The sequence below is a fragment of the Colius striatus genome, chromosome 8 (assembly GCF_028858725.1).
Source record: "Colius striatus isolate bColStr4 chromosome 8, bColStr4.1.hap1, whole genome shotgun sequence".
Lineage (NCBI taxonomy): Eukaryota > Metazoa > Chordata > Aves > Coliiformes > Coliidae > Colius > Colius striatus.
In genome coordinates, this window is record NC_084766.1 from 8,818,129 (window position 1) to 9,971,561 (window position 1,153,433).

At 38.1% G+C, this 1,153,433-nt stretch overlaps 1 protein-coding gene across 1 annotated transcript; it reads left to right on the forward strand.

Moving 5' to 3' along the window:
- The first annotated feature begins 68,281 nt into the window (after positions 1 to 68,281).
- Positions 68,282 to 589,928, forward strand: GRID1 (glutamate ionotropic receptor delta type subunit 1). Its single transcript, XM_062001480.1, has 16 exons — positions 68,282 to 68,360; positions 70,503 to 70,658; positions 283,600 to 283,884; positions 358,893 to 359,098; positions 463,343 to 463,396; positions 476,007 to 476,180; positions 486,499 to 486,660; positions 487,929 to 488,048; positions 529,874 to 529,975; positions 531,285 to 531,482; positions 533,494 to 533,818; positions 535,177 to 535,315; positions 556,973 to 557,168; positions 570,193 to 570,359; positions 571,692 to 571,932; positions 589,500 to 589,928. Exons 1-16 carry the CDS (start codon positions 68,282 to 68,284, stop codon positions 589,926 to 589,928), a joined length of 3,033 nt encoding a protein of 1,010 aa, XP_061857464.1.
- Positions 589,929 to 1,153,433: the final 563,505 nt, after the last annotated feature.

Below are 1,153,433 nucleotides of genomic sequence, written 5' to 3' on the forward strand. Positions count from 1 at the left end.
AAAAAAAAATCTTGATTGCATGTGTGTGGATACAAATATGACTTGGACCAGCCAGATACTTTCTCAGTTTGAGTAAAGATGGTAGGGACAAGTTAATGCAGCTGGCAAGCTGCTTCCAATTATAAGAAACAGGTGCTGCAGGTTAATCAATTGAGCCCTGGGTGATCACGTGGGCAGAAGCAGCATATAAGGAAGTAGCTAGGAAAGGACAAGTGGCTTTGAGTTGACCTTGCTGGTTGTCCTGTTTTGGCTGTGTGTGTCTTTGTATGCACATTTCCTAGCTTTTTTACATCTTTGAATGAGTGTTACTTGTGTTTATCACAACACCTGTGTGCAAATGAAATGATGGAGTAATCAAAAAGCCCCAGTTAGTAAGCAGCTTTGACTAGTGATCAATGTACTTCTACCATTAAAGATCTTTGCATAAACCAGAAAATGACCTAATTTAACACTGCAGGAACTAAGCAGGTGATGGCCAGAACTTCAGCAATTAATAAATAAAAAGGAGAAGACAGAAAATACTACCTGGGAAGGAAACGTGCTGTGTAACGTAGAAGTGCCACACTGAAGTTGTGGATGTTTTGGACCTGGGCAGCCTTTTGTCAAAACACCACTGCATTGCAGATTTAAGACTCCAGTGGAATATAGATTAAAAGAAAGGAGTCACTTTCAGAGCTGTACTTCTTACTCAAATTTGGAAGCTTGGGAGGCTTTTGGCTTCTTAAAGAGTTTCACTGACAAAAGTACTTTCTAATTTCTCTGTTAGATAACAACTTAGTGGAATGCATACCTTGGTTTGTGATTTTCCCAATCCTGTCCATTAGATGGGGAATGAAAAGGGCTATAAGTGGTTCCTTGCTAAAATCCAGGCATGCAGTCTCTATTTTAAAACTCAAGTGTTTGGTTTTGTGCTACAATACTGCTGACTTTGCTCTAGCTATACATAGTTCCTTGCCCTCTGTCCAAGCCGGTTTTAATTCCACTATTCTGGTATAAAGAAAACTGAATTGGAGAAGAAACATGCTTCCAGTCCAGTCTTTCCTTTTAACCTCAGTGGAGATGGAAATTGAAGTTGTTCTTGAGGGAAGAGCAGTAGATGGATCAGAACTACTTAATATCAGAGTCATAATTCATGTTTATCACAGAAGTACAAATTGTACTGTTCTTGAGATTTCAGTGATGGTTCCCCCCCCCATTTAGGACAGGGATTTAGTCTCTTCATTTTGGAAAAGGAACTTGGTGTCTTCATTGGCTTCAAAGTACAAATTCTTCAAGCAAAACCTGACTTCTCTAAGGATTATGAGGTAAATGTTAGCTTGATAGCAATAATTAAAAGCAGAGGGTTTGTTTCTGCTGAGTCTTTTCTTATCCTGTATGTTTCTAGGTAATAAACCACTTCATTACTAACTTTATATGTAGACTTACAAATATAGGAAGGCTTGTGAGTAGGCTGCATTTGAGAAATTCATTTCCAGGTGAGCCAGGTTCCTGATGATTATATTTGTTATGATTGTGGGCCCACACCAGTTGCTGTGAACTTTAGATAGACCCTGCCCAGTGGTAAATTCTCAATAGCCCAGTGAATTCAGTAGAGGTTTCTCTTACAGAAAGAATTATAAAGGTAAAAGAAGAGGTCATCCTCTACTTGTGGGTATGAGTGCTAGTGCTGCTTCCACCTGTCCATCATTTCTCCTTGGCTATACTTTCTCGTCTTTAGAGCTTGTTAGCCATTGACAGCCAACTGAGCAGTCTCCAGCTCTATTTCAGAAAACAGTGATGGATTGACTGTGACCTCAACAAGGCCAACAGCTGATTTTGTCATCTCTGCCCATCATAGCTAAGCTGCTGGTGCTATGCTTGTCTCCCTGCTTTTAACTGACATAATTATGCATCAAAATGTTGTTTTGCAAACCAAGATCCACTGTGTTTGCAATGTTAGTGCAATGTTAGTGGCTGGTCTAACACTTCCTTTTAATTACAGTTTGCATATTGGAATTTTTTAAGCTGAGGAGAATTAGTAAGGTAAGCAGAGTTTGTCCTGACCTTGGAGCTAAAGACACAGCTTCACCTTCCACCCAGCTCCAGGACTGTCTCAGAGGCTTTTTTCACGGCAGATGAGCATATGGGAGCCTTGATAGGATGTCAGCCTGGATGGAGGTGTATGTGACTAGGAGTGGTGATGGAGACTGTGGTTGGCAGAAGGATTGACAGTATGTGGGCCTCTGTGATAGAGACTGTACATTTTCTTAGCTGCTTTCTTCCTAGGCTACAAAGATCTCCTAGAAAACTGAACAAGCCTCTAGAACAGATCATATTAATGACTATTCTGAGATGTGTACTTCAGCACTTCCTGAAAATTTGATGCAGTACAATATATGAGGCAAATACTTTATTGAGCTTATAGCCAATAAGTGGTAGGGAAGGGAAGAGGTAAATACTTGCCCTGGCAAGCCTTACAGTTTCTTTTGTGACATGGAGTGCACAGCAGAAAGAGGAACCAGACTTTTTTTCTGTGATAACCATAGATTCTGAACTGAGAAACACCAGACAGGAAAATTCAGTCAATAAAACAGGAAAATCTAGCTACTGTAGTGAGCTTTTAAGCCTTTCAGTGGTATGTCTTCATAACCAAAGTATTACCATGCATAGGTGTTGTATAGGAGAGGTATAACTCAAAAGATTTTTTCATTTTAATGACCCAGACGGATGTTCTGCAACAGAGAATGATGGAGTTGGGAGCACTGACTTTGATTCCTTTCTGCATACCTCAAAATTCTGCAAAAGCTTTAAGTTGCTAAATTGCAGGCATCTGTTAGTATTAGTTTCCATAGCAAACTTGTTTCTCCTTTCCTAAGCCTCTCTGAATTTCCATGGCATAAGTTTTATAAATCTTTGATCTAGATCTTTCTAAAAACCTAGTTGGGGAACACGGTGCATGACCATAAAGTGCACCTCTTAAAGCAGATATTCTGTTGAAAACAAATGTCTCAGTCCTTCCACTCTGCCCCACTCAACCCAAAAAGGCAATATCCAAGTTGCTCAGAAGTCTCTGCAAATGTACATTTCCTTTATCATAAATACAGGGTAACCTACGGAGCAGTGGGAGCTGCTGGTGCATATGTCCTCAAGGGGTGGGAAGCTCCTCACTAGCTCACTTGGCTTCTCACCTTCCCTGTACAGACCTGCTCCTGAGGAACTCAGGCAGATGTTCCCTAGTGAGATCTATTGGAATATGAATACAGGTGGTGCAGGTGTATTTTTGTGTGTCTCCTCTCTAGCCTTTCTCTTCTTGTCTCTGAATTGCCAGCTCCAGAGCATAAAAACAAGTGAGTGTTTTTATAGGGAAAACAAGATACAGAAACGATGCTAAATGAACAAGCTCATTAGTAACCTGTTTGGAGCAGACATTGCAAGGCTAATTGGCAAAGAAGCAGGAAGCAGAACTGGCTGGCAGGGAGCCCCGTAGTGCCCTGTACCATGGCCCCTTCTGCCTTGCCTGGAAGAAAACATGGTAACTCACATCCACAGCCTTGACATAAATCCTATTAGATACTCTTTTGAAAAAAAAACAACCCAAGAAGCATACAGCTTTGCACTTTGTTTAATCCAATGCAAATCTATTGTAAAGACAACGCTTCCCCTCGTGCCTTACATTTCCACATGCTCTTGAATAGAAATGAGCTTAAGACTGTTGGGACCTTCAACTGTATCAGAAGTCTAAGAGGACAGAAAAGGCTGTAACAACTTGGTCTAATTTGCTTATCTAATTAACAGGCCATTTAAGGAATAGAAGAGTTATGGGAGATAAAAACCAAGCTGTCACTATCCCCAGTGTCCCCTGCTGGGTGTCAGGTGTTCAAAAGAACAAACCATCCACTTCTAGTGTGAGGGAAAGATCTTTTCCCACACCAGCTACTTGCTGTCCAGGCCTGTCCTCCTTTTCCTCAGCCCCGTCCTAAGGGAGGTGGTTATTCATGGGATTCTCTTCTCAGGTACAGATACGTTATTATCATCCTTCAGCATGGACACCAGTCTTGCAGTGGTTTACTTTTAATCTCTGCATCAAAACAGAAAAGCAAAGGCTGAAGTAAAAAATGTTTGTTCTGCTCAGTGGGCTGGGAAAGGTTGAAGATTTTCTTAGTGAACTTTCTAGTATTAATGGGTTTAGCTTAAGGAAATGAAGTATGTGCTGTTGCACTGTCTGTCTGCTTGATTCTTCTCTAATACTATATGAACATATTCATCATATTGAGCTGAATTATTTCAAAGGCAAAGTTTCTGTAAATGCCATGGAAGCTAGTGACTGAATAAAGGGGAGAAATACCCTATGTTTTTTCTCCCGTGGAAGGCAATACTGATAGATTACAGGTTATCTGTGTTCTCTTTGGCATCAGCTAACTGTGCAGGCAGCACAGGCTTAGTCCTGAACTGGCTGTCCCTTCCTGTGGAGTTATCACCAAAAAAATGGAGCTGCTGCTGCTACTAAGAGTGAGGTAGTGGTGGTGGCCTCCAGCTGTAGTGGTGTTGGTTCCACTAGTCTTTTTGTTTTGAAGGAAGCAATAACCTATTTTGAGATACTTTATTTAAGAACTCAAATACCTTTAAATCAGCCATGCTTAATAAGTGGTATGTTTTAACTGTCTTAACTCTCCAGCACTCAGAGCCCTTGGAAATTTTAGTTAGAGGTTTTTTTCCCCCCAATTATTTTGTTTTGTCTATTTCACATGGCTGTTGCATGAATAAGTCTTCAGTATTTTCAGTTTAAACAAACAAACAGGAATGATTCTAAGATTCTATGAAACAAAGCACCTTGGAAACACACTTCTAAATTAAAGAAACAGGAGAAAATACTAAAGAGTAAAAGGAAAATAGTAAGTTTAGAAGGGGCAATGATGCTTCAGCATCACTGCACTGAATATTAGTAGTGAGACTTGCAGGACCTACATGTCATGGAAAACCAGCATGTTTTTAAAGGCAGAATTGTAGCAGCCTCATAGACAAACTCCACATTTGCGTAAAGTAGGAAGAAATTCGTTCAGGAGAAGGATCACAGACCCTGTCATATCTGGGAGATTTTCTGGCAGCAGAAAAATGGAGATTCTGTTACTTTATGTATCCAGCAGAAGTGATAAGAAGTTGCTGTATCTGCCAGATTTCAGTTTGTCCTCATTATCACTGCTCACATTACAATCCCAGAAACACAGGGCTTGGGAGGAGGCAGTGTTTGTGTTTCCTGTTGCCCTCTCCAGAGTCTCAGAAGTAAAACACCAGCTTAAAAACATGGAAATATGTTGTATCGAACGTTAAGTAACAGCAATTTCCATACGATAAAGAAGAAAGCTGAAAAGAGGTTAATAAGCATTATTTACTTCTGAACAATACACTGCTGTCTTTCTATGGCTGAGCTGGAAAGTTGCATATATAAGTAACTTATTGATTAGAACAGCTTTTAAATAACCACAAAACTCCACAGAGACCCTTACTGCTTTCTGAGGCTGGAGCAGGCTCAGATTGGTAACATTCACTTATCCTCCCTGTCCCTAAAACAAAGTTCTTGTTTTCATTGCCATTTGAATCTGCACAGGTTTGGGGCAATCAGCATATCCTTGTCTGTCAAACAGTGCCTTTTAGTGTGAATTTACCTTCACTTCTGAAGAGCCAACAGCATTTCAATGCATTTCAATTTCCATTGTAATTCGTGCTTAGAAGCTCAGTCAGGCTGGAAATCTGCAGAAGAGCTTGAGTTACATGGAAGCAAACGTTACAGCCATGAGCCTTAAAATCAGTGGGAGACTTCCTATTAATTTCCATAGATATTGAGTCTGACCTTTATTTGCTTTCTCTTTGCACAAAAGGTTTCGGGCAACTACTTGCATGTTCACATTTGAGTGAGGTTCAATATGTCTCTGCTGGGCATTTATAAAGACAGGGTTTGACTCAGCTCTGCCTCGGCATGCTTACAGGCTGGATCCATTTCCCCATATAGGTTGGGCTGGGATTATTTGGGATTGCCTATAACAATTTCTGTTACAAGGTTATCTGTTCAGTGGTCTATAGCTGAAAAAAACATTTGGTCTGAAATTCACACTGGTGATATTTTTTCCTGGAATAAAAACATATCTAAATGTTGCTGGGTTTGTTTCTTTGTTTGTTTTTTGGTAGTAATCTATTCTTTTGGAACAGAGACTTATACAGTAGGAATGATGCTTCATATCAGGGAAAAGTCTTGTGCTTGGTACCGAAATTTGAATGAATTTTGAATTATCAAAACACTGGACTTGATATATGTTTCAGCAAAGACTCACTAGAGCTTAAAACCAAGAGTTTCTATCTTGTAATTGTTGTCTGTGATAGTTTGTAAAGTAGCTAGTGAGCAATAAATTCACTCATTCTTCATTTTGAACTAGTGTCCTATGTAATCGAACAAATTCTGCCATAAATCAGATTTTTTAAAGACTCCAAAAACCCAACAACCCAAATGAGAAGCTCTAAGCAGTGTGGTGGAATGAGTTATGTCTGTTGACACAGGACATTTTATTGCTAAACTATTGCTACATCAGAAGGCCATTGAAAATCAACATTGAAATCAGATCTGATCCCTACTTACGTGTGTTCTTTTATTTTGGGATTTGAATGATATCTGGCCGTTTTCAAAATGAAAACGGCTTGGTTATTTTCTTAAGGCAGAGTTTTCCTTTCTCAGTTGGGTAATTACAATTGTATGTGCTTGTTTTTAAATCTCTGAGCAACTTTGTAATACTTTTTGTGTTTTAGCAAAAGCTACTTTTGGCATATGGGAAAAAAGAAATCAGACCCGTCAAAATAACTGTATCATCTATCATGTTGCATCATTAAGAGAAAAGGCTGATAAAATGTGTCAGACATACCAGGAAGTTAGGCAGATAAATTGCTGTGGATCTTCTATCACTTTCAGTGATCCACTCTTCTTTTAGGAAAATGGGTAGGTGCAATTTCCCTTTCAAGAAAGGTCAATTGTCACGTAAATGATGAGCAGGGAAAATGTGAATGGGTCTCCTGCTGTTTATTCCCTGGCCAATTTCAATCCTTAGGCCACTCTATGTTGGCTTTGTTATTTCTGTTACTATCTAGTGTTCATCATAGGGTTTATTTTTTCCACTGCAGTCTTCCTGAAACTGCAATAATAAGTTTATTTTATTACTTTAATGTCTTAGATGCAAGCTTAGAACTTGCAAGTGTGTAAATCAGGGTGATTTCAGAAGAGCAATGAAATTAGCCATTGTGTTTTGAAAGACAGGATCGTGTGTCTTTTTCTTGTACTGTTATAAGTAAATCTGTGACACAGATTTTCATTTCTGTGTCATAACTGTATTGAGAGTGACATTGGAGATACCATTTAAATCAAAGTGATCTCTAATGCTGAAGTTGAAATCTTGAATGTCAGCTGTGGTATCAGGCTCCTAGCATAACTTTGAGTATGCAGGGATAAATTAACCTGCAGGCTGAATTCCTGAATCTACCCCAATTTTATCTTTTTCTTGACTTTTAACGATGAAACTGTCTAGAGCTGCCAAACCATTATTTCTATGGAATAAGTGACTCTGCAAGTTCTGTTAGATTTTGTTCCTTTTATTGACACAGTGGTTATTGAAGCTAGCACACTTGACTCCTGCCCTCATCTGTAATCAGCAGGATAATGTGGTACCTTTAAATCCTTTTCCTTCTTTACCCCTCTTACAAGATGAAAGTGGATCAATAGAGAATTCTGTCGCAAGCTGAGTTGATTTTGTAATCATAATGGCTACCATTTGGACCAGGTAAAATTCATTCACTCCAATTGCTTATCTATTGTGTTTCTTTTTAAGAATTTTGCTTCACAAAACATCTCTTCTCATGAATACATTTTAAAGGTAGCATCACAAAGCATTTTGTGGCATAATATGGGTTTCTTTGGCATGTGGGTGACAGCTGAACACCCTAATGAAACATTCAATAATTACACACAACTGGGGAAACCCAGGTGGTCCCACTGGGATCAATTACAAAGTCCAGGTCATTTGCAGATGAGTGGCTGAGTAAGTAGTTAATCGGGCATGTACACTGCTAATTGGAGATCTCTGTCTCTTACAGAAGAATGAGGGCTTACAGGGGGCTTTGTCCCCCTTGAATAGTTCTTCCATTACCAATGGAAGTGTTACCAATTAGACTGCTCTGAGCTTGTTTTCTCTTACATCAATACCCATTGTGTTTCCTGTGTCTTGTAATGACCTTACAATTGATCTAGTCTCTCTTTGATCATGGTTAGCTGACTGTGGGCGGGGTGCGGGTGTGGAGGGGGGTGTGTCTGTGTCCGTGTTCCATTGCACTCACCTACTTGTTGGTTTAGCTGGCTGATAATTTCCTTAGATTCGTTAATACTAATTTCCATGGATTTATTTTGAGTTAGGAGACCAGAAACAGAGTGGAATGTCATATCTTTACCAGTAAAAAAAAAAATCAAGCTGAGTTCATTGAACTGTAAAAGTCAAAACACAAACTGTGACCCTAAAGCTAGAAGTGATTTTTTTTTTTTTTTAAAAAAAGCTTACCAAAAGAAGTTGCCATTTTCAGGCTTTGTATTATTTTTCATGCTGCCAGATGATTTTGTTTCCCAGACTACTCAGAGATGCTGAATTAGTTCTGTTTAGCCCACAGAAAATTTAGACTTTAAGAGAAAGTTACTAATCTGATCATGCAGTGAAGCACTCCAGAAGGCAGTGTAATGATGTAGCTATTCAGTGTGTATTCATGGTGATTCACTCTGTAATTATAGCCTCTTTGGCTGAGGGACTGCAATATTTTTTTACCTGCAATCTTTTGTCATCTTCGCTTCTTTCACTTACCCTGCATAGAATTTTAGCTGACATAGGACATGATAATTTTTGAATTAAAAAAAACCCTCTTAAAATCTTTCCGTAGAAAACTAACTTACTTTGAATTTACATATTGTTCTATTGCATAAAATATTATGGGAGAGGGTGAATGGGAATTGTCTGCAATAGCTGAATAGCTTGCTGAGCCATGACTTTCTAGGCTCAAATGACTGTTCCTTCAGCAGACACATTATGTTAAAAAAATTATTATAACCCTATTGAGTTAAATTAGTATTTTAGACAGTTCATTCAATACTTTTCTAAGAAGTGACTTTCAAACATTCACAAATGTACACACAGTCCTAGAGGATGTTGCTTTGTTGGAGAAAAACTCCGTTTCTATCACGAGTGTGTGTGTGTGTTAATCTTTGTAGATGTAGTCATGAGCCTGGATATGCCAGGCTAACTGAATTCAGTGAATCTAGGCTGAACCCTGGCAATCTATTTAATTTTTAAACTTGAGACACAAAGGAATGAAAGGCTTCTTCATGTTCCACACTGGGCATGCTGTGTACATGATCCCACTGGAGATCTTTCAGGTTTTCAACCCCACTACATCTGGTCGTCATTTAGCCCTGTGCACTGATGCCACAGCCCTACTTGGTGAACATTGTAATGTAGAAAAGCTGAAAGGTAAGTACAATGATTTGGCCTTTTCCCATCTTTTATGATTCAGCTTACCTGCTTCCTCTGTATTACTATTCTGAAATGCTCAGTAGAGCTGAGGAATTCAGTGTGTTCAGTAGGGTAAATTTGATCTGAAATGCTGCCCCACCGTGTGTCAACGGAATAAATTGAATGTGGCTAACACTCTATTCTAAGCAGTTCAGAGTTCCTTCTGATTATTCAGTGAAGACTTAAAACTATCAAATGAAACCTTTCTCCCACTTACTCGTGGCTTCTGCTGATCCTTCACAGTCAGTTTCCTGAATTCTAATGTACTCAGGTGTGAGCTGGGGCAGCATAAGATGCATAAACATTCTGTTGTGAGTGCTTATGATTACTTTATGGAAGACAATGAATTTTATGTGTATTCTCCAGGGTTCCTTAAAATGTGCTGATCAGCAAATATGCATGCCTGTAAGGCAGTTCAGTGAAATAAAATCCCAATAGGACACAAAGCAGATTTACTGTAGGACTGGGTTTTAGACTTTTCAAAAAATCTAAAGAATTTTGGAAAACAAGTTCCATTGAGAGTCAAAGGGATTTGTGTGGTTAAATCCTTCAGCCATTTTGGAAAGTTTTCTCCTAAATGAATAAAGAAAAGGCAGTCATACAACAAATCAGTGTATTCACTCCCAAAGGAAGAAAACAAGTTGAGGAATTATATACACTTCACATGACAATAGGAAAAGCAACCTGGGAAAGTACAGATGATGGGGAAAAAAGACTCCCAAGTTCTTATCTATTTGTAAAAATACATATTTATGTGGTTTGCTCTTTTTTTAAGAATACCTATCCTAACTGATTGCTGAAGGCTGGACTGAACTGAAAGGTAACTGCAGGGATTTCAGATTTCACTCCTGATGGTTTAGGGAAATATATTTGAGGCTGGCTGAGTTATACAGACATCCATTATGTTGCACTGGATGTGTGCTGCTGCCTTTCATTTAAACACTGTGTTATATGTTCTACGCTATATGCTATATATATAATATATGTGTTATATGCAGCACGACCATATAAATTGCTTCCTTGGGAAGATGGTGTTTGCATAGGCTGGTATTTGCCTGCAATCTGTCAAGGAGAGTCTAGCTCAGATCATGTGTAGTCCGATACATACATACCTTAAATCCAAGAGTATAGGATGAAACCCTAAAGCCCAGTAGAAGCCCAGTCAAATGACAGCTCACTCTATGCACTAGGACTATTTCTCAAAAGTACATTCGGATGAGATGATTCTGATAGTGTGCTCACTGTTAAGAAATGGTATCCTCATCAATCTGAGTTCAAATGCTGATGGCAGAGTAGGTGCAGACAGCCATCCTTGATATATTGTTACCACAGTGCTTGTAATTCCTTTCCAGTTCAGATGAGTAAACCAAAGGAAGTATACTGAACATGTTTTCAGATTGTTTTTAATATAAAACAGCTGGTTTTATTGTTTGTATTCCAAGAAAGTTCTGAAGAAAGCCTGAGATTTAAATACATATCTGAGTTTCTCCTTCCCTGCTTTCTGAATCTATACAATGTGACTGCTTGATGTGCCCAAATTTTGTCTCAAATGCAAGAGGTTTCATTTCTTTTAAAATAAAAGACATGATATCTAATGGATAAGGATATAAGAGAAAAAAATGGTTCAAAAGATGAGAAATAGGATAAACCTCTCATTCTTTCTGCAGAAGCTGGTGAAAGGAAATGTTTGGACTTATTTTTTGCCTTCTGCATGAACATCGGTCTTGTAGCTGTTGTGGTAGATAACCACATGATGGTTAGTTTTGTTGGAAGCAAAATTATAGTCAAAATTATACTAAGAGTGTATAGATCCCTAGGGTATGATATTTTTTTTTGCATGAGGTGTGATGTGGCATAATAATGTGGGGATTAAAAATCTGATTATCATGACAGCTAACTATAGGAAAGTTTGAGGAATATTTAGAGCTCTCCCTTCTTTCTCACTGGTGTTTGAATTATTTCTGACATTTTTTCCAAGTAAGAGGGATTTTTTTTCTAGTATTCTGATACATTCACAATTATTTAGATCGCTTAATAGAAAAAGAAATGAGCACACACACCAATTAAATCACCACACACACACTCCTCCTGCAGTCCCTGAATCCTAAATGTCTATAGAGTCAGCTGAAGAATGTTATGGAACAGCAGACAAGATATTCTACCTTTCCAGTCAGTAAGCTAGTAGAAGATATGATATATAGAGCAGACCACTCATTTTGACAACAACAGCAAACAACCAAAAAACCAAAACCCCAAATGTTTTATAAATTAAAAATATCCTATTCCTGCCTCCTGAATAAATAAATTCAAAGGAACTGGTTCCAGCATCAGCAGATCTAGCAGTGTACTGAGTAGGGAGCTCTGACACTGCACAGCCCTCCCATACTGAAGAAAAGATGGTGAGAGAGATAGAACAGGTACCTTCCCAGGCATTCACTGCTGAGAAAGCTGTCCAACTCCTCTTTTGAATTTTAAGACAAGATACCTGGCTGTAAAACATGAAATAAAATAGAACAACTGCTGTCAAAGCCCAGTAATAATGGAAGGCACTTTTGACTCTTGGAACAGGGAAACTGTAACAAGGCAAAAAAGTTCTTTAAGGCAAGTTGTAGTTACATCAGTCTGAAGCTGGGATGTTCTGAGACCTGGAGCTTGTAAAAGGTCAGTAAGAATTGCAACTAACAAGAAAAATGTAGGAAACCAAGCAGAGATATAAATGCATCATGCCACCTGCCTGAGGGAGAAGGCAGAGAAAAGATGACTGTTTTGAGAATATTTTTGAACGGGCTGAGGGAACTGGGGTTGTTTAGTCTGGAAAAAAAGGAGGCTGAGGGAAGAGTTTCTGGCTCTCTACAACTACCTTAAAAGAGGTCGTAGTGAGATGGGGGTCAGTCTTTTCTCCCAAGTAACAAGTGATAGGACAAGAGGAAACAGCCTCAAGTTGTGCCAGGGGAAGTTTAGAGCACACATTAGAAAGAACTTTTTGACTGAGAGGGTTGTTAGCCTCTGGCACAGGCTGCCCAGGGAGGTGTAGGAGTCACTATCCCTGGAGATATTTAAAAGCCATGTAGATGAAGTGCTGAGGGATATGGGTTTAGTGATTGGCAGTATGAGGTTAATGGTTGGACTTGATGACCTTAAAGGCCTTTTCCAACTCTAAAGATTCTATGATTCTATTCTAAAGATCTTTCTATTTCTTTAGCTCAAAGGGCTAATTCACTCTGAATGAATGAGGAACCAGAGGGAGGACAAGGTGTTCTGGTTTCAGAGGTAGACTGTGAACTTTTAGAAAGTAAAGAGGCAACAGGCACAGCAATAGTCAGTGGGGAAAAGACAGCTTCTGTTTTGAGGTCCATAAGCTTCTTTTGTGACTGGGAGAAATATTGTAGTTTGTGTGCTAACTCAGAAGAGATGGCATTTGTAGTTTGAGAAAAATGAACACTGTCTAGTGATACAGGACTGGGTCACTTGACTGTCAAAGAAGTACCTCTGTATGTGCTCCACAATTTTTATTCTATCTGGATTTTCAGTAAGCAAGAAAAAACTTTCATTAGGACCTGCAGAAGTCTGTAAAGTCTCCCTTTCCTACACTGGGATATTTATCAAGAGTAAGGAGACCAAAAGAAATGAATGATTTTGGCATTACTGGAGACAGATATGGGTGAGGAGCAAAATTCTGCATGTGCATGTGGCTGCTTAACTCCAGTGTAGTACAAATCTATAATCTATAAAAGCTTTTTACTGAGAAGATGGACAACTCTGAATTTGTGAAAGGCTTAAATATGTGTTCTGGACAATTAATTGGTGACACTGTATCATGAAGTGAGCTCTTTATCCATATGACAGACAGCAGAGGCATTAGCAGTACAAACTACGCTGCCTGCATCTACTGGTATGCCCTTATGTTATTGCAGAAAGTAAGAACCTCTCTGTAGGCACAAGAGCAATGAGCCTTCAGCTCACTGTGCCATTGGTAGCTTGCCTGAGACTGCCAGAAAGATGTTAACTAGCTCTTAGTCCTGAGATGCAATTCAGGCACCCAACAGCCAACATAAGAAGACTGCTTTATTTTCACAGTAGTAGTTCTCAATATATTTTTATTCATGCAGAGAGGATAAAAAACCATTAGCTGCATCAAGAAAAAAAAAAAGGTGCAAGGGGTTATTTATCTAAAATTCAAAGGGAAGATTGTCTGAATTACTGTCTGATAATGGCAGCCCACAGAATTAAAGACAAAGGTAGAAGCCTGTGTATGTCTGACCTTTGACTTTCTAATCCTACCCAATTGCTGCAGTCAGGATCATAGAGATTATTTTTGTGAGCTATTGCTCAGCAAAAGCAAAACAGATCAACCATAGTTTGTGGAATTAGATCAACCCTGTTTTGAGGCATCGAGCACAGAACACAAAGCTTCTGGCAAAAATAGAGAGAAATATAACCAGCTTGTCTTCCTTAAATCTAAGTGAGGAAAGTGCATCTAGTGTAGCCAGAAAATAAGAAATGACTTGTTTTAAAAGGTAAAAACCACCATCAATTTTTCATTTGGGAGCTACGTTATGTGCAGTACAGTGTCTCTGTAGGGAACACAGCAGCTAAGGGTAGGGAAAGACTATTAATTGAGTCCTTTCCCCTGCATTCATGGACATAATCCCCTGATGCAAATATAGGGTTTATTAAGGTTGCATGGGAATCAGACCTCTTATAACATCATCCCTGGAGCTCTGGAGGTGTAAGGCTTCCTCTCTTCAGAGGTGTGCTGTGGGCGTTGTGAATCACACAATCACAGAATCAATGGTTGTTCACCAGTACTTTACAGTTGTAGAAAGAGTAGACCATGGAAGGGAACACAGAGCAGTAAGAAAAGCTGTTTGAAAGAAAACATGAATACTCAGGTTATCTGCAGGCATTGGAAGTGCTTTTCAGCTAGGTCAGCATTTGACGAGAAAATGGAGATATGTTGGCTTGAGAGACACTTAAGTTCTCCCAGCCAGTCTTGAACTTCAGATCCCATCCTAGTACACTACAGCCTGCAGGGGAAAGCTGTGAAGGGGAATGCTGCAAAATGACTGAAGGACAAGTGTGAGAAAAGGATAAAAAGTTCTGGTACTATTGGAATCTCCATCAGAGAGCTAAATAAAAGACCGAAAGAATAGTTCTAGCAGCCCAGACTGAATGCAGGGAAGAGCCAGGAACATTTGTTTTTATTATGAAACACAGTTCTGTGAAGATTCTTGCTAAGTTCTCTCTCCTCCTCTATTCCTGTGGGATATGGCTTTTGGTCTAGAGCTTAGCTGCTAACAGCAGAGTTGGAAACACAGTCATGTTGTATAGATGTTTGTGGTTGTATCAGGCCCAGAATATCCTTCCTCTCCTCCCTGCTCCAAGCTTTTGCAGCTGCTTTGACTGCCTTATCTATATTAGTAGACACACTGGTACGAGCACTAAGATAGGTGAAGTGATGGGTTTAAGCCACTATGTTTATTGCAGTGCATGTTGAGGATATAATCTCCAAAATCTGGAGATAATCTAACCTGTATCACAAGAGTGATCTTATGATACATGCCTCATTTTAAACTGAACTGAAGGTTTTTTATCACAAGAGATTCAGCTCATCACAATAAAGTTAATTCATCCTTCACTTGCCTGCCAGATCCACAGGGCTGTTCACTGGGGTTTTTTTTTCAGTTGTAGGAGAAGATACTTCGCAAAGCCACACAAAATGCAGCTGAGAACAGTATTTTTGGTTACTACCTGGTGCTTTACAAGGTTGATGTAACATAGGACAATACAGAGGAGAAGCCCTGAAGTTGGGGTCATTGGTTTTCCTAGGATTTTGATTGAGGTTTCTGGAAGTTGTAACTCACCCTGGCTTTCGGTTTGAATTGCTGCTAGAGTCCATATTCCAGGGGAAAAAAGCCCTAACACTCAGAAAACAACTACTGGTGATGAAGTTAAGTTGGTCATTTAAAAACCAAGACACTTAATTGCTAATGATTGTTTTAAAAGATCAGTGTTTTGTTTAAAGCCTGCTGCTAATTGCTAACCCATGAACGTACACACAGTGCTAGAAATTTTGGATCTGAAATAGTGTTACTTTAAAGCTTTGATGTTCACCTTTTAGAAAGTTGGTTACAGTGATTTTTCCCCCTTCCTAAAAACAAATGTGAGAGGAAACATCAAATTAATCATAGATACAAAGGCTGCCTGTAGTGAGGTAACTCATAAAGCTTTCCTTTTCCAAGCTCTGTGTTTCTTTCAGAATTTTAATCTCGGTAGTTTTTTGTTTGGTTTTGGGTTTTTTTGTTTGTTTGTTTCTTTGCTTTTTCTGTTTGGGGTTTTTTTTGTTTGGTTTTTTGGGCTGTCTGCAACAATGAATGCAGTGAAACAATGCTTTACTGGGTGCATTTATCATCCTTTGCCTTGAGGAATGTCTACACAAATGTCTTTGTGCTTGTGCTACACTCTAAATTTTTATAACCCAAGTGTCTGCAGGCTTCTGGAGCTTCTGCAGTGGAAGATGCACATTAGGGAAAATGTATCCTTGCTTCTGGAAGTTACAGTTACATTCCCTTACACAAAGGAAACTATTTTTTATTGCTATTCTCTTAACACCAGCTACAAGTTGTTTTCAAATTGCAGATGCAGGCTGTCCTGGTTTAAGCCTATCTGGCAAGAAAGCACCACACAGCCACTTGCTCACCCCATCTCTACACCCACACCTTCAGTAGGATGATGGAGGCCTCAGCAAGATGGGAGGAGAAAAGATCACCAAAGGCCTTGAGGATTGAGCCAAGGGCAGGAAAGACACACTGTCAATTACGGTTCTGGGCAAAACAGACTCAACTACTTGACTTAGGGAAGAAACCAAGAATCTACTACCAACTAGAAATAGAATGGACAGAAAGCAAAAACAGAGAAGGATGCTGAGAAAAATACAACCAGCACTTTAAGATCTCATGCCCTGCTCCTTCCCAGGCTCAGGTCCCTGCTTCCAGTATCTCTACCTCCTCCTCACTCAGCGGCACAGGGGGTCAGGAAATGGGAGCTGTGGTCAATCCTTCACAGATGGTCTTTGTCACTTCTTTCTTCTCAGAGGATAAGGACTCCTCATATTCTTCCCCTGCTCTGATGTGGAGTTTCTCCCATGGGATACAGTCCTTAACAAACCTCTCTGGCATGAGTCCTTCCCAAGGGCTGCAGCTCCTCACAAACTCCTTCAGTGTGTGGCGACACCGTGGCAGCAGCATCGCAGGCACATTCTGCTTCAATGCTGCCTGTCCACAGAGTCACAGCTCCTCTGGGTACAGTCACTCCTGGCTTGGGGTCCTCCATGAGCTGCTGCCAGATCTCAGCTCCACAGATTGCAGAGGAACAACTGTCATCTTGCCATGGGATGCAGAGGGAGTCTCTGCTCCAGCACACCTCCCTCCTCTCTTCCCTCCTTAATCTTGGGGTCTGCATGGTCTCTTCTCTCTCATCGAACTCCTTCCATCAGCTCCCAGAAAGAACAACCCTCCTCTTCTGGCTGCTTCTTCTTAAAAAAGTGATTGCAGAGATGCCCAACTGGCTCAGCCCCAGAAGTGGGTCTGACTCAGAGCTGGGGAAAGTTTTGAGCAACTTCTTACAGGAGCTACCAGTACAGTCCTTCCTCCATCACCAGAAATGGCTCCACAAAAAACCCATGACACTGGCTGATGATCTTTGTATGTTTGTGTACCATGTTGTGTTTTCCATGATATAACTGCAGTTGCCCACTCTTCCTCATGAGGGCACCAGTGACTTCAGATGTAACAATTTGATGTTGGTTCAGGGATTTTGTCTGTCTCAGGAACCACTGAACTTCATGCAGTTCTGAAGGGCAAGACAAGTCCCTGCATTCCATTTATCCCTCAGGTCTGGATTTTAACTAATGAGGGAGAAGGAGGAGCTATGGAAGAGTCTTTATTTGCACTAGGGATGGTTCATATGGTAAAATATGGTAAACTAGTGTAAAAGGCAGTGGTGGAACGTCACATCCAAAGATAGTCACTGTGGGCAACCAAAAGCAACCTCATTGTTTCCTCACCAGCTGGAGCCTCATGCTAAACCATTGGGGTTTTTTACTTCCACCTTAAACTCTTGGCAATTTGTTACTTTGTTACTTAGGCTTTATGAGGTTCAAATCAGTTGCATACTGACAGCTTCAATTATCAGTAAATTATTGCAAAGACTGTAAAGGCATTGGTGGAGTTATTCTTCCCTGTCTTTCTCAGAGCACAATATTCGTCATGTACTTCCATGGCACTACGTGCAGTTCAGGAAATGTTTATCCATGCCTCTGCTGTCAGTTAATTCTTTTCCTCTATGTAGCTGACAAACTTTTACTCTGGTGAAAATTGTGGTGATACTCTTTATTCTTTCATTTCTGTTAGAAAAATGGATGTTAGATGTACTGACAAAAATAAAAGGCACTTACCAATATCGACGCACTCTGCAGCTGTTGGAACAGCTCACACAATCCTATTGCAACTACTGTAACAAAACAAAATGAAGCCTGGATTCATCCAGCTTCTTCTTGCTATTGTTAAGCAAAAGAGGGAGGACATTACCCTGTTCCATTTGAGGAAAACATCATTTAAAGTGAAAATCTTTCAGTCTGCCCTGTAGCTAAACCTACACTTACTGATTTAATCCTCTCTGAATGTTAATGATGGCTTTTTGGATATACATTCAACTAAAACTTCTTCCACAGTATCCATAATGCAATCCCATTCAAATTCTCACTGGTTTGACTTGAGTACAAGGCTATGAGACAAAGAAATATTCCCAGAAAAGCATGGACAAAATAATAATAATAATAAAGTTATTCCTAGCAAGAGAACACATTAATTTCCCAAGTGTACTACTATTAGCAGTGGGTAGCTTATCAAAACCATTTTTTCCTGCCTGGAGGTAGTCCTGCTTTATCACACAGACACGAGCTTCCTGACAGAGTTACTGATGTTAGAGTTTGAAATGCATATTGTTGAGCTCCAATTCTCCAGCACTTTTATTTTATTTCTCCTTCCTTCACATTACTTTTTTTATTGCCAAATACTTTTGCATGAGAATGTGATTCAGTATTTGAGAATTCATAGGCTCCTGCTGCTTCTTCACCCGGTGGAGTTATAATCAATTTGTGAGATCAAGAGATAGCTGTTGTAGAGGTGGTTGTGTAGTAAGAATGTGGTTTCAGGTGGGGAGAATAAGCAGGAGGAGCAGAAAAAAAGTCAAGTAATTATAAAGATTCCATATTGCCTATGATATTAATACAACCCAAACCTACACCTCTGAGTCTCAGCAAAGAGTTAAAATTGTTTCTAAACTGAGAATAGCTCATAAGTTTTGTTTATCATGTCAGGTGTTCTTTGGACTCTGTTAATTTGACAAGGACACTACCAACTGGCAGACCAAAAAGATTGATTTGTTTTAGTAGTGTGTATTGTGGATTTTACCGAGCTTTTTATTATACATTACTTGTTAGAGAGAAGTAGAATTTTGTGCAACATAGTAACAGATGATAAGTCCAGTCCAGTAACTGAAACAAAATCTTTTCCCTGCTTTAGATGTCTGTGAGAGCATCTCTAATGATTACTTAATTCTTTCTTTTAGCAGGCTACCTTGGTGTCATGCAGAAAAGACGGAAGACCAAATGATAGCAGAATACCAGGTGTGGAAGCTTTAATTACAAGGAAATCAAATGAGGGCTTTAATTTTGGGGTTTAAGATGCTGGCAAAGCTTTCTGCAGAACCTCTGCTGAGTCAGTCATGTCAGGAGGAAGACTTGTGCTGTCCTTGCATACATGACAGTTTGCTTGAATAGAACCTATTTTTCTGCCAAGACACCCTCCTTTCCTCCTTCTTCTCCTTATTTCAAGAAAAGCAATGGAAATAGTACTCTGAGGCCAGCATCTCTGTGCAATTAGCAAATATCCTGTATGACTGATTTAAAGAATTAATGTGACTGTATCCCTCTAACTAGTTACAACTTGTTGACTCCATCTTGAAGAGCATTAATTTCCAGTTATCAAGCATAATATATGGAAATTTTATCAAGAAAGTTTTGCTTGTACTCTTCTCCAACTGTTCTTTAAATGAAGGCTCAGTGTTGCAGGTTCTGTCCCTCCTGATCCCATCTTACTGATGATATTGTTCTACTCACATTTCTTAAACTGAATTACTGCTTGTGCACCTTGCATGGACATTGTGTTCCCAGCAGAGTTCTTGAGTTGGTTCCTTAGCCTATGTTTGGATACATAGACCTGATCATAGTACCTAGGAGCCTTTGTTTGCAGACTGAGGAAGTCCAATTAACCTGGATGATAACTCAGTCACCAAGCACCTCTGTCCCTTTGGGGGACTGATGTACTCTGCTCCATTTCTCCATTTTCTGTCTGTAAAATGAAGGTAAAATAAATCCACCTGTAAGGTGGGGAGTGCAAAAGTAAGAAATACTTCAACAGATAGGAACAGCATCCACTGAAGCCTCCTTCTTTCATTTCCCTCATTCCCTGGGAAAGCTGAGCTTGCAGGAAAGGTGGACTTCTGAATCTTGTCAGTCACTGACCTCACGTCTGTGTCACTTCACGGTCCCTCGTGCTGTTTACTATGAATCTTCTGATAAATCCATCCTTCCAGTTGACTTTTTGTCTACCCCTCTACAGAAACTACATAGTAATTGTAATCACTCCTAATACTACCTTCTTTTAGTATTAACCTTGCAGAGGTTTAGCCCATTGACAACTCAGAGCAATAATCATCACCTGGTACAATGGTCAGGCTCAGATCACTGATCCTGATTTCACAGCTTGCCCTTATTTTAGTGCAACAACATGTAATTCTGGTGATAGGTGTTTCACAGAATGCTTTATTCACATACTATTGATTTAGTGATCCCACCTGCAATACAGGGTCTTCAGTTCTGTTGCTTCTATTCCTACCATTTCTTGTAATAGTAATCTCATAAGCTTCTTGCAGCTAAGCTAGGCTATTATTCTGATAAAACAGTGTTCTGGTTTAGCAAGGAGCAGCTTTTGGCTTAGTAACAGGGGGAGCGGGTTGCAGTGAAGACCCGGTAAAGAGTTTGCGGACCCTCCCCCGGCTCCTGGGTTCACACCCACCTCCGGCCCGGCTGGGCCAATCTGGCGCCTCTGCGATCACTATTTAGGGGACGGGAATTCAGAATGCGGGTCAGGAGGTGTAAGAGGGATACAAGATGGAGGCGACTACGCGGACCCTTCAGCCAGAGGAGGAAGGAAAGAGGAGCAGTAGACCGGAGACCCTTCTGCAAGCCGTGGCGAGAATACAAGCTGTGCCCCTGCAACCTGTGGAGATCCATGGCAGGACTGAGAGCCACCAGCAGCTCCATGTGAGTGAGCCCGGACGGGCGAGGGACTGTGTGGGGAGACGGCCATGGCCCAGGCCGTGTTGGAGAGCCTGTGTGCCGCAGAGCAGCCCCACACGAGAGGCAGAGAGGAGCTGCAGCCTTCGGAATGGGTGCACGTCGGAGCAGCCCGTGCAGGGCTGCCATGCGTGTGAGTTACCCCACGGACTCGCAGGGAGGACTGGCGTGGAGTTCACCCGTCCTGAGGGGGGACAGACGGCAGAAGCTATTGGGAGCAGACTGACTGAGACCTCCACTGCCTGCCCCCCCGAACCGTTCGGGGGGGGCAAGGTAAAAACCCCGGGATCAGGGCTCTGAGCCCGGGAAGAGGGGAGGGGTGGCAAGAAGGTGTTCTTAAAAAGGCTGGTTGGACTCTTCATTGACGTATTCCTCTGTGTTGTTTCGTTTTGGTTATGTTTTGGGTTTTTGTGGGTATGTTTTAGTTGATGTTGCATTAAATTATTTTCTGTTTTTTCTTCCCCAAACCGAGTGGCCTGGTCTGTTTTGTCCTGGACCTTAAGCAGCAATTAAGCCCTCCCTGCCCTCGAGCAATTCTCAGCCTCTTCGGTACTTGAGGCTAATCGTGGTCTTTGTTCCCTGATGGGCCTAAACCACGACAAACAGATAAAATGTTCTGGGTACTGGGGGCAAGAAAGGTTATGCCATAACTTTATTTTCTTCATTAAAAAGTAGAAGGTGCAATAGGATGATCTCAGATGGGCTGAGTCCTTTTCAAGCTGATTAGGCTACTGCATTTGAAAGGGAGAAGTGATTTTATTTTTGCTTATTCTTGCTCTCCAATTTAATCCAAGCATTTGAAAAACTAGGGAGAATTTTTTATAAGTATTCACTGTTTGCCCTTTGGATTTCAAGAAATAGTTCCTGCTGTATATTTCTGGTTTAAGGAAATCATCTGTAAAAAAGGTGAATAAATTATCCATTGGAGAGTCACTCTCCTGTATGTATCTGTGCCTGTTTCTTCTCTGGAGTTAGGATCTTTTTCATTTATTTTTATTACCTTTTTTCCTCTGTACCTGCAGTTGCTTTAATTTCTCAATGTTGCTCGACAGCCATGTTCTTCTCTATCCGAGTGCGTTTACCCCTCTAACAATGAGATCATCCACTGTTGCATTAAAAGGGGATAGAGTGGACTGGCAGAAAACAAACCGCCCCTGTATTCTAACTCTCCTCACTGAGGTGGAAGGTTAGGTGTGGCTCAATTTAAATTCTGAGAGATGCCCAATTTGCCACCACCAGTCCAGGCGCGTTAACCTCCTGTGAACTATCATGACTCTGGATTCATTGTTAGTGGATTGCACCTACAGTCCAGTTGTGCTCATGAGCTAGCACAGCCATACTCCAGGGTTTGGTTGTATTCAGAGAGAAACTGTGATGATTGGCTACTTAAACAGTGCAGTTTTATTCATGCAACAGATATACAGGTTCTTATGGACTGCTAGTAATAGCGACTGTCTGCAGAAGAAAGCACATGGAAAAAATAGATATATAAGCAGTACAGTACATGAAGTTACAAAATACAGCCTGGCTATAAAAAGGTAAAGAGTAATTACTCAGTTTGAGTCTCACCCAATGTGTCCCAAGGAGGGGAGGAAGAGAGGCTCAGTCTGTTGGCTGATCTCCTGAGTTTGCAAGGGAGCTTCCCTGACTTGTTTGTGATGGTGTCTTTCCCCAACAGTCTGCTTTTCTTTAACCATTTTATACCTTTTTCCACCTTCAAGGTGGAGTTTGAATGACTTTAGTCATAAATACTTTCATTCTGATTGGTGTAAAATTCTCTCGCCTCGCATTTAAAGGTAGAGCTTACGAAAACTTCAGGGTGCAGACTCAAGGAGTGGAGGCACCTTGGAGGCGGGTAGCCTTTGGGTGGAGGTGTATTTTGGTATTAAAATGCCATTAAAATGAGCAAAGTTCACACTAGGACAGCATTTTGTCAAGATTTAACAGACCATTGGCTCAGGGTACCAAAAGTGCTACTTATCAGCTCTCGAGGACCATTTCATTCCTTTGTATCGTCACAGAATCTGACCACAGAGCCTCCACTCTGCTCCACACTGTGATATTTGCAGGCAATTGCTGTTTTGTGGATTCCTCACCTACCAGCAGCATCTGTATCCACCTTGTAAGCCTTCTTGATTTGATACTTTTCCTTAATTGGTGAACAATGCTGATTTTTAATGTAAGTTTTAATGTAAGTCTTAATTTCCATGCCACTGAGGTAACTATGCCAAACCCACTAAGCTGACTCCATCCAAAAAAGCCAAATAAAGTATAGATAAAAAAATCCTGCTTTCAAATATACTTAAACAAAACCCAAACACACACAGCTTCAGAGAGCTTCTGAAGAGCCCTGGACTGTTTGTTTTCCTGCAGAGAGCAATGAGGCTTGAAAAATATATTTCATTATTCCTACTCTGCAGACCATGTGTGGGATACATGCAAAATCTGAGAACAGCTGAACATATTCATAGCTATCTGTGCACACAAAATCTGCAATCAAATTTGCTATCATCATGCCATCAGGTTCTCTTCTATAGTCATGGCTGACTCCAATGGATAGCAACTGCTGGCTTTACAACTGACTTCTCAATCACAAAAATACATCTGTCCTTCCATCTAACTGTTCTCACATAATGCAGGCTCCCTCCTCCCAGAACTCAATTTCCCTGCCACTGAACCAGTGATGAAACCTCAGCACTGACAGCAAGAACAATTGGCATTCTTAAAGGTAAACATGAAGCCTTATCACTTGGCTGCTGCTGCTGCAGATTGTGATAGGGAGATGAGTGCTGGGTAGCTGCAATGGAAGATGAGAGATTGCAACAAGGAGGGAAACAGAAGTCTCTGTACTGATAATGAAACCACTTAATAGTTCTGACTTAGGCATAACTTTGAGCAAGTTACCTCCCAGTCAAATTGTCACGATGAAATACATTTCCAAACCACCTAAGCAACTAACAGAACTAACTATGTTTTCATTTTCGTCTTATATTGTCTTGGATATTTTTACACAATGGGTGTAAATGTTGTGAATTTGACAAGAACGGGGTGGGCAAGAATTCTAAATGATACCATCTGGAAGGGTTGTGTTGAACTATTCCAACCGTTTCCTTTGCTTTGCAGGTCAGGGGTGCTAAAACTTGAGCATTGGTGTGTGAGTTACCTTGCTTTCTAATGAGGTTGGCCTATACCTTGTTCTTTGATTTTTGTTCATAGTTTCTCCAGCTCTGGAGAATACATAACATTGATGATCAGATCTGAAGCATATTGGCAGTGTTAGCTATGTTAGGTATTTTTTTCCGTTTAACTGGTATACCATGGTTTAGCCTGTACAGGTATTTGTGATTGTGCTCTCCATAGAGCTAATTATCTCAACTTCACTTCTGTGCAATTCTGTTCTACATTTAGCCAATAGGACCCCTCATCACCTGTAGGTACAAATATGACTTGGACCAGCCAGTATGAATAAAGATGGTAGGGACAAGTTAATGCAGCTGGCAAGCTACTTGCAATTATCAGAAACAGGTGCAGTGAGTTAATCAGTTGGGCCCTGGGTGATCACATGGGCGGAAGCAGCATATAAGGAAGTAGCTAGGAGATGAAGGGTGGCTTTGAGTCAACTCTATTGGTTGTACTATGTTCTCTGTGTACAGCTCTGTACGTGCATTACCTAGCTGCTCTACACCTTTGAATGAATATTGCTTGCACCGTTACAACAACCACCCTCCACCTCAAAATCTATGCTCAGCAGTTGCTTAATCCTGTTCATAATTCAGAGCCATTTACAGCTCTGAGCTGCGGCACATATGAACTGCATTTGAATTTAATACTGAGGATTCTCTGCTTCACTTAGTTGGCCACCTGATCTGACAGGCATGCCTGAGCTCTTCTAGGGCCTTCCAGCCAACCCACTTGAAATGCTTGTGTCTGGAGTGTGTCAATGCGAAGACAAGGAGCAGTCAGAGCAAAGATGAGGAACAGTGAAATTTCTGCAGCAGTGTGGGATTAGGATGACTGAGTCATTCCTAATCTCTGACCTAGTGAAAATTTGAGCACTTTTATGCAGAGGACTAGCTTCCATATAAGGAATAAAGAGCATATATCAGCCCATGACAATGTAGAGTTTTAGGATATAGCAGGTCTCAGCTCAACGTAAGCAAAGGAAACATCTTCAGGTTCTGGAACTGAATGAATGGTCGTGAGGCATCTAATTTATTTATTTATTTCAGTATTTCTTAGAGGTCAACACCCTAAAACTTCCAAAATGTTTCTTTTGTTACTCACCTACTGTGTGGTCACTGTAGAGTCATTTGGGAACTTGTGAATTCCAGTCAACCCTAGGTTATTTGAAAGTTAATTTTTGTGTTTTATTGAATCTATGCTTAGTCTTTAACTTGTGATGGAGAAGAAAAAAAGAGAAGAGCAGATGTGACTGCAAACCAACTGCAAAGTAGTAAATAACCTTTCCCTATTACATTGGGACTTATTATCTAATTAGCTAGCCAGGTCCCTTCAAATTCTTACATGGTACAGGATTAAATGTCCCACCTACTGACAGAGAAAGGAGATGAGAGCTGTCTTCTAATAGGGCTGCTGCTCCCTATGAGACCTGAGGTGCGTAATTCCATCAAAGTGGGTAATTCAGACCAGTATTGTGTCTTCTACATTTTATATTACAAACCTCTTTATCATGAAGACCATCCATTTATTTCTTGGCCAAGCAAGTGTCAGGTGGTAAATGATTAGGCATATGCTGCATATCCAGAGCTTAAAAATATCTCAGTGAAATTGGAAAAAACAGAGATATTCCCTTTGAGGAAAGGTAGAGAGAGTGTTGATTGCATTTACATTCATCACTTTAGGAGCATGAGTTGTTGATAAGGTGTTGATAGCTAAGATAACAAGCTGCATCCTGATGTAACATCCTATTTCTACTTTTGCCTTGCATCCTAACGCATCCCTGAAGCAGAGTCTTTTTCTTGACCTGCTGTTTGTTTATATAAAAAAGCTGAGGGCAAGTACAGCATTAAAGCTGTTTCCCCTACTTTAATAAATTATCAAGCTTCTGTCAAGGGGCAATAGCATCATTAGCACAGGCTGTATCCTAGATTTACTTTGCCTTGGCTTGGGATGTCTGATGCCAGGATGTGCTCCATGTGGAGTCCCTGAGAGCAGAGTTGTATTTGAGCGCCTTGAGAAATAATATCTAAAGGCTTTGGTCTTTGTTTGAAATATCTCAATGTTGTCTTTAAGGGGAGTGACTTCTACTGCTGTTAATTAGTATGGGTTAAACCTCATCTTTTGCTAAGTGGAGACAGCAGTGTGAAGTCTTACTACAAGAGTTACTAGGTAATGCACTTTTTTTTATTAGAGAGGAAAAGGACATTTGATCTGTTCCCCTAAGACAAGAAATAGTGTGCTAAGCCTGAAATCGTGGAGGCTTATTTAATGTTCACCTTTAACCTATGTCAATCTCTGGTATAGAGGGCCTTGCTTCTTAATTTGAGGAATGTTTTACCTTGTAAAGAAAGTCCAGCATTGGCTAAAGCTTGAGGTGGTTTTCAGTAAAAATAGTTTGTTAACTGTACTTGGCCTGGGATGATGGACAGCTGGGGGTGCCATACAGGGTTGAAAATCTAAGGGAGAATCTGTAATGGTTCCCTATCTTGGAGAGGGACCCTGTATATTTAGTCTGGAGAAGAGGAGGTTGAGGGATGATCTTATTAACATTTATAAATATCTAAAGGGTGAGTGTCAGGAGGTTGGGACATCCCTCTTTTCTATAGTAGCTAGCAACAGGACAAGGGATAATGGGATGAAGCTGGAACACAAAAAGTTCCACTTAAACATAAGAAAAAACTATTTCACTGTGAGAGTGATGGAGCGGTGGAACAAGCTGCCCAAAGGGGTTGTGGAGTCTCCTTCCTTGGAGGTCTTGAAGACCTGCCTGGACATGTTCCTATGTGACCTGATCTAGGTGAACCTGCTTCTGCAGGGGGGTTGGACTAGATGATCTCTAAAGGTCCCTTCCAACCCCTACCATTCTGTAATTCTATGAACTCTTATGTTGCTTTAGTTAAATTCTGAAAAGCCTTGTTTAGATTGATAAAGATATTTTTTAGGTAATAGCTGTCTAAATTTTATCTGGAGTATTAAGATGTTTATTTTCTCCCTCATTCTGTTTTTTCTTTCTCCTATGTTAAAAAACAATTACTTTTATACCACTGTGAAGTGAAGTTTTCACTGCATGGATTACAAGGTGCTGAAGAGTGAAGGCGTTGTCTGATTCTGCCCTTTTGAACGTTCTTTATGGTAGTCTGCAGATTCATAATTGTGTTATATTAAATAGCATTTTTGTTTGTTTGAAAGAGTTATACTTTCATGTACAGAGCGTGGCTGCAGAACAAACAATGAAAAAGAATAGACTCTTTTTCATGTTCAGCTCTCTCTTTCATGGTGTGTTTGTGTGCCTATCTTTACAAGCTTAATAATGCTTTAACCTATTTTTTTCCATTCAGTATGAAAAAAAGGTTTATAGAGGCTCATGACAGCCACCTCTATTTTGAATGAGAGGGGGAGAGGAAAAGTACCTTGAAAGTACCACTTTAGACGGTCAAATGGGGATTCTCTGCATTTGCACAGACAAGTCCTGTCCAGTTCTTCCCAGTGTGCATAACTACTTCAGAAAATACAAGCATATAAAATGATCAGTGACTATTGAGACACCTAGTTAGGTTAAAATAACTTCCAAGATGCATTATTATATTGTGAGCACAGCAGAATTGTTACCTGAGAATGGTAGGGAGAAAAGATGTGAAATCAATTCAGAATTGTTTGGTGATGAGTATTTCTTTACCTCAGGAACAAGAAATCTAGTTTTGAACTTTAGACTTAGAGCATATGAGGACCCTGAGGAAGGTGAAAATGTAGCACCTTCCTAGCTGGAAGATCTGCTTTTGTAAGAGATGATAAAAAGAGATGTGACAGTTCTACAGTACAGACAACAAGAAAAAATAACTTTCAGAGAGTAAGAAAGATTCTCCTTGGTGCTCTGCACAAACCAGAGATCTATTACCAAAGGCCCCATGGCCAAAAGTTTGACTGGAGAATGCTATGCACTGCAATGAACTGCATGGTACCATATCTGCCTATAACCAATTATAATGAATGCATATATCTTAATTTTTGAGACCTCAAAGAAAAAACCCTTTTCTTTGCTTATAAGGCAGACAAATCTGATCAGTAAAACAGTGCGACAGAATAAATGTGTAATCTCAAAATGTTTTACTGAGTCACTTTTCAGAGCAGAACACTGCTTCAGGTTCACCTTTGACATTTATCTCTGGACCCCAAAAAATTAAGAGAACAAAAAAAAAGGCAGAAAAAAGTTTCCCAGAGTTCTCAGATAATGTAATTTTCCATAAGGTTGCAGTGACAAGAACAGAAATTGACCTCTGGGTGTTCACAAACAGTAGGTAAAGTTGTTTTACTTAAGCACTAGAGATTATTAAAGTTAATTCTTACACAGTTTTGTCACAGATCAATTTTGTCAGAGTGGGAATGTGATACTTAGGCTATTGAAAAACTGCTGCTATAGGAATACAGGTCTTTGTGAGCCTCATTGTCTTATCACAGGATGGTTGAATTTGTATCCTAGGTGAATAATAACATACTCAAACCTCTGAGATAATAAAATATGTCCAAAGAGTATAATTCTTCTCCTTCAGTCTCCATGCAGATTATTGGAATATACTCAGCAGCTGCTCTTCAAGTGAACAGCTATGACTATAAAATATTTTTTTCCTCTACTCCTGAATGCAGATGATGATTAAAACCCCTTCTGAATGGCCCATATGTATGGAAAAAGTGTTGCTAAGTTAAGTCTTCAAATGAGTCCCAAATATGCCAGGAATGTCTAAACCATTCTGTTGATATTGTGGGGTTTTTTTCTTGTCAAAATCTCACTGAAAAGTGCATCTCTGGAACAAGAAATTTGAGGCAGCTTAGAAAAACATTTATTATAGTTAGTGGTCTCCTTCTTCCTTCCTGTCATCATTAAAAGTGGTGCCACTTAGAAAAAGCAATTTTGTACTGAATATCAATGAATGTAAAATAGTGCCTGGCAAATAGGTCGCTCAAGTTACGATGCACAAGAGGCAGACAGAAGGATCCTGTGCTGAATGCTGGTACAGAACTAGTCTCTCAGGAGGTTAATTTAATAAATGCCTTAAAACTTAATTTTTTTAGTAAGGTTAAGATAATTGCTAATCAGGTTTTAAAATGTGCAATAATGAAGAAGTAAGCTAGATTTTTCGTTCCTTCTTCTTCCTTGCAGAAGGAAAGAAATCTTCCTTATTTCGGGAGCTGCTAAAACCACCAATTTAGGATTTGTACCTGCAGACTCTGGGAAGTACATGAGAACTGTTATATTTTCATCTTCCTAAAGGTTGATTGACAGTCGTTTTCTCAGCTCCTGAGCACAGGCTGAAACAGAAAACAGATTGGGCAGATGTTATGCAGTACTTTGTGTAGATATTGTCAATTCTGAGACGCAAAGCACTGATGAAAATGTCGTGATGAGATGCACTCTCCTGAAGCGAGTGTTATATGCGGGCCAAATGCCACACCAATTAAGATGGCTTAGTCACAGAATTACCTGGATTTGAGGCTTTCCTTGAACTGAGAATATGAATCACTCTTATTTGAATCTTATTTGAACTGAGAGTATGAACCACTGATTATCTGAGTGTTCTGCTGTTTGAATTGAGAGGGATTGAGGTGTGGGATAAGATTTGAAGAAAGACCGGCATTTTTGCATGTAAGGTGAAGATTAATTATTTCACCTCACAGCACTGAAGAGCAGTCTGAAATCACTAGTAGCAGCTCAAAGCTCATCACTGTTATGAACATTCACATGAGAGGACCCATTGGCATCTAGACTGTTGTATGTGAAATTCACAGTTATCATTTCCCACCCTTCAGCTTGAGCAAACACACAATCCTTTTTTCTGGATCCCCCTTTTGGCTGAGATACAAGGGGTTTTTAAAATGAAAATCAAAAGTTGTATTTATTGTTATAAATTGCACTTGCAACATTTTTTTTGATTGTTTAAATAAAATTGGGTCTGCTGTATGATTTCTTTCCAAGTTCAGAAGACTTTGCTCCCATTTATTCTTTTCGTTTTTTCATTCTTTCTCCTTCCTCCACAATCTTTAAAGTTTCCTGCTCCTCATTTCAGTTTATCTCCTTGCACAGATTATGAGCAACGTTTGTTGTAAAACTGACTGGCAAGCATGTGAATGGCTTGTGGGTTTGGAATCACAGAGTTGCTTCCAAAGTCCTGCACAGTCCCTGGCTCAGGTTGATTATTATCAAGGTCTCATTGCTTTCTAAGGAAGTGACCCACAGATGACTAAACAGCTGACTACTAGTAGTGGGTTCTATCGAATTGAGACTAATTATCACTGTGTAGATGGGTACCAGATTTTGAAGTCTTATCTCCTAGCACAGTAATTCCTATTTCTTTCACCTAGGATGTCTCCTCTGGAATGTTTCAGTAGAAGAAACAAAAGACAGCTGGGAGAACTGAAGCATTTGTGTGGATCCTAAGTGAGATGATTTTTGAAAGGCTTATTGCTGGGAAGTATCCCCACATAGACAAGCCAGGTTCTAGGTGGCAAAGAACAATTCTACCTCCAGCTGCTTCTACACCATGCCCTTCACTGTTGTCCTCAACTTTTGCATTTGCAGAGCGATGAGAGTGAATAGGGTTTTTTCTTGTTTTGTATTTGTTGTAGTTTTTTGTTTGGTTTTGGTTTTCTCCCCTCACTGTGCTCCTAAGCTCTTGCTACATCCATACCTTGAATAACAGTGAAAAGTAAGTCAAGACAACGACTTGACTTGATATTCTGCTATTGTGAACGGAGTGTTTGAAAAAAAATATTTAGTATTCATGGGACTTGTGCTTCACTTTTGCCTAAAACCAGGATAAAATTAGAGTTTGAAATGAAACTTTTCTGTTTTGCTAAATGGCAATTCAGCTTTTGCACTCACTGTCTAGTTAGTTAAGACCTTAGGACGTTGTGTCTTTGTCGCTAATGCATTGTTTGTTTTGAGTTATTCTGAAAGGCACTCCAGCATTATTGGACTGAAATGTGGCTGTACATATTGTGTAAAATACTTGACATTTTAAATTTTGCTTGGAAAGGTAAATGGATTAAAATGTTAATTTGTTACAATGGGTTTCCATGATGAAAAATTCAAAAGGTCTCCTGCTCACATTTTCAGGTCAGGAGAGAGTTTGACTTTTACAAGTCAAAATAAAAGGGTTTTCTACATAATGCATGAATGTATAACTTCAAAGGGAACTTTCCTGCAGCAAAGTTTCAGTCTGTCCTTTACTTCTCTTTACTGCAGGGGGCAGGAGATAAGGGAATAGGCACATTGGATTGCTTGAAAGATTATTAAATAGTAGACAGTCTTTAACTTCTGTAGAAAATCATCAGTTTGGATCCATCAGAACTTAAGCTACTGATGTCTTTTGGTGATTACTATCCTTCTTTATCAAGAAGGTGATGACACTGCAGTGAACATCAACTTGAGCTTGAGACAGAATAAAAAAGCTGAAGTCAGTTTACAAAACTTCTTGATCTGAAGACCTAGTAAGTTTGTGATATAATCTGTACAGGGAAGTATCTTTTTGGACCATGGGAACATGTTGAATTTCAGCAGCTGTGTAATATAGTCCTTGCAATAAACAGAGATGCCGTTTCAGAATCAATTAGGCCAGATCTTTTCTCCCCTCTGAACCTGTTGGAAGGCTGCATGAGGTTTTTGTAATGGCCTTCTCCTGGGATGACTTTCCTGCTCTAGTGCCATCATGAGGCACATACAGGACAACCACGGTTTCAGGCCCAATCAATGAAAGGCAGGTCCTGCTTGACTAACTTGATCTCCTTCTATGACAAGGTGACCTGCTTAGTGGATGAGGGAAAGACTGTGGATGTGGTCTTCCTGGACTTTAGTAAGGCCTCAGACAAAGTCTCCCACAGCATCCTCCTGGAGAAACTGTCTGCCCATGGCTTGGATGGACCTACTCTGAGATGAGTGGAAAACTGTCTGGATGACCAGGCCCAGATAGTGGTGGGGAAGGGAGTTAAATCCAGTTGGTGGCCAGTCACCAGTGGTGTTCCCCAGGGCTCAGTGCTGCGGTCTCTTCTGTTTAATATTTTTATCAACGATCTGGATGAGGGGATTGAGTGCACCCACAGCAAGTTTGGAGATAACACCAAGCTGTTGAGTGGTTATATAGACCTGCTTCAGGACAAGAAGGCTCTTCAGAGGGACCTGGACATGCTGGATAGATGGGCCAAAGCCATTTGCAGGAGGTTCAACAAGCCCAAGTTCTGGGTTGTGCAGCTGGGCCCCAACAACCCCAGGCAATGCTATAGGCTTGGGGCAGAGGAGCTGGAGAGCTGTCTTGCAGAAAATGGTCTGGGGGTCTTGACTGACAGCTGCCTGAACAAGAGCCAGTACTGTGCCCAGGTGGCCAAGAAGGCCAATGGCATCCTGGTTTGTACCAGAAATAGTGTGACCAGCAGGACCAAGGAGGTGACTGTTGAAGCCACACCTTGAATAGAAGAACCTTCTAGTTCTGGGCCCTTCACTACAAGAAGACATTGAGGTGCTGAACCACATCCAGAGATGGGCAACAAAGCTGGTGAAGGGTCTGGAGCACAAGTTTTATGAGGAGTGGCTGAGGCAACTGGGGTTGCTTAGGCTGCAGATGAGGAGGGTGAGAAAGACATGATCACTTTTTACAGCTAACTGAAAGGAAGTTGTAGTGAGGTAGGGGTCAGTCTCTTCTCCAAGTGACAAATGATAGGACAGAGGAAATAGCCTCAAGTTGTGCTGAGAAGGTTTAGATTGGAGATTAGGAAAACCTTCTGCAATGAGAGGGATGTTAAACACTGACACAGGCTGCCCAGGGAGATGGTGGAGTCCTCATCCCTGGAGATAATGAAAAGATATGTAGATGATATGCTGATGGACATGGTTTAGTGATGGGCTTGGTAGTGTCAGGTTAGTGGTTGGACTTGATGATTTTGAAGGGGTTTTTTTCCAACCAAAACAACTCTATGATTCTATCTAGGAGCATCTTTGTCCTGCAGAGCAGACCTGGGATACATGCACAAGTTGTGTTTGAATAGAGAAGTCCAGTGTTAGTAGCAAATGCTGTGATATTGAACAGACTATTGACTGTGTGCATAAAAATAACTTATGGGTAGTTTTGACACCTGGAGTTCTCTTTCACTTCAGGAAAGGAAAGTGGAGGAAAAAAATGCATGCTTTTTTGTTTGTTTTGTTTCTAAAATGTAATAGGTATAACCAAGTAATTAGTTTTCAATTGTTCAACCTCTACATACCTTCAAAATCAGAATCTGGATAGGTCTTGAAGAACAAAATGAGCAAACAAAGAAAACCTTTAAAAACACAAGAATCATTTAAGAAATGGTTTGATGGATCTTGAATTTTATTTTTCTGCTTTGACAGGTATTGTGTCAGTGATCATTCCAACTCTGTTTAAAAGAAATTTGGTTCTAAAGAATAGTTGTAAACAGCTTTGTGTTTCTCAGGGACTGGGAACCATGCATGTAATTTTTCAAATTAATGACAAGACTTGGATGGAGTGTGTACTCTTAGAAAAAAACCTGTCTTGTTAAAAAAGCACTGTGTTTAGACAGCTGGCAGCAACAGGAGATTAAATTGTTGGATTGGCCTTTTATAAGGCTTGATTGATGAGAAAACTGTGCTGCAGTATTCATTGTTTATCAGATGCCACTCGGCCAGTGGCACTAACAAAACCACATATTTATTGGATGGAAGATTAAAAAATGATATTAAAGAAATGTGTAAGTAGTTTCAGCAAATATTCCTCTATATCTGTAAGGGCAAAAAGTTAAAATGGGCTGAAGCAGTAATGAGAGGCACTGTGCATTGTAACCAGGGAGACATAAGGCACTACCTCCCTCATAGAAAAGAGGTTCTTGTTTGTGGCCTCTTACTGAAGGGCATTGCAGGAATAACCTACATGTGTTTATAAAAACAACTGCATTCTCCAATTGCTTTCTCTTCTCCACACACTCCTCTCAAAAAATAAACCTTCCCAGTCCTTGATGGATATCCTTTTGTTGTCACTCCTCAGATGTAGCTTTCTCTGTGCATTACAATTTATATCCACCTAGCTGCAGCGCTTCTATCTACAAGTGGGAATTAGAGCTTGTCTGTACTATTATCTGATTTAGGGATCATGAGTGTGCTTTGATTGGGGTGGTGCTGTGGGCTATGTGCTCACAGAGTGTGAGAACAGGAAAGGTGAATTATCACATTGTTAACCATTTAGCAAAAAAATAGCTGTCATATGGTAACAAGAACATTGTGGACATATTTGATATACTGTCTGTTCTCCCTGTCTGTAGAAGTGGCTTTAGCAAACATCAGCTTTTTATGATCATTGTGTGTATGCAGTAAGAACAGACTTGGGATCCCATTCCCTCTGTAACTGCACACACAAAAATTAAACAGGTATTACCCATTCCATTGTGGGAGATCCTGTGCAGTTTTGTTCTACGGGTTTGGGGTTTTTTTTTAAACATGCTTATCTAAATATGGTGTTTGTAAAAATGAGCCTCATATTAGCTGTGAGTTAATGTAATGTGAAAGACATGCTGGGCACACATTCTCTGGTCTGTCTATCTGGAAGAAGCTATGAGCTGTGAAATGTTATCTTGGCTATTTTACATCATTCACCAGTTAGTTCAAACTCTTCTTTCGTTGGATTATTATTTTTTGGAAGGTAATTCTCAATGCATTTGTATTCATGAAGCAATGGACAGTAGGTAATTTAACACCTGTTATCTACAGTCTGTTAGCAAATGGCCTTCTCCTAGTGGGTTTTACAGTTACTTCATGTTTCAAATGTGGAGGATTCAAATCCTGTTTAGTTTGCTGTGCTGTGAGCAGAGTTATGGTAAGTGCCTTCTTTTACACCACCCTTTAGTCAGATTTTAAACTATCACTGTTTCTTTTATTCCAAAACATCGAAAAGCTAAAATTTGGAGAGAGTTAGCAATTGTTTTAGTCCTGTCAAAGTCTTTTTGGTCTCTAAAATAGGAAAAGGTGGGAAAAGGTGGGATACTGGGAAAGAAAACTAAGGAAAAATTAACCCTGGTCCAGCCTAGTTTACTGTGAATATTTTGTAGGTTTATTGTTGTAGTCTCTGTGTTGTGTTCTTCTATTGATTGAGGAGAAAGAATCTGAATAGATGTGAAGCACAACTGAGATCTAAAGCTGTAATCCCAGAGTTAAGCACTATGTATTTGCATCTCCATAGTGCCTTTTGGGAGGTTTGACTTCAGTTCCTTTGTATACCCCTTCAGCTCTGTTACACTTTCCAGTTTTGTTTCCTTTCCAAAAGTGTAGAGAAAGTGTAAAATAGGGGAGGAGAATGAGATTTTGAGAGGTACTGGTATACAGAGAATAACAGAGTAACAGAGAATGCAGTATTTGAGAACTCTTTCTTTTTTGGGAAGTACCTAGTCTTTAGAAAGGAAGTATATGCTACATCCACCCTACTGCAAAAGCCCTGTGCTTGGAAGATCAGCAGTGGTTGCTCTAATGTTAGTCAATAGGAATAAGCTAAACTCCTTCACACTATTTCAAAATGTAAAAATTGCCTTTTAAGAAAATAATCAGCATTGCCTGATAGGTAATAGATAGTTATTGCCTTCTCATAGCAAAAGTGCAGAGATGTGTTCACTCCAGCTATCTGAGAGACTATTAAACTAGATGGAGTATTCTCTGGTATTTTGGCCCACATGATCAGCAACCTATTGTTGATTTCATCTGTTGCTTAACAAGTTAAGAGTAGACGAATTTTGTCTCTTCAGAGAAGGGAAAAATATTTGTGAAGGAGGAATATCTCTCTCACACTTCCCTGGGAGACTATGATTATATACAGTGCTTATGAGGTTTTCAAAGCTGCATAGATGGAGTATGTTATAAAGCAAACTGTCTCTTCTGACTGTAAGTCCTATTTCCTTTTTTTCCATCTATTGGAAAGAGGAAACTCTCTCTGTGCTCTTTTTAGTATTAGAGTAAAAGCAGCCTTTGAAATCTTACCCTAGATTTCCATATGCCTCCATAGCCTGTGACTGGGCTGAAGAATGGAAAGCCCATGTTCTGGACAGCATGTCCCCCATTCAACGGGGACACATTTTAGATGTAAAGAGGGAGTGTATACAAAATAGAGACTTAAAAGAGCTGTACCAAAACCACTTTGGAAATACAGAGAAGGATATATTTTCAGATAAAGCTTTCTGCTTGAAAAGTAGGAGAGTGGGAATTTGTCAAAGAGCATGCTCAGTGTAAGAAAGTGTTTCTAGCTGCCTAAGGAGATGCAGCTGTGCACAGTGGCTGGATTGAATACTGAAAGATTGCTGGTATGGGGATATTTCACACAAAATCTGTAGATAACCTTGTAAACTGGGGAGAATAGCTGCTTCTGCACCAGGAAGTCTGTTGCCTCACAGAAGAGAGGAGGTAGAACAGCCGAGGTAATTGCACTGTGCTGTGGAGTCAGGTTGTGTGTTATTGGCAGGTTTAGTGGAAGAGAAGAATTAAAAGGCCTCACAGGGAGCTGCATCCCAGAGAGATCATGCAGCTAGCCCATGAGTACACTAGAAAAGCTCAGTTTGGATGCTGAAGTACCCCATCCCTTTTAGCTGTGTTGATTTGGTGAGGCAGGCCATGTCAGGGAGCTAGTGTTACTTCTGCCCACATGAAGGCTGTCTCATAGACAGAAAGGACCTTGGTTTGGAGGCATGTCAGTCAAGCACCTCTGCAGTGCACTAAAGCACACCTCCAAAAGGTAAAACCAGCAATAAGCAAACCTCAGCCAAACAGGTTCTTGGATAATGTAGAAAATAGAGCTCCAGCTCTGCTTTACCTTTACAAAAACAAATACAGTTTATGGTTAAGTAGAGACTTTCTGTTACCATCTGTTGAATCTTGCATTTTCTCTTCCCTCCTGCTCTAGCACCTGTGAGTCTCAGTAGCAGAGTAGTTGCTTGGAAACTCAATTGTCTTTTTGTGTTTACTGGTAGAAAGGAGTGCTCAGTTTCAGCAACTTGATTATCACAACTTCTGCATAGATCTGAAACTCCTTAGCAAATGTGGTTTCTTAAGTGACAGGATAAACGGTGCAGATATGCAAGAATTGTTTTCAGCAGGGGGGAGTATTTCTGAAGTAAACACTTGTTGGTATACTTGAGGCATAATTTACATAGAAATGCACATAATCTATATGTACCAGCATCAGTGTACTATTTCTACTTCTTTTTATTTTCCATGGAGTATAAACCTACCTATGAGCATTCAGGTTGTCATCATCTGCCTTTGGGTTGGTTGCTTTGTCTTACATAATGTTTTTATTTGTTAAACTTTAGTTCTGCAGTGTACCCAGACAATTTGCTTTCTGTCTTCTCTAGAAATCAGACTTCTAATGCCCGTCAATCTGCGGTAAAGATGCAGTCACAACATGTTTCTCTGGTGTTTGAACACAACAGTGTGTTGAATCTTTTTTGTACAGAGAGACTATCAGAAGTTAAGTTTGTCTGAAAGAAAAGAGTGTGTTTTGTGACTCATTGTACCTATTCTCTTGAGTCAAACTGCTTTAGGAAACAAACACTCCCTCCTTTTCCCTGAGATTCTTATTCTTAAATGAAAAAACTGATATCAGGAAGCTCACTCTACAATAAATTCACAACTAGTATGTTTGATGCTGACAACTGCTTTTTTCCCCACACATGATAATTTAAATAGATGTGTGCCTTGCTGTTTATCTTAAAGGACTCCTGTGGCACAGGAAACTTTGAGTAGAGGAGAGTTTAGGAAGCAGTTATAATATCAGGAAACCTGACACATTCCCTTTTTGAAGGTCAGAGTGACCAACTGGAACACTTCTCTGCCTGCTCCCCCAAAATGTAGGAGATAAAGAGTTTCTGAATTACTTCATAACACTCTTGGTCAAATTAGTTTTCTGTTTTCTGTTTCAATTCATTCATTCTCTAAGGTCCTTACCTGTACCCCTCTGCCCTTCGGGACCTTTCTTTGAGAAGTATATTATGGACAGATATTCACAGCTTGGCAGGAAGATGGTGGGGGTGAATTTTTGGTTTGACAGAACACTTCTTGAGTTTGATTTCTCTGGGACTATTAATTTCAAGAGTTTTGTTTGAAGAGGGGGAGAAGGAAACAGTGACCATTGCCTTGGTTAATTTTGCTTTTTCCCCTTTGTTGCCTGAAGTAACACGAATTTCACAAACCTTGCAGAATCAATGCTTAAACTGCATACTAAGGTGTTTTGGAGAACTACAGAGAAGATAAGAAGATGGAGAACATTGAGTGACTGTCTTTGTTCATAATGTGGCTCAAGAGAAAGATACCAGAGCTGCAGTTGCCATCTGCAGTTATACTCGGGAATACCAGCATCTGAAGGTGGGCTCTACCAATTCAAAGCAGGCTTGAGAGGGCTTTTGGTTTTATTACCATGTGAGTTTAAATATTGGATCCTATATTGTGCACTCTAAAGTCATAGCAAAGAGTTATTTTTTCTCCAACTTCCTGGAGATATGGCAAGGACTGAAAACTGTGCTAAATGCCACAGTAGGCTGTGTGAAGTGGTAGATCAGTACTTGAAACTGGCACATGTAATGACAGCTTTGAAACTGATGTACATGTGAGCATGATTGATAACTGCATTGAGAGCCTCTTAATAGAAGCTTGGGGATTTGTTTTGTTTAAAATGGAAGAAAAACACGGTATCTATACAACACTATGTACTACACTTTATGGTTAAGTGTTACAAATGAAGGTTTCAAAGGGTATTTAAGAGCTTTATGCTATTCATTATCCTCAAGAGTAGTATTAAAATCAGCATTCTAGGTTACAGAGGTAATTGTAGAATGTGCTTTCCCTTAGGATGGAGAGGGATGGTATCCTTTGCCGTTTGGCTAATGCTTGGATTCTTTTTTTATCCCCCCATCTGTGGGGGGAATTGTCATTAGCAATCATATGTACCTGGACTTAAGAAACATCTATTTAACATACCATGAACATAGAAATTAATACATTCATGGTGTGTACTACTTTTAAGGACTGGGTTATGCACTTGATCAATATTTCTGTATCACACCTCTTGTAAAGTTTAGTACTTTTGACTTTATTCTTGTCTTGTCTTGTGGACAAGATCGGGGACAGAAAGTATAGGATGATATCAAAGTACTTAATCAGACCTGTTATTCCAATGTAGTCAGAAACCTAGGCTGCTCATGCTTCTGAGAAAGTTATTTGGCACAAACTGGGATTGTAAAGAGTAAAAAGAGAACAATGTGCTTCTTCAGTACTTTGCCATAAAGGGCTATTTTTGTTTTATTGCAGAATATAACCACTGAAAAAAACTTACAGCTTCTCAGTTAGGGAAAGCCCCTAGTTGAGGGCTGGGTTATTGTGTTCCATTCGAAGCTTGGTTACTCTCCTCTTGGCTGAAAGCATCCTTCTTTTTTATTTTCAGGATTTGGGGATCTTCAGTATTGGACCCTTAGGCTCCTTTACTGACATCTGAAGTTATTTATTGTGAGATAGGAATTAGGACAACAGTTGTTTCTGCAGAAGGCTCCGGACAGACTTTGTTCTTAAAATTGACCTGCTAGGAAAGATTTTGTAAAGCATATGTGCTCCCAAGCACTTTTCTCTATGGAAAGTGTTGTTCTAAATTCCCACTGATCAGCTGGAAATGAATTCTTATGGTCTAGTATTCTGTTTGTTGTCTATAGATCTTTTGTTCCTTTAAAAATCCCTGAAGTAGTGGGCTGAAAGTTTACTTTGACATAACATAAAAATTAAGATGACCTACCATTTTCTGAAGCAGTTATTGCTGGAGTCATTAATTTAGGTGTAGTTTGAGCTACACCTGTTTTTTTTGGACCACCTTAGAAGTCTGACTTCTTAATGTCTGACTGAGCATGTAACTATGTTGAAATTACCTTAAATGAGGTTAACTGGAAAGAAGAGAGCTGCAGTTGGCATGAAAGAGAGGCTGTGGAGGTGAGTGAGCAGAGGTTTAAAGCAAAACCATGACTTGCTGAGAAGTGCAAACAGCAAACTGTGAAGTACATTAATTAAATGCTAGTAGTGAGCAGATGAGGGAGACTACATATAACATGACAGAGAGTAGTGGAGGGTTTAAAAAAACCTAAACAAGACCTTAGGAAATAAATTAGTAGCTTTTAAAATCTTTGCTCCCTTGTCTGGTTGTAATCAATTTTAAAACAAGCAAACAAAATGTTTAGGATAACCTTTTCCTTCAATCCAAAGGGCTTTTAGGCTCATCTGGAGTTTCCTAAATCTGAAGCAGCCCCAGACTCCTGTTCTTGGCAATGTATGGGGAATGAGAATGCCACTGGCCAAGGCAGAAAGGTCATGTTTGGAAGCCTGGCTGAGACAGCATAAGCAGAGATGTAACTCTGTACCAGTTTCTTTAATGATACAAAAAGGATATTCCTGCAAGCATGATGTGCTTCAGAATCTGTAAATATTTCCTTTTGGGGCTAACAGATACCCGAGTCGAAATGTTGTGACGTTATGGGTTAATGAAAGCTTTAGAAGCAGGGTGGGGAGGGTTGCATATTTTTTTCTGCCTTTTTACACTGCACATACATGTCTAGAGAACGTGCAGTTAAATCCTTGATCTTTCATATGAAGCCTTGGAAGATCCTGTAGCACTTGGAGTGCATGGGAGTAATGTGACTGCTGAGAGGGAGCTGCAGTTTGCTAATTGAATCTGAATTGGCTTCTTCTGCCATGCACTTTTAAAAGTTCTTTTGCAGATTTCCTGAATGCAGAGAACAGACTTTCTTTTTTTAAATGCTACTAGTAGATTCTGGACTAAGAACTCTTACTCTGCACCAGAAAATAGAAAACCTGTGGCTGCTAGCATGATACAAGTATTTTAAAGATGGAACGTTTTGAGACACATGTTATACTCATAGGATATTTTATTCTTCTTTCTTGCTGGCTTTATCTTGACATTTTTCAAAGGCAAAATTCTCTGCCAGCAAGATTGCTTTAGCTTTGAAGCAAATAATACTCTTTGAGAACTAGCTTAAAGTAGACCTTGTTCTACCAGTGCAAAAATAACTAGTCTACACAGAATCAACTGAGTGTGGAAACAAATTGCTCATATAAACTCCATTTGAATGTTTCTTTAGGAAATACTTTACTTTTGAAACAGCAACAATGACTAAATAATAGGGATCAGCTGGAGAAAGTCCTGCATTTTACCTTCTTCTGCTGAAATATTTCTACAGTTGGCTAAGGTGGTGGAATTCTTTAGGATTTTTTTTCCCAGTGACATCATGTACATTAAATTAACCACAGAAGATAGCAAAGAAGAGTTTCCGTGATCCTGGATCCAAGTGTTAATTTTATCCCACTCAAATTGTCTGAGGTTCTGTTTCTAGGGAATAGAAAGAAAAATGGTTGTTTCAGAAAGAGTTGCTGTTTCTTTGGTCCAGGATATAGCTTGGGCTTCATCTTCTTCCTCAGTTTCATCCTGTAGCTTGGGCAGCCTCAGTCCATTTTCAGTATGTTAGAGGCAAAATCTGTGTATTTTCTTAGTATAAGCTAAACAAGACTTCTTGTAAATTCAGTTTGGGAGTAGGGGTGCTCAGAAGCATGATGCGTAGAAGACTCTCTCAGGAGATTTGGTAGAAATATTAAGACTAGTTCTGCCTAATCCTGCTCCAAGATTGGATGTGAAACAGAAACGATATTTAACAAGACAGTATTTCTTCAAAGAATGGATGTAATTTCTCTAGAAAAATGAGGATTTTTAACAGCACCACCTGGTGATTCCCATAGCAACGCTTCTTCAATAAATTGTAACTGATAACCTGCCTCTTTGGGATAGGCGACACAGCTAATTCTCAGTCATATCAATTTGTCTGTAGGTTTCTTGCTTGTGGATGATTGGCCATTGATTTCATTTATTTGAGTGGATTGATCTTAAATTCTTGATAGTTTGAGACTTTCCACAAATCCACTTGCTACTGTGAGCTTTTGCAGCAATCATAACTTGTTGTCAGCTAAAAATAGTTAAGATAATAGCAAAATATTTGAGGAGGAAAGGATCACATCAGCCTTCACAAAAAGCAGAAATGACCAACTGGTCTAAGTGAAGGTAACTACTCCATGCTGTCACTAGAGACTAGATTTTGTTTTGTCCCACTCTACCTGCTTCTTTTGTGGAGTAGCTCTAGCTGCTTGTTTTGATTACAACAACCTGTTCACAACAGAGTGTCAGCTGAGTTGCTTAGTGCAAACTCAGATATTAGTAACTATAAGATGCTGCTTCTAATACAGGTAGGCAGACCTAATAAAGTATTTTAGGCTTATGAAAATAAGAAATAATATTTCAGGCAGTGTGTCTGTCATTTTTGTCACATCCCCCACAGACACACTTTATGAGCTTTGAGCAAATACCAGCTGCAGATTGAAACTGAAGCATTAAAAGCAAGTTGAACCTGGCATGCTGACTGGTGATCTAGAAGACGATTTTACTACAAGGGCTCATAACCACAAAGAAGAAAACTGAACCTTCTTGGAAATATTCTAGAGACAGCAATGAATGAAGAGTAAAGTTTCTTTTTCTTCCTTTCCTGCTATGCTATTCTTCTGTTGTCCTGAAGAAACATGAAAAGGACAGCATGACCTGATTTGACAGGGATGACCAGGCCCCAGTCAAGTCCCATCACTGGGTCCCACAAGGAGAGACAATGTGGGTGTAGATAAGGCAATGGAAAAGCAAGGTCATTGGCATGTCACTTACTCCTAATGAAGCAAGGGGATTACAGGGCAGATGCAAAACACCTGCAAACTCTGCAGATAAGTTGCAGCAGCAGTTTCTCAAGAGACTAATAGAAAGAGGTAGTACTTTGGATTCCAGTGTTTTAAAAGGCTGTAGTTTCCTGCAGTTTTTCAGTGAAAGTGACCATAATAAGGGTGATAGGAAAACCATAACAAAACAGTCTTGCAGCTCCTTAAAAGATCGTTTTGAACTCTGTTAATTGAAACAGGGTAATCAAGGCAAACAACTTCTGAGATTTAAGATTTAACATTCCCTTAAAGTAATTGTATGGTAGTCTGTACTAGAGGATAGCATGTAAGAGATAAGGCTTCCCTCTCTTTAGAAGGTAGTCCTAGTCTTGATTTATAGGACTGATTTAGTATTATAGTGAATGAAGATTGAGGGGGTTATGCAAATGGCTCTGCGTTACTTGCTCTTAACTGAGACATGTTTAGGAAATCATCACAAATAATGTAATATGCTAGTTGTATCATATGGGTATTTTGGGGTTTTATTGTTTGCTTTTGTTTTTTGGGTGTGGGTTTTTTGATCTCCTTGCGAACATGGATATCAGCACCTGATTTATGGGGCTTCTTATGCAATTTTTTTTAACTGTTCAGAGGAGGAGACACTTGTAGCTGACATTTAAAGTTGTTCCCGACCCAGTTTGAATTTTTACTGCCAAGTGCAGGGAATAGGTAATTGTGCATGACTGTGTTCATGGTCAGGTTATTGCCTAATTTCAGTTTCTTTTTCTTGTCCTATTACCATGGAAAATATGTAAGCTAGCCTCTAAAATAGGCAAAAAAAGACGGAGTCAGAGCAAATGTGTCCTGCTTGTGCCCCTAACCCATGGAAGTCCCTCAGGAAGTCCTGTAAGTGAAAAATACTAAATTCTGGAGAGAAATACCTTTGGGCAAGTCTCTGACTGTTTACTCCTAAATTTCTTGGAACTCCTAGTTTGTGTTGCAATATTCCATTTCAAATCAGTTTTTGAACTACACATATTGAACTATGAACTGCTATAGCTGGTATAGTGCTTGGACAGATAGTTAATAATAAATAATCCAGGATTTCAGAAACAGGAGTGGACATCCAAAATAGTGGTATAGATGGATGGATTTTCTTCAGAGATGGCTGGAAGTGTGAGGGAATTTAATCTTTTCTGCTTACTACCAAAAAGATAAAATTGCTTTCCCTCCCCCAGACTTTCTGCTGGATGTGATCCCAAAAATTCAGTTTAAATGTAAAATTTGTGGAGTACTTTTGAATTTATTTTGACACAAAGTTGGTGGCATTAGCTAGGCATAAACTTCTTCACAGAATCACAGTTCTTTTAGAACTTATCTTGAACGACGAGATTCCCCAGCAACATTACTACACTGCAGTGCACATGGCACTCATATTGCTGCTCTCTGGGAACCTTCCATCTAGATACAGCAGGCACTAGTGGAGCGTTTTAGTGCTTGGCTTTTCTGAGAGACAGTGACTTTTGCAGACAGAGGATGGCACTGTTGCACCGTAGCTCCTCAGCCTTCCATTCAAAACGTCTCTATAAAAAGGGTTTGGTATTTACCATGAAGGGAGCAGAAGAACCAGATGCATTACTGCAAGGTTTTCTTGAAATAGTTTTGCATAAAATATCAAATTTGGGATACCAGGATTTTTATATTTTGATAAAACCCCCAAAAGAATGTGTTAGTGTTCATCTAAATTGGATGTCAGCAGTAAACATAGTTTAAGGCACTCTTATTTATTTTAGATATAAAATGAAACACCTGTGTGAGGCTCTGAGAAATTATTAATAATACAATAAGCTCTCAGCACCATGGAAGTAATCATTTCAATAAGAATTCAAACAGCAAGCACTTAAAAACACCTCTTTTCTGTATTTCTTTTATTCTGGAAAATGCAAACTTCTTTCTCCAAATGCTGCAAATCAAATTGTTGTCTTTGCCATTTAACCAGTTCCCTAGGGCAAGAGGCCAGTTCTGAAGGATGAGCAGGCACATGTGTGGAAGCAGCATTCAGCTTGCTTGTCTTGGCTCACCACGGTTGTAGGAACATGGCAGATTGACCAAAATGATTTCCTTTAAAGGATGGGCTTCTGCCATGTAAGGCAGTGTAAGTCTCCATCAGCGCCTTCAACTTTGGTTGCTGGTTGAGTGCAGTTTGGGCTGTTGTTTGAGCACTGATAACAGCACATAGCAGGGAGGTATCTAACTCTGCTTTCAGTCATTCCATGATTGTCAGATGGAGTCCCATCTGGGATGTGCTGCTAACAACTTCAGTCTGGAGGTGATAAATGTATAGTTAACAATGAGAAAACCTGCATTCAAAATACAGATGGTAAGAAAATCTGACCATGCTTTTGCTGAAATGTGATGACTGAAATTCAGTGATTCAGCCCCTTTTCTTGGAGGAGTACAGCTACCTCTGACTGCCTTCAATTAGCTTATTGTGATTTCCTTATTTTACCTGAAAGGTGACTGTCTCATTTTCACTTACACCTTTGTTTCAGCAAGGCATGGACACTAGTCGTGAGTTAAACTGTGCAAGTCAGATGAGGTAAAGCTGACGTAAGTTGGTAAACAAAAACCATTGGCATTGTGCTTCTTGTCTAGGTCACTTGTCACTGACCAGCCACTTCAAACTGGTGGTGTGAAACCTCTAGTGGAAAAAAAGTCATGACATGTCCATTAGTATAAGCAGAACTGTCTGAAATGACAAGAATGAAACCTCTCAAGAGAGAAGTTAAACTGCACCAAAGTCTTTCCCGACTCCTGAAAGTGCATGACTGAGCCAATGAAAAAATCTGTGTGATATGACTTGGTCAGACCATTTCATTTGACACTACACTTAAAAAGCCAATCAACCAACCTCAAGCAAACAAAAAAACCCCTCACATCAAAACTCAAACCAGACCAAAAACCATAAAACCAAGAAAAACTCAAAAAAATCCCTCATGAAAAAACCTCACCTAAATTAAAAAACTGTTTCAACATGACATTTGCTTTCAAAGGTAAGTATAAAATGTTCACTATCTTTAGTTTTGGAACAATAAAAATTAATTATTCAACTTGAACTCACCTCTAGCCATCCTCATCTTCCTGACAGCTGTGGGAAGAGAGGAAAGTGAGTAGCTTTACTGAAGCTTGATTTCTCATTTGAAGAGCAGGCCCTGTTTCTGCCTGCTGAGGTGTGTAGGTGACTCAACTTTGAGGCCTTCCTACTTGAAGGAAGTCAATTTATTTTATGGACAACATAAATGAGATTAGAGATAATCTGTATGCTTCTGTGACAATATCAAAGGCAGCCAATCGAGCTAATAATAGCAACATTATTACAAGGAGCCTGATTCTCATTCATCATTAGAAAGAGATAGTTAACTAGAAGTCATTTGGCTTATTCTAAGTCCATACCTAGATTATACGGATCAAGGGCAAGGAAGGCCTATATTTGCTAAGAGCATATATAGAGAGATGAAATGTTAATTGGAGATGAAATGTTAATTAGTTATTTTATAATACTCTGGTGATGATTTCTGAAATGCTACATTCAACTTGTTTTTCCTGAGCTGCTGCTGCGAGTTGCTGGGCAAGAGTTTGATAGTTGGGCTTAGAACTACTTTAGGAAGAGATTACATAGGTCTAGCAGAAAAGGTGCTAAACTGTATGTATTATTATTGTTTTCGAGCCCTGCTTGCATTTTAGTGAGCCAGTAACTAGCTGGAACAGGCTAAGGGCCAGCAGAGTGGTCAAGGAGCTATCTTGGAAGTTTCCTCTTCTACCTGCTGGCCTTGCAGTGCCACCAATCGTGCTGATATGGTAGTCTAGAAATAACATGAATAAAAAATGTCCCAGTTTTGTTTCCTTTGGGGGCTTGCATAGTATAAGCAGTATTCTTTCAGATGCTATTTTAGACACAATCTCTTTTATTCTCCTTATTATTTTGATTTGGGTTTTGAACTTAGAAGAATGTTACAGGGATGCCTTGTTAGAGCAAAGGGACTGTTTCACCTGGGCATTCTTAAAGGTTTTACCTTTAAGTTCCATCTGATCATGCTGTATGTGTTTGCCTATATAATTATGTCATGACTTTCTCCTGGGAAACAGGAATGAAGAAAATAAACCTTTAAAGATAGAAGCACTATTGAAAATTATTTCACTTGAGGTAAATGACTAGTCACCAATGATGATGATTTAACTTGAAGTAGGTGAAGCTAGACTGGAAAAATCATTAAACATGTTATTGTAAAATTAACACTGTCGTAACCTAGGAATCAAGCGGAAGATCTTACAGGACAGAATAGTTATCTGTATTTGTAATGCCAAGCACTTTTTCATGGGTATCAACATGATTAAAAATAGATGTATTGTTGTTCCCATTTCAGAAAGAGGAAAGAAATACACAGATGTTGATTGACTTGTCCGAGTTTATTCCCTGCATCCCTCTCAAGGCCAGGCCTTCTAATAATGTTAGAACATACCATTACCTCAAGGAGTTAAAGAAGAGCTAAACTTTCTCACTTTTAAAAAATTATCTTAACCTATACATTTAAATTGACCATCTATATTAGAAAGTGTTCTATGGAATGTCATGCAAAACTCCCTGTCTGCATTAAAAGCAAGCCAAGGTACTTGATCATGGTGTTCCTCCAGTGCCCCTTTTGTGGGGTTTTGGTTTCTTGTTTTTTTGATAACACAGAAATGTTCCTCGAACATCCCATCTGAGCCTCAGACGTCTTCAGCAGAGTTCTGCCTATCGTTCATGATATGGAACGTCCATGCGAAACTAATCTAGAATATGTGGCAGTTAGGCATTTAGTGCTGCTGAAATTGGATGTGAGTCAGCACCTTGATGACCTACCATGCACTGAAATGAGAATGATGATGCATAAAGTGGTAAAATGTTTATTTCAATACTTAGCTGATAACGCACTGTTTATTTTAAAGTTATTGTTTTAGGGTTTTGAAAAGTAGTTATGAAATATCCTGGTTGTAGATCTGCCATGGTTAAAGATGAGTTGAACTCTGGAAGCAAACACTGATAGATTCCAGTTGTTCAATGTCTAAACTTGGTTCTGAATTGTTGTAGCTTAGACATACACATCATTACATGGAGACAAGTATCTAATTACATAGAATATTCCATTACAAAGCATTCTGGTTTGGACTTCAAGATGTAAACTCTTGCAACACTGTGTTTGGAGAGGTATTTTGAACATAGACATGGATTTAGAAATTCTCACTTTTTCATAGTGGGCTTTAGTGTGGCCAAACACTGGTGGACCATAAGTGAACTTATGCATCTAGATCCAAGACTCACATAAAATGTTCTCTGTTTCCTAGGATCTGTTTAGTGCTGTTATGCAAATTGCACTCCATAACCTGTTAGAGAATTTGTGTTGGTGCCTAAAGTCCCAGCATAAGGTATTTTACTTGTTAAACCTTGTATCATAAATGAGAGATCTAGTTCAAGGAACTGGTTGAGTGATCTTATTTCCTTCTCCCATTCAGTAACTTGGTATGCCACGTTGTCTGAAGGTGTTGACAGAAACAAACATAGTCTTCCTATGCAACTGTGATTTTGACCTAAGGAAATAAAGTGTGCGTGATGGACATGGTAGTACTGATTTTCAGGAAGACTTTTTTACAAATAAGAACTTTCTTCAATCCACCTGACTATGATCACTCTTGTTTGGAAAATAAGACATGCATTTTTCACTGTTTAGGGTTGGAAGTAAGTGCTTTCCTTATCTTTTTAGTCACTCAAGAGTCTTTGATCTACAGCTGATACTGGTTGCACTCAAAAAAAAAGAGAAGGACTTGACTTGTGTATTAAAGGTCATTGAGTTATAGAGGCCCATAATGAAACTGTCTTTGGGAATGGTTAAAGATGCCAAGACATAGTGGCAGTCAGCGCTGCTTGGGCTGCTAGATCCCTGCATCTATTCTGTTTAGAGCAACTGATGAAAGGGGAGATTTACAATAAAGTCACGTTTTGGAAGATGAGAGGTCTAAGAGATGGCAGGTTCCAAAGTGTAACGTTCAGGGGCTGAGAAAACGATGTGTGGGAAGGAAGTGTGTTAACCAGATGGCTCTGCTTTTCTGTTTTTGGGAGCCCTTGAAGGGGGTGAGGGAGAGATCAAGGTGGCAGATTTCTGCCTGAGCAGAATTTCAGCCAAAGGGATCTCTGTGTATGCTCTTCACCAAACTGGTTCAACTCAATAAAGCTCAAGATATATCTTGTAAAGAAACTCCCTTGGACTGTACTTTTTGTCTTTCCAAGCATCCTACTGTTGCTCTGCATGGTACAAGCCCTTATTTGTCTTTCTATTCAAATCCAATAAAAAAGAATAGTTTTTAAATAGCTATTTAATTATAGGGCTCCTGTTCATTAGAGGTCCAGGAAATGGGAATCACTCAGTATTTGGCTTGCTGATATCTGAGTGCCCCTTGGTTACCTTTAGAGCAATTTAATGAAAATGATCCAAAATCCCTGTATCTCCAGGTTAAGCATGGATAGTATTGTCCTCAAGGTCTCCATTTAGAGAACTCTCTGAATTTTAAAAGGTAAAGCATATGAGGATTTTAGGTACTGCAAAAGCACAAAGCAAAATATAGAAATGAAAAAATGTTGCATAACCTGTAACATTGCTCTAACAAACATACCACTACTTACTGCTCAAATAACCTGTAGTAAATGATATAAGAGCAGCCTTTAACCTAGCAAATGAGAGGAAGGGAAAAAGAGAAAGGGATATTATTAGCAAGTTTAAGCTGAATCATGCCTATATATTCTCCAAAGAGGTGAAAGCAACATCTATTGGTATTTCCACTTAAGACAGATTTAAACATGAGGGTACATGGATGATTTATTTGCTGCATCTAGAGGTAACCACCATTCATTTAAATGAGTTTGAACAAACTTAAGTAGCAGCATTTAAGTAAATTACAGGAAATGTTTTTCAATTTTCATTTTAGAATTATTTGTGCTATCTGAAAGCATTTTAGGTCCTCTTCTCTTCTTGATATTATTCACTATTCCTTGGCTTGTTACTGTGTCATGTTTCATAAACTAATTGAGGTTGCCGTGATTCATGCCAACGTGGTTTACTGAATTGCCCTGATCTCCTGCTACACTTGTTCCCTTTAGCTAAGACTCTCAGAGTTTTCTAAGAACATCTCACAGGCAGTGGATTGTCTAGAAAACCAATGCAGTTTCCTTCATAAGGCATCTGTGGGACACAAGTAGAAATTTCTCCGTATTCACTCAAAAAGCCACAGTTCATTTGCACTTAGTCTTGGTCTTCTGGCCAAATTCTAGTGTTTCCTGTAAACTGCCTCTGAGACAAAGGAGAACCCTGGTCTGCTCTTTGGGTGAGTCACTGGAAAAAATCAATATTAGAAGTTGTTCGGGTGCCCTTTCATGAAACAGCTTTTGTTTGTTTGTTTGTTTGGGATTTTTTTTCTGTTCTTGATGGCTGTTCCTAAATCAAGTCCAGACTATAAGCAGTATGTGCCTCTCTCTGTGTATCAAAAATACAAATGAAAAGTTAGTGTTAAAGCTTTTCAGTTTCCCTCAAATACTTCCGTCAATCTGTCTTAACAGAGAGCTGTGTTAAGCTTAGCACAGTGACCTTGTTTTTGTTGGAAATGCAATGATTTCTACCATTTATCTAACCTCTGAGAGGGAAGCAAATCCTGTATTTTGGTATGGAAGACATTGTAATCCTGTTGGTTCAGACATCAGGTTGCTTTGTCCCGGTGCTGTAGAGCAATAGCAAAGATGACAGCTCCTGTCCCGGACAGCTGACGCTTCCAGTTATCTGACAGGCTATGATAGAGGAACACAATGAAGAACTGCGGCAAGGCAGGGGTGGAAGATTGAGGCAAGAGCAGAGGCTGCAGACAAGGTGAAAGCAATTGAAAGTGGAAACAGAAATCATATGTTGATATCCCTAAGAGACTGCCAAAGCATAAATTGTCCCTGACAGTGCCTACCTATTTCTTCCTGTGTTTGCTTGCCCTATGAGCAACTTAATGGTTACAGCTCCTGTAGAAATCAGTAGTCCTAATTAGGACCTTAAGCCAGTGCTATAATGCCCTCCAACTTCATGATGATATGAATATTCAGTGACCTAGTAAAAAAACCTCTCAGTCACAATTTCCTTAATTGCATTAAAACCAGTAGTTTATGCTCAAAGGGAAACTAAGGTTTGGATATTGGGCCATTTGATGACTTAATTAGGTGTAGAAGTCAACAACAGTCAAACTTATTACACCTAATACACTCTAATAGTAAACCTTTATTATGAGTGCTTTGTTTTCATGGCCAACAGGTAGGAAAAAATGCATTCTTTAGCTACAGAGAAATTTAATGGAGATATATCCAATTCTAACTCTTTGTGCTTTAAGAAATATATTTTTTCTTTTAATGCCTGTGGGTTTATTTCATTTTTAGAGAAAAAAAAAAGTAGTTGCCACTTTGCCTGTAGTAGTTTTAGATCTCTGTGAGCTTCTTTCATGAGACACCTTCTTTTATAGAGATCAAGGAACAAAATCACTTCTACCACATTTGTGGATCACTGCAATATATCATTTTAGGTGTGTTATGCTACTTGAACGACTGATCAAAATCAATTACATTAAAGTGTAATTTGCTTTTAAAATAGATTAGAATATGAAGACAGGAGATACACTTCAGCAACCTGCTTCATGACGTTTAATGGCTTAAGTTCTCATAAGCAAAGGCTTTAGTATTCTATGTTGTAGCACTATCAACACTGCTGAATGGCAGCTCCTGAAGTCAGAAATCCTATACATTAAAAAGGAACCAACAGATGGTGTTTTATAAACCCCACATTTCACTGTCCTATAAATAGAGATTATCAGATGCATAACGAGCACCCAGCAAGAACAATATTCCGTCTCTGTTGACTATTTTATTAATCATAAGTAAGCAATTAATACCTTTTTTTGCCTCTTGCTGGTAATTATGTTTGTAATACACATGATGTTATTATCATAAGGCTATATTAACACCAAGAACACAAGTGGCACCTAGGTTTTTTTGTCTTCTGCTAATCATATTCCTATAATGTGCATATAGCAGTATTGTGATTGTATAGTAGTTTTCAATAAGGATGGATTTCAAACAGCTGGAAAAGAGATTTTCTTCTTCTAGAAGGGAGAGTGGTAACTGACAATTAGGTTTAAAGTAAGTCTTAGTTGAAAGGAGGTGAAAGAAATTGCTTTTAAAATAATAATAATTCCAGGTAGACATAGATTGCTTATGGATGGTGTAACCAGCTGTGCAGGAGAAATGTCAGAAGATGGTTATGGCAGTACTTGGAATGTAGGAAAATAAATCTAAAAGAGTGTTACATAAAAAACTGTACATTTTATTATGATGTTTCCTTAAGACTATGATCCTGTATCCTGTCATTAGGAGATTCTTTCTCTTGTAAACTTACTCCAGCTTTTCTCATATAACTCCGTTAGTTTTATTTATTGTCTTTTGGAGAAGGAAAGCAATGTGATGCTTTTAGTCATGTAAAAAGTAATAAACTGAACCATCTTCTTAAAATAAAATAGATCAGCAAATCTAAACTGTGCTTTAGAACAGGGAAGGTATTAGAGAAAAGAACCCTTATTATTGGGTACATCGCCTTTCTTTATGCATCCAATGTTCTGTCATTTTATTTAAGGCCTTGTTGATGCTACATCCATGTAAAGGTTTTGCTTTTGCATCAGCAGTTCCTAGTAATTCCTTGACGAGGATTCATCTCTCCCCAGATAACAGGTAATCTGAGACTTTGTCAGTTCTCAAGAGGGAAGATTATTTTGATTTCTGGCATTTTGGGCTTGTTTAGCATTTTTATTCCAGAAAATACTTATTTTTCATACGGAAAATTTCTTATAAACATACACAGGGAAGCTTTGTTCTTTTGTGAATTGTTTTGCACTGTTTATCAGCAGATAATGCCATGAAAGGAATAAAATTGCCTCTTTGTCCTAACAAGGAGTGAGACCAGTGGCTGGATAACAGTTTCATTAATAGCTGTTTATCTATTAGTCAAAATGCATAAAGAATCATTATACAAGTAGGATTTGGACTTGTGGCCGTGAATAGCTACTTATTGGTGGAACTTGAGCTTCCACTACAGTTTTTGTGGTGCAACCACTCTGCTGCAACAGACTGGCCTTGAGAGCTGTGTTAGCTTCTCTGGATCTCTCCTTAGAGACAGAGGTTGTTCTGTGACTATGGAGAAGGACCAGGGTGGTGCTGGGAGGAAAAGCCATCCAAAGCCCTGGGCTTAAAGCTCTCCCTGGGATGAGCCCACAGACTCAGGATTTTAGTGGTCAACTATTTTTCTGCCCTTGTCTATGAGTGTGACCATTAAATCATAAACAGGGGATTGGTTTTTGTGTTGTCTTTTTTGGTGCAATGAGATTTAGAATACTGGATTCTGTTCTAACTTACCTATCATTATCAAAGTAACAGAGGCAGCCCCATTGTAGCAAGAGTATTCTTGATATGCTTTTTACTGGTGGGAAAATTAAAGATGGAGAGGTGAGAATCTGAGCTATTGCTAAGAGGTCAACCTGGAAAAAATTCATGCACTTCAAACTGCCCAAAGTTTTCTGGCTACTATGTGAACTAGACATCAATAAATAAGGCACTAGAAAGGTGAGCTCTTAATTTGTATCTCTCATTTCTAAAGGAAGACTGCTATACTTTTCTGTCTGGCTCTGTGAGAAGTAGGAGAGACTTGGGTGATTGTAGTGTATGTGTGTGATTCAACCCCTTTCCCACTTTTTCTTCAAAATATAAAACAACTCAACCAAAAACTAAGTTCCATGACAATAGACGTGCAGGTAGAGAAAAGAGGACAAAATGGTCAATCCTGCTGAGAGAAGGCTACACGTAAGTTTATAGAACAGTCTTACGCGGTTCTGTTGTGTCAGTGGATGTGTGGACAGATCACCTCAAAAAATTTCAGAAGAGGAAATGTAAGCACTTCAGTGAATTAGTAGATTTTTGAGGACTAAGCAGTAAAGCTGACAAGCTACTGTTAAAGGTCATCTTTTGGTTACTCTAAAAGAAGAATTAACACTGCAGTAGTATATGATAACAATGAGCAATAAGTGGGACATGACATTGCTGTGAAGTCCAGCCTCAGTGGCCAAGAGCTGGGGGATACCACCTCAATGCTAGAAAACTTCTCTTGGCTTGAGTTTGAGGTCAGACCTACTACTTGCTTTTTGGCTTTGTTTCCTCAGCCATATATTATTGCCTCTTCAAATCCAAAACAGTATACTGAGCAGTTGCCTGTGCTCCTCATCAGTGTGGTTTATGAACTACATACAAGCTAGTGCTGGCTATGGCATTGTGTTGAGAGGGAAGTGGCTCTTCCTTTAAATCCTCTCTGTGTATCACTAATCCAAAGCAATTCATTCTTTTTCCTGTGAACTAGAAAGCTTATTCTTCCTGTGAGCTGATTTGGTTGTCTGTTTCTGTATTTATTTAGTGATCTGATCCTTTGAACCTATTGATTTAATTGTAACTGTTCACTCAATTTTGTTCATGGCATTATTCCATCTTTAATTAGTTTAGTAAAACTGTATCGTGAAACAGCTTAGTACAACTATGGTTATTTAAGTCTAGGGTTTTTTCTTGATCACACTTGAAGTGAAATCCATACATGCATAGAACAGATTTATTCCACTACATTGCAACAAGATGAGCTGAAGGTTACAGAAACCAACAGATGAGAAATTTGCTTGCCTCTTGTTTTTGCTTCCTCACCAGTGTTCAAGAGTTCCTTTTAGGCTCAGACAGTATCCTGAAACTGTTTCTCCTCTATAAGCAATATAAAGTTTGATTGTGTGTTAATGGAAAATCGTTTGAGCCGTTGTGTTGCCACCTTCATCAACAGAAGGGTAATTTTGTGATCTGCACATAAAATCACGTTTCACTCCTAACTGCAGTAGGCAGAACTTTCACTCCAAAATGTAGAAGTCTAAAGAGAAGAAATCATTCATAGTGGTTTTTTAAATGCATCTTTTCAGGCCATATTGGCCAGGGCACAATAAAATATGGTGGCAACCACTAATGAATTAGACAGACAGGCTGCTGCTGCAGAAGGAGAGAGAAGCCTGTGTGCCAGCTTAGCAAGTGCCATGCCGGAACCACTCCCACAGCTTAACCTCAGCAGGCAGCAAGGCGGCTTGCACTTTCCAGCTCTTTAACACCGTTAGGCAAATTTCTAGGGTTGTTCTCCATCTAGTGGCAGTTGTTCCTGTGGTCGGACTGCATAGCTAAGGTAAGTCTGCATAATGGAAACTTCCGAGCTTGTGATTTATACTAGTAGTGACCTAGGTAAGTATGAATGCAGGTTTGGATGAGAATCTGTGACCCTGAAGGACCTCATAGATTTTACTTCTGCTCACGTGGTTTTGTAGTCAGGCAGTGATGTGAGTGGGAGGGCAAAAAGAAAAGAAACGATGTCACTAACAGAGGGCTTCAGCTTCTGAGGCCAAAAATGCAGCTGCTGAATACAAGATTATAATGCAGAGTTACTCATTAAAATCCATGTATCCATATCTACTTTCACTCTGACCAGGGAAGAGAAAAATTCTTCATTACTAACCTATATCAGGCATTGCCAAAAATTGGCAATACTTTGGCACACTGGGGTGAAAAGAAAAACTCTTGTGGGGAAAAAAGATCTATCTGTTAAATCAAATACTGCACCTAACAATTACCTATGCCTGTCAGATTTTAAGAAAATAAAGTTATGAGATTTTCTTTCTCACATGGATAAGAGGATATGACTATGAATTGATAAAGTGTACCAACAACCATGGTTTTGCAGGGGTATGTTTTATCATAATTTTCCTTCAATATTTCTCTTCAATGTGGCATTAGAGGGAGGTAGAAGTTCACTAAAAGGTGTCTGTAATGTATTTATTGAGAGGCTTCTTTTCTGTGTGTAGTAGAATGTTGATCAGTACCTAGTTTGCAGTAATAGTAACTTCTGAGCTTTCAAAAAACTCCAAATGGGTGGCAGCAGAGCAGCGGGACATCAAGTGGTGGCTGGAGCAAAACTGACCAGCAGCTCCACATGGTGTAATAGTGCTCAGAGCAATTGTGCTCCTCTGACTGGCCTAAGGCTCCAAATAAGCATGGCAGTGGAGGGACCTGTGGAGAGGTGACAATTTCACTGTGGTGAACCTAGGCCTATCTGGGGTTTTTTTGTCTTATTGCATGGGAATGTTGTTTTTTCCCCATGCTGAGGAGGGGGCAAGTCACTCTGTGTGGACTGTTTCTAAACCAAATACAGAAGGTTTTCAGGGTTTAGGACGACTATGGCAATTGCTGCTGGTCCTCCTGTCCCCTTTCTTTGTAAGCCCTGTTGCTTGACATAGATGAAGATGGTGAAGCATCTATGGCTTTTATTCATTTCTTAGGGCTAATTTGCCCTTAATGAAGGGAAAAAAACAAGAATGCAGTTTGGAAAGAGAGGCTTGGAGTTAAAAATAGGTCTTAGAAGTGGCAAATGCTGCTATGTCTCCTCTCTCTCTGAAGTGCATTTTACTTTGTAAATGATAAGAACTATGTGGAGTGACTAAATAATGGATGTATATTCAGTTAGTATTTGTACTGGATTTCTTTGGACCCTGACTAAATTTGTCACTTAAGGGGGAAATTGTCTTTCCTAATAAGCCCAAGTTGGAGTCAAAGCTCTCAGAACAAACCAGTGAGGAAAGTAAAATGTAGTTTATCTATAATGGTAGGTCCGCCAAAAGCAGAATAACAATTTAGAGGTAATGCTTCAAACATGGCTCAGAAACAGAATCCTGCTTTAATGTAATGCATAACATAAAGGTCACTGTGTACTTCAGGTTTTATATTACTGGTGCTTTTAAGTCCCAAGTGAAACACGAATTTTGTAGTAACAATGGTAAAGACAGACTATTCCTGAGTTTTCTTCATCTACTCTGTGTGGAAAAGGGTGTTTAGCTACTTGAGTAAGAGGTTTTGTGGATAAAGTAACATAGGTGAAGACATTGGTGCACTCACTCAACCGCCTTCCTGGCAGGAAGAACCCAGGAGTGCTCCTTGTGTATTATTGCAAGAAACTCACTTTGCAAATTGGGGTTAAGCTGGCAAAGCAGTAAAATAACTTAGAGGTTTTTACCAACTTGAGAGCCATTGAGGATATGAGAACAAAAGCACAATCTGCACAGAAATCTTGGAGAGGTACTTAAAAGTTATTTTTAGAATGGAGTAAGAAGCACCCCGGGGAAACTGGTCAAGTAATAATATGGTGGCGATAAGTCTGGAGAACTGCTCAGGAGCATGAAAACTCTGCAATGATTTTATACTCTCAAGCACATCATTTAAAATGTAGGTGCAAGGATATGCTTTGCATTCAAGGCTGATCCCTCCTTCCGTCTCTTCACCCCACCCCCACTGTGTACAATTTATTTCATGTAAAATATTCTTCCAAAAGTGTTTTACTTACTTGTTTATAGACTCTTGCATGACTCAGAACAGTGTGTGAAGAATATGCTTGTCTTTCCAGGGAGGAGAAATCTCTACCTAAGTATGCACTAAAAGATCAAATACAATTTCATAAATTTATCTCTTGGGGAAATAAGCATCCTTCTCAGCTAGTGGGGGGAAAAAAAAGGCTTTTCATTTAAAAAAAACCCTAAAGCATATAATAGTTGTGCAAGTGTGAAGTGCTAAAAGCTCCTATTACTGAAACCACACTGGTGTAAATCCTCAATACATGTTGAAGTCGGTAGCATTACTCGTAATTCTATTATATAGTCTCTGTAAAGAAAGGAGAGCTGCTGGGAAATGCAATTCAAATTTGGTCTTAAAGTACTTATCTAAGGGCTGTATCCTGCCAGCATTTTTAAAATGAGAGTTGTAATCAATGACATTGCTTAAAAATCAATGTTGCCTGATGTAGTCATGTGTGATAATACAGCACTGCAGCAAACAAAGCTATTTCAACTGCAGGCTTGCATTCAGACGGATAGTATATAGCTGTGGTATAAATACATTGCTGTATAATGCAGCACAGTTTAGGTTGGAAGCGTGGTAGAGTATGTTTAATGATGATGTGGAGAACTTGAGAGCTTTAGAAACTGTTGGTCAATGAAATTTCACAAGGATTCTGTGACAGGGACTGTGACTCATGGAGTGCTGTATGTTTACAATGGTGCCTGTTTTTTAACCTCCTTGCTCTTTGCATAAACCCTTTACCACAATACCTCTGAGACATCAGAAGACCAGAAAAAATGTTTAGACCTCTTTACATTCTTTCTCTCAGAACTGGTGAGTCAGACTCATAGAGGACTAGTTTTAAGTTCATTTCTAATGGGAATCAATGCAAAAAAAGTCATTGTTTCCAGTGCTTTCAAGTATTGTGTACCAGGAATTGAAGGGTTTTGAAGCTCTTAAACTAATTTGTATTTTTTTTCCTGTCTTAAATGTATATACTATGGCAATGACACTCGAATGGTGCTGTGTGGAATGCTACAAAGCCATATGGTCCTTAATTGCCTATTTCCACTGGCCACACTATAAAATTACCACAAATGTATTTATGCTATACACTTATGTTCTCAGCTGAGGCTGTAAGAATGGAATGGATAGGTAATAATGGGATGAGGCATCACTAAGGTGTGGCTTAAGTGACTGAAATCATTGGAAAGGCTGTGAATACTTGTGTGTGTTCATAGGCTGAAGTGAAAATGGCTACTTTTCAGTATAAAATGCCCAATGAAAATCAACTTAACATTAACAAACTTCTGTTTGCTCACAGGGAAACCCAAGTTAGAAACTTACTACTGCGTTCATATGCACAAACACCCTCTACAGCCTAGAAGTAGGAAGGAAGTGGTGCGCTTTTTCTTTCTCTCTTCTCTCCCCCTTTCTCACCAGGCCATATGGAAATATTTTAAGGTGGGTGTGTTTTTCGTTTTTTTTTTTTTTTTTAATTTTCTCTCTTTCTCAAAAGAGAGAAACTCCTTCCCCAACACCTCGTCATCAGGACACCCCTTTCTCAGGAGGGAGATCTAGTTCAGGTGCCTACTTCAGTAGAATTGAAGAAGTGACTTGAGTGTAACTAAGTGGTGAGTAAAACCAGCTTGTAATTCTGGGTAGGCTTTTTCTACCCAGTCTAGAGCTTGTCCTACCTGTCTTGATAAAGGTGTCACCCCCACCCCCTCCTAATCTTCCCCTCCCAGTGTTCTGGTTTAGCAAGGAGCAGCTTTTGGCTTAGTAACAGGGGGAGCGGGTTACAGTGAAGACCCGGTAAAGAGTTTGCGGACCCTCCCCCGGCTCCTGGGTTCACACCCACCTCCGGCCCGGCTGGGCCAATCTGGCGCCTCTGCCATCACTATTTAGGGGACGGGAATTTGAAGTGCTGGCAGGAGGTTTATGAGTGATACAAGATGGAGGCGACCACGCAGACCCTTCAGCCAGAGAAGGAGGAAGGAAGGAGAAGCGATAGACCAGAGACCCCTCTGCAAGCCGTGGCGAGAATGCAAGCTGTGCCCCTGCAACCTGTGGAGATCCATGGCAGGACCGAGAGTTACCAGCAGCTCCATGTGAGTGAGCCCGGACGGGCGAGGGACTGTGTGGGGAGACGGCCATGGCCCAGGCCGTGCTGGAGAGCCTGTGTGCCGCAGAGCAGCCCCACACGAGAGGCAGAGAGGAGCTGCTGCCTTTGGAATAAGTGCGCGTCGGAGCAGCCCGTGCAGGGCTGCCATGCGTGTGAGTTACCCCACGGACTTGCAGGGAGGACTGGTGTGGAGTTCACCCGTCCTGAGGAGGGACAAACGGCAGAAGCTATCGGGAACAGACTAACTGACACCCCCACTGCCTGCCCCCCCGAACCGTTCAGGGGGGGACAGGGTAAAAACCCCGGGATCAGGGCTCTGAGCCCAGGAAGAGGGGAGGGGTGGCAAGAAGGTGTTCTTAAAAAGGCTGGTTGGACTCTTCATTGATGTATTACTCTGTGTTGTTTCATTTTGGTTATGTTTTGGGTTTGGGGGTATGTTTTAGTTGATGTTGCATTAAATTATTTTCTGTTTTCTTCCCCAAACCGAGTGGCCTGGTCTGTTTTGTCCTGGACCTTAAGCGGCAATTAAGCTCTCCCTGCCCTTGGGCAATTCTCAGCCTCTTCGGTACTCGAGGCTAATCGTGGTCTTTGTTCCCTGATGGGCCTAAACCACGGCACCCAGTTAAAAAAAAAATGAAAGGAAAAAGTCATTAGACAGATGAAGTTCTGTCACTCGTGTTAGCAATGGAACTCGGATACTGAACCTTTCAATCCAGAGTCGGCTACATGGAAAGGGCTGGTCCCAAGGAACACACAAAGCATTTTCTGTTTGAAATTATTTTAAATATCAGAAGAAACATTCTAGTCTCTGTATGGTTTACAGACTTAAAATTACTTAATTACCTGTTTGACCAGCCAAAAATAAACCTACCATGTTTCCCCTGCACCTCCTAGAGAAGTAGGACAGCTGACTGAGTGCAGTAACTGAGGAAAGGAACTTGATGTTCTTGTTCACCCTTAAATTGGGAACTGAATACAATGTTCATGCAACAGTCCACTCAATTAGTCATGAAATGAATCGGTGACTGTGGTGGGAATGGAGCCCAGGAATCATGGCCCCTCTGCTCCAATGACTGGATTGCACTGGCTTTTAAAAAGGATCCTTTTTTTTTTTTTTGAGCAGGAAATGTAAGAAATACCATCACAGTTTACTATAGTTGTTGGCTTGATGAGATTTTTTTCTTTTTATTTTTTTTTCCCATTCTTTCCTCTAAGGGACAAAAATACAATAAGCAAAGGCTTTGCTAGGATGAATTTTGAAGTTGGGCATACCATGAGAGTCAATCTAATATTTCTGTTATAAAATCTTCATTTCATCTCTTCTTGGAAACATGAGTATGAATTATGAACTCCATGACTGGCAACCTTTTTCTGAAGAGAACACATATCCCTGGGAGAATATATTCTCTCCTGCTCTGTGTGTGTGAATGCCATTAATGCTAATGGAGTCACTGAAAAGGCAAATATGCCCTTGTTTGTACAAATGGCTGCAAAGTAGATGTTGCAAAAACACACTGGAAAGAAAAAAAAATACTCCATGACACAGCACTGCAAGTCAAAAGAGAGACCTTACCAGCTTGGAGAAGTGGCCTGTTGTGAGACAGTCATTAAATATAATATGGTTTAGAATGGACTGTTGAGAAAGACGAGGTTTTCTTAACGGTAAAATTACTTTCCACTTAGAGTACTTTCCATTGTGAGTCTTTTAAAGGGCTCTGCACACACAAACTGCATCAGTATTTAGTGATGGGAAAGGACAGAGTTATTGCAACGGAAAAGGTCCTTATTCTTTGCCTGAGATGCAGCAAAGGACAGCGTTCAAGTTCCTGGCTTGTGGCAAAATCCTTCTGCTTACATCACTTCTTAGTAGAGTTTGCAGTGAAGTAGGAGCAAACACAAGATCAGTTACTGTGTCTTGGCTCGAGGGTAGAACTTTTCAAATGTACGTGTTCAGACTTTTCTGGCTATCTGCTTCACCATGCAACAGCGTCTGCTTCACTGCTTTTGCTACTGTCTACATGGGCAAAGGAAGAAGTAGCAAGAATATGACTTTTCCAAAGTCTTCCACCAACCGAAAAAAGGCAAACTTCTAGTAACTTCATTTTCCCTCTGTCTGATGTACCCACTCTGCAATTTCAATCAGTTCTAACAAAGGGAGGATATATTCTTATTGTCGAGTTTTGTAACAGTGGGAGTACTGGGAAATGTATTCACAATGAAGTATTTATACAATGTAGGTGTCATTCTGTCTTTGTCTTATCTGAAAAAGTATGAGATTGGTCAGTATGTATTTATGGTGGCTACACAAGTAACGATATCTGAGGCTTTTCTTGCCTTGTTTTTTTCTTTTTGTATCTTTCTCTTTGAATTTCTGTAATGGCAGAGGACAGTTGTCCTGGCAATGTCTCATCCTCTGTAACAGGCAGCTCATGGAACAGCTCAGGAGACCAGCATGTACAACCAGGGTGGATCAATAAGAGGCATGTGAGATATTTCTGAATAACTTGTAACCACAGTATAATTTCTACTCTTTTATCTGCCATAATATCTGAGAGCAGGAGCTCCCCTGGAGAGGATTTTATCTGTTTAGTGGAGAATCTTGTAAATGAAGTTAGTTCAGAGATTATCTTGATACAGCTGCTATTAAATTATGAATAATTAACAAATATTTTTACCTGGGGAGCTCACACACTCATGTATCAGTACTGTGACAAAAATGGCAACCATAACTACTTTGCTCCTTTTTTAAAAAACAAAAGGGAAAAAAAGAAAGGATCTCTCCTCAGGAAAAGAAGCTTACAGACTTTAGCCTTTTCCAGTTTGTGTCTGGTGGATACAATGATAAGGAGATAGCTTAGCAATGAAGGAGAAAGGGTTTTTTCCTGTAACTGAGTCACACTTGCATCCCAAACAGTAATGACAAAGGATTCTTTGGCCACTTATATGTTAGAGCTCTTCATAAAATACATTTGGTGGATTAATAATTGTGGATTAATTCTGTCCAATTTTGAGCTCCTATCTACAAGAAGGGCATTGAGGTGCTGGAGAAGATACAGAGGTGGGGTACCAAGCTGGTAAAGAATTTGGAATATGTCTCATGAGAAATGTCTGAGGGATCTAGGACTGTTTAGCCTGAAGAAAAGAAGGCTCAGGGGAGACCTTCTCACCCTCTACAGCTACCTGAAAAGAAGTTGTAATGAGGTGGGGGTCGGTCTGTTCTCCCTAGTAACAAGCAATAGAACAAGAGGAGGAATTTCTTTCCTGAAAGGGTTGTCAGGCATTGGAACAGGCTGCCCAGGGAGGTGCTGGAGTCACTGTCCTTGGAGGTGTTTAAGAGATGGTTGGATGTTGCACTTAGGGAAATGGTCTAGTGGTTGATAGGGCTGGGACAAAGGCTGGACTCCATCTTAAGTCTCTTCCAGCCAAAACGATTCTATGATTCTAAGAATACATTGTGAATGAAGAGTTTCCTTTTGGGATTCTTATGAATCAAAGTGTTTATCAAATACAAGTGCCAAGATAAAGTTTACCAACACTGGTACAGCTTGCCTTGGACTACTTGAGTGCATTTATGCAACCACAAAAGTGTAGGAGGCTGGAAAAGCCTATATAGGCCCTTGCCTATTGTAAAGAAGATGCCCGTTAAAGGAAAATAGGATGTGAAAAGGCACAGTTGGAAGAGAGGAGTAGAGAAGTAAATATGAATCATCTAGATGCAGCAGATATTGGACTGATGGAATTATGCAAACATAAGTTTGTGTAATAAGTATGAATTAAATCAGATCTAGGTTGAGTGTAGTCTGCCAAATTAAAGCAGGTAAAATCTGGAAATAATGGTGCTTTGCTTCTTTATGGCATCTTAAAAGGCATGTCAATCCAAATATTGTGTTCTGTAGCAAAGTTTCAGATTTTTAGCAGACACACAACAAATTAATCAAGAATATCAACTGTCCCACAAAGAACTCTGTAATTCAGCAGCCTCTTCTTGCGGAGAGACTCTAATCCATTTACTCATGGAAGAATAGCGTACTATGCTATCAACTATGAAAAGAGAAAAGGTTTCAATAAGCTAAAGAAAGTTTCAATAAAGCAACTGAAATCTTGGGCTGTCATCACAGGAGTATATCTTTTTTAAACTTAGAAATTATTTTTAATGAAAGAAATGATTTTTAAAACATAAACACCCACAAAGTTAGGCAGGTGTACTAGGCTCGAGGTTTTGCCTTACTATGTCCAAAGAAACGGAGCTGTTACATTTCTTTTTCTATCATTCCATGAAATTTGACTTTTTGTGTGGACGTGTGTTAAGTGCAGATGTCTTGCTTATTGGGAAAGATGGGCAGTGTTACTGTGTTGTGCATTAGAATCTTTTTTATTATTTCTTGTTTACATTCTTCCAGCTCCATAGTATGAGGTGATAGCAGCTGGAGATGCTTGCTGCATCTCTATATCTGTACAGCTGATCCAGAGGAGGAGTTCCATTCCCTTCTAGAGAAGAATAATCACTGCTGCATGTACACACAAATACATGCACACATATTTCAGGGGCTAGCTCTTACCTTAGATACATGTAAATGCATGGGCCATTATGGACTTGTGCTGTCAGGACAACTAGAGAATCTCCACACTACCACCTCTCTCTCTCCCTGCTAAAACCTCTTGTGAAAATGTTTAGGAGTAACTTTGGAGAAGATTGTTTCTAAACTACCTAGATTATGAGTCTTTTTTTTCCCTTTCTCTTCCCAAACAAGAACCATAATTTCCCTGCAATGCTTCTCTCAGTGTTTTAAGCACTTTGTCCTGTTTTGGTTTTTTTTTTATCGGGGAAGCTCAGCTTAGCTGGGTGGAAGTAAGGACAAGACCGGAGAACTAATGATTCTTAAAGCACTCAATTTACTCTCAGCATAGGCCCTGATATGATAACAGTCTCAGTGTTCTGATCTTGCAGAGCTCCTGCTTGCAAAGCAGCTTTGTAAAGACTCGGTAAACATGAGGGACTTTCTAGATCCAAGTACATCTTGCAGCCACAGTTCTGAGTGGGGCACTGCACAAGCCTTATGAAGCACCTTCCTAGGATATTCTGTGTTTCTAATTGCAGTGTAGTTTTCAGAGCCTTACTCAAGCCATTGTCTTACAGTAACAACTCATTCAGAACAAGTTTCCTACCACATTTGTTCTGACAACAGAAATAAGCACAGCGATAGCTCATGAGAGGTTAGCTTAAAATCACCAGAGTGGGTTGCAGAGGTAATAAAGCTGTGAGAGATGTGCATAAGATTGCATCTGTTGCCACGGAGCTGAACTTTGAATAGTGACTGTCACTTGCGTTGGGTATTCACCTTGCATGTTTCCAGTGAGATGTCATTCTGCCACGGGAACTGTAAATCCATTGGTACCTCATGTAATGTATAAGGAGTTATCCTCTACATAATGATGATGGAATATCATAGCAACTTATAATCTCTTTAATATGCAAACCATTGGCAAATGGCTTAGCTTTTTAGTGCTGACTGCTGCATCTAAACAATGTACACCCATCGCAAAACGTCAGCGCTCTTCTGATGGCGAATGATGAACAGCAGAATTGAAACGAGCTCTCTCATTAGAAATGCAACATCCATACCTTTTTTTGGAAACAGGGAAGTAACAGGAGAAGTATTAAGTGTTACAAAAAGAAACATAATCCAAAACAAAGTCTAAAAAAATAAACTGACCCAAAAGGCATGGAGGGGCAAGAGAAGGAAAAAGATAATGCAGGTAATGGGAAAGGTGTTGCAGCCCAACTTAAATTAAAACCCGACACAACAAAGTTTTGATGCTGCAGCTCTTCATCTTGCAGAGGTGCTACTGAAGTTGCAATTCTCTTTGGTGTGGGGGTGTTCATTTAGGTCTCATCGTACTTTCAATGTAACAAATCAGGTTTTACGACATTTGACATTTCTTCTAGGCGTTTTGCTTGGTTGTTGTGGTCCTCTGGCTGTGACAGTCTTCTGCCCTTTTTGGGGCCTGTTTCAGTTGGTCTTTTATAGTGTTCTGGACTCCTGTCCTCTTTTTTCTCCCCTCTTGGCTGGGATCGGTTTCTTTTCTGCAGACAGAGTACTTGCTCACAGATTTCACAGGAAATTTTGTAACTTGTTCAATTTACTGGGTTTATATATTTTACTATTATTAAAATAGCAACCAGAGGCATCCCAGTTGGGGTCAAGACCTCTCTGTACAAACTGAAGTAGGAAGCAAGCCTGCTCCCAAGTGCTCGGAATGTAACTGGCTGGTGTTTGGACGCCCGCATAAATCATATGTTTAATAGCTGCATATTTCTACAGGTTTCAGGCTAGGATACCAAGAAACTTCTCACACACAAATAAATTTAACCTCCTTTCCTCTATGGCAGCCAGAGATTGGTTCTATGCTAACACTTCCCCCCTCTTTAATTCCCACACATGTACTTGTTACTGACATATATATGACTGTGGTCAATATAGGTGCTTAACTTTTTAAAGAGCCTGTGTAAGTCACTAAGTGCATATTGATTTGAAGCAAATGTAAATTAGAATTAATTTTGACTTGCTAACGTAGTCAAATAAAGAACATTTCTATTGATCTTTGTCCCAGAAGCCAATTATCTGGATTAAGTGTTTTTATTACATAAAATACAGCATATAGTATATACCCTTCTGCACTGATCAGTGTGAAATTGCATATTTAAGACAAGGACTGTAAGTAAGAGCAGCTAATGAGTGATATATTTTTAAAAAGTATATTTTGTTTTATTTTCCCCTTGCTTTTCTCTGCTTGTCACTACCACTGGGTGGAGGTTACTGACGCATGTGGATCAACGGGGATTCTTGTTCCCATCCTTCCCATTTTGGCTTCCTTCCCTTTCACTCTGCTCCAACTATACTATATTCCCTCCCCTTTCTGCCTCCCCAGCCGCTGTAAAGCTCATCTATATTTCCTTCTCCTTAGCGTTAAGCAGGTTTTGCCATACTGTGCTCTGCATGAAAAAAGGTTCTCTGTATTAACTACATATATTGCAGCAATCTCTCATGCAAGCGAGCAGTGTTAAGTAGCTGGAGCATTTACCAGTGCGTGTGCAGGTGACGGTGATAGAAAGTGTGTGGAATGGACACGATGATGCTGGTATAACGTGATGGGGGAAACCGGAGTGTTTGCCCCTTCACGGGCAGAGCCCCGGGGGCAAGCGGCGGCAGCCCAGTTCTCCCCCGCCGAGCCTCCGCGCTCCGGCATTGCCTCCCGGGAGCAGGATGCGGCCCCAGAACTCTGTTACCAGCCTTGCACTTGCAAGACGGCGACCTCCAGCACCCGCTCTGCCTCCCGTTACCCAAACGCTGACATGATCTGTGCTTATCTCTATAGCGGCCCGCGCCTCAGCCCCACAGCAACTTCATAATCTTGGTAACATCCTACTCTCAACTCATTTCCTTGGCAGTAGTTTTAATTACGTTTCGGGCTCCTGAATGAATTTGTTTTCTGTGGATTCTTGGCATATTGAGACGCTTGTCACGTCTGGGTGCCTGCAATCACTGATGCGTTTGTTTTAGGGGATGAATTAGTCTTCTGAGCCTGAGCATGTCCAATTTATGAATTAGATTTCATTGAAAGCTGGAACAAAACAAAACAAGAAGCGGTTTTGCTGTACCACTTTTCTCCCCCACCCCTCATCACCCCCAAAGCAGGGGTAAAAAGATCTCGCTTTTCCATTTCGTCCGTCAAAAGCCTTCATGTCCGAGCCGCGCGTGTGGAAAGAGGAAGAGGTACCTCCCGCCACCTCGGCGCGGTGCCCCCGCGCCGCCCCTCGGTCGCCAAAGTTGGGCGAGCGGCGGCGAGCACAGCTCCGCGCCCTTACCTCCGGAGGCGTCCCGCCGCGCCGCGTAGTGCCGCGCCCGCCTCGCCTCGCCCCGGGCCGGGAGGGGGCTGCGGGGGGCCGCGCAATGCGGGGCGCCGGGGGGCTGCGGCTCCACGGAAGAGCCTGCGCCCGGCAACCCAGGAGCTGCCGTGCCGCCTCTCTTCCCCTCGCTCGCCCCCTCTTCTGCGCCCTGCGCGGACAGCGCTAGCCCCCGGCCCCTTTCCCCAAGGAGAGATACATTTATCTATATAATATATAGAATCGTGGCTATATCTAAATCTGTGAAATTTTTAATTTCCCGGTTCTTGCGTAGTGCCCCCGCTCCCCTCGGCGAGGCCCGGCCGGACGCCCCGCTGCCTGCGCCCCGCCGCCGCCGCGCCGTGCCCCGGCGGCACCGAGCGCCGAGGCTCCGCAGTCACGTGGCGCGGGGGGCGGGCGGCGGCGGCGGGGGGGCGCTCCGCAGTTCGCGGTCTGCCGGCGCCCCGGCACACACCGAGCGCTGGAGGCTCCGCCGCGCCGCCTGCCAACCCGGGATTTACCTCCGGGCTTTTTTAGCCCCGGCTTGCTTTTTTTTTTTTTTTTTTTTTCTTTTTCTCCCCCCCTTTTCTCTCTCCCCATCGCCCGTTTTCCTCAATCCTGGAAAATTTTTGGGTGCTGGGGGAAATTGGGATTTTTTCTCTGGGGGGGGTGTCTGGACATCTCCTCCCCCCGCGCCTGCTGCCTTGCTCCATCTGCCCTTGCGCCTCTTTTTCTTCTTTTCCCCGCCTGTCTCTCCACCAAACCCGGGCTGATGTGCTGTGCGAGAGGCTGGAAATGGAAGTGTTGATGCTCTGGCTTTTCCCCTGGATATTTCAGTGCGTTTCGGTGCGGGCGGACTCCATCATCCACATTGGTAAGAGAGGAAGCGGGGAGGCTGGAGAGGGACGCGGTAGATAAATAAATGAAGGGAGCATCTCGTGTAGCCGCGGTAATGTCACAGGTAGCGGTTGAACCCAACTCCGTGGAGAGACCAGAATGAGGGAAGGGAGAAAGGCAGCCAATTCCCCCCCGCCCCGATTGTAAAGTTAGGGGCGAAATGCCGGCCGTACGCCGGCCCGGACTGCGGGGCGGGGGACCCGCCGGGGCCGCCGCTGCGGTCTCCCATGTGGCTGGGGAGCCTGTGTTGGACCTGTTTGCGCGGAACGGCTTTCTCCCCCCGCCTCCTCTCCACCGAAACCAAACAACAACCCCAACACGCGAGATGGAGAGAGGCATAATCTGAATGTACTCGTAGGGAAAACTTTAGGGGAGCTAATCCCCAGGTTGCCATCCCCTGCCGTAGCAGGTGTCAGCCGAGCCGGAATGCGGCGGGGGGGTACTTGGCTGGGAAAGGGTTATACAGGCGAGATTTGCAGCGGCTCTTGTATGCGTGTGTGTCGATGCGCGCAACTGTTGTGGTTTGAATAAGAGCTCATTAAAACCCCTGGGCGGTAAGAAGACTGGATCAGCAGCGGGAGGAAGAGAGGAATGAATAGGAAAGGCTGATGTGAACTTTTATGGCTTCTGGGAGCAAGGCATGGTGATGTCCGCGGGAAGCCTGGCAGGCAAAAGCGAGGCTCTGCAGTCACCTTTTGGCTAGTGTTGAAAGGTACCAGCAGGAACGAAAATGAGGATGTTTAGGGGCGGAGAGAGGGGAGAGAATCACTTGTGGCGGATGCCAGAGGAAGAGACGGGAGTAGGGCTGGGAAATGAAAAGCCGTAATTCCCACCAGGCTTTTGTGGAGGATGGGAGATCACACACACAAATTAAAAAAAAAAAAGAGAAAGGAAGGGGCCGCGGCGGGAGGGAGCGATCCCGGCGAGAGGAGGCTCCGCGGAGGCTGGAGCGAAGTCCCGCGCCGACCTGGGGCGGGGAAAAGGAGGGGGACTAGCCCCGTAACAAGTTTCCCGGCAGGGGCGGCTCTGGGGCCGGCGGAGGAGGCTCCGGTCGGAACCGCTCGCCTCTGGAGCCTGGGGGCGCAGCCAAGGCAGACAGCATTGCGGAGCCATTAAGGAGACGGGGTCAGCCTTGACCGCAGCGGGGGACTCCGGCCCAGGAGCGCTCCCCAGGGCAGGGCAGGCCCCGACGGCCCTGCGGGGAGACAGAGACCCGGAGGGGCTGCCTTCGGGAACTGCCCTGGCCGGGGGCAGGTGGATGGGAGAAGCAGGCTCCGCGCTCTCTCTCTCGGCACCCCTCTCCTGCGGGTAGACAGTGTCATCCCGGCTTCTCCCCCCACGAACTTCAGCCTGAGTGGTGTTTGCTAAGTAACTCCGCGCAGAAATAGCGGTCCGGTGGGCAGGAGAGGAGAGCTGCAAGGTGCAGAGCAGTGATTTCTCACGGGCAGTGCACAGAGGCTCCAGCCTCAGGCACGCACAGTGTGAATCAGCAGGACTTTACCAAGCTGTCCTGGACGTTTTCCTCCTTGTTTTGTGTCCAGCAGTAAGGAGCTCCCACGGCCGTGCAGGGCAGGGCAATGAACCTACTGTGGGCATACACGCTCCGTAGCGAGGGGATCTTATGTAACACACATCGCCAGATGTTTTCATGTTAACTGCATAAGCAGGACAGTGAAATTAAAGCTTCCAGGTTACTGGACACAAATGCTGGCTTCACGTTCGTGCGTGCCTGTGAGCCTTAGTAAAACTGCTGTCCGAAAGGCAGCTGCGAAGCAGTGAGCAAAAAGTTGGTCAAATTCCCAGGCCTGCTCCCTTTCCCGTCACCGGTGAAGCGAGTCCCCACTCCGGCGTGGCTCAGGGCTCCGTCAGTGCCAGTGGAACAGAAGTGGCTGGGAGGAGGGTTGAGCTCCCCGTGCCCAGGACGAGGCCGCGCAGCTGGTGGCAGCTTCCCATGCGCGGGTCCCGGCCCCGCGGGCGCCCGGTGCCTCCGGAGCTGCCCCGCACCTGGCACCGTGCGAGCCGGTTGGAGCTTTGCACGGCCCAGGGAGGTGCGGTGGCCCTGGGGCGGCGAGGAGTGGGGCCGAGCCCTCCTCACCCTCTGCCGCCTTCCTCCCCTCAGGTGCCATTTTCGAAGGCAATGCTGCCAAGGACGACGAGGTGTTCAAGCAGGCGGTGTCGGATCTGAACCTCAATGACGACATCCTCCAGAGCGAGAAAATTACTTACTCCATCAAGCTCATAGAGGCCAACAACCCCTTCCATGCGGTGCAGGAAGGTGAGCGCCCCGGGACGGCACTAACGGCGCGGGCGGGCTGGGAGACAGGTCGGGGCTGAGGGACAGCCGGCCACGGCCTGGCCAGCGGGCAAGGAGAACGTTTCTGCACCGGTGGGAGCCCGGACGGGTCCTGACGCTCGGCTGGAAACTTTTCTTCTGTCGGGGGTTGGCGCTGTTTTACAAGGAAAGGGGAGGGCCGGCGCGATGCAGCGGCTGCGGCGCCGTGCCCAGTCCAGCCGCGCCGCGCAGGGCGGCCCAGGCGGGGGGCGGCAGCCGCGGGAGAGCCGGCGGGACACGGGGGCTCCGAGGCGCTCCTGGACCCGCAGGCGCCCCCTCTCGCCGCCACTGCGGAGGGAAGGCCGCACCCCGCGCCCCACTGGGCAGCTGACCCCGTCCCTCCGGCAGAGCCCACGCGCGGGCAGCGCAGCACGGGGGTCCCGCCCGGAGCGGCGCGGGGGGGCGCGTCATGCGGCACCGAAAGGCCGGGCAGGAGCACTCGACGCTTGCGGGAATGGCGGCGGGAGATGTCGAGGCACAAACCGGCTCCTTTCCTTGCACCTCTGCCCCTCGTGCCGCGCGAGGTGAAGCAGAGCAGGGGCGGCGGCGGCGCGGCCCGCTGTGAGAGCGGAGCTCCCTCTCAGGTGGCGGGGGAGAGGGGGAGGTGGCTGAGTCGAAGGCTGAAAACCTTCCCAGAGTTTACAAGGACTAACAAGTAGCTACATAGGTAAATAATTTCCATTGGATTTTTAGCAAAGGGAAACGTAGAAATTTATCTCCTTGCCTTTACAAACAAGGCTTTAAAAGATATTATTTGTGATTTAATGAAGCCAAGGTTAATTATGGCCTAGCTTATTACAGAAGCTGTGTTTTTCAGTAGTAATTATTCTAGAAACAGAGAGCTATTTATATACCCAGACTAGAATATTTAAAAAAAAAAATGATTCATCACCAGCCTTACCCTTAGTTTTACAGAGCACAGAGTGAATCTTTCCCAGTATGAAAATTTGCATTAATCCATATGTATTTATGTCTAACTTGTGTACATGCAAATGACAGCTACAAAATTACACCAAATGTTAATTTCCATGAACTCTGAACAATTTCTTCTGCTCTCTTTCTTTTTTTTCCCCCAGAGTAGGTGCTAGTTAATATCATGAACATTCAGGAGATGCAGCAGTATATACCTTTGCAAGGACCCAGTCACATAAACAATAGGATTCCTCCTGCTGCTCTGAAAGCTTAGCAAGGCATAAGAAAAAAAAATGTTTATGAAAATGAGAAGAAGGATACTTTAGAACAAAACTCCACCTACGTAGTCAGACACCAGAGGAAAATAAAAACCTCTAAATAATGGCAGGTTGATTTATTGGCAAAGATTAACTCTGAACAATTGAATCTTCTTACATTTGCAAAAGCTCAGTGTCCTATATTGGAGCTTATTCATATTCATGGAAGTGACAGTAGCTGGCTGGCTGAACAATTGCTTTCAACAATGTCACTTCTCAGAAGTAAAACTTTAGGAAACTATTTTGAATGCCCTGGGATCTGAGCTGACAGGCTTGTGGACAGGGTCCAGTTGCTCAGTTTTGTTGAAAGCAGCATGACCAGCTGGAGGATTCTTCTTCATCTAGGAGGATTTTATTAATTTATTTATTTATTTTTAAATGGGTTTATTTGTTAATCTTGAAGGTTATTATTGCATTTATTAAGACTACTATGAAAATAAAAGTTCCCTGTTGCAAATCTATGCTGAATCCACAGAAAAAAATTCTGATTAGATATTAAATGTTTTTGATACAGAATCTTTGTGCTACTTGAACATACGTAAATAAAAATGTTTCCTCCTATCCCTTCCAAGACACCCTCTCAGGGCTCATGTGCCCATTGCAATTAGGATTCCTCTTTGATGAACTGATTGCATGTTGAAGAGCTAAGGAAGTGGTTGATGAATATTCACTATTCCAAAGGAAACTTGTTCTCTGTCACTACTTCATAGAGGCATATTAACCTGCCTTCTTTTGGGAGGACTATGAAATGATCCTATCTGTGAGAAAACCTTGTCACAGGGGAAGAGCTAAGAGAAAAGTATGGAACTTTGCTCAATTTCCTGACTTACTTTGTTGGTTCAGGTCCAATCTTTTTTTTAATTTAAGATTTCATTTCCTACTTTTGAAACAGTTATACAACATGCTGATAGAATGATCCACGGGACATACAAGTTGCTGGGCTATTCTTCCTAAGCAATGTCTCGCTATCCAGTGTTACTTGGTGTCATTCTGACTGTTCAAAATCTTGTGGTATCTCACTGTACAGATGTCCTGCCCAGTTTGGTAGAGTATTGCATGTAACAGCCAAAATAACCTGGAGCAAATCCACCACCCAGACTGCTCAGAGAGTCTTGCTGCTGCTGCTGCTATATCAGATGCCCTGACATCCACATTATTCTTCTGTAGTGTCTTTCTAAGCAGTGCCATGGAAATCAATGTTGCAAGCATTAGTTTCATAGTGATGGAACTTTTTATAGTAAAACCTAATTTGGAATAAAAATAGACCATTGTGATACTACTGCCAGAACAGTTCACACAATCAAACCAATCACAAATATTGTTGTTTGAAGAGTTTTTTTGCACAGTCTTGTGAGATGACTTTGTAAATTATTCCTCAAATCCTTTTAAGAACGTGCTGCAAGCAACGACCTTAATTGCAATGGTAACTGTGCTGGTAATGGTATGGAACGCTATCCTTTCATGTAACAAGACTTCGGGAATTAACAGAGAAAGTTTTTTTGTATGTGTTTGAATTGGCATTTATTGTGCAGTTAGAGAACCTTTGCTCGTGTTGGAACAGTACTAACTGAAGGGTTTTCTCAGTAGGAGCATTTGCAGAACTAAAGGCCAAACAGAAGATACCTTGCCTTTCATAAATGAAGCAGTTTTCAGTGCTGGAAGGTGCTGAAAAGTATCATAGTATTTGGAAAAAAACCCTGTAGGGGCTTTGCTTTAGAGAGAGAAAGGCACTATTGTGGTAGTTTTTGGTGACAGAAGTAGGTAAATAAAGTTTGGAGATACTTTTCTTCAAAGACTTAACTCGTGTTAATAGTTGCATTGAGTGCCAGAGAATAGTAATTAACAAAAAAGTGAAAATTGTGTTCCACCTTTGTCTTAGGTTTTAACACACATTGCAGAAATAAGATCCTGTTGTGCTAAGAAGTAAGGAGCTTGTTTTGGCATTACCAAACTCATATTCTATAACAATGTGGCAAGTGGGTGGAAGGAACTCCACTGGCAAGGGATGTAACTGTAAAGTACAAATAGACCCTGGTGTACACATAAAATAGGACTTTGCTGTCTGTTTGTGCTTACAAGCAGTCATTGCATTTTGTAGATTATTGCTTTTATGGCTGTTGCAATTACTTGAGGGAAAAATTGTTTTTTCACCGACTGTCACTGGAGAATATATACATGGGGAATCATTCTTTTCATATGTTTTTAAGGAAATGAGCTTAAATTGCAAACACGATGTTAAATAATATCCTTGCTTCCAAAAGAACCATGTGCTCAGTTCCCGTTAAATGATTGAGATGTGAGATAATAAGTACTTGTGTGTGGTGTGTATTTAAGATAGCACTGCACTCACCTTTTTGTGTTCCAAGGATTCAAATAATCTAAAAGGTGTGAGAAACACTTTAAAGCTTTTTGGTTCAAACTGAGATTTTTGAGCCTGCCATTGGTGTTGAAAAGGGACTGTGTGTATGACATATGGGCGGCAAACAAGTTACCAGCTGGACTTGAAAACATGATGATACATTTAAATTGAAAACCAAACCAAACTAACGTGTAAGTTTTTTAAACACTGCTTTTGGAGGGAGAATAGTTGGCTGTAGGTCAAAACTGAGGCATAGGAAGTTTAACTTCTGTAGTGCTCTTTGGAGAAGGGATACAAAGGAGAAAGTTACTTAGAAACAGTGAAAATTTAAACCCCTGTTTCTCAACAGATGATGCCTGCACATCTATGGAGCTTTCCTGGAGCTGAAACTTGCTGTTCTCTCTGCATAGCAATTTCAAATGAATTGTTTCTAATTTGAGCAGCTTTGTATGTGTGCTTGTTGATGTTAAAATGCTGTCAGCTCTGGAAACGAGAACAAATTTGGAAAATCAAAATGTGGTTCGAGAGCAAGAATGGTGTTCCATAAATGGGTTTATTGTCAGTCCCCTGTATGCTGCTGCAGTTACTGAGCAACTCAGAGCTGCTGATTTTTTGGATGTCTGTGTTTTGTACCATTGAGTGAATCTGGTCTCTTATCATAGTCTGTAGCACTTGGTAACTGTACATACATGACACAGAATAGACAAAATAGACTCCTTCTGTAAGAAGGGACTTTCTGTAAGAAGGGTCTTATCACTAGATGCCAGGGAGAAGAGATTAGCACATAGATCTTGAACTGTCTTGGCTCTTGGTGAATTCCTACCACAGTTTCTCTGTAACAGTTCTATTTGTTGACAAGGTATAAGTTGATCAATGTGTAGGTAACTAAGATGAAACACAGACTTGGAGAACGGGACTCACCAGCTCCATTGCTATGCTTATATTTATTTATCTGGCTTGGATCCCAAACAGACCTATGCTTGTCTCCTGTGCATTGCCCAGTGGTAGGGAACTACAGTGTAACTGAATGGCTGTATGCTTGTGTGTGTGTCTTATTTCCATGTAACTCTTTTTGCAAACCTGGGACTCCGCAAATGTCCTTAACTAGAAACAGACAGGCGGGCCAGAAGCTACATCCTACTTTGGGCGAAATACATACAGACTTCGTCTTTCAGTTAAGGACTGTTCTGTGTTGGGAGAATTTAAGCATAGGTGGCTATTAAATATAGAAGGTGAAGACCTAATAACAATTGTGAAAAGCTACCCCTGGATCATGGTGATAACCTTCCCCTTGCCATTGGGTAAGCCCTGATCCATCACTGTACAAGGCTGTGCCAAAACAGATGTTTGTGTAAATATGGAGTAAGACATTTTGTTTTGCTGCGCTGTAGTTTCCCATGCCTCAGAAGGAAAGGGTGTTGTTTCTAGAGTTAGGGTGTTTTAATATCAGAATGGTAGAGAGAAAGGAAAGGGAAGTGTAATAAATGCCAACAAAAACTAAGATAAAACTTAAAAAATATTGTCTCTACAAATTATGATGATTTTTTGAAGCAAAGCTTTATTGATTAAAGCTATTGATTCAGGGTATGGGATCTTGTTTGGAAGTTTTTGACAGAGGAACTCTGAGCTCTTCAGAAAGAACATATTGTTACATACGTTTATTTCCTAGGTTTGATTTGAGATGTCAGTACTTTTAAAAAAACAACCAGAAAGAGTGTAGGTGGGGGTTCTCTCCCATGGTCAGAGAGGCTTTGCTGTGCAACTACACTTCTACTAGTTTGCTGCAGTTAAAAGCTGTTGCTCAGTGGGGTGAATGGACTTAACAGTTTTACCTTCTTGTGCCTTCTGAGACCAGACCAAGACTTGTTAAGGACTGCCACAGTGAAGACATCTGTGCCACTGTCACCTCATTGTGCGTGTGTTTTTGTGCTCTATAGTTGCATGGCTCGGTGCATTATAAACCAGAGTGTTTGGCAGAGCTAAAGAAAACAGTAAATGAAAAAGTCTGTCACTTTTTTGTATTTTGAGTATGCTGAAAGCAGGGACCTGCAGATATCTTCAACAGGAAAGAGTCAGTAGCCCATGAAGGAATCCATTTGGTGCTGAGGATGAAGGCAGACTACAGTCTGTGGGCAAATATCCAAGCACGCCTTTCTTTAGTTGTTTCATTCCACTTTGTAGCCACAACGATTCTGTTCTGATCACAGTGTAACTGCAAGTCCAAAATATTTGGTATTTCTGGGAAGCAGTCCCACTCGAACACATCTCTACTACAGCCTTGTGTTTTTTTTACAGGATGTCCTAGGGCTAGTTCCACCCCAGCCATATGCTCTGCTTTTGCCGAGGCTTCTGTCATTTCAGGCTGGGGCTGAGCTGGCTGGGGAGCAAGCTCCAGACAGTGCCATGCGTTGGGATGCAGCAGGCAGTGAGGTGCCCAGGGAAGGAAGAAGGTGCTGCTGTGGGCTTGCAGCTTAGCATCCCAAGGTAGTAAGGTTTTTTTCCTGTGGAAAAATCGATGTGAATTTGTCCTATTTGGAGCAGAGTCCTGCCCCAGCTCTGCAGAGGCTAGTGATGGGGAGGAGGTGTGCTCTGCCTGCCATAGCAGTGCCTCAGCTGCTGCTTATTGTGGGATGACAGAGGATCCCTTGTTCTTATCCTGCTTTGCAGTTAACAGGTTTTTTATTTGGTCTGAAAGATTCTTTTCATTCTGTCCATCTGCATAACAGGTTAAGCTCATTTCTTCTCTCCTTTCTAATATGCAAGCTTGCTAATACCTTTATTTCCATGTTGGGAAATCACTCACCTGTTTTAAGTGTTTCATACATAAGAGCAGCTGCAGGTTAGGCAACAATTCTTTTTCTTTACCTAATGGTCTTTCACACTGATTCTGTTGCCAATCCTGCTTATTTATCCAGGAGTTGCAATTGGGTTTCTTATTCTAAGATTTTATTATATAAAATATGCTGCATCATTAACTGGCACGGTAGAAATTATCCCAAAAGATCAGAAATAAGGAGTGTTCATTAAAATATCAGTCAATGTCTTGCAGGGTTCAAGATTTTCTTTCTGTTTCTATTTTTTTTTTTTTTTAAGGAAATAATTTTCTGAGTGCTTTGTTTGTGGCAGCTTTTCTCAGTCATTACTGTGGAGGAGGATCTGTAAATGTGAAATGAGTATACAAACCCACCTCAGCCTGATCTAGTTAAAATAATGGCTAAAGAAAATGATCCTAAACTGTGAAATACAATGTGTGTATATACATGTATATATTCATGCATGCCTATATACTCCATACAAATAATTTAATTGCTAGACTTTATGTAATGTGTCCAGCAGAGAATATGCCTTGAGCCTTTCTGTGTTCAGAATCTTCCAGCTGCAGATGATGAGAGGATTGGCTATCTAAGTATTACGTTTAAAATTACATTTTCATACTTCCAGAATGAGATTAATGTCATATTTTGATGCAATCGATCATGCTATAGTTGAGCCAAAAAGTGAATAGAGTTAAAACTACACATTCTCTGTACAGAGGGGATATCACCATGTTTATTAAAACTATTAATGGCTTACCATACTTGTCTACTGACAGGAAAACAAAATAAAGACTCAAAGCCCAGTTATACAACTACAGTAGTGGCTGACTGTAAGCCTACTGCATATTAAGACAGTGACTGAAAGAGTCACTTCAAATTTTAACTTTCTGCTGTTTCAGAGCAACCATATTAAAACTCTTCCTAATTTTTTAGGAAAAGATCAAAATATTTTTCATATTTTTATCCATAATACATTCCCTCTGAGGAGAATCCCTGCTGAGTCCTTATTTGTCTCTGTCATCTCATGCTTAGAGGTATTTTTTCCAATTTACTTCTCTGAAAAAAATACTTAAAATGCATTGTTGGAATCATACTGCTATGTGAGTCTTACAGTGATATGAAAAGAAATGTTGGGGTTTTTTCAGATGATATCTTTGTTTATCTGAAAGTTCCTTGCTAGAATGAAAATAGCCCACACAGCTATTGCTTTAGCAAGAGATTTTTCCATAATTTTCAGATATTTGAGTAGCTGATTGTGAACAATGGCTTACATGTTCAATTTTGCATCTTGACACGTTTTCTTTGGCTCATTGTTTTACGTACTGGAGCTTGCAGTGATTTTTCCTTACATACAGAAATGGTTCTTTGCATTTGGAAACCTGATGAAAGAGGCCAAGGAATGAAGCATTTTATACACAGGGCACATAGAAGTTACTCAGACTACCTTACGCAAAAGGGTGTCAGTTATGAAGTTGAAGTCCAGGTGCCATGCTGAGAATCCTTTCCATTTTGCTCTTCACTGAGGAAATGGAGGAGATAATGCTGATTCTTAGTGTAGCTCTTTTGCTACTAGGATTCCTGTCCATGAGAAAATTGAAATGAGACCATGAAATAGTGTGCAACATTTTGAGAACCTCATTTTATATCATATGTAGATCTGTAATCATTTCAAAGGCAGATCATAATGATATGCTAATATGCCAAGATTTCTTTGATTTACATAACTTTAAGGCAATAAATATCTGAAATGAGAAATATGTTGAAAGTATTTCCTAATAGCTTGCATTTAATTATAATTTGGAGACCTGATTGTTGTGCTTGAAACTACTTTCAGATTTGTGGGTTTGGAATGCTTTTTATAGCCTGAAATATTTGCCTTATCAGGAGTACTAGCCCTGCATTTGTGAAGTTCTGTTCCTTTGACCCTGTTCTGGCATCTTGGTGCCTATCTCACTTTCTTTTCCCCTGTTGCCTATTATTTTATATTCAGATATGCAGTAAGAAGTAATATTAGAAAGCACTAACAGAGTGTGCTTAAAGGTAAAAAGCACCAAGAGACATTAATTTCAAATGCTGTTTGGCTGCATTAAAACACACAGCAGGGGTTCTACTGCTTGACCTTACTGAGAACCATTCCCTTAGAAACCTTTCATTGAGAGAGTAAAAGGACAGTAAGAAAATATTTTCCCCCCTATATTCAACAGAATAATATCTAAGAAATTACTTTCTCTCTTTAAAAATGCAACAAGCCCAAACCAAAAAACTCCTAGTGGGTTCAAGCTCTTGTTATGTATCCTGCTTCTCAGTCCAGCCATTCAATCGTTTGCTTTTTAACTTACTTATTTGAGTCTTTGAGATTTTAACTGGTACTATTGTTAATGGAATAGTTTCCATATCCTCAAAATCTCATTTGTTCTTATCTAGAAAGTAAATGAAAGACTTTTCCATACAAGTGAATGTTTGTGAAGTTAATGAGAATAGTCTTTGTCAGTGGGTAAATGACTATATACCATTACTTGATATTTAGGAAATACCAATTATTTGCTACTTATTGGTACTTTCAATGGAGAAGCTGTGTGATGATCTAGAGTAGCATTTCCATAGTATTCTGTTCTCTTAACCTCTCTGCTCCTGGATAAAGGCAAAACTTGGGATGGTGGAAGGAGAAGTTGGTTTAGGGCAGACAGAGCCTCTCATCAGCGTTTCTGTGTGTTTGTAAAACTTTGACTTAAATTTACTTTTATTTTAAGAATAATGTCGAACTCCAAGGAAAATCCTGGTATAAACTGAGCATTGTCTTGTGTAGAAGATTAGCTGCATTTTTATCTAAAAGACCGATGTTTTGTCCATTTTCTATCCTACTTGAGGATATTTTTGGAATGAGAGCAGTTATTTGAGAGACTCAGAGAAAAAGAAATTAGGATGTGATGTCTGCAAGGGTCAAAACACAGGGGGCTAGGATGTTGAAGTGGACAAAAAAGAAAAAGGACAACCCAATTATCTCCTTAAAGTTTATTTTTATTAAAACTTTCTTTTTTTCCAGCTTGCTTTTGTTCTGAAGTACTTCACTGTGGAAGTAACAGTTTTGATATAGGTAGGACTTCATGATCCAAATAGAAACAGAAAAAGCTTGCTCTTCCTGTGGCCTGAGTGAGATGCCATGCACAGTGTAGGTCTGAATTTCTAAAGAGGCTGGAGAAGGGCAGGGGTTTCACAGCATTAGCAAGTAATCAGTCTGCAAATAATCAGCCTGTGGCAGGCATTTTCCTCTCCCAGAGGGAAAGCAAAGTGTGCCCATAGGACAAGATAGGGAAAGGCATGCTCTAGCAGAAGTTGAGGTTGATTGAATCTCTGCTTGTAGAAAGTCACTTTTCCAGGGCAACTTGAAATGACAGTACGTATATCTTCATCACAGTGTTGTATAGTCCACATGAATTTAATGTTTCTACACTACCTAGCTTTTTTTTTCTTTATAAAGAGCCCACCAAGTTCTAAGGGAGCTGATGGATTGTATATGGTAACTCTTAGGGAATGCTTAGGAGGAGGAAGGTCTTGCAGCAGGGCTTTATGCCTTGTCATGTGTTGAGGGCAGTTTACATTTTTGTAAATGGAAAGAGGACATGGTGTGTCTTCTTTGCTTTTACACTATTGCTTTAGAACATAGTGTCAGCTAAAACTCAGAGCCATCTGGGTAATGCAATGACTTGTGAAGCCTGATTTTTTTAAAATCAAACCTGCGATCCTAGTTCTCAAAAGTCATTTTACTGTCTTTCATTAGATTTGTATGCGGTAACCTAATATTTATCTCAGGAAAAGCTTGGTTCTGTTATCCATTTGGTTCATTCTTCATGTCTTATGTCCAAGTTGGGGATTGTACAGTTACAGGTGGTATCTTTATGCCTGGACTTCTTCACCAAAACTCCAGTTTCTCAAGAGCGTCTAGCTGGTGAGACATCATTTTCTGTCTTTGGTTGTCCTTTTCAGAGCCACTGCCTCACTTCCAGCCATGCTCCATCATCTAGTCCAACCCCCCTGCAGAAGCAGAGTCACCTGGATCAGGTTGCATAGGAACATGTCAAGACCTCCAAGAAAGGAGACTCCACAACCCCTCTGGGCAGCCTGTGCCAGGGCTCCCTCACCTGAACAGTGAATTAGTTTTTTCTTATGTTTAAGTGGAACTTTTTGTGTTCCAGCTTCATCCCATTAACCCTTGTACTGTTGCTAGCTACTATAGAAAAAAGGGATGTCCCAACCTCCTGGTACCTACCATTTAGATATTTGTAAATGTTAATAAGATCTCCCCTCAGTCTCCTCTTTCCTAGACTAAACAGCCACGGTTCCTGCAGCCTTTCCTCGCTCTCCTTATTTGTCAGTATCAGGTCCAGCAGCACACCCCTCCTCATTGGTTCCTCGATCGTCTGCGACAGGAAGTTGTCGTCAACAATCTGTAGGAACCTCCTGGACTGTGTGTGCTTGGCTGTGTGGATATCCCAGCAAATATCAGAGTGGTTGAAGTCACCCATGAGGACGAGGGATTGTGATTGTGAAGCAGCTCTGAGCTGTTTGTAGAAGGCCTCATCCGCTTCCTCCTCCTGATCAGGTGGCCTGTAGCAAACTCCTACATCAATATCACCTGCCTTGCCCTGCCCATTAATTTTTACCTATAAGCACTCTACCTGCTCCTCATCCCCACCCAGGCACAGTTTGGTACACATTAATTGTTCCCTCCCATAGAGAGCAACTCCACCTCCACGCCCTGTCAGTCTGTCTTTGCAGAGCAATCCATAGCCCTCCATGGCTGTGCTCCAGTCATGGCAGCTGTCCCACCACGTCTCTGTGACCGCAATGAGGTCGTAGCCCCACATCCGCACCCACATGTCCAGTTCCTCCTGCTTATTCCCCAGGCTGCATGCATTGGTGTAGAGGCAGTGCAGGGGCTTACTCAAACACACAGGTTTCCCTGGACGATTGCAGGAGGATCCTCCCTGGTTTGGCTCTCCCTCAGGGTGGTCAGAATTTAGCGTGAAGCATATGAACATGCTTTCTGTGGTTTACTGGATGATTCTATTTCCGCTGTGTTTTAATTATCATGATGACATCTGTTGGCTGCAACACACAGACTTTTTTTCAGAGCATATTCTGAGGGTTATAAATGACTACTATATCTTCATGAGAAAATTAAGGTTTTGTCTTGCCCAGGGAGGTGCTGGAGTCACTGTCCCTGGAGATGTTTAAGAGGTGATTGGATGTTGCACTTAGGAAAATAGTCTAGTGGTTGATAGGACTGGGACAAAGGCTGGACACGATGATCTTAAAGGTCTCTTCCAGCTGAAACGGTTCTATGATTCTATGACTCTTAAGTGGAACTGTGTTATGGAAATGGAATGTTTGTCTCCAGGAGACTTACCATCTTTCAGTTACCACCAGGGGAAACCTTTCAGTTTCATGCAGCTTCCTCAGTGTTGCCTGCTTCTGTAAGCCCGGGGTTTGTATTGCAGAATTAAGTCTCTCATCCTGCTTTCGCTGATATGACAGGCAACCTTCCTCTTTTTTATTTTAGTTTGGATGTTAACCTTTAAAGCTGTGTATCTCCGATGGTGTAAGGAAATGGAGAACACACGTGGACAAGAAGCCAGAGGTGCTTGTTGAGAACATTACAGTAGCTCCAAAGAGTGGCAAAATATCAGGAATGTAAAAAAGAAATTAGAACAGTGGTCAGTTATATTTGTAACTGTTGTGGAGAATGGATATAAAAACTTAGGGTACTGTTGATAAAGTGCAGAGAAGCAGAAGAAGCTGGTCTAAAGCTCAAACATGAGTGAGGGAAAATGAAACAGCTTTCAAAAAAGGTCTTTATATATGTGAACTTTGCCATTCTTCTCTTTTTAAAATATTTCTGGTGATGTAAAATAACATCATTAATTTTAACAATAAAACAAACACTTTCAAAAAAATAATTACATCAAATTATTTTAGCTTTTGGTCAGAAAGTTTTCTAACAGATGGAAAAGAATTATCTTCATGAAACCATAGAGACAGACAAATACAAAAGTACTTTGATCTTGTTCTCATAAATGTAATTTTGAAAAGTCCTTTGAGTTTCTTGAGGAGAGGTTCATATAAAGGGTGTCTGTGTGCTTTCCAAGAGATTAGCCAGATAACCTTTTTTTTTTCCAGGGTATCCATATTTGCAAATAATGGCTGACGTGAGAAAAGTGTGGTCATCAATGTAATAGAGTGTTCACAATACTTCAAAAAAGTGTGCCTGCAATGCATTCACCTGGAATAATATTGAGATTTAAGCTGAAGATGGGAAATATTTGCTGACAGGTCTGGCCTCAAGGCATTCTTTTCCTTTCCTAAATGCTGATAAAATTGCTTAAAGTGTTCTAAAGTATATTGAAAGTTGTCTCAAGATGGATACATTGTCTAAAAAAAGCATTATTCCATTCTCTCCATAATTTTATTCTCGTTTTGATGAGGTTTTATGGGAAACATATCTTTTTTTCTATAGAAAAATATTAATATAGGTAGTAAACTTACTGAGAGTATTAGTTATCTTGATACAGAGAAAGGTCAAGCAATTTTCTGGTTGCTGGTCCTGGATTAAGTTTTAAATTGCAGAAGTTTGACTCTAACTCTTGTTTCTCGTGAATGAGAATTACTAGATGAAGAGAAATGAGAGTCTTAATGCAGTTTCTCGTGTGTTTGCTGAGCTCTGATCTGTATAGCATAGTAAGGAAGACATAACTTTGTGTTGATGGCCTTTCTATGTGTCCTTGGGAATGGAATTCCTCTTCCCACCATTCATGCAGTGTTATCACATACTTCATACCTCCTTCTGACTTGTCTGTAGGGCCTCTGGAAACATAGCTTAAGGTACATATCAACTTTTTGCTTCTTTCCTTATTTCCTTCTCTCTCTTTTCTTTACTATCATCCTTTGATCACCCAAAGTACCAGACTGGCCAAAGGAAGCAGTGGGACGTTTGATATATTAGCTTGGTATATGTATCTGTTATTGCAAAGCTGCATTTGCTTAAACCAGAAAAGGGTTAATGTAGCTGTGGACTTGTTGAGGAATTTTTCTCCCTGGTGACATAAGTAGGAACCTGCTACTTTTTTCTTTTTACTCTCTATGCTCTGTGGGTTGTGATCCACTTCTCGGGATTTTCTGAACTATTTGACATAAAACATTTCTTGATAGTGTTGGGGCCAGAGTGATGACCTGACTTTCCTTTGCTTCTCTCTTGAGTTGTATTGCAGTTCTGGTCTTTTCCCTCTCACTGTAGCCTTTGGGATGGCTGTAGGCCAGTTGTTTTCAAGCTTTTAAAAATTTCTATACCTCTGGAAAAGTTCCCAAGAGGGGTGGTAATTTAAATCCACTGGCAAAGAGACTTAATATCTTTTTCAATTGCCTGGATTGATCTGTAAGCCACAGGTTGAAACCAGTGGTAGAAGATTTAAGAAAGAATCCTTGATGTTCACAAAACCAAGGTGTTCATGACCTCTTGATTGTATTTTCCTGTGATTGCAGAGAATTGGAGTCAGTGACACAGATGATCCTTCCAGCTTTGTCCCCTCAACACGGAACATAAGTACAGAATCACGGAATCATTTAGGTTGGAAAAGATCCTTAAGGTTATTGAGGCCAACCATAAAGTGACAGTTTGTTCACTGTGATTAACCTCACGTTTGGCAATATTTTCCTTAAAATGATTATGACATCTTTATTTGAAGTACTGAGAGTTTGTCTTATCGTTAGCTAACTACAAAGACCAGAAAAATTGAGTGACTTCCTTGAACAACAAGCTATTATGCAAATGCTGGCAACCCCCTTGAATTTACAAGTCTCACTTATTCTCTGTAGAGAAATACAATGTGAAGGAGGAGAACCCTAGGTCTTTGGAGTTATAAGCCCCAGAGATATAAAATGAGCTTGGGAATTTGAGATGTATGACAGCCATAAGCTCAGTTATTGGCCTGTTTTCCAAGCATGACTATGGTGCTGTCATAATGCATACTTAGAAACCTTTAACAGTTATACTTCAGTTCTTGTAAACTAGGGAGTGATTATTTCATCTTCTGTTTATACCATTCATCAGAGCAGTCTGGGCTGATAAGGCTCAGAAAACTCTCAAGAGTTTTACTGCTGTTAATGCAGCAAGTTACAACAATGTTTCTGAGTACTTCTAGTATCATAATCTATATTGGCACTAACTCAATCATACAAGTTGCATCTTCCTACCCATCTGTCTTGTTTGAACTGAGTGCATCAAATTCCTTGGAAGTTCTTCTGTATATTGCATGTTAACTTTTGAAGTTGATTATGTTTGTTGCTGTTAATAGCTTACAGTAGCTATTAGATGATTTTGTAAAAACCTCAGACTGTTTACTTAAAATGAAAAATAGAAAGGATTATTTCTGTGAGAATTAATTTCATTCAGAAATACCCACAAGTCTCTCCAAGTACTCGCAACCTGCTTTCCTTCTGTTCATAGAGATCTGAAAGTGTAACCGTATAACCGTATAAGCATGTGAACTTGTGCCCAATTTGATCCTCAGATGCATTACAGCTGAGGTTCTAGACTGCATGTAACCCCATGGAAACTCTTTGATTTGAAATTATGTAAATCACCGTAGTTTTCTACAAGCAGGCTGAGAATTTGTGCATAGAAAAGCTTTCCAAGCCCACATGCATTTAGACTTGACACTCGACTAGACAGTGTGAGTACTGTGAACACGAATGGGATCCAGTCCTAGGGATACCTATAGGTAAATGATGGAAGCTTTTTCTCTTCTACCCTGTTTCATGTAGTAGAGCTTGGCATAAAAATGAGAATCTGCTTTGGGATACATTCCTTTTCATCTTTCCTTCCAAGTTAGCTTGGCTTTTCAGTCTCAGTGAGTGGGCACCTTACACAACGAAGTAATGAATTTGGTATATTGCTTATGCATATTGCCATCATTTGAAATCTTTTGCAGGTATTTCTGAAATATGATACTTGATTCTTCCACGGGCAGATATTGCACATGGGAGCAACTTCCCTGCTTAAAGGCAAGATGACTCAAGACACAGACAAAACAGGCAGCTCTGGGGCAAGTGACTGTAAGTGTAGCATCAGCTTTAGTGATGAATTTGGCTGCTCTGTGAGGCTAGCCAGCATTGCTACTGCTCCATGAGAAGGACTGGGATTTGGAAAAGGCAGCTGTTGCTTTGTACAGGGAAGGAACATCACTCCTCATATTTTCCTTTGTCTCCCAACTGACATCAGGAAAAACAGGATTTGCTCACCTGAGTGCACCACTGGGACTTCACCTGTGGTTTGTCCCTTCATATTGATTTCCTATGGCAAACATAGCCCAGAAACAACCTCTTGTCCAGAAACAACCTCTTATCCTTGTGGCATCAAAATTCAGTTTTGCCTAAACTGCCGAGATGATGTGATCTGCCTCTGCTTAACAGTTCCTGTGATACATTTGTCTGCTTTACCTGTGTGGGAACTGAGTCTGTATTTCTGAAAGGTACAGCTGACAGTAAAATAATTACCAAGAGAGAGCTACACCATGAACAAAGCTGAAAGGAATACTGAGTGTTCTCAATGTTACACCCCTTTAGCTCAGATGCAGGCGATCACCTCACAGGTGATGGCAAGCTCAATGGCCTAGAGAAAGACAACCAGGACTGTGTCACTGGAGTGACTGCTTCCAGCTAAGTCATGAGTTGCAGCAGACTTGACTGATCTGTGAAGACTTGAAATGGTTCATATCTAAGAGAAGGATCTGCAGTCTCATACATACTGTTCAATATAGGCACAAAAATAAAGACTATACTGGAGGAAGTTATTTGTTGAAAATTATTCAGTCGCCTCTGGAAGAAATAGGCAATAAATCTGCCTGACTGCTTTCATTAAACTCAAAAGCATCTGTTGCAACACTTGTTATGGTAACTGAAGTAGGTATTACGTCTGAATGTAAAAGTTATAAAAAACATAGCTTTAAAGATTCATCGCCTGTTTTACTAGTGATTGGCAAATAATTCCTAAAAAGAGATATTAAAGGTTCTGATCTGTGGAGTTCAGAGTGCTCCAAGTCTTGATTTGTGTTTGAGAGTATCTAGCTCTTTCAACGAGAGTCTGTTTGCAGATTTACAATCAGTAGCAGATGTTTTTCTAAGCTCATGGCTGACTATTACACAAAAGTGAGCAAGAGCTAGCCAAGTAGGGACAATGGGAGAATGAAACCAGAAAACTCCCTATAAGAGACTTCCAGGCCCTAGTTCCAGCCATGCTGACATAGCTTGGTAGGTCTTCTTAGGAATATCCTTAAACTGTAATAAGAGAAAGGGTCTACTTTAGAATTAGAGTAAGTGCATTGATTAATTAACTTCAGAAAGCTGATCTAGGAACAGGTATGGCAAGAGATATGGCAGAACTGCAACTACTGTTACAAAATGTACAGAAGATAAAAAGTTCTAAGACTGTAATTTTTTAATACACAAAAAGAGCTTCATGTAGCACAGGATATATTCTGGAGTGGATTAGAAATCCATTATCAATCTTTAAGCAGTTTCAGTAGCAAACTGTGGAACGGTTCTTTGAAAAAACATGTAGGCATTGATAGTCCTTTAACAACCTTCTGAGAAAATGCAAAGCAGAAGATGCAAACAAAATTAAACTCTTAAGTGGTTTTCAAAAATTCATTCCGTGAGATTTGAAAGGGCAGTTGGAAAAATCCTTTATTGCGTCTTTGTTCTTTTTGAAAGCTGAATAGAATGTAATTTTTCTGTTGCAGACTTCTTTCTTAGAAAAATATTCCTGCCTCAGAATGTGTAATTTTTGGTGACAGTGATGTTTTCTGTTACCTCTACTCACTGTCCCAAATAAATTCCAAGAAAACGCTTGCTGTCAGCACAGATTCTTCTTGTGGTGGGGAATGTTTTTCATCTGAAAACTAAGTAGTGAATCCGACTCAGGCAGTGGCAGCCCATACACAGAGCCACTGCCTTTCTTTTTTTACTCTCTACAATTCCCTTTGTTGCATATCCTGAAGGTATTTGGGAGAAACCTCTAATTAAAATAATCTCTAGGAAAGTATTGGTTCAGTGGAACCGATTATATGACAACAAAGCCTCACTGTATTTTAGAAGACTTCCAAACAAGTGGGAATATGTGTCACATATTTACCTTTTTAGGTAAAAGTTTTAGTGTGCTTTGCCTTCCCTATAGGCAATGATTGGTGAGTCCAGGGCTCAGTGAGGCACAGCTGCTGCTTTCCCACTGCTGCAGAGCTACCTTACAGCTGGCTGGTGTCCTTGCTTCTGTGCAGGCACTCCTCGTGGCAAGGAGGCAGAAGAGTGGGGTGGCTGGGTCTGCTACCTGGGCAGCCAGCCAGGGGCTGCTGGGGCTTGTGGATGGGCAGTCTTCAGAATTCTCTGGTCTGATAGTGTGGGCCAGTCATAAGAGGTACCTAACATGCTGTCCTTGGGACTTTTTCATCTAATGAGGGGGCAGAATATTTTGGGTTGCTTGTGACTGATCATCTGATTGCTTTCTTGAGAATTGTTACTGAAATTTGTGTTATATGGGCAAAATTTCCTTCTAACTTGAGCAAGGAAGGTATAAACTGAGACAAGGAAAGTCCCAAAAGCTGGAGCTTGAACCAATTGACCTGAGTTTCTCTCACTTCTGTGAAATTTGTATATATGTATGTGTGTGTATATAAATATACAAATGAAATAGCTGCTCACCATTAGACAGATTAAGTACATATTAGGAAACACTTCCTTTTCTTTCTGGGACCCTTTTTCTGCATTCTCAGATGCAGTAAGCAATACACAGAGAAGGATGTTAATCTGTTCAGACAGAGTAATTGTTCGTAGCACTAGTTTTCATTTTCTACTGTCTCTTATGAAATTTAAACTGGTGTTTTTAATGTAATTTTCTTGGTTTTTTTCAGTAAGTTCTCTAAAAGATAAGTCTGGTTTTATGCCAAAACCATCCTTTATAGGAATTTCTTCATGAAATCCTTTTTCGTTAGGACAGGTTGATTGCAGCCCCTGCAGGTCATTGAATAGTAGTTTCCTGATTGCTCTGGTACGTTCCCTGCAGGCCCAGCCTCTGACAGGCTGGCCTTGTGCTCCTGATGACCCAGCCAGCTCCCAAGGCATACGATCCGTCAGCACTGGCTGACACACAACCTTGTGTTTGTGTTTGCACTGGAACTCTTCACTCAGGTACTTAACTTACCATCTTGATGTCCTTATTTCTCACAGAATATTGAACCTTCCATGAATATCTCCTTCATAAGGAAGGACACTACACAAGCTTTAACACTACTTGAGTGCAATTAAGGATTACTTTGATGCCTAACAGTGTACGTATTGTAACTTGCTATAAAGACATTTCCTGATGATTTGTTGCAACAGAAGGAGAGCATATTTTCATTGAAATTACTTTTCTTCTTGCCATTTGTTCAGCCAAATGCTTTAGAAATAGCTAGGGTACTTGGGCTTACCTTTGCGAGCCTGATTTTTTTTTTATACCGTTCAGAATCGTCTAATTAGCTAGAGACTCAGCACAAAATAAGGAAATGTCAAATATGGTAAGAATATCTAGGGAGATTGCTGTGTACCTGCAGTATACTTTTGATTAGGGAACACTTTAAAAGCACGGAAAACAGAGAGGCTGTCATTCTTACCTCTAATGTGAGACCTCAGAGATGGAGCTATAAACCGTTCCAGAGATGACACTGTGGATTTCCCTTTTGCAATAGTCTTGAGAGATAATGCTCCTTCCCCAGATCCCTAGTGACATGAAGGGCTCAGCAGTGTGTGTCTGACTTACAGCCCCTCAAAGCTGCCTTATTCAGGGGAAATCTTCCCAGGAGTCTGTGTAAAGATACTTGAAAAGAACAGGAGATCGCTGCTTGCACAGGGCCGTAAGATCTCATGAAAAAGAAAAGCTTGGCAAAGTAGAGGATTGTCTTTTTCTTCATATACCCCCTAATGACTGAAATTGTTAAAAACCCCCAAAGTACAGCCCATTACACAGCAAAGGAGGAGGACTTGGGTTTGACAAAGTTTTTAGCTTGATATAAACCTTCTTTGTGTTTTATATAATAGCTATGTGTCGCTGTGAAGGACTCTAAAAGGGCTTTTATCAAGAGGGATTTAGCCGAATGCTGAAAAGCAAGGTGATACTAGTACTGACTTGTTTCACATGTAGTTTTTGTCATTTTAGCAATGTCAAAGTTTCTTACAACCTGGATGTTTCAAAGAGTCAGACAGGTACATGTAAAGCATTGATTGTTCAGGGTGGTTATAAGTTTCAGCCTTGTCAAACAGAGGTTAAAAGGCTCAGTCTTTATTCGAAGTAGGAAAATAAGGCAATCACTTTCCAGTAAACCTGTATTTTCTTAAACAGAAATATTTTAGCTGTTCTAGACCATTTTACTATGTATCATTGTATAGATACTGATATAGTTGCTCTGTAATAATATAATCTTTCTGCTCTGCCTACCTGTGAGGAGCATTGTGAGAATTAATTAACAAACCCTGATAAGTATATTCAGCAGACTCTTAAGTATTTTATTCAGTGATATCTTACCTTCCCTCGAATGACTTGAAGTGCTTGTCTTTTCTGCATTTGCTTTAGAGTAGAAGATTAGGAGACAGCACTGCAGCGTTTGATGGGAGGGAAATGTTTTCATTCCACAGGGTGTCCGGCAGCCCAATTTGCCTGAGAGTCTCTGAAATTGCTGTTTTGATTGAGTTTGTACCGAAAGTTTTCTGAACTTAGTGGTCCTTTCCTGACTTGTGTCAGATTTGAAAGAGAAGTTGATAACATGTCTTGTGAGTGACTGCATTAAATAGAAAACTGACAAGGTCTTGTTGAAGCTCCAACTGGTTTGTTGCACAGTGATGCCTATTTTGAGGGTATTTTCAACTTTGTCTGAGGTTTTATGCAGAGCAATCAGTAATACTTAATTATTTGATTAATCATAGAAAATAGCAGGACTTTAGTGCATGCAGATCACTTTCACTTAAAATAGCTCTCAGCTTTCCTGTCCTTGACCTTACCATTTTTCTCCTGGCTAGTCTTCAGTTCCCTGTGGTCAGCCACAATGTTTAGAAGGTATTTCTTCATTGCAAGACTTAAGAAAGTGCCAGAGGAAGCAGGCTCTTGCATGGAAGGAATTTATATGATATTGATAAATGTCTGTTATATTGTAAATCTTGAGAGTGACAGTATCCTGTCATTTGATAAAAACTCTCTGGCCAAGTCCATCAAGCCTTTCAGTTCTTTTCTATCACCCTTCCCAGTTCTTGTCGTTTTGCTTTATATGTGTCCCTAGAGAGCTATGTCAAGGCATGGTTTGTCCCTTGGTGTCTGCTTGTAATTTTCTAAAAGAAAAGAAATGAAGACAGCACCATTTCTGTTTACCTTTTAGACTGATTTCGTTTGCTACCTATCTTTGATAGCTGCCAGAATGCATTTCCAGCTTCCTTGAAGGCTGAGTTTATCTCCCTTCAGATCTCATTATATTCTGGAACTTTACTGCCTTGGGAAGCAAAATATATATATATATTTCTTCATTATTTTATTACTTTTTCCTTGACAAACATGATTATTCTCTTCTCCCCCTTTTCTAAACGTGTGGATAACAGCAGTATTCCAGAGCACTTGGTTTGTGTTCTGTAAATCACTGCACCACAAATGAGTTCTCTTCTCGGATGTACAGATGTCTCTTTGGCCCCTTAATCTTGTTATCACACATTCCTTCATCATTAAGTGCTTTCTTCAGGTCCATCTATTTCCTTCCCTACAATTTCATATTTTACTGATTTTTATCACTTATCCCTTTCCTTTTCCCTCTCTGCCTCCTTCAGGCCTCCTTTCTCTTTTGGGCCTCCTTTCTCTTCTATCTCTTCTATAAGTGCAGCCACAGTCATCAAATATTTGTGCTGTAGGATGTCTGTTGCCTTACTTTCAGCAAGCTTATGTGAAAGGATATAGGAAGCAAATTCATGGAGTAAGGGAGATCAAAATGTAGTGGGTCCTTGTGCCATAAGAAAATCCTCCCGTTCCTCAGTCAGGAGAAGACTGAGGACTTCAGCAGAGTGGAAGTATTTCCTCCACACCTTTTGATTTTGCCCATGCTTCTCTCAGACTGGACGTGCATAAATATGGTTATGCAGCAAGTCAAAGCAGGAGACGTTTAAACTGGCTCGGACCATCCAGATCTCAAAAGCATCACGTGTGCATCTTTCCTACAGCAGTCATGCTTTCAGACTTTTTAGCTCTTGAAATATTTTCTCCCGTTCTATCTAGGCTGCATTTCCTCTTTACAGTGGAAGAAGTGATACATCTCATCGTTTAAGATTTTTTTTTTCCCCCTCTGTTCATCAGCACAGCTGGAACTCTAAAGGATACACTTCAAATGAGCACTGAATTCTTACATTGTTTGCAGCAACAAACACTACTGTCACAAAAAGACTTCCATTGTAGTCTCAAGCTTGGCTCTTGCCTCCCACCAAGTGCCATGGATTTCCCTTTCATTTCTACTATTCATCTTTAAACAGCATATGTTATCTGCAGACACAATGGGGAGACGAGCTCTTCAGAAATGTGTGTAATAATAATCCTTTCTGTGTGCTATTCAGTGTGAGGTGGCAAGTACTTTGGAATCTGTCCTTCTGTAGGAAAATTGTCATGTTTCAAATGAACTTTATTTCGTAGAGGTAAGGTAGAGCAGTGCCTTACCTAAAAAGAATAAGGGAAGTATTTAATGTTAACCTGGCTTTGTGGATTTTTATAAGTAAACATGAAATGCTCAGCTATTCTGTTGGATCAAGATGACTTGAATGTAGTGTGTTGAATCAGAAAGAACAATGAGTGTTTGTTTTTATCTGAGATGTACAGCGTTGAATATCAAACCAGAACAGTGCTGTAGGTTCAAAATCTGCCAGTCTCTAGTTTGCTCATGATCACGGGTCTTAAGCATCATAGGGAGATATGAGATTTTAGTCTTCCTGAGATGAGTTCCCCTCTCTTAGCAAGCACAGGGATTTCATACAGTGTAGAAAGTACATTTTGCACATGATCAGTGAGTGAAAGGAAACTTCTCTGTATGTTGGTATGGAAAGGAGGAAAACTCTAGTTTTATTTTTTATTCCCTCCATTTGCCTGTGCACATTTTGTCAAGTAGAGTGAGTTTCCTTGGATGAGACACCAAAGTAGACACAAAAGCTCTCTTACCTGTGTACTTGACAGTTACTTGTTGAAGAACTAGTGATGAAATTTGAATGTTCACAGTAAGCTGAGGTCTACTTTACCAAAGGCTTGGGTTCCTTGTGTGTGTGAGAAAAGTTTCCAGCTTTAGGTATTCTGGTAGCTTCCAGATAGCTAATCTGGAGTCTTTGTTAGTCAAAATGTTCAAAGGAATTGTGCATCTGCAGACTAATGTTCTTAGTTTGGTTGAGGCTCTGAAATCAATATTCTTTGCCATTAAATGAGGGTTGTTTGCAAGATCTGAAAAATAAAAAGTCCAGACCTATGCAGTCACTGTCATGTAGCCACGTTATGATATGTGACATTTATACTGCGTTTTCCAGTTTTCTGATGAATTGTATTGTTTCTGCAGGGAACAGTTTGTGGTGTCCTGTAGATACAAAAGACTTGTGAGAAATTAATCATTGTGAGAGATGTTGTTACCCTCTTCTCTGCTTTGATTCTCCCTCGTTTTCTGTCTGAAAGAGGAAAATGTGTCCCATATTGCCATTACTTTGAAATAATTCCTGTTACTAAACTGCAAGTTTTGTGTCACACAGTAAGTATGAGGAGGATTATGATCTATAACGTACTCTCTCTGGATGTACTTCTTTGTGTATCTATCTTGTTTGCTTTTATAAATTGTAATTGTCTTCTGTTTCTAGACTTTCTAGATATAATGAAAGTCGTTTTTCAAATACTTTTAATAGGCAGTGTAATCTATTTTTTTACAATATAATGGATATTTAAGATTTCTGAAAGAACATTAAAAAAATCTTCATGATACTAGTAGTGAGAAGGATAATCAAGTAAGCATTTCTTCAACCCATGCCATTTTATTGGGTACCTCCTTTGGGTTTCCAGCACAGGTTTGAGATTTGGTACTCAGGGGCAAAATACAGTGACAGCTTCTGCACTGATGCCTTTTGGAAATATGGGCATTAAATCACTGTGCATTTGTTGTTTGCTTTTTATTGGTGTGTTGTTTTGTTTTTTGTTTTTTTTTTTTTTTGTAGAGTGCACAGAAGATCCAAAGTGCTGAATTTGCCTTTTCTATTTAATTTTCTTCTCTTGCTATAATTAGAAATACAGAAATGCATTAAAATTCTGTGTAACGTCAGAGTACGTGGCTACTGAAAAGCAGCTTGTGCTATTCATGTGAACCTTTAATTATATCCTGGTAGATTTTGTACTTGCCAAAACCTGCAGTTTTTTTTGAGAGGAAGGAGAAACTAAACAGATGTGGGGTGAAATGCAAGATTTTTTTTCACAGAAAGAAATGAAATTAGAAAGGTATTTACAACATTCCTTGCAGTGTGTCTTCTCATAAAATGTTTTGACATTTTGTTTTTGGAAATCATGTGGTTCAGAAGTGAACCCTAAAAGCTATTTACATAAAGCTGTGATTGGGAAGTTTCTATACCTTTTGCCAACTTTCTTACATCTCCACACATTATGAACCAATCTGTCCCAATATTTACCTCTAAAAATTCTCTAAATTGAAAGGAAATATTTTTGAAAAAATAAAAATGCCAAATATGCCTTGCAGTAAACATTAGGTCTTTAAGAAAAAAAGCTTCTACTTCAAAGCAGCATTCTTTTTCTCTCAGTGTTTTTGAGTGTGGGGTTTTTTTTTGTGGGTTTCTTTATGTGATTTGTTTTGTGTTTTTAATAAATCTAACTCCGTCTATAACTTTAAAAGCTGTAACTGGTAAATAATCACGGGTAAATGAAATATCGAAGCGTATTTCTGTACACCCAGACAAGCCTGGCATTCTAATATTCCCTTCAGGGAGGTAATACATTGTGAGAAATCAAGTCTGCAAATTATCTGTCGTAAAAATGTATTATTTCTGGCAAAGCTACAAATGGGGTGCCTGTGTTGATGCATGCCTGCATTGTCATTAACCATGTTCCTTCATAACTATTAATTAGTTTCACTGGAGCTTTAGTAGTCCAGATTAATTGCAGTGGGAGGGCCAAAGGGAACTAAAACACTCCTTTATTTCACTGCTGCTAAGAGTTGACTGCATTTATTGATAAGAGACTGCCATTTGGTCACTCTATAAGTGTTTGAATAATATTAGTTTCCTTGGATCTTTTTACTTGTCATGACAGAAATAACAAATTATGATCAGAAAGAAGAGCACCCTCTGTGTTTCCTTGGCATGCCAATATACTGCTTCTTGTCTTCTGTATTTTCCAAATATATTTTTTTAATTGTAGTTGAACTTTGGATAAAATACAGTTTAGGTTCTTTACCTCCACTTCCTATGAGCCTCCTACATCCTTTCTCTGAACCAGCATTTCCATGAGCTTTAGCTCTTTATCTAACACTTCATTTTTGATGCACTGATATATTGTGGACAGACTTCTTATTAGTTAGTAATTATCTTCTAAATCCTAGTTCTGATTTTTTCTGATACAGCAACATTAATTTGTCAAGAACACAATAGTCATAGTTTGTTTCTTGAGAAAAACAATTTTGTTTGCAACATTAAAGTGTGTGTGCTAGTTCTAATTCTAACTTTCATATCACCATCGATGTATTGGAAATACACTGTAAAGTTTTATGGTTGCTGCTGCTTACGGGTTTTGGTGTTTTTCAATACAGTGATGTTATTTTGGAAGGGATAGAGCAGAGCTGGTGGATAGGGTCATCCTGTAATTTATCTGATGGTGATGGAACTGAGTTACAAGTACGAGTCTAAAACTGTCAGGTATATTGTTTTAAGTAAAGAAACAATTTACCATTTAGTCTACTACTGCAGGTAAGAAGGAAACACTGTCTCATGCACGTTATTTTCTACTTGGGAAGCAGGTTGGTTTGACTTTGAGCAAATTGCAGGCTACCAGCTGTAGTAAAACACTCCAAAGCTTTTAACCCAGTGATTTCTAATCCTTTTTTTTTTTTTTTTTTACCACTTAGAATCGATATGCTTGAAGAATTTGTGAGTTGTTATCAAGGAGACTAAATAAAGGAAACTTGGAGACAACCAGAGGGAATAGGAACTCCAGAATTACAACAGTCTGGTTTTTAATGGCATTTGTTGATTGCCTTTAGAAATTCTTGATGTTTTCCATGGTGTTTTGTTCTCTGCAGATTTTGTATACTGACTGATCTTTTCAGAGGTAACCTGCTGGGAAGCAGAAAACTGCCATTTTTTTAAAAATGCATTGATTGTGATCTTTTATAGGTGGTTCAGAGTGGAAGCGGAGGAGGGAAAAGGATGTGGAATGTGTTAATAAAATCAACTGCATTTATATTCCTTCAGAATACGTCTCCCCTATGCAGGAAGAATTAAAGGATACCAGCTGTCCATGACAGAGTGATATGTTACTTCATAAAAGCAATGGGCTTATTAATTTTGTTTTGAGATATGGATACTACTGCTACAGGAAGTAAATGTGAAGCCTTCCATATATGTAGCTAGAAAATTATCAACTTTGTTGTTGTAAGAATCACAGAATCTTAAGGGTTGGAAGAGACCTTGAAAGATCATCCAGTTCAAGCCCCTGCCAGAGCATGACCTCCTAGAGTAGGTCACACAGGAACTCATCTAGATGGGTTTTGAATGTCTCCAGAGAAAGAGACTCCACAAGCCATCTGGGCAGCCCCTTCCAGTGCTCCCTCACCCTCACAGTGAAATTTTTCCTTATGGAACCTCTTATGTTCCAGCTTGTACCCATTGCCCCTTGTCCTGTCATTAGACATCATTAAGAATAGCCTGACTCTATCCTCCTGACACCCAAAAGTTCACTGTCCTTGGTGCAGCACAGTACTACTTGTTTCTATATTTAATTTGAGGGATGCTGAACTTGTTTCCTGTTGTCTGTGCTGGGATAAAAAATAATAGAAGAATGTTTATCTCTTCATGTTGTATTTCTTCTAGTTATATTTTAAAAATGTGCACCTTTTGTTCCAAAGCAAACCACTGATAATACCTAATATTCCTTGTCATGAAATAAAGCAGGTAATACTGTATTCTTATAAACTGGATAAAAAGTTTTATTCTTTTCAAATGGATTACTTGTGAGCAATAGAGCTCACTTTGTACTGTGAGGCTTAGGTTGAAACCTTCATCTATATGTGACTTGCTCATTCTAGACTATATTTCACAATAGATTGATGAAATTTGAGCCCAATATGCAACAGAGCTGGCTGTGACCAGTTTGGTTTTGTTAGAATAATGTTGGTTCTGATCTTTCTGACTTTGAGAGTTTGTTTGTTTTTTCCCAGGTATCTGAAAAAGTGATGTAGTCATTCTTTCAGCATCAAGCTAGACATGTATCAAATGCAGGGCTGGTCTACTCTTGCAGGTGGATTTCTTAAGCCAAAAAAAAGTGAATGGTCTTCATGGGGACTCCTGTCTGTCTGTCTGTCTGTTTGGATGTGGAACCAGTTAAAAATTGATCTTATAGCTGAACAGTCTTTCTTTGTGAGTTATAAAATCTGAGCTGAAAGAATTATTTTGTGATGAAGATATCAAGTTATCTGTTCAATTCATATATTCTCATTGCTTGATAGTGCAGACTAAATAAACCAGAAGTAAAACTCAAGCCTCAATTTTCTGTTATTTACAATGAAGGAGTAGTGCAGTGGTTTAATAGTGAATTTTCTCTACATGTAGATTCAGAAACATACTACTGCACCTTTTAAAAGCTCAGATAGGGTAAGATCTATTTTGTTCTTATTAAATTTATAATCTCAGAATTACTTTCAGCACAGATTGCTTAATGGAACAAAATTATGCCTACATTAGGTAATACAGTAGACTTTTATAAAAATGAAGACATGAATATGACCGAACTTGAATATATATCACTTGGAGCCTTTTGATTTATCAATTAACTCTTGGCTTCAGTAATATAAAACAGATATAAAAATCTACTTTAGTGATTAATCCTTGAGCTTTTCTCTGTTCTTATACAAGATTATTTTAGTAAAGTAACAGTCCTAATTATTTGTACAAAATATTGTAAATCCATTGCTCAGAGTAGGCAAGATATTGAAATTCCAGACAGCTCAATGTCTTCAGCCCTGTGATAGACTTTTAAATATTTTTGGTCATAAAGTGTGCGTATTATATGGGGATGATATTTACTGTCTTATTGTATGAGGTATTCATTATGATACTGCATTTTTTTAAAATACTGATAGACACTTGGAAACTGGTGTGATGTGTTATCCTACTTACAAGGATGTTTTAGAGGACAGTTTTCTACATGGAGATTTGTGGTTCCCGGTTTCTGTCTGTATCACTATGTTTTACTGCTGTAGGTCAGCATTAAAAAGGAGAAAGAGGCAAAGGTGAAAATTCTCTTCTACCATGGAAATATAATTGTGTGTTGGCCTTGTTTTGTTCTAGGCAGCAACTATGAAGGGAGATACATTATTGTACACTAAAGTAGAAGAGACCTAGTTTTTGCTCCAATGGCACATAACGTCTCTAAGAATTCATTTAATCCCAACTGTTCCCAGTCCCAATTCCCTTGTCCTAAGCCATGCTTGGTGTAGAAAAAGCTACTTGGTATATGATGGTCTTACTGGACAGCAGAAATACCTAAGCTATTGAAAGAACAGCTTGCAGGTGTATTGCTGTAAGAAAACAGAATTGCTTCGTAGCAGAAAGAAAGCAGAAATAATATCTGCTTGTTTGGGTTATGCTTCAGTGTGGTGCATGAAACTGTGTTACATTGTCACTTGGAGGCTGAGAGTGAGAGAACAGATGAAATTCAGTATAGGCTGGCGTTTAACAAAATTTTCAAATATGATAGTTAGAATTTTAGCATTTTATTATACTTAATGTTGCAGAAAAACTTAATCTTTGTGGTCTCTAGTTCACTGATATATATTGTGTAGCTGATATTAATTTTGAGGCCTATCAGTAAAGTGTACAGAGATCCAAATGAACTTTTAACCTATGTGACCTAATGCTTAAAACTGGTGTTGAAGTCGTGTGTTGGGATTTATTTTCTGATTAGTTTGATAAAGATTTTCTTCTTTTAGGAAATGAGTTTATCTTATCTAGGATATTACTGGGAAATGCGATATGAACTTGGTGATGAGATTCATTACTAACTTGCTGTCTGCTCTTAGGTTTAGTGTTGTTTATGTTATAAGATCAGTGAAACAGTATCCTTATGTTTAGTGTTGTTGTGAGTATGTGCGAGTCCAAAGGCGTCATTTGCAATTTCCTGCACACTGGGACCATTTGTGCTGTCTTCAGACTTTACATGTTCTTGGTGAAGATAGGTGGTATTTCAAGAAGAGTTTGTCTTTTCTCCAAAATTTTATGGGTGTAATGATTTTTTAATGGGATCTTTCTCATTTTGCAGTCTTTGTGTGAAATATTTGGCATCCTCCTTGAATTATTTGCATTGGTGAAAAGCCTTTGGTGTCACAAATGAAAGGGTGCAGCCAATGAGGAGTGAGAGTGGTTGACACTGTTTTGATTCTTGGAGGTCTGTGGTATTACTCTTTCTAGACTTGTCATAGGCCAAACTGTTTTGTCTGGCACTGTTTAGATATATCCAAATCTCTTTTCAGAGTGTAATATCTGGAGAATGTTTAACCTTTGTTCTTTTATACCATTCACAGGAGAAAGCCTGCTGGAAGATCTAACATGAATGTAATGTAGAAGCTTTATGACTGCAGCTATACTGTGATTACCTTTATAAAAGAGGAATTATAAGGCTCTAAATTCTACCGAATTCCCTTGTTAACAGTCCATGTATAGTACAAAGCTTATTACACCTAAGGGAAAATTAATATAAATGGTATTGTAGTATGCCTTTAACGGGAGGGTGACAATTTTACTTGAACTATTAGTTTCAGGTTAAAATCCCATGGAACAAAATATTTCATGTGCACTTGGCCACAATTAACCCCTTAAATCTTTCCCCCAAGTCATGTCATTTATCAAAGCTTCATTTCCAGTGGTTCAGTAACACAGCATGTGCTCCTACACATGCAAAGACCACTTCAGTGATTCCCTTCTGCTAGAGGCTGGTTATACAGTAGGACAACTTGCAGGATTAATTAGTCACCCTCTGACTTCCTTATTGCTGTTGTGAATTTTAGACACCAAGACAGAAGGCAATTCTGCATTCTCAGAATTCTGCTTTGAATTCTGGTTTTGTGTAAATACTTATAAATAAATAAATAAATACTTATTGCTGGTTTCTTGGTTTTTCAATATAACATGGACACATATAGAAGAGTAAATACTGCTTTTCAGGAGCAAAAGTACTGGTAAAATTGGATGAAACTGAATATTAGTCATGTTGTAATTGGTATAGAGTTTGCGCACAGTTTATATTCTATGCCCATAGCACCTAGTTGTAGCACCAAACTGTGTCACAGGTCTAATGCTGGGTATGTCCCATTGCCATTCAGTTAAGACTTCACCCCTTACCTTGTACTGGTGATGGGCTACAGAAAGGTAACCCTGCACAGAATGGTCCTGCCGTGATATCAGTCTTTTAAAGAGGCATGTGGCTGGATAGTTTGCCGAGTTTCCACTAGCTTGGGGTTTTTTTTTGACACTGTAAAAAAAGATCCTGTCTGGATCTAACATATTACTCACTTGTTACCATTAGCCAGGAGAGGCTGAAAATATAGAATGGTAACTATTTTTACTGGATTTATGGCAAAGGGAGAATAAAAGTTTATGACTCAGCAACTTGCAGCTTATGTTGTTGGAAGTGAAATTGCCTGACTAATCTTTGAACTGCAGATCAATTGCTTGGCTCAAATGATTACTATGTGTATGCAACTGTTATTAACTCATATTAACAAATATGTGTTGAAAACCTCACTGCATTGTGAAATATACCAGATGCTTTATAAGCCTAAGTCAGTGTTAAGAAAGCTAAGATCATTGAAGAGGGGAGCAAAGAAAAATTAGTGCATTGGATAATCAAGAAACAAGTTTTACTGTTCTTTCCAATTTGCTTCATAGCGGCATAAAATACATGATGTATTACTGTGGTAAAATACTTCCCTTAATTCTCTGTTTGCTGAGCTCTGTTTTTCTTGCAAGTACATTAGATATATAAGTAAATTTGTTTCCTTTAGATCAGCATTTGCTATAAACTTATGCACTCATATTTACTGATTTGGATCTGTAGAAGACATGGGTTAACAGAAGAGACTGAAAGAGCAATAGAAAATTCTCAATGAAGTTTTGAGAAATTTGTTTCTTTATTGTTTTTCAGAGTTGGAAACTTACACAGGTCACATGCATTTGAACTGGAAAGTCAAAATATTACTGCATAGTTGGATTAAAAGAAGTAAAGAAGAATAGAAATATTTGAAGTTATTTCTATTTAAGTTTAAAAAAAATTAAGAAACCATATCCACTCTGAACACTCATTGCATCTACATATCTGGAGTTTTTTCCTATTGATTTTAATATTAGTTTGGAGAGAACTCTATTTCATTTTGTAATTAAGGGAAACAGAGGAAAGAAATAAATATTCACAAATTAGAGGTGTCATTGAGGGAGCTGGTAAAGTATATTTTAAAGGAGTGCTGTGTCCAGTTCTGGGCTCCTCTGCTCAAGAGGGACAGAGACTTTCTGGAGAGAGTCGAGCACAGGGCCACCAAGCTGATCAGGGGACTGGAACACCTTTCATATGAGGAAAGGCTGTGGGAACTGGGGCTGTTTAGTCTGGAGAAGAGGAGACTGAGGGGTGATCTTATTAACATTTACAAATATCTAAAGGGTGGGTGTCAGGGGGTTGGGACATCCCTTTTTTCTATAGTAACTAGCAACAGGACAAGGGGTAATGGGATGAAGCTGGAACACAAAAAGTTCCACTTAAACATAAGAAAAAACTATTTCACTGGGAGGATGATGGAGCCCTGGCACAGGCTGCTCAGAGGGGTTGTGGAGGCTCCTTCCTTGGAGGTCTTCAAGACCCGCCTGGACATGTTCCTGTGTGACCTGATCTAGGTGAACCTGCTTCTGCAGGGGGTTTGGACCAGATGATCTCTAAAGGTCCCTTCCAACCCCTACCATTCTGTGATTCTATGATTCTATATTTACTTGTCAGCTGTTCTGATTCTCCTGGTCAGCAGGCTCTAGACAGAATCTAAAACTATTTTGTGGCTGATCTATCTAGATCAGATGAGACACTAACCCTCCCTTCTGCAGCAGCAGTAGTACCATAAATATGTGTGGGATATTCCAGGACTTGTCATCTTTTTTCAGTCTAAAAGATTAAATCTTGCGTGGGGAGTGGTGTATTTTATTTAAAGAGCAATTACTACTGCCATCTACTTTAGTCACAAGGAATAATTGATTCCTTTTCTCCTGATGTGAATCTATCTACTCAGTGTGATATTTTTTGAATTTTCATAATACAAATTCTGAATTGCTTTGTCATTAAGATTAAAAGATGATAACTGCACCTTGGCTGTCTAGGAAAGGTCACAGAGACTTGGATCACAAATTTCTTTGTACCTCTTTTCACCAGTCATTTTGCAAAACCAAATCCTGCCCAACAGAGTGCTAAATAAGGCGGCTGCAGCAGATGTCCTTGCTGCAATGAGAGACACAGACATGTTTCAAAATTCAGGTTTTTGGTCCTTTCCACCTCGAAGGGTGATTACATCTCATAAACAGTGAACACTTGTAAACACTGTGTACCAATGGCTTATTCAGGTCTTGTATGTGAAAAGTCTAATCGCTTCTTGCTTGTGCAGTATTTATGCAGGCAAATAGATTTGCCTCTTGTAAAAAAATTGGCTGATGCTGGATACCTCTGAATTTGAGTGAACATTTAAAAGTGTTAAAAGTGTTAAAAGGAGACTGGGGCAGAACAAACTTGAGAAATGGACACTCTTTTTCTATGTTATGAATTGCTGCATGGTTGTGAACGTTATAAGAAGGTGGTAATGTGAGGTGGAAGTTCACAGAATCTTAAGGGTTGGAAGGAACCTTGAAAGATCATCTAGTGCTGGTGATGTATTCTTGTGCGTTGCGTAACTATATTTTCATGGTGTTTGTGTCCCTGTAATGCGACAGTTGCTTTCCACAAGTTCTGTAAAAAGAAAATAAGTAAATGCTCTTTGAATAAGTTTTACATTTTGATAGTAGGAAATTAAAATTAGAATTAATATCTTGCAAGTTTTTACTGGAAAGGAGCGATTAAAATATAATTCTGTCTCTCTGGGTGGTCACTTTAGATACAGAGTTGCAGGGGAATTTGTAACAAAGTCAGATCCCTGTTAAGTTCAGAGAAACATTTCTGCATGGTCTCAATGCTACAAAGACTTTTTTTGGTCATTATTTAATACAAAATATTTACATTTATATTTTTGCTTTGTTTTAATAAAGTTATAGTCAACCTATGATTGAATAAACAGACTTTCCCATTCTGCTGCCACTTCTGTTTGTGTATCTTTGTAATTGTTCAGCAGACAGTTCTAATATACTGTCTGTATTTTACTTCTAAAGAGCAGCAGTTCTTAGTTTTCTTTTTGTAGTTCTTTTAGTGCTAGCATCACGGTCTGTAAAACTTAACTCCAAGTACCTATAATCACCTGCCATGAAAGAGAAGAGATCTCTAAAACTGAAAAATCAAATTTGGCTCATCAAGTGTTTATGTGAGTCACAATCCTAGTGATGTTTCTCATACCCTCTGAATTTCTCAGAGGGAAGCAAGAATCATTTCTACTGCTGCCACTTAGGTTGTCTTCAGTCTCTGTCTCTGCTTCTGTTGCCACATTGGGAGGAAATGTTTCGGGTAAAGCCTTGGCCAACCAAACCAGTGTTAGAAAGTGAGTGTTCCCTTCTCAGTGTTTCTCTTTTAGTTTTGGTTGTTTATTGCTAAGTTCTAGGAAATCAGTTTACTTTCAGAAAGGTCCAATGTGTATATTGCCACATCAGTAAAACCCCACAAATTCTGACTTTGGTGGTGCGTTGAAGAATTTGAAGAAAACAAACATTTCTTGCAAGGAAATGTGATTTACTTAGATGATGAAAGCATGAAACTGAAAGATTAGTTTGGTTAACATCCAAGAAATATAGTCTGTTGGAAGAATCCAAGTGATGTGGTATGTTCATGAATCATGTAAAAGGGTTTTTGTACTCTGCTGGTTAACAAGCATGACAGGTGCAGTATGTTCTAATTGCTCAGTACGACACTATTTGAGTTTCTCTTTCGAGCTTTATTACTATCAGACGTCAAGCCTCCAAATGTGTTCATGCATCTAGTGATAATAAAACATGAAAATGACTGTTTGTTTTTTACATGTATGTGCATCATATTGGCTTTGATTGCAGCATGTCTCCAAGCCAGCCAAGTACTGTCTGTTCATTTTTGTGAATCGGATGCACTATGCAATGTAACAGTTCTGCAAAAAGACATTACATATGTGCAAAACATGTTTATTTTTTCCTGACATGATATTTATTGTGAAAGTTTAAAACATTTGTTCTCCCCCCCCCCTCAACTTTATTTTTTTTAAAGATAATCTAAAAATGATGTATTTCAGGGATTATTTTAGCTTTTAAAGATATCAAATCATTACTAGATACATTTAAGTGACTGATAGTTTTAATTTCTGCTAAGCTTCTAAAGTTTTTTTTATCAGCATTGTTCATTTTATTCTGAATAGAGGGGTACCTAGATTACAGAATAGTTATCAAGCACTTATAAAAAAGGGGGAAAGGCTGCCTTTGACAACATTAGCTGCTGTAGTGAAAAGTAGACAGGATTTCATTGGCATCTGGTTGTTCAGTTACAATAATAGTTTTCAGGTCTGCTGCAGTACAATGCCAAGTCTTCTAGAAGATATACATTGAAAGTCAGTTCTTTGATAGACTAAATAAACTCTATGAATCCATACTCCACAAGCCTAGATTCCATGAAATGGAATATTCAGTCTATTCAAGACTAACTGATCTGGAGAGTCTGAAAACAAGAAAAAAAAAACCTGGTAGGATTTCTGATGTTCACTGACATAGAGGTGGAGGGAATCCCTCTAAATGAACTGAAGGTTCTTTGGAACAGCACATTACTAATGATCAAACTATGTAAGATTAAGACTGCAAAAGATTGGTTTTATGCAATAAAAAGATGTCAAGCTACTTAGCTGGAGCTAAGAGAATTAAATTAATTAAAGGCAGCAAAATCAGGTCTCCAGTGAGTAAAAATATCCTCTGATTACTATAGCATGTTAGAAAGTACTGGGGAAAGATCTGTTCAGAATGCTAATGGCATGCAGCCTACTAGAAACAACAAATGCCAGCTGGGCAGCTGGTTCATGCTTCCTCATGTACCGGGTGCAACTCATGGCCATGGAGCCAAGGGGCTGAACCTCCTTTAACTGCTCCTGAGCTGTGTGGAGGGAATAGCATAATGATGATGGTAAGATGTGGGTGGCTAGTCCTGAGTTCACATTTGTGATAAGGCTCTTTTCCAAGTGGGGAAATGCCTTTGTCTAAATGAGACTTGGAGAATTTTGCCTGTATGGCCTCGGTCAGTTGTAGTCAGCTGCTGCTGTCAGCCCAAGGAACCAAGGCTTATGCCAAGTCTTCTATAGTTTTACATTTATTTTATAAAAGCTTTCAGGAATAATTTACTAAAAGAACTTTCTTGGCTGCTTAGTCTAAGACTGTGGTAGGGAAGGAGGTAAGTGTGGCAGTTGAATTACGCAGCTGGAGATTTTCAGCTGTTTTCATACAGTGCAGTAGAATCTGATTATTAAACTGATTATTCAAAGTGCTGCTACTTGCACTGACAATTGTGAAAGAAATACCTCAATTTATGAAATGATTTAGAACCCTTGAAAGGGATATGGAGCAAACTAAGAGAATGATCTTATAGTATGTTCTTGCCTGGAAAACATCTGTCCTAGCCTTGAGCCTTGCACCAAGCCTGTCAGCCATGTTACAAAAGTCTAATTTAGAGAGAACAATGTTAAAAGTGAAAGTTAGAGACAACAATTATGTAGTTTTTTTTATTGTCTAGTGAACAGGCTTAGAGGCTTCAGGATCATCAGAATGCTTTATATGCCAATTAGCTTCCAAATTAGTTTTTAAGTAAATTAGCAGTTAAGATGACAGTGGAAGTGACAATACACCTGTAAGTTCCAGCAGAGATAAGCAACAGGAGGATTTAATGTTTGACATTTTTATATTGGAGTAACTGTCAGCTTATTTGTCATTTTTCCCCAAAGTAAATGGCAGGGGGAAGAAGATTTCTTTTTGCGTTGGTGATATCTGCTCTGGTTCTTAAAGAGCCTGAGATTCATATCAGAGTGTACCAGTTCAAATATGAATTAAGAATTATCATTACTGTCCTTTTTTATTGTTTTTGTAGAAACAGGTGAGTACAACAGTCTCCCTTACTTTTAGATGACAATAGTCTCTCTTACTTTTAGACCAGTGAACTGTATAGAATGGTACTTGCTCAAATTCAGGGACTCTTCAGAAGTGTATGGATACTTGCTCCCTAAATATTTAAACATTTCTTGTTTTGTACTTACATGTGAAGTAATTTTTAAAGAATTTGCCAGTGTCTTTCAGGTTGCCATAAGAAAAATAATAGTGAAGAATTACTAGAACTATTATTTAAATACAGGTCTGGGAGGCAGAAACTTGTGACATTTAATCCCAGTACTAAAACTAATCCTTCTGTGGCATTTACTTCTCCTAGGATCCTCCTAATCTTATTACTACAAAATTATTTTTATTACTAAGTGTCAGGCACCTATCTTCAGGCTTTAGCACTTAATCCCCATGCCTCATTGGACCCATTGTACAGCTGGAAATGCCATTTCTGCTCCTTCCACCATGAACATACTGTGATCATTACTGCGTGGATTTGGGGAAAACCCTCGAGTCTTTGGTCTATTGTGTTTATGACTTGAGCTATACACATGCACACATTAACTCTCTGCACGTGTTATGTCCTGGGAGGAGAATGAAAGGGGCTAAATCCAACTTTAAAGCCAACCAGATGTTAGTTCTAGTATATACTAAATTCTAGTATATATTTAGTACATACTAAATTCTAGTGTATATCCACAAAGTAATCAACAAAGAGTTATCCCACATTTATTCTTTAAAAACTATCTATGAGGTTAAATGACCAATTCATTCAAGAGACTGTAGCTATTATCAGACTATTCCTTAGGAATGAGTGGCTGAGATAAATGCTGTTAATTAAATATAAATCCTTTTCTCAATTGTGCAGAAACAGCCTTGCTACTGGTCCCTCTCCTAATCTCGTTATAACAATCCCCTGATAGGTCTCATTAGATTGCCTTGTTAGCTGATACAGAGTCAATTTTGCAGCAGAAGAGACAGAAAAGTTAATCTCAGTCAGTTGTAATGTGTCTCAGCTGCTAAAGGGTTTTTTTCCTCTTCCTTTATTCACTTTTTTTGCTCTTATCATCTTGTTCCTTTTTTTTTTGCTGCCCAAAACAATAACAGTGTATGAAACCAGTAATTTATTTACTGTGATTAGTTTGTATTTAATCTGTCATGGTTTATTGAGTTTAATGACTTTTAAATCATTAACTTAAACCCAACAATGTAAAGGGGACAGAAAGGCCCAGAGTGGCTTGTACAGTGTGAATGGGACATACCATATGCTAGTTCCTGACTTACCATACTAAAGGAATGTCTTTGGAAAAAGAGCTTTTATCAAGGATACATTCTATTTTGTCAAGAGAATTAATGGACATATTGTTGCCTATAATTGGAGATGTGGGTCTTTTGAGTTTCCCTCTCTGTGACTTTCTCAGAAATTCATCTATAGAGATGACTCATTTGCTTGAGGGATACAGAAGACCAAAGCCTCTTGAAAAATCATACTTTGTAAGAATGAACATTTCTATAAAGTAATTTCAGTATCTGGAGTTGTCTGTGACTGTGAAAATTGAGTTCACTGGCTGGCCTGTGGACAGTGAATTTAAGTAGCACATTTTGTATGGTACTGTTGTTAGTAGGAGACTTATGAATTCCTAACCATCAAGAACTCCAGATTAATTACTCAGGTACTCTTTAGACTCCTTGCCGAACCTTTTACTTGTACAGTGTTAACTCCTGTATGATATTTCTTGAAAGGAGTACCTCTAGCCACTGAGACTTTAAATCAGCAGATCTGGTGAGGTACAAAATCAGAGAAGAATCTAGTAAAACTACTGGAAGAGCCACGATCTTGACTGAATGCAGTCACCTGGCATTGCTTGGTTCATTTTTCCTGATCTTTCTTCCAACAATAAACCAGGTGAACGATCTTTGTATGGGCAAGATTTTCCTGTATTTTATGCCATTATTTAAATAGATGTTTTTTTTTAGAAAGTAAAAAAATCTGCTTTGTTGTTCATTTTTCAAATAGTTTGTGTTTCTTTATCCTGTTTTTTTTTGAGGATAACTTGAAGGGAAGTTGTTTCCAGAATAGTCTTATTAGAGTTTAGTAATATACTGAAGCTGATTTGATTAACTTTTCTATTTTAGATCCTTGATTGTTGAAATGGAGGCTTGATTGCATATGTTCACCTTCACTTTTTGTGAAGGATATCTGGTGTATTGTCTGCTTACTGTCCCTCTGGAGACCAATAGTTTGAGTTTTGACTTTGCAGAACGATTCCATTACCTTTCAGATAATAAGGACGTCACGTTCTCCTGTTGTGGTGGTGGGTATCTTCTCTACCAGAGAAGAGCTCTCTTTTCTCTGGTACTATCTCTCTGTTTTTTCTCTTCCCATGTATCCCTTTGCTTTTGAATTTTTAACTTGTTTAAAAATTCTGAGGAGTTAGAGTCTAGGGATTTTCCTCTTCCTTCTGAGAAATGTTTTGATGAAGTGAATGCAACTTAGGAAGCTGTTGACAAGCTAAATTGATCTTCATTACAGATACCAATATGGAGTACAGCATCCAGCACACAACCCATCTGTCCTGGCTTCAAAATCCTCTTCTTTTTTCAAATATAACTTTTTTCTCCTGTCTTTTACGCTCCATATTACGTACATAACAAATCTCCAGCTTGAATTGTCTCCGTGAGCATGAATATAGGCAGAAGAAACAATGACACTCTTTAGGCAACACTGGATATTCATATTTATTATTCATTCTTGCATGGACACAGATTTATTTCATTTGGAGCCTCTCCTGTAAGCTTCCTACTACAGCATTTGTAAATATGTACGTGATACTGGCTCACTGTTCAAAGAGGGAAGGATAAGAGTGTCCTTGGAGAACTGTGTATCTTTGCCAAGTAGCTGTATGTTTTGAGGAGCAAAGGATGATTGCTTGGCAGATGAAAAGTGGGTGGGCTGATTCAAGTGTGGGTGCTGGCATGAAAGAAAAAATAAAACTGAGAATAAGTACAGGAAACAAGCATGCAGGTAGGAGGACCAAGAGAACTGTTTACTCAGCAACCTAATAGCCTTTTCAACTTCAGCATAACCGAATCACAATGATCTCAGTGATTTTTGCTTAACTGGTTAACAGCCACGAGTTTACTCTCCAAGCCTTTTTAAAATTCAAAGTGTGTATGGATTTGATTAAACTTGTGGCATATTAAGTGCCAAATCAGGCTGCACTGGATCAAGTTGTGGCTTTTAGTATGATTGTCATATATGGTTTACTTTGAACTGAGAATGTACATGCAAAGTTTTTTTTGTGGGTATGGCTAAGTAGTCAATTATTCTTATTTCTGTTAAATCTGAGTTTAGAACAGGCCTAAACAACATCTGGCTTCTAGAATATGTAGTTAGGTTTTGATCTGCTAACACTTTTGATTTTTTTCCTAGATGAAGGTTTTTTTGTTTCTTTGTTCAGGCTTTGTGTATTGGGCAAAAAGAATGGTAACTTCTTCCTTGATGCTTTTTTTAACCTATTCAGCAATATATTGCACAAAAGAGCACCTAAAGATAAGTGCTTGAACAATAAAGAGAGCTGGTAAACCTGCTTTTTTTTTTTTTATGTAGTATAACCAGAACAAAAGACATGACTGATTACTAGGTTTTTTTGCCCTGAAAGATGATGAGTCTGTGGGTCTTCAAAGACATCAGGATACACTTGAACAACTGCCATCCCAGGTTTGCCTTATATAATGAAGATAGTAAGGGCTTGTCGAAATAAAATGGCTCCCATTTCCTTGGTGAGCAGAGACCTGTACATATTCTGGCTGTGAGCATATAATGAGTTATTCTATAGGAAATAAAAAATGTTTTCCTTAAGCCCATATTGGATTTTTAATATGCATCTACTACCCTACCAGCAGCCTCCCACATGCTGCCACAAAATCATAACTCGTACAGTTTGATCTTGGAAGCAAATCTTTCCTATAGGCTTTGACTTCTATCTCAGAGTCCCTAAAGATAGTTATAAAATGTTTGCTGCTTTTTTTTTTTTTTATGGGATCCAGCTTTTGTTTATCTAACTGATAGTGAACACAATAATATCCAGATGTCTTAAACTCCTAGAAATGGTAGAAATGGAAAATTTAGAAATATTATAGTTTGAATCCTTCAGAAAAGCTTCTCACTTGCAGGAATACATTGAGCAGCCCCTGCTGCTACTGAAACTACTTGCATGAAGACTGGGCATCTGACCACCTGTGGTTCCTCAGAACTCAAGAGTTTTTGGCATCTCTTGTAGACGCAGTTTGGAAAAAATCTTTCATCTCGCCTTACAAAAGTTCAGTCATTAAATCAAATGGTGCTTTCACAATTTGCTAGGCACCTGTAAAACATGAGTAGTTAAGCTTTTGGAAACCAGTTCTTTTGTTTTTTAAGACCTGTAAGTTATGAACAGAATACAGCCAATAGGTTTAGGAATTGATACATACCCCATATTTTAAACAATATGTGACAAATCTATACTCCCTTTGCTACCCCAATTAGGAACTGAGTTCTGCACTTCATCCTATCACTATAACTGACAATGTCAGCAATGGAAGAAGAGACAAAAACTGTTTACACTTTCCGGTCATTGTCAAAAAGATTTTAAAGAGCAACCCCAAATTTATTTTTGAAGCTTATGGTCCCAGCATTGAAATACTAAATGATGCAATGCAGAGCCAATGCCTTCCAGTGACCTGTAGACCAGATTCTCATGTCTGAGAATCTGACCTAACTGTGTTTGAATAAAAGCGGAGTGACTCCTAATATCTTCTAATTTAACGAGAGTTACTTCAGAAATACTATCGCCAGTAGCAGAGGGAGTAGCTTTAAGTTCTCAGTGTCTGTTGTGTGAAGCCAGACAACTACGTTGGCTTCCAGAGTTACCAAGAACCTAAATGATTATAGCAAAGATAGGAGTCTGGCTGTATAAGCTGCAATGCAGTAAAAGAAGTTCAATTATAATGGCAAAATGAAATGTGTTGGTTCTTAAGCTATCAGTAATGAATTAGTCCACGGACTTTTACTGCTTGGTTAAGAAAAATGCTTGAATTTGGGGAAGGAGAGAGATTCATATTCTAAATGCTTTTAATCTAGGGCCTGATAAGTGTTCTGATCTGGTCTCTTGCAATCATTTAAAAAGTATAATAAAAACATATGTTAAATGACATGAAATTTCTAAGAGGGATGGTAAGAGATATTTACAATAGTGCACAGTTTTTTGCTTTGGTGATCAAATATTTTCTTTTTTCTTTTTGATTGAGTTTGTAACTCAATGAATTTGTTTAAATTTTTCTCATGTAATTTTATTTTTTCTTAGTTGTTTTTCTGTAAATTTTAATTTCTAGTGTTGTATTTACATAATGGATGTAATTACATCTAATTATATGTCATCTCCCCACTGAAACTTGTAATTAAAAAATTACGATGTATAGCGACATCCGTGTTGATTTGGTGGGGTGAAAATATAAAAGACCACAGCAAATTAATTAAAAATTAAATTAATTAAACCAATCTAAAAAATAAACTAATTGAAAAACAAAAATGACATTATATGGAAATTAACAAACCCTACAAACAGAAACAATTGAATTCAACCGGTTGAATCTTTACTACTGGGATTACTGCTTATTTCAGTAGTACTCACTCTTTTTTTTTTTTACTCAGAAAATCGTGATCAGTTTCTTTTTCAGATAGTATTTTACTTTCTCAGATTCACAGCCTAAATTTTAGGATGTTTCCCTGGCCAATAGTTATGCAATGTTTTGTCTAAGCATTTCACTTACGACGTGCAATTAGGTTAAACCAGAGAATTAAAAAGCTGCAAACTGTGTGAGTACAGAAATAGATACAGATTAAAGAAGATCTTTTGTATCTTAAAATCTTCTACATTTTAAGGAGAACTAGGGCTTTAGTAGTAGTAAATATTTAATCAACAAACCCAAACTTCTCCTAAAAACCAGAAATTACTGCATTCATTACCCAATTGGAAGAAAGCTGTAATCAAAGGCACAGACAGTAATTTTAGAAGTTGATTTTAGTGTTGCGAATGCATCATTAATTTTAGAAAGGCTAAAAATTTTCTAGTCCTGCTGTAGATAGGATAGGAGCCATAAACATAGACATGTAGCAGATGTGGACCTTGGCGGAGATGTTTGAATATACTTCTTTGTTTCTAGGCGCTGTGTGATTTTCTTCTCAGGAACAGAACTGACTCACCAGTTACTTTGCTCTGCAGACTGAATGTCTAGCTGAAATGAACATCTCTTAGTGGGTTTGTAGACTCTCAGGCATCATGTATGGTACTGAAGTATTTCTGTAGCATCAGAGGCCTTTGGGAGGGCCACCATACAAAACTTTTCAGGCATCTGTCTATGGAGAATCTAGAACATATGTTGCTTCTGGTCACATTGCAAAACTTCAAATAAACTTAGTAAGGAAACTCTGGAAGTTCTGCTTAGCAGTCCATGAAGAGGAATGAGGTAGCCTTTTCCGGTTCATCTTGGGCACACTCTGAAACTTAATGGATGATCCCTTAATTATTCTGACAGCCCATATTTATATTGTTTTAATTGATTTATGCTTGGTAAAAGGGAGAAGGAGTACAGGCCTTTTTATAGTAGGAAATATTTAGAGGTGGGTTTCCTGAGGTCTTGAAAACAAAGTGTAGTAGGTGAGAGATGAGAAAATCCAGACTTTTGGCACATCAGGATGAAAATCCCAAAAGGTTCTAACTGTCCTGTCTTGGTAGCTAGTCCTTTCAGAAAGCAACGACAGTTACTTGCAGTCTTCTAAAGGAAGCTGATCTGGCCCAATTCCACCTTCAAACAACTCCTCTTCTATTGCCTCCTGAGAGCCTCTTTTGCCTCTTCAGTGCAAGGTCAACGTTTGACCTTGCAGTGAGTTATCTTGTGACGGATAATTCTGTTCACAGTGCATTCTTTCTGCAGTACAGCCCTGTCAATAGCCTCCTCTCTGAAAAAATGCTTCCCAGGATTCCTTTTGCAATCACCACCCTGTATAAATGGGCTTTTTTAGGCAGTTGATGGCTGAGCTGAATTCCACCACAGTCAGATTACATCACTTGTAACATGAAAGAGACTTTCCTCGATAGGCTGGATTTTTGGACTTGTTTGTTAAAACACAGGAATTAAATACTGTACTCCACTTCCTCTCACAATTTCTTTATGCCTTTCCCCTCTTTTCCATTTCAGTCATTCACAGGAGCAGACTCCTTTATATAACTGCCAGCAGCACACATTTTCCAACTGTACAAATGAAATGAAACTGAATATAGCTGAACCAGAGGCAAAATTAAATATATTATAAGCTACCAAGAATAGGAGGAATATGCCATGAAGACATCATCTGTCATAATGTATATGGGGAGAATGAATCTGTCAATTTATTCTATGTTAATGCCATGATAAATTAGTACTTGCTTACATGTGTGTGTGTGTGTATAGCTGTTTGGTCTCAATGTCTTTGTAAATTGATGGGAGAACAGCTAAATGCCTGTGAAGATCTCTCAAGCTATCGCTCTGAAGTTAGCAAATTCTTGGCTCAAAGTAGCTTTCTTGCAAATGAAGTCTGAAAGCTGTTTATGTTTGACTGAAATACCGTAATGGAGAACAAATGAATGACACGTTTAATTACATCTGTGGAATTAAATAAAACAAACTGCTAGAACATATGCACAAGGGTTGCAGCAGAGAGTTTTATTTTCTGAGAAATTAATTGGTTTATTTATTATTCATAAACTAAAATCACACAAAATAGTGTTTGATGTATCTGAGCTTTTTTTCTTTAGTATATTTTCATTTTCTCTGAAACGAGATTTGTTGGAAAAGCTTTTGTCTGTCGATGTATTCAAGAGATACTTTCTGAGCAGCCCTTAGATCTATTTGAATGTGTGTGTGTGTGTATGCTATTTACCAAAAGGTTATTTCATAAAGTAGGAGAAAACATGCAAGAAATGAAAAAAATGATCATAGTCTACTGTAACTGGTACATGATCTAATTGAGTGGTGCACAGGATAGGTAGGGATTTGCCTATATGTACATCAGAGTACATGTGTGCACAGTTAAAACGTCTGTTTTGGAGTATACCTGTACTTGATCGTTATAAGCATGGGATCTGGAATTGGTTTCCTTATCTCCATCTCAAACAACTGAGCAGAAGCATGATAGGAAAACCCAAGTAGCAAAGACAGCAGTTTACTGTTTGCAATGTTTTATCTGTGTGGAGATCCATGCAGCAACCTTGAGCCTAAGAAGTCAGAGTAGTTGGGTCTGTCCAGGTTGTCTCAAAAGCAAGTGAATGAGGGGTAGAAAATAACATCCCTCTCCTAAGAGACATTTGGGATTTCCTCTTGCTAGCTGTTAGTTACTATACTCCATGTGGTTTCCCAGACTGAGTATCTGTACTGTTTCATTGCAGATGACTTTTATTTAGTCATCCAGATGTTAGGCAACACTATAAACTGACTTTATATTCAATAATGAGTAAGTGGGCACCAAGCTATACTGTTGATATATGTTACTTGAATCTAGATGGGCTGTTAATTGGGAAACAGTAAGTGAAACATGAAGTTCTACTTAGAAAAGAGCTAGAGGTAATTCTGGGATATAAGTACCAAGAAAGGCAAACATCCCTCCCTGTTTCTGTGCATACTGGCAAGGGAAGAAGGAAGGTTCCTTTGGAAACAAAGAGGATGAAGTTGCAGCCAGTTGTGTTACTTTTCAAAGTCAGTGGCATGAAGAGCTCCAGCTGTGGCTGAGAGCTACTGGGAAGTGAGCAGACATGAAAAGAATTGAGATATGTAGCAGAGTAGAGGAAAAGCCTTAAGGCAACTGTTAAATACTACTCTGTTATTCTCACTGATCCCTGGGCTCCCTGAGATGATGATGCAATGTGGACTTTCTGCTTCCCTGTTGCAGTAGGAACAAGAACTGTAGTCTTGAAAAGTCACAAGAAAGAATCAATGTTGACTGCAGGAATACAAATACTGACTTCTTTTCTTTTAGTTCCAGTGCTGCATATCTGAGGAATGAGGAAGCAAAGAAGGAAAATACCAAGGCTGATCCCTTTCTCCTGTCCTCTTTTTTTGCCCTTTCTTCCTGTAATCTACTCTGTCCTAGCAACCAGATGGCAGGTGAAACAAGCAGAGTCACGGGTTCAGAAGGAGAAGTAAGTTATGATCATTTAAATACCAGGGATATGTTCTGGCTAGTGAGGCTTAGGTAGGTGGTAGAGACAATGTCTGTAGGTAAGCTATTGATGACTTGATGTTAGCTGTCACTGGCAATGGCTGAATTTGTCCATATTGCCTGGTTTAGGAAAATCCTTATGGGCCACTATCTACAAATGGAAAAGCCAAGAAATAGTTTTGAAGTTGTGTTACTAGCTCCATTATGAACTCCCAAATAATGTTGATAAAGCTCATTCTTTTACACTTGTTATTAAAGTTGCATTTCCCATATAATATTTTTTCATTTATAACAAAACAAGGCTTTTCTGTAAATGCTCATCATAATGAAATTTTTCTCAGATAGCTACCAAAAATATTTGACACATCAAGCTCAACATGGTGCTGATACAATCTAGGACAAAATCCAAAGTACATTGAAGTTCAGGATGGAGTTTCCAATATGCTCACTGACTAGGACCCTGACAGATATATTTTCTTTGGCTGATTTTCAGAAATAATTAATGTCATTAATGCAATTTGATGTTACCTATGTTGCCCTTGAATGAAATTTGACAGGAAAAAAAATGTCATGATTTAGTTATATAAAGACCAGGAACCAGTAAAAATCCAATGTCCAATACATAGTTAACGTGGTTCATCAAAAGGTAATTACAAAATCCATGGGCAGACTTGAAACTGAAAATGCAAGTTGAAATAGGAGGAGTGGACAGAAAATCACTGAGACCAGATGGAAATTTTTCACGCATCTCTGTGAATTTAAATTAGGTAAGAATGCCTTTGGAATAAACTCTCACAATTTTCTCCACCTTTTGAACAAAAATTTGTGTTAGATATAGAGCAAGAGAATATTTTCTTCATACCTATCTGCCATATGACCACAGTCAGCTGTTCCATTTTTAATGACAAGTTTCTGCAGAAAGGGTAGCTTATTATCTTTGGATATTTCATCAGAGAATAATTATTTGTGTGTAAACAAACTAGGAAATGTTTTCAGTTCTTTATGTAGGAGTCACTAAGGATGTATAATCCATTTTAAAAATAATTTTATCTTTCATTCCAGGCTTCTTGTACCCTAGACAATTGCTTTTTTTGTCATGATGGCTCAGGGTGACTTAAGGCTAACAAATCTTTCAAAATGACAAGGGGCACTTGGTTCTCTGAGGACATAAAATGGATTCTGTCTGTCAGGGTCTTTAGAGAATTATATATATGGTGGAAGTCATGTCAGAATTTATCTCAGTCAAAGCTAATATTAAAATCACTGTCAGTTTCCAGGTATCTCTGCTGTGTTAGAAACTGTTGCAATTGGTTAACATAGTCATGTTTAGTGATGTCAGCTTTTGATGGATGGTGTGAGTAAACTGAGGAAGAAAAATACTTAATATCTATTGTACCAGACATCCACATTTCAGTGAACAATGAAGAAGTACCTATGGGTTAAAGTGTGTTATCTCTTAAAGTGTTGCTAGTCACAGCACTGTATATGAAATATAAATGTTCTTTTGCACCGTAATACTTACAGTGAATTTCCCTGGAGGAGAAAAGAAGTGTATAGCCATAAACCAGAAAATAGTTTCCTTGTTTGAGAAATGTATCAAGTTTCATCCAGTAACGAAGACAAGAGTAGATGTGAATAGTAAACTTTCCTGATCGATGCATGTTCCAGCATAAATTTTATGTAGCTGCAGTTGTCAGAGAAGACACCTCACTTAACCTATGTGGAATGAGGTCCCCTTAATTCAGTTCCAGTACTGACTTGTGCACTGGTGAGGGTAAGAATCAAAGATGGTAGGAAAAGGTGTGCTTGAAGGAAGTTCACAAGAAGCAGAATGGATTAGAGCAGAATGAGCTCATTGGTTGAAAGGGATCCGTGCAGTCTAGAGAATGAAAATATGGAAGCTGATTCTCAGCTTATTAAAGAGAATGAATGAGTTTTACTTTTTCCAGTAGGTATTGAAAAAGCAACATCAACATGAGAATTTCATACACATACACAAATATTACTCTGGTGGTTTATGCATCAAAGCGATTATTGGTATGATACCTGCATTTACGTTGCTTTCTTTATGCAATTCTTACTTATGTCATCTAGCTAAATCTATTTATTTCTCATTTTCTTATTTCTTATTTCTATTATCATGTATATAGTATGTTGTTTTGGTGAGTCACCTTTTTTTTTTTAATAAAATACAATGAATTAAAGTCATATAGAAGTTAGAATCCATACTGATGACAATTACATTCTCAATGTCAATTACCTCCATCAGTGCTGAAGTAGGTTGAATTACAGGTAAAATATATTTAGAGCAATACTTGAAGCCCATTTTAGAAAAATGCATGCAGGAAAAGGATGTTGCATTTGGCAGCTCTGTTGATATCCACGTAGGAGATAACTACAGGGACTTTAATGCAGTAAGAATGCGTGTGTAAAGGTTTCACTGAATTAATCTATATTGACTTCATAGGAGAGCCCATACAGCACTGGTGGAAGGAATGTTTCAGACTGTTGTGACTGTTGGATGTTAAACTGTTTGATTTTCAACAATCAGGAGTCTTTGAAACTCAGTACTTATCAGAGCTATGAATGGCACAGTGAATCTCTTGCATCCATTTTGAAAACAGGGAGCAGCCTTCACTGTGGTGAAGAGCAGCAAGGGATTTGTACCAGTGAGATACTCCAAAATACATACTTCTAGTCACCACATAAGAGCACAGGCCACATCCTGTTTTCGAAATGGATGCAAGAGATTCACTGTGCCATTCATTGCTCTGATATAGTCATACAGATTTGAGATCTTACTATCTACGTTTTTATTAAGGGATTTTTTTCACACATAGAGAGTAGAATAAGATCTTAAAATATATTAATCCTAAAATAATTTAAAGATACCTATTTGCTTTTACAGGACATTTCAATATCCCTTTTTGCACTGCATAGTCATCTGTCTTTAAGCTGTCTTTACGTTTTAACATTTCTGCTATAAAAGCCATCGTAATCCAATTTGTATAATGAAATGATTGCTAATTGCTAGTAATCATTAGTGAAAAAAAAAAGGTCCGGCAATTACTCTGTAGTAAGAACTCTTTACAAAGAGAGGAGTCCCCATTCTTGTTTAGCTCAGCCATTCACTTGTTTATTTTAGAAAGCATGGCCTCTCTTTTATGAGAGAAGTCACCCCTTTTTGGGAGGGTATGTCAGTGTGACCTGTCATGAAAAGACACGTTCCAGAAGGGTGTGGGTCTCCAGAGGGAGTTCTGTGGTTTTACTGTTACAGAAATGTTTTCAAATGTTGAAACATGTATTGCCTTAAGTTAGTGTGAAATTGATCTGGTCTTAGAATGGGTCAAGAAGAAAAATAAATGAGCACAGGAATCTATCATGGGTGAACTCAGCAGTCTTAATTGGTAAACAATGGAAGTGTAACTATTTTATTTTGATTATATTCACTAACAGAGTAATTATCATTTTAATTGATATGTATGAACAGGTGCTTGTACTGAAAGCAGTTTCAAACTGGGATGCGTTATGCTTGAAAAGTAGCCTGGGTGATTGTTCTCATTAGCCAAACAGATGGCTGGACGTTTGCTTGCCATTTTATGGAGAGAGAATTATAATCTGACAATATTTTACATAGTGGGAAGTATTTATAAATCAATAAAAGATTAAATTTATGCTCAATATTAGTGTAAATGCAACTCACATGCTGGGGAATGGTATCTCCATGACAAATATCCAGCTACTGTTCTAATTAACTCTTTTGGAGGGTTTACTTTCAAATGCAATGAGGCTAGGACATTGATATGCTCAGGAGTATGTGTAAGCAGACCGTATGTTAAACAATGTATGTCAGTGCCCTTCTCTGGACACCATGCACCTATCTATTCCATTCCTATCTATTACCTGTTTTTTAAAAACTTTAGGGCTTCTTAGGAGGAGCCTTGCTATGCATATTTGGATGTCAATTGGGCACACTCAAAATGTTGGCTTGTATATTTTAGTCTTGTTGAAAAGGAGGATGTGTGGGGCCTTCTAAATTTTTTTACCTAAATTTACTTTTAGATTAGAGAATCCACTTCCATTATTCTCTGTATAGTGTAGGATAGTTCTTTGTAATCTGTGGTGTATTTGTGCTCGGTAGATTGTACTCCTTTCTCTGAATAGTACTGTGGTTTTGATAGCATTTGCTCCAGGATAATTTCAACTTCCTCTCCATTTGTAGTCAGCCTTGCAAAAATGTCTAATGTTGAAAATGTCTTTTTTTTTTTTTAATGTCAAAATGAGTGTTTGTGTGGGGCTCTGAAAATTGAGACGATATAATCTGTCAACAATAAATTAAGACACTTGCCTCTCATTTTGAAGTGACAGAACAGAGACATTGGCATTGTTCTTCCATATTCCCATGAGTAATACAGACACTGAGTCAATAATTGTTCTTTGGTGGACACCTTTTCTAATCTTGGTTGTGGATCTAAAATAATTTTCCAATGAGTTTCACTGAACCTTGTAAAGTCTCCTGAGAAGTCTGGCTTCCAACCAAAAGCAATCAACACCTAAAATAATAAACCTCAGAAAGCTGCATCAGACACTTCTTAACAGACTTTGCTCGGGACTTTTTATCTTTTACAGTTAAAGGTGTTTTAGGTACAGCTGGTTTGGTGGCCAAGCACCTATTGAATCTTTCAGGTATCATCTCCTGCTATCATCTTTCTGCACCAGAATGAATCTTCTTTACTTGGCACTGTAATACGTTCCAGAATGTTGACTGCAATATCTGAAAGAGAAACAGATGACCAACTTGAGGGATCAGCAATAGCTCTTCACAAACTTAAGAGTTCTTGATGATTGTGTTGCTTTAATATAATGTTCCTGTTAATAAATGTCAAAGAAAAAAAGAATTATGATACTGCAGCATAAATAGACAACTTAGAACAAATATTTTATATTACACAAAATATTCTAAGTATTCGTTACATATTTTTTTAAACATTCACATTCCATAAAAGCTCACATATTGAGTTTCCAATTATGGCTTCAAACCTGGAAACAGATTTGGGGGAGGTAGGAGGGCTTATGCTCAGCACTGGAACTGAAACAAAGGTGAAGCTATCTGTCCTCCTTCCCCTTCTCTTCATGCCTCCATAGCCACAGGATGAGCCTTTTTGTTTCAGGCATTTCAGCCGTGGGATCCAGATGACCCTGCAGCCACACTAACAACCATGCTGGCACAAAGACTCATGGACTAGGTGGAATGTATGGGTTTAGAGGAGAGCAGGACTTCTCTTGTTAACAGCAATAGCTTTTGCTGCCTTAAAACACTTAAACTCCTACTGTACGTGTAGTCCTTTGAGTACCAGGCTTGGTACTGCCCTGGCTTGGAAGCCCTTCCTTGCAACACACATTACCTACTCAGAGGAACTGCAGTGTGCTGGTCTGTTTCACCAGGTGTTACTGTTAAATAAGCAACTGTGAATGTCAGATAGTATAGATTTGAATAAAAATGACTTTTAACACTTGTTTTCCCTCCATGATGGGGTGATGTCCCAAGCATACAGCTTTCAATTATTATCCATAGCTGCACTTGTACAGTCTGTATCTTGACTGAGCATTTGAAGCTAAGACACAACATCTTTCACTCCAGACAAACTGTAATGCAGGGTGCATCCAAAATAAGTTGTTTCCTCCTTGGTCTTATGGGGCTAAGTGATAAGGCATTTCATGCTAACCGCTGAAGACATTTTTGGTGCTCAACAGCATTCCTCTTTGTTTGTTAGTGCCAGGGGCTTCAGAACAGTAAATAACATCAACAGATTTTTCTCATGTTTCTCATATTGTTCTGCAATCCAAAGACAAGGCAAAAGACAAAGCTAAAAAAGAGTTGTTTCAGTCAAAATATGATGAACAGCACACTTTTCTGAAACTCAGTTACAAATCATTCTGTCAACTAACTGAAATCACTTGGCCTTCCAAAGGGGGTGGTCGCCATGGTAACAAAATGTACCAGATACTTCATTTTCCCCAAACCTTTATTCATGTCATAAATGGAGTGGGAGCCCATCCTTCTTTTACCAAGGGAACAGGAGAAATATTTTCATCGGTGCTTGTTATCTGCTGAAAGATCCTCACAAAGTTGCGCATTACTGGAAATGTTTGTTAGGGCAGGTGTTTCTGCAGAGCGTCTGTATGTGTAGAGAGACTCATTTGAGTATGAGTAGAGACCCAATCTGGGAAAGCATTGAAATGGTCCATGATGGCTGATGAATTGCCAGGGAAGGTAAGAGGAGGAGGGAGGAGAAAGGTGTATTTGGTACTACTTGTATAGGAGTGCTGGGAGATAAAAGCAAACTTTCTTCAAAGCTAGTTATCTTTATTTCCCATGGTGAATTTATCACATTTCAAGGGCCCAGAGCTCATAAACACACACCTGGCTCTTGAGTTGCAATTTGTGTATTGAAGCCTCTTTTTGTGAGGCTGCTATACTGGAGTAGGCAAAGTTGTTCTACTATTATTGTAGATGCAGCCAGTTATTTCTTAATTTAATGTTGTAAGCATCTCCATGTATTTTGTCTGCAGCTCTGGTAGGCCATCTGGAGCAGTCTTGTTTTAACTTTATCAGTTCCACACTGAATAATAGCCCTTCACTTCACAGTTCAATTGTCCTAGAGAGTATAAGGAACCAGAATGAGTCAGTTCAATGGAAAATGGATCTTGAGCAAAGTTTCACATCCAGGACCATAATTGAGGAAGAACAGATTTGAAAACTGTTATTGCTTAAAATACTACAGCACAGTCTTTCACTGGAGTAGGGCACAAAGCTGGAATAAGAATTGGTGAAAAAATTGGTTGCTTCTTTTTTCCTTCCATTTTTCCCCCATTATTTTTCTCTGTTTTCTCTGTTACTACTTTATGGAGAGACTTCTTTTCTCAAAGCTATTTTGTAAGGCTGTTCTTTGCTTAGCCCCAAGCAAAAGCTGTAAACAGTCTCTGAAGGAGTTTTTCATCATGCTATATATATGTATTTTTTTAGAACTGTTATAGTGCTAGAAGACTTTGATTAAGAGAACAAGTTTTCCAAATGCATCCGGGTGACTTTGCCTCTGACTTCACCTTTCACAAGCTGTTGCCTTTAAGGAGAGAATCTATTGTTTAGGCTCAGAAATTTGTATGAACTATTTCCAGATTCAGAGCTGGTTTTCAAAAGCAGCATTGTTTCAAAGTTAGTTTTGGAGGTTTTTTTTTTTTTTCTAAATCCATCCTACATTCAGTATTTTGACTGAAAGCAATAGCTTTACTACAAAAATAAACCTTCAGTTCTCATCTGTAATATAATATTCATTAGAGATCATGTCTTCATTTTTCATAGTGAGAGGTAATGGGTTTTTCTTCCTTTCTGTTCTTTTTGTTCTTTTTTAATATGATTCTATGATGAAACATTGATCTTGAGGTTTCTTGTTTGCAGTCCTCAATTACAATTTAGACTTTAAATTGAAAATATGGTATTTCAGGTTAAAATAGAAAATTGGGATGTAGATACATTATCACCTGTAAATTGGCTTCTGTTTTAAGAAGAGAAGCTAGGTGCTTACCATGGGAAATTTTCATTGATCCAAAGGAAAATCTTGGCATAGTAAACTTCATCAATTAAAAAGGAAGGTCAGATAATTCCATTCCAATATTCATCTGAACCACAAAACTCAAAAGTTCTGAATGTATTAGAAGAGGAGATGTCCTAACTCTTACTACTTCTATGCTTTACCCTCCTTGCTGATAGACTGTGACCATCACATAGGACGTTGCTCATTTGAGATGCTGCTAAGGGCGTTTGGGATGCTTTCAACTCAATGCTTGATTCATGTAGTCTGTTTTGCATAATCAACAAGTAGGCCTGCTGACAATATTAAAAACTATAAACCAGACACGTTGTTGCCCATGTAGGCCAGTGAGAATGAGAACAGCTTTCATATCCTTAATCTTTAAACTTTTCAGAGTGCACTGGAATAATTCCTGCATGTATTTAAATATCCACATCTAGCAAAGGCATAGTTTAGGACCATCTACTGAATTAATTTCACTTTAATTTCTATTTCTATATAGTAACAATTCATATGCAGTATCCTCAAACTGATTCATTATTTGAGTAATCAAGGAAACTTCCTGATGAATGTTGTTGTTTTCTTTTTGTATTCTGAAATCGTGCTGTCAGTGATTATTTTGAATTGAAAATGTTCTTTCTGCTAATGAGAAAATAATTCTAGTCAAATTGCTACTCAAATTTATTAAGATCCCCACTATTTGCTTTCATCTGTATGTGTTGTAGTTAAAAGTAGGCTGTATGAATTCTTTGTGGAAAACATAATTTAAACTTTAAACTCTCTGTGGGGCAACTGTTACCTGTAAGTCATAATTCCCACCCTGCCCTCGACATGGGAGATAGGCATTGAGGGTTTTGCTCAAGCTGAGAAGAGGAGAGGTCAAATGTCATCTCAGTCGATAACACGTAGTTATGTACCATACATTTTGAATTATTTAACTCCCAAAGGTTAGAACTAATTGATGGAAACATTAATTGCATCAAAGAAACGTCTAATAGCTGTAAAATTACTGGCCAGTTAGACTGGTTAAGTCTATGGATATGAAAGAATGTGATAGTAAGCATTTGAAAAAAGACATTTCAGTTTAATATACCTTTTTTGGGGGGGGAGAGGGGGAAGGCAGGGGATACTTAGTGCATGATTATAATTTTATATATCATCAGGCTTTTTAAGCAGAGGTAGAGTCAGACATTGGGCAAGAGCGGTGTGGGATCTGTTTCACTTAGGGAAACAGCTTTAAACAAGGATAAAAGGAGAATCTGAACAAAATACTGTCAACCTGGACAAATGCATGAAGATTAAAAGCCATAACCCCACAGTCCAAGGAGAAAAGCTTTTCATTTTGATAATTTACAAAAGATGATGAAATCAGGAATATAATGAGAGGGTTTGTAATGAATGACTTTATAATGACACAGAATAAAAGACTGTGAGGTTTAAATAGAGATGCAGTATGGGGGCTAAAAGATTGCTGGATACTCAGTAAAGTCTTGGAGTTCATCATGTTGCTTAACTGACAAGTATGTGTTTATTTATTGTTGATCGGGACAATTCAAAAATGAAAATTAAATTATATTTAGAAAAATGCAATGCTGAAGAAGTCAGGTTGGGTGAGAACTGCTAGAAAGACAGACTAAAAATGTTTTAAGAAGGCAGACATATACCACTTTAAGACATCTTGGGAAACAGATTAAGGAAAATGGAAAGTAAAGTGACCTGCTTTCAAACAGATGGCATTAACAGCATAATGCAAAATTATCCATGTGTGGAAGAAGGATAGCAGAGGCAGATTATTAAAGACTAACTTGGCTAAATCATGAACTCCCCACTGGTTCTATGCAGAAAAGAATATTAGTTAGTTTTCAAAGAGCAGCTATGAAAGAGTAACACTGATTTATAGAGAGGTGCTTAGAAAACCAAGGCTTAAAATTGTATGTGTTAAGCAAGAAAGATCGAGGATGACAAGAAATACTTCTGTAATTGCTTTAGCAGAAAAAGGAAAAATTTGGTCCTCTTCATCAACAAAAGGGAGATTTCTCAGGAGACGATGTTAAGAAGGCCACTATCCTTCACGTCTTTTGTAAGAGATCAAATATAAACAACAGATTAACAAAATTAATGCTAACAATGAATGGAAGAGCTTGGGGAAGAACTTTGCATTTAGCACTGACAGTTTAAAAGTTTTCATGTCAGCTTAGTATAACTTCAAGATGTTTAAAAGCTCCTTGAATGAACCTCAGAACCAGCAGTAGCTTTCTGTTGGGAGCCTGTAGAATAGCTCTCACTAATTTAACCTTCCTGTCATGTGTTAAGAGTATAAAAATATACTTTCAACACTTCACAGGAAGTTTTTTTGTGATTGGAAAGGTGTTATATTCTTCCCCGTGTTTTGCCATCTCTTCTCCTCCTCCATCACTTTGTCAGGAGTTTTGTTTAGCAGCTCTTGCCTGGTTTCTAGTTGTGGCTTACAGTAGCAAACATAACTGTGTTTCTTTCCTCTATGGTTTCATGTCTTACTGGGACTTGTGCACCATTCATTGTGGCACCCAGCCCTCAAAAAATCTTTAATTGGCCAAGAAACATTATTTTTGCATCACTCTTTAATAGACACTTGGTCCTTTTTCTTCTGTCAAGATTCTGTCTTTGTCTTTTGATCTGTTGGTTGAAATAGTTAACAGCAACTAAGAAATAAACAAATCTATTTACAAAGAGATCCTGGAAAACCTTTATGGTGTTTATGTCACTGTGTTTGCCATATCGTAGGACTAGGAAATACATTTGTTAACAGCTTTGAGAAGATAATGAAAGAGGTGATAAATATTAACCCATAGGGGTAGTTTTTTTTTTTTGGCAGATTTTTGTTTTTTGTTTGTTTGTTTTAAACACTTTAACACAGACTCCTTAAAACAGAGGTTTTATTATCTTTTAACAGTCAGAAAAAACTATTGATTTGATAGAATCAAGAGGACCGCTGACTCTGAAGTAAAGGTCACTATTTTACTTTAAGAAGTTACCAAGGGGTAATGCAGCAAGAAATAGAGGTCTCAAAATAGGCCTTGGAAAACTTGATGACAAATGAGAGCTTGATAGGCTGAAATACTTGTGGCTGATTGATTTAGAATGTTTTTGCTTTCTACCTTCTATGAAAATATAGAGAAATGATCTTGAAGCACTTAAAAATTGTTTTTTCTGTGAAGAGAGTGCAAAGCTATGTTATGCCTATGTTTTATGTGTGGAGGAGAAAGGACTAACAAGTATTTCATGATCAAACAGAGTATAAGAACTGCAGTTGACAGCAAATGTTTGCTGACTGATAGCACAGCTAGAGTAGATGAAACACCCTTCACATACTCCATATACAATGCTATTTTGAAAAAACAACCCAAAATGTAGCTATGAACTCCACCAAATTCTCCGTCAGTCCCAATCCCTCTGCTTCAGTAGCCTTGGAGATTCACAGAGAAAGAGCTTGTAAGGGAGATAAATATCCTTTCGTCTTTCTATTTAATTTTATTCCGATTGCATTATAAGCTTAGGTCATAGTCAGACTTGCATTGCTTAGAAAATACCAGGCATGAATGTTCTCAACAGGATGCTTGAACTATGAGGCAGTGGAAAGATCCATGTAGCCTGTACCTCTTTCCTCAGGATTTTCATAATTACTCAGGGAAGAGAGAAGAATTCTTTAAAAAGTTCCTTCTCTGCTCCATTTCCTAAAGTCTCATGGTATCTTGTGACATATCTTGCCTGTCATAAGGTAGGCAAATTTAGTATCACGTGTTGAGCACTAGGTAAAGATAAACGGGGCGCCCAGGCAATCCTCTGTGAATGAGGATAAAGTCTGGGAAAGACATTACTGTATAAAATATGAGGCATTTTAGTCTCAATTATGCTCAAATGCAGCTGAGGCTGCTAGTGGCTAGTACATCCTCTAGAGCCTGGCCTCTAGAAACTTCTGCTAGCTGATGCTGCATTTCAGGCCATGTAAGCCCAGATCATAGAATCATAGAATGATAGGGGTTAGAAGGGACCTTTAGAGATCATCTGGTCCAAACCATCTGCAGAAGCAGGGTCACCTAGATCAGGTCACATAGGAACGTGTCCAGGCGGGTCTTGAAGACCTCCAAGGAAGGAACCTCCACAACCCCTCTGGGCAGCCTGTGCCAGGGCTCCATCACCTGAACAGTGAAATAGATTTTTCTTATGTTTAAGTGTACCTTTTTGTGTTCCAGCTTCATCCCATTACCCCTTGTCCTGTCTACTCTAGAGAAGAGGGATGTCCCAACCTCCTGACACCCACCCTTTAGATATTTATAAATGTTAATAAGATCTCCCCTCAGTCTCCTCTTCTCCAGACTAAACAGCCCCAGTTCCTGCAGCCTTTCCTCATATGAAGGATGTTCCAGTCCCCTGATCATCTCGGTGGCTCTATGCTGGACTCTCTCCAGCAGTTCCCTGTCCCTGTTGAGCTGAGGAGCCCAGAACTGGACACAGGACTCCAGATGAGGCCTTACCAGGGCAGAGTAGAGAGGGAGAAGAACCTCCCTTGACCTGCTGGCCACACTCTTCTTGATGCATCCCAGGATGCCATTGGCCTTCTTGGCCATGAGGGCACATTGCTGGCTCATGTTTAGCTTATTATCAATTAGGACTCCCAAGATCACAGATCCTTTTTGGGTAGATGAGAAAACAGCTGTACATAACAAAACCTGCTGTCTTTTTGTTTGTTATTTTTAATTGTAATTTGTGTAAAGTTCAGCAGTTGGAACTAAAATATGGCCAGATTTATGATTTAGTGATGTTCATTTATTTAGGTGGTTGTGCCAGGTAAATTCTTTAAACTTTTAAATTGCACGATTGAAACCTAATTTTTCTACAGGATGCATACTGCCTTCTATACACAGTGGGATACATGAAAGGTTGGTTGACAGTGGCATGTGAACTTCGCTACTTCTATTTTAAGAAACATAGAAATAAAGTACAAGTATTTTAAACATTATGTTAACTGCTCGTCAGCGTTAACTTTTTGTTAATGACAATACATAAACTAGACACCACTAAATTAAACTGCATAAGTGTGTAGAACTAGGTATTTAATTTGAATTTAATAGTACAGAAATCACCTGCCAAATAAATCAGTTAAGAACATATATACTATAGATATATATTAACTATTGCATGAGAAGTAAATATCTAATAAGTCTTTAATGTGTTTAAGATTTATGTGTCATTAACATACTGTGATTAGCAAACTATTAAATCCTAAAGGATAACAAATTGAGTTAGTTAAGATACACTCCCTTTCTTCCCCTTCATTGCTCTAACCCTGCGCTGTAACTACTTAGCATTCATTATTTATCCAATAAATGTTGCTGGCTTGTTATCTTGTATGGTATCTCTGCACCATACCACATGGCGTGGCCTGGTTCTTTACTTGATAAACATGCCAAGGCTGCAAAAAGTGGTTTTGCAATTGCCTGTTAAGTGTGCATGTGCAAAGTTTTACCTGCTGATTCCTATATGCATGCGTTGCACATTTAGAGTTTTATATTGGACTTGCCAGTCAATCAGAGTTACTGACTTCACAGCTTGGAGCAGGATTGCTAATTGGGATATATCCCCTTAGAGAGTGAGTAGTTGAAAGTACAGTAGGGGATAAAAAGGAGAAAGAGAGGTAGAGATTAACCAATAAGGCTGTATTTGTTAGATCAATAGGATCTAAGAGTCTTTTTACTCTACAAGAGGCAAGGGCCTGCTGGCAGAAGCTAATTCGCTTTATCTTATTCCAGTAAGAGGTAACATACCCTGTCCATACTGACTTAGGAGCTCAGGGAAGGCTGGGAGCCCAAAGTGGCTTTCTTGACCGGCTTTGTCAGGCTGAGGCACAGCTTTATGAGCACCATGACCCAGCTGAAAGGACAGGCAGAGCAGGGGACATGCTGATCACGTCTTGTCTGCCACCTCCGGATCAGCATGAAGCCTCTGCTCTGTTCTGCTTCTTGCTTGTGTTTCCCACTAATACCCTGGAAGTGGCAGTGGCAGATGAGCAGGGCACCTTTGAGAGCAGTGGTGACAGTCCCAGTGGCCCCAAGGAACAGGCCGTATGCTTTGCTGGTGGGCTGCAGTCCTGGCTGCCCGCAGGGCACTGCGTGACTTACGGGGCTGTGAAAGCGGCTGGCTTGGATTGTTGTGACGTTCCTGAAAATACAGAGCACCAGTAGTGTGGTGAGAGCCTTGCCCCATGCTGTGTGGCCACTTCACAGGGGCTTATTTGTAGTTAGACCCCAGGTTAGAAAAAGAAATAATTAGGAGGATGGGAAGACAGTGATGACTGATGCCTGAAGAAATTGCCTACTCCAGATGGCAATCTGAGAGCCTTCAGTTACTGTAAAGAAAAGTAGAGAGTGACGAGATTAGTGAGACCTTAATCATAGGCAGAGCAGGAGTTGTGGCTGGTTGTTCTCGGGTACCCAAGGCTGTTCTGTCGCTGTGTTTTGGGTATGGCTGCTCTGATGGGGTGTTGCATGTCACCCTACTTAGGGCCTATGTTGCAATGTATAATATACCTGAATGGCACACAGCCTTCTCCCTTCTGCTATAGACATTATTTTGTTGTTGTTGTCCTTAAGATGGTGTTTCTAACCTGTTTAGTCTAATTGAAGAAATGGTGAAATCATACTAATTAATATTTAAAAATTGATAAAACAAAGTATGACACAAACAGGGTGGAACACAAACTTTGAGCTGTGGCTAAAGGAAAATCAAGCACCTAATTTTCAGTTTAATTTTATCACCAGCAAAGTTTTTATGCTCTTTTAAATCAGGGCACTTTGGCATGAAAAATAAACTGCACAAACAGGCTTTTGTTAACTCAGCATAGGGCTGGATTTGCTCTTGCCTTTTGGATTTCTGAAATTGTTGTCTGTCAGTTTGTCGTATCCTAGGACATTTTTCTAGTTTATGGGAGTGAATCTTTTCCTTGTCTGTTTTAATCAGAAACTCGTATTTGCTGGACTATTAGTGGTGACAGAATGAGTCTGGTTAAGATGTGGAACTTGCTTTTTGTTCTTTAAGAGAGAAAGATAGAGCTTCAGCATGTTTTATAGCATATTGCAGGTTCTATAGTAAAACAATAACAGAAGAACTGCAACCAGAAATGGCACACAGCATAATGAATAAAGTTGACTCAAAACCGTCTTACCTTCTTGCCAGAATCTTAGGTCATTCCTTTTAGTAGGTGAGAGCAATATTTACAGAGATGGAGGAATGACATCTGTTTTGTAGATGCTGGAATAAATACGCCACAGAGGATTAAGTCAGTCTTTGCCCACAGCCATGAAATAATTTAGTCAAACAAGTTGTGAGAAAATATGATATCTTCTACTCATATGTTGAAATTTGACAAATCATTCCCTATTTTTTTACATTCATTATTATTAGGCCTTTCTCCTGTCACTTCAAATCCTTTCTCTTTCCTTACTTTTCTTTTTTCCCTTTAGGCTGTTTGTCTTATGACAGTTTCATGTCCACTTTATTCCATATGCATTTATTACTGTGGTATCTGAACATCAAATATACAGCTAAATGCTGTTGGTCTGGAAAAAACACAAAGAGAAAAACAATTCCCATCTTTGTGAAGCTCTGTGAGTTTAATATAGTTAATTAAGATAAATTTTGAAAAGTAAAGAAATTATTAATATTGTGTAAGAAAACAAAAACATACTCTCCAGAATTCCTTACTGTCACTTTAAAAAGTATACTAAATTGTAAGTAGGAATGTTAACCTTACCAATTAGAAATTAGAAATTGCTTCTCCCACAAAACCTTAAGATTTGAAGACCTCAACAATCCCAGATGAAAAAAATGATGAAGAATTTGCAGAAGGGAACCTATTGTTCTCACCTCTTCCATCAGGCTGTGTTGCTGTGCTCTTTTATAGCAATAGTAAGGGATGGAAAAAGAAACTTGTCCTTCAGGAGCAATAGTACCAAGGGATGGAAAAAGAAACTTGTCCTTCAGGAGGTCAAAGTCTGTTGAATGCTGGAATAGGCTGCCCAGATGGGTTGCTTGGTCTTCTTCTCTGGAGACATTCAAAACCCACCTGGATGAGTTCCTGTGTGACCTGCTCTAGGTGGTTCTGCTCTGACAGGAGGGTTGGACTGGATGATCTTTCGAGGTCCCGTCCAAACCTTAAGCTTCTGTGATTCTGTGCTATGTAACCAGTAGTAACAGATTCCTGTAAAGTGAGTTGCTCTTCCTACTGTGTCACTGTCCTTTTTGTTTCACTGACTTGAATAAATTGTGATCTATGACAGTGTGAGAGAAAAAATTAATCTCATTTTGTACCCCAGCATCTGTTTTATTTTATTCTGGCATCTAAAACCACTTTATAACAAAATGTTTTCTTGTATCAGTTTTTCCTTTGTTCTGCTGGCTGCACCACCATAAAAAAAACCATCCTTTTTTTGCATTGTGGCTTGTCTCTACCTGAATTTGTTACTGTTGACTGGGTATTTTTGGGAAATCTGTTGAAGTCTTTGTCTTTGGGTTGTGATAGTTTTCTGGGACAAGATCACTGTTTACATATGATGTACAATTTTTGCTCAGCAGCATCTTTTGATGGCATGACCATGCAGTACTGTGTTGGTTCTTGTGCTTTGCAACGGTCATATGTTGTTTTATTTTCAACTTAGATTTGCAATGCAGAAAATTAGCATCTTTGCTAATACACTGTCTGATGTGTCTTTGTGGTTTTGTTGTTTTGGGTTTGTTTTTGTTATTTTTTTGGTTTTAAATTGTATCCAGAAGTTTGGTGAGCAGCTGTTCTTTTTCTGCAATGAAATACTAAACATTACTTTTTCTAATTTTGATACTGTTTTTGAGCTATTTCATCCACGTGGAAAAAATCTTTCAGACTTTAGCAATTTTCATTTGTTTAATGATTAATCTAGGAACTAAAATGAAACAGTTTTTAGTTCTTTAACTCTCTCAGGAATGACCTCAAAATCTAAGTTAACTTGTTCTGCATACCTGTACTACATTTTGTTTTGTCTCCAGTGCCTGTAACACCTTTAGCATGGACAAAGTTTTACTAGGATTTTTTGGTTTTAACTTCTTTATATTTTCAGAGGCAAATGCTCTTAGGAAAGTATATCAGTTGAGCTATTTGTCTTCACTTTCTGTATGTTTTTCTGTAAGTTGGTATGTAGTACCTAATTCCAAATCAATGTAACAAGGTGATTTAAAGGAACCAGCTAAGACTCTTCTAGGGCAAGCACTCCAGGATGAGTTACAGAGGGTATGGTGTATGTTCCTAAGGAAATCAAAGTGCTGCTGATACATTGAGAAGTGTTCTGCTTACCAATGTTTTCTTGTTGTGGAATTACAAGCTAAGAAGAAATTGATATGAAGGAATAGATGTTGCTGAAAAGTGGTGATTAGTAGTCAATTCCTTAAGAAACTGCTACATGATGGCAGTATGTGTCAATTATTCCCCGTGCTGCACATGCAAAACTCCCAGTTCCATTACTGAGAATTACATGTAAATGTCCAGGGGAGAACAAACACTGTCTATAAGCTATGGGAATGAGCCTCCTTACTTATACACAGGAGTAGAGAGGGTAAGGCTCTGCTTTACTGGGAATAGTTTTGCTAAACTGAAAAAACACCATTGACAATACATAAGTCAATTTCATAGCAAAACGTTCCAAGCTCTTACACAGCTTTATGCCTCTCCTTGCCATCAAATTTCTAGCCAAGTGTAAGGGAACAAATTCTCTCCTGGGTCTTGGAAAGAGGAAGGTACTTTTCTTTCCAAAGTGTTCTCCTTCACATCCCCTCAATCAGGGTAGTGATAGCTTTTTGCAGTGATATTACCTTCTATCTCACCTTGTGTGGGCAGTAAGTTGTACGCCACTTTTATGGTGAAGTGCCAACACATTCATCATCTCTGTTGTATCGTTAGAACCGTTGTGCGACAGTGACAAAATCCTATAGTTTGTGGTCTAAACCTATATAATCAAAGGAGAAGCTATGAGATTTGACACAAGCCCAAATATTTTAAGCCTTTTCCAGTGAAATGTATTATCTACTTTACATACTGTAGGGAGAGTTCGAGTGAGCTCACAGTGACAAAACACCTGTGAGCTTGAAAGTGAAAGTGGGAATTTAGCAAGACCAACCAGGTTATAGTGTTGCTCAATGTACTGGTTTCTTATGACACTAAGTGTCTTCTCATAGCTTGATAACTGCAATGCAATGAGAGGAGCCTGCATTTTGGCAAAGGGTGCCTCTCTTTCATGGTAGTTTTTTAAAAAGTATATGAGAAGGGGAAATGTAAAGGAGGGAAAAGTATTAAAGTTGTATTTGCTGATAGATCCAAATGATCAGCAACCTAATGATGTTGATGTCTTAGTTGGCATCTCCTGTGTGTAGCAGTAGTGTGTGGGAGGTGAGATTATAGCAACAGAAATCAGCAACAGTGTCAGTTTGATGCTTTATTGATTAGAAGAGCTCAGTTGTACTGCTGCATTACAACTGGGTAAGTTGCATTATGATGTGCTTCCTTCGCTGAAGTTGAGGAACATATGCTCTGAAGAGTAATTTAATGCTTTGAGAGGTGCAGGGGCTGGATACTTCATGGTCTTCTTTTAATCTATTTTCAGAGGGGATCACTGCTTCTACCTTCTGTTAAGTTTCCTTGTAGTTGGAAGCTCTCAAAGAGATGTTGTGTATTTGGGACTCAAACTTCATCAGAAGTCATAGTAGAATCTTAAGTAAATGTGTCTACAGCTACTAATCTGAGAAGATTTTGTACTGAAGCAACAATTTCATCATTTTATTCCCTTCTGCACTTGAAATCTTGCTTGATAGTAATTGTCTGGAAAGAGAATAGCCATATTTTACTGTAAAATACCTGAAGAGCTAACCTATACAAAGGATAGTGCATCTCTTTTCACTTTCTCAGCTGCTTGCCTTTGCCTTAAATTATGGATTAATTTAATACTGTACTTAAAATTGTAGTTGCAGAGAAAGTGAGAGTCCTCTAAACAAAATTACTCTGAAATGCATTTCTTTCAGTTTTCTTTCTCCATAGCTCATCTGCTATGTTGAGTAGATTTAAGTTTTGAACCCTGATGGTGGGAAAATGTTGTAACAAAGATATTTTATCCCATAAGATACTGTCTATCTTTGCATTTAACATGAAAGCTCTCCACGGCATGGCATGGAAGTGTTAATGTTGACTGATTGATTTCTGATGTATTGTGCATTAAAGTAACTTAGAAAATAACAGTGTGAGGATGGTAGTTGTAAAGACTGGCAGCATTGCTTCTTGATCATTTGCTCATGAAGGATGTGGTGCTAGAAGTTGATTTTGGTATAATTATATTGTATAATATCTGCTACAACTGCCGAATCACTAAGTTCTTCTAAAAATTGAAGTGCTAAGTTTTCAATATATCAATAATTACTCAGGCAGATGTAACAGGTGACATGCTTTTGGCAAAACATTTGTTGTTAGGGTGTAGTTTCTAGGCTTCTTACTCTCTATCTTGGTTATTAAGCACAGCGATGCTATGCTGGGCCAGGTCTGTTCTGGGATAAGGGACCTTTAGGGACATACTTTAGTGCTGGAGGAAGTGTGATGATTATGTATCATTACTTGGACTTGTATTGTTCCAGTTCTTAAACTTAAGAGCAGTGCTCTTTTCTGGATAGTAAAAAAAACCCCAAACCACCGCTACTTCATGGTATTAAAAATCTCATAGCACATAGTGAGAGCTCTGGTGGTTACCACTCACTTATAGTGCAGTTTCTTCATTTGCAAGGCTATTTCATAATCTTTCAGTGTTTTCACATTATAAGGAATGAGTTAGAATACAATTATCTGAGCTTTGTTTTAATGATTATGATAGGCCTCCTCATTTCCTGTCCTAAAATTGCTGTAATTAAATAGCTTATCTGCATCTCAGAACTGGCTGAAATTCAGAGGCTGGGGATGTGACTACTTTTACATGTCCGTGGTGTGACAGCATTTTGAGGTGCTGGTGCCCTTGTATTGTCCACAGCTATGTATAAACGCTGGCTAATTCTTGTGCTGTAGAGAAAAATCTTACACTTGGCTAAGAAAACTGAACTTGTTAAATGCTCCACTGTTATAATTTCCCAGATGGCCTGAGAGACAAGAGTTTTGAAGGTTATTTTGCAACATGGGTTTATATGCAGCTGATTGTATTTCAGTGTCACTTTTCACTAAAAACCCACGGAGAAAGGAGAAGAATGGAATACAGTAATTGTTCTGTCAAGGCTAATAATCTTCATTAAAATCTAATCTCTTCAGTGACTATTTTTCAGTTTTTTAAAAGGCTATTAGAAATCAGATTATCAATAGTGTGTTTTACAAGTTTTTTATTAATGCTGTCAGTTCGTCTTTTTATAGAAGACTACATAGCAGTCTGACTATTTCTCCATGTTTTTACTGACTAGTGCTATGTTTCAATGGAACGTTTACAGAAATTGCAGTTCCATGCACTGACTTGAAATTACTGTTGATCAGCCATATTTCTTTTTTTGATCTGATTAATATATAGTTTTAGAGTGAGAATTTTGAAATGCTTTGTTGTATACATTTTGTTTTATTTATTCTGAAAGAAGAAACCATGCACTCAGCCTCGAGGCAGTATGAGATGAAATATATGTTATGTTCATCCCAACCAAACTAATCTTTGGAAGCATCCATGTCCTTTTGTCACACTTGACCCTCTTTGATGTGATTGATACATGGAAAGTCCCAGAGAGAAAATCTTAATAAAACAATACAAGCAGATGAGTTTGCAATGTAAAAGGAACTATCAGAATGTCAATTCTGGACAAATTCCATTTTTTTTCAGGAATACTGAAGAACACACCTCACAGTATTTGAAGAGTCCCAGAGCTGTACACAATAAACAGTCAACATATGGATGGCAGATTAACCTAGTCCTGTTTTGATATTTTTCTGTTGTATAGCAAACATTATTGAAAAGAAAACAGAGCCAGATTCTATTTTCCATTTCTGTTCGCACTTGAAAATGTTCAAAGACACAAGTACTTAGGACTGGCTTGTCAGGATCTGCCCATCAATATTCTACCACTTTGTGTTTAAATGTAGTTTTTGACGGTTGCTTTCAAGCTCAAGAGACCTTTGTGTCCTCATGGAGCAAAAATGTGTACAACAGAAGTAGCCTGAACTCAGTAGAACTTGTGATTCTTACTGAGTTTTTCTATGAGTAATTTAGATCACTTCAGCAGGTTAGCTTCCTAATCTGCTTGGGAAATCCATACAACAGTGGATGATGTTTACCCAGGCAGGAGCTGAGGAGTGTCACGTTATTTATGTGATATTGGCTCACTTTGCCTTTGGAAACATTCATTTTATATCTGGAATGAAAGAACAAGTGGTTATGGGAGAGTATGGTAAAAAACCAGTTTCTTTAATTAAAAATTTAGCACATCTAATTTATGCAACCAAATGGTACATGTTTAAATCAGTAGTGGTGGTGTTTTTATCTAGTCAGTCAAATGGCAGTCAAATGTTTAGGTCACCTCCTCCTCTTCTGAAAATCCTCACTGTTCCTGCAAATAATGAACAGTTTAAATTTGATATAGCAGCAGATGCGTAATATCCAGCCTGGACCAGTCACAAAAACTCTATTATAAGAATAGGATTTGATAACACACCTGATTTTAAATAAAGAAGTACATATACTTTAACTACATCAAGAGTTAATAAACAAAATACTAACACAAAATACTAACACAAAAGTAGTTACACTTAAATCTCTTTGTTGTATAGATATAGCTATTGAGGAATACTCACTAGTTCTTCAGGTGGCTCTAACTTCTTTTTCACTTCCCACTTGTAAATAAAGTGTGCAGTTTCTGCAGCTTCGTGTAGGCCATCTGTTGCAATAGAGACATTAAACAGTTGTTGGAAGTTACTGAAAGATTCAGCCACACAGGCACAGCACTCCTCTAATCTATATTCATGCTTAAGGATTAATTATCCTGCCTATAGTTTTTATTTCTGTTTTCTGGAAATAGACAGATTGTCAGGATATCGGGAAGCTCCTCATTAGGTACACACATATTCTGATTCTAGATATTTTTGTTGTCACTGTTTTTATAAAACAAAAAACCAAACAAAAATGAAAAGAAGAGACAGGACTTCTCACAGGGGCTTTCAGGGTTAGTTCCTCTTCCAGTTTGTTTTTTTCCAGTTGAAGATTTTGATAAAAGTTGAAGAAAGAGGTTTCCTTTGAAGAATGGTAGAAATATAACTGAGTAGATGTTTTTGTTTGAACATGAATTCCCTCATTTAAATTAAAATAAAAATGAGATTTCAGTCTTTAAAAGAGCTTTGAATCAGCCAATAATTTTTAACTTGTTATTCTGTTTTGTAAATAGGTGTGTATGCTCTGCAGAGATGCTCTGATGGAATGACAGCGCGGCTGTACAGATCCTTGATTAACATTTAACATCCTTTCTGCTAAGTGCTTTTTTCAGTAATTGAGGGTTTTATCACCGTGTTTGCAACTCTCTGTGTTTATCAAACTCTCCTTAGATTCCTCCTTAGTTCCAAAGCCTCCCTCTCCATTCTCTTTCAGCTCTAGGCTCTTTCCTGACACACTCTCACCCTTTTCACATTATACTACTATTCAAAACACATAGCTATTCCTGTTTCCAGTAGTGTGCTGCTCCCTTTGTCCAGGACAATGCCATCTTCTGTGTCTGTAAAGTGCCATTTGTGTAATTGCACCTAATAAATAGTGTCTTCCCTCCAATGGTATTTTCTACATCTGAAAAATATAAGTGAATATTTGACCTTATCTCCTCGCACAGGAATCAGAAATGTTAATTCATTGGGTTTGTGGCAACCCACAAAAAAATTCTGTTCATTTAGATATAATTAATGTACTTTTGACCTATTAGGGCATCAAGAGTCACCGAGCTAATTAATTAAGAAATTATTTTTGTATGCATACAGGTGCACTCATTTAAATGTCACTGACTTAATTTAATGGCACACCGAGTTTGGACACGCTGCCAATTTAATAGAGTTGTTTGTTTCTTCTTTAATTTATGCTTAGTAAGATTCTTTGCTTTTTATGGAATCTCTGAAGAATTCAGATGATAAATAATTTTCTTCCTTTATGAAAAGAAAGTGGTTTTAAGTTGCTGATTAGATATCTTAAAATAGCAACCAGTGTTTAGAAAAAAATCAATTTCAATGTTTGGAAAAAATGCATTTCTCTTGGAACCAGTGCTTTATAGAGAAAATGTTTGCTTTTTAGAATATCTTAACAAGGATTGAATAGATGTTGGATGTTGGTAGGTGCATTAACATTTCTTGGAAACATCTGTGTAATTACTCATACAAATATTTTCAAGGATTTCTTTCCCCTATTCTTGGGGGGAAACCATTCATTGTACTGATGGGAAAATAGTATTGCAGGATATTACATAGCTAGACAAGTCACCTAGAACCTGATCTTGAGGCAAAGTATTCCTTGCCATCCATTCCCAGTTCCAGGACAGTTCCCCAGGCCAGGCTTAGAACCTGGCAAACTGTAAAATAGTGATCACTGGGTGAATTCCATCAGATGTGTTGCAGGGCTCAAGGACTGGGAGGTTCTGTTTTATTCCTGAAGAAATCAAACATTACTCATTGGAAGGAAAGTAAAATGACTTCTTCTTCTGTGTGCAAAAGACTCATACTACAAAATCTAAAGTAGTTCTGAGATAAAATTTTAAGACTTATAAAATACAGTCAGTGTTCTTTGTGTATATATTTTGTTGATTTGTCAATATTGTTGGTAGCTTTCTTAAAAGACAGTTCTGGAGGGTTTAGGGCTTTTAAATTGTTCAGAGGATTAATGCAATGCTTAACGTCTGTACTAAACACAGTTCAGTTAAGCCATTAATTTGTACAGAAAGATAAAGTGCTTCTCTTTCCAATCAAATTGCACTGAGCTGAATTTTTAGCTGTCTTTCTTAGCAAAGGATTTTATTGCCTAACCTCTTCACAGACAGCACGATCTCTATTACACTGCGATCTTCACCGTCTTAAGTTTTAAAGATTACACACTGTAAGAAGTATCAGCCAGTGCAACGACACTTTATTCATGAGAGTGAAGAATCCCTGACAGTATCAGAGAAGAAAATCTGGGGTTTGGAGAGAAGAAAATCTTGCCAAAGATCTTTCTCATGTTAACAGAAAATGGAGCTTTTTCAAAAAATATTTGAAGAATACTGTACAAGAATCAAAGCACCTTTTTCTCCCCCCATCTTAAAAGGTATTTAAAGTGCAAGTCAGGATAAAATATGTTCAGTTTTGTAGTTCAAATATACTATCTTTACAATGTCTTCCTGAAATAAAGTCTCCCAATTTCTTCAGTATCTCCTTGGTCAAATCTGTATCTGAAATAGCTACTACTGAAAATAGGTAGGAGCTGTTCAATTAAGGCATGAATCCTGTCTCTTATGCAGAGCCTGGGTGTCTGAGAGGTGTGAATGCAACTTCAATGGGCCTGGCAGGAGAATGGCTGAAACTGAAGAATTCTTGCCTTGCTCTGCACTACAAAATGTCATTCCTGCTCTTTCATCAATATTAACTTAGAATTCAAAGCTTAAATATCTGCAACAGCACCAATGTTCTTCCTTCTAACTATCAGAGAAGAGGTACTTAATGAAGTCACTAACCCACAACTATTCCCACATGGACAGCTTAATCCAAATTCCGTTGACATTTTCTATTGTCATAGTGCTTGTCAAGCTCAGAACCACTTTGTTACTTCCCAGTGATCATCTTAGCACAACCATTTTTTTCAAGTTCCTCCTTTCCAGTGTTATTCAAATTGGGAATTATTTGTTTCTCTGATACATTGATTGGTCTCTTTTCCCAGCTGCCCTTTTTTGACTTATTTCATGTGTTTCTGGTTTTTTTTTCTGTCATTTGTTTGTTTTAAATATTTCCCTACATTTCTTGCTCCTGTTTATTGCACATTCCTATTTACCAACATCCTTAACCTTTTTTCATCCTGTCTAACATTAGATGTTAAGTGACAAGATCTAAACCAAGTTCTTTTATTATCCCACATGCTTTTCTTCTATCAACTGCTCATTGATTTTACATATTTTAAAAAGTTTTTCACCATTGCTTTTTGTTAATCTTGAACACAACAAAAGTCCCACTCTCTAAGAAGATATTTATGTAAATGAGTAACCAAGCTCAAAGTCAAAATGCTTCATGAACAAGGTCTTTTAATAAAAAGCAAAACTCTGGGAGAGAATTTATCAAATTATTGCTGTCAAATTCCATGTATGTTTTGTGTTCTTCTTATCTTTGCATCCATCAGGTATTGTGTGATGTATGTCTTTATGACCACATGCTATTCACCAGTCTCAGGTTCACTATACTCTCAGCTGCAACTTTTCATTGGTTTTTGTTCTGTTATTTTAAGTATAACGACAATACACATTACTTTTATTTCATAATCTGCATATTTACTCAACACTTTTTTCTCCTTTTTCTATTTATCTAATATTTTTTCATCTCTTAGAATAGTAACAGGAGTCACAAAAACATTACATTTATTTTCTATATCCTGTAAAATAGCATATATATCCATTCAATTTAAACCCATTAATATTTTGCAGGATATATCAGCTCCTCATCAATGACTATTTCTAGACTTTTTCATACAGCTAAATTGCCATTTTTTTGTTTGTATCAGGTAATGGGAGGATATAAAATTATATGTATAGATATTTGATACGAAGTTTCACACAATTTAGTATGATTAAGCTCTGATGAACTTAAGGAGTGAAAAATGAGTTTGCAGAATATTTGATTAAATGACTTTATAGCTGATGATTACTGTAATTCAATATTCATAGTAAAAGAAAATAGTATCAGTGAAACTTCTGTTTCGTCCTTGCATTTTAGATTTACACCTAACACTGTGATCTTTTCTTTTTTCTTTACTTCCAACTGTGATTTTGTGCTGTTGAAATAAGCAGGAGTTTCATCTGTGAAAACAGGGAAAGTTTTAATGGGCCCATCTGCTGTTAACTTCATGTTTTGATACAGTTTGTTTCAGTCAACTTCATCTTGCTGCCTGGGTACAGTGTCCAGAGCCTCTTCCTCAGTTTTGGTAGTTTTTTCTACGTTGTCCATCAGGATATGAGGTTGGGCTGTGAATTTTGTACTGAGTGAGGCGTGCTGCTCTTTCCGTTTTTCATTATCCTGTTCTCATAGTAAATGAGAATTTCTTAAAGTGTGTAGAAAAGCCTCAAATCACCTCTAATGACTTCTGAAAGTTTAGAGGGGAAAAAAGCATTGTGAAAAAGTTTACTGTGTATAGTCTGAGACCTTGTTTCATACTAGCATTTGAAAACATAAATGCCATTTGAAGACATAATTGAGCAAAGCGAAATTAAAAAAGAAGAGCATGAGAGTTTTGCACAGACAAATAGGCTGCCAGTGGTGGTAACAGCCCCATTGTTTCTGTTGTTTTAAAATCAGAGAGGACACAACTGTCAAGATTGTTACTAGAATTGGCTTACTTTGGCTTTGAAATACATTGCCCAATCTGAAACATGTTTTCAGTCTGCTGCAGTTTTCAATGTGGATTTGTATAAGGATGTGACTCACAATGATAAATGTAAACTAATAAATAAATGTAAACTAATAAATAAATCTAAAGTAATACATAAGTCTGTGGTGGCTGGTAGTCAGACATGATGCTTTACAGTTCTATCATGTCCAACCAACAGAGGGCAAAGCAGTAACAAAAATTTGGGCACTCAAATAAGTGATGTGTACTTATTAAAAATTGATCTCCTCTAAATTACTTTTTAATTCAGCATGTGCTCACTTTTGGAATATCTTGACTGACATAATAAATAAAAGTCTCTGTTGCTGAGTTCTGGAGAAGATGGGTTACATATTGGCCTGTACCTCTCATGTGTTAATGGAGGACAGTACATCAGTCCTTTTTAATCAAAAGATTCTTCCAGGAAATCAAAGTGAATGTTACCTTCATATAAGTAACAAGCAAAAGCTCAAAAACCATCTCTTGATATATTTAAACATATATTGCCCTATAAAAAATGTTTTCCATCACTGCTGATTTTTTGATAACTCTAAGGCAACTCTTATCTGATACCTGGAGTCCTCAGATTTCCTTTACCCTTTTCAGACTGGCTTAGGCTTCCCTCTGTATGTTAGATGCTATTTAAGTTCTCATGTTGTTTTTGATTTCTTATGGTTAATGGACTAATGCTAGGTTTCTACATTGAATATCTAAACCTGTTATCAGTCTGAAATATTATTGACTGTTCCAGGAGTATTTGGATATTTTTTAGGACCTCATGTGGATATTTAGGCTCATACTCAAGAAAGTCCATTAATATGGGGGTTTTTTTACATTAATGAAAGAAGAATTCCTGAGTATGGCATTTGGCAGATTTATTATGCACAGAGAGCTCTGTGGCCTCAAGTGACATAGGACTATGCCATCACTCTTCTTGCTCAGATCCATTTGTGTTTGAAATCTCTAGGGGCAACCAGGGAATATTTTGGATTGCATTGCCTTAAGAAAGTAGGTAATGTGCTCCTCCTCACGCTCTCAGTGTCTTGAGACTTGAAACAGACTGTTTGTCATCCAGTGTGCACTACATCTTTCACCTGATCATCCAGTGTTTTACAGAGAGGAAAAAGATTGGTGATATACACTTCAAAACTTTCAAAAGTTTAAAACTAAAGTTCCTGCAGTGATAGTTCTAAGGCAATGGACTATCACTTGTATCTTATGTAAGAAGTCAACTGCAAAACAGCTTTATAAAGTGATCAACATGATCAACACACTATCTCTAAACATTATGTTACTGAAGTATTTGAAAGTAAAGGTCTGTCCCCCAGTAACTGTGCTTTGCTTATGGTCATCCGTAGCCAGATGTAGAAGAACACTATTTTTTCCCTTTATATCAGAAATTCAGTACTAAAGTAATTGAGTTGTTTTAAAAGAAGTAAATGTCAAAGTTTACTTTCTTTAATGCAACAGTGTCCAAATTTCCCATGGTTCAAATTAGGCCACTTGAGCCGTTGGTGGTGACAATTACTGAAAGAGAACACACACAGTATATTTTTGTGGTGTTGGAAGTATAAACACTTGTTCTGTGATTTCTGAAAAGTTCCAGGGTTTTGGTTAAATTTCTTCCCCAATGTGCTTTTTGTAAGAGGCCTTCAAAACAATACATCCCTAAAGGAAAGGTTATGACCCTGTAACCACTGGATAATCTGATAATTGGTTACTCTTCTTCAAAAATCCACCAGTGAATGTGTTGCTTAGGTACCAGCAGCATTGGCTAGAGTCAGTTGCTGCATGGGCAAGTTTCCAATGATACTCTGTGCAAGCTTCCCCTCAAAATTTTGCACCAATGTCTCAGGCTTGCCTGCAATGCTGGCAGCTATTCTAAAGGAGACCAAGTCTTCAGCAGAAACTATGAATGGTGTCACTTCATGATATTGCAAAATGTTGTCCCTTCATTTAATCATTTCAAAGTGTGGATGTGTTCCCCAAGGAGTAGAAAGTCCTCAGTATCTCACTGCACCAACTGAGATGCTAAATGAGTTGGTGTAGTTGTATGATGAACTCTACTAGACTCTTTTAGGAGAGACATGTAGTTTATCGAAAGCCTCACCTGTAGCTAGATGAACATTCTCTCTTTTGGAGCATTCAAAACAAATTAGAAACAGCTTTAAAAGTGTAAATGCTAATAACGAGTCACTTTAATTGAATAATCTCTGCTGACAGAAAATTACAAAAGTGGTTTAATTCTTTGCATAGGTAGGGTACTTTCATTGCTAGTCTTGAGCTTGTCTCCAAGGGCAAGCTCTGAGAATATTTATAGAAAGATTTCATAGGCATTTCATGCCTACTGCAACTCATTTTAATTATCTTGTTTTAAAGAAATAGTTGAGCTTGCAATAAATGCTGTGCCATGTGTGACTAGTAATGGTTTAGAATTTAGTACTTAAAATGTAGTACGGAATAGAGATAAGATGCAGTACACTGAGGGCTTGAGAAGCCCAGTTTCTCTTCTAAAATAGCTTCATATTCTTTTGTGTTTTCTACTTCTCCTTGTATCCTTCCTCTGCCTCAAAAAAACCCAAGCAAAAGAAACCACCACCTTTATGTGGAAGAAAAGATCTGACTTAACTTGCCACAGAATGGAAAGAGATTCCTTTCAAAGTCCTAGGGAGATGCTGGTCTATGTTATTATTACCTTTGTGTTGCATTATGAATAATTCCACTGTGAAATTGCTAAAAGCCATGTACCAATATGCAGATATGCTGTTAGCATGCACTAAAGTCAGTTGAGCTGACCAGATTCTCTGATGTATCTTCTTTATTGAAGAGACATTTCATTATATGGTGCATTTTAATATTATTTATTTAAAAGAAATCCTAACTACTAATTATTGTAAGCCATTTAATATATACCATGTTTTTAACACAGGCTGTGACTTCCCCCTTGCTTTTGTGAGCTGTGTGCTAATGCAATGCTATTTCTGACTCTGGTTGACATGCAGTTCTATAAATGGAGATAATTTGTTTTGCCTATTAAGACACTAAGTTCCCTGAGCTAGGACTGTCTCCTACTATAAACGGTACTTAAAATGAGGTGACTGTAACCTCAGCTAGAGTTTCTGTGTACTGTTGCATACTAATGCACGTAATATACATCATCTGCCAAAAATTAAGGGTTTTCTTTTGTTTTAAGGTCCCTTTCTATCTCATTTTCTCTCCTCTCTCTTCGTATATTCCCAAGCCATTTGTGCTTTCACCTCCTTTCTCCACATGATTTTGAAAGTTCAGACCTAATATATTCAGTAGTAAAAAGCCCAAGGCACCAGTGTTGCATAGGCAATCAAATATTCATGTTCCTTTCAAATATTTATTTGTATAGTGTTAATAAATTAGAAGACAAGAATGTGACCTTTTTCCTCCCTCAGATTGAAGGCAGCTATTTGACATAGCAACACCTGTAATAGATCTTAAAAGTGTAATTACAAAGCTCTAGCAGTTGTTTTACTAATTTCTTTCTCCATGGTCACGATAGTAGAAGGCACTGAAATTTTCAAATAAGACTTCCACATATCAAGGTTTCTCTTGTATGTGAGGATTTTGATTTCAGTTTTAGATGAGCTCCTAACTTTTGACTACAAGTTCTGAGATACAGGAATTACATTTTTATATTTCCATGTGTATTTCCATCTTGTCAAAAGGCACTTCTTCATGGTTAAATCTGTACTGTTAAGATGCTGTTGTTGCATATTTGATTTGTGAAAGCAGAGATTGATTTCATAAATTAGGATTGCTTGTAGGACTGTTAGAAGAAATCCAGCAACACAGGGCATCGACAGCTGTGTAGTAAAGTTTGGATGTGTAATATTTATCCTGGCTCACAGAGCAACAGGAGAATTTTCATTTTGAACGTGTAAATATTGCAAGATGGAGCAATTTAGACAATACAGACCTCTGGGCCTTAAGTTGGAGATTCATGAGGGAAAAGAGGATGTTGTGGTTGAAATCTATCATGGTCAGAGGTATTTAGTAAGTCCATGCTTTGTGCTGAATATAAAACACAACAAGGTTAGTTCTGGTACTCCATTTGTATGGTGGCATAGTTCAAATATTACTTGCAAACAGATTATTTCAGAAGTAATTGAAGCTGATGGAAAGATATGGCATTTCAAACTGTTTTGCCAAAGAACTTCAGTAAATTAAAGATAGTTATGAATGAAATCATGAGCAGGTTAGTGTAATATAAAAAAGCAACTCTCCTCCCCTCCCCCTTGAGTCTTCCTAGTTACTCAAAGAGTTTGTTACATAAGCAATTTCTGGTAAGTTTAATGAAATGTAGCTGAAGAAACAAACTCAATTCCTGGATTCAGATGGTTTGCTAATTTCTTAAGCTTATTATGCTCGCTTTCCAAATGAGCAAAGTGGGAATTTTAGTTTGATTCCCTAGGAGCTGTGGCTGTGCACACGAATGTGTTCCTTGGAACTCGGTATAACCTTCAGGACCTTCCTTTGTTTTCAAATTATTAATTTCTGTTTCATCAAGGCTTCAGTTTAATGGGGCCTTATCGGATATTCTGGAAATGACAGAATGTAATAATATATTCATTATTTAGGTGCAAAGTCTAAAAATACAATATTCATCCAAAAAGTTCAAATGTTTTGAATTTTGTGAGCTGTTGATTGATTGGGGGAAGAGTACTGAGGGATATGGTTTAGTGATGGGCTTGGCAGTGTGAGGTGACTGGTTGGACTCGATGATCTTAAAGGTCTTTTCCAACCATAGCAATTCTAAGATTCTATGATTTATATGTATCAGCACTCCGGAGTGCCAAGTGAGATATATGGAGACTGATGAGCATTCTTGTACTGCAAGTTTTAGTGGCATTGCTATTTCATTGTAAAAGATTTAGATTCAGCTAATTTAATTTGTTCTTAGTAAAAACTTTTCAGTTTTGGTCAGTTTCCTCTCCTCATCTCTGTTTACCTGGTTTGTTTCCTGAGCACCATTGTATTAAGCAAGCATGTTTCCAGAGCAGCTTTTCACAATGAAGTTATGCTTTCATTTTTCCTTTGAATACTCCTTAGCACAGCTGAAACTTCAGGGTTGTGTCAAGGCTTGTTCAGAAGCATAGCAGTGTTGGTGAACAAACCTTGGGGCAATCCTGCCAACTATGATTTGCGTTGCTACAGTCTCTATGTGTTTACAGAGTATTATTGTTTTGACAGTGTCTTAGAGGATATGTTTTTGTTGTAGTGATTTTGACCAGGTAGTCCCAATTTACCTCCAGATGGTCATATGTCTGCCCTACATATTAACTTTGTATTGACAACTGCATTTTCCTATGTGCCTTCTGGCAAAGGATAAATGTCTGCATGACAGAAGTGCCATCTAACTTTTTAAAGGAACTATTTGTAGCACAATATGCAACTCAGATTAAGGTAATAAAAATACTCTTTAAAATTATTTGAGATATATCCAGCACTTAGACATCATCCAATGTGTCTAACAAAGAATTTGCCTTTCATTTGCTTTTGAGTGTTGATACTATATTGATGGTGTTAAATATAAGAAAAAACTATTTCACTGTGAGGTGAGGGAGCCCTGGCACAGGCTGCCCAGAGGGGTTGTGGAGTCTCCGTCCTTGGAGGTCTTCAAGACCCGCCTGGACATGTTCCTATGTGACCTGATCTAAGTGAACCTGCGTCTGCAGGGGGGTTGAACTAGATGATATCTAAAGTTCCTTTCCAACCCCTACCATTCTATGATTCTATGATTTAGATATCATTTTTCCAGGCATTCTCAGAAAGAGCTTAGTGTAGCTTGATAGGAAAAGATTTTTGAGCATGTGAGAATTTTACTTGTTTGTTTACTTTCTGGTTTTTTTAGACAATATACAATAAATTATTTTTTCATAACAATTTATTTTTCCCCCCCTTTCCTCAAGTGTGTTGTTGGTCTCTTATGAATTGAAGCATTGTACATACACTAGGAAAATGCAAATTTGTGCAAAGTCATAATGCTTTCAAAATCCAAACTCACAATAGCTTTTCCTGAGTAGAGAGAATTCCCTGTTCCTTCAGGGTTTCTCAGGCATAATGTTTTCTCTTGTTCATGGCAAAAATTCAGACTTGCTAGCTGAAAGGTGAAATCTTACCTATAAACAAATTTTCTACATAGCAGTGAAGAGCTGCTTTCTGTGTGTCAGGCACCAGCAGTTTCACAGGTCATTACTCTTGATGTCCCTCATCCCATTTTGTGAGCATTGATTTTGGTGTTTTTTTTTTTTTTGTTGTTGTTTTTTAATTTTTTGTGAAAAAAAAAAGACGTAAATGTTACATTTTCAATAAAAGATGGATTGTAATTTGGTTCTCTCCTGATTGGAAGAGGCATCTGCTCTGTGTATATGTTGTTATCTTGAAAAAGAAGTAAGCTTTCAGTACAGCTCTGATGGTAGTGCTGATTTTCTGCTCAGACTCAGAACACCAGTCTCTTCCCTAGAGGCAAAGTGACCAGCAGCATGCCTCCAGAGAGTCCTACTTTCAGGCAGAGAGAGCCTGCTCTCTGAACACAGCAGTGGATCTGTTGTCATTTTACATACTTTCATACCTAAAGTAGTAGCTGACCTACTTTTTGGCTTTGATTTAAATCTATTCCTTTTCCCAACAACTCCTTTTATCAGTAGTTACTCTAAGTTTGTCTGGCAAATCACTGCAGATGTCACCCCAACTCCTTCTCTTTCTTTGGCTTGCACCTGTGTTGCACTGAAATCTGAGATTTATTTTCAGATACTTGTTCAGATATTTTCAGATATTGAGCTTCCTATGACCCAGCAAAGGGCTATAATCAGTATGTTTTTTTGGAGGAAAGGAATTTCTATTTCTAGATGTCTTTTAAACCTTCCAAACCACCAAATTATATTTCAAGCTGCAGGTATTGTTTCCCAATTTCACTTTACCCCCCACAAAGTTATTCTAAAAAAAAATCTAAACCAGTAAATAGCTCTTCCAACCTCCTAAATGTAATGTCATTCGCACTCCTGTATATATGTACATACAGAAAAGTTTCAGAAAAGAAATAGTCTAGTGAACAGCTTATAGCCATTAAATTGCAAAAGTGTTATTTCCTAGTATTTCTGATCTTGAATAGGGAAGGCTTTGACATTGTTATATTCGTTAATAAATTTGATGAGCAAGATTTACAAACTTAACAAGGTAGAAATGGTGTTCTGTCATAGGAAGAAAACACGGTCTGTCTTTGTATATTTGATACAAATATCAAATTTATTTGTGCTTGAGAATCTAGTATTTATTAATGCTAACAAAGTATATTTCACTATGTATTTCAATGCACAGTAATGAAAACAATTCAGTATCTTGTCACCACTGAGCGAGTTTCCCTCAGGAATTTCATTGTCATTTAATTTTCCTTTAAGATAAAGTACCTAAAAAATAGTTAATGATAGTTATAGTAGTAGCAGAAGCTCATTGAAAAATGGATTGTATGAGGATGATAATACACAAAGAAATTGATACAAGATTGACAAATTAGCCTGGGTTGTGTTAGCCAGAATATGTGTACAGGAGAAGGAGTGATGTGCTTTCTTTTATGAATGTCTCCTTTAGACTAAGCACGTTCCCATACTTTCATATCAGCTGCATTGCAGCGATCTTGTATAGCAGAACAAACTGTGTGGAAGGCTTAAATACCGTATCCTTAGAGGTGGAAAAGACTACTGAAATGTTGCAAATCGCAGACACGGTGAAGAGACTTAGATTTATAGTCTTGTACTTTCAGCAGAGAGACATGAATGCTTCATTTGACTGAGTTTTGTTTCAGATTATGCTAATTTGGAGGGAGATAGGTGGTTTAAGAGACTTTAAGGTCGATGTTTTTAATCTCTAGGTCTGCATTTCAGATTCTGCATGAGTCAGAATAGTTGTGAAACCTTGTTACCAGATTACTGTTTGGCCAGCAGTCTAAGTTTCCTGAGTGTTTTTTATCCATGTTACTGGCTTGTCTCTTATAATTAATATGCAGATTAGCAATTTGAGCAATGGGAAAAGGCAGTGTAAATATGAAGTCTACTTTTTCAAACATTAAGATACCTTTCTAAGTTGATGGTGGTGCAAAATTACCACTGCAGGAAGCTTGTCCTTTTGCTGTCTTCTGAGCACAAGAGTTTAGTACCCAGACGTTTTAGGCTGGAATCCTCTACTAGACTCTTGTGATAATTAATTAACGAAATGTGGATTATGTGAAATTGGACATATTTATGTTAAAGTCTATTAGTGTCTATTTTCTTCAATAATCTAAATCCATTTATCTGAACCCTTTGAATTTCTCGAGGGGATACATGCCCCTATCCTAATTCTCCTAAGATTATATGAGAATAGATTAATTGACTTACAGCGAAGCCTACACACAAAAAACCCATCCCTTTAGTGGTGAGAATGGACCAACTCTGAATGCTCTAGCTCCCTCTGAAGTGACCATGTTTGGTTTTGTGTGCAGAAAAGATTAAAAGAAAGATGTTTCAGACTGTGAGGTGCTTTCTTGCTAAAGATGTCTCTTTAGAAGTTTCCATCATGGTAATGTGTGGTTTGGAGAGGCAGCAAGTCCAGGCTGTACCAGATGGAACAGTTTGCTAATTGGTTAATTCTGCTTTAGTGCCTGGCTACCACTTGGCACCATGGCACAGAGAATATTACATAGATCCAGCAGGGAAGCTTCTGCTTTTTATTATCCTGAAATAAAGAAATGGCCTTGATGGAATGAACCTTTATAGTGAGATTGTCTAAAATTTTAGCATGTTCCAAGATCCCTCTATTTAACCCTGCATGTGTTATCACCTTTTTTAACTAGAAATTAAAACTGGGTCTTTGTTTTTTTTTTCCAGTAGAATGTAGTAGTCTTGTGGCTAGTGACTCTGAAGTGAAAAACTGCATTTCAGTAAAGGTGCTAATAGATTTTGCTTATGGCTTGTTGTAACTACTGACTAATGGACCTGTGGACAGGATGAGTACACTCAATTCTACTAATTCAATAAAGCAAATACCATTTTGGATAGTGGGACAAATTTATTCTTGGGATTACTTCATATACTTGCACGAACATACAGCTGAATTTGCCTTCTAAGGTCCTATTTGGAGAATAATATTCATCATTTGTTCAGTAGTACAGAGACATCTCTTTATTTTTATTGTATATATTGTGGCACTGAGAAGTTAATACCAACATGGCAAATCCAAGCTCTGTAGATCCTACAATGGAAACTAAATCATGGGAAAGAAAGGATTATCCACTTTCTGTGGACATAAACTTGCAGGACACAAATTATGTCAGAGGTGAGAGTTACTTACATAGTTCTTTCCTTAGCTTGGCCATTCCTTCTGAGCTTTGGGGAAGTGTGTTTTCGTTATTGAAAATGAACACATAGGCTTCCTAAAGACTTTATTAGGAATGGCTTAGGAGTGGGAATAAAGAGTACTTTATTTCTCAGCTACTCAGTATACTTATGATAGGTATGTAAACCTATCTGTTACATTTCAATAAGTATTGCTAGAAAAGATTATTCTTATATTACAGGATTTAAAATGTAAATATATAGGAACATGGGCCAAGTTAGCTTTCATTAAATCATAGAATGGTAGGGGTTGGAAGGGACCTCTAGTCCAAACCCTCTGCTCAAGCAGATCCAACTAGATCAGGTCAATCAGGAATGTGTCCAGGTGGGTTTTGAAAACCTCCAGAGAAGGAGACTCCACACCCTCCCTGGGCAGCCTATGTCAGGACTCCCTCACCTGAACAGTAAAGTAGTTTTTCCTTAAGTGGAACTTTTTGCATTCCAGCTTTTGTCCATTATGCCTTGTCCTATCACTGGACATTACAGAAAAAAATGTCTCATCCTCTTGACATGCACCCTTTAAGTATTCGTAAGTATTAATGAGACCCTCCCTCATTCTACTCCTCTCTAGGCTAAACAGCCCCAGTTCCCACAGCCTTTCCTCATAAGGAAGATGCTGCAGTCCCCTGATCGTCTTGGTCACCCTGTGCTGGACTCTCTCTAGAAGTTCCCTGTCCCTCTTGAGCTGGGGAGCACAGATCTGGAACTAGCTTTGTCCATAACATGGAACTTGGGATTTGATTTGGATGAATCTTTCTTATTTCAGTGCCATTTACAACACTGCATCCAATCACCACAGAATTGTAAAATAGTTTGGGTTGGAAGGTGCTCCAGGCCTCTCACGATCTTCATGGTCCACCTCTGGGCTCACTCTGACAGATCCATGCCCTTCTTGTGTTGTGAACCCCAGAGCTGGACACAGAACAGAGGGGGAGAATCATCTCTCTCAACCTTCTGGCCACACTTCTTTTGATGCAGCCCAGGATACAATTGGCTTCTGTGCTGCAAGTGCACATGAATGGCTCATGTACAGCTTTTCATCCATCAGTACCCTCAACTTCTTTGTCTTCCATACTTTAGCAGTGACCAAGGAGATACCACAGATCAATCTCTCCATCAAGATTCACTATCAGGAGAACTAGAGAAGGCTTGCTTTAAAATAACCTCAGATAATCTTCAGCATGCCCAAGTATGTAGTAGGTTGGGGATAATTTAAAAAGGAATAGCATCAAACATCAAATATTCATGCACTTTTTGTAGACAAATATTTATTACATTTGACATTAGGTGCTTTCTTTTTCCTCTCAGGCATGTCAATTGGCATACTAGTAGATGATTCCACCTACAGTGTATTTATATGGCATTCCCATTCTTTGTTTCTTGCAAATATTTTTCTGTTTTGATGATGGTGGGAGGAAGCAAAGAACCTCTAGTCCTGTGGTGAAGTCAGTTTAAACTTTAAATAGAAAATTCAAATCAGAAATGAGACACTTAAAGCAACCTTTCAACAAGGATTACTTTCTGCAGGAATATATCTTTGTGTTTGTGTAGGCATGTATATATCCACATTTAAACCTCATTTATATTTGGAAACATACCTCCCCCCAACATTAACTATTAAAAGATGTTTTTTGGCTTGCATGTCCTGGAATTTCAAAGTGCTCTATATCATCACGTTAGCCTAGCCCAAAACTAACTCTGCATATTGTTGCCTGATTACTAGCTTAGAGCTTTATTCATTCTCAGGCATTTGGGAATCCTTTTTGAGAATCTTCTTGCCAAAGTGGGCAGTCACGATAGTAAATTTCTGGGGACCCCAAAAAGCTCATTTGGAATAGATCATCAAGCATGTATTATGATAATATACCTATTGCTTTGCTTAGTGCAATCTGGGTTCTAATCAACTGTCTAGAAAGTAAATTAAAAATGATTTTCCCTTCCCAATCTGCCAATGTATTTATTTTTCTAATGGACAGTTTTGTTTAAATTATCTAGAAACACTTAATTTTTTAATTGGTTTAGTTTTGTCAGGTGGTGGTATAGAATAGCATCTTGTCTTCTCTTCATGGCATTTATGAATCAATTTAAATGAATTTAGATGTCTCTTCTGTCTAGAAAAGAGACAGCTGCAAGTCTGTAAAGTCTTGACTGACATGGGGAGGGATCAACTGCTCACGGTTTCTTCTAATGAAAGCACTAGGGTGAAACTACTAAGTGGCAAGTTTGAAACACATGAAAGAATGTGCATGTTCCTGCTACAGATTGATGTGTAGGTGAAATTTTAGATCGGTGTAGAGAAGTCAGGGAAGGTTAATGAGAGAGTAATGAGAACAATTAAACACATGGAAACTATATCCAAGTCCCTAGTCTGAAAACTGTTGGCTTCCTGATACATTAATATTTTGTTGAAATAAGTTTACTCTGTTTTTATTCTCTTCTGTAGAAATCTTTTCATGAGCCATGGTGTGGAGGAAGTGCAGATAGTTAAAGACAGTAAGGGTATGGGAAGCAGAAATGGTATCATTTGTAATCGGGAGAGTGATCAACTTGTTCATGGCCAATGTGGCAATGAAAAGAACAGTTTTATTGACCATATGATTCAGAAGCTATTTCTAAACATTAGCTAGTTCATATTTTAAAATATTTCTGATATAACAGTGAAGTCAGAAGAAAAAAAAAGAAGTAATTTGTCTGTAACTTGTAATTTCTTATTCAGTTCTACAGGTCTTGGGTATAATAATATACCCATGTTTTCAGTCATTATTTTTTCAGGACAAATAGAAGGTAGAAAGCATGTGTTTGCCAATCAGGAGTCAAATGCTTTGCTATGTATACCTTATATGTCTGTTTCTGTAGGCAAAAGCTGTGTCAGTTTAAATTAGCTGAAGAATGCAAATAATGTTCTAACTGTTTAGGTCAAAGTATTGACAGACTGGAAGAATCACAGAATCTCAAGAAGATTTTGGTTTAGTGGTCTTGGTGATATGATGAACATTTGAGTCTTTCAGAAAAGAGCTTTGGACTACGTTGAGTGTTGGAATGTGAATTAGGATGCACATTTGGCTATTCCTTTGGAACTATAAACATTTATTTCAACAACTGAAATACATAAAAATGCTCAGGAACAATGTGGTAGGGAACATGGTTCTGTCTATTTTTTGATTTATATCTTGGTTTTAAACATTGTTCCAGGGTGAAGGAAAGCATGAATACAGACAATTTGCACTCATGTTTCTTACCATCCCAGTAAACAGAGCTGAAAGTCCAGTGTAGTGCTTGAAAGCCTCCCTGAATGATGTCCTGACAGAGCCTGCCACATGTACAACTGTTTCTCCTTACATTGTTGCCTAATTTGCAGAAATATGTTGTCCTGTTCACATATTTTGTAAAATTTGTCCCTCCCTTTGCAAGGTAAAGAATCTTAAGAGACATCTAGAGGTGTTTTCCATGCTCAAGAAAGAAAGAGGAAGGACTCTGCAAGAAATGAAATTGCTGGTGCAGAAAGTAGTCGAACACCACAAGGTGCTGCACAGAGCCTGAAGAAGTACTGAACAAACATGCCCTGAATAGGACCCTGTCAAAGTGCTTGTCTACTGTAAAGTTGTGAAAGAATTCAAATACCAGAGGGAAGAAAGCTTTGAAGAGTAGCTGTTTATCACACATGCTTCTCCTTGCTCCTATTTAGAGATGCTTGCAGCTACTTTCTGTTCAAGCCATACAAGATGCATAAAGAGAAGCAGATTGCTTACAGGCTGGTAACATCACGCTTTTTTTAGCACAAAGAGCACTGTATTAGCTCCCTTTTAGTTCTGTGCATGTCAGTACCTTGCTCAGCTAATACTGCCAAGATGTTTTCCCTAGAAAGCTTTAAACAATATGAAAAAGCACTTTGGGAAAGCTTGTAAAATTCAGTCAATTTGTCACAATGTTTTATAGTTTTATCACCTTAGCCAGTGGAGCCTTGAGTGCTTCATATCAAAACAAAAAGTAACAAGCAGGAACCATTGCTGTTTTTACATGTTGTTAATAGTTCCTGACATGCAAACACCATATTAAAAGGCTGCCTAAAGTTGACTGTGGTAGTAAGTTCATCAGAGACTACAGGGTAGATTAGGCCACCTGAAGTGGCCTAGCAAAGTAAGTATCTGGAGGTGATTGCTTTTATTTTTCCTTTTATTTTTTTAATAACTGAGACGATTATTGCTTTGGTGAGTCTAATTTTGTTTAAAGGTAAGCAAAACAAGTTGGGTAAAATAAAAACTGCAAAGGATTCCTTTAAATGCATGAGCAAACAAATCAGGTGAGATAATGCAGCACTAAGCAAATTGTTTGCAATAACTCTTAGAAGTAAAATAGGTAACGTGAAAATTTTGTAGCACTGATGTCTTTTGTTGTAACACTAACCGCTTGGCAGACAGGCTCCTGTAGCTAAGAAGGATATGGAACATAGAATTGCTGATTATAAGGGCATTTCATATTTTTTTGTAAGTGTGGTTTGTATGTATTTATATGAAAGTAGTGTCACTTTGATAGCCTTACATAAAGCTACAGACATGAACCAAGTGCCACAGTAATTCTCATCTACAAGAAACAATGAAGAGGGAAGACTGTCTGACTGGTTTTATTTTTTCCTATTCTGAATTAACATGTTCAAGGAGTATTTGGTTTTCTTTGAGTCTCAAATGGGCTGGCCCTCCTTGTGCTCCAGTGTCCCGTAAGACCCTAGTGGGAAGTGGCTCTTACTGAAAGTCAAGAAGATGAAAAAGAAGGTGGTATTTTGTGACTTGATTTAGATGAAACAGCCAAATGCAGCAATGCCCAAGGGAAAGTGTGTAGGAGAGTGATCCAAGGACAGACTTAAAAATTCAGTGTTTTTTGAAACCATCATGCTTCTTATCCTTTGTCTTAGCTACTCAGAAAACACCCCAAACTTATTTTCCTCCAATACTAATTTTAAAGTAATGTATTGCATCAGATGGTCTCCATATGTTATACTGATTTTTTGATGCTGTTGTACAGCAGCTAGTCTCCTACAACTACCTTCTTGTATTCTGACATCCCCTTGCTGTACTTCCCCCAGCAGATCTGAATTTTCGTTTCTTTATTTGTTTTTACACAGACTACTATTCCAAGGTATTCTGCAAAAGAGAAATGTGCAGACCTTCCTTGGCCTTGACACAGTGACATGTCAGTCTTGGTGTTCAGGCAGTGCCTGGGCTGCACATGCTCTGCAACTGCTATTTCACTTGCTGTTACAGCACTTGGCTCTCTCCCCTGACTGTTTTTTCAGTGAGAACAAAACACCTCTGTATTTTCACCATTCTCTAATCCTTAAAATTCTATTTCAAGGCATGAAATGTCTGCATATATGTTAAACCAGTGTATACAGGGGTTCATGGCCACAAAGCAGTCTGTTCCCCTATGTGGTTATGCCCCATAAGCTACATGAAGCATGTTTTTCAATTAGTAACTGATTTACTGATTACTGTTTTTACAAAAGACAGTACATTTGCTTTTGTTAATAACCTTAGCTAGAAGTCAAAATGGCATTCAGCACAGAAACGAGAAATCCTGAGGGTGGGGAAGGATGAAGCAACTACACCAGTTTAAAATGTATTGCAGAGGCGGCAGGTCTGCTTCACTTTAAATGTTGCTTCTACTTTATTCTGAATTTATTGTCTGTGTTGCAGTTGTCATGGAGAGAAGAAAACAGAATGGAGTGATAATAGTTACCAGGGTTTTTAAAATTTTCTTTTCCATCTGATTATTGATGATGTTTACAACATAAAAATTAAGAGCTCTAAAATGAACTAATTGATAGGCACTGTCGGTATAATGATATTATTGTTGGAAGCTTGGTGTGGAATAAGCACATCTTGAAATTAATCTGGAATTGGAGATGAATATATCAATGGGAAGAAAAAACATTGTAACTAAATGTGATTTGCTAAGTTAAATATTTGTTAGCATTCTATTCTACATGTAGAATAAAAATGCAAGGATACCAACTCTGAATACTTGCAATATTTCAGCATATTTAAAGTATCATGATTACTGTAGTTATTAGCATAATGACTAAAATAGTTTCACAAAGTACTTTATTTATAGCAACGTTTGTAATTAGGTGCTTGAACATTTGTTATTTCAGATAGGAATGTCCTGTAGAGCTAACTCATGTGAAATGAATTCTCCAATTAGTGAATTCGCATATCATGCTTGTCTTTACGAAAAGTAAAAAGAATTGATGATTTTGTTGCTATTACATTTGTTTTTTAAGGAAACAGTGTAACATAACTTTCCTTTGTCATATTTAATTCTTAAACTCAGTGATTGTATCCCCAGTGAGGGATTATTGTCCAGTTGGAACTCTCCAAATATTATTATCTCATGGTGATTACTTGATATGATCATGACAATGCTTTCTCTTCTTGTAGCTTTTCTGCTCTTTTTTTGTCTTCCCCCTCCTCCAAAAGAAGAACCTGGATATGAAATATTCCTCAAAATGAACCAGGTTAATTCTTTGCAAATTAAATATTATCAAGCCCCTTTCAGCAATGTTAAATTCATGTCAATTAGCAAATTACAGATGATTTTGCTGACGCAAAAGGCACGGTACGATGAAGACTGTTCAAATGCAATAGTCTAGTGGCTGGTAAAACTGTTCACACAACAGAAATGTTTTACCTAAACCCTTGATTTAAGGTTGAAGAAAAATCCTATGCCATCATTTTTAGTGAATTGAAGTGAATTAAGTATTTAGATAACATAAAGATTCTCATGACCTCTACTGAAATAGTTTCTAACTCCATGGAAGGACTGAAGTTTGTTTATGCAAGGATCCTCTTGATCCAAATTTCTGCCACTGTTCATACATATGACTGTCTTGGAGGATGAGAAATTTGTGGTCAAATGCCAGTGTTTCTGCTTGTTTTGGATCAGACTACTAAACTCAGGTTTCCTACTTCCCAAAGGCTGTTGTGATCACACATCCACTGAGTTAAGAAGGCTTATTCCTGGCGACTTTTCTTCTTTTCTGTGTGACCTAGATGAGGTACTCTGTAGATGTAGTTCATATCTGTACTCTCTGCAAACCCTGTAACTTTTGGGGTTTATATTTGTGAATACTCAGGCTCCTCTTCCACAGTCTGAGGAGCCCAGGTGCTGATCACAGAGTGCTTCCTCTTGTGAAGTGACAAGCTTGACACTGATGGCTGTGTCTATGGATGAAGATGTCTTCATTTTAATAGGAAGGTTTGGTTCACTCTTGGTACAACAGAATATCTGATTTGAAAACTCTATACTGGGGGATGATAAATGTCTTGCTCTTATAAATGTAGTTTACTACTTTGTATTTGTCCAGATGAGGGTGACTGCCAAGGAAGAGCACCATTATTTATTTTTTATTTTTCAATCTCCAAAACACATCAAGAGGAACAGAGAAGTTGTGAAACTTAGTGCAGTCAGTACCACCTAAGATCCTGTTTGCAAATAATTTTGCCTAAAGTGGAAGGGTGAAGAATTTGTCATGTGGGAGGTAAGAAGTAACTGTGATTCTGGGATCTGAATCTGTTGAACTGGCTGCCAAGTCAGTGAAACATGGGTAGTCTTCTACTTTTTAATAGATTAGGTTTAGTAGATACAGAGGCATGTTTTAACTGTTTTCTTAACTGTCAGATACTGTAAATTACTAATATAGGCTTCTGTTTCTAAAGATGCTTTATTCCTTTATAAGAAATTCTTGTTGCTTTTCTTCAGAAGAAGCAAAGAGGTGGTTCCGTACAGCAGTTCACACATTGCTGGAAAGTGGGAAAACAGAAGCTGTTAAAGTCCTGTGTGTCTTGTGTTCAAGCAGCTGAAGTGTTTCTATAGTCCCTTAAAAACATTAGTAAAAGAGTTACTTTTTGTGAGAAAATTCCAATTTGTTGAAATGGTACCAATTAGGAGCAGATACCCAGGCCCATAACAGAGACTGATTCTGCTTTTAGACAAATGGAGTGCCTTCTACTGTGTCTGACCATTGAAGGAACCCAGGGCTAGTTTGCTTGTTGTTTTAATGACCATGGGATTAGAAGTCAGGTTATTTCTGGTTGAATATTTAACTATTTGTCATTGAGGAGTTACAGGAAGGCTCAGCATCCCTTGAGCAGGATACTTTCTGGGACAGGAGACCCTGGTGTTCTAAATGGATTAAAATTATGCTCATATGTAGATAGGATTTGAATGCTGTGGTCGCCAGGCTATTGGCTGATCTCTGCATGCCTCTGTCTTGTAGCTGATGAATATTTTCCCCCTAAAGAACAAAATTCCAAAAGTACTTGGAACGTAAAGCAAAAGTTTCTTACCCTGTCTTATTAACGTGTGAAAGGCTTATGGATTTTTTTTAAAGACAATCTCATATTTAGACCTTTCAGTGACACACTAAAGATAATAACATAGTAAAAAATATGGTAAAGACTTTTGCCTGGCCTATATGAGCCTCTTTTTATTAAGTCCAAGACCTGATTGTCAATTGAGAAGAATTTAAAACCCTCTCTTTTTCTTTTTAAAGCTATATCTTAACAGCATATTTTAAAGGCTGCATTTTGAGGAAGCATCACTGTATCCATAATGTAATGCTTTAGTAGGCATTTAAAATGTAAATTTTGAACTCTGTGAAATATTATTTTAGCTTACAGAACGAATAAAAGAAAGTAGTATTTCAAATCCATTGCCTTTTATTTTCTCTGCTTTTCCTGTCAGCTTTCTAATGTATCTGAATGTTAATCCAGAACATACACTTTGATTTCTAAGAAAACACATTTTATTAAAAATTATTTCACATTTCTGAGCAGTGTCATTTTCTTTTAGAGTAAAGCTTATCACAGCATGATCACTTTTGAAACATTATAACACAACACAAATGTGGTGCCAGGTAACATGACTAATTCAACACAATCTGATGTGTAATTAATGTAATACTTCGCAATATGAATGCTTTTTGCTAAGAAATAAAAATGCAGGTGCAATTCTGTAAGATAATTAGCAGGTAAAATAACCTGAAAAGGCTGTCATTTAACTGTTCCTCTGGAGCTAACAATGGCTCTTCAAGACTTGGTGATGTATATCTCACGTACTTACAGACAATGCAGTTGGTGCTGTGAGTAAAGGCTGTGAAGGAAATAATGACAAAACTGAAAAAAAGAATGATAGATTTTAGTTTGGAGAAGAGAGTTGGGCAATGTTTGAAGACAACAAAAGAAAAGATTTGCTGGAAGTTGTTATTTGTACCCAGCATCTCCAGTACATTGCGATATATTTAGTATGTCAAGTAAAGAGAGAACCATTTATGCTTGTACCTAGTCTTTGGGATTTGGCATATGATTTTGAAAACTAAATTATAAAAAATAAACAAAAATACTTGAAATCAGAGTTTTATACAGGGGAAAAAAAGGAGCCCTTCTTCAGAATACGGTGCCTTGTTAGCTATACATTGATAATTATGCTCAGTCTCCTGATAAAAGGGATTATGTCAATTATCAAGAACAGCAAGTTTGGCAGTTCACTAAAACATATCTTAAACATAAAAAAATTCCTCTGAATCTCATCTTCCTCAAAGATGAAGTCAAAGAAGCCCAGGATAAAAGCTGTGAGTGATGACAAGAGTTTGGGAAAGGCGCAATGTATAGTTCCCGGCAATGACAAGGAGCCCTGGTCACACTGGATATTCTTTACTTCTACCTTGTATTCGTTATACCATGTGAAAAAATGGATGAGTCTTGGAAGGGCCTCAGGAAGGGAAAATGCCCAGAGTCTTTCTCAAACTCTGCAGGATAAAACTGTCCAGCTTCTTGCAGCACTAGTGATCCAGTGAACTCTGTGTCTGTGGGACTACTATGGGAAGAAAAGAATCAGGACTGAGCATCATACTAATACCATACTAATATTGTACATTTCAGGCTTGAGAGCTGTTTTTATCCTAAACCTTGATATACAAATGTTCTTCTCAGTAATTGCCTAGTACCATAAAGCAGCCACTTTCAGATCAGACTTTTGTTCTCATGAATTACTTCTATGTCTGAAGAGTGCACTTCTTCAAATATCAGTAAACATGAGTATCACATGCAGATTTGAATAGCTGGTATGTCACATTACAGATTAAACGGTGTATTTGGAAGCAGAATAGCTACAAAGTAAGGTACATCTGTTCTTTTATCAGCCTAAAAGGGCACTTAAGTAAGATTTACTTTCTAATAATGCCAGGAGATTGCTTTTAAGTGCTCAAGGGAGTGCAGACAGAAGGTTGTCCTCTATTTTAAACTCAAGCTGTTTCAAAAAAGCATCCCAAGCATGTGAGGACATTGGGTAATCCCTAGAACTGCAGAAATAGTAGCAAATTTAGAAATGAATTGCACCTGCAAAGTAGTCATGATAACATTGCAAAAGCAGGCAATGGTGGGAAGTGTTCTGGCTATGGTTGTCTCAAAGACTGTGCCCAGGTAATTTTTCAGACACATAAAAAATGCTGGGCTCTGGAACCAATGCAGGATTATACTGGCTCTGCAAGTTCGTCAAGAGACACGTAAACTGTTCAAGAAAAAAATCTGAATGTTTCTGCACGTGTGTCTGTGTGTCCCTCAATGTGTATTGGCAAGCAGGGATTCTTCTCCCTTTCCCAAGGATTCTTGTCTTCATTCTGTTTGTCAGTCAAGCACATGCAGTCATTTGCAAACAAAAATCTCCTCTGCTACAGGCCTTAGGTCAACAAAGTGCAGAGTCCAGCTGAAATTAGTAAGGCTTAGAGATACGATTAAATGAAGCATTCCCCTGGGTGTTTTGCTAACTATGGTGTGTTTTAATCCTTTGCAGTGTTTATATGCCACATTCCTGTGTTTTACACTACACGCTGGTGTTGTCTTATTTTATTTGTTTTTCTTACTGTACTGGTGTCCTTTCAAGGGTCCTGCTGTGCTGCCCTTACTCATATTGCCCAGCTGCATGGGAGAATGAGGCTTGAAATATGATGGGATCTCTTACAGGTACCAAAGCAGGTTATTTTACTCTGTAGCTGGCTGAATGCACAAGCGTTTTGGGAAGCCAGGAGTACATAACCCTCTAATAGGACTTGGCTGGACAGCAACTACATAAATAGTAACAAAGGAAGGATTCATAGACTGAGCCTATTAGAGACTGTGTGGTTCTGTATTTCACCAAGGGTTCTCCTTACCATCCAGCCCAGGGTGCTTTCCAGATGATGAAATCCATATGATGATTGTCTGCCTTTGCTCTGTGAATAAATTAACAATCACAATTACTTATATGTTTATTTTGGCATCTTCAGTATATGAACATGCAGGGTGAGATTTTGTGTCTGCATATGCAGTTAGAAGAAAAATAGCTCTAAAGTGACATTATTTTGGTGAAACATCTGTCTTTCTATATGAGCTTTGGTACTGAATAATATATCTTAGAAAGGATTTAACTACATTTAACTCTGTATTTTCATACTTAGCAAAGGATGCAACATCTGATTTTTGCTTTATACCATTCACCCCTCCTGTATCTTGTGTAGAATTTAAATGCACCTCATTACTGTTCTCAGTTATTTTCTAGAATGTCTTAATTTAATTCCCTTCCATTTTCCCCTGTGGCTTCCAAAGAAGAGAAAATAGATGGGGCAGAGAAATTGGAAAGTAAGAAAATGCTCTGTGTCAGCTTTTCTGATTGTGTCAGGTGCACTGCAGAAAAAAATAATCTACTTCATTATCTCCACATTCAAGTGGAATACTAATCAATATCAAGGACTGAAAGAACAGCATTTGACAAATACAGGGTGCTACTGACAGTTCACTTTTTAAAGTGATCATTGTTTTTTAACAGCAACTTGTGGTTTCAAAAATGTTCTTTCAATGGTCAAATCTTTCAGAGCATTATATTTCTGCTTATATGCTCTTGAAATGGAGACATCACTGAACTGTCCTTTTGCTACTCCTCAGAAAAAGTTAAAACATCTTTTCTGGATCAGATAGAGTGAAAAAAAGTCTTTCTCATGTCATGTGAGAGTAGTTATAAGAAGTTCTGTTATTCTAACAGCTCTTCTTCCTTATGTTGTATTGTCCTTTCTGGACCAAAGTTTTCATGTGTTTGTATTCGTTATTACATAATATGTAGAGAATGAAGTAGTACTAAGCTGGGCTACATAGGATGAATTAGACAACCTCAAAAATAAAAGACAGTACAGATATCAGGAATATTTTCTGCTTAAGATAGTTTTTTACACTATGAAGAACATTTACTCTGACTCTGTCCTAAAATCAGTACAAATCTCAGTCTCCAGAAAAAGTAACATATACCTCACCTCTTTTTGACATGTTCTGAGCTAAATATGAACTCAAGAGCTCTATCTTCTGTTTTTCTTCAGTAAAGCTATAATAGGAGTAGCCTTGGTTGCATCAGGAGATTTAGGCAGGTGATCATACACCATTTTAGATGTATTTGAGTTATAAATTTAGTCTCATGTTTCCAGTACACAGGGATGCACATGTTTGCCAACTCACTCTCCCCTTTAGAGCACGTTACTGAGAAATAATGTTTTCAGAGAGCTTAGTACCCAGCATCTGATGCTATGACAACTGAGGTCAGATAATTAGTGTTGAAATACTCCTATGGGCTTTAATTTGGGTTTGGGTTTTTTTTGAAAAACTGCCTCCTTTATCTAGTGTGAGGAAAGAAGACTTGAACTCAGTTTTGAAAATGCCAATCACGCTGTTTCTGAAACCTGGTATCGTGTGGTGGTGAAATGGACAACTGTAAATTTTCCATGGGGTGATGGTATATAATTGAATTTCCCAGGGTGGTATTTTTGTGTGATAGATGCTGACTTTCTACCTGAGTTTCTCTAGGCAGCAAACAGAACAAAAGCAATTGTAGATACTTAACATTAGACGTCATCTTGGTGCTCGGAATTAAAGTGTGTGTCTTTTTGTGTGGAGGTTTTCATTCCCTCCCTGCTGGCACACCTATGATAGCCATCAGAGGTGGCTGTGGTGCTTGTTCTTGCTGTTTCTATATGGATCATTTGTTCAGCTATAGAAGATCTATGTGTACCAGGGCAACCTTAGAAAGAGAAAAACTGATTTGAGTGGTGCTCTTGGTGGGTTTGTGTGTCTGTCTGTGTCTGCTTTTCTACTTAACGGAGTAGGCAGGCAGGTGTTGACACCTCAGCCTAGGATCCTGTGCTAGGGACCCTCTGGGGACATGCAGCCTTGACTCCAGAGCCCATGTGCCTTCAATAGTGCCACAGGGACTGAGCTGGAACTGCCACTTCTTGTTTGTGAACGCGGGTTAAGAGAGCCCCATGTTTCATCAGTGGAGGCACAATATCGTTCAAGAAAAGTGGTTTTAGTCTTTAATATGCCTTTTTTGGAGAGAGGGAGGAGCTTAGGAGAAAGAGAAGAGACTGAAGCTCTCCTCCTCTTTTATCTCTTCAGTTACATTTCACGATGCTTTGTGTTCTTCACCAAAAAAGGAGTGATTAAAAAGCAGTCAGTGAAGTGTCAGAGTGGTCCATTTACCCTATATATGGCTAGAGAAGGAGTATAAAATCTGTATTTAAATCCAGTATTTATTGCTCTACATAGGATGATGATGATGATTATCATGGAACTTACTATATTACACAATTCCCCTGTTTATGGACTGAGATTCCCTTCTGCTCATTCTTTAAAAATTGCCCAAAATATATATCCTTCTGCATTTTGTCTAGTTGAATTTGCAGTCATGATGGTAAAATTCTTGAGGTCTCTTCCTGAACTCTTGAAGAGCTTTCTCTAGAAGATCATTCTTGTAAATACAAACATGTATTTCTTAGGAAATATTCCTCTCTGTATCTGCCCTTGAAGAAAAAATTTGTACGGTACCTTCTCTTTCTCAGAGTATACTTTGATACAGTAAAATGTGCTTACTTTCTCTACTTTAGTATCAGCTTCACATGGCTTAATCCTTACTAATGACTGCAGATTGGCTCTGTGCCGTGAATCTACCTATGTCTGTAGGCTTCAAAAAAAACGAACTGGGAGGACTATTGGAAGTTTAGCCAGAAAACCCCTCTTTAACTTCTTTGGCAGAGTGCCTGGAAATGAAGAGACAATACAGAATCAAAATAAATCACAAGATTCAGAAGCACATTAAATTAGCCCTAAGAAATTGCTTTCTCCTTGTATTAGTGACTAGTGATAATTTGATACACTTCAGCCTTGGTCACTTTGTTATTTTAAAAGAAATGGAAATAGAAATGTAAGAACAGAAAGCTTGAGTAATAGGGCTAATTGGTACATTTTAAAGTGGTTACTTAAATAGAAATGTTTTGGTTAAGAGGAGACACCCTAGCAAAGAGTTAATTGTAAAATGAGTAAGAGGAATCATAGGATAATTTAGTTTTCAAGGAATTTCTGGAGATCCTCTTGACAATCCTGTTTCTCAGAGCAGGGCCAGTGGAGATAAGGTTGCTCAAGACCTTGTCAAGTTGTTCTGAGCTTTTCCAAGGCTGTGGATATCACAGCCCATGTGAGTTTTAGATTGTGATGTGCAGATTTCTCAGCACAGATCAGAGAGAGGAGTTTTGAGCTGCAGGTTGCTTGCTCTTGTTGTAGATGCCTTCCCCACAAGTTTTTATGACAGGAGTGCATTTTCTTTTGGTTTTTAACCCCCCATTTAATAAGTAGTACAGATATGTCTCTGTGAAGACAGGGAAGTTCAACTTGCAGATGTTCACTGTTTAAATCAATACTGTCTGGCTGTTGTTGAAATGATCCTGCTATGCTGTTTGTCTTCTCTGAGGATTAGGAATCCCCCCAAAGATGTTTTATAGGTTCAATATAAAGCAAGCACTAATAGTATATGTGAACTTCCTCAGACATGCAAATCCGATCAAATCATTTAGCTGCGGTGCTCATTAACTTAAAAAATGATTACACCTAGGAGTTTGAAGCTTGCCTACTACAAGCATGCAGAGCTGTTATAAAGCTCTTCTGACTGTGGAGTTCTTTCCAATAGATTAGGCTGAAACTTCACTTCTTTTTTTTTTCAAAATGTTGACCATATCTATGAAGTAGGAAAAATATTTCAGAAAAGACAATAATTACTGTAGTTTTCTTTATGGCTCAGTGGGAAAAAAGACAGTATTAACAATAAAAAATCATTTATGGAGAATGCAGCACAAAGATCTCCTCATTTCCTGTAGCTGCAGTTAATCCTTTATTTATTGTGCAAATGTATAATCCCAAAGGTAAGGATTTACTGCAGAAAGTGAAATATTCACCTCAAAGCAATAAATGAAAGGATTGTCACTCCCCACAGGTTTTATACAATCATTAATCTTGGATTCATTTATAACTACCAGAACCAACTTCTTTCTGTTTGTGCTTTGCTTGTCAGTAAATGCTTAAATGGGTATTTCTAAGGGTGTACCATAAAGGCTTTATAAATGTAATATTAAAGCTTTTATAGCATTGGAACCTAGCGAAGTCCAAGGGGAACAGATTTGAAAAGGACATTCTTTGATTCTTGTCTGTCCTCTTGAGTATCCAAATTATTATTTATTGATTGACTTTTTTAATGTATCCTCTACACACTTCACTCACTGTGACTATCAGAGGTGTCCTTCAGGATTTGCTTTCCAATATCTGTCTCTTTGTCTTCCTTGGTGGCTCTATTGTAAGGGAAAGAAGATATAGTCTGTTTTCCAGGAGTTGTCTGCATCAGCATCCTGTTGTCTTAGAAGCTATAGATGTACTGAGTAATGAATGCAGTGACACAGGTGGAGGAGACAGATGAGTGGAGGTGTTTTTTTTTAGCAGAAAGGAATAGTGTAGACATGGCTGTTAGTACTAGGGGAGAGAAATGAATCTCTAGGGAGTAATTTGAAGGAAGTCTTTGGAAGAGAAAGGTGGCACATTCCCCATAGTTCACAGGAAGCAAGAGAAGCATAATCAATACTCTGTCACATCAGAGAGGACAAGTAAATGATGAAATCTTACTTCAGGAATCTCACAGGCTGAGGGATCTCTGGTTGTTTGTTAAGGCTATCACTTTGGTGTAACTATGAATTACAATTATTACCGTTCTTATTGGACAGTTGCTCTACCCTATAGTGGTTTTTTCTGTAATCCATGCTGTGATTTATTTTCTTTTCCTTGTTTGGGATGTGTTTTGCATAGGAAATTGCTGGCAATTTCTGCAGCTTGCTAGCCTTTGTAGCTAAGTAGTATTGGCATATGCCAATGTAACCTCCACTGAAACACAAAGCAGACTGTGGCTTTCCTAAGCTGCTGGAAGAAAGCATGGGTGTTCTGGTTTAGCAAGGAGCAGCTTTTGGCTTAGTAACAGGTGGAGCGGGTTGCAGTGAAGACCCAGTAAAGAGTTTGCGGACTCTCCCCCGGCTCCTGGGTTCAGACCCACCTCCGGCCTGGCTGGGCCAATCTGGTGCCTCTGCCATCACTATTTAGAGGACGGGAATTTGAAGTGCTGGCAGGAGGTGTGAGAGTGATACAAGATGGAGGCGACCACGCGGACCCTTCAGCCAGAGAAGGAGAAAGGAAGGAGAAGCAGTAGACCGGAGACCCTTCTGCAAGCCGTGGTGAGAATACAAGCTGTGCCCCTGAAACCTATGGAGATCCATGGCAGGACTGAGAGCCACCAGCAGCTCCATGTGAATGAGCCCGGACGGGCGAGGGACTGTGTGGGGAGACGGCCATGGCCCAGGCCGTGCTGGAGAGCCTGTGTGCCGCAGAGCAGCCCCACACGAGAGGCAGAGAGGAGCTGCAGCCTTTGGAATAAGTGCGCGTCGGAGCAGCCCGTGCAGGGCTGCCATGCGTGTGAGTTACCCCACGGACTTGCAGGGAGGACTGGTGTGGAGTTCACCCGTCCTGAGGAGGGACAAACGGCAGAAGCTATCGGGAACAGACTAACTGACACCCCCACTGCCTGCCCCCCCGAACCGTTCAAGGGGGGACAGGGTAAAAACCCCGGGATCAGGGCTCTGAGCCCGGGAAGAGGGGAGGTGTGGCAAGAAGGTGTTCTTAAAAAGGCTGGTCGGACTCTTCATTGATGTATCACTCTGTGTTGTTTCATTTTGGTTATGTTTTGGGTTTGGGGGTATGTTTTAGTTGATGTTGCATTAAATTATTTTCTGTTTTCTTCCCCAAACCGAGTGGCCTGGTCTGTTTTGTCCTGAACCTTAAGCACCAATTAAGCCCTCCCTGCCCTTGAGCAATTCTCAGCCTCTTCGGTACTTGAGCCTAATCAGTGGTCTTTGTTCCCTTGATGGGCCTAAACCACGACAATGGGAGAAAGCATGTTTTTGTGGTTTAAGTCTTCTTAATTTAGTGAGTTAAGCCCAGGGACTTGATAGTTTAACCAGAATCTCCCAGTTCTACCACAAATACGTGATATGTAATGTTGGCTAGGATACTTATTCACTGTGCCCTGCAGTTCTTCTGTAAACTGGAGGCAATGCTTCCTTGCCTCTGGACAGTGCCACAAGAATAAATGTGTGTCTGTTAAATGCCAGGAACCAGGGGGAAGACAGTCATAAAAACACACATCTAAGTACCATAGGCCATTGAGGCTACAGCCCAAACTGCTTTATTGCTGTTAAATAGAAAATTAATATTATAGCATGTCGACATCCAGTCAATGTCTAGAAATGAAGTTCTGGGGAATGGTAGGAAAGGATGAAAGTTTGTTATTTCTCATGTTTATTCTTTTCAAAAAGAAGCAGAAATTTGTTATTATTGCTTTAAAAGTAATGTCAGTTACTGACTTTTAGAGGAAGATTGCAGCCATGTCTGTGACTGTCACTAACATGATTTTGCAGGGTCAAGAATAGTGTTGCCAAATAAATCTATTGATGAGTTTCCTACCTTTCTTTAAATATTTATCATTATATTTTGTTGCCGAAACCTCTTCTGCTTACATAAAAAGAACCACAAAAGTTTTGAGTGAGAATAGTGTCAACTTGATATAATCACCTGAATGTGGCTTGGGCAGAAGGCTGAGTGTACGCACAGACACACATACACACAAGTAGACAGATACACAAATGTCTGAGAAGCTGATTTTTAACTGAGGAGTACTCTGCAGACAGGAGATTACATGACATTCAGTGCCTCTTTGTCTTGGAATAACTTAAAATTGAAACAATCTTGGAACCCTTTTTCCCTACCTCAGTTAGCTAAAGGCTCCAGGAAACAGGATTTGCAGACCACCTTGTTTTAGAACAGAGTAAACAATCATTTTAAAGGATTATAGAACAGACAGATTTTCTTAAATGTTGCTATGGATAATCTTTCTGGAGTCCAAAACCCCTATAGAAGTGATTGAAAAAAATGATCTGTGACTGGACGGCTGAAGTGATTGATGAGAATATAGGTTATTTCACGTTTCTGTCATTTTTTAATCCAGGTAAAAGGGTTACACTCTGACAGTTGCTGAGCAGTCTGTGCAAAATAAAGCAGTGTGTGTCTTACAACATCTAAAATCTTTGTGAAAAGGCTACATTAGGTTTTAAACCTCCTTAGTAATATAAATATTTACTGTAACACCAATGAGTGAAGCAAATTTTTAAGGCCAGACTTTTAGAATGAAAAAATATTAGTCTGAAATTGGAAAGGAACCACGAGTGTATACCTTATGAAAAAACACACAATTTCTAACAGCAAGGACTTAAGAAAATAAAAAACGTGAAGAAGAGTTAAAAATAAGACAAACCTTCTGATGTTGTATGAGGAAATATTTTCTGTCTCCCAAGAGATTGAGTTAGTTCATTCAGGAGGCTTTTTCATGCTTCATCAACATATCCATGACACTCGTTTTATTGTCAGGTTTTTGTTTTTCCAAGCTCCACTGAGAAGGAGAATGTTACATTTGAGAGCTCATCATCTTCCATTACAATCTTTGTGGAAAGTAAGACATTCATTAACACATAATGCAAGATGCAAATTAATCTAATAAACTAGCCCATCAAGGAGCGCAAAAATAACAGGTATCTCTAAAGTCTGCCAACATAGGCACAGGTTGCCCAGATGGGTTGTGGAGTCTCTTTCTCTGGGGACATTCAAAACCCAACTGGATGAGTTCCTATGTAACCTACTCTAGGTGGTCCTGCTATGGCAATGGGGTTGGACTGAATGATCTTTCAAGGTCCCTTCCAGCCCTTAAGATTTGGTGACTTCTGTGACTTCTGTGACTTCTGTGACTTCTGTGATGAGTATTGTCATCAGTCTCCAAGCAGTTGTATAATTAAGCAGAGTCAGCAGTAAAATTTTGATCAGAGTATGTCTGCTTTATTATTTTTCCTTAATTACTAAAGTCAGAGTCAATATGTGAGTAAACGTGATATGTTTTGCCCAGGATGTATTCTTTGAAACTGTCCACTGTTTGCCTTTTCCATACATTTCCTTCCTGACCAAGCGTATTACAGAAGTGTAGTTTAGGATATTTCCTCAGAAATTCACCTTGCAGTGATTTGGGGTTTTCTTTCACTTTAACTAGTATTGGGAAACTAGAAATCTTGGACTCTTACTGGCTGATGAAAGCAGATTTTGTATTTCTAGATCTCTTGTCTTAATGTCAATGTTTGAAACTCTATTAGCTTAATAGATTTGAGAATGAAAAATGCCCCAAAACAGATATGTGAACTGGAGTTGAAAGCCTTCTAATTACCCGAGCAAGAGTAGAAATTATGCTTCATGAATCATTCAGAACAAGCATGCTTATAATCTGCATCTTGATTATACTTTTCAGTTGATATGCTGGAAACACCCTCCTTCCTCAGTTCATTTTGCTGGCAATGAGTTTCTGTCTGCCAGAACCAGAACTGACTGCTCCTTCCTTCCTGTCTCCGAAAGGTTCATCTTTATTGAGTTGATTCTTTAATCATGGCAAATCTGCAGTTTTTAAACGGAAAGGAAATATGTCATCTTAGATGTTAAAGTGATACAGGATTATATCACTATTGATTTTCAGTGAGAAAACCCTTTAATTTAGGATATTTATATTTGTATGAAATGAATTTCAACTTTTGCTGTAGTTAATTTGGTGGTCGCCTAATTGCACGGTTCAATATGATCTAATAATCCAGGCTGAAGTAGAGAGCAGTCGAAGATTTTTCTGTATGATTTAGCTGTCAGCAAACACTTCTCTTTGTGGTTGTTATCAGAAAAAGACATCTGAATCTATAGCAGTATTTGTCTTTTCCTGGCATTCAATTCCTGCTTTCTCTATGTGTCAGAGTATTGTTTATTGTTTCCGGTTGTTCTGGGCTTCTAACATTCATCTTCATTTCTGTGGTATTTTTCCTTCCCTCTGTGACTCATGACAATAACTTATTTTCCTCTTAGGTTGGTGAACAACATACTGATGTGTATTCTGAATCTGATGCAGGACATTTCTGTTAGATCAGAAGCAGTGACTCAGCTTTCTTCAGCCAGCGAGTGGCCAGTTGCTGAGTCACAGGCTAATGTCCGTTTTATGGTGAACGGTGATGAATCTGCCATTATTTAGAGGACTTCTGAATAAAAGTACTGCTCATTTTGAATGCTTTAAAGGCAGATACAGGTACAACTGGAGGGAGAAAAGTATGTTTAAAGAGTGACCTTGATAATTTTAAAAGAGTACATTCTGTGATATAAAAGAAATTTGGCTGCTATTCCATTGTGAGAACATACCTAATAAACTGAATTCATTCTTGGCTTAACTACTGAATAGGTAAATCAGTAATAAAATTACCTTGCTTTGCTTTATTCCTGTACTTCATATATCTATATAAAAAAGTTACAGAGAAATTCCTCACTTGTTTTGCATATGAGCATATTTTCTTGATTTGTGGTACAGAATGCTATTTCACACTGCATAAAAACATCCTTTACTAATAAACCTGGACTGCTAATTACTGCAATAAGGTCTTCCCCTATTCCTCCTTCTTTCTATGTCTAATAACTAAAATCTGATGAATCCAAGTCATCGGTCATCACTTCTTATGGTATCATTTTATGTTTCTAATCTGCTGTTTCTGCTGATACGCTCAAAATGAAGGCCTTAATAACTACAAAAATTAAAAGAAGAGGAACCACAGTGACTTGTAAAGACAGGTGGTGTTAATTGATTTCATTTTTCCCCATCATTTGCTTTCTTAAACAGGAAGATAATCTTTTTTCCTTACCAGAGCAGAATTTCACTTGTCACTGATATTTGGAGAGGTTAGTCTTAAAACCCTGTACGTTTTAAGATTGTGACTAGGATAAAGCTGTAAGTGTACAACCTTAATACATGAAGATTGGCAGGACTAATCAGATAAGTAGGAATGTGCTTTTTGTGCATTTACAATTTCCACTTGCTTTTCTGCCTTTTTTATTCAATTAATGCAGGGCCCTATGCTATTATCAACTTAAAGTGATTTAGTTACAATTAGTCAGATTTTCTGGTAAATATAACTTGCTATGGATCACAAACAAATTTAAATAGAGGAAGGACTATTTTTTCTATAAAAATGAAGGTTATAGTAAAGAAGAATTGGATGTTATGCATGGGTTCATGATACATGAGTCAATGCAAATGAGCTAAGACAAAGTTGTTCCATGATTCTGACTTTTTCCTAATTCTTTTTCTTTATTAAACAAAGTGAATATTTCCTAAAATGAAAATGTAAAGTTATATTTGGATATGGTTTTAAATCTGTGGCTAGATTATTTGGTCTTCTATATCAAGTATTTGGTCTGTCTTTTTCTTGCAAATGTATCTAATGTATATAAATATGGGATGTGCAGTCAACAGTCTTTACTGACATCTGTTCCTTTGGGAAAAGCTTTTTGTTTAAATGGAGGAAGGTCATCTGATCTCATCCTTTAAAGAATGTGTTGAAAAGCACCTTAGGAAGACTTTGGTATATCACATAATTTCTGAAGCCTTGTACCATTTCTGGATCACTGTTCGTTTCTGAAAGATTTGCAGAACACTACACAGGGTTTTACTATTCACACTTCACACATCTTTACCCCACTGACTAACTCATTAATAGCTTTCCTTCTTTTTATACCTCTACAATAACACCCCTACTAGACAAAATTGTAAAGAAAGGAAAAAGTGGAAACAAGTATAAAAAGGTGAAATTGAAGAAGCCCATCTGTTTAAGTAAGTGTAGTAAGGATCACCTAATGAACTGCAAAATAGCTCCAGAGTAGTGAAAGTGTCAAAGAGCAGGTCCTTTTCTAAAGTTTGTGCCTATAGAGTCCCAACAACAGAAAGTTATCATACAGGGTATAAGAGGTATTCTGTTGCAATGAGATACATGAGGAGAATCTAGTAGTGGTCTGGTGAATCACAGAAATCCCCAGTCATTAGATTTAGATTTTCAGAACCACCTGTAACTTTTCTGGGTACACACGTTATTTATTCTTAATCTCATAAAAGTAAATGGATATATAAAATAAAACCAGCATCACTTGACTGAGAGCTAGTGAATACATATATTTTGGGACAATTAAAAACTCGATTTTGTTTAAATTCGGTATGTGAATAGTCTGTCATTTACTTAGTGGTTTCTTTCCACTTCTGTCTGTCTCAGTTGTTTCATCTTGACTTCCTTGAATTTTACTGGCTGTTAAACTTTATGAATTGTCTTTGCCAGGAATTGCCATTTATTTTATATCTGTACAGGGCCTAGCACAAAGAGGACCCAACCTTCACAAATCTCTGGTTGCAAACAGTAATATTAATAACTAAAATGGCATGTCAAAATTGGGCTGAGCCTGGAGTTTGTATGAAACGTAACATTGAATGTAATAAGGGCTAGTCTTATATAAATGGGTTTGAGAAGATACAGAGTAATCAAATCAACTGCATTTTTTTAGTACTTTTCATGTCATGCTTCCCAAGGTGCTTTACGGCACAATAATCATGATTAACTCTGGATTTAATCAGTGAACTAGTGCAGTAATCCACAAAGTGGGACAATGAGTTAGAAGAGCTTGATGTTGGTGAGGACCCTAGCGACCATGGCATAATTCATGATGTGATGTCAGGGAAACCCATAAAGTTCGAGTGTGCCTGAGTATGTGAGTAATCAATTTGGTATTGCAGAGAAACAGTTGGAACAAAAGTCCACAAACATTTCTTTGCTAACATAATAATCTGAGGATGGGAGGTTTGGGGTGTGTGGTTTGTTCTAGGATGATAACAACAAATCATAATTTTCTGATTTGCTTCAGTTTTGCTTTCATAAATGTTTGTAAGTGCAAATATCTCTCAAACGTGAACTCTCTGAATAGCAAGTATTGGTTTCTTGGCAACCACATAGGGACTTTGCTATTTGCAGCTAGAAAGGAGGGTGCATTTTCAAACAGACTGTGAATTTAGAGGTTTTACTGCCATTAATGGTAATGGAGGTTTATGGCTTATGTTTTAATTGTTTTAAGCTTGCATTCACCAAGATGATCATGGGACTGGAGCATCTTCCTTATGAGGAAAGGCTGCGGGAACTGGGGCTGTTTAGGCTGGAGAAGAGAAGACTGAGGAGGGATCTCAAGTCTCCTTCCTTGGAGGTCTTCAAGACCTGCCTGGACACGTTCCTATGTGACCTGATCTAGGTGAACCTGCTTTTGCAGGAGGGTTGGACTAGATGATCTCTATAGGTCCCTTCCAACCCCTACCATTCTATGATTCTATGGTTCTCAGTCCTCAGACCCCTAAGTGCAACACACCATCGATGTGGTGAGTACCAAAGTAACCTTAGACCGCCAAGGAAGGAGACTCCACAACCCTCTGGGCAGCCTGTGCCAGGGCTCCCTCACCTGAACAGTAAAATAGTTTTTTCTTATGTTTAAAGGGAACTTTTTGTGTTCCAGCTTCATCCCATTACCCCTTGTCCTGTTGCTAGATACAATAAAAAAAAGGGATGTCCCAACCTCCTGACATCCACCATTTACATACTTGTAAATATTAATAAGATCCCTCCTCAGTCTCCTCTTCTCCAGACTAAACAGCCCCAGTTCCTGCAGCCTTTCCTCATAAGAAAGACGCTCCAGTCCCCTGATCATCTTGATGGCCCTGCACTGGACTCTCTCTAGAAGTTCTCTGTCCCTCTTGAGCTGAGGAGCCCAGAACTGGACATAGTACTCCAGATAAGGCATCACCAGGGCAGAGTAGAGGGGGAGAAGAACCTCCCTTGACCTGCTGACCACAATCTTCTTGATGCATCCCAGGATGCCATTGGCCTTCTTGGCCACAAGGGCACTTTGCTGGCTCATGTTTAGCTTATTATCAATCAGGACTCCCAGGTCTCTCTCTGCAGAGCTGCTGGCTCATGTTTAGCTTATTATCAATCAGGACTCCCAGGTCTCTCTCTGCAGAGCTGCTCTTCAGTAGTTCGACTCCAGACTTTACTGGTGCATGAGGTTGTTCCTTTCCACATGCAGGACTCTGCACTTGTCCTTGTTGAACCTCATGAGGTTCCTCTCTGCCCAACTCTCAAGCTGCTCGAGTTCCTGCTGAATGGCAGCACAGCCTCTGAGGAATCAGCCAGTCCTCCCAGTTTGGTGTCATCAGTGAACTTGCTGAGGGCACACTCTGTCCCCTCATCCAGGTCATTGATGAAGGTGTTGAACAAGACTGGCCCCAATCTTTGGTAGGTAAAACTTGGGCATTGTTTCCTAGTTATTGGAACACAGTTTTTGAAGTATAAACCTTTCTTTTAAGGATGTTTCATCACCAAGTGTATTAAGTAAACTACTTGTATAGTGTGTTTCAGATGGGTAATGATGGGGACTCTATGATTCTATGACTCACTCTCCATGCTACTGAGAGATTAGGATGATAGGAGCTGAGGAGACAGTGTTCCTGCATATGCATCTTGGGAAGAGCCTAAGAGGGTAAAGGGTGTCTGATGCCATGGTATGATCCAACAAAATTCAAGAATATTTTTATTGTTTTTTCTGCCTCCCACTACCTCAAATCTAGGGAAAGTATTCACCATCTTGGATCTATGTAGAGCACCTGATGGATGTCAGAGTAAGCAATAATCCAGTTGCTATGGTCCAGATGACTCATATACAAATAGTACAATTTTAAGTCCAAAATATCATTTTGTCTGTTTTGCTACCTGGTTTACATAAATTGGTATTAAAAAGTAGTAGTGTGGATGAAGAATTTCTTTTAAGTCTTTTATTATGGTGAAAAATTAGAATAATTTATGTTAAGATTCTATTGCTTTATGAGCAAATCAAATCTGTGGTTATGAGAATTGGTTCTGATTTTGTAAGGTATTGATTCTACTGCAGTTCAGGTGAAGAGAAGAGAGAGGTCAGTGAAAGTGGAAAATGAGATATTTTCATTCTCTTTTTGTGGATGTTGGTATAGGCTCTAGAATGCATGTTCTCAATGTGTGTTGGATCAGGGTTTTAGACTGTGATCTGTTAATGTTCGAGAGAGTTTCAAAATTATACCATGAGGCATTTATACCATACTTGGGATAAATATTGTCTAGTGCTAATGAAACAGCATAATTATCATGACCACATCAAAGTTTATTATAAAGCTTCTTATTTTACAGCACTGCAATCTAAATACCCTGGCACATTTAAAATGTAAATGAGTTGACTGCCCCCTACCTTCAGAGAGTAAATGATTTTCCTATCCATAAGGAGCTCACAATAAAAGTTTCTAAAGGAGTTGCCAGGCTTATTGTGGAATCCCAGCTGGGAACCAGATTTTGTCCTTCCTGACCCTGACTAACCTTTCCTCCTTCTAACAACATTTGCTCTTCTTTAGCCCTTTCTTTGGAGTTAGGCCACTTTGAAGCATGTCCCTTATTTTGATGGCAGTGGTTAATACTTTTGGCTTTTTTTTTCCTTTTAAAAAAATCTTAACATACTATTTTCTTTTGTGAAACAGAGAAAGCAGCACTTGTGTAACCTTCAGGGGGATAAGTAGTTTTACCTGGTTCAGAGATGCAAAACGTCTTGAACCAGGTAACTGAAACTTTTGTATCTACACAGGGAAGAAGAAGTGAATACCCCCTTCATACCTGGAACTTCAAATGTCTCCCTGGACTACTGATAGACGTAGCTGATGAATCATGTCTTTCTCAAGCTCACCCTGCATCAAGTCAACATCTACTCACATATTTATTATTTATTAAATGAAATATTTATTATTTTACTTCCTATTATTTTCAGAATCTCTTGAATCAATTACTGAATTATGTATGCTTACTGCTATGTTACTTTCTGCAGAGATGAAGACAGTACAGTACAGATTTCAATTTTCAGAGTTAAATAAAATCTAGCAATATATGAAGAACAGCATATCCAGATGAAGTATCAATTATGCTAAAGCAAATGGTGTTATTTTTTACTACTTCTGCCTGGAAAAGGGCTAAATTTTTGAGATGAAATCCAGCATCTCAAATGAATTTTTTATGTTACTTACATGTAGCAGGATTCATTTCCTCCATCATCTTAATGGATTGTGTTTATTGAATCTGACGAACTTGAGAAACTGAGCTTTCAGATGTGGAGGGCAAACAACCACCTGCATTTGTTTGGTATCATCGATTTATTAAAGCTTTCATCTTTTTCAGGTGATTGTAGGTTGAGTTTCCATCCCTTTGTGAAAAGTTCCACTATCTTCTGAAAACTTTAAAAAACAGTATTTGGAGAGGGGAAAGTCTAGGAAAACTACCATAAATATTTTATAGAAATTTTTTAGAGATGATATAAATAAGTGGTATTGCATTTCTGTGCATTCTTTTGATTCAATATTGAACGAAAACAGGACTTATTGAAGCAAAAAAGAGTCCTGATCCTGCTTTTAGCAAGGTGGGTAGCAAAAATTATGCCCTTCTGCCTTTCTCAAAGTTATACTACCGGGCTGTTTGGGCTAAAGAAAAACATTTTCTTCTGTTGAGAAGATTTTGCATCTGCAGCAGTTTTTCTGATTGAACTGCCTGGTAGTGAAAAGATTGATTGTCCCCCATCACTGTGGGACAGAAACAAACCTGTATGTTTTCTCTTGACAGTCTTCTTTCTGAACACTGTGGAATATTGCAGCTTCCTGGTAGGAAAACTGACCTTGTTCTATAGAAATCGAAAGAGAAAGCTATCATTGACTTCAACAGTAGCAGGATCAAGCCCAGCATTACACAGTCCTTTTCATATATACCTTGAATTCACCATTGTTTTGTTACATGGTTTCTTTCCTATTTCCACATGCCATGGATACACACAACAGTTACGAAGTGCATTTACGGTCCAATAGACAGCTGTAGGTGGGGAGCAAAGAGGTGAGGAATTGTGACCTGATGAGCAGCAAGGGGAGGCAGCTATGAAGAAGCCTTTGAAAAGGAATTTGCAAGGCATGAGTAGAGGTGGCCTTGCTGGGAGCAAGAAAGTGTGTGTTTCAGAGAGGTCTATGTTTCAGCAACAGCTTTTACGTATTTCTGTGTTTTAGAAGTTGATGGTATTGCTCATCTATGCAGATAACAAGGTTTACTTATTTGCTTTATTTTGGGTCAATTTTGCTTGTTATGGGTGTGCCTGTTTGTATATATTTGGAAACCTGTTTTGTATTTGTGAACTAGATAAATCCTTTGCAGAACTATGCTAGACTGAGAAGATTGATTTGTAGAAAATATTTGGGGTGCAAGAAGCCAAGCATAAGTTAGAAGACTGATAAAAATCCATGTATATTTCAGACCTAATAAACCCTTTGGGGGTAGAGTGTTATTGAATTGCTACTTATCTGGCATTTAGATTGTTAGGCGTCTGGGAGTCACAGACAGCCAGCTCTTGTGCCTGCAAAAGTCAGTGGTGTTGTATGTTCAGTGACTATATATAATATTTTAGAGATTTCTTTTACTAGATTTGCATACCTTGGGTATTTACATTGGCTCTTCATTGTTAGTTTTTGTGTGTTAGGTTATTGAACTTAAATGGATGGTACAGATTGGGAAGGATGTATGCCAAGAATTACTTTGGATTTTGTTATCTATTCTTATGCTGGTTGGCATATATCGTACCCCGTGTCTCATGGATTGATTCTGTCCTGCTTGTTTTAAGAAATCTTTTTTTTGGTCTGTGAAAAATGGATGTAAAAGGCAAGCAGCAATGTCTTAATAGTGCTGTGGATGTAAGAAACAGTATAAATTGCAAGACAATACATTGACATGCACAGTTCTCTTTCATAACAACATCCCCTTCAGAAATCTAGACGATATATAGTTAGGAGAGTGATTGGAGGAACTTGAATATGCAGTTGTTAAGCTCTAGTATTAGAAACCTAACACCAAATGTTTTCAAGCACCATTTGAATCCTCTTGCAGTTTATAATTAGGTATGTCTCTCCTGCGTTTTAACAGACACTTCATTTTTATTCTTCCTCTCCCAAATACCTTATTCATACAAATTACAAGGAGTTTGAAATGAAACAAGGTGTACACTCTGGGGCCTTAATTGCTGTTAAGTAAACAGAAGTTTTTTTCATGAACTTATTGCAGAGGCTGTTATGTAACTGTTCTATGGGAAGGATTGCTCTTGTTTAGGAAGACTATTTCACCTTTTGTGAATGCTTATGGCAGACTTTGAATTACAAGGATTTATTTCAGAGGCTGCAAAAACTGGGAGACATCTATCAGCTGAAAGGGAGCTCAGAGTTGTTAAACTACCAGTGTGCAAATGAACTCTTAGGCTGTATTCTTTGAGCTCTGCGAAGTGCTGTATCGTGCACGTTTCCAGCTGTGAAGGATTACTGTTGATCCCGTGAACTCATTGTGAGAGTGGTTTGTATTTTAGCTCACATTTTGAATGATTGATTCATGTCTCGATAGTGTACATACATAAACATAATCCATTGATTTTCCTACTATTCATAGACATGGCTTGTACATTGTTTTATCAGCCATAAACTTTCATCACTGAAAGCTCTTATCTGAAGTGGCACTGATAATCAGAAAGCTTATAACATTCCTAACTGTCTCTGTTGTGGTAGAATGGGTTGCTTTACCCCTCAAAAAATACATCCTTCCTGAAGGGTGGAAGGAGTGATGTGTGCAATTGTCAGGGCTGGCTACTCTAGTTACCTACTACAAAGTATTATTTTTCCATTAGACAAGTTTATTGGTGTTGAAATACAGACCTGAGTAGCTCTGGGAGGGATAAAAAGAGGAAACAGCGAAACGAAATGGTGAATAATCTGCAGGCTGCCTTTGGAAACTCCAGACAAGCCTTCAGCTCCTGATAGGCGGAACCCATTCCTCCTTCAGACTCAGAGCAGAGATGAAGGTAGTTCCTCTAGCCAAAAGCAAGGAGAAACAAACTCAGTTGAAAATCAGTCTGAACCAGGGTTTTTATCTTGCTGCTTCTAGTAAGAATCTGGAGAATATGTATTTATTCAAATATTATAAGGTATGTTAGTGATTCCTGTTTGCTTTCGTCTCTCGATTTCTCTGAGTTATATCTTCACTGGCAGGCATATGCAAAATTTCAAGGTTAAGCATCAGATGTCACTGAGGCATATCAAAGTCCATCCAGGGCAGTATATTAACAATGGATTATTAGATATAGTCTAGCACAAGAGATTAGAGCTGCCAAAAGCTGTGTCCTGTACAGAAGCTGGGGCATGTCATGCTTTTATGCTTGTACAAGCAAGTATTTTGTTTTTCCTGTGTACTATGTTAAATAATTTTGAAGTTAATGATTTGTTTAAAGAAAGAGTAAACTTTAAATTTTAATTTTGGGGTAATTTAATCAGATTTTTTCTTCTGACACGTGACAATTTCATCAAAAGTTCAATTCGGTCATGAGCTGTATTTCGAACTGGCAGATATCTAAAAATATGATTTCAGCCATGGAGCTATGCTTTCTCAAGGTTTTCTTGTAACTGCATTATGCATGAGGAAAAATAATGAAGAGCTGCCTTTACTTAAAAACCAAAACCAATAGTCAACTTGCAATATTAAAAAAAAAGTAGAAATACTTTATGAAATTTCAGTATTTTAACTGGGAAAATATTTGTTATATAAAGAAGCTCTTGGGGTTTTTTTAAAAGATGTATCTACAAGAGCTTTAGTACATTTAAATCTCAGTATACTTAGTTTTTCAGTATTAGTACACTTACACCTTGGAGCTTTTTTTAGCCTTTTAGCTAAAAAAAAAAAAAATAGGTGGTTTGATTTTTTTTTTTTAAAGCCAGTTCAAATTGGTCCACATTTTGTAAACAACTTAGAAATGGAGACCTACATGTGGAAGTTGATGTTTGAGGCAAAGATTGGTAGCAATTTACTTCCTAAGAAGTTTAAGCTCTTGTCATAGTGTCTTTTGGCAAGTTAATCTTGAAGTGATTTTATGCTTTTAGTGTGTGTAGAGGGGCTGCTTTTACAGCCCTGTTTTACCTGATCAGCTGAGACAGCGATCTTCCTTTGTACTTTTCAGCACAAGTGAGAGCTGTAAGAGTATTTTTTCATGGAATAGTTTTGGTTGGAAAAGTCTTTAGTGGTTGGACTTGATGATCTCAACCTCACTCTGCCAAGTTTAGTGCACCACTAAACCATATCCCTCGGCACATCATCTACGTGGCTCTTAGATATCTCCAGGGATGGTAAATCCACCACCTCCCTGGGCAGCCTGTGTCAGTGTCTAACAATCCTCTCGGTGAGGAAGTTCTTCCTAAAATCCAATCTAAACCTGATCCTGCACCTTCTTGAAGAATGTCTAGCCTTGGACTTCCTTGCCCTCCAGGACTGTCTCCCAGAGGACACTGGCAAACTCCCTAAACACGTCACAGTGTGGAAATCTAAGGTAGCAGTTCTGTTGACCCCCCTCCTTGCTTCTCAGAGGATCAAGAACTCAATCACTTCATGATCGCTAGGCCCAAGAGAGTCTCCAACCATCATATCTCCCACAAGTCCCCTGTTAATAAACACCAGCAAGGTAAACTTCCCTCATTGGCTCTCTCACCAGCTGTGTGAGGAATTTTTTTCCACATGCTTCAGGAACTTCCTATCCTGTTTCCTTTCTGCTGTGTTGTATTTCCAACAGACAACCAGTAAGTTGAAGTCCTCTGTGAGGACAAGGACCAGTGATCTTGAGACTTTTTCCAGCTACCTGCAGAAGGTTTCATCTACCTCCCTTCTCTGGTTTGGTGGTCTGTAGCAGATTCCTACCATTATGTTAACTTTGTTGTCCTTCCCTCTGATTTTTACTCATAAATGCTTGACCCTTTCATCACCACTATTGACCTCTAAACAGTCAGGACACTCATAGAGGCCTATCCTCTGCCTCTCCTCCCTTTTCTATCTCTTCTGAAGAGTCTGGAACCATCCAGTGCAGTGTTTTAGTCATTTCACTCATCCCACCATGTTTTTGGAATAGACACTGTGTCATACTTTCCTTAGCGCACAGTGGCTTCCAGCTTTTGTTGGCCACGCTGCATGCATTGATGTAGATGTGTGATGGGTTTGTGTGTAGCCACTTTTTGCTTGGTAACAGGCAAATGGACTGCAGTGGTGGCCCTTATAAGCAATTCACGAACCTTCTCCCTGGATTCTTCTTCCTTTTTGAGACAGATGTATTTTGTGCCTTTCACTCCAGTGCCATGTAAACTACCTCGTGATCAAGAAAGCCAGAATTCTAACAGTAACACCAGGCTTGGATCCAGGTACTGGTTTGTTGGCTCCTCCTGTTGCTTATCTCCTCTTTCCCTGGAACTAAAGGGATAGAAGAGAATGTTACTGTGCTCCTGATCCCTTAACCAGTGATCCCAAGGCCCTGAAGTCTCCCTTAATTACCCTTGGACATCTGTTTGCAATTTTGTTGCTGCCCACTTGAAAAAAATCAATAATGGTTAGTAATCTGAGTGCTGTACTGAGGTAGGGAGGTTTTGTTTCACTTCTAAGTGATCTGTAAGGTATAAATGGAGTTACCATGCATATTTTCTTGGGTGAACTTCACAATAAAAAAAGAAATCACAACTGGGACTGTAGTCTGTGTGAGTGTGTATACATGAGCTTGAGTAACTAGAGTGATTTTGAAACCAATCACTGTCCCAGTTCGTGGTTTATATCATGCCACAATTTCCAACTGCAAAAACTAAGCCTTTGCAGGTGGAGTTAAACTGGAAGATGCTCTCTGGGAGTGCACTTAAAGCTGTTGAGGCACTTAGCCCATAGCACTGGATCAGTGTTAGTCTTAGTAAAAAGCCTGTAATCCTACTCTGTGAGCATTTGGTGATCAGCACCAGTTGTCTCGCTGCTTACAGTGTAAGATCTCACAGTATGGTGTTACTTGCTAATATAGATAAAGCATGGGAATAAATTTACTTTTATGGTTTTTTTGTGCAATTGAAAGGGTCATTTGGGACTTAAACTGAGGGCTGGAGAAGTGTGAAGTATCTACTGAGGTGAACTGAAAGCATCAGAAGTGCTTCTCATTTGAATAAAACTATTAATATTTTGATTTTAATGAAGATAAATGAAAAATATCACCTTTCTCACTGTTCACAAAGGACAAAGGATGATTGTGACAGCACCTCTCCATGAGACAGCAGTCAGTGAAACACATAGAGTGCTTTCCTGAGATATGGGACAAATATCTTTTAATCTCTCCTTTGGGATTTAGACATCTCTCAACTCTTCCAGTGCTGAGGTAAAAGCCAGCTTTGTAAGTGATTACCGGAAGGTTTATTTTGCTTTCGGTATTTCCCGTGGAGGAGTTCCACTTCAGGCAAAGTATGCTTGCTAGACTGAGAAAGTGAGAGAGAATGACTCGAGAACCTTGGTAATCAGCCTGCAGGACCCAGTCCCTGCTCCAAACTTGTACAAAATGGAGCAGCTCTAGCAATTTGCGTCACATGCGTCATGCTCTTGATAATGGAGATCAGTTTGTGCGACAGTTTCATGACTGTATTTATAAAAATATTTGAAGAAAATGATAACTTGAATTCCACAAGATTAAGGAAATGCCAATGAAGGAATGAGGGGAGGGTGAGACCAGGCCCAAACTTGTCAATTAAGGTTCTGTGACTATCGCTTCCATCTTCCCTTCTGTTCCAATTTTACTCTTCATCATATTTTATAGATTGTTTTTAATCTGCCTCCTGGGCAATATACATTTTTTTGCTGTGAACTTGTGCCATTGTAACTGGGGAGGGATAGTGTGCTGTTTTTCCTTTCCTACTGCTACTTATCCATGTAGATGGATTATGATTTTTTTGGTACATTGGTTTGAGAGCAGTGCCAAATATTTTTATGGCTTGACATGCCTGGTGTCCTTTCACTGTGGGACTGGACTATGCATTTGGCAATGCCAAAAAGCTGTTTTCCCTAGGGGAAGCATGAATCCAACATTCTGGAAAAATTACATAGGTCCATGCTATTAACATTTTTTGTAGAACTTTTGTAAGAGCTTTCATATCTTAAAGTAGAATGAAAACTGTGAAAGCACCACTAAATGAAAGTACTGTCAGTCAAAATATAGAGCTATGCATCCTCACCAGAAATTACAATATTGTATTTTCATGAATGATTCATTTTTTAATGCAGAACCGATTATTTTTTTTGTCTCAACGTATAGCATTACTGATTATGAAGGAAGTAAAATATGGAGAAGTAATTCCTGGGTGAAGTAATTAAATTTCTATTCCTCTTGCTAAAATGTTTCCTTTTGTATTTTTTTTCTGATTACCATTTTTTCTTGCATGAAATGACCTGTTAAGTCAGTCTTTTCAGGCTTATGTTTTTTTTAGAAGTGAAATAATTCTGAATAGACAAAAGGGATGGTTTGTATATGTGCTTAGAATCAGGCATTTATGTTTAAGTGTATATATACATGCATTTATATAAATGTAAAATTTAAGACAATTCTGATGAGAACTTGCAGCATACACAACATATGTGTTTCTGCTTTATAATTACACTATGCTTTATGCTAATTACTAGCTAAGAGAAACCTTTCATATTACATGTTTTTAACTTGTTTTCCAAAGGCAATTCCTTTGTGCTTGCATATGTATGTCCTCTCCCCTTGTAGTTTCTAGTCTTGTTTAATTTTAGCTGAACTTGTCAGCAAGGCAAAATCCAAGAAGTGCCTGGTTTGCATTCCCTGCTGTGAAGGAGTCCCTAAACCTGGAGGAGGCCTTGTTTTTTTTAACATAACAGAAACTTTGGACAGGTGGACAGTCTTGTAAACTTCTTGATGATGGAAGCCATTGCATTTAATGAAATGTTTGTGCTTTAGGTTCTGAAATCAGCTACTGTCAGGACAGAAATCCATGGGAAATGACACTTGACTGTAGTCTTCAAGCAGATGAAGCTGTTATATGCACCTGCCCCCCCGCTGTCTCTCCCTGTGAAACCACCATAGAAGAGGTGGGACTCCCACTTTCTTTCAGAAAAGTGCATTTTAGAAAGTATGTTCTGTCAAAGCAGTAAGTGGACTGCAACATCTGATTTGTACAGACAGCATATCTTTAGTTAATTAAGCTTTTTTTTGGTTGATTATCTTGCTAAATTATTTCATTTCAGAACAACTGTGGCTTCAAGTCATGTGTTCAAAAGCAAATGTGATTAAATATTTCTCTACTTCAAAAGTTTTCCTAGGGTACTTCAAAGTCATATGTTGTTGATATCAACTTTTCAAAGCTGTCTTGTCTTTGAACTGCATGACAGTGTCATAGAACTAGATGGAGATTGTAGGAGGCTTTTGTAATATTTGATGTTGAATGATGTTAGGCTATAAACAAAACAAGCTCCTTCTTTGGAAAGGAAATGTAGCTAGAGAAATAGCCTTCATTTATAATAAAAAAAATTACTAGTATTCTGTAGTAGATTGGGTTGAAGATAATTCCGTCTTTAACTTTTTGGAAAGTACTCAAACAACAAGCATTTCTTTAGTATTAATGTATTACTTGAGCCAAGGAAAACCTAACCTTCTCATAAAGCAGTAGGAAAGACATAGAGTTTGTTATTTCATGGAATAATGTATGAGGTAGATTACAAGCGTTTCAGAGTGCCCTAGAGTCTTGGATGCTGAACTGATAAAGTACTCACGAGTCCAACAGAGCCTTGAATATAATATGTTCAACTGTTACATGCTGTGAACTGGCGTGTTCTGCACACATGCAAGGTGTATTTAGAGTTAGTGCTTATGCACAACACATTGTCTTGGATACAATATTGGAAGATGAATTGTGATGTTCTGCATAACTCCTGTGTTCTTGGGGACTGAACACTGAGAAATATAGTCACAGTTTTTCAACTATGATAGATCTCTGATAGTAATTGTGAGATGAAGACAATCAAATGCTAATATTTGCTGTATGATCTAGTCTGAAAGAGCTGAAGGGGGTTTTTTTGGGTACTACCAGAGTTGTGCAATGACCTTGAAAGATCCTGATTTTGTAGAGTTTAAGCACTTAGACTGCAGTTCTGAGAAGTGTTTATTGCATTTCAGAGAGAGCACACTGATACCTGAAGGAGTGTGCCATTACATACAGTTTTATTACTGTCTTTTGAAAAAGCAATGAATAACCTGTAATGTGACTGTCATCTTTGTTCAATAAATATAAGTAATGCAAATTTAATGCATTTGAGTAATGAATGTACAGGCTTATGTGCTTAAAACTTATTTCTGATCTTTAAACTGGATGAGAGATGATTTGGTAGATTGGAAGACCTCTCATGCCCAGTGTGCTCCAGGACAGTCCATGTGGTATTTGTCCAGTTACTGAACAGATGTGCAAGTCATGACCTTGTGTGAAGTCAACAGGAACCTCTTATCTCTGAGTTTTGTTTATCTAGCAATCCTTCTGAAGATTTCCTGAAGAAAGGAGCCACAAGTGAATGGATGTATAAAATAGGGTGGAGAAATAAGTGAATACTACTGGGGTTTTACATCCCAAAATGTAACTTTGAAGTTTACTCCAAACTTGACTTAAATGTTAGCCCTATCCTCCTCTTCCTTTTCGCTGTTGATTCTGCTGTTCATGTGAACAGAAGAGGGAAAAATACATCCCTTTTTTTGGAGCTAAAAGCTATAGAGATTGGCTTGAGGTAGCTTTGCTATGTTAACGGGTTACCTAGGTTGACCTATGGGTTTATGAAACTGGGGCAAAAACTTGTTTTAGATACTCCAAGTCTTGAATATCTAAATGTTAATTGTCACTGTTATCTGTTCTATATCTGCTCTTCACTGCACAGTTTCCATGTGAGTGGAGAGCAATGCTTGATTACCTTGCAAATACTGGCCTTTGCTGACTGTTCTTTTCAAGATACTTGTTGCTTACCTGAATATAACAAGATCTTTGTATGTTTTTGTTTTGGTGTGAATTGTTTTCTTAAACAATGGTTGTCTTAATATTTTTATTAGAGATTTGACTTATATTTTTTCTTAATAGTCTCAATTTAGAGAATTTTTTTTTCAATAGCTGATGTTTATAATAAGTGACTGCTCTTCTAACAATGTATTTGCTTATTTGAAAGCTGTTCCAGTTTCCAGCTCTCGGAACTGTGACAAAACTCCATTTGTGGGAATGTTATTGGCCTATCTTTAGTATAAAGAATGCCATTGCATTTACATATGGTGTAGTTTTTATCAAATACTGAATCTATTTGCTTTTGATGAAAACCTATTCTTTAAAACTACTGTGCTTGATTAGGAGTATATGATGTTAGTTAAGCTATTAAATTTAATTTGAAAATATAGCTTCTGAAAATTGTCTGAAACTTGCTGAGAAATGGATATGAAATTATTCAAAAGATAAATATAAAAGTGAGTTATTACAGGGATTTTTTTAAGGTAATAATTACACTAAGTGCTATTTCCTCTGTTTAAAAAGAAGACACTTTTAGTATCTTTATACTTGTCAAACTGCTCTTTTAAAATACAGAGGTGAGAGCTATTAAAGAGGTGAATGCTACCTTAGTAAAATAAAGTAGCTGGGATTTTAAAACCAATGAAGTTAATAAGATAAAACCACAATTTTCAACTAGAAAAAAATAATTCTTGAGATAAAGTATCTTAGATCTGGAGACTATATCTTATTAATAGTGAAATATTTATTAAAAGTTGTAAAACCCTCTGAGGAAAATGTGTGATTAAGTTAAAGATCCTAATCTGTCAGTGCAGCTTAAAGCTGGCTTGATCAAAGTTGAATCTCGGTGTGTTACTTTATTCTTATTAAGCTGCATATTTATTTGAAGCATTATAGATATTCATTGGTATTGTCCTTTCTCCCTTGTAAATAGCCTTAGCAACTTAGTCTCCTCATGCTTTGGTACTTACAATACTTGAATTAGCTGAGAAGCCATTCTGATTATTAAAGTAGTTTTGAGTTTGTGTGTGTGTGTGGTGTTTTTAAGTACAGTTTCTTCCACGTGGCAGGAGTAATTTGCAGTACTTTATGGCATTAAAAAGCTTAAAACTTACCTCTAATGTTAGGGGTTCTGCTTTTTTGTTAAACTTTCTAGTTCTCCAGAAATCTTTACTTACCAATTAAAACCTATTTGTTAAACAAAATGTTTGTTCTCAAGTTGTTTGTAATTTGAACTGTATACTCAGAATGAATTTTAACCTTGATGTCATCTAGTATAACATAGGCTTTACGTGGACTCAGAAGTGTTCAAAGGTATCTTGAATGATTAAACCCTGTGTCATACCAAACTGTAATGTGTTCCCAGTAAACATCCTCTTTTATAGAATGAAGGAGTTGAAATATTCTACAGGGTGTTTTCTGTTTATTTTAATCTGGTCATTTTCTTGTTCCCTGCTACATATAAAGTCTCTCTTCCTTAATAACTGGACTCCAAGGAGGGGGAAAATGAAAACCTATAAATTTTAAAACATCTCATAAAAGCGATCTAAACCAGCCTTATGATCTATAAAAATGTTACAGCCTGTAAGTCATGCATCTGGGGATCTTCCAGAGCTAGATGCAAATGTTGCTGCTTATTGGGCAGTTCCCATTTCTAATTGCTTCACATTTTATGGTGCTAAAGCTGTAACCTGTGAGTGGAGTAAGGCTGAATGGGATCATTTTGAAGCTGTGCCCTGGTTTTGGCTGGAACAAAGTTAATTTTCCTCCCAGTAGCTGGTGCACTGCTGTGTTTTAAGATGAGAATAATGTTGATAAGATGCTGATGTTTTAGTTTTGCTATACTAAGTCAGTGCTAAGTGCTTATGGTAAGTCAGAGGCTGCCCTGCCAGCCAAAGTTGGGTGTACCCAAGAAGCTGGGAGGGAATCCAGTAAGGAGAGCAGACCTCAATGAGCCAAAGGGGTACTCCACACTGTATAACATCATGCCCAGTATATAAACTGAAGGGAATTGAGTGGGGACACAGCATTGGTCAATAGGTAGTGAGTAACTGTATTGTGTATCACTTATTTTGTGTATTCTTCTACTGTTTTCCCTTCCTTTCCTGTCCTATTAACATGCCGTAATCTCAACCTACAAGTTTTACTTTTTTTTCCTGATTCTCTCCCACATCCCACTGGGGGAGGAGAGGAGTGAACAAGTAGCTATGTGGTGCTTAATTGCCATCTCATGTTAAACCATGAGGACCTGAGAACAGTATTTATTTAATATTCTGGGGCTGGAACAATGGACAAGAGTTAAATATTGGGATAAACGTTGTAAGTATCTGAATATTTTCAAGGATTAACGATGTCAGAGATGTTAGTATGAATATTGCCTCCATTGGATAGTGTATATATGCAGAAATAAGCATTACGGATATTAACAGAAGCCTAAATGTTTCAACTCCATCATACTTAGTATTCTTGCTTTTTGCCTTCCTCTGATTTAATAGAAACTCCAACTCGCACTTGCAACAATAGAATCTGATGTTTTCTTTGCACTTATTAGCCCCACTAGCCCTATATCCTTATACTTATGAGGAGTGTTACTTATTATTTTTTTGCTTTATTGGTTGGGTTTTTTTTTTTTGCAATAACATTTGCCTCTGTAGAAGGGTTTTGATTAACAAAGGGAAAAACATAACCTGAGAAGCAGATATGGGTGTAATCTTGAAGTTTTGTCTACGAGCTGCCTCAATCCTTGGGCAATTGCTATAGGAGAGATGAGGTCGCTTTCTTGCTGGAGTCTTTAGCTTCCCTAGGGAGAGCTGGATGTAAAGGTGACAGGTACAATGAGGGTGCTCTTTTATGTGTTTTTACTCGGAGCAGTTAAATGCGAGCATCCACCCCTGCCAAACATGTCAGAGTAGCCTCTAGAGGTCGAAGTTGGTGATATTCTGCTGTCAGAGCTTGAGATCATTTAACACCTCACAAAATCAGGCATGAGATGGTAATAACCTTTGTACTGTGACTTGGACTAAATTCAAACTAGTGACCTATAACAACAAAAAGTTGGTTTGTTGTTTTTTTTTTTTAGAATTGGTACTGCCAAGGTTCTCTCTTTAAAGCTTGGAAATCTTGCTGTCGCTATTTGTTTTTGCACTGCAGGCACAGCATTGATCTTTCCCCTGTGTGTGTGATGCAGGAGGGGAACGAGGCATGCAAGAGGAATGACTGTGCTCTCCAGGACAACATCACTGTCTCTTTTTGAGCAGGAAAACTAAAGCTTGAGTAGACTAGAGATTATGTAGAAGTCAAATCAGTCAAACCTTAGTTTGAAAAGATCTTGTATTTTTCAGGAGTGTTCATCTGTGTAAGTTGGTAGGGATTCCTGATCGTTAATCAATGGATATTATATGGGGAAAAAGTTCTTGGATAAGACTGTAACTCGAGGCTGGTGGGGAAAATGAGTGGGAATGAAACAGGAGGGAGTCTGGATGTATGTGAAATCCTGTGGTTCTCAGCACTGAGTGCCTTTACAGCATCATTGTTATCCAAGATAAAAGGACTTCTATTGTGCACTCTGAAAATACTCATAGGAGGTTTTAGTTTCCTCTCAGTACAAGAGGAATAGAATTTAAGATCACTTAGACAGGCGAGTTTCAGTTCAGCTGTTAGAAGATTTTTAGTCCTTGCTTGTCAGGTGCCTGGAGGACTACATGGAATTCACAGGTCTCTCTTCAATGTCCTTTTCTGAGAGGAGAATTGTTTCTGTGCTAGCAAGTTGTTGGTCTCCGAATTTTTACTTATCCCAGCTATCTCTGCTGTCCTGCTCTTTTGGCTGAGAAAGCATTCATGCAGCTGTAGATGGGCCATACTGAAGATGACACTGATCCCAGGTAACTAGCTCAGAAGTTCTTTGCCTGTTTATTGGTCTTTCCACCTGGAACTGGCATTGCATGATGGATTGTACTCTCAGCACATCATTGTGACATGACAAGTTTATTGCTTTTATTTTTTTCTTCTTGAATAGAACAAGATTTGGCCATATACAAGCAGTTTCTATTGAAAGGAGTCTTCTGTTGACGTGGGAGAACAGAGTGCAAGACTAGTAATCTAAAGGACTACACAATAGGATGTTATCTTGAAATTATACGCAGAAAAAAAATGCAGAATTTTAGGGTTTTTATCTCTTTCTGTTATGATTTAAACAATAGTGGTCTCAACTGGTTTTCAGTGCAAACCTGTTTCTGAATGATAGTCTTCATCCTATTTCTACCCAAAACTCCCTTTTGGCTTTTGGTGATCTAATCAATTCCTGCAGGAAGTCAGACAGTTTTTACTGATTTTAGATTTAAAAAAATCAGGGGATTGGTTGAATAAAAAGCTGAGCTCCCAATTTCCAAGTGTATTGTTACCTCATACAGGAACATTGGTTCAAAAATGGCTATTGCAGCACACTTTTCATTGATATGCACCTGTACCAGTTACTGAAATGTGACACAAAAGCTTTTCCTGTAATAAAGAACTCATTTTTTTGATGGATTTTGTCTTTTGGAAATAGATCCTATTCTCACATCCGTGATGGTTCAGAACAGGAATATATGTTATTTTCATCTCATAGAGCACACTGAAGAATACTGAGCTGATGAAAGTACCAGTACCTGTATCAGTTATTTGTCTTTGACGTGACAAGGCTGCATGCCCAGTTGCAAGCATAGGGAGACAGATGAGTCAAAAAGGTTAATTACTTCTCATTTTCTTAGCCTTATGTTTATTTCAAATGCTCATCTCTTTCAGTGCCTGAAGGTAGCCAATTAATCTTATGTACTTCTTTCTACCAAAAGAACGGTTTGTAGTGTGTCTCGCTGTTCTCTATAAAGGCGTGAAAAGTTCTGTACTGAGGAAGAATACCAAAAAGAATAGAAAACCATTTTTCTTTCAGAAGCCTTTCTAAGGAGCTGTTTAAAGCTGAAACTTATAGTGAACTTGGCATAAAAGTTCTTCCATCAGGGATATTGTGGGTTATGCTTGGAGAGGAGAACCATGGTCCCTACCTTTCTTCAAAGTAGAGTAATTTCATTCCTTGCAAGCTGTATTCAGAGGTAAGACTTTCAAACAGAAACCTGACACCAGGGAGCCAAGCCCCTTCCCTTTGTATGGTGTCTGTACATCTCAGCTTCTCCATTGTAAATGATTTGCATTGCAGTGAATTTGTTGCTGCGTGCTCTGATACTTCCCTAGCTGTATGCAGCAGGTGATAGAGTCTTACCTGCAATTACACGACTTATTTTCATAGCTCCATAAAAACATAATAAATTAGTGTGAGCTTCTCCCGTGGTGCTTCTAAATCTAAAGCAAGCCATGTGTTTGTTTTATACTTCTTGTTTATCTAGTGTTTTCTGTCATCTCAAAATATTGTATTTGAGAAGCTATATGGATACAAAACATCGTCACATAGCGATACTTCCTGACTGCTGCAGTCACTGATATTTGATATCTACAAAATCAGAAACAAAAATAACATTAAAACAAATGCATGCAAATCTTTCCTCTCTTAAAAAAAATAGTTCCTCATCCTTCAAGTTTTTTAGTAAATTCCATACTGCAGAGTAGGATTTAAATTGCTCATTATTCAGTTTCACTGTCTGAAAGTTGCCTCTTGGCTAAAAAGAATGGGTAATACATCAAGAAACTTCTGTTGAAAGGATGTCAGTGTGAAGTCATCATGCAGAAAGCAGAATCAGAAGCACAGGAAGTTTGTTTATTAGAAATGGTGTCTGGCAGATAAAGGCAAAGTATTTTAGAGATGGACCTAAAGACTTGTGCACAGGGATCTCTCTTGGATCTTCATAAAGTAATAAGACTTTATAATATTTTAAAGATTTATGTTCTGGTTTTTAATAGGAGATCTCTTTATTCTTGTTGGTTCTTTTTTCCTTTGCTGCTAAGCAGTAGTATTAGGAGGTGTAAAGGCTAAAGGGCTTCACAGTAATAATACTTCAGAGTGTTATGTCAGTGATGTGGTGTTGAAAAGTGAGAGGCAAAATAGTTTTTGCATTCCCCTTAACAGTTAATCTAAGCAATCCTCTCAATGTAACTTATGCTGAACCTTGAATTCATTAAATGGACCTCCCCAACTAGCTGGTTACTCACAGAAATTTGTTTTGGTCGACTTTTAAAAAGAAATCTTGGCAAAATAGAAATTTTGTGATGCTCTGAGAGATTCTAGTTAAGTCTTACTAAATTCATATACCTATTTCTGAATCTGTTAATTGACATTATGTTGTTTACTTTTGTACTGGAAAGGAGTGATACTGGGCAAGGGAATGCTGAATTTTTAACTTGCAAGTACCTGGGAAATGTGCTTTATTCTTCTTTCAAAAAGAAAGAAAGCCTCTATCTTTAAAATTGAGAAACATATGGTATGGGTACATACATCACAAGATGGAGAATATGCTTTGTAATTTTTTGGATGTTTATCCTGGAGGATGTTGGTGATAGTGTGACTGTATTGGGCATGAGTGGTTTTCAGTAGTTCTCAGATAAGCAATGTTCTAGTAGATGGGGAACTCTGGAAAGTTGTGTGGGGTTTTTTTTTTGTGAAATATGTATGGGTAAACACATTTATTTTGGAAAATAATATAACCTAGAAAAAAAGTGGAATATTTCCAAATAGAATTTTGCTAGGCTTTGCTTCTTGCCTCACTTCTGGAAAGAATTAGTTCATCTCATGTTGTGATGCAGTATATCATGTAACTAGAGCTGGAAAAGAGGGTGTTTATTCCAATCTTTCACAATATTTAGTTTGCAGTGTATTTCTCCTTTGTTGTTGCACTCTGATAATTTAATCTGCTAAAGCCTCCCTTTAATAAATACCATCTCTTTGAGTTACAATATTACAATAGTGAGAAGTTGTGGTAGTTTAGCAAGTAGAATACCAGTCGTTGACTCAGGAGCTCTCTTCATCTTTGTATCTGCTCCTTTCATTCTCCAGAGCATATCCAGTTTGCTTCACAGTTGTCTGGTTTCTTCCTCTTCAGAGGAGGATTGTCGATGCTGTGTGAAACTGTTTCAAGATCTGTGTGTATGATCTCATACAATAAGATGTAAAAAAATATATTTTGTTTTCTTTTTTCTCTTAAAGTTTCAGTTCAACAGTGTTCACTGTTTTGTTAATGAAAGACTGGAGTTGTTACAGCTTTTTGGTTGCATTTCCTTTCTGGCCTGGTCATTTCCCCAGACCTGAATTTGATCCATGACCTAGAAGAAACTTGAATGAGCAGTGCCGAGAATTAAATGATTTCTCTGTCAAGCTGTCATGAATGCCCTTCCTTACTTACAAGGCTTGAAAAATACCCAATTTAAAAAACAATTATCTTTGCATATTTTTGTGCTCATTCTCATTCTGCAGTAGAGGAGAAGATTTGAAAAGCAAACTTTCCTGTACCCTTTCTTCCTGCGGACCTCTGGTTTTCAAAGTACAGAGCTGGTCTTTACTGGACAGGATTTAGTTTGAATGTAATGACGTTGATGGTGAGGGGTGAAAAATTTCTTTACAAAATAGCAAAAGGAGTGGAAAGTGCCATTTTTGTGATAACAAGAGAAGCTGCTGATGTAATGTAAAGGACATCACAAGCCAAATGAATGAAGAATGGGAACTGAATCAAATCTTGCAAATGGAGTTTATAGAAAAAAAGGAATGATAGTTTAATAAAGCTTCCTAAAGTTAAAAATGTTCACATTTCTATTTTAAGCTTGTTACAATTGTGCATGAGTTAGCATACAGAAATCAGTAGGCTTGTAATGTATAACTTTTCCAACTGTAGTGCTTTAAAAATTGATGCTTAACACATAATAACTGTTGTACTCAGCTTTAATTAAATGTAAAGTCATGCATATCAGAAACAAGATTTAAATGTTTTTCAGAGTGTAATGATTGCAAAGATATTTTCTGGGCATTTCAAATGTCAGTTATTAAAGTAAGATTCAATATAATTGTTTTGCTTTCTATAAGAACTCGTTCTAGTCTGTCTCTTTTCTCTCTGGCTTCCCTACCGTGCAGTAGTATTTCTAAGTCTGAAAAAAAGAAACTGCAAAGTTCTGCTACTCTGAAACACTGCCAGCCTGTACTAAGTAATCCCAGAAGAATTAAGAAAAAAGAGGATGGACTATGTCACATTCATTCACATCATCTTAGCTAGTCATCGGGTCACAGGCTAAAGGGAACAATTGCATAACTGCTAAGGCAGAGGCAGACCCTGTCATTGAGGAATTGTGCATCAAACAGGCTGCTCAAGTATGTATGTGTGCAGCCCATGGGACTAGGCTAATCATCAGAATTGCTATATGCTGCAAGTCTTTAAGCTGTGGAACCTATACACGTGAAGTCACCATGATAACACTTTTCCCTGCCCCAAATCCTACTTTATTTAAGGATTTCCCTTCTGACTTCATTATAGACATTGATGTGAAACTCTTCAGCAGTACTGTGTAGGCTGAAAATGTGCTCTGCAGTGAAGAAGCAATGCCACTCCTGTTTGAAGACACTCTTATCTTATTTCCATTACACCTTGAAGCATGACCCCAATTCTGCATGCTCTTACCTATGGTACACTTCACTTCCTGAGATCTGAACCTACCTGTTTAACTGGAAGAGCGCAGCTTGATACCTGGCTACTTTTGAAGTGGGAGAAGTTAGAAGGGAATGTTGGTCTTTGCCTTCTGACCATGCTGATGTGCAGCTGAGAAGCCACTCGATGCAATTGTGCAAACTCTGTGCTCAAGGCGGATCGGGATGGTAGGGTAGGGCTGGATTTGGAGCTCTAGGGACAAAGATGCCCGACAAACCTCAGACTGCTTGTTCTTGGGATTTGCCATGTTGCATTCATTCACAAGCTTTCAGGTGCCTAACTAAATTAGCTAGATGAAACAAAACTCTAGAGACCTTCTGGGAGAAAAGAAAGGGATTCTCATCACAGCTCTGAACTCTGATTATTTGCATCTATGCTACTGTGAACTTCCAGATGGTGTGTTGCTCTGTTTTTTTCCAGTGCAATGCACTCTTTGGGGAATTTTCCTGAGGAAGAATGAAACATATTTGAATCTACATTCCATTCTAATACCATGTGAATGTCTCATAAGCAAGACTCCCTTTGTCTGGCAAAAAGTGTCTGTGAATTAAGAGCAACTTGGGTTAGGAGTCCACATGCCAAATTAACTTAGTTTCGTTCAGCAGCCACAACAGATTTTATTTAGCAGGCAGTCTGTTTCGCATTTGGATGATCTACTGACATCACATGCTTCCTGTCTGTAAATCAGCCAGACTGAAAATTGGGGATTTGTTGTGCACATACATATATTTACTCTTTCTAGCCTATTAATGCAAGGTGGAACTTGCTTATTGTAGCCAAACCAGCTCAAGATGCACATACAGGCAAGTGCTCATCATAAGTAGTTCCTTTAAAGAGTCCAAGACAGAGAACATATACCAGCATACATATTTACGAAACTTCAGACTCCTGTTGCAAAACACTTTATATTGTGGAACAAGGCTCCTGCTATTCTAAATATTTTCAGTTGTGATTTCCTTGTTTAAACTTCCTTTCCCCTCACCTTTCTTCTTGTTTTTGCTTTTATTCCTTTAAGGTTTATAGATTATTTTTTTTTGTGCTTATTTTCCCATATAAAGATTTTATTCACAATTAGTGGTGAAGCTGTAGCTAATTGTGATCTTATAGGAGACTTTGATTTTTAGTTTTGGGCTTTTTTTATGAAGAAGGAGCAGCTAGAAAGTAAATTCTGTAGTGGTGAATCTGTCGTATATTAAAAGAAAGTAGAAAACTCTGGGAAATAGTGACAATTGTGATCTGCAGGTATATCTACATCAATTGCTTTTGGGTTTGATTTGAAACCAGCAGGCTCTGTAAGAATTTTCATCACAACAAAAATGCACATACAACATCTGCACTCTGTAGGTAAAACCTTTAGTCTCAAAGTACAGCTGGTTGCTGTTACACCACAGTGAAGTTGGTCCCCAGCCATAAAGCATGTTCCATCAGAGGCAGTTTTGTATTGGTTGTCCTGTCTCTAGCTTTCACCAATGCTCTCTCTTGTCTGCATACAGTAACTGCAGTGATACTTGATTGAAAATTGGACAGAAGAATTGATTTCATGGCAATATAGCTTTTAGTTTTGTTTACTGGAGTTGGTTTCTTGCTCAGAGATCAATATGTTTGTGTCCTGGTTTTGGCTGTGATAGAGTTAACTTTCTTATCAGCTGCTGCAGGGCTATGTTTTGGATTTATGCTGAAAATGTTGATAGCAGAGGGATGTTTTGGTTATTGCTGAGCAACTCTTGCACAGTATCAAGGCCTTTTCTGCTTCTCAGCCTGCCCTGCCAGCGAGAGGGCTAGAGGGACACAAGAAGTTGTGAGGGAGCATGGCCAGCACAACTGACTCCAGGTAGCCAAAGGGCTACTCCATAGCACAGAAGGAGCAGTATATAAGCTGGATGGAGTTGGAGAGATAGATCACTGTTTGGCATCAGTGCTGAGCAATTACCTTGGGCATCACTTGAGTTTGTTTAGTTTTTTCTTTTTAACTTCTGTTTTTTGTTATATTTTTTACAAGAATATATTTTATTGTTGTTGGATTTTATTTCAATTTAGTTAGCAAACTGTTCTTATCTCAATCACATGTTCTACTTTTCTCTCCTAATTCTCCTTCCCCTGTGCACTGGGGTGGGGGAATGAGCAAGTGGCTGTGTGGTGCGTAGTTGCTGGCTGGGATTAAACAATGACAGTTTGTTTCATAACAATATTTGAGGAAGAGATATATTTTTTGTGAGGAGAATTCCAGCCCATGTACTGCCTGGGCAGTGGAATTACGAAATTGGAATTATTGTCTGACTAGCAAACGGATAAGTCCAATTTAAAATAGAGGATTTGTGCTCATCCAGCTGTGCATCTGCTTCAGGACTACCAGTTACTCTGTCAAGTAACAGGCTTCTTAATGATTTGAGAAAGATGTTTTCATGCAAGGAATTGCACTCAAACTTTCCTATTTTTCAATATGTACAAACAGCTTACCATTTATGCTTCTTTCCACAATGCAGGTAACTTCCATTTAAACAAAACCTCTGTCACTTTTCAAGGGAAGATCTTGTCATGCACCTTTGTTGATTTGAAGTTACTTTGGATCACGCTGGAATACAAGTGCTGGAATACAAGCAATATAAGTATTCTTGCTTTCACTCCTAATCCCCTTGAGTTTTAGCAGATACACAATGCTCTCAAAAATCAGCCCAGCCTCAGTAGTTTAAGACCACCTCTTGGGTAATCCAGCTTGTTGGAGCAAAAACTAACGTTCCTATGTTGCTTGAATCATGTACACTATAATGTGGGAGCTATAGGTGAGAGGCTGAAGTTCAGTTTTGTTTTCACTTGGGACCCAATGAAAATTCCAGAGAGCTTTTTTCTCTGGAAAAATGTACTGTATGAGCAGCAAGTGAGTGTGAAACTTCCTCGTTACTGTTGAGACGAGCGTAGCCTCTCAGCAGGGATGCATAATAACATGCTTGTGTGAAGGACGCAGTTGGTACACGAAGATTCATCTTTTCTGAAAGTGTCTGCTGTGAAATATATGTACAAGTAGCAAAAAACACCAAATACTGTTCTGTCTTGTGTTGCTCTGTTTTGTGCAGGAAGACTGAACAATCATACCATTGGGAAAGGAGCAATGTTTCCACAGCTCAGCCTTTCAGTTACTGGGTCAGCCTGTGGTGTGTTTGGGATGTGGCTTTTCATATTTATCACACCCATGTTTGTCCTGTGCAAAGGACAACCCTTTGCAAAGGGTTAGCAAAGTTCTCCTAGCTCAGGAAGTTGAAACTTTGGGGTAACATGGTAACTGTTTCATCCTACACAGAAGTAGAATAGAAAAAAAAGAGATAAATACCTTCTCTGTACCTATTTCCCATCTACTGTTTTCTTCTTCTCTTCCACTTCACCCTCTTTTATTTTTTTAGCAGCAATTGAACTCTGGTCTTGTGCTAGTGGGCACTAAAGAAAAGCCCTCAAATGTATTTGCTAATATACTGATGAATGTTGGCTCATGCTTTGCTCTCTTTGTGACTTGTACTGGCACCTGTGAGGTTTGATCTGATTAGATGACAATCTATTTTTATGCAGTTTTTTCTGTTAGGTTTTTTGACCAACTACTGAATGTCGATTTAAAAGAAATCTTACAACCTGTAAAGCAAACTATGTGTAACTTTTAAAAGCTACAATTGAAATGGGAGATGAATGATTATATGTAACATCTGCTACCAAAAAAGTTTATAGTACTAGTTCCTTATGTGCTAAGCTATGGTAGAAGTGCAAGAAGCTACAAGAGTTTCTTGCTTAGATTCATTTGATCAACAGCAGTAAGATGATATTGAATGGTGCTTGATGTGGTCAGCTATTTCCTTCAGTCCTAACTAAATACAGCAGCAGTTCATACCCTCACAGGTGGAGCTGGGCAAAGTGAAAGTTTCTCCCTATTTTTTGGTGGTATAGCAGCATGCAGTAAAAATGGCTTCTTTTTTTTTTTTTTTTTTTAACTCATTTACCTGCTGTGTTTTTTTTCCATGTGTAGCTTTTGCACAAGGTTGTGTGCCACTCTCGGGATAAACATTTCTGAGACACTACAAGAATGAGTAAACCCTGTACTTTTCATTTCATATAGATCATAGAAACCAGACTTGCAGGTGCATTTCCAGACTTCAGAAACAAGCCAGCAGGTACACTACAGTGTCTGCATTCTGCAGACATGCTGCTCTCCATGAAGCACCAAGGGCACCTGTGGCATTGAATGCAGAACAAATGCGGTGTAGAAAGCACTTTGTAAATGAAATTACATGCTTCTTCCTTTGCTTGTACTGAGGAAGAATTTGGGATAACTAACTGTGAAAGAAAAATTGTTCCTTGTTTGATTTGTATGCCATCCCAAGCAGGGTTCTGCATATAAACAAGCATTACTGCATAATTACAAGATAAAATACATGAAGACTTTGAAAATATATAATGTTGTTCTTTATTGGATCAAAGTACTAGCATTTTTTTTTTTTTTACATAGACATGTTACTTTTGCTGTTGTTGTTTTATGCATAATCTGTGGAAAAGAGCTGCTTAAAAACTGCCTGCAGTTACCAATATTCATCTATTTTATTTTGACCATGGTGACCGATGCTTTTGCTTACTTGTCTATACAGTGCTTAAGGAAAGGCCAGAGTCCTTCATCAAGATTCTGAGCCTTATCTCAATATACATAATTCAGTAATTATTAAAACTATTTCCTTCCTGCCTCATCTATTTGTTACTCTATTATTGGTGTTCTGTGAATTGCACTAGTCAGTTCTCCTTCTTCTTTCAGAGACTTATAATCAAAATATAAAAATTAATACCTAGTTACAGACATAGAAGTTTGTGAAATCAAGACACAGCATAAACGAGAGTATCAGGATACCAACCATCTGACTGGATAAGCCAACTAGAATTAAAATGAAAGAATTGTGGGCTGTTGAACTAGTAAACTAAGTCCACACAAATCATGTTATTTAGTACAAAAAGAGGAAAATGTTTTCAATGCCACACTGTGTGACCCTCCATGTTCTGGTTTTATTGATCATGGAAGAGTAAGAGTGTATTGGCTCAGATCTCTTGGACACTATACAATCTTTACTTCCTCACTTTTAATTTCAAACTGAAGCATCCTCATTGGCGTGGAACCAAACTTGGTAGGGATGAAACTTTCTTCTGCTCTTTGCTCTAGGAGACAGGATGCTACTGAAATAACTGTTGAATACATGGATCTAAAAGTATAGACTATGTCATAAAAACAGACTGTGTCCCTTTTGAAACAGAGTAGCCTTCCCTGATCTGTGTACCTCACATGATGTTTTTCCATTACTGTTGCTACATGCAGCAGTACCTGCAACAAACAGCATAATTGAAACTAGCCTAATTTCGTTGCCTATGTGAATTGAAAAAATTGTCCTGTGTAAAATTAAATCAGAACTCACTCCCTGATATCTCCCCTCACCCCCTCATACTCTAAACTGCAAGCCAACACCCCTCAGGTCTGATTTGGAAGTAATTTACCTCCATCTGGCTATTGGAGGTTTTGTGCATCGGTCTCAGCATTAGAACAGATTCAGTGTTTTAATCTGGAAACTGTTACTTAAAAGTATTTAAAAAGAAAATCAAGTACAAATGCTGAACTGTAGTTGTCATCCTGTGTTGTAATTGGCATGATGAACCTTTTGAAAATTGCATATTCCACCCAACATCTGTTATTGTGGTAATTTATTTTAGAGCCTTTTATTTTAAACGCTTGACAGGTCAACAGTTAGAAATCATAGAGTCCTGCTTGTGAGTTCTTTAGCATTTTCAGTAATTGTGTGACCCTAAAGCAAGCTGCAACTCTGGGATACAAAAAGAGTTGTGTTAACTGGATGGTGTGAGGAGGCAAATCTCACTGTTTAGATTAATTAGAAATTAAAATCTAGATGTTGTAGGTGTACATAAGTTCCCCAATCCTTCTGATTATGAGGTGCAAACAACTTAAATGATTTCATGTGAAAATTTTGGTCTTTTTAATATTGAGTCTTTCTCAAGCTATGTGGGCTCAGAGTTTCTAATATTTAGCAGAAATGAGATAATCCAAACCATTTAAAAATACATAGGTTTAATTAGATCTGTTTGCAAAGATAAAAAGATGACATTTGTAAAAAAATTACATTGTAAAAAGATGACATTAGCTTATCTAAACTAAACTTCTGTTTATTTTCTAATAGCACAAAGTACTGCAGGGCAGTATTGCTAACATATGTATGTGATCAGGTGCTGCATTAAACTGTTCAGAGATTTCCATGGTGCTACTACTAGAAAAATGAGGTGATGGACTCAAGTTATGGTTTGAGTAAAATCTACAAAAACCCAAAATATTTGAAAACCTTTGGATCCAGATGAGATCAAAAAAGTTAGGGGTAGAACTGACTACTATGATCTATGTTTTCCAAATCTTCTTTCTTATGAAGAGTTGATGATATTATTAAACAATGCTTGCAGGGTTTCTTCTTCATTATGTGAGAGGGGAATGACCAGACACCAATATGATGTGCATCAGCTCCATTTTATTATCACATAATCATCACTTTTATACTTTTCCAAATGCTGTATATGTGCTACAATTCATGACAATTAGTTAATACTAAGGATCGCACGCTATGCATAAGGCCTCAAAGTTTCATTTTTGTAACAACTTAGACACCAACCTCATTGTGTTAAAACACCATCCTTATTGTACTTAAAACAGCAACCTTATTGTGCTTAAAATATCACCCCATCTGTTTGGCCTTCAGTTAGTTTTCTCTAACACTAGACTATGGTTATACTTACTTTACATTTACTTAACTTTATACATACGTTGCAGTTTGTTAGTCAGGTGCATGCAATCATACAATGCTAAAATGAATGCTCTTTTCAATCTTCTAACAATGCTTAGTTTAATGCTCTATCCTGCCTTCTTGCTTTGACCTTGTTTCTGTTAAAATCTGCAGTTTTGGTTTCCCCCTTGCTCAAACTTGCTATCATATAGTTATTCCTTTCTTTTCTGATGCCGAAGGCGATTCCAAGATGAACTGCTGACTTTCTCTACCTTTGTCTAACTCCATAACATTTATTATAGCCCCAGCCTCAACAAATGCTTACTTGAAAAGACTGAAGAAATTTTTCTCTGATTGCTTAGAATGACCTTTGGGCTTCTGAAATAAGTTTTTAGGTGCTGGGTTGGACAAGAAGTGCAAAATTTCTTAATGTGCATCTTGGAAGATACTATTTTACAAACAGTAAAGGCAAGAATATTCACCTCTGCTTTAGAAACCATCACACAGCAAAAGACTTGTTCTAACACTTGCAGTTTGAACTCTTGAAAGAATATGTCAGATGACTGTAAACCAGAATTTAAAATAGCAATAATTCCTATTCAAGAAACTAGTAATGAACCAATGAACTAGAGGTGATGGTGGGGGTGGGAAGTATGAAGACCATGGTAAGACTATACAAAGGAATAAGAATAAGAAAAGGAGGCTACAAAATAGTGAGTAATTTCTGAATCAGAGCAGTCTAGTGTCCAGTTTCCATAAGGTCGTGTCACTTTTCAAAGGGGTAGAGCTGCTGTATGGCAATGATCTGTGCCCACATTTTCAAAACAAGATTGCAAATCTGCATTTTGAGCATCTATATGTTAAGATGAACCTTTTTGGTAAAAGAAAGAAAAAAAACATTTTAGTTACCATAGAGATTCGATCTATTGTGTGCAGTTTGCTCTGTACCTTGAGATGTGTGGAGCTTACAACAGGGCTACTTTTGCAAAGGATCAGGTTTTGGTTCCCTTTGTGTTTGCTGTTGCAGAGTTAATTCTATTGTTTTGAGATGGAGCTTTTGTTTTTTCTCTTTCTTCTCTTAGTGCTCATCCATAATGCCCAGGGACTGTTGCTTCCCCTGAGAAAATTCATAGCTTTGAGTAAGGAAATAAACTGCTACTATATGCAAAATGCAGAAAGGGACTCAGTGTTGAAATGTGAGTGCAAGACAGAGACTTGTTTGGTTTTTTACAAACAAGACCCAGGAAGGGGAAAGTGATCATAATACAAGCAAAATTCATGACATCCTCTTGTGTTTTCTCTCTCTGTCATACTGTTTAACATACAGCATTATATTTGTGCCTTAACTAATGGCAACTGTAAGATCATATTTGGGAAATATATTTGCTTGTCTGAAGACAACCACGTGTGTTTGTCTGGTATAAAGAAGAATCACAGAATGTTAAGGCTTGGAAGGGACCTTGAAAGATCATCTAGTCCAATCTCCTTGTCAGAGTAGGTCACACAGAATCATTTGCTGCTTTACAGAACCACAGAATTGATTAGATTGGAAAAGATCTTTAAGAGTCTTTGAAAGTCCAATTGTTAACCCAGCACTGCCATATCCATCACTAAACCATGTCCCTAAGCAAAGCTGTAACTCATTGATAACATTGGGTGCGTTATAGGTATGGAACAGGAAACTGGTTTCCATGAAATCTGTAGTAAGTCTAGACTTTGAGTTCTCATACTCTGGAAGAATCAATCCAAAACCCTGTGAAGTAAATGCAAAGACCTTGGTGGCATCTGAAGACTTGGCATCACACTATTGAGCTGAGGAGCCTATATGCTTTTTTCTGACAGTCCTCTGTGAGGACTTGTTTCATGTTTAGTTCCTCAATCATTTTCTGTATTGTTTGAAAACACAAAAAACCCCACCTCACCAAGCAAACCCCATAAAATGTGTTCTCCAGTTATGTCTATTTTTGCACTAATCAGCAAGGTTTCATAAGGCAGGAAGAATACTTTTCCATCTAGTTCTAGTGTTGCTGATAGACACCGAAGGGTATATCAGAGAAAAACTTGAGCAAAATTTGACATGGAAAGGCAGATACCTGGAAAGCTATTAGGATTATGGATTTACACTGTATTGTGAGGTGTGTCTTGAACCTCTCTTGAACAGACCTGTTGCATGCCCATCAATATTTCTTCCAAGAAATATTCACTGAAATTACCCCAAAACTTTTATTTCTTTGTCAGTTTTCTTTAATTGCCTTTCTGAAGTTCATTCTAATTTCAGGTTAATTGTACACAACTTGATGACAGTGTGCTGTGTCTACCAAATGCAAATTCTTCAAAGTCTTCAAGCAGCATTTCATCTTAATGAAAGTGCCATTTGGAAGGGAGAAATGTTTAAAAGCAGAGGTCAGTTTTGGCAGCTAATGAATTGGTGTACATGAGCAAAAATGTCTTGCTGAAGGACTCTGTTCTATTATTCTAAAAAAATAAAGAAATAAAATTTTCTCAGCTCTTGCAGTAAATTAGGAATGTAAGATCTCCTTCTTATGGCAGTTTCTGAGTGTCATCCTACTTGCCCGATTCTGTTAGGGATGAAAAGTGCCCCTTTTCTTATAGACAAGTAGCTTATTGGCCAGAAGTGTGAATATGGGAATGGGGGGATGGAAGCAGCAGAGTAAGCAGAATGGAAGCTCATGTGAGTAATTATATATGACTTCTAATGAGCTGAAGATGTTGAGGTAGGTAATAGTATTTTTCCGAAGCAAGAAGAAAACTGATGCTCAACAGACTAAGAAATTGTAATGTGGAATTGTGGTTCGGAGCTGGCTTTAAAAAAAAAAACCCATACAGTGCCAAGATGAAAACACCAAGACTTATTCACATGTCAAGGAAAAGTAGTATCAATTGAAAGGGTGGTTATTTCCAGTTTATCCATGGGAAACTACCCTGCTGCATGCTTTTCCCGCGTAAAATATTGAATTTGCCCTTAAAAAAAAAATATTTTTTTTATTCTACATGGTCTGTCATCCTGTGCTTTTCATTTGACATTGGCTAGGAAGCAAGTAGGATTTGAACATTGACTCAGCCTAGACATAGTGACAATTGTTTTTCATTACCTAAATGGAGGAGGGAAAGTTTTTACCCTGTTAGCAATCCTCTAAGACTAAACCACCATAAAGTGTAATTGCTTAACAATGTGTGTCTGTGATATTAAGCACATTTGAAGGAATGCCAATGAATGACTTAAAATATAACCAGCTATGAAAGTCTTGGAGCACATCTAAACAGTTTGTTTTAAATTTCAGAAACAAACATCAAATAAAAGCCAATGAAAATAGAAATATAGTGTTAGTTTTTTCTCTGCTCAGATGGAAACAAATTTCTCCTTTTGAAGGAAATCTACTTACAAGCAGCATATTCAGTGAATACTTTCTCTTCAGCAAGAGATTTTGTCCTTTTTTTCTTTTTTGGTGAGGTTTTTTTTGTAGGAACATTTAGTTTAATGCCTCTTTCTAGATGAAACCTTGGGAATCTGTTAGCAGGAATGCTAGTGTTAGAATACAGATTTTTCTGAAAGAGAACCTTTGGCAAATGATTACACTGTGACAGGGAGATTTTTCAGTACTGAATGGGAAGTAGGCGCCCAGTTCTCACTGACTTTCAGCATCTAACATTTGTTCTTTTGTTAATCTCTCTTTTTGATCCCAAGTAATTGCCTTCTGCCTGTGTGTCTGCATCTCCTTCTATGAGGCATGTGTGAAGAGGAATGTGTTGTAGGGAGATTCAGGCTGCTCATCATAAAGAGCATCATCTGTGTACTGGCATTTAGTTGAATGTGACAGCATGCTGAATGTGGATTGCAGACCCTACAGAGTGGAAGAGGATGAGAGAAGGATTCACCTTCTGGTGACCTTATGCCAGAGTTGCTCAAATGTATAACCAGGTATAGACTGGATTCAATGGGTTTACTGTAAGCTATGTATTGACTGCCAAGATGTGGTTGATCTGGCTGATAACCTTAGACACTGCCCTACTCCTGTTATCTGCAAGCTTGTTAGGTGCAAGATAAGATGTCTTAATTTTGTTGCTCTTTCAAAACTTGAAACAGTTTTTTGTTGATTCAGAATGGAAGGGGGGGAAAACCCCCCATAAACAAATCGACAGTCCTCACACAAAAAAAATGAACCACAATGATCTCTTAAGAGCCTTTGAGTTTGAAAGGGGAAGTATTAGTACAGTTACTTGAAATTAGAATATTTTGTACTAGTTTCAAAAAGACAAAAGTGTGTATAAAGCCTTTTTAGTATATTTCTTACAAAACTTCAATGAAATATTGAGCAAATTGCCTAAACCAAACTTTCTATACATTGTCAATTCTACCTGAGTTACCATGATGTCCTTGTTTTAGATATACAAAACACCTGATCATTTAACAGGTGTTAGAAATATGCCTGACCTGAGTTAGACTATGCAATAATTAGTACCAAGGATCAATATCTGGACTGATTTTACTGGTTGTGAACTGAGTAATCAACATTTTGTATGTTTGTATGTGGAATCACAGAATGGGTGTAATGATTGAAATGTTTTTCTAGTATTTGCATGCTTAATAAAATTAACACCATAGACAAATCCTGGTAGGAAGCAAACACTTGTATTTGAAGGTAAAACTGTGAAAAATAAAAGGTAAACATAGACACTGTTTTTCATACTTATTTTGTGTCCTTATGGAGTGCCATTTTTTTGAATGCCATGGAGAGCATGGGAAGGCTTATTGAGAGGGAAGCAGGATCATTCAATTAATGATAGTGCAACAAAGTAAACCAAGGGTGAACCAGTTCTGGATAGGCAACCTGTGCCGTGTAACTAACTTCTTATTGAAGGGGTGTTTGTGGAGGTGTGTGCAATTCTACAGCAAAACAAACAACAGTGGGTGGTTTATAAACATTAATTAATCCATGTGGTGTTTTATTAAGTGAGTATTATTCAATAGCTAAGAATCTGTTACACATGTATTTTGAAGACCATTCAGTGACAGAAGGTGGTACATGGAGAAACTCCTTTGGTTCCTGACTCCTAGCCCTCCTCTATTTTAATCAAGGAAAGTTGCATTAGGTTTCTCTGTAATTCCTAGGTAAGGTGCTTTGAGGTTTGTTTTATATAATTGTACAATCAACTTAATAAAATATGTATGTAAAGATATTTTAACATACATTAAAGTATACAAATTATGCAATAACTTGTATATTTTTAATTTTTATATAGTTCTGTAGCACTTGAATAAACACAAAATACCTTGTTTTGAAACTACACTTTTCTTGACATCATTGATGAGAAAAAACAGGATGGGGTGCCTGTAACCCTATAGGAATACCACAGTATGTTCAATCAATCTGTGTGCTAGCTGGCTGGTTCTGTCATGTTGGGATTCTTACTTCTGTCAGGCATGATTAAGGACTGTGATGGGAGATATTTCAGTGTAAAACCTCAAAACCAAACCCCTAATGCCAACCAACCAAATCAAAACAACCAAAAAATCTTATGAAACCAACCACAAAGCCAACCACGTAGTGTTTTAGGTCAATACTTGGCCTAAAAGTTGAGAATTCCTCATGAAGTCTTTTCTTTACATAAAAGTATTGTTAGACAAAATGTATGATGTACTGTTTTTTTAACTTTTATTAGTTAACTTTAGCAATTTTGAAAACAAGGGAAGAAATTCCTTTGAGTTGACAGAACATGAAAATATTAGTGATTTGAAACGACAGAGAAAATGTTTGAGGTTGAATGAATCATTTTGGTCCAAATATAAATTTCATTATATTGATATATTAAGTACATGAACAGATGTAAAGCACTTTAAATAGAGCTTTTATTGCTTTTAAATCAGTGATATTTAGGGCTCAAAATCAATGAAAAATCAAAATGCTTTCTTAGAGAATATAAAATCTTATTATTAAATGTGAAGACAATTTTTATGAAGGCAAATCTGTTAAAGCTTTTCATCACCGTATTACCAAGTCCTGGAGTTTAATATTAGTTAGGTTTTCTGGATTGAGAAGAAAACCTGAACTAAAAGATTTTACCCAGCTTTATCTTTGCATCCTCTTGAAATAAGCAACCATCGTGAAAGAAAATGCTGTTTTGATTCTTAAAAGTTCCAGAGAATGTACTTTTATCATTGGTAAAGGAGTTTTGGGGTTGATAGGCCATTGGCAGCTACATAAGTGTGTGTGCCTTTCCCCTTTAGCTGCTTGTACTTGATTTTACTGTTTGGAAATAAAAGTTATTTTCAGGTTGTACCTTACTCTACATCATAGCTAGCCACTGTCTCACTTGGCTGCCTTAGCTTTCAAGAGATTGAGTGAGATATCGGGAGGATATGCAGGTTAGGGCTGACCTGTAGCACAGGGAAAACTCTAGTAAAGCAAGTCAGAGCCTGTCCAAGTGCTTGGCACAATGCACGCTGAAGCTTGCTCCTGTTTTGCTACTGTCACTTGACTCTTCTCCTGAAAATCAAAATACTCCTATAGATACTGATCTTCTAAGATATTGTGCTGTCTAACAAGTTATGAACTATGCCCAAGAAATAACGGGCTTGTAAAATGTATCTGTGTATTAGGAGGTACTGGAAAAACTGACTGGGGATTAAATGTCCAACATTGCCAAGAGGATAGCTAAGATACTTTTCTTAAAAGTAAAACATGTACTAGACTGACAGTACCTGACTGCACAAAAGAGACTTTGAAGCCTTTAAGTTCCTTGTGGAAGGGCTCTGTTTGTTATCTGATGTGCTGTAATGGCTGAACGTCAACTCCTACAAAAAGTGGTATAAATACTGTGAGAAAAAACCTCACTTTGGTAAAATGTAGGGCAGTGAGACTCTGCCATGCAAAAGCACTGTTGTTAATGCTGAGAAAGCTGGGAGGAATTGACTTAAATTGAGGAATTAGTGCTCTGCTCAATTGGAGCCAGGCAAAGTTGTTTGTACCTATAAATTACTTGAAAGTTCTTAAATTTCCGAAAGGGAGGGTGAATCTTGTTTGGTATGGTCTTGGTTTTGGGAACAGGATGTACTTTTCAGGGACTTTCTGGCTAGTCCTTTAGCATTAATCTCACCTACTCTGATTTTTGTTGTGTTTAGGCATTATGGAAGTTGAACTAGAAAAAAATGATAAAACTTCTTTGAGGTTCTATTTGTTGGTAGATGATCTTCAGTTTAAAAAGTTTGGTTAATCAGTATTTTGCAGGAGGCAGGAGTGGGCTAGGATGCTGGTGGATAAAGGAAGACATTAGCTTGGTATAGGAAACCTCTTAGAACTGGAAGTGAATGTCTAACAACTCAAGAACTGTTTGCAGTTCTCTGGACCACTTGTAATTCAAGGCCCTGATCCTAAAGCCAATTATGTCAGTAAGAAATATGTACTCTAATTAGTTTTGGAAAAGATATATAAAGTTTATGTATGTAAAGATTTTTCAAGTCTGGATCCATACTGTGACCTGTGCCTACTCAAAACTCCCCATTTAAAAGGGCGTGTTTTACCAGAACAAAACTTGATAAAGTAGAAATCCCAAGTGAGAACACCGTCCCTAAACTTTATGTTGATTTCCCTTTTGTTGCTTCCAAAAATGGCTGGACCATGGGACAGTATGGTGTAACATTTCTGCATTTCCCATTGTTACGGGATTCTACTGACAGACCAGGATGGTTCCTGGTTGCTCTGAGACTTTCCACAGCTCTGCTCTGGGCTTTCCGATGGCAGCTCAGTCAGCTGTGTGTGTCATCCCTGACAGGTTATTGGCTTATGGCTAAGAGTCACTCTGAGGCCAGTGTCTCAAAGTTCCTGCCCTAATCTGAGCCCTATAATATCATATTAACAGATAAGTATGACTCCTGACCTATTTATTTTCAGATCAATTTGGAAAGTGCTGTGGGTTGCGTGATGTACAAATCTAAGATTTAGAGGATTAGTGGAGAATATTAAATTGTTGTGACTGGATCCCATTAAGTCTAAGAATAAAGATTTTTGTTTGTGTGTGTGTGTGAAAGTTGATACATAGTGTAGCCTTGTTCGTAGTCATCACAAGCTTTGTTGTTTGTGTTTGCTGTGTGGTTTTTTTGAATGTTTGGGTACTTCGCAGAAGCCAATAACTACTGACGATTTCTGCCAGCTTAAAAATCAGAAAGATACAAGGGTTCAGGAAAAATCAAATTCCTGCTAAAGACAAAGACTTTTGTTCCCTCTCTGGTGGGATTAGCAGATCCTGTATCACTTGAATGAAGAGGGCTGCTTGGGAACAACCTCTTAATGTGTCACAGTTGCATCTATGCTTTCAGTAGGCTGCTGGAAATTTGGGCATGTAGCTGCTGGAGGCCTAGTTATGATGAGCCTTTGAGTAACTACTGAGCTTAATCATTTTAGCAAAGCAAACGTTTCCTTAGCATAGATGGCATCCGTGTCTTTAAAGTGAGTAGGGTTTAATGTGTAGCTGATAACAAAGCTATCCAAATAATGTCTCTTTCCAGGTCACTGTTTTCTCTTTAAAGTGCACTTCTGTTCAGGAAGGCTATCAATACAAGTGGTCAGTTTGACTCCATGTTATGTTAGTGTCATATTATCACTTATCATATATGTTACAGTGTTACCTATAATGTTATATCTGTAAAAGTTGAATCTGTAAAAGCAAAGCTACAAAAGCAGTCAGGCTTCAGATAAAATGTGCTCTTCCCTCAGGAGGTATCACTGTAATTTTAGTTATTTGAAAACAGGATAGAACAGAAGATGGAAGTGGGGGAAAAAAAGGTGAGAACTGGATGTATTAGATCAGTAAATATTCTGAATTTACTCAGTGAAAGTGGAGCGCATAGAAAGAAAAGTACATAACAGAAGGAATGACCTTTGTTAGCTCATCCTTGCAGTTGTCAGCAGAAAAGGGGATCTGGAGGAGATGTGAATCAGGAGAGTGGAGCAGATGGGTATGTTGAGGGTAAACTGTAGCTGAAGAGTGAAAATGGGGACAAGTAATGAATTATTTTTATGGAAGAAACAAGTGCTCTGTGGAGTCTGTGCTAGGTCTAAAGTCCCTGAATAGTTGATCAAGTTTAACTATTAAATCTGGATAAGAGCAAATGTACTTAAAGAGGAGCCAAGGTTAAGGCCAAAACCCAAACTTTCTGTTATGTGAAGAAAAGAGAATTACTAAAGGGACTTCCATTAGTGAAAGAATCAAGCCAAGGAAATGCAACTTTTGGGAGCTGTATTTTGTTGGGAGTGTGTTCTTGTGCCTTGGGTGCACAAAATGAGAAGGTTTTGCTAGTCAAATCTGTGTGATGAGGGCCTGGATGAGAGCTTTAACTATCAGAGCTGAAAGAAAAGGTCACTTTGTAGACACTGTGGTCTTTGTTCTTTTAGTTTTGCTCTTAGGGAAAGCTCTAAATGAGGTAGTGCAGGATGAATATGTGGCCCATGAAGGGTTTACAGTGGAGAACAAACTGTATTAAATGAAAATATGCATAAAAACTAAATTAGACTGGCTTATAAAGTGAAGTTGAAGCCAATTATGGAAATTAAGCATGATGTAATAGTTAATGAAACCAGTGTAGCAAGCACAGTTAAGCTATGCTGATTGCCAAGAACATCCTGCTTTTACAGTACTTATGTAACCATCAGGAAGGGCCTCAGAGTAGTTTTAATAACAATAAGCCTTTTTAATAACATTTTCTCTTTTTTTGGCCTTTTCCTTCCCCTGTGACATTTTGTGCTGGGTAAGGGGGCAAGAAAAAAATGTGTAGTTTTCCCAAGCAGTATTCCAGGTTATATATGTATTTTTAGTGCCACTGTGAGCTTCTGTGAACTGCATATGTAGTACTGTACTTCATTAATGAGGAAAATTTCAGCTCCTGGGGACTTTTATTACCCTTACAAGATGAATGGAAGATTTGTGTGGTTGTCTGCCTTGATTTGCTTCTGTTTTCAGCAGTCCAAATTTAATTTCATCAGAGGAAAGAAATACCCAACAAGGCACAAGATAATATAATATTGTGTTGGTTCTGTGACAGTAGCTGTTCTCCAAACTTTTGTGCTCTGAAAAAATGACATAACGTGGATCTGTGCATTACAGAACTTGGTTTGTCACTACTTAGAATTTCTCAGCTTTTTTCCCTCCATAAAAAAAGAATTACTCTTCCCAAATCCTTGTCTGACTAAAGCGGTAATAAAATAAGCCTAATAGAAAGAAGTCTCCATCTTAAAGTAGAGATTAGCTCAAGTATAGGCTGATAACAGGAGCTTACTTGCTGCAGGTTGCCTTTTCTTCAGCATTAAGCAGGCTGTAAATTTATTCTGTGATCTCCAGGCATGTATTGAAAGCATATGACTAACATGCTGGACTGGAAGCTGAGATCAGTTCTTCACGAGCTTCTTTTAAGATCTTAGGTAATTTAAATTGCACATACCTCAGTTTGCTATGTACAAGGTAAATGTTAAAACCAGAGAGGTTAGAAGGCTTAAAAATGTGTTCTGAGTTGTCAAAACCAACTCCTTGTACAAATACCAGCATTTGACAAAATTTTACCTGAAGGGAGCAACAGTAGAGTAGGACATGTACCTGCGTATGGGAAACTGAAGTGCTCGATTCTGCTTTGACTAAACCTTACTACTAGCATCAGAAGAGGACTTTGCTGTGGTTTTGAATCACAAATTGTGGTGCTTATTTTTCAAAGTATCTAAAGCATTTATGCTTTTTCACTTTTAGCATTTTTTATTCTTGTAAAAAAGGATCCTCTGTTTGCTTTAATATCTGGAGATTGTTGTTGCCATTGCCTCTTCTGCTTCCCTGATATGGGAAGCCTAAAAGAGAACATATTCCTCCATTCTTGCATCATGACATCTTCTGGCTTCCCTTCTCACAACCATCTATCTGGTTTATCCTATATTTTTCTGAGTTAGCCTAATTTTGATGGGTGTTACTAGATGGGAAAGAAACTAAACTATTGGATGGAGCGTGAAACTTCGCAGATTACAAGATTGCAAAGAGAGTATATTTAAGTAGTCCATTCAGCTGTAATACTTGTTTGCCTTAAAGAGGCACCATGTATTCAAGAGTACTATTAGTCCCATGAGAAAATCTCTATATCATCTGTGAATTAAAAAAGATGTTAGCCTTAACCTGAGAAGTTTCCATCAGTGAGTTTTCAGTGAATATCTGAGAAACACATTATTATGCTTGAATTACCCTTTGCCAAATATTATTCCTTAGTTGGGAAGTGACCCGAAATGTTGAAAAAACAACAGAAGGAAAACATAGCCCTTAGAGTTGGTTGTCTTCACATCCATTCTCCTGGGCATTTATACTTGCTTAGTACATGTATTACTTGAAGTTGTGGAGGAGAATGTCTAAAGAGGGTTGTTAAAAGCTTTGCATCATTAAACAGGCCATAATCTAAATTTGTGTTAATATCATGCAATAACGAGAACCTAAGTACTTGAAAGTTCTCTCTGATTTATGCGCGTGTTAGCAGGATATACAAAGTAAGTAGTGTTTTTGTCATACCAAGAAAAATATATTGAGATAGAATCAAATACTGGTTTTGGATTATTAGTGTTTAAGTGAAACAATGTAGATCCGAGACAATTGGGAAGCAGAAAGGTGATAGATAAGGCTATGCTTAAAGATATCCAAACTCTAAAGTGTCGCTCTTCCTAGAATTATATAACTTTCTCCCCCCCCCGCCCCGGTTCAGGGATTTGCCTAAGCAAGTTTGAGTTATTTTGCAAATAATTTCTGAGCTTGAGAGTACTGACTCTTAGACATGAAATATTGGAAACAATGCAACAGCTTATTGCATTATGTGTATTTTTGCTTTGTCATCTGTGTAACCTCATAAATCAAAAATCCCAAACAAAGGATAAAAAAAAAGAGAAAGCACAAAAGGAAAGGCGAGTAGGACAAGAACAGGAAAGAAGAAAGCAGATTTATGTTTTTCTTTTCTTTCAGAGAAATTGATTATAAATGAAAGACAAATAGGTTTCTAAAACACTGAATGTCACTTTCTTTCCTATATTGACCAAACACAATAGTATTTTGTATCTGCACAGAATCATTGCATACAAAGAAGTTGAGGTTGCTTGTTTCTATAGCTACAGAAAATGTAATTACTAAAGAGTATCTTTTCCAGATTCCATTGTAACTTAAGGTAACTAATGATTTTTCTTTTTAATGTCTGGAGTGAAATGCTCATTTGGAATTTAACACAGGTAATGCTATTTCCCATCTTAGTTAAGTATTTTGCTGTAAGACTTATCTCTGCAGAGCCTTGAGTTCTGTCTGTAAGCATATTACAAATATTATTGCTATGTACTTTCTGGAAGGAAGATGAAGTACTGTGTGTATGTCCAAAGAAGCTTCTCTTCCATTTTTACTCTTTGCTACATACCACTGCAAATTCAGCATGAAATTGCTGCAGAGATAATTCATACTGTTCTCCAAATCTTGCATTAAACCAGAGGCACCTCAGAGACCATAGCATTATCTCTGGGAATACGAACTATGTAAATATAGACTTGTGACATGGCGTTATGTTAGACTGTGTAATTTTCCTAACAACAAAAAAGGAACCAGGTAAAGAATGTTTATTTTTCTGTTGTCCATGACAATCAGATTTTCAGCTAAATTCTGAGGGAATAAGTGTTTTTCTTTTTTTTAGGGAAGGCTCCTGACAAAATGTCAAATTCAATGAAGTACAATTCAGACTGAGCAAGCTTTTAATTTCTTGAGTATGAGGCATTTATGGGATATGTATATGAGCAGAGGTTGTTCTGAACCCATGAAGGACACAGGAGCAGGAAATATGTATCTGAGTGTACATATGGATCTGAGTATCTCAAAAATGTGAAAATTAGCCTGGAAAACTGTATAATCTGAATTCTTGGATCATGACAGCTGTAATATATTTTGACCACTCTAAAATCAAGGAATTAACTTTTATCCTTTTTTCATGATTATCGTTTTTTCAAGGCAATGAGTAAATTAAGATTTCAAATTACTGGATTGATACAAACACAAGAAAATTCAAATATTTAAGGATTTATTTTTTCATTTGACCTCAACTTCTTTACTTTGTACATCTCTTACACTGTGCAACATGTTGAATTTGAAAATAATATATACAAAAAAACCATTTAAAAACACCACTAGTGCATAGAAAGTTTTGTGTGATGCCAAAAGGTCAGAGGGAGAGAGTGAAAAGTCTATGTAGGCTGCCATTTTGTGCCTCAAGGAAAAATCATCTGACTTTGGTATTCTTTCTTGCGTGCATGAAATGAACTTCCAAATGCTTGCTTCATGTATATATGTGTACATATATATAAAAATATAAACCCGCCTTTATATGTAGCTATATGTGTGTACATATATGTTTGAAGGTGTATAAACCTTTAGTACTCATACATTATATCAGAAGAAAATATCTTCTAGTACAGACTTATCCTTGTTGACTAACTTGAGTGGACTTTCTGGTCTTGATTTCTAGTGAGCTAGTTAATGAAGCTTCTTTGAAGTTGGAATGTTATTCTGCTCTCATCTTTGCCCATGTCGGTATTTATACTTGTCATATATTTGCTATTTTTTGTTCTATTTGTCTCTTGACAGATTTGGAAACATCACATGTGAAATTGAGCCTAACTGCTCAGTATAGAGGTGGTTTCATACAACTATAGTATCGTTGCAGTTGGAAAAGACCATTAATATGGTTAAGTCCAACCACTAACATAACACTAAACTTTTTAAAATGAGTGCCAGGACAAAAGCAATTAATCACATGTCCTGACCATGGCCAGCTTTCCTAGCTGTGTACTAAATCCTAATGTGACCAATAGTCACAAGACATGGATCAGACATCTTGTAAAGTTGAAAGATGGGAGCATTCCAGGAGAGTTTCCCAGGCAGAATCTGATAGTGGTTGCTCGAGACTTTCAGGATGGAGTTACTAATGATGTGGCTTAGCAGTTTCCAGACAGTTTGCTTTTTTGCCATAGCTGATAGCTGGATGAAAACAACTAAGGTCATTCTGTGATTTGTCCTAGCACAAATAGGGCTAGTGCTTGGCCATCTCTTACATTGCATGGTAAGAAAAAAGAAGGAAATTACAGGGTTGAAATACTCAGCGGGCAGGGGTAGGTTGCATTTTGCTTATGGTTCTTTGGGGCATCAAAAGGCATGGAACCAAGTTGACAGATTGTTAATTCCTTTTCTTACACATAGCACTTGCTATAAAAATAGCAAAGGAAGGAGGAGGTTTGGGTTTATTCCAGGCAGGATCCCAGTGCCTTCCATTTGGTACATGGGTGGTGTTTCCTCTTCTGGCACTTGGGGATTTGATTGTTTACACAGGTTTGCTTAGCGAGTGCACAACTTAAAAAAAAAAAAATGATTTGACAGAAAAACAGATTTGCCTGTGTGTGCACATGCACATAGGAATGTATATGTTCTATATAAATGCACGATGTGGACAGGAAAAAGAGCATGTTCCTTTTGACAGTACAACAGTTGGGTATCATGGAAACAGCGTGGCATCTTGCCCCATGCTCAGCCTTTCCCCTGCAGCCTTTTTGTGTGTGGTGTCGTCCCTGCCAGTTTGTGTTTGCCAGATTGAGCAAGCAGGTGGACGTGGCTGACATGGTGGCTGGGAAAGAGGATCCAGGAGCCAGAGGAGAAGGATGAGGTTATTCTGCAGATTTGGCCATTGTTAATTCTTGCTGTATATACTTGGTTTTTGGGGAACTCAAAGCCTCCTGGGAGTAAATAAAAGGAAGACAAAGCTGAGTGAATAACAATAGCAATAGTGATTTGTGTGTGCATAGCACTGATGTTGCATCCGATTCAGCAGCTATACTAGCTGTTTTTGTTGTTGATCACAATGTAGATAGTTTAGGAAAAAACCCTTAGAAATACAGAACAATCAGCTAAAATATTTTGATATTTATTGTATGCTTAGGAGATTCTTTCATTTAAGTTCAGGGTGCTTGATATTTCTCTTCCATGTTGACAAAGATCTATTTTTTTCAGGTTTTATTCAATACTTAATTGTACCATTTGAATGTATTGTTTTAATGACAGTTCTTTTAAATGAAATGTGGAGAGAGTGATGAGCTAAATTTCTCTTATTTACATAGTTGTCTTATGGTTGTTTAGATGGTTTTTATTTCTTGGCAACAAAACCTGACAAAAGCAAACACCTGGTTCAAATGTTCAGGTTTAATATCAAGACTTAATGCAGTAAGAGAAGTGAACACAGTGTAAGAGCTGCAATTGACAGAAGCCTTTTTAAAGCCAACATAAAGTTATTGAGTTCCACAGTCTTACATAAGGTTGTAAAATCTTTGTCTGTCACCTGTGCTGCTCTTTTGAACTTAACTGGTTGTCCTGTGTTTAGTCACCCTGGTGTGTTATGTGATTTGTAGACTGAGTGAAAGAAAAGAAAGATTTTACAATATGTCATGACAGCATCTTCAGTGATTTCAAATGTATCAGTTTGTCCTTTTTCTTCTCAATTCAGATTACTTTTTAGCAATGCTAATGAAGAAGAGTGTGAAAGGTGGAAACTTAAAAACTTATAACAATTTTTTCTCGCTTCTCAGTCCAGTGAGAGACAATATTGTGCTCATAATTTTGGATTACCTGGATGTGGTAATAGGATTACGTGGAAGTAGTGGAGGTTTTATCAGCATTGGGGAAACAGAAAATATAGTCTCAAGACTTTCTGTGCCCTCCTGTTTCCCAGGATGAACATGTCATCTTTTCCAATTTGAATTCTGTTTTAACAAAGTTGTAACAGTTGTTCACTCTTGTTCCTGCTACCCTTTTCTTCCCATTTTAACTTTGTCAACGATGTCCTGCCCACTGAGTGCTTTCCATTCTCCTCCCTTCCTGATTTCTTTCTACATCTCTGCCTTTGTCCCCTACTTACTGGTCACTAATTAGCACTCTTCTGGAAGTTATATTGATAGAGATCTCTAAAACTGATCTGTGTTGATTGTGCAGCCAACAAACAATAGCAGAGACCGGGCTGTTTCCAAGCCCTAGTGTCAGCATGACTTGCCAATGATGTAGTAGCCAAGAACTGGCTGGTTTTAGAGGAATGTTTTTCCTGTCACTTGTTCAGAACTGAAAAATGTTTCTGTGCAACCTGAAGAAGCCTGATTTGGATATTTGGAAGAAGAGTGTATGCTGTGTGTGGTGTTTATTAGTAAGGTTGAATCAGTAGAACTTCCTTAAAGACTGAACAGAGAAATGCAATGCAGTTAGATTGCAATTACAGGATCTGGTTTAACTTCCAGAAAATAACCCTTCAACCGATGAACAACCCTTGAAATAATGCAGTGTAACTCTATCAAATAAAAAGAGAAGTCTTGGCCAAAAACATCACAGCAAAGTTCTTTGAGATTTCTGAGACAGGCAAAAGAGTGTTTTAGACAAGGGTGTGTTTTTGTGTTGTAGGAATGACAAATGACAACCAGTGATTAGAGAATGCTTTTATAGAGTTATTAGAGAGGCATTTAATAAGCAAGAAAAGTAGTTTAGAAAATGCCAGTGTATGCTGAGGTTATGGTTTTAGAAAGTGTGGCAGCATTTTCTGTGACCAGTCATCACATCATAGTGTTGAGAATTCGTTTGAAATACAAAGTATAGGACAAGTCAAAGAAGCTGGCCATAGCATATCTGGAAAAAAAATGTGTTGCTTATTACAAAATGGATAAAAGAAAAATTACATCTTTATATCAAACTACCTCGTACATTTCTTTGGCTGAAACAAGTCAAAGTGGAGGCAGTCTGGTCTGACTGAGTGAAAGTCTTCCAACTCATAGCCATTTCCTGAGTTGGCTGCTCAATAATGCTTCCACCAAGCTGTGCTCTCTGTTATTGCTGGCCCTTCTCCTGAGAGCTGCACTTCCCCTACTTAATTAGATGAGAATGAGGATGAGCTGTTCCTTTCTTTCTCTCCTCAGGCTCATATCTGGAGGGTCCTGATTCCATTGCTTAGTAGCATAGCTCACTGACTTGGCTGCTAACCTGACAGCCCATCTTCAGTGAGAGAATCTGCTTTGCCTGTTTGGGTTGAGAAGAGAGGAGAAAGTAGAAAGTCTCCAATGTTTTTGTAATTTTGGTATCATTTAAAATGTTCCTCTCCTTTTCTGTTATATCAATATGTGGCAAAAGATAGCATTGTCTCTAATTAATGGTGAAATGAGTCCTAGTAAGTAGTCTTCCATGTACCAAGCAACTAGAAATTAATCAAATGTTCTAATACCAAGTAATGTCAATCTTGTCTGGAAGAGCCAGCTCTCGTAGGAGCTAAGCTGGATCAGCTGAGCTCTTGGCTTCCCTAAAATGATGTGCAAGGGGTACTACTTAGTACCATGTCAACAGCCCTACATTTGAGAATCTTCAGTAAAGCACCAGTGATGACAATTACTTGGTTGTAATACTTGCACCAATCTTGTTAGTAGGAATTAAGGTTCAGAGATAGAGGTGATAGAACATTGGTCAGCTGCACTTGGTGCCTTCCACCCCACACATCTGGGAGATAGGAAGAGAATGCAAAACTGTACACTTGATGGGGCCGCTGTTTCCCACTAATTAAGGCCTTTTCTGTACCTGCTAAAAATGTTTCCCTTGTCATTAGAATAAATTTATTGTGATTAGCAGTATTTAAATGGAAGGAACATGGAGAAAGACAAGTTTAGAGGCTATAATTTCCCTGGAGTAAACCTAGGTGTACATTTTTTCCCCACTTCTGTGAGTTACCTGCTGCACTTCTAGAGCCATAGGACATCTTCCCTGCTAGGAAGTAACGTGGGAGTGCCAGGGCTTCCCTTTTTCTACCCACTCCCATCTTCTGTCCTGTTAATCCACCTTCACTATTATCCATATGTAGTTTTGCCTTAATTTAGAATAGAACAATCTCAAAAGGATATTAACATACACATACACAAAAGCAATTAGTAACAGTAGATAATTGCTCATCTTTGTTTAGAAAAATACATGTGTAAGTATCATTTACCTTTCTAAGGAGGATGCAGCAATAGCTTGTTGCAAGCAGTGAGAACAGAACTATGCCTTTTCATGTCTTTTTACATATTTCTTCTGAATTCAGCAAAATACTGGAGGAGAGTGGGAGGGGATCAACCTCTTTTTTTGCAGTATTTGAAACCTTCAGCAATTCCCAGGTGGTTACAATCAGTGTTCTGAAAGCTGTTATTACAGGATTCAAACAAAGTTACGTCATTCCAGTGTCAGGTCAGATGCTAGAATTTGGAAAAAATCTTCACCTCGATGCCAAATGCAGATTATCTGAAAATATCCATATGCCAGTTTGTTATGGTGATGTGCACATGCTTGAGCTAGTATGTTGCTTTTGATGCCAAATGTCTCTCTCAATGAGATGCGTAAAAGCAGAGTGGTGATGCAGTGAGTATAATCCAGTCTAATATTAGAATGTGGGGCTGGATCCTGCAAGCCAGCCTGCCCTGACAACCCAGTGGTTGCAACTGCAGCTGAGAGTGCTCAGGACCTCAATGCTCCATGCAACCAGCATTCAATACTTCTATATTTTTTTTCCTAAGAAGTATGAGTAAAGGCCTACCAATTCCCTCACAAAATATAATTGCTGTGGAAAATGATGTCCACTGGAAGTGGAGAAATACTGTCATGTATTTCTGATTATCTCAGTTAATGTACTTATAGCCTGATGGACAACCCAATCCATAGTCATCCTATCTAAAAAATAAGTTTACAAGTGACAAAAGTAATACCATATTACTCCCCCTCCTCCGACCCTCAGCTTTAACTTGTGGTCTTCTCTCAATTTCAGTGCAAAGGTCACTGACTTCTGAAAGTGATATTGTACGTGGATGTAGCAGCAGCAGAGTTGTGGGCTGGATGCATAAGTAGGTGAGAAGTGTTACTTCTCAGGCTCTAGCTTGCTTATTTGTTAGGAACGGAGCTTTTCAGAAGCGTAAATGACAGGTAGGTATCTGTATCCCATCCCCATCCCTTACGAAAACCTTGCCCCAGAGCCCTGTCTTGGCTTTGAAATGGCAAACTGGGTGAGATTGCTGGGAACAGTGAACTGTTCAGAGCTGACTGCTGCCACCTTTAGGTCAGCTGGAAACCATCTCCCATGCTGTTAAAAACATCCTCCGAACTACCAGTTGCCAATATAATGCGAATTCCCCTAAACTCCAGCAATTTGTAGCACTAATCCAGTCCAAAACTCACTTTCATTGCAGGCCTGTATACTGAACTAACTTTAAAAAACAATGTTTTGTCTATAGCACAACAAATATTTGTAGTAAGACTTGCAGAATGAAAAGAACTTTGATAAAGAATGATTGCTCATTTTAATCAATATAAAAATTTACTGTCTCTTGCTTCTGTTTTATTTCAGTTGATATTAGCCTTTAACAAATAACTTCAGTGTTAATTTTAATGCAGTAATGTATTTGCTTAATACTCACATGTTAAAGCATGAGAAAAATCACAGAGAATCTTTTTCTCTGTAATCCCTTTCTACTTAGCACTTCACACCTGTGAAATCTGTCTATTTGAATGCTTTTGGTTTTTTTGGTCTACTTTAAAAGCATTAGAAGATAATAGAGATAGTTCTGTAGTTTATTACAAGAGGACAGTTGAACAGAATTGAAAAATAAAGATATGTTGCCAAAAATGTGTGGTGCTGTGTTGCTGACTATGGTCCTTATAGGAAACCCATCACCATAGTAACCAAGTCTCTGCTAAATAATTACCAACAGATTTGTTCTTTTTTCCCTCCTCTTCTAACTTGTATAATAAAACTATAGTCAAGGTTAGACTTAAATATAAGAATTGTGTATACATATCTACATGTTTGCACATTACCTTTGGAAGATGAGTCTAATAACTCACTATACATGATCCTAATTCTTGAAGAAGTGCCTTCTGGATTCTAGATGTCCATGGCTGTTGTTTTCTCACAAATGAAAGAGGAGGGCAGAACAGCCTTTCTTAATAAAGACAGTTTTACAGTAAGATGTAGCTATCACGGGACGGCAGACATCAGGAAAGAGCAGGCACTTTCCTCAAAGCCAAAGCAATTTCTTGTGAGACATTAGATTTGTGTTTAAGAAGCAGCTGCTTCAAACAGCAGAGTGGAATTCCCTGCTTTGGCTGTTCCTCCCACTCCATCAGCAGCACTTGGGCAGCGCCTTACTCTGCAGCAGATCAGTTATGTTGCATTTGATCTTTTTTTTTTTGTTGTTGTTCACTGTGTTGTGCAAAGCACATGTACAAACTTGGTTTGGAGTATTTTCTGTCCTGCAGGCTATGGGAACACTGAGCAGGGAAGCTAGCTGAGGACTTGTGGGTTTCAATATCTTTTCTCACTTTTTCAGTTGCTGATGGCTATTTCTCTGAACTTTTCTCATACAGAGACACCTCCATATTGGCTTTAGGAGCATTCCAGAGAATGCTGGAGTGTTTTTTTGAAATCTGTGGCTTCTTATGGGGGAAATGGCCTACTTCTCCATTGTTTTCTTCTCCAGAAATGCTGTTTTGTGGGCATATTCTGTTTGTAACCCCATTATTTTGCAAGGAATCTGCTAGCCTTTTGTTCTACTCTTACCAACGAGAGAACTTCTCAGGATTTCCATGACATAATAATCTTAGTTCTTAAAACATACTCACTTGATTAATCTGAAGATTTCTAGTGAAGAGAACTTGAACCTGGTCTTGCAAAGCATTTCATTTGAGGGGAATGAGGACAGAAGTCGTTGTGCTTCCAGCTGAGCTCAGTTTCATCTTGTTGGGGAGATTAAATGTGTCTGTTTGCTCCAATAGTTAATGCAACTTGGTGCTTCAAAGAGCTGGCAACTGAATGATCTTTGACTTCTAGAGTTTTCTTTCAGAGAGTTGTTGCTCATGTTAAACAGGCCATGAACCATTTAGGACCAGACTTCTGAACTCTGTACATTAATTCATTTGTGTGCTTATGCTCACAACAATTAATTGAAGTGAGGCACAGTTGTATATCACTTATTCACCTTCATTTATTATAAAAATGTTAAGACTGTGGGATTGGAGACTGTTATTGTAAAGGTTGGTAGAGGTTTTGTTGTTTAATGCTACTACATGAATTTGAGCTAGTCCAGAGCACGTCAAATATTCATCTGTACAGGCATGAGGTCTCTAGAGATGCTAGCTGCACTGTATGGTCCTAAGCAGAATGTGGGTTACCCTAGAAACAGTAATAGTAGCAGGATCAGTAGCACAGAAGGCTTTGTCATGTGGCATTTTGAAATTACAAGTAACATCAGTAACTTTGGAAATGAATGATACACATCTTTCAACGCTATAAAAACCATTTTTTTTCAGTAAAATACATGTTTAAAATTGGATTTTTTTTAAAAAAGCTTTTTATTTCTTCAGATGTGTGTATGGAATGGGTTAGGAGATGAAAAAGACAGTTCTGAGTAGTTTTTCTGTTTCTGTGAATATCATATAGAAGCCATGTTCAGACATACAGTTTAAAAAGTGAACTGAATCAATGAGATGGATCTAATTAAGTAAAGTCAAATTGTTTTCCAAGGAATCAAACTTGCAATTTTCAGCACTACCACTCCATTGAAATCTGTATAATATGTTCTGGATGAACATATATAATATGAACTGGATGTGGAGTATCTCTGCAAATGAGAAGGCAGAGCCACTGCATGTGTTATGAAATTTGTTAAACTTTGGTTCAGCAAGGCATAAAATGTACATACATAGATTTCATTAGCTCAGCCAGTGTAACTTACAGCTGTGATAAGTACTATCTCAATCAGTTATCTAACAATAATCTTCCAGAAGGCACTGTGTTCAAATTCCGAATATCTCTTAGTGCGGTAAATGAAAAGAGCTTTTCCACTTCCTAGGATGACTCATTTTGGGAAATGCCCTTGAAAAAATCTCATTGTATTGTAGTTAAGGGCATGCATGTTAAGTCTAATCTGCAGTTTTCTTCTGGAGATGAAGATTTGTAATCAAGGTTAGACTAAAGCATGGCACTATTGTCTTGGTTAGCATAACAGCGAAGTAAGTGAATTTTAAGCTACAGAAAGTACAGCTTCTTGTTCACAGTATCTATCCCACTTAATCTATATTGGAAGTCATGGATATAACATCTCAATTATTATTGCTCTTAACAGACAATTACTTTTCTACTGACTCATGTCCCCTGACATACGGTTTGGTGCTTTTCAAGCCACTTCCAGACTGTTAAATAGCCACACATATCCCATGGGAAGAAAGTGTGTGGACTTTCAATCGTAATTTCTATTTATGCATTGATCTTTTTTTTGTCAATGACTTCTGTTACTTATTTGGGTTCAAATAACCTAGTTTCTTTTACAGTGACTCCCTAAAAAATTGTAAATGGATTTCTTTTTTTTAACTTATTACTGATCCAAATTGTTTGGGGGATACAATTATTACAATGAAACAGTTTGCTATTGCACGCTGAGAAATATTGAGCCATTTTTCCAGCAATGAAACCTTGCCAAACAACTGTTCTGCATGTTAGTGGTCACCAAATAACAGTAAGTAGTTTGACAAAATAATTTTACTAGTTTCATTTTTAATAATTTGTTTTGGTAAGTTTAGTTGTTCATTTGATTCTTGGGTACTTGTGTGAAATTATTTTATATTATCCTGTCTATTGTAACTGAACTGAGAGAGATATTTATATATACTTCATTGTTTAATTTCAACATCATTATTTCCATTATGTTCCACCAACAGAGAGAAAATTTGTGGAGATTCTCTGTTTCTTTCAGTTTATTCTCTGACCTCTGTATAGTATAAAACATGAGGTCCATGAGGATTAGTTAGGTCTAGTTTGTTTGGAAAATTAAATTGTGCCATGTATGTTAAATGATAGCCAGTGTTGGGGAACCCTACTGATGGGGAAAACCTAACCTATCTGGATTTTGGCAATTGAATAAAATTGTGGCTTTTGAATAAAAATATGTAGTGTTTAAATTGCATAATACCTAACAAGGGAAGCCTCAAAATTTAGTGGGAATGAAAGCAGCAGCATGGTCTAAAATTTTCCTTTAAGAGTCCGTAGAATTAAATCAAGTGATTCTTCTTAATAAACAGAGCCTTTTTATCCTGAAGAGTGATTTTTTTGATAGCAATTGCTGAGCTCTGTGGAAAAGTTGTTCTACTCTAATGGTCCTGATCAGCTCACTGCTGCTGAACTCATGTGAGCAGGAGGAGAGGACTTGGTGATCTTGCCTTCCAGCATCATTTTGTCACTCTCTGGAATTAATTGGACATTGCCCTAAGAGCTAACTGAACAGGATTGGACTTTTCCAGTAGTCTTTTCCCTTTTGGGTTTAAAGAGGTAAATATGAACAAGGCCTTCAGTTTAGGGTGGCCATGAAATCTTATGGAGTAAAATTTGTCCTCTTCATTAACAACATTAATTGACTGGAGGTGACTGTTTCTGTGCTTGGAATTACCATTACAATTACCATTAATGTAATTACCATTACATTACCATTACCTCCTCGAGAGGAGATACCAGGGAACTCTGAAATGAATGGCACAACTTCTTTAATGCTGATTTTTATTATGCTTAGAAAATAAAACTGCACATAAAACCCAGAATTGATGTAGTCGTCAGCTGAATTGAGTAGTTTAGCTTGCATGGTTTGAGGTTTCTAGAAAATGCTTTCTATGATGATTAAATCAGTATGCACAATGTGAAGATTTCTGGTAGATTTTTTTAAGAGAAGATTGCAGCAATGTACTCCTAAAATTTGAAAAAAAAAATTAACTATGAGGATCTTTCCACTTTAAAATTTTAGATGGTTTTGGAGTGAACACTGAGTACCATAAGGGACCTTTAATTGATGTTTTCAGATTAACATCCTTTTATTGTAACAGTCTTTATAATCATAAGGAATTGATCAATATTTTAGAAAATGGAGCCTTTGTGAGCTTGTAGTGAATTTTAAAATTTCCCCATGTTGACATGGAAATCACAGGATTCATGATATCTTTCGTTGTATTACTTATTGCCTGGCCAAAATACATGTGTGTCTATCAGGGTGATCTATGTGCCTGTTCTCTACCAGCTGTTCACTGCAAAGCCACTAAAATGTATTCTGGTTTAAATTATGGGAGAGTTATATGTCATGGCAGAACACAGCACAGTACACTTGTTGCCAATTGAAGAAGATTCTAAATCCGAGTTTCTGACTTCCTTTATGTGCTTATTAAAACCTTAAATTTCAGTCATTCATTTCATCCTCTTATTCTGAGTGTTCAGTTACCCCCCTTCCTTTTCCTTGATTTGTATAAATCCTCTATATAAACCAAGAGCTTTGCTTTGCACATATTATTGTTATTTTCAAGAGCTACAGGAAAAAACATTGTGTTTTCTCTTGTTGAAACAGATAACATGAAAAAGATTCAGAAACTAGCGTCATGGGTATTTCCAAGGGCATAACAGTGCTAATGTAACAAAGAACAAATAATAAAATCCACCACAGAGGGATTTCAAGTCTATAAAACAAATAACTTGTATGAATATGATAATAGACCGATTGGGTACAGAAGTGATTTGCATTGGTACAGCTACAAGTCTTCTGAAAAATGTAGCTGAATATCGATTTGAATACTTTCATGATCTGAAAACGTCCCTGTCAACTTCGTCCTTTTCAGAAATTCTTATGTAGGAACTGCAAGAAAGGTGTGCTCAGGTTAGAAACAAAGGCAATGTAAAAGAGGCTACATAGCTCAATATAAACGTATAAAAGGTGGAAAGAAGACTACTATTTTTCATTTTGATATCTGCAAGTTTTAGCAGGGGAGTTCAAACTTGATATAAAGATATACCACTGAATGTGTCTTTCGTTAAAGACTTTTGTTGAGCTTTGTATCATTTTTACTTTAGTAAAAAGTGGATAGATGCAAAGTATGAGCCCTTTCAGTTGTTGGCTTTTACCATGTTGTTGTGTGAACCAGATGAAAAAGCAGCCTGCAGAGTGCTGGAAGATCAGAGCTTCAGAATGGCTTCACATACTGGGGTGAAATATATTGATGCTTGGCCCGTTCCTTGGCTTCACTCTCCAATCAGTGACCATGTGTGTAGGCAGGTGTCTTACATCCCTCTGGTAGGGTGGGATGGCCTCGCTACTGCAGCAAGAACTGTAGAGTATTGGAACCCTAATCTCCTGACAGCATTGCTAGGTACCCCAAGTCAGTGATGAAATGTGAGGATATAAAGCTTCAAAACCCCTGTAACAGTATGTGTGGGGTTTTGTTATGTTTATATACATATTTTAATGCATACATGTAACTCTTGTTGGCACTGTGAGATTGTTACTGATTCATGTTTATGTAAACGTGAGCAGATTATGGCCACCTTTCTGCTTATGTGCCTGTGGCTACAGCAGGTTGTGTGCCTGGAGTGTATATCCACAGAGTTGCTCACTTTTTCTTTATGTGCAGTCACTTAGTAAAGGCATGTGATCAGTGTGTATATATTATACTAAATTTCAACCTGATTAAAGTAGACACAAAACAATTAAACTTGTTTTTCAGGGATGAATTCAATCCATAGTAGAATAAATCAAACAAAAACAATGGAGAAATATTAATAAGAATAATCTTCCAAAGGGTAAAAAAACAATAAAAGCTTTGAAGTCAGCCTGAATCATGCCTGGTATAACACAAACACTTTTTAAAAAAGAAAAAAAAGAAGAAAATAATTGTTCTTCAGTTTTAATTCATTTTGCAGCTTGAAAGCAAGCCTGTATCCTACAGATATGGGTTCAAATTTTGATTACATTTCTTCTTTCTCTAGAGTCTTAAACTAGTTACTTAATCTATATTTTACAGCTTTTAATTAGTGAAGTGCTTAGACAATATGCTTTTCTCTGACTCTATGTGTCATGTCTAAAACTTATTGTGATTGTCTAACAGAACACCCACCATTGGCTTGACCTTGTTTTTCATTTTTAGGTATTGCTGCTTTGCGATCTACTAATTCAAACATATTTCAGGCTAACTGAATTATTTCTCCCCAAGAAATTAGCCCATTATGAAACTCTATTTCTCCAACAAAATATATATTCCTATAATATGGAACAATTCAGCAACAGAGTTGACAAGTCATTCGCACCTCAAAGGATTGAAATGCTGATCTATGGAATTTAAGTGCTGAATTTAAATACAGTCCTTACCATCATGTATTTTGAAACTTGCAGATAAAAGATCAGTTTAATAGAATTGTGGCTTCTCTTCTCAAAGCTAACAGAACATAGACACAGACCATAGCATCTGTTCAATATGATTACACCTGTACAAAACCACAAAGGGCAAACAGCAAAAAACTACCTTTGAGGGATTAGATAAATTGTATAGCATGTAATCATGAGAATTCAGATGCAGAAGGTAACTGAGAAGGTCAAGTACTATAGCATTTCAGGAGTATGATATCAATTTAAATTAGCTGGAATGTCACTTTATTTTATAAATGTTGTATATATCTCTGATTTGACTGTTGTGCTATTTTCTATGTGGGTTCAATGAGCTTCTGGCAAAAAAGAGAAAGATGTGAGAAGTCTAAAAACATACTAGCAAGCATTTTATTGACTTTGTATTGTAATGTCACTTTACTGACACAAGTGTGCTTTTGGCTCTGATACTAAATCTGTATTTGATGTCCAAGGTTTCACAGGTCTTCTGGGAAAAAAAAAATAGCATGGTAGAGTAAACTTAACTCTCTAAATTTAGAAAACAATGGTTTGTACACTTGGTAGTGACCCTAATCCCACATTTAGGGGTTTACACTCTTGGAGTTAGTCTGCCTAACCTGATCTAAGCACGAAACAAATCTGCTGGACATGTCATTGTATAGTTTTCTTTGAATAAGGTATTTGATACAGAATCTACCCCCTGGTCAGAACTGATGATGTGTAGCGGTCTAGAAATCTCAAATCTCTCTACCTTGTTAAGAGTCATAGTTGGCTGCAGACTAGTGATCAAATCCCTGAACAGATGACGAGTACAGGCTGCTTGCAAAGAAAGATGTTGCTGTCTGTAGTAGCTAGAGAGAGATTGGAGACACAGCTGATGAATATAAAGACAAAGTAAATCTAGTTCTCCAGGGCCCTTTTGTAGTGGGGTGTAAGATGGGAATGATAATCAGGGAAAGCAACTCTCTTTAAGAAGACTGGTTAAGGAACTAAACCATTTTTAGGCCATCGTTGGCAGCTTAGATACTTAGAGGGCTGAAGGAAATTTTATTCAGCTTCATTAAAAGTTTATAGTGGTAAGGGAAAAGATTGAAACAATTTCCTTTCCAAGCTATCACGGAAAAAAGCCCTGAAGATTTCCTATTTGAATGTAATCATCTGATCAGGCTGGTGCAAAGAGAGGAAACATCATTAAATGTTCCCCTTGATTTTGAGAATTATGTGGTTTGAGATTGGTTTTTGTGTGAACCAGATGTTTAGCTTCAGCATGATCTGCCAGACCAAAGCACACGAGACAGTGTCTACCACAGATAGATTAGTTGCTCCTTGTCCCAGATAATACATCTGAAGGGTCTCTGAAATGATGTCAGCTCCCACATGTTTGCCTCTAGGTTCATAGCAATGAAGGTGCCAGTTTGTTTGCTGGGAAGCAGTGTAAAATTAAGTACCCCATGGAATGCAGCATTAGGGACAGGGAAGGTTTAACAAGTGTATCAGGCGGGTAGCCGCAGGTGTCATTCTGGCTTCTGTGGTGTTCCCTGCCAGGCTCAGGATTTTCTTTGTCTGATCCACAGGTGTTAACCTGGTAAGCAGTACACAGAACAATGGGGGGATTGATTGTGCATTTTTTTTTAAGAAGCTCAAAGTGTCCTAAAGCTCTGTCCAAAATGAAAAGCTAAGCAGCAGCAGTGCACTGGTCATAGCAAATCCAATCAACTATTAGATGGCTTGCTATAGCTAAAGCTGTGGTTAGTGGTATCAGTTTATTGAGAGAAGCTGTGTTGGCCAGTATATAACGATTAATTCCCTCTACACATTTTGAAAAGCATCCTAGGGTCCTTAATTTCTCTTTAAAAGTCACTGAGGATAAGCAAAAGAGATCTTGTTTTAAGTACTTACCTGAAAGCCAGTACTGCTATTGGCACAGCAAAAACTGTGCAGCTTCCCCATGCTGTGTAGCTCACCAGCAGGAGTACTTTAAGTGCATTTTTTGTGAGGATTTCCACATATGATTCCCTTCTAGTTAAGCCAGTCTGCTGACAAATCTGAGCTGATGTTGTTGATGAAGTGTTTAATACATTCTATATCTGCGCTGCCAGTGGTGCTGGATTCCTAATCTTGAAGAAATGTGGGTAAAAGGAAACTGACTTTAGAAAATGCTCTTTCTCTGACAAACTTCTTTGTAGTTCATATATACGAGGGTATTTTTTTTTTTGGAATAACAGAACTTGCTGGCTTCACTTACACACAGGTCATTCTGTCAATTCAGTGCTCGGAATACGCTACTGAAAGGTTGTTCAGTCTGCACTAACAACAGCAAAACTGACAAAATCTTTATAGAAGAGAAAAAGCAATGTACTGTGGAGTTTTAAACCTTGATTTTGCACAACGAAAGCTTAAGAAAGAGACATTCCATGTGTTCAGAATACAAAGGATTGAGTACTTGTGGAATGACTAGATTGTGCTTTTGGAAATGTCATATTTAATGAGGGGATGCGTGTGCAGACGCTTGTTTGGTATTTACTTAGGGGTGTTAGGAAGGCAGTGGTTTGGGGGGAGGGAGTTGAGGCATCTAGATCAGTAAAATAGCATTGCTTTGAATGGAGGTGTGTTCTTTAATATTAAGGATACTTTGCTATGAACTTTCCATGAGTTTGATCAATGGATGGGTTACTTCAGAAAGCATAGACTGAAAACGATTGTGCAGGGTGCTTTTCAATGATATTGGTAAAGAAACTATCATGGTTGGACACTATTATTAATGTATATTATTTTAGGCCTTTTAAAGTGAAAAAATTACCACTGTTAACTCTTCCCAATATATCATTAAATCTCCTTGAAAGCTGGGTGAAGAGGCAGAATAACCAGGAAAATGGCTTGTGATTTAGTTCTTACTGATTATCAAATTTTTAGTGGGTGGGTATATAAGCATGTTACTCTGAGTAGATAATTTGTAGCTTACAGAGACCCTGAAACCTTGGGTCAGTGTTTGTACTGAAAACAATTTTTCCTGAGGCACCAGTATGAGTCAGATCCCGATTTTAGGTGTAAATACTCAAAGGAAGGTGTATCACTGGGAGGTGATTTTGTGCTCAAACACTAGAGGCTTATGTCCTGAAAACATGTGTCAGGGTTCTGAAGGCTCTGGTCTACTTTGGAGCTGAGTTTTTAATCTGGATCAACATGTTCTGAGAAATAGTTCCTAAATGCTTTTTTATTTTACCAAAAAAAAAAAAATAGTGAAAATTCTCTTAGTAACAACTATATAGCAAGTAACAGTTGTTTACATTTGCTGTTAAACTCTGTCTACAAAAGGCCTTGCAATCCAGCAGCAGTAACAACACAGCTCCTTTACTTGAATAAGAAAATGAAGCTTCCAACCTACTAATGTTCTTTGCACCTCTCAGGAGGTACTTGTTATCTCAGTGGTGAATGAAATTTATGGTAAAGGTAGCCTACTTTGCTTTTTTTGTGAGCCATACCATTTATGAACTCTACTGTGTGCTTTGCTTGCTTTCATGGAGCAGAACTCCAAGAATAAAATGGTACCCCACTATGGCACGCTTAGCAGCTTGCAGTGGGCTTGAGAGAGTCACTTAAAATACAGTCTGAACAGGAAACAGCTTTGTAAAGTGAGACATAGCTGTAATTGTCAACAGCATCTAGGGAACTATTTTGTTTCTAGAAAAACCAGTCCAAAGTCATACATTGCAGAAATCTGCTGACTATGTTTGTAAAAGAATTTAGTGAATGTGCAGATTTTTACACCTATTTTGAGCTACAAACAAACATTTTCTGCTTTTGGGAAATGTGCCGTGGGGTGGTGATGGGGAGGGTATAGATCAGTGAAGCCAACTCAGTTTTGAGTCCTGTAGCTGAGGCCAGACTACCAGCTCAGTGTAGCTGTTAGTTGCAAAGAAGAGTCATTTCCACATGTGCAAAAGCTGCTTAATATAATGTGAAGAAAATAGTTTCATTTTACTTGTTTAATGTTGTTAGGCTGGTTACTTTGTCGTTGCTCGCACATTTTTAGCAGCCAAAGACTTCAGTTTTCAGCCCAGGGAGAAGGAAATGAGGGATTTGGGAGGACATGCACTAATGTAGTTGACTCCAGTGTCTCTTAAGGTGAATTTTAGTTTCTGGTACCTCTCTGCCTTTTTTTAAAAGGTGGAGTCCATTTCCTTGCTCCATTTAGCCCTACAGTGTATTTTCAAAAGAATTACCAAAAAAAAGAAGGTGAAGTTTTACTGTCACCGAATTCTTGTGGATGTCAAAGACAGTCCTTGGTACTCAGTTTTCCACTTTGGATAGTCCTTGTAAAGGAGCAAAACATAGGACAGAAGACTGTAAAGAACTAGGTCTCGATGTACAGCAAAACTAAAAGGATGGCATCTAAAACTAAGAGGGCAATTTTAACTTTCAAGATTAATTGATATGAGCTTTCTGGAGAAAGGGGAACTGTGCTGCAGTGTTCTACACCCATTTCTGTGTCTCTGAAAGCATAGCAATGTAATGAGATAATTATAAAGGAAATTTCAGTTGTAGAGAAAAGAAGGATTTAAAGCCTAGATAAGGTTCCTAGCAGAATCAGAGAACAAGGTAGAGATGAATTTTGGCATCTTTTCCACTGCTGCTCTTTCAGTAGTAATGGTTACTTATGCTCAGCACCTCTCTTTGCTGGGAATGGCAAATGATTGCTTCTACATCTGGTGTGTCTGACAGATCTGGCCAGCTGGCAGGGAAATATCTCTTCATGGACTGAATGACCCTGTCCCCTTGGAGACTGAATGTGGATGCTGCATCTGCTGACCAAGGGAACAAGGGGCGTTCTGTGACTTTCCTCTCAAGCTTGCATTGCTCCTGGCTGGAGCAGTGTGAAGGCTCATCACACTATTGCATACCAGTGCTTTGCTAAGAGTAGACTTGTAAAATCTTTTCTTTGAAGTCTAGTGAGCTTGGAATGTTGCAGAATTGGGGAATATAGATATTAAAAGGTCATGTCTCTGGGCCTTGGTTGTTCTTATGTCAAAGGATACTTTTAAAGTTGTTGAGTCTGTCAGGCACCATGATGCAGAGTAAACCAAAATCTCTTTGATTTCTCTACTGGTAAGGTGATCTGCATGCATACCAGTATTATTTTCCTGTTCTTAGCCTTGTCTTTATACAGCTATTGATTATTTTTTTTTCTAGTTGTTACAACATTAATGCTTATTCAGGTAAAGATATTTGTTATTTTCCCAAGACAGCCTCACAATTCATTAAGAATGTGATGGGTTCCTGTGTGCTAGTAATGACTACTTTAATTCCAGTAAACAGGATGCCTTACAAACAGCAGGTTAGATATTCACAGCTAGTTCCGTGCTCCATTACAGCAATTCCTTTTCTTCTTCACTGCAGCTAGCATTAGTATTCAAAAGCTGAAAGCATGCTGGTGGAAAGCTACCTAAATATTTATGGACTATTGCTAGGGTCAGAGTAAGAAGGGCAGCAAATGAAATTAAAGATTTACATGGTGAAACAAACCAACTTATCAATCACTCTTTGCCAAGTTGGTTATGCTGTTTAAAGAAGAGATTTTTTAACAAGATTTTATTTTTTAAGTGAATTCCAGCATGAAATTTTGATCTGTAGTTTCACATGTATGTCTGTATTATTTCTTTCATGAAGATGATTGGGTGGAGAAGACATTGCACAGCTGATTAAGTTGGCTGTTGCATAGCTTGATTTCATGAGAACAGTACTCCTCGTCTTTTATCTGAGTGCACAGGAGTCTTTACCACACTTTAGGGTCATAAATGACCCATGTGACGAAAAGTATGTGTGAAGGGAGGAACTGAGATGCATAAACCTCAGAAAAGTCATATGCCAAGTCAGACTTATGAATAGGAACCAGATATTGGGCAGACTTCACTGTCAAACTTCAGGCTGGACAGGGAAGCCGTTTTTACTGAGCAGTGAGCAAGCTGAGATTGCTTTATGTGTTGGGGTTTTTTTGTTTTTGTTTTTCTGTAAGGATGTAAGAACCTGGATAACTTGGCATCTAAATGAGAAATGACACTCTTGTGTTTTGTGGAATCATGATAGAACATATATTTGAAATGGAAATTGCCATGCTTATTCAAATGAAAACCTCTGAGCACAGAAGCCCTGCTTTTATTACTTTGATTAGAAGCTAAGTATTTTGCAGTAGGAATCAGGTAGGAAAAAAGGCAAATTGAAGGGGAAGAAAACACTTCTTTCACCCCTTCAAAATAGGGTATTTTTGTTGCTCTGAGTCATGTGTGAAGTAAAATATGATTTTTTTTAATTTGTTCTGAGATAAAATTAAGTGATTATCTAGCAAGGTCTGCATAAGGTGACAGCACAATGTGAATGAATACATACATCACCTAGAGAAAATGAACTGAACTGTTAAATGGCTTTAATAAGCAGCATGCCAACTTTTTCTTAGGGATTTTAGCTAGGGGTTGCATAAACAAAACCCCAGGAACTGACCTAGCATTAATATATTTTCTAGTTTTCTCTCAAAGTTGTGTTAAGTATTGAAACAGAATAAGGTGAGGTATTTTATTTTGGTAGAAAAATGATAAATTAAAAAAAACCCAACTCAGCTCTGTGTAAGAAGTGCATGCACATGTGTGGGTATCCTTTGGTTTGGCTAGGAAAATCCTATGGTAGATCAGAACTTGTAAGAACAAGTATATAATCTCCCAGTTAAATATTGAAATAGCAATTATTTGCCCTAAGTAGTGCATGTGTGTACTAATGTCAGCACAGTCATGCTGTTTGGAATCAGCATTTGCATTTTGCAAGTGAAACCAGTCTCTTTTGATGACTCACCAGAGCAGAGTTGTGTTGATAATCACCCAAAAGGGATTTTGGATATGCTTGGAGAAGATACATGCTTGTTGCTACTAGTAGACTGCCTGAATGTTAGCATTTGCAAATATTATTTTTTGCTGGTGATTTGTGGTTCTTTTACTTTTCAGGGAAATAAGACCTTGGTGAAGGAAAAGAAAAAAGAAACCTAAGAAAGGCACAAAGTGATCTCATTGTTACTGTACAAGGCCAAATGATTCACAGAGAGGACGTGAAATCTATTGTATCTATATGAGGCTGCTGTTGTAACTGCTTATTTTCTAGTATTGCTAACTGCTCTGTGATTTAAACAGTAACATTTTGCTTAGAATTGTGGCAGTTTGTGGCTTGGATATATCAATCACAGTACAGTGATTGAGACACAAAACAAAGAAATTAATATCTTTGTAAATTCAATTTCTGCTGACTCTTAGCTTGAAAAGGATCTTGACCTGAAGAATGGTTCTATTGCCTAGTCATTAAAGAAAGCTCTGACACATAGCATTCCAGTCTCCTTGTCCTGGCTCATTAATATTGGGCTGATGTTATGCATACTGTATGGCCAGTGTGGAAATTCCAAGAACTTCATCAGCTTCAGAGCATCCCTCCTTATTTAGCATTCATAGACACGCCTGTCTAAACATAGAGTCTTTCTTCTGTATTTTACTTAAACTGTATAATCTTCTCCCCAGTGAGAAAGGCAGCGCACACAGCGACAGATGCCTGAGTGAAATACTTCTCTTGCTGCCCCATGAAAAAAATTCTGAGAAGTCCCTATCAGTTAAGAATTTTAGATGAAGGTATTTACCACTAAGGATCGTTAATAATAAATGCTCATGATTTTTTTATTAAAGATTGAACTTGAGATATGTGATTTCCCCAACTTTTGAACCTTGGGCAATATCTAATTGAAAACGTCTTTGTGTCTCTCACCCAAGGTGAAAGGCATCTAACATTGCACAGCTATTTCTTTTGATTAGAGGAATTAGCTTATTTTCCCTGTGAAATGGATACTTCCTCCAGAGCTTCTTTCCCTCACTCTCCATTTACCAGCTACAGTGCTACGTGTCTGTCTTGGCCAAAGAGATACTGACAGCATCAGTGAAACGTTTCAGTGCAAAGAGCAAGTTATACAGCAGCTTTAACTAGGTTTCAAGAATGGCTGTAGAGTCATATGCTGAATCATCTCGTGGCACTGACTGCTCTGAGAAATGTGAAGTCATGTTGCAGATGGGGTTTTCTGCGTTCAAGTCCTTTATGCAGGCCTCTAAATATGGAATCTTGGTTTAAAAAGAATGTGTTGGGGGAAAAAAAAAATCTGCATGACGACAGGGAAGTGTTAGGTATGTTGTAGCTCTACAGCACAGAACACTGTTGCTGAGTAGCAGTCGGTCTAGAAAGATACATGGGGTTGAGAAACATTTTCCCTGCCTCATTTTTCTGAATATATAGAGTAAATGCATACTACAATACTTAAAATGTATGCATGCTCTCCTTTGCCTGTCCATTTTCCATGGTGTGAGCTGTAAGATGAGCTGTTACCTTTCACACTTCTGTCAGTCATCTTGGACAAACTTTTCTCATACAAAAGACTCCTGAGGATTTTTGTTCCTATTGTACAGAGTGCCTAGGCCTTGGAAATCACTTCTGAAGTTGAAGGAGACTCTTCAAGAGTGGATCCCCAGTACTGTGCGTAGTGTGTAATATCACTTACACTCTGATATTTGAAGTACCTGTTGTCAGAAGAGACACTTTTCTAAGATCTGTATAACAAAGCTTGCCTATATGGAAGCTGTATCTATATATAATTTTTTAAAAGAGCTGTTTAAATATGGTTGATTTCTATACTGGCTTACTGAAAGAGAAGCAACTAGAGGCATCTTCTGGGATTGTGATTTGCATTTTGTGTTTGATTAAAAGCATGATAGTTTATGCCATAGGATGTTAAAATGTAAAATGCCAAATATTTAGGTTTTCTAGAGACCTGGAAACTCATTAGTAGAGAATTCTATTCATAACAAGTTTTCAATTCTGTTCATAACGGTTTTCCAGGGCCTGTTGAGTTTGGCCTTGTTTTCTTTTGAGTTTTTCCCTCACCAAGTTATTTCAGCCTCATGTATTGATAGAAATACTCTGCTCAGCGACAAAACTATTTGAGAAGCAGGGCATTAAACAAAATGTTTCTCTACCAATGATCTGCTCTAGGGGACTGTTAATGAGATTGAGAACCTCCTCTGTACCAAGTCAATTTGATCACATCAGTCAAATTTTAACCACCTGATAAGCTGTTAGGTGACCTGTAAGAAATTTGGTAGGTATTATGTACTGCTGCTCAATTTTTCCAGAACAGCTGTACAAACCTTGTGACCCTGTCAACTTGATTGGTAGCCTCAGGAGACAAGTCGGGTATCAAGTAGTCATGTGGATAACTGTGCATAAATGCTTTGTACAGTGGGTCAACAATTCATAAGAACACATAAAGATTTGTCGCCTCACTTTGTGAATTACATCACAAACAGCACTTGGAAATCAGCTATTGTCACATTAATTCAGAGTATCTTGATTAAGCATAAAAAGTAATATTATTTTCCTAATGTTTAAAATATCAGGCTGTTAGAAATTTAAATGACTTGGGTTTTTTTGTATAAAGGTTTATCAGGAAAGAGTCTGATAAAATGTACCTCCTAATTAGAAGGCAAGGTCACCAAGATGGAGATTTCTTGGGGGTAACTATGCCCATTTTCTTTACTGTGTTGCAAGAAATGGCTAACTGCACTTTAGCAGTGTATTGCTCTTTGGAGACAGGCATGGTTGGTCAGTCAGCCCTGTCCATGAGTCATATTAATGTGTAGATTCAGAGTTGTTAAAATTATTTGAAATCCCATACTTTCATCAAAAACTGAGCTGTAAACTATGGTAAGAAGTGACATTTTCAGGTGTGTGACTTGTACCTCTTAAAAAGCCCATTCTTGATATTGTCAAATAACCTGCAGAAAGTCAGCGAAGGCAACAGAATTTGCTATTGAGAGTGAGGGAGCTGGAAACAAGGATCGGAGATTGGGAAACTATTAGTGGAATGTTTGTTCTTTTGCGATTACCCATAGACGTCACTGGGTTTGCAAGGGTTTGATTTTTTTTCAGACAGTCCTGAGTTGTGTGTGTCGTTATGTTCATACTGCTCTTTACTGCCTACCTAACAAGGCTGAAGGATTTACTTTGGGACCAGAGAGTGGAAGCAAGTCCTTCCTTTGCAGTGTTTGGGTTAGACTGATTTATTCTGGAATCAGTGCAAACCTAGGCAAGACATGAAATGCTAGAAGTTAGAGCAGCCTGGACCATATTAACCTCCTGTTAGGTTTCAGATATTGAACAGTGGATTCCACTGTGAGATTCCTCTTTGATTTGAACCAAGGGAGTTGGAATTAATAATCCCTATACTGTCTTATGATCTTGCTTTACTTTCTATGTATTTACAGTTTATAATTTTCAGCCTTTAATGTTAAATTGTACCTATTTGATGAAATTTGTTTCACTGCAAAAAGAATAAGATCTCCTAAAGATACCTCACAGGGTAATTTTTTCTATAGCACTAGGAGAAGCTGCATTGGACTTGCTTACAGAGCAAAAGGGAATGTCACAGAGGGAGAGATTGCTGATGTAACTTGTTTTCTTGTTCTTTTTCCATAGCTATTAATACAGAAGAATTGTACAGTAAATGATGCATTTTGACTGAATGTTTTCAGTTCTGACTGAAAACAGATCTAAGTATTGGCCGTGGTATTTGTCTTCCTCTGGAAGAAGATAGTGGTTTTACACTTCATGAGGATTTGTAACTCTAGGCTTCAGTAACTTTCTGCTGTATGTGTATCTTCTATTTGGAGATTGTGATTTCAGAAGGCCTCAGGGAAATAACAGATACAGAAAAGGGTTAGGTTTTAGTTTGTTATCACTCCTTGTAGTTGAGGGCTTATTCCTTCCGTGTCCTTATAATTCACGGACAGTCTCCTACCAAGTCTCAGCAGAGCACGGATGAAGCCCTTGCTCTGCTCCGTCTGGCTGTGCTGCTGCCTGGCAGTTCCTATTCCGCAGCCAATGCCACTGAGGGAGTTTTCTAAACTGAAGCAGGGACTACAAAACCATGCAGTAAACACTGTTTTCTGATAACTTATTTTATACAAAAGAACCCCAACAGTGCTCAATAGCTGCTTTAACAGAAAGCTGAGATATACCATCAAAGGGAATTTTATTTTACCCCTAAATACAGATGACACATGTTAAAGTTTTTGACTGGGGTCCTGAAGTAGGAGGAGTTATGGTTTTACCTAACATGAATAGTAAATATTAATGTTTTTGAGTGAATTTCCAATTGTACCAATGTAATTAATAACATTGACACAGCTATTTCTTATTTCATTCTTACACTGGAATTCTCATGCAGTGAATCATATGCTGAACTGTGATTTCTTGTTGATGCTGAAATATTGTAATATAATGGCCTACTATGCTCATTCATTGACACCTAGAAATAAATAAATCAAAGGAAACAGTCTGTTAAAATGCAGTTTCAGCATAAGTGCTAACACTTTATAGGAATTGCTCTTTGTTCTACTTCTTGTAATCAAAAGATATGAAAGATGTGGATTTTAATCGGTTTCCGTGGGAGAGGCTTATTAAAAAGGTCTACAGGGATTAAAGAAGCAGAGCAGAAGAGATTATAGTTGTGTTAGTGGAGCATCTTTTTAAAAAATTCCTGTGATTTTCATCAAATATATAAGTGTAATCTATGGGTACATGATGACAAAACAAGTATTATCCAGAGAATATCTGTTGCACTACTATACATATATGATAAAACCTTATTTTTTTGTATTGCATGTGGTTATATTGCATATTTCCATGTTATATCACAACCTGTTATGTAACCTAAAGCCCCAATGATGAGAAAGGAGGTGGGGGACTGAGAAAAAGTGTCTGTAATACAACAGAAATATGACTGAAAGAATGCAGCAGCTTGAATATTTTTGTGTCTAACAGCAAACGGTCAGAATATGAGGCAGATTTAGCAGCCTTTGCAGCTGCAGTACTAGAAATTTTCAATGATGGAGCAGAATTGCAAATGAGATATTTAGAAAATTGTTGTATGGGCTTTTTAATAGACAATACTCATAGCATGTATTCAACCAAATTTGGATATTGAAAATAAAATTAGATTCAGATTTTAGCTAATGTTTTTCTTAAATTACATTTTATAGCCGTAGATTTTGTACTACAGATTTTTTTTTTTTTTTCAGTATCAGTGAAATTTGTGTAATATCATTTGTTCCAAACTGTCTTTTTTTAACTACTTTAGTCTTGTATTTCTGGTTCCTCATTTAAAATCTGAGTGCAATTTTTATTTATATGGTTAGCTAAGTATCTGTCAAATAATTCTCTTAAAAATAATTCTGAGATATGCTCCCATGGCTGTGAGCTGCCAACATATGTACCTTTTGTACCTACCGAATAAGAATTACTGCCAGATTGATGGAACCAGAGCTTTGACCAGGCAAGGAGAGGTGGCTATCCCAAAGACTGGTGCCTGTGGTTATAGAGTATATGCTTGCTGCCTTATTGTGCCGTTTAGGTGACAGTACTTCAGAATTAATACTAAACAGATAGCACTTTGTATTAATTGTCATATTAAAAAATGGTGTTTGTGTGTCTCCTGGATTAGCCACTACCAGGATGTTCTTGTTTACATTGCTACTTCCTTCACTGAAAACTTTTCATACTCATCTCATGAAGTTTTTTCTTCCTCTTTAAATGTTTTATCAAATCTATGTTCTGACTAGCAACCCATTCACATCTGCAAGAGAATTCTATTGATAGTATCTTAAAAGGTCAAAAATCTATACCAGCTTACTTCAGAAACCTGCTATGTGACTTGATCTTCAAAGTAATCTAATTGAAAATACCATGAGACAGAGAACCTCTGAATGTCTTTTAGGCTTCTTTCCTCAACTGGAAATCCATGTGGTTGTTTTTGTTGTCATCAGAGCTTAGAGAGTGAGTTCAGTAATTTTCTCTGTGATCGGTTACACTCTAGTCTGTGTGAAGGAAGCCAAAAGGCTTCAGTGAGTCATGAAGCAACTTGGGCAACTATGTTACCCTATAGCTTATTACTATCTCAAGGGACATTTATTGACAAAACTTTAGACTCCTCTGTGAAGAGGAACATCCCTGGAGTACATGATGAGAGTATTTGTGTGCCTGAAAGTGTTTAAGGAACTAGTAGGAAGCCATTAGCTTGCCTCCTGATCATTTGAAGTAGCCTGCTTAATTCTCATGGTCTTTGATTTAAATAGTTAATATAGTCATAAGTAAATAAAATCTCTAAAGAGAGCCTAAAATCCTGTTTTCTCATTGAGATTTCTGTCAAATGGCCTGTTTGCCACAGCTAGGAAGCAGTGTAACACTTGAATTCTGCAATGAAGTAATAAATAAAGAGTTAGATTTCAGATGAAATAGATGCCTATTGAGAAGTATTTGGTTTCAGTCGTGGAGAAAGTTGTGCCCACAAACTTCCAGCATATCTTGTTGGAATCAACAGCCAGGAAATATGCAATATGGAAGTGGAAAGTTGGGTTTTAAATTTTATCCCTATGGAATACTGGTAAACATCATGCTCTGTACTCAAAATGGGGAAGATTAAGATATGAGCACTGGAAACAAAACTCAGTGTTTGGATGTGTAGAGCTTTACTAGCTTAGGTCCATAGGTGTATCGTGATAAAGTCAAATATGGCCAATGTGAAAGACACTCATCTTAAATGTGTAGTGACTGTGATGTTACAGGTGGATTAGGGTACCCCGAAATCTGGATAGTATCTTGAAGCTTTTCATAACTGTATAGTGCCTTTCTGCCTGCAAAACAAACAGTAGCAGAAGATAAATGCAGATTTGGTAAAAATCCATTTCGGGAAGATGTGTATTTTGATGAAAAAATGTTTTCATTTTTGGTCTGATAATAGCTAGTTCTTTTGATTAATGTTACACTGTTTTGTTTATATTTATTACATGTGCTCTTTTGAAACCTATTTAGCTAATATTTCACATTTGAGATTTTGATTTGCTATTTTATGCTGCCATTGTGTAATGCTGTAGAATGAGCATGTCTGAACAGCCTTAGAGTTTTAGTCTTTTGTTCTGATTAAGAAAAGTGATCTGAAATGTCGGGATTTCCCATAGAATTAAAAATGTATTTTCATTTCAAAACTATTGTCATAGTTTTGTGTGGAACCCTTTCTGGTAATGGGGAAGAGACTGTAGTGGTGGCTTCTGTACGAAGTTGCTCGAAACTCTTCCCAACTCTGAACCAGACCTACTTCTGGGGCTGAGCTAATTGGGCCACCTCCATCATCACTTTTTAAGAAGCCACAAGAGGAGAGTTCTTGTTCCTTCTTGTTCTCCTTCTTCCTTCTTTTCTGGGAGAGGGAGAGAAGCAACCATGCAGACTCCAAGGTGAGTGAGGGAAGAGGGGAGGTGTGCTGGAGACTCTCCTGCATACTGCGGAGAGGACTGGTGAAGCTGAGATTTGCTTGCACTTTGTAAGAGACCCCACACTAGGGACAGTGACTATGCCCAGAGGAGGCCGTGTCCCATGTGAGAGACCCTGTATTGGAGCAGGGAAAGAATGTGAGGAGTTGTCTTCCTCTGAGAACAAGCAGCAGAGAACCATCTATAAGAGACTGACCACATCCCCACCCCTCTGAGCTGTGGAGAGTGGAGGAGGTAGACATATCAGGAGCAGTGAGCTGGGCCTGGGATGAAAGGAGGGATGGGGAAGGGACATCTTAAAGTGCTGGTTGTAATTTTCTCATCATTCTGCTCGCTTTTTGCTTTTTGTTCCGTTCTGTTTCTTGTAGGTAGTAGAATAAGCTTTCCTTACTTTCCTCTCTAAGCAGAGTAGCAGAGTCTGTTTTGCCTGGCACCGTAATCGGCAGCGAGCCCTCCCTGCCCTGGTCTTTGATCCACATCATCTTTAGTTATTTTTTTTCCCCTCCCATCTTGCCAGGACCTCCACTATTCTAAGGAGGGTGGAGGTGGATGGGGGGCAGTGATCAAGAGACTGTCATGGTGCTTGATTGTTGGCTGGGAAAACCACAACAACTCTCATTGTTTTCAGTTTGCTTGTAATGTGTAACAGCAAAAGATCTTTTAACATAAAGTGGTGGAGGAATTGAATTCCATTGGAAGAACTGAGTTCCTCAAAGATTTAACTTCAGTAAGAGTTGAAGTTAAGGGTGATGGCTAATTGTTTTGACCTCTGTTTCTCTGAGGAAAAACCAAATATTTCAACTTACTGCATGTGAAGGGAGAGCAGAATTATCTTTTTGAGGAGAGTAAAAAAAATGAGGATCTGGCCAACTTGAATGAGTTAGGGAACAAATATTTGAAGGTGAGAGTGGGTGAAAAAAGATGACCAAGATCTCTGGTTGCAGTAATGAAGACAGAAGAGGATGATGGGAAAGAGGAATGTAAGGTGGAATGGGAAGGGCAATGGAAGAGTTTTTGGTAGGAAAAGTGTGCAGTAGCTGCTGCTTGGTTTTTAACTACTATACTGGATATGCTGGTACCAGTCTCACATGTTTACGCCCAGCAAGGCTTAGATATAGATAAATGTCTCCATTAGCTTGTATACACAGCCCCATGGCATGGACAGGGTGCCACTGGGGCTGTGCCTGGCCTGGAAAGACCCATGAGATGGCAACTGAAGAGCTCCGCTGTGGGAAACGAGGTGTGATATTTCAGACTGAACAAGGTCTGTAGCGTTAGAGTCAGCACGAAGCTAGAATTAAGGGACAACTGATTGTGTCATTTTTGCATCTGAAACAGAATACATGCCAGCCTCTTTAAATTCTTACTGTTTATGGTCTCATTCATTTTTGTTTCAAGACTGTGTAGTATTTTATTACCTGATTTTGCCAGTACTTGTTATAAACACCTACTGAAGCTTCATATTAAAGTAGGCATTCCAGAGTAGACTTCTCAATTCAGATTTGCTATAAAATGCAGTTTGTGAGATAATTGTATTAGAGAGAACTGCACTCTGCAAAATGCTTTAAAAGCTGGAATATAATTAATTGTAAAGTGACCTCTTAAAGAGAGTAGATTTATTTTTTTTTAGCATGAATTAATTTCCTGATAGAGATTTTGGATTGACATCAAAACAGAATTGAATTTGTCAGTGTCTGTGTCACTATTACTACATCTAGCAGTATTTACCAGATTTGATGTAATGGGAACTCTTTTGTAGGAGAAAAGGCTACTTGGAGGCCAGAGCTTTCCAACCCTTAACTTCTTTGCTGAATGTCACAGTAGTGCTGATAAATATTGACGTATCTACTATAATTTACTAGAAGCTGTAATGGGATCAACAACTCCATTCACAGAAGTGGCTGCATGCCAGTGAAGAGGTGTCAGCTGGTTCAGTCCAACTTGTACCAAACTTGTCTGATTAAGAGCAAGATGATGGAGATTTGTAATTCTCTGCTACTGCGCTGCTGGGAACCATAGCATTGATCAGCATCCTGCTGCTTCTGTCTTTTTAACTATCTGTGCTGTATCTCTGCAGGAAATGTGAGTCCTTCAATGGATAAGCCTTGTTTTCCCTTTATTTTTTGGAAATACAGTTTTCGTATATCAGCTAGCTAGACAATGGTTTGTTTTGGATATGCTCTCAGTTTCTCTCTGTAAGTGCTGGTAGTTCTGACCAACTGTGTTTAGCTCATCCTCTATTGAGCACTGAACCTCTCAAAAGTGCTTGGCAATAGCTGATGTAGATCACCCTGTGTAGGTACTAATGCTGGTTTTACTGGTGGATTAGAAACTCTGATCTGAAGCTAAACAGTTTGCTTTCTGATTCATGGGCCTGTGTGACAACTGCAGCCACTGGTGACAGGGAGGGCAGGTAGAGAAGAAATATCTTACTGGAATTGAATCTTTTTGGAAATGGATGAAACAACTCAAGGAGCTTTAGAAGGCCCTTTATTTTTCACCTGAAGCAACGGGTGGCTTGTGCAGCAAAATGAGTGAAGAATAGCTTTAATGAGAGAGTAGAATTTGAAACTCTGGATATTTTTAGAAGTTTTAGATTAACGGAGGCAAAGAAAGCTCATGAGCAAAACCTATTACAAAAATCTGGCAAGTAAGGCATGAGAATTAAAGGCAAAAACTGCTATTAAAGAATTGAGTTCTGAGTTTCTGTAACACTACATCCTCAAGAAGGAACTGGATGGTGGTTCAAATGTACAACATTTTAGCATTGCACTTGGAGAAACCCTGGAGTTAATGCTTGATAAAGTGTTAAAATGGAGCTGTTCTGGTTTAGCAAGGAGCAGCTTTTGGCTTAGTAACAGGGGGAGCGGGTTGCAGTGAAGACCCTCCCCCGGCTCCTAGGTTCAGACCCACCTCCGTCCCGGCTGGGCCAATCTGGTGCCTCTGCGATCACTATTTAGGGGACGGGAATTTGGAATGCGAGTCAGGAGGTGTATGGGTGATACAAGATGGAGGCGACCACGCGGACCCTTCAGCCAGAGAAGGAGGAAGGAACGAGAAGCAGTAGACCGGAGACCCTTCTGCAAGCCGTGGCGAGAATACAAGCTGTGCTCCTGAAACCTGTGGAGATCCGTGGCAGGACCGAGAGTTACCAGCAGCTCCATGTGAGTGAGCCCGGACGGGCGAGGGACTGTGTGGGGAGACGGCCATGGCCCAGGCCGTGCTGGAGAGCCTGTGTGCCGCAGAGCAGCCCCACACGAGAGGCAGAGAGGAGCTGCTGCCTTTGGAATAAGTGCGTGTTGGAGCAGCCCGTGCAGGGCTGCCATGCGTGTGAGTTACCCCACGGACTTGCAGGGAGGACTGGTGTGGAGTTCACCCGTCCTGAGGGGGGACAGACGGCAGAAGCTCTTGGAAACCAACTAACTGACACCCCCACTGCCTGCCCCCCCGAACCGTTCAGGAGGGGACAGGGTAAAAACCCCGGGATCAGGGCTCTGAGCCCGGGAAGAGGGGAGGGGTGGCGGGAAGGTGTTCTTAAAAAGGCTGGTCGGACTCTTCATTGATGTATTACTCTGTGTTGTTTTATCTTGGTTATGTTTTGGGTTTTTGGGGTATGTTTTAGTTGATGTTGCATTAAATTGTTTCTCTGCTTTCTTCCCCAAACCGAGTGGCCTGGTCTGTTTTGTCCTGAACCTTAAGCGGCAATTAAGCTCTCCCTGCCCTTGGGCAATCCTCAGCCTCTTCGGTACTCGAGGCTAATTGTGGCCTTTGTTCCCTGATGGGCCTAAACCACGACAGGAGCCAACCAAAAGCAGCTGCCTAGTCCAGAATGAGGGATGGACAGTGTGCTGATCCCAGGGATAGAACAGAAAATTTTAAACACTTAAAGAAAGGCATTTTAAACACTTGAAGCAGAAAGACATTTAGAGTTGAAAGTCAGGTCAAGTGTCAGCCTGGCATTTGGAGAAAGAGGAAAAAATTGTAGTGTGTAACGTGAATTTGCAAGGACCAATAAATATGTCCAGATGACAAGGTGGTGATCTTAAAAGTACTCCTTTTAGAAGCAAAGAATGAAAGGATACAATAGAAAAAGTGGGACATTTATGAAGTAAATGGGACTTCTGCTGACTTTAGGATAAGTATATCAATGCAGTACCAGGAAAACCAGTATTACCTAAAGAAAAAAGCATATGGGTGAAAATGAGGTTTAACAGTGGCCATTTCATCCTTCCTGTATAAGTAAATACAATGTCTATATGAGAAATAAGAACAGCAGTGGGCTTTTTTCATTGTTGTTGTACTAGGGGAGGAATATCCTTTAATGGAAGAAGAAAGAGCATCCACTTGTTAGGTCACTATTTTATAATTGTCCTGAACTCAGTCCCCACTGTCCTGAACCTAACAGGATGACAGAAAACAAGTATGGTAGGAAATAATAAGATATATACTGAGTGCATTTGAAACTAATCACAGAGCTATGGTAATTAAACATCAGTGTCATCCTCTGCTGATGTGTTCAGTGGGACAAATGGAAACAAGACTTTCCACAATGTGGAAACTAATGACAGAGGTGCTGTAGATTACGTACATCTAAAGAGACAGACAAGAAAGGCAACTTCAACAACTTCAGTGTCAAACAAATGCTGCAGTTTAGGAAAAGGGTTTGCATTTTTTCTTAGATTGGAAACAAGGCTTGGAAAGTGTCAAATTATCACTGGCATAACTGTGTGGCCATGTGCCTCTTCAGCATTGGGCAGCAGTGTGAGGTTAGCCCACGTGGAGCATTGCTTAAAACAAAATGAAGAAAGAAACAGCTCTAATTTTAAATAGTTCCCAAATCTTACACTTGTCTGGGTCTGCCTTATGCTATAGCCTTCTCTCATTTCTTTTGTCACCTGTGGGGAATTGTTTCTTGTTATATTTTCACTGAGCTTGCAAATCAGAGCTGAGCTGAGAAAGGAAAATATCTAAGTGATGACGTTTGCAATGCAATGAAGACACATAGACCCCCATAAGAAGGGATGGGGGAATATTGGTGATGACTCAATAGCTACTGGGCCCTATTAAGCTCAGAAAATGCTGTCTATCAGATGGGATGATTTTCTTGCAGTCTTTCTTCCAAGACTTAGGTACCAATAAAATTGGGGACTGGAGTTGTGTGAAACCCTGCTTTAGAAGCTCAGTAATTTTAGTGCCATCTATGACATTTGGAATAGAATGTACTTTCTAGAATTTACTCCTTTGAAGTCTGTGTTAGTGTGGTCAGTAATAGAATTTCAACAGTCTGTAATGCGTTGAGTAATTGACTGTGAGTAACTGACTGTAAGTGAAATCTCTTTAGAATTCAAATATCTGGTATTAAAATGGTTTGTATTTGTATTGCAGTGTTAAAGACTAGGAAGCAAGTAAGTAAGGCACTTCCAGGAACAGGGACTGGGTAGATAAAGACTTTCAAGGACATCGGTAGATAATACAAGAGTATTTATGGAGCAGTGAAACAAATTATACCTGACTTGGTGGCATAGCTTTCCTTCAGCTTCTGTATGTGTAAAATGTCTAAACAAAGAGTATCTGTGTTTACTGACTAATCTCATTTTGGCAGGATGTTTTATTTCTGTGCTGATCATGTTTGCTACATTTTGCATGGCTTGACTGAACAAGAAACAAACTAAAACCTTAAATATTTTTTCAGTAGTTTATTTTCTAGTGATTTGAGGATTAAAAGAGGTATCTAAAAAAGAAGTGGTAAAAATAGAATTTTTGTTATGTCAGTAGAGAGATAAAGCCTTTAAAAATAATTGTTTTGACTTTACATTTAATAGGGATTCTCATCATGGCTTAACTGTATTCCTTAAGTCCTTTAATTGTAATATTACTAATCCTACTGAATATAGCCAGTGTATCATTCATAAATGTGGTTTGATTCTTTTTTTCATGACTGACGGTTTCTGCTCCTGGAGTTACCTCTGTTTAATCCTAGTACTGATGCCAAGCACATGAAATACATTTTGTTGTTTGTTTTCTTAATCTTTTGTAGTTCAACAACTTAAAGGTATTGTCAGTGAGTGTTTAAAAGCAGAAGAAATGGAATTATATCCTTGAGATGGATTGATGTGTTTCTACTTTGAAAAGTGTTTTTATATGTTTATTTTGGAACAATCAATTAAAACCCCTTTCAAATGCCAGGAACAGGTTGTCTTATGCTGCACCCTGGCATGTGAGCAGCACAGAGTAACATGTAATGTGTTGGCACTGTCAAAGAAAATCACTTGTAGTGATGTCAAATTTAGCCTATCACCGTGAGGACTAAGGAAGCCTGACATCATGATTTGGAGCCTGCCACCTGTGCTCAAGTCGAATAATGTCTGATTTCATGAATGCTTGCACTGAGGGGACAGTGTGCTGCCTAGGAAGCCATAGTCAGAGAGAGGAAGAGCAGCAGCACTTGCTGCACAAGAGCATTCCTGATCAGGGCTCTGTCCCAGTCATGCAGCTGAGCGTGCCCCTCGCCTTGATCGGCGTCAGTTTGATAGCAGCTTTTCAGAGAGGGCAAAAGACTACTACTTAGCAGCATGGCAGGAGAAATGGTTACTGAAGAATTCATAGCAGTAAAAGCAAAAGAAAATGCTGTAGTAGGTTATAATCTTAGTTTGGTGGTGTTGTAGTTGAGCAAGACTCATTGTTTATGGTTTAGTAGGAATCTATATTCAATTAATGACCAACAAGGGTATTAGTGTTGTTTTCTGGTTTGTTTGGGGTCTCCTTGTGTGGGATTTTTGTTTTTTTTTTTTTGTGGAATTCAAATTCCTCTGCAGTGAGCAACTGATACATCATGATGGACTTAGCATGAGCTTGTGGATCTGAAGTGCTTCTCTCTCTAAGGACATCTGAATATAGCAATCACAAGGAAAACTTCTAGAGCAGGATGGAACAGTGAACTGAGTGCTGTAGAGAAACAGAGTGAACTGTGTTCTCATAGATCATTTTGCTTTTTATTTCTTTATTGAAAAGCACAATCTAAAGAGCCAATCCTCTGTACCTTGTAAACTACCCATCCACCCCTCACACTTAAGGGAACTTGAAGCTCATTTTTATTTCCTCCTGTTGAAAGCTGGTTGCTTTCAGGAAGCAGTGAGCTTTGGGTTATATTTTTTATGCATCTACTCTTTAATCTTTTAAATTAAAAAGGTGTAACTGAGGAGTGAGGGATGTACTGAGGAAGTCCTGCATGGCAGAAGCCAGTCTTTGTCCAGGGGTTGTAGCCTTTTGCTTTCACAGTGTAAAATACACATCAAAAAAGTAAACATGTATAGTTCTGGTTTTGAACCAAAGAAGGAGCCTCCAGGTGCAAGCTGAATGAGAATGATTCCCTAGTCATCATAGCATTCATTTCAGAGCCAAGAATGAAAGAGGTCAGCAGATGAGAACAGCCATCCATAATTTGTCTTGTTTCCACTGTTTTCATAGCCTGACCTCAGAAGTAGCTGTACAACGTCTGGCTTTGGGAGGAAAAAACATAGCTGATGTGTATTTGTTCATTAAAGGACACATTTGTTGTCTAGAATTAACAGGATGCAGAGCCAAGTGGGTGTAGAAGTTGATTGCTTGCAGCTCTGTGGTTTGGATTTTGGAACTATATACAATTGTATTAATTTTATCAAAGGCAACTTAATCACCCTAGATTTATTTGTGCATATGCTGAATCATAGTGATAGGTCAATTATGTGGGAGATGAGTTCAGCCTGTGCTTTCCCAGTGAAGGTTACTTCACCTCTGGGACCTTAAAACTATTTCTTTCCAGCTTTGCATGTGCAGTGGTTCTGTATTTTGCAAGTAGAATGTGATGAATATGTTCTGGTTAGAAAATATGAAAGTTAAAAGTATGATGTGAAAGGCATATCAAACTTTATTACCTTTCTGATAGAATTACAAATCTGGTGAATGAAGGGGATGTAGTAAATGTAATATATTTGGACTTTAAAGCATTTGATGCTCAGCTTCTTGAAGTCTTACTTCAAAATTGATTCAAATTGACTGTGCTGGAGATGTTGCTATATGATCTAAGAGTTGACAGGGCAATTGTAAACAAAGAATAATGCAAAATGAATGAAGCTGGAGCTTTTGGAAAAGCCTAACTGGGGAATAATACTATATGTGTTCTAATGTTTAATATCTTTGTTAATAGCACAGCAAATGAAGAACATAAGCTAAATTCTGTGGAGGTACCAAACCACGGTAGCTCCAATACAGTGGAAATTAGTTAAATAACATAAAAGAGCATTAAGGGTTATTAGAAATATGAATGAAATAGGAAGAGAACATGGATTTGAAAAGCATGATCTGTGTTTGTAACTGAAGGGAAAAAAATAATACATAACAGAAAATTCAGAACAATCTCACAATGAAACTGAGGAAAAATAGATTTTATTTTTCCTTGTCTAAGTAACTCAAGTTAATTGAAAAAACCTTTTTTGGGGGGCTTCCCTGTGTTAAAAGACAGTATTTCTCTTAACATCCTCCTCCTCAATCCACACATATAACTCCCCCACTTCAAAAACCCCAACTTTCTCACCTGACCAGTGCTTGAATCAAAATGTACACATGGTGTCTACTGAATTGCTACATGCAGAAACTGGTAGCTACCTGGAAGCTTGAGTATACATTGACCTTGTGCCCAACCTAAAAGCCAGTTTCTTATCTAGGATGTGAATCCTTGTTAAATGTTTGGCTTTTGTTGAATTCATGGCCATTTCATTGCAAGTCACATGCTATACAAGTAGTAAAGTGCTTACCCCCTGCTTCCCCCTGCCACTCAAGAAACCCATAAAACTAAAACCTTTTAAAAAAGCTTTACAGGAACTAATTACTTACTGCCTTAATGCTACTTCTGGTGCTACTTTGTGGTATTAGTGATAAAATATCTATATTCAAATCTACAATAATTTTATTTTCTTCAAGATATATCAGAAATATCTTGACATTTCTCTTGAGAAAATTGAAAAACATGCTTTTCTGTTTCCTCTTCTGTTATTAATGAGCTCAGCAGTTGCTGATGCTGTTGTATGAGTAAAGGCTACACTTGAATGCTATGCATTTCAGTACCAAAATTGTTAGGAGTACAGCTCTTATCCAGGAAAATGGTTCCATTCTCAATTGTAATCCTGTGTGTGAGAAAAGTGGTAGTCAGCATCAATGAAATAGGAGAGGTGTAGTTATAATCTCTTGCCTAAAAGCTCTTACAAGATTTATCACTTGGACTACTGTTTGGAAGAGCCCCATCCATGGAAGTGGAACTTCAAAAGACTGAAATGCCATTTATAAAATGTGTTTTTAAAATTCTCTAAAATGGATTGTCAATAAAAAGCCTGTTGGTGAAAACAAGAAAGAATGGAAACTTATTGAAACCAAACACCACCTTTCCTCCCATCACTCCAAATAGTGGAAGGAATAGATTCATCCTTGTGATTTCATTATTATTACATGTTTTGATGTTTCCATTTAATAAACGTTCCTTTCCATACAAGGAATCTGTGGTGGTCCATTCCTAAATCATTACCTGGCCCTGGCATTGGCCAGGGGCGAAATGTTTCCTCTCCAAAAGAGTTTTGGGAAGGCCTGCTTTATGTCTAGGAAAATTGTGTCATGGAGCTGAAATGGTAGTGGATGCCACAAAGTCCCCAAGGCTCTGTGTTCGGGACTGTGGGGTGCTGCTCTCAAGGGCAGATGACTGAGTTTGCCAACCTGACCTCTGCCACCCAGGAGTAGAAGCTTCAAGGAAGTTTCAGCCAGCACAGAAATAGTAGGCTGCTGTGCAGCTAGCTATGCAGTTACTATAAATATATAGATTAATATTTTTTAAGGCCAGAGGATATCATTTTAGTCATCTAGTTTGAGCTGCTGCATCATATTGCTATGAAATGTCACCAAATGACTCTCACGTCAAATTCATTGCCTCTAGGATTCACCACATGCTTAGCTTTACTGATTCAACATTTTATCACTTTATTTCAGAAAGTCTCTTTTGTTTCAGCCTCAATCTTTTGTAGCATCGGATATTCATTTTGTAAAGGCTTTTTTTTTTTTCTACCAGAGTAAGGATCTCCTGATTGCCAGAGAAGTTGTCTCAAATTCATTACAGAAGTACTGTCAAACTCTTCTGAATCAAGTGTGCCTTTTAAAATTTTTCAGAACAAGAGAAACAGGTGTCAAATCAGCCTTGTAATTCTTCACTGAACAGAGACTTGCCTATATCCTTTCTAAAGCTCACACATTTGAGCCATATGATATTTTAAGACTGTTTACAGTAACACAGTGGTACTACTGCTGGTACTCAATATTCTACTCTCATAGCTGTTCTAAATATAAGCTCTTAGAGATTCATAAGTCACAGAAGGTAATAACCCATATTGTGTACTAAATCACAACTCCTCAGAAGTGCCCTCCTATGTTATGTAGGTTGGATACACATCCCTGTTCCTAGAAACATGAGCTCATCATTTAATATGATCGCAGAACAGAAACACCCTTTGCAACGTCAGTAATGTACAGATAAATATTAGCTGAGTTCCAAATCTTTAGTTAGCAGATCTATAGTAATGTCTCATTTAATTTACCTTAAAAAAATAACTCTCCTGCAGATGTTGAAATTTCATGTGTAACATAGAATAGAGACAGTTGATAATAAGAAATATATAGATAAGTTCACTAATTATCAGCAAATGTTAAAGTTACTAAATTTCTCTTATCAAATTCAAGTAATTCTTGATTTAGACAAGCAGAGAACATAAGGCTATAGCAAACTCTCACCTTTTTAATCAACATGTTATCATTTTACTACTTAATGATTGCTCCCCTTTACTGATATATGAGAATTATCCATGTCCAGTGAAGCTGCAGTTGGTTGTTACTCTTCCAAGATAAAAATCGTAAGTAGGGTGCAGGCATGCACATGTAGTCATCTCAATTACTGAAAACATAAGTCACTGTTGTTCCACTCTATGTCTGGATTTATTTGTATCCAGACTTCAAATACTGATTAGCTTCATCTTTCGTAGCTCAAACTGGATGACTATAATTATATCTTTCTGACCCTCAGAAATATTAACCTATGTATTTATTGTGATCATTTCTAGCTAGTGAAATGAAGATGTCATGCCTTTAAAGGGGGAACTATTATTATTATTGTTGTCTCTATTAGATTTTAGGAAGTGATAAGTGATGGTTGCATATTGACATGGTGTTATATTTAATCTGGCTTACTTTGACATATATAAATATTACTGAGTTAAAAATTCCTATTGTGGAGCCTGGAAGGAAATGCCATGATCTCCTTGTTATATCATCATCAAAGTCTTGTTAGCTGTCTCCTCTGACTACAGTCGGAGATTCATGCCTCCCACCTAAGTGTACTTTTTTTATTTGTTAGCTATTTGGTTCTTTAAAGACTGAGAACGATGGTATGTGCCTGTTCTGTGGGTCTGGTCATATTTTTTGACTGTCTAAAAGTTGCATTTTTGATTGGAAAGAGATGGCCAGAACATAAGACTGTGCCATCACTGTGGAGACTGTAGGAAGCAAGGATGTGATTGTGCTGCCTGTGCGCTGACAGACAGCCCTGTCTAGCCCTCGGTTTGCATGTGGTTGTCCAAGGTAACTGCCTCTGCCTAGAGTATTCCTCTGGAGACATTTGTAAGCTGCAGTGAGCTGGGAATTTCTCCAGAGGCTTTTAGTGCACCTGCCCTTAAGTTTGTCACTTCCAGACTTTGTGTGGAAAAGTCTCTTTTTAAAAATGTGCGGATGACCTTCTGCCTGAATATGAGCTGACTTTTAAAGTCCCTTTAATTACACTCCTAAAACGACAAGTTTCTGAAAGAAGTTGAGTTCTAGAAATATTGCTGTAAGTTTTTGGTTTTTTTAATTGCATAGGTATGTATTTATGAATTTTGCTGCTTTTTCTTTGATAACAGAGCAGAAATCACCTAGGTGTAGGCAATAAAGTGTTGCAAAAGGAAATTAGTCAGAACCAAGAAGCAGTGATTCTTATTTTACTCTTTTGGTGTAAAATGTACTGGTGTGCCCAGCAGCAGAAAGATAAAGATGTTTTTTTGAAGGGGACAAAGTAAAAAACAAACCTCACCCCCTCTGAACTTTATCATTGATATTTTAAAGCATTATTTTTAAAGAAATTATTTCTAAGTGATGTTAAATGTTGCTCATGATAAGTAATTACAAAAAGCTCATTAAAAATTATCTTACATGAATAATATTTTGAATACTATTCCAAATACTACAGAATTTTGTAAAACAAATTTTGAATATGGAAATGGTTTCCCAAGCCAAATTAGTTTAATCTGGTTTTCAAATTGTTTCCTATAATTTCATTCTAATTTATTCTTTTTGTACTTTTGTTCACTGTAGGCTGCTTAAGAGTTTATTCATCTTATAATTGTTGGTGTCACTTCCATATCATTTCCCTTAACTAGAAAAAAACCCCACTCTTGTACTGATGTGACTTGCTGAGCCTTTGGAATAGGTGGCAAAATGAGCCAGGGATGTTTGCTTTGCTGCCATTTGTAAAATTCCAAGTGTCCTGTCCCCCCACTGGAAAACTTTGTTGCAAAGATGGAAACCCACTGACTAAGATTAATGTGACCAAGAATTAAAAATCAACAATGTTATGAATAAATAAGTCTCCTAAATATTGATATGAGACGGATTAGTACAAGTGTTCAAAGACATGGATGCAGTTAGTCAAGAATGTACCTGTGTCAGTTATCTTGAATCAGGCACCAAACAGCTGTGAATGCCTTCATTTTAGTGCACATGTATGAACTCCTGTGTGCCTTGGGCATCATCTATACAATCTTCATCCTCTCTGGATGGGAGCCATCATTCAGCCTGTCTCTATGTACCCACCACTTTTCCAGGAAGTGTATTTTCATATGGCTGCATTTGAACCACCTGTTAGCAACAGGTCTCTAAAGACTTACTAACTTTTCAGCCTGTTGTTGAAGAGATGTCTGACAAATGAAGCTTCTGAAAGATAAAAGCTGTTTTCTTTGGCTTTCTACCTTTTCCTTTCTTTGAAGTACAGGGATATCACCAGTTGTTTGTGATATGAATCAAACTGGCTCCTGGTGAGTTGAACGGGTTGCTCTTGAAGTGCTATTTCAACGAGGAAAAACAAACGTACACACATTGCTCACTGAATTTGGTTTTCCTGAACTTTGAATGTGGAGAAATTCAGACTTGTAAAACAACTGAATTATTACTTCAAAAAGTAAAGTATTTTAAACTCATTAAAACAAGAGCAATACATGGTTAAGGTTAATTTGTACTGCTTGGAAAGTGCTTAAGATGTACAAAACAGATGTAAGGAAGTGTAACAGCTAATGTTATGGAAAAGACCCTGAGATTTTATGTTCTTGAATCTGAGACACTTTTTCCATTATCTGTTTACAGCACAAGACATGCTGCTTCTGATAGTATCCACTTTGAAGATTAAATTAACTTCTTGGCATTTTTTAAATTAGGGAGTATATAAAGGATGTTTAATAGGAATGCTTCAATTGATGAGCACAAATTGAAGACAAAAAGACTACATATAGACCATTCTTTAGATCCTGCTAGGATTGTGCATCTATCTGATATTAAAAACAGGCTCTGTAGTTGTTTGCTGCTGCAGTGTAATTTTTCACTTACTTGAAACAACATGGTGTCCTGGTATTCTTTTCTCTCTTTTAAATTAACTGTGTATATTGGAGGACTTATACTGCAAGTACAGCTTAAAGTAGGTTAAAGAAACATTTTCCTAAGATGATTAGGACCAAGATAAGCTTTCTTGGTTTCCTGTGCCTTATAAAATGAGTATTATTTTGCCAGTATGTAGCTCTCCTTAAGCACTCAAGTTCATTAGTTCCTGTTTGTGATTGTGTCATTCCTTTTCACCATTTGGCCCAGCATTGGCAGGTCTGTTGCTGGACCATGTGTTAAGGAGAGGAGAGCTAATGTAAAGAGAAATCACTCCCCATTTGTGAGAATAATTTGCAGTAGCAAGTCTGTAAAATTGAATAAAGTAGCAAAACAGGATGATACATGCTAGGAGATGGAATCACCAACTGGAAAACAAAAAAGTTATTGCAGCAGATGAGCAGGTCAGTACGAAGGAACTGATGATGTAGCAGTGCTCAATTGGGTGCAAATGAAAAAACTTCCAGACAATCAGAAAACACAAATAGAAAACCTGGCAAGAAAATCAGTTCTGGTGCCTCATAATATGCTGTTTGATTTCACTGAGACAGGTAAAAATGTTCATGGTTTTTGAAAAAAATAAGAATTTAAATGTAGCATGAAGTTTTGATTTTTTTCAAGGAACACAATAATCTATTTGAAGTTACTAGGGTTTGAAAGAATTTCATTGGTCTGCATTTCTACACAATATATTTTATCTTCCATTATTAATTTATTATTAATAAATGGATTCATTCCTGCTCTCTAGTGTATCAAGAGTTTGTAAATAGGACTGTTTATCCCTGTTGTCAGATGTAGTACTGTTATCTTCCTGAGTTTAGGTGGATGAATTAGACACATGTGAAGACAATAAAAGACTATTCAGCAGCCTGGATGCTGAAGCCTCCAGTCAGAGCATGGACATGCAGATGCCTACCTGCTGACATGCAGTGTGTTGGCCAAGAAATCTGTATGATAGCTTTCACATAGCTTTTTCTTATAATGCTCTAGAGCCTGAAGCTCAAAGTCTCATGTTCTATGTCCAGTGATCTTGAGGTACTCCTAATAAGACTGTGAATTAGTCTTGCAGTCCCTACACCCTATAGGCTTCATAAAAGCTGACAAAGGAACTTATTTGCCACTTTGAGCTCAAGTACTGTTTGTGTTTGAGCAGTGACAGTCTCTTAGCTACGCAAACGACCACATGTTGTGTGGTGGGAAAAGCATTTGATGGTGACCTGCCTATTAGCGGATAACATACCTATGTTTGACTTCTTCTTGAATGCTGGCCAAACATCAAATGTGTGTCCTCTTATTTTTAGACTGTCAAAAGCAGAGAGGAGTTCCCTCTATGTGCTTTTATGAATAATCATTATTTTGAGGCGAACAGACATAGGGATGGGTAGATGCATATAGTTCAGTTGTTATTTTGATCTAGTATGACAGATTGTTGTTTTTTTTTTTTTCCTGGGCATTTTGTTGTTTTAGGATTCTGATGCTGTCAAGAAACATTTCCTGCTACAATATGCTTTGTGTGTGTTTCTGCACAGAATATATATGTGTTTGTGTATGCAGTAGTAAATTCTAAAACTGTTATTACCACTCAGGAAAAAGATCTTGCATCTATTGTGAGTATTTCTTGGAAAATGATAGTTGAATACTTAGTGGCAGTAAGAAAAGACAAATAAGTCTTCGGGATCCTTAGGAAGGGAACGAAGAACAAAACAACCTCATTTTTCAAGTGTATTCTTGCATCTCAAATTCTGTGTGGAAATCTGATGATCCTGTCTCTCAAAGGTCACAGTAAAACTGATAAAACCTAGAAGGACAAGATGAATGATTAAAGGTGTGGAGCTGCCTGTGAGGGAGGAGGAACACAATAGATTAGGATTGCTGCATGAAAAGATATGATAATAGCAGTATAGAAAAGTATGGATGGTACAGAAATATGAGTAGGGAATGAGAATTGCCTGTATTTTGTAACATGACTATGAAGGAGTGTCCAACAAAAATAGAAGATTTAAAATGAACATAAGGAAATACTTTGTCATGGAAAGCACAATTAAATTGCAGAACTCTTTACAGCACAATATTAAGGAAGTCAATTTATAAAGGACTTAAAATGGATCAATTTTTATTAGGAATAGTTCTTTGATAGGCTATTAAAAAAGTAAATTGGAAGCCAGTTCTAACTTGAGTTAGTCTAAGCTGCTGAAGCTATGGTCTGTAGACAAACAAGAGGTTCTCACAATACGTGCTCTACTTCATGAAGCCTTTCTGTAAGCATCAGCTGCTGTGCATTGTTTGTTTGCAAAGGAAAAAAAAAAAGAAGTGTATTGGGCTAGGGGGCTCCTTATTTGCTTTCAGCGTAGCCATTTCTGTGTTCACTGAGCATGGCTTTTCTGTGGTACGTGGCTTTTAGTCTTTAGGCATCATAAGACCTAAGAAGCAGGTGTTATTTTAATTTTCTACCTAGTGATACCACCAAAGCAGTATACGTGAGGCATATTTATCATGAATGGCAATAGTAGGCCTGCTTTCTCGTTTCTACATTGCAGACACATATTTTAAACATAGCATCTAAGTGTTGCTGCTGTTTCAAGAAAGCATCTTAGGAGAGTGCTTTTTTTCCTGTTTTAACTAAAGTGGAATGTAATCAATTCAATTTCAATATTTGGTTTGTGTAAGTTTTAGAAAAATTTTGAAGATTGGATGGGATTCGAATTTCATTACACAGATAATTGTTATTCTGAATGTTTTCTGATTCATTACATACATTTCTAGCACTTTTCATTCACATTCTTCTATAATAAGAGGAAACTACTTTCCTCTCAAATATCTAACAGTATCTAAAGTGGTCCAGATTGTTAAACCTTAAAGAAGTGGGTGCAGTCATTAACCTTTCTATTTTTTTTTTCCCTTTTGCTGTTCTGTTTAAATCTAGGATTTATTCATTTTGACAAAGCCTGGTTTTGAACTGTGGCCAAATATTTCGGTTATGGAAAGCTGATGGAGGAAAGTAGGCAGCAAGGATGGGAAGTATGTGAAGGCTGTGAGGTTTTCTTTGTTTTCCTTTCATTAAATAATCACCTGATTATCTTTTTTTAACTGTGTAGGTGATAAAAGGTAAATTATTTGAAGTGTAATGACTCCACCCTAACTCACACACCATAATTTTCTCTCATTTCAGAGGTGTTTGAATTGCAGAAAATCAAAGTTTTGAAGTAGGGGAAGCTTCTGCCAACTGCAAGAAGCAGAGGCAGTCAGCTATAGGCCTAAATATAATTAGATACACTCATAAGAATGTTAATAGGAACTGTAGTTTACAAATTAATATAATATCTGATATATTTTCTAAACTTGACTTAAACTGTAGGTGTGTCCCAAGCAAAAACTGCAAAGCTTCTCATCCCTTTGACTACTTACTGTATGTGCATTCAAGATCTACCTTGTTTTTTCTTCCACATAAAAAAATAGTAGCAAGGTTCTTTGAAGTTAATTTTTGGTTCTTTGTAGCTGTTGACAGTGCCACTGTTTTTTCTAGATGTTTACAGCTGGACTGTGGCTGAGTGTACAGTCCACAAACAGCCAGTGAATTACTAAAGGTCCCAGGAGAGCATTATGCAAGTCAATTGACTTTAGAATGTACACATACACACACACATATGTAACTTTTATTATAAAATCCTGATTTTATTTCAGTATAATATCTCTTATTCCATCTCTGACAGCATCCTGTCTAAACCAATGTGCTAGGTCCAGATTTCTGTTTTCTCAGATGATGAAATGGAGAGGGCATTATGACAGTCCAGCAAAGACAATGCAAACAAAAGACTGTTTTCTTTAGGAGCAAGAGAATACTTTGGTGCAAGATATAATTGGTAGATCAAACAGAGCAAAATCAGCAATGCAAACTCTGAAGTGCCTCTCTTCAAAGGCAGGGACTCTTGATGCTGTGGCAAGACTCTACCTCTATTACTTGTTTTAACCAACAGTGTATATGATTTTGATTGATGCTTATTGAGACATAAATGATCTTTGGCTAAGAAAACCAGCATTGATTTCTAATTTTTAACCTCTTCAAAGTTTATTCTTGAAAGTACAGTTTAACTAGTTAGAGTTCTTCAGTAATGTGTAGAGATAAATTACAATGGTATGTGACATGCATGTATCTCCATGTGCTTTACTGAACTACAATGAATATTCTGAACAGAAATTCCAACACAGTGATGATCCAAGTGAAATATAAAACCTTCCTCTAAACCAGCAGCAGCACTGTAAAAGCTCATGATGGTACAATAAATCATTCACTAGTTTAAATGTGGTCTGTACATCCTGAAATTGTGTTTCCATTTAAAGTGTCTTATGATCATAAATGAAATGACTCATAAGGATTCTGATGCTGATAGTAAGAAGTACATGGGCATTTCTTCCATCTCAGCCATGAGAAGGAACCTTCATTTCCAGTTTTAAGTGGCAAATCCTGTATGTGATGTGCATAAACAGAGATTTGTATTGAGAGGAATAACATCTCTTTCCATCTTGTCTGAATAATGGAGTGAAAAACTTGTGGAGAAGTTCTGTAAAGAACTGGGAAATATTTCTAAGGCACGTTAGCCTATTCCATCAGCCCATGAATTTGAGTGCAAGGGCAACAGCACTACGAATAAGTCCTTTATTTGTGGTATCATTTCCCCACAAAATTGTGTACACTTCTGGGATAGATTCTGTATTTCTGTTAAATCTTGAATTACATCATATTGTGCAAGATTTGTTGATGGAGGAAACAGATGCATCGACTCTGCATCGGAAACATGTGAGAACCAGAATGTCAGACCTCCTGCCCTACTTTTCATTTGTGAGATATATGCTGCTTAGGAGTTTGCCTGTGCTGCCTAGTGCACTGTAGCACAGAAAAAGCCAAGTGACTTCAAAATGACCTGGCTTACGTACCAGAAGCTGATGCAACTGTAAGCTACATGGTATAGACAAAATGTAAAATGCTTTTACAGGTTTATATCAGTTCTGATTTTGATGTCTTTCCAAAGACAGCAAGATTGACACTGAAATATTTAAAGAAGTAGAAGTAGCTCTATAATCAGATCACTATTCTTTTGATTTTGTTATTCATCTTTTCAAGGAACTGGAATGAGGTGCTTTGCTGCAACACTGCAAATGTGATTTCATTAAAATGCCTTTCAGATCTCGTGAGAGAGCTTGTGGCTTTGTTGAAGCCACAAAACAATTTCACAAAGAAATGCCTAGTTAAACACATGGTTATAGAACAACATGAACTTTATCAGAGGAAGAAACATTGGCTCTATGGTGTGGATATTTTTCCGTAATGTTCAGACAACACTGTTCTAGGTCAATGGGTTAATGTATGGAAAAAAAATCATGCTCTGGCAAATGCTTTTGGAAGAAGCCAGCAGAGAATTTTAAGTTCAGGAGAAAGGAGAGGATGGAGGTGAGAAACCATTGTAATTAAGGAGCTGTCTCTGAAAGTATGTGAAACATGAATGATCAGCACAGCAAAAACCTAATGCTCAGGTCCCCACAAGTTTTATACTATAAATAACATTTAATATTATCGTCTCTAATGTGGAATTGGGAAGAACAATTACGTATGGGTGACAAACATTCAGACTAGAGAAGACTGTAACTTTAGTGACTTCTAATATGAAGAGGCAAATGGGTAGAATCACAGTGTGTGAAACTCACTGCTGAGACTTGCAATGTTGCGCCCCTGGAAAAATAATGAATTTTACAGCTGTATTGCAGATGGTGTAAAAAAAACCCCTAAAAAACAAAACAAAAAAAACCCCAAAAAACCCCAAACATAAGAAACCAATGTCACTGGAGAGAGTTAGATGGAATCTACTTTGCCCTGGTGAGACCTCATTTGGAGTACTGTGTCCAGCTTTGGGCTCCCCAGCTCAAGAGAGACAGGGAACTTCTAGAAAGAGTCCAGTGCAGGGCCACTGAGATTATCAGGGGACTGTGGAACATTGTCCTTATGAGGAAAGGCTGCGTGAACTGGGGCTGTTTAGTCTGGAGAAGAGGAGACTGAGGGGGAAATCTCATGAATATTTACAAGTATATAAATGGTGGATGTCAGGAGGTTGGGGTATCCCATTTTTCTATTGTAGCTGGCAACAGGACATGGGGTCATGGGATGAAGCTGGAACACAAAAAGTTCTATTTAAACATAAGAATCTTCATCCTTAAACTATCTTTCAGTGGAACTGTGACAGATCACTGCAAGAACAAATCGTATCTTATTTTGTAAGACAAGAGGATAGATTCTGGACTGCATAAGACAAAGATGGACAGCATTTACAGTAAAGAAAAAATAGTTTATAGGAATTCAGATTTCTGGTAATTTGCACTGTTTTGCCTTCAGTAGCCAAAAAATAATATTATGTGTGAATCTGCTGTTCAGGGCCTGAAGTGGCATGACAAGTATAGATTTCTCTTCATGCTATATTATCCACTCAAACAGAACATGACTACATGCTTTTATGCAAGTACTCCATGAAAAGACAAAGAGAACTACAGAAAAGAAATCAGTTATTGCTATCGTTTGTCTGTATAAATTATCCATGCAACTCCTTTCTGTCTATGACCAGAGATCAGAAATAAAGTTTCCTAGCTAAATGCAGTTGACCCTGTAGGTAACAAAAGCTTTAGTCTGTCCTGATTTGTGTAAGTGGTATGAAGAATTGTAGTTATTGTGCACTTAGTCTGCTCTAAACAAACATTGGTGTTCTTGGTGAAGTAGAAAGCGTGTCATTTTTGGATAGAGTTTCTGAGCCGTGGAGACTGAGGATTTTATTTAACTGATTCATTCACCATTTTATTTGGCACATACCCAAGGTGTAGACGGGAGACAGGCAATGTTTTATGCTGGAGGCTTTGTATAACTTGCCGTTGAGGTCCAGACTCTTCACAGCGAAGAACTGAAGCAAGAGGTTGCTAGTAGTTGCTCACACTAAACTGAATTTACAGAGGTTAATCAGCTGCCAATATTTTTTAGCTTTCAGATCCTTGAGAAAAGTGACTGTCTCATGGGCTGAAGTAGCACATGGGCTATATGAAGTGTCAGATGTGGGAATGGTTATTTAATTGTAGCTGAGAGACCCACAGGATCTCCTGGCTGCTCAGGACTGATGTCAAGTGTACGTCAGTAACCAGAGGGCTCAACCTGTGTCCTGGCTAAGTCAAAAGTAGGGTGAGAGGAGTGGGAAAGCTTGGTGATAGAAGAGGGACCACAAGTGTTATGGCCCAGTGAACTCGCATAGCAACTTGACAAGGATTGTCAGAGACTGTGATGGTCCCCAGCTGGCACATTGAGAACCTGCACCCCTGTCCAAAGCACTCCAGAGAGATAGTCTGCCTGAGTATCAGCCCACAAGGAGTATGAAGTGCTCTGGGATAAGTGCACCTGTTCTGAGTTTATGGCAGAGTTTAGTCCACTGTGTAGGCATGTTGAAAATTGTCCCTTAGGGAATTTACCTCTTACTGCATCAACAGATGCTACATGCATGTTAGAAAATATACTGTGTGTACCCTTGTGAGTTAGTGTTGTCCCAAATACACCTATGAGAAAGCTTGTAGGTGAATGTGAGAGAGATGTTGAGCAATACTGATTTGCTCTGGAAAGATAAGTGTGTTGTGGATGTATCCATATACTGCCATCACTGCCACTCAACATGACCTTTGCACAAAGTCTTTGCCTTGAGGGCTTCATGTAAATCCTGAGCCACTGAAATACCATTATTCAGTTTTGTTTGTGCTACCCAATGGTGATCCATGGGAATGGACTGCTAGGGTCTACAGGTACCAAAGAGACTTCAGTGTAGTATAACACTAACATCTGAGAGTGAAAGTTCCAGATGGTGTGATATGCTTCAGCTGAGTCTTGCTGGTTTTCAATTTAAAAATAACAAAAAAAGGCATTTGTGGGTGCTTTTTACAAGTATTTAGGTTATAAAATAAAAAAATAGAGAAAGTGCATTACCTGGATTGAAATGTCAAAGTTAGATTGAAAATAACAATTGTTTAATCTTTGTTTAAAAAAGTTTTATATGTTCTTCATATGAAACTTCTTGTGGCTGATCTTTTTATTTTACTTTGTAGAGCTTTATATTTAAATGACTTCTGTGTCAGACTCAGTGGGCAAGAAGCCTGACATTTCAAAATACTTACTTTTTTTTGATTATATTAGTTTTCCAGTGTATTAGCACATTGTGGGACACAAGGAGACCATTTACTTATCTCATATGGGGCTCTGTGTGCAACCCAGGTGCGTTTTATGAGTAGAAGTCTACATTGGCTCCTGGGGCATGCAATCCAGCTGGTTGGGTTCTGAGCATCTTGTCAACTAATGTTAAAAAGGATGTATTCATACATGTGAAAGCTGTTTTCCAATTAACTCAAACCCAAAAATGCTAGTTGAGAGTATTGGTAGAAAATAGTCCATTCATTGTTGTTAGGTGTATCTGAATGTTCTAAAATCTAAACTGAATGTTACCTTTATGAATAGCTCGGGAGTTGTGTATGTATCTTTAGTGTTACTCCAATATTACATTAATGAGTCATCTTCATTCAGATGCATCTTTTCAGGGAAAGATAGATATGATGTAAGTTGTATGTGATTTTCTGTATCATAGGTAACCTTGTCGGTTTGCAATCTTCAGACTTGTTAAACACTAGACATTTTTTTTGAGAGCATAATTCAGTTGCTACTAGCTTCCTACTCTGTTGCCAGCCTGAACAAAAGTACATGACCAACAGGTGTTGACGTATGTTTTGCCCAAAGTATGATCTCTAGTTGTCATTCTCAAGAGGAATCTGATGAAGACTTTGTATTAGGACTCTAGACATCTTTTAATCAATTTTTTACAGTATTTCTGTTTTGCAGGCAGTTTCTGACAGTTTAGCTGATATATTTGGTCATTGCTTGCAAAAAACAAAAACCTTTTCATCCAATTTTGACATTCAAAAAAACTTAACTCAGAGTTACCTGAGAAGTTGTGGACAATGCAGTTACGATACCTAATCTGGAAATAATTTTAGAACCCCTTTAGAACTCCTACTTAAGGGAGAGAACAGGGACACAGTCTCATGCATGTGCAGAAGTCCAAGGAGCTTGGGAAATTGAGTGAGAAAAGATGTTGTATTTCGTAATTGCATAGAAATATTTGTTAAACTGGAAGGGATTTGGAGAGGAAGGGGAGGAAAAATGGTTTTCCCTAGTTCCACTAGGTTCCTGGTGGCAGGATCTGGTTGTGCAGCTTATTTGTAACATCTTGCTTTGTTATAGCTGCCAGGCCAAGGAAGAGATGAAACAATCTATCCTTATAGTGGATATTGGCCTTGGTCTTCAGAATGTCCAGACTGTGTCTGTTATGTGGCAGGCACCCTGCACTTGCAGAGGACTGTGAGGAAGGAGCATCTTATATATGCCCCTGTTACACTCAGATGCGATGTATAAAGTGTACAAAAAGGAGCTAAATTTGACCTAAACTTTAAGTTCACTTCAGGCCAGGACTTCATTAACATCTCACATTGGTAGTGTGGATGAGGATAATGTATTATGTCTTGGAATGAACAGCTAAGGAATCCTGTTTTCAGTGGGAAAAAAAAAAAAATCACTCTTCTCTTGTAGGACTGAGAAATATTTGTCGGTCTAATGATATATATATAAAAATAAGACTGATCTCCATGGAATATGAAAGAGTAATAAATGTGCAAGGTCATTGTCTGGCAGACAGACTGTCTCAAGATGTAGATTTGGACTATATAAAAATATTTTTATCATGTAAAGATGAAGAGTGTGTCTGACAAAAAACCCCCTTGAGAAATCAGCTGGCATGTCTTATCCAGGAGGTAGTTTTCTTGGTTGCACAAAATAGTTTCAACCTGGTGAGGAAATAAATTCCATTTGATTTCAAAGAAGTTGCTTTTTCAGATTAATCAAGTCCAAAATGCAAACATATACATATAATAAATACTGTACAAAATACTCAAGAAATAACTTACTGTAGGGGATGTGGAAGGAGTAAGTGCATGTTTTCTGAAGTGTGTTTTAGCACAGCTATTTTCTTGCATTGCTAAATAACCTTTCTCTCAAGATGTTAGGAACTTTCTAAGCCAAGACACTAGGTAGACCTAGCTACAAATTCAGTTGCTGTGGTCCTAGCTTTAAAATGTAGTTTCAAAGAAGACAAGTGAGGTGTGACAAAGGCTGAAAGGGTCAATAGTAACAGAAGGCATTTAGATAGGCTTGCATGTTAGCAGCCTGTCTTGGTGATTCAAATCCATGTTGAGTCCAAAACTACCATTTCTGGCCTGAGAAAGAGTTTTCTGGATGCATTAACCAACATAAACCCTCAACATAGCTGATAAGAGAAAAAAATAAAGGGGGAAAAAGTGTAGGCCTTTACTGAAAATGAAGAAATTCTGTAGTGGTGAATGATTTACCGCATGGGGAAAACGTATCTGGTTTGTATGAGAAATGTTGTGTGATGACTTCACAATTGACTTATGTACAATGCATGATTTCTTTCCAAGATTTTCAACTCTGTGCAAAGATATACAGCAGCTAAAAGTCCACTTTAGAAATGATCATTATTCTTTCCTTTTATCTCAGTTTTGACAGAGTTTTTTAGTGACAATGTAAAAGTAGCAAATGAAAGATCCACAAACCACCTGTGATTGTGGAAGGTCATTGAAGCAAGGGTTGGTTACTGTCTATGAAAAAATCAGTTTATAAAGAACAAACTCAAATGTTTGTAGTGGGGGCTTCAGTCAAATGATGACCAAAGGGTTCTTCACAGAGTATCTATATTATAAAATCATCATAAAAATTACAAAACCAAGATCTCGATCACTGTTTATTATAGGGAAGGAGAGATAAAAGGTTGCACGTGCAAAGAGATTCTAGGCAAGAAACAGAAGGAAAGAAAGGGGGACAAATGAGTCTTCAGTCTGAAGTCATCACATAAATCTGGAAGAGTCATCTCTAATATGTTCAGGAGACTGGAAATGGGTTGTTAGTGTTTTTACACAACAATATTTTACATCATTTATTTTGTTGGCAACTACTCTAAAAGCTATGGTATGTATTTTGGCTGTTAGGGATCCTTGAATGAAAAATTATAGCCTAGTCTAATACTTGTAAAATGGTATCTTTGGCAAAGGGTTATTTTAAGTTAATTGGGAAGGTTGGAAAGATAATAGTAACCATTCAATCTGTAGAACCAGGCTACAACACCTGAGCTTTCAGAAACTGCACCTGCATGATGTGTAGTGAGCTAACCTCAGAAGGCAATGCCTCACTTCTAGGAAGATTTGGGAAAAGCCTACTATGTCAATTGTATAGGTTATTAGAAATCAGACAAGTGAGAATCTAGAGAGGAAAGTACTATCAGGCCCGAGTATTGATTTCCCCTGGTCCCCACTTTATGGTCAAGTTACTTTATGAAAACAATTAAATGATTATGGCAAAAGAATAAAGGATATAAAGAATGTGACAATTTCGCTGGTGACCCAATAATGAATGTCCATTTGGAGATGTAGTAAAAGTGAATAAACTATGAATAAACAAACAAAAATACTCACTTGTAGAGATACTTCTTATTAGAAATTCACTTTTCTATTAAGTCACTTATTATTTTGTAATGGGTATAAAGAGGATCAATACTTGAAAGCAGGATCCTTCTGTGACCTACACTTTCTGCTTCCATATCTGAGGTACATCTTTTTCTTCTCTTAGACCAGTCTCTCTGCATAGCTAGGTTGAAATTTACCACTAGCTCCTTTGGTTTGATGTTGATTTTGTCATTTTAAGCATCTTTGTTTCATCTGTGTTTAACTCTCCACAAAAGCAAGGGTTATAGTGCTCTGTAGAAACAGATTCGGGAATCTGCCTGTTGGAATTCCTGACCATTACTTGTCCCATCATGTGGTATCTTAGTACCTGTTTGTTCCTTAGTTCCTCTGACTACAGCACACCAGTAGTTCTCTTGGTCTTCTGTAGGGTTCATTCCAATCCCGTGGTAGCAGAACAGGGACAACATTACTTTGGATTTGGTCTGTAACTAAGTTACACGGAGGGTGTTTATGTAATGAGATTTAATAAACACAAACATAACAGTTAAGTGTTATTAAGAACATAGCACAAGTAGCTCCTAATCAGAAGGACAGTAACATGTTTATCTACAGGTAATGTCATGGGGCTCAAGTTTTCCTCTATTACCCACTTTGACAATCTTCAGTAACTGCAGAACAAATTGGATAAAGTTGAAGGTTTGGGTAACAACTGAGAGCAAAGTGAAACGGTACCTTTCAGTGGAAGGTGAAGTGTTTTGAGAGCAGATCCTTTTTTTGTGCATCTTGACTAGTCAGTTTAGGCTTGCTTACTAATGACATATTTGATTTTTAGATCTCTCTTCCATTGTGCTGTTGGTATGCTTTCTTATTTAATGATTAATTTCATATATATGATTTGGTAACTTTTTTTTGCAAAAAGTTATTCAGTAAGATGTGTAATTGCACTTAGAATTAATGAGAGGTCTTTGAAGATATCATGTTTCAAAAAAATTTAGTAGTGGTAACCATTACCTTACTAAGAAAATATTTTCATTGTTAGCACAATATTTTTTCCATAGAAATTTGATTAAAAGGTGTAAATGTAATGAAGATGAAGAAGAAAGAAATATAGAGGACAGAAAACTCAAAACATATGTTGGATGAACTAATTAGTGATGGACACTGTTGAAGGCAGAATAGGAGACTGGTGGAAGAAAATATCTATTTTGTTCAGTGAAGTACTGTATACAGCTAATTATTTTTTTCCATATGGGTTTAATATACCTGTTTCCCACTTCTGGGTCACTTTAGCAAGTAACTTTAATGCTTATACTAAAAAAAAAAGTTTCTCTGAATAGCTCACTGAAACTAGAATTACATTAACAGATTCCTTCACAGCTATGGAAAGATGCTTATACACCACTATTTAGATAGGTCTCATCTCTTCCCAAAAGTCTTAGGTATTGAAAGAAGCTTCCATGGTTGATATGGTTCAGGTCCCCCTCATACTGTAATGGGTAGCCACATGGAAGAGCAGCAAGGGCATGTCAGTGTGTGGCCTTTGTCTGCTTGTGAGAGTTATGCAATAGAAGGATAGGGAGGAAGACCATCAGAGAGTCTGTATGGCTTTTTGATAGGGACATGAAAAGAAAATGTATCCAGCAAAGACAGAGACTTGACCATTTCTGAACGTCTGTTTCTTTGCCTTTTGGTGTGAATGTTCTTTGAATTTTCAACCTTCAGAGGAGACATAGCTGAAAGGACATTCACTTTTGTCAAACCTGTCTAGCACTCTAGGATATCTTGTTAGTTTTCTAAATTGGTGTCTTGCCTAGAGTAACTTTAGTGTGTAGAGAAACCTTAGATGCAAGACATAAAGAGACCAGTATTTAAACAATTTTTAATACTATGAGATTAAAGAAATACTCAGCATCTCTTTTGGTATGAGGTAAGCCTTGTTATCCACACTGTAATATCCATTTATCCACAGAGATGGAGAAGAAAAAACAAGTGCAGTTCAAAATAGGAGCAACTTTGAAGAAGTCAAATCTCATTTAAACATCAAAAAAGGAGGCCCATTCTTCAAGCAGCCTCTGGGTAGGAGGTGCACAAATGTTGAGACTTCTTGAAAATCTATCTGAAGGTTCACAATGCAAACTGTCAGGTGGTAAACGCATTTGAAAAACTGGCTAATTTCATGTGTTCAGATGAGAACTCTTGAAAATGTGTGAGTTTTGACTTTTTTACCTGATTTGACTCATGCAGAGCTGAAGGGAAGTTCAGAGTAATACTCCAGTAATTTAGAGTAGTTTTATTATGTATTAGTCATGTGGTGTCTGAAGCTACTGTTACAGTAGCTTCTGTAGACATCTGCTAAAAAGAGAACTGGAGAATCCAGATTTGCAGTGTTTTAATGCCACCCACTTAATAGAACTGGATGGTCATGGGGATTTGAGATCTCTGTAAGTAAAGCGATTTTTGTGTTAGGAATATTGGTGCTGAGTGAGGACAGGATCTTTTTCTTCGTATTGAGCAAAAATAATTTTGGTATTACTTATGTGTTTAATGGGTAAGGAAAGAAGAAAGTGTTCCCTTTAAACTTGATTTTAGAAATTAAAATAGCAGCTTTAGTATGTTGCTAGGTTTGGGATATTTGCATACTCCTTGAATGCAATTGTAAGTATGTGGTACATTGCAGAGGTCTTTCAATAGATCAGTGCCTAAAACTTGTCAATAAATATATGCTATAAATATGTAGTGAGTCACAGCTAGATTCATAAACACTACAAGTCTTTCAGCAGTTGGCATAAATAAATGAGTGTTATTTGGGTAAGTTGGCTCCTTCACCATGGGCGTGCTTCCCTGGCTACGTGAATTGATTTCTGGTGTCTCATCTGCCTTAAATGTAATGTTGCTGTCCACTTTGCTGGTAGAAGTAACAACTATTGGAGGAGGGAAACATTTAGCTTTGCATAATACAGCAGCTCTGATAGTATTATATTTACCTCAGAGGTTCCCTTTTTAGTTTCCTACTTAAACTTTAGCTCGGAGGATTTGGAATGCTGCTTTGGAGTGATGCTTGCAGTTGTTCAAATTTGTTATTTTCAAGTGGATGCTTTACTGAGGCACAGTGGCAGATTGTTATGGAAAAGAGAGCATGCATCACTGTTTTGGCTCACTTAAAATTTCTGGGTGATCAGGAGTGAGCAGTGTGTGGTATATACTCCTAACGTGCTGGGGAAACTAGAAGAGAGAAATCTTTCGTAGTTGGTTCAGAAGCAACGCTATGATGCTTAGACTGATGCTCATCCTTCCTGCTTTCAGCATAAGGCATGATGCAATGCAGAATAACATAAGGTGGGGGTGGAGAGGCTGCCCAAAATGAAAGTTTCTATTGGCACTTTCTGTGAATATGTATAATTGCTACTAATTAGACAAGCAGAGCTAACATGTTCCTTGCTTGTCAATACTGTTCAGAATCTAAATGAGTTTCTCAGTACCAAAGAACTGGAAAGTTTTAGCAGCTTATCTATAGTTGCTACATTTGACTGCTTTTTTTAAATGGTGGGAGAGTGTTTCCCTTTTACACGTGCTGGAGCTGACCCTGAGCCACGCTGATGTTGAAATGATACTCATCATATACATGTAAAATAGTCCCAGAGGGGGCAGCAAGGTCAAGCATTGCTGTATAATGCCAGAAGGTGTGAAAAAATACTTCTACATCATTATGATTTGTGATGAAAGGCAGGTGAAAGAAGCAGAGGGTGAGAAAGTATGTTTTCTTTCCTGTGTTGAAGGGCAAAAGAAAACATAATTATTGAAGAACTTGCTAGGAATGGAAGTCAAATATGCAGTATTCAGAAAAGCATCTGTGTCCCATGGATATGACCATCTTTCCAATGAGAGAGACATAGTGTTGAATAGGAAAAAAAGAGCCAAAACTGTTTCAGTTCCACCTAGTGCCTTAAAACAGTACTGATGCCATATTGTGATTAATGTGTAGTTCTGTAAAACTCTCTATTCTAAATTACCAGAAATGCTTATTCATGTTTTTAAACATCATGCCAAGCTATGATTGCAGGAGAAAACAATTACTAATGGGATTAAATTTTGTTGAGAAAACAAAAGCGCAGTTGTTCTGGAATTTTTTATACTTTCAAGGTACTGTTTAGCTGCTTTAAGGATCTTTTTGTTATTTAGAAAAACTAGAAAATGTTCAAATTCCATGATATTTCATATCCTTAACCAATGACTTTGCTAAACTGTTGTCCAAACATTTTATAAGTGTTGTTTGTTAATACATTATAGAGTCTTTCCTGGTTCGGTCTTGCAAGTCCATGCAACTACAAAGCTGGTGACAAAACTCAGCTATAAAGCAGATAATAAGCTATAAAGTTGTTCTTGTTCTCAGAAACTCTTACCTTCTTTGGAGGAGCCAGAGAGCAGTATCAGATCTGTCTTTTGTAAAAACAAGACCATCTCTTATCTGTCATTAGCACTCTCAATTAATGCTCTTTTATCAGCGGAGCATGCCTTGTACTGATTTCATGGTGGTAGATTTTCCACACAAAATGTGGCACATACAAGGAAGATTAACCCAAAAACCTGACTTGGAAAACAACTGGTGCATTTGTTGACCACTTGATGGCATCACTCAGTTGTATGGAAGCTCAACTGCTAATTTTACTTGTGTGCTTGCTCTCAGAGGACTTTCACGTTTTATTTTGGATTGTCAAAGGCTGAAGAGAGCTATTAATATCCTCACATAAATCAAATGAAAGCCACAGCTCTGGTTTTGATAACTGTTTTATTTCTTTATGGTATATTACTTGCCATTTTGAAATGATTTCTTTGCATAAACAAGAAGGAGTGGTCTAGAATGCTTCTTTTCCTGCTCTTGGTTAACTTTTCATTGATGGTAACTAGTGGTTTAGTGAGTTGTATAGGCACAAAAATGTTGTCATGCACTGAAATGTTTTTTTCATTTGTTTTTCTGGGGAACCTCCTTTCAGGTTCCAATTGTTGCAGGCAATATGCATTCTAGGGAAAGGAACGATGCAATTTTGTGTGTTCACTGTAGGTTCTGCAAAATAAAAGTGCTTTGCAGCTTACTAGGTGAGATGTCTGTGTGTGTGTGCAAGGCAACAGTAACAATTCACTGCAAATGCTGAACCATGGGGGTAATGGAGGAAACAAGACACAGTGACTGTTATTTAGAGGTAAAAGACAGCCCTGGTAATGTCAGGGGAGCTCTGGCAGTTCATACATGCTGAGAATTTGCCCACAAGACATCAGGTAGTAAAGGATATAGTTAAAAGCAAGTTGAGGATGTAAACACTACTTCTCCTATGCAGCCTGGGTCAATGAGAAGTAGGGAGATGCCCTGTTAGCACTCAAAGCAGTAACACAAAGAAGATAGAGCCAGCTTCTGACCCCAGAAGAGGTAAAAGGTAATGTGGGCAAAGTAGCACAAGGAAGGTAATATTGCCAGTGTGTCTCACTTCTACAGGTAACAGCATGTTTCTGGAGGAAAAAAATGTAAAAAAAAATGCACATAGAACCCCATTCCTACTTTTTCTTTCACCCATTCCTCCTCCTTCTTCAACTTAAGCTGATCAGTGCTAGAAAAAGCAATGAAAAAGACAATCCAAGAATGGGAGAATGTCTTTAATAACCATTTCTCCCCCTTTTTTGGTAAATATTTTAAAATATTTCAAATATTTTGAAAAGACTTTCAAAATCTTGTACTTTTAGCTTTTAAAGTGTTTCCAGGTGCTGCTTTTTCAGGGATATTCTGATATACTGATTACAAGCACACTCAAATATGCACACTACTATATGTTTATACTCCTTTTCTGCAGTCTTTTCCTTTTAACTGACAGTCTACTGAAATAATAATTGTTGTCTTAGAAAATGTAAGCGATGATGCATGTAACCTTTTGGATTACAAAGTACTTTGAGCTGGCCTGCTGAGAATTTTACTTACATTGAGACTGAAGTGTCCAGCTGTAGGACTTTATCCATACAATTTATGGTGGATTTTCCTACAAGTAAAAACAAAGTGTTTATCAAGTGAGCTGCGAGTCTTACTTCAGTTGCTAAGATTCAGTTCCTAAGAAAAAAGTTTCCCTTATCTTGTGTTTTCTAAGAAAAAAACCAAAAGAGATAACAAGAGATGAAGAAAGAACTCAGAAACAGGCTAAATGATAATTATTCTTTTTTTTCAGTGTAACACGTCATGGTTTTTGTAGGTTTTTCTTAGAAATTATGTAACAAAAAAAGCCCCCACACAATGGCAGGCTCCCAAGGACAATTCCACTACTGGCAATTACTACGTTTCCTTCATAGTGACACTACAAGAGAAAATTTGAACCTGCCACAAGTCAAAAATGAGCTTGATTAATTTTCATGGAATTAGTGGTGGTGTGTGCCTCACTGGCAGGGTCTTGGCTGTGTGTAAATGCTAATGATCCTGCCAGAGGTTGGCTTCCACATTTTTTTATCTTTGGCAAAGTAATTCTGTGTGTTTAGGGACCGTGGCCCCAGTTTTTATTGTTGTTGCCAATGACTTAAGGACCTTGCATTATTTGTATTTACACAAGGGAAGGTATCAACATCTTGTCCAGAGATGCTCTGGGAACGTGAGGTGTGTGTGTGTCAGGCTTTCAAACTCTTTTTGAGCTTGTGAGCTGGCAGAAGGTAGCCTTGGCTTCTTTTGAACTGGAGAGCCCTGCAATGATTCTTTCTGATGTGAGGTTCATAGCTTCAGAAAAAAGACACATCATCAAGTAAGGTGTGTTTGTTTTGTGAGACTCTAGAATACTTTTTTTTTCAGGAAGAGGTAAATGTTTCCTCTGTTTCAAGATAATATTGTGTCTCTGTGATGTCCAGCAAGAACGTTATCTGATGAACTCCAGAGATGTTCTATTCTTTGGTCCTCAGACTGATTATTTATTTATTGCAAGAAAATCTGTAGTATTCATCAGTCATTACAGTTGTATTTTGAATGTTGAGCTAGTCACAGATGCTCTCCAAGGCTCTTTTCACAATGCATTGTTATACATGGGAAATACTTTCATGTTTCTCATCTCTGGTGAAGACTTAGTAGCACATGTGGGCTCTGAATGCTAGCAAACGGGGAAACACAGTTGCCATCAGGAGCTATGGTGAGGCGATGTCAGAATTTCCAATGGCTTCCAAAATAATCCTGTCAAGGACAGTGGGTTCTAAGAATATCTGTATCTTGGTCCAAAATACAGAAGCAGAGCTGTTTAAAAGGTAAAGGGGAAATATTTATTGTTCTTAAATGTTGAATTCGAAAAACATTGACATTTAAGTTGGGTAGCTAAGAGTTTTGTGGTGGGTTTGAGTTTTGCATCAAACCACAGTGGACTTTCTTGATTGAAGATAAGTTTTGTTTTAATTGAAGGTGTGTGTAATAGAGTAAGTAGTACTCCCCTTTACTCTGTATGAGACAGAGTATCTCTGTATAAAAGGGTTTTGCTGACAGTTACCTCTTCTCTCTATTAAAAGTTATTCTATGATGAGTAATTATAGCTTTAAGATTTTCACGGTAAGAATAATAAATTCTTACCATGTTATTTGAAGAAACATAGTATAAGTACAGAGCATAGAGATAAGGAAAAGCCTACAGATGTGGAACAAAGAAAAATATATTTATTTCTGAGTATCCGAAGGAAGGACAACTGCATAGCCTGTCATTAGGTGCTAGTGGTACACATTCATTATGAATTGCCTTTCCTAGTTAAGAAAAGAATTTCAAGAGAAAGTAAACACCATAAAATTTAAAGTCATAAGGAAAAAAGTAACCTCTGTGAACCCCCATGTAGTGAAGCATCAGGTTGACTAAGTTCTTAGATGACTAATTTTGATGTTGTCCCTAATTCACTAATAGTAGGAATAAATATTTCTGTAGATCAATATTTTTAATAGGAGCATTTTCAGTGATGTTAGATTTTTATATCTATATCCCCAACTATATTTTTTTTTTGCCTGAAGCAAAAAAGGTTTTGCACAAAAACATTTACATTTTCAGGATATTTTGAGGCCCAAAGATAATTAAAATATAGATAGTTAAAAGTCTTTTGTCATTTTTCTGTGTGTCTGAGTTAGTTGTATGTTTGTGCCCCAACTGCATAGGAGTTTCTCATGTACTACAGCAGAAACACGTGGGTTTGTCTATATATACATGAAAATGCTCCCTTCTCTGATTTTGTGCTATTTTGGTTTCAGCTGAAAGAATTGTATCATCATCGTCTCGATTTTGAAATATTGCTTGGTGAGCCGCAGTCTTTTTCCTTGTATTGTCATCCTTTCTATCTCATCTCAGTGCTTCAGCCAAACCTCCCAGAAGGACCTTTTCCATTTAATTTAAGGGTACTTTTATGGATATATTTCCCTTAGAACTTACATCTTGAGGAAAGATACAGCTTGTCATCTTCATGAACTGATACATTTTTATTTTCCAACTCTTTGCTTTTCCAACGTTTCACAGAAAAGTTCTGTTAAGAGTATCTTTTTATATATAAACTGATGAAACAAATTTCCTGATAAAACTTTGTACACAATAATACAATAGCTAGTTCCTCATGTGTGTGTTTGTACATTGTTCACACGTGATATTTGGCATCTGCTTTCTAGGCCAGTTGGTAGATTTGCTAACTATGCACTTTCAGCAGGATAAATTATAGGCCTTGATAATCTCATGGAATACTAGGATTTAGGTTCCCAAAATAGTTTTTTTATCCTTTTCCCCCTCCTAGAATTTGCTACATTGTCTGGAATTTGATGTTTTAATGATAAAATGATTTATCTTCTTACCAGTTTTCAAAAATAAACAAAGTGAAAAATTAGATTTCTCCCAAATTGACTGAGACTGTAGTACTAAGGCAAGCATGGAGTCCCTCATCTCAGCAGCATGGTAGCTTTGAAACCTAATTACAAACTCTGAAGTGTGAACTTTGTTAATCATTTCATTGCAGAGTACTACACCAGAAATGTCACGTATATGCAGTGTGGTTGGATTTCCATTCTCTTTCCAGATCTGAAGTTCTCTTCTTTCATTTGAAAATCTGAGCAAAAACACAGCAACCTCTTAATTTTCAAACTGAATTTTTTAAACAGCAAATTATTTCAGATTAGGATGATTCTCCATTTGCAGTGCAGTGAAGAGCTTCTAAGGATTAGTCAAATTAAAAAAGAAGGAAAAACTTCAAGTAAGGAGAGAAAACAATTTGGAGAAGATTTATCAAATATGATCAGATGGTGTCCAAAGTGACTAGGACCAGCTATTGTGATACACAGAAGTGAGACACAGAAAGACATTAAAGTCTGAAGAGGCAGTGTGAATGGTAGGTGGATATATTGTTATGTCCAAAATTACACTGGCAGCTGATGTATTGATAATTGTGGAAACAACGGAACAAGTTTCTACCCTTCTCTGAATAACAGGAAACCACTGAAAGGGATACTGAAAGATGGTCATATTGACATGTTGTCAGGAGAAAGATAATAGGTTTTTGTTGAGTATTTTGATTTCCTGTAGTTTGGAGAGAGAGATTTAATTACTGAGAAATTGGAGCTAAAGCTCTTAATGCAAATATCTCTATGAAAATAGAGATAAATCATGACTTTGCCATCTGCACCTATCTTCAGGAATAGGATGACAATACATGAGGCAATGGTAGAACAGCAAGACTTCAAACATATAGTAGCAAAGCGGTTTTCTTGCAACATCTTACATGTAAGGAGCTGCTCCACTGGTTAAAAAGGTCAAATGGATAAGGTGCAGCCTGAAGAATAATAGCTGCTTTTCCAGGCTTAAGTGTAGTCTTAAAGGGGTGTGACTCGAGTTAGAGATGTGGATCATAGAATGAGAGAAAAGTTTAGTATGTATTTCTATGATGTAAGAGACAATTTAGACAAATGGATATGCCCAAGATATATTAACTTGTGTTACTTCTGCTAACACCATGACAAAGATGAAGCAGAGAAAATAAATGGAAAGAAACCAAGGCAGTAGATGGAGAAGAGAGCAGTGTGTTGTGAAACTCTGCACTGGAAATAACAGTTCAAGATATAAAATGTCAAGCAGATGTGGAAAACAGAGTTTCTGAGAACAGACTTCAAAGGAATAGGTTAGGAGAGATACCTCACTGAAACAACTGAAACCAGGATTAAGGAATAATTTGGTAAACTTCAATGAAGTATGAACTTGAGAGATGGTTTTTGATGGAAGCCAACACTGATGATCAACTACTGTGAAATAATTTAATCTGTTCAAACAGATGAATGCAGATTTATTCTTTAGTTATGGTGATCATGTTTTCATTGTGTTACAATGCACATTTCTTACTGTGCTGTTTGTAGGGTGTTGGTATCTTAAAATGAAGCCTGGTGGCGAGAAAGGAATTCAGAACAGTAAACTAATAGCTACTGCTGTTCGTATAGCAGTGAAATCTAGAGGCAGATTGACAGTATACTGTGCCTTTTTATCTGTTGAATAAATACTTCAAAAGCATTATTTCTTGAAGCAGAAATACACCAATACACTACAGGATAGAAGCTTCTTAGTTATAACAATATGAAATTGCTGTAGCCACAAGTATAGTAATTAAAGATCATTAAAGATCTCAAGATGTTTTGATTTTCTTTTCTTTTGTGTTAGGAGGTGTGGACCAAGGCACTTTAAATATATTAAACCCATGTGGAAAAGTCACAGATTCTTCTGCTTATGAAACTTCAATTGACATACAAAATTGGTCAGTCATGTAGTTGGGATGTTTGATTATTGCTGAAAATCCTCTGCTTGTATGAAGTAAAACTGAAAGTTTCATGTAAAAGTTTTGTATGCCAGAAAGTACAAATGTGGGGCGAAACAGTAAAGAATTTGTCACCAGAGTTTTCTTCAGGGACAGTGTCATCTTTGAACATTCTCTTGCTAAGGAATTTCAAGATGTCTGAGGAGTTAATGAGCTTTCTAATGAATTGGAGTCTGTTATGTAGTGTTTCCCCTTGGAGTCTGTTATGTAGTATTTCCCCATTGTGTTACTCACGTGGAAAGTAATACTCATCTTTATGTGCTAAAAGCTTATTCTCACCCTTCAGTGTAATAACCGTGGAGATGCTAAACTTGGAATGAATTGTATTTTTATACAGTGCAAGTTCTATTAGAAATATGACACATTCTGTTTCGCATTCTGTAGTTTGACTAAAGAAAGCAATTCAGAAAATAGGAAACCTTTTTTTTTTCCTTAGTCATTCCAATTTTTTATTGCCTGCTATACTATCTCAAAACAGAGGCAAGAGGAGATAACACTTACTGTGGAGCATATGCTTTCAGGCAGAACACAATCAATTGACAAAATATCAGAATGTAGAAGTGTATTGACTAATCCTTCATTTTAGCCCATTGACACAAACTACAAAACACTGTGAAAATACCTCAGCCAAAATAGTCTTTGAGATATTTCAGCTGTGTTCAGTGGGCTGTGTGGGGAGATAAGAGGGCCCATTTGCTTTGGTCTGTTGTGTATCTGGTCTTCTTGCTGCTAATAAGTGAGCAGCTTTTGATTAGTGTCAACCGCTGAATGAAGTTATCTCTTGTTATACAACTGGTGATCAGCTCTATATTCCACAAATAAGTGACTCTCTGAATGCAGCCTCCCATCAGAAAAGGCTTTGGTTTTTTTCTCTCCTTCTGTCTGCTTTGCAAGTAAATTGTTCCTTCTACCGACCCATGTGGCTTGATTCTCTCGCCCTTGGTGACAGCAAAGCTTGCTAGTTGGTGATCTCTGCAGGGGTTTATAGCTCAGCTCTGCTGTTCTCTCCCTCTGTTCCCACTTCTCTGTTCCCTCCCCTACTGTGACTAAATAAATTACCTGTATGACATGTTCAGTTTTCTCTGGCAAGAAGCCTGGGAAATCAAATCTGTTCCCAAACCTGGGTCTCCCATTTGGCAAATGTAATGCCTCCCTGCTGTTAAATCAGGTCAGCTCTCAGGAAGAACAAAGAGCAATTTCATATAACTATAATCAACACAGAGTAAATTTAGATAATGCCTCTGACATATGTTTATTGTAAAGATCATCAAGGAAATTGTCTCAAAAGCACTTCATCTTTCTCTGTTGTGTTAGGATACATGTTGAAAGTTCTGTGCACAGAGAAGATGAAACATTTTCTTTACGTTATCCCTCATCAGATTGAAATAAATTTCTTTTCTATCTGATCTGAGAAGATATTTGATGAAATGGTTCACTGGGTGCATTAGAAAGTTTTATGTATTTAATTACTGCAGCTTTATATAATTAATATTAATTGATAATTAGCTGTTAATTACCTCTAATTATTTATAACCTGTCCAGTCTCTTTGACTCTTTGGCCTCTTGAAAATGTTTATAGGAGGAAGAATAACTCCCTTTAGTGCATTGTGTTCATTTCCCTACCTTTGCATTCTGTTCGTTTCCCCTGGAGGTCAGAGGCAGCAGGTGAGTGACGGGGCAGCAGCGTCTCTCCTGCTTTGTCAGACCCAACATGTGCCCCAGCAGTCTTGCCATGCCATGCTTGGGCAGTCTGCTCTGTTACCCCTTGAGGCAGTCACCTTGAAACAGAGGAAACATCAGTGTGGGTACCCTCCCCTTTCCAACCAGAAGCTGAATTTCCTGCTCAGCTGCTGTGCATGTCCTGGAGGGGCTCTGAATTGCACCTCAGAGATTCTTTCATTTATCCACGGTTAGCAAGCTCATGTTGACTGCAGCAGGACTGTGGAACATCTCCAGTAGCCTTCTACTTGGCTTTAGTAGGATGAGCCTCTGTCCTGTGGGAAGCAGAGTGACTGGTTTCTTTTAGGCAGACTGCGCTTGTGCAAGTGGTTACTGAGCTCTCAGAGGACAATTTTGCTGCCACTCACTTGTTACTGGACATCAACAGGTGCCTTAGTTTTGGGGTCTACAGCTCAAGAGAGACAGGAAACTTATAGAGAGAGTACAGTGGAAGACTATAAAAATTATCAGGAGACAGGAACATCTCTCTTATGAGGAAAGACTGCAGGATCTGGGGCTGTTAAGAAGACTTAGTGGGGACCTCATTAGCACTTTTAAGTACCTAAAGGGTGGATGTCAGGAGGATGGGGTGACACTTTTTTCTATAGTGTCCAGTGACAGGACTAGGGGTAGTGGATGTAATCTGGAACACAAAAAGTTCCACTTAAACACAATGAAAAACTTCTCTACTGTTCAGGTGAGGGAGCCCTGGCACAGGCTGCCCAGAGAGGGTGTGGAGTCTCCTTCTCCGGAGGTTTTCAAAACCCACCTGAGCATGTTCCTGTGTGACCTAATTGAGGGGAACCTGCTTCAGCAGGATGAACTCCAGAGGTCCCTTCCAAGCCCTACCATTCTATGATTCTTACCACCACATTTGATGAAGTAGCTGCTGAGTTACAGCTTGAAGTTGTGACTGGAAATGTTTTCCCAACCCCAACTTGAATATCAGGTTGTCTTACTTGGAGAAGTCCTGGGAAGAGTGAACTGGACGAGAGGCTGCCAGGTCACTCTGTCCAGGGCTGTCTGATCTGTGTGGCCTGCATTTCACCTAAAGCTTCATTCCCAAATCCAGATGGGTTCAAATGTATGTGCTGTGTTTTTTTTTTTTTTTAACCTGTATATGCTTTTCCAGATCTTTTTAAAGACAGCTACACTATTATTAAGAATTGTGTAGTTGGTTGAGTTGCCTTTGCTCTAATGAGTGCCTTTGAGACACACAGTGAATGTTTTTTAAAATCAATTTAAAAGTTCTTCACAACTCTTTTGTGTAAGACAAATCCTTGAATCTGAAATTGTTCTTTATTGTTCAAAGTCTTTATCCAATGTGCCTATCAAAGATTAAGAGGGGAAAGCAGGGAAGTGGGTTTTGGTAGTTCAGTTCCTGCTTCCACCAGTAATGACCTGAAGCAAGGGCTATAATCTCCATCTGCATCAGCTCCTGTCTGAAGAAATGACAGTAGTAAGGTTATCTGTCCTCAGTTTTGTCTTATCAGTAGATATTGCAGATACTGTCTCCTACTAGTAAAGGTACAGGACCTAACTCTGATAGGCTTTAGCTGATACTGTAATATAAATAATTTCAACTCTGTGTTAATGCAAAAGGTAAAGCCTGTCTCATTCCCTTCTCTTAGGGTTGGTCGAAGGACCTGTCAAGCTTGTTCTAACCCTCCTTTATTTCTGATCTTTATTTCTTATCTTCTCCAGCCTGTGACCTAATGACCCTGGGGATCTTAGCCTTAGTGACGTCCACTGGCTGTGCCTCGGCCAATGCCCTGCAGTCCCTGACGGATGCCATGCACATCCCCCACCTGTTTGTTCAGCGCAACACGGGAGGGTCCCCGCGCACAGCCTGCCACCTCAACCCCAGCCTGGAGGAGGAGGAGTACACGCTGGCTGCCCGCCCACCCGTCCGCCTCAATGATGTCATGTTGAAGCTGGTGACCGAGCTGCGGTGGCAGAAATTCATAGTGTTTTATGACAGTGACTATGGTAAGTAAAGTTTTCCTTTTAAGTGGGAGATGGAGAAGAAATTGTAAAGAGAGGGGTGGAATCTAACTTACTGGGTTCTTCATTGACAAAGGGGAAAATGTTTCACTTGGATGCAAGTCTTTGGTTTGAAGGAAAGGTTGCTGTGAGAACTAGTTCTCAGACAAGCAGTAAAGTTGCTTAGCAACACCTACCAAGACAGACGAATCATCTCTCACTTTTTTCAGTAAAATATTAATAAAGTGTTGACATTGATTGGCAGAGGTCATGTAGCTGTGCAAGGAAGTTCAACGCTGCCTCTACCCATTCCCTGAAAATGCTTTCTATCAAAGCCGAGGACTGTTCTCTTTAAAAATTAATTGTCGCCATAAGTAGTACCATTTCTTTTTTCATATGCTTCCTCACACTATTTTCCATTTGGACTAAATTTCACAGCAACACACTTCCTGGCATTAAACCAAAAGGAAGAGTTAGAATTTTCACTACATCTGATCACTACATCTCCTTCCACAAAATTTTTACTTTGGGCTGAAACCTGAGGAAAAGGAGTTTCTCCACAAGAAAATCTTGTACCTTAGGATGGCTGTAAAGAGTCAACAAAAAAATTATTCTCTCAGAATTAAAGGGAATTGTGTATATATCTTTTAAAATTTTTTCTTCCCCCTCTGTTCAACTGATATGAACACTGTTCCATATGTTTAACTCATGGTATTTTCAGCACTCTCATCTTAGGATATGGTATCTGTAATGCATTTAGGATCTGTAATGAGGAAAATAACTATTCTATGGCAAGTTTTAAAACCCTGTGCAAACACTTTTGGTTTAAAATGTGATAAGTAAGCTTTTGATGTCATGGCTTACTAGGAACAGAATACAAAGAAAGGAAATGAAAGTTAAATTATAATTGGAAGAATAATTTTGTGCATACCTGTGCATATAGTTTAGGTTTTATACATAGTCTTCCACAAATGCAAAACAGATTTTTATCTGCATTCTTCCTTTATAATGACAGATTTTCAATGGTAAATCAGAGAGAAATAACATCTTTGGTTTTGAAGTTGGGCTACTCTTGGTTTACAAAAAAAACAAGCCAAAAACATTATCTAAAGGGTTTTGAGCTCAAAGGAATTCTGAAAATCTTAGGTGTAGCTTTCTTTTCTTAGTTGCTAGAGATGTCACTTGCTGCTGCTTCAACTGGATTGAAGATGATGACAATGATTTTAAGTGAGAAATAAACTAAGGCTGCAACATCGTTTTAGTTATCTAGAATTACTTTAAGCATGAGAAGGCTGCCATGATACTTGTAAACTGTAGACTCAAAAATCTAGCAAGTCAGCAAATAAACTGCTGTGTAATTTCTGTGTTATGTAATGCTTGGCCAATGAATGCTTTGAAAGCAAAAACTGCAAGGTAAATGGCAGATGTTTTTCTGGTAGCCTTCTGGTAGTGATAAAGTTGCTGTGTAGCAGAGGACTGGGCTTAGAAAGTTAAAATTATTCAGTGGTTACTTCCAGGATTGAAAAGAAAACTCCACAACCCCCCACCAAATTCTTAAAAGGGTGTCTCAAACATCCTTTTATAATTACTATTGATTCTCTCCTGATTTGTAGCTTTAACCATCCAAAACTGCTTGAGCTGGGGATCTTTCCCCTCCTGGGAATCCTGGCCCTGGTAACACCCAGGTGCTCTATGTACAAACTGCTATCACCCATTTTCCCTAGTATCAAACCTAGTTACTGAACTATGATATCACATATTTCAGCAATACATCTGTGTTTCTTTGCCTCTTTCTGCAAAAGGTTAACATGTCAGTACCAAGTCCTGAAACCTTTAGTTTACATGCTGTGTAAATTTGGTTACGATCAAATTTATCTTTGCCATTTACCACAGGCTGAGCCTCAGTCTGTACCAGTGAGACACTAAAAGGGGATGAAAAATTGCCACAGTTGTTTTTCTGCTTTCAGTGGAAGTGTGCTGAGCACTGCTGCTGCCCATGCACTGCTTCCTCTGTGACCATCAACTTACACTGATTCCACTAGAAGGATTTTCTATTTTCCTCGGGAAGCTGGTGGGAGGAGTTTCCATAAAGAAACCAGCTGAACTTTGCAACTCTGGGCAGGAATGGGTGAATAGGGGATAAATGATTTAGTTCCCAGAATACTGCATGCTGAGGACAAGAACAGCAGCCTGGCTCCCAGGGCATGGCCGTTGCCCTCTTTAGCTTCAGCACAGACATGCTTATGTACCTCCAGCAACACATCCCCACTCCAGGTGAAGGAGCTGACTGCTGGCCATGAGGAGGAAGGTCACTTGAAGGATGCACCTTTATGATTCTGGAATTTCTAGCACAGGGCTTTGGTGGTTTACAGTAATACATGATCTTTCTCTACCTGGTTTCTGAAAGTTATATTATTCCCTTAAGTAATATTTTAATTTGTCCATCTGCTGATCTCTAAAAACCAGCCAATCCCTTGATGTCTTCCATGTAGAAACTGTCAGATTTTTCTAAAGACAAAATAACATTGCACAATTTAACAAGTCCCATGTTTATAGTAACACTGTCCTATACTGGAGCAAAAATATATTTTTACCTGGTGAATTACTTGTCCCTTATCAGACATGCATTTTGGACTAAAATTTTCTGCTCTGTCTAGATTAAAGTAACAGATTTGGTAATTAGAAATACAGAGTAGTCTTTGAACAGCCTAACAAGCCCCTTAATATTGTGCTTATGATAAAATATGCCTTGTTTTCGCTGAAGCTACAGATAGAAATCTGTATGCAAAACTTAGAGAAACAATATGGCCTTTTCTAGTAAAATGCCTTAAATTCTGAGACAAAAAATGGTGAGCTTTCACAGGAAAGGTGCAGAACTCTTAAAATAAAAACATTGCTAAATTGAAATGATCAAAGCAAAGCATTACACCTAACATGAAACCAGCCTTTAGATTTTGTCACTTGTGATGAAATGGATAGAAATAGGTAACAGCTTGGTGAAGTGACCTTTTAGAGACCTCAGACTTGATAGCTCACAGAATCACAGAATGGTAGGGGTTGGAAGGGACCTTTAGAGATCATCTAGTCCAATGAGGGGAAAGGTTATTGATACAGATCCGTACAGTTCTCCTGTATTTGTGTGAGAAAAGATAAAGGTTCATATACATACTGCATCTTCATGACTCAGTCCTAGTTTTCCCACTTTTTTTGTTTATGATTTGTGTGTAATTCTGGAAGATGCAGGGAAATCTGCTCCCCATTGATTACAATAGGATCTTTCTTCTGATGAGACTGGTACCTGATATGATTATGTGCTATACTATTCGAGTAAGTTATGGCTAAGACAAAATAAGTCACCTGTCTTGCTGGTGTGTTGTAGAGCTGTTGGAGCTCAAGGCCAGAATGACACAGTATGAGCCATCTCTCTGTCCCCGCTATTTTTTGCCATATTATGTTGAGAAAGCTTTCTAGCCCTTGTATGCATGCCTTTCCCACTTTTGAAAGTCCTTCCTCTCAGTGACTGAACCAGTGTTTGATATTTCTTTAGAAATGCTTTAAGCAACAGAATTAAGTGGCATGTTCAGGAATAAGGCAATTCAGTAAGAGCTCAAGGAACCAGGGTCATATTAATTGTATTATTTTACTTTAAATGTCTTAATGAAAATCTCACGTTAAATCATGGTATTTGACATAAATTTTCTGAGGAAAAAATATGAATTAACATTAAGTTTGTCAAAGGCTGTCTGACAGTGCTCTGTGGAACCAGTTCTACCCACCTATTAACTTGCAACAGAAACCAGAGCTGTTGTGTTATCCTAAAAAGCTTCATCTGTGTTTTGAATTGCTTTTTCCTCTACAGGAGCATCTTTGCTGTCTCTACATAACATTGTATCAGTGTGTAAAGGTCTGCTGGGAAGTTTAATGTTTTATTTTGCTGACCTTCTGTATACAGATGCATCAGTAATCCAATTTTCTGACATAAAAATTGTTAGAGTGGCAAGTTTCATAAAGAATCTTACTAAGCTCTAAAACGACGGTAGGTTAAAAACAGTGGGTGCTGCCTAGAGTAAGATGAGATTGGGTAATAAACAGTTGAAAGTGTGCTTCTAGGATGAGCATATAAATAGGTGCATGGTTAGAGGAGGGATTTAAGAAGGATTTTGAATGCTGGATGTGAAATAGGAAGTCACATTTCTGAAGCAAAACACAAGTAATAGCTATGTTTTCGTTAGGGTAAATCTCACTGTTGAGAAACACTTTCTCTGTAGTTTTATCAAGTCTCTCTGCTTTTCTATGTACATACATTGTGCACATACCCATGTGGCCAAATGTAAAAAAACCCTTTTTTTTTTTTCTAATGATTCTGTTTTGTTAATAGAAATGGTGTTAGACCTGTGAAAGGGAGCTGTAATATTTTATTCTTAATTTTTAGTGTCATTATGTGAGTGGTGTCTGGTTAATAAAAATGTTCCACCAAAGTTTTATAGAAGAAACTTTTGAAGAGTTTTGGACCCTTCAAATCTATCTATGGAGCTTTATTCTTACAGGACAAATCCCCCAATTTATAAAGCAATTTATAAATTATTTCCTTTTTTTTCCCAAAGTTACAGACAGGGCTTTTTTTATTATGAACATTGACGTCACATTAATTTTGAATGCTGCCTGATGAATGAATCTTGCTATACAGAAAGACCTTGGTTTTCAATGTGATAAGTTTCATGGGAAATTTTGTTCTTGCATCAGTTACGTGGCAGTTATATTTCTACCTGTCAAAGACCTCACTCTTGATTGGAAGTTACAGGAATTATGCTATTCATAGTTTTATAACTAGACATAACTATCTATAACTAGAATGGTCCTTGCTTTGCAAGGGTCCCTTTATACAGGCCACTACTCTTGCAATCATTTAATTTGCAGAGGAATAAGCACTGGAACGGGCTGCCTGGATGGGTTGCTGAGTCTCCTTCCATGGAGTGTTGTGGTTTTGGCCACTCGGGAACAAAGAGCCACGAGGGTGCGCGCTCACTCCTCCCCCTGCCGGTGGAGCGGGGAGGGGAACCAGAGAAAAAGGGGGAAAACCCGCGTAGGTTGAAATAAGAACGGTTTAATGGAACAACAATAAGAAGAAACAGGTTCAGGGGGAAAAAAGAACAGTTTTAACAGTAAATGAGGGGATATACAAAAGGAATGGTGCTTGACGCAGCTGCTCACCGCCCGGGACCCGGCGCGACCCCTTCCCACGGGCAGCCCCGCCTGTGCTCCCGCAGCCCCGTCCCCGGCTAGCTCCCTGCCTATATGTACTGGGCATGATGTCAGTATGGTATCTAATACCTGTTGGCCAGCCCAGGTCAGCTGCCCATGTTGTGCCCCTTCCTACTTCCTCATCAAAGTTAACTCTATCCTAGCCCAAACCACGACAGGAGACATTAAAAACCCACCTGGACGTGTTCCTGTGTGATCTACTCTAGGTGGTCCCTGTCTGGCAGGGGATTTGGAAGTAGGTGTTCTTTCAAGGCCCCTTCCAATCCTTAAGATTCTGTGATTCTGTAATAAAATTTGAAAAATGCATGCTTTTACACAATGCATGTGTAACACTGCAAATCAGTTGTGATGTGAAGCATTGGCTGTCACAACTAAAGGAAGGTAGACTATTTACATATGAGCTACTTATCTGCTTTACTTTGTCTTTAAGATTTCTTTTATTCTTCCCAGTGTAACAGCTTCTGCTTTCTGCATCATTATTTCAGCTGTCAACCACTTCTGCATCACTGGGGCTGCCATATATCTCTTCAGGCTTTTCAGTGATCATGCCTTCTTTAATGTAAATACAGGGAATCTGGAGCTTGAAAAGTTTTGAACCAGGTGCAGATGTGTTGATCTGTGCCCGTTCAGAAAATCTGACACTACTGGAAGTGTTAGTCTTTTTCTGAAAAAGCTGTGAGTTTGCATGTGTCATTAAAAACACCCGAGTTTTTAAGCTCGTTGGAGCATGACATCTGGAAGTGTTGCAGAGAAGCTTGGAATTGGGATTACTGTATTTGGATAGTAACATGTATACAATATAAACAGCTAGTTACAGAGGAGCATAGCTTTTTTATGGTCATCAATCTGCAACAGCAATTACTTAGGGAGGGAATCCTTGAGCATCTCTGTTTCTGATGCTGCTAAATAAGGTGATAAAGGGAAAAACAGACCAACCCTAAGCACCTTTTCATGCAACAAGGATCAGAATCCTCTGAGCATTTATTCTGCACCACATAATTATTCATGCATAACCAGGGATACTGGATATCTAGACTACAGGCAAATACGAAATCTTCAATTTCTACCTTGAAAAAAATGAAGACTTTCCTGTGAAAAGTGTGTCTTGTAACATAATGTGTAATCATCATTATTGCTGCAGAGAATGCTAGGAAAGAAAAAATTAAACCAAGTTATGCAAGTCCCACAGGGAGTTTGTGATACAACAGGATATAAGGAAAAAATTGACCTTTTAACTTTTACATTGACTTTGATATGGAAACTATTGAAGAAATGTCATTGTGTGCTCCGATATTTATCCTTGAATCACTTTTCTGACTGTAGCAGCACTTAAAGTAATTGGCTAACTTACATTAAGCATGGATTTTTGTCATTTTTTTAGTATTTTTTTATTTAGTAATGCATCACAGTATATAACACTAAATGTGATTAAAGAAAGTCAATTTCACTTCAAATTATTACTTATAAATTAATTTTAGTGCTTTAATTTTTAAAGTATATGAGTAAGTGTGCTTAGTAGAAGTAAGTCTTCCTCCTCTCTAACCCATCCATAATTCCTAGCAAGGTATAGGCGTAGTGGACAGAGGTTAATTCCCATTAAATCTACTAGCTAAATACTTTTAGGGGAATGCCTGAAATAATATCCAAGTGATCTTAAAGTTAGGTAAAACCTTTATTCTGAATAAGTGCTATCATAGCCTACCTGGACGTTCAGTAGTATTAGAAGCTTTTCAGAGATTTTTGGACAAAGAGTCTGGGCAGTTTCAAGCAACTTGTGTTGCTCATAAATTTGGAACAAGTGAAGGAAATAATGTTGATCTTTCAGATAGTTTGAAAAACATTTTGCAAAGAAAGGATGCATTTTCTGTTTTGAAAAATTGGAAATGCTATTGAGGGACAGTTTCAAAGCAGAAGACTTGCACTATTTATTAAAAACAATTATTTTAAAAATCTTTTTGTATTTTAAGAGAATTCATAAGATATATTTGAGAGGACAATTATGAAAAAAAATAAATGAAAGGCTTTAGTAGAAATGATTTTCCACCAGTTTTAGTCATCTGGTCAAACGTGATTATTCATCTAGCCCTGAAAGAAATCATTGTGCATTCTTTAATGTCTCATTTTAACTTACTTGTAATATTTTAATGAACAGTCTCCTGGCTCAACTTTGCAGCAACTAGTGGCTATTGATGTCTCTATTTTTTTTTTTCCTTTAAATACTGAAACAGTGAAATAATTCAAAATATAGCACACAGTGTCTAAAGATATTTAAAATTTCAGAACCCTGGAACTGGAGGGTGCAAATTAGTTCATTTTGAACAGAGAGGGCTTTGAATATTGTGTGTCATCTGCAGAAGGTCTGAAGCTCTTGGACTTTCTCTGACTGATGGCAGTCTCCTGACCTTTCAAGCCATGACATAAGGCTTGTTCAGGTGTGTGAAAATTAGAAGGAGAAACGTAAGCATGATGTACTTGAACTGGGAATCTGAGGCATCCCAGAAGAGGGTCTCTTTAGTTTACATTTGTTAGAGAGTGGATGTTTGTACATCCATTTGATCCATTTCATTCATTAAAAATTGTTCAATAAAAGCATAACTGGAAATTGAGCATCAGAAGGATAGTCTGCCCTGGGGATGTATGTGGGGCTTCAGACAATAACACCTTCATTCTGAGAAACTATATTCTAATATCTCAAGATACAGTGAACTTCAGTGAGTAACTTTCCAATCTCTGTTGTCTTTCATGCAAAGCGATAGGAGAGAGGGAGCAATTTCCTATGTCTGTATACACACATCCCCCTACACACATAAATATTTATGTGAGGATTTCTAGGAAAGCAGTAAAGGAGCATGTGCATATTTACATATGTGAATGAGTATATGCTTGTGTGTATACATGAGTTCACATAGGGAATCAAGGAAACATATTTCCTCTGCTTCCTTCCTGTATTTGTCCAGTCCCTCCTAGAAACCTTTCTGATGCCATTCTGGGCAGGACTTCTTTGACTTCCTTCCCAGATGGAAATGGTTTGTTTTTTCTTTTAGTCAACCAGGAGTCAGCATGGCTTCCTATTGCTGCTTTCTGTATTCCTCACTGAGCCTGAAATCCCATTCTTTCTCCTTCTCACACTTCTTGTGTTTAGTTTCAACAGTCTTTCTGTAGGCTGAGGCTAGCACTTTGGCCAGGACTATTCCTTTTCTCTACTGGTCAACAATAAGCAGCGAGTTAATACATTCTGAAGGATCCTTTGTATTGCTTCTCTGTTTGTAAAGCATGGTGAGTGAGTACATTAGAGAAGAGATAGCATTAGCAGTCGTTGTCTTTATAAGGGAATTAATCTTGAGGACCCCAATGGATGTAAAACTCCTGAAATATTTTTAGAGGAAAACTATGCTAGACAATGTAATTTTTATAGAGCTCTGAGGGTCAAAATGGTTTTCTACATATTGTGTGGCTATCAACAACAAATATGTGCTGTAACCACTCCCACACAATATGCCTGTGATAAATTCATATGTTTGTGAAGTGGTAGACTACTGCGTTTCTCTATATAGAGTGTAGCAAAATTATTACAACCAGCCTTTTGTTGAACAACTGTGTTCTGGAAATATCTGATCCTGCAATCCAAAATTTCATTTAAATATAAAGCCACTTTTTTAGTTTTCTTTTTTTTTTTATCCTTGTAAAGACAAGACTGTAGCTAATCTGTACTGCAACGATCTTGTTGGAATATGACATAAGTATTATTCATACTGTGAATTAAACACAAAGGTTGTTCTCCAAGGCAGCATGCAAATGCAAGATAATCTTTTATTTTGTAACAGCAAGCAGGAAAGCAGGATACTTTTCCTTAGCTGAAAAAAATAAAGAATAAGGGCAATGATTAAGAAAGGAAAAGGGTAGGCAAAGCTTGATTGATTCTTCAAGTGCAGCTGGAGTTACATAGACTGTGTAGGAGGTTATTAAATCAGGAAATGGTAGAAAGTGAAGAAATGGGAATTCCTGTCTATGAAATGCTCCTGGAATTCATACTGTACATGTTTCCATCTTGAAGCTCCTTCTCTTCAAGAAGTAGCTGATATGGAAATGCAGAGACTTCCTCAACCATGTGGATCTGAAAGCATTTAGAGTTGTATGGGCTCAGAGCAGAACCCCAAGTTGTATGCTTAGTCAATATGGGAGTCATCTATTTATACGCTACCTTTATTAATTTACTTGGAACTTTCTTTTTAGTAAGATTCTTTTATTGTACTATTTGAACAATTTACGATTCAATGCATCATCCTACAAGATAAGGTAGCTCTGCTGTTTCCATTGTATAAAACCTGCAGAAACTTTGGGACTATTGGGCAGATAAAATGTTTGTGTAAAAATAAACTAGGCACCTTTAATTTCAGTAAGGTTCTGAAACTTGTTTTAAATGTCTAGCTAGCTGTCCACAGCTGCACAAGGTTCCCACCCCAGCCACAGGTGTACAAAGATGGCAGAGCTTTGTTCTTCCTTTAATGTGCTTTGCAGGCCTTTTGTGCCTTCTGTACTTACATTCTGGTGTACTTAACATTTAGATCTTTTGCTTTGGGAGTCATTTTAAGAGTTATTTCAACCATTTTAGAAGCAAATGTATCATTAGACTATGAAGAATTAAACAAAAAACAGAGAAAAAAAGGCTTTGGAGTTTGGATTATTCAGAGTAAGAGCCCATTAGGAATGTAATCTGGATGTCTGAGTTCCACTGGAGAGTGATTTAATATTCATCATGTTATTATCGCATTTGTTTAAATGGAAATAATGCATTATTTTTTGTGTACAAATTGAGTAAATAGGATTAGTCTCATTACTGGGGAACATCAAGTCCTATGGAGTTCCTTTTTAATACTGGATATTTTGTTTTTGGATCTCTCACTTTAGTAATCAAGACCCAAATAGCCTGTTTTGAACAAAAAACATATGGGAGAATTGTGGAGGACTTCAAGAAAGAGAATGAAAATTGAATGGGGACATCTCTTGCAATAATTTCATTGATGATTCCCTGCCATGGGAGAGCTTGAAATGGAAACACAGCTACTGTAACACTATTTGGACGTGGTAGTTCAGTGCATCAATTTGGAAGGCCTTAAGGGGTCAGGAACTATTGACAGTCCCCATTTCCCAGCAGCCTGTCTAATCTGTCAGTAAGAATTGAACCTCTGGCTGGATAAATCTTCAACTGTCACGCAGCAGATGTGAAAGGGAACTCAGGATAGTAATTCAGCTCTGGTATATATTATGGCTGGCTTGAATTCCATTTCCAATATGATTGTGATGTTTTGGGTTTTTTTTCCCTTGGTCAGCTTCTGGCCTTGATCTGCTTGTGTCATCAGCGAAATATCTTACTGGCTAAGCACTCATGTAGAGTGAGGAAAACAGAGGGACTATTCCATGGAAGAATGGTTGTGATGTTTATACCAAAAGATCAAGAAATATTCAGTCCCTGAAATTCCAAGTGCTCTTCTTGTGTAACAGACCATAACTCAGAGATCTCATTTGTCTTAATGCAACTCCTCAGTGACTTTGAAAGTACTTTTGCTTTGGCCCACTGATATTAACATTTTACATTGCCATTAACAGGAATTAAGATGTATCTTGTCTTCCAAAAGTCATATTATAACATCAAGAGAACTTTGTTAAGAAAGGAATAATCCATTAACTAGAACCAACATTTCTCTGTAACGACCTTTATCCTTCAAATGACAAAATCTTTACAGGAAGGAACTGTCTTTCTTCCATTTATTCTTGTCAGTAGGAATGTGAATCCCCCCTGCCACGGAAGAATAATTAAAGGTCAAATTCTGGCATTGTATTCATAAGTCAGCGCAGTCTGAGCACCAACACCTAACTGGATGCCCCACCAAGCACTTGTGGTGTAATAGAAATCTTGTTGACTGAAGGAACAGCAGTGTGCTTTAATTTTGAGTGAAGATCTTCCCTGGTGCTCTGTTAAGGATGTTTTGTTATGATTACCTTGTGTGGCATTATATATCAGCTCATCAAATTGTATTAAAAAAAAGAAAAAGTTTGGACTGCAGACATTTGACTCCAAATGACAGTTCTGTTGCCCAAAGTGCACTCTCCCTTTAGCAAAATGTATTTGGCTATACACTCTATCTCTGCTGTACATAGTAGTATCTGTAGGAGTCTTTGTGATCGTGTGTATCTTTTATTCTCTCCCATCCTGTGCAGTCACATAAGTCTGGACAAGCTGTAATTAGGTGAAACAATGTGTTACAGTACTAAAATAGGAATAAACAAGGATAGCCTTGCAATGGGGAAGGGTGGGAAGTGAGGAAAGAGGAACATTTTAAATATTGGGTTATAGGCCAATTAGTGGAATTGGCTGTGTACTGATGACAAATGTGTTTAAATTTTCTTTCTCTCCAATCCTACTCACAGAATTATAAAGAAACAAACAAAATTGCAAAACATGGTAGCAGGAGATGGAATCCCCGAGCCAAGTGAGTTTTGCAAGTGCAGCAGCCCTCTTGGTAACCATTGACTGCGTGCAGGGAGATGTAAAATTAGTGCGATGGCTGCAGTGTCACTAGGAGATGGAAGTGGGTTTTGCTGGAATGTCAGATTGTGCTCTTCATGATGGGATTACTATATTTTGGTCAGTTCACTGTGAATCTGGTTTAGTAATTTATGCTGTGCAACTGTAACAGACAAAAAAAATTAACTGATTGCCAATAATAGAAATTTGATTTTTTTTGTGTTTTGAACAAAAAGACATTTAGGTCCCTTCAGACAATTGCATCAGAAAATAATTTCATGATTTATGACGTGATGTGGTTGAAATATACTTATTAGACTTAATTAGCAAGAGATAAGAATAACAAGTTAGAAGGGAAATTTCCATTCTTCCCTTTACGAGCTTAGCTCATATAGTGAAGGTAATAGAAGGGCTGAATTTCACTAACTCAGCAACTTCTTTGCAGTACATTTAAACTATAGTGGAAAAACTAATGAAGAGCTTCATTTTTTGAAGCTGGTTTTGAGACCAAGATCTATTTTCTTGTTTAAGTGAAAGAATCTGAATTGAGTGGTTAAATAAAAAAGAATAATGATGAAAACTTTATTACCTTCTTGTTCTCTAATTATGTGAGAACCGATGTACCAGTGCAACTTTAAATGAGTGAGTTGCCTCCTTGAAATCCAGATATAAATGAATAATCACAGGAAGGGAATTGGGGAATTTGTAGTCTATCTAAAATATCAAGAATGACTCGACTCCACTGCTGCAGAAAGGTCTGCCAGATGTGAGGAAACACCTGCATGAGGCACTTCTAAGCAATAGAGTCTGACACCATGAAAGCAGTATCAGCTTCTGTCCTGCAAAATGCATGAGTGCTCTATCTTTAGACTAAACGGAGGGACTGTAAAGGCTGAAAATAATCTTCAATTGAAATGAACTAATTTTGCAGAAATTAGTAATTTTGCAGGCCATCTACATGTATGCGAGGGCGGAATTATTCAGTTTCTGTTGAATTTTACTTAAATTCTGAGAAAATACAGCATATGTGATTATACTCTGTATATGTGAGATCATCTGTCTATCTGCTTGTGTTCTGAATAATGATGGTCATGTTGACAAATTTCAACTCAGTCTAATACAGCAGAGGCCTCTTTTCAGTACCTTTTGAAAAAAATAGGTGGTCAATACAAGAGAGAACTGCAAATTCTTGCTGTGTAGAAGGTTGCACTGTGATCTCAATTGAAAACTATTAGCAAAGAATCAAGTCAGCAACAGCAGGTGCTTGGTTAGGTTCCACATCAAGGAGTCCCAGAAGAAAAGGTTCCTATGGAAAAATTGAGGGTACTAAAAGCTTTAATCAGACATTTTTAAACACGAGGTGATCCAAACATCAGACACAAAGTCATGGGACTCACGACTACCATTGCTTAGAAAAGGGATTATTTCTATCATTCCAATGTTTAATCCCTTTTGTGTATTAATTAATCTTCTGTGTTCCATCTTCAGCTGATATCAGGAAGACTCTATTGTTGTATTGTATGATGGCTTGGGATTGAGTAAATCATCTCTAAAAGAGTTCTGAAAGCCTCATTCTACAGTAGTCACTGTACTGTCTTAATTTTTGAATTTAGCCACAGTTAATGCAAGATATACCTTTCTCTTTCTCCTTTTTTAAAAATTCCTCAAAAGGGGACCTTTTCCTTTGCTTAGGACTTTGTGAAATTAATTTTTATGTGTGCAGTGGTCATTAACCACTTCATAGTAAAACCAGACAAATTTGAGACCCTTCTGCTACAGAAGGGCTGGCAGCGCCATCCGAGAGAAAGGAAAATCATTATAAAACTAAATAACCATCTCAGATAAGGGGAGTATTTGAGAAACTCTGATCCTGTGCAGGAGAGGAATACTTTTTTGTTGGTTTTTAATATTACTGTAGGAAGAAAGATTGCCCTTGCTATGTAGCAAAACAATAACTAATTAGATTTTTGTTTCTTAAAAACGATAAAGCTGAAGTGTTAGAACATCATGAGAACCATCTGGAAATTCTGAATGATTGTTTAGTAAATAAAAAGCCTGGTTGATTTTCCTCTTATTTATGTCACTGCTGTTTTTCAAGTATTGCTCCAGTAGAATCTATAGGGACATATTTTTTGTCATGGATTTATTAGAAAATTAGGAGTTACGAGTATCTATGGCTTTTTTTTTTTTTTATGTAAAGATGGATGTCAGGAGGTTAGGACATCCCTTTTTTCTATAGTAGCTAGCAACAAGACAAGGGGTAATAGGATAAAGCTGGAACACAAAAAGTTCCACTTAAATATGAGAAAAAACTATTTAACTGTGCGGGTGACAGAGCCCTGGCACAGGCTGCCCAGAGGGGTTGTGGAGTCTCCTTCCTTGGAGGTCTTCAAGACCCGCCAGGACATGTTCCCATGGGACCTGATCTAGGTGGACTTGCTTCTGCAGGGGGGTTGGACTAGATGATCTCTAAAGGTCCCTTCCAATCCTTACCATTCTCTGATTCTATGATTTTGGAGATATTTAGATCAATGTGTTCCTGAATATTCTTATTTGTTATACACCTAACTGAAAAAGTCCCTTAGTTGAAATGGTGCTGTAAGGAATTGATGTTGATTTGAGTATTCTTTTTAGCAAAATATGTTAACAAAAATCAGCAGCCTAAATGTTTGTTGTGGTTTTTTTTCCTTAATAATGGTTTAAAGATTGGAAATTGGCAAGCCAAATGAGACCTGTGGGGATATATGCAAATAGTTTTGTTTTCCCATATGTCTTGGGTGGGAGAATGGCTGCTTTTATTTAGTTAATTCTTTATGTGTTGAAGAGATGTTTTGTTAGGGGAAAATAGCCTTTTTTTTTTTTAAATATGGAAAAAGACTCTGATAATGATCTAAAAAGAGGATTTTAAAAAATTAATGTGTTTGTTGCTCTTAATTACTCTGGTAATCACACATGGTAATGTGTGATGTTTATTTACGTGAAGCATGTAAATGTATCCACAAATAAGTTTTTCATTAGAAAATTTTGTGTAGGACATAGAAAATTGTCAGGCATCAGAATTTCCCTACAACCTGTCTTCTTGTGGGATGTTTCTTAGAGAACGCAACCTGTTATGAAATGTCATATGTTGAAAACAAAAATGAAAGCAAAATACTCCTTAAACTGATGAAATTCTTTGTCTCTGTGCTTTGAATGTTATTTCATTCCCCAGAAGCTACTGGAGATCCAAAAGCCAAGGAGATGACCAAGCTTCATTGGGTTTTAATGTTATCTATGTGCTTGGTCCAGTGACTGTTTGTCTTTTGAATGTTTTTACTGAGAACTTTAAAAAAAGTAAAAACCATTAATTTTACTGTAGTTTAAGTGAGTCTTCCATACATCTGTTTAATGGCTCAGAACACTTCAGATCCTTATGGAGAAGGATCTGTATGCACTTCTACCAGCCATGTTTGCATGTACAAGTCTTCATCAACCATGCTAATCCTGACCCCAATCTGTCAATCAGACTTTAATTCACCTTGTTTGTATCACTTGGTAGCTTCCATTTGGCCTTCATCAGTCAGGTGTACATGCATGACCCATAACCTTCCAGATATGACACGGAATGCAGCAACCCTAAACCTAATACTAAGACCCAGCAATCCTTCTTGCTGTGACTTTCTACAGCTTCTCAAATATTCAGAATGTTAATGTTTCAGGTAGCGTGTGTGTTGTTTCAGGTTTCTTTGCTTTCTAGAAGTGGTAAATATTTATCCCAAAGTAAGTTGATGGCTATGGTGCGAATTGAGCTGAAGTCCAGCCCCTAATGTTTCTTATTAAAATTCTAGTAACAGAAGCCAACCAAAAATCTAGTCATGCATAGCTTTCAAACAACCCTCTTGTGAATTCTTACTTTTAGAGAAAAGGTGGTATGGCCCTGCTATATCATCAGTTTTGAAAAGAAACTCTTGAGTATGACTTCATAATGGGGGTTTGAATCTGTTAGTATTCCTATTGGAGAAGGCTCTTCCTCCTCTCTTTGCCGCTGTGACCCAAGGTATTTAATAAGGCAAGGGATTATAGAATCAATGGTTGTTTTTTTCCAAAGCAAAAGTTTCAGAAGAGGCCTCACTGCACTCAGTCAATTTTGTTCTCTTTATTTCAAGAGTGAGGAAGTTAGAACTGTTTGTATTAAGTTTGAAGTGGCTTCTGTGTTCATTTGTGGTTCATTTGACAGCCATGCACTTCGCAGTTACTGTGTCTATTTCGGGTACAGTCTCTGTCTCTTTACTTGCTTCAGCGATGGGGAAATGGAGCCGCCCCTATTAGAAGTAATTGGTAAGAAGCCATAACTACTGTCACACTCTGTAGCAAGGCTTCTATCTCACTTTAGTTGCCAAGGGTGCATGTCAGAGCCTCCAAACTGATCTTCCTTTGTCACAATGTGATCACACGTTGCTTTAGAGGCTTCACTGGAATGTAAATCATGTGGACTATGTTACAGTTCTGTCCTCCTGCTTGTGAGCTTTCCGTCCCCACGTGAAAAGCTGCGGAGTCATTTGGATAACATTAATCAGGGGGCTAATCAGGAGCTGGTTGTCTTCATTTCCCTGCAGTCTTTGCAATTAGGTACATGACTTTTTGATAGCGGTTGCTTGTACTGTGATACAGCAGGTAACAAAGCAGAGCCAGCTTTGTGAGAAAGTGCTGTTTATTGTGCATGTAAGCTGTGCTACCAGCTAGCCACCTGTTGCTGAGACTAATTGGTAATGTTTCAGGGTAAGGGATAGGAGAAAAGGGATAAACTCATATGCATGCAACACCCATGAACATATGTGCTTTAGGCTGTTTCAAAGGGTGCATTTTTGTGTTTAAACAAATAACAAAGATAGTTTGTGCTTATATTGATGAATGACAGTTACCTGGAAGTCTGTAATTAGAAATCCAGCTTTAAATGCAGAGGTAGCATAGAAAGAATTTGCAAGAACAGGAGTTTAATTTGTTATAATTTAGGACACATTAAAAATGTCAAAGCTTCAGGGGGAAAAGGTGCAAATTTCTTTGTTTGCAAATCAATGCCTAGCTCTCCAGGTTCACAAATAAGTCTATGATAGATTAGTCCCTACTCTTCAACTTTGTGTGAAATTCAGGTTTTATAGGAACATATTTTCATTGAAACTGTGTACGGTTTCTTGTGTCAATTCCTTTGTGTGCACACAAGACAACTGTTAGCTATGGATACCCTATTTGAAAATACACAAGGAAAAAACTCACAACACAGAACCCCCTGGAGATGGGTAATGCTTATTTTTGTTAGAGCTATAAAACTTTTCAAGTTATAACTTTGTTTCCCTGTAGCCCTGGCAACGTTCTGCTTTCCAATTAAATTTATTCTGTTTGGTCTGTACCAGAGAGCGAATTATTTTGGCAAGGTCAGGCTGTGTAGGTAATGTGATGTTGATTCGCAAACATAAAGTATCTGTCAAACCCAGAGGAGTTTGTGTGTTTAAGTACTGTGAGCTGACTACCTCCTAGGATTTCCTTCTATTCTTGCCTTTTCCTCTCTGTCTCTCCGGCGTATCAAATAGAAAATCTACGATTTCCCACTGTACAACATAGTGTATGCCAAGCACTTGGTTATTAAGGACTTCCCAAGGTAAGACAGCCCTGATAATGTCATCTTCACGATACAATGGATGTATGAAGTTTCTTCTTCTTGGCTTCTCCTAGGTCAATGGAGTCTGCTATTAATGCGTGATATACAATGAGTAGTGCGAGAAAGTCTATGTTACCTTAGTTACCATTCGTGCTTAGACTTTGCTGAGAGCAGCTGAGAACTTAATCTGATAGATGTGATATTTGAAGCTAGGTCCATGCTTTTTATAATTAAAGTCAGACAAGCTGATAAATACTAGAAATGGTTGACTGTAAATCCTGATGATAGGCAAGGTAAAATATATTGTAACCTACATGATAGCGAAGTAAATCTAACTGAAGAATTTATCTCAAGGTCAAATTCAACTTCTTTTCAGAGATTAACATATGTCCTATGTTGAACTGAAAGATAGAAATTAAATGTGGTGTTAAGATGTTTGAAAGTAATGAGGTAGTAGAATATTAGTGGGCATTTAATCACACTCTGAAGGACTTCCACCTGAATGTTAAAAGAATGAGTGCTTGGGAGACTATGAGGAAGCGTTACCTTTCTATCCCTTTTCAATAGTTTTGTTTACTGTTAGGAAGTTTAAAAAAGATAAAGCCCTCCTAATGTTCTTTCTGTAATGTGTTGTGTTTCATATCACTATTAAGGCAGTTGACAAAAGGTATACAGGCCAGCAGAGACTTAATAAGTGTAATAAAGCAGAATGAAGATGGCTAAGCTAGCTCCCACTCCCCAAGACATTTTGCTAATTGAGAACTTGTTTCTGCTATCCAATGTGCATTAAAAGGGCAATAATTACAGAATCTCAGGCCTATCATGCCATATTAATTTTGAGTTCCCACTGTATTGGTCTCTGTTTCATTATACTCAGACACTTATATGGCAAACATTATGACTGGAAGGTAATTCTGCTTCAGATAATACTCTTTTTCTCTAATGTCCTTGTATACTGATGATTGAAAGTTTAATATGTTTACACCGAAAAGTTTCTCACATAGAAATGATTATGTTTTCTTTGAGAGTAGGTAGGACTTGTTTAGACAGCAAATGTTTAATTAATCTCCCTATTTTCTTTTCTTGATTGAAGATTTTTTTTTAATGGAAGGTGTCTATTAATGAAAGGGACGAGAAGGACAACAGGAGAGCAGAGTTTTTATTTTTAAGAGTTTTGTATCAAGCTATATTTTTTGTGTATCAGGATAGTAATTGTTTCATAATGCTGTGAAAGATAATTTTTGTTTATTAAAATCTTTTGAACAACATTATGGCTGGGTAGTGGGGGATGTGTCTGTGCCTTGGGAGTGAATGGGTGGTGCCACTGCTGACAGCACTCTCCTTTGTGCTGCAGTGCTAGAGAAAGGGTCTGACATCCAGAAGGGCTTTGGTTTAGTTAATTGGGCTTTGGAAATTTAATTGGTAAATAACATTGACTAAAAATCAGCTAAAAACATTGACTACAAGCAATCATTTATTTTGTCTTTTGTGTTTAAAATTTTTTATAAAACACTCTAAAATTGCTTTTGTTCAAAAATGCTCCCAGCTTTTATATCTCTTTATAGAGCCAACTCTTTTCATTTTTCAGTGTTTCAATTAGTTGTAAATCCTGTTGAGGTTAGGTAGCCACAAAGACATCCTTTAAATGTGTGTTTGAGAAATGCTTGATTATTTGTATGTGCATATGCCTGTGAATGTGTTTATAAGTAACATGATCAGACATGTATGTTAAAGTCATTCCCCTATTTTATATTTATCAAATACTATAGATCTTGTTACACTATTAAGAAAAGCTTGGATGGGACCTGTTTTATCCATAATGATTACTTTTTTTAGTCTGTGGTAGTCAGTAATTACTGTGATAAGCGCAGCTTCAGCAGTATTTTAAAGCATTGGGAGTGACTGATCCATATCATCAAGACAGAATCCAAAGTTTTGGACTGAGTCTTTCAACCCATCTGCCCATCAGTCTTTGTTGTTAACCTGTTGTCAATGAGATTGTTTAGCAATAGATTCCTGACAGTTCCCAAATTATGGTGTAAAGAGACATAATGTATTGCCAGAGTAGTGGCTTTGTCCAACCAACAATGAAGCATCACAGTCTCTTGCTCAGTCCCCCATCCATCTCCACCCTCATTAGGACAGTGGAGGCCCCAGCTAGATAGGAGGGAAAAGGTCATCAAGGATGTTGTAGATCAAGACAAGGGCAGGGAGAGCTCGCTGCCAATTATGGTTCTGTGCAAAACCAACTCCACTACTTGATTTAGAGAGAAAAGTAGGAAAGTTTATTCTACCACCTACAAGAACCAGAACAGAACAAACAGCAAAAACAGCACAGCATTATGAGAAAATTACAACTAACAGTTTAAGATCTCCCTTCTCCATCCCTACTTTCTTCCCAGGCCCAGCTCACTGCTCCCAGTATCTCTACCTTCTCCCCCCTTAATGGCACAGGGGATTTGACTATGAAAGCTGTAGCTACACCTTTAGCTGTGATGCAGACAAGCTTAGATATAACTACTATAGATCCAGCTTTTTGATGTCATTCACTATCACACAGCATTCCTGTAAAGTTGACCTGCTAAGTTTGTTCTAAGGAGTTTCCAGATCCCAGAATTGCTTTCTGTCACTTTAGGTAATCTCAGTAGTAATCTCAGTAATTGTTTGAGGAAGAAATTCCCCAAAACTGTTCTCACTAACTTTAGGAGTCCAAACACTACCCAGAAAATGCTTGAAATGTAGGAGAGATAAACTGGTCCTGTGTTTGGCTGGAATATTTATTTATTTATGAAAGCAAGGTTCAAGACATAATGTCTCTCATGCTAGAAAATATTTCCTAGAATAAAACTTAAAATCTAAAAGCTGCTGAGTAAATGTAAGGTAGTCTCTAACAGAGAAGTTTGGGAGAAGATATTTAAGTAGTGCCATGATCTTCTCCTTAATGAATGAACTTCAGCTCCCCATGATTTATAAATTAAAGAATCAAGTCTTAAAGGTTTCAGTGGGAAACATTATTCCTGAAGTTAATGTATGGGATGTTTTTCTTAATGCTCGATAGATGAGTTTTGTTCCAGTTGGCATCATTAGTTGAGTAAAGGAAGTAATTTATTTTAATTATCAGAAAACCCAGCTCACAAGCAGAATTTAAATTAGCGTTTTAGTGTGAGACTGTGGGACTCTTTTCTGTTTATGAGTTTATGTGGGCTTTAGGGGCATCTATGTCCTCCCTCAGCCCTGATCTGAGAGCCCCTTGCTGCCCTGTCAGACATTGTTGAAGTTTTAGTCAAAGCTGAAGGAGTTTTAATTCTTCAAGCCTTGGATTTAATCCCACAGTATGGGAAGGAAGCAGCTGTTTGCCGAAGTTTCTTGAAGAAATGATAGAGGAAAAGACTCTATAGAAACATGGTAATTAAAAAAAAAATGGCTTGAGCTTGACTATCCATCAGCTGAGATGAGTAATACGACTAATTTAATTCTGCTTTCATAGATGTTAGATGAAGTTAATTCTAAACAGCAACAGAATTACTAGGACAGAAAGGAACTATTTTCTCTTTTTCAGGACTCTCATTGCTCATTTTTTAACCTTTAGCTCTTCAACTTGCTAGATTGAGGAGAATGACTTATGTTGTGGAGAGCTTCAGGCATTATTGAAACAGTCGAGAACTTACAGATGTTGTGTCACTATAATCAGTAAAGAAGAAACATCATTCTCTTTTTGTGACTGCAGGGGTTGGATATGCTCCAACTTAGAAAGAGTTCAGTCTTGGAAATCATATTCTTGACTGTGTAGAGTATTCATAGTAAAAAATACTTCCAAAGACACAGTGAGGAGATTGAGAGAATCAGATGTTAAGGAAAAGGTACTTGTGATTCAAGAATGCACTACCAGTGTGGAGATGAATGCTCAAGAAAGAACATTTTTTTTGTTTTCCTTATTCTTTTAAGCTTCTTTTTGCTCTTTGATGTGGAGGAAGAGAAAAGTATTGCCTTTCCTTCTGGTGTCTCGATAAGAAACTAAGAGTAGGAACATTTGAGATGTCTCTGTGGTTTGGTTCTTTGTTTCAACTTGCTTGCCTATTCAGTTTTACCAACCAACGTTCAACCAACGTTTACTGGGTGTATCGAATGTGCAGAAACATGAATTGGTCTTTTTGAATGCAGAACAGCACAGGAACACTTCTCATCAGAAGTAAAAAAATGATTCTGGGCCATTTTTTTGCCACAGTGCTTTGAAGAATGTTGGAAAAAGTTTGTGTTGGCCTGGGGTTTGCTTGTTTGTTTAAGGTAGCATTGAGAATCCATTTTAATATAACAGATGTTAGTCTGGTGAAGACTTGTAAGCTTTGAATTCCCATAATGTTTTCTGGTTTTACTTTTCAGAAAATTGTGCCCAAAACGTGAGTTTTATCATGTCCTCTCCAGCAAATCCAAGCATTCCAAAAGCCCTCTGTCCTTCAGTTGTGAAGACCTCTCAAGCCTGACTTTCTGCATCACCTATGTTCTGTGTTTTCCTTCTGTCATGTTAAGATGATGACTGGCCACATTTGTTTTACACTTCTATCCACAGGGGCTCAGATCTGTATTTTCAACTTCAAACTTGTGACAGATTTTTACAGTTGGGATACCTTGGACAGAATACTAATCAACAGCTCTAGAAGCGCTGTGAAGGACTTGTTATACTCCACTTCAATCTCATTGTGAATAGCTTTCTTATGAAAAGATTAATTACCAGAAACTCATTTTCTGCTTTGTTATAATGACCTCCCACTTCCTGGTGAGACTACAGACCATTTCAAAGTTATTTTCTTTGTAGCACGTGTATTGAAGTATAGACACTGAATTGAACTTGCACATGAGGCATCCATGACCTGGAATGAATTGCACTATAATATCCATAAAAGTTCGTGGTATTTAAAGGAATCCTTTCAGCCAGAGATCTCACAACTGTTCATATGCATGGGTTAGGATGACTGTGACTTTCACTCCTGAAAGAATGAACCTTGTCCAAACAGAAAAGCAGCAGTTGAAATTGAGACATAACATTCCCCATTCTTTTTTCCTTCTTGCAATTCTTTCTCCTCTTTGTTTTCTGAAGACTTTTTAGATGTAGCTTGTTCTAACTGCCTGTTTTGGTTTATATGCCATGTGAATCTATATCTAAGCATCTGTTGGAACCACTATTTTATTTGTCCACTCTGTTCACACAATGGGAGCACCTTTCTATATTGAGCCAGAGCTGCTTCTTAGGTGAATGTGGCAATGTAACTTCTGTGAGGATGGAAACACCTATTGTTGACCTGCTTTACTTTTTCCTTAAATCATAGGTCAATTTCCTGAGCTTATTAGACCTGGTGAAACTATTTTTGTTCTCATCTCTCCATTCATAAATTATTTCTCTCTCTAGCTATGAAGTATTTTTCCTTAAGAAAAAGAAATTAAATGTCTTTAATATTAATCCTTTTTGACAATCCTTATTCTGTCTATACAGGACTTTTCACAGAATCACACGATCTTAAGGGTTGGAAGAGACTTTGAAAGATCATCTAGTCCAACCCTCCTGCCAGAGCAGGATCACTTTTCTACTCTTTAAAAATATAGAGTACATTGCTAGAGTGGTTCACAGTATCATTATTGATAACACTTGAAGCCATTGAAAACCTAATTAGTAAGTAATAAGAAAGTCAAACTATGAAGGGACTGGACAACATGCAAAGTAGTTTTCAGTGTGATGCATGAAGAAATAATGCAGGGTAATTTTAATACATACACTAAAAGCTAAGGACACTTCTTAATCTGACTAGGACAGACACACACCATTACCACTCCCCCAAGACTGTGTATTTCATTGCCTCCAGCAAAATTGTCTGTTAACCAGTTTAAGAAGAACAGATTCCTGTATTCTTAGTTTTATTTATATGTTTAGAAAGTGATTGGTGAGTATCACAGATAATCCTTGGAGTGTCCTTGAGAAGATTAACATTGACTTTCCACTGAACAGGTAATTATTTTAGGGCATCACATCTGAATTCATATAGAATGGGTGGGTTTTTAGGTGTATGTGACAAAGAGCTAATGTAATAGCTTCAGGCAGAATGATTTGTAATTGAATGCAAGAGAGTTCAAATGTACTGTAGACCATTAATATGTGTTGAACTTCTCTGCTACCTTTCCTGGGTAATGAGGTGGAAATTAAGAGAGATCATTCTGAAAAGTCAGTTGCTAAAGATGTTGTTTATTGCAGACTTTGTTTCAACTGTTGCTTGGTTTTGGTTTGTTTTGTTTTGGGTTTGTTTAGTTTGTTTTTGTTTGGTTTTTGTGTGTATGATGGAGATGTGTAAACTTCTAAGAAAAGCTTTTTTTTTTCCTGTCTTGCTCCCATCTGTTCTTCTTTTCTTTGCTTGTTTACATCATTTAAATTGATTGACCTTTTTTTTTTTTTCCCTATTTGTAGAGAGATTCCTTAGATATCAATGGATTTGAGGAGCTATCTCTGAAAGAAAGGCTCACAAGAGACTGTGCAGGTAGAAGATCAAATCCCAATTAGAATACTGTAAAATTAAACATGTCTTGCACAGGTAGAAACACGTACCTGACTTCTTCATGTTACTATCATACTTCTGCCCACAAGGAGACAAGCCAAGTGTTTTGATCCAAGTGCACTGAGAGAAAAGGCCAGGACCTGTGAAGATGATAAATGTATAGAGTAGCTGACTCAATTAGTATCAAATATGGGGTGGAGGGGGGGGTGTGATATTTTTCAGTGGTTTCCTTTTCATCGATGGAAATATTCACGTACTGTGACTTTCTGGGCAAAATAAGGTTTTGCTCAGTTTTGCTTGTCAGGAGAATCAGAGCAGGTATATTCAAGAGCCTTCACAGTATTCTGTTGCTTTTAATTCTAGTTGAGAATACAATGTTGGTGCTGTAATGGGGTTCTGTGTCCCTGACCTCCCACTACAGGGAATACTTTATGGGAAGGAGTGGTAGTGGTGATGGAGTTGTGAGCAAAGAAAACCTCCACCGATTTGGTGTGTAAAGAATCCCACACTAAAATGGAGGAGAGATTTTTCTGAAGAGTCATGACAGGTGCCTACATTGTGTTTTGTTTTCTCCCACAAATTATTCTTCTTCTCTTCTAAGCACAGCTCTAGCAAAGAAATCAAGTCTGTTCTCTCCTGTCGAGAGGATATACAGCTAGATAACAAACTGGTTCTACTTTACCACTGCCAGAGAGCAAAACTCCTACTGACTGAAATTAAAATAACCCAAACAACAGCAAAATAAACTCAAATGGTAAAGCAGAAAAACAACAGCAAAAAATTCCAAACCCTTATGGTGAAATTTCATAGTACTCCTTGACTCTTTTGTTTCCTAAGGCCCCATATTTCACTCCGTTTCTTCTGAAGAAAATGACTTCATCTCACTTTTTATTATCACTTTTCTTCAGAAATCAAAGGGAAACAGGCAGCTCACTTTACCTTTCAGGAGTATTTGTCACAAAGGGCTAAATAAGGTTATCCACTATCTATAGTAATATCAAGGTATTTAATTATTTTTTATAACTTTTAACTTTAGCTTGGCTAGTTAGCACTCTACTAGTTTTTATCCCATCTTCAAAACCAGTATCTTCTATTTCCTGTAAAAGCGATAAAGCAATGGTGCATATTTTTAAACCTTGTCATATTAAGATATCCTTAATCCAAATTTCAAGATTAATGTAATGCCTCCTGTTCAAGTGAGAACAGAACTGTGGTCTCAAAATTCCATAAAGCACTCTAAAAAGGAAATCTTTAGCCCTGTAAAATTTGAAAACAAGTGGAAAAAAAGCCTATCTTCCTTTTCTTTTGTTTAAATATAAAGCCCAAATTGAAGGAGTAATATTGGAAGACAAATTAAGCAGCACAGCAGAGATGTTGTGCAAGGAAAGAAAGGTCTTGTCAATAAAGGACTGTTCAGTGGATAAGTCTGCTTTTTTTTTGGTGCATAGCTCGGGAAACCTAAAAGGAGCATTATAGAGAAGTTTGCAAATATATACCAAGATCAACTTTCATGGGAATGGGATTAACCTTTTAGAATTCATTATATCCAAGTTCTTAAAAAGTTTTATTTTTATCACAAAGTAGTAATTCAATCTTTCTGGAATATAACCTATTTATTTATTCGATGTCTGTGGTATTTAACTTGAAAATAAACTTCCAATCTAGAATGCTCTTTGAGCAGTTGAAGCATTCTTCTTACTTTTAGGGACATAGATGGTGGATGTATGTTATCCCTGAGTTTAAGATGATGGAAAAGAGAAAATAGTTATATTTCTTTTTATAAGATTTATTCTGTTGTCTCAGTGTATAGAACTGCTATTATGCAAGTTTACTCATTGTGCTTTTTTCAGCAGTTTAATCAGCTATATTTTACATTTTTACAAACTTGAGTTGATGGATGAGAGTGTCTCTCTGACAGTTTCTGGGGAGAAAAATTCCCTTTTTTTAATGCCAAGTGTTATCTATTGCCCCAAAATGACGGAAAACTAACCAGAGGGCAAAATTAACAGGAAGCACCAAGTAAACAGAGCAGGAAGCGATATCTGGGGTTGGCAGTGTCTCATTGAAAAAACTCTTTGACAACCACAGCTTATGAGGCAAAAGACTAGTTTGCATTTTATATTGCAAGATATATTGCACAAATAGGAAAGTAGGCGTGAGTGTCATTGATATAACAGTGATACAGTTACAGTGATAAATTACAGATGTGCAAAATCACTGGGAAATGCCAAAGAATTTTAGTTATCTATTCTTTTATGCCTGTAATGTTTTTTTAGCTGCAACAATTGCTAAAATTAGATTACAGTATAACGTAATTTGGAGGATATTGCACATGTTTGCAAAATGTATTAACAATGAATCTAATGTTTATGGAAGTTAGGAACCAGTACTTGATTAAGTGTGTTAGTCTTAGATTTCTTTCTCTTCTATGGTACTCTTAAAGATGTTGCATGTATTAAGGACATCATGTTAACTCTTGCTATTTTCAGCTTGATCTTGCAATTCACAAAGTGTACTCAGCCTTTTGCTTGACTATCTTTGATGTCCTCAGTATCTATTCTACATATAGGATGGACAGTGAATTTTATTTTGAAGGAAGTCTTAGAAAACATATTCTTTTTTTTCTTTTTTTTTCTTTTTTTTTTTTTTGTGTGTGTGTGTGAAAGCAGCAGAACTCCTTCAAGTTCTGAGACTAAAATATTGGGTGAAGTTACCATATTATTAGTATTACTTGTTGGACCTTTAATCATTTTGTCAGTATTCATTTTTCTGCTTAGCTCCATTTACTGCAATTCCTTGTGTATGTTTACTTAACATCTTTTTCTTCTGTGTCTTTAAGTGAATGATTTTCTTTGGCAATAGGAGAAGAGTGATAGGTACTGGTAGATTTAAAGGATTATCTTAACAGTGCAAAAAGGAGGCAGAAGAATAGGGTACTTAGATGGCTGTGACTATGAACACTATGGGGAGTGAATTTAAAGCAAGATATTGGCATTGAATCAGCATGAGATTTGTTTGTAACTTTACTCCAATACTGTAAATTAAATTCACTAATTCCTTCAACTCAGTCAATACAGCAGAGAGTGGACCTAGCCTAAATAATGTATCCTAGGATTGAATCTTTTACCTGAAGAACAAAGTGAGTATTTATGGTAAAATCTGGCATGGTGATTTTTTTGATATGCTGTCATGGTTTAACTCCAACCAGCAACTAAGCACAACTCAACCAGAGGAGAGTTTTTGGGATGGGGAGGGAGGAAAACTTATGTTTTGAGATAAGAACAATGTAAAACCTAAAAGGAATTAAAAGATGACAACTAGTCCTTTGGCTAGTTGGAGTCAGATAGCCAGCCATGTTCCCTCCCAGCTTCTTGTGCATCTCCTCACAAGATTCTGGGAAACTAAAACATAGAATCATAGAATGGTAGGGGTTGGAAGAAACCTTTAGAGATCATCTAGTCCAACCCCCCTGCAGAAGCAGGTTCACCTAGATCAGGTCGCATAGGAACATGTCCAGGTGGATCTTGAAGACCTCCAAGGAAGGAGACTCCACAACCCCTCTGGGCAGCCTGTGTCAGGGCTCCCTCACCTGCACAGTGAAATAGATAAGCACTAAGCAACAACTAAAACATCAGTGTGTTATCAAGGTCATTCTAACACTAAGTCCAAACCATAACACTGTCCAGATGCTAGGAAGAAATTTAACTCTGGTTAAAAGCTCATGTATCCTGTTTTCAGCTGGGACAAACACATTTCAAACTCTGGTTTCGACTCATGCTGAAACTGCTGCAACAATCTTAATCAGAGCAATTACTTGCATAATCAATCTGTTCAATAATGAGACATTCATGTGGGAAGGAACATTATTTGTTTGTTAATTTATATGTGGAAATACAAGAAAATAGTTAGAAAATGTTGAATACTGTTTCAAACATCTCGACTTACTATTTCAATCTACTTCCACTAATTTTTTGGCAAGTCTGGCTTCCAACTTGCCAAACACTAGTTGGTATTATTTGAAACCTTCTGGACAGTCAAAGGTTTTGAGACACTTTTGAGACCTGGATGGTAGCAGAAGTCAGCTGGCTAGAGCTCACATTGTGACAATAATTCATCTTCCAAGTACTTGGTTCCTAAATTCCAATTCTAGATGATGATATAGTCTTAGAAAAAAATCAAGCTGCTTTCTCAGCAATTCTCACCTGTGTGATTGGGTGGAGATTAAAGGACTCTTGTATAGAACAGTGCTGTGAGTACAAAGGTGTGACTTCTGCAAGAGACTACTTCACTAGACTCTTGATCGTCTTTTCTTGAAATTCTTTTGCTGAATCTTTCAACAACTGAAGATACTTAAAACACTTCTTTCACACTGTGGCCATACTGTTTGATGAGGAAAAGTCTGTTTTGTGAATAAGGATACTCAAGTGTTAAAATGTTGTTTCATTGCTTAGTGACTGATTTTCAACATGCTGATGTTGGATTGAGAAGCTCCAAACACAAATGGCAATAGTAACATGTGGAGTACGAATGCCCATGTCTGTCTTAAGAGTTCTGTGTGTTGAAATGAACTCAAATGATGCAATTGTCTATTTAGATGTAAGAATATTATTGTCTACTAACTACTTGATTCCAAGGCTTTGTCTTTTGTTTGAGTAACTGGATGTTTTACAATTCTTTGAATCTCTGTTGGGCGTGCAATGTTTGTTTATTCCTGACAATATATCTTTTCTCTAACCTTGTTTTGTCTCCTCACATATTAGAGGAAACATCATGCCAGGAACTTCAGTGTCAAAAAGGGAGAAATATTAACTGTATGGTTCCTGCAACAGCTGTAATGTAACTTCACAAGAGATATATGTTCAGACATAAATTTAAACTCACAGAAACTGTGAAACATGAAATGTTCTGGGGCAACTTTCAAGATCAGTTATATCTATCTTACTGCTATTTTGTGTGCTTGATATATCTGCCACCGAGTTCTGTCTTTGTATCTTAAATTTCAATTTTTGTCATAAGAACTAATATTGTGTGCATTGGGCTATCAAGCAAAATAGCTGTGTAATTGCAAACTTGGGCTGGAAAAATCCACTGTCATAAGGATACCTACTAATTTTGAGAATACCAAAGTTCTGAATCTCTCTTCTAAGAAATTGCGTTTAATTGGACTTGTTGATGTTCTCTACAGAAGAAAGAATGATTTTGAACTGTAAGAAGTGATTAATTATGAATAGGAAATACTTAGTTTATGCTTCACTTTTTTTTTTTTTTAACCAGCCAGTTATTATTTAATAAACTATGGAATATCTTCTTTCAAAAGTGCAGGGTGTATGGAAAGCTATATCCTAAATGTAAATTTTTTAGTTTACTTTAGCATTTTAATTAAAACAACAAAGATAATAGTATATGTTCAGGGTTTGGGAAAAAAAAGAGTATTGGATAGTGTATATCTATGAAAAGGAGAATTCTCAGGAAATTCCTGGTATGGTAACACGTTGGTTTTGAAGCTTGAAACCGGAATTTGTTTGTTACCCTTTTTGAGACATATTACATCATTCTTTAAGTTTTGCCTTTTCTATTCCTTAACGTCTGCTCAGTCCCTTTCTTATCTGAGCCTTTTACAAATCCATGCATTTTAAGACCAGAGAGGATTATTTTATTTGATCTATCTTGAATATCAGTTTTGCAGAAGGCTGTTATAACATATTGCTTGGAGAGCTATTCACCTTGAACAAAAGATCTCAAACGAAGGAGAATCTGCCATTTACCCCAAGTAGATGGTTCTCATGGTGCCACTAGTCTGATTCTCGCATCCATCTTGCCTTTTCATCTTTGCACCTCATCCACTCCTGAGAAAAAGGGAGGAAAAAAGCAAAACAGAATGAGGAAAAGTCGTTCTTACCAATTTCTTCCCTTCATTTTGTCTTTTTTTTTACTTAAGCCTTTTAAACATCTTTCATCCTTACTTTGTGGTGAATGCATCTTTTAGCTTTCTTGTTCCAATGCAGAGAAGGAATTGATAGATATTTCTCCTTCTTGGACCTTTCCTTACTGATCTGCTCTTGCTCTTTGATGTGTAGGTCCATGTTGGCCTAGGTAGGGCAGCTGCATGTCTTTTAAAGTTTCCAGGAAGACATTATTGAAAATAATGTTTTCATAGAATCATTTCTGTGTTCATTTGTTTTGATCTGAATCTAAGAGCACTGCACCAGAAGAAACAGACTACTACACGTCAGGAACTTGTAGCTAAAATGAAATGAAAGCGGTATTGCCAGAAACATTGTCGTTAAGCTCATCACAATGTGATAGGCTTCAGAAAATGAGCTTGGAAACATTCTACAAGAACCACTAATGGTGGTGGTTCTACTGTATATAAAAGTAAATGAGTTATGCAAGGGTCACAAAAGAACACTTTTGCTTCTTAGGCTTATTGCTGACATTATTGCTGGAAATCCAGAGAGTTGTCTTCATTTTACTCTTTGGAATTTGTATGCCATTATGAATCATTCTGTTCAAAGGCTTTTGTCTTGTGTTATGCACTGTTCCTTTCATGGTGCATTTATGATGACATAAATTCTTTTATGAAACTAATGAAAAGTCCTTTCCCGTGTTGCACAAACTATGCTGAGATACGATCACATGCACAATGTTTTATTAGCAGGATCTGTCACACCTTTATTATAATGATGAAGATTATTTTTAGTAAACAAAATAAGAACAAAAGAAAGGTGTCAGGAAAGGATGTTGGTTAAATTAATATTTATGAATCAATCTTCCAATATAAAGGATATATAATATATTAATATTATATATGTGGATATATAATGTATATATTAATATATAAATATATATATATATAAATATATCCATAAATACTGAGCTAGTGTAGGACCTAGTGCTGCCAAATTAAATGACTTGTACTGCGTGGGAAAAATCTGGGAGCTATTTCTCCTGTCCTTATACATTCTCTAACATTTTAATTTTTCCTCCTGTCTGCTCTCTTTCTCTTACTTATTTGGGTTTTCTTTATGTCATGATTTCACTTTTCTCTTTTCTTGCATCATGTCAAACATAGCAGCTGCTAAGGAATTGCAGGAGAAGTGACAGTTGTGTACACAAGTGCTGTACTGTATGGATTGCTCCAGCTAGTCTGCAGCTGGCTTCTTATACAAAATGGTTTTTCTCTCAATACTGCTGCTTTCACTGATATTCCTCCTTTCTGATCTTCCAAAGCACTATGTGAGGAAGGCTAGTCAGCAAGTGATGTGGTGGCTGTATTGTATGTGTGTGATCTTTGAGAAAATACTGCAGTTTTGCTGCTTGAGAACAAAAGTACAATCCAGGGTACCAATTTCAAGTTCAGCAGGGATAATAAAGTTGCTTTTTTCACTAAACAGTCTTTTTCCAAGGTGTTTTGCTCTAGACAGACTTGTAAAATGTACACTGGAATGCCACAGATACAAACTCATTCTAGCTGACTGCTGTGTCAGATCTGCTGTATTAGAGTTTTCCTGTGAGAGCATTCCACTTTGTAGCAGTAATGTTCCTAGTATCTGGCAAATGGTATTTTATGTCCTGACGCCTCCTGCAAAGTATTTAGTTTCAATTTTGAAAGTCTTCTGAGCTTGCTAAGAGGAGGAGGTGTATTAGAGAAATGATACTTCTCCAGTCTGCAAGCTGGAAAATATGAGCAGAGTTGAAATTGCGTGGGCTAAATTGTGAACACCTCTGTGAAATATGATTGTCATGTAGACGCCTGATTACTGACAGCAAAGCTCTCCTAGGCTGCTGATGCACTGATTTAGCGGAGATCAAGGTAAGCATAGTACTCATAAGTTATGTTGTTGTGCACTGAACTGCACAGAATGAGGGAACTATGCTTTTGAAAGGATAAATGGCTATTACTTTTTCCTGAATATCTTATCATTTATGTCTGCACAAGGTAAAGGATAAGTCAAGAATAGTTTAGTTGGATATTAAGCATTCTCCTGCTATGTCTGTATACTGCTTTTCAGAAAGTGTGTGTTTGCTTCAGTTACTAAAAGGAGTGAATGTGGACTAGAATACAGTCTCTCACTTCTAGCTTCAAATACAGTCCATGCACTTATGCAGGTACCAGGACTTACTTTATGCTTTTGTAACTAGTTAGGTCAGAGTAATTTCAGACCTCAGGGCAGTAGAAAAGCTAAGTAAATGTTTGTATAAAACAAAATACATCAGAAGCACTAAATTTTTTTGGGGGAAGTTTTTACTTTGTCCTCTTTGAGAATCATCTGGTTTGTCAACTGATGCTTTCAGTGAATAAGAGTTTAAGAATGAGAGAAATACTGCTTTGTGTACTATAAAAGTTTCTTTACAACCTACATTAATAAATAGCATGAACAGAAAGTGTAGTTTTGTTTCAAAAGCATTTTGCTGCAGAGCCAACATAGGAGGTAACTCCCTGAATTTTTCTCAAGAACGAAAGGTTAACATTATGAGTGAAATATTTCCATTTCTTTTAATTTGCAGTTGCATGTAATCAAAATATCCAAGGAAGAAATGTAAAACTAGTTTTGGTCATGTTTTGATTCAGCACAAAGCTCTTGTTTGCAGTAGTACTGAAGGCATCACTGCCTAAGGATTACTGGAAGGAAACTGAAGCCTGAGGTCCTCTGTTAAAGAACAGAAATGGAGGTGTGTCTTGTGCTTAGCAGCATTGCCCAGACTATTACACTAGTTGGGTTAGTCCCTTTATGGGATTTGCTAGTGGCCAGAGTCACTGAAAAGAAGCCAGCTGCACTTTCCCTAGAATAGCATCACTATTTTTGGCATGGCCAGCTGAAGCCCAGGGCATAAATTTAACTGCTGATTGGCCCTGAGCCCAGAGCTTGCACAGTATGTTGCCATCACCGATCTGCTCCTGAAGTTTTCTCTGATCTTTCCTTACTTTAAAGCAAGACACGGTCTTGTCCTCCTGTCTGTTCATATTATTCAATTTCTTTTCCGTATCAAGATCAAGAGGACAGAGCATTTGGCTCTCTGAGGTCCATCCAAACTGAAAGACATTGGTTCAAAACATATGGGATGTTTTATCCCAAGAAAGATGGCATTACTTAAAGGTATACCTAACCAACAAAATACTGCTTCAAATTTTCTCCTGGTAATAGTAAATATATTATAAAGGGGTTAGGTAAAGAAAGAAGCTTAGAAAGAGTATAAGTTAACTGATTCTAAATTAGGTGGAAAGTTAAAAATTGGCCCATACTAAAACACATTATTTCAAAAGATGAAATTCTGAGGTAACAGAGGTAACTCAAATGCCTCTGAACTGAACAGCTCAGGTACTAAAACATGGAGAAAGTAAGGCAGTTCTTAAAAACAACAACAAATACACGCCCATTAATCTGCACAATGATCACCTCAACATTGGAAAGACATAAGTTAGGAATGAAATATATTACATGTTAGAGGCCAAGCATTTTAAGCTAGATGAGAAGCAGTAAATTCAAGGCGAGCTAAATCTTATAAACTAAAGGTTCTCTGGGTAAATAAAAAGAAAACAGTGAATAATATGAAACCAAAAGAACTGCTTGCAAAGCTCAGGAAATAACATTTGTGTTTGGATTTCAGTAAGACTGATGAATATTGACCACTCTGGCAAAATTAGAATGGCTAATCAAAGGAAGGCTAAGGTAATAGACAGCAGCACAAGTAAAGCTGAAATAAAGTCTGAAGAGTGTGGTACAGTTGTACAGGAAAGACCCACTAAGCTCTCAGCTGGAGCTTGTAAAGAACTGGCTCATGATAATACAGAAATACATTTCCAATGATTGTACCCACTTAGCAGTATTACTGTGCGATTGATGAGCTACCAGCACAGTGTATTTAAGAATTGTACTTTAGAAGCTCCTGTGGTGGAAGGACGAGGAGAGTGAGAAATAGCAGTCCCCAGAACAACAGGCTTTGTAAGTCTATTTTGAGTAGAGAGCAAGAATTTACAGAAAAGAGAAGGTTTTTGTCGTTTAGGACATATTTTTGTTTGCTTTATTTTGAAAATGGATAAAAGATAGGTACCTCAAAAAGCAGCTAGGGTAAAACCAGATGATATTTCTAAAGTCAAAATATGCTAAACTGATATTTTCTAGGTAGGCTCACAAACAGCTTGGGTACAATAAATACAGTGGCTCTTGTATGCCTGGCATTTAGCAAAGTTATCCACACAACACTGGATGGAAAATTGTTGATTTCAATGGAGACTGATATAAAAATGTTAACAATGGCTAATGAGGAAGGGATAACCTATTGTTTTGAAAGTATGGACAGGTCAGAGCCATAGTATGGGCTAAGGACTCATTTTGGCACCAGTCTTACTTTCATTTCTGACTGAGAGGTAGCACAGTGTGCTTTTATAAATGCAGAATTACATGGGTTAGTGGGTATCTGAACAGGCTCTAAATGTTTAGACAAACTGTTTAGCAGGGGCACCTTTACACTCTTCCTGGCATTTGCATTTTCTGCTGCTGTGATAGTTCACAATGTGGCAAAGTGTCGCACCAACAGACTGTCAGTGAATCAAGTCTCACTTGATATTCACTTCTCCTTCCTCAAAAACCAGGGTGAGGCACTGCCCATTCTCCGAAGCAAGCTTCTGAGCTTCCTCTTGCTGACAGTCACTTGTGACTTACTGTGATCTTTGCTATTCTTCTCTACAGAAGAGCTGGGGACTAGGGTAGCAAATGTGGAACCAACCTTTCTTACTGAAGTGCACAGGAGGATCCTCATGAACTTTTCTTCACCTGTTTTTGACATGTCTAGAAATATGCCTTCCATTGTTTCCTAGGTTGGGATGTACGTATTACAGAGTAAGGAAGTACTCAAATATATTTTGAAAACAGGGCTATTAATCTCTAATCTTCCTTAAAGCAATGTATAACAGCTGGTATGCTGATGACAATGGAAAGATAAAAATAAACCTGGCTTCGTCACACAAAAAAAATAATGCTGACTTTCTTTCTTTTGAGAGGTTGTATCTAACAATTAAGTTCTTCACATAAGAAGGTTGTTACAGGTACTGCTTACACAAACCCTGACAGCTATTATTAGTGTAAAAGAGTGCTTTCATGTGGCAGAGTTAATAAAGAATGTAGATTGATGACATCTTTCTCTCAGGAAGTTTATAATCAAAAGTGTAATCCCAACCCACGGGATTTTCCTTCTCTATACTGATGATAAGCTCCTGTCTGGAAGATGTTATCATGGGAGATTTAGATGACTGCTCTGTGTTTCATATGTAGAGGAATAGATAGCATGGCATTATTGCAAGAAATTTTAATACATTTTAAAAGTGGTTATTTGGGATGGAGTGTCAAGGATTGAGTAAAGTTCAGGTTGTTATCATTAAAGGAATTGTTTTGGTCTTTTCAAAGTCTCCTTTCTTGTCAGCAGTGTATTGTCATATTCTGTGAATTCATCAAGAGTATTGTGCTCTTGATTTTTTTTCTTTCCCCATCCCAGTTCCTGGAGTTGTGACAGAATGTGATGACTGTGACTCTTATTTGCTTGTTTATTTGACATCAGTATCTCCCGTGTCTGATTTTAGGGAAGGAAAAGAAAAATTAATGCTGGGAAGTATATGATATAAAGGTAAAAATAATTTTGCATATCTTTCCTAGCTATCTGCATTTTAAAAATAAGTGTTATTGCTTTTGGAGTCATTTTGGATGATTGAGACAAGCAATGCTGACTCTACAAGATTGTAAGGCTTAAAAGGATAATATCGGTAGTAGGAAACACAGAGAAAAGAAATAGTCCTGAGATCCTCCATTCTTGTGCGTAACCACACAATGATGTGACATCATAGGTGTGAGGTGATGTAACCATGCAACAGGCACTTTGCTGCATCTGTCATTAGAAGCCGTAAAGCAGAGCCTAGTGTCACAGAACCAGTGGATCTCTGATAGTTATGTAATGTTTCTGTAGGTCTTTACGTTTTTATTACGTGTGTGCTTTGGAAGAATGAGCCCCAATATTAATATTGACTGTAGCATTGCTGCTTGTCAGTAACAATCTACTTAGGTTCTGCAAAACCCAGTGGACAGCTCTGCTGTCTCTTCCTTTTGAAAAACTCTGAAACATGAGTGGTGCTGCTAGTCACATCAAAAATGTATTCATAGATATGTGGGAAAGAGGAGGAGCATATGGCAGGACTCACATAAGCTTTATTTAGACCATAGTTTAGTCTAGTGCTATTAGCTCCTGCTTGCTTGATGAAATATATTTAAAAAGAAAACATGTTTCCTTGCAGTTACTGATGTTAATTATTTGTTTATGGTTCAGGCTAGTTCAGCCTGTAGATAGTAACCTGTAGGTATTAATAGTGATGACACTTTGGCTAACCAAGTAACATTACAGTCCAGGCTCCTTTCACCAGACATCAAAATGAATTAGAGTTGAGATGCTGACTATTGGGGGCAGGGGGCAAGAAAACCCTGTGGTCTCTATATGCCTTTGCAAATTCCTCCAAGGAAGTCAGCTGCACTGGAAACTGCCACTTGTTAAGGCTGTTATGTGTTCCATTTGTAATATTCAGTGGAAATGCACATGATTAACCCATCCTTCCCTGTCGAGTTCTGTGGAGAGGTTTAGTGATGATCACTCACCGTTACATCAAAGTGATTTCCCACAGTTGCTGAGCTGTTAATGTACCACTTTTTAATTTCCTCTATCTAAAAGGCAAGATAGTCTAAGCTATCTTTTATGTTGATACTATGGAAAGATCTACATCAAAGGTGATGTAGAAAAACATTAAAAACTATACCAACATTCCCTTTGGTTGATTATGGCTCTTTTTTCCTATATGAGAGACTAATGCTATGGAAAATGCTCCTTTATTTCTCTTTGTGGAATAGTTGGAATGTGGGTTACAATGTAGCTAGAGTTGCTTTTTAGGTTCAGGAGACTCAGGTAGCAAAATCTGAGTGGAAGCGAGCATCCTATCAATATGAGCAAGCATGAACAATTTGTGGGAATGAGGCATAATCTCACCTGTGTTTTCAGTTTAGTTGCCACAGCCCATGCTAATATCCCAAAGAACGTAAACCACTGTGACATAGAAGGAGGTACTTGCCATGTGTAAGACCAGATTAGGTGGGCTTGTGGTGGAAATACAATATTCAACTATACACTGGTGCTATCTCAAGCAGGCATTTCAAGTGATAACAGGCTTGTGAATGCCCAGAGGCAGCTGAGAGCCTGCTACATATGTACTGCAGTCATTTGATTGCTTGGTTGCCTGGGCTCTGAGAGTCTGCAGACATTTCATAAAGTAATAGTAAAATTGCTGAATTCATTAAGAATGAGAAGAGAGGAGTTCTCCTCATGTATCAATGAAATTAAATTTAGAAAAGAGTGTTTTAAAAGTGATAATAGATTTAAACATTCCTATAATCTAGTAGGAGGCACAGAACATGACACTTGCACAGTCAGACCACTGGCACTTTTGTTGTATGTTCAGATCATTTCTGTACTTTCAGTTAATTGGGTTTCCTTCATGCTTCATTTGCTTTAAAGAACTATATATTTTTGGAAGTGAAAGCTAATTGTTGCCCTGAAATTTCAAGGAGCAGACACCCCTGGTGATAGTGGACTATGGACAGCCTTCTCCAGATATATCCTTTGTTATTTCTTGAATATTGTTCCTCTGACACGCTTCACAGCACTCATAGGTTTCCTTTAGAAAGACAGTGTAATACAAAGGAAGTAGGTTGATATAATTTTCATGCAAGCCTGCTTTTTTTTATTGCCTGGCTAGCCTGTTTCTGTACATTATGTATTCTTCCCCTCTGCTTAATTAAGTATCTCTTGATTGGAAAAGCATCTGCTCCAACTGAACACTCTGTACAACCTCTCCGTCGTCTCCAGGAAGGACTGACATCATTCACAATGCTCCAGTTAAGATCATAACAGGGCCAATGAGGCAGATAAATAAGGTTCCAGCCTTAATTTCCAGTGGTTTTTGGATATTTTTAAAGCCCGAGGAGAAAGCTCTTCAGAGGATGGAGTCAATATGGCATAACAGTTGCTGTATCAGAAATAATCATCTGAAAACACCTATATTTTCACCAGTTTTCCAAGTAAAAAAATACTCCTTTCCTGCTCATGCTCAGAAATGTTACTGTCTTCACAGAACTGGACATCTTGTACCCATGCCAGCTGATGCTTATTTTGACACCCCAAAACAGAGCTTTCTGAAAGGCATAGCCTTGCTGTTACTCTGCTATCCATGCCAGCCACTGCTGGGACATTAAGCACTACAGTGTTCCATATCATGCAAAGGAGCGGATCGTATCTCCGACCGTGGGCTTGACTTGTGTCCTTCCCTTGGGAAAGAAGAATGAGAGGGTTTTTGTACTTTTAGCCATTTGTCCATTTTCTCAAAATCGTGCTTTACCTCCTAATGGGTTAAAATTACTGTTTGTGCTTTGTCTCTTTGGATCGATGTATCTTGCCTGCTTTTCACTGCAATGGAACAGCTTTGGCAGAAGGGAGGACTGGGAGAGGTTGACCTAAAGCAATAAAAAATAAGCTTTTTAGAGGTTCAAGCAGACTGAGAAGACTATTAGTTCCTTGGTGCCCTGCTGAGATGTGTAGGTGCCTCAGTGACTGTATGGTGAAATAGGCAAATTTATTATTACTGTAAAGCATTGCTCACTGCCCTTTGCAGAAAGTGTGCAGAAAATAAGACTTGTTCTCAAGAATCTAATTACTTAAAGGCCTAATTTGATAACTGTTGAGGGCAATAAGAAGTTGCTACGTAAATACAGTAGATAATTCTTTACACTCATCATTGTATACCAATTCTGTGCTATTTGGCAGCCAAAGGAGGAGAGATACCATGTGGCTTCACCCGTGTTGTGAATTGATGGGATGGATTACAGAAATGGGATTGAACATGTATTAAATTTAGACATATACAAAAAATGACACAGCTTTTAAATTGCCTGACTGATTTTAATGCAGACTTCAATTTCTTCCAATGATTGTCTCTGGAAAATTATATAAGTGTGTCCAACCTCTGCCTGAGCACTGCAGAGCACTAGGAGGTTGGGAATGTCGTGGCTGAGCTGCTGCTGGACCCTCCTTTGCAACCCGTGTCCTGGATGGAAATGCAGTGTGCTGAAAGCAGTTACCTGCTCACCAAAGGCATAAGACTGTTTACCGTGTTAATAATTGATTATTTCCATAGCAACTAGCAACCAGTATCACTTTCAGAATATTTCTGCAGTATAAACTTTGTCTTTTTTATACCACCTGAGTCAGACTAAGGGAAAAAAAAAAAACTTGTCTGTTAAAGAGATATAGACTCTTATTAGACTGTGAATATATCACATTGAAATCAATGAAAGATTTTTCTTGAGTCTATGTATAGATTACTGGGTTCAATTATTTTATCTGGCAATGACCTTTATTCTTGTAAAGGTCAGCAAAAAAAAAAAAAGAGAAATCAATGCATTTTAAAGGACAAAAATCAGAGGTAAAAATCTCACTGAATTGAAAATCATGTTTTATGAAACAGGTATTGATGTTAGTGTGATTGCTGAGAAGTTTCTATCACTTTTTAAGGGCCCAGCATGACAGAAGGAAAGGAATTTCTCTAGTGTAGTGTATGGAGGGAAAATCTAGTTACACTGACTTTGAAGACAAACGCAAGGTTGTGCATTTTAAACACCGTAAGGATGCACTGCCATTACTAATAATGTTTTAGTGTACATGGTTTGTTGATAATCTGTTTACATATTTTCAGACTATATACATTTTGAATTGCTAATTGCAGAGGATCGGCTAATAATGTGGATTTGTTTTTAAATGTACTCACCTTTTCATGCTGAGATGCGGTGATAGGAATTAAACTGCATTGCTGGCGTATGAGTGCAAAATAGCTGGATGGAAAGATAGTTTTCTGATGAACAGCTGTCTGCTCAGACGTTGTCATGAAAAGTCTGAAGAAGCTGGGTTGGCTAGGATTTGCAAAATACGAGTTAATGTGAATTACTGGCATGTTGCCTTTTGTGTATAGGTAGGGCAGTGTGCCTTCTACATCCACTAACATGTCGAGTTAAAGTCTGCTGGACTATTTACATAGTGGCTAATACCTTCCAAATCCTGGTTTAGAGAAACCAGTATGTGGTATTAGAGGAAACTAGTCTTTTGTCCCAAAAATAAGCTTATCTGTAAAAATGAGGCAGCCTTCATACTGTTTCAGCTGCTATTGCCCTGCTACTTTCCCCTGCAGATCTTTTGTAAAACATTGACATACGTTACTGTCAATTGAACATCTTTCATCTCTCCCAAATTTGCTTAAATTTCATCATAAATTTTGAGTGAAAGTCACCCCAAGAGAACTAGAAACCCAGGATGGCAGAATTGTTAAGGTCAGAATTAGAGTATACTGATAATATTAGAATCATAGAACCATTTAGGTTGGAAAAGCTTTTAAGATGGAGTCCATCTGTGAGGAGGATCTCTTTTCAAATATGTTGCCCTTTAGACAGTTCTGCCACGCAGGATGGCTCCTGGTTTAGCCTGGCAGCAATTCATCTTGTATTATCCGCAGATTTTCTAAGCTGACACATGTCTTGTGGAATGAATATTGAGAATTATGTATTTCTTGTTCTGAAAGCGATTTCAAAAGACAAAGTTTAGCTGATTAGATTAGAAAAATGACCCAGCTGAAAATAGTAAAACATGAATAATGCCAAATTCTCAGTGTATTTGAATTACTCTGAAACTGTCTGCTCAGACTATCAAAAAGCTTAGGGGAGAAGTACTTCTTTTTTGTGTCTATGATCCCTTGCTCTCTGACTAGCAGGATTAAACCACCAGACTCAGGGTCATACTTTGTTATTATTTTCATATATTCACTGCCCTCATTTTGTGCAGATACACATCTTAGTTACCTTTATGTCAGAAACAAGTGCTACAGAGGTACCAGAAGGAAATTAACTGAATAAGAGTTTCTTTTCAATTCAGTTTTGAATCATTAAGAAGGCAATCATCAAAGTATGAAAATGAGAAATCACTCTGCTGAGGGGAAAAAACCCTTAATTTTTCTTTCCAAGAGGCTGTTTTCAGTAAAATTAGCAAAGGACTGCAGCTAGTGTTAGATTAAGTTCTGAATGTTCAGACTGCGGGGATTCAGAAGATGTGCATAACTAACAAGAAAATTCAGCATTTCTTTTTCTGTCTTAACTCGATTGTTGTCCAACCTAGAATGTGCTCTTTTCCTCACTTTCACTGTCAAAAATGTGTTTTTCCTTTAGAAAGAAACAGGCCTATGAAGTAGATCTATGCCATGTAGTGAGAGAATGATAAGAAAGATGGGTTCAATAGATAGAAACTGAGTGATTTGTGGTAGTTACCCTACTTAGATTTGTTTTCCAACTTTTTTTCTTCACCTTCCTGTACTTTTTCTTTCATTAAAGAGTAGCAAATCTAAGAATGACAACTTTACTGTACTTTCCCGTGTCATGGGAGAAATATTTTCTACTTTGGAATCTAATGAGACCCTGAAAATTTAAATATTTGTAAAATGTGTTTTTCCCAGTGAAGGGACAAGTGTGGAGACTCTGTAACTCAAATTTTATATATAGTTGGTTCATTTTGAGATAAAAAGTAAGTTTCTGTTTTCCCAGTAATTTATTTTCTAAGTATACTTAGAAAAAATTTTGTACTATTCTGAAAGTAGTTGGAAACCACTAACTATAACTTACTAACCATTATTAATTGACAGTATATTTTCTCCATCACCACCTTAATTCTGATTTCCTTGAACTCTTTAATTGGATAGTACTTCAACTGCATGATTAATACCACTGTTTAATCAAGCAGTGACATATAGAACGGAGTTTTGCCATTTGTGGCTCTGTGAACTGAGGTTCTGTTGAACTCAGAATTCTTAATTTGTTGACATTTGACACAAATGTACTTTGAGCTTGGAGGTATGATCTATATGTGGTAATTTGGACAGGGCTTCATTTCAGGATGTGTTGCTTGTAATTTGTTTCTCATTGATCACTGAGAGTGCTCTGTCTACCTTTGCACAAGGGGTTGTGGTTCCTAAAGGGTGACTTTGGTGTGAGAGCACATTAAACATGTCCACAATATGAACAAAAATTCACAGTTGCAAAAATAATTACTAGCCCAATTTTTTTCATTCTTCTCTTTGCCTTTTGTTAAGAAAGAAATTACTGAGGTTTTTTTATCCTGTCCCAGAAGCAGAATCTAGTATTCTATATGCCAAAATTCAATAGTTTCAGATCTGCATTGGAAAATGCTGTCTTTTATCTCATTCTGTAACTTCATGAAATACTGGGTAAGCAGTCACACTTTGCATAGTGATCCCTTTGCTAATCACATCTTAGCTGGACAAAAAAAAATGCAGTTTTCTCTCTACCTGTATCGTGTTAAAAAACATATCAATAATGTTTTAGAAATCTTTCATGTAGAAAGTCCTTCTAGAGGGCTCACAGCTAGCCTACCTTTACAGTGTTAGTACATCTACTCACCTGAATCATGGTTTTCCTTCTGGTGATTACAAAACTTATTGGTATTTTTGAATTTCCAATAATAAATTTGAGTATGAATTTCCAAAAAGATTAAAGATTTACAGTAGCTTCATTGGATTATTTATCAGTCTTCAAATGCTTGTACTAAGCAAAAAGAAAAGTTACATTGGTCTGCTTGTACCAGAAGCGTCTTCTGAGTTTGAATGGGTAGTTGAGGGAAATAGTGTGATGTGTCATGTGTGAAAAGCTTAGCTTCTGAGAAATGGATTAGTTTTTTGACAATTCTTAGTTACCATGTTCATGTTACCACGTTTGGATGACTTTTCCTGACTATACGATGTCAAGGGTATTATGAGTACTTGTCATTACTGTTTTATCACTCCATGGCTGTGGTCAAAGAAAAGTAAGCAAAGCTAGCTCTTTACTTTAGCTGCATACACGTAAATCCATATGCTTCATCAGAAAGGAATAATATATGATTTCACAAATCCTATGAAAATATGGGCATGGTAACTTTGTACCTAAAACTAGGTGGTTAGTGCTATTTGTAGGTCCTTGTGGTATCTGGAATGGGCTTTCCACATTATTTTCCATTAGGCCACTATAGAACAGGCAGAGGTCACTTGCAGGCCCTGTGCTTTATCTTGACTATTGTGATACACCTATTGCAGATGTTTGAATTGCTCCTAATGTGTCTGACCATCAAAAGCTTCAGTCTTATGTGTAACAGATAACATTTCATTAGGTTTTGTTTTATTGTGGGGTTTTTTTTTGTTTCAAGGACCACAGAAACTACCGATTGAGATGCAGAAGTTAAAAGGTCTAAGTAATAACTCTATTTGGTTCATAAATGAGATACAGATGTATTTCTTTACTCATTCAGGTACTCTGCTATTTTCCAGAACGTCTAAATTAAACATCTAAATACCTTCAGAACATGGTTTAAAATCTGAGCTCTCAGTAATTTCAGATTTTTTTTTTGTCTTTACTCCTCATAAAATTGGTGGTTGTGCTTCAAAGAAGATACAAGCCATGAATTTTTCTATGCCTCTTCTGGTGATGGCTGTGCAAGTGGTAGCTTGCTATTCTGTGGCAATTCTAAAGAAGAAAGGTGTGGGGAGAAGGGCTAATACTGACATTGTGTGTAATAGAATTGATTTAAGGAGGAAGACAAATGGTCACAGCTGTCATTTATTTTAAGTGTGCAGCTACTGGTATTTCTATTTTCACTCTCAGCCATCTCATGATAGTGTTCCTTCTAAGATCTAAGTCCTGCATCAGAAGATTTTGTGAAGGATTGTATACCATAGTATTAAATTAGTATAGTATAGTATAGTAAATTAGTATAGTAAATTAGATTACATCATAACTATTTTAAATAAATTTAAATGTCTGAATCAGTTTTTAATATGACAAGATGTTAGTTTTGCTTTGTTTAGTAAGTTAGAACCCGTGCAAGCACAGTATAAGTTGTATGATTTGAGAGGACAGACCACAGAGTATATTGTGTTCATCTTGGGCAGCATGATCTGGTACTAAGCTCTCTCCATGGAACTTTTTGTAGCCACTTACCTCTATACTTTTGCTGTGGAGAGGAGAGAGTGGAGTTTGTGTGGATCTGGCCAGTGCATTAAAGCACAGAGCAGTTTGAGGCCATAGTGAAAGAAAATTATGCCAGTTGTTAAAGTAAATTCCAGTGTGAAAATTTAATTGCCTTAATTGTGAAGAGGAGCTCCAAAATGTAAGAGAATTCTTTAAAAGAATGAGTAACAAACACCAAAGAGTTCCAACTACACAATGTTAAATAAGAAGTGACTTATTATAGCTATTCAAGTTAGAAAAGAGCAAAGATGTCAGACATCAGCTTTTTCCCCCCTTTTTTTTGTTTTTTCTTCCTTTTTCCTTTTATTTCAAAACCTGTCTTTAGGAAAATGCTAACATCCTTGCATTGATCTGTGTTTTCAAAGAATCTTAAGGGTTGGAAGAGACCTCTAAAGGTCATCCAGCCCAATCCCTCTACCAGAGCAGGACCACCTAGAGTAGGTCACATAGGAACTCATCCAGGTGGATTTTGAATGTCCTCAGAGAAGTAGATTCCACAACCCATCTGGGCAGCCTGTTCCAGTTGGCTTTTGCAACTGTTCCAACTTGATACTGCTACAAAGTCAACCATTTTATAGATCACTTGCACACTATAATTTACTTAAATCGAAATCTTATCCAGCTACTAGAAACAAAAGAACTAATCTTCACCATCAGCTGTTGTGTATTTACTGGCATGATTTTGAATGGGCATGAACAGGAATCTTGTAAAAATCTGGCAGGGAATAAAAGCTAGGCATAATGTTTATCCCCAGATGAGGTTATTTTATTGCAAGGTTTTTACAATACAGCCCAATAAACTTTTATTTTTGTTTGGAATTGTAAATAACACTGTAAGGTACTAACCAGAGAGAGAAGAGATAACATACCCAGGTACAGCTTTTCTTATAACCACAAAAGATGGAGAAAACATGGAGATTAAAAAAAAAAGCAGATTAAAAGAACTCTATTAGAAGTAAATAAATAAAACCCCAAACAAACCAAAACAAATCATATGTTAAGTAAAAATGAGACTGGTTTTATTCAGAAATGTAAGTACAGTCAATATTATTTCATTCATCCTTTCATATTGAAGGTAGACCACGTTATTGTGTTAAAATGGATGTGAATACAAATAATTGCACTGAAAAGGAGCATATACTTGCCTAGATGACACGATAAGGAATGACATTGAAGGCAAAGGCCTTTAGAGATGTTTCTTTACTGCATGTGTTAGAGGAAGACTTAGTGCTTCATTGACCACTATAAAGTGGTACATGAATATCATGTGTACTTTTTACAGTGCAACTCAGTCTTCACTCAAAGCTCTCTTCATGTTTTAAACTGAAGTTTTCTGAGCAGATTTTAGAGACTGGTTGGCTTGCTGAAGAGCTATAAGCCACATCCTACCCAGTGATTTCAGGAGCTCTGGAGCTGTCTTCAAGTGGCTTGGCAGTATCTGGAGAAAGGGTGCATTATGTTAACTGAGGTCTGTGCCTCTTCTCTGCCTTTGAGGCTGAATGGATCAAAGAAGAAAATATAAATGACTCTTACAGGTCACCAATGGATGCTTTCACAGTCAGATATCACATGAAGAAAAAGAGCACTGCTTTCTGCCATGCTCTGTTCATTAATGAAATAAGTTTTATCTTATTGAACCTGTTAAACCGGATACCCAACTTGGACACCTCTAAAGAATGGAACCGTGGACATTCCTTGGGTATTGGAGTCTGACCACGATTTGCATGTCTCCATCGCAGTTATATCGTTTGCAACTTTTGTGACTGTAAAGCTGGAATTCTGAATCATAGGATAGTGGTGTGAACAACCTCAACAAGCTACCACCCTTTCCCTTTGGAATACAGCAGGTATATGCTGACATATCTAAATAAGAAAGAAAGTCTGCTGTGGAAAGAGACTCCATTGTTAAAATTGCGTTGAGTTTTATGTGCATACTTTTATGATCAATGCTAAGATCTTCTCAGTGCCAGTCTTGTCACTGCCTAAATGCTTGCTGTTTCCTCAGTGATGTGAAGTCTGATCCAGTCAACTCTCTAGCTCTGACATCTGTCTTATTTGCCTGTAAGGCACCATGCACACCTGGGGTATGGTCTGAGTAATAAATAATGCTAATAACTGTTATTATGAAATCACAAAACCACTGAATATAGCACAAGCTTCTATTTAAGCATTTTCATAAACATGTACAGAAGTTTGTGTGTTCAAACATAGATAATCTAATTGATGTATTTGGGTAGGATGTGGAGAGGAACATATTGTTTTGAAGAAAGAAAAACAAAATTTATGACCAGTGTTGTTTGTTTAAGCTCTCCAATCATCAGTTTTGTGGAATTTGACTTGTGTGTTGTTCACACATGCTAAATATTTATATACTGCTTTCCTAAATGCTAAAACAAGGACTCATATAAAAGACGACGTTATGTAGAGATCTAATTTGATGTGGAAAGTATGCATCTGTCAGGAAAGATGATATTTCATATTTTGAGATTGTTCCAGACATAGAAGGTGATTGTGTTTATTGATTTAACTGTGGGTCCATGTTTCACAACTGGACTAAAATTGTTACCATTGGCTTGACTTTGAAACAATTAAACTAAACAATCCAGTAGCACGTAGAGATCTAGTCTATGATGCACTGCAGTGTAAGTAATGCAATAAAGTCTTATTGTATTTTTCTTGTGTCTAAGTTAAAACCCTTTTCAATTTACTTTTGACGCTGTTTAGTTTTAATATTAAAGATACCCAAGAGTGTGTGAATACATGAGGTTGCATTTTAATTTTTGGTGCTGTTGATTTCTAAGTGGTTCTTTGATTACTTTTTTCCTTTTCCTCATTTTCATTGGTTTTAGTTGTTGACATTTAACTTATTAATAGATACTGTTTCACTGTGCTATGAAAACCTTGGGTTAAGCATTTGCTCTAGCTTATTTTCATACAAATAGCATACAGGAATCTTCAGATAATTGGGCAAGTTTAGAACTGCTTGTACAGTTTTTTATAACAGTTTTACAACCGAGGTGAATTGCTGACTCTGGTGATTCTTATTCCTTTAAAAAACTGGTGTGAATTAAAAATTCTGTAGTCTTCAAACATCTAAGTATGTGATCTGTGTATTGCTTTTTAGAAATAGATAGGTGTATGAATGTTTTCAACGGTTTCAATTGCAGCACCAAACATGCTATTGTGTATTGGCAAGCTTCTTGTCTTTACATGTCAGTGATTAACACTAATATTTCAAGTACATGACACAGGCTTAATTATACATTTGGGAGTTTTCCTTTTAGTAGAAGTATTCATATTGGAAGTTAACCTGGCACTAAGTACATGTTTGACCCTTAACTGAGGTGAATAAATGAACTCTGTACTTACCTACAAAATTATCCTTGTGGGTCAAACCTGAGCCACAGATAACAGTACTGTAGCAGCTTATGTTAGAGTTGTTTCTGATGTATTTATTTGGAAAGTAAGAGGAAAACTTTAATCTTTAAATGCTGTCATCTTTTCTTTTCCTATCTGAGATTTGAGAAGCACTGATTGAAGTTATGACTTTTTAAACAGTCACTTGAAACTTGGTAGTTTCCTCTAATCTTGGACCACACAACAGCAGCACTTTGATACAGTGGGTTAACGTGAAACTCGGGATTAAGATCAAGACTAAGTGGACTGAAGGATTAAAATGGGATAAATGTTAAAGAAAATAATTTCTCTATCCCTTTTCCAAAGTTTTGTGCTGATATAATGAGGGACTGCTGTTATATATTCCTCACTTGGATTCATAGATGTCACTAAGTGGCATTATTGGTTAGAGATAAAATAATGATTGTGTCAAAATGCAGGAGTGTAACTACAGGAGAGGGAATCAGCAGCAGCAGAAGATTGCAGCTTGCCTCTTAAATCAGATAAAATTGTTGTGCAAATGTCCTTTGCAATATTAATAATTTAAGAACCAAACTGTGCTTTAATGCTTAGGGAACGCTTAAAGCCCTTAAATATCATTTTAGGTTAAATTGTTTGTTATTTATGTTTCCCTTGAACTGGCAGTAGTCTCTAATATATGTATGGTGGTTTGTATCCCAGCCTGGCAGGCGGAAAAGGTGTTTTGATAAACTCAGTGAGACTTTGGTTCTGTGAACTGGAGGAGAAAGCTGCGTAATGGAGTTGATGGGTTTTGTCTTCTGAGGGGAGAGTTTTGTCTGCTTGTCGCTGCAGCCCTTCAGACTAGACAGTGAAATGACGTTTCCTGTTAAACACCCCATCAATCACGACCTTCCTGGCTGCCGGGCTGGGGAGCTGCATCTGGTAACAGAGACTCCCATTTTGTACAGTTCAAAAAGGTTTTATCAATTTTTATTTTAGTCCAAGTGCCCACTGAAAAGCTACTGCATCATGTTGGTGACTCATGTAACCTTATAGATAAGATGCTATGAATAGAGTCGTTTAAGACGTTTTATACAAGGCAACATGCACATATGATCTTGTCAAAACACAGGAGCTTTTTCTCTGATTGCTTGAAGTGTATTCTGTAGGGGGCCGTCTGCTAACTTCAAAGGAGAATTGCTACACTTGCATAAAGAAAGATCAGGACAGAGCTTACAAAACTGTATATATAATTTGTAGCTGTCAAACGGTATGTGCTTGTTTCCTACTTCTGTTTGAAGTCAGTACTATTCTTGCATCTTTCACTGTCCAAAATCTAAATTCTGTAAAAAAATTATAAATTTGGTCAAATACATAAATATATGAAACTAAATACTGATGGACTATCAACTAAATGACAATATTAAACATGACTAGCACTGTGGAAATTTGCAGCTAGATAGGGACTTTATGTCTGGTTTTCTATCATGCTGATGATACTAACACAACCAGTTTATTTCCTTGAAAAGCAAGTTCATCTAATACAGAGATAACAGTACCTATTTTAATTATATATTTTGGCTTGTGAGTAGTGATGGGCTGTGGGACAAAAGTGAGCTGGGATGTGAGAGTGACGATGTAAGCTGGAATGGGACCAGGAGGCAGAGTGAGGGACCAGGAAGCTATGGAGGGGTGGAGGTCAAGGATGAAGCTCACTAAAGAGAGTAGAGGCTGTGCTGGTGGAGGCTGGAGGTGGTTTCAGAAACTGAAGTCCAGAAGTTAAAATAGTGTTTGACTCCACAGTTCAGTCTTTATCCATTGATTTCTATGCTGGTTCAACAGTGATGAAGAACAACTTGACCTTTCCTTTTGTAGCACACTCCCCTGCCCCAAGACAGAAAGATATGAGTACTCATATCCAGGTGCATTTTGAAGACCTCCAGAGAAGGAGCCTCCACACCCTCCCTGGGCAGCCTGTGCCAGGGCTCCCTCACCTCAACAGTAAAAGAGCTTTTTCTTATGTTTAAATGGAACTTTTTGTGTTCCAGCTTCCTTCCATTACCTCTTGTCCTGTCATCAGATACAACAGAAAAAAGTGATGTCCCAACCTCCTGACATCCACCCTTTAAATATATTTGTAAATGTTCATGAGATCCCCCCTCAGTCTCCTCTTCTCCAGACTAAACAGCCCCAGTTCCTGCAGCCTTTCCTTGTTAGGAAGATGCTCCAGTCCCCCCAGCATCTTGGTGGCTCTGTACTGGACTCTCCAGAAGTTCCCTGTCCCTCTTGAGCTGGAGAGCCCAGAACTGGACACAGTACTACTCCAGATGAGGTCTCACTAAAGCAGAGTAGAGGGGGCAGAGAACCTCCCTCAACCACACTTTTCTCGATGCATCCCAGAATGCCATTGGCCTTCTTGGCCACAAGGGCACATTGCTGGCTCATGGTTAGTTTGTTATCAACCAGCACTCCCAGGTCTCTCTGCAGAGCTGCTCTTCAGCAGTTCTACCCCCAGCCTGTACTGGTGCATGGGGTTGTTCTTCCCCAGATGCAGGACTCTGCACTTGTCCTTGTTAAACCTCACGAGGTTCCTCTCTGCCCAACTCTCCAGCCAGTCGATATCCTGCTGAATGGCAGCACAGCCTCTGGGGAGTCAGCCAGTCCTCCCCGTTTAGTGTCATCAGTGAACCTGCTGAGGGTACACTCTGTCCCTTTATTCAGGTATAAAATTTTAATTGAAATACCTGGATGAAAATTTTCAGTTTTCATCCAGGTATAAAATATGCTTTCACAGTATGTTTTGCTAGTTTGTTTCTTCTGTTAATTCTCCACGCTGCAAGTCCCATTGCATGTTATTGAGGCTAGTGCATACCCATAGGCATCATTAGTTTGTATGCAATAGACCAGAACAAATAATCGTATTAAGCAAGCTAGGAAACTGGAAAGGTTGTTATGTGTCTGGAGCCAAGCTCCTCAAATAAAGTTGATTTCCAATGGCAAACACCATATAATACTCTATTTTTAAAAAATGTTTTCAATTTACAGCTCTACCTGGAGTAAGTCCTCAACTGCAAGGCTGCATTTTGGGCTTGTGTGTCTGTTCTCTCTTTGGGAGAGAACAATCTGAAAGCAAGTGTTAGGCAGAGTTTAGAATTAGAAATCAGATTGACCTTTCCCTATGTCTGAGAACTATCCTTGCTCCACTGTACTGATAGAGCAGTAATTGAATGGATCTCACAGTGAATAATAGGAAATGAATCATGCTTGTTTAATTATTTTTTTTTTAAACTCTCCACCAGCCTAAAATGAAATTAATCTGGCAGAAGTTGCATGTATTGCCTTTTCCCCCCACCCCTCCTTTCTCCTGGGTTTCTGCCTTCCCTCATTACCATGACAGGGCATAAAAATAATAAAGATGAAAGCATAATTGTGAGCTGCCATTCTGCGTGCTGCACACCAGAAGCATGGCAGTACCACACAGGGAAGCGGAGTGCATTGAGTCAGGAGCGTGTACGTGCAGTTGTGCCTGTAGGTGTGTCAGGAGAAATGGCTATGTAACACTTTCCCTGTTCTTGAAGTGGCATTGACCATTCCAAAGACATTGCAAGGTAATTTGGTATTGTAGATAGTGCAAAACTGGTATTTTTCTATTAGCTCTGACCTGATTTTAGAGAAAGAGACAGGGAAAAAGAGAAGATTGATTTAGCCCCTGTGCATCTGCCATATGCTGAGGGAGCATTAGTCTGCACCTGCAAGGTGGCAGAAGTTGTACAATGTGGAGCCTGAGCTGGTGGAACGATCGGTGGAAAGAATGGAGACTATAAAGCAATCTCTTTAGGAAGTCCATGCATTATGCTACACTGAAGGGTTAAAACAATATTGTCAGTGTTACTACTGTTTACTGAATCCTGTAGGATATTCATATTTATCTTTATGACTATGTACTTGAGAGTGGGTGTTTCTAGAATTATTGACAAATTGTTAGATGCTTACAGGCTCTTTTGCAGCCAGCAGTAAGAGTGGATGTGCTCAGACATGTGATCTTAGCCCCAGATTTTCAAACATCTGCCTACATTTTTTAAAGTACTAGTCTCATTAAAATCAATGGGAACTGTAGAGCTAAGTGTTTGGAAGACAAGATCAAAATATTCAGGAGTTTGCTCTGTGAATACCAGACCAGCATGCTTGAAATAAGAAAAATAGGAAGAAATCATTAGAGTTTGTGCTGGATATCATGGTGACAAGGTCAGCATAAATGCTTCAGTTCAAATCATTAGCTAGTTGCAGAGTTCCTGGGCTGTGCAAGGCTTTTCCATATAAATAAAGCATTTAAGGATATATAGTTTGAAAATCTAATATAAAGGAGCCTTATTAAAAAGGCTTACATCAGTGGGGATCTCTGAATGTATTAACCCATATGTTTTTCCTTAAATAATTAAATGAATAAATGAAGCATGGAGCCAAGTGTTGTCAGTGGCAGCCTTCCTGGACGAGGATTGTTAATGTATGCATTTTTGATTCTGCAAGAAGAGATTTCGTTACTTGGTGAGATTGGAGTCATTGTGAACTGTGGCTGCCTACAGAGCAATCTGAGAAGCAGAGCAGCTCAATGTTAGTTATATCTATACTGATTATATTGCTGTTGGAGGAAAGATCTCCTTCCATTAGTTTGTAGACATAGGGCCATTTTCAGGAACAATCCACTTGAAATTACATGCTGAGCCAAAGTCAGTAAGGCAAAAAGCAGACAACAGTTAAGTCTTTCTAGTGATGCAGTTTAAGCTTTATTTTCTTTTTCTATCTAAAACTGGAAAGACAATGAAAGAATCATGGCATCTGACTTGAAGGGAGATTAAAGGTCTTAAGGTGTCTTTTTCCTTAGCAGAGAGATGTCTTTTTGATACTGTACAGCATATTTTTTCAAATTGAGGACTTTATTTTTCATATTACTGTGTGTTGTTTTCCAAAGTGGGTATGTGTAAGCTTTGAAGAGCTAGTGTGTCACAGAAAATCACGTCCTTCGTACTTTTAAGGCAGCTTTCATTAGTTAAATGAGTTTGCATGAACCTTTGCATGAACTTCATTGTCTTAGAATTGGATGCACCCTTGAGTGCATCATTACTGAGTTTACACCTTGCTGATGGTGGGTCTAAGTGCAAAACCATTGTGAGCTTTGCACTGTCAAAAGTGGCAAAAGCTAAAAGGAAGGCACTGGTTTACTTCTGGGGTCTGAGATAGTTTAGATGTCTTACCATTCAATGCTTCATGGAGGAAGTGAAACAGTAGCAATTGATAACAGCGGAAATAATTATATATTAGCTGTTATGGTAGCTTTTATTAATCTCAGATTTCTTCATAGTTCTCAGACATTGTTATCAGACTGCCTTTTCAACTTTTTTCAGTGACAGGAAAATGTGGGAGGAGAGAGCATGTGCATACATAGATAGAAATAAATGAAACACGTGAATGTATTAATTTTCTTGTTTCATGTGCATCTTATCTGCACTTAATGTGGCATTTCTCCTAGAATTTATGGAGGATGCTCGCTTTTTTTGTAAGCAAGACTCATGGCAGAAATGTTGTGGCCCAATAGGATACAGTTCTAGTTCAATTTCCTGAAAGTGTAGCAAGTTGGTGAATAAAATTGATGATTTTGGTGAAGCACGGCGAGGGTAACAGGTAAAAAAGCAGAGTGGAAAATGGTGAGGGAAGCATGAGGAAGGACACTGTTTTGAGATTGCACTGTCACTTGTGTGACTGAAAGTTTTCTCACAGAGGTGACACAGCCTCAACAATCTAGCGGGAAGATAACCAGCATTTTGTGCAAACTGTGAAATATGTGGTGTTAGGAAAGCTTGAAAGAGTCCATATTCAGTGCTAAACAGAAGAGACTCACAGTATTGACAGAATGGAAAGGAAGATACATTGAAGAAAAGAGCAACAGCTTTGTAACTGACCCAGTGTACAGATATTAAACTATATGGGAAGGAGACTGGAACTCATCTTCTGTGGTTCAGTTAGAGAGAAGAGGATAAATGTAAGGCCACGTGGGAAAGATACTAGAGGACAGCTTAGCATTCAGTTAGGTCAGAAATGTTAAGACTTGTCCGCAGTAAAATGTCTTATTGGAACATGCCAATTTGCTTAAAGTAATTTTATGAGCATGTATCACTTTGGATAACAAGTTTTCTTACATTCATATTCTAGTTAAAATGACAAACACAATTTTTCCAAAACAGCCCTTACAAGGATAATGGGAGGTCCAGGCTCAAGTTGTTCTGTTGGATTCCCTGAACTCCTATTAATATTAATGTTTATTGTGTGCAATAATTGGAGACAGACTTGAAATGGCATTTAGCCTTCTTGTTATGTTTAACTTTGTATTTTGTCTGTACTCAAATGTCTCATTTTGCATTAGAAAAGGAAAAGTTAAGATGACCTTTATGCAGACAGAAGGTTTGCAGTTTCTTTCTACCTTAAAATACAGTAATGTTTCTCAATGATATTTATACTTGAAATTTGAAGAAAGAAAATGTAGAACAACTAGGCTGGCACTATAATTATCACTGATCTATAGTTTATGAGGGAAAACAGCAAAGCCGAAATGGAAATTTTAGAACTCTGTTAAGGACTTTGGCACCTTACTCTGCCTGGTGAGTTATTCCCAAATAAATACACAACTGAATCTTTTCTTATTTTAGATGACAAGATTTGAAATAGAATAATAATATTTCACTCCTAACTGAATTTTATTGCTACTTCAGAAGGGAAGGATTAATTTTAAATCCTTTCCTGGCTATTAATTTCCTTTAAACTGGAAATTGCTATAATCAAAATGAAAACTCTTGACAGTGAATTTAAATGTTCATCTTCTGGTTCTCATCATAACTTTGTTTAATAGACATCTACAGTTTACTGGAGAAAAGCCATTTCAATTGCTCACAGGAAATGAAAGCAATTTCTGTATTAAAATTTCAACCTGAGTGTTGAGTGAAGGCGAAACTCCATGCTACTTTTGCTTTGAAATGGTGCTTCATGATTTGTTTCTCAGAATTTATTGCATGGAAGCATAAGGCTTCAGATAGATTATGTGGACTGTATGGCCAGACTGTGAGGAAGATTTATTCCAATTAATTTAGATTTATATTTTGAAAGAGCAGGTATAAAATAATCCATCGTAGTAGGGTCTTTGCATACAATATTTGATTAAAGCAACATGTCTTTGGTAGCTATCCAATAAGAAGTAAGAGGTTGATGATTTCTTACAGCAACTAGGAATGTCAGAATGCTTTCTGGTAGTAAGACACATGCTTGTTGAAATAGAAATAGTGATTAAAAATAATCTGTCTAGAATAGCTTTGCAAATAATTTATTATGATGTTACACACATGTAGTTCTAGATGGTTTTGGTCATCCATAGTGAGATTTTCTTTTGAGACAGGCTTTTCTTAGAGTACAACTGTGTTATAAACATGATGTGGCATGTTTTTAAAATGAATTCTTGCTTGTATTTATGATTAGCTGGAAGTACAGCTTTCTTACATATCGAAAAAGAGGCAGATATCTTGATTCCCGTATAAATTCCATCCTCAGAACCGTAGTTTGCCGAGGCTCCTGCAAAACAGCCCCAAATTAGAAAAATATAGTTATTTTTTCTATCTGAATAATTCTTTAACAGCTTAAACTTCTCCCAAGGTCATTTACTTCCTCTGATAGAGTGGCATGTAACATCTCTTTTGAGTGTGCTTTTAATCTCCAATTTGTACATAATCGCTCTCTCCCACATGCCTTAGGCAATGTAGCTTTGCTTCAGCTGAATCTCTGGGGTGGCTTTCTGTCTTCTTTTAATTTTGTTTACTTTAATTAGTTGTTGTGTAAGATTTTATTAGTCCTCTGCACTCACTCTCAGCTTTTTGATTACCATCTACTAACAAGTTCTATCATGTATAATCTGAAATGCATGTACTGGACATGACAGTAGTGTTCCCACCATTTGCTCTTACATGATTGATTGTAACCGCTGAATCATAGCTTTGATTTATTGTAAGCCTGGGCAGTGATTGTGGGTGATGGATCATGACGGTCATGATATTTTGGAAGTAAAGTTCAAATCATATTTTAAAAGAATTTTCTCCTCCTTTGAAGCATCACATTTGTAATCTTCCCATAGAGTTTATGGCAGCAGATGATTATAGTGATTGATTCTTCCAGGATCCTGTTAGACCAGCTTTGTTTTGCCATTATGGCTTTTTAATTAGTGGGTTTTTTTTGAAAAAATAATTACCATCAAGAATTGATTTTTGAAAAGAATCACTGATAATGTTTTCAATAGGTCACTCACTATAGATAGCAAATTCTTTCATGTTCACGGTCTTAGGGAATAGATTTTGTTACAGAGTGCAAACAATTTTAATCTATCCAGTTGCTGGATACGAAAGGTCTTGAAATTGTTTGACTTCAACTTAACTGGAATGTAGCTAGTATATGGTTTTAAAATGGAACTGATGGTGCTAATTTGATTGTCTCTTAGTACTATGGGGTTGCAAACCCATCTCTAGGTCAAATTCTGGGGCTGTTCTAAGGTGAGGAAGTGAAACGGCAACAAACACTGCCAGAAGGGAAATGCAGATGATGACTTGTGCATCTGTATGAGTCTGGCTGGGCTGGAGTTAGCTTTCTTCATAGTAGCCCATACAGTACTTTACAGTAGCTTATGACAACATTTGCTAGTGTTCTCAGTTAGATTTGAAATAAGGAGCAAAGATACTTCTCTCAATTTTAAAACATCTCTGAGTACAGCACAGCACAGCACATTGCCCTAACACAAGTACAGCATAGGTACAGCTGAAATGCTTTTAAAAATGCATCATCATACAAAAGGAGAAACATTTCCAGCTTTAAAAAGTGTGCAGATACAGTTGGGAGACAAGCCAGAGAAGACAAAACTATACATGTGTACGCATTCTCCCTTCCACAAGGGAGGACTGTAGCAACATCCTAAAACACACTCAGATTTCTGCTCTTCTGTGGCCTTTCCAAATCCCAAAGAAAGAGGGTCATTGTCTGTCCTCCTGACAGAGCTACTGTCATAGACGTAGTAGTTTCTTCAGTACCTAAAAGTAAATATCCATGTAACCTCTGTTTCACATCTTCAATAGTATAAGTTAGAGCTGACATTTCTAGGCATAATAAGTATCATTTCACTCTCAATCCAGTAATCTGGGAAACCATAACCAATATGTTTAGATGATGTCTTCTAATGACGCTTCCTCAGTCCTAAATGAAGAGGCAAACAACTTTGTGAAATCATTTTTTACTCTTGCATGCTTCCAGGAGTGCATCTCCTTGCTAAGTACTGATTTTGCTTAGGTCTTGCCCATTAAGCAGCGGTGTCCAGTGAAATTGTTGCAGTTAAAATATCCCTTCTGGCCTTGGGGAGGGGAAGAGAGCAGGAGAGATGTCAGCATGCCAAAGCTATCCATCTCTTGGATTACGTAGCACTCAGATTTGGATCTTAAAGAAGATAGATGGCAAGGTATTTATGAGCTTTTGGATGTGATTCCTAATGATCTGTTCAAAGTAAAAGAGTATTGCTTCTGTTAATGTAGAATCTAGATAATTTACTCACTTGAAAGCTTTTTGTCCTTGCAACACCCATGTGAATTCATGCTCTTAATGATTTAGTTGGGGAATGGAGGTACAGGCATCCAGAATTAGATCATTTTCTTTTAGCAAAGCATTAGAAGTATCTCGTTGCTGAACACTTTTATTGAGGAGTAGACTAAAAATTTCTGAAGTAGTCACAAGACATCTCTTTGCAACATCAGACCTTGATCATTGAATATGATCCTGTGAGACCTGCCAGAAGTGAATACCTTAAGTAATGGGACAATCTAAGATCTTCTGTGGTTTACTTTTAATGCAACAAGTAAATAATTTCTATTTTTTTTTTCTCACTTGTCCTTTCTGTTTGGATTTGTTAATTCCTCAGAGAAGGAATCCCTTCTCATGAAGTGCTGACAGCACCTATCACAGGACGTGTCAGGTAGATGATATGAAAGTTAGGCCTCTGTGTGCCTACTTCACAACAAAGTAAATGCAGGATTACATGATAATGAAGAAATATGAAGGGCATTGGCAAGATATTTATTCAGATGTGCTTTGATTATTAAGATTTTTTTTTACAAAATTCTATATGTTAGATTGTTGAAAAGATCATTTTTTCTTCCAGTAGTAATTGGGAATTACATACCTAAAATCATAGTTACAGATATATCATTACTTTGTAACATTTAGGGTTTTTTTAATGTTCAAATGGAGTCTGGATGTCTTCCTTCTTTTTTTCTGTCTCATATGTTTCAGGACCTATGGGGGTCTTTATGAATATAATAATCACATGCCCACTTGTATTGTTAATAAAGATATGGAACTTAACTTTCTAATGATATAGTTATTAAAACTGGTTGAAGTTAATCACTGCCAATGATATAAATAACAGTTTAATACAGTTTATTTTTTTTTAATTGCCAGACATGCTGTGGCTGGTGGCCAAAATATTCAGCTTTCTCTACCTGTATGTGATGAACAGACTCCGTGTTCTTACAATTTAAAACATGGATCTGTTCATTTGAATTGCTCAGTTCTTTCAAACTTTTAACCTAGAACTATCTTTCTGCGTTACTCCAGAGCTTGGTAAAGGTTAATATCAGAACTTGAATATTTGTATGCATGACAATAGAATTCCTCAGATGAGTAATAAAAATGTAAGTATTCATCCAGTGTATCAGATTTCATAAGCATTATCATGTTCAAAATCTGCTAGCACCCAGAGTCTCCTTGCCAGTGCTCTCTTAGCATTATTGCCTTTCCAAAATAGTTGGATGATGTTTGCTGGAATGACCACCTGTGGAGAAGGGCATGTCAGTTTAATGAGCCCAGACTGATGAATGTAGTTGGCCACAGATTATTCAGGATCAAGGCAGCAGGAAACCATGAAAAAAACAAATCTACTCCTGTATGGAGAGCTGGCATTTTTCTTTATATAAACTAAGCAGCTCACCTCTATCCAAATGGATAGGTTTTGTCCATTTATTTTTCTGTCTGGAAATATTAGATCAAGCTATCTTCTGATCTTAATCTTTGTCGTTGTAGTGGTTTTGTGTGGCCAGGTTTTGGTAGTGTGGGGCTACAGGGGTGGCTTCTTTAAACAAAGAGCTGCTAGAAGCGTCCCCTGTTAGCTAGCTGATAAGGGTTAATGCCAGTCATTTCTAAGATGGAGCTGCAGCTGATCAAGGCCTGACCAATGAGTGACTGAAGTAATGCCTCTGTGAATAATGTATTTGAGAAGGGGAAGAAGTTGTGGTGCAGTTGCTAAACTGCAGCAGTAACAAGGAGTGAGAATGTCAAAACATCTCTGCAGACACCAAGGTCAGTGGAGAAGGAGGGAGTGGATGTGTTTAGGCCCTGAAAGAAAGACTTGTCCCTTGTGACCTGTGGTGAAGACCATGGCAAGGCAGGCTGTCACTCTGCAGTCCATGGAGTACCATGGAGGAGCAGAGAACCACTTGCAGCCCATGAAGTACCCCATGCCAGAGCGGATGGTTGTCTGCCAGGAGGCTGTGACTCTGTGGTAAGCCCACAGTGGAGTAAGTTCCTGGCAGGACCTGGGAATCCACGGAGAGAGAGGAGTATATGCCAGACCAGGTTTGCTGTCAGGACTTGTGGCCCTATGGGGGACCCATGTTGGACTAGTATGTTTCTGAAAGACCGTTTTCCCCATTTTCCCTATGTATGATGCACATTGGGGCAGCGTGTGAAGAGCTGCACCCCATGGGAAGACCCATGCTGGAGAAGTTTGTGAAGGACTCTCCCATGGGACTGACCTCACAGTGTAGCAGTGGGAAGTGTGAGGAGGGCTCCCCCTGAGAAGAAGGACTGGCAAAGTCCATCAGTAACGAACTGACTGTAACCTCCATCTCCTTGTGCTGCTGGGGTGTATATATGAGGACAGTTGAATCCAGAGAAATGAACAAAAAGGAAGAACTAACGTTGAAAGTTGATAACTACTCCCATTACAAATGGCAAATATTAGTTATATGTACACACTGAAAGCAAAAGTACAAAGTTATCATATTCCATGCAATGCAATTCATAAAAATTGTATCAGATAAATGTAATGAATCGGCAGGATATGGTAATTTTAACATGACTTTCAGATAGATGCTTTTAGTAGGGACTGAAAAGAAGGTAGACAAGTCTGAGAAGCTTGAGCATTTTATCTGTAACAGTAATCAGATTATATGAAATCTGTTTATTAGAGAACTACTAATAGGCAGTCAAATTAGTTGAAGTGCAGGCTGCAGCAGAAATAGATGCTGGACATCTGAGATGTCAGGTATCTGAGTGTAGACTTCTGGAAAGTCTTTAAGAAGGAGAAATTAGTAGTATCTATCTGAAGACTGAAAGATGTTTAACCTTGTTTTTTAAATCCCCATAGTATAATTTGTCCTTTTACCTCTCCAATGCTACTATTTATAAAGAAAACAGCAACAAACAACTGCTTATATCTTTAAAGGCTGTACTTGCAGCTTATTTTCATCTTTCCACTAACAATGGTACACTAAAATTAACACAATTATTAATAGAAAAAAAGAAAATTAAAATCCTTGTCTTAAAAAAAAAATTCTACAAAATATGAGCTTGATTTTAGTTTTACAATTATTTTTATATATATAAAATCCTGCGAAGGTGACTGAAAAGAAGTGTAAATGAAAGCAACTCTTGCAACAGAAATAAGAGATAGGTTGAGTGAAAAAAGAAACTAAGGAAGGAAACATCAAAGACAGTGTCAGATAAACATCACAAAAATTCATTTACAGGAGTGAATTGCAGAATTAGAAGCAAGGAAAAAAATTCAAAAGTTATTTTGTAATATCTGTAAAATGCAAATTCTGATAATTATGTAAACTTTTGTGTATGATTTATGGAATTCAAATAATGTCACATAGCTTTTGTGAGGTATTGCTTGAATACTAATGTAATTGTTTTAAAGTCTTTGTTAAAAGCATTTTTTAAGAGTACTTGAGTTTGGTTTTTTTGGTACTGGTTATTTTGAAAAATATGGTGTTTTAAATATTAGAAAAAGCAGATTGCAGAGCAAGGGAAGAATTAAGACAAAGAGTCTATACAACTTAATTTTCTTTCCTTGAGTTATACTCTTTCTGGAGTCATGATATTGTCTAGTCATACAGCCTGTGATACAGACACAGCCGCCTTCTCAGATTTAGGTTATTCATACATCTCTTTTTTCACTTTTATAGTCAAGCTGTATGAACCCCTCATGCAGATGAGATGGAAATGCCATGAAACCTTTTGTGTACTTTCCCTTGCTCATGTTATCATCTTCTCCCAATAATGCAGCACTGCTGAGAAGGTACTTGCTCTTTGCTCAGGTTTATTTTCAGGTTTAAGCCGTTGCTTTGTTACTTTTGCAAATATTTATTCAAAAGTTCACAAATGTTCGTTAAATTCAGAAAGTCAAAGGTTGAAGTACAGGATATTTTGATTCATTATTATTGGTCGGACTTGATGATCTCAAAATTGTTTTCCAATCAAAACAATTCAACGATTATGAAACACAAGCCATAGAATACAATATTTTTATTTTAAAATTAAGGTTATGAGTTCTTTCATCTATTGCATATCTTTAAAAAACTCTTTAATACTGACCTGTAAACTACCACATCCAAAGATTGACTTAAATAGTAACCACTGAATGATTTCCAATTAGAAATTTTCAAACATGGCTTAGAAATAATTCTTTATCTCTAATCTAATCTAAAATTCTGATGTACTGGAAACATGCTCCATAGCAACATCTTTTCTTTATCCTGCTATTCTTTTGGAAGACTAGAGAAACGGGATAACTTAGCATAAGAAAGCAGTGGCATTGAAGAGGATGTGAGTTACACTCTGTTTAGTGTCCCCTCTTCCATAGCAAATATATTGCTCTCAGAGTAATAGAGGATAGGTACAATGAGAAGGGACTCTCCGATCTGTATCAGATGGGAGAGAGAGGAATAGGAGGAGCTGGTGCCATATGGAAACAGAGAGATGGCAGCACAGAGGGCAGAGTTTTCTGAAGATGTAATTTAACAGGTTTTATGAATAAGGTCATCTTCACATTGATGGGTGCTTGTCCAGGATGAATATGTGTTGTCTGAAGCCTTGCATGGTGTAGCTGACCCTTGATTTTTGAGAAAGCATTTAAAGCAATATGTCTCTTTGCCTCTTAGAGAAGGAATCGACCTGTTTGAATACAGAGGAGACATTATTACAGAAGGGCTAGTTCTCTCACATAATGACTGTTACTTTTTGCTTTCATTACACCATTGGCTGAAGTGGTAACACATCTCTGAGTCTACTTGATATTTTCTGCTTCTACTGAAGGAAAGAACTCTTCTTTTATCTGTCTTTACTAATGGAAAGATCTATTCTTCTCAGAATCTAAGCTTGAAAGATATACTGTGATGTTTTGGCTGTTAATTTGGAATATTCTCAATTGTTTTCTTTGTGGGAAGTTTTTTGGGGGTTTTTTGTTTTTTTTCTTCAGAATTTCATAAAAAGTGTAAATGAAGTAACAGGCTTTTGGATACACTTCAGTTTGTGTTCTTATTTTCCTTTCTGTTCTTTGTTAGTTCTTTGTTAGGTAAAAAGAATTTACCTCAATATTCCCATGGTACTCTTCACTGTCCAGTTCTTTCATTTTCACAGTCAACCTTACTATCTCTCTTCACATCTCTTTAGCCCATGGGACTACACACTTCACTAAATTCACTGCAAATTTCAGATGGTTCACTCTCTTCTCTCCTAAGTAGACTTTTTACCCACTGTCTCTTCAAATTGTCATCAGCATCCTTCATAGTTCAAAAAGTTTTGTGTGTGTGTTTTCTTTCCCCTGGAATGATTATCCTTAATTAATTAGTCTGTATTCATTCTAGTATTTGTTTTCTATTTTCTGCACTTAAAATATACCAAGTTTGCTCAAGAGAAATATTTACATTGTTATTTATTTACTGCTTGTTAATTATTGATATAACAATGGAGTCTTTTTACCCTTCCCTGCCTCTCATGCTACAGACTTTTAAACACAATCATGTTCTTGGTGGGATTTTTTTCTAGTTGTGGCTGGGAAAGAATACTTATATACACATAGGTAAGCCTCTTAACATAATAAATCAATCAGTCATTGATCACTTCAAATGGGAATGAATGACTGCTCCGTAAGAAGAGAGTAAGGACTTATTCCACTCTTTAAAAGTAAATTGTATTTGTCTATCAGCAAAATATAAAACAGAAAAAAAAAAAGAGTTTATATATGATCCCATTGTACTTAGTGAATGAAACAAAAGGGAATGTGGGAGTTATCATATTGGAGGACAAGGTCAGTGTACAAATCAGAGACACATGGGCAGAAAGAACAGGAAAATGTTGCCTTTTTTATATTTGTTGTTTTTGGGTTTAAAAAAACCCAAACTTGGAAGATTGTAACTGGACGAATAGAAAGCACAAACCAGGAGAATATTAACCAGAAACTGCAGAAATTGATGTTTTTAGTCTTAGATATTTTTCTACATAAAAATTGAGGGGGAAAAAAAAATACTAATCTATAAAGAATGTAATCAGTGTTCTCCTAAGTCTCAAGAGCCTTGCTTCTAGCTCGCTCTCTTTCTAGTGTTAAAGCACATTTTGCTGGGCATTCATTCCACTCTTTTGAGCAAAAAGAGCTGTGTTCTTACAAACACTGAATACTTGTTTCTGGGGAAAAAAAAAAAAGATTCTTTTTCATGCAAACAGTAGATAGTGTAATAGAGCCTCGGAGGTGGCTGGGATGTGAGGTTTCAAATACTGTCACTAGATACACACAGCAGTGGTTCTGGGGACATGTCAAAAGAAATGAAGTGTGAAACTATCTGCAACCTCTTGCCAGAAGGTTTTGAAATAAGGGTGTTTCCAGCAGTTTACATGGCTGTCTCATTCCCTGAAGTTAACAGCTATATTGGCTGGGTTGCTGTAGAAGTCACTGTAGTTATATGTCAAGAGATGCATCTAAATATTAAGGATGAGAAGGAAGAAAGTGTAGATGAAATCTGTTAATGTACTCATTGGCCAAGGTCAACTTCATGATAATGAGAGGAATGATTAAATGAGTGAATGAAGAGATTTTAAGAAATACCTGAATTGGAATTTACTGCCTTTTTGCTACAATGAGGAGACAGAGAAAATAACATGTCTAAGCTGAAGAAAATCACTCATACTATTTTGCCTTCCAAAGTTTTCCATCTGGTATTAAGTAAGTGGTCTGTTAGAGATTTGGGTTATATTCTCATTACAAGAAGTCTCTCACCACCCCATATCCACCCCCTCACCTCATTATTAATTTTATTAACCAAAGTGTTTGAACATATTATTTAACATCAATTCACTATGACTGTAATGACTAAACTCAAACCTTAAGACAACTAAAAGAGGCATTAGATATACTGGATGCATGAATGAGCTTGTAGAATGAGAAATATTAGTCTTTTTTTGGTCAATTTATGATTAGATGTAGTATGTAGAAGTTATCTTAAATCTATAAAGAGGCAGATCGTGATGTGTTGTGTCCAAGTATAAAAATCTGGGACTGATTGTACCTGAAGTGAGGAGTAAAATCAAAGATAAAGAAGAAAATAAAAGCTCTGTATGTTAATCTGAAAACCTGTAGTTGGTTCATCTACAGTTCAAATAGATTTTCCAAACCTTTATGCTTAAAACATTACGTGGTTAAAATTTTTCTCATGAACTCATCACACTTATTTTTTTTCTCAGGAATTGAGATATGTAGAAGTAATGTGAATTTGCTGGTTATGTTTCTAATCTGTCATATTTTCCTTTCACTGCATTGTAGTAGTGTAATCTTTTCTTAAGGAGACAGTCCTGTTTTCTGCTCTCCAGCTATCCCACAAAAATAGAAAAATGAGGAGTTAGTAAATACGTTAAAACCTTGTCTTTACCTGATTGATGTATTTTTAGATGTCTGGCAGTAACATACTACCCTATCCTTGCTGGCACGATATCTTGTCCTTTTCCAAGCCAATGCTTTATTTAAAGTAACTGAAATTAGCACAGTGTCTGCTTCCGTGAACTATGTTAAAGCGTGCAGATTTGCCAGCACTCACCAAAGATATCAATACCTACATGATGCTTCTCAGTTGGAGATATTCTTCACAGCCTTTTCTAGTGATGAGATTTCCCCCGCTGACGTTCAGAATTGCCTAATCCTTTTGCAGTAGATTAGATATTAGCTAAGGAAATAATTTAATTTGGGGATTAGATAAGACATCTTCATTCGAACATTAACCTTAGGATATATTAGACTTCCTAACTGGCTTTCACTGATGGGCTGCAATCAGTAAATAAAAGTTTGTCAGATTTTGGGGGAATTACGCTGAAGTTTTGTCTCTTGAGTCCCACAATCAAATTGCAATGTAAATTTTAGATCTCATTTCATTTACTCATAAAGGTATGTAAAGGAGATTGTATAGCAACTCACAATTTTATGAGTGTGCAAAAAAACCCCTGTAAACTGAGAACACTTGAATAATTCTTGCTTTTGAATGTTTTGTGTTTCTGGATACAGATTTCTGAATAACTCTCTGGTTAGTTGGAACTAGAGGTTTTTTGAGATTTACTCTTCTGCCAAACTGAAGATGGTTTTGGCCAGTAAACAAAGGACTCTCTTACTGTATTTGACTATTTTTATTCAAATAAGGGTATATCAATTGAATTTTTGTGGGACAAACTAATGGAGTCAGAAAAGTTTATCTAACATTATGCTCCCATTTTCCCATTATCTTTTTCTACAGTTGAATTTTTAATGAGGAAACACTATTTTCCTAAGCCTACAAATATTTATCTTTTCTCTATAGCAGTATAGCAAAGGGAAGAAAAGAATGTTATTGTTTACAGGCAAATGTTAATATTAAAATGAAATGCTTCAGTGAAACCTGGGTAAATTGCTCTTGTGTCTGGACACATATGAAACAATCATAAGCATGCTTGTCAAGAGCAAGGTTATTATGCCTCCACAAAGGCCACAGTCACGGGCTCAAGCTGTTAAAATGTCAGGGTTGTAGTTTGGAGAGGAGAGTTGAACAGGAGGATTGGTTAAAAAAGTGGGAAGCTTTTTGCTTGTTTTTTATTGCTGTTTTAAGGAAGAAATGGAAGTGTTTTCTGAATATATGAAGTGTTTATCATGATAATCGTCATCGGAGTAAAAGTGTGTAGAAGCTATGTGAAAACATTCATATGTTGAGAGGTCTTGTATGTAGGATGAAACTTGGCACTGAGTTTCACATGCAAAGCTAAAGACACACTTGAATGTTGTAAGACTAAGGCCTAAAATCTCATTTTTCCATCTATTAAAATGTATCATTTTTGTTTACAATATGATTAGCAGAGAATCTTGATACAAAATACCTCCTCAGTGTTAGCAGTTGTCTTTTCAGTAATCATTACTTGTTATATTCCAAAGCATGGAGATACCAGAGGGATGCCTTAGGAGCTTTTAGCTGATTAATGTTTTTATTCTCTACCAAGTTGGATTTTGTTCTTTCTTTTTTTCTTTTTTTTTTTCTTCTTCCCCTCTGGGATCAGAATCCTGTTGTTAGAGAATGAAGTGCTTGTGTTTACCATCATAATAAAAGTAGTTGTCATAGTGCAAATGAATAATTGACAATTGATTTTTTTTTCCTGTTTGTTTGTTATTGACATATTCCTCCAAGAGGGCCTAATTGATGGTCACTATATGTGACATAAACTTAGTTTCTGTTTTCAATTCTGTCCCGCTTCCACCAAGAGATTTGTTATCTAAGTAAGGATCCTTCTCATCTTGCTTTTAACAGAAAACAATGGAAAATAGAGAAGTCTGTGATTTTTTTTTTTTTGGTATCCTTTTTATGGAAACTGTATTGTAAAAATGTGCTTTAGGACATTTAGAGGAATTTAGAGAAGGATACATAATTTTTCCTTGTTTTCTAAATTAAATGTCTATAAGAAAATTCTCTTTGTGAGTGAAACATCTAGTGAAGAAAATGAAACTTCTGATACCACTATCCTCAACATAGCTTCATGGATATCATTTAAGTAAAATAAAGATTGGCCAGAGGGTCCTTTTTCCTGGCTTCTGAGCTGAAAACGTGCACATTGTTGTCCTTAGCTTGCTAGCAGATGACCAAATATTGGCCAAGTCATTCAGGATGGATTTCTCAGGGCATGTGAGCGCTGTGCAGGTTAGTGCCACACTCAGGTTGCATGGACTAGATGATCTTTAAAGTTGTCTTCCAACCCCTACCATTCTATGATCTATATAGTGCATGTGATGTGGTGCCCTAGAGCGTTACTAATTACTGCAGCCTTTAGCTGACTTGATCAGGCCACGGTGTACTAATGGTGATAAAGCTCAGGACAAAGTATGTGTTCAGTGCCTCTGGTCCACACTGTACTGAATGCTCTGAGAAGCAAGCAATGGAGTGAAACTGTGACATCTGCCAAAGTGACATCTAGATTTCTCAGCGTAGAACACTGGAGATAGTATGAAATTAATATGAGTGAGGACTTGGTTGTCAAGACTCTGAGACTGGATAAGAAACAGTAACTTTAAAGGGAATTTTTGTTTCCTCAGTGAAAACTCCATCCCTAGATGGTGCCAACAATATGAATGCTTCCACTCTGATGGCCTTTCTGTTACTTGCGTGCCCAGGACACCTGACTTATTTGAACCTGTGGAATTACTCCAATGAGAGAATGTTTCTTCAATAGAAAGTTGAATTATTGTTCGTTGACATGTAGTTAAGTACATGTAACAGCAACTAGCCTTTGTAATGTGTATTTATAGTGTATACTTTATTGTAATGTACAGGTGTTTATAAAGTAGATTGAGATCCTTAGCTGAAAGGTACTGTATAAATGCAAGCAATAATTATTGTTACACATATAAAAGAATGAGGTCCTCTTGCCAGTAGTCTTTCCTCAAGGGGGAATTTAATTTCTTTATCTGCAGTAATTTTATTGCAGTCTCTCTAGATCAGAATGTGCAGTATTTAAAGTTGATTTTAACAGAAGGATACTCACTCTGCAATCCATTAAAACCAAAGGAAAATGCTTCTACCTTGTCTTTGCTGGACACATAGCTGTGTACACATACAGGATGAATCTCTTCAAGATTCTCTGGTGACTTCTGGTTTTTGTTGAATGGAGAGAGATACCTTTTGTATCTCTATTTAAAGCATTCCCTTTGCACATATGATTTGTTTCAGAATGTGCATATTTCCATTTGCCTACCCCTAGTTTAGGGTTATGGGTCTTATTTAGGAATGATATATTTCACATGTCAAAGTATGATAACCAAACTTATAACACATAAAGGGAAAACAGCTTCTTAGCAGTAACAACTGCATTTGTGTTAAAGCAGACAGGCTTACAGTCCCAATGTGCTAAATGGACTGTATTAATTCAAATATTCATATAGAATAATATGCCCTCAGAAAAGTGCATCTCAACCCACCAAAAAAGGAAAGATATATTTTCCTAATGTACTGGTGGTTGGATGTTTAGAATAACTTGTATTTGTTATGGCCGAGTACTAAGCTCAGTAATGTAAAGCAATAAGTAATCTAGATGAAATAAATACTTTGTGTAGACTTTGGATATATGTCAGTAAAAGCATAGTTTCTGTTAACATATCTATTTTTTATTCTTAAGATACAGAATAGCACTGCAAAGTGTCTTCAAAAATATTTTAACATAGTAACAGCAGTAGGGAGATGAGAAGCTATTACAGCTCATTTGAGTGGTTTACCATTGGGCAAACCGTTGACAATTGTTGCACTTGGAAGAATTAAATGGATTATTTCAATGGAAGTGCTAGTTCTTCCGTGAATTCCCTTTTACATCAATTATAGCGTATATCCACATTTTTTCCAGTAGTAATGAATTTCCCAAGGTGGTTTCCCTTGTGCTTTTGAATGTGCTAAGTGTTAAAATACAGCGGGAGAGACCTGTAGTTGACCTTTCATGCTAAATGTGAAAGGACTGTTGTAGCCTTTAAAGGGCTTTTGTGTTTTTGGGCCTCCTGGGAAGCTCCAGTTACCTGCAGACTGGATAAGCTGTTTCAGGTATGAAGCATCAGTTGTGCAAAGTTTTAGTATTTTTAATCGTACTGTCTGCCTTCCATAAGTCAAATCATAAAACATCTGTTTGCACGTGTCACACATCTCACTTTATGATGCATTCTGTCTCTTTTCCATCTATTCAGGAATGGAAAATCACCTATACCTATGATTTTTCTCTCTTCAGAATCCTTTTCATATTTAAAAACCTGATAAGAAAATGGATACAGGCAGTAAAACTGCCCGATAAAAATTTTCTGCAGCCATTGTGCAGGTTTCAGCCTTTGATATCATAAGAGGGGTCTGAATAGACCTTTGCATGTGATTAATCCTGATGCTTTTATCAAAATACATGTGCTAAGATTTTCAGTTTCTACAGACAGGCAGTCAAATGTCAGCCTGTAATCTAGATTGAAATGGCAAATTAATGTTCTCTGCATTTTTCTAAGATTACATTTCTGATAGCCTGCTTTATTCTTTCCAGAATTCTCTGATTTCTTTCCTGTCTCTCATCTCTTTGAGAAGGGACTATGCAGCTTCTAGATCTGAACAGCATTATGTAGTGTCTGGTTGGCCAGGAAGTGCATGTGCTGGTGCATTGCTCTGTGTTTGATTGATGTCAGAGAAAAGTGCAAAAAAGAGAAAGGGGAGACACCTGTGGGATCCTGAAAATTCCCAGCTTAGTATGCTTGAAGGTGAACTAATCTGGATGCTCTTATTTTACATGGGCTTAAAGGGAAACTGTTATTCCATGTAACAGAGAAAACCGTTGAGGGTGACAGTGCAGAAAAACACTTTTGTAATGCATAGAAACCTCACCTGCAGGAGGAACTCCCTGTCAACTGTGAATTATTGGGGAATGTTAGAGAGAGGTATTGCTTCATGATTACCTCTGTTTTTACATTCTGTTTATCAGTGATAGGTTATGTAACTTGGCACAACTTCTCATCTGGTATAGCTGTTCTTATTTAAACTGAATAATAAAAAAATCCAATTTAATTAATGGCTTTTTTTTTAATCACGATTACACATGCTTGCCTTATTAACTGTTGCCTGATTTCCTTTTTTTATGTAAAAACAAAAGACAGGATATAGTTATAGACATTTTGCTGTGAGTTTTGGTATATCTGAAAGGTAAAGATTTTTTTAGCAGAATGTTTTTTGAAAGGAATCTTTGTTAGGAATGAGTTTATTAATCACAGACATGGTTTTTGGAATTCTGATTTCTAATGTTGGTAGAAAAATATATCTATCTGATAGCAATTATCTATCCATATCTGGAGCACTGGCAGAGACTGCCCAGGGTGGGTATGAAGGCTCCTTCCTTGGAGGTCTTCAAGACCCGTTTGGACATGTTCCTATGTAAACTGATCTAAGTTGACCTACTTCTGCAGGGAAGTTGGACTTAGAAGATCTCTAAAGGTCCCTTCCAACCCTACCATTCTGTAATTATTTGATATTCTTTCAAATTTGCACTTGAGAGAGAAACCTACAAAAAGAACAGAGTATCTTTGTATTAAAGGTAATTTTGGTCTTCTTTTGGAGCTTAAGAACAAGGAAAAAATGCCTTGATATTATATTATAATGCCTTATATTATTCCTAAAATAATAAATAATAAATTCCTAAAAATATTATTCCTAAAATAATAAATTCCTAAAATAATATAGGCATTAAAATAATATAAGGCATTATAAGCATTATAATGCCTTATATTATTCCTAAAATGTTGGAGAAGGTGAATATAGTTTTTACAAGTGTGTAAAAACTAAAACAATGAAACTATCCAATGATAGCATGAAACTATCATACTCTTCTCACTACTTGAAATGTAATTGCCAAAATAACACTCAAATAATAATAACACTGGGGAAAACAAACAAAGTGTACAAGCCTACAACAAGCAAATGAAAAAACTCAAAATCTCAGTGCTTCCTGCCTGATCTCATTGTTTTTCACACTTTTTTACTTCTCTCTCTTTCAAATGTAAAAGTGAAATGATTGGTGTAGATCGCTTGAAAATAGAACGTGGTGACAATACTTCATTTCTCCCAGAATTTACTTGGTGATGGATAAGAATAACAGAGTGTGAAATTATTTCTTGGTGCTTCTTTAGCCTTGCCTTCAGCTCCAGCTTGGTACTTCAATTTGCTTCCAGCTGTTTTCTACTCAAAGAAAGATGTTTCCTGGCCATTCTGCCTCTATTTCTGTCAAGCAGGGTTAGGGGCTGGTGTTGAAAAGACAATATAATGCTCTCTACCTTCTGGAAATTCCTTTTGATGTTGAGCCATCCTTAAAGGCCAGCTGTGCTCAACCACACAACTGTTTCACACAAAAATAACAGCTCAAAGTTGCCTGTGTCAAGGACAAGAAGCAGATCCTGTCAATTTATGAAAGAGAAATGCGATGGTAGACCCTGTAAACCTTTTTTTTTCCAATATAAACAAAATTCCATATAAGAAAAATTAATTATTTGTGTCTGACAATAAGGTTTACATGTAGGTAGCTAATACCACATTTAGTACAATCCTCTTACATTTGTGTTCCTTTCAATCAGCACAGGGACCCACTCAACTTTCAGCAGGAAATAATACATTCCGTTATTTCTTCTACTGTGATAAAGCACTTTATTTATGACAAGCATTAGTTTTGTAGTCTCAGTGACAGAATTTGTATCTTAGCAGTGCATTAAGGCTTTCACTGTCTCCTTCTAATAGTTATGTCTGAAGTTGTCTTGTTCCTCTGTTGTCAGACCTGAACATATGGTGTATCTGTCAGAGTTAGGAAGAAGGCTTTTAGCCACATTCTCACTCCAGACAGATGTAAGGGAGGAGACACAAAGTTCGGAAGAAGTTTGCTTTTCTTATGAAGCTCTAGTCAATTAGTTACAATTCCAGCCTGTTAATTTCCCGTGATTATGATTGACTCTAAAGTATTACAAACATATCCAATTATTGCATAATTTTACAGATCACTTATGAGAAATGTTCATCTGAGCACATTTTATAAAATGATGTCCTTTTCCTTCTGGAGTGCAGGCGTTGTATCATCTTCAACACAGTGATGTTCTCTAAAGAGAAATTTTCCAATATCTTCTCAGAAATACTGCATGTTGAGAGGGCACAAATCAAACGGGCAATTAGATAATTAAAACAGTACTATATGGTTTTTATGATTGCATGTAGGCTACACCTGGGCAAAAGTAACTTTTTGGAAGGCCAGAGAGTGTTTGAGTTTAGATTGCTATATTTGTCCTATGAAGGATGAAATAAATGAGCATAAGGAAATATTTTATTCAGGAAAAATAATAATTCAGTTCAGGTTAACTCTTGAGTGTTATAATCTCAACTTTTTAATGACTAGTCACTGTTACAAGAGACAGGAAGCACATGTATTTTAACAGATAAAAGCATTTATAGAAACCTTTATTTGTATTAAATTATACATGAATGTTTTAAGACTCCTTTTAGTACTGAGAAAAATGAAGGATTAACTATCCTAAATTATGAGAAGTGAAAGAAATTTATAACTGCTTTTGTGAATAGTTCTGTTTGAGCTGTCATGGAACAAAGCTCATTTTTTTCTTTTATGTTGCATGGATTTGTGATCTACTAAATGGAGGGAAAAAAATGAGGACATCAAACTCACTTGTTTAATGTGATATGTCAGATAAATAAAACTTAGTCTGATTCATAAAGATTTATAAACAGATGCTGCTGCATTCTGTTTGTGTATTTACATACTGGTACATTTTAAGAAATAATTGCCCTCTTGGTAATGACTGTAAATAATTATTTGTGAAAAAAGACTGCATTGTGTAGGCACCTAAAATTGTTAGTCACCTCTGAAAACACTGCTCTTCAGCTCTGACTTCTATCTCTGAGTTCCCACCAAGCCTTTTGCTCTTCAGTGCCATGTCGGAACAGGCATGTCAACATTCAGGAAGATAGTCATGTGGTTCTTTCTAATTGCCAGCACTGAATAAATTCACATTCACTTGTGCCTGTGAAAAACTGGCAGATGTTGGTTGTATACTTGAGGTTGTAGAGTCTGTTACATCTCAAATTTTTCTTTGTTTCATGCTGGAAAAAATCTGAATCCTTTTCATTTCTCAAAATGGGAAAAGGTCTGTTTTCCTTGGAGGAAAAAACTTGTGAGGAAATACAAAATGCTTTTTTTCAAGTCCAAATAGTCTTATCACATGCATCAAGTATTTTGAAACCATATTTGGTCTACAACATCATTTCTAACCAGTAGTTCAGCAGGTCAGCTGAAAACATAAGGCAAAAAACCCAAGAGCAACATCAGCATAGTAAATCTTTTGTAAACAGCTTTCCTTTGTGCAGTGATAGCTTTAAATGGTTGCACAAAAAGACAAGTTGTTACTGAACTATAAAAAAGAGAATTTTCTTACTGCTTGTCAAGCACTGCAGTAATTTTGAAGGACTAAACATCATTGAAAGAAAAAAAAAATCTTCATTTCATGTATCAGAGATCCATAAAGTGAGCATAAGTATAGTAAGGAATGCTAGCTTACTGAATTTAAATTAGCAAAATGCAAACTTAACTTGACAACTCTAATAAAATACTTTAACCTGTAAACAGTAGTTATTTGTCACTGTCATTATTTCATTACATCTGCAATATTTAGCAGTTACACAAGTGCTAAAGTCATCTGGCATTTTCCAGAAATGTCTGCATAACAATAAACTGCTTTCTTTCATGAGTGACTCAGGATTTTAGACAGTAAGCAGGTCTAACAGGTGTTTGACAGTGATATAGACCTGCCTTAAGTCACCAACAAGACCCTCATGAGTTTCCTTTCCTGATGGTGGGGTTGGCTGGAGTGATCGTCATGTCAACCAAAGCCAAGATAAAAAGGCAATCAAGAGTTGGCTGTTGTTGACACATTCCTAGCTTGTTTTCTACTCCTTTCTGATGTCTACCTGCAATTAATCTCTTTTCTGAATCTGAATTAACAACATTGACAAGTGTTCCCGTGTTTTGACCGAAATATAAAGCTACTCATGGTAACTTTTAGTGTTTTTTTTATTTCTGGATCTAGTGTCTGCAAGTTATCTTGTTGACCCTAATATATTGCACTGGTATATGAGTGAATTCTTCGACTGGTGTATCCTCACAAAACATTACTTGTATTAAAAAAAAAAAAAAAGGGTTTTTGGAGGGGAGGGGGAAGAAAAAAGAAATTCACCTGTACATTCTACAGCTATGTAACACCAAGATTGGTGGTGATCTAAGAGGCCATTCAGATGGGGCAGCAAGGAATGCTTCTGACTTGAATCGAACAGGTCCTCTGACTTCAGCAGCATCTGTGGTATTGATACTTAGAATTTTATCAGAAGCTGATTATTCCCAGAATTTACAAAAAACCCACTAGCTGTTACAACCTAGTTTACAGAGGTCATTAGTGTTGTAGAAAAGTGTTCTGAAGAGTGGGTTTCCTTACAGGAACAACAAATATACTCGAAACATTTGGCTTCAACTGTAAGTTGAAATTTGATAATAGAAGTATGAGAGTATGGTTTGAATGAGCACATTTAAGCAGGAACATAATATGAAATGTATGTTACTTTCCTAATAAATGTGGTTAGGAAAGTACATTTGTTCAATCAGCCTGATATTGAAGGATAGAGCTCAAAGGAACGGGTTTTGAAGGGGCTTGTTTGCACATTTTCCCCTACTGAAAGCCATTTTTTCTTTTTACACTATAATATGTCCTCATAGCTTGAGGCTTTGTGTATGATTTCATAGGTTTACAGATTAATGGTAAACATCTATTTAGATACGTTATTTGTAGGAGAGGAAGTGTATAAAAAGGGGTCAAAAGGAGAACTGTGTGTAGTCTGGGTATTGTAATTTTTTTTTCTTGGAAAAAGCAGATGTGATCTCATGTAAGAAAGGTTTTGAGAGAAGTCGAAGGGTAAGAAATTTACCTCCCTGCTTCTTCATCTATTTCTGGATTTCTTCATTTGAACTGTAATTTTGTTGGGGTGGGGACTGTCTTTTTGTTTGAGCAGTGTTAAGCCCTGTGGTCCTGAGCTTTTGGGGAGGTATGCATGGCCACTCAAATACATGTACTAGCTTTCCCTCATTCGAAGACCTCTGGGGAAAGCTAACTGCAGTTTACCCATTGGCATGGGCTATGAAAGAGAGCTGTGAAAGATGGCTGTGTGGAATTCTCTTCTTTCTACAGCACTGCAGGGAAAAAAAAAAAAACATTAAAAAGTCTTTTTCTACCTAATTAGTGACTCATGCCTAATTGGCAAAGGTTGATGCAGTGGTTTTTTTCTTTCTTTTTTCTTTTTTCCCCTCCTGTGTTACAGATATACGTGGACTGCAGGGATTTCTTGATCAGGCCTCAAGACTGGGACTTGATGTATCATTACAAAAAGTGGACAGGAACATCAGCAGAGTCTTTGCCAACCTTTTCACTACCATGAAAACAGAAGAATTGAACCGCTATCGGGACACATTGCGAAGGGCTATCTTGCTCCTAAGCCCACGGGGAGCCCAGACTTTTATTAATGAGGTCAGTGCACAGTTGTTTTTATCATCAACGTTTCAGGAACATGTATGATGACTTATGTGATACCTTGCTGTGATTTCTAAAGTGGTAGACAATGTTCATTGATAAATGCTAAATGAGACTGTCAGACTCTTGTGCCAGAGAATTGAAGTATCAGGTACTCCAAGTTATCGTGTAATACATGCTTTGTGGTTAATGCAAATAGGATTGCGTGGCCCAGAGGGACACTTTCAATATATTATACAGCTCTATGGGACAATTATTTTTTTCTGGTTCTTTTCCACACCAATACTTTTGACCTGGGTTTCAACTGCTGTTGACAAGTGACCAGACTGTAGTTTATTGGAAGTGAAACAATGTGACTGACAGAGTCTTGTTTATTGCGGGAATCCCCAAATTCATGTTAAAAGGGCATATTATTGATGTTTGAAAACTTGGACCATTAAGTTTTTTATCAAATATGAAGTAGGAATTATATTTTTGTGTTTTTTTCTTAATTTTTTTTAAAATCAGTGAGGCTAATTAGGACAATGAGGTAGCTGTTGGGGAAAGTTGTAGTTAATGTTGTGCTGTGGGTTAATTTTGGGCATTAATTAGTTTTATCCTGCTTTTAAAATATTAAATGATGAAATATTTGTATGTTGTGTATGTAAGAATTGGGAATGAGAATTGGATTCTCAAAATATTTACATGTTAGGTAAGAATTTGGTGATGAAGTAGGCTTTTTCATCTTTTTTTTTTTTAAACTAGGCAGGAATAAGACTGAAGCAAGAAATTAAAATGTGGATAAGGCCTGTCTCTAATGATCAGTTTTGCTTCATGAAAACCTGCTAAATGTAAAAAAACCAATCATTTTAAATTAGCTGGTCATTTTTTTAATTATCTTAGCATAGATAAATTCTTTACATTCATCACTGATTTTTTTTTAATTAGTAAGATGAATTGTATCATAAATAAACGAGACAAATAAGTAGCTGGGGAAAAATTAGACACAGGGACAAATTCTACTCGTGTTTGTTCATACACAAGGATTTTCAGGAGAGGAAAGAAGCAGTACTTATCTTTGAAGGGTAGTAAGTTATATGCAGTTTAGTCGATGATTTTATTTGCTTCATAGAAGGCCTCTAGCAGAATACACATTGCTTTGTTTTCCAGTCAGTCCTAAAAAAGTATACAAATCAGGTATTAAAAATAAATCAACACGTGTGTGTTGTTCAGATACACACTAGGCAGAAAGTCTGTCTCTCTTCAGTGCACAATACTCCAGAAATGTTAGTAAGAGTTATGTGTGTACACTGTTAGGACCCTGCAGGTCTCTTGAGCATAGGGGCTAAGGTATTAAACTGTTCTACTACTCACTTTACCTTAAAGCAATGTGTATTACAGGCATTAAGGCTAATGATCTTGATATATTTCCAGATTCCTGCAGGAGTTTAACTGTGGGCAGAAATGAAAAGTAATTTATTTGGCAATCTTCCTCTATTGAATTTTGATTGATTCAGAAAAGCTTTATAAAAGAAAATTTACATCTGAGAAAGAAACTCCCAAAAGGCTTGAGATGTGACTTGCACTGTGTATGGAAGAGTCCTTTGACAGTGGAGGCTCGGCTTTACATTTTGTGGAGTGTTCCAATAACTCTGATTCCTCAATATCTCAGTCAATAGGTGCGACTAATTATCTACAGCATGTCTTTGGGAAATCTAGAATAATGATTTTCAGCTTAAATTACACGTTCTTATATAATTCACAGAAATATATCATTCACATCATGCAGTAGTAAGTGTCTTTGGTGGGTTTACGCATTTCCACAGTTAGTAAATATTCCATTCTATAGGTACTATATAGCCATATACTGACTAGTATTGTTACCAATCCATCTCTGCACCTTGGGAGTTGTTTGAGGTTTTTGAAACAATTTTCTTTTTCAATTTTGGGAAAAAAAATCTAGATCTAGAAATAAATGTAAGCAGTAACTTAAGAAGAAAATTAATTTATTTTTCAATTTTGCATTTATTTAATCTTTTGTTTCCATAAATTTTTGAAAATGGAAAATCTCATGTGAAAAAGAGGTTCTCTATTAAGATTTTGGGTTTTGCTGAGTTGATATTTTGTAGCAGAGGAAAAATTTGCAAATCTTCAACTAGATCTTATTAAAGTCTATTGGCTAATAACATGCCTTCATAAAAAACAAGTATTATACACAAAGCCTCCTGAGGAATGCAGAATCAACCTAAGAGAGTTTCTTGGGTGATGTCTGGCTTAATAACCCTGATATAAATGTTTTCAACAAACTTTTAGCAAAACGTATAGATATCAGCTGTTGGAAGCTGGTACAATATCTTTTTTTTCTCTAATTCAATATTACTAATGACAAATTTTTCTTTCTAAAAATATGGATCCATATTTCAGCCTTGCTTATCTCTTGGGTGGGCCAGAGAGATCTCATCTGACTTGGAATGCAAAGAGTTAGAGCACTGACATTTCATATGTGAAAAATCCTAAAACAGCTAAATTTTGGGATTATTACTTTAATATTTGTTAAGATGTCATTTGTACTTTACTAGCTTAGCATCCTCAAAGCCTGGTTCTGTCATATGTCAAATGTGCTGCAGCAGAAATTACTGACATTTCATAAATTTTCAAGGTTTATTATTCTGCTATAAAATTGCATCAACTGTAAGAATAGAGAGAGGGAGCGAGGGGAAAAAATATCCTTTCAATGGTGTAGGTATAAACACAGAATCGGGCTTTATTCAGAGAACAGAAGGTAAATGCATTTACGAAATGTTAGCTACCTTAAGTTTTGCATTAAAAGGTCACTTGGGGATTAAAGCAAATCTAATCTAAATAAAGTGTGTCCCTCCTTAATCATTTTGAGAAAAAAGTTCCTTTCTCCACCTGCAAATTTCCCTGACAAGTTTGGCATGATGCCATTGTTCAGTTTGTATGCAAAACCAGACATTTCTATCAGGTATGTGTGTAGCAGCAAAATTTGCTTTGTATTTTGAAGAGTATGGGAGCTCCTTGCAAGGCAAAATATAGAAAGAAAAGAAAAACAACTTACAATTCAGAAATGGAAAGGAGGTTTGTTACTTTCAGCTATTCTGTTAGTCTTTTTGGCCAGGACACAGGATCTGGGACTTGAGACCCCATCTTTGACAACCAGATTTCACCTACCCCTTCCACAGTACCAATGGGTACAGTTTTTGTTTGCAATTACTGGTATATTTGTATGGATTATTTTATCCTTAGGATCTCTACATTGTGACATAAATACATGAAAAATGGTTCAAAGGTGACAAAAATGATAAAAGGGTAGGAGAGCATGACCTATGAAGACAGGTCTTTGGGCATATACAGCCTGCCTAAGGGAATATAACTTGCAAATACTTGAGAAGAAACATGAGAGGAGCAGGAGGAGGAATTAAAGGTGATCATGGGTGGTCCAACAGAAAGTACTGCCCTGAAGCTAAAGAAGGAGTGCTTTTTAACAGCGAGGTCTATTAGACCATGCAAGCTCTTGGCAAGAGAGGTCAGTGAAGCATCCATTGTTCTGCAGGGTGTTCAAGAGTTCACTACATAAAACACTATGATAACTTAGTCTAGCAGTCTTTCCTGAACTAGTTTGAAGGATGTTCTAAATGACCCAGGGAGGCTTCTGAAGATGTATCAGGAAACATTTATTGTGTAAATAAATTCAGACTTTGTACATTTTGCACACAATATATTAGAAGAGGAGAAAGAAATCATGTAGTTTAGTGTTTCTCAAGTTTGCTATTTCAGATGTGCAGTAAGTCTTTGCTGTGGTGAATTTACTTTTTTGTTTTCTCATAGAACACATAAGGTTCGTTTGGGCTGTGTATTTTAACGAGATTTGTCTTTAAAACTGTAGGTGATATTGATTGCTTTGTAGCCTTCAATCAGCCTACTTTCCAGCATTATTATATTTATTTTTAAAAGGTGATAAAATGGAGGCAGTAATACAGTGGCATGTGGTTATGGATTTGAAAAGGGAAGGTATTCTTGGCTTTATAAAACCTTGAACTCAACATTGCTTCTTTTTTTGCCAGCTTCACTGGAGCAGAAAATGTTTCTGTTTAGGTGCATCTTTGAAAATGATACCCTTAATTGTGAGTCTGTCTTGCCTGTAAGCTAGTAAGCTTACTGCAATAAGATTGCCAGTGTATATGCATATCACTGCAGCATACAGTTGAAAGCAGAACTCTTGGCATGCCTAGTAAGGTAAACAAGTTACCCCCCCACCCCCATTTAATAATAAAAGCGAACAGATTAATTGCATTAAAAATTAATGCTAAAACCCTGTATCATTGCAGCAGGGTTATCCAAATTACTGCAATCCAATTTGAACTGAATAAAGTTCTAGAATAACACTATTTTTTGATAACAATCATAGTTTAGCACTCCCTTGTTTATGTAGTCACCTCCATATCCTCACTGGAAAGCAAAGTCTGGTCTCTCTCTTACTCTTTTATCCTAATACATGTCGAATATTCTGAATGGTTCTTTAAAATCATATAGGTATTCTACTTTTGGTTTTAGCTTTTGAGATAATTTCATGTAGATTTGTGGCCTTCTTTCATTCCTGGTCATTGAGGATGCTGATTACTTTGCTCTCAGAACACTCTCAATTGGCACTCATTTGTGAACAATGCTCCAGACTCCTCCTTTTCTCTTTCTCACTCGGTGACATGCTGTTACTTAACTGGAGCTGCAGGAATTATTTATGATATCTTGAATACTCTACACCCACAAGTAATTGTATGAAATAGTTTTTCACTGGAAACAGAGACCTTTACTTTTCAGAATTTAACAGGAAAAAAGTTCAATACAAATTTTCCGGCACTTGGTACTTCATATTGGCATAAATCTTTTATTTAAGTTGCAAATTTTCAGCATATTAGTCTGTATCTCCGTTTTATATACAACATATAAACATCTTGAAATATTGCTGAATAACTTTGGGAAACAAATATTATGCCTCTTCTGTTTTTAGAAGGCAATTTCTTTGTTTAAAGAGCTCATAGTGATTTGTGAGTGCTGGTAACAGAACTGTAGAAATAATATGCTCTTTCAGTACTTCAAGTTAAATTATACCTGCCTTATTTTTAATAAATCCTCCTCTGGTTCTCTATTTCTTTCTCCAAGCTAAAATCTTGTCTGCTGCTGTTGACTTTTGCAATACTGCAAGACTCTCCGTGCTTAAAGAGAATAGTAACTGTAATTAAAACCCAAGCAAACCTCATTAAACTGCTAAAACATAAGTGAAAACAAAGCCACCTGTTTTCGGATAAAATGACTGAGAAACAGTTTTTTTTTCCATTGGGAGAAAATTACCCCCAGAACTACAAACCTTCTCACATTTTGTTTCAGTATGATTAATCCAAGCTATGGGATCACTGCAAGAACATGTTTGAAACAATCATTTACATATGTTGTTATAGATTCGTAGGCACTGTGAAGAGGAAAAAACTAAATCTGGTGAATAAATGACTTTGAAGTGATTAGTTAGCTTCATGTAAATTACATTCCTTTTACTACTTCAGGTATGTTTAAGTGACAATAATTTTAGAAATCTTTTTTTTCAACAACACTGGCAATGTTGCATCTGAATACTGAAATCATAAGAAACGTGAGGCTTGCATCCAGTTTTGTACAGCTGTAACTGCTAGCAGTTTTGTGAGGCTTTTTTGGGTCAATTGAGAAAAGAAAAAAGGAAGTTGAATACATTAACAACTTACACAATGTCCTTATGTGTCCAGAAACTGCATTCCTAGTCGTCTTACTAGGTCTCTGAATATCAGTGATAATAGGTCTGATCTGAAGTAACTATATTTTTCAGCTCATATTTTGAATCTGATGACTGGGCACATGTGCATGGGGAATCATATATTTTTAGCTGTCATTAAGTCTTGGAATTCCTTTTGATCCAAATGCTTAATCCTCAGAGAACCTCTGGGTCCCTCTTTCCTTGTGGTAATTCAATCGCTAAAACAGGACTAATTTCCTGAAAATGTTGCTGTTGCCCACAAGTGAGAGTGTCAGGTCTAAATGAAACTGTGCCAAATATCTGGCAAAAAAAAAAAGTTGAAACAACTAAAATTTAATTTTAAATATTTCATGAAGTTATTTTTAAAAAAATATTTTTCCTTCATTGATTTTCTTTATTTTCATTCCATTTGGGAATTTTCTCATGTTTTTTGTTTTTATCTTTTCCCAATCTCATTGTTAAATATGGAAGCTGATCAATGCGGCGCAAGGTAAGTCTGTTTACATGAGAGGACCCTGAAAAAGCTGAAGGCAGTGGGATGCAAAGACTGCCATTCATACCCTGGAAGCAGGAGCTGGTGTTACTGTAGCACCATGTCGGGATTCATGGGTTACTTATTCCAGGGTAGCTCCACATTAACATGGTTGTTCTCAGAAGTAGCTCTCTGCACAGTTTTAACCTCAAGATTGGGGGATTTCAGCTGTTGGAGGGAGGGTTCTATTTATGATTTGTTTTGTTGGGGAAATTTTTTGAAGGAAAAGGATCTGTTTAATGGCTGGGAAACACAGAAGTGTCTTACTGGGGCCCATGTATTCCACATTCTGTAAAACTGTCTTCAGTAGCACCCTGTACAAGCTTTTGCAAGAGCTGAGACAGGACAAATCTTTAATGAGTGCTAAAAAACAAGGCTGCCAAAAGCTAACCCCACCTCCACCTACTCCTCAGTGCCTCTTTTTTCCTAATTATTGTACTTCAGATTGTTCAACTGACTCCTGGAATACTGTGCAATTTAAAGATAAAGACTATATATATCTATGTTTTTAATGTAGTGGAAAGGTAAATGAAATACTCTGACATATCTGTGGTCATTATAATACATAAATATATGCAAACTGTTTCTCTAAAATATTGCAAATTTGCAGGTGACTTTATCACTCCCAGCAAGGATAATTTTCTGCAATTTAGGTATAATTTAACAGAAAGCAGAGATTACTAATTAATTATGGATGATTAATTTTAAAATATGCTCCTGCATTTGCATTTCATCACTATACTAATGTTTGCCTATTGTAAGACAGTAGCAGAAGCAGTACAGGTACATGAGAAAATGTGTTTCCCTTACAAAAATCAGAACAAGGAGATGGCCACACAAAAGCTATTTGCCGTCTTCCAGTTTTACTTTTTCATGTGAATTCAGTGAATTGTTCAGCTCACTGTGCTAGGGCAGCTTGTCTTTGAAGATTATAAAATACATACTGCAATTATTATCTATCCAATTTTTGAACCTTTAACACTGGTGTGTACACACTGTGGCTATTAGTTGAGTTTTTCCATGAACACATCTGCAAGCATCAATGAGCACCAGGAGTACTTTGCTCAGCCAGTTGTCTCTCCTCTAAAATGCTCTTCTAGACCTGGAGTTTTTGATTAAGAGAGTCACTGACTCATTTCATTAACTGTTTCAGAGGTTATAGAAGGAGGACATTTATCCTTAGAAGGGATGAGTAATAATTGCTAATAATAATTTGTACCCGCTTTGCATCTTTTCACATGAGGTTTTTAATCACTTTTAGTAGGTGAAATCAAATGATATTTACTCAAGACTTATTTTTAGTTTCAAACTAATATAGAAAATTATTTAAGCCTTCACTAATTGCTTGCAGCATACAGTGTAGTGCTGTCTGTGTGGAAGATAAAAGCTTGGGCAAGATTTACTTTGGTTTGAGAAGCTTAATCCCAAACAAGGTGGCCTAGGTATGATGTTTGCTTTCTCTTTAAAGTTATTACTATGTTGGGCAGGCAGTGCAACAATGTGGGTGTGAACGTTTAGTAGTGTTGCAGCCCTGTCCAGTGTGCAGGAAACACCACTTCACAGTGTAAAGCTTAAAGCTCCTAAAAACCCCCAAAAATATAGACTCATGGGAGCTCTCTGGAAATGTAGGGGAAGGAATATTTGGGAACCATATTCATCAAGGACAAACGGTTACATCTGATTGATGTAACCATATAACTTGAGACAGTGTGGTAACTGTGCAATAGGATTGTCTTTTCCTCAGGCAAAGAGTGTTCTGTGTCAAAAGAATACAGCATTAGATCATCAGCATAAAGCATGATGTGACAGTTCATTTACCTTTGTACCTTGGAGAGTGGCAAATACCTTAAAAATTAGCAAGGTTTTAGAAGTTGTTTTGAAAAGGGAGCATAGCTCTATGCTAATAATTATTTTTCTTACTGTTACTACTGTTACTTCAGTATCTTATTATGAATTGAGGTGCTGTTTTACTGAATGTGTATGAGTATGTGCCCTCAGAGTATTTACAATGTGCAAGAGGTGACAGAGCTATCCAGGGAGCAAAAGGGTTGATGCAGCATGTTGTTCAATGACAGATATAGTGTCTTCATACCAGGATCTTAGAAATCAACATCTTGAAACAAAAATCAAAGTAAGGGATTTAAACATATTTATAGTTTATTTTTTTAAAATAGGAATAGGTGAAGAAAGTTGCACCGAGGCCAAAATATTGGTGATGGATTAGAGATGACTTGAAAGATTGAAATAAAAAGCAAATGATGTTGGGAGTGAAGAGAGTTGGCATATCTTTGATGTTGACAGATAACAAGAGCCCTATTGAAGCCATGTAAAGAGATGGGTGAAATGATCAAAGCAAGGAGTTAGAGATCTTCTTTGTAGCAGAAGTCTCAGCAAGATATGAAAGGAGTTTGCAACTCTTAAGGTCAAAACGATGAACTTTGTAGTAATCAATATGTAATGTCCTTAGAGCTGGGAAAGGAGCTTTAGCATTACAGATGGGTAAAAAGAACTGTTTATTAGAAAGGTTATGTCTAACGAACTGCGAGATTTGGGCTTATCCTGGATGAGTGGCTTTGAAAGAAGTAAAAGATGACGCTTGGATTGTAGTTCAAATTGACAAGACTGATGTTCTGGCTGTCCATTTTGACTGAGGAAAAGAATTTCTTTTCCCTGAAGGGAGAAGGTTGAGAAATCTCATTATCCATGTGAAGCTTATGAGAGTATTCAGAAAGCAGGCTAACTAGACTGAACAGAATATGAGAAATGTGTCACAGAGGAGTAGATTGAGACTCATCAGCTTGTGAATGGCAGTGGATTTTTCGTTAGTTTGCTTGCTGGATGAAGTTACTTTGTGGGGCCCTCAGGAGAAGCTGTAATGAAAGTGTGGCATAAGAGGAAACTCAGGAGAGGAGTGCTGGGAAAGAGGAGATTATCAAGAAGAAACATAATCAGCTGTATTAAAACATGTAGTAAGTAAAAGAGAAGAAAGGAACAATTCTAAAATTCAGCTAAGAAAAGTGATAGGTATAAAGCCATAAAGGGTATGAGAAAGGAGGGACCTAAAACAATTTCTGTCTTCAGGGTAGAGAAGCAGGGTAAGAAGCAAATACTTTAAAGGTATATAAGGATATCTTTTAATTCTTATAGTGGCAGCAGTGTGGAAGATAGAGTGAAGAGGTACGCTGGCAGTGGCAGCACCTGGTTCTGAGCTGGCGCTTACATCATCTTTTCAGATGGGCAGTGTGTGCTCTCCAGTGACAAATAGGAATTGGCCCTGTTTGTATTTGCAGTTATTACCAGATAGAGTTTTCTTGGTGTGCTGCCCTCCAGCCATTGGGAAACTGTGTATCAGTAGCCAGTAGAGACTTTACTTCCTGTTTTTGTTGATTGGTTGGTTGTTTTAATGGAGCGAACAGCCATGTGAAGAGTTCCTTCATATTAGTTTTATTGAGAAAGGAGACACTATTCCAGGTTTTTTGATCTTTTGCTTTGCAGCATGAGTACTAAGGGAATAAAAGGAGCTCTGAGGTCCTCTGTAGGGCAGGACATAAACTCTATGTCATAAGGACAATTTCTGACAGAGTTTTAGTTTTTAGTATTGTCGTTTTACTGAAGAAGTCTTCATCCTGAAATTTTCACAGAAGGGAATACAATTGGTTTTCTCTACTTGGATTTGCTAGTTGTGCTTTGGTTCACTGCTTTAGCAGGATTTTGCTAAGATACATTTTCATAACTTGTTTTCAAGGATCATTTTTCAAGTTTGATCTCTTTCTGCTGAGATGAGTACCTAGTGATCATCCCTACAGCACATAAAATGGGGAGGTAAAGCATTATTAGTCTTCATTTTTTTTCCCAGCTGAGGCATGAGAGTACAAAGAAAATAGGCAATTTGCTGAGTTCACTTGAGAGGGGAACTGAACTTTTAAATGTCAAACCTAGAACTTGCCCAAAAGGTTATCCTTTCATTTGATATACTGCCAGGTATGTCTTTGCCATCATTGACCCCTAGTTGTTTCATTTGACAGAACTGATATTCCTGTCAGTCCAGTGATCCTTTTGTCAGACATGCAGCCTTTAACCCATACACACTGTGTCAAATATTTAAACTCTCTTTGAATAGTGTGTAGTGACTTCGGATTCAGATAAATAATGCAGCTTACATTTATTGCATGTATTTATACAGTCCTACCAAACATTTAAAGAGCTGTTTGGGTAACTTAAAAAAAAAGTATTTCTTTTATTTATTGAATAGAGCTCTTCCATTGTAATGGACTTATAGTTTGCTTTAGACCATGCTCTGTGAATGAGATCGGTTTATTTGGCACTGACCCATCCATTCAACTTGAAGCAATTGGATTTAAAAGCTTTGCACTTTATTAATGTGCATGCAAATAGCAATTGAATTCCAAGGACAGTCTTTAGGAAAGAACCTTGAGTGATTACTTATCATATAGAGTTCATATTTTGCTTCCAACTTGCCAAAGGAAAAAAACTATTTAAAAAATTATTGTTAGATAATTTTGAAAAGAGAAAAGCCCAAAGCCTTCAAAATATGGCAATGACTTTGTGTATTTTAAGGAAGCTTTATAGTCTTGACAATATTTCCAACACGTTTTTCCGTAAAATTGAGTATAGATATATTTTGAGGTGTACATCTGCACATTAAAAAACAACAAACAAAAAACCCCAAACAAAACCCATGAAACCACAGTGTTCATTTTCTGAACTGTGCTAGCGTTCAAGATATTTGAAAAATCAATGACAGTTCTGAATGCAGCTTTCATTTAAAGTCAGAACAATCTAGTAAATACAGCACTTCGGCATGAAGTTGTGAACACTTAATAGGTGTGTGCAAGTCAATTCAGACTCATCTCTGGTATCTTGCATAACCAAGAGGCACCTCAATACTGAAAACACCAGCATGTAAGTAAGATGGTTACATCAGCAAGGCCAAACATGCAGTAGAAGTGTCCAAGCGGGAAAATGCTGGTGTGCAGGAGTGCAAAACAAAAATAGCAGAGAGACAAAATGATGATTAAAAAAAGACCTTAGGATCTTGATGCCAAGCCCTCTTCAATCTTTGGGAATGTTTGGACAGGATTCTCACTTCCTACTTCTTTCCCTGAGAGCCCAAATTGTGAAACATTGCTGAGTGCAGCTCAGCTGAGCTCTAAGCATTTGTCATACATGTAGGATCCTATGTGTCAGTACACCTCCTCTGTCAGCAGCCAGAGCTTCGTTTATCTTCTTTGGGAAAATTTTTATATAATGTATTAATTTCTATTTATTTTTTTAATATTTCTCTAAAGAACTTAATAAAAGAGTTTGCACAGGATTCTTCAGAGAGTTCACACAGCCCAAACTATTGGAGAACTCAGATTCCTGGTTTGGATACTCAAAACTTCAGCTTATATTAACATCTTCAACTTTTTCTCCTTCTCATTATGCTTGAATACATTTTATTTTTAAGAATGTATGTCTGAATTTCAACAAAAGTACTATTTTCTTTGGTTAAAGATTAAAATAATATTAGCCGTATAGGGTTTTTCTGAAAGAAACATTTCTCCAAAGATCCGCTAACTTTCACCCAATTAGTTTTTATTAGTTTTTTAGTAGTGTTTTATATCTCCATAAAAATAATTAATTGTTAAGGAACAGAGCTAATTAATAACAATTATATTAAATGTCAAATCTGTTTGAGAGTAAAATAGATATGCTCATCTAAAAACCATTTAATATATTAAAATGTGTGTATTATATATCCATACAAACACACAACTTGCATATTATACCAACCACATCCAGGTCAGTCATTAAAGGAGTAATTTACATCTATAAATATATGGAAGAACAGAGACCAAGTGTTTGTGTTCTGTGCAACTGGAAAGGGAAAATAAAGATACTGGTACAGAAGTGAACAAAGGAATGCAAGTTCATCAGAATTTTTCTGTTTCACCTCATTGAGAACATTCTCATTTCTGCTGTGCTCTACTGGTATTTGCAATTAATGCAACATAATTTGGTGTGAGCTAGGTAGAGAACTATGTCTTTAAAAGGCTCTTGGAATTTGTTATTGTTTCATGTAGGAGACCTGCAACACTGACCAAATGGAACAGAAGCAGTGTAGAAAACCTACTTCATACAATCGTTGGCACTAGATTTTTGTGAATGGTGAAGTTGCAAAGGGTAAAATGAAAAAAGGTCAAAGCCTGAATAGGAGAATGAGCAGGGAAAAGCTGCCCGAGTGCTGGCATCCTTGCAAAGTGCAGAAGCCCTTTGGGGATCGTGGAATGCTTCACTGTGAGAAATAAGTCAGCCAGGTGTTGGTCCCAAAACACTCCATAGTTTAATGGTAGCTAGTGCAGAAGCTATTATTTGTGATTTCTAAATGAAACGTGTCCAATGTTGCAATCCCAGTTGAAAAGGAAAACAAACCTGAATGAAATGTCTGAGTGGAAGTGTCAAAGCATTAACAAATTTGTGAATAACCTGAGGCTGAGGAGTTTTGCACTTTAAGGCTGGTACCTTTCTTCTGCAGATGTCACAGTTGGCTACTTAAAGTTAATGACTAATAAGAATGGGGAAGGGTGTCACAAGTTCTGTAGTCTTTTAAGTAGAAAAGCTATGAGCATGTTTATATCAACCTGACTGTACTGGACAGCTTGCATTACTGATAGTGACTACTTTGTATGTCAGGAGTATATAAAAGCCACATTGATCTTCCCACAACATGGTGTACATAATCTTTATCTCTGCTCTGTTACTTTGAAAAGTGAAATTCAGCTTTTCTAGCTGGAGAATTTGTCTTTTTCTTGTTCTCTGTATTTCACTCTCCTTTCAAATGCTTCCCTTTGTGATAAACTTGTGATGAATTGTTACCTGTGAAAAACAGATTAAGAGTTTAAGAGATTCTAACAGTAAATAATAGAGGTGCTAATGTTGAAATGAGCTACATGGGCACTTGATGAGACTCGTTTACACTGTTGCAATTGCTAATCTAAAATTAGAATTAAAAGAAGATATAAATCTTTATAGGGATGTAATGACCCAATAAAACAATTGTTGTGTTAAGGTGTTTTGCTTATTTATGAAGCTGAAGACAGTTCTTTTCACCTTGATCAACATTTTTTTATAAATATATATTAGAAAAAATTTCTCTGAACTACTGAAGCTTTCATGTTGACTGCTGTCATTAAAAACGAATACTTAGGTCCCATCTTTTTAACCATGTCACTGGAGCTATGAACACGGTCAGTGGCTGTGTGTGAACAGTTAAATCTAGAGTCTAGTGGGCTGCTTTAGAGCATAAGAGCATCCCTCAATTTCCCACTCAGCTCATCGATACTGATTTGCAAATGAATCTGCCTGTTTGTTTATTGGAATCACCATTACTACAGCAAAGCCTTCCAGCCAGGATGCAGCAGCTTTCCAAGGGATTTGGATTTTATTGTTTATCATTTGTCAGTTGCTTGTGGAAGGATCAGGAATACTAGCACTGGGGATTTGTAACAATAAAAAAAAACCCAACTGACCAACCGAACAAAAAAGAAGTGTGAGTTAGAAAAGTACTTTGGTACTGAAGTTTTTAAAACAACTAAATGAAGCTTTAAGCATGAGAATGCAGCAATACTTCAACTATATTTTAATAGAAATAAAGACAATGTAGTGTGGGAAATCATAGTGTGAATGCCACTGCTTTTGCTAATGCTCATCATTTACTTGTTTATATAAGCAGTCCTAAAATAGATGCTTATCTCCTTGAACAAGATGAGGGAGATGGAGATTCTGTTTGCAGTAAATATAACTATACAGATATTTAGGGGATTACTCCTTCCTATAACAGTAAAAATGTGAGGATAAAATCCAGTAACACTCATAAGATGTCAGACAGCAAAGTAATGAGGATAACCTAAGCAGATGATTAGTTTAGATGACTGAGTTAGTCAGATGTCAGTTGGAAGACAGTTGTGTCAATGTCCTGGGTATGAACTATCCATAGCCAATTACCATTAGGGGGACAATTAATGATTCTGAAGCACTGCTCTTCTCTTGAACCTACATACTTGTTCTTGTGCACATTTTTCTTTAATCTTGTACTATTTTCCCTTGATTCTGAACCAGAATGAAGAAAAGGGAGTAGTTTATTTTAAAAAGCTGAGCAAACTAATGTAATCTGTATGTGAGATGAGCAAGAGAGAATGGAATAGCGGAGTGCTGCATTTGTCTTGCCCTCATTCAAGTAGTGACATTTCCTCTCATCAGCTGAATCTTCTAAAGAATGTCAAAACGTTATTGAAGAAAACCCCATGCAAACTCCCTCCAGATCTTTGTTGCTATTGACAAGAGTACATTAAGTCCTCTTATGTGCAAGAGAACTATATAAAAATGGCTGGTTTTGTGCATTTCCTGCTGCTATTTACTGGCAGGATGGCTTTTGGACGGGCTAAAGTAGAATCTATTCATCTAGGATTCTGGCAGCAAAGGTAGCCAGAGATTTGGTGCCAGCCCCTTCACTTGAGCATGACCTTGCTTTCCTCTTGGTACTCCCTGCATACACTGTCCCTGTAAAACTCCATTGTTCCAACATTAGAAATGTTTTTGGTGAGAATCCTGGGTTCAGCTGAGTTTACATGAGAGCTTAGCCACCTCTGCAATTCTGTGCTTAACCTTTGGAGATTATATAATGCTGGAGGAGAAAAAAAAAATTCTCCCAGATGGTAAGGTCCTGGAATGGGTGATATTCCAGGACAGAACTAAGCTTTTATTTTCAAATAGATTGAGTTTGTAGGTTAAAGAAAAATCTCTTAAACTTTCTTGACTTTACATAATGACTAGCTACTGAGAAAGAGTAAATGTTTCCACTTTGTTTTTGCTAATCAGTCTCAAAAGCCATTTATTGTGCATATACAACAGTGTAACACAAATGATCACTATTTCACATTAATCATTTCACAGGCAAAACCAGTTGCAGATTTTCTGTGAAAATGGCATAAACCCAATGAATACATTTGTTGGAATTAGGAAATTTCAGTAATGATATTTTATACTTTTGATAAAATGTAACATAATCTATTGATTTGAGACAATGATTCCCCCTCCCCTCTGCCCCTCCTACTGTAACTGTGCAAAATACAATCAAATCTTGTAATCTATTGTTACAGCAACAATCCTCCTTTTGATTGTTATTGTTTCCTACTGAATGATCAGAGATTTCAGGTTCATTTTGCATATAAAAAGTTTTTAAATGTTAATGTGGATCAGGTAAATTATCACTGAGTACAATTTTTCCACTGCGTGGTGGTGTAATATTCTTCATCTTTATTTTAAAAGCTCTTATAAGAGGTATAAACTCTTGCTTTTACTTGACTGCTTCAAATAATTTGCCTTCCACAGCTCATCACAGAATCATGAAAGACCTTTAAGATCAAAAAGTCCAACCATGAACCCAGCATTGCCATATCCACCGTGAATGCATATTCCTAAGCACCATGTTTGCACATCTTTTGAATACTTCCTAGGACAGCAACTCATCCACTTCCCTGGACAGCCTGTTCCAATGATTGATGAGCCTTTGGGGGAAGTAATTTTTCCTAATAGCCAATCTAAACCTCTCCTGGCACAACTTGATACCTTTTCCTCTTGTCCTGTTTTTTCTTACTTGGGAGAATAGATCGACCCTCCACCTCACTACAGCCTCCTTTCAGGAAGTTGTAGAGAGTGATCATGTCTTCCCTCAGTCTCCTCTTCTCCAACCTAAACAACCCTCTGTTTCCTCAGCCACTTCTCATAAGACTTGTGCTAAAGACCATCAGCTTTATTGCCTGTTTCAGCACCTCAATGTCCCTCTTGTAGTGAGGGTCCCAACACTGAACACAGTATTGAAGGTGCATCCTCACCAGCGGTGAGTACAGGACAATCATTTCCCTGGTTCTGGTGGCTACACTATTCCTGATACAGTTCAGGATGCCATTGACTTTCTTGGCCACCTAGTTATTCATCTGACCAATACCCTCAGGTCCTTTTCTGCCAAGTAGCTTTGCAGACACTCTTCCCCAGGTTTGTAGAATTGCATGGGGTTGTTTTGACCTAAATGCGGAAGCTGGTACTGACCCTTGTTGAACTTCATACAACTGGCCTTGGTCCATCAATCTAGTCTATCCAGATCATTCTGTAGAGCCTTTTTACCCTCAAGCAGATCAACTCTTCTGCCCAACTTGATGTCACCTGCACTTGATCCTCTCATCCCAGTCATTGATAAAGATAACAGAACTGTCCCCAGCACCAAGCCCTGGGGAACAGTAATAATGACCAACTACTAACTGGACCTAACTCCATTCCCTACCACTCTCTGGGCCTGGCCATCCAGACAGGTTTTTAACCCAGTAAAGAATATACTTGTCTAAGCCACAAGCAGCCGTTTCTCCAGGAGGATGCCGGGGGAAATAGTGTCAGAAGTTTTACTAAAGTCTGTGTCTACAGCCTTGAGTAGGATGTCTTGCTGACCAATATAAGCACAAGGCTCTGACACAGTGATGCAGGTGGGAATGACTTCTCGAAATAAAATTTTGGTTGAGAGGTGGGATTGTTCATTGCAACATTTTCTTAAAGATATGTTCTAGATCTTTTGTATTATATTAGTGGTACATGTGTGCATTTATATATTAAACCAAATAATATTTCAAATAATTATTATTTTATTCTCTTGAATGAAAATACTGACCTGGTGGTGGCTAGACAATGGATAACTTCTACCATCTGTTTACTGAATTGCAAGCCATTTTCTCTGGTATTATAAGTCTCTGGAGGTGTCTGTGCCCTCTGCCTATCTCTTAGATTCCTACCTTAGTGCTCAGACTACAGGTAGTGCTGTTCAATACTTTTGCCTGAATGCAAGGACCCATGGGGTACCTGTCCCCAAATCCCCTCAGGTTCATAATGCAGCATAAGCAGTTCCTGTCCCTAATCTAAAGAAGAGTTTTCAAGTTTACAGTTATTTTTTTTAAAAGTGTAATTTGATGGATGAAAATTAATATGGGCACCTGTTAAAAAACAAAACCAAACACAAAACCACTTCTTTTAAGTAAGCAATGGGAGAGGTTTCCAATCATCACTTTCCTGTAGCATTGTGTCCCTGCTCAGAGTCTCTGGCTGTACATGGACATTCAGAAAAGCAGGCTGCACCATAGCATGTTACCAGGCTCCTAGTGTTAAGTGTCCCAATTAGGCTAAACAAAACGTAGGATGCCAGTGAATTTCTCAGAGTATCTATGGAAAGTGGAAATTACCATTTTTCCAGCTGGTCTTTATTAGGCTTTTGTGTTCATCACTGAATGCAGTACTGCTATTTGATGGTAAAACAAGATCTCTGTAGACTGGGGCACAGGTGATGCCAGTCTTCATCTTTTCTTTCTCCAATTAGAAGAAAGTTAGGTTCAAGGGAAGTTTTAGACATTTGTGCAAAGATCTTTCTGGTTGTGCATTTATTGCATTTTTCTTCACAAGAAGAGCAGTTGTTTTTGGTTTTGTTTGTGTTATTTTTTTTTCTCAGAAAAGTAAAGGAGCTCGTTTTCCTCTTATTCTTCTGACACATTTCCAAACCATTTGGGAGCAAACACTTGAAGAAAATTGATTGTGCATCAAAGATAAAATCAGACCTCATGGGATGGCACCAGAAGAGAAAGTATAGAGTAAAGATGAGAACTCAGAATGTGCTGTTGTGGGTGTTTGGTGATGCTTAAAGAGTAAGTTGAAAGCAGCCTGAGGAGCATCAAGAAAAGCTGCAGGGCCACAGGATTTTCTTAGAATTAGGGGAAATGTCTTTCAGGATCAAGAAATACTGTCTGCAGATTCATAAAGCTAATATTCCTGTTATATCTCATCTCTGTTGAGGAGGCTGGCAGGATTAAATTGAAGGCTAACTGCCTAAACAAGGATAAATTTCACCCTCAAGACCTCACAGTTCAATAGAAGTCCTAAAAAGTTGAGACTGAAAGCTGAATGATACGTGGCTTGTGAGTAACACTAATGTAGACAATAGAATATCTGGTAAGCTATATTGATGTCTAAGAACAAGTGTGTCATGGAGGGAAAAGGTTCAACATATATCTTGAAATTTCCTTGCCTCTGTTTGTCCATGTAGTTGAGTACTGTTTACACTATTATTCTGCTAATTTATGTACATAATAAGTCTGTGATTTTTTTTAACGTAAAGCATTGAGATGGCACACTTAGGATTAAAAGGAAATGCTAAATTTGGAGAGAGCATGCAGGGACTTGTATTTGTTTTTTTAAAAGTCTTTTTTGTCCTGCAAGAATCCTGTTTATATTTAATTTAAATATTTATGAACAAATAATGAATTTTAAATGAAATTTAGTGAGAAAGGTTTGAGTTAGCTGCTCGTTTTGCCAGTAAAGAGTAAATTCCATTTAAGATTACCAAATGCAGTATGACATAAGCTATTAAAAATACTACCAATAGGAGTCTAGTTCATTATCTATGTTGTTAATGCTACAAGTGAGTTTCCTCAAATTCATAAGAAAGCTTTATATATGTATATGTAATACTGAACATCTATTTTCATATATTGGTTGTAAGGGGATATTTTGAGCATATAATTACAATTGGACTCATAAATTAGTTGTTGGACGTGTAATTACCCTCTTTATATCCAGATATTTTGCAATGCATTTAGGCAGTTCGTCAGTGGTGTTAGTTGTATTGAGAGCCACACAATTTTTAATGCAGGTCAGAAGAAAACCTTTAAGTTTGTGTTCTGGGTAAAATACCTACTGTCAGCACATAAACTGCATTTTCAAACGTTTTCAGTGCATCACATCTTGCATGTCAAGCTGAAAAGGCACAAGCCCACCTTAATATTTGCTAAAATCTGCGATTGCAAAGGGTAAGTTGGAGTAGGGAAGTGTTGGCTGACAGAGGCAGTGGCTTTACTTACGTGGATTATCTGGATATACATCTGTTGTTACATGTCTATGGTGATTCTAGATTTCCACAGTCTTTGCCTAGGGACCTCATTATTTGTTTTCTTGATTTAATTTTCTTTGCAATTATCTAACTTGGATACTTCCCAAGCTAGTCTCTTGCTGCTTGCACTTTTTAGTGTACTTTAATTTTACTATAATTCTGTATAGTTTTAGAGTTTTGATAAGGAAATCAAATGCAACCAGTGAAGTGTTCTACCCAATAAAATGTACAAATTTTGATAAAGGCACTATTTTTCCTCTGAAATTTGGTTTTTTGCTTTACCTTGTTTAGTCTACTCTTATATGCTCTCTAAAGTGATCCCTCATGTTCATTCTCATTCTCCTAATTGTGTCGTTCCCAATAGTCCTTTTTTCGAATAGCACATGAGCAGAGTTATGACAAAGATCTTTGTTTCATTTGTCTGATGGGATCTCAAAATTGACTGAATGATCCTTATTTATAGGAAATACATATACACAAAAATAAATATATAACAAAATATAAATATTTTCTATAAAATAAATGTTATTTACAAATATAATTTATATATAAAAATACATATATTGAAATCCTACTTTTGAGATAGGTACACAATTGAAAAATGTTAGCTCTACTTAATGGGATGCCTGTCTTACAGAAAATTGATTAAAATAATTTAAGTTGATTTTAATTTTTCACTTAAGTCATACATAGGATCAGATCATGTTTTCTACCATCAAATGTCAAAAAACACCGAACAGCCAACACAAAGTTGCCATATTTGTATTGAGCTACCTGCAGAATGTGTTCAGAGAGTCCTAGAGATATCTGACATTTCATTTTAGTATTTTATCACAGAGTGTTTTTCCTTAGTGAGAAAGATGATGGCTAGATTATACTAAACTAATATCTGATTTAACCTTACGACTTGTTATTTCAGCTGCTTCTGTGACTCATTAGTCGTCCTGTTTGCCCATAGTAGCCTGACTAGGTCTCAGGAGAAGCAGATAGATAGAAAATACCTAAATGTACGATTGTTTACACATACAGCTTTTGCACATACATGCAATTTTGAACATTAGTATCTGTCAGGTTTTCTATCACTTGCTTGATTTGTAACAGTGGTGTCATTATTTCATATTCCTTCAACAATATAGTGTAATTTAGGTGCTTTCTCTGTTTGCCAGTGAATGGCACAGGCTTGGCACTATTTTCAGAGTTGCTTCTGAGAAATCAGGGAGCTGAACTATTGATAAGTCAAGAGGTCTGATGGACCAGCTTTCGTAATGGAACTTATCGACTTGCAATGGGTTTGTTTTGTAATGCAAAGCTATGTGGTTATTGTGTAAGAAAAATTAGGTGAAATGGGGGCCTGTATTAATAAAGTAGACTATACTTCAAGTACTTCAGTTACTTTGTTATGTTGAATTGGTTTTTAGTACATTCTAACAAGCCTAGAACATACATGAGTTAGCAGCTTGGTTAGAACTGACTCTCTGGCATTTCAAATCAACCCAGATTGTCAACCAGAGCTAAAATTCAAGGAAATCTCAGAGGAGGGGAAATGGAGATGCAGGATGACTTTGGGACCTTGTGCAACAGAGCAATGTCACAAAGACCTTCTTTCTGTCATGTGTAGAAAAGAAATAATAGTTACAAGGGTGTGTATGGATGGACCCTTAGCACTTATTCTGGAGAGGTATAGGTGTTTGAGTAATGCTGTGAATTTCTGTGATGAACACATTTTTTCCTGTGCTGGTACCAATGCATCTAGGACTGTAGTTTCTAAAAATGTATGTCCAGAAAAGGCTTAGGAGGGAATTCTTGGTGCTGTGTTACTCTTTCAAGCTCACTGCAGGCTAAGGGAAGTGCTGTATCATTTCATACCCTTGGGTCAAATACTGAGAGCTTGTCACAACTGGACTCTCTAGCCTCTAGAGCATGGATATTTCAAGACCTAGGGGTTTCTGCCTCTATCAGGTGATAGGAAATTCTACTCCTCCAGTCTTAAGTCTCTATCTCCACATATATATTGGCTGGTATCTGAGACAGACTCCTTACCTTTTGCTGTGTCAGACTGCATTTATTTCTCAGGACTAAGTTTTCATTCCAAAAAAAGGAGTTCAAATTAGAGGCCATGTTAATCCTCTTAACTCTTCCCTTGCCATAACTGCTCACAGGCTTCCTTACTTGTTAGGCTTTGTTCCCTCAGAAAACAAATTCCCAACACTGGTGTGGCAGGAGCAGTGTCCCTCCCGTAACAATGAGCAAACAAGGTAATTACTTTTGAGCAGTCTGTTGTTTTTAGGCAAACACTTGCCAGACTGCTGCAAATAAGTTGGTATCGACCACAAGTAATTACCTCCTGAGAGATGTTCATTGTGACAGGCTGCTCATGTATCTGAAATCATGCTTACATTCCCTGGAGCACATACAGTACAGGCTGGAGAAATGAATTATGTCCTCAGCCGTCCCTTCCTGATGGCTTCCAATGTCTTGGGGTGGATGATTTGGCACTTTTGGCTTATAAGTCATTACAGTGTAGCAATGGGCTGGCTGCATCAGAATTTGGAGATTAGTCATATGAAATCAAGCTCTGTTAATGGCGAGCACCACATGGGCTGAAGGAATCCATGAAAGCCCTGGAGAAGGTAAACCCACATGCTGAAGTTGCTGACATTTTTTGAGAGAGGATCCATAATATAAGATTTGCTATCTCTTCCAAAATATTTGCTACCATTAATTTTCTTGTATACATTATATTCTATGCATATTTTGTATCAATTTTAGTGTCAACTATTATTAAAGTTTGATGAATTCTTGATCCCAGTGATTTCTATAATAAAATTTTAGTTTACTCGATGTCATATGAGAAAGACGTTATTTGTTTTACTGTGCTATGAGGCAAACAAAACAGCTCAAAGCCTGCTTTCTCTAGATTGTTGCTCAGTGTATTTTTATTACATCCCCTTTTATTCACCTTGCTAAATATATTTTCATCCTTTAAATTCTTCTTACTATTAATTTTCCTTCACTTTTTGAGAATTCTTATCACTCTAAGTTCTTAAAGTTCTTTTTCCTAATATAGATATAATGTGGCTTTCTATCTGTGGTGTCCTGCAAACTAATACCATCAATGAGCTCTAGGAAAGCCATTTCTGTTTTAGATATACCAAGAAACTGAATAGAGGAAGCATAATGCAGCTTATTTAATCATAAATTGATGGAGCAAAGGAGGCAACAATACAAAAGAGTATCACGGGATGCAAATTATCAGATGGAAAGTGATGTAGCACAGAATGACCTCACAGCAACTTTCTTAAGCTGTCATCTGATTTGAGCTGGGAACAGATTGTGTTAACCAACCAAAATCAAATTAAAACTTTTATTAAATATCGTGACTCCATTTTAAATAACTCTGTAAAGACTGATGGATACGTTCAGATGTGCTATTTGTCTTTGAGCTTCTATCAATAAATCAATGCCCTTTATTTGACTGGCTGACACGTATTTAATTTGGTGTAATATATGATACATGGAAAATGCCTTTCAGTTTGAAACATTAATGACTGATAGTTGCCATCATTCAAATTCTGCCTGTTACAATTCATTTTTTTTCTCTACTCATCAAGTTTACTAATAAAGATTAAAGATTTTCTTCGTTACATTGTCTTTGACAGCGCTGATGATTAAAACACGGGCAACTTGCAGTATGGAACAGTTCACTTCTGTCCATCATTGATCTTTCTTTCCATACTACCTGCCAGTTAGACCTAAGCAGAGGCATAGAAGAACAAGGTTATTCAGCACATTTGAATGAGTTATTGATGAGTAGACATCAGTTAACCTAATAAAATATATTTTTTAAAGCTGGTTATCAAGGGAATGATATTTCATGCTTATGAGCAGATTGGCATTACATTGAAAATTAGATACTTGCAATTAAGACAAATAATGTATTACCTTGTAATATATAATATAGTGGTAGAACACAATTTTTAAATAATTAAATCACTCCACTCAGAACTGAAAATTTTGTTGTGAATTCTGTCTTATAAGAAGGCAGGATTTCCTCAAAATATGTTTGAGGAGGAAGAAATACTGTTGTTTCTTAAAGATCTAAATAAATGAGTAGATAAGAAAAAACCCAAATCGTTGAACATGGTTCAACATGACTGACCTGGAGTTTTATTTCAGCACTGCGTGCCCTTGGTAAGTGTTTCCTGGCTTAAATGATAGACACATGAGTAAACTGAGCTGTCTTGGTTTCAGTTCCCAGCTCTGTCACTTGCTGGCTGACCTCAGACTCTGGCAAGCTGTTACTGTGCTATATTTCTACATTTGTAAAAATGAGCTTAATGATACTGATCTCCTTCTTAAAATGTATTAAAGATCAAACCTATGAACAAGCATAAGCAACAGTTGGTCTTCACACCTAAAAGGAGACTGTACTTATTCATCCTCACATGTGAAGAGTTTTCTGGTTGGCCACACAATACAGAATTCAGTGCTTCATCCTCTAGGCAGTGACAGAAGGTGTAACTTCAGGAAATTACTTTGCTTTACTCTTGTTTTTTTCTATTCCCATCTGTCAAATAGGGATCAGCACCTTCTTTTTGAACCTGTAGAAAAAAACCTCAAGCTATAAAAGAGATAAAATTTACTTGTGTTGTGTTTTACATGTTGTGCCCTAAATAGAGTAAATATATCAACATTTAGAGAGTCTTCATTAAAGGTTTCAGTTGTAAAGGAGCAATTGGATACAAATAATCATTCTTAATGTGTAAATAAACTTGTGTTTTGCACCATTTCCCCCCTATTTATTTTGCTGCTTTGTAATGCTAAGTTTCAAAATCCTCCATCAGCCACACTTCTAATATATCAATAAACTTTTAGTTCAATAGTTTTAGAGGGAGAAGTGTGGCTATCCAGTTAATGATTTGTGCCCACTTTCATGTCTTAAAACCAGTCTTATTTTTGTTAATTCTACTTCCTGGCAAAATTAAATAATAAATCAGAAGAATTTCAGAATTAATTAGGTTAAATAATAATGTGCTTAATGCATTTGTATGTCATCTTTCCTATTTTCTTATCGATATTTGAACACTTCTTGCACATGACTGATGATTAATATATGTATATGAAAAATACTTTAAAATGTATTATATTCTTAAATGTGGCTTTTATATTTATCAAATTACACATTCTAAAAAATAAAACAATTAACAAAACTCTGAGGAAATAGTACCTCTGCTTGATCATTGATTACGTGCCCAACCTCAAAACAACTATTTCATTGATTTATAGGAAGAAAGCAGATTGCTCAGGCTTAGTCTTAGACTCTACTTCATTTTGTTTAAAAGACAGTTCTTGGGAAGGGGAGATTCACATCGTGAGCCTCTTTTGTCATGTTGCAAAATTAAATAGTCTTCATTGTAAAGCTCAGTCTTCTGCCATAAGTAAACTGTAGGGCATTCCTGCTTTAATCTTTGATTTGTCACTACTAGCCTTTTTACGGCAGTCTCTCTGTAGTATAATTCTTTGCTGTTATTGGTTTTTCATTTGTTGACACTTTTGAGGCATGTAGTTTTTGGTAAATCGGATGATGCATGTCAGGTAATTAGGCTAGCAATACTCTTATGAAGAAAAAAGAACAAAGGGAGTATAGCTGGAGTCTTCTTCCATTGCTACTAACAGACTTTGAGGAAAACATGCTTATTTGAAGATTTTTAGAAGTTTTGAATTCAGTTTTAAAGTGGGAACAATACTTGACCAAGTTAGTACAAAGTGATAAAGAATGACTTTATTTTCTGAAATAAAGGTAATTTCATTACATTTAAGTGTATCTCCCTATGCTAATAAGCCATCTAGATAATTTGTTCTAATTGCCATTCCTTCTTATACTCAATGCCTAGAGTTAAGAAATGTAAATTTTTTTTCATTTCTGTTTCCTTATGAAGTCATGTTCTCTCCAGTAATAAGAACAATGAAGCCAACAGTTAATGATTACCTTCTCACTTTTTACAAATAAACACATTTCAGGATTAGGACCTTACTACTTCCAGCTGTGTTTGAGCTATAACTGCTTATGTGCCAATGTTTAACTCATTGGTCTGTAAAGTGCTTTTAGATACTGTAAGTAGGACTGGCTGTAAGGAAAACTTCCATCAGTCTATCTTCTGTCTAAGAAATGGACAAAATGGACAAAAGATTTACCCTCTTGGGCTAAGTGCTGCTCTGTGTTGTAAAGATGAAGTATGGAGGTGCAATTATATGCTGTAGTAATTAAATGGAGTTAAGTGCTTTTCGCTATTCCCCGTGTTACTTCTGTGTAAAATTCCTCTGAAAATATATCAAGTTGATGATATCTAGTGCAGAGACTGTCTAGAGCCCTTCTTTCTAACCATACAAGCCTGTTCATCATTTTAGCTTTTTGTAGAATAAATGCAGCTGTAAAGGGACTTACTGATCATTCACTGAAGTACTGGGATAGATTAGTTTATTGTAAGGACACAACAATGGGATTCTCCATCAATAAAAGGCATTGTTTGAGAGTTTATCTACAGTAGCAGTGAAACAAAAAGACAGTCAATTTTTCAGGCTGTAAAGCTCCTTATTGCTGTTTCTGCATTTCAGTGGCAGGCTCTGCACTGAACAGTATGAAAAAGACCACCTCGACTTTTTTTGCATCCCAGGTTTCATGGAAACTTGTAAACCTCTCAGCTCAGACATAGAGGATAACACAATACTCAAAATGCAGTTGCTATGTTGTGCACTCTTTTCAAAGCACTTCAAATCTGGATTTGTAACACTGATGTGGGATGGTACGGGTTCAGTTCAGCTGGCTATAAGTGGACTGTCTGTCTGGGATGCAGGTAGTTTGGTTGTCAGCATTGGTTTAGTCACTGGTTTCAGTGGGGCTTGCAAAATGTTCAGCCAAGGTTGAGGTGAGGAGTTTGTACAAATAAAAGTATCACAGAATATCATGGATGTATATTAAAAAAATATTTAGCCATATTTGAGATGATGATCAATTCTTCCTCCTTGATTTAGTTTTCTTTTGGAAAAGCATTTGATATCAGAAGCCTCACAACGGACATGTTCTAGATTTCGAATCACAGCTTTTTTTCTCAGTGATATGTTTCCACTCCAGAGTGGAAGTTTTAGTCTGTCTGGAAGGATCTGAATAAATGCTGTTCAAAAGCCACGAGAATTCATGGGCAGACATGGGCCTATTTCTCAAACTGTCATTATTAGTTTTATTCCCTCTATTCCCAGGAAAATTAGAGGAGAGCACAGTGAGTTGCCCAAGGCCATTCAGCAGATCACTGGCAGAGTCAAGGAATCATCTTTCAACTGTTTCATCTGAATCCAATGCAGTAACTGCTAGGTTGTCTGGCCTTGTCATGGAAACCCTTGCTAATTATATTGGAGCTCCTGGCTGATTTAAGGGATTTGACACCAAGGATTTGTTTACTCTTTCTAAGAAGTGGTTGCTGTGGCTTTCAGTGGGTTAGTTTCTTTTCCTGACAGGTCGTGAAAGCTGCTAGAAAGATATTTTTCTGCAAGCATCAATATGTGTTTTTTTAAAGTCCTGTTGTTGATTCTGATAACAGAATAATCATCTCTGTTATAACTATCCTCTGAAAAATTGTCCTGTTCCTAGGAGATCTGTGTCAATGGAATTATACATTTTCCTATTGGAAATTAAACAAAACATACAGGCAGGAGTGAAAGATACAGAAATCTAGAGAAATATGAAATAGTAATTTTGGGTCATTTAAGACTGAGCTTTATGCATCAAGAAAACTTCAGTAGTTAAATGCTGTGCTTTCCTGCAGGCTCTGCACAGGCATATGAACTGTTATTGTCTTTAATTGTGGCAGGGCACTGTCTTATCATGCAATATATGTGTGGGCGTTTTCATTACAGAAACTCACTCACTTGTTTATGTTAGTTTTTGGCTTTATTGCAAGCCTTAAAGTTTTGTGGAGTTTACTCAAAGACTGAAATTAATAAATGGGGAAAACAGTAAATATAGCAAACTTTTTTGCAATGTAAAATTGCCATAGGGATTCATCTGAATGCCCTTTAGTCCAGTAAAATATAATGTGTGAGTCCTTGCTTTTAAAATCATTTTTTTTTGATGTATACTGAGTTTTTGAGAAGCTACCTTTGATGTTCAGCAATAGCTGTGTCTAGTGTGACCCTTGAAGTTTCTTTATGGTTGGAGAAAAAGCCAGTTGTGAAAGCATGAACGAAATCCCATTTAAGCTCATAATGTTTCTATTGAATTTTATGTTGTCCTTCTGTCCTAATGGTCATTTGTCTTACAAGAACAACAACATAAGAGACCTGAACATATTTGCATTTCTTTCTTCCTTTGGTGAACTCTTGACTCTTTTGCCTTGGTTTAGTCTCTTCCTTACACTTAGCTACCCAGCAGCAGCAGCTTTATGAGGCTTCATCAATTGGTTTTAATAAACTACCTTGAAAGGTTTGGGGACAATACAGATTTTAAGAATTGATTTTGTATCATTGAAGTAAATTTGCATTTTGCATTGACCTCAGCAGATGAATATTCCTAGCTGAAGACAGCAAAGTTTGTGACATGGCATAAAGCACTATGTAAGGAAATGTAAACTAGTTTCTATCCATCTGCCTTGTTATTAGATTAATTTTCTTAAATTAAGCTATAAATTAAACATTTACCAGTGTTAAAGATTTCTGGTTAACAAATCTGTTTCGAAGCATGTTGAACAGTGCTGGCTCAGGTGCCTTATGCTGTACAAACACAGCATTACAAATAGCTGCAATTTCAGCCTTGTAATGAGGTAGCCACAGGCAGCAAAAGCCCTCCCTCCCTCCTCTCCTCCCCGATATTCATTCCATTTCAGCGTGTTCTTATTGAAATTATTTTCTTGGGATGAAGCCTAAAATGCAAACTTCCAAAGCTCAGTATGAGAGAGTAACTTTTTAATTCCAGGAGATGCATAGGTTTTTTGTGAAAATATACCCAAGTGTTTCCCTTCCTGCCAGATGATAGTGGGGAAAATAAAATTAGTTGTAAATAACACATCCAGAGAAGCTGAATGGAAAAAAAAAAAAGATAATAAGCAGCTTCATGGCATTTATTTCATATCACGAATTTGTAGTAGAAAAGCAGAAACCAGACAGTGGACAACAATATTCCCTTCTATATTTATAGGTTGACAGCACTATCTCACAGTGTTCATGAGATATATTTTAGAATGCTGAAAATAGAAAATAAACTTCAGAATTTCAGTTCTGGACATCTTTAGGAGCTCAGCAGTACTTGATGAAATTTGTCAGGTGCAAGATATTGGACAAACAGCTGTTGAATTCACTTAAACCTCCTTCGAGTTTCTTTGACCTAGTGGTTCAGTTGAGTTTACTGTTAGTTACAAGCTTTTTATTTTCTGTGTAACACCCATGACTGCAGTGGTTGGGTTATGGGAGAGTTTAGCTAAAGATATTTTTAGTGGCCAATTTATTGTCCTGAGGCTTGAAATTATGTATATTTTTAAATGCACATTCTACCTTTATATATTCTTTTCTTACCCTTACGTTGAGTTCCTGTTGTGATGATGTGGTGAAGTTGTTTTGGTGCCACAGCTGCATTAGTCATAAGCAGTGATGTGAAAACTGTCTGGCTCCACTGCTCAGGGTTAATGCTCAGCTACATTAATAAGAAATTAGTCTGCAGCCAGTGCTACAGACTGTGAATTAGGATATTTATTTTGATGGAACTCATCAAAAAGAACTTATAGGTAGCCATATTTAATGGATATCAATAGGACTGAGAGCAGACCTGCTGCACTGGTGTTTCTGATATACTATGAGATTTTCCATGTGGCGTTTCCTACAAATATTAAAACTTCAGACATAGATATGTTGGCTAAGTTCCAGCAAGGAATCTTTTGCCCAAGCACTGTTCCTTCTTGTGTTAGAGTTTATATTCATCAGCCTTTACTTTTCAGCAATTGTTCAGTTGTATGAAGGTTTCCTGAATATGAAAAATCCAGAGAATATTGATTCCTCTGTCGTGGGAATGAGTTGTTAAACTGATCTTTGCACATACTCCTGTACCAAAGAGAAGGACTGTCACAGTGGCCTGAGATGCTGCAGCAGACGGTTACACCTGGGCTGGTCTGTGCATTCACTAGTAGTGACAGAAGTACAGCGTGGGCGTACTAAAGCAAGGATGGTAGCCTAAATATTGTATGGCATAGCTGAGACATCTGAAAGGGTGAAATGGACTAAATGCCCTCATAAAGGGGGTTTCACATCCAAGACAAAGCTCTCTGCTCTTGTGTCCTCGATGTTTTCAACCTGACACCTAAAAAATGTCATTTCAGGAGTCCATGCAGTCCTATCACCAAGCAAGCTCAGGGCATGGGGATGGCTATCTAATGAGATCTCAGAAGGGCTTGCAGAACAAACCACACACTCATGATAAAATAGTTAAGACCTCCAAGGAAACAATGTTTTCCTTAATTGTCTGGAATTGTTTTCATGTTGTTGCCTTGTAAGAGAAAGGAATGTATACTTTTTTCTTAGAGTAGGAGAATGCGTATTGGTTACACAGATGACATCTTTACCTTGGGAAATAGCAGAAAAAATATGTGACTAGTGTCATTAAGTAACTTTAAATACAGCCTGAACAACATACTGAAACAAACAAACACTCCTCCCACAAAACAAGAATTAAATGAAAGGGGAATGTGTAATAAACTCAACACAAATTCAGAAGAAGGTGAGGCCAACTATAAAAGACTGTCCCAGGAGACAAAGAAGAGGAGGCTTATTACAACTGTGAACTGTCTAGGGAAATTGTGCCAGTCTACCTGTTTAATTCATCTAGACTGAACCCAATTAAGGGCACAAATGTAAGGTGGATATGAGATATGAATCTTGACAAAGGATTTGAAAATTGGAAGGAATTAGACACACCCCTGTTTACCTTTCCTTGTTTGGGTCAGTTAGTTTAGACATCTTCAATCAGGTGCAGGTTATCTGCAGTGAGGAATATACTTGCCTTGGGTACCTTCCAGTGTACCTACAGCTAGTTCCATAACAATTATTTCTGTGTACAGTAGATATCTTCATGTACATTTAGAAGTTTTCAGTCCTCATTTTGGGAAGCAGGAGTGGAAATAGAGCTCTAACAAATAGATTTTTTTGTGAGAAAAAAATGAAAAATGACATACATTGACAAAGCATTTCTAGAGTGGCACACTGTTGTGTAGATTTGGGACATCCTCAGGTAGAGTTAAGTACAGAGCTTAGTAACTGTTGGCTTTCGTTGACAGAGTCTTGTCAATAAATGCTTTCCTACTGCTCCTTTTCCTGAACAGCTCATGCCATGTCATTATAATCACAGTGCAGTGAAAAGGTTACATGTATTCTGTTATGCAATTGATGCATACACTGGACTGCATTTGAGTGTGTGAAAAAGCATGTACGTGTGTGTAAACATTTATATTTGAAGCTTACCTAGGACATAACCTTTTTGCAAAACAAAACATTCCTGAAATGACATTTGTTTCTTCACATTAATTGGAAAGAAACTTGTGTATTACATGATGCCAGATGCTCACTACCATCACAAATCACTCCAGAAGAAGAAAAAAAATGCAGGCATAATTATCTAAGGAAATAATGAAGCTAGAAGTATAGGGAGTAATTTGTCAGGTAAATGAATCTCAACATGAACTGTACGAGCATGGGATGACACCTTATTTGTCAGAAAGCTGTTACTTATTGAGGAAGACAACTGCTTCATTGCTCTGTTTTTGTTTGCTTCTCTTCCTGGCTTTCCCTTATACTCTTCTTTAGCCAAAACATCCATTGTGAAGTAAACAATAGAACTCTGAACATACAAAGTGACAGGTATGAAAAACTCTGGACCTTGGTGTAATAAATACTAATGAAGAAGAAACGTCAGACCTTTATATCATTACAAAGACCCTACTTGCAACTGTTGAAGAGGATAATGTGGGTCAAGCATTTTGCTTCTATTTTCTTGTTCTTGCTAAAATATCGCTCATTAATAGGTCTTTTTAAAATGCCAGATCTCACCTAAAATCAGTTGTTTGCAACTCGATTTCAGATTCAACATGCATTTGGCCATATAACAGGGAAATTCTTGATCTGGAACCTGGAGTCAGGTAGTTATTTTAGATGGAATCAAAACATTTTTTTCTGTTTTGTTTTTTTCTTGAAATAAAGATATCAGTCTAAATGAATAACTGATTTGCCCAAAATAAAATATTTTCCTCTAAGGTAGTTACACTAATTACTCTATTTAACATTTTAAACAATAAAAAGCTCATGCTTCTTAAAATACTGAAGAATGAAAAGGAAGGCAGACTGTGTGATGATAGTATGTGTGACTTGTCAGTCTAGAGATTTAAACTTGAACTGTTTTAGCAAGGTTTGATGTGAAGTAGAAACCTCAGAATTGTTGCCTTCCAAAGTATCTTCTAGGAGGAAGAGGAGAGAGAGAGGGGCATAACAATGTTGCTAGACCTCACTCTTCCAGAACAGACATAGAACTTAAAAATTATTTGTCTTTTAGAATACATTAACAAATAAATTCAGTGATGATGCTATTGAAACGTAATGCACTTCTTCTAAATAGAGCCCTAAATAACATTAATAAAAATTTTCATCTTTGATGAATCAAATTATGTTGGCTTAGAAACCTAAATTGTTCATGGGTGACAACCTTCTGGTTTCCAGGAATTCAGACTTGGAATAACATCAACATGTCAGTTAAGCTACTCAGAAACAAAATCAAAAGAGTTATAAGTGATTTCCTGTTATTGTTTACCTTTTATGTAAGTATTTGTCTAACTAGGAAAAGGTTATTTTAATGTACTCATTGAGTATGGCATCCATGTCTGTGCTTGCATGCTCACATACACGCAAGCCACGTTTTTCATTCCAGCCTCCTTGAACATTGGTTTCAGCAAATACGGTGGAAGGGTGCTACTTCTTGCAAGATCTTGCTAGGGTTTTTTCACATTGTTTTACTGTAGCTTCTTAGTGTATAATTTCATGCTGTTATATCTCAATCAGTTTCTTTCAAGAAAAAATGTGGGCTTGAAATAAGAGGCTGAGATTAATATTTAGATCTGGAGGTCCAACCATTCTGTAATTATGAAGGATATGTACACCATTTCTCACTTTACTCAAACCTTGTAAGTCATCAGAGTGAGTCTCAGGAAAGAGTGGCAGGAGTGAATGTGGAGGAGTGGGAATGGCAGGTGGAAAGAGGGGTATGACACAGGTTCTTTTGGAGGTTACCAAGAAGAGGAGCTTTTTGCAAAGCAGAAAAAAGTACTTTGGAGAAGTAAGATAACAGAAGGGAATTTTGTTTATTGTGTGGTACAAATTAATGGAAACAGTATTTCCAAATTAACTTTTTATCTTCTATAAATATATTTGTTAAGATCAAATGGCAGTATTAACAGCTAGAGCAAAATGATGCATGCAGTTGTATTTATAGGGTTTTTATTACCTGTTAAATGTAACATTGATGGTAAGATGTTCCGAATTACTAACATCATGAGTCATAATGTGGGTGTAACTTCCTTTGATAGTCTGGCATCACTGAGAAGAATGAAAGGCAGTAGTGACCAAGTATCACAGTGTTAATACAAGCAAAACCCTAAATATTTGCATAAGATTGTTCCTTAAAAAAAGTATGAGTCAGGGAAGAATCAGAACTGGGAAAAGAGAACAAAAGTTTTCAGAATGATATTAGTAATTGATAGGACTTGGAGCTTAAGCAGAATGAGAATGGGAAAGAGGACACAATCCAATTTAGCAAAAAGAAAAGGAATAAAGCTGTTGCAAAATGAAAAAAAAAAAAAGTTGGGATGAACTCACCTAGGGATCCAAATATTTTGAAACTTAAAAGGATTTCTTTTCTTTTGAGGTTCCTTCAAAACTATTTCCAATGCATTATAAAACCACATTGCTAATTGTTTCTCCCACAATGCATGACAATCAAACAGACTTTTAAATACACTTCCAATTACTGACACACAATCCTTTTTATTATATCAGTAAAATGAAACATTTTTTACTGCAGCATGTAGTGTATGCTGCATTTTCTTCTTTATTCCACAGGTGAGAGACAATAGCTCATTTATCTAAATAATTTTTTGTATAAGCTGAGAACTTGCCTTCAAATAAGACAGTGACTTTTGGAGGTCCAGTCCTGCATTGGCTGTAGGATGTTAGAAAATATAGCTGTGATCACTCAGGGGTAAGGAGGAAAAGGATCAGCACATCTTTACATACTCTCTCTGCTCTTCCCAAATATGAAGGCATAAATGTTTCAGGCACAATGTAGGTCTTGCCTGTGAACCATTACAGTTGCTGTCCTTGAATTGTGTCTCTTTGGAGCTTTGTCCTTACAAATGTTTTTGGAATTGTTGTCCTGGCATTGCTGGTGCAGTTTCCCCACAAGACATTGGATTAGTGTTGCAGGGAGTGATGAAGAAGCAAGGACCCACCAGAGCAATCACAGTTAAAAGATGTAAAGCAATCACTTTTTCAGATCTTTCATAGTCTTGCGTTGTGGTGATGTGATGAAGACAGCAAAAATGGAACAAAGAAATGAATGGTAGTGTAGTAAAATAATTAAGGCTCATTTGTTTGTGTGTTCCCAGGAGGAGAGCATGAAATCCAGTAATTGCCTTGTTCAAAAATTATGAAATTAATATTTTCTTTGCATTCTGCTGAGTTCAGGACAGTCCAAGAATTGATGTTCATGGAGGATGTTGCTTAGATTTTGATTTAGCTTCTGCTTTATTGGTTAGCAGAATAGCTTTTGTTGGTTAGGGAGGACAAGAACAGCTGTCAGCCCAAACTTCCTATCTGATTTTATCATTATTTTATTGCAAAGACATCTGACACTTAGCACTGAATATTCTTTTGCAATTTTTGTTGTGTACTGGAAGAAATTATTAAAATATAGGATTAAATGAGGTACAGAGAACTTCTGAGTGGGCACTTGGAGTGTTAGAGAGGCTTGTGAATTGGTGTGCAAAAGCTACTGGAGTCTCTTCTGTGCTTCCTGTACTGAGAAAGGAGGGAGGGAAAAATGACCATCCGGAGACTATAAAAAGGCATACGAGCACAGAAAAGATGACACGTCCAAGATGATGTAGGATGCTCTAAATTTAGTTCTGAAAGCATAAGAAGCTGGTTCCTCATACATAGAAGCCCTTCTCCTTTATATTATATTAGCAAGTATTTTTATCTGCAGTATTTTTATCTGATAAAAATATAATCCAATGGAATAATGTACAAGATGTCATGCAAGGGATATCTCTTCTTGCCTAGTGCATGCTAACATCTGTTTATCCCATATGGAAAGCTTTAGAGCAGTCTATATAGAAACAATTCTTCTAACTCCTGACTCACTATTTATTTTAAGAACTCCTGTTTGGTATAGCAGCTCTTTCTTTCTTGAGAGCTTCTCTCATTATTATATTTTATATTTGTCTATTCTTGTTCCTGCAAAAGTTTAGCTGTGATGTGCTGGAGAACAGCGACTTCAGGTGAGAAGCAGAAAATCGAAGTAGCTGAGCATCTGATCATGAGTAGCTAATAGCACGGGGCCATTCCAGGAGGTGATCTGTAGATGTATGGTGCAGGAAGTATGAGTTGTGGAAACTAAGATTTGTTTACTCTGTATCACCTGTCTCAGTTCTGTGCATGGCTCTGATGGCCATGTATTGTGTTAGACATTTGTCTATAGAAAGAGTAAAGAGACAAAAAGCCTATAAAAACTGCCAGAAAGCAGGAGTGGAGTCCCCAGCAGGTCCCTGACCTGTGATGCTCTGTTCAGGCACACGACACTCCATTTGCTGCATCTTGAACCATCTACTGTGGCACGTTCGGCTGCCTGCTGCAAGCCTCGATTGAGGGCCCTGCAGCTTATGGCAGTGACTTCTTATTCTTCAGGCACAAGGCTGCATGAGGCCAGGACTCCTTGCAGGATGAGTTGACTGTGCCCAGAGTGCCCTGAGGACAAGCAGGTGCTGCCACCTGCAAGGACTCTGCTCTCTTTGGTACTGCTTTGTTGCTGAGAATAGTAGTTTGTTTATGGAGAGACATTTCCTCCTTCACTCCATCCTAGAACTTTTTTAAGTTTAGCTGGGTTTTTTGTTAGCTCTCCTGTAATAACTTTTCATGCAGACATCCAGCTGAATGGTCATCTTCATCATTTACAGATATTTTTCCAAGCTTTTCTTGTGTATGTTTACGTGCAGGAGCAAACTCTGTAACAAGAAATTCTATGACTTTTGAATGTCTGATGCCTTCATTTTGAAAATAATCAAGTATATTTTCTTTTGGAAAGCAAGCTTTTATCAACCATTTCCTCTGAGTTATAGCATACACCCTTTACTTAGACATGGATAATCACCTCATAATCTCTGATCATTTTATCTAACTGATAGAAAATACTGACCTGAAATTGAGGACTGTTGTAAGTGGAAAAAAGATCACTTTAATAAAAAGATTTGAAAGGATTTTTTTGTGTTAGTCTCAAATAAAATCCCACTCTGCCAACCTTCCATAAGAATGCAAATACTATTCTTTTAAGCCTTGTTAATGAATAGATTAATATTCATGATTTTAAAAATGCCTGTAAGAAAATATATAAAATATAAAACATTCCAGGTGGAAAGTGTTCTATAATGAAGAACCAGTTGAACCTCTTTTACCAATTTTGTATGTTGTTTATATCTTTAATTATGTCTCTCCTTCATAGAATATCCTTTCTGTGAGAATAATTTAAGATGTAAACAATCGTATCTCAAACCTTTAGCTAAGTAATTATGTACATTTTAATTCTAGCTCTGGGGAAGTTTTAGGACTATTCTTTGACAAATACTTTCTTTGTTAATTGGCTGCCTGGAAATATTGTTATGTCAACCTTAAAACAATAAAAAACTAAAGAAAACAAGAAATGTCAGCTCTTCTGAAAAAGATTATTTTTAAAATGGAGATGCACTTGCATCAGTCTTATGTGGTATAAATGGGATTTGCTTCTTTTGTGAGTCACAGGTGGGAAGATACTGCAAAGAATAAACAGGAGAGTGTAGTTTTGTGTGACCTGAGCAGAAGAATGAACTTGAGGAGCACATTTATAGCAGAGGCACACACTAGAGGGTGCTAGTATTTAGTATCATTATTACTATTTGTACTCTTTTGCTAATAGTAAATAATCAAGGAACTCAAAAGAGTTTTCTACAATAGCATGAGACCACTATTTGCTGTGTTTTTCTCATAGTATGTTTAACATTTTGGAGGGCAGTGAAGTTTTTCAAGTAGTAGTTATCAAATATTTGTGACATTTATTCAAGACTCATTCCTTTATTGGAGTGATAGCCCTTACTCACGTTTCAGTAACATTTGAATCAGTCCTCAATAATTTTAGTAGATTACTTGCATACTTCTAACATTTGTCCTCCCAACTTCTCTATGAAACCTTTACTTTGGTAGGGTTTGTGCCTTCTAGCTTTTATTACCTACCCTATGAAAAGTGTCGTTTAGAAAAGCTGGCAGTTGAAATGCGTTTGCCTCAGTGTTCAGTATGGAGGTAACAGCTCAGAATTTCCTCTCTGTTCACTGTCCTTCTCTGCATCTGCTCTTTCTCTTCTGATTCTTTTCTCTCATAATTTAATCTGTGAGCTTGCTCACCTAATCTGACACTTTATCTCAGGATCTAATTTATCTGACTTCTGTCTGCTAAGTGCTATCTTTGAAGGCTGCATTGATCAATTCTATAATATCAGAGGATTTTTTATGGCAACAAGTAACGTCCTTCACCGTAACAATAGCTCTGCCATAGGTGGAAGAAAGAAGATGTGGAACAACTAAACAAGTGTTGACATGCAGACCTACCTTTGGAGGATTTGATGAGTGCTGGTCTGGCCTGGGGGATGGAGTCCATTGTGGGCAGTGCAGCAAAGGGGACAAGACCCCTCCTGGTGCATAGTGGTGGGAGTGACAGGCATGGAAGTGGGTGTACAGAGTCCTTGTGGAAGAGGAGATGATTCTCATAGGCAAGGTTTCAGAGGAAAGGGATTGCACAAGGAAGATGAACATGCGCACAGAAACCCCTTGAGGATCATTAAGTTAAGGATCATTAGATGATGGAGAAGAGAGGACTCCAACCACTCATGGGATCCTAGAAGGAAAGAGACACAGCTGCTGAAGGACGTTTAAAACCCCCTTTTTATTTTTTGAAGGAAGATTGGCTGATAGCTCTGGGAAGTGAAGGGTCAGTGCAGGACTTGTGATTACAGGGAGCAGGAAAAAGAGAAATAGAGATCACACACAGTCTGGGCGCTCTCTCTATGGGATGTTGGAGGTTGCCCCTGCCAGAGAAGGGACAGAGACATTGTGGTGGGATGTGTGACACGAGACATATCTATGACACAGGGCACAGCCTCATTTGTTCTTTATTGTGTTTTCTTTGCCTTGGTCTTGTCTCAAGCCTCTCTGTATTTCCCAATACTTGCTCTGGCCCCTCAAGGTTTGCCTTGTACACATTGCTGCTGGTGGGTGCTGACCACATGGCTGCTGTTTCTAGAGGAAGCCTTGCTCTTGTACATTTTAGTAAATCCCGTGCACCTTTCACAGGGCAGCATAGCAGAGACTGGCCCTGGAGCTCAGTGCTAAACATTCTCTCTGATAAAGCTGCAGGTGGGTGAGGTAGCTGCATTTTTTTCTTCTTTCCATTTGGCCTCAGTTACTTGCTGTCTAATTACTGGGCACCTTGGGTAGCGAACCATACCACTGGCCTTCTCAGTAGTCTTGCAATTCACTGCCTCATACTGATTCTCCTTTTTCCCCTTTTCCAGATGTATTTAGAAACTTGATGTGCTGCTCCTGGACAGCAAAAGTTAGAAAATAACTTGAACTTCAAAGATGATGAGAAATTACTGTTCTGAATGATTTTCTTGTGTTCTCTACAAGAAAATGATCCTACTTTCTTGTACTGCATTGTCATAGCTTCAGTGTTAGGCTCTTTACAATGCAAGACCCATGAGATGAGCAGTGTATATGCTAAACCCAGAAGTGGCAGATAAAAAGCTTGCATTCTGAACAACACAACTGTTTGTTGGAGGTGTTGCGACTTCTCATTCTGGGTGCAGTATATGAATATTTTCCTCCTGCATATCACACCTTGTGATTGTTTATTCACAATTCCCCTCTTTCTCAATGTCTGTTAATAAAAACCTCATGGGCAATGTCCATTTGGAAGTCTTCCATTTAATTAAAGAGGACAAATAATATAGTACCTAAAACTCCTTTTATCCTACTCAACCCAGAAGTCAAAAAGTTAGAGCTTGTCTCAATAAAAAACATTTGGATTGTACTTATAACTATGCTTAAGCTGTTCTCTGTCACCTATTGCCACTAACCTTCAGCTTCTAATAAGAGCAGAATCTTTTAAGGCTTTGTCAATTTTTTCCTGTGTCAACTTGCTCCTCTATGTAGCCATTGTAAAAATGCTTCTAATCTGCTGCTTTTGATATGTTTGCCCTGTTAGAAGATCAAGTGCAATTTTGTGCTCATGTGACTAGAGGGGTATGCACTATAAAAATATCTGGTAGTCAGGTGTTCATTTAGAATCATACAATGGTGGGGGTTGGAAGGGACCTTTAGAGATCATCTAGTCCAATCCCCCTGCAGAAGCAGGTTCACCTAGATCAGGTCACATAGGAACATGTCCAGGTGGGTTTTGAAGACCTCCAAGGAAGGAGATTCCCCAACCCCTCTGGGCAGCCTGTGCCAGGGCTCCCTCACCTGAACAGGGAAATAGTTTTTTCTTATATTTAAGTGGAACTTTTTGTGTTCCAGCTTCATCCCATTACCCCTTGTCCTGTTGCTATCTACTATAGAAAAGAGGGATGTCCCAACCTCCTGACATCCACCCTTTAGATATTTGTAAATGTTAATAAGATTCCCCCTCAGTCTCCTCTTCTCTACACTAAACAGCCCCAGTTCCTTCAGCCTTTCCTCATATGAAAGATGTTCTAGTCCCCTGATCATCTTGGTGGCCCTGTGCTGGACTCTCTCCAGCACTTCCCTGTCCCTCTTGAGCTGAGGAGCCCAGAACTGGACACAGGACTCCAGATGAGGCCTCACCAGGGCAGAGTAGAGGAGAAGAACCTCCCAATTTAAAATATAGGAGTTTAGTTGCATGAAAACAAGGCAGGTTAAAATAAAGGCTTTTGAGTTTTCTGGTGAAATTGTCAAACATGATTCCTGTGTTTCAGAAAAATCTCAACAAAATAGGCATCCTTGGGGTGAGGGATGTTACCCCTTTCCTATGAAACCTGAAGGCTTCTTCAGTTAATAGGTATTTTGTAACTACAAAATTGTGTCTTTGAAAAATAAGTTAACAAATGTGTAGAAAATAACTCAGAGTTCAAAATGCTTCCCTGATTTGTTAACTTATGATTATGGTTTTCTTTCTAACAGTGTTTTTCCCCATCATTTGTATTTCCTTCCTCAGTCTCATTATTAGGCTGTGATTAAATTGATCATTCTCTGCTTTCTTGAGCTTTGAAGACAAATTCTCTCACTGAAGTATTCAGCAGTGTTGTTTTCTCTCTAGTAGCTGATCATAAAGTGTTGAGTTTTGGTCATTTTTTTTGTTTGCTTATTTGTTTAAGAAAAGAGAACAAGTTAAAATGTGTTAAAGTGAATTTACTCAAAAATGAAATGCGTAACATTATTGTACTAATGGCATCTGCTGTGAGTTGGACTCTGCGGGAGAGAAATGAGAGGAAATTGCTTACAATCCTACATTAGATGAAGCTCTCTACCCTTTTATCACCACATCCATTCTTTCTCCCATAGGCATCTGCTATTCCCACCTACACAGTGTTATCCCTTTTGGAGGACAAGCACAGCAATCTGTTCTGGCCTAGAAGACACATGACACTGATGTGTTTAGTTCAAGTGCCAGGAGCTGCTCTGAAGCAATGTCATGATTTTACTTAGCTGCCTTAAGCATCTCTACATGACATCTTTATCTATGTAGAGACATCTTCTAAAGATGATGCTGAGCAGTGATCCTTTTTGCTTCCTGATTTTAACATAGTTTCTTTCTCTTGTTGACCACAGAGCTTTCTCTGATACATTTTCACATCCTTTTGGAATAAATGTGTTTGCTCCAGTCCACACTGCCAGCACTGCTGCTGTCATAGGCTGGAGGGTATCTGTTATAGCATGCAAGGAAAGGGTTTGTTGATGTTAACTGTGAACTGCGAGGCTTATAAAGCATGCCTTTTGTAGCTTACAATGATAACTTAATATTCAAGCCTCTCAAGATAACTCAAGAATTTCTCTAGGGCAAGAAGTCAGTGTGTCTCCCACTATCATTAAGGCCTAAGAGCACAAATTATTTCCATCGACAGAGAGGAGTGGTAATTGTATCTATTTGCCCTTCTGATTTCTGGGCATATAAGCAGGAGTCAAGATGATACGAACTTGTTCAGTGTGTTCCTAGACTGTTGGTGACTTCAAAGAAGTGTCATGACTGGTGGAGGGGAACTGCAGACCACACTGGAGATACAGGTTAGGTTGGGTAGTGGCTCAAGTTGACCACTGTAATATCTACTGCCTGTACTGGCATTTACAGGCTGGTGAAAAGATACCTGGAGGGAAAACATCTGGAGGGGGCTACTGTTTGGCTGTTATGTAGTCTTGTAGCAACAACTGAAGAGCAAGTAGAATGGTGAAGTGTGGGTCCTGGTTCACACGAGGACGTGAAAATGGTTGTGCTTGAACACAGCAGAGCCTTTCCGTGATGAGCTGCTCTCCAGCTGCTGCCAGCAAATGGGAGGGAAGATGCCATAGCAGGTAAAGAGCTAGTCCCTGAACACAAAACCCAAGTTTTTTTTTTCATGAAGATATTTGAGGAGATGGACAGTCCATAATAACCATATCCAATGCTTTTGCTAGTTCCCTCCCTGGATCTAGTACAGTGTAGCAAAAGAAATGAGGGATTTTAGCATTAAGTGGTGCTAGATATGATCTGCTATCCCTACGGTTATTTTACTGACATATATATATCAAAACCTTTTACTTTATCAAATATTTTGTAAAATATAATGAAAACAAATAGAATGCTGTCAAGGCATAAAGTAGAGGGGTTTGTTTGTTTCCAAGGTTTATACTATGAATCTTTCCCTTGATTTACATCCTAATAATCTGACTTATACCCACTGTTTAATTTTGTTTATATATAATCTGATTCTGGTTATGTTCTTTTAGGGCTGAGAGAGGATAATGAAGTTCTAATGCAAAGCAACAGAAATGCTTAATTCATCAAAGTCACCATTTTTCATGAATTACAATGAGTAGAGTAGATTAAACTAATGCAATAAATTATATGACCCAAAGTGGTTGCAATTATTCACTTTTCATTTAATCATAACAAGTGCAATATTCTCAGTTTATTTAATATTTACTATTAAAATGGAGATTTTTCCCATGAAGTTATACTGGACTGTTCAGCAAAGAACCATTAATAATACTCCTTAGGTGATCAATTAATAATGTTCACACTCTAGACTTGTAAAATCAGTTATTCCTCACACTATTTCTGGTAGATATGTGGGTAAATATATTGAGTGTATATAATCATTATGAAATGCCATTAATAGGAACCAAACAAATGAAAACCAGTGCTATATAGTCTAGTATTTTTTTGAATTTGTAAAGCTGAAATTTAAAAGCATACTGTGTGTCAGTAAACTAAAAATACTCGTGTAAACATTTCCTTCAATCCCAGTTACGGTTTCTAAATGCATTTGAAGCAAACTTTTTTCTTTTTGGTTTCATGCAATTCTGAAGACATTACAAAACGCTGATTTAAGTGGGCATGCTGATATAGAGGTGCATTAAGTTGTTCAATCTAAAGAGCTACCTAGACATCTCAGTATCCACTAGAAAATGTTGTCTTTTAAAAATTATTTTGTATTTTTTTAATGGTACTCTCCAATATAAATGAAATAAAATGTTTATGATCTGCCTGAACAAGCAATAGGGGACTGCCAAAATAATTTTCATCTGTTAAAATCTTCATATGTGTGAAAGAGCCAATAATATTAAAAGAGAGGCTCACAGAAAGATTTCCTGTGGTACTGTGTGAAATGTGTGTAATGCTTAGTTTTGATTCAGCTTAGATGAAACTGTCAGCACAAACTGTAAGTTTTGGTTGATACAGACCTGATACAAGGTGCTGAGAGCCATTTTCATGGCAAATTACAATGTCTTGACTTTTACTTCTGAAAGAGGAAGCAAATTACTATCTAACCATTGTAATTGAAGTATATATTTTGTGTATCTTCACAATTTAGTTGGAAATGTGTAATCCTAGGAATTGTACTTTGTTGTGCACACACCAAATATTTTCTGAGCACCATTTTTCTACCTTTAGGTTTCTTCTTTTTTATTCGAAGTGGAAAACATGAATAACCAAATATTTGATAGAACACTGAAAAAGGTTTATAATTATCAGCATGTAATTCATGACACAAAGAATACCTGATTTCTTGTGCTATATTGCTGTCATTATTTTTTGTATGTGATTTTATGGTTTGAGGGGTTTTTTTAGAGCAACAGTTGAGAATAAAAGGTGATTGTGACAGGATGTAGAGAGGAGGCAGATTGTGTAAGAGGTAAGAGTAGTTGTGAGGTAGTAGAATATAGGAGAAACCCACAGACCTGTTCAGGATCTTGTCTGGGACTTGGGAGAACTGTTTTCTTTGTAGTCTTTTTTGTTCTGTGTGGAGAAGATGCTTTCTTACTTCAAAAACCTGAGCTATGGGAACAAGTCTTTGTCTTGATCTTCTTTAGTCAATGGTTGCATAAGTACCTTCTTTAAATAAAGTGGAAAAAAAAAATCAGTCTTGGGAAGAATCTTTATGGGACCAAGAGAGTTGTTTATCTTTGACAGAGAGCAGGCAGCGGGTACAGTTTCTCTCCACTGCTGTTATGCATATGAAGTCAGATTGTTTATTGTTTTTGCCACTTATGTATATTTGCACATGTTGTTGACCAGGTCACTTCAAGCTGGAAACAAACTCTTTTTTACCTTCCAGTACAGGAAGCAAATTTGAGGCTATATAACAAATTGGGTTTATAGGAGATTTTTGGATAAAGTTAAGTGGTTAGAGATGGAATTGATTTTTAATAAAATAGAGTGGAATAGAGTAGGATATTCCAGCCTGCCTCTTCTGTAACTTGAACAATTGACCTCTAAGAGTCTTCACACAACTGTTACCCAATCAGTCAATACATCTCACTTCGCTTCTTGTGGCCAAGTCCTTTTAGTATGGAGAAGCATCTTTCCTCAATGATAGGTTCAGCAGAAAGCCGGAGTGATGAATTGTCAGTTGTATTGAATTATCTTCCAGCTCTCAAAAGAGGCTGTGCTTTATCATTGTGCAATAACACTGAGAGGGAAGGGAAAAGGGAAGAAAGGGAGGGAAAAGTGAGTGGAGACATTTTATATTAGTGTTATCATCGGTACTATAAAATTACTGATGGTATTGAGGGTTCTTCTATTCACCCTACCTTTACAAATTCTAAATTCACTTTAAGTGCTGTGAATGTTCCCTTGCTGGGCCTTTATGTGCTGAATTTCTGCCCAGAGCACATCTTGGTGATGATTATAAGTCCTTAAAAGTTTCTGCAAGAAGCATTGTCAGAGATTTAACTAGAACATTGTGACTAAAGGTACGAAGGCAAGTGTGCTAAATAGAAAGTCAATACTACAAAGCTTCTGTCATGTGGAGTAATTCCCCCAATATTCCTACACTAATAAAACAATTAAAAATAGTCTCTTTTTTTTTTTAAAGAAAAAGGCATGTTGCCTACTGGACAGATGGAAGACAAAGGTGTGTTGATGCTGATTATATTCCTCTCAGCACTCATGGTCTGTATTGTCCATAAGCTTTAGCAACAGCCAAATCCTGCTTAGGATTCAGTTCACACTCCTCTGCCACATTCTGCAGCCATCGCATTACCTGCAGAGACAGGAGCAACTACAAATAGTACCAGAATGGAGCAGCTCAACTACTGACCTGAGAGGTGACAACTGTTTGCTGACATGATTAAATGAAAAAAGTGCTCGTAGCCCCTCAAACATCTCCCCAACCATTATGCATATATGGTAAGTTTCTGCAGGAAATCATCAATGCAAATCAAGAATAGGGGGAAGTGAGTGACATGGTCTGTGACATCATTTGTATTTCTGTTCTTGAACTCTTCGGAATGAAGGATGAGTGAACGTACTCCTGGTGTTATAGAGATGGCATAAAAGGGGCTTTTATCCAGATTCATTCACATAAAAGCAATTGACAATTGCTAACTCTTGTTCATGATTAACACAGAATCACTAGTGATGCAGTTATTAATGCTGTATCTGATTTGCTGAGTTCCACTTTATTGATTTTATTTTGATTGGAATAAGAGTGATTGCCACCTTGGAAAACAAAATTGTCCTTGAATGACACTATTTAAGTATTATATACCCCTAACAATTCATTAATCCTCAAGTTTTAATTATACATAAGTGTTGGAGGTGCTAAGAATAGAAAAAGCAGAAACTGGGCATATCTGAGGGCCTTCAGCCTCTCACTAGAAAGTGTCTAAATCACTAGGGAAGAAAGAAGACAATGAAGTTTTCAAGGATTTTTTTGACTGACCAGTTACATTAAAGTGTGGCTTTTCCCCCTATGTATTTGTTCTTGGTGGTCCATAAAAAAATTTCTATTTCCTAGAGGGAAAGTATGATTTGTGTGTGTATACATGTTTGTTGCTTTGGAGGAAAACAGTCTGATAGACTCCTTTTTTTGGCTTCATAAAGTCTAGACTATGCTTCTGCTACTAACCTACTGCAGGATGTTGAACTTGGCTGAGTTTAATTAAGTTTATATATTGTTGTTTTATTCTTTGCTGTTGTTACAGGCCCCATTGTATTTGTTTTGCATGACATCTTGTATTAACTTCTCTAATGATTTTGGCATGTCCCACATACCTGTCAATCACCATCTTGCTACTTCTCACTCATCAGCAAAGATTCACTTCTCTTGGCTCTGTCACACTTCTGTCACCCAACATTCAGCTCACGTGCAGAAAGAGATAAAAAGAACTCCTTTTGTGTGTAGAATATTTTATCTATAGATCTAGTTATTTAACAGTTTGCATCTCCATTTCCCAGTGTCATTACAGAGGTACAGAGAATACAGATTGTCTTCCCAATGTCCCATAGCCAAGTTAAGGGCAGAATAAAATGCTAGAAACAATCATATATCTTGTCCTACTCATTGAAAAGTCTGTATACAGGCAGATTTCATGTTTTACATAGCTTGTGTTCCCTAGGATGAACCAGACAGTATTTAACAAGAGTGCATTTACTTCTGTCTTTTCACATATATCATCATTGAAAAGTACTTTGCTAATAGTTTCTGCCTGAGACATCTCTACCTGTGTAGGAATTTATCTCTTTGAGAGGAAAATAGCTGTTGTCGAGTCAGCACTTTCCTAATAGGGTGTAATAACAAAAACCATAACAGATTTTGCCAAAAGAATTTGCTTAGCGTAAGCTGTTTTATTATTAGAGGTGGCACTTGGCCTTTCAGGTAAAATGCTAAAGAAGTTGGATGGTGAATTACTGGTGAATTTTTCCCCTAAAAAGTTACATATACATGTTAGAAATAGAATAGGGATCTTAAACAACTACAAATTAGCTATGGTCCAGTGAACTCTGGAAAAAATAGGGAGATTCTGTCTGTTGCCCTTTATTACTTATCATTTTTCACTCAGGTGACTGGACTCAAACATTGCCCTTTTGGCATTCAATTTGCCAACATTTCTGTGTGTAGAAAATGCCACAATATATATAATGAGACAGCCATAATCAGAATTTACTATGGTGTATTAATGCCTTATTATGACTTTGGAAGGCTCAGCACATACAGAGTCCTCACTTGCATCAGTTAAGTTCTCAGAGTTTGAAAATAGCCTAAACTAAGGTGTTCTCCATGGCTTGTTAGCTCCTCAGAGCTTTTGACAGAGGGGCATTGGTCAGATAAATCAGTGATATGTAACATAAAAATTTATATTTAGTTTTTAATTGTGTATCTGCAAAAGCAATGTCATGGCTGCAAAGAAAAAACACGCTGATAGAATTATCCCTGGCTAATGACAATTACTGTGTGAAGGCTAAAGGACTATATTTTCTCCAGTGAAGTCAAGCTATGCAGAAACACAATGCCTAGCATTACTTCGTAGTAACAACTGAGACAGAATGAGCTGTAACCACTGTTTGAAATCTGGTTCTTAAAAGACTACAGTAGATAGAGTCTCTTGAAAACAGTTCTGGTGGTAAACAGGTAAAATACCCTGTAATTTATGACAATTTCTATTGGTAGAAGAATTCTGGTACATATGGAAAAAAGACCAAATGAATTAAGCCATGAGGTAGAATTGTCTCATGTTATCTTCTTGGGCTATGCTACATGAGTGTGTTTCTAAGGAAAATTCCAGCATTTCAGATAGTGAGCATGGCCTTTATCACAGGCAGTGATAAACAGGTGGGATTATCCTTGTGTTATTGAGCTGTGATTTCTGACTGTGTTAGCTTGGAGCTCTCTGTTCCAGTCTCCACTGTGCAACATGGCCTTGCCCTTGATTCCTTTTTTGCAAGATAGGATTCTAACTCAGTATTGAAACATAAAACAGAAAATTCCCAGTGATTTTCATGCATTACAAAAAATCAATTCATTCAATTTGCCCTAATAACAAGGGTCTTTATTTTAATTATTCCCTCTAATGCTTGTCCTTATCTAGCGGTCACTGACCAGAGCTGCTGGCAGTTTTAGTATTACAGAGTGCCCCCTGGTCTCCTCCAGGCACTGCTGGCTGCTCTGCAATGCAACAGCTTTCTTAGGAAAATGGATCAGTCAATACTGCTTAGAAACCAGGATCAGTCCAATGCTGGTTTTGTCATGCAGGGCTCATTACACAGGGCAGTGTGATACAATTCTGGGTATTATGGTTATCTGGTGCCCAGTGCTGTCCCGTCCCATAACTGCCCAAATCCAAAGAAACTAATTTGTGATTTCTTGAAATTTTGTAGTTTTGTACCATATATCAACGCAAATTACCCTTTCTTGAGGTGCTTTTTACTTGGGTAATTATTTACTTCATGTCCTAAGCACACATGAAGGAACAGTACTGTTTCGTTCATGCTACCACTGAATATCATCTTTAAGTATTGCCTCATCAGCACATCCTTCTCTCTATAGGTTGGGTTTTTTCAGATATGTGGTAGTGTTTTATGGATTGCAGACATCCAACATCTCACTTTTTTAATCTCTTATCTTTCATGCCCTGAAACTGTCCCGTACTTCTGTTACACAGTTAGAGCAATTATATTAAATAATTTCAGACCTGCTTTAAGTTATGCCCTGTGCTCTTGGCACTTTTTCAGGACTTGCAACCCCTCTTTTGCCTTCTGTAAAGTTTTCTTCTTTCCTGTAATATTCCCCAGGAATCAACTTTTCCTTCCTATCAGAGAAAATTTGAAGCTTTGGTTCAAGACCTAGAGTGTATTCTTTACAGTTGAACACATCTTCTAGTGTGTATTCCCAAGTTATCATCATAGTGCCTACAGATTGTTTTCCTCTGGAGGTCTGGTTTTGAGCAGTGGGAGATGGGGTTTTTTTACCTTTTTGTTTACTTTTACTCTTGAATATAAAACTTGCAAATTACATGATTTTGCCTCATCCCTCCAACACTGTATCTCTTGTAATATCTCAATTTTTTCATATGACATTGCCTAGATCTGGTAAGAACTGCCACTAAGATTTTTTGGAGTCTTGACAATAGCTTCAGCTGTTCATTAAACCTGGAACTAAGAATAGATGTTTTCCTGGTTTGAATGGACAGCTTAGCATGTCTGTGGCCAGTTCTAAGGGAAGAATATCAATACAAATTATTTTGTATTATCAAAATACAAAGGACAAAGATTAAGTCAGTAGTACCGAACTACTGATTTTAACTAAAATCATTAACTGTCAAATCATAATTGCTCTCTGCCTTCCAGTCTTGTAGCTTTTTATTTCTCAGTAAGACAGTTTTATGAAATCATGTTTTGAGAGTGAAATGACATTAAATTTTATACACTGCACTGAATTTGCAGGAGAAAATACAGTCCAGCCTCAGTTGGTCTACACATTATGCTGGGTGACACCGAACACATTTGTTGCTTTCCAGAGCACCTGATGGTGAAAAAGGAGCCATAGCAGAAGCAGACACCTTTATCCACATTTTAAAGTTAAATAGTTGGGTTTTTTTTTCAAGATATGTTGTTTCTTATCTGAAATTGCATTCTTACTGATTAGTTACCCAAACTCTCTGTATGCCATTTCTTTGTAACTTGCGGCCCTTTATTACTGTATTAAGAGTCTCTTGATCATCTTTGGTTTGTATGTAATGATAATGATTGTATTGATTTAACTGTCCAGCCTGTCACTCACTGTAATTCCAAGGTCCTTTTCAGTACCACTGTAGGAACTTTACACTTTTCTTTTGCCTTGTTCTGCCAGGCACCATGTCAGGTTTTCCCTTTTGCTTCAGTGACATCTGCAAATGTGCTGAGGGTGCTGCTGTGTCATCATCCGGGTTAATGACAAAGATAATGAAATAAGACTCCAGGCACCAACCTCTAAGATAGGATACCTTGCCCAATACAGTCTGGAGTCAACAAGCAGTGGTGAATTGTTGATTGCTGCCTTCTGAACCTGTTGGGTCAGCATATTTTCAGCCTATCAATCTGCCTGTTCATCCAGGCCAGGCTTCACCTGCCAAATGAACCTGCTATCCCCCTGAGACCTGGTGAGAGTTTAGTTCTCCTAAGTTCTGCTGCTTCAGTATATATTTAGTTGTAAAATGAAACAACCTTCAGCTTTTGAAAGAATTTTTAGAATGTCAAAGACCAGTGCAAAACTAATAATTTTCATGAAGTTGAACTATCATAATGAAGTAAAATACAAAAACTAGTCTGCCACCAAATAAGTTGTGTCCTTTCTGTGATACTTCATGTCATAATATCATATGAGTAACAGCCGAATGATCTGGGGCTTATAGCCTGGAGAAAAGAAGGCTCAGGGGAGACCTTGCCCTCTACAACTACCTGAAAGGAAGTTGTAGCGAGGTGGGAGTTGATCTGTTCTCCCCAGTAACAAGCAATAGAACAAGAGGAAATAGTCTCAAGTTGCACCAGGGGAGGTTCAGGCTGGATATGAGGAGGAATTTCTTTCCTGAAAGGGTTGTCAGGCATTGGAACACGCTGCCCCGGAGGTGGTGGAGTCACTGTCCCTGGCAGTGTTTAAGAGATTATTAGATATTGCACTTAGGGAAATGGTCTAGTGGTTGATAGGGCTGGGACAAAGGCTGGACTTGATCTCAAAGGTCTCTTCCAGATGAAATGATTCTATAACAAACTGTTTTCAGTGAGATTGTGCAGTTGAGGATATAATTTCTCCCTTTAGGATGGCTTTGAACCTGGCTTGTTCATCATTCTAGAACCTACAAATAGCTAGGTTTGGGTACTGATGGCAGTCTGTTTTTCACTTTCATATTATTGTTAAATTAATAATAAATAATTTTTACAAGAATGAAAGAAAATAAGTCTCTTCTTCCACTCCCTCTTCTTTCATCTGAAGTAAACCCAAAATTTTCCATTCTTTCATGATTGTGACCGAATGGATTTTCTGCAAACTTTTAAAACAAATTTTACCTGTAAGCAACCTAAGTAACCAAGCAAAAAGATATACAATCTTTTGTAGTCTGGGGACTACAATACTATAATAAGCTTTCAAACATGGGATTTCTGATGAAAAATATCTTCCAACAGTTAGTCTAATGCTATATTTAGATTTGAGGAGTTCAGTAAAATTGGGAGATTTTGACTGGGATTTTGGAGTTTTCTTTAACATGGTTGCTTAACACTTTGATCTTACCATTTGCTTATTATCGCTTTTAAACACTTGTGTGTATATTTCTGTCTTAAAAAAAAGAAAAGAGCATTTAGCTTGTTAATAATGTGACTTCAGGTGTTCATCATTTGCATTTAACACCGTTCAGAAAATGTAAAAAGACTGGTGTCCTGTGAAGATGGTTTAGAGAAAAAAGTACAGGGGTGGGAAGATGCTGTGATATTCTCAGCTTCAAGTACTCTCCTCTGCTTTCTCCCATACTGAGCTTAAGTACTTCCAAAGACATGTTTTTCTATTGCTTCTTCATCCATTTCTGCACTATCTTTAAAAATGCTGAGTCAGTGGTTGAGTGTAGTGCTGCCTTTAACAAAAAACAACTGATCTAACCTTTTTTTTTAACTCAAAGAGGTGCTGTTATGCAATCTTTAACATACTGCTTATGTAGTATGGTACCAAAGGCTAAGACAGCATGTAACAAATAGATGGTTAATGGGACTGTCTGCATAGAGCACCAGTGGTTATTAAAGGAATTAGTATTTTGTATGTAAAATAATTCTACATTAATACAGAAGACATCCCTTTCCTTGCTACATTGGGTGTTTATGTTGGGTTTGTAGAACTATTTGTATTCACTTACATATACTGCAAACTATTGAATTTGAAATTCAATTTGGAGGTTTTTGCCCCGAGTCTTACCACAGCATTTATATTTTGTAGAGAGAAGAAAGAGGTAATAGGGAAAGCTTTTGAAGAGTGAGTGCTAGCAGACTATAAAATAGAAAATGACGTCTATTAGGCTGAAAAGATAACTTACAGAAGTCATGCCAGCAAGACTGAAAAAACCTGCAGTCACTGGCAAAGGGAGAATTAAGAAACTTAGTGTGTTCTGTTTAATTTTAATAATTTTTAAAGTTTTGAGTGTCTTAAGATTGAGAGGGTTGAGGTGGTTAAAAAATATAAATTACTATGGTCTTAAATTAATGTGGGTTAGTCAGTTTATTGATTGTAATTTATTTTGTAACAATGGAAATATTGGTAATCTAGTGCAACTAAGAATGGTGTTTAGATATGTAATGAAAACATTCCCTAAGAGTCTTAATTAACAACCAGACTGTATGACTGCCTTTTAGTAGCAAGTGTTTTTAACTTCACTCTTCAAAAGAAGTAATTGCATCATTGCTCAGGGCTGCTGCAACACTTCAGCAAAGGTCCAAAATCATTAATTATCATAATACAGCATAAACAATTTCAAGCCTATGTTTTTATGATCTATGCTTAGTCCACTGATGATGAACCTTTCCTTCACTTACTCCCATGTGTTTGTGTATTAACGTCTCTGTATGTTGATTAAATCTGCTGACTTTAATGTGCCTAGTTACAGTGATGGTAGTTACTGTTTTCCAGAGCTCTCTATGTTTCAATGTGTTTATCTGCACCTAGGAAATTCTTTATTTGATAAATCAATTTTGCATATTTCTGCTCCAATAGAAAATATTCCTGTGTATTTCACAAAGATAAGTTGGTGTTGAGAATAAAGAGCTGCAATCACTTGTTCTGAAGTTTAAAGATTTGGATTCTGAGTCTAAGTTAACATGTCTGTAGGTTATCTGAAGAGTGGCTGATTGTACAGTCAGACCATTGCATGATGCTCTAATATTCAGTCTAAATTTAGGAATGATTGTGTCTAATTTGTTCTCAGACAAATGTTTAAATTATTTTTCCAAAACCAGAAAATGAAGTTCCAAATATCCTGAAAGAAGCTGGTGTAAAGGCAGTAGACTTTTAGTCAATATTTTGTTCATGATTGTTTATATCTAAAACTATGTATTTTAAAAAAACTAGTTGAGCAACCTGTTGGATCTTCCAACTAAGTACACAAGCAAATGCAATTTGCAAATGCAAAGGAAAAGTTAAAACAGTTTTGCTATAAATATGATATACATTAAATAATCAAAATCATGAGTTAAATAATGGCATGGATTTGTGTGAATGCTATTATCAGTGCAAGAGTGTGGAGCAGAACTTACAAAAAAGTATTTTATATGTATGCAAGTATTTTATATTTACTTGTAAATAAACGTGAATAAGAATATTTCATGCAACTCCTCAAAGAAATGCAGAGATAGTATTATTCTTTGTATGACTTTTATGCTCATGGATGAATAACTAGTGAATCTAGGGAGGTAGCAATCTCTGGTGAAGAAAGCATTATCTCTTTTACAAGGGGAACTGGAGCAGAAGATAAATAATTTTTACAGTGTTTTATATAGATTCTGTTATACTGATAGAATTAAGGAAATCAGTTACTGTCTTTAGATGTAAAAAACTGATTTGACTCTCCAAGTCTAAATACAGAAGCATTTTTCTCTCTTCATATACTCTATCTATGCAATCTCTTTTCACTCTGGCTACCTTAGTTCCATTATTAAATTTTATTGCTTATACAAAGATATTTTGTGCCAGGATCTTAATTTCATGTTTAAATGTAAGCACATGCAGAACTATGTTGAGGTCAGAGAGCTATTCCCATTGGATGCAAACAAGGAAGGGAGAAATTTAATTCCTTCCCCCCCCCCCCCACTTTATGGCAGAGGTATGTTTGATTGTGAAACAGTCATTTAGGGAAATATTAGCAACTCATTCACTTGAGACTTTTATAAGTAGAACTTAAAAAAATACTAGAAAATGGTCTGTAGAGTGAAAGTTGTGCAGAGTACTAGATAAAATAGGAACTTTTCAATCTTGAAATTCAATGATTTTGGAATAGTGAGACAAATCACATCTTTGGTGTACACTTCAGACTTCCATGTGTTATCAACACACATATAAAAATTGACCATTTATACACTGAATATCTAACTTGCTTTTCTTGTTCTTCCTTGATAGCTAGGTTGAAATATTTTGGATAATGGTAGCTTACTCCATTTACAACACATGATGGTGCATGAAAGAAAGACTTGTGAAAGGTATCCTTGAAAAAAATCCCAGTATTAAAAGATTTTGGGGGTTTATTGTCCATTTTTATTTGCTTGCTTTTTTTTTTTCCCCCACTTTTTACAGTACTGTGAAACTGCTTGTTACCATCCTCTTGCTTCAACTCTGTCTAAGTACGAAAACCTGTTCATTTTCCATAGCTGAAATGCTTCAAACTTAATGAACTACAAAAATATATTTCCCTAACAAATTCAAGCTACATTATGAGATTGTTGAAGTCCACTAACAATCTTTGGTCAGCAAAAATTTCTAGTTATTTTATCTGTAGAAAAACATAAAATCATAGCCTTTGATATAAAAGAAATACTAATTCAGTGACTTTTTAAAAGTGTTCAGATATTCAGATTTTTCTGTGGTAAGTTTTGCTTTTTGTTTTGTCTCATTTTTTTTGTTAGTTTGTTTTATCAAAATAAGAAGTCATTGGGATTGTTCTGAAAGTGACAATTTCATCTTAAGAGCCAATGAAACAGTGATCTGTTATGAGTTTGCTGCTAAATTTACCAAAAAAAGTTTTAGGAAACAGCTCTAGGAGTTGTGGAGTTTCTTTAAGCTAAGATTTGAGATATAAATGCTGTTAAGGCACTAAAGGCATATTCAATGTTCAATATAAATGTAGTTTGTCTTTAAAAGCCTTTAAAATGAGTGTTCTGAAAGAAGCTCTGTTTAGTGTTGCTTTAGTCTTTAAGGTCACTTTACTGAAAACCTAATTTAGAACGTTTGTATGCTGACACTACTTCAGTACAAAAGCCAAGGAATTTTGCCTTGAGTTAAAAATTACAAAGAAGAGAGACTCATTTGACTATTTGCTGTACTTATATTTTCTTTTGATCCCTATACACCTTTCTTGTGTAGAACTTTCACTTGCTGCATTTGGTTTTATCTAGTTGAGATATGGGGTCAAGTTCTGACATGTTAAATCCAGAAATAACAGCAAAGCCCAAGCTTAGGTTATCCTGGTGCTACTGGGATAACTTAATAAACTTAAGACCTGAAAGTGCTTCTCAATTTTAAGTCAATGAGATATCAACTGGTAGAGGTGCTGGTTAAATCAGAACTGGATGGATTGTAATTAAACTCCCAATATGTTACTCCCAAATATATTCCTTCACATTGGAAAAATAGATTATTTTCAGAATTTCATGCATTTTATGTGTTGGATTAGAACCTAAATCAAAACTAAAGTTTAGATGTGCCTTCCTACATGATGATAGAAATCTCCTATGATGCAAATTGCATTTGAATATAGATTTGATTCAATTTTGGATTTAATATTTGTAAACACTTTTTCAAACCAAGAGAGATTTTGAAGGAAATTCATTTTGGCATATTAATGTGTCTATGTTACAATTTTCCAAATAGGATATAACCAAGAGTAATCTGTTGTCAAGGTCCTCTCCTCTCCTCTCCTCTCCTCCCTGAATTTTCACTCTTTATTAACTAATGAGGACTCAGAATTCACTGTAGAAAACCAGTAATTCACAGGAACGAAAATTCCCAAGAACACCAAGCATTCAGTCAAAAGTTTCCATAGAACCTCAATGCTGACAATTTTCAACACTAGCAAGGAAAAATGGTGTTTTGTTAACTGAGCTGTTATTTATTGTTTTCTGACACTTTTATATCTGTGTTTTGTACAAATCGACATGACCTGTTGATACCCCTATATCAACTTCTGTGTACTCAAATCTCTTCTTAATATTGTGCAGTAATTTTCATTCTTTCTCTGCTTCAGAAACTTTGTCTCTTGTGATTCTGGGTTAACAGCAACAAAAAAATCTTGAATTGTGTTGTACATCCTGTCTGTATTGCTTGGTTTAAGAATGCTCATCAAAGGAAAATATTCTCAAAGCTAAATGTAGTGAGTAGTGTTTCCCAAATGGCATTGAATGAAACTCAATTACTTCATCAACTGGTGACTAATTGTAAAATGTAATTTGCTACATGCATTCAGGTAGAAAAAAATATGCATAAAAGCATTATTTAACTTCCTGAATGCTGTGCTGAACTTACTGCACCTTGTGAACATCATGGTTAATGGGAAATGATTTGTTAGAGGACCACACTGGTATTGTCAGAACAATGGTTTAAGTGTAGGTGTGCGTGTGTGCACATACAGGTAGTGATGATTTGTAATTTCATATTGATCTTTTCACCATCAGAGACTCTAAATCTTACAGTTATAATGGAAAAGTGACAGCTTTGAAAGTGAGGCTGTCAGATATGAATGTTTAAAATGTTGCCCTTATTTCAATAACACCTAGAAAGTTTTTTCCAGATATCATTCAGCTGCAGGAGATTTGGAAGCTGCAAGATTTTTTTCTTGTTAAAAGGTTTCCATAGTTCTATGAGAGTTACACTAATTAGTTGCCTCTCCTAAATTAATGAGAGAGAAATGTTTTTTGCATTCCTATACAGTTTATTGTCTTAAAGCAAACTAATGAATAACGTAGCTGATATTAAACTGGAGGAAGCTGAAACCTTTGAGACTTATTTAATCAGTTATGTAAATTTCTGCCACCTATCAAGTACCTTTTGAGGAGGAGCACCCTGTTGATAACAATTTGTAGATTTGGACTGCAGAACTGATGCTGCACTGGCAGCATTTTGCATCTGTTGACAACTTTTGAAAGCAGCAGTTTAAAATATGCCATCTGTAATCACCAACTGCTTAAAAAGAGGAGAAAGAATGTTTGCTATTAGCTATTAACATGAATCAAGACATTTAGAAGATGTCATGAGCCAAGCTATGTGACATTTTTTCATGTAAAATTCTATTCCTGCTGACTGGGAATGAGGTACAAACTGCATCACCAATCCTTTTTCTCCTACATCATAAATACATTTACATATGATCTTTTATTTGTTTTGAACAATGTCAGACCCTGCCACATTAATTAATACACATTCTCCCATCTTTTATCACTTTCCCCTGTGTATCTTGCTGGGATGCTTATTCTCCCAGTCACATTACCCAAGGCAGTTGTATATTCTCTGCCTATTTGACCTCTTGTCTGATTGCTGAGTAGCAACTCTGTCTTTGAACACATTCTACTTCTAGTGGTGTGAAGTTGCTGTGATACACGTAGATACAACCTGTACAGTTGGGAAGCAGGCCAAAACAGTTTCTCCATTATAGTAAATTAGGCTAATAATGTAAAAACTGTGGTCCTCAGCTGGAAGTTTCACTAGAGGCTTAAATTTACATCCTCTGTAATCAAGGAAGGTCTCTTGAGTTTTCTGGTGCAGAGGTTTGTGAACATCAGTTTTACTAGATGTCAGACCTCAGCAGCTAAAGGTACGTTTAGGCCTCCAAGTCACCTTCGTTATTTTAGCAGTAAGTATTTAAATTTTGCAGAATAAACAAATGTAAAAAAACAGCAATTTCCCACAGGGTTATACAGTAGCTTTCTGCAATAAACTCTTTTAATTGCCTGAATTTTAATGAAAGAACATTCAGTGGTGGAGATTTTAAACATAAACCAAACTGTTAAATGATTGATGCGGTTACAGCAGTGGTGGGAAATTATCATTTTGGCTTAACAGAGGCAGGATACCTTTTAAATTCCACTGTCATATTCAAGACAATATCTCAAAAAAATTCATTTATATGAAAATACTTTGGCATTTGATGCATATATGACCTGTCCATGGCAAAATGTAAGTGAATCTTGTGGCCAGTGTGGATATGTTTTTCATAACTTTAATTGCAACAGAAATTTGTAGTAGGGATGGGAAGAAATAAGCTCAAAGCTGAAGAAGAGCATGACAGGGAGGCTAAAATAGAAGGAATTTATTAGACATGTCTTTAAGAAAATATCAACACTTACATAGTTCCTATTAGAAATCTACAAAAATCACTCATGCAGAAAAATTTGACTTACATGTGAAGATTTATATCACAGAAATACCAATGCTTAAAAACAAATATATAAAACTTGGTTTACTTGGAAGATAATGGTTACAGGTATTTGTCTGATGCATGACTGTATGTTATATGTATGGGATCTACCTTTTTATCTAGATTAAAGCCAATTACATGAAAAATCATTTGTGTAACTAGATAGTCTGCCTTGATTGAACTTTAAAGTGCAGCATGGTAGTGCCTGCAGCATGGCAGTCAGTAATAGATGCAGTGTATGTATGTAAGTCAAATTAACTTTAAACACCAAGACATAAACAAAGGGAAAAGTTATGCCATGAATTAATCAGGAAAACTTTAAAGATAATTTGGAAAGAAATACCGGTGTAATGATATGAGGCTTTTAAACAACAGGGAAAACCCTGGAAAACAAGTTTTGAAAGCCGGTAATTTTCCTGGGCTTTTCATGGAGATTCTGACCAGCATGATGCAGTGCTGTGATTGCCTATCTCTTCATTCTGTAACTCTTTTTTTGGTTTAGGATTGTTTTGAGGGGGATGAGGAATATTAATAACAGGAAAGTCCTGGAGAAAATCAACACTGTTGTAAATATCTAGCAGAGGTGGATTACAGTGACTGCTAAGGGACGTGCATTAGTTGAGAAAGTATATATTAAGAATCTGGCATGTTCCACCTGGCTATTTTTAACACACTGCAGAAAATGTGACTGATTTCCCTATCTGTTCACACTTTCCTCTGTGAGCACTAGCTGTCATATTCCTGTCTCATGCACTAGATTTTTCAATAAATTGGCTCTTTTCACTCCGTTCCTCCTCTCATTACTCCATTAAGAAGGTTATAAATACATCAAATTGATCTCAAAATAGAATATTAACTTTGCTGACTAAGAGTGGCATGTAAAGCTTTTTACTTGAATCTTATAATTTTGAATTTGATCTCATATTTGTGATTGGGATGGAGTGTAATTTTGGTGGTTCAGGTTTACTGGGGAGTGTGTGTTTTTGTTTTGTTTTTCTTGGTTTGGCTTTTAGTATGAGACTAGTTCTGGCTCAGAACAATTGCTGGTGAAGCATAATGATAAGCACAGAAATAAAGTTGTCTTTGTCTATTCATTATGGTGAAAATATTTCCATTTGTCTAACTCAGAGAGCTAGTCTTCAGATGAGGGCAGTGTTTTGGTTTGTGATTTTATTCTTTTTTTTTCCACAGAAGTGTTTTGGCAATTCATTTATGTAATGGGCATTTGGACAAGTAACAACCATTGTTAAAAATAATGGTTATGTGGATTCTGTTTATTATTGAGTGTGGAAAATAGAAAATGTTTGGTTTATGAGTAGTAAGTTCGAGTGCCCATTGCGTAGCTGCTTCTACTTAGACAGAAATGTCTTTAATAACTTCATTCATCGTCATATATGCAATGACAGTAATATTTATGCTTTTCAATTCTATTTCAATATTTACAAAGCTCAAAGCAGGGTTGGGTTTTTTTCAGATTGATTTTTTAAAAATAAATAGAAGCAAGAGAATTGTTTCTACTTGGTAGTTTTGGCTTTTCTCACTATACTAATTAGTTGGCATTGATTAGTGCAGTATACTGAAAATATATAATGTGTTAAAATCTGTGCAAGTTTCATTTATCTACATAGGCGTTGCTATTCCTTAAATTTTCGTCAAGATTCACTTTCACTTGAGAAATATTGTTGTCTGGATTTAGCTATGATAGTTTATATCTGCAAATGCTTTTAAAGCTTGTGACACAAACTTATTAATGACGATAGAATGAACTTTTCTGCTGGTTTTTAGCAAGATTTAGTTTAGGTACAGAATATACTGAAGATAACAAAAAATATCTCATTATACCAAGACACAGAAATAGGTTGTGACCTAATTATGATTTGAAAATATAAAAATGCTGCTCTACAAAGAAAGAAGAACCGCTGCAGCAATGATGCTAACTCCAAGTCGATAACTGTCCCCTTATCCAAGAACACAGGGCTGTGGTTAGGGAAAGGCAGTGGCTGCCTGCCAGCCTGCAGTCACTTAGAACTACTTTTAGAATCAGAATTTTTTAATTAGATTTTATCTTTAAATAACTATTAATACAGTAATAGTAAGAAAATCTCTACAGAGTTTAATTTATCCTCCATTGTTTTCTGTTATTTAATAATGGTGAGTGAAAAGCTTTGTTCACTATAAAGAGCACTTGGTAACTTCTTTGTATTGGGTGAATGTTTTACAGTCCAAAAGAATTTACAATAGCAGTGTTGTGAATTGATATTGACCATTGCTATTCACTAGGGAAGGCTGGTTCCATAGAAAATAACCTGTATAGTGCTTGTGTTATTATGAAATATGAGCATAATCTATAAAAGAATACAGAACATGAGAATTATTATGTGTCAGCAATTCTTAAAAATTATTTGAAGGAGAAATATTATGCATCCATCAACTGACATAAACAGGGACCTCTATCAGCTTCATATGTACCAGCAGCTCAGAAATATTCACTCATTTTTGAAAATCTGACTTGAAGTCCATCATCTTCTGGAGGGTAATGTTGCTTGAATCAGAAGAAGTTATGATGTACTTTTATTTCTTTTAAATTCAAATTCAATTAGACAATGATGCTTTAAAGCATTCAAGATGGAAGTAATCATCCAGTGGATTTAATAGGGTCACGTTTAAGTGAAATCACTGTTTTGATTTCAGATCTACCTTAAGCTGCAAATGAAAAAAGAAAAAAAGTGAGTTTAAAAACATTCATAGTTAAGTCAAAGAAAAGGGGGGATTCTTTCAACAATGAGACCTCTTAAGAAAAGAAATCTGGGTGGAGAGTGTGATGGCCTTGAAATGTGTGGGGAAAGGAGAATGTTTCATTTTGACCTGTTTCATTTGATCCCAGGTCAACAAAGTTGTGTTTGCAATGGTTGTGTTCAGTGGGCAGCAATTTAAACAAGAAAACCAAAATGAAACAATCACATTATGGTGTGTGTCACCATTCCCTCTCACAACTGTAAAGCTTTCTGTAGAGGTAACTCCCACCTATACACAGATGCCATGGGAAGCATCCTCTTTATCTGGGTGCTCTCCTGGGATATACTTGTGGGGAGTGGGCTTTTGTGGTGCATGTCTATAGACCTATTTTCTCCAGACATAGTAGAGCTGAATGTTGAAATTTCTGAAGTTGACTGCAGCACTTCAACATCCCTTTCATTTTGATAGAATTGAGTCTTTGAGTTTCTTGGGCAGCTTTGACATCCTTGTCTAAAAAGTTCAGAACGTGGAGTTTTCTGTTCTCCTGGCTCCTAAGTGGTTAAACCCAGAGGGCACACGGCATCACGACATTGACAGAGTGATGTCCTGTCTCTGGTTCCAGATACTTCCCAGTCTGGTCTTTGAGCATATACCAGAAATATAATTCAGACTGATTTGGACCATCCAGGTTCAGTTCTCAGGCATGGACAGCAGAAGGCATACATTCTCTTCATTCCTCACCCTCCCACAGCCATTTTTCAGATTTGTATGATAGGGAGTTCCAAGAAGCTGATTACTGGCTTTAAGCTTTTCATGTTCTGCACTTCACAATCTCCACAGTGTGCCAGGAGTAAGACCATATGTGCCCTACCTTGAAAAGCTTTTGCAAGAGGGGCACAGTGAGGAAGCGATGGGGTTTGCAATATGGATGGCAGTAGAATAGGGTTGGCCTCAGTGAGAGAAGTCTAATGGGGTGTTTTGTAGGTGACTGAGGAGACTAAGATCATAATTTTCCCTTCTCTTTTAGTTTGTTGTTTGGTTGGGGTCATGTTTTCCTAAAATTTTAAGACTTAGAAACATTCTTTAAAATGAAAAATTATTGTGATAGTCTGGAGATTTTTAGGGTAACAGCAACTCTTAAAGTACTTTATTTTTCCTAGAACTGCATATTTTCTTACAATCAACCTGCTGATTGAAGAGACATACCTATCATCACATATTCATGTCAGAACTTGAAAGTGAAATATCTTCTGGCAAAGTTACAAATGGAAAATATTAATAAATTGAATATTTTCCATGGACACAAAACTAGAGAGTAAATCTTTCCTATCAGTATGTGTGGCAGATAGATTAAAAATATTGCTATCTTGAACTCATGTGCTCATCAGAAGGAAATGCCTTTTTAGTTGATCAGTTCTTGCTTTAAATTATAGACTCAGATTCTGAGATGTATTTCAAGAAATGATTTAGTCACATATATGTTTTCACATTGTGCAGTATGTATTATTTTTAATTAACCATTGCCTCAAAATCTTCATTGATTATCCTTACTCTTTAATTTAAAACCAATTTGATGAGTATTTTATAACAATAAGTTCAACATCTCTCCACTGAAAAAAAATCTGTCTAATTATTGCATGGTACAGAAAAGGGTAATGTGCTCAAGGGTCTTAAAAAGATATGGATCTAGGGTGTAATTCTCTATAGGAAGCAGAAACTCCTGAAGGCATCTGGTTTCGATGAGTAGATTTCAAGAGGAGAAGATCATCAGTCCTGATCGCATGTATTTTTACCAATAGAGAGGTTTGTGTGGATGAAAGCTCTGGGGTTGCTGATGCGGAGATGAGAATTGAGAAAAACGGGCATGATAATACAGAGGAGGGGGGAAATACTGATGAACAGAGTCAGGGTTATTTCTATGACATTAAGATAAATGTAAGATGTCTTTCTCTTTTGAATTCTTTCTTCATACTTCTCTGAAGATGCCACTACCAACACTATCTCAAATTCAATTGTTGAATAAAATTCTGTCATTTAACAGCTCTGTACTAGACAACTTTTACTACTAAGGGTCTTTGAGCTTTTAAGAGAGAGACTGATATACCCTTTTTTCTTTTAAAAATCCTATAGTTTGATTGCAGTGTTAACTTTTCATCGTGCATGTTGTTTTCTGGTACATCTTTATTCTTAGCTCTAGGAGAATGAATGCATAAATAAAAATCCACTGTTCCTCTGCTGCTCTACTGCCATTTAAATCCCTATTTATCTCACTCTAGGATGCCAGGGAGGAAATTTAATGTTGAGTATTGGTTCAATAAATGTCAGGGAGGGCAGGCAGTTTATATCCTTTTTGCAATAAACATTTAGTTCTCCTGACAAAGACAGCATCAGAATATTGGGAAGGAAAAGCTGCTCTGGTGGCCTCTGCTTCTTTCAGCAGCTGAAAATGCAGAGTGGTAATGGCGACCATGCAGACAAAGCTGAATCTCTAGAAGTGGCTGATTTAAATGTTTTTATGATAAAAGGGAGCATTTTGTGTTCAGGAAGTTAAAGTGTGTGAGACTTAGCCTTACAAAACGTTGGTAAAGTTTTCCTCTTATCTGGAAGTATTGTGTGGGTTTAACTTTTCATGGATGTAGTCTCTTTGTACATATTTTTTGTAGACTTTATTTAAATTACAAAAAAAGACAATTAGGAAGTCAGGAGGAGTAGGACTATGGTATAGTGTAATATGTGAGCACATGAAGGCCATTTGCGAAGAAAAGGTAATAGAGAAAAGGAAAGGAATTGTATGGCTATGCTTTGACACAAAGCCTAGTATGGTCACAATGCTGTCTTGAGAATCCATTTTGGACTGTATTAAACACAGTCTGATGGTGAGACTTATGCAGGCAAATAACTGTTTTCCAGACCTGGATTTAGCTGGGGCAGGAATGGCACACAAAAATTGTCACATGAGACTGCTGAACATCCTGGGCTGCTGCACCATGGAGTCAGGCCATGTCAGAGCTGTCCCTGCAGACTGTGGTGTCTGTCTGCTGTCTCTGCAGTGCTCTGTATTCATCAAGCGTTCCTGGATCCAGCTCTGAGCTTTCAGCCAGCAGCGGCCATATCCCAGAAGTAATGATCCTGTTAAATAACTATCGTGTGAGCGTGTCATTCAGGCTGTCAGGAAGACGGAGGCCAAGCATGATTGTTTCTTCTCCCCTTCCTCTTTCCCAATTAAAGAGCTTATTACATCTTTTGGGTAGTTTAATCATTGAAAACTGTGGCCGTGAATCTTGACGATATGCAAATCAGTGATGCCATCTGTTGATCAGTGCTGTGAACTCCCTGGGCTCAACACTGAATGGGAAGCGGATGCTAGGTGTGCTTACTTTATTTCCCTTGCACATGAGTAGTCCCAGAAGGGCTCCGATTCAGAGACTTGGAATGAGACATCCTCTCTTAACCCTTGCAATGAGTTTATTTCAAGCAGCAGGATATGTTTCTTTACAGAATAGCACTACAGGACAACTAGGTGATCAGGCCCAGGCAGCATGGGTTTATAAATGGCAAGTTCCTCTTGACTAACCTGATCTCCTTCTATGACAAGATTCCCAGGGAAAAGGTTGAGTCACCATGCCTTAAGATGTTAAAAAAGATGTGTAGATGTGTCACTTAGGGACATGGTTTAGTGGTAGACATGGCAGTGCCGGGTTAACAGTTGGACTCAATGACCTTAAAGATCTTTTTCCACTTAAAAGATTCTATGATTTTAGCATAGTCTGAAAAAAATGACACATGTAAAATTCCTGTCTGTTCTTCACTCCTTTAATTCATCTGAAATCAGTCCCCCTGACTGTCCAGACAGGGCTCTCCTGGAGCACACCAAGCTGTTTACCCCTCCTGCCCAGCCCTGTACAAAAATATCCTTGCAAGGGGATATTAAAACTTAATTAAAAATCTAACATCTGTTATTCTGAGTTAGAGCACTGACCCATCTAGGATTCGGTGTAAAAGCAGCCAGTAATAGATGCTTAACAGCAAAGGCAGAGGGCATGTGAAGAGGTGCTCTCAGCACATGGAGTTTCACCGTTTCAATACTCCTGGAGCCAGGAGCTGTGTGAGAGGTGGAGAATAACTTTTGTGAATGTGCCTCCTCCTTTCTTGAAGGCAGATATCCTTTTGATTTCTACTCTTTCTTTGGAGGTGTTACATACTTTAATGTGCTTTGTGTGGAGAAGTGCTTTTTTTTTAAACTGTGCATTGATAATATCGTTCAGCTCTGTCTGGTTCTTGAATTGTGAATAATCATTTCCTATTCACCTTTTCCAGGCTATTTAAAATTTTAGAGCTGCTATTCTACATCCTCTCAGTCATATCTTTTTCCAATTGAAAAGCTGTAGTCTATTTAGTCACTTCTCATGTGGAGGAGTCATTTGACTGACATGGTCAACTTGTTTCAACCATCTTCTCTGAAAAACCATTGTACTGAAATCATTTTAGGTCATTAAGAAACTAAGAGGGAAACATGTTTTATTTGGAATTACTTAAAATATTGTATAGTACTGTCAAAAAGCTTGCAAAAATGGCATAAAATCCTGAAATGCTGTTTTCCTCCTACCTTGCACTCCCCAAAACCCCAAACCCAAAGATCTACGTATAGTATTTCAAAAGGAAGTTTTAGGTATAGTAATTCACTGTGAGGATATCTGTTTTGTCAGATCTATTCCTTCTAGGACAGATTCACAAAACATGAATTAACATTTAACAGAAACTGTTGCTTCAGATTGAAGCAGAATAGAACACCTGCTTCATAATAAATTGTGTATGGCTGAAGCAAAATTAACGTCTTCTATAATCTAGAATAGGACCACTAAAATGTCAATTATGTTAACATCACATAATAGATAATTTGCTTTTAAGTGGTCCTTTTATGATTCAATCTCAGCTCAGAGTAGGGTTGACTTTAAAGTCAACTCTGAACTTGTAAGCTGGATAAATTTTCTCATTGTCCTGACATGTTGGTACATTGCCTGCCTTTTATTTTGGTTTGTATTTTCTTTTTTCCCCCTGATTTTGATGTTTAAAAAAGGTTTGAGGTTTTTTTTATGCTTGAGTAACAACATTTTTAGAGTCTATTTTCATGTAAGTACATTTATATATATTAGTGCCCAAAGGACTGGTTTAGATTTGATTCTTAACTTTTAAAAAAACCTTTAATATATGTTTCTTGTTTTAATATTTAGACTCCTCACTACTATTCAAATTTTGAGGACAGCAATACAGTAATCATTTGTCTGAGCCTATAGGGGCCCTCAGGATTTATTGTATGAGTCTTCTCAACAAAGACTTTTCAGGTAGATTCATTTCTATTCTGACTCTACAGTCTACTTAGGGGAGAATTTTTGTCTGAATGTTAAAAACTGATAACTCCATTGCTCCTGTTTCATGCACTGTCTTCTTCTATTAAAGTGCAGAAAATGAAATCCAGCTCTACTGTTTTACCCTCTCTTTCTGTTACAATGGACTCCTACTAGATCTGACTCAAAGTCTGCCTTGTGCTGTTATCACTGTGATCATCACTGCAGAAATTGGTTCCTTGTGTCTACAGCAGAATTTGATTTGAAGCTTTCAGAGCTACAGAACTGCAGGGTACACTAGCGTGCATTTCTCTTCATTTGGTGTGTCCTCTGTTATGACCTCTTTGACAATTTGTTTTTCTGGTGCGTGCATAAGGCTGGTGAGATAATATGTCAGATAGCTTCCTATCTGTGCTAAGAACTGAGGAGAAGGAATTTAGTTTATTAAATCTTTTGGGTTTTTGGAAGCTCCTGTTTTTTAGAACCTGGATTTTTACAACATTGCACATGGCAAAAGGTCATTAGACTTGTATTTACTATGGTAGACACAGGGTTCAAAATACAGATTCTGCTAATGAAAAATGGGGAATTCCATCTATGAGGACTGAGTTGTCCTTTGCTACTGTTTTCCAGTTAAAATAAATCTAATTCTGTTCCACTGTAGAATATGAACAATTATAATTTAAAATCCTCATTGGAAAAAACTAAATTGAACATGATTTCTGATTAATAATTTTTTATGATCTGATCCAATGTAGCTTTTCTATGTCTTGTAAAATAGACTTCCTATGTACAATGGTGGTTATTCACGTTCCTTTGGAAGCCGAAATTCTACTGATATTAAATGCACATGGTTAATAATGGCTTATAAAGATGCCAGAACTCTGTATTAAAAAGGACCAGCTGTATTTGTAACACACTAAATGCTACTTATAAGCTTACGTAACATACATTTTCTTTTTCTTATTTTGATAAATTGACTTTTCTGTTGGATTATATGAAAATTTGAACAAGGGACTTTCTTGAATTCATTAACTTTAAAAAATAAGAGTTTTTTAAAGAATTAAGGTTAGATTATAGAACAGCAAATGACAAAGCAGCAGAGATTTTAGTGGGGTTTTATATATACTGGGATAATTAATCTCTGTAAGATAGATCCAGATAGATATTACAGTTATTTTGCCCTAAACATTGATACTGGAAAGACTGTTTCCTTATCAGCATGCAATAAAGAGTAAATTGATGAAAACCAACTTCAGGTGATGTAAAAATTGAACTCAAGCATTTTAAAATTTGATTATTTATCCTAGATCTCTTTGGTTTGGTTTTCTTGGAGGAATACCAGATATTTACCTTTGACTAAAATAGAGCATAAATCTGTCATGTTCCACTTTCAGCCTTCTATCTAAAATTAGCTATTTACCAAAAAAAGGTAGATTGATTTTTCCAAAGGTAGTTTCATTCTGTTTCTTATGGATTACATCATATCTTTTATCAGTTGAATTTTTCACTCCTAATTTATACCATGAAGAGTAGTCTGCCAGCTTACTTCTGATACTACAATGATAGTTTGTTTAAGTCTACATAATGCAAGATAGACAAAAAAGTGTGTTGTGCAAATATTTACACAGAATATTTAGCTAAGCACAATACCATGTATTTGAAGGTGTTATTTTTAATGACATGAAGGTAAGATATGGCCTGCTACAATTACAGTGCTACAGTATAAGTAGGCTTCAGTTCATTCAATTCTCTAGACAATAGTGTTTCTGTAAATACGGGATATACATTTTGCTAGTTAAACTGGAGACAATCACTATAACTAATAATATGTCAGCAAGAGGCTGATGGTATATGCTTTAGATAGCTCAAACTCTTGGGGAAAAAAAGGTGAAAAGAACTGTTGTGTACATTTTTTCCCCCTTAATTTTAAATTAAAACACTTTGAAGCAAATCAATAACTCTGAATTCTTTACAATTAGAGAAAACCAAATAAAATATAAACATAGGTAATGTGATTCAATTTCTTTGTTAGATATAAGAACAAGATACAAGGTGAAGTAATGGTAGTTCATAGAATGGCATTTAATTTTGTCACAGTGTGACTTTTAAATGTCGCTATTCTTTTAAATTCAGTTGAAATCAAAGAATCAAATTTACTTTTTCATTACTGTTTTTGCATTAGGCTATGAAAATTTATGGCTTGTTTATTCTCTTGGTCCCCTCCATTCCCCAGTCTCTGAATTAGATCAGAGCTGTTCAGACTGTATAATGTTCCAGGCAGACACATTCGTCTCAGTGTGCCAAATACATTGTGTTTTTTGTATATCTCCTTATTCTTGCTGTAAATACCAGAAAAATTTCCATGAAATGGGATTTTATTTTATAAGAATTTACCTACTTCTGCTACTAAATCCCATTATAGTGAGATCATAAATGAGCAATGTCAAGGGGATAAGTAGGAGGAGGAGATGAAATCTTAGGACGGAAAGCATTCCATTTGAAATTAACATAAATATATGTCTGACAGGTTTCTAAATTGTCTGCACAGGTGAAATATTTCACCCTTCTGTCTAAAAAGTTTTCTATTTCCTTTAGGAGTCTTCACAACAAGGAGTTTTTGTTTTCTTTTATTAACATGCTTTACGAGGAAAGAAAATAGTTCAGAAAATAGTTATTGCACTGTTTGAAAGAATCCATTAATTCTTATCTTTATTTGTTCAGTATGTAATTTCCACAGAAACCTATTTTCTTGAAATTGATATGAGGTCTAAGAGAGCATATTTGTACCTTACCTTACTTTTAATGTTCCAAATCATCATTCTGTTGTGACTATGTAGAATAAAATATAGAAAAAAGGGAAATTCAAAGGTTAATTAACATGAAAGTGTGTGAATAACATTGATAACAAACTGATGTTTTAGTTGTTAAGTAGAACTCATGCTAAGTGAAGGACTTTCCAGTTCTTCATACTCTGCCAGCAAGGAGGTGTGCAAGAAGCTGGGAGGGAACATGGACAGACAGCCGACCCCATGTAGCCAAAGGTCCTATGTAGCTATAGGACATCAGGCCCAGTATATAAACTCTAGCGAGTGGTAGGGAGAGCGGATTGCTGCTCGGGTCTCTCAGTGGGTGGTGAGCAAATGCCTTGAGCATCACTTTGGGTTTTAGGATGTGGGGTTCTTTAGTTTTCTTTTGGGAGGTTTTGTGGTCCTTTATTTTGTTGATTTTGGTTGGTGAGTTTGGTTTTTTTCCCTTGGGTTATAGTTATAATTTTGTTGTATTCCTTTTCTTTACAGTTATTGTAAGTATTATATATTTGTTATTATTAAATTGCATTTCATGTTAGTTATTGAACTGTTCTTATCTCAATCTACAGATTATTTTGTTTTGTTGGTTTGGTTTTTCGCCCCACATTCTCTCCCCTTCCCACTGGGAGGGGAAAGAGGCAGGGGGTGGCTGGCTGGAATTGGACTTTTAGTATTATATCTGGTTTTCCCTTACTCATTGTTACTGTGGTAAATCTTACTTTTAAGAGATCAAAAGTATTTGAAAGTTTTTTCCGGAAAGTTATAAAGCAATAGACATAATTGCTGAGGTCAGAGATTTTACTCTTTGGTGTGTTAGAGTTACAATTAAGGCTGGCTATTACGATTAATTACAGTATTCCAATTCAGATCACTTGTTGCTATGGTTATCTCATTGTTCAAATCTGCTAGCATCCACTGTGTTGCTTGTTGAAGGCTGTCAGCTGCTTTGCTGAGGACTAACTTCACATTGCTTGCAGTCAACAGTTGTCCTTGGGTGAATCATCACTACTTAAACAGTATGTGCAAAGTATTATTTACTTCTTTAAAACAACAAACTTTGCACAGTGGAATATGCTTAGAAAGAAACAGTCTATCATGCATTACTGTTCAAGAATTCAATGCTCTCTGTTTAAAGTATCTGTCCATTAAAATAATTCTGTTCACCCCCCTTGCCACAGGGTCTAAGTTCCTCACAGTTTTCATGTCTTTAACTTTACTGCCTGACAGACATTCCTGCGACTTCAGCAAAGAAGTAGGGGACAGAGACAACAAATGACTCATGAAATGAATTGCATAGAGCACATCTGTAGTTTATGGATTTGGGCTGCATTTTCAATCCCAGACCAGCATTTCTTCCCAGCACAAAGAGGCTTGTGGTCACTATAAACAGGATTTTCACAGGACTGCCATATGCTGTGGAGTTCTTCCTCCACTGAAATGCTCAGCATCTTCAAAACTGAGAACATTTATAAAATCATTAATAAGTTCAGAGACTCTTATCATGATACTTATGTTCAATCTGAGAAGTACTAGAGAGAAAAATTGCTGTTTCTATTTTTAGAGTACTTCCAGTAAGCTTACAATAAAAAGGTCACCTATGTATTCCTGTGGTGCCTTGTGTCAGGGAATAGGATCTCTAGGCACTGCCATGAAAACAAATAGTATTCCCTAATTATAACAGAAGCCAAGGATTGTTGGAGGTGGAATATGAGTCATAAGTCTCAAAAGTAAAGTAGATGTTATTTAACATTTACTTTGCAAAAGCACTTAGAAACATTTATAGGATTGGATTCTTCACTAGACTAGACACTTTGCAGAATTTGAGTGAATGACTGTCGTATTTCACTTTAATAAACTCAGTGAAAAAGAAGTGTTTGCCCTCTGCACAATATAGGTCCATTATAGTTCCATTTATCAAAGATGTATTTGCAGCCTATTTGTAGCCATTTTCTTTCCTGAATATGTTTTAACAGTAACAGGGTGTTTTTCAGGGTGTTTGTCCATGTTTCAGATGCTGTGCTAGCAGGAGCATCAATAATCTCTCTTCTGATCTGTAGCTGCAATATTAGCAAATAGTGTTGAAGAATGATTCCCATTCTAGTGGGAAGTAGTTGCTTCTTCAATTTACTGTTGAAACTGCTATATCCCTGCAGTGCCATTTTTTTTCCTCTTTGTGTTTTATAATTTGCTAGGTTTATGCTTGTTGTTTATGTTTGTAACATGATGGTGTTCAATCTGGACCTATGTCTCACTATCCTGAAATTATTCTGAGTTGTTAAACCACAAAAGAATCTCAAATTAGTACAGAGGTGGGGTGGGGAATGAATTAGTACACAGTGATGTTGATTTTTATTTTCTAGAGATATAATTCATAGCAGTTTGTTGCGTGATGCTATTGCTGACAGTGAGAATTTCTCAGCATTTCCATTTCAAATACCGTTCTTTAGAGTCAAGTGTACAAGTATCATCTTTCTCAGACACAGATTTTTCTTATTTACCTATCTTTGCAATCCAGAAAGGTGTATGTTACTAGAAACATTCAAACCTAATGTGCACAGGTAGGTGATGTGTAGTTAAAATAATCCACTTATAAAAAAAGCACTTTTCTTGATTAGAGAAGTCAGCATTGGCTTACTATGTGCTGGATCTATTGTTAGGGTGAGCTTAGGAGATGGTCTGTCATTTTTGTCTGGTGATAACAATGTTTGGTCACAGTGAAGAGCAAGAAATGAAGCATCTTCTGACAGGAGAGGAAAAGCTTCTTTCTTGGCAGCTTTATCAGTATCAATAATGCAGTGCTGTAATCTCTTCAGATTGAACAAGTATATACTTAATTTTTTATTCTTTGTTCTGATCTTGTGGGACTAAGTAGTTATCATGTTTGTGATCAGCATCACACTCTCATCGTGTTGTTAAGATGAATTATATCTATTTGGATAAGAGCAGCAGCACAGCAAGATGACTCTCATCCTTCTAAGAGTGACTGCTTTTGTAGCCAAAACATTATTTAATTTGAGCTGTGACTCGTAGAAATGTTTGTCTGGAGATGAAAGTTATCTTCTGGAAAAGTGACATGAAGCAAATTGTGGTACTTAAGACTTTTCCTTAAAAAAGGCTGTTGCTCTGCGTCCCCTCACGAGGAATGGCTTCTAGCTATGCAGAACTCACATAAAGTGCTTTTTATGGGATTTGGAGAAAGCTAGGCAACTTGAGTGTCTATTTGTTCTCATCACAAATAGGGCCTTACAGAATCTTCTGCTTGGTATAAAAATCTTGTTACTTGTACATGTGTGTCTTGGGGTAATGGAGGTTCCCTAATCTGCGGTCATGTGTCTGTATTTTCTCATGCCTGCTAAGACCAGTTGTTCATCCCATAGTGTGTGCAAAGTAATGTTCTTGGCACTTACACAGAGGTTTTCAAGAAAATGTCTCAAAGCTGTGAATCTCAATGCATTAAAAAACATTCAAGAGCAACCTACTGGGAATTAGCAGCACTGTGTACAACACTAGAGATGGAGGACAATATTCTGATATCTACTTTTTCATCAAGCTGTGCCATTAAATTAAGATGAAACACTTTGTCAGGGTTTTTTTTTTTTTTTTGAAGAATGTCATGCTGGAAAAATAAACATTTGCTAAATAAAGCCTCTCATTTAAAATTAGCTGTTAACTTTTTAGAAAAAGAATACTTTTACAAAGCCTAAGAAATGTGGGAAAAAAGTTGAAATTTAATTTACATGTCAGTAATACAATTTTGCTGCTGGTTATGCAGCAGACAGGAATCTCTGCTTGCAAGAATTTGGTAAGTATCTTGACAACGAATAGAGAGCCTCCAGCAGTAAATGCAGTAATTTTTTAACTTCCAGCATAGTAAAGCAAATACGTCTCCTTTTTCTGTTGGTGCACTGCATGACTTACCCAAGACAAGTTATCCTTTTGAATATACCTGGTGTTTATAAGCATAAGAGAGCATCCTAAGACCCAATAGAGTGGAAAGAATAGTTGCCTTTCCTTTTTCTCACATACTTACACTTTTTCTTCTACTTGCTTTCTCTTACCTCTGACATCTGTTGTCTTGGCTACCATATCTTTGAGCAAAGAAATCTGAAATACATTTAGATTCTCCTAAATATCACTAGTAATTGTTTTTATGTGATGTGGATGCTTTTAATCCACATAGACATGAAAGGTAGCTCTGCCTGATGTGAGATTACGAAAATTGGGGCAGTAAAGGAAAACTTTCAATGTTGCTAGTGTTTAGAATTTCTTTTATTTTAGGAATGATACCAGGAATCTATCACCTGAATGAAAGCATGATATGAAAGTAGATTGTTTTTGTAACATACATTATACTCCAGTCGTGAAGTTTTATAAATTTGAGTTTCACATTTCAGGTGCAATAGAAGTGCTGAATATCAATTTATAAATGTGCATCTGTTAATAGATACACAAAATCCTTCTCTATGTCAATGATTATCAGGGATTCTTGTTTATTGTTAGCCAAAATGTGATGTTCTCTCTTTAGAATGTCTACATTTTAAATGATTTGGGTTTGTTTCTTAGGTGCTTGAGGCAGAATGTGTAGTAAGTCTTGGGAAGGGAAATGTTTCACAGCACTTTGACTCATTGCAAGAAATGAAGAGATGTGGGGATTTTACTAGTGTGGATGTTCTTGAAGTCCTCAGGTTACAAACAAGGTGGTATTGGATAGTGACACGTGATCCCTGGAAATTATTAAATCATGAACACTAGTGGAATATATTGCAAAAGAGTTAAAGAGCAAATATTTATTGGTTTTACTTATTAACAGTTATTCTGGGCTTCTTAAATGAAACCCAGCAGGTGAGAACGCCTAATGGGGAGTTTAAAAATTGTGCATTATATTATACTTTCATTAAGGAGATCTGTAGGAGTAAAGAGCTATAGCAGTAATAGAGTGAAAGCTATGGTGAGCTTTTATCCAAAAGAAGCATTAACTTTTACTACAGAGCCAACACTAGTAAAACTAATTCTTTCCTTTTCCCAGGATCACTAATAATATATTCTTAAGTTTGTATTCTTAAGTGTGGGTCAAAATCCTGTATTTTTATTTATTTTGTAATTTGGTTTTTTTCTGCTTGGAGTTCTTACAGCCTAAAGAGGTGTCAGCACTAGAAATTCAAATCTGGCAAGAGATGCAAAATAAAACACATAAACAATAAGGAGAAGATTCAAGACAGGACCTTTAAAATACCTGGATTTTTTTAACTAATTCTTTTGAAGACTGTAGCAAAATCTTTTTCATAAAGAAAAGAAAATTAACAGTAATATGTAGCAAAGTGAATGACCTGAATACCACTGCAAAAAGAACAAGGATACAGGGGTAGAATCCTACCTCTGTTTGTTTTTATGGAGGATTTTATGTCTGTCTTTTTTCTGTTGTGGCCTGATCAGATCTTGGCATCTAGTTCTTAACATCTTCAGTTACTGTATTTTTAGTTTTCAGCCTCTTGAATGAGAATAGATATGGTTACATAGTTTATGTTAAAGTCCAAAAGTTTTGCTGTAGAAGATTTCTATTCCTCATCCACCCCAAAGGTTCAAGGATTGAATTTTGTGTATGAAAGTTAATACAAGATATTTTTCAAACACTCTTCTTACAGTTTCTGATGAAACTGTATATTAAGCCTCAAAATATACCCAGTGCTGCAGTTTCACATCTGACTTGGTAAGCCTTGTGATCTCCTGCTAGTGATACTCTGCTTTGGTGGAGTGATACAAGATATGACCAAACCTATGGTGAAGGAATTACATATATAATATATCAAATAAAGATGTTGGAAGCAATTAAAAGTTCCTCTGAAAGAAGACTGCCTGCTATCCAGTGCACTCAGGTTACTTCTTAGTAGCATTTTGATCAATGCCCAAAAAAATGACACTTCTATCAGAGATTCTCAGCTGTGGCAAAATACACATTGTGTGTAGTTCACAGAGATGAAAGTTTGTGCCAAAAATCCCTTAATTTTGCTGACAGAATTTCAACAATAACATGTTGGGAGTTACCAGAAGCTGCTCCAGTGGACTACAATAAAGAAATACAAACCATATTTATTATCATGTCTTCCCTCTTTCTAATTCAGTTAATGCTGCAGTATTGTGCTGTAGCTAAGCTCAGCACAAACAGAGATGGGAAAAGAATAAAGGGATTTATCTCACTTTCCAAAGCCTTGCTGTAAGCTGCTTGGTGGACTTTTACAGAGATTTTAATTTATGCTGTGGTTGTAGTGAAGTCGGAGGTAGTAGTGAAGCACTACTTCCCCTCTGCATATAACACAAGCATTATTGGTTGTTTCAGAATAAACCAGTGTTTCAGAATAAACCAGTATTTCAGAGGTAAACAAAATATTTTGGCATTTTCTTAATGCAGTGTTTTGACCTCTCATTTCAAAAGCAGGTTTCCTTAAAAAGAGTAAACAAGCTATATTTTAGGACAAACAAAAAACTTTGTGTTTTAGTTATTTCTATAATTTGACCTAAAATTACATTTTTCATTTTTTTTTAAGTTTTAGTAAAAAAACCTCTTCTTAGGAAAAAAACTCTTTCAATTGATTTGAAACTGTGTTTTATGCATTTTTAAAACTTGTTTGGCAAACCAAAAAGAGCCATTGTTTGTTGTGCTCTAACCAAAATGATTTAAATAGGAAATTATAGCAGCATATAACTTACCATGTGTGTAGATACATAAGACATATGTGTATGTATATGCATATGTTAGTATATAAAGGACAGATTTTATATCAATCACACATAAAAGGTGTGTTTTTATGAAAGGGCAAAGTGTTTTAAGCTGGTACATAGAGAAAAGATTTGATGTTCCTAATTGAATATAAGCCAATCCACCTCAGTCTTCCTCAGCAAAATCTTTTCTGAAAAGCATGCTACTCTTTAACTTATATGAAGGAAGAATCCTACTTTTTAATCGTCTTGTGAATAAATTGGTTAGCTTTTTTCTTTTACAATTACTCTTGAAAAAGAAGAGAGTTTTAGAAAAAAACAAACAAAAAAGCCCTCCTGAGTTTTCATGTGAGAGATTTATTATTTGCTAAAATTTCCCAGTTAACAATATTCTGGAGTGGAGGTATCTGTATGTTAAAATGCTGTATTAACCTGTGAGGTTTTTATTTTATGGACACATTGCATGAAAAAAAGGACTATATTAAAGAGACTTTGAGCATCATGGCCCAAATTTCTGTCTTTCTCAAGGTTGTAGCGTACAAGTTTTCAAGTCCTTTTTCAAGTTCTCAGACTTTCTTGCTGGCAGAAGGAGATCTGTAAGCAAGCTGCTAGTGGCATGAGAGTAATTTCCCTGTTAAATAGCATCTTTAATTCAGTTTTGCAAGATAGTATTTTGAGGCTTACATGGCATTGTATTACAAGGTAGACTTTTACATATTAATAGTATATTATTCACTTTTATTTGTTGTATAATAGGATAAGTAACACTCACACAAATAGACCTTTGGAAGTATCTAGTTTGAAATCCTTCTACCTTTGCAAAGATGGTCAAGGAATACAGAGAAACTGCAGAAAGACTATGAATTGGAAAGAAAGGACGTGTTGATCTTGAGAGACAAAAAAGAAATAAAGTTTCATGGTTTGCTTCATATTATTTGTGTCGTCCTTCTCAGTGAAATTCTAATGTTGGAGCCTTTTTTTTAAATAGCACTAAAATCTTTGTTCTTTAGTATTGATTAATGTATATTTTGCTTTATTTACAACAATACATTTTTTTTCCTCTCTAGGCTGTTGCATTTTTTATAGCTGTTAAATTTTATATTCTTAAGTGGATGTATTTTAAGTCAGCAAATATAGAAACTTTGAATTATACAATAAGGCACTTTTAAATTCAAGTCAGTATTTAATAAGCAGTTCATGTTTTAAAATTCATGTTATCCCATTATATGTATTTTTTACATTTTGTGCTGTACTAACAAATATGTAAAATCAGGAATTTCAATCAAAATGCAGATTCTGGTTCAGGAAAGTACCTAAGCATGTATTTAGCTTTCAGAAACAGGACTGAGAGATAACTCAGAATTAATCATGATTAATTAAGAGCTTTGCTGGATCAAGGGCACAGGCTGGCAGTTCTGCTGTGGTTCAGGCAGGCAGGAATGCATTTCTTTTGTATGCCTTATAGCACAGAGAGTTGCAACAAATGAGGTACAGTGAGACTTCAATTGTATGACTCATACCACCATTGTTTCTTGATAGCATAATTCACACTCTTGAAAACACTGTGTAATCAAAAGCTGTCCACTTTGTGAAATCATGAAGTGGACAGGTTTTTTGTATAAGCTTTTTGGGGATTTTTTTGGTTTTTTTTAATTGTATGTTCACTTCAACAACAACGTCTCTGAATGTGAAGATTACTCTGATTCTTTTTCTACTCTACATTAGAGAAGTACACACATGTCTATTCTAAACAGTCTTCACATTCTGTTGCTAATTTTCAGATGCCATTTCACCCCTCCATTACTAGTCCCTCTGGAAAGTCTCTGCTGTTTGGTTTCTGCTTCCCTTCTGCTAACACTACTCCCTTGTTTTTTACTGGGTCTGTAACCTAGAGTCTGAGGTGCAGAGCCAGACGTCCTGCCATTAAAAATGGCAGAAAGGATTAACTATTCTTATTGCTTCTACTGCCATCAGAAAAGCTGGGAAATGTTAGCTGCTGTTTCTGAGAGCAGCAAGTTCCTTCAAAGTCCTTCTCATGAATTCAGTGACCATGAAGGGTTGATTTGACATAGGAAAAGCAGACTTTGGCATCGCTACTGCTTCACTGCTATGGGCAATTTGTCATTTTCCTCACTGGTGCTCAGGAACATGGCTGAGAAACTGAGCTTGCTGCACTGCTTCTCCAGTTAGTTGTTGGACTGGTCATGGCTTGTTGACTTGGCAATCTTGGTTGAAGTATCTTCAAACTGTGGTAAACAAGGACTAGACAAACAAGGAAAATCTGTAGTATTTTAGCTTTCTCCAAGTGTATGTTCTAGGTTTCTTCTGTAAGCAAAAGAAAGATATGTTCAAAGGGTGATTCATTAGATGTGTCTTGAATAAGATAAATTACTCTGGGGCTATTTATCTATTTCTATTGACTTGGCCTTCCAGTCATCTGCTTGGATTAGGCACCTAATTGTACATACCTAAAGTTAGTTGAGTTGTCTCTTAGAAGTGCACAAGAAGAAAAGACCTTAAATGTTCTAATACTGGTTGTTGAAAATAAGATGTTACTTGTTACCACCTTTATTATCTAAACTAAAAGTCATGAAGTGGTGCTGAGTGCAATACAGGTCTCTTCAAGGGACTGTAACTTAGCCACCTAATGACATGGGATTTTCAGGTTGACAGTAGCAATAATTTCATGAAAATTGTTTCTGAAAAGCAAAGTATTGGAATTACAGTAGCTCAGGCACTAAACAGAACTGCATGAAATGCATCAATTACACTTCAAGAAAATATCTTTGTCTTCAGAATAGATTTGATATTAGGAGTCATTAGTGATATTTTCCTGATCAGTCTTTCGAAAAGTTCTCCTTGCTGTTCAAGTGAAAGGACGTTACTTTCTGTGAACTAAGGGACTGGGCAGTTAAGACCAAAAGGCATTTACACTGTCATTCAAACTGAATATCATTTGTTTTATAAAGCAAATGTTTATGGGTCAGAAATTTTCACTTGGAAATAACTATTTTTAAGGCTTGGTGGCTTTTTTTTTTTTTTTTTTTTGGTATGGAGTAGTGAAAAAACTAAGAAAAGGAAATAAAACTACCTCCAAACCAAACAAACGCCCCTTAAGTAAAGCTCCAGACCAAAATACAAACAACTTCATTGGTAGATATATTATTCTTTCTATGTCTGCCCTGACTGCCTCTGACTTGGAAACATATTCCTTCTTCCCTGACTTTGCCTGTTTCTTTGGCTCCTCTATTACTGCTCTGAATTTCCATAACATACTACAGAAGTGTAGAATCATTTCAGGATGCCCAAAAAACTCTGTATGTCTACCAAGAAACTGATGTTCTCCCTTCATAAAGAGACAGCACAGGAGTTTGGAAGCTATGTTACCCAGTAGCATAAACTCCCATCCTGTCTCAAAGACTTAATTCATTTCCCAAAATACTCTTCCAGCAGCAGAGTTTGGTACTTCTAGTGCGGTGACTTACTGAGAGAGGATCTTCAGCAATCATAGAATCATAGCATGTTAGGGGTTGGAATGTTACAGTAATGGAACTAGAAGACCTTTTGATTTTGGACATTGTCTTTTACTTCCTCAGCACTGACTGGATAGAGGGGAATAACTGGGAGAGATGGTGTTTCAAGTCATTTAAGTGTACATCGTGCCTTTTGAAATCAATAAGCTTGATCCATCTGTGTTTGTGAAATGAAATGATCCCAAGTACTAGAGCAGAGATACAGTGCTGGAGGTTCACAGAAAATACTACACAAAAATTATTGTAGACTGTATTTTGATTTTGTCTGTAAAACACATAATCCATATGTTCCATCTAGTCCTGTCAAGAAGCCTTCATACCCAGAATCTACTCAACTTTTCTTTGTATATGTCTTGCAAATATGTTTGCAAAAATGTAGCTGTTTATCCTGAGGAACTGACTTGATATAATTTAAGACAGCTAAAATCTCATCAGTATTAGACATATGATAAGTCATCAATACTGACCTAGACTGAATTTTATCTAGAATCAGACATAAGGAGCTCCATGCTTTACAGGAATTTTTTTACATTGTTTTCCTAAGACAATTTTCACAAATGAAATGAAGTAACATTTTGTCAAAATATTAAAAGCAATATGTATATTCACACATATTTATTTTCTCTTCACTTTTTATCCAAAAGAAAATTTTGTTCTGTAACACATTAATTTTTTTGGAAGGATTTTCTGCTAGAAATTCTACCAGAGGATTTCTTCATTAATGATAAATGCAGAGACTTGGAGAAATGCAAAACCTCACATTTAGAGGAACATTTTTATATAAAAATCTTAACCTTGTAGTACAGAGAACCAATTTCTGCTCTAGTAAAATAAATACTTCTCTTTATCATTCATGGGACAATACTGATAATTTTCATTTTCTCATGTTAAACTTGGGATACTTGCCCCTGCTCTCCCCCTCCTCACCCCAGCTTAGCGATGTGAGTGATATACTATTATATCTCTTAGCATTTTATTGTCTCTGTCTTTACTCTCTAAATAAGAAAATAGGTCTGTGCGCCAGAAACTGCTTGTCAGTTTGACCTGTTTGCTTGGGTTTTTGTTTTGTTTTGGTTTGGTTTAAATCTTTCCCTACACCTTCTTAACGACAAAGAAGAATGGATTCTTCCCTTGTACTTAATTGTAAGATGATTAATTTTTCTTAAAGCACATTGGCAAGTGCTAGAGGCAATGTGAGCTTTGGATCAGCTCTGGAGTCAGTGAAGTGTGAACTGGCTATGCACATATACTGCCAAGTCTGCAGGGGAATAGAAAAGATGTGTTTTCATTTCTTGCCATGAGTAAATTCCCAGAGAATTTTTACATTCCTATTGGCAAAGAATGACTCGTTCAGAGTTTCTTTCAATATGTATCAGTTCACCTCCAGCAGATTTTTCAGGTGTTCTTGATTTTTCTACTAAGCATTTTGTTTTCAGTAATCCTTATGAGATATCTTTTCATGGGAATAATATTTTAGCTCTGGTTTGGGTATTTGAAAGATCCTTTATTACATGCACCAGCTTTCATCCTTCTGAAAATCTCTCTGCATACATATAGCTTTAAAATAATATTAAGAAAAGAGCTGCTATTAGAACACCTGGAGCAGACAACACCTGAATCCCACTGAAAAAAAGAAAAAAAAGACTAAAAATTCATTTTTGGAAACAAACTTTGAAGCTGAGGAAGCTCATAAGAAGACTTCATTTTGAAAGTCTGCTCCATAATTTATCCTTCTTTCAAAATGAAGTATAGCAGTTGAGTAAATGCTGAGGAAAGCTGTGGAAGGGGGAAAGAAGGGGGAGAAGAAGCAGTACTTTCATCCCGTAAAAAGTTTGTCTCACCTATTGTTGCAAATGTGATGCATTTAGTTGGTTGCTTTGTTAAAAACAAGGCATTTTATGAAACATAATGGATTTGACCAGTCTGTTAACAGGAATATGTTTTAGGTGCAGAGTGGAAGTGATAATCCAAGAAATGTCAACTGTTTCTTTCAGGTTAAAGCTGGCCGTTTTTAGAGCTATGGTGAAAGAGGTGCTGGAGACAAACCCTCCAGCAACACAAATTAGAGAAACTTTGTTTCTTTCAGTATGAAATGGGAGAAAATTCTGAAACACATTTTTTTTGTGAGGAGTTGCTGTTTTACACCTATTCTACCAGTATTTTAATGCTTTTCATGCTTAGTTTTTGTCTAGATGGTCTTGACTGGTTTAGGTAACATTTACACACAGGCTTTGTATGTCCAAGGTTACAGGCTTCAGAGACACACCTTACTTATGCTTTCACTTAGAAGTTTCTATCCTGACACACATTTTTCTTGTGCAGGATCAGAAGTTAACATCAGCTTCCCTGTATGGCTAAATCATAGTCTCAGGGTTTTCGTCTTCAGATACTATAAGATAATCCTTTTCTGTTAGTGATAGATGATGTCCATGTTATCGCAAGGAACAATTATATGGAGAATTTATATGGCAAATCATAATAGGAGATATATATTTTTACTTTTATACATACAAATTTCTGGACTCCTTCAGTTACTAAAGCCAAAGATTTCTTTAAATAGTGAATTTTATTTAAATTTTCTGTATTTACACTTAAAATGAGGACTTTGTACCTCAAAATATACACTTGTGTATCATATACTTTTCTGCATTTTGTCCTGATGCTTTCTGTGCCTTTAGGAACAATAAATTTTACACACATAACAGCTTTATGATTTAAGGAAGCATTAATATCTTCTTTTATTCTGGGCAATCAAGTATTTTTTACATTGTATCACTTGCTCAAGGTTAAAAAGTAAATCTGTGAAGGTCAAGCAGTTTAGAAAAGTATGTAGTAATCTCAGGACAGTTGCATAGTTTTTATAGAGATACAAATTGTTTAAATAGACAAACATTCACAATAAAAAATGCTTAAAGTTGCCAGCTATATATTTCTGTTGTGGGGTTTTTTTGCTTTTGTAGAAGACATAGATGAATTCTGACATGCTGTAGGTAGAAGATAAATTGGAGAATAGTAGTTAGATTTAATTTTTTTGTCTGATTAGTATGCTGTGCTTTGGAATAGAGCTTCAATTTGCAATTAGTGCTTTTAAGCACATTTTTTATTTTACTTTTTTTCTGAAAAGTGTAATCATCCAACTGAGTTTGATCCCTGTAAATTGCAGCCTTCGTGTTCCATCAGGATGTTAGAGACATGGATTGCTCTGGTGAGCAAAATCATGTTTGTTTTTTCAAGTTGAAATGACAAGAAATATTTGAGTAAATGCTTCTTTAAGAGTATACTGCAACTGGTGTCAGCACAGTAATACCCTTATGCTGGACAGGTAAATGTAAAGGATTGTATGGGCTGAAGTATTTCTAACTGTCCCTGATGAAGTATTTCTAAATGTCTCTGAGTTTGACTCCATACTTTATAGTGTCACAACATGCAATACTAAAAGGTATCAACAGATAATGTAACTTTTTTTCGTTATTGCAGGCTGGCTAACTTGTTCCATACTTCTTATCAGTATTAGCATAATGGTAGGGCAAGGGGAATTAGCCACTCACTAATCCATCCAGTTTGCTCTCTTAAATCCATATAAAATCTCTATTAAAAAGATCAAACATTGTATGTCACCAGGTTGAATTATTTGAAGAATTTGTGTCAGCAATTTCTACACCTACAAACACCTACAGCAAAAAAAGGTACCAATATCGATAAATATCTAACTATTGGTTGACCAGACAAGTTTATTTTAATTTATTACCTGAGATGAACATCAAGATCCAAGTATGGAACTCTTTACATCCGCCCTTAATTTTTGTGTATTTTAAAAGTTGTAATGCATTGGATTTTCTTGGGCTTTTGGAGATTTGTTAAAAGTCAAAATTATTCCTTTGAACTACCCACCAGTTAATTCCTTTAAAATTCTCTTCTGTCTTTTGTTATTTATTCATAATACTGAAATATTTCTAATTATATACATTTTCGGAGCTGTTATTGTCTAGTAGATGAAACTTCATTTTTTATCTATTTGAATTACACATTGACAATCCAACACATCCTGTTCAGCTTTAGTGGGGTAGTGTGTATACACACTACTTGAATTACACAAGATTTAGATACATTGACAAGAAAAAAAAGGAAATAATAGTTTTCAAAACCAGTTTTTGAAAGGATTAACTTTTAATAGCAAGTAGACTGAGAAGGCTTTTGATTTACTTGAGCAAGCAAATGAATACAGGGTGGAAAAGAGAATTCTTTGAATTATCCTTGGACACAAATAATTTAATATCTGCAAAACCTCATGTATTTCACCATGTCTGTGCCTGTCAGTTTGCTTACGGACCTGAAAGAGACTTGAGTTTGCATTGTGTTTGTAATGAGTACAGTTACCTTTCTGCTGTATGGGCTGTCCTATGTAATTTTCGTATGTACTGAATAGACATGATCTGTGACAAAAGCAACAGATTGTTTTAGTGATTTGGATTTCATACATTCTTTAATCAAAGTGAGCAAGTAAGGTTAAATACAGAGAAAACCATGTTTAATGCTCAAATTGACCCTGTTACACCTGTTGATAATTGTTCTGGTTTAGCAAGGAGCAGCTTTTGGCTTAGTAACAGGGGGAGCGGGTTGCAGTGAAGACCCGGTAAAGAGTTTGCGGACTCTCCCCCGGCTCCTGGGTTCAGACCCACCTCCGGCCCGGCTGGGCCAATCTGGCGCCTCTGCCATCACTCTTTAGGGGACGGGAATTTGAAGTGCTGGCAGGAGGTGTATGAGTGATACAAGATGGAGGCGACCACGCGGACCCTTCAGCCAGAGAAGGAGGAAGGAAGGAGAAGCAATAGACCAGAGACCCCTCTGCAGGCCGTGGCGAGAATGCAAGCTGTGCCCCTGAAACCTATGGAGATCCATAGCAGGACCGAGAGTTACCAGCAGCTCCATGTGAGTGAGCCCGCACGGGCGAGGGACTGTGTGGGGAGACGGCCATGGCCCAGGCCGTGCTGGAGAGCCTGTGTGCCGCAGAGCAGCCCCACACGAGAGGCAGAGAGGAGCTGCTGCCTTTGGAATAAGTGCGCGTCGGAGCAGCCCGTGCAGGGCTGCCATGCGTGTGAGTTACCCCACGGACTTGCAGGGAGGACTGGTGTGGAGTTCACCCGTCCTGAGGAGGGACAAACGGCAGAAGCTATCGGGAACAGACTGACTGAAACCCCCACTGCCTGCCCCCCCGAACCGTTCAGGGGGGGACAGGGTAAAAACCCCGGGATCAGGGCTCTGAGCCCGGGAAGAGGGGAGGTGTGGCAAGAAGGTGTTCTTAAAAAGGCTGGTCGGACTCTTCACTGTTGTATTACTCTGTGTGGTTTTATCTTGGTTATGTTTTGGTTTTTGGGGGATGTTTTAGTTGATGTTGCATTAAATTATTTTCTGTTTTCTGCCCCAAACCGGGTGGCCTGGTCTGTTTTGTCCTGAACCTTAAGCACCAATTAAGCTCTCCCTGCCCTTGGGCAATTCTCAGCCACTTCGGTACTCGAGGCTAATCGTGGTCTTTGTTCCCTGATGGGCCTAAACCACAATAATATCTTGAATATCAGCCTAAACCTTGCATAAGGATCTTCAAATGTGGTAGGAAGTAGATCTGGTTTCCATGAGATAATTCAGTGTGCTATTAACAATCTCTTGAGGAAAAAATATGTTCCATCTAGTGATAGCAATTGATCTATATTTTTGCTAGCAATGAAAACCAGATTATTTTCCAACCTTAGTAAATGTGTAGTGAGAGATTGACTTTAACTGGAGGTAACCTGAAACTTGGAAAGGCTGTCCTTGAAGCAGAAATGTTGCCACCGATTTTATCCTGTTTTCCCAATCACCACTTGTGAGGCGGGAAAAGCAGAAGAGGAAGAGCTACTATAGCATGTGACAATGCACCAGATTTCTCAGGTTACCTTAATCCAGTCTGTTGTAGAAGTCAATGAGAAATGTCGAAGGATATTCCTAGCTTCTTGCTTGAATATCACCACAATTTGTGTGAAATGAGGCTATGTGAATTCATCAATACTTTTGTGGCTGCTTTTGTCCTTTGATAACACTTGGACATATTGAAGACTTGTGTCAGTTGCTGCATTGGAAACAATTCTTTCCCTCGAGTGATCTAAGAAGAGTTGACAAATTACAGTAAAAATACAGAAGGCATCAGAAAGAATAAAACAAATATTAGAGTTAGAAAATGATTAGACATATTTAATGCTTCAAATAAAAAAATTTATTTTGGAAAAAAACCCAAGTCCCAGTTGTAGCTTTTCCACACATCTCTACTTCCTCTTGTTTTTTTTATAAGCACTGGTGGGGAAAGGATGTTAAAACAAAGTTTAGGAAAGTGATAATTTTTCCTACATGACAGGAAATACAAGAATGAGGAGGATTTGAGTTTACAGTTTCAGCAGTTAATAGAATTTTGTAGATAAACAATATATATGTAGAAAAATGTTAACCGTATTTTGTTATTTAAGATAAAAACATATTTATTTCAATTCTGATACACACTGATACATACATTTGCAAAGGACAAGTAGGCAAAATAAATGTCAATGTCTCTGTTAGTGGTATTCTGTTGGCAGTTTGTCATAGGTATTATGATAAAAGTGTTAGGAGGGATTTAAAGGATGATGAGATCTTGATTTTGCATTTACAAAAGATGTGTGTCATACATTTATATGCAAAAGAGAAAATTCTGGTGTGTGACAAAGGGAGAAAATTGTGTTGATGCTTTCTGTTTTGAAGAGGTGTTTGATCATTTATCATATTTAGTTCAGTATATTGTTTCAGCTAATATCATGCCTTCTTAAAAAGGTATAAAGTCCTTTCAAATTTCTTTACAGTGCTTGTGGTCAGTCTTGCATGAAAAGGCCATTTGTTCTTCCCATATTAAAGCTTGTGCTTTCATGTAGTTCTGAGAATTTCCTATTACTGTAAACTAATTTCACTTCATTAAGTGGTTGGGTCACAGGCAAAGGAGTAATAGCAGTCAGAGACACAGGAGATTACTAGTTTGAATAATCGTACATTGGCACCCACCTGCTTTCTCTCTAATATTGGGAAGAAGCTCCAGGCTGTCAAAGCCATTTCATTAATCAAAAAAAGCCTATGAATGTGAACTTTAAAGTTAGACAAGAGAAAGTTATTATCTACATGAACAATATTTTACAGTGTGGAAAAATTGATTCTAGTCCCTATAGGAGACAGTGAAACTGTGTTACTTCGCTGTTATTTCAGGTCACTTGTGATTATTCAAAGTCATACACTCAGCAGTCGTACATTATGCTTATAGGGCTCAGTTGTGAAGAGATGACTCCAGAGCATGGAGAGTTTATTATTTAGATATTAATTTGTCCTCTCATGTAAATTATTATTTCTTCTGCCAAGATATTCATTAAAGCTGTTGCAATAGCTTTCTCCCAGAGGAAAAAATGATAAGGTGTAATGAAAAAGTTATAATGAAAACAGATAACTAGTGTTTACTTCATTCTTTCTTCGAAGTCTGGCCCAATGCTTACTGAAAACAACTGAAGAGAGTCCTACTAATTTCAGTAGATTTCTGATCAAAGCACTAATCTCTCAAGAAAGCTGAGAGGAGTTATTTATCCAGGATCCACCTCCCCTTATACTGAATATAAAGAACGAAATAGCATAAAAGGCCCTGAAAATCATCCTCAGTGCAGGTATTCCAGAAACAACTGTAAATGCCTTTAAGGAGCAAAATGGAAACTACATGGTTAGAGAGGCTGCTGCATATATAGGGTATTGCAGCTGCAGGGAGCTGAAAAAGATTAGGCAGGCCTTTGGAGCGATCTGCATTGTGATGGATAGTCCTCCAGCAACTCATGATATCGAGTCTGTGTCCTGAGTTTGAAGGTGTATGTGACATGAAGAATTTCAGAGTCACAGGCCTGGTTAGGAGAGAGAGTGAAGGCATATTTCTATGACAGGTCTTCTGGAAGCACTTTGGTCATGGCAACACCTTGTTGGCTCTGCCAGAGGGTGCAGATTAGGAAAAAGCTCATAGGACATGCCCTTGCTCTGAAAATGCTACCTGTATTAACTGTGTGCTGTTACTTTCTGATAGAAGGTGTGGTGATGCATTGTTCTGAACTCTCCTTGTACCCAGGCTTGTAGTTAGATTACTCAATGAGAAAAGCTCATTGTAAAGATTGACCAGTAATATATTATTGTTTCTATCTTGTCCATACCATATATGACATATAATGTAACTAAGGGCAGCATAATTGCTGAGGTAAAGGATAATTCTGGAAACATTTACATATGTAAATTCAAAAAGTGGATTTCACAGACTCTTTAGAATCTTTAGACTCTTACGGGTTGGAAGGGACCTTGAAAGATCATCCAGACCTGCCAGAGCAGGGTCATGTAGAGTAGGTCACACAGGAACTTGTTCACATGGGTTTTGAATGTCTCCAGAGAACGAGACTCCACAACCCATCTGGGCAGCCCATTCCAGTGCTCCTTCACTCTCACTGTCACTCTTTGTATGGGCCCAATTAGTCATACATTTTACATTCTATTTATTGTAAAAGTAAACCACTGAGTATTTACACCCATTTTTGAGTTGCTGTCAGTTTGAATTTTTTTTTTGAGACAAATGTCTCTAACATCTTTTTTTCAAGGCTCCTCATTTGCTGAGGTAGTAGTTGAAATGGTGATAAAAACAAGACATATCAGTTTATTTCAGTTATTACCACAATTATTCATCTGAGACAAGTTATGAGCTTTCTTTGGCAATAGAATGGAATAGCAAATCTTAGGATTTTATATAATGGCTTCCCAACACAGTTGTATGCACAGGCATGAACTCAAGAGCAAGACTTGAGAAATAATCAGTATATTGAGCAATTAATCAGCAGATATTAAATGAAAAAGAAAGTTTAGGTTTGGAAAATTAATAATGCCCAGTAGTCACATAGAAGACTCCTTGTGAAGCTCTGGAAAGCTGTGTGATATCCTAGTTGTTTTTAAGTTACATGAATAAAACTGTTTAAAACCTATCCTGTGATTATGGTTTTCAGTTACTCCTAATCCATCATGGGTTGTAGTAGTGGAATTTCAAATAAGAACAATGTAAAAATGCCTGATAATTGTTTTTGTGTTTTTTGTTGTTATTTTGTTTTTTTAGGGTAGGTACAATTTTTCTGATGAATTTACTTGCACTCAGTCCTTTCTGATGTCTCTTGCCACTTATTGCACTCCTGAGGAGAAGTGCTCCTCACCAGTCCTCCCTTGCTCCAGCTCGGGGTCTCCCACACACCAGCAGGTTGCTCCCATGGTGTGCTGCAGCCCCAGTTCATCTTCTCTGGGTTCGGGTCTCAACTGTTTGCTCCCTCTGAGTCTCCAGCTCTCACCCTCTCTTTCACGGCATCTCTGCTCCCCATGGTGGGCTGTAAGGATAGGATGTCTCTGGTTCAGCATCTCTCCTTCTGTCTTTTCTTGGGTGTGGGGTCTGTGTGGTTGCTTCCATCTTACCTTTCCATCTCCTTCTACACACTTACAATTCCTGTCCTTAAATAGTGATGGCAGAGGCCTAGCCAGGCCAGAGGTGGGTCCAAACTTCAGAGCCAGGGGAAAGTCTGAGAACTCTTTACCAGGCCTGTATTGCAGCCCACTCCCCCTGTTACGAAGCAAAAGTGTCTCCTTGCAAAACCGTGACAAAACCTTTCTCTGAAACAGGCAGTATGGAGCAGCTAAGGGAAAGAAAAATAATAGCATAGGAGTGTGCTGCAGTCTTCTCACTTGACTGATAGTTTTTTCTGTATCAGCTGTGCAGTATAAACAGGTGAGTAATGTCTTGTGCTTGTTGAAAAGGGCAGGAAGCAGTCAGCCGACAGAGACAGCCAAGACAGGGATTTTAGAGAGAATTACTGAATAGACTTAATGAAAAGAAACAGGGAACAATGGAAGGTTAGGGAAGGTGGTGTTTGAGCGTGGTATGTAGGCTGCTGTGAGAGGCAATTTGCACAGAGCTCAGCCATGTGGTATCTCATCTGACACAGCTAACTGAAGTGGTAAAATGTGCTCTCAAAGGCAAGGCATTAGTAAAGCTAGCAGGGAAAATGGCTTCTTGCCACTTGTCCTGAAAGTGTTGTCCTGAGTGGGAAAGGCATGTTTCTTCCAGTAGCAAACAAATGATGACAAAAAAATGTACAGGTTCAAACCAATTCAAAAGGACTACTCTCCTGTGTTTTTACTCCTAAAGCCACAGAAGCGAGCACATACATGACATACAGGCAGAAGAGAAACAACCTGTGTGGTCTAATGATTTCTATTGACTTCCAGGTGGTAAGTGTATAATTTGACCAATAAATCCTACTTAGATATAGCCAAACTTAAAAATCAATGGCCAAAATATACACAAACAATTTTCACTTGTTAGCATAGCTACTAATACAGTTCTACTCTTCTACATGATGTAGGTCCCTGAACAGTTGCACCAATGATTGTGGTAGTCTTGGATTTACAGCATTTTGTGCATGTTTGTGTGTATCTATCTAAACACAAATTATATAATGTGGGGTTAATTATTACTATATGCCACTGCTGACCTAGTTTTCTACTCTATTTTCATTTTTTATGTGCCCATTCCCAGACATCTGTGTGAGTATACACATATGTAGGTGTGTATCCACACAAATGTACACATACACACATGTCTGCCCAAGGAAGGGAAGGGTGATTCTCCACTGTGGCTGGACAATTTGACTATAAGCTTCAGATTCATGAAGGAAAGTGACTTTTGCCACCATCTGATATTCAGTTGAAAACACAGGCCCAGGAGCAGCTGCAGAAATGATGCAATAGGACATAATTTATAAGTGTAAACTTGCAAGGATATTCCTGTAAGTTAGGGTTTTGTTTTCAATTTGAATGTTGTAATGGAGGAATCCTAACAAGGAACAGATTTAGTTTATAGATTTATAGAGTGCATAGTCAAGAGTACACAGATTTACTCTTCAGGTGGATACACCAAATGGGACAATGGTAAGAGTGCATTTCTGGTGAGAGCCTCTGGGATGCTGACAGAGTATCTCCAAGTGTGTCTTGTCATTTCTTCCTTCTCAAGCAGAAAGCAGCAGGTTCAGCACATCCTTTGCTGTTATGAACCCTTCTGATGCTACAGAAGGCAAGAAGGGATCCAGATTTTCATACAAGAATTACTGTTGAAGACCTTGAACAAAGATGAATGACTGAGATCCTTGTTCTGTCATATGTTGTGTGATGTTTATCATGCACTTGATATTACTGCCTTAATTTCCAGATGCAGAAAGAAAAAAAAATGTAATAGTACTACATTATTATTACTTTTTTCTTCTCCTTTCTATTGAAAACTTACAGCATCGTGGGGCTCACTATTTTGAGACTGGTACCAGCCTGATTTGAACACCACATGTAGTAAAGATGTGTGGATTTTTCTCCTTTCCCTTTCATCAAGAAAGTACAGCCTAAGATTTCCTTGCTCATGTTTAGTGTGTATTTTTTAATAATAGACATTCTTTTGTAAGGATCTGTTAACTGAGATACTTTACTAAATCATACGGACTAACTGGCTCTTATTATATTCTTCTAAATCTATTGCTTTTGGAGGATTTGAAGCAGTATTTGAGAGGCAGAAGACTCCAGAGGATGAAATCTTGTGTCTATTGGCTTGGATGGAGCTAATATTCATCCAATATTACATTATTAATTTTTTAATCATACGATTGGTTTCCATGGAACCCCATCATTTTTTGTCTGAGTTCGTCACAGCTGGAGTAATCAGTCTTCTTTTCACAGCCCTAAATTCAGTACATAGGAATTCAAATACCTAAATAGACTCTGAAAAATGTCTTCCTTTTCTTTGACAGTCACAGAATCGCAGAATCTTAAGGGCTGGAAGAAACCTTGAAAGATCATCTAGTTCAATCCCCCTGCCACAGCAGGACATCCTATAGTAGGTCACACAGGAACTTGTCCAGGTGGGTTTTGAATGTCTCCAGAGAAGGAGACTCCAGAACCCATCTGGACAGCCTGTTCCAGTGCTCCCTCACCCTCACTGTGAAGAAATTCTTCCCTGTATTTCTCTGGAACTTCTTATGTTCCAGCTTGTACCCATTGCCCCTTGTCCTATCATTGGCCATCACTGAGAACAGCTTGACTCCATCCTCCTGACACCCACCCTTTACATATTTGCAAACATTAATGAGGTCACTCCTCAGTCTCCTCTTCTCCAAGCCAAAGAGCCCCAGCTTCCTCAGCTTTTCATTGCAAGGGAGATGCTTCAATCCATCATCTTTGTGGCCCTGTGCTGAACTCCCTTCAGCAGCTTACTATCCTCTTGAATTGAGGGGCCCAGAACTGGACACAATATTCCAAATGTGGTCTCACAAGGGCAGAGTAGAGGGGGAGGAGAACCTCTCTCGACCACAACACTTCTAATACAGCCCAGGATGCCATTGGCCTTCTTGGGCATGAGGGCACATTTTGGCTCATGTTCATCCTTCTGTCCACCAAGACCCCTAGGTCCCTTTCCCCTACACTAATCTCTAACAGTTCATTCCCCAACCTGTACTGGTATATGGGGTTATTCTTCCCCAGATGCAACACTCTACACTTGCCCTTGTTGAATTTCATTAGATTTCTCTCTGCCCAACTCTCCAGCCTGTTCAGGTCTCGCTGAATGGCAGTGCAGCCTTCTGGTGTGTCAGCCACTCCCCCCAGTTTAGTATTGCCATCAAGTTTTAGCAAATAATAAAGATTACAGTAGACAATCCTTATCACAATGGTAAAGGATTACTGCTTTTGTACTTATTGCTTTAAAAACTTAGAACACCTTAATCTTTTGAAAACAATTTGGGTTTGGAAAAACAAATTGTATTGAAGCTGACAAGATGCTTGCCAAGTTCCAGGAGATGCAATTTGGAATGTCTGAGATATTAAGCCTTGGATACCTGAGTTCCTAATAGAAACGGGGACTCAATGTTAACTCTTTCAGCTCTACTGTCATCTATAATGTATGAAGTCCATATTTTTGTGCTTTTCTTATAAAATCCAGGAGGATGCTGCTGGGTTTCCCTACAGTCTCTGGTACAACACAAGAAATGTACTCTTGGCTACTTGTTCCTGTTTCTAAAGAACAGTGACCACCATAATACATAAATCCATACTCAGTTATCACTTTCATAAGCTTAGGATGCACTCTCTTGATATTGAACTGTGTATATTTTGGCCTGCTGCTATTGTCTGAGAAGAATTCAGAATCTCACTACAATACTTAAACTTTTGAATTCTCAGATACAATATATTTGTGATCCTACTTGTATCCATATGTCTTTATGCTAGGATGGCCGTATCAGTTTAGCAGTTGAGGTGCTTTGTTTTTCCACCCTCCTGAGGCATTTAAAATTCCAAAGGCATGTTGTCTTATGGTTCTGCTACTAAACTCTACTTTCAATTTGCTAGTGACTTTAGGAGTCTCTCTCTGTTGATAGTCATACTTTCTTACTCTATTGACAACACTTAAACTGATATATCGTAGGGTTTAATTGTTCATGTGTCGAAATTTCCAGATCACAGGATACAGCTCTAGTAAGCCTCTGGTATTTGTGAAACTGATGAAGTTTCAAATAACAGCAATTCTTTTGTTGTTGTTCTCTGAGTATATGACTTTATTTTTTGTAGTAGTAGATTTCAGCATAATTGTGTTATCGAGTTTCAGAGGCCATTATCTTTTTAAAGGCTTTCTAAATACCTCTGTATTTATCGTACTTTCTACTTTTCTGTCATAGTTAATTTCTGTAATAGTATTTGTCAGGACCATCACTGATAATTTTAAGTAACCAACTAAAGCTCTCAGGTTCTAAAGGAATAACTACTGAGGAAAATAAGATAACTGGATACCTCAAAATCTAAAGACGACAGAGGAAATTTGGGATTTCTTAAAGGTCCCCTGTTATGAAGCTGAGAACCTTGTCCGTACTTCATCTAACTCATGATTACACTGTCCAGCAAGATCAATTATTATATTTTTTCACCTCTCTCTGGCTTTAAGGTTTTAGAATTTATTAAATGCATATCAGCACTGCAGAACTTTTAAACAGATGTTATGCTTTTATATGTAACTTTGACTGTAGGACCACTATCCTAGAAGTCTTAATTTTCTTTATTACACTTTCCCTGCATTGCACAGATTCAGTCTAGTTTACCATGATGTTGCTATTTGTTTCTTTTTGACTATTGTCTTGCTGTAAGTATAATTCTCTTTCTGTTTATATTCTCATCTTGTCCTCATTGCTGTTTTTACATCTTTCTCTGCCCTCTCTGTTTGGATGTGGGTGTTGGTGTATCCTCATTAACAATTTTTTACAGTCTCACAAATTAAAAGTAAAGCTTTAAAGTCTGTGAGCCCCGTATGCTCTTTAATATTTAATTTGCCTCTAGTATTTTCAGACTTAGTCCCTCAAGGCCAGCACTGAAAGTGCAGGTGCAAAACTGTCTTATCTGAAAGAATCACCTAAGAAAGGTTCCTTTTAATGAGAATACGTTTTAGTGGTTACATTTACTGTCTGTTCCTTTTTACTGGAAGTATTTTCCTCTGTTCTTCATTAGCTGCACCCTACTTTAATTTGCACTGTGCGTCTATCTCACCTATGTATAAATAATTTATCCACTTTACAACAACAGCTGACCTAAGCAAAGAAAGATGATTTTTTTTCTTTCTTTCTTATTTCTGTTCTGCCTCAAGGCCATGTTTCTTGTCCTAGCTTGCTGACCTCTTCCTTCTGTGCTCTCTAATGACAAGTCAGTCAGTTTGGCCTGCATGCAGTTCTTGAGATTGTACGAATCTGCAGTCTTCCCAATTTTATTTTCCCTTCATCTGGTTTGTAGTTACTTCCCACCTTTTATGTTTTTTCATAATCTTTTTCATCTTCCTCATCACCCATAGGTCTCAAATTTTATTTTTCTCTTGTGGTGTTCATCTGGTCTCTTTTTTTCTTTTCTTTTCTTATTTTTTTTTTTTACTTATTTACTCTATGCAGAATTTCTTTTTCTCTGTACAACTGTCTTGTTCTGTAGTCTCTATCTTGCCATATTTGATCATTCCTCTGTGTTGCCTATGTGTTGACATGCTCCAGGTCTTTCTGTCTGGAAGTGTTTATAACTGACATCTTGTAAAATTAATATTTTCTCTTTATTCCCGTGTGTTTTCTTAAAAATCTGAGTTTCTCCCATGATGTATCCAGATATATCTCTAGTCCTTAGTTCTTCTCTTCCATACTTTTTATCAGATGATACAATTACATTCCCTCCAGGTAACCAGTTAAAAATGTCATTTTATATAGGTTTTTTCAACTAGTAACATTTATTGTCACATTCTTTTGAGTCTCCTATAAAATCAGATGTAAGTCTGATATAAAAATACGGTCCCATCCAATGTCACCTTTTTCCTTCTCTCTTTATCACTACATTTAAGACTCACAAATTTCCCATTTTGATACCTTCTGCTTACTAACTTTCCAAGACACTTTTTAAAATTTTCCGTAGATATTTTTTTAAATAAAGTTTTGCAGTTAAACTGTTCACTAGCCAAAGCCAAAGATATCTGCAATATACTCTCAACTACCCGTTCAATGTGCCTAAGTAGGTTCTTCAAACTGGGAAATCTGAGCACAACACAGACTTTATGAACAAAGTTACCACCAGCTAATAAACCTGTTTCCTCTTTCCACCTCCCATAAATTTTCCCTTAAGGTGGATGAATTTCATGCCAAATTCCCTGTTGAGAACTATTTGTTGTATTATTACATATGTTGATTTAACTTTACCAAATTACATTTATCGGATACTTTCATATATTAATCTGAAATTTGAATCCTTTGTAATGGGATATACGTTCAAACAATTCTTATCATGGTTTGTTAAAAAGAGTTGTTAAATTAAAAACTGTGTTTATCCCATGATATTTAGGGTAATTTTTTTATTTTCCCCCCTCATCTGGTCATAGGAGGCTTAAAACAGAAACTCATGATCTTCTATATAAATAATTCTGCATAAATCGTATACCATGTAGTGTGCTTTATTTTTGGTGAGATGTAGGTATTCCCTTGTGAATCATTTCACACCTGCATGGATACAATGATAGAAAACAGTGCTAAGGATGGTGTATCACAAGTCAAACAGACTCAGGTTTTAAAATTAAAAATCTGTTTGTTTCAACATTTTTTTTTTACCCCTCTATAGGTATAGAAGCTCAGTTACATGCAAATTCTAGCACGTATCTCTGTTTTGTCTAAATTCTACTTCAGAAACAATGGGAAGAAAATTACAGTAGTTAAAATGCTAAAAGTTATTGGTTTTCAAGAACAGAATTAAGACATAGTCTGTAATGAATTCTAGTTTCTCTGAAGTTACAAGATAAACTATTTCTCCTGACAATGTAGAAAGACTCATTCTCAAAAACCCATGCCTATAACTTTGCAAATGTTAGGTAGGCTTGTTTTAGTTAGATGAAGTGGAAATTATTTCAGTGATGAAATATGTATTTTTAAATAACTTTTTTAAACTATTCTGAATAACCGTATGCAAGTGTTTAGGAAAAATACCTTTTCCACCCAAATCTGCTCATGCCCCACTTCTCTAACATATATTTTTAACATTGTTTTTGCTGCCAAAGATAAAGCTGATAAAGGCTGGCAATAATGAGATAACCACAGGGGCTCCAGTGAATGTCTGCAAGCTTTGAGAAAGTGCAAGTGCAAAACATCACAGGTTTTGACCAAAATGGTGAATATTTTAATAGCTGCTTGGAAAAAAAATCTGTGAACAAAAGGTAAATGTATTTGTGCTTCCCTTCTGTTGGTGTGTCCTGCAAATGTACACTGTCCTGAGTGACTGCTGCCTTACTTATCTTTGTTTAGCTTGTAAGGCTTTGCATAAAGTCATTTAGACAGACTGTAGACCCACAAAGGGAGTGTTAGCCCTTCCATTACCACCATTAGTGCTCCCCAAGTGTTTCTTTCCTCTTAGAGGCCAAGTATCATCATGCAGTATAAAGAAAAGCAAATATTCTTTCTTTTTGGCAAAACTGATCAGGAAGAGTCTTCTGATTTGAGATGGTTAAGGTGTTCTTTGGTGCTCACACAGCCTGTGGCATTGTTTGTGCGTGTTAAATGCATGATAACCGACACATTTCCTCAAACCTGTAAGTATTTTGAGTTAGTGATGTACTTGTTATCCAATTTTAAATTAGAATGCTGTAGGCAGAAAAGGATTGATTTGAAAGTGATTATGTTTGAGGCCGAGGAAAGACTAGTGTTGTCTTTCCTTTAAAAGCAGACAAGATTTTAAAGGAATTTGAGAGAATAGATTGTGTGTATGTGAACAGATAAAGATGGGTAACAGACAGAGTAACCTCTGATGTGGATACACCTTTCCAAGTTCACAGAGTTTAAAGACATGGAGACTATGTAAAATAATAGCCTTAAGAGTGCAATTGGTATCTTTGTACCAGAGGCAATGAACCAGTATTAAAACCATAAGTGCATGAAAATCAAATGCATCTCATCACCCTGTAGGTGATTTTTTTTTTCAGTTCAGGGTTTGTGATACATGGTTCTGAGAGCTTCAGCTGTCATGTTGTTAAGACAAAGCATATTTCTTTGAAAAGAGGAAATTAGGAATATGTAAGTTGTGTTTTCAGTGTTTGGTGTTGCATGCATATCAGAAAACTAAGAAGTTTCTTAATGATGTAATTCTATCTGCTGTTTACAACAACAGAAACATCAACTCTGTAAAACCGTGCAAAATCTATAAAGTTATATTGTACTTCCAGTGCAAGCTGAGATCAGAGCTTAGGCTGTTGTTTCTGAGTATAGCTGAGACAGGGTAGCGTGTGAGGCTGGTGGTATATACCGAAATGTGTTATAACCTAATGGTAGAAAAGCTGATCATTATGAGAATAGAGAGGAGTCATCCATGCTGAAAAAAAGTTTATTTATCCAGAGTCTGTGCCTGAGAAAGCATTTTGAATCTTCATACCTATGTCTCCTCAACCCAATGTAGACATTCCAAACAGAAAAACTGCAACACTGTTTTAGGGGTGTTTTCTTCTCCTAATGGCAGACAGGATGACCAAAGCAAAACAAAAAACCAAAAACCCAAGTTCCCAGTTCTGGTCAGTTTTTACAATTTTTAATTTGTTCTCCAAAGTCTGTCTCTTTTAGGAATACAGCTCTTAACAGAGCATTACAAACCTTGCTCTAAATAGCAGAGATTTTAAAACCTGTTACCTTCAAAAAGGAATTCAGTGTATAAGCAAACAAAATTTAGTTATTCACTTCAAAGAATTCATTGGGCCTTCAAAGTCAGTGTATGGCTTTGGTAGAAGTTGAAATAAAAGATTTCCAAGAGGTTATATTCTGTAGTTATCGTTAGATTTATGACTTCACAGAAATGTTGCTTTCTGACAGCTGTGCTATTATCCCGTGTCACCACTGTGCCACACAGTTAAATGGTCAATAGTTACCATGTTTATAAATAGTATGTGACATTTGAGCTTTGAAAAGTAAAGTCTTTTTCAACCCTTTTGGAAGAGTTCCATATACAGTACTCATCAAGGAAAATAAGCATTAAATGGAATGGTGAGAGAGATTGAATACAACAAGTATAATTTTAACCAGAAATCCCAAGGTATTACATTGAAATGACAAAGGCTAAAGCAATAAGCAATGCTACATCTATTACAGTGGTTACTGAAAAACATTACAGCCATCTAGCCAGGAGGAGTTGTAGTGTGTAGTTTCTGTTCTCCCACTCTTCCGTATAATTTTCTTCATCTCTAATGTTTCTCCTGATTAACATTAAACTTTTATGTAGGTTTTCTTCAATGTAGTTCTTTTCTGGTCACTTATGACCTAAGAAAAAGGCAACTAGTGTAGTAAAAACTCTAAAATATGTTACTAGTGTATTTCAGCTTGAGTTATTATCAGATCATATTGTGCAAAATGTCAGGTACTCCTTCAAATCAATATTCATCAACTACAGGAGTGTGTGCTAAAAGCTGTTGAAGGTTTGGGTCATATTTATTCCTGTTTATGTGAAACACCAGATTAGCAACTGAAGATGGAACTCAATTGTGGACACTATTTGGGAATTTGTTCTGGTATATGTTTATCTGTTTTTTCCTCTTCCTCTCCTTGCAATGTTTTTTCATCTTTTTTTTTTTTCTTCTCTGCCTTCCACTGCCCTCCTCTCTTTTGTTTTGGTTTGAATTTTTTCCTCCTTTTTCCTTTTGTTAGGTTGACTTATTAGATCAAAAAAAGACACCATTTTATATCGTCTGGACAGAGACCACCAATGAAATATTACAGAGTTTGTGGGGAACAAGAACACTGGGTAACTATCCCAGACTAATGGCCAGACATCTGAGTAGGAGAGTATAGATATCTTTATGACCAATTTGGCCCATCTTTTGTGGCAGATTCAGGCTGAATATGTCAAGTTTATAGGCTTATACAGCTGTAGGAGCCCAGGATGCTTAAAATACCATATAATCTCATGATAGCCTTTCAATAATTGCTTGTGTTTCATCAGTGCCACTGAGGAGAAAAAAAGCTTTTTTCAATGTAGATCTGCAGAAATAGCAAGGAAATATCAGCTTACAGTAGTTACTAAGCTTACAGTCCTGATTCAGTTTAATACAACTGAGGATTTTTTTTTTTTCTCTTCAAGATTCCTAGTCTAAAATGTCTTGGGTTTATGTCTTTAGATAAAAATTTAGGATGTTGTGCTGTAACCTAAAAAATGTAATTTATTTCCTATACTAATCGTACCATTATCAGTTAAGCTTTGCAAACAATATCAGTTTAAATTAGTCTTTAGTACATTCTAAGTGTTATAAGAATTTTTAAAAAAATATTTTAAAGATTATGTTGTTGTGGCTAGTAATATTTATTTATTTATTGTTAATCTATTAAACTTTATAGGATTTATGCTCCTCTGGAGACATTGGGCCAAGAGTATTTATTTAAAATGCAAAGCAAAGTTCTATTGAAGTGCTAGAATCTCAGTAACTGCTACAGAGAAATTGGTTTTCCATGTAGTTCTGTTACCTATGCAAGTTATTCCCAGATGAGAAATGCATTATCTTAATTGAAGAAGTTTCTAAATATAAATCAAGTAACTAGGGTATATAGACTCAACCCATCTGCTTTACCAAAATTGACTTCTTAGATCTGTTATCTTAAATTATTTGTATCCAAGGCATACACAAAGCTTCTCAGATAAAAAGTTGCACTTTGATACTATCCAATTAATTACTGTCAGATTTATTACGTTGGAAACTTGGTCTGTACCTCTTCTTTCTGATCTAAATGAGTTCCTCGATTCCTAGAATGTTTTCCTGGAAATTTAAGTCAAAACCAAAGTAATTTCTAACAAGACAAATCTACCTCCTGCAATGAAACCCAGCAGCTGGAGCCAGGTGTGGCTCAGGGTTGCAGAATGCTGTAAAGAAGGTAGTGACTTACCCCAGGCCCCCACCCCACTGTTGTAATAGAAGATTTCAAAATGGTTCTGAATGGGGTTTTTTCTTAGGGTTTTTTTGTGTGCCAAAGACAAGACAGTTGCTAAATAGTTTCTCCAAGGAGAATAAAAAAACTGCTTTGGAGGCAAGTCACTGGCTACAACCTTGCTTGGGACAACAAGAGCTGGAAACAATTTTCTTTTGAAACTAGTCCACTAGCAAATGTGAAGTGATGAGGCAATTCATTGTAAGGGCCGAGACTGACCCCTTCTGAAAGATTTTCAGAACTGAGATTTAGATACCATAACTTCCTCAAGCCCTTATTTACCTATACCTTCATTATGAATAATAGAAAAAGTAAAAAAAAGACAAGTTCATCTGTCATTGTCATTCCAGTTGCTTTAGAAATAAAAAGGGGAGAGTGACAAAGGACCTCAGAAGAACAAGAGATTTGTGATAACTGCATGCAATGGAGGCATATCTAATATTTTTAATTGTTTCAAAGGATCAAATGTGACCTTGAATAATTCCTAAGCTCATCTCCCACTGTTCTGATTTCTGAAAGGAACTCAAGACTTGAATTTCTTCAAACTCATTGGTTAGCTCACTCTGTGCCTGGTTTTCTGCTATAAGCATCCTGCGGGATGACCATTGGCAGTCTGTCTGGTTGGCAAAAGTCTTCACTAGGGCTGCAAGTTGGAAGAGGAGCTTTGTAAGAAGGCCTGGTTCTTGGAGCTATGGTCTTGAGATGGTCAGGTGTATATGCTTGCTGCCTCCATGGAGCACTCACTATGTTGCAGGTGTATCTGCTCTCTGCTGCCAGTTGTAATTAGTCATCTGTTGGCAACACCTCTGGGTTTGTGTTCTTTTTGTGTCTGAGGACACTCTTTCCTAATTATTTTCAAAGTGTGAACTCCCATCTACCTTCTCTTTTTTTTTTTTTTTTTCCTGGAGATCTGTGATGCTCTTTTTCTCTCACCATTAAGGTAAAGGGTATGCAAGCAATACAGTTTAGCTAGATATCTCTTCTAGCAAAACATTCTGATGGTTCTTTTTCATCATAGATTTCAGGGTAGCAGCCCTGGTTTCGAAAAATTGTAGGCACAACAGGACCATCTGTATTTCCTTTCTGCAAGACATTTCCTACTAGGATTCTAGGGTTGATTACGGGGCTTCCAGACATCCTACTGCCTGTTCCCCTGGGTACAGAGTAATGAGGCAACAGGTTTGTAACTATAACACAGATGCATGTAAGTCTAAACTCTTCAGCACATTTTACTGTCACACAGTTGGCTTAAGTCTGTTTGAACACCCGCCAGTGTCTCTCTACGTTGTGTCACCCTTCTCTACATTCCTTTCTATGTAGTCTGCTTTTTGCTGCTAATACTAAGGTGCTGATCCTGGTAAAGTGAGCCATTGTGCACTTGAAAGCGTTTTCAGTTCTGGATTTTTTTGAGAAGATCAAGAAAGAATCGTTTCTGTTCCTCTTTTGTTCCATTCTGTTTTGTTTTTCCTGCAGAATTGCTTTATTTCTGAACATGACAGTATTTATGGCTTACTTTCCTAACTTCTCCTTTTAATCACTCAAGTGCCATTTGATAAAATAATGAACCGAGTTGTTTATTCATAAAGGCAAGGTAAATATTTGTCCTCCGTGGTATAAAATAATGTTGTCATGGATTATTGGTGGTAATTTTTTTGAGTTATTCATTTAAAAGTAAACAAAGCCATATACATGAGAATATCTTTGATCATTTTTCATGAAGCATCTCATTCTTTTCTTTTATCATTGCTCGTATGAGATCTGAAATCTTAATGCTTGTCTTTTGATTTTAGTGTCTCTCTATTTCATTTCTATTGCAAATGCATTCTACTGAGAAATTATAAACAGTTTTATACATTCACTGCTCCCTTTTCCTTCTTCCTAGTTTGACTGGATTCTGATAATAACATTTATATGTTGCCCTTAATAGTGGTCACTGGATGAATTATAATTCTCTTGCTTGGATGCTGCATTTTAACATTTAACATTATTGAAATGTAGTTGGGGAGGAAGGGCATACAGTCTCAAAAAAACCCTCTTTTTTTTTTTCCCAAATTATTAGAAGCTATTTGCAAATATAAGAGAAAATAAAGGAAAGATAGATGCTCTTTAATTTTCAGTGCCCTGTTTAACTCACAAGCAGCTTTTCTGTTTGATAGAAATATTGTGAGGTGTTACTCCCAAGTAAGTGGATCCTATATATATGCTGAGTATATAAATAGGTTATCTTGTACCTATATTAATAATTTTTCCCCTAAAAAAACCTCATAATACATCTAGCACATGAATCCTGCCCAAATAGAGGGCAGCTCTTTTCCTCAGCCACAGTGATTATAGAAATTCCTAGCCTACTTGCTTTAATGTAGGAGGCATTTATGAAATAGGCTGTAATGGATTCTTCAAGATGTTTCAGGCAATATTTTTCTTTTCAAATGGATGGAGGCCCAAGCTTAAACAAATGGCGAGATCTTGAACAGCCTGAATAATTAAAAAGTAATTAAAAATGTGTGACCATAATCTCCCAAGTACTGTCACTTTTTCCTCTTTAAAGAAACTCCATGATTTACAATTGTGGCATTTTTTCTTATTCTGAGAATTCTGAAAAAAAACCCAATTATTATATCACAGGTGAACCTTACTCTTCCCACTGCTTAACTTCCATCAGCCTCCCAAAATACGCCTCCACTACAATAGTGCTATCAGGAGGTTGAAACTTCCAAGATATTTCTTTCAATAGTCCATTTTAAGATTCTTGAGGTAAGAAACTATGTAAATATGGTGCAAGATCTGAAGAACAAAATGCAAGAAGTTTCTGCTTCCTTTCAGCATGTCTGGGCTTAGAATAATGCTTCATGCTATGAGTTGCAGCTCTAAACAGAACATACATATACAGATATTTAAACTTGCCTACCTATGGTAATGTTTCTAAATACATTTCACTTTTAAGAATGCTGAGCCATTGACTTCTGTAGGAGCTGCTAAACGGTCTAGCATTCCGATACTAAAGATAAGCTCTTAGCAACCTAAATTTAGGCCTCTCATTTTAAAAACTTTGGCCCAGATATGTGAACTCAGAAAAATGAGTTACAATAATTCATTTCAAATTCTCTGGCTCTTGCAGCTCCCCAGACTTAGCATTTATTCATACAAATTGCTCACTGTTGCAGATAAATCACAAAATGTATCCAATGCAATAACTCTGCACCTGAGCATTATTTAGTTCCGCTTTGCTAATGTTGGCAGCATTTTTCTTTTCCTCTATATCTTACAGCACCTGGCTATTTTGGCTCTGCCTGAATATGTTGGGCAAATAGGGAGAAAATCTACAAGTTTTTGCACTCACTTTTCATTACTTTTAGCTTTCCTAATAGCTGCAATTCCTCAATTAGGTGGTCTGTTTAATTTTCCTGCCACCTTAAAAGAAACGCCAGGGAGACAAATACCAAGGGAGACAATTTTTCACTGCAAGCTTAAGAATAGGTTATCTTATGGGAAGTGTTGTCCAGGGTAGTTAGTTTCCCATAACGTTGTTTATGATGATGATGAGAAATACTGTGTCCTGTCTTTGTGGATTTTTCTTGTTTGACTTCTTTGCAGTATCTCTGTTGGCATTTTTGTCTTTTTAGAATACTTTAACTTGTGGGCATGAGAAATAGATTGAGGTATGTGTGTTGCCTGCAATTTTCTATTAGGTTTGTGTAGGCTGTTAAATTTTGAAACATAGTTACTTAGGCAAGTAATTTAGACTTTTCTTTTTTTTTACTCAATATAAACTAAGGGTTAGTTTATAAAGGGTTAGTGTTAGCTACTTCCAACAGTTTTTGGTTTGTTTTTTTGCTGTGATTGGGCAACAGTACTCTCTTTGCCTGTCTTAAGGATGGATATCTTGTCATTTCATTGCAGTCTTGTAAGTTGTGGGTGTTTATTCTAAGCCAGTCATCTGTAGTTAGTGTCATGAGAGAAGATGATTCATCCCATCTGATGCTAAGTATCTAAGAGGCTTATTATGCAATCATGTTCTGGAGAGGAAGGTAGTTAAGGATGTTCCTGCCCAGCCCAGCACAATCTACAGAGCCCTTCTGTCCTGGTGTAGCTTTTGAGGCCACACAATGAACAAGGTACACAAATTATCCAGCTTAAAAAATCAACAACTGCAAGTGTTTTGTTCATCTGTATTTGTTTTTTTTAACAAAGTTAATTTCAGTGATTCATAGGCCATTTATAACCCAGCAATAAGAATATCTGTTCAATAAATGGGGTCATTTTGGCACAAAGAAGTTGTTGAAGGCAGGGACATTCAAAACTTTGTTTAATGAGCTGCCTCCTGAAATACATGTGTGCACTGAGACTGACCTGTTTTATTAAGTGACATGAATCCACAATAGTTGTTTAACCGTGTGTTAAGCAGGACATTAGCAGTATCATTATCACTGTAGTGTACATCTCTTGATGCTTAATATTGCTTTATTAGACCATAAAATATTTTGAAGTGAGTTCATCTATGTTAAGCAAAGAGAGCAGTTAGAAACTTCTGTGTATCTTGCCAAATCCTTCCACTGGATTCCTCAGTATTAGCAGTGCTTCTTGTGCTAACAGTCTTTCCCAGTTTTAGCATCTTAGTAAATCATGGGGGTTATATGTGTATGGATAAAATGTGTTGTCCGGTGAGATGTGTTGTTTCTTTATAATATGTAGTGATTATCCAAATCAACACCAGGAAGCCAGAAAAAGTATCCACGCAAATCATAACTTTCTCCTGGGTCTTATGTAAACATGAAGAGAGGATGACTCATACAAGCTTCACTTGAGTGTTTCAGAGTGGTGTTTTCTATTAAAGTGGTTAGGTAATAAACTATCAGAGTTGTAAAGAGGCCGAGACTATATATTTTGAGTGGAATATTGAAAAGAAACCCAGCCTGCTAGGATGCATTAGATATATCATAAGGAAGTTAAATCTCATGAACTGCATGTCACATGTAGTTGTTTATCATAGTATTCCTTATCATGTTGATGTACCACTCTGCTCCAATATGCTTTTGTGGAATGTTCTGAGAATATCTCGGTGGTACAAGAGAAATGTGACTGCTACCATTCAATGAGGCAACAGTGGAGGACATGAAAAGAACTACGCTGAAACAATGCCACTAAGAATGAAAGCAATCAAATTGAGCTTTATAGTAGCTTTTTATGTAAGTTCTTCCTGGAATATGTTTCACATGTTTTATTTATTTTTATTATGATATTTCTTTTTTTTTTATTTTTGTAGGCTGTGGAAACCAACCTTGCATCAAAGGATAGTCACTGGGTCTATGTAAATGAGGTAAGAAAGTCAAAAAAGACAATACAGCTTGGTACATTCACTCATCACTGTCTTTCATTTCGTATGGTTTGACACACACAAATGAACCTACACTTAGCGTTTTTGCTTTTTGAACGGTACAAGATGCAAACTCAGTGGTGTCATTGCTTGTCCGTCTCAGTTGAATTGGCACAGGTTGAATACTGAAAGTTAAAATGAAGTTTCCAGTACATCTCATAGGAGTTGGAAGACTATTTTTACCTTCGTGTTGACCCTATTTCATTAGCTATTTAGGAAGTAGAATATATCTCAAAAGAAACCTTAAATACGTGCATCTATATGTGTCAGAATCTCACCCTTCGCTGCTATATGAAAGACTACATTCAGATATGAGGTGAGGAAAGAAATCTGAGGCTGATTGCAGGCATAGCTCATTCAAACATGCATTTACATGATACACAGGTTTTCTCTGGTGCAGAATTGTGGCGATGTTTTGGCCAAGGTGCAGGGTAGCATAGATTTAAAATGTGATCCTTCTGCAGCGAATGATATTTTGTCATGCTACTGTGATTATTTATATTGCCTTAGCCCTAATGGGAATCACTGCAGATTCCTTTTAAAAAGAAATAGAGAGTTTGAAATGTTGTAAGACATACAATAATTTATAAATGATCGATTCTTCAGGATAAATGATGCTGGTTTATATATTTGTGATTTTAATAATGATTCATTAAAAGATAGTAAAATACCTAGGTTAAAAACAAGTGTTTGCTGTTTTATCTTTATAAATGCATAGCTTCTAATTTAATAACCAATTTATTTGTTAATTTCACATTCCTTTCTTTGCACCAGCTAATAATTTTGGATAAGCAACTTTTATTAGTAACTATAAATTTTGTTCTATGGCACTAGATAGGTTCTGTAATTAAATTGGATTTAGGGAAAATGAGTGAAATCCCTACTTGTAAAGACTGTATAAATTCTTTCTAGTCCTTGTTACATCTAAGTATCTCCTGATTTGTCAGCTACTCTAATGACCCACTACAAAATATCATCAATACGCTCAGAGAGTCGGTGTTTCTATTCACATAAAGATAATACAGCACATATTTCCCTAAACATTTATGGAGAAGGGAGTGTTTGTGAATTTGTTATTGCTGTTGTTATTGTTCAGATGTTAAAACTCACTTGGTGAAGCCTGAATCTGTAACATTGCAAATAAAAACCTTCACCTTCAAACATGTACATGCATATATATACATATCACACAGGGTATCAGTTCTGTTTTTATTTTGGGAACTTTTATTTTTTCTCTTTGATGGCTAGAGACTGGGTAGGGAAAAGTAAATCTAAAGTATAATTTTCTGGTGTCTAGTATTAGTGAACATACCTATATCTCAAAATGCAATTAAATTCAAACAGATAATTGCAGAAACTTTTCAAATTTGTGAACTTTGGAGAACTCTTTGCAAGCAAAAAGTGGAGAATCATTCCTTTCTGATTCTTGATCATTCTTTTTTAATAGGAAAGTGCTGGTCTTTGTGTGCCTAAAGCAACTGTGAAAAGAAGATCCATTAAGCATCCACATGGGTGTATCTGTAGAAAGACTAAGGTTCCTTAGGGCATGCTTCTTATTTAATACTGTACATACATGTACTGTATGACAAAGCTTTCAGGAAAAAAGAATACACAGGGATGTGTCTTTACAGGCAATATCATTCCCTCACATGTCCTCTTTAGAGCCAAAGTCATACAAACCTTACTGTTTAAAAACATGTATTTGTAAGTAAGCCTGTTCTTCTCATTTCAGCCTTTTTTTTTTTTTTTAAATTTGCAGATTTATACTTCAATCTTCACTTTTTTATTCTTCTAGAAATACTGAATAATTTCTTGCTCTTGATTAGGTAGAGTTTCTATTTGAATTTTGGGTTAAACATACCAAGGAGCATTTTAAAAGCAAGAATATCTGTCATTTCTGTATAAATCCTTGCAAAACAACACAACTCTTCAACACAAGGACTAGTCCATGCTTAGCTTTGTCTCTGGGATAATCCAAACCATTCTATTACCACTGGTTGTATTGTGAGTTGCTAATATCCAGCAAGTTTGATCCCAAAGAAAATCTGTTAGAACATATCTGGTGCTCTGCTTGTACCTTTGCCATTCATGCTGCTGGAGTAAACTGTAACCTTTGATAGATATGTGCTGTTTCTTCTTGTGGTATGACTGGTACAGTAGTGGATGTGTCTCTTATTGAGGTGTTTATTTCCTGTCTTTTTTCCTGTTTACTTTCTTGTTTTTTATTTTTTTTCTCCTAAGTTTCCTTTTCTTTGGTGCCTGGCATTGAATATCTCTGTCAGTTCCTTCTGACATATTTCATTCTCCCTTCTCTTTTCCTGCCTATTGAGAGAAAATGCTGTGCATTGCCCTGGGCATATGTCTATGGGAGATGCACAAGAGCAATACTTGAAACTGAATTTGTACGTTATTGTACTAGAGGCAATGCCCTAGGAGTGGGTGTCTGCTTTTTTATTAGCAGCAGCAGTAGGTTTGAGAATATAAATAGTCCTAGAAACCATGTTTCCCTTTTTGTGGAATGTTTCATGGTTTTGAAATTTTCTCCATTCCAAGGAGAGAGAAAAGATAAATTGTTGTGTCAAACTGGAATTTGGACCAGAAAAAAAAAAAAAGGAGAGAAACACAATGTTTTTTTCCCTCAAGACCTTAAATTCTTATTCCAACTTTCTAAATATTCATTATTTTTATATGTAAATCATTAAAACACATAATACCATCAACTGTTCTTCATGGAAATAGAATGACTACTGAATTTGACTGATAATGCAAATAAGTTGTTTCACTGTTATCACATCCTTCTTTTAATTTCCATTTTAACAAGCTATTCAGAAGTTTAATTGAAATTTGTAAGATGTAGCAAGACAAAGCAGTGGTTTCAGATATGAGATCATTTTTTGTGAAGGACAGATAGGGATGAAGAGAGAAGGTAATGTAGCTTTGGATTTCCAAGCCATATGCACTTGCTCTCAAGCCAAGGAGAGGTGAGAGTCAAACTTGTTGAACAGCTGCACAAAAATACAAAGAAGACATAGACTGAGGAAGATATTTTTTGAAAGCCATTTTTTTACAGAAGTGCCACAAAGACAATAAATTGGATTCATATTGGATTTTAATTTCCCTGGCAATTAAAAAAGTAATGTTGGGATACAGACATGGCTTCACAATTTCCTGTGATTGACAATGTCAGCCCTGCATGTTTAAAAAGTTAAGGCATCTGTCAGTTCAGATTTCATTATGGCTAAGGAAGTCAAAAGATAATTGGTGTGAAAATGTGGGATAGTAGCATGCATTCTTTGAAGAGAAAGAAATGAGAAAAGGAGAATAGGGATAATGGATGTCAACAAAAAACTTCCCCAACTTCACAAGTTAAGGAACCAGTGGTGCCATTGGAAAGAAAATATGACAAGGATGGCAAAAGAACTGTGGAGTTCTCTGAAGATGAAGGCATAATAAGTTATTGTTATGATTCCAATGGGGTATCCTTACATATCTTGAAATCAGAGATGAATTCTAAAGAAAAAAAAGCAGTGGGGAAGAAAAAAATGGCTAAGGAGAAATGTAAAGGTGTGACAAAATAAATGATTGTAAAATGAAGCTGAGGGACAAAATTACTCACACCAGGGGTCATAAAAAGCAGCAAGAAAAAATTAGATATAGCAGAAAAGAAAGGAAGCTGTGATTACTTAATGAAAAAATGAGATTTTAATGTTTTTACTGACTTACTTGAGGCTAGATTTATAGAAACTATAAATTGTAACCAAAATGCTAAAAACATTGTAGCAGTTCCAGTTTATTTAGATAAATCTGTCTATGATATGAGATATAGCTGGTGGGCATCTTTGGGAGCAACTTAGAATCTTTGTGGGTAACAAATAGAATATCAATCAGTACTGTTGTGCTCTTGCAAAACAAGCAAATGTAGTCCTCAGATATGTTACTGAAAGCACTGTTTATAAGATAAGGGAAGCAATTATTTTGCTCTGCTTGACATTGGCTTGGCTGTTGGAACAGCCTTGCAAGTTTTGGGCAAGATAATCTAAAAAAAAACCAAGAGAATGCAGAACAATTTTGAAAAGTCGAAGAAGAGAACCTAGTATGATAAGAGCTTGTTAAATATGACCCATGAGGAAAAGCTGAAAGTATAAGGTTTTCTCCTATAAAATTCAGAAGATATAGCAAGGGTATAGCAGTAGAACAGATATAATTAAAAAAAGAGAATATGCTCCTACGTTCATTCTGGAAAGATAAAGAAGTTGCAATTTAATCTTCTACAGTAAAAATGAAATTGAGTATTGGGAAATATTTTATGATCAAAGTTATGATAATGAATAGGAGTAACTTGCTTACTTTCCTTCATTTCATCATCTCTCTCTTTCTTCTCACCTGATTCTGCTGTTGGTTTTTATTCTTCAGTTTTCAGAATCCTACTCACATTATGTAGGTCTGTTAAGTATTTTCAGATCTCAGTTTGGAAAGAAATATACAACTATTATGAACATCACTGGGTATTTTCTGACCTACACTTTCTGTTCTAGGTCTTCCCATATATCTTTTTTCAATATAGATATGACAGTTACAGTTTATACAGATTGTCACTGCATGTACTTCTGATCAAATCATTTATTCTCTTCTTTTTCTGACAAACAGGAAATTTATGGGAACTGGGACTCTTATTTGATTTCCAATCAGCATGAAATTCTGTCCTTCTCTGTCTACTACTGAGCAAGTTAGAGTGATTGTGTTTGATTAGATTGTCAGCCAAATCAACCTTTGGGGTAGCCCCAGAGATTTGACTTATCCAGGGGTGAACCTAGCATTGTATTTCTTGATGTGAGTCATTTGAAATGGACCGTGTACTGTAATTGTAAAGTAGTTTTGGTAGAAAGGTGCCTAGTAATGAATTACTGGCACTTTCAGTAGTGTAAAAACAGATTTAATTATAAGGTGTAAAAATAAGTCTGAAAACTAAAGATGGGATCATCTATTTGACTACAGATTTAATGTATTGCTTTTCCATTGATGAGAATTGATCCTCACTGATTCAATTTGACCCTCATCAGATCAGATAGAAAGTGGGTTTTATTATCGACAGAAAATAACTTCTTATTACCCGGAGTTTCGTGTCTTAGAATTAGCACATCCTGTATCCTATGGGATAATACTGAATTTCAAACAATAATAAGTTCTGAATTCTCAAGCTGGAACTACAAGAATACTGGGGAGAACTAGTGTAAATTGCATTAGTTCCATACCATCCAGGTATATACTCTACAGGAAAGGAATATACTAAGGTGGGGGAAGGAAGTCCTCCTCATAGGTCAAGTACCAACCCATGTGTGTATCTGTTGTGACATGACACTTGAAGAAAAGAGGAGTTCTTTCTAATAAAGCAAAACTTTGTTATTTTACAAAATTACAGCGTCATGCATTCTTCCATTGCATTTTTCTGTGAACTACTCTAAAGTTTCCAGAATTCATCTTTGTAAAAAGAGGAAGGAATCGTTCTCTTGATTATCCTGGTAGATGCATTAGCAGAGCTTCCCAGTGTTTGTGTGTGCTCATGGGGACTGCACAGTGATTGACTCTATTTCTGTATTGTACAATTTAACATATAATTTAATGCTATAGAGAGGAGTTTGACTCTAAGGTTGAATAGGAACTCATTTTTATCACTAAAAATGGTGTTATTTGTCCCATTTAAAAACAACAAAAAACCCTAAAATCAACAAAACAACCTATGCTGTAACACTGCAGGGGTGAATGGCAGAAAGGTAAGTTGAAATTGTAATGGCTCTTGCTATATTAAATATGCTTTCTTAAATTGATAAAATTTAGTAAACCAGATCCTCTTGTACTAACCTTGGCTTACTAACTAGGGCCTTTAAAAAGTCATCAGTAGCTTTACTTTGTTTCTTATGTACTGTAGATACATTAAAAAACCGTTAGAGACCAGTTTACTATTGGTGGAAATCTGTCTTTAATAAGAAATCTGAAATAAATACCATGAACCTATGTATATATATAATATTGTACAAATTCAAAATGCATACGGACGCAAGGTAATCAGTAGTTAGAAGACAGCTGAAATTCTTGTCAACTTTAGTTGAAAAATAAAACTAAACTCTAACATCTAGAAAAGGGTGCTTTTGGCTATTTTTTCTGTTCAATCCACAGAAAAGATCCAGGCTTGGAAATGTTGGAGGTGGTAAGCACAGAGAAACTACTATAGCAATTGCAACTGTAAAGTATTTGGTTGAATTCTTCCCAACTATAATGATACTTGTCAGAAGAATCCCTCATAGTTGAGGAAAGAGGAGAGAGAAGTGAAGTAGGAAGAAAAAGGTTTGTATTTTCTGCAAGGGAAGTAATATAAAGTTTTGGAAAGATAACAAAAGTGCACATTTCATCAATGATGAGGAGCCTTAGACAGAAAGAGTTCCGAGGGAGTTGGGGAACTCTGAGCCATGTTGAAATGATGTTATCCACATCACTTGAAAGCAAGTTAATATTTTTAGACAACAATTGACCTTATTTTTCTTTTTTAGACAGATAATACTTTCTAAATGAGGCTGATGGTGCTGCCAGCTGATGAAATCTAGATCTTCAGCTGAGTAATAAAATTATCCCAAGCTCAACCTCAATGATCAGTCAGAACAAAGTGCAGAAAAAGATTACTTATCCTTTTTCCTTTCCTGTTTCAGGGCATTCACTCAAAACATGTTTTTCTAATCCTTATCTGGACTCTAGCTCAATTATTTTATTTCTGCTGTTTTCACCAATTTCTCTTCACCACTGTTTCCCTGTCTGTAGCATGCAGTTTCTTATATGAGAGATGAGAACATGTCCAATTATCTTTCTCCTAGTGTAACGTATTTCTTACTTTCTGTTTCTATCCTGCAACTATCGCTTCTGCCAATGGTTGTTCTTGCCTTTCACTACATCAGGCATGCTCAGTATAGCCACAGTTACTCATCTTCTTGTTTGAGAAAAAAATGGCTTCTCAGCTGTCATCTGGGCACTTCTTTCTTATTTTCCTGTACAAAATATTTTTTTAAAGGTTGAGGAAAATGAGCAGAAAATAGAATAGTGATTATCAGAAAAAATCTCTCCGCAAACTCCTTTTCCCCAAAGATAGCATGTAGGAAGGTGTTAGATAATAAATGATGAACAGTGTTTTCCTAGTGCACAATTTGTAGAGTATTTGTAGGGAAACTTACATCTTTGAAAGAAAGATACCTTATGAATGCAGTGTTTCTTCTTCACTTTTATTTGGAAAATCTTTTTCTTTTTTTTCTGGAAATTCCAGTCTCTGTAATGATGCTTGTGTCCACTCTGATAACAAGAAATTAATGAATCTTTTCACTTCCTTGTGCTTTGTTTTTTCTTGGGAACAAAAGCAGATTTTTCATAGTAGTTTATGAATGCAAGTAGGACAAGCACTTTCAGATCTTTCCAAATTATACAAAAATGCACAGACTAAAAAAAATATTAAAAAGGAAAAAAAAAAGAAAAAACTGAAATACAGGGAACACACTGTGGAAAATTACTCGACATTTAGTAAATGACATATTTCAATGCAAAACTTAACAATTTACAGTTACAATTTATGCCAGTTTTATTCCAGGTACTCCGTATTTACTACTTGCCAAAAGAAATACTTTTTCTCTTCATTTGGCAGCTGTATTTGACACTGCAATTCTTATTTATTTATTGTCACTAAAATGTAGAATTTTATTGTATGTGCTTGAAAGACACACATAAACATGGAACTGTTCAGCAGGTGTAACTGCATCCTAGTCAAAGAAATTTGTAGAGTTCAGAACTGACCGAATTCTAACACTTCTGAATTACATAGAAGTTGTCTTAGCTAGCAACAAGGTTTAATGAATTCGATGAGTTGTTTAATCAGTGAAATCCACATTAAAATCAATATTTTTTTGTTTGTTTTGTGCAGATCTGATAATTGTCATTTTGTGTACTTTGTTTTTTTATTTTTTTGCTTTTTTTCCCCCCTTCTTTCCCTGAGATAGTTAATCTTTAGTATGGAATCACGTTTTGCTAAACCAGAGGAACTTTTACTATATAGGCACCTGCTACAATTTGAGAAAGACTTCTGGACACATAATGCAGAGTCCTTATGTCTAGAAATAAAAGTAATTCAATTAAATTATAACTATATCACTGTAGAGAATTTTCATGTAAAAGGAAAAGAAGTGAGGTAGTGTTGGATGTGCAGGAGGACGATGAGGATGGAGTTTGGACAGGTAGTCATGCAGACTTGTATCAGAGTCTTTTTCTGTGCTATGAAAAAATAGCCTGTGGCCTTGCCTTAATGGATTAACCTTTATATAGTATGTGTGTATGTCTGTTCATGTGGGATGCTGAGAAGCCAGCATAATGTTAAAGTTGGATACATTTATCTACAGGGTAAGCTGTCATGAATGTTTTAAAAATCAGCTAATTGAAGGATAATTCCTGGATTTTTAACAAGTGAACAAGTGTCGCTTTACAGATGGATGTAGTGCATTGACAGGAATTAGAGTAACCCAACAAACAGTATTGATCCCAACACAAAAATTCCACATAAATCTGTAGCTTGTCTCCATGAGCACCTTCGTCCTCATTGGCATTCAGTTTAATCCTCCAATTTTCTCAGGGATGTGCTTTCTGGAAATCTGTTTTGGTTCTTTAAATTATTAATGTCATTAAAATTTATAATTTTCTGTTATTACCTCTAGGAAAATAGAGATTGTATCATGAAACATAGTTGTCTCATTTGGCAATTTGTGTTACAATAGTTGAGCACAACTAGAACACTTAATATTCCCCTGAGCAATATGACTAGGTATAACAAACTAACTGAAGTTCTTTGTGTGCAGATAAAGAAAAGAATTCCCTAAATTTGTGTGCAAATAAATAGATAAATGAATGCCATGAATTCTTGAAGAGGAGACTTTGCCATTAATGTGCCCCATGAACAGAAAATACAGTATTTAATGGAACACTCTCTCATTGATGAATGGTGCAAATTGCTACTACTCCAGTAGTCAGACTTACCCTTATGTTTGCTTACCAAAATATTTAAGTACTCCCTGAAATATTGGGAATAGCCAAATAGTTTCCTTAGTAAAGGAGAAATCTAGGATAAGAGCACTTAGATAAGAGTACATCTTTTGTTCGTGGGTGAAGTCTCCCTACATCTTCATTGAAGAAATTCAGCAACAGGGAGTTGAGTTCTTTAACCTTCCTTAAAGTTTAACCCTGAAGCAAGAAGACGCCAACATCTATATCAAGTAAAGATTTACACCATGTTGCAGTGGAAACATTGTGGGATCATGAAGGCCAAAAAGGGGAGATGTAATACAGAATTTTGCAAGGAGTGCTCACCTGGACAAACGGGCTGATAAGCTCTACTTAAAATACAGCTTTCATGCATGGTATGAATGGCAATTAGCTTGTGTTGTCTTGTTCTGTGTAATGATCCAAGAACAAGATTGGAAATTTGGGATACATTTGTTCAAAAAAACCCCTCCAAACAACACCTCCAGGACCAAATAAAATTTGTTGCTTAGTTGTTAGTTTCACGCTGTAATGTTCATATCATAGAATATAAAGGAAAGAAAAAAAGTGTTATTTTTGAACAAATAACTAAATTAATACACCTTAATTATAAGATCAGCATGAAATGAATTTTCCCTCATGACTCCAAGGCATAGAAGTATTTTTCTGATATATGCTGTTTTTCTGATGGGTGTAGAAGTATGAGACAACCTCATATATGCTTGTTTCTCCTTTTTTTTTGGTCTTATTTGGTTTTTCCTTCCCTTGTATTTATCACAGTCGGAACACAGGTAACCTTTCTGCATGTAACATTTAAGGTTTCACATTTTGCTAAGCCAGGACTGTAAGCTTTCTGGAAATCAATCTGCAGGACTTGCATGTGCCAGACAAGAGAAAGGGGTGCAGTCCCTTGGCCAGGGAAGCCACAGCTGGGCTGCTCCGGGGTAGCATTGTGGTGACCTGCTCTCCTCTGCAGTTCAGGCACTCAGCCATGCTTTTCTGCTCCTGGACCTGCCAAAGGTGTCCTGCAATGCTGCCTGTGACCGTGCCATTCTGTGAGCAGGAGTGGAAAGGCTCAGTTACCTTTAATTTTTTTCCAGCATCAGATTGAAAATAGCAGACATAGGCCTTTTGTTCCCAGCTCTTCTGACAACCTTTTCTTTTTCCTGTGACTTGATATTTCTGAAAACGAACCCAATTTCTAAAAGGAATGGATACAGGAGCTTTTTCCCTTTGGTGCTATGTACAGAACTGAGGCCTTGAAGGATTTAGCTCTGTCAGCTTTCCACACAGAAAAGGTGGCACTCTAAGAGTCAGAATTAGCCCAATTTAGGTTCTGAATTTCCCTCCAGAGTCTCCTATTTTTCCTCTTTGGCTGTACTGTAACTAGACTTTTATGTTCAAGACTCACTTGGTGCCTATAGCTAAGTGGGAAGAACCTAGGTTAATGTCTCTAACATAATTGATCTCTTCCACTACCTTATGTCTGGAAATCCCATGGAGGAAGCAGTTCTGGTCTGCTACATATCTGCTTACATACCTCAGGTCAAGCATTTTGACACAAGTTATGAGATGTTTTGAAAGACTCTGCACCACTTGGGGAGGACACAAAATGTGTGTAGCGTAAGGTCATCTGAAGGTTTGGATGATTCATGATCTTTTCTGTTTCCAGACACTCAGTCTGAGTTTGCCTGCCAAGGAATGAAGCCTAAGGGGTTATGAGTTAAAGCTGTCCCACAAAATTGTCTGTCCCTCAGACTGTATCCCTGACATGCTGTGGGGCTTTAACGCTCCTCAGCCTCTAAGAAGAGAAATCCAAGGCAATCCTCTTGAGGGGTCTTACAGAGCTTGTGGGCCTCTTTTGGTAAGGCTACAGGTGCCATCCAAGATTATCTATTAAGCCTCAAAATCTTTGGCTTCTAGAAGAATATATTTACTTTCTGAATTTCTGTTTTCACACTGCACCAGTTGCTTTGTTGTTAATGCAATGAACTTTACCTTCTGCGGAGTTAAAAATGCATGTTCCTAAAAATGATGGGAAATTGGCAAGGAAGAACTAAATTGAGCCAAAGCTACAGTACTAGTCAACCGTAACAAGTAATTATAATAACCCCATGGTCATTTCTCTCACAGCTTGACAGAGAAAATGTCAAGAAAACAAAATATTTTTTTCCTTCAATGTTAAAAATACAGGGACAGGTTTATTTCTACTGATGATACATTACATGCTGTGGGCCCTGTTGAACCAAGTACAGAAACATGAGTTCTTTGCAGCCCCTTACCCTGACAAGCTGGACAATGAGTTGCCCCAGCTGTGCAGTTGATGGAGTTGGGTTAATGTGACTTGCAGATGCTGGTGGCAGTGGTAAGGAGCTGGTGGACCTTGTCTCTGAAGAGGAAGCACCTGAGGAAACGAATGTGGCCGGAGATGCCACTACCTGTTCTTCCTCACAGTGAACTCCTGGCAGGAAATAACTGTCACAAGTTGCAGCATTGTTATGATTTCAGGATAAATTTAATCCCACCATTTTCAAACTATCTCTTCTGAGGTAAAAAAAGAGAAAAAGGCTTTTGTGGCATTTTTCAAGTATAAAATACATAAATGATATAGAGTTGGCTTCAGTTGCAACATAAGGACAGTAAAGGCAGGCTCTGTCCCAGGATGGATTATGGTGCTGAGACATGGGAAGGTCTGCAAAGAAGCTTTAGACAATGCAAAGCCTGGAAAGAAGCACAGCTTATCCTTTAGATTTTATATCTTATCCTAAATTATTTTGTGTGCAGAAACTTGCATTTCTAAATGTGTCTATCCTTTCATGAAGATTCTCCTATTCATTATTTCCTGATACAGAAAACCTCAAGAGTCTTCCTTGATTTCCTTCAAGATTAGTATGCAGAAATGATCTACGATTCTTATGGGAAAAGTACTATATTGTAATGTTCATCTCAGGCAAAAGGGCAATATTTCCTAAAGATAGTTTTTTTGTTTTGTTCTGAGAATGTAGAACAGTAGTTTTGAAAACATGCCTGGACGTGTTCCTGCGTAACCTGATCTAGGTGAACCTACTTTAGTGGTGGGTTGGAGTCGATGATGTCTAGAGGTCCTTTCCAAGCCCTATCATTCTGTGATTCTGTGATGTCATGAGGTTCTGTTCTGTATAACCAAAATTATTTCTACACAAATTTGGTTTGAAGGCTATTAGTTAAAAAAAATCTATTGAGACCATCTCAGTGTTTTTCCATGGGAAACTACCAATGCAGTATGTCAGTATTGCCAAGATAGCTGGCACTATGTTAAGCTGTTTTCTTTTGTTTGAGATGTGTAAAAAAAAAAATACTAGTGTTGTACAAAATAAGAACATTGGGTCTAGGCTAAGCATGTGCATCTGTAACTTTGTGCTATTGTCTTTTTTACAAACATCCAATAACAAAAGAAATATGTAAAATGTCTGGACAAATACATGCTTTTAAAAGACTGTGTCTCCATTCACAGGAAATCACTGATAATGAAATATTAGAGTTGGTACATAGTGCTCTGGGGAGGATGACAGTTATCCGGCAAATTTTCCCTCTCTCAAGGGACAACAATCAGAGATGCATGAGGAACAATCACCGAATATCATCGCTGCTGTGTGATCCACAAGAAGGCTATCTTCAGATGCTGCAGGTCAGTAGCTGTGTACAGCAGCAATACTCATCCTAGGAATTTGACATGAGATGGTATTTTGTGACTTTATCACCTCAGAGGAACAATAAAATTGGTACAGACATATCTGAGCATGTAACATGTGGTCAGCTTTTCCTGACTTATTTTATTTCTCAGGACTGAGTTCTTTACATAAGATAGTATGTCCATGAAGTACCAGCAAGTGGTTGCACTAACTCAGTTTTGCATATTTCATTCCCTTAAGAATTTTCCTGTATTTGACAAAAAAGTAAAAGTTGTGCTGTCATAGTCTTATGGTGTTACTGATTGCTTATATTTATGCCTATTAGACATCTGTTGTAAAAGAGTTAATTGGGGAGGATAACAGAATTCTGGTCGGTATTGGGGCATGAAACATTTCATCTTTAGTTAAATGGACTGAATCCAGCTGATGTATTCAGTCTGTCCCGTTTCAGTAGTCTCAGAAGTCTCTAGCAGCTGATAATCATCTGGGTATATGAAATACACAGTACTAGTTCAAGTTCCAGATTTTGCTAACAGATTTGACTTTGGTGTAAGCAACATCTCAAGACTGCCTGGCAATTTATCCCAGATATCAGATTTTTTCGTGCAGTAATTTCATTTTAGGTGCTATTTCCGAGGATAGAGAAATAATTTTAAAACACAGGTCTTGGACTTTCAATGGGATTCCATATGTTTCTAGTTTACTTTAGAGACAGTTAAGAGTCTCATTTGTATTGTTGTTGAAGCTGTGGGATTAAACTGAAAACTTTATGGATACTGAGAATGTAAACTTGATTAGAAGCTTCTTATTGCAAATTTAGTCTTAACCTGAGATGAATTGAGTGAGGACACAATGGTGGAGCCTGTAAGTGGGCAAGCATGGGCATTGTAAGGGATCTAGACTCTAGAGTGAGTCTAGACAGGGCCTGCTTAGACTGTGGGGAGAGGGCTGTTGGCAGTGTGGGCTGCAGTTGCTGAGGAAGGCAGTATGGGGTGAGGGATCCATCGAGAGGGAATACATGTGCTGGCTTGGAAGACCTGAAGAGCAAGCTGTGAGGCTTATGGGAAATAAGGAGACATATGGAGACTCTTAGAAAGAGAAGCGGGTAGGACAAGATTTTCCAAGAAATGGAATGTTTTACTTACCTGTGCCTTGCTGAAAGTTTTGTTGCTGCAAAGACTGAAATCCTCTGAGGCAGGGATATGGACATTTCCTCTACTGACTCAGGTTCTGTCATACTTGCAGTAAAATTTAGGAAATGCCAAACACATGTACTGTAGTTCTGAGCACATCTATCCTTTCTGCATAAGGCAAAGCCTATACCAATTGTGACTTAGAAAGAAAAGACTTTTAAAACCTCTGAGGTGTGTGGAAATGAGAACAAAGGTCACTCATTTCAGAGTATTAAAGTAGTTTCCAGTACTTTGAAACAATCATCTGTTTTACACCAACAAATCACACATTGGGGAACAAGTTTTTGATTACTGTTTTCTCTCTGGTTTATGCATTGTCTAATTTAGAGACTCATCTGAAGAGCTCTGACAGATTTCTCTTAGGAAGCTCATATTTGCTAGAACAGTTTTCTAGTATGAACAGCCTCCTGTCCTTATCTTCACTGACAAGGACCTTTTAGGAATGAACCTCTTCCTGCTGACTCCCAAATGTGAGTTTTGAGAAGCAAAACATTCTCATGTCTTCCAGAAATATTATACCACCTTGGAAACTCTCTGAGAGAATGGAACAGAAAAGTTAAGTTTTGCCCATTAGTTCCTTCTCTACGAACTTAGAAACAAGAAAGGTGTAAAGAAGTATTGAGGTATAAAGTTTGCCTATTGGAAGTTCCAAAACTGTCATATCCAGCCATGCTGAAATGAAATATGAAAGATGAAGGGCACATGTGAGATCTCTCAAATTAGCTGCCCCCAGTATATCTTGTGTTAAGTTTCTACAGATTGAATATAGGATCCTTTTAGCATGTACACTTATATCTGAAGCATTCTGTAGCTGCATTTTTTTTCAGAGGCTTTGCCAAAACTACTTACGTAACACCTTGTGGGCATAGAGCTCATACTAATTTTCAAGTATGACTGACATGTTATTAACGATCCTGTAATTCAGGTACTTCCAATCTTCTGTTTCCTTTTTCTTGGTTAAAAAATAGTTTTGACCTATTGCTGTACAGAAGTACATCACTAAATTATCCCTGTTGCCAGAGGCTACAGTAGCTCCTGTCTCCATGTCAGACTGCATGAATCCACCAGAGGCAGTGACCACCTGCCGGCACTGAGTCCTTGTACTGCTTTGAAGTAGTTTGATTAAGACCACAGTTTGGAAATCCCTGGTTCATTCTCCCCTGGGCAAGCTCATATTAATAATTCTATGTTGTCAAGGTAACTTACCAGCTATTATTGGTTAATTATTTATTTAATGACTGAGGAAGAGTAAGATAACCTCTGTCAGCCTCTAGCTGTAAGATTTTTATAGGGAAGAATCTAGTGTTTTTAACAAGCTAGTAAAGAAAGAAATATTTATGTCATGGATTATTAACTTTGTTCAGACTAAATTAATGAAAATCTTTTCGGAACAATTTTGTTCTCATTGTCTTTAATACCATACCCTGGAAAGTTGTTTTTCAGTGGGTGATCATCCCAGTCTGGCATTCTGACAAGGCTTTTAAAGATCAGACTGTTCTGCAAGCTCATCCAAAAACTCATCTGTTCTGAATGCTTTGTAGAAATCCAATCTTATTCCATCAACTGCCTTGTCAAAATTTTGCTCATGCCCTTATTTCTTGCACGTATAATATACCCAGCTGGGTTTCTGCTTCAACTAGAGAAAAAGCTTTGTAAAGTTTCCTGTCTTGGTTGTTTTATTTGACTTCAGAAAACTCCATTTATCTCTTCATATTCTTCGTGTATGGTTTTCTGTGTCTATCTCTTGCTTCTAGATAAGTGAAAAAGACACAGTTTAGACCTTACGGTTTTCCATTGGCAATGAGTATCCTATGGTTTCGATCGTCAGTGTTGCTTAATCTGCAGAGAGAATGTTGAAGCACTTCAGGATTTATGGTTAAACCCAGTTAGCCCTAATAGATCTAATAGGTATCTCTACATGGAATTTGAATAGTTTTTAGTGAGATTATCATTGTTATATCTGAAAAAAATCTGAACAGTTTAATCTTACACAGTCAATGTGAAGATTTTTGATGTATTACCTGATTCTTTCCATAATTTTCCTCTTTAAATATTAGTTTCGAAGCCTGTTTGCAAATCTCATTTTTGATGAAAATTTTTCCTTTCATCAGATTGTTCATGACGTGTTCATAAACGCAAAATACTTTTTTTTTTGTTTGAAGAAAGATTTCTTTTTAGAAATGTAATTCCTACTATAGTTGGTTTCTTCCCATATTTACCATTTATGCCGTTAATAAAGTCAATCTATATGAGATTCTGTTTCTGTTAAAACATATTACAGGGACATAATGTATGTGAAATCATCTAGCATGGTCCAAAATACATAGTAAGATTAAAAAGGCAAAGGCTTCAGTAAGTTATGCCACAAAATTAACAAGGTTATTCCACATAGATTTCAGAGTCCAACCTGTCTACCGAAGAACTATTCCAGGCATTACTTTGACATCTTTGAAGAGAAGATGTTGAGAAGTGTGGGAGTGTATTCAGTGAAACAGCCACTCTTCTCCCTACGTAAAAATTTCATTCTTCAGAGACTTGACCATCAGATATCTTAGTAGGCATCTCTTGGCAGTTACTCCTACAGACTTGCATTTTTATTTATGAACTCTATTCTCTTTGACTGCATTTTAACTACTCTAAGTGAAGTTATTTTTTGGAGATGTATTAGACTGCCTAAACTTAAGGGCCTGGTTCTGCAGTTTTGTCCAACTAAATAGCCTTACTCTCATTTGACCTATTCACACTACTGTTATTACATAGCTGTTGAGTGCTACTGGGGACAGTAAATATCGATTAAGCCCTATTAAAGCATTCACTTTCTCCCATAAAGGATTGTTGAGTTACATTTTTCTTTTCCTTTCATTACAAACCTATATTTGCACATCTCTCTGGCAAAGTTTAATTTGGACTTTTGACCAGATGTTCGGTCACAGTGAAACTGTTTCTCAGTGCCATATGAATGAAAATGACCCTTGAATGGAGTTTACTGCACATTGCATGACATAATTTCTCCCTAATGGCCAATTGCATGTGTTTTTTACAAGGTACGTTAGCAGAAGAATTGGTTGAAAAACCCCAAACAACTGTAGGTGTCCTTTGGGCACGTGGGATTTTGTGAGCACTCTGGAAGCTAGAACCCTGGATATGTTGTGGAGTGAGCTTTTTCTCTCTGTTTGGACTACCTCTTTTGTTTCCTGGAGATCTCTATTTTCATAATGATTTAATTGAATTTTTGTCCAGTGCTCTATGAGGGAGCAGACAACAGTGGCTAGAAAAAAGAGTCAGTACCTCCAGTTTTCATTTTTTAATCACGTCTGAAATCTAATTTGCACTCATATTTATATAAATGAGGTAGTGTAAAATTATAGTCTTATACTCTGTTTTGCAGCTCCAATTTTACCTCTTGTCCTTCTGTCTGACTCTTGGTCATATTCAGTTTTCTTTAGCAATGTCTCCTGATAGACTTTCCCTGGAGAGCTATTGTTAGCTGAGCCAGATACTTGAGATGTTTAGCAAGAGAAGTCAATGGCTACAGCTAGCAAACCTGAACATTACAGGGTAATCCAGACTTTGTGTTATTGTTGATGTGTTGTTAGAAAACATACTGAGTAAGAAAACACTCTTAATTATGATAAATACTCATAATAAATAGCTGAAGGACAGTGAGCAGTCACAGCATAGAAACTGTAGGTAGGGAAAAAGTGGTGTAAGATATTTACCTCATTAAAAAGGAAAGAAAAACTGCATATCAATTAAAAAACAATATTTTGAGAGTGTGGTCTTCCAAAGAAATCTTTGAAAGACCTATTTTTTTAGATACTTAAACGTAGAATAGGCAAAGTACTAAATAATACACTAGTTAGATTCCTTACTGTCAGAAGGTTTGAATAAATATAGAATATAGGTCTGGTTTTCTGTAGATTTAAGAAAATTTTGTTCAGGCTTTCATTTACTTCAATAATAGCAAATAGCCCTTTGGAAGTTTGAAGCTGACATTTGAGTCTTTAATGAACATTTGTTTTTTTACTCTGTTTTTCTTCTGAATGCCAGACTGCTGGCTGTGATTTAGTTCTCCATGAGCAGCAAAGCATGTATTTGAAACGCAGGCATTCATGCAAAGTCTCGCAGTGGGTTCTGCAAACTAATTTAAGAAAATGAGATAGGTCAAATTTTCAGTCTCTCCACTTTCACATTGTCCTTGTTAGACCATAAGTAAACCATCAGTCTTCACTGCTAGTAGTAAGATGCGTCTTGTCATTAGAGATACAAGTGCATAACTGCATTTGGCAGTACTTGAATGAAAGTTGAAACACAGTTTTAGGCCACACTGATGTGTGCATACGCCAGCACAATGATATCACTCCCCAGGTAGCAAGAGTTTCTGCTGCTGGCTGGTTGCCCTCTGTCTGAGCCCCTCTTCCATCTGCTTCATCCTTGGAGCTGACTGCTGTGGCCACTCACATGGTGATTTTGGCAGCAGTAGAGTACAGATGCCCGGCTTGGGGAATGAGTTTTTGAAGCAGTGGCATCTGTGTGTCAGCTTGTCTTCCCAGCTGGTTTCTCCAGCAGTCTTGTCTGGCTAGACTTCTGGCACTGCTTGGCAACTCAGAGGCTGAGGTCAGTCTTTGTGGCTTGTTGACCTTCTCAGAAGAGTGCTTGTCTATGATTAGTGCCTCTGAAGGAGCTGAAAGCTATCTTCACGTGTAACCTTAAAAGTGAAATCACTCTGGAAAATCTCATGAAATTCACATTAAAAAAAAATCTATAAAATGACATTTAATAATGTAATAGGAATAGGTTTTCCATTCTCATTGAAATTTTCTACTCTACTAGTATATAGTGAGTTTTTTCTTCATTGCAAAGTAAAGGTTCATAAAGTCTGGGATAATTTTGAGAAGATACATGCTGAAAATTACTCATGTGCAGGTCATACTCTGATATATTGGTGAAATGGTCACCATCATTCTTATAGTAGATAGAGCAAAGAACGTTTTAGTCACAATACCTCCAGCTCTTACAGCTTTCAGTAATGAAATGAAAGAGGAACTGAAAACTTCCCCCAAACAGGACAGAAATGAAACTTTTCTAATCTAAGAATTTTTGTTGTATGATAGGGAATCCCTGCAGGCAAATATATGTCCTTCCCTCCTCTGTTCTCCCTATGAATATATAAACAGGGTAAATTAAAAATGCTTCAGAGTTTGAAAAAACCAAAGTAGACAATTACGTTGTCCTGGATTAGTTTGGCTTTTTTCTGTCTTGCTTTACTGCCAATTCTGAATGCTATCTGAAGACTAATTTTTGTTTACTATATTGTCATTCCTCAGACAGTATTGGTAGGAACAGAGTATAGCTGATCCCTCGGGTATCTCACAAATTCTCTTTCGGTGGTACGTTTGTATTCAGAGAGAGTTTGATAGCTGGAAATCAAAATATCTGTGCAGTTGCAGTAACAAGTGTATACAGACTTTGTCCACTGAACTCTTTTTATTTACAGCACTACAACAAATTCACGTTGCAAACGGAGTCTAGTATGTATGCAGAGATTTTAATGAATTTAAAAGCATACAATAGAAAATAAAGGAAATTATTGTAGTCCTGGATTTTCTGTAAGACCACTCCAGAATTTCTGTGTTGTTTTAAGTAACCTACCGTACTAGTAATGAATTTAGGTAGAGTGTGACTCTTATTTGAGAAGGGGAACATATTTGAGATGTTTAAGTGTTTTTACTTTTCTGTCTCAGAAAGGAATTAGGAAAAAAATGTACCTCAATGTAATTTAATAATGTATCTTACTGTAGGAATTGAAGGAATCAACTCTTCAGCTACACTCATACAACACTACTCAGCCATAAGATTAGACCTGGTTCCGTTGGTTTTTTTTCCAGCATAAAGCTAAATTCCCATTTGAGATTGGACAAAAACATTTATTCTATGCTACTGTGGAAGTTTGGGACCTGGGTTTTGCTCTGCACACTGTGAAGGATCAAGAGAACATTATTTTCAAAGTTATGATGATATTTTTAGTGGCATTTGATTATTTTTTGCACTTCAAAGAAGCGGCTCTTGACCTAGACTACCAAAACAATATTATGTGAACATCCTGTTTTTACTTGTTCTAAATAAACACACCATCTGTGCAATGAATTTTGATCACTGTGCAAAAACACAGGCTTTGAGTTTTAAAAGATTTTACCCTTAATTAGATGGACTTTTACCTTTTGTGATAATTTATGGCTTAACTAGCAGACTGTACAAACAAAATGTTTTTAAAAAGTCACCTATTTTCTTAATATTAAAAATCCAGTCTTGATTGTGCAGGTTTTGCTACTGTTTTTCCACTAGCTTCCGTGTTTTTGATTCTAAAAAGGAAGTGTTCATTGTATGAATAAAAGTCACCTTACTCTTCCATAGGATGTTGACTCGTCAGTGAGTAGGGGGTAAAATGTAGTAATGCATGCATGTCACTTTACTGAAGTGAGTACTCAGAGTATGTTTATATGAAAAAAAGATTCTTGTTGATTAAAAATTACCTTATACTAGTTTTTTTGGATGAGGCTCTCAGGAGAAGTTGAGTGGCAAAATAGCAGTGAATTAGTGTGTACAACAGGACACGCAGAGCACTCCATGGCAAAAAAGTAACTTGTGTTCTCTACAAGGTTTTATTCTGCCTTGTTGCATATTTCCACATGTATGACAGAAGGAGGTAAGCAGTGGGAAACTGCTGTTGTGTAGATCTTGTCTTGCTGTCACTCAGTTTACATCATCCTTTCAAAAGAAAATGGTGAAACAAAGGTAATACAAAATCTATTACAGGTCTAATTGAACTTTGGGGATTAGATTGGTAAACATGAGATTGTTTTGATTGACTCTACCAATTACTATAAGGTAATTTGAGCTGAGTGCATGATCATGTGTAGGCCAAGATCTTCAAAAGCAGTTCTCTCAGGCTTTCAGTCCATCATACAGACAGAAATGTGATGGCTTCTCTAAGAGTGTAGAAAGAGAAAGAAAGCAGCGTACCTGAGTACATCTTATACTTTGCCCTAGAGCTCTCTGTTAGCATACCAAGCAAAGGAGAAGGAGGCTGCAGTTTTCAAGCACTGAAAAAAAACCTGTGCCAAATGAAGAAACTGCAAAGCATTTCAGCTTTGTGGGGATTCCAAGGCAACGAACAATGATCTGTCAGTTAAAAAATGAGAGTGTAAAATCTAATTCAATGGGGAGCGGAGGATCATGAACATAAGAAATGGCATTTTTCCTTAAGCATCTAAAAATTACTTCTAAGCAAAATGGCTTTGTGGTGTCTTATTGGATGGTTTGTTTTGTGGATTTGGAGTTTTGTTTTGATTTTTTTTTTCTTGTGGAGAGTAGAAGATGAATCCTTTGAATAATAAGGATTCACTTGGTTGCTTTATTTGAAAGTTTTTTGGAAAATATCAACAGAGTAGGGAGACAAATGCAACTGAGTAGAAGAGACTTAGTTACTGGGACTCATTAACTCTTCAATTACTTTTCTTAAAAAGAGGAAATCTGGAAAGTTAACTACTTTGGAAATGCTTTTAAAAGGAAAAATATTAACTGAATAAAATAGGAAATAGAGGAAAATTGGATTGTTTGCTCAGGAAAGCTGAAAAGAAAAAAAGGGAAGGGAAATGGCAATGACAGATGGGAGAGATTCTTGGTGACAGTATTTCATAGGTTTTGCATTATTTTCACATTAAGATCTCTTTTCATGTCTAGGCACCTAAATAGGTGGGTATCCTCAAACTTTTTTTTGGTATGTTGTCTTCCTACTTTGATTCTTTTGAAAAGATTTTATATATATGTATCTTTTTTTCAAATTTACTTACACTAGAAGACTTTTTAAAGTGCCTAGGTTCTCGATTTGTGTCAAACTCCAGATTGTGGAACATGAAGAGTTTTATTTCTGAAGATGAGGATCTTAAAATACCAAAAGTTTACTTGGAGCCAGTGATGCAACAGTAACACATGCTTAAGCTTTCACAGCTGACTGGCATTTTTATAGGAAGTATGCAGCTACAGTATCTTCCACATGCAACTCTTTGCTGGACTTTCAGCACCATTTTCCATGGTGAATTAGAGAAATCCAAGAGATAAATGGCAAATTCATGGATCACAATGAGGAAAGCCTTTAGCTAGTTTAATATGCTTTTCATAACAATTTTAAAAATTTGTATCTGGCAACTCATGCTAACCAGAGATCTCAGTTTAGTAAAGATTAAATCAATACTCCTGAATCTATGCATAGGTTTGAAGCATGCATATAAACTGCAGAAACAGGCAGAGAGTATCTATTTCTTTTTAATCACTTCTTTCAGCCAGCTTGCACTGTTAACGTTTTACCACTTGCAGTGGATACTGCTGAGTGTCAAAGATCTGATCTTGTATTGCTGGCTGTGTCTAGATTTGAAAAATTAAATACCTAGTTGAGCATTGCTAGCATGGTGTTCTTACTAGAGCCTTTGTCATCAAGTATTGTTCTTTCTCTCTTGTGTAAATTGAAGAATAAGGAGGCTAAAATCAATAGCTTCATAGAAAGTAAAATAGTAACCAGTCTCCTATATATTTGATGTAGAGAAATAAGTCCAAAATAATACTGTAATTTCTTCTCCCTCTGTTCTAAACAATTGCATTAGTATTACATTTTGCTGTGGCAGCAATTACCTAGGAGTTTGCTCAAATGAACAAAAAGAATAAGAACTTAATTCCATTCTATCATTTTCTCCTTGCCGAAAGGACTGAAAAAGTAGCAATCCTTGCCTTTCATTGATAGATAGCTGCACTCCTTCTGTACTTGAATTTATATTGGAACGACCATCTCTTACATCTTTACAGCACTGCATTGCAGTACTGTAGGTAATGCACAGGCAATGCAAGCATGCTACAAGGGCCCATGTGCGAAAGAGGAAAGAAGGTGAGAATGAGCATGGATATTTGTCTGAATTACCTCAACTGTTGAACATGTCAGACAAACTCAGCTTTTAGTTTTTACTTATGTCTTCTTTTTTTTTTTTTTGCTTGTTTGCTGTTTTTTTTACAGTTTCTTCAAAAGGATGCTCAAATAAATGAAGAGGCTTACTCTTCTTGTTGTTTGCAGGTTTCCAACCTGTACCTGTATGACAGTGTGCTCATGCTGGCAAATGCTTTCCACAGAAAACTGGAGGACAGGAAATGGCACAGCATGGCAAGTCTGAACTGCATGAGGAAATCCACCAAACCCTGGAATGGAGGACGATCCATGCTAGAGACTATTAAAAAGGTGAGAATAGACAAATCACAATAATGTTAGCAATTGAAAAAGTTGCTTCATTTCTACTTGAGATTAGCTTTTGAAGAGGTTTTTGCCCTCTATTCAACTTTTCTTTGACTTATTACAAGCAAGTGATTTACAGCCATCTGGAATGATCTATGGTTGTTAAACAAGCAGAAGATTTATTACAAACAAATTATACCACTGCAGTGTTGCTCTAGTGGTGTGTGTTCTGCTTCTGTTGTTCTCAGGGCTACCTTCTGTGAAGGCATTGTGATTAGGAATAGTCATACAAGTTGACATAGGCATGCATTATAATAATTTCAACAAGAAAAGAAATTAAGGAGTTTGAGGGGCCAACTAGCTGTAAGATTTAAGTCCTATGTTCCATTTAATATGGTTCAACTAGTTTCACAAGTTAGCTGGGCATTGGTATTTATTTGAGTACTATAGCCCAGAGGGGTCTGATTTAGCTAAGATCTCACTAACAGTTACACTGTCTTGCAGCATTGTCAGATTACTCAAATATGGACAGTACTGTGCATATATAGTAACCTTTTGTATGAAAGTAGTTTGATCACAAACACTAGTGCAAAAAAATACTTATTTTTTACTACACTAGATTTAGCAATCAAATTTGGGGAAAAAAAACCCCCAGCCCAAAGCTGTTTCCCCATACATATTGATTAAATGGTTTTTCTCTAGTAAAATGATGCATTCTGATCAACTATTGTGATACTTTGACTAGTCCTAATGACACCACCCTTTTTTTAATGAATTAATTCAAACTTGAATGTCCTTTCAAGCTTCCTTGCTACATATCCAAAATCAAACTCCACAATGCTTTGAAAAAGAGGTTTAAATAGTACTTAAAAGTTTATTCTTTTTTCTCATGCCTTTCTTGTGAGCTCGGCAGACATTTTTGGACTTAGAGTTCATGTCTTTATATTCCATCCCAGAACTCAATCTGCTGCCCTCAGTTACAATAAAAGAGCTGTTGTCTCATGGTCCACCAAGGACTTTCTCATTTTCTTTGGGATCTCTGTGAACAGTGAAGGCGTGATGGCTTTTATTCCACAATATGCAGTGGATATGTGAGTGCTAAAGTAATTTCCTCAAAAAAAAAAAAAAAGGGTTTGGCACTAGATTTGAGCTATTGAAGAATGTGTAATTGCCACATTTAAGTTCACTGTAAACATTTTCGAAGCAGATTTGGTGTAGATTTAAGGGAGAGAAATGTTTATAAAGGCAAGTTTGTTCTACTCTTATTTCCTCAGGGCCACATAACTGGGCTTACTGGTGTTATGGAGTTCAGAGAAGATGGCGCCAACCCCTACGTTCAGTTTGAAATATTGGGCACTAGCTACAGCGAAACATTTGGCAAAGATGTGCGGAGGGTAAAGATATGCTACTTCTTTCTCTCTTTTGTTTAAATAATATATGTTCTTCTTCACAGGAGAAACTGTTATTCTTTAACAACAAATTAGTGCTACACTGCAGAAGAAATTTAATATAAGAGAAATATTTTCTAAGATCTTGCATACTTAAATCTTGAAACCTAATATTATATCAGTAGGCAAGAGTCCTGATATATTATAAACACAATAGGGAAAACTGCACAATTCTGCTCAGGTATTTTATTGTTAATTAAGTTACAGTTGTTTTACTTGTCTTACTAAGGAAGCTGACTGAGAATTTAAATTACTTAAACACACAAAGATGTTTCAAAATATAGATGCTGAAAGAATTTGAGATAAATAAATCAAAAACATCTAGGGAATATGATTTCCAAAATGGAATGTGCTATATTGTGTTAAAGTAAAGGATAACCTATCAATGTTAACTGGTGAAACAAGGATCAATGGAGATTAGAAGGCAGTTAGAGTGGTTCCAGGGTGTTATTAATGTAAATTGTCATGAGCTGAGAAGGCTACCTTGAACATTTTTATGCAGAGCAGCCACTTCAAAAATACCTGAAACTCTCAATAGAACAGTGAGGTTGCAGTCGAAAGCAAAACTACAAAATGCCTCTAAACTGCTTAACTCGTTGAAATACAGATGTTACCACAGTATGGTCAATGGATCCTATGGTGGTAGGATTAATCAGAGCAGATAAACAGAGCTGAACAAAGAGGATTCCACGAAGAATTAAAATGTATAACATTTTCTGTTTTCATTTGGGCATTGGTTTCTGTTTTGATTCACCTGAAGTACATGAGTCTAAATGGAAGATGAAGCAAAGAACTTGTATTTACTTTATCATCATAAAGAGCTAAATTTGAGATTCTTTCAGGGTCTAATTTGGCACAAGATTTCTGGACATGGAGCCAAAGGCTTGCATTATCTTTTAGAAATTCAACAGATGAAAGAGGAGTATTTGAAACGCATAAATCACCAGAAAATATAATTGAGAAAACTTCTGTTCCCCAAAAAAGGTCTCCAAAGTCTTCAGGTTGACTAGGTACCCTCCTCTATTGTAATGACCAGAAAAGGCAATTTTTCAGGTCACTTTTATTTCTAGAAGATTTCTACTGCAAACAAAAAAGTCCAAGTTCTAAACTCTACCTGAATGATGAAAAATCATCTTAGTTTTGGAAAGAGTTATGCTTAGTTAATAAAACAGAGTTGGCTTAGGTGGTCTAGAAACAATCCATCTCGCAAGTGGAAGTATGCACCTCACTTTATGCACGAGTACGTAAAACAAAAGTATCTACTTACCATGTTTAGAGTCTGCAGACATTTCCTACTGTATTTCCAGCTGCCACTGTGAAAAGCATAAGTGTCCTCTCAGTGCTATGTTATCCCTAGCAGATGGATGCCATGGAACGTTTATGTTTGGTTCCATTTTTTTTTTAAAGAATTTCCAAGTAACTTTCACTAAGTCACACAATAGCTTTATGCTGCAATTTACCTTTCAGTAAAATTGACATGATTATCACTGAGAACAGGTTTGAGGCCTTAAAGGGAAATTATGATGTGTGAATATACATTATTACTTCTTTCTAATGTACATTTCAAACATGGGAACACATATACAAAAGCCCTCGCATCAGTATGTGAAACACACTGACCAGTATTGTGATGTAATTCGGGTGTGTGAAGTGGAGATAGGCAAAACATCGCTTACAGAGGATCACAAGGCAAAGAAATAGGTAAAATGACTCAATTGCAAAATTACTAAAATGATCACTTTTGATCTCTAGTATGCTACTTTGGGTTTACGTGGTTAATATAGGAGAGCTTAACCCTTTGGATTGTAAGCGCAGAACATTATATAGTTCCCAAAATGAAAGGGAGTATAATTCTAAACAGGTAAAAAGCTACTGGCTGTGGAATACTACTCTGAGCTACAACCAAGTTCTGAAACATAATACACAGAGAGAGAGCAAAAAGTCAGCAAATATGCTAGAGAACTCTATAGAGGAACTTGGAAGAGATTATATTTCTTAGGGTGACATAATCTTGATACTATTGGTATTCAATTATTTAGACAGCCCAACTCTTTCTTATTGCAGCAAAAAGAAAAAAAAGTTACAGCTTAGAATTACTTTAACAGCTCAGAAAGCCTTGTTTATCTCATTTATATTACTTGTGTGAGAGAGCAATTCTGATTTATTCTCAGTTGTTTCCATATAAGCCTTTCTTTAGATTTAGTCAGGGAGGAACATATTTTTGGTGAAAACCAGAGGGTTATTTCTGCATGGTTTTCTTTTTCTATGTATAGAAAGTATATGCATTTATTCATCTCTGCCCTGACACTACAACAAACCTTTGCACTTATAATCTGTTACAGGATAGGGCAAAAGAATGTGAATGTTGAGACTTAAAAGGAATTCAGACAAAACCTAGTGAACTTTTAACATTCAATATCCCTTAGAAATTTTCTCAGGGATCATTTCTGCCAGATAGACTCCTAAAAGAATGTCCAAGAGAGTAACCCAAATCTGACAGGAATTTTCAGGGCCTTTTTATAAAAGCATCTTGATTCTTCCCAGCTGCCCTGAGATCTGAACTTTCTACAGACAATTGTTCCTTCTACTAGCTGTGATTGAGTTATGAGTACAAGTAAATATGTGTATTTGCTCACTTAGTATACCTTCTCCTTTATTCCAGAAGTCTAACACCATATTTTTGTGGTAAAGGTTGATAGTGCCTTTTGTGTATTTAGTGTATTCTTTTTCTTTTATTTGGGTGTACTTCAAGGGAAAAGAAATTTCAGAAAATGCTCTTGTTTCTATGGTTTAACATAAAAGAACAGGTTATGTCCCTCTAGGGGACATCTTGCTTTACAAAAGGCTCAGGTGATTTTCTTCTGTTTTCTGTGTGCATGTGAAAATCGAGAAAACATGATGTATTCATGCTTAAAAAAGAGATTGGTGTGGTGACTTATCAGGGTGTTTGAAAGTTGAAGGATAAGATTGTCAGAGTCATTGAAAAAGTTTATATTCCTAGTGGCTGATAATTGTCAGTACAATTTGTGCTCTTAATGTCTGTAAACACTTTTCAATATAGCAACTTGAGTGTCTGTATTTTTTTTTAATGAAAAATAACTGGATATATAGAAATAAGGGAATTGAAAAAAGTATAAAGCAGCAGAATCAATGAATAATAAAAAAAATAAAGCTTTAATAGCTGATGCCACACTAATGTTTTAAATCTAATGAAATTTAAGTGGAAGAAGTACAGAGAAAGTATAATGGAGAAACAAGAAAAAAAAAAGCATAAAGTGTTCAGGTGAAGTATATGGAGCAGAAGGAATGAGACTAATAGCCTCTTATGTTCAAAACGATTTGAGAATGTTGTGATTTGCCTTTGTAGTGGATAAAACACCTTTTCTTCTCATTTCACCTCTATTGTCCACCTTCCACACTAAAAGTGTATGCATCAAATTCAACACCAGTCTTAATTGCTATAATTACTTCACATAGAGAGGATTTTACCTTAGGCTTCCTGAGCCTTTGGTTCATTTCCAGCAGTGGCTAGGGTTATTGTTATGTCATTTTGCTTTGTTAGCTCACTGTCCACATCTGTAACATGGAGCTCAGGGTACTTTTCTGCTTTGTACAAAATTCTGAAGCTGTTAGGAAAAAACCCCACCACTCTAGCAAAACCATTTAGCTGTTATCATAATCAGAATGAATCATAGTATTAAAAACTCCATATTCCTAATCATATGAGAGACCATCTCTTCAGAGCTTGTTAGGAATTGTCGACAGAGAATTATGTAGCAGTTCCACAGTACAGGGGACATGAAGGGGGAAAGGAGGTCAGGACTGCATTAATTCCCTCCCTATTGACTGTTTATAGTATTAGTTCTTATTAAGGGAAGCTTTGCTATATCTTTCAAAATGTCTTATCTGGTTCACATTTCTTACCTTTCTGCACTTGGGTGGATTCTGGAAAATATAATAGTTTAATGATCTAGCTGTGAGAGCAAAAATAAGGGAGTCAGGACTCCAGGGTGGTATTCTTAGCAACTCACTAACTCACAGTGAGCTCTTGAGATGTATACCTATTTGTTCTTGGTTTGACCATGTATGCAGAGAACACTATAACGACTAACAGCCCTTGTAGGAATGTGATTAGCCTTAGTTAGATAACACCTGTTCATCTTCATCCTTGGCAGGAAGATCTTCTGTAAGTGTGAAATGATGTTGTTATTTAGTTTATTTTATGACAGGGATCATATTTTTTATAAAGCAATCTGAAATTTTTTCCCAAGCTGACTGTAATGAAGGCTGAATTATGGTTTACACACATGCTGTATTTCATAAGAAACATTCTGTTCAGAAGGATAACATTTACCATTGGTTATTCATTTCTGTCAGTCGGTATGTTTTAATTTTTTTAAATTAGGTTTTCTTGAAATATTGTCTGCTTCATAAACAGTCATACTTGTTTCCTCCAGCGCTTTTGAGGCAGATTGCAGAAGTTACTGTAAGCAGTTTTGCGATATGTTTCATAGTTGTTGAAAACCAATTTTTGAAGTCTGATACAGTGCTCTAATTGGGCTTATTACTTTTAGACAGATTCTTATCTTTACTATGATGAGAAATTCTATGTTTCTTATTCATTGCAAAAAGAAACTGTATTTTCAGCGATGTGCAGTATTAAGTACTTTCATCTGCAAGTATATGCCGCTAAAAGATACATACTGAAGAGACTTCTCTTAAGTGATTACTACTGTAATTGAATCAGTTTTACTCATATGAAAAATACATTACTAAATTTGTCTGAATTTAGGTGTAAAACAGATACCTGCCTCATGCTCGAACACTTCATAAACATGCATTTCGGTATACTAATTTTGTTTAACCGTTGTTGCCAAGGTGTCTTTCATCTGAAATTTAAGGCTGAATGGAGTCTTGACTACTTCTGATCATATTGCTTGTGTAAAGCGAAGGGCTAACAGGCTTCTCATTTGTGGTAAAATACAATTTACACATATTTACATTTGGTTTGACTTTCTCTTTTGGCTTGAGTTAATTGACTGTTGTGGTAGAATAATTTGGAAAAGGAGTATAAAGATAACACTCTATAAATACATTGTGTCAAACTTAAGATCTAGGGTATTTTATTGAAAATAATAAACCTCCTTCATTAGTTGTAATTTGCTGTACAGATGAATGTGAGGAGTAGAAATAAATACATTCCTTGTAAACTCCATAGGTTTAATTATTCATGATGAAAAACACAGCTGAAGAAATGGTTATGATCTATTTTTAAACCATAGAATGCTAGAGAAGAAATATGCTGAACCTGAGTGGGTTGTTTTTCTGAAATGGAGTCCCTGTTTGCCCAAGTTGTGTAAACTGAGGATTTTTTTGTAACTCAAATATTTTATGTCTCATGCTTATTGCAAAATTATAGCTGAATTATTACACTTGCTAACTGAAAAGTAAGTAAGCAAGTTCAAAAATGCTTTTTTTGGTCACAAATATTTGATGCATAGTTCTTTTTAAGTTTTTTTTAAAAACTATGGTTTTGGAAAACATTGCCAATGGGACCCATTTGCATAAACTGTTACTTGTATTTGCAAACACAAAATGCTGTATGTATTTGCAAATTATACCAGTGTCAACCCCAAGTAAAAGGGATGTCTTGCAAATTTCGGTTGGAATTCCTCCAAGCATAAGATCATGCTGGTCTTCTCCTTTGCAGGACTGCTCAGCTGTTTATATGACATTTTCACAGCATGAAGCTTGAGGCTAGATTTTATAAAGCAGCCATATCCGAGTTACGAGTGGAGCCAGCATATCTCCAGCAATTAGGATGCTGCTGAAATTTCCACAGCCCACATAAACCACTGCCTATATGTTTAGAAATTCTTGTTTAATTCATAAGTCACATACTGTGTCAAACATACCAGATTATAATGTATCATGGGTTTAACATTCTCCTTTTTAAACACATATGCAGCATTGCATAAAGTTGGGATGTTAGGAGTATTAAAATCAGCCTTCTAAACCCAGTTACATGCTTAATTATGAGGTTTTCATCAAAGCTCCTGTAATTTCTTGATGCATCCAAGGACTATATTCAGACTGGGATGAAGAGAAATCCCCTTTCTGTAGCTCAACTCATGAAGAATTCTCTGCTCAAGTGTGCACACAACGACAAAAATGTATTTCCATAGGGAAACAGGTCAAGGTTTTCTGAGTTTAACACCAAAAGAAATAGAAGGTATTTGAAGAAAGCATCACAAATTCTTTTTACCTTTTTGGAAATATGACAGAGATTATTTGTTATTCTCTTTTGCATATAGCATCAATCATAAACTAAGTCAATGTACATTGCTCCAGAAAAGAGAGAAGGTCTTTTTTTTTTCTTTCTTTCTTGTTTTTTTTTTCTCTGCCCTAAGAAATCTCTTTGAATCATGATTCTTTAAAAAATCACAGTAAAATCAGAACTTTTTGTTGAGTGTCAGATTAGCTTTTTATCGTAAGGTCTGTTTAGAAAATCATTTTTCAAGAACATTCATGGTAATGTCAAAATACAAGCTCAATTATTTTAACTAACAAATCAAAGAGATATCATCTGGGCTTTCATAAATACATGAACTAAGGAGTTCTAGTGTCTTCTCACTTGTAGCATAATTTCGGTGTTGAGGACAGTTACAAGGAGACCATGCCCAATTTCCGTTCTGTATTGTTTGAAATGCATTTCATTCTTTTAATTATGGTATTGTTTTGGTAAACTGCAAATACATACAGGTGCCAAATATAGTTTATGAAGTAAATTATTTCAGCAGTAATTTTAAAATTGAAGGTAACTGTGTTGTCTTTGTATGTATATTACTCTGATATATTCAGTGTCTAAAAAGTGGATGTTTAAATACAGATAACTAAGCTGTCTGGTCGAGCTACACCACAGCTCTGTTAAGAAAAATGACAACATTTGTTTTTGCTGTTTAGTCTTCTGACACGACAGAAATAGAATTTATTTTAAAATCTCCTTCTATTTTTTCTTTTATTTCTGCCATTTAATACCAAATGTTATTATTGTATACCAGTAAACATTTTCACTTGCCAGTTTTCAAAAGACAAGTTTAATGGCGAGGTACCTTACTGGTGAGCCCAGATATGGGACTTGAGGAATTTGTGTCACAGTGCCACAAAATGTATGGTTTGCTTTGGCTTGGTTCCTTATTTTCATTCCATTTTTAAAAAAGAATAACCTTAATTACTTTGTTTACTTTTCTTGAAAGATATGTGTAAAAGGCCATCAGAGTTCTGATTAAACCTCTTTCTCCATATTGGCTGATTCACTGAAATAACAGTACTTGGCAGAGGACGACAGCTAGTGTTCCAGTGCCTAGTGAAATTGCCTTGAAATTGAGGACTTTCTGTTTTGAGATCACACAGAAAACCCACAGTTTTACCTTAAACTAGTTATAATCTCTAATCACTGTGAGCCTGTGTCAAGGGAAGAATTTTAAAATATTCCTGCTTCAGTGCCATGAGTGGATATAGGAGTGAATGGATTTATATAGTTGGGTGAAATACCAATATGACAAAATAAAACTTGTTTTCCGTTTTGAGATAACATCCTTTTACTGTAATAGACACTCTCATGCATAAATGTTAACTCCTAAAATGAAATATTCTTTCTGAGCATGATACCTATGTGAGAGGCTATCAGATTATAATATAGCTGTATTTTTAATGTGTTAATAAGTGTGATGTCCAAATATGTAATAGGGCTCTCCTACAATATGATTGCTATTAGAACACGTTTTTAAGTTTCATGTTAGCAACATTATACATTTCTTTAAGCAATATGGTAAAAAAAATATATATAGTTAAAGTATTTTCTAGAATAAGAGGTATATGAGCAGAACACAAAAAATAATGAAAAATGTTAATGCTTTTTTAAAAAGTCAGTTATTTATATGTTACTGTAGGCTGAAATAACTATTAAATGCAACTACACATTTGAATTCCAGTTCGACCCCAGGGGCAAAAAACCACTCCAACAAAACCTTGGACACTGAAGCTCACCAAAATTCACTTTTTATGGAGATTGTTTAGAATAATTTCCAGAGGTCAAATCTGTCAGATAAATCCCCTTTTGCCCTAAGAGGCCATATGTTGCCTATATGAGTTAAAAATATAATTACACTACATGAAGTGGAAAATAGCATAGAGGTGATTTCTTACATGGCTGATTTATGGATCATGCATAACATAAAAAATTGTTAATAAGTTCAAATGGATCTGAAATATGGTGGGCAGAGTATCTCAAAGAGGTGTACTTTGCTGACGGTGAACATACATGCAACTTTTTCTTTGGGAAGACAGGGTGTGCTCAGAAAGCATCCTGTTAGTACAGCATAAACCAGAAGTATCATGTAGAAAATCTGAAGCCTTCTATCTTAAGTGGCCAAATCACTTTTGCAGTGAAAATTCTCTTATGTACAATTATACATCTGTACTGAAATTCAATTGCCAAGTTGCAAAAGCATCTGATTGCATGCTTTCAGCCCACTGGATTCTTAGAAATAGACTTGTACAGAGCAAAATGCCTGCAGGATGCCAGAGGAGCATTCTGCCTATGAATTTAAGATGCTACGGAAAATGCAGTGATGTAACTTTCCTTCTGTATCCATTACTAGTTTTTATAAGGTGGTTTGAGATCCTTAGATAGATACTATCCATAATCATGTAATTCTTCAAATGCACAAAGTAAAACTCTTTGAAACACAGCACTTCCCTAATTCAGTAAAACAGCTCCAGCCTGCCAACACCTGCTTCACTTGCAACAGTATCTTTTCTATGAAAAAGTTAACTTGCAAAGTTCCATAGTTTGTTAATGAGGTCTGAAAAACTTGCAGTTATTGAGCTTTGTTGGAAAGCAAATGTGATGGAGAGTAAAACAAAATAAATATCCAGGGGTCATGCAAGATTTAAGGAGAAATATGCTGCTGCTCATTATTGACTGAAGGGGGTAGCTGTATACAGGCTTTCTTTTAGGAAAACAAATGGCATGAAAATAGTTAAATCTGATATGTTATTTTCTCTAAAATTGCTTACCAAGGTTGGTTTTCCACAAATATGACAACTAAGGAGAAGAAAGAGGCTTATTTGCTTGATTGGAATGTGACTGAAAGCTCCCTTCCCTACTCAGGACAACACTTGGACTGGTTCCGTTTGTGTCAGAAGTTTCTGTATCATTTTGCCTGTTCATGCTGTTTCTTCCACCATAGAAGGGAGGCAAATCCTTTCTCCTGCATGTTTTCTTGTGTATAGTGCAGAGATGATATTTGTTATGTAGCTGATTAACAGACTGGTGATTTTAACAGCCTGTCAAGTGAATTGTTGCTTTCAGACTACTGTCTCTCCTGTCCTTGTTTGTCATAAAAACTCACATTCTTAAAATTTTATCCATTGATGAACTTCAGTTATAGTGCTATGAAATAAGTGGGTATGTTTTTAAATTGTTGAGATTATATCATCTAGGAATAATATCTGGCTGATATCAGCTCTTGGGCATTTGTTTTGTTTTTAACTAAGGACTGTTATCGAAATATACTCAACATTGACAGTACAAAAATAGGTATTATTTTACAAAGTAGGCTATTTCCAGATACAGTGCTTGGGTAGATAGGCAACTGAAGGTACTGAAGCATTTACTCCCTGGAGCCTTTCTAGCAAGTAGTCCTAGACAAGTACAATAAGTGGCTATTGCTCATATGGAGAAGCATGGGCGATAGTTAATATTTCAATTTGAGAGGTCCTAGCACCATCTATAATTTTCTTAAAGCTTTATGTGCAACTTTTTCTTCCATAAGATTAAAAATACAGCGTAGGTTTTCTGAACTTGCTCAGTCAGAATTACGATGTAACTTCATTAGAAATTTTCAAGATAAATAAGTGGTTTTTTATTAGGGCAAGTGAGAGCAAAAAAGAGCACAAAGTATTTACTTAATAAGCTTGAGGGAAGTGCACTGAGAATTTGTTATTTTTCAGTAATTCTGATTGGTTTCTGAGTATCCAGAGGAGGACTTTTCCTTGATAGGACATTCAGCTTCTAGAGCTCTTTTTTTTTTTTTATTCAAGCACAAACAGGAACACAGTAACCAGTGAAGCAGAAAACACACATTTGCTGGCTGAACTGGATTAAAATGAAACTCTGTCACTCCAGTGTGACTCTCATTACAGAATGTTTCAGTGGCTTTCTTAATTAAAACAAAATGTCCAATCTCTGATGAATCTCAAGATGAATTTCTTATGTCAGGGGCTTGCTCTCTGAGTTTGTTTCTCTTTCTTTCATGCTTTCCTCAGATTCATGCCCAGCTACATGGTCCTCACTTATGTATTGTGACCTACACCTGAAAGCATCTCTCTGTTGAGCGTAGTCATTTGCCACTATCTCCCCTATTTCTGCAAGTAATTCAGTGTCACCCTGTGTGCAATCTGGCCCTGGAAGATTGGTAATTTCCTCTGTGTTGCATAACCACAGTATTTTATTAGAACACAACATATAGTCATACATATAGTGGACTGAGAGATTAGGCAGATGCCAACCTTTAAACAAGTCAATATGATGGAGTAGAATTCAAGTCAATATTGGTTTCCTCTCTGTTTCTGTATTGAATCTTGATGGAGGGTTTGTGCAAAGACAGATTAATTGTTCCAAGATCTATAACTGTGTTATTTTAACTATGGTTTCTTGTAATAATGAGGTAAGGTAAAAATGTAAAGAAATTCCTAGTGTTAAGTCTCAAAAGAAGAAAGGGAGAAGTTTTCATACACTTGTTCATTATTTATGTATTGTATTTCTGTATATTTTGCCTATGGGTGGTATTAAAAGACCTCTGTATATTATTGATTCCATTATGTCAGCCATGACTTACCACCTTCATAAGTCTTTATCCAAGATGACTTCTGTTGAATCTTTTTAATTATCCATATACCATGATGTTTCTCTATTTGTTCTAAACCCAAGGTGCAGTACAAACCAGTAATTTATTGTAATTGGTAGAGAAGAACAAAAAGCAAATACGGATTGGATTGCCTCTCATTTGTATAGCCAGCTTTTGGTGATAGTCATATTGTATAAAGAAAGAAGTTCAGATTAGACTAGAGAGGTATTTTACAGAATTAATCAAAATTTTAAGGTATTAAGTAGTTTTGGCTTTAGAAGAATTATTGCAATTACATTAATTTTTCAGTGTAATTTATGATGATCTTTCAGGTTCACAGAGAGAGCTTACCACAGTGCTAGTGCTCTGTTTTAACAAGTATGCTGCAGGTAACACATCTCTGTACAAAATCCTTTGTGCTTCAAGATGGTACATTACTGAACTAGCCATGGGGGCAGGGACACTCAACATCCCAGCAAAGCACAGTTTCCCCATTGCTGACTTGGTGTCAGCATTCAGGTGATTTTTTTTAATATAGCATAGTTCAATGTTGGACAGTCTGATGAGGATATGAGACCATTTATTATCTGACAGCTGAATCATCTGTGTAAAGCCAGAGCCACCATGACTAAAAACTTCGTGTCTACCACAGAAGGACTCTACTTTGGAAAGTAAATAACCTTTGTCTTAAGGGAAACTTTCTAGTTGAAAAAGATCAGTATTGATGGAGAGGATGAGATTAGACATTCCTCTCTGCCTCTTTGACATATTTGAAGCACATGAAGCTGAAGTGCTGGCACTGCCTAGCATAAAGCAGCACTCTTCTGCTTCTTAATTGCATGCTTGTGATATTGTCTACTTTTTTTTTTCCTGTCTTGTTCAAGAAACAATGCATTGCCTGCAGATTTTGTTTAATCTCTGTGTTCTTTGTAGCATAGGTTGTCTATAAAACATCAAAGGAATCCACGGCATGTATGGATTGAGCTATAGCTGCCTTTATAACATTTCATCTCAATAAAACCAGGAAAAAATTTCCTAGCCTGAAATACATTAGTTGCCCTTACTATACATATCATTTGGCTTCAGCTGAGAACAAGTACAATCTGTTTCTTGACCATTTACAGCACTTGAGAGAGGATCTTCAGCTGTCTGATGCTCCTGCTTCCTGTCAGATTATCTTTCTCTGTTCTCACAGATTTTGAGTGAGAAATGTACTTTAAGAAGCTGTAGCAGTTTTACTGGTGTCTCTGTACAGGATGATTTAGGGTAGATGTTCTGAGTATGGGTATAGGACTTTGAATATAAGTTTCCCTGTTTTCTCAACCTTTATGAAGCAAAGAAAAAGAATCAGCAGGATCTCCTGGAAGGATAGGAGGAATTGGAGCAGCAAGGATCTATTCAGCTCTCTTCCCTCCCGTTTCTCCCGATACAGCCTACCCACATTAATAATCCTCATTGCTCCAGTGCTAGTCTGCAGCAAAGATGAAATATCCTTTCCTGTAGCTGAATTAACTTTCTAGGTGGAGGTGGTATGAAATGCGTATGTCAATGTACCTACTGCATCTCTGGTTTTAGTTATTTCAGAAATCCTATCTTTTTCAAATTCATAATGAGTATTTCCAGGCCTTGAAAGCTCGAGATCAAGGCCACTAGCAATGGTCTGCAGGGGCAGATTTTCATGTTGAAGTAAGGTGGTTTAATTCGGATTTTGAAACGTGATGCTAGGATATTTCATTTTTCTAGCTCTGGCTTGCTTCAATAGGTATTACATGGTCCAGTCCAGAAAGATAATATGTGGATTAATGCTGGTCCATATTAGTGAGAAAAGGAAGTCTTTCCTTCTTGTCCATTAGAAATTAACACACCTTCAACCCAAAACTGTTTGTGTTTGTGTAAAGCCCTGTTCCTGATCACTGTCAGTACTTCAGATCCTATGGTGTTCTTCATGCTTCCTATGCCCCTAAAATAGGCATTAGCAACAGCTTCTAGGCTAGAAATTGGGATGTATGTTAGTTTGATCTGTCTTAGTTCCAGAGTTTCTTTAGCAGGTATCTCAAAGTGCCTGGTGACAGTTTAAATGGGGCATAGGCTCATGCCATGGAACAATGCTCCATGAGGGAGCACTGCAAGGGCACAGACAGTTAATTTGAGTAATCCTGAAATCCTGGGTATGCAGTGATTGATGAGGAAGGGAACTCTGGCTGGCCTGTAACTTAAGATATCTAACAAAGTCTCTTAAATTAAATACTGGTTTGATTGACGGCATCTCTACTGAAATCCACATCAGGACTCATCCTATTGTCTTCCTGATGTATATTTATTCTGAGATATGACTGGTTTTGAGTCTCAGACTTTTTATGTCTCAATATGTTGCACTACTATTCTAGATGTTCTCCTTTTGTTTGTTGCTGTAAACCATTTACATAAAAATGCTGAGTCATTAAATGGTGGGAAGCATTATAAAATATTTAAATTCATATACACGTATATAAGCAGACATAGATTTCACTCTGTCTTAATTTCTTCTGTGGCATATTAGAATCTGCTTTTGTTTTCAGTCACTTAAAAAGCCCACAAGTCAACAAACCCCCCATTTTTCTAGAGGCATTCTGAGGGGATTATATAGACACGTTTAAAGGCAGAAGCAGCATAGCAGTAAGATCTGGTATTTTACATTGGTGTGCTGACAAATGCTGTCAAATATACAGGTTTTGAGGGAAAGAAAAACATGCCCAGTAGAAGTACAGGGAAGTGAGAAAAACAGAAGGAATTTATGGATAATAATAAAGCTGACAGATGATATCAGGACTTCTTTTAGCTGATTACAAGCTGGAAATACAATTATACTTTCCAGACTGTACATTAGGATTTACATCAGTACTGCTATGAGAAAGAGTCTTTCCTTATTTTGTCTACATAATATCTTGAAATGGTCATGCAATCTCCCTTCTGGTGCTCTGGACTAACCCCAGCTGCTGGTCAGGACACAGGCAGTGCACAACTGAGGATCTGAGCTCTGGCACCCAAGGTAACACAACTAGGTTTGGTCCCCCACAGAGTGGGCAGACGTGAGACTGCTCAAAGGATGGACAGATGTGTTGGAAAATACTATAAGAGTAGTGACATATGTGTTGCTTCAGTTTTCTCTAGTAAGGGAAATTGGAAGTTATTGTATCACTTACCAGCTGATAAGCATTTAATAGATATTTTGGGGCAGTGCCATAAAAATTGGTAACAGGTTTTCTGGTACAGTTCAAAAAGAGATAGAGGTCAGTTTTGCATATAAAAAAAAAAATAAGGTACTTTAGTGTATAAACTAATATTTATTTAAACCTGATATTTTTTTTTTCAAAAGAATATAATTTTTTCATGTATTAAGAAATAGTTCACATTCTAGGTAATTTTTTTTCTATTTTTTTAGGAAGTTAAGAAATATTTGAAATATTTTGCTATCAATTTGAACATTTTGCGTTTCTGTTTGGTGCATTAATTCCATGTAGCCTTTTTTTTTGTATGTATATATCTATGTGTATACATACATGAGCTGTTTTCAAGTAAAAGATGAAGAACTCAGTCTTGAAAGCCTAACTAAATGTTAACCTGGTTTCACAGACAACAAGCAATTAATCCCTCTTTCCGCTGCGACTGGCAGGCAGTGGATACAACCAGTTCAAGGAAGGGTTCTGCCTGTGGAAACGGACCATGTGGAAGGTAATCTAGCTAAACATGCCAAACACATAATGGTCCTCTCCCTTATTTTTCTCTGCCTGTTGTCTCTGTGGCCATGTTAAACACCTTTGATTTTACTGTGTCCTTATCAGGCATGTATATGCCTCAATGGAAAGGTTATTAAAGGCATGTGTTTTCTGTTCATGAATGTGTGTCTGACTCTGATTTTTAAAGTCTACATTATTAAAATTTACTCTGTTTTTTTTCATCTGTAAAGACTAAAATATTGATTTTTACCTATCAGGGTTTTGCTGGCTTTCTTGCTACTACTGCTGTTTTCTCTCCACAGAAATATTGTCTCCCTAACATTACCTTAATATAAATACCATCGTATATCTGCAAATTTTTATTTCTCCTTTAGAGGAGATGATACTGTCATGGAAATGGTTTTTAAATGGATTTTAAAATTTTCTAATGGTCACAAAAGTTCAGTTAATTTGCAATGACAAGAAGAATATCTAAGAATAAGTGTTTTATACATACATTTTTTCAAAACTATTCTGTTCTCTTGGTCACAGTACCTGTGATAGGACTGCACAATATTACTGACTGAAAGCCAGTTACAACTTTTCTGAAAGGATAGATGTTGAAGGTTATTAGCATATATATCCTGAACAGTGGGAGAATAGCCTTACTTGGGTGATAAAGCTACTGACTGTGTGAAGTATTGTGATGCTGCATAAGCAGCTGCATCAAAGTTAACGAGGTGGGGTGTTCTTCAAGGTTCAAAAGCAATTGCACAGGCTGTGACCCAGCTGTGAGCAGCTATCAAGTGTCTTACCTAGTGAGGACACTGACAGTGAGTGACAGTGACGGTTACAGAAAAGCAATAAACACTTATGGCAAATTTTTGAAACAGAATTCATTAATGATACAAAAATATTAATTTTCTGAACCAGTCTTGTATATAGAGTAAAAATGAATTCTCTTTCTGAAGACCAAGGTAGAGAAAAAAATGCATTGATCTCAGGCGTGCTTCAGGACCCAAACTCAAACCACTCTGAACATCAGTAGATATTTGGCATCCCTCCTGTGTGTATCAATTTATCAGTTTAAATAATAATAATAAAAATATATCTCTTGCTCTTTTGTAGTAATGTGCTTTTAAAAAAAGTAATGAAGTTCATTGTGATTAGAGAAGATGTGGTCTGTTTGAACATCTCCTAGCTACATAGTTTCTACATCTTCTAGCGTGTTCATTTGGAAGATAGTGACATATATTTTAACTTATTTTATTTAAATTGTTAATAAAATATATAGAACCGAGGCATAAGCACATGGAAACCACCCTGTTTATCAAAATGCTTCTAACCAGTGTCAGTAGTGTATATTGGTTTTGTATGCTTGTTTTAAGGGACATATCTGGACAATATGGGATAGCGGGGAAAGGACATCCAAGAGCAGCATCTTGTGAAAATCAGGTGTCTTTAAGATGACCAAGATCAAATGAACATAAATCCAGATATGGATTTATATCTGATCACCACATGAGCGACCCTGTGGGTCTGTCTCTTGTGCCCAGCCTGGGGTGTGTCACTGAAGGACAATGCCAGATTGCTGCCTTGTTAAAATATTGGACCTGTCCCAAGGCGAGGGCTCTGGCTGCTGTGCTGTGTGCACGTTCCCTCTAAGGCACGGCATTATCCTTTCTGCATTATGTTTTTCCTATTGTAGCCTATGTTTCCTTTACATGTATAATATTGACCATAATCTTTTACTTAACTTACTTGCTTGTACTACAGTACAAACTGGACCATTTGTGCCTAACTAGTTTCTCTTTGAAGTTTGTTTTCAGCTGTGTTGTGTTTGAAGTGGATTTTTAGACATGCTAATTAATGCATGACGTTGATTGATTTCTACTGAGGTATATGTAGGCTGCTAGTATCTGTGCCCCTGAAAACTCTCTTGACTTTCTCCCCTTCTCCAATTGTTGTGTACTTTAAAATTATTAACCTGACATGTCTTAAACTGCTGACATTATGAAACAGTTGTTACATTTCACCACAGAAATGGCTGAATACATGTGCAAAAAGAACAAGGACCTTTTAGGATGAAAATCTCTATACCACAATGATTATTCTCACTGAATGAATTATAAACTGCGTGTGGTTCTTTTTTCTTCTAAACAAGAAAAAATAAAAAGCATTCAGACTTGTTATACATTTCACATGTGTTTTGTAGATGCTTTTTTTTTGTTGTTTAAAATAAAAAAGCAATAAGGTTTTAAACAGTCTTTCAGCTTCAGGACTTTGTAACATTATGCCCTCAGGAACCTATTCTTATTATAATTATCATCCAAAGGAAATGTTCTTGAACAGTAATTCTTTTCTATGGTAATAGCACAGTAGATGTAAAACTGAATTTATGATTGTTTAAAAGCTTTTTGCTGGTATGAGGTAGAATGGCCCAACATCTTTGAAACAAGATACTAACTTTGGGTTGAATCGAGAGCTGTAATAAAGGAGAAATATGTTCTTAGGAAATGCATTGAAAATTAGTAGGTTGAAGATGAAAAGACTGGAATTATTAATGAGAGTTTTTCCTCCATTGAAAAAATAGCCACCGCTTGTGCTGTAGGAAGTTTTGTGGTTAAAATTAAAGGATCTGTGTTCTCTCATTGCTGTTCTTCTGTCACCTGTGTCTAATGACAGTGAAAGTGTATCACGGGGTCAATTTCATAACCAGTAAGTGCATAGGGTTTTGTTAATATTCAGGGTGGTTTGATGAATGTTATCAACACCACAGCTATAATAAGTATTCTGAAATATTCTGAGCTTTATATTGGAGCCCAGAATAGTGGGACTTCCAAATCTGGGAGGATGAGATTGTATGAGTTGTGTGGTTAGTTACTGCTGTATGGGCTACTGTGGGTCTGAATATTGTCAGTACATTTGTAGTATTCTCTCTGATATAGAAAATAGTCAAGGCAGTTGAAGGTATGTTCCATGCTATTGAGTTGGCTTTGATAGATGGCATTCATGTCCTTCTTTCATTTTACCGTTTCTCTACTTTAAAGTTCCCTTTTGAGAAAGAAAGTAAGGTAAAAACATATGAAAGTCAAATTTTTTTGTCATGTTTTCCATCAAGTATTGAAAAACCTGGCAGAATGCTGTTATCTTGTTTACTCTGCAGGCTAATTTTAAAAGTGTTTGGATAATTCTGTTAGTGTTTAATCTGGTTAGTATCATCTTTGACATCAGAAGTGTCTCTCTTGGATTTTTTTTGTGTTTCTGAATAAAATGAGGAAAAGCCCACAAACCAAATTTGTAAGCCATAAACAACTTCTGGCTTTTTCTTCATTGGTTTTTTTGTGTGTCTGTTTTTCTCCACATTTAGAGAGGAGCAAAAGATATGTGTCTCTTCAGTTTTACTACATAGGCATAACTAACCCTTGAATAGCTGATTTTTAGACATGCAATATCCGTGAGTTAATTTTTCAGACTAAAATCAGACGTCTAACAGACATGCTATCATTTTAACAGAGACTACAGGTCTAAATGTTTGTCCTCAGTCCTTGTAGTAAGAAATGGGGTAGTCATAGTGATATCTTCTGGCCCTAAAATCAGGCCCAATATCTCTGAAATCTGACAGTGGAACTGGCTTTCACAGTTGTTCTCCATCATGTGGAAAAAGTAATGTTTTGAGTTTCAATTGTCTCTGATTTACCTTACCTGGAATTCTTATTTTTTCATCTGAGTCAGGTTCAAACCAGGCAATACAGAGAAATATTTGTGAATATCCAAATTTATCTGACATTTTTCACTGTACTAAAAAGAAAGTCTTGTTTCAAAAATAGGTAATCCGTGTACTAGTGTGAGACTGAAAGCCCACAGTGGGTGAATTTCTGAAGTGTACTTGGTTTGAAAATACACTTGCAGCTAGCGTTTAGTAGAAATGTTGTTTACTTGTCTCAAAAAGGACATAATTCTACATCAAACGAATCACATTCTTTCACTTCTTTTCCTTTTCATTGTGACAGAACAATCTGAAACTCGAGAATGATGGTGCTGAATATTTGTACATAAGTAACAAAAGCCAAAATGTGACTTCTTGTGCCTCAGATTTGATATATGTTTCTAATTCCATGTTTTAGAATGTACATGTAATGTTGATATTTCAGCAGCATAAAGCTGGTGTGTAACCTTGGTGGTGTTTTATATCCTTTTCCAAAATGTCACATGTTCTTTGTATTTTGAGCCACAGTCATTTTCCTATGTGCTATATCTGCCTTGAATATTTTACTTTTTAAGAATTGAAGGTCAGGTTGTAATATGAAATTTACTTGTAGCTGTTGAAAAAATAAATATATTTGACTACAGAAGCAGAAAAGAAGTTGTATTTAAATATATAGCAAATAGCCTGATAAATTAACTTGGGGAATAATGTGAGAGCAGTGTGGAGGAAGATACGAAAATGTCTGAAAAGGGAGGAACGGAGTTGCAAATAATTTGTAGTTAGAAAACAAAGTCACAAAAAATTGTACTTTTTATCATTATGTGGGCATTATTTGTAACCATTATGATAGTTAATTAAAGCAATAGCTAAAAAATCCCCAAACCTGAAGAAAAAAAGGCCATAGCTGTAACAATAACTAGGTTATCACTTTGATAAGCTGGCCTAACATTAACATTCCTCTCATTTATTTGAGTTGCAATAGAATGTTTGTTCCACATCTGTTAGTAAGAAATTAAGAGACATTATTGACTGTCCTGACAAGAAAACGAATAGCAACAATTGCCTGCAAAGGGAAGTAAGACTCCTTTAAATCAGCTGATTAACCTTGTCAGATTTTGCTGGCATAGCGGATAACGCTGTCAGATGATTTTGAAGCTCTTTCTGTATTCAACATGTTTTAATTAATTGAGAAAAGAAAGGAGATCAGTACAGAATGGAAGGGAAAGAAGACTGCTAACTTGTTCTTACTTTGTCGTGATACTACAGTATATTTTTAGCAAATATTACTGTTTGCAAAAATTCTTTTCCCTTTAGTTTATAAACCTTTGAATAACTCCTATTTCTGTAAAGTTAAACATAGTTTAATGTTATAGTTCTAAGGTGTAATTTTCCTGTAAGTGGAATGGCATGTTGACCACTCCATTACATGAAAACAATTTAAGTCTTCTACTGTATTTTAGGAGGTGCAACGAGACTGAGTTGCCTTTCACTTATGTAAGTGGTAAGTTAAGAATGACCAAATGAAGCAAATAAAATGTGGCCAATAGAAGACTGTTAAAAAAAAAATCTCTAAGATACCAATCTGACACAGATTTCTCTATGATAATTTGGTGATACAGTCCGTGGCATAGATGTCCACAGTATTGTCATATAAAAGGCAATAACTTCAGAGTAAGAGTACTGGAAAGTGTATTCCTGGTATGTTCTTATTAACGCAGACAGAAAATCAGTAGGAGCACTTAGCAGAGATATCACTGGTAAAGAGTCTGTTGGAACCTCAGCTGACATATAGTCATATAAATGTAGACAAGTTGAGAGAACTTGATCAGATTTTGCCAATTAAAGATCTTGCTTAGAGTATTATTCCAATAGCATTGTGACATCTATGTGCTCTGCAATCTGTAATAACAGTTCACTTAGCCATATCTAACCTAGCTTTAAATTAGCTAATTTAGGTATTGCTACTTTTATTACCACAATACTGTGAAACTCATAGATAGACTGCAAACCCCATTTATATTTATGCTAAAAAAACCTTGAAAATACAATAAAATGGATGCAGTAAAAGCAATGCAAAGTACTGTAAACAGGACTGCTGTATTAGCTGTTTATAGTAATGCAATTTCATATTACTTCTGGCAGTATGCTAGAAAGTGGGTGCTAAGTAGGAGAAAATAGGTGTTTTACTAAAAGATTTCATTGTCCTAACCAGATTATGTTCCCTCTGGAAAATTTGTCATTGCTTAAAAAGTGATTTCTCATATTTGGACTCATCCTTTCTTGAAAAGTTCATTGATGTAAAAAAAGTCAAACACTGCAGAGAGAGAGTAACTCTTTTAGTGTCCTTAAGCAAAACATCTGAATGCAGTGTATGTCTGCTAGATAGATTATATATGCCTGATTCTGGTTTGAACTCAAGAATAAACAGGAATTACATCAGCATAAAATAGACTGGTTGGCTGTCCTATTCCTTGTCTCAAAAAGGACTTTATTTTATACCGAAGAAGAACCTAAGTCTGAAAACCTGCCTTCTAAACCTTACTTAAAGTAGTGGGTGGATCTGGTGAATTAGCTCCTCTGGAGTTCTTGATGATGGATTTCAGGATCAGAATCTTTATCTGACATGTCTATGTGTAAAATATGACTGTGTTTGTTGAATAATGAATGTTTTTGCAGCCTATCTTAAAAGGGGTATTGATTTTTTTTTCTGTTTATTTGCACTTTATCACACCATTTGCATCCAATAAAGTGAAGTCTGAAAGAATGGGAAGTGCTGATGGTGGTGAGGGCAGCTGCAGGGATCCCGCACCTGTATAGCTATGGCAGCTTTTACCTTGTCATGGAGTGGCAGGATTTGTTTGTCTTATGCCTCTCATGGTAAATACAAGACTGTGGGGACTTTGAGGACTAGAAACTTCTGAGCTGGCATCATTTTAGGCCTCTTAGTGTGCATATTTTGTCCTAATCATGGTCACAGTTAGAAAGCGCAGAAAGCAGTGGCATACCAAATTCAAAGGGTTGTTTATACGCCCAAATAATTTTCTATTACTCACAAGATTCTGACTAGCCAAAAGCAGGTTTACTTTGTATTGCTTGTTCTTGTCATTTTTTTCTGAGCAACAGAGGAGTTATCCACACAACTCATGAGAAAGACTAATAATCACATTTATTTGTTATGATGTCTTAAATTTCAGTGAAGGGAATGCAGCAAGGCCTTTAACCCAAGTCTAATCCAAAATTCAGTGTAACTGCTGGTGTGTTTAAATTCTGTTCTGAATGGAGGCTGATACTTTGCCTGTTGTTAACATACACAGTTCTTGTTGATAGCAGTGAGAGCCTCATGCTTGTGTCCAAGGGCAGGTTGGCTGTCAACACATAAATTTCAGACCCTAGAAGAAATGTGAAATTAATGTGGTGGCTGTCAATGTGGAAAGCTGTAATTATCTTGCAAACTCCCTTTATCATGTATTGACATGTCTTGAAATGAAAAGATAATGCTGTTTGTGTGTGAACATGAGAGAATTTACTGCACTTGGTTGTTGTACTATGGATTAAATTGTCAGTGCCAGTGTTGTAGTTAGTAAATTAGATGTATTGAAAGCTGAATAACATCTCTAAATTCTAAGAAATTAAGGAAAGACAGGAAAGCAACAGAAGCAGCATAACCATAATGTATTTGCTGTTTTCCTTTCTGTATTTATTCTGCAGTAATGAACTGAGATTGAACAATATAAATCATAAGCATAATTGCAGATCTTAGTGCCTGATATTTTCATTTGGAATTCTGTTTACATGACTATAGAGAAATGTTTATGTTAAAATATAGAACATTTATTGAGTAATTTGAGGTTTATCACATTATAGTATCTGCAGAATGGTGGAAAGAAGAAGACTTGGTCTTTAACAGATAGCTCATCAAAGACATGGCTAATAATATTTTGCCATGACATCAGAGGGTGTTGTGAGAGGAACAAAGAAATGTTCCTCTCGTTCTAAAGGATGATATTTGGCTAATTTGCTGATCAGCCTGTCAGGTGCATTAGCAGTAAGTGACGCTTCTGGTGATAGCACTGAAGGAAAATAAGCTGCATGTCTCTGCTTACCTGCCATCTCTTCTCTCCTGTGGCATTTTTTCTACCCCATCCTTAGTACCAGTCCTCTCTCTCTCTCTCACACTCATTATCTTCCTCTCATTTCCTTGGCTTCTTGCTCATATTTTTCCTGGACGTTGCTGACTGCTCCTCTCAACTCTGTCTCACTGCTCTTTAAGCTTTAAATTGTGTCCATACAAACATGCATATTCTCTCTCTTATTTCTCTCAGCTATGTAGTACCATCCAGTATATGAAGCCACCTCAGACCTCCTGTCGTCATTTTCTGGCTTTTTTCTTTTCCATTATTATTTCTGTAGTAAACTGATGTTAAGATTACCAGTGTCTTTTTCAAAGAAATTGGGATTTTCTTTCCTTTTTTTTCTTTTTAATTATTATTTTACTCCTCACCTGGGACGTTGGTGCTATAGCTCAGTTCTCTTGGTGTAGAATGCTTGAGCCTTACTTCTGGGAAGTGAACCAAGTCTAATGATCTGCACTTTCTTAGAAGAATGCCTCTATGGTGTTGATTTATAGATAAAAATAGAGTTGAAAACTTACACAGTGGTTTATATGAATATGAAGAATATTCAAAGTGAATATTTTAATATCAGGCTTTAAAATTATCACAGAAAGTTGACAAGTAACTTGCAGGGGGGAGACACATAGTGTGCAACTGAGATTTAACCTGAAGATTAGATGGCTTGAAGTTGAAGTTTTCACATCTGTTTATTCTCCATGTTTAATCTTCTTTATTAGAACTTTTTCTAATGTAGAAATTGATGTGGCTAAATCTTTATCAGAGGAAAGCTGATAAAACAGATAGTATTATTGTTTAACTTCATCCGGAGGTCAGATAGGCCTCCTTATATTTTACAACTAAGCTACTATTAGACACGTCTACCTATAGTTTTACCTGTTTTTCTGTCTTCATTATTATATATTTTATCTCAGAGAAGAGAGTAAGCTGAACTCTGAACAAGAATCTTGTTTTACATGTCATTACAACTTTCTTTTTCTCCCAGCAAAAGTATTAAATACCTCTTGTGATTTCCAACAAATATTTTCCTTTATAACTCTATGCAGAAAGACAGGAAGATAATTTTTGATCACCTTGGCTGCTTTCAGTAAAATCATAAGGTCTTTTTGACTTGTCCAGATGTGAGTACATTTCACTTTAACACTGCCAGTCTCTTTTCCTTTGTTCATGAAGGCTAGAGATTTCCTTGTTAAAATTAGAGATATGAAGACCTTATAATCGTATTGACTCCAGCATCTGGAGGCTTCAAAGCTTTTAATCAGACTTGCTGGCAACATTGCAATTAATGTTCACAAACTAATTTGCAAACCAGCTAACCTTATACGTGATGTATGAACAGAATGACTGCCAGTGCTTGGCACCCAATCTGTAGTTTTCTGGTTTATTTTACTACATTACATCAGACAATAAAAAAGAAATTATATGGTTTCTGAACAAATTCATGTTCTACCTGTTAGATTGCTGACATGTGAATTATGCAGAGTTTTCTTAAACTTTGCTCAAAATGTGTTCCACCATGACTCTTGATTTGGTTTCAATATCACATGTTGTTGAGTGCTGATCATCCTAACAGTAAAGTTTCCTTGGTTGCACAGATGAACCTTACTGACATTAAAAAGGAATGAGCTTTAATAGTTCAGAGAACCCAATTATCATGTAGACTGAATGGAAACTTTTTAACATAACCCCAGGCACGAACTAAGCATCACACAGCTGCTTCCTCACTCCGTCTCCCTTGGTGGGATGGGGGGAAATTTCGGGGGAAAAAAGTAAAACTCAGGGCTTGAGGTAAGAATTATTTACTAACTAAAAAGAAATAATAATTATTAATAAAACCCAACAACAAGGCAACCGCTCACCACCCACTGACCAATGCCTGAGCAGCAATTAGCCCCTCCCTACTAACTCATCCCATTTTATACTGGAAACAATTTTCTGTGGTGTGGAATGGCCCTTTGGCTAGTTGAGGTGGGCTGTCCTGGCCATGCTCCTTCCCAGCTTCTGTCCACCTCTAGCCTTTTCACTGGCAAGGCAGAGTGAGAAGAGGAAAATATCTTGACTCTAAGCAAGCACTGCTCGGTAATAACCAAAACATCCCTCTGTTACCATCACTGGTTTCATTGCAAATCACAGCCCCACAAATCAATCCAAAACACAGCCTTGTAGCAGCTACTAGGAAGATAATTAGCTCTATCCCAGGCGAAACTTTGACAACACATTATTTAGAAACATCACGACAATGAAAATCATCTGCAGTGGCAATTTTTCCTTGGAATGATCTTCTGGTGAATGAATTTGCACAGAAAACCATTTATTTTGGTAAAGACTTGTTAAATTGAAATTCAGATTTTTTTTTTTCCTGTCCTAAAAGATTGAATTTTGACAAGACAAAAAACAAGCGAACAAACAAACAAACAAATGTATTATTGAACTGTTTCAGTATCTTCTGTCTTGTATCATGGCTCACGTTCTCTTATCTATTTCCTGTACATAGTGACCCTGAGAGAGTGAAATGTATTTTAGGAATTGATTCAGTGGTATATATAATATGCTTTAGCAACTGCTGCACAAGAAGTAGAGAACTAGGATTACAGTGAATAGAAAACAGGGAAATGTTTTTTTAATACTGGAATGGATGAGATCTGCAGAGAATTTTTCCAAGGGTTCCACTTTGTCAAAACATTTTGCTTGACTTGAAAATTTCTAAACAAAATGTTTTGACACTGCCCAATTTAGATTTCTTCCTTTTCCCATTTCAGCTTTACATCCCATTTCATCAGGAAGTCAAACTGCCTGGTATCTCTTACGATACTAATTCATTTTTTTTCTCAAGTCTAACCATCATGCTTCCTTCAAATATATATGTAAGTTAGATTGATATTTCAGATGAGAGATGTTCTCGGGCTGCTTCTGGAAAGGCAAGCATCCTACTAGAGGAAGGATGATATAGTGAAATGGATTCTGAAAGGGTTCTACAGCATCTCTATTTTCTGAAGGAGAAGGTGTCAAAGTGCATCTTGTTAAGTGTTCCTGCTGGATTTCTTTCCCATTCGAGTGTTCCTGTGCAGTGTGGGTAAATCGTTATGTTGAGAGTGTTCTAATTCGGGAGCATTTTACCAGTGAACTGTTGTAACAAAGAAAGACTATATTAAAGTGTGCATTTGGGATTTTGGTTATTATAAATTACATTCTTTGAAATCTCATTTAGAACCAGGAACTAAAATGATGTTGGAAGGCTCAGAGGATTAATTCTTCCTGAACAATAGACTGTCACCGATCACTCTGTAAAGTAATTATGCCAAATTTAATTATAATACAAGCACATTGTATGATAGTCATAGTGTGCCCAAAAGAGAGTTTGAAAAGGTACCTCACAAGCATATGGACTAGCTCTGGGAGTGCAGCACATTGTAATTGAGTACATCTTAATATCAGGCTTTCTTAATTAAAGGTTTGGGGTTGTGTGGGGTGGATTCTGACTGGCACACTTTTCAATATCGTCAACATAAAAGAACAAACAAACTCTTCCCTTTCCATTTTGTAGGTCCTGCCAAAACCCCTTATGAATTGCAGTAGCATTAATGTATTTAAATCAATTCCAGTATAACTGTAACGGTAAAACCAGGAATAAACAAATTATTAAAAGGATAGAAACATAACTGTCCTTCTGATATGTCCACTGAGCTATCATGTTGCTGATCTTTCAGTATAACCCACTCATGCAAACCTAAGGCTCCAGCTTCACCATTTCATCCTTCTTATGAGTTTTCCGTTCATCATCATGTTGAATTTGGATTAGTTATGGAAATATCATTGATTTTAACTATAAAATCAAGCACTGGTCCTGTCTTCAGTTCCACCCCTGTGGCAAGCTAGAGTCTAAGGCACTCACTAAATTTAGGGAACTACCAGAATTAGAGCCGGTCCAAATTTAGAAGAGCATTAAGATGCTTGGCCAAAAGCTTTTCTTGGGAAAAATGAATGTGTGAGTCATATAAATAACTCCCAGCGCTTGGGGAAGCAATTCTGCAGCTGGAATGACATTGTACAGTAAGCCTGAGCTGAAGTTTCATGCTGATGGTATGTTAGGGCAAGTATTTTGGAAGAAAGCTAACAAAATCTAGAGTAGGGATGTCAGGCATAATGAAGCAGGAATGATGGCATTCGTCTATCCAGAGGTAGATGCCTTTGGGTTTGTTTCGCAACATAAGATGTTTACTGAAAAACAACAAAAATTATTAGGACCACAGGTTAGAACTGCAAAATGAGTGCAGATCTTCTGAGTTTCCTGAACTGTACTCACAGCTGGTTTCAATTTTGCTTTACATCTCAGTAAGAAAAACTTGAAACTTAAGTGGAGGAAAGCCAATCTAATCTAATCTGCTGCCTTCTTTTCCTTTATTTCTTTCATACACAACTGCTTTACCTAGAAAATCTGGTCAAAATGTAAGTCTGATGTGAGTTTTTCTACATCCAGCACAGAGGCTACTAACATCCTGAACTGCAAATGCTTCCATACAGCATAAATTTTAGTTATGCAGGAGACAATGTGCTAGCACATGCTCTGCACTTTGCTTCCCCCAATCTTCTCTGTCAAAAACCACCTCCATTAAAAATTGTTGTTCAATAGAACTAATTAAGCTGTTTAAAAGAAATAAATATATATATTTCTCTTTTAGTCCTTTATAGAACATTATGTTTTCCAGGTCATCTTTACAGCAGTAATATATATTCAGGGAAAGTGTAGAAAAAATAAGTTAGAGAAAAAATCACCCCCCTTGTGTGCATTTTGGTTATTTTGCTAAACAATGTGATGAAACTATTCACCTGAAGCGTGGTAATAGTTAGCATTTTGTAGTAATTTGCACCACAATTGGAATATTTATCAGATTCTAAGCCATATCTGACACAGGTGGGAAGAGTGACAGTTTGTTTTATTGAAGAATATTGAATGTGAAATCTTGTATGAGCCGTAGTGTCAGCGCTTTGCACAGTATCCACTAGATGAGATTTAGCGAGTCTGTGAAGCAATCTATGTTGATATGGTAGGCTGTTATGAGGATAGGAATGATGGTCTGGTGACTGCCATTGTTTGAGGTGATTGCTGGTCTCTTGGTTTTGTGAGATTCCTTAATCAAAAGTTCATGACATATTCATAAGCAGTCCATTATTCAATGAAGCCTTACTTCTCTTTGAATTTCTATGCAGCCTCTGTTATGTTGCCAGTCGAAGTCATGATTAAAGTCATTGATATCAGATTTATTCATGCTTACAGCAAACTCCTCCTTATTGAGAGGTCCAATATTCTTTCCCCTAACTGATACGGACCAGGAGACTTAGTAGAATTAGGTAGAAGGATCCCAATAGAAGAACAAATAACTACATTAAAAAAACACATGAAAAGTACTTTAAAATATTGAGGGTTTTTTTTTTTTCATTTCTATGTCTTTAAATTGTAGCTCTCCATGGTGACTGTCACGTTTAGTACTGAAAGGCAATTTTAACTTACCCACATTCTTTGGAGGGATAAGTAACTGGATATACTTTTAAAGGAGAATATTTTAACTAATTCAATTATGGTGTTCGATGATTAAATCTGCTACTTGGCAGGGTGAAGGCAAAGCCCTTCACTAGATGAACTATCTCTAATTAGGATCTGCCTTTTGAAGGACCACCTGAAGAGTTGCATCTTGTCACTCTTGGGATACAGGGTGTGATTTGGGTATCCAATCTATCCAGATTTTTCAAAATGGGTTTTTTTTGGAGTGGAAACAGTCAAATCTTATTACCTTCCTCAGCTCTAAAAGTGAGTGAGTGCTTGTGCTGGTACCAGACTGACAGCCCCCAGTGTAGGAGCCCTCGTTCTGCCTCTGAGCAATGAACAGATGTAGTTTTCATGGTCTGACCTGCCAATCTCAGAAGGGCTCTGGCTATCAGTTTCTTCTCCATCCATTTTGTATGGCCATCTGAGCACAGGTTGTCCACTAACTGTGACCTTGGAAGTGCTAATCAGCAGCATTTTAGTAGCATCACATGAGCTGATGCCATGATATTTGTCACCTATTCATTTATCCATCTCTGTAGCTGCTACAATTTAAAAGTCTGTCACAGAGTTAATTATTAAACTGTTTAATGCAAGCCCTTCTATTTCAGTAATGGGCAAGTTTTCAATCAAGTATCACGACTTGATGGACAGATTGCAGATTGTAGGGCCTTTCAACAAGCAGTGCTTGTCCTAAGCCTGCTTCAAAGTAGCGGGGAATATTGTACCATGGAAATGTGGACAGCAACCCATACTTACGAAAAAACTCTTAATTTTGTTTCCTTTAATTAATTTGATTTGTGAGCAAAATCTGTAGCCTTCTGGCATTCTGGGACCTGCAAAGCAATTCTGTGATTTACAAAAAAATCCATGTTGTCTGGAATATTTGTAGAGGCCTCATGTGTTTTATGCAGACAGAAAAGCAGTCTCCAGAAACGCCACAAATTCCCCATAGCACTATGAAGTGTTACAGGCAGTGAAACACAAATGATTTTCCTCTGAGCCTAGTGAGAGGAGGGAGATTATTGCTAGCTCATAGCTTTCTATGTGTGTATGCCACCTTGTACTTATGCAGGGGAAGGGTTTTAGGAAAAGTTCCCAATGGGGGGTGTTATCATTTTTTTCTACTGAACGAAAGTCCCTTTTTCCAAGAAACATTAAATAATTTTACATCTTACTGTGCATATAGCAGGTAAGCATTTATTTTCCGTTTCCTAAGTATATCTTATCTAAATATATTCAATTTCTTTTGGCAAGTGACATTTGCTTTCCACTTTCTTTGTTCATCTTTGTCTGAATTTTTATGCTGAAATGCAGTGTTGAAGATTTTTAAGGCAACTTTTCTAACATCGTTTTAAAATGAAGGTTTAATACTGTATCAGAAAGTTGGCTTTCCAAAGGTAGCTTTCCAGTTTTCCATGGGCTGATTTTTGGCCAGTCTCTGTTATTTGGATAAGATTGGATTTTTGTTTGAGGTTTTGGGATTTTTCCCCTCTGAAAAATATACGGAAGAACTAGGGATATAGAGGAGGGAAATGGATGCCTGGAGATATCAGATTGCCTCTATATGAATAGACTATAGAGACCATAGTTCTTTAGCTTGGGAAGCAGACAAAAGAGGGGAGTATGGCTAGGTGTTTACGAAACAGAGATATAAAAAGATAAATGGGAACAATTATTCATTTTTTCTTATAATGGAGACCTAGAGGTTACTTAATAAAATGAACAGGTAGCCAGCTTACAATTAATAAAAGAAAGTACATTTTCAAAAACTAGATCCTTACATTTTGGAATTCATTGCCACGGAATATGTGGAAGAGAGAAGTTTAAACGGACTCAGAAGGCTTTAGGAAAATGAATGCCTGATAGGTCCAATGAGTAAAAAAGTCTTCATATTGCATTGAGATGTTTTTCACATTTAGAATTTCATTTACTGATTTCTTTTCTTTAAATGTATAAACAGATAGATAAAAATCACCATAGCAACAAAAAGAATATCAGGTTAAAACAGTAAGGAAGGGGTTTAATGAATGCAATGTGTGTGTTTTTTTCTCCTCAGATATGTTTGTAATAATACTTTGCCATATTTTTGCATCCCTATTTCTCTGAGGGAGTTGATCATTTCAGCCCTAAAGCTGCATACAACTACTCTGCTGTTCATTGCTGAAAGGTGACCTACCCTGCAGTGACCAAGAGTCATGTATACTGTAGCAATAAATCTTGTAATGTTTTAAGCTAGAGTGGTCTGCAAATGAGATTTGACTGGTAGACCATTCCCAGAGAGTTGCTGCCTTTCTCCCAGTAGAACCTGCACTACTATCTGTGGCACTCCATGGGCCTGAAGAGCTTGTCTCCTCACACTGAGAAGTTTGGACCACACATAAATCATGGATTGTTTTCTAATTTGATCGGGTAGTCAGGAGATTGGGATATCACTTTTTTTTCTATTTTATCTAGTGACAGGATAAGGGGTAATGGAAAGAAACCGGAACACAAAAAGTTCCATTTAAACGTAAGGAAAACATTTTACTGTGAGGGTGACAGAACCCTGGCTCAGGCTGCCCAGGGAGGATGTGGAGTCTCCTTCTCTGGAGGTCTTCAAAACCTGCCTGAAACTGTTCCTGTGTGACCTGATCTAGGTGGATCTGCTTTGGCAGGGGAGTTGGATTAGATAATCTCTAAAGGTCCTTTCCAATCCCTACCTTTCTGTGATTCTATGATCTAAAAGCTTTTCTCAATACTTTGGGAACATCAAAGCATCAGGTGCAATACTAAATGAGGTTTGTAGTAATTACATAAACTTATTACATTATTGAGTCTTTCCAAACATGATGTAGAGCTCTCTTATAAAGCTTTTTGGAGACCAGTGGGTTTTTTTTTAAAAGCTATTATAAGGATCTGAAAGGCAAGCCTGTAAGGATTACATGTAATACAAGCTGTCTTTCTTACCTGCTTTCATTTCTTACCTTTGACTATTTAGCTGAAATTACCACATCCTTTCTAGTGATGGACTTTTTCTGGTACGTGTTAGTTGGTGGAACTGAGAAAAAAGTGTTTATTACTGTAATCTTTCTTATATACCCTATATGCACTGACTATCACTGTATAAAATTTCCCAGAAGTTCTGAGCATCCAGTATTTTTTTTTTAAAGGCTACAAAGTCTCCCTAATCTAGATTTGAAGTGGGGAAAAACAAAGGAGGGTAAAAACTTTGTAGGCAAAAGATTTGTATATAGTAACATAGAGAAATGTTTTCCATGCTTACCATGGTTCCTTTATGAAGAATAATTAAAGATTAGCTGAATGTATTGTTCTATTTCTTCTGAATACTTAGCAACTGGTATATAGTTTATGCAAATGATAATATCTATGGATATAATGTTTGTATATTCTCTGCTAATTGGCTTTGTGAGCAAGCTGATTTTATTTGCCTTACAAAACCTGTTCTATGTACGTAACAAAGCCAAAGGGATAAATATATGTTTAAGCTGCCTCAATATAGCTTGTTGTTAATTAAAACCATTAAGTATATATCATTACACAGAAGAAAATTTGTGTTTTCCTTAATATTATCTACAGTTCTTTTGTTCCTTGGAGAGGTAATTATCCATTACAAAACACCAAGTTTGGGGGGGGCAGGGGGGGTTTAACTCAATTATTGTCTTTGCTGTTGAGAAAAATGCAAAGTGTTGAAGCCATTTTGTGTCACAGACTATTAGAAGCAAGGATAAATATGAAGTCAAGGTGGAAAGATCAAAATAAAAGAAAGATCAATAAAGGCGGAACTTTTATTACAGACATTTTCACTGTTCCGTAGACATTGGTGTAGATTCCAGTGCAGATAACCAGAGCTGGACAAAATTCACTGAAAAACTTCTGCAGAGAAACTGGTATTAAGAGCTGTTTCCTATGTCAGCAGACAATATTAACTTCTCTAGACAGCAGCTCTGATGAAATATTGGCATTTTTAAATGTTAGTTTTAAAGTACCAACATTTCATCTAAGACTGACTTCTTTGTGCTAAGGTTTTAAATTTGTTTTATAAATTACATTTATAAACTCATACTTTTTGAATTAAATAGGATATATTTTCCTCTAGAATGCTGTCATTGTTGTTACATGTAGACTTATGCCAAAATATCATGAAGTAATTGAATAATAACAATGGAAGGAAAATAAAATAACAAAAGTATACAAATTTCATGGAAAATGTATTTATACACTAAATATCAAAGCTTTGCACATGAAAATGTTAGTAAGAGTTTTCTTTAATAAATAAGTTTCTACAAAAAAATAGCTCAAGTCTGAGAGAGGAGGATTTTTCATACAGAATTGAGAGCTATTTTGACAGCTGATACCAGAAAGTGAGCTGAACTTTGCTTTCATTTTAACATGACTCAGTGTCATTAACCAGAATCAGAAAGTGAATTCTTGATGACCAGGCTTCAGAAGGTCTGCAGCTGGTGAAATCACACCATGATCTCTTTCTCATATGACCATAGAATGAATGGGCTAGGCTATGAAAAGTTCAGTGGTTAGAACTGCAGACATACATATGGCTTTCATGAATGTGTAGTGAGAAATTAAAAGTGTTCAGCTCAGGTAATATCTAGGAAATCCAGTAATGAACTGCAGAAATAAGCAGAAGTTTTGGCATAGCCAATTGTAGCATCAAGATTAAGTGCAGAGCTCTTGTGTAGAATAACTGGAGAAGATACCAGATCCTGACAGCTGTCCAGTTGCGCAGTCGTGTCTTGCTCTCCCTCCCCACTAAGGTTCTCATAACATCACTATAGGGAAGTATTGGGTTATTACACAGCACAGAGTTGAACAAGAAGCTATATAAAATCAACATGGATTTGTATTTGTCATTAGATAAAATATTTCACTGCTTTTTTGTGTTAACAAAACAGTCTTCTGAGTAATATATAGTTCAGACAACAAGGGTAGTTCTGCTCTCAAAACTTAATAATTTTCCACCAAAAAGCATTTGGAAGCTTTCAAAAGAAGCTATTCTCTGTGGGAAATGGATTATATTTCCATTTTACCCACACATAATGAGTAATGGCAGATGGAATTTGTTCACTTTTATCCACAAGTGTCTACTCTCGAACTACTCGACTAACAGCAGCATTCTGAGTATCCTCAGAGCCCAGCATCTGTCATCTCTCACTGAGTAGCACTTTTGTTTCTTTTTAAAACTGCAGAAGAGGAGAGTCTTGTTTGAATTCCAAATGGGTAACCTAGTGGCAAGGAGCTCATGCTGTAGAGTGTTTCAGCCAGACATGTGGCATCCATTGTGGGCTTTATAGACTGGTCTAACTTTTATGATTACTTGAAAGTTTTAAGTTTATGCTTAGAGGCTTGGTTGTTCATATCAAGTGGTAATTTACAATGCCTCTGGGAAGTGCCTGATTCAGCAGTATCTTAGGTACTCACAGTTAGTTTATTCAACTCTCAGAAGAATTGTGATGTTGCACGTACATCTTTTGCTATAGAATTGCTGCCATCTGATTCAACAGAATCATCTGTTGAATCAACAACCTTGCCATCAACATTGATATCTTACAGTACCTTATTCATTCTTAAAGCCTTGAAAAGTGGCAAAACTGCAGAAGAACAGGAGTAAAAATCATTTACCTGGTTTAAAAGAGAAAACCCTACAAGATCCTAGAAGAAAATAGATCCAATTTTTTTAACACCTCTTTTGCCAGGCTTTGACTTTTTGTTAGGGAAATTAAATGTGAAAATGTGAGGCTAGAGTAATACCTTTCTGCACTTTACAGAGAAGCCATCAGAGGATAATATTCTTGTTCATATTGTATTCATCACTCTTAGGATTGCTTCATTTAGTACTGTATCTTTTTCAGTGCCCGTGTTACTGCAGTGTCCCCCACTAACTAGTATTAATTGAAGCAATTTATTCTACCAAAGCTGAAGATGACCTATTTATACTTTTATATAATGAATATTAACAGGTTGCATTTATCTTGTCATGTTTTGTCATCTTCTTTTTCTACTTCATGCAAATTTGCTGCCCCATACATACTTTGCTCAGACTTGGCACTGTGGAGCATAGATGTTTCTCTGCTTTGCGTGAGAGATCATAGATACTTACCACCTATCACAATATGGAAAGAGAAGCAATCCTGAACTGACATCATTGCTCCTTCATTTACTTTCTGGCAAAAGAATGTCTCATTCTGCCAATTAACAGATCAATATCTTATTTCAGCAAAAACATATTAATGTTTTTTTCCCTTTAAAATAATGTTTAGTGTAATGTGTATGCAATATCATATACAAAGTATATGGTGCTGATCTATTTCCAAGGGGCGTGAGAGATCTTACACCGTGTCAGTGAATTTGTAGGGTTGTGGAAAACCACTATTTCAGTTCTACATAAAGCAGCTGTCACAGCACTGCAGAAAGCAACTGTGTACACAAATGCATGTACAAGAATATCTTAGATTCCTTATTATTACTAATATAAGACATATTGTGTCTAATCTGAATTTATGTTATAGATCTCTACTATGTGTAAAATAGTTGGCTTTTAATAATTTGGCTGTTATACTTAATTTAACTGGTCTTTGGCTCATGAAAAATGGAAAGAAAAACACTTTCTCTCACATCAAAATATTTGATATTCTCTGCAATGGAGAACCGTAAAAATAGCAGAGCAAGATACTGCTGAGTTATGCGAGGTAAGGTCAAAAATTATTCATTGCAGTGAACAGCAGAATTTGTAGAGCAAGAGCTCAAAATATATACAGACTTCTAGTGAATGAAGAATATTAATACTGAAATACCTCTACCAAAGCCTCTCTTTTTAGTCCTCTGTCATGCTAAACTATACCCACAGTTCTGGATTAGGTGGTTCAAGTTTTTTCCCGTCTAGATTTTTTCTTATCTATTATGTAGAAATTATTGTAGATGACATGGAGAGAGAGTCTATATTCTAGACTCTAATTACTCTCTGGATATTGGTTTAATACTGTAATTGATCCTACATATCAAAAAACATATTTCTGGTACTAATTTGTGTTTTGTTTTAATGTCAATTTTATCACTTTTCATTGAGTTTGAGACTTTTGAATTATTTTCAATTTCTCATTCCAATTGGTATAAATTTTTTACTTGTTTCTATGCAGGTTCTTGCAGAAGTATGTTTCACAAATGGAGATTTGTTTTCTTAAATCTTTAAGTATTTAATGGATCTATCTATGAGATAGTGACTCAATTAATGCCAATCTTCTGTCTTAATTGTGAGCCAGTTTCTTTACATTGTTTGAAGGACATTGTGCTATTTCAAGGACATTCTTCATGTGGCATCTTAATCCTAGGCTTTTGCCATTTATCTCGCTCGCTTCTCAGAAGAGCAGCAGTGTATATCTGTTTCCTTAGATATGTCAGTTCAGGTCAATTGCTCTTTCCTACTCAAATCCCTCCTTTAGTGTTCTTGAACTTTATTTTCTATTCTAGGTCTATGCTCAATTAACTTTATAGAAGTATAACTCTCAGGATTCAATAGTATTATGTAGATTTGCCAAGTTAAAACGCAATTTTAAATGACTTTAGGCTGGGACTTTAAATTGCTACTGTGCACTTTCTACATAGTTTCTCACTGGCTGACTTATAGGAATGGCTTCATTTCATCAGTGTCGAATGGATTTTTTCTATTGGAGATGAAAATGAAGTTTTCAAGTATTCAGGAATTATGTCATTCTTCATAAGGAATTAACCAATACTTTCGACCTTTGTGAATGATTACGGCTAGTATGGCAGCACGTAAAGATGGTGATGAATCCACTCACCTGAGATGTGCCAAACCGATGAGATCACAGGCTAAACTTTGTACTCCTAACGAAGTTACTTCACTTCTGAGAAAAGTATTCTAGTCAACTTTGGCTGGGATCCAGCATTATGTGAAACACCATGTCAGAGCTCCCATTTATTTTTCTCAGTGTTCTAGTCTGACATATTTGCACCACTTTCTAGTTTTGAGATATGTTTGCATCTTAGACATTTTAGTTTTAGTAATTTGCTGTTTCCTGTTTAAAATAATTTTAAAAGCTATTAAATAAACAAAGTCTTCATAGTGACTTTCCCAAAGCTCAAAACTTCTCACTGCACGTAAGAACACCGTTCTTTGTTGTTGCTTAGAAGCTGGTCTATAAATTCTGTGACTTTGTCCTTAGTCAGGAAACAAAATCAAATTGTCCTAAGTGGGGTTTCACAAGATACTATATGAAGCCAAACTATAATTCAAATTGAAAAATATTGTCCTCTTCATTTCAGTTACCTATTAATTTTGCAGTACTATTGAAAAAGCAGTCAAGTTTGTCCAGAATGAATTGTTCATTACAAGGTCTTGCTGCCTAATGTTCATTTTCCTGTGATTCTCAGGAGATGTTTTATTGTCATTTATATAGCACCATAAATTTGCAAAACACTAAAATTAGAATATCTGCATTCTTCTCCCTGAAGATCTCACATACTTAAAGGCCCATTAAAGCAGCATCAGTCACGTCAATGTGCTTCTGTGTCTTGCATGGAAAACCATAGTCCCGACAGAAAAAATGACAGTGGCTTGGTAGCCCCAGAGGAGGAAACCCTTCCCTAGTTCTCTTTTTTCTCTTACTTTATATTGGCTAGTCATTGCCTTTAAAGAACTTACTGTCTTGGGAGATGGATGACACTGTTTGCTGAATTATCAGGAATAGGACAGAGAGCAGTTTTCCATAATTGTCCTGTCCTTCCCTGAATTTTTGCCATGCAGATGAAATCCTTAATGACAAACTAAGAATTTTGAGTGTTGAACCAGGTATGATAAAATTTTCACCCAAAAGACAGAAGTTTCAGTAGCATTTAAGGTTTGATTCACAATCTTCATGGTTTTAATATGTTTCGGAGTTCTTGGTGGCTCTATGCTTATGAGTACATAGGTATTCTAATCTCATTGTTCACTTAAAATCTGCTTTTATAATGTGAAATGTTTCAGTAAGTGTTTAGCCATAGACTAAATTCTTTAGTAAAGGAGTCTTAGTAAAGGAGTGAGGCCACAATATGCAAAATATATGCACACAAGGGCATCGTATTTGATATACCTTACGTTGACTTCAAGTTTCAGAAACAAGTTGTCATTAGAGTAAGATCTGTTTCAATTCATCTTCAGTCTACAAGTTTTATCAGATTGTGAGTGGCAGAGATAAATTTAATTAACTCCATACACATAACAACTTTCACATTCACAGAATGTGTTCCCTGGATTGATCTACATGTCTGTCTCGTGGCATAACAACTGTCACTTTCTTCAATTTCTTGTCTGTTAAAAGGTTTTCAAGTTTCAAAACACATGTTCCCATGTTTAATTTCTTTGGATAGTGTAACCTTAGTTCCAAAGGAGTCATCAGGTCAAAGTTTTAGAGTTTTGGTAAGACAGAAGATGCATGCTCTGGATTGATTGTAGTCCTTTCAAACATTCCATCTGCTGAAAATTATTGACACGTGTTATTTGGATAGTCACATCACAAACTAATGTAGATGATCTTATTCACTGTTGTGATAGGAAAAAATAAATATTCACCTTTTTTTAATTCTGATGGCAATTTTCAACTGTATTTACTAGTATTTTGGGATAACTTTCAACTCCATTTGTTTGAGCCTGAAACAGAGTCGCTATAGTCGGGTGGTGTGAATGTTCACAGTGGAGTTAGGAAAACTAAACTCAAGTTTCTGATTCAAAGAATATGTAATTATTGTGTAATAGAGTATCATGAACTTCAAGTATGGAACAATCTAATTTATCAGGTTCACAGGAGGTAGTAAATCTTGAAAATTGGTATTTAATGCATGCAGGCTTTATATATGTGAGCAGAAGGATTGCTTACCTCCTGCTTATGAGGATCTTCACACTTCTGTGGAATTGTTTCTGATGTTTACTGGTGTGAATTTAGCATGACATTTCAATAATTTCCTTTAGGGGACTAATGGTTCAAGTAAGTGTTGGGCAGCCAGAAGCTGCATGATTAACAAAGTCATGAATCTCCTTTGTAGAATTGTCTTCTAATTTACTGAGAAGAGCTCAGGAACCTTAAGTTTACACTGACATCAAGCTTTCTCTGGAGATCCTGACAGATATCAGTACTTTTCAGGACAAAGTCCTTAATATCCAGTTCAGGAGGCATGCTTTGCATGACTTCCTTTATTATTTGAACTTTCTAGATTCTCTAGCCTAGATTGTTGAGCATGTGTGCTTGTAGATACACATTGCTTGTGGAGATTGAAAACAGTATTTAAACTGCGGCTTTCTCCAAGCTTTTCCTTGCAGTTCTAATTGAAAATGCAGTTAATGTTGATAAAGATCAGAAGTATGTCTTCAGTCAAAATTTTCCAACAAATTACCTTTTCTGTCTGAATTTCACATTTATTTCCTCTAGTTTGTCTTTATTGGATGAATGAGCTTTGGATGAGCTCCACCTAGAGCTGGAGGATTCCCAGCAACACAGCTATTTCAGAAAGAGAAGCTAAGATAAAGGTTTAAATTAAAAAGCTTAATGTATCTGTTTTCAAAATTTGCACTCACCTAACAGAGTAACTTGAGAATAAAAAAAAAAAAAAAACAACCCACACAGACTTCCATTAAATACATGTTCCAGAGACCAATGATTTTTGAAATACATCCTACAAGTACTGATTCTACAAGCAGTTGTTTGTCGTGATCAGATCTAAAAGCCCTTTATCTCCTGTCAGCTGATGGCTGTGCTATGACCTTTGGCTACAGACTTCTGGTAGGAAATATGTCCCATATATATTTCTACAAAGAATGAAACTCTAACAGCCTTATCAAATAACAGCAGTACTCATTGTGTTTAACAGTGCTGGAAATTAGTTTCTCAGGAACTGATCTTGACAGTTCAGCTGTCACAAATGGATAGACATATCTGTAAATACATCGGTCCTACAAACAAAATTCTGTCTGCAAGAAGTGGAAGTTAAAATTGGCAGACTTCTGAACAAATGAAATGTTCTCAAGCAAAAGGATGCATAGGAAAAATCCCTCCGGGTAATGGTTTTGCCCACATTACATTTATCAGCTTTATCTGCATAGTTTGCTTTTTAGACACTGAAAACTTTGTGCTTTAATAGAGAACTTATGGGGTTCTGTGCTAAAGTGAAATATGCTCCTCCTCCTTGCACCTACCGTAACTGCTTAAAAAGGAGTTTTTTTCTTCCTCCTTTTGAATGGAAGGAATAAATTTTTGGTTTTACACTGGCATGTTTCTGGTTCCTTTTTGGAATTCTTAGAGTTAATGCAGAATGTGAAACGTAGGGTATTTGAAAATTCTAAAGCCTTGATATGAAATCAGATAGAGTTCTTAAAAGGAAAAGGAGTAGGAGATTGAATTGAAATGCCCGTCCAGCAGTTTATGTTAGATGACAAATTTGTCACTTTGGTTAGGCAAGAGTAAAAGCGAAGAAACATCTGGACATATTTCAGAGCAAGCATCTAAATTCAAATTAAAAGATACAATGGCTATAGCTATCTACCCTTACTGCTGCAGATGCTTTTATATGCAGAAGCTTATCTGTCACTCCAAACTGGCATCATGGGGGAAGAGTTTTCAATCTGAGATATTTTAGCTTTCAGGATTGTCATTAGAAAGCTGAATATTATTTAGTCATTCTCTTCTTCCATCCTCCAGGTCATCTGGATAAAAGGAGGTATAGCTTAATTATTTCCTTTCTTGTGTATCAGTTTTGAAGATTTAGTGACTACAGAATAATTTTTATCAGTTGTGATAGTTAAGATGCCAGGCAGAGAGGGACCTGGGATTGTTGATTGACAGCCATCTGAACATGAGGGAGCAGTGTGCCCAGGTGGCCAAGAAGACCAATGCAATCCTGACCTGTATCAGAAACAGTATTGTCAGCAGGAGCGGGGAGGTGATCTTTCCCCTGTACTTGGCTTTGGTGAAGCTGTACCTCAAATACTGTGTCCAGTTTCGTGTCCCTCTCTTCAAGAAGGACATGGAGGTGCTGGAGAGGATTCAGAGGCAGGCTACCAAGCTAGTAAACAATTTAGAGTATATCTCATATAAGGAATAGCTGAGGGATCTGGGGCTGTTTAGCCTGGAGAACACTCAGGGGAGACCTCCTCACTCTCTACAACTACCTGAAAGGAAGTCGTGAGGCAGGGGTTGGTCTTTCCTCCCTAGTGACAAGCAATAGAACAAGAGGAAATGGCCTCAAGTTGTGGCAGGGGAGGTTCAAGCTGCATATGAGGAGGAATTTCTTTCCTGAAAGGGTTGTCAGGCATTGGAACGGGCTGCCCAGGGAGGGACTGGAGTCACTGTCCTTGGAAGTGTTTAAGAGATGGATAGATGTTGCAATTAGGGAAATGATCTAGTGGTTGACAAGGCTGGGTCAAAGGCTGGACTTGATGATCTTAAAGGTCTCTTCCAGCCGAAACAATTCTATGAGTGTTTTCTAGTTCCCTGTCTATCGGTTTAGTACAACAAAATAAAAATAAAACTATACAGATCTCTCCCATCACATTTTATTTGTTGGTTTGATTTTTGAGGCTTTAGGATAAAACCAAAGTCATAGAAGTAAATCATGTAGGACATCTAGCCATAGGCATTCTCAGTGAAGTAAGTTCTCTCTAAGAAGGTTTTGACTTGTTACACAAAAATTAGCTTCTGGCAGGAAGAAGCCACATTTCCCAATCTTGGCCTATGCTTAATTTCTATAGGATGTGCCTTCAGCTAACAGTACTGTTTTCACATATGTGACCATAGTATTGGTGTGCAAGGGCAGAGCTGAAAAAAAGAGAATGAAACAGTTTCTACTTGATACTATTTATGACACTTCTAAACAAAATGACACTATGGATTCTGTTTGAAGGCCAAAGGAGTGTTAGACTGTTGTGGCTCTTAAAGAGCATATTTAGTTTGAATAATCCAAAGGTCACTTAAGATTGACTTTTCTATTGAACCCTTCTGTTGAACTTTACTGCATTTCTCTTGCAGTAATTTCTTTTTTTAAAACAGTGTATTTAATTGAAAAATGAAATATTTAGATGTAATGTTCCAGGGAGATATCCTGAAGGCATGAGTCCAGGTATGTCTAGTAGATACATTAGGTACTGGTAGATATGAGATATTTGATCCTCAGGAGCCCACAGACTTGACAGGCTGTCATTGTTTTACTGATGAGGTAGAATTAGGGCAAGAACAGAAAAAATAGGACTTAAGGTAAGATCTGAAGAAAGTCTAAGAAAAAAGAGGAGACAGTTTGACACCATAGAATCTGTGTCAAGAATTTACAACCATCAGTGAGCGAGAACGTTGTGCAGCAGGAACAAAGGTCGGTCTTTGATAAACAGTGGGAAATTATTTGAAAAGTAGGAGAGGATCTGAGCAGAGAGGGAAATAGGGGATAGTGAGACCACAGATAATCCTACAGACTGTCAGACAATATAAACTTACTGGAGAGAAATGTCATATCAAAGTGATCTAAGTGAAATAATATGACAAATACTACAGATAATAGAACAGTTATGCTACGGGCATCGATGAAAATGCATTCAGGCAAGGTGCTTGTTTATGTCTGTCCTCTGAATATCACTAATTCTGATTCTGCATTTTAGAAACCCCCACATCTCTCATCCTCTCTGTATCAGCTCTGGATTTGGTCAAGCTGCCGTTGAATGTTTATGTAAATACTGAAACATTTCTGCCTATCTATCCTTCATACTCACTGTTCTTTCTGTTCTAGTTGGCCACGTGGGACTCTGAGAAAGGACTGAACGGTAGCCTCCAAGAACGACGTCTGGGCAATGACTTGCAAGGATTAACACTCAAAGTGGTGACTGTCTTGGTATGATCCTATTCAGGAAATAAAATACTCAAACTAAAAAGGTTCTGACTGAGTATTTTAGGCACTTCACTCAGTATTTTTTCCCTATCATTTTAAGTTCTGTATTTTTGGATGATCAGTTACATAAGCAAGGAAGATAGATAATAGCCTTTTATTATTTTATGTAAAGCTGTGATAGAGATATGGAGCATTTATTTGTTGGCTTATACAGTTTTTCTGCATTGTAACTCCTACTGAGCATGAAGCCAGCACAGGGCCTGAGTACACAGGGATGCATTTCAGATACTGTACTCTTAACTCAGATATGCAGTTTCATGGATTTTAAGATCAGTTGGGCCAATTATGATAATCTAATCTTGGCTCTTGTATACTGCAGGCTGTAAAATTTAATCAAGAGTTTTCTTCATCAAACTCATAAATTCCTCTTGAGAATAAACTATGTCTCTTAGAAAGACATAGTCCTTCCAAAAATCATTATGCTTCTGGGACTACACTCCCCAATTTTCTTTCCTTGATAGGGTGATAGGGAAGGTTATGCGGTAGCTGATGTAGGAGGTGAGCAGATCCCTTCCATAAGAATATCAGTACAAGGCTGTAAAGGCTGCCAACTGCAGTGGCTGTGCTGCTGACAGCCCTGGTGTTCTCCTGCAGGAGAGCTGGACACCCCTGCCTGCCAGAAAACATAAAAAATGCTGTATTTCTTTGATCCCAAGACCTACTTTGATTTAAAATACCCCATGAACCAGTACCCAATGAAGGTTATTCTTTGAATTTTCAGAATTTAAAAGATTCATGGAATATAGCACTTTTAGCTCTTGTTTCAGTATGTCTCCTGGATAAAAGATTAATCCTTGTCTATAAAAGCTGGCTTTCTCAATCTGATATGTTCTGAGATAGGTGGACAGTAGTAATGTTACTATCTAGAACTCACATGCTTAACTTAATATCTATATTCTAAACAGCTAATTAGGGCACTAAGGTCTGAGCCCTCTTTATAGTCAGTAAGAAGAGGCAATTAATCCTGTGGACACAAGGAAGCAGCTAGATGGAGTTGAAATGTCTTCCAGAGTCTCTGTCTCTTCTCAAGAGCTGTGTAAAACCCAAGACCACAGATAAGACTCAAGTGCTGAGGCAAGGGTGTCTGAGATGCCTCATAGTATTCTTGTATGGCCTACCATATTTTGTCTCAGAAGGTTATGAGTGTCTCAAAATCTGTGCCAGTTTGTCCAACATTAACATCCCTTTGCTAAAAGAAGCAAACTAGAAAAACTTGTTTCAAGTATCACTTAAGATATTGTTTTTTTCTCAGGAAGAACCTTTTGTGATGGTGGCAGAGAATATACTTGGACAACCAAAACGATATAAAGGGTTTTCCATTGATGTCCTGGATGCACTTGCCAAAAATTTGGGCTTCAAGTATGAAATATATCAAGCTCCTGATGGCAAATATGGACAGCAACTACAAAACAGCTCCTGGAATGGCATGATTGGAGAACTCATTAACAAGGTACACAGATAAGAAACTGCATTAAAAAATAATAACAATAAAAAAGATGCTGGAATAAGGTGTCACAGCTTTGTAAGGAGGTTGTTTAAATTCTCCCCTTCCTGCATTCCAAATGACAAGAAAATGAATTAGGATGAAAGCACCAGTGCAGAATGCTTCTGAGCTATGGCTGTTTTGAGTGTGGTGTAAACTGTGCAATTTAAGACCCTATATACAGGATAGCAATTAAAGACTGTTGTTCTATTTACTCCCAACTGTTCTCCACATAAATTGTATCAGTGTAAGTCTGTGTTTAGACAGCTGCAAGAATAAGAGAGGACATATATGTGTGTGTGATTGAATGACTATAGAAATCAGAGAAAAAAACCATATATTATTAAAATACTAATTATTTTCATTCTTGTCTTTATGACTCTGACATTTGGTTGTAGATGTGACTTTATTTGGATCACTTTCTGGAAACGTGTTTGATAATGACCAACTGTTTGACTCCAAAACAGGAAAAGTGTCCCTAGTAATATACGATGGAGTAGTATATTGAAGGACTACAATTTAAACTGATCTCAAGATTATTCATTCATTTAAACTAGAGAGAACCAAATTTTTTTTTTTAATTACAGTCTTGCAAATCAGGAGGAAGTTCATTGAATTCCAATGAAATAAATGGAGAAAATTTGTAGCTTAGAATCTCCCAAAGAATGAAATTAGAGAACATTTTGTTTGTGTTCTCGCTATCTGACATGGGACAAATGTTAATCAAGAAAAATAATCAAAGGAATTCATATTCCATGGGTTGACACTTGGTAGAAAAAGTTACTCTTCTGCAGTGGCTTTACTACTGGAAGTGAAAGCTTTTTCATTATCTAATAGCTAAGTGGCTCAGGATCCGATAAGTAGATGTTTAGGAAGAAACAGAAGCAACTAAAGCAATGGCAAACAAGTGTATAATAATGCTATAATCTTGGTTGGTGCTAAGAAATATAAAGAACCTTTTACTTACTTTGCATTGACATCAGTTGTTTGAATTTCATTGATTTGAAAATATGGTAAGAAATCATGTTAAATTTCTTTGCAAATTGCTTTCTTTGAAGCAACAAAGTATCTACTGTGGTATTTTTTAATGCTATTTCTGCTACTAGCTTTTCCACTGACTCCAAAGGATTTCAAAGCAGACCTACCTCACCTAGCATTTGTTTAACTTTCCCAACAAAATGTAGAGATAGGACACAAAAAGTACGTTCTATTTTTTAAGACAACTGTTTTTATGAGGATGGAAAAATATTCAAAATATAATTGCAGCTCTTCAAAAGGTTCAGGAATCTTATTTATATGCTCTTGTTTCATCTTTCATTGAATTTGCTTACTCTTTAAGGTCCTTGTACGTGTAAAACCTACTTGCTTTAAGTGTTGAGGTCAAAGTAATTTCAGGAGTGAAGATGCCTTTGGTGCATTCTTACAGTTACTAGTTTTTGCAATCCATTTATTCATTGTGAAAAGCAAACAAAATCTTCCTCCCAGTTGTCATATGAAATCCCTTGATGAATAGGGGAAGTTGGGAACTCTGCAGAGAAAACAACAAACATTAGCTCTTCACATCTTGCTATCGAATACATAAGCTAAACAAATGGTGTTTCTTTCTCATTGCTTGCAGTGCACCAGGTTAATATAGCTTGGAATTTTTGGCATCTTTTGGAAAACAAGTAAGGGATACAGGTTAAATAAGTTGTACTCATTCCAGAAAGGAGTCAGGATGCTGCTTTTTGTTTTAGAATGTGTTGACAGATTATGTTTCACAACTTTGCTTTAGACCAGTGCAATTCACTAGTGTTCAAATGATCACACTAATTCTGGTTTCATTTTTAGACAATTCATTTAAATTTCTCTCCATATTTAAAGTTATACAAAGAAATGCTTGGAGTTATTTGGCTCTTAAAAAGTTTCTCCTTAAGGCTCATGCTGGCCAAATTCATGATGAAAGGAAGAGATCTGATCTGTTGTGTTTTTCTCACAGAGAGCAGACTTAGCCATCTCAGCCATCACTATAACACCAGAACGAGAGAGTGTCGTGGACTTCAGCAAGCGGTACATGGACTATTCTGTGGGGATCTTAATCAAAAAGCCCGAAGAGAAAATCAACATCTTCTCTCTCTTTGCTCCTTTTGACTTTGCCGTGTGGGCTTGCATTGCTGCAGCCATCCCCATAGTGGGTGTCTTGATATTTGTCTTGAACCGGATCCAGGCAGTCAGGTCACAGAATGCTTCCCAGCCGAGCCCTTCTGCATCCTCCACCCTCCACAGTGCTATTTGGGTCGTGTATGGTGCCTTTGTTCAGCAAGGTACTTCCTCTCTTATAAACACCACTGACAGATGTTCAGATATGTTGGGTAAAGCAGGTCAGGACATGTTAGTCTTAGCCAGAATGAAGGTGAAAGAGAAGGCTCATTTTGGGAAGTAATATCTTTTATTAGTACAGCTGATGAAAAGTGGGTAAGTCTGTGACAGAGGGGACTACATTCAGCTTTTTTGTCTTTGAGTAAGTCCAGAAAAATCCACTCCTAGCAGACTTTTCCACTTTGGGGAAATTACCACATGGCAAATAAACTACAGAGCAGCTTGGTGCAGAATTAGACCACTTCTCCAACTCTGTAATTAGCACCTTTCCTAACTGTTAAAATTTAATTTTTGAAACTTGTGTATTTTTGAACTCATGTGACACAGTTTATCTTTTGATTCTCTCAACGGGAAAATTATTAGTAGTCATTTAACTAACTTCACACTTGGGAATCTCCATGCATAGAATGAACCCTATCAAATTCAGTAGGATTGCTACCATTAACAAAGTTACTTTTGTAAACAATTGTTTGCAAAATCTGTCCATGCAATTTTTGTCCCATATCTACAGCGCTAGTAGTATTCTTAGAAGACAGGTTCTGTTGAATGCTAACATATGAGTATATTAACTTTCTTCTACATTTTTTTTACACCGTGGTTGCAAGCTTATAAAGCTTTAGCTGGAAGATCCTTACTATTGTTACGAAACTTGGTTCCTCATCTCGTTAAGGTGGCATCGTTGATGGGTTTAAGTGCAGTAAGATACAATCGACACAAACATATACTGAAGTGACTAGCACTAGCTGTATGGTAAGGTTTGGTCTCAATGTGTAATGAAGTCTGCTAGGCAGAAATCTTCACTTTGTTTGAAATATTGTAAAAAGTAGCAAATAATGACACTAATACTTTGGTCTTTGGAGATTTAAATACAGCATAGATAGCACACAAACCCATTGCATAGTTTTGTGGGGTTTTTTTTGCAGTCTTAAATGGTCATTGAAAACAAAATATTACTTTATCCTGAACACTATAATGATTTAATTCCTCCATGTTAGTCGTGCTTCACCATTACATTTTTTCATGTAGAATATTTTTCAAGTTCTGTAATTTAATCCCCAATAATTCCCAAAGGAAATAGATTGAAAGATGATTTTCTGGAACAGTAAGAAGTTGAGTGGAGAAAATGTTTGTAAATTATCAGTGTTAGCAGAAGTAATGCTTTCCCTATAGTGAAAGGGCAGTCTGAAGGGGAAGCAGAAATGCAGAGGGCTAGCTCCAACAAGGTTTAATATAACAAGGTACACAGAGGGTCATGATAAATGGAAGCTGCTGAGAGACCCTAATTTCTTCTGTTTATTTGTAGGGGGAGAATCTACTGTCAATTCTGTGGCTATGCGCATTGTTATGGGAAGCTGGTGGCTCTTCACCCTTATTGTCTGCTCTTCCTACACAGCAAACTTAGCAGCATTTCTCACAGTATCAAGGATGGATAATCCTATAAGGTAAGAGCTTCTTCTTAACAGGAAGCTGGAAACTTGGATTTCACAGGAAGGTATTATCCATTTGAGCACTCATTCTTGCAAGAAGGAGATAACTCTAATGAAATACTCTGCTTTTTTTTTTTTGCAGTGGCTGCTTTTCTCCCTCTCTCTTCACTTTCACTCCAACAACCTCCAAGTAGTTTTGACAGGTGCCAGGAGGGGACATTGGCACTTTAATTGTGTATTTTTCCAGAAGAGAGATCTTTCATGTTTGTGTGTATTTTGCTTAACTAGAGTTCTCACTGCTTCAACTGTCTATTTCTTTGTTGAAGATCAGAAAGAAATGCCACCTCTAGGGAACTATATAACATTTCACTTCTCGCTTTCAATGTGTGATTTTATGTTTTCAATATTTTGAAGTACACTGTTGTTTATACTATTATTTGCATGTAAGATAATATAGGCTGTCTCTTAAAATATAAATGACCAGATTCAGAGGCATTATTTGCAGAAAAAGCTTCTTCTTAAGGAGGAAAAGATAACTGAATCTGATTCCAGGATAAAAGATGTAATATAGCAGTTGTTTTATTAAATTTATATATAATTCTCCACAGTTGTGTTGGCAATATTGTGATGATAAATTACAGCTTTTTTAACAAACCCAATTTATCTTGCAACTTTGACATCTTTCCCCTGCCATTTGCCTATTAATCTATACTGAATGAGAATATTTTCAATAAACCAAGCCTGTGAGCAGCTCCAGAGAGCTGCCAGTGGCTTGGTGGCAATTTATGCCTGACTGTTTAATATGTTTTTCTTCAGAAAATTTAAAGGCTGCAAATGTTTTCTTTTTTTTAATTTCCCCTTAAAACGCGGAAAAAATTTCCACCTTCATACTGTCATGGAGCACTGGGAAGGCCCCTGACCTTCCACAGTCAGTGCTAACAGGATTAGAGCCCAATATCTCATGTTTGATTTGATGGCGATGGAGTAGAGAGGTGACCAGAGGTTAGACAATGTGACACAAGCTCTCCTCCTAGAAGACACTGAGATGAGGATTTTAGGTATTAGTGAGTGACACAGTTACTGTTGGTCTCATTTGGAGTTGCCTTGGGAAAACTGGGACTGTAATGTTTGTGCTTCGATACTGAAACTGGGATATTGACACTGAAGTGAGGCTGGCACTTTAAAAAGCTGATTTTGTCCTCTGTCTGGTATCTGCACGGAAGGATATAAGTAAGATTATTTCTCCTAAACACAAGTTTATCAGTACTTTCAATTTTCAACTTGCCATTGTATACTGGCAGTTAATGTAACACTTTGTATGGATATAGTCTTATAATAATCATAAAGCCCAAAACCATAACAAGCTTAGTTTTTAAACAAATTTTCTATTAGTTTGGGCAAATAAGTGGGTTTTAACAGCAATAGAAATAAGAACTGCAAGTAATTTCTGGAAATAACATGAGAAAATAAGCAGAAAAGAACTACCACAGAATATCCCTGAGACCTGGTTTCAATGGGAGTAGGGTTAAGCTAAACGAATAAATTGCTTTTGAAATCTAAGACATAAATAATTATCTGGAAAGCTCAAATAATAAACTTCTCAAAAAATTAAGAAAGTTCCAGTTTCTTCATGACAGAAGAAATTGTCCATTTGGTCTACTGAGCAACTCCTAAATCTCAGCTAAGTTCAGAGGACAGAAGTTGGGGTGAAATGCAATGAGGAATCTGCAAAGAAAGACACAGGTTTAAGAACAGAACCATGAATTATTAGAGGAGGCCTTTGAGGTTGAGCTAACACAACATATACAAGGGGTTTTGATTCTCCTTCTTATTAAAATGACAAGACATTTCTCTCCTCCTCAAGATTCTTAGCAGTTATTTAGATAAAGCAACTGCTCAGCATTGTTTTGGGACTTTAGCAGCTGAAGAATCATAATTAAATGCCTTTCTATACCAAATGGTAGCTGTCACTTTGCAGGTTTCAGATGTCACATCCCCTTCACAGAATCACAGAACTGTAGGTGTTGGAAGGGTCTTCTAAAGATGATTTTGTCCTTATACAAGGTGAGGATACAGAAGAAAGAAAGCATTCTACTGTGATCTGCAAACACCAATAGAGTAATTCTGATGCTAAAACATAAATGTCTAGAGGTAATTTAAGTTGCCATGAGGCTCACTGCCTGTGCTCCAGTTACTTGGGTATAATGCTAGGGATTTATTGAATGTTGTCAGCCACAATGTGGATTATTCATATTTCCTGAGATCTCTAAAGTGTTCCCAGATTTAGACACCTAAATCCCTGAGTTTATCTAAAATGGTAACTCTCAGAAAGCATTTTGAGTTGATCACTGATTCACATAACTGAGACAGTTAAGGGATTTTGCTTGTCCTGGCTCACCTATGGCTATTTTACAAAGTTTGCAGAATCTCCCTCAGATCCTGCAACTCAGGGAGAGATTGAGATCTGGACTAACCCTTCTCATCAAGAACCACTAGTGCCTTGGAAGAGAGGAGATAAAGTAGTAGAGTCTCCGGAAAAGTCTGTTGCACCTTCATCCATTTCTAAGCTATGATGAAGATATTTTCATGTCCCTTCCCTTTTAGAAGAAACATAAAATGTTATGTCAAATTTAGAACAAATAATTTTACTGAGAAAGTAAACTACTGCCTTATATAACTACTTTGTGATCTGGTGTCTCAACTCCCAGTGCTACTTATCTTCAGCATCGTATGATATAGAGTGACTATTTTCACCTTTATAAATCTGCCACTTAGCTTGCCCATGTGATATCTTTCATGGATGTAGAAAGGAATACTTATGTGAAATCCATTTTTCCCACCCAAAGAGGCACAATGAGTTATAGCTAAAAATTTACTCGCCATCTGAGAACTGCCAAATCCATCTGTGCCTATTTCCATTGTTAAGAAAGCAACCTCCTATCTGCTCAGCAAATGTGTGCTGTCATCTGTCCCTCCATAGAGAAGTCCTCTGGTGTTCAGTACTGCTGCTGCTAAATTGCCATCAGGAGAGAAAATAGTATTCTAGTGCTGCAGTAGCTGCAGCATAGTTAAGATTTTCATTACAAGACTCATTTTCTTCCCAAGCCCATCCCAAAATGTCTAATAAAGGTTGTTTCAGCATAAAATTTGACATGTGTGGTCTGTGACTAGCAGAATATAGGAGTACGTTTGATTGAATAACTAGATGTCAATCAACCCAGTGATCATTACATCCACAATTTCACTGTAAAACTAGTGTGCTGTAGAAATCAGAAATGGTATTTCTTAGAAGGGGCTTGTTGAGACATTCACTGAAGCAAAGTGGAACTTTTGGAAGGCAGATTTCTAGAACTCGTATGTCAGATGAAAAACTGCTGCTGAGGGAATATATATATTTTTTTTTAAATCTGATATTGGCAAATCTCACAAGGCTTTTCCGTTCTGATTTGTGTTTCAAGGACTGCCTGTGGCTCACAGAATGGTGAAATATCCAGGTAGCACAGCAGAAAGCAGCTTTGATACACTGTCTGTATTTATTTCCTGACAGACTTCCTAAATCTCAAATGAGTTCCCAAGTGCTTTGCTATCTAGGTGCCCAGATCCCATGTAAGAAATGTGCCTGGTTTGGAAGAACAAAAAATCTTTCTTTGGGTTTTCCCAAACCCTCAAGGATTTCATCACAAGTGTGATACCAGGGAGAGGCACTGACTTGCTGTTCTGGCATGACTGAGCATTCTGCCCTTCTCCTCACGTCCTGTGTGCTCATTGCTTGTCTCAGTGTGACAGGGTGGTGAGGAGGGGTCAGAACATGGAGTCTGAGACTCACATCAAAATCTCTGTCCCTTCAGAGGGAAGCAGAAACTAGTGCAAACCTTTCCTGGTTGTTCATTTTCCAGTTGCTTGTGGCTGGTACTTCTGCAACCCTTTGCTCTTTCAATACTGCTTCTCTGAGCTCTCTGTCCAAATTACCTCTTGCCGTTTTCCCATCTCTACCCCAAACTCACAAGGGAACAAAGGCGATGTAGTGATTACCTCAGGATTTCTGCATTCACAGAGACTCACGGGTGGGGAAGTGAACCATCAAGCAGCTTTCCCAACCACACATGGGCAGAGGAAGGAGGGAGATGTTACCTAGTTTCAAAGCAAGCAAGCATTTTTGATGAATGTGCTGGTGGCATCCACTTTGGAGCTCAGGCTAGGAAGTATGTGGTCTGTGTTCTAACTTTGTAAGTGAGCAACTACTAATTTTTGGTTTTAAATAGAAATCAAGGTAATGTTTAGAGCCTTTGCTAATCCCTGACAAGCTTGTTTAAACCCAGATGATTTGCATTTATTATTCTAATATTTGCCTTTAGAAGTGCATACAGCTAAGAAGTCCTCTAATGGGTCAGTCTGCCAAGTAAAGGCTGAATTACTACATGAGAGTTTGTTCTTGCTTTTGTCTTTTTACATTTTCAAATGGCCCTTGGATCTGCTGTCTGACCTTCCATTTGTAATTATGGGTTTAATTAGCAGTGACTTAACTTCCAGCTTCGTTTCTTGTTAACAAGCAGACTACATGCAGTTCAGTAGCTGCACAGACATTCTGAAATGCAAATTTAGGAGAGCTTGTCTGACAAGAGGTTAAGAATCATGCAGAAAAAAATAGGACATTAAAAAAGTAGGCTATTTGCAAATTCAGAAAAGTCTAAATTTAAGATTTCATCAAATTGATCCTTATCATTTGCACATGCTATGGATGGTTTGAAAAGCATTTATATATATGCTTTCATGGACTGCATACAAATGCATATTATAGCTGCTTTTAAGTTCACAGCTGTTGTTTGATGATATGGGATTTCCTTATTTGTATTTTTAATTGCCAGATTTCATGTGTTTTGTTGACAGATGAAGATTTACAGCAGCTTAGTTGGGTTGATAGTCTGGCACGTGGAAAATTTGGGTGCAGATTCTTTTTCTATCACAAGCTTTGTTTGATCTTTGTAAGCTTAGCCTCCTCTCTGTCTCAGTTCGCTTTATGGATAACAGAGGAACAATTTTTTCCTATCTTGTACAGCTCATTGTCAGTTTAGCTGTTTTAAAGATGATGGCCAGACACCACTATATTATAATAACTCTGCAGGTATCAAAAAAGATAGATTTTCTGGGTTGCATACAAAACAAGCAACCTCAAAATATTTTAAAAGATGCCAGCTAAAGGGAAATGAACAACAGTTTAATCCTCTATAGTTAAGTGGATTTGATAGGGTTGGTAGCAGGAATCTCTCTGAAATCCCTCTGTATTTGCAGTGATTTTACCTTAAAATTCCTTGTGGTTGAAATCAGCCTTTCTGTTGTTTAATATCATATGTGGCTTTCTAACGATTTCATTTCCTTTTGTTTAATTTTTGTTTAATGTTTTGCAGTGTCTGCACAGTACCTCAGGCACTTTGGTAGGAGGCATGTCTGAATGAGTATGATAAAAAATAATTATCGTGATTATTATTTAAGGCCTGTGAGCAAAAGCTTCAATCATTAAATAACTAGATTAAGTTCATCCATAAAAAAGGAACACTAAAAAAGAGTGTAAGAAAGATACAAATGAATGAGCATGGACAAAACTTTCTTTCCAGAATATTCCTTGTTCAGACCCCAGGAAAGAAATTTCATGGAAATGCTCCGCAGACTGTGCAGCAGGGTGAAGATGCTCAAAGGCAGAGCTTGATAGACGTTTGCCTTCAGGCACTCCAGGAGGAGACATTGTGTTGTTGCCAGCACTAGAACACCCATTTTCTATCTTTTAATTTCACTTTCATTGATGGCGTTGCCCAATGGGTGCTCCTGGGAAACCCAGGGCTTCACAAAGACTGGAGCCTTTAAAAAGCTTTCCAAATGTTGGCATATGCCGTTCAACTACGGTTTAAAATGGATTCTAATTACTCCTGTAATTGAGCAAGCAGACAAGCATAGAGGTGTAAATATTTCCCAAGGACATTTTTCTGGGAAAAATGAGAATGTACAGTTGAAAATCAAGCTTGTGTTCTATCTCTTCAGTTGCCATCATAAAAATGTGGCAAATATTGGAGAAAAATGACAAACCAAGAGATCTGTGACTGCACAGCCTCTTCAACTTTTATGACACCTATATTACAGCATCTCTTCATTTCCTCTTGTTACTGGAAAATTCTGTGACTTAAGTGGGTTGAGGCATTAACATTCAGATGCACTCACAGTTTAGAAAAGAAAATGATTTGAATATGACGTTAGCAAAATCTACCATCTGTGCAGGTAATAAAATCACTTTTTGGAGTTTCATTTTTTTTTTGCTTTGGAAGGGTGGAAATCTCTCAAGAGCAGTAGCCCTCATAACAGTCCATCAAAATGCACAGGGATTGGTTCAAAAGTGCCATTTGATACACAGTCTTACAGCTCAGATTGAAGATTTAAAGTTAGATTTTCTCAAATTAATGTAGGTTAGTCACTGGCCATTCACAGAGTAGACCAGTGATATCCAGAAAGCACACATTAAATCTCATTGGCCCCTGACTCCAACATTCTTTGTTGCAGTATGTGGGGTTTTTTGTCACAGGGATATTACCTGTGGCTTATTTTGTGGGGTTTTGTTTGCTATTTGACTCTTAAGGAATAAACAGAATGTAGTAATTGAAAAATTTTGGCCAGTAGGATGTTTATATTTCTATTGTTCTCTATAGAAGCTGATTTAATGCCTCATATGAACAGGTAATAAAATCTAGTATAACAGGATATTAAAAAGAAAAAATAATGATTACTATAGCAATTCCAATGGAGATGGCCTTAAAGTAATGACTACATGAACCCATAATTCAAAAACAAGAGTAAGAAGACAAATCTCACAGTGAATTCTGGTTTGGAAATGGATTCTGAGTGAGGAACAACCACGAATGCAGGCTGGCCAGTGTGTTCAAGTATTTGTATTTCACTCCTGCAAATGAATATTTTTTTCACTGTATCAGGTAGATATTTATTTGACCTATAAAGCAAAATTATATAACTGCATTTTGCATGTTGGTATACAGTTCCATGTGTTTGCCTGCTGGCTATGGTGCTATGCTTTCAGACAGATAATGTTACATACCCCTATGCTACATATGTTTGTCAAAAGAGTATTTAAACAAAGACCCTCAATATGGAAAGACAAGTAGAACCAGAAAATATATATAAGTATCTTCATGATGCTTGCTAGTGAAACAGCTGCCTGGGAAAAAATCCCAATAAACCAAACCAAAGACTGTGCAAAATTACTTGTATTTTACCCATTTATCTGTTCTTCTCAGTCATTAGTGTAACACTAGGCCCTGTTATAAAATTTGTGCAGATTGTTTTATTATAGGGTAATATAGTGCATATTTATGCATAGGTTTTCAAATTATCCGGAGTCAGAAGGTCTCTTTGAAAGCAGGCCTTCTGCAGCCAGAACAAGCAGGCAAATTGCATTGCCCAAACTATCAATAACTAGTAAATGCTTTATCATGGTGAGTTAATTCATGTGAAACAAGGAGATGAAGTTGAAAGCAGGTGTACTTGTAAGAAGGGAAAGCTGTACCTCTTCCCTTACTTGCTGTTAACTCAAACTGGACATAGATGAGCTTCCAACTCTGCTATCTGTTGCGTATTTTGAGAAATTCTTCATTTGCTCATGTAAAAAGAACATCTTCTCACCTTGTACAATTCCTCAGTAACATCTCCATATGAGCAGTTCTGTTATACCATAGCTGTTCAGCACCAGAATTTCTCACCCACCTGGCAGCAAAAGTAATTTTCCTGCCTTCTGTTCATTACCATATATGCAGTGTCAGCAGGCTGACAGTGAGTATAAGGAACATGTACTGAATTGTTTATTTCTTTAGATTATTTTGGAGGAAGGAAGGAAAGGGTAAAGTAGGAATGTTTCCAGCAGGGATGGAGGAAGAATGCTTGCCCAACTCTTGAAGTAGTGATTGGTTGGTTAACACTGACCAGTGTCACCATGTCATGGCCAGTCCTGTATTCTGCTTATAGTACCTGTCTTTCACATTGCAAGATTTGTATCAATAGCCTGCAATAAAAATTAAGTAATGAACGTGCCTCCTATAGCCTAACAGTTCAGTTCACACAATCAATTCAAAAGCTGATCTCGTGGAGCTAAATTCAGCAGCCATTCTTTCAGATACTAAAGATGGAACATGCCTATGCTGTAGGTTGTGAGGTTAAGAGTTTCAGTTTTGGTGAGCTCACTGTTTCATATTGTGCTGATACAACTAGCCATAAATTAAGAAATCAAACTTTGTATGGGATAGCTGGGGTACACTTTTTTTTCCAGCTATTTTGTAGACAGATACTTCAATTGAGGGATGACAAGACCAGCTTTGTCCAGTGATATCTTAACTCATTTAAGCTGGATTCATTGATGTTGTGAGGAAGATTTCTTTTTTATTCTCTCATTTTTTGTCCTCCCATGCATTTGTGGTATGTGTGCATATTTAGGCAAATGGTTACACTGCCCTTTGATAATAGCTTAGAAAAAAAAAAAAACAGACTTTTGATTTTCTAGATCCTGAAAGAGCTCTTGCTGACTTTATGACAGCTACTCTTATAGTTCCTCACATTAAGATAGTTTGCATCTGTATCTTTGATACAGTCTCTTTCAGGAATTGCTAACCCTTTCATAGCCCTTTACCCTTTAAACCAACTTCTCAAGAGATATTCTCCTGCAGCTCCTGAAGTCTCTTGAGGTTTGGTCTTTTGAAATCCATTATTTTTTATGCTGTTACTCTTACCTTTTCTTTTTTCTTTTTTTTTTTTCCTCCTCAGGATAGTGAGCTCCACCATCTTGCAAACACTTTTAATCTGGTTACTTTTCTCTTTGACATTTTCATTCAAATCTAACACAGCCATTCCCCTTATAAATGTCGCTATGATAGAAAATCATCCTTTCTCACACCTTGAACTCTTAACACCTTAAATGATATATAGGATAGTACTTGGTCTTTTGAAATAAAAGTTGTTCCAATACATTCTAAAATGTTTATGGACCATTTTGTCATGAGGTGAAAAACTCTAAACTTGCTGTTAAAGAAAAGGCTTTGAAAACTGAGTATCCTCATAAGAAGTTTTAGAAACCATTCCAGATTATGTAAAAAACCCAAATCAAACAAAAAAAAACTGATAAAAAACAACAGAAAAAAAACCCCAGCAAAACACACTTTCAATAGATGCAGGTTATAGGTGTTTAGAGGGGAAAGGAGCTGGGGACTCTTAGTTTCCCTGGAAACTAAGATGCTACCGTTTATTACCATGAGTGCTTTCCCATTAGCTCTGAGTTCCCTAGTTGCAAAATATTTTCTAGAGGGAAAGAAAACTTGCTAAGGGAAAGATTGCATATGTTCTTTTCACTTCTGGTCTCATCTGTCTTACTGAGCAATGTTGTCTTCTGCACCCCTACACCCATATAATATAACACAACACTGGAGCATTTCCAGACTGATCTGAAGATGAAGGAGAATGATGTTGCATTAGAAAAGCTATTTTGATACAGCTGACAAAGACCCATTAAAATAAATGCAGTTACATGCACTAAAGTTGTTTGCCTTCTAAACCACTAAAACCAACATAGAAGAATAAGCCACTGATTAAATGTAATTGATTTATGAATATTCATATCTATCTATAAAAGAATAGAAAGCCATCAGTCAGAATGAGGTGGATGTTAACTACTGTATTTCTCTCACGTGGCAATAATGCAATTTCCAAGTTCATATTTCAAGGTATGTAATTAGGCTACCCAATACACTGATTAATCTCAAATACAAGGAACAGCTTGTTGATTTTGATGAGATGCTGTCAATGTTTCTAGTATGCGTGCTCTTCAGATAAGACTCATGTTCGGAGTGAGGAGAGAGAGGCAGAAAGACTAGGTGTCTTGTTTACCTCATGATATGTCAGGATGAGGTGGGAAGTACACCAGGCACCAAGTGCTTGCAACTTGAGTCCTCTGAGAAACAGACAAGTGGGCTCCAGAGTTTAGAGTATGTATATGTAATGCATGCACTTTAGACATCAATAATAACTGATGAATGCTATATGTGCTTTCAGTATTAATGAAGAATCCTATGTTTTGATTTCCCAGGAGTACCCAGCATATGTTCTAGTAATCAAGATGCCTCTTCAGAGTCTTTCTGTTCTCTTCGTTCTGTCAATATCGACAGCTTCTACTTTACTTCTTGTTGTCAGGGAAGGGTGTGAAGCTATTTTCCAGCATCATTTTGTACCTCTAACAGATCTGAGCATGAAAGTTCATCTAGCCCCTTCACCTCAGCTATGAGATACTGGCACCAGTGCAAAAAGTAGCTCAAAGCTCTCTGCACTGAGACCCTCATTCTTGCAGAATGTGACAAATCAAAATAAAGAGGTTAGCAGGACTTTATCCCACAGTGGGGTTTCATGGACTTTAATAGAACTACTTACAGTACAGTGATATCCTAACAGTCATGGTGTAAAGACCACTCTCCTTGACTTCACAGGCCAGAACTGAGGTGCCAAGCTTTTCTACTCTTCACTGTTTTATTAAAAAGCTGCTCTTTGTCATATGAGTTCAAACCAGAATGGCAGTGGTTTTAGTACTTCTAACACCAGTTGAGAAGGAAGAAAGCAATTTCTTACCTCTCGATCTTAATCATTAATCTTCATTAGGATTTTTAGCTTGCAAATGTGAGTAGTAGGTGATATCAGCACAGCAAATAATTTAAAGTGCATCTGCATAAATAATAGAGAGAGTTTGTTATTTTCATTATAGGTAAAAGCGTGTGGCAGTCACCAGATGTTTGATTCAGATAATATGATTTTCATGCCAAGTTTATGATATGTTTGATTTAGGCAAAGTGACTAAAACCTCCTGTTGGGACTGACTTACAACTAAAAAGCAGCTGCAGTTTTTATTTTCATTAATAATTTAAGGAGTAGAATACCTTGCTTTAATTAACATGTTAACCCTTGAAGCTACTCAGAGAAAGGTCGCAATAGTAAGGTGGTTTAAAAGTAAAGGAGGAAAATATTCAGATAGTCCAAATAGTGTGTATCTTTCCCCCAAACATGCTACAGGCTCTTGAGATGTTTTCACCTTTTTTGCATTTCAATTTTTTCCTCTCTGTTGAATGGAATATGAAATATGGGTAAAGGACCCAGACTAACCCAGGTTGTTCCCCAGGGTTGATTATTCTGGACTTTGAAGACGAACAACAACTGCTCACAGCTGCTCTCAATCCCTTTCCAGGCTTATGTCTGAACCTGCAAACATGCTACAGATGTGCTGTTGTGCCAAACTTTCCTTGATCCGTTCTGAAAAACTGACCAGTCATATAGTAGTTTAAGTGTGGATTTGAGCATGCAAATTAAAGCTCCAACTTTTCAAAATCTGGGCTTGCATCTTCAAAAAAGCCTCTAATGTGCTTATTTTTAGTGTCTCTTTGTCAGTCTACTGCTTTCCATTGTTGAACTACAAACACGGTGGCCTAACTCGGGTATATCTCAAGTGTATTAGTTTGTTAGAAATGTGGAAAAATGTGGTGGTGAAGAAGTGTCCTATAAATGCCCCTTGTAAATATAGAGGAAAGGCTGCCTTCTGACCTCACTCCCTCAATTAGATATCAGATGAACTCATAGGCAATCATAAATGCCCAACCATAAGAAAACCTTAATCCAGAGCTCACAAACTGTGGGGTGCCAGTGAATCCAACTTTGAGTTGCAAATCCTCAGAAATTATTGTTACCACTATTAATGGAATTAACTGTTATGTTATTGTTTGTTTTGAAAATATTTTCGGGCAAAGTAACTGTAACTTTTACTGTAAAGACCTTAATTGTTTCTTTATCATATGATAACAATGCAGAAAAAAGAAAATATGAGGGTATCCATAAAGAAAAGATTTATTACAAATAAGCAACCAAAAAAAACCCCCACACTAGTTAATGGAAAAATCAACAATCTAAGAGACTTGTGCTCTTATTGCCTGGAGGAGGTTCGGAGAAGAGGAGGATTGGAAGTATAGCTAGAAACATTGGACTGGCAATCAGGAGATGTTTAGCTTATTTCTAGCTGTTTAACATATTTCTTTATATGTGGTGCTGGAGCAGAGTCAGTGTCAGCTCTAGGCAAAATGAACTACAATCCAGAGACAAGTCAAGTCACACTCGTGCAGATCACTGCAGATGACTGGAGTTGCCGAGGTGGTCCTGAGGGCATCGTTTAGAAATAGAAATGGATAGGAATAACCAGAGGTCTAATTTTGTTTACAGAATAACCTGTTTTATTGATGATGATGAGAATCCAGTTTGATTTTTGGATCCAAATTTGAGTCTTACAGCCAGAAAATCTATGAAGTCTTTCTTTTTTTTTTTTTTTCAAATGAGCATATTTCCTAAGTAAACCACTGGAAGATATGAAAAGTTCTATGAGCAGTGAGATACAACCAAGTTATATGAGTTTTTGTCCTATATTCCTCACACTTTGACTTTAGCAAAAATGTTACAGATTGTTCTGAGATCCATAAAGTGAAAATGAGATTTTGAGTGATGGTAATAGAGCATATTTTCTGCTACATCTCAGACTCCTAGGAAGTATACAAGCCAACAAATGTTTTGCAGATATGATGTGTGTAGCTAATAATTTATGACTATTAAAATCATAAACATGACAGTGTATCATTTATTAATAACTTGACTGTCTTTGCATTTCAGTGGATATACATACTGTTTGTTCACCTCTTTTAAAACTTAATCATGCCTCAGCTCTGGAGGAGCAGAGTCCCAGTGAAAACACTCAATTTGCAGCGAAATCATTGCTGTATTGGGAGTTTAGAAGACAGTTTAATTTAGTTTTCTTGTCTTCTCTTTGCGTGTGGGAACTGAGGCTAGTGGAAATTGTTTCAAAGAAATATTAACTATTGTAATCCTTGTACAAGATCTATTACTTTGTGTAAATATCATTTGACTATTTTGTTTTGCCTTTTTCTTACTGTTTATGTGTTTGTCTCCTATCCTGGAGACCCTTAAGCATGTTTTATTGTGTGCATGGTTTTCTTGATCTCAGTAATACTGGTCTACCTCTTAGGTATGCTAGGTGCCCTAAAAAAGAAAGTTCTTTGGGGCAACAGGAGAGAGAGTCCTGATCCTACACTGCAGTGGTGACAGAACTGTTGCCAGCACAGGTGGCACATGGAACATGTAGCAAACCCTCTCCTTCCATGGCAGAAATAAAGCTGACTTTAGCTTCCTTCCCCCAGTAATTGTGTGTTATATTTGGCTATTAGTTTCACCTAATGTAGGCCAGTGAGTCCCAGGCCAGAGAAGGGCTCATAGATGCCATCACACAGGCAGCAATGACCATTATCATCACGAAAACAGGTGCTGCAGTGCCATTACCTGCCAGAGAGTTCAACCACTGTTTGTTTTAGCTAAAGCAAAAGTATGGCAACATGTTTTGTGACACATGTCGATTGATTGAGTTTTCCACTAGAGGAAAGTCTCTGCTGCTTTGAAATTGTGAAGCAGCTGTTCCTGCTCCACTGATGATGACAAGTATATACATAGCTGTAACTGTCTGCGCTGTTTGTCTCCTTCCATGAGTTGGAAATGCTTAGTCCTGATGTGAAGGGCTGCAACTCTGTTGATTCAATGGTGTTAAATCTGTAAATACTTATTGCTTATCTTGTAGAAACTCCCATGAGAATTCCTGTTAAGGCTATGTTTAGAGTAAAGAGATGGTGTTTTTCACGGACAGCTGATGAAATGAGTTTTATATGAACTATAGATTGATGTATTTTCTGGTGAAGGATTTGATCCTGCAAAGTGCATATTATTCATGCAAATACTGCTTCTGATTTCTACTGGGCTACCTTTATTGGTAAAGTTAAGATTTTGCTTTTTGTATTTGCTAAAGAAACCCTTTGCTCTGCACATCACTGCACTGAGACAGAATTAAAAGCATTTAAAGTTACTTGATATTCAATGAAATGGAACAATGCAGAATTTGATCATGTAACTGTGGAGGAGTTAGCAATGTAGTGATTGATTTAAGAGTTCAGCTTGATTATTCATAATTTCAAAGAAAAGTAGAAAAATGCACAAAATTAAAACATGGGCCTAATTTTTCTGAAGTTTGAGATTATTAGATGTGGAGATAAACGTACTTTCATTTTAATATTCTCTGTACTAAGGCTGCTGCCATCCTAATGATACTTTGAACAGTTTTATTGGCCCCACTAAAAATAACTTTTAAAGTGGACTATCTTTTAAAGTATCTTACATCCCATTTAACACACATTAATAACATTCCTATATGGACCTGGAGCAAATGGTAGAAATGCATAAGTTGGTTTGATTTTGGTGATTTTTTTGGATGGGTATTTGATTTTTAGGCTCATGGGTGCTAAAGATAGGTCAATTCTAATGTTATCTCATTATTTAGCTAATCTATCACACTTTCCAGTATAATCCAAGGCTTATTAGGCATTGACTGCACTAATATTGAGGGGCAATAACAGCAATTCCTTCTTCCATTTTTAAGTGGGCTTCTGCTTTTGTAACCTGCGTTTGGTCTTTGAGTCCATGAGACTATCATCCCCTAGTGGCAATTTATATCCATAACAGATATATTTTGGGTTTTTTCTTCCCTGATCTTCAACTAGGTAAGCTATTCAACTTGAGTAGACTAGTTCTACAGAGTGTCTTTACATGGAAGCTTGAACTCAGTTTCAGGAGTCTTAAGATATGTTCTACCCACTCATAAATTTTACTTAAAACTGTAGAACTGAAGTATAAAGATGGTCAATGTTTGGATAACAGGCTATGGCTCAAATCCTATCTCTTGCTGCTTCACAAATGGATAGAAAAAATAAACAGGACTCATATCAGGACTCAGATTCTGAACATAAGGAGCTGCTCACGTAGAAAATATCTGTAACACCACACTATCACAGCCCACAACCTTGATTCAGCGTTGAAGATTATTTTCTCACTAGAGACATGTACCAATAAGAAGCTGATCCTGAAAAGCTTTCTTGACTTCTGTCTCTCAGTGAGTGAACTAATGTGGTCACAGAATCACACAGTTGGACGTGACCTCTAGAGCTCATCCAGTTTAACCACCTGCTAAAGCAAGTTCTCCTCTACCAGGTCACATACGAACGTATCCAGGTGGGTTTGAAAACCTATAGAGAATGAGACTCCACACCCTCCCTGGGCAGCCTGTGCCAGGGCTCCTTCACCTGACCAGGAAAGAAGTTTCTCCTCATGTTCCAGTGGAATTTTCTGTGTTCCAGCATGTGTCAGTTACCCCTTTTCCTGTCGCTAGGTACTACAGAAGAAAAGGACTCCTCTTGACATCTGCCCTTTAAGCATTTAGAAGTGTTGATAACATCAGAAACAATAAGCACCTCTTTCTCATTTGTTCTCATTGCCTTGGTATGAATAGATCCATGGAGGGTGTAGTTCTGAGCAATTTTATGTCTCAAAATGTGAATATTTTCTGCAGTTTACAGTAGGCAGAATTCTCTTTCCCATTGCTTACCACTGGTGGTAACCTTATCAAACAAATCTCTTTTCAGACAGGATTTTGTACTCTAGATTTCAGCTAATAGGTGTTTATTCTGCTTGTTCTTGCGATATAAGGTTGTCAAATCAATTTGGTTTCTTTTATTTTTACTTTAAAGCTTAGTGGATTTACTTCTTTTACCCAACACATAAAGCATGTATTTCCCTCTCACATATCCTGCTGAGAAGATAGTGATACTTAGGAACTGCACTTATATTTAATTCTGTAGATGTTGTGAATTTCTAGTTTTTGGAAAATGAGTTGAACAGAAAAATAAATTACCTTCAGGTTATTTAAAAATAGCAATGTAGAACTTCTACCATACATTTTATGTATGCAATTCTAAGGCTTAAATTAGGCAGATAGACTTAAAAAGTCTCGTCATCTCCAGAACATTTTATCTAGATAAAACCTAAAATAGTACTCTGCATCGAGCAAAAATCTCAGGATACTGGCTTCCTTAGGTAAAAGAGCATAGCTTTCTCTGCCAAATATGGAAAAAAGCAGTGAATTTATTTTACTCTCTTCATATGACTGACTTAGGGATTAATATTAATTAAGAACATTAATTAATTTTAGTTGAGAGGAATTAATTATGTCTTATTTTTTGACAAAACATACACAGTGCTATGAAATTACTCGGAAGCATGCTACAGAAGACTGAGGGTAGAGTACTCATCATTACTTTTATGTCTAACCTTAAGCTTTACTATTCCTAAGGGTAAATGAGCTGACAACTGAACAGGAGCTAAGCATGAAAAACCTTGCATAATTTTAAAATAATACTGTGGATTCAGAAACATTGAAATGTAATTTTTCTGTAAGTAATAGCAGACTGGAAAAATCCAAGTTTTAGTGTCAGAACATGGACATTTGTGAAGAGTAATGAAAAACTACCTCTAAATCAAGGAGCTGTCAGGATTTTCCCATTATGTTTTTTTCTAAGGTTTTTTGAGATAAAAAGCTATGTTTATCACTGCAATGTTGGAGACCATTGCTTCTGCAGGGGGGTTGGACTAAATGATGTCTAAAGGTCCCTTCCAACCCCTACCATTCTGTGATTCTACGGTCGCAGCTGATTGGCTTGAGTATAGCATTTGACTTTATACATGAGTTCAGATGTGCAGCTTGCTACAATGTTAAAAAAAATCAAAGGTAAGGATAAGGTAAAACTCAATAAACAAGAGTGGATTTTTTTCTTCTTTTTTCCCTGTTTCTTTGTTTAAAAGATCTTCTTTTATTAAAAAAAAAATAGAGTTATGATGAAAAAAGAAAATCCCCTCCCTCTCTTTTTTTCTTTTAAATACTTTGCTCACATCTGATGATCCTGATGACTTTGAATTCATTGATCTATAGTTACCAAAAAGCACATAGTGACAGGATTTTCATAGAATCATAGAATGGTAGGGGTTGGAAGGGACCTTTAGAGATTATCTAGTCCAAACCCCCTACAGAAGCAGCGTCACCTGGATCAGGTCCCACAGGAACGTGTTCAGGCGGGTGTTGAAGGCCTCCAAGGAGGGAGACTCCACAACCCCTGTGGATAGCCTGTGCCACTGCTCCGTCACCCTCACAGTGAAATAGTTTTTTCTTATATTCAAGTGGAACTTTTTGTGTTCCAGCTTCATCCCATTACCCCTTGTCCTGTTGCTAGCTACCATAGAAAAAAGGGATGTCCCAGCCTCCTGACACCCACCCTTTAGATATTTGTAAATGTTAATGAGATCTCCCCTCAGTCTCCTCTTCTCCAGACTAAACAGCCCCAGTTCCCGCAGCCTTTCCTCGTATGAAAAATGTTCCAGTCCCCTGATCATCTTGGTGGCCCTGCGCTGGAGGCTCTCCAGAAGTTCTCTGTTCCTCCTGAGCTGAGGAGCCCAGAACTGGACACAGGACTCCAGATGAGGCCTCACCAGGGCAGAGTAGAGGGGGAGAAGAACCTCTCTTGACCTACTGGCCAGTCACTTAGACAAGATTTGTTTCTATTATTCATCTGGAAAATTTATAGCAGTTCCAGAGTAACATAAACCTGCACTGGTAGCATAGTTTTAGCTTAATGTGTCTATAGCTACTCAAATCTTTTCCTAGTAAGAAAACACTTAAATAAAATTTAACTTAACCAGTATTGGTGTTCTGGCAATTATTTCCAGTGGTCTAATTATAAATACTATTACAGCCATTGCTTGGCTGTTTATTTGGCTGCATATGCTTTGTGTCTAAAAAACTAAAACAAGCAGAGTTTTCAGTTGACTCTACATGAAGTAATTGTAACTCCACTGGAAATCATGTCTCAATTGTTGCATTTACCTAGCAGGCATAACTACAAACTTTAAATACTCTGTCTGACAATACAATTTTAAAAGTCACCATTTTTGTTTGGATTGACCACAGATGCAGTTACTGAAATCAATTGGTTTACATGTGCTTGTCTCTTGTAGCAATCACACAGTGGATGTATTTACTTACAAATTGAAGTTTAGCTTCTGTAACTGTAAGTGAGGAACATTGGCTTTCTCTGCTTTGCTAGCTTTATCTTTAATCATGCTTACAGAGAGACCTTAATGAGTTGTGAGATCCAATAATTGTGGTGGTTAGGTTAATGGGGCATCTTGTTATGCTGCACATTTTTGTTGCAAATAATTCTATATATTCAAAGCATGAAACCTTTGCCCACAGGAAAGTGAGACAAGAAATTGAGTGGCTAAAGAAGATACATCCAGCTAACATCTGGCTGCAAAAATAAAGCTTGAGAATGATGAGAGCAGCCTTCAGGGAATCACACAATTGTAAGATACAGCCAATATCTGAAATGTAGCAGTGAATTATTTTGCATATCTGAAGGAGTTAAAATAAAAATATTTTAAAACTACAAATATAATTCTTCATTCACCCTGTAAAAGCCAGGAGGTAATAATCTCAGTTCAGTATCTTTTATGTGTGTGACTGTACCTGACATGCCTAGGTCTTTTGATTACCTCTTTTGCCATGGAGATGCTGAGCATCACCTCTACTTTCAGTGTAGAAATATAGGACAGAGACCTTTTTTTATACAGAGTAAGAACTGTGGTCTAGGCCATTCCCTGCCTGTCAGGATAATTTCTGAGATAAATTTTGGCTAAATGACCTATTTGGTAAAAGTGTAAGATTATTTTCTCACTCAAGTAGTCACCACCTTTCTGAATTTATGTTACAAGAACCTCTGGCAAGCTTGGTCACCTATGTGCCCCTCACTATCCTTTGGCAGACATCTGTCTCAGGATGTTTCCAATGGTGGTGCAGTATGGAGAAAATCCTGTGGCAGTGCCTGTTTTAGAATACACCAAATGGGGCACTGCAAGAAAGGTAATCCTTAGGACACACAATACTCCACATTATCTCTTCTAAGGAAATTCTACCAGTTGAAGGGGCAGTAGTTGCCTCACCACAGCTGGGCAAAAGCTGTCCTTTCCCCCCTACCACCAGTACTGATTATCTGTTCATTGCAAAGCACTTGATTTAAACCCTGCATTTGCTCACTGTGCCCTGTGATGTTTAGAAAATTGAGGAAATAGTGCTACTGGAAAAGCAACATGTAGTGTGCTTTTGTACAGTACTGATTGTCAATAAAATGTAATTTAGCTAAAACAAAAGCACTGATTGTCAATAAACTGCAATTTAGCTAAAGAAAAGACATATTTCTTGATAAAAAGCTTCCACAGCAGTAGAGGCAGTAGAAGTGATCCAGAAAATACTGTTATTATTAAACCTTCAGGCTTAATTGTTTGGTTTTTTTAATATCCAAACTCTCATATTCAAACTTTCAAACAGAATAGCAGCATGGGTAGGAGACATGTAGAATTGTTATCAGCTGAAAGCTGTGTTAAGGAAGGTTACCTAAACATGTTTCTGTTACTGTACTTCAACCAAACATGCATTCCTACTCATATGGAGACCTATATGCCAAGCCTGGTGTGAAAAAGGTTGCCACAGAAACATTTGTCTGTGTTTTAGACTCTTTCTTCATAATTTGTACATGAAGTAGACAGAAATGTGTCTTTTAAGAAGCAGATCATTCATCCCCGGGATGTGAGCAATTCCATGTGATACAATGAAACTTCTTTCTAATAATAAATAGGAAATTAAATGTAGCATGTAATCATTTAGTATTGAGACTGGAGGAAAAATGGACTTGTTCAATGAAATGTATAGGAAACATTTAGGAGACTAAATGACGAGAGAAATAAAAGTGACACAAATTCTCTCATTTTCCATTAGAAATTTGAATTTCCAGCAACCTCGAGGTTGTTCATTTTGTACTTTACTGAAATGCCATATGCAGAGCTAGAGAAGTAACAGGAGGTTTGGGGTTTGATGTGACTCCCAGAGTTAGCCTAAAACCACAAGTGTGCAACGTATGTAGAGAAAAACTGTTCACAGTATTACTTAAAGCTGCTTAACAGCTTAAAAATGATAAAAAATCCTTAACACAATTTAAGAACTTAAACCACTTAAACTGTTTGAAGCCACTTGTGAGTTTGAAGAGTGTTCTTGAGGGTGAGAGGGGCATCACTGCTGAGCTACAGCCCTTGGGATGTACATGGTGGGTCCCAGCAAAGGAGCCCTTTGACAGCCAAAGCTGGGAGGCCCAAAGGTGATATGATGGAGAAAATGAAAGAGTTTTGTACATATTCTATTTAGTATTGTGTGTATACCCAGATTACTTTGCTTTAAATAACATTGCATGTCATCTTACAGATATATGAGTTGTAAGCAGTGGCATCCCTACACTGAAACAGGGAAGAGGGATGGCAGAAAATCTTGTCTATGACAAGTCTTCATCTCATGGGCCAAGTAAAGGCTCTTCAGGAGCTCTGTGATAAAATCTTCTGCAAGAGCTCCAATGTAAACCTTTTTGCTTTTGTGGCTCCAGGAGTTTGAGGCACGTGGGAGGTGGCATTGGTGGGTCTTTCAGATGTTTTGAAGGAAGCTTTTTGTTTCCTGAAGGATAGCTTTTAGGAAAAAGACATAGGGGCTGGGGGGGGGGGTGTGCAGAGAGTTGTTTTAGTCTGACTTAGACAGCATTAGTTGATTATATCAGAAGCAAGTTACTATTATTGTGTGAAGTTATATGTTTACAAAATGTCAAATAAAACATTATTTATGAGATCTAGTTTGGTCTCTGCTGCTGCATGTGATGGCCAGAAGTTGAATGTGTGTTTGTGTGTGTATGCTCAGATGAAAAAAAAAAAGGTGGCAATGCACAGAAGTGATACTTGAGGACAAAGAAAGGAGGCCCAGGAACAGCAATGAACTTTTCAAGGTGGAAAACAGCTAGGAGGTTTCTTCTGATGACAGTGATGCCATCTGAAATGTTTTGAAACTTGGTCTGTTTTTCATTCATGCAGGCAGTGCTTTACACCTTTTTGTGCAGAAAAGGCTGTAAAACAGGAGTGAATTACATTCTGTACAATTTGAAAATAAATGGTGCATTCACAGCCACTCAAGTTGAGGTCCATTTACGCTTCCAGAGTGGCAGGATGGGTAAATGAAAGTTAGGCCTGTGTGTGAATGAAAAATGCTTGTTTTATCAGAGACTGAGGAAAGAGAAGAGAGATCAAGAAAGACTGAGTGGAAATAGGAATTTTATTTGTTTGTTTAAAGCAGTCCTATTGATTTGGAATCAGATGGAATATTGATGTAACTGCAAACTAATTCCACTGAGTTCTGCAAAGTATTTCTGGTGATGCTGATGGGGCTCAAAATTTATGTTTATAATCTAAAATTTCCTATGCTGAAGTAAGCCTTATTGCTCTACAATCTAATCCAGACTTGGTGTTTTAACATCTAACATAACTGTTATCTGTCCAAAATAAAAATAATCTTTACTGGGGTAAAATATGGCTTGGGTATAGTTACATTCACATGATCTCAATTACTTAGACTTGAATTACTCCTTGATTTTCTGTTGCGATGAGGAAAGAGATATCCAAATGTTAATTGTACAAGCACAAGTGATTTCTGATTGATGACATAGAAAGAAATTATTTAATGAATGAAACCTTGCTAATGTGCTGCATAATATTAATATCTCAATATTGCTTGAATTTCAGAACATTTCAGGATTTGTCCAAGCAAATGGATATATCTTATGGTACAGTCAGGGATTCAGCAGTGTATGAATACTTTAAAGCAAAAGGGACCAACCCTTTGGAACAGGATAACACCTTTGCTGAACTGTGGAGGACTATCAGTAAGAATAATGGGGCAGATAATTGTGTATCGAACCCTTCTGAAGGCATCAGGAAGGTAAGACTGGATCACAGGGTTTTTAACTTCATTTTTGTGCTGTATCGGTGTTGTTTGCATGGAATTAATAATGCTGTCACAGGAGAGCAATTGCATAGTCATTTAAAAAAAATCTTTAATGTTCCTTTTAGTAACTCAGGGGCAGGTAAGGATCATATTATGTGGTCATGATTTTGAATTTAAGAACTTTAGCTCTGCCAAATCTTCAGTGTGCTGCTCCTTTGGATCTGTCTGTTACGTTTCTGACTTTCTTGTGAGTTCTGATAATACCATTTTGAATGTCATACTTTACATTATCTGGGTGCTGACTCTTGTCCTTTGCTCATTTGAGTAGGTTTGTTATGAGTTGGTGGATTGAACTTATTGGAAACCTAAGTAAAACTTAAGGAATTGACTGAACACAGACTCGTTTCTCTTAGAATCAAGATTTAATGGAAGATTTTCTTTCTTTGTTCCAAATTTCAAAAAAGGCATCCATTCTTTCACCTTTCACCATGCTTTCACCTAACTTTTATTTCCCTCAGATATGACTACACAATTTTTTTTGGTCAATCTGGATGTTGATATGGGATTCAAGGACTGATATATGACAGCTTGGGGCTGACAGCTTGTAATGAGTCCTGGGATAAACAGCCCTGGTTCAGATCACACAAATACAAATGTCCACACCCAGTCTTAATCTACTTCTCTGCTTCCCATCTTGTAGCTCAGCAAAAGCAGATAGTAAATAACATCAAACCACATGTGTCCTGGAGTATGTTACAGCAAAAGGCATGGAGGCATGGTGAAAGTTAAATGTGGTGCTCCTTTACTGAAAGGTGTCCTCTTTATTTGTCAGTTTGTTTGGTTGTTTTGGGGGTTTTTTTGTCATAAATGAAGCTAACAGGTGTTCTTAACATGGAGATTGTTAGGTCAGAGTTACCATGTTGTCAGTGAAACAGTAATTCTGAATAAATATATTACTAGTTCTTCATGCTTTTGTAAGTAGGAAATAATAAAATAGTTGAGGCTTGGGTTTCTTTTTTTATCCTTTGAATCTTTGAAGCCTTTCCTGAACAGTCAGAGGGAAAGCATACAAAATTTAGTGTTTTTTATAGTGCCATAAGGGGAGTGAACACATTAACACATGCCATGCTATTTGTCAAATCAAAGTCCTTTAACATAAGATTCCCAACTGTTTGTGTGGCTTTTGGACAAGCTCCTTATGCAAACGCTCTGTGTCTTCTCAGCACAGGAGTACTCAGTCAATAGTTTTGGTTCACCCTGCCTTTTTTCCCATCTCCCAGTAGAACTTTCCTAAAGCCTTGGGCTCAAATAGCCTTTCTTCCTTGGCACAAGGTAGAGCTCTGGCAATAGAAAACCCTGCAGTGTGTTTGTTTTTAATTCTGCTCAGTACTTTATGAAAATGAAACCTCTGTTTTGAGAGACTCTGTTAGAAGTGTCCTTTAAATAGAGGAGGTAGAAATAGAGGCATTAACTACTTTTCTGTGTACCTGAGCATTAAAACTAATGATAAAACAGTTTACTTCAGAAAAATGCATAGTATTTTACTTTCAGTTTTCTTTTTTGCTGTTCTTATGTCAGTGCATGCTTTATAGCCACGAGATGGCAAATACTCTTATTCTGTAAGCCTACTGCATGCTGCCATTTATGACAGCTAGATATGCCTAAACCAGAAACGTAACTGTAGATTGGCAGGCTGTTTAGAATACCAATTATATTGTCTGTATGTAGCTGGCAGCTCCATCCTATCTATGCGATAATAACTTTTCATATTAAGTTTGATTTCAACATTGTAGGGTGATTTTTATATAACTTGATTAACTCATTCAATTAACATCAACAATAACCAAATTAACTTCAGTCCCCAAAGCTGACCAGGGCTGCCATTTGATTAGACACCTACATAAATTTGGATTAATATTTAATAACATTGTCAACTAAACTGCTGTGTTTATAGTTTAAATGTCTCTTCTTAGCTCATTGAGCTCTTTGAATAAACAGACAAGTTTTCCATCTCATGGATTACAGCTAGAAATAGTTTTTTTCTAAAGGAGAATTGATGTCAGCCAAGGAAATGGGACTTTCCATCCGTAAACACATACTGCTGCATGAAAGAGATGTAAATGTGTCTTAAAATAATATTTCATAGGATATCTAAAACTATCTAACATAAAAAGATCCCTAAAACATTTTTCTGAATGAAGACTTGCCTGACACAATGCAATAAATATCACTACTATCCTATCTTCTCCTCCTTTCCCTTTTTGTATTCTCAGACAGCATCACAGTTCAGCTGCAGCTGCAAATAGAGCAACGCTGCTTCAATGCAAAACAGGAGGGTGCTGCTTATTTATGGTACAGGCAGTTGAGATGTTTGTCTATATTCCATTTACCTCTCTTCATTTCTGAGAGATTTTCCTACTCTCTTTTACTGCCTAAAACTAAAAGAATAACAGGAGAAGAAAGTCCTGAGAGCTTTTGTGGTGTTTGGTTGCCATGGCAAGCAGGGGTCTCTTTTCACACATAGCACAATCCCTGTAGCCACAATGATCATCTGCCATTGTCCAGGCATAGTTTTTGCAACACTGACAGAGCCATGGAAAGGGCACTAATGCACTGCAAAGTCACATAAGCAACAGAAGGATGTTTCAGAGATTGGGGGCAAGTTGCTTTTGTCATACTTCCAAGTCAGTTGAAAGTGGTCATTGCAGATGGGAAACATCTTCCTATTCATACATCTCTCTACATAGCATAAGAGAAGGTTACTAGACAAATCACCATTCCATACAAAATGCTATTTTGCCACTTGAGATTTCTGGTACTACAGCAGAAGGCTAAAGCTATCATGTGGAAAGTTTCTTTCTGGGTCAAGCTATAGCCAGGATCTCCAAGAGGCATGCAGTGGGTAGCTCCTGTCATCTTATCCCAGGTGGCCATTGTCACTGGAATTCACACGTTTCTAAGCCATTTGTGAATATCAGCAAACTGCATAATACCCAGTGGCAAGCAGTTCTTCAGGGTAATTATTAATTACCACAACACACATAATAACCTGAGGCTTTTTTTGTTGTGGGCAGCCATTTTTGCTTTGAAAGAATGAACTAACATGATCCCTTCGTAATCCCATATATATCTATTACATATATACATATGAGAGTTAAACTGTCATTGTTCTATTTTTAAAAGCTTTCATGGAGACTGTTCTGCTGTCCAATCAATTTCTCTGAATCCTTTCTTCTATGTATCATTTTTGATGAAAAGTAATCAAAACTAAGTATGGTATAAAATGTAAATGTATCATTCATTTAGGCAATGGTACAATGAGACTTTATTCTTTCTCTTTTTTGCTTCCTTCAAAAAGGTTCTTACCCTTAATGAACACTAAACATTAAATCAGAACGTTTCTTGTTGAGCAGTCATCTCTGTTCATTTTTATTTTGAGAGGAAAATAATTTAAAAGCTTAATTAATAAGAGTTTTAAAACTGGGGTTTTTTTCCAATAATTTATTGTCCATGATGAATGGTAAATTGTGGTTGCTCATCCATATGCTTTCATGGGTCCTCATAAATTTCTCCATTTCTTGACTCAACAGCCTTTGGAGTAAAAGCAGATTCTTCCTTAAAGCCTGGATATATTATATCCTTCAGTGGCTGCTTAATTATATTAATTTTTACATAATTTCAACAGGATTAAACAGCATGTTTTCTTCTTATTGGAACTGTGTTGCATCTCTTAAAGCCCATTTTATAGATAATAAATGTTATCCAAGCATGTTTTTGAACAACTCCACTAACGCCAATATAAAGGTCACTTTTTGATATTTCAGTTATACCAGCCATATAATGAGATCGGATACAGTGACACTCTGTTCTGGCAGACTTCATTCATTAATGATGAACGTTGCATTATTCTGGCACTTTTGTCTTTAATATGGTAACTTCTTCATAAATTTCAGATAAATCACAGACATACCAGTGACTAATCGGGAGTTCTTTTTTTTCCTCAAGTTACTATTGTTTCTTACCCTGCTTTCTTTGAAAAGTCATTTTACAATAAGTAAGCCAGAATCCTTTGAATAACATTCTTCTATCGCCCTTCATGTTGAGTAGTGACATTATGAGGTTGCTTACTGCTTTCCTGAGGTATTACTATTCTCTTTGTGGACTGCCTTCTATCTAGGAAGCAATCTTCCTTGGACTTTTAATTTTTTATGATTGTGAAGAAGAAATGTTTTTAATGTAAGTTTTGCCTAGGTGGTTGTTTTTTTCTTAAATCTATTTTCTTATACCTCTTCAACCAAATATAAATCTGGTGTCTTTGGTGTAAACCCCCATAGTAGTTGTGGGAACAAATTCTGCTTTGGCTGAATTCCTGTTAAAGAGGCTTTTGAAAGTTTAACTGAGCTATTTTTGTTTTGTTCTGCAATATACCTTCACGTTGAGAGTTACAATAAGGCCATAGCAAAGCAGCAAAATGTGAAAGCCAATTAAAAGTCTCGAGTATAATTTAATAATTTAAGCTTGTTATTCTGTGGTTTATTTCTGTTATTCTTTATTCAAGCTACTTTACCTATTCTCAACTGGAGTTTGCCACATTCCCTTTTACCATGTCTCTACACACATTATCTTTGCAATGATGTATGATCACAAGGACATTTTTATTAAATTTTGGGCCCTAGAACCATACAATGTAGACTTTAGATGACTGAGCTGTAAATGCAAGAGCCTGAGGATTTGGAGATTTGCTATGTTGTAATCAGAACTTGGTTGCATGGGTGGGTACATCTGTGTCATATACAACTAGGGAGCCTTGATTTATTCCCTGCTTACACATCCCACAAGTCAGTAATAGGTGTTTCCTATAATTCTTAGTCTTCCTACCTCTGGTATCCCTCCAGCCTGGAAGCTAATGGAACAAATATTCTTTCGGATGACAAAAATGGAAAGTTTAAAATACTTTTTAAAAGTTCTGATTTGGTTTTTGGGTTGAAAATAAGTGTCAGTTTGAATTAATTTGGTTTTTAGTGCTTGTCTAGTGAAGGTATAAAAAAAGTAACTCTATCTCAAACACACATGTATGTGTGTGGTTATGTGACTTGTATACATGTTTTTCAAAGTTTGTCAGTTTTTCTTTAAATTGAACTAATGAAACTGCTTAGCTGTCACAACACCCATGAACAGGGGTGTGAAGGATGCAGAAATTAAAGAGCAACTAAACATTTGGTCATAAGATAGCTTTCTGTGCCGTGAACACACTAATAGTACGAGGTATCCACTCGTCTTGAAAGAAAATTTTAAAAGTGGAAGAAGTTCTGGAAGAAAAAAATCTTTCCTTAGGGAAAAAATGATTCTGATAATCGCAGAGGGGAAACAAACTGACATCCAGTATTTCTGGAATTTGAGAAATATGCATAATGAAGAGTTTAAAACTCAGATTCTCATTTATGATAAAATAATCAGGCTGTCAGAGAAATAACACACTACAGATGTGATGAGACTGCATAGAGTAATTTATATATATATATTTTTTTTAAATGAAAACTTAAAAAGATATGAATAGACCTGTTGGACTTTGTTATTGACCACAGTTGTGGCTTACAGTTGTAGGACATCATTGTCTTACATATGCAGTGTATTGCAAATGCAAGAAAAGTAGACTTGTTTTAAAAGATCTGCTGTCCAACATTGTAAGTCAGAGTACAAAGCTCTTCTATATAAAATAACATACAGAAAAACTGGGGCTTAAAAAACAGAATCAATAATGTGATTTTTCGCTAGACACTGCCTTATAATTGAAATTGAATATTTGAGGAAGATTGTGTTTCTCAAGTATTACTAAGAAAAACATGAGGAGTATATGACATGTCATCAATGTTCTTTTCTAAACTGTGAATTTGAAAAGATGATTTAGAGAACAATTCTGAAACAGCTAAAAGATACTTCTCTTCTCAACAAACTTACTTTAAAAAAAAAAGCAGAAAAAAGCAAGACACATTTTAGCACAATGATGTAAGCCATACAGTTTTTGGGTCTCCTCTTTCTGTACATTTATCAGGCAAGTTCTGCTCTGTAATAGCATGGATTTTGAATGAATTCTGTGTGCAGTAAGAAGTGCTATAGTCTTTGATCCCATGAGTAAATATTTTTAACGCACTTAAACTTGGACACTTTTCTATCATGGGTCGCAAAAGCTTATGTTGTACTCTACCATAAAACACAACTTGCCTGAGATGTGCAAAAATAGGGCTTTTGATGGTCCTTCCCTCATAGGAACAGCAGTGGGACTTGTCCATTGCCTGTTGTCTCTAACAAGGTAGGAGGCCTATTGGCACCATCACAGACGTGAAAGCATAAAACATGAATCATTAAAGCCCATCACTGGAAGAGTGGAGGGCAAGATGCAGAGATTTGATGCCAACAACCCAGTTAGTTATGACTATGTGATCATTCAGAAAGTACCTTTGAAAAACACATTTTAGGCTTCCAAGAATGTAGGTTGCTGGCTGATTATAGGCTAGATGCCTTGAGAAATCGCTTATTTGCCTTCCTTTATTTTTTCACTCATACTTGTGTCAATAGGTTATTAAGGCTTTTCTGGCAGTCACATATAGTAAAAAATGATTTATTTTTTCTTCATTTGCACCACCATTACCAGATTAAGTAGACAGACATGTATAGTATTACAATGCAGATGTTGCAGTGTTGCAGTCCATGCAATCTTGCTCTGATCTGGTTTCATATGATGACATGGAAGTGAGACATACCTTTATGAACATGTTTTGTAAGTTGTATCAGCTAAATCGATGTACGATTTTAACAGTAGGGTCCTGTGGCTCCTATCTGAATAACTCCTGTAAGGCCCATACTGTGGTTTAGATTTTAATGATGCTTTGTTCCAGTATAGCAATAACTGTCTGATGCTATGTGTATTAATTACTGTTACTCTCAACTGACCAGAGAGATAGCAAAGGAGAAAGTGGGACCTAACCCACAAAGGTGTCATATCCCTAAAAAAAACACTTTCAGTAGAGGCTTTTTTAAATCTTACAAAAGAGGAAGGATATAACGTTTTCACTCTGGTTTAACTCAGAAGCAAATGAATTTTGGGAACTTTGATTGCCCTGATGCAGATAAAAGGCAAGGAGGAGAATGAGGTGGATTGTGGCAAATAGCTTACAGAAAATCCAGACAACATACTTTTAATCTTTGTTTCCCTGGATTCTACCTACTAGAGGATAACTCATCAACTTGATTTATTGTCATTTTTAAACAACTGTCAGGGACTTCAGAAAGCTGTGGTTTATATCAAAGCGTGGTGAAGTAAAATTAGCTTACTTGCTCAACTGAGGAATCCAATATAATAAAATAACTAAGGGAGTCTTAGAGGCTGTCGTGGTTTTGCCCTGCCAAGAAAAGGGGAAAAAAATCTCATGAAAGTGTTCGCTGACTCCTCCCCCTCCCTGCAGAATGGGGTGGGGGGGAACTGGAGAAAAGGGAAAAACTCATGTTGAAATAAGAACAGTTTAATAGAACAAAACTAGCTAAGAAGAAACAATTTTAACAGTAAATGAGGGGATATATAAAGGGACTGGTGCGTGACAGAGTTGCTCACCACCCGGTGACTCAATCTGATCAGCCTCTGGACTGACAACCAAAAACCGCAACCCAGGCAGAGAGCTCCTCTCAGCACCTTCCCACCTATATATACTGGGCATGATGTCAAGATGGTAGGGAATACCTGCTGGCTAGTCTGGATCAGCTGCCCAGGCTGTACCCCTTCCTAACTCCTCATAGGAGTTAACTCTATCCTAGCCCAAACCAGAACATTCCACCCCTTGTTCTTTACCATCTACATCATGCCTAGGTTTACACTTTACAATTATCTACCACCACGATTCCTCTCCCTGAAAATATGGATACACACACAGAGGTACATCATTCCCACAGTTTATGGGCCATCCCTCTAATGTGCCCACTGAGTTCATTTAGTCCATAACTTCAGGTCTTCATTCATCGTAAATCTTTCACAGGAGGAGAGATGAGGGGTTGTGAGGTGAGTCATCGCATGCAGCATCAGGAGTTTGCAGCTGGTCTATCTGGTGTGTCTATCTGGGTGCCAGTTCACTTTTCACCATTCTGTGTTTTGCTCATTCAAGTCCATCCTCCAGTGATCTGGGTGGTTCTTCCTGCAATGTCAATGATATGGCATAGAGCAACTATGGTAGTGGTGACATATGACAGCAGAGTTATTCAACAACATCATACAATTTAATTAATGCGTTATTTTCACTCAAAATCAGATTCCTTTGAGGCACACATTGAACCTCCCCATCTTTGCACATCACCCACCAAGTGCACCCAGGTCCCTGAGTGAAAAGTCCCATGCCTTAAAGGTTTGCCTTTACCTGAGGCAGGACACACCCAGATTGCCTTCCCTAACATATCTTTTATGTGCACTGCAGGGACTTTATCCCCTTCTATAGTATGTAAAAGTTCTAATTGGGCTGGGGCAGCTTGGTTGACAGATCCCCTAGAGTAGACTTACCGAGTGGCCTTTTCTAAACGTGTCACCTTCTTCTCTGGTGATATTTCACAGTCTTCGCACTCTGGCCAGTTTGTGATCACTTCCAGAATTCCAGGGTGGCTAGGATCTCCTATGCAAGCTCGTTGTGTGATCAGTGCAACCCACTTATTCCATGTAGTGTCTGTTGCATGATGTGTATAGGAGGCCCTCCTTTTGAACATCCAGTCCAACACTGGTAGTTGAGTTGCTAGGAGAAGTTGTGTTTCTGTGCCAATCATTTCCGAGGCAACTTGAACTCCTTCGTATACTGCCAGTATCTCTTTCTCAGTTGGAGTGTATCGGGCCTCGAATCCTCTGTATCCCCGACTCCAGAACCCAAGGGGTCGGCCTCGAGTCTCACCAGGTGCTTTCTGCCAGAGACTCCAAGTAGGGCCATTCTGCCTGGCTTTGGTGTAGAGCACATTTTTAACATCTGGTCCTGTGTGGACTGGCCCAAGCGCCACTGCATGAACAATCTCCCGTTTAATTTGTTCAAAACTTTGTTGCTGCTCAGGACCCCATTTGAAATATTTTTTCTTCTGTATTACAAGGCAGAGAGGGCTCACAATTGAACTGTAATTTGGAATGTGCATTCTCCAAAAACCCACAGCATCTAGAAAAGCATGTGTTTCCTTTTTGTTAGTTGGTGGAGACATGGCTGAGATTTTGTTGATCACCTCTACTGGAATATGATGACGTCCATCCTGCCTTTTTGTTCCTAAAAACTGGATCTCCTGTACAGGTCCTCTAATCTTACTTTGTTTAATGGTAAAGCCAGCCTTCGGAAGGATTTGAATTCTTTTCTTCCCTTTATCAAGAACTTCTGCTGAGTTGCCCTGCACAATGGTATCATCAATGTATTGCAAGTATTCTGGGGACTCACCCTTTTCCAGTGGGGCCTGGATGAGTTCATGACAGATGGTGGGGCTGTGTTTCCACCCCTGGGGCAGTCTCCCTACAGCTGAGACACAGGCCTCTAGGGAGGAAGACAGACTTTCTTCATAGTGCTGAAGTTGAGCAGCCATTTCCTCCACTGTTTGCCCCTTGTCTTCTCTCCAGAAGACAACTGCCAACGAATTGGCATGAGTTGGTGGTGCACTTTGAAGGAAGTTTTGCCACATAGATCGTGTGCATTGGACTTCATCTGGGTTGGTGGTTGGATGCTCATTATAAATCATTTCCAGCACAGCTAACTCCCTCAGGTACTGGATACCTTTCTCCATGGTGGTCCACTTGCCTGGGTGGCATGTAATATCTTCCTTGAAGGGATATCTTTCCTTCACGCCTGACAGAAGTCGTCTCCAGAGGCTGAGGACTTGTGTGTGTCTTCCAATTGCCTTATCAATGCCCTCATCCTGGGACAGGGACCCTAGTTGCCTGACTTCCCTGCCCTCTAAGTCCAAACTGTTGGCCCCATTCTCCCAGCATCGTAGCAGCCAGGTGATAATGTGCTCACCTGGGTGGCGGCTGAAATCCTTTCCCACATCTGTCAGCACATTCAGGAACGGAGAATGGGTGATTATCTCTGGCTCTTTCTCCCACTGCCATGATGGCCTTGGTTCATCTTCATCTTTTGCAGGGAGAACTGGGTTTTTTGTGTATTTCTTTTTCTGTACAGGTGCAATTGATGCTGGCACAGGTTGATTCTGTGATTTAGCAGCAATGTCTGTTGCTGGAGTCGAGGCAGCAACTGGTACCGGCACAGGCTGATTCTGTGATTTAGCAGCAATGTCTGTTGCTGGAGTCGGGGCAGCAACTGGTATCGGCACGGGTTGATTCTCTGATTTAGCAGCAATGTCTGTTGCTGGAGTTGGGGCAGCAACTGGTACCGGCACAGGCTGATTCTGTGATTTAGCAGCAATGTCTGTTGCTGGAGTTGGGGCAGCAACTGGTACCGGCACAGGTTGATTCTGTGATTTAGCAGCAATGTCTGTTGCTGGAGTCGGGGCAGCAACTGGTACCGACACAGGCTGATTTTGTGATTTAGCAGCAATGTCTGTTGCTGGAGTTGGGGCAGCAACTGGTACTGGCACAGGCTGATTCTGTGATTTAGCAGCAATGTCTGTTGCTGGAGTCGGGGCAGCAACTGGTACCGACACAGGCTGATTTTGTGATTTAGCAGCAATGTCTGTTGCTGGAGTTGGGGCAGCAACTGGTACTGGCACAGGTTGATTCTCTGATTTAGCAGCAATGTCTGTTGCTGGAGCTGGGGCAGCAATAGTGTCAGTTGCCTGGGTTTGAGTAGCCACAGTTGTTGTTAAGGTGAGCTCTCTAATCATTAAGTGTAAAAAGTTCTTCAAATACCTGCCCATATTCTCTTGTAAGCTATTCCCTCTGTAGCTACCCAACCTCGTAACACTCTGAAAAACAAATTTTACAACCCTAACCAAGACAAAAACCCTATCCAGGAAACAGATCAATAACACCACAGTGGTTGGAACATTCCAGGCATAGTTTTCAAAAGCGATTGCAGGTAACTTGAAGAGAAAGGAGTGGGAGAAATCATGACTCTCTGTTTTTCCCATGAACTCAGTATCATCATCATTGAATTCTGAGAGGAAGTGCCCAAGGTGTGAAAATGACAACAAAGCCATGCACAAGTAACAGTCTAACTTCCTACCCAGTGATACAATTATATCGTAAGCCAGTGTCACCCAGTACATCAGAATGATGATCTTCATCACTTTTCCAGAGACAATAAACAATATCACAGGGAATACATAGTTCGTATAAGAAATCATATAACACCACCATGTGAGCATATAAACCAACATTGTAACCCGCAATTATTTAACTAGTATCAGAAATGTACACACCAAGTTTGCTTTAGCCCACTCTGTTCTACTTCAGCCTCATGGGCCCTACGTTGGGCACCAATTAACGTGGTGGTTTTGCCCAGCAGGGAAAAGGGGAAGAAAACCCATGAGAGTGCTTGCTGACTCCTCCCCCTCCTGGCAGAATGGGGAGGGGGAATCAGAGAAAAGGGAAAAAAAACATGTGGGTTGAAAGAAGAACAGTTTAACAGGACAAAACAAGTTAAAGAGGAACAATGATAACAACAGATGAGCGGATATAGAAAGGGACTGATGTATGATGCAGTTGCTCACCAGCCGGGACCTGTACCCAACTGACTGCTCCGGACCAGCAGCTGAAAACCATAACCCCGGAAGAGAGCTCCTTCTGGCAGCTCCCCACCTACTGGCATGATGCCAGTATGGCATCTAATACCTACTTTACTCCTTCCTAGTTCCTCATAGGAGTTAACTCTATCCTAGCCCAAACCATAAGGCTTGCAGGTGAATTCAAATACAAATGGAAAATATGCAGAAAGACGAGTTAATTCCATGTCAGAGCTGCAGACATTTGATAGGGAAGCTTGTGGATTCAGTTCCCATAAATAAATATATACAGGGCTTTGGCTCGCTTGCTTGATTTGTTCTGACCTAAAGAAAGATGTGAAATCACTCAAAGTTTTAGGAAAAAAAACACTACCAAAAAAATCTGCATTCATGACTACTCATTTTATTTGCATTACATGTTCCAGCCCATCTGTTCTGTTGTGCTCTGTATGTTCACTAAAGTCTTCAAAACATACTACTTAAATATATTAGGAAACCAATGATTACATTAATCAAACAAAACAACTTTTTTTTTTTGAGTCATTGACTCCCTATCCAGAGGTGTTTCTTACATCTTATGTTAAGTAAGGTGATTTGCATTCATCCTATGAACTCAGTACAGGCATTGGTTTGAGTCCCAGTTAAGGCTGATGTTTAAGGACCACTGTGTGAGTGCATGCTAATATGTAACAATATTTGTCCCAAATCAGAGATAATAGGAGGTGCTGGTGATACTTCTTAAATGTGGAAAATAAAGAGGAAATTCTTTAAGCTCAGAGCATGCCTGTTGTTATAGGACTTAACTCTTTAAGCATAGATCATGCTTTTTGTTACAGGATGAACTTAGCTCTCAGAAAGGGCTTTGTTTATTTACACATTTATATGAAGAAAGCTTCAAAGTTACCATTCTGATGATGGTAATGGGTAGCAAACACCATGTAGTGCTCATCCTGTGCTTATCTTGTTACACGAATGTGTGGAACCAGTCACACTCTGTATCTCCTTCAAAACATACATCAGATTTCATCAGCTAAGCCAATAGCTTTAATTTATAATTAATAACCTGCCTACACTTGGAGTTGTCTATCTTTTCCTATGTGTTACTATTAAAAATGCAAGACATTTTAGGGAGGTTTGAAGTAGATGAGGTAGTACTGAGAGAAAAGAGCTTTAGAAATGTACTAAGATGTTGGAAATAATAAGTGACCTTATGAAATATCACCATGGAGTAATGACAAGATCAGGGTTTGGTTTGGTTTGGGTTTTTTTTTTTTTGCTTTGATTTTATCCAACCTAGAATTGTAGTTTTGTTTAGCTTGTGTTCATGTTGTATTTACAGGCAAAGAAAGGAAACTATGCTTTCCTCTGGGATGTAACTGTGGTGGAATATGCTGCACTGACGGATGATGAGTGCTCTGTGACAGTCATTGGCAACAGCATCAGCAGCAAAGGATATGGAATAGCACTCCAGCATGGAAGCCCATATAGAGATCTTTTCTCCCAGAGGTAAACTGAAACAAAGCTTGTTTTACAGGATTCCTCTCTACAACCAGTGACCATTTGTGGTTCATATTAATTTTGGCAATTATTGAACAAAGGACAATGATGAAGTGGCAGCAGAGAGGTTATAATTTCAGACTTCAGCAAAGCTGCTACTTCTGCTCCACGTGCATCAGTTTAGGGAGGAGGGGACTGGAGGTGGTGTGTGGCCTCACTACTAGGCAGAACTACCTCTCACAGAAAAAGGATTATTGTCCTCAGAGCTTTGCATGAACTAGGGTGGAGACTGGAGGGATATCTTTGAGAGGCTACGTTTCACAGGCTATGAAGTAATCTGTTGCTCCCTACAGTAAGCAAGTAATAATGCCCTGGTTTATACTTTAGGGTCAAACCACCACAACAGGTTAAAGACTCATAACACTACAGGAAAACAAGAATTTCTGAGTATTGCATGGCATTGCCAAGACTATGAGACTATGACTATGCTATTTAGTAATCTCTGAGGAATAGTTTTTTCATGTGAAAGTGTACACTGAAATAAAGGCATGCAGTTGTGCAGACATGTGTGGCCTTAGCAGAAGGTGAGCGGGTGCTCTGCTCCAGGCAGGGAGCTGAAGCAAGATTTCTTTGTCTCACTCCCCTGTAGAAAGGAGTAAAACTACAGCTGCATAACCAGAGACAAAGCTGCCTCAAGAGAAACGATTGTTAGTAAACAGCTAAAACAGTTATCAAACCAAATCCAAAATGATTCATTCATGGAGAGAAGGGACACTTCACAAGAGACAAAGCAATGATTAATTAGCAACTGTTAACACAGTAATTCAGGCATGAAGTAACAGCATTGAAGTAAAATCCTCTTGAATAAACTACATTTGCTGAATCAAATGAATTGGTCGTTGCTTAACAGATTTGTATTAAGTGATGCACAAATAGTAGCATGTTTAGTCTCTCATAATTTTGAAATTACTGTGAGAGAGCAGCAGTGGAGTGGGTTGAACGTTTTGCTAGTGGGACCAGCTGTTGCAGCTGAATGTAGCCTTACCAGCCATGACTAACTTGGAATATGGTGATTTCCATTGGAAATGCTTCTTGCATTGCAGTGGAATCTTTGAGAATCTCTTCTTTTTTTCTGAAGTTACCCACTGAAGCTTATCTGTGTCTGTGAGTAGAAAGAAATCCTGGAGTTTCAGATGAAGAATTACTACCTGGTGGTGGTGGGATGGAGTTTGGAAACTGTGGATGGTAGATTTAGGAGTTGTGTATCATGCAGAAAAGAGCAAAAAAAAAAAGTGCAAATGTGTCACTGAAAATAATACTTGTCTTTTGAAATTTCTGCAGGATCCTAGAGTTGCAAGAAAGTGGAGATTTGGATGTTCTTAAACAGAAATGGTGGCCACGAATGGGACGTTGTGACCTGAATAGCCATACCAATGCACAGACAGATGGAAAGGCACTCAAGCTTCACAGTTTTGCAGGCGTTTTCTGCATTTTAGCAATAGGCCTCCTTCTAGCATGCTTGGTGGCAGCATTGGAGTTGTGGTGGAACAGCAACCGTTGTCATCAAGAAACACCAAAAGAGGTCCATAACTTTTATTCTTATCACAATTAAAAATAGAAAACACGAAGGAAAGGGAGAGCGAGTGGAAGTTGTGGGATTTTAGGTGCTCTCATACAATAAATTTGATTCATTTTGATTCGCCATACTAAGCTTTGCATATAACTTTTTGGGTGGTTGTTTCTAAACAAATAAAAAACAAAACAAAACAAAACATGTCTTTTGTGCACATGGAAAGTGCCAAACTGACAGCCCTGGAGACTAAAGTCCTCTATTTATTTGTAGAGCAGATACAGCTATGGCAGCAGAAGTGCAAACTTCCCCACATTGCCCCACCAATGTGCCTCAACCCTGACCTGGAGAGACCACCTTTAGGGGTAAGAGAGTAGTTCAGAAACATGCCCTTGGCCTCTCTGCTGTGAGTGCCAGTCATGGGCAGGCAGTTGTGCCATCTGTGGTAATGTTTTCTCTGATCTGGGACCCCATCCATTGGCTGTGAGAACCATGTCCATCCTGCGCAGGCTCTGGAGCTGACAGTCAGCTGGTAGCTGTTTTCCTTCATGGCTGACCTAGGCTGAGTTTGCAGAAGTAAATGAAAAATCAAAAATAAACCAGCTAGTTATTAATTGAATAAGCCATATTGCCATGACACTGTTTAAGTGCTTCTTTTCCTTTTAAATCTGGTTTGTTGTTCGGTTTGGTTTTTTTATCTAAACTTAGAAGCCTCTGAGTAAACCAGCCTTCATATGCCATATTTTACCCAGGAAGATACAAATGAGAATTCTTGGTTTTGCAGTTTTCATGCACAGCAACAAATAATAGTAGCAATGTCATGACAGAATAATCAATCCATACTCAGATCTGTCTTCCATGAAGCCTGTATGTGTTTACATAGATTAAATGCTTAACAAACTAACTTCTTGTAATTTCGGAGACACTGAGGCATTAGTAGGTGCTTTCCTCTTGGAACAGATGTTTGTTACAACCAAATAATAGGAGTGAGCTGTTCTACAGCTGGAAAATGGTACATAGCCCATCAATTCTAATCTATGTTTCTCAAGTTGCCAAGAATGCTGCACTAATTGACATACCTGTCACCTGTGAGCACTTCTGGCAAATGGGATCTGAAGAAAAATGTTGCAGCCTGTAATGTTGTAATATATTTGTCGATAAGATTCCATTCTTCTGAGTTCCTGCTTCTCCTGTTTGAATTCATCCATCAAGGCCTCAGTGATAAATATCTGTATCATGTTTGTGGGACAAAGCTGCAAAATTACTCACCTGTGACTCCAAAATGTACAATAGCGAAAGGGACATTTTGGTAAGAGGAAGTATGTCTCCTCTTTGCAACAGTAAAGCACTCTAAAAGTAGACACAGGGAGGGCATGAGTAGGTAATCCTGCTAATAAAGCAGCTTTCATACAAAGAAGTGCACCCAGCAGTATATAAACTCCATTAGTAGATGGTTCACTGCCCACTGTGAAAGCCTGGCAGGGCACAGAGTGGGGACCTTGTCTGAAGTATCCTCTTGCTGTGTGTGCACAAGCACTCTGCATCGTGTTCCCTTCTGTATGCTCAGGGACTCACCTTTGTACATCTTTATAGAGCAAGATAAGAACACGCCCCAAAGACAGTTTCATAGAGATAAAGTGAAATAATTCATTCTTTTACTGCAAAGAGTTTTAAATGCTCAGTTTCCAACTCTGAAAAAGAATGTCTTCCTGAGTTTAAATATTTTCTTTTTGCCCATCCCCTTCATTTCTCTCTTTATAACTGTACAAAGGATTATTATAGATCCCTGCCTACCCCACCTCATCTTTTCTCCCCTTCCCATCCCTCTTCTTCTCCTCTCTTTTTCTTTCAGTTACCTTCTCAATTAGAATTGCTCTCTACATCCACCTTTTCAGTTGTTGTGACGAAAAATAGAATACCTTTAAGCTTCTGTTATTTAAAGTGTACTAAAGTTACTCACAAGGTAAAGTTGAACTGGTGAAGTACTTCCCTGTGTGTGGGGCTTAGTCTGCCTTTGGAGCACAGCCAGGCTGGGTTAAAGGAGGCAAATTAAACTCAGGCACAGTGCATGTGAACAGATTCAAAAAAGGTCAGTGACGTGAGTGCTGTCGAAAGCAAGGGAACTGGGTCAGTGGGAGCCCTGGCACAAGTAGGTGTTGAGGTTGAATGAGAAAGTATATGTTCTCAAGAAGGCATAGAATGAGGGCTCACAGGCTGAGCTGGCCAGCAGGAAGCATAAGGAGGGGTACGTGAGGCAGGGGGGATGAAACATAATGAGAAGTCCCTGAAAATGACAGCTGAGTGCAATAAAAGGCAGGTGGCTAGAAGAATGTTTGAATCTGGTTGGAGCAGCCAGAGGGAAGGGCGACTGCCATCAGTGCCATGGACAAGCATAGTCTTCAGGGATCCTCTACTTAAATGTGACAGTCATGTGGTTGTTACAACCTAAACTTCTGTTTCCACCTGGACCCTTTTCAGACTGGGTTGTGTAACGTGTTAAATATAAACTAATCTCAACATGCACCGCCAAAGCTTGAGGGCAGGCGAGACCCCTGGAAAGCAGGAGTGGGTAATGGCCATCTGCTGCTGAGATGGAGCAGGGGGTCTAGTCGCAGTGACCACACCAGCCACTCCAATAAATTAGCAACTGCCATGTAGCAGGTAGTTCTTGACAGATTAGCAGACAGATATTTTATTCATGTACTACTGGTGAGGAGGGACTGAAGCGAGACTGGTGATGGCTATTGTAATTAAGACAGGAGAACAAATTTCAAACAAGATGATGTAAACTGGTTGAAGATTTCCAATGTGTTTCAGAGAATCAAATTTCAAAACTTTAGAAAGGATGGGATCCAGGGATGAGGAAACCGTTGAGTCCTGGGGACTCCTCAGCTTGAGTCAGGAACAGCATTGCTTAGGACACCAAAGGTAAAAAGAGCATTTGATCTCCAGGAGTGTATTGGGAATATCTCATTCTGTGTATTATTTGGCATTTCTACAACAACAGCAGAAATAACAGAACTACAGCATGTGTAGCGGATTCAGAATGTTTAAAATCTGCCTCTTAGCTGCATCTGATACTCCAGCTAAGTCATTGGTTTAGTAACAGCTGCAAACTTAAGTCATGCTGCAGGTTTTCCTCTGCTTTTGGGAAGGCTTTGGCAAAACACAAGTGAAGCATTCCCACCTAGAAATTGTGGGAACTGGATTATTCCCAGCCATTTTTTCTTCTGTAAAGTGTAGAGCTTGTGGGACATCACAGAAAGGGCTGATTTTCTTGCAGTTTAAGCTTAGACTTTGGTGTCACTTCATGAGGTGAAAGACAAGGAGGCAGTGTTTGGCTTCTGTGACCCTTTTTATGTTAGAAGGTTTATAAATCTATTGTAGAAAATCACAGTATATCCAGGATTGAATGAGGGATTGGCATAACTTGTGGAGCCCTTGTGTAACATTTTCTCTTTGGCTTGACTCACTTGGTAGGCTCTATCATGCCAACAATTGCAAACTCAGAAGACAGAGGCATATTGGGAAGATGCTCTAGGGGATTTTTGACAGAGTTGGGCAGCTATGTAACTTGCTGGAGGGAGAAAGATAAAAGATTGTTTCAGAGACTCTCATACTTTGTATGTCGATGTTCTGCAAAGCCTATGGCTGCAAGAACGTGCAAAGCCTTTGTTAGCATTAGAAAAATGGTTTCAGCTGATGTTAAGGTGTTAATATTTGCCAGTTTGTTGTCTTTTACACTTTGTATTCCTTTGGATTTTGTGAAGTTTAACCTGAGAGAATGCATTGAGGTGTTCAATTACATAACTGTCTGTGTGGTATAAATCCCAACTCTTAATTAAAATGGGTGCGAAAAATGTGGTGTTAACTACATTTGAGGAAACCTTATAGGAAGAGTTATGTCAGATGGAGACTACTTCCAGCTGGAATATTTTTTATGTTACTCTCATATGAAGAAAATCTGCCCTACTAAAAAAGTTATCATTGTTTCCACACATTAAATCGGTTCATTGAGATAAACATTCAGGAAAAATGGATGTCCTTCGCTGTCCCAAAAGCACAGTTGCCATTGTCTCCCAATTATGTCACGCATGGAATAGAGAAGTTTCTAGAAGAGTGAAGGCTGGGTTGATTTTCAGGATGTTGATACAAAACATTTTTATTCCATTTGAAGCAGATTTTTAAGACTATTTCTAATGAATTCTGCTGTAAAAAAAATGAATGTTATCCCTTTTAATTCTTTATTTAATCCTTCTCAGATCAGACTAACAAAAGAAGGATTAGTCCCACTATCAGGAAAAATATATAGCTGCAACACCATGGCATATTCTTCTATTAGGGCTCAAATTTGTACACTCCTAAAGTTTGGAAGTTATTTAGTACTGTTTAAATGCTTTAATTATTTTCTAAGTCCAGAAAAATTACATTTGATCATATTTTTTAAATCTGATTTTCTGGAATTTATAATCATCCTCTCCTTTGTTGTTGATACCCAGCCATCCTACACCTACAGTGAAACTTGGCCAGCTCACACATCTATCTCCATGTGTTAAAAACTTGAATTTATGCAACTGTTATCCAGCCAGCAATACTGATACCTAATCTTTTGACTTGGATAAACTTTAGAAATTCAAGGAGTTGGAAAATAAAAGTGAAAATTAATATTTATTCTGGAATCTCTATTCAGTCGATCCATGGCCCTTTTGAATAACTGAGCAATCCAATAAAGTTATTGAAACCCAGTGCCATATAAATGTCAAGCTTTCAATAATTATCTCTGGATTTCTGTACCTTTTAGTTTGAGTCCTACGCATCTATTTCATCTCAGTAAACTAGAATATAATTTGGATTATTTAACCGCCAAGGGCTTTGCCACATCATCAGGTTGTTGGTATCCTTTATTCCACTTGACAGACTGAAAGACAGTCTTCTAGTCTTCATTGTCATTATGATGAGGTGTAGCTGCTTACTGCAGTGGGCTCAACAGTATCCTCAGTGCTTTATCAGCCGTGTGTTTTTGTGATGTGCTATACCCCTTAAAGACTATTACTTCTGAGATCTCTTCAGAACTGTTAAGAAAGCATTCCTAATTCATTCACATACTATGATCTAAAAGAATAAAAACTTACAAGCAAATTCAAATTATCATATTATTCATGGAAAGAAAGTTGGATTTGCATATTTTGCACTATGCACATGATGTATTCACTGAAACCAAATTAACAGGCAATTCCACGTCAAAGAAAATGAGTCATTTATACATGATTATTTCTTTGCTGGAAACTGATACTTGTTACATCTTCCACATAAGGTGATACTGGTTCACTTATTGTTAATATAGCTCTTGAAGGACAATGTTAGAGTAATCTCAATAATTTTTTTGTTTGATTCTTTCTTAGCTCAGATAGCATATATTATAAATCAGGAATTTATTTTCTCCAAACTGGCTGCACCACTCCTAGCAAAGTGTTGGAAACTATAACCAGTGTGCTTCTGAATTTGCAGAGCACAAAGATTTAGGGTTTTTACTGGTTAAGGAATAGCATAATTTTCCACCTCTTGAGTTGCTACTAGTAATTTCCTCCTAACATGCCAAATTTACAATTCATTAACAATAACAGTCTTCACAGCTTAGTTTGTGATTTCTTAACTTTCTCATGCTTCTGCAGAATTATTTTATTCAACAGACTCCTTTCACTTTTCTGTTCTCACTTTTTATTTTTAAATGATTAAGAGGGGGCAGCAATCCAGATACCGTTCAGTGTGGGAACAGATTTGTGTACTAGTAACAGCATCTCATCATTCCTGTTTCCTGCTACTCTGAGCTTGATAATGTCTTAAATCCTACTGCATCTAAACTCTACAATACTTTCTAGCTCTACAGGATAGTGGGAGGTAGCAAAATCCCTCTAAATATTATCACAAATATCTTGGCAATATAGAGGATGAAAGAAAAAAACCCCGATATCTCTGGCCAGGGCAGCCTTGTATGATCTGCCTTAAGTTCCCCTGTTTCTATGTTCAATAATATGCAAATTTCAGCCTACCTCAAAAATAAATATTTCCAGCTTTAGCTGTCATGAAAGTTAGCTACTAGGATTCTCCTCTGGTGTTAGAAAACTGTGAAACCCTGTGTACCTTAGAAATGGAAATGTGAGCTAGCACAAAAGAGTCCGATGGATTGAAATTTGTCACTGATAAGAATTGTGGTTTGCACCATATTCATCTCACTTCAGTTCTCCAACCAGATATTATTCCATGGCAATCGAGGCTTACATACCTTCAGCATGGTGTCAGCAGTGTTGTTGTTGATTATTAAAGAGTCTTATGCTCTCACCATTATTTCCACTTTCCTTGTCTTTTTCTTTGTCACTTCATTTACCTTGTCTCCTTTGTGGTGTTATCTTTTTATCTGACAATTTGATTTCCCCTGGGAATGGTTCCTTTTGAGTGTGAAAGGAAACATGAAATCATCAAACTGATATTTTTCCCTTCATTGCATGTCCTCTATATTTTATCTTGTTTTTATTTTAAATTATTTTTTTCTGTATGTTTATGACATGTCTGAAACCTTTGTACATTTTTTGCTCAGTTGCATATAAATGATCATTTGTTTGTACCACTGTATTGTATTCTTTTCTAAGAATTAAATAAAGTTTTTTGGGGAAAATAAATCATGCAAACACTGGCAAAATAATGCATTTTAATGCCATCTAGAAATTCAGTTTCAAACTGGCTTTGAATATAATAAGCTGAGAAACTTAACTGGCATTTTCAAACCAGCAAAACAGTGTTAAGAATCAGTCCTCTCAGAATGCAAAGTTTGATGTTGTTTGATGATGAAGTAGAAGCTGGAAGAATCAGTTAAAGGGGAAAGCGGGAAAAAAGGATGTAGTATATAAATTGCCTTGTACAGAAACTGGTAATGACTGGAAGGGCATCTTAACTAACTCAGTGTTGGCTTTTTACATGAGTGAAGAAACAAGATTTTCTCCTTAGAGATCCCTAGCAGTGAAGCAAATAACCTGTAATATCTGGTCACAGACACCGTGCTCCTCCAGAATCCAATGAAATCAGTCAACTGTTGCTATTGATCACCATAGATTTAGGTCAAGGCTGTAATGGATTTTAAAGTGACATGCCATCCCCGTGATTAATGACACTGGGTGCAGGCTTCTGCTACCCAAAGCTGTGTTGAAGCATTCATATTTGTTTCCAATGTATTTCCCCAGCTGCAAGGAAGGGATTTTTGTGTTTGGTTTCATTTTTCTCTCAGTCATATAAGTAAACCCTGCTAATTGGATTCTTAAGGATATAATCTGGATTTACTCAGCACGAACCTTGGTGGGAGGGGAGAATATTGAAGAGAAATAAGCTTAAAAAATGAATGTTGCCGTGCAGGGAAGCCAGAAAGAAACAACCTGTTTAAAGTATCCAGTTTGGTAATGAATTTAAGTGTTTGCTTAAGTTGCATTAGATCATCTGTCCCAGAGAACTTCTGTGGCTACTCATGTGCTTAGCATGAGCTGATATATTTTACTGAATTGGAATCTTAATGTGTCAGATTCTTTTAGATTCTTCACACAATGTTTACAGAGCTAACGTTTGTATATTTTATCTCAGCCTCCAGTGATATTTTAAAGCTGACTTTTTTGAGGGGGGGTTTGAATGTTCAGTAATAACAAAATCAGTAAAAGTTTAAAATAAAAAAACCCATAAGATGTGACTGTTTTCTCAATTTTTTTCCCTACATTTTTGTGATTTGTAAAATGCCTTAGACCTTGATTAACTAAGCATTTAAACATGCACAGAAAATTAAATAAAAGTTTGATCCTGATTTGATCCAGAATACCAAAACATTTCCACTCATTTTAGTGGTGTGGAATCAAACTTAAGGTGCTTTGAAATCGACATGTATAAAGCACAAACTAGAAGTTACATGTGCATTGAAGTGGCTTGCTGAAGACTGAACTTACTGTAAAAGAATGTTAACAAGCAATTTATCAATTTATTTGGCCATTGAATTGAAATTATTTCATAATACCCCAAATAACCTCTGCTTAATGGTGGCAAAATAGTAAGAAATCACAATACTAATAGTGTGGGAAAAAAAGTATTTTAAAAACCTCAAAACATGATGGTTTGGTTATGATTTTCTATAAATTCATAACCATATTTAATAAGGACATGTGTAGAAAATACCTACTTGGGTTTACTCAACATAACAAGAACTATTTTTTTCAGACAATTGGTGGAGAAATCTTTTCAAAATTCAGATTTTAATTAAAATATTTGTAGTTAATGATCAGCAGTAGGAGTTTTCTAGGGCTTTCACCTTTCCAAGACAACTATCCTTGGATATCAAACAGGTTGTAAAAGCAACTCCTCATGTCTCCTGTACCAAATTTCTCTTGTATTCCTGGAATAATACCAAAAAAGTGGGAAATTTTGAGATTTGACTAGAATGGAATAGTGAAGAAGGATGATGATAGAGTAATCTGTTATGCCTGATACTTCAGTAGAGTAAATCAGACTGTTAAAGGGTAGCATCACTTTGCTTTGGGCTCTGTAGAGTGAAAAATTACATCCCTTATGGATGATATAATAATTTAAGATTTAAAATCTGTATAAATCAATGTAAAGAATCCATTAATTTTTACTTAGTTTTGGAACAGAACCTATGTGAATTTAATCTTTCCTTCATAAAAGAATCTTTTACCTCACAGGGTTATGTTAAATGTAGCTGAATTCTGAAAACAACACGTTTTTCATGGCCATCCTTTTTGGTTGCAGTGGCTAGAGTTTGCTATTCAAACCAGAAACATAAGAACTAATAAGTATTTGTTTACTAAAAAGAATGAAATATTAATTACAATATTAGCTTCTCTATCTTGATCCTTTTTTTCTTTCTCCCCACATCTTCCTTTCTCTTTTTATCTGGAGATGGCCAATGATGTGAGATTGGGCCTCAGAAGCATGGTGAGAATTTATAACATACAGAGAATTGGTTTGGTTTTGAAAGTGCCTGCACAGATGAATCCTTGCTAGTTTTCTCCTCATCTTTACCTCTCCCTGGAATTCCCCTTGAACCCAACCTATGTGTTGTTGGAAATGCTTGTAACTACGATATATGCAGTGTGTGCACAGTACAAGTTTCTCCGAATGCAAGTTCTCCCTTTCTCCTAAAAGAATTCCTTTGCAGAGACATTGGCATGCTCGTCAACCAGCACTCATTCAGTATTGCATTTTGCTGCTTGTGTTGAAAAATGTTTCTTTGTATTCTTTTACTGTCCTGTTTATTTTTAACCTCCTGAAACCTGTGGAAGCATCTGTATAATGTGAATCAATCATTCATTTTCTTTGTAGTTGAGTTACCAGCTTCTAGCTTGTGAACCAAGGTTGGTAAGGATTTTAAAGCTTGAATACCTCAGCATGAGGTTGAATGTTCCCTTTCATATTGAGTAACAAATAAGAATGCTATTACAGCCTCTTAACTTGTGGTTTTGAGTCTGCTGTTGGCTGTGAGGACTAGCCAGTGTTTCTCTGTGATTGCACTTAGTTGAGGGGTTGTGATGAACGTGGGAGCAGATCACTGCAAGAGACTGCAAGGTGACCTGCTGTCACCTAAAGTGTGATGCTTGTCCCTTTTTGTACAGTGTCCTACCTATTTATTCACACAGTTCCATGGCATGTGGACGCAGTTAAAGACAAAAAATAATAAAAGAGCTGTTTATCTAGTTTAAATTATTGTGCATCATCAGCTTCAGTGGCCTGATGGGAACCTTGTTGTCCAATGCATTTCTGGACAAGGCTCACAGGTGCAAAGCATGGTTCACTTAAAGACATCTTAAGAATTAGTTCTCTGGCTGGATGTGATTTCAGGTTGAATAAATCCAATATGGGCAAGGGGGCCAATGTGAACATGGGAAGACAAGAGCTTCTTAAAGCTCCTTGCTACTTGTAGCAAATCTGTAGCAAGTCACCTGATTGGTCTGTAGGTTTTTGGTAATAGTTATTACTTTCATAGGTTATATTTTCTGGCCTCGAGTAGGTGGGAATAAATTTGGCAGTGTATTTGAAACACTATTCTATCACATTAACATCATATTTGCAGAATTCTGTTATTTCTCACTTTTTTCTGGGTTTACTTGGAAGGGAAAAGAATAGTACTGTTTCTTCATAAAGGAATGTCTGCTCTCTGGTGAAGGAGAGCATCTTCTAGTGAATAAGGTGGCCTCTTATACATAATTTTTAATGGAGTTTTGTTTCTTTGAAGATGATTACACATTGAATGAAAGTGATATATTGCAAAACACTTTCATTCTTTTGACTGAATAACAGTTTGCTGGACCTCAGCTTATGTTAGTCTCAATGCATTCTTCTAGCAGCTGTTTTATGGATGAGAACTTAGTTAATTGCTAATTTAAAATACATGGTATAGTTTCCACTTTTAAGAGCAGAGGCTTGATTGCAGAATTGGGCCTATTTAAAAAGCAGTTTTTCAAGTAGGCTCTTGAGATGCTTCTGTGCTTATTTCTAATAAGACACTGTTAACACTCAACCCAGCATCTAGCAGAGGACACTCAGAGACCACTCAGCAAATTTCATGTAACATTAAGTGCTATTTGACTAGGTCAGTTGCCTGTGTTAAATTAATGACAGCAAACATACATCATCGCTGCAACTGTTTACACGTCTGTCTGCATTTCACTGTGTTGTCGACTGTGGGTTTCTAGAATAATGACTGTGACAAACTAGGTTGTATTAAAAAGAGGTTATTTGTATTAATATAACACCATACTGTGTTGTCATTGTTTTGCAGCACATCTATTACATATATCATCACTGCTTTTTCTTCTCAAGGAAGCCAATTATGTCTGGTTTTGCCACTCTGTCAGAGGCTCCTGGAATACATTAAAATTACGGCTTTACATATGCAGTAGCTGCAGCTGAAAGTAATGATAATGACCCTGGGTGAATACAGAACTTCAAAATAATCTTAAACAAATGTATACATGCAGAGCTGCTGCTTGTTCGTTTCTCCTTAACAAGCTAAATATTTGAGTCCATGATGTCTGAAACCCCAGGGACAGAAGCTGGGGGCTGGGTGGAGATGTGGATTTTGATGAAGAACTAAGAACAGAATGGCCTGTGGGTATCTGAATATGGACACTTTGCTGTGCTTCAGTTTTATTTCTCTGCTTTGTTTTTTCAGTTACATAGTATGTCTGTCGTCATGGAAGTGCCTCAGTGGCTTCCTTTCTGTCTAGCTGGGTACATGTGTGCCTTCCATCAACCGGTGTCTCATGACTGGTGCTACTTGTATTTTTTTAACATATGTATATGGGTTAAGAAGTACTTTATATGGATGATACAGAGACTGGCATGTAACCTGATCAGGGTTATAAAAGGAAATGTCTGTCTGAGGCTGGCAAATTTTAAACCCCAGTCCTAATCACAAAATTGCCTTATCTTTAAAAATAGTTTTTTCACAGAGTATAAATGTAACATTAACATTTTTCTCTTGATTTTATCCTCTCACCAAAAGATAATCCTTCATATTGTCACCCAAAATAGAAACAAACAAACAAACCAGAAATGTACCTTATTTGATGATAAAGACTATATTACTTTAAAAGCTTTTTTCCCCTCCTTGTCTCCTTAGGCTTATTAAGAACTTCGTTAACAGGCTTTTAACACTTGGCACAGTTATCAGCCTCTGACCAGCAGGTATTGACACATTCATGGTAGTCCCTTAGTGTATGTACCTCTCTGCCTATATTGGCCACATTTCTGAATTTTTGATATTGAGGGTCAGGATCACCAGTCCTTCTCCTCTCATCTACTGTGGTTTTATTTACATATGTGAGATGGAGATGCAAGTTATCACAGTTTTGGTGTAGTTTTAGCAGTAAATTTCTGGAGATAATCAAGCCTTCCTTTTTTGGGCACGTCTCTCTTTTTGGTCTTACTCAGACTGCTTCGTCAGCATGTAACATTTTTGTCTCTTCAAGTGGCTTCTCTTGACCTTTGTGATAAGATCAGAGAAATTACAAGCAAGAACAAGATGGCACATTGCTGTCTTTAATAAAGACATATTTTCTCAAAAATCTCCCGTTTGGAAAGTACAAACTGTTGCAAGCCTGGCAACTGAAGATTACTACTTTTGAATTAATTGTGTTCAGAGTGATATAAGCAATTTCTTGAAACTATCAGTGAGTGGCTCCTTTCCAATACTCAGTGAGATGTCTCTCAAATTTGAAAATATTAACTGCCTTCAAACCTCACAAGTAGTTTCATATTCTTTCAATCTTACTTCCCACACACTTTTATTAGAGTCCACTGTCAACAGTCACAGAAAATAAGCCAGAAAATAATATTGATTACTCTGTAAATTGTCCTGTCTGCATTTATATCTTGCTGTAATTTCTCTCCACATGATGAGGCTGGACTTGGTTAATCCTGAAAGGGAGTTGTAGTTTCTTGCAGATGCAGTTGTGCAGGGTTAGTCTTTCCCAGATAATTTTGGTAATCAGCCTTCAAATCCACACTAACAGTTCCCACAATGTGCTCCTGCTGCCAGTCTTAAGCTGTTGAACCTTTAGCTCGTGATCAAGTGCTTGGGATGTATCAGAAACATGCCCTTCATTCACCCTCCAAGAACTCAAACTCGTTGGAGAAGAATGACATTTAAATTGGTACTTATGAATAACATAATTTCCTGACCAGAAGCAACGTTTGGTTAGCTGTTTTCCTTAAGCTTGAGGAGGATAAGCCTGTGTTTATAATTAATTTTCCTTACATATGATATTTTTTTCTTCTCTTCATTGATCTGTTTCTTCAACTGATCTGCTTAGAGTACAATGTTAATATCGAAAATAGAATTATGAAGGTAGCAAAGGAAAAATATTTGATCTCCTTCTGGAAACAGAAGTGTATATATTTATCCAATGTAGCTATAAATGAAAAGCGACATTGAATTGGCATGAAATGTCTGAGATGTCACATCTTTATATTATTAACTAAGTTTCCCATATGAAGTACAAAAAAGAGAGAAGAAATTTTTAGTAGTTCAGTTGTCACAGAGAATGAAATATTAAGTTTGGAGCTCAGACATTCAACTCTTGATTATAATTAAGTGGAGCTAAAGCCAGAAACCTTTGTGAAGAGAAGTAGTACAGCTTCCCCTGAGGGACTGTCCTTTAGGTAAGGGAAGTCTCTAACCTAGAAAACTCGCTCATCAGCTGCCAGGTCTGGTGCTTCTGCCATTCCCTAGCTCCATGCCTCAATATATTAATTTATAGCAATTTATTAATTTTAATCCATTAGTTTTGTCATAGTAAAATAAAAAAAAAATAGAGAACAGTTATAGTGTAAGTAAGCTTGAAACTCTTCTGTAAGCCTACATTAGCATTTCACAATTAAGATGACAAAGCCTCAGGAAATAATAATAATAAAAAACCAACCTACCTATGCAGTTAAAAATTATAACAAATGGCTGATATTTAATGAGAACTACAGAACTACAAATAAAGCAGAACACTGAACTGACAACGGAGCAAAACATCATGACTTTTAAGACTTATTTTTCTGGGTTTATTACCACTTAACCATTTCTAGTGTTTACCTTGATACTTTTCAATAACATATGCTTTGTAAATGAATTTTCCAGGAGGACTATAAAGGAAAAGAAAGATGAAGCTTGTAGAATTTTACAAATTCTGAGTCTGGCTTTTCAAAGAAAACAAAACCTTCAGTTCTGGAAATCATGGGATTCAAGGCAGTCTTCTAGTCTGTAAAGACAAACTAATCTTTTTGAGCATTTATATTTTTTAATCTTAAGTTTTCTTTTAAAGCATTTGAGAAATCATTCATTCAGCATTAGGATAGTTTCATACAATGCTTGACATTTACTTCATCCAATAAGACAAAGAAAAGGAGAAGAACCTTTAGAAGTGTGTTTTTATTATTCCTCTGAGACTGAGTTGTTTTCCTTAACCTTTATAAACATTTTAATAACAAAAAGAAAGAAAGAATGTGAACTTCTGGGCTCTTTCAAGCCTTTGAAAAGTTTTATTTGATCTTAATAGAACCAGGAAGTTGTCCTTAATGTCAAAGAAAGAGTTGGAAGTAGGCAAATGAACTCCTCACTCTTACCTCTTAAAAAAATTCCCAAGCACTTACTTCTCTACTTACTTCACAAAGTGTTCTATGGTAGATAAAATGTGATGTCTATGTGCAGGAAGTATAGTTTGGGGGTTTTTTCTTGATGATGAAAACTTTAGCACAGTGAAACATAAGTTCATATCATCATTTTATGTTGTGAAAGACAAAAAACTGCAAATCCATCATTTTCTGAGGTAGGCTGTTCCAGGACTGAATTGTGTGTAGTAGAAGAAAGTAATCCTGGTATGACACAGAGTGAAACATCCTAAAGAGCATGGTCCTTCATAACTCCTCTGGTCTAGACTCGGAGATGTCTCTTAAGAGCATCCCATCCATGGCTTTTCTTGTTTACATCTTAAAAGAGCTAAGCTAAATATATAACCAAGATTAACTCTTCCTTTGAATGTTATGACCTTTGATACACAGACGTTTTGAATGAAGAGAACACCTAGTTCAGAAATGTATTTTTCCTCTGCAAACAGTTAATGACTGCATGTTGCAAATATTCAAACTGTACCTTTCCCTCTGGCTTGGCTAGTAATCCCAGTCACATGACATTTGTTCCCATGGCAAAGCAGGATGGAGTGCACTGAGGATGTGCTTGCAGTCAAAGAAAATACAACTACAAATAAAACGTCAGTGTATATTTTCACTTGAAATAATCTGAAGAAGGCATTAGTATTTGGCAAAAGCTCAGAAAAATGCAAATGAGTCATCAACAGTACTCCAAATTCTTAATTAGGAACATTTGTTCTAGTATTTGCTCAATTCTAACCAGAGTTCTCTACTTTTTTCTTATTTTCTAGTAGGACCTTAGCAAGAATATGAGTTCCAGATAACTAAAATGCCAACCTAGGACACTAAATCAAAGCTAGTAGTATTTTTGAGACAAGAATTAGTACACGGTACCTAAAGAAACACTATACAATGGGCTCCTGGGATTTAGCATTCTTAGACACAGATATCATCATTTGTGGTGGTAGCTGAAGTTTGTGGATAAGCAGAAACTTTACAGCAAGTTTTCATCAGCAGGCAGCTGAGGAAAAGACAGCAGAATGTATCCAGGACTTCTGTGCAAAAGAAACCTGCCCATAAAGGTTGAGCTTCTACTCCCAACAGGGGATAATATAAGAAGACTTCTCACACTTGCACCCAGTCCACAAGTTTACTTCAAGAAAAAGCAATAAATAAATACATTTATCAGTTAAATCCATGTAATCCTCTGGCCATTGTATCACAAACTCTTAATTTACCCAGCTACAGAATTTTGAAAGAATCTCTGTGTTATTGGCAGCTTGGTGCATTGTCTGACTTACTGACAGGTCAGGAACAGCTGTTCACAAGGACTACTCAGGGCAGCTGCAGAGGTTATCTGATCAAGTATTGTGTGATCCTTTTCTGCCCTAAAAGTTCAGTTTTTAATGTGTTGGTCATTTAGTTTCTCTAACTCAAAACTACCTGATTATAGGATTTAGCTGAAATCCTAATTTAGTTAGTTTGTTTGTTTGTTTTTAAATTCAGTTTGTTTCTTTGGTGAGGAAGGCAACAGCTTTGTGTAACTTTCATTGGTGTTTTGGTGGATTTGTTATGCAAATGAAATAAGAATTAATTTTCTACTGATTAGCAAGGGAGGTGAAATGTGCAGCTCAGTCTTGTATTTGTTGAACAATTGTACTTTGGTTAAAATCAATATGGGTTTAGGCTAAGCTAAGGACAGAGGTTTGGGTTCATCATTAGGTAATACTAATTCATTTCCAAACTCATACTGCAAATCCAATGTTTTTTGTGTAATATGGAAGTGATGTAATCACAAAGTTAGAATCAAATCTATAGCTGACATTGACTAGAATCAAGGACTTAGAAGTTGGCTTGTGCACTTTACAGGTGAAAGCAAAGTTGCATTGCAGTAGATACCCCTAGAATAATACTATCATTCTCTGTGCTCCTCCCAAATGGCAGAAGATCATGAGGACTGAGTAGTGGTGGAACCTTATACTTCTCTGTTCCTAAAGCCTAGTTTTTGGCGTGAATCAGAGGATCTGTAAGACTGATGGTGTGTGTGTGTGTGTGTGTTTAAGTGCACACTGATCACTAGGCAATCAGGGATTACTGGAACACAAAAATTTCAGGTAAACTTACTTCTTAACCTGGAATCTTGCTGGCTGCCAAGTTTATTTACAGGTTTGTGTCAGAGTAGAGAATTTCTTCAGTTCTAGGATTGTTGGACTTTTACAGATGCTTTGCTGCTAGCCTGCTGTATGTTACACTTGCATCAAATAACTACAAGTGCAGATTGTCATTGTGCTTTATGAGATATAGAGAAATTGTATAATATAATATCTTTTTATTGGCAATACAATGCTAGCTATTAAAATTCAGTCATATGGCATCCCAGGTGGTTGGCTTTACCCTGCCAGCTTTGTTGATTTCCAATCTGAGCAACCTGAATGCTGCACTGAGATGATAAACAGTCCATTATAGGTCTTTGCGGCATCAGGTTTTAAAGACAACTTCTTCCATATTTCCTCGTGGAAGCTAAATCTTGTTGAGTAAGTGATCCCAAAAGTCCTGTGAAGAGACTGCTCTGGCAGCCTCAGGCAATGCATTTTCAGGAGATGATGATGATGCATTTTCTAAAGACCAGCATTACTTTTCCCAGCTCTGACCACAGACAGACTTTTACTAGATGACTTTGTCAAGATAACAGACAATTTATAGTCGGTCATACAACTGTTCAAGACATAAATGAATGTTTCCCTCCCCAAGGCTCCCAGAGCAGGTCTCTCTTAGTCCTGTTCCAGCAGGTCTGTAGTCTGCTACACAGGTGACTCAGGGCTTCCTGCTGAGAAGGGAAATCTCCTTCACTATCACAACTCCTGGCCAGTAGATTTTGGCAAGTGGAACAAGTGTCTTGGAGGTAGCTACACTGTGCATGGTGTTTCGCTAGCATGCTCCTTAGAAAATGCACTGCAACCAGATGAGACAATGGTGAGCTGTCTTATATTTGCATGGTATTGAGGTGAGAGCTGGAATTTGGAGTCCCAATTCCTCGTCTGCCCACCATATGCTTTTTTCTGGGCTTATTCAAAGTGAGCTAAGGGCTTGTGGAATGTGCTGGTCCCTCGTGCCAGCTCCTGTTTGTTGAACCAGAGGGATCAGTTTACCCCCAAGGAGGATGAGATTGATAACATCAGGCACTTTTGCAGGATGAGGTTGAGCTAGTGCTTTCTTCAGGATGTGTTTCTCAGATGAAGACTTTGGGCAGACTTCAAGGTTTTGCATAGGCACAGATGAAATCAAAGCGATGGAATGTGTGAACAGCAACTTCTGTCACACAGAGGAAGTGGAGGGGGGCCGGATGGGATTGAAGGTTATGTTTAGACTGATTGTTCTGGTTTCTTCCTCACTAGGACAAAGAGGTGAACCTGGAGCAGGTCCATAGACGCATGAACAGTTTAATTGACGAAGACATAGCCCACAAGCAAATCTCTCCAGCGTCCATTGAAATCTCAGCCTTGGAGATTGGTGGCATGCAGCCATCTCAGACCCTGGAGCCGGTACGCGAATACCAGAACACGCAACTTTCTGTCACCACCTTTTTACCAGAACAGACAACTCATGGTGCCAGCAGGACACTCACAGCTGCCTCTGGCAGCAACCTGCCGCTGCCCCTAAGCAGCTCAGCAACCATGCCCTCCATACAGTGTAAACACAGGTCGCCAAATGGAGGACTATTTCGTCAGAGTCCCGTGAAAACCCCGATCCCAATGTCATTTCAGTCTGTGCCGGGGGGAGTCATTCCAGAAGCAATGGAGCCCTCGCATGGAACATCCATATGATGAAAACAAACAGTAAACCAACCAGCAGAGCTTTTTAATACAAAATTTAAAAGAAACAAAAAAACATAAAACAAACTCTTACGTTTTTCTTGTATATACCTGTAAATAATGAAAGAATGAAGTGGGGTAAAAGTGTATTTTGAATATTCCCAATTTTCGAAGTCAGTAAAAAACAAAACAAAAAAACAAACAAAAATGTATGAATGACTTTGTAAATTTTGTTCTATATGAATAAAAAGGCAAACTACTTGTGATCGTTCTCAAGTGCCAAAGAAGACCAGTTACTGGGACTGAGGGCCGTATTTTTTTTCCTGTGGATTTCAACACTTATTCTCTTACTGTTTTTTCTTTTTCTCTTTTTTAATAAGAGGGAAAAAAAAATTGTTCATTTCTTGCTAGAAAAGTTCACCACGTTCAGATCTCTCCTTTCCCTAGAACCCTGTTTTATAGTCAAGATGGCAGTTCACTCAGAGAATTTAACAGCTGGTATCAGCGTTGCTATAACAAATGTCTTTAAAGTGAGTTATAACTAAAATCCAACAAACAATAAACAGAAACAAAAAAGAGAGAACTTCTACCTTCTAACAAGGATTTAAACTTCCACACAGTTTCTAAGTTTAAGCACAGGATTACTGAATTGTGTTTCCACATGTCTGCTGCACTGTGTGGCTCTTTTTATTTAACCTTCTGTGTTTTGTTACAAATATATAATATATATTATATATTTATTATCTATATGACATATATTATATATAAATGCTTTGTTAAACAACATGCTTTATGTTAAGAGGAAAGCTTCTAAGAAAAATTGATGAGCTTGTTTTTGTGTCTTGTGTACACAGCTGAACATGAGGAGGAACTGATGGCTGAAATGAGTGGGGTAACAAAGAGCTTTAAGGGGCAGGAGACAGTGATGTGGCAGTGACTGTGCCCTTTGGTGCCATCTCTTTCTTTTAAGATTTGAAGGAGTGTGCTGCATAAGGGATGCAATGCTCTCTGTTGAAGTCATATCCCTAAATGACAAGGTTAAGCTCATGACTATAAGCACAGCTCTGGTTTTTTTTTTTTTCCCATTGATTTTGTAAAGTGAAACATTCTAATGTCCACATCTATAATCTTGGTAGGAGTGGCTGTAAAAATGCCTCTTTTTTTGTCTGTGAGACAGACATAGAGCAACACATAATCTCTCGTTCTGCAAATATTACCAGTGCAATTTCATATGAAAAAAAATCAAAATAGATGAATTCCATATTGTTTCCCTCCCAAATAGTAGTTGAAGGCCCAAGATAACTGAACCCAGCCTTCCCTGGGATGTATCCATATAGCTAGGTTGTAATTTCGCTTTGTATCTGGATTTCTTCACTTTTTTAGTACGCTGCTATTTGGAAAAGGCTGTAGGTCTCAGTGCAGCAAAGTCACTGCCTACATTAACATGAAAAATTATATTTGAACAGAGGTAAAAATGCAATTACATCCCAAGGAAGCCAGCAGACAAGCTGGATCATGTTTTTTTGACAAATAAACATTCCATTGACTGCTCTTAATTTGATTTGATTTGATTTGCATAACTATGCAACGGGTATATTTATGTGATGGTAAAAGTCCCTGGATTTTTGCATTTCTAGTTTAAGTGGTAAGGATGAAAAGTCAAACTGTGATACAAAAACAGCCTAATGGAAGAGCATACTCAGCATACTGTTTTTTAAATGAGGAATATTGATGGTGAGCTTACAGAAGGAGTACTCATGCAGGAATTAATTTGTCTCTGTTGTCAGGCTGGTTCCTCATGAAGACAGTGTGATTTTGCAGCTTGGCACAAATTGCACTATTTGCTTCAAACTAATTAAAAAATGAATAATACTCTAGTCAGCTGATTGAATTTATCCTATTTAGACACCTTACCCACACAAGCTTGGCATTTTTTGTTTCATTTTTGTCGTACTTCCTCTTATCATTATCCTAAGAAATCTATGGCCACATAAAAAAATAGACATTTCTTTCTCTGAAGACTCCTTCCATGAATACACTAATTAGTTATGGCAGGAATACCTGCTCAAGAAGACTGTGCACACCTAGGTGTCTGTAAAGATGCTTAGGAGAAAGTGTGCAACAAAAAAATCCTCATTTTATTATCAATTTAAGGTTTTAGCAGCTGCAGAGGAACATGCTCCAGAAGAGGTGCAAGGAGGTGCTTGTGCACTAGGGTGCCATCTGCAAGTCAGGGCTTGGCTGGAGTGAGTACTCCCTTTCCATCTGTACCGAAGCGAGGAGGCCATTGTCCCTCATCCTGAGCATCCTCTAGAGCCCGGGTGGGTAAGCAGCTCACTTGGCCACCTTGGCAGCACGAAGCAATCACCTCCTCCCCTCTGGATGGTGAAGTGCCATGGTGAGCTGCTGTCACATGGCAGCGTAGCCGCTGCAATTGGCTCTGCACCAATGTTGTAGCAAATAAGCTTGTCAGAGGTCGTCTGAGCTGCTCCCTTGTCATTTTCCTACAAAGCATGTTATTTATTTGTGCAGCAAAGCTTGGAGTGGGGGACTGAAACCTTCCTTTACTGAAGCATCATTGCTTTCACAAAACATATTAGATCTTTTTCATATTATAGTCTAAACCATTGTACTGAATAATTCAAACTGAACTGCATTTGTGGAATGAATTGTGAATACCGTATTTGGGGATTAACTTTAACATTCTCCATGTTCAGTGTTCTCCTCCTGGCTTAGTCTTGTCACCTGCTGTAATGTTTGAAAGTGTGGTTTAACTTATAAACAGTGTTGGATTTCACTGGTTCTTATGCATAGAATATGACTTGTCTGTTTGAATGCTCTGCAGGATTACATCTAAGATGATCAGGATCTTGAAGGATCAAAACAAACAGTCCTCTTTCAGAAACAGTATTTAAGGATGCGTGTATACTCTATAGAAAACAAATGCTTTATGCCCAGGTTCAAGTGCTTTGCTGATTAATGATAAAGATGCACATCTCAAATTAAATGTATGGCTAATTTTAAATGAGTGAGTGAGCTCACCAAGCTCCCTGAGACAATTCAGTTGCTTGAAGTTAACCAACTTGAGTGCTTTGCTGCACCAAGGTCTGTACTGTAAAAGTGTGAATTCACAAGGGATCTGTCACTGTTTAGTAATTATTTGTTTATATAAAATTTAGCAAGTCATAGCTTGAGCCTGTCAACTATGACAGGAAACTATTAAATCTTTCATGTGATGGTGGTTTGGTTTTAGATTATTTGAGCAAATCACCAGGTTGTTCTTGACCATAAACAGTGTTTCTTTCCCCACAACTTTCAGTTCCCGAACTAAATGCAAAATGTATGATTTCCATATTCCATGTCCTGTTTTACATTTATACCTTCATTCTGACAGATCAAAGTATTCTATATAATATGTATCCACCCCATACTCATGTCTGTTTATATGTATTCATGGGTAATTACAAAAGAAGTAGGAAACATAATTTCTATGTGATGTAAGTGAGCATAAGCTCAAAGCTCTCAGAGAGCTGTGCTTATTTACACCACCTGCAGATTAGACTCTTCACTTTTAATATCTGGCAAATTGAAGCAGACAAAACTCCAGAAATTACTAAAAAAAACCAAAGGCCAAACGGTGCCCTTAATTTTCAAATGGAACCTTCCCTGAAGGGAATAATGTGTGATCCCAAATATTCTAGCTCTTCCAGGATGTTTACATTGCAAAGGTGGTTGTACATGAAATGGAAATTGAGTGCCTATATCTCCCTTCTATCGTGCTCTTTTGCTGATAAACTTTTGTGAAAGCAACATCTATGGCACAGCACCTATAGTGTGTCTTGTTCTCTTCATCCATTAATTTAGAAATAACTTTATTTTCATACAAAAATGTGACTCTGTTTCTTCTATTTGCTTGCAATCCACAGGCAGACTGCTTGCAATCTGAAGAATGCATTGCTCTTACTTCTCAGTATGTCATGTTTGCCTGTTGCAATGGAAAAAAAAGAGTAATTGTGCTTTTTAATTTCAGAGTTGAATCTTGATAGAACATTTCTATGCTGAGTTACAACTACATGTGTGCAATATTTGTCTTGCAAAGTGAATAATCCCAACATCTGCCTTGCTTTGATAACCATTTATTCACTGTAGGTGAAGTCTCAGCAAAACAACTCACTTTCTCTCACTCTGCTGGTAGAATAAAACACTTAAACCTGGGTTCTCACCTGTGTAAATCAGCATCTCTCCAGTGAAAAAGTAAAGCATATTTAGTTTCAGCAGGTGAAGATTTGGCTCTTAATATTGGGCTAGAGACCACTGCTTCCCATAAAATTGTATTTAGTGATAGCTCTGAAATGGAAAATGTTCTGAGTCTCAAAATTGAACCTGAAAGGGGAATATTTATTGTTATTTTGAGTACTTAACATGGATTTGAGTTTATATTGTATGCTGAAATAGCTTAGAGAACAAATTTGTTCTGAAAATCTGTTCAAATTTAGGTATATCTCTCCTGTAAGAAAGGTTAAAAGCTCTTGGCTTGGTGGCAAGTGGAACATTGCTTTCAGAGGAAATCATGTTACTGGTGCAGCAGGGCAACCACAGTGCTCAGACCTTTTAATTTCATTTTATTTTGCTTTCCTGACTTGAACTTGTGTTGTGAGTAGCTAAAGAATGACAGATTTAAACACAACACACTTGAAAATTTCCCCAAAGAATCCACATCCTTCAGCAACCCTGGGAAAGGCAAGGAGATAGTTAGAAGAAAGCTCTGAAGATAAATATAATTAAAGGTAAAAAATGTACATGTGGTGAAGGGGGAGGGAGGAAAGGATGGTTACAACTCACATGTCCAGCAAAGCTGTATAACTTCTATGAGAAGCCTAAATTCCATGATACACCTCAGTTAATTATTATTTTTCTTCAGGAAACAAATAAATTCAACATTTGTTGTACCAGAAACAATTGTTACATTATATTGGTTAAAAGCTGGAATTCTTTGTTGGATGATATCATGTTTTGGCTTGATTCTCACTCAGATGGGGAAAATCAGATTCGAATAGTGATTTGCACCTAAGCCAGCTGTGGGGTGCTTGCTGGGTGACACTCCCAATGACTGTTTAGATCTGCAGCTGGGCAAAATCAGTCTCATTCAGCTACCCATAAACCTCTAACTTCTCTGCTTTGGGATAAGTGTCAAAGCTTACCAATATTAGCTGTGTATGTGTTTGCATAAGAGTGTTGTTTTGCTGGTGTTCATATTAGAAGGAAAAGGCACAGAAACTTGGCATCTTCAAGTTTGCAAGGTAATTATTAATAGAAAGAAGTCATGTGTAAGGCTTTAGTTTCTTACTGAGTTTTGTGTTCTCTCGAGTTTCTTGTTGGGCTTATTAGAGGGATTTTTCTTTGTTTGTTTGTTTAACTGTACACTTACAGGTTCCTACTTAAGTTGTGGGGGTTTTTTTTCTATATTTAAATTGATATTGGATAGGTTAATGCTGGTAGTACTTCATGTCACATTGTAATGGAGCACCATCAAAAGTAAATTGTTTTGTCTTTTTTTCTTTATTATTATTATCTTTTAAGTCTTATGAGAGATGTCTCATCTCTGTAACTGAACAGTTCTTTTATTGCAGTTAGAAAGCTCTGAAGTTTTGAGAATGTCAAGGTTTCTATTCGTTTTAGTCTCTTTATCACATAAGCAAGAGGGGAAATAAGTCCTCAAAATCATAGACTAACATGAACATGGAAAGTAGCATGCCAGGGAAGAAAAATGAATGAAGAAACTGTTTCAACATATTGCTAAAGCTTCAACTGCTTCGATGACTGGCTGGGAGAGAAAATTATTTCAGTGCTACATGTGGCTGACTGCACTGTAAAAATAATCTTAAACATTTTGAGGTTGGAAACCACCCATTAGAGCTCCCCATGCTCCAAAATTATCTTCAAGACAAAGACTTTTTATTATTACTAACTGGTTTTTTTAATAATGTCATAACTGAAGCTGTATGTGGAAGAATATGAAACCAGATGTTTTAAAACAGGTTTAGTTAATTATCAGACTGCTCTTAGAGTCTGATTTGAAAAAGCTTCTGGCTCATTAAAGGAAACATCTTTTGAGACTTTGTATATTTCAGATTTTTCTTAATTTTTTTCTCCCTTCTAAAATGTATGTGTTTGTTTTCTGATAGAATTATTTTTGGAGTGGTTAAGTGTAGCACAAGGGAGCTCAGCACTTCAGGTGAGAATTGCAGCTAAAAGAATAAAAGAGCATATGACCATGACAATGAACTGTGAATAGGAGAGATCCTAGATTTTTCTATGTATCAGCAGAAAAAACCCTTCTGTTTAATGCACTTTTTATATGATTTATATTGGATCAATCCCATGAAATTAAATTCTTAACAGAGGCAAAATATTCCAACCCACCAAAGTGCTAAAATGCATATTTGCAAATAAATCTCAGCAAAAGTTGGAAGCGTTTCCCTGTCTTGCTCAGAAAGCATAGCTTTACTCTCTGCTGATGTGAGTATACTTATTGATTGAAGATCCAAAGGGCTTGACTGAAGCTTTTCGTAGTGCTGTCCTGTACCCAGACCGATTGTGCCTAGAGATTCTGATGTTATACAGTATCCAATAGCTATTGATACCCACACTAGCAGCACAAGGAAAAGAGGAATGAGATTAGATTTGGGAACTCCTATGTCAACCTGAAACAGAGTTTTCACCCATAAATAAATCTGTGATGACAACAAATGAAAAACTTTATTTGCAGTGTTAGACCCTTTTATATCTTGTGCATAGTAAGGACTCCTGAGGATGGAGCTTGGCCCTGGTTGTTGCCCATCACCCCCAGCAGAAGGAACAGGTATGTCGTGCTCTGGATGAAGAAGAGTGATGTGTCCATCTGGGCCATGTTGTGGGTTTTGCTCATCTATCAGAGTGCTTCCTTCCAGTGTTGGTTATGTTACTGGGTGGACGAGGTGAGAGGAGAAACTCTCCCGAGAAGTGTTGGATGTAGGCAAGTATAGCATTTACAAGCTTGAAAATGAGTAGTATCTGCATCTCAGCTACCATTTGAGATTTGTCCAGAAAAATATGTTGCAGTACTTGTTCTTTCTTTTAAAGCTAGCTTGAATTATGGTGAGAACCAACTTCTGTGAGGGTGGTTTGGTGATGAAAGCTTTCGACTTCCAGTATAGCAACCCACAATGTGATGGCAGGGCTCATGGCTCAGCACACACCCTGTGGGAGCCCTGAGAAGGAAGCAAAATGAGCGTGGAATGAGGTGTTTGGCAGCATTTGTTGTGAGCTTCCTGGAGATCTTGGCCCTGCTGCAGGGGTGAAGGAGCTGTGCAGGAGAAGCCTACAGCAGCAGTGGGAGGGGAAGGTGCTGGGAAAGGGGAATGTGGGGAAACCCTAAAGAGGAGAATTAGTAGCTGAGAGGGTCAAAGGTCTGCAGAGAGGAGTGCTGATACTGTAGACAAGGTGCTGGGGTTGGAATTACCCCTCAATAAGGGCTGGTGAGGCTTGGAGATAAAAGGGGGAAAATGCTATATGAGAGTATGAATACTCACTGCAGTATGAACTGCAGGCATGGGAGCTGCTGGATGCTGCTGTCATTATTTACATAAAGGTTTCCCAAAATCCATGTGATGCTAAATGTGGAAACATGGGTCAGACTGATCCTGGCACATGGAGAGGGCAAATAGCCACTTTATTGGGTTGTGCATGTAGGGCTGCGAGTTACTGTTTTAACTCTGCACTGTTAGATTTCCCTTCTGGTTCTGTGTCTGTGGGTTGGCTTGCTCATCTCTTCTGGGCTATGATTAGTTGTGCAACATTTACCCAACTCTTTGACAGGGCAAATGTGCTTCTACAACACAAGAACAGTTTCCTCTTGCACATTTGCATTCCTGGCTTTGTCTTGTCATTCATGTCAAAATGTCAAGCATATGCTTTGAAATGGAGTTTCTGCAAACCATTTGGATCAATAAGGACTGTCTGTCTGCATGTTTGTAACATCTGCCATGGAGGGATATGAAGCTCTATCACTTCAGTGGCTTAGTAAACCATATTTTACTCCAGACTTTAACTTGTTTACATTCAGTGACAGGAAAAAATCGGTGCTCTGGGCACTGCAGAGGTCTATTGTAAAGCAAGTCCTGCTTTTTGAAAAGTAGATATCTCATCTTTTGCATGCAGCAAACACCCCAACCTGTCAGGATGGCATCCATTAATCCATAGACGTGTCACTCTGAGCTCCTGACAGCTTAATGCAGCTGCTGATCATCCTGCTCTAAAAGCTGGTGCAGGCAATAGCTTCGATTATTCTGAGACAGCACCTGAAAAACTGCCAGGATGTCAGAAGGAGAAACTACCTACCTGTGGACAGTAAAGAGGGGTTTTGGTTGGAGGGGACTGTCTGACCATGGTCCGTCTGTACCGCAATGGCTTCCCTGGGCTCTGCCTGGTGAACTTTGGAGAGTGAGGTACACCTCTAAGGGCTGAAATACCACAGGGAGAAAATGGTGATGAAAGGCAGTGATAGGAGAGGGATGGTATTAGAACATGGAGTAGATTAACAGTTTGCTTGGCCCCAGAATAAAGCTCCTGAAGTGGTGTTAGGTGTGTTGAAATGAGAAACCATGAGGTTGCAAAAGCATCATCTTATAATGTCAACTTGGATAGTAAGCAGTTGTGCGAGTCCCAGACCTTTAGTTATAAAGCCTGCTTAGTTCCACAGTATTAAGTGCCATGAAAAGTGTATTAAACCTTTTATTAAGGACTTTTACAGCAGACAGTGAAAGCACACAAAATGTAAAGTGTTAAACGAGACCACCATTTTAATTATTCTTTACTGGTTAATCCCTTTACCTGTGCAGCTTGTTAAAGGGAAGCCCCTCTGCCTCTGGGGAGTAATTGCAGAAGACAGCAGCAATCCTCTGGGAGAGAGGGCAGGAAACTGGGGAGACCCTCACACAAAAGATGAAGACAGTCTCTGCTTGCAAGAGGTAGTCTTGAGCTTCAGCAGGACTAATGCATGAGCAGAGAGTGAGATACAATGTCCATGAGGGAGGAAACAAACGTGTCCAACAGTGCTCTGAGTACTGTGCCCAAGATCCTGGGTTTTGTTTTTACTTGAAGGCAGGGAATGAAAAGTAGTTCTGTTACTACACATGGACTGTGTTGGCAGCATCCATCAGTGCTGCAGCAGGTTGGTAGGAACATGTTCAATATCAGCCCCTTCAGGGATGGCAACAGGTTTACTTCAGACTTTGACTTTCTGGCTTGACCTTAAACTGTTATATACAAATATTAAGATAATATTTTTTTAAAATGAAAAATTAATTCATTAAGGCCTAAGATGGAGCTCCAGCTTTTTTTTCCTCACCATTTTTCTTAAAGACAAAAGCTTTGATATGTATGGGATTTGATGAGCAGATAGGGTAACAATCAAGAAAAAGAATTAAAAGTCCTTTTCTGGAGTTTCTGATGCTTCTAGGGGTTGTGTTTTGGGTTTTTTTTTAATTGGTGCATATTGTCTGTAGTTCTTCTGACTGGGAAATGCTTAGGCCTTTGGTTTTAACTAACCAGTCATTATTACACAAATACCAGCAAAAGTTGGAATGACTACTCAGTGATTTGCAAGTTAGAAGTTATTTGTAGTTCTTAAATATTAAAATTTCATTTTGCTTTTGTTTCCAAAAAGTAATTAATTGGAAATAATTAGCATTAGATTACTCACCTGGCTTTAGTTATGATGGGTTTATTAAGTCATTATTGAGAGATTGAATGGTGACACATGTTGATTATGTTTAGATGTCACTTGTCTTTGTTTCTTCAAGAACTAGAAAGAAATGGCTCAAGTCTTCTAACAGTCAAAAAGAAAGACAAAAGTTGATACTATGACTGACTTGAAGACATTTAAAGTCTCCAAGCTATAACATCTTAGTGGAACTTAAGTTAAACACAGAACTCCTTTGATAGTCCTTGATCAAAGTAGAAGTCAGTTCACCATAATTTTGTGCATGTCATAGCAGGTGCATGGATTGGGATTTCAAAGCTGTTTCACTATTTTGAATGATTAATTCAACCCATATCCTAATATTTGTGGAAGGGTTGTGGGTTTTCTGCTTTGATCAGTTTTTGAAGTTTTATCATTTTGAAGATGTTTCTATCTTAATTGAGAAACTTGAGACAACAAGTTTTGCATTCTTCTGTCAGGAGAGGAGAATACTGAGAAGAGTACTTTAAGTCACAATTATTAACCAGGACACCCAAAGCACCTATGTTTTTGTTGTCTCTGGGCAGAGCCTCATGCGGTGGGATCTTTGATCACCTGCTGGGATCCTCTCTATTATATTTCTATATTTTCTGTAGGACCATATGTCTGTTTGTGTAACTAATAATGTAAAAGACTTCAGATTAATCAAATCTTTAAATAGTTAACGTTTACCCATATTGGCCTTCTATTGAATATCCTGTATGACCCACCTTTTGTGAGTTGTATAGACATCAAATGTCATGAAAAGATCCAACTGTTCAAAAACAAAAACAACACAGATTCCTTTCAGAACAGAAAATACTAATGTTGTATAAAAAGAGAAAGTACATTTCAAGGATGATTAATGCAGAGACCGTTAAATAAACTGCAAGTAAATATAGCTTATATTCTATTAATGCTAATTCTGTTTGTATTTTTCAGTCATCTTTGGTTTATTTAGTTCAATAATTCATGGAGCATTCTGCTATTGTGGCATAAATATTTTTTTAAAGATATTCTATTTCTTGGCATGTAAATACCCAGGCAATGTTAGTTCTTGTGAGGGGAGTAGGAAGGAATATTTATTTTTATCTGTATTTACTGTATTGCAGCTCTCATTCAGAGTGCAATGATTTTTAAAAGCACAAAGAATTATCTTGTGTAAGTAAATCAATCTGGTTGAAAAACTGAAAGCATTTTTGAGGACTTGGGCACAGAATAGAGTCCATCTGCCTTCCTGAACCTTGAAATGAAAATGTTTTGTTATTCTTTTGGGGTGGATTTTTGCTGTAAAGTACTTTTGAAATGTCTTTTTTTTCTTCTCAGAGGTGAAGAGACAGAATGTGTAGTGTTTCTCTGGCTTTCCTTTGTGAGTTTACCTCTCGAGGTTGCTGTGGTATATGTGGTGTAGGTAGGTTTTTGAGGGGCAGGAGGAGTGTTTGTATGTGTGTTTGGTTGTTGTTTCATTGGTGATGTGGGGGTTTTATTTCTGTTAGTTGTGTAGGTTGGTTGTTATTGAGCTGAAAAAGAATAATGTCCCAAAGAAAATGGTGTCAAGGTCTCCCCTTTAACACCAGCAAATTATTTGCTGTCTAGCAGAATCTTGAATTTCTAGCTGCCCTCTTTGTGGCTAAATTATAATCTGCTCTTCTAGTGAGAACTTCCTCAAGAACAAAAATTGTGATTGATTGTTGTGGCTGGCATAAATAAGGATAATTTTCTACTAAATGTGATCTGTCACATAGCACCTAATCCTGTCACCTTAAGACTTGACCCTTCTTCACTGTGACAGGCAGAGTTAGCAATTTCCTCAGATTTCCAAAACCAGAACAAAAAGCCTACCTGGTTATAACTGAAGGAAAAGAACAATAGTTGGAAAGAGAAGCATTCAGCACTTTGTGATGTGCTGGTGTACCCTTTTCCTACCTGTTGGGCATGACTACTTGTCGAGATTGCAGGTGGATAATGGCTCACTTGTAAGCAAGGTTTACTGGACCTGGATGTTCATATTATTGCCTCAGGAAGATGAGATTTTTTTAATTACTCTTTTCTCTTCTGGACACTTCTATTTTTTTTTTCATGGAGGAACTTCTGAATTTAGGAGTAACTATCCTCTTGATGACTGAGTAGGCTTGTGCAGAGGAGGGAGAGGAAAAACAGGGAGAGGAGTCATCAGACAATGAAAAGTCCAATCTTGTGTAAATCTGGATTTCTATGTTGAGGGATAATTCTGTTTAGTGAAGATTTATAACTGTTCCTTTAATATAATAACAATTTTACATCCAAGTAATCACCAGTGTTAGCAAGATTTCTCAACTTGGCCTGTGCTTATCCTTGATGCTGGTTTTGTTACCTGCTCTATGGGCTGCTTGTCTTTATTTCCCTGGTGCAACTCACCAAATCCTCTGTAGCAGCAGAGCACAGACTTACCCACATGTGGGTCCAGTGCTGGATGAAGTAGTAAGCTAAGTAAGTTTTTGGGCTTCAAGGCACAGCAATTGCTGCTTTATTTTCTTTTTTCTTTTTCTTTTTTTTTTTTCCCCATTCATATTAAGCCACCTTCTCAGCTGTTATGTGATATCCTTTATTTTGAACACCACCACTGGAAAACTGTATCCAGGGCTGTAAACTTTGGAGTTACTGAGCAGAAGCTTGGCCCTAGCTGAAGCTCAGTAGAACTGACTCCTGTCTGGGTGCTCACTGCCCCAGACAGGCACTTGATGTCACTCCTACAGAGAAGCAGCATTTGTGGTCTGATTTCTATCAAGCCTCTCTGGTTTGTGTTCCTCACAACCTCTCTTATTTAGGCTCTGTGAACCTGTCTTTGTCCTTGCAGATGTAAATGAGATAATTATAATTGTGTTGGGCCATGAAAAAGTGATTCCATCTGTTGAACGCTTGAGTATTCATCCTTTTACAGAGGATGGGCAAGCAACTCCTGTCAACTTCTGAGGAGAGAAAGATGGTTTGAATCTTTATCTACCATCCTTAAACTCCTCTAATCTTGTTATGTAATTTCTTTTGCTTTTTAGATTTTATCATAGGGAATTATAAGATGTGAATAAAGTCATAGTTTGGGTACAGGTCTCTGTGTTAGCAAGTACGTGTGCAGTGCAGCTTAGTCTTCTTGGCACATATGGATTTGTTTTACACAGGATAGCTCAATTTGCATGGGTGAAATGCCTGTGTTTTAACTGTGTGACCTTCTAAATTGCTTGGCTTTTACATATGAATTGGTTGTATGTCAGCCCAATGTTACCTTAATTAAACAACAAAATATACAGCCTGGCACCGAATGTTTCCATTAGCTTTGTTGAATAGTCTGCAGATTTGGAATTGGGCCAGACTGTTTATTTGAAGTGTGTATTTAATTGGATTATTGGTACATAATAATTGATTTATCACTGATCCATTATTAAAATACAGAAGTGTTTGAAAGGGTTCTGACATATCCCAGTGGAGTTTAATTGAAATAGTTACTTCTATACATCAGTACAGGCCCCTTTCTTCTTTCAATGCTAAACAATAAAAAGTGGATGGTTTGGTGGTATAACATATATTATAATGAAGTGTATTTATACTTTCCTTTGCCAAAAATAGATGAATCTTTAGCTCACGTTTGAAGTGTATCTTTGAGCTCCCTTATGTATAAAGAAAGGTACAGTTTTCCTCTAAACCTTCAGAATGGATATCCTGATTTTTGAAGTAGGAAACTGAAATAAGGACTTCTTTGGTCAGAAAGCTAGAAAATATCTTTTTCTTGGAGTGTACTTCCTTAGAAAACTGACCAATTGTTTCCACTTCTGTTCTTTTTAATCTTTTAGTGGGGTATAAAGAGAAATTTCTAAAAGATAAATCCATTCTTAAATTGAGAAAAGATTTCTTGCTCTCAGTTAACAACTGAGTTGCACTAAGAAGCCCTTTTGAGAAGCAGCTTCACATGATTTTTTTGAAAATGTACCTTTGTTATGACAACTGGATCATCCTTTGTGACCCTTTCCACGAGAGATTGGACCTGAGAAGTGTGTTTCTTCTCTTCTGAAAAAGCACAGTGGTTATTGTAGGGGTTTTTCTTTGTCTGCCCCTCCCGCCCACCACCAGCCCTACACACATGTTTTCTTGTATAAACCCTTCTGCCTGGGCTGTACATAGTAATATGGGAGGAGGAGACTGGAAAAAGAGCAAGACCTGAGCGTTGCCCTTCTGAGCTATGGCTTCCCTGGCAGCTTGTAACAGGACTGCCTTTGAGACCCCCTGGGTGCCTGCAGAGCTGCATGGCTGAGAGTGTGTGGAAGGTCTGAGCTACTGGCTCTGCTCCTGCCCCAAGGGAACCATACAAGCTCCTGTTCACCTCTGTCATCATGATATGCCCTCCTGGAGATGCTGTATGTCTGGTCAGTTCAGTAGTTTGAAGGCTATTCAGAAAGCTGCTGGTTTAGAATAAATGAATAACAGAAATATTGGAATCCTCCTTACTCGATCCAGCCAGACATCACTGAGTTAATCACTTTATTCTCAGCCTTTTCATGGCTGTAGATGTGTCTCATCCTGTAAAGCTTCTACCTATGCTCAGTTACCACCTTTCCAACCAGTTGTGCTAGTGGATCCTTTGAAGGTTTCTGGTCCAAACGACTTGCCAGTTCGAACTTAAGATGGTGTCTCTGTAAGAGGCAGCTTGTTTCTCAATTCCTTTTTCTCTGTGTACTTGCCTGGAAGGATGTAATCATGCCTTGTCACTCAGAGCTGCTCTGTATTTTGGAGAGAGTAGTGACATTTCATCACACTTACCACTTGAGTGCTGAATATTATATTTTTTCAGTAAAGTTCATGATGAAGCTAAAAGTGTTTTAAGCAGACATTGATTTCAAACAACCGTTACTTGCCTAGTTAGAATCAGATGGATTTGTAGTGGTAATGTCTGGTTTTTTTGCAAGCAACTGTGTAAGTGTGTCAGCTTAGTTAAAGCCCTTACAGAAAACTTTGGTATCTCATCTCCCAAAGAGATGAATGGAATGTGTGCGAAGAACTGGAGCCTGATGGAACAGCGTGTTCTGCCCAGTGCAGTATTTAAAACCCAAACCAAACTCTGAAAGCACTACTTGGAGGTAAAGATCAGCTCATGTAACTGGGGGCAAAAAAATGTTTCATGTTTCACATGACTTTAGTGGCTATTATGTTGATGTTTATCTGTATGCTTTTAAAAAGAAAAGGGGCAGGGGGTGGTAGGGGGAAGGAAATGTGCTGTTTCACTGCTGGATGGAGGTCATCCTGAGGAGTGTGCAAGGGTAATGACTCTTCTATGTCCCTTCTGTGAGTTCCCAGTTGGGTTCTGAACCACACTGAGCTAAGTGTGACCATGTGTACTGAGAGAGCAAAATAGCATACTGGAGAAAGTGAGAAGTTTGGGGTTTTTTTGTCATCCTTTTAGACTGCTTAGATTTAAAGCTTTCCTCCCCTCTTACCTTGCACTTCTTGCAATCTTTTTAGCTATTGACATCAACTATGTGTCTAGATCCTTTCAACATTTTCTTTAATTTGAAATCTTAAAGGATTTTGAATTTAGCATAAACCATTTGTTTCCAGTTTCTGGGCAAAATGTTTTTACTTGTTTCTATTACTTGTATCTCTTCAGTATCTATTCAGAGGAACGAAGCCCCTTTAATGATGCCTATTGCTGAAGACTTGCTGCCCCTGCCTGCAAAACAGCACTTCTGATGGAAGACAGAATATTTTCAGTCAAATTTAATGACAAGTTCATTCAAAAATATCAGAAATTATCCTTTGTAGTATTTCCTCTCTTGCTTATCTAAGAAACCAAATTTTTCTCGTTTGAGGCATGTGTAAAATGCCTATACTGCTGTAAAGGTTAAATATGGAGGAATTGGAGATGGGAATCTCCGTTCCTTAGAATGAAAAATCAAAACACCACCTCCAGAGCTTCCTTCTGTAACCACCCTGTCCTGGCCAGGATAGAGTCATTGCCCAATCTGCCACTTGATTTGACTCAAGTTTCCTTCAGCTAGAAATAGCTATTGCCTTCTCTGTCCCAGTGCAGCTCTCCAATAGCTAAAGCTATCTATCTGTCTGTTGAGCATTCATAGTCACAAATCATTTGTTGCATCTCAAAGCAAGAAAGCCTCTCCCTGTCTGAGATGACAGATCCATTGCTGTTGCTGTGATTCTTGCCATCGCCATATTAATTATGGGTTTCCCAATTGGATTATGACAAAGGGAGCCCTCCTGGTAATTGTGAAGTCACCATGGAAGCTGAGTGTTAGTGGAGAGGTACTTCATAATAAAATTATTTTCAGATTATCAGGTTGGCTGTGAAATCTGGGCTCTTACAGGATTCAGAGACATAATTAGAATGCTTCTACAAGGCAGGAATGGTAAGAGAATACAGCCACCCCTAGTGTATGGAGAGCCAGTACAGTATTAAGAGCTGCCAGGGTTCTTAAACATGAAAAAAAACCCCAATTTCTGTGTGGAAGGAGCAAAAATGCCCTGGAACATTGTACAAATAGGAGTTTCATCTCTTACTTCTGAAGGTGAAAGAATAAAAACATACCTGAGACAACTTTTTTTTACATATGACATAGATTTAGTTATGTTTGTTTTTTCTGTAGCAGTGCCAATGGTCAATTTGAAACCTCAAGTGCTCATTTAAGAGTGGGCAAACCACTGGCGGCAACATTTCTGATTCAATTTGGTACTTCTAGAAGAAATCATCTATTTACAAGAAAGTTATTTCCTGGAGAAGGGGGCAATTAATACCTAGTACTCCACTTATATTGACAGATGCTATTACAACATTACATGAGCAATTCAGGATCTAAACAAAAAACAATAATCACATCAGGATAATGTGGAAGAAGAGATACAGTCAGTAGTGAGTCACCAGCATGTTTCAGATATGTAGGGGCAAAAGACAGACTTCCAGCAATCTCCCTGGAAGTCCTTATGCCTGTTCTTCAGCCAGGATTTACAGTTCTTACCAGATTCTCAGCACCAGTGTACTGTTTCTTAAATGAACCTTAAAGGGCTCATTTCCTTACTTATATTCCCATTTTATTTAATTACATTTCCTGAAGAGAAGCAATTCTGTTTTATGTTTAACACTGCTGCCTGCATGAGAAGTGGGAGGTAGCTAGAGCTGCTAAAAATCTATTCCAATTAAGCCTTTTGTGACAGTAATGAAGCTGTGGCCATACCAACATGATGCCTGAAAGAAACATTTCTCCAACATTGTTTTATTTGTTTCTGTTCTTTGAAGGCTTCAAAGTAGTGCATTAAAAAAAATTTATTAAAAATACCTTTTTTAGAAAGTAATGTTGTGGGGGTGTTTTTAAGGTTTGACTTGCCACAAAATTTCCTCTGGTTCCAACAAGTTGGTTTGGAAATCTTGAAATTACTCCAGTTTATCTGAAATAAATCTTTCTGGGAATTCAAAGGGCAATTTAGTGTTTACTCTGAGAGAGACTGTTTTTAACCTTTTATTGCAAGTAAACAGGCTGATTAAAGAGAAGACAGATACCTCTGTCTGAATGGGTGAAGTAGAAGTTTTTCACAGTACTTCTAACATGCTTAGTATCTTAGCTTTCTTTATGCAAGTTAGGAGTATTGCTGCTTCTCTGATTTGTCTCAGGTGGGATACAAAGCCAAAGTTAGTGCGATAAACCCTGTTAGACTTTCACCTTTTTAGCCAAGCCAAAACACTGATATATAGACCCTTACTATGTGTTGCTGCTGTTATAGGTAGAAGTGGTTGAAAACTACTAAAGAGGTGAAATTGGTTGCACAGCTATAGCAGTTTGTCAAAGAGTACAAGACAAAAGAATTGACAAAATCGTGGTCTTTACCAGCCTGATAGCTTTACTGCAGCCTTCCCACCAGCCCGTCCTCATGCTTAATCTCAGCCCTAGCAGAGATTGATCAACAAAATTACTTTTCAAGGTCATCACTCTGGGCAGTCTTGCACCAGAGATAAGCAGCACCCATTTCACAGGCGGAGTGATGCTCCTCCAGCGGCTGTGAAGGCTGTGACACTGACAATGCTGAAGGCTCCTAAGGGTCGTTCAGACCACCCAAATGCTGTTTGAGAGCAGTGCAGCCCTGTGGCTTTGTTAATTTGAGCTTCACGGTGTAATCCAAGCTTGAATTTAAAGGGACATGGTTTGACTTTTTGGTGAGTGTTTATCTTTATTTTTAATATAAGATTCTGAAGCTGGTGGGTTTTTTTTACTCTACATTAACTACTTGGTGTTTAATTCATTGTTAAGAGACTTGAAAAAGAAAGTTTTACAAATTTAGTGAAGAATCTTAAAAGGAACGATGCCTATGTGAAGTTTGTCTGATAAACTAAGTGAGTTTAATCACTACTAGAAGATTTTTTCCCCTTAATTAAAAGAGGAGATGAATCTAGTTTTCTTAGACTGCCAAATACTGACAAAATTACTTCAAAATATGTTAGTTTCTTATTGTATTTAGAGTTAACAATATTGAAATGTTTTCTAGCCAGTAAATATTACTTCCTCCCAAATGGCAAAATCCTTTCTTTGTCACCAAGGACACGTGAACTACGTGGGAACAAACAGTGGAGTGAATTTTGGTTATGACAGATTGAAAAGCTGCATCCTGATAAATATGACTGCTTGAACAATGGTAGCAAACCCCTCAGAATTCAGTTACCAAAGGTTAAGTTTTGGGAGTCACCCAAGCATGCTGTTTTAGGATACTGTGAAATTTAGAGTCTAAACTATTTTCTGTTTTCCCTGGAAGGCCACAGTGATATCACTCTCTTATCAGAACCATTAAGAAATAAATCCAAGCTACTCAAGGTCTCTTCTGTTGGGTGAGCTGAACGTATAATGAAAATCCCATGTTAATTATTAAAAAAAAAAGGACTAGGAAATCACCTGATGTTAGAGCATCTTTTGTAAATTCTGATTGCTCCATTGGCAAAGCCATCCTCCAGTGTTACCATATAATTTTTGGTGCAAAAGTATGGCAAGTAATGAGGCCACAGCATATTTATCCTCTTCCAGAAACTGACAACCCTGTCTCTGGGTAGTAACCTGTTTTCTAGGGTGTGCTGGTGCATCTTCAGTGATGCTGTAATTTGTATGCACCTATGCTGGATGTCAGTGTCTGCAATAACAAATGGAGATTTTGGAACCTACCAAGCGTCCCCCAAAAGTGCTTATTTCCCTTCCATATGCTTGCCTTGTGAGCACCAGTGGTAGAACCTGGTAGGCTTGAGTAGATTTTATAAGCACACCTTCACTTATGCGTGACAGAAAATCAGCTGACCCATAATCAATTTATTTCTCTGGTGCAAAGAAATAATAGGTTGCAAGTAGTCACCATTTTCTAATGATCTCTGTGCATCGAAAGAGTCATCAGCTTTGTTCCGTGTAATTGCATTCTTTAAATGTGGCTGTTTGTGGTAGATTACAGCTTGCAACTTCAAATACATTTGAATAGACAGCAGATAAAGTCCATTGGTTCTCTTTTTACCCTTACCCAAGCAGCTGCCTTGGTTTTAATGCAGTGACAGCTAGCTTACCTCCATGAAGGGAAGTAAAGGCAACATCTGCAGTGTACTTCAACTCCACAGAAGGTGTCTGGTTGTCTTGGCCTAGTTCCTCTTTCTTTTTTTTTTTTTTTTTTGAGTTTTATGTCAATACAATAACTACTAACTTTGGTTTCCAATGTTGTGAAATACTGTTGTAGTTTAACCCCAGCCCTACAACTTAAGCACCACACAGCTGCCTGCTCACACCTCTTCCCCAGTGAGGTGAGGAGAGGTAGGGTGTGGGTGAAATAAAAAAGGGTGAAACTTGTGGGTTGAGATAAGAACAACTTTTATATTTTCAATTAAAAAATGGAAAAAAAATGAGTAAAAATAACAGAAATAAATATAACACACAGGAAAAAAAAAACCCAAAAACATTGGGGGGGGGGGAAAAACCAAAAAGACAAGCAATGCTCAAAGCAATTGCTCATTACCTGCTAAGTGATGGCCAAGCAGTGCTCTGCCTCTTCCTGCCAGCTTCCCCCAAGTTTATATACTGGGCATGACATCCTGTGGTATGGAGTAACTCTTTGGCTAGTTGGGATCAACTGTCCTCGTCATGCTTCCTCCCAGCTTCTTGTGTATGCCCAGGCTCTGCACTGGCAGGGCAAGGTGAGATGCAGAAAAGGCCTTGATGCTGTGCAAATACTGCTTATCAATAACCAAAACATCTCTGTGTTATCAACACTGTTCTTTTCAGTTTAAACCCAAAACATAGCCCTGTAGCAGTTACTAGGAAGAAAGTTAACTCTATCTGAGCCAAAACTGGGACAACTCCTTAGAAAACTGTAGAATTAGCAAGGAACTAAATGAAAAATATTCAAGTATCCTTTTATTATGCACTACATGTTTTATAAGGCACAGATCAAAAAGAGGCAGAGTTCTGTTAATACAGAGAGATAATACTGATCCTATTTTCAATGCATTAGATGGCTTCTGAACCCAAAGAACAGAAGTTGTCGATATAGGCTAGTTTGCTATTTTTTCCAATTTCTCATAGGGCTTGAATGGAAATTCAGTCTTCATGCTAGCTTAATCTTCAGCTCAGTGACTGTCACTTACTAACACAAACACATTCATAGAATCATAGAATGGTAGGGGTTGGAAGGGACCTTTAGAGATCACCTAGTCCAACTCCCCTGCAGAAGCAGGTTCACCTAGATCAGGTCATGTAGGAACATGTCCAGGCAGGTCTTTAGCAATATGATCTCAAGGTCAAATGGAAATGAGAAGTGACCACTCTTGATTCAAGTTGTCCAGGCCATAGATACATAGAAATAATTTCCAAGCACTGATCTTACTTCGCTAAGAAAGAGCCATCTCTGTCCAACCTTCCTAAAGTCTTAATGATCACCTATCTCTTCTGCTTTACATCTCCAACATTTGCTTCATCTGTATTTTCATTTTGGATTCTTTTAATGAGTGATTAATTCTCACTAGTTCATCAGAAAATGTGCTAGGTGGATTCCTCTGGATGAAAAGCATGGAAATGTCTCATGCTGAGCTCATGGTGAGCTCAAAAGTAACCAGTGTGGTCTTTCTTTTTACCTGTGCATGCATCTATCTGCATATATGCACAGAGTATATTTAAAATATGATGAATATGGTTATTCTTTATGTAATTGTGTATTGTGTTTGCATATCAAGGTTTCAGTAGCGGAGGGACTACCAGGTTGATTTCTGCAAGGTGCTGCCAGAAGTTCTCCCTATGTGGGTGCCTGAAGGAGGACATGACCCTGTGGAAAGCTCATGTTGGAGCAGGCTCCTGGTAGGATTTGTGACTCTGTGGAGGGACCCACGCTGGAGCAGTCTGCTTTTCGAGCACTGTACCCCATGGAAGGGACCCATGTTGAAGCAGTTTATGAAGAACTATGGCCTATAGGAAGGACTATTAGAGAAGCGTGTGGAGGACTGTCCCACAGGAGGGACCCCTTATTGGAGAAGGGGAAGAGTGTGAGGAATCATTCCTCTCTGGAGGAGAAAGCAGCAAAGACAATTTGATGAACTGACTTCATTGCTGTCCGTGTCCCCTGTGCTGCTGGCAGGGACCAGGTAGAGAATTCAAGAGTAAAGTTAAGTCCATGAAGAAGGGAGGAGTGGGGAGAAGATGTTTTAAGAATAGGATTTATTTCTCATTATCATACCCTGATTTGATTGGTAATAAATTTAATTTTTCCTCAAAATTGAGTCTGTTTTTCCCATGGCTGTAATTGCTGAGTGACCTCCCTGTCCCTAGCTCAACCCATTGAGTCTTCCATTATATTTTCTGTCCCCTGTCCAGCTGAGGAAGGGAGTGGTAGAGTAGCTTTTGTGGGCACCTAGTATCCAGCCAGGGTCAACCCACCACAAAATGAAGAGTTGTTTTCACTATGAAGGAGTCCTTCTTAAGAAAAAAATACCCAAATGTATGTAAGTGTTGTGTGGGAGATGTTTCCCATGTGGTGTCACATAACTAGCAGTTGTTTTCTGACCCAGTAATGTTGCTGAATAAATGTGAGCTCCAGAACATGTTTCCATCTGCATCCCTGTGCATCAAGAGTTGATATATACACTTCATTTGAAATTGTGTCTTGCATAGAGGAAAGAGGAATGGGGAATCTATCACTTCTTGAAGGAACAGGATTCTCTCCTTGCTGAAAAGTAGATGAGACGGCAAATGAGATCCCCATTTATTTGTACATGCCGAGGGTTGTTGACTGCCTGAAAACCAGCATCTCTTCATAAGTTCTGTCTCTTGTTTTCTGATTAGTAATGATCTTGGCTCAGAGCCAGGAGCTTTGTCTTTACTTGGATAGATAGGCTAATTTTCTGCAGCTCTAGAACTAGTGCTCTGCTGAAAATTGTCCTTTTTTGTTTTCTCTTCAGGAGAACCTGAAGAGGTTTACAAGAGAATTACAAGGAAACTGTACTAGTGTCATCAAAAAGGGAAAACTTGAGGACTGTGCTGAAGGAACTTCCAAATGTCAGATCCTTATAGAGGGAGGTGGGGAAACATAAAGAATGTTCTCCTTTGAGGCTGTGTTCAGTCATAGTGCATGGTCCTAGCAACTGTGAACCACAATTGTGTCTTGAAACATTAAGTTTACTGCCAACGTAGACAGAGAGTAAATCTAGTCTGGTTTTCACATGATTGTGCTAATAGATGGCATGAAAGAAGACACCACTTCCAGCATGTATAGGAACATTTACAGTGTAATGCCATTAGTAAATGGTAGAGGGGTATTATGAGTTACATGAAGTTCAGGTGTAGTAGCTAAGCAACTGCTTCTCGTGCTTCTCTCCCTTTGGAGAGAGGACTCACGCAAGGGGGACATCAAGACCCCCCTAATTTGTTTGACTTTCCTATCCAGTTCCTTTTCTTTTACTTTCTTTTTTTTTCCAGTTCTTTTACTCTGTTGCAGGTACTTTTATTTTGCCTCTCTTTTGGATCTTTGTGGTTGTTCAGAAGTACTCCCTCCATACTCAAATGCTGCTGGGGGAAATACCATGTCCTGGCTGGAGATGTGCAGCCCTGTGCTAACACAGACAGCTGCAGCTCTTGGAGGTGTACTCTGTCCACCCACTCCTGCCTGTGTAGTAGTATCTATGCTTGTGCAAGAGAACTTTTCTCAGTAGCTCATAGCCACTAAATTTTTTTTCTATCTCAGTTGAAGTTATAGCAAGAAAAAAAGTGAAATAACTTCTATTTCTGCCTCTTAGTTTCCTAATCCTCCCTAACTCCTGATATGCTGAAGTGCTGGGATCTGTATTTCATGTGTGATCAAAGACATAGGTGCTTTTGAGGTACTTGACTTTAGTCCATTGCTAACAATTATTCAGTGGGAATTGACACAGTGGGCTCTCTGTCTGGGTCCTCTCCATCAGCCAAGCCTGCTGTCACAGGTGTTGCTATAGTCACTCTGGGGAGGCAGACAGTAGCCTGACATGAACAAATTACTTTTTTGTGGGCCAAACCCCAACCAAGGTCCTTGAGAGAGATTTCAAGGCCATCCATTCAATATGTTTGAATACCAGGAAAAGACATGGGAAAAAGATAAAAGTTTTGTGGGAAAGTTCATTTGCACACTTTCCTGTGTCAGTCCAATGCTGCTCAGCTTAGCCCAGCCCTGGCTGCATGCCCCTGTCCTGGCATTGCCCCCAGCTAGAGGGCTGTGCCCATGTTCTTGTCACCCCTTTGTCACTCTGCAGGGTGCACAAGCAGCAAAGAGGAAGAAGGTTTCACCTCAGACCTGCTGCAGAGCCAGGTACAACTTACTGTTACAGCATTGGTAACAACTTCCCTTATTTGGCCTTTCCCACTCAAAAAAGAGAGGTTTGGAAAAAAACCTGAAGTCAATGAAAAGTGAATGCAGAAGTGAGAGAGTAGGTATCTGCAACAACTGGGAAGAGGGGAAGGAAAGAGATGTCTGCTGTAGCTTACCTCCTCAAAGTCCCTTTGTTACCCCATCTCTTTTTGCCCTTCATCTATTTTTTTGTCTCTTTCTCTAATAATTGTTTGTTCCTTGGGTGTTTATACTTTTGTTGGGGTAGATTTTCAGATCAAGAACAAAGGCCTTAATTTTAGACTTTATGGGACTGATGGGATAGCTAGTGTGTTGGATATCACCTACTAGAAGGAATATCTACTCCAGAAGCTCCCCAAACCCCTGTGAATGAACAATGCCATCCACTGGTTTTGAATGTGATGCTGTCAGTAGCTTCCTGTATCCCTGCACAAGTATTCCTTGTGGCTTCTTAGTCAGCAATACTCTTGCCATTGTGAAATACAGTACAGTTGTCATGATTTAGAAGAATTTTGAGGCTTGGCAGGATTTTAATAAACTTTATAGGAAAAAAAACCCTATGAAACTTTGTAGGAAAAAAGCCCCACGGCTTTTTATGAGAAAACAAAATGTAGTTGGACAGGCAGCATCTTGGAAAATCTACAGCAAACCTCACAGAGAAAATCCAGTGAAGGCCTTTCTCTGAAAATATCCCTGGTGAATCATGTTATGTGGCTATCAAATTTGACACCATTACTTTTTAGTAAGTGGCTAAAGAAAGAAAATTAACCTGGGTTGTCAAATTCAAAATTATTAGGGGAGGGAAAAAAATCCTAAAAAAACCCCCCACCCTATTCCCAAAAGGTACACACAGCAGAAATCCTTTTGAAAAAGGAAGCCATCTGTTTCCACGAATGTTGTCCTGTAATTTTGCAGTACTATGCCCTTGGTCAAAAGCTTGTACTCTTCCTTAGAGCAGGAAAAGAAGTTTAAAGACATTTTGGAGACATTTTCAGTCTGTGTTTAAGCATATCTGTTTCTTTACATATTGTTAACTGCTGATCATAAATACTGTGTATTCCTTCTAATTATTCATGTCTCACATTGGCTTCAAAATCAGTGGAACTGTTCTCTTAAGAACAGTTAAGAAAGAAAGGTGATAGTCTCCCAGGAAGGTAGCTTACAATGCCACTGTCTACCTTTTCTACCAAAAGCATGAAGTAGGTAGCAGCCCCAGACAGACAGAGACATGTCAAGATAGATTACCAAACATTTACAAAATAGATCAAGTAGAACAAGAACTTCATTTGAGAAGTGTTATGTTAGTGCTTCTCTACACAGATCTCACTATTGTAGAATATTAATAAATGAGATATTATTTATTAAATAAAGGATGGGTGTGGATGCATGTAACTGTACCTATATATTATAGAAGAACATTTATTTTATAGAAGATAAACTTCTCTAGCTTTCAAAACAGAGGACTCTTTCTAATTGCTACAGAGGTACCTAAAGTCCTCTAAATCACTATATGAGATGTTTGACTGGGTTATGTGTTAATATCATAATGGATTGGGAAGAAAGAAAAAAGTAAGCCAAGTTCTCCAGGTGAAAAAAGAACGAACAACAAACCCCCAACAAAATCTTTTTAGTTCAAAACTAACCTCCAGTGCTGGTTGCTGCCTCTGGTATTTTTTCTCTGTCTTAGAGAGAGATGCTCCTGTGGGTTGAGGCATGAAGCAGTGAATTGCTAAGCAATGGCATTAGGGCTCTCCAAACCTCAACATATTCCAGATAGCACAAACTAGATGTGAAAGACTTCTGTAAGTTTTTCCTAAGTAAGCAGGCCTCCAGTGTTTTAGAAGTCTAACAGGAATAACTTAACATGTTCAAGGCTTCACTTGAAAGAGATTCACATGCTGAAATCAGTTTGTCAGCTGCAATGCTGAGCTGGGCCCGGAGGTGGCTGACCTTGTGATGCTCTTCACAGGCACACACTGCTTCCAATATTTTCCTTTTGGCAAGGAGGAGGAAGGAGCAGATATCAAAACCTTTTTTGTATATATCTTAGACATTTCATAGCGAGTGCATTTGTTCATCGAGTGTACGTGACTTATAGGTACTGTGCCTTTAGTGATGTGCTGCTCTCACTCTATAAGAGGGTTGCCTGTAACGTTGGCAGCAGCAGAGAAGACTGTGGCTAATCCTGGTAATCCATCTGACTTGTTTATGCTGTACATATTTATCTGTTGTAAATGTATGTTTGATAGGCCAGGAGTTCAACAAAAGTGAGTTTGTCTCTAACCTTGTAATACCATAGCTGCTGCCAAATTAGTTCTCAGGAGCAGAGGTCTCTGCAACCTTAAACACTGCTATCAGTGCTGCTTATGCAGCCTTGCTAACATTTAAATAAGCCTCCTTTGTGCAAACAACTGCTCCTTACTGAATGGAGAGAGGATAATTTGTGGTTACGTGTTGGCAGTAAAGCTTAGGAGATGGTGAGACGCTTTGGGACAGTGGCCTGGTGTTAGGCACAGCTTCAGCTCAACCTATGTCCTAGGCTAGCAGCAAACTGTGTTATCTAAGTAGACTCAGGCCACCTTTATACCTGTTACAGAGATTTGCAGCAAACTTGTGCTGCACAGAAGTGAGCAGGACTTTATCGAAGACTTTGTGAGTTCCTGTTAGCCACAATAAGGGTATTACTGCTGCTAGTCCCATTATCGCCAGATAAATTACTAATGTGTCCTTCCTCACACTGCTGCACATACCTGCAAATGGGACACAGCTGCCTGGCAGTATCTGAAAGCCTCTGCTGGAGGCAGATAAATGGCCAAAGTTTTAAGCTGGGCTTGGCTTCCACTGAACCAAAAGAAATAGATGGACTTTTCAACACTTGTTTGTTTGACTTCACTGGAATTAGGATTAGGCACCTGAATGTTCAGAAGCCTGAAGGAGGTATCCAGAAATAGTACAGGAATTTAGAGCACTCCAGGGATAAGGATGCTGTATTTTTCTCAAACAGTTTGGAGTTTAAGTTGTGTTTCTACTCAGCTGCATGTCATGACTTTCTTTTTTTTCAGAAGATAAGCACCGGTCTTCATTTAGAAATGCTACCCTGAGTAAACACTTTGTTCCCCAAATGATGTTTTTCTCATAGAAAGTGTCTGCTTCAAGAAATCCTTAGTTTGAAAATGGAAAGAGCAACAACTTCTTTCTAATTCTGGGGATTTTTTTGTTTTGTTTTGTTTTTTTTAATGGAAGTTTCCTGAGCTACTGTATTTCAGAAGATGTGTTACTGTGAAGACTTGGATATCACAGAAGTAAAGCTCCTGCCATTACCTCTCAACAGAGATCCTAAATCCTTTAGCACTTGAGAGGCAAATCAAAGCTCAATTCAAGTGAGAGTCTGAGACTTTTGCTGCTGTGGGATATAATGTTTCTGAGGCACCTTGCAGAGAACCTCTGGGTAAGATGTGATGACTGGAACTAAAGACCTGCTCCAAAGCCCAGTGATTTCAATGGGTCCCCAATTAGATTTTCCAATGTGCTTTTCTCTTAGTGAGGAGTTGTCAAAAAAGTAACAAATAAACCTGACCCAGCTTCAGGGAGCTATTTTTTGATTGATTCATGTGTGAATGAGTGCTTTCCAAGATGCTTTCTGCTCTCATAATGTATATAGGATGACCAAAATCTGGATGCCACACTTACAAAAGGGCAACATGGGAAGATGCGTTCTGGACAGGTTAAATCAAACCTTATACCTGATCTGTTTGGTGAGCTGCAGATCCTCTAATTCATTATCTGCAGCACCATGGAAGAGGCAAGTTTGTTTACAAGCTACAAAGAAATTAAAACTAGAGAAACAAGAATACTAAAAAGACATCAGCAGAGATGGTCAAACTTGGAAGAGCAAGAGGGTTTCAGTGTGTCCAGCCACTGTATAGTAGTGTTAGTTTTTAAGAGGTTAAGTGCATATCAGTAGATTGATGCAGAAAAGTTACGAGCATCTGAAACCTCTTGTGGGGTTGGAGCTATTCAGCACCTTCTGTGTTTTTGTAACATGTGCTTGGTTTATCTGCGCCCTCAGCACCTGTCCAATTCTTTTGCTTTGTTATTTACTTACTAAATGCAGTAAAGCACCATAAGCCTTAAGGTTTACTTAATTCCCTATGCTATCACACACAAGGTATGGTGAAGGTAAAATTTGCTTGCATACTGAATTACCATCTGGAAAAAAAAACCCCACATGCTGAAATAGAATCATCAGAAAGATATATGGTTACTTAGGCATTTGGTTAACTCTCCTGTATTGTTCAGTAATAATAAAAAGATAGTGCTTTGGGGCTTGAGAAGGTGTGTGGCTTTTTCTACCAGAGGGAGGGAGGAAAAAAAAAAGCCACATTAAAAAGTCCTCATGCATTGGTAGCTGGTTCAGGTGAGGAAATAGTCAACTTTGCACTAATTTGCCACTGGAGCAGAAATGTCAGAAAGGATTGTGAAAATGCACTGATGGTAGCAATTATATTGATAACCTACCATTCCCAGAAGCAGAGAAATCAATCTTGCACTGAGAGGACTCTGACAAATTTCTATGAAAATCAGAAGGGAATCAATATTCATTGTGTGATAGAAATAGCTGTGAGGACTTTTTTGGTTTTCATGGTTTTCCTCTTGATGTTTGTTCTTCTTCCTCCAAACAGAATAGTTGAAAACATTGTAAAAGAGAAAAGTAAAATATTAAAAGACAAGTGTCATTACACATGCAGCAGCCTCATGACTAACCTTATCTTTCTTTGTAATTTATGGACTGTTTATACTGTATGGAGTTTTTTAATAGCTTTGACATTTACAGAGAGTGCTGTCTGTGAGTCCCCTGTTCTGTATTGAGTAGTGTGGGGAGCAGGGGTCTACATTATCCATGTTGAGTTTTATGTTTTTATATATGACAGTTCTGCATTAGAAACAATTTCTCTTTTGGCCTGCCATTAGTTAACTTGATGAGTTTGTTGCACTCATAAAAGGACACATTCCTACAACTTTACATACTTGATTCTTTATTTACTGTTATGTGGCAAGTTGTAATTTTATTTGGTTGTGAATTAAAAGTTTTGACACTCCATAAACTTCTCAGTGATGCTACAAAAACTTACAACAGCTCATGAGCTTCTCAAACTTTGGTTTCTACCCTTTCAGTGTGTCACCAACCATATACTTTGCTTTGCATTTCATTTTGGTTTTCATGCTGCAGGGGATTTTGGTTTAGTTCTAACACATAACAAAAGAGAGCATTTGGACCTCAAAAGAGATTTCCATTTTGAAATACAAGTGAATTTGGGATTGGGAAGATGAAATAAAAAGAAAATATTTTGAAGGCACTGATTTACTTTATTTTATTTAGAGTTTTAGTTTACTCCTTTGAGACATTTCTGTTTTAATCCAGTTTGGAGTGAGGAGAACCGTGGAAATGTTCTCACACCTGTGAGTTGAAATGGGTTATGCAAAACTTCTCTTATGAAAATAAGGGAATGAAGTTAACTGATCTGCATTCTGTTCCTGTTTTCTTACTCATTATGCTGAGAACAAAGCATAATATATGGCAAAAAAAAAGGTAAAGTGAATGCAAAGCCACCAATCCTAGCAGATGACTAAGGACTGCAAAAACCAGAGAGGAGGTAGTTAAAAGTCCATACGCTGAAATCAAATCACATACCATTCATTGAGAATCTGCCCCTTTCAGCAGTATGTGCAAGAAAACCAGAGACTTTGGAATGTATTAGATTGAGAGCATTAAGGTTTAACTAAAAATTGCTAAATGAGATGTCTAATAAAATCTTAGTGAGAAAGGGAAAGAATGTTTTGCTGCTCGAAGCTATATCTCTTAGGAAATATGTATGATTCCAACTGTCTAGGCAGAACATTGAGTGTGGGCTGCAAACTCTGTGATGGAGATATGTAATGTGAACTTGAACCACTAGAGAGCCAAACCTGCAAAGGCCCAGAAAGGACTAATTTATTCTTGCCATGAATAATAACCAGGCCAGAGTCAGGTACTGTATGAAATGCTACATTTCTGCAAAGAGCAGCAAGTGCTAGAGGGCAAGAGGAAAGTGTGCTTTTCCTTAATGAGGGAATAATGTAAATGTATATAATTAGAAAGGCTTACAAAGATGTTTGAGGAACATCAAGGGACTGATGCTCCCTGCTCCTCCTCTTACTGTACCCTAGTCAGATGGTACTTAAAAAGACAGTGAAAGGCTCAGATTGAAGTCTCCTAGGCTTCTCTCAGAGCCTGCAACCCCAAGGACCAGGAGAGCTGAGGCTGAAGAAGGCAGATGAGGAGGAAAGTGGTCTGGCATCCCAGGAGCATCTATGGTTTGGAGGGTACTTGTAATGAGCGCAGTAGGTTGATGTATAGCTGCAAGAATACTTTTTCCAGTTAAGATAACCCTGATATCCAGTATCTGTGGCCCTTTCTAATTCTTCCTCCTTTGTCTTTCTAGTGGTTGAAATTTTAAAATCATTTCAATGTAGAGAAGCAATAGTGTACTGTTGTGAATGTTGTTCCAAGCAATATGGGTAGTAAAACCCCCTTTGTCCTCCAGTAAACGGATTTAAGGGACATGTGTTTGCCGTAATTAGAATTTTGCAACAGTCTTTGCAAGTCTTAATTAGCACTACCAGATTAGCAATTTAAAGAAAACTGTAATGCCAGCACCTAACAAGATTCTTGAGTCAAAGGCAGCTAATCCCAAATTACTCATGAATGACTTGCATGCTCTAAATGCAGAGCAAGTGAAGTGACTCCTAAAGAAACAGATGTAAAAGTGATTCTTCCATTGAAAATGAAATGAGTTGAATAGCATGAAATAAGTTCAGTTTGCCATACAAAAGCTTGCACAACAGAATTGCTCTTTGATTTCACAGGCTGAACTGTCCCTGAATGGTTTTGAACAGGACTCGTCCCACTGGCAAAATGAATCTTGTAATGCAAAAGAAGTTTTGAAATGAGAAATTTTGCTCTGGATCTTGGATTAACATGGGCAGTCTGTCTTGGAAATATTTTAGTCTAAAATACGTAACAGACATGTAAATCAAGTTCATTTACAGCTTTAATTTCTGATTTCTTTAATTCTAAATTAACCTATCTTCTGAAGCAAAAATATTCTCTTTCATCAAAAGGAACTGTGTTTAGCAGTATGGTAATATCCCATTCTTTCAACTTTGATGTTTCTTTTAAAGAGAACTTTTTCCACGAGTGGTTGAACCTTAACAAAGTGTCATTTTCTGGTGGAGAAATGTCTCTGTAAAACTCCCCAGAGTTTTCACAGTGAATGATGCTCCATAGGAACTAATGCATTGTGGTTTGGCATACCAGTACATTTTTAATGCCTTCAGCAAGGCAAAATGTGTGTTGAACCGGTCATGCTTGGAATAGTCTGTGTCATGTCAGTGTTCCTGTTGTGTATAACGATAACTTTTATGTTTTTTCTTGTTGTAGATATTCCAGCATGCTTTAGCACTCTTTCTTTCTTGTTGAGTGCATGTCAAAACATAATTCTTTCTAACTTCAAGTTCAGAAGTTGGAGTTTTTCCATCTGTCTTCCAAGGCAGGCCAATGTTTCTGTCCATAGCAGCAAAACTTATCTGGCAGCTGACAGTGACTGGGCGTAGCACTGCAAACACAGCAGCAGCATAGTTAATTTGTTAGAAAATATATCAGCAGCTGGGTTCTTAAATTAAGGACTACTGAGTGGCCAGCTGGGTTGTAAATCCTTTTTATAGATGTCTTTGTATCTGGCAGAAAAATGACAAATATGTTTTTGGTGTCTCCAAGAGATGCACGTATTTCAGCACATGGAATATCTTCACTTACTGAAATGGAACTCTGGATTTCCTCAGAGCAATGGGATTCTCCACATTCTTTTCTGCTTTGTTCTTTTATTAATCTTTCTTGTCTGCTTATTACAGATTCTCTTTTTATTTTTTTAACCAGGGTTGTTCAAATTCCAGGAGAGCAGTGCTTATATTTGGCAGCACCAATTCCTGACATAAGCAACCAACTGAGTATATTCTACAGGAAGAACATTTTTTGTTCCATGTCTTTAAAAACATAGATTGTTTTTTTAATATGACTAATAATTTTCTTAACTACCAAAAAAATCCTTCATTTATTGTTCCCTTTCTTTCTTAAATACAGATAGTGAATTGCATTTATGTTGGTGCTCACTGAATTGTCAAATGGGTTTGTCCATTAAATATACAGGGTCTTATTTTTGAAGAGATATGTTGCATGATACTCTTTAGTATACTCTTTTACTTCTGAAGTTTGGCTTTCCTTAACTTCCAAGGCATAGATAAGTAATAGTGTTGTTTTTGTTTGTTTTTTAAACTTGCATATGTTATTCTTGTGCATAGAAGCTCTGACATTTTTGTTTGAAGCATAGGTGGTTAAATACAGAGATATTGCTCTGATTTGAAGCCAAGGATAAGACATCTTTTATCTTTCACTTTTGCTAACTCTCTTGATATTTGGTTACAAATGTTTGGCTTCAGCTAACTTTCCATAAAGGAGAGTTTTTTGGTTTGTGCTTACAGCTTTGTACTGTTGCTGAGGCACTTTACAGACAGCACAAAGAGGGAAAATTTGGAACCCACTGTCTAATCCAACCTCCTGGAGATTCAAGTCTGAGTTAGAAACTTCACTCAAACTGAAATTTCTTCAGGCTTTTGTGTTAGACCTTGGCCTCCTCTTAAATAAGAAAAACTTCCTCCAGTTTTGCTAGAGCATCTCCCTTCACCTTTGGAGCACAGATATGAAAGACGCTTGATAACCTGGCTGTTAACACTGACCATTTCTATAATTGTTCAGTAGGAGTGAGTAGTGAAGAGTGTTGTGATTTTGCCCAGCCAGGAATGACACACCATGACAGTCTCTTGCTCACTATTCCCCATCCATCCTCATCCTCCTTAGGACAGCTGACACCTCAGCAAAATGGGAGGAAAAAAGACAACCAAGGATGTTGTGGATGGAGACAAGGGCAGGGAGGGCTAGCTTCCAATTACAGTTCTAGGCAAAACAGACTCCACTATTCTGCTTAGAGAAGAAAGTAGGAAAGTTTATTCTACTACTACAAGAAACAGAACAGAACAAAAAAGCAAAAAGAGATCAGGATGACTGGGAAAATTACAACCAGCACTTCAAGATCTCCCTCCCCCATCCCTCCTTTCTTCCCAGGCCCAGCTCACTGCTCCTGGTATCTCTACCTCCTACCTCCTCTGGCACTTCTTTCTTCTCAGATGAGGATGACTCCTCTCATTCTTCCCCTTCTCTGATATGGGGTCCCTCCCACTGGACACAGTCTTTAATGAACTTCTCTGGTGTGGGTTCTTGCCCAACAGTTACAGCTTCTGCAAACACAGGGTTCCTCATATGGGACATGGCTTCTTCTGGGCATAGTCACAGCCTCTGGTGTGGAGTCTCTTATGAAATGCAAACAAATCTCTGCTTTAACACTCCTCTCCACAGGATGCAGGGGAGTCTGTGCTCCAGCACACCTCCTCCTCTCTTTCCTCACTGATCTTTGGGTCCGCATGATCGCTTCTCTCTGTCTTCCAACTCCTTGCACCACCACCATCTGGAAAAGAAAGACAGAGCATGAAGAAATAGGAACAACCTTCCACTTCTGGCTGCATCTTCTTAAAAAGTGATCGTGGAGGTGCTGAATTGGCTCAGCCTTGGAAGTGGGTCTGGCTCAGAGCTGGGGAGAGTTTCGAGCAACTTCTCACATCTTTACAGCCCCTTCCCCATTACCAAAAACAACTCCACACAAGACCATGACAAAGAGCTGCAGCATATGGCCTTAAGCAGATGTAGAACAATTCTTTGTATTTCCTGCATTTTTATATAGCCTTATGATGAAATCTTCCTGTCTGAATTTGGACTAAAGGTTCTCAAATATCTCTTGTTTCTGTTTCAAGAAATGGTCATTTACTTTTCTTTCTGAAATGGCTCTTGGAAAAGTCAACCATATGCCTCATTGCTTATAAGAATAATAAATACCTCTGGGCTTTGGCAAATTCTTAGCTAAATGACTCCAGGGTCAATTTTCTCTAATAGACTTAGTCACTTGATGCATGCTAATTTCTGAAGGGAAAAAGAACAAAGGTAATGTATATTGAAGAACAACTTTACTGTCTATTTCATGAGAGTGAAACATCTCACTGTAAATCCAGTGAAGGGGCTCTGAGACCTATTTGACCTGCCTTTGCCCGATCTTTCTTTGAAAGGGTTACTGGAAGTAGGGCAGATGGTGATGAATTAAATGCAAATGGGCACTAACCAGATTGCTCCCCATTGATGCGAAGGAGACAAGTGCATACCACAGACTGTTACCAATTCTGGCATGTTTTTAGCCTGGATATTGAGGCGAGTCAGACCAAGCTCACTACAGTTACCTCACCTGTACTTGAGAGTAGGCTTTGATCTCAGCATTACCTTTCCCTGTCTTGCCTGCCTTTGCACTTTTGGCCAAGGCAAACAAACACACATTTCAGCTGACTGTACCTCAGTTATTCCTCCTTTTCTTGACCTGATTAACCTGGTTAAGCCTCACACTTGTAACTTCTCTCTGAAAGGGAAGCACAAAAGCAAAATGCTTATTGTTTTGGCTGATGAGCTGATTGTAAGGAGAGCAGTGACAAATGGCTGCGTTTACTGTGAAACCTTTCATACTTTGCATTTGATGGTGCTGTCAGAGGCTTTGTTAAGAAAAACCTAGTGCTTCAAAAGTGCTTGTGGTACTGGTGGTCAGCAATTGTCACCAAAAAAAAAATTGGAATGATGGCAAGTGAGACAGCACTTCAAAGAGGTCTTTCTCAGGCACAGAGACATGAGACTCCAGTTGAGGTGTTCCAGAGGTCCTTCAGCTCTGATCTCATATGATAATTAGTGATAAAGGATTCTGGATCTTCCCTTTGTGTTCAAACTTTTCTTTCTCTGTCTAAAGGGAAACTTTTAGTGGACAGAAACCTAAAATAGGTAGAAGCAAGACTTGAAGGAAGGTTTGTGAATGCCTGTGCAGGGACTGGAAATATTTATTTTATGTTGTTTTTTTGGTTTGGTTGTTTTGAAGAAGCAGCAGCGCTCCAGAGGTAACAGCTCCTCCAGAGGCTGGTGACAGTGGATCAGTGCCTAAGTGTCATTAAACCTAGTCCAAAATCCCCTAGTGCAAAATGGCTATGTCAGTGTGTGCAAGTTCATTGGGATATAATTGTCCCAGGGAGTCTATTTTGATTGATGAGAGGCTCTCTCATCAGATCCTCTCCGACCTCCTGTCAGGTTGCTTTGCTGTGCAAGACCCTAAGGTAATGAAGAGAGAATTCCTCAGTGGTGCCAACTCCAAGACTTATCAGTCAGCTGTCTGAGTCCTCTCACACCATTCATAGATTGAGGGGGAGATAAAAATCTCAGAACTCTGCAAAATATCTTGTTTAGGGCTCTGGGCTCCTGGATCGTTAGAGGTTCCCAGCATTTCCAAACTGGAATAAAGTGAAATGGCGAAACTCACCAACTCTCTGGGAATTATCATTCTCTGCACAGCTCCCAGATATATTTAGAAAATTAATTTCAGGCTCTTATGGTTTCTACTTTTTCCTTTTTCTTCTTTAAAAGCCCTCAGAGCTGTAGATACTTCCAAGATCTTCTGTTTAATTCGGCCTCTACCTGCTGCTGTAATGGCCAGATGGACACTGTATGAAATGAATCACTGGTTTCCATGGGTCTTCTCATAACAGTAGCCATTGTCTCCCCTGATAAGGGCTGGCTTTTTAGACTAGAGTCTCTTTAGAGAGCTATGAATAATAAATGAACCTGGGAGAACTGAATTCTCCTTTCCCTCCCTATTACCTGTAAGAACACTTAGGAACTAAATGCCCTCAATAAAGCAGCAAGGCCTGCTCTCTAGATAAATATATTGTTTCAGATTTGAGAGCTGTCATACCAGAACTTATGACCAGCACAAAATTCAAATAGAGCCTTTGCATAGGTGCAAATGTAAAATAAACTGAGGGAGAGAGGTGCTGAGCAGAGCAAATTGCACAAGGAAGCTTGCAAGTTCTTATGGTATGTGCCAAGTAAAGGATTTCTTACCCTTTGTCCTGTCTCTGAGTGGTATATCTCTTAGTGGTATAGCAAAGGAGAAATCACTTAAGCATGGAATAATACAGGAGAACTCAAACAATAAGTTATAATGCTAGAATGTAACACCTGGGAACTCGTTTGTTTTAATAAAGGGCAGTATTTTGTTTCCTTGGTAAATTTCCCTAGTGTTTCCGAATTTTTCCCTGTTAGGGCCAGTTGCCTTAGAAATAAGAGCTATATTCTATTTCTTTCCAGTAGACGGCATAAGCAAGTAAAGAGCATTTTCTTTGAGAGCATTTTAGAAGGAACACACTGACATCACAGCTTTAAGTGGGAACAAAAAATATGTGAGTTTGTTTTGTCATCATTGAGCTGTGATGTCCTGAATAATCTTGGAGTTGCCCACTTACCTCTACTGGCTACACAGGAAATTTTGGTATCTAGTTTTGAGATTACACACATGATGCTGCCTCCTACACAGTGAAGAGACCTTGAGCAACACAATAGCTACTCTGTAGATGTGATATATGATTGACCACTTTTGGTCACTCATTTTTGTTTAAGATATTGCTGTTATAGAGGGGTATAATGGATTTGTGGTTATTTCCTTTTATTTAAGATATGTCCTGTGCTGCCTTGTTTGCTTCTCCTGGTTGCAGACGGACAGAAGCAAAAAAACTGCAGTGTCTGGAGTGAGGCAGCAGATGACATTGCTTTGGTGAACCTTCTGCTCAGGTCAACAGAGAGAACTTTTTCCTCTGTCTTTCTTTTTCTTTTAAAAATTTATTTTATTTTATTATGTTGTTGTGGAGTCTGTGTGAGTTTTGACTTTTAAATCCTTCATCAGAAGGTCGAGGAGATAAGGAGACGTTTAAACAGTGTTTTAAACTGTAAGTGGAAGCTATGAGAGTTAATAAAAATGAAGATGAATATACATGTTTGTGAGCTTGTAGTGCAAGGGCATCAGAGGGATGGAATAAGGAAAAGTGAAGAGGTAATAAACACTGAAGCTAGGGAAGTGAAAGCTTGAACTGCTAAAATAAAAGGAAAAGTACAAGGCAGAACAAGATTACATTAGCTGAACTTGACAAAGAACATGTTAATAACTGACATGATGCAATGCGGTGCTGAGGCAGAGCTCCCAGTCTGTTCCTGGTGAGCTGGTACCCCAGCTCAGGGCTGGGCAGCAGTGCCAGGGTGAAGCAGAGCCCCTTTGTAGGGCTGCATCCAGCATAGACATGGTTCAAGAACTTAAAAATGCCCTAAGGGCTAAACAGGAATATTTCTGTGAGAATGGAGTCTGGAGAGTTTTATCCCAGGACAGATGGAATTTGGCTGGTGATTGTGAGCAACATGTTGGATATAACCCAGTACCTGCAGTATTGACCAGGCTGGGACCAGAGATACCACACGTTTTGGATCTAGGCAAATAAATAAATATTTGCCTGAGAGCTAGAGAATGTGCTTTCTCTTCCTGACTCTGCTCCAAGGTTAATATGGGCAAATGGCTCCAGATGTTGCCTGTGCTGGAAGGAGCTTTGATGTTCCTCTATTTTAGGAAAGCTAGGCATCATGTTGGCAGGTAATATCAACAGTGAAGCTTCTCAGCCTCTTAGGCTACATCTTGTAGAGGATGTTGCTCATGTCTTGGCTAATAGATGAGTGTTTCTCAGACATTGTAATGCTGGGGGGCACCTGCAGCAGAGGAACAAACTCTTTCCTCATTACTGTGCATGTGGCAAGGCACAGACAGTGTGGTCTGTGCAGAGGTATAAGGGAAGATTCCTTTCTTGTTTGGACAGGCTGTTATTTCCTGATTGAATTTAATTTTTATAAGGTTTTGAAACAACTCGTGGGCTGTATTTCCTTCTTGACAAGAAGCCCCAGGCTATGTTATTCCTTCTGATAAGTAGACTGCTCACCAAGACTGTGATGGTATGTTTTGATCGCCCTCTTTGCTCACAGCCATGCTGCTCTCCCTTGCAGAGGCAGCAAGGTGAGCCAGGGAACTGGGTCATCTTCAGTGCCTATGTGGTGAGAAGAGGAAAGGCCATGAGAATGAGAGGCTGATGATGCAGAGTTGGGTGGTTTACCTTTTACTGCAGATCATGTAATGAGGAGGAGAGCGCAGACAGAAAATTAGCTTCAGAAGTGAAGCAAGAATTTATTAGGGTCTGAAGTCCACTGTACTGTGTCTAGTGATTCAGAAAGTTATTGAAGAAATAAGACCAAGTAACGAATTTGCCTGAAAAGACAAAGCAGATGAGGGGACAGTTGGTCAAATCACCTTTTTTTTTTCCTCTTCTTTTTTTTGTTTACCCCTCAGTCTACCTTGCTTTGAGAAGCATGTATCTCAGAAGTTAATTCTTTTAGCTTTTCTTGCAAAGCTTGATGAAAGATGTTTATAATCACACCATTTCAAACCTAAAACCAACTCAGGGCCATGGTAAATGTACATAAGACTAAAATCATTCACACTTTTCATATACCCAAAATGTGTATTTGGAAATAACTGTAATATTATATGTAGCTATGACAATGCTCAATAGTGCTTGACACCTAGAAATGTAAAATAAGCTGGGAATGAGAAATGAAAGAAGAAACATGCCAAGCAGTAATACCAAGTAGAACAATACATGAAGAAATCAATATTCCCACTTGTGCAGCTCCCACATAGGGAAGGAATGCTAGTGATTTTCTCAGTTATTGCAAAAGCACAAAAATATTAGTTGCTGCAGTAGGTAAACTATTTAAAAGTAGTCATGGGGAAATTTGCAATGATGGAAAAAAGCAGGCTTCAGATTGCTAATTTCAACTCTGTAGGTGATCTGTAGCTACAATACACTGGAAAAGTGACTGCCATGCTACTTACTTTTCTTCCAGGGCCCTGACTTGGTCCTTTAGTTGAGTTCAAGCTTATTTCTTTTGATTAGATCATCAAAACAGAAGCCCCCCATAGGGGTCAGGTGACATTCCCAGTGAATTTCAAATGTATTAGTCCCAGGGACTGTAAAACAGTTAAAAATCAAGAAGTTTTTTGGACTTTGTTAAATTATATATGTTTCTTCACGGATTTCAGTTATAAATTAGTGGAATATGGAATCTATATGTTGAAGAACCTCCAAGAAAGCACTCAGAAAGAAAATATTCTCTTAAAAGGATACATACAGTAGTCATGCAGAAATCAGATAGAGGTTCAGTGCAATAGGGGATCACTAGCAGGTCAGCTGCAATTGGAAAATGGCAAATAACCCAGTGGTCTTTGCAAAGAAATACATCTTAGAGCAGGTACATTAGACAGACAGTAATATGCTTATTCATGATGCCTGGCTTAGAAACTTTGTTACAGAAAGATTAATGGAATATGAACTAGATAATCTCTAGAGGTCTCTTCCAACCCCTACTAGTCTGTGATTTAACATTCCAGATCACCTTTGAGTATTTCTGCTTTTGTTAAAATACAGCAGAGGAGGGTAAGCAATCAGAATAAGTCACTTAACTTACAGCTTTTTGATCACACAGTGAAAATGTTTTATGATAGATGTATGACTACCTGAGAGGAATACAGTAAGAACATATATTAGACTTCTTTGGCTTGTTCTGCTTTTGCATTTCTGTCTGACACAAACTTTGAAACTTGTCTAGTCATACCTTTTTTTTTTTTTCTCCAAATCTAGAAATGCCTGAAGATGCTCATTGAGTCATACAAATTGTGAAGAAAGAATATGCTCAGAGAATGAAGAAAACAGGGACATGAGAGTTGTAGAGAGCATTTTGTCCTTTGTCCCTGCCATGCTCCCTTGGCTTTCACAGATTCCAGGGTATATAGGAACCATTTGCAAAGACTAATAAGTTGTGTATTATTTTTGCAGTACAAACTATTTCTTGTTAGACTAGAAATAAGTAATCCAACATCCTGTCTTAGCCACCTTTGTAACATGCAAAGCATTACTGAAGTGTCTGCTTTCTCAGAAGGATTGCACAAACATTCAGACTGTACTTTGAATTAAAAAAAAGAAGAAAAAAAGAAGAAACCGCTTGTAATGGAAATTGGTCTATTTTTTTTCCCCTGCTCCAGAAAGGGCTCTTTAAAAGCACAGCAATCTGGCACCCAATTCTTGGCAGAGATAAAGGCAGATAAAGAAATCAACTTCTTATGTCCTGAACTATTAGTGGAGTAATACTGTTTGTCTACATGACTAAAGGATTCTCTTAAGTGTCCATTTGTTTTACTTTTTTTAAAAAAAGGGGTTTAAATCAATTTACATAAGTAAGACCCCAGTACTTTTATGTCAATCACAAGTGTGCAGAAAGGGATGCTCTGAGTGTAAGAGAGAGAAAAAAGCTTATTACACTTAATGGCAGCCTTCTGCCTGTCCAAGCAGGCATCTCCTGTAATATGTTTCTAAAGAGTTTAGCTAGGAGGAGAGCTACTGCACACCTCACTGTGATCTGCTCTTATTGTAACCTCAGAATTGGTGGTAGAGATAAAGGTACCACTGATTTCCTTTGAAATAGGAACATGTCCTTTTGCACCTTTGCATGAAAGCAAAATACACAATCTCTTGTTGGCTTTGTCAAGTACAGAAATGCAATATTGATCCCATGCTTTTGCCCAGAGTTGTTTATGCATAGAGACAGGCTTTGGTACTCCCAGTACTGGGCTACTTTCTGCCAAAATGAAGGCAATCTGATCTGCTTGCACACAATGAAGCCAAATTAGTTGTGCTGTGCTTTTCTGCATACATTCTGGATGTAGCCCAAAATAATAGCTTTTTTTCCTTTTTCCAGCCATATACCAATACATAGATGCACAGGTTACAGTGTATCCCCCAAAGTAGTAAATGGAATGATTAAGGAGGACAAACAGAGAAAGAAACTGTTGGAAAGGAGCTGTGTCTGGGACCATGTCTGTGAGGCTCTCTACAAACTGAAGGGCTTTGACTGGCTGCCATTTGCCTTCCTCTGCCATTCAGTTAAATGCTAACACCACTTGAGAGGATGTTTCAGCTGCCTCTGCAAGGAGTGGGCTCCTAATGCAAGAGAAAGTGGTTGTGCTGAGACCTGGCTCCAACCTGGGGAGTGAAACTGTTGCAGGTGGGAGTTTCTAGTGGATATCCTCTTGCTTGGGTCAGGCCTTTCTGCTTTTGACATTTCAGTGTCATGGTTGCTTTATTATGATATCTTCTAGAGATTAAAGATGATTTGTGGCAAGACTTGCAAAAATACGGGGTTAGAAGCTGTCTCGTGAAGAGCTTGATTCAAAATAAGAAAAACTATTGAAGAGCAAGAGAGAACACAGAGGGACAAAGAGTTGCAAAAGGTCTTGCAGCAGGGTCTGTGGCAGAGCTGACAATTACAGCTGGGCAGAAAAGTCAATCTTTTTCCCAGTAAACGTTCTCCTTGAAAGTAAAAAGTGAAATTGCAAGTGCTTTCAAGGAGTTTACTGGAAGCTAAACAGGCTGACTCTTTGGCTCCTCGGCTTTCTGTGGTCTCTAAGCTTTTGGAGAGGTATTCAAACCTTGATTGGGAACAAAACATCCCAATCTGTGGCTTAAAATTGCAGAAAAAAAGCATATGGCAGGAATCTTTGGAGCATCTCCATTTATCAAGCAAATCTCTTCACAGATGTCAAGAGTACTCACAGAATCCTCAACATATTGACCACTGTGTTTAGTATATGTTAGCTGTCTAAGTGCATATTTTATTATAGATGAAGTATTTTATGCCATCTTGCCGGGAACTGACTAGCTGTAAGGTGAGTGAGATTCTGTTTCTAGGGATTTACATTGAAGATCTTCAACACCCCAATGCTCAGAAATATAAGACCTAAACTAACAGCACACAGTGATGCCAGAGCTGAGGACTCCCCCACCTGACATTCATTAATTTACTCAGAGTTAGAACAGCAAAGCAGTCAAGTGGTGGAGCAAGAAAATGCATTAAAACCTTGCTCTAAGTATCTCATGCAGTCCTGCCTGCTGCTGTGCTTCAGCTGGTTTCAGAATCAGCTTAAATTCCCACTACAAACACAAGATGCTCCTGGATGGCATTTGTCACTTAGTCTCAGTTTCCCAAAGCTGCTGTGATAGATATATTCCCTTCTGTGCAGGGACTGTGACCTTTGGAGGTTTTTAGGAGGCACTGTTCTCTGCTATGTTACCAAAAGTGTTAACTGATTTGCCCAGCTTTTCCTAGGCTAACATCTATCTACATTAAACAATGCTTTATACTTTGCTCAGGCGTATAGAAACATAACCCTGTAAAAGAAGTGCAGTACTTCTATCAAAGGCATATTTAAGCTTTTTCTCTTCTTTTATCTTTTTTTTTTTTATCTTCTGAGAAGGCCATTAAAAGTCAATGGTTCTGCTCTAAATTTAATCTTTTAAAATTGTCTAGTTTTGTTGATACAGTGTTTGATAACTGAAATATTTCTGCTAAGGAAGACAAAATATTCTTCAGGATGATGTTTCAAGCACATCTTTCAAGCAGTATATTGCACTTTCTGCTAGGCTATAAAATGATTTTGAATTGAAACCATACTCTGAGTGACAAAAAGTATACTTTTTTTTGTATTGCCTTTTCTTTTGAACACATTTTGCTGCTAAATCTGTTCACTGTTCAGGTCACTCCAGAAAACCCATATGCCCCCTGTTCAAGGAGTTTGTGACAGTTTTTCTTGGAATGCAGAAGAACTTGTATGCCAGCTTTGATTCTTGGAAAATCAAACAGTAACTTATCTCTTCACTGAGGAAGGAGTCCTGGGGAATTTTTATTTTCCTTCTGGTGCTTATCCTTGTTTCTCAGGGTTTTTCATGGACAGCTGTTCCCAGCCATCTGTTGCAGAGTCTGGGGTGCTGTTTGAGCACATATGGGTTAAGATAAGGCAGTAGGGATTCAGTGGTTTGTGAGTCTGGTACTGAGCTCATGAGAACTGTCTCCAGCTGAGCTGTAAGTATGTCGCTGATGGTTCAGAGCTGGGAGTGAAACATCGATGGATGCAGCTATTGAAGAGAATATGCCTTATCAAGACTAATTCAATGGGCTTTCTAGACTTCGAGGCAAACACTTGATTTAATAAATGTCTGTGTATGTATATATGATCTGTTACAAGATAACTGTTTTGTGATGCATGACCAGACTATCGCTAAGCCTATACTTTTAGTCTGAGATTTGCATTTGATTTGGAGGAATGAATAAGCTGCCCTAGATTTAGAGCAGCAGCAAGCAGAAGCTAGGTGCTTGTCTCAAGAAACATCAGGCAGAGCTGCTGCCTACCATGCCTGTCTCAGTGAGTTCTTTCTGCCTCAGGGACTGGAAAGACCTTCATATGGTCTAAAACCACTGTTGTAGGTAAGGAATGTATCACATGTGTTTTCAGTCTTCTGTAAGGACATTTTGCACTTCCATGAGTTGCTTGGGCTTTGGCAAGGGTCCTGGGGATCTCTGAAGAAGGACTATCCTAAGACACTGTTATCGCTCAGGACTGACCACAGACTATGATCATAAGCTGGGTCAGGTTACTGTGGCTGACTCTTGGTACATTATTTTACTGTCAAGGAAGTGGTTCTCTCTCATGAGATAATTATTTACTTGAGTTCTGGTACCTCAGCAGCCTATCTTGACGAATAAAGCAGTGTCTGCCTCTGCTGACAGGCAGTGCTTTCTTAGATTTTTAGAAAAGGGCAGGGAAAGGCTGAAGCATTATTTTAAAATCAATGAGTTAGGCAGAATAATTGGTATAAATACAGTCAGTGTTTACAGCCCCATTTATATGCAGAAGTTATTTGGGGTCACTGTGGTATAAATAACAATGGCATAACTAAAATGTTAACATTCTTTCTGTGTTCTCCAACTCATTTTCTGTCTTGATGGCTACACTTCAGATCAGGGCAAGTAAAGCCTAAGGGGAAAACAGTGTTTTAAAGTCTGAGAAGTGCAATGCAAATATCTACTGTGCAGACTACAACATAGTTTAGTTTTGAACTTTGAGCCCAGAGTAAATTAGCTGGTGTTGAGTTTCCTGCTTCAGTATCTTGATTAGTGCCTGAATTTGCAGCAGATGTGTTATATGAGGCTGAGCACTTCTAAACTACACTAAAAGATAAGAAGGCTGACTTTGCTACTGTTCCACATCTGAAAGGGGACATAAATAGCAGTAGAAAATGGATGGGGCTGTGATACAGAGTCAGCACACAAAAGAAGAAATTTGCCTGTTGTTTTAGTTTCTTACTATCTTGCACTAATATTTAAATAACACCAGTTCAGCTTTGGGAACTTGAATATGTCATATGATCAGGCCAATTACTGCACCTTTTGAGTTAAAATGGAATGGTGTGATGTTCAAGCTCCTGCTCCAAGAACGCTTGGGGACTTTATTACTTAACTTGCAGTAAGATCCAGAGCTACTGAATGAGCTGTGTTTTATTGTGACTGCTGAAGAGGTCATTAAAACTAGACAGAAAGAAAAAGCCCTGTTTAGCCTGACTGTGATCTCTTTTTGCAAAATCCCAGACCTAGGGGTAGCTGGAGGCCAATCTGAACATCTGCAGTCATTAGAGCAACCTCAGGGCTGCCCCACATTCTACCCAGTGAAGTCAGCTCTGCTCTGCTGCTGCCAGGGGCCACTGGAGCGTGATGATTCCTGGCCTCCTCTCAGGTGCTAGTGCAGTCTAGTTTCTCCCTACCCTGAGAGTGGTTGCTTGCATTTCTTTTTTCTATATTATTGAAGTGAGAGGGCTCAGGAATCAGAGAGCAGGGCAATAATCTCAAGTATCAGTAGGATTTTGAAGATAATGTCTAACATTTAGGATGTTCAGATAGTCTGAAGCTACATCATATGGTTCCTGAAGAATCTACTTTTTCAAGTTTAGTTTGTTAGGGTTTTTGTAACTCAAGTTAGTGGCGTGCATTTAAGAAAAAAAATTAGAAAACCAAAAAACTCTACTATTTGTGCTTCCTAAACAGTGTAAATGTTCTTTTCCTCAGTTCTGTTATTCCCTTGTGGTTAACAATTTTTATATCTCCTGCTTTAATTTCTGTCAAAACCCTGCAACTCAGATGTGTTTCACATGCCTGTTTTCCAAAGAGCTTAGAGGCAAGTATCTAAATTGGAGATGATGAGAGCTTGTTGTGACAGATGCTTGAAGGAACTCTCTTCCAGGTGTTTCCAGCTTTTGCAGTCCAGCACCATCAGGACCCTGCTCTCTTCTCTTGTGCAGTTCCCTATTTTTTTCACTTCTGCTGGAAATAAAGAGCAATACCTAAAGGAGTCAGCTAACTCATTTGTGAGGTGGAGTGTGGCCATCTCAAAGGATAGGTGGTAGAGATCAAAAGGCAAAGAGACGAGATAGACAGCAAGAGACAGCAGGCTGGAAGAAAAGACCAGAATTAGAGATCATATTTTCAGAAGAGTTTGGGGTAATAGCCATTATGAAAGAAATGGAAATGACTTCCTGTGCCCATGGCTTGGGTGCTGTGTTACCCTGGCATATTAATCCTGAACTGCCTTCTCTTGCTAACACAAAGGTCATACGTTGGATTTAAATGATGACCGGCCCAGATTTGTCAAAGTATATAAAAGATTGACAAGCAGGGTTCAATCTGTGACAGTATGCAAAAGATTACAGCCAGACTAGTTCTTCATAGCAGAGTAAATCCTACTGTAAATCTTCCCATCCTCATGTGTACTTGCTGTCCGATGCAGTGGACTGAACATTTCCCACTCCATATTGAGGGAGGATGTTATTGGCTGGCTCTTTAGCCAGCAGCCCCATTTTTCTAGGGCTTAATTGCCTTGGTTGCCTGGCCAGGCTGTCTGACTGTCAGCCTGGGTAGAGGGAGTGCTTTACCAGCTCTTTTATTTATTTAGCTGTTGGATATATCGTGCACTTCTTTTATTACCTGTCACATCTTGTCCCTTCTTGCTTTATGAGGAGGCTGTTCCGCAGCAGGACCCCAGGCTCTCTGTCGGGAAGATGGAGGTTTCTCTCCATACAGCAGTCAGGAGAACGGTAGGAGTGTGGTGAATGTTTGGTATTTGTTTCTTTTCCCCCACTGGCTGCATATATTATATTTTGAAAACTACTGGGCAAGAGCACAAGAGCCCAGTTAAGAATCGCAGTGATTTGAAAAGCAGTAAGGCAAAACATGAATACTGATAGCTTAAGTGAATTATGCCTGTAAACTTCTTGGGGAAGAATTGCACCAGGGACACAGAATTAATCAGCAAGAAGTGCCAATGCCTACACTCGACCTCTTTGATTCATGGATGTTTTGACAACATTGGCAAATCTCTTCACAGTCCAACATGGGCAAGAAAAGGGTATTTCGGTATTGCAACTGATAATTGAAAAGATAAAACGGAAAAGGAAATATCTTTTATGTACTTGGTAAATGTGTCAAAATGTGGTCCAAATTGCATCAGCAGAAGCTATGTGGTTGACTGGAGTGCTGCTCTTACTAGAAAGGAAATTATGGACAAATTAACTGCTGATGTGCACTCTGCAGAGTCACCTAACCTGAACTGAAAATGTTACTGAGTTAAAAAAGTGTTTGATGACTCATTTTACATGTGTGTAAATGGCTGTGTATAGAGCAAACTGGTGGAAGAGTTGGCAGCCAGCGTTACGGTCTGCAGGTTGGATTCATCTGTGCCTACCTTCATGTGCCCAAAGAGCAGGTAGAAAGCCATTGAGGGAACCTCTACTGTGGTGGGAAAGCAAGAACTTCCAGGGCTCAAATTGTTTATTTCAAACTAGTCTATTTGGGGTGCTAATTAAGTACTAATTTCTTTTTTTCCTTTTTTTTTTCTTCTGGAAAGAATAAAAGCATGTAGACAACACATTTAGTTGGAGAAACCTGTATTTAGACTAAAGAATTGCACCCTGCGTGCTAGCAGCTTCCCTGAAAATGCCAATTACCAGATCCTGGGGATCTGAACCTTTGTCTAATGTTTCGATGAGAAAAAATACCTGCAAGCATTTAACCTCTGAAAAGAATGCTGGGCAAATTGATGTATCAAGAAAAATTCTTGCTGTCACAATTTGGCTACCTAAAAAATGTATTACTTTTTTATCCAAAGGTGTGTGTAAACATTCTTTGTCTTTCTTTCCCCATTGTTGTCCTATAGTTGTGATATACATAAAAATTGAGCAGGGATCGATAGCTTCCTCATTGATACTCTTCTGACTTAGCTTCCTGAGATTTGATTTTTTAAAGTATCTTCAGAAAGTTGCTGGTTTTTTAAGAAAGCCATCTTAACGATGATATATCACGCTTTTCCTTTTGGAATTTTTCCATGCTTAGAAAGCTGTAATGATTAATATTCAGAATGTTCATATTTGATCCAAGATTGCTGATAAACCTGAGATTTCTGACCATGTGACCGTCTGGAATTGTACACAGAAATTTTTCACCTCTGGTGGGTCGTGAGTTCTGAGAAAGTAAAAGCTACAGCAGCAAGTTGAGAGATGTTTTAAATTTTCTGTACCTCTGAGCACAGTACAGCATGGCTTATTTTAATTAAAGTCTGGTTTGCAGTTGGAAGGATAGAAGAAATGATCCTCATAAAATTTTTTAAGATGCTCTAAAAAGTGTCTTATATAGAGTTTTTCCTTTCGTGTAAAACACATTTCATATGTAGAATATATGGCAATCTTGTATAAAAGGGTTTTATTGGCACTTGTTGTAATGACTTTCATAACTTATTCATGAGTTCACTGCTCATGAGTAATTTGGTCATCCAAAATACAGGCCAATAAAACTTTTATCTCATACCATACTGTCATGTCTTCTACATTTTGGGTGGGTAGATAAGCAGAAGCATACCAGAAACAAGTTGTAGATCCTGTAAGGAAAGAATTAAAATAGAATGTAGGTTCAATTGTGATGAAAAGAAAAGCAATCAAATGAAAAGAAGCTGATGATAAGACCAAAAGAAGATATATTTTGGTTTTGACCCGGTAAAATTGATGTAACTTCTGAAAGTGTCTATGGTTATACATACTTATGGATCAGAAGATGGTGTTAATGATGTTTGCTGCTTACTCTTGCAGATCTCCCTTCTTTCTGCCTTTCTTTTTTTAAATGCCAGTGAGGGGCAGTGGGACAGTTTGTACTTGTATAACTGGAGTTGTGTCACACTGGACTCTTTTTATGGCCTCTGAAGGTGTTCAGGAGGGAACACTTTCATGCAGTTCGAGCATAGATCTGACGTAAATCTAAAATTGGGCTGTCTGCACACAGAGAAAGCAATCTCTTATAAATCTAGTTTGACACATTTCCCTATTTTTAGCTCTGGTACAGTATCATATGACTAAGTGCCCCGAGGGTATCCGCTGCTCCTACAAAAGAGGAGGACTCCCACCTCTGGAAGGCAGGCTAATATTTGTTATGCTACTTGAGAAATATAATGAACTCCTGACTAACATGATATTTTATAACCAAGAGAGCTTTTAGGTACCTGAGCTTGGAGATAACATACTGATTATCATTTATTTCATTTCTCTACCACTTTAAATCAATGTCATGAAATTTTTCATCTTTGATCTTGTTTTACTGTCGGACCATTTATGTTATATATGTCCTCTTCTTGCAGTGTATGAAGATCTATGCTTATAAACCTAACTTTTTTTAAACAAAGCATATACTGTGTGTATTCTCCTACCCAGAACAGGGTGGATGTCTCCCTTGCCTGTCACTCCTTGCCCATTTCTTAGGCAGATTCTGTTCCTTCTGATGTAGGGAGCATAACTGTGCTCCTGGTGCATTTTTCATTATAATATTGACCCCTTAGCAGCTTGGCAGAGAGTTGGTCCTCTCCCATAAAAATACAGTATGGAAGAATATATGTTTTGCTGACTGCCATAAGTAAGACTGGTAAAGTGTGTGACGTGGAAGGGCTTCCTTTGGCAGAGGGCTGGTTATTGAGGGACTTTTGCAAGGTAGGAAGGTCTTCCTTCCCAGTTAAATGAAGGAAGCTTTTTCAGCCTGAGTAAAGGGGAAAGAATTTTTGCGTAGTGGGCTGAATGGTGCTGTTTCTTTTATTTGCTATTCAGCAGAACCTGACCTGAAGCTGTTCTCTTGGAGTGACTGGTATTCACCTTTCTGGGTATGCTGGAAGTAAGACCACACTGTAAAGGGAATAAGAAGAGGAAGTGTGGGAGGGTGGAAATATGTAACTGTAAGGACCTAATGCAGTAAGTAAGATAGGTTCACATATTTCTGGTAATTGTGACAAGTGGGTAGCTTTAAGGTCACCAAGCCTGACAGGAGTGCAATTCTTGGCTGAAGTCTTGTGGTGAATACACCCTAAATTAACAAGAGTATTAAGAGTATTTGGCAGCTCAAATACTTCAATGCTACCTTAGTAATCCAGAAGCATCACAGAAAATGTCTGGCTCAATAAAGCAGGAGCGTAAGCTTTTGTAAGGCTCTCCCACTTTTCAGACTGGCAGCTAAAACTCACGATGCAGTGTTGCCCATTGTCACTGTTGCCCAAATGCATATCGTAGTTGGAGGGGTTTGTACATTGGGTCTTGTTTTCTGGGTATGCCAGGTGTTGAAAATACTGTCTGGTATTTATAATCTTGTTAAACTGGGCTCATTTTATTGGAATCCATGGTTCCTTTAATTATTATACAAATATGCACACACATCTACTGTTCCTATTCCTTTTTTCTTTTTTTTTCCCCACAGATCCATAGTTAACCTTGGTCATTTACAGTAGTTGTAGCAGAAACTGTGTACATCATGTCCCAATTTTACTGCAATCTGAATCATGAGATAAAACTCTATAACAGACAGTTTGCATATATATACAAACCAACTGTGTGTTAAAACACAGAGACACGTGGGCATTAGTGTTAAATATCCTTTAAGATAGGATTTTAATGGACTGTTTAATTTATGTGACTTGCTTCTAAATCTCTCTGCTAAGGAAATGTGTGTATCCCTCACGCCTGCATGTAGTTACAGCTAGTGTCACTGCACTTAACAAGGTAGGAGGTCCCATCAATTATGTTTTTCAGTGGATCCACATGAATGCTGCAGCACTCAGACTTTTACACCCTGCTGCTAGCATGGGAAGTTGATTGTCAGTCCTCCAACTGTACAAGTGTCATTTGCAGGTTAAAATGACTATAAATTAATTATGTCTGCCTTGACGATGGGTGGAGTGGATAGAAATGCCTAGTTCACATACCTTGTGACAGCTCTCTGTTGTCTGCAAGAAGGATTATTAATTTTCACCTTTTTGCCTTTCCTCCCTACCTCCTCTTAAGGTTAGTAATGAGAGTACTACTTAAAACAGCAAAGTGCTTTCACTGTTCATTTTGTTGTGTATGCTGGGGTGGATTTTTTTTTTTTTGCTTTATGCTTTTTGCTATGGTGTTCTGGATATTTTAGATTTTTATACACGGTGGAGGGGAAATATCATTTAAATGAGGGTTTTGTAATTTTATCTCTATGGAAATGAAGAGTGGAGGAGATGATTTTCCCTGAAATCTCTCAGTGGTGTCCGAAGCATTGATTACACACAGGTTTACCCCAAAGAAAACCTCATCCTTCATTTTCCACTGATTTTCACTCCATACTGGCAACAAAACAGTTCTCTAGATTAGACCCACAGGGAGAAGATGCTTCTCTAGGTGACAAAGCCTAACATAACTGAACCATGATTTATTGTTCTTCACCTAACTCTGGACTACTTTAAATTGTGCTGATGTCTGTGGTTCTTTTGGCAACACTCCCTCGTTAGTTACAGTTTTACTTCAAGGTACGCCTAGAAAAACCCTAGAGGCTGGCCAGCTACAGCCTAAGAAATATCAGGATCTATAAACCAACAAAACTGTTCACTTCACCTTCAGATCCTGCTCTGAGAAATCCCAAATCTCCTTTACGGGACCAGATATGTTAAGAAATGAAGGACTTCTCTGTAGTGGCTCCCACAAGCCATGAGACCTCCATCGAGATCTCTCCTCTCAATCTGGGCTGTTGCTCCCCTGTCCATATGTAAATTCTCCTACCATTCAGCTTTGTGAAAATCTGCACTGAAGCCTTCCCAAACTTATCTGTGCTGTTTTATTTTGTGTGATGGTAGTGAATATTATGTAAGTTGGGCATATAAAAGTGTGAACATCACCACATAGACTAGTACTTTTGTCATGGCATTCAATGAGTGGTTTCTCTGCTCATGGCATATATAGGGTAGGACACTTCAGCATCCACAAACACTAAATGCTTGGTGAAATTCAGTATTATTCTATTGTATTTCAGGATCTAGCCCTGTTCACTGAGGAATGTCTAGTTCTTTCTGAAAATCAGTGAGCTTAAGTAGCTTGCTACTTAAGTCATTGCTGCAAAAGGGTACTTGCTATTTTAAAACACAGCTTCATAAACAAACAAAAAACTAGACATTTTATACTACACTCTCCTAGTAAGTTATTAAGTGGACTTCAGTGATGTAAGAAGACTAGCTCTTTTAATGTTTGGTATAAACCATACTTATTTATTATCCATCATCTTTGTGAAGGCAAGACTATCCTCCTCCTCTATACACACGGTTATCTTTGGCTGTAGCCTGCGTACCATGAATCATGGATGTAGTAGTAACAAAGTTTTTTATCAACAACTCATTACAGAATTGAAGTTTCTCCTCCAGAAATACTGCAAGGTAGTGCATATTCTTCAGCTGTTACAAATACTTCTCAGATGGTGTGTAAATCACTGACAAAAGTGATGACTGGAAAATATGGAACTTTCTGTAAAAGCTTCAGCTGAAAATATCTTTTGTTTTCAGCTGCAAATCAAAACCTGACATATTCCAGCTGCAAATGAAAAATTATGTTAATTCTAAATCACCACTCTGTTTCCTCTGGGGACGTGATTGAGGTGTCTTGTGTTTGCACATGCCACTCTTGAGTTCTGTCTTCAATGAAGCATCACGATTTTTCCCTTGTGGTGGCACTTGGTGGAGTGTGGTGCTAAATGTGTGAATGTAATTTAATGGCAGATAAAGAAGAGAAAGAAGGAAAAAGCCAAGTTCATTTTCCATGATGTATTGATGTGGGTTTTTTTTCAGATTGAGATGTTTTGATGTATGTTATTTTTATAAGAGAATGAACTTTACAGAAGCAATATCTCATAATTTAAAAAAAAAGAAAAGGACTCAGTTGAAAACTCAATATAAAAATGTTGACCCATCATAGCAAAGAACACTGAGCTGTAAAAGTACCATCAGTATGCAGAACACGTCTTTTGGTCATAATACATATGTATGAGAAAATTATCCTGCAAGAGGCATATAGTGAAGTCATCTTGATTGCTTTCTGCTGTTATTTATATATTTAAATTACATGGAATTTTAAAATTAGTATATGCAGAAAACAAAGAGAGTATTTAGGACATACCAAAACGTTGTGGTAATACTCTTATTACTAATAATTACTCTGCTGCAAATCTGATACAACTCAAAAGTCACTTAATTTACACCAATGTGAAAAAGACATTTGAGACTTTTTTTAAACACTTTTGATACAGTAAAGAGATCATCTCTTAAATCTAACTGGCTTGAACAGAAACACTGTTGTAGGAGGCTGAAAAAAGGATCTTTGGTCCACTGTCAATGTATGTCATTGACTGCGATGTGTTGAATAGAGAGAAGAGGTTCCATGCTGACTACATTTCCAGCTAATAGAAAGAAACCTATGAATGCAATGGGGGTTAGAGAAGGATTCAAAATGGGCCTTGAGCCTACTGGCCAAGAGTCCTTCTCTAAAAAGTAAGCTGTGCAAAAATGTAGATAAAAGGAGAGAAGGTCTGTTTTGTCAGGCTCCAAGAGGAAATCCTTTATTGTAGCAATTTATTACAGAACAGTAGCTACAACGATGTGATCATAATTTTTTCTAGTGTGTATTTGATACTGATGCTTGTTAACTCTTTCTTATTCTGCACTTTCTCCTCTCAGTTACATGTATTTAGTCATGTCAGGAGGATTTTTTTTGGAAATCTTTAATCATAATTATGTGAATTGATTTATACATAGCACTTGTAATCATATTCGAGCAGATGCAAGAAGGGCTTAGAAAGGACTTTCAAAGTGCCAATTAACTGTAGGATATAGACACCAGATGATGACTTATGCATTGCTGAATAAATCAGTGCAACACTATAAAATCAATTTTGCTTCATGTTGTTCATAAAACAATTAATATAAACAATCTGACTTCAAAACTATAAAATCAATTTTGACTCATGTTGTTTCATAAAGCAATTAATACGAACAATCTGACTTCAAACCTGCTGTCGTATAAGCTGTTGGATCATTAGCCTTAAAAATGCCAGCAAGTCTCTGATGATTTAACTGAAAGAGGGTAGATTTAGATTAGATACTAGGAAGAAGTTCTTCCCTGCCAGGGTGCTGAGGTACAGGCACAGCTTGTCCAAAGAGGCTGTGGCTGACTCATCCCCTGCAGTGTTCAAGGTCAAGTTGGATGAGGCTTTGAGCAACCTGGTCTATTGGAAGGTGACCCTCCAACCCAACCCATTCTGTAATTTTACAATTCCATGATATAAACTGAATTGCTAAGAGAGTTAGCACAAGAGATGATATTTTTGCTATCAGTGTTTTTATAGGCTGATGAAAGGCTGTAGCAAAAATGGAGGTCACACTCAAAGTGAGCTTTGTCACTTCTGCTTCACCTGCTCTTTATGAATAGGGGCTGGTTCCCTCTATGGAAGGCAATGCCTCTTCTGCACCATAGACACCTGCACAGCTCTTGGCTCAAAGCTGAAGTTTTGCCTAAGAGCTTCTGCCTTGGGCTCTGTAGCTTGAAGCCTTCCTTGGAGATTTTGCTCACAATTTCTTATTTCTCTACAAACTAGACACCGTTCAAGTAATTTCTTTAGGCCATGTTAACAGAGGTAATATTTGAGGAAAGAAAATATCCTTGCTTTAAGACAGTTAAACAGGCACAAATCAGGGTAAGGAATTGAGAATAATTTAATGGCATGGAATAGAAATACTCACAGAAGGCTAAGATGGTGGTAAACAAGAAGAACTGCATATTTAATTTCAGATAGATCTAATTTTATCTTTCTCAATCATAGTGGTGGCCCGTTAACAGATACATTCTGTAGGAGAATTAACCGTAAGATATACCTCTAACACTCTGTAAATGGAAAATTCTGGGAGACAGAGGGCTGAGAGAAACTTTTTGCTGAGAAGTCTCATTCAAAATGTGCACATTTGAAAACAAGACAACGTTTTGCTAACGTGTTGACTTCACTAATTTTTTTTTCAATTTCTGAAAGACTCAAAACTCTAGTTTCAACACTTAAAAGAATGTATCGATTTATGAGGTTATATATGACTGTAGTGGGTCTGGGATGGTAGTGATTTTCCACAGCAGCTCTTGCAGTGCTGTGCTTACTGTTGATATCAATATTATGACTACTGCTCGCACAGTATCAGGGCTGTCCCTCCAGCATTCCTTCCCCCACCTTCACCAATAGCTGTGGGTGAGCACAATCTTGGGAGTGACCACGGCCAGAACAGCTGACCCAGGCTGACCAAGGAGATATTCCATACCATATGACGTCAGCTCAGTAATATAAACTGGGGGAGAGGAGCAGGAAGGGGAGGCGAGATTCATTTCAGGCCTTCCCAAAGCAACCGCTACGCGTACTGAAGCCCTGCTTCTCGGGAGGTGGCCGGACATCGCTGCTGATGGGAAGTAGAGAGTAACAGCTTTATCTGCTTTTGCTTCACTTCCCATGCAAGTGGCTTTGCTGTTTCTTTATTAAACTGCTTTTATCTCAACCCACAAGACTCCCATCTTATTTTCTCCCCTTCCCTGGCTTGCTGAGGAGGTGGGGGATAGAGCGGTGTGGTGGGCACCTGGCATCCAGCCAGGCTCAAGCTACCACAATGACTTCAGAAAATATTTTTAACAATATTTAAAGATATGTGAAATAAAAGCATAATAGAATAGAAAAGATGTTATATGATTTTTTTTTTTTTGCAGCTATAAACTTGCCACAGGTACAAAAATCACTTTTTCACCATGGTCTGGTTTGTGTCATGCTTGGTAAGTACCTACAGACTGATAAATCATATTTGTTAGTCTAGAAATCAATATAACAGTAATAATTATTCATAGAAATAGAAAAATAAAGTCTCCATGGAAAGTATTGAAAAGAGAACAGTGTTAAACCTGATCTTGCATAATGTGTGTTAACACCACATCATAAAAATCTCATCATGACTAAAAATCATCGATAAGTTGGTGTATTTCCTAATCATGGTCCTTAAGTGCTGCAAATGTCAGCACTCATTCTGGTGGTCAAACAGAGAAGCAAGGATGGCACAGGGTGGCAGGAGTGGTTAGAAAGTGTTTTGGCTGCTAACTTTGCCTAAAGCAATTACATTAAATGTTGGCTTTCTAAGCATTTCACATGGTGGCAGTGAGTCTGTGCTTACTGCCTTGAAGCTGATCAGAGGTACCCCGGAGCCTCTGTCTTTCTAACAGATTCTTTGTTCTTTCCTTTCCCTTGGAGAGAAAAAAAAAAGGAGAAAGGCACTAAAGCAGATCTGCCACTGAAAACATGGGATGTGTTCCAAAGGCTTTTTAGGCACGAAGACAGATGCAGCAATGTGTTCTTAAAGCCTGTGGAAAATCCTCAGACACTGCAGTGGGCTTGCCAAGGCTCTCCAGGTGAGGAAATGGGGAGGTTGCTGGCTGGAAAGCTGAAGAAATGGAGAAGGGAAGAAACATTCCCCAGCTCTGTCAGGTGGGGCTGAAACAACTGTCAGTAGCACCCTTGCCAAAGGACTGGACTTCAAAGGGGAATTTTACTGAAACTGAAGGGTTTCAACAGCTGTTAAAAACCTGTGCCCAGTGTCGATGCATGGAGTTTCAGAAGCATTTTCAGAGGAAAAGCAAGGAGAACTAGGAGCACAGGGAGTGGTGGCTGGGGGTTTGGTTGGTCAAGGCCCCCAGATACCCAGGGAGCCCTGTCCTGTGCAAATCCTGTCGCTGCTGCCTTGTGAGAAAGGTCTGTAATAGAGAGTTTCATTTTCTGGCAAGGCAGGCCAGAGAGTTGGCTGATCATAAGTACAGGCAATGCAGATTTGCTGCTTTCTTATATTTAGGGAAACATATTTCTACTTACAGGAGCTAATCCACATCTGGTTTGAGGATTCATAGCATGAGCTCCCATTTACTGCTGTTATGGGTATATTTATGGTACAAATTTCCCAGTTAAACATAAATTAATTATCATTTATATTACGGTATTATCCTTAGGTCCCTAAGGCTGCTAGTTCTGCACAAATTTATACTGTAGAACATGCTTCATTCTCAAAAACCTTACTATTATTTTATGTAAATCTGTAAGACAAAGAATATCTAAAGAGGCATTATCATTTCCATTATTTTCTCATCCTTGTTCCAGATAGGAAACCTGAAATAGATTAAGTTTGGGGTTTTTTGCATGGATTTCAGAGAATTTCATATAGGAGCCTGGGAATTTGGCCAAGAATATCCTGGATTTTAGATCACACCCATGAAAAATCAGTTATACTGATAGCCCACATAGGTATTGACATTGAAAGTATGTAAATATGTATAAATAACAACAAAACCATGTAGTAGCTGATGCTAGTGGAAAGAGATTACAGTGTTCTAATCTGGAAGTCCAGAATTCAAAACATGCATTTTGCCATTTTACAGTTATTAAAGTTCAAGTTGAAAGTTCAGGTTATGTTTCTTGGGTGGGGATCTGTGTTAATGAATAAGTGCTGCGTGAAGCTAAAACCTCAGCCTTGCAGAAATAGATTACATTCCTAAAATTAACAGTCTTTCAAACTCTTGAGGTATATGCACAATGCATACACTTATCTGAAAATGTTCACAGTTGTACCAGCTGGTGATATTGAAAACTTCATTTTCAGATGTTACTGTCGTCATACTAATTATTATTAAACACATTGAAGATAATTGTAATTTTTTCCTGGCTCTGGGGCTACGAAGGACTGCTCAGCTAAGCTGCTGGAGAGCAGGGAAATCCCTGTCCCAAGTGTTTCACCCTCCATTGTGAGTGAGAAAGCTCCCAGGCAGATTTCCACTGCAGGGCTTTTCTGTCTCAAGTGGGGTTTGGCTTGTGGGGTCCCCGAGTCATATCTGGAGATCTTTGGTTAAACATAAACAATATTTTGTCTACTTACTATCAGTAGCCATATGAAAACTTAAAAAAAGCTCTAGGTTTCAGTCTAATCAGAACAATATCTGTAGAGAAGAATGAGGACAGCCTGCACCATGGAAACCTTGAATCTCAGTCTGTTCTTTATACCACAAATCAGTGTCTTGTTTATAGCTAAGCTGATTCAACTTTACCCATCCATTTTAATAGATCCTCAGTAATAGCTTAACTGAAAACAGTGTGAGTAATGTATGTCAGGTATGACTCAGGTGGAGATGTGCATGTTTCTATGGTAAGATTGAAGCAAACTGCCAGCTTAAAAACTTTCTTAAAGCAGTTTTAACTGTGGACTGTTTATTTTGCTGGGAGTGCAAAGCTGATAGGCCTGTTCCAGGTTTTGGTTAACGAATTCTTGACTGAAGAGAATCTCAGCATGATACAAAATGAGACATGCAGTCCTCTATTGTAGTTTCTGGCTTCAAATCATGCAACCTGTTTCATTCAAATACAGTAGTTATCTTTTTACTTTGGAGTTTTCCCCAAGTAACATAGGAAGGAAAACATTAATTATTGTAGAGGTGTCTGTTAACAGAAGTTAGAATTTGCAGGGGAATGAACTATCCTAATCAATTGTCACATCCCTGTGGTCTAAGAAAAATCAGTTATTCCCTAATATCAGATAGAAAATAGCTGAGGTCATGTATTCCACAGACTTGCCAAAGAGAAACATTTGTTTTGGCTAATGTTCCACAATAAAGTTCTAAATCTGGAGGTCTTAAACATTATCCGAGTAGCGAGTTGGTTTCTAACTTTGGAAAATTGTTAATAAGGAAAAGGGAAACCACCAGGAAGGCAATCAGTGGTGTTAAAAGTCACACATACTGAAAACTGAGTATCTGAAGTCCTCAGAGCCTTCCTAACTCTAACCTGCTAGTGCTGGTGAACCAGTGACATGAGTGTCCTCCACAGTGCTGAGATTCAAACATAGATTTTTACATTTGTTGGACTGCAGACAACCAGCAGGTCCTTTACCGAAGGTCTCTTGCACTGCTTTCCAGCCCTTCAGAGAGAACTGCCATCCTCAGAGTTAGCAGCTCTGTTAGGGCTAATTTTAGGAGTTTGATGAAGCATGGTTTTCATTTACTTGTAGAGGTTGTAAATTGCTAACGATTTGCAGCAGAAATTAATTAGTGCTAATTATTCCTTTCAGCCACAGTTCAACTCTTCTTTTAGCACAGTGTGTGGATGCAGGTTAAATGAAGTCCAAATCTCATTCCTTTTTCTGTCCTTGAAGTAAACGGCAGATCCTGCACACCTTTTTCATCCAGATTGGCATGAAGGATGGGAGGATGTTTTCAGAGAGAGAGGATATCTGTACTTAAAGCCTAAAATGAGATTAAGGCCTTTCTCTTGTCACAGGTTGACTCTTTCCTATGGAGCTTTAAGTGGGACAAGGTGAGACTGATATCTCTTCCAAATAAATATATTGTGAGAGATTCTATTTGTGTGCATCTGACTTCATGTAAATGAAGGTCATGATAATGCTCTACATATACTATGCAAAATGATGCTATTTTTCTATGCAGTCTGCATGTAAATAGTTCTACTTTTTTTTAAAAGTACAGCTTGCAAAATCTAAAAGATTGGAAATTAATTACATAAAGTGACTCCACAATAATTGATGTTGAATTAGTAAGAAAAATTAAAGGAAAAGTCACCCAGCTCAGGGTTACCTTGCAGGACATGTAGCAAGTCCTCACACAACCCATTCAGGGCCACCTCACAGGTGCACTGAAACTGTGTATTGCCATTGCGTCTGTCAGCTGAGTTTGGAGATGGTCAGAGAAATCTGGAAACACCTACCAGGAAACTGCAGTATTTTCAGGGGACAAAGAGAAGTCAAAGAATGAATTTTTTCCCTACCTTGTCACAAACTTATTGTCACTTAGAGTTGCAGAGAACCATTTTTAATGAGGCTAGTGTGTGTTTGCCGGCAGGGTGATGCTCTCCCATGTCTAACCTTGGAAATGTGTCAGCTCTAAAGGCACTTAATGGAAGTTTGCTGGTAGAAAAATATGTGCCTCAATTTCTGCATCAGATGAATAATTGCCTGAATGTTGAGCTACACAGTAGTATGTAATGGCAGAGCCCTCTTGGCAGTGATTGTGGCACTTTCTGGGACAGTCCAACACAACATGCCTTCTTCATGTAAAGCAACCTAGAGCTGCACTACTTTCACTTAATAGGATTCCTAGAGTTTGCAAAGGTGTTTTGCATTTCATCTCTCTCTCTGACTCAGAAATGTGATTTCAGCTAAAATAAGGTAATGATCTTCAAGATGGGAAGAGTTCAAGTGGTTTTCTTAGTCTGTGCAAGTATATGAGTATTTCTGCAGAGGAAAGCTGGGACCACAAAAGGCCCTGTTCTTAGGTGATGTCCTTTTGAGATAAAGTCTCGCTGGTGATTGTAGCCTCCTGTTGACTGTAAGCCTTCAAATACAAAGCTGCTTCTGTTCTTTCACCTATACCTAGAAAGTCCTCACACAACTCATTTGATGTCAGTTGTTCACTGGTGATTATTGTGATAACTTTATCTTCCATTGCAGTTGAAGTTGCAAGTTAAAATAATCTCTCTAGCAAATTTCATCCTTTTGACACAAACTACATAGCTAGAATATTCGTTTATTGAAAGGGATAGTGTTGTTCTCTGAATGGTGGCAGTGAAAGCTGTCAGTTTCCACGTGCATCTTAATGAAATAGATCTGCTTGAATGAGTAGTTCTGTTTGTGGAGACATCTCTTCACCTCATCATATATCTCTATTATAAAACATAAAGAAAATGAAGTATACATTGGTTCTCAGCATTATGTCCTATAGTTTGGAAAGTTTAAATACTATTCTCTCCATCAGAGAGCTGTTGGGGAGAGCAGCAGACTTTCCTCTGCCCCTTGTCACAGGAGCTACAATCGCTCAGACTGGTGACTGTATTCTATATTCTGAGACATCTTTGTCCCTCCAGGACCTGCTGCTTCTCCATAAGAAATGCTAATGATGGCTCTCCCACTGATGTGTGCTAAAGCAAGTTGCTGTACGTAACTATGTACCTTGAGAGCTCATCTGCAATCTTTATTACAACAATTACTAAGGATCATTTGTCTGTAAATGCTGTCTCTCTCTTGCTATGAATCAATCAGTCATTAACCTTAGCAGTATCGACGTGTTCTCCCTATACATTTCAAGCAGATATTAAACAAGAGAAGAGTTAAGAGCCCATCCTGCATGCTGTGATGTATTCCTGTATTACTGGGTCTGGATAAACACAGTGACACTTCATTGTACTGAGAAAGATTTATGAAGGGATTACAATATAGGAGAGAAGGGGAAAGAGAAGCTTGTGCCTGAGATGTGCTGATAAAGAAGCAAAGCTAGACAGAGAAATGGGAGCAACGTGCATCCATGTGCTCATCTGAAAACCAGGTGTCTGACAATAAGGTGGTACGTGCTAGGTAAGAATCACTTTCAATTTCTTGTGTCACATCACTGTAGTTCTCAGTGGCTTTGAATCATTGTGGGAACAATCAACACCAGAATATTGAAGGAAAAGGCAGAAAAGAAAGGAGAAAAAAACCTCACAGAACACATGCATGCAAGTGGCTCTTTTTGATGTGTCTTTTTAGGTGAACACAGTTAAGATCATATGCTTCTAACTTGCCAATAGTCCCGTGTACCATGATCTCCATGACTATTTTAAGATATTCTTTAATAATTTTAAAACCCCAGGAAACCACTGAGTTATTCAGTAATCCAGTTTTTAACAGTGTATAAAACAACTTGAGGGTTGTGACATCACCCTCACTCCCATCCTCAAACAAGAAAATATATTCAATATATTTTTTAATTGTTATTCTTTTCAGCCAGCAGTCCTCAACCACTGGTACTGGCCATCATGATGCCTGTGGAGGCTCGTAGATATTTGCTGGAACAATATTCTTGTGAACAGTCCAAGTTCAGGAAATATGATGTTACATGCAGGGCTGTTGTTCAAGAGTTGTGCTTGCAACAAGGAAGGATTGGGGATCTCTGCTTCAGGGCGTTGCAGCCCAGCTGGCAGGTGCAGCAAAGATGTTGTGCAGTCCCTGGGAGCAGGGACAGAATTGGCTATTGTGGGTCAGTGCCACTTGCCAGCTAACTCTCACAGCAATGCTGGCATCTCTTCTGGCAGCAGAATCCTGTAACAGCAGACAGAAATTTGGGAGGATAGGCAGCAGTGTGCTTTTCATTACCTGACAACTCCTAAGTAAAAAAGGAAACAGATGTGACAAGCGAAGCAGATGAAACTGGGCCCCTCCACTATGGATTCTGCAGCTGGCCAGAGAAGCAGCCAAACTTTCCAGCCTCAGTTGGCAGAGAATGGATGCCAGCTCTGTAACTGTCTAAAACAGGAGGTGTGGAAAACCACAGCCTTCTTAGGAAACATAAAGCACTTTACTGAGCCTCCTACCTAAGTGGTAGGACTCGAGTCTGCAGGTCCCTAACCTGGAGCTGCCTTTGTGAGTGAACTAATTCTGCTGAATAAATGTGGAGAGTGGTGCCCCAGGTGGTGTCTGGAAAACCTGCCCACTTCAGTGCCCATGCATCAAGCATCATAGAGCGGGACAAGTCACCAGAGGGCTCAGCAACTTCAGTTTTCATAACTCCTTACAAACGTAGAACTTAACTCATGACACAATTAATTTAAGCAATTAGTGAGACCTGGATCTGGGACTTTTCTGAGCCAAATAGCCTATATTTTTTGTTTTAGGAGGTAAACATATTCTCCTTCTGAATGGAAGTTACGTGGGACTTATCTACCCTTGAGTGTACTTCCCCAGACAACTTCAGGTACGCCTGTTGCTGGGTGAGATACTCTACGTTCTTGTGACTCTGAATGCACATGGGTCTTGAGAATACTCAGTAGGCCATGCAGGACACAGCAGTTTGTAGACACAAGCCCTCTAGAATCTTTTAGATAAGGAGTTATTTCTAAGTAGACTGGTTTAAAGCTCATTGTTTTCTCTCCTTTATTTACTTTTTAAAACATATTCATTCAAGTCCAAGGCAAGACTTTATTAGTGATCTCCTGCTAGTTTCTTATTCATAAATATGAATATCTTTGTGCAAAGTTTTGCACATTCAGCTTCATAAAAACATGGCTTTTAAAATCAGCAGCTGAGATGTGGAAGCTTTAAACAATCTTCATGTATGTTAACGAATTTCAGTTCACTTTAAAGTTATCATTCTTTTATATCCTAAATTCATATCTATAAATAATTTTTGAAGTATATCCTTCTGAGTGTTAGACCTTCTAGTCAGTTTTATTTTACTGTCTCAGATTATATAGATGTATATGTATTAGATGTATTTATAGTAGAAATAGGTATTAGAGCTGAGTATTTAAATCAAAAAGAGTAATTTATACAGATTTTCTACATTAAACTTCATCAGAAAATCATAACTTCTTTATCAATTCAATGTTATCTATTACTTTTATCTAGCTACAGATCAATTGGAAAAAAAAAGAAAAGGAAAAAACCCAACAAAACCCCTCTGTGAGTATCTCAATTTTTTATCAATCTAGACTGATTAGTTGTGTTTGGTTGGATGTGTAATATGACATTGTTCTTCTGCTGTGACGGGATGAATGCGCACATAATCGTGCTATGAATCATTACATTTGCAAAGCAGAATCCATTTTCTACCAATTCACTTCCCATGAGCATTTTTTATAAAGATGAATTTCTGGAAGGCAATATTTTTCAGAAAGTTGGTCATTTTTAAGTGTCTCCCTTGAGCAGCTTTTGAAATCATTTGCAGCTGATTTTGGGGATCGAGATAGGTGTTACTCTTCAGAGCAGCTGGAGTCAAAGGTGGTTAAGTTGGAGGAGGGGACCCCACCTGGCCTGCACTATCCTATCCACTCCTACAAGCCCGAGGCCTGACTCACTCCCGAGAGGCTCCCTGAGATGCATGGGGGAGGATGTACGTGTAGTGTGGGCCAGTGGTGTGCCTTGTGGCCACAGAGGCTGAGTTGGCACATGTCACATGACAGCAGGCCCAGGGAAGCCACTGCTCCCCTGTGGCTCCTGAGATATTGTCCCTTGGTGCAATAGCTAACAGAGAAGTTTCTGGGTGCTCTTCAGAGGTGCTTTTGCAGTCTGGACCAAAAACTCAGGCTTCCATGTTTTTTGTAGCAGATGCTACTTCTGTAAATAGAGATACTATTTAATGAGTGGTTTCCTCCCGACCTCCTCATGGAGGGAAATGCTGGAGGTGATGAATATTCCTATTTCACTAGTGTTTTCTGCCTGAATTGCCTTCCATTTAGAAGACTTTTGTCATATGTTTTTGGGGATAAATTTTCCCCTGTAAATTTACCTTGGTGGATAGCCAAGCTCATGGCCTGAGCAAGCTAATCTTCAACAAGTTTGCATGTGAATGAGAAGATGCAGGAGTCAGGGAGGTAGGCATATTCACAGTTACAGCAGCTTACAAGAATCAGGCTCATTTCAGATGCTGTCTCTGTTGTCTTGTGTTGTACTGGACATGTTGGGGATTAGTGCTTTCATTCTCTCAGCCTGCCCGGGCTGTCTTTCTAGGTGACAATCTAGATGTGCACAACAGCGGAGACTATTTATGAAGAGCATCTAGTCTACAGAAGCGTGGGACTCAATATCACAAGGTGTCCTTAGACATTGTAGTTACGCATGAAATGACAAAACTGAAGTACCAGAGCAAGTTAATGCAGACAGAAAGACACACATAAAATTATAGTGCTGGTAGCCCCTGTGTGGATAGAGATTAATATCACACAGAATAAAAAAAAAAAACAATTAAAGAAAGAGAATTTCACAGATAAAGCTTCCTAGTGCCCAGATAAAAGAGTTGAGAAAGTGTTTGGCTGTGAGTACATACAGCAGTCAAATGGTCACCTCATGGTACATCCTGAAGAGCAACTGCAGGAAAGCACTTGAATTAATACAACAGAAGCGGGATAAAACTTTTGAAGATCTCATAGGCAGTTAGAAGCCTTAACCTCCTATGGATTTAAACCCAAGTGGAGCACTTGCAGGTTTAAAAAACTCCTCCTACTTTGATCAGGGAGCCAGAGCGATATCATGCAGCTTTCCTCTCGACAGCCCAAGCACATGGACTGCAGAACCCAAATAGTGAGCACAGGAGGAAAGTTTCTCTGGGCGGAGAAAGTCCTGCTTGAGGACAGATTGGCATGAAGGAGTTCAAGGTGCTGATTAGAAGGTTTTTATTCTGCCTCTCATGGAGAACAGCAAAAGGAAAAGATAATTTTAAAACCTCAAGAACCAGAGGAAGGAAATTAAATTACTGTACGAGAAGAATAATCGCTGGTAGAAGTGTGAAGTGTTGATCTTATGTATTTTTTTGCACATTGTAGAGATCCTTAAAGGCTGTCAGCATTTTAATTAAATATGACAGCTCGACAAAAGGAGCAGCTAGGTGTGAAATGCATATACTGCTGGAGGGAGGCTTTCTGCATAACAGTGACCTGAAATCAGGGAGTTGCTGACTGTGACCTTCGCTGTGCTTTATGGAGCAGCCAGAGCTGCAGGCAGGGTTGTCAACTGTGCAGTCCCCAAAACTGACACACCACATTCATTACTGCGTGAATCAGGCACAGCAAAAGCATTGCCTCTGCCACTTGCTGCTACTCATACTTGCTGTGCACAAGTAGAGAAGTCAACCCTTCCCCTTGACAGGGATGTTTGGTTCCTTGTTGGTGCAATGGTCATCACCTGAAAAAATACTGAGAAACTGCATTTTTTTCATCAGTTTTTCTATTCGGGAGGGGGGAAATGTAGCTGTAGGATTCTGTAAAGGCTGAGAGTTTTGTAGCAAATGCTGAGATAGCTGAAGGAAAAGCTGAGATATTCAGTTGTTCAGCCTGGAGAAAAGAAGACTCTGGGGAAACCTTACTGCACTTTTCAATACTGAAGAGGGGTCTTAAAAGAAAGGTGAGGACAGGTTTTTTTAGTACAACCTATTGCAACTGGATGAGGGGTAAGGGTTTTAAACTAAAAGAGGGCAGATTCAGATAGATATAAAGAAGACATTTTTTATGATGAGAGTAGTGAGGCACTGGAAGAGTTTGCTTGGAGAGGTAGTAGATGTCCCATCCCTGGAAACATTCAAGGTCAGGTTGGACTCTGAGCAATCTAGTTGAAGATGTCCCAGCTCATTTGAGGGGGGTTGGACTAAGTGCCTTTTAAAGATCCCTTCTAACCCAAACTATTCTATGATTTTGTTTGACTCTTTGGAAGTTGCAAAAATCACAGCCAGGCAGACCTTGGTAGAGCTAATACTGCCTTCTGAAACTACCAAGCTGTTCTGGGTTCAAATCCTAGAAGCTATTGATGTAACTTTCACAACTACTGCTGCTGACATACAATCTACTTCCATGATATATTACATTCTAGAAATGTTTTCTTGTATGTAATTTATTAAGTAAAATGGGTTAAACTCAGAAAAAAAATCTGTTGTACGTTGTAGGTTGTACGTTAACTTGTATCTCAGGTTGGTCACTACTGTGAAAACTATTTTTAGGTAAGAAGATCTATCTAAAGGAGACTCCACGTTCATTAACATCCTGAAAAGGGATGAGAGGGAAATGCTGTACAGGAAAACTTGATAGTCATTGTTCTTGGGTGAATGTAATTGAATTCTACTTTCATGGTGCAGAAATAAAGTATCCTGCGCCCCAAAGTAGTTACAGTTCAGCTAATTCATAGAATCATAGAATGGTAGGGGTTGGAAGGGACCTTTAGAGATCATCTAGTCCAATCCCCCTGCAGAAGCAGGTTCACCTAGATCAGGTCGCATAGGAATATGTCCAGGCAGATCTTGAAGACCTCCAAGGAAGGAGACTCCACAACCCCTCTGGGCAGCCTGTTCCACTGCCCCATCACCCTCACAGTGAAAACGAATTCCTCATAAAACCATAATAATTTATCATTCATTACCATCTAAGTGGATTTCTAGCACTCATTCCACCTTAATGTATCCCCTCAGAGTCATGGGTATAGAAAGACCAGAAACAAACATCCTTTGAAAAGAGCAGATTAAACATTATGTATCAGTAACATATGATTCAGACACTTGTTACAGAGCAGTAAGTACCCTGTTTATTTCCCTACATCAACATATGAATAAGGTGACTAATAACAAAATCAAACGTTCCCATTCTATTCGTACACAAACAGTCACACCTGGAGCAGCACATGATTTGTTGCAAATGGCCCCAAAACAGTGTGCAACAGAGACAAGATGTTGGTGCTGTGGAGATCATCTGGGTGGGGCTGGAAAATGGCAGGGAGAGCTTTGCAAGAGGAACTGTGTTAGATGTGGACACCCCTTCATGTTGGAGTGGCTGAGTCACTGCCACTGAAAAGAGCAGAAATATTTAGTCAGTGCCTGACATCTGTTGATCTGGCCCACACATCTCTGCAGCCATTTCAGAAACTTTGAACAGAGGAGTGAATAGCACTGTTTAACACAGCATAGGCAAAATCAAAACAAAATGAGCGTTCTGCAAGATGATCAATAAATGTGTTGCAACAGGGCTTGACAGCTTAGCTGGTCATTTCATGTATTTCTAGTGTTGAAAGAAATTTTTGGGAAAAAACCAAAACCAAACAAACTCCCTTTTCTGAAACTGTAAGCAGATTCAGATTTGTAGTAAAGAAACTCTGCTATTTCAACCATATTGGTTTTCAAACCATTTCAGGTTATGAATTGAACAGCCTCATTTCGTTTGTTCACATTTACAGTTTTTACAGACTTGTTTACAGGACTTTTTCAGACTCTCCTCCATCCTGGAGAAGCTCATGTCTTACTGGGGCTTATCTCATCTGTCTGCTTGCACACAGAAAAATTAGAGTTTTTTATTAATATTAGACCCATAAGATTAAAAAAAATGAACTATTCACTTTATCAGAAATCCAAACAACTTCTAAGAACTTAATATGTAGGTGTAGACATCCGAAAATATTATGCCTGTGTTCTCTGCTGTCTTCTTAGAAAATGTTAAATGGTATAAAGGAACCCAGTACAGTGTTTAGGAAAGGAAAAGACTTGTATTTCTTCTGATAGCTTTTAAGCTACTAATTTTTGTATGTTGGTTCTGATCCTGAACACAATGGATAAAACAAGCAGGAGAGCTGCACTGCCTGTCACAGTCTTTACCTCAGAAAGTTTTGCAACATTCCCAATGGCATCCTGGGATGCATCAAGAAGAGTGTGGCCAGCAGGTCGAGGGAGGTTCTTCTCCTCCTCTACTCTGCCCTGGTGAGGCCTCATCTGGAGTCCCGTGTCCAGTTCTGGGCTTCTCAGCTCAAGAGGGACAGGGAACTGCTGGAGAGAGTCCAGCTCAGGGCCATCAAGATGATCAGGGAACTGGAACATCTTTCATACGAGGAAAGGCAGTGGGAACTGGGGCTGTTTAGTCTGGAGAAGAGGAGACTGAGGGGAGATCTGATTAACATTTACAAATATCTACATGGTGGGTGTCAGGAGGTTGGGACATCCCTTTTTCTATTGTATCTAGTGACAGGCAAGGGGTAATGGGATGAAGCTGGAACACAGAAAGTTCCACTTAAATGTAGGAAAAAAACTATTACACTGTTGAGGTGAGGGAGCCCTGGCACAGGCTGCCCAGAGGGGTTGTGGAGTCTCCTTCCTTGGGGGTCTTCAAGAACGCCTGGATATGTTCCTATGCGACCTGATCTAGATGAACCTTCTTCTGCAGGAGGGTTGGACTAGATGATCTTTAAAGGTCCCTTCCAACCCCTACCATTCTATGATTCTATGATTCTTCTCACCTCCAAAATCTCTCCCATATAGGTTTACATTTAACTACAGAATCTATTTGTTGATTAATTTTAGGATTAAAAGTTAAGCTGGAAAGAAAAAAAAGTTGGGTTTTTGTTTTTCTTTCTTTCCAAGAGTTAAAGAGTGAGAGTATGTTGAATTCAAGGAAACTTTCATAAGGAAAGTTGGGAGTTTGTTTTAATTTTCCTTTTCATTTCAGTGAGCCCAAGCTGGCTTGTACCATCTCTTCATTGGTCTAATTAATTCTGAGAGTTTTAATACCTACAGGATATTTGCTTTCTTTTCTATCTCTTCCTTAGCCACAATTTACCTTCTCAAAGTATCCCATCTTCCATTGCTCTGAAGTTAAATCATTAAATAAAGATCATAATGAATAGAAGTAACTCCCTTGATTCCCTCATTAACAGTGTCCTCTGGCTTTGCCAAATCACTTTCAGTGCACAAAACAAGAGGGAACGAGACAGCACTGCAGCTTACTCTTTTCCTAAGCCCTGAGGAAGGGTTTGGGGAAGGAACCCCATGTCTTGCATCTTCATACAAGTACTTTTTTTGACTTTCATCTTGTAGCTCTGCAGGAGGGATGGACACACATGTAAAAAAAACACAGCATGTAGTTAGAAGCAGCCCGAAAGTGATGATTACTGTCCCCTGTACAGTGTATCCTTAGCAAGCACAGCAGCAACTTCTTGCTTGTTGCTGCTGCTGTAGGCCCTGGAAGCCATCCAGGAAAATATCATCTTTGAAGTGATTTGCAAACCCTGGTAGTGTTACTTAGAGAAAAACTATTGGCTCCAATCCTGACCTTACGTGAAGCCTCTGTGTGTAACTTCGTATAAGCAAGATATGTTCAGGAGCCTGAGCCAGAGTGAGACTAATTTTCAAGGTCAAGGAGAGAAAAATAACAGATCTGTATGCTTGAGATGGTTAAACCCAACTTTATGTAATTTGAATTTGAGTTCTTTCTTGATGGGGGTACAAGTGGTCATCTTTTATTATATCATCTGGAGATTCCATGGAAACTCTCAAGGGAAAGACGAGTCTCAGAACCCATGTCCATCCCTGGCTTTTAGACTCTGAGGAGTGTATCTGTGTCACAGCATACTCCCTCCTGATCTTCATTTTCTGATGTAAGCCCTGCACACTCTGTAGGAAATTTCCAGCTGGGTACTGCTTCTGGTTTGTCCATAGGGTCATAAACTTATATGAAAGCTGAAACCACCTTGAGAGGTAGCGGAGAGGAACTCAAGAACTAATCACTCCTTTTTTCCCTGTAAACTCAGGGAAAACTCTGTAAACTCTGCATATTTACAATTCTAAACTCAATTTATACTAAAGTCATATAATTCAAACTGGACTAGAGGAAAACTTTATTTTTTCTAAAATATTGGTTTGTCAGGGTAGGAGGTTGTTATGCTTTTGGTGGCAGAAGCATTTTTTGAAGTTGACTGCTAATGATTTAATTTATTTATGTATTTATTATTCTTTTTAATGATTGCTAATTAACAGATGTTTGATAGTGGAACTGTTTCCAGGCTCATTTGTCTGAATAGAACCTTCCCAACTATTATGCAGACCTGGACATTTTAACAATAATGAGATTTAGTAAAAAAAAAAAAAGAGCCTGATCTGCTGCACAAAGGTTAAAGTACTGTGGAATCTGACTCATCCCCCAACTGTTTCAGTTCTATGTCCTCTCTCAGCACTGGAAGCCAGTGCCTGCTCTTTGTGCCTGGCATCCTTCGTCTTCACACTTTGTCCCACGCCAGCTGTGCTCCTGCAAATGCTTTCCCCCAGCAGCCCAGTCTGATGATATTTGCTGGTGAGTGAGTCTTGCTGCAGCATCTTCCCTATGCACAGAGGTAAATTGGAGGATTTATCTGGATATTTTCTCTGCGTCTCATTGTTCTTCCCACGTACAGCAGAATAATTACATTCTAGCAGAAAAAGTGAATGGAACCAGAGCTTTTGTCCTTATCTCTTCCTGCCTCTCTTTTTATTCTCTTCCTATTCAGTAATGTTTGAAACAGTTTTCCCTTAAACATTTAAAAAACCTTCCCATCTCCTCCCTTGTTTTTAATCTTTTTTTTTTAGTGAAACATCATTTTAAAAGAATTGCCACAAATTTCCTTTTGTTTTTCATTTTATTTTCCTCAGAAGAACCTCTAGAATTTAAAAGAGAGGTCCATTTTAAAGAAAGGAAAAAAGAAACCCTCAGATGTTTGATATTTCTATTTAGATCCACTTTGGTGCCTGTAGTGTTCTCCCAAGAGTCAAGGCAACATTTGCCCCTGAGGTAGCAATTAAAGATGGAAACTTTAAGTGGAATTAAACTTAGTTCTCAGGCAAAGTCTGACTCTCTTTGGCTAATTCCCCATATTCACTTAGAAACTTGGCATCATCACGAGGCTCATGGTAGTCTGTGTAATAAAATGGTGCTATGACAGGTTGTGGAGGAGGTAGCACTGAGAGACAGATTTAACAACAAATAAAGCATAAGACATATTCCAAGTGTTGTGCTAAGGTCATTTACCTCTAAGTGATCCTGTTAGTAATGTTACTATTAAGAGGTACCAGAAAATTTGATATATTTTGCTTGGATTAGCCCAGCTGAAGTCATCAAATGTTGTGCCCTGCCTGTATACTGCAGTGCAGAGGCAATCTGTACCCAATGTGCATTTTTAGTTCTCAAAGAAAAAGCCCCCTCCCATAGAAGGTAAAATTCTACCAAAGCCTTTGTGTGACAGCACTAATTATGTGCACATACTCATGCATAGGCAAGTGGGGGTTGTTGGGAACATGATGCAGATCTCAGTGTCTGCACTGCTATATTGTTTTATGCATGGATTCATTCAGCTCTCTTTTCATCTGTTTCAGTCTCTGTCCAGGTGTCAGCATAGTTTGTAACACTGATTTTTCCTCCACAGACTTCAAAATAATTTTCAAAGTATTTCCATAATTTCTGGTCTATCATTCCTTCTCACTCCTTAATGTATTCCTTCTTTATACTTGTTACAAAACACCAAGGACAGAGTTTTAATGAAGAACACTGCAGTTCTGAGATTTTCTTTGTTTATTTTCATCACTGTGTTTCTTTAAATTGTATATGCACTAGATAGAATATGTCATCTTCTAGCAGACTTCAAGCAGATACAAAGCTTTAGTGCAGTATACTTAGCCTTGCTTTCTGTTGAGTGAGTTAAATAAAAAGTCATCAACATTTATATCTGACTGCTACTCCAAACTCAAAGCAAGCCTTTCAGGAGCTGCAGAGCTGTTTAGTGAAAGCCTAAAAATGTTCTGTGTTTTCTGGTTCTGCAAACATCTAAATTTTTCCAAAATAGAAATATCAAAAAGAGCATGTCTCTCCTTACATGAATTCTGACCTGTCTGAAAACAGCAGCCAAAGATTCAACTACTGAACAGCTTGTGATAGAATCTGTATCTATACACGCAGCACTCTCTTTCCAGAGAAAAATAGGCTGGGTGAGTTTGATAACTATCCAGACTTTTAGATGTTTATCTGGAAAGACGCCTTTGAAATTCATCAGCTGCTATTTGGGATACAATAGAGACTCCTGCTCTGTAAAATATGATGCCACACATTCAGACTTAAAAGCCTGCTTAAAAATCAAATGTCAGAAACTTAGAAACTCCAAGAGGAATAAAGGAAACCTGGCTGGAAGTATCTTTAACATCTTTAATTGCATCTCCTAAAAGGATCTGTTCCTATAGTAGCGGGCATATGATGATTAGCATAAAGAGGCAAACTAGAAGTGAAAAGTAGATGGAGTTGTGTTAAAGGGTAATGTAAGTTTTCTTTATTCTCAGTTGAAAAGTCCTTTTTTTGAAGCATTTATTGCAGACTTGTAAAAAATAAACCATAAAGAAAAGCAATTTTGCCAGTAAAATGATGCCTTTAATGCTATTTTCCACTTTACAGTGCATTGCTTGTCTTTTGTCATGATAAAAATGTTCAGCATGTTTCAAGGTCCATACTTATTTATCCCTTCTTCTACTCAGGAAATGTCAACAATCCTGAGTGAGATGGAAATGTCGGCAGTGCCGCTCTTAGAAGGGATTACACATTTCGGTAAGTAACGCTTTTGGTGTCATGTCGGAGAGACAAACCAATATCTGAACCCCTGCAAACAACTCAAGGCAGGTTTTTACAGTTACTAATGCCCAAATTCACAGACACACACAAACTTTCTCAGTTTTTGCCCACTAATTATAATTAAAGCCAGTCTATTACTTTTTTTTGCCAAACAGTTGGGAAAAAATCTGAACATTAAGTAGCTTCATTTTCACCACGGGGCTCTTTCAAAAGCTTTAAAATTCTGGATGGCAGCCAGATTTTCAGCTGGATTTTTTCTCCTTGTTTTTAGTCCCTACAGCTCTAAAGGCATGAGAAAGGAGTTACACGCAAGTCCCTTTAGCATGCCCTGCTTGCTTTCTTTGCTGCTCGGTTAGCAAACTTTACTCAAAGTAGGTTAATGTTTCTGATGCACAGCAGGCTCTGAAACCAAAGCTTGATTTATACTTTTTTTTTTAAAGCTGTCAGCATTCATTCATTTAAGGACCTACTCTATCTCCTTGTTTACCTAAACAGGACATTTTAAAATGAAAGCCTCAAAGACCTAGGTTCTATTTTTAGAATTCAAAGAGGTTGCTTTAAAGACAATCAACCATTTCATTTTTTTTTATGCACTGACAATTGTGATTTATCTTATTGCTAAATAAGGCTTTACTTGTGAGAATTTGCATGGGGAGTCATCCAAGAAAAACAGGAGGCAGTGGGACTTGTATCAGAAGGCAGGTGTATTTTTGGGTAGTTCTTGTTTAACATCTCCCCCTCACCATTACACTTGCCTAAACTTTTCAGGCTCTGAGGACTTTGAACCTGGGCTCTGGATCATGACTGCTGTGACAGAGATGAAGGTAGTCATGGGGTTTGTTTGTGGCAATGAGAAAGGGGATAGAGCGTGGAGAAGACATTCAGTGTTTGTGTATATATGCACATCCCTTTCTTCTTTCCTTTGAAGTCAGAGGTATTCAAAGTCTCCTTTCCTTTCCGCATGTAAAAGTGACTCAATGCAGGCAGGTTCCCTGAAATGTGGTGCCAAGGGGTACATTGTCTGTAAATTTGTGTATGTTTTGATGTGTAAGTTTTCTGTTATTTGCCTGATCTACATGTGTCCTGAGCAAATGCTTGGGGTGTTTAAGATTCTTTAGGAAGTACATATAGAAACTAATAACTGGATTTTGGGAGGAAAGAAATGTCTCTCAAACTTATCTTTAGGAGGTGAGCTCATTTGTCAAAAAAAGTGAGGAAATGACCAGTGCAAAGTGCTCACTGCAGTGTGTCAGGAGCTAGAAACTGGAAACTGTTAATGCAAGTATGTGGCCTGGGGGAATAAATATATTAGATTATGTCTAAATAGATGATTTTCACCTTTAATTTTGAGGGGCAGAGGGGTGGGAGAAGGGAGTTTATATTTCTTCTATTGATCTGAGTTATTTGCCTGGCATCAATGACAGTTTTTTCTTTTTTCTATGTCACTGTAGTTAAGAATCACAGAGCTTTTTCATCTGAGATATGAGGAAACTCCATGCTTTGCTTTTTAACACCTCTATACTTACAAAATATGTTATAACTTGGGTACTCCTTCCGAGAAACCCTAGAAAGTAGCAGAAGTGGTTTCAAAGGCAAGAGGAGAGTTAAAAGGACTAGTGTTAAAGTGGCAATCTGTATAAACTGTTTTCAAATGTAAGAGTTATGCAAAACCATCTTACCTTGGCCTCATGCCCCAAATTGTAACCCTGTCTTGAAATATTTTTTATTATACTTCAACTTTGAGGAAAACAAACTAATTGTTAAAATGCTTCTGCAAGTCCCATGGTCCATCCCATCAACAAATGGACAAATGGGCCTATGAGATTATCTCATGTATGTAGGAAGAGAAAGTCTTGGGGGGTTCTGTGCTCATGTACCATGAGTGAGTTGCACTTACTATTCCTGGTTGTAATGACATATAGCTGTACAGTAAACATATGTTTCACCCTACCTGGGATACTGTCATCCAGGTTTTTACTGTTGCTTTTGTGTGTAACTGATGTACAACCTTATGGATCTGTGCTGTCTGGTGCATAGTCTAACCATAAGTAGCAATAGCTGTATCATAACTTCAGCTTGGCAGGAGTATTTGTAAAACATGAGATTGTCAGCTTTTAGAAAAAAAAAATATATTGCATGGGATCTAAATCATAATTCATAGGAATAACAATGAACAACTGAACTTCCACATGCTGCATGGTTTGTGAGGTCTTAATTTGGAGTGCCTAAATCAGAACTCTTTCAACAGTTGTATGCATTTATAGTTTTATGCATATAAAAACCTTTTAGGAGAAACCAACTGGTGCAGAACCCTGAAGATCTGTGAGGTGAGGGGTAACAAACCATGCTGAGTGTGATTATCTGTAGCCATTGTCCTAAAACACCCCTGAGATACGTTCTTCCCACTGTCCTCAGGGTTCTGAGAGTGGGAACCTCCCACTGCACTTCTGTGCTTTTACATCTGATCCCAGATGAATCCCACGTTGCACGAAGAGGAGGGTAAATGGAAAGCTAATGAGCAGAGGATCTCAAAAACAAACTGCTTTTTATCTATAAAGGGCTTGATCCTCGTTGCACTGACATGTTTCTTGCAGTGTAAAGAAGGAACTGATGTGTGAATTAGAGCAATTTATGCACATTTAAAGAATGTCAAGATTCTGTAACTAGATGGGCATCTCTTCAGAAAGTACATGTCATCAGCCTAAAGAGGAAAGATTAGAAAACTGATATGTTTTATGCTCTTCTCTCTCTGTTTCTTTTAGAACTAGTGCACGGTCCAGCTAAATGTTTCTCTAGATTTTGCTCCTATAAGAGATTCTTACTACAACAGCATCCTGTTAAGAGAGTCTTTTCATTGTTGTTATTTTGAGGTGCTTGTGTGTCTGGGACAATACTAATCTAGAAATAGGATGCTTTTTGCTTTGTTCTTAAAATATTTTTCTACTTTTAATTAAATAGTTTTAAAATAGTCTATTGCTTTCAAAAGAGCAAAATACAGCTGCTACTGGCATCTGATTAATGCTTGCTACTTCTTGATAACTGTAATTAAATTCATCTAATTCTCTACTGCAATATTTACAGAAAACAAAGACCAGAAGCTGTAGTTTAACATTTATGCTGGAGAGTATAAAAGTTCAGGAAATAACTATGGAAAGCTATAGGGCAGGGGCTTGGGGTGGCCTGCAGGCAGCCCAGAGGTTTCCCTTTGCATCGTACTGGGTGACGTGAGCCAGTGTGTGAACATCCTCCCTCATAATGTCGTCTTCTTGCCTCCATTTCTTTTCTTCTGCTATGAAGGATGTGTCAGCAGAGAAAAACAGCCTCGAGGCTGTGTTACAGAAAAGACTGCTTCGAACTGTGCCTCAGCCTTCACTACTGAGGAGATGCCCCACTGACTGGGAGACCATCAGGGGGATTTACAGCCACCTTTGTCTACCTTCAATTTAAGATTTAAGGGAAGAACAAAGAAACTTAATTTCCCTGGAGACTGCTCATTGATGACAGCTTCTGAGACACCCAGACTCTGACAAACGGATACAGTGGCAGTTCACGGATATGTTAGTGGTTCCAGCAGTACCATTGCTCTCAGCTCGTCACATGGATGTGAAGCAATGACAAAAAGGTTTCCAAAACTGTTTTCTTCCTATGCATCTGTGCCTGTCCAAACTAATCATAGGAATTCCCACTATCAGCTTTCCAAATTGTTACCTAGTCTCCCTTGTTTTACTTCTCAGTAGCCAACTGTTCTGTTTAAATCAAGTTTTCACTTTATGTGCCCCTAAAATGATGGTGTGGCCTGCACAGTGGCAGGGACGTAAACCTCCACAGCTAACGTGGTCAGATGAACATAGCCTGGGAGAGACTGCAAGCAGACAGTGACAAGTACTTGTACAGCATGACTGACTTGCCTTGGTTTTACTCTCATAGCTTTTGGAATGAACATCAAGTGCATGTGGAAATGTCATAAAGACAAAGTCTTTTGCTCATAGAACAAATATCACAACAAACTACTGGAACAAGAAAATGGAGCATTAACCTTGCAGACATCCATAGGATAAATTTAAACAATGCTCTCTCCTCACAGTCAGCTGCTTGCTTAAACATTAATGTTACATATCCCAAGATCAGAGCTACAGGGTATGACATGTGAGCAAGTGTTTGACCTGGTCTCACTCAAAATACAAGTTTTCTCTCTAACATTAACGATGGATGCATACTTGTCTTTGAAACAGGAGAACACATAGAATCATAGAATCACATACATTTTGAGGCATATGTCTGAGAGCTGCCTATCCTAAGATATCATCCAGAGTGTGCACATATGTACACAGAGGAACACATCACTCTGGTTGCATACTAGATTAATGTCTTGTAGCAAGAGAGATGGCAGGACATGTGGTGCTTGGTTGTCCCCATGAGGTGACAGGAACCATGTGGTCCGAAAAAGCTGCTGAAGTACCCTCCATTGCCACTGTCTTCCAGCCACTAATTCTTTCTCAGTGTTTCATTGAAGACAGTTCAGTGGTTCAAATGTAGCTTCAGCCCTGGTTTATCTTGACTGAATTTCAGCCATGCAGTAGATTTGTGGGTCCCAGTTATGCTGGTGTAATGTGAGGATTAAAGGAAATCTACTAAAAATGTTTCACTAGGCCACCCAGACAAAAACATCCTTTCTAGAGGAGAAAAAAACCAGCCCCACCAATAAAAAAAATTTAATAAGCCTGACAAATTTGGAATAGAAGATTTCAATTTTTAGTTTCAGTACTAGATGGGTTTTTTTTAGTGCCCTACTTTCTCAGGGGTTTTTATAATGTTATTGTGTGTGGCTAAGAGAGAAGAGCTTACTTGTCTTCCTCAAGTTTATTTAGAGCTTTTCATTGACTAATGCCTTTTGTCACAAGTGACAGTGAAAGACCCGTTTGGTAATAGAGATCAATGGAGATGAAGGTGACATTTCAGAGCAGCATTTTAAAACTAATGCATTGCTATTTATCTGACCACAGCACCTAGAAACACTGACTCACAGTCTAAGAGCATCATGACCCTGTAACTCCTGTCCCTGCCTTCCCCCTCTCAAAAAGCATATTTCCTTTCTCTGTCACTCTTCTCCAACCCAGTCCTTTTCAAATATCCCTTTGCCTATTTGAGAAAACTCTGTGTCAGACTCTGCTCTATGAATTTGTTATCCACAAGCTTCTCATGCTATCAGTGGGGTTAAGTGCCTATCGGCCAAAGTGGGGCTTTATCAGACTTGCTTTCCCTGGGTAACTGCGCCCTGTAATTTTGCAGAGATGGAAACTTTAGTGGTGGGAAGGTTCAAGGGCATGAGGAGTGTCACTCCTTTTATTCCCCGCTGAGAAAAGTGTGGTGTTGGCACTGAGTAAATTAAGGAAGTGTGATTTCATGCTCCAGCTCTCTCTATGAATTCAAATGCACTAAAGATACTTGTGAAAAGTGCTAAAGTGACAGACATTGAAGAACTTAAGGCCTCCTTTTGCTTGGTGAAGAGGTACAGCAGAAGTTAATTGTCTTCCCACATTACCTACTGGAGTAATCATCTAAGAGTGTACAGTATAGTTCAATTCCCAAACACATTTAGGATTTAATTCATATCTTCTTTGCCAAGAAGCCCAGGAAGGGTGGTAGCTTTCAACTCTGCTGTGATTTGAGACCACCATATACTCGCATAAGTTTCAAAGTTGCTGCCGAATTAAAGTACTACCAGTGCTGACTGGATTTGAGTAAATATTTACTACCTTGCACCCAATTATTCCTCTCTCTCTACACATAAGCTTTACTGTCTGCATCTGTACTGGCTTTTTACTGTACTGGCTTTCGTGGTCTGTTTGCTTGACATCCTCTGGACTTAATTTGAGAGTAAGAGGGTCAATTCAGATAATGCATAATGATATTACATATAAAACACCGTCTCGGTAACTTGTGTGCATAAATGAAATGAAAATACATTAATAAATTCTGTACACAAATGAAATGAAAACATATTCAGAACCTACCACACATTCTGCCTGGTTGTTTCTCCTGATGTCATGGCAATGCATTTAGTACAGATCAAGCAAGAGAAAGACAGATTGCTTTCCCAGAATTCGCTCAGTTAATGGGGAAAAATCCACCCTGATCTAAGCTAGCTCTAGCAGTTTCTCAGAAATATTAATGTCTCAAGCTCTCATGCCTGTAGTAAAGTAAAATATGATGCATTTCAACGGAAAACAAATTCTCCATTTCTCCTCTTCTGGCATTTGGTGCAGCTGATAGCTACAGTACTGGTTTCAGGCAGAGCCTGCTGAGCTAATTGTATTTCTTTTAAACTCTGTTGATTTCTTGATTGCTAATGTGGTATTTGAGAGTCGGTGATTCTTAAATGTCAGCTTAAGAATCCATTTTTAACCAGTCTGAAACTCTTAAATGCAGGTCTTGTTTTACCAATATTCCCAGTACAGAATTACTGTCTCTACTACTTGACTGGCAAGTGAGACAAATAACAATTTTCAAAAGCTGTGTTTTTTTCTACACCACATTTAATTACTGGGAGCATGGAGACACAGAAACATTTTCATTAATGCTTCATTATTAATCGGTGAAAGATGGATGCAGCACTTGAGAGAACCATTGAATGGTGAATTCCCTAAACAATTTACTGTAGCTTCCTTCAAAGAAGCAGCTCTTTGAAAAGATGGACAACCCTATTAGTATGAATGTTGCAATAGCACAACAACGAGCTTCATCCCAATAACTGAATAACTCTAAACTGGCAAAAAAAGTCATATTTTTGTTTCTTAATGTTGCTAGGGTTCTGTGGGCATAGTATCCATACAGTTTTTGGATGACGAGTCACATAAATATTGTCTTCATATTTCTAGTAAGTTTCCACTTATACATCTTCTTGCTTGTTGTGATACTATATCTGCTATTTGTTTTTATGTGTGGTAATCTTAAAATCCAATAGTAATAGTTTAGAAAACCAGTGGCTCTTATCCATAAACTTACTCTAGGCACTCATCTGAGTAGTATCCAAGGTCCTGAGTAACAGTACCAGGGACTGCAAGGTGCAGAGACATATTTGTATGGGAAAAAGGAGGGAGTGAAAATGGATCCCTGATGGCTGTCAGGAAAATACGTGGGAAAAAAATATTTTGAAAAGAAATCTGGATATGTAAATTGTTTTCCAGTTCTTGTCATAAACCGACCTATTGGGAATCTGTAAGGATGGGTCATAGAAGCAGTGCATGAATTTGGTTTCTCTTGTAAGTAGAGCTCTTGATTTTTTAGAAAACTTGCAGAAAATGCATTGATTACATACAGAAATCTTTCCTTAATGTGAGGAAAGAGCCTCTGTTCTACTATCAGCAGTAATGCAGAGACTTGGGTGACATGGCATCCTGTTTTACTGCCTTAGTTGCAATGGCATCTCTAGGCAGTTACAGACTGATCGGATGTGACGGATGGAGTTGTCATAAACCAGTAAACCATAGGGGTGCTGCTTCCCGTGGTCCCAATGTACGCCAAATGGCTCTGCTCCACTCTTCAGTTAATCACCTATCAGCATTGCTCTGCAGTCTGGGATACAGTCAAGATCTATTGGGGTCAGACAGACTCAGCTTTGCCTTCTACAGGAAGTCATGGCCTGAGTTAGGGTTCTCCTGGCATCATGAGTGAAGTTCATTGCCAAAGCAGCTCTCCAGCACCTGGCACACATTACTGGATGCTGAAGAATAAAGAATCTACTCTCCAGTCTCAGTTTATCTTAATTCAATTTCTTCCTTGTCTCCTGGTTGGGCTAAATCTCTCAAACACTGTTGTCCTAATTTACCTGATGTTGCATTTCTACCTCTTGTACATTTCCTGTTGTGTGGTATCTGACTTGCTTTATTTCTTCTCAACCTTGAGTATTTTGGTTTCCTTGGGGTCATTTGTTCATGCTGAAATATGACATGGAGGAAACATGTCATTATCCTATTGCCCAATCAAGTCATGTTCAGACATGAAATGCCAGCCTCTGCAGATCTGTAAACATTTTTTACTTCTTTGGATGAAAATACTTGGATGTAGAGAAACTGAGGAATGCAGTTAAATTGAAAATATTGCACAGTATATTCTCACACAACATGGAACAACATTGGCTGAAAAGAAAATAGCACATTGTTTTGCCTAGTTTTCTCTCTCATGGGATTTACATTCTTAGCAATGCAAATCAAGTCCATAAGACTATTTACTACTTTCAGTTCAAATTAGAAGGGCAACAACTAAGAACTAGTATACTTATTTTTCTGTTTAACTCTCAGGGGTAAGTCTCAAACCTGGGACCTGTCATGATTGACATAGCAAGTCATTAGATAATTACATGGAAATTTCCTTTATTGAAACATCTGTGTTAAAATGTGCATGCTAAACAGAATTTTAATAGGCTATGAGCCTAACTCCCCAAGCTTTAATTTGGTTGCAGATAAACTTTAAGCATTTTCAGCAATATTTCAAAGCATAGGTGCTCCCTCATTCTTTTGTGTCTTTACATTTCAATCTTTGTCCTTTCCACTGTCCCTTCATCTGGTCAGAGGGGGTTTTTTCCACCTCTCAGTCCTGTTTATTTGTACTTAATGGCTCTCTTCTTTCCTGATATGAATTTTCGTGGCTTGCTCTGACTGAATTACCACAGGAAGAGGGGGAGATGCTCTTTCAGCTTGACACTTGCCAGGGAAATCCCATCAGCCAAACCCTGAAGCACTTGATAGCAGGTAGATAATCTCTTCCCATGAAGAAGTCTAGGCATGGGACTGTATTTCTATTTCTTCCTCAAACTGATGACGGATATCAAATTTCTTGATAAAGTAGTTATTAAAAAATGTAGCTGTGAAAAAGAGTATTCTTTTACTAATCTTGATTTTTAAAATTTATTTTAGTTTAAATAAGGACAAATACATCTTGAACTCTAGGAGTTCAGCCATAGTACGAGTCTTGAATGCTTCTGTAATAAGAAGCAGCAGACATCTCTAGATATTGCTGCTCTTTTTCTTGTGGTACTGCACCCTGGGAATTCTCCACATGGCATAGATATAGAGCTGCAGTTGATCATAGTTTTATTAATGTTTATGCAGTAATATAAATATGTTTGAGTGGGTTTTTTTTTTCCAACAAGTCAACACATACAATCTTCTATCTGTTGTAAATCTGTCAAAAGTCCTCAGTAGACCTCGAGTCACAAAGTACCAAATCTAACGTGATGGTGGTAAAAGCTTCTTCATGAAAGTAACTCGAGTGACTAACACTGCTGTCTGTGGAGTTGTACAAAGGAAAATATTAGAATGGATTCATAGTTGGTAATTGATGTAGGTGTCTCTATGAAGTACTTTTATCTATTAACTTCCCTTTCTTATGTTTTTTTTTTTTCTTTCTATTTTTCCCACTTAAAGATTTCCAAGACTATAAATCTAAGGGGTTTTTTTTCTTCTCTCACTGTGAAACAAATGCATGATGAACTGTTATCTCTACTAGTGTTTTCTCAGTAGAGTAAACCTCCCTGTGAGGACGTTCTTCTAGCCAGGATCCAAAGAGATCTTTTATATGTGTAAAATCTCATACATGCCATAAGATCTATTTATTTTTTGCATATTAGGTGCAAAAAGCAACAGAAAGTGTAATAGCTACCTAAAGACAGCGGAAAAGGCATAAAATGCTTACACATGGCAAGAAGAGACAAAGATTTCTGGAAATTGCATCTTGTATGAAAGTTAAAGCATCATCATTCATTCTGGGTGACAGTCATATTCAGTTATTTTGCTTTTCAGAACAAGCATTGAAATCTTTTGATGCATGCCATATAACAATTTTGCTCTTATTTCTTTGACTTCAGTTTCCTGGCTACATAGTGTGCATTTGTGATACAAAGCTCTCAAACCTTGACAAGAGATTTCTTCCTCCTTTTTTTTTTTTTGATTCTGTTTGTGGGAATGGAAGACTTATGTGCATTGAGGAAATATAGTCTTAAATAGTCATTAAATAAAATTGATGAAGTAGCATCACTATTTAAACACTGCAAGTATTTTATTCAATGGACTAACCAATATCCAAGGAAAGGGAAAGGACAAATCATAAGCAGGAACTTTTAGATGGAAACTACTTCTAAATAATACCTTTGATGTGAAGAAGAATTTTCTGAATTGGGTCTTTCATACAGAGATGCAGCCAGGAGGCAGTGGTAAAAACCCACAAATTAAAATAGCCTCTAGCTCTCTGTGTATGTGAGAAACCAATTAGAAGTCTTAGCAATTATCAGGCCGACATTAGCCATGAGACAATGACAATCAAGACAGTCATAGCCAAAAAAAAAAAAAAAAAAGAAAAGAAATCAAACATCATCTTCTTATTAATAAATTTTCTTTAAGTCTTCATTGATTTTATGTAGTTACATTTCCTCCCTGGCAATGAGACAGGCAATGAGAAACAGAAAGACACACTTGATCCTTGTCTCAGGGAGTCTCTAATTGTGGATATTGGGTCTTACACTGTCTTAAACACAGAACTGAAATACCAGCTTGAATTGCTTGCTGTACAAATGAGTTATTCCTCCTCAGGTGAAATCTTTGGGACAGGGAAGGATGCACTCGATACTCCTATCAGGGGGCACATACAGTCCAATAGAGCAGCTGCTCCTGTGTCCATGGCCACAACTTCAGAGTAGGAGAGAGGAAGGTGTGCCTTATGCCATCTCTCCTATTTCAGATGAACTCCCTTCTCTACCCCATTTGCATGCTCTCCAGGTTGAATTACCTTTTCTGGTGTCTTCTACCCTGCTTTCACATTGCTAGTTTCAGCATCTCAGACACCAAATGGTTTGTGGAAACTGAGTGCCAAGTCTGGTCCACTGCTGCTTATGTACTGGCTTGTGGAATCATTTCATTTTATCTTGTCTAGTGATAAAAGTCATGCTTGCCATAGCCAGGTTAATATGAAACCAAAATCTTTCATTTACCTAATGCCCAGTGCTGCTTCTTTGTACAACAATGCTTTAAAAAAAACAACCCTCTCAAAACCATGTATTACTCCATATGCTTGACTATTATAAATGTTGTCCCTTAGTAATTCTCCAGGACAAAAGGCAATTGTGCCTAGGTAATTTACCCTACTGATTTTTTCATCAAAAACTATTTGGAATATGTGAAATGAGTATGAAAACATGCAGTAGTCCAAGTTGCTCAATTGCTTGGCATCCCTGTTGGGTCCAGACTGGCTGTTTCTCAATAGCTGTTTTCCTCTGTATGCTCATACAGTACAAAAATCAAGCAGGACCTGGGTCTAAAGTACCTTTATTAGTGTTAAATTGGATCATTTAAACTGTTAGCCTAACACACTTAATTTGGCATTGATGTTTTCCTGAGAGCACGGGTTTGGTTTAATCTATTTCATTTCATCCTGTACCCATTTGTCTGCAATTTCAATATCAATTCCTATACTTTGATAGTGACTTAGATAAATATTACTAAATTATAGAGATTTTATAAAAGCCAAACAGGTAATGTCATTAACCTCAACCAGTCAAAAACAATCCTATAAATTTCCAGTCAAATTGCCACATGACGAACATGCAGTCAGACTCACAACTATTCACTGCACAACAGTAAACTGTGTACTGAATACTTCTTTTTTTTTTCATCCATTGGTGTAACAGCGTGGCACCACAGAGCTGCTAACAGTCAGTGAATAGTGATACAAGCATGTTGTGGTCTTAGGTCCACCTTGAGGATGTTGGTGGGTTTTGCCACTAGCAACTACCAGTATAAATACATCATCACCAGTGCTTGGCTCTGGCCATTGCAATGGCTTCTACAAAGACCTTAAAGGCTGACAAAGCATGTTTTTTTTTTTTTATTTCTACTGGTTTATTTGTCTTAATGGACAAATGTTTTTCTACAATTTATTTCATTTCTATTCTGAAAAGACAAGACTCAGATTGATCAAGATATACCTGCTCTACTCAAGACTCCAGTAAAGCTATTGGATTAGGAAATTGAATCAGTACAAAGAAGTTCCATAGGAAGATTTCTATTAAGAGCTTTACATTTTTATTAAAGTGAGATAACTCTTAAAGCCTCAGAAATACTGATGAGCTGAGGAGCTAAAAGAGAATTTGATTGGTTGGCAATTTCTTATTTGTAGGGGTTTTCTAGGGGCTTGTTTCATTTTCTGACTTCTGGCTGATTAATCCTGGATCTTGCGAGCTGCACTGTGTGATAGTTGCATCCAACTGCTTCTTGTCAGAGCTTCTGAGTGATAGAGTCCCCTACAAATCTGCTGAGTTTTGTTCCTGGAAGGTTCTCTTTAGAGATTTAAGCTTTCTTACTGCAATTGGGAAGAATCACAGCTGATATTCGTATTGGAGCAAAGTTACTTCAAGCTCCAAAATCCCTGGGTGATTGCTTAATATGACTTAAGTGACTTTAATTTCTGGATGAAAAATGCAAAACTATTAACTTGAAGAAAGGTAAGTCTGAAAAATGTTCCAAGTGGTCCAAATTCCCAGTCTGGGCAACCAGTGCTGCTTTTTACCAGGAGCTCACTCCTGGGCTGTTCACAATTTGTATCTGTGAAAAACTCTCAGATCTAAGTCTGGAACTCAGTGTGGACTTCTCACATCTTCCTCCCTCTCATAGTGAACTCTCCTCACTTCCACTTTAGTAGCACAGACTTGCAGGGCATGAGAGAATGAAATTTCAGGCATCTGTTCCTGCTGTCTACAGCCTTTTTTTTCACTCTCTTTGTAGCAACAAGCAGTTCAGCCCTGAGTTTTATCAGAACTGTCTATATTCCCAGCAGCTCTGAGGAAACACAAAGGGAAAAAATACCTGGCAAAATAAATACGTTGGGGAGGGGAACAAGAGAATTGCCAACAAGAAGGTAAATGTACGAAGGGAGTAAATGGAGGAAGAGAAAGGAAATAATGCCTCAGGACAAAAACAGACATAAAGAAGAAATAAAAAGAGAGGATAAAAGAGATAAAAGAGAAACAGAAGCACATTCGGAGAGCAGGGAGGGGGGAGGGGGGGCGAATATGACCCACCCAGGAATTTTTTTCACCAGAGAAAAAAATATGGGAAATGCTGACTCATGAACCTCTCCTCTCCTAAGCTGGGGATTATCAGTCCCAGATTGTTTCTTATCATCTTTTCTAGCAATAACATATTTTTCTTTAGTCTGTATTATACCTCTATATCTTATATGTCTTTCTATTGTTATCCTCACAATAAGTACTGTTAATTGAAGACACTGATATGTTTACCTTATGAATGTGATTTTTGTCTTCCTCTGATTCCAATTAAACATGCCAAAGTGTAGTTACTATTACTAGTGGAGAAATGTGACACTCGGCTAACTGTTATCACTAAAGCAGCAAAATCTGCTTGAGAGTTGTGCATAGAGAATGAATGCACAAGGACTCTAAAATATATCTCTAGGTCTTAAATATCTCTCTAGGATGGGAGGTACAAGGAATAAAGCACAATTTTAATATATTTAAGTAGACAAGGATAGCACAGTACTTGCAAGGTGCAATGCTATCCATTTAAAGTATGCCAACCAGCCTGTTAAATAAATCCTTTCTTTTAGTAGCCAGAGCTAAATGTACAAAACTCTGCAAAACCCCTTCTCTTTTCACAACCTATAAATCACGTGCAATATCTCTGCATTATACAGCTTCCACCAAGCCCACAATCATGTTATTGGAGCCTAGCCTCAGTGTAATCATTAACCAGCATCCGTCTTATCTTTCCCTGTGCTGGGAAAAAACCCACACACTGAAATTCAGAAATGATTTTATCCATAATGAAATAAGTAGCTCCAACAGATATCACTGTTCTTAGCCATTTTTCTTGCATTTAACCTACACAATTCTTCCTTTTCTGGGGAGTGTAAAATACTTGTTTTCCTTACAGTCGATATGAATAAAAAATAAATCTAAATATGCTTTGTCAGTTCAGCTGGGAAAACCCTGCCACTCAGGGTAGGCTGAATGTAATCACTGAGGTCACCTTTTGTCTCCATCCCCTGTTGATTCATTTTGGAGATGTCATAGTGCAATGGCTGAGCCTATGCCTTCTCCTTTGGGCTGACTTGCCTGATTGCTGAGGCAGAGAGCTCTCCTAAACTGCTCGGAAGAAGCAAGACCTGCCAAGAGCATCTCCTCAGTGCATGTTCCAAAAGGTTTGTCCTCAGTCTGTGTGGCTCCAGGCGGTTTTTGTTAGAGGAATCCACATTCCCATCTGACAGTGAGGTCTGATATCTGCCTTTCACTGAATATATCTCCCTGTTGCCCCATTTTCCAAACAGCTGCTTTCACTCTCTCATTCTGCATGGGGGCCTTGAACTGAGTCTTCAGTTTTCTTTTCTCTTGCTTTCCCTCCAGAGGTCATGTCCTCATCGAGAAATCTCTTTTTGCTTTGGAGAAAAAACTACCACTTGGTAGTTACCTATATTTTGCTGTTTCTGTTGATATGTCTATCTACCTTATTTAGACTCTAGAGATTTATATTCTGTTGAACCCTTGCCAAAAAAATTACAGGGTATATAAACATTGCTGAATAAGGAACCGTTGGACCTCTAAAACTGAGAAATAGATTTGTTCATAACACGCAAAGGTGATGGAGAGGAGACACAAACAGGTTCTTAAGGTGCTAAGCTGTCACTGTCAAAAATCTCCATCATTTCACTGTCTTCTGATTTTCATAGAAGTTCAGAATCTGAACTTTGAGTTTATTTCAAGAGTGATGTAAGCATTTTGGTTTACTTATTTTTCTGTTTCAGTTAATGTAACCTTAATAAACTTTCAGGCTATTGCAAGTTCCTAGTTTTAAAAATAGAGTTTGTGTAATCTACACCTCATAGACTTATGACTATTTTGGAACTCAAATATTTAAACAAGAGAATAAAACTTGTCTATTAGCTGTCTAATGCCATAGAAACTGTTAGTAGTGTAATTAAATCTTAGGGCTCCTGATAAAACTGTGGAAAAGTATAAGGGCCTGACTTTTTGTAGGAGTTGTCATCAAATGAGAACTGACTCAGGGGAAGAGCACCGTATCAAAAAGGGATGGCGTAACACTATCTCTCTCTCTCTCTGGAGCTAGAGCTGAGCTCATTTACTGCCTGTTTTATGTACTATTGGTTTTGCTTTTCTTAGAGCTTGCAGGGTCCTTGCCTGACTTCAGGCTTCCCATTGCTTCAAGCCTTAAGCAAACCTCCAGGCATATGTGCCTAATCTAAAGAGACCAGGTTGGAAAGAATTGCTATTACACCAGACTTGGGAGTACAAAGTAAGGGAAAGTAAATCTGTTGTTTAAAGTCTTACTTGGCTGTTAGTTTTACCTGAGGTGATGTATGAAGTATAGGGTTGAGAAGGGAGATGAACCTTAACCTTCCATTCAAATGCATTTAACCATAAAACTGTCATTTGTCATAGCATGCATGATGAATGCACAAATACAACTGCTTTCCACACTGCTCCTCGTGGAGGATTTTACAGTCATGACACTGTACAGGGATCAACTGACTTGATTTACTTCCCTACATCTGCTGCACAGGCTCCTCAACACCCTGAGGAACGAGCCCTTAAGGCTGACATGCCTTTTCTGAGACATGGTAAAAATGCACATATTTGTGTTTGGAAAGCTTTGTGGTGGGAGGATGCCAGGACTAGTGAGACAGACAGACAGATAGATTTTTAAACCACTTTCTGAAAGCTACTTCTGCAAAGTCTTTCTTTGCAGTATTTGTAAGCTCTCTTAAGAAGTTATACAATCAACACTGGCTGAAAATAAGACATTAAATCAGATGCAATATCAAAAAATCAGAACACAAAACCAAACTGGCTGCTTAAAGAGGAAGTTGTGCATCTGTGCTTTGTGTGTTTCAGATAGACTAGACACAACTCATACCAAATGTCTCAAAATAGTTGGAGCCTCAAGGGACCAGTAGACTAGCAAGTAACTATGTCATATTATTCCTGTAACCTACATCCTTCTTGCCTTTATCCCAGTACTAATGTGACATTATGAGCTTCCTGGAGCCAGCTAAAAAATTCCCACCAACTTCAGTGGGCCAATAGCTGAGTTCCTGATTCATATCCTCACTTTTCTTACATGTCTGCTGTTTAGATGGAAGGTGCTCCACGTTGGCCTCTTCCAGATCCTGCCTGTCCTGTGCAATTGAGCCCATGCAGAATCCCTCCTGACTGCTGACTGTGCTTGCTCTGAAATGACAAGGGAGCCATGTCACCAGTCCTGTGCCTGGTGCACCTGACCTGGCTGAGGAGCTCTGCAAGATGAAAGCAGCTGTAGGTGAGTCGGATTTTGAATTAACAGCTCTGTAAGGGTCTGCTTTACCCCACAAATATAGACAGAGTTGCCTAAAGTCTCACTGGCGATTGCTGTCCTTGCAACTGTGATGTGATAAATACAGTGCTAATGCTTTCATGGCATTAAAAATAAGAACGGAAATCCATTGGGCTATTTTCAAAAGCATAGCTAGGACCCAACAGCACTGGGTTAAATGGTTGAACTTTCCAAGAAACTGCAATCAAATAAGCAAAGATATAGCCTACTCTTCACTTGAGATTGTTGCCATATGGACATTTTGGATTTAATTGTGTTAGCCCATTTATTCTCATGACCTGTTTCTGGTATGTTCAATGGCATTTTCTTTCAGATGCTATAGTTTAACACCATAACACTTCACATTATGTGGTATTCAGAGCTTTTTGCAGTATCTTATTGTAACTTCAAAAAGGCAAATTATTCAGCACGTCAAAGGAAATAGCTTCTATCCACTGCAACCTTGGGCTGAAAGCAAAGGTTTGTAATCTTTCCTCAACTTCATTAAAAAACATAAGGCATCAGCCTTCATGTAACTCAAATACATTTTCTTACATGGTGACATGCCTTGTCTGATATCATAGAATGAACTTGATATGAATTTCTATTCAGTACACTCAGTATACTCAATATTGTTTAATTCTCCAACGCTGTATCATTGAACACACTGATTATGGAAACAGAGTACTTGCTCAGCCCTGCACAGCCTTGCACTACTTTCCTGTGCTCTCTCTTTTGTTTTGAGTTTGGTTTTATTTTCCTTCTGACATCTGAGGATTGAGCACTGCCTTCCAAGAAGAGTATTGCCTGACCAAGAATTTCTCAAGCCCTGTCCTTGGTACACAGATTGCACACCTCTGCCTTGCCAATAGCTCAGCAAATGTCTCATTCCATGCAGCATTCACCTCTCTCTGGACATACTTGTACCCATACCTATGTATAGATAGAAAAAGTTATAGCTTTAATTCATCTGAAATTCCTAGTTTGGGTTGTCCCCAAAGGATTTCTATGGCAGTAGCATCAGAGCTCTCTTGTCCCTGCTGAGCCTGAGGTCTCAGTGGCAGCTGTAACTTGATGACATTCAAGTCCATTGGCTCTCAAAGGTGTATGAATCACTGCTCTTGATAGCATTAAGTTTCCAATATGCAGCACATAGGGCTGGAAATTAGGGACATCTGTGCCTAGAGACTTAGAACAGATATTCAAGAATTAGGAAAACCAAATTATTTTCTGTAATTGGAATAGAAGCTAAAATCATGGTTAGCAGGGAAATAGTGTTTTCTGTTCCAGCACAAAGCACTTGGTTTCAAGCCATCATCTTTTCTGCACAAAAATTTCTAAGTGCATATATGTTTTTCTAAGACAGTATCTGGGCCTGGTAGCACTGGTTTTAGCAGTACAGCTGGCCTAGAGGAATGTGGGAAATGGACAATCTACGGGGCATCAATGTCCACGTCTCTTCCAGGTACTGTGATTGGAAAGTTGTTTCATATAACAGAAGATAAAACTTCTGCATTCTCTATCACATATTCTACAAATTAAAGTAAGGATAATCTGTCTAATCATCATTATATGCTCAAAAACACAGGCTGAAAAATCCATGCATATCAATTCTGTGAGTGTGAAGGAAATTTGTAGAGGAAATAAATGACCCACAGCAAAATTGGATAATACTTTATAAAATCGGTACCTGGGAGCCATGTGGTTAAACTAGCAGTGAGAATGATCCATTCTTTTCAACTTGAAATTAGTTCTGTGCTGAAGTATAAAAAAAGATAATTTTTTAGACTGTTTAACCACCTGCTCTTCATCCCTGGGACTGATGCATTCAGTTTTGATTTATGAGGGAAACTGGGGGGAAATCAGAAGAATTTAAATGGCATGTATCAAGATCATAGTGGCTTAGTCTTTTCTTCCAGGCTATGTTATTTTTTTTTTTAAATAATCCTATTTTTGTACAATAACAAAATTTTAACTGCTTATAAAACCAGAGAATTTTCAGTTACATTTCTTCCAATGTTTTATTATTGCACCTTGGTCAAGCAACTCTTTTCATAGAATCATAGAATGGTAGGGGTTGTAGGAGACCTTCAGAGATCATCTAGTCCAACCCATTTGCAGAAGCAGGTCAACCTAGATCAGGTCTTTTGCTAAAGAGAAGTGAGATATTTGATATGCAGGGAGGCTAGCCAACAGACAATTTGACTACAGGTCAGATTAACCATTAAAATACCTTTTTTTCTGATTTATGTTAAGAATTTGTATGCATGTGTATATGTGTGCACACGGATGTATTTAATGATGTCAGAAAACATTGATCTGACTGCCCTGTTATCAGAGACGTTGTGCAGCAGTTGTATAATTTTGCTATTGCTCTTCAATACGTGAAAGAGCATGTGCTGGACATGTTATATGCCCATTTTGACAGGTTGAAAAAGATATAGATTGTCTAACCTGCATGGAAAGCCAGTAACCTAACTGTGTCATTTTCCCTCAAAATTTCTATCTAATGTCCAAATACCTCACAGAATTGGGCTTCTATTAGTCTGAAGAGTAATATTATAATTCAAAAGGGCAAATAACTTGCCTGTGAATAATTATTACCTGTATTACTAGCCCACCTTTAATTTGTAAAAATTTGCTTCTATTTCACTGTATTGAAACCAAAAAAACCCATCTTGGACATAATACTGTGTTGACAATTAATTGCACGATTCATTTGACTGAATTGCATGCTTCAGTCGTAGGGATCAAAGTCTGACAGTGCCCACCAGGAGACAAAAGTAGGAGAGATCTCAGAGTCAAAATGTTCTTATAGATAAGAAATCCCACACACAGTTTTTAAAGAGAGTCGTTACTCTTTTTTGGAGCCAAACATCTATTATTGCTGGTTAAAAAGGAAAACAAAGGAGACAAAAAAGGCAATTGAAATTAATAGAAAAGCCCCTTTTCTGTGGATGTAATTAAATTAGCTATCAAGTGTTACAAGTGATATTTTTAGACAATCTGGGAAATGTAGTTTCTCAGTAGTCTGGATGTAGTCAATATCGGGAATCAATCAGTATTAAATACTACAGGCCTTTGGAGATAAAATTAAGTGCAGCTTCTTTACAGAAAGCTTCTTTGGGAAAAAAATACTATTGAATATACTGCTGAGATATTTTCTTTCATTTACATCTTCTCTCTTTCTGTTTAATACTAAACCTTGTTCTAAGCTCTTGATTAAAAGTTTATGTTTCAATTTTCATCTCAGATTGTGTCAGGTAAATATGATTCTTTAGGACTTGTGACTACAGATGTCAAGTGAATTGGAGTAAGAGTCTTTATTTAGACTTAGTTTCAAACATAATCCTGCATGTTTTTCTAAAACCTCTTTTCTTTTTTTTTTCCCCCAGTAATACTGTTTTCATGCTTCTCATTAAAACATTCTGATGGCTAAATATTCCTCTCCTAGTCAAGAGGTCAGGAAAGCGAGAGAGGAAGAATGAAGAGCTCCTGATGCCTCTGTAAGTACTAAACATATACCATTCCTCTGGGGTATTTTGTGACAAATATGTGCTTTTGAACTTTATTACTGAAGGTTTTTGTGTAACTCCAAACTAAGTGGTATTTGAAACTATATATATATAAAAAAATCCACTTTTAAGAGATGTTGTTTTGACTTTTCATCTTTCCATATCAAGAGAATGTCAAGTGCATGACAGAAATGCAAGTCCAGGGTGGAGAAATACATAAAATTTATAGAAATGTTTTTTCTGAAAATATTGCCTTTCGTGTTACTCTTCTTTTTTTTGGTTTGTGAGTTTTGTGATAAAGACAAAGTGTTAGAGACTGCCTTTGCTAGTGAGTAGTTCTATCATGGACTTTTATCTTCAAAAGGAGAAAAGCTTTAAAAATATCCAATTCTAAATTTTTGTCTTTGAACAAGTTTAGAATTCTGCCTCTCTTTGAACCTTTCAATAAATAATATCAGTTTTCTCTCTTTTTACTTTTCTTAATATATGTTATTCCTTCGGTCTCCCTAAAATAAGTGTATGACATTTTTCACATATATATCTTAAAACAAAATTATTATGGAAGCTGACCTTTGCACTGCTCCTCATATACTTCTGAGTCTGAAATTATTGCTATTTAATTACTGTAGGGAGAGATGTTTTACTTGAAAAATGGCTAAATACCAGAATGTTAAACTGTGTTCAAAGAGGATAAATTGTATTTAGCATGTTTATTTAGACAGTTATGCTTCTGGGTGGCTTCTAGGCATGGGCCGCAGGTTTACCAAGGTGTGAGTTACTGCTCAAGAAGTGTGGACTTTGATCTTGTAGTTCTGGATGAGCTCCAAAAGTTAATGTGTTTGATCAGAGGAATGAGCCATTACTTACAGGGAAGAGCTAAGAGTAGAGAAGTTTCTGAATTAATGAAATTTACTCATCTGTTTCATGATTTTGTAATTCCTAAATATCTCTTGAGAGAGAGAAGTTTTTACAGTAAAAACAGAGTGATTTGGATTTTCACAGTTGTAGTAAAGGACTCTTATTTCACAAGCAATTTTTGACTTGCAAATATCTCATCATTAAGGAATTCATTCCGCATCTCAATATTTTTTGTGCATAGTCCTGGCCCCACATTCTCTGTGATTCTTCTGTGTTTATGCTTTTCTAGAGGATCCAAAGTGCTCTTTTTCTTGTGTACTAGGATTGACTACAGAAATAGAGCAGTACGTGCAGTCAATGCCCTCAGTTTGACTCAGAACTTTTCATTCATGCAAACAGCATGTTCCAGCTTCCTCAGACTGACACAAGTCAGCTAAATAAGACCAAAATCCCATAGATCCATTGCAGGACCTGAATAAAATCCAATTTACTCTTTTATTGATCTGTATTGGGTATAGTTATCTTTAAAAGTCAGGTCCCTATTTTGGATAGAAAAACCTCATCCTTCATCATTTTTCCATCTTTGCTTCTGCCTCTTTATCACCATTTATCTTTATTAGTTCTGTGGCATTATGTCCAGAACAGCACACAATAGAGGGATACATCCAGTCTGTGATAAGAAAGTGAATATGTTCATGCAGGGATGCATTAATATAGGAATTTACAAAATAATTTGCAGTAACTTTTAATGTAATATTTTTGAAGATATACTTCAAGATTTTCATTCTAGCCCTCAGAAACATAGTGTTTTCTCTAATAAGGTGAATGTAACTTTTCACGTGATGCAACGTACAAGATTCATACCATATAAAGGTGTTAGTGCAACGTTTTCTTTGGTTCCTTTGGTTTTGTTTTTTTTTTGAGTTTGATGTTTTTTAATGCAAAATATATTGGATATCAAAATATTTGCCAGATGAGAAGAATGATATTGCACATAGATACTTTCAACAATTCTACAAGTAGGATGTTAACTTCCTCTGCCATATTGCCATTAACATCACGGTGTGCTTTATGTGAATGAATGAGAACCAGAATTTCTAATTGGAATGAGATTTTCATAAACTGACAGGTAAATAGTGACTGTTAAAGGAAGAAAAAACAGAGATACAATGTTACATCGCATCTGACATCCCTAAAGGGGCTATATACTATTAGATTAGGTACATTGTTTACTTTCCATCATCTATCCAGCCATCTATTTTCTTTTTCTCAAATGAAAGAAAACTACCTCCTTCAACATAGGACAAAAGACTGCTGTGTAAATGCAAAAGAGAAAAGATTTGGCATTTTGCATAGCATGGGTAGCTCTTCAGAGCTATGTTTTCTCTAATAGAAGAATATAATCGGAATTCATTTGAGAATGGCCTTCAATGATGTCTAAGTGTTTTCGTTAGGGCCTAAATTCAGCTTCCTACTGTGTAACTGCACAAGAAATAAATTCTATCTCCTTAAATCTTTGTGCAGACTTTCTGGGTTAACATATGCAGGGCAGCACAGGTATACTTTCAACAGATGGAGGCAGAGAAATGGAAGAGAATTTGGAGGAATATGACACAGTCATGGTGCTACTTTACCAACTCAGTATAACTGGGAGGCACTAAATTTCTTACTCATAAAATATGTAGGAAACTACCAAGCTGCTGTAGGAAATCAGGACCAGGAGGATGAAAGCAAGGGATTTACACACTTTTGCTTTTGTGCATCTCAGTACTACTCCTATCCTAATGCTACTTATATGATTTAAAAACAGCTAAATGTAGCTTCTGTGCTGCCCTGTACTGAAGGCTGAGCCTCAGGCAGCTCCAGCTGATGATCTATGTAAAGCCCTTAAAAGAGCTGACAAGCTAGGAGGTTAAGCTACAGTTCTTGAAAGAAAATTCTGTCTTCTAAGTATCTGGTATTGGAGTCCTATAAAAGACCTGATAGGACTTCTTGCTTTTGAATCTCTCTTCTATCAGTGTACTTCAGGAACATTGTTTTGATTTTTTTTCTTTTTTTAAGTGAAATTACATCTTTCTCAGTCTTTTTGGATTTTGTGTTAGTCATGAACACAGTCTGCAGCAGAAATGGAAGTACAATTGTATTTCCTACTTTTTCCAGACCATTCATTGAACAAATCTGCACCAAACTTGATAACATCAAGATAAAGAAACATGATTCGTCAGAAATATATGTGTGATAAATTTAAACAGAAATCTAGAATGGTCAAATAGAACTGAAACTGAATTTAAGTACCCAGAAATTAGATGCCTGGGTTTTTACTATTAATAGATCTATGAAACTTTCAAACACTCAGATTAAGCATCAGTGCTAATGGATAGCTGTGTGCTGAAAGAGTAACGATTCATTCCAGCTCCTCAAGTAAAGACATTATCAGTCTTTGGCAGAAATAGAAGTTTTATTTTTGAGGGATGCATTGTGAAGGAAGGTGGTGCATTAGTGCAGAGGGACCAATGGTAAGGTGGGACGAAGGTTCAAGCAAGAAGCTCAGGGACAGATAGCATTGGATTCTCAGAAATTACAACTAATGCAGAAACAGGAGACAGAGTTATGATTTAGTCAGTAAAGGGCAACTACGAGAGTAAGCAAATAGGCTTGATACCAGGGATAAGAAAAAACAGTTATACAGAGCACTCGAGCTAAAGCAGCATCACTACTTTACTACAGCTATTGGTGGTGCCAGACCTCGAGCTGGCCTACAGGAGTGCAATGATAAACTCACCAGCACAGCCCAGATGTGCTGTTGACACCTGCGTTTACTCATTACACTTGAAACTTCTAATCAACAACCAAAGGTCCCAAAAGACAAATAACATGACCATAATGTACTCTTTTATTAATGAAAGGTCCAAGAAATTAAAAGCATTTAATGGCTGGATCTACTGTTCTTGGAGTATCTGGGACATTTTCTGAAGTCAGGTCCTGCATGACTGACTTAGACAAGATACTGAATGGGCCCACTACTGCTCAAAATTGATTCTTGTGCTACTTCTTCCACTTCACTGTCAGGATAAAGGGACAATTTGTTTCTAACCTAATTGCCCTACTTCACAGCCTGCTCTCAAGCATCTCTGGGAGGCCTGCTTCCCCTAGTTTACTACGGCGCGCTGTAAATCTAATGATTTACAACATTAAAAATTACATGTATCACGTTGCCTCTGCCATTATAGCCTAATCACTGATATATATTTTACTGAAAGCTGATGAAAAGATCACGTTATTGAGATTCCATTTTAGCTTTGGCTATGGATGATTTAATGCAGAAAGAAATCAGGTTAGGAAAAGCTCTGAATATGTATTTTCTAGAGGGAACAAAAAAGTTTTTTTCTCGCCTCCTCTCACTGCCTCTCAGTCATCGAGAGAGAAAGAAATGATGAAAATGACACATGAGCTGCTGCAAAGCCTAAAAATAAGACAGCTTTTATTTTATATTGGGAAAGGGAGATTAGTCTGTTCTGTGGCTATTTTTCTTTTTTTTTTAATTCTTTAAACAAGGTGGCATTTAAAGTAGACATTCACCACGCCAAAAGAAAACCCAAACAAATTTACTGCATATTATTGCTGGGGAGGTGGATAATGGGTAAAGTGGGGGCACTTACAGGAAAATGCATTTGTGTGGGTTGGGTTTAGCAGTTTGAGACAGGGAAGTAGTTACTCAAGTCTCTTCACATTTTCACCCAGAAATGAAGACCAACTTTTCTTTTAAAAGAAATTATGAGAGCCACTCTTGAAGCTAGTATCAGGTCAGCAGGACTGAGGGTGTTGCTGGCAGGGAGCTAAATGTGGAAGTGTTAATTGTGGCTGGACCAAATCTGTAACCTTCCAGTTAGGAAAAGTAAAGGTCCTAAAGTTTAAAAAAAAAAAATGACAACTGAATGCTAAGGGATCCTTTTTGTTTGTGTTTTTTTTTTTCGTCTAAACTAAACTATCTCTGTAAAATTAGTCCTGCTCATTACAAAGAGTTTTGACATTGGTCTCAACACAAATTGTAGAACCAAAAAAACCAACCAAATTGCAGGGAAAAAAAACCCCAAACCAGTCATGGAGTTCATGCTTTGAAGGATTAGCCACACAAGAGCAAGTTCCAGGAAGAGAAGGTAATCAAAACGCAGGCAAGCAATTAGATCTACATATTAAGTATGAAAATACACAGTGCTGGGTTGCATATTAAGTCAGTGAAGTAACCTTGTGCTTCCGGAGTCGCTCAATGAGGTGACTATTGCAAAGGAGCTCAGAGGGTTTACCTCCCAAGGGGCAAATTGCTTTCTTTCAGCTATAATCATTGAGATGGTGCTGTAAATGTACTTTGTGTTTGATCATGATTAGCAAGTGGGCTGTGGAAAGCCCAGCCATGTGTGGTGGGTATTGGACAGGGCTGTGGGAGCTGTGTGGGGTGAGCAGTCATCTTGGGGGTGCTGTCAGCCAGCCAGCAGATGTGAGATGCCTGCAGCAATGGGACATGGGGAGGTTTGCAGGGCAGCTGCCCACACTGTGCTTGACTCATGACTGCTCTGAGTCTCTCACTTTCTGAATCATTAAATTCACTTTGGAAAAAAAGAAAAAAGCAGCAGCCTGGGGAATTCTTTTATTGTTATCATTGTAGTGGGATTTTAGTGCAGTACAAGGAGCCTATTCTAATTCTGGAAACCAGTGTTACTGGAACAAACTATATTTTCTCTGCAATTATAATAATAATTATTATTAGATGGTTGGGGTTTTTTTCCTCCTCTCTCTAAAATTGAGGACTGAGATTTTCAAATGCTTGTGCAGCTGTGTTGGAGGCTCCCTGTTCTCTACTGTTTCTCATTGGCAAGCAACCACAGTTGGGAAAAGGTCTGGCCACCCAGGCATCCATCCAGGTATCTTGCTGTTTGTCACTACCAGCACAGTTTATGAGTATCTAAAGCTAAAGTTTTACCTTACTTGTAAAGTTTTAGCATAGAGTTGCTACCTTCTGCCTATCTCCTGTCCCTGACAGTCTATCTGTGCACAGTCAGCTAAAGCCAAATGTTGATAACCCCATATTAAGGCCTAGACACATTTGCTCATTTGAGATTCTATATGCTTTGTGGGTTAGGACTCAAGAAAAAAATAAAAAGCAAGCTAGTTGCTCATCCTGCTTTGAGAATGGCTTGAGTGTCTAGCAAATCCAAAGGAAATCCATGGACTCCCATTATTGGCTAACTAATTGCTTTTCTAAATCCATTGGGCAGTTTCACATGGAGGGTAACGGGGAGATTTATCCTCACCTCCTCAAGGAAGATCATTGTCTTTTACTGAGAAATATGACAACACCACAAGTCTGAGATCATTTGACAGTTTAAGGAAGTGACATGGCACATATGAAATAAAAATAAATGCCACTCGATTTTTCTGTCCTTCCTATAAAAGCCTGTAGTTTCTCTGTGTGCCTCTAATCTCTTCATTTATAAATGATTCTCCAATATGAGGCACTCACTCATTCAAAGCTTTATTATTTTTCTTTTTTTTAATTCTTTTTTTTTTTTTTAAGAGCTTGATATTGTGGGAGGGAAAGACAGTAATGAGAAAAGGGTGGGAGGAATTATCACCTCTAAGGCAAGCAGCTTACTATTTCAGGAGCTGGGTAAATCATTTTGGATGAGCATCAAACATGCAGCACAGCCAAAATGTTTTATTTTTATCTTTTTTTCCTCTCTAAATTAGCACGTTTGACAAAGCTGTCCCTTTAAATCTACTCAACTTTCTCACTTCACCAAGTTTAAATTTGCTGTTTTTTCTCAGCCCTGTGTGAGGGTGTTGGGTGTCAGAAATATGCAGGTGATATCATTTCTCATTCCCTAACCCAGAGTTTGACACCATCATTCCACACCCCTCCTCCCACCCTTCTTCCACCTTTTCAGTTTAAACCCTGTTCTCCCAGGCCTTTTGGGTCAACATACTTCAAAAACATGTTACCTTCATCATTTTAAGTTCTCTAAGAAAAGGAAGCTTCATTCCTCCTTTTCATTTTTTACTTCCCTTTTGATATACAGATGAAAAATATGTCCAATATGATTTTACTTCAGTAATCCTATTCAGTGACAATCTCGTTGGCACACAAAATGAAGCCTCCACCATAGTATTGGTGACGGAGAGCAGGCTGCTCATCAGTATGCTTTTAATTATGAAGATTTGTTGCCTTGTTTTTTTTTTAACAAACAAAATATATGCCTTATAATTTATCTTTTCTGTATAAAGTTTGGTACTGGAATATCATTTTTTATATAGCTATATTAAATCAATCATGTCAAACTAGATGATTGCTAAAGGTCCCTTCCAACCCTACCATTCTATGATTCTATGTCAATAGGGCCCTGGGTACGGTATTTTGTCATACCTTCAATCCACTCAGCAAAGATTCCAGGTTAAACATTAGAAGTTTTGCCTTTTTTCCCTCAGTAAGATATATCATTATTAGAAGAAATGTAAGTTTAGGAAAGAGGTGTTTGGGAGACATATAAAAGGAAAAAGGCAAGAACTTATTTCCACTGACAGAGAAAAGGTCTCAGTTGCCTGTCTCCTCACTTCTTCAAAGGCTCTTCATGCTCCCAGTATCCTAAGGGCTATTCTGAAAAAAGAAAACAAAAGCCTTATGACAAGAAGTGATACATGGACTGCATCATAGACAAGTGTCCTTGGAAATGTACTGGGAACCAACAGCCAATTTGTGAGGCAAAGCTCTTCCTGTGCCTTGTCTTCATTCAGATGAATAAGAATATGTGATGTATCCAGCTCTCATTTCTTATCTCCAGTTTTGTCTGACTCATAAATGTAGAAACAGAGAAAACTAATTACTCATTTCAATGAAGCTGTGACTATTGTGCTGGCTGTGAGGTAATCTGCAGGAAGTCAACTAAACCACTGGAGTCACTCAGGACCATAAGTCAGTCGTTTTTGAAAGCTTGGTTTTTCAAAATTGCTAGGCAAAGCCACAACCTACTCTGTAGTCTTTTAGCTTATTATTGCCCTTGTTATGGTTACATTATGGATAGATGGCTCTGATTACTTACTGAATCAATTAATGACATAGAGTAAAAATGTGAGTGAAAGCATATTGGACAATTCAAAGGTTGAGAGGCTACATGGAAAAAACATCTAATTGCAATTAAGATTGTCTGTACAACTTCATCTAGCCATACATAATTACTTGAAACTAAATGTATCTATCTCAGTGTGCCTGATTGACAGGTACAGCCACCACAAGCAAAGGACAGGATTAGGTGACTTGTAGAAAAAAGTAGAGCATGACTCCAGGAATGGGGGAGGCAAGTGAGTAAAAAAAGTGTTGCTGCCAGTTAACCTCACTCAGATTTTAAGATACATAGTTACAGTGATAATGGTTTTGCCCTTTATTGTGATCAGCTAATGCTATGAATGAAAGAAGTTACAGAAAAAGAGGAAAGAAAATGGTTAGTTTTAGTGTGTGCATAACAGGAATCGGTAGAAATGACTGATGGTGTACACAGGAGCTGGTGATTTGCCAGTGCTAAATCAATATTGAAGCTGATTAGTTTTTGTCTTGAAGTGGTACCTATGTGTCCTGCTACACAAGATAAGTCTTCTCCAAAAGAAAAAAAACAAATCTCTTTTAAATGTGATTTGAATAATGTTTGTAACCACTACTTGTAATCACCATCTTATTTCTCTATCTACTGAACTATCCAGTAAGTGTTGTCATTGTGCAGCCATGGGTTTGTGGCTGTCAAGGACAAAGAAACTGGAAGCCTCAGTCTAGATTTCATCACAAGAAGTTGGGAGAGAGGAAATTCTTAACTGGAAATTGCTTTTCACTAAATTTTTCCTCATCAGGAAAGGCTGAGTTCCTGCAGATGCCGTACTTCCGTGCAGGCTCTCCAATGATGCCAGTTTTACTCTTTACTATCATAGAAACCCAGCTGAGCTGCCATCCATTGCAGCACCCAATTAACCCAACCCAAATACTGTGTGGTTCATTGATTATTGGCAAATGAACTTCCACTTCTAACCTTTTTTCAAAGTTAGAAAGAAACAAAACTCACTGTAAGAGGCAGTTGAGCAGATTAAGTTGTAATGATGAGAAAGGGGGATAACTACAACTCTAAGTTTCACTGAGAAACAAATGGGTCTATGTTGGTTTTTTTCTCGTATTTTTAGACTCCTGGAATTTTGTTTACAGCACATCTCAACATAAGGTGCCATATGGCAGTACATGAGTGGGTGCTAATAGGAGTATATATGAGGCAACTGTGTCTCTCAGTATCCCTTTCCCATTCACCCCAGGAACACTCCAAAGTTGAGACTTCAGCCTGCAGACAATTAAAGTTTGCTGTAGATTTTTCCTCATATCAGCCCAGGTGTTTGAGTGGCCATCTGGAACATGAATAAATTAATGAACATTAAGACTGTTCCAAGCTTATGTCTTTCAGGCAGATACATCACCAGGATGCTTTGTGATACTGATTACTACAGAGGACTTGATGGTTGAGATCTCAGAATATCACTGTGGGTGATGTTGTGTGTCTAACCACACTCAGCCCTTCATCCACATATAAGCCACACAGGCAATGTGCAGCCTTGAAACTGGGTTCCCTCCTGGAACTGTCCTCAGGAGGCCAGCTGAGTGTGAGAAAAGGCTGGAACATTCCATCCCCATCTCTCCCTGCAGTGTGGGAACATCTGGGTTGCAACTGTCAGCACCGTCCTTTGCTTTTGTTTCATTTCCCAGTCTTGTGCCTTTTGAGCTTTTTTTTTTTTGCTATTTTTTAACTTCTTTTTCCTATTTTTTAATTAGCTTTTTTCCTATCTTAGAGCCTCTTATCACACGTGTGTATCCAACACACTCCACACATCAGCCTGAGAAAGACAATCTCTATGATCTCTGCTGTTACCATGACTTGAAAGTATCACTTAATAATGATCCAATTGGAAGCTTTACTGGGTATATGACACACACACATGCTATATTTCATAATTTTCACAGAAATAAGATTCTAAAATGGAGATAAATCAATATCCAATGGAATGGATATTGATTCCTTTCATCACCTTCGGAATGAATACCTGCTCCTCAGTAACCAGCTATGGAAGAGAAGCCATTGTTCATCTGAAACAAGGCTCAATATATCTTAATCTTGCTAAAAGATTATCCTGAGGAGCCCAGAGATACTGCAGTTCAGCACCTCTGCAACCAAACATGACAGTGCCTTTCTCTTTTACTGTTACGTCTACTGTTCAGGCTGTACTTTTGATGTAAAATGGTTTAATTGTGGGGCTAAATTATCATTTTAGTAGAAAAACTGTTTTCATACTCTTAAATTTGTTCTATCTCTTTAGTGGAATTCTACATTTCTTTTGTTGAACACCTGACTTCAATCTATCACAGCACCTAACATGTCATTCTTCTCAAGACTGACACTCAGTGTAAGAGCTTCCAGCAGGATATCTCTGTGACACTGTACCAGAAGTCCATACAGCCTGGTACAGTTGCATACCACAAAGTGTAGAGCAAGCATTTGGGTACTTAATAATCTTCCCTCTTTTGACCATTGTCACATTAGGAGACTGCCTGGGGGTTGTTCCTGCATCTGGGAAGGAATAATCCCATGCACCAGGACAGGCTGAGGGTCAAACTGCTGAAGGGGAGCTCTGCAAAGAGAGACCTGGGAGTCCTGATTGATAATAAACTAAATATGAGCCAGCAATGTGCCCTCGTGGCCAAGAAGGCCAATGGCATCCTCGGATGCATTAAGTGTGGGCAGTAGGTCGAGAGGGGTTCTTCTCCCCCTCTACTCTGCTGGTGAGGCCTCATCTGGAGTCCTGTGTCCAGTTCAGGGCTTCTCAGCTCAGGAGGGACAGAGAACTTCTGGAGAGAGTCCAGCGCAGGGACACCAAGATGATCAGGGGACTGGAACACCTTTCATATGAGAAAAGGCTGCGGGAACTGGGGCTGTTTAGTCTGGAGAAGAGGAGATTGAGGGGAGATCTTATTAACATTTATAAATATCTAAAGGGTGGGTGTCAGGAGGTTGGGACATCCCTTTTTTCTATAGTAGCTAGCAACAGGACAAGGGGTAATGGGATGAAGCTGGAACACAAAAAGTTCCACTTAAATATAAGAAAATCTATTTCACTGTTGAGGTGAGGGAGCCCTGGCACAGGCTGCCCAGAGGGGTTGTGGAGTCTCCTTCCTTGGAGGTCTTCAAGACCTGCCTGGACATGTTCCTATGTGACCTGATCTAGGTGAACCTGCTTCTGCAGGAGAGTTGGACTAGATGATCTTCAGAGGTCCCTTCCAACCCCTACCATTCTATGATTCTAAGTCAGTTTATACATGTAGGGTTGGATCCCTTTCACCCCTAGCACTCAGGATTCTGTAAAAGCTGGAGAAACATGTCAATAACTTTCAAACTTGAGCCCCTATATTAAGCTCGTGCTACAAATATTTCCCATTAATATTTTACAGCTCTTTTAAAATGTATTAATTTTGCACAAATACCTTTTATATTTGCTTACCATAAATATTTATGTGTCTGACTTCCACTGTGCAAAATGTGTTTGGAAAAGTATTTTAAATGACTCTGTGTGGCCAAAACCAAATTTGTGGTTAACATATCAAGTCTATGTTTGACTACATTTTCAATTTTTTTTATACATACACATAATATTATATTGTATATATTATAATATGTGTGTGTATATATATATATGCAATGCATTATAATGTGATGTAATGTATGTTAAAGTACACTAGAATATAATACATAATGTCATGCACCAACATATAAAAATCTATAACTTGTAATATGTGTTATATAATGTAATATAATGTATGACATATAATGTGTAGTCAGTGTAAACATCACAATTACTGGCGCCTGCTGTAATTAAATCATGATTTGTTTTTAAAAATCTCTTTAAAGAACAACTCTCTGAGCACAAGTATTGCTATTCATTACTTTGCCTAATAGGAACTAGCTCTGATTTATCTTATCCATGGTAAAGAAGTACTGTCATTTCACGTTCCTCCCTATGAAAGCTTGTCTATGACACCAATCATTCCCTCTCCATTCTCAGAAGACCTATTTCGGCTCTTCATATTTTTGGGATGCAGCCAGCATAACATACTATTCAAGAAGGAGTATTGATTTATTAAATGGCATTCTGCTACTTTTTCTATTAATCCATATTTCTTTTTAAGCCATATTAATGCTCTTTTTGCCATCCTACTGCTCATGTACATTGAGTAATGTTGTTTATGACTACAGATCCCCTTCCTCAGTGATCACAGTTAACTCAGTCCCCAAACACAAGACAGTTGCTTAAGTGTTTCCTGGCTTGTGTTGTTTAGTACAAAGCATTGAATAACAAATTGCCCAATACACTGTGGTTGAATTATTTTTTTTTCTTTTGAGTATTCATTTCAACCTGCTTAGATGGTGACTGATTTCTTTTTTAATCAGTATATTTCACAATTTGTGTGAGGTTTGCTATTTTCTAATTTGATCAAGTAACAGTAGCTTTAATAAAAGATTTTCTGTATCTCTCTGTAGGACACAACACCAGCTTGTTCCTCCATTACAAAGAGGTGCTGACCACTAAGGCCTCTGATGCCCAAGGAATGGACATTATATGTCTCTGTCACCGAGGCATTGAGAGGTTTCTATCAGTAGCCCCCAAGAAGAATCCAAAAGAGACCACAGCACCTGAATTTCCTGATAATGGCACAAAGAAGGCCAAGGAAGCAACAGCAATAGTCCATTGGCTAAACAGAATGGTAAAACAAACCAAACACTTCTTAATGAAGTTAATGCTGCAATAACTTTGCCACATACCATATTGCTTCAAGAAATGAACTTCAGGGTTTCCTCCTCCCCAACAATAACTGACAAAAACCAACTCTCTGTGTTCAACAGTGAACTTTACTCATCCAATTTCTGCTCATAAACTGACGGACCGACATGGCATTTCATAAAGGAGAGCTGTTCATGGGGTTAAATTGTCCACTTAAGTCTCAAGACATCTCATTTTGGCTGCATGACATGAAGAGGCATCCCTCTGTGTTGTGGAGGACATTTCTCTGCCAAGTGAAAATATAAAAATACATTTTAGTTTCTTTGATTTTTAAGCAGAACAAATGTTTTGACAATCAATACTGAACAGAAACTAAGCTACACTTTCAAACTGGGGTAAGTATCCTAAATTGACCCACTGCCTCCTTACATAGAGCAAACATAGGTTTAGAGCACCTGCCAGAGAACACTGGTGGGTACAAATAAACTTCCGTTTTCTGCACTTCAGGCTTGCAGAATTTTTTGTTGGTCTTTATTTTAGAGAGGTTTGGGTGTTTTTTATGGGATGGGTTGGGGTTTTGTGGTTTTTCTGTTGTTTTTCCTCTTGCAGAGTGCACATTACTGTCAGTAGGAATACTAATGGACATCAACATAAACATTATCTCCAGGGCTGTTCAATGAAACTATCTAAGGCTGATTGTCTTGAAATTAGCTTGAGTCATATCTGAAAATTGCCAGTGATTAGCTGATTATGGTTTGAATTGAACTCAGATTGCTACAAAAAGCTACAAAAAAAATCATCCTCAGATGTATTCTACTAAATGATGTCTCAGATGCCTCAGTTGCTGCCAGTGCTCGCATTAGGGATGAAGGTCTATTACCACATCACATTGACGGCAGTCATTTTAAAATATATATTCTGCCTGGAGAGAATCTGTCTCCTGGGGAGAATTCTGTCTTTTTACTTTTTAACCTGCTCACTAGGTGAAAAGGAAATAAATTGAGACGTCAGTAGAAGAGAGTAAAATATCCTCCCTATGAGAGAAACTAGTTTCCCCTCTGTAAATACAATTATTGTAATTACATAGTGGTTCAATCCTAGTGTCTTACTAGAAATCATCCCTTCTATATTGATAGCATGTGACATTTAAAATACTTTTACATAAATCAAAGGCCCAGTGCTAATAATGCTGATAGATGTCAAGTCTCTTAAAAAAACAAACAAAAAAGGCACTATTTGTCATAATTGTGAAGTTTTGGTTTGATTAGGTCCTGTGGATTTAAGACTTTGCTAGAACCAGCAGAACACCTTATGAATTTCCCTGTTCAAAACTACAAATATACATAATTGTCTCATGTGTCTGTATTTCTTAGAGCTCAAATACAGACAGTTCAGCTTAATGAAAATAAGCATGTCCCTTGTTTCCATACTGGTCACTTTTGAGCTATATCTTTGCACAGTTGACAGTCTGCTCTGTTCTCAATGCCTATTTTTTTTTTTCCACCTCAGAGCCTTACAGCCTTGCAGTCTTAGAGAGATATTCAAACGGTATCTGCAAATCAGGACTCATCTTTTCTTAAAATTTGGCAACAGGATAGTGCCATGCCATTTCTTACAGGTATTCATTTTAGAATACTTGCAAACAATACTTATTTATCTTTTTTTTTTACTGATAGTTGTCTTCCCACAACAAAAAATCTTGTTACCTGATGTCTCTGGTGATGTGAGAAGATCTGAATGAGAGTCTTATGCTGGAATCTGTATCTGGGAATGTAAGGTTTGGGATAGAGGTTAGGGAAACAATAAAGACACTGTTGGAGATGTTAGTAATAGAAGCCATTATGGGACAAACAGATGAATACTAATTGCCAGGACCAGGTCACAGACCCATAGAACACCTCATTTCAAAGAGACTCAACAAAATGCGTCCCTCTTCACTTCAAACTCCACTCAGTGCCAGGCAGCAGTGATGCTAAACCAGGTTGTTCAGTGGTTGTGACTCATCAGAGGAACCCAAGGACCAGGTATCTGCATGCCTGACTGCTATGTGCAATACACAGCTTAACACTGTCCTGAAGATTGAAGCTGGAAAATGGCAGGCTTCATGTCAATCTGAATGTTTACCATTTTCACCATTTACCATTTTTGGCATTTACCTGAAGAATATTGTCCAGTATGGAAAGTGAGTGTTAGTCTTTACAGATATACACTGTCATAAATAACTGGAAAAGGGGTTTAATGGGGAGGAGAGGACATTTGCTCATGATAATATACGTCGTCCTTAAAGGGCAGGTGCACATGTTCAGGATCACAGAAAGAACTGCTGAAACTTAGACACACTTCAATGATTAAAAGAGAATTATTTTTAAGAGAGACAGAAAAACAGGAGAAGAAATTTAGTACCAGACATTAATATGGGAGACCCCTCCCACCCCCCCTGTAGCTTTTCCTATGAAATTAGTGTTTCTGTGCCATCTCTAATTACCAAGAAATTCCATACCTAGAAGCTTGCATTGAGGCAGGCTCTGCACAGAGCTAACAATCAAACAACAGCATGAGGAAAAGAAGTCCGATGTTAGGAATCCTAGACCAGGTACAGAGCATAAGTGCCTCCATTTGCTGTTATATCAATCCCTGGTTTCCTTACATCACAATTACCGCTTCTAGTGCTGCCTTCCTCGCTCTTCTCCACTCAAAGTGTTTAGGATAACTAAAGATGGTACTGAGGATGACTGGATATTAACCAGCTTCTCCTGGAAGGACTATGTAAAGACTACTTGAAAGGCTAATGTGGCCTAGTAAGGCTTTGTAGAGGACTAAAAAATCTGACCAACAGGCAAGACTGTGAGGAATAGTCATAGGTATCTCTAATACAATGATTAAGAACAACTGAAAGAAATAAGCAGATGACTTCTAGTTTCAAAACAGACAAAAGGAAGGGTTCCTTCTCTTAGTTTTAATTTGCTTTAAATGGCTATAGGGACTCAAAAGCAAAAGAGACACAGCCATGGAGGAAAAAAAATCCAGTAAGGACAAAGAAGTTAAAAGACGGCATGTGTAGCTCAAAAATTAGCTGCCATATAAACTCCTGATGTGTGGTAGAGTACTCTGTGCATGTCAGTCTGTACTTGTTCCTAAGCTCATACCCAGATGTCTACTGGAGATACGATAAGGGGCATGTTGAGCTAATGTAGCATGGCCAGTCTCATCTTTTCCTTCAGACCCTCACCGTAGCACAACCAGCAAATGAAAAAATATTAAATATTAATATATTAAGGTTGCCAAAACTAATAACTTCTGCTTGATAGTTGTTGATGATATAAGCTTTGAGAAGAAATATGTGATGTCTGTGCTGTTTAAAGCACATCGCAGACCTCTTTAAAGATGCATTTTATAATGTGTTCATGCTATTTAACACCTAAAACCAAATTCTGACCTTAGTTATGCAGTATATATTCCTTGTCTGTCTGCTTGCAAACTAATTACAGTGACTAATTATTTAGACTTTATGAATAATTTAAATGACCATTAGAATCTCTCCAGTTACATTAAAGAAGATGTGACTGTCCCTTAGTCTTTGTATTTAAGAAGTAGTTTTTAAACTCTTTACACTTTCACCACATGCCCTCAAAAGACAAAAACAAAACACTCAAAAAAATGAAGAAAACATATTGCTGGAATTTAAACATCTATATTTTTTATGTGGTCTTCACAAAGAAATCTACAATTGTTAGAATAACAGATAGATGCATAAAATGCACACCTTGCTCCATAAAAATTGAAGACAGAAGGTGATACTAATTTAACCACAATTTACTAATAGTGCCATGAGCAGGACTGATACTTCAGCTCAAGGGCTTGGGGCAGATCAGCAGTGGGAGCTCAGGAGTCCCATACCTCCTACAGGTCTATTGAAAATCCATAAACACAGCTCAGGGATATTTTTCTGTGTGGCCACAGCACCAGCAGCTTGGCCATTCGTCAAAGATTTATCCATGGGGTGGGAAGAGCTATAGCCATTAAAAAGGGGGTTAATAACTCATTTTAAGCATGTTGGTGTGCATGCTGTGCTTATGTGTGGGTGAAGGAGGACAACCTGAGCTCTCAGAGGCTTTAACTGGCTCCAGAAATCTGTTTACCCATCCACAACACTGCAAACAAGTCTCTATGGAAGTGCCTTGCCCACGTAGTACTGGGATGCTGAAGTGGTGGTGTTAGCATTAAGAAAATGGTCAAGAGTTGAGATTCCCCACCAATACCAGCATCTAACTCCAGTTCTGTCAGTACCAATCACAATGCCCTAACAACTAAGCCAGGATGACAGCCATTTAGCAAGCTTAAATATTTCATTTAGGAACAATAGTAGGTCATTTAAATAATTAAATTCAAAGGAATACTCACGATTTAATAAGTTTCATTTTAACATCAATGCTTACATTAACTAACAACTGCAGGTGCTTAAGTCACTTCTCTCCACACCTATGCATCCACACCAAAGAGTTGTACGGTGTTGTACCCTTTGCCTTGTCTAGAGTTCAAGAAAAAGGAAAAAGAAAGGGATTTTAAAAAGCAGGTTACTGTTTTTGCTGTGCTGGCTGCTCTTGGAAGACCATCTCAAACCTTGTCCCTGGGATGCCTCAGGTGGCTGGAGAAATGAATGCACCAATTATTACTATAAGTCACCCTCCCTCAGTCTGCACTTAAAGGCAAAGGGAGAACAGCCTCAGGCACTGTCTGCTGAAGCAGGCAAAATAGTCCTTCACACTGCTGTCCATGTGGCTCCTCACACCGCAATGCTGAAAGTGAGGAAGGCTGCTCCACCAGCAGCTTCTTGGCAAACAGTGTAAAAGTGTCTAGGAAACACAATGAGGAGCTCAGGGGGTGCCCGTTTGTATGAGTATGTCAACTCTCAAACAAGGGAGTTTTATTTATTTTTAAAATCCAAACCAAAATAAATAGTAACCAAATCTTTGCTGAGTTTTAGACTCAAATGGATTTGAAATGAACATTGTTGATGTCAGCTGAAAAGTATGATATAAGCATAGACTAATTATATGTTAACTCTTTCAGTTAAATAACTACTTGGTCATAGGTAAATAATGGTTAGGAATATGTTCCCCCAGCTATGAAGTAAAACGCACGCACACCAGACTATGTTGGCTGAGGCTTGGACATGGAGCTAAAATATCAGCTACTTTCAGGTCAGATGACAGTCTTTTGTGTGCTCATTTAAAACATTAGCTTTTAGATCAAATGGCAGTGTGAAACAGCTGTGTACTGCAAGTCTCCTACCAGCAACTAATGACAAGCTAAGCTAAAAGCTAATGAAAAGGAGTACAATGCCAGCAGAGAAGCAGCCTGCTGCACGGTAAGATGTCAGTCTGCTCACATCATCTACAATTGCCAGCCCATTCAGGCACAAGGACTAACTTAGCTACTGTTTTCATGTCCTGTTGACTTTCCCAGACAGTATTGGAAAGATCTCAGTCTGGGTAATCCCTGGTCTACTGAGTCACTGATCTACACGATGTCACCCTTGCTATATGTGGGTGGCAACTGAGGATTCTGTTACAGCTCATGGCATCTCAAGAAGCTGTTCTCTCAGTGGCCATCCTGATCTATTTACAATGTTTGTCATTCCCTCAATGCATTCTGCAGGTGACCCTTTAATGGCTACAAATGGGTGATGAGTCAGTAGGAAATTTCACACTCGGAGGTACAGTGGGTAAGGACCAAGGACCTGTTTAGCTGTTTGTGTTGCAGAGACAGCAAATTTCAGTGAGGCCAGGAGGGAAATTGTAACCCTGTTAGCTGTCACAACAAAGTCCAGCAGTAAGGCAAAGCCCTAACCTCCACAGCTAAGTTGTTTAATGCATAAAAAGAGATACTGTACTTTAAATAAAATCCTACCTTAAATATAACATACTTACATAAACTTAATTCTATATGCTAAATATGTTAATTTTCAATAGTCAAAACAGTGTTGTTCACAGTCCCACTCCTGCTTACCTCATTTGCATCCTTTTGATTAGGGAAATAGACCTCCAGCATCTCTGCTGGTTTTAATATTTATCATCTCCATGTAGTACCTGAATTCACTGGTGGCCTCTCAGGGCCTCCACGTTCCTCTAGGATGTCTATCAGGGCACAGCAATTTTAATGCCTAGTGGAGGCTGTCATGGAAATTTGCTGACTCGGTGCATCTTCTGGTATCACGATTCCTTGCGAAGGCCTTGTGCTCCTTTCTCCATCCAATACAATCTGATTTTCTGCTCCTGGACAGATGCAGCCTGCAAGTCAATGGGAAAATGAAGGAGACTGTGTATTTCCCTGCCACTGTTTACAGTTCCTAAACACTGCACCCTGAGCAGCAGTTCTGTCCCCAGACACTTGGCAAAGCTGCTTTTAGGATTACTTCTGTTCTCTTCTTACCAGAAAAAAAGAAGTCCTTTATCCTATCAACCTATTAGCAACTGGCTATTTTACTTTACATTCAATTATGTTCCCAGAGAAAGGACAACTTACGAAAGTGCCTTTTGGACTAACATCAAATGTATTTCCTGATGAATTGCAATGTGGTAAACTACTTGGAAGCTTTTGAAACGTTAAGTCTATTAAGCCTTTCAATAAAATAATGCTGTAATGTACTGTACCTTTTTTCCTCCAAGGATGGCAAATACAACAGGACAATACCTGCTACTGACTGGAGCTTGTATTTGTCAGTGAGAGTGTTTGTGTTGTCAATCCTGGTTATTGTGGGATCTCAAAACCATGATTAGGTAAGTGTGGACCATCACTGTGACAAATCCTACTCAAGCAGTCTCTCACAAGACCTAGTAGAATCCATATGCTATTGAAAAGGTGATCACTAAATACAGTCTGGTGCCCTTGATTTTAAACACAGCCCTGCAAACTGCAGTCCACATCTAAATAACTAATAGTGAACAGTTCAAGCTGAGCAAATGGAACATGTTCTGGGATCCCATGGGCAAGGGCACTCATCCTGCAGGATGGTCCTCAATGTCAATCAGCTTACAACTTCCACACATCAGCCACAGCCCTGGCTTAAACCCTGAAGGTCCTCAACGAGAAATACGTGTTAAATATTGTTTGCTATCAGCTTTAAATATAGATGATTAAATATGTTTAAGCCTAGTTTAGCTAGAGGATGTGACCTTAGCCAGTCTAAATGGCTATCAAAAAATGATGAGACATTTTCTGCAGTAGATGGAGAAATTAAACTTTGCTGGTTTTCAGTTTCTGTTGTGAATAGAACCTTAACACTAATACTAATACAGAGGGAAATCAGGCAAGACATACCCAAAGTATAATGGCAAACACCCTTAACCTGACTCAAGAAGGTCTTTGCACATAGATTATTTTTCTAAAGGACCTACAAAATTGACCTTGCCCCAACATTGGTTTCTTCAGTATGAAGAAAAAGAATGCCTCAAAATATCATTTCTGAGAGACCCTGCAAAACCTATGACTTCTCCAGGGGATGCTGCAACAGGTAGGGAGGGAATAAAATATGGGAAAACATGTCCAACTTCTTGCCACACATTTATGAAACTGTTGTCTAAAAAGACCTGTTTTTTTATAGTGAAAGAACATAGAAATATATTTGAAATCTATTTTCTCATTTACTATGTTCTGAGGTGTTCTGAGGTATGGAAAGGTGTTAAAAGATTGTTTTTAAAGCACATTGATTTAAAACTACATTATTACAGAAACTTATAATTTTTTCCTGGAAGGGACATTACTCACTGTGCTGTAGAGCTCTCCTGTGTTCTTCACCGACTGTATTAATGAGGTCAGTTCTGCCCTTCAGAAGAACTTAAATTAAGACATTACTTCAGTCATATCTTTTTCTCTCAGATTGACTTCTTTCGGGATTGTGTACCAAGGATTAACTTTTTCAGGTTGCATTCCCATTTTCCACAAATGTATCTGGACTAATGACTTATCTACAAGACAGGTGAAAAAAAATGCAGTTTTTTTTAAAGGAAGGTGATATTTCCAAGTAATTTATGCACCAGGTTTAGAAACAACAGCAGTAATCATCCTCATGCCTAGGCAGTTAAATGAAGAGTGAGTTTGTTGTTCCATAAACCAAAACTTTCTTCCAAACATGTTAATCCTTTGAAATGTCCACTCTGTCTGGTAGCTCAGAACTGCTGTGACAGTAAGAAAATAATCATCATGCAAGAAGGGGTTACAGGTCACTGAAGAAATTCCTTCAATACATTATTACACAAAGGAAAAAAAACCAACATAAATTTAGGTAAACCTCAAACAATACAAGGTAGAAGGTCATAACAAAATGAAAGCATTTTGCAAATAATCATACAACAATAATCCCCGTGAGAACAGTGTTCTGAAAGCCATTCCTTTGTGGTCAACATTAACGTCATCTTATAGCACTTGAACTTTTATTCTGCTTGCAGTCAAGCAGAATAAAGTCAAGTCTCTAACAGTCAAGTAAAAATGATAAAAAGTCAAAGTGTGTTTAAAAATGGGGTTTGTTTCTGTATAATCATAGGTTTTTTTCTTACCAACTACTGTGCTCTGTTTGCCTTGAACTAAAGAGCATACACATCTATGTATAGAACCTAAGTAGAATCAAGAGGTTAAATCACTAAAAGACCCTTCCTTTGAAGTGTCTGAGTTGTGATCCCCTGGAGACTCCAGACAGATGGTTTTTTGTTCAAACAGAGAATCACAGAATGTCATGATGTCATTTTTACAACACTTTAGATAGAGTGTCCTAGATCAACAAGACAGTTATGGGTGGATTAAGCAAACAACCAAAAAATCCCTCCAAAAATACTATAAATCATATGTTAAACTTGGATAAACTAAGAGCTTCTGAAACCAATTTGAGTTGAAAGCAATAAGACTGGAAGGATCCACAAAATCAGAGACAGCAAGAGAAGCTTTAGAGGAGGTCTCCACTACCAGTTTTGATGACCAGGGAGAAAAAAGCAGAAGCATTCTGCCAAAATATACTTGGAAATAGATGAAAGTAAAAATATAGACAAAATTTATTTGCATAAGGTTTTTTATCATCAGTGTTTCAAATGATGCTATGAAGTGCCTCCAGAGCAGTACAGAAATTCTTAATTGTAAAGTAATATGAAACAAAAAAGAGGTAAGGTCCTTGAAAAGATGCAACTCTAAAACAACAGACACCTTTCACCTTTTCACCTGTTTGCCATTAATTGTTTTATTTAAAAGAAGATTTTTACAAAGAATAAATTTCTGGGTGAAATTCGAGGCAACAAAGAACCAGTACAAATAAACTCTAGAGAGAATTTCCTACTTAACATGTAAGAAGCAGAAATCAATATAGCTAGGTTAGGTAGTAGAGCCTCAGATAACTCTTTTGTTAAGTAAGAAAAATCTTTTTGACTACACTTCCGTATTTAGGTCATTGTATTACTAGATTTTTTGGGTCTGCTAATATAAAATTACATATATGGTACAGGGGATGAAAAAGAAGAAAGTGGTAGATAGAAGTATCACCTCAAAAGTCCTGAAAATGGAAAGAGAACTAGCATTAAAGGCTATTTCCTTGTTACGGTACCTTTTATTACTGGTTTCAGTAACAACTGAAGGAATATGTTCAAGTAAACACACCCTGATCAGGTTGTGCTAGCATCTAAAACAGAGCTTCAGCTGAGTTGATTTAAATTTTGAGTACAGCCACACCAGCCAGGTGCTTGTGCTTTCATTTAAAATAATAACCATGCTTGGGAACATAATTATGTCTATGTCTGTGTATAATGGAAATATTTAACAAAAGTGTGGCTAAATTCAGCCATTGATACAGTACCAGTTTGCAATAGCACAGATAATACATACTGATTATGATGGGCATAATGTGAAATGTGGATTAAAATTGTTTGAAAAGTGACAGAAATCTGAATGACAGGAGAAAAACCTCCCAGAGACCCCCAACATTTTTCCTAGCAAGAAAACCAGGCCAGAATGAAGATCTAGTAGGTCACCCCTTATCTCATGTATGACACTGACATACACAGACCTTTAATTGTTAAAAACATTTTCAGCTTAAAACTCCTTTGCAATAAAGTAAGGTTTTAAAGGTACTGAACCCAACAGTGTTAAAACAAATGTAGAATTACATAGTATGTGATGAATAGTTTTTCCTCAGGTTTACAGCTTATGCAGCCACACCCAAACAGCATTGATTTAAATCAAACATCCCATTTTTTTTTGATACAAACTCATTTTGTCAATGTTGAGGCTTGAATTGATATAATATTAAAAAAATTTATCATACACTTAAGGAGTGATGAGGAAGTTTTATGAAACTTTAGCTGTTAATTACCAGTTTTGCCAATATAGACGTGAAATTCTCTTACAGTTAGTTTCAGAGAAGTAGTATAGGAAATACTACAAAAAACCCAAAGTATTTGCTGCCAGCTGACTGTATTGTAAAAGTATGCTGCACAATATATTTTTTACAGAAATTGTAGAAAGTCTGTGTGTTCTCCTTGATGTTTCTGCTGTCTCCAGAAAATCTTTGCAAAGAGGAGAGAAAACAGACAACATGCTAGGGTTCAGGGAATGTCCAGCAATGTGAGTGATTCCATCTGCAAAACACTTAAAAGAAGGAAAGGAGCTTGCCATCATGAGGGTTACACTTAAATCCAGCTGCAGAGACATGGTGGAAATGCAGAAATTTTTCCAAAGGCTTTGGATGAAGCATATGCTGGAAAGTCCCCCAATGTGCAGAAGTTTAATAAACACTGGAAGAATAGCTCTTGATTTCACAGTTAAATGTCTTGGCATGGTGGACAGAAAAGGACTGGTTTTCAGGCTCTTTATTTAGTTCATCTCAGTCATCAGCCCCATTTAGATGGAGTGGCATTATTCTAATTTGTTCCATGATCTTACCAAAACAATAGCTCTAAAGATCAAAGCTCTGGGAGAAGGGCCTATCAGTCATAGGCTTCAATTGGGTTTGAATGTCTTTAGTGTGGACTTCTGACAATTATAAATTATTTTGTAGGAACTAATCATTAACAAAGAACACTTTAAAACAATTTCATTTAGAGGTTAAAGTGTGACTGGTTGTTTTAATTTGACTGGTAGTCTTCAAAGAGGAACATTTTAATTTAAAGGTCAACTTGTTCTGAAAGGCTAACCAATCATGTTATCGAGATAAGTCTCAGTCTAAATAGGATAAAGATGGCCATGCATAATTAAAGTATTCAAAGGCACCTTTGTCAGTTCACTGAAAGCTTTTGGGATGCCTTGAACCATACTAAAGGAACACTCATTGAAGCAAATAGTTTAAGAAATCTATCATATTAGTATGGGTAGTGAATCCTACTTTATGCTGAGATAATTTTAATACAATCATCCTCATGTGATGAGAATTTGTAAAATAGATCAGCAAGGTGTGATTATCTCTACTCGAGAAAACTTGAAACATTCCATGTTAAATTTGCAAGTTTATCTCCATTTGTTTCTCCCAATTCTTCCACTTTTTCTTCCCAATACTCCTTCTCTACTATTGTCACTCAATAAAGCATAACAGTTCACATAGTTTCACCTTTAATTAAACATCAGGAAATCCAGTATAATAGTGAAGAGTGTTTTAGAAGTTATTTTTTATTTGCTTTTCATTACAAAGTCATCTCAGGTACTTTTGCAAATGAGTATCCTACTGTAATGCAAATTTTGTTTTTTCTTGTTATTTCTTACTCAGAGAACAAGATTTGTCTTGAAAATGCATAGAGATTATAATCTTAAATTTTGAAGGTCCGAGAATTAGAACTTTATCTGCCTCTTCACACTTGTAAGCTGCTGCTGACAACACAGCTATCAACTGATACCTAAGGGATCATATACTTTGCCTGCCCCTCTATCTTTAAATAACTTTTGAGCCTCTTGATCTGTTTCATATTCAATGTGCCTCATTCTTGCAGGAAGCAAAGTAACAGCCATTTCTTCTTGTTTTCAGAAAGAAACAAACAAACTTTATTGCAGTCATTTGTCTGGAAGTGGAAAATAAACACATGCAGTGGACTCTTGCTGGCTGCACAATTACAGCAATTTGAATCAGACACCTTGACAATTAATCTGCATCCCAGAGCCTCCAAAACTAACTCCAAATCTACCTTTCTCTCATGAATACAACAGCAAGAGGACTGATGTGATACCCAGTGCAGGCCCCATCTGATGCTGTGAAAGGAAACTAGAGGGAAGAAGTTTTGTCTTTAAGTAACAAACCACAAGATAGTACCAGAATGAAGTCACAGTTAGCAAGGCAGTAATTTACAGATTACCTGAAGTCTTCCCAGTAATTCCCTGCATTTTCTTTCCAAGAAGGATAATCTTTACAGGAGACATATGTTACATTTGGGCTTAATGCTAGTGAACTCAGTTTGGAGGTCTACTAAGGCAAACACCAACACACAGCTCCCGATCTCTCAACTTGGTTCTCAGGCTTCCTCTATGCGAAGAGGAAACTTTGGTTCTTTCACAATGCAGCACAGAAATAAAGCAAGCTTTCCCTAGATGATCTCTAAAAGGTCCCTTCCAACCCCTACCATTCTATGATTCTGTGATAAATAATGTTCTGCATTTGCACACAGTGATAACTACCCAGGACCACTTAAATTCCAACTAAACACTGACCGCCTCAGTTCCTTTCTGTCCTCTTTCTGGTGCTTTGGCTATGTGGCTTCAGAAGAGCAAGAGTTCATGTCAGACCTGAAAACTCTAGTAGTGTAGGCAGACTAAACATGGTCCATATGACGTATTGACCACAGAGCTGTACAAGCCTAATCTTACGTTTCACTAATAAATTTAACTGGTGAACATGAGCTTACACGGAAACCAGATTCATATGGGGAGTTGGTAACTCTCATTAGGCCAACTCATAGCATTTAAAACATAGGAAAAGTTACACAGGTCTTTCTTCAGGTCTGAAAGCTTTTTTCAAGGTAAGTCAAGGCTGAAATTAAGCTCCAACTCCAAACTGATTGTGCTTTATATGGCTCCCCAATAATGCTGTGATTTGATGATAAGCCTAATTCCAACAGATCAGGTCCAATATAGATTTAAGGTACCTGATGCAAATGAAATACTGTGGTAATACTGACTCTTTTCCCTAGTGGTCATTTTGGAGACTTCCATACTCTGGGCATACCGTTGACAGAGCAAAATCTGTTTCAGTGAAGGGTTCATATTAGTAATTAAGGTCATTGATATAAAAATAACTACAGTTGTATAAATGAGCTCTTTATATTAGTAAGATTTATAGTGAGAATTATGAACTCTAAGAGCTATTTTATCTAAACCAATGCCCATGAAATAGGATGACCTTTTATCTATTACCTGTTGGGTTTACAGCACCTATGAGTTCCAGATTGATGAGCTTCAGACTCAGGCCAACTTCATTACATGTTCTATTTATACCACACTTTTTTCCTGGATGATTGTTTTCTCATGAAGAGAAAAAAACCCCTGACAACAACTAAACTCCAAACCTTGACACGTTTATGGCATATAAACTTGATTAGCAGCTACTGTGATTATCAAACACACAGTGACTCTGAGCCCTTGGACATGATAGAAGCAGCACTGAACAGGTTAAGTGTTAATTGTTGCATTGTTATATCACATGTCTTTAATATAAGATGAGATGAAATAAGGTTCCTGTGATTGAAACTAAAGATGTCTCAGGGATGTTTGCAGGATTTGAAAAGACTGAAATTCATAGAACAGCTTTAGTTTATTAAGATCATAGACAGGGAAAATGGCCTAACCAAGCACCAAGAAGTTTTGAAACACTTTCTGGCTTTCAAGAAATCTTCTTCCCTATGTAGATATCACTGCCTAGTCTGCCTCGTGGCAGTTTTCATCCAAACAAAGATCATCTCTTATTTTGGACCTTAAAGAAACAGATAGAACTTCAAAATGTTCACTACCAGGAAGATCCAATTGATAATACAACTATAGGCAATCCCACTGAAGGATGCTGAGCTAGATGAATGGCAAATAACAAGAAACTGTTACTTTAAAATATATGATGAGGTTGCTGCTAGAGCATACAGAGAAACTGTAACGACTTTGTCATGTCTTCCCCTCAGAATATTGCTCAAATGCTTTCAAACCTGCTCTCACAACACCTCTTAAAGTCCAAATGAATTAGAGAGTACATCAGTCACACTGTGGATGAATGGTTTTAAATAAAATTGACTATTAAAATGATCCAGTCTCTCTATTTCTCCTAGAATATCTTTATTTCCCCTCTGAGATCCACAAATCATGCCTGTCTCTGCTTTACTCTCTTAAACTCTCCACCAAAGTACAAATCCTTTAATTGGAGTATTATTTGATCTTTTATAGTCCCCAAAGTTAACTTTTGCTGACTGGCCTCTTAAAATGCTTCAAATAACAGAAACATTGTGAGATGTTGCCATGAAATAATTAATAGGGCTGAAATTTGCACCATCAGCATTAAACCTTGAGATAAACAACTAGCTGAGATAGTTATAGCCTTTTGTATATTTTGTAGATTAAAAACTTTCATGCCTTCTGTGGGGATATGTCAGCCCAAACCCTTCTGCAGGTTGAGGAGTAGACTCAAGATAAGTATAGCTGGTATTTCTTTGCCCTCTTCGTAATATTCAGTTCAATAGTGAATAATTAAGAAAAACACACAGAACAAAACAAAAACAATAAAACAAAGAAAAAACAAAAAGTCGACTATTTCTAGAGAATTTGAGCAGAATATATATAGTGGCAACTATTTTCCTACAATCAGGGTTAAAATGGACATTGTGCAGCTCTCACAGAGGGAGGCTTCTGATCAACTTATGTCAGTTGTGATCAAAAGCAATCCTGTGTCATAGCTGCATTTATCTTTGACATGATAAATTAATAAGCTCATCCCATCTGTATCAAAGAAATGTTCAAACAACAAATCCACAACAGGAAAGATCGAAGATGGAGCTGAAAAGCAAAAGATGCTACCCATGTTAATCACTAATAACTGTGTGGGATGAACATGTGGTTACTAAAAATCAATTAGACTTTAAAAAAACCCCAAAAAACAAACAAGCCTTAAAGCTGTAGCAAAATAAAACACAGCACCAAAGTTAATCATACACATATGCCTAAGTACACATTTCTGAGAAGACTTCAGCAGGTGTAGAGGAGCTCCTATACAGTATTTCATGTGGTAGGAGAGGTTCTGAATTCTGGATTTCAGGCTAAACCCTGTTGAAGATTGTGGGTGACACAACATTAGAGATGCAGCCTATTGCCCTTGTAAAATGGTGAAAGCTTTGAAGACAAGATCATTGATTTATAACAGTGGAGGAATACACATTTTTCCTTGGGGCCTTGGCATAGGTTATCATAGAATCATAGAATGATAGGGTTGGAAGGGACCTCTAAAGATCATCTAGTCCAATCCCCTTGCTCCAGCAGGTTCACCTAGATCAGGTCACATAGGAACATGTCCAGGCGGGTCTTGAAGACCTCCAAGGAAGGAGACTCCACACCCCTCTGGGCAGCCTGTGCCAGGGCTCCCTCACCTCAACAGTGAAATAGTTTTTTCTTACATTTAAGTGGAACTTTTTGTGTTCCAGCTTCATCCCATCACCCCTTGTCCTGTTGCTAGCTACTATAGAAAAAAGGGATGTCCCAACCTCCTGACACCCACCCTTTAGATATTTATAAATGTTAATAAGATCTCCCCTCAGTCTCCTCTTCTCCAGACTAAACAGCCCAAGTTCCCGCAGTCTTTCCTCATATGAAAGATGCTCCATTCCCCTGATCATCTTGGTGGCCCTGCGCTGGACTCTCTCCAGCACTTCCCTGTCCCTCTTGAGCTGAGGAGCCCAGAACTGGACACAGGACTCCAGATGAGGCCTCACCAGGGCAGAGTAGAGGAGCAGAGCCTCCCTTGACCTGCTGGCCACACTCTTGATGCATCCCTGGATGCCATTGGCCTTCTTGGTTATGATCCAATGCAACCAACTAACAGCATTAGCCAAAGAAGAAATTGTGGAATTTTTAGATCATCCCTCTCTGGCAACCTGCTCTGACTAAAAAAAACCTTCTTACACAGTTCTTCTACTGTTTTCTATTATTTTTTTTACAACACTCCTGTCAAGAAAACCATTTATCATATACTCTACAACAAAAGTATCTGGTAATTCCAACCTGGAATATTAGCATAAATATTATTATTATTTTCAGGTAAAACACCTCAGCATGGATATAGCTTAGTGTTCCACATACACCTGTATTTAGTCTATTGTGACTTTATTTAAGTGCTTAAATCAATGGCTTCGTATTTAAAAGTTCTGATTACCTAGCAGTAGATCATGCTGGCTTTTGACTGACTTTTAACTTTGTGAGGGCATTCATTTGCACAATATTTCTTTTCTTTAAGAAGCAAATACTAGTTTTTACCATTCACACTAGTTGTTATGATTTTATGCATTGATTGTAGTCTGCTTTGTTTTAAACTCTACCACTACTAAGTATAAAACCAAAAAGCCTTTTGGATTACTGATTACTTCTCCTAAAGGGCATCAGAACCTCAAAGATTTCTCTGTTCCTAGGAGATGAGTAGAATCTGCATAATTTGTATTTCATGACAACACAGCAGCTCACCTTATGAATTAAAAGTGTTATACTCTGATGCATGTCAGCAACGGCAGTACAGTGCTGGCTGATTATTTAACAAAGCTAAATTAATTTGTAGCTGTCAGTCATGTTTGCCAGATTTGCTTAGATTCTGAAATTTATTGACAAGCTATAATAACTGACATTTAAACTGTCTGTTCTTGTAGAAGCAAACATGAAGCATGGACCTAAAATATGACATTTACTTCTAATCCCTGTTGCAAATAGAGAAGAGAGATCATTTGCTACTTCTTTGATTCTTCTATTCCCATACTTTTTGTATGTTCACAAATGGTCCAACATCGTTCTAAAGTAGCATTTGAAAATCTTAAATTTACCTCTTCTTAAACCATTTACATCTATTTCTCTAATTACTCAATGTATTTGATTTTATTCTAGCAGACAGGAGCAAATGCTACGTTCATCCATCTCTCTATCTACACTATTGACTCATTCAAATCATAATTAGCAGGAATTTTGATGGTGAAGGGATTAAGGGGACCTGGCTGCATCATGTTGTTGCCACATGGGAATAGGACTTTCAGTTTCTTGTGTGCCACTTTCCCCTCTCTGCATGACTGCCCTGGTGCTCACACATTCGCAGTGCAAAAAAAGGGCAAAATCTCCAGCTCCTCTACTCCTCTGGCAAGGTGTTTGAAGGCAGAGAGCATATGTTTTGAGACAGTTTTGTGCCACAGTACAGAATCAATCATAATATGGCCCTGATGATACATCAAGGGTGACTGTTATTAAACAGTGACAATAATGCTCTAAGCATGGTATATAGCAAACCTTTTAACAGGACAAAAGCCCAAAATTGCAAGCCTTTTTTCTTCCTCTTGATGCCAAACACTCTCCCTAAGAGGAATAGCTTGATGAGCTGGCCATTGTCTTGCATGAAAATCTCATATCCTTGCCTGACTTCAGAAATGTCGAGACCGGAAAGGAACAGTATGTTCCTCTGCTATTTTAAAGTAAATACTTCACAGCCAAACAGACCAATAATCCATGTTAGAAGCCTGTCCTTCCACACTGATTCTACTATAAATCACCAAATGTGAACATATATAATAGATAGTATTAGCAGTCTGAAAGGTTTGTCGCTGAGGTTTGGCTCAGACATAGACTCAGAAGCTCATTTGCTCAACTGAACTTAAATACCTGAACAACACAATCTCTCATGGCTGTAAAAGCAAATTTCAAACAAAAATCACAGGAATTGAATATTCTCCCTGGATTTGGTCATTTGGCTTTTTTCAGAATCTCAGGCTGTGCACACAAGACAAAAGGAAAGATTCAGACTAAACTGTCACAGAAAGAAAAATAAAATAAGAAATTACAACGAGGAGATGGGGGAAAGTTGATGTCTGACCTGTATAATGCCATCCCTCCACCAATCTGGATAGCTTCTTTGATGGCTCGTCCTTTCAATCCCTCTGATTGTAACTACCAGCATGTAAAATCAGCCCTTTGTGTAGATTGCTTTTAGTTGATTATTGTAAAGAATCTCCACTTCAAATAAGGGGTTAAATCCTCTTTCTGTTACATGAGAATGTTTTTCTTCAATGAGTTGATTGGCCTGGTGCTCACACATTCACTCTCTGGAGAAGGACTGGGGCAGTGATTGCAAAAATCACACCCAGCATAGCTCCCTTTAAATCTACTATTGTGTCAGAACACAAAGAACAAAACTAGCTCCTAGTTGCCTTAAAACCTAGAAGTAATATTTTCTTTCTTTTAATAGTGGACACATTTTTTAAAAGCAACAACATCTGATGCTTTAAGTCCTTCACTGGTCCCCTAATGATGACCGACCAGAACATTAGAGCATCTTTGGCTTCCCTTCAGGCCTTTTAACTACTCCAGCTGGTCACTAACTGCCCTATAAAAAGACCTCTGTGTGACACATTTGTACACAATATGGATCCTGTGGGTTCTCTATCCCCACGGCACCAGTTAGGCAAGTGTTCCCTTCATGTATTGGCTATGCCCTGCCTTTCAGGCATGTATATATTTTTTTCTCTGCTTTTTGCAAGCTTTTCTGACTTCTATTTTTAATATTCAGTTAACTTTGTAGAAAGTAATTATATTCTGCTCATTCTACACCAGCTGGTATTTACTTCATCCTCCATCAGGCATCAACAGAGCATGGGGCTGCAAGACAGAAATATTACTCTGGCAAGCATAAATATTTCATTTTTCACACCACAAATGCGTTGATGATTTATTAATTAGCCTAAAGGCCTGCTGCTTCTGCATAGCTCAGTAGCAAAATAACTCAGCTACGACGACTGGGAAAGTCTATGGCTTACATCCCATTGGAAAGCTTTGACCAGCAGCATGTCTAAAGGCTTAAAAACATTTCCAATGGGCCAAGACCAAAATTACCAAGATAAATCTTGGCCTTTACAACCTTTGGACTGGCTTTGGAGAAATGCCTTGTTGAATTTGAAGCAGTAGCAGCTCAGATGCCGGGCTCGTGTCGGTATTGCAGAGGGAACCTGTCTGGCTGCTGTCAAACACATTCTCAGCAGAACTGATACTCTGTAGCAGCCGTAACACTAAAGCAAGCCAATAAAAGTCAGAAACTGAGCAACAGCATATTATTATTATTCCTTGGTGTTCGTAATTTTGGATGGAGGCTGGCAAACATATCTGGCTTTTTTTGCTTTAACAAAAAATAATCCTGAAAGCCTCCTGTAAAAATTCAGAGGATCATTCTTATGTCTTAATATTACTTTCAGCACAGGTCAAGTCAGAGTCTACTTAGATTTAATTTAAAATGCAGTAATTTAGGAGCTGATTCTAGCAATCTCTGCATTTTAAATGAAATGTGAAGAAAGGAAAGATGAATATATCAAAATAACTTATACCAGTGATGAGACACTGTTTCAATTCTGGAAAACATGCCAGAGTTCCCATTTTGATTATTTTTGCCTTCATTTTTAAGTACATTAAAATACAATATATGATATTGTACACACTACAATGATCAAGTCTCTTCAGGCATGGGTAAAATTCTGAACCAGACTGTTGATTTGAGTAGGCAGGGGTTTGAAACAGTGGCCATTTATGAGTGGCAACCATGGGAGACAGTATGGGGGCTGATGGATTTCCATCTGGCATCAAAATAACCAGAAAAAAGTGCACCCTCAGCAAATTTGCAGTGACACCACATTGCAGTGTGCAGAGCATCTACTAGAGGACAGGACTGCTATTCAGGGTGGACTTAAGAAGCAAAGGCAAGTCCTGCACCCTCATCCTGAGCAGCTTTAGCAAGAGGGTAGCCAGCAGGTTGGAAATTAATCATTTCTCCCCGCTGGGCACTCACAAGGCCACATCACACACAAAATGTCCCAAATAGTCTCTCACTGGGGGAGAGGTATTGACACCCTCCTGGAGAAGGCTGGAGCACACAATCTACAGGAGGAAGCTGGGCTTACTCAGCTTTGAGACTAAAAGAAAAAAGGGCTACTTGCTGTGGTCTTCAGCCATCTAAGAGAAGGGTCATAGAATCATAGAATAGTTTTGCTAGAAGATATCTTTAAGATCAAGTCCAGCCTTTGTCCCACCCCTATCAACCACTAGACTATTTATTTGCCTAAGTGCAACATCCACCCATCTCTTAAACCTCTCCAGTGACAATGACTCCACCACCTCCATGGGCAGCCCGTTCCAATGTCTGACAACCCTTTCAGCAAAGAAAGTCCTCCTCATATCCAGTCTGAAGTTCCCCTGTCACAAATTGAGGCCATTTCCTCTTGATCTAATACATGTAACCAGAGACTCCAGTCAGGACTTGATATGTGTTGTTAAAGTGTACAGCAAAGAGCAATCATTGCCCAAGAGCGGGAGTGTATGACATGCCATGTACATGGTGGAAGAGTTGGAAAGAGATAAGGAGAGGTACCAAAAACATCAGAGCTGGGAATACAGTCTGTGTCTCTGGGTCAGTGCTATCTGGTAGAAAAAAGCTGTTGGAGGATGGGGGGGGCGGTAAATCATTAAAATGTCTCTTGCTGACAACAGTTTGCCTGAGGTTAAAGATAGAATGAAATCAGTGTTAGATTTCTTCCCAAGAGCTATTTTTCAGATTACTCCTGCTCACTAGATAAACATCACTAGCTGACAGGAGGGAAAAGGAAGGAGACACCCATATCTGTTTCATTAATAGTCTGGAGAAAGGCAACAGTTCATGACCAAGACGGTGGGAAGCAGCAGCATTTTAACCACTGCCCATGCCCTGCCTGGCCTTGCCACCACAAAGTAGTGTCTCTGCACCCTGTCTGGTGACAGGACTGGGTGGCAGAGCTGGAATCAGCTCAGCGTGAGCACCAGGCACTTAGAAAAGGACTGGGCATTTAAATCTCAATAAACAGCTCTGACAGGATGCAGTAAACATGAAAAACACAGTCACAAATCTCTTCTTTTGGAGGATTTCCTAAGTGGGTGAAGCCTCACAGGGGACTTTCCACTGCTAAAAGATTCAAGGTCCACCAAGACTTCTCTGGACACTCAACATTTTCTCTAAACAGTCTAAGCCAGTTCTGTCCATTTTGTTACCAGTGTTTGTGTATATGCTGAAAAGAGGGTGGGTATTTCGTTAGAGCACATCCAACGCCCAGCATCAAGAGACCTGGGAATCTGTACTTAAGTTTCATTAATTTGTGAGAATAGCATCTTTACATTAAGACCATGTTTATTTCTCACTTTTACTCTCCACATAGAGGTTTAAAAGTTTTGGCTAACAAACATATTTTATTCAGTATGACATTAGTATTAAGACTCCTAAAAGGACTTCTGACAATGGTGTTGTAGCATAGCAAGAATTGAGTTACATCTGAACCCATTTGACTTGCCACTTTCTAGAAGCTCTTGTCAAATGCAACTGTATATATTTATATAATTTTACTTTATTGTACATTAATAATGAATGTGTTGTCATTATCAGCATCTATATTTGGTGAATAAATGCAGTTTTACTATTTTTTTTATTTATATTACAATGAATGTGCATGTTAATGTATCTGTGACTGCAAGTACTTTTTAGGTGGAAAGTTGCCTATTACCTTCTTCAACCATCTCATTACACTGAAGGTTCAATTCTTAAGACAGAAGGTATGATTTTCTTTTGTTTTGGGTTTGGGGTTTTTTTGGTGTGATTCTTGGTTTTGCTTTTTTTTTTTTTAAATCCTGGCAGTTCAGCACACAACAGATAGAGAAAATGAGTTGTTATTGTAATGAAAGTAGTAATGCAAAGTTTCTTGGTTTTTAGCCTCTGAAAAATTCCAGACTTTTCCTTTCAACTTTCTGCACAAAAAAAATGTCTGAGATCTCAAACATTTAAGATATCATCACATTTTACTGCCAATTTTATACTAACAAGCCAGAAGGAAACCAGCATACGACATAGGTTTGTTTGTTTATTTTTAACTAAAAAGTCAATAAAATATAACCTATATCTGAGAAATCTGTCTCTATGCTGCACACATTCAGAGTTTTACTCACTGCTTCTAGGCAAATCCCTTGTCTTGTGGTGCATTTTCAAATAGTAGGTATTAAGGGAATTCTCATGACCACCTTTGCCATTCTTGTCAACACTCTGGTTGCCTTATGTCCTCAAAAAACCCCTTTGCTTAAGTTATTAATTGCAAGTGTGCTGATTTTTTGGGCTGCCTTGAACATATGTCACTTATTACAATATAGAATGCATTGTAGCTGTAAAATGGAGCACCATAGCAACAAGGGCACGTAGGAGAGGGCTATTAAACCACAGAGGTAGGTGTGACAGAAGACCTGGGGTTTGTCAATAATTTGTACTTTATGGCAAGAGGAAATTGATATCGGGCATTTAAAAAGAGGTAAATCTATTTCTGTTATCACATAATAGTTCACATCTTTATGAAGGATGTAACACCTCTAATAAAAAGTAAAGAACACACAATGCAACAGCTGATCACTTCGATCTCTGTTTTCTTGGTGTTCCACACAAATCAAAATGAAATATTGTCCTTGAAGGCAAGGCATGATAAGTAGCTTTCCCAGGAAAAGGAGAGACAACAGCCAAAACCAGATATGAGTAGTATCCAAGTCTTAAATGACAAAGCAGCCAAAAAGGTATTACTTCCTTGCAAGGTATGATTCATATGGGACAGTATTTTGATGTGCTTGAGTTTTTATTGCAGCAGTTGTCTGTTTATAATATTTCATTAACACACCATTAGAAACAGTCTATTCCACCTGTTTCAACCTGATCTGGAAAAGCACCATTTGAAAACTGTATTTTGAGCTGATTTGTTTCTCTGTTGTTAACAAAGAGAAACGTATTTTTCAATGGACATAACACAAGGTATACCATCCAAAGAGTACGTAATGAATGGATAGTAAAATGATGATATATGGACATGTCATTCCCATGTACTGCACATAAGGAAAGAGTAGTCACAGGGCCTGGAAACAGCATGGGTGGCACTCCCAAGGCAGATGAAGGGAATAGATGGTTACAAGGCAAAGGAAATGATAGCTGTATCCTGCCAGATGCAATCAACAGTGACTGAAATCTTTGCCTCTGACTTGGCACATTGCTCTGCAGTTGGTTGAAAGAGTAAAAAAAATGGTTTTAGAGAAAGAAGAAAGGCTTCTGATGCAAGTACCCTGAACTGTGTGCACTTGAAGTCATAGGAAGCATGGTTGATGTTTTTCTACCTAGAGAGATAAAAACCTCCATGCCTTCCTCTATCTTAAAAGGAGAAGAAACAGTCTCCAGGATACTGTTGTCATCAGTACTTGTGACAAATAGGTCTGTTCTGCTCATCAACTTTTGCAGGAGAAAAAGCATCTAATGTTTTGGCCAGGTATAGTTTTTGAGCTTATTGTGGCTGAAAGATTTGCTGTCTTGAAGAAATTGATCAGTCATGAGCAGTGCTTCTGGAAATAACAGAAATATTTAGGGAAGAAGATGGCTTAGTTGAACATCTAATATCAAAACAGCATAAAAAAGTGAAAATATTGAAAGAATTGAAAAATTATCACCAAATACCAGGAGGATTTTGTATAAAAATATAGTGATAAAAGCTTCTCTTAATGACACCAGGATCATAGCTCTTCATTAGAATGTTAAAAGGAAAAGTGAAGCAAGGCAAAAGATAAGAAAAAGAAACAGAAGTAAGGACTGATTTAATTCAGAATTTAGGAAAAAATGCCTTAGTTAAAGTGCATTTCCATTGTTGCTTAGAGCAATTTAGTTATCCAGCAAAATCTGTAAGTTTTTTTCTAAGATCCTGTTGCCATGGTGGCTTTTAGAAGATTTTGAAAAACATTTTCAGAAAGACAGGAAAAGGAAAAAAATCAACTTAAAATTAATTATTTGCTTGACTGTATCCAAACAGGATTATAGTGTGAAAATCTACATATGTTCATCTTTCAACAAATCACTAACTCAAACATGCAAGACTTGCAACACAGAACTAAGCAGGTGAACAACTGATGTTAAAACAAAAGAATCTTCCTCAAACGTATCACATAGTAACTCTGTTTGCTGGAAATCCCTTTAGCTTTGATACTTGTTCTGATTTAAAGTCTTTTGTACATCCTCTGAATAATCTTTCCAGTGTTAAAAAAGGAGACTTTTGTAATAAACTACTGATTGAAGAAGTAAATTATTCTGATATACTGCTCTAGTGTAGAACAAAAACCTTTAAGATCTTACAATCTGCACGGTCAAACAGCTCAGATCTCTTATCTCAGCACTGTCTCCTGGCTGACATTGGAGCAGCATGACCATGATTGTGCTAAGGACCAAAACCTACCCTCAAATGCAATAGGTTGCCACAAATAATTCTTCACCCTCAGCTTCAGTTCAATATCTGGCAAGAAGGACTTTCATTCTCCAAAATTAATAATGCTACATGGAAAAACACCTAAATCAAGAATGCTTTATGCCCTCATTTAAGGTTAAACATATGAAGATATAAAATCTTCTAGAAGACATAAAATCTTCTAGAAAGCAGCACTTGAAGCATTCTATTCGGTGAAGTTAGTAATGATTACAAGCAATATTTCAAAGTTGAGAAAAAGTCAATTTAAAGTCTGCAAGACATAAAGCCACATACCTTTTGCAAAGTGCTGACCTGGCTGTAGGCCACAGAGGTGCAGGTAGGGGCTTTGCACAGGTTCTCCGAGATTATTTCCGAGACATGGTGCACCTGTTCTACAGGAGTATTAAGGATACAACCAGCTACAAAGTCTCATCTGACTCCTGAAACCACTTCCCTGTTATACAGGTAGGAGTAGGAAAAAAAGTAAGTGATTTTGATGGTATACGAACCACACAATGACGCTATATCAATAGCTTTTGCCTTTAATGACTGAACATGTCCATATTTCCTGGCTCTCAATCAGAAATTTCCTGGTAGTGTTATAGAAACAGGCCATTAGAGAAAGAAAGGTGGCAGTTTACAAAACCCTGATGATGTTCCATGCAACTATCTATTTTCTGCAGCTGAATGCTGCCAAAAATTCAGTGAGGAGAAAAGGGGAAAAGCTTTAGGGAAAAATGGCAGAGAAATCTTTTCAATATACATGGAATAAGCAAAAAACCCCCTCGATCTATAACTGAGTTTGAAAATGAATTGATCTAAGTGACTTAAGTCCATAAGAAAGCAGTTTCATTAGTTGTGCTTGTTTAGTAGTTCCCTTTAGGTCCAAGGGAGACTTGTTCCTCTGCAATTCCACATGATCTCAACTAGTATGAAGGTGACTAGATAGTGCATTAGTCTGCAGCATCATTGAGCCGGTATAAGCACATCAAAGGACACAGCTTTAACATAGAAAGCCTTTGTAGGCCCACTTTTCAAGTTTTCCATTAAGTTACATTTAGAAAAATGTACCTTTTGCTGAGTTTGAGCAATGAACCATCTCTCTTCCCTTGATCTCATGCCCCATTCCCCTTTCCAGCACCCATAAAGACTGTCTGAAAGCATATCTGTAAATGACTTCTTCAAAATCAATCAAATGTGCTTTCACAAAAGACTCTCACCAGGTTTTTAACATAATCCTTCCATGTCATCCTTATGCAATCCGAAAGATATGGCAGCAAAATTCCTGAGTGGAAGAGATTGATACTGGTAATAATGGGATTGCTACAAATAGTGCTGTACTATAAAAGTTAACAAGTTCATGACTAGCTCTGTGAAAGACAGGCACAAGTCAGTCTTCTGGACTGCATATGCAAGTCATGCAAACATTCCCAAGTAGCATGTTAAACTCATCTGCTGAAAAGCTAGTTATTCTCTGAATTATCTTCTTAATGCCTTGCTTTCCTCTTCTGAAGATCTTAACGGTAAATACACTTTTTCCTAACACAGTAGCCAAGAAGTTCTACTGACAAGGGTTTTGAGAAAGCATAAAGTGGCAGAAACTCCTTAGAGGACTAATCCATGTTTCATTCTTAGTTTTATTGTGTTAAAAGCTGCAGAAAATTACAGTGAAAGACTTTCCTTAAGAATCAAGGGAGATTACCATATTATGTTCCGTCAGAATGGAAGTCTAGAGTACAATTGTCTCCTCCTTTTGAGTTTGTTTCAAAATAATTTTTTCTCCCATTTTTCTTTCTATATGCATGTATCATATTTTTCCATAGTATTTGATGTTCAGAAAGACTGCTAACTTACTAGTTATTCTTTGTGGTTCCTTTTGATTCATTACTCATGGGTAGTCTTACATATTGATTATACAACTTTATTGGAATAAATTGTAGTAAAAAGATATTTGATATAATGTTTACATCTAAATATAAGCAGGCATCAGTGACTAGTCATACATTTCACAGCCCCTTCAACAAGAAAATTAAGTGCTGCGTTGTATCACCTGGTTAGGTCTAGAGTGTGAAGCAGACTGAGTCAGATGTCTGAACCTGTACACTGGGAGAGCAGATTGAAAAAAAACACCTTAGACAGTTATGAGCTTCATTTCATCTGAAAGTACTGCTTTTCTTTGGAGAAGTCCACCATTCCTTAGCAACTGTATTTCCTACAAAGCCAAACGTCATCAGTTTTACCATGAACATACCGTTTCCTTGTCACGTAGTCAGAGTTCTTGGGAAACCTGAAATACTCTATCCATGGAGGAGTGCTGCAGATACATTTAAGCTCAGATCTTCAGCTAACTGAATGTCTCTGAAAACAATAAAATGTCATCTATCCAATAAGCCAAGAGAAATCATTGTCTGGACTACCTGAAAAGTCAGCTCTGGAAAATCAAAATCCCAATCTCTTGGTTGTTTGATTCTTAATAACCTTTGATCTCCAATTAGTTTCATACCATCTACTGAATATGAATAAACTGTATCAGTTTCCAGAAGCAGTTAAAGCAATAACCCAAATTATTCTTGATCATCTTTGTGTTATACAAAGAATTATTGAAATTGGTTCCCTATTTATCACCTAAATACTGGTGTTGGGGAAGACTGAATTCTCCGAGTTACGTCTTTCACAGCAGCAAGAACTCATTTTTCCAGTTTTTTTATATACACTTCTCCTTTCCCTGGCAAATTCCACAGAAGAGTTAAAAAAGCTCATCCTTAAAGTTTTTACTGAATGTAATAGAATCATTGATGCTTTTTTTCTGTCTTTTTTTTTTTTTTTTTACCTTTGGCAATCTCACTTTTAAAAAGAACAACTGAAACATGGTAACTTTCCAAAAGGCAAAAAACTCTCTTTGTCCAAGTTTCGTTTTTCCTACAGAAATGGAGAAGGGTTAGAAAAGCTACAGAGTAGCAACAGACAGCAAAAAAAGTTAGTAGATAAGAATAACCAATGAGAAAGAACAGCTATCACTTAGAGCAGACAATATCAAAATATAAAATGTGTTTGTGTGCTTGTGCCTTCCCAGGGCTTTCTGGGAAAAAGCATTAAATATTGAAGCACCTCAAGATATAATTTATTTCAAATATCATGTTGAGGAAGCCATAAAAAAATTGTGAGAAAACACCCAAAGAGTAAACACAGTAATTGTTTCATTCAAATACCTCAAAATGGTAACAGCCTCAAGCATCTGAGGGGAAGGTGAGCAGGAAAGAAAAGTATTATTGTTTCCTCAATGAGCTCAGGGTGGTTCTGTTATTTCCATCTGCCAAGGTGGGAGTGACTGGCTTGCCATCTCTTTCAAAGGAAGGGCAGGTGATGAACATGGCTTTGCTGGTCTGTAAATTCACATGCACCATTACAGTGCACATGAATTTAAAGACCACCTGGCAAATGACCTAAATATGAGTCCCACAGGTGCTTTAGCTTTCAGTCAGGAGCTGAAAACAGAGGTTCCACAAAGAGTGCCTGGAAGCCCTGGGGCAGGTGCAAGTCACAGAATGGAGCTGTGGGGTCTTGTCATGTATGGTAGTTACATCTTGGGCAAGGCAGAGCCAGTGCATGCTGGCCTTACCACAAAGGCAGAAACAACACTAAATACCCCGCAGATACTAGTTTAAGAAGTAGTGAAGGAAAAACAATCCCTGAGGATGCCCAAAGGGACAAAGCATGGAACAACAAATTACCTATAAAGCCAAGTTTATGAAAGCAGCTTCTTTTGAGGCTTAGCTATTGCTGTTGTGCACAGAGTTACCAGCAAGGTGGGTATGAGAAAGCAGACAATACTGAATTATCAAAGCTCATGCCTGTGTCATGCATCGGCTCTGAGAGCTCTGACAATTGCTGGCTGGAGAAACAGTTTATTGCCTCTGAACCTGCCACACTGAGAAGTGAGCAAATGCTATTTTTGACACCCTTTGGGGTGCCCTTTTCTCCATTTCCCTAGCCCTTGGTGCTCTGGGAGAAATGATTTAGACTCTTGAATTCAAAAGAGAAGTAACCATGTTTTTAGGACTAGCAAAAGGATGATGAAGCCGTATTTGCACTGCAGTCAATCCTGCATAAGTCTGCTAATTTTGTTGAAAAAAATCTCAGCTGTTTAAAATAAAAGTGCATCGGCTTATCTGTTCTGCTCCAACACTAGAACCCTGGCGATGCTTTCACGTGCAGAGCTCTGTCTGCAACATGCTCCTACAGTAAGAGTTATAGCTTTGGAATCTGGTACAACTATTCTACTCTTTGGAGGAGGGAAAAAGAATCGGGATATCATAAGAACAGAGAAAAGTAATGGTAGATTGACGTAAGCGAATAGACTATTTTCACAAACTTTGTCTGCAGCAGATTATAATTTTCAAATGTAAAAGCTATTCAGTGAGAGGAGAAATCAAATAGGAATATACTGAAGAACATATTCCCCAATGTTTTGTCAAGAGAAAGAAAGACAGCATATTAGAGCCGGTTGAACAATTTCTAATGAATAATGTAGCTGACGTATTCTACCTTTGCTCTGTTTGCATGTACTGCCAGTGAACACTGACTTTCTCAACTGTTTGCTCATCATTCAGAAAACATTTGCTAGACAATTTGTGTGCATAATCAGTTCTCAAATACAAAACATACTCTCAATATGACTACATAAAATTTAGGAAAAAATCCTGGGTACTGCAGATATGTTTCATGGTGTGCACAAGTTGCTCAAAGTAAAGCTTGTATAGTAAATTACCATGATTTGTCCCAAGTTGTCATTCAGTGAATAAGGTGGCTGAGACCTGACTGCTGAGGACAGTAAAAAAAGTAGTACAGCTTCGGAGAAGACTGGCCATAGCTCTGCAGGGCTTTTCTCTCAGAATGTAAGACACAGCTTCTCCTATAGCAACCACTCCACTGTTTTTCATGATTGGGCAATGAGTATAAGCTGGAACATAATAGGTTCTAAAGAAATACAAGGAAGAATTTCTTTCACTATGAAGGTGAGGGAACACAGAAACAGACTTCCCAGGTGGGTTGTGGAGTCTCCTTCTCTGCAGACATTTAAAACCCACCTGGACAAGTTTCTATGTGACCTGTTCTAGGTGATCCTGCTCTGGCAGGGGAGTTGGACTGGATGATCTCTCAAGGTCCCTTCCAACCCTTAAGATTCCATAATCCTGTGATTTGCTTCCTCTTTCTGGCCTTCAGTGAGTAAGGTAAAGCTGTTTCCCTGCCCACCACTGCATTTCAGGTTGAAGCATGTTACAGAGCTAACATTTACAGCCACTTTCTGAGTTGCAATCTTTTCATTCTCATACTGACTACAGTTAATCTCAGAGTAACTTGCAGCCCACAACACATTGGTGCTCAGACCCTAATGCTCTGGTTAGTCACCTCCATTCCTACAGCCAAGGAAGATGGAACATGAGGGTTAGGTGTGAGAGCACCTACTTTGAGGACACGGGGATATTGCTACAATGTAGTGAGAAGAAGTAGGGCTCAAGCAGACTGGATTTCCTACACAGATAATCCTGCCTCCTTCTCCAAGAAACTGTGATCTGGTCTCCAACCACCAAATTTCTATCAGTTTGTTCAGCCATTTGAACCAACTTTACACTTTATTTTTGCTTTATATCACCTCTGAAGCATGACCTAAGGCTCTATTTGTGCCATGATACAGGAGAGATGAACTGAAATAGACAGTTTAAAACTGTGGAAGTGAGTTCCTGTTCTCAGATTTTTTTCAGTATCTGCTGTTAAATCTGAAGAGAGGACAGAGAGAGCCTGTAAGAACAGCATGTCAATTATTTTCTTTTGCCTTCAATATGGAGAATGGTTAGAGGGAAAACAGACCTGGCATCATCCTCCATCAGCAGATTTAGCACTTTGTGCAATAGATGAGAGCATCATAAACTCTGATCCTGTTAGAATGAAAGAATGCTTCTCTGCTTAGAGGAGAAAAGACAAGAAAAGACAAATCTCCCTGGATGTGACTTTTTTAAAAGACAATACAGGGTTCAGAGATAAATCTAGCATGCTGAATAGCAGCATCATGTTGTTAGAGCCCCAGTAGTGGGGAAGGTCAAGAACATCTAACAAGGGTATAGCATTCCTCCTTTTATTACTAACATTTAGGAATACAAAGCCTTGATCCTACTGCTGAAGCCATTGAGAGAGAAGTCAAAAGCTAGCACAAAGGAGCTATAACAGTAGAGAAGGGGTTAATTATGCTCCCAATCCAAGTCTGCACCAAGCTTTTGTGCTAGACCAATTTGATTTGCTAGAGAAAAATCCTCAGGTTGTCTGACTTAATTCAGTCTAAAAAAAAGAGAAAAAGATGACTTTGCATTTGGAAGACAAAGCTTTGTTGGATTAAAGTAGAGGTAGATGCCAACACCAAGCTGTTTTAGTAAAGCTGCTGGGGTGCGTGGGAAAATTGGCTTAAGTGCAAGCTTCATTCAGTGCCTGATTTATTGCTGTTAGCGTTCATTTCTTCAACTCAAAATACACTTCAGTAGAAATAATGTTTTAGGACACTTGTTTCACTCTACTACAGCAGTCTTCCACAAGACATGGGCATTACCCTAAGTCAATTCTGGTTTTTTTCTTCTTTCTCTTGCCTTTGGCTGTTCTGGGCTTCTCTGCTCAATGAAAGCTGTTATACAGCTGACAGGAAGTTTCCTAGTTGAAAAAATACGCTGAATGCCAACAGAAACTTGCTGGGTGCTATTTCATCAAGCAGCCACTGTGCACTTTTACAGCATAAATGATAGACTGAGGCATGAAACCTGAAAGAACCATAGTTCCCTTGGCCTTGAACCTTTTTTGCCTTCTCTTAAGACACCTTGCACTAAGTACCATTGTTCAAGAAACCCTTTGAAATTAACTCTGTCTTTTCTGAGTTGTGGAAATGTGCTTTCATTTTTCTGTGTGGAATGGGAGTGTCTTCTTTGTCTTAATATACTAAGAAAACATAAGTCATCACCAGCAATCCTCTTTACTGTAAACTCTAAGGTTTTAAGCATGAAGCACACAGTGGTGACCCGCTCATGGTACACATGGAGGAATAGTGAAATTGGATAAGCATTTGATACAAGCTCGGCTCTCAAAACCTACTCTAGGGAATTCACAGCTCTTTGCCTGTGAAAATTTTCCTTGGGGAATATAGCCTGTCAAGCAACTTGCACAGTGGAGCAACTCCTGTAAGCCTTCATCCTTCAGAAACTTAATTTTTAAGTAAATGGAGCTCTCTACTGAAGGATCAGAGTGGTCAAACAGATTGAAGCTGGATATGAAACAGGGTTGTTCCCAGTCACAAGACTCTACTTGTCTCTCTGTTCACTCCCATCCCCATTGCCTCAGTACCTCATGTGTAAATGCCACCAGTGCCCTGCAGATTGAAGTTACTAATTTATGTCCATAAATTCCTTCTAGCTTCATGACTGATCTGTAGATTTTAACAGACTAAGTCTCTTTCACTTCTTATGGGTTTTGTCTACATGTACAGAAATTGCAGTCACATTTCACAGCCTCCAAATTTGGCTCAGAGCCATCTCTCTGTACAAGCTTAACAAAAAAATGGAGTTCCTATGCCCTAAGGTTACAATTTTGTCAAAGTTCACATTGTCAAAACTTTCAAAGGCTATAGAAGAGACTGACATCTCCAGACTACATTTGTTTTAGGAGAGCAGCTCACAGAAAATTTACAGAGGTTGCTTTTAGGCATCTAGTTTATATTCTAAACTTGATTTACCCCTGAATGGTCCTTTGTAAGTCATTTATGTTTCTCATTTAAAATAGAGCAGCTCCAAAATCTTCTGTTATCTAAGCATGTCAGAAATAAAAATTAGATGGGTTTTTTTTTGCATTTCTTTTATCATACTAGCTCAATTCCATGTTATACATGAAAGCTTGGTCTCTGCTTTCTTCTAGCCAGCAGCATTTAATCCTCTTAATGGGTGACTCACCCGTTTTACTTACTCTGGTCAGATAGGAAATCATCTGTACAGCCAAAGAATTATAAGTATAGGACAACACTGCATGAAATTAACTTGAGGATTTCCATATGGATCTTGCTGTCTACAAGACTATCCTATCTAATAAGCCCAGGGGATTCAGATAACATATTTACAAACCCTACTTTCATTGATTTTTTCACTTTTTCTCTCCTCATTAAACAAGACAGATACACAATTTAAGTCACTAGTTAACAGCTAAAAGCAACTTTTATAGGTTTTGGAGCAAGTAGGAGTGACAAAAATACCTCCTCTATCACTTCCTATAGGTCAATAAACTATAACATGGTGAATAATTTGCTGCTCATACAATGGGTAAAAGCTAGAATAACACATCAGAACTGATCGAGTCTTCTCAAGGTTGTCTCCACGTGTTTTAATTGCAACCTTCCCACTGGCTACATGTAAGAGCTTCTGACTTAGCTCTGGGATAGCTCAAGGCACTCTCTGCATTAACAAACTTCTCTGCTCCTGTTCTCACTACAACCCTCTCACTAGGAAGCAAAAATATAAACTAAATTACCAAGAGCACCTTTATCTATTTCTCATAAGTCCACATAGTACACAAGAAGTTTAACATCACAGCCAAAGAGGTAAAAAGCAGTTAAGGTACAAAATTCAGGGCCAAAACTTGTATTTGTGATGTTAGGATCTGGAAAACGATATCTAAGAATAACAAGTCAAGGTACTTACATGCTGCACAGTGAGATGAGAGGTGGATAGAAAGCTGTTGAGAGCAACATGCAGGGACTGAAAGCTCCTCATGCCAAGTTACAGGAAGCTGTATGGCCTTGGCAAGTGCATGTTGTGGAGAAGGTAAGGGACATCCCAGACTCCTATTTAATGCCAAGAGTGCTTAAACAGAGCAGAAGAGTCAGTTGGACACAGGTGATAATGCAGAGATTAACACCCATCCCCAACATGCACTTAACCTAGCAAATCTGAAGAAAGCACCTTGCTGCAAAAATAACCACCTTTCCAGAACCTATCCTGGCCCAACTCAGGAAAAACTCTGATGAGCTGATACATATGATTATTCCTCATGTCATCAGGCTCTCTAGAGAATATAACATCTATAGAGATTTTCCATGATGCTGTATAACACTGATCTGTGCGTTTCAGCTGGCGCAAAAGCATAGGAGACTAAAATCCTACTGTTTTTGTCTTCTGAAGAATAAAGGAGAGGGTTTAAAAATAAAGAGCTGTGATACAAAAGGATATATTTAATTGTCCTGGTTCACTCAGTAGTTAAAGTTACATTTAATCAAGAAAACAATAATCTTCTTGAAGTAGCATTAACTTTAAACCAACTAAATCCATGAAATATCTTCAGCTTAATTTCTAAATACTGTTAAATAATTACTGTATCTCTTTACTGATATCAATTTAAGCAGAAAATTTAGTCTCTTGAGGCATGTTGGACAAAGGCTCAAACATTAGCATCAGTGTCTCCTTGTTGTTTGCACAATTATCCTTCTTAATGCTAATCACTAAGTACAGTTTAGATGCGGTACTTTGGCTTGCTTTGACTTTCTCACTTCAGCTGAAATTCAAAAAACCCAAAGAGCATTAATCCAACACAACAAAACGAAAATAACACAACTTCTGCCGTCAACAACAGGAAAATTATCAAACCAATTATACTGAAAAGAAAGAGAAATCCCTGCATGTGTAAATGTTGCAAGTCACGGGGATTTTGGGTTTTTTGCTTTACTTCATCCACACTTTAGCTGGAGGCAGTATGTTAAATGTTCAGTTAAACTGTGGGTTGCTGAAAGGGAAGGTGCTCAGACTGTTCTCTTTTAGAGACATTTCTCATGTTAATTCTTTAGTTCCTTCTTCATATTGTTACATAAACTCAAATTAAAAATGTTTATCAATATTCTACGTGTTTGTATTTTTTTTTTTTACACTAAACAGAGGGACTACAAAGTTTCCCAGTGTTTCCATCAAAAGTTATTGCCTGAGGTCTTCTAAGGCTGCTTGGAACTGAAACTGAAGAGAACTTTTAGATGTTTCAGAACTTTACAAACTGTTAAAAATGTTACGTGATTAATGCAGCTTTAACTCTTCACTCGCAACTCAAGCCTCCCAGAAAACAGAGATTAATGCATGGATTTAAGAATAGGAAGGTTTGTACAATAAATTATGGTCCAGATTGATAAATAACAAGTAATCCAAAACACATCAGGATAATCTCCAAAACACTAACATCTATACAAAACAGCTCAGTTTCTGAATGAAATTTCCCTAACTTTAGATGGGGTGATCTCATGCTTACATAAATTAATGAAACTGTGGGACCAGAACTGACTCACTTCTTTTCATATACCACTTTAATACTAGACCCTGTCTTTAAACTGTTTAATCCATTCACCTAAGGAACATCGATCCTGTGTCTCACGTTGCCATATATGCGTTGGAAGAAAGTTCATCTTGATATCATCTGAATTCACCTGAAATCACATACTCCCCACTCTGTTGCCTTTTGGGGTATCCTTCTATCTTGTCTGCCCCACATTTCTCCACAGTCTGCTGTACTCTATGGCATTACCCCAACTTTCCACCCCAGTGGGCTAAAGTGTATCGGAAGGCCTCTGCTCTGGGTGCAGGGACATGTTTTCAAGAGCACAGCAGTAACGGCTACTGTTTCTTCAATGCAGAGATTGTTGTGTATGGAGAGCACCCAATCAGGGATAAAATGGCTCCTGTCAGCCACCGAGATTCAGATTTCTGTGCATCATTCTTGCTTTGCAAAAGGTGGGGTTTTTCCCTAGACAGCAGGTTTGTCCCTCTCAGGAGTCTTTTTCAGCCCTCCCATCACTTTGACTGGTCTTTGGAGAGAACCAATATTTAAGATGACAAAATCTTGGCTGTCAGACATCTGGAGGGAACCATATAACTGTTGTCAAGGTGTCATGTCATACTCTAGTAATAATTAATTAGTAAACTTTTTTCTTTTTTTTTCTTTTTAATTTGCTAGGGAAGATTCTTTTTTTTTAGGATTTGCATTCTACTGAATAAAACATGGATGGGAGGCTCTCTCCTTTCCCCAGAAGGACTTCTTGACATGATCTCCCAGTCTAGACAGTTGTACTGGTGTACTCTGAACAGAACAGTTTGCACTCAAGTTGAACTGCCATGCATTATTCTTGTGACTAAAAACATTTGATTATTCTTCAAGGGTGTGATATGTTGTCTAGAAATATTTGGATGTTTTTCCTAGAAGTATGTGGAAAGAGGGGTTCAAAGAACACCAAAGCATAGTTGTGGACTAAGGTTTAAGATACTCAAATCCCAAAAGCATCTTAGCTGATTACCCACACAAACATTAGAAGCTTCTTCCCAGCTTACATTTTGGTCTTCAGATAGATTTTCTGAATATTTAGTAGTGATGGATACTATATACCCTAGTAATGGAGGTATGTGACTATCAATCAGGAGTAATGTTTAATTCAAAGATTTCTGTTACTAAAGTGATATGTCAAGGAGATGAACATCTCGAGGAATCCCAGATCTAGCACATGTATCAGCCTCAGAAGAATCTAAAGCTAGATACTGCTCAGGCAATCATCCATATATGTACAAGCAGGTGCACCTACCTGGTTTGTGAAAACTGTGCTGAGATCATATGCAGAACATATCACCTTCACCCATACGGTACAGGAAGTAGATGTATTTCATTTAGCTGCAAGAAAAAGAGAAGACCATCATGGCAAGGTCTTTCCATATATTGCTACTAAGCATAAACCTTTTGCTTTAACAGTTATTTTTTGCACAATTCCATTCTGCTTTCACCTTTGTCACCAATGCTATTTTACCCCAGTTGGCTGAAATGTTTTTCAGTGCATATCTTACTGCTTCTTTTTTGCATTGTAGGTTAGCTAGGTTAGCTTTTTTTCCTCTCACTCAGTTGAAACATCGGTCATGGATATATATGTCTAAGCCACATAATTCAGGATTAATCATTCCACTCTGCTAATGTCATTTGCTTCTGCCTGCTCATTTCCTCTTTAACATTTTTTTCCTTAAGGGCTAAGTAAAATGTAACAGCCAAGGATATCTTTATCCTATATATAAAGGCCATCTTTATTTAACCCTTAGGACAACCTTATACCAAAGTATTTCCAATGTAATTGAAGCAAACATACCAGTTAACATACAGATTACTTATGACTTCAATATTTACTTTCTAGCCTCCATTATCAAGTTCTTATTTTACAGTCTTGCAGAGAAAAATAATCTAACATGCTTTTCTATAAAACCTAAGTCTTTACAAAACAGCAAGAGATCATCTGAAACTTTCCCTTGGCAAGGTTTGCGCTTTACAAAATTGGCAGGTGCATGCAAGTAATGTGACACAAAGAGCAGTTTGTGTAATGTGCCCGAGACCAAGGCTTGACAGCCAACTGCTGCCTTGTCTTTGGCATCATTGCCTTTTCTTCTCATACTCAGGCGCAACTTTGATGCTTATCTAAAGTTGTCTGATCTCCTCTGCAGTTTGCATTTTGAATGCCTATGATGTTTGTGAAGTAAAAGTGTAGTAACAAGTAGCAAAGGTAGAGTTTCTGATAAGGATGTGCCAACCAGTGCTTTAAAGTTGCTTCAGACTTAATAACGGTCTTGGCTTACAGGCAGCTTCTTGGAAAACTGAAGAGGCAAAGTAAACCTGACTCTGCTGGCTGTAGCTCTAGTGCTGAGTCAAGGGGAGGGAATATGAATGACAGCAATAATCTGTGTTGAAGGAAGGGCTCAGAAAAGGGCTGATCTGAAAACAGGATGAGTGACACAGCAAGGATTCTGCTGGTGCTCAGACCTGCAAGGAATTGCATAATACTTTGCATGGTTGTCTAACACAGTCAAAGCAAAGTAAATTAAACACAAGTTTTCCTTGAAACAAGAGCTGCAGGGACATGTCTCACATTATACTCACTTTTTTTCAAGAAAACCTTGAGTGAAGACAGTGAGATGCAACACTTACAAGGCCAGGTTTCTGACTGAGGGATGCAGTTTCCTAGCTGGCTCCTCGGAGAAGCCATTCTGTGATCATTGCTTTTCACCAGCTAGGCTATTGATTTTTCCTGAAGAGTATTAATAATATGCCCTATGAAACTCCAGAGTTTTCTTGTCAGAAAGGAGATTTTTGTGGATAAACAAACAGGACTGCATTTGCATGTATGTAAATGTACATTTCTAGGTAAGTTTTGTTTAAAAACATCTTGCTTGGAGTTATGACTTCTCTGGCTCACAGTGTCTTAAAGAAATAAAGCTTAAATATTTGTACTATTTTCCTCAAGATGCTCAACCTTAATCCCAACTACAAAGTTATCTGCTATAATAAAAGCACTGGCTACAGATACTGCAGTACACAACTGTCAATGAGTTTGCTCACATGAATGGGAGCAGAGCACTCTTGAGTAGGATAGACATTATAGAACCATGATGCTGCTGCCCCAGTTCTAGGGGTAGGCTAGAACTTTTTCAAGGGTTTTAGCATGAGTTGGCAACATAACCCAGGGAAATGCTATGCACTCTCAAAACATTATCTCATGGCTTCAATGGAAACAGAGGACACTCAGACCTCCTTGGAGCTACTTAGCCAGTCAAAGATCAAATTTATTACTTTTTCACATGTGCTTTGAAGAAGAAACATGAAAATGTTTCACAGAAAAAACCCTCATAAGCATTTGCCTGAATCAATTTCTGAGTCTACAACCATTGGTCAAGTAATTTCAAAAGATCAAAGCAGCAAGGAAACAGGGAAAAAAAACCAAGGCAACAAGTTTGAAACAGAATTTTCTTTTTTCTTCTGTAGAAATAAGAATTTTGTGTTGAAATTCATACAAATTTACCTCTGGGCACAAATTTCCTGCTCAACACAGCAAGTAAAATACTTTCTTTGAGATAAATAGCAAATTAATTTTAATTTGTAGAGGTTTTTTTTACTTTCACAAAAAAACCCAAAAGCATACAAACAAACAGAAATTTCATTTTCATTTGACTTGAATTCTTTTTCTTGTCCGAGTCACAACTTGTGTGAAATGCTAAGAAAACCTCCTTGACCTTACCACTCCCAAATGCTTATTTACATCCACACATTTCACAGGCCAAATGGAAAATACCTTTTCTGCCTCAGTCTGGGGAAAAAAAAGAAGCTCCCCATCAGTACAGCACAGATATAAGTCCCACACCAGTAGATCTAAGAGTTCTGCAGCCAAGGTGGTGATATACCTCCTGACCAATCAACTTTTTTCCTCATTAGGGCTGATTAGTGCTTTTGCAGCTGAACCTAACTAAGGGGTGGTGTAGATCTGCAACACCCAGGTCAAAAGTGCTCCATGGCTCCTTGCCTTGCAACTGCTGTCATGGTGATGAATGGTGTGATAGGAGATTTAATGGACTCCCACGTTTGATACCGAGCTCTTTCAGAGTAAAGCAAGCAATGTTATGCTTTATGTTCCTTTTGAGCCTAACCTGCCACCTTTCTCTCACACGCTGGTATAGAAGTCAACTTGAAAATGAGACAGAAGTTAGATAGATCACTTTTAGATCTGCTTTAGCACTCTTACTGCAAGATGAAATGATATTTGTGTTTTTATTTGTGATTTCAAAAGTAATGCCATTACTTTTGCTTGGAAAGTACAAAAAGTGGTTTTGTTTGTGATTTCAAAAGTAATGCCATTACTTCTGCTTGGAAAGTACAAAAGGCTAAGACAACAAGGCCTCTTAAAAAATAATATCTTTTTCATGTACTTTTTTTTTCCTTTTCGCACAATTGGTAATTATTTTAATGTGTGATTCTGTTGAGGGTCTGACTCTCCTGTGAAGTTGATGAGTCTGTGTTGAAAACACCAAAATAAAAACAACATAAAAGAAAAATGAAGAAACTTTGTATTACTAAGCTGTAGGAGCTACAGTGCTGAATGCCTATGAATCCATTGATATTTTGCTTGTTTCTGTTTAATATGCAAATTCTATATCTCGGACACACCAAAAAATTGGTAATTTATTTGGGGTTTTTAATACAGGCTTCTGATTTTATTAAACTGAGGAATGTGATTTACCTTTTTGGACATATAAAGAGTGGAAAATGACTCATCATTAAAAATATAATTTAAGTAACAATTTTAGAGCTGATCTTTCCGTAAAATACATACATTTCAAATCTAAATGAACTGCTGATGCGGCATGTTTTTGTGTTATGTGATGGCAGAATCTTCAAATCTTTGTTCAACCATGATATGCTGGAATTTGGGAAAAATTTGTCTGAGTTGAGACAGCAAGATTCAGATTCTTCAAGGCCCTAGGGCCAAATTCATACTTGATTTAAATCAGTCCAGCAGAACTGAAGTCAATAAAATGCCACCGACTTATATCAGCTCTTATTTATTGCCATGACACCCATGCTTACTTCTATGCCCCCATTGCAATAATTCTCCACCATTCATTAGGTGCATATATAAAAGCTGTCACAAAGCACTAGCTAACTCACTGCTCTTTGTAAAATTGTACCTACCAGGTTTCCCTCATTTGTAAATGAAGGTTGATCTTATTAATGCTGATGGAGATACAACTTCCTACAACTCAGCCCCATGCTGCTCCACTGGGAGAAATAAGATAAAAATCAAGACTGGATCATCAAGAGAAGACTCCAGCTAATGTGAACATTACCTTTTGTGCTGTTTTGAGGTATGACATGTAGGGAATTTTAGAGTTGGCTCTTTTTGGGTTATCTTACTTTGGTAACTTCAATTCTATTTAATAATGTGAAACCTCCTAGTCTCCTTTCTAGGCAGATTACCTATAATTTTCTACTGAACTGCTTTAACTTTTCCTTTTTGTTGTATTTCCACAGAGATGCTCAAATTTATTTGCATCAAAATGCCCTATCCATTCTTTACAGCAAAGAGACAAACCACTACACTGTTAGGAGACAGAATGAGGGGATACCTAGACTGTATCCAAATGAGTGGTTTGCTGCAGACCAACAGAGCAGCTGTGAAGTGGATTCCCTGACTGCTCTTTGATTCATTTCTCAGATCTATTTGGTGCCCGGAGAAGATTCCTTTTGGAAGAAACCCAAGTGACAGCTCCATGCCACAAGCCACGAGGTCCAAGAGACCCTTGTTATCTCCTCATGGCTCTCAGCACATGTCTAATACTTCTTCCTTCCACAAAGCTTCAAGTCACAAATCCCAGTGGTATTTATCCCCAAGAACTCAATTATATTTCAACCAGAGTATATCCTCCAAGACATATATAACATAGATTTATAACAATTCTGCATGAATTGTTTTGGTCAATCAACCCACTTCTCTTGAACTGGATTATGCTTAAACAGATGTAACCACTCTCCTGTGAACTTTTAGATTCCTTTTCCAGAACCTCCAGTAAAACTCAATGTTAATTCATAATGTCCTCTGGTAATGTCATAAAACAACTACAAAAAATCACTTATGATTTATAAACTCAACGTGGGAATTTCTACCCAGCTGGGCTGCCATCTTCTTTCATTGTCTTAGTAGTTTGTAACTACAAAAAATATATAATTTTCATGTGTTAATCATTTATCCTTTGCTCTGGCTTTTATTCATTTTGAAGGAACAAGAAATTGTAAAAGTACAGTGTTATGATTCTAGCTTTGCTTCCTTTTTCCCCCTCTCCCTCTTTATTTTCCTTTAAGAAATACTACTGAAGTTTCATTCAAAACAGGAAGACTTTGTCTTGTATCCCAATGCTGCACAAAGAATTGCTCTCAACTACGCACCATACATTGTGCCATTTAGTTTGTTAGGCATTTTCTACCTTAAACAAACATCATAATCTGAAAAGTAAAACTAGACCACTTTCAACCTGAAAATGCCTTACCTACCTGATATAGTCATCTGTCACATGGACCAAAGCACAAAGCCTTTGGTCTAAGTTCATGAAGTACTGGTTGTCTTCAGAAAATTGCTTTTTGTTCCATGCTAGCCTTCTTTTATATAATCACAGTGAAAGATGGACAGGTTGTTCATAAATAAATGAGTCAATATGACTGTGAGATAGATGGCTATTCTAGCAATTGGTGGCTTAAGTGCTGTAAATCATGGGAGGATAATGGAAGCCTGAAGTTAGAGAGATTTTCTTTTCCCCTTTTTTTGGTCCAGCTAGTTGTAGTTGAACTACAATCCTCTAGGTGCATTTTAGTATATGGGGCTTCATTCTGGTGAATTAAATCAGCATAAGGATTATATAATCCAGCAGTTTTCCCAGCAGCAATTACCCACTAAAATGTTGGACTTGATCGAAATTCCATAGAAGTTACCTTGATTTCATTGACTTTATCATTGTTTTCAAGTTGACTTGAATCAAGACATTCGTTAGTGCCTTGAGATATTATTGAGTCAAGTTGCTGTGTATAGATATTTTAAAAGTTAAGAAACATAAAAGAATGTCATCTGAGCACAACAGAGCCAGGCTGCTCTTTGTTCTTATTCAGATACGACTCTAATCTTTTTAAAAAACTTCAGTGATCTACTTGCCTTATTAAAGTCTTGAGGCAAGGAATATCATGTATTAAGATGGGTTAACTTAAACTTGTTGATTTCCTTGAATGTCTATATCTGTGATACATTAGAGTAAATATATGCATGTACAGCAATGTTCTCCAGCATCTATAGTAAATTGGGTTTATTTTCTTTATTCTATATCTCTTCTAAATATCAAAACTTTGCTGCTGTTATAATCAACTTAGATGAGGAAACTTCTGACTGCAATTTTGTAGTTCAGTAACATTTGCCTGAAATTGAAAAACAAAAAGAAAGGACACGTAATCTTAATTTAAAGATCAAATCCCTGAACTCCCTATCACAGTGACTTTGAATGTTGTGAGACTGCTTCTATTAATGCTTTTCCCCAATAAATGATGTAGATAAAGAAAATAAGATTCAAATGTGGAAGTTTAAATGAGGCCACTCATCCAGCTGTCAAAATAGGCTTTATATTTTCAATGATAGTAAATTTGTATTTACCAGTCTGCACAACTATTTTCTAAGGCACTTCACATGCATAGTTCTCACTAAAGGAGACAGAACATGTCATTACACATCACTTAAGAGACCGTGTCAAATGAATTTCTCTGTACAAGTTCCTATACTAATCTAGTAATCATTCCTCAAAGCTTTCTAACTCTGCTGCCATATGGTTATCTGCAGGGAAGAACCCTAGAGTTGAATTTGGTAGTCAGTGTTTGATTTGTTCAAAGTAGAATCCTTCACTGAAACTGATAAGCATATATAGTCAATTGCCACGATAGTAGTGTTACATTTCCCTTACTGCACGGAGCTGACATCCTTGATGAGTCACTCACCTTGACAGGACTTCCTTCATTAAAAAAGCCAGTTTAGCTGTAACTCATCTCTTTACAGTTTCTGTTGCATTTTTATTCTTCTCAAATGACTTCTGTGCCATTGCCTCCTCTAATCACCTCAGCTCTGTTAGATCCCTCTTGAGTTTCTTAAAATTCTTCTTAGAATTCAGAAAGCAAATAAATGTATATGGCTGGGTAATGACTCTACCTACTCTCATCCTCGCAACACATGGCAGAAATTATGTTTGTCATTCTAAATAGCCTGTGTAATCTTGAATACTTAAAAAGTCTTGAAAAAGCATGCAGACCACGGCTCTTACTTGAACAGAGGGAATTAAAAGCTACAATGCTGTTGCAGAAGGGACTCAGTTCACAGAAGAGACAGATGTATCAAAGGAAGGGACCGCTACATCAATGTATTTATGAGGATTTGTCTGGGATGAGGAACGTCAGCTGTGAGAAAAAGGACTGCTTCTGAAAAGCCACAACAGGTGGGCTGCCTACACAGATCAAATTCACAGAAAACAGGTGGAAAAAAAGTCACTGGATGTCACTTCTTCTCTGCAGAAATCCAGCTGAGGGAGTACAGTGCTCCATCTGGCACAAAAGTAGTCAGACCTACAGAGGAGCAATTTTGACTGTGCTCACTTGGGAGAGGCTGAGACATATATCTAAATATGAAAAGCCTTTCCCAAGAAAGATGAAATTAAATTTCTCGCTTCTCTTTACCATTTATTTTTTCCTTCTTTTTCTCATGGGGGTGATTTTCTTCATCATTACTGGCTGGTCTGAAAGCAGCAAAATAGCTAGAGCCTTCCAATTTTATCCCTAAGGGTCATGCCATCTCAAAAGACATTCTATTATCATGACATGTAACTTTATTTTACCATTTTTTTTAGCTCTAATTGTGATATGCAATTTTATTTCTTTTTAATTCTCCCTTGCTAAATATTCTTGAACATGCTTGAGGTGATTTAAATGCTTTCCATTTGTCATTTTGTTACTTCTACACTACAGCAGAATAAGAATTGGAGAATATCACGTCTCTCTAAGATGTCCTGTTCATTTTTTTTCTTTGATGCATCCTAAATGTGCCCTTTCCCTTGTCATATGCAATGCTTTCTTGCAGCAACTTTTAACAATTGTGATTGATTTCTTGGCTTTCCTTTTAACCACAGCCTAGAACTTTGGTTTTCAAGCTGCCATCATCCTTCAGTTTCCTTGTCTTGACATTTTCCCTAGGAATTTGCTAAATGATTTTCAAGAATCCACATTTTAAAAATTCTTCTCAATGTATCTTTGTATACAGTGCTTTACCTATATGTAATAATAAAGCACTGAGATAGTAAATAAAAACTTAATTCAGAGTTATCCCTTAAAAATAAATAAATACTGTTGCTTTTCGTGTTGCCAAAGACAAATGCAATTACCATAAACAGAGGAAGCACATGCTTGTCTTCACCATGAAAAAAGACTGCAAAGTATCTCATGTCTTCATTCAGATGATTAGGTGTTTTTCTTAAGGAAAGCCTAGAAAATATATGGAAGCATTGATCGTCAAACTTTACTGTGTCACTAAGAGAATGTTACAACTATCTAATACGTTCTTGCACTCACTCAGTGTGATATTGAGGATTTAAGGCAGTTACCTAGGCATCCACATTTATGGAAGTTTTAAAAGCTACTGTCTTTAAGTAGGTGAGACTGGTAGACATGCCATTCATCTAGAGGAAGCCATGGAAAACATAATCTCAGCTAAACCCATCACCTTTGATTTTACTCAGAAACTAAAATACTGCAAGATTTAACAGCATCCCTTTGCATTACAGTCTTCTGTGTGAGGATGCAAGTTTACTGTAAAAGTCCAGTGTCATAGGAAACCAGAAATAAAATGCATAATCCAAGACAGTTATGAGCCAAGTTAGTATTCTGTTTCAGTGGTCAAAACAAAGGAGGAGCATATGTGAATTGTTCCTTGTTCTTCTATTTCAGGCAGTGCAAAGCAGCCAGATTATCCTGTTTTTTCCAGCATCAAGGATGTTGGTCTTTGAAACAATTGTGATATCACATGAAAATTAAGAGGTAGTTGAGAAGCTGGTGACAAATGAGAGAAGTCAGTCAGCTTTCTCTTTTGCAATTTATGTGACTGAAAGGAACAATCTCAGGGCAATTCCCCCAGAAGGGTGAAGTGAATGTTGCACCACAGCACAGGAATGATCATATTTTCTCCTTTTTTTACAAAAACAAAAAGAGAATGCAATAGAAATAAAATGATATTAAAACAGGAAAGTTTATCTAACAATGAAATCTTTATCCTCTTTCTGAATCATTTTGCTGCAGTTTATTTGCATTCTGTGATATTTCATGCAAAGCAGGGTATGGATTTCTCTTAATGAACAACTGAAAAAGGGCGAGCAGAGGAGATGCGGACAAAGGGAAGAAATTAATTATGTAAGATAAACCAACAATGTTTTGCAGATATCTAATGCTAAGTACAATGACCAGGTGCTGGTGATCCTTCATCCACTGGATGATAACACTCCAGAGTTCAATGAAGGTTTGCGATAAGAATAAGAGGAACTGTTAGTTCCTGCCAGTAGTGAGAACGGACGAAGGGAGAAGAATCTCTTCAGTGAAAAGCATCAGTTCCAGAAGAGATAATGAAATGAGGTATTGGTCGACTGGTACTTTGCTTGATGCTCAGTTTGATTGAAACCTACAGAGAAGGGTACATTTCACCAGGTGAGAACTCTTATGTATGAGGTAAAGAATTTAAAAGCCAGAGTGAAGGAGTTAACTGCAGTTGGCAGGAGTATCTGATGCACGCTCAAATGGATCAATGTGCTTTTTTTCTCTCTCTCCAATACCAGATAAATCTCGATAGCAGTTGGACTAATCGGCAGAAGACCTGAAAAATCAGTTTCTCATTGACTTAGGATCCCTAGGACTTTAGTTCTTCTTTTTGCCTTTTATGTTCCTCAATATAGAGCATTTGAAAACTGTCAGTAAAACTCATTCATTTTGGAAGTTTGAGCTTGATTTCAAAGGAATAATGCACATTCAAATCACACAGTTGCACATTCACTTTTCAGCAATCAGTTGAATCTAAACATGTGTAAACCCAACACCGACAAACTGAGATGACACTTTCATTGTGTGTATACATAGGAAAATGTTCCTTACTGAAGATACTACAATTTAATTAAGACAGAGAGTAAAGAGAATGATTTCTGTTGGAGTGATAAGGACAGGTAAACCTGGAGAATTAGGCACATTGTTAATCACTGCATAGGGAATATCTGAAAAAGACACAAATTCTTCAGTGCTAGCTCAGTTGCTTCACCTGAGGAGTACATTTCCTCTTCAGCCCTGAATTTTTTTCAGTCTTTGACTCTAAGATGCTGCTGAAGTCAGGTAACATTGAGTGAACAAAAACTAAGGAAAAAATGTAACAGATAACATTGGTCAACATATCAGTTGTTGCTGTTATTATTATTTCTTAACTAGGTGAAATATCAGAGATAGACAAACCTCAGAAGGTATTTGGTTCCATTCAAATTTTGCTTGAGTTCTAAGTACAGCGTGGAGCTGTTCCCTGTTTTACTTAAATGATTTGTCCACAATACATGTGAAAGGTAAGCATCCAGCAAGCCAGGTGAGGTGAAGGATGAGTGACATCAGTACTGTCCTGACCCTGGTCAGAAATGCTACATCCAGTTTCCAGGTGTCTCATGAATCTGTGGTTGCCCACCCCTCATTTTTCCATCAACCTGTTATGTTGCTCTGCTGCAGTGTAGGTAAAAAGGAACCTATATAGGATAATCATTCTGGAAGAGGAAAGGAAAAAGAGAGCAACTATATTTGTATCCTCATGTAACCCCACATATTTTGTGGAGACCACTGAGATCAGTACTGCAACTGCTTATAGCCATGATGACAATCACAATAATGTGGAGAGATGTGTCATTGAATAAAGAAAATGTCCATCATCATCATTATTACTGTTCCATAGCTCAGCTCCAAATTTGATAGAAGTTGTATTTAATTTCTAGAAATGTCTGTTTGTAGGCATCTGTATTTGAATAATAATGCAAATCAAATCATTTAAGCCAGTTCTCCACAGCCTTAAACTGGTGAGATCTTGGAACAAGCCACATACACAAAACCACCAGGTTATATTTGTACCTACTTTTAAACTGAGAAAAATAGAATTCAAAGAGATTAAATAATTTGCTCAGGGAAACAAAACTAATCATCTATTGAGCTATGAAGAAACTCATTTTGCCTAGTCTCCACAAGACAAGATGATTGCATTAGCTTTATTCATAGAAACTAACTTAGGACACAAAGCTTTGTCTTTAAGCAGCCTTGTGCATACAGGAAAGGCAGTAGGCAAGAATACATCAGGAACACTTAGACATTAATGCTGTCAACAAATAGCTGTGGTTTATATTTTTCTCCCTCTGTCAGACAAAATGTGAGATCTCTGGAGAAATGGAGCTTTGTGTGCCGATCCATACAATTTTCTGAGACAATATGAAAAGGTAATATTCCTTATTATGCCTCTTTGTCTACAAAATTGTCCTATCTGAAGTAAAATTTCTATTTAGAAAAGTTATGACATCAAATAAGACAATAAAAACCAGACTCTGTAATGAAGAATCAGTCACTCAAGTGTATAGATATGAAAACAATACTTAATCTGGACAGTTTGCCAACACTTAAATAAACACAGGTAGTCATAAAACCACATTGTCATCATTCATTTGATGATTAAAAAAAAGCCTATAGGAGATGATTAGGTTGGTGATGATGCATTTATAGAAAAAAAAGGTAAAGGAAAGAGTTGACAAATTCTTTTTGTACTGCTCTGTTCTTGATATCTACATGTGGCAATCTCAGTGGCAGACTAGGAGAAAAGAAAGTTTATGAAACATTTTCCTCCCACAAAAGCTTGAAAAATTAAATCACATGTGTCTATCGAAGCTTATAGTTAGTTTTTTAGTTTTGTGAAAGCTATTATTTATCAGCTTCTTCTGTGTTATGGAATAAGAAGTTTATTTAAACTGAATTTTTTTAGGATGTTTGGCCTTTGAACACACATTGTCTAATAAATAAAAAATAATATTGTAAAGTTCTTGGGAAGCCCTTCTACAACTTTTCTCTCTCTCATTTTCTAAAAGAAGCAGTTACACAGGTCCTTCTCTTTCCTTTCTGCCACCCAGCAACTCTGATCTCTGTGAGCAGAGGCAGGAAAGAAGACAAAGATGATTACTGCTCCTTTCTCCACCCTTTGCTACTCCAGTATTGAGAAGTGAGATACTCTCTGATAATAGAACAGCCTGTTCTTTCCTCTCCTCAGAGGGGAAAACATTGTGAGACATTTCTGGAGAAGAAAAAGAAAACTAATTCTGATGGGGCAAAGCTGAAAAAATATAAACCCTAAACAGAAATTCTTAGGAAAAAAGATAGAAGCTGAATTAGGATCTTTAATTGCAGGGACCACTGGACAAATCTCAATTTAAAGCAATTAGGGAAAATACAGGGGTTCCAGGTGACTCTGTCAACAAAGCTATTAATAAATGATGGGTTTCTCAGATATGGTACACAGAAACAAGAAGCTGCCTGCTGCTCAACTGCACACTGCTGAGAGCAAAGTGTATTTGCACAGGCCATTTTTGGCACTTTGGAAGGGGAAAATCTAGGGTTTGTGCTGAAAAACAAAATGCTTTGTTTCCAGATCAGCTGCTGATAGCACTCTCTTCCTAGCAGTAAGAAAAAGAGGGTTTAAATATTGACTTTATTTCTTACATTCCGTATGAGGAATAAGTGGGCACGATCCTTTTTGTCTCTTCATCCCTTCCTACATTGGCTTTTGCTTTTCTTCATAAAGTTTCTTGCTTTTTAAAAATCAGGGAAAATTAATATATTTCCTTAGTTGAAGCAATATTTATATCCAAAACCTGCCCTGATTTGGTTCACATTTGCAAATTGTCTATTAATTTTTATCTCCTCACTTTCATGAGTCTCTGTTTTGTTTAATCTGCAGTACACAGGAGACTAGTAGGGTCACAGGAAGAGAATGAACTGCATAATACAACCTGAGAAGGGTGTGGTAAAAAGGGATTTACTGGCATATTGATCCAAAGGGTTTATTTTTAAGTCATCTTTTCTAAAACTCTATTTGAATGGAATGAGACAGATGTCTGATACATATTTGGTCTCAACAACCTTTTAGAGACCCTTGCTTGCCTACGATATCTGTGTTGTTAAGGATATTGCAGCTATGATATTTGTTCTATTTCAGGGTAAATTCCATAGGAAAGTAGGGTATTTTAAAGCTGTGCAAAAGGTGTGAAGAAATCAGAAAATACTGGCATTATGGCTTTATAAATAACCTCTTCCTTTTTTCTTTTTTGTCTTTCTATTCCTCATTGCAGCCTACAGCTACAATATTTAAGGAAGTGCAATGTTTTCTCTTATGTAGGAGATTGACATATTTTATCAGATTTTATGTCCTTCTTTTAAATCTACAGTAATCTCACTGATGTAATTGTTCAGTATATTTTAATTGACTTAGATTTCTTGGATGACTTTTTGACTCTAGTGAAGACAGCAGCAAACCTACGATCCCTTTTTTCCATCTTTCTAAGGACTACTTTCATAATCTTGCCACTGATCCTACCCATTTGCTTTCCAGCTTTCCTCGTGTTTTGCATACAGCTATGAGATGAAGCACTGCCCTGCTGGATAATTCTCTGTGAATGCAGTTTGCTGAGGTACACCAGGCAATGCCCTGACTCTGCAAGTTGGCAAGACCCCGAAGTTGACACCGCTTTCATCAATTTTGGCAGGTCTTTAGATTCAAATGCTTATTTCTGCAACATGACACTTTTCCTAAAGTTTACACTAATTTTCATTTAAAATCAAGGAAAACTGGTTTAAGAGGATTTGAAGAAGGCTACCTAGTTCCATCCATTGCTAGATTAAGATAAGGCACCCATGGCCATTTTACAGAGCAGCCCAGTTTAGGTAAGTATTTTACACAGTGCTTAGCATTAAGCATGTAAAGTCTCACTAGGTTGGGGCTGCCCAACAGAAATACAAATCGACTGCAATTATTTCTGTGTTAACTGTTCAGTCTAAGTCTGGGTGGACTAGATCCTGGGGTTTACACCTACATGATGTGTTTCTTTCTACTACCTCACCATTTCACATAAAGAAAAGAATCCAAGTAACTCAGAAGAACATTTTTTGTTCTTTCTTTTACTCTTCTTTGAATGTATTTTATACTGTTTGACTAAACAATACATGACTTATGGGCATAGGAGAAGTGTTTCACAGAGAATGATAAGATTATTATGTAAAAGCAGAGACAAAATAAGTATATGTATTTATTTAAATTTCAGTGTTCCACTTCTTTACACAAGGCTGAGCTCAAGAGGTTAAACAAGTGGCTCATTCTAGAACAATGTCCTTAATTTACTTCACAAATGAGACACAGAAGCCCCAGAGGCAGAGAGGAAACATGAGATAGGCTGAGGGGAGGAGGTTTCAGTGTAATTAGTTCAACTTAATGTGCTTTCAAATTTAGTGTGGGGTTCAGCTCTTCCAGTTCACCTTAAAAAGGTAATGGGGCCCATTTTAAGCTACCAGAAAAGATTTGGCTCAGATACTGAGGGGCCTCTAGTGCAAATTTACTTGTATCATTAGAAAAGCCATTTCCTTTTACGTGCCAGCCTAATGAAAGTACACTTAATTTGTAATTTTGTATAATTATAGATCTTGATGAGACAGATGAATGTGAATTCAGTATCAGCTAGTGAGTTCATCATTCCTCGTATCATCCATTTCTCAATTATCTCTAATGGTAGTCTTCAAGAGATTTATATCTTGTCATTTTCCTGTTAACCCATGTAACATATCCTAGTAGAATTGCACCAGATTTGTTCTAGGAGACTGCTGTCAGTGTCCTGCACCAAGTTTCTGAAGGTCAGGCTTCTCAAACACTTCCAGACTATCTTCAGACATTGCCAATGCAGATAAGATTTCCTTCCAGCTCATGTTTGCTTTCTACTTCCAGAACAGACAGATACTCCAGAATTGATGTGTTATCTCAAATCCCACCTCCTTCCTTCCTTTGAAATCTTGCTCAAGTACATGTTAGACCTAAATCAGACAGCCACTTCTTTTTTATATATATTAGTACAATTTCCTCAATATCCTGTGGACTTTTCCAGTTCTCTGCTTTATTTCCCCCCTCCCCTTCTTCCTGTGTTCTTACAAATAATTGAATGGCAAAGTGACTTCCACCCTTGGTTTTGAGCTGTATATCACAGGGGGTTTCTGGGACTCTCATTACTCTTCTTATCCATAGTAATCTTTTCCTCCCAGTAATGTGCTTAATTTAGTCCCAGGAATACTGCTTACAATACAACTATAAAGCGTAAAAGTAAACATGAGACACCCTGGGGAGGACCTGGATGCTTTTCAGAATTTGCTGGTGGTTCTTCAGGGAGCTGAGCTATATGTATCTGAAAAAAAATGTGTTACAAACAAAGACTGGTGATTCCTCTTCCTCAAATCTCTCATTAGGCAAGACACTATCTGATTCATTCAGCCACAAATGAAAAAAAACCCTACATTAATCCACATTTCTAATCCCCTTTTTACCCTTAGCATGGTCATCTCCAGATACTCAAGGCAAGGACTCATCTCCATTTTGAAGCTGGAGAAAAGTAAGCTCCCATATCATGTTGTCTTTTTCTATGCTCATTCATCTTGAAAGATTTCAGGATTAACTAAGAGCTTTTAACATTTATTCATTTTTTCATACTAAGGTGTTGGAGGCAGCAGCCTTCATAGAAACAAATCTCTTTCCATCAGAAGAATTGTTCATAGTGCAGCTCTAGTTATCATCCTGCAAAACAAGATACATTTCATCTTCTCTGTCTGCCACTTTGAAATGTTCAGAACCGTTTATGCTTTGTCACTACAACATCTGCCATCATTTGCTCGACCAGGAAAGTATTTCAGTGCTCTCATGATAAATGTTTTGGTTATGAATACTGTTAATTTTGCAATATATGACATAACTAAGTTCCCTTAAACGTCAATACATTGTCAGGCACTCCAGGTACCTATCAGTATCTTATCTGATTATGGAAATGCTTGTAGGTATTTTTTTCCCCACAAAATGTAATAAACATAGTTTTATGAAATATATGAAAAAGCAATGTTTAGAGATATACAGATTTGAATAGGTTGGAAAGACATTAAATACATGTAAGGCAGATTCCATTGTACAGTGCAAGAAAAGATACACGTGACTTTCTATCACTCGCTGATATATTGCAAATGCTAAAGCAATTTTATTCAATTTTATGAGCAATAAGCTGGTAACTCAAAACTACAAAAGGCTGGGCTGAGATAAAGGGAAACAATGCCTCTTCCAGAACAGAACTATGTGGCCTTGTCCTGTCTTTCTCAGTGAAACTATGACTGATATAAGCATAACCCTAGCCAGTGTCACCATACACTTCCAGCTACTACTCGGAAATAAGCTTTCCTATTTTACTTAAAAATGAGGCAGGAATCATAGTTTTCAGGCTCATAGGGTAATAAGATTCCCCAAAGGCTCTCATAACTTAGCTTTATTGCTAAATATGGTTTGTGTTTGGATGGTATTTAGAGGAAGCTCTTACGTAAAGAAACTTGGAGCCTTTCAATGCCTGACTCCTGCATGCTGACCTGGGTGAGATCTTGCCCTTGCCAAAGAATACGAACTGACAAGTGGGTAAAGGCCTGTCATCATGCTCTCACCTGTCACGGCAGCTTGGTTTAGATGATTTCTGGCCTCAGATGTCTTCATTTAAAAAAAAAGTTTGTAGTACCACAAACACAGAAAAGAGGCTTAATTCTGGGAGATAGAAGTGGCAAGGAAAAAAGTATTGCATAAAAAAAAGAGAAATGTATGCTTACATAAACGAAGAATTACCAGAAAAAAAAATACAGGGAAAGAGTATGAATTTTTAAGAAGCTTTCTTTACATGGCAGAATATGGATTTCAAAACAGTTTTGGTAAAAATGTATATATGTATTCAGTGTTTCTGAGCTTAGCAGTTCTTGGATATAGCTAGCTGAAAATTGACCCTGGAAACCATTTTCAAAGAGAAAACCTTGGGGTCAGGTCTTTGCTAACTGCAGCTTCACAATTCTGCTTTATACAACTGAGCCCAGCTCACTCCTTCCAGCACAGGATCTGCTCCTCAACTCTGTTACAGTTCTGATGACTGTGTAGAAGCTGAGATGGAATAAATGCTCAAAGAACTGTGGAAAGAGGTGGTATAATTCTTGGGAATTGCTCAGACAATCACAGCAGTAAACAAAACTAGATTTGGGAGCTGGATAAATATCCATCTTCTAAGTGATGTCTCATTCCTGCAGTAAAAGTGCTACATGTTTGAAGGAACATGGAATGAGAAGAGATTTTTCTAAACTGAAAAAAGTACTACTCAAGGTATAAGAAGATCATCAGAACAAAGAGATTCCATGAATCACAATTTCCTCTGTTTTCATCTTTCCTTTTTCATTTATAGAGTGAAAATATCAAGCATGTAGATAGCTTACCCATGCAATGCTTCATTTCGTAGGGGTTTTTTGAGAGAACACAATAGAGGAAAAATATAATAATCACATCTTGCCTGTCATAACCATATTGTAACCTGGAAGATTTAGAAAGGGAAGCAAAAGCCTGAAATATTTAGAAGATTGCAATGCATGGATGTGTATGCACAAAAGAAATCCCTGGCTAAGAAGTGATGTTTCTCACTTTTGCTTGATAAAATGTGTTGCAGACAAAGGGATTTCTTTTGCAAAGCAGCAACAATAATCTCTGTTCCCATAACTTCCACGAGGGTTTACAGCTATTTGCATAGCTGGAATTTCTTCTGACCTCTCCACAAAGCTCATCATATGGATTTCAGTAATTTTACATAGCTTTGTTTTAGCCTTGTGTGCTGTGTTCTTGACAGCACTGGCACACAGTAACAGCTTAGAATGTAATAAGGTGTTAGTTTTCACTGGTTTCCATCCCTGCTGCAGTCATTGATGTGGATATTTACTACATTCCTTTCTCTTTCCCCCCTTCCTTTTTAAGCCCATTGTCCCAGCTTCTGGCATTGAAGGAAATGCTCAGGATGCCAGTGTCACCCCCATTTTGTTGTTGCACTGCTGGGACTTTCTTTCCATCTTTCTGCTGCCCAGGGAAGATGGCCAGGAACAGAGGAAGGGATGCAGGAACAATGGAAAATAGCCCTGGAGATGAGGAACTTTGTTAGCTCCTTTGACTTCATTTTGTGGACAAGTCTCACTGCTTCTAGTGGCTGGGACTTCATGCTTTCCTGTAACTTTATACCTTGACCTTAACATCTTGCTCAGATAAAGGCTGGGCAGGTCATTTGAGCTTTAACTTCATTTTTTTACCAAGGATTTAGGGAAGGAGAGAAAACCACCAACTGTTTGCATCTGTAGACTCAGTTAACAAATCCCATTGTGACATTACACCCCTCTTTGCCTTGAAACACACTCCTAGTCCTTATTCTTTTTTTCCTTTTTTCTTTATGTAGTGCTTGGGTTTTTCTCTTTCAGTATGTTAACAGAAAGTGAAAAACATATCTGAAAACACAGTATAAAAAATACCATTTACAAAAGCCACACCTGGCATGAAATACAGCATCAGTACTACCCTGAAGTCAGCTCAAGTCTGTCTTTCTCTTGAAAGAGTGGGCTCTGGAGAAAGCCCTCAAGCCCTATATTACTTTTAACTTTTTTAATTCCCACTTGCTTTAGGACTTATCTGACAAACCGTTCTGCCAGTGCTGAACTCACTATTATGGAATGATTGATTGTCAGACTTCACCCTTCTGAGACAGCGTGACTGCTGTTGAGCCTGTGCTCCTTCAACTGATAAAGGACCAAGGAATTTGGAGATGCTTTGCTTTCTGAAGAGCCTCTTCATTATCCTCCAGTTCTTCTGACACTTCAGAAATACAAAGTCAAGTTTCCCCTCTGCCTTTCCCCTATTAGAAATTATTGTTTCTATTAGAAATTATTGTTTTGTTGCATTTTGGCTGCACAAACAATTGTAGCTCAAAAGTAGTACCAACTCTGTTAAACAAAATATGGTGTTAAGGTACATCCTTTGGCACTAATGTACCAGAACACAAGTTTGCCAAGTGGTGAAGACTGGGATGGCAATGAGAGTGAAACTGGGCTGAAGATAGATCTTTTTACATGTTAAATTCTCAATGAAGCTGTGGAAGTAGAACAAAAGGAAAGTGTAAGTTCATCCCAACTTGAAAGAAAGGCTTCATTTACAACAAATAGATTTATATTGACTGTTGTGAGCTCGGGCTAAAACCTTGTTTGGCTTTTGTCTCTTTTTCTTTCACATTGCTATCTATTGGCATAAACTATAATGACCCCAGAGACCTCCCGAGCAGAGATGTGAGACAGGAAGATCATCTATGGCACTGGGAATATCTACTTCCTTTCTACTGGATAAACTATTGAAACGGATGCTTGAGATCACCAAACCCAGAGATACCTGCTTCAAGTCCATTTCCACAAAGTGCCCGTACACAAATGACAGCTACTGTATTTGTGCCAGAAGGCTTAATAGATTTAGCAGTGAAGCACGTATGAAGAGACAGCACCTGAGCTTTTCTGAGTTTAATCTAATGCAGACTGTTCCTTATAAACTAGAACATTTATCCTCTGTGTACGCCCTCCAGAAGTTCTTTAGTGATGCGAATAATGACTTATGACTAGCACCGTTCACTTCAGAAGCTAGCTACTATTTAAAAACACTTTAGGTAAATAAACATTTGACTTATATGCATTCAAATTTTACTAACACGCAGCTACTGTCACAGTAGTTAGTTCATGTTATTTATATTGGTAACAATAACAAATAAGATTCAACTTCAGTATAGCCTATATTTACATATTTTGAAAAGTCTGGCAAACATTAACCCCTCCAAAACTTTGGAAGGTGTCATCATCCTCCCTGGGAAAAATATGAATGTCAAATAAGTTATTTCTTCCAAATTGTCTCATTGAGATTTCCAAGAAGTACCTAAAACCTGAAGGTAGAAGACTGTTTATCAGCAGCAGAATAAAGGGAAATTAAGTGAGATGGGCTATAACCAAACTGGAACTTGGAAAGTAAAAGAGGATTGGTGCTCTTCTGTCCCATGGCAATACTTTTATTTAAAAATGTGTTTCTCAGATATGGCACTGAGAAACAACAGAGTGTGTGTAGGCAGGCTAATTAGCTCATTAGCAAGGTTAATCATTGCATCAGTATGGTACCCTAGCCTCCTGCTCTTCTCTACCCAAGACAACTGGCTAATTCAGTTAGATGTGGATTTGTTTTACATAGGGATACAGCTTTCCCTTTTTAGCTTATACTTGAGAAGCAACACTTTAGAGACCATTGGTGAAGAAGGGGAAAAAAATAGAGCCTTGTTGATGTAGGTATTAGCACTGTTAATGATCTTTTCTGGAATCAGGATGAGAGATCAGAACCGACAGAAAATTTCAAAACATGGCTTATACTGCCACAGTTTTGGTTAACTGAGAAAATTCCTCCATTTTTCTTTCAAATACTTCTTTGACACAATGTGCTTGGCTATCTTCTTTTGCACCAACTCCAGCTGCAGTTTATTGTTTGCTGTTCACTTTCTGAATGTATTTTTGGGTGTAGGTTGTCAAACTGCCCCTTCTCTGCTTTTTTTCCTCACATTTAATGGAAATACACAATTATTTTCTGGTTTATTCTCCCTTGGTTCTAGTTGTCTGCCCTCTTTGCACAAGTACATCACCCTCTGACACCACAAGAATCACAGAATCATAGAATGGTAGGGTTAAGAAGACCTACAACAGGCTGAATGAATTGCAGTCCCTTGCCATGAAGCCCATCAGTGTTATCAAGCTATAAATGTGGGGTTTTTAAATTATTTCTTTTTTTGCTTGTGTTTTTAAATCTTTTTCAAGTGAATGACTGGATTCCCAACCAACCCATTTAAATGCTGAGGTCTGAGGTCCTGGACTGTTTTACAGTCTATTGAGAAAAAGCACACAGGCCCAAGAAACTTGATTAAAATGTTCAAACACTCTGAAGATTTTGATACAAATATTTGCAAAAGATGGGAGCTAGAAGACTGAAAGAGAATAGGATATAACAGAAATGCCAAAACTTTGAAACCATTTTTCAACAAAATAAAACTATGGTTGAACTTCATGTTGGAATGCCAAGGTGCTTTGATAAATACAGGACTCAATTCTGTTCCACCTGCAGGAAGGGGAAACAAATTTCTCGCGATGCACTTTATTAAAATGCTGATTTTGACTTTTTGCCTATGACAGGGCAATCTGTAAGAGAAAGTAATAAAGCAGAGAAGCTTTGAATTTTAATACTTCTCTTCCTCCTCTTCCTTCATGTTTTTATCCTCTCCCTTTGCTAGCACAGGATTGGACAACTATGACTCAAGAACACACAAAATTAAAAGGCTTACCCTTGCCTGCTTCTTTATTTACCCATACAATTACCTACATACATACAAATTTCAGTAGTCCCAGGAAGAGGTTATCTGAGAGTACTAATGGTGTGGCTATGTGTCTCTTTTCCAGAAAATTGACTTCAGTTGATGCTCTAAGGTCATTGTATAGGAAATCCAATTTGAAATCAGTTTCAAATTAAATTCATACCTCTTGGTGTATTTTCCTGCTATCTATTTCTTCTTAGTGGCTCATAGTTTGTATTACAGGTATAACATCCTGCAGAGATGTTATCTGGTGTATTTAGAATAAAATGAATTAAGAAATATCTCCCACATTGTGTATTCACTAAGTTATTTAAACTGAAGGAATTGATTTTTTTTCCAGTCCAGTGTTGCACTAAAAGAAGATCTGGGAAGACAGCTGGTGTAAAAAGAACAACCAAACAAACCAACAAAAAACCAACCATGAAGGCTCTGGGTAGAAGAGACTTCATCGATATTAATAATGTTCAATTTTAAGATTGCTGTACTGGGACTTGAGCAAAGGAATGGAGTCTTGTGGCAGAAGTAAACACAACAAAAGTTTATGAAAGAAGAGCATCCCAGGATTTTACAGTCTTGCCTTAGCCAATAACTTGGTGTGCGACCTTGGATAAATCACTTGTCTGATTACATCTCAGCTGGAAAAGAAGTACAAAGGCTGGCCTCTCTGACAAGCTGCTTTGAACAAACTGAAATGTGCCCCTCTGACATCCCTTATTGACATATACTCCTTTAGATAGAGGATTGCCTAATGGGTATGTTGGGGGAAAGGGGAAGAATAACCAAATGTGACAGATGCAAAATGTACTGATATGCATTTACTGCATAAAAGGTTAGAGTTCCTACACATTTAAGGTTAATGGCAGTACATAGGATAAGACAGCAAAAGATTGGTAGCAGAGTAGATGGGTTTCCAACTTACTTTCTTCAAATCTTAAAAAAAAATAATTAAAAAAATAAAACTAAAAAATCAAATTTAGGTGGTAGATAACAGGTTCAAAATACTTTTAAATTTCATCTCAACCTGTTCCTCCACACCAAATGTTACAGTCTGTATGTGGATCAAATCATATTTCAAATGGACACAACTAGTGAATACCAGTCCTCTGGCACATGAAGCCTTCCTCACAGTTTACCCACTTCAACACAATCCCAACCCAATGCACGCACATAGAATCATAGAATGGTAGGGATTGGAAGGGACCTTTAGAGATCATTTAGTCCAACTTCCCTGCAGAAGGAGGTTCACCTAGTATGCATAGGAACATGTCCAGGCAGGTCTTGAAGACCTCCAAAGAAGAAGACTACACACCCTCCCTGGGCAGCCTGTGCCAGGACTCCATCACCTTCACAGTAAAATAGTTTTCTTATGCTTAAATGGAACGTTTGTGTTCCAGCTTCATCCCATTACCCCTTGTCCTGTTGCTAGATACCATCAAAAAAAAAGGATGCCCCAGCCTCCTGACATCACTGACTGTCTTTATTAGGAATGAAACGTTAGTTTTTGAAAAGAGATGGAAAGCTAGAAGAACGGGAACAAACAAAGCTGATGCTATAGCTGACACTCTACTAAAAGGTGTTCTGGAAAACCTGAAAGAAGAAGAGGTACTATTTATGTAGGGGAGTATACATCAGAGTTAATAAATCCACAATATACACTATGGTCCTGGTGACTCCTTAAACACTAGTGCTTCACTTTATTAAGCTCTGCTTCTCGGAGCAAGGGTATGTATGCAACTTGGCAGTTGCTAAGGTAACAATCATTTGAGGGAAACAGCAGAGTAAAATAGACTTATAAAACCTACATAAAATTGACATTAAGTGGCAATGGTTTCCCTAGGCTTATAGTAACTCCCTATATGTTCATGAATATACATATCTAACACTAATGTTTCCATTTCCCAGAACTTACCTAATTACCTTTCTGTTTTGAAGGTGAATGGCAGTGCCACTTGTATTTGTTTAAAAAAGAAAAATATGGGTTAATAAGGAAAATGTACTTTTGCCTAAAACCATCAATAGTTAGTGCTTTAACACAAAATATTTACACTCCTCTCCTGCCACTGTTTCTTCCTCAAAATGGCATTCCCCAGCACAGCTTCAGGGGCTGCTGAGGGACCTGTCGTCTGCTGTTCCCACCCTTGAGCCTGTCTGTGCGCTGAGGCACAGGATACACTAAGAGTCATGACAGTTGTCTCTCCCTCCCCCGGCTCTTTTCATCATACCTAACATGTAACACTGACATAACTAGCTTGGATTTTCTTATGCTGTCTTCTTTTTCCAATCCCATGAGTTTCCCTAGCAGTGTGAGCCCCAGACAACTTGAGTGTAATTGGATACTCAAATCCATGACATCTGAGATATTGAGACATAGATTCATACTGCTCTCAACCTTGTGTTCCAAGTTTTATTTTCTGACCAAAAAAAGAGACTAGTTTTAACTAATAAAGATATCTTGAAGCTATTTTACTTAGTAATAGGCTATATAAGGATGGTTCTTCTATTTTAAATAAAATTTTAACAAAACAGGATTGAAAATTGAAGAAAGTCATGCAAGTGACTTTTTCTTTTGTTTAGGGGTTTCTCACCTTCCTTCTGAGAGCCATTTGACTTTTCCTACAGATCTTACAGAGCAAATCCTATCAATCTTGGAGGATGCTTCATTGATGTCAGGAAATCATTCATTCACCTGTGAAATGGTTTTTTTTCTATACATAAGGCATCTTCTGCATCACTTCTTTGGTATGTGTGAGACATGCAGTGTTCTTAGGTGATGATGACTGAGAGTTTAACACCTTTATTAAATATCTGAGTAAAGCACCAAACATTTAAAAAACAAAAGAGAGAGAGGAAAAGGAATTCTCTGCAGAAGTTACTAACACTTTTTAACAGGCAACAACTCATCACAAAGTATTTGGAGTGACTGTTCAGAGGTCTTCTTAAAGGCTCAATCATCATTTTCTGATAGGAAAACAGAAAACAAGGGTGGTCACAGCCCTACAACAAATCCAGATCAGACAGAAGCATAGACATTGACAGCATATAAACCAAGAAAACAACAAAGCACTGTAACACTGAACAAAACTCTTTATCCACCCTTCAAAAGTAAACATAAAGAAAAGGCCTAGATTCTTCTAATAAGTGTTCCTTAGGCACTCAGTTCTGTGTCAAAACAAGGAAAAGATATAAATAAAACCCAAGGTGACTACTCTAGCAAAGACCCTCCATCCAGAGAAGGAATCCAAGTTGTCCAAGGTGCTGAAACAACTCTACAAGATACTTCAAGACAGGCATGATAAATTCAAGTCATGATGTCCACTGAGTTCTCTCAGCAGCCCTCAGACTTTAAGCTGAAATCTAGTCATAATTTTCACATTGGTGAAAGGTCACTTGCACTGCTATGTATGTTTCAATTTTAGTAAAAATAGAGGTAAAATGCAAATCGTCAGGCTAAACACTCCTCAGATGTAAGATTGTACTGGACTATAGTAGTAAGGATTCCATTCATTCAGATACATTTTGTAAATGTCTTTAGAAGGTTTGTCTACCTGCAGGGTAATAAAAAAAAAGAAGAAACAAGCCACTTTCAGCACAGAAAGATGGTCATAGCTAAATAAAGCCTCTTTGAATCCAATTTTTATCCTGAATATCCCAAGGGAATCAAGTTGTGTCTAGTGTTGTCTATCTTGATTCCTTGACTGCCTGTCTGTGCCTCTCAAATAGTGATTTCTACGACGTCAGCCCCTCTGGCAGACTCTGGCCAAGGCTCCCAGAGAACTGAGTGAGTAGCTCACTCTGTTTTCAGCAAAGAGATGTGCCCTGTGGCATGTGCCCAGCACACAGGAGGAGATCACAGAGGGGAGAGAAAGGGGGTAGACACTCTGTCCAAGGAAGGAGACAGTCAAACTCTGCTTTCTTTAGTGTTTCCTCCCTCCAGCAATCAGAGCAGCAGAAATGAGGTTTCTGGAGAGAGAAGCATTAACAGTCCCAGTTAGTGGGCACTCAGCAGGCTGCCAGAAGGAAGACGTAGTTTGGAGATGCAGCTGGGAAAGATCCTTCCTTCTCTTTTCATCCAAGTTCATGGTTTTTATTCTCACAGACTAGAAAGGTTTGGCTTCTCCTTGTGTTGACATGAATGTGAATGAGGCACCTGCCTCATGAAAACATGAAGACCTCAGGCACAAAAAAAATCTTTCTTCTTGAACAGACATTTTCTCCTCTGAGAGCATATTTTGTTTTCACTAGATGGGTGCTCAGTGTCCTCTACAAGGGTTTTCCTGTTAAGGAGAGAATGTCCAGGGTACTGTATGAAACACTTGATTTCACACTTCACAGTGGTTCTCTCTCCCTGGGAATTTACGGCTTCTCTTCATGACAGACACTAGGCAAAAAAGTATCTCTGTGTGTGTTCACAGGGCAAAATATTCCAGTCTACAATACATTGATGAGTTTATAACTGCACAGTAAATCTCAAAGCAGACAAAACTGATATCCATTACTGCTATTTTGTCTATAATTTTCTTCATTATATTTTAATACCATTCCTGTCTATGCAAACAAAAATTATGAGAACTGTTTAAGTACTTTCTTACCATCATTGGAAGGGGAAATCTAAGATGTAAGCCAGTGCTCCAGAAGGATTTTACTGTATGAATTAACACGTGTGCAAATGAAAAAAAACCCAACATCTAGTTAAAAGTGATATTAAACACAAATTACTGCTTCAAGATCAACTTAATAGTCTGAGAAAATTGACATCATCAGGCAAAGGCTGCAGCACACCTAAGACACAAAGTCGTCATGATGCTTCCCTGTTTTGGTCCAAGGTGTGCACAGGCAGTTCATTACCCTCTTAATGACCACCGTGTCATCATTATCAAATCCATCACCATCATCAAATCCAAGTATCTCATGATAACATCACTGGAATAAAGACAGTATGTCCAAAATGTGTGCCTTTAGATGGAATTTCTTTAAGCTGAATCAATGTATTTCAGCAAGGCATGTGCTGGGAGTCTCAGGAAGGTCTTTCAAAACTTGCCCATCTCAGATAACTTTTTCAAACCCAGAGTTACTATTTTGGAAGGCTTGGATGTGGCAAGAAACGGTGAAAAGAAGATTCACATTGCATGACAGTGATTTTCATTGTCATATAAACATGTGCAAAATTGTATTTTTAGGACAAATGGGGGAGTGTCAAGAAGAAAAAGTCACACAGTACAACAATAATTCAGTATCATTTACATAACTAACAAAACTTTTCCTGAGGTTTTACAGTGGCATGTTACAAAAGATATCTACTGTCTGGTGTATTCTGATTTACTTGAAATCTCTGTGTTGACTTAAATGGAACTTTTATTCTGTGAGACAAGTAGAAATGGGTGTTCTTCTGAAGGAAAAGATGCATTTGTCTCTTGGCCAAAGTAAGTAACATGGATGTTTGCCCATCCAGAGAGTTGGGGGAAGCAAATTATTAGCTGTACTGAAGGTCCTCAGGATTGTTGGAGATCCTTTCAGCAGAACTGTTTTTTCACACCAACATTTGGCAGCTTGCCAATGGACCTTTATGCTTTTACTAGAGGTATTAGAAGCCATGGAAAGAAATGAGCCCTATGTTAAACCGGACCTGAACTGCTGGCAAGCAAGTCTATCCTTCCTAAAATTACTGAATTTACTAATGGGATACTTATTTTTAAGGAAAGAGATAAATATCCAGGTCATTCATCACAATTTCTTAAACATTTAAAAGAGACATTAAAGGGGATGATACTCTGACTAATGCACATACCAGAACTGGCAACCCAAAAGCATATTAGCAGCCCAATTTGCTCAGCCCTGAATCTAGAGGTGCTAATCACAGTGTGCCGGGCTGGATGTCTGGTGAAAATGAACATCATTTGCCTGAGGCCTCGGTGCTGTAGTTTGACTGTTCAACACCACAGTAAAAGCAGTCAAACAGAAAAAGCAAACCAATATTCAGGAGAGCTCTGCACAAAAGCTCAGATCTTTGACACAATCACTTTGTTGTGGTATCATCCTTATTTTTAGCATATTTTGATAGAAGAGGCTTTTTCTTTTTAGTCTCCGCCTGATGACAGTTAATTAAATAAACATTTCCCTGAATCCCAATGCATATTTTATGCGACGAACTGGTTCAAAGAAAAAACCTGTTTGAACTTCAGCGGATAGATGGGTGTAGGAGGTGGAAGCCTTTACAGAAATAATCACATCAAGATATGAATCATCACTTAGGGTTTTTCATCATCTCCTTACTTCTCTCTGATGTCCCTTCTCCAGAAGTCCGTTCTGTTTGCCTTGTTAAACTGACATATGAACAAATCAATCTGTCTGCTACTCCGAGAGGCAAAACCCTACACATCTGTTTTCTTAAAAGATGAGGATAAGAGAGGAGAAATTTATTCTGGAGTGCATGGAGAATATTTGTTCCTTTTTTTCCTGGCAATTCAGTTAAATCCTAGAAAGCCATTCATTAGGTTTTGATGTTGGATTTTGGAACAGAAAGGCTACTAATTGGAAGCACTGAATGCCATGGAATTGCTGATGTGCCTTGACCTCAAAAGGGAAATCAAACATATGCTCAGAAATAAATACAAGACAAATACATTGCACCTCTGAAGATATCCACTGACATATTATGTGGGACTCTGCTAGGTAGTTCAAAGAACAGCTGGTGGCTCAAGGAGAACTGAAGCCTTTTTCACCCTTTTGTGACCTGAACCCTGAAGAAGAGAGTGAACGTGGCAGTCTGTGTAGCAAGAAAAGCAGGAAGATGTTCTTTCTAATTGCTTCTCATTTGCTATGTTCATGAAGGACCAGAACAGTCCCTGTCTAGCTGAATACCGCTAACCCTGTAGCCAGCCCCTTAAAAGAGCAGAAATGAAAATGTTATTCCAAGTCATGACCCAATTGCATTTCAGTCTTCTTTATACTACATCCCAGAGAAACACCAGTGTTAACTTTTCATATGGCTGGCCATGGAGAACACAGCAGGGATTTCTGGACTAGGGTAGCAGCTAGTGAGGGTGGATTGCCCTTTCCTGGACACCAGTGTCTTTTCTCCTATGTGGATAATTTTAATTCCCATTACATAATTGAAAATCATTTTTAGTGTATATAAATTATCAGTCCTATGGTAGGTAGCAGAGGAAAATATGTATGACAAAAAATGCAATGGATTTCAATTATGATGTAAATTATTGTTTCAAAGACTCAATTTAAGTGTGGGATGAGCCTCAGCCAGTTTGTTGTGGAAAATTTAGGGCACCAAAGTTCCCACAGTGACTTCTGCAATGAGCCTAATAACTTAGTGATAAACTAAAGAATCTATTTTAGAGAAAGGCCCATCTTACAGCTGAGAGAAAATTTACTGCATCACTTGGAAAGTTCTGCAATTACAATTATGCTCATTATAAAAGTGTGTTCCTCCTCATTATTTTAGGTGCTGTTGTTGAAAGCTTAATGGTTCACACTCATTTATATGGGAAAAAATAAACAGTTTATTATGAAGTATGGAACTACGGTATAATGTTCTCAAAAATTAGTTCAATTTTAATGAGGCTGCAGAAAAAAGTAAGTTATGTTTTCATTTTTGTTCTGGCTAGGAGTTGAAATACAGCTGTAAGGGCTGTTCCAACCCAAGTAGACAGGCATAGCTGAATTCTCACACAAAATTCTGCCCACTCAGGAGACAATGAGCAGATTTTCATTAAGACCTTTGAATTTTTCTGTTGAAATCCTTAGGCTAGACATAGATCCAAACCAATCTGCTTTTAAACCAAGATATTTAACCATGGGGGGCTTATTTGATATGAAATACAGCTGCTTTTCATTTTTAAAGTTGATAAAAAACTATACATTTTAAATCTACCTCAGGCTTTCAAGTTCACATTCAGAAGCGCTTGGAAAATGCAAGTATAGCTCCATATTCTTTCCTTATAGCACAGTGGTGGGAAAAGTCTGTAACATTCAGGATAGCCCCTGCATTTTCACACAATTTCCATTCAGTTTTCACATGAGCTTTTGTAAACTGCCAAGATTTACCTGGAGAAAACAGTTTCCCACAATGCCAAGAAAGAAAATGGAATGGTAAATTGCAACTGAAACAAAACAAAATGGTTTTCATGACACAGGATTAAAAAAGAAAAAAAAAAAGAGAGAGAGATTGAGGCTAAGCCAACATTTTGTTTCACTGCTTCAATTCATATAAATAAATCTGTGCCAGAGGAATAAGATAGCTTAGCATCACTGGAAGCTGAACAGTGCTCATTTCTTTATGTTTCTCAGCCCATCTCTGTGGTACCTAGATTTCAAATTGAGACTAAAAACTGATACTGATGACTCTTCCTTGCTACTTTGAATTGCACCACAGACATGATTTCATATATTACGAGTAAAAACAAATAAAAAAACCCCACATCTGCTTTTCTTACAGTGAAAGAGAACAAGAGAAGCTTTCAAAAGATGCAGCCTCCTTTTGTCTCTACCTATATCGATACATACGTACACAGACTCATATGCCAGCCCACATACACTTTCTTATATCCTTCACTATAAGCCACTTCAGCTTAGAGAAGAAGCAGGCGTACTTCTACTGCACATGTGACGTTCAGATTTGTTAATCACGTAATCCATATAAGTAGCAAGATGGAAAGATGTAACAAGTTCTAGCCAAGCCTATGTTATTCCCCTAGGGAGAATCTTTTCTCCAATTATACTGTCCACTTCCCAAGGCTGTTTTGTAGTTGGAGTTAAATTTCTTTGAGTAATATGTGAAAATACATCCTCCTAGTTTTTTTAGATCGTTAGTAATTGCTGCTTTGTGGCATATAGTAGCAACTGAGATTTTCACAGGGACAATTGGAGGGTTGGACTAGATGATCTCTAAACATCCCTTCCAACCCCTACCATTCTATGATTCTATGATACCATTCTATGAAGTGACAGCATATAACAATCAGATCAATTAAACTTCAGCATCATGCCCTCTCTTCTAAGTTGCTGAAATAACCATCTATTCGAGATCAGCAGTATAAGAAAAATGTCACAAATGCTTTGGAGCTCTTAATAAAACAAGGCACTGGCTTACAGATGAATTTCTATACTCCTGGATTTTTTCATGCAATCCCTTGTAGTCCTGAGAAGAAAAATGGGACAGACATTTAAGAGTAACAGAGAATCTGCAAATCCTATATTTTATATTTTTAAAACAAGTGTGTGATGTTTAAGATTTGTGTGAATTCTTGCAGCTGACCTTGGGCACCTTTTCCCTATAATACCCTCCATAATATGATATACTGAGCAAGACAAACCAAAAGTCAACATTTACTCAGATTTCAAACCAAAAAGGACAAAGCATCAAATTGCCTACTACAGGTAGTAACCTGGAACAGACAACAGTGTTGCTCTGGGCATTACAAGGACTGAAAAAAAATCTCTGAACCTAAATCTAGAAATGTTTTTATCAGATTTAGCTTTGTTATCATTTGCATCAATATTTTTCCTCATTTTTCGTTTGCTATATAAATTACAATCAACCAGTGAGCTTGTAATGGACTAAGTTCAGTCATCAAAACAAATGGATGCCATTCACATTATATTTTCTTTCCCTGTTCTGAGACAGGTAGAGATTCCTCTCTGCATTCTCTTTCCTCCAAAAATGCCGGGTCAAACAGTCAAATCATACTCAAGATTAATTCTTCAAAGTCAATGTTGAAAAATACATATTTCAAATTGAAATGTAGTGCCTATCAACCATAGAAGATGGACAAACAAGTTCACAGTTTGAAATTTTGAGTTATAGTAGAAACTGAGGCTCCACTTAAAGGTTCTACTTCAGGAATCAAGGGAAAATATTGTTGGGGTTTTTATTTGCATTTTGACAAAATTCAAGTGCTGTATATATTAAATAACACTCCTAATTTAAAGACAGCAACTCACTTGCAGAACTATCTTAAGGTTCTGAAGATTTCCTTCAAGCATTTGATGCAAGTTATACCTCAGCAAAGGTCAGCTCTTGCTTTAAGACTATTGAGAAGGCTAATTTGAGCAGATGAATTCAGACTGTCAGCTGACATTTTTAGATGAAAAGTAAGTCATGGTAGTAAGGGGAAAAAGTTAGTCTAAGCTGCTTATGTTTGGTCATCAGGGGAGTCAGAAAAAATTCTATCATACAGGAGTCAATATTAAAATCCCAAACTTCTTGATTACTATTTCCATATGGTATTTAGGGTTCTACAGCTCATCAGATTTAAAGAAGTTTTATCACACTGTAACACCAGCAATTTATACATTTCTGCCATGCTGCTCATCTAGGCACCTCACAAAAGCTAATTTTTGATGTTAGGCTGCCCACCCTGCTGTAGTTCCAGCAGTCAGTCAGGAGCAAGAGAGAAGGACAGGATAGGGAGAGAGCATCTTTTCAGGATAAGGGAGGAATCCAGCTAGCTGCAGAATGGAGCTGTTTGGCTCTCGTGCACCAAACTGGACTTGAACAGCAGGTGATGGTCCTTGGTCACTGTCCTGATGGTTGCAAATGAAGGGCAGAGTAATGAGGATCTACAGTTTTATGGACTGCAGTTAGAGTAGAAAATAGGTGTTAGGGAAAAAAAAAATCTGTATTTGGAGGAAACAAGAAGCAGCTATATCTGTGTGTACATATTAATAGGACAGAAATACATCTGCACACACCCAGGCATACATACATGTAAAGGAACTCAGAAGTTTTCAGTTTAGAAAAGCCTATTTGTTTACAAGACAAATACGAATGTTTAAGTTGCCGTTTTCACCTGCAGCGCTCAAACCACTTTTGTAGCACTAAGCAATTTTTAAGCAGGCACAATGCCACTTTAGCAGATGGACAAGAGTGCAGCCAAGCCAGTGAACCAGCCTGTCCCTGAAGTTTGAGACTCCCTTGCCAGCTCCCCATCCCAAAATGCTTGAGCAGCATTTGTTGTTTCCCTTCTGTGGCTAGTGGGGATGTGTCACCACCTGAATTTGGAGAGTGGATTAACTTTGAAAAATCCCCAATCAGCAAAATAAAATGTCTACTCTGGGAAGTAAATCCACTAGGGTTTGGATTTTCTGTGAGAGTGAAACAGGAGAATAAGCTATGTGCAGTGTTACATGCTACTCTCGACCTGCTGATAGGGCTCACACCTTCATTCAGAAAAAGCAAGAATTTTGGAGTTAGGGGAAGGGGCACAGCATGAGACTGACACAACCACTGCTTCTCCAGCCATCCTCAGGGCTCAGTTGAGGTGTCCTAAAGCCTCTGAGATCTCACCCATGACCCAGCAAACTCCAGAGTGGCAGGGTGAGAACAGGAGTTTGCTATCCCTCTGCTCTGCTGTCATGACCTCGATCAGTGTGTCTCTGCTCACAGACATTTATCCACAGGAAGCTCATGATGATTTTCTAGGCTTTTTCTACAGAGAAGCAGTGTAACTTTTCACTCTATACATTTTTCTAAGCATTGCCTTGTTATGAGACAGACAGAGTTCACATAAATTCTGCTTCATGTAAAAACAAGACACAAAATATGTCTTTAAATTCATTATTACTCAATTCTTTCCTAATAGCCAAAAGCAGTGTCAATAGCTGCAGGAACAAAGATTGAAATTCTAGAGATCACACAACCACAACTCAGAGTGGGTTTTTTGTCTTTCTGATAATGCTGTACCAAAGCACCTGTATCTGTATCTGTCACAAATTATTCCCACTGCTTTCACTTTTATTTATGGCATAGTTTTCTATTAGGTAAATCCTTTCCTGCATGGTAGTAACAAAGCCACAGATAAACTCTTTGAGCTGGAAACCCGTTGTATTTTGTAAAGTGTTGATATTTATATCTTTGGAAGTGTTTACCTTAACAAGATGGAAAAGAAAATAGTCAGAACAGTGCACGAATTCTACAAATAAAACAATTTAATGAGTATATACTTAATGTGGAATGTCTGTCACAAAATATGGTCATTTAGTCCCTCTTTAATACCACAGAATCATTTCAGTTGGAAAAGACCTTTAACATCATCAAGTCCAACCACTAACAACTGTCAGAGGTGTATATGCTACAAAGTGTTTATATACATGCATGTGTATGCATACACATTCAAATATACAGTAAAAAAAATGGGAACACACATTTGCAGCTTTATATTAATCTGCTAATCAATTTAGGAATATTATTTGGATCTGGATATGTCATAGCTTACCCATAAGCAGGCTAGCTGGACAAGAACAGTTAATAATTTCCCTTCAATCATGGCTGTAATTAAGTAAGAAGAAAACTGAAGTGACTGAAAGTTCACGTTAGAAGACTGACATGATGTCAGGTTTCATAAGTAATAAGATGTGGAAAATATCAAATTATTGCTGAGAGAGGAAATGTCAAGGATGCACTTAAAATTAGACTTCTCATGTAAGAGTCCCAGTGAACAAGATGCAGAAGATGATGGCCAAAGTTCAGATGCTGGCTGTTAGGACAGAGAGATGTCTCAGATTCAAGCACACAGCTGTTTCACTTCTTCATTGACATCTGGATTCTATTTCAGTTCTGTGTCTTCTCCTACGCCCCAAAAGAACTCAATTTCCTTATCAAGCTGAAACCTGGATAGGATATACATTCCTCAAAATACTCTCCTTAAGCTATTCAGTTTGGTCAGAACTAGCACAGCACTAATGGAGTCAGTAGAACTACACTCTTTTCCTCCAGCTGACGATTTGTCCCTCTTTCCTGTTTTTTGCGTTGTTTGGTTTCAGTTTTCTTTAAACCTTTCAGTAGAACTTTTCAATACAAAAGTGCATCATTTACTAAATTAACACATTCTGAAATTACAAGGAACAATTAATGGCTCCCAGGACTGGCGTGCCCTAGTTTAGGGAAGTCTTCAGTGAGATAGGACACACTGCAGTCAACCCCCCTAGTCCTCTGTAATCAAAGTACTTGAAAGTGAGTAGGCAGCTTTTATCAGTAAATGTTCCATTTTAAATCATAACAGCTATTCAGGTTTCCTTGTCCTTGTTTGTAAATTGCCTACTTTTTTCCCCAAATGTTTCAGACATCTACCAAGGGAGAAACTCTAAAACTTTATGGTGCATCTGAGTGGATGATTAATCCATCTTTGAACTTATAACTCGAAAGCTTCATAGCCACAGAAGCTAGGAAACATTAGAAGTATGCAGTTACCATCATTCTAGACACATTTCTTTTCTCCTCCCTCCCCAGTCCTTGTTAGAACTTCTGCTGCCACATTGCTAGTAAATTCTTTACATAAATAATGCTATTTGACTGTCCACTTTTTTTTTTTAATTATTGTTTTATGCTATATAATCCAATCAACAGCCTTAAAAAAATCTCCACAGGTATTAGTTTCAAAACTAGGATTTTTCACCTTTTTTTACAATGTTAGGTACAGCTGAATTTCTGAAGTGGAAATCAAGCTTTCTCATCAGTAAACAGAGAACCAGCATTCCTCTAAGCTGCAGGGGCACAGCTACTATGTATTTTACTCTGCCTTGTCAAGTATGTTACATTTGTGTAACTCTTACTGCACACTTTTTCTATAGAGTAAGAGGAGAAGGATCTCAGTGAGGTCCCAAGAATACGATAACAGGTGCTATTCAATGAGGTGGTTTACATCTGGAAAGCTCTGCATGTGTACTGTGTGTACCCTGAACTTGAAGAACCACAAGCCATCTGTTTTAAAATTACATTAAAATTCTAGATTTGTGATGTCTTTTCTTAAAACTAGATATATTATTACCACCACATCTGAACATAGCCAGTGACACTCCTGATACACAAAAGTAACTCCTCTCCAAATTGCTTGAGTAATCTCGAATGGTATTTCATTATATTTTATTATACTTTGTTGCAAGCCGGATGTGTCTTTGTTACAGCTGAATCTTCAATGTCCTCCCAGAGAGAGAAAAACCTCTGAACGCTTGTGTAATCTCAGAACATCCCGTTTTAGACAAGATTAACATCAGTTGGGCATTAAATATAAATATATCTGCACTGAAATGTCTGGTATTTGCACTTAAAATCTATGTTTTATTATGATTTCAATATTCTATAATAATTTCCTTAATGTAGACTTCAGTGTTTCAAACCTCAGTGCAGTCTCATCTATTTTTCATTTAGGATAAAACAGTTTATAACTACATCTTCTTCTTCCCTATCTAATATAATTTGAAAAAGATATTTATCAGCAGCTAAAAATATTTCATTTTTTACATGAACTCGAGGTTGAATTATCTATATTAATATATTTTTTTTTTTCCCTAGAGAAAGCAGGTGTATTAGTGTGATATTCAGCAGGAGAAAATTTGCTTTTTAGTAGAAGAATGCCTGGCTAACAGAGGGTCACTTTTACTTTTCAATGTGTTTTTTTTTTTTAACTTAATTGACTTTCCAAAGATGTAGCAAAGTAACTCCAACTGGTAACATTGTAAAAATTTTATATATCATGTAATTATTTTTTCCCCAGTGTAAAAGTAGGAAATTCAAAACAAGAATCCACAAAGACAACTAAATTCTTGCCAGAACTCTGGGTGAAGCCTCTTTTTTTTTTTCTCAGAAAAGAAATTCAGCTGTTGCATACCTTTGGCACTGGATAAAAATCTCACTGCAGTTAATGTCATAAAGCTGTTTGTATGACACTTTCCTGTATGAAACCTGGCTTAATGTGCTGCTGAACTGGTTTTCAAAGCTGCAGCTAACCATGAGTAGCTACTTATGAGTCTTGACTGAAACAAGTTGCGTGATGCTAAATCCAACAATCATCAATAAGCTTATGCATGGTACTGTAGCATGGTGCAAAGGAGGGCAGCAGGGAGCAGAGAGACTATTGCAGCATTAGAAGGAATGGAAACAGGCACGCAATAAAACTGCAGGTTTAAGTCAGAGACATTTACCAAGAGAGATGAGAGGCCAGTATCTCCTCACTCTTGCAGCCTCTATCTGATATAATTAACAAAAGCAAGAAAAATCTTGCTCCTCTTGCCTGGGAAATACATGCTTTCTATATGTAGTAGTTGAACTGTCTCTGACCTTTTTTTAGGCCTTCAGGTAACAAGCTGAGCAAGTCATATTTTGCAGCCTATGCTTTGATCTTTTGGTCAGATGATTTTGGTTAGATCAGACTGAGAATGTCACCTTACTACAGTCTTCAATTTACATCACATGAAAAATACTTCATCATCTAAAGTACACATTACATACATGCAAAAGCTGAAGGACATTAAGGTTCAGAAGAAGGAGTAATGATATGAGTGATGTTTAGCTTCATATCTATGTGTCACATCATATGCTACAGTCTTGCTTTGTCTTATTTGAACATTGGTGCTTCTAAGTCTGTGAACCAGATTTCCTGGGTGAGTTGTCTATTAAGTCTGACAACATAAAGTAGAAAAAATATTTTCTATTTCCTAGATTTCTTAATTATGTTTATTTTTCAATAGTTTGGATCAAAAAACCTCAAAGTGTACACATTCCAACCAACACAGATAATTTGACTCCAGATATTTTTATCTTTATTTGAACTGGATGCTTGCATCCTATTTATAACTTTTATGTTATTAATCTTCTATTGTCTCTTTATCTTACTGTAGCCAATTCTTTGCAGCTTTGGAATATATGACTGATCAGTATGAGGTTTTTTTTCCTTTCTCTGGAATTATTGGCTCCATTTATCCCTATCATGTCTACTGCCTCTCTTGTTATGAGGTCTAGTGTTGAAAGATTGTGGCAACAGAAAAATATATCAGGAAAGCAAAAAGAAAGAAAGAAAGAAAGTCTGATTGCAATATAGTTTTACTTAGAGTTTTCATTGTAAGGTGAAACCCAGATATATTGAAGTATAAATGGTAACCTTTTTTGTGCTGTTATATTTTGTTGCTTATCTTTGGATTATCAGAAACTGCTGCTGTTTTCCTCTTAGGTTCCTGTGGTTTTAATGAACCTAATCCACATTAAGATGATGAGATACTAAGCCAAGGAAATACACTGAAAGCGGCTTTGATTATTTGACTTTCTTACTGTCTTGCAGATCACTGAGTAGTTTTTCCTTATCTCATTACAGGTTCTTATTAACCGTCTCCTTAACTCTCCATGGTTCATACGCTTGTTGTGTTATGGATTTTAAAGAAATCAGAAGATCCTACAATTTACAGATGAAATTATTTATATGTCAAGGATGTCAGCCAAGCTATTGGAGAGAGCACCACTCAATGTCTGCTCAACCCTGTTGAAAGGATAGAGAAAAATACAGGTTGTGAAGAGAGCTTTACTGAGGTGCCTTATATGGATTAATTTCACTAGAAAAAGATTACAGCAGGTATTAGCATTGTTTTCTAACAACAACCCTTGGGGGATGTTATTTCACCCCTCACTTGGAAGAAAGTACTCAGGAATGGTTTTCAGCTGCCCTTGTGTACTTAAATAGGGCTCATCTCACCTGTTGAAAAGTTAAAATATATCTTCTAAGGTAATTGCCTGCTGTAATGGTTCCTGAGGTCATGTAGATCTCTTGTTTTAGGTACTAAACTGTCACTGTAGCCATTTCCCTTGTGCCACTGCAAAGGGTGACATTTTCACTTGTATTTGGTGAGGTCACTGAGGTTCTGGACATTGATAAAACTAAAGGTAGGCATGCATTGCCCCACTACTGAGCACCATTTATACGTCTAACCTGGTAATGGTACCCCGTATCGGTATTTTTGGTACTTATCTACAATATAAAGAAACATTTGAAATCAAGAAATATGGTCAATCATGGTAGTAGTAGTGATCCTGCTTACCATAGCATTGTCATGGAAAATAAAACAAAGCTTCAAGAAGTCCTTGAAAGCTTCAGTCTCACTGCTACAACCAGAGATTATAATTATACTCTGATCCTTTTATTGTCCTTTCAGTGTCCAACACACTTTTCTGGTCTCTCTATGGAAATCTGTTATCAAACATTGTTTTCCTTTTCTACTGTTTCATAAATGTTCCAGTTGCTGAGAGTAGAATACAAAACATGAGATGCTGTGTCACTGATCAAAGCAAGCCAAAATACCTTGGATCAGAATTTGATCCAGAGATATAGGTAGGTAAAATACGGATTGGTGTCAGCAGCTTAAAAGGAATGATAATCAGAGAGTGTTTGAATCTCCAGGTGGCAACGATAGGTAGTTGTGTATTTATTTTTAGCATGACACTTTTATTTAACAAGAAAAGAGATTAACAAGGCCCAAGATCTGGAGAGAGAAGTAGGATTGTCAAGGTAAGGAAAAAATAAAGGAGGCACTTTTGATAATAGTGTATCTAAGGAAATCATTTTAGTTTCAACTTTTCACTGTATTTTATCACTATTACAGCACTTATGGACATATAAAGCCCTGAAATTATAAATCCATCTTTATGGCACGATATGTGTGTGAGACTCACTCAGGCTTTTCCCAAGACACTGTAGTAATCTCCAGTGGTCACTGATTGATGTGTGTCTTTTAAGTATGTCTCTTCTCAAACAGCTTCCCAGTAATTATATCCCTCTGATTTGCTACAGACTCTTCCATGCCAGCTGTTCCTGCTCAAACCCTTCAAGGATCTGTTACAGGGAGATGGAATTGTTATGCATGCTAATCTTGCATTATTGTCAACAACAAATCCATCATAAACTGAGCTGGTAGAATATTATTCAGAAAATATGTTCCTTGATTAATTTCTCTATTTTGCATTTTACTGATGCAAATTGACTTCTGCTGTGCTTAACAAAAGAGCTCCTTTAATAGATCCAAGACTGGACCAAACCTTAGTATGCTCATTTCATTCAGATTTCAATGCAGTTAAATTACTTTGAACTCATTCTGAATATAGCTCACCGTTCAGTAAATATTTGTTAAATAGACTATTTGGATGAAGAAGTGAAATTTAGCAAGTAACAACGTATTTGTAAAAACTTTTTGCTCCTATCCAATTATCTCAGATACCACAAATGGCCCATGCAGAACAAGAACCACATGAGAGACACTTGAGATCTCTCCTGTTCTCTGTGAGCCATAAATGTCCTCTGTATCCTAGAACATGGAAAGAGTGTAAATGCAACTTTGCATGTTGATGGATGTGGGTATGAGTTGTCTACTAGGAATGAAAAATAGACACAACTCAACAATTCCCCAAGATTTTCTTCCACTGTGTGAAATATACTTTCTGTTGTGGAATTTAATTTTATGACAGGCACAATTTCATGCAGACAGAACTGTTTATTTCTAGCTTCTGTATGCTACTCCAGTGTTTCTTAGCTTCTGCTTCCTTAAACTTCAGTGAAGTTACTCCTAATAAGCATCATTTCCAGAGAGAGAGTGATAAATAAATATTTTTATATGTTCACAGGAAACTAGTTTTTATCCAGAAATAATTTAGTTTGGCTTGTCAGTTTTCATCTTTGTATGCCATAGATCCAGTCATAAGAAAGTGATAGATTCAGATATATTGATTTTCCTTCTGATGGCTTTCTGTCATCAGATAGGTGTGGGAATCTCCTATGGAGGCAAATGATTGAGTTTCCTGACAACTTGCTGTGGTTTTATTTCCATTCCCTTTTCTTACAAGTCATGCAAGCTCAACCTGAAGGTGAGCAGAAAAGCCAGTGAAATGTGAAGTATGAAGGTAATTAATTTGGCCTCTGACCAGGCCAATAACCTTTGCTGTCTCTATGCTACTTTGTTACACAACCTGCTTGTGCCTTACAGTCCGAGAAACCCTCTTGCAACTGAAAAGACCACTAATATGAGCAAGACACTCTCCAGTTTAAGAAAGAGAAGGACAAACTGTCCTTACAGAAGGAGGGGCTTATTAACAGTGTTGGGTTGTTATCTTATCTGCAATGTATTTAAAAATGTAGAAATTACACATTCAACATACATCTAACCCAGGGACATATTGCCAGTATCTTTTCTAAAAAGCATTACTGTTCAAATAAAGCTGATCTATGAGCCTCACAGCTCAGAGAGTTTTACAATGCAGTCAGCATTTTCTCCTTTGTTGCCTTGATTTAGCAGTCATAGATTTAAAACTGAGAGATTTAACCAGACAGCATAAGAAAGAACACAGAACACATGATTTAGGTATCCAGAGCAAAGCTATACATCCCATTGCAAACCGTCCAAGTCAAAAGGCAAAGACTTTCAGGGTCACATCCCATGTAAGCTATGGGAGTGTGGGAGAAGGCAGCAATGACTGGCAATGAAAGGTCTGAGGAAAAAAGGGTCTGAGTGTCACAACAGAAATGTACCCATGCCAACAGCATCCTGAAGAACACTGAGCTATAATTGTGCCACTTCCCTTGCCATGGTCAGTACATGATAATGCTAATGAAACAGTGACTTGAAATAACCACAGCACCACATGGATCAATGCAATCCTCTTGTTACTCAGATGCAACTTGAGGCGGAGCAAATTTGTGGCACTGATGCTAAAAGTTGGCCCAGATGAGTTTAGACTGATAATTCCACATCCCAGTGGTTCTCAGAAAGATGAGTTCTAAAACAGACGTTAACAATAAAAGCTTTTTTTTTTTACTGGCAGAAATTAATCTAATTTCAAGTGCCTATAGGTGCAGTTTCTGCCAAAGACTGACAGATTAGAATGTATTGGAAACAGGCAGGAAAGTTCTTTGTAATTCATAACAGGGTTAGACACAGTGATGTGGATTTAAAAATAAAAATCAATCTGAACCCTTGTTTGGAAACGAAAGGGAAACCAGACTGAGTACGGAATCAATTAGACTGGCAACTTTTAACTGCCAGTTTTTGAGATTTAAATTGAATATTCCAACTCGATTCACAAGTGCAAATGAGTGCAGTGGCTTTAATCATTAAGTGTTCTCCTCACTAGAAGTGTAATCCATGGGAGTGAGGCCCAGGACCACAGATATCTTTGGTGCTTCATATCAGCACTGAAGCTTGGTGAACACCTGAGGAGCCGGGAAAGAGAAGTTCAAGCCAGGATGATCAAATATGGACAGCATATTTCAAATGCATAGTCAATGTACAGTCTTCACTCATAAATTGTCAAGTGTTTCCTCTCTTTTTGTTGTTCTTTAAAAAAGAGAAATCTATGCCCAATTCTGTGTTTATTTGTTTATTTTTTTTCTTTTTAGTTGTCTTTAATTTCAAAGAGTACTCAATCCTTCAAACTAAGACCAAAAAAAAGAAATGCCCTGTGAAGATATTGGAGATTCTCCTCCTGTCACTTAGATCAGTAGAGAAAGTTAACTTGGAGGGTTTCATCAGTCTCTGCAGGCTGTCATGTGTTACAGTTTCTGTGTGACACTGCATATGCCCTTTCCCTGATGCATTGCTCAGAAACCCATCCCTGCCTCTTTCTGCTCCAGAATGTCACAAGATGTCAGACACATGAAGTGCTGAGCACTGCCAGTTTCCCAGAGAAACACGAATCAGAGAGTCCTCTTGTGCTTTAACAGTTGAATGCCTGTGTCCAACACTTGGAAATATGCAACAGCTGGGGACAAACACCTGTCTGTTGAAGCAATGCTGCTGAGGGGATGCCCAGCCCAAAAGCTCTGTGTAGAAGGGGAGTGTTCCACAGTTTCATATAGAGACATGACTTTGGTGTCATGTTTGCTTTGTCACAGTGCCTTCAAGGTGGAATTTGAATGAAGATCTATAACAATTTTGCTGCATAGTGGCTCACCTAGAAAGTTAATACAATCCTAGTAGATGGATCCTCCCATAGGCCTGTGAGCTCTGGTTCAAAACCTGCATCTATTCTCCTGTGTTTATGGTGGACTATAACAGTGAGGAATGTTGTCATGTGTTAGCATCACACCTTCCTTTGGATAGAGTAAAAAATCTCTGAAAAAGCAAAGTTTGTGTTTTAGAAGCTATGTCTGGATCTCACTTAAAACCACTGTGGCTTAAAATGGACCAAATTAATTTCTGGAGACTTATGGAGATGATGAACTTGAACTGATAAGCTTCCCTCGGAAGATCAAGCACAGCTAAATATTCTGATGCCCTGAGAGGGTGGCAGGAAGGATACATCTTTGCTGTCAGAGATGAAAGCTGTGAGATGGAAGCTAGATGGAGAAGATCTTATAGGTTGAACAGAAACAGGCAAAGGCCACAAAGGACTACAAATGACAAACTATGAATTAGGTTTTGGTGCTCAAGATGCAGTTCCTTCTACCATTATGAAGAAACAATGGCTTTAATAGTGGAGAAATTTATATTCTTGTTATTAAGCTAATCAGCCACAATGCTTCTTCCACACCCTCTGTTTTTCATGGAAGTCTCCTGCCCAAGGACTGTGATATCTGACAAGATCTATAGGTTAATAAAGAGAGCAGAGGCACTAAGCTGTGCCTTCAATCAGTTCAGGACCCTGGGGCTGAAAAATATTTATGCAACAGTTAGAGACTGGGAGCACTACTCCTTCTCACTGTGCAGGAAATTTAAGAGACACTGAATACTAAATAATATTTGGAAACAAGCATTTAGCACAAACCTGTTACCTCTTTTCTAATAGCACAGACTGTTTTAAAAAAAACCCAAACATATATCTGTTGATGCTTTAGCCATACAGCATTCTTTATTTTACATAGCTAGCTAAGCCAGTAATCTTAGCAGGGTAAGGAACAGTTCCCCTATATGAGAAAGGGCTAAGCAGATTAAGACTTTTCAATTTGGAGTGGAGATAAGCGAGGGAGACATGATAGAGGTCTATAAAATCAATGGAGCAAAGGAAAAATGCATAGAGGACAATTATTCATTTTTCTTCTAATGCAAGGATTAAGGGGAATTAAATGAAATGAACAGATGACAGATTTTAGAAAGCATAAGAAAAAAACTTCACACAAAATGCAATTAAAACTGTGGAGCTTATTACGACAGGATGCTGGGGATGTTAAAAGCTTATGTGAGAGTTCAAAAAGTAACTGCAAAGCATACTGGAAGAAAAATCCACAGATTTTTCTTCATGCAGATTCTATATGTGTCTCAAGATTTAAGCTGCAATTCACAGGAGGTTTGAAGAGCATACCTTGGAAATCTCACTCTTAGATCTTGCCTGCTTTCTACTGTAGGAGGTAAGATATCTTGCCTTCATAAACCTTCAAGCTGGCCTCATGCAACGATCTTATGTTGTTATTAATAGATTTGAAGCCACTGAGAGCTGCAAAACTGAGACAAGACCACAGATACATAGCTGTAACTGAAACTATTCTAACTAGCGTTGCCTGTGGGATTAAAGTTTGCACAAGAACACGTATCTCTACTAAATACATGGTTCTAGTGAAGAGCCACAGCAATGGTCTGGTTATCAGCTTGGACATTCCCTGTTTTTCCATCTATAAAGAAATAAAAGAATTGATTCTATCTTAGCTTCTATAATTCTGATGGAAAATGGACTTCAGCAACTTCAATAGTAGAAAAGAAGGTAGAAAATGGCACATGACAATGACTTGAGTGAGAGAGAGCACTGAAGAACTAAAATACTTCATAAAGAATTGACTCTACCAGGGTTAAAGCTGTTACACATCTCAATGCAAGTTCATAGGAAAGTCTGCTAGTATTGGGCAACAAAAAAGCTTGTGTGGATGCCATGCAGAAACCAGATAGTTATACTATAATGCAGTCAACTTGAGTAAAGTCAGGATTTAGAAAGTCAAATACAAGCTTAATTTGATTTGATTGTTCAACAAATTACTGGGATGGAAAAGGTTATGCCCTTTTCAGCCTGCTTTACCACAGCTTTCAAATGCTCTCAGGTTTTCACCCTTTGACATACATTTTGATGAAGAATTTTGAAAATTAAAACCAGGATCAGTTTAAATCTAATATAACATAAATTTCCACTTTCCATTAATACTGTCTTTGCAGAAAAAGGTGGAGATAACTCAGAAATATACCAGTTATGGTATATCCAAATTGAGTCTTCCTTCTTTGTATTTCTTTTTCTCTTGGTGTATATTTACTCCCGATTTACACCAGCACATCTGAGAAGAAGAGCATGTTTTTAGGATTGATAATTCACAGGGCAGAGTCTGCAGAGAGAGTGTTTATACATGTGTTTGACATGACTTCCAGAGTGGATTCAGCAGCACGTACAATAGCATAGTAATCTTTCTGACACCTCTGTTAGACAGAAAAGAGTTGCCATACTGAACTACATGCACTCAGTGTCTTTTAATAAGAAACAAAAGATATTGAGATGCTTGTTTTATTTTGATGAATGAAATTGCTAGGAAGTTCATGCGAAAATATTCATGGCACCAATTTCAGACATCAGGCTGGTCTCCCAGTAAACATCCAGAGAGTAATTTAAAATAAAATTTAAGAAGTATGTGTGTATGTGTGAATGGATCAGGACCTGGATTATTAATGAGTAATTAAATAAAGATTAAAGATGTATTAACCTAGAGTCCAGGTCATAGAAATGTGTCTGTCAGGTGATGTGGAGGCTGGCTGTTTTCAGGTAACCTGATGAATGCAGGCTCATGGGAAGCTGTCACAATGATGAAACAAGACCAGTCTGGGCTAATAGATTTATCTATTTCTACCTGGCAGATCATAATAGGATCTGGAGTCATCCTGCTGATCAGTGGGAAAAGAAAGCTCATCACACAAAGGCTGTCATTAGGATCGGAGGGGAATATTTTTCGGAGTTAGATACCTAGAGACATTGTCACCTGAAGAAAAACGGAGAGAGATTTCATATAGGGGTAGCAGATTGTCAGACCATCTGCAAAGAAGTAGCTAAAATAGCTGATGTGCTGCTGCTGCCTGTTCATGAGGAATTCCCACAGGAGATTCCTTCCCCTGCCATTTCCCTGGAGAGCTAACAGTGCTGTAGATTTAATGCTGCATAATTTTGTCTGAGCGTGTAGACATTTTGATAAAAAAAAGGCTGAAATAACCAGTACTTCCAAAACCTTCAGCTGAAATACTGGAGGAGTCGGTTAATTTCTCCAGTTTGCTAAAGATAGATGCTAATAGAAGTCATGTAGAAAGTTGAAGACAGTATCATTAAGCAGTTGAGTGCAACAAAAGACAAGACAACAGCAGACATGATATCTCTATTACATATATGTGAAAATAAGCCCTCTTCTGGCAATTATACTGGAATTTGGGGTCATTCTCAAATACAAACACAAATCAACTTCGCTTTTATTGCTCCAGAGCAGAGTGGTCAGTGTTGAAGGCACATCCATGCCATCTATGTCTTATGTCTCCCACATCAACCAAGAGAAAGAAAATATGGAAACTCTCAGCTTACTCTATAAATGCACATGAACTCACACAGTGGAGAAAATGTCTGCCAGAGGGTTATTCCTATGCCACATCCACACCCAGATCTCACAGCGAAGACTATTAATAGTGTCTTGATATTGACATGGCTTGAGCCAGTCTCAACCATTTCATTTTACATAGTCCAGAGTACTGTCCATATCTGTATAAGATATCCGTCAAAGTCACACTGTTCAGATCATAATAAAAGCTGCCAGAGCCATTAAGTTTTGCCTCCTGTTATTTTTCATCATTCCATGAATTCTTGAGAACAAAAAAAGCTTTCTGTTTACTTGCCTATCAATTTTTAATGGCTCCTTGCATTGCAGTAGCAGCTATCAGCGCCAAAAAACTGGTCAACAGAGCTCAAAACACAGTGTATTTTTTCCTTTTAATATTAAAAAACCCCTAACAAACTGAAAGCTGCTTACAAAAAAGACTTTAAGAAACTAAGCTCTCACAAAAGTCAGTATTTTCAAATACAGATTTTTACATGGATGAAAGGGGAAAGTCTGACCAACAGATCAGTTTTGCTACAAAAGAAAAATGTTTTCAAATCAATGCTGTAGCATAGAAAATAAATGACCATGACACTATTAGGAAAAAAAGTACCAAAAAGAAACAATCCTCCTTTCCAAGATATTTTAACATAAATAAGCAAAATATATAACATACAATGAAACAATATTATTCCTATTTTTCAAACCAGGAAGTTCAAACTGAAGGACAGCTAAAGGCAAACTGTTATGTACACTTAATACCAGAGAAGTCTATAAGCAAAGTAATTTTTATGCAAAATCCCTAAATATGACTCACTTTTTCTTTCAGTACTATATTTATGGTCATGCTGTCCAACCAAGAAATAAACAATGCAAACAAAAAATGGAAAGCATTTGATTCATATATCAACAGCAACAGAAGTCAAGGGCAGGATTTTCAGAGGCTGCTAAACAGAATTGAAATTTTGAATGGGTAAAAGAATGTAAAAGCAATTTGGAAACTCCATTTTATCCACAGTGGTCACTGGAGTAGTATTAATATTAGACCACAGTGTTGAGATCCATGAACCTTTCATTCAGTGACACAAGAGAAGAGATTCTTTATGGTATATACCAATGACACATGAGACATAGACAGGCAGCTGCTGCCCTCAATGGCAAAAGATGGTTAGAAATCACAGAGGCAAAAGAAAAAATTGTGACGTGAAGAAACAAGTACTCATTCTTGATCTCTGTCAGCGAGAGTCTGCAAAGATAGTGAAATTACACACACTTCCACAAGCACTTGGAGAGAAGATCAACTGTCCCTCAAATTTGCTTCTCACTTAGAGGGCAAAATGACAGTTATTTATTAAGAGGACAAACCAATAGTTTTAGAAACAATACTATATTTTCATCTTTCTCCTTGGAGCACATAATGATAAGTGTTCTTCCATATGCTTTTCTGTACCTGCCATACACCTCCAATTTTATAAGTGGCTTATAGTGGATGGGACATTTCATGAAATATTATTTGTCGCTTTGCTAGTGTCCTTCAGAGAAAAAATCAGGATCTTATTGCTCATATAGGGTTTGAGCCAAAACTTCTTATTAAATTCTGTGGGTGTTGGCTCAAGAGTCTCTAAAAAGCAATACAAATAAATGAGATCTCCTAGCTAACATTTCATTTTTCTTTTAAAATAATATTTCATATACTTTGCCATTTTGTGTATACACCTCTGGCATTGGACCAAATCCTAGCTAGCAGAAATTAGCCTCACACCACCCAGTACATAAAGCAGAGCTATACAAACTAACAGCAAGGCTGAAACCGGCCCACTGTAAATAAGTTATAGATTTACCTGCTTGTGTATCACACTACTAGTTGCTGTTATTGCTTTGTAAAGTGCTTTGGGAAATTAAAGGAGAAGGTAGGAGTTACATTAGATTAGATTCCTGCGTAATACTATCTGACCTATTATTTTACAGTAAAAGGACTTCTACTTTTGAAATGTTGAGCAGTAATTTTGCATCAAGCATTCAAAGGTACTTGAGATGGCTCTGTGCTATCCTGTTCAGAATCATATGGGAAACTATTCCTGGCATATTGCTTTTCTCTCCTCCTAATTATCATTAATGCTAATTAATAAGCTTATGTTAGTTCAATCTCATTGCTACACCACAACGTGTAGTTAAAAGCTGCGGTAATGAATTGCAGCTTCTCCAGTTGAATGTAATAAAATGGTGATTAATATTCCCCATGTCTTGATGGAATATGATTCAGGGTAATCTAAAATAGTTGTAAGAGAAAAGTTTTATATCCATCAGTTACTGAAGCTGACACAGTAAATGTAAAGTGATCACACGAATGTGGTGAAATGTGGTCACTGCTCTGTGTCAAAATCACATTACTGTGGCCACCGTGACTGGGTCAAAAATGTTTGGCTGAGTATGAACCTGTTGTGTCCTCACTTTCCTCTAGTTCAATTCTCATGTTTCTGTTACTCCTGAAATCTGCCCGTGTATAATGCATACTTTTGTATGGAACAAAAAAAAGAAAGCCCACTCTGTTAAATACAAATTGTTTTTCCATGAGTCTAGGAAGGATGTGCATAGTTAGCAAAACAAAATGGAAAATTAGCATTGTTTAGATATCATGTCAATGTGCTCACACTGAAAAAAACTTAGGCCCTATCCCAGATACAAGTGTTTGTCAGATGTCTTCCAGTCTCTCATGACAGTCTCATAGAAAAGGTTTATATGCAATGATGCATGGATGGATGCACGAAATGACCTTGGTGAGGAGCCAGCAGGCAGGTGTCCGTGTGAGGCTATGACAGCTGCTGGTCCTGAGGAACTCTGACAGATGGGCCAAAACCACATTGCTGAGCCCTCTTCTAGTGTCAGATTTTCCAGAACAAATCTGAAGCTTGTTTGCCAGAGGACATGCAACAGGCTGAACACTCAAGAATGTACAATACTTTTATAAAAATGCACCTTTTCTGTTACAACTCCAGCACTTTCAAATTATATTTTCCGTAAGAACAGAAGGAGCTACAAAAGTGGGAGCTCTTGAGCATTCTTTGAAAATAATCCACAAATTCATGCCCTAAAATTGTTACTTCATACAATTCTATTTATATAAGCATGTTACTTCAGTTACATACTGCTGTGATTGCTGCAATCAAAGGACTTACATGGATGGAGAACAGGTACAAGCCCAGGATTCAGTCCATCCTGACTAACCACATTTTCAAAGTATATTGTTCTCTTCCATCCCTCGTCAGGTTCCAGAAACCAAGAAATTTTAATTAAGAGTAACAGAAGAGGTGCACAGAAACTTACTCTTTATTGCAAAATTAGTTTTATAGCAAAAGATAGATCTTTAAAATGAAGATATACACAGAGTTTAATCTTTCAATTCCAAACAGAGAGCTGAGCTCTTCTGTATGACTAAAAAAACCCAAACAAAACATCAAAATCCCCCAAAACCTGACATATATCCCATTCAAAATCAAGAACGTACTGTTAAAACCAAAGTACATGAAGACATTCTAACAGGATTGCCTTAATACTACAGGAGGAGCCCCGAGTCCCTCAGTCTTTCCATTCCTCATTTCCTCAAGCATAAAATGAGAAAATCTCCTTAACAACAACTTTATCACAAAACATCTTATAGGTGCTCAGATGACCAGGGTTGTATCACAAAGTGCAAGGTTTGAAGTAGCTGCAACATGTGAATGTGCCTGTATATATGTGAAATATCACAAAGCTGATAAACACTGCCTTATTCATTTTTGTTTACTTGAAACCAAAGTTTTCCTTCTCTCTTTCTCCATATATACATATCGCCTGTATATACAAAAGGGAAAAAGTTACAGCTATTTTGTGTTGCCCAACAGTATTGCACTTCTGGATAATAATAAAGTGAATTTAGAGAGGAGGCAAGTACTCCTATCACCTGACAGCTCCTAAACCCACACTCTTGCTTTTTTCTAACTGGTGGGATATCTGCATATATATTTATATAATTGATAATTTATTTAAAAGCAAACAAAGCAACCTCCCTCTGCTCTCATTTTTGCAGTGATGGGTATTTGCAGTGAACTGGAAAGCTGTTGGAGCAGGAGAGGTGTTACTTACTTGGATCTAAAGTGCTGTATTTGCTAACTAAGTAAAAAAGTTGAAGTTTCATATGTTATCTTGGAAATTTTGAAAGTAAATCGATGCAAATGGGGGAAAGAGGACTATCACATTGTGCAATCGTAAGGCAAACTCAATAGAGACAACAGAAGGGATAAGTTTATGAAAAAATCATACAGTTTGCTACCATTGGATTTATGATTTATTTATATAGAAAAACTGCAGAGTACAGAGGTTTGAGGACTTTTTTTTTTAAATATAAAAATTGTTCAATTGTTTTGACATAAGCTGCCTTCTCTTGGTTTTAAAAAATGAGAAGAACATGGTTTTTGTCTTCACTTTCAGAAAGAGTCTCTTCCTATCCATTTACATGTGAGACACAGAAGAATGGAAGGCTTATAAGGGTAAGAACTCTTTATTCTAAATATTTGTTTAAAAAAGCAAACTGATGTGTCTCTAAATACAGTTACCAACACCCTATGAAAAAGGATAACCACATGGAAGAGAGTTGCCTTCCTGTCTTAGGTCTGCAAAGGCTTCCAGAAACTGACACCCCACTACACTACAACAAGAAGGGAGGGGAAACCTCATGTGTAGTATGTGATACTTTGAAGAATCCTTGGGAATCATACAATAGGCATACACAAAGAAAGGGAGATTGTTAGGTACTATGACTCAAAAAACATCCTCCAAAGTGGCAACTGGTCCCTGGACATTGGGAAGGTATAACAACTTTTCCAAAACTCCTTTCCACTGAAATCTCTTCTCAGGAGAGGACGGACACTGAACTCAGTGTGATGGATTTTTTGGTGTTTAAGCTTTTATTGTCTAAACCTGAAGAGACTACAAGTTAAAGTAAGAACTTGGCCTTAGACAGTACTCTCATCAAGAATTCCTGTTTGAATGTCAAAAGAAAAGAATTTATTTTCCTCTCTTTGTTGTCTTAGTATGGATAACAATGCTCTGAGGAGACTTTATGTGGATGAACAGTGAGGCTGAAGATAATTAGGAATCAAATCAAGAGTGTGCCAGAAGCGAAAGAGAAAAAACTTCATTGATAGTGGAGAAACGGAAGATTTACATGCTCCTAAGTAAGGGAACAGCAAAGGTTAGTATATTTGATCATCGCTTTATACAGCTGCCTATTACAGCAGTCTTTCCCCATCACACACAGGTACAAATACAAAGCAGGTTCTGTCATAGTTTCATTGGGTAAGGTCAGTCACTAGCCCTAAATGACATGCCATGAACAACTATAGTATTTGTCTACCTGCAAGTAAAAGTGATTTGCAACAATGTGGCATTTATCCTCACATTTGAATGTATTTAAAACAATAAATAAAAATATGTAGACAACTTCTGTTTGTTTGTTTTTACTGAATACCTCATCCCAGTTGAGTTTAATGCAATGCAAGCCAATAAACAGTGCTAAAGAAAATCGAAATGTAATTAGAAAAAAATCCAGAAATAATATCTGCAATATATCTTCCAGCCAAAGGGCATTAGCTTCATCATTCAAACAGCACGTGAGGAATACTGAGTTGATCTATGTAAGAATGATTGTAATAAATGCTCAGCAGAAGGTTGGAAGAAATTTCAACAGTGTTTGCAGTCGCTTACTATATCTTTCTGAGGTGTTCAGTAACAAAGTTGTTACAAGTTTATTGGGTGATCTTACTTGAGCTTGATTTCTTCAGCGTAAGAATAACTGGAAGATGCAGCCCATGAGTGCTTCTGGATGCCCTCTGCCCTCAGTCTACAAAATCAGTCTAGACATAATCTGAACTGCAACTCCCCAAGATGCCCATCTTGTGGACATCATGTCTTCAGCACCAATTGATTTATGTCATCAATCTGCTCACATTCATCCATGCTACTTGCCAATGTAGACATATTCAGAGAGATATAAATTCATCCATGTACACCTGACCCACAAAAATCACTGGAAACATTACTTCCCAGATAGAGATAAGAGCTGCTCTTGCCAGAGTAACTGTGAAGAGATTTTCAAGAGAAAGCACCAATCTCTGCTCCAATTTTGCACCAAAATTTTCTGGCACTAAAAATTTAATTTGACCACATCAATTCACTATTATGCATTAATTATACTTAGGAGTCAATGACTCAGTAACCTACTCAGATTCACCTTCTGCCTACAAGGCTCCATTCTTAATAACATTGATAAAAGCTGAGTTGAATTTCACTTGAATATTTTGGCTTGCACTTATATACAAAGATTTTAACCAAGCAGCTGCTAATGTAGTAAATAATGAGAACAAAACCGAAACATTAATTATGGCTTGGCAATTCGTTAAATAAACTAGTAAAAAAAATAAAATAGAAAGGCAGGGAAAAATTTTGAAGAGGAAAAAGTTATTTTAAAAACACAAAAGATATTAGAAGCTAAAAGTATATATGAGAATATAGGTCCAAACTCTTAAAGTTTACCCTGGTCTGAAAGGAAGAACTTATTTATATGATAATTCAGTACTACTCAATGGAATATGCCCTGTGGAACACAATGTCTGTTTATTAGTTTTACACCAGATTCATTTTCATGCTTTTCATAAGAAGCATTTATTTAATTAGTACATGTTACTGGTTACAAATGAGAAATTAATGTACTATAAAAAGTAATAAAATATAGTATCTAGTTAAAGACTTGGAAGAAAACCAAAACAAAACAAATAGAAATTGGGATGCTGAAGAAAAAAAGGAAATCACTAGGAACTGGAATGATCTAAAGTAATAAAAGCCTTATTTTTTTAACCTTGTAAATCACTTCACATCTTGCAAAAGTTATAGAAATAATAACCACTTTTTTTTCAACAAAAGGCTTTCAGCAAAGTATCAGTTCAATGTGTGATAGATATCCTAGAAAAAAAGACAAAAAGAAAATGTTGAACTTCAATAGAGTATGAGTTAAAATGGATCTCACTCATCACATCTTCAGCAGAAGATAATGAAGGAAAGGATCAGCTTTAGTAGAATCTCCTGCTAGTACTTCAGATAGCTTTTCCCTATTTGCATATCATTGGGCTTTGCTTATAGTGCATGAAGAAGAAACAGCAAGTTGCTTAAACAAAAGTTTTGTGGTTAAGGGGAAGAAGTTGGTTACACTACTAAAATGTCTACACATTTCACGTACAGTGAAGTCAAGTGCACGTAAGGTTAAGGCTGTCAAGGGAGGAATTCTGACATACTGATGTGCTGAGTTACAGTTGACAATTTTTATCTGGTTTTCCAACAGAAAATGAGCAGACGGGCAGCATTCACATGGGTATACATCTTCCTTCAGAAGCTTTGCCTACTCAGGAGTGAGAAGCACTGCCTGCTGCTCACATACTCAAGTCACATTGCAATATTCACCTCAGCATTTTGAGAGTACTGCCAGCTGACCATCAACTTTGTTCCTTCTACACATATGACTGACAAACATGGACAAAAGGAGCATATAAGTCAGTATTTCAAAGATCTACCTTTTCAGACCTGAGAGCACACACTGGCAGACAACCAGAGTGTTGTTACCTTTCAGGTGATGCATGGACAAGAGAATGGTGCACCTAAGCTAGGCATAATATAATAATCATTTTGTAAAATGGCAATAAGGCAGCATTTCCAGTTTGTGTTTGTAAAGGCAATAGCCCAAGGAGGTATTATTTCATTACTCTTTTCAGTGAATAAACATAGGTACTTCCATTTTGCAGCACAGAAGGACCACTGAACACTTAAGCAAGATTAAAACAATATTCTGTGGGTTTTTTAATGCATTTTTTTAAGATACAGAAGATTCTTTTACTAAAATCTTTTTCCTTTAGCATTTCTTCTCAATAATAATGAAAAGAATGTTTAAGGTTGTAAACCCATTACTTCAGAGAAAACGAGGACAAATAGATGCCACAGAAAGAAGTAAAACACACCAGGATATAAATATAGTTGCTTTTTAAACCCTCAAATCTTGCAATTTTTTGATAGGATTAAAAATAAACAAGCATGTTCAAATTAATTTTTAAAGCCTTTGTATGTTTCTTGGTGAAGGTGAACCTCAGAGTCCAAAGCACTTGTTACAGGGACGCCCTCTCTAAATTCATTTCCTTTGCTCTATCAAAACATAACACTATTATTTCAGTTACAGATGTAACAAGGCATAAATATCAGCAGAGAGAAAGCAAAGCTTATGATCGTTATGCTTGTATTACTTTTCACTGAATAATAAGTAAAGGAATTATTTGAACATTTGATCAAGCTGCAGTTCTGAAAGCTGATGGTGGAGGGCGGTAGGTTTGGCATTTTCCCGATGGAGTTGCTGGGAGGGCTGTGTGGTGTCCCTGGTTTCTCTATCATCCCCAGCACTGGAAGAAGACTCATGCTAATTTTGCAAATTAGAAAACACAGTCATGATTTCCAGCACTAGAAACAAATCAGATGGGGAACTTACAAACCTTCCACTTCAGAAAAGGAGAAATATTGAAGTAATGAAGGATAAAATGGTTATTTGCAACTTAGCAAGTTTGGATTAATCTTAAACACTTCAAACCCTTGTTTAATGCTTTGAAGTGAGGAAACTAGAAAGCACTTTCAGCTTTGCAAAAGCAGAGAGTTCATAAACTGAGAAAAAGGAGCTAAACATTCAGCTATGAATAGTGCCCTTTTTTTACAGGCTACACATGTAAACCAAAAGATTTGTATGAGACCCTATAGCACAGGCAGCATCTTCGCAGGATAATTCACACTTGCAGTTCAGTCTTCTGTGTCCCTCATCACCTCCCAGGAGTGTGCATGAGCAATACATTTTGAGGCTGCTAATCATTGCTTTTATCCCTACCTGTTCCTAAATGTTTTGTATTCATTTTTGTCATTCAGTGTAGATGAACTGCAGGAAACCAGGATGAGAGTCAATAAGCAGCTACAGGCACAGACCATGGGTGCATAGTATATTGAAGGGATATACTCAAAAGCAACTATGGAAATCTTAAGAAAGAAAGCAGTCTTATGTTTGAGGCAGTGATCCAAAAATTATTGTGTGGCCAATGATAGGACAAGGGGCAACGGGTATAAGCTGGAACAGAAGAAATTCCAAAGAAATATATGGAAAAACTTCTTCGTAGTGAGGGAGCACTGGAATGGACTACCCAGATGGGTTGTGGGGTCTCCTTCTCTGGGGGCATCCAAAACTCACCTGGATGAGTTCCTGTATGACCTACTCTAGGTGGACATGCTCTGGCAGGAGGGGTTGGATTGGATGATATTTCGATGTTCCTTCCACCCCTTAAGATTCTGTGATTCTGTGTTTAACTCCACTGAAGATTCATCAACTCCTCTTCTTATTTGTAAGGATCATTCCCTGGCTCTACAGCCTTAAGGATTGTCTAGCCAAAGCTTTGTAAATTTCTTTCTTCCCTCTCCAGCAGAGCTTCAACAGCAACTGTCCTTTTACAGATAAATGGGTTATAGACTTGAGACTAGACTGGATCACACTACCCTTAAAACCAATCATCAGTCTAAGAGGTAGTAGGATTTCTTCCTGCAGTGAGCTGAGTAGTTTCTAATCAGCTAAAGTGTATCACCCTGTCTTCTTTGAAAACTTCTAAGGGAAGGGTATGTTACCTACTTCTTTGTGTGTTTAATCCCAAAGTAAATCCTACTTCACTTGAAATTACTTCTAACTTGAATTTTTATTCAGTTTACAGCCTTGAAGTTTGGAATACTGATTTTATCATCTAATGTGTATTAGTCAATTTAAAATGCAGTTACTGCTCTTGGTCATAAAAGCTGACTCCTATTCAGGGTTCAAATTGTCAAATGTTGGTCATACTGATTTGTCATTACCTTCTGGGATTTCTATCATTGCAAACTAAATCCTGAAGAAGTTTCTGCTCTATGTACAAATGAGCCTTTAATCCACCTTTATTTCACACTCTCTTGTGTTGACAGAGTGCTTGGTACTCTATGACAAATGCAAAGAAACAAATATCTATATAACTATATATCATATCTATATATCTATATATAAGATCTTGTAATCAGAGAAAGAATGTAACTCAGAGGCAAAACATACTGATCTAGACCTAAATTTCTCTAAGATCTGCAATCTGCAATTCCTAGATTTCTTTTTTTTTCCTGCAGGATTGTTCTTCCCGTGAAGGTGCTTATTTTAACTAACCCACCTAGTCTCTTTCTCCTTTGACTTATTCCATTTAAGACTTTATTCCCTAGGATTGTTTTTCTGTGATGACAGGGTGTTTTCAAGTAACTGCGTAGTATTGTGGTAAGGGTGGGAGCTTGACATTAGCCTGTCAGGACCCCTCCTGGGGACTTTCACTGGAAGAAGTTTCTCAATATCAAGGGTCAGAAATTGGTTTATAAGCTACATTTTCAGAAGGCTGGAAAATATGTAATTTATTAAGGTGACAAACATAACAGATTATGGATTGCCGTTGATAAATACACTTACTGCAATAGAGCTAATATATAATGAAACTGACAGCAATCCCAGGGATTCTGCATCACAGAGCAGAAAAGCACAATTCTTACCAAGAAAGCGTCCCTGTCTTGGTGGAAGAAGAGGAGTACAGCCCCTCGACTGTCTTGTCTAGATCTTCAGTCCCTTTCTTGTTGCTGTGCCTTTCTAAGTTGAGCTGAGAAGAAGCAGAGCAAAATCACTCAAAAGGCTAAAAGCTGGAAGAGCTGCTCTAAAGAGCAAAACGCTCATCCTACAGAGCAAAAGGCTAAAAACACTAAAAGAACTCAAAGAATCAAAAGTTTTCTCTCTCTCTGGGAACATTCATACCCCAAACTTCTCTTCCTCCTCTTTAGGGTGATGTTTAACACGATTTGAGTGGTGCTTGAGGGAAAGAATAATATATGTTTAGTGTGTACCTCTTTTAGCTCATTACCATATTCAAGAGTGTTGACTTTAATATTAATTTCACAGTTAATTAGATAAAGGTCTCACTCTTGGCACTGTGGCCTTGCTGAATCTGTTTAGAAGCTGATTGTCTACTTGTTCCCATGATTTATAGCCAAAACAGAACTGTTTTACCACTTCAAAGCTCCCTCCCTCACTGCTTCCCGTGCCAATCCTACAGGCTTATACCTCCCAGTTTTCACCCATGGAAACTTGCCCATTTTACCATTTCTGTGGAACTTACATGATTCCAAGATTTGCTTGGCTTAGCCTGGCACTTGGACTGACATATTGCCTCTGACTTGTCCATTACTGACTTACTGTATTTCTCAGATGCAAAATCCAGGTGTTGAACCATGCAAAAATCAGCCCTTTTCTTCCCAAAACCAACATCCAAAAATAATTTCCGTAAAGGTCCATGTGTCATTTGTCTGACAAGTATACCAAGCAGAAGCATAATACAGAATCCACAGGAGTCATAATTGCATGCTGTCTCCTTTCTTTGCTGGTTTAATGGGATCAAAGTGAGCAAATGATACCTGTTGGCCAACAGCAAGTGGAATGGCCACAGGCCTGAAGTGCAATCATACCCAGTAATTCCCAGGAAAGACAAATGTTCCATTTGTAACTAGTCATTCTTTTCAATTACAGGATACTTTTCCCAGGAAGCTGATCTTTCAGCTGCAACGTGCCCTCCACTGCCCTGAGTCATTCAGATGCTTTAATAAGCTGAACTTTGTGAAAATAGCAATTACTACATGTTGAGGCTGAAGAAAGCCTCAGACACAAGAAGAGGTGTGGGCTCAAATATCAGAAAACATTTATGTAGTACAGTATGTAATCTTCTCTCAGCCTGTGTCATGTGACCTTTAAAGTTTACAATTGATTTATATTCATGTTCTATAAAGTGTAACTTCTAATTTGTGTTCTCATTATACTTTTGTGGAGTTACTGTCTTCTGTTGCATCTCTTGTTGTCAGTGCCAATTTGTTAGATAAGATCTTTTTTAGAGTTTCCTGAAACTCAAGAAAATAAAAAAGATGTTCTACTTCTGAAGATAGTTTTGTGATTACTGTATATCTACATCTGTTCCTTGAATAACTCATATGTCTTCCTGGTAAAGGGAAACATTGCAATACAGAGAACAGGATATGGGTAAAGTCTCAAGTCAATAGACAAAGGGAAAATAATCCTGGGCTAAAGAGATCATAATTCTGTGACATGTTTGAGGTAGACACAGACTTGATAGATAGCCAGAGAGGTCAGAGGCCTGAGCTCTGCCAGACAAGGGCTCAAATGAAGCTGCATCAGGTCAGGATTTGTTATGGATGTATTTTAGCCTATGGCACTAATCACAATAATCATGTCATAACTGTGTCTTGAGGGGAAGCAGATATTCTGCTCTGAGCTGTGTTTCTTTAAAAGGAGTAACCATCAGGTCCTATTCTCTGCATGGCTTGTCGTAGGAAAGACTTTAATATCAGCCTGAATTTTGAAGCTCCATCCTTTTTCCAAAGCCATGTAGATCCTAAAACATAACTGTGGCATAAAGGCAGGAAGCTGTAAGTAACCATGATCTGAACAACTTGTGCAAATTGGAGGAAAGGGACCCTGGAATTTGAGATGGACACCATAAACCCAACAGAAGGTGCAACTGAAAACTGTAAATGGAAATGTGCAAAACAGATTACTCTTCCTTGAAGTGATAATGAAGGAAGGCCTAGGTAACATACTAAAACACCTCTTTGATATCATTGTGCAGCATATTGAGTTAGATTATAAAACTACCATTTAACTCCTGAGATCTGATAAACCTAACACCATCACTCTACATTGACTGATGAGCAGCTTACTTAATTTGCTACACTTCGACTGCGTTCACAAATCTCAGAGGCAAAAACTTTCCACAGCACTTACATAAATTATGACTGACTCATAACAATGTTATTTCTCACTACTGTATGGTAAATTCTTGCTCTCCCACAAAACAGTACAGGGATAGCAGAATCTACCACAGTAGCTTTACAGAAAACTAAAACCCTTTCTTAGTCATTTTGGTTTTATAAATTCTTTTGCCAAGTACAGAATCCGATACAAACCAAAACCCACCCCACGGTATTTGTTACAGCGATTAGCTTGTTATCAGGTGCTAGGATTTAAGAATTGCCCAAGACAATATTTATCATGTCATCAGGAAATGAATGCTAAATCCTCTTAAGCTGTTGAGAAAATAGACACTTCTTTTAAAGTGTGCTCTCCTTCACCCTCTCACTCTTCACAAGTACCACAAACTGTCGCTTAGCAGGTACAGACGTACAGAAGAAAGTTGTTTCTGGATTTCTCCTATGCAGCACAGATGCTGTCTCTTCAGTATGGAGATCCTGCTAACAATGTCTGGAAAACAACTTTTCATGACATTTGTCTCCTCAGATTTCTTTTCCAGATGTCACCACCATTCCAGATCTGGTCTTTTTTTTTTTTGGATTGAGAACAGGTTTCTTCCCAAATTTGATTTAATCCTCAAACCAGTAAATCATTTTTACAAGAGTTAGTTAGAAATCCATAGATTTTGAACCTGTTAAAGACTATAGAGTCATACCAGGCTGAGTTGGAATGTGATCTTCAGGAATTCATCTATTTTATTGCTTTCAAGGGCCTTGTCAGCTTCCTACTGAAACACAGTTCAGTAATTTCACAGTGAATATAAATGAGAAGCTAGGTTATTATTAAAATTAAATGATCAGGTTGATTGACATTAGGGATCTTCTTTACATAATTTCATTGACAAAAGCATATGCTGGAAGGTGTCTCTAATTTCCAATAACACATATCTATACGTAACATAACAACTGACTACACAATATTAAGCTATCATGTTACTGATCCCTTGGAAGATGCCTCTATTACCATTTCTCCTACCAGCCACATCAAAAATGTATTAACTTTTTCTTCATAAAAACTACTTAAATTTTCTAATACCAAAAATTCTTTATGTTGTCCGTGGTTTTAAGGTTCTCTGAATTAAACATTCAACAGTAGGACACAGTAGGAGTTTTCATGGTCTTTTAGGCAAACACATTTAATTAATTCTTATTACAGAAGTCCACAGTAGTCCTTCCCCCTTCCACAAGGAGGTTTCATATTTACATAGGCTTCTGAGAACCATGCACAGCTCAGCCTGAGGCATACAGCACCTCATGCACTCACAAAAGAGATTGCTATTATGAGATACAGGAGTCCACAGCAGGCTGAACTGAAGGTATGAAATTCCAAAACCTTGTTAGACGTTGATTTGACCCCTAAGAGAGCTTCCAGTGGTAAAATTTCTGCCATTTCCCTCAGACAACCATTCCCAGAACACATCTGTGCACTGTATACATTTTTTCATATATAAAGAAGACTTTTAAATATTTTTAATATGTCTCCCCTCCTCCATCTCTCCAGTCTTGCTTACAGTTTTGCTCTTATCCTTCACTACTTTATTTTAGCTCTCCTCATACTTTCTAAATCCTAACCCTTCCTCTTGGCAACTCTGAAGTGGGTTATTTCCTTTATATCAGATATCACATCAGTCACATATGGCTGAATTCAGTGAGAACAGATGTTTTGCAAAGTCTTTCTTTGTAAGATTTACCAAAGACTGGACCTCTAGAGATAGTAGCCTTAGGCTCTTTGGGTCAGTATTCAAAATGGAAAGTCAGAAGCCATTTGATCTCCAGTTGAGAACTGAATTAAGGAAAACACGCCTCTAAAGCTTGGTCTGAAGTTCCACAACCTTAATTATTCTTTGATGCTTCACATTTGAGATGTCTGGGTCAGTCAAGGTGGCTGCCGAAACTGAATACCTGCAGTTCCCAAGATCAAAATGAAACCAGAGGATAAGGAAGGAGTTTCCAATGAAAAATCACACAAGATATTTTTGAATCCTTTAGTAGAATCTCATTTACAGAAGACTACAGTAACTCACTGCATAGCTACTTGCTTCACTTGATGTCTGTGGTCAAAGATTAATCACAAGATAAGTTAATACAAAGCACTCTACACAAAGGAAAAATAATGTCTTGCTTTGCAGAAAGTTACATTATATCATGGAAACTACTAGAGAGGTAATGAGTTGCACAAAGGCAAAAGATTTAAGCAAAAGACTGAAGTAGTTCCAATAGTCAGAGAACTCTTCGTATGTTCCCTAACAAATTACATGCTTGGATAAGAAAAAAATAAAAGAGACAGTTCTGATGGCATGAAGTCTACACTGTGGATTAAATGAATTTCTGAGACACAGTTTTTCTTCCCATGATGCACTAGGTTTTCTTTTTTTTAGAAAGCAATGCTCATAATGCATGAGCAAAAAGAGTTCTGAGGGTTTTAAATCTCTGAAAACAGAGAAGTCATGTGAAGTGCAATTGTGATGCACCTAATTGGATTTTATAAGGAACACATTAGTTTCATGAAAATTACTCTAAAAACTATCAATCAATTTTTTTTGTGTGTGTGTGAAGTGGGTGGGAGTTGAATAAGAACATTGCTATTGCATTAAAAACTCTCTTTGGGATTTCTTTGACTGCATGGCTTCTGAACACAATGTAGTCCTATAGCTCAGTCGGTAGACAAGATACGAGTAACTAGCTAAGTATAGGGATATTAGCACTCATGGCAGGCAACCTTCCCAAAGCTGAATTTACACTAAGGTTTTGATTCAAAGGAAAAACTGTCATCACTCTTGCTCACCTATTTAAATGCAACACTACTCAGGGGTGGGATATATTAACATCTAGGGCTCTCTGCTGACTTGAGAAGTGGATATGTGAAACCACATACAGCCTAATCCAAGATACTACAATACATTCCCAAGCCTTTTAAGCAGTTCTCGCTCACTACGGGGTTACTTATTTGCAGTCTTTCCCTTTTCTTTGTCATTGAACCCCTCAAACATGCAGAGCCGAACATGCAACCTGAGAGCACTCTGTCAGCTCTGACAAAGCCAGGAACAGGGAGCAAAATCTACATCCTGCTGCTCCTGGTTGTTCTATTCATCTGCTGCTCTGAGTTGATGGCAATCCCTCACCAAGTTGCCAGGCTAAAAAAAAAAGTAAAGAAGAAAAACCTCATCTGAACAGGAGACTTGATTCTTTTCTGTTATCTGACAGAGTTATTCCTAGGAGAATACAAAAGACTTTCTGGTTGAATCACGTCTTTTTAATTTTAATTGACTGTATCAAATAAGGTTCTTTTAACATCATGGTGTTGTTTTTTCTTTTCTCCAAAATCTGAGTTGCACAATCTTCAGAATGAAAGAGTTGGCACTGCAGCCTGCTTAAGTGAGAAGTCTAAAACTCAGAGAAATCATTGAAATTAATCATGGAAAATCTCAGAGATGGATGTCTGGTAGTTCCAAAAAAAACCACAGAATTAAAGGAACTGATGTGAAATAGGGAGAGTGAGACGGAACTGGTGCAAATGCCATAACAGTTGCTTATAACAGCTGATGTGGTGATTGCTTCCATGTTTGACTTGTAAAAATAAAGACAAAAAAAAAAGAGTCAAAGAGAAAAGGAGAAGTGGCAACATGAAAAGTTTAAAAAAGTAAGAGAGGAAGAAGACAGCATAATAAAGAAGGATAAAAATGATACCTAAGATTATTAGTTGATATGCTTATGGGGAAGGAATCAGACATGGACTGACAAACTTTATGGAAGCTTTACTCTCTGCTATTTAATCACTGGAATAGTAGAACAATGGTAGTCGTAAAATCTATATTTAGACATACAAGACAGATTTATTAGAAGCCCTTCTAATTTCAATCCACTTTCTTTCATTTCCAAGTAAATCATGAGTTGTTAATGAGAGCATTTCTAGAGAAAGATCATTTTTTTCTCTCAATGATCACTGTAAGTATTACCACACTTTCACACAAATGAAATCACAATCCACAGTCACTGGTAGAAGTAAAACTCTGTATAAAAAAAAGTAACTTGGTATAAAAAAGACCAGAAAAGAGAATTAACTGATGGCTGGACTCAAATCACAAATCTAAGTTTTCTGACACATTGGCAAATCACTTTTTTTCTGTTTCTCCTCCTGTCCTGGTAAAGCCCAAGCTGATCCACTATTTCTGTCTCTTACACAGCAAATGCATCATTCTCACTCATGCACTTATGAATACGTTATAAATTGTGACTAAATGTAATTATGTAAATGATAGTCATTTGTTTGCTATACAGATTAATGTTCTGCTTCATTGGGGCCCCAATATGGAGCAGCAGAAGTTTGAGCTTTGCAGCTGTGCCTCTGTGTGGTGCTGCCTCTCATCTAAAAATTAAAATGAAGATGAAATTTGTCTTTTACTTAGTGGAACAAAACAAATCATCCCTGTGTTACTTAATATATGATCTGTTACTTTCTACAGGTAGCAGAATCAATCACCTTTCCCAGTGGTGTTAAACTCCTGGGGAATAACTTCATACACCTCCAGCTCTATAACACAATGTCAAAGTCAATTAGAATCCCAATAATGGTTTTGTGTTTTTGTAGTGATGCTTTTTAAAGCTAAGCTTCCTTTGTCAAATTGGGACCTGTCAAGAGGTAGGAAAAGTAAAGTTCTGCTACATGGAGAAGATATGGCTAATAACAAGTTTTGGAAAATGTTTCCTATCCTGTGAATTTTCTTGTAATTAACAGGTTTTCCCATTTTGCATCAGAGAGCTTTTAAAAGGTGGGAAGAGTGTCTAACAAGGAAAACTTCTTCCAAAAAGTAGATACTTGGATGCCTCATAAACTTGTAAGCACACATTTCTTTTCAAGACAAGTCACACTAGAAATTCTGTGTATTAGTGGCTATTTCTCCTTCTGCTCTAGAAAATTACCTGGAAAGGTTTTTCAGAATCAGGCTACAACACTGCTGGTCAAACTGATTGGTTCCAAAAGAAGTACTAGATCTGAATAGTTTTCAAAGTTTGGTACCCTTTTTCTCTTGTTTATGCCAGCAACATTATATGGAGACTGAACACAGATTCATGTTGTTACTATAAATATTCCAGTGCTCATAATACAGTTCTCTCAAAGTGTTTATATTCAATTTTCTAATTGTGTCTTTTGAATTATGTATGTCTCTACTTAATATAGAAGATACAATATAAGTGACTCTAGGGAAGAAGGGTAAAAACTTAAACAGGCTTATAAAAGGCAGCAGCAGTTGTTGAAAGTGAGCCCAAAAGATACATAATTGTCTTGCAAAAGTTCCTTTTACTGACAACATCAATCCTTAGACTTGCTGTACAATCAGTATGGCTCAGCAATGGGGGTAGGAATAGACTGCCCACACATTCCAATGCTTTATTAGTGAAAATCCAATATTCAGAAAAAAGGAAAACAGTCTCTTGGGGCTCTAGTAACAGTGAAAAAACCCTGTTGTTCTGCAGTTCAGGTTCATGGTGTCACTCAAATCCTTCCCTCTTCATAGAACTTTAGTCCTTCATTACCTAATCACCTTTCTGTTAAGTACATGTGTAAGAAAACTATTAACATTTTGCTACTGCTCTTTAAACTATATATCACAGTTCTCCAACCATGGTTGCAAAAGGACTAATTAATAGGCAAGGTTAAGATCTCAGATCTCTGGCAGTGCCTTGGGAGTGCTTGGAGAAGCAGAATTGAGCATGAGATGAGTTTGAATCCCCATGAGTCCTCTTGGGCAATGAACCTGTGTTTCCAACTACTCAAGAGCAGCTTTGGAACAACCCTCACTGTCTTGATGTTATCCTACTATGTAGGATTTCCAGAATAGCAAACCATGTGTATCACTGAGAACTGAACACTGATTTCTTATGGTGACTTTCTAGGTCGTCTATCTCTCATTCTAAAACCAAAATTTTCTGCCTACACAATAGAAAAGTAATTTTGTAGGTGGCGAGTAGTGTGCCTTGCAGTCTCCTCACATAGCTCTAGGTGATGGATTAACAGTTTCACACCTTAGAAATAGTCCTGCTTGTAAATCACTCAGAGCTTCCTAGTTGAAAGGAAAATCTTAACCTGGAAACTAGTATCTTTGATAATGTGGTTACTTCTCAGTTATTGTCCTGTCAAATCTTACTCCTTTGAAAGAAAATGTCCAGGGCTTTTGGAATCTTTAAAAATGTCACCCACTGAAGGAAAAAATGAGTTAAATAATGTTAACATATTTCTGATTGACTAATGAGGATTAGCATGTATTATTTCATTACATACATACACAGTGAAAATTACAGGAGAGCAATTCATACAGCATGCTCCTTTTTCATAATTTAACAGAAAACATTCTCTATCCCCATTTTAATCTTCCCTTACTTCCATGCACAGAATGATAATCAGTGAACAGAAATCCTGCTTCCAGGCAACCCAGATACATTTCTCCCAGTATCTGAATATCACAGAGAAGTTTAACTGTATAGCCACAGTGACAGTGACAGCAGATCTAACTCACTAGGATGCTCCATGAGTGCAATCAACTCAAATATTCATAAAGCTACTAATGTATGGCAAGTGCTTGTTTCCCATCAGGATTTTCCCTTTGACTGCATGAAGATTCCAAGCATAATATGTCTCTTTGCAATGCAGAACTGTTAAGAAATTAATATTTCAGGAAGGGAAAACAGAAAGTGGGAACAATGTCTTGGCTTTCCATGCTTTCCTAAGGGAAATATTTTTCTAAATTACTGTTAATCATACATGTAACTGTGGTTGAATAGTTATTTTATTAAACAGCAATCCATTACTGTTGATTGAGTTTTCATAAAATTTCAGCTTTGTAGAATGAATTATGCTAGTCAGAAATATTTAGTTGATAATATTATTCTCTGTAAACATTGTTAAATGTCAAAGAATTTTAAGCTGTTACACACAAAAAGTTTAATTTATAACACGTTTGTCACTTCTCATTTTGTTACAAAGAAAATGTGCATTTCATTTTTCCATCAGAGTGAATGAAAACTGTGAAAAGTGACAGAACAAAACCTAGAGCACTAACTAAAAAGTTCTTGTGGCAATAAAAGCATTTTTTTGGTCAAAAAATTTTGGTTAAAGCTTTGTTTGAATACAGTCTTATTCAAAGGATTGGCCTAAGGTCATTGATCCCAATCATTTCCAGGTTACAAATTAGAGAACTTGCAATAGGCACTGCAGATAAGAGGTAATCTGTAGTGTGATCAACTAATGTTCAGACTACAAATTCAAGTATAGGAATTAACGAGGTTAAAAAATGAAAACTAAAATAAGATTAAAAAAAAGTGTAAGTACCAGCACTTGCCAGCATTAGAGAAGGCTGAATATCAAGTGGTCATACACTGCAAGCATTGCACAAGCCAAGCTATAGGAGTGCAACCCGATCTCTGCACTTTGTTTTGTCAACATGTCTCTGTCCTACTCTGGAAGGTAAATCGTATTTATAGTAATCCAGTCCTTGGCTGTTCAGCTGAAACTACTGGATTCCACCACCTTCATCTCTCTGCCATGACCATAAAGCAAATTCTTGCCAGTACACTGGATCTACAAGGTCTAAAACCTCTTCTCTAGATCACAAAATCAACAATGCCTCTGGAAGAGGCATCTCAGTAATTCCAGTGACCCGAAGATAAAATTGACTGTGTCAGGCTTGGGTTCCTGTTTCTCAGAAGCCAGTTTAGAGAATAAAGCCTTCCTTTCAGCAAAGAAAAAATATCACTTCAAATTCTGCTAGGCTGACTTTAAGCTGCAAGTATGGAGATATTTGTGACAGCAACACTAGCTTGTTTTAGTTACTGAGGTAAATCAATGTCAGTGTGAAGAGACTGCAAAGAAATGCTAATCTGATAATTGACTTTAGGTCACCAATAAAGTGATGAGTCTGAATGGTCACTCACTGCTGGAGGGCCCATAAGCCCCCATAGAGTCTATTATCTCTTCAGCTGTCCAAGCAAGACTGCTGCTTCCATCCATTCAGGCTCACAGTTCCCCTAATTCCCTTAAGGCTTGGCTTTGTCTCTTTACCAAACCCACCATGTCAGCTGTAGAGAACTCTGCTTTAAAAGACTGGCAAAAAGCAACTGGAAGTGGTTATTTTACTGTAGAGAGGTTCATGTTATGCATTGCTTATCAGACACTGAGTGAGGCAGACCTCTGTTAGGCACTTTGGCTCTATTAGTGGGAGTATAGCAGAAGAAAGCACTCCAAATGGAAACAAACAAAAATTGCTCAGAACAGTTAACAGCTCTGCCAAAGCTGGGGGGGGGGAAATAAAAAAGACAAACCCTTCCACAGGGAGAACAGTGACTAAAGAAGGTTAAGGACCTCTATCAGGACCTCATGGCAGTGAAAAGGAAAATTTACATTAAAGTGTTTGACTTCTTATAGTGTTTAGGAGCCTAACAGAACACTGTACTGGCATACTTTGAGGACTACTGCCTTCTATGAATGAAGATGAAGACCAAGATTTATTTCTTTATTTAATTGTATGGTTAGTTTAGTTAAGGACAACAATCCTTCCCTGTTGTTTTAAACTGTAGACACTCATTTTAGGAATTTGGGAGATTACACAATTCCTTAAGAAAAAAAAAACTTGTCTGAACTTTTAGACTGTGACAGAACAGTACTTTCAGCCATGAGCACAGTCTTTACAAAGAGATTGCAGTTTGCCATGAGGTCACTTACAAAGCTCAATGTCAGGCTCTGCAGAAATGGAACTAGCCTGCTAGCCTGTGCTGTGAACATCACCACCAGTCAAAAGGCTTAAGGAAAATGATGCCATGGGGGATGCTAAGGGGAAACAACAGTTGAAAGTACTTGTGACACCAGGCGAGAAACTTCTGCCATTTCTACCTCAAAGAAATGTCTCAGAAGAGAAGCACATGAAGGTGACAAGTTGAGAGTTAAAGAAAATACAAAAGGAGAAAAACCCCATAAATAAGTAAATAACACAAAACTAAGACAAATGAACCCTGAAAAATGACTGAAACAAAACCAACAGATTTACATCTTACAATGACATTGTTGCTTAAACGCTCACCTGTCCTCGATCTCAGTACACATGTACCTGGACATTACCAAAAACTGTTCTTAATACGGTGCATATTAATATTGGAACTACAGGTATTATCTTCATGTTGGTTACTATTAGTATTATGCTTAGCTTGGAATCACAGAACCTCAAGGGCTGGAAGGGATCTTGAAAGATCATCTAGTCCAATCCCCACTACCAGACCAGGAACTCCTAGGATAGGTCACACAGGAACTCATCCAGGTGGGTTTTTAGAGCTTAAAAAAGTCATGAACAGTTAATGCAGTTGTTGTGTCATTCAATGGCTCAGATACACAACATGGACTGGTTAGAAACAGACCCTGAAGGCAGCAAATTACTGTGGCTTTGTGTAATTACAGCTGCAACTGAGACAACAAGTGATTTTCCCAACAGGAGAATGAAATCAACATGAAAAGACAAAATCAACCTCTAACACTGTTACTCAAAGTCAGAATTGCAGTCCACTCCTGTGCCTGCCATGGGTTCCTTCAATTCCATACTCAGAACTCTAAGCTGTTTAGAGAACACACAGGTTGGAAGATTTTCACAGAACCATAGAATGATAGGGTTGGAAGGGACCTCCAGAGATCATCTGGTCCAATACCTTTGCAGAAGCAGGTCCACCTAGATCAGGTCACATAGGAGGTAAGGACTTTGCTGTTCAGAGGTGATTTAGAAGGTGATGGTCCCTCTCTTCAAAGGCCAGGCAAGGAAAAAGACAGTAAGTCTCTCACACCACAGCAGTTTAGGTCATTATGAACAAAAACAAAAGCAAGAGATCACAGTGTAGAGAGATTTTAAGTCTACAGCTTTAACATGCTTCAACAGCTGGGGTCTTCTCTCACTCCACTGGGTCTAGCTGCCACCTCTCAGCCCCTCTCCTTGTTTGATTATGGCACTTCCAACATTCTCAGCCACCATCAGCCACTTCCCAATAACTTCTCAACAGTTTCCTTCCTTTAAATCTTGTTTTTGAACCTCCCAGCATGAGCTGGCCAAACACAAGGGAAGAAGCACTCAGAAGTCCTTCTCTCCCTACATCCAGCCTCAGAGAAAGGGCTCTTGTCTCTAAAGGTTGCCTCTGTTCCCCTTTATAATCTGCTACTTCTGCCAACATCCCCCTCACTGGTACTGCTTATTTGGACTGCCCTTTTAGTTACTTCTTTATTTACAAGGTGGGGGAGTTGATTTCAGTATGTGTAAATGAAAGCCTGCAGGAGAGCAGGGGGAGGTAGAGCTTTCAAATTAAATTTCCCCATAGTGCAGCTACTAAATTTTCACTTTATCTATCCAACTGTCAATAAATATTCATAAAACTATTAACAGAAACCCTAAGATCTTAGAAATATCTCAATTCTCATAATTCAAGATTCTTATCTACTCTTCAACTGCTACCTCTTAAAACCATCCCTAATGACATCCCTAATTTGCTTAGTCATCACTACATAAAAACTATATTACATGCCCCCCTAAATATCAGACAATGACTTGAACATAATTTCTTTTCCTTTTAAAGAAATTTATATTTTCTTACCCTTTCCAGTAGTAGCATCTTCACTATTCTAATTGCTATGGTCTCTTCACTATTATATTAATATACTTCCCATTTTACCAAATTTGCCCTGCAAACTTGTACTGACCTGAAATCATTGCAGAAATGCTTTTCAGGAGTTTGGAAGTGACTGGGAAGGACACAATGCACAAAGCCTGCTAGGAATGAAGTGCTAAAGTTTTAGACATTCCTTGGGCCATGAATGGTCTCTCTCCCATGGAAGTCTCCATTGTTGCCTGTGGGTGAGGATAAGCTTTTTGAAAAACAGCTGGGTGAGAACTCACAGGATCCTTAAGCACAGTTAGCGAGCTGATGCCAGACTACTGAACATAATAAGGCTGATCTAGAGCCAAGACAGATAAACAAGGACCCGATTAGATTAATTTGAAGTTATCACAGTAGGTCTAAGTACACTATATCCACCCTTGGCACACAGGCAGGTAGGAAATGTCATTGCTAATGAAGCTACACGTTAATCTTACGAAGTATCACAAGGCTCTCAGTCTTTGGACAAAACTCTGCAGGAAGCATCACTGCCTGTGTCTGGGCACATGGCCATTACTGGTGTCCAAGGATCGTGCAATAGTGGTTGTAATTGCTTAGAGGTTTCTCTCACTGCAGTGGGTGATTGTTAATGGTTTCTTGGGATCACAGCAAGTGCTCTCTTCACTGTTTCAGCACCTCAGGATAGTATTTTCATCATTAGGTGTGGCTGCATTAATAGGAGCAATCCTCGGGTGTCTGACATGTCACTTGGACAGATGCTTACTTCTTAACTTCATGTGAACTCAGCTGCTTAGTTACAGCTACATCAACTTCCCAGTACAGTTAAGATCTTCCTTTTCAAAGATTTCAAACTTATGATGTTTTATTATAACAGGATCCTTACTTTCATCCCCCACACAAAAAGCTTCCATTTTGCCATGACTAGTAATGCTGGGAATCACAAGAGATGGTCAGTGATTTCAGCATCCTTCTCAAGATGTAAAGAAACATGGAAGAACTGCAGAATACACAAACAAGGTTTAAATTCTCAGTAAAACATCTCCAGCCTCGTTCATCCTTCCATGGGCCATGGGATTATTTTACTGCTAGACCACGGAAGGATGAACTGAAGACAACTGAAATTTTTCAAGGGCACATATAGATCCACTAGTCATAACAAAAAACAGTACTGCATCTGGTGAATATTACCTTGGCCTGAAGTCATTACAGGAAATCTTGCCTGCATTGCTGCTTTCAGGGCAGTTATATAAATACTTGCATACATCTTTTGCTATTTCTGATAACATCTTTATACAGAACAGTTAGTGTATCTCAGGCATTTGTTCCTTTGAGTCTTCCATGGTTTGTCTTTTGTCCTTTTTATCTCAAAGTCTCTGAAACAATGTGGGAACTGATTTGCTTCTGGAAATTCTTTTCAGGACAGTAGTTCACCTTAAGCTTCACCTTTGTGTCATCAAAATCAAATACAGGAATCTCAGTAATGTAAAAGTTGTTGCTTTGTTGAGAAGATTTTTGTGACTTTTGTGATATATTTTAACTCTATAGCCACACAATACACACTCCCTCTGCACCGCCCTGACACATTCTTGACATCCTGTGACAAGAGCTAAGGATGGAAAAGTTGACATCTGCACTTGTGAGCCAAATGCCACCAGAGAGTTTTCTGGCAAAAATATTCTCCAGCTACTAACTCTAAAGCATTGATTTTTAGCATTTTGTTTTCTAACCTTAGTTTTCTTCAGAATGGCTTATCTATGTCCCAGTTACTCCTTAAAGATACCTCCATCACCTTCTCTTCAATGTGTTACAGAAGTGCTATAATTTCTATCTATCTAGAGTAATATGAGCAGTGTGTAATCTTTCCAAAGCTGGTTTATAAAGTTTAGAAAGAAACTAGAAAGGACTGTTACTTCAAATTGCTTTATTCCTAGTCTGTTCCAATACAGTCCAATTACTCCTATTTCCAGGACTGACACAAGTAATTAGTTTTCTCAGCACTGATTTTATTTTTCTGTAGTTCATTTTAACATTCAAGCTCCCTTCATCTGCAGACATGCAATTAAGTTTTGTCTTGTGCTTCTTTCAGATCCTGACATATGCAAAAATGACATTGGATGATTTCTGGAATATTTCTCATGCTGAAGAGACAGTAGAAGATGTCCTCCTGAAATACCATCTTCCAAATGGAGTTTTGAAAGCAATACATTCTTTTTCCTTTTTGTCTAATTGAACCAAATGAAACAGACTCCCAATTATCTAACCAAGCGTAGCATAAATATACATTTTTTATACTTTAATTTGTTTGGATAAATTCTGTCACTTCAGTGTCTTCACTTCTGAGGATTTTCACAGGTCTGGGTCATATCTCTTCTTTCTTAAAATAGACATACATCACCCCCAAAAAAATTCCTTCATTTCATTATCCTCCTTCACTTCAGACTTCATCCTGACAAGAGTTGGTTTTGTGCTTAGAGCTTTTGCCATAGCAAAGTAAACTACCCTAAACATACACAGCTAGAGAAAAAAATCACATCTTTTTTTCTCCTGTTGTCTTCTTTGTGAAGCGTGTGCTACATAGCACCTAGCTGGTAACGTTTTTCTCTTGTGCTTATCAGCACAGTTTCCTGCTAAGCAGAGGAAAAAGCTTCTCTACCACATCAACTTCTCTACAACTCAAAGTGATATTTGTTCTAGAAGCTGAACTTTCTTTATCGTTCATCTCTGGGATGCAGCTTATATTTGTCTTGACATTAGCTAATAACTTTATAGATAAGTTACAAAAACATCATTGCTTCTTTCCCCTCCCCGCCCCTTATTTTGGCCAATAATCAAAACCAATTCCTCCTCCATAGCTGCTTGAGCTTGCCCAAACCCACTGCGATCCCCTAGAAACAGTAGTTGGCACAGAATTTTAACTGGTTTCCCATTTGCACGTCACTCCTCCTGTTGCCTGTGCCACAGGTCATGCCTGCTGTGAAAAGGTGACAATCAGGTTCTCCCTGTGAGCTTTTGTAGGTCATAGTCAGTTGCTGATGCGTACATCTGATTCTTGGTTGAACTTAGAATTTATCAGATATGCCTGAACTGCTTCTTATCTATGTTTATTCTGTTTACCAAACATACTTCTTCAGCTGCTCTGATGGCTTTTTCGTATTGTTAAATTGACCATTAATATTCTGTCCCTCAGTGTACCAATTCTACCTGCAAAGGACATGTTTTTCATGGCTATACACTTACTGTCTCCCTGTACACTTACAGATATTCCCTGACTGTTTCCTCAGTATTTTCTATGAAGCTATTATTACTTCAGCTTATTTTTTTCCAAAGAATCATCAGCTTCTCTGGATTTCTCCTGTCTGTTCACAGGAGATTGCCACAAGAGACTCACGTTCTGCATCTACCTTTTTCCTTCCTTCCTTCCAATGAGTTTTAGAAACTAAGCAGATTTCTTTGACAGCCTTCTCACCTGCCTGAGGATGGGGCCAGTGAGTGCCCTTCTGCACAGCTGTTCTCTGCAGTGCTTTTGGTTAAAAATCCACAGGCTACACGTTTCCTCATTTAAATGAATGCCACAATATATTTTTCCTTCTTATATCACACTATTTTGATTTAGATACCTGTCATCAATAGAGATTAACAAAAGACAGGATAATCTAAGCTTGTTTTTATTACACCTTTCCTAAACAGTTTTATCTTATCTGTGCTGCTCACTGCATACCTAGAGAGAGACCAAGCTGTTAAACTGTTACATCTCTTAAAGAAGCAATATACCTGTACAGGGACTAACACACACCTGAGGAATGTGCTATTGACTTTATGTTGTTGTGATAGTTTATTTGATCATCTGCAGTCACTACCCTTGGGCATCTTCTAATGTGAGCTTCTGAAGAGAAACTAACTTGGGGATGCAGGGACACAATTTTTGCGTTTCACACATGGATTTTGCTAAATTATAGGTGAAGCACTTCCATATTTCAAAATAATAAAAAGAAAGCATGCTTGCACATGCAAATGAGAGACAAGAACAATGATTCTGTTGTTGGTACAGAATGAATGGAATACAGAATGAAAAGCTGTCACTTTTGCAGGGATCACAGTAGGTGAATATTCTCATATATACTCATCACTCAGCATCTGAGCGATGCACAAGGTCAAAGAACACAATGCTTTGATAAAATGTTAAAAGATTAAACCCCCAAATGTTAGGACACATGATTTAGAAAGAGAAATTGAATTTATGGGAACAATCACACAAAATTATCTGAAAATTGATGGGTACCTGCAGGGATCTTGCTAGGACAAAATAAATCACTTTACTTAAAAAATATCCCATGTAAATACATCCAAATGTATTTTACTGTCAAAAACATCAAGGTGCACTTGCTGAGCTGTTCCCATTTAACTTAGGTACCTAAACTACAGTCTGGACTCCCTGTATAACCAGGTATGTTTGTGAAGAGATGATTCAGAATGCCTCAGACAAAAGCTGAGTCTTTTTTCACTGACTAATCAGAAAGTCTAAGTTATACTTTGCAAATATTAACCTTTAGCCTTCTTCATAATAACTGATACTATTAAGTTAGCAGCAGAGTCATCACTGGTCTGTCTAAAACTTTAATTTCTCATCCTTTCCACCCTCCCCTAAAAGAACACATCTGAAAATAACAGTCCAGTTAAAGCTAGTCACATGAAGATATTTTGTTTTGAGTCTCTCCATTATAAAAGTTCCAAAACAGAAATATGATCTCACATCAAGGCTCTGAACTGTAATGCAAACAGGTTGATTTGAGAAAGCTCCAATTTTTCTGAAGTAGTGATTTTGGTTATGTTTGAGCTGGTATGGCTTATGTGTGCAGGAAGCAGGGAGCTGGCTGAGGTATAATCTTCCATTACATCAGCTAATATATTTCCATCTTTTTTTAATCTTTTACTATAAATCTGAGGGACTAGCAGCTAACAGAGGAAAATGGCAATTCATGAGTGGGATGCAAGAAATATCAGAGCTTCTGACTGAAGGCATCTGTCATGAATACCTGCCCTGGTCTTCAGAGTGACTAACATAGCCTTCAACCTGATAACCAAGAAAGCAGGAAACCCACCTTTCAAATCTACTCCAGATTACTCATCTGTTCTCATGAAGTCAAGGCATGCACTACTAAATCAGTCAGAACATGGAAGTTATTGTAGCAACTACACTTTGCTTGAAGACAGGCTTGAGTAACATACTGGCCATAATGTTACAGCCCAAGCTTTCTGTGACAATCTCATTTTGTAGGAGAAAGCAAAGCTAAGACAGCAGAAACCTACCTTGGTATCACCCTTAAAATCTTTTAATCTCAAGAGGGTTTTCTTCATCTCACAGAGCAATTCATCATTCAGGGCTACTGGGATGTGGCTGGCATAGATGTCCCTAGGAGTGCTTTCAGAGATGCAAGAGGGGTGGATGGGCATACTCTTTAGAAAAAGAAAAGAGAGCTAGATCTAAAGTTTGTATTTCCAGACTGGAACAACTACCTGGTAACACTTTATGATTTAGCAATATTAACTTCATAGCAACACAAAGAGAGTTGACAAGCAAAATTCCTCATTACCATTGACTTCAAAGCTTTTTTCAGTGAAACCACCATTTTTGTGAAGTGTGAGTTAGTATGACATGTTAAATTAAAACTCTTATTATGCATCAGTACTGCTGACTGTGGCCTGGACCTGCTTGTTTGCAGAAACAAAGGAGTCCAGTTGCATTGTGCCTTGAGGGCCCCTGGTGCAGAGTTGTCTTTTTTCCAGTGTCATCCTGCTCTAGTCAAGCATATACTTCTACAACCCTCTTTGCAGGTGATGTGAAAGCATTTTGTGCTGTACAAGTGTTTTACATCAAACTGTTCTCTGGGTTGGCTGGATTTCCATTAGCCCTGTCCTCCTGAGAGCACAGCACGGCCTCAGCCACATTACAGTTGAGACTGCCATGAAAGCCTTCCACTCAGCCAAAGGGAGCTCAGAAAAAGCTGATGAAGCTCTTTAAATACTAAAGAGATGTTGCCTAACTAGGAATAGAGAAGGGGGAGTAGGAATGTGAGCAGCTAGGAAGTTTGAGAAAGCTGTCTATAAAGCTGGTTAACAACCCATTTCATTCCTCTTCATTTCTCAGTTTTCTAGAAACAAGGGTCTCTGTAAGGAAAGAAAACATCTCTCAGGACTACAGACTGCTGGAAATGTATGTATGTATGAAATCATGGATTTAGGAACATTTAAATTCTGACAAAGATATCAAAGTGTCCACACAATAGTTCAAAAACATTGGGGAAAAAAAAGTCTACCACCACAGAAATCAGAAACAGCCTATGTTATCTGCTTGTGGGTGACACATGGGCTTTAGAGATATGTCCTATCTGTACAGCAAGACATTTCTTTTTTGGTATTTCCTTGAGATAAGACACATATCTGTCAGATCATTACAGGAACGATAGATAAAACATTCACTAGTACTTAATATTTACCATATTGTGGATATAAAGCAATTCTTGACCAGAGGGAATTCCCCAAATGCAGTAAAAAAGATTACAGCTCAGCTAAGGGGCAATGTCCATAAGGGCTGTTTTGCTAAGCTGTGAAGAAACTTGCTCAAAGACAGCTCAAGTCATACAGGGGGACAAGGTCAAAAGAAGATATAGAGATCACAGGTCAGACATCCATACTGATTTATAAATGTGACAAATTATGCTTGACCTGCAACAAAATTAACTTCCAACTTCCAGTCTAACCTAAAAAGCACACTTTCACCCAAGTAAAATGCTTTCTCTAAATTGATTTATGAAGAAATCCAAATAATGTGAACTATCTCTGGAGTTAAGTCTTATATCAGAGTAAAAGAGTAAGGTTATAGGATAACCAGTATAAATAAAGTGCAAAGTAATCCTAAATCTTTATCAAAATTTTAAGCCAAATTTAAAAGGTTAATATTTTTCAGAGATATCTAAACATTAAATCCCTCCTGAGTCCAAGAAATAGAAACTTCTGGAAGCCAGAAGTTTGAGGCCATCATGTGTTTAGATAACTCACGTTAACAACTGAGAACAACTAAGGGGAATAAATATGCTGAATTTTGACTCTTTTGAAGCTTGCAACTGTTTTGCACTGCAGTGTACTTTAATATGCATCTAATTATTTTCTGGTTCTCTGGTCCTGAGGACAAAACAGACTCTAGTCGGTAAAGGCAGAATATCCCTGATCCAAATAACAGCTCATGATAAACTTATGGATGCACAAATGACAGCTTTGATTCTTTTTACTTCCAAGTACTTGCTCAGTTACTTCAGTTTTCTTAAAAAGGTGAATGTTTCTTTAAAGAGAAAGTGAACATACTGAGCCAGTTTATGCTGCAGTAGCTATGACAACAGCCTTTGAAACAAGTGTGCAAAAAGCTAGACCTGAATCTTAAACTCATTTAATTATTTTTTCAGTCTACTCTTCACACTGACTACTTTGCATTTTACTCTGAAATTCTACAGAAATTGTGATTTCTTTTTAACACCAGATGCCTGGCATCTTATGTAGCAGATTCTATAGACATTCCTTAAGCTGGAAAAGAAAATACTTCAAGAATTAGTGGATACCTAATGGCTTCATATGAATGCCATAACACCTTCTGGGGAATAGCCTTTACCCAAAGGCTCAATGCAGATGGACATGTATGGAGATTTAGTTTCATGAAGGAATAATCCCATTGTATCAATTATTAGCAATTATGATATTGTCTGTTAGAAGTGACTCTCTCAAAATTAAAAGCCAGGAGATGAGGTACAGTTAAAAGTCAGTTGATTCAGTAACTGGGTTGGAGAAAGAAAGACCAGTTCTAGCATCTTTTAACTTCAGTCCTTCCCACCTCCTTTGAGCCAATGTCTTGTAGATGACATTCACAATCATGGATACTATCAGCTTCACTAGAGAGATGATCTGGCTCCCTGTTCATATCTCCCTTCCTGTTCCTCTATGTTCTTTCTAGAAGGAGCAGAGAACAATTTTCCCCCTTCCTCCAGCAAGCAGAGAAGTTTAGAGATAAGAATACCTTACTTAAAAATCAGGAAAAGAGAAACTCAGACCATTATCACTAACATCTCTTTTTACTCCATAAATGTCTCATCCACCTTCTCTGCCTATTTTCCTTGAACAGGGCCAAGGCTTCATAGGAAAGCCAAACTGCTTTAGCCCCAAGACTACACAGGAGTTGCTTTAATCTCTTTTGAATGGACTCTCATCCCCTGTGCTCCCCAATCAATTTATTGAACTACAGACACCCACAAGCTCCCATAGCTGACCAGCCACTATGCAGATCCCTGCTTCCTTCACTGGCCCGTCCCAGCTTCTGTGAGGCCAGAGTCTCCTAAGCTTAGTGTGGTAGACTGTAAGGCATCATTGTAGAGGCTGGCACTGTGAGGCATGGAGACATAAAACAGATTATCATCATGTTACTAAGTGCTTATTAATTCTCCTAAGAACTGATTGTTGAGTAATCCTCATAATTCCCCCAGAGAGCCAAAATGAATAAGCAGTACATAAAATCTAATACATTCCTTTTCTTCAAATAGGAAATCCTTATTTTTTTTTTCCACTTACCTCTCTCTGTTCTCAATAAGGTGCCTCTTGCTGCAATGAATGAAGAAGGACTGGTTGAACAAGGACTGTAAATAAGCAACCTTAATCTGCATTATTCTTTTAACTGGTGCATTGCGTTTTAGATTTAGCTGCCTGACCGACAGAAATTTGTACTGAGATTGTCTCCATGTAAGTAAACAACTACAAATATATTGATAAGAGGAGACTCAGGCCTTGATCACCAGGCATCTCCACCCTTTGAGGAGTACAGGGTACCCCACATTTAGTTACATTACACTAATTGTTTTGTTTGTTCTCTTTTCAAACCACAGCACTCTCTCAAGCTCTGGTAGATTCTCCCTGCATTTCTTATATCTTCAAGCCTAACTGAATTGTTCCAGGGTACCACCTACCATTTGCAAAGCTTTGAACAATTTTTAGGTACTTAGGCTTGCAAGCAGCTGAAGACTAGCATTGCAATAAATCCTCAGTCCGGAGAGGAGATTCAGGTTTTTACTGACTGCAGCAAACAAAACAGGCATTTGTGTAGTCACTGAGAAAGAAGAGATGTAAAGGGGCACAAGTAGCAAAGTCTGAAACCAAGCATAGCCCCAGCTTACCCAGGCATCATTTTGCACAAAAACATTCTTCCTGGCAGACTGTATTTAAAGAGAGCCTACTCCTTGGCACAGCTGCCACCTTTTATCCTAATTTCCCAACTTGGGAGCAGAGAAGTTGCATTAACTCTTCAGTGGCTGGCTCAGGGAGGGTAGGGCAAGTTGCAGTGCTCAGAGTACTTCTTGTTTCTATTTGTCACTTCATTTAGAAATATTCCCAGCATATTATTCAACCTCCCTTCTCTTTGCAGCAAATCTCTTTCTGTTCCATCCTTGCCAGAATAAGGATGAAAGAGTCTCACCTGCATTTTGTTCTTTCCATGTGTATTGCACGTAACAACCATTAATAGAATCTTTGTTTCTACATTCACTACACTTAGCATATAAAGCATTCATTTTATCTCTGATGATGAGTCTTGAGAAGTGCATGCAGAGATAATTTCAAATTCTTCCTCTTAAAAGCAGGTTTTTTTTAAATAAAACATTTTTCCATTGACTCCAGTGGTCACTGAATGCCAGGGAAGTAAAAAGGAGCCAGATTTTGTACTGTAGTATAGTATAGACTTTCCATTCTTCCTCTCCTGATGTGCAACAGTACCGAGAACCCTGCTTCAGTCTCTCATGTGGCAAATTTGAAAGGTGAAGGTGTTTTTTTGTAATTATGGAATAAGTCATGGGCACTTGAAGTTCAATAAATCCCCAGAGGCAACCAGCTTGGTTTATTTTCAGCTCTGATGGCTCACAGAGGGATATTATTTTTTTTTTTGAGATATGGAAATGGGATTTTTTTTTTCCTTACTATATGTAAACAATCCCCTTAACATAGAAGAGGGAAAAAGTTCATATCAAAAGGGAATGTTTACCAAAATATCAGCTTCTCCCTTCTGCAGGAGGATTATTAGCATCACTGAATCCCTCCTCTGTTCAAAGAATCTATTGCCAGATATCTCAGAGAGGCACTTTTCTGGTTGCTGCTCCTTGACAGTAAGTGTCTGGCCAGTTCCTCCTTTGTAGGAGGACAGTGTTGCAAAGAGAAAAAAACCCAAGGTGCGGAGTTTCTTGGTGAAGGGGGTGACAGAATAACCCTTGTTTAGGTAGGGCCATTGAACTGTTCTCTTCGTAGGGATCAGTCTGATATGGAGAAATATCTTCTTAGAAAGAGATGCATTTTTACATTTACTGGTGTATTTCATACATTCCTCTATTACATACAAACATAGATGTGATGGCCTGGCACTATTAAAGAAGGAAAGTGAGGATGATGTGCTAGTGATGTACAGCAAGGGGACACACAAATGACATACTCAAATAGTGCAGAATAAGTATAAAGTGATTTAAATTAAGTCTTAAGTATTGCAGAAGGCTCCACATAATATATCACTGGGAAATTTTTTTAGTTCCTTTAAGTCTTACTGCACTATGGGTTTTTTTTTCTAGTTATTTCTTGACTTCTTCAGGCCCAAAATAAATTCTGACTTCCAGTGTAGAGATGGAGTATTCAAGCTGCAAAAGTGAATTTAGCTCTCAAGATACAAAATTAGTTCTGTCTTGCTTTTTAAAATTTATTCTTCATGAAAATTGAAAAAAGAATACCTAATTAAAGTGTTTTTAAGAAAACACAAAAAATGTGAGACACATTTATTTAAATATTTAAAAATCTAATCTCTTCCACAAGTTTCGTTTTATTTCCACACTATTCAAACATATCTTTCACTTATTTTTCCCAGTTTTTTTCTAGTACAGACACTTTAGTAAAAATACTTTTTTACAAGGCTATCTGCATATTTGTTCAACATTCCATGTTTCTCTACAATGTCTGATTAAAACCTACTGACCATATTGCTGAGAGAAAACTGTTCCGTTGAAGTTCCGTATTTAACTGCCAAATATTAGAAGCAGTTCTGTGCACTCTAACCATAAGGATGGCTTCCTTATTTACAGCTCCTCTGCTGTTTCTACTCATTGTCATGCTGGTGTGACAATAAGAAAGAAAAATAAAAGTCTGGTGACTTTCTAAGAGTCTTTTAAGCATATGCAGGTACTTTGGACAATCTGAAGCTTCCTTTCTTTGAATATCTGCCTTCCTAGGACACCACCTTGGAATATCACCATGTGATAATAATACAGAAGGTCCCACACACAGATCTACATTCCCTTCACCAGTCATCTGATAACTGCCATTTTCTAGTCATTACTGGTGGGTTTTTTTCCATTGAGTCTCTCGGGCACTTCAACATGTCATTTTGTTTTTCTGCACCTTAGTCAGAAGAGGTGTTATAAACCCTTCTATACAGAACACAGATTACAGGGATATCCCCTTTTCCTGTGTATTTATATAGCATGAACCATTTTTTTGTGTGATACTTTAGGCTGTACACTCAAGAAGCTGTGAATTGAGAAATAATTGTGAAGGTGTGAAAGAAGTTGTGATTTATGCTATTGCACTTCTGTCTTCAGACCCACCTGTACTCTCCTGTAAAAAGTCAGAAAAGCCTTAACACATGATAGTTAAAGTTTAGTCATCTCAGAAACCAACACATTGACCGTTCAAAATGGCCATAGAGAATGCCATCAGCCCTGGCTTGCATTTTTCAGAGTACCATAACCATAAATTTTGGGTAATTTATAGTGAATGAAGTGGTTATATACAAAAGGGGAGGGAAAATGAGATGGCTTTGAGAACACTCTGCTGGCTTTACATTGTATCATACACCCAACCAGTACTAAACAGAACAGGAACATTTTAAGTCTTGGCAGAATAACATGCCATGTCTTCCTAATAACAGTTGGGTCATTAGTGGTCATTCAGTCAAACAGACTGAGGCTGTCTCAAAGCTATTAGGTAGCTGGTAAGAGGTCGGTTGTGAGAAAATGTTGTACTTGAGGATCACACTGAGCAATTACTTGGTTCAGCTGTGTGCAGAAAGACAGGCCTGCTGCAGGGCTGATAGACTGGTGGAAGCCAAAAGGGAAATCAGCACTTCATAAAAGTTAATGACCAAGGATATACTTCTTAAGAGTTCTGACACAGCAGCATTCAAATGCAAAGCACAATACTGTTTCCTCTTCTATGGCTCCCTCTGTTTTGGACCAATTTCCCTGTCTTTTGCTGTTGTTACTGTTGGTTTTTAATATATACATTTGTAAAAAGCCCCGAATAAGACTTCCTCCATCATTTTCTTCCACTTTACTATAAGACTTGACTCAGTTAGGCCACCTTTTTTTCTAATCTACTTTCCCAGAGGTTATAGCTCAAGTGAGATTAAACATCCTCTTCCAGATGGCCCATTTTTGGTAGGAAGGTTCATGCATGAAGCCACTCAATGGCAAATCTTAAATCAGCAGCCTGCACAGAGGGGAGCACTGGCATTCTGAGTGCTAGGCATTTTGAGTACTACTATCATATTGTCTGTACTAACATTAATTCCAATAAAAAATATTGCACATGAATGTTACACATGGCATCCTGGGATGCACCAAGAAGAGTGTGGCCAGCAGGTCAAGTGTCAAGTTCCTCTCTACTCTACCCTGGTGAGGCCTCATCTGGAGTCCTGTGTCCAGTTCTGGGCTCCTCAGCTCAAGAGGGACAGGGAAGTGCTGGAGAGAGTCCAGCACAGGGCCACCAAGATGATCAGGGGACTGGAACATCTTTCATATGAGGAAAGGCTGCGGGAACTGGGGCTGTTTAGTCTGGAGAAGACTGAGGGGAGACCTTATTAACATTTACAAATATCTAAAGGATGGGCGTCAGGAGGTTGGGACAGGACAAGGGATAATGGGATGAAGCTGGAACACAAAAAGTTCCACTTAAACATAAGAAAAAACTATTTCACTGTTCAGGTGAGGGAGCCCTGGCACAGGCTGCCCAGAGGGGTTGTGGAATCTCCTTCCTTGGAGGTCTTCAAGACCTGACTGGACATGTTCCTATGTGACCTGATCTAGGTGACCCTGCTTCTGCAGGGGGGTTGGACTAGATGATCTCTAAAGGTCCCTTCCAACCCCTGCCATTCTATGATTGTATGATTCTATGAATGTTAAACACTCTAAATGGAAGTGCCCATCTCCCAAAGGTTACAGTGTTACGTTTCATAATTTTATAAGTACTTTATTACTGTTATTATAGTTTAAAATATTAATACATGACAATATTAAAGAACAACAGTTACATAAATGGTAGAAAAGAGATTTCTATCTTTTTCTACTGGCTGGAAACAATCGAATAAGGTAATGCCCAATGCAGCTTTCAGCCCTGTGGCACTTGAGTATGCATATATGTGTGTTAAGGCCTGAAGAGCAACTGTGACAGACTAAATAACAGATTAACAATAACAAATGTAAATAAAACATCTGAATTTCTTTTTTTATTGAAAAAGCAACCAAGAATGTATTTTCTGTCCTTTTCACCTGCATATATCCTTCTATCCTAACTGACATTTTAATGTTTAATGCTTTTCTATTCTGTAACCGACTTAGTAAATAATAGTCATAGTGAAGCATTTTTAAAATTCACATAAGCTTCAAACCACGTGAGAGAAGTTTCAGTGTTTGTAATTAAACACAGAGTTGGAAATGTAGATTGTGTGTTAGAGGTGAGTGTTTAGTGCTGCACAAAGTGCTCATGCCAGCTTCACAACTAGGAGCACGACGGTTTTCTCTGCACACAGACCTGAACACATTAAGCCTTCTTCCTGGTTTAACAAACTAGGGTTTTAGTCCAAACTGTGTGTGATTCACTCTGTGACCACAGGCAAAATATTTCCTCTCTGTTTTCCATTTTCCCATTTGTTGGGCATGCACAAAGATGCTTCTTATTTTTAAGGCATTTTGAGCCTTATGGGAGAAAAAAAATATACAGAAATGTTAATACTCAATTTTGATTATCAGAATGAGTGGCATAGGGTAGGAAGAAATGCAGGGAAAAATTCACTTGCAAGTAGTCTGCCATAAAGTAGGCACTTGATTAAATAATCAGGACACAAATCTAAAAGCAGGACAATTCCCATACAGCTAGATACAGAATAAATATGAAAATAATTGAAGTATTCTGCCTTATCAGAACTGCATTTATATTGGAATAAAAAATTATTGTATTGATAAAGGAACAGTCATAACTGTGAAGAAAAAAAATGTTGAATTATCAGCGCAGACCACAGAGCAACAAACCATTTTTAGCTCTGCTCAGGGCAGACCGCTCAGTCAGTGTTTTTCTCACACGTATTATCATATAAACTTCCTGTGCCACATGTAGTTTTGCTGAGTTCAGCTGGTGAAAGAGCAAGAGGGGACTAACTTACTTATTGTCATGGAAATCTATTTTTCCCACTTGTCTAGAATTACTATCTTTTGACTTGAGTTAGAAAATTTTTCATTAGCTCCCCAAAATCTTCCTTTCACCCCAAGGTTTTTCTTTTCACATATGCATGCACATCATTTTTATTGTAACTTCCTTTTATGAATTGTACTACCAAAGCTGTTGCTACCTATTTGCCATCATTGTACAGCACTAGAGTATCATATAAAAATAAATGATAATAGCACAGCCCTGACCCAAAAGTCAAACACATGAATAATAGCCCTCTTTTCTGACTATTTCTGGGATAATGCATAAGTTCAGTGGGTTACAAATTAATTATGTCATGACAGTTATATGATTAACTCGTGAGATTTTTGAGGGTTTATGGGCAATATGACCAGGTCTATCTTTGTCTTTTTCAAGTAATTGTATTTTTTTGGTCTTCAGTTAAGATTTCCTTTGCCACAGGTTCTGCAATAGGAGAACAAATCCCAGTCTAGACCAGGAAACTTAAAGAAAGGAAATGGAAAAGAGTATCTACAGTTTGCTGAAATCTTGAGCTATCACTCTGTCTCCAAACTGAAACTTTTCCATGGCAATATTATGGAAAGTACAGGATCAGTTCTGCTAACCTAGCTTGGAGATAGCTTTTAAAATATGAGGATTTTCTTTTTTTTGTGGGTACAGATGATGTTGAACATATGGTGTTTGAAAGAGTGGCCAACATTGCAAAAACATTTGGAATCATCTGGTGTTTTATTTTGTGTTTCTCCACCCTCAGTTTTCAAGTCTGTCATATTTTCCTAGTAGCAATATAATGACCCATTTATGGCAACAACTGCACATTCAACCTGTTACTAGTAATATTATTAATCACAGTGAAAAGGAAAGACTTGAGAATGCAAAGATGAGTCTAAATGTGAGGAAAAAAATCCCAATGTTTATACTTCATTGTATGGCCTGGATTATCTATCCTTAAGATGCAAAGATTTCTTGGTAGGCAAAAGTTGACTCTACACATGCAGCTTAAGAAAAAGTCCTTTCCTGACTATAAATATAGTGTTCTAGATATTTCAGGCAGAGAACACCACATTTTCTACCAGTGATGTGAAATGTCAGTCTGAACTGGGAAATGCCATGAAACATGAAGTGATGAATTATCACCATTTCTGTGAGGTTTAATAATGCACAGTGGCTTCACATTACACTACTTCAACTTGTGCCTGTGTTATTAATTCAGTTAGGAAATATTGAAAAAGTAAAAGCTTAAAAAATAGCATCAGCCTGTTTTTCTCTCTCTTAAATTTTGTGCAGATTTTCTCCACCTTACATTTAAGTGAAAATTATTCTTTCTCAATTCATGCATTATGCAGTTTCTAACTCTTCCCATACATCATCTGCCTCACACTGAGGGATTGTCATTAAGACAGTAGTATCAGACCACAAACTTGATTGTCTACTATTTATTCTATGGAAAAACTACCCCAGCATAGTTTAATTCCCTGACATTATCTGAGTATCTCACTATTTGTGAATTTGGGCTATTGGTATTAAAAAAAACCATTCTGAGCTCAAGGTGCCAATATTCAGGTTTGAAACGTCTGTGGTCTCCTGCTTTGGGCTTTACTTAAAACCTGAGCATTAGTACTTTGAGGCATCAGACTCTCAGTGTTGACCTCACATCCTGAGAGGCTAGTCTAGAACTGCATTAAACTAATCATTCAGATGAGTAACTAATAATTTATTCAAAAGGTGGCAAACAGACCTCTTTCATATTTCATATGTGTCTAGCTATGTTCTGTAGTTCTGTAGCTAGACAAAGCTGAATGAGAAATGAACCAAGATGCTAAACCTGTATAACTTTTTCTAATTGCTTGCATTTGCATTTCAGCCAGACCAATTCTGTGTATGGAAGTCTACGAGATACACAGTTTCTGTTCACGTCTGCAATCTGAAGTCACCTGAATCAGGTTACTGTTGGGATCATCTATAACAGCTGGTAGGAAAGTGAAAAACTTCTGTATGCTGACAGACTTCCATATCCTGCATTCTTATTAATATTTACAAATAGCTCAGTGGTGGGTGTCAGGAGGTTGGGACATCCCTTTTTTCTGTAGTAGCTAGCAACAGGACAAGGGGTGATGGGATGAAGCTGGAACACAAAAAGTTCCATTTAAATATAAGAAAAAACTACTGTTCAGGTGAGGGAGCCCTGGCACAGGCTGCCCAGGGAGGGTGTGGAGTCTCCTTCCTTGGAGGTCTTCAAGACCCGCCTGGACATGTTCCTGTGTGACCTGATCTAGGTTACCCTGCTTCTGCAGGGGGGTTGGACTAGATGATCTCTAAAGGTCCCTTCCAACCCCTGCCATTCTGTGATTCTATGATTCTATCTTGGGAACGGACTAAAAGAAGAGCATTCAAACTCCCACCTCTGGCAAAAAAATGTAAAAGCAAGCAAAGAGCGATGACATTATTCATTAAAAGCTCTCTTGCAGTCAGCTCACAGGAAGTCCATACACTGGTGAGGGAAGTTTATAGTCGGTTATGGCCCTCAAGTGCTTTTTGGTCATACAGTGCTTCTGAAGTGTTTCAGAGGAAAAAAAAAAGGCAAAAAAGCAAAAAAAGAGAGAAATGCTAAACAAAGACATAAAAATAGAGGCTTTCAAAAAACCACAAACCTTTCAAACACTCGAGGAAGGAATGTACCTTCATATTTAGAAGAGATAGAAATGGAAATGTCAAGAATTCAACCCCATGGCGAAGGTCTTCAACATCTTCTATATGGAAGAACATGTCTCGCTACTGTCTGGCTCACTGAAATCTGAAGGATAGTTTTGACATTTGATGCAATTTGGCCAATAGTGGAGACAGTGTGGGATACAAGACCTTTTCATATGTAGTAAACTTTTATAACTTCTTCAAGCTGTTTGCATGTTGCTTGACAGATAACACAATGAATTTAGGTCCAGAGCATAAGCTGCACAGGGCGTGGTGGTGAATGCTCCCTAACTGCAACTGAAGAAACTTGTTGCAGAGCCAGTCCGTGTTGAAAGTTTAGTTCAGAGAAACTAAGGAGTGTCATATCTCCATTTGTATGCTTCTGCTTTCTATATCTGTTTCTTGGCTTTTGGACTGAGACCTCCAATAAGGCTGCCAAGTGCAAAATCTCTTCTCTTCTCTTCTGTACACTGAACATCCATGTATTAGGAACTGGTTTAATGCAACTAAATCCTCTTTAACAGGTCATAAAGAGAACTATTGTTTGAGTACAAATCTCTGCTTGGTAATATGATAATATCCTTTTCAGCATTTGTGGCCAGTTGTTCAAATAGTGAAATAAAGATTTTTTTTTTTTGCAACAAAGGAACCCACCACTAACAAGATTTAGAGATGTAATTGCATGAGATTCCAGGGCTGAACACTTAGGATGCCACTTTAAAATTGTAAAAGGTTTCCATAACATTAATCTCTTAAATACATCCACTGGAGATGAGTGGAGGTGATGGCCTTTTCATTTGCATTACAATTCAAGTCACGGACATGACCTTGCTTTTAACTTAGAGTCAGCTAATTGAAAGTCTGTCAGAAGTTTGTTCACTGTGACTCTGCTCAGGTTGCCATCAGCAATAAGAAACTGAAGGACCAACCTCTGCTTCCTGCAAATGATGCATAAGTGAGCCAAGGAGACATGCTGACATGTGTTGGCCCAGTAGAGTGGGTACATCATCCTGAGGCTGAACCAGAGCATCACCAACACCCTGCAAATGGCTGTCCAAGTCAATCAGGTTAGAAAAGTTTGGACAAAATCCATGTGGGCTGCTGTCTGCCCTTACAGAATACGGGACAGAGAAAGCTGAGTTGAGGTCATTCTACCTACAGACAAGTCTGTTATCTTCAACTCGCTCTCTTAAGACTCTGCAGCCACTTGCAGCATGGATGCAAATGGTCTATGGATGTGAAAAACAGCATCAATGGGTTGCTGAGATGTTGGCTTTCCATAAATACACTGATCTTTTTACAGGCATGAACAAAATGTATGATAAATACATATAAAGGTACCAACACATTGATGCATGTGCATATATGTTGATGTATACACTCACAAAAAGGGCTGTTTTGAGTATATCTCTGTGGAACGGAGCAATTAGAAAGGCAGCATGAACTTTATACTATTGCCTTTTTTTCTTTTTTTCCTAGAGAACATACATTTTTAAATCAAAAGGGGAAAAAAAGAGAACAGTATTATTGAAGATTCTGAAAAACTCTTTTCCTTGCAACACTTTTGCAGCCAAAATGAGACTAAAGGAATTGAAGTAACCTTAACAGTGCTCCATAGCAACACCAATCTTCCCCCATCCTTTCTTCCAGCCAGGAAGTGAGATTGTCTCAGGTATTGTCTCACCTATTCAATAATACAGCCAGGGAATGAAAAGTGTGAGAAAAACCCTCAGAAAGTAGAGTAGAAAAAGATGAAAATTTTACCAATGGAAACAGAAGCAATATGGAGAGATAAGTAAAAAGAGAGAGACTGACACTATAGTCTGCACAACTACATTCATGACAGCCTCAAAAGGGTGAGCAAAACTGCCCTCTTCTTTCTGTGTTTGTCAGCTGGGGAAGTTATATCTTAACATATGTTTGATGTCCAAGCCATCCTTTACATGTACTGTGGGCTTTTCTCCAACTCGCTCCCTTTTCCATACAATTTAATTCAAGTTATAGCTTAATACTGTAGTTAATTGCAGTGTAATATCTTTTGAGCTGAGAAAATAGATGGTTAAAAGACAATACAAAACATATCAAATGGAACAGAGAGGATAAGGCTATAAACAAGGGAGATATAATCAAATCCTCCTCCCTGAACTCCCACAAAACTGAAGGCAGCTAAAAGGTGGCAGCAATCTTCATTGCTACAACATGGAACTAGTTATTTGTTATGCTGCTGTGAAGTAACTGCAAAAGAAAACAAAAGAATATTTCATCTATTCACTTAAAGAATCTAAAATCATGCCTTCATGAAAACTGCAGCCTGGTTTCATTGTGCCACTGAAATGAAGCCAAGATCTTGTGTGACATTTCAAATAACAAGAACAATATATTTCTCCATTACTTTACTTACTTTAAGCACATGTGTTTTGTAGTTAATGTAGTTCCTGGTGTTATGAGAGAGCAATGAAAACAAAATCCATGCTTAATGCACTGAACTTTGACAACAGCAGCTGCAACTCAAAATTAAAATCCACTTCTTTGCTTTGCTCTAAGGGTCTGAAACAGCTTTGGAAAAGTGATGCAGCACACGGTGAATGAGGATATCTGAAATGAAAAACGCCTGCACGACCGCCCAAAGGACAGATCAAATGACCAAAAGCAAACAGTGATGTGCTAGACTGTTTGCTGAATACTCAGGTGAAATCAGACAAAACCCATAAGCCCTGAATTTTTAACATCTGCTGCAAGGCACTAATCATGGAGATAAAAGAATCATTTATACTGCATGACTTGACCCAAAAGCCAGAGGAGGCAATGAAGGCAATGAGGGTTCTTCCATTGGTCTCAGAACACTTTATATCTGGCCAGAAGATACATCCACTGCAATTTCAGACTAAGTTGGCTTTAGGAGGGTTGTTTTTTTTCAGACAGCAGCAGTCATTTTTCCCATGATCTTGTGATGTCCTTTAGATTTTTAACTGCATATTATAACAACACAATGTGTTTAGGTTTTGTTTGTTTTTCCATTATATCATCAAGGACTCACTTTGGATTTCTGGTTTAAGCAGAAATTATGCAAAATCTAGCCTGCCTCTGAAGAAGAGTTCATGAGAATAGCCACTGATGAGTGCCTGACAGGCTTCAGCCTCAGTTGCTGCTCCAGCTGAGCAAGGTAAAATACTCTCCACTGATTTTCTTAAGTATCTAATATAAGGACAGCGGCAGAAAAATCCAAGAGATGAAGGCTGGGTAGACACTATGATCTTTAAAAGATTATGAACAAGGACTAGCAGAGACAAAGAGTTGCTGGTGTCATATTTGCCTGCTCCTCGGGGAAGGTACCTGTGCGAGCCAGGACTCACAACTTGAACGTGGAGTCTTCCCACCACCTGTCCCCCATGGAAGAGGCAGGTTTTTATCACACAGGGGCCCATTCATGGCACAGAGTTCCTCCTATAGGGATAAATAACAGCTAGGGAAATAATATGGCTCCACTGAGTCTGAAAATTGGCATGTAAAGTCAGTCACCTAGAAGAAAAGAAAGTGGCAAGGTTTACAGCTGAATTATATTCCTATGATGTAAAAAGATTATTGATTCAGTTAAATAATACAGTTACATTACTGAATGTGGTTTTTATTATATGTTAATAGCAGTAATGTAAATATCTTGCAGATCTTTGTGCACCATCCACCATTCATTTTCAATGGGGAATAGATGTAGCAGGAGTCAATAGGTCTGACTCTGCAAGCTTTCTTTCTTTTGGCATTTAACTTTCCATGTATTGAAATGCTCTGAATACAGACTGAGCTGCTTTGTTCGATATTTATTATTGTTCCACCTGTGTCGAAATGGGAACCGCAATGGCTTTGATAAATAGATTCAAAGGCAGTCAAAATTCATTGTGCCTTTTCTAAATGCTTTTGTGTCCTCTGCTGGAGTTCTTTTTGATAACCTCTTCCAGCAAGACACCTCTTGAAATCAAAATAGATATATTTCTTGCTTCAATAGAACATCAGTGCAAAATCTTTCATTAATCTGGATTGTCCTATGTCACATACATGTCATTTTCTTCTACATTTTTTTCCAAGAGCCAAAGTCTTTTCCTCTTTCCTGTACTCAGAGATAGAGCATTCCTTCTTAAGGCAGTGGAGCCACATACATCATAACAGATAGCTAATTAAAAATACAGGTGTGAGAATCTGGCAGTAGAACTTCATTAGCCTTCCAAAGCATACCGAAGAATATTCATTATCACAGTATGAAGTATCATAAATAATTAGCACAAAACCCACACATGCCAAGTGAAAGATCAGTATGACTCCATATTGTGATCAGCTTGCCTGTTTAGTTTATTACTGTGCTCATTTGCATGCTTAATATTTTGCCACATTCTGCCATTCACACAAGTTCTTCCAGGGTTTGTGTGAAGAAAGAAAAATCCACTAAGATTGTCTTGCTGTTTTCCTAAATCAGGACACCAACTAACTCTAAGTGTTTCACTGGACAATAATGGCAGAGTGTTGCTTTAACTCATCATCAAGTCAATGCACCAAGCCTTTCTCTCTCCTTTTTTTAGCTTTGATTACAAAAGTAGAATGATATTATAAATTACAGTTGTAAAATCAGGCAATGTTAACTGTAGGGTTTATACAAACCCACCTAAAATGAAAAAAACCCAGAGTTTAAAGACGTATATTGTGCATTTAAAGTACTGCTTCAAGAATTTGTGTTTGTGCCTGTTTCCTTTTTCTTTTATTCGTGTACTGAATGTGGTCTCTTTTCTCCCAAGAGGACAATAGAGTACACTGAAAAAGAACACCAAAATGACGAACATACACACAGAGAGTTTACGTAAATATGTCTTTAAATTTAGTTCCAAGATCATCTTTGTCAGCAGCCCATGATGCAACTGTCTGAATAATGAAAGAGGGGCAGCATTAGTTTAAAGTGATTGTTGTGTTTGCTCTGTTATTAAGTTTTGATGTGTGGTGCTACAACGTAATACAACATGACATAGCTAAGCGGTGAAAGGAGTACCATGAAAATTTAAACTGAGGCACACACCAAGAAGCTGGAAACAACAGAACATGAAGCATCTAAGGCTTCTGAAAAGCAAACAAATTAACAAAATAATCCACTATTATGTCTACTTTCCTTTCTTCCTCTGCAAAGCTCATACACCCGTGCCTGAACTAGGCTTCTTCCTTACACTTGCACTTCAAATTTAATTCAGATAGCTCTCTTGGACCACCCTGTTTACTAGTAGCTTGTTGGGGAATTTGCCACTGCAGCTAACTGGAGTCCCTTGATATATCCGCAGGACAAGAAAACAGAGAAGCAGCCCAGGTGAAGTGAGACAGATGTTCAGGATACTGAAATGGCTTACTAACCCTTTGCACAGCATAGTGCTATGAAGAATGGCATGAAGGTCTCCTCTGCATTCTCAGGCTGTTTCAATGGTAGCTAAGAGCAATCCATCTAGTTGAGCTATTTCCTCAATAACCCACAAGCATAACAGCAACCAGTTCACTCCAGTCATGAACTAGCAAGCTAGTTAGAAGCTTTCCCATTCCTTCTCTTTTTTGGTAAAAAAAGATGTAAATTCATCCAATAGAAATGGGAAATCAAATTCCTGACACAGGAGGGAGAAAAATAGTGCAAGTATTTTAAAAGGTTGAAAGGTTCTAATTCATCTATGATTCTATGATTTTCCATTACAGAATTGTTTCTTGTTTGGATATTGTACAGAATGAGAATAGATTACAAAATTATCACAGCAGCATAATACTTTTTACAAGATGGGTTGTTTTGGGTTTTCTTTTACTTTCCTAACATTTGGGGATGGGGAAGAAACACACACAATCTAAAATGTTTTCAGAGGCTCCATTTGGCTCCATAGCTGAGCAGCTGGCAAGAGGCTGCCTGAATTATATATCCTGAGAAAACACTGAAGTGGTGACTATCCTTGTGCCATGGTTTGACATGAAGCTGTAAGGAGGAAGGGGCTGTAAAGATGGCTCCTGTAAGAAGTTGCACTGAGCCAGACCCACTTCTGGGGCTGAGCCAATTAGACGTCTCCATGATTACTTTTTAAGGAGAAGCTGGAAGAGGAGGCTTCTTCCTGTTTCTTCCTATTCTTGTTCTTTCTTCTGTCCCTTCTTCTTTTACAGGCTGGTGGTGGTAAAAGGAGTGGGAAGAGTGAAAGAAGCAACCACCAGAACTCCAAGGTCAGTGAGGGAAGAGAGGAGGTGTACTGGAGCAGACTCCTCTGCATCCTGTGGAGAGGACTGATGAAGTAGTGGTTTGTTTGCATTTTGCTAAAGACCCCCCACCAGGGGCAGTGATTCTCTTCATTAAGGACTCTGTGCCAGGGGCAGTGACTATGGCCAGAGGAGACCGTGTCCTGTGTGAAGGACCCCATATTCATAGAAGCTGTAACTGTGGGGAAGAACCCTCGCCAAAGAAGTTCATTAAAATTATTCCCAGAAGAGGCCAAGTCCCATGGGAGGGACCCTGTATCTGCAGAAACTGCAACTGTGGGGAATAATCCACACCAGAGACGTTCATTAATAACTCCATCTGAGGAAGGGACCCTGTATCTGAGCAGGGGAAGAATGCCAGAAGTCGTCCTCCTCTGAGAAGAAAGAAGCAGCAGAGCCCATCTGTGAGAGACTGACCACATCCCCCATTCCCTGCCTCCCCAGAGCCATTGATGGGGGAGGAGGTAGAAATATCAGGAGCAGTGACCTGAGCCCAGGAAGAAAGGAGGAATGGGGGAGGGAGATCTTACAGTACTGGCTGTAATTTTCTCAATCACCCTACTCCCTTTTTGCTTTTTGTTCAGTTCTGTTTCTTGTAGATAGTAGAATAAACTTTCTTACTTTCTTTCTCTAAGCAGAGTACTGGAGTCTGTTTTACCTGGAACCATACTTGGCAGCAAGCCCTCCCTGCCCTTGTCTCAATCCACAACATCCTTGCTTATCTTTTTCCTCCCATTTTGCTGGGGCCTCTGCCATCCTAACGAGGGTGGAGGTGAATGGGGGGCACTGACGAAGAGACTGTCATGGTGCTTCATTGCTGGCTGGCCAAAACCACGACACCTTGTCAGACTCCAACTGATCCCATATTGTCACCAGGACAAGTAAGGCACAAGGCTGCTAATAGCACGTTCTGAATTGAAGGGAAACTGGACACATTCATGCTTCTGCCATGGGGCAGCACTACATAGCTGAAAGAGAGACAGGGCTGCCTCTCATGAAATGCCAGAGTTCTGCCAGAGTTACAAATGAAAGGGGCTTCTTCATCTGGTGCACAGCCTCCCCCAGAAGAAGCAGGTAGATGTTGACAACAAGAAATCTGGAGGATAAGCTTGCTCCTTTACATTGCACCCAGGCCTCCCCTGAGTTCTGTTGCCTGGCTTTGGACCATCCAGTCCTAGTGAAAGCCAGGTGCTTTGGAGCAGACAGAAGTAGTCCTTACGGAGTTTCTGAGTCAATCAATGTAATTTACCAGATTCCACAGAAAACTAAATAATAGTTCTGTCTGTCAGAGAGAGAGAACTTGGTTGTCATCTACAGAAATTCATGGGAGGGACTGTGCTCCTGATTAGTAGTTCATTTTCAGAAGGCAATTTAGCCACCTCTTTTACTCAATTTAAAACCATCAGCTTGTTTTTCATGAGAGAAAATAGATTATAGAGCCTGAGAAACTTTTTTTTTCCTCCACAATGGTCTGATGCAAAGTCCACCAATACTTCAGCTGGCCTGGGCAACTTCTCTCAGCTCTCTGTCTACAGTCTTCTTGGGGAGGTATATCATAGAGAGAAATCAAATCAAAATTTACTGCAAGATTAAAGGCATGGGAGATCAGAGCAAGTTGCAAGTAACCACTGTGCATTAGATTAATGCTCATACTGATGCTGCTTTGAATTCCACTTCTGCTTCACAGATTATCAAGGAACAATAGCCAAGTTTCCTCTTTAGAAATGATCAGCTTGACTGGCTCCATCATTGTCTACACTAATCAGCCACTTCACAGTTTGTATGTCACCTTCTGGGGCTGGTCCTCACACATAGCCCCTCCTTCCCTTCTCCTTTACACTTCTTCCCAACTTTTTAGGCTGGTAGGAGAGAGTTTAGAGGGACATCTCACTAGATGTAGAGCAGAAACAGAGAAAATATAAGACTAAAACTGAGTACTGTGAACTTGATAGGTTGCTGATTTACTTCATTTCTCAAGGTAGATTTGTCTCTGCCTTTACATCAACAAAGCCAATAACCTTCCTCTCCGTTCCCTTCCTTTTTTCTCTTCCTATTGTACAATGAAGAAAAACTGACTTAAGGCTAGTGGTAAATAGTCTTTAACTATTGCACTTCTCATACAATATGCTAACTCCTTTGCTAACAGAGTTAGTAGAAAGGAGAATGAGAGGGGGGAGGCCATTCTCTTTATCCTCCCGTTCTTTTTCACTACTTTGAAAGTTTTGAATATTTTCACCTAACTACAGAGCTAATAAAAATGAGGAGTAAAGTCCCTTTTGAAATGTGAAAATTCAATATTAAAAATGTGATGACAAGACACAGATGTGGCTGTCTGAAAAGGTTTGCTGAACAGGGAACATTGGGCTGTTGTATAGCTCCTACACAGGAAGAAATAAGAAAGCAAAAGGAGCAGGCTGTGGGGAGACAGAGCAGCAGATAGTCTGAGATTTTTTTAATTGAAAATTGAATCCAACTTCAGTCATTATATATTTGAAACTGTGTAATGAAAAAGAAAAGGTTTCAATGAAACATGAGGCTTCCAGCTTGCTCAAGAATATCACAAAAGCCCTTATTCAGTTTCCCTTGAAGCCAAGAGAAACATGCCTTTTCTGGTTCAATTTTCAGCTCTTTGAAGCAGAAACTCACTCTTTTATGTGTCCCTACAGTGCCCAGTGCAATAGGTCTCCTGTCTCAGTAGGAGCTTCTAAGTGCTATTGTAATAAAATTAATTAATCATAATTTTTAATGAACTCCTTAATATTTTCAGTATCATTCTTGACTAAAGCAGGTATGCAGGCTGAAAAGACATGAAAGTTTAATTTAAAATATGGCAAAGAGAACTTTTTTCTGTAACAAAATCTAATTCAAAAGGTGGTAAAAATGCTGCTCATACTAAGCAGACGCAGAAAGAGTGTTACCGGTGTAACAAAACAGAAATCTAGGCTTTACATCTATTCATAGCATAAAAATTAAGTGTAAGATGGGTGAGATATGCACTGGCATCTAGAGAGGCTGTTTATGACTTTAAGAAGACAGAGATGTACTGTTATATTGCTCCATCCGTGTCACTGAGACAGATGTGTAAATCTTCCTGATGTGATTCCTCCCCACTCTTTTGCAAAGCAACACTTAATATTGACTTCTGTACTACTAGCATATAACCCCTGAGTTAGCCATTGAAATGAAAGGGCCAGTTAACATCTCTTACTGGCACTGGTTCAGGTTGCAAATGTGGGTAGACAGCGCTGCATCAGTCTGCACTTCAATAAATGTTTTTAAGGCCAATTTTTCACAGCAGGAGCAGAAATGAAAAACGAGATTCAATTGTACATGTTGGCAGGCCGGGAGAAGTGCCAGTATGTCATAACCTCCTGCACCAGCCCAGCCTCTTTGCTTTGTAAAGTACAATTATTGTAAATTGGATCAGAGCCCGGAAAACATATCGGAGGCATACATATACCTCTCTGTAAATATTCATATACAGGATTCATAAATGATCCTGGTTTTCTTATTCTTTCTGATAAAAGAAGTTAAAAGCCTCAATTCAAACTATCCTTTTACCCAGCTAGGGCAGGTTTCTGTCTGAAGTAGCTTCTATAGACTCTCCTTAAAGTCAGTGAAAGACCACAAATATCACAGAAGGGGCTTGTCTTCCCCTGTGGGAGACATACGAGGCTTGAACACTTACCATCTATCTCCATTAGCTACTGTCCATCCTAGACAGTTAACTGAGACTTAAACATCTTAAATTTGGTTGGATTAAATGCTCAGTATTTGGCTATCTTTTTATAACTCCATATTACATTAGGTTTACATAGAGAGAACTGATGATTTTCAAGTCTACAGTCCATGGTAATTTACAACCAGAAGAAAGTATTAGGTTGATACTAACACATTGTTTAGTATCTCCCCTGTTTAACAGTGGGCCAATATTTTCCTTCTCTTTCAGTTTATGTATCTGAAGAACCCTTTATTGTCATTTTTGACATCTCTGGCCAAGTTCAATTTGAGCTGAGATTTTGCTCTTCTAACTGCAGCTCGTCACATCCTCGCAATGACCTTGTAGCTCTCAAGAGGTATTCACCTGCTTTTTCATCTCTGGTACACTTCTCTTTTGTTTTTCAGTAGACATGGATGCTTACAGTTCAGCTATATGACTGAATAGAAAATTTCATATGTGGGTGAATAAGAGGAAACTTCTTTTTCCTACAAATTATACCTCAAAATCATCATCTGTATGATAAAGCTGTGGGATTAATTAATTTAGCACGCATCTATAATTGCCTTATCGCAATCCCTCTCTCCCAGGACTAACACTCCAAACCTTTATGCATCTTCAAATAGCAGCTTTTTTCTAATAATAGCATGTCACAATTTTTTTCTCTTTAGCTTCAACACATCCCTACAGGTACTGTATTTATAGACAGAACGCAAGAGTGCATAGATACTGTCACTATCTCATAGTAGAAGTCACTTTAAAATGTAGTTGCTGTTTTCCCACTACTGCTAAGTACCATAGGGGAAGTTAAGTGCAAGATATAACTCAGATCTATAGGTGTATGCCGTGACTATGCCATATCTAAATCAAAACATTTTAGGTAAAGAGACACCATTGGACCACCTGCTCTGGCCCCATTTAATCAAGTTATTATTTTAGAAATCCCATATTTAGCTCAGTATTATCTCCGGTTCTTGATTTGACTATTTTAACAGGAATTTACATTCTTACACTTGTCTATGCCACTCTCATTTTTTTATAAACAGAAAACACATGATGCTACAAAACACAGGTTTTTTTTCAATTGTGAATATTTACTTGCATGAAGACATGAGTTTATTTTTACTATGTTCACACTTCTTGTATACCTTTTCTAAGCAGGTGAAGGAAATGCATCATGAACAAGGATTAGAGACCACTTGAAAATGGAGATTTTGGAACTTTTACCTAGATTTATCAGAAAGATCATTCTAAAGAGTTTCACTGGATGGAGAACAGGCTATTATCTGGCCTGTTTGAATTTCACAAAGGAAACAAACCCAAAGTCAAGAATTATTCATAGAAATTACTGAATAGATAGTACAGTAACAGAATTACATTCAGGATAATTTAATGCTTATTATAGATAAGTGGCAACAGAAAAAGAAGGGAAATTATAAACTTGATTTAAGAAAAAAATTATTCTTGACAAGAATATTTTTTTCCCCTCAATATAAAACTTATACCATGATTTTATTTAAAATCCAGTTCTTGGGTAATGTCTGATCCCGTGAATAAGCATAGCAAGTGATCAGCAAGCTCCCATTGAAATTGAACCCATCAGACTGCTCAAAGCCACAACTCGGATGAAAGCCCAGTAGTTCTAGCCATGTAGGCCAGGAAAGAATGGTAATTACATTTATTATTTAAGGAAAGGGACAGAGAAGTGATGAGCACATCTTGCAGCAGATATATGCAGCCTTATGGGAGGAAGCAACGTGTCCTACAGCCCTCTGGCACAGAGTTTCTTACTTCAGTAAATGCACCACTTTGTTTCACTGACATATGTGAGCAGTCTGGAAAAAGTCTGTTGAGGGAACCACCACTGCAAGTTATCTTGTTTTTCTGGTACCTTAAATATTTTATTTTAATTCCCAACTAAAATATATACACGATGAGCAAGATGAAGAAAACTTTTAAAAAACTTGTCTCTTCATTTAGGACGAGCCAGTCCTGGCTCACAACACATGGGAGAAGATAATCAGCACTTCCCAAGATGGTCCTTCTTTAAAATGACATCTTGTTAACATAATTTTTAGTCTAGTTTCCAGCAAAACCAAGGCTTGTACTGTCTATCTACATGTGTCTGTTCCAGTCTGTTCACTAATAATTTCTGCCACTATTTGAGCAATTTCAATTTCAAATTCAACAGAGGTAACTTTCAAATACATCCAGTCCCCAAAAATGTTAGTTAGCAACTGTGTCAAATAGAGATGATAACTTACTTTCTGGAGGGAAGTCAGTTATAACTCAGCATCAATTTGTCCTGTGAAAGCCAGGAACCAGACAGGAAGCCTCATAGTATTCACCCAGCAGCTGATGGACATGTTAGCTACAAGAAGAAAGAGAAGAAGATAAATAAGGATTATAAGAGCATGAGGTATGAGCTCATAGGCAATTGCATTCCACTAGATTATACAATACCTTATCTTCAAGGGCTGATTTTTTTTTAAGGTTCTTGTATAAATGAATTATTTTAAACCCAATTTTAAGTTCTATACCAACAATTACCCCCCCCCCCACTTCTAGACTCATGTCAGAAAAACATCCACTAAATAAACTCTGGAGCACTGTAAATACATTTTCTTATGTCTTATTCCAGCCATACAGCAGCCTTCAGTCTTCAGTAATGAAAACATGGAAACTTTACCAGCTGAAGGTTGGTGGAAGGAGGAAGAAAGAGAAATACTGGCAGAAAAGAAGCAGGTCAGAAGCTGGCACTGACTGTATTGGTGGGAGAAGCAAAGAGCAGAAGTGCTCTTGTGTTCCAAATTCTACGGCAGTCTGCTAACCTTGTCATCCATTGTCCAGGCTTGCTACTCTGGTGGTTTCCAAGCCTGTTCTATAATCTCATGGTTATTTTTCTTGCTATTCCTTTAATCACTAACATATTTTACCTCCGCATTTGAGTACATTTCATTAGGAAAATGAAACAAAATGACCGAATCTTCCCTTTTTCCTCTAACTTTATCAACATCTTGACTTTTCTGAAGCTCTTCCCCAATTAGAAACAGAGAGGGAAGCAAAGGCCCATGATCTGAATGAAAGCTTGTCTTATTTTCTCTTTCCTTTTCTAATCTATTTTTTTAATTTGTGTTATTTTCACTTTTCCTCCTGTTATTTAAGATGACACCAGCCCCTTGCCTTGTGTGCTGCAGAACTAAAAATATTTCCAGAAGCAGCAAATTAGAGAAATGAGAAATAGCATCTATAAAACTTGTCCAGTTGGTTTACCTGTTCTGTGTAATACTGCAAGACACCTATTATTACAGACTTCCTGGACTTCCATAGTCCCCTTGAACATTGCATGCTTGTTATCTTATTCTTGAAAAGAAAATCAACAGCATAATCCTAGCAGCACTTTTTTCTCTCCCCCTTGTGATGTGTATCCTTATAGACTGTACTGTGTGATCCTCTCGATTCAAAAGTGTTCCTTGAGTAAATGCTATTGAATCTTGTAGCTACAATGCTACTCCCTCACCATATGTATTTACTATACAGATCACGGCCCTTTTCTCACTTCTTGCACAAAAGCTTGCTGAGAATGAATGTGTAGAAGAGCCCTGACATCTCCCTTAGTGTGTATTATGTTTTCTTTCCTTTAGCCCATGGAAGGCTGCAACAGCCACAGCTGATAAAGGGCCCAGAGAAAATGTGTAGCAGAATAAAGCAACAATGCAACAAAAACAGCTCATGTGAGAGAAAGAATATGTTATTGCAGAAAGCCAACAGCTTTATGTGATGCCTAAGGTCAGATTGTGTAGTCATAACAGTAGTTCCTGCCTTTCTGACCCACCTATCAGAGATTCAGTAGAGGAAAAGAGGGAGCAGAGGAACTTCATAATGTCTGGTATCAGTGCACCAGCACATTGGTGTGGAGAAGTTGAGATACAGGGTTACAGGGGGCTACCCAATCTAAACATATACTTTGGTGAGTTCCATCAGAAAGCTCAGAGACAGAGAAGTTACGTCTTGAATTACTGAACAGAAAATAAATCAGAAACCCAAATCATTCCATCTCAGTTCAGCATGTCCAAATTCATTTGCTTGTATTATTATTACCATTCAAATGAGCCTTCCCTCAAAAACACAAACCAGAGTGCTAGGAAAAATCATTGATCCTGCAGTTGTGAACAGGGTATGAATGAGACATGATAGTGCTCTTGAAGAAGTTCAGACAGTTTGAACTTGACTCAGTCATCTTTTCTTTTGGTGCTAACATCCTGCGGGATGTAGCTTTATGTCATTTCTGACACTGTCATTTCAGATGCTGTAAAATCCTGGAAGGAAGAGAAGGAAATGGGGAAAGAGGAAAGGAAATAGAGAAGAAAATACCATCTGACAACAAATATCCAGCCCTGTGTGCCATTGCAGGATTTGCATGACTTGTCAAGATAGTCACCAATGGGACCAAAATATGCCTACAACTGGCATAGCGAAAGTGCCAAGCCTTGGAAATCACCTCTTGAATTGCTATTACAACCCTCATAGCAGAGGGAGCCTGCAGCATTCAGTCCGTTGATTTGTTGGTTTATTTTTTCACATATCACCCTTTCTTCTTTCTGAGCAAAACTTAGAGGTTAACTCATTTCTGGTAATCAACAATAGTAATCTGGACAGTTGCACAATTAGGAGCATTTACATAGGTTAGTTTTCTGCAGGTCTCTCAAAAGCTGTTTCTTCTGAGTCTCCCGAGGAGAAGTTGAACTGATGTCACAGCCTTTCCTCTAAGAGGGCATGAATTTACCTGGGTACTGTTTTGTGTACATTGATAGCAACAGAGTTGTCTGAGGTCTGTCTTCCTGTCAGGCTAATCAAGTTCAAAGAGAAGTTGACAGGCAGTTGAATGGACATCTAGCAGAACTGGAGATGGCAGATTTCTTTAGTAAAGCATCATAAAACTAGTTAATAAAGGACATAACATTTCTTTAAATTATATCTGTCACTTGAATACTTAGAGCTAACCTACTAAATTGTCATGACTTTCATATACAGTTCTCTCTGTCACTAGGAGACTGATGAGCCTTTTAATGCAAATTCTTCTCATTATCAGGTTGGTTCCTCAACATTTGATGGCCTCTTCTTCTGTCTAATTAGATGGACAAAAATATTCTGATTATTCTGTGTTTAATCAACCAAAAGCATTTAATTGGAAACCCCTATTTTTCTAAGAGATTTCACTCAAACATAAAATAAGGTTTTTGATGGGAATTTGCATGATAATTGACAAAATTCCAAATTTTCTCCTACTTTCCCTCCCTCATCTGTGTGTTTTAGGTCCTGGATCCTGGAACAATCTCATACAGAGATATGGGAGCACAAACTCAATAGGATGCTGCAGGACCAAGAAAGAGATTCTAGATAGTCCCTGGTAGCCAAATTGTTATGGGGAAGTCAATCCTCTGTAGCTCATCAGTGAATCCATAATTTTCAGTTCTGGTGATCCTGCAAGAGACTCTCACGCATGCACTGTGTATCTTTTAGATATGGTAAATTTGTAAACACATTGAAGATGGATTTTTAAGGGCAAAATGTTTAAAGTAGATGTATGGATCCTGAGCTTTTGAAAAATTACTCCTGATTTAGGAGGTCTTCCATTTTGAGTCCCCATTTCCAACATAGTACCTTGTTTTCAAGCTTTCATAATTTTTAGTTTTCATGTCCTCAAAATATTGTGTGAAAGTCAGAACCCTTAGAAGTCTCTAGTCGCAGAACCCCAAAATGGAGGAAATCTGAAATCTGCCACTGTGTAGTGACAGTTCATTCTGCCTTGTGGGTCCAGAAGTTAGATATTTGAAAGTGGCTGCCTATCTCCAAAGAGATTAAGACAAATGAGTATGAATTCTCATATTAGGTCATTTATTTGTGGGTTTTTTTGTGATCCTCTCCTAGAAGAGAGGAGACTTTAGCTTACAGGGAAAAATAAGAACAATTTTAGTAACAAAACATTATTTCCATTGTATTAAGAGGTAAAAGTGGTTACTGAAACAAACATACTACAGAAGTAAGAAATTACATACTTTACACACCACAGAATGAAATCAAAGGGCTTCATTATACTCTCATAATAGTTAGTATCATTTTTATGCTCTTGCTTTCAGACTAATTGTGTCTGATCTACTTTAGTAGAAGACCATAATCTGGCCCATATTTAAAGAGACTTCCTGTACCTTTCCAAGGTGCAAAATTGAGCAAGAATTCCAGGCAGAGGACTCTTCTGTCACTTACCAAAGAAGAAAAAAAAAGGCTCTTGTCTTGTACTGACTGTACTACACTGGTAAACATAAACAGGGAAAATTAATGAACAAGGTTATTTCCAAAGCATGAGCTCACAGTATGAAAAACTAATTGTATTCTGAGTTCTTTTAATTGTTTAGTCTACTAGCTGTTGAGAAGCTATAGTTGGATCTCAAGCTTTACCTTATTAAGCCAAAAACATGCTTGAAAAGACAAAAAAAGGAAGCCAAACTGAGATTCTGGGTGAACTCTGAATTTACAGAGAAATACTAAATGTAGAAAATTCACAAAAAGATTACAGAACATGCCAATATTACACTTCTGCATTGTCAGGTGATATAAAGAAAACTAGGATTAAGCTTTGAGGTTTATTTCAATAGAACTAAACTAAGAGTTAACTGTTTTTCTGTTACAGATTTCTGCCTGTCAGTTCTGTTTTTGTCCAAAATCACATCATTTAAAAAAAATATTTGTATGTTGTTATATAAACAACATTATTACTGTGAAAAGAATAAAGGGAAACTTCACTGATATATTTTACATCAGCCCTTGAGCATCATTGAACTGTTTGCATTCCTCTATAAAGCCAGAAGAAATACAAATGAAGTATAGTCTACTGGTGCTCAGAGTGTTTAGGTGATCACTAAGGGTTAGAAACCTTTCTTTTGACTATAAAATGTTCCGTACATCACAAAACATTGTATATGACAAAGCAGAAGTAATTTAAAACACGTTTCAGCTGTTCAATAGTTCTGTTTGCTAGTATTTAGCTACCACAGAATGGAAAAGAATGAAATATGGTTTAATTAGCACTGTCAAAAAGGTACTAAAAACAACTTGGCAGGAGGGATAAAGTGAACAAATCTTAGCCTTTTGTTTCTCCATATGATCAACACTCATATACCAAAGTTATTTGACCTGTTAAGAGATGCATAAAACTATACCATCAGGCCTCCTTTATTGTGGCTTATTGTCTTGAACACCACAGGAAGAAAGACAAAACAGCAGTAATGTGGTTTAATTAGGCCAGAACTTGATTAACTTTGCACATTGGGGATCTCTTCCAAAATTCACTCATCTAGTGCAGAGATTGCTCGGTTGTACCATCTGGTGGAAGGCTGCCCACTGCCCTGCTATCCTTCTAGCACTTAACCTAACCTGGCCTCACTACAGGGAACTGGCTGCCTTGAACTCACACAGGAGCTGAGGGGACGGAGGAAAGACTTTGGACCTCTGCTCTAGCAGCCAGGGAAACCCTGACACCCTTCCACTTGCTGAAAGGCAAATATCACTCTACTATTGTTTTAAAGTCCTGCCTGTCACGAAATCCAATGCTTGATTGGCAGCTACCTTGAATGGATAAACATCCAGCTGCAGCAACACAAATATGACCCATCTATATTACTTGCCATCAACCTAGGAGAACAAAATCAGAAGAGGAGACAGCATTTAATCCTATTTAAAACTGCTATAAATTCTCTTAATAGATTAGACTGGTGACATCACTTTCAAAACCACTGAAATAAATATCAGCTTCTGGTTAAAGGTAATTAAAAACACACAAGAGGTTTTGCTAGTAGATGATACAACATCTCCTTCTCTTCTAAAAGCAGGTCAGATATGATGGTGTATTCCAAAGAAGAGTGCAGATGCAGTAGTGAGGGAACATTTGTGTCTCATCCAAGCATTCCATTTTCATTTTCCTTCTGATATTGCCTCTTCCTTTTCCTGCTATAAATGTTTCATTTTAATTCCATTTAAAATTATACTTGAAGTGCTGTGTGTTTCAATGCTAAACTATGTTTGCTCTCGCAAGAATGCTGCCTTTTCCCTCAATGCCATTCTGAGGAAATGAATCTGCAGACATGAAACACTTCATGTAGCTGGAAAGACATTTTCCACTAAAATACCTAAGAACAGTGATGCTTGGTGTGTTGAAATCATCCTTTTATTTAACTGTTCCAATAGGACTATAAAAGACTTTGGCAAACAACACCAAATGTCATAATGATCATCATCCTGTGATCATACTGCTTTGCCAAAGATATTGTTTTGAAATGACCATATGCATTCCAAATCAACAGGTTTTCAAAAGGCATAATAGCAACTTGCATGGAATTTCAAAACATGCTTAACTGCTTTGGCATATTGGCAAAAAGAATATGAGCACTGCAAAATACATTCCTGCTAATGTGCTTTGATGTGCAGAAAGTTGAATTTTCTCCATCCACCCATTCACACACAAACATTCATCAGATACGTTGCTCAACAGCCTTCTCTCATGACATTTGCTCTCTCTTCCCTGTGAAGACATTTATGATGTATATGAAATTAGATATGTCCCATGCATTTACTATTGGACTGAATGCTCTTCACAGGCAATAGTAACCCATGATCCATGTACAAGGCAGCAAACACGACTGTCTCTTGATGTTCCTAAACCAGAAAGATTATATCTTGTATAATGAGCACTATCTGAAAATATCCACATCCACGTTCAACCATGAGCACTGACAAGTAATAGTTTTTGCATTAGAAGAGACTTTCCCTCTCTTTAATGCTCCTTCATGCTTGCTTTCTTGCTATGTCTAGACTTTACAGTAATTTCTGCAGAATTTTAGAAGAAACTTCAGAATCTTCTACAAAAAATGCTCTATGCAAACTACTCACCCCCAAGAAGGTTGTCTTTTCCACTTACTTTTCTTCAACCAAGAAAGATGTATTTAGAATACTACATATAATTTAGCCTGAGCAAAATATAGCATGTACTATGATGTGAGTATTGATTTGGTTTTCTTTGCCCATCCATTATCTAAATCAACATATCTAGAGAAGGTAAAAGAGTAAATCAAGTTGTGGAAAAGATCCTTGGATTGAGTCGAGAGAGAAGAAAATTCATAGCATTGTCATCTGGGCATATATAAGAAACTGAGTTATTATGCTAACCTTCTCTTTTAAACCGGTGTATTAGAAGGGTCTGATTTCTTCTAAGTCATTTCATAAACACATTATTATCTATCAACAGGCAAAGAAATCCCATGACTATGCACATTACCTGCACTTCGGCTGGTTTCTGGAGGACAATGTAAATGGAAAATGGATAAGCTGACAGACATAATACATCTTGAATGTGTATTTTACAACTATTTTCTGATCTTCTCTAGACGATGCTACTGTTCGAATTCACTGTGTAAGGAGAAGTTGAGGTTTTGCAACCTACCTCATGGTGGGAATGTGATTGTTTTTATAGTCTTTATCTGTCTCCTATTATCTGTCAGCTGCATCGTTGCACACTTTTGTGCACTCCCTTCAGTTACATTTACTGAAATACAAATAATTTTTGAGAAGGAATAAAAAAATTTCCATTTAGCTGTACTAAAGTCTGTCACTAAATCCATACACAGAGTTTTTACATTGTATTTCTGCTAGATACAATTTGAAACCCTGCATTTTCCAGCTCTGTACTTTGTTTAATACTTATGTTCACAGGCACACAATTCCACTCAGGCTTAATGTAATTTAGCTAAAAAAAAAAGAATCCATTTAAATTGTTCATAGAATAAGGATTATTTCAGAACAAGGTGTCTAGACAGTACTTCTATTTAACTTGTTGTGATATCATTCTAAGTTCATTCCAGTGCTTGTCCAGATTTTCACCACATGCTTTTGCTGCATTAAAGGCTGTGTCAACATTGGGGTTTTATTCTGATTCTTGATGACAGAGACCAGCGTTCCTTCACTAATCTGAGCCCTGCCACATACTGCTGTTTACAATGCTAGAGATTATTCTAGGCTAAAAGTGGGTCAGTGACAAGGGAGCAAGAAGCAGCTCTGTGTGTCTATGTGGTGCAGTCACTGCAGTTCCACCACTGGTCGGTGTTAGGGTGAACAGTAAAGAGAAGAAAAACACACACCTTGAGCATTTTTTAATATTGATGACAAACACCATGATAATTTCTAATTTACAAGGATGCCCCACATGTGTAGCTCTTTCAAGGAAATTATTGGGAATTAAAGCAGCTCGATGTCAGTGCTGTGCACTGGACACTGCCACAGCTGCTGGTAAATGCCTGCCAGTTGTAAAGTCATTAGGAAGCTACAAGACTCTTTACATTCCTAATCAGCGAGCAAGCTGATAAACAGGAGACTCTTCTACCCAGTCTCACTCTCCCAAGATCTCTGTTACCCCAAACACAATGTACTTGTCTCCTTGGTAACCAGTGCACTATGCCCTGCACATAGAAATCCTACCTATACCACGTTTGCAGAAGCAGGTCCCAGGTGGCTGCTTGCAGGGTGCTTCCAGTAACTCAGTACAAACAGGAACCGTCATTAATGTGCATGCACAAGAGCATCTTCAAATGAAATGTTAAGAATACAACAACAATAAGGGACCCATGAAAGTTTTCTCTCCTCCAATTGATGAATCTGTCTAGACATGTCACAGAAGAATTATGAATATTGGTTTAGTGACCATTTGGGTGCACTGCAATTACAACAGAAAACCATGTGCTTCTTGGGGAGGGCCTAATTACTGTGTGTCAAAATCAGACTAATCTCGAACATCATTCCACCTCAACCTTATTATGAACTGATATCTGAAATCCAGATCATTAGAGAGAAACAGTATACAGTCTTATAAGATTCTTCGTTTGTATTAGACTCTACCACAATCTTCTTTAAATGTGCTGTCATTTCCCAGAAATTATTATGGAGTCATCTCCACTAAACCAGTGTTCCTCTATGCTTAAGAAATAGTTCCTCCCCAAAGTCACCTCCTGTTGGGAGCAAGACCCGGCACTAGACCGGCCCCCAGGAGCTGGTGGCACTGCTGGTATTTCTCTGACAGGATGGAAAGGCTTCATTTCACTTCTAGGGTGGTAAGAGATGCTTGGGCATTTTTGATTCCAAGAAAAAAAACCCAAAAAATCCACAACGGGTAATTTACTCAAGGTCAGGCTTCAGGTAAACCCTGCCTTTTGACACACTTCCCTGACAACCTTCTTGCAGGTTCAGAAAGTGTTTCTTCAGCCTATCAATAAGAAATTAGATTCAGTGAATCTTCCTGCACCCATAGCTGATCATTTTCAGTATACTGCAAAATGTTCTGCTGAAGTGGGCTACTAAACACACAGAGGGCTGTGAGAGGAAAATAAGAAATTAAATTTTCTTCCATTCCTAGTGCCTTCTCCCTTTCCCTTTTGTCTCCACTGCCTCCTTTTCTTTAGCTTCTTCACATTTAATTTCTTCTTCCACTAGTACAAATAACACAATTATTTGCCCATTTTTTTGCTACTTCTATTCATAACTAATTAATTTCATCAAGAAAAGAATACCAAATGGTTAAGAAAGGTTTGCTTACTTTTAAATAGCATCTGAAGGATAAAATTTCTGTTTGCCTTAATGGGGACGGGGCTCTGAGTACCATAAAAGCAATCACTTCTTGCATCTCAGGCAAATTGGAATCATGACCTGACAAAACCCTCATGCTGCTTTCAGTGTTCAGAGTGCTCAGGGTGGCAAATTCAGCATAGCCTAACCTTCAATAGACTTAATCTTTAAAGAAAGTATGTGACAGGTACACATTTTAAGTATGCAGCTTGGCCTTGCATAAGATAAAAGGTTAGGAAGGAAAAATGTAATAATCTAAGAGATTTTTCTTCTCAAGGACTGTATGCACTCTCACAAACCTGTATGTACTAATAAGACTCATGTGTCATTCCCAGTGCAATGTATAGGACAGAAACAACCCTAAGTCTTGCTTTTTGTTTTAGAAGATAATTATGTTTTCAAAAGATGTCAGGTGCACAGCAGTAGCAAGTGATAACCTCTGTTTATCCATACCTAAGAATTTACATAGCTAGTGGTATGTTTTTCATTATAACATTTCATTAAAATCCTTTAGCTTTGACCTCTAAAAAAAAACAGCTCTGAAGGTGAAATAGTTTTATCACCACATCTGTTCTTTGTAAATGTGAACAAACAAGAAGGTGCAGCAAAGATACTGTGGGGGGAAGACAACACCAAGGAAAAGGATTGATTTTGATATGCAACAACTAGTTCACCCATGAGCTGGATAAGGCTATCAATGCATTTTAAAATCTTTACAAAACAGTTTGCCCTCAAAATTACCTTGAAGTGTCATGCCCTTCACTACTTGCACATAAGGAGCTTAAAACTTTCTTACTCCTAACTAATTACTCAAGCAACACTAAATATATAACTTTTCTCTGTTCTTTGCTTTAGCTGCTGCTGAGATGAACTTACAGGCATAATAAAACAGGGAAACAGACTTGCAATGTAAAACCGTTGCATATTTTTACTTTATTTTAACAAAATTACTTTTTCCTGAAGTAAACCTTTCTAACCAATTAAAAATCCATTAATACATAATATTCACACTGTGGTATACAATATATTTTGCTTTTATGATAACAAGCACAATATATTTGAAATAAGCAGAAAGATTTTTCACAGATTATTCTATGGATTATTCTATGGCTATTTTATCTGTAACATGCTGCTCCCCAGAGTCTTAGAAAAATGTATTTTGCTTTTGTTACTTCCCTTACACACAGAACGCTGTATAAATGAGCTCATTCACACAGTTGTACTTCCCTCCTAAGGAAAACATCTAAATCAATCACAGTATTTTTTCTCTGTTAAAATTTGCATTGTTAAATGCAAGACAAGGTTATGACTTCCTACAATAAACGAGATAAACTATTAGTCTGAAGTGGTAGGACCTGACTTTGCATCTGCTAAAGGGAGTATGTACACACACACACTGAAAACTCACATTCGTGCCTGCGTTCCACAAGGACCGCAAACAGCTACCTGTTTCACCCAATTACCCTTCATTTCATTTGCCTTTGTGTTTATTGTATGTAAGCACCTTACATGTTTCTGGAGTGTTAGCAGTGATAATGGCATCCCCCAAAAAAGAGATGAGCTTGTAGAGTGTAAACAGAAGCACTTGGCAGTACAGGATGTCAGAAACACAATGCATGAATCAGTTCAAGGGCAGCCATATTGCTCATCAGGTGAGGAGCTCTGCCTTGGATGGGCACACTGCACTCTGCCATATGGTGGATGCAAATATCAGCAGGAGCTACTTCATATTCCCAGGAAGGAAGTGCATCAGCTGCAGCTAGCTACCCTCTGTTAGCATTTACACAAGGATGACTATGTTGTCCTCAGTGATCTCTTGATTCTGCTCCCCGGGACACTCTCTGTCTGAGCTATTGCACAGAGCTCAGTACTTCAGTGACCACGTAGGCTTAAAATGAAGGTGGCAACATTTACATATCCACATAACTGTTGTCGTAAACACAGGCTGTGGTAAGAGTTTATGAATGCCTTGTCTGAATCAGAATGCAAGGGCCGTGGGAATGTGCAAAGTCAAAAGTGTGCAGGAATGTTACATGAATTTATTCCATTTCTGTAAATGGAACAGAATCAAGGCAAAATAATAGCACAGATGATCCTTCCCATGTCTCTTAAAGCCCTGGTTTTTAAAAATACTGTTTTTATGAGTAGCTTGCCACTGTGCTGAACTACTTTGTCATTTTATAAACTCTCTATATAATACATATGGATTGTACACAAAATACGTCAGAAATACATACTAGCCCATATATTTTTTGCAATCAAAGTGACTTCTGATGTCATAGTGCTAATAAGCATAAATTGTGTGGGCGTTCTGAACCATACTACAGCAATATTTATTCTTCTTTCTCTTCTCTTTGTATTAAGGCTCTGAGCAGATGTTGTGGAATCACTACGGCAGCCTGGGAATAATGATGCACAAGGTAGAGAAACCACTGCCCCATACTGAGAGCAAAGGAGAGCAAACAGACAGAGCTGGGCTGTACCATCAACAGAATCCTGCCAGTCTATTTGCTGTATGAGACAGTCACAGACACATAGATCTGTCTCAGAGGACTGGCAAGCCTAAGAAATAAATAGAGAATAATAAACAGAAATTAATGTAGATGAAGTAGAGGGCTTATGATTTTAATTGGGAGTGACTATTATTCACATTGATATGCAGGTGATCATCAGAATAAATTGGTGAAGTTTTTTATTTCACTAGGTGACAGTAGCACAGTCCTATTTATTCAATCAATTGGTCACATTTGATTAGTTTAAATACTTTAAAGCTAAAATAAGAATTAGAAACAAACATTTACAATACCATGAGCTGAAAGGATAAATTTTTTTGGCTTTCCTTACTACCCCAGCATACCCCTATATCAGCCCTGCTGGGGACTATGTCTCTCTCTACCATTCTTTTTATGCTGGGGTTGTTCTCTGCTTCTCAAGCTTTACTTCTCTCACCCCTGCAGGTGCTCAGTGACAACTTCAGTCCTTTGAATCTCTCACTAGACCTTCACAGTACAAATCACTTGCTTTTGTCTAGATGAAGCCCCTGGAGCTTTCCTCAGAGGCAAGGAGAAGCTGTAGCATGAAGCAGTTCTACTGTTAAACACAATTCAAAAAACATACAAGAGAAAAAGAATCCAAGAACACAAAGGAAAAAACAGTGAATTTCTGCTGCTTGCTTTGCAATCTCGTCAAAGTAGGTCTCGAATTTTGGTCAGAGTCTGACTGGCTTGCTTTTTGCACAGCAATTTATTTTAAATTGGGCATAGTGAGCCAGTTCTGTGCATTTCTGAATGCACACAGCTATTGCAATCTGCTTGAGCAGCACAGAGCTGGTGGGAAGGCTTGCTGGGGAGACATCCACTGCACAGGAGGTATCCCAAGCAGGTTAGAAAAACACTGCTAATGACTACACTATGATGTGAACACTGATCTCCTTTTCAATGAATTCATTGTGAGCATCAAACTCCCAGCCCCACGGGTATCTTTACCTCAAATCCACAATAAACTCAGACTGAATGCAAACTCCTGTTTAAAAGCAGACAAATTTCAAACATTAGAGTTATGAATATAGACTCAAGGCTGCAAACTGAGGCAGTGCTAATGTCAAGTGATAATTTTAAAAGGACAAAAGGTTCTTGAGAGTACTGATGGCTTTTGTTTAGTTCTGAGAACCCTTTGCTCCCTCTGAAAGAATTGTGAACTGGAAATATTCAAACCACACAAGAGCAGACCTTTCCTCACATAAAAGTGTCTCCATACATATCTCATCCCAGGGCTGGCTGTAGGACTTCTTTAAGAAGCTTATTTTCAAATGACTTAGGGACACAGCTGAACACCAAACATTTAAAGCTATTCTAATTACATAATGGTCCGGATGGAAATCAGAACAAAAAAAAAAAAAAGGAAGAAATTGTCAAAAAGTTTAGAAAGATTTGTTTTCTTCTCATAGCTTTGAAAGATGCATTTTCCCTGAAGAGAAAGAAAAATTCTAATTTCTTCCTAGGTTTCAATTATAAGTTAAGAAGTTTGAATTATTAGAAAGTCATCCTGCATTTTTTTCAGTGGTTTATCATCTCTCTCCTCAGGAATGTAGTGAAGCCATTTTAAAATGGAGAGAAAAGCCAGAATTTTGCAGTGGGAGTGGGAGAGCATTTGGCAACATGTCCTTTCATTTCTTTTCCTATTCACTTGTTTATCTTGCTAAACATTAAGAACACTGCTCTGTTATCTTTCTTTGGTTTTGGTAGAAGGAATTGTTGAAAAAAGAAGAAGGCAGGATCCCTCATTGCAAAAAGGCATGGACTTTTAGAAGAAAACACAACAGAAACCTCAGGCTTCCCTTTTCTTCTAGCCACTGCACAGACACCTCACAAGCTTCTAGACTCTCATGGGAAAGCCTGCTATTATAAACATTAGACAGATGGTAGTGACTCTCTTTCCAGCTGACCCTGTTTCTCACATTCTGGTGTCCAACTTGCTCTCCTGGGGTGATTTCCAGGTCTCTGGCCTTTACTTAGGTAAGCTGATGAAGAAAGTAAGAATCTCGGCTCAGCTAATGAGCTTTTGTAAAGGTTTCATAGTTCATCAGAAAGAAAGAGAAATGAGAGAGTTAGATTTCTTAAGCTCTTTTGCTCCATGCTAGCAAGTTATCCTGTCACAGCTTTTTGACCTAAGAAGGAAGCTCTGCAGTCTTCTTTTATTTTCTCCAGTCATTGTATCAATCATGTCTTGGAAGATTAAAATTTAATAAAGATCAGTGTCTAAAAAAGAAAAGCCTGAATAATAGAGCAAATAGAGCAAAAGATTGAGTTGCCTTTCACAGGGATATGATACAGGTTGTCAGCCACAGGGAGCACTGAATGAGCAGAGGTTAGCAATCAGGCATGATATTCAATGGGGGTGGCAAACAGGCCTGGGGATAGCAGGGGAAATCATTAGAGCTGAGCTTTCTTTCCCAGTTCTGAAGATTCACACAAGGATACCCTGTTCTTTTCAGCTGGTCATGTACATCTATGACCTACGCATGACTTAGGGCGAACTGGACTGTTTCTGTAAAGAAACATCTTCCACTGTTCCCATTAAGCTAGATTCTTGGGCATGTGATACTATGTATCCAGATGATAATGACAGTACTCTCTTGCATGGTATGTCTCAACACATAGAAGTTGGAAGGGGTCACCTGAAATCTGAAGATAAAAATCTTCATACCGTGGAAGACAGTGAAAGATTTCCATAGGAAGTGCAAAACTGTGGCAAAGTCTATTCCTGTTATCAGGCATATATTTGCTCTTTCCCCTGTTTATATTTTTATCCTTTTGTTGTATCTCTGCTTCAAAGGCTACTGTGTTCTTTCTGGCAAATGATTAGTTAAATCAATAGTAGTCCAATAATTTGTGAGGAATTTCCAAAGCAAAGGAAATTTTTCTGTGGATCTCGCAGAAATGTACCCCCTTTATCTTCTGCCTTGCTGTCAGGAGCACCTGGCTCTTGATACTGTAATACAACCCTAAATCCCTGCAGCTCACATGTCCAGTTGTGCTCTGTCTACTTGGGTGGGTTGGGAAGAGGAGGGGAGTCATTTCAGCAGTGACTTTGTAGGCACCAGGCTGCATGCTGAAGTGTGGGATTTGATTGCCCTCATTATGGTGGTTGGTGTAGCTGGCTCTGATTATAGCTGTAACATCACAAAGGCCTTTGTAAAACCCGGAGTTTGTTCCTATGATCTCCTGTGGTGGTAAATTATAGTATGAATACACAATGTGGCAGAAAGTAATAATCTTGAGTAATGTAGCTGATTTTATTGCTCTTTAATTTCATTAAGTGTATTCTTGTCAGGCAAGGGGCAGGCATTCAGGTCCTAGGAGCAGATGCTCACATCCTAAAGCTGGACCTGAAATACTCATCATGAAGACAGAGGCCATTTCCACAGCCTGGACTCAGAAGAGAACCGATGTTGGTATGTTTGGTTGAGAATAATTTCTGTTCGAGGACAGATGTATGAAAGAAGACAAGTCCTGGTTTATGGTCTGTGTATTTCTGTTCTTTCCAGACTGCTCTGCTCGCACGTGTCGGTGGCGAGCGGTGCCTGTCAGGGCTCACCTGGCAGAGGCTAATAGGCAGTATGAGCAGGAGCAATTCGGCAGTCAGCTGCCCAGAGAAAGGGCGCCTGGGGACAAGCCTTTTTGTGCACATCTGTGCTTCAGCTCCTGTCAACAGCAGGCTGATCCCACAACACCACAGAAAAGTTAAATCACTGCAGAGAAATGTGAGTTTATACTAAAATGACAGACATGACACTGAAGAGACTGAGACAGAAGCATGTGCACGTTTCTGCTGACTCTGATGTACAAGAAGTATTATTTCCTAAGCTAATGAACTAAGGTTTCTCAAAGTTTATGTGTAAGCATATAACTCCATCGTATCATTGACAAACACTTAGATTCTCTCACTCACATACAGACAGACAAAATCTGTAAGAATTTACCAGAAAAAAAAAGTATTGTAATGAAGAGAATCACCTTTTCACACAGAGAAACAAAGACCTTTGCCCTCAAAGGTCCCTCTGAGTGTATTGGGTATTAATATTAAGAATATATTTTTCATTCCCAGGGCATGTAGAACAGATTACTGCATGTTACTCAGTGAAGTTTATCCCTGTGTTGAATAGGATTACTTTGTTTTCCATGTAACTTCCTTTCCAATTCATGCACTAAGGAGGCTGGTAAACTCCCTCTTTCCCTCTCCAACTCTGCTCGGCTCTGTCTTCCAAATTCATTAAAAACCTTTAAAAAGCTTTGTGAAATTGAATCAAAGGTTCATGATGAAATGATAGACGAGAGAAGTAGCTTTACTGGCTATGTCAAAAGACATACTTTTGTCTTTTTCATGACACAATCTGCATTGCATCGTCAGGCACAATGATTACATGCTTAGGAAGAGGCTACAGCTCCGCCCTGCCTGAAGACAATTTCTCCTTGCCTGATGGGACTGAGACCTTGACAGAGCTAGAGTTTTATCACTTTTTAACTGTTGATCATGTACATGTTACACAGAGGGACCTCATGTCCAGGACTCAGTGCGGAACTGAGGTTTTATTTTTTCTTCCAATGGAGTACAAGAGTCTTACTCTCTGCTTGAAGCACCTTTCCTTGCTGCCTTGCCTTCTTGCCCTGGAGGGCAAGCACGGGACTTTCCTCTGCCTTGGTGAATCTGAAATTTGGTAGAGTCTTACTTTTCAGCTGCTGCGTTGGGTAAGACAGGGCAACATATAGTGAAGGTCACTCATACACAGGGTCCATTGTAAAAAAATAGGTAAGTATATTTAGTGTGTAGATATCTAGTGTTCTTTTCTGTCATCATGTTCAGAGACTTCAGGAGGTATTGGATAAATTATTAAAGTTTGATCATCCATTCTTTACCTGAGAGATGAAAAACTGTGATTACAGACAGTCATTAAGGTCATAAGCTATTTTATTTCAGAAACTGAGTCATCCTGTACATTTTTATATATCACATAAATATTATATTAGGAAAAACTGGGACTAAAATTGAAGATGTCAAAAAACTAGTTGAAGGAGACTCTGAAGTGTTAACACACGTATGGGTATACTTTTGTGATCTCAGTGTGCTAAGCTAATCCAAACTGAATTCTAAATACAATACTACCTTATACAAAATAGGGAGCCTACATAAATTCACCATAGGAGTAGAAAATTTATTCAACTAGCTGATGAAAAGAGTGTTTCTATATCGCTTTAATTTTTATGTTACATCCTATTAGTAGATTCTTAGAGAATAAAACATTTAAAATATATAATACCAAATAAATTAGCTTCGAGTTTGACAAGGCATTGACTACACACAAGATAAAAAGTAAGTACTGAGAAAAACAAAAAAAAAATTAGCAAAGCCTAAACTGCTTTATGTGTAGCAGTACTGGAGGAGGAAAGCAATAATTATAGTAGCTAATACCCTTTAGAATGATATCGTGTAATGAAATTATTTCTCATGAGTGTGCAATATTGCTCTCTACTGGCTGTTGAATAGATAGGAAGAGGCAAAGTTTTAATCAAAGAAGCCATGTGGTCTATCAAATCTTGAATCTATCTGTAAGCTGAAAAACTCATTCTTAAGAGAACTGATCAGTCAGCAGCATCCAGCTGACTTTTAAGAGAGCTGCTGGATAGCCACCTCCTTTTTTACAAAGACTAGATAGAGAATCAGGATTGAGAAATTTAGGTGATACAGTCTCTGAAAATCTTTCCAGTGACTAGCAATCTAGAGAGGAACATGTGATAGTACAGCAATAAGGATAATAGTCACTGGGAAATAGAAATAAATGGTATTACTCATATTAGTGAAAGAAAAACTCTTTTTTCTAAGAAAGAAAAGGTTTGCAATTCTGTCAGAAATACAGTACAGTTCTAATTTCTGCACCCCAGGTACAAATATCTAAGTTATCTGAGAATCGTGTCTGCCATCTAAAGCCTGTGGCATCATCATTTTAACATTCCAAAAATTATTACTGAATGTAAAGATCCTGTGAAGGAAACAGGAGACATAGTGCAGATCCCAATTTTGTTAAATATTGTAGTCTGTATGTTTGTTCCCTCCACTCTCCACAGAGTTTCCTAGTGATTTCTTAACCTCAGAGTTACCTAGATAATATGCTTCTGGAAATTAATGAAGCACTTGCCCCTCTGATGGATGTATGTGGCTTTCACACAAGTTCATCAGATCACATGCAGGTGGTGAAATGTGCAAGGTGTGACATATGAGTACTTTCTCTCTTCTTACACAACCCCAGCCACATTCTGACCTCTGAGCCAAAATGTTAAACGAATAGCAATGCATGCTCTCAAAAACACAGATGAGGTCTGACAACAGTGATTGTCCTCAGAGAGGCCTAGAAGCTTACAAACGTGTTCCTGCCTATCAAAGGAAGGGAAAAAATAATGTTCTGGGACATAGAGAATAATTAAAGACAGCTCTCTGTTTAAAGACTTGTTAATTAATCTGAGTTACTTTCCTGACAGGCTGATAGATATAGGAATAGTATATGGATAAATTGGTATCTTTTCTTTCATACTATCCTTTTTCAAACAGAGACCAGAACAGTATACATGAAGATAGTATTCAAGATACAAGCTTATTTGGGTAATATTTAGAGGTATAAACAAGTGATCTACTTTTCTTCTTAATTAAATTCTTATAATTTCCAACATTTGTTTTAACTGTTATGGAGTACTATATTGACTTTTTCATAGAACTACCACTACTCCAAGATCCTGTTTCCCAGCTATAGTGGTCGGCTCAAAGTTTACTTTATATGTAAACACTAGAGTGGGGGTTTTTTACCTCAGATGCAGCACTTCACAACTATTTACACTGAATTTTACTTGCTAATTTAATAACCACTCTTGCAGAGGCCTCACGCAGTTCTTCACAGCAAGGCCTCATCTTTTCACCCTCTGCAACTTACCAGCATCAGCACATTTTGCCATCTTACAAGTCACTCCTTTTATAAATAATTTATAAGTGTGTTGAGCAGTACAGATCCCAGCACACATCTCTGAGACTCCCCTCGTGACCACAAAACTACTCTCATGAACCATTTACTTGTACATTTGTCCCCAACTTGTAGACTTTTTTTAATCCATGTAGCACCTTTCTTGTTACTCTATAGCACCTTTCCACCCCCCAACTCCTCCCCCCCATAACAGCTATTAAGAGCTCTTGCTGGTAAATTTACTTTTAGAATACACTCTATACCAGTGGGGCTTTTGAGTATCTCAGGCTTCAATGGAAATGGGATAAAACCATTACAGAGCAAGATGGGGTAACAATATACATGGGCAGTTACTGTACATCATGGTAACCTCCTTGATGGAGCTATACTCCTCCTATAGGGATTCTGGACTGATAGCCTGAAGAGGTAGTAAAAAAAGTCTGCTAGAAATTTAAAAGACTTTAAAATCAATTACAGTATTTCCTACTTGTGAAAAATAGTTTAAGGATGAGTCAAAACCTGAGCCTTAAGTTTTACCTAACTGCTCTGTTTTTGGCTGGGATAGTTAATTTTCTTCCCAGTAGCTGGTAGGGGGCTAACTTTTGGATTTGTGTTGAAGACAATGTTGAGAACACAAGGATATTTTCATAACTGACAAGCAGGTCTTGCACAGAGTCAAGGCCTTTTCTGTCTCTCACCCCACCTCACCAGTGGTGGGGAGGACACAAAGAGCTGTGAGGTGACAGAGCTGGGACAGCCAATCCCAACTGACCCCAGGGATATCCCAGACTATCAAACATCATGCTTAGCATATCAAGCTCGAAGAAGAAGAAGCAAAAAGATGTTCGGAATGATGGTGCTTGTCTTCCCAAGTAGCTGTAAGTGTGCTGGAGCCCTGCTTTCCAGGAGCTGGCTGAGCATCTGCCTACTGATGAGAAGAAGGGAATTAATTCTTTGTTTTCCTTTATTTTTGCTTTACCTATTAAACTGTCTTTAGCTCAACCCATGAGTTTTCTCTTTTACTCTTTTTACTTTTTCTCTTCTGATTCTCATCCTCATTCCACCACTGAGGTGTGTCTGGGTGGTGTTTAGTTGCCAGCTGGGGTTAAACCACAGCACTAACCTGCCCCAGAAAACTCTCAAAGTTCACCCATTCACAGAATTTACTTCAGATTTCTGCAGAGATGTGAGGGAATGGAGTAAGAAGAGTTGGTAATGTCATAGAAATTTTCAGAACATTTTCTTAGTGTCTACCAGAACATCTTTTTAGGCATCTGGAGTATTTTAATGTCAAAACCAAAATGAACGCTGATATCAATGAAGCGTAGTCAAAATTCACACTTTTTTCTTTGTTATTTTCATCAGTCAAACGAATCAATTGATAAAAGGCACTCGTTTCCTACTGACTGCATGGTTCAGGCAGCATATATCATTCTTTTCTGAGCTTAATCTGATACAAATCCAGACTTTCTCAACTTAAAATGGTTAAAAAGCAGAAATTAAAGATTTTAAAAGTTAGTGTGAGAAATAAAGCTCTCCCTGAACGTCTCAGAAAGTCTTGCTCCTGACTGAAGTGGTGACTGAGGTGACTATTGTTGCTGTTTGATTTATTACTATGTAACTCTAAAAGCTAATTCAAGAAGGAAATCAACGTTCCCGCATCCAAATGACAGATGACTGAGACGACCTTTCTGAAAACCAAAAGTTGTGTGTGTGAGGAAAGGTGACAGAGACAAGACCAAAACTGAATATCTTGTCTCAGGAGACAAGAGAAGAGGCTCTGGAAATGGTGGAGTCAGTTCAAGAGAGGACACATAGTATATCAGACAAACAGATACTGTCGGCTGTCTGAGGAACTTGTACCTTACCGTCTTGAAATGCTGGACGGATCTGAAGTATGATGTGGCTATGACTTATGAGAATTGAGTGAATGGAACAACTGGTAGCGTTGAAGGCAACTTTATGTGAGAAAAACGGATCATTACAGGGAGTGAAAGACAGAAACTTTGCTGGTCTGAAAGTCTACAGAGTGTCCTGGAAGAACACAAAATGTTCACTTCTAGTAAAAAGGTCAGGGGACAGCCAAGGAAAGCTTGAAAAGATAATACATTTTAAAAAACCAATTTAATTCTGTTCACCTTGTAGAAAGACAATTCACTTATATAAATGTTCGTGGAAAAGACATGTTAGAAACCACTATTTAAAACTGTTTACTTATTTTTAGATTCAAGTAAATATAAACTCAGAAAATTCTAAGTTTTCCTAAAACATATTTTACTTTGGGAGAATATTACAATATACTCTGCATTCAGCTTCAAATTCAACTTTTTCCATTAGTGTATCTTTCAGCATAGTTGAAATGAATTATAAAACAGTACAAGATAGCACTGACAGCCACCAGCCTTGGCATGGCCCTCTCCTTTTTGCTTCCTATTTCAGAACATCATTCTTTCAATATACTGGTCTAAAAATGCTGTTATAGGAATCTGAGCCTTTGATATCCTTAAAGATAACAAAATTAATAAAGTTTTGTCCCTTAAAGCTTCATCCATTAAAAATTCAGTTGAACAGGAAGGTGTTTCATTGCTGCCAAGTAGAATATGGAGGATGGCATTTTTATCACCTTTTCTCATTTTTAAATCTTTAAATTCTGAACAGTCCTAAAAGCTGGATGAAAGAAAAAGGTCATTCTGGTGCCATACACCCATACATATGCTGGGATGGCTCCTTTTCCCACAGGCAGGCAGGCAGAAGTGAGGGCCATAACTCCAAGGAGAGAAGGCTACATGGAGGCCGAGCACTCCTGCTTGGGGAAGGCAGAGTAGAGCAAGTCAAAGAAGTGAAGGAGAAACAAGGGAGTCTCAAGAGTCACATTTACCCCTCCACGAGCAGTGTGGTTATTTCTTCTTCCCTTCACTGTCACCCTGTAGCCAGGGCTACTGCTGCCGGCTGCTTCCCTAGCAGCTGAGCCCTGCCTGCACCATTTCACCCCCACATCTACTTCAGTCCATGGCTTAATAATCCCCAGCAGGAGTATCATGGCGCTAAAACTCCCGCAACTAGACACAGAGGAAGCAATTAAGGTTAGTATGACGGCATTTGTCTCTGCACTACCAGTCTCCGGTGAGCATAAGCTAAGACTTTTAACATCCATTTTTTCCATGCAGGTTTTGCATTTAATTATAGAGTAAGGGCACTGTGTGTTCCAAGAGCAATCATCTTAGTGACATGTTATTCTGAAGCCAGCCTTCATTCAGTGTGACACATGCTGGTTATACGCTACCAAATAGAGCTATAATGAAGTGAGGCTGGGGAAAAATACGTTGGGATCTGAAGCGATGCCAGCTAAGAAAGCTTATCTCTACTTTATTATTATTATTATATTTAATAAACAATTCCTCATACCTACAGAAGAAAGAAACAAATCAGAGCTTTCTAGGGTAGATATAAAAGCCTCTCATAAAAAAATGTGTTTATTGAGTTACAACTACTGAACTTTTCATTTTGCTCTAAAGAATAAAAAAAGCAAAAACCAGGCTGAAACAAAAGGAGAAGTTTACACTTCTGATATAAAGAGGAACAAAACCCTGTTAAGGTAGAAAATAAGAGTGTGTTTCAGGTCCTGTATTATAAGCACCTTTGGTCAGGATCTAGCATTTTGTATAGCTCTTAAATTGCAGGTCAAATTTGAAGATACATTGAAAGATCTCTCAGAGTTTTCTAAATATTGCTGCTGAGCATTTTTGTGGGTTGATTTTTTTTGTCATCTCCATCTAATCAGCCTCCTCAAAAAGATTTCTTAGTAACCACCTATGAACATGAGGCTGCAAGGTGATAAGAATCCTCATTCTTTGATGGATCAGGCCTGTAAGTTGCAATGATGTGGCTATTATTTGTTAAGTTCTGAGCTGTGACACTGCATTTTTCACTGAGCTCTCTTAATTTCTTTTCTGCTGTATCGTGACAGCCTCTACAGTGTCTATCTCTGCTGTCTCACAATCACACCCTGATTTGATGTGGGGCTTCATTGCACAGTAAAGGGTGCATAAAATCATAAGTTCCTGAACTGTGATTGAGTTTCAAGCCCTTTGGCAATATAGGACTTCTGTTATTTTCCTAACAGTACAGTAATTTCCTAAAGTACAGTAATTGCTGCAAAAAAGAGATCATTTTATTCAGATGTTACAGTGGGAGTTATGAAGATTTCAAAGTTGATTGCTATTCTGTATATATTTTTCAAGGTCCTCACTTCTCTTTGTTTCAAGAGAAAATCTGTCACTGAAGAATGTATTGCTGTTTCAGTATTAACAAATATGTACAGTTTCTTTTTTCAGTTTTGAAATGATATAAAATTGATCTTGAAATAGAGAAGATCCCTTATGATGAAAGACTAAGGGAGCTGGGGCTATTCAGCTTAGAGAAGAGGAGACTGAGGGGTGACCTCATTAATGTTTACAAAGATGTAAAGTTTGAGTGTCAGGAGGTTGGAGCCAGACTGTTCTCAATTATGTTCAATGGTAAGAAAAGGGGCAATGGGTACAAGCTGGAACAGAAGAGGTTCCAAAGAAACGTAAGGAAAAACTTCTTCCCTGTTGAGGTGAGGGAGCACTGGAACAGGCTGCCCAGACGGGTTGTGGAGTCTCCTTCTCTGGAGACATTTAAAACCCACCCGGACGAGTTCCTGTGTGACCTACTCTAGGTGGTCCTGCTCTGGCAGGGGGGTTGCACTGGATAAGCTTTCGAGGTCCCTTCCAATCCTTAAGATTCTGTAATAGCATTAATCTTTCTTATTCTGTGAATTCTCACACCTCTCTGACTCACTGCAGGCAAACACCAAGCCACCAATACATTAAGAACTCTTGAGTGCAAAAGTCTCTCTTTCTTCGCTTCTCTTAGCATGCCCACTTAGTATGAGTGCATGTATTTTATAGGTAAAGCCACCCCTCAATAATTTACATTGCTGTACAAGGAACTTGTTACAGGAATGGTATAATGAAACATCCCTGTTTAAAAACAGGACAGGGTCAAATCTTTGTGAGAGCTCTATGATATACGTTTTTTGTCATAATTTTTATTTCTATTTTATGGTTCTTATTATAACAAGACATTACACAGATTATTTTGCGTGTTCCAGCTACACTCATAGAGATGTATTCTTTATTAATTTCCGTAATACACTTCACATCTGGAGATTATTTGCATAGCAACACTTTCTGCCAAGAGCAGCATCTTAAACTAAATTCCAAGAATATTAACTCACACCAGAATTTTATAGCAAGCTCAATGTGAATACTACTCAAAAATAAAATAATGTCCTAAGTAAATATGCTGATTTATGTGCTGTACCTGGAAACACAGCTTCTAGGGGCAGAAATAATCTGTTTGGAAGCTGAATGTGTTCCTGTGAGGGCACTTAACTCAGTGCCAAACTGGTTGTACCCTTGCTTAATTAATTTTCAGTCTGTACAGGTCAGCCCAACGAAACAGTAGTATAATGTAGTATACTCCCTTTGCCTTCATCTAAGAGGCATCAGGTCCCTTATGTTCCAGTAATACACAGACCCACAGTCAGATTTGGGAAATACATAACAGCCTTACGGACTGTGAGCTTGGATGAGAGATGAAAAGTGATTCAGATGATATTTGATCCTTTTACTAACCTTGATTCTGACCTGCTTCTCAAATTATGATGTGCTGTGAAGGACCTACCTCAGCAAAAAAATGAGACAAAGCTAATACTCTTTTTTTTTAAATTAAAATCAAAAGCATATTCCATCATGATTTTGACATAAATTCTTCTTTACTTTTAGCACAACCTGGCACAGCAAGAAAGGCTTCTGACAAAAATACTGCCCTGAGGAAAGCTTTAAAATGTGTTTATCCCTTGCATGTCTTTTTATGTCTTTTTTATAACTTCAGTTTTACATGATTATTTGTGTTCTCAAGCACATCCAAAGTTGCATGTGTTTTGCACATTAGGGCTTGTAATTCTGTCAATTCACATCATCTCTTTACATCTATGGCAAACCAATATCAGCAGTAATTACTAATGTAAAGTAATTACTGCAAATTAAAGCTTGCACTTTGTTACAAAATCCAAAGAATTTCTTAAAACCCCCAAAAGCTCATGGTAGCAATACTGAACACCTAAAAAAATTGAGAAACTTCTTTCACTTCTAAAGTAATAGAGTCATTATAATCTTTTTGAGTTACAGAGTAGCTTCAGTATATTAATGTATAATCTCTTAGAAAACAACTTCTATGCCTAACTCTTCCATACTTTCATTTCTACAAGAAATTTTCTTGAAGATACCAAAGCCTTCAATAAAGTTTTCTAGGGAATGTAAAAATAAAAAGTAATATGTATAAAATACTGTCACCAAAATTCCAAAGATTAACCTCATTTTGTTTAAGTTTGTACACTAAACCAAATCCAGTATTCCACAACATTTTTTATTGTAGGAATAGACTGTCTATCACTTTCTCATACCCATGCTGTCACAAAAGTCCTTTCAGACAAGATCAATATTCTAGTAAGAAATTACATCTGTAGGAAATCAGTAGAAAAATTCTCTTTGTCATGTGGAGATCATTCCTTAACTACATATTTCAGAGCTCTAGAAAAATCCTGGAAATTACTTGCTGATATTCTGTTGCTAGAAAGTTGCCATGGTATTGAGTTTTACTGCTGGCTTTCTTTTCCTGCATGAAAGTGCAGCATATTAGATTCTCCATATGTGCTACGTTCATTAAACTAGCCACAGATGTCAGTAATTTTCCAATGAATTGTTGTAGAATTTTGAAGAAGCAACATTAAGAAACATCCTAAAACCACAAATGTGCACAATTCAACCTGATTAATACCTGTTTCATATATGGATATGCATAGTACATTTAGGTGTATATGCATTTTGAAAGGTGTTCAGTATTATTCTGTAATAACCAAAACTAGAATTGTTTACAAGTAGCAGTATTCCCATGTTTATAACCATCATGGACTTTAATAGTGTAACATTTCATCATTTTTTATCATAGAGTTGAGTAAAAGAATGAAGAAATTAACGCTCAATGTCACATTAGCAGTGATATGATTTCAGACTTACACTATCCAACTCCAAACCTTACTTGCCTTTGCTGTCCTAGCTTTCCCTCCGCATAAGGGGTTGATATTGTCATCAGTCTAACTCAACCCATGAGTGGAATATTTTTTAAGACTTGATTTCATAACACTTGCAAACAGTATTTTTGAATTCCTTAATAATATCCTTTGGCAATCCTATTATCTTGTTTTGTCATGCTAAGAGGCTTTAATCTCCCAAGGCACAGATTCTAGGGGCTATTGGCTCACAGTGCATCCCCGAATTTAGCTCCATTTAGCCATATGGCCTTTCCTAGAGCCCTTTAATTTGTGTTTCAGTAAGCCAATGGTTTTCCCAGGAGTATCCAACCTAGTCCAATTCTTGGATATCATTACTGAAAGCTCTAGAAAGAGAAAATGTAGTAAACTTGTCTATACAATGTGTAGCTATTATGTACATATTGTCATCATAAAAGGTAGTGGAAGCTTAAATTTTCCTCATTTTCATTCAGAGCCTCAGAGCTGTTTGAGACACTGTCACATACTGTGGAGCACTGTAGAATACATACTGCTGTTACTTGCTGTCTAATTAAGCTTTTTATTTTGATGGAAAAATCATCTAGATATCAGAGTGCCAATGTTTGTTTAATTGCTGTGGAAGTAGTAAGAATTGTAATTGCAACAGGACCTCAAATAGGAAGTGGCCACGGAGCACGGTCCGGTTAAGCAAATCTCTCTCATGATCATGAGTTGTTTCCTCTAGCTATATATCTTAACCAGTCAGCACATGCAACCACAGTCTTGTTTTCTTGGCTTGTTCGCTCGCTTGCTTGGTTAAACTTGACTGGCAGTTGCAAATTGAGTCATTGTTAACTGGTACATGTGAAGAAATAACCTAAAGCATTCTTACTAATTTCAGTAATTTAAATGCTTCTACATGAGAGAAAAGAAATATAACGAACAAAAATTCTTCTATCAGCAGCCAAATTGCATAGCCTTGATAGTTTCCAGAACAGGGATAGCTTCATGACAGCATGAACAAAACAAACAAACAGAAGACTTTGTTGGAAATGGTATGTTCATGCAGTTTGAATTCATTAAGTTCTCCATGGTAAATTGAGATAATTATCAATTTTGCTGTTGCAGATACAGAAAAGGCAGAACCCCTTCCCAGACAAAACAATATACATCAACCCCCCTCTGCCACCTTACAATAAAGGAAATCATAATCAAGCATTGCAAAAGAAACATGTTTTCCTAAAAACTCTTTACTTTGTATAACTAAAAGCTTCAGCTTTGAGAGATTCATATTCTGTTCTTTATTTCCTTCCACAAAATGTCAGTCTCTTCAGATATTCTCAATTGTTGCATGGAAAAGATGTCTTTGACTTCCCCACTACATTGAGATTATTAGTTTCTATGAGAATAACAAGAAAATGCAACTGTTTAAAATAACAATCCTAATAGCCAACTATATTGCTTTCCATGAACCCAAAGCTTCAGGCCCTGGTATGTGCAAAGATTCATAATGGGATCTTTTTCTACATGAAGCAGAAATGGCTAACGTAGAACTAGTGGTGGAGAGAGAGGGAGGTATTTCACAAAATTTTCTTGCATTTCTAGCAGGGCAAGAATTAAAAAATACTTTTTTTCCCCTCCCTTAATCTTGAGGCGTTTGTAGATGTTTCCTTTTTTTCCCCCACTCCTTTTGAGAGCTTCCCCAGATTAGACCACAATACTTTCCAGAAAAACTCAGCCAGAAATCCCTTCATTATCAATTGCTGGTGGAAAATAATGGTTTCATCTCAAATACAGCCTATGAAGTGGCAAAGCTTTGATTAACCACAAAATACAGAAAAGTAGGGCTGGCAACATCCTTCATAAGTTACCTAGTTCAGCCTTCCTTTATCCAAAGAGAGATCCATTATTCCAGTCCTAATATTTTGTTTTAACCTGCTACTAAAGATCTGCAAGGTTGGAATTCCACCTCCTCAACATGCTTTTACTAGCTAGATGTTTAAAAACCTGCTCAACATGTTTATGTATTTACTTTTCTCTGTTATTTGTAACCTCAGGGTTGAAACCTCAGCAAACAAGAGAAACTTCCTGTGGGAGACAAGAGGCCTGGTAATGAGCTAGCTGAAAGCAGGGGTTTTCACAGCCTTCTGCACTTGACTCATTTCATAATTCAACTTGGATTATGGACTTTGCTATTATTATATTTCTTAGTATTTTTCTGACTTGAGGACAGGTAATTTAGGACAGGTAATTGTTTGTACCTTCCTCCTGCAGGAATCCTTAATGTTGACCCCTACTGTGGCCAGCTGGCCATCTTTTGATTTTTCTCCTAGAGACTGCCTTTATTTGAGGAAAAGCAGCATTTGCAAGGGGAATTTTATAAATAATGATAGGAGTGAGCAGCAGCACAATCCTTACGTCTTTCTTCCACACCACAGGAAAACTTGCCCTTCTAACATTTCTAGCTCAGTTGGTAGCAAGAAAAATTAGAGATCCCGTACAAGAAGTTGAGATCAAGATCATCAAACAGTGAGACATTTGAAATAAGCATCTTACCTATTGAGACAGCCCAGCAGTAGACATTTTGGACATTTTTTTCCTATTCATAAATTCAAACACCTTTTTGAAACAACAAAAATCCGCCACCACGCATGTACTGCTAACAGTATGATCCAAATAAGTTGAATAGATTCACATCAACCATGTGTTAACATCTAAAGCCCCATTTAAAAGACCATTTTCTACAGAACCACATCAGTTTCCTTTCTTTCTCTCTTGTCTAATCCAAGTTAATGTGGACTGATTTCCTTTAGATGGAATTTGTAACATTTCAGGGAAGGAAATTCCCGTATCTATCCCACCCATATTCTTTATAATATGGGAGGTCAGATTCAGATTCTCCATGTGTCACAGAGCATGGACTCAATTCAGCTAGTATATTTCCTGCCTTCTAATGAAACCAATACTGCTCCAACATCCCTGCCTGCTAATTAATAAACACTTTCTCTTGCTTGGTCTCCAGTCTATCAGATCTGAGACAAGAGGTGTTTCCCCTAGGTAAATTACATTAAATGGTACCACATACACAGCCCACTTAAGATAAGTATGTTTCAGGACCAATTATTTGTCTCCTTTTAACTTTTAGAGCTAGATTTAGCTGAGGAACAAAACGCTGTAGGGGCTGAACAGTCTTGAAAGTCTCACAATATAAATTGCCGTGTTATAATTACAGCCCAATTAAAATTCAGTGTTGCTCTCTTCATTAATTATCATCTCTAGCCTTACAAGTAAGTTGGAAGAGACTGCTGTTCTGTAGATCATGTAACTATCCTCCCCCTGCTTTGATTTTGAGAAAATCATGTCTCAGTTCTGTAGAATAATAGAGATCATGGGAGCTAAAACCCCTAGTTTACACTCTCAGACTCATAACAACCCCATCCTGTGCCTGCAAGTGCTCAAAACTCTCCACTGAATTCATGCAGAGTTCCTGCTTCAGAATGTATTAAGAACTCCAAGTCCTGTGAACAACAATATAAATGGAGATGACGGTATGAGTTTCACAAAGCTATTAATAGGACACTCTACAACCTACAGCAAAAACCTCAAGGCTGCACAGCCACATTCTAATATTGCATGAGCTCATTCTGCTGCTTCTCAAACAATAACAAATTTGCTGGGTTTATTGTGTACCAGTATGCTTTACAGCATCTCTAGCACTATACATCTCACTACTTTAATCTTAATTTGGGAAGAGGCTCCTCTGGTCCTTCTGGGACCTGCAAAAGTGCGTGATAAACTCTGCAGTAAACTCAACCTGGATGAGGTCTGTGCTTGTAAGTGATGATCAGTTAACAAGTCCAGTGTCAAGGGTCAAGAAATCACAACTTCAGGCTAAGTTTAGAAACATGGCAACCCAAGAACTCAGTGCAATTTAACAAATTAGAAATTGCTAAATTGCCAGGGGAGACAAAACTATAATTTACCTTATATTATTAGACACACTTTGTCTTTCACAGAGAATGGCTTGCTTCAAATTCTTTAGTGTTAATGCTTGCTTAGGCTATTAATGCAAAGGCCTGAATGCATTGCACTAAATTAGCAGGAATCAGAACAATGTGATTATTCAACTGTAGCCACTGCAATGTTTCACAGTATGAAGCAAATGTTTCCACAGATTGTTGCTCAATGTTACACATATTTTTGGCCTGACCAGAGTTTAATCACCATTCCCTGCATCAAACAAATACAGTCACAAACTGATTAAAAAAAATAATTTCTCTTATTTCTTCCTCGGTCCAAAACTAACTGATAAATCTTTTTGTTTGTCAGACTCATCCATCATTCAGGTTGATCATCTGTTGTGTTACACTGGTTGGACTTGGACTATCCGAAGTAGGTGACTTACTGATCCAGCGTTAACTGATTTTAGTTGGTGTCATGCATGATTCCATCTCTAATTAGCTAAGTAAAATCAAAGACATTAGATCTGTAATTTCCTTTCTCTCTCTCTTTTCTTTTTCTTACTTTCTTTTTCTCTCTTTCTTGTAAAAAACCATAGACATATAAAAGGCTCTTTTTTTCTCTTAATGCATAACATGGATCTAACCTCAAGTGAGATGTTTTCTTGCAGCTTGACTCTCACTCCAAATTAGTAACCACATCCCTCACATAGATGTCGAAAGGCCAAAAGGATTCAACTATCATTAGAAGAAATGTATAAACTATAATGAGAACAATGAGTTGCAAAAGGGACTACAAAGAATGAATATAGAGAGACATAGTTAAAAAGATATTTCTGCCTTAATAACATCTGTAAATTCTTCTCTTGTGTTTAGAAATTAAAGATCAATACCTCTTGCTTGGATAACCTGGTGACAGGGATCACAACCACTAGCAAGGAATGAGCTTATAGGGAAAAGTGGGAGTACTGTGGTTCCTACTTCCAGATCACAGACTGATGAGAGGATGGCTATGAGGATGGTTTTGGACAAGTTCCTATGATTTCTCACATTTTCCTGAGGGATTCCTATGAGTTTCCTCTTTTCTCTCATGCTGGCCAATATCCCAGTGCAGTTGCTTTTCTCAGACTGTTATTGAACATGAGGACACAGCTCTGTGCTTGATGTGCAGAGCACATTAATGGTATTTCTTTTTTTGCCTCCTGATTTTATTTGCTCCACACCTATGTTTTAAATATGCTTTCTATTCATCAAAGGGATAATAGTTATTCGGAATTAAACATGATTTACAGAGATTGGCAGAGCTTTCTTCTCCAATAGATATATATGAAACAAAAATAAAGTTCAAAAGAAATGTCAGGGCCAATTAGACAAAACAGTGTCATATACACTGACGAAAAGAAACCCATCAGGTTGCATATGTAAAGTGAGATTCTCCGTCATCAAAGCACTCAATTCCAGTCACAAACTGACTTTCATTTCCTCCTCTCTGGCATTGAAGCAGCAGGCTTTGGAATCTTGCTGCTTTTTCTTTTAACTTTACATTTGGTTATATATTTGTGCAACATAAAGGTTGATTTTACATTTCTCTTGGCATACAGCCAATCAACAAAATCAGCATGTCTTCCAAAACTAGAGTTAGCTTTCTGTCTTTCCTCAGAAGGGCTGTAAAGTGTAATTAATGTTTGCAAAGCACTAGAATATTCTTGCGCAGAAAGCGCTAACTTAGTGCCAGGTATTTAATGCAGACAGTGCTGGTTCTGTCAAAGTTCCCAAATGTGTCTCAGGGGCAAATTCAAAAAGGAATATTGACATACAAATAAAAAACAGCAGTGGATTTTCAATGCACAACCTAAGAGCCCTCAAAACACCTACACTAGGACGACTCAACTCTATAAATACAAAACTCACCAAGCACTTTCCTTTTGACCTCAGAGCTCTTCAAGCAGTAGGAGTTGGGTTTCTGAGCTTCCTCCAAGCTGCTTAGCTTTGACCTAAAAAGTTACATGTCTAGCTCCTAGATGCCCAGAAAGTAGACAGACGCCTGAAGAACTTTAGTTTTCACTTACTGATAAGTGTGGCTGAACACACTTATCTAAACACAATTGTAAAAAGCAGTATCTCAGAGAGAGGACAGCAGTGATTTAACATCTAATGGGTTTGTCCTCTGCTTCTGTTATTTTCCAGCAATTATTTCACATAAAACAAAGTAATGGTCTTTTAAAAGATCATCCCCAGCTATGAGGATTAAGACTAGCATTGCATTCCATTTACAGACTTGCTTGTACAATAGATGAGAAGGAGGCTTCACATTCCATATTGTCCAAATCCAAAAGACCACAATCTCTGCAGGCCAGAAGAGACTGAATACAAAAGTACCATACCTTTTTAGTCTAGAAAAGAGGTGACTGAGGGGGATTATTATTAATATTTATAAATATCTAAATGGTGGGTGTCAAGAGGTTGGAAAATCCCTTTTTTCTATGGTATCTAGCAACAGGACAAGGGGTAATGGGATGAAGCTGGAACACAAAAAGTTCCACTTGAATATAAGAAAAATCTATTTCACTGTGAGGTGAGGGAGCTCTGGCACAGGCTGCCCAGAGGGGTTGTGGAGGCTCCTTCCTTGGAGGTCTTCAAGACCTGTCTGGACATGTTCCTATGTGACCTGACCTAGGTGACCCTGCTTCTGCAGGGGGGTTGGACTAGATGATCTCTAAAGGTCCCTTCCAACCCCTACCATTCTATGATTCTATGATTCATGGTGAATGCTCTGAGTGTTCAATATGACTAGCTGTTATACCCTGAAACAGCAAGATTTAAATGTCATTCTGTGCATCATAACAATTCTGTTTCCAACCTGGGTTTAAAAGAAAGACCATACATGATATGACAATTTTTAACTGTTTGTGTTTTTTGTTTTTTTTTTAAATAGTATACCCACTAACCAGACACATTCTCAGACCCTGGGCAAACTTAAGTTTAATTTGAGATGTGTAACAGAAACAGTTTCATAGTGAATTCTCAGGACTATCATGAGTCATGGGTTAATAGGGGACATGTCTTGGGAACCTTATCTTTTCTTCAGGTGCAGTGTGGGCTCTTCACAGTAACTCAGTGAAGTGTGAAAAAAAATAGGAAAGGCTATTTACTAGAGGTCACATTTTTAATCAACAAAATATTGAAACATCTTCCCTAAAGCTATTATTCCTTTCAACCAAAACAAAACACACACACATACAAAAAGTAAAAATAAAAAGTATTCCCACTAAAGATTTGAGATCTTGGAATGTCTTAAAAACAACAACAAAAAATAACGAAAATGCAGAGAACTGAGTTTATTGGCAGACTGTCAGCAATCTTATCAGCCCAGGAGCAGAACGTTTGTTGGAAAGATGGAGGTCTTTGTAAACCCTTCATTAGCAGTGAACTGAAAAAGTATGGGATTATAACAATTGTCGCTCTGATCTAAGTCAGAAGCCATCTAGTTAAATGGTTGCCATCAGCCGTATCAGAAGAAAGCCAGCAGCGTACCCTATGCTCTTCAAATTATTGTATTTGACCTTGGCCAAAAGGAAAGAAGAGAAGCAAATCGTAAGTGAGAGAGATCTGTTCTGTTTATAGAGGGAGGCGCTGCACGGGTCAGTGGCAGTGCCAGGAAGCTAATCACCATAGGCTTTATCTGCTGCCAGTAAAGAGACAGAGCTGCTTGGAAATGTGCCTGGGGGTGGCCCAAGTTCAGAGCACAGGCTCTGAGTTGCTCTTTGAAGGGGCTCTTTTCTCTGGTTTCGTTATTGGGATCCAGTAGTGGTTAGTGACCAAACCATGGGTCAACGTACTTTCTGGTTGCTCAGCTTGATCCCTACAACCAGGCAGAGCCCTCCACAACCAGTGCCCTCAACATATGCAGTCGGTGTTTTTGAAGCTGTAAAATACAACTTCCAGCTAATAGATGGCAGGGCAGATCTCTGATTCCTGGAAGCTAAGCTGTGGAAACTATTTATTTCCATCCAGGATTTGCAAAGAGACATGAAAAGAGATGTTGCCATTGTTCTCAAGATTCAGCAAATTTAACTGACATACACTACAGAGTGTAATCATACCCCAGAGACTGATAAATCCCTCCTGAAAAAAGATCAAGGACATTGTTTGTACACACTTATGCTTGAAGTTTAGATGTGTTAATGTTATGTTGTTACATTTACATTTAAATTGGATTAAAACCAAGGCAGAGTGAGGGAGCAGAATTACAAGGGGCGTCAATAAATTTATTGTGTCACAGATATATAGCAATGTATGAATGTTTTAATTGTCCCTTAGAATTTCAGATATTCTAATCATTGTAAGTATTGTAATACATTGAAATTACTTAACATTTTTCTCTGTGCAACTAATGTTAGATTTTCTAAGAATTCATGTTACATGTGTTATAAATCCTAAGTAGAGATTATCAAAACCTACTTATTGAGTTGTATATGCAGTAGCTCAGCAGTTGAACTGCATAGCGCTTTCAGGCATTTACTGAGAAGACAGGCTGATGACTTGCAGGTGAGGAAAGGTACAAGAGAAAAGTGGATTGATTTTGTTTTTTAAATGTAATATTGCCTCAGTTTCTCATTGTATCATTAAATAGTGTACTTCTCCTAGGAAAGTTTTTACAAAATATCTGAGCACTGCTTGAGGACTTCTTAGGAATTTTATATTTTCTATGGTACTTCAGTATTGTTCAAAAACTGTTGGCATTTATACTTTTTTTAAAAAAAATAAATGTCTATCTATCATTAAGTGTAAGGCATTAATATCATACATTACTGTGAAAGGAAAGATAATCTGAAAAGTTTTAGCATTTAAACAGAATCTGATTTTGACCATCAAACTTCTCTCATTTGCCTTGTAATAAGATTCCTGTGTCAAGCTGAAACAGAGCATTAAAAACAATGATCCATCAAGGAAACTAGCTGCAATTTATCTGAAATTATTTACACTCCAAACTTTGCATAGATGGAGAACTTTAATGGTGTGGTCTCTGTTAAAAGAACAAGTCTACATTTTTCAGTAACATGAACTAGAAGCAAAATAGTATTTTAAGCACTGGAAACTGAAAACACATTGTTGTTCTAATTCAGTGCATTGAAATGTCTGTAATAAATGGGATATCTGAGCAGTGAAGAGTCCTAATGATGAGTCTGATTGTCTTTGCCTAGAGAAAACACACTTGGGAGAGATGCATTGTGTTTGCTGATGTGCAGGTTGGGGAATTTTGAAAAGGACACTGGTAGATAGAAAAGTATGACAAATATTTCAATACTTCAGAGACATTAAATCAATCATCATTTTTTGGGCACATTTAAACCCAGTGATTCAAGATTTGCTGTATTGTGCTAAGGCAGTACTTGTTTTGGAAATAGCAATGTGACTAAGTCACTTGATTTTAACAAGCAGGCAGAAAATAAACAGGTAGTGTTCATTACAGAAAAGCTTGGGTTCCTTCAGCATTGTATCCATGTACTTTAGTTTGATTATGTACATTTCAGGCCAAGCTGTATGAGGTTTGTGTCCTTCTTGGCAGAAAACAAGATAAATCTGAGGGAGCTGGTATTTTTGTGCTAAAACAAAATCCTGATGGAGTGAAAAGGCAGCAGAAGCAGCATCTCATGTGTCTGGAAAGTGTATCTTAATGTTTCCATAAACCTAAAGGGTGAGATGACTTTTGTCACATAGTTACCCAAAACAGAGTAAATCCAGGTCAGAAGAAATATAGCAGGTCTGTATGATTTGCTAATTTGTTGAGTTATTTAGAATTTGGCCTCTTGAGTTTGTCAAAGACTTATTCTTTCCTTTCAGATTTCCAGCCCCTCTGCTTATGAAGTACAGTGGGAAACTGAGGAGGTACAAGACAGGACTGATACATTATCAGCTAGATCCGAATAATTGAACAAAGATGCTGTATTGTAACCACATTTCTTGCCAAGAAAGAATCTAGAAACTGAATTGGAGAAGAAATGACACCTAGTTTTCAGTTATCATGGACTGCACTGCAATTAATGTCTCAAGTCTGTTTAACTGTCTGGCACATGAATGAAAGAGATGACCTTCTAGTATGGCAAAGGTGGGAAAAGGTTTATATGATGTTACAAAACATTGCTTGTAAATCTTTTGTCAAAGGCATTTTGCAGAAATGCACAATAAACTGAGAAAGTTAACTGATGATGAGATTTGTACTTTGAAAAACAAAGAAATTCTTAAAGCTCAAGAAGGAAAATGCAATGTTTTAAATGTATTTTCATATTCATAGCAGCAAAACACTATTGTACTGAAATATTTTTCTAAGAGTCCTGCAGTACCCTGCGGGATGCAGTTACTGATGAAACAAGTGTTCTTAAATGGCAAACACTGACCTATAACAGCACAAGAAGCACTTAACTAATACTAGCTTCCAGATTAAAGAAAAGGGTAACAAGTAACAGCCTTCTCCTTCCAGTCAACACAGATGGACACAGACAGACACAAAATATCTTAAATACTAAGACAGAAATAACAAACTTGCAGCTTCATGTCTGATGGATTAATGCGAAGCCTTAAAGAATATGTGCTTCTGCTTCAGGAAAACATTACAAACTGGAAAAAACACCCTGTAAAGATACAGAAGAAATCTGTAAAGATACTGAAGATTAGAATGCATGTTTGTTAACTAACCCACAATGAATAAAGGGTTATTCTAGTGGATACAACTGAAGAGTCACTGCCAGGCTCACTGTGCTAGGTAATCAGCTTTTGAGGTATATTTTTTCACATGTAAGCATAATTTTACTGCTGATATATTTGCACTCTATCTCCACTGGATCTCCAGAAAACAATGAAGAAAACTAATGCTACCTGTGTAATTATCAGTAGAGAATAAATTACAAAATTGTTGATGTAGGCATTTTCAGAAAGCTAGTTGTAAATGAAACATCAAGTATGATGAAAAAAGTTTTGCTTTATTTTGTTAACATATACAAATATCTAAAGGGTGGGTGTCAGGAGGTTGGAACATCCCTTTTTACTATTGTAGCTAGCAACAGGACAAGGGGTAATGGGATGAAGCTGGAATACAAAAAAGTTCCACTTAAATACAAGAAAAAACTATTTCCCTGTTGAGGTGAGGGAGCCCTGGCACAGGCTGCCCAGAGGGGTTGTGGAGTCTCCTTCCTTGGAGGTCTTCAAGACCCGCCTGGACATGTTCCTATGCGACCTGATCTAGGTGACCCTGCTTCTGCATGGGGGGTTGGACTAGATGATCTCTAAAGGTCCCTTCCAACCCTACCATTCTATGATTCTATGATGTGTGGCTGAGCAGTTCTGTAACACCTAATATCACCATTTTGGTTATTTCTTTATTTCTATCTAAATACCTATCAGCTTGAACAAAGATAGCAACGCTCTGAGGAAGATATATTGGAGTATTGGTAGTGTTAGTGTTTCAGTGCAATGAAAGCAATGGTATATTTGTCATTGTTTGATGCTGGTTTTATCTAAAATGGATGCTCTTACTGGTAAAAACTTCATGCTAAATTCTTAGCCAGATCATTGAAAGAATCAAAATCTATTAAATGAAAGACAACTGTATGCATATCTACAATACCTAACGTATAGCTGTAACATTTCTAGAGGTCAGTATTTTGGAAGACCCATGTGGATAGGATTAAAAACAAAGCATTTTATGAGACTCTATTGTTTATCAATTTTCTCTGAAAAAGCTTCAGTAGCTTCTAATAAGCATCCTGGTTATACAAGCTATGTGTAGTCAATGGCTTCTTTATAATGAAGCCAAATGAAATGGAAGAATATGTTAATAAAAACTGCCAAGTAAAATTTAATAATGAGAAAATTATGTGTATGTGTGCTGTATGATAGGCACTAATATAAGAACCTAACTCAATCAGACAGTGATCTGTAGACGGACACTACATTCTATTCAAAGATGAAGAGGCTAAATTAATCAAATCCATTATCTATTGAAAAAATGTACTCAGTTCAAATAATTCTCACATCTTCATACCAGTCATGCAGCTGCTGCCTCAATAACAATCTAGCAGAGTATGCTAAGGTGAATGAAATGGCTGATTTTAGAGGAAATCTTTAAGGCAGCAGGGCCATATATAACAAGAAATCAGCCTGAATACATCATAAGTACCCTCTACTCCCAGCCAATCCAGCTGAGGCATAGTGGGGAGGGAAGAAAGTCTTCTCATTACCTTTGTATTGACATTTGACAATATTTCAAGCTGAGTTTGCTCAAGAGTACCAGAAATTTCAACCGGAGGAAAGAGGTGTTTCTCCACCAGCACTGCAGATCCATTTGTTTCCACTAATGGAAAGACTTAGCCTCTGAAATCAGGATGTTTATATAATTTCTATCCTTCTAAGACTAACAGCATAATTTACAGTTCCAGTAAGGTTCTCCTAGCTACCTACAGACACCAGTGGAGAAAAAACAGTTCAGTATGCTAAAGCTCAGTTGGGCTCAGGTGTCAACTCCAAATGGTCTTTCAGATTTGCCTTTCTTTGGCAAGAGGCAGCCACAGTCCATCTATAAGCAGAGTGTAGAATGTTTCTCACTCAGCTCTAACCAAGAATCTCAGGCCTTCATTATCAAGTTTAATTTCCACTTTCATGGCACTGTTCCACTCATTCCACCTGTCTTACAACTTCATGCCACAGATGGTCCCTCTTTTTTAAAGTTACACTAACAGCAGAGCATTGGAAAAGCCTATTGTACTAATTGTCTTGTCTGGGAAACCTGCTGCACACCCCAAAGCTGCATTTCAGTCATTTTTGGCCTCAGTCAGTTTGTTTGTTTGTTTGTGTTTTTTTTATTGTGCTTGGTTTACATTTTCAAGACTTTCTTAAAACTGCAAAAGCTAAAATAGTATATATGGGTTAGTTTTTTTAAAAACAAACAGACCCAGAGAGTTCCTGATAATTGCTTCATTTCAAAAGCTTAGGTTTTAAGCAAGAAAAACTGTGCCAGTTTGGATATGTTTTATCTAAAGACTTAAAGGATAGAATCATTAATTCCTACCTTCCTGGTCTCAGTCTCTAAAAAAACCCAAGAAGAGACTCTGACATTCTTATAACATGTTTGAGGGACAATTACATTTCTACGACATCAGATTTGTTTGCAGGTTATTCTCTGGCTACAATTAAAGAAATTGTTTTATGTCTTTATTCCTCTTACCTAACTGCAGAAAAATCCCTAGGATCTTTCCATATAAAAGTATACTGGCTTATACAGAAGATGAATTCATAATGCAATAAACACTATAGCATTTATTCCTATGATATTTCAGTTTCTCCAAAGTTATTTTTTGCCAAAAGCAAACTGGAAAGAACAATATACCTGATGCCGTGATTCCTTAGCTGCATGAACCAAGCAGTTCTTCACAAAGCCCCTGATGTGCATTGAAATGGATAAAGTTCAACATCATATCATATTAGCACTCAAGAAGTGAAACAGAAAGAAGAGATTTTTTTAAAAAAATCACAGGCTGCTTCTCCTCCCCTCAAGACTGAGGGAAATTAAGAGCCTTAAGTTACATAAGGCAGGATTCAAATTAGGTACACATCTGTAAAGGTGTGTGCATTTATCTGAGACAAGATGTCTTTTCCTGAGCAAAAGTTATCCCATAAGAGCAGATGTCAAAGCTGTCTGTTAGGATGGGCCATATTATACCTCGGAAACATTTCTTTTATAGCTAGAAATAAAAGTCTAGATGGGTAGCTGAGATACACAGTAGGTGTCTGGAGTTATGGAAATAACAACTTTTCTGAGAACTATTCATGCCACTAGTGCAAACTCTTGCTTTGCTCTCTCTTACTGAGATGCTTGTCTTAGAGGGTATTGTCCAAACTATTTTCTTCATGGACCTTATCTTAGGAGCAGAGGAACACTGCCATTGAGCATAGCTCAGGAGAACACAATTTTCCTTAACAGACTACCTCACTTCATTGGTAGAGGACTGTGAGAACATATTTCTGTTCAAATAAGGGCCAGCCAGGAGAAATAATCTCAGAGAAGATCTAAAAATCTGGGATAGTCAAAACAAGTTATAGGATCATTCTTATGATATGGGAAGTGCACAGCCTTCTTACCTTAAAAATTATTTCCTGTTGCAATTCTTTATTAGATGACATGAATTGCCCTCAGCTAAACAAATTTTTATGGGTAGTTGCCATAGGGAAATGTCTAGGAGAATTAAACAGTTCACTGTACTATGATAGCCTTGGATCAGGCACTGCTAGCAGCTGCAACAGTACGCCTTTAGGGACAAAAGGCAGATGAAGACAAGAAGAAAACTGAAAGAAGAAAATGGTGTAGAAAAGACAAACAATACAACAATCCAAAAGAGTGCAACTGGGGACATAGAGATCTTAAGGCTAATAGTTTTCAGAAATGTTTCCTATTTCTATTTAAAGTCAAGTAATTAAGAGTTTTGGAGGAAGTTTTTACTAAGATCAGAAATCCCAGTCTCTTTCAGAAAGACCTGTTGCTCTTTTGGTTTCAAAAGTACTTGAACAGTCGAGAGACTTTATACTTAAGCATTTGCAAACAAAGTAGTGTGGTCTGAATTTAGTGTTGACCCTGGCTCGAGCAAGAGATTGGACAGATGACTCTCTGAAATCCTTTCCATTCTGAATTATTCAATGATTTTGTGATCCGTTGAATCATTTCATTGGTTGATGTTTAAGAATCATCCTCTTTAACTTAGGAATTTAAACCTTCACAGTAAAGAAGAACTATGTCTGTGTACAGAGTGGGCAATATCAGCTTTGCACTAGTTAGCTGGATGATTAGACTCCAAGTACATCTTCTCAGAGTTCTTGCTTTAGTGGTAGTTCCTGCAGTAGTAAGTCTCAATTATCAGGACTTTTACTGTTTAGGAGAAAATCAACTTACTTGGCAAATTTCAGGAGTCAAGTACAATTGGTTGTAAACCTGGGCAGAGACATCTTAGCTACTGTACTGCTTCATGACAACATCAGCTTGTTGTTTTTCTGGGCAAAGGCAAACAAAAGAAGTGGACATCATAGCCTTATTTCCTCTTTGGCTATGTTTCTGGCAGCTTGTCCAGCTCTGTATTTCTTTAAATTAAAAGTTTTGCCAGCCTTTAAACAGGTTGTATACTTCTAATAATTCCACTGGGGGACTGACAACTTCTTTCAGAAGATCTTGCTTGATGTTCAGTTCTTTCTACTCATTTTTCCTACATATCCATGTATCTCTCTCTTTCTGACATACATTTAGGTTTCCATCCCTTAGCCTTTTCCTGTCCACAAGTAATTCTACTACAAATACATGGGGTTTTTTGTTAGCTGTTTATTTGCAGACTGTCTTAGCAATACACTTCTTGTTTGATCTCTAGGACTGTTGTTTTCCTTTGGGGGTGTATGATATTCCATTGTCAGAACACAGTGGAATATTCTAGGAACTGCCATCCTTAGAGCTAAAGATAGAGGAATAAGTATGTCACAGCTGTGTGTTGAGAAGCCTACATTTGAAGCATAAAATCCTACTGGGCTTTTTTCCCCCAATATACCATCCTACAAAATCAGATCTAATTTCCTGCTGGCTATTTCTAGTTCTTCTTTTCAGTGTTACTGATGTCCGTGCTTCTCCTTCCCATTGAATAGCAATGCTTCAAATTATATCCCCTCAAGATAGCATTGTCTCCCGTGGGAATAACAGTTGCTGGTTACCACCTGCTGGCCAGCCAAGACATACTGCTGAATACTGCTTGCTGCTGCCTTTCATGCAGAACTCTGAGCGCAGGAGCCTGAACTATCTTAACAGGTATATCCAGACCTTCTGGCAAGTTCTAGAGATGAGAACCAAAAACTGATAAAATCAGTTCTCTGATGTAGATAAAATGAATTTTTAAGGATGTTCAGGCTGTTGCTTTGCAAACTCTGTCAGATATGATGACAGGTAGAACAGTAAGATCTACACACAGAAAAACAAGATCTCTAAATGTCTGGAAAACTGCTTTGTCTCACATATCTAGAGGAGTTCTAAAATGAAATCAAGCTCACAGAAGGCTGGAGTCACTTCTACCTGTGTAAGAATAACACACGCCTTCCTGATTCTGTGGAGAAAATACCCTGCTAAAGGGTTATGTCTTTCATTGTGAGGGAACTAGATTTCTTTGGGAGACAGTGAATAAGTTCCACCCTCCACAGAGATCAAAGTGTCTGCCTAGTACAACAGCAAAGGTGGAGGGAGGGGATGAGAACAGTGGTTACTCTAACGGAGAGACTGAGAAAGAGATGCTAATAGAAGAGGCAGCTGCAAGCCAAGATGCAGCCCGTGTGAACTATAGAAGCATTATCTGGAGGCAAAAAATCCCCATGGTGGAATATGTAATGCTACACATTGAAAAGACATGAAGATCTAAGAAAAAGTACCTGCCATTTCAAGACTTAGTGTGCTGTTCAGTGCTGAACAGCTCTGTGCAGAAGCTGTTCCCTGCCTTGGCCTTTGTAGCATGACCAAGAGAGTCACAGATGTCCTAGGCTGAAGTTTCTGTTGTGATTTTCTGATTTTCATGCCTGACACCTGTGTAAATAGAGAGCACACATAAACTGACAAAAGTCTATTATCTAGTATTCAATTGCATTGTTTTACTGCCTGTACTTTAAACATTCTCTGATACAATAAAACTAAAACCATCTGACTGGAAGACAATGTTACTAAATTTCCAGGAAGGTGTTACTTCCATTTCTGTGTAATCCTTTTCAAAGTCTTTAGCAAAAAACCCAAAGAGTGGCATGTTCATTGGTGCTGGGATAACATGCAATTTTCACATTACTTAAGTGATGTTATTCATACAGACCAGCCTGTATTCCTGATGACTGATCTGTACATCAGCAGTGGTATGAACTTTGCTGCTCTTTCATTCTTTCGGGTTTTCAGCTATGACTCATGAACAACTTCATTGAGGTGTAGAATAACCTCCAGGAAAGAATATTTTTCAATCAACAGCATATTAGTAGAAAAACGGTACATGCATGAAGAAACTAATTGAAGCATGTCTTTCCCCAGTCTCAGCTCTGTTACTGTATTCTAATTTCTCACACTTTTTGCAATTTAACATTTCTGGTTGATAAAAAGTTCATCATGATACAGCAGATTTATCTAACATATGTGGAAATTAACTTCTAATTTTGGAGGCAATTTGAACTGTGTGAGATTAAATTAGAGCTATTAACATGTTTGCAATTGCTCAGACTGAGTAGAAACCTTGACATTCACAATCAGTTGCCACAGAAAGCCTTAATGCCTTTGTCCTAATCATGTTTCCTTTACTTGCCACACAAGAAGTTGCCTAGTGTTCCAGAAAAGGTTATAGGGTCTCATAGCCTCATGGTGCTCTTTCAGAGGTGCCTCCACTTATATTTGATTGTCCAAATCCCAGTCTTAACCTCTTACTTTCACTGCTGAACTCTATTTTGTACAGAAATAGCACACATATTCCAGAGGCACAGAAAAGGTTATCCAAGTACCAATAAAACCAGTTCATTATTCAATGTAAAGTGTCATGAATTTAAGCAAACGTGGTATAAAGCTCTTTCAAAGAGAAGACCCAGAGAAGACTGTGGTGGAAACACAACAAAGCATAAGTAAAAATCCCCTGTAATTCAGAATAATACAGAGAAGTAGCAATGTCTCCTGGTTCCTGTGCTATCAATACAGTCCATATGAGCCAGGGTCTCAGTTACAGAGGCCTGCCTGAAGTGTACAGCAGGCTGGCATGAGAGACTATGTGTTATCAGATTTGTTTAAATGGTTAAAATGAAGCATTTTCTTGAAAACTGTGTGTGCATGAACAGTGTAGCCAGGGCAGGTACTCCTCAGCATATAAAGGAGTTGTTCAGATGTTCTATTCCATTTCTTTCCTCCTCAACATTTATTGCATTCCTGTGCTTGTAAATCAAATTTGCATTGCAGAAATTGTCAGGGAAAGTTGGAGGTTTGAAGAGTTTGGGTATAGATGAACATTTGATATCCAGAGTTTACCTCAGGTTTTACTGTTTTTGGTGGAAACGATGTTTATTTCTCTCTCTCTCTCTCTCTCTGTTTCCTTTAATTGCTACAATAATTACTATAATAACAATATATCATTATTGTTGTTATATGTTATTTCATTTTAGTTATTAAACCATTCTTATCTCAACCCACAAGTTTTACTCTTTTTTCACCTGATTTTCTGTCTGTCCCACTGGGGGTTGGGCCAGGACAGATAGTGGTTGCATGGTGCTTCATTGCTGGCTGGGGTTAAATCAATACAGTCAGGAAACAAAACAGTGGTCTTGGTATAAGACTATTAATCAAAGGTTTCATCCTAACTATTCACTCTTATGTCAATGAAATGACATTGAAGTTCTCAGCTCTGCTTTTCACACAACCATGCTTTGTTCCTCATTATAGACACCTAATCACATTAAGACATTTACATGGAAGAGTTTCAAATGTCAACGTCATACTTTACAGTAAAGTCCCTGGAAAACATCTTGGCTCCACCTGAGTATAGTAGGAGTCTTCTACATAGAAGTATTTCCATTACACTTTATGACTTTCTCTCCTTAAGTTCAGGCAGAAACTCCACCTATCATAATAGGAAGATACCATTGCTGTATCTCCAGTTCCAGAAAACAAGCTTTAAAATTTTTAGCAAACTGATCTGATTTTTTTTTTGGTAATCTAGTGAAAAGTTTCTATTTGAGGGAAGTTTTAAGAGTCCCAACTGTATTTAAATTTATTTTCTTTAATCTAATTTTTAGACTACATGTCTACTTCTTTCCTGCACATCTCCTTTTCCAGGTCTTCTGGGACTAGGTGAGCTTTCTACAAAGGTATTCTAAAATTACAATTTTATTCAAGTTATCTGAGTTGCTGAGGAAACAAAAAGCCAGGATGGGGACATAAAAGAGAAGAAAATAACACCTTTCAGATTTTCCCCCAGAATTTGTGAATAATAATATCACATTATTTTCAGGAAAAGAATGAGTGAGTGGGTATGTCAGATTTGTGTAATTCTTTGGGGAAAAACACTATGTGTCAGGGAAGAAAAGACCCAACAAAGGGGGAAAAAACAGGGAAAACTGAGTAGCATGTACCCAGAGAATTCTCCTTTTGTCTCCTCTCTCTTGCCAAAATGACTTTGACAGGTGGATCCCTTCCATCTTGATATTCTTTCTATACTGTGTCTAGCACAAGACATCAATCATGACAGATTCCTTCATGAATGACTGTAATAAACTTATAGGCCATGTTACCCTATATTTCCTTACATGGATACCAACATTCTTCCCCTTAGCGCTGCCACACTCCTGTTTATCCCAGTATATTAAAATATAGCAGCTATGAGAACTGTCAAAACCAATTCCTGTTTCCTTGCACTGGAGAGGTTCAGCATGTGTTATGGCTTCACGGTTAACTTTCATTAAAACCTAAAAAATGATACTGGGAGATAATGAACTAAATGCTATCCTAACTTTGCAGACTTAGAAAATGAGATGTCAAGTGTAGGGAAGTACACCTGTAATTGCCTTTAGTAAGAGAGGCAGCTGGAGCTGATCACTGCCGTTTCTCCACAAACACCCTGAATGAAAAGATATCTCCCTGTCTCTCCTAAACTTTCCCAAAGGGTCAAATCTCACTTCAGCTGGTGTAAGAATCTCTCACTGATTTATTCTATTTATTAATTTCTTTACAGTTCAACCTTTCTTAACCACTTTGCAGCTAAAATAAAACCCACAGGGACTCTTACAGTACCAGCTTTGGAAAAATAATTCCAATAGATACTCCAGGTTTCTGGGTTACCTATATGTATGCAAATATATTTATACATACTATCTGTATATCAAATCAATCTGAGGTTCCATTAAGAAGAAAGTTCTAAAAGCAGTGGGATGGAAGGAGATTAGGCTATGCAGGTCCTTTGGACAGATGCATGCCCAAATCTCCACAGTCTTTTGTCAACACATACTTTTCCCATCAAAGTACTTTTACTGCAGTAATTGTAACTTTTTCTCTTCTTCAGACGACAAGTTATTGTATTTCTAAAAAAAAATGCACACTTTCAAATTAATTCAAGAGAAGTTAAAATAAACAGCTAAAGTTAACTGCAACACTGACCTTCCACCAAAAAATGTTTTAAAGAGGTAACATTAGATTGCAGCCAAAAAGTAGCAATTTCAGTTTTCATTAAAATCTTTGATGATGTTCATCTAATTGACAACCTTTGTGAGATGCTGAGAAATTCTGCTGGTTTTCTACACTTTTTTTCTGTCTATGTGATTACCACGGTATATGGATCCCACTGCCTGAGCAATAAGGTCTTCACTCAGCAACAGAGCAACTCAATCTCTACCCGCCACTTCGTATCTTACCAGGACTAGAAACACCTTACAAATTAATGAAGCCTATTTCATTTAGACTCATCAACTTTGGGAATATTCCTTTTTCCTTCCTTGTCTAAAGTCTGGACCTGTATACTTCTAGTGTTTTATTTTGCCTGACTACAAGCCCATAGGACAGGCTTATCCTGTATTTGTTAGGACTATTTTTTTTAGTCCTGTCTGAGGGGAAAAATTTGTCACTAACTCTGAAGTGCACTAGAGTGGAGCAGCAGCTTATGAACTCCATACCACGTAGGAAGAAGGAAAGTGTCTTTCCAGACCCATGTTGGTGAGATGCATCACCAACGCATTGAATGCAATGAATGCATTGTCTCTATAAGGTTCACTTTTCACATACAAAAAATTCTTCCAAGGAAGCTATACAGACCTTAGAAATTACCTTAGATCTTTTGATGTAGGCTTAGAAACTGTGTAGAAAACACACTTTTGGCTTTTGAAATTTTGGCACTTCCAAGTGTTTAAGAAGAATAAATTACTTTCCCCCTTCATTTTGCCACACCTTGGTACTGTTACCTCCGCCCCAGAGAAAATTCAGGGGCATCTATCAAAACAGAAATGACAGCTATCCATCTCCCTCTTTCTCAGTGTGCTATTTACCTTGAATAGATTTTTTTTTTTTTTGGCATGGTGGTAATATAATTTTATCATTTAATTGAATCAGTCACTGTCTATTTCTGTTTGCACTGCCAGTAGGATCAGCAAACACTTCCCCAAACCTATGATCCTTCTAGAGAGTAAATGAAGCACAGCATTCCCCTCTTACACTGTAAGTGACTGCAAAGTAGGGCTACTCACATGCATTCTGCTCATTTTCCATACTGAATGATAATCTCCAAATGCCTAATACATTTGGCAAAGTTTTATAACCTTGATTTACTTTTGTTCAGGGAGGTACGTTTTGGATCATTCTCCAAACTGGAAGAAGATTTAATATATGGCTAAAAACTAAAACTCAGCACTTTGGAAGTAAAGCTAGAGGACATTAATTTTTATAACAACTAGATGGATCCTCAGTTCTGACACCCATTGCAGCATAAGTACTTGGTGATAACTAGTAATTTATTATCTTTTGTTGTTTTAAATCAGAGTGCTAAGGTTTTGCAACTGTAAAACTGAGTAGGCTTGTGAAGACAGTGAGATGGCTTTCCTTGCTATCCCATCCAACAGTAATCCTGAGGCAGCAATCTTAAAGCTACTTTAGGACTAAGCACAGTTTTGTTTCAGAATGGTTACTTGCTCATAGTAACACAGTGCTGAATGATCACAGCCCACACCTGAGATTAGTAGTTTTCAGCTAAAGACCGTTTTTAAGGACAAATACATCATTGAAAAGAAAGGAGGTGGGGCAGGCAGTTTAGACTAGAAAGAAAGACCCAAAAAAGTCCCTGTCTTCCACATTCCTGAGTCAGAAATACATTTCCTGCTAAGGGTTGATACCTCCTCTGCCACTACAGATTCATCCTACTCATTCTCAGAAAGACATCTGAGGCTACAGAGGACAAAGATGACCCGCCTGTTCCACACCTTGCTGATAAATTACATTCCTGTTTCTTTCATCTCTAGAAAAATAATGTTTTCTCAATATTTTACTGAAGTGGCTTCAGTCTATCACATCTAAGGCTTCAGTTGTCACCCTTTCCCTTTTACTGAGAATAAGTGATCTCTTTATCCGTAGGTGGGTATATTACCTATATAGTTCTCTGGTCTTTTTGGTTTTCCTCTCACATCTCTCATTGTCTCTTCTCAAGTCTTTCCTTACAGCCCTGACAAAGAATAGAAGCACTACAACATTTCCATTACTTTTACAAAGAACATTAAGTAATCATAGTAAATTGCATTTTTTCTCTGCAATATCAGAGATTTCTATCTACCTTTCAGAACTGAATAAAAAAAGGAAAAAGTTGGTTTGCAATTCAAAAAATAGCCTGAAGAAGAAAGCTCTGAATCTTCCCCCCATTTTGCTATCAGCCACAAAACTACCACATTAAAATTACCTTCCAGGCAAACTGATGTTTTCTTAACATATGTTCCTCAAAGCTGTGCCAGCTGTAGTGCTTTCTACAGCCAATCTCTGTGTTAATTGAGGTAAGCAATGAAAACATAAACACCTAACTTATAGCAGCTTCTAAGATATTTAAAGCTGACTTGGATAAGCCATGTTAAACTACCAAAATTGTATCTTCTGTCCTTCATATTTAAAATAATGAGAGTGTTACTGATGGGTTTTTTTGTAGTTCATAGGAATCTACACCAAATGAAGGTTGAGTTTTTAAGCTCAGAATGGCCCTAGCAGTATTTATTACCAGATCCAACATGATATATGAAGTATTTTAATCTTTATCAGCATCTTTAGTCCAAACTGGTTCTGTCATTAGTCCTTTTAAGTTAAATAGGCATTAACAAAAATATTGCAATCTTTCCCAGCATTAAGAACCTCAGCAGGCTTAATGAGGACTCTCCAGCATCCAGTTTTGTTTATAGTTTTTAACAAAGATATTGAAAGATGTTGAAAGATATTCCAGATTTGTCTCATAGCTCCATCTATTAAATTAGGTAACTGACTAATTTTTTGGCATCTGGGTCTGAGGATAGAATTAATACTATAAAAAAACCCCAAATCTCTAGATTCCTGTGTCATGTATCTCAGGAAAGAGCCAAAAACCTGGAGGAGAGCTACATAATTCTACAGTGAATGACAAAATAAAAAGAATCTTCTACTAGGCTACCTTGAAATGTATGAAATCTAAGAAGCACAGGTTGAACCATTGAGAACATTTGTATCAGTGAGCTGGTCGAAAAGAACCATGTACGCAGCTTTGAGGAGCTGCTAGCACAGAAAGCCCAGGAATCTATGCAGCATAAGGACACAATGACAGATTGCCTTCTCCTGGAGAGCCTTTGTACCACCATTTTATCTTATAGAAGATGCTGGCCTTGATGCAAGAGCATCAAGGAAGCTGGAAGAAAACAGAACTGCTTTGTCCTGTCAAGATGGACAGGAAACTGGATTAAAGGTTCCTATATTTTTGTTGAGGTGAAAGCTTCAATTCTGCTTAAACCCTCATCTTTTTTCTGGTTAAGATCTGATCCTCAGGAGTGTTAATAGCATGAAAATTTATATGAACTGTATTTTTTTGCAGTTAGCATTTCACTAGTTCACCAGTTCCTAGATAACTAGGCCAAAGGCAGGCTGTATTTTTACACAAAGCATAATTTAGTAGTAAGAATGGAATAATTTCACCATCATTTTGTACATACAAAATAGTTTCATTTAAAAAGCACAAATCTTTCTTTTCCACATTATTTTGAAAGAAGGGGATTGCCCATGGATTTTCAAGAATGAGGGAAAGTCTTACAAACCCAAAGAACTTTTCTTCTAAATTCTATTAATGGTGAATGGTTACAAGGTGTTGCCCTCTATTCTGTAGCTAGCTGTTTAAATCCTTATTTGCTATGATCTCTGAGATGCTGTGCCATTTTGAACAGTAAAAGTGAGTTATTAACTTGATGAGAGAAGCAAATGGACACAAACTACTTTCTTCTAGTCTGGATTTTGGGTTTATATGGTGAGGGTTTTTTACAGCCCCTATAGTTCCTAAAGAATATGGTTTTAAATTAGAGTCTTTGACAGCAAAAGCAGAGAACATTTTATAACTCCCAGAGCTACAAGAAACAGCTGTATGTAAGCATAAACCCAGACAGTTTCTGTCTTAATGTGCTCCAGGACACTCTTGGCCCAGTTCTCAGTTGTATTACAGCCCCTGTTGTGCCATTTCTCTTGTGCAAAGAGGCTATAAAGCCATCTTCTGCAGAAACCCCTTGAGCAACGGGTCAAATGCTGAACAGCACAAAGCCAACGTAGCTATTCATTACTATGTCTTCAGTGGTCTAGAGCCTTAGGAGATGTGGGCTCTGCTGCAATGTCACTTGTCTGCTTTCTCCAGAATAGCTCATCTGCATGCCAAGAAACTGGGTTACTGCAGTCTTCAAGGTATTCTGCTATGAGGACAAAAAGCCTGGTCTGGGAAATACAAAATATTTTACTATTTTTTATAAAAATTCACATTCTTCTCCCAGGGAACTGTCCCTGTGCCAGAAACTCTCCTGGCACAAAAGCCTGGCACAGTGGCTTTTTTACCCCAGGCCAGTGTAGTCATTTGTTGCTAATTATAAGGTAAAGGTGGGTATTTTTTTTCCTCTCCTCTAGTGGATTACATATTCCACAATCATATGTTCAACCTAGATTAAAAAATAAATAGAAATATCACCTTCCAGGCATGTTATTTCTCCTAGACTGCTCAGAAGTAACTCCAGGAGTATTCACTGTCATTTAATAGGTTACATAGGGCAGGAAATGAGTTTGAGCTGTTCTTGCTTTTGGATGGACTCTGTTGTTGGAGCAAGTGTGGCAGCTTTTCAGGGAGCATACAGATGGCCTGGTGATTAAATGATAGGGCCTCAATAGCAAAGGTAATCAAAGAACAGGATTTTTTAGTAAAGAATGTTGATGATGTAAACTAAGCTTGTACAATATTTTCCATAAACTTTTGAAGAAAGGTGTCTAAAACCTACAATATTTTATCTAAAAAATAAATGATGTTAGCTTTCACTTCTTATTTTCTGTAGGATACTGAATTGCACAGGAAGTTATCACCCGTCACTCAGAGTTTCTAGGGACTGTCCCAATCTCAGTGATAAATTAGAGTAATTCACACTAACTGGATGTTTTTCCCCAGGTTTGCCTGTGATTTTCCAAAACTATAAATACATAATTACAGAAGCACAGCTCTACAAGGATTCATTGCTCTCTCTTTAAATTGAATCAGTCTGTTTCCATAGTATCCTTGAATGTGTTCTGATACTTGTATTTGAAAATTTACAAAGTGAATAAGTGAATAAATTGTATTGTGAAGCATATAAAACTCAATAACTCGAAATTTTAAACAACACACAACCTTCAGGGATAAAAGTAATAATTAATTTCTTTAGTAACATCACAGAGGTTTTATACCTTATGTAAAATCACATTTGTTCAGCTTGCTTGCTGACAGATGAACTCCAAGATGATAGTTTATCATGGTTGACTGAACATAGGAGACTTACTCATTTGCTTAGAAGGTAACCCTTCTGATGGTATCCTGGCTTCTTATAAGACTAATCTTATTTTAATGTAACTTATTGTTGTGAAACAGGACATGTTATTTGTTGTACATATGTAAAATCAGCATGGTTACCAATGGGGCACATGAAATAAGCTTCTCCTGTGAGTGTCAGGTCTCTGGCAAAGGTATTGCCCTTTGTATCACGTTGCAGTTCAAGAACTGCAGCCCTCAGTCTAAATAAGTTTGCTTCTCTGAATGAAAAGGAAAGGATCACTGTGTGAATGGCACAACAGCAGCAGTGCACTCTGCTACTTTAAACATACCCGAAAGCAATCAAGGATTCCTTAAAGGGCCTCTGAGCACTAGGCTGGACTTAAAGCAAAAGGAATACAGAAAATCTTTTCTCTTTAAATATCATATGAACAGAGTTATTAAAAATCCTTCCTTTCTGTCCTGGTAGAGGCTGTGATAGAGTTAATTTTCTTCCTAGTAGCTGCCACAGGGCTGTATTTTGGGTTTTTGCTGAAAAGAGCAGTGTTGCTAACACAGGGATGTTTTGATTATTGCCGAGCAGCACTTGCACAGCATCAAGGCCTTCTCTGCTTCTCAGTCTACCTCAACAATGAGGTCTACAGTAGAGGTGCGTAAGAAGGTGGGAGGGAGCACGGCCAGAACAGCCCACTCTAGCCAAAGGGCTAGTCTCTACCATAGAAGGGGTAAATTGGGGGAGTCTGTGGGAAGGGGAGAATCACTGCTTACACGTTAGTCAGTGAGTGGTGAGCAACTATACTGGGCATCACTTGGGTTTACTTTGGTCTTATATTTCTCTTTTTCTTTAAATTACTATTATTATTATTATGGTGTCATTATCACATTTCAGTTTAATTTTGGTTAGGAAACTCTTCTTATCTCAACCCATGAGTTTTAGTTTTTTTTCTCCCTGATTCCCCTGCTTCCCCCTCCACACTGAGGGGATGAGCTGAGTGAGTGGCTGCGTGGTGTTTCATTGCTGGCTGAGCTTAAACCATCACAGTCTCACTAGCACATTCTTAGAGAGCCTCAATAAGCTGAGGTTTGGCATGGGGAGTTCCTTTTTGATGTGGCACATGACTTTTGGAGTTGAAGTTCATAACTCTCATCCAGAGTACACATGTGACTGAATACAGCTGCAATCATGATTTGATCAGGGGATATATAGATATGTATATATATATATAAAGGGGCTGCAGGAAGGGTATTTGACTGCCATATCAGATACACACACAATAGAGAATGAAGAAATCATCTCACTCAGGTATTATCAATTCTCACTAAAAGAGAGGCTGCCAGACCTCATCCCAGCTGCAATATTCAGGATGCAAGAAATAAAGCAGATGCTTTTGAATCCTGGAGCTGCACATCAACTGTTTGTGTAGGAAATGGGGAACACAATGTAACAGAGGCTTGATTCAGATGAAAAGCTGAAAAGTGTTTCTTAAGCATAAAAGAAAGTATGCTTTGCTTCTCTGAAAGCTGAGCATAGCAAGGGATAAACAAAAAAAACAGGGTCATGGGGACTTCAGTGGAGGGACAACATAAATTGCCCAACTGCACACATATAGAATCAACAGCAGAACCCGTGGTCTTCTGCTCCATAAACACAGACAGCTGACACAGCAGCAACACAGCTCACCTGGCAGAGAGAATCAACATGAGCAAGTGGCCTGCTGCCCTTTCCCCTCTGGAGGAGAATATATCAGGACCCAGTATGAGAGAGGCTTGTCTCTCAGACTTGCTGTCTTCACTTCTGGAGTTTATTGTCCAGTCAGTGCAGCAGTGAGACAGGATCACTCTATGAAGTGCCTGGAAAAACTAAACCAAAGATACACAGGGATGTTTCTGTATCCTTTTTTTAAAAGGCCATTACTCTAAACCGCCTGGTTTAGGCTGCCAGGAGCACATCAGCTGTTGGCACAAAACACTGCAAACACAAACAACATAGTGGGGATAATGTTGCCGTAGTCATGATGGCCTAAGAACATTAGTGATGGAAGGTTTGAAAGTAGAGACAATGTCTGGCATTATCTAGATTTATAAATGCCTATAGTGTCAGCAAACTGCAGCAAGAAGCAATAAGATGGGTCTACAGAGCACCCAGAAAGCTTTTCCTCAGCCAGAGTTTCTCTGGGGGTGTGAGCCCATTACACACTGCAGTGGAGAAGCAGAAGACACTACAGGCAGATGAGATTGGTCACGAACATGAGTTGAGCCAGGTGATGCTCTGCCCTCTTTCCTCCTTCAGTAGCTGCAGCCATGATCCCTACTGTCCCTCAACTTTCCCTGCATGCATCCCAAGCAGGTTTGTCAAACAACAGCTTCTCTGTGTCATCCTTGTGATTTCTTTCAGCACAGTTTAAAAAATAGTTTCTGAGCAATTGTGTGTCACACAAGAATAAACCTGCATGCTGGTGCATCTTTCCTGTCACCACAAAGCAGTAGCACTAAAGTTTCTATAGTTTGGTTTGTGGGGTTTTTTCTGAAAAGATCAGAAACTTCTGAGCAAAAGGACACAGTATAATCAGGAAATCACCAGCCTGAAATAAGTGTAAAGCTTGCAAAGATTATGCACTCAGTGGAGAAATCTGACACTTTATTTAACATCTAAGCATACATACTGCAAGGCCAAATCCATCTATAAAATAAGTCAATACAAGCTTCTTCGTATCACTGAGGCTGTACTTACTAATGAGGATGATATATCTGTGGATGTGTATATTACTTTCCCTTGAAACCAGATGTTTTGCATATTTCTGATGATCTGACATAGTTGTGGCTGCTTGTGTAGCTACTTTAGTTCATAATGTTTACAGAAGCTTTGCTGAGCCTGGTTGCAGGCATTTGCACCAGTAAGATGAGCCCCTGAGATGTTCTACCTTTCCCATGTTTTGGCCAACTAGTTAATACTTCAAAGCTGTGTAATTACTGTTTGTAGAGAAGTGTGCATGTCATGTGCACTGCATGGTCACATGGCACAAGGACACTCAAAAGTTTACTCTTGTTCTTCATCCATTGAAATGCCATGAAAAAGTTGATTTGCCAATGTCTGTGACTATCTTGGACTGGGCTTGCTTAAACCATTTTTTTCTTTTGAAACTGGAAAGCCTTCATTTGCTCAAATGAAGCTTCATAGCTCAAAAAATATTTGAGCTGTCTGCTGATAGACGTTCAAGGCCAGCAAGGAACTGTAGCATCATTACCATCCTGTGGGGACCAATGGATTTGTTTCAATAATGAAAAACTTAGGTCAAGGAAGCTGACAAGGGACTCAACCACAGGTCTCAATAGCTTTTCCCTGGCAGCAAGGAATTTCCCAGAGCATTTCACAGTATCCCACAAAGCTGTGTTGAAGTTGATAATCTTCTGTGTGTTACACTTGTCATGGGCACTGAATGCAAACATAAACTGTCGTCTGGTTGTAGTGGTTTTGCCTTGGCCACGTTTTGGTAGTGAGGGGCTACAGGGGCGGCTTCTTTAAACAAAGAACTGCCAGAAGCTTCCCCTGTAGCTGATAGGGCTAAGGCCAGACAGTTCTAAGACAGAGCTGCAGCTGATCAAGGCCTGGCCAATTAGTATCTGAGGTAATGTCTCTGTGAATAACATATTTGAGAAGGGGAAGAAGTTGCGCAGTTGCAAGGAAGGGTAAGGAAGGGGAGTCCCGGGAAGAGGGAGGGATGGGGGGAGGTGTTTTAAGGTTTGGTTTTATTTCTCATCTCCCTGTTATGATGGTTCATTAATAAATCAAACCTTTTCTCCCCAAGTTCAGTCTATTTTGCCCATTATGCTAATTGCTGAGTGATCTTTCTTTCTTTCTCTTGACACACAAACCTCTTGTTGTATTTCTCTCTCTCCCTTGTCCCGTTTAGGGGGGGAGTGATATTGCAACTGGTGGGTATCTGACACCCAGCCAGGGCTAAACCACCACACAAATCTGCCCAGGTGACTACAGATATATCTGCAAAGAAAGACGACAGAAAAAACTGGCAGACAGTTTTGTATGGATCACCAAGCCTAGGGGAAACCTCAGCTCAGCTTTGGGTGAAGGAGTCAAAAGAGAGGGACTAGAATGGCAGAGAGACAACAGCCAAATAAGGGGAGCAAAACAAAACTTCAACGGCAGTGGAACAGATACCATCAATAGGAAGGTGATTCGACAGGAATTATAGCATACTGATTGAACATTAGCAGGATTTTTTCCTGCCTTCCTTTAGAGTGATAACTCAAATAACATTGCAGGATGAGTAGGGATAATAAAGACTAACACCACCACGGAAAAATCTTCAGGGGTTTAAGCTCAACAGCTTCTTTTTTGTAACTCAGTTATTATATGTCTATTTTTTCAAAGCCTTGGAACACTAAAAATAATAAAATCTCTTTGATTTATAAATTAAATAAATAGAAAGTTATTGCAGCTTCTGTGATCCCAGTCTGTGAGTGTACAATTGCTGAGTTCAAGTTTTGCTCGAACAGAGTGGATGGTGGTGTTTTTAAAGGCAACAAGACAAATAATATATGCAGAGTGATTCAAGTCAACATACAGTATAAACATTTCCTGCACAGTACATCAGGTCTGCAAGTCCTTAAAGTTTCTTTTAGATTCCATATTTTAATAATTGGTCTTGAAACGGGCTGAAAAACCCCCACATATCCAAGGCCAAGAATAGAACTTTTTTTTCTTGAACAGTAGGGATGATTTTTTGACCTTACCCACCTCAAAGAAAAAATTATTGCCTGTACTTGTGCACTGATGTCGGTCATCGGCCTGACACTAGAGGACAGATCCCAGGTAAACAGATGCATCAGTTGATTTCTAAGCTGGTATAGATCACTGAGTTCACATGTCACCATGCGGCATGAGAAGAGCTGCTCTCACCAGTTGGCTGGCCTCAAGCTACTATTTTGTACACTTAAGCTGCTACCAAGAAATCATTTACAGAACAACAGGGGATTGCTCATTGATTTCTCAAACACCGATGAAGCAAAAGAAAAGGGGAAGAAAACAAAATTCTCAGTGTCCCAAGTAGTCAGAACAGAAACAATCGTCCCCATCTCTGTAACACCTGGAAGAGCCCATTATAACTGTAGATCCCAATTACAGTGACAATAAGACAACAACATGGATAGTTCCTTTAAAAATAAACAGAAGTGAAGTAGTGCTATTGATCAGTATTATTAGCATAGCAGGTCAGCATAATTTAAACCTTTCCATTAAGGCACAAAGATGGGTTTTCAAGATAGGGCATCCATGCAATTATTGAGCTGAGTAGGAGGTAGAAATGTAATTATGTAAACTAACTAAATTAAGAGGATTGCACAGTTCATTAGAGTCCATTTTTTTGGTCAGCATTTTGAATCACCAGCTGCTATAGAATTTCATTTCCATTAAAAAGCATTAATTGCATCTCTTCTGAGAAAGCAGAACAGTTGTGTTAGTGCGAGCAGCTCCATCCTTGCTATTCTAATGCAGGTGTGCAAATAGGTTTACTGTCAGCACTCAGGACTGCCAGCCCCTATTCCTTCATTGAGCCTTCGAGGGGATAAGATACAATCGTGTCTTCGATCACACTAGTTGGTAGGAACTTATACAGTTGATATCATTAAGGATTTAAGGCAATTTTTTTTTTAGGAAACATGACTGAAGAGAGTATCCCACTTTGTGAAGTAATTTCTAAACCTAGAGCCAAATCCTTCCCAAAGGAGTATCTCTGTGGCCAGAAAGAAGGGGAATGCTTAGTCACTGTATGTTACATATTCTGAGCTGAGACACTGAGCTCACTTCAGGGCTCTGAAATGAGCCCAAGAGCTGCTCATGCTATTCCAAGTTAATTACAGTCAGACATCAGTTACTTGTTTTCCAGAGACTAAAAAAGTCGGCTAAACTGTTTTCCTGGAATCAAGCTGAGAAATGTGATCTCTGTCACATACTCATACCATTGCCACTGTCTCTTAGTCTGCTGTCTTGTGTATTCCATTGAAGGAACAAACAAGCTCCTGATGACTCCAGGAGAGACGGAAATCTACAGGCCAATCTACATATATTTGAAGACTTTATTCCACATATTTCTTGACTCTGCCTTTATTACCCTATATGTTATAGGGCAATATTTAGATGAATATTGCTTTATGGCCTGTCAAATAAATGTGAACCTCACCTTTGTCCCTCAGTAACAGAAATTTTTCTCATCTGTAAAAGGACAATTTGAGGAGAAAACAATCTTCATTCAAAACTGGAGAATTTGTTATTTGTTAGTTACACATGACTCTCCCTCCCCTCAGCAATCAACCATCTTTGTACAGACATTGCTGGCTGGCTGGAGGCCATGTCAATCAATCATCAACTGCTCTTCTATCTGAGACAGGCTGTTCAGATTTACAGATCTACAACAGTAAAATCCCATCCTGGTCTATCCCTGACAGATTTTTTTTTCTTGGAGTTTTGTCGAGTTTAGAGGATTTTATTGTTTGAAGATTTTCCTTAAAGACATGGGATGCTTTTATTGTAATCCTCTAATATCTTTTGCCTCGCAGACTGGTCATTCAAGTTTTTACATATGAGGGTTAATGCCAAAGAACTTCATAAAGACTTGTAAGTTTGAAGAGTGTAAATGGATAAAGTAAAGAGGCTGATCATACTTGATTTATTTGTTAAATAGTAGGTAAAAGAAATTTTAATTCTTCTCTTCTTCAAGGAAACCACCACATACAGAAAAAAGATGTTTGCAGGGAGATAAATTGCTCCTCACTCAAGAACTTGTTCACATGACATTTTTCTACATGCCAAGGTAAAAAGATGATTTGGATATTCATGTAAAAAGATAGATGCTTGTGCTGTGAGGCTGCTATGGAAGTGTATTTGACTTTTGTAGCTAATAACTTCTGAATAAGCTTTACCTGCAGTAAGCATCAGACTCTGTACTTGTTCTTTATAAATGAGCATCCTGCAGGTGACTAAACAAAGTGAACCTATGGAAACCTCCTCTTACAGCATGAAAATCATTGCTGCAATATTTGCTTTCCCCCTGCTGACTGTATGTGTTGCTTGCACAGATAAATTAGGGACTCAGGAGCAACACATTCAGCAGCCCTCAATGCCCTCACCTACACGTCTCACTTGGGCACAGGGAGAACTGTTTTACCCACTGTGGAGTTTACTGTGATGCCTTATTTGTAATACACGAAAGTGATGCACAGAAACCATCTGCAGCAATAGGATCAATGTCATATCTTTGATATGTCAAAAGAGAAATTCATAAGGTCCCAAAAGACAGAGAACTGCTGTCCCAAGTTCAGAAGTGAGCTGGACTGCCCTTTTCCAAAGCAGAAGCTAAGTATGGCTAGAAAATGGCAGGAGGAAGAGTGAGCTGCTGTGTCTCAAAAAGACAGAAACCTATTAGTTACTGTCCTGTCTCTGCTGCACAGAGGTTAACAGGTCCTAGCCCAGAGCAGCAAAGGAGGAGCATTCATTAAGTTGCTGCTCAAAGACCCACAGCACTGCAGCCCAGATTTAGGAGCCAGGAGCCACGTGCCATCTTCTGCATGTAAAGCATAAGGTACCTCATCCCGGAGCAGGAGCCACAAGACAGAAACTGGTTATAAATGCAACAACTTCAGCTACACAGAAAGGACCAGATTAAGAGAGATGTTATGAAAGAATAGACTTAAGGAGCTGTTTTTAAAAACTAAACACAGATCTGCCTCTAGGTGAAAACTTTCTATTAGTTACCAGGATGGCTCATTCACTATAGCCTAAGTTCATATCAAGATACATCAATAAAGAATCACTATGAGATTCCCAGATTAAAAAAACACAGTAAAAATATCCTGAAGAGACACGGAAAAAATATACTGAGAAGAGGAAAATAAAAATCAGATCATGCACACAAGAGAGAATGGTAAATAAACAAGGTAAAACTAAAGAAACTAATCCATTTGCACTACAAACCAAAAAATGAAAATAAATCCTCCCACAATGTATTTTAAAGATCCAAAAATATACTTAGAATGTCAACAGGAGAGGGTCAAGCCTTTTTTTGGCATTTCTTTAGACAAGTTCCTGACAGTGTCTATAATATCTAGTTCTGATTTTGTCACGTATGTCCAGCTCTAATAGAATCATACAATCATCTCAGTTGGAAGAGACCTTTAAGATCATCGAGTCCACCCTTTGTCCCAGCTCTATCAACTACTATACCATTTCCCTAAGTGCAACTATCTCTTAAACATTTCCAGGGATGGTGACTCTACCACCTCCCTGGGCAACCTGTTCCAATGACTGACAACCCTTTCAGGAAAGACATTCCTCCTCATATCCAGCCTGAACCTCCCTTGGTACAACTTGAGGACATTTCATCTTGTTCTAATGCTCGTTCTATAGCAAAGCCAAGCAGAGCAAGATGTGGGTTTGCTGTCAATCTCATAGATTGCATAGAGCAATGCAGCATTTTGGCACTTTCTCTAGGACTGTGTTTGAGAAAGTGCATCAATTTTTTTCCACACTGAGTTTCACAACAACTGGCAGGTCACCTTTAACAAAAGTCAAATCTGGCCTCTCATATTTACTATTAAGTTCTCTAATATGGTGCTTATAACAGACAATTTCTTATCTTCTTCCTGACTCTTTTAAGACAAAAGAGCTCAAGTTACCATGCCTCCCAATTTTGGCCTTTGAATAATCACAAGGGTCTCTTACATGTCATAGAATTATAGAATGGTAGGGGTTGGAAGGGACCTTTAGAGATCATTTAGTCCAATCCCCCTGTAGAAGCAAGAAAAACTTCTACTGTAGGAAGTCTACAGCCTCTCTTCTGTTTTTTTCTGTCTCTTTTTATCCCTGTGATAAAAAGTCACTGGGAAAGTGTACATCACCAAAAGTTTTGGAGGAACTTTCCAAAAAATCTTTATGTAACTACTTATTCCCTTATTTCTAATTCAGTTCTTCAAAAAGTAACCTGCCCTCGTGCTTTTTCTATACAAGGAATTATTTCTCCAGTTAGTCTGCCTAGAATATATTTTTTCCAGTGGTGGTGCTCTTCATTTAGCTTTTCAAGCAAAGCTTCACAAAAGACTGATGTTAATGCAGCTCTCAAAAGGCTTGCAATATTTGACTTTCCTTTTCCTTTTTACTAGCCCAGAACCATAGTTTCATACATTCTGGATCTATATCTCCATCTCAAGTGGTGCAATCAATAACATTTTACTACATTCATCGATACATGCCTCACCTCCAGCAGTAGAAATCTACAACACAGTTAATTAATCCATTTCTAGGACTAGAATTAAACAAACTGTTTATGTCAATTGTGGCCATTTCTTGACAGCTTTTCATGTTTTAGAATCAAGAGAAAGCAGGTTGGCCTAGTAACAGTGTTATTGATATTTTGCTTAAACCTTGACATTGCAAATATGTTTGGTATACCCAATTTTAATAGAGAGGAGGAGATGTTTCCAGAATTTTAAGTTTACTCAGAGATCAGTCTTGACCACTCCCATACATTTACGGAGTTGCAATAACTAAATAGTTATTTATTTATTTCATCCCTCAAATACCCTAGCTAGATTCTCAGCTAACACTTCACTGTTTTTACTTCCTCCTGAATTTGACTAATATAAATTTCATGACACATTTTTTGACTTAATTCTCCATATTTCTTGATTCATAAAACAATTTAACAATGTTTGTCTTCATAACCTAAAGTTGTTCAAAGCAATCAGATCAGAAGCAAATATCAGGACAGTGATTTTAACTGGACTAGCATTACTCCATTTCCATTCATTTCCAGTTTAGAAATGAAGAAAGTTAATGTGAAGATAAGAAAGAAAAAAAGCACATGTTCTCCCTGTTTGAAATAAATCCAGATTATTTTTTTAGTTCAAGACACTTTCATATAACTTTCCCATTAGATTAATAAGCATTTCTAGGGCCTTTGTTTCTATAACTACACAAGTTGGAAATAAAATCAAATGCCTTTGTACTCTCTATCCTTTCTTGCCTTATCAACTACAGAAACTGTCCTGAATATCCTGGTATTTTGATAACCCCTCTTCATCTCATGTCAAGAAGACAGACTTTTGCAAGGGTGGCTACTTAAATAATTGAAAAAAAAGTCAAAAAGTTCAGCTTCATATTAGTTTAATTTCCAATGTCATGTAGTTTCTCTACAGGTAATAAAAACATGTTTTTGTTTTATTTACTTCGCCATTTCTGAGATATTCTACTAAAAAAAATAAACAACCTGTATTTGATGTTCCTTCAGAAGTATAAAAATTTTTAAATCTGTTTTTGTCTTCTTATTTCTGTTAGTAAAATTGATATAATATCCTTTTCATCAATCAAGCTCTGTCTTTCTCTTTTTGTGATTCTAACTGCAATTTTTTGATCAGGCCTTTGTTAATAGGCTCCCTAAGAAACACAGCTATCATAGGATGGAGAGGTCACCTTTGTTCAGATACTTGCATGCATCACATTCTACATTTTCATGTTCTTCACCTCTGTGCTAATACTTATTGCTCCAAATACCTCTTCTTGGCTCAGCCTCATTCTTCAGTTCATCCTTATTATGCAGAAGACCGATTTGTATTTCACCTCCAAAATTTGCTTTGACTACCTTTATTTGTGCAGTTTCATTACTGATTTGTTTGGTGGTCTCATGTAAAAACTGAAAATTGATCAAGTTGTTAATACTCCTTTGATGGTGATATCATAGTCAAACTGAGACACTTTCAGTTTTTACGGACCACCTCTTTGTCGCTGCAGTATAATTTTGTATTAAGAATAGTCTCCATATTCATTCATTCATCCTTGTAATCTTCCTTTGCCTTCTGGGAAATAATATACAATTCTATTTCTACTTTTATTGGTTGACTGCACATAAAAAGCATCACAGAAAACAGTTTTGTATGAAATGTAATCATAATCTATCTAGAGACCAGAGCTGAGATGTTCGCTGTGTTGAGCCCACTGGACAGAATGTTTTCACATCTGGAAGAATCATCATATAAAAGGCAAAACTGGACGGAAATTATTTAATATTAATCCCCAGTTGCTCTCAAATCCTTTTCAACATCATCAAGCCAAAGGAAAGTATTACCACAAAACAACTCTGCCATCTCTTTTGAAAACATCTCTTCTTGGTTCTGTTGTAGTGCAGCATCAGGACTTGATTGGAAATGTCAAATCATGCAGTTCTGCAGGAAGTATATAAAAATATAACAGCACAATCCATAGTTCTATCGTATTTATGCTGGAGGTATGCCAATCAGCCTTGGCACTGTGCAATAAATTAATATGTTCCATTGGTACGTTTCACTTTGAAGTGCTGATGAGTGGCTGGCAGTACTTGAGTGGGAAACAAACATGTTAGGGTTATGTAAAATTAACCATCAGTGCTGACCCACCAGTCAGAAGAGATGCATTTCCAGGCAGAACCATGAGATAGCAAACGTGCATGGCTCAGGTACTTTGGCATTATGATCCTATACTTGGGATAGAGTGGCTTAAGAGTTGTCTTGTGGAAAAGGACCCAGGGATGTTAACTGACAGCTGGCTGAACATGATCCATCATGTGCCCAGGTGGCCAAGAAGGCCAATGGTATCCTGGCTTGTATCAGAAATAGTGTGACCAACAGGACTAGGGAAGGGATTGTCTGCTTGTACTCTGTGCTGGTGAAGCCACATCTCAATTACTGTGTCTAGTTCTGGGCCCCTCACTACAAGAAGGACATTGAGGTTCTGACCCATGTCCAGACAAGGGTAACAAATTTGATGAAGGGTCTGGAGAACAAGTCTGAAGAGGGGTGGCAGAGGGAGCTGGCAATGTTTAGTCTAGAGAATAGAAGACTGAGAGGAGATGTAATCACTCTCTACAATTATCTGAAGGGGAGTTGTAGTGAGGTGAGGGTCGCTCTCTTTTCTCCAGTCATGAGGAAATCGGTTCAAGCTGCACTAGGGGAGGTTTAGACTGGACATAGGAAAATCTTTTTCACTAAGAGGGTTATTAAGGGAGGTGGTGGAGTCACCATCCCTAGAGATATTAAGAAATACAGGTTAGTGGTTGGACTTGATAATCTTAAAGGTATTTTCCAACCATAACAATTCTATGATTCTGTAATTATGGCTAATCTTACAGCTTTATCTCCCAAGATTCATCTGTAGGGATGGAGAAGGGAGAGTTCTGGATAAGAAACTCAAAGGAAGTATATTGAACCAGTTCTTGGTCTTTACTGGCAGAATTGTCTGTAGCAGCCGAGCTGCTTTCTTTCAGAGTATTCAGGGACATAAATGGGCGTGTGACATGCAGCGCATCATTATTCCTAGTGATGCATTATTGGTTTTCTTCAAAGCAATGTAGGTGAACTGTAGCACATAGATGAACATACCCACTGCATTTTTTATACCATGAGTTCATATCAAGGGGAAATTAAATGGTTTATCAGATCAGCCACAGAACCTGCTGCCTGCCAAAGGCTGACGTAAATCTCTCCCAGTGTGCCTCACATAGCTTCTGTTCTGAATTTCTGACAGCATCAACGAGCTGCAATTCCTCTTCTCAGCTCCCCACTGCATACACAATACAATAAAACTTGTGATTTGCTTCCAGATAAATGTAACTTTTTGATTGTTATATAAAAAGGTCATGTTTGAAGGGTAAGTTGCAGACTCCTATAGCCAAGGCTGGTGAACTCAGAAACAATCAGGAGAAGCCACAGACTTTGTATGCTTAACTGACAGATGCTCTCAGCCCTCAAAACTGCTGATGAAAAGAAGTCCTCAAAAATGCTTTTGAAAGGCAAGGCCATAGCATGCATAGCACACAAAACCCCAAGTATTAGACCTTGCATTAGCTTAAATTCCCAGGGAAAATGAAACTATAGAATGTAACGTACACTGGTATTATTCCTTAGTTGTACTTAAAAATGTCTCAATACCTTCAAAATGTTTTAAAAGGTAAAATGACACTGTAATGCATATGAGAATAAGACAAAATATCAACTCCAATAATGCAAAATATAGTCAAAGCTTTCAATTAGAATCTTGAGCTGAATTAAACTGGATTTGAGATTCAAAATTTAGCTGCTAAGACTTTTTTACTTTCCTTCTTTCTCCAACTTTTACTATGGATATTTCAAATGTGCTATCCACCACAGCCTCTGCAGTAGAATGACTTCCTTATTGTCCTGTTACTTCAACTGTCTCGAATGAGGAAGAAACAGTCACACAAAACCAAAACAAGTGGCTGCAGAAAGGCAGAGAAGATTTCTCAAGGCTACTGTCCTGTTGTCCATACTGAGCTATAAGAGGTATTAAGGGAAGAAGCTAAGAAACTAAGATTCACAGAGTTATACATATCCAAATGAAAAACAACCAAACTGTAGAATACTTTGGCCAAAACTTTTGGTTGTGATTCAGAATTGACTATGTGCAGATCAGAGAAAAAGCCCCCGATAACTGTTTATCTCACACCAGTGGAATGTGGTGTCCGTCCACATCAGGGACTCTGCAAGAGCCTGTAGCTAATTTTATGGAAAGACATATGTGGCACATGCACAGGGTGACATTCTCAAACACTAACTCTGCAACATCTGAGACAATTTTTTTTCAAGTGACCCAAAGCCATTTTTCTTCTCCTGAAGAGTAAGCTCCTGGCAAGACAGACGTTCTAAGAGAATCTATTTCTGAGTTATCTGAGTGCATACCTGGCTCCTGAACATTTTTTAAAAGAATGGAAAAGCTCCATAAAAGAAATAAAAAGAAGAATTTTATGCTTTAGATCAATGAAAACTGGACAAACAGAATTTCACAAAATGTAGCAAAAAGGAAAAACTAAAACAAGACCTTCTGTTTGAAGAAAAAGTAGTACTTGAGAAACTGCTGGAGAGCTACTAAACTAATGCATTTAAAAGGAAACTTCTTACTCAAACTCCAGCAGTAGAAATTACTGTAAGATTTAAACTTTTTCTTTACCAAACTTTCTTTACTAAAAAGACTGGGTTTTGGCATAAGAAGCTTAGCCTGAACTTTCATTAAACTTATCAGCAATGAAAATCCTCCATTGATCAAAGTTCTGGACTTGCTTAAAGTGTAAAGGAGCTCAGACCCAAGGGCTACCCTTATATTACATCTTTCTACATTCTTTTTCTCAACCTAGTAACTGCAGCTGCACCATAAAATAGCAATAAATATCCAGTTTCTTGTTATCCATGCTTAGCCACAGTATATTTATAGTGATTGAGACAGTTGAAGCAGTGTCCTGATTAAGAAAATATTATTCAGTTTCAATGTATTACTAAAAGCCTTTATTTCTTTTTTTCATGAAATGCTTAGAGTGTCTTGAAAATAAATCAAAATTACAGAAAGAAATCCTTATTCCAGATATGTAACAAAGCTCTCAACCAGAATCCCTTCCCTCATCACTTTTGTCAAGACACATCCTCAAAAGTTATTTGGAATTATTTTGAAGAGGGCACAACAGCAGCAAGGCTGTCATAACAAGGGCAATGTCTGTGCCACTCAGGCTAGCTGGAATCCCAGATCCAGTGTATTCTGTGGTTTGGGAGTGATGATCATGGATTTCAGTTGTGATTTGACAATGAAACGTGACAGGATATGATTATCTGAATATTGAATCAGATTTTTGAGGAAGCTGCCTCTCTCAAATCCTTGCATTTTTATTAAATTTGACACTACATGTAGAGACAAAAATAGTCAGTAACTACATTTCAATATTATGGTAAAAAAGGGCTGCTTTAATATGAAGCTTCCAGACTCTCTAAAGGTCCAGATTGTGTTAAGAAAACATACGAACTATACTGTTTGCTCCTTGGATAAGCTTGCTGGAATGAATGCATATGGGCAAAGATATACCACTCAACTGCAGTAGAACAGTCTGTCAAAGAACTACTTGGCAAATTAAGGTGTTATTTGGAGTGAATAGAAGCAGTATAGTTTAGTCTTCAAGCAGCTTACAAACGGCACAGTAACTTGGCCCATGAGCTAGGCTATGGATGAGTCACATTGGTGGTGGTTGTGTCACATATTCTATAGTATTTATTCATGAGGGCAAACAGCTACACACTGATTCTCAGTATTAGATTCATTGAAGGGATTATAGTTCACTGCTTCTACCTGATAAGATGCACAACTAGTTTGCATATATCACAAAATGCGAAACGAAGTCATAGTAATTCAGAACAGACAGCTCTTGGCTAGAGCAGCAGTTCAGGTGGTTGCTTATTTCCAGCATTATTGCTAGCAGACAGTTTCCAGGCGTTATTAAATTCCAGCTCCCTAACAACCAATTGCCTATTATTAACATGCATTGACGGCCCACTCGCTACCTGTAAATGTACAATGTATTTGGCACCAATCAAGCTTTATTTGCTGCCTGAGAGTATGGATTTAGTTCAATGGCCACTATCAAAAACAAGCCACAGAACTGCTTGGGGCCAGATAACACAGATAAGCCACTGTAAACTGAAATTTCTTCTAACAGCTGGAGAAGTCAACTGGACGTCACTGCACAGTATAAAAGGATAGAAGCAATTTGGCTGCATTTCTAGAAAATTACAGTGTGTTTTCCAGGCTCACAAAGATTTTTCACTCTATTATCAAACAAATAGAACAATATGATTGTGAAAACTGAAGAACATGTCTGTACTATTTGTATTAATATTACAAATACATCTGTTGATTATTGATGCCATAGTTAATGAAATGGAGCATTAAACTGAGAGGTCTTACCAGGTACCTAGGAATAAGTCAGTTTGCCTATCTAACGACCAGATCTCAAAGTAGACTCTTCTGACAGTCCCCACTGGTAACATTTTGCTCCAGTGTGGAGCTGGGGATAGCCATCCTACTTTGCAGTCTGAGGGATCTTCCTATGTCACTCTGAAAACTGAGATTTTGAATACTAAAAAGGTGCTGTTGAGAGAATTAGAGAGCTGAAATAATGTTTGCAAAGAAGTTTATCGTAAATCAGTCATCAAGGAGATAGATCTAATCCACAGATTAGAATTATAGAATCATAAAATGGGAGGGTTTGGAAGGGACCTTTAGAGATCATCTAGTCCAATCCCCCTGCTAAAGCAGGTCCACTTAGATCAGGTTCCACAGGAATGCAGGAAGACCTGTGAGATGAGCTGACCTTACCTAAATTCAGAAGAAAATACAAAACTTATAAACTGTATTTCATTAACCATTTTCCCTCTTCTTGCTGGAGTCTATATAGCATTGTGTTACAGAGAATGACTCCTCTGTTATTTAGTCCCCACATTATTTGCCATTCACAAAGGGAGTCTATATCAGGGAGAAAAATTGGCTGGTGATGGTGAGGTAGGAAAACTAATTAACAGGGGACAGGCTGAGCAGGAACTATGACCTAAAACTAGGGGAACTGTCAAGTTCCATGGTCAGGAGAAGCACAGGCAATAAACCTCACACATAAAAAAAAGCTGGTTTTTTGTGTGGGGTTTTTTTTCCTTTGGAAAGGAGGTACTGAGAGAAATGTTAATATCAGTACTGGGATATATATGCTGATAATAAAAGAAGCAATTGCAAATGGAATTCTTATAACCTCTTGAGAAAAATTCATTATTCTTTATTTTAGATTTTGTTTGTAGAATGCAGAAAAAAGTGTCCTAACTTTTCAGCCGTGGAAAAAGCCCACATTTTACTCCAATTTCCAGTAATGTGAACAGACAGTAAGTGACCAATTTTAATGAGACTTCCAAGAGTCATTAGAAAGCTAATGGTTTCTCAGATGATATCACTTCGTCAGTTGATTACCTTGCTTCATGTTGGGTGTGAATGTGATTTCTGCCTTGCAGGGATCAGCAGCAGCACCTCTCATATCAAAACCAATGGCAAGTAGTAAAAAGTCTGACTTACCCTTCCTGCTTGCCTTGGGCTTTACCCTCAGCTCCTTCCTAGGCAGACAACAGGGCTGATGCTCACCTTGGCTCTGCAACCTCCATCTCAGAACAAGCAGCAGCTGGTGAGCTGCCTCACACTTGTCCCAACTTACAGCTTGACTGAAGTAGTAAGTGCTTTGTGTGGCTGCTGTAGCTGGCTCACAGAGAACTCATTTCACAGAGCACTTGAGCTGCAAGAGGAGAATAAAAAGTTACAGTAGTAAAGTTGAATTTATTTCCAGCAATGGATTTCCATGCACAGATCACTATCTCCTGCAATGTTTAACCCATACAGCACAGCACTGGTATGTACTCACTATGAGAATTACTTATCAAAACAAGTATAGCCAATTTCTCTCAATGCAATTCCAGCCCCTATAAAAATCTAAAGAAATTTTTTAAAAGTGAGAGGAAAAAACCAAATGTTGGAAGTCACACTTATGCCATTTCCATGGGATTCCTGAATGTGTGCAGTCCTTAGGCATTCTTTTGTTTAACAGGTGAAAATACACCTTGCCAAAGGAAAAACAAGATGGTTTTGAATTTGGAGCATCTTTCTTATGAGAAAAGGCTGTGGGACCTGGGACTGTTCAGCCTAGAGGAGAGGAGACTGAGTGGGGACCTCATTGATACTTACAAGTATTTAAAAGGTGTATGTTAAGGGGATGGGGTGACACTCTTTTTCTGAAGTGTCCAGTGATAAGACTAGGGGTAATGAACAAAAGCTGGAACACAAAAAAGTTCCACTTAAACTTCAGGAAAAACTTTACTGTAAGGGTGAGGGAGCCCTGGCACAAGCAGCCCAGGGAGGGTGAGGAGTCTCCATCTCTAGAGGTTTTCAAAATCCACCTGGATACATTCCTGTGTGACCTGAGCTAGGTGAACCTGCTTGAGGAGGAGGATTGGACTAGATGATCTCTAAAGGTCCCTTCCAATACCTACCATCCGGTGATTCAGTGATTTTGATTACAGTCCAGTTACTGTTAATCTCTCTGGAAACAACTGCATTGTCTTGACAGCTTTCCAGGTTAAATGTTTTCACATTTATTATGGCAAATGCAGAGCATCATTGAGATATCTGTTTGCAGATCTTGGATAATAGCTAAAAACTGAATCAGTTCTATTATTGCCTTTATTGCTGACATCTGTTTCTCCCTAAAGATGTGTAAATAACTACAGCCACACAGCTGACAAAGAGGGTAGAGATATAAACCAAAAATGAAAAGTGCCTCTGGGATATTTTCAAGCCCACTGATAATAAATTTCAAAGACTGTTGCTTTCTTATGGCAGGTACGTAAACCTTAGGCTAAGATTACAGTACTGTAGTAGAGATGATATTTTCTAAGCCTTTGTATTTATACTACAACAGATTGTCTTGCTGGTGTTTCTTGTACTAAGGAAGTGAAAGAAAACATATTTATCCATAAAAGCTGTAGTGATGTCATATTAAGGGTAAGAATTTTAAGAAATTTAAAAACAAGAGATCTGGTGAACAGAAGCATCCTTCCAATTTCTTGGGCTGAGAAGGTAAGGAGAGCCGATTTGCAGCCCTGAAATAAGGGCTGTACTGCTACTGATTTGCAACAGTCCCAGTGAAGCCTCTTTTAAGCATCATTTACTGTGTACATTTGGAATATTCCATCTAGCTTTTTTACAGAGGAGAATTTAAATATACATTCTTCACTCACACCTGTCTTTGCACATTACAAGTGGAGAAGTGACAGGGAAAAGGAAACCTCAGTCAAGTGGAAGAGAGAGGGTAAGTTATTTTGTGTATTATATTCATTACAGCCATGCCCAGGGATAAGTTAAGTCTAGGGCCCTGTTCTGCAAAATACACTGTCTAACACAGAGTGAGAGCTGGTGTGAGTTCTGGAAAGCTTGCAGCCAAATGACAAGAGCCACTGCAGAAAGCAATCACACAAAAGAGAACATGGCAGTCTTGATAAATATCTTCTCAGTGTCATAGGAATCATTTTATTATTTTCTTAAATTCATGTTGGATTTGAAGTGGATGAAGGTATGAACTTCTGGTGGGAAAGGACTAGAAAAGTGGAAAACCAAAGGTACAAGACTATGAGGAAAAGAAGGAGGATAAAGATAGAAGCAGCAGAAGAGAAGGCACTGAGATGCGCAGGATCCTGCAAGACAGCGCTTGACCTATGGACTGGAGATAGAAACAAGCATGAACATGCCAAAATATTTACAGAAATTGTGGATGAGCAAGTGTCTTATTCAGGATAGTGCTGTCTGTAACAATGATTCAATGACTCAAATAATGAACACTGTCTCTACACCAAACCAGATGCCAACAAATCATATGGCTGAATCGCCCTCTCTCTCACTATGTGTATCATTTTCCTGGTCACTAATACACTGTGAAGGTATGAATAAAAAGAAAAAGGTAGCTCTACTTTAGTAATTTAATTTCTGAAGCTGAGCAGTTTGGAGTTTGCCTGCAGTTTCATCCTGTGCTGCAGACAGGTACTTCTAGAAGGAAACCATCAGGACTTGCAAGAGGGCTACAAAATCACTCTTGCCAACAAAATGTTTTCTAAGAGTCTGTTATTATCATTGATCTAGAAACTTCAGAGAAAATATTACTGAAAAGCCATTAGACAACATTAAGCATCCTCATTAAACACTGTCAAGCTGATATCATTAAGTTACAAAGATTGATCAAATATATTTGACAGAACTGTAGGAGCAGCAGAAGGCCCCCCAGTCTGAAAGACAGAGATACAATAGCACTGTGATTTTTCTCAGGCTCTAAACTGTGGTGGAGATTATGATTGTTTAAATGGTTTCAGAATGGTTTTGAACTGTGCACAGAAAGAAATCTGGGACAATTAGCAATATAATGGTGAGTCTGTAATTTCTTAAGGTCTTGGAGGAAACAAGAATAAGTTTTACACACAAATTTCTGGTAACTTTTCTATTCTTAAAGGCAAGGCACAGTAGCTTGTTTATGCCAAAAAGAAAAAGAGTAGAAGGAAAGATGTACATATAGAAAACAACCTTCACTTCCAGTCCCAAAACACATAAGCAGTTTCTGTTGAAGATACAACCCTGCAGTTTTAACGAGTACATTTAAATACCTTCCTTCCCTGGCTCACATGAGGCTGATGCCAATGCCTGATATCTTTGGCTGCTCACACCTGCTCTGGACTCCTCTGTGAGCAGAACAAGTGCCTATGCACTGCTAAGGACCAACACAACTGTCACCCTCACCTTAATGCAGCACTACCCTGATTGCTAATTGAGAACTGTAGTCTGCTTTCCAAAAATGAAAATAAAGTTGCATTTAGTTTTGCTTTTTTACATGTCTTGATTTTTCAATCTTGAAAGGTCATCACTTCTTTCTTTCTCATTTATGTATTTGACCCTGATTAAAGTAAAAACCTCTGGGGGAAGGAAAAAAAAATGCGACTTCAAGTTTTGGAATTTTCTAATAAGACACCCTTCAATAAATTGCAGAAATTATTCATATTACTAAACATATTTTTGCTACCTCAAAAAGCCTTTTTTGTTGTAGAAACAGAAAATAGAGATTTTTTTTTGTTACTTCAATTCCCCTCAGCGTACAAATTAAGACAAAGTGCAAGTCAGTGTCCTGTATCATCTGGTGCACAACAGTTTCTTTTTTTCAGCTATTAATCTTAGAATCATTGTTCTTGGAGGTTTTATCATTCTTTTCTTCATCCAGAAATGCTTACCTTAGCTTTCAAACTTTGAATTTAGGAAGAAAATAGTTCATAATTTTGTGTGCCATTTCAGCTCAGAATAATCCCAAAAAGCTTTGTCAGTGCTTAAAATTTTAGTTGTACAATGCAATGAAATCTCTTAAACGTCTGTTCAAGGTACTGATAGTCATTGGTTGCTCAGTGGAGGCAATCTATCAACAGAAGTGAAATAGATCTATACTCATTGAAGATACTTGAGGCAAGAGCAAGACAGGAGCCTGGTCATGTGGAGCAGTTCATTATGGTGGTCTCATATAAGTTTTGGTGTTTGCATGATATTTTACTCCTAAGCAGGAAGCAAAAATGAACTAGTTCTGCTCGATGTTACCAGGTAAGACTTCAAGTATTAATTATATTGTTATTTCCAAATTACATGGAAATTCTGTATATTATTTAGTTCAAATTAAGTCAACAAAATGGTCACCATTTTCCCCATCAGACCAAAATAAGGTCACTGCAGCTACAGATCCACAGAAGATGGGCAATCCTGACTAATTTTACTTAGATTTGTTTTTTTTCCCTGACACTCAAATATGCAGTTCAAATTAAAAAGAAATTCAGCTCAGCTGTGGTTGCTTTCTCTTGCCTAGCCTGCAGCCTGAAGCAGGCTCTGGCTGCTCAGATGTGTCTCTAGCTGGTTACAAGACTGGTAGAACAGTAGTGACAGAATAAGAGAGGTGGAAAATAAAAATTCTTTTTCCCCAAAACCAACCAAAGATAGCATTGCTTGATCAAAATGTCATTAGGGGAGAGGAAGAGCTGCAGCTATACTTCAGCTTGAGCACTAACTTCAGAAAAGCCACTTGCTCACAGGTCTGTTGTAAGACCCCAGATACGAAGTGGTGTGCATGGACAAGGCCCAGGTGACCGCTGACCAAATGGACAGAGCTGAAGTAATTCCTTTCATGGTATACTTGGCTGCTGACAGGCTGCTGGGCTCTCTCTTCTGTAGAACTCAGGCAATGATTAACTCTATAGTCTACAGACAGAATTTAGGCCTGAAAGCACAGAGAAGGAAGAGGAGGCTATTAAAGCAGTAGGTAATGCAAAGGGCCTTGCAAACACTGTGCTTGACTTGCACATGAAGTTTTGTGCTTGTTTGCTACATGAGACTGGACACCAGCCTTGCTGAGAGCACATATCTCCAGAGAAAGGAGTGGAAGCCACTGCAAGAACAGCCTGAATGTCAGGAGTTACACACAATTCTGTTTTCACCAAGACAGCAGAATGAAGACAAGATGATCTGCATTTGACAGCATTTCTGGAAGCCCACAGCACCAAACTCCTTGCCCCAGCCTGCTCCCACTGTTCTGTCTGCCTGTCCTTCTGCTCTGTATTCCTGTGGCATGGAAACCGCTCCTTGAAGTAATGCGTGGGGTTAACTGGATGAGAAAATTTCATTTAAAATGGGTTAGTTAAGTGGATTGTGCTGTACACATCATCCCAGTGTTGTGTGGGCTCTGGAGTCTGACTCACATTCTGCTCATCTTGTTCCAGTGAGCATACATGCTCACTTCTGCCTTTTGTTACTCAAAATGAATGTTAATCACCAATGCCTTGTTTTCAAGTAATGGTCTGCTGCATGAATCACCCATAAAATGGTTATAATTCAAAACACAGCATTGAAAACCAATACAACATAGCCTCAATTGTTTCCCTTTAATACATGTCTTTTAGGTTATAATATGTCTAATTTCACTTCCCCAAAGTTGCAGAGATAAGAGCAGCATTCCCCCCACCCCCCAGCTGGTAACTATGGTGACCAGTGTGATGAACACACCTTCTGTTCCAACAGAAGCCCAGAAGCACTGGAGTTAAGACACAAATAAAAATAGGGTTGCAAAGAAAACCAAAGCAATGACAAAACTTTGTCTAGATTTTAAATAGAACACTATGGAATATATTACTCATTAACACCTATACATGTTTATCTTGCAGTCTTGCAACTCTTCACCATTTAAAAATGCCAGATAGAAGAAGCAAAGTGTATTTCCTTGTATTAAGATGGAAAGAACAGAACAGATTTATTGCTGCCTCTGCCACACATACACACACGTAGGCACATGTGAACACACTCCGGCATAGCTAGCAGCCGATTGCTCCCTAACAGAGTATCATTAGAAGTAGTTCTAGATCCAGACATGTCTGGTGCATGGCATAAATATGATAATAAGCAGATGCAGACCCAGAGGACTTAATAAATGTGCTCCAAAGCTATGCACGCGATGTCCTGATCTGCAGTAGGCATGTTCTGCTGGAGAAAGAAACACAAGATTTGTATAATGGACAAAATGCTGCCCAGCCTTATCCCCTAAGAGTGCTCTCATCTGCTTCTGTCTGCTAAGCACTTGCTAGCTTCCCTTACAAGCAAAAGCAATAACTTAGAGCAGATGTACAATGGTTCAAGACTCAGTATCTCACTGACATTGCTTTATGTCACACAGGAGAGGTGGTGCCCATCCACATCCATGCTGTGCCTGTGTGCACAGCATGAAGAGGCCTACACTTTCTTTTAACAGTAAAGCCAAGCATGATTTGGAGGTGATTTTTCTATCTGGGAGAGACACACATGTCCAGATGCTGTCTCCATCTGAATTCTGTCTCTGGTGCTCCCCATTGGTATAAAAGAGTAAACTGATAAGGAGTGATTTACCAAAAGCCTGCATAATAAAGGACTCCACCAGAATTAGAAGACAAGTCTCTTTTGTCTCCAGTTAAGCAATAAGTTATCATACATAATTCTGAAGGTTTTTTCTGAATATTCCACACATTAATTAGCAGTAGTACTATGAATATTCTTCTCATTGTATCACTGATAGGGGGTTTTTTTGCTGCTTCCTAACTGTACAAGAACAATGATTTTGATCTCTGGAATCCTCACATTACGTCTGCCTTTTCCTTCTTCCACTTTAAAAAAAAACATGTGTTGCTGTTTATCCTAAGTATGTCTGAAAGGAATTTGCCATGTAGCTGGTAGCTGCTTTGCTGTACCATGGCTTTTCACTGGTCACATTCTGGCCAGAAACAGCTTGCAGAGGATAGAGGGGGAAATGATCATTCTGGTTAGAGTGATGTTTTAAAGAACAATGTGCTGGTTTATTCTCAATGAAAGGGTAGAAAGGAAGAGCTATAGATTTGAAGAGTTGAATGGACAAGAGGAAAGTTAAACAGAGAAGAGATCTTAATTTACTTTAATGTCTCTGCTCACAGTCAGCAGGTTTCAGGGTACTTGCAGATTCAAACTAATAAAATGCTAGTGTCTGTGTGACAGTCTCTCTGTGTGAAAATATTTAGACACAAAGCCTGAAGAACTTGAGCCAGGCATGTATTTTTGCTGGTGGGGAGGCAGAACAAACCCCAGAGCACATTTCATGTTCCTTTCCATGTCCTGTCTCTCCACTCTTACACAATGCAGTCCCTTCCAAGTAAACACACAAAGAAAACAAAAATCCTTCCTTTCCCCTCTGAAAAAGAAGGAAAACCACAGCAACTTTGCCTGAGCAGCCCTGGTACTTCTGAATACTCAACAGTGTCAACATCTGTTTCCCCTCTCTGTAGTTCACGTTGAAATGCTATTTTCTTTTCTCTCCCTTCTCTGTTCTCTAGACTACTGTGAGACCTGCTGCCTGTTTTTAGGCAAAGCAAAAGAGCTTTTCCTTGTTGGCTGTCTCCAAAAACCACAGGGAACAAAGCACCTGTTATTTTTAGATCCCATAGTTCTACTCCTGCTTGAATCAGCATGGGAGACTCTCTGTCCTGGAAAGATGAAGGTTCCAATATGTATATTGGAAAAAAATTATTACACTGCTGGTTTATATTGAGAGTGCTGCATTCAAAACCTTCTAATGGAATTAGCCAAAAGCTATTAGAAATTTCTGCTTGTGCAAGCATCCAAAGCCGAAATGTATATCTAAGTCTTCTCTGCCTGCAGTGCCAAACTTTTCTTATCCTTGTAACCCCATTATTTCCAACCTGACAATTTCATCCTTCTGTACCCTAGAGCCTTCTCCCATCCATATGCTCTGTGAGGGTATTTTCCACACTCTGTATGTCATCATGTAGTCACCGCATCTAGTGTCACTAGATGTGAAGGTGAGCTACAGGATGCAATCCAGTAAGAAATGAAAGGTAGCTTGAAAAACACAAGTGCCCAAGTAAATTTGGCTCCTTAAAAGAGGGCTGAGGAACATAGAAAACAAGTGTTTCTGAGATAGATTGAAAGTCTGGGGAGGAAATGCAGATTTTAACATTCTTGAGGAGATGAGGAGCCTGAGAACACTTCAGTAGACCTAAATGTATGCCACACTGGACCTGAGCACTAAGGACCTCTTAGGACTGTTTAGGGATGCTCATAAGAACAACATAACCTGCCAGGGTGTATGTCTTTTCTCCCCAACAATAGCTTGGAAAGCAACGGAGATATGTCAAAGATAAAACAAGCAAACAACCAAAACTACTTGCAGAAACATTAATTAGGGACTGGGTTGAAGAAACAAGACAAAAATTATGAGTTGCTAGAAGATCATTTTTTTTTTACTAGGCCCTAAACCAAGAAATGAGAGGAATGTTTGATGTGCATTGCACTTGTGACTATGGGTGCTGAGATCAAGGGTATCACTTGTGAGCTGGAAGGTATAAGCACATACAACTGTGATGTTTGATCAGAACCATCACCTCTATAATAAGGTGCCTCTTCCAAAAAAGCACCAAACACATTAATTTCATGTGTGGGTATTCTACAGTTGAATCAGTTGTATTACATATAGGATTATATATATATATAACATGAGTTTTTTCAAGGAGTCTTCACATTACAGACACATGAAAGCACATTGTTCAACTAATTAAGATCTATATTTCATAAATCTTCATCTTTTGCAGATATCGTGCAATATGCTTACATATGCTCCCACCCCAGAAAGTTATTTCTTTTTAAAGAATCTGGCTTATTTATAGCCTGGTATTTTTAATCACTATTATGTGTAACTATTAAGTATGTATAAACTTCAGAAAATTATACATAAAAGACCAAAAAAGATATTTGTCTCTAATACTACCTCTCCATTCTAAGAGCAGAAATCATCATTAGTAGCAAGCTGATTATTTCAGGAAGAAATCCTCAGCACTCTCCCACAATAGCTACTAAACCACTTAGTGATCTCTGGTTAATACATTGATATTTTAACAAGCTACTTAATTTTGCAGAGTGATCATTTATTGCGTGTGTCCTATTCGACTACAAGCACATTGAAATGACTCTCCAATGGCATATTTCAGCATTAGCATTTTCAAAGGTCGATAAAATCAAGACATATAAAAAATGAACTTTTTCTTAATTACTCTTTTAGATATCAAAACATGTTTGGTTTGTGAGCAAATGCTAGAGGCAAAGCATGGCCTATTCAGAATGGTTTCTACATTCCAAAAGTAATAAGCCTTATTCTTTTGATACTAACATAGACGTAAGTAGAAACCACATCAAAGTAACAAAGTTACATGAGTACAGCATGAAAGTCGAATCCAGCTGCATTTTTAAAGAGGTTTTCTCTGCAGTCATAATTTGAAAGGGAAATAGAAAAAAACAACAGTAGTAAATCAAAAATGAGTAATCTCCATTCCTGCACGACATATCTGTCACATTTAAAACTCATATTGATTTGACCAAAAAATGAACAACAGCATTTGGGGATGCTACATAGCAGCTTTGTCAGGATGGCTAAGAAAGAGGCTTGGAACACCATCACTTGACTCGATGTGTTGTCACAGCAATTTGAACTGATGGCAGTTTTGAAATCTGAACAAAACTTTGTACCTTGACACTACCTGGAAAGTCGAGATGTAGTCAGAACAGCTTCATCCAACACTCACAACTGCTCAGATTAAATTATTTCCCATCCATTACCTTCTATCCCCAAGGTCTAACATTATGTTCAAAAAATAAGGCCAGCGGTGAGGTGGGGTATTTCTTAAAGAAAGTTGATGTCCTGAAACAACTCTCAAATGGCACTACAGAGATAATGTTAGTGAACTAGCACAGATATGAAGAATGTTGATGCATCCATTAACCTCATAGCTTGTAGAGCTCAAGATCTTTCTCATCCATTTACGTTCTTTCTCTCTTTTTCTCTTTTGCTTCTGAATGTCTCCAGGTACGGAGAATAAACATGCTCACAGAAATAGAAAGAACAAAAAGCACCAAGCAAGACTCCCAATCCTTTACCTTTGAGAAAGACACGAAAAATCTACTTAAGGATCACTGTTCCCTAATTCAATTATGTCCCTAAATTTTGTATATTACATTTTTCCAAAGCACAGGGCTATGGAAGAAAACTTAGCCCAAAGAATAAGCTAAGCTGATGCAGTTCATAAGTTGACAAATCATTCTCCATGACAAGCCTGAGAACCTCCTCTCATATTTAAGGAGAGAATGGAGGAGCAGAGAAGGAAGTAGTGCCATAGTTAAATACACCAAGTTAGTCACTGTAACCAACAGAAAGCATGTTATGATCAAATTCATTCTTTGAATTCCCATTGCACAAAGAAGATTACAGAGAAAAAGAAGCCAATGTCATTTCCTAAGAGTTAAAACAGCCACTACAATTAAGAACTCTACTGAAGGTAAGGAACTATATCATCCAGTAATGACAAAGTAATTCTTAATGGCAGAAGGAGGATGCACCCAATGGGAGCTGGGCATGGCTCCCTTGGCATGACACATAGCCATTTCCAGAGGAATGTCAGCACATGACGGCACAGTCAATCCTTTCATACTGGGGCTGAACTGACACCCAGTTCTGTGAGACCAGAATTAATTCCTATTTTGCCTCTATTAATTTCAATTTTTCCAGTTCTGTTCTGTCTCACAGCCTGTACATTGCAGTTTCTTGGATTTTTTTTTCCTCTATGGAATCAATTCATTGCCTTCTATCTCCTGCCTGGCTGGGACTGGAAGAGAGTCATCTAATTCACAGTACACACCTGAGTGATGTGACACAGTCATACAAGACTACATGTTTTGACACCTGTGTTTGCAGCCATGGCTTTGCATCACAGATGTGCACAGCTTCATGAAGTGGTTGCAGCTTCTGGGACATTAAACCATACTGAGTATTTTTCTTCTGTCTTATCTGTCGCTCTGCATGTCTACAAGTACCCACTGACTCTGACATCTGCTTCTAGCAGTCCACACAACCCTGTTTTCAGTCTTCTATTGAACAAAATGTCAGCAAATGACAACCCATACTCCACTGATGTCATGCTGTAATTTAACAATGTTAAATATGGGTCAGAGTCTGACCCCTATCACCCTTTTAGTAGACACTTTATTATTTTGCTTTCCATCAACCAGTTAGACTGGGGATAATGGGGATATGCTGTGACATAATTCATTGCAACAGCTTAAGCATATGCTCATGGAATGGCAGCTTGTTGTCAGACATAATTATGTCAGGCTTATCACGGCTAGCAAAAGCAGATTTAGTGCAAACAATCAGTTGCTGAACTCTACAATCTTCTAATACAACTATTCTGAGAGAGACAGTCAAAGACTAGCTGATGATAAATAAGCTGCTGAGGTTTGCTCTCCCCTACGTCTGTATGAATAAATCTGTATTATTTTGTCCAGCAGACCAGGGTTTTTCTCCTGTAAAAGCAGCAATAGGAGATCTCTGACTTGGCAATTTAATCTTTTCTTACTGGGCTATATGACAAACCATAATCTCTTCCTGAAGGTCACTCTTCAGGGGATGCCAGTACAAAATTTATATGGTTCCTCTGAGAGTTCCCAGTTGTTAACTGACCTTCCTGCTCACTTCATAGAGATGCTTACTTATAACACCTTCAGAACAACCACCCTTGTGCTAGCATAGAGGTTCCTCTCAAATGAAAAGGGGCTATAAACGCTTCTTCTAAGGCCCAGCTTCCCTTAGCTGCTATAGATTTAATCTGCCAATTGACCAATGCTACCAAAAAAGCAGGCTTGCTTTCCTCTTCTTTTATGGATGAACTTTTAGGGTAACTCAATAATGCAGCAAGCAAAATGGTTAAAAGAGTGCAGAAGCTAATACTGTCCACAGTGCCTAGCTCTGTGTAGGATTCACGGCAGAGAGCAAATCTTACTCTTCTCACCTCAGCCTGAGGTTTGGATTGACTGTAATGACAAAAAGCATCTGCTATGTCCTCAGTATCCTTTCTGTGGTCTTTGCTGGATAATTCTGATTAAGGCAAAAAATATCCAGGTTACCCTGTGAAAATTCTTGAAGTGTCCTGGAAGAATCCTGGGAGGCAAATCATGTCACTAGTTTTCTCCCTCCCCTTGTCAGCCCTGTTATCTACTGTTTCTTCTGCTGTAGCTCTCTTCTCCCTTCCAGGTGTAAACTGCTCTGTGCAGCAGCCCTCTGACCAACCTCTATTCAGATAGCAGCACCATTTCAATTAGAGTTGGTTCTTAAACACAACCATAGCAATATTATATACTAAGTTATCTGTGATATATAAAAATAACAAATACATGACTGCACATCTTAGATCCTGCATCTTGTAGCCAGCCATACCTACATTTGCAGAAAGTTGTGAAAAAACTTTAGACTTAAAACATAAAGAACAGTGAAACATGACATGAGGTGCTCACAGAAGCAAGTTAGAACTAGTACATTTACTGTGAGGGTGAGGGAGCAGTGGAACGGGCTGCCCAGAGGGGTTGTGGAGTCTCCTTCCTTGGAGATCTTCAAGACCCACCTGGACTTGTTTCTATGCAATCTGATCTAGGTGACCCTGCTTCTGCAGAGGGGTTGGACTAGAGGATCTCTAAAGGTCCCTTCCAACCCTAGCATTCTATGATTCTATGATTCTACATTTGCCCACTGTACCAGAGCTGTTTGAACACATTGAGTCTTTCATGCCAATAATAGAAGCAAATACAACTGTAGAAGCTGCCATGCTGATGTTGTGCCCAAAATCTCCTTTTATTTCATGCCTTACTTCCTTTGAATTAAGAGTTGAGTGGTGTGTGAGGCACCATCCTTCAGGACTCTTTCTGCAGTCTCCTTGGACTCCTCCTTAGATGAGTACTTCAGAGGCTGTAAATACAGCTGTTAATTTCTCTGAGAAATAAAATAAGGATACAGGAAGAGAGAAGACATTGGCACCACCATGTCAGTTCCATTACTCAGGAAAATTATCCCTTTACTCTTCAGAGCATAGAATAGGGATTTTCACCCAAAGCCCTGCAGGAGGAGGAGTCTGTAGCCTCCTTTCTTGCACTGTGAGTCAGATCTGGAACAACCAAAGCACTGGCACTCAACAAACTTGGAAACAACAGCGCTGTTTTCTCTATTTCTCTCTTTCTGATTAATACTTTGAAGAAGTATGTTACGATTTTTCCCTTATTATCACTATCATTAATCTTCTTTGAAATACTGTATTAAATGGTTTATACACAGAAGAGCTGCAGACACAATTTGGTCCTTACCTCAGACGTATGTCTGAAAGAACACTCTCTGATATTTTCTTTTTATTCAATTTATTTTGTTACTTCAGTTTCCTTTCTCTCCATTAGCACTCTTTGCTTTTAGAGCAGTAGAAACATTTTTTTCTTCAGATTGTGTCCATTTGGAAAACATAAATTTATATTTTCAGATGGAGTTGATGTGAACTTCTCCTTTTTGATCTGACAACACCTTCATTATATGTACCCTTCGTCTGAAAACCTGTTTATTTGTATGCCAAAAAAATTATACTGACACCAACCCTGAAAGAGGGGTTTTTTTACTGTAGCAATTGCAGAGTTCTTCAAGACAAGACTTCCATGGTCTTCAAAAATAGTATTGTAAGTCTGTCTGCATGTTTATTATTCCACTCTGACAAAATCAGTGAGAAATGGTTTCTCCTTCCCAACAAGATATTGAAGGAGAAAAGGAAAATAAGTAAATATCTTTTTTGACAGTCTTTTAAAAATACTTGGTTTACTGTTTCAGTTGTTATAAAATTTTACCTCTTTGAGCATAAATAACCTAGGAGACATCGTAAACCCAGAACACCAAATTAAAGTCTACCAGGGTTTCTTTAATATACTACCACACAAATCAAGAAACTGGCAGCACAATCATTTTCCTACCATCCTTGGAAGGGTTTTGTAGAACAGAATATATTTAAGGCTTAGTTCTTAAAAATAATTTTCACTAATGACTAGATCACCCAGTGTGAATTACTGAGTGCTGCAAATTAACAAGAGAATATATTCAATTGTTTTTAAAGGGCTAATGGATTCTAAAATGTACTGTTTATGTACTTTAAAGATGATGTGTTGTTTTAATTATTCATATTCACAATACAAATCAAAGTATAGCTGGGCATATCCATACAGATAACAAGTCTAAAATAACTCCCCTATAACCATGCCAGTACTGAAAAAGAGAGGGTCATCTGGAGTGTCAACAGCCATGGTTACACGTGAGCAAATGTCACAAAAAGTAGATTTCTGCGTCATAACCAGGATATTGAAAAGGGTCTCAAAGCTGTAGCAGTTTCCAGAGCAGTTCAAGCTCCTTTTGCTATTGCCAAGACTGGCTTGGTACCAGTTACCTTCTATGTAGCAGAAGTGTATTAATACTCTACAATGCACTCCCAAAGGACTCAGCATTACCTCCAAGATGCCAGCTCACCTTCTCAGCCCCTAGAGCCACTAATGCCAGAGCATGCAGGAAGGATTTCATCAGAGGGAGGCAGTATCCTCTTCACTAGGAGTAACTCCTGCTACAAATAAGCTGCATCTTCAGGTAGCCATGGAGAGAAGTGATATACACTCTTTTCCTCCCAACACATCATAATTGAGAGATAATGGCTCCACACTCTTGATAAAGAAAGCAACAATTCAGAGAACCACAGAATGGCACAGGTTGAAAGGGTCCTCTAGAGATCATTCAGTCCTTGCTAAAGCGGGTCAATCGTGTTGCACAGGAACGTGTCTGGGTGGGTTTGGAAATCTCCTGAGAAGGAGACTGCAACTATTGAAGTGTGACAAAGATGGGAATAACTCTGCAGTCATTAAAGTGTGATTTTCTGACAGATATGGCTCCAATACTTCATAGAATAATCTCAACCTGTTCTCAACACTTTATTGCCATTGACCACCAGAGTTGTGGTGGGCAGAACCACTACAATTCAATTAAACATGGAATGACAGAGCCAGACAGAAATGCCAAAGGTACACATATGAGATGACAAGATTGAACCTTTGAAGTCATTTTTACATTTTACAATTAATGTTTTGGAAAGACAAACACAACACTTCCCAAAGTCTCCTTATTCGAACTGCACACCCTACTGCTGAGCTTTCTACCTCTGCAGCAACTGTTTAGATCTCTTAGAATGTTTGCTGCTGCTAGTTTGCTTGAGCTCCTTCAATGCAACGTTAGCTTTCAACTTGGCTATTGCTAGCTCTCCTCATTTTTGATCAAGTCAAACACCAACAACTTTAATGCATTTCCAGCTGTGTTGAAGTGTGTTCCTAAAATGACTCCAGTTTCCCAAATTACTCCTGTCAAGGTAAAAATTGTCTTTTTTTCTCGTTTGGCAAGCACTGCATCTTATTGTGAAAATAACTGGGTTCAGTAGCAATGAAAAAAGCCTGATATTACTGGGCCCAGTCATAGTTAGTGGCTCTAGGTCTGTTTCAGATCAGACATAGCTGTTGGCAGCTGTCAGCAGCGATTGTCTCCTTACAGACGTGAGCCCTGAGCCAAAACCTCTCCATTGAAGACGTACGCTGGCGTCATGTTCTCAACTGTGCAAGACAGTACTACTTAAGGTTTCTTAACAACTTATCTAACACTATATAAAAGCTCTGTCTTTGGAGCAAATAAGGAATTGCAGTTTGTTTGCACGCTTTAGACATTATGTTGATTTCACTAAATGTGCTGCAACTCATTCAGCCTGAGAGTTGGTTTGTGTATTTGCACTTTTTCTTAACCTATTTTTTGCTCTACAAGTCTGTTGGCTGTCAGTTTATATCACAAAGAGGGGTTATTGAAGATTTTCCAATAGTTCTATTGAGAATATCTGGAAAATGGATCTAGACATTGGATAGAAAAATTCCTAGTGCAGGCTTCAAGATGTTATTGCTCTGGTGTGCAGATATTTACTACATTGTTTCTTCTTGTTTTTTTTTTTTTCCAACTAAAATCTATAATTTTCCCTTTTTTTTAAATCATGGTTCCCTAAAAAGACAATGCTTGTGCAAAACAGCTGGCAGACACCCAGGTCCAATCCTGAAAAACAATTTAAATTATGTTTGAGAGAAGAGCGGAACTGTCTAACATGTCACTATTTGTGAAAAATGGTGTTTGGCTAGAGGAGAGGCAGGGACAACTTGGCTACTACACATGTCCTCCTGCTCAGCACTAACCAGTCAGCCAAACTAAATCTCTAGGCCAGCCAGAGCACATGCTTGCTTTCTTTTCAGTGGAGATGTTTGATTTCATAAAGGGGCAAGAAGGATGCAGAGGTAAGAGAAAGGAGTCAAGCAGAAAACACACATCCTGTATGAATTTCCAGAGAGGTCTCCCAGAACTTTACACCCAGATTTCCATTGACAAGGTCTTCCTCACAGTCTGATGAAAATTCTCGTGTCTTGCCACATGAAACCTAAATATTCTTCATCTCAATCCTTCCATGCACTGGGCTGGCTGCTGTTCCTGCACTGAGATCTACTCTGTGAGGATGCCAGACCTCTTTTCAGCATTTACTTTCTAGTAATTAATTTTGAGCCTCAGCTTTTTCAGTTTCATTTCAGCATGTCCATGTCAATTATCCTTAACCATGTGTCTTATTTATACTCGATTCATTTTTACCTTGTTTATGTTTTTACTGGGTTGTTCCAGTCCTTTCAAAACTCCTGATGGAGCCATACTACCTACTACTGCTACTCTGCTTCTCCTTCCCTCCATCAAAGAAATTACTGTTCTGGACTAATTCCTCACAGTAATTGCTGAGATTTTTTTTGGCCTGGTTTGGGTTTTTTTGTACACTTCAATCTCAAAAATGGCCTTGGAAAAGCCAACTTACTAACTTTTCTTTAAAATAAAACTGATTGTGAGGACCTTTACATCTATTCTACTGTTCCATTCCTTCCTTTCTCACTAAGCCATTTTGTAATCACTGCTACCCAAATGATTTCTCACCATTGAAACTAATCAAACGGTTATTTCCTACTGATGAGAAGGAAGCCTAAATGAGCCATTGGTCTCAAGAATCCCTTCTCCTGACATGGAGAGTTGTCTCTGACAAGATATAAGAATGCAGTAAAACATCAGTATGCTGTTGTAGTCTATTTCTAACTGCTATCCACTTAATTAACCTCATTACCTGGGGTTAATTAATCCCAGGATCCCATTAGCATTGTATTCAGCCTCTGGGAGGCTTCTACCAGCTGCTCAATACCCCCCAGCCTCACCTACTCCCAGGCAGTATCATCTCAGAAGCATCACTTAACAAAAGTGTTAAGCTCTGGCATATTATTCCAGTGTATGTCATAAACTTTGCATCAGAGCCTCTTCTTCAAGCTTGTTGTGACCCTACTTGGGAAGTTGATATGAGAAATGTAAAAGGTTTTATTTAGGAGTAGCATGTAACTGTCTGGCAACTGGAGGGGATGGAGAGAGGGGAAAAAAAATAAAGGAGAGGAAACAAAAGAGAGCAAGGTAATGTACTCTTTCCAATGATCTATTTATGCTGAGGGGTGTTTACATGTTTCTCTCCTTTACATCTACTTGATTCCCAAAGGCTTTTCCCTATTTTCATTTTGGGTGATCATAACTCCTGCATTTCTGAAGACAAGACCAGTCTGAATAATTTCAAAGCTTAGCAAGCATATAAAGCAAAATGTGAGAAGAATCTATTTTTGTAGAAATTAAGAGTGATGTGTCATATCAAGATCACTTTTTTACAATCCTTGACCTTTAATGAGTACAAAATTGTGTTATTCTTTATTTTTTTTTTGTTGTTCTATATGGGCAATAATTTAATAATCTAAACATAGATGTCAAAAACTTTTGGAAAACAATTGGAGGCAGTCTAAAATTTCACAGAAAATGTTATTTTAAGTTGGGCTCAGTAGTATTTTTTCAAAGTTCTATAGTGACTGCCAAGTGGAATTTATATGTGCAACTAGTCTGAAGAATCTTATCCAGAAAGGCAAATAGGGCATTAAAACACTACAATGCTGATACTTGAGACTGAGCAGAAGCTCAAGGGGATTTTGAACAAAATGAACTGGAAATATTACCACAAACCATATCCCCACATCTCCTGGTTTATGATACTGAGATTTTCTTAATTGATTGTTTAAACTTGAAATTCTAAGAAATTAAATATTTCCATGTTTCTTAAAAGAAATGACTTAAACATATTAAGTCAAATTTCATCCTTTTTAAAACTGTGAAAGATAGTCTGAAATACTGCCAATTTTTACAGGAAATCGAATTGTCCTCACAACATCAACCTTTATCTTCTGCTTCTGCCCTTTTCTCTTTCTCTTCACACTATATATTCTGTGAGGCAAAGACCTGACTGATGTTTACTCTCTAGCAGTGTAAGGCAATACAAAAACCTTCCAAACCCTCTAAAGTCACTATGTTAACACTTTCTGATTGGCATAGATTTTGGGCAGTGACATTAATGGGAGCTTTGACTTCACCTGACACTGGGGCAGCTTCTACATGAGGCCAGATCTCAGTAACAAAGTTTAATGTTAGATGTGTAATCCTGTGCTGTTTCACTATAATCAATGAGCAGCAGCTCAGAGACAATGTAATAACAGAAGATGAACACAATATATTATGGATCTATTATGATATTAGGGAATTCTGCTCATTAGCACATTCAAATAGAATTTTCCTCTTCCACAACTAAATTACAGTCTATGAATGAGAGAAAAAAATACTATGTGCAATAGATTGACAAAAAGTGAAATATCAGCAATGCATCATGAGGGTTCTAAATTTACATTTTCTAACCTCTGTGAAACACTACAATAACTGGCTTCTGTCTTGAAAATATTATGACATATTTAGCAATAATCATATTAGAGTTGTTCCTTAGTATGTGTAATAAATGCTACTCTCACAGCAGAGTTTTCCTTCATTCAGAGGTCTTGGCTGTTACACAGGAGTAAGGCAGAGGCAAAGTTAAGCTTTTGCATTGGACCCTGTCATTGCTTCATGATGAACATGAAAATTATGATATACTTGAAGAATTTCCATCTTAGTGCAATCAGAATTTAACAGTGACCAGCTGATAACCCTTTTTGACAGAGGTATATGCATTATGATCACGATTAGCATGTGCTGCAAGTCCTAGAGCATATTCTAAGATAATGCAAGGAAAAATCAAAAGACAGCAAATCTAATCAAGTTTTCAAAATATCCAGACATGAATTACATCCATTTCACCCCTAAAAAACCAATTTAGATCACCATTTGAATGGTAGAAATTGAATCATTCTCTACCATACTGAGGAACTAGTTGCCAATTCTAACAAATACGTTCACCTAATTCTCATGACATCTTGTGATGTAACCTCCTGCCTAAAAATTCTTCTACATGACATTAGAAAAGCTAAAGCCACTCTTAGAAATATTCTCCCAGGCTTTCTGCAGCTTTTGAAGAAGGTCATAGTTTCTTCCCAGAAGACTCATAAACCTCAAAATGAACCACTCTTGATAGTTGTCCTCAAAACCAAAGGCTGAGATATGTTTGGAAATGGAATATATGCAGTTTTTGGTTCATCAATAGCTTCTTCCCACTTTCAATTCTAGTTCTGTCGTCAAAGAGTACACATACATATCTTTATAGGATAGACAGAAGATTTTCACATACAGAGACCAAGCAGAACAAATTAGCATTTTTTCACTAATCTTATGAGTAGATTAATGTTGTGATTTTATCAAAGTGTTATAGACCATTCCACTGCACTTCGTGGAACTACCAGAGTATGAAATTATATGTAATATTGATGAACTACCCTTGCATGTTTCTTAAATGGCTGTTTTCCCTGATGATTCAACATCAGCATCTTCACATGCACACATAAAAAAAGCTCACTCTCAAAACTTATCAATTATTTCTTATCAATAAATAACATTTTCAACACTCAATACATACAACATTATTTACTGAGGAAAATTTGTATGTATTTAAATATGACTGTAAATTTAACTACATCTTAGGTACACGTTATATGAACACAGGGGTGGCTCTCCTGTATAACTTCTCCAGATTGCGCACTTAACCTTGAAATGACAACACTTTCTGGATCAATGGGCTCAGTGTCTGACAACAGGTTAGATCTGAGCTGCCGAAAGGCCCTTCCCAGCTGCTGCTGAGCAGCTCCCTTCCACTTATGCCAACTGCTGAGCTGGTGTCTATGCCACAGAAATCTGTCTCAAATGCAGCAGAACAGAGCAGAACCTACAGGTAGTTGAGATGGCAGTAAATGGTGCTTGTAGCTGCAATAAAGTCTCCTAAGGGCTGATCTGTTAAGTTTCTCAAAGAGAATTTTTCTGCCATGAAGAAAATGTTTCTAATAACAAGTACAGTCCTTGCCTCATCATTAGCCAATTACCAGCCAATACTAGTCAGCATTTTAAAGCCTCACATTCAGGTGATTTCCTGCAGCTCTTCCTCTGCTAGATCCAAAGGTCATTGAAGTTAATGGTAGTTGCCTACATATCTCACATCAGACCCATAGTTACATGAACAACTGCAAGGAGGTTATAATTTTTAGTCCAAGTATCCTACCAGAGATCCACAGGAGGTGATCTATGGGGAAAATATTCTTGCCTGAAAAAGTAGATCAATAAATACTGAAGTAATTTACCTTCAGCCACATACGTAGAACCCAAGTTTAATCAGAAGACCTCTGTGCAATATCTCACACTATATGATTACTGCCCAGGCTTTCAAAGTGTGGGTGATATCTCATTGGATCCATGCTCTCACTTATGCAGTATCTCTTTCCCAGTAGGTACATGGGGATTGAAATTCATGGTGCAAAGGGAAGCTCCTTGCAATTTTCCAGTGGGTCCAGGTACCAAACAATGTTCTTGAATAACTGCTCTTCAAGGACACACAGACCATTTGCTTTAGCACCTTGGGGTATTTTAAAAAACCCCATTACAATAAAATGGTACAGTAATTTTCCTTTGTACTTTCTACAGATTGAGGGACTGTTCTTCTTTATGTACTACATGCCTTGAGGTAATAAGATGTTTTCATACTACCATGAAAAAACAGGAGAGAAGGATATTGAAACTAAATCTCTCAAGTTTTCAATCATCTCTCATCTAAACCACACGTTGAGAGATGCACAACCAATGGTCTGATTCTGATTTCATTCATCGAGACCCAAGAAATGCTCAGCTCTGGCTCAATGTTCTTTCATCCATGGTGCTCACCACACTGTTGTAGCCTGTAAAAAAGTAGCCTTGGATGATTTACACAACTTTGAAGCATGGCAGGCATAGCTTCGAGAGATGGCAAATTTTCCTGATCATTATTACAGCCAAGAGACACAAATCCGGAACTGTTCACAGCTTCTAAGGGATGTAGGAAATTCTTCACCACTGCAGCTTGGAGCAGACTAGATTTTAATAAAGGAAATAACGCTTAAAAGTTTATCCTCTGTGGCTAAGTCAATCACAAGAAAATTGATCAGACCTCAAGAGTCTGGGTTCATGTTCATTCATTAAGTGTAAATATCAAGCTGGAAATCTAAAGAGAAATATGCAGATACCAGGAAAGGCAAGGAATACTGCATTCTTTGAAATGTCAAAGTTCTTACAGTTTAATTATGCAAGTATGAAAAACAGTCAAACTTTGCTTGAAACTAAGAATAGCTGCTTAAATGACAAATAATTAAAAAAGTAGGTAGAAGTGGTTACAGATTATTTTCCTGCACCCCAAAAGCTTTAGTAATAAAGGAACTTGAATTCATCTGATCTCCTCCTATGGAAAGATTACTGGTTCTCTATGAAATCAGGAAATTGACAGAGCAGAGGAACCTAAACCCTGATCAGAACAAAAGATCAGTGAAGATTTCATGCTCTAAACATCTGTGAAAGTTGGGTAAATACTAGGCAAACACAGAAATCCATGTGGTTTTGTTAATAGACCATGCTGCATCACTACACAGATTCCTTCAGGGTTTTTATTTTTGTTTGCTTGCTTTGTTTGAAGACCTGTTTGCATACTTATTTGCTTGATAATAAAGGGAAAAGTCATTACCATTCATTGCTAGGATAGGCATTAGTAAATGAGAGTACCTGAAACAATATTAGATGGCTCTTGAGCACACAACAAGAGTAAATATCTGTGCCCCTCATTGAGCTATGACAGCCTTCATGATTCCTAAAGCAAGAATATGCTTGTGTCACCCTGACAGTCTGCCATATATTCACAAAGCTTATTAAGATTTACATTCAGCGTAAGTACTAGGTTTAAGACAGACATTATGTCTTACACTCAACTAATTCTTGCCTCAAGAACGTAAGAGTTACTGCCTCAGGAACAAGGATTAACTGGAGCTGATCTTGTCTCTCCTTGCAGTTAACCTACTTTTGGCATAAATTGAGTTATACAACTGCGTACTGTTTATATTGTCACACAGCCCCAGGGTGTGGAGTAGGAATATTCTATATTCTGGATATGTCCAGGAATTTTTACTTGGGATTTGAATCAGATCTCACTTTCAGAAGCTCTGTATGCATTGCTTTCCATTTGGTTCAGTACAAAGGAATACAATGCACATGCTATGATCACAAGGCATCATACTTTCACAGTTCTAGACTATTAGATCAGGTTCTACCATCTGACTCAAAAGGAAGTTAATATTTGATAGTTAGATTTTTGGGTTAATGCAAGATGAGCATGGTAGACAAAAAACTTTGAACTATTGATCAGTAGTGGAAATATGATCAAAGATATTGAGTCTGAGGGTCTCAGAGGTGAAAGTCATGGCAGATCATTCTGATCCATGGGAAAATATCCAAAGCCTTGGATATTAGGTGAGAGAGATGGATAAGTGATGTGCAAAGGTTGGATTGGAAAGTAGGTTCCTAAGAATGCATAAATAAAAGAGACAAACAGGTGCAAAGCTGTTTGCAACCTTTGAGGAAACCATCTATTCCTACATGTAGTTTTTAAGTATGAGACATACCGATACTTCAAACCCAGAAGGGGTATATTTAGAGCAAAATGTTGAAATACAAAGCAGACTGGAACCAGTGCAAGTATTTAAGGCTGTGAGATTACATCACTGAGGTTTCAGGGGATTCTGGTAAGCATCTAACTGGTCAGAAACAGATACAATTGATAAAATTATTGTTTTCCAGACACTGAAAGCACATAGTCCAGATTGAAAGAGACCAATTTCTCCTTTTATCACACTGATTTACACCTGGACCAACCCAGCTGTAGTCTGTTTTGTCAATGGAAATTAAACTAGCCATGTGAGACAAAAATTTAACTCAAAAACTGTGAAACTAGCATTTAATGGACAGCTGAATTTCTGGAAATTTGATCTCCAGCAATGAAAACACCTAAGGGCAAGTACTTAATGAGAAGTTGTTACACAGAACAGTAGCTCTGTAAAGATAATAGATCCCCAAACATACTCAAAACCTGTCTGAAACCTAATACTCTAACAGCACAATGTCCCTGGGAAGTGTGGTCTGTGCAATTGCACACACAATGCTGTAAGCAGGATAATTCATTTTCAGAGAAAAGAAAAAAAAAGAACTATTATACAAGCCAGCAGTATGCCAGTAAGAACAGCATTGCATACTCAGCAATGGAGTTGGAAGTAAACAATGTATTCAACACTTTTCTGTTTTTCTTGCTACTCTTGCAGTTCCTCACATGTCAGGAATTTCTGAAAGGCAACATTTCAGCATCTATTCAGGCAGAAGTAGAAGCTCCACCAGACAGAGTAATGGCAATGATCCAGGAAGCAAGACATTTCTCATGTGCAGACTTCATAGGCAGTGTTGCAAAGAACTGTAAGAAATGCAGGATGTGCCTCCACACAGCACCTAAAATGAGCTTAGAAGAGATCATAGTGTTTTCTATTCCCACCCAAGCCCTTTGTGGTGATAATCACAACAGTCTCTAGTGCTCTACTAACAAGAACTGTCATCTAAACCTGCAGCACCAAAGGCCACTGCTAAATTCTAATCAAAGATACAACTAGTCTGCAGTGACACAACATGTTTTGTGCCTTGTCATCTGGTTTCTTAAAACACCCTGTAGATCCTCATCAGAAGGTTTCAACCAGGGGTGACTGCTACTGCCCTGGCTGTAAACAAGCCTGGAGTTCTGTACTGTTTTTCTGTCCATGCTGAGGCAAACAACACCTGTTGCCTCTGTCCCAGCAACCCTCAGATGTTCAGTGATCTCCCTATAGCAACATCAGCCTCTCCTGAGAACTGCAACACTGAGGGAGATGGGAAACCAGGACTTTTAACAAGAAAAAAATAAATAAAATAAGACCAAAAATAACCACCTGAAGACATAACTTAGACATGATCCTTGTAACTCATCACATGATTAATCAAAGCCAGCAGTTAAAAGAAATGAGAACATATGGAATGATACTTTTTTCTTCAGCAAAAATTTGAATATTTCAGCAAAAGTAGAACAAATTTGTCACAGTAAGGACAAGTGTACATATATAAAAGATTTTTGTGTATTGGTTCTATGTGACCAGCCATTCTAACAGCCATGTATCAGATCAAAAGCCTCAGGCATCCAAATGCTCCCTGTGGTGAAAAACATTATGCATGTGTACAATGAGAAAAATATCGTGTCACTACATAGTTGAAGATCATGGCATCAGTAGTCAGGCAGCTATGCCATAAATCATAACACTCTGATATGTCCCAGTTCCAATTTATTCACTGAACATTTACTTGGATTCTTTTTTATTCTCTTAAAAGTATTTGCAGAGAGTCTTAGCACCCAGCGGGTCAGCTCTGAAATGGGCTAATTTAGTTAAGTTATTCCTTCCACATCAACTGCTGCAAAAGAAAGATGCATGCAGCTAAGTCAGATCCTATCCATACCTGTACTCACAGAAACAAAACATTCAGTGCTTTGTTCATAGCTGACAATGTCATTTGTGTGTGTGTGTGTGAGAAACAGAAGTTGTAAAAACCACCTCTTACAGTCATACATGGAAAATATCCCTGGTACACTGGATGCAGTGGAGCACTTCTGCCCACTCCCTGCCCTGCATTGGCTGCTGAATGATGCTACAGCAGATTTGCCTTGTGCTCTGGGGTCTGATAATTTGCTTGCACATTTAACATATGATGGAACAACATCTCTCCCATTCATGTAGCTGCACAGGTCTACAAAAGATCGCTACCAAGTGTAAATCGGATTCTAACGTGTCAGTTATACCTCTTTTGCTAAATCAATTATAATACTAGGTTAATACTCCTGCTTTCTATATGTCTTTATCAATTGCCTTCACAAACAACTATTATTTAAATATTACACATCTGGCAGGACAATCATCCACAAGTTTTGACAGTAATGACAAAGACCATCACTGGGAAAGAGTAATTACACCTCTTTGATGACTTGATGTTTGTGGGGAAAAAAACCCAAAATACATAAACACTGCCAAATTCCCTAATTCTGTTGAACATTCTAAACATTGGACATTCAGTTGTGCCTTTGTAATGAGTTTACTGACCAATGCAGAGGCTCCCCAGTAATCACTGAGCAATAAGAATGTACCTACTTCAGTATCTGGTACGTTCTCATCCCCTATGCTGAATTATGCAGGAAAAAAAGAGCAGAGAGATTGTCTTATTTCATGCTCTATTTAAGTCTTTTAGCAGTCCTGTTTTCTAAAATCCAATCAAAATGCTGAGATCTTTCAATCATCTGAGACTGTAAATACACACTTTATATGCTTTAAATGGCTTTAAATGGTGTTATGCAAATATATCTCTATGTGTAATTAATGTATATTGGGATCAAGCTGCCAGCTATTAATAAAGTTCCAAATAGAACCAGAAATCAGACATTGCATGTATAATCTTATCTGAAACAATAAATAGCCTTAAATAAATGGTACAGGAAGTTTTCCTTAGTTTACTTCTTTTTTTTCTTTGTCTGCTATGTGCTCTCTTTTAATTTGTTTCCTAAACTTCAGCATTGTCTCATTAGTTCTAGAATAAGTAGTTTTGGCACAGTGAAAACACTACCTCCTTCCATAACAGGTTCATACTTAGAAAACAAATGAAGGTTGGATTTGCTGCAGGACTGAACCTCTGTGACCCTTTTTATCACTTGTATTACACATTTTCCTTTACAAGTGCTTCCTGCTTTCCCAAAGAATATTGCAGCAATGGAGGCATTTCTCCTGCGTGTATTGCTGTCAATGCATCCAGATTAATATTGAAAGCAAACATTTCTCCTGCTGTACTAAAGGGACAAGGTAAGTAAGGCACAGGATGCCTCTGCTGTTTGTTGTACTGCATGCAAATCCAGTCTCCTCCTGAAAAAAGCAGATGGAAGTCCTCAGACTGGCCCCACTCCACTTTTGAGGATTTTCCTCATCCTTTTTTTTTTCCCCCCTCAGTTTTCCTGTTTTAATCTTATTTTTCTTCATTTTATATTCTCTCTCTACTTTTGACCCTAAAACATTCTGTCTTTCCTTCCACAAATATCCTCCTATTAACTACCTGTCATAATGATCCTTAATCTATTAACTTTGTCCCTGGTTTTATATTAAGGAGAATCTCTCTTAAGTCCAGAGAAACACATTACTGTAGCCTAGCACAAAATGACACCCTTCTCTGTATTTGTTTTCCATCAAAAAAATTACCTGTCTATATGAGTAGAAAATTAGGATTTCAAGCCAACCTTCCACCATTACTATAGCAGAATGGTTTAAATGCCACTGATTCATCAATAATAGGCACTTTTGTCTTATTTTGGTTTCAGGCAGAAATACAGTAAATTTTATGGTGAATGGAGAGGAGAGGAAGTGTTGAGAAAACATGAGACAATAGTGAAAATAATACAAGCAGATGTTTCCCTTTTGTTTCAAAATGTGTTTATTTGTTGTGACATACTGCATCAGAGATCATTTTACAATTAGAGATTTCCATTTAAATCGACACACTTGTTAAATAAAAAGGTAGAACTACAGACAACTCAATGAACTTGTACATACATTGAGCTCTGCCACTGCATCTCATCTTAATCGTGATGAAATGGGTAAGCTCACTTAATTAGCATAGCTAGCTTTTATTTAACATTGACTTTCTTTGGGCCTTATTTATTCTGCAGCTCCTTTTATGAAAGCTATGCAACATGCTAGCAGTCAAGTCTGTTGCACAGAGAACACAACAGCTTGATTATTCATTTACAAGCTTATTCCAAAATAGATCATTCTCACAGATGAAATCTAAATATGCATCAGACCTGCTATCAGTCTGGCTCCATGGAGAGCAACAGACTCGTCCATGGCTAAATAGTGCACCTAAGCATTACCAGACCATTTGTTGCTCCAGCTGTTCAGTGTGCCTGTGCTTAACCAAACTCAGACTTGAAAAAACAGTGCTGTTACTAATTGTTACTGTATCAATGCAGATCCAAAATCCCAATGTCCTTCTCACAGGCCATCATATACCCAAGTGCACCTTCCTAGCCTTCATAACAGCTCCCAGAGCAGAATATCACAGAGAACTGAAAAAAGAATTGAAAAGCAAAACAGAGCAGCTAAATCTTCAGCAATCTGTCCACCCTTCTATATAAACCTCTGCTTTAAGTAAAGTGTACTTAAGATAGCAGGCCTCAGCTTCACACAGTGTACTCTCTCTGCATCCCCCTATCTCCAAGTCACCCACTGGCTCCAGACTAGATAGAAATTCCAACAGACTGGATGAAGATAACTGATCCCCAGCTTTTAGAAGAGTGAACCACATTTTAGCCATTCAAGTGAAATAAGAAAACTACTTTCCAGAGAGAACAAAATGGAAACTTTTCGAGTTCATTCTATTCCCAAGTCATGGTGTTGCCTAAGGAATGGGAGGGTAACGAGAGTACAGGAGCATGTCATGCTCGTTCCCGAAAGCTTTGTCTGTCTGCTTCAAAGGGTGATACTCCTGTAAGGCAGAACTTTTGCTACTGAAGTATTTGAGTCCCAGTGAGAAGAGTTTCCCATAAATCTCAAATAGCACAGCTTATATATGTCACAATGGTGTGGTTACTGCCTTCTCATTGAAAATGTAGATGTCTTTCTGTCTTTGGATGAAGACATGTCAGTGTTTAAAGCTGTTGTTGCTACACAGTAGTCACCATATAGTGGTATCATACAATGCATATTTAAATTTGTAGCAGGCTGAATAATAAGACCATTTACTAAAGCAAAATATTTTGTAGGTTTTGAGTTTTCTTTTTTTACAGCACCTCATGTGCTGGATTCTCAATATTCTTGGCCTCTGTACCTGTGTTAAACTATGCTTATCATACAGTCATAGAATGGTCGGGGTTGGAAGGGACCTTTAGAGATCATCTACTCACACCTCCCTGTAGAAGCAGGGTCACCTAGATCAGGTCGCATAGGAACATGTCCAGGCGGGTCCTGAAGACCTCCAAGGAAGGAGACTCCACAACCCCTCTGGGCAGCCTGTGCCAGGGCTCCCTCACCTCAACAGTGAAATAGTTTTTTCTTATGTTTAAGTAGAAATTGTTCCAGCTTCATCCCATTACCCCTTGTCCTGTTGCTAGCTACTATAGAAAAAAGGGATGTGCAACCTCCTGACACCCAGCCTTTAGATATTTACAAACGTTAATAAGATCACCCCTCAGTCTCCTCTTCTCCAGACTAAACAGCCCCAGTTCCTGCAGCCTTTCCTCATATGAAAGATGTTCCAGTCCCCTGATCATCTTGGTGGCCCTGCACTGGACTCTCTCCAGCACTTCCCTGTCCCTCTTGAGCTGAGGAGCCCAGAACTAGACACAGTACTACTCCAGATGAGGCCTCACCAGGGCAGAGTAGAGAGGGAGAAGAACCTCCCTCGACCTGCTGCCCACACTCTTCTTGATGCATCCCAGGATGCCATTGGCCTTCTTGGCCACGAGGGCACATTGCTGGCTCATGGTTAGTTTATTATCAATCAGGACTCCCAGGTCTCTCTCTGCAGAGCTGCTCTCCAGCAGTTCGACCCCCAGCCTGTAGTGGTGCATGGGGTTGTTCCTTCCTAGATGCAGGACTCCGCACTTGTCCTTGTTGAACCTCATGAGGTTCCTCTCTGCCCAACTCTCAAGCCGGTCGAGATCCCGCTGAATGGCAGCACAGCCTCTGGGGAATCAGCCAGTCCTCCCAGTTTGGTGTCATCAGCCAACTTGCTGAGGGTACACTCTGTCCCCTCATCCAGGTCGTTGATGAAGATGTTGAACAAGACTGGCCCCAGAACCGATCCCTGTGGAACTCCAATGGCCACAGGCCTCCAACTCGACTCTGTGCCATTGATCACCACCCTCTGTGCTCTGTCATTCAGCCAGCTCTTGATTCACCTCACTGTCCCCTCATCCAAGTCACACTGTCTGAGCTTTCTGATGAGGATGTTATGGGAGAGAATATCAAAAGCCTTGCTGAAGTCAAGATAGATGACATCCACTGCACTCCCCTCATCTAGCCAGCCAGTTATGCACTCAGAGAAGGATATCAGGTTGGTCAAACAGGATTTCCCCTTGGTGAATCCATATTGACTCCAGTAACCATCTTGTCTTTCATATGGCTTATCTGCCTCAAGGTTTCTTCATTTGGCTTTGCAACTATGTATTTTCCTACAAAGCACCTCTGGAAAGTTATAGAGTGAGAACATTCAGCCAAATGCCTACAAATTCTTGCACATTCTTTACATTTGAGAGACTGACTGTTGGAGGAATTCATTATCATTCAGGGCTTTGCCCAGCAGTCCCCTTGTAGTGTCTGGTATGTATAGTTGATCTCCCCATCCTTTGGTGTGCCCTTGCACTCAATGAGCCTTCAAAATGATTCAGATTTTCAGTTCTGCTTCTTGGGAACTGAGAAAGGGAAGGGACCAGACGCCTCTGTGACATTCTGCCTTTTTAACTTTTCATCCTCAAATAAATCAGCAGAGAGAATCTACAGATGAAAACAAGGCTAATATAGAATATCCAGCTGATCCTTTACTCAAAACACCCTGAAACACGTACCAGATTTAAAATTGCTGCTGCTGATCTGTCATTGGCAAAAGCTTTCTCTCCATCCACTTCTACCCTTTTCCTTCTTCCCAGGCAGCCTATGTGGAAGCTCTCAAGCCAAGTAGGTACCACAGCCACTGCTGTAAGCTCAAGCAAGCAATACACAACAGTGCAGAAAGCAGTTCCACTACACAAATTTATACTTTACATCACATCAGGAGAACAAGAAAAAAAATAAAAAGAAAAAAAGCAAAGGAGAAGAGTGAATTTAGGGCCATTAATGTTTCATGAAACCTCTCACATCCTCCCTACAACTGACAGGATAAAAAAGATACAGCCATTAAAATTCAGATAACAGGATACTGCCTTGGTGTTCTGTATATTAAAATTCTGAGCTAAACTATTGCTTTGCAGAAATTTATGTCTCTCCATATTCTCTTATTACATCAGTGTCTCAGGAAACACCTAACACTCCAGTTACTCCAGGATCAGTAATGGCTGTCTGTACTGCTCATATGGTGCAGTTTGTTGCCTTATGAGGAAAGACTTTGTTATATTACAGTCCCATAAGTCGACATCACTTAAAAGGTTACTGTAGAGTAAGGTACACATGTACATTTCAAGATCATTTTTCCCCTTTTGTTAACAATGAATATAGTAAATACCAAAGTTGGAAAAAAAAGACAGTAGTTTTCCTCAAGCTTTGCAAGTTCCAGGAGCCATTTTGCAAAGGAGTTCAAGAAGTGGAATCAGGATCTACATTTCTACTGTGTTATTTTCCATAATTGGAGTAGTGTTGCCAAGGTGATACAGGGAATATAAATAAAAAAATAAATCAGAATTTACGAGTAGAACTTGAAACTTTTGATGCTTTAATTCAATCTAGCTTTTATGAAATGATAAAGGTTTGTTTTGGGTTTGCTTTTACATTATTCCCTTAGGAAGCTCAGGAGAATAAGTAAATGCTTTTATTATATTAAGAAAGCTTTACATAACATTTGTAAGTGAAAAAGATCATGAACTAAAAAAAGGTTTTACAAAACTGTATCTACTGAAAATATTTTTCAGATTTTGTTGAAAGTAAAACAACAGTGAAGTTTCTCATCCGTACTTTTTGGAGATTTTTGTTTTATAACCTTTTCCTGCCTTAAACACAGGGGTTTGGTAGAACATTAAAATAGAATGATAACCCACTATCTGTGTACACTTAACTGGAGTCCATCATTTATCCCACAGACATGTAGCCTAGGCTGATTCATTACCATCACACTAATAATCACACAAGCCAGCCTTGGCACACCTGGCAGAGATGGCTTTTCTAGTCAAGCATGAGCACTAATGAAGAAAGGAAAATTTGTTTCAAGAAGAGTCAAGTGCATTTTACAGAAACACACAGAAAGAAATATAAGGGGAAAAAGCAGGTTTTTCCAAAGTTTATCCTCCTTTATCATCAGAATGATGATTTGTTAGACTTTCCAGTCTGCTTTATTTTAGGTATGAGATAGGCATAACCTTTCTTGTCATCGGTGGAAACCCTGAACAAACATAAAAAGTAAAAGATCTCAGGTTAGATTCCTTGTGTAACTCCTTGACTATATTTTATCAACACTGAAGAAGTGCATTTTCAATCTTTTATGGTCAATGGCTCTAAGAAGAAACATTGGGAACTAAATGTACACCTTCAAATTTTCCATATTTCTCAGTGTATTACCCCGATAGCTTGGTAGCTCAAACAACACGTTTGTGTGGCATGCAACAAATCATAGAAACAATGTCCAAGATAACAACAAAAGCAGACAAGTCATTTGTGTAACTTACAGTTGTTTTCTGACTAAGAACATGGCACGTGTCACTGGTTCACAAAGCTTGTGAAAATAAATGACGATCCCCTGCTTAAGTTCAAGTAAGAGTACTTAGAGAGATGTCCACCTTCCAGGCCTATCTGGGACTTAGTCCTCAGTTAAAGGAATAAGAAACTATTTTGCTTTCACTGCTAGACTGGCTGTTAGAAAGGTATTTCCTTCTTTTAAGTATGGTGCATTCTAGCATTAGGACCATCCTAAAACAGATGGAATTGCAAACATGGCCTAAAGTTCATCAAAGTCAGTATATGACCATGCAAACACTTGATGCCTGATTTCACATTCAGTGCAAACTGCAGCTTTCTGTTTATCCATCTTCACCTCCCTTTAACTGTTTAGCTGAGCTCTGAGCAGCAATCAAGAAAATCTATAATCTGTAAAATTCATTTTTCCCTTAAAAATGCACTTGAAAACATTTTCAAATGTATTTCTGAATATATGAGAGTCATTCCTCACAGGAAAAAAAATGGTTTACTATGCATGTTATATAGCTTGTGCTACTAAAAAGGGAACTATAGTTGAAGTTTCATAGAATAGTAAATGTTTGAATGATCAAGAACGAAAAGTCTATTATTAATAAAATACAGAGATTGTTTTTTTAGAAGTGAGGCATAAGTACACATTGAAAAGAAAATTTGTTCTTCTACAATAACCAAATATTTCTAGATAACTGTCCTTGCTTTATAACCAGACTCATACACCAATATGCACTTATGGGAAGTCAGCAGCAGCTCTAAAAAACCCTTGTGAGATTACCAGAGTTTTCCCCTGTCTTTGGATAATGCCTGTGTTAAGTGGTGGCGATGGTAGAACTTCTGTAAGATATGAAAATACACACACACATACAAACACACACACACTTCCACATTATATCTCTCTCTCAAGATTGTATCAATCTTCTGGATTTTCCTTCAAATCTCAGATCACCCTTTATTTTTACCAATGCAATTTTCCAAGGATAAATAACAGAGCTTGCTGCTGTGAAACTATAAAGAGTAGAAACAAAAACTATTGGGTGTGAAGATTTCAGCAACTTGAAAACAGACCTATATTAAAATGACAGATTTAAGTCCACACTGGGGAGTAAGGAGAGCTGGAATCATAATTATTTCCCTGGAAGTTCTATAGAAATGAAAAACCCCCACCAGTTTTGCTGCTTTTTCCCATTAAAAAATGGGAAAAATAGATTTTTGTATTACTCTTCCTCCCTTTCATTTTTGGCCCTTTTTCAAACATGAGGGAGCAGGCCTGAGCCATGAAGGAAATGCTTGGTCCTTCAGTGGAGCTTGCAGAGGTCAGAAGATGTCCTGGGGCTCCACATATGCCCATTGGGCACAATGGCAAGAGAAAAGAGGAAGATGACTGAATGGTCTCTGTCCCAGCTGTCTCTGTTTTATAATCACCTTCCCATGTCCAAACTCTTCTGCTCAGGCCAAGGTCTGAGTCAAAGTCTGACCAAATTCCAAAGGAGTAACAAAATGAAGAGCATCCTTTATTGTTTTGTATGTCTAGCTCTTTCTTTCAGTTCTGTTTCTATTTATTTTTCCTTTTTATTAATGTAAAGGTTAAATAATATGTGAGGGAAAAAAAAATCTCAAAAAAGCTCTAACATCCCTGCCTCTTAATGTGGAACACAAAGCAATGGTATCCATCATGGAGGCTCAGAAACAGGATTGGCCATTTTACCAAGTTATACTTTTCTCTTGTTTTTTCTACAACTGTCTGACTGCTTCAGGATTTAACATTTCTTAGGAAATCCAAGGTGTCTCTCTTTTACTGTCAATTGCCTGTCAGCACTGAGTTAGGCAGAAAAAAGGAAGAAACATCTAGTCCTTGTGAACAGTCATGGATCCTGCTGCTGTTGAAGGAAGCAGCATCAAGGAATGGAAATTGAAGCTGAAGAGGAAGGAATGGAAACACAGATTTGCTCAGTTCAGAAATAAATTCCCAGTGGAAGACTTGAACTATGCAAATTATATTTTAAAAAGTCAGAAAAATTCTTCCTGGTTTATATTTTTTCAAAGTTAACTCGTCCCAAGAGACCATCATCAATGTCTAATGGGAAACAGGCCAGGATCAGGACAATAATGCAGATGCTGAATAGGTATTTGATGATTTGTTTCATTCTGTAACAGTGCTGTAGGAGAGATAGTTCTGTCAAAAGCATTCCCACCACACACCTGTATTGCCATGACTTATTCATGGCAAAGAAAAAACGAACTAATCATCTGTACAATTGACTCTCATTTTCCTATCTGTCTGAAAGATGGTTAAGAAATTGTCTAATTACAGTGGGTACCAAGGACCGTACATGATGCTCCTGAAAGTGGCCATTTACACAAGACATATAAAACATTATTACAGAACAAAAACATATGCCTGAAAATATGATGTTTTGACTTCCACAAATCTTGGTTGTAAAGTTCTTTAGTTTTTATTCCATGTCAGTTTTTGTCTATTCAGTAATATGTCCAAAATCCTTAGCTTTGGTAAAATAACACTTTCTGAGGCCTGCCAATGGGCTTTGGCAGGAAGAAGAATTGAAAGAACCAGACTTGGAAAGTGTCTTCACTCCTTGCAGGACTGCTCTGATTGACAGAAGCAGCCTTTGGGGTTGTCCTGACTTATAACAAAGTAAATTGATCTCCTTCCTACCTGCATGCTTTCCTGTGAGGCTAGTTTCATCAAGGACCATGCCCATGGATGTGCCCATGTATTTGTGGAACAGACATATTTCATCCCAAGCCACAATTCTCACTGGGCAGCAACCATTGACACTGGGGAGTAAAAGAAATGTAAAGGATTCCACCTCTAACACTGATACAGCTAGGTTTTTTTTTCCCTCATATTCCTTTAAGTCAAAAGGACAGCAAATGGTGACATTCAAATGCCATTCTGTCTGTTCATGGTATCATTTCCTTCCAAACAAGATTAAAAAAACATAAATGTGGACAGATAGGAATCAACAGAGTGTTTAAAACAAGATGCTTAAGTCTCATAAGCCCTGAAGTTCCTAATTCTCTTCCCTACTGCTTTCAGACACTGTCTATGTCTTGCTTTTCCAGTGACATGACCTTAGCAGCTTTGCTCTCTTGGGCCAACCTACTCACTGTGCCATCACACACAGCCCACTGGTCCACAGGAGCAAATCAGGCAGCTGAGTACAGCTCTCAATTTAGCTAAAAGTATCATTTGATCTCTTAGTACCTCGGATATGTAGCAGTGTGTATTTACTTCAGAGATCCCCTAATCAACTCTCACCGGTAACCCAGAGGTCTGAAAGATATTTATCTTTCTGTCTCAGGTCCCTGTCTGCCAACTCTAAAGTGCAGCCTGTCCATCTGTGACTCTCAATATTAGCTCATTCAGACAGCTGCTTGTTTGGAAAAATACATCAAGACACTAGACAGGGAAAAAGAAATGTATTTTAAAGCAAGTAAGATAACCAATGCATAATAATGACTGAGATCAATAACAAAGTTAGTAAAAATGCAAATATCAGATGCCTTTCCCCAAATTAACCCACAAGAGAAAAAAAAGGAATCTATGACAGCAAAGTAAGAGAGGCTATTTTTCATCAATGCATGTCTACTATCCCCACCTTCTCCAGTGAGAGGTGCAATACAGCATTGTTTTTCTCAAAGGAAAAAAGAGGTCTTTCACCAGCTAAATATTCACCAGAGGTGATTTTGTCTTAGTGATGCTGCACTTTAAGTGAAACATTAAGGATTACACAGTCACCAAAACCAATTATGAACCTATCAGAGACTTTGATCTCAAGGGAGTTACACCAAATCTGTCTGGGATATGACCAAGCTCCTTTAACCTAGTTTGACCAGTCCCTAATTAGCAGTCCTTTTATAGTTGTAGTTATTAGTGCTGAGTGAATTAGTGAAATGATGGTGTATGTTCATGGAACATAACACTGCTAGTCTCTGGGCTGCATGATAAAGTTTAATCACCCAGTCCCAGTGCACTTCCTTTCATCTTCCAATTCTGGATTTATCCCCCTAAAATTGCTTTTCCTGAGAATTTTACAGTTAGTTAATTGACTTTCTCTTCCTTCTCTTGCATTCTGCATGAATAAGGTCTCTTCAGAGTTCTGCTAGCAGCTCTTTCCTTTAATAAAAATACCATATTGCATTAATAAACTACCTGGATGGAAGGAAGGTTTGCAAAAAACACAATAGTCTTTAGAAGAGAAATAATAATTGAAGAGATACTGAGGATTATAAAATTTTTATTGACCTCTATTTCATGCCAAAAAGCCCAAGACAATGTGGCTAAGGAGGATTGGATTCTATCATATGATGAAAGAACATAAACTTCAAGAACAATTGACAGAAGACATTTATTTTCTCTTCTCTTTCTGCTTTTCTCTCCATTTTTCCCTTTACTCTTCTCCTCTATTCCAGCATTTTATAAATTGTAGTCTCTGATTCCATAAAAACTTCAAATTTTTTTCCCCTTAAATTATTTTACACATAAATTTCCATTTTTCAAATGTTGTAGAAATTGGCATTGATTATGAAAACACTTTTGATCACAGGTGGATTTGGTATTTTATGGTGATTGATAAAGAGTTAGTGATCAGGATCCCAGGAAGCATGCTGAGGCTTTCCCACTGTGGGTAACAGTTTGTTACAAAGTGGACTTTTGGGGGAACAAAGGGAATGAAACAGTAAAACCAGTCCTTGTGGTAGGCCATCTTGTATCTGCATGAGTCCAGCAGTTAAAAACTATGAAAATGCAAATTATTATGTTTCAGAGCCAGAGCTGAAGAGTGGCCATTCCTTTTGCCTTTCCAAAATGTATTTCATTGAATGTTCCCATTTTGGAGACCATCTCTGCATCCATAAACATTGGGCATCATTACCACAACTCAGCATCAGACACACTGTGTATGTGTTAATATTTATACTTTTATATAAAAGAAACATCTTTCTATATAGAGATTTTTAATGAACTTCTAGTTTCTAGAATATTCTTCTAGAGCAGTGCTTGCATTCTGTGACTAAAAAAATGCACTTTCCTTATGGATTTTCCCTGAGCAGTTTCTTTCCTTCTGATCCCAGAATTAAATAAAACCATAAAGCATTTTGTGTGACATTTGGGCCTTTTTACATTTTGTATTCATTCAAAATGAGAAATTTAAACTGCATGTGATGGAAAAGTGAACAACTGAGGAAATGTCCTGCTCCTTCCCCAAAGAGGTTTCTACTCTCTATCTCAGACTGTCTTTTAACTCTGAAGTAATAGACAAACTAGATCTTACTGACCTTTTACTCTAATATGGCCATACAAACAAGGACTGACACTGGTTTTAATTTGGGAAAAATTGTATATCTGGCACCAAGTCCTCAGCTGAGGACATCTGTGCAAAGGTTTATGAGCTCCACAGGGGTAACTGAGTCATTTCCAATGTCCATTTAAGTGTCTAACAGTTTTCTGTTACAGCTGTTTTCTCTAAACGCCCAACCTGACCACAAGGTTTCCAGGAAACTATATACCAATATGTCTTTTTTCCACTAGTCTTTCTAAAAAGCAGTATATTAAACAATGAGTAATAGCTTGCAAAGTCTTTGGAGTCAAGTAATTTGCCTGCTTTTACAGGTAGGTGGTAGAACTCTTTTTCAAAGAAGATGGTCACTGTGAACCTCACAAATATTCTCAAAATTCCCCTCAACATCCACATACACGTAGGTCAGTGACAGAGAACAGTCTGACTTGTTGGCAAATGTTCAGTGCTGTATGTGAGACATCTTGTTGACCAGGAGGTAAGTAAACAATGGGAACAGACTGATTGGGGTGTGGGCATATATGAAGATGTTGTCCTTGCTTTTCTGCTTCCTATTCCCTGTTGCATCAGGCATTTCAAAAGCAGGGAGCTGTTAATATCCCAGACAGTCAAGAAATACATTTGTGACAGTAAAAAGCATTCAAGTATATATTTACTTTAAAAAGCCAGATGCCCCTCTGCCCTACCTCTTCCCTCCACAGAATCAGAACCATCTCTAAGCCTTTTTTTCTCTCATGTGCTGCTATTTCAGTAATTAATGTATCTACCATAGCAACACATTTCAAGCTTGTACACATACAGCACATTTATTGTTCTTAGAAACACTATCAAATAGTACAACTATTTATCTTTCCTATATCATTTTCTCATCACATGTTTCTGCCCTTGTACAATACGTACTTGTACTCTATTTGCATTGGGTATGCACTTGGAGAAAAATGATATGGTTACTGTTTAGGTGTTTTCGGCATGAGTAGCCTGGAGGGTTGTATTTTATGACAAATTTCGAATCACTGTATCATAGTAAAATGATATGGAACAAGTCCAGAGTTGGGGCTAACTATCTATCTATGGACAGGGTTTGGCAGGGATGTTCCTGATGTTGAATTAAGATTCCGGAAATCATCAATGATTTCCTGATCCCTTGCTTGCTGTGGGGACAAGTAAAACCAGCACTGAGATATTTTAGGCTAGTAAAAGAGCAAGAGGCTTGGAAGGAGGAAAAGCACCAAAATGGTCCGTCACAAATGAATGTGTTACTTGTCAAATTGTCATTAGTCATTTTTTCCGAGCTCCAGTGGTCCCCTCTTGTGAGCAGTCAGACAAGGCTGCACAGTGTTGCTGAGCTACTGCAATGCTTCTGAACCTTGAATCTCTCCCTGTCCAGCTTGCTCCAGCTCCTCCATTTGGGCACGTTTATGTCACCTCCTTGCTACCTCTCTCATTGTGAGACCCTATGAGCCAGATGCAGCTGTTCAGGGTGGGATTTGCTATCCCTTGGGTGCAGTGTGGGTGCCAGTGTGGCACTGTACTGCAATCAGTGAAAGAGCTTCCACAGAAAATATAATCTTTAGCTAAAGCCCAGTATCTCACACATAACTCAGAAACCAGCATGTCTCTACAAACTGCCTCTGTCCTCAAACAGCTGTCACTGTGGCAAACCTTCTTTCTCACCCTTTGACTGTAGCGGTACTCAAGAGAGAGCAATAAAGACTGGGGACCACTGACTAAAGTTATTCCTTTAACATAGCAAGCTGGAGGATAACCACTGTGGTTTAGTTTTGGCATAAAGTGGCAGTAAAAAACACTACTGTGCTGGTAATGCTGAAAGCAAGAATAAGCTGCATTTTAGATCTGGACCCAGTCTTTGCTATTCAGAAAGAGCTCCAAGCCAAAGAGTCTGAGAGCTGTCTCATTCACTGTCAGAATTAACACAGCAACATGGAGCAACCAGAGCTTCTGCCTGATGCTATAACAACTGGCTCCAGCTGACTCTCACTCTGGAAGACAAAACTTCCCCTAACCTCTGTCCTGGATAAACCATTTACACAGCCATCATCTGGTCCTAAGTCAACTACTCCAGCTGTGCCACACTTTGCCACTCAGCCGCCATAATCCGCTATATTTGCTATGTGATAAGGGCTCAAACTGAGTCATCAAATATTAAGTCTGTGCCTTTCAGTGCCATCTGAGAGGACTATTTTACTCCAGGCTTCATTTCTGATCAAGTCAATTACCAGAGATTCAGGCTAGCCTCATAGATTGCTCTTCAGCCTAGATTTTCTCTTTAGTCTTAACAAGTCACTAGTGCTCTTGTTCTTTTCCCTTCCTTTAGCAAACTTTATTTAAAAACTATACTATATAAATGTTTCATTTTTGCATAATGAGGAATGCTCCAGAAGTGATTGCAATGCAGCTTCCTCCAGCTGGAAACAGAAAATGCACTTTAGCTGTTCCATCTGAAAGAAGTTTATCTCCTGACTGCCCTCTCCTTCCTACCACCTGTTGCGTACAGACACACTGCAGATTAAAGCCTTCTGCAGTAAATCTGAATGAATAGTAAAATCAGCCTGTCTCTGAGGACAGATAGCTCTCTTCACTTTTATGTTATGCCATATTCATGGATTCACTCCACTAAGTATTAAAAGATGTCTTCAGTACTTCTGGAAGCTTTTGGTTTTGATAGGACAATTCCACACTTCCTTTAACGTTTCTTCTTTGTGTTATTCTTGCCACAGCAGGAATCATCATGAAAACACTCAAACAAAAAATTTTGTTTAAACTAATTCCCAGGAACTGAAACTTGATTGTCCTTACTGTCAAAGCATTACATTGATTTCTGATTAGGGCCAAATCATGACAGTCTCCCACAATAGTTCCCAGGTACAATTTATGAACTTATGTGAGCTGGAAACTATTACTAGTGGCAGTATGTGTGCACCTGCTGCAGTTTAGAGGCTGACTTTAAGAAGTACTGGTCAATCTACACAGCTGGGCTCAGAGACAGAAAGTGCTTCTGCACATGTGTAATTTACTAACACAGACATGGCCAAGGGGCCTGACAAAAGACCACTTCATTCAGTGCTTTCATCTCATCTGTTTATCTTGGTGCAACTTCTGTCACAGGCCACAGCTTGTTCTAAATGGCACTCTTCTAGCTGGGATCAATCTATCCACGTGAAAATTGCACTAACTTTTTATCAGGTTCAATGACTGTGAGACTAGGCACACAGCCTCTCTGTTTACCCAACTCTGACACTCAGCAAGACAAGCAGTCAGCACTAAGGGTTTCAGTGAGGTTATCTGTGTGTAACACCAGGTTCTGACCTGCACCAGTGTTAATAAGGCAGGCAAAAAATTATTCACTATCTTCTTCTGCTCTCCCTTCACACTTGGCAAACACAGCCAGAATGTGAAACAGGAGTGAATAGGGTTTCCCTTTGCACCTCACTTCAGTATATGTACCATATAGTCACCATAGTCCCCAATCCCTCCATCCTCTCTTGTAGCCTTTAACATCTTGCTTAGCATGATAGTGGTACTCATGGTACACGGCTACAACAAGAGAACTACTCCAGATGTTTTCATTTAGATGTTATTTCTCAGAGGAAGTTTGAGTTTCTTTTGTAAAGCCTGTTCATCCAAATGTAATGACAATTCATCCATCTAGTCCTCTGCCTTTCTTTTTATACATATATATCTATATGATACAGCAACAGTTCTAAGATGCTGTTGTAGTAAGAGAAACAGAATAGGAATATTATTGTCAGTCTCACAACATTTACCTTTAGAAGGCAACTTTATCTTTGTCCAAATACATTCTATGTCTGTTGAACAGTATAGAGAGAAGTCTGTCACAAATCTCCATTTCTCTGCCTCCTTGCCCTGGTCAGTTTTTGCATTTACACACCGGATCACACAAAAATGTAGAGAAGTTTCCACAGTGAGTGCTTTTCCCTCAGCCTATTTGTATACAGCAGAGGTTTATGTGGTAACATATGTATGAGTTCTATCTTGCTTTATCTTGAGGGATCTACATCAGTATAAAAAGATACCTTTCTTATAAGACCTTACATAACAGAGAAAAGAAAGCCAGTTGAAGAGCTTCTTTTCTTAAAAAAAAACAAAACACAAGCTCAGGTCATTGCACACTTTTACAAACATATATTAAAAAAAAAAAAGCAGCAAATAAAATGAAAACATGTTCTTTTTCCCTAGGATACCTTTAAGAGAAAAATGATTAAGATGTTAGATATTATGTCACAAAGGAAAGAGAGTTTGGGGGCTGCTGATGTTAGTACAAGCTATGGCAATTCAGAATCCCCGAACACGAGAACGAAAAACACCAGTGACATGGCATTCAGCTGTGTTACAAGTTCTTTAAGAAAGTTATCTTAGCCTTTCGTCTATGGATGAAAAACTACAGTTACTACTAAAACCTTGACTACATGCTGAGTGGAACATACATCCTGCACATGTGTGCAGTCCAAGGAAGCCTATCATCATTTCAGTGGCTGGCACACAAAATTAATGAGAAAGATGAGAAATATTGCAGATACAGCTGTGAACTCCTTTAGAGATCCAAGTAAGGAGACAAACTCAGACTTTGAAATCTGAAACTCATTTCTGCAGTTTGAGATCTCTTAGCTTCCATGTATTGTTACTCAATGTCTGTTCTCCTGACATAAAATAGGGTTGATCATATAATGGAAATCACCTGATACTTTTCCAAGCGCTTTGGAAGTGAGCATAGAAATATCTTTGGACACCACTCAAGTGAATCATTAGCTATTCCTTGAATATTGAAGGACTGAGCTGTTAAAAAGCATGGCCAAAGCAAGAGAAAATGTCTTAAAAATAAAGTGTTGGTTCAGAAAATGCAGGCTGATAGGAACAAATGATAATGGAAAAAGTCCTTATACCTGCATGTCTCACTCTCTGGAAATAGAAAGGTCACTCCATAGATTCTCCTCTGAATAAGTATCTATACCAACACTACATTACAAAACTAAGGGCTACATTAATTCCCAGCAATATTAGGTTCCTGGCTCCTGTGACTTAGTGTCCTGCACAATATAAATGATGATGTTTATGCCCTGAAGCTAAGATCCATACTGATAAAGGATACTGTATGGCCACGGTACTAGATACATTGGGTTCAGTGTGCAAACCTGACAGTCTCCAGGCCAGCTATGTATAATTCAGAGCTCTTCTTTCCTCATTTATTAAGTGAAAGGGAGCAGAAAGTGACAAAGGAGACAGGGAAAGAGCTACTTACTTCTGTATATGGCGAATCAAGTGCGTTTAGCCATCCTGTGCTGTCTTACAAAGCTCAGCTGCAATGTACTTTTTACAGACTATAGATGAGTGTTTCTCTGCTGTCAGAGAGCCCATCATCAGGTGATAGGCTTATCTCTATGCTGCCATTGATAGAAGAGCTCCCACCATGGTCCTGGTGTCAGCTTCTGTAGTTGTAAGCTGAATATATTCCTTCATTTTAAAATGTAATTTAGTCTGAACCCTTTTAGTGACAATAATTCCAAAAGAGAAATGTGCTAATGGATAGCCAAAATACTATCAAGCCCTTCAAGTACTAAAACTTGGAATATTGGCCAAGAGCTGGAAAATTTCTCTTTTCACTCATTTCCGACACACTACTTTTCACTTTAAGCTTCTATTTGTTGATATCTTACCGTCTCAGAACTCTAATTCCTCCAAAATTTCTAAAATCATAAATCCAAGCAAATTCATCTCTAACATGTCCAGAGCTGTTTATTTAAGGGTATCCTAGAAGAAACTACTGCTAACTGGACAAAGCACATAACACGCAGACAGGGATTCGCTGCAAGAGACTGGCCTCCCAGTCTTCCCTGTCACTTCACATCTTAAAAAGCTATCTCGATGTGACATAGAGAACTTAAAATGACAATTAAATCCATTTAGAAATTACTCTATTGTTCATCACATATTTTCTGTAGTGTTGTCCTTTTGTTTTTAATACTAAGAATAGTTGTGTAAACATTGAGTTGCTTGTTTATAACTTTTTTTTTCCTTGGCAGCCGATCCCTAATCTGTTGCTGCAACTAAAGTTGTCAATTATTTTCTTGGATTAATTAAGCCATTTTCTTGGATTAATTAAGCCTTTTTCTTGAACTAAAATGCATTTTGGGGAACATGCTTGTTATTCAAGATTTGCTAATATATTCTTTTTACAGTTTTCTGCATATAGCTTATTATAAGTTTCTAGGTTTAAGATGGTAATGATACTAACATATTTTATCTTATAGAGTCAACAGATACTTTTTTCTTCCTATCAAATGAGATGGAAGCAATTAAATCCTCAAACTGTTGACTTTTAAGAGGAGAACTAAGGAATAAGAGCAAAAGAACTTATCAAAAGACCAAATTCCTATCATTAAAAGAACAAAGGAGGTGGAAAATAAAAGGAATAGTATGATGTGCCAGAGAATCTCTTTAGAAACAAACTTTTCTTTCACATTTCTTTGATGTAACAGTCTTGGTTCCCACTGATTTTAGTCTGTAGGCTTTGGGTCACTCTAAAATTTTCTAAAATAGCTGCACTTGTCAACTTTCCTATTCACCCTCTAAAATTTACTTTGACCTTTGTATCATAGACCGTCTTAGTGTTGGTTCAGCACGTTCAACGTCCTTGTCACAAGTCTACTGCCAGGGTCTCTTGCAGGGGAGTTAACTTTCTTGAAGCAGAATATCCAAGTAAGCTAAAAGAAGAAAAGTCGCCAAGTTTTGATTCATCATGTTTAGTTTTGTTTTCATTTCCAAACAAAGAGGTAAACCCACTGTGCTCAAGGCTGCAAGGGAGAGGAAGAAATAGCAGTCCCAATGATAACATCTTGTTACAGCATTGTCACAATTGCTCTTTGTCATCTAAATCTCCCTCACTTTCTGTTATCTTTCACTGAGTGCTACTTCTGCTAAAACCGATTTACTGGGAAAAAAAAGATATAAAATCTTTATAATCAAGCCATATTAACTAACAATAAGGAAAATAACAAAGGAAAATTCTTTTGCAGGCACAATTATGTTTTGCTTTTCTAGCTTTAAATATTTTTCATTTTTTATCTCATTTATATTAAGGAGAAAAAAATATCTTTCCTACAGGCCCAGTTACACATGTCAAGTAATCTTTTATGTACACTAGTACAAACATTTTGTTATTATGAACATCCCTCCACTTCAAATGCATTTATTAAGAAGACTTTATCAGTATTTCTTTCTCATGATCTGTATTATTTCTCAAATAAAATACTTTCATATGAGGAACTCTATTAGCCATATAAAAGTTGCTATGCTTTTTACAGTGCCATAATAGCAGATTTTTACCCTAAACTTGTCGTCTAGTGGGATTTTACTTTGCTGTAAAGGCAATAAATTTTTATAGGGTTAATGCTTGTGAAGAAGTCTACGTTCTCTCAAAGAGAAAGTAGGTATAGATCCTTTTGTTTTCAGTGTTAGCAATGAAGCATAAAATATGACAGTGAAGTAGCAAGACCTGTTTGTTTCTATGTCAATCATTTTAACCATAAAAAAAACAGAAGGGGGGTTGCCATAGATAGGTCTTAGAAAATTCTTCTCTAATCAAGTCAATGAAAATGTTTGCTTCAATAAAGTCAAGATTCTACTTTAAGCACCTAGTGACCTCCCATGCTGAGCTACTGCTCTTAATAGATCTTGCTGCAAGTTACCTGTAATGGATACAAAAGCTACAACATCACATGTTTTTTAAAAATCATATGCAATGCAAAATGAATCTGATCTCATTTACCACTGTAAAGACCATTCATTTATATGGAGAGTTTCATAAATTTGGTGGTTAGTTTTTTAAAATTAATTCATATGATAACTTAAAACATAAAAAGTAGAAATTATATCCAGTTTGCAGAAGAGAAACTATTGACTTTCTCTTAAAGATTGAAGCTCCTCCCCTCCTCCTTCTAGAAATCCATAACATTAAGCAAATGCCACTTCATAGGCACAAAAATGGACAGATGTGCATGTGTATGAAATTTCCACTGACTCAAATGACATTTCAGACACCTGAAGGCAGGATTTAGCCCAGTATACTCAGCATATGACAACTCATTCATTCTCACAGCAATGAACTAACAAAGGAGAAAGGCTCTTAATGTGACACAGAGAGCATCACAAGAACAAAAACGTAGCTCATGAAGTTAATTGTTTTTTAAAAGATGTTCCTTCATTTCAAGTTTACACTCAGCACGGTGGTTCCTGCTGCCTCCAGTTTCCAGTAAGAGCCAAATTGCCTTTCAGCTGCAATTGCAGATGTTGTAAGACCTGTTCTTAGGTTATTAAATGCATTTGATTCACAAGCAGTCTACACAGACCAGTTAAAAAACCCCCAAAAGACATTATCCTGAAGAGAAGCTGTGGATAGAATTAAAACTAAGAGACCAGGAAACCCTCAACAGCACAGACCCATATCATACCTCCACTACCACATTTTATAATTCTTCAAAACTGTATGTTAAATTAGTTCAGTTAATATATTGTCCATCTGATTTATACATTATGGATGTATAACCCTTCTGTAAAAACACAGAGCCTGTGCTAAGTGACAAGCAAACTCAACTTTTGAGACAGCAGCTTTCTGTTCTTCCAAGAATATTAAGAGAAGCTTTCAACCATAGTCCCAGCAGAAATGACACATAAAAATCCTCCGTATCTTGTTTTGTTTCTTCTCTCTCCTTGTCCAAGCATGCACAAAGCCATTTGCTTTTTCTCCTCCAATGTCAGTTACTCAAAGCAAGCATGAGATACCAGATTGGAGCAGAATGCTTCAGCAGAGTTTTATGGGATCTCCTTTAGGACCAGCCCAGATGGGAAAAGAATACAAATTGTTTTTACTAAGCTGGGTTGTTGGTAGCCTGTGAAAAATGACTAAGCAGTTGCTGTCTGCTTCCTGGAAGGGCTATTGCTTGCATTTTCTGCTCCTGTGTAATGGAGCAATCGTAAGATGTACTCTTGGCATTTGTGATTAACATTTCATTATGGGAAAGGCAGCTTAGTCTCTAGGGGCAAAAAACACGGCCAACAGTTTAACTTTTTCTGATAAAATCCTTTAAATGCAAGTTTGAATCATGAGTCAGCACAGTCCATGCTTCCCAGTTGGACAGAGTATTGGGCTCCCTTTCCAAGTGGTGTCTTGTGAAATATTATAATTTCATCAAATCAGTGGCCTAATAATAACCCTGTCTATACAAATAGGATGTGCTCAGGCATATCAGCACAGGGCAGAAGTAGGACAACATAGGTTACTTAAGTCAAATTAAATAATACAGATATTTGTGATATTTACATCATTTTACACTTTGAATTCAGCAATGGCTAAACTCTTACATCTCTACTACAAGTTGCAAATTTCACAATCTTTCCTGTGATTTTTAAAACAAGTTAACATGATAATAGAATAGACTTTTTAAGCAGAACAGTTCAGACACCTAATATTTACATTTGCTGATTTTTTTGCTTTCTGAAGATCTTCCTCTCACTGAAAAGTGTCATTTCTTTGTCAGAAAAAGTTGTGACCAAGCAGAACATACCAGGAATTAGTTTTCATGCAAGCCAGTAGGATGGATAGGAGAAAGCAAACTGTGGAGAAGTGATGGAATTTCCTAAAGAAGGAGTGCCTGTAGTTTCCAAAGCAAAATCACAGTTGACAGAAATTCTCACCTCTATTTACAATCTCATCAGAGACTAAGGACCGAGAGAGCATAGAAGATGGTTTAATGTCTAGTCTTTCAAAATGATCACTTCAGATTTCAGATCAGTAGAAATACTAAACTGATGTGAGGACACTTTCACTATAGCTATTCAGTGTTTTATGTGGTAATCTGTAGAGAACTAGAAGATTTTGGTCTCCCAGACCAGCATTTTCCATAAAATATGTGGAAGAGAAAAGAAGTCATGGACAATAAAATCAATCCACTCTGAAATGACAACTAAACGATTTCATGACAATATTCAAATACCTGCATCAGCTCAGTATGTTCACTTCAAAGACATGCATGGTAAAGAAAAGATTTTGTTTGATAGTTGACCAGTGGAGAAGAATCAAAGGCCAAATTAATAATAAACATAACTCTAGGGCACAGTTTTTGGGAAATGTATGCAAAGGTATCATCAAGACTACATCAGATATGATACTGGGAGCCAAAGAGACACTATCTTTCTCTAAGGAACCTAGGTCCTTTTAATGTGATACTACAAAAATAGAAGATATCTCCTACATGTTGATCACTGTAGAGATATTTCATGTTAACTCTAGCAGTAGTAATAGTACTGAAAATACTCCCAATTTTGGCCTAATAGTCAAGAATAGATATCTTTAGTACCTCATAGTGACATTTTCAGAAGTCAAACAACATAAAGGCAGGGAAAACAAATAAGGAAGCAAAAAGTTATCTACTTTGGTTATTTTTCCATAGTGACTTAAGAATCCTTAGTCATACTGCCAGTTGTACCTAGAAGATTAATCAAAGCACTGCACAAGATCTGGTACTCTTTACTTGTCTTTCTCTCATTCTATTTATTTATTTATTAAATAAAGGACATTATGGACTTGACACCAAATGTATTAGGAAAACACATGTTAGGGAAGTGGAGTTCTGCCCAGTGTGAATAATGCAGTAGAGTACTATGGTAATATGAACTGTTAGAGGAATCACAGCTGCTGGTCTTCACTGCTTGTCTAGACAAAAATTAGGTCTCAGTATGTTCTTGATGCCAACTAGATGCTTCAGGACAGGTAGTGAAATATGGATTTCATATGCCATATTACTTCTGTGAGCATATGTTCAATAACCCTGTGTCCTTATTCCTGACTTCCCCAATCTGTTCATCTGTTCTTTATATGTTGAAACTTCTACCATCTTGGCACTTTCTCCCTAGAACTTCTGCTCCAAAAAAAACCTGAAACCACAATATGGAACAAGAGTGAGTGTTGTACATACAAAGTTATTTTGACAACAAAACCAGATTCCTGTGTATCAGAAATACCTGTCCACTAGCACTCATTGTGGTGTTTTGCTTGCTTAGCTTTCCAATATTGTTGGGCACAAGGCTCTTAGGGCTGAGTCAGCTTTTCTGATGCTCAAACAATTTTTAAAGCCTAGATGTGTATAAAATTTAATTTTCCTTTTTCTTCCCTCTCACTTACTGGCTTTACCTCTTGAACTAATGCTCAGCAAGAACATCCTCCAGCTCTTCATCTCAAGCATAGCACCACATGAGACTCTGCAGCATTCTCTACTGCAAAATTCTGCTACTCTTGCACCTTAACTTTTATCTAAAACAGTCCAACCATCAGCCTGGTAAAGAAGGGAAATCAAAGAATACAGAGCTACTATCTCACAAAAATCCTACAAGAGCTGAAGTAATACAAGCCAAGTGAATTCTCATTCTGCACTTTCCCACCTGCGCTCTAGACTACTTCAGTGCTTCAGTTCTCACCCTAACAGAGGAAACCTCCTCCTGCAGTTCTTGGCTTCACTCAGGTTTGAACTTAGGGATAAGGAGAAAAGAAAAAATTGCTGTAGAGTAGTGGCTGAAATTTAGCAAATAGCAAGGAGGGTAAGAAGATGTTCTCACTTCTATCACTTTTGTATCAATTACAGAAGGAATATCTTAAATAAAATCAAGTACAGTCAGCTAAGTCTTCATTTAGAGAATAAGTGTCAGCTATGCGTCATCACCAGATGGGATCAGCAATTCTCTGTTGACTCAACCCTGAGTCATTTCTCGTTGGGTTTCAACTGACATTGACTTTACATCATATTCATATAAAGAAGGAGCCTCTGCCCTTTCAACTAATCCTCACAGTTATAGAGAAGGGAAAATCACAGGAGGAAAGAGAGGTGAAAATGCTATGTCTAAAATTTGTTTTGTAATAAAATAATATTAAGCTTCTGATGGGGTTCATTTCCTCACTTTGTGAAGGAGTTTAATTATGTCTTTTAAGAGCAACAAATAAATGGGCTTCTTGAAAGCATTCTCGAGTTAGTATTGCTTTTCTCTTACTAAGTCTGCTAATTATGTCATTTTTCCACTAATTGAGAAATTCAAGTCCTTGAAACAAGCTTTGAGTCGGTTCTCAGATCTGCAGTAGTTCCTCAGAATTGCTCCAATACCTAGTTAACTTCACTTTGCAGTGAATACACCCACAAAGGGCAGGACTTCTGTATCTGACTCTAAATTCTTTCCCTGACAACACACATTCAAGAGTGATCAAGCCTCCATCTCCAGTTTTCTGCTAAGAAAGACTGACTCAGGCATTTCAATTTCAACAGGGAGCATTGCTAACAGTATGTAAAAATACAAGAATGTATCACTAGTTAGGTTTCCAGCTACCAGACAGTACAGTCTATTTCTAGGTTTCATTGTATGAATATTTGAAGTGCTGAAATTCAGAAGTAACTTACCTTAAGAAGCTGTACAGGTAAACTAAACTGTGTAAGTCCCTAATCATAAAAACTGTTCCACACCATCATACTAAATATTTTAAAACATCTACTCATAATAAATTTGCATCAGGTCCAGTGTATTACATGACATTACTGAGAGTTTATCAGCAAAATCTAACAAACTGGTTTGCACTTTCTCATCTATTCTTAGTCTTCCTGTTTATTTCTTCTTACACATACAAAGATGTCTACAGATTTGAACTCACTCTGTCAACCAGGCTTGTATCTATAGGATACATGCAAAGCCAACTTCAGAGCGAATTTTTAATCCTGTCTTTTCAAGGCTGAGAACAGAATGGATCAAACATTGAATATGTTGTAATTTTCCAAGTTCTGCTTGTAGGTTTTTTAACTCTGAAGTAGGATATATCTCAGTCCTCAGTTTTGCACCTTCAGAAATGTGAAATTCTCCTTGAGACTTGTTTTGCTACTAGGTAAAAAAAAAAAATCAATCCCCCTAACAAAATAGAATAACCCCAAATTCACAACAATCCCGATTCAGTTATTTTCTCTTTTCACAAATATGATACACTGTAATCATTATTTTTAGCTGTTCTTTAAAGAAGCATATGGGCTGCCATTTTCATTTCAGAAATGGAGTAAAGAGTCCCAATTAATTCTGATTTAGTTCATATACTTCCTTTAGAACACATGGAGATCACCAGAAAATACAGTCTAGACTTCTGACGACTTCTTGAAACTTTTAAATTCCAGGTATGAGAAAGCAGTCATTCTACCTTTCACATCAGGTGATGGGCAATAATGTAGAACAAGTAACTCACTCTTGGCAAATCATCTCTTCCTGCCAGCCTGGACCATGGCAGAATGTACAAGTAAAATTGCATGAGCAACACATTGACAAAACTTGTTGTTCTGGGGTAAGATGTAAATGATAAGAATATGCACTAATAACAAATTATTTTTCATCTCCTTTGAAATACAGAACATCTCCGAAAGTACACGTGTCAAGTCAAACAGTTATCAATGTTTAAATAAGGACATTACCTTGCTTATTTGTTTTCTATTTTAATGTTAAATGATGTGCAGAGAAATTCACTACATGGTATAACTTATAAATATGTGTCTTTGAAGCTAAACCAAAATAAAGTCATTTTGTCTATGATATAATTATTACAGCTTCCTTCCCTTCAGGTTACTCAAGCTGCCTTTTCCATATAAATCTAATTTTCCTTTTCAATGTATTGAAATTATTTGGTATAGGATTCCCCATTAAATAAAATTATATTGAATTTGAGAGGACAATTGCCTCTATTCTATTTTTTTTATATAAAAAATAAATAAACCCCAAAATTGAGTAATAGAAATGTGAACTTTTTTTCAGTCTCCTGAGACTTCTGATAGATTATTTCATATGTGGTTTTTCCCTCTCTAATAAATATAGAGAAGGGTAGAATAATATCCTACAGGGAGCAATCGAATGAGCTGGATGGTCACTGATGATAAAAAATAGTGTAACAACAGGAAATTGGTGAATTTGAAAATGAGAGATTATGAAGTTAGTAATTATCAATTGAAGCAAAGGAAACAAAGAACAATTTGCTAGTGTCTTGGAACCAAGAAGTAAATGCAATAAATGTCTTCAGTTTTACTAAGTGCTAGTGTGAAAATTCTGCTTTTGCATCAGTTTGAACAGACTTTAGTGGAAGTTGAATACAATGAGAAACAGGAAATCAAAGATTTTCTTAAAGTCCTCACAGGTAAAACCACGACTCTGCATAAGGAAGAAAACTCAGAGATAAGATGGAAAAGACAAGGGAATATTTCAGAGTATCTAAAATAGAATGTTTCAGATATGTCCTTAAAGATTTGCAGGAAAAGTGAGTAACACTTAAGCAGTGTGTATTATTTAAATGATACTTCAGAATTGGTCCTCTTCGGAATGCAATCAGTTTAGAAATACAAAGACTCTGACTCAGGATTGGAGCTATGGAAGGACAGATAAATAGTGCAATCAGATTAATAGCTCTTTTTGTGCAAATGAAGATATTCACCTTCTTTGTCATTAGAATTTATTTTTCCAACAGCTCATAATGGAAAGTGGATAGTAATAGTAGAACTTAATGAAGATCAGGGCACAAGGAACTCTACCAAGTTGCTGATATTTAGGTGTTCTAGACTCCAATATAAAAGTGGCTCATCATTCTCCAAAAGATGCTCTATAACCATTACAGCAACTTTCTAAGACATAGACAATACTTATATTAGTAGCATAATATTCAGAGATGCTTTTTCAAGATTGATATTCTACAGCTTTGGTATAAGATCCCAAATGTTCTCTGTGACACAAAGTCAATCAGGTCAATGCCCAACGGGGAATCATGTTGTGTTGCTGAAGTATTTACTTAAATATCTGGAACTGTCATTCTCACAACTATCCCAGATTGTGACTGATGACCTCTACAGGATTTCTAATCCCAAAAGGATTTATAGGAACTTTCCTGAGCTGCCACAGGCATCACTGCCTGTGGCAATGTTTGGCTGCTGAGGAACCTTTCAGATGAGGTTTGCAATTCTGAAATGAGGTCTCACCATTCCCACAGGAAATAATTTTGTTCCCATTACTGACAGTGACATCACAGCTCTAGGAAAGTATTGGGGATTACTGTCATGGAAGAGAGGAACTATAAGTTTCCAACTTTAAAGTATTTGACTGCTGTGCTCCTTATACTAAACCACCCTGTCCGTGCCCAGCCTCTAGCCGGGAAACCAATGATCCAATCTGAGGGACTAATTTCACTGAATCCTTGTCATTCAGTAGTACTTCCAGAAGATAAAGCATTTCTTGTCGGAATGCCTCTTATCACTCAAGAGACATACAAGAGTCAAAAGAAAACTACAGAAATTCCTAGGACTTGAACTATGGAAAAATACTGAGTCATATAGAAACACTCTTTTATAACTATCTGGTGGCAAAGATTCTTATTGTCTGACCAAGACTTACCACCACCTTCGGCTGTAAGCAAGTTTGTTATGTGAAGGCACTTAGGCCACGGTGAAGATGCTGAATCACGTATTCACCACACACATCTTTCCCCATTGAGCTGAGGTCTGACAAAGCATCTATGAGAGAATTTTTCTTTCAAGGAGTGTGAAAGAGCATAAGAAAGCAGTGATTTTTTTTTTACTGCTTGTGTGTAGAAAACATATCTCAAGCTCCCCTTCTGTTCTGATCATATACTATTATTTGATAACCTGAAATAATGTGTGTATATCACCCAAACAAGTTTTGAGAGGTTTAACAATGCTGTTAATAAGTCAAGATTCATGTTCTCCCACATCTGGCTGACATGTTCACTCCCAGAACCCTCTCCCACTCCAGTGTCAATTACCATGCAAGGAAATAAGAGGATTTGAAACAAAAGGCCTGGAAGCAAAAGGTGTGCTCTCTAAGCTACAAGGCACTGCTCTAGTACTCTAGATGCTGCCTTCATCAAGCACATTATTGAGAAACTCTTGGATAAAGAACTCAATCAACTTCAAGAAGCCTATGAAAATCATACAAAAAATACTCTTGGAAGGCCAAGAGAGGGAGAGAAGGGAGACAGAAGACAGTGAGAAAGGCAGTCAAGAAAAGCCTTGCCAGAATCAAGCAATCACAATATTACAAAGAAAGTAAAAAAGTCACAAACATGTGATTAATAAAAAATCATAATATCATCTATATTTTTACTTAAGCAATAACTACCAGAAGTGAAGCAAACTTTTCTGATCCACCTTCACCACCTGTGGATTATTCATAAGGTCAAGCGCTTGCAAAGGAGATTATTTTGAAACATCGGATTACTCCAAAAATTTAGGCTTATCTAAATTGGTTCTACCCACACTCTCTGCCAATAAATTTCTCCACTTCTTTGCATATTGATTTTTTTTCCCATCTTTTATTTATTTCAGCTTCCTCAGGGGTGTAAAAAAAAAAAGTCTATTAAGGAGCTAACAGGAAATATGAGTTTTGAAGGTGAGGGTGGGGTTTTTTGCTGTCAAATGTGTCTCTGCCTGGATCATCTTACAAATGTAAATTAAAAGGTTTAAAATGTAGTGACCCACTGTAGAATGCTAATTTGACTTAGACAACATATTCTCATTCAAAACACAATTTTCTGTTCTAAAACTCTGTTGCTCTGGGTCAGGACCCTCTAGCTCTTAGTTCTCTTCTGGTATGTGGAAAAAGGATTGTCTAAAGGATCTTTCTTCTACTTTTCTAGTCCATCCATTTATTTCCCATTTACTGGAACAAATGAAGCAATGCAACATATCAGTCCCATGGATCTCGGCAAGTCAGTGTGAGAGTTAAAGCAGTAACCAGCAGCAGTAGCTTGTAAGATATTACAGATGGATAATTAAACTGTTTATGAATAGTTAATTTGCCTACACTCGTCTCTCTGGTTTAAAACATCCTCTTGATAGACTTACACTCCTGTGACACTCACTGGCCAGGGCACTAAACCTATAATACCACTATGAAGCAGTACTGTTTCCACTGTTTAACCTTGAATATTTGATCTCGTGCAAAGGTTTGTGTTTTCTAAGAGATCAGCAGCAGATGAAAACCCAGACAATGCTCAGCTGGTCATTTGTTATCCCAATGACAGCAATTTGTGATTAAGTTTAATTAGTTTTTATTTCTGATGAAGCTGTTGTCTTCAAAAGTTTTCAGTACAATGAGTATTATAAGATTTACTGTTCCCTGGAGATCCAGTTCTCCTGGATCAACTTTGGAAAACCAGCTAATAGATCTGAATCTGCCTAAAAGAGGAAGACAGCCAATTCTTAGGTAGGGATGGATGTGTGCTGGACAAACTTCCACTTAGAAGCAAGATAAATGGTAAGAGAGCTATGCAGTAACAGGACTGCAGCTAGTTTCTCTCGTTCCTAAGAAAATGAAAAAACTTTTAGCATAGCCATCTACACTGTCCTATTATAGTCCTGCTTGCAAGTACAAAATTTAGGCAGAAGTTTCCAATGACAGTAAATATGTCCATAGATGTGACAGAGTAACTTTAAGAGATAAGTCTATAAAAATCATCAATTCCCAAGATAAATGTATGAACAGATAAATTTGTAAAAGCCAGAGCTTACCCGGGGATACACATCATTCTGAGATAATAAAACATGCTGGAGATACCATTAAAGAAACATATCCCACCCCAAATCTCACATACTGGCTGGCCTACAGTACAAGTGTCATTTTTGCCTGACCTACTCAACACCAGTGGTCTATCCAAAATATTCTCTTTCAGGATTCCTTCCCACCATAAGTGGTAGACAGAGGTGGGACATGTTCAGAGAAATAGGTTAGTGATCTGTATTAAATTTAAGCCACTGCTATCCTGCTTAGGTTGCAAGACAAATAATATGGTTTTATTTTCTCATGTTCAATAAACACTTTGAACAAAATGTGTAGTTTTATGACTTTGCAAGTGGCTGCTACTGCATTAACTGTTAGTGTTCTAAGAGAGACGTAGGAGAAATTCTTCCAGTTCTCTTCTTTGACCTTTCATTCAAAAGTTGGTAGAAACTGGAATAACTTATAGCATGCAGGTGTCATGTGGAAGCATGGAAAGTTTCCTGAATGTGACTTTATGTGGTATCACTGATTGCCACATGGCTAATAAGTTCTGCTACAGCTTTAATACATCGATCTGATAAGGCTCACTGGTTGTCACGGAGCTCAGAAATGCTGTTTCAAGGTGTTTTCTGGGCAAAGATTTCATTTTAGACAGGACAGAACCAAGAATCAAGTTATTTAGGTCTAAGCATTTAAAATATTGAATATTAAAGTCAGAGCAGTCACATTTTACGCCTGCACTGAATATCATTAACAGCAACAATAGAAAAATAGTCCTGCAAAGAACTCGCTGAGTTCCCTGTTGTATTAGACAATTGTATCATACCATGCCTTTTAGGCTGCCTGAACTATCTAGCAGCAAGCTTATTGTTTTTGGTTTAGTTCCCACTGCTCCAGTGGGAAACAGTATTCTTCTGCTCTGAGGATTGAGATTTCATTGTGCTTTGAGACAACAGCTTTTACTTCAAACTAGAGCAGGCTACAGATACACACCCAGCCTCTTGAGATACTCCAGCTGACATCTTGTAACTTGGTTGCACATCTGAGCTCAGTGCTCTTCCTAAGTGCCTAACACAGGGCCGAGTTATTGCAAGAATTCCCTACCTTCTGTCTTGTGAGTTGTTTCAGGTTTGCTTCTGTCCTGAATGTGTTTCTAACCTCACTAGCTATCTCATTTTGTTCTCAGATTCAATAACACTGCCTCTGCTGAAAACTGACATATTAATTTGGCATCATAGGCAACATCTACAGTCTCCTCCTTTTTTTCAGCTAGATCACTGACAAGCTTTTTGCTGTTCTTTTGCTACATTTGTGTCCAGTTCAATACGATGAAGTAATTATTACCTTATCCTGACTTTCTGTGATGCAGCTTAATTTTCTGGTCAGACTCTTCTGTGTTACTTTAACTCATAACTCCTGTTTTCTGATTCAGTGATTTAATTACCCTTTTACCCATTACACAGCCCTTTGCCTTGAAGGGTTTTTCTGTTGTTCCTAAAATAAACTCCAGATGGCTTCTCTACCTGTAACTCCAGGATGCTGCCAGCATTAAAATTTTTTAGAGTAGATGACATTTTTAAAAGGTCTTTTTGAACTCAACAGCCTTGGTACATTGGGCTCTTCCCTAGGACTTTAATCGCTTCTCTCTTCTCCAACAGTGATTCCTCAGAGGCTCAGCTCTCCTTAGTTTGTTGTTCTTAACCCATGACTACGGGAGGCACTTGGCTTTGTCCAGGTACACCCACTACTGCACAGACTGAGATGTTTCTGCAACATGCAATTCTCCACTCAGCTTCTTGAAAGTTTCTCTGACATTTCCATGCTGCCTTCCCAGATCAACTCCCCTCCCAGCTGCCTGCCAGCCTGTTTTATTCTCCTCAGTTCTCTCTCTTCTTAGATGGCTCTTGCAATGACCTCTAAAATATCTTCCTCTTGTCCTAGGATATTTTGCTCCTGCCTCTGAGCTGCCAGCTCACTGCTTCCCCCTCTCTCATGGAGGATCTCTGCTTCAAGCCATTCCTGTTTAGTTTACATGATCCCTTGGGTGGGAAGAACAGGGCACCTCCCCTTCAAGGGCTTTTTCCTCAGTTCTCTAGTGCAGCATTTACAGTTCAATACCACTTAGTTACAGACCTTTTTTATCCTTCTGTTTAATTCTTCCTAATTAACCTGTATGTTTCTTCATAATTTTAGTATAGGTTGTATATGAGTATTACTTCAACATTCTCTCTCTATGCAGTTTGATTCCAGAAATGTCTGTTTCATTCCTACTTTGTCATCTTGATTCCGTACCACTGTAAGCATGAAGTGGTTTTCAAATATCATTTTCTGCTTCTCATTTGGACAAGTCCTTCAATATTGATGTCCCATGCTTCACCATGCTTTTGTCATCCTAGATAACCTACTGTCTCTTCTGCCAAAAAGTAAGCAAGTATTGTATCTTATTTCTGTCTCATCTCAGAAATAGAACCTGTTACGTATCTACACTAAAGCATGAGTGGTGTGAGACAGATACACAGGCCAAAATCCAAGAGGTATGCAGTCTGGGTAACAGAAGTGCAGAGCCTGATAGTTTGCAGTTCAAAGCATGGTCAAATAATTTACATACAAAAAAATGATGACCATTTCGTAGGAAACAGATTTCTCTGTGGATTGATGAGAGCTATAAAACATAATCTCAAGAATTATGTAGTACTAAGAGCTTAAACAAAAAACTGCTAAGGAAATTCCCCAGGATTTTTCAAGCTCTTGGTGAGACATCTGTGTTCACATGAAATTAAAAGAAAAGCTGGAACTGTAAATATTTAGTGCAAAAAGCCTGCAGATACTACAGCTGAAAAGTTTTGTCTATGTCTGTTACTACAATGTTTAGAGATAAACATGTTAAAAAAAAAAACCCATAAAGTTTACCTTTCACTGATTCTGAGGTTTCTGGATATGTATGTTGTGCAGACAGTTCCGTCCTTTGAGGCCTACAGATAGAACAAACAAAAGAAAAATAGAAAAGAAGTCAGCTTTCCCACATCAGGGTTTCCTTATACATTCTACCACTTTCTCAGGTCTGTTTTCTTTCATCTGATGCAGGTGACCTGCTGACACTCATCTTTCATCATGTGACTGGAAATTTCTACTTGCATCAAGGAGAGAGTGGGCAGCAGGTTTAGGGAGGTTCTGCTCTCCCTCTACTCTGCCCTGGTGAGGAAGAAGTAGAGGAGTTCTGTGTTCAGTTCTGGGCTCCTCAGCTCAAGAGGGACAGGGAAGTGCTGGAGAGAGTCCAGCACAGGGCCACCAAGATGATCAGGGGACTGGAACATCTTTCATACGAGGAAAGGCTGTGGGAACTGGGGCTGTTTAGTCTGGAGAAGAGGAGACTGAGGGGAGATCTTATTAACATTTATAAATATCTAAATGGTGGGTGTCAGGAGGTTGGGACATCCCTTTTTTGTATTGTAGCTAGCTAGTATTGTAGCATTTAAACCTAAGGAAAAGCTATTTTACTGTGAGCCCTGGCACAGGCTGCCCAAGGAAGTTGTGGAGTTTCCTTCCTTGGAGGTCTTCCAAACCTGCCTGGACGTGTTCCTGTGCAACCTGATCTAGGTGGACCTGCTTTGGCAGGGAGGTTGCACTAGATAATTTCTAAAGGTCCCTTCCAACCCCTACCATTCTATGATATAGTCACAAAGTAAAGAACATGGAGTAAGGACCTCTTTTGCATGAGTGTTCTACCTATCAAACTGAAGCACTATTTTCTCACAATTACAGATTTTCTAGCTAATCCAAGTTATTTGCAGAAGCATACAGATCAGCAGAAATGCGAGAAACAGCTTTTTGGAATAAGAGTTTCAAAGAAGTGTCCCAAAGGTGACAGATCCATTACTTGGAGGCCAGATTACTACCAAAGCCAGATAATAAATTCTCCATCTATGTTATTTTTCAAAGGTAAACTGAGTTTTGACTGAACTCGATGGGAAAATACACAGAAGTACAGAAAAGTTTCCTATCAGTTCAAAATTCATCGGCGGTTTAATTATTTGGTAAAAATATGAGAGGGCTTCTTGGTTTATTCAAGAAAATAATAATGTTTGCAGAGACAGAAAAAAGGTTATTTCTAGACTAACAACTGGACAAATTTGCGAAAGGTTAGAGATATTTCATCTGTATTTTATACATATATATGTGTGTGTGTGTATGTGTGTGTGTGTGTGTCTCCAGATAAGATGACCAAGATTAGATGTAGAGAATCTGTTTTGGTCCTAAGATGGTCTCCCAAAAGACATTTTCATGTGAAAAGGAATACATTTAATTTATCAATTGATTTTTTTTTTAAAGAGAAGATACAAATATAACCAAGGATTTATGTCTGAAAAAAACAGCAGCAAATCATTGGTGATTATATGTATTTTACCCTATCAGTACTTTCCAGAATTTCAAACAAGTATACATGTAATTGTCTTTTTGCATTTGTGTCAGAAACAGACAAGATTTCTCCCAGCCTTTCCCAGCTCTTATTTTAATGCATTATGCAGCTTTTCAACCAACAGAATCGTAGCTCATCGCTGACAGTAAGTATGAGTTCATGCTGCAGGAAGGCTTCTGTGCCAGAGCTGCTTCAGCCACAATGTACTACTTTCTTCCCTCAAGACCTCATATCTCTGAGTGCAAATTGGATAGATACACTCCTTACCATGGCCGTGACAAAACTTAGAAACGCCTGACAAGGATGGATTCCCTACCACGACACAAATTAATTCTAGACTGTCACAGCTGTTTCGTTACTTGTCAAGTATTTGGTATAGGAAACAGTTTGCGTCTTACACTTCCCCAGGAATGATAGATCTGTTTTAATTTCCTCCAAGTTTTATATCTGAAGCAGGAATGCCTGATTTATACCACAAAATGTTCTGCAAGTGACAACCAAAAAAAAGGAGCGAAGCAGCTTTCATTTGGCATACTGTTAGGATAGTGTGGAAGCCGCTTTCTACTATCAAGAGAAGTCATCTGAAAGGAAATGCAAGTGAACTCAAGAGTCTCTGACAGGGAAGACAATTCTATTCAGGATCTATGTGTTATCTATTTACCTGAGTGCATGTATTTCATACAGCAGTTTGTTGCTTTGTGGACAGTTACCCTGGGCTTTATGTTAGTGCTGTTTTATAAGCACTGCAGAAGGAAAATATGTTAGAATTGAACTACACTCATCTCTTTCAGGAAACATTTTTTCTTTAGAAGGATATCCTAGACTTTTCTACAGGGATTAGTCATAAAACCAAATATTTTATGTAGCTACTTAGGTAGGAATCGATAAAACTTATTTTTGTAGCCATTGTATTGATGGTGTAGCAATTGCTGAATTTGCCTCTCTCTCTCTCTCTGCAGTCCTGAAAATTTAATTCAGAAAACTACAGCTTGCTGTAAACTCTAATGCTACAAGATATGGATTTAAGTGAACATTGATGATACAGTGAACATAACCCGATGCACAGAAAACTACACTCTGAATGCTGCATTTGTTTGATTTGTAATCAAATTGTCAAATAAAAGAAAAAAACCTAAAGTGCAACACTACAATAGCTTGTTCTTTTTAAATGCTCTGTTTCAGTAAACCATTTCTCAAACTGCTTTACATCATGTTGGCTTATCATTAGTAACTATTCAAAATCTTTCAGCAAAACAAAACAAAAAATCCCATTTTCCAAGCCAAATATCATTTAATTGACTCAATTCTGCTTTTCAAAATTCATCCATTAGTTTAGTGGCACAGCCCTCAAACTAGCAGCAGGATAGGTAGTGGTATCAGAGCTGGATATATGGCAAGCTTTAGAAGCAGCCTGGGCAAAGTTCTGTCTCTGCAACTCGAGGGGAGTATATCTCAAGCTCCTGAAAACACTTATTTCTGTTCCCTATAGAGAAGTATTTTATGATAAAAAAAATGTGAAGTTTAAACCTCTCCTAAATAAATGTCCAGTTAGCTGCAAAATGAGGCTCATAGAACTGAGGAACATCCAAGCTAAGTTTGCACAGTTAGCAATGCCCTTTAGATCATTACAATTTGGTCTCTACTTAATATAGTCATTCTTTCATGAGATCCCAAGACCGATTTAGTAGCCTACAATGAAGGAAGACTTTTGCCATCTTTTTTTTCAGCCTCCTCTTATACTGCAGCTGCCTTTTCACTCTTGGAGCCTCCTGTGTGCCATTCCCATGGCTCCTAAGGGAGCATCCCTGTCTGCTGTACCTGCAGTACCTTACAATCACAGCCACAGTCCCCAGCCTGGGTGGGACAGAGCAGAAAAAACATTGGTATTTCCTCACTGAGAATAATATTGTAATGCCTTTCCTTGAACCAGGAGATACAAAAAATATGTGGAAAAAAATCCAAAATTCTGGATCTTTGACTACTATGGCTCTGTTTTGTAGCTGTTGATACTTTGTGACAGTTTTCTGTTCCTCATCTCTCCTAAAAGCAAGAAAAAAAAACCCCAAATAATATAAACTGTGACAAAATAAAAAAACCCCTGCTCACATGGAACTATGGGCTTAACACCACACAGAAATCTATTGTACCTTCACCTCTGCTTCCTCCTTAGACAGCTACACCTGCATCCTACTCCCATGGAAGCCAAGGGGAAACATGGTAATGTCATTAGAAACCAGCAACTCACTGTAATTAAAGAAAATTACTTGAAAAGCACTTCTATAACAGAAGCTAGGGTTATTTTACCTATAGCTCCCACCATATAAGTCCATATCACTTTGTTTAAAGAGCAAAAATGTGAACTCTTGGAAAAATTCATATATTGCAGTAGTGCTGAATTAGATGCTGCAGCCAGGGTGCTGTAAATTTTAATTAAGTAGTAAGGGTGAGTGATATTAAAAAAAACAAGTGCACCAATAGTAGCACCAGCAAAAGCAACTGAAAAACCCCTGCAGCATCTCAACTTTCATATAAATGACTGTGCTAATAAAGGATTCTGATAGAAGATAATAAGAGAAAATAGATTATTCAAGGCAGAAAAATTTCTAAATACTCACTATGTTTGAAAAGTTTCCAGAAGATGCCAGTAGCTGCTGAAGCAGGGCAAATCTATGTGCATGTTTCTAATATAGGGACAGTCATGTTCATGGCAGATGTTTGTCAGTCACACCTTACATGCCCCAAAACAGATACATTGCCCAATTAAACAAAAATGTGCTTAGGGCATCTCTTGGGTCACATCTGGCTAAGAGCAGCTGTGTTGGAACAAAGGTAGGCAAGTTCCCTTGTTATGTAAACAGCATCAATCTCCTCTGAAACATTAAGATGGAAAATTCGTTAAATTAATTGTGGTTTCATTTCCTCTCTCTTCTCCTGGAAAAGATATTAATTCATTTATCAAGCAAGAATTGTTTTCAAGTTGGGCTGGTTTTTTTGCTTTCCTGCTTTAGCCTAATGTAAAATGTAAGAGACTGGACTTTTAGAGCAAAACATCTGCTTTAGCTGCCTACAAAGGTGATAACCCAATAAAGGTAGAAAGCTAAAAATGGGACAGAAAGGGGAGTCCAGTTAAAATTGAGTTTGATCGTTACGTTTCCTAATAAGTACAGAAACTAAACTATTACTTAGCTGTAATTATTAAACTAAGAATGAAAAGCAAGTAGAACAGTTAAAATTGCAGGTCCACTATTTACAAGCAAGGTCTTTCAAATATTATACACACCAAAGCCTGACTTTCACAGCATGTGAAATCAAGGCTTTGCAGTAAGGAATGCCAGGGCAAGCCAGGGGTGCTGATGAGTTGAGGACTTTTCTATTTACTGAAGAATTCATTATAGATGGGTTATAACAGTTAGAATTTTTATTACAAAATCTGAAGTCATAGCAATACTGTCTGCCTAGCCTAAAACAACCTATTCACCTTTGACAAAAAAAGGATGAGAAACAATTCAGAGTACCTACCCTTCCTCTTCTCTTGGGCTTGTATATGAAAAATCTAGAACTGGAAAAGGGATAGAGTCTTATATTTTTTCCATATCACAACTGGCTATTAAACTAAAATGTGGTATTCTTTCCATCCCATTTAGGACAGGAATGAGATAGTCAGCTTTATGTAATTTGTCTAATTTCTGATGATCCCCAGTACAATGTGACTGATAGGTAATACCTTTGGATACTCTCAAAATTTAAACTGGAAAAATGTGCAAAAAAATCAATTTCTCAAGCTAGAAGTCTGACAGCAGATGAAAGGGTCAGAAGACTGGTCAGAGAAGGCTCAGGAAGTGCCTCAAGGTTTGCTTGGATTGACAGATGTAGCCAATTGTAAAAACGCAGTTACCTTTTACCAACACATGGATGTCTGTCTTCCTGTAAAAAGCTACTTAAACATAAGTGCAAGACATCAGGTGAACTTGTTAGTATTTGTTAGTTAAATGCCTGCAGTCACTTCATTTACTGTGTTTAAAACTTTAGGAATTCAAAGGCAAAATATAAAACTAGCAGACAATGCTAGGTCAGAGAACTGAAGTCATAAAGTACAACTGAACCCAAACCTACAACTTTCAATGCTCAAGAGCTGCTCCAGGCTGTGACCACAAACGAGAGCCCCGAGTGCCCTCTAACAGCAGGATGTGAGTCAGGGCTTTCCAAAAGACTCCACAAAATGCCTCCTTTCCTCCTTAACCTTGCACCAGTTGCTTCTTCCTCCTATTCTCATCCACAAATCTCATCCTGTTAGTACAAAGAAGAGAATAGAAACCTGAGTTTGTATTTTGCCTTTGGCTGGAATGAGAAAAACACTCTATAACAGAAACCTCTAATTTTTAATCATTATCATTTGTAATTATTATGTCCACATACTAATGTTTCCCTAAACATCAAAATGAAAGAGGAATGATTTGAAAAAGACTGGAAGGCAGATACCATCAGCCTAGCAGGTCAATGAAATCAGCTCGCAATTAAAGTTTCCTAAAGAACTCATTTTTTCTGATTTCTTTTCAGTAACTTGAAAAGACAGCACAGAGGGGTTCCTTCCTTTAAATGCACTGATATTCGTCAAATCCATTTGTAAATATTAGTTCAGTTAAAACAACACATAAGATATAAAATGTAATTAAGTTCTGTATAGATTTCACTTTCACGGGAGACTAAGAACAGCAAGGCAGAAATGATGTTATTCTCTTTCTAGAGCTCATTGGAACCACTAATGATTTCACAAGCCCACGACTCATCAGCTGCAATTAAAACAATAGCAATGGCAGTGACCCTACCAGAAGAAAAAACTAATTACATAGGCAGCAAGCAATAGAGATGTTACTGATCGTGGGATACCAAAGAGGATAATTCTTCTGCTATTGTATTTCTGTGCATCTCCTAATAGGCAAACAACCATGGCTGGCCAAAAAACAGCAATTCCAATTCACTGCACATCTCCAATTTCAAGGATTTTACTTCCACTTTGGAAAAAAGACATCTCTACAGACTGTTCCTGGAGGCAAAGTAAACACAGCCCAGAAGCATGGGCCTTGGCCAGCAGGTGAACCATGTGCTGCACGCAGCCAGCCTTTAGCTTTTGCCCATCTCAGGTTTACTCGTTTCTCTACTTAATATTTTTAGTTACAAGAGGCAAGGGCATCACAGCTTCAACAAAATAGCTTCCACTGGAAAAAAAGTGTTTCATACAATTGTCTTTATTTCACCCTGATGTGATTCTACTTTGATAAGCTGAGGAGATGAGCAAAGTGTTCGATATTAAAGAAAACAAACACTAGCCTTTGAATTAAAAAAGTGTATTTCAGCACCTGGCTATTATTCACATAAAAATCTCCTTTCCCACTTTCTCCCTCAGAATCTTTGCTTTCAATAACATTGTTTTGTACTGAATTGTCCTCTCTTCATTTGCTGCCTAATTACAGAACAGGCTTTGGTACCGTGAAGCATCATCTTATATACAGACTGGGCAGGTTATCTGCACTTATATCATCCAGTTCCCTGTTTGTAGCTTCTTTTCTCAGAGACCTGATAGCATCCTTGCTGGCCTCCCCAATGGGATGCTTATATCATGTGGGCATTGTCCCTTTTCCAGCTGGTCCTCCAATTAGAATGGTTGCTCTTTTTAATACGTCAGTCACAGAAACAGCCAGAAGAGCCACACAAAATAACTACATTCAATTTAGAGCATTATTTGTGCAAAAAACCAAAATCACCCAATTAAATAGTTTTGTACACAAAAATCTTGGAAAAATGCCTTCTAAAAGTCACTGCCTCTTGTATCTGGCTGCTAAGCTGCCAGTGTAATCATCCCCTCGGCAATTTCAATGAAAATGAGCCATGTTTACAAAACCCCACTGTTTCAGTAAACTTGACTTATCCAACCAAAGCAAGTTGGCTGATAGAGTTAGTCCTCCTTTGGGATGCAATATTGGGCAGCTCATAGCTCAAAGAGGACCTATGATACAAATATTGCTCTGACTCTTTGTTTGTCCTTCAGCAGTCTGAGGTGAGCCCAGACGAGCCTTTGAAGGTTTGCAAGTAAACCTGACTTGATTAAAACTTTCTCTTCTTTCCCTGTCTCCCCTCTTATTATACCTGACACGTTTTGGGAAGTCCCAGAGTGCACTGATTTCTGCTGCAAGTGAAGCTAGGAGGCACATTTAAATAAAAATATATGAGGGAATTCCTGAAGTTCGTATTATTTTTCCTTTCCTTCTATGTTAAATATGATACTTTCTTTCTAATTTGGCCTGCAGAATCTTTATTGCTGACAGTAAGCAACAAAAGGAAAGAACCTAAGCTTATTTTAAAGACTCTAGGCTGGAAATTAGGAAATAAATAAAATCCAGTAATCATAGAGTATGGACATCTGATATTGAAAAATTGTGAGATTTTCTGAGCACAGAAACCAGAGAATAAATCATAAATAACACAAAAGAGTTCACAAAAAGAAATTCTGGGAAAGAAACAATGTAACTCTCTCTGATGTTTCTTGTGGTTTAGACCATTGTTTGAATGTTGATCTCAACATCTCAGACACTGTTCACACTGCAGTGAGAGCTAGTCGGGAAATAAATCTGATTGCTAAGGCATGAAAGGTTTCTTCATGACACCTTTCTAAATCAACTAATAGCTAGATGTCTAAATGTGTTTTTTTAAAAAAGATCCTTCTTAATTCCTTACACTCTAATAGTTCTAAGATCTAGACCAGCAGGGCTAAAAAGCTTCTCCTGGTACTTAGAGACAATATTTTTTGTCCAGGACAAACTTTCTGTAAACAGACAAAAGCCGATGAGTCAAACACTCATGGGATCTGCTATGGTCTTTGTTCTCCTAGTCTGTTTTATATGCTGCTCATACAAATAGTGGAGAGATGGGTGGCAAAACAAAATCCTAAAATAAATAGTCCCACAGTTCTCTGATACCTCGAGGCAGTTATGAAATGCAACAACTAAAACCCACCTCCATTCTTTTTTGTTTCCGGATGAGACCTGCAGTCTATCAGCAGGAAGAGAATCACATTTTCAAACCCATGTTGTATTCATCAGCATACAGCAAAAGAAAAGAAAAAAAATCTTACAGCTAGTCTTTACAAACCCAGGTCTCCATTTGGGAGACACGTTCCAGCTTCTAACCAGATGGCTGGTGCTCTGATGAGAGCTCAGAGGGGAACTGAAGGGAAAAAAAAAGGGGGGGATTAAATAATAAGAGGAGGGATATAATTATGTCCATCTTCTGCCAGATGCTATGCCAAGTAATATAAATTAAGCCAGGATTTAGCACTCTGCTATTCAGGCTTAACACTCTTCCTGCTTGGTGCTTAATGACACATTCTAGATATTCAGCAAACAAAAGTATAAAAAAGTTCTGTTAGATTACAAGATTATAACAGTTACAAGGAGGAAGCAAGAAAGCTTGTGGCACATATGCAGAGCAGAAAGGCCATTGATTCTTTACCTCGTTTTGATAAAGTCAAAAAAAACCAAACAAACCAAAAAAACAAAGCAGAAAGCTTTGGCGTCCTTGAAGCTGGACATTTTGGTTAGCTTTTGGCCTGACTGTAGCTGTATTTCCAAATTGGGAATAACATCAGTATTGATGCACTTGCAGGAAAAAACTTTGTATTGTTAAAATGAAAGAGAGGTTGCTTTTAGGCCAAATTACATGTCCTATGAATGACCAGACACTCTAAATGCATAATAAAAACAAAAAGACTGATTTTGGTGAGTGTATCTTAATCCATGAAGACAAAAAAGAAGTGAAAATTTGAACAAGATTCATCATTAGAAAGAAATTCCATGTTTTTTGACTTTGGATTAGGAAATACCACTTTTTCACTATGGCCTTTTAACAAGAAATTAGACTCCAGCTTTGAGAATTTATTATGAGGCAATTTTGGAGCAACTTGCAAAGCAAATGCAGTAAGATTTCATTCAAATTATACTGCTATCTAAAATGTTCCTATTTATTTGAGTTGGCTTCAGATCAAGGTCTTAAATTGGAAAATACAGTGCTATGCATTGTGAAGAAGTGAAGAATCGTGCTTGGTGTACATAAGGAAAGAAAGTGCAGGATGGGTGAAATTCCCTGTCTTCTTCTTCAACAACATGGGCTACACAGCTTCTTCCAGCATCAGGACAGGGTGCTCGATGTGGCCTCTTCTCATCACACAGCCAGCACTCATGCAAGTGTTTCACACTCATCCATGTAGGTAGGTCTGCTATACAACCGTACAGTGCCACTTTTCAGGTTGTGCTGTACAAGACATCCACATATATTCCCCTCATGGCTGTTAACCTCCTGACCTGAGGAGTTTCTAAGGAAGTCCATGTCCCTTGGTCCAGAGGATGCCCACTCCCTGCAATAGCTAATGTGTTTTTAAAATGTTGTGAAAATCCTCTGCTTCATTTTGACCTGAGTGGAATCCATCTGACACATCCAGGACACAACCAGTCTGTCCTTAGCCAAGTCTGTACTTTTGTCTGTACTGACAAAGGATTCTTCCTAGTTTCTAATTACTCTCACTTTATGGCTGATACTGAAGAAGGTTAACTATTTTTAACTATTTGGTGAGGTGATTCCCACCCCAGTCCTTAGATTAACATCAGATCCTTCCTTTTGGTTATGGTAAGTATGCTGTGCAACACAATCCCTGTCATGTATTTTTCCTGCAGGTGCCTCCTCCCCCCATCTTCCTCTTCTTTTGGGAGAAGCTGCAGTGGTCTCCAAGTGTTCAAAAGACTTATGATACCATATTTACAAAAATCACATCTAAAATTCATCAGTTTGCCCTGTCCTAGCAACACCTCCAATTTGAACTAAAGCTGTCATGTTCAAAACCTATATCAGCTTGGAGTTGTTTTAGAGAGGAAAAATTCTTCCTCTTCATTCACCAGGTAGAAATTAGGTAACAGACCTACAGTAGAACAACAGCAGTAAGCACAGCACTGGCATATTAAAACACACAAAATGGCAAGGCCAGATGTAAAGGCATTGTTGCTACAGAATCCTTTTGGGTTTTCCAAGGCAGATACATAGAATATGATAAAGAATATTAGCTATTTCTTTGACTGCAAACCAGCAAGAGACATATTCTGAATACATGTTGGCTGCCTGGCATGATAGAATAGCTGGATAAATCATTCTGTCTCTGCAGCTTTTATGTAAAAAAATCTATCATGGCAGTAAAGAAGCAAAATTTGTATACCACTAACATTTTCAGGGCTCATTTAACTTTTGTGTTTTGGCTAATGATACTGTGACATTGGCATTAGCCAAGAAAACATACAAGGCAGTGCAGGAGCCTTGCTGGTGCTCCTTCATACATTTTGGCAGCGAAAAGATGCTGCCAGCCAAGCTCCAGCATCACTGGCTGCGGATCAGCAGTGGAGAATAGCACTGAACAGGCTTATTCTGAAAGCTCAGATCCAGCAAAATATTTGAATACAGCTCTCATTTAAAGTATGAGAGTAAGTTTGCTGAGTGGCACCTCCTTGGCTGCTCTGAGCAGCAAAGGAGCAGCCTGACCAGGCCAGGGTCACCAGAGAAGGGAGGGTAGGTCTGCAGAGACAACACTCCCAGTTCAGAACGTGTAAGACCAATATAAAATTACTGTTGATGTGAGACTTTAGGTAATGACAGTATCTTTTCTTCTGCAGCACAGAAGAACACTCTAACCCAGTGTTATAAAGACTGTGCATCGCATACTTTGTGTCACTAACTTGGCAGCTCAAATCCTCTTTTCAATGACCAGTCTGAGTTTTATAGAATCTTCTGCAGTTGGAAACCTCACACACACTGCTTCATTAAGCTGCACTGCTCCTATTTCAGGTAAATAATGATTATTATCCTCATTTTAGAGCCCGAGAACATAAAATCCAAAGAGATTAATTAGGCAGGCCACATAGCAAGTCAGTGTCAAATGCAAGACCACAACACTGGTGTTCCTCACTCAATCCCCAAGCTCATGCTGATAGATAATGATAGACGGTGGCCTGAGAACACATGCTGCTCTGCACAGGGGCCTCTGCTTTCAGCTCACAACAGCCCTTCTCTGGAGTCACTGCCAGAACATGAAATGTACATTTATATACATTAGTTCTCACATTGAACTCAGCAGTGTTTCAAGTTCAGGCACAAAAGTACCCTTTGAGAAATAAGTGTATGTGACATTTTCACTGTCAAAACTACCCAGTCAATTCATTTCCTATTTGTCAAGAGATAAAGCTTTACGTTCCCTTAAAGAGTTCCCCCAACAAGCCCACCACCCCCTCCACCATCCCTGTAGTTAATTCATCCTATGAGCCTGGCTAATATCACAGCTCAAAGATTTCCTTTGGAAACTTGCAACGTGCTTAGCATTGTTTAATTCCTACTCGTTCAACCAGAGTCTTGATTGTGCACAGAACCTTGCATTTGTTTCATACCCACTCTAAGCAAACCTGACCAGTGAAAAAACAGACCTGCAAAATAACAAGTAATAAAAATGCCTATTGAATGCTTTCTAAATTTACTATTTACTCATTAAATCCTCATTATTAGCTCAATAGATTTTTCCTAAAATGTATAACATAATGTCAAAGAATTATGAGGAAACCATTATTTTATCACTATTATTAATAATAATAATTCTTAATGAGGTTATGACTACCTGGAAGTTTTTACCAAAGAAAAAAGAAATCTATTTGTAACAATTGCAGCATTGCAAAATGTTGGTTTTCTTAGGATTTTAAAAGCCAGATAAAGTAGTATTTTTTTCTGCTTCCTTCAGAGTGATTTTTCAACAGACATTTATTTGTTATACCAAGAAAAGTTTTAAAGATTTAAATTTAATAGAAAATATATATTTCAGCTGATACAAGGCATTTTTATTTGTTTGTTTCATGTTTGGATAATTCAAGAAAATAATTAAAGGAGATATATTTGCAGAACTCAGTACATGAAATTTAAACCAAAAGTGGGCTTGAGAATAGGTGGGTAGGCTATGTGGGTGGAAAATACTCCCCAGGATGGATGAAATGACCTCATGACAGCAAGAGAAAGGCCAAAGCTGCATTGGAAGTAAAGCTCCTAGTCCTTCCCACTGTATCTTTTGAGAAAACATGCATAACTTCCCTGCTAGGCAGCAAGATCATTCCAGGATCTTTATTTCTCTGCCTGATGAAATCTGGCTGAAACTCCCTGCTCAGTATATTCTCTGATTTTTTTTTTTCTGTTTTGAGACAACAAACTTCTTGTATTCCATATATCAAACAGAGATACCTTGCACAGGCTTGAAGTTGCTAAGTCAGACACCTAATTACTATGTGTCATAATAAATAACTGAGCAGACCTGGCCTCAAGACGCCAGTTCCCCCATTAGCATGAAGCTGAGGGATGGAAAAGGCAAAACAAAATATAATCTGAGTTCAGGTTCAATCCCCAAGCAGAAATTTGGTGGAACACGGTGTTTACTCAAGCAGCTGGAATAGTAAACACGTGCATAAAAGGCAGTATTATCATTTGCTGTAGCTGTCATTTCACACCATCACACTCTTGAACACAGACTACTGTACAAGTCTTTCAAATCAAAGTTGGCTTCAGATCCCAGTTTCCATATGAGATATGGGAGCTGTGCACTGTCTCAAATGTCTGACACATTTGCTTGAAGGATTGACCTAGACCAGGAAATAGTTTCTTCTCTTGCCCTGGGCTCTATCCCTAATCTGTTTGACTGCTAAACTCAAGTTTTCTGCTTCAATCAGTTTCCTTTTTCGAGTTTTTTGAGAGAAAACATAGTGAAGAAAGGTTTTCCACTTCTTTCTGCAGAGTCTGCTGCTCAAGTGTTAAACACTCTGTCCTTTGGTGCATTTATGGTAGCAGGTCTGAAATGAACATTAAGAGCTGAAGTGTTACTCTCATTACCCATTCATGAGTTCAGATAACTGATTGAATAATACTGGTTTCCCTTTCTATACAGCAGATAAAAGCCACAAGGGCCATAGCTATAGACATACTCTCAGATGCTTCTTCTATTCAGGCTTTTTCCTGGCACAGCTGCCAGCTGAGCCTTACCTAGGCAAACGAGTTAGGCACAGAAGCACCTGAGAAAGAGGGGAAAGGAGAAGAAAGTGCAAAAGATTTAGAGGGAAGCAAAGAAAAAAAAATAACAGAAAGGGAAGACAACTCCTCCTCACCTCTGTGCTTCATGGCAGACCTGCCTCCCCACATGAAGCAGAGCTAAGATCTTCTGCCCCTACCCTGTTGCTGTGGCCAGAGAGGGGTTCTGCCCTCAGTCCTCTACGAAAGGCTGCAGAGAGGTTCTAGGCTGGAGCCTGGCTTTGAAATGTGTTTTACCTTACTACCTCTCAACAGCCACCTCCTTTATGAAAATGAGGCTGTTCCCTTTTGAACACCATCAAGTAAGATACCTTAAGTTACTTTCTGTTGATTACACATACTTTCCACTCCAAATACAATTTAAACAAGCAAACAAACTAACAAACAACCCAGAACCGACAAACTCCTTCATTTCTCCTGGTATTTTACAGTTTCCTTTAAAGGGTTTGTCCATGGTATGTTTTTAAACATTACAAGCAAGAGCAGGTTTGAAAAAAAACAAGAGTGATACACAGCTGGAAAGCTGAAGCACAATCAGCATAATGATAAAAACCTTGACAGCAACTTCAGTACAACTGCATCAATGGGGCTTGTTTTCAGAGTTTTTCTCTGTTTTACTCTTCTTGAAAAATCTTGGGCTTGGCAGAGGATGAACTAGGAGTGTCCCCCAGCGTTGGAAAAGAGTTGGTTGAAAGGACAACCACTGTGCAAGAAGGGGTCCATCACTGATGTTGAAGATACTCAGCCAGGTACTCTGGACTGTGACTGTGTCTAATCCTCTTTAAACAGAATAAATATCAACTGCTAAATGAGTGTTAAATACTCTGCTCCCAAGAGATTATCCCAAATCTCTCCTTTCCTTTTTTTTTTTGTTGGACCAGAGGAATAGCATCAGACAGGAAAAAGCAAATCTGTCTCATCACTTCACAATGAATGTATAAAAGAAGGGTTATGTCCACACTTCCAAAAGTTGTAGTTTTATTACACCAGGACACAAATCTTCATGAAATATCTTGCCTGCAACTCTGCCAGCTCAGATTTTGGTTTTACTGCTCTTGGCCAAGACAGGAGAGAAGCTATTCCTGCAATCTACAGTCCATCCTCACTGGGGCTGCTTTGTGCAGCTACTGACAGTGCAGTAAGTTGAAACCATTTTTCTGTAAATAATCTGAAAATTAAAAGCTGTTCCTACAACCCATAACCAGATTTTCACACCATCCTTTCAGCCTGTCCCCTGTCACACTCAGTCTCTCTCACGAAACTGCATCTGCTCTGAGAGAAGCAACATTGACATTATCAGGGGGTGTTCTAACAGGATGTCCCTTCTGTGTGGCATTCACACTAAAAAGGAAGAGACTAGTTTCCTTATTTTTTTTTTCTTCATAATTCTGCCTAGCATAAGGTGTCTTTGAAATGTAGTGGCAATGACAAATACATGAACTTTACCCAGGCATTCTTAGGGACAGAAAACTAGAGAGCGATAAGGAGAAAAACAAGTCAAAAAGATTGGACATAGATGCTCATCCTTTGCTGTAATCTAAACCATAAATCCCCCTGGTCATAGATCCCTGTTGTCCTAACGTTATCTGATCAGCCAGTGGAACAGACAACAGGTTGATGGGACACCCTCTGAGATGATGTTGGGTATAAAGAAGTGTTACACAGAGGTGAAAATTTTGCACCAGTATTTTTGACTAAAATTCTCTTTTAATCAAAGAGAAACGAGTGAAGTCTTATTCTGCTAAAGAAGGGGGGGGGGAAAGCAGTGAAAAGTGTTATTTGCAAAATTCAAAAAGATGACTTTTTTTTACTGATTGCATTTGCTCTTTGCTCTGTGTGAGGGTTTGGAAAGGAAAGGTTTAAACCAACCTGAAGATTTTCTATGGTGTAACTGTATGTTTTTAATTCTAATTTTTAATGTTTCCACTGTCCTTTGAACAGTAGCACATCAAGAAAAAATATCTTCAATAAAGACCTTGAAACTACAGGCAATTTGATCAAGCCCACAAGGATAAAGTCTAGGGCTTGACTCTTGAGCTCTGGTGAAACTAGCTGAAGTGTTTAAAGATGTTCCTGTACCCTGCTGACCTCCCTGTTTCCTTTGCTGGCCTCCTGCACGCCTGAAGACAAGTAGCAGAAGCAAATGTGTGCAAACATCTCAGCCATTCCCACTCAGAGGATCTTTTACCAGTGTGGTCTCATCGCTCTGGCCTAATTAGCCTGAATAGTCAATGACAACATGTTTGCAATTATACAGGAGCTGCTGTTGTCATAGCTGAGATGCTGCATATGCTCCTTTCTACTAATCCAGCTACAGAGGTGGCAACTTGTTGCCAAAGGGCAGGGAGAACATGAGGGTTGGTAGTGTATTAAGCTGCTTCAGCCAGATTTAGCAGAGCACTTGAGACCCTGACCCTAGTCTTAGCCACATGTGTATGACATTATAAGAGAAAGAGAAAGGGCAGGGTTTTTATTTAGGGGAGAAGGAAGTGTATTTTGCAGAACGCATTTGCCTTTTGTCTTTTCACAGATTTGCTGAGCTTGGCAATCAGTTAATTTTCCAAAGTGCACCAATCTTTAATTGTTACTTGGCTGTGAACAGCTAGAATCCTAGCATAGGACTGGAGTCTCCAAGCTATTTCACACTAAAAACTCATGCAGAAATATATTGCCACAGGAAGTAAGTGCATATGGATGCAGAGTCTATAAGCACCACTATGTAAAGGCAACTTTTGCATGTAGACAAAACCTCATTCTCCACTTAGAAAAGCAAATTACATCTTGACCCAGTACACAGTTCCCAGCTCTCCCTGCTGGAACTGTTTTGCTTATGCATTCACTGAGGCAGAAAGCAAATGAGAGGATCTCAGCAGCCGGTAGTTAGGGCTCAGCTGGGAAACTACAGCCAAAGAGAAAACTCTGATGTTCTTTAAAGCAGAAAACCAGTCTAACTCCATGACATTGTTGTGGTTCAAGCCCAGTGGCAAGGAAGCACCACGCAGCCCTTTGCTCACCACCCACACACCCCCTCATCTCCTGTAGGATGGTGGAGGCCCAAAAGATCACCAAGGTCCTTTTTGATTGAGACAAGAGCTGGGAGAGCTCACTGCCCAATTACGGTTCCAGGCAAAACAGACTCGACTACTAGATATACGAAAGAAAACAAAAACAGTTTCATCTGCTACCAGCTAGAAACAGAAAAGACAGAAAGCAAAACCAGAGCAGAATACTGAGAAAAATACAACCTTTAGGAATTCCTTTCCCCATTCCTCCCTTCTTCCCAGGTTCAGCTCACTGCTCCCACTATCTCTACCTCCTCCCACTCTGCAGTGCAAGGGGTCAGGGAATGGGAGCTGTGGTCAATCCTTCACAGATGGTCTCTACCACTTCTTTCTTCTCAGAGGAGAAGGACTCCTCACATTCTTCCTCTGCTCCAACATGGACTCCTTCCCCCAGGATCCAGTCCTTAACAAACCTCTCTGGTGTAAGTCCTTCCCAAAGGCTGCAGCTCCTCACAGGCTCCAGCTTGAGACTCCTCCATGGCAGCAGCACCCCAAGCACGTTCTGCTCCAACGCCACCTCTGCACAGAGTCATGGCCCCTCTGGGCACAATCATCCCTGGCTTGGGGTGCTCCACGAGTTGCTGCCAGATCTCAGCTCCACTTTTACCCTCCACAGGTTGCAGGGGAAAAGTTGCCATCTCCCCATGAGGTACACGGGGTTCTCTACTCCAGCACACCTCCTCTTTTCCCGCACTGACTTTAGGATCCACATGATTGCTTCTCTCTTATCCATTTCCTTCCACTACCTCTCAGAAAGAACAACCCTCCTCTTAGAGCTTCTTCATCTTCATCACTTCTAAAAAGTGATTGCAGAGGCGCCCAACTGGCTCAGCCCCAGAAGTGGGTCTGACTTAGAGCCAGGTGAAGTTTTGAGCAATTTCTCACAGGAGTCACCACTACGGTCCCTTCCCCATCACCAGAAACAGCTCCACACAAACCTGTGACAGACATTAGTAAGGGAAAACTCTTAGGTAGTGTCCTGGCTAGTTTTACTAACTCTTGAAGAGGAAAATTTATGCAACCTGTACAGCTGACTGTCAAGTATCAGAGAAGTCATTTTAATGACATACTGATTGCCTGGCTAAGGCCTAAAGCTCCAAGCTTTCCTCAGTTACACTAAAACCTGCCTGGGCACAGCATTGAAGCCTCTGCCTGCATGTTGGCCAGATGCAGTAAATAGAACTCTTCTTTACACAGTTTATCGGCACAGAAACCATTTCCTTGATTTTAGATCAATGGATATCTTTCATTTCCTTGAGTTTTTAGTACCTCTCTTGGTATTAGATAAATCTTTTTCTTTACAATAGACTTTTCAACAGTAACTACATCTTACTTAAGTTCAGGCTTAGAAAATTTGACAGATTGAGAGATACTGTGTGGGTGAACAGTGAAACCAAAATGGAAAGGGGCAGAAAATTTGTACCTGTGTCCAGAGCTAATTACATTTGGGAAAAGAATGTGTTTGGTTTTTTTCACTTTGGTAGATGAACCTAAATAAAAAGATTAGATCAAATTCAAACCACATTATTTACTGTGGTTTGTTGGGAGCTTTAGTTCCTAAAGACAGAATTCTCTCATCATTTTGGTGTGACTCAATTTTCAAAACGTGGGGTTTTTTTTCTTTTAACTAAGCAAAATTGAAATACTTTCTTGTAATCTGGAGTTGTTCTGTGTCAACATGGTGGAAGCGAGAAGTTCCAGTACTTCTTGAATATAATGTTATACTTTGAAAATGGCAAACTGCATTTTAAAGATACTTTTGCTTCTCCTTACTTTATTTGGCCTAAATTCCTGAAGAGTTGTCACACAGCGGTTTTTCTTGGGCGAGCTGTAGCAGTAGGTTAGTTTCACACTCTTTTCAGAGCTTTGAGCGCGCCTTAAAGTAGTTCAGGGCCCATATTCTAACCCTGTCACAACCCTGACAAATCCTACTCTGTCCAAAATCAGTGGCTTTGATCCACTTCAAAATGTACTGCTCATTCCATGCTTTTTCCGCCCCATTACCCATAATCCCCATCCTGTGGAGGACACACCATGAAAACCTAACCTTTTCTTTTCCAAGCTTTTTATTTTCTTGCTGGTTGCTCATTTTTTTACATCCCTCTTACTTCTGACAGACTATTTCCAGGAGATTTCTGGGTTCCTGCTGATGACCAGGATTTGTACCTCTCCCAGTTTCTGGTCCTTTCTTGCTCTGTTCCAGCCTGACTCATGTTTCCATTATTCGATTCAAGCTGTGGTCTGCCTCACTTGCCCTCTCACATCTCACACTTTCAGTTTCAATGCTATTTCATGTATTTTCTGCTGCAACTCCTGTTCTTCACTTTCTCTAATGAAAAACAATACTTAAAAATTACTGAGGGAAAAAGAGCATGTACTATTCCATAAACAAAGAAGTGGCTCAATGTGGCATCAATAAAGACACAAGATTTGTAACATCTCTTCCCAGATTTCTACCAACTATTTTTTCTGGCTGGGTAGTGTTATCCAAATCTAAGTTGAGGAAAGGTTGACAAAAAAATTCCCCAAAATTAGAATCCCCAGGGAAGAATCATTGCTCCAATGAGTTCTGGTCCCTTTGCAGGATAATCAAAGGGTTTCCCTAAGTAGTCCCACATCACTGGAAAGGATTCATCTCAGTAAATACTGCTCAAAGGCAAGTTAGAGGACTATCAATTGCTTTTGTTTATTCACAGACAACTGTTGAAGGTTTTCATCCCTTGAACTACTTTGCATATAATCTGTTGTATTAATCAATTCCTGGGTAAGTCAAAGCCTGAAGTCAGCCTAACAATCTGATTTCACTAAAACAAGTGTACACCATCATCCTTTATACAAGATAAGTATACCATGCCTTGGCATTTCGGAACTTTAGCTTTCAGCAACAGACAGCTATCAGGCACTTAAGTATTCTGTGCTTCCTCCTCCAAGGGAGCAGCACTTTGAGGTTTGGGTTTTTTTAATTTCTTCCTTCTCCTGAAGAAGTGTTAAGGGGCCTGAAGTCCCCCAAAAAAGGGAAAGGGAGAAGAAAAAAAGACTTATTATTTCTTCAAAGTGTTTAGTGATCACTAAAGTATCTGCTTTTTTTTCAAAATTAACACAGACTGAGAATTCTGGGGTTAAGGCCCAGAAGTCCCTTTGGAGGTCTGTGTATCAAAAGGTACAAATATTAGCCTGACACCAAAAGAGGAAAGCGAAAAAGGAAAGAGTGTCAGGACTTTAGAAAGTCAAATTGTGACATTCCATCAAGAGACTGCAGGTGTTCAAACCTCTTCCTCCAGGCTGCTTTTTAAAAAAGCCTCAAATCCCAAATGCTAGCTCCTAATTCACTTTATACAAGAAAATGTAAAGAAAAAAAAGTAAAGAAGAAGGGAACTGATTTTTTTCTTTGTAGTCCTGATCCGTTGAAAAGAAAGTGAATCTCTAAGAGAGAAAGCGATACAGAGACAGAAAACTCTCCATGGTAAAGATGCTATCTAAGGTGAATTAGATTATTTCTGTTCATATATGGGGAAAACTCATGGAAAGGGATTGCTGGGGCTGGTGAGCCTGAAATTAAGGATACATCTGGTTATGGTTCATGGGTACCTACATGCACATCACAGCATCATTTTGCTTTCCACACAGCCTGTCTTCTGGGGTGAATAATAAGGCAGACTGCTTTCCTCCTGCTTCCTGAGAAGGATGAAGAATGAGGTAGCAATGTACCCAGACAGGTTACTACTGGTAAATAAAACCTAAATGATCTCCAGGAAGTTCCCAACAAGAATACAGTATCCCAAAGATGTTACTGGAATCATTTTTGTTCTAGAAACTCAGTAAATTAAGTCTTGGCTATATCTTGTATGCATCAGTCAAACATGTTGAGTTGGCCTTTTGTGCTGCAAGTGCTTTCCAGGATAATTTTATTCACTTTCTAGCATTTGGTGTGAAACTTCAGGCCACAGAGAATTTTTCAAAATGTATTATTGTCATTTTCGGTCTGAAGCTTCCCTTTAAAAAGAACAGGAGAAAAGCATTTGTCCTGGTTTCAGCTGAGATAATTTTCTTTCTAGTAACTGGACAGTGCTCTGGTTGGGATTTAGAATGGGAATGACATTGACAACATTTATATTTTAGTTACTGCTAAGTGTTATCCTAAGTGAAAGACTTTTCAGTTCCCCATGCTCTGCCAGTGAGGAGGTGCACAAGAAGCTGGGAAGTTGCATGGTCAGGACAGTTGACACTCACTGACCAAAGGCTACTCCACACCATTGAATGTCATGCCCAGTATATAAACTGGAGGGAGTTGGCAGGGAGTGGGGGATTGCTGCTCAGGTTTTATTTTTCTTTCTTTTTGTTATATTCCTTTTCATTACTATTATATTTTGTTGTTGGGTTTATATTTTAGTTTTGTTATTACACTGTTATCTCAACCCATAAGTTTTACTTCATTTTTTTCCTGATTCTCCTCCCCATCCCACTGGGTGAGGGCAGGAGTGAGTGAGCAGCTGTGTGGTGCTTAGTTGCTGGCCAGGGTTAAACCACTGAATACAATTTTACTTATAAACTGTACCTGAAGTCAGGTTTATAATGGCTGTGTTTAGATAAATCTCCCATAGGCACTGCTGGTAAGGTGACTCTGAGATTAAGAGAGCTTTAATAACATTTAAAAGCTTCTTAAGGTCTTTATAAGGCGGCAGTTCTGACAGCCTTAGGCTGACCCACTCCCAGCAGTGCTGTTGGTTTCAGTGGGACTATGCAACAAGGTAGGTGTTCACTGGCATGAGCAATGTTGATATGGTTGCTATCATCTGGCCCTAGGTTATCTGGGCAATTACAATGGAGAGCTCTTGAGCACGGTACTTTCATTTTTTCAGACTCTCTCTTTGGGCATTATTAACCTTTCTGTTTTAACGGGGTATTTATAAGTACATTAATATTGAAAACTTCTGTTGCCAATAAAAGAGAGAAGTGGCCCTTCTCTTTGGCTGCACGGCATTACACCTGCATTACATTTTGTGCTGGAATACTGCAAACCTGAAATATATCTTTATTGGAAACAAACATATGCACACATACACAGGTAAATCAGTGAAGATACATAATTTGTCCTCCATTGTCAAGGGAAGCACAACCTGCTGATAGCATCGTGAAGCTATGTCCCTGTTCCCACACTCATTAGTGCTGATCTCAGAACTACTGTGTCATCTGGCAAGACAAACATGGTGCTAATCAGGCAGAAGCCCGTGGGTACATTTCTTTAGAATCAGACATATATGGAAGGATAGGCAGTTGCTGACATCATATACAGTCCAGAATGGCAAAGCTAGTGATGAAAGGAGCACATGTGTATTTCTATAACTAGGTTCCACTGAGCAAAGGGAGATTGCTTCCATTCAGGTCTGAGATATCCTTTCAGAGCCTTAAACTCCATCACCCCAGGAGCTGCATCTTGTCTGGGAGGGAAGTATTTGATCAAAGCAGATTTTGAGGGTTTTGTTCTGTTTCTGAAGTGTCTGGGAAAATGAGACTGAAGAGGAACAGGAAACTGAGGGGTAAAGCAGCGGTACAAGTCTTTACATCAGACTGACTCAGAAAACCAGCCTTCCTACAACCTGCACCTTCCCAAAAGCACAAAAGATGACAGTAAGTTTTTTGTGCATCTCCTGCTAGGTATAATGTATATGAGATCAACAGGAAGCACAACAGGTCTTTTAAAGTCTGTCATCAAATACAGAATCTTTTGTGATTATCTGTCCTTGAACAACAATACCATCTGACAGTAATTAGAACATCAATGAAGTAATTGCATCCATTCACACCGAAAGGTGTCTGGATAGAGTAGTGAAACAAAGTGCATTAATACAGAAGGAATTGAAACAGAGATTCATTCATCTCTGTCAGATAAATGCATTGCATAAAGCTATCTTTATGTAATTTGGATGTGTTCTCGTGGGTGCATTAGCACTTCTCAGTTTTCCATGCCTGGGTTTATAGATAGATACTAATGACTAAGCACAGGACCCATACTCCAGTTTAGAATTCCCCAATGAGGCCTTCTAAGGTAATCCATTTTGATTTATCTTCTGTATGATGAGAAGACTCCTTGCATTTTTCTTTGGGTTGACAGCAATATGTAATTACTCCATTTAAGTGAAGCCAAAGAGCAACTTTTCAACTGAGTAAAGAATACGTCTGCCACACTGAAGGGAACAACACTACATCAAGTCAAGCAGTTTGATTTTGATTTTTATTTTTCCTTTCTCCTAGCTCACATTACCATATGATCCTTCTCCAACACTAGATTGCCCCTAATCAGCATGTAAATAGAAACATTCCTAAAATATTGTCAAGAATATTTGCCAGCTCAGGTGCAAAATCTATTAATTCATCTCCATTATCACAATGAAGATAACAAAAACAAATTATACTTAATTCCTTTACCTAAAGCATGATTCTTTGGCTGAGTAGGTTGGTAACATTTTACCAAGTCATAATAAAAATCACAGTATCTATCCATATGCATCTGTTATAGGTGCTCCTCTACCAGGAAAGCTTAGTACTTTGTATTCTCACCACAAAAAAATCCAAATGTACCTAAGTCCTTTAAAAGTGCACGATGCAGAGGAACATTTTATGTTCATAAAACGAGAGAAAGAGAGGAGGTGAAATGACGAGTACCTTAGTTCGTTTAATGTTTTATCTTTGTGAATTTTCACGTATTGATTTTGGCAGCAATAGGATCAAATATTGCTGTCATTTGCAATAGTAAGAAAGTGCCTTGTTAATGCCTGATTAGGTTTTAGTGTTCAAAACAAAATTGCCTGGTTATGCTGATGGCTATATCCTATCATAGCACAGATCTAATAGAAAGAGAAGCGAGTAATATAGCAATAAAACAAGTTGTATCATGCCATCGCTTTGTCACTGAAAGAGACAAAGCAGAGATAGGCACTTATCCTGCAAGATTGAGTAACTGCTAGCTTGCAGGGTCCCATAGATAAAAGTGCTTGAACAAGTCTGGTCTTAGGCCAATAAACGTGTCACTTATCTATTTTGACCTTTTTGCAATTTCCATCAATGAAATTGAATTCCACTTAAGTGAGATACCAACAAAACAAAATTTGAGTGATGGACAGAAACCATTGATGTCCTTTCAGTTTCTTGGGTTTACTTTGCCTCAGATGAGACTGCTAAATCTATGTGAAGTACTACTTCAAACTTTGCCTAAAGGCACAGAAACACAGCAGCTTTTATTACCCTCGGTTTCAGATTTTCCAGGCAGTTTCAAAAATCACAACATTGAGAGGTTTGTTTAAACAGAGGTCAAATGTTGAGAAAAAATGTGAATTAAAGAATTACATGTCATTATATCCTTATTACAGATGAGCTCTCTCTCTGCCCTGGCACTGTGGGCTAGCAGTTCCCACTGAGGTCTTCGTTTCCCAACTATGGTTCCCTTTCCCAGTTCCCAATGACATGTCATACCCTGTCTTCATGGATAACAGCCTGGGAAGTAATGATACAAAAAAACCCCAAACCCCAACTTAACAAGGTATAGACTGAAAATAGTTGCCAAACTGTGGATTTTAAGTACTCCTCAGTTCTTCAAATCTGTGGCACTGGATTTAGCTTCAGTCCATAAGAGAGACAGGGTGCATTTGGGAAGCATGCGTGCCAGGCAGATCCCAAACGCAGATGTCTGAGTCTCAGAGCAGTGTTCAGTCCCAGCTTTAGCTTCGGGCCATAACTGTGCTAACAGCTTTGTATTAATGAAGTGAGACATTCCCAAGGAGATTAGTACCACACTTTGTCTTCCTTAATAAAATATGTTCTAAAATTATTAATCTGGCAGATAATAAAATATCTGGTTTCTTTTAATTACTTAAAAAAAAAAATCTGATACCTGACAGAGTTCTCTCTCTTTTCTGTAATCACCCATCCCATGCCTGAACAAATCTGAACTGGAAGGGGAAAGTATGGATCAGCCTCTCACTATGTAGCTGCCAAAGCTACCAAGTTACACACAGTGCATAAGGAAAATTAGGCCAAATCCAAAGGAGATAGTCACCTCTGAGACCAGTGCAAATAGAAAGAGACAAATAGAAGAGTGGGGAAGAGGACCAATTTGTATGGGGCGGCTTTATAGAATCAGGCCCAGAGATCTCTGGAGTATTCCACTGCCATTTTCCATGGGTTTCTTTCTTATCACACTTAGGGGTATAGATACAGGCAAACAGCAAGTGTTTGCTTTGAATGCAGAAACAGTCAGTCCTGGAAAAATCACAGTTCCAGTCTGCAAAGACACATTTTCCAAGTACAGTTTTGTTGTTCAGTATCAGACTTTTCACAATATAGTTTCTCAAAGAGATAGAAAACTGGCAAAGAATTAACAACAAGAAGTCCAAGCTCTTGGAGGTGTCTCTTTAGCTATTATCAGCCTTAGAATTCATCAATCAAGGTTTTTTTAGCAGTCACCCAGAAGACAATGCAAGGAAATGTATTTCTGTCACTTGCTTTTTCTCATCACTGTTCAACATTTTTTGCCCCTACAGCATCAAGAATTATTGTTGTTTAGTGTAAGGGTATGTGATAAAAAAGTAGGACCTGCACAATAAAACACACTCTTCTTACCTGCCAGTTAGTAACAATCAACAGGTTGAGTGGCACCTACTGGGGCTGGGCAAGCCCAGATGTGCCTGTTTTGCTGGAAAACAGGAACTGCATTGCTCATTTCTCTGCAAGCACACTCAGCCCTTTATCTCCACAGACAGTCCATAGAAAGTGCATGCTCCTGCCTGCCTTCCTCATTCTCCAAACTCAGAAGTGACTCCTCATCACACGGACCATTTCATGACTACCGCGATTTGCTTTGTAGCTGGAGTCAACAAGCTTTTACCAAGGTGACGATGTAAATGTTACGGCAAATCTGCTTGCCACTACTTCATGTTTGGTACTACACTGACATCTTGTGGCCCTTAACCCTGGTAAGACGGCAAACAAGGGCAAAAGATTGCCAAATGTTTAAACAAGGATGCAGTAAAATTAGGTTTGGGAAAGCAGTACTGATTTTCCTTCCACTTCCTATTTGTTTGAATTCATGTTCCAAGTGTCATGTGCCTCATTTGCTAGTAAACTTCTGTGTTAAATATCTACAATTAAACAATAATGAAGTCAAAAGTAGAAACAAACAGATTGTGAAGATAAACCAGAATTGCAGCAGGTGAACTCTTTGTGAAGATATAAACTACTTCTCAGCGTGAGGAGAAAGTAGAGACTACAGATACCCATTGCTTTCATATTTCATTAGCAGCTCTGCACTTGATCTTACAAAGCTGAGGTTTTAAATTGCTGTAACAGTATCTATCCATTACTTCAGCTGTTAGCCAATAATATTCCCAAGAAGATCAAAAACACATTAATAACATGGTACTATTTAACTCCCATAATTAATGAACACTAATAAGAATAGAAGCAAGAAAACCTGTTTGTAAACAATATCAGTAGCGGTATCCATAGGTTACAAGCATATGAGGTGAAACCACAAGTCTGTGAAAAGATAGGTCTGTCTCACTCTCAGGTACAAATGAAAGAGACTCACTGGTGCCTTCATGCTAATGAAGAGTGGAGAAGGAAAACCAGCCATCGTAGTGATAGGCATAACTTCTTAACCTTAGAGAAGTTTTTCAATACAGCTAAAAATGAAGCAGGAATAAGCCTGGAGATGACAAGCAGTATGGATGCTACAGGAAATAAAAGAGGGTTCAATATTAGAAAAACGTGAGAGACCACACTTCAATTAAGATTCACCCCTCTAAGCACTTTGCCATTTCAGCTAAAGATCTCTGAATCTTGCTGTGTAAGTCAATGCAGAAACAGACTGTAGGATGGCTGAAATATTCTCTTGGACATACTGAGCTTTTAAGACATGGATCTTTCTCTTCAGTCATTACTGTGTTGCCTAAATGGATGAAAAGCTATAAGCTAAAATGTTTCAGAGCAGAATCTAGAATTAAGGACTTATGCCTTAATTATAAGCAAAATATCACAGCTAAAATAAATGGGATACTAAAGTGAGGTGAAGGTAGAGGAGATTTACACACATAGTCAAATAGCTAAATCAAATTAAATCTATTTTATTTCATAGTCCCACTACTATGCCAATTAAAGTTCCATTTCTTATCCAGTAAATTTTTAGTGTATACCATTAGACAGATTATCACAGAAGCAATGTGAGAGACACAGTAAGAGTCACAGGTCCTAAAGGGGCTTTTCTATGCAGAAAGTAAAGGATGATCTCACTGGAAAACCCAGCCTAAGGGATCCAACTTCTCTTCTCAGAGAAGTACTGGAAGAAATCAAAATATTTTGAACATTCAGCATTGAGTCTGATGCTATCACCAGCAAATAGGGCATTGCAAGGGGATATCTTCACCTCCCACAGATGCCACTGGCTGTCAGAGGATCCGCATCCCTGCATAGGTACAGCAGAGACTTCCAAGAGTGAGACAGCAAGAGAAAGTAGAGTGAGAAAGGACTGACTTGACTGGTGGGCTCAATTTCAGAGCAAGCCCAGGATAACAACCAAATATTAGATTGTCTAGACTGATTGCCTTGCTATTTATACAATCTAACAAACTCTTCCATAAACCTGTCACATTCCTACTCAAAAGTTGTCTCTACCATGTTCCACCCTTATAACAATCAGAACTTGCATCCCTTTTACAGCTTGTGTTTATTCATAGCTACTATACCTGCTCTTAGCTTTTGTGCCAACACACTCCTTTCATTCACACAGCTCTTGTCTTTCCTGATGTATTTATAGACAGTTTCCATATTGTCTCTCACCCTTCATTAGGCTCCAGTGAACAGACAAAGCCCTTCTAATCTCTTCTCATCAGGGTTGTCAATGCAGTGGCAGTGACTGCAGCTGTGGTAGTTCTAACTCCTATTTTTTGCACATGGGCAATCAGAGTTGTCAATAGGATCCCAGAGAATCTCTCGTGACTGCTATATACAGTGACAGTAACACCTCACTATCTCCACAGACAACACTTGTCTCAACACAGGCTAAGAAACATTACTCACCCTTATTAAGAGCTGTACTGCACAGGCAGCCCAGATCTCTTTTTCTTTAAACTGATTGTTGTTTGGTTTTACATTTCCTCCTGACTCTATTATTGCAGAACTCAAGATAACTCAGTGTATAGAAATGCCTTCTAAATCAGTTTTTTTCAGCATGTTCTCTATTTGTCTTGACCAGATGTTTTCCTCTTAAAGGTACAACAGTCTGCCACAGCAGAACGCTTTTTTGTCACAGTAAGGGATACAAACATCTCTCAGCACAGTAGTCAGGAAAGACTTCCTGTTGCCAGGGATGCTAGGGCACAACTTCTTCGTTATGAGCAATGCCATCACCAGTAACAGCAACTTAAAGAGTGCACATTGTCCCAGCTGACTGGGATATTGCAATGACAAAATTAGTGAGAACATGCTAGATGAAAGTGTTTGAGTTTGAGTCAAATATCCCAGAAAGTATAAAACACAAAAAGTTGATATACTAATACTACCTCCTAGATTGAAAGCTGCTTAAGAGATCAGAAATACAGGTAGAAATAAATTGCCACATCTCATATTCAAAAGGAGTGCCAAGAGCTTCCTGCACAAAAATACTAATAGTTGCACATTAGTTTTGTAGAAGAAATGGCAGATGCTTCAATTGATTTTTTTAAACAAGTCAGTTAAAGATTAATTATAATTAAAGGGTGGCTTGTGGGAGAAATGTTTCATTGGCAGGCATATGAAGTCAGTGTTTAACCCAGCATAGCTTTTCCGCCTTTGATGTGTATGATAACCAGCCAGAAATAAGGGAAAGGAAATAAACGACAGTAGATTAGAGCATTTTGACAGCTGGAATTGGAATCACTTCCACAGTGGCAGCACTGGGAAGATGACTTTGTCTTGCTTCTTTTCCCTCATTTGTTCCATGAGGTTAGCAGTCTTTTGCAGAGCTAAAGTACAAATGAATTTACTAAGCAACTGAGCATGTGATGAGGTTGGCAACGAGAACGATACTTCAGATACAACGACAAATTCACTGTCACGCTGTCACGCTCTGCTCCTTTTATACTACTCAGCAAACTCTGGCAAACTGTTCTGTTGGATATAGCCTTAACACAGTGAGAAGTTTCAAGCAGGTTTACAGCTGCCTGAAGCTGCCCTCTCTGATGACTCTAACCATAGCATATGCACTAGGAAGGTGTAAAATCCACTACTTATCCCAGGCTGAAAGCCCTTGAAAAGCTGTGATCGGTAGATGTGAATTAGAACAAGCCCTGTTCTTGTTAGATAGGAGCTATAAAGGAAACAAAGAATCGGAGAAGCACATCTCACACTGTTGGAAGCATCCACTTCTCTTTGTGCTCCAGAAAAATATAAACCAGCAAATCTGGTGGAGTGCATAAAGATGTCCCCAGTACAAGAGCAATTAAACAGGTTGTAACTGGTGACAAAAAGATTGATGGCAAATGTTACAGAAATAAAATAATTGGACTTGGTCTTAAAATCTTGTGCTATCTGTATAATAATTTCAACAGTAATTATGTTATGCAAAAAGCTGCTAGACTGACATATGCAGAGATGCTGTTATCTGGCAGCCATCAAGTCAACACAGCATAATCAGAAGCAAAGTCTGCCCCATTTACTGCATAATGTCCATCCAGAGGAGGTGAGTGATGCAAAAAGCAGGCAACCTTGCACTCTCTTAGCCAGCCCTTGGCATCCCTCCACCATGCCTCATGGGCAGACGGTGATGGGTGAATATCCATCTGTGAATACCTACCTCTAAGCTCAGATATTGGCAAAGAGAGAACATCATCTCATTTGTCCTCACTGTAGGAAAAGAAGATGTAAAAAGAGACAAACACAAACAAAGGTCAAAGAGTGAGTCCCAGGCTCCCAAGCAAAACCACAGTGGAGCTGCAGCCATTAGAACTACACAGGCAAAGACAAGCACTGCATTAGGACGGAGTAACTCCCAGCGTGGGCCACACTCAAAACTAGATGAGGTGAAATCAGATTCTAGAGCTTGGATGCTTTGCAGCTTTGTGACTGCCAAGAAAAGTCAGTCTACAAGAAGAGGCACAGCATGTGAGTATTTCAAGCCACAGACATTCCACTGCTTGTGAACAAATCCTCAGTGGCTTGTTATGAATAATGAACAAAAACATCATGGAATTATCTATAGGCTTAAATGTATCTCTCTATTGGTAAGAACAAAAAATATGTTGGTGAGCACTGTACCTGTTCACAATCAAATCAACACAGGGAGAAACAAATTATTCCAAATTGCTCTTGTCATTGGAGTCAGATGCTTCAAAGATGCCTTCTGTATGGCTTCCCCCCAAACAGAAAAGCCTTAGCATTTCCTAGGAACCAAGACGTAGCTGTGAGTTCTTTCATGCTGCTCAGCATGATATGCTGTAATATAGTCACCAGATCAAGTCATATGAATTCTTATGCTATATCTTAACAATAAAACTGCATCTTAAAGCGTCATCTCTTCAGTTGTTTACCTTAAAAACCTTCTCTTTTAAATTTTTCCCTATACGTTTTTCTCTTACAGAGTCTTGGTTTTGTTTCTAATGTGTGTGACTTCTTTAACTTAAAGGACATAAATGTCCATGATAATTTCTGGTAATGCATTTGCCTCATTCCAGTTGCATATTTTTTTGCAATGTATAATTATATGAACCATCTTCTAGTCTAATCTTATTTATACCATTATAGCAACAGTCATTTTAAGTACCAGAAGTCCAAATTTTGAGATAAAGGGAAAGATCAGTCTTCTTTTTCTATTTAGAAATATGGGGATATTGATTCTAGGCTGCTAAGTAGTAATATTTCCATCTTTCAGAAATTTTAAGTGATATTTAGGTTGGTACAGTCACTTCCCAATAACAGCAGCAGTAGCCACAACAAGCTACTATTTATAAGATGACATAACGAAGATGAATGCTGTCTGCCAGCACTGTATCCTGGGCAACTCCCAGCCAGTGCTACTACATGCACTGTGCTCTGGGAAATACACTGTAATACGCAGCAGGTTGCATGGTGTTCAAGAGACCACAACTATATTCCTTCAGAGAAAAACTTGTACACATTTTATTTTACATGGAGAAAGCCCTGAGAGATTTCTTCTCAAGTGCTCTGCTCCAGCCAGCAGAACCATTTGAAACTTGTGTCATGCAGGCCCTGCTGCACATCAGCATGCTCTCTTTCCTACTAAGCGGCACAAATAAATCTTTGAACACATCTGGGCAAGATGATTACACCAATTCTTCCATGTATTTCTAATAGATGCTTGAACGAGGCTAACTCCATGCCTTTTGGCTGCTGATCTTTTCTCCCCATGAACTCAAAACAGCCACATGTTGGGCTTACCCAGACAAGCCACAAAATGTCTAAAAATCCCACTTATCTCTGTTTAATACAGATTATTATTTTTCCTATTAATATTTTCATCATTTGTCTCACTATATCTAATTGCTTCCTCGCTCCCATGAACATCCTGAAGGCTGGCTGAGCTGCAAGAGAAAATACTTCTCCCCTTATCATTGCAGTTGAATCTGCCTTCGGGCAGGCAGCAGGCTTCTGGGCAGTTTACCATACGAGACAGGCCCTACCACTGTGTATGCTGTCTCTGTAGTCTACAGTCAACTACTACCCCTGTAGCTGGCAGTCTAGCAGCTTCTGGCACTCCTGAATGAGAGCTAGCAAAAATAAGACAATGCAACTTTTCACTCAGTCTATTGTTCTAATTCAGCTTTCTGCAGACATGTTTAATTCTCACTCTCACAATCTACCCTTAGCACGTTGAGACTACTGCCTTGGCATGTCATTTTGTTTTCTTCCAAATTCCACCTCACTGTGGTAACTCCACTTCTGAAAATGATTACTTCAGCCATTCTACCTGAAACTGAGTAAAAGGAAGCCTGTGGACCAACATACATGGAGTTTATTTTTAATCTTCATTCTAGGAGAAGTTTACCCAGGAAGAGAAAACTGGGTAGTGAATATATGTTATCATAGAACTAGGGAAGGATTTAATTAGATCAAGCAATATTGATTTCTCCTGTAGTCATATTTTAACTAGAAAATAATCTAGGAGATATTCTGAGCAGCCTACACGGTGCTCTCCCATTTTTTGGAGGATATTTCTTAACTCATAGTAAAGTCAGTTCGTTTCATTCTTTAGAAAAGGGTGATCACTGCCCGGATCCACTGACTCTTACATTTCAGAGATCAGATTTAGCATCAATATCCTACAAGTGTTTCAACCAGACAGAAGTACCAAGCAGCTTGTTTATGGAAGAAATTCAAATCAAAACAGAAAAACATTTTCTAAAACTATTTTTGACTATTTTTCCATTTAATATATAAATGTTTTCATTTTGTTACATAAATATTTTTCATATATTTCTTTTAAACATACTTAGACTCCCTTCAGCCTAAGAAACCTCCTAATGATCATGTTAGGCATTGGCATAGTGACATAGGCATAGTGACAAGGAGTCATAGAATTACAGAATGGTAGGGGTTGGAAGGGACCTTTAGAGATCATCTAGTCCAACCCCCCTGCAGAAGCAGGTTCACCTAGATCAGGTCACATAGGAATGTCTTCCAAGGAAGGAGACACCACAACCCCTCTGGGCAGCCTGTGCCAGGGCTCCCCCACCCTCATAGTGAAATAGTTTTTTCTTATATTTAAATGGAACCTTTTTTGTTCCAGCTTTATCCCATTACCCCTTGTTGCTAGATACCACAGGAAAAAGGGATGCCCCAACCTCCTGACACCCACCATTTAGATTTTTGTAAATATTAATAAGATCCTCCCTCAGTCTTCTCCTTTCTAGACGAAATCTGAACCTCGTGAGTCAGCTCATGAGGTTCAGATGGCTGTTATGTACATACCTAAATCTGTGTTAATGACCAGAAACTCCATGGTAATAGACGGAAAGGAGATGGTTTAGAACAGAATTCACCTGACTTTTACATAGAACACTTTAGGAGAGAGAACTGATGCCCTGGAAGTGCTTCTTTCTTTCTGGTGACTCAAGTCAGACACTGATGTCTGTGTTTGATCACCTAAATCCTACCCTATCCTATATGAAATCTTAATATTTAGCTTCAACAGAAGCTTCAATATTGCCTGAAAGTCACATAGAACTTCCCCTTGTTTTCCAATGCAGAGATTGGCATTTCAAAGTTAAAATTAATTTCCCTGGCACTATTCATTAACTTACGCTCGAGTACTTTAGGATTAATCACTACCATTTACACATGATGTCAATATTTTTCAATAGAATATGTATAAAGTGGGCAGCTTGCTTCTTCTGGAAGTTTCTTTGGCTCAAAGTCTTTTTTAGAGAACTTCATTATTTTTTTTTAAAGGTTGGCAGATGGAAGAACTATTATTCTTAAAGTTTCATAAGTTCATTCAAGAACTTTACCACTTTTAACTTACATCTGTTCCTAGAAGACTCATAAAGAAAACCAACCTAAAGCAAATCCATTTTCTTCTGGTCTTACTAATTTAATTACAGTTATGCCACAAACATAATAATTGAAATAAGAATTGCACCTGATCCAACTGTATCTCTACCAACTAGAAGTGCAATATATTTACACTCCTGACATCTATCTCTTCTTCCAACTATGAGACAATGAACTGATGCACAGCAAATTTAGGGCTGTGGCTCTTTCAGCCCTGGCAATGTGACCTATGCTTTATTTTCTAGAATCTACACAGCCTGTAGCAGGTTACCTCATACTGCTTTAGAGAAAAAAAATCAAATCAACAAACAACTTTCTTTGAAATGACCAGCTTGAGAACCAGGGAAAAATTTAAGTACATGCATAAATGTTTGAATGAATCAATGCACTTATCTCCACTTTTCTTCAGAGCTGGAGTGCAGCCATCACCTTCCAAGGCTAAAAACAGTGTCTGTAGGCAGCTTAGGTAGAAGCAAAACACCTTCTTCAACTGTAATTAATATCTCCTAAGCGAGGAACAACTAATTCTTCTGTTGTGTTATAGAAAAATTGTGGAATTATGCCAGCAGTGGTTTGGTAAGAACTCAAAAAAATTGCAGTGGATTAGGCACAGTTACTTTGAAAGAAAGATATTTGATTGACTTGATTTCCCTCATTCCCTACTGCTACGGGTTTGAAGGCAGGAAAAAAAATTCTCTTGGTCACTGACCACAAAACCCTTAGTGACGTATTTCAGGATAACTTATATTTCCCCTTTAAAGTAGTGTTTTCTGTAAAAATTCTGTGTGTTTGATTACATTCAAGGTCAGAAGCAAAGTCTAAAAACTGTCAACATACTAATAAAACCTCCTAACTTTGCTTTCTCCTTTATGACCACCAAAGGCTCATCTCCACATCCAGTCAGCAAGATAATTGAATAACATGGGTGACAGAACACAGCCCTGCCAAGCTCCTGGGCTGACCTTGAACTCTTTGGTCAGTTCACCATGTACAAAGCCTCTTTGTATAAGTCTCTAAAGAATAAACTCTGAGTAAGCAGATCAATTTCCAGCCATCTTTCTCAAGTATTACATATAAAAGTTCAACAATCTGAGTTAAATATTGCACTAAAATTGGTCCAAAACAATAAGAGTTTTAAATCAATATTGCTGCTGAGCTTGTTGAATATAAAGTGCATCATCACCTGACGACTAGACTCATATTTTTAAAGTATATATGATCTATTTTAATATCCTACAATAGATGCACACCTCAGGCAATATATTTTCCTGTGACCCAGTTCTCAGATTTGCTTTCTATTTCTTTAACAGTGTTATGGGTCTACAGAGTAAACATCATTATATTTTCATCCAATATACTCTGTCAAATTTGTGACTAATATATATGTCTCTATTATATACTCATTTATTTAGCAAGATTACATACAAGTTAGTTCATCATCCAGAAATAGGTTAGTAGCCAGTTGCTTTCACATTACTATGTATAGTGATGAGCCTTTAGCTGCGGGTCATGTAAGTTTAAAACTAAGGCAGGCTGAGGCACTTTGTAATATCTGTTTTTCCACTAAAGCAAGAGTGCTTCTGAGACAGCCTCTGTAATGGTTAACTTCAAGAACCAAAGGGTCACTGTCTTTTGGAGCAAACAAAGCGAGCAAAGTATTCCCAGTGCTTTTTTATTTCTTTTTTTAATGGGAAATTGCATTATTTCCTACTGTCAGGCAGTTCAAGGCATGCAAGAGTGTCTATTGCCATTCATTTCTGTTTGGGTTCCTCCCAGGACAGGGTGAAAGCAAGGACTGGTAATCATGAGAGCAGAAGCCTTACCATTTTTTGAAGCATAACAGTCAGAGTTCAAAGGCAAGAGGCTCTTTTAAGATACCCAGGCATAATCTGTGTACTCTTCTTGAAACTAAAATTTGCAATTAAAGTTGGCATTTCTGTGCAGCCTGCTAGTGCTGGCCATCTTGATAAAAAACAAAGAGGACACGCTTTGTGACAGTGACATACAATCCATGGGGAAGAGCCAGTGCCTCTCTTGTAGGAAGCAGGCAGAATAGATACTTGTATCTAAGATGGCCTAAAGGGAACATAGCTGAAAGATGTTCAGAAAAAAAATGGTCATGTAGCCAGAGCAAAGAGAAACACAAGATGAAGCAAGGGGCATAAGATCATTGCTTTGCTTTCCCTGTCATTTCACCCTCCCTCTATTTCCTTCGACATATTACAGATAAGTGAATAATTATTTATATATATATATATATCCTGAAAGTGAGAATTTGAAAAGCAAAATAACAAAAGAGTGGCAGATTAATATTCACAGCAAACCTCTGGATGGGAAACAAGAAATAATTTGTATCTCCAAAATCATGTCAAAAAATCAAGTAAAATGCATCTGATTTTTACACAGGTCACTTTCTCAGAAAAATGAGTCCAAATCAGATCACTTTAAAAAGACATTAAGTGAGTTTTAAGTAGCATGGATAGTATAATTTTGGAGATCACTTAAAAGTATTTCCCAGTCACACATATTTTCATTATTCATACTGAGCTATATGAAAAAAGTGAATCTTGGGTAGTCCAGTCAGGTGAATAATTTCATATTTTGTAAAGCAGCAGCACCAGGAAAAGATCTTACACCATACAGAATACACCACACAGAATCAAATTTATATATGTGTAACTCCTTTGCATGAAGAAGAACCATTGAAATTCAAAACTGTGTTACTAAGAAGAATGTGCTGGGCTTCTTAACATGTAAAGGCAAATCAGCACCCACAATTCCAGCCCTGAGAGATGTTTTAGAACAGATTAGGGTACTTCACTTTGTTTCAAGCATTCTTCTGCAAACAAGCAAGAGGAGGGCAACACTGCAGTTAACAGGGGTTGAGAGAAGCAAACACAGAGAGGCTGAAAAGTGGGAATACTTTCAATATATGAAATAATTGCAGAGCATTCTAATGTAGCATGCTATGACAGATTCACATCCATCTATTAATTCTCACCTTCAGATAGGAATAACAGAACAAATAGGGTAGGGTAATGAGAAAATCCTTCTGTATTTGAAGAGAGAATTCTGCTCGGCATTTCTTTACCAAGGCCACATAACTAATTTATGTTAGAGTACGGATAGCAGGGCAAAATAGAGAAACAAGGCTTTGGAGTATGGAATGTTTGCTCAGAAAGAGATGACACAATAAAGACAAGTAGTAAGTTCTGGTCTTCAGTGAGATCTCTAAATTGTTACTATGACTCAAGAGTGACAGAAGGCAAATCAAAGCAGAGATGGAAAGTGTGGACTATACAAGAGGCACTTCATTAAAGGTAATCCGATTCTTCCTTTCATCTCTCCCTGAAAAACTGGTTTTGCACCACTAGGTTTTGGAGGTGAATCAAACCCCTTGAGAGAATTTCAAGAGAAAAGAAAGATATATTGTATTGAAAGGGATTACATAGAGTATATCCATGGAAGATAAACAGCAGAAAACATCCACAAGCATGGATGACAAAAAATAGCATCACTATTCAGATCTTCATACAAATAATATTCCTGTGTCAAGTACTGTACTTCTGAAAGAGAGGCAGTTAAAGTCCACCCAACAGAGATGCTCAGATACATATTCACCTGCTGTTCCACCTGGCAAGCAAAAACAGAGAGCTGGTTCTCCCACCAACCAGAAGCACTACTGGGCAGAAATCAGAGAGCTCCAGAGAGTAATATTCTGTCTCTGTGCGTTGTTCATCACCCATTAACTTGACAAGAGATTCTGGTTTAAACCTAGTTCTACTGAGAACAATTCACAAACAGCTCCACCGAGATAAGGAGGGGTAAAAACAACTGTAGTTGCAGTATGGTATAGTATAAATCATTAGAAATGGAGATACAAACAAATGCAGGGATGGGGAATCAATACAGCTTTTCTGAAGACAAGCAGTGTCACAGAGATGTGTCGCAGTTTGGTTTTGGAGGGTCGGTGTGCATGAAGAAAAAACACTGATTTTCTACCTGTGGTTCTCCTGAAGTTTTCCATAGGGTTTCTCACTAGAGATTTTTAAAGAAATTAAACTGCCACAAAATAGTGTTGGGGTTGTGAGCAGTCTAATATGGGCTGGAGTGTTTAAGACCAAAGATGAGCCTGAACTTCTGTAACACAGGAATACGCTGGCTGAAATCCACCTTGGAGGGAGCTGAGCATCAGGCATACAGCAGCCTCGCCCATCCCCACACCTCTGATTCCCTGGGAAGAAAAGTAAGGCACACTGAGTAAAAAGAAGCAGAGCAGCCTCCAGCCAAGGCCCTAGAGAGGACAGTCCCGGGCCAAGCACCACGGGGCAAAGCTCAGCATGAGACACAGCACTTCCCTGGCTGCAATTAAGGGACAAAGCCCCTACAGAAACAACTGCAACTTGTTATTCTGGGCTTCTGAGCAAGGCTGACCATGATTTTACACTCAATTCTTATGCTGTCAAAGGGTTGCTGCTTTATGTCTAACTTGCTTTTCATATTTCTTATCATTTCCCTAGAAAACCACATGCCTAAGGTACAAACCCACATGTGAAGTAGTGGTTTATAAGAGAATCGAACCCCAGAAGATGCCTACAGTAGTACATCACACATTCATTCTTCCACTCAAAGCAGAACTGATTTCTGTCACTGACTTCCAATATCACTTAAAAAAATCTCACCCAATGTATCATCTCTACTTGCCACCGGAAGGCTTATTTCACCATCTATTATGTCTTTCTAAAAGTTTTTCTGGCAGATCATCTTCCTGCTCTCTATAATAAATCTTGTACCAATTTCTCTTCCACAGAGCTGTTTATTTCCTCAAATATTTGCAGAACACTGTCAAGTCACCTTGCAATCACTGCTTGGAGCATCACTACCTCATTTGCAGCCTTTATACACGCAGCAAGCCAGTTACTATAGCCTGCTTTTATCATTTGACTTGTTCATCTTGTCAATTAGTTTCTCTGACCTCTCCTTTCACTTTGTTTTATTAATTTCCCAACACACTCTTGTGAGTTAAGTACAGATTAGCACCCTCCCTCCCTCTATGTTGTGCAATCAACATGGGACTGGTGAGGAGTTGACTCACTTGGTCACATGCAGACGGCAGGAACATGGTCTGTGCAATGCAGCTGCTTCAAAAAGAATCTAAATGATGCATTATGGCATTCTGCAGCCCTTTACACGGGATACCAGTGGTCACATGCAGGTCACTCTGTGTCCTTTCAGAGCCTGAGTGACCATCTCGAGCATGGAGAGTTAGATTTCCTGTCCAAAAACTGCTGTCCAATGTGAGTTCAGGACAAGCACACTCCCAGTTGCTCTTCTGATGTGTGAACATTGGTCCAGGACAGGACACTAAACTCATTCTCTTCATTATTTTGTTTTCTTTCCTATGTTCCTTTTGCTAGGTTGGGAGAGGGTATTGTATTTTCCATCCTCTATTTTTCTGAACAAAGATTTTATTTTTGGTTGAATGGAAGATAATAGAGTTTTCTGCCTGTGTGTCTATGGCATGCCCACTGCTGTAGTGATTTTCCATTTCATTCATATGCTCTGTAGGTTCCCTCCTAGTCCCACAAGAAAATAAAACACATCTGTATTGATAGATACAGATAGATCTAGATTTTTGAAAGACTTGGATATCACTGGTATATAAAAGATTACAGTCATCCCAATTTATCAGAGTAGTAGTAACATATACGTAGTAAGGAACTCTATTATCCTGTCTTTAATTTACTCTCAAGGGGTTCATCTTTCACAAAATCCATATCAGAGTCCCCTTTCTCATTTATTTTAACATGAGAGGGGAGAGGTCTCTATCTGATCTGATAAAGGAGTTATTTGGCTCAGCCCAGCCATTAATCCACCTGACAGCTTTCCTATGAAAAGGTAGAATTTTCATCCTCCACTCCAATTTATTTCATCATCTTCACTTTCCTTCTCCAATCCCTGGTTGGTGGCAATAATGAGAACTGTCTAGAAAAATATATAAATATGGCACATGTGTATAAATGCAGGTAAAGCAGGTGGCAAAGCTGTAACAAAGGGGATTCAGTCTTACAAGGTTTTTTACCTCAAACATTTGCTTATCTTATGAAAACTTATGTCAGTCATCATCCTTTCAAAAATATCCCAACACAAAATTGTTTTTCTCAATAAACAAGAGATTACTTTTGTTGTATGGTGGCTTTGTTTCCTTGTTGATTTGGGTTTGGTTTGGCTTTATATTAGCCAGATATCCCAGCAGTTCTCTGATCTTAATGAAAAGTAGAGTAATTCTGAAGTGAGATTAACTCCTTGTGCTGATACTCCTTTTAATCAAGGATTTCTATTTTAAAAAGGCAAACTTGTTAAACTTTTATCCAAAATGCATTTAAAAATAGAAACAATTCTTTGGAAAGTATTCCAAATTCTCTGTCTCTTTTCAAAGCTTTTGAAATGGAAGATAAGGTTCAAAATAGCACCTTATTTTCAAAATTAGTATAAGTCTACCGATAAAAGGGTCTCAATTTAGATAAATATATTCATGGTGGTTAGTGGATGTTACTGTGCATCAGGCATAAAATATCCCAAGCCAAGTATAGGTACATGTAAGCAAATGCTCAGGTGCTTTCCCTGACTCTGCAACTTGTATCTTCATTTGCTATCTGATGGTTTTTTACAGGTAGCAGTTCAGAAAGATTTCAATAACAAGGTCAAGAAAGGAGAGGAAAAAAAGGATTTTTCCAGTGATGACATGTCAAGCAAAACACAAAGTTTGTACTTTTCCTACTCATGTATCTCCATGTTTTCTCCAAAACCACTTTGAAATTACTTGTATGCAAGCAATCAAATACTTGCATTTTCATCAGGTTACTTTAGTTTCTTAATTGAAAACGGAATATGTGTCAGCCATACTGGATGTCTCCTCTTGGTTTCTGAGAATTCTCTATTTTCTTGCCAACTCTTTTCATTCTCCTCTAGGCCCAGACACTAAGATCATTGTCCTTGCTCAGAGGAAATGCCACCATTTCTCATGCTCATTGCAGCCAACTGAATGGTAATCCTGCATCACTGGTAGCAGGAGAGGTCTTGAAACTAATTTCATATCTGTGAACTGTGTGAAAGGGCACAAAGATATCAGAGTTCTCTCTTTGGAAGGGCACAGCAGTTCCAGTTACATCAGAGGAAGGTCTGCCACAATGCCTACGGCAAAATCCTGCTGAGGTATGTGTATCACATAAACAAATGTTCCTTGTTGCTACTGAAGTCTTGGTAAGAAGTGATTTAGTATGTTGAGGTTGAAAAACCTGCTTTAAACCTTAGCTAACAAGGTTAAAACACTCATTTGGGTTATGGGATTCATAAAAATTGGAATAGTCAAAATCGAAAGGGTCTGAAACCCCCTGCACTCCCTTAGTGACCTGCTAAAGAGGATCAGAGCTTCCTCATTAGTAAGTCCCATTTTTGGCCTTGCTGAGACGTGACTCAAAGTAGAATCACTTTAAAGAAAGGCATAAACCACAGATATCTTGAGACATCTCATCTGAATGTTAAATCAAACTCCTTTCTGTCCACTTGCTGCCAAAGCATCAGAACAAACACTGGTATGTTCCCATATCTGATGTCAATGCAGTTCTCTAGAAGAGAAATGGCTCATAGTAGAAGCTCAGAAATAAGAATGCAACTGTAAACTGCAAAGCCTCCTAAATAGCCTATTCTGTCACTGTGGACTTTGGCTTACACATTTTACATTTCCCAAGCCTCTTTCTGGGCTAAGACTTAAGGCATCCTTTTCTGCCTCATGCCAGTTCTGTAACAAAAAAGAAGCTACCACGGATTGTTTTCCTTCTTTTTTAATGATCCTCAACAAAGTCTGTCTTCTCACCATCACTCTCTCAGCTGTCTGAACTGACAGTCTCTTATGTCCTGCTGTGACTGAGCTGCCCTGAAAGTCTACCACACAATTTATACTGCTTCCTAAGCAAAATCTGAAATCTTTACAAGATCTTCAATTGACGACAGAGTCACACTTTATAAGAGAGGTTATATACCAATTTAGCAGCAATTTCAGAAAGGAAAACATCTAAGAAGATGAAATATATGTTTGTTCAATTATATTTTCTAGGCCTAGTATATTCTAATAGCAATTTTTCATCCCTTCTAGGTTCATCTGTCCATTTCTAGCTTCCATATAATGTTTCCTCAGTACCCATTATTTGGGGAAAACAAGAATAATTGAGGATGTGCAAAAAGAGGGACATTTGTTTGTTTACTTCTACAAACACACAGTTTAAATGCATTCTAGTCAGAAGGCAGCTCACAAAAAACATTGGTGGTAAAAAAAAAGGAACTAAAAGGATTTACATGTCCCAGATAAATTTTAAACCCCTGTAAACATTTCCCTGAAGTAAATTCTCTGCCTTCCATTGAATAGTATTGAAAGAGGGAGGCAATAAAAAACATTTTAATTAGATGTTCCAAGGAGTTTTGAGGATGATTTATTAACTAGCTATGAGATATTCTATTCTATCCTCTGACTAAGTTGCTTTTGGTAAACATGTTTACTTTCATGTAAAATCTATTTAAATCAAATGATGAAAATTGTCCCCGACTCCTCTTTTGCACCATGAAAAGTTTCTTGCAGTACCTTCATATTTCTTCTTGACTTTAGCAGTATATTCCCTGTAAGACCAGAGTCTTACATACTCTTCTCACCCAGCTCAACTAAATAGGTGACTAGTAACACTGCTAGACCAGGCAAAGCCATAAAATGAATGAAAAAAATTCATTCTGGAAATGTCTGACGCAATCAGAAAGGTGCTCATTGTGTTCTTTATTTTGATGTGAATTTATTATTGATCACTACTCCTTTATTGAAAGCTGAAATCAAACACAGTACCTGACTGACCACTTAAGTCTTCCACTCAACTTGCTCTCTCCAAACAACTCTTTTTTTAAAAAAAAAAAAAAATCTTTTTAGAGCTTTGGTTTATAAAAAAATCATGAAAATTTCAAGCTATTCCCAGGTCTGTTACATCAGGCTAACCCTTAACATAAGGACAGAGACCCCTACCTTCTGAAAACGTAGAAGTCCTCAAAGTTCTTGGCACAATAATGGGAAGTAGTTTGCATTGCTTGTAATTATTTGCATGTATGACAAGCAACATACCTGCTTGCCTCCAAGTGCACTTCATTGCAGTTGTTTTCTTCCTGTTTAAAAGCTAAATGGGCAGAAGAAACAATGATAAATGTGATCCATGGCATAAACTGTTTTGTAAAATATGTTGCATTCAGTGAAAGCTTCATTCTGGTTTTTGGTTTAGGTCTCTGAACCATGCAGCTATCCTGATCTCTTTCATGTCATAAGACACTGGATAAGACATTAAGAGAAAAAACGATATGTTTAATTTTTGAAAATGTTAACTTTCTGATTGTATGGTTGAGAGAGAAGCTCATTATCATTTCCTCATGTTCAGAGCAGCCAATCTAGTATTGGTAGCATCCACTGAGATCCTCTGCTCAGCCTGCCCTCTCCAACACCCAAAACCCAGCACTCCTTGAGAGAAGTAGTATTCATAATCAAACCTGAATAGCCTCAAACACGTTACTCAAAATTAAGTCAAATGAAAGTGCAAGCTTTGCCTGACTAGAGATTCACACTGGTTCTGGAAGTACGTGGTACAATAATGCTAAAAGTCAACAGCTACAAAAATAGCAAGCAATTCCTCCCTTGCCTGACTGGTGTTAAAACTAGTTCCTGAATTAAGAGTGTTTGGTAGTCCCACTGGGCCCCACACCCTGCCAAGTATTTGTGATTGGTCTGGTTCAAATAATCAGAAAGAACAAATGATACCCATTTCTTCAAAGTCTGATAGAAAGGACATTAGCAGAGTAGCACAGGATTTGCTTCTGCAACCATTAATCAGACATGGATTAATGTTCTACAATATAGACAGGACAGACCAGAGCTGTGCTGTCCCCTTTAGAACCCAAGTTGCAGGAATTAATAAATTCCTATTCAGAGAGAAAAACGATTAAGGAAATTGAAAACAAAACAAGGAGGAAGGCTTAAATGAGCTATCTGCTGGGGAGAGATGAGGTATGCAAAGAGCAGGGAAGTGTAACAGTCAGCCATGAAACTCTTTCACTTGTATCAATCTAAGCAACTACTTTTGCAGGTTTGAAGTGAAAGCATAATCCATCCACAGTAGGCATTTTACCTATCAGCAGCATCAACTGTTCTTTTCATATTCCTACAACTACTCCACAGTCTTCAGGGAATAAAAACAACAAACAACAAACCTCTAACTACATAAATTCCCAAATCTTTGCAAAGCAAGTACTTTAAAAGTATCTCAGGTCTTCTTCATAAACAGAAGTCCAAACGTAAATGGAAGAGCTACACATTTAAAGTCCATGAATGCTTTTTAGCTAGTTATGAAACACTTCTCCCAATTGACACAGTCACTGCTTGCTTTCAGAGTTTTGTTCATCAGATATCCATACCCTGAAACAAACATGTTTGCTTACTCTTATACACTTTGCTCAAATGAAAGATAGTGCTATTTCTGATATAAATAGATCATATGACAAGCAGGTATGGTAATTTAAAGTCTGTTACAGGTTTTGTTTTCAACCACTACAGTATATCCCTAGTTTACAGAGCAGAAACTAACCAAGTGGATTGGTTAAGTGATTCAGTGGAGATCACATACAAGACTGTGTATGTTGACTGGATCGTCATGCATTGACACCCACTGTGTTGCAATTGCACTAAGAATAGAAGAACTGTGAGCTTTTGAAGTCACACACTCAAATTTCTTTCACCTCAATGGCCTGGATCCTGTAATATTGAACTAATATCCAACATAAATGCTCTAGAAATGAATAATAAAACTACCTGCAAATCCTGTAAACTATGTCTCTTAAAAGCAGGAATTGATTTTTTTCAGTTTGAAAATCCTTTTTGCTTCTTGTAAAAAAAAAATCTCCTTCCAAAAGTCACAACCATCTCAAAGGAGCTTTCTAGTAGTTATCACATTTTTGAGTTGCTGTATCACTCATCTTTCCTTTTTGCCTCTCCCCTCACACCGTCTCCTCACATCCATATCACGCATCATCAAATTTACAGAGTGGAAACCATTTAAGGCATCAAAATCATTGCTGAAGGTGAACAGGAGATGAAAGTCAAGTACCATGCCCTGCCTGACTTTTGGGATTCCTCTCTTATCATGTTCTCTATTTCACTCAAGATGTCATGTTTAAAGAGTTACACAGTCTGAAGAGTAGAGGAAACAACGGAAAAGATAGGAGAAGAAAAGGCTGTGCTGTCTTGCTATTGTTCATGTTTGTCTAGAAAAAAAAAAAAGAGAAAGATTACTAAGTCTGACAGCAGTCACAGCCATCCAGACAATGTCTAACACATAAATAATGCATTGATGTCAGCTCAAAAAGGACCAAACTTGCTGGCCTCTGAAGGCCATTTTACAGTTTGTGTATATATCTGACATTAAGGAAGGAGAAATTGCATCATCTCAGATATATGACACTCTTTGTGTATGCAGCTGCTTTCTAGACTGACTTCCATGATAAACATGTCACTTCTGGAGAAAATTGATTGGAGTTTGAATTATCATTTCTCTACTTCATTCTTTCCAGTCACTTTGTCCTCTTAGTTCAAACCTGCTTTGTAGACTGAGATTCGACACATCTATTGATTTCTTTAGTGTATAAAGGTTAAAACTGGGTCCACTGTACCTTAGTATTTTGGATTTTTCCATTTCAATCAACTGAATTGAAGTTGAGGAAGAAAAAAATGAGACATGTAAACTTCAGAGATGAAAATTTGCTTTCAAAAATGTCTCAATTGATCAAATAAAGCACCATTGAGGATAGTAAGTCCTCCTGTTAACATGCAGTTTGATGTTATTTGGTTATACCACTACTGTGTTTGTTCTTGCCTTTAAATATAAATCTATTCAGTCAGTGCATACAGATTGGCTCTCACACACTTGGGAGTAGTTAAAAAATGTTTCTAACAACAGTGTCCTAATGTAAACCTCATAACTTAGATCTGTTCAGAACAAAGGTGTATTTTCAGAGATATAATTTGGGTAAGAATAGCCCATGAATTCTCCCTTCATTGCTTCAGTACTGAATGAGACCACATACCCAATAGGAAAATGCATCTGATCACTTATTTCCATCATTTCACTTGCCACCTCTGGTAATTATACAATATAATTGATTGATATGAAGTTGTTAATTATTTATATATCTGTGTATAGAGATATATATCTCTTTATTGTGCATCTCTTGCCCACTAGTTCAGTGGAGCTTTCCTGCTCAGTTTCCAAGGTTGCTGTCACTTCTATGGCACAAAACAGATTCTGCAAAGCCCTGCTTTTCTGTTTATGGCTTTCCTGCAGGTGAAGGTAGAAGCACACTCAGGTTGAAAAGAGCTGAGCACTCCTCCCTAACACAGACCTGTCTTTGTGGCACCCTGTACTAGCTGCTGCAGCACTGTGGGGAGGGAGTAGGGATAGACTGCAGAGCTGCCACATATTTACCTCTGCAACTCTCCACAGGCTGAGAAGTGCAGCGTGGCAGCAGCTCTGCCTGTGGGTGTGCCTCATCAAGTAAATCAGTGCAGGGCTCTGGGCAATACCTCCACCAGTTATAAAAAAGACTGGTCATAAGACCAGCAACATCCTGGCCAATGCTATAGAGCAAATGCTGTATTTGGAGAGTTAACCACAGGACCATTTCCTCAAACACTGTAGATGACAGAGACTGATCACTCTCTAGCTTTCCCCAACTCATTGCTTGAGTGAAACCCTCCTCTTTGCCACATGCTAAGCATAGGGAAACAGAAAATACTGGATATAAATTGTCAGCGTGATACAAATGATGTCCCTTTCTCTTACTCTTCCCATTGTATCTCCCTGTGCTTGCCCCAGAGTGCAAGTCCTGCTTTCATTCCAAAATAGTTACATTCAGTGTTCAATGAGATAAATGGTTTGAAAGTGCCTTGTCCTGCTGCAATGGCTTCCATCACACATGCCTGGCAAGTTAAAACATGCACTTTTCAAACAGATGGTCTCAAAGTTTTTACAGCATTATGGCTCAGAGTAACAGCATACCTCCCTGCCACATGCTGGGGAGGTAACTGTGCCGTGAAGGAGATGCACTCAATTTACCTGCCTGCTTTAATAGCATCCAAGTGTTTGGTCTGTTGAGGTGTCAAGGTACATCTAGGTAAAAGGTAGCTACTAAAAATACACAGCTCAGATTATGGAGAAAAAAAATAAAAGCGTTTTGTTAAGGCAATTAATCTACATTCTGAGGACAGAGGGTCTTAAATACATTTTAAACAAACCATGTAAACTCTGTGATAAGGTTTATGCCACAGACAGCACAGCTTGAGGACAGGTTGACACCAGATCCAGCCACCTTCTCCTCTTGGAGATACTATGAAGGCAAACAACACATCACAGAAACTCTTTCATGCAGATCGCAGAAGTCTAGTTAAATCCAAAGATCTGCAAATGGTGTATTAGTTGTGTGCTGCTGGCATACTAAGCCAGGTTGCCAAACACTTTTGGGTACATACACTGCATCCACTGGAGAGAAGCCTTTAGTCAGCATGAGAGACTCATTTCCAGTTGTCTAGACAGACAGTAAATCTGGATTTGCAGGTTGTGGTAGGTCCACCTCTCAAAATATGGCATAAATATTGCTTGGGTTTCTGTTCCCTATCTGTAGAATGGAGATAATAAATTATAACACTATCTTTGCCCTTCTTTTTCACTCTTGCCTACTCAACTGGTAAGAAGAAAAAGAGCCATCTCATCAAAAGAGGTGTGTGCTGTAAACAGCCAACCAAACCCCAAACCCTGCAGATTCCTTCATCTAGAAGCAGAAATCAGTGTGTCAGTTGGATATGGCTTGGGTTTGGCACAGAGTGTCTTCAGACAGTAGAGCAGGCAGGAGAGAGTGAGTGCCGTTTATCAAATTAAAATTTGGGGGTTTTAAATGGTATAGAGAGACTTTAGGAACATTATTTCTCATTTACAATATTTTCAGCCTCCTTCTGAAGAGATCAGTGCATATAACCAGGTAACTATGAAAAGCTTTCTGTCAGCACAAAGCTCACTCTCTGGCTGCATTTCACTGGAGTCCTTTCCAAAGCATGTTACGAAATCATTATGAAAACTCACATCTCTTCCTTTTTTCAGAGTGCTAACTCTTCCTGAAGGCTGGAAAGGCAAAAACAAGCTTTCCACCACTGTATGACAAGCAGAAATGTTTAGTGCAATAGTTGCCAAGCCACATATGTCTCTCCAGCCTCTGCTGTGCAGGTGAAGGGAAAGAGAACAGGCCAGGACCCACAACAGAGGCCCTAGAATCAGCAGCCAGACAGTGAGGATAGAGCAGGCCTGAGGGGGTTATGAGTCCATGTGAGGCAGGAGCCCAAGCCTGGATGTAGCCAAGCACTTTCAAGAAGGTGCTGCCAGCCAGATCTGGGATCTCCTTACCAAGAAACACAGGTTTTGTACAATATTAACATTCCTACAAGCAGAACTGGAGTCTGCAGGACAGCCCCACTACCCTATGAGTCCAGCCAGCAGCAGACTCAAGGTGAACTGCTGTGTGAAGGCTTATCTCCTGGGAGATGGGGCTTGCTGCCGTGCACTGCATAGGCCACAGGCCTAAAAACATGATCTGATCCGACAGCAGACCTGAGGAGACCATGGTTTCATAAGCACCTCATTAGGAACTTCAGCTCAGTGTCCCTTTTCTCTCCAGCTGTCTCACTGCTGTGATATCCCACAGTCCTGGTATTCAGCATTTTAACTCTTCTAGTTTTGAAGCCTGAGGCCTTGAAGGCTAGGACACTAATTAAACCGTTGCTCTAAAAAAGACAAATGCTTTCTTGTGACCAGAGAGGTTTCAACACAGAGTACTAGAAATCAACAGCATCCTTTGACTTCAGATGAACTGAGGATGCTGAGCAAATCCTAAAATGAGGCAGCTAACTCCTGGGCTACCTTGGAGCAAACAGCTAGACTGCAATCCAGGCCTCCACAGGCAGTATATCAACTCCCTTGCACCAATGACTCTCTGATACCCTCATCATGCTTTGATATCCAAAGGTTTATTTTGTCTAAAAAAAAAAGAAGCTCTGCCACTGTACCACAGCATTAGAAATGAGCCTTCAAATCACATTCACCCTAGGGCATAAGGATAGAAAAAACATTTTCTCAGAAATTTGCCTAAATTGGCATACTCTTTTCCAACTGCTGTCCCCCATTTGAGTGGCATTGGCAGGTTTATGCATTCCATATGGATTCACTTAAACTACTTCTACCTAATGATGAAGAAAAATGTTAATTCATAAACAACCTTAGGCAATGTCAGGCCTGAAATGTATACATTACTTATATCTGCATTCAGCAAGCTGAAAAATGACAGTGCCCCAGCAGTGCAACCAGGCAAAGCCTAAATCTTTCAGCTGAGCAAGTCGGAGAGTCCATGCTGTGCTACCCTTACAGGCTATGGTGCCAGATCCCAGTCATATTCCTGTTGCATGATCTGCCAGCATCTGAGTCAGCAAACCAGAAGATGAAACAGAGAACCTTCAATCTCATGTGTGCTCAGGTGGTTGCCACAGTGAATGTGGTAGATTGTGGCCTCCAGTTGAGCCACTGCTCGGTGTCGCTTCCCACTTACCCACCCACTGCCTCAGATGTTTCAGATGTTTCCTTTGCTCTTCTGTAGCACAGAGAATCTCATTTTCCATGGGGCAACAGATCCAGACACTTCAATGACTTGACGTTTGCCAGGCTTACCCTCCTTGTGAAGGTAAATCCCTAAGCTGCTGGGCTGGGTTGCCTCCAAGTTTTGCAATCAGTGATTTTCATGAAAAGAGCTGACAATGCAAAATGGCTTCAGCAAGAGAGGTTTTTTGTGACCCAAATGATCTTTTCATTTTGAGGAGATAACAGTTTTAATCTCTTTGCACCATTTCATTATCATATATTTTTATCACTGATCAACCCTCCAGCAATGATGTTAGCAGACAAGAACAAGCCTAAGAAATTCTCTCATATGGATCTGCTAGTCATTTCCTTGCTGAGGCACAGCGCCCCAGCTATCTCAGGCTCAGGCATCCACATACAGCACTTCACTCTCACACTGTAGTATCTCCTTTTAGTCTATTACTGAAAAGGTAGAGAACCCCTCCCAAGAAAAAAATGCTTGATACATCTGTTAAGCAAAACACAGTTGGGCTATTCTGTTTTCTTCTTTGTGAGTCCATCCTCATTTCAAGCCCAGTCTGACATGGCTGAGAAACTGAGAAAGAAAAGTTAGCAAGAATCCTTTCTCTTACATCGCTACATTTCAAACTATCTCCTTAAAAAAAGACCAGTCTAGCAATTATTAGAATTCACAGCCTCTTTCTTAATTACCTACATAAAAAGAAAGCTCTGCAAAACATATGATTATTAATAAACTACCTTATGCTCTTCAGCAACATTTGCCTAATTATTACTTTAAAATGTGAATACAGTTGAATAGTAAAGAGAAAAATTCTCTGCATTTTTTATTTCCTCAACACAGTACATGTGCAAACCTCCACTAACCACAGATTCCCTTCAGCAACAATGCAACCCATTATTTCTGAACTTTTGGTACTTTCATCCTGTAAACTCGGGAGCTGTGTGAACAAGGAGACAATCAGCTTAAAGGCATTAAGATGCTAATGAAGTACAGATGAGATGTTCAATAAGCTGAGAATGATAGAGCATTTAACTCTGTATTCTCTTGCTCTACTGTGAATACCAGAGATGGGAAACGACAGGGTGGACAATAGGAACATAGGACACAGCATACACTAAAGTCTGGCATCAGCTCTTTGCATCTCTCTTCTCCAGGCAAAAAAATAATAGTAAAAAAAGAACACTCAGACCCAGGGCTTGCATCCTAAATGGAAGATTAAAGGTATTGCTTTGGTATTAGCGAAATAGTAGCAGCATCCCGTCAGTACCTCCAGTTTCTATATAGTGTGTGAAACATATGCTCTCATGAACCTTCATCTCAGGATTACCCCGATAGAGAGATGAATAAACCAAGTGAATAGCATTGCCCATAGGGTATGCGGTGGCCAGAAACCTGCTCAGGCTGCCACAGAATTGCTAAAAGGGACTGAGCAACTAGTGAAATGCAAGCTGCTTCTTTAAGAGGAGCCAGCAGTCCTATAGGTTCCTATATAGGCATGCTACCTCAGCAGCCACAGAATGAGCCTATGGAAAGGCATAAAGTGACGTAAACATGTAAAGCAATTTTAAATAGTTGAGTAATTAATAGTTCTTTGTATTAAGCAGGAGCAACCCTCAGATGTGAAAACATTACTGGAAATCTTCCAAGACACGTATCTTGTAAGGTCACTGAAGAGCAGTGGGTGCCTCAAATTCAAGTGGAAAGAAAATATTTAACAAAATAATGACAAGGTGCTACTCATGATTTCAGTTTGGATTTGGAGAAGTGTTGTCTTTTACCGTTATTCATATTTTCTGACAGATGCTGTCTGCACTGGAATGATTTGTATTGGTGCCAGCATTTAGCTTCTGGGATGGCCCAATACTCTAAGAAGACTGAGAGTGTGGAAAACTGTTACGCTTTCTGATTGACACTTCACAAAACAGGAAAGAAGACAAAAGGCAGAGTCACACCACTTGACCGAGCTGTAAGTTTTGCAATCTTATCTTCTCATTCACCTTGCATGTCTAAGCAAGCCAACTTGAAACCGCTGTAAGCAACACTGTAAGTAAGCAAATCATCTCTGACAAACACTAACATTGTATTACACCAGTGGAATCAAACTTTAATTCCACATTCAAATACCACTTAAAGTAGCCACCTTGTAATGCACTTTGATGAGTTATTAACACTTTTGAGAAGACCTATCTTCTTTCAATAACATCGATTTAACTGTAATGGCTTTTTAAAATATTGCCTCTTGCCAAGCTAACATGCAGAGAATTTAAGTTGCAGAAAGCCAGCCAGGCAACATGAACTGCTGTTGGTACAGGATTCATATAATTTGGTGTCTCTCTGACATCTACGTTTACTAATTGATAACGACTTCAGACCACACCAAAGTACTTGTCTCTCTCCAGTTCACCTAGCAGCTAATAAATATTTCCATTATTCCATCCTTTCATTACCGAGTCAACTGAGGGGAAAATAAGTTTGCTCCTTGAGTCAAAATATTCCCAGAGAATTTGAGGTGCTGCTTGCATCTCCTTAAAGATCTCATCCTGGCAGCATTTTAAAAACAGAACTGTGAATGTTGCTCTTAGAGAAACTTCCCAAGTTTTTTGTTTGCCTAAAGATAATAACACGAGCTATGTAAACCAATTCTGACAGAAAACAGGAGGAAAACAGAGATGGTAGCCTGTGAAATTACAAGATAGCTGCACGTCAGGGCCTGTCTCACAGCAAAATGTGGTTTAAGGTTTTCCACCCTTCCCTGGGCAGTCCCAGACATGATCATAATCATCCTCCACCTCTGCAACTCTGTCAGTGGATTTACATGGCCATAGCCTAACCCTAGTTTCTGTGTAAAGCAACCAGCTTGCATCAGGTCACTGAACTGGCTTACAGCATAATACTCCAAACCTTGTCATCTCATCTGTGGAACAGGCCATGGACTGAATGATGTTTTCCTGCAAAAGAGGCCAAAGTCTTTTATCTGCCCTCATAGGAGTGTCACATGCAACACTACACTGAAACAAGAAAAGGAAATGGAGGGAAAAATGATTTGGGAGCTATGCAAGAGTTTTCCAAGAGGCTAAAACCTCCACATAATTAAATACTCAGAAAACATATTGAATAAGATCACTTAACTATGACAGTCATATGTATCTAACAAATATGACAAAGTAACTGAGGGAAACTTGGGACATGAGTATGTTTGTCACTAACAGGTGCTGCAGAATGGATTTGTTTTCCACTAGCTTTACAAGGGGATATATCCTTCTAAAATTCAAGAGAGCATCATTACTTCTATGAAAGCTTGCACTTCTGGTAAAGAATTCTAGAAGAATAGTTTAAAAGCAAGTAGAAAGGATTATCATTCTCTATGACTAATAGTGTTTGTTGCCTTTTCTTCCAGAATTGCCCACTATTTTTAATTTGTTCCCTTCTCTTTAAACAAGTAGGCTTTTCCATAACCATACAGAGAGAGCAACATTTCAAGGTAATTTTGCAGTTGTTGCAGATACTTGATTATAGTAACCTTAATAATTTGGAGCTTAGTCCTTTTGTCTTTGCTTATGCTCTTACATATTACTGATTTATAGATAGTCAAGTGCTTTCCATTCCGTGATCACACTGTACTTCTTACCTGGTGAATTCTTTACAAAATAATTAGTTATTCACTCTGATTGGTAAAAAACAGACATGGAACTTGGAGTTTCAGGTCCAAGGACTGCAAAGTTGTTACTCTTCGGAAACGAGGCTGAATGCTGTGTTACATCATTTATCTGATTAACTTTCCTTCCAAGACTTAGCAAGGAATTGGCTGGACATTTATCCATAAAAAAAGCTTAAAAAAACCCTCAAAAGACCAGAAGCTATTAAAGAAAGTGTAAAGCATCAGCTGACTGCTTTCATTCTGCTTTTTTTTTTGGTTAATATAAAAAAATTAAGTTTTAGAATTGCTTCTCTCTTTGTGGGTATTTTAACATCTTTGGAAAAGAAGCCACATGGATTTGAGTAAAATGTAAATAAGTAGGGGAAAACATGAAGATCATAGAGCAAAACTTTCATGTCCTTCTGGACTTCTGACAGAAGAAAAACATGGAAGACAGCGACACTAATATGTGAAACAGGGAAGCCAGAAGGAAAGTAGGTGAATTTTGGTTTCACCAAACAGAACACAGACACAATGTTGAAAAGGAAGAAAAAAATTACTCAAGGGAAATACCAAGAGCCTTGGGAAATTGAAAGAGCCCAGAACTAAGGTTCCACGATTTATAACAGCATCAAGAAGTAAATCAGTGGGTAATTGCAAAAACAGGAGTGTTGCTGTTGAATCACATTTTTGGAGACTGACTGAGAGGAAATTTCCTCTTGCATGGAGCAAGAGAATTGTCACAATCTTAACAAACCATTTTGGATATACAGAGAACAAATTTTCCCTATCAAAATAGTCCCCTTGGGGCCTTTTGCAATTTCTGCTTTGAGAACTAATAAAGTTTGAGAACTCTGATCCTTTTTAAAAGTTCTTCTCCCAGCTTCTCATTACCCATACAGAGAGATGGAAAAAGGTTCCTTAAAAAAGGAGCAGGGAGGCAGAAACAGAGGTTTTACCGTGGGGTAGTACAGCATTCATACATTTCCCTTAGTAAGTTTTTCTTGCTTGTTTCTCCTCCTAAAGGTAGCAATGGAAAAAGATTTCATTAGAGATTACATATTAAACTTAGAGTTTGAGAAAGTCTTTAATGTTCACTGAACCTGGGACTGCTAACAACAATCTCAGTCAAGAAGCACAGGCAAGAGCTGTTTCCTCCAACTCTCTGAATCTCTTTTCTGATCATCCTTGCCTCAGGCTCTCCTCTTGGGTCAGATCCAAAGGCTGATCCAAATGGAAAGGTCCTCAAAATCTAATTAGACTCTGGATGAAACTCTAGGCATTTCAGGCTTGCTTTCTGACACCACTTTCTCCCCCTTCACTGCAGTCAGAGATGCTTTGCTGCAACAATGATTGCTGTGCAATTAATGCTAGACTAGTTTTGTGATGTACACTGATGGGAAATAAAATGAAGTACTCAGCTTCTTTTCACAAGGGAATTCAGCCAGGACAACTTGCTTTCTAATGGATCTATGCCAAGGTCTGAGAAAAGCTGTGGACCAGAGTCAAGCATAAATTATTTCCATTGTTTGTTTTTCTACCTCAGAGGAATGAGAAATCACCAAGAATAAGAAATCACTCTATCAAGCAGCCTATCTGCAAAAGCCAGGACTGCACTTTAACAAGCCCAGCTCCCAGGAGCTCTCACTCTGAACAGCGGCTAGCACAAAAATATTGACACTAGCTCACAAAAAGATCCCTAAAACTTCTGCAAAAGAGATGAAATACTAAGCAGGCATGCAGAGAGAATTAGTCTTTCATTTTCAGCACACAGTGAGCAGAAAGGAGCATATTAGCAAGGCAGATTGAAGAAACTTCTGTTTCCTTTGCCCTTGGAAATAAAGAGCCTTTATAGGTAAGTGCCAACCAGCAACCACCTGACTCATTCTCCTGTACAGCTGGGAAGATAGCAGTGTCCACAGAATTTAATTCAGCTCCTTCCAAAATGTGCTAAACACACCAAGTAGCCTGTTACATGCTTGTATAGTAGACAGGCAAAGGTAGCCCAGCTGCCACAGACATCAACTTATTTTCTGCTGATGCTTTGCAAAGCTTCCATAAATGGAGAGCAGTTATGTGTTACCAGATAGATTTTTCAAGTCTCCCACCAATCATTCTGGCCCAAACATTGTAATTCTAGTAACTGCTGGCTTCTGAGATTCTATACCAGGTCACTCACTTCTTCCCAGCCTTTTCCTTTAAGGCTTACAATACAGTAAGGAATCACAGAAGAGTCAGAAAATGGGTCTCAGCCTTACATTTAAATAAAGTGAATAGCCTATATGTACTACTTTCCTATGCAGAGGTAACTCTAAAGCTATTTAAGTCCTAAATTCTAGGAAACAAAAGGAGAATTTCCTTTGTTTTGCACAAAGCTGTTCAACCAAACAATCAGCCTGCAGCCTTTGGAGACCAAGGAGCCAGAAGGCACAACTGCATTTCAGTCTGAAAAGCTTTTTGGTGGAGAAGAGGTTTTCCCCTAATTAACCTTCACAGAGAGAGTCGCACTACCAAATAAATCTCCCCACAAAAGAGGCCTGATTCTTCCTGATGTTATTAGTCATATCCATCTCACGCTGCTTTTCTATTCCCTTTCTGTGAAAGAGTGGTACAATACTTCTGGGTTGTCAGAGACCTCATGACTTTAGGGAAATTTGTATCCCTCTTTTTTCCTGATAGAACTGCCCATCGTGCTGGGCAAAGATCCTCTCTCAAGAGAGAGGAAAGTTGCAAGATCTTCCTCTCTCCAGCTACTCTAGCCCAGCTGCCACAAAGCTGTAATTAGCACCCAGTTAAACTAAAGGAAGTAATCACACCCTCAAGCAAAAAGGCTGAAGGCTTTTGGCAGTGCTCTCATCCTGTTTGCTGTAGACCATGTCCCTCACAAGACATCTATTTGCCTGTATGTAGTTTTGTTTCAGGTTTTGCACCACTCAGCACTATATCTGGCAAATGGAAGTGTTGCTTAAGCAAGCAAGTAGAGACTTGGTCATTAGGTAAGTATTCTTGGCAGGTTGTTTTTCACTGAGTGTATGTTTCCCTCCTAGGTTAACTAGGCATCTGGCAGCAATTATGCCCAAAGCCAGGCAACCCATCTAGTGTATACAGGCTAATGAAAAAAAGTAACTAAAATGCTTTCAGGGCTGTGTAAGTGGCAAATCTCCATGAGGAGAGAATTGAACTGATAGCATGAAAGGTGTTAATTGTGGGAACAGCCACAATAGGTTTTTGATGACAGCCATGGTAACTCATTTTTACATACTTTCCCTCTAGTTTTACATCTTTTTTGTATCCAAGTCTTGTATCCTCCTTTGTCCTCCATTTCCAGGGGTTGCACTTTCCATCCACAGCCATCCCTCTGCCCTGCACTCACTGAGAAGTGCGCACCGGTGCAGGTCAGCAAGGGGAGCAGGCCCCCAAGCAGGTGAGTGCAGAGGCAGAGCTCCTGTCATTCCCCTCTAGAGATTTTAGGTTGGATCACAAGTAAGAGTGAGGACTGTCACTCTGATCTAAGGTGCCACTGTGGAAGTAGCAGTTACTGTTGCAAGTCCACAAAATTAGGCTGTGTACACAGTTGTAAAGGAGCACAGTTCAGCCCTGCTAATGCAATGATTTACTTTGTTAAATGGTTCTCAGTGACTTATAAAAACTTACACCATTTCCCCTCTCCCTTTTCTCTCAAATAGAGAAGGAGAGGATATGAAAACCCCAGAGATGAGTTTTTCCCCTGCATTTGCAAGTAATATAAAACAGGATTTTACCATACAGTGAGGGATCCCTCAACACAGAAGAAGCCAAGAGATCCCACTGAAGTCAAAGAGCAAGAGCAAGGTAGAGCCAGGAATTCCCAGGGCCAAACACATAGGCAGGGTGGAGCAGATTCACCAGTACTGTAATCTATATGTGTACCTTCACTGGCAGCAAACGGAGGTTCATCTCTCTAGCACATTTTCCCAACTACAAGGGCTCTTTGGTACCTCTAGACCTGAACCCACTTAATCCACACCTGACTTCAAACTTTCTGATTTCTATAGTCTGGACAGTATCTGACAGTGAGGATGAGAATGTTGAAAAGTATTAAGGTGTCACTGATTCAATAGTCTTGATGTTTTAGATCAAGGCACTTCCCAAACCCATCTAGATTTCTGTTCCCAGTGAGTGAAGGAGCTGGCATCAAGTCAGATGCTAACATCAAGAATAGAGTGATGATAATTCAGAGACAACAAAAACAACTGCTAATTGGACTATCTGAGAAATACAAAAGCAAAGTGATAGTCAATGTGCATAAAGGTGTCTTATTCAATGAGGCAGTTTATATCCTGCTCTCCATGCTGGCTTCAAGGGTGGAAGTTAACTGAAGCAACTAAATCCTATACTGATGGCATATTTCTGGAGAACATTTTCACACACATAATGACACCTAGCTATGTGCACGTTTGGCACACAAGAATACATTTTAAATGCAAAACAAGTTTTGAAAGGATATAAGCATCCCATTGAGCAGGAAGTTAAAACATACATCATCACTAAGGTTCCACTACTTGTCTATCTGTGCATTATATTCTACCTAATCCTGCAGTGTCCATTCTCATGTGAGTGATGGCTACAAAAACGAGGAAAGAAACAAAAGTATCAGGCAGAGTCATGCAGGCAGCTTTCGTGCATCTCCAGTTGCCAGGGAGATACTATCCACCCTGCATCCAAATTGGAACATCTGTCCCATTTGGAACCTGACCTGCAGGCAGCAATGAGCATGCTGGGACCATTGGTTGAAAAAATGAGCAAAAAGAGGAAAAAAATAATTATAGATGCTGCAAAAATAACTCAACTCCTCCACCTTGTTGCTGAAATAAAATATTTGAGATAGCAATGGGCTACCCAGATGGATTGTGGAGTCTCCTGCTCTGGAGACATTCAAAACCCACCTGGACGAGTTCCTTGTGTGACCTACTCTAGGTGATCCTGCTCTGGCAGGGGGGTTGGACTGGATGATCTTTTGAGATCCCCTCCAACCCTTAAGATTCTGTGATTCTGTGTAACGAAAGACAAGATTCCTTTCCACGACTGTTGAAAAAGTGCAGTTACCATAATTCCCATTTGGATATTAAAAAATCCACCTATCCAAAGACTGCTACAGCTGGTAGGAGATGTCTCATTCAGTGGGCTTTGGAGAAGGCTTACTAAAATTAAAGTAGCATTTGAAAATGATATTGTGCAACAAGTTGCTGAGAGCTGTGCAGATGACAAGCCTGAATTCCTGCTTGGGATTCCCCTTTGACAAAATAAGGCAAGCCAGAGCTGCCACCACCCCTGTGCTTCTCAGGCAGGAAATGATTTTCACTCTCTCTGTTCTCTTAAGATCAAAACTAATGTGCGTTGACAGTTTTTTGCTGATGTTTAGACTAAATATTGATGCCCACTGGGAAGAGTCCACCGCACCTGATTTGTGTTCAGTACTTTCAATAGTGATGTGATAAACTGATCTGAGAAACTGAATGAATCACTGTACACCTGAAAGGCAGTTTTTGTCACTCATGTATTGAAATTCAGTTGTTCCTATTCATTTTGAGGATCACTGTAAGACAGAAGTACTGCCTTGCAATGCTTACAAATGTTACTAACAATTGATTTTGAAGGTAATACTCCTTTTGTTTTCTACCTTTCAGTGAAATAAGTCAATACAGTGACCCTTAAGGCTCCTGCATCCTTTGCCTGACAGACGTGTTAGCTTGCCTGAACTTCCTTTCTTCTTTGTCACCAATCAAAAATTAAAGCTCTTCCACCATGTCAGCTATCAACATCTGTACACACAGGGCAAGGTTTCAAATTAATATCTTTGGTTTTGAAATTATGATAGCTAAACACACACAAAAACACAGACCAAAAGTTATTCTGAAAATAATATCACATCTTTTCAAGCAATACTGATGTCCAAGTCAAATAATCTTTTTTGTACAGCATCCTAAACTCTACATTCCAAATTAGCTTGATATTTTTTTCCCCCTCCAACAGGTAATGTAGCCTGACTGCAGCGAAGGAGTTTGGGAGGAAGCCTGCCAATTTCAGTGAACCTAACAGAGAATTTTCAAAGACTGAAGAGGACATTTTGTTCCAGCTTTCTCAGGTTCTATTATGTAGACTACTTTACGTGAGCACAGGCACACACACTGTACAGGCACACACAATGCATACTGGCAGTGTATGTATGATTCATTTTAGCATTACCTGAAATAAATATTTTGGTGAATTCATTTACGTGTTTGCATCCTCAAACAAATCACAATTGATATTACATATAAAATGCCATTTTTACTATTTTCCAGCAAACATTCTTAAACAGGATTTCACAGTCTTTATTTCTCCAGTCTCTCCTTTCAAATATATTCTTCAGATTCCCCTCATCATACTTCACACTAAAACAAGGATGATGTTTTCCGTGCTACCCTATAATAAGCAAATAGTCTGCATTTAACAGAGACAAGCAAACGTTGAAAAAACAGACAAGCAAAGCCAAAAGAGATTTTAATTTCAAGCTCCTTAGGGTCTTGTTATATAAAGAACAGCCTGAGGGGAGATATCCTGCAGATGATGGGAAAGTATCTTGACAGGTTCCTTTAAACTAAGATCTTGTTGTTAAATATAAGACTAGGCACAGATTTTAAATCTGAATTTTAAGGGTCAAAAGCTAGGCAATTTACTTGCAAGTGCTATACATGCTTTTTCGCACTCCCAACTGCATTCTTAATGGGTTTAAATGCTAAAAAACGTCACTACAGTGGCTAACTTTTGGGGGATTTTTGTGGAATATTTCTTTCCTTCTCAAGGTCGCTGCTTCACTGGACTGAAACAACAAAGTGGATTATTAATACTGTGTAATCCCAAAGAGGGTAAAGATCTCTTGACCCATGAAACTCACTGGTTTGTGGATCTGCTATTAGGATGAATCTGATGAGGTGTAGGAGAGAGAAAACGAGGCTGTCAAAATTATGAAACAATGTACATATTTTCTGAGCACTACAACTGTCATTGTTGTTAGTAGGATAATGCAAGCCTAACTTTTTTTGTAGAAGAAATCAGTCCTACTTTCTTTGTGGAGAAATATTTCTCATTATTTTGAAAACACAAAAGACCTGTTCCTTTTCCTTTCTATCCCTGTCCTCTTAGGCACAAATTTCAGGTAATGAATCCCACCTTGTAGGTGCAGGAACAAATTCTCACCTACTAGTACCTGCTGTTGCAGGCTACAGACGGTGTCTTGGAAGACCTGGCCCTGAACCAGGTATAATAATATTGTTATAATATGACCAGTCCTCTCATGACTAATTAGAGTCATGTTGCCAACTAGTAAAATTATCTGATATTTTCTAGTACCAGAGCCCTTTTTTGATGCTCTACATTTAGGCTTAGTTAGAAATTTACTGTCTGGAATCACATTTTCTGTGTCTAGCATCTGTCTTGGCCTGATTTGCTGTTTTACTTTGTTGTTGTTGCTCCAATTGTTTCTGAAAAGAAGTTGTTTGCACTCAAAAATGCCTGCTGCCTCTTCGAGGGGCTTTTTTCTGCCACCAAACGAGGAAAAGGCTGTTGATCTCCACAAATCTTTGTTATTTTTATTATTAATCAAGTGAAGTGCTGTTCATTACAGCATAAAACATTAGTAGAATCATAAAATTATTTGGATTGAAAGGGACTTTAGAGATCATCTGGTTTCAAGACTCCTGCCATGGGGAGGGACACCCTCCACTGGACCAGGTTGCTCAAAGCCCCATCCAGCCTGGCCTTGAGAATTGCTAGGGAGAGGACATCCACCTTCTACGGGCAACCTGTTCCAATATGTCACCACCCTCACAATAAAGAATTTCTTCCCATTATAGAAGATAATAATAGTAATATTTTTTATTACTTTGGAGTAATAATAATAATAATTACTTTGTACTTTGGAGACTACTCATACACCTTTATTTTTTTTTGGTCTAAGCATCCAAGAACTTTGAAGTTCAGATTGCACAGCTAAGCTACTTTCCTTTCTTATTAACCTCTCTCTACAACCAGCTATGTTTAAAGGTATTTGAAGATTTTTAGAGGCTTGGTTGATACCAGTTCTCTAGCTGATGACAAGTAGGAGTGAAAATCCCAAGCATGGTGATTTCTCTGCTGTTTGATGAAAGACCCTCCAGTCCACTGAAGCCTTTTCACCCATGCACTGCTCTCCTAACACATTCAAACATATAATTCTATTAGTAGAGGTTTCATCAGAAATATTTTAACCTAGTCATACATTCAAGCTCCACTCCGTAAAATAGTTGGGTGCTGTGGCTTCAGAACAATTCCCCTTTGCATATAACTGAACATAATCTGAATTTAGCAGACTTATTTCAGTTCCCTGTAATTTTTGAAAGCAATAGCCATTTATTTGTACAAAAAAGAAATACCATTTACAATCAGTTGCTGCAGCTAGCTGTCAACTTCCAGGATAAACTTCAACCTAAACACTATGGTACTCAGCACAAAAGGGATGCAGCTGCAGGATTTCAAGGTGAGAAATTAAGCACTTCTACATCTTAGCTATACCCTAAGACATTTTGGGGATGCCCCTTGGGTCACCAGTCATTCTGAAGAGAGCACTGCCAGGAAACTAGATAATATTCCACATGAGACAAGCAGGTACATTTTTAATTCAACTGTCAGCAGTGCCTTCTAAAATCTCAACACCACAAACAACATTGAAGCCTGAAGTTTGCCAGTTTTGCCTCCTAGCTCAGGTACAGCACAGAATTACATCCAGAATATCTGTTAAAAGTAATCAGGAGACTAAACTATTCCTGAGGTCAAAGTGACTGGGTATCAGCCCACTATCAGGCATAGCGTATCATTGGGAGGTGAAGACAAAACCTCACATTTGGTATCTGCATGTCTGTAGTGTTGATGGACCCTGCCTAGGAAACTAGATTTTTAAGGCTGTCTAGGTAGCCAGAGGAGAGAAACAGGTCTGACAGAGACCTTACTTAAAAGCAAGCAGCTAAACCAATCACCTTCTGGAAGAGACTGTCCCTTTTCCAATTGACTAGCTAAGAAGCGTACCAAGACCAGATTTGCAATTCAGCTTCCCAGGTTGGTTGCTGCGAGGGAGTAGGGGGAGAGGCATGCATATATGCTCCCATAGCCCCAAACTTTGTAAACCCCAATTTCTTGAGCACATCATCAAGGCTCCTTTTACCTTGTTATTCATTATTTAAATATTTGCATTCTGTGAAATGCAAACATTTTTCAGCCTTTCACAGGGAAGCCCAGTCCAGTCTTTACTGGTGGTGAGGGATTAATTTCCAAGCTAACAGCTCACACACATGAAAACCAAGCTTGGTACCACACCATGGGAAATGTATCTGTTTGCATTACGATCTTTAGACTCTGTTTCTTTATAGCTTAATACAATATTATAAATGCATATGCATACCTGAAAAGCTTATGCTTTTAATCTGTACTTACCCTGGAGAGCCAGGTAGGTAAGTCACCAAAAATTAGGATCAAATTATTTCTCACATTTACAGTTCTGCACTCCTGTGAACACGAAGAAAGAAAAGTAAAAACCTGTGGACTTGGATGAGTAGGAATCAAACATGTTGTCACTTGGAACTATGGCTGGTTTTTACAAACTGTGAAGCCCCTGTGTCTCATCTCCTTAAAACTTGCTTGCAATGTCTAGCACAAAGCAACCTGTCTACAAGCTGTAGATTACAATAACTATTCCTTGTGTACTGAGCACTTCATGATGTGGCATCACAGGAAGCTTTGTAGCACATTTGGTTGTCAGATAGATGGACAATGCACAGTTGAACAAGATGGAAATCTTGTTGTTTGATGTCTGCCAGCACATTTTACTAAGTGGCAAAAACAGTTGTTCTCTTCACAGTTGTCCCTCTCTGATGCACAGAACAGGGGCCACTGCACATCCTGGCATGTTAAGAAAACCCCAAACATGCAGCCATTTATGTTAACGTGCTGGACTGTAAACTACAGCATGTCACGAGCAGATCCATGTCCCATTCAGCTGTTCTTTCTGCAGTGGAAGGACATCCAGCAGAGCAGCCACCTGAGAGTAGAAAATATTTCCATTGCCTTACAGTCTAATACATGTTGGTATCTGTAGTCAAGAAATAAGCATCTTTCTTTTCAGCTAAGCTTAGAAGAGAAATCAGAAAAGCCTGGGTACCAGAAGGGTTCTTTGAAAAGAAGAAAAATTGAAATAAGCTAATACTGTCTATTCAGAAACTTTTACAAAAAATTTCTCTATTACTAAATAGAGCAAAAACTCTTAAGTTCATGTGTTTCATAAATGTGGACAGAAGACACTGTAACTGTGTCGGATATATCAACTAATGAAGACTCAAGACTGAACCTAACAGACTCCTAAGCCCCAGCTCAGTCACTTTAAAGCTATATGACACTTGCAAGTCTTTTGACCCCCATTTGATAGTTGGCTGTTTCTAGTATGTCACACCTCTCTAGACAGAGTGGACAACACAAAGCAGGGAGAGTGCTTTTAAGAGAGTGAATTACAGACATCAGAAATGTCCCATTTACAACTGGCAAGATGTCACTATGTAGAAAGCAAGTAAAGCTTTTTTTTTCACCTAAGGTAGCAGAGGCAAAGGACAACATTTCCTCCAGCAATATTTCAAATTGCTGTTTGTTGAAGTTGTTAGATTGCACCAAGTAACCATTCTCTGCAAAGGCATGTTCTGGGGATTTCATCAGCTGTCTGTCACTCAGCAGGACAGCGTGTTCCCCTGTGTTTAGGCTTCTGTACAAATCACTGCCTTATCTCAAAATGAGTGCTCAGCTTGGTAGATTTAGGAGACAGAAAAAGCAAAGTGTATCATCCATGGTATTCCATCCATCTCTACCACACATGATGGGGAATGTGCCAAGTTTTCTATTTATTGTGGATCAGAATTATTTATTGCTAAACCAGTTGCATTGTTAGTTAGGTGCCGTGCCTCAAAAAGTAAGGTGGAGAGGTGCAACACAAGGGAAAGCAATTTCTTGATATTTGCTGCCAAATGCACACAGTGCATGTATCTGCTGGATTAACTGTTCCTCAGTGAACTGGTCTCCTACTACACTTAAGGTTTTTGAATGTGTTTTTATTTTTAATTCATTTTTAGACCTTGATTTGAGGAATTCTCCTTACATAAGTAAAAATCTAGGCCCTTTGACTCATCAAGCTCTTTGCTATGCCATCACTCCTACTGTCTGCTCGGGCAGTAAAAATATAGATTAACACCAGCAGCAGCCTTAGGCTGCCCCAGAGATAACCTACATCATGAAAAGATTATCTGTCTTTCAGGAGATTCATACCTGCATGTGACCAACATAATGACCACTGTTCCTGTGGTTTGTTTTGTTACATGTGATTCATTTTAGGCATCAATCTAAGTGAGTCTACATTTTGAACATAGTCAGATTCAGTGAGACATTAGATTATAAGTACTGCAAAGTGCTTATAGATTTCCATTTACAAAACTAAGCCCTCTTGTTTAGAGTCAAGGAGTGTTATAAATAAGCAAAAATAGGTACAACCTCATTGAAAAAAAATCTCTTCTGGAAACACTCGTGTTCCAAATCCATTGTTATTTTTCCCTTGCCTTTGACCAGAACAAGTCAAAATCCTGAGCTGTACATTATGATGAGGAAGTGGGGAGCTGCTGGTATGTACAGTGCATTCAGTTGATAAAAGCTGTGAAATATATACGTGGTCTTTTGCCTCCAAGGACATTTTCACACCTCTGTCACAACCTTACTCCCTTCTCAGTCTCCTTGGAGCACTCATCAACCTGCTTAATTTTTTGTCAGGTGTCAAGAAGGGTCATTTAAAGTAGTTTCCAGACATATTTGCCCTTTCAGTGGAATCTATCTAGAATAAACTTCATCCAGAGCATCTCAGCCAAGATCTCAACATCATTCCATCAACAGCTTCTACAGATATACCTTTATCTGCAGGAAGAAGACAAGGTGACATTCTGGCTCTCCTGTTACATGCTGAAATAACTTTCTTTAAGCCTGCAAAAGCCACTTATACACTTAATACATTGAATAATAGCACTAGTCCTTCACAAGCAATGAAGCATGCCCATAGTCCAAGAATGAATCAGCACCAGCAATGGATTCAGGGCTCAGAAGTTCTGCCCTCCACCTCTGTTCCCTTTGCATCCCATCTGTCTTTGTGAGAATTCCTGATACTGCTTCTAAAGGACGCTTTTTAATCAAGATAAAGCAAAATGATGCTATCATAGTAGTTTGCAACAGTACACTAAGCTTTGCTGTCTGGAGACACAAATCAGTGTTTATTAAATAGAAAAAAGGACACAACTTTGGAGGAGAAAAAAGCTGTCTGTAAGCAGCTTGTAACTCACAGCAGAGTGCTAATAAAAGCACTGTAAACATGACTTGATTGTGCTTTCCGAATAGCTCATTATGGTGTCTTAGCTGTGACAAATTTCTTATGAATGTGAACATAAGTATTACAAGCTACTTAGCATCTGAAGAACCCTTCTTGTAAACTCTATCTTTTAGGAAAAGGCATAAAGTGTGGAAAAAAGATTTGAGGATGGTTAAGTTACTGAAAATGATGCTTTCTCCTCAATGATGCTGTGTCTAGTCTTACCCTCATTCTGTAAAGAAAACATTCTTCCTCTTTGAGATTTTTCATAGGCTGTGCAAACAGCAGCCACCCTATCTGTGACGGACAAATCCCCTGCCTGTGTATAACGCTATTACATTACAATTCCTGCGTGGCAGACTGTGAATTAGCAGGCTGAGGACTGAACTGCCATTTCTACCCTTTCACGTCCTCAGGTAACTGTTACTAGGATAAGAAATTGTTAATAGAATGGCTTGATCTGGCTTTCTTTAGCTGTACTGTGTAGCAAAGGGATTTAAATCAGACTGACACTGTTTGGAGTGGTTCCCACAGATAAAACATAGCAAAACCAGCTATGCTGAGTCTGAGTGGAAAAGGATATATTTGTATACCATTAATGTTTGATGTATCTAGGCTTTTCTTCCTTTCCCTTCAGAATCAATGATGGTCACCACTGTTCAGAGTCCCCATAAATCCTATCAATAATATAACATATTACGGTCATTTTAAGAGAGTACAGATAAGTACTTCTTTGCTTGTTTGATTTATCTCATATCTGTTTAGTCTGAATTTCTCATCCAGAAACAAATCTTGGTGTCTTCCAAATTACTTAACATACAGTGGTACAAATTCTCCTCACTTATTTCACATTGATTAGTATCTGTCTGAAATGGTACTTCTTGAGCTTACCTTTTCAGTAAACAGTTTTCTCTGTATCTCTAGAATACACCTGCACAGCAGGAGTGTGCCAGTTACAGATATGAACAACTCATAGTTACAACAATCCCTGTTCAGAAACTCAAAATGTACATATTCTTGAAGCCAGGTCATCTTAAAACTGGCTACAATGAGAACAGGCTCTGAAGTGATGTGCAAGTTCGAAGAAGGTAACTTATGTGCGAAATTTCATTGCCTTTTTTTTTTACCCCTCTGTGAGGAGATGAGGTTTTAAATGGGATTTTGAAGCTTTGAGTAATTGGAAAAAACTGTGAGGAAATTATTTTTGTAACACTGTACCAGAGGTGCATGCCAAGAAAAATGGCTTTTTGTCTTACCACCTCCTCCTCACTCCCCATTTTAATTACTACGGTTTGGCACCTGATTCTGCAGAGAACCATACAAAAGCCACATAGGCCAGCTCTTTCCAAACACAGATAAAAGACAGGGAGGGAGGAATTAATTATATCCATTTTTAAATCTTTTCAGAGAGTTTCCTTCTGAAGTCACTGTTCTGGTTTCTGCATAGCTAGTACAATGACATATGGTCATAAATAACAAACAGCTCCCTGCCTTCTCCCGTTGTCTCTCCTTTTCCGCTCTGCAGAATCAAACAAAACAGGGCTATGAATCTCATATTATAAGCAATCCAGTCAGCATCCAGAGAGAACAGGCAGCTGAGTGTGTTTTCAATTCACAACATAGCATATTTTTAATAGCTGGCTTATTCAGTCTTCTGCTTACTGCTTAAATTTTAGGCACAGAATGGTAACACATTGTTATTTTCCCATATCTTTTTTTTTGATGATTGCAATACTCTGGACCTCTTCCCTTCCCAAAAGTGGCATGCCACTTATTTTTGGGATCTTTAGGAATAATGATATGAAGACTGTCTGCAGCAGCTGAGTAGTAGTGGCCTCTACATCCTTTACATTTCATTTATGATGCTATGTTTTTGTGGTTTAAGTATATTAAAAAGTGGACCCTATTTTCTACTACTCATTTCTTCCACCTTGGGGGGGCAGAACGGAGGCACACTTGGTCAGCCACACCATCAGAAACCAACAGGCAGAAAGAGAGAAATTTTAGAAGCCACTGGTGGCTGGCCAACTGGGCCACCTTTAGCATGAAGCAAAGCCTCCTCAAGGAATCTAGCTCTAGCACTGTTTGAGGGTTTCAATCCTATCCTCGAGGATTATGTTACTGTGGACTTTCTCATTATTTCTTCATCCTGGACTTTTCTGAGTAGTTGTCTATTGCCCATTTTTAACCCTTCAGTACACCACATCAGAACCCTGGGCACACCACCAGAAATAAACTGTCACTGTAGAGAGCACTTACAGACATGTGGGTTACAGATACAACTACCTTACCCTTACAGTTAAAAATCCAGCAGAAGATTTCCTGTCCTTTTTATAATCACTCCATCATCAGCCTTTTTGCTACACATTGAACAGGTCTGACTCAACTGACCTTCCCTTTTCTCAGAGCAAAGAAACAAATAGCAAGGTAAATCCCCGAAGTCTTTGGATCTGTTAACATTTAGCACCGTAAACACAAGCAGGGCTCTTGAGAGACCATGGTGGGGAAGCCTACCTTTTGTACTAAATGATTCATTCTTTAACTAACAACTTGTAACACAGTAAAGAAAAAAGGTTTAACTGTAGCAGGCCAGTGTCCTCCATGGTGACCAATCACTCAGTTTTCCTGCCTAAACAGAGGTGATCCTGAGAAAAGCAAGAGATTACACCAGCAATTCAACCCTGAACCATACACCATAAATGCTACAGGATGCAATCCACCATGTCAGGACAGTGGTCAATAATACCTCAGCTTTCAATATGTTGGTTTTCCATTTAGACAGATTACCACATCCATCCATCTCTGTGTCCCACACTACCTGTGTCAGTGAGCCACTTACACCACACAGCCTCCCCATCCCGGGGGATAAAAAGCATGCTACAGCATGAAGGCCAAGAGATCAGCTTGATCAGAGATCAAGAGATAGCTCTTACTGCATTTTTTGATTGCTTACTGCCAATTTGCTATTTTTCCACACACAGACTAGAGAACCAAGCAAAAAATATTGCAAGATGATTTTTCTCTGCAAATAATAAGAAAGGAGAATTCATTATTTAAGCTCCTCATGGTGCTTCTTTCTGTGGGTCTAACCTCGAACACTCAGGAGAAGCTGTAATCCTATCAAAAATCAGTAAAGTCTTTTTCTATATCCTTTGCTAACAATACTGGAAAGCTTCCTGAAGGAAACTGCAAATGAATCACATTATAGCTTGTCAAACTTGCATTCCCTTTATTAAAAATGATGATGAACTGCTGTATGTGATTATTTCAGCTGAAAACAGACTGGCAGGATTTGCCTGGGAACCTAAGACAGAAGCTGCCTGAACACTGACTAGAGCTGCAAATGTTACAACTGTTGTACAGAGTTGTTTCTAGGAATAATCACACAGTACCCACAGAATACACAGAGTCACAGATGCTTTCCGGGCTCTGCATTAGAACTCATCAGAATTCAGACCTTCAGTTCCCCAGAAAATTCTAACATTTAAAAATGTGTTTGGGTTTCCAAATAGAATTTTTAAAAAACCCCCACAAACTGTTACATATAATTTCCAAATTACTCTGTTTGCGTCTGTTAAGCTGTTCAGCTTCAATAACATGAAAAACACTGTGCCATAAATTCAGTTTTTTACAAACCTAACAGAAATCACCTCATTTTTTCAGTTAGGGTCATAGAAATATTTTGCTTCAAAACAATTCTTTCCAAAAGGCCAAGAGTGTGAAGCAGAACAGTGGGAAGTCTGAGTCATGGGTCACCTACAAAGCCCTCAGCATTTGCCTTAGCCACCTAAGCTAGAAGGCTGCTCTTAGCATGGTGCTACAGCCAACAGGACAGAGTGATTCCTCAAGGAGCAATGCAGAATACTTTGCAAGATTCCTGCTGCAGATGATGGTATCGATGCATTAGAAAACCTGTAACATCTGACTAATCACTTCTTAAACAGCCTTTTAATCATTTATTAAAGTCCTTAATGAAAAATGTGCTGGTGAAACTTTCAATAAGTGTTTCAGAAGAATTAATCAGTTTTGCCTATCGATTGTTTTTAGTATAAGAAGCACTGGAGAAGTACAAAAGCCTCGTAAGGTTCCAAGAGAGGCAGAGTTAAGTCTTAGGTCCATTCTTAACAGGACAATACATTACTTCCCAAGTGAAAAACAGCGTAAAAGTCTTGTGCCTTTCTCTGGTGTAGCGGGTTCTTACTTGATGTGGAGCTGTTCCAAGAAAGCTTCTAAACTCTCAAACACCAAGAATTAGAAAATACCAGGAATTTCCTAGAAAGCATTAGCATGGAAGGCCTACCATACAGCCACTCTAGAGCTATTTGCAAGAGAACACAATTTATCTCACTTCCCTTTTACCTAGTTATAGAACATTTTTATAAAGTTGTTGTTTCTTCAAGCTTTCAATCTTTTAAGTTCACATTTCAACCTCTTCCAGGCTCCCTGGGTTTTCTAACATAACCCAGCTTAGGAAAGAAGCTCCAGTTTGTCAGAAATCTCCATTGGTCAAATATCTATGACAAAACTAACACCGTGGCTGATATATAAATCCTGGTTATGCTGGAGAGACATCTCTCTTTTTTCCCCCGTTTGTGAGTGATAATAGTTATCTCTGGGTTGGAAGAAAGTATCTGTATAAATTGAACTGCACTAGTCAAGCTACCAATATTATGTGGAAGAAGACTTTGTGTAGCACTGAGAGGATAGTAGAAAGAAATAAAAATCATCTTTTGATTAAAGGACTTCCAAAGTGAAAAAAAAACCAATACACTCAGCAAGCCCTGGATCCTGAGAGAACATGTTTTATTACTGACAAAATTGTGTTTACATCAAGACCCTCAGCAGACTCTGAAAGAGTACATTAACTCTGTGCCAGTCTGGCAAGAGCCCACAGCCAAATTTGAAGCTTCTGATGCAGAATAAGCAGGCTTTAATAAGCCAATACTACTGTTCAAGCTCCCTGCACATGGTTGAAAAACTTCATTCTTACTGCTGCACTTGGCAGAAACAGCCTTTAACAAAGGAAAATGGAAGAGAAATAAACCAAGTAGTAATACAAAAGACCTACTTTGAAACAGTCACATCTGGCCATGGTTTTCCAGAATATGAGATTTCTTTGCAACACAAACACCATAAACATGTGTAGATAATTATCACTTTCCATATGATGTGCACCTGTGCAAAGCTCCCAGGCTTTGCTGTGGTAGAGACACGTGAAATCAAATACTTGAAGTTCACTCAGGGTGGTATATCCAGACAAAAGGGAAAGAGAAAGTTCCAGAAAGCCACTGCTTCCTCAGATGAACGAGACACGTGGTATTACACTAGTTTTATAGCTTGCTCCTAAGATTCTGTGGTGGTTTAGCCCCATGTCCACCAAGTCATAAAATCACTCCCCTCCCAGGGAGGGCCCAGGCAAAACCACTACACATTCCCAACCAGTTAAACTAACTAGAAGCAGGGAACAGACACCATCAAATTAGAATGTCACCTTGAACTCTAAATAATCTTTTTCAAGTTATTCCTACCAGACTCAGCTTAATAATCCTCCAAAAACTGCAAGGTAAAATGACAGGCTCCATTCATCACTAGACTGCAGCATTGGCAACATCAGAACTGTATCACCATACAAACACATCAGGATTTTCTAACAAGCTTAGCCAGGAAACCAAAAACAATTTTGAATCCTCCTTGCTTCCTGGAGCAGAGCAAATATTTCTTTTTAAGAAATCATTCTTCATTACTTACTGTGTTGAATTAAATGTTTCCCATCTTTTTTAGGCTGGCTATACGTATACAGGGGGGAGAAGTCTCCTTTTGTGAGATGAAGGAAATGAAAAAATCTTGGTTTTTGGGTTTTTTTTTTTCAAGTCTGAGCCTCCTGAGTTTTTAATCAGCAAAACATTTGGCCCTCTCTTTGGAATGTCATTATAGAGAGCATACATTGAACACACAATCAACATAAGAGAACATACTAATACATTTTAAATTAGCAATTACATTAACTTTCTCTTTTAATTAACAGGTCTTAATTACATTCCCAGTTTTCAGAAAGATGCAGATTTCAGGCTGTAATTATTCAGTCTAATAAAAGACGGATGCTTGAAACATATTAAACCCCCTTCTGGATTGGTCACTGGTAGGGAACTGTTGTCTCTTACAGTTGAAATTGTGAAATTGTGTTTCACTAGTGAAAGAGATTTATTGCTGGAATGCACAGGATAAAAGTCAGAAACAACATAAATCAATCAGGAGAGGGGTAGGTGTTGACTGTTTACCTCTAGTTAGGTGCTACTTTGTCAGGAACTTCCTGGAAGTGATTATTATATTAATTGTATTTGGAAGTTTGCCTGATAAGTATACCTATACCAACAGATATGTGCCTGATTACAAACTCTACTAAGCTTTGATCAGGTGACGTCTGACAGATATTGGTAGTGGAAACTATGTGCATCCTATCCAACAAGTGTTTCCACTGACATCACAACATTTAATAATAGGAAGCATCAATGAGAAGTAGAAAAATCTGACTGAATGTACCAAATTTGTGATTTATTTAATACTGGTTTCTATGGTAGGAATAAAAAAAACACTTGAGTGTCTTGGGAGGAGACACCCTATTGCTCAAGCTTTACTCCTGTATAAACATAAGGCTACCTAAAGTACTGAAACTCTTTGCATGTATCAGTCCAAGCTTTCATGCCTATGTGATACCTTGGGCAAATTCACAGGTTTAGTAATAATTTAAAAACAAAAAACCAAAACCAACTGCCTAATGCATACAGCTAAATGGAGATGCAACCTGCAGCTAAAACAACTTTGTGTCTCTATTTGAACACTGACAGAACAGAAAAGCGCTAAAGAACTAAGGAAGCTGTTAAATATCACACTTGTGAATTCATTTGGACAAACTTCCATTTATTCCAGATGAAAGATTCCATCCTGTGTCCTTGAGCTATCTTTAACAAACAAGAGTTGTAAGCCTAAAGCTTTATGATGGCAAAGACCTAAGACCTAGATTAGCCTATTATTACCAGTTAGTTGCCATGAGCATTTGATTTTAACATGGGACAGTAGTAGGCTAACACATCTAAACACAAGCACAAAATCATTTTGAAGAGGCCCTTTGGCACCAACATTTCAGAGCTAGTTTAGATCCAATTACAATTTTACTGTGGTTCAAACTGATGACTATGTAAGAGACACGAAACCGCCTTCAGTGTCTATACCACAGAGCACAGACGACACTTTCTTAGCGCAAACTTTTTTCAGCAGTTTCACTACTGAAGGTAGTGAAGTGGCATTGCTTGGAAAGGAAAAAGAAGTTAAGGAAGTGGTTTTCTCTTGTCTTGCTCTTTCATCACATCTTTGTTACTTAAGTCACGTATCAGAATGCTAAATCAAACCGAACCGCTTACCACTGATAGTCATCTGTTTGTAGGTAGTCTCCTAGTAGGAAGAAAGAAACAGCCTGTTGCAATCCTGAATTTTGTGCCAAACCTGTTCAAAATTAGGTGCCTAATACGGGGCATCTGTTCCTAATCTGAATGGTTTGCTTTACACTAAAATTAATTTTGTGAATGCCTGTTTTTGAGAGATATAGAGATTGAATTGAGATTGTATAGAGATTGAATACTTTAGAACTAATATATTTGGGAACGTAGGCAGTTATTAAATATTAAGAGGAAACCAGATGTCTGGTCAGTCCTCTTCATTTGCACTGCAAACACATTGCCTAATCCTACAAACAGAGGCCTTGCAGATTAAGAATTTAAAAGCTACACAGTGGATGGCTGTGTTCTGAGAAGACAGTACAAAGAAAACATGTTCTGGGAATAAAAACTTGTCCCAGCACTTCTGGTTTTGGGATCCCCATAGACCAGCCACAGGAGAAAGTCAGGAAGGACTGACAGGTCCTCAAAGTTCTTTGTCTGCTTGTTGTCCAGAGAACTCACCTTAAGGTTCTTCAGACATCCACAGTGTTTAGGGAGACATGAGAAAAGTTTTGAGTACGAATGAAGGAGGCGCTTTCTTTGGGAAACCTTGCAGCCCACCTCCAGTATAACTGAAGATGGTTGACCTCTATCATTTGGAGTCAGGTGACTGCTGAATTTAAATACTACCAGTATTTTAGGACAGTCTAAGAACTCAAGTATTATGCTGGAATCACAGCAACATTTCAGTGTAATACTTCCCTGCAATGATTATAAATAGATTTTTATATACAATAACTACTTTTTTTTTTTTTTAAAGAGAAAAAGCCTTTATGATTGGTTTCATCCCATCACAGTAAGCACCTGAATTCCCCCTCTATTTTCTTTTAAAGTATTGTAGATTATGGAGTCCCTTATTGAAAGCACTCAAAAGAACGATGGTTGCATGTAAATTACATCAATTTCCATGTTTTCCATATTAAAACTCCCTAGATTTACTAAGAAATGTAGATTTAGTGCCATTTGCTTTTGACAAGGGAAATCATCATATTTGGAAGACATGAGCATATATTCCTCGAGACAGATCCATTACAGTTCAGCTTAGCCTCATGGACTGACAGATTCCCCTGAGTGATGAGGGTATGAAGAGCCAATTTATTATATGCATTAGTTCTCTGGTTGCATCTGTTTATTCTTTGTGTCACTTCCCATTTATGAAATTTCTGCAAGGATATTTCTGCTCTTAAAAAATCATTACCAGTGCCCATAGCCTTGTGGGAGACCCTACTATAAATAACAACAAAATAACACATCCATGGGCATACAGAATGGAAGACAATATATAAGAAAACAGATACATGCTGTGAGCTGCCAAATGATTATTAAAAACAGGCATGGGGATAGCATCACTTTAAAACTCATGATGCAAGAGAAATCCCTGACTGAATAATGTAATATAAGGGAGCACCTGAAATAATACAAAAAAATCCGTAAAGCAAAGTTATCTGGTGCTGGGCATTGACAGCTGTAAACTAACTTCAGACAGTACTTTAAAACAAATCCACCTCCAGATGTGACAACATGAATTGCAAGCCAGGGGAATGGGGGTTGGGTTTTTTACCTTTTCGAGGGTTCATTGATGTTTAAACAATACTCCATGCAGCTCACACGTGTTTATGCACCTGGTGTGACAAAGACAGGTTTACCAAGAGCTGCCATGTTAGTAACTCTGAGACAAGCACGAGATCCACACATTTGCTGTCTAATGTTGCTGTCAAAAAATCCCGTCTTACAGAAGCTTTTCTCACACGCCAGCTGTTCCAAACCAACTGGTTTCCATCAGACACTTCCAATGGGTTTATCATTTATAGCCAGATCACAGAGACTATCAAAAGCAATCACCTTCCAACTGACAAGCCCCATTTAGACTGTTTCAAAGGGCCTGTCCTTAGCCAAGATGACTATTTCAATGAGCTGTACTTTGAAGAAATTCTCCCCTCTTTCAGCATTTACACAAGAATGCAAAAAATAATTCCTACCTACATCTGAGAGGAGCCAGAGAGTAGATGAGGTGCCACAAAGCACAAAGTATGAATGATGCAACAAAATTGTAAATGAACTGTAGGGAAATCACAATTTTTTTGACAAGTCACAAATAACAGCAGATATATTTTGCCCTGTGGCTCCTGCTGCTGCAAAGCAGTCTGTCTCTGGCTTCCCACAGCCAGAAAAATTATCAAGTCTTCAAACTGCTTATAAGCATGCAGTAGAAAGTCATCTTAGCTGGGCGCAGTGGGTGTCTACAGCAGTTGTAAATTTCTTTTTAACATAAACAACTACAATGACTTTTATATCCCTTCCCTAAAAAATGAAGGAAATTGTCCACTGCTGAGAAGATGTACTTCCTCTTCAGCTCTAGTTGCATCCAGTCCTCACTGTTCCTACTGTAGTACTTAGGCTATTCAGACATATCAATTTCTAGGTCAGAAACTTGGTAATTGTGAAATTACAACACAAATTTTCAGAGCTCTGTAAATCCCATTCACTTTTTTCAACCCATTCTATGCTTTGTCCTATTCTCTTAGAATATTCACTATTGCAGGATATGATTTTTTTTTTTTAGTGAGTTTTAATCCATTTCATTTTCTACTATTCTTTATATCCATTTTTCATTCAGTCTCAAACCCTTTTTGATGAACAATTACTCTGTTATTAAATCTTGCTTTCAGATTTTCAGTTTGTATAATCCAAGATTGTGTTCAGGTCTCAGTATTCTTCTAGCCTTACAATTGACAACAATAAATTAGCAGATCTTAAACCACAAAGGAAAAAACTTTTTTTTTGTTTTGACCTTTGTCCTAGCCCAGAGTTGTTTGTTCCTGAAACATCTTAATAAGTTTCTTTATCTCATTCTCACCTGTGAGCAGGAACCTATATTCCTTCCGTATACATCCTACTCTTTATTTTGACCCTCTTATAAAACGAATTTTCTGTCATGGAGAAGACAAGTAAAGACACTTCTGATGTGGGAGTGTGTTGTTAATTTTGACTGGCCCTAACAGTGCTGGACTAGAAGTTACTGCCCACAGTGAGGTTTATCCAGAGTCACTTGGGTGTGTAGACTTCATCACAATCTACCTTACACTAAGAGAAAAACACCATAAGCTCATGTGGCCACGGTGCAGTCCTGTTCTTATGGTAAGAGGCTAAGCTGCACATTCTGTCAATGAAGACGCCAGCATCCTACTCTAAAGGCAAGCATGACCTGGTACATTGCCTTACTCCAGACTCTTAAGATTCAATGGACCTTCCACAGTTATATCATTTTTTAAAACGGCCAAACACACAAACTCCTTACATTTGTTCATGATAATTCAACACTGTCTTCCAGTGAGAGTTCCTCTTACAGTAGGCTTCTTATGGGAACATTTCATTACCTACCACATGTGACTGATAGGAATAATTTATTGGCCAAACTGTTGGGCCTGAAAGTCATGGCATCACAAATGAATATTCCTCATCAAAGAAGAGCAAAGGGCTTCCAGGACGTCTAGAGCTATACTCCATCCAAAAGAGCCATCTGCACATTTCCATGACAATTACAAACCAAAACACAATTGTCTCTGCCCTGTTCACTGATTGACTTTCTTCCATTTGGGGAAGGAGGTCATGGTCTTTAAAGGGGATCATGACATGTTTTTATAACCAGCTGCTGACACTGCAGTATGTAATACTTAGGAAAGTCCAGCTGCTGTTTTCAGTTAATAGCAATCATAAAGCTAGATCTTTTGCTGGCCTCTAAGTAGTAGTTTAAATGTCCCACAAGGCTTCTAAAAGAAGAGTAAATGACCCTGATGTCTAGACTAATATTAGATTCTTCTATAAAATTCAGATTGTAATGTACAGAGCTCTGTGTGAACTATTGCTGAGTGTGTAATGACTGAGTTAATTGCCTATATAATCACTCCCCTATCTAAGTATCCTGAGATAGTCTGAATGGGAAAACTACTATTAAAAAAAAAAAACAACCTTAGGCTAGACTAAACTTTAATTACATGACACCTGCAAATGATACACTAAGAAACAGCTCAGTAAAACACACACACACACGAAATGTACTTTGCCATTAACAGATTAAAAAAAATCAATTCCTAAACAATTAATCCTGAAAGCTGCAAATAGATGGAATTTGTCAGACTACATATGGAAAAATCCTTGGGATATTCACCTGTATTTCAAAATCCCAGGCCAAGCTTTTGCCTCCCATAATGCCACAAATAATACCACAAGTCCAACTCACAGAACTGCTCCATGAGTGATGATGGGCTGAGGCATGGTCTGGACACACTGACTGCTACAACAGCCCAGAGAAGGGCTGGATGCTCAACAAATCTTCAAATTTTTTAAAGATGTGGTATCAAACTCAAGTGTGTTTCGCTAAGACACTGGGGAGCTGGCAAACTAGCTGAACCTGCACTTCTGTTTTATTCATGCTTTTACATCAGATAGAGTAGACTGATATAGGAGACAGCTGTGAAGGTTATGACACTTTGGGTTTTTTTGCTTTATAGCAGTTACAGTGGAGCTAAAACAAGTAGTAGCTGCAGCACTAATTGACTCAGTCAATGCATTTCCTATTAAACCTTAAACATTAAGAATTCATAGGCAGAACCAGAAATAAACTATGTGTGGGTGTAAAGGTATGTGTAATGGTAAAAAGTCAAGCCTGCATGAAACTATATTAACTTCAGCTGAAAGAAAAGATCTATAGTTTGTTTAGAAAACTACTTTCTTTATTTGTTGGCTTACGAGAAAGCTATTGTTAGCCTGCTTAGCTTTGTCATTACTGTTCTAGCTTTTAATCCAACGCGGTTTTATCGCATGCAACATGATGCCATTTCACATCATGTACCTAATAGGATAATGTCAGACAGGATAACATCACATCATCTGAAAGACATCAGAATCACACTTTACTCGTCATACATTCTTCCTGGTAGACTGTTGAGTTCCCCCATGATTTAATCCCAGAAAGCTCTCCCTTTGACTTTGACTTGAGATGTTTTTTGAACAGCTAGTAGATTCAACCACCAGCTCATAAAACAAAGCTAGGTCATTGCTTCAGAGCTGTTTTAAAACTCGTCTGATGGAAAACAACTAGCAAAGTTGGCAAGGGTAGAGGCAAGTATCATAAGTTATACAAGTCAGACTGTGTAGAGAATATATATATTAAAAAAAATCCTCAAAGAGAAGCCTGTTTGCATATAACTAGCTTACACACATCAAGAAGACCTGAGGGATGGGCTGCACAAGGTATATGTCTGTGAGCTGATCACATAATCCAAATCTGCCATAAATACCAATCTACAAACTAAGCTATTTCCCTACGACGCAGACAGAAGCAAGGGTATTAATCCTACTTTTCTAGTGAGGAAAAAACAAATTAACAGACTTGTCAAGTTGCCTGTCATATCACAGAAGCAAAATCAAGTTAAAAGCTCACAATTCCCTGAACCACATCTGATTTATTCAATCACTGTGTGCATTGGACAGAAGACTTAGAACTTCATCCTCCCTGGCTTGAGATTGATCTGCACTGAAAGAGACAGCTTATGTAGGCTAGTTGATAAGGTTTTAGGAATCTCTCTGTCACGAGGTAAATGGCGTGACATCATCTTTTAGAAGACTAAAGATATAGATCACCTACACAGGCAACAAATGTTTTCGGCATATGAAAAACAAGATTTAAGGCAGAGCCCTTGCCCAGAGAACATGATGGAAAATTCTGCAACTGAATTGTTCATATACTAACCCAAATCAGATCTTTACAGTTTTAGTTTACTGAAGTTTCTCCAAATGTTTATCCTCGGTCTTAAAAAAAATCTCAGTCCTGTCTTTCTGAATGATTATTAAAAAGTGAAAGAGCTTGCAGATATTTTGTCTCTCTGCTTTATGGAAGACAGGTTGTGCTTCTGATGGAAATTCTTCTCTTTCTTACATTCCAGAAAAAAATATTGATATAAATTATAGCACCCAATCTCTAATTTTTTTTCCCAGAAAAAGAATATGGAAAGGATTTCATTTTTGACTGGTTTATCTATCATTAGGAAACACAATAAGCATGTTAACTTCCCCAGCATATGTACTTCCCTTTGACTTTAGTTCAACCTTAACAGTCTCTCAACATTTCCACATGATTTCAGTCAATATAAAGAAAGAGACAAGGAAGTATAGTTCAAGTATCCTTAAAAGGCTTCTTTCTACTCTGAATATACTCTGCATATTTCCCTTGAAGTTTTTAGCTAATAAAAAAATGGTCCTTTAACAGCTACAAAATAGAAACAAATCAAGACAATTTATTTTTATTTGCTACTTAACAGACCTGAATTTGTGTTTTGAAACAACTGTTTAATTCTCTTCACTTAATGAAATCTGTCTCAATTGAGCAAAGTAATTAAAAGAATATTTTAAAGTACTTTAAATGTTTTACAAGAATTATACTGAACGATGCATCTCCCTTGCCTATTTTCTGACATAAACAATGTCAAAACAGCCAAATATTATAAATACTATCAGTTTACAACATCAGAAGCACAGATGCTACCTTACTGGTGTTCAGCTCTCCAGTGAAAAATATTTTTACAGCAGCTGACAAAGCTGACAGTGACGTGAAGTAAATGAACAAGAACAACAGAAATATCCCTGAAAATTCAGTCACTAACTAGCCAAGCACACTGCATCTCCTCTCTTCCAGGCAGAGAAATGCACTTGGCCCTTCTAGTTGTATACTGCAACGTTCACAGACCTTGACTGTCTCACTGAATTTCTCATCTGCTAAACTGTACAATTCGCCCTGTCTTTTATGCACTGCATCAGGGAAGACACGGGGTCTCTCCCATGCCTGTTGCTTCTGCTGTACTACAGGACATAACTGTTCTTATTATATCATAAACCACTGCCTGAATCTAAGGATCTAATCTTACACTTCATACAGTTTTCTCTCAGATTTGGCATCCCAGTGAGGAGTGTCAAGCTCCTGTGGATTTTATCTTACTTCAGCTGAGTGAAGTCCCCCATTTCTTCTTGTTTTGATTGCAATTCTCCTCTAATGAATAACATGTAACAAATCCTACAAAGCTCAACACCCACTGGTTCAGAGCCATACCAACATCACTACGAAAACCTCCCAGCATCATCTAGTAAAATGGTTCCCTGTCACAGCAGGTGTTGGCAGGGAGCCAACAGCAACCTTAATTCCTCAGTTTCTACTCAAAATTAATTCTATTTCCCTACAGTATTCAGGGTAGATGCCACTGAAAGGAGGTTCACGACTGGTTCTCACTTATCCTGTACTACCCAGTGTTCAGAAAAAGGTAGAATTGGGGACACTCCACTGCCTTGCAGTCCCTTCACCAGATATATCACATGCTTGCTATAAGGAAGCTTTGTTGTGATTGAATGAGCAGACATAACTGGAGGATGTGCTTTTGTCTTTAATTTTTCATTAGTGTTCTGAAGCACCATTTTTATTAGAGAGGGAGTCATCCAGAAAACATATTCTGTACCTGTATAATCAAAATCTTTAGAAATATTTAGTATGTTATTACAAGTGGATGATAAAAATAACATCACAGGGAAAGTGAGGGTATACAATCCCTATTTTCCCTGGGACCTTCACAACTCCCAGCCTTCAGTCACACACATGACATCAAGATTCAAACGTTAAAATATGTGTTATCACTAACATGATATTAAAATGCTTAAATGTCATTTCTTACTTCAGTAGGAAAATTCAACAGAAAAAAATACAATCTACCAATACCAGAAATGAAATGCTTAATGTTTGTACATACCTACTTATAACTCCTTGCTGTCTCAAACTTTGAAACTGGCCTGGTTAAAAATCCACTCAGTATGTTTTCCTCCTCCCTTTCCGCCCACTTTGATGTTTAATCCCATTCTGTCAGTAGAGCAGAGAGACGAAGCTCGAATCATTAAAGAAATCTCATTGGAAAGGGCAATTGCAAAGCTACGTTATCTCCATTCCTTCCTTTCCTGCTTTCTCTTTCAACCAAACATCCTCCCGTTGCTAGCTTTCCTTTGAGTTTTCTGGCTAAAATCTGTCTCCTGTGAAAAGGTTTCTCAGCACCACTGCATTCTCTGATTTTCCTGAGAGCCTTTCTCCTGTGTTTCCAGAGAGGTCTAGGAATCTCTGGAAATATAATCTCACTGGCCACGTTCTCCAAGTGGCAAGCAGGAGAGTCTGGTAGCTCGAGGAAAGAACAGGGTTGAAAAATCTCATGTGAATAGTGACAAAGTTCAACATCTTGATTCTCAACTCTCTACCATCCCTACACAGTTGTTTAATTCAGTGCACAAGGAGTATAACACATAGTGAAACCTAAATGCATTTGTTACCTCATGTATACATAAATCTCCATCATAAGTAGGAAACAATAGCAGGCAGTTAATATTTTCCTTCCCAAAGTTGCTCTTTTAATTATTTTTTTACAGCTAGAGCTAGAAGAGAGTCTTGAGAGGCCCACTGCTAAGAGAAGTTGCCTTTAATACTTAGCTACCCTTCAGATATTTACCTAAAATTCATATGCTGCTAAATTCCAATGATCAGTGTCAGATTCAAGATTTCTGTTACTTACTGATATGATCATAGAAAACAGATGGTTTAAACAGGTAAGCAGTCCATCCCTTAAAGATTTCCTAATGAAATGAAACCAAAGTTTGGGGACTTTCTGCATTCAAGACTGCTCTTCACTGGTGATTATACTGTCTGTAATATCATCGTGATCCTTCTTTGGGATCACAGCTGATGGAGTTATGTACTCTCACAATGTGACTTCAAGGCATAGTTCAGGAGCGACTGCTGTGCTGTCAACTAGTTTGCATTCCACTGTGGAGCCATAGATCCACATGGCAAATCTGGGAATCAGTCACAATACAGGCATATTAAGAAAGTCCTATTATAACAGATTAAATAAACAGTTGGATTCATTAAGTCTTAATACCAACATAAGGACTAATTTACCCACTTGTATGCTTAACCAGCTCTGAAGTGCACACTAAGATGGGTACATTATCCTTCCCAATGCTTCTGGGTTTCAAAGTACAAGCTGGTGTTGCTACCAACTCTGTTCTGACAGGATCACCTTGCTGAGACAGCCAACACAGTATCAACACTGCCCAACAGGTTTCATCTTAAGAATAGCAATCGTAACAGCACTTTGCCTTCCATCTTCCCTTAGTGACACTTACATAAATCTATTTATATTCCTTTCTCTCCTAGCCTGCTTTCTAACTTTCAAATGCATTTTCCTCTACCTACTTCACAAGGTCAAAGTGAGGACTTTTAACACATATTGCCAGTACCTACCTTGTTTTACTCCAAACAGCAACAGTACAAGAATTTTACTTGCCCATTTCTATACTAGGCCTCTTTCTTTTGATGTTCACGGAATAAATAACAGATGGATCAAATTCTAAGAGCAGTCTATGTACTGAACAGAATTCTGCGGGCAGCAGAAATGGCTCTGTAAGCAGCAGGATAACAAGATTTGGTCACCATACATTTTCAAAGAGATAGATAATAGAAGAATATAACATATGTTTCCATATAGTGCCTCGTCTAAGCCATGCCCAAATCCCACACCTGTGGAGGTCAGAACTAGGTTTGGGAACTCCCTATGACCTGCAGCACTTTCTGTCACCAGATGACCATCGATCCCTGACACTCATCTGGCTTTGCTTGCTCTAGAGGGACAGGATACCTGTCAACCAGACAAAGACAGCACTCAAGGGATGGAAAGGACAGGACAACAGAGAATGCAAATGGCAGTTGAATTAGAAAGGAATTAGCTAACTGGAAAATGATGGTAAGAGCTAACACTCAAGGGAAAGCAATAGGGAGACAACTACAACAAGGGAAGGAAATGAAAGAAGGCCACTTTTGGAGTTAGGGTGAGATAAATAAGGGGCAGGAGAAGACCTGTAGTTAATGGCACACCAGCAATTGGAAGGAACAATCCTAAAAAGAGTTTCCTGATTCTGCAAGATCCTAGTTGTGATTTCACCTGCAGTGTCTCCCAGTCACTGCAGAAAGGAGACAGTGATGTCCTACTGCTCTATGTTTCCAGTGCTTGCTTTTGGGGAGTGGGAAATTGGAGAGATGCAGCAGTAGGGGAAGGAAAGAGAAACATTAAAAATAAGCATCAATACACAATATGGCAATTGCTTCAACCAAAGGTAAAAAAGCAAAATATGTAGCACAACTGATTCTTTAAAATGAGTGATAAGGAACATAACTGCAAGAGAAGCATGACAAGCTTTCCATTTACTTGGCTATTATTTTCTGCACATGTGTACTTTTTTAATGTAACCTCAGCAGCAAAAACTCATATCCCATTGTTAATTTACAAAAATCAAGCAGAGGCTCTGTAACAGAGGTTAATTTGAGTTTAAAATAAATGAAGTACCACATAATCACATACTGCTGATTAAGCTGATTAAAAGCAGTGTCTGGGACAAAGCATAATTTTTTCTGACAATTTTTTCATGCTGGAGATGGCCTTTAGTGAACTGGGTTTATGCCTTTTCTAAGATCTGTCATCCAGGTCTCCAGTGTCAGCAGGCTCCTGTTTCATGAGGCACAAGGACAACCTCCCATGGTTTTTCCAATAACTCTGTATTGCAGCTGTCTGCCTTAGGGATGGCTCAATCCCAAGGGCTTTGCTGCCCAGCTTTGCCATAGGAGACTGTAAACTCAATTTATCATGATTTGAGTTGGAAGAGACCTTAAAGATCATCTAGTTTCAAACCTCCTGCACCTTCAACTAGGTCAGGTTGCCCCATCCAAGTTGACCTTGAACACTGCCAGGCAGTGGATTGGCCATCCACAACCTCTCTGAGCAACCTGTGCTGGTGCCTCAGCAACCTCACAGGGAAGAGCTGCTTCTTTATACCTAATATAAATCTCCCCTCTTTCAGTTTGCAGACATGACCCCTTGTCCTATCACTACAGGCCCTTGTAAAAAGTATCAGTCCGGCTTGTTTTAGGCTGCTTTGGGTACTGGAAGGCCACGGTAAGGTCTCCCCAAAGTGTTGCTTTCTCTAGGTTGAATATAGTAGAGGTGCTCCAGCCTCTGATGATCATTGTGAGCCTCCTCCAGACTCCCTCCAACAGCTCCACGTCCTTATGTCGGGGGCTCCAGGGCTGAACACAGTATTGCAGGTAGGGTCTCACCAGACAGGAACAGAGGAGCAGAATCACCTCTCTTAACCTGATGCTGCCCACATTTCTTTTTTTCATAGAATCATTTTTTGTTAGAAAAGATCCTTAAGATCATCAGTGCAGCCTAGGATATAGTTGATTTTCTGGGCTGCAATCACACATTGAGAGGTCACATTGAGCTTCTTGTCAGCCAACATTCCCAAGTCCTCCTCCTCAGAGCTGTTCTCAATTCACTCATCACTCAGCCTGTATTTGTTCTTGGAATTGGCCCAACCCATGTGCAAAGACCTTGCACTTGGCAAACTTTGAGGTTTGTATGGGCCTACTCTCAAGTCTATGAACGTCCCTCTCTGGATGTCCTCCCTTCCCCACAGTGTGTTGGCCACATCACATCTTTGGTAGGTGTCAGGAGACTGGGACATCCCTTTTTTCTATTGTATCTAGCAACAGGACAAGGGGTGATGGGATGAAGCTGGAACACAAAAAGTTCCACTTAAACATAAGAAAAAACTATTTCACTGTTTAGGTGAAAATTTTTGTCTTTCATCTGGCTTTGTATAAGATTTTACTTGTTGATCTGCTAAATGGAAAAGTGTATGAATTGAAGCATTTTGCACACATACTGGCTGATTAAGAGCAATTAACCTAAATGTCACAGAAACAAAACTGAACAGGAAAGAACAAAGAGATATGATCACAGTTTATACATCTATTGTTGCAAAAGGTGAAAAGCAATGAATCGGCTGTCAGAGAGGTTTGTTGTACCCATTTCACCCGTTACCTGTCATTTAATGTAAATTATTATTACATTAAAATCAAACAAGTTAAGTCAAACTAAGTCCTTGAAATAGTGAGGTAAAGCTGAGTTCTCAAAGTAGAAAGTTCTAGTTCATCATTACATCCTGAATTAAAACCATAATCACATGGTTAAATCTACGTTGGGTTTTTGTTTTGAGAGATCTTCTTCAGAGTATTTAAATAAGCAATTATTCAGCTTCCAGTACCTGTATGTAGACTTTGCTTATTGTTAAAAAAAGACATGTCACTGACATAATGATCCTTCTAAACCTCTAGCCCAAGCACCAAAATGTAAAAACTGACAGATTTTGCTTTTTAGCCTGAGAAAACCCACACAATTTCCAAGCCTTATTCCAGGAACACAGTGTGGAGCTGCTCTGGATAAAATTAAGTTTGCAGAAGTTTAGCACAGACTTTGTTTCAGAGGAATAGAGGTTCAATAACTACAGCAAGGAAGAGGGGCTGGAAGTATCCTGTGCCTTTTTTGCAGTAATGGTGGAGGGTGACACCTTCCCAATGTGGTGTAATAGCAAAACAAGCTCATGCACAGGTCTGTGCAATCAGCAGTTCTCAGACGAACATTCAGTGAGCAAAGTCGGGGAATCAGTGGGGAAGGCAGAAGGTTTTGCAAGGCAAGACTGTGCTGCTTGCAGCAAGAGTAAAGAATATTAACACCATTGTTATAGTAGACTAAACTATAAACCACAGAACTGCAGTGAGTCACTATTATCCCAGATAATGAAGCAAGAACAATTATCCCTATTCCTTGTAAAATGTATTTAGATTATCTTTCCTTTGCCAACTCAACTAATTATTTAACCCACGAGAAATAATTATTCTATTTCTATAGTATATCAGCCTTTCCTGTTTAATCACTATCATTCCTAATATAAAAAATAATGTAATTCCAGTTTTTATGAAAAAAAATCTCCCATTAGGGGAAAAAAACCCCAAAGGTTCCTGGGGAGAATAAAGAGACATTGGAAAGGAGTAGAACTCACAAAGTAGCTAAGCTCCCTTCTGCAAAATCACAACATTGATCACAAGACTGAGATTCACGTAGTGTTGAGTCACTAAGTGCACTATTAAAATAGCTAGCTTTATGGAGTGCAGCACTCACTTTTAATAAAGACATTCAATAGCTACCATAACATATATTTCTTTAAAATCACAACCCTATGCAAAAGTAATGATGCTTAAATGACTGAAATTTCTGTGGAACAAGGCAAGTACATTCATAGGGCTTATCTCCATACTCAATTCCAACTGAAGGAAAGAGAAATCTATAATTGAATACAGCAGGGCTCAGTATCACTGACTATCATAAGAATTAATATAGAGAATTTATGTGCCCTTTGCATTTTACTCCCTCTATAAGTCCTAAGAGTGGGTCTAATTAGACCTGTACATGGAAGTCATTCCCCAACTCACCATTTTTGCTGCCCTTCTCTGTATTTGCTTTCCTTACATCCTTTTTCAAGGAGCTACCAGAACTCTACATTGTATTCAATGTGTAAGCAAAGCCTAGATTTATAGATGGCATAAAGATGTTTTCTGTTTTGTACTTTTTCTCCCCCTAATAATTTTTACGAGTCTCTCTGCCTTTTGAGTATGGCTGAGCACACAAATGATATTTGCAGTGAACTACTCTCAGTGACCTTCAAGATCTCCCTTCTAAATGGGAATAGGTAGTACAGGATCTATTGTGGTATATGCATTAGAAGTTATTTTCCCTGGAATCATTGTTTTGCATTTATCAGTAGTGGATTTCATCTGTCACTTGATCACCTAGTTATTCAGTATTGAAAAATAGTTTTGCAACTCTTCCTAAGCAGCTTTACATTAGGCTCTCCTGACTTGACTTTTTTTCAACTGCAAGTATTTTCACTTCACTTTGTTTTCAGCTCAGTTATAAATGCATTGAACAACATAATTCCCAGAATACATTCTCATGGAAACCTTCTAATAACTTTACTTCTCTGCTAAAATGACTATTTAATAGTCTTCTTTTTTTCTATCTTTGTCGTGGTTTAGGCCCATCAGGGAACAAAGACCACGATTAGCCTCGAGTACCGAAGAGGCCGAGAATTGCTCAAGGGCAGGGAGAGCTTAATTGCTGCTTAAGGTTCAGGACAAAACAGACCAGGCCACTTGGTTTGGGGAAGAAAGCAGAGAAACAATTTAATGCAACATCAACTAAAACATAACCCCAAACCCAAAACATAACCAAAACGAAACAACACAGAGTAATACATCAATGAAGAGTCCAACCAGCCTTTTTAAGAACACCTTCTTGCCACCCCTCCCCTCTTCCCGGGCTCAGAGCCCTGATCCCGGGGTTTTTACCCTGTCCCCCCCTGACGGTTCGGGGGGGCAGGCAGTGGGAGTGTCAGTTAGTCTGTTCCCGATAGCTTCTGCCATTTGTCCCTCCTCAGGACGGGTGAACTCCACACCAGTCCTCCCTGCAAGACGGGCTGCTCCAACACGCACTTATTCCAAAGGCTGCAGCTCCTCTCTGCCTCTCGTGTGGGGCTGCTCTGCGGCACACAGGCTCTCCAGCACGGCCTGGGCCATGGCCGTCTCCCCACACAGTCCCTCGCCCGTCCGGGCTCACTCACATGGAGCTGCTGGTAACTCTCGGTCCTGCCATGGATCTCCACAGGTTTCAGGGGCACAGCTTGCATTCTCGCCACGGCCTGCAAAGGGGTCTCTGGTCTATTGCTTCTCCTTCCTTCCTCCTTCTCTGGCTGAAGGGCCCGCGTGGTCGCCTCCATCTTGTATCACTCATACACCTCCTGCCACCACTTCAAATTCCTGTCCCCTAAATAGTGATGGCAGAGGCGCCAGATTGGCCCAGCCGGGCCAGAGGTGGGTCTGAACCCAGGAGCCGAGGGAGAGTCCTCAAACTCTTTACCGGGTATTCACTGCAACCCGCTCCCCCTGTTACTAAGCCAAAAGCTGCTCCTTGCTAAACCAGAACAATCTTTTAAGAACTTTAAACTTCTAATCTTTTTTTTCTTTTAGAGACAAGACCAGTATATGGAGCAGAAGAGAGGGGAGAACAAATTAACTTCACATGATCTAACGATCTTAGATTGACCTTGCCTGAGTTTAACTTTACTGCCTTACTATCCCTGAAGCTACTTATCAACTGGATAATAAGTTGGTACAGAATATTCCTGAGAAGAAGAATTAAGATGACTAGATGCAAATTTACTTGAATCTCTTTAAACAAATAGATACCACATTTCCTTTGAGAATTCAATAGACATTGAATCATTCTCATGAGCCTTAGGGTGAGCTTCTCAGTCTTGTCCCTGCTGACTTAAACTTAACTGTTCTTTACTATTTAATATAGACTGCACTTCTATTTCCTCATTAACTTCTTTTTCATTAAATAAACAACCAATAAGTGCAGTGATGACTTACATGAAAACGGTACTGTTTCAGTTTTTTTACCACTTTTGATAATACATACTTGAGACTTGTATTTAATAGAATCATAGAATGGTAGGGGTTGGAATGGACCTTTAGAGATCATCTAGTCCAACCCCCCTGCAGAAGCAGGTCCATCTAGATCAGGTCGCCTAGGAACATGTCCAGGCAGGTCTTGAAGACCTCCAAGGAAGGAGACTCCACAACCCCTCTGGGCAGCACAGTGAAATAGTTTTTTTCTTATATTTAAGTGGAACTTTTTGTGTTAGACCTTCATCCCATTACCCCTTGTCCTGTTGCTAGCTACTTGTTTTCCTCCTTACTTTAAAAATAATAACAGAATCTCTTCAGGGTTGTTGTTTGGTTCATTAGTTGTTTTCTTAAATTCCCTTTCTCCCTGCCAGCTTCTCCTACTCCTGAATACTCTTAGATATGCATTCTTGTTCTCACTGTTGCATGACACCATCTTTTGAGCATAGTGCACATTTCCACAGCCACGTGCATGTGCTTACTACCTGGCTCTAGCTCTCCCTGCACCCCAGGCAGCCTGAATGTAAGCCAGCATTAGTATTAGTTAGAAACACACATTTCACATCAGATAGCAGAATACTTTGATTTTCGAGGTTGAGATGACTTACTCTTTTCTAGTTCAGAATATGAGCAGAAAACTGACGTATCAAGAGAGTCTGACCATGTCCAACATTTCTTCTGTCAAGCATCTGGTATAGTCATATTGGTCTCTTACAGTAGTTTCCTCTTAGCACTGGGATAATTTTTCACTGTTTGAAATGAATATTTCACTGAAAATGAATATTCAGATAATTCTTACTCCTTTCTTTTCAGCAGTAAAATCACTACACTTTGAACAACAGAAAAAAGAACAGGATCATCATGAAATATGGAAAAGGCATTCCTTTGCATTTAAAACAGAACTATGGAAATATTTCTGTAATGTGGGACAGGGAAAGATGAGGGTCCTTTTCTGTGCTATTTTTCCTTTCCGTGCTTCATCACTTTTTCATTTCGTATCATGCTTCTTCCTCACAAAACATTGACTGCAAACCTTATTGTGATGACCTGAGAACTTTCATTTTAAATAGAACTCAGTGCTAAACTTGCTTTTGAAATTGCATGGAGACACTAAGAAGCATATCCTTAATTGCTATGAGGCTGATGGGAGATGCATAACCAGCTTTGGTTTTATTAGTGATCCCTGTAACGGAAAGGTTTTACAGGGATACCATATGCGAGTTCATTAGTTATGTATTTCAAAAAATAATAATGATACTTTATTATTTGCAGTGGTAAAACTTCTTTTTTTCCCCTAGAAAACAGATTGCAAACTCAGTCTCAATTAATTCCATTCCGTCAGACATTTGCCCATTTTTGGTATTTCATTCGAGGTCATGCTAATGCAAAATTCAAACATGCCAACTGTCCTGCATGAGAGCTGTCAGATAGATTATCACTCCTGCACTGACAGAGCTACTACTTTGTCAGGACTGGGAACCAGTGTGTTGAAAGTGAAGTCTCAAGCTGATACCCCTATGGGAAGAAAGCAACTGGCTTGATCCTATTGAGTCTGGGTGTCTAAAACTGTTCTGACCAGGTCACATTCCCATTCTTCTTTAAAAGGACTAAAATCTGTTAGCAGATCTCTTCTGAGATCAACATTTATCCTCCTCAATTAAACAAAAAACTCATTCCTTCATTTTTCTTCTACTTATGACATCTCTGGTTGGTAGGTTGGTTGAAACTGGATTTTGACCCTTTCTTTTTCCAAATTCTCCTTCCTCTCTAAATTTAGACTATTCATTATAACAGCTTTAGTTACACAGTTTTGTTTCACTTATTGATTTTGAAATGTCTCTATGCTCACATGCTGAACAAACTGGGAATGTTTTATCTGAGTGGACATTGTCTCACCTTTATTTAAGTCACAGAATGCTCTGCAAGTATTCCTGTATTATATCCTCTTTGATTCAGAGTAATTCATGTTTTGTAGTTGTATCATAAAGGGTAAAATCTGCTTAAGCATCCAAATGTTTCTCGGGAATACTAGTTTTCCTCAGGATTGTTATTCTGTAAGTAAGAGGAAGGAGAAGTCACAGTTCAATGGGGCATACTTTTTAGCTCTCGCATCTTCTTTGCACATGCTGGGTTACATTTCAATAGAGACTCACAAATTCAGACAGCTGAGGAACTGTGACCCATGTTTATTCTACTTTGGATCTAACAAAAAAAAAAAAAACAATGAAAACCCAAAGGATGTACTTACAGTGGGCCTGTTATTATGCAGTGTGCGAAGATACTATGACACAACACAAAATCAAGGTCCACTGCTTTGAGAGACTTAGTGTCTGCACAACTTATCACAGTAATCTCTCCTGTAGAATTCAGAGCAAAACACACCTTTTTTCCTTATGGTACTTGTACTCCAGTTCAAAATCTATTTTTAAACCATTAGGCATTAGTATCTTGATGCAAAGAAGCAGAAATGGAAAATATAGCTAATAATCAAATTATGCTACCAACTGTACTTGTTTGCAAACCTTACTTGCTTTAAACATTGCTTTGAAAAAACATTTCCCAGAAAATAACATGAATGTCATTTTACTGCAGGAGGTTTGCAACAGTCCTGGATTGATAGTGCTTTATAGCACAGCTACTTGGATCTAAGTGTTATTCCTGCTCAGATCATTGTTTCTGTTTCAGTAACAGCATATCTACGTTAGCAAAAGTCGTAAATAGCCTTTTAAGATGCTAATACTGCTGCTGTTATGAAGCCTAAAGGGTTCTAGCATCAGATGAAGCTTCCCAAGATAATCTCTTAGGTTATGTGAATTGCTTTACATGGCTTGCATTTTAAATCTCTTTCACTAGTGCATATTTTAGAGAGAGAGAAAAGAAAGAGTGCTTTCTGGCTTAATCACAAACCACCACAAGGTAAGTGTGAATAAGATTAGTCTATTTTTACAGTGTGGATAACTGGAAAGAATTGTTATGTGCCGTCGGCCTTGGAAGTGGTAGAAAAATGGAAAGGGTGAAAAAAAAAATTCACAAAAAGTCATCCACATTTTCAATACCCCTTAGTTACTCCAAAAGTAACATCTGTTTGAGATTCTGCCCAGCATCAGGGCATTTTGGTCAACTATTGCTATCCTGTTTAAGGAGCCATAATTTCCACTTGCACAAATATGTAGCTCCTGTTCTGGTTGAAGAACTTGTTTTGATGCTGCAATACACACTGCTAAGAGTTCAGCATCTACAGAGGGAAATTTTCAGAAATACAGTTCTATTTTACCTGGAAATTTGCTTGTGGCTGTCTGTGAACTAGGTTCAAGAAGGTATTATGCTAAAAGCTCAGTCATGTAACTCTCACCACTAGCCTCTTCAGTCTGCTCTTAGCAAGCGTATGAGGATAGGAAGCAAAAAAAGTTTGATATAGTTTGTGTGACAAATAAGAATCAAATATCCTACAGTGCAGCATCAAGGGAAATGCAAAGCATGTAAACAAAGGTATAACACACTTGCAAAAGAAGATAGCTCCTTGGAGTTTTCCCCAGAGTGATGTTTCTAGACACAAATACTAGCCTAGTCCAACCAGGTCACATTTGGAAAAACAAGAAAAACAACTGTTTTGGTTTAAACAATAAAGGATGGTCACCCTTCCTGCAGTAGCATTGCTGTGGTTTTCCATAGTTCTGTTATGATTGATCAAGAAACAAATTTAGTACAGACTTTAAGTGCTCATTGATCTCTAATCTCAATCAAAAGTGAATATTATTTCAAAAGGAAACTAATACAATCACAGAAAACCCTTCTATTAAAGATTAACAAGACAACCATAAAATATTAGACACGACTAAGGATGTTGATTCCTTATGTGGAGCTAGCTCACAGAAGGAGAAGGTATCAGTTCCCTTATTGCCATAAAGAGTTATGCAGATCCTCTGATTACATACTTCTTTAATACCTGAAAAATGCTAAGACAGTCTGACAAAATGCCTTTACCAGAAGTATTCACTGTTTATATAACTAATGGAGCTCATTTTTCTGTTCACAAATTCATTACAAACAAATCATGTCATTAAGAAACTTGGTGTCCAGTTATTCCACTAACACTCAATGCAGGCAGAAAAATTGGCAGAACCAATGCACTGCAACTAATGTGTCAAACAACCACTATTAATACTATTTGTATTCTTCAGACTGATCACCTGAGCTGTGTTATGGCTTCTGCTTCCAAACTGGCTGGTTATAGTTCTTTAAACAGAAAGAGCATGAATAACACATTGCAGCCATTTCATTCCTTCTCCAAGCATTCACAAGCACCTGTTCCCACTGTTTTTAAAGAATTTTCGTTGCTGTGAGCATTCTTCCACACTTGGAAATTATGTATTTCTGTGACTATTCCCAGGTACTGAGTAGGAAAAAAAAATATGATCAAAGCTGAATTGAATGTGCTGGTATTACACCAATGAATGCCTGACAATATTTGATTGAACAAGACATACAGTGATATGCACTGCATAGATTTCCTTGTCCCAGCTCACTCACAACTTAAAAAAACTCAAAGCAAAACCTTAACTCTACCTCAGATGAAACCATGAGGAGTCTTGAAGGAAAACAGATGGACATCTTGGTCATATTCCTGCTGAGCAGAAAGTATAACACATGGATGAGATAAAATCATAAAACACAGTAGGGGTTAGAAGAAAACTTTAGAGATCATCTAGTCCAATTCCCCTGCTCAAGCAGGTCCACTTAGATCAGGTCACACAGGAACACATCCAGGCAGGTTTTGAAAACCTCCAGAGAAAAAAAACTCCACAGCCAGTCTGGGCAGCCTGTGACAGGGCTCCCTCTTCCTTACAGTAAAAAAGTTTTCCCTTACGTTTAAGTGGAATTTTTTGTGTTCCAGCTTACTTCTGAAACTGCATGAAGACTCAGACGTGTGCATATAACAATGACCTCCATCACTCCAAAGTCCTAAACACAGAAAAGCAATTTTCCCTGCCTTCCCACTGCCTTTTCAGTTCCATTGCTAACATGTAGCTACACAGCAATGCAGCAGACACTGGAAGAGGGTGTATTCCTGTCACACCATCCGATGTTCTCTTGTGCAGTTCCCATACAGGTTCACCACACAGCCTCAGTAATAACAACTAGATGAGTCAAATTGCATTAGCTTATCTCACTTTTCATTTCAGCATCAAGAGACAAAACCAGCCAAAACATAACTGTTATGGTTTTGTGTGGAATCCTTTCTGGTAATGGGGAAGTGACTGTAGTGGAGGCTCCTGTAAGAAGTTGCTCGCAAATCTCCCCAGCTCTGAGCCAGACCCACTTCTGGGGCTGAGTCAATTAGATGCCTCCATAATCACTTTTTAAGAAGAAGCAGTCAGAAAAGGAGGCTTCTTCTTGTTCTTTCTTTCTCTTTTCTGGATGGTGGTGGTGCAAGGAGTTAGGAGAGAAAGAGAAGCAACCATGAGGACTCCAAGGTCAGTGAGGGAAGAGAGGAGGACATGTGCTGGAGCAGACGCTTTCCTGCATGCTGTGGAGAGGACTAGTGAAGATGAGATTTGTTTGCAGTTCCTAAGAGACTCCACACCAGAGGTAGTGACTATGCCCAGAGGATGCTGTGTCCTACATGAGGGACCCTGTATTGGAGCAGGAGAAGAATGTGAGGAGTCATCCAACTCTGAGAAGAGAGAAGCAGCAGAGACCATCTGTGAGACTGACCACATTCCCCATTCCCTAACCCCCTGACCCATTGAGGGGGGAGGAGGTAAAGATATCAGGAGCTGAGCCCAGGAAAAAAGGAGGGATGGGAGAGAGGAATCTTACAGTGACGGTTGGTTGTATTTCTTTTTTCCTCATCATCCTGTCCTGGTTTTGCTTTTTGTTCTGTTTCTTGTAGGTAGTAGAATAAACTTTCCTACCTTTCTCTCTAAGTCAAGTAGCGGAGTCTGTTTTGCTCAGAACCATAATTGGCAGTGAGTCCTCCCTGACCTTGTCTTGATCCACAAAGTCCTTGGTTACATTTTTTTTCCCTCCCATCTGGCTGGGGCCTCCACTATTCTAAAGAGAGTGAGAATGGATGGGGGGCAGTGAGCAAGACTGTTGTGGTGCTTCATTGCTGACTGGGCAAAACCACAACAATAACTCATCACAGTTTGTTGAGCAGTCTTGAGTGCATCTCAGTGGATAAAGTCAATAGCACACTCTGGAGACAAGGATCCAAGAGTAAGTTTTAGCCTAGTACAGCACAGTACTAAATGACAATTTCCAACTATATTCACAGTTTTCTGTCCTTTTTTTTTTTTTTTATAAGGACATCCCAACATGACCACATACCTCCTTCTCTCAGCATAGAACTTTCCCCCTGGTGGGACAAGAAATGCCTCTATGGCACAGGCTATCATAAAAAAGCTGACTAAATAAAGTACTAATGTTGGCAAATTTTGGTACTGATGACAACAGTAACAGGAAAAAATTAAAATGAGGTGGAAAGAACATGCTCCTGATGTGATAATTTGAGTTATTCTAAGTCAGGAATGGGAGAGAGAAAGCATACACTCTATTCACCGGACTGACCTAAAATCAACAGTGGTCTTTGTTCCTTTGAAATTTATAAAGTTGATGTGTTCCTGTGTGACCTGATCTAGGTGAAACTGCTCTGCAGGGGACTCTGACTAGATGGTCTCTTAAGTTCCCTTCCTTAAATTTCCTAATATGGACAGAGACAGTTTGAAATTTGAATGCTTTGGACTTCATCAAAATTTTGAACCACCAGAATTGTATTAGTTCACAACCACTAAAGATCTATTCTGAATTTACAGATCAAGGGTGTTTGAGCATAGCTGATATCACCAGCTGGTATCAATGAGGCCTGAAAGAGCATTCAAGTGCAGGACAGTTAATCCCATTCAAAAGAAATTCACAGAACTCTGAACAATGTTATTCATCCACTTCCATGGGATCCTTACATTAAAAAGGAACTAAAACCAGAAACAAAACACCTGGTAAGAAGCAGACAACATCAACATATCATCACAGATCATTAAAAGAAAGAAACTATAGAGAAGAGGAGTAGATTTTATTAAATACAGTCTGAATTCTTTACAATGTAGTTCTGATATTGTGCAGTCAGTATGAAATTATGTTAGCAAAATGAATCAGAAGTGAATACCTGTGCTTTACCTCGTATCTCAACTCTTACTCTATACTGGTGACCTTTCCATTATGTTGTGCTTGTGACAAAGGATGAAAAATAAAACTTACTATTCAGTGAAGTAAAATTATTGTCCACTTACAGTAGGAAAGGGTACAAGATAATAGCAGCTGTAATTGATTCCCTGTTTAGGAAATGCAGTGGTGCACATAATGTACCAGTAGCAGCTTACAGTAAAACATCATATGCTGTATTAAGATAAAGGCGATGTACTAATGACTATGACTAAATCTTGACAGCCAAATGATCTCCTCTTGTAACAATCTGTAGTCTAGTGAGTAATCAGAACAGCAGAGCAGTAATTATGTACATTCACTTACACTAAAAGCACTTCTGATGGACTGAAGTGCATTGAAGTAGAAACAAATATGCAATATAACTATTTTCCTTACATTGATATTGGACATGCAATTCCCATGTTTCCTTCCTGGTATTTAAAATTAAACCAAGAAACAGAAGTTTTAAAAGCTTTTCTTCTTCATTAACTTAAGGTGTTCTTTCCTGCTTTAAATTAACATTTACTTTGCTTAAGAGAAGACAGGCAATACATAATACATGTCTCCTGTGTATTTTCAGGGCAAGCCATGGAAATGTGGAGCATGATGTAAGCTTTCATATGATCAAGATCAGATCTGAAAAGGAAGTGCCGGTACATGACTTTTACCTAGCAGTGTCCAAAGGCTTTTGAGTAATCTAAACAAGATAAAATGTGAGAAACCTTCATGTCGTTTTACCATCTTCTCTTAACATTCGTGGGAGGAAGCAAAGAAAAATATTCAAAGGTGGGACAGGAATTTGGACATTTATTCAAGCTGATAACATTCCAAAGCTCAAATGAATGAAGTAATGGGCAGAAGAAAATACTCTTGAAGCACAGATAAATGTTCAGCCTCAAGACTGATTGATCTTTCCAGATCAATAAGTATTTCTAATGATGCTTATATGCTGGTCTATTTATGAATGCAAGTCCAATCTTAAAGTCTATTAAATTAATGTAAAAAAGATAGTTCTTCAATGTGAAGATGATATTTAACATAGCACATAAATCTAAACCGCACTCAAAATAAACCACAACAGAAAGTGCTTTATAAGTTCTTTGCATACTCTGAATCTTTACATGTGTATACCTTTACCAACATGACCAATTTCAGAAGTCCATCTGAACACTTGCCATCATCACCCTACTGATGTTGACTTAAAACCAGATATTACATTCATAGAGAAAACTTAAAGATACAGTAGTCCTGGGTACTACAATTTCTGAATTCCAAGCCTCAAACAAAGCATGATTCAAAGCACTTTAAGCTGAAAAGAGGCACAATGTCCTCTGTGGTCTTCACTTCCTCTGGTTTTCTCTCTCTGCAGTGTGTTTCTCTGTCATATTGTTAGCACAAGTCCTACAATGGTTTGGGACTGTAATGGTCTAGTATCAGTCCAAAATCCAATCTGTGCTGCACAGTGTTGCCAAATAATATGACTTTAAATTACTTTGTTCTCTGTTTCCATGCAGTGCTCTCACTTCAAGAATATTCCCTATCCTTTCTAGTTTTTTTAGCTGCCTTGCTACTTATCTTGCATCTCCCTTGACAGAAGCTGCTGCTTCCCTGAGTGTTATAAGTCTTGGGAAAGTATGGCTTTTCACTTGGAAAAAAGAGAATAGTATATTTTATTTCAGCAAGTAGATTTCTCCAGCTCTCTCCACATAATTTCTGGTCTTTCACTTCCTGAGGTAAGTGTTCATAAAAATCAAAACCCAGTCTGCTGACTTTCATCATAAGTTTATAGACCATTCACAGGAACAGACAAAAATTATTAATGGTCTGCATCTGGATGAGTTCTTGTGTGACCTACTTTAGTTGGTCTTGCTCTGGCAGGGGGTTTGGGTTGGATCTTTGCGGTCCCTTCCAGACCTTGAGATTCTGTGATTTCAGAATCTCTAATATTTTAATATAATGAGACCTTATACATCTGTGTATATATACAAAGATTCTGTAATTGCAAGTCGTTCTACCATCATTTTCCCTTCTGTCCAACGGAATTACATCTATATATTTGTTTTATAGAAATAATATGTTTTGTACCAAGAAACAGCTGCGTGTTTACCAACTCTGTGATAAGTTGACTCTGGTTCATTTTATACAGTCCAGATTTTTTTCTTTATGTTTGAAAATCTCATGTCTGTTATGAAGTTCCGAATCATGCTGGAAAGACTGAAGATGAGAGTTTGATCTCTAGTTTTCCACGGAAGAGTAGCTCTAAGAGAATTACCCATTGAACAGCAATACTCAAAGATTCTACCAAGTTCCATGAGGAAAACTCATAGTGGCAAATAAAGAATTCCTATTTCTGTGCACATGCTTCAAAACCATAAATTTCTTAAATTTCCTCAAAACTTTCCTCCTTTAATCTAGAAGAGATGATGTTTTATTAGGTAGGTCTTTTGTTTGTTTTAAAATATGTGGAATCTATACATAAGTTTCTAGCACAGAGCTCAGTTGCTACCACACTCTACAATTAAACAGCCATACAGATGGAAAAATAGGGACACAGATGAATTAAGCAAGTTTCTCCAAAGCAAAGCTACAAGTTTTATTGTTTTAATAAATTCAGATTGCCTTACTCTGAACTCATCCACCACGCTTCTGTGTTTTTATGTGGGACATAATTTCTAAAAACAGAACAAAATTGAACTGAGATATTCAAGCCCATTTCTGCATGTTTCTGTAGAACACAAAATGCTAATTAAGATACAACTAAAGCACTACTTTGCTCATCCAATGAAATGAACCATCCACAGAATTAATTAGGACCACTTTACTGATCTCTCCTCCATCAGATAAAGATTATTTGACCCAAACAGTTTTTACCTGGCAATTAAAGCAATTTCCTTTATTTAGATTTCACTTCTATTGAAGAGGATTCATAGTCTTTTCCTCCAATATAATTAAGCCATTTTTAATCTTTTCAGGGGACACATTCATTTGCAAACATTAAAAAAGGGAAAAGGAAATTGAGAGAGAATAACATGGAGAGTCAAAGGGAAGGAGTATCATGATCCATACACTACAAAGAGCTAAAGCAGATTTTGATACTAATTAATAATGCTATAATCTATTTAACTTCCCATCCTGGCAAGATGCCTGACTAATTTGTTTTGATCTCTCTTTCTATACTTACTAAGTTGTTTACTATTTCTTAACTGTGCTTCAAAATTTATAATTTGTATTACACAAGAGATGTTCTTGGAAGGAAAAGATAGAGGTTCTTACCTTATTGCAAACAGCAAAGGACCCAGGAGTATTTCCCAACTTTGGGACCTTAACTACCTATCTAAACTTGCTGCCCAAGTAGTTTTCATTGGAGAACTTGGATGTGAGAGAAAAGACATATTAGGGCCATGCTTCAGAAAGCAAGATGATCAGGGCAACAGGGTAAAATACTCCACAAATTGTATCTGACCACAGCACATGCATAACCTTACTTCACTAAATTTCTGAAGGTCAAGGTCCTTCTAAGTCTCTAATAAAAGCAAAATAGTCCAAGATATTGGACTTAAGAGCTATCAAAGTCTGCCTAGTTTTTGTTTCATGAATTGAGCCAAAAAGGCAGAAAAATAAGAGATTGCAGCTGTTCTCTCTACTCTTTGTTTTAGGCAGATTTTTTTCAGCTCTTCTAATAAAGCTGAGGCAGATCATTCAGGGAACAAAAAAACTAGCCACCTCAAAAAAAACTCTGTAAGAGATCATAAATCTAGGTAGCTACTCCATTCAACGTGTCCCTTCTTTTAATTCTGCAGGAGAGCACTTAATAGATCTCCTATAAACTTTTCCTTCAGTCCTTCGGTCATCATCCTTCCTTCTTTCAATTCAGTGCATCTAACATTAATTAGTTACATTAATTAAAAAGTGTTTTGAAAACTGATGCTGATCTTGATCAATAAGTGCTTTCCACTCAATATTTCTTAACTACATCTACAAGCAACACAAGAATGTGGATTGTTGTTTTTATGACTTGAGATCCCAGTCGTAATCACCATGCACATATTACAATTAGTAGATTGTAGACCGTCATGGACAAAAACTTCAAAAAGACCCTGTCTTATATGTGACTGATAAAGAGGATCAGTTCTCATTTATTTCCTCTTTATTCCTCTCAAGATGATAGTGCACTTAAGTGATAGCCAGCAACAGCAGGACAAATTTGTTTTGAAACACCATTCTTCAAAAATATGAAGCAAGGGGGAAAGGTAATTACTAAAAAAATTAAATTTCCCAAAAGATAAACAAGAGAAAGCCTCACTGCCTTTTTAAAAAAATCTGTTTGTTTTTTCCCAGAACATTTGCTGACATTTCCAGTCTTAAAAAAATTTCTCCCTCTACTGATTGTCTTAATTTATAGATTCATCATGCATGCAGCACTTCAGTCAATCTGTGCCAACAATTCAGTTCACTATTTCTGCACTCATTTGATGTTTTCTTCCCCTCTTGACTGAAAAAAATACTCTGAAAAAAGACTGCAGATTCCCAGAGGAGCCTCTTAGACCTGCCTCCTGAGAGTTCAGACTTCCTCCAGAGCAGCAGTGACAGGAAAAGCCATTTCTTTTAAGTAGCTTCTGTAACATAGGAATGGATCCCATCACAAATGAAAAATTCAGCTGTCCAAGTAATAGAAAGGCCTGGACTAAATTAATTGTCCTTTCTCCACAGATCAGAGTCCTCAAACTTGGTTTAGAAATTTATTAAGGAAGCTTGTCTTCCTGTTAAAAAGTAAAGACCTTTTCTAAAAACGAGAGAACCACAGTCATAATCACTTTAGCAAGCTCTTGTAACACCACTAGGACTCATCATTACTCGGTAGTTCATTCTGCAACCACACAGAGAGGAGATTAGGCTGCCTTTCCAGATTCCTGCTCAGCTGCCTAGTTAGTGCATAAGGGCTGAAAAAAGTACTGAAGTGAAACTGGTCAACTGTCTCCTGATGGCTTTGAAACCCATGAGCTTGACATTGTTTTGCAGTCAAGGATGGTGTCTTGACTCAGTGTAGACACCTGCTTACTACTGGAAACATAGGTTAGTGTTAAGTGACTGCTGTGGAAGGTTATTGTTCTAGAGCTCATGACTTCTTTTACGAGCTATGTAACCACTGCTGGTAGCTAAGTCAGTCAGGGATGTATCCCTCAGGTCTTTCTAGAACTACAGTCCTCCAATACTAGTTATTTCATCTCTCTTGGTGTTTTCCCTTTTTTGGGAGCAGGGAGGGAGTAAAGGAGTGCACCTTTCCAAGAATGAATGGCATGTTGCTGCAGTACTGCCAAAAGGAGACCGATAACTAAGGCACTGTACTGGCCTTGAAATATCAGGCAAGGTAAAATATGACTCTAGCACAAACCTGCGGATTTAAGGGATGCTTGGTGAATGATGGTATTTCTGCAGGGAGATAAAGACACGGGCTCCTGTAGAGCACCATCAGTCTACACTTCTGGTGTGAAGCATGAGTTAGAGGATGTGACTCATTTCTTCTGACACACATCCAATGAATAATCAAAACATGTAATAGAAAATGTGAACCTGATAGTTCAAAGATTTTCTTGTGTGCATGCCGAGAATAATCGTCTATACACTTAATAGATACATGCTTCCTACTCCCACATACTTCACACAACCCTCATGGCTATTGCAGTCTCGAAACATAAGTCTCATGCACTAAATAACCACAATTAATTTCCCTCAGAGATAAAAGGAAGCTCAGAGGCACCAAAGCTATTGTTACTGGAATCTTGCCATTGGTGCTCTGTAAGAACTGCACAACACAGTACTTATGAATGGCAACATTTCTTTATCTGGTTTTGTGTATTCACTTTTGTACTCAGTGCAATAGCTCCAAGGAACGTATAATTAATTCTAGGCTGTAGCAAAGGACTGTTTACAATATAAAAGCCAACTTTGTAACAGTAAAACTAGCCCCAAAAGGTGTTTACTAAAAATGGTATTTAATAATGCATTTTCATACCTGTTATCTCACCAGCTCCAAACAGGTTGTAACAGGTGGATCTTTTTCCTCTTCTGACCAGTGCTGCTCCTCCACTAACAAAATTGCTGTCCTCGTCAATGCTTTCAATGAAGAAGGACCAAACATTTCTCCCTTCCTGTTGTTTTTGCTTTCTGTGATGCTTGTGTACCAGTCACAGTTAACCACCTCATTTCACAAACTTTTGTTGACCGTGATTTGCATTATTTGTAACAGCATTTAGTGTTACTTATCTGAATCAGAAGAGCTAAAGCATTGAGTACTAAACAGATGAACACAGAAAGAGAAAGCAACCTTGATGCTTAAAGACTGAAGTTCAATATTCCTCTTTGAGACGCTGAAGAATGTTTTCTCTTGGGCTTGATTCTTTCATGGTTGCCTAGTATATGTGGGTCTGCATCACTCACAGAAGCACCTAGACATTCTCTTGCTTGCTAAGTCACCTGACTACATATTCAATGAGTCATTCAAAATAAGGTATTTCATAATGTTCACCTAGTTTTAAAGGACATAAGGAGATAAGAGTTTAGCATAAAACCCATGATGTTTGTCTTAGACTGTCCAATGATTGTTACAGTTTGTCAATTTCTGGGAACAATTTGACCAAAAAAAAAAAACAACAAAAACAGGGATTCATCAAGGAATACATGTGTTACAGGAGCTCATGTATGACACTGGTAATAGGAGAACACCACTTCTCAAGTCGGTAGGGAAATTGGTGCACATTTGTTCACCACTGACCTAGAAGGCAGGTGAAGCAAAGGAGAGAGGTGACTGTCACATTACCCATCTCTGAATCATGCATAATCATGCCTTATTTTGAGCCCTCATTTTCCACAACCAAGAATTGAGATAGAAAACAAGTGTAATCCCAAGATTCTGATTCTTGTGAAGTTCTCATTTCTGTATAATCATAGAATCACAGAACGGGAGGAGTTGAAAAGGACCTTTAGAGATCATCTAATCCAACCCCTCTGCAGAAACAGGTCCACCTAGATAATAACACAGTAGATTTCAGAAGTAGGTATAATTAGAACAGTAAAATCAATTCAAGACAAGCTGAAAAATTTTAAGCACTGGAGTCAAACCATTTTCCAATTTTTTTGTCTTTAAACAATATAAGAGTTTACAAAAATGCTAGAGAAATAATCTTAAGACTTGAAACTTGACTGCAAATAGTTAAAAATTATTAGCTGGATGGCTCCTATCTTTCAGACACTATATATCCAGAAATGGAGATAGTCAATGACTTTTGAGAAAAAGAAAGTATACTACAAAATTAAAATCAATATCTCTTAACTTTTTTCCCCCCTCCCTGGCAGACTATATATACCACTTATTTTATTTACTATTGCACACACAGGATCAGTTTTGTATGTGATTCTCCCACTTGGTATAAAGATAACAGATTTTTATTTCATTATATCTGGGCTATGTAGCTCTACAGAGAATAACATCTCTAAATGCTATTACATCTACGATTGAATGACTTTAAAAAAAGCCCAATAAGCTAAGCAGATAGTAATTTATATTTTAAGAAACCAAGAACTAGAACCAATCCTCTTCTGGCCCCAACTTAACACAGCTAATCCAACCCCTTTCTGGCATTTTCATAGAATCATTGAACAGTAGGGGTTGAGAGGGACCTCTAGAGATCATTCAGCCCAACCCCCCTGGCTAAAGCAGGTCCACCTGTAACCAGGCCACTCAGGAATGCATCCAAATGTGGCGTTTTTTTTAAAAGCTCCACAGAAGGGAACTCCATACCCTCCCATGGCAGCCTGTGCCAGGGCTCCCTCACCTCAATAGTAAAGTAGTTTTTCCTTAAGTGGAACTTTTTGTGTTCCATTTTCCATTACCCCTAGTAATCACTGGACACTACAGAAAAAAGTGTCACCCCATCTTCTGAACATCCGTCTTTCAAATACTTGTGTTAGTGAGGTTCTCTCTAATTCTGCTCTTCTCTAGGCTGAGCAGTCCCAGTTCCTGCAGCCTTTCCTCATAAGAAAGATTCTCCAGTCAGCTGATCATCTTGGTAGCCTTGTGCTGATCTCTTTCCAGAAATTCTCTGTCCCTCTTGAGCTGAGGAGCCCAGAACTGGACACAGGACTCCAGATGAGGCCTCACCAGGGCAGAGTAGAGGGGGAGCAGAACCTCCCTCGACCTGCTGTTCACATTCTTCTCGATGCATCCCAGGTTGCCATTGGCCTTATTGGCCACGAGGGCACATTGCTGGCTCATGGTTAGTTTATTGTCAACCGATAATCCCAGGTCTCTCTCCTAGAGCTACTCTCCAGCAGGTCAATCCCCAGCCTGTACTAGTGCATGGAGTGCATTTTCAGCTTATCAGAAATCAGCATCAATTGCAGCCTTTCCTCCTCAAAGTTAGCAGTACAGCAAAAAGGATATTGACATACAGTTGAATAAAGAACTATAATTTTTGTTACGGAACAGGTGAAATTGCAATGCTTCCTCTCCTACTCAGCAACTAGAAAGGGGTATTTAGCCTCCTTCCATGACCTCTGTGCTTTTTACGCCTTATAGCAAAAAGATTCCCAGCATATGTTTCCATGGGGCAGTGGTGACCCTTTAGTGCCCAGCTGTACCTAGAGACACAACCCTTGTCCTTTCAATGAGCTGTCTCACAGGCTGGTGTGCCTGGCAACCCCTTTGCCACATGTCCAGAGTGCTACGACTCAGTCATCTTCTGCTGCATTCCCCATGTGCATAGCCTGCAGCTACTTAGTTTTGATCCAAGCACTGCACACACCAGCTGGAGAACAGAATATCTCCTTTCCCTACAGGCAAATTCACTAGAGACCCAGACCAATACAAAGGCATTTTAAAATTAGCAGAAAGAATGCCTATTGTTCTGAAGGGATTTCTGCAACAATCATAGCTAATGTACATTCATTTCAATAAGACAGGGTCGTAATGTAAAATTGACTTGCAAAACTGGTTAGAACAAAGCTACTGTTTAAACATCATCTGTTTCCATTTTGTATAACTTGATGTAATTTGTTACTATCACCAGAAGTAAGATTTCTTTTTTGCATGACATTGCTAACACAATAGAGACCATTCATCTGTGAATCGTGCACACATGCAGTCAGATGTACAGCATCTGTACATTTACTATTTATTCACTACTGAGTAAATAAGGGCTTCCTCCCTGTACCCCAAACTTCTTGGCAAATTTGTGTCACTCTTCCTCTTCACAGACAGAGATTGAAACTTTAGTAACAGTGTTGACTACAGCCAACCCGAATCCCATCCAGCCACAAAAAAACCTGATTCAAATTGGGGTCATACAACAATTTGCAAAAGTTTTTGAATGTCCACAATGCTTGCATCTGTTTCAAGTTCATTCCTAGAGATCACTGTCAGTCACAGCCTGTACCCTAAGCTGGAATTTACCTTTCAGCACTCTTGGTGTTAAGAACACACATGCAAATTGCTATGCCCACAACTCAGAGTCAACACTGTTTGGCTGAAAGTGAACATAAAAAGCATTTGCTTCGCTTCAGCACAGCAAAATCGACAAACTTCCAGTTAACTAATGCGCTAACAAGCCATGAAGGTGATGTAGATTTTAAAAGACAAACAGTATTACTGAGTCAGATAGAACCTGTACACTCACAGCAGTTGTAAGAAACACAAAAATCCAGCAAATCATACCAATCAAATCACCTTTTTGTATAAACCTCTTTTTAACAATACCGTGAAATATGCTGAGAAATTGCACCAATACTGTCTCTAAAAAATAAGTTTTGTTAGAAAGAAGATCATGTAGGTAACATTAATATTTTTATTTTACAATAGAAAGTGCATCATTTAAATATATTTCCCATTTTATACAATGCCCCATTCACAATGGTGCCCCCATTCAATTAATAGGAAAAGACAATGGGGAGAAAAAAGCTTTTTCCTTCACCTTGATATTCTGCGTATTTAAATCTGCATAATGCCAGATACTTCCTACTGTATCCATTGACTACCAAATATACACACACAAAATAATCACATTGAGTGTGACTCTACAAATATCACTTGGAATATTTTTTTCCATAGCACTCAAACCACAGAGCCTCATCACACACTATTTCTTTTCTTTTAAATGATTTAAATGGTAAAGCACTTAAAAAAAATGAAGTAATAATAATAAAAAAGAGAATACATTTATGATCTAACAGTCTAATGTTCCTTAGCAGCAAGCTATGCAGTTCAGTGTCTTACTATTGTTAAGATCCAGGGACTTCTTTTACCTTCTGGTAAAAAGCAAATAATCTGCAGTTGTAATTTTTTATGCCAGTGTTCAAGCAAGTGCATATGCATCACTTCATTTCCACTGCATAACTTGAATACAAGTCGTCAATAAACCTTTCCACAGATCCAGATATAATACCTTTGAAACAATAAGCAATTGCATGAAACATCCCATTGTTAGTTTTCAACAGCATCTAAAAATCTGTGACAAAAGTTTTGAAGCTGCAACATTTTTTAAAAAGCATAAAGCCCAAACAACTTTTATCGTTACAAGTACAGAGTGTGTACAAGTGTTTCTCATTATGGGTGCATTTCAGAGAGGCTAGTTTTTACAAACCAGTCTCCAAATGCCTGACACAAGCTTTCAGATGGCTTCTCTGCCTTTAGCTAGAACAAAAAAAACTGTCCCTGATACTTACTTGGAACTTCATTGCTCACAGTAGCAAGACCACAAGATACCCAAACATTCTCTGTAAAGTAAATGCTTCATCACAAAACATTTGCTGGACATGACATTCCAGAAAATAAATTAGTCACTTATTTGAGTTAAGGCACAGCAGTCTAAAGCATTCTTGTGATAATTAATGAGTTGAATTGTTTCACAGGAGTGCTGCACTGCCTGATGCCAACTAGCCAAGGGGCTCACTTAGGAAAATACTTGCAATAACTTTTTAAAATGCCAAATTTGAAAGATGACCATAACAGTGAGTACATATAGCCTCAGGCTCATCTTATTTGAAGTCTTGATTCAGCAACCACTACTGATGCTCTGCCATATTCATTTCATGCTCAAAACATTATCTGCAATAGCTTGGAACTTCTTAGAAGCAGTTATGCTGCTCATTGACAGAGGTACCACACCTGATGTGCAGGTTACACTGCACAATTCAGTTGCCACATGTACTTGTATCAAAGTACTTTGCTACTTTAGTAGTAAAGACAGTAACATTGTTCCATCAGCTGTCATAATCATCTACCCCTTTCCAGAATAGTCTTCTGGAAAGACAAACTGTAGCTTTTAAGATCTAAGTGCATTATCTCATTCTGAAGAGCTGGACCTATGGCTGTGGTCCTGCTCTTTTTCAGCGACTTGGAAATACTGGAATGATGTTGTGCCTGCAAAAGATCTAAACAACATCCCAGTTAGCCTCTGCCTTTAAGAGGTTGTTTGCAGCTTGTGGAATAAAATGGTAAAATGACACCTGGCAGATCATTTAGTGTTTTCATTAGCATTTTTGGGTTTCCTTCACTCTTTTCAAAAACATGAAAACTTAATGTGGCACCAATACCCTTCATAATTACTTTGAAGCACATCTACTGCTTTACTGAGATTAAATAGGCTGATTAACTCATTCTTGTCTCCAATATAGAGTGAAAAAGCTTTACTTCAGCTTTTAGGCAAAATTCTACTAAAAGGATTACAATGCACATTGTCAACAGGAGGAGAACAACAGAGAGAAATAAATAAAATGCAAACAGAATTTAAGGAAAAAAAAGTCTTTTTTTTGTTTTTAATTGCAAGCAATAACAGAGTCAGCTCAAGCCCACAATCACTATTAATTAAAGCATAACTATAAATTGCACTTTCATGTATTTCATTTTAGCATACTTTTCTGTCCTTCCCTCCATCACTCAGTAACAAAGCTGTGGACTTGCATCCCTCTTTTGAGCAGCAAGCCCAACCATTTACCTGTCCCTTATTTTTTTGCAACATTATTCTTTGCAGGAGAGAAACTGACAGAATGAAAGAGCAGTTCTTACTCAGTTTGATAGTTTTCCAGAAACATAATTATAACTGGATATTTTAGAGATCACCTAAAAGGTCCCTGCCTTACACCCTGGAGAGAAGAAGCAGTTACATAAACAAACACACGACAGGAAACGACCCATGGACCACAGAGCTAGTAGACTGAGTTCAAAAGGACACGAATGCATTATGGATTTCAGGGTGTTCAGCAACAGCTCTTGTTACGGAAAAGCACAAGTGGATTTTGTGCGGCAGAGGGGTTCAGGTGCAGGAGAGGAGGAGACTAGGAGGCTCAAGGTGATGGTATAAGCTAGGAAAGCCTTGCCTCCCAAATGAAAATGTGTCCAATAACAGTAAGCCATTCATTTTTTGAAGAGGATAGCCAAGATCGAGAGGTCAAGACCTGTCTAACTGCTTGATGACATTCCAGAAGGCTGTCTCAGACACTGCAGATTGTTCATGGATGAGATTATCTGTTTGGCAGAGTAAACTGTTATGAGTTTATTAAATAAGATGGTGAACTGGTCTCTAACATTCCCTTTTTTCCTCAAAAAAATGAACGTACAATAGAAAGAAAACATTTATTTTCATAACAACTTTGGGAAACAGTATCACCCTTTTCTGCTGAAACTAACACCAATGAGGATTTATTTTTAAAGATATCTGCTCTTAGAGCTAGCCAAGATCTCTGCAGAAACATTAGATGAATAAATCTTTATCCAACAGAAAACTTGCTTATGGAAAGTGGATAAATTCATAGGAATTTTTATGACAGCAGATTTGCACTTCAACAGAAGTATCCTGACTTTGATTTATTTGGACAATCTGTATTTATTACAGTTTCTTATGTTTGCCATTTAAATGAAACAATAGTTCTAGCCACTTACACTTTGTGATGGAGAGTTTTCAGAAGCCCTTGCCATAAGCCTACTTTCCTTCTGGTCTATCCAATATAAACTTTCCTCTAGCCTACATAAGTAGCTGAATACAGACAGAAAACAACATTATATCCAAGTATGTGACTGGCAATAACTTAATTAAAATCCATCCAATTATAATAATCTCAACATTGTAACTGTTTATTTATGGCAAGAGACTGAGTTTCAAGTGTAAATGCCAGAGAGATTGCTTATTGCCATCTATTCAAATTTGTCAATACTTTGATAAAAATGCCACCCATAAAGTTGTTACCATGAAGATTACTGATGACAAAAACATGGAGAGGTAAATGATGAAATGTCACAGAGAGAGGAATCAGAGTAGAAGATCGGACAAAATGTGGTGAAAAGTAACTAAGGCAACAAATGAAATACTAAAGGACACGCTGCATAGGGCAGTTCTTGGGCTCAGGATGAGAGTCAGAAAAACAACTTTCAGAGTAACCATACGGTCTGACCTACAGAGCCCCTATTCCATGAGTCAAGATGTTAAAAGACAGTGGCTTTCCCTTCTATACCATGGTTTCTAAAGGCATTAAGCCACAAGGCAGAGTTTACACTAGCCCCGTCCCCTAACAGTCAACCTCAGTCCAGGACTCCACTCAGATTCTAAATAGTGAATAAAAGGGGGGAAGGATCCAAGTCAATACAGAAACACTAGGAGGACAGAGATGAAGTTTGACATGAAAAAAATACAGAGAAAGGCAGATTTTTCATCCCTTATCCCTGCTTTGCGATCCTTATTCTGACACTGGCAATGAAAAGAAGATTTAAAAGAGTAAAATCTACCAAAGCCAGTAATCTACCACCTAACAGTGTCCCAAAGTCCACCCGGATATCAAGCTTTCACTGATTCTAAATGGATGTAATCAAATGGAGACAGAGAGCAGACGGCATGACCATCTCCATCACATAGTGCCAAACTTTAATCATCGTCTGAAAGTCACATTTCTGCTACCAACTCTTTTCACATTGCCTTCCCTTTACTTTAGTTCCCTTTTTGCCTCCTCTCAAAAGTCTAGCAAGATTGTATCTTTTGTGACCAAAACCATAGAAACAGCAAATCTTTAAACACCTCAGATGTTGGGGTGGGTTTCCAACCTCTTGAAGGTTCTGATAAGGGCAATGAATTTTGCCTGTATTTCCTCAGCAGTGAAGCTGCAGCTAAGAGCAGAATTTTCATATCAATTTGCATGTATCAGACATTTGAAAGTGGGAGATTGAGTGCAGATTCACTGTGACAGCTTGAAATAGCTACACACTCTAAGGGAGAGAAATACTAAAACATAAAGAGCTATTTCAATTCTGTATTTGTCTACAGATAAAGTCTTGCTAGAATGCTCTACATAATTCTAATGTCCAGTTTTTATTAAGAATGTGGAAGAAAGCAAAAATATTTAGAAAGCAGTAAAATAATTTACTTCAGTTTTGGAAAGAATTATTTTTTCTTTTAAAGCTGCTTTTCCTAGAGGTGTGGCTAATGGATAATTTCATCACAGTGTATAGGGACCTACAAGGAGAACAGACTTTGATGGCAGAGAAAGCTCTTCAATGTGGTAAGATGGAGCGACGCTGAAATAATTAAACCTGAAGCTAGGCATATTTAGATAACAGATAAGAGATACATTTGTTATGGTAGGATGTATTAAGAGCTTACCTGGGATTCTCCACCACTGTACAATTTAAAATTGTGATTGGATAGGTTTATATACAATACTTAGTTTAACTCAAGAAAAGGTGTTGGATTTAAAGCTAGTATGCAGGGGGGTTCAATGTCTCACATTAAAACAAAAGGTCAGACTAGATAATCACAGTAGTCATTTATGGCTTTAATACATACAAATCTATGACTTATTTCTCACCTTAATTGTAAGACAAGGTCAGAAAAGTTACAGACTAAATTAGCTCTTTTACATTCAGTCACATGGCAATATGTTCCTATGCTTTCCATGCCAAAAAACACAGTTGCTTGCTTAAAAATCTGCTTTCAAACTGTACATACAAGTTAAATTACCCTGCATGCTGCGGATGCTTGTTCTAATCAACACCACAGAACACAGTCCACAAAATAATCCATGCATGACCTCCATGATATGAAAATAGGTATAAGATATGAAGAAAATAAGTCTAGGAAAACTACAGCATAATTCTGAACTGGAGAACTGAATAGTTTCATGCATCATCATCTACCCATTTGCCATTCCTAACGTATAAATGCTATTTACAGAAAGAAATTTCAGAAAGATCATGGTAAATATGTATACACTGCAATAAACTACTCCCATCACTTTCAAACGTGCATACACTCCAACATAAAATAGAAAAAGGCTTACGAGATTTAAGTTACATATTATAGACAGCCAAGTAGAAACTCATTGAAGAAAACTCCACTGAGAACTTTTGAAACTTAAGGTACCATTTTTGAAGCTGTTGGAACCTGGGTGATCCTTCCCAGCTTTTGCAGTCATTTTCTGCTGTTATTTATATAGATAGGTTTTTTTCAGGTTTCTTATAAGCTATTGTTTTATTTAATCAGCCAATACCATAGGGGCCTTTTTGTTGCAGGAGTTTCCAATAGGGTTTCCTCTCACAGAGTTCTGAGGTTTGGACTGGACCATTTCTACTTTCTAAAGTCTGGGTGCAGCTGGACACAGTGTCAGTCCCCAGTCATAATGAAGGGTTTGGAATCTGGGTTGGGAATCCATGGGCACAGAGTTGGTTTATTACAGCTCAGGCTGGACCTCCTCTTACGAGAGTGAATCTGAGCCAAGAAGTACCCAGGTTTTCATATCCTGTGAATTCAAGTTCCCCTCCTCTCTTGCAACAGCTTGGTCCAACAGCAACACTTGAGTCTGGAGTCTTCTTTTTCCTTTGCTCACCTCCAGTTGGTTTCTCTTATCTTGAAAATCCTGGTTTTATGCAGATTTTAAGTAATTTTAGCTTATCTGCGTAAGCATATCTTCAATGTCACCAATCTTTGTTTTAACTTTAGGTAAGACAACTATCTCCCCTTTCTTCTAATTTATCTCCTTATTTAGGACCAGTCTAGTGCTTTGTCACTCTGAAGTTTGTGCCCTCAGCATTCACACAGTTGCTCAACTTTAGCAATTTTCAACTTATTCTGGCTTTGCACAATTAATTCCAGGTTTTTACTATCAACTTATTTTCTTTTCCAACATATATCAATACCTGATAAAATATATACATATATATTACATTTATGAGGATGTAGAATAGATAAAGACAAAAGTAAACAAGGCTAAAATTAGGAGGGGCATAGCAACATTCTGTAAAGGCTATTTTTCATTAACTTGAAAAAGGCCAAAATAACTATGAGATAAAGCTTGACAAAGTATTTTGAGACATGGAAAGAAGTTCATCTTAACTATTTTTTAGTGAAGACTTAAGAGGCTTTGCCTTGAAAATTACTCTTCTGAAATGGATGAATAAAGGTATATATCTACTGATTGCTATCTTAGACCCTGTCTACAGATTTTCATCACAATTTTAGAAAAGATTTTAAAGGGAATATCAAACAAAGTTTTTATATGTTCTTTTTCAACCAACTGCTAGCACTTTACTTCTTCTGAATATAACAGAGAATTAAATTAAGCTTGGTCCAATATCCACTCTCTGAACTGCAGCCTTTCCCTTTCTCTTCATTCAGAGTCATAACTTCTAGGTCTATAGAGAAAAACATCCACTCCAAGTTAGCAGTGTCCAAAACCAGGTGAAAAATGTCAGGTTGAAAGCTGACAAATGGGTTAGACCTATTTAATTAGTCATTTTAGGGTTTGGAAGTATTGAAAAGTAAGCGAAATGGTTAGAATGCTGTATTTAGCCAGTGAGATCATTTGGAGCACAAAATCTAAGCCATGCTTAAAATCTAACTAGCTAAAGGTCTGAGGATGAATATAAGTCTAGGAAGAGAGAACCTGTGAACACAGCATATTTCAAAGGCTATCCTGTGCATTTACCAAGTCATCAGCAATTGTGTTTTATGCTGCGACTTCCATGGCATCTTGCTTCCTATTGGTATGTTTCAATTTAGCAAGACAAAGCAAGACTCAAAAGTCACACATTATAACAAGCTATCCTGGTCATATAAGCATTTATATAAGTAAGGCTTTAAAGTATGAATCAAGTTAAATTAATTAAATGTAACATTGAACTAATTTTCCCTGTGAGAATATCCCAAGTTCCTCTGGATAATGGAGATTCTGAGGCACTTTGATGTGACTATCGGAAGATGAAAACACAATATTTCATCTATTATCCCACATGGTAGAAAGTTGATATCTGTAGGAATGTTTTGAATCCTGTACTCTTTGGAAATATTAAAAATTTGTGGTTTCGTGTTCATGAGTAGAATATTTACCTTTAAGTTAGACATCTTTGTAACACAAACATTTAAAAATAAACAGAAGTTTCATTGAAACAGTGAAAGAAAACATGAGGGGAAAAATAGAGGGTTTTTTCAAACACACAAAATCCAGCAGCATATCAAAAACTGTAACAAAGTGGTTTATCTTCAAAAAATGACTTCTCTATGGCTTTGACATATGTAAGTCACAAAGTAGTACCTTGTTTGAGCTGCAGTCAATCTCTGACTTCTCCATACACTGACTTCTTTGCACAGAATCTGAGAAGAAAAAAAAAAAATACAATTCTTTAAAAGCACTTCCCTTGAGGACCGTAAGAAGTATGCTTAGCTAATATTAGGAAAAACATTAACTTTTTTCCCATAGTTTTTGCATTGTTGAGAACATGAATATCTCCTCTTTAAAAGCTGCAAATAAACTAAGTGTAAATAAAACCTGGAAAAATTTACCTGGTCAGTAATTTTGTAACAGGTAGGGTTTAAAAAGACTTGCATAACGCTTTTAAAACAGTGCAGGCACACATTGCCATTTCTTTCTGACCAGAAAAAATGAATAGGGTTATGCTGCAATAGCAGCTAGAGCACTGGAATACAGTACAGCATTTTAATTGTGCCAACAAAAAAGGAGGAGCAAATCCAGGCAGATGTAGAACCTGAAACAAAACTGTGTATTCTAAGGTATCAGAAGCTCTTTAAAAATTAATTTATTCTATTCTGAAATTAGCACTATCCCAAAAAGTCAATAACTGCATATTATCACTGATAGCTTCAATGAAACCAGAGTTTCTTGCTCTAATTAGCACCATTAGGGTACATAGCCCTAATATAGCACATTGCACACAGCTCTAGTTAAACCAGTTTACAAAGATATGAACAAAAAGCACCCCATGATAATTTTATAGTGAGGTAAGATATTGATTATTCAAAAAGCTCATCTCTTCTGCAAATTTACAAATTAAAATAACTAAAATAACTGAAATCAGCGTCTTTAAAGAGAATAAAATATCTAGAACACAGTCAGTGAAAAGTAAAGGAAGAAAAAAAGAACATTTCAGATGAATTACAGCCACAATGAGATTTTAGCTGTGGTTTCCAAAGAGAAGCAATAGGCTAGATCAGCACTTTCCTTCCTTTCTCTGTTTTGTCCCTAGTCTTTCTTAACCACCAGTGCATCTAGAAGAAAATGGATGAAACTGCATTATGGAAAGTTCTGGAGGACTTCATCCATATCTATTGTTAGAATCCTATGGAAGGTTACATCTGTTCTGATCAGTCTTAGCAAACAAATCACAGGTGTCTTACCCACTTCCATAGCTGTTCAATGTGAAAGATGGGCATGCTACTACAAAACATCCAGATTCATCCTCCAGTGTAGCAACAGACTCCTGTGACTGTGAGAAGGGGAATGAGCCTCAGAAGCAGATAACTGAAACAATGTGATCCTGATAAATAAAACAGTATTTTTTTTCTTATCCTAACTGCTTCTAGGTCTCTGATTGATCCAACACAACTAAAGACATTCCGAGTTGGAAAAGGGACAAAAATCCCTAACTAACTCAACGCAATCTGGTTAGAAAACCAAGACCAGGAAAGAACATTTTCTCCTGCCCCACAATGGATACTGTTGACAAAATCCTTGTCCTTAGAAATATGGTCTCATAGCAATTTAAATGCTTTTCAGTGGAAAATAAATCCAGTCAGAATTGAGATACTTTTTCACATTTTATCAAGAATTCAAAAATCTGCCCACTACAGTGAAAAAATCATGCTGCTTTGTGGCATTTTCCTCAGAGACAGACAACTCTCTCATAGCTACATCTTAGACAAGCAAGACGAAAAACATTGACAAATACTGAATTCACAATCAATATTTTCACATACACCAGTTTTGAGATTTTTTTTCCTGTTGAAGGGTAAAAGAGGTCTCAAAATAAGCACTAGCCTTCTGTAAGTCATATCTTCACAAACCAGTAACAGCCAGGGGCGCAGCATAGTTCTGGCAAGCACAACTGAGACAGTGGAGTGTCAGTCCCCATGAGCAGGAATAAAATTTTCCCTGTGACTTTTTCACAAGCATTTCCAAGCATTCCACATCATTCTTGTCAACTTGCAACTATTGCTGAAATTAAACTGCTGCTTTGGAAAGAATATTCTCAGATATTAGGCTTCTCTTGATTCACCAGAAGACAGTCAAATTCCTGTATTTGTTCTATAGACCTTTACCCTCTCCATGTAACTCTCCTGACAAGTCCAGAGACCCGCCAACACTCCATTTTCTGCTCTGGCATAGCTAATAACTGAGATCACAATTCTGTTATTAGGGAACTGAGTCATAGCTCTGCTTTTTTATTTTGAGCAGACTTTCATGAGCAGAATCAAAATGTCTACAAACCAGCAGAATCCACCACATTGAAATTCTAGAAGAAAAAATTAAGCTTGTAAAGGGCAGATTATATTCGTAGATGGAGGCCTTTGGCTTTTGGAGATTTTAAACTATGTTGCATAAGTTTACTCTAAATCAGTACTTATCTAGTTGGAGATGAGGTCTACCTTACAAAGTAAAAGATCGCTTAAAAAATTGCAAACAAAAGAAAACTTCAAATGACAAACTTAAGAGGATTGGGGGCATCATTGCTAGTTCTACTTAATAATTCTAATAATGATAAGGAAGACAATAAACAGCATAATAATGAAGTCTCCAGATTAGAGGGATTAGAAATATGAGCAGAAAATACCAGCAAAATGCAATTTAAAAAGTCATAAGCTAAGACTTATGGAAGCAAATAATCCAAAAACCTTGGTCTACACATTTTCAGTAGTAGAAAAAAATGGAACTGATAGGAAAAAATGAACATTTTCAATAAAGCATTTGAAAATTTCTTAAAATGTGTTTGTTTCTTAAATAAAATGTTGTCTAACATTCAGTTTGTCTTTAATATTGAAGGAATGTTATACAGTGAAATCGGCTTCATAACTCAGACTAAACTTCATCCAAGAGTTTAGAATAAAGATCCCAGATTTGTGCCTGAACTCAGTTAAATTTCCAGGCTTCAGAAGCAAAGCTACATGCTTATTAATTTTTAGAAGGCTAACAAGAAAGATAGCTATGAATCAGGAGTTCAGAGGAAAACAATGAAAAGGATGAAAAGCAGAGAGAACAGTTTGCAGAAGAGGATTAAATGAAGCTGGACACATTTGTGACAGCAACAGGATAACTCAAAGAAAAAGATGGACTAGTATTTGGCTAAATGAAAAGACTCTAAGTATCAGACAATCATAAAGCCAATGTTTCCCAGACTAATTAAGGCAGGGAGGACTTTAAAAACACACACATGAACTATTTCACTGTAATATATTCTTGACAACAAAATACTGTCACAAGTGAAGCTGCAATATTTTTAAGCATGAGTCAACCAAACCAGAGTGAATGTATGAGATGGGACATCTGTCTCTAGCACTTAGACTAATGAGGTCTGTCCATTAATAAATTATTTCATAGAATCATAGAATGGTAGGGGTTGGAAGGGATCTTTAGAGATCATCTAGTCCAATCTCCCTACAGAAGCAGGGTCACCTAGATCAGGTCACATAGGAACATGTCCAGGCAGGTCTTGGACTCCACAACCCCTCCTGGCAGCCTGTGCCAGGGCTCCCTCACCTGAACAGTGAAATAGTTTTTTCTTATGTTTAAGTGGACGTTTTTGTGTTCCAGATTCATCCCATTACCCCTTGTCCTGTTGCTAGCTACAACAGAAAAAAAGGATGTCCCAACCTCCTGACACCCACCATTTAGATATTTATAAATGTTAATAAGATCTCCCCTCAGTCTCCTCTTCTCCAGACTAAACAGCCCCAGTTCCTGCAGCCTTTCCTCGTATGAAAGATGTTCCAGTGCCCTGATCATCTTGGTGGCCCTGCGCTGGACTCTCTCCAGCACTTCCCTGTCCCTCTTGAGCTGAGGAGCCCAGAACTGGGCACAGGACTCCAGATGAGGCCTCACCAGGGCAGAGTAGAGAGGCAGAAGAACCTCCCTTGACCTGCTGGCCACACTCTTCTTGATGCATCCCAGGATGCCATTGGCCTTCTTGGCCACGAGGGCACATTGCTGGCTCATATTTAGTTTATTATCAATCAGGACTCCCAGGTCTCTCTCTGCAGAGCTGCTCTTCAGCAATTCAACCCCCAGCCTGTACTGGTGCATGGGGTTGCTCCTTCATGCAAACACATTAATTTACTTATTAACTAGTATTCCTTTAATGAAAATAGTAATAATTGCTGCCTAATGCAACATCTTGACTCTTTAGTCCTCTAATGTACACATTGGTCCCATTAATGCTCAGGAGTAGTAAAGATTTATTCCTAAGTGCAATGTCAGAAATAGAGATATACAAGAGTTTTCCTCATGTTATAAACATGAAGCATCCAAGATGAACCATAACATTTTCATTATTGTATGTATGCAGACATACCAACATAAAACTTCCACAGCCCTCAAGCATCTAAATAAAAGCAGCTTTCCCAACCATCCTGTAGTTCTTAAGCTTGATTTTAACTATATCATACCTCCTGATGGGTTTGTTTTTTTTTTTTCACTTATAAACACAAGGCAGAAAAAGCAAATTAAAGAAGAGTTGATAGTTATTAGAAACAGTAATCCCACAAGGCAATACATACTCCAAACCAGTGACACACTGGCATGGCACTAGAGAAGTAAAGTATTTTAACTTCATAGCCTAAGCAACGGCATAGTAACATCTCATAAATTCTAGATAAATAGGAAAGTTTGAAAATAGAAGTGCTATGTAAGTCTGTTAAGTTATGCAGTTAAAGCAACATAGAAGTCACCCAGCTTTTTGAAGAAGGGTCACAGAATCTTAAGGGTTAGAAAAAAGCTAAATCATGTCAACTTATCTTCAGGTGTTGAAACAAAGTACTATTTATACCCAGTCAATTGGCATAAATGTCACTCCTGAAAAGTCTCAACATCACCCAATTCTTACTTTTAGTAGATCCTCTGAAACAGTCTGCCTCTGTCCTTTAGTGTCAGCAAACGTAAACCATACAGCATTTGAGTTTGTAAACTACATCCCAATGTTGCCATAATGCAACCACAGGGAATAGCTATTTATTATAGCTTTACTCCTTTGACTGTTCAAATGTTCTGATTGGTAAAAACCACACAGCAACATTAAAAGAAAGCTCAAAGTTCAGTAATTTTTCCCTTAAAAAAAGAATAAATCTCATTACAGCGGCTTTCTAGCAAGTGTTCAGCAAACTGTAACCATTCCTCTTCTGACTAATATTGAGAAGCAATTAAAAGATTAAAGAACAGTTAAAGGAAAAGATATTTAGTGGAATCAGTAGGTACAAAACCTTCTTTTTACAGGATCACAGGGGTTAGATTCACTAAAAGATTCAGAGCCAGTTCCAAACATGGGATTGGAATCCACATCTCAGTTTGGTGTGACTGCTATATTAGTGAGCCCTACCACTCAGATTTAACACAGTGTTTAGCACAATGAAACAATGATAAAGCTTTGGGGCCCAAGAGGATTCACGAGCATATGAATGAGCAAGGCCACACGCTGAAACATGACTCCACACCACGAACACGCTCTAATTCACCTCCAGGGAACTTGCACACAAAAATCAAGACTGTTGGTTTGACTTGGGAGTCAAAGCCCTCAGCATTCATCACTGCAGTGCTGACCGTCGTTAATGCTCATCCTTATTTCCCCTTCACTGTTTTAGTTATTTGTATTGGTTGCCATGAGTTCATAATTAATCTAGGCAGAGTAATCAAAAATTTCATAGAACAAGACCTCCAGCTGCTCTAAAGCCACTGCAGTCAGATTGTGCAAGTGCCAAAAAGTTAATATCTTTTTAAGAGGTAAAAAACAGGTAACACAACAGACTCTTTAAGCTAAAAGAGGGAATAACAAGTGTTTTCTGTAGTTGTAAATGACATGACTTAAGCTGCCAAAAAGAAAGTCAAGAGAAAGTACACAAACTCAAGAAACAAAACCATCTGTAAGCAGCATTTGAGTATAGAGGATCCTGTTTATATGGTGATCACTTGATTTATTGGGGAAGAGGGACAGAACGTCTACAAGCTTGGGTAAAGAAAAAATTAAGACCATGAATCTCAGAAGCCTGATGTTTGTAGTGTGTTACAGAACTTTTGAGGGTGGTGCTTGATTTGAAAAGGAAATCTGACTTCATGTTACATACACCAAAACACATGGCAAATTAGGAGAGGTAATGAAAGGCTGTCCTAGAGAAGCTGGTGAGACTCAGGGAATCTGGAGTCAACAGACCCTTGCCACATTCTAAAAGTATTTTCACTATAGCAAAAAAAAATCCAGCTGCTTGAGACTAAAGAGATTACATTTCAGATTATAAAGAAACCCTACACTTATCAAAATAACACCAGATATAATCTACTCTTTTCCCTTTCCTTCTCATTTTTCTGCCCATCAGCTTATCAGTGACTACAGCAGCAGTTTCTTTGGCTTCCACAACTACTGGACCTGAAGTTCCCAGATGGTCTCAGCCCAAGTGCTTGGAGAATGACAAGCCAGGAGCTAAGTGGTGAAATTACAGCGGGAGATAAGCTTCCAGAACTTCAAAGAAAAACTTCCAAAGAAACCGAAATGAAGTTCCATTTGCTGTCACTTACTGGATTTGGTTTTCTGGGTAAAAAAAAAAAAAAAGTCTTAGGTAAAAGAAGTGTATTCACTGGTGAGTTGTAAAGGTCAAGGGTTCACAGCCAGAGAGTAATATGTACTGAAGCAAAACTTACCTTACTCCAGTTTTAAAACACAATACTTAAGCACTGTAGTTTGCTTACTTCGTAAATGAACCTTTTATACTCACTTCATAAATTAACCTTTTATCCTATTTTAAATCACTTCACCATTCAAAAGAAAATCAAGGGCAAAGCATTGTCCCATCTCTTCATCAGTCTTTTTCCCTTTAAGAGGAAAAGAGAGGTAAGCTGTGTCAAAGACACATGGCTTCTCACCTACAATGAGGTGATTTATTTCCTCAAGAAAAATAGAGCAGATAAGAAAGGATGATCTATTGCTATGTGCTCCAGCAAGCTGTTGCAGCAGTTCCCCAAGTAGCACTGACCTGTACTTGGTCATCCCAGGTTTGTTATCACCACCCTTAGAGTGCAGCCTACAGGAGGCACTCTGACACAGCGTAGGAAGTATATACCCTATTTCTGCCCATCTGTCACAGACAACATGACCAACCCAAGACCCTCTGCTGAAACAAATCTGGCATTTGGCCCTGCAACCATATAAGAAAAGCTTTTGAGCAGAGATACAGCAAGCATGGACAGAACATTGCTCGCTTGCTTTCCAGCAGCTGAGAATCATTTGGGGAAGATTCAAGGAAAATCCTTTAAAAATAGTCTTTGAATTAAATAGCAGTAGCTGTACAAGAACAGTTCAAGAGGACTAGAGATGTGAAGAGGAACCTAACATATGAATACAAGATATTGGCTTACTTCGAAAAGTAAACCTAATTCACATGCAAGTTGTCCCTGTGAATCTACTCCCTCTGCTATCAAATTTGAACCTCCACAGGAAAAAAAACAACCACCAACAAATTTCAGCCGCATGTTTATAATAGGTGAATGAAAAACTCAGATCTTTGTTCCTTGGAAAGAAATATGAATTGCTATTTGATATCTTTGAGACAAAGAAAAAGAAACTGTACTTTCACTTTTCTCAGTAACTGTTTCCACTGCAATGATAGACAGGGGTGTCCCCTTTGGGATGTTTTGCTGTATGAGAACTAAAACCAAAATTGAATGGAGGTGGTGGCAAGAGAATTTGTTGCAATGTCATGGGCATGTGCATGTCTTATCTTCAGAAAGCTCAGCACAAACAGCTTGATAAAGGCTGCTCACCATAGCATTGATTTTCCATCAAAATAAATAATACCACTACAAGAATAAGTAGTCAAAATCTTTTATGAATGAGGCCCGTCTCTAAGACCCTGCACAGAGGTCTCTACGTAGTTCTTCACCGCACAGAGATTTATGAGTACAGGTTTGTGACTATTGATTTACTGTAGCCTTTTGATCCTAGACTGTGATCTCGTTCGCTCTCAGAAAGGGAGGACAGTGAGGCCCTGCTGCCGACAGCGTGTGGGGCTTCTAAGCAATCTCTCTCTACCGCCGGTAAGATGACAGAACAGATGTACATGTCCTGGGCCCTGTGCTGAGTAAATAAGTGGAAGATATTGCCATGGAATAATGGCATATTTGCAGAGATATATGGAAGTCATTAATATCTATAATCTCTATGCATTCTGGGGAAAGAAGTATCTGTCATATTCAAATTTTAGAACAGAAGTTCTGCCCCCAAAAAAGTCCCCTTCAATACAAGAAACATTTCTTGTCTATTGCTCTGTCGTGATGTGCTGCAGGGTAAAGCTGAACAGCCATCAGGAATCAGGTTCATAAATTGGAGGCCATATCTGGACAGAATTGCTAAGTGGGGGCATTGTGCCAGGTTGGGGTGAGAAAAGTAGAAAAGAAATCTAATGAACTAAAAGACTTATTTTATGGTATTAGTTACTAGAAAAGGAAGTAGCCATCAAGCTATACTGAGAAGTAATGCATGGTTATCTGGTTAGGAACACAATTGTAACCCTTCCCATACAAGCAAAGTGCGTGCTGTATGAGGTGACTATATGACATTCAGAGATCCAATTTGAACCAATCAGCAACAGCAAATGACAAATTTTATCCAGAAACTCACTGAAGTCCCCTCATTTTCCCATTGAAAAGTTTAGACCTCTGTCTGCAAAATGACTTAGCGTTTTTCAGAATGAAAGCAGTTGCAGGAAGCTCTTTGAAATCAAATCCACAATTGCATCCACTTACAAGACATTTATTGGCTCTCTGTGACAAGGATGACTTGACTTTGAGCTGCACATTTTATTTGTGACATTAGAACCATCGAAGTATTGCTTGTTTGCCACAGGAAGGAAGCAAGTCTGATAGATATTCATCCTTATATGCATTAGGTTTTGAGCTACCCAACAAAACCACCAAAAGTTGACCAAGTTCAGCTCACTAAATTTTACTTACACCATTACAGTTATTCAGATCATACTGGCGATCACATTGTGCTCCATTTTCATTCTTCCAATTAATTAATTGATACACACAGAAGTCTGTTTTAAGACAATATATAGCTTCACATACAGAACACATTCTCACTGAGTGTAAACAGACACAGTGCTCTCATTTGAAAGACTTACATAAAAGCACACAAGATGGAAGTCTAGCCTTTAGCCATCAAAGCAAATGAAATACATGAGGGTACTCTGAGATGAAAGGTGGTTTCTAGAGAAAACATAGCATTTTATAACATACTAGACCAGAGTAAGCTTTAAACTAATGATGTGCATTACTTCCCGGGATTTAACAGCTCCTTAACTCAGCTTCTTTTTAATGTTTATAGGTATCCTTTTGGCCAGAACAGGCACTTCCAAGCACCGTCAATGAGACAGTGGTAATGAACTACAGAGCAGCAAAAAGTCGGTGAGGTTGTATTTGAATCTATTGTAGTTCCAACCACTGCAACACTAAATCAAAAGATATGTTCAGCAGGATTTGCTCATCATTTATCCTTTGCCTGTAGGCCATTAGTAAAATACCAATTGACTCATATTCATTTTTCTTCTTTTTTTTTTAAGTCTTTTTTTTCAAGAAGAATTTCTGTGGGATTTTTTGCCATCTTAGCCTAGCATCAGCCTTCCATGAGTTCTTGAAAAGGAGCCTCTTTCCACAAGAAAATAAAATAGAAGGGGAAAAAAATAGATAGTATTTTCATATTGATTGGGCCAATGAGTTCCAGACTTCTCACTGTCTGGGCAGAGTAAGATGGCCAAAGTTCAACGTCTCAGTAACTTTGGGTCACCAAGATGGGTACAGAGGCCTGGAATAAAAAGTCCCCATATGTAAAAAATATGAGAAATGTTTATTGGAGAGAAGACTGCACAGTGATCTACAGATTCCTTTAAGTACCATTCTCAAAAACATACTACATGAATCAGCTACAAATCTTCAGTCTAAGACTGGAGAATGAGGCATTTAAACACTAGCAAAAATAAGTTTGCTGCTGAGCTAAGAAAGTGCAACCCCTCCTGTGGAAGGTTGCTCCTCACATCTTTCCACCAATCCTGTTAATTACCAGCTGAGAGCAGAGGCAAGACAACTCCAGTGTGGGATGTACTTCAATTATTAGAGGTTGGGCTCCTCTGAATTTCCTATTTCTTCCTGCCTAACTACCCTGTTCTAATTTATAGCTTTGCAGTAGCAACACTGTAGTTAAAGCCGAAATGGCACTTCCACTCTAAACCTCTATTTTATTCCTTTCATTTGAGTTCATTACTTCAGTTACCATAAAAATGTGCTTTCTGGCAATCCTTGTCCTCCTCCTCCCCCCTCCACCTCAGCAAAAATTATTAGTCATTCCCCAAGGACACTGGATGCCTGATCCTGTGCTCTCTCTTTCATAGCCTGTAGATTTGTCTTCAATGACAGCTTCTGGAGGTAAAAGCCCACAAGGATACTGCTGTATGCTGTAGTGTTTGCCTAGGAGAGAATATGAGTGTTCAGAAAATGTAAAGGAACATACATTTGCCCTAAAGAAGCAAAGGAAAAAGGAGGTGTTTTGACCTTTGTCCTGACACCACTTCTCTGTTTTTATTTTGAGGTTTCTTAGATCCTTAAAGGACCTGTCTGCAAATTTTACAAGAAATGTATCACAAGTCAGCTAGTATGACAGTTACATTAGAAGTCACACAGTCAACAGTTTCAGGCTGTGCATAGTGTGCAGGCTCCTCAGAGTGGGTGGCTTTAATCATGGAACTAAAGAGAAAACAAAGAAGCCCACAAGTCTAAGACCTATAAGTTCCTCAATTCATCCATTCAATAAAGGATCATTGAAGGAGAAAGACAAGGTGGAACTAGCTGTGTTTCTACAAACACAGATGTTCCATCAAGAGACTTGTGAAAGCAACGAGCAAGAGGTGCTGAAACATCACAACAAGTAAATGTCCCACCTCAAGTTACAATGATGGGAATTAGGGAACTTTATTAACAGAAAACTATTTCATAGTTTCCCCAATATAATTTTAAATACCAAACACACACTTTATAACCTAAAATTTCCAAAACTGAACTAAGGCTTACTTTGATTCAACAGTCCTTAAAATTCTTCTGCAGACTTGTGTGCAGATTTGTGAAAGACTGCAAAACATCCTGCTCAGTGGAGGAAAATGGTTGTACTAACCTCCCTCCCAAATAAAAACTAAAACAAGAAAGCCCACCACAAAACTTTAAAATTTGTCAATATGTTTTAATGTGCCAGCTTTTCTAAAATCTCCAAAATTTGTGGTTTTTGTTTGTTTTTTCTGATGGTATAGTGAGTACCATGGCAGAAATGGAATATGAAGTAAGAATAGGTGAAAATCTTGGTGTCAAACTCAAATGGTGAATGAGAAGTAGAATCATAGAATCGTAGGAGTTGGAAGGGACCTTTATAGACCATCTAGTCCAATCCCCCTGCAGAAGCAGCTAGTAGCAACATATGTACTTGTCATGGTTTGACATGACAGCCTTTTCTGGTAAGGGGGAAGGGGCTGTAAAGATGGCTCCTGTAAGAAGTTGCTCACAACTCTCCCCAGCTCAGAGCCAGACCCACTTCCAGGGCTGAGCCAATTAGACGCCTCCACGATCACTTTTTAAGAAGCAGCTGGAAGAGGAGGTTTCTTCCTCCATCTTCTTCCTTCTTCGGCCCTTTCTTTTCCTTCTGGCTGGTGGTGGTGCAAGGAGTAGGAACAGTGAGAGAAACAACCATGCGGACTCCAAGGTCAGTGATGAAAGGGAGGAGGTGTACTGTAGCAGAGACTCCCCTGCATTCTATGGAGAGAACTGGTGAAGCTGAGATTTATTTTCATTTCTTTAAAGACCCCGCATCGGCGGTACAGACTCATTTTGGTAACGAGCCCGTATCACGGGCAGAGACTTATTTTGCTAAAGCTGACCCCGCACCAGGGGCAGCGATTCAATTCATTAAAGGCCCCAAGCCAGGGACAGTGACTATGGCTGGAAGAGGCCGTGTCCCAAGGAAGGGACTCAATATCCACAGCTGTAACTGTGGGGAGGAACCCACGACAAAGCAGCTCATTAAACTTATGCCCAGAAGAGGCCTTGTCCTGAGAGAGGGACCCTGCAACTGCAGAAACTGCAACCGTGGTGAAGAATCCACGTCAGAGATATTCACCAAGGACTGTGTCCCGTGTGAGGGAACCTGTATCGGCAGAAGCTGCAGCTGTTGGGAACAACCCACACCAGAGAAGTTCTTTAAGGACTGTGTCCCGGGGGAGGAACCTCGTGCTGGAGCAGGAGAAGAATGCCAGGAGTTGTCCTCATCTGAGAAGAGAGAAGCAGCAGAGCCCATCTGTGAGAGACTGACCACATTCCCCACTCTCTGCCCCCCTGAGCCATTGAGTGGGGAGGAGGTAGAGATATCAGGAGCAGTGAGCTGGGCCTGGGAAGAAAGGAGGGATGGGGGAGGGAGATCTTAAAGTGCTAGTCGTAATTTTCTCATCATCATCCTACTCCCTTTTTGCTTTTATTCCATTCTGTTTCTAGTAGAACAAACTTTCCTACTTTCCTCTCTAAGTTGAGTACTGGAGTCTGTTTTGCCCAGAACCGTAACTGGCAGTGAGCCCTCCCTGCCCTTGTCTCAATCCACAACAACCTTGCTTATCTTTTTACTCCCATTGTGCTGGGTCCTCTGCCATCCTAATGAGGGTGGGGGTGAATGGGGGCACCGAGCGACTGTCGTGGTGCTGCTCTGTGCTAGCTGGGCCAAACCACGACAGTACTCCACAAACTAGTATATAAATCATCTCTTCTCTCTTTTCCAGGTTACAGGTGGCATTCAGCCTGTGGGACAAAAAAAAAAAAGCTACTTCTTAGTGCTAATTGCCTTGAATTGGTCATCTCTATTACACAGATTTTGAATTGTCCTCTGAGTAATGGCCATTCTGTGTGATAGGACACAATTAGACAGGCTATTGGGAAACTGGAGTAATTATAAAGGAATAGAAATATTATGGAAGCTTTTTGGTAGTGCTTGGTTCACACATGTTTTTCCCTTTCACTCTGAAAAAAACCCCACATTCTACCAATTTCTACCTACTTTTCTTCTTTCTTTTATTTTCATTTATTACAATGTAGAATATCACTGTTATTATACAATTGGCTTCTACTTACGAAAATAGGTCAGATAGAGGATTTTCAAGTTTGCTGGCTACTGCATCAGATCAGTGAGTGCTGTGCATAATGGTCGTACTATATAAAAATCAATACATAATTATAACATAATGGAGATGCCTATTAATGACTTGTAGATGATGTTTTGGTACTCTTAACTGAGGTCTTCAGGGAACATTTTTTTCATGTTCTTGGGATTTTGTAGGGCAAAAGTAAACATGAATGCAATTATGCAAATTGAAAGTTTTCCAATCAGAGCTTTGGAGACCATCCTTTGGCCATCACAGATGATGTAGCCTCTGGCATCTCCAAATTAAAAGGAGATATTATTTTTCTTCAGCTTTAGTAGGGTGTATAAAACAATTTTAATCAACTCAGTGTCTTTTGGTTGTAAGAATGGAAATGGGACATTGATCTTTCCATCCTCCTCAGTAGAGAAAAATATTCTTTCCACAGGGACTTGACTACAATACACTTCTATCACAGAAAGGTCTGTGAAGTAGAAGAAATGTTTCACTGCATATTTTAGCTTCCTCTTTCAGGTAAATAAAATAATTTCTTTCCACTACTCTCCAAGGAAAGTTTGAGACGTGTAGCTTGAGTAACAAACGAGTAGCAGTAACTAGTCACATTGCTGCCTGTCCTGATGTTAGCTATGATACCACAGTAACCATTTCTGCAGCCCAGAATCTTCTGCGGTTCAAAGGTGTCTGGGTTTTTGATGAAACAAGTTGTAACAACCAAAAGCAAGAGACTGTTTCAGAAACTCTTAAAAACCTGCAGACAAAGTATACTTCAAGGAAAAAATCAAGTTTACATCCTTTAGTGAAACTTCCACAAAATGTCCCCGACTACTGAGAATCTATTACTTCTGCTACTTAAAAAGCTCAGTCACAGATTTTGCTTATTCCTGATAGAAGAACAACATAACATGACAGCAAAAGCAGAATATAGAAGACAAACCACATCTGGCTGGATTCTCTGCTAACAGTATTTTTGCCAGGAAATAATCAATGTAAAACAGTCTAACTTACTGAATACAATTATCCTGTAATTTCCCCAGCCTTAAATGATTTTTCCATGGAAAACTTTAGCTCCAGGATAGTCTCAAGGGCCTTGCTCCCTGATGTGGCTGAACTAACTAGATCTTCTCTAGAGATGAAAACACTAATTTGCCTATGCTGCAAGAGGGTGAGGAGGATGAAAAGTAAAGAAATAACGTGGGAAAGAAGGAAAAAATAAAAGGAAGAATTCTGTGTTCTGCAATGGAAAAGACCTAACAAATATCTATGAAAGTAATGTAAGAGCAAGCCTGACACATGATAGAGATTTAAAAGGCCTTGCCCTCAGCTTGACATAAAAGCTAAACCCGCAATGGGCAAACACCAGGCACCATGTACCCACCCAGAAGCACCAGACACTTAACATTTAACAAACTCTTCTCCAGCAGAGGTGATACTGTAGCTACGAGAGGAAAGCTTCCCATGTATCATGTCAGTCCTGGAGCTGTTCTGCCCAGGATTTTTATTAACTTTTTTCTCAATTGAGATTGTAAGGCTCCCCTGGGGTACACCATATTTATGAACAGGTTTCCTTTGCTTCAGATTTGACTTGACCTGTTCATATTTACAAGCTACTTTTATTCCCATCTCTACACTGCATTTCACTGTTGTTAAATTACCAAGGTAACAAGATTCTTTAATATTCACAATTTGTTTCCACCAGTTGTTACAGTCTATTTTTCATTCCTGCCATCAGTGTCTTGGTCGTCTCACTAACACTCCTATTTCCAACGTCTGTACCAGATAATTTTTAAAATAGGTATCAAACATAAAAAGCAAGAAGAAATACATTATCCACTTAACAGAAGTCTGATGTTTTACTGTGTTAGTAAAAGAACTCCAGACATTTAGTCCAGGGTTTTTTTCATAAGCTAGTCTCTGCCAAGATCCAAAAGCAGAGGTACCACTGTTCACCTTGCTTGATCACTGAAGTAATCAGATCTCAATAAACATGTTGTAATCACATATTGCTGTCCTCTAGTCTCCTGAAGAGCAAATCTCACTGGTGACTGCAGCCAAATAAAATCCCCCCGTCCCAAACAAAAGTATTCCGGAACAGCACAAGGCAATTCAAGGACAGAGAGTTGCTTAAGAGAGTTCAAAGCAAGGTCACAAAGACGAAGAAGGGAGTGGAGCATCTCCCTCATGATGAAAGGCTGAGGGAGCTCCTTAGCTTGGAGGAGACCAAGGAGTGATCTCATTAATGCTTACAAATACATAAAGGGCAAGTGTCAGGAAGATGAAGCCAGGCTGTTCTCAGTGATGACCAATGATAGGACAAGGGGCAATGGGTACAAGCTGAAACATAAGAGGTGCCAAAGAAATATAAGGAAGAATTTCTTCCCTGTGAGGATGAGGGAGCACTGGAAAAGGCTGTCCAGATGGGTTGTGGAGTCTCCTTCTCCGGAAATATTCAAAATCCACTTGAACGAGTTCCTGTGTGACCTACTCTAGGTGGTCCTGCTCTGGCAGGGGGGGTGGACTAGATGAACTTCTGAAGTCCCTACCAGTCCTGGAAATTATGGGATTCTGGTAGGCAAGGAGCATTAGCTCAAGATCAAGCTATCACCAAAATCTCCCTGTAGTTTCCATGTCAGTTGGCTCATGGTTTTGGGAATTCCCTGACCTGGACTCCTGTTACTGTTGAATTTTACATAAAAAGTTTGCAAGGATCTTTCCAGCTGGGATAGAAGAAAATAAATCCAAACTCTCTAGAGTTAACACAGGAGAAAAAACCACTTTGACTTCAGTTAACAGTCATGTTTAAGATGACTGGTTCTCTGCTCGGGGAAGGGCTTTGTCTGACACTGTCTGGCTTGGTGTATCCCTGCCTTGTCTTTGAGTCAAAGTGAAGAAGGGAAGGGAGCTGTTGTTCAAAGAAGTAACTTCAGCCACTTGTAAAGCAACAATTCTGCAGGTCTGGAGGAATCTCTCAACTTAGTATTGGTTTTCTTAATGTAATTGGAACAGAAACTCTGGGTGATGCCCCAACAAACTCTGCTATCAGAGGTCAGAAAGGAGTTTCCATAAAATAATAAAAAAAAAACCCCCATCCAAAACCACCACACATGCTTTCTTTATCTCTGAAACTAGACATCCTTTTCTGATCCACTGATCAGAGACCTTACAGCCTTCATTTGAAGCCCTCAGTAAAACAGCACCAAATAGCAAGAGAAGAAAAAAAAAATATCTACAGCTTTTCATTAAATAAAAGTTAAAAATAAATCATTCTGGCTCTTTACCTTGCTTGCCAGTATCATTTCTAATGCTAATGTGGCCCTATTTCCTGACTGACTTCTTTAAGGGAAAAAAAAACCAAGGAATGTACACATCCAAGTAATAGGATGCCTTTGCCAGTTCATTCAAAATGTGCATTTCTATTAAACAGCCAGGCCTTTTGCTTCACGCCATGGGAATGCCTGATTTTATTCAAACTGCTACTGTCTATACACATACACAAACGAAAAAGTGATAATTCTTCCTTTTAAGGACTGTGCCTACCAACTGGCTTACAACAGACTTGGTTCCATGGCAAAAGCAGCAGTGTGACAATATTATAATGTACACCAGGCCATTATTCAAAATATTTCAGATAATTTCCCCATTCTCATGTTCCTATGGAAGCATGCTACAATCTTTCTCCTCCTACATGAGGCTGTAAAACAAGAAAAGAGTACTGTAATCCTTTCCTTCCCATGTCACACAAACACTATAATCTCCTTGCAATATCAGAAGCCAATTTCTATCTGTTAATATCAAGTCTAACAAAAATAAGTTGCAGCAGCCTTCATTGTATTGATGAATAGTTATGTAAGCTATCCATATATATATATATATATTTCAGCACAAATACAATGATGGAAGATGGAAGCTCCAGCCTGTAGTTCAATCTTTGGGCTACTGCATTTATAATCCACTCAGAAGCACACTCCCTTTTTATGAATTTCAGGAATTAATGATAGTCAGGGATGCCTGACATGCTTGAGCATCTATGCTAGGCTCAACTTCAGAGGCACCTGAGCATTTGAATGCTTTCAGAGTTCTTCGGGAAGATATTTAAATGATCTGAACATCTAAAAGCAAACAGCTAAGCAAGTAAGTGGAAGAACAAGAGATTGCTCAACACCTCATTACCACCACAGATCCTAACCAGGCAGAAAACACTCCAGCTGGAATCAGAGTGTCTTAGTATGCAGAAACCGGTCTGGGACAGAGCATAGGTCATCACAAAGCACAGGCCCTTAACTGAATGGTAGCACTGACTGTGGCCTCAGAGAAGGCTGAACCTTTGGCCTTTGACTTGTTTTTATTATTATTACATGGAGATAGCACATATGAGAAGCTTTTTTATTAATTAAATTCAAGCCTGTAGGGGAGGTTCAAATGTCAGGCTGCCACAACAGGAGGTAATTACATGACATAGCGAGCAAAAATCCCTTCACTTACGATCTCGGAACCAAAAGCAGAGTAATATATACTCACTTTCAGGGCAATGGTAAGACTGTAGCCCAAGACACAGAAAGCTTTGTGAGGAACTACCTCCTGTTTTGAAAAACAAAGGAGTAGTTCTCCATTACCAGATCAAAGTATTGCAGAACCATTGAGTATTCTTTCTAGGTACATTCAACCTGCAACACAGCACAGAAATACTAACCTCACTGAACAAAAGTACTAACATGAGACTAGAAAAATGAAAGTGTTTCCCCTGTTTTCTGATTTGACATTGTCATGTTATTTCTCTGATATTATTAAAAAATATCTGCTTTTCAAAAGGAAGTTGGGAATGAAGACAAGGAGGCTACCAGAATGCAAGCTTAGCATTTGTGTTCAGTGTGAGGAGATAACTGTAACTTGGAAACATTCATGTGGAAGAGTTGCATTTGCAAAGTACTCATGTTGTACTGAGGACCATTAACAGATGTAAATCTGCAGAAAGCCCTCATCTCTCTAGACTTCCAATTCATCACAACTAATCTTGAAAGAATAACAATAATATACTTCTTTGGACTTTTCCTACTAAAAAAGAAGATCAAGTTTCAACAGAATTTTTGTGTTCCAAGTGCACTTTTCACATCAGACAGAATTGAAGGGAGACAGTCAAGGGAAGACACAGTACAGGCCGAATGGAGGACAGCTTCCAAAGCACAGCAGAAGAAAAAATAATGTCTCAAAAAATGCAAGGTCTAGAAATAATAATTCTAGGCCTAATAAACTAGCACATAAGCTCAATTTCCTGCAAATTCCTGCAGCCTCAATACTACCACTTCATTCTTTAATAGGTTTGAGAATTGCCCATATAAAACCCCACTTCTGCAACCAACACTGATGGACTCAAGGAGCAAAAAACCCCCACTTGCAACTGTAACAAGGAATAACAACTGCCTTTTAAGAACTGCTGAAAGAATAGAAGACTGACTGTACATAGCAAAGGATGAGGCAGGTTAAATATTTTCAGAACATATAGAATGATGAAATGGGAATGAAGCAGTGAAAACCTATCTGTATTCAAGCAAATGGCATAAAATCCAGTAAATAGCCATTTCACATAGAATTAAATTTCTGTTAGCAAAACAGGCACAGAAGATGGGACTTGGTTTTCCCTGAAATGGGACTTCTACTGAGAATTGCTAGACATTGGACAATTTTCTAGCTATTACAAGAGTCTTAAATGCCATCTAGTGTCAGTAAAATGCAAGATAAGCTGTCAATGGATCATGACCCAACAAAATCTGTAGGTGTTTCGCTGCTTTTTTCAAGGAAGTAAAGATTTTGTCCATGGAATGACAATGTCTAATAGAAACACATTAGAAAGGCACACATTTTCCTAACATAACTGAAAATATTAACATGCAGTCAGCAAAGTACACTCAAGGCGTTGCACATTCAAGTTCAGAATCAATCTTTCCCTCAAAGTTTGTAACTAAACTTTCATAGAGCTTTGTCCTTATGTATGATCATATTCTCTATAAAGACAAGACCTGAATGTGCACTAGTTTTCTCCTTCCCCACCAAAATCCATTCCTTACATTTGAAAGACAGATTCAGCATTGGGGCTAGGTGGAAGCCACAGGTGTTTCAACTGAGTTCCCATGCTGCAACATGCTCTGTCAAACCAATTAAATGCAACAAAATTTGATGACTTCTTGTTCACCAGAAAATCTGACTTCATAAACCTGGACCAGTGGTAACACTCAGAAAAAAGGTACTAGGGATTCAGTTTTTGGAGATAGTTCTAGAAGATTACTTCTGCAGGTGGTTTTTTTCGTATGCTGAAGTTTTATTTTAAGAAATCCTTGCTTGTTTATGCATACACATATATACACCAGCTGCAGAGCATGCACTTCACTTCCCAAGGAAAGGGTGAGGGCGCATAAACAGAAGAGATCAGGGTGCTTATGGTTCAGAGTTTCTCAGATGACAGCTTTGATATGTGAATCTATAAACAGTGAACCGAATGTGAAGAACTACAAGCTTATATTATGTCCTAGAGCTTTATTTGTTGTCATGGAAGTCTATTTTTTTGCTGGTTTGTTTTCAAGAATTTACTCTTTAATCATTTTTTCAAGAGTTTATCTTCAAATATTTAAAACTTAAAATGTATTCATCATCTGTACTCTCAGCCCAAGAGTAAACCTTATTTACAAAGTCTGCTGCTTATTGGGTTTGAGACAGCTAATCTTTAAAAGGATCAGTTATTATCCAAATACACTTTTAGAGGGCAATCCTTGTCTCTTGTTTTGCACAGCCATTTATTCCTCTGCTGGAACACATGCTGCAGAAGATGCAGGACAAGGAAATATTAGACTTGGACTATTTTGCTCTTCGAAAGGAAAACATGATTAGATTGTGCTGAAGAAGAGATGTCTCAGATACTTATCACAATGTATTTCAGTGTTAAATAGATCTTAACTAGGCTAATTCCACTGAACTTTGGTAAAATTGAAGCATCAAGAAGCATGGCAGTTGTGGAAGTGCAAGATTGTTTGCTCTGTTGTGAGATGCCAGAGCTGTCACAATCCTGCTGAGCAGTTTCTCTGAACTTTGCTCTGTGGGCAGCAGTTTTGGGAAAAAATTAATAATCCTGTCATCAGGTAAAATAAGCCTGTGCAGCTCCTACCAAAGTGTTTTTATCTTCTCTCTAGCAGATCTTTGTAATGTGTTTTACAGTGCTACTGCATACCATTCAAACAAATCCCAGTTAAGTAAATGGTACTTTCACCTCTATTTTTACCATCTGAAGTTTAATGGGCCTAGCCAGCTTCTACCACTCTCTGTCCTTCTCTCAGTTTAAGATGCTTAGGTAAAAGGAAAAATTTCTCCTGCTGGGTAAATTTCAATTTTCAAACAAGCATTCTTTGTTACAATAGATTATTGCCCTGACACAGCATCACCACATCTTTTATTACTTACCTCTCCCCTAGGTTGTTAAGATATTGCTGCTCCTACTCAACTAAAACAACGTGAATAGAATGACCTCAGAGCAACAAAAGTTAATAACAAAGCCTATAGTCCAACACACACTTTGAAAGGTGCAGCTTTGCTTTTCTCAGCGCTCATGGCTCTGTTTACCCCTTGCAGTGCACCAGTAGCCTCCTTCCTGTGAACCAGTCAGGGAAAGTGCATGGTTGAAACCTCTGCCAGGAAGAAAGGGCATCTGGGTTGTGAATAAGTCATCTGTAGTGCAAAGAGGCTCAAGGTTCACCCTACACAAGTTTAGTATGTTCCTCAAAGTACAGGCTGAAAAAACGGGCATTCCTAAAGCCATCTTATCAGCCCTGCTTCATGTTTTAAATTAGTAAGGGGGACAGACAATGGGGTTTTTTAAAGTAGTATGTCCTACACAGACAATTTACATTGCAGCTAGAGCAGAACATATACATTCAAACTATAACACTTTTGGTAAGATGTGATCTCAAAAACAAACTGTTCTGGCAAAGCAAAATGACCAGAGGTTGAGCTACTTAAGAGATATATTGCTCTTTCCCCACCCCAAAAGAGCTCAGTTTTACTGATTTTGAGAATCACATTGCTATTTCATTGACATACATCATGTGCTATAAGGATGAGAGCTAACTGAAAACAAAAAAATACCTCACTGGCAAACTACATTTCTGTACAAGCTCCTGTGGAAAGAGAGAGCTGCAGAAAAATTGAAAAACAGATAAACCAAGATCTTAACAGTATCCAGCTCCATTCATCTCTGTTAATGTAATGGAAAAAGGGCTCCTTTCCTAAGGTGACAAGAAGGATGACAAAGAGGCAAGCTCTTAAAATCCCTCTGCTTGTTCTCATCATCTTCATCCAAATCAGAAAGGAAAAGTGTGCTAACAAAGTGCCACACTGTGTGGCTGTCTCATCTTGTAGTCAGCAAGGCTATTTGAAATGGCACTTGCTTCTGCCACCTCACCTTCAGCTGCCGTAGGGCTATGGTTGTGGTAGTTATTGACTTGCACCAAGTGTGATTCAAATGGGCCCAGAATTTCACCTCTTTTCCACCATCTCTACTCTCCAGCTGGAGAATTATTGCACTTGTCATTCTTTTGATCACCTTCAGCAGCTCACATTGAGACTTCTTCCCTCCCCAACAATTCCTACTGAGCCACAAGCAGAAGCTGAGATTCTCTGATAGATTCAGAAGTCACTCCAACAATGCAAGCATCAAATTGATTGCTCAAAGCTACAGTAATATCAAGGAATGTAAGCTAATTAACCGAAGAAATGATGTGTTTGCTGCAAGCAGAGTGTTTTGCCAAAGTTTTCTAAGTGGAAGATTTTACCCTAGGATAGTGCAGACTCAGTGAGAGGCTGTTTTGGATGATTCCTTGCTCTAAGGAACTCACAGTGACATCTTTCACATACTTGGGAAACTCACCATGAAAGACAAGGGTGTGAAAATTCTGGACTGCAGGAGGTCTAGGGGGAGAAATGAAGGACTACACAGTTTCTTAACCACTGCAATGCAGTAAGTTGACAGAAGTGACACAGTTCTGTCTCTCACACAGTATAGGCTGTATTTCGTTGCAAGATTAGCAGCAATTATCTATTAATTTTACATATGTTTGTGCAATGTAAAGTATGGAATGCAAAAATACACATATCAGAAGAGCACAGTTGAAGCAATGCAGAAAACAGTTACGCAACAGAAGTTTTCTCTATCTCGAATATCTTTCTTCATGGCATATAGGAAAAACAAGTGCTTAAACATTTTGAAGACAAATTTCACGTGGGAAAGCAAGGAAGGGATTATTTTAATTCATTTTGACTAATCAAAACGGGTTTTTTGCAGAACTTATTTCCATTTTTACTTCTCCAGTCTGTATCAATATATCCAAAGACAAAACATTCAAACCACAGTCAAAAAAAAATAAAACACCATTTGCAAAACTTTGAAATAGACTGTTGCAACATCAGACTGCTTCCTCCTTTTCCTTGTCAGTGATACGTCAGTGAATCAATATGATTTCACAAAGCATTTCACTGTAGACAGTTACACAGGCTGAGCCTGGACTCCATGAAAGTTTCTCTCCTGAAAAACCAAGACAAAGGATTCCTGCCTGACCGCACTTTTTCCCTTTTAAAAAACCTCAACCAAGCACAATAATTTTTTGATGTTCCACCTGGTAAATTTCCATCACCAGGAAGCAATGTTCTGCACAGAAGAGCTGGAAGATTATGTATTTAGCATCTGAAACGCAGGGAAAGAACAACCTTTCTATTCAATATTATAAAAGCGAGATTGCTACTGGCTTCAGTGGAGCTTGGAAAAGTTTACACAAAGTGATCAGTGATTCTTTTAGCAATAACTTTTTAAAAAGCTCTACATTTACTAAAAGCTACAGTTCTAACCATTCTCCCAGACATGGGACTACTTCTCTAGCAGGACTCTTTTAAAGAAATGGCAATAATTCAGCTATGTAAACAATAGCTGAGAACTACCTGCTATAATGCAAATAAACATCTATCTTCCCTCTGCTGAAAAATAGCAATGATTATATAGCAGTCATTTCAGGTATTGGAATTACAGAGTGATGTTACACAAAGTAATCAAATGCAGTTTAGGTAGTGAAGTTGACACAAAATGGAACGTATCCCAAAGAAACATTTCATTTGCATCTAGTACAGCTATTTTAAGTTAATCTTGACATTACATCACAGTAACAACACTTGTTCACATTTACAGCATTTTGGTGACAAGCCTTCTTGCATTGTGAAGAATTCATTGTATTTTCCTATAAGCAACAAATATCATTTCATTTGATAAAGGAGAAAAACCTGAAATGCTAACCACACAGTTATTCTCGCTGCTATACGCAAGATGAATTAGCTGTCTGAACAAATACGCCATAGGACACAACCTTCAGGAGCTTGAGAAGTTAACAGGAGGAGGCATTTTGCAAGATAGCTCTGCATAGCTGCACATAGAGGGAAGCTGTGAATTCAGACAAATACCACCATCGTCTGTCATTTGACAGAAATGCTTCCTTTATTCCTTAGGAGTTCTCAGAAATATTATTATAAGCCATTTATATTCTTTACTGCAGACACAGAGGCCAAAAAGCCAGAGCCATTTGTGGGCTAGCAAAGGGGAAAAGGTATCCCAATAACCAATCAACTGTCTCAAGAAAGACCAGGCAGTAAGAATGAGTTCTGGACAGAGAAGAAGAAATAGGAAAGCGGTCCCTGTGGATTACTGACACTTCCACTTGTCCTGGACACCATCTTCTGGCTCAACACAGAGGAAGAGTTGCCCAGTGTCAGTCACAGCACAGAGCTTCTTCCTTTGTATTCAGGGAACATAGTGCTATAGGAGATGCAGCAGAAATCTATAATGGAGCTTGGGCACAAAAGGAGTATTCCCAGTCTTTTCCCTTGGAGTTTCATTCAAATTGGGGAAAATACAATGTATGCACATGTAAACGTAACTGCAGAAAGATAGAGATAGCAAGACATTGTCTCTCCTGCTAAGTTTTCCAGGAATACACATACTCTTCTGTGCTACAGTATGAAAGAGTAACCAGTCCAATTAAGCCTTGGGCTGAAGCATAACTCCTAAAACATATTCATTTATGCCAGCTGATGAAAAGTCCGAGCAGTGTACACTCACAGAGGCATCTCTCATTCCCTTTCCTAATGCTCATTAATTGACTTTTTATATTAAATTCCCATCACAGTTACAACATCCACTGAGCGGTTACAAGATTGAGACAAAACCCTTGTTCTACAGAGCATGTGGGAAAATAACATAGCGCTTGCACTGCAAAAGAAAATTAGTCTTGCTCTCATCAAGCCTTTCAGTTGTACTCTGTCTCAAGGCACTGGTCAACTGAATAAAGGTAGAAATCTTGCTGTACATAGAGAAATGTAAATCAATGCTCTGGCAGGTTTGTATACGGACATACATGTAACTCCCATGAAATTGACTATTTGGTTATCCAAAGTTTCTATGCTGGACAGAACCAACTTATGAGAAAACGCCCAAGTTGCCCAAACACAGTCAGGAGCTGTCGTATTTACAGATCACTAGACAAGCTGTCAAACATGTTAGTGAGTTTCTAATGATTTATAATTCCTTCCAGGAGATATTTAGCCATTTAATTGGCATAACAAAAGTAAGCTATCAGTTATGATGCTTATCAAACATCAGTTAGTACTTTGTTGTAATTGATATCTAATCAACACATGATCACATGTTGTTTGATACCAATTAAATGTCTACACAGTTCTTTCAACATTATTACCCTAATAAGATGGTAATTGTGTGCTCGATATTCCAGCAATATTTGAGATAACACCCTGCAGACCATATTAAGCTCTTTTATACTTGCAGAAGCTCAGTATGCTGTTAGATATCAATATTTAATTAATAAGAACTGCCTTAATACATCTAAGGAAACCACTTATGAAATGGTCATTGTAAATAACAAAAAGACAAGTTTGTTTTAGAAGCTTGTAATGTACACTTAAGGGAAATCGCTTGAAATATACACAATGACTAGCTTCAACTGACAGTATCCTAAATAAGAGACAAGTCAGTAGCTCCTGTGCCTGGAAATAGTTGCAGAAACACTGCTGTATATAGAAGACAAAATTTGTGTAAGTCTACAGTATCTGCTTTTAGTGTAAAAAAAGACAAAATTTTACTCCCTTTTTTCTTCAAGGAGAAAAAAAAGCTAAGACATGGGGAGGAAAAAAGGAAAGGTACTTCTCAAGTCCCAGTCCTGTTTCTCAACACCTCTGTATCAAGAAGGAATAATCTGCACAAGTAGTGCAAGGCAGAGCTCTCTCTCTCCCTAACCCCAACCAAAATTCCTCACCTGTAGTTGTTTACTATTATTTTGAAATATTTTGCATTTACCTCAAAATGAATTTAAAATTAAGCTAGTGAATGTGGTTTGGCTTTGTTTTGTTTTTTAATAAATTCCAATAATTCCTTTCCCACCACAGATTTACAATCTTAGACATGAGATATGATGTCATAAGAACATGGGACAAACTCTTCAGGTCCCTATTGCTCCCAACACAGACTATACACCTCTTTGCTTTGTCTGCTACCTGGCTGATACTCAACAGCAATTACTATTGAAATAGCAGCAAGGCTAACTATGGACCACAGAAGAGATCTTTTCAGCAGTGTGAGATAAAACATCAGGAAATAAGCCAAGTATTGATCTAATTCAATGGCAAGTACAATCACATGGTGTGAATATCTGCATGGAAAATGCCTTAGGTAGGACTTAATCCTCACCCTACATTTAAGTCTGAACCATGGCCTTCCTGTAAACCCTTCTCCTTCATACAGGAAAGCCTGCTTTGTAGTACAGGCTGTATCTTTTGAAGAGTCTCATTCAGATGAACAGTAGAAATTTTATAGGAGAGGAAAAGTTTAGCAGCTCTCAGTTTTGAAGGAGGCTTCCTACAGCTTCAAGACATACTGTCCAAATGGCAACCCAGAGTAACCTCTCCTGCCTCATAACTGAAGTGGTTTGGAACAAAATACACAATCAAAAAACCCTTTGGATTGAAAGGGAAAAGGAAACAAAATTAGAACTTGTTATTTTGCCTAGAAAAAGTGTCAAATGAATGCTTCTAGAATGGATTTTTACAGCTTGTAGGGCTGAGTAATCCTGTGTCAGAGGTTTTCTACGGAGAAGAAAACTTATAGCAAAATTAATTTCTAAAGGATGCATTCCCTGTCCACTTTGTAAGAAAAAAAAAATCAAAATCTGTTTGCACATGTCCTTTCCCATTTTGGTCATTAATAGCACCTGAGTAGCTGAAGGATGAATTGCCATTTTAGTAGACTTATACGGTTCAGATCCTTGACTTAGTCCAACAAGACTATTAGTACGTGATCAATGGACCATTTACTTGAAAGACAGGAAGACAAATGGTTGATATATCCTCTCCCCAGCTAGCCACCAATTTCCTCAAGCAATCATGAAATTACTATAGCTATGAAGTCAGTAGCCACTATTTCTTCTCTAGGCTGGAGCTTCAATTGAGAAGGGAACTCTCAAGAGGCCCTGGGAAACTCAAAGGAAAGCAGTGAGCACCACAAGCCTCTTCATAACTGCCAGAGCACTCAATTTCGGAAAAGAAGACCCTAGTTCAGTTTTCTACCCTGAGGGACTAAATCCACATCTCAAGGCAGATTTGTGTTGCTCCTAGGCTATGTGTTCAGCAGAAGAGTGAAGTTGGAGCAACTGGGCACTTTTATATCCTGCTGAAGTCATTCCAGGAAAGAATTTGGTAATCTATGCAGCAGAAAACTCAGGATGTATAAAAAAAAACCTACTCAGAGCACTCAGCTAGGAAAGGAAATGGCCCTTTTTCATTATTATCAGCAAATAGTTAACCTGACACTAAAGCCAGGCACGAGGTCCCTGGAATGGGACAAAATTTCAGTACCATTCTCTTCACCAATACAGTCCCACTGGTTAGGTTCTTAGTTCTCAGCAAGTTTGTGCTGGTCCACAGAACTATGTGTTGAGGCAACCCAGTTCTTCCTAGACCCTGTTCCAGGAGCCACAGACAGCACAGGAACACACCTCTCCTCTGAGGTGCTTAAAGTCTAGACTTGTAAGTCTCTAGTTTCTAGACATTTCAGTAGTTTGCTGGCTCTGGTCCTGAGAATCATATTTCAAATCATTGAGCACACATTAGAAAATATGACTTTCACTTACAACTGACCTGAATCATATTTGAACCAGTGACTTAAGGTGAAAGGCTCATGCATTTTACTGTCAGTCTATGAGTCATCCAGACCCTAAGGCAGAACATTTCTCAAATTAAAAGACTGAAAGATTTTGCTAAAGGCCAAAGCCTAAGTACTTTAAAACCATCTATGCATATTTCCCTGTTAATTAAGTTAATTAATTTCTGACTCTCCTACTTAAACTTGCTCTGAGATTTGTCTGAAACAGTAAAAGCATTTCAAAATTGGTTTTTTCATATTGAAATAAAAAGGTAAGTATTTTATAACAAGTGATTATTGTTTCAGTAAGCTTTGCAGTGTTAATAGGAAATGTCAAGGTTATGAAAATAGAGTTTTATTTTTAAAATCAAATCATCACAGATTCAAGTCTTACCACCTGCTGCATTTACAATCAAGATAATCGAGCTCTTGTCATTCCCTTTGTTTATCAAATGTACTGGTGAACCGCTTCATGTGGCCCTGGAGGTGGCTTAAAAGTGGTTATGAAATGCACAGAACTAGCATCAAATGTAACATAAACACACAAGATCCCTAACCTACTATTAAAAATATCTAGAGCTTACTTTCTTTCCTTTTTTCCAAGCTGTACTGTTGAGCCTCATCAGGTGGTAGGAAAAACCTCAAAATCAAGTTAGACATTGAGCATATTAATTCTTATCATCAGTTCCCTGGTCCATCGAAACACTTCAGTCTATCTTTAACCAGCAAAATAACCCAGGAGAGAATTAATATTAAGCAAATACTTTCTTATCACACTGGGACCTAGATCTCAAGTTGTACTGCTATCTAAAATATCCTCTGGCTTTCTAATGACTTAATATTTCAGCCCCTCATCCTTCCCGAGCATATATATATTTTTCATTTGGATAGTTTTGAAGATACTTTCATAGAATCAAATTCTCTCCTCACCACATTCATTCACAACAGAAAGTTATCATCTGGTGACATAAAAGAAACAACCCCATAAGATACGGCACAGAGAAATAGCAGGAGTCTCTGTAGTTGTCTATGCTTGAAGAGCCTCAGGACTGAACACATTGCTGTGGCTCAACACATAGTCCTCTGCAGCACAAAAGCAGGTTTATGCCCAAATTCAGCTAAGCAGCATACATGGGTTTTGTCCAGCTCATTAATTTCATCCAATGTGTCTACTCACTTATCACAATACTAGTTGTGGGGAGTTGGCAGAACAAAATGGTCATAGAATGGCAGGGGTTGGAAGGCACCTTTAGAGATCATCTGGTCCAATCCCTCTGCAGAAGCAGGTACATCTCAATCAAGTCACACAGGAACATGTCCAGGCGGGTCTTGAAGATCCCCAAGGAAGGAGACTCCACAACACCCCTGGGCAGCCTGTGCCAGGGCTCCGTCAGTCTCACAGTGAAATAGTTTTTTTCTTATATTTAAATGGAACTTTTTTGTACTCCAGCATCATCCCATTACCCCTTGTCCTGTTTCTAGATACAATAGGAAAAAGAGATGTCCCAACCTCCTGACATCCTCTTTAGATATTTGCAAATATTAATGACATCTCCCCCAGTCTCCTCTTCTCTAGACTAAACAGCTCCAGTTCCCGCAATTCCTGGAATTAGTTTAAGGTTACAGGTTTGTGGTTGAGTTTTAGGGTTGGGGTTTTTTGCAGAGCGTTGGTGTTTGATGGTTTTTTAAAAGCAACAAATCTTTTGTTTTTTCCTCCACTCCCCATGAAATGTCAGCAACAGCCATCTTTGTAGCGCAGAACATGTGAATCCCACCGAAAGAGAATCAGGTTGTACTTTAAAAGAATCTGGCTTCTTTTATACAATAGTAGCTTCCAATTTTTATGGAAGGAGAAGCAAGTTGCAGACTAGAATGGCCTTTCCAGACAGGAACAGACACAATGCATCTGGCTGCTTGTCACTGCAACACTCCAGCCAATGTTTCATTATGCTTAAGTACAAGTGACAGTGTACAGCTGCCATTCCCTGGGATCTTCACAATAACAGAAAGTATCTCGACATGTTCTTCCAGTGGACACAATTGGAAATTGTCAATTTGTACCAGAATAATACAGCTTGTAGGGATTGTGTTGGGAACAATAATTTCCATCCTATTATGCACTTCTCTCCACAGGCATGGTTTAGTAGAGGTCACGAGTACTGACAACTCTGGTTACAATGCAGGCTGTTATTTTTGGCACTTCAAGTTACCTACTGCAGGATATTCCTAGCTATTTGCCTAGTTATTAAGAAGAAAAAGAAGGAAATCGAGCGCTTGCAAGTTACTCCAGAGCAAGACCAAGACTGCAGACAGCACCCTACTCGAGCCAGCATGCAAGGCATATGGGAAGCCTTGCCCACAGCCAAGGATCCTATCAGGCCCTGCCCCTCTGTGCAGCTTCTCTGAGGCAGCTCTGATGTGCTGAAGTTTGGTAACACTTTAGAGCTTGCCTTTCTGGAGGGACAAGGCAAATGAACTCATACAGTGTGTGACAGTACCTCAGTCAGTCCTTTTTAGTATTTTTTAAATCAGTGGCCAATTTCAGATAAATCTGAAAACATGAGAGAAACCACAAAGGTTAAATACTTGTATATTTTGCAGAACTATGGCCAGCAAAGAAGTTAATTCCTATCCATTACCTCCTGAAAAGCTAATCCATAGGCTCCACAGGCTGATCTTGGAGTCCATGCAAAGTAGAGCCATTACTGTTACTCCAAACAGCAAAAAATTTAGTTGTTACCAGAAGCCAAACTAATATATACTCCTTACAGAAAACTCACTTAATTAGCTCCAGTGGTTGCAGAGCTGCTTTATCAGTAGCACACTGATTATCCCTTTCTTATTTATCTCTTATATTTTATATATAATTCCAGACAAAATTACTGACTTGAAATTCAGTCTTTATCTGTACTTTTATTTTCCTGGTCCCTGCTCCAACAAAAGTGGAATGTTGGTGAGGTGATATTTCTGATTTTAACAGGGTTTGGTTTGTAGTCAGCCTTTACTTTTGTGTAATCATTAATAGTTCTGGGATCAAATACAGAAAGATGCCCCCTTACTCCATATCACAACATCTCTGTTCATGTTTGGTGGAACAGACAAGCCTGTAGCTGTCCAGCTTAAAAATTGCTGTTGAGTGAAAAACTTCTGATTTTTATCAATCTGGAGGGAGTTTGGTTGCAACTAATTCAACTCTTTCTGTGGTTGACTAGAGAGCATAAAGAGTTCATAGCCCCTGTCGGTCACAATAGTAAGGATCTAAATCCAACTGGGCTTAGTTGTGTTTGTTTGGCTATTTTTGTTTAGCAACAGCTAACAGAAGCTGTGCCTAAACCAGTCATCTGCATTATTGTATTGTGTTTGTAAACATGCAATTTACAGCAGGGAAAATAGCTTCCTTTATTGCTATGTACATGAGTAATATTAACAATCATAAAGCAAGTCTCTATACTACGTCAGTGAAATGGCATATAATGGCATTTCCACATTTCCAACAGAAACCATTATTAGTTATTCTCCCCTCAGAAATGCATCATGATACACACGCTCATCTTTTATTATTAAATACAGTTTTACAATATCACAGCTGTTACAACCTTTTTAGGGCAAAAGATTAAAGACTAAAGTGAATTCCATAGTTCCTGAAAGGCATTGTCCAGCCTTTGGTCTGTTGCTATTTCAAAAGGAAGACTTTCACATTAACAAGCAAATAAAAATAAGAGGAGTAACAAGACGGAGGGAGACTTATCTAGAGGTATGAGAAATAATCTGTCAGAACTAAATCAGGAAGCTCTCATTATATCCAGTGTTCAAACCCTAGTATTCCAACTGCAATGTGTCCTGCTTTTCCTCCTCAATGGTTTCCTCTGGTAGGCTGGCCAAAAAGCTTTTTCATATTTTTGATCTTCACTTTTAGCTGAATAAACCAGCTGGTTCTCCCTCTCTACACTCCCCCAAAGTCATCCTTGGTGTTAAATTCTTTTAGCACCCGGTTCATTATCCCCTCTCTCATCTCTACACAATATTAAACCCAAGAGAACAAAAAGATCCAGTTCAACACTTCCAATTCCAGCTTGCTCACAAATAAAAGTACTTTGCCAAACTTGCACTTTAAATGATCCATCACACCACAGTTTGAAAACACATTAATGACATTTTCTTGCGTTAGTTGAATTGTTAAGGATTACTGGTTTTCTCCAAATAGCTGGTAATTTCACTTCTAAAGTCCCACTATTAGGGTCTCGGCCTTTTTTCATGCAACATTGCTTCCTATGTATGAAATATTTCTTAGCATAAATGTATTTCTCCTCTTGCATTGATCTTTCCACACTGAGCTTTCACTTCCATGATCTGTTTTTCTAACTTGCATATTAATCAGACTTGAGCACTCATTCTGTAAGTACTTATCCACATGCTGGACAACACCTGCCAAGCTATTCTGATGTCTCTGAAGGGTGTAGAAAAATAAGGAGCTGAAAACATGTGTAAGGCAGTAGCCTTATTTTACACACCAATGAAACATTATCTCACAGAATAACACAGCACTGAGAATAACATCACCATCACATTCCTGATGATCATAACTCTAAGATGTAGGACTTAGTTTTGATGGGAGCAGAAAAGAGAGGTGAGGGGAAAATCTGTAAAGGACTGATGTAAACTTTTGTATGATTTTCCACACATTCAGGCTCTCAAAAGACTTGTGCCTCTTTGAAACAACTGCGGCTTGATAATCATTCAGACTTATTGCTGTCCTTGCCTCTTCTGCCTCCAATGAACTTTAAAACATTAGACTGAGTACAACATGATGCAGTTCTTGCACATACAACTCTTACTCTTCAGATTAAACAAATGAAGATAAAAGGGCATTTTCAGTCCTACCTTGTAGGTTACTTTCTACGGATGCACATTGTAGGAGCCATTTTCCTTCAAGCTACAAAACAAAATTACTGAGGCAAAGAAGTACTTCTTGCAACAGGCTGTATCACTGGGACAAAATTCCAGACCAGTGTGCTTCGATGAATGGTAACAGAGAAACATGACCTAAACAGCATAAGGCTCATTTTAAAAAGAACACTATTTCCAAAGTGAAATTTTACCTTTTCATCTTAGATTCCCAGAGCCCACACTACTACTGATCATTTTCCCACAGTCTGACAAGAGGTCACCAGCTGTGTCATTTGTAACAGATGCAAGTTGAAGTGTCTGTCCTGTTTCTCCAACAACCATCTCTTAAGCCTTAACTAGAACATTTTCGCTCAAACATAATGTAAAACTCTGCAGTCATGAGGGAGAAGAGGAACATCAAAAGCACCCTATGAGTAACCATGATGTCCTCAACAGCTCTGAGGTATACTTGATATGCATATAATTGTGTTTGCTTACTGATGCATGACAGATATCAAACATCAGAATCATGACACGAGTGTGACACTGGTCTCAGTAGTACTGAGAAAAACTGTTTATGATCCTAACGGGCTTGAATTACAAACGAGGAGTTTTTTAGGCTGTAAAGCCCAGAGGAGTATTAATGCTGACACTTGATGCCATTTTAAGAATTCAGATACCTTATTTGTGCTCGTTCTGAAGCCACCCTTGCCTTTACATTTTCACTTTATGTCTCATTTCTGTCAAAGAAGCTGTTATTTCCTGATATTTAGTACTGTTTCTGTGCCTTGAACCAGTTCACCATGACTGACTTTCTCAGCAGCATCTGGGGAAGTCTGTAAGTAAATGCTAACTAAAGTAAATAATTAAAGGAATAGGTTGAATCAAGCTGAAAGTTGTTGCAGCCAGCTTTTTGGTCCCAGCCCCTCTCCCTACAACACGCCACTGCCCCACAGTGTTCCCTGGGGAGCCATGACTCAGCCAGGCCCAGAGCTTTACCGCTGCCGCCTGTGCACCTCACAGGTGGGAACAGTCCTGAGCTCTGTTCCTACACTGCTCAAAGTGCCCCCACAGAGACCCAGCACATCAGTGCCACACTTTCACCCAGTGCCACAGACCCACATTGCTTCTCCCAGGGTCTCATGACATCAGCAGCTACCCCTGCCACAGCTGAGCCAGGCCTGGGCACAGCCTGCACCCTCTGCTCTACGCTGCCCCAGGCAGAGCCATCTCCACCAGGAGAACATTCATTTGGTGTTATTCACTGCCAGCTTGCTCATGCCTCTGATCACCTCATTAGCTACTGACAGCAAATGCACACAGCCCTTTGGCACACACCTCTCTGCTTTTGCCTGGCCTCTGCTGCCACAGGTTTCCCACCATCACTCCTGGCCCCTCAGCAAGGCGCCCATCACTGACTGGAGCTGCAGGGCCTGGCTGCCTCAGCTCTACCAGCCAGGCAGGAGATGGTGGCAGTGCTGCCCAACACAGCCCCAGTGGCTGCTTCACAAGGAGCCCATGGCCATCAGAGTACAGACACAGAGTAAGGAGGAGGCCACAGCCATGAATCGGCCAAAGCAGTGTATTTGGCTTACCTTACCCAAGCAGCAGACTGCAATCATAGCATCATTACAGTTGGAAAAGACCTTTGAGATCGAGTCCAACCGTGAACCTCACACTGCCAAGCCCACACCACTAAACCATGTCCCCCAGCACCTCATCTACACATCTTTTAAATATCTCTAGGAATGTTGACTCCACCACCTCCCTGGGCAGCCTGTTCCAGTGCCTAACAACCATCTTGGTGAAAAAGTTCTTCCTAATGTTGAACCTAAACTTCCCCGGTACAGCTTGAGCCCTTTTCCAGTTGCTGTTCTTTTAGCTATTTCTAGGCCCACAGGATGCTGACTTCCTTGGGTTATCTACCTTTCCTTCTTTCTCCACAAGAATGATTTAAAAGAAATTTCCCACAGTTCATCTTTATGAGGGTCCCAAAACCGTAATGCTGTTTGGAGAGCCTACTGTCACAAAGTATGTCTACTTGGATCCTAACAATACAAATTGTGTACAGGCAGTGCTTAAATCTCCAAATGCCATATAGTTCAGTTATTGAGCTCTCTGTGTATGTGATCTCACTAAAACAACCTTCAGTCCCCTTTGCTTAGAATCTTCAACTAAAAGAGGACTAGGGAGCTGTATTTGATTTCATTTTAAGGCTTTAGCACAGTCCATCTTTCTTGGTCCTCTCACACTCCCCTCAGCAATGTAAGCAGCCTACAAGTAACCAAGTAAATAATCTAAATTATCATTCTTGCAGGTATCCACTAAAACTCATCACAAAACTGCATGATTTAAGCTATGATAAACTCCCACTAACATCAAACCTTTCACAGAAGAAAATGGATATAAGCTGCCACATCACAAGTCGATTTAAATGCAGATTTCAGGTATCTGATATTTGTAAATATCCTTACACTTTTACAATGGACTCTCCAGGAAGCAAATGCTTTGCCTTGGTTGTAACCAATCTCATTTTGCATTCTTGTTAAGGAGAATCACGCTCACTTTCCGGGCTTAAATCATGAACCTTAATTTTTGGGTTTGAGAATAGTATAGAAAAAAAATCCTAAAGCGTGTGCTACTGTCTAAATTCCACAGAAAATAGTGGGCAAAAAACAGTTGAGAAAAGGAAGTACAGAGAACGAGCAATAAGTGTTATGCATTGCTTCTATAGTAAAAGAAATGCTTGACCTATTCTTTTAAAACAAGATCTTTATGAAAACCAAGTCAAATTCTAAAACTAGACTTCAACATCTTGGGCTTTCACCTGGAAATATTGTAGTTTAAGTATTTAAATTTGATCAAGTGCCTTTGCTGTTCCACACACCCAGTCATCAAGGTCACTGAAACTAAAACTATGTTCAATTATCTAAGAATCTGTTAGGAGAGTAAGAAAGCATTATGATTCAGAAAACTTCATAGGATGATAGAAATCACTTTAGTCCAAATAGCCTGAGACCAAAGAACGGAAAACAGTCTTAAGACATTTGCTTGATTTCCAGAGCACCTTCTCTATAGAAGAATTTCACTCTTCACTACACTTCACTGCATTTTCCTCCTAAAGGTTTCCTAGCAGTATTACCAACAAGACTGCTTTAATGATGGCCACAGAGTGTTGGCTGCTGGGACACATTAAAGCTGATCATTGTTCTTGTTAGGGAGTTTATTATCAGTGAAACATTATCAAGACATAAGAATTGAATGCTGAAAAAATGAACTTCTACTGCTAACATTCATCTCTGTTACTTGGACCACATCTTCCAGTAATAAGACTATGTCCATTTTAGAAATATATGAGCACACACTAACAGTTAAGCTCTGAACAACCCATCTTGAACCCACCTAACTGCTTCAACAGCTCCAGATGGGCAAGATTAACCTACAAAGAACCACCTGACTTCCAGTCATCAGAATAATGATGAACCCAAGATAAAGGCAGTGTGGGTTGGATGAGTGGACAGTGAGGTGGATCGAGAGCTGGCTGAATGTCAAAGCCCAGAGGGTGGTGATCAACACAGCCAAGTTGGAGGCCTGTGGCCATTGGAGTTTCACAGGGAACAGTTCTGGAGCCAGTCTTATTCAACACCTTCATCAACACCCAGATGAGGGGACAGAGCGTACCCTCAGTATGTTCAGTGATGACACCAAACTGGGAGGACTGGTTGATTCCCCAGAGGCTGTGCTGCCATTCAGCAGGATCTTGACTGGCTTGAGAGTTGGGCAGAGGAACATCATGAGGTTCAACAAGGACAACTTCAGAGTCCTTCACCTCAGGAGAAACAACCCCATGTACCAGGACAGGTTGGAGTGACCTGCTGGAGAGCAGCTCTGCAGAGAGAGACATGGAAGTGCTGGTTGACAATAAACTAAACATGAGCCAGCAATGTGCTCTCATGGCCAAGAAGGCCAATGGCATCCTGGGATGCATCAAGAAGAGTGTGGCCAGCAGGTTAAGGGAGGTTCGGCTCCCCCTCTCTTCTGCCCTGATGAGGGCTTATCTGGAGCCCTGTCTCCAGTTCCAGGCTCTCCAACTCAAAAGCGACAGAAAACTGCTAGACAGAGTCCAGCACAGGGACATCAAGATGATCCGGGGACTGGAGCATCTTCTTTACAAGGAAAGGCTGCAGGAACTGGGGCGGTTCAGCCTGAAGAAGGGCAGACTGAGGGAAGAACTCATTAATACCTACAAGTATTTAAAAGACTAATATCAAGAGGATAGGGCAACAGCTTTTTCTGTAGCATCCAGTGATAGGACTAGGGTTAATGGGCAAAAGGTGGAACACAAAGTGTTCCACTTAAGGAAAAACTTCTTTAGAATAAGGGTGATGGAGCCCCAGCACAGGCTGTCCAGAGAGGGTGTGGAGCCTCCTTCTCTGGGGGTTTCCAAACCAATCTGGATGTGTTCCTGTGTGATCTGATCTAGGTGGACCTGTTTTGGTAGGGGGATTGGACTAGAGAATCTCCAAAGGCTCCTTCCAGCTGCTACCATTCTCTGATTCTATTATTAAAGTTATCCTGGAAGCTATTTTCCTGACTTTTGTTACATGGATGCTTAACATTACTTCTGCAGTAACACAGAGTTTGATGGGAAAAAGACAGTCCTGATCAACAAAGCATTTGCAGTTTTTTTGGGAGATATTTTCATATTATCATAGAATGGTAGGAGTTGGAAGGGACCTTTAGAGACAAGTATATGCTAGAACTAAAGCCATGTCTCATTTCACCAAGTATCTCACCATCATTGACCCTCTCTGCACTATTAGATAAAGTTCTTCAAGTCTCATAATAGTCAGTTAACAGCCAGCTGCAAATACATTATTTTTAAACAAAAAGTCCAAGCTACAGTTTTTACTATTAAAATGCCTAATACTATGAGGTAACAGTTCCCATTTGAACCAAAACCACCTCAACACTGCTTTGTTTTGTGATTTTGTAAACATGCAATCATATCTTTTGTTGTTACTGAACCAAAAGATTCAAGGTCCTTGATCTTTTTTTTAGCAAACATTTTTCCAGCAAGATCTTGTTGGATCAACAGTACTTGACCAAGTTTTATTCACTACCAGAATGAACAATTACAGAATTGGTAACCAAGAATATGTTACCTTTAAAACAAGACAGAATGACACAGCTAGAACTGTTTCAAATATCAGTTAAAAGTGAATCTTCAAATACTAATGAAATACCTCAGAATTGCTTTCATATCCTTTATAGCAAGTCCTTCAAAGAAAAAAAAAATGGACCTCCCTAGGTTTTTGTGAAGTATCAGCATTCCCCACTAATTACAGAGTAATAAAGAGGTACCATATAGTTTAAATAGCACAAGGCACTCCTCAAAGAAAACAAAACTTTATCATTTTACTACAGGCTGAAGATTAAAACCTTTCTTGTAATACTTGTCGAAGAAGCCTTCTGAACATCTTCATAAAACGTCTTTGGACAACAAAAACATGTGAAAGTCCTATTTCTATACTTCCTAATTCTTTCCTTGCAAGTTAGTAAACCTCGCCTTTGTCTTGAGAGATGCCATTTCCCATTAAAACTTTTCAGGTAACTTAAATCAGTGGCAAATTTAAAATCATAGGGCATTGGTCTTACACATACCTCTTGCACTAATCAAATGTCTTCACTGACAGCAGTAGCAGACCCATTGATATTTTACATGAACTTGATACAAGAGGACAATGGACTTATGTGGGAAAGGCTTTAGAAATGTAACTTGGATCCGGAGCTACAATACCAGAAAACACAAAAAGCTGCTAAAATTTAATATTGGCAGTAATATTTGGTTTTACAGGCAAACAAGAGAGACAATTTGTAGACATTAAGGAGAGAAACATTAATTTAGGTAGCTGCAGAAACCAGTATGCAGACAAAATACATGACAAGTCTGTGGTTTAGGCTTTGCCTGAAGCCATTTTGAGTCTGTCTCTGGTACTGATCAGTGCTAGTATTTGCACAAAGCTGAAAAATCAGTGAAGATGACTATTCTTACTTTTCATTCCTTGAGATCTTTGCAGAAGCAAGACAAAGAAATTGTTGTATATTAGTAGTTCTGTGCAGTAAGACCTCCTTCATTGTCTGTGAGAGAAGAGACTTGGAAGCATTGTGAATCTTCTGATGTATATATTATCACTTTTGGGTAGTAATTCCCTTATATTATTTTAGCTGCATAGAAGAAGCCTTGATATTTCTAGTAAAAAATATAAAGAAGTGTCTCTTGATTCTGCAATGAAACCATGACTAATATTGTACTGTTACCACTATTCACAGAGAAGTCAGTGGCATAACAATTAGCCAACCTTAAAGTGATACCTTCATGTGACAATCATACTTTTATTTCTTTTAAAGTTTGTAGCTATTTATGCCATTACCTAACTACCAGAATTTAAAATGTTTCCATGTATTGCTTGATTTGCATCATCTAGCATCATTCCAGAAAGGCAGATCTGACTTCTACTTCTGTTGGGTTAGTAGTAACCTTAAAACACGCATTTTCGGGAGAGTCACAGGAATGGAAATGGGCTTGCTTTTTAATGAGGAGGAAAACAGTAGTAAAAAAAGGTATTCCCACTGCCAAGAACACACAGTATCCCATGCTCTTTTTCAGAATGCTTTCAGCTTCCCAGATATTTGCACTTAAATGTCTGTCCATAAGCTTCTGAAAGCTTAACTTAGAAATAACGTATATAGTAACACAGGTAACATTCTCCCTGGAGACTCTACAGTGAGATAAAAGGTAACAGATTGTGCTTGCTACTTTAATGACTCTTTGTTGTCCTCTTGCCTTCCTGCTCTACTGATAGACGGGGTCAACACAAAAGACACAGACACCAAATTAAGAGGAAACAGGCTGATTTTAAATCATGTCTAAAGCCCTAAGATAACAAGCAAAACAATGTAAAAAATTTAGCAAAGCAGTAGAGAGAATAAGTACGGTAATGAACTTAACTATTGCTCCATAAAGATAGAGATAGTAATTAAGGAGAATACATCACCAATCACCTTAATTATCATCATCCAGATCCAAAGTCACTGGGAAGCCCCTGTTGCAGAGAGGATTTGGTGAACCTGTCCTAGCAATTGGGAAGTGCTATGCAATGAGTTCACTCATACATGAAGTCTCCCAAAGTTGTAGCCAAAGGGCCCAGTTTCTTATATTATCAAATAAACAAGTTACATAATTTCTAATGCGGAACAACTGTTTTCTCACTCTGTTGAGATACCACTCAGAGCTTGGCCAAGGCTCAGGGAGGAACCAAGAGAGTTTCTTTACCTATTCGGCTTTGATCCCATTTTCACACAAGGCCAGACACCTAGTTTCACAGCCTTGACAGCTTGCCTCTGAACAAGCAAAGGAACACATTCTCATGGCATCTATCTTCACTAACAATTATATTCTGTTTAGGCTATATCTTTCCCTAGTAATCATATATAGTTCACTAATCTTATATAATGTTTGTTTGGGAGGTTCATCTAGAGTTCAACTTTAGTTTGAGGCCTGTTGCTCAGGCCTCAGCACTTCCTTAATTCAACCCACATCACCTAAAAGAAATAGCTAAATTAGAACCAGGATGGTGCATAAAGTTGACAATTCATCATCCCTCTTGTCTCAACAAATCTACAATCAATGTTGATCTGACAGCGATACTCCTCAGTGTTCAGAGATGGAAAACAGCTCTGCTTCCCCTCATACCTCTGGCCTTGAGGGCCCCATGATTGCCCATATAGCCCTAAAGAGTTCAGGCTGCTAACACAGGCTCTTAGACCTGGAGACATGGATTGACTGTAGTGCAAAGGGCTCTGTCCTTAAGCACAGCGCAGTCTCTTGTTTCAAACCAGGCACACCCTACTGATTTTCTCTGCAGCTTAGTTCTTATAACAGAAGAATTACTGTGCAAGTAATGCCTTCTGCATTACAGACAAAGAATCTTCCCAAGGCTGAGCCAGAAACCTGTAATGATTCTTCTATCCCTACCTTCAGGCTTCAAGTTCCCTAATCTAACACTATTAGATTCAGCTATTAACTACCTGAGTTAGACTATTTCACATAGTAGTTATCTAAGGGCTGTTTAGGCAGTACAGCAATGTAAATATCATCACTCTGATAGCCACAGAAAGGGTTCACAGATAAAACTCCACCTTTACTTGAGATCCATATTGGTAGGTTCTTGTTTCTCCCTTCCCCACTGCGGAAAGACCCTGCTTCTGTTATACACACTTGCATACAAGAAGCCTCATATCTCTGAAGCTGGTTAATTATCTTTGCCTTACCTAAGCACAAGAGAACTGCCTTGCTACCAAGAAAGCAACTGAAAAAAAATAAAATCAAACTTCATGACACAAGAATAGTCCTACAAGCAGTAAGGGTGATACAGTGACTTCGGAGACTTGATATTTCTTCCAATTTTTGCTACACTGCCTGCTCAAATGTTTCTATCGAGATGTGTACCAAGGGAACATTTAATAGATCTGTGCCTGTGTGGATGTAGGTTTTCATTTACCTTCAAGGTTATTTTCATGAAAGCATTATATTTTCCCCTTTTATCACAAAGTTGCCAGAGTACTTCAAGTACTTCATCTGCAAATTATGAGTTACAATTCAATTGTCAATGCAGGAAATGATAGACCATCTTTTGTTAGGAACATCATCCTCCCCTCCCCTTCTCATACTGGGAGAATATTACAAATGAATCATTACTGAAAATGCTTAGCAAGCCAAGTACTGCACTATACACAATTTGGGAGCTTGTTCTCCTCTCTGAGGATAATAAATTTATGACAACTTATAGCTCTTTAGTTTAATCTGAAAAATTGCATTTTTATAAGAGGAAATGCCACTTTCCTGACATCTTGCTTCTTAAGCTCCTCTGTTATCTCTCACGATATACCTCCCAAATCTCCACACAGAAAAGGCACATTGATGTAAGCCATTAGTGTGCTAGCATCTAAACTACAGCTCTCCTTGTCTACATCAGAAGCAGCTATTGGGGTGCATTTGAGGAACACCAGTCCCTGACTGCACAGGGAAACTGTGATGCAGAGCTCGAAACAGGCCTTTTCTCCACCTCTGAAGCAGCCCCTGCTTCCTGCAGGAGGCTGCTTCCAAACATAAGCAAAAATTTAAAGTGTCCTAAGAAACTAAAGAAAAGCTCACAGGACTACTGTTGTATCTATCCTCTCTCACCCAGTAGACCTGGAAATGGCAGTGTTTTGTGGGTGAGAGGCACAGCATAGTCTCTGCTCTATAGTTGCATTACTGCTAAGGACAACTCCAGTGAGAAAAAGGCTACCATATCAGAGAAGAAAGGGACCACAACTTCTTAACACAGAGAAGCAGCCCCAGACAGAAAATTAATCTACATTTTCACAGTAAGAAAGCAAAACAGAGGCTTCCAGAACTTCTTGAAACCGTGCAGACTCCCTTCTTACAATTCCAGCAGGACAACTCAGCAGCACTAAGCATTAACATTTAGCCCCTCTCATCTAAGCAGACAGTATTCTCTTCAGAGGAACAAAAGATAGGTTATAAACCTTCATCCTTTTCTTAAGGATACTTTATATACTTACTCAATATCTCTAGCCATTTGCTTAGACATTATAAAAACAAAACCTCCAAAGAGCTTCCCAAAACAACATTCACCTCTTTGCAGCACATCCCAGCAGCCGCTCTAACAAAGCTACTCTACTGGTCTTTTATCTCCTCTCTTAATCATGACCTAGCAAGTATTTCACTTGAATAACAGCTGTTTCCCTCCACTCCCACATTTCTGCTAGAAGATCCACCCAAATTGTATCAGCAGGTTCAGGAACAATTTACCACAGAAGAAGATTGACTGCACCTGTTGCACTAATGCTACACTCTCCTCAATGCTATTTTAATATTCCTGCTTGTAGCCAGTGATTCAGTGTGGCAGAAGACATCTTTCTTAAAAAGACAGTAACAAATCCACTATCTTGCCCTAGGCACTAATTGCAGATCTCCTCAGGAACAAAATGAGAAAATCACTTGTGTAAGTAAACCCAGTCCTCTTTGGAGCCAGCTCTAATGAATCTCTATTGATTAGGAAGAATCCTGAAGTGTAGTAAGTTTCCCTTCACTTTCTGTTTTACAGATCACTTCATCTGTTTACTCAGTCTGGGAAGGATGTGTTTGTTTCCACTCTTAATCCTGAATTTCTTAAAGCATTGTTAATTCAAGTTTATTGTTTTATCTATCTCTACTTGGTGGGCTGTTAAAAGCATATTGCCCCAAATTTCTCTTTACCCATATTTGACAGGTGCTGGATTTTAGCCCTCTTTTGAAATAATTTTGGGTGTAGGTCTTCAGACAACGTTTTCCTGGGCAGACTTAGTAGAACACAAGCCTTTCTCAGAGCTTAGCAGTGAGAAGTTGGTAGCTATCATGTTGACCTCAGGGCTTCACAGCACTCAGATGCAACCTGTTCTCAGCCACATGCCGGAGCAGCCAAATCTAAGGACTTTTTTGGTGGATCTGGTTTCAAAGGGAAATGATTAGCACATGGTTCAGAACAGCATCTCTGCTTTCAACAGAGATTTTGTTCTGCTTGAACCAGGGGCCTGTCATTTGTTGCATTCCTGTTCTAAGCAGCCTTTCTGTTAAACACAAGGTGAGTGAAGAAAAAGCCTTTTTCAGCATTTCATTCAGTATTTTTCTGTCCTGCATACCCATGAGGCTAAACTGTAATTACACTCTATTAATTTGAATGGAACTTCACCAATCCAACAACATCCCAACTGGCAGACATGGTACAGCTGTTCTGGCAATTGGTAGCTCACCTAAAAGTTATTGCTGACACTTGTGACAATTATCCATCAAAACTTGAAAGGAAATAATTATTGCTGTACCAAACCACTCAGTGGCTCTCAGCTTTCAAATTCCACTGCAGTTATGTTATTTTGACATGTCAAGTGACACATCAGAACAAAAACAAAGCATATTTAAAGCTGAGCAGTACCTTTTCATTCTTCCTATCTGATGCCTGTATTCTTGAAGAAAAATAAAGCTTTACCATTGATCTCCAGCTGTATATTTTAGCAATCATAGTAAAACAATCAGTGGGATCTTGTTTCCTTTTCAATTTCTCAACTGCAGCTACCCATATCCTTGAGCCAGAAGATAAGCTAGGTCAAATGCACTAACTATTCCTTGTGAGATTATTGTACCACTAATCAGCCTCTATAATAATATGATGCTTATTCTTGCAAAGACTGTTGCCAAAAATTAGCAGACAAAGAGATAACTTAAAATTAATCTTTAGGTGTATGATAAAGTGTCCAACCAAAAGTTGGGAAGAATGAATGTTAAAACAATTAATAATAGCTAATATTTGCTTATTACAAGGCTTTGGGTTGGTTAGTTGGGTTTTTTTCCTTCAAATTGCTTTCTGGAGAAGGATGGTATTAGTCTCTCAGATTTCACCTGTGTAAACTGGGTCCTAGAGAGAGACCTGTGAATTCTCCCTACTCATCCAGCAGGCAGAGCTGAAAATATATAGAAGTCTGCTTCCACAGAAAAATCCCTTCAGCTCCAAGTACAGCATTGGAATAGCTGCTTTTGTTTACAACCAGCTAAACCTCAGGATCAGTTGATTTGGCATGTGTAATACTAAATTTACTAAGCTTTGTCTGCTTCCTTCCTTAATGCAGCCATCTAACTGGAATAAATAATAACTGAGGTCTTGGCTAAGACAGAAAAATAACTGAATTGAAATGGAAAGTCCCTAGATTGCCTTCCAGTGAGCCCTTTTTAGCTTTTTTTTTCAGTCATTCACAAGTCAAGCTGTGTGAAGCAGATTTCAACATAGCATATATTTAGTTTCTCTGTAAAGGCAATATTTACCATCCACATTGTTTGGCAAACCAGTACCTAAGAAAAGGAATGGGTCTTAACAGTACTGAAAAGTAAACAACTGGAAAACTGTTCTGACATTCAAAATCATCTTGTTGGGAATAAGATACCAAAGCTGATAAAAGTTTTCCCCACATCAATAAAAATCAGTATCTAGGCAAACAATCCATTAAAATCAAGTACATGCCTAAATGACTTCAAAGAAATAGAAAGTACATTTACTGATTTCTGTGCAAATAAATTCCTGTAATGGTACATTAGCCAATCTGTAGCCTAGAAATTGTTTAAAATAAGGAGGTATAAGTAGGAAATTTTCGTGGAAAAAAGTCACTAAAATAGCACAAAATATTACAGCTTCTCTCCAGTACATAAGGAATTTATCCTAACAGCAGTTCTGTATATTTTTTTCAAACCCTTCCAAAATAGGCTTATTCACATCTTAGGTTTTGATTTGTTTAAAATTATAACCCACTATTTCTTTGTAAGAAGCCTCTATCTGTTTTGCCTGAAGTAAAACATCAAGAAGAGGAAGGGTAATCCTTTAGACTGAGACTGTTAAGGAACTTAGGTCCCTGTAGCCAAGTAAAATTCAATACAAGCTAGATGGGTAAGCCTCCTTGCAAAAATCCCAGCCTGCTTTTTGAGGCTTTGTAGCACCACCTAATCTCCACATAGTTCCTCCACACTTTATACAGTTAGGGAAAATGCACAGAATTTGACTGACAACGTTATCTGTGTATTAACACACAAAAGCTCAGCACAGTTTGTTAAAGCTAAACATGCCACAGACAATGCTCATGTTCTGCTCTATTAGATTACTTAAGGGGTTATATATGGTTTTTATGTGCATCAAGGCAGTCATTTGAAGGTGAAAGCACCAGAGGAAGTGATGAGCCTATGAGTGTGTGTAGGGGATTCAGATAGGGAAGCCAGATCCAGAATGAAGTTGGGCAGAGCACAGAGATCTGCAATTTCTTTAAAGACCTCTGGAGTTTCCCCCTGCTCATCAGGGATAATTCTGCTGCCTGATGAAACTTTGAAAGTAACATCATCAAGCAGATGAAGAGAGAGAAGCCACCAGAATTGTTTGCTTGGACTCCAGAACTCCACTGTGTCCTGCAGGTGCCTGGGGAACAGGAGTGCAGAAATCAACTGGGAGCTAATTATGAGCTGTTTCATCACAGTTGCACGACTATCCTCTTAGCAGAAGAAAACTGTTCTGTATATTTGCCAGCCTGCACACCTGTACACCCCTCATTCATACTGCTCATGCAGAAGATTTTTGTAGATTACTCATAGCCAAACAAGAAAAAGACCATAAGGCCAGCAAACCCAATGACCTTAGCTGAACCTCATGCAAGGTGTTTGCTAAGCAATCTCTTGATTTCATCTCAGCATTTTAAGTTGTGGAAAGTCTGCCTAAAATGAAACATACAGAATACAGGTGGAAATAGCCAGGAAGAAGATTATTAAGGGGAAGGTATGTTTCAATATCTTAATTTCTTCTCTTTTTTCTTTTTAACTTCAAAGGCTTTCTGGATCTGTACATTATCAATTAATTCCTGGCTCTCTTGAGATATTCACTACTCACTCAGTCAACAAACATGCATCTGGAGCTTCCTTTCAAAATTTATGAATTTTCCTTGGGCTGTGATCCTTTATATTTTTTCCCTCATTTCTCTTTTGTATCAATCTTTCTATTTACTTTTCCTTACTACCTACAGAAACCAAAGGTATTGATTTTCACCTCGAAGAAGGTGAGCTATTAGAGCCTCCAACACTCTGATGCAGACTATTTGCATGAAAACTCTGTCCCCCAGAACACTGCCTCTGTAAAGGCATCAACAAGTAATCAAATTCTGGCAACTCTTGAAACTTACTGTTCTTTGACTTTCAGTCTGAATAATTTATTTTGTGTTTGAGCTTCTGTCTGGAATGAAGCATTTATAACACTGATGTGGCTAAGATGCTACACTGAACACACAGTAGCTATGGTTTGATGATTCAGTCTTCAAAATACTAAATCTCAGGATAAATTTTCCCTTGCAAGATATACTTACAGAACAGAAAGTTAACCCTATGGACATGAGATACAGATAAATAGTACATCAGTATGGAGTAAATCTGAGCCACATGGGAAAGAAAAGAAGTTGCTTGAATGAAGAAATTTACTTTGTTCTGATGAAAAAGTCCTTGGATAATTCTACCTATCTTATAAGCTCCACACTTTGAGGGGGATTGATATAATTGACCCATCTGTGTTGTCGCAAAATGGAGATGGAAACAGAATGACAAATATTATGGACTTTAAGATTCTCTTCAAATGAAACAAACAAACAAAAAAAGCCCCTCAAAAGAATGCTTTTAATGTCTGGAGTAGTAGGATCTGCCCAACAATTCCAGAGGATGATCACTGATCTCTGAGTGCAGCAGAAAGGACTTAGACTGTGCTATTAGATGTCTCTGCTTGCCTTATACACCATTAAGATTCCCAGTCCTTCACTTCAGACATTTCTTTCCTTACCTGGCAAGAATGGTAAAAACAGGGTGACACACAGCAGTGTTTGCTGAGTTCTGTCAGTCCCCAGTGCTGTGTTGTTAAAGGTCTCTCAGTCCCAAACAAGATGTTGAACAATTTTACAGCTTGTCAAAGCCCCTATCTGCCTTCAGGCTGGATTTTAGCAATTCATCTCCCTTTCCCTATGTCTTGGTAGTCCAGGGGTAACATCAACTCTCTGCCAGACGTGGATTCCAATGGGTATTTTTCCTGTAAGGGAAGAAAAGAGAAAGAAAAAGAGAGAAACAGTGGAGCTCTGCCAGCTGCTTGCCCACAGGGTTCTATCAGAGCTGGGACGTGACCTCTCTCCTGTGTGTTTGCTGCTGGGGTCTACCTTTGGTGCCAGGCAATGGGAAACCACATGGAAGAGAAGGCATAGAAATACAAGGCTGCAGAAAGCAAAAAGAGTTAAGCCTTTTTTTTCCTCTTTGATCAGATTCTCGGAATGGAAACCTGATTAAGCCTCCCATTTCAGAGTATGAATAACATCTGACAAAACAGCTCCAGTACAGAATAGATTCTCACTGTAAGATCTGTGTTTCTAATCATGCAAAGTTGACAAATAACAGGGATTCTTCTAAGGAGACCTCAACTCTTTACTAGGAGGTAAATATGTTGACATGTGAGGAAAGCATTAACTTCAGAAAACTGGTTTTTATGGGATACGTTTAATGTATCAGTTAAAGGCAATCCATCACATCTCCCCTAGGCTGCAAAAAGAAGGCAGTAGAGGTACCACATCTAATGTCTGTGGGTAACCCTGCCATCTGAAACATGCTCATTGCTCTGAAGAGGGATGCTGAGGCACTGCAAATCTGTCAACTGACCAGAACCATGCATCCATAGGACTGCCTGGAGACTTAGCCAGTCATAGGTGCTGAGGATTTGCTGAGGTCTCAGCTAATTTTTATTCTTGGGAACATGGAGCCTCTGAGATAAGACGAGCATTTGATGAGCCACAGCTCAGTCACTGGTGAAAAACAGTACCTCCCTTTGCCATTTGGCAGATGATTAAAAGACAAATGGCCATAGACTCCATAGAAGAAGGTGGCAGCAGAGTTTTTTCTCTTACTTGTCTAGCAAACTTGTTCCTGTTAGACAGGATTAACACAGGAGGAGAATATGAGAGGTCTACAGCCCATCCTCATCCCCCCAAGCATCCCATTTTGCTTAAGTCACGTCAAAACTGATGTACATGTCCTCAGTCTCATGGATAGCAACATAGTTGTGCCCCTTCTCCCTGCTAATTTGTCAACATATGCTTTTGAACTTGTCTACTAAAAAGTTTCTAAACCACATGAAGCAAGCATTATATAAAGCAGTCTTGATACTCTCAAGGTCTGAAACACTGGACAAAAGGATAATGAAGATAAAATTTCCAAGTGCAAAAACTTATCACAGAAGCCATTGATCTTTTTAAGAAATGACATTGTGGGGAAAAAAAAATCCTCCAGAAAAAAGGTACAAAAGGAAAGGGGAAACTGGACTGAGATTCCCATGATTAATTGCTATCAATGTTTGCATTATTTCTGTAACTGCATCTCCTAGTTGTGGACAACGACCTCTTGTGCTAACGACTAACATTATTTCTGAGGCATATGTGTGCAGTGTTTGACAGTCATTGTCATTAAAACATAAGGCACTTTGTAGCCTTGCCAACAGACCATGCTTTTCCCTGTTAATCGTAATATTCTTGCCAGTAATAACTCGTTGCTCTCCAGGATGTCAGAGGAACCGCTGTATGTCTCATTACTAAACCAAGAACTGCAGTGTGGCATTTAAAAAGCAATGAGGATAATGAGGTGGTGTATGAAAGCCTTGTGATATTTCTGATGAAAAACCTTCACTAGTTCCTGAGGAGAAGCCCACATCATACCTTTCCTGGCTCTTCCAGGTACTGCTGTAAATGACCTTGTAGCCTCTCTTATGCCTGCTGTAAATAAAAATGAATTCCCCAGAAGTCAGTGGAATTACATAGCTATAAAACTTGCAAGAGATCGTATAGTTTAAAACAAGAAGGCAGATAGTACCTCACACTTTTGGCCAGATCTAAGATTAAATCTATTTTCAGACTCTGTCAAAAGCAAAGAAGGGGAAAGTTTGCTTTATCTTCCTATTGAATGACAACACATTTCTGATGTCTGCAATCAGACACACTTGGTAACGGGCTAATACCATGTCTGCATTTCTTGGGTGTATATGAACTGCATATATGTGAGCCAGGCTTCACCTCTACGTGGCTGTATAGAGTTTTGCTCAGAAAAATGCTCAGGAGCTGACACTAGATATCAAGATACTGAATTAGGTGATTGAGAGCCCTCTGGAGCCTATGTATTTGCATTCATCTATCTTTCACTGCTCTTGTACATATTTGCATGTGAATGTGGGTGAGGAAGGGTGATGGACAAGTTACAATATTCAACAACACACGGATACAATCTATCCCCTTTAAATCTGGAGAGAGGCAGCAAATTAGATATGACAATGTCGTGTGCTATTGTTTAGAAATGCAAGGAATATCTGGTGTGATGTTTAGTTTCATCTGCTCTTTTCTGTGCATGTGCTCATTTCTACCCTACACTCTGGCACTGTAAAAAGCTGCTGTGGAGATATCTCAAAGAAGTGTTCAGTGGGGGAGCAAAGTAAGATATAGGTGTCTATTTAAAACCTGCAACCCAAACATTCCCATAATGGCACCAAATGGCATCAGAAACCACGTAACAAAAATGAAACATAAAATTAATATTCTGTCCTGATTGACAGCATCATCCAAAGATCATGAAGTCCCTGATTTAAAATATGGCCTGAGCTCTACCCTCTCTGAGAAGCTGTCATCAGAAAGAACAAAAAAAGGGCACATATTTCCTGTGAGGAAACTATTTCAATATGTCCCAGAAGCATCAGCAGTAACAGAAAGAGTTCTAGAAAGATTTTCCTGTTATCATCCTTAATCTTTCCTGATGCCTTATAACATCAATGTCTGAATAAGAGAGCATTTTAATCACATATCAACTGCTCATTATGCTCTGCCCCTAATTTTAGCTGCAGGTGAAGAGCAAGCCTACTCAACCGTATTGGGAGATTCTACAAAACCCCCAAACTTTTTTTCTCTAATAAGAAAACAACAGTAGTTTATTTCCACTTGAGTGTTTTCCCCATTTCCTAAATACAGACTATGTCAGAGACATTAGTGCTGCCAAGACTCTGGAAAGTAACTGGATTTGACTTACCATAAAGCATTTACACCCATCACTGAGACAGCAGCATTGAAGACTTCACAAAGCAGAGTAGACATGCATGGCAGTATTAAGCTAATTATCAAGAACATTGTTGACTTTCTCTTCCCATACAGTTTGTCTTTCTAATTACAACTACAAATATCTAACCTAGATGACCTGCTTCCCACATATATTCACCAAATACTGAGAGACACCCCATGCAATCCCTGATGCAATCAGCTGATGGTTAATACACGTCTTTGGAGAATTGCCTTTGACTCTAGACACATATTAATTAAATCCAAAGGTAGTTGTGGGAGGCATTTAATTTTCTTGAGTCAATATAACTTTATCCAATGTCTGGGAGCATTACTCCTCCCACTGTGGCTTGCTGTGCTTAACACAACCCTGGGCAGCTACTTAAGGGCAGAGGACATGGCTCTCTGGTACTCTGCATGTTGCAATATCCATTTGCACTCACAAGAAACATGCTACTCTTACTTACCTTTGTAACATACTGCACACGCCACAAGCTGCTCAAAACACAGGACAAAAAGGAGTTTGGTATCTACTTTGGAATTTGTACCCTTTCAAACCAAAGGGTTTCATTGTTCACTGACCTCTAACTCCCTTTTACCACTTCCACAGCATTAGGTGACATTTTTGAAACACCATTTGACAACTCTTGGAAAAAAAATGTGCTTATTTAAAACAGTTTGTTCAATCTGAGTAGTGATTTGGGAGGGGAAGGGTGTTTGCCTCTATATTTTGCTTGTTTGTTTGTTTGCCACTCTTAACTGCACAAATTTGCATAAAGAAAGAATGTTGTATCATCTTCTCCCAGAGCTTATTCCCCATCTGAATCCTGTTGATGACAGCTTAATCATTTCCACAGCAACCAAGATCATGACATCAAATAGGGTATAAGCAGCAGGAACAGATGATCTCTCTGGAAACAGAGATTCTCTTCCATGTACATAAATACTCTGAAAAACAAGAGAGAATCAGAAAGACAGAAAATATCTGTCACAAAAATGTGATTGTTCTAACAGAGAATGGCAGTCATATTTTCCTTTCATTGTCTGTCTGCTGCATATTATATTACATGGTTTAAACCAATTTTAGATGACAGACCTAGAATGAGGCACAGACAGCATCCTTGGTCAGAGCTGGTAAGGCAGATTTCCACAGAACTCCTCTGCCAGGCACAACCCATGTTTTAGGTGGTTACAAAGGAACTGTTCTTGGTCTAACTTCAGCAACTTTTGCTGAGTTTTGTCTAAATCAGGAAAATTGCTGACCTCACTACCCTAAGGCCTTACTTTAATTCCAGGTGCTTTTACTTCAACAATATTCCCTTTTTGTGTGTGTGATAAAACAAAAACCAAACCTGTGTTCCTATTAGAGAGACATTTCTCTGTAACATTTCAGAATAAGCACCTCAAAATCTGACCTTGTAGTTCCTCCAGCAGATGAATAACATGCCACAATGCAGCAGATCCAAGCTTCTTGTCTCCAGAGTGATCAAAACATCAGTGCTTGGTTTCCATGTTACAATCACTCAGTGATTGGGTTTTTGGACAAGCAGATCCATCTCCTGCACCACTTTGCCTACAGTGCAGTGCCATACAGTGTATAGGCCTTTTCCCTGCTGCTTGTTTTACAGTTTGCAACTCCTTAACCTAATTGCAGCTGTACAGATAGATGGAAATAGCTCTGAATCCTCTGGAACAGATCACAGATGATGGCTTAATTTAGAGATGGCCAATTGCATGCAACTCAGATTTAACTTTACCAACCTAAACTGTGGCTCAGGGCCCCATGGAGACTCTAATGTGCCACACTAGGGTCTGGGACACATGTATGGTGATGTCAGAATAGACAACAATAAACCTACAAGTGAAAAAAAATGCTGAGGAAACTAATACCTGAAAAAGGAATAAGCTAAGAAAAACTGCCAGCAGAATAGATTATCGATCACTCTGCCTTGTGTTTGAAAATTAATGTCAGAGAGGAAGAGAAAGCAATCTCGATCTTTTTCCAAGTGAAAAGATCTGATAAAGCAGGAGCTGCTAAACTTAAGATCTGTGGCCCTCAAGTGTGTGCTGGCGGTAATGCACGTGGGAAACGTAATGCTGAGCGAGGAAGATGCCAGAAGAGACCAGACTGGGCGCAGGAGGATCCAATGCGCAGCACGGACCATAACACCAAAACAGTTCAGGCCTCTGGAACAGCCCCAAAGCCCTATTACTATCAGTAAAAGCCTTTCACCAACCTGCCACCAAAAGCAGGCTGGCAGCCCACAAGAGTTCCAGCAGGGCTTCTGCTTTTGTTCAGCCTCCTTTATTATTGTATAATGTAAGCACATGTAGTGCAAACTGGGGCACAACTGACATTCATCTCACTTTTTTCTTTCAGGCAAGATGGTTATGGACTTAGATCTTCTGGGAAATTTCAGCTGAAAAGCCAGTGATAAGATTAGCACAGAAAGATTTGCACCTGTCTAGGTTAAATGCCACAGTGATATCTCCTGCCACTGGATAGTACTCAGACAGGAGATGAAGAATAGATAGCAAGCCTCAGTCAAAGGTGGAAAGCATGAATGTCTCACTGAATAAAGTAAGCCACACTAGTAAAACCAGGGGTTGATTTTAGAGTTTATGTCTTCAAAACAGATAATCACTTCCCCCAGATTTTTGGAGAGGATCAAATGGCAATACTTTTTCATGAGTTTCACCACCAAGCACTCATGTTTTTAAATCTTCTGCTGCTGGAATTGAGTGTTGATGTGAGAGATGTGAGCCTCATGAGAAACTGAGGGTGGTCAGCTTCCGTGGAAGAACAAATAAACAAACAAAAGCAAATGTAGCCATATACAGTTTAAGGTATCAGAAAGCAAAGGATCACAACTTTTCTAATCATTATTTTATGCAAGTTCCGCAATCATTTTGGGTCTGGCTTGTAAATTTTTTTGCTTTAAGCTGGTCATAGTCCCTGGTGACTTCTTGAGTGTTCAAAGGAAAGTAAATCTGTCAGGGTTTACTGCTGGCTACCCACAAATTCAAGTCATTTATCAAAGAGCATTACACACACTCGCTTGGGAGTCTTCCCCATCATCTCTCTTCCCAGAGTATACTAGGGCAGCTACAGATAACTGTTTACTCATATAACTATTCTGTTGCAAGTACCCAAACCTCCATTGTGTCCTACCTGAAACATGAACAAAACTATACACAAAGCCAGAGATGCAGTTTTAATTTGAATGAACAAACAGAATCTCTCTATGGCATTGTTTCCACAGTTCAAACTTTCTCATATGTTTTCACTGATTTTTCCCTCGTGCTCCAAGCGGCCAATGTTTCTTCCCAGCAGAAGAGATCTTTCTGAAGGGCTAATACATACTGGCATAAATTCAGTCAGGAGGGTTTTAGCAACAAAAAAAAATACCCAAGTTGTCCTTCCAGTGAGCCTCCAAAGGACTGAACCTTTGTTTGTACACACACTTCAGGCAAACACTGTGAGCATTTTATGCAAAGCAAATTACTTGGTAACCAAAAGAAAGGTGTGACGTGCAGCACAATTTCCCAATTATTGTTACTCTTGTCATCGTGTTTTCTCCCAGTGTACTTCTCATGTTGCCTCTAAAGTTCCAAGGATCAACTTAATTAGCCATATTGAACAAAGCCCCTCTGACCTGTGTAAACAGACATGGCTATAAAGCATCCTCATTCCTTAATCAATACTGTTTCTGTGCCACGCAAAAGATTTAGTTTACTAAGATATGCTCCTGTGCCGAGAAAGACAATGGCTCGGTTTCAGTGTAAGCGATTTGCTGTAGCTCCTTGCCAAACAGTGTGGCATTCCTTTACTTGAAAACAGCAGATCCCCAAAAAGCTTTTATCTATATCCACACCTTTAAATAGAAGAAAAATGTGGCATTCTGCACTGATGTCTTGGAAGACCTGTAATAATCACAGCAAGGCTTGGGTGTGACAAAGCTGTGGGCCACTCTATCAAATGCATCTTATTAGTAGTAATTTGCCTGATGTTTAGACATCTAAGATAATCTTTTTATCACTTTCCCAGCCACAGAAGTCTCCTCCTGAGAGAATGAACATTATCTCTGTATCTGCAAGCAAAACCTTACCATGAAAAAAGCTCAAATCCTATGGCCTTTACACATGTGCTGTGCCAAATGTAGGAGGCATTCACTGCACATCAAGCAGCAGTTTCAGCAGAAGAATCTTATCTTCATACTGACATGCAGCATCCTGATGGCAGAGTAGGAGGGATGCCTACACAGTCATGGTCCATGCCAACAGATGTGTACTGCTGCCAGTGGCACAACTTTCCTCACATCTGTCAATAAGAACTGACCTCTGTGGAAGGAGCAAAGAGAGTCTCATGGGCCTCATTGCAAGAGCAGGTAGGGCACGTTTCAGCAGCTAAATCAGCTAGACACTGTCTAGCAATCAAACTGAAGCACTGAAAGTCAGTAGATGGGCTGACTCTCATCCCAGATAGAGATGGAGGGAAAGAAAAGCAGTGCAATCAGTGAAACTTCACTTCCATTCCCAAAACACATCACAGACATGTTTATTGACCTCTGGGAAGGTTGTGAGGTGTGTAACTAGAGTGTATCAGCAATTGAGAATTTTCCTGGCTGATTCACCAGAGGCTGTGCTGTCGTTCAGCAAGATCTCAACCTGCTTGAGAGTTGGGCAGAGAGGAATCTCATGAGGTTCAACAAGGACAACTTCAGAGTCCTTCACCTCAGGAGGAACAATCCCATACACCAGTAAAGGCTGGGGGTGACCTGCTGGAGAGCGGCTCCAGGAGAGAGACCTAAGAGTCACGGTTGACAATAAACTAAACACGAGCCAGCAATGTGTGTCCTCATGGCCAAGAAGGCCAATGGCATCCTGGGATGCACCAAGAAGAGTGTGGGCAGCAGGTCGAGGGAGATTCTGCTCCCCCTCTACTCTGCCCTGGTGAGGCCTCATCTGGAGCCCTGTGTCCATTTCTGGGCTCCTTAGCTGTGGAAAACTTCTGGAGAGAGTCCAGTGCAGGGCCACCAGTATGATCAGGGGACTGGAGCATCTTCCATATGAGGAAAGGCTTCAGGAACTGGGGCTGTTCAGTCTAGAGAAGAGGAGACTGAGGGGGGATCTCATTAATATTTGCAAATATCTAAAGGGAGGATGTCAGGAGGTTGGGGCATCCCTTTTTTTCTATTGTGTCTAGTGACAGGACAAGGGGTAATGGGGTGAAGTTGGAATACAAAAAGTTCCATTTAAATATAAGGAAAAACTATTCTACTGTGAGGGTGAGGGAGCCCTGGCACAGGTTGACCAGGGAATTGTGCAGTCCCTGGAAATATTCCTGGACACGTTCCTGTGTGACCTGGTCTAGGTGGGACCTGCTTTGGCAGGGGGGTTGGACTAGATGACCTCTAAAGGTCCCTTCCAATCCCTACCATTCTGTGATTCCTGTGAAAAGAGGCAGAGCCACAAAGGATCTGTAAATGCTGTTGAAGACAAGAGCACTCCAAGTAAATTTTCTTTACTCTTAGTTTATCAGAGAGTCACTTTCAATTTGCTGTCCTTGTGAGAAGCAAGGAGATGTCCTCCTTCCCTGGTTCCATTGTTTTGGAGAAATAATGTAGATGTTAAATTATAGCTTCAATGAACTCCTAAGGAATGGGAAAAAAAGAGCCAGACTTCCAAGAGAAACAATGTATTTAGATAAGGTAACTTGAATCCATGTGTAACAAATCTACTTCATCAACTTTTATTGTCATAATTCTATTTCATCGGTTTTTATTGAGGGTTCTGGTCTGCAGCTACAGATCTGTAGCTCTACAGTACTGTCAGTTGGTAGCAGCTGTTGTGGTAAAACTCTTTCTAAAACAACTGTTAAACCTCCCTCTCTGGAAGATTTGTTTCTTTTTTTTTTTCTTCAGGTGAAAAAGGCAGCTCATCCATGTGGCTGCAAATGAGGAGCTGAATTGTGTTTTCTCTGTTAAATGGCACCAGCTGAAAGATTTTCTGCCTCTTACTGTCATCCTAGTCTCCCTGAGGTCACCCATCTCAGAGAGTGCCTGCACACAAAGACAGTTTCAAAAAGATCTTTCACATCTGCCAAGGTGTCTTCTGCATGGCAGCGGAGGATGTACTGACACATCTGCACATTGGTTCCTGCCTCTGCCAGGGCAAGGCGTGAGTGAGGCCACCCAGGTTTATGCATGAATAAAAAAGCACAAATAGGAGAGTCACTGCATGGGTCAGTCTCACCAAGTGCTCTCACAGAGCCCTTTGGCTATTCACCTTCTTAAAATGAGCCAGGGCATGAGAGCTGCAAAAGGAATCTGTTATTATGTGAACCAAAATGCCCTCATATTATGCCAACCCTACAATGCGTCAGACGGTATGTTATAGACAGAGTTATTTCCAGATGAGGCTATTTCTCTCTCTTGGGGAGCTGGTACTCCTAAAATACTTGTACCACCATTTCCAGTGGTGGCAATATGTGTTTTCAAAGCCAGAAATGCTGTACCAAAGTTATATAGCAAAAGGAAAACATGTTGTTGTTATTATTCCTTCTATACTGATCTCACAGAGATGAAGAACTATCAGTTTCAACACTTCAGGAAGACGTCAGTTGAGTTTCAAACACTGTCCTGTGATAATTTGAACTAGTATGAAATACTGACATTAAGAAGTGGAGGCCTTTGTCTTTCAGCAGATAAGTCTTTAGCACCAATTTCAAAATGAAGCTGAAACTTCAATGAAACTACAATACAACAAACATGACCTAAGACTTCTTATGTCTTTCACAAGCACAATCACAAAAGACTTGCACAACCGTCTAAAGCAGGAGAGAAAAGAGGGGCTCAGAATTGGCAGCAGTAGAACATGAGATGGGTGAATGTAATTGGACTATGTCTTTTCCAGATTTTGTTAACTCTCATGGCTTCTGCAAAACAAGAAAAGATGGGATTCAGCGACACATGCAAAAGCAAGTAATGACCTTTCCTGTCACATACAGGTCCTTCTTTCTATGAACTTCATGGGACTCTAACTTGAAAAGGCCAGTGGCAGTATTTCTCTTGGTGTTCAGACACAGATGTATGGGGAGACATTAAAGCAGTGGTCATGCAGCATGTGACATTCCTCTTGTAGAGGATGACCGATGCCTTCTAAGGAATAAGTGTAGCTGTTCTCAGTTACAGTAGAATGGACTCTCCCTACAAGTGAAGTGAATCTTCAGCATGAGCCAAGGCCATTTCAAGCACAGCCTATGGAACTCAAATGCTGAAATGTATTTTCAACAGGTAGCTTAGATGTTGCAAGTCTCCACAGACCTGAGGACAAGAAAGAGACCAGCAAGTTGAGCCATCCAGGATTTCTTAAGGATTTTTTTAAGGACTCTGAGTTTACCTGCTGGACTGAGTAATTCAAGTACTAATATTGCCTGGAAAATTTGGAGCCCAGTTGAACTGTACATTTGTGTCTCAACAGTTTGCTAAGGAGGCAATCCTGCTGCAGGAAAAGCACCTGCAATCCCCATCCCTCCTGGTGAGCGGTGCCTACGTCCTCGGGGCTTCTTTAACCATTGCCTTTGAAATCAGGCTAACAATGCATCAGAATTTTGGGACTGCTGAGTCTGGAGTTTGGAGTGGTGACACCAGGACTGTTATGAGATTATTTCTGACATGATAAAAATAGCTTGTACAATAGCTAAAGCAGAACCATTTTAAATGCATGAGGTTCCTGCTCCCCCAAGAAATATCTGCTGCACTCTGCTCTGCCTGTGCTTGCATTCGCTTCACATAACACCAAGTGCAGCACTTGGATCACCAACGTTTGTGGAGGGATACCTCAGCCTATGTGCTGTAGGTTCTGTCCCCTGCAATCAGCTCTGTTACTACAAAAAACAAATACACATAAGAGGCAGAAATATGAAAGTTTGTGAAAGTGGTTTAATTTTGTTTCATTTTATAGGATGTTTTTAGAAGCAGTTGAAATGTGGGTAACATTAATATACCTTTTTGCATAAGTATTCAGCCAAGATTTAACTCCCAGCTGTGGTGAAATCTCCACTGCTCTAGACATGGTATTTATTGTTTGATCCTTGGTGTCTTTATCCACATACCCCACCCACTTCAAGGTTTGTGGAGGCTTGATGCAGAGAACAGATCTTCAAGGACTTGTTGAATTCCCCTTAATTTGCATAAGTTAAATGTTAGGGTTGACTACCACGCCTGAATTTTCTGCAGCTCATTAGATGATAGGCACTGTCACTGAAGATTGGATTGCCATTTCCCCTTCTGCATGTCCCATGAACACACAAACATACAACCAGGGCCATGGTCACAGACACGAGCAAGTGTACTTTTTCAACCTTGTTTCTGGAAGGATCAGCTGGCAAAGACAGTGTTAGTGTCAGGAGATCAGTTTTGCCACAGGTACCAACATCATTCAAGGAAGAAACAATCTTCTGAAACACCAGTGCTCAAGTAGACAGCAGCCACTTTGATAGGAGCTAAATAGAATAACAAATTCCTCAACTTTCTTCAACAGGTAGGCAGGTTAAAAAAATCCCTGTCTCCATCTCCGTTCTCCTTTCTCCCTCCATACTTCTGATTTCCCCAAAGGTTGTTAAAAGCAATAACATTGATCTTGCCTCAGTTTTCAATCCCAAAATTTAGCTGCTCAGAATTAGACAAATTATCTGGCCCTACTGAAACACTCCAGCATTTTCCTGACAAAAACATATAGTCACAGAAAGGTGCTAGCTTGCTTCTTTCTTTCTTCCCACTTCTGTGGCATCTGCAGAAGATGGTGTGTTGATCTCATTACCTTGCAAGATACAAACTGATACACAGAATAAGACACATGCAATAGCACCTCTGCTTTGACACAGCCCCTTTGCTTTTCAGCAGTAGTATTCCTTTGTTACTACAAAAGCCTGGACTACCAACATTTACAGGTGAACTACTTCCCGATCAAGCCTGTCCCTGGCTGTTTTGATTACTAGTGACCAGAGGAAAGGGCAGAATGGGTGAGCTGTCTGAGAGTAGCAGTCACATAACAGAAATACAGAATCTTTCTTTTTCTCCTTTAAATGAAAAAGGATTTGCTGGGCTTGATTTTAATTTCCTTTCCCTTTTCATTTAGAGTGACAGCTATTTGGTTCTGGGTGGTACATCAATAATGTGGATAAACTAAAGTATACTGCTAGGGCTATAGTTATGGCAGGAACATCTCATGAAAAGCACAGGTTAGAACCTCACTGACTAAACTATTAAAAACTATTCTATTTTCTCTATGCCCCTAGCTACCTCTTTAAATTTATTTTAACTGTGTTAGTTTGGGGAGGTGCTTGTTTTTGTAGACATCTGATTAAAAGTCCCCAGGAAAAGTTCTCAATTAAGAATCCATACATTCAATCATTCAGTCTCTGCCCAAATCTGGAAAGACTTTGTTATACTCATTAGAGGTTCCTGCTTCCATATCTGCTGAGATGATTAACCACACACAAAGCTCCCTGCTGAATCAGACAGCTCAAAGACTGCAGCTGTTGTCATAGACATAAAAAAATTACACGAAAACCAGAATTTTCCATTGGCTACAGAATTTTATCCAACCTCAAATACCTCCAAAAAGTGGCACTTGGTTCACACATATCTCAAAGCATTAGACAGTTGATGTCAGCTACAGTTGTACATATCATGCTACAGCTGTCCTCAGTACCTACAAGTAACTACCATCCATTTTCTTGTATTTTTGCATGACCACACGTTGCCCAGCTTTCCATACCCAAACACTAACTTGTTGCCACACCAGCTTGGAGTTCTTCTCCACATGTGCCTGTTCCTCTGGTCAGGAAGAGATGGGGATCAGACAGGGAAGCAGACTGTGTTTCATTCATCCAAGTGAAGACGACATGTTCCCTCCTCTTGTCAGAAGTATGGCTAAAATAGAAAAAGTTGGAGTTGCCCATCTCAGTGTATCTTTCTTGGACTCAAACATCTCTTGTAATTTCATTCACCTAAGAAAATCATTGCTTCAAATAACATATCCTTCAGTTTTTGAAATTAATTTCATACTAGTCTGACAGACCAGTAGACTGACCCTTTTTGTCTGCTTTCAGAAAAAGAATCAAAAGGGCAATGGCATCACATCATCTACTGTCCTCAGCCTTTGCTGGCCAAGAACACTTTCATTACATTTCTAAGACCACCATTGCTACATTACCAAGCTTATCACTTTAATTATTTGTTTTCTTGGTGTGACTAAGACTAAATGAACACCACGAATCCTATTTGTTAGACACTTATCTGCCAGGAACACAGAAAAAAAACCTCACTTCCTCAGAAGACACGAGACAATAATGACTGTTGGAAGCAAATTTAGGAGGGAAAGATGTTACAGACCATTGTCAGTCCCCTGAGCCATCCCTGCAAAGATTTCTTTGTAAGAGAAACAATGGATAAAAGACAGATAGAAACAGGCAAAGACTGTAGTTGTCACATTGAGAGGACGCAGATAAGAACCAGAGCTTTTTCCGTTTACAGGGTGAGACCATGCAGACTGCTGGCGTTTTGAATATGTCTGTTGGAAAGGACAGAACTATTGATTTGTATTGAAGGGGAGGGGAATGCTGGTGGGAAAGGAAAGGGTGGCTAAAAATAAAATAGTCATTCTGTTTTTCAGTCAGGAACAAAAAAGAGAAAATGCCTGTTCCTATTCTACTCACCAAATCAAAGACTTAGTGATTTATGATCAGAGTAATAGACCCAGCTTCTAAATCTGCCCAGTTCCTCACTTGCTGTAAGTCTACAGCTGATTTGTCAGCAGCAGAGATGAAAATGATTGATCTGCGACTTTGTTGGCATAATAAATGCTAGTGTATATAGATGAAGATTTTTCTTATCATCGGCTTCCTCAAATCACACCAGCTATATACACGACTATAAAAACTGACATTTTTGCTATTCTCTGTCCCCGGTTTGGAACAGACAAGCTGGCTGCCTTCAAGGGTTTGTGAGGAAAACAACAGGAGCTGCAGGTCTTGGTGAAGGGGAAGGATGTAGACCAGTACAGACACAACCTTACCATCTGATATTGCTGGTGCTTTTCATTCCTTTTTTGTCATGGCTTTTGAGAGCTAAGTGTTTCCCTTCTGTGCCTCTGCCACAAGCTAGTACACAATCAGCCTTATAAAGAGAGGAATTTGATTTTCTATAAGCAGCAGAATATTTTCCATCCAAAAGAACAATCCATATTTTTCTCTGAACCTTCAATATCTTCCCTTTCTTTTCACTGCTTTTCTCTCCTCTCCTTTAGGCCTTTGTCTTTTCTGACCCTCCACCTGTTCTCGCTCAGTCTGGAGCCTTTGGGAGAACAGACTGAGCTCCCTTTAAAAGCCATTCTCAGTCAGAAGAGCATAAATTTCATCAATATTTACTGCAGTTCATATTTCCACTAAAACTTCTAAATGAAAAGGACACAAAATGTAATAAAAGCAGAGTAGAAAGGCACATATTTCCTGTTGCCATTTAAAAGATGAAAGCAGAAACCAGCTCAAAATTTACCCCCCATGTTCCCCTCCAAGATGAGTGTTTAAAAAAAATCACCCTAGTACAACAGTGATAACAGAGGGATATCTTTGTTTCAAACCTTTCATTTCCCTCATTCCTTTTTTACTCTTTTGCTTTGTGTTTTGGCAGCTGTGAATAATTCTGTACCCTGGAATTGTTTTGCAGGCTATTAATGTCTGTGACCTTTTATATCAACAACAGCTCTACTTTCCAGTCATTTCTTGAAGTGCTACCTAATATGAATTTAACATGACTGAGGCAGCCTCCTACACACACACACAGACACACACAGACACACACACTCCTTTCTGAGCCGTGCAGAAGCATGCTTCATCCCTTCCATATATCAAAAAGAAATTCACTTCATCAGAGAAGTCTATGTTTCATAAACAACTGTGTTTCGTGGCAATGGGCAACAACCACCTATATTCTAACCTTGTCAAGTTCTCTGGGGAAATAAAAGGACTGACATTAGAGGGGGATGATTTCATTATATAAGAAAATAAGATCTCATTAAGTCTGAGCCATTATGCAGTTCTCATTTGAGTTAGCTCTGTGGCTGCTTTTGCTTTTTAAAAAGAGTTTGTAAAGAGCCCATATGTGATCAAACAGATATTAAGAGCATTCTCCAACTCTATGATCAAATGCATGCATATATCAAGAGTGTCTCAAGTTCCTTTTAGATTCATTTAATCAAAGAGGTTAATAGACTGGAGTCTAGCTAGCAGCAGCACAGCACTGCTGCAATAACCTCCCATGATGGAAACAAATGGCAGGTATTCTGTTGTGAAACAGATGGAGAAAGTGGGCAGCAGATATGCAGGGGCTTTTCAGAGCTCTTTAAGCCCATGAATAATTTCAAGGTGTACCTTTCTTCATTTAGGGGCCAAAGTTGGTCAAAAGAGTTTGCAGAAGGTGTTTTGTTTTGCTTTGCTTTGTTTTCAAACAGTTTAACTTAATTACCTCAATAGATCAAGAATTGCCCAGCTTAACTCCTGACTATGATTTATGATTTTTAGAAGCCCAAGTTAAGTTCCAAAATGTTGCTATTCCAGTTAAAATCAGAAGTTAGATGTTAAAACAAGCTATAGAGACACACTGGACTTAGCAATGCCTAAAACCAGACGGGAATATCATAGAGTAGTAAGTGCTTGTATAAGCTTCCTTTGGAAAAAACATAGATTAAGGCACTCCAAAGTTTTCTTCCTGGATCTGACTTAGCTATGGCCCTTGCCAGCTGCCATCAGACATAACTTATTTGACAAAATTATTTGAGTCTCTATTTCTCTTGGTTTAAGCTTTTCATTTTTTTTCCAGTCACACAGACCAATGAGCAAGGCCTTCTGGACAATTTCCCCCAAAGTCCATTTGTCAGGAAAAAATGAGTTTCTGACAAAACAAACCATTTCAACAGATTTGTCTTTCTGATGGTCTCTATTGAATGCTCATAAAAATCTGTTCAATTACATTCTTTTTTGATGAAGCTCTTCACATTGTCTTAGGAGAGGCTGGCAATTTGGAAGGCTAATGAAGATGCAAAATATTCTGGATTGGTTTATGTTTACATTTTTCTTGCAAAAATCTCTTGTGACACAGACCTGTAACGAACTGACTGGCTGAGCAGGGGCACACACTGATAGGGAAAGCAGACCTGAGGTTTTCCTGGAAAAAAAAAACCAAAATATTGCCCCTTCCTATAATAAAGTCTTTTTAGACTGGGAATAAGGGAGAGAAGATTGGGAATGCAGAGGACATTTTAGGATTCCTAAGAACTCTATTCCTGGGAATGAATGATCCACTCAGAAATCCATCCTCCAAAGTGGGAGATGACTGAGATTTCTCATACTGTGTATATGATACCTAGCACAACAATCATCCTTCATCTGGAAACTGTTCAAATTGTGAATAATATAACCCAGGATTGCTTTTTTAACAATAATTCAGGACAAGGGGTAATGGGATGAAGCTGGAACACAAAAAGTTCCACTTAAATATAAGAAAAAACTATTTCACTGTTGAGGTGAGGGAGCCCTGGCACAGGCTGCCCAGAGGGGTGTGGAGTCTCCCTCCTTGGAGGTCTTCAAGACCCGCCTGGACATGTTCCTCTGCGACCTGATCTAGGTGACCCTGCTTCTGCAGGTGGGTTGGACTAGATGATCTCTAAAGGTCCTTTCCAACCCCTACCATTCTATGAGTCTACAATTCTTCCAATCATTTACTGCAGAGTAGACTTCACACTGAAGGCAGTGATTTGAGACTAACCCAGGTGAGGAGCTACTGCTAACTAATAACTGTTTGAACTCCTGGGGAACAAGTACTGGAATTATTCAAATTACCACCCTAAACAGTTGCTGTTCTGTTGGATTATACCTGACAGGAAAAGGCCTGAATACCTCTGAAAGCTGGGACCTCAGAAACATCAATCCATCCATATGGCTTGGTGTGCACTGGTTTGGCAGAGCAATGTGGGGATATTAGCACATCTGCTGTCTGTCTCAGACTTTTTTTAGAGTGAGCAGCTCAACTCTCTGTTGACGTATTCATGAGAACCAACACACTGCAAAAAAAAAAAAAGCCCTCAAAAAAGTGTAGATTTGTTTTGCTGTATCCAATATGTTCTTGTCTCTTGTCTAAAAAGCCCATCTGGTCTAAACCCATACAGCACCTGTGTAAATTTTCATGTATTGAAGCTTGAAGTGCTAAATATTCCTTGTTGCAAAAATAAGTCATGGATATGAAGGGGGAAAATGTGTTCATGTTTGCAAATTGATGTACCTTTGACTTTACTGTTCATGCATTTTCTGGATTCTCCACTGAAAGGGTTTTCACACAAAGATCAATGTGTTGGACAAAGCAGAGAAATGAAGAGGATCAGAAAATGGACAGAGGACTTCTCGGCACACTTAGGCCTATCTCACACTTGGCCTAAGCTGAGCTCCTACAGCTCTTTTCCAATGAAGGAAAACATTATCCTCCATCTTTCCAAAAGATAGCTGAGTGACAGAGCAAAGGGAAGCATAAAATACTGCAAAAGTATTCCACATCTCAGATGTACACCAACAAATCCCAGTTAGTGCTGATGCATCTTTTCCTTCCCAACCACAAGCTATGTCTCTTGCTGCGGTACTTTGAAATGCCAGAGAACTGTAGCAGAACATCAGCACCTAAGATCTTACTTTAAATCTTCAGAATAAAAGAGTCAGAGGGAATGAACAGATGTTCTTGAAGTCACTGCCACAGCATCCTGGGATGTAGAAAAAAACTCAGTCCACACTCATTTGCTAACCTAAAGTATGCTATGACAGCAGGACACTAGAGAAAATGTGGCCACTTCCTAGCTGGCTAATATGTAGTTTATGATTCAATTACCTCTTATCAAAATCTAGTATGAAATGCTGCTGTGATGTATATGATTTGTGGTTTAATGGCTCAAAGAATAGAATAAAATGCATTTTCAGTTTTAGTGATCATTATATAATTGTAATGATTACATTAACAAAGAGATATAAAGACTGTGAAGTCTGAGGCCTGCCAGGGTACATGAAGACACTGTCCATGTCTGGGAACCAGCTCAGATGCCTACTTTAAACTATGGCCAGAGAAAACCTGGGTTTCTCTACAGAACTTTGCCATATATTAAGATGACCTTTCAGATTTCTACAGTCAGAAATCACACTTGAGAGCTCTGAAGAAGTGATAAGAAGACCCTTTTGATGTGGACATAAAGGCCTGCTGTTGTTGTTCAACTAGGTATTGTTCTACTCTGCTTCTAGCAGAAAAAGTTTTCAATTAACTCACTAGGTAATCCTGTGCAAGGTAGATGAAAGACCTAGATAAAGGGTGGAAGAGCAAGGGTAAAAGTCAGCCTTAGCATCCTGCTCAACTGAGGTATTCCAATCCTGCAGTACGATTTAAATAAATCGACTTAATCACTCTGCTTATTATTGTTGCAATTAATCATTGGATTTCTAAGGCAGAATCTTTTTGTTACTTAGTATTTTCATGACTCTTCACCTTTCTCATTTACTGATCTGTTATAAATTAAACATAACCTGGGGGGCTGCCTGTTCCTAAAGGTTGTTATGCAGTGCTTCATCATTTCAGGTTTTGAAACACAAAGTACACGTTAAAATCCAATTAGAATGACAAACGAATCATGAGAAAAATCTAATGTCATAAAACAAATTTGAAAGTTTAAACAATTTCCAATTCATAGTTATATTGTGTAATCTAATGCAGCTCATCTTGCCAAATGGCACCATTAGCATTTAAACTTCAGAAGAACACCATATGCAGTGAAGGAATATTGATTACTACCCGCTGCTGGAAAGAAAATCAAAGCTAAGAAAGATGTGACAGTTCCGGATGAGGTGTGCTTGCAATTGCCTTAACCCAGACTCAGGGACTACGAAGGTCATTCCTGTGTGCTTGGAGCTGCTCTCTCCCTGGAAATGTTTTTGCAAAACAAAATTATCCCAGATTCCTCTGTAAAAACTCCTGTAAATCCATTACTAATAAGTAAAATTGTAAATCCATTACTAATAAGTAAATTGCACTGTTTTCTGCCTTCACATATCTCTGAACAAGCTTTCCCAGCTCAACAGAACAAGCTAGAGAAGTCTTTTTGCGTGGAGGTCTCAGATCAGAAAAGGGAGACATGTTGAGTGGTATATCAAGAAGTGAAAATACTTCTACAGATAGGAACTTCTACAGAAAGGAACTATTGGACACGATATAGGAAAGAGTTTAAACAGAAAGACAGAACAAAAGAAGTAGGAAAAACCATAATAATTGCATTAAAAAAAAGAGATATAAACCTGTAAAGTGAGTGTTGAATATGAGTTTAGTGCATAAAACAAATTAGTATTCAATCATCTGGGCAAAAGCAGGAAAGAGGGAGGAGAAGCAAATCACTGAACAAACACAGAGAACTGAAATGTAAATGGGACAGGGATTGGGAGGGATGAATGCTAAAAAGCAGTTCAAGAGAAGCAACCAAGGCTGGCACTGCTGAGGTCAGACTGGCAAACATACGGATTTAGCGTAGTCTAATCAGTTTTATTCTGCTGCTATGTGTCTGTAATTAGAATCAGCTCTTTTTAACAATTACGCTGCTACAGCTGTGGCTAGACATAAATCCCCACTATTTAAGCAGATGCAACATGACATATGCATGAAGCAAAGGATAGTTATGTGAGTTTTTAAACTTTCAGGATGCCTGTCAAAGCAACTTTGCTCAGAAGCCAGTACCAGTGATGAAAAAAACCTGACCAAGTTTAGATACAAGTTCTTAACTTTCTGGAGAGCAGAAAAATAAGGCTGCAGACTTTAATGTTGTAAATCCTATGAATGTTCTTAAAGCTCCTGTTCACCCACTTTCACGTGGTTGTTTTCCTGGCAGAAACTTGTAAATATGCACAGAGCAAGTTCAGAATTCATTTCTAATCTTTAACACATATTTGAACATAAGTTGAGAAATTTCAGAAAGATCCTTTATTTTTTTGCTTTGAAAATGTTACATTCCAGAATTAAAGCTAACTGCTGCTGAGGCAGATTATCTACTGCTGCTCTTCCAAAAGAGAGACAATAAAACAGTCTCAAGAAACTATCTTAAAAAAGAAAAGCAAAAGAGATGGAAGTATTTATTTACTAGTTCCCTTTTCACAGCAATATTGCACAAATATCCTGCAGCACAGTATGTAAACTCCTGAGAACACATTAAACCTTGATTTTCCCAACTTTTCAACTAATTGCTTAAAGGCAATGTTCCTAGCAGCTAATTGAGACAACATCTGGAAGGTGAATGCTTGATTCATAGGTGGATCCTGAAGCCACGGCTGCAGGGTGCTGTAGAAATGGCAGATGACATTTTCATGCTCTGCTTCTGTAACACTCATTCCTGCCCTTTGAGGGGCTGCATTGTCAGCAGACTGTAAAGGTTGTGCCTGAATGTCTTTGGCTTGTGAATGAGGACTTCTAGATCAATATTGGACCATTAGAACTAATTGCAAAAGTAGTCATGTCCATTTTTTAAAGCAAACCAGAGGCAACAGAAACCCCACGGACACATTTTATACAGAATTTAAATCTAACGTGGCATTTAGGAAACAGGCAATAATACTGTACAATGCTTTCCCTTTCTGGAGCTCTTATTCAAACTGCAAATTAATTTTTGTAAAGATCTCACAGCCACCACACAGTCTGGCATGACTGAGAGTCTCAGCACATAGAAATGCCTCATCTCCACTGTGCGACTGAGCCGTCTTTGAAGAGTTGTGTGCAGGCTCAGAATTTGAACAGCTAGAAGGGTCAAGAAATCTGATGCATTGGTCAAATGTGTGTACATGTTTGTGCCCACATGAGCATGTGTATCATTACAAAAGTTGAGGGCATTGCACACTGGGATTATTGTGCTTTAAAAGTAGGAAAATTGCACAAGGGAAGTTCCTGCTCAAACCATGATTGCTACTGCCATTCAGTTCCTAACAATCATTGCATGAAAAGCTATGAAAACTGAGAAAGAACTGAAGAACTTTTTCAGCTTTTACTACTATACTAATTTCTGTGCAAAGATTCTCTAAGTTTAAGTTGACCTTCTTTCCACAACAAGAATGTAAAATACCGGGACTCATCCCTCATATACAATGTGAACTTGAATCCATATCCCATCTGTCCTGGTCACTCTGATTCATTTCTTCCTTGGCATATGATGAAACCTGTGTAACAAAACTAACATGATTTTGGAGATGGATGATTTTTATGTTTCTCCTGTGCTTTCTTTTAAGTTTTTTCCAGAAATTATTCATAACCAACGTGGAGATGAGTGTGAAGATTTGGGTTTTTTAATCACTGCTTCCAGTATCAGTTTCTACTACCTTTTTTTTTTCCCTGCTCATATCTTCTGGCTCTGTTGTAAGCCCTTGCAGAGAACTGAGAACAGTTGTAACCAACCAGTCAGTAAAATGGTGGCTGCCATCCCCTAGAGTGCCTGCAGCCTCGCCTAGCAATTATATGAACAACAATTTGAACATTTTCAAAGCACCATGAAAATCCAGACATCACTTGCCTATCACATATTAAAAGCATTTCTGTATGCTTGCATCACTGAAGTCTGTCAGTTATATAACAAATGCAAGTCAAAAACTCATAAATGTCACCTGCCAAGTTCCAGATCCAAGAACACAGAGTCTTGGAAGCAGAATCTGAGATGTTCAAAAGGATTTTGTAATTAAACTTTATAAAAGCTGAGTTTGGAACACCTCATTTATTCAAGGCAGGCAGCATATGTCACTACTGTATTACACTGCATGTGAATTCCTGGAAGCATATGCCTGCATGCAAGAGAGTTTTTGTGTAAATGTGCATGTTTAACCATATTATGGTTATTTTCAAGTGTCTTTGTAGATAAACTCTGAACACAGCTGAACCTGTGAATAGCTAAATGACACGCAGTAAGTACAGAGTCATATCTATGTGCAAGTAAGTGAGAGAAATATACAGACATGTGCCTATGAGGTTCATTCCTTATGCACCTCTGTTTTCAGAGGTCAGTATAGCTTACTTTGCACACAATTATTTGACAGTGCTTCCAGCACTGGAGAGATATTCTGCAGCTCTGATCCACTGCTGCAGCTTTTCTCGCAGGTCACATGTATTTTGCAGCTGGTTAGTAAAAACTATCCAAACAGATGGCCTCGATGTTTACTGGATTTTCTGTTCCTATTCTGCCCCCTGTAGCCTTCAAAAATGTACTCTTGGGTTCTGGTTGCAGACATCAGGGTATTTATGAGAAGCAATTTTTTCTCCTGCCTGCTCGTATCCTTTGTATAACGTAACAGTCAAGGCATTTGATGGGCTACTAGGAGATTGGCATAAGCAAGGGAAGAGAGGGGAGGCCTGCCAGTCTTTCAGTCTCAAAAGAGCACTTGAATTCCTTCACTGCACAAAGAGAAAGCTAGAGTACTGTACAAAAGGTCTCAAAAATATGCCTTGGAGCTTCAACAGGACAGATCTCTTACATTCCATAAAAAATTGCAGGTTTTGCTTTTACCTGTTAGGTTTTGTGTCTCTGACAGGAAAATGAACCATATATACTAGGAAGCTCTCAACTTCTGCTTGTTTTCCACTAAACATCTGGTTAAACTACTTGGAAAGCCAGGGTGAAAAGATTAATAAAGCTAGATAATACTGTCAAGTTTCCTAGTAAGTAAAGGAGATTCCAAAGAACAACGAAGTAAACAAAATGGAAGACTGATAACATGCAAATAGCAAAAATAGCTGACAGTTCATATTCAAGTATTCAAGGTATTTCTGAGGTGAATTTTGCCCTGTTGATTGGCAAAGTTAAGTGTTGGACTGACTGATCTTTGTTTGAATCTTTTTACAACTGAAGAGTCCAAGGCCATTTGTTTAAGTTAGTAGGAAGGTAAAACCTTTCCAATACAAATCACAGCTACTTTACAATCTCACTCTGGAGAGGAGCCCATTAAAATGTACAGAGCATAACATTTCACTCTCTTCAATTCCAAGTTTCTAGGCATCAGGTCAGTTGCAAAGGCCAAGTCTAAGCACAAGGTAACAGGCTCTAAATAGCCTTATGTGTGATGATTATGACAGTGCAATAATATTTTTCAAAAGGAAGTTTCCCACTGTTGTCTCCTAGTATGTCTCTCCTTGAAATTAATTTCACCATTGCTGTTTATAGCCTTGTTTTGAATGTTGCAAGTCATTATCCAATGGAATATTATACACACTAAGTGAATTTTAGGTATCTGCAACAACAGTGTTCATGTTCTGACAAGTTCTTCTCTCTACTTCCAGTATGAAAAGCTGAATGAAATTACATTTTTCAAATGAGTCAATTGGATTCAATACTACATTTTAGATCTAATTTCTCTAGCAGAAAGTTTGGCCTTTAATCTTCAGTGTTGAATTACTTCAAATTCAATCTAAATATAAAAGCTCCTGTGTGCTGGTTTGAGTTTACTTTTGCTTTGCAGGAAACTTCTTTCTACATTATCTTTATGTGAGTCATTATTAGATTAGTGTCATCTTCTAGGTTTTAGAAGAAAATCCCTAGAAAGTTTTACTGCCCTTGTAACTTCTGAATGAGATTATTATCTTTGCATCATATTTTCTCTGGCATGACATTACCTCCTTCTGCTACAAGAAAACAAGTATTTGCATTTTCCAAGTTTGCTTCTTTCTCAGACCTAAGCAAGAAGAGCTACACCAGTGTCCAGTAAAGGTGTGTGGGCAGTAAGAAATACTCTATACAGATTCTGTGGTAAACCGCTTAGTGAAACTCTTCAATAAGCCTAGGTTTTACATATAGGTTTTTGTTGTTGCAGACAGAAGAGGTTTGATCTGCTCAGTTGGTATCCCAAGTATAAGGGGATGTTCTGAAGATGCCCAGAGCTACCTGGCTTGCTGCCACCTCACAACTGCTGATACAACCACACGTGATTTTTCCCTAACTCAATGTCAGTCTGTATGGTCCTGGCCAAGTACTGAATTTACCTATCTACTTATCTATCTACTGTTAGATGGGTTTTATTCTAAACCTCTTCACATTAACATGTGTTTGGCCAGCAACAGCAGGCTGTTTGGCTAGTGGCTCTGACGCGGGGTATCCATTGCCACCTCAGGCTAGGGAGATCTAATTCACCTGCCACTTGCACAACACATCTCACTGCAGCCTGATGTACTCTTCTCCTCTTTCTGACAGATTTCTACTTCTTAAGAGAAAACATAACAATATTTCAAAGAAACAGATCCTATTATATATGGTAATCAGAAGCCATTACAATCAGTTTGATCAATGAATTTGGGCTGAGGCAGACCAGCTGATCTTCTAATGCAGTCTGCCTAACACTTTCCTTTCAGAGAACAAAGGATATTTGGATCCAAGACACATGACCCATGATAATGACACACGATAACGCGATGGAAAAGCGGCATCCTGCAAAAGCAAATTCAAAGAAAGATGTAGTTGGGTTTCTAAAGCTATTATTTTTAAAAAATATTCTTCATCTGTGGCACAAATTGTTCATGTTCTATACCCAAAGAACAAGTCTTTCACTGGGCTTACGTGGAACAGCACTGGCCCCCAAGAGCCTCAGAAATCTGCTGAAGGATTACCAAGCCTGCCAAGATCAGTGGGCTGACATGCTACTTAATTTCCCAGGTGCAGATAAAAGGCCTCCTTCCTGGAGCACTCCTGCACACAGTGCTGCTGAGCTCAGTCCCAGCACAGGGTGCAAATTACAGAGTTCAGAAGGGGCAGTGCAGCCATGGGGGAAAGGAGAACCATTTGAGAGGATGCTGACCCAGCCACGTAGGACACCTTTGATAAGGTCTCTAAATGTCAGCGATTTGTGAGACCAGCAGAGCCCAGATGAATGGCAGGTATGAGATTTATAGAAACTTCTTGTAATTCTGCAGCAACAAGCCCTTTGGAGAACAGAGCTGTGAATGGCAGAAAGAACAGAGCAATGAGGGCAAGAACAAAAACTGTATGAAGAACTACCAAGTCCCTCATCATTGTTATACTCCTCTTCAGAAGACTTTCTCCCCACTTTCCTTGAACTTCAGCTAGGGAAGTGGTCTTTCCACTGGCAGATTTTCAGGCAAATGAAGTCAGGCTGCAGCCTAGATCAGCCCTTGTCCTTGTCCCCAGCACCAATATTCTATTGTCAAAGTAATCAAACCATTCTGGATCACAATTTTTTTTTTAAGTAAATCCTTTTCCTTCCCTTCCTCTAAATAATTTCTCAAGAGAGAATGGAGAATATTTTTTCACTGCTTACATGACCACTGCACAAAGGAAAAAGAGGCACAAAAAGAGACTACCGAACAGGCACAAATGGAACTCACTCAACAAGGCTGACAATCCCTAGTTGTAGCAACAATAAATTTGAGCTCTCAGGATGGAATAACTTATTTTTCCCATTTTTTTATGATGAATTTTGTTTGGACACATTCCCAAAGGCTTTTAGACAACATAATACTAAATATGCAATGTTCACAAGTTTACTATTTGACCTTTGTCAGATTGTCATGTGAGAAAACCTCAATAGCATTTCAGACTGACACCCAAATATAAAGAACCCTTGTAAAGACAGAAAAGTCACATACGTGTTTCTGATTTCAGGGCTGGGGCTGTATTTTCCATAATATCTTTCTAAACATGCTACAAGACAATTGACAATTGCAGGTAAAGAAATGTGAAAAAGGAAGAGAAATGACTTACAGTGGAGAACACATTCCTTTGCATCTTGATACTCTTCCCATGGATATGTTAGTTGGTGCTCAGGACTAGTCTGTCTTTGTCACTTGAAGAATCCCTTTGGGAAGATCTCAGAGGAACTAACACAGATAGGATAGCTGGTAAAATATCACCCATCAGTCCTAAGTTAAAAAGGAAAAACGTGAGTTGGAGTTTATAGCTGAAATAGTTCAAAACCAGATAAAATAGCAAACAGCAGATGAAGGAACTTGTGAACGAAGAGAAGGAAACTGCATAGGTTTTATGACCATCAGCTAGAGCACCTTTTTGCAATCATCCAGAATGTCCAGGGCAGTGGACTACATTTAAGTTCAAGCTGCAGACCGGATCCATTACTCCTTGAAGAGAATAGACCTAGTTTTGTTTCCTCTCTGGTAAGACAGGCTTAAGCACAGAAGTGATGCTAAAACAGAGCTCTGCTGGAGAGCAGTGAGACTCTCCTCTGCCAGATCTGGCTGTTGCTCCTTGCTAAGAAGACAGGCAATGAGTTGATCAGGATTATGAATCTGCTTTTGTTATTACTTTCCAGGGCCTCTATTTATAGAGAAAATCTGGATTCTCTTCTCTCATCTATGTAACCTAAAAAGTTTCCAATGCTCCAATGTCATAGTTTGTGTGTGTAAGAAAATGGGGTGGAGACGGAAGAATAAAATAGCTTTTCCCTCCAGTATCTTGCAAAACTATTCAAATAAGATCACTGGAACAGCAAGAGACATCTTGAGAACGTGTACACCATTAAAAGTACCCCCAGGTTTCATTATCCAGTCTATATCTGACTCAGCACCATTTCTTTTTGATAACTTCTCCGTTATCTGGAAAAAAAAAAAGCCAACTGTATTATCCTGCAAAAAGTGATGTGAAATATAATGCATTTTGTCCAGTAAACATGCAGAACAAAGCTGCTTTGCAAAAGCACCACCGTTTTACAAGACTGAAACACAGTTGAAGGATCTTTATCATTCTATCTTGTAGTGTTTGCAGCTGTGAGAAGTGTAACCCAGATAATAAGGATGTGATAATGTTACAGAAACCTGCTGATAGAAGAGCAGCTCCTCTGACAGCTAATTTATTCCACATGGCCCAAACATTATTCCTTACTTCTCTACTGCAAGATTTATTAACCATTGTATCAGTTTGCCAATTAAACTGATTAATAAAAGTCAAACATTTCTCTTGGCAACACAGAAAGAAAATTCCAGAGAGATTCTGACATGCTGTTTACTTCAACACATAGGTCACATTTTCACTTTTAGCTTCTGAAACTCAGCTTCCATCAGTGCTATTTCTATATTTCCTGCTGCATCATATTCTCTTCCATCCATGCACTGAGGAGTAACCATACCTTCTGTTTATACAATTCCCTGAGTAACATTCTCTGTAAGGGAATGTTCAGCTTTTGTTAGTGCCTCTAAACAGCACAGAGAAAAGTTGTCCCCTCTCAAGTACTAAGTAAACTGTCACATAAAAAAGTTGAGAGATATACTTTCACCAGCAAGAAACATATCTCTGAGCTAGACAGTCAGTCTTTCTCCCTTCAAACCACCACAGATCAACTTGCAGGCTATTTTAGAATACTAGGTCAATTAAATCTAGGTGGGAAATACCTTTTCCATCCTGCATAAAGGTCAAAGTCTTCAAAAGTTTTCCAATCCTGAAACATGTTGATACATCAGTATCCCAAAAATGCTCTGAACTCAATATACAAAGATAAGAAAACACGTTTCTGGGTCAAAGTATTTTGGACTCCTTATGTTTCTCTGTTTTTTTCCTGCTTTTGACAAGCTTTGACTCTGTTCCTTACCTGTAATTGTCTGCATCTCAAAATGAAGGGAAACAGCAGATCTGTAACTCAGAAATGTTTGGCTTACAAAATATCCAAGGGCTGTCACATTGTTATGGACCCATCTTAGAAATAAAGCAAGAGCTAACTCAGGGTATGGGATGTAGGACACTCAGCCTTAATCTTGAGTGTTCTTCCTCACAGAGAAGCCATCCAGAAGACAGACTCCTCCATAGGATCCTTTCTCAGGCAACGATGCTTTTACCTTTGTGGGTAGAGAGATTTCCAAGAGCTGTAATTCACTCCAGCTCTTATCTCCTGCCTCCTAACCCCTTGAGGACTGTTGCTCACCCTAACAGATATGCCCTGCTCCTGCTGCTGACTGCAGCAGCAAATTTTTGGAATAAGACAACTCAAGTTTGCATACTGAGAAATCATGTACATGCAGAAGAACTCAAGTCTTCATCCATCCACCAGAGACTTAGTGGAGAGTACCAAGCAAAGATACCTGGGCTCCTTTCCAGGACCAGGAGCAGTTACACTGGGCATCACTCGTTTTGTGTCATTCTAAATCCTTACTCTTTGTGTTGTTCTATTTAATTGTCCTTATTTCAACCCACAAAGCTCTAGAATTCTCTCTTGATTCTCCTCCCCACCTGCTGAGGTGAGGAGGAGTGAGTAACTGTATGGTTTGGTTATTGTCAGCCAGGGCTAAACCACCACAGTCTTTTAGAGACTCTTTACGGACAGAAAGCTCTGCGAACATCTCTGCTTCATTTGAATTAATAAAAGATCTGATATAATTGTCCTTGAGAGGAAGGTAAATGAGGGGGAATAATGGATATAAAGAATCACCTTGGCACTGCAATGTAACATATGTACAGGAACCAAGGCTGTTAGTTTGCCTTTACAGAATCCTTATGTCTGTGCTTCATGATGTTTGGGTGCTAAATACCACTCCCTTTCCATGATGCCAGCATGTGCCAGCAGGGGATTGATTTGGTTCTGAAAGCTACTTACACAAGAAATACTCTTCCTGTGTGTTACAGCACATTTACTAAATAATACCTGGTTGCTGCAGGAGTTAAAAATATTCAGCAAGTTGCCATTTCTCTTTCTAGTAACTACACGAAAATAAGAAAATGGATATACTCTACTCAGAACTACTACTGTGCAGATGACCCACTGTCATTTTAGGAGCAATCACAGAGAAAATGAATCATGCCATTTAATGAGCAACATTATGGCTTCTTGGAGCTCCAGATTACTTCTTGGAGGCATCTCAAGAAGATAGAGACTGAGACTGATCTTTCAGTTGAAAGAAGCTTTGTGATTTAACCCCAGCCAGCAATTAAGCACCACAAAAGTGTGGAGGAGAGAGCATTGGAAGAACAAAGTAAAACTCATGGGTTGAGATAACAACAGTTTAATAGGACAGAAAAGGAAGGAATTATAATAATAATATAGAAAACAAGCGATGCACAATACAATTGCTCACCACCCACTAACCAATGCCCAGCCAATCCCAAGCCACTTCCCTCCAGTTTATATATTGGGCATGATGTCAGGTGATATGGAATATCCCTCTGGTCAGTTGGGGTCAGCTGTCCTTGCTGTTTCCCCCTCTCCCAACTTCTTGTGCACCCCAACCTTTGCTGGAAGGGCAGGGTGAGAAGCTAGAAAGTCCCTGACTTACTATAAACATTATTTAGTAACAACTAAAACATCCATGTGTTATTAACATTATTAAATTCAAACAATAGCACTATGCCAGCTATTAGGAAGAAAATTAACTTTATTCCATCTGAAACTAGGACACAAAATGAATGTGGACATGACTAGAGTAAGGCAGGACTGTAAAAGTCTTCCTAACCTGCAGTTATACACAATTCACTGCTCAAAGCAGAAATATGTACATGTGGTAGACCTTCAGAAAAGTAAGTCACAGCAGTCCAGACCAAAGTCCACAAGACTTTCTTCCCTATGGCCTAAATTGGTTTGTTGCCAAGAGATCTGCAAGTCGCTGCTATTGTTATCTACATTTCAGAAGAATCACAGATCTCACAGGTTTTGAGATTGAACACTGAGCAGGTTAGACTATCCTTCACACAAGTCAACAGACAGCCAGAGCAAGATTGTTTCAAATACTTTCGCACCTTCTGAGGGCATCTAAATTCACTTACAGGAAGATTAATCTTATTGATAGGCAAAGACTGTGACTGGAAAATGACTGGCAACGTAACTTCCTGGATCGTGATCCTTCTAAGGACCACAAAACCCAGCGGAGAAAATTGTGGTTAGATATTTATTCAGTAGTGATCTGAATCAGAAACACTTCTGCAATCAAGAGCTGATGGCCCCAAACCCTGAAGAAGTCTTAAAGACGAGTTCCAAGGCACACTACCACTTGCTGACATTGATGCAACAAAAAATTATGTCATTTGTGTATAAGATTAATATATTCAGGTGCACTTGTTTCATCTGTGGAAATTCTGACATCATCAGAAAAGCTGGAAAGTTCAAAGACATATTTTCTGGGATGTTTCAGGCAACAAGTATTTTTCTAACCCCTTGACACCATTTGCAATGAGTCTCCTCACTCATCTGGCACAAATTCCTAAGGCGGTGTCGTCTGCTGAGGATCATATGAAGACATATAACCTGGATTATAGCTTGGTGGGGTCCTGCAAGAGGTATAAGACCATCTGCCCTTTTAGTGAGGGCCACATTCAGTAAAACTGTCAGCAACTAAACAAACCAAAAACCAAAAAAAAGGAAAACAAAAGTGAACCTAGTAGGCAAGCTGCAAAAACCAAACTGAATCTTCAAAGACACGGCTGGGAAAAAGAACAAATAAATTTACCTTGGGAATCTATACTGGCATCATGCCCTATGAAGCTCCTTAAATTTCTTCTCTTAGGCTCCCACAACGCTGGGACTTCGATGCTTTTCATTTTAACTTAGTAGTATTAGTTGGTGCTGAGAACATACTTTTCATTGGTTTCTTTGATTCAATCTCAATGGCAAAGACCCTGCCATTCTTTCATTGATATTCATCACATGTGTCTCTCCTCATGGTAGTTCACTTTCAGAGAAAGGGAATTGTAGAGCTACTCTGATTTATTCCCAGGGATAAAACATCCAGGCTATGTAAAACTTCTTAGTACAATTATATTTTGCTTGAGGTAATGCAAGAATCAATAAAACATGAGGATCTGGTGAAAAACTCTAATTTGTTTGCCTGTTCTTTTGGATTTTCAGTCCATTAGGAAGGTAGAAATAATTGAGGGAAGTCATGTGAAGCCTACACAAAAAAACTCCAAATGCATCACAAAAGTACCAAGCCTCTGAGAGAAATCAAATTTTTAAACCATACTAGTTGGGAGACACATATTCCAAACAATTATAACCAAATACAGAGGGTCCAACCATTCATAATTAACTTCCAACATTAACCAAACATTTTAAGTCTTGCTTCACATTTTCTCCAACTGAAAACTGAAATAAATTATAAATAAATAAATAAAGTCTGGCAAACACCAAGTTTCCCCATGCATCAGCTCCACAAAGCTTCTCAATCTTACAGTTTTAGAACTCAAAACTTACAAAGAGGAAATGGATCCAGTGCTCACTAGAAACTGCTTTAGATATTCTTGGTTTTGGATCTTCTGCTGCTACAGAGACACAAATAGACCTGTGACAAATGCATTTGGTCTTATGATTTAAAAACAGGAAAAATTTTGAAGTACAAGTCCTTACCCTTCTCCTTGGAAGAATCATGACAAAAGAGCAAAGCTCTTGTCTTGCAGCAGACTTAAAGAAGATGAATAATTTCTACACTTTCCAAAGTTGGATTATGTTTGATGACATATTCCATCAATAAAGTCAGATGATGGTTCTACCTCAAACCTGATTTTAAGGGGAAGTTCTGCCCATCTCTCAGATTTTGGTGTTTGCAGCAGTTGTCACGTGCTAGCTGAAAACTATCTTACAATATGACAATAAAATATTAATCTTCTGCTGGATCATCCTCCTGGATCCTTTACAGCAGAATCCAGCTAGTATCACTGAGTCAGAAAGGGCAAAGGTGAGATCAACAAAACCTTCCAGATCCAAAGAAAGCCTCTCCTCATCCCGCAAAGTGTATGTGCAATTTATGGTGCAATGAGATGAACATAAACATTATGGGTATTAAATCTATCTGTAAAACTTCAATCCCTCTCATTCTGTTTATCAAAGTTAGCTTGGTGCTCCCTTCCCAGAAACAAAGCATCCCACATTTAACCCGGGAAGCATTCAAACTGCACTGGCAATCCCTTTCAGATCACTGCAGAGGAAAATAACAAGCCACAGTCTTAGGCAGTTCTCACCCCCAACTTCTTCTTTGCCAGAACTCTGAGGAAATAAAACTTTAAATAACCGTTTTTTCTCGGTGCTGCTAGACATTTTCCTTCTTTGTTTTCTCACAAGGGTGAATAACATAAACTGTGAATTTGGGGAGCAAGTAGACAAGGTGGTTACTCTACTGAGAGTCTCCTCTGTTTCCTGAAGAAGGCTTATGTTTTCCAGGGTTTGGCTCAGACACAATGTCAGCTGCCACTCTCTTTTCCTCAGCCCAGCACCCTTATTAGTTATTTTTGCTCACAGCATCAGCTCCCAAGGATGAGACTTGCTATTACTTATGCTGAGTGGCTGTAATTTCCCCATAACTTGATGATTACAGGGCTTCAGCATTTCAGAAAATACACATATTTTACCAAATCTTAGTCAACAATATTTCTTTGAATGTTAACTGAGATTTCACACCAAAGCAAGCTGTCCTATTTTGTTTATTATTTTTGTTAGACAGTTTTGGATTGAGAAGTTGACATTTGACCAAAATGACTCTTTAAATTATGGTCTTATATTTGTAGTACTCTCATAATAGATACTTTTCAAAATGTAATATACAAACCAGAATGGCATGTTTACAGTTATTGCTGAAGACTTGGATTAAAAGAGAAATACTGGGAACTGGGAAAGCAATTAGAATTCTAAGGTGCATCTCAGTATCTCCATAACCCCATTTGGGCACTATAATAAAGGCTGATCCATTCTTTGGTACTTGATGCTTCTCCCCAGTGATATAAAGCAGAAAATTCATGCCATTTTGCTAATTAACTTGAACACTTCATTAAATAATATGAGTAACCAAAGCATAAACATGTTGTTAATATTCTCTAAGCATTCAATGTATGAAAATGACTGGAAGTGTTTCTGAGCATACTTTAAGGGCAAATGCTATTTTGTTAGAGCCTAAATACTAAGACTGTATTAGACAACTGTACTGGTGCATTTTGGGCTAATAATGGGGTGCAGAAAACCCTGATCCAGGCAGGAGTCAGAGCATCATGACTAGCAGCACCATTGTGAACCCCCTTCAAGAAACAACACTGTATTCGGACAAGTTTTAAGGGATTATGTGACTAAAATAACAAATTTATATCAATAGATATGGTTTCATATGAACTTTAATTTCCTTGTTTTCAATTAGCTTGTTTATTTTACCATGCATGCTAATTTAAAATTGTGGTGTAGTCATACTTAAATAGCATTTGTTTATTAGTAAATTAGAACCTGGCAAATCACATGCAAATCAGTGGTTTATATACACAATGTGAACACTCTTGGCTCCATTTTTCCAGCAGTTACTTAACCCAGGAGGCCCGAAAAAGCCAGAATGTAAACCTCCCTTCACAGCATAATTGGGATAGGGAGCTTCTTGGTTGGTAAGTTGTTTCAATAATTAAATGAGTAAATTATTGCTCAAGTCAAAATGATCACATACAGGAGAAAAATGTTTTCCAACAATCCAATAAAAAATTAAGACAGGTAATATGATAAATCCATCAGAATTCCATAGGGAAAGACAGAGAGGCAGACTGGTCAGCCTTGGCCTAGTCCGTGCTGCCTCAGCTGCGAGTCACTGAAATACAATGATGAATCTAGGCCAGGAGATTTCAGAACCAGCTTTGTCCTTAGAGCGTGAATACTACTTATGCTCAAACACATGGTCAGTGTGTTTCTGTCTTCAAAACACATTGTGTTTAATAAATGCTAGGCACAAAAAGGCACTAAGCTCAGAATTATCTTTTCACCTTGTTAGCAGATACATATCTATAAAGATGTGAATAGTGCAGCTTTTCACTTCTATCCACTGGAAATAGGAATAAAGTATAAACAAATCACATTTGTCCCCTATGTATTACAGACCCATCCATAAAGTTTCTTAAGTGTACTTTAGACTTTTAAGGTTAACATTGCTGGGATTTGAACTTCTGTTGCAGGAAGAATGTGTTATCTTGTATGTGTCAGACAGCCCATTGCTATCCTAATGCTTCAGCATATGTTATGACCTGTATGTTGCACTTGATTTTTGGGGAGGGTTTACCTGTGAGAAACATCCCTGACGTCCTTACACAGAAGACAAAGGTACTTTTACAGTAAAAGCACTGTTACTTCCTACATAAAGGGTGAGTGTCAGCAATAGCCCACTTTTGAGCAACCTTACACTGTCCTGTGTGACATCCAAGCCTGGAGAAAAACCCTCTGTGTACTGCATGTACCCAGATGAATGTCTCTCTAGGTTCCATCAGTTACAACACATAGATCCCCATTGACTATAATGGTCTCTTTGGCATTGAACTCAGAGGTGGACTCTCACACTGCAGACATCACCAGTCAGAGTTGATGAATCTTCCCAAGTGTGTGCGCTCTGCAGCCAGGGTACCCTTCACTGCCCTGCTGTTATGAACATGGCCAGGGCAAGGTACCTGTCGTGGAGGGATAGGTGTGCAGTCATTGCAGCTATGAGTTATGATAAACATTGTGAGGTTTGAGCCAATCTCTTCATCCCTAGAGATATATCTTCAGCTACTGATCAGAAAAAGCACTGGGAATGGGAACAGTGATTTCATGGAAGATCACCCCTGTGCCTTATTCTGTAATTAAAAACCCCAAAACATTAAAAATCTCTCTAGTTTGGAACTGCATTATTTCTTTCCATCAACAAATCCAAGTCGTGTTTCCAGTTATACCTGTATTGAAGACTGGGAGAAGGAATGTTTCAAATTTCAGTACTACTTATTTCATTCCAATGACTTCTGCAACAGTCCTCTTGTATCTTTTTTCAAGGGTAGGGAAGCGCTGGTAAATAGAGGGAAATGTTTCTAAGAGCTATGTGGGAATTTAAGACAACATTTTTGCTTGCAAGAAGGCTACTCCCTTTTTACAGTTTCAGGCAAACCAAATGTTAAGCCAATGATTTCTTTCTTTAATTGTTCACATATTACTCACACATGGATAAGTTCCCTCATGAGAATCCATTGAGCTTTTAGTTCTAAAATACACAAGATACAGGACTCAGATTTAGCCTCAAGCCCTTTCCCTCAATGGCTGTCAAAATAAAGTATAAAGGAATTTCTCCTGAAATCGACTGTGTTACAGAGAAAGTTAAGACATTTCACACTACAGAGAGAAGCTAACCTTGGAAAATTCCCTTGTTTCAGGATAAGAGAGGCCAGTTTCTCTTCCTTTTAGAAACTTTGTCTAAAAGGAGACTAGGTCATGTTCAATTGTGCATATTATTTTAACAGATTGTCTTCACAGCAGGAGGGATCTTCTTGTTTTTAACGTAAATTCTTAACAGCTTCAATTGTGGCCACCTACAGACCAGATTTCATGCAAAACCAAGAGTCTCTGTTGAAAGGGGAAAAACGGGAAAGGAGAAAAAAAGAGAGCTGTGAAGAGAAGTAACTAAGTAACTAAGTGTAAGATGTAGTGATCAAAACGTGCTATAACTTACAAGGGAAACAAAAAAAAACATCCCAAAAATAAAGAGCTGATGAAAGGAAAGTGAATTACTTGTATGCTCCTTTCAAATATACAGAAAATACATTTTCCAAAAGGCCTGCCTGCTGCTGGGACTCCCTGCAGTACAGGGAGCCTTCCTAAATGTAACTACAATTTCAAAACAATTGGGGATGTTCCCACACACAAGGTGGGGGTGCAGATCTTTTTTTTCCTCTTACCAAAGCAGAAAGAAACACTGCTATTTTTGAATATTTGTGGAATATGAGGCAGCTGAGCTAAACACTCTGAAAAATCCTCAGAGAAATTTTAGGTACTGATTCGACAAGTTACATCCTTCTGCTCAAATTTTGTGAGTCCTGCCAAAGTTAGGGTTAGCTGTACACATACCTCAACTCTTCTAGAACTAAGGCCTTACTGAAACACAAGCTTGACTGCTGCACATGTTACTTCAGCATTTTAGCTCAGTCTTTAAAAGGAAACACCCAAATTAACATGAAAATTTAGATTAGACATTGTGATCCAAAACCTGGATTAAACTACTTCAACGAAACATTATTTTTCAGCCAGATATGTGAGGGCAGGCACTGACAGTTGGGAGAATATGAAACATGAGCTAGAAATTCACAGAAAAAGGTAAGACTTCTCCTTTTGGTAGCTGAGTGGATTTAGACTGGGACAAAATCCTCTCACACTGTAAGTATCCTGTCCACTGTTGCCTTCTAGCTTCCAGGAATGCACATAATACAAGCTCTGGCAGTTTAGAGCCAAATGTGAAGCAGGAGGCAGCCATAAACACTTCTGCTCACCAGCTCCTTAAATTAGTTGAGCCTCAAAGAAAGCACACAAGGGTATGACAAGAGTACTCTGCACATGAGCTGTCACTACCATCCAGTTTGAACGTGGTGATCAAGGACCTTCAAACAAGTGAAGATGTCTTTCGGTGAAAGGAAGAAAGAGATCAAAGATATTTTGATAAACAGAAAAAACAAAGCAATCACATACAAAATTACTTTAGTGTGGAAGATGAGTTTGGGGATTTTTTTTCCTAGTTTGATCTGGTTTTCATCTAAACAAGCTAATGGCACTACCTCTATTCATGTATTGTTAGGAAAAAACCCAAAGAGCACTTTCAGTCTTCTATGACATGATGACGTAAAAAGCGGTGACATGAAAAGACATACAAGTTTTTTTGCATTTTAAGTGGCCAACTGAATCCTCACTCTTTGAATCAGTAAGCAGAAAAAAGGTAGCATTGACTTTACTGTCTTGTTTATTTATATAAACAAGAGTTGAAAGGCACGGAGAAGCTTCCCACATGAAACCCATGAATAGCATAATGACAAACAAATGAACATAAGAGCCAGTTGAGTACTGAATAGCAGTATAAAACCTAGATAAACCTGTACAGAACATTCAACCAAAGGTAGAAAGCAATATTATGAAGGAATAAAGGAGAAAAGAGAAGAAACAATTTTCATAAGTTATCAATCATTTGAAACTCTAGAGTGCCTAGGTGAAGACAGATAAAGTTGACCATGTTTTGAAGAACAGGTTTGCTCAGCAAGTTGGAAAGTACTTTGGATGTTCTCATTACAAATAAATCTCTTTTTTTCCTAACATTGGAGTTCAAAGTGCCAATTTCCTTTTCCTATCACCACTTCATAGTTCCCCATGCTTTGCAATATCACCTCTGCTCTCTACCTTTCATGCAGCAATAACATACATGGCTTTAAAAAAGGAAAAAAACCCGTCACTTTCCCAAAGCAGCTTCCTGCAGGGGGATGTACTTCTGGGTTCAGACAGAGATCAGCTGTGGGTATCCAGCACACTGAATCCTGCAACCAGCAATGCAGCAGAACAAAGACTCATCACTATTTCCATCCACAGAAAATAAGTACTGAGTTTCGACCGAGACCATATTCCATTTCACTCACATTCGAAGAAATCAACACAAGAACATCCAGACGATCAATAGATATGAAAGAGATTAGTTTTGATTTGTTCTTTGGTGGTCCTGTATAAAGCAGGGCAAAGGGATACCCTGTACCTCCCACTTGAGTAATCTCTGAGAAGTGCCAGGAATCCCAGCTGTGCACTCTGCATTCTGTGCCCACCTACTCCCTCTGCCAGCAGGCCCTGTGCCCTAAGCAGAACCCAGGAGCAGACTCCTCTGGCCAGCCATCTCCACTTAGCATCAGAGCACTTCTAAGGTACCCCGCTGGTCCCTGAACAATGCAGGGAAATTGAGAACACTTTTCTTCAGTGATCAGGAGCCAGATGGTCAAAGGGCACAGAGGTGTTGGGCCTACAACCCTTATGGATTTTGTGGTGTCCAATGTTCTTGCAATAGAAAGATTGAATTTACCTGTTACTGAGACCTGATAGCATCCATTATCTCTACAGATCACCCCATCTTTGTGCTGAGCATTTGTAGTCCATGGAGCTAGAATAGAAAAGAGGCAGAGTAGAATGGGTAGAAGAATGGGTCCCTGGGGACCTAAGCCATGTATCAGATCCTGCACACACTTGTTTCCTGAATCCGCATCTAGAAATCAAAGACTCAGCTTTGCAAACACCTTTGGGTGTCACAGCACTGAGTAGACAGAGTGGCTGCCTTCTCACCAAGGAAGGCCTAGATTTACAAGCATCTTCGGGTGTCACAGTATTGAGCAAAAGCAGTGGCTGTCTTCTCATCA

Excerpts from the sequence above, each read along its gene's own strand:
- GRID1 (XM_062001480.1), top strand. The coding sequence starts at position 68,282 with ATGGAAGTGTTGATGCTCTGGCTTTTCCCCTGGATATTTCAGTGCGTT. Across the intron at positions 463,397-476,006 it reads ACTGGGTCTATGTAAATGAG|GAAATCACTGATAATGAAAT; the intron begins GTAAGAAAGTCA and ends CTCCATTCACAG. Across the intron at positions 570,360-571,691 it reads AGAGATCTTTTCTCCCAGAG|GATCCTAGAGTTGCAAGAAA; the intron begins GTAAACTGAAAC and ends AAATTTCTGCAG.